Source organism: Pristiophorus japonicus, chromosome 5 (assembly GCF_044704955.1).
Source record: "Pristiophorus japonicus isolate sPriJap1 chromosome 5, sPriJap1.hap1, whole genome shotgun sequence".
Taxonomy (NCBI): Eukaryota; Metazoa; Chordata; class Chondrichthyes; family Pristiophoridae; genus Pristiophorus; species Pristiophorus japonicus.
The window spans coordinates 130,641,999-131,711,607 of record NC_091981.1 but is presented as its reverse complement, the minus strand read 5'-3'; the positions used below and the strand labels follow the sequence as shown (position 1 = coordinate 131,711,607).

Genomic DNA, 1,069,609 nt, shown 5'->3' with positions numbered 1-1,069,609 from the left:
AAACCCCCGGCCCCCTGAATCTTCTCTCCTTCTCCCTCCCTCCCTCCCTCCCCCTTTCTTTCTCTCTCTCTCTCTCTCTCTTTCCCCCCCCCCTCTCTCTCTCTCTCTCTCTCTCTCTCTCTCTCTCTCTCTCTCTCTCTCTCTCTCTCTCTTGCCCCCCCCCCCTCTCCCTCTCTCTCTCTCTCTCTGCCCCCTCCCGCTCAGTGGCACGAACGGCTGCAGAATTCTCCTGGCTGAGGCACTTTCACACAGGTAGAAGATGGTTTATTTAATCTTTTCTTGGCTTATAAATGTTTATTCAGGTTGGATTTATTTGTAGAATATTTGTAGAAGTATAAATAAGGATTATTGTCGAATTTAATGAGTTCCTTTCCCCCCCACCTCGTTCTGGACGCCTAATTTGTAACCTGCGCCTGATTTTTTAATGTGTAGAACAGGTTTTTTCAGTTCTACAAAAATCTTCACTGGCTCCATTCTACTTTAGTTTGGAGTACATTTTCACTGTGGAAACTTTCAAATCAGGCGTCAGTGGCCGGACACGCCCCCTTTTGAAGAAAAAATTCTGTTCTAAACTAGAACTGTTCTACCTGACTAGAACTGCAGAAAAAAAAATGTGGAGAATTGCGATTTCTAAAATAGTCCGTTCTCCACCAGTTGCTCCTAAAAATCAGGCGCGAATCATGTGGAAACTTGGGCCCATAGTGTGGGACTGGAGTTGTGTGGCAAGTTCCCTTCCCTGAAGGATGTTGATGAATCAGTTGGGTCTTCACGGCAACCCAACAGGTTTCATAGTCATTTTTTGCTTCGAGCCCATAAAGTACCAGATTTATTGAATTTAATTTACCATGGTGGGTTTTGAATTCACAATCTTTGGATTACTAGTTGAGCAACCACTTAACTACTCGACCTTCCTCTCTTTCACCCCACCCCCCCCCCCCACATTGTGAATTGACTGCTTGCTGTGTATTTTTTATATTTATATTCCTGTGTGAATGGGTCCACCATTGGAATGCAAATTCTACCCAGGCGTATTTATAACCTTTAGGACAACACAGATAGGCACAATTAGTGGCTAATGCAAAATTCTATTCTGTCTCTCTTGAATTGGTTGTTTTACCCATATTCCTTCGGTTAAATTACGAGTTTATATGCAGCAGGATAATTGGGATTATTTTATCCCTCAGTAAGGCACCTTCAAGCTGTCCTTCTAGATCTGAAAGAAAATAAGCATTTTTTTTCTCCATTCTCTCCCTTTCTTTCTTGTTTCTCTTGTTCCTTCTCTATTGTTGATTTGTCTCACTGATGCTCACTGTTTTCGATTTGTTTTGGATATTTCTATTTTAATTTATTTTGTGAGTACTCAAAATAGAAATATTAACGGACAATATAGCAATGTCATCACATGAAGATTTTGATGACTGCTTGCAATTTTCCATGCAGGTGAATTTTATGATGTAAATTGATTTGCTACCATCCAAAAAGGAAATTATTCAGATGCAGTTTGATTTGAATTTGCTTTGATCACAGAAATAAGATAGTGGCCATGGGCAAGTTGAATTGTCACATTCCATTATGATCACCTTGCTTTTGTTCCCTGTGTGATGCTGCTACTTGTATCATGGACTGTATTTAGTAGAGATTTTAAAAGTACTGAATCATTTCTGTGGCTGCCTTCAAATCAGATGATTGTTATTTTATATGCAAGCAGCCATAGCGAAGAGGAGTGGAAGTTTGATTTATTTCATGAATGCGCAAAGAAGTTTTATTTTGTTGAATCTCTTGATGTTTCTGTGTGGCTGCAGAGGTATAAGAATTTTATTGTATAGGTCTCGCTGGTTTATTAGATACATTCTTATTAATTAAAAAGCCAATTATAAAATAACACGTGTTACAATATTGGCAAGTAAAATCAAGGAAAACCCCAAAAATGTTTTATAAATATATAAAGAGCAAGAGGATAACTAGAAGAGTAGAGTCTATTCGAGACCAAATAGGTAACCTGTGTGTGGAGATGGAAGACGTGGATATGGTTCTTAATGAATACTTTGCGTCTGTCTTCATAAAAGTGGGGGGCGATGCAGACATTGTAGTTAAGGAGGAGTGAAATATTAGATGGGATATATTAGATGGGATAAACCTAGTGAGAGTAGAAATGTTATAGGATTTAGCATCTTTGAAAGTTGATAGATCGCCAGGCCTGCATGAAATGTATCCCAGGCTGTTAAGAGAAGCTAGTGAGGAAATATTGGATGCTTTGACCCCCATTTTAAAATCCTCTCTGACGACCGGTGTGGTGCTGGAGGACTGAAGGACTGCTAATGTTGGACCATAGTTTAAAAACTGAGTAAAGGATAGACCAAGCAAATACAAACCAGTAACCTAACCTTGGTGTTGGGCAAAATATTACAATTTTTAAAAATTCTGAGGGACAGTATAAGTTACAATTTAGAATGGCACGGATTAATCAAGAGCAGTCAGCATGGATTTAAGAAAAGGTCATGTCTGATTAACTTGCTTGAATTTTTTGAGGAGATAACAAGGAGGACTGATGAGGGTAGCACTTTTGATGTAGTCTACATGGATTTTAGCAAGGCTTTTGACAAGGTCCCTCATGGCAGACTGGTCAGAAAAGTAAAAACCCATGGAATCCAAGGGAAAGTGGCAAGTTGGATCCAAAAATAGGCTCAGCAGCAGGAAGCAAAGGGTAATGGTTGACTGGTGTTTTTATGACTGGAAGCTGTTTCCAGTGAAGTTCCGCAGGGCTCAGAACTTTGGTACCTTGCTTTTTGTGGTATGTATCAGTGATTTAGACTTCAATGTAGGGGGCATGATGAAGAAGTTTGCAGATGATACAAAAATTGGCTGTGTGGTTGATAGTGAAGAAGAAAGCTGTCGACTGCAGGAAGATATCAATGGACTGGTCAGGTGGGCAGTAAAATGACAAATGAATTTCATTCCGGAGAAGTGTGATGCAATGCATCTGGGGAGGGCAAACAAGGCAAAGGAATAAACAATAAATGGTGGGACATTGAGAGATTTAGAGGAACAGAGGGATCTTGGAGTGCATGTTCACAGATCCCTGAAGGTAGTAGGACAGATAGATAAGGCAATTAAGAAGGCATATGGGATATTTTCCTTTATTTACTGAGGCATAGAATATGAGAGCGGTGATGCTAGAACTGTATGGGCTAGACTTTCTATTAGTTTCTACCTGCTACCACCCATTTAAATGCTGAGATGAGTTACAACGCCCATTTCACCAAAAAATGGAAACTAACGTCCATTTATCGGCAGCATTAGTTTCGGCATCAAGTTAACGCCGGGAATTAATTAAATCACCCGCCCATATTTTTATGACATCAATGCCCAGAATACAGTTTTTGAAGAAAACTGTCCAGAATATCGGCAAGCGTTACTTGCGGCATCTCGCCCATATATCACCGAAAAGATCGCTCGCCCAAAGAAACGCTGAAAAAAAGCTGCACTCACCTGATCTTAACCCAGCATTGTGGAATCCATTTTGTAAATCGAAGTACTTTTCATATAAAAGGTTGCTTCAAGTTGATTTAATCTGTGAGTACTTTAAGGGAATATAAAATCAGAAGAAACATCTTGTATATTGTGGACAAATTAACATTATTTTATGAGAGTTTGGACAAAAATGTATTATTTCTGAAGAATACGTATAATAGTAATTGTAATGGGGCCTGTAATTTCTCAGCCAGTATTGATGACTATTCACATGCTGCAGTCTAGAGAACGGAGAAGGTATGTTGAAGAGCATTATGTGCCCAATCAAGGAGGCGACAGACTGAGGAGGAGAACTTACACCCGACGCAATTACAGGGAGAAGCAGTCTTACCTGAACTTGTCAGAGAACATGTGCCTTAGAAGACTGCGCTTCCGAAAGGAGGTCATCAGTGAGATATGCCAGCTCATTAGGGGAGGTCTGCAGCTTACCAGCACCATCAGGACCGCACTGTCCATTCAGGTCAAGGTTACTGCGGCACTTTCCTTCTATGCATCGGACTCCTTTCAGGCCTCAGCGCAAATGTCGTCAGCTATCTCAGCATGCCACACATTGCTGCATTCGACAGGTGACTGAAGCCCTTTACGTTCGCAAGATGGACTTTATAAGCTTCCCTATGACCAGGGAGGCACAGAGTGAGAGGGCTCTTGGTTTCGCGCGAATAGCAAACTTCCTAAAGGTGCAGGGAGCAATAGGCTGCACGCACATTGCCATGTGAGCACCTTTTCAGGATGCAGAGGTTTTACGGAACTGAAAGGGATTCCACTCCCTGAATGTGCAACTCGTTGTCGACCACAATCATGGCAGTCAATGCAAAATTTACATGCAACATTCACGATGTGCACATCTTGCGTGAGAGCACTGTTTCTGACCTGTAAGAGTCAGCCACAAGTACATGGTTCGATGCTGGGTGATAAAGGATATGGCCTGCCAGCGGGCTGATGACCACTCTTTCCCCCCCCCCCCGCTCTCTACCTGCAGCCATGCCCCATCTTCCCTCCCGCACCCCTGGGTCTGAGCACCACCTCTTCCCTTTCCCCTACCAATGCCAAGCCACTTTGCCGCAGTGCTCCTCAAGCGCTGCTTCGGGGGGTGCGTTGACGGCAGATCTTCAGGTTGGGGTGATGGTGGAGAGGACATTTCTGCGGAAACGTCCTCTGAGCCAGAAGCAAGAGCTTCTTCCTGGCTCGCATGAGTCTCGGGCAATGGGGGTGCGGCACCTTTGGGTGCAGTGCCGGATTCCGGGAACACTGATATCCCTCTGGCACTAGTGTTCCTGGCTATTGCCTCCAGGGCCATCGCTATCCACGTCATTTTCTCGTTCATGTTAGCGGATAGGGTGGCCATCTGCTGAGAGATTCCACCCATTGCCTGGGGAAGTTCTTGAACAATCTCAACGCTCCTCCTGGACAAGTTAACAATGTCCACGCTAAGATCTCCCGTTCGTGGAGCAGCCCTACTGCGATGAACCAACCTCCGCGGGGTCATCGCCGGCAGTGAGTCACTTGAGGTGCCCTGCGGCAAAGCACTTGGCCCCGCTACCTCCTCGATCGAGGAGGACGTGACCGCAGGAACACTGGAAGGTACTGCTGCTGCTGCAGGCTCCTCCACCTCCTCACTGTCCTCAGTGGAGAGGAGGACCTGCAGCAGAACCATCAAGATTCGAAGCTCCACACCGGCTCCATCGGTTGATGCGGTGGTTCAGTTTCCAAGGCCTGCACTCTTGGTTGAGCTAGAAAACATAAAAGAGGTAATTAGAGGAGATAGGGGTGCTAAGGTAACATAGGAATCCAAACACTACACAGGCATATGCATGACAGCAACGCCACTGCTGTAAGAATAATGACAGACATCACATTTGACGAACATCATGATTGTAATGCAGATTTTGAACTATGATTTCCATGATCTCATCATTAATTACATAACATTACATAACATAACAACAATACATAACATTGCATCAGTAAATCATCAATCATACATTTTACTGTTATAAGTGACAATTTACTTTACATCACCCAACAGTTTATACTTTACTCGTGGCGTGAGGACAGGTTCCGACGCAGCACAGGTGGCTGAAAGATTGTGCACCCCCACAAGTGCCAGCGCCTGTTCCTCGAGATCGGTGAGGGCGCAAAGATCTGCAGGGCCGCCACCCGTGCACTGCTGCTCGGCCCTGTTCTTTGAAAGCTTTTTCTGTGTAAGGTGACAACAGCATGGCATGGCCAGGTAGTTTTATAGATACACATATATAGATTACTGACAGATATTTTTATTATTATTATTATTATTACACAACACAACACAAAACACATGTTTGTCCACCTAAAACGTTATACATATCGCATGCATGGTAAAATCTGATGTCTGCAAACAAATTGTTTAAGATCAAGGTTTGTATTAGATGATTACCAATCTAACTACAATGCATCAGATCTGCATTTAAATTAATCATTACATTATAACATTTACAATTAAAATTAGATAAATATATGTAATACTCTTCTGGACCCAACAAGGTCATTTCAGCATTTCCGGCATTGGTTCGACTCCTTTGCCTCATGGGTGTTGGCAGAGATTACCTCTGCAATCTCTGCCCAAATTCGTTGATAGACCCGGGGTGGAAGAAGGGCGGGGGTGGGGTTCCCACCCCCACGCCGGGTCAGTAGTTCCCACCTATTCTCCACTTCAGCCACCAAGGCAGCATTGGCCTCTTCGCTAAACGTTTAGCCCTCCTACGACCTCCTATCTCTCCCGCCTCCGCCACTCCTCCCTCCTCCTCCTCTTCACTAATCATCCTTTCAATTGCTTCAATTGGATCCATTTGTTTCAAATCTGAAATTTTTGATAAATTAATGCCAAACTCACAGTACTCCCAACAGTTCAATCTCCAACACAAGCTTTCTCCCCTCACGCGCTCTCTCTCCACTTCTCTCTCTCTCCACTTCTCTCTCTCTCCACTTCTCTCTCTCTCCACTTCTCTCTCTCTCCACTTCTCTCTCTCTCCACTCTCTCTCTCTCTCTCTCTCTCTCTCTCTCTCTCTCTCTCTCTCTCTCTCTCCACTTTCACTCCTCTCTCTCTCTCTCTCTCTCTCTCCACTTTCACACTCTCTCTCTCTCTCTCTCTCTCTCTCTCTCCACTTTCATTCTCTACTTTCTCTCTCTCTCTCTCCACTTTCATTCTCTACTTTCTCTCTCTCTTTCTCTCTCTCTCTCTCTCTCTCCACTTTCACTCTCTCCCTCTCTCCACTTTCACTCTCTCCCTCTCTCCACTTTCACTCTCTCCCTCTCTCCACTTTCACACTCTCCACTTTCACTCTCTCCCTCTCTCCACTTTCACTCTCTCCACTTTCACTCTCTCCCTCTCTCCACTTTCACTCTCTCCCTCTCTCCACTTTCACTCTCTCCCTCTCTCCACTTTCACTCTCTCCCTCTCTCCACTTTCACTCTCTCCCTCTCTCCACTTTCACTCTCTCCCTCTCTCCACTTTCACTCTTTCACTCTCTCCCTCTCTCCACTTTCACTCTCTCCCTCTCTCCACTTTCACTCTCTCCACTTTCTCTCTCTCTCTCTCTCTCTCTCTCTCTCTCTCCACTTTCACACTCTCTCTCTCTCTCCACTTTCACACACTCTCTCTCTCCACTTTCACTCTCTCTCTCTCTCTCTCTCTCTCTCTCTCTCTCTCTCCACTTTCACTCTCTCTCTCTCTCTCCACTTTCACTCTCTCTCTCTCTCTCTCTCTCTCCACTTTCTCTCTCTCTCTCTCTCCACTTTCACTCTCTCTCCACTTTCTCTCCACTTTCTCTCCACTTTCTCTCCACTTTCTCTCTCTCTCTCTCTCTCCACTTTCTCTCTCCACTTTCTCTCTCCACTTTCTCTCTCCACTTTCTCTCTCCCCCTTTCTCTCTCCCCCTTTCTCTCTCCCACTTTCTCTCTCCCACTTTCTCTCTCCCACTTTCTCTCTCCCACTTTCTCTCTCCACTTTCCCTCTCCACTTTCTCTCTCCCCCTCGCTCTCCCCCTCTCTCTCTCTCTTCCTCAAATATGCAGATGACCCCTAACCTCCTGAAACGCGGGAAAAGACCAGTGCTTTGGACATCGGTCTTTTATGACAGAAAAAAAACACTGACACCCATTTAACATTGCTCCCGCTACTGCCCAAATTATAAAGTGGAAACTAGCGGGTTTGAAAATGGGCACTATTCCGGCAATATCAAAAACCAATATAAACGCTAACACTGGAAATATCAGACACTAATGGAAAGTCTAGCCCTATATAACAAAAGCTAGGCCATAGTTAGAGTACTGCGTATAGTTCTGGTCACCACATTACAGGAAGGATGTGATTGCACTCGAAAGGGTACAGAGGAGATTTACGAGGATGATTCCTTGACTGGAGAATTTTAGCTGTGAGGAAAGATTGGACAGGCTGGGGTTGTTTTCTTGTAACGGAGGAGGCTGAGGGAAGACTTAATTGAAGTGTATAAAATGACGGGCCTAGGTAGAGTGGATAGCAAGGACCTTCTTTCCCTTAGCAGAGAGGTCAATAACCAGGGGGCATAGATTTAAAGTAATTGGTAGAAGGATTAGAGGGAAGTTCCAGAGAACGTTTTTCACCCAGAGGGTGGTGGGGGGTCTGGAATTCACTGAAAGGGTGGTAGAGTCAGAAACCCTCACTGCATTTAGAAAGTGCTTGGATATTCACTTTTACAAGGCTATGGACCAAGAGCTAGAAAGTGGGATTAGGCTGGATAGCTCTTTTTCGGCCAGCACTGACATGATGGGTCCAATGGCCTACTACTGTGTTGTAAATTTCAATGATTCGTGATTGCCTTCAGAGGTCAGAGGGGAATTTCCTAGATTTTTTTCTCATAATTGGGCTAGAATTTTTAAAAATCTGTTTTTTACCTCTCCCAGGAGATTACATGAGTGGGAGGGTACACTTGGAGTCATAGAATCATACAGCACAGAAGGAGGCCATTCAGCCCACCGAACCTGTCCCAGGTCCTTGAAAGAGCTTTCCAATTAGTCCCACTCACTCATTCTTTCCCCATAGCCCTGCAATTTTTTCCTTTTCAAGTATGTTTCTCCTTATTTCCTCTATCAATACCTTCATAATTTTGAAACCTCTATTAAATTTCCCTTTAACCTTCTCTGCTCCAAGTAGAACAAACCCAGCTTCTCTAGTCTCTTCACATAAATAAAGTCCCTCATCCCCAATTGCTTCGTTGCATTATGATTGTTTGTTTGGGATAGCCTTGATGGACCAGTCAATCTTTTCCTGATATGTTCATATATAATAACAGTTTTCATAATCATTTGCAACACTTTACTGGACAACTAAGAAAACTGAAGGTTTAGTGGCCCTACAGCCCACACACTTAGAACTTATATTTTGTTACAATTTATTTTTGTCATGGGCCATAGGTACATGTTTATCAGTCTTGAGTTTCCATGACTACAGTGTTAAACTATATTGGGACAGAATTTTCTGCCAAAATGACGGCGAGTTTAATGGCGATCGCCATAAATCATCCAGCAACTTAAATGATAAGTTGCTGGGTAATTTGTGTGCCGTTTACTTGCGAAAACAGCAGTTTGCCCTTAACCACCCCCCCCCCCAATGAGTTTCATGAGGATGCTACATTTGCACAGTACTCAACAGCGCATGTCCCTTTTTTAATATTTATATTCCTGAAATGCCAATCAACCCCTCCAGCCCAGAAATTGAGCAATTTAAACTCGAGTTGCATTCTTACTGGTGATAAATTGTTAGATTTTAAAAATTAAAATTATTATTTTTTTCTTTCCCTCTTTCTCTTTCTGTACCTAATTTGACTCTAATTCACCCCATTTCCCTCAATTCTTAAATCTCAATGGTTAAGGAAATACACTGTTGGTCCTGTCGTTCACCAAGGTCCCAGATGCCCCATTACCCTCACACTTCACACTTCCAGCAACTTGCAAGGCAAAACATTTTTGAGCTGAAGGATGAGCGAAAAAATCTAACAAACTGGGCACGATCCAACAAATTTTGGCCAATTTAAAAAAAAACATTTATTTTAATGAAGAATTTGGCATTCCATTGTCTAACCTGCCTGTCCCCTCCAGCCTTGTACACTATATTTTGTCAGATTAAATCATGTGGTTATGTGTTCCTGCCTTAAGTCTTTTTAAGCATACACTTTCTGTGTAAACATAGAAGTGGGGAAGTGATACTTCAATTGTACAGACCTTTGGTCACACCCCATCTGAAGTGCTCCGTTTAGTTTTGGGCCCCACACCTCAGGAAAGATGTATTGGCCTTGGAGGTAATATAACGCACATACACCAATATGATGTTGGAGCATAAGGGGTTAAATTATGGGGACAGGTTGCAAAAACATTTGTTTTGTATTCTTTGGGTTGGATTTTCATCATTTAACTCTACCATTGGTTTTCTGGTGGTATTTCGGTGCTATTTAAAAATAGTTTTTTTTTAACCACCGAAATACCACTCTCACTCAAAAGATGCTATTTTCATTAAATAAAACCAGTGGTAGGGCTAACTGTATTTCATTCTTTTTTAATGTGCAGCACTGAAATTAAAATGGGTGGTATTTTTGTGCGTGTGTCATCGGTACCCGCCCGTTCCTCCTCTCCCTGACATGGCCTTACCTTGGGCCGGCCGCTCTTCCTGTCCCCGCTGCATCCAGTGCTATCTCCAAGGCCGGGGCGGCATGCTCTCTTCCCAATCTTCGCCCCCCGCCCCCCCCCCCCCAAGCCACCTACATCAGGTGCTTACGAAGCCCACCCACCGGGTGCATTGCTTCCCTGCACCCTTGCTGATTCAGTCCCTTCGGCCAGTCGGTCCGGCCAGCGGCATCCCTTGGGAGATGGGGACATGGGACATTGTAAGGACATGCTCTTGAATAAACCTTCCAGCTCTATTCTGCATCATATAAATAGTCAGCAATATTGGCAGATATTTTAGGCCCCATTTCTTTTAAATGTTCTCAAAATTTCCTCAAATGTTCTCCAATTTTCTTAAATATCCTTAAAATGTCCTCTAATTAACTCAGATAATCCATTAAAAGCCTCAAATAACCTTTAAAATCTAACTCCTGAACTCACATAAAGATGTCTGTGTAAAACTCGGCCTTCTCTCATGTGGAATGGACTGCGGCTCCATTTTTTAAAAATTCTGTCCGTAGCACTGGATTCAATCAGATAAGACTGCACTTTTTTCGGTGGTAATTTAGGCCAGTGGTAAAAATGGTGGTGTTGATGAATTCACTTCTGGTGGTAATTTTTGGTGGTATTTTGGTGAAGCCCACTTAATGATGTCATAAAAACCGGAAAAAAAAATAAGATCGGTGGTACTTTTTTATCACTGGTGGTAAATCTGATGAATTTAACACCGGTGGTATTTCTGTGCTAAATTATGAAATCGGTGGTAATCTACGATGAATTTACCACCAGTGGTAAATGATCGAAAAAATGATCAAAGTCCAGCCCATTGAGTTTAAAAGGTTTTGAGGTGATCTAATCAAGGTCTTTAAAGTGATTCGAGAGGGTAGATCCAGAGCAACTATTTCCTCCAATGAAGAAATCCAGAATAAGAAGAATTTTACAATTCGAGCTCGGCCATTTAGAACTGAAATCGGGAAGCATTTATTCACAAAAAGGGTAGTGAAAATTTGGATCTGTCTTCCTCTAAAGGCTGTGGATTCTGGGTCAATTGAAATGTTCAATACTGAATGTTAGGTAAGAATATCGAGGGATGTGGAGCAAAGGTCGGTAAATGGAGTTGAGGGACAGATCAGCTGTGATCTAAAAGAATGACAGGACAGACTTGAGGGGCTGAATGGCCTGCTCTTATTCCTATGTTATGTTCCTATGGAATTGAAATGTGTATAAATGCTTATGCACTCAGTGAGGTCAGTACAATACATAAGAGTATGGACATTTGTTCAATTTTAAAAGGTTTCATTTACAAAAGCTGGCTGTACAAGTAGAAAAATTAAGTGTTAGAATTTTATTGGATAGATGCTTTGACCACTTTTTTTACATACAGTTTAAACATGAAGAACAAATACCTTTACATGTAATACTGTTCCACAGGTCAACAGCAGACACAGGATGGGGGAGATACAAAATGGCATCTGAAAGTACAGCCTGCAACTGTAACTCCAGTTACAGTAGCTGTTGGCAGCATTGCCAATGCCACACTGGGCACTGTTAGCCCTAACAACATCACCCAAGTGCAGCTCCAGCCAGCTAGTGAGCAGGATGTTCAACCTGGCAAAAGGCTAAGAAGAGTTGCCTGCTCGTGTCCTAACTGCAGAGATGGAGAAGGAAGGTGAGTGATGATAGTAACGTTTTATTTTTTACTTTTACCATGTGACCTAATGCCTGAATTTCTAAAAGCTGTTTTATGTGGATTTAGTGAGTGTTCTGTAAAACGTGACACCAAAAGTTCATTTTCGCATGGAGATTGGGGAGGAACTAGTTTTTAAATGGCATGTTTTCAATCTTTTAGTTTGAAAACCACCATTACAGTTTGCCTTCCATTTCCTGCATATCTTCCATCAGCACCACCACCACAACAACTCTCCCTCCCTCTTTTTAAAAAAAAAAGTAATTTGGAAATATGCTTATCTAACAAAGTTGTAAAAATAAATTTTGATTAAATGTAAGATGTTTCGAGAACAGTCACCCTTTTTCAGCAGGGGCAAAGGAAGATGGGTCTAGCAGGCCAAGTTACCTCAAATAATCTTGAAGGCCCAAAGGAATGTTGTCTTGCAGACATTAGGGTAACATAGACTCCCCAAGTATTATAATTCTCACGGACATAATTTAAAAAGGAAGCAGCCGCTCCTGACGTGGCCTATGTTTTGGTTTAGTTAATCTTGTGCCCGGAGAAAGAAGCATAAGTGGAAGTTACAGTAAATGTTATTCAGAAATTCACAGTTGGCCTTGGTGAGTTTGCTGAAAGGAGTAGCTGAATCTGAGGCGGCAACTGAGGAACTGCAAAACATGATGGACAAAATATGAGTAGATCGAACAATGGCAGATTAAATTTAATACAAGTCTAAAGTACCGCAAAGGAAGAAAAAATGGACAACATAAGCAATTTTCCCCCTCAATTTTTTTTGTACTGAGTGTGCCACGAATTCCTTTGAGCGCGACCTCTTTATTCGGTGGCAAATTTTATAACAACTTTTACAACGACGATAGCAACAGCAACCATTTAAAAGCGTATATACAGTAATTCCATATTGCCACCCCGCCATCTCAAATCATCAGACAATCAGACAAGGTTCTGTACAGTTTAACATAACTTCTCTGCTTTTCAATTCTGTTCCTCTAGAAATGAAACCCTAGTGCTTTATTTGCATTTTTATGGCTTTTTTTAAAAACCTCCTTTTAATGATTTGTGAATCTATACCCCCAGATTCCTTTGCACCTCTACCCTATTTGGACTCTTATTTTCCAAGCAGTAGGCAGCCTCCTTATTCCTCCGACAGACTGCACACATCTCCACAGAAAAAAGTACTGATAGAATCCTGACGCAATGCCCCGTATCTTAGCAAATGCCGTTCCAATTCGGATCGGCTCTGGGGTCACAAACGACTCTCTGAGGATTCCTGGGCCATCATGTAGTTGGCCCCTCCCCCCGCTCCAGTTCACTGCATGGCTTTTGAATTTAAGTGTGCGGGACCTTGCAGATTGCTGTGCAATCATGGACCTTACAGGGAACTGTGCCTACAACCCTCAGAGATTTTTGTTTCCTCCAATTTGGGCCTCATGCGCTTTCACGATTTTAATTGCTTCCCCATTGATGGCCGTACCTTCAGCTAGTCACTCTCACTCTACCATCCGATACAAGAGGCAACCTTTGTTGTCCCCAGGCAGTCTGAATTCTTCAGCAGACAGATGTGCTAATTGGACTGACCTGCAGAAAGTGAGCTGCCGCAACATTTCTAAAAATATAAGCTAGAAGCCAGAATTCTGATTTTCAAAAGTAAGCTCCAACTTTCCCCACTTTTTAATGTTATTAATGTTTTTATTAACTTTCATCAGCAACAAGACTAAAACCATAAATCTATCCCTGGTGCAATATTCGATTAAGTAAAAAATAGCTAATAAAAGTAAGTTAAACTTGTGTTAATCACTCTTCTTCCCTCTGCTAAAATACTTCCTTGCTTCACCTAATGATTGAAAGCCTGATCTTACAAACCCATCTGCAGTAGGATTGTTTTATTTTAAAAAGCGGATTCATGTACAGCTCAAATTTCGCACAACCTCGTTTCTCGTTTCTTCTCCAAAAACATGTCACTGCCATCTGACACGTGTACCACATTTTCTTATTAAACCTAGACAGGTGAGTGAGTTGTTGAGTTTTACCCGCAGCAGGTGAGTAAAAGTACCTACCCATTATCCCAACTCTGTCTCCTGCCGCTCTGAGTTTCCTAACCAGGTTAATAATTTGCCTTCAATTCCGTGGGCTTCTACCGTAGTTAACAGTCTCTCAAGTGGGACTTTATCAAATGCCCTCTGGAAGTTCAAATAAATAACATCCATAGACATTGCTCTGTCCACTACTTTAGTCACCTCTTCAAAAATTTCATTCAGGCTTGTCAGGCATGACTAACCCATTACAAATCCTGCGCCTGTCGAACCTGGCGGCACTAGCACAAGTCCTGCACATAGGGACTTTAGGAACAGAGAGTAGCCCATTCAGCCCCTCTAGCCTGTCCCGCTATTCAATTAGATCATGGCTGACCTGCATCTCAACGCCATTTACCTTTGCTCTATATCCCTAGATACCCTTACCGAACAAAAATCTATCTCTCTGCTCCAGTTGTCCGAACATCCACAGCATTTTGGGGGAGTATTTTCCAGATTTCTGATACCATTTGTGTGAAAAAGTGCTTCGTGATTTCGCTCCTGAATCACTTAGCTCTAATTTTAATATTGTGTCCCTTTGTTCTTGATTTCCCTACTAGAGGAAGTATTTTTTTCTGTACCTATCCTATCAAATCCTTTTAACATTTTAAACAACCTGATTAGATCAACCCTCAATCTTGTATATTAAAGGAATACAAGCCAAGTTTATGCAACTTTCCCTCATAATGGGCCGAAATTTCCCCAACCACTTTTTCCGGTGCACTCTCCCGAGATGCGGCGACTTTGTGCGCTCAAAACGGCGCCAAAAAACTTACTAACAATTCTGGCCGCTCTGCTGTGTGTCCCGGGTCCTGGCGCGGCATTTCTCATCGAGTGGGGGGGGCGGAGCCACAGCCCTGCGCTGAAAACAGTGCCGGCAGCTGTCTGCATGCGCAGTCGAGCGTGCGCGCATGCAGCTCTTCCTGTGATTGATGATGGCTGCAGCGTGGGACCCAACGCGTCCCGAGCCGAGTGGCCTGCCGCACAGGCCGGCCACTGCCTTCCCACGCTGAGGGCTACAAGAAACAGGTTGGTGTGGGGGGTAGAGTTTATGGGGGGTGGGGGCAGGGGAGATAGAATCTTCAAAGATTTTCCAGTACTTTACTGTTTAGCTATCCTTGCTAAAAAATTCCATATCTGCAGTATTTTACAGCTCACCCACTACTGCATAGAATTCTAAAATATTACTAATTATCAGAGTCACACTACGCAATGCTGAACACCAAAATTTAAGTTTACATTTTAACATGCTTTTAATGTTTTAAATGTCTAAACCTAGTCAGGGAAATTCTTTAGTGCTGCAGAAGTCAAAATCCAATGTGGTGTGATGCCGCACACGAATCCATTAGGTGAGAGCGTTGGTGCTCTTGATCTATTATTTACAAAGAAAACCCTCCCCTTGCTTAAGTGGCCCCTATACTTCAGCCTTCATTACAAGATCATTTTTATTCTTGTTAAAAACCCCATACTCAGTTTAATCAGGCTGATAGCACCTACACCCTGTCCAGTCTCGCTGCTTGGAATTAAAAAAAAACTAGCATTCCTATCATAACGCTGTCATTTGGAGGCTACCCGCGCTGATTTCTTAACTCTCCGCAAGGGTTTTCTGTGCGGCCTAAGTTAGTTTGGAGCAACTATTAGCTGTCCAAACTGGCTTAAATGGCCAAAACAGGCATAGGTGGTTGGTAACGCCCCCTTTTGGGGAAAAAAACTAAGCTTAAAAAAAATCCGAACTAACTCACTTACACTGGCGCAAATTAAATGTGCAGAATGGGGATTTTTAAGATACTCCAGAAAAATCAAGTTGCTCCAAAAAAAACGGAGCAACTCCTGGCCAAATTTGGGCCCAATATAACTTTTTAAGCCACGCTATCACTGGTAAACCTGCGCTGCACCCCTTCTAAGGCCAATATACATTAAGGTGCCATGCCCAAAACTGAATGAAATACTCCAGATGGGGTCTGACAAAGACTCTATACACTATCACAGCTTCCTTCCCTTTTGTACTACAGCCTCCTTGAGATAAAGGCCAGCATTCAATTTGCCTTTTTGATTACGTTTTGTATCCATCTGCTAGGTTTTAGTGATCTGTGTACTTGGACTCCCAAATCTCTTTGCTCCTCTACAGTTCCTAGATTTTCACCATTTAGAAATTACTCCGTTTTATCGTTCTTGGGTCCTAAGTAAATTCCTCACATTGAACTCCATTTGCCATAGCTTTGCCCACTCACTTAATCTGACTATGTCCCTTTGAAACTTTCTGCTCCTATCTGTACTACTTGCTGTCCCTCCTAACTTGATGTAATTTGCAAACTTGGATACAAAACTTTCTATTCCTTTATCCAAGTCAAAATAGTAAAGAGTAAAAATGAGCGAATTGACCTTTAATTGAAACTTTGAATCCTCACCGTGCCAGCCCTCAAGAACTTTATTTTCCTGTTCTAAATAGTGCAGATACTGCATATATGATGTCTAATCTCTGATCTAATGTAAAATTGTAATTAAGAGCTTTTTGTTAGTTGAGGAAAAAATGCAATGCACGATGTGATGTAGTGAGAGATAAAGATTTTAAGACGGTCCCCCTGTTTTCAGAAAAGTGGACATCGATGTTGAAATCTGTGCAGATACTGCAGATACACAAGGGTCTTTTATAGTGCAAGCTGGATCGTAGGAAAACTTCGCTGTTCAACTGTTACACTGCAAGCTATGCTGCTGGTCTTCCTATGAACTGGTGGCAAAGTATATCCAAGGAATGTGCATATGCAATGCTTTGTGTCTTGGAGTTGACCTGTTATTTCCTCAGACTACGAGCCAGGCATTTCGCTGGTGATATCATGACATCAGTAGAGAGTGTGCTGAAAATCCACAAGGACTGCACTACCACGATTTGGAATGCTTTTGCTGACCGCAGTTAGACTGGTGGGAGACACCAAGAGCAAGGAAACGACTTGTCTTTCGTCTGGCCACATGACCAATGGAACTGGGTCGTCAAAGATCAATAATAAAAGCAGCTTAAATGAGTAATAGTTCCAGGATAGTGAAAATTCTTAGCTGATGCTATTTGAAGACATTCTTAGTGATCTGCCATTTTGTTATTTTAATTTCTTGTTAAAATGCAACTGCTCAGCAATCTGGCCTGATTGACATTATGGCCTAGAAATTAGATTAAGCCCAAAAACAGGCGGTGCCACCGTGGGCCAAGATTAATGGCTGCCTGTTAAAAGAGCGCAGGCAGCACTGGTATTTTGGTGCAGCCTGCTGATTTAAATAAACGTGTGTGCAGAAGCTCCTGTGCAACGTGCTCAATCCAGTGGTAACATCAGGAGGCCTAAGGTTGCATCTAAAGGATCAGTGCGGTGCTTTTGGGAAGTCACCTTATTAACAGTCCATTTCCAAGTGAAAGACGTGGCATAGATGTGTTTAAATTGTTGTATGAGAAATTCTGAGATTATGCCTAAAATATAAGCCGAATGCAGAGAATTTAATGGACTGAGTGCAATATAAAGGAAGTAGCGCCATTATATGGAAGATACAGTGCTAAAGAGGCAAGGATGCATGAGATACCAATGAGTACTGGCCACTTGCTAAATTTGCTAAAATAGGGCAATGATCACACGACATACTATGGAAATTCCAAGCTTATTTTATGATTAGGTTGTATAGGACATGTATATTATATGGGCACCTATGTATATATTTTCAATAAGAACAAAAAACCTCTCAATCTTATTACTTTGTTTAGCGGGTTCATCAGCATTTTCTTGATGTACACTGGATCTTGATGAAAAGATCAAAAAATAAATAAACAAATAAACAAAACAAACAACGGGAAAAAGGCCGGCTCGATCTGGATCATATTAAAGAATTTTTGCAATAAACTGAAACATAATTGAAGCCAGTTATTTGGGTCTAACTTATTTAAAAGTAGCACGGTAAATGTGAAGTAAAGTCATTTTAAAAAAAAAAGAGAAACATAAACTTTTTGGTCATGAGTTTACTCTGGTGTAAACCGTGCAGGAGAGTTCAATTAAATTTTTAACAACAACAGACTTTTGGGGCTAGACTTTCGGCACATCATCACCCATATAAGAGCTGAGATTAAGGCTATCGCCCATATTTGCTGAAAGGTGGAAACTAGCGCCCAATTATAGCCCATTTATCGCCGGCACAACTTTCGGTACTGCTGAATGAGCTGCATCGCCCGGCCTACGTTTTTAAAAAAAAAAATGACGTCATCCTCGTGCAAGGCCGAGAATAGTGCTCATAATGGAAACTTGCACCCGATTATGGCCCAGATTATCGGCGAGTGCTACTTTTGGCATTTCGTCCACAATTCACCCAAATGATCGCTGGTCCAAAAATAAGCTGAAGAAAAGCGGCAATAACTCAGCACTACGGGGAAATGTGTAGTAAAAGGCTGTCAGGAGAATCAATTTGAGAGTGATTATAAGGGCCTTTTTGACTCTTGCCAATCATCTAATTACTTTGTATTTGTTGAAGACAAATTAAGGGCATTTATAGCGATGTGGTGGGGGGGGGGGGGGGGCCTGTAATTTCTCAACCAGTATTGATCACTAATCACATGCTGCAGAATAGAGATGGAAGAATAAAATGAGAAAAGTTGCATCCAAGTACATTGCTGTAATGTCAGGGTTAATATTGGTCATGGATTTTTTTCCCCCTCTGGTCTACAGTACAAGTAGAAGCAGAACTATAAGGTATGTCATCCCATCAGGAAGGAAATGGAGTTCACGTCAGTTGGCTGATAGATTTTATTTTATAAAACAACGGGCTAGAATAAAAAAAGAAGGTCCTATAACGTTGTTGATGGAGACCAGGTCCCCTGTTCTCTCTGTCAACCTCCGTGGGAAAAGTTCTTTGCCTGAAAAAAAACACGCATGCGCAGAACAGCTGTTACTATGGCCGCCAGCGTTGTACAAGTAAATACATCGCTATCGCCCATTTCACATCGCTAAGGCTATCTCCCAAATTATAAGGGAAAAACTAACGTTTTTTAAAATGGGTGATATTCCAGTGATCCTGAAAAATAGAAAAAGCACTAAGGCTAGAAATATGGGCGATAGTGACCATAGTGGAAAGTCTAGCCCTTGAAAAACTCTTGATATGAATATGGTGTTAAATTTTCTTTGTTTTTAAAAGGCCAAGAATTAGACTTCAAAACATGCCATCAGTTCTTAAACTAGAAAAACCAATGTATAAATTGTAAAATTTAAGGAAATGCAGCTTTGGTTTTTTCCTGAGATTCTTACAACTGTAGTACAGTATAGTTTATTTTAAAAGCATTTGCCACCTGTGGTGTTTGACTGACTGGGGGATTTGGTGCATCTCACTGTAAGCAGTTTTCACTCCAATTACATAGTCTGAGCTCTCGATGGTTACCAGTTGTCTCAGCAGCAGTTTACTGTGCGGTTGAGAGCTTACTGATGCTTTCTTCCGGTTCTACACACTGTCAACGGTACACGCACAGGCGTGCTTTGGAGAGGACGGTAAGAGGAGCGGCGACATCCAAAATAGCTGAGTGCATCAGTTCGACGTTGCACACCAATTGACGTCCCGCTCCTGGTAATTAAAATGCTTGCGGTGAGTGCAGGCAACAGCAGCTCTGCCGGCCTGCCCAATATGGCAACTGCCGGTTCCGCGCCCAAAGCGACGCAGCCACCATTTTTTCTTTAAGACCAGCCTTAACGGCCGGTGCTAAAGATCCGAATTTCTAGGCCTATATCTTTTTATAACTATAGGCTTGGGCCAAGGAGGCTCAGTGGTCCCAAGGAATGCATTGTGAAATTTGTATGTTATTTATCATATTTACTGTAAATATTTTTTCAATTTTAGATTATATTGAAAATTTTTATTCTAGTTCGTATTGAAAATTGCATTTACAAAATTAACATTTTTATATAGAGTGGCAAAGTGAAAATGGATTTGTTTTAAAATGGCTTTCTGATGGAAGATGTTGGTAGGGTTCTTAATGAATATTTTGCATCTGTTTTCACAAAGGAAAGGAGTAATGCAGACACTGCTATCGAGGAGGAGTGTGATATTCTGGATGAAATAAATAGTGAGAGAGGAAGTATTAAGGGGTATAACAACTTTGAAAGTAGATAAGTCCCCCGGCCCGGATGAAATGCATCCCAGGCTGTTGAGCGAAGCAAAAGAGGAAATAGCAGAGGCCTTGACCATCATTTTCCAGTCCTCTTTGGATCTGGGCATGGTGCCGGAGGATTGGAGGATTGCTAATGTAGTACCCTTGTTTAATAAGGAAGAAAGGGATAGGCTGAGTAATTACAGGCCTGTCAGCCTAACCTCAGTGGTGGGAAAATTATTGGAAAAATTCCTGAAAGACAGGATAAATCTGCATTTGGAAAGGCAAGGATTAATTAGGGACAATCAGCACGGATTTGTTAAAGGAAGATCGTGTTTGACTAACCTGATTGAATTTTTTGAGGAGGTAATCAAGAGAGTCGATGAGGGTAGTGCGTATGATGTAGTATATATGGACTTTAGAAAGGCTTTTGATAAGGTCCCACATGGTAGACTGGTCATGAAGGTTAAAGCCCATGGGATACAGGGCAAAGTGGCAAGTTGAATCCAAAATTGGCTTGGAGGTAGGAAACAAAGGGTAATGATTGATGGATGTTTTTGTGACTGGAAGGATGTTTCCAGTGGGGTTCCGCAGGGCTCAGTACTGGGTCCCTTGCTTTTTGTGGTATACATCAATAATTTAGATTTGAATATAGGGAGCATGATTAAGAAGTTTGCAGCCGACACTAAAATTGGCTCTGTGGTTGATAATGAAGAGGGTAGTCATGGGCTGCAGGAGGATATCAATCTACTGGTCAGGTGGGCAGAGCAGTGGCAAATGGAATTTAATTCCGAGAAGTGTGAGGTGATGCACTTGGGGGGTGGGGGCTAGTAAGGAAAGGGTATACACATTAAGCAGTAGGCCACTTAATAGTGTAGTTGAACAAAGGGACATTGGAGTGCTTGTCCACAGATCCCTGAAAGTAGCAGACAAGGTGGCTAAGAAGGCATACGGAATGTTTGCCTTTATTGGCCGAGGCATAGAATACAAGAGCAGGGAGGTTATGGTTAAATTGTATAATACTTTCATTAGGCCACAGCTGGAGTACTTCATGCAGTTCTGATCGCCATATTATAGGAAGGATGTGATTACACTAGAGGGTGCAAAGGAGATTTATTAGGATGCTGCCTGGAATTTAGAATCTTAGTTATGAGGACAGATTGGATAGGCTGGGTTTGTTCTCGAAGGAGGTTGAGAGGAGACCTCATCGAGGTGTACAAAATATTGAGGAGCCTGGACATAGTGGATAGTAAGGATTTATTTCCATTGGTGGAGGGGTCTATTACGAGGGGGCATAGTTTTAATGTGGTTGGTGGAAGGTTTAGAGGGGATTTGAGGGGGGGCTTCTTTATGCAGAGGGTTGTAGGGGATCTGGAACTCGCTGCCTGGGAGAGTGGTGGATGCAGAAACCCTCACCACTTTTAAGAGATGGTTGAATGGGCACTTGAAGTGCAGTAACCTGTTGGGTTACGGACCTAGAGCTGGTAATTGGGATTAGATTGGATGACCTTTTGTTGGACGGCGCAGATATAATGGTAAGTACTGAAGGGAATAGAATACAGCCAGGGTGATCTCTTGGACTAGTGTCGATCACCGGAGAGGAATTTTCCCAGATTTTTTTCTCCCTAAATTGGCCTGGGTTTTATCTGGTTTTTGCCTCTCCCAGGAGATCACATGGCTCCGGTTAGGGTGGAGTGTAGATGTTTTCAGTATAAGGTGTATCGCAGTGTGTGAGGTGGACTGGTTGGGCTGGGTGCTCTTTGCCTTTCCGACATTGTTCATAGGTTTATATGTAATCTTTAGGACTGCTGACCAAGGGCTCTTTGTCGGCCGGTGCAGACACGATGGGCCGAAATGGCCTCCTTCTATGTTTCTATGCTTACAATTAAACAGCATTCTGAACTGTAGTTGTTACTTTTAAATTGTGACTTTCAAGCAGACTGTTCAACTGCCTGTCTTCTTCTTGTTTTAAAATAAGAAATAACTATCATGGTACTGAAATGGTAGTATATTCCACAGAACCATAAAACTTTACAAAATACTACAATTGGTCATAATCTGATAAGTGCTACTTATTATTGCTCTTTGGCATTTTAATGTAATTGTTTGTCACTAGTGCATTGAGCATTATACTGAGGGTAATTAATAAGAGTTAATGAAGCAGTCTAGTAATGACATGCCAAGAGCTGTGGACATGTCTTGCACTCTTGCTCAGGAGACCACATCCATTCTAGACTGGTTCACACTGGTTCCTCTAGGGGGCAGACTTTGCCAGTCATTGTCCTTTCTGTAAAGGAAGTTAAACATGCCACAGGTGTAATTTCTTAATGCACTTCAACCACGTATCACTGAGTAGGTAATCTAATAGTGGTCCGAATTAAAGCCAAAAATGTCAGCAATACATGGGTCAGCATTTGAAACAAAGTTGGGATAATATTCCAGTGGAATCCTTCAAAATGAACCATATGTGTACACTGAGCTTTCCTGCTTTAATGCCTGAGAATAGTATGGATGTGGAGAGAACTAACTTTCGGGAAATCAGAAAAATAATTGAGATTAAAAATTGCAGAGAAACTGAAAAATTGAACTGGTAACATTATGGAGTTATTGTAGTTGCAATCTAAATGGAGTTATGATTCAGCTGATACTTATAGGGTTCATTAAAATCAGTGTTTGCCAATTTCTTTCTGAAGTCCACATATACCTCCTGCAGAACATTCCCTTTGATTATATTTTGGTTTCCTGGAAGAAATTGGTTAATGAAGCATGGCCGACCCTTCATAAATTCATCCTGACTGCCCCTGATTATCTCATTAGTATTTACTATGTGCATGCCGCCTTATGATTTCTTAAGGGGGGGGTTGGAAATTTTGCCCTGACAAGGCCATCCTGGAAAAAGAAACTTAAGGCCAGCACTCATTGTATCCAGCAGCTGTTTCAGTGGACTCCCACTGAATTTATGGCAGGTGTCTGCTGTAATGACCAAACAATTTTCGGGCCAATGGAGCAACCTTAATTTTAGCGATTTTTAAATCAGCCTTTCTTTAATGCTTCAGCAATTTATTGAGAAAGAAACCACTATTTATACTTGAGTGCTGCATTATTTTCACAAAGGATGACTGGCTTATAGAAAATGTTGGCATGCTTTCGTTTTTCTTTTGGAATATTCCACCTGTCATTTCTGTTTAAATAGGAGCTCCAGTGAACCAGGGAAGAAGAAACAGCACATTTGCCACATGGAGGGCTGTGGAAAAGTCTATGGGAAAACTTCCCACTTAAGGGCACATCTTCGCTGGCACACTGGTGAGAGACCATTTGTGTGCAACTGGCTGTTCTGTGGCAAACGGTTCACACGGAGCGACGAATTGCAGAGGCATAGAAGAACTCATACAGGTTTGTAAAGAATAAAGATGACTACCTTTCTTTCTCTTTGTAAAATTCTAAACTGGTGCATTTATAAGTGAAAATTGCAACTGAAATATGGCTTGTTTTCAATGTTCAGGTCTATTCTCCCCTTTTTATTCCCCTGGCCATCACATTCTTTCTCCAGTCTGTGGAAGGATACTTTGAAGCTATGTTTTTAACTCTGATCTCACCAATATTGCTTCATAATCAATCAGCAGGTGATGTAATTCAGGTATTAGTTTCCACATGTACGCTGATGACACCCAGCTCTATCTCACCGCCACTTCTCTCGACCCCTCCAAGGTCTCCAAATTGTCACACTGCTTGTCCCACATCCAGTTTTGGATGAGCAAAAATTTTCTCCATTTTAAATATTGGGAAGATCAAAGCCATTGTTTTCAGTCCCCACCACAAATTCTGTTCCCTAACCACTGACTCCATCCCTCTCCCTAACATCTGTGTGAGGCTGAATCACACTGTTTGCAACCTTTTGTCATATTTGACCCTGAAATGAGCTTCGGTCCACATATCTGCGGCATAACTAAGACTGCCTATCTCCACCTCCGTAACATCACCCGTCTCTGCTCTTGTCTCCGCTCGTCCGCTGCTGAAACCATCATCCATGCTTTTGTTACCTCTAGACTTGACTATTCCAGCGCACTCCTGGCTGGCCTCCCACGTTCTACCCTACTAAACTGAGGTCATCCAAAACTCGGCTGCCTGTCCTAACCAAATCCCGCTCACTCATATTACCCCTGTGTTCGCTGACCTATGTTGGCTCCCAGTTAAGCAACGCCTCGATTTCAAAATTCTCATCCTTATTTTCAAATCCCTCCAACGCCTCACCCCTCCCTATCTCTAATCTCCTCACAACCCCCCCGAGATATCTGTGCTCCTCTAATTCTGCCTTCTTGAACATCCCTGATTATAATTGCTCAACTTTCTATTGCCTCGGCCCTAAGCTCTGGAACTCCCTGCCTAAACCTTTTCACCTCTCTACCCCTCGTTCCTCCTTTTAGACGTTCCTTAAAACCTACCTCTTTGACCAAACTTTTGGCCATCTGCGCTAATTTCTCCTTGTGTGGCTCAGTGTCAATTTCTTTTGTCTTCTAGTACACCTGTGAAGTGCCTTTGGATGTTTTATTATGTTAAAGGCACTATATAAATACAATTTGTTATTGTTAAGAGGCTTACCAAAAAGGGAAAAAATTATAAAACCTCGGAGCACTTGGGGGCTCAAGAATGTCCCAATGCAAAGAGAGCTTCTTATGAAACGTCCAGGGGTTTAAAAAAAAACTTAATGTCTTCATCATTGACTTTTTCAAACTCGAAGCTAAGCCAGATAGAGGATTCCAGTGTACAAACCTACTTCAAGTTTTTCTTACAAGGAATTCCTGATCTAAGTATACAATGTACGCAATGATACTTTTTAATCCTTATCACACTGTTTAAATCTGTTCATCGCCAGATTTCATTTAGAAACAGCAGTGTATGTTTTAGGAGCCTAATTCTTTAATGTAATATTTTTATGTGATTTCTGTTTGGATCGAATTTTTAATTGACTGGACTGTGGTACCAAAAAAAAAAAATTTTGTATCTGAAATTGGTTGAAAGCTTCAAGTCTAATCCTGAGGTGTCTTTGCGTGCTAGTTAAATATTAAGATTTAGATGTGTAACTGAGACAGTATGAGCATACATGGATACTTTGAATATTTGTTTATTCTGGTTTGAAGCAAGAACAAAACCAGAGGAGCATTGCTGTCCCGTTTAACAAGGGAGGCATTAGAATAGCTTCAGCAGTTAACCAGCAATAGAGCTGAATGATTGTCTTGCAATTTGTGGTAATGTTGGATACTGATGCCATGAAATTTTAAGTGCCAGCATGAAGGCATTCAATGTTCTTCGGTCTTCCATTACAGAAAAAAACCAGGCTTGATGGTCATTAATGTGGCAGGAAGATATATACATGTAATTTTGTTGTACAAGTGCAGTGTCGAGAATCTGGAACCCTTGGAACTGAAGCCGTTCTGGATTCCAGACTTTTCCGGACTTTTGATCGTCTTTCTGACGTCACGAATCCGGAAACACGCGAGCCCAGGTTCGGGTATTTCTGGATTTTGGAACATCAGAAAGGCCCTGCCGAGGAGCTGTTCAGGCTGGCCGGCCCCGTCGATAAGATTGTCAGGCGGGGCCCTGCCACGGAGGAGCTGTTCAAGCGGTCTGGCGAGGAGGCCCTGAATTAAGGTAGTGAGGAGAGGCAGGAGATCAGGCAGCGGCAGGACTCCAGGGTCGGCGGGTACGTATTCTGGGACATTTTATGAATTCCGGATGACCCTGCCACCGATTGGTCCGGAATCCGGAACTCCGGATTTTGGATGCTGCACCTGTACCACAAAAAGCAAGGGGTCTAATACGGATCCCTGTGAAACCCCACTGGAAACACTCTTTACAAAACCACACATCGACCATTACCCTTTGCTTCTTGTCGTTGAGCCATTTTGGGAGTCAACTTGCCATATTTCCTTGGATCCCATGGGCTTTTAATTTTCTGACCAGTCTGCCATGTGGGACCTTGTTAAAAGCCTTGGTAAAATCCACGTAGACGATGTCAAACGCACTACCCTCATCAACCCTCCTTGTTACCACCTCAAAAAATTCAATCAAGTTAGCCAGACACAACCTACCTGTAATAAATCCATGCTGACTGTCTGATTAATCTGTGCTCTTCTAAATGACAATTTATCCCGTCCCTCAGAATTTTTTCAATAATTTGCCCACCACCTAGATTAGGCTCACTGGCCTGTAATTACTTGGTCTATCCCATTCTTCCTTTTAAACAGCGGTACAATGTTCGTAGTCCTCCCAGCACCACACCTATAGCCAGAGAGGATTGGAAAATGATGCTCAGAGCCTCTGATTTTCTCCCTTGCTTCTCTTTACAGCTTGGGATGCATTTCATCTGAACCTGCCGATTGATGGTAAAGCATTAATGTTTCCCCTCTCACTATGTTTCTCTCATCTTATACTTCACACTTCTCCTCCTTAACTACAATGTCTGCATTGTCCCTCTCGTTTGTGAAGACAGGCGCAAAGTATTCGTTAAGAACCATATCTACATCTTCCACCTCTGCACACAGGTTACCTTCTGGTCTCTAATATATGGGAATATATTTGCCCTGAGCCCTCACTATCTCCTCCTTGAATGCCTCCCACTGCTCTGACACTGATTTACCTTGAAGTAGCTGTTTCCAGTCCACTTTTTTTCTATCACATAATAGTTTTGTAAAATTGGCCTTTCCACAATTGAGAACTTTTACTCCTGGTGCATGTCTGCCCTTTTCCATAACTATGCTAAACGTAACTGAATTATGATCACTACCACCAAAATGCTCTCTCACTGATACCCCTTCTATCTGCCCAGCTTCATTCCCTAAAACTAAGTCCAGAACCACTGCCTGTCTTGTTGGGCTTGATACATACTGGCTAAAAAAGTTCTCCTGAATGCATTTTAAGAATTCTATGCCCTCTATACCATTTACCTTAATTCTATCCGTTAATATTAGGGAAGTTGAAATCCCCTACTATTTCTGCCCTATTGTTTTTTCACCTATCTCCCTCTGACTATTTGAGGGTCTAAAGTACTCTCCCAACGTTGTGATTGTCCCTTTTTTTTTTTAAGTTAATGTATTGTAGGCCTTTCCTCAAAACTATTAATTTTATTAGCTTTTGGTTTACTGTGGTATATAATGATTGAATGAATGTAAAATATTAAATTTGGGGTTGTGTTGAGTATAATTAAATAGGTGTTTTTGATCTGTTGGGTTTCAGAACATATTTTGCGATCCATTTTTACATTTCTTTCCTCTTAAATGTCTAACTTTGAATTTTATCAAACAATGCTTAAGTACTTGACCGAAAATCAGTATGATTGGTCTAAAATGCTGTTAACTGCTCCCATTCTGCTAGAAAGTCACTGTTACATCTTCAGCAATCAATCAGAGGTACCTATTTTGCATAGGGATCTCAATATATCAACCTCCAAGTGTTAAACTGTTTGTAGCAAGTTAACATGGGACCAGCTTTAAAGGAATCATTCAATTATGAATCACATGAATTGTTAAATGTAAAATGGGTTTTGTTCAAAGGCTGTTTTACAAGGACATTCAGAAGTTTTAAAAGTGAAGGACTCTGCTTTATCACAGAGCAGTCGTAGCCAGCGTTATTTTTTAACCAAAGCTATTAAGAGTTATGGGCCAAAGGCGGGTAGATGGAGTTAGGTCACAGATGAACCATGAGCTCATTGAATGGTGAAACAGGCTCGAGGGGCTCAATGGTCTACTCCTGTTCTTATTTTCCTATGTTTAATTGTTAGCCTATCCATTTTAGTCAGTACTCTGTTGCTAGTACTGGGTTGTCGATAAATACATTTAAGCTGAAATTAAGTTATTTGCTGACTCCCTTCTCTGTGTAACTGATAATCAGTAGCTCTCTTCAGAGAGCAAGAAATTATCAGTTAATAAAAACAGAAAATGCTGAAGATACTCAGGTCAGGCAGAATCTGTGGGGAGGGAAACAGAGTTAACGTTTCAGATCGATGACCTTTCGTTATCAGTTGATACTACCTTCCCTGTAGCTGAGGTATCCAATATTTAAAAAAAACATTAAAAATTACGTAACAAAAAAAACAACCTCTGTTAGTTATCTCCTCATCCAATTCTACACTGGTGCTATTTAGTTCAGATTCTAGGAAACAGCCTTCATAAGATGACTCCATGCTTCTACCAAAATCCAACTCTGTTGTTACAGTTTTTGTGGGTCTACAATTCAGCTCTGGTGAGGAAACTGGATTTAGTGGTGTAAATGGAGTCAGTTCATTGGTGTGAAGGTGGGCATGCTCCATTTCTATGCTGTACTCCATTAGCCTCAAGCTACACAGATTCTATTTCTTAAGGTGTCCTAGTCTCTGGAAGCCTCACTCCAGAGATTTGAGCATATAATCTAGGCTGATACTTTAGCGCAGCACTACTACTGAGGGATCAGATGATTGATTAGATGTTAAAAACCAAGGCCCTGTCCGCCCTTTCAGATGGATGCAAAAGATCCCATGGCACTTTTCAAAGAAGAGCAAGGGAGTTATTATGGTGTACTGGTCAATATTTTATTCTTTCACCAAAAACAAATGATTTGTAAATTGATCACATTACTGTTTGTGGGACCATGCTGCGGAACAGATTGCCACATTTCCATACATTACAACAGTGGCTACACTTCAAAAAAGAGTACTTAATTAGCTATGAAGATCTTGGCGATGTCCTGGGGTTATGAACGGCACAAGATCCACGGCCCTGGACACAGTGGACCACTTCCCATATCTCGGGAGCCTCCTATCAACAAGAGCAGGCATCGACGACTAGATCCAACACCGCCTCTAGTGTGCCAGTGCAGCCTTCGGCCGCCTGAGGAAAAGAGTGTTTGAAGACCAGGCCCTCCAAACTGCCACCAAGCTCATGGTCTACAGGGCTGTAGTAATACCTGCCCTCCTGTATGGCTCAGAGACATGGACCATGTACAATAGACACCAAGTTGCTGGAGAAATATCACCAACGATGTCTCTGCAAGATCCAACAAATCCCCTGGGAGGACAGGCACACCTACATCAGCGTCCTCATTCAGGCTAACATCCCCAACATTGAAGCACTGACGGCTCCGCTGGGCAGGCCACATAGTTCGCATGCCAGACACGAGATTCCCAAAGCAAGTGCTCTATTCTGAGCTCCTTCACGGCAAACGAGCCAAAGGTGGGCAGCAGAAACACTACAAGGACACCCTCAAAGCCTCCCTGATAAAGTGCGACATCCCCACTGACACCTGGGAGTCCCTGGCCAAAGACCGCCCTAAGTGGAGGAAGTGCATCCGAGAGGGCGCTGAGCACCTCGAGTCTCAACGCCGAGAATATGCAGAAATCAAGCGCAAGCAGTGGAAAGAGCCTGCGGCAAACCAGTCCCACCCACCTTTTCCCTCAACGACTATCTGTCCCACCTGTGACAGAGTCTATGGCTCTCATATTGGACTGTTCAACCACCAAAGAACTCACTTCAGGAGTGGAAGCAAGTCTTCCTTGATTTCGAGGGACTGTCTATGATGATATATAAATGCAAGTTCTTCCTTTCTTTACTTCAATCTGTCTCCTGATTCTTATCATCCTGTGACTGTATGAATCTATTTTCATATATATTAAGTACACTCCAGACACTACTTTGGTGCAGATGCAAAACAAATTTAAAATGTGTGCTTTTAAAATGCTCTTTTACCTTCCATTCCAATCTGCAAACCAATCTTGACTAAAATTCCAAATGACTGAAACTCTCCTTACTTAACAATTAAAGTTTATGGATCCGAGATTGCCCTCCGCGGATAATTTGAATTAACTGAAGATTTAGCGCCCGTGGAGATGGGGCAGAGAATGGAGCGATATTCGGTACTTTGTTTTTTGGGAAGCCTCCTGAAACTCTTGGGTGCTGTTGGGGGTGGAAGACGGGTGGTGTCATTTAGTGTCACGCTGAGCACGACCGCGTGATGTGGTCATGCCTCGTCGCGCTGACTTATCGCAACATCCCTCCCCTTCACTTAAAGGGGAGGGACGCTCTGAGGCCTTGTGACGCTCACTGAGCCACCAGAGCGGGGTTCGGCCTCTCCGAGGCGGTAACAGGCCTTAAAAAGGGAAGCAATTTCGGCCCCTCTGACTTTTCAAAGGATAATTATTCCACCTTGGCAGAATCATATATTGTGTGTTACATGGTACAAAACTCTTGTCCTTCTAAAATAGTGCGTGATCTAAGGGTGATCAATGCCATACAACCTCGTTGAAAATATATCTTGTCGCACCTTGGGCTTTGCATTTTCTGGATCATGAGCAGATTTACCAATGTCAGCAGTAGCAAATGGGAATTAAAACTGCCAAAATCAAGAGGTAGCGGAAAGTTACAAGAACTACCACTCGGCAAACTGCTAGCAATAAAACAAGTAGCAAATTTAAAAAAAAATAATTCTTTTGGTTGCCACCGTTTTTATCCTCTGTCTCACGAGTAATTTATTGTATAGGCTTTGGCACTGAATTTGAGAAAATCAAACCTTTTATTTTGCATGTATTCTGATATGGAGGCCAGCGGCAACACTGACTGTGGCCTGCACAGCCAGTTACCACCCCCACCTTGGGTGGACTCACCGGCCTCCAAAAGTAATTAAATGACCCCGAGTCTAGAAAAATCAGCCAGAGTCAGGGTCGCATCTTTGTGGTCACAGATGCCCTCGTACACTAAAAATGCTCCCCACTTTTGCTAAAGTAGAAAATCACAGCCATGGTTTCTAATGTTGCATGGAAATAAAAGTTACAAGGTTAATAATCCCTCTCAAAGATAGCATTTCTAAACATCCAACCTCACTCCTTGCTTTCTCAATTTGAATGGCTAGTCTCTAATTCTCTCATCATCTACTTGTATGCTGTTGATACCTTTAAATAATTCTAAACACCTGAATAAAACTGGACAGATCACTCAACTGCAACCTTGGCACCAAATTTGGATACAACAAAAGCACACCTGGCAAATTTCTCCTCACATCTGGGGATAGTGTCAAAGCAACAGCCTGACATCGACATGGTTCTTTGAGTATGACTATCAGCCAATGTCCCAGACTTGTCGATCACCATTCCTGAGTATGCCCTGTCCCACTGGCAGGACAGACCCACCAGAAATGGGGGGGACTGTGGTATACAGTTTGGTGTAAGTGCCCCTGAGAGTCCTCAACATTGACCTCATGAAGTCTCATGGCTTCAGGTCAAACATGGACAAGGAAACCTCTTGCTGTGATTACTGCCCTCCCTCAGCTGATGAATCCATACTCTTTCCATGTTGAATACCATTTAGAGAAAGTACTGAGGGTGGGCTTGGGCACAGAATGTACCCTTAGTGGGGCACTTTAATGTCTATCACCAAGAGTGGCTCGGTAGCACCACCACTGACTGAGTTGGCCCGAGTCCTGAAGGACAAAGCTGTCAGACTGGGCCTGCAGCAGGTGGTGAGAGAAACAACACGAGGGAAAAACATACTTGACCTCCTCCTCACCAATCTACCTGTCACAGATGTATCTGTCCATGACAGTATTGATGAGGAGTGACCAAACATTTTTGGAGAATTATGATTGGTCCCTCTGCTATCTCCATCTCAACTTTTTCAATATTCTGGAATAAATACCATCTGAATGGCAAGCTAGAAGCTGTAAAATCTGTCAGACTTGGTGTTTTCCAAACATTCTGTAAATAAAGTTTAGGTAGTTTCCAATTAGGATAAGTGCCATTGTAAATTCGACCTGTAGCCACCATTGGCTGTCGCACCCTTGGTCACCTTAATTTTCACAACTGTGGATCAATGGCAGCGCATGGCTTCAGGTTTATGCAGACTGCTGTAAGACAACCCCACCATTTCATAAATCATGAGGCAAATGAACTGTGCAGCAGAGAATGAGATTTAACCCAGTGCTAGTTATCAATAACATTACCTGGGAATCAATTACAATCATTCAGCCTGTAGGTTTAAACTGGACACTGGTCCGTTGGTTTTAGTTTACCACTGGCCCTGCTTCAATTGTAACATGATCCCGAGAACATATTTTGGTGCATTTTTAAACTTTGGAAAATTATGTTCAGACCAATTTAGAACACTGCACAGCCACGATAATGACGTCAATTGCCTTCACTGCGATCTTACACCTTTAACTCCAAGATGGCAGCGCCCGTTGAGGTGGATTTTAAGATTTTCAGGTTATAAACTCAGGATAAAATCCTTCAGCGACGAAGTGAGCCCAACACCAAAGGTATTTCGATCCGAAGTTGCTACAGTGCGGCTCATTCAAGCCTCTCAGTGTGAAATACCAACCGCTCCTGTCCTCTGACCGTCCGCAGCCGCTGCTTCTTGGCAAATTCTCACTCCATGTGTCGAGGTCATTTCTGTCCCAGGTGGCGTTGCGGCCAGGAACCGAACCAAACCGAAGCGCAGCCTGTGTTCAGTGAGGAGAGTTTAATGGGTTGTTTCTATATTTGATGCGCTGCTTTGGATTCACCAACTGATTATTTTTATGTAAAAGTCGTGGATGATTGGATCCTTCTAATAAAAAAATCAATGTGAGACAGTACATTGGGATAAACCAACTCGTGGCCCCCCCTCCCAAACTGTTGAGAACCCCTGGCCAAATCCATGTGTTCCCAGCAGCCAATCTGCATCTTTAAGACTCCAAAAAAAACATTCTGCACTCCCACCAACCCTATTCTTCACCAACCTTTTAATTACTTCCCATTCCCTAGGATACCCTCATACTCATTTTAAGTCCCTCCACTACATCCCAACTTTACTCTTCCAGCTCGTATGTACGTTATAGCTTCTCCTCTCCCAAATTGGTATCAGAGCCTTCAGTATATCACAGCCGTGCAGTCAATTCTCTCCCTGAACCACCCCATCTTAGCATATCTCTCCCCGTGATCAAAAGTGTCTTCAAAACTATCTCAATCCTAGTTTCATCCATCAACCCCAACCTTCTTCACAAACTCCTACTTGGTATCCCTGTGTTTTTTTAATCAAAGGGCTAGGTTCTGAAATTGAATTCTATAAAATCTGGGTGAATAGCAGAAACATCTGACTCTGTCAGTCTGGTCCACGTGTAGCTGCATTACATGGTTGACTCTTTATGGCCTCGGAGCAACTATGGATGAGCAATAGAAGGCTGTCTTGCCAGTATCACCCACATCCCAAGAACAATTTTTTTCCCCCTTAAATTGCAATGATAGTGAGCATGGTTAACTGTATAGAACCACAGGTGACTTCAGGAGAACACACACAGGTTAATCGGCTGGGCAGATAGATGTTATGTGAAATTTAATGAGAATTCAGGAGGAAAAATGATAAATTTGGAGAAGCAGAGTCTTGGGATTCAGATGCATAAATCTTTAAAATATGTGGTTTGCAAAAATGAGGAAAAAACAAATTATTTATACAAATAGTCTTTCTCGTTCTTTGAAGTTTATTTCCACATACAAAGCTTTCTGGCCAAGTCCTCATTTCACTTCTGACCTGCTATGATTTTGAACAGTGTTTTAGTGGCCCGGAATTTGTGGTCGGCAGCGAAGCGAAGGCATTCGCTGCTGGTCCCAAAGTACGCTTCGCAGAAGGATCTCTCAATCTCTGTCAAGAACTTTGGGTTTTCTGACATTCAATTCAAATTGACAAAGTATAGTGGGAATTCCCCTAGTGCGAACTGCTGTGACATTCACAAGCTGTCTAAGCAGCCAATCAAAAGATAGAATTCTCGGATTGCGAACAAGGAAGTTAGTAAGCCCTTAAAATTCTAACTTTAAAAAAAATATTAGAGCAAAACAAAGATTGGAGCTCTCGCATGAGGAAAAGGCAAACCTAAAATAAAGATGGACAAACTTTAAAAAAAACATTTTTTTAAGCAACTTTAATTTTAAAAAAACGGTATATATTTTAAGTTTCTTAATTTTAATTTTATTACAATGGACAAATTTCATACTGCACAAAATTAAAATTCGTTGTCGAGGCTCTTAACGTTTGTTTAGCTGTAATAATGCTGTCAAAACCCCAGTTATACCTAATCCCTTTGGGTCTAACTTTCAGCAGGGAATTTAGCAACGCAATTACTGCAGAAGAGCCAAAGTTTTTGTCACTCTCCCTGATTAGGTAGGGGGTGTTTTGGAGTGTCATTGACAGACCGCAACTTTAGGAATTCTGCATGCTGCCTCACATGAGCCAAAACCCAAAGTTGCGGTCAGTTTCAAAAGTGGAATGATGGCAAGCACTGCCAGTTCACCGTCATCCCGCCCTCAAATTCCGGGTCAATGAGTTTAAATACTTACTAACCTATATGATGTTTTCCAGCTGCATGTTTTATAGTTGCATTTATTAACTAGCATTTCATTGAAAGTTATTTACGCACAATGATATTGTCACTGACTTGTTTCAATGCTTTTGCTGGTCTTGTAGGTTTTATAGGGCAAGGACTTTATTTGCCTGTGGGTCTGAGTAGTACTGTGGAGTTTAAACTTCAAAAAATGAGGAATACTGTGCCTACATTAATTCATTTTTTGGAGCACTGTAACAAAATTACTGTTGAGGGCTATAGTAAACAATGACTGGGAGTTGCACGGGTTGATTAATCAAGATGAAAATTGATAAAACAAGTAAAATAGGCTACCCTATATTTTTTCAAAAAAACAGATCAATTTGAGAAAATTATAGTTACAACCATGACGACTTGCTGATCTTGATTGCCTAATTGGCCCATAGCCAAGTACCAGTAACAATGTTTTATCAAGAAAACCATGGAGTTCATTTTATGCAACTGGGATCAAAACCAGTTATTAAGTTATAGACATTGTGAGTGGCGCACACAGACTGACTCAACCATGAAGAACACATTGTTTGCACCATGAAGAACACATTGTTTGCAGTAATTAAGGGTGTGCTGGGCAGGGTTGAACTTACTGCCAACTTTCTCCTTTATAAACAAATGTTCTCGCTGATTTTAATCTTGTTCACAGTTAATAGAAAAAAGCCTTATTTTGACCCCAAAAATACGAACATTGCTGTTTTATATTGCTCTGTTGGAGACTTTATTGTGAAATAGCTAAACTTCAATTATTCTTAAAAAAAACATCACATATTTAAAAACTGTATTTTCAAACAGACTATTTGAAGGTCTATTGAATGACTCACTAAAGATTGCATTGATCTGAATTACATATATTTGATTTGGGTGTTGATTATAAACCATAGCAGCTTTTTAATGTTTGGTACTTGTGTTGTACCAGAATAAAACTACAAAATAAGTGTGATCCAAGTAGTTAAAAGATTTCTCTTCCAAAGTTCAGGATCATGGTTGGCTGTCATAGCAGTTTGTTAATAATCCAATTAAAGAATGAAGCTTAAGTTTGTTTGTCAAATGAACTAGAGGTGGGATTACTGCTAGTAATTTACTAACTGCTATATAGTAGTATTTCATATTTTTCCAAGGGTTAAGAGACTTATGTAGCGGACATTTAAACAAAGCTAGGGTAGATCTCAGCTGGGGGAGCAGCAGGGGAGTCAATAGTCTTGGTGCATCTAAGTTACAGAGTGGCACGTCAAGCAAGTCCTTTTCCAGATAGAAATCCAGTGACCTCTACTGGAATTGCACAAGTCGACATCTGGTGATGACAGGATTGGGCATGGGCTTGGTTGTAATGTCTTCTGCAGTCAAATAGACTGTCGGCATTCACTGTTGAATCGTGTACATGAAAGAATAGTCACTTGGATAAGAAATGACTGCTGTCTGAAGAATAGTACCTCTTCGAGAGAGGAGGGGACACAATTAGGAAGGAAGTGGAAAATTTGAGAGTAATTTTTGTTTTTTCTTTTATGGCACTTGGGCATAGCTCCATGCAGGATATTGTGATTACAGCATATGTTCATCTAAAATTCCAATATGCTGAAGCAGATTCTATATTAAACTTACAATGATAACTTTTAATAGTGTGTTTACTGCCTGATTTGAGCGATCCCAGAGGAATATCCAATATATGAGAAGTGTTAGAAATAGCCAAGTTTAAGACTATCTCTGGCCAATAATAATCAGGATCGACTGTAAACCAATCTGGTAGATATATTGTATTTAATCAGAGTTTAAGACGGAATATAACGCATTAGTTATACAGCAAAAACATACGACTATAACAGATAGTTGATCCCGATCGGACAAATGGCTGGTGCACATGAGTAGTTCTCTGCCTTGCAGTCTCTTTCTCTAGCTCGAGCTTCCTTTGGTAAAGCATGGGATCACTGAGTTTTTGACCAGCTCAACTTCTGTTTCACTCTCCCTTCACACCGTTTGTGAGTATAACCTTGAACAGGCTACTTTTATTATTTTTTTAAGGGTGGGTCTGACATGGGATATTGACGAGACCTTGACCTATAGAGGTTTCCCTAAAAACTCAGTATCAAATAAGACTTTGAGTTCTTTGTCTAAAGATGTCTTCTGATTTTCTTGGCCACATGTCTGTCTTTATACTTCCCAGAGTTTGTTCTTTGAAATTTGTTTCATCTCTCTTATCCCTATTCTCTCCTTTGATCCCATGAGACCAAACCAGAAAATTGCTCGCTTTAGAGTCATTATCTCCTTTATGACTTGGTAACATATTTACGTTAACTCTCTCAACTTCCATCCATTCTAAATCTTTCTATAGCAAATTATCTTAAAGATACATAAACAAAGCTGAAGTTTTAACTTGAAAACAACAGATAATGGTTGTCAGAGTGCAGAATGCTATAACATCTCAGCAGGGTACCAAAACATTAGCATTTCTAAGCATCTAATACTTGTCTCAGTAGACATTTTGACTCCTGTTCAAAACAACAGCATTCTTATTTTTCGTGTCAGTTTCATACATTTTGAACCCCTGATTTTTAACAGAAGAGACCATAAAGTACATTTGGTTATAATAATTCATTATATGGAACATCTGGGACTTTGATGAATTACGGGAACAATAGTCTATCTCCTTAACCGATTAAGTTTAAGGATTTGAATGATTGACAAAGCTTTGAAGTGGCAGCTTGAACATTATTTACACAAAGTTTATCACTGAATTACATGTACTTCTAAGTTTTTTTTTGCCGATGCACCATGACACACGAATAAGACAGCCTCCTGCCCAAGGCTCAGATTATTCGATTTTTTTAATTCATGAAATTCAAGAACCTAAGACAGCTACCGCCTACACGAGAAAGATGTATATTTTATAATAATTCAAAGCACGTGTTATGTGTGGAATCAGCACCGTGATTGTTGGCTGCTTAAACTTAAGTAGACCCACATACTTTGAAGGGAGGGTGGCGGGGGCAACTCTATAACCTTACGAGCTAAAATTAATTGAGCATCGACTTTACTCCTTGCCAAAATCCGCACCAATCAATTTAACAAATCAGTTAAGCAAACCAATTTAACTTGCATCCTTTGCTTTATGTGGCATCTACAGAATAATTACCATTCAATTGTTAGCTGGTTTCAAAGTGTAAGGCCATTGAAACAAATTACCCCATTAGCAGTGTCATCGTCATCGTCGTCATCATCATAGGCGGTCCTTCGAACGAGGATGACTTGCTTCCACTTGAGCTCTCAGATGTTTCAATGAAGGACCCGATGTTCCAGTCCTGAACTCCAGTTGAGGGGGTGGAAGATGCCTGTGCGTGGATATTTTTAACGTGTGGTGACTATTGCATATCAGCCACCACACGGGCTTGACAAAGCTAGGCCTTTATCCGGTGGCAATGGTTAATCAGGACGACTGGAGACCTGCTCTGCTGCACGGACCTAGTGCACACACATCGCAGTTAGCTTATAATAAAAACAGAAATGCTCAGCAGGTCAGGCAGCATCTGTGGCGAGAGAAACAGTATTAATGTTTTAGGTTGATGACCCTTTGTCAGAACTGGAAAAAGTTAGATATGTAACAGGTTTTTAAGCAAATGCAGGGGCAGGGAAAGTGGGACGGTGGGGGGCGGGCGGGGGGGGGGGTGGGGGGAGAGAGAGGAGGAGGAGGAGGAACAAAAGGGAAGGTCTGTGATAGGATGGAAGGCAGAAGAGATTAAAAGACAAAAAGGATGATGCTGCAAGACAAAAGGAGATGGTAATGGGACAAGTTAAGAAACAAAAGATGAGTCTAGATAGGGTGTAAATGGAAATGGCAGAATCATCAACAGCTGTTATGGGAAAGAAAAAAAATAGGGGCAGAGGTCATGGTTTGAAATTGTTGAACTCGATGTTGAGTCCAAAAGGCTGTAAAGTGCCTAAACAAAAGATGAGGTGCTGTTCCTCGAACTTGCGTTGAGCTTCATTGGAACAGTGTAAGAGGCCAAGGACGGAGAGATCAGAGTGGGATTGGAGCGGAGAATTAAAGTGACAGGCGACCGGAAGCTCGGGTCATCATGCTTATAGACTGAACGGAGGTGTTCTGCAAAGCGGTCGCTCAATCAGCATTTGGTCTCCCCAATGTAGAGGAGACCATATCTTGAGCAGTAAGTACAGTATACTAAATTGAAAGTACAAGTAAATCGCTGTTTCACACGGAAGGAGTATTTGGGGCCTTGGACAGTGGGAAAGGGAGGAGGTAAAAGGGCAGGTGTTGCATCTCCTGCACTTGCACGGGAAGGTGCTGTGGGAAGTGGAGGGGGTGCTGGGGATGATTGAGTAGTAGATCAGGGTGTCGCGGAGGGAGCGGTCCCTTCGGAATGTTGAGAGGGGAGGGGACGATGTGTTTGGTGGTGGATGATGCTAAAGTTGGCGGAAATGGTAAATGATGATCCATTGAACGTGAAGGCTTGTGGGGTGAAAGGTGAGAATAAGGGGAACCCTATCGTTCTGGGAGGTAAAGGAAGGGGCGAGAGCAGAATTGCAGGAAATAGAATGGACACGGTCGAGGGCCTTGTTAGACACAGTCAAGGGCCTTGTTAACCATGGCGGAGGGGAATCCTCAGTTGAAGAAAAAGCAAGACATATCGGAAGCACTAGTATGGAAGGTGGCATCGTCAGAACAGATGCAAAGGAGGTGGAGAAACTGTGAGAATAGAATGGAGTCCTTACAGGAAGCTGGGTGGGAGGAAGTGTAGTCCAGGTAGATGTGGGAGTAAGTGGGCTTATAGTGAATGTTTGTCAATAGCCTATCCCCAGAAATGGAGACCGAGAAGTTGAGGATAGGAAGAGTCGGAGCTGGACCATGTAAAGTGAGGGAAGGGTGGAAATTGGATGCAAAGTGAATGAAATTTTCTAGTTCAGGGCGAGAGCAGGAGATGGTACCGATACAGTCATCAATGTACCAGAAAAAGAGGTGAGTGTAGGACTGGAACAAAGAATGTTCCACATATCCCATGAAAAGACAGGCACAGCGAGGACCCATGCGGGTTCCCATAGCAACATCTTTAATTTAGAGGAAGTGAGTGGAGTCAAAGGATAAGTTGTTCGATGTGAGAACAAGTTCAGCCAGGCGGAGGAGGGTGGTGGTGGATAGGGACTGGTTGGGCCTCTGTTCAAGGAAGAAGCAGAGCGCCCTCAGGCCATCCTCGTGGGGGATGAAAATGTAGAGAGATTGGACATCCATAGTGAAAAGGAGATGGTTGGGGCCAGGAAACTGGAAATGGTTAAAGTGGCAGAGGGCATTGGAAGAGTCGCGGATGTAGGTGGGAAAAGACTGGACAAGGGTAGAAAAAAAAGAGTCCAGATAAAAGAAATCAGTTCCGTGGGCAAGAACAGGATGAAACGATGGGTCTACCAGGGCAGTCCCGTTTGTGGATCCTGGGAAGGAGGTAAAAGCAGGCTTTGCGGGGTTGACGGCTGTGGAAGGAAGATCTCCAGAGAATAGGTCAATGACGGTCTGGGAAATTATGGCTTGATGTTCGGTAGTGGGGTCATGGTCTATGGGGGGATAGGAGGAGGTGTCAGAGAGTTGACGTTCAACCTCCACAAGGTAGACGTCGGTCCGCAAAACAACAACAGCACTGACCTTGTCAGCAGGTTTAATAATGTTGGGGTTGGACCCGAGAGAGCGGTGTGCTGCAAGTTCAGAGGGAGGTAGGTTGGAGTGAATGAGGGGAGCAGAGAAATTGAGATGGCAGTTCGTAATGAAAAGATCTAGAGAGGCTAAGAGGCCAGAGGGATCCGGGTAGATCTAACTTTCTACGGTAACTTTAATTCTTATTTACAGTGTAACTAGCAATTTCTTGACTTTCACAGGGGAGGTTGATAATGAGCTTTGGTTTTTGCTAGGCTAACAGCAGAGCAGCACAAATTGTCCAGCAATTCGTGCTGATTTACAACTCACTGGGTATCTTCCTCGCACAAGTGTCTGGATTGTTATACACACTTAACGGCGTGCACCTTCAACTCGCAGTTATATTGCTAGCAAATTCTGGCCGATTTATTAACCTTGTCTGACTAAACAGGAGTACTACACTGTTGGCTAAACAAACAATCGGTCAAATTTTGCTGTAGCAGGGCATCTAACAGTCTGCATCAGTTAGACTTGCCTTTGCACGTTTAGGTTTTTACATATTTTGCATAGGAAGTTGCCGAAAGTGCGAGCTGATAACATCGCAGCGAGGGAAACAGGGCATCTCGGACCCGAGTGACCTGGGTAAGCAACTGTGTATCTCCTTAACCAGAGTGAAGGTTTGTGAAATTAACAGCGCAAGGACGGAGAAGGAAGTGTAAATTAAACTGGGCGAATTCAGTGTCAAATCAGTTAGGGAAGACAAGATAAAGAGCGGGAAAGAAAGATTGGATTAAGAGACCGAGAGTACAAATTCAACATAAGGAAAAAGTAAAAAAATGCTCTCTGCATTTTAAATTTAACATTTTTTAAATTTCCAACAATAAAACCTGAAGGAATGAGACACCACACTTGTAATAGTTAATTTTCAGTGCCAGAGAGATTGATTGACAGTAATTAATACTTATCATGTCGTTAAAATGGTACTTAGACTGGAATAGACAAGATCTAACTTTCTGCCTCTGCAGTATTTTGCTTTTGATTTAACTTTGTGTTGAGTTTAGTTCGTATCTACCGCACAAGTACAGCAACTTCACATCATTCAGTGCATTTCAATAGTGAGTCAGACTTGCCGTTTTCGCAAAGCTAATGGTGGAGTGACGCAACTCAGACAGCAACTTTTGGATATTTGAGTTTAACCGTGCATTTATCCCTCACCTGAAGTTACTCCACCATTTGCGCATAAATAATGTCAAGCGCCATTCGCCTCACTGTTATTTTGACAGGAAAATCTGGGCCAATGTGTCACAATGAAGCTTTTAAAAAAAATGTTGTGATTACTAAACAGGTGGGCATTCTGTTGAAATAGCCTTAAGGTTGTAAAAGGTGAACATTCAGTTTGAAAATGTCTAATTGATGTACGTTCCTATGAAAATTATTTATTATGTTTTTGATCTAGGTTACTAGCAATATTTATTCCTTGTTTCACTTTAGATATTTGATTTGCCTTTTTTCCATAGTGAATCAGAGGGGGTCTGAGTTGCACTTTAATCTGATTGTGCTGATATATATTTGTAACTTAGGTGTTGTACAGCACTGGCTTGAATCAACCTGTTTAATAGGCCATCGTTGCCTGTGGCAGTTTGCCCAGAGTGCTTTGTTGCATCTGATAGGATGAAGTTTGGTAAATTATTAATATGGTTTCAGGGCACTGTATACTAAATGCAGTGATATTTTTATTGGCTAGAGACGGCTGACAGTTAGGCATGTTGTTAATGATGCTATAGTAACTAAGTTAAACGTGTCTCCAAATAGTAGTAAAGTGCAATCTGGCAGCAGCAGATAGGATTCAGTTGTCATGGGAATTGGAACTAATCTTAATGTACAAAAACTATAATCCAATCATAATCAGTAATCAGACACGTGTAAACATAAATATTAAAGCAAAAAGTTAAATTAAATAGATGATCTGGTGAAAGACTTCACACACAGTTAAAATGATTGCCGCAGATTGCCAGAAAACCCAATGATTGCTTCAATCACAACCTAACAAGCAATGCAGAATCAATTGTTTTTGGAATTAACTTAATTGAAATTGAATTTTCATGTACATCAAATCAGCTTAAAAGTGGTTAACTAAATAGTCAAGTGTGTATTTCATGTCTTGCACAGTACTTTTCTAAAGTCGCACAGAATCCTCTCCAGCTTCTTCACATTGCCATTTGATACTAATGCATATGTCTAAAGCCAGCTAATGAACAAAAGAAAAGATGGTCTGAGTAGCTAAACCAAGTGTGCACAAAGGTATTTTCCTCCTTTAGGGAAGTTAGTGACTTAACTATGAATTGATATTGCCCGAAATGGAATTCATTAATTGATTGGCACAGCCCTAATTAAATGTAAGTTAAGTTTGCAAATTTAGAACATCAAGTTTGGGTTTCTGTATGGAAGGGTGATAGGTAATTAAGGGATTTGATGAGTTCATTGACATTCTATACTCTGCTCAATATTCTTTAGTGTGCTAATTGTTTAGTGTCTGGGGAAAACAACTGCTATTTAGTCATTTTTATTATTTTTTATGGTTGGGAATGCTGGGTTTCCTTAAATTCGGATAGTTTATTTGGAAATAGCATTGCCTGAGGAACACACCAATGTGGTGGTTTGGGAATTTCCTTAGCTAACATTTTATCTTCATGAATTTTCCTTTTTATTTTGCACTGATGCACAGATATGCAATGTAGGACCAACTGTAAACTGCAGAAACAAACTCTGGGAACAAAAGTGCTATTAAGGAGCAGAGTAAAATCTAAAGATTCCCTATGTGAGAAATATTGGAAAATAACAACAAGCACAGTTATTTAAGGATTTTGTTTTACCCTCTCTCTTTCTCCACTTCTGTCCTGAAGGTAGTGACTCTTGCTGAGGTATAGGTACTAGCGTGCTGGCAGTTCTCCAGTACAACACTCAAGTGGCTATTCTCGTGTAAACCTATATGCTGAGAGTCAGCAGGCTATTTTGCGGTGATGTGCATCATAATTGAGCCCAATTCTGTATGCATCCACCTGTTACCTGCTTGAGATCTACCTTTGCACAGGCTGGGAATTGAACTTTGGACTTTCTGTTTATATAGCAGTTATAAGGTTGGGTGTGCTGTAGATACTATCTTGGTACAGTGGCATTGGTCGCTCCTGTAAGCGGTCTGAGTATCTTACTTTTGCGGGAGATGACTCATACTACCCTATATTCGCTTGCATGATAACATGAGCCAGGCGTGTAACAATAGTGCCTCCTTGTCACCTAAGGCAGATATTTGTATCTTTCACATGTGAACAACTTCAATGTCTCTGAAGGCAGGCTGAGTAAACATTTTTGTGAGAGAAGGCCAGATATGAGTCATGTTGCTTAAAATTTTGGTACGGTGAACTTGCAGAACAGTTGTCATGACTAGATATGTGTTATATCATCGTACAATTTAATTTTAACATAATACAAAATAATGAACACGCCATGTCAGTGGCTCATCTTATTTGACTAGCTAAAATGGATTCTAAGTATCCTTCAGTATTTCTAACCTCTGCTTCAGTGGAAGTTTTCACAGCTTTCTCTTTAACAAACCAAACTGTGCTCACAGTTTTCCTGTTTCAAGTCTCTCTACTCTCTAGTCTCCCTCTGTTCATTGATACTATGAGTGTGAGCTGTTTTTCAATTACCTAAACAAGCTAAATTACCTATGGTTTAGATTCTGGGGGAAACAACTGTCATTTAGAATATTAACCACCATTAGAATATTAACCACCATTTATCTTGTGCCTTTTTTTAAAAAAAACCCATCATTAATAATATCTCCACATATGCTGCCTGACCTGCTGAGTGTTTACAGCATATTCTGTTTTTTTTTTAAATCCTTTCTGTGGAAACATGGTGAAAATAATCCTGAAATTTGACACTGGCTTAGTATTATGCAGTGCATTTTTCTAGTAAGTAATCTGCATACCCTGTGACTAGCTTTTAATGGAAAAAGTGCTCAGACGTGTGTGTGTGTGTACAGATGAATTGATGGAAACGTTTGCTGTTGACCAGTACTTAACTGCCAGAGTCTGTTTTGCCTACCTATACTCAATGAATTTGATGTGGAAAAATGGTTAGCATGGTGAAATGTGTTCCCCAAAATGTCTTGTAATAAAAACAGAATTTCACTTGTTCAGTCACCATAAACCAGTCGGCATAATTGTAATCTGATAGAATTACAGAATGTAATCCCCAAACCCTCCCCAGTAAAAATCCCACACCTGAGTGTAATAAAAGTTGAATTTGACTTGCCTCAGTCACTACAATCCAGTGGCCATGTTTATAGATAATGGAACAGCTTAGAATCAACCAGTTGGCAAGATAGAGCTGTTCTCTATGCTGTATAGTGAAAATGATGCTGGTTAAGGTTAGTGAAACGTTCAAAGTTAAAATAGGAGTCCAAATGTTCGTAAGCTAAAGAGTGAAACATTAATATATGAATACTCACCTATCCTCTCACCACACACACACACACACACACACACACACACACACACACACACACACACACCTGTAAGTGCAGTAGTATTTTCTCAGGTAAGTTATTAACCTTTATCTTCTTGTTTTCAGGTGAAAAGAAGTTTTCCTGCCCAGAGTGCTCGAAGCGCTTTATGCGGAGTGATCATCTTTCGAAACATGTTAAAACCCATCAGAACAAGAAAGGTGCTGCTGTTGTCCAAAGTGTTGGGAGCGCCTCGCCAGACATGGAGGCATCTGTGGCAGAGGTTCTAGTCACTCCCAGAATAGTCGCTATAACTACCGCTTCCCAGGATTCCAGTCCAGCAATGCCAGCTATGGCAAATAGCATAGATGAATACTGATACCATGCAGCAATCCAGATTCAGCACTTGTCAATTTATTTCGAAGAAGTAGAAACAATATTCAAAATTTACAAGAGTGTGGGGGGACAAAACAACTCGCTAGATTGCAATTCGTAACCTGTTACATAGATTTGGATCTAACATTTCAACTGGACAAAGTAGCAGTATACAAATTAGCTGTTCAATTTCAACCATTGTTAAATTTATTGAGTATTGTGATTTAAACAATATGCAACAGCTTATCACTGTTGACGAAAAAAATGCCATTATTAGGATAATCCCTATTGTAAACAAAATTGCTTGTTTGACACAATCCAAAGTTTTTTCAATGATGCTTTTTTAGTTTTTAAGGAGTTTAATTGTGCAATCTTAATCTACAGACATTAATTATAGAGAACTCTTTAAAGAAAATTCCATTAAAAAAATTAAGATCTCAGTCAGCTTGCTTTCTACCACAGTCTTGGGCAGATCGTATCTGATGATCACAGTGCAGTAACCACATTGATTATTCTAAGATGTTACTGATTTTAAAATATCAGTTTCTCAACTCCCCATCTTCTCAGTGGATGACAATCGAAATTTAAAAATAATTCTATATGCTAGAACCATTTGCTTTTACAGGTACCCAAATTAAAAAAGAATATATATGAAAAAAGTGGATCCAGATACATTGGTAAGTAGCTACAATAATGTAGAGAGGTTTAATATGATCCTGTTTTGATTCAGCTTCTCAGTAAGGAGGATGATTTTATTCCAAGTTTTATTTACATGTGGAATAGATATCGATTTGTATTTAACATTTAATTGTGATGAACGTTTCCTTAGAAATCCGATGTCTGCAGCTGTTTAGTTATTGGAATAGCTTTCTAGGATCCTAAGTGTTGGAGGATGTCAGCTAAGAGTAAATTTTGGATACGGAGTGTCAATTGCAACTCTCCTGTATGTCTAAAAAAAAACTACTTCTATTTTTCTTTTATGTAAAATATTTGTTTTACAAACTTTTTCAATTAAACTTGTGCATGAATTTTTTTGTACTCCTATTCGGATTTCTTTTTCATCCAACTTTAATTGTTTAGGCAGAAGTTTGTTGATTTGTTAAAATATTTTCATGAACCAGTTAACTGTTAGTAACCCTGTGAGAGCGGGTTTATTTTGTTGAACTTTCATTTACATATTGGGCTTTTATATGTGCATGTTTGCGCGTGTGTGTGTGTGTGTGCGTGCGTGTGTGTATGTCTTTTTTTTGCTCCCTAGCTCCATCTATCATGAATCATACCTTTTATATAGTATCTGCTTTTCACCAAGCTATCTTTGATAGGGCCTTCTCCTGAAGATAGGCTAGGCACCAATTTGATCTAGTGTCTCAGTAAATGTCTTCTTGAAGACTGTTTCAGTGCTCATTCCTTTTTGTATAAATATGTTTATACCACCGACTTACTCGTGTACTTTGTTGGTCTTAATTCTTGGTACAACTATATAAAATTATGATATATGTATAGTTCTATAAATGGTCAGTGTTGCCATTAGTAATACTTACGTTTATTTTCCAGTGAGTTAGTGTCTGTTGCAAGTGAACATGTCTGTAGAAAATTACAGCACTGAAATTTGCATCTTGATTTATTATTTAACACAAGTATTATTTACTTGCTTATTCTATGCAAGGCCAGGAATGAAGGAGATGTATTTGTAGGTGCAAGTAAACTTGTCCTTTTGGGAAGCAGTAAAATATAAAATTATATATATATAGATTTTCATCAATATAGTCATTAACTACCATATTGTGATTATGCAGTTTGTTTCTGGCCTTGCAAAGTACTTTTGCTTTAACTTATGTCTGCTTCCATTTGTGGTTAGAATCATGCATGTAATGATTAAAAATAAATAATTGCCCATCAAACTAAATTCTAAGTAATTTGCAGATGTTTAAGAGTAAAAAGTACACAATTAATATGTGTAAAAATATTAAGAGGGAATATTGTTGATGATAGTATTTAGGGAAAAAAGAAGTTTTGGTTTTGAATATCAGACTTTCTACAACAAAATTATTAACCTGAATATTTTGTTACAATAATTCACTTGTAAATCTTTTTTTAAAATGTGTTTTCCTGGCATCATAAACTTTTAATAATGGATTCTGCCAGTATGGCCTTAAAGGCACTATTTGTTCACATTTTTATAATGCAAATTTGTATAAAAGAGTGCATTTTGTGGGGGGGGGAAAAGTGTTTTTTCACCTGCAGCAGAAAACCGAACTTGTCCATTAAAATATCCTTTAAGTTGAGATGCTTGTGCTTGTTTTTTTTTTATTAGTTGAATATTCTTGGTAATTGTTTTCATTTATAGGGGAGGGGGACTGAGTCAAACTATTTTTATATTTTTCTTAACATTTATGATTTTATTTTGGTTAAACCACAGACAGAAAGTAATTTACTTTCAACAAGAAAATGAAAACCTTCCTTAAATGGAAAATAACCTGAATGTGCCTCAACAATAAGGCCTGCAATACAAAACAAAACACGGTGACTCTGGACATCGAGTTAAAATAATGTAGAAAAAATGTCAATGTGCTAGAACACAAATGGTCTAAAGCACTCCCACATATGTTCAATCTGCTGGTTCAGTAACTGGTTTGGAAAACTTAATCCAGTACCTAATTTGCTTCTCCTGGTCAATATGACTTTTTTCATGTACTTATTTTCAGCAATGTTATCATTTGTTCTGCAATTATTTGACCTGACCCTGCTGCAGCTAAGTGGGCTGGGTCAGACCTGCTCTTACGGTCCCACCAATGCCCTGTGTGGCTGGCTGCTCAAAAACTGTCCAGGCAATAATTCCCTCTGATTTCTTCCCCCATCCCCTTCACTGCTGGGAAATATCGCATTCTGCCCAGAATGAGGACTGAACGCTATTGAACTTGAACCAGAGTGGTTGTCCATGCCATGGTACTGAGCATGGCTTCTTTGTCCATTTTCCTCTCCCTGTGCAATGTGATTCTTAATAGAGCTTTTTTTCTTCTGCTCATATCAATACAGTGAAACTTATCTCTTATGATCATCCCTGGGCCTGGCCCGATTTGCAGTAATATTAGGTTGGCAAAACTTGCAATTCTCTCTCGGTGTTAAAATAGACTGCCTCATACATTGCAAAGTTCAGGTGGACCAGGATTCTTCAGCATTAGTTACCAGCCTTTGACTCGCGTGTTCTCGACTCCATCCCGCAGCATGCGACCCGCCACCAACTCCGTGAAACTGCAACATTGCACGAAGTAGGCAAAGCCGTAAAACAGCTCAAAAATAACACGGCTACGGGTGCGGATGGAACCCCTGCTGAGGCGCTAAAGTATGGCGGAGAGCTGCTGTTGGCGCGGATACATGGCCTCATCTCTCTCATCTGGAGGGAGGAGAGCATGCCAGAAGATCTGAGAGATGCAGTGATTGTGACCATTTTTTAAAAAGGGGACAAGTCCGACTGCGGCAACTACAGGGGAATCTCCCTGCTATCAGCCACTGGGAAAGTTGTCGCTCGAGTTCTCCTCAATCGTATTCTCCCTGTGGCCGAGAAGCTCCTCCCGGAATCACAATGCAGATTTCATCCCCTACGGGGCACAACAGACATGATCTTTGCAGCGCGATAGTTGCAGGAAAAATGCAGGGAGCAGCGCCAGCCCTTATACATAGCCTTTTTCGATTTTACAAAGGCCTTTGACACTGTCAACCGTGAGGGTCTATGGAGCATCCTCCTCTGTTTCTGATGTCCCCAAAAGTTTGTTAACATCCTTCGCCTGCTTCACGATGACATGCAGGCCATGATCCTTACCAATGGATCCATTACAGCCCAATTCACGTCCGGACCGGGGTCAAACAGGGCTGCGTCATCGCTCCAACCCTTTTCTCAATCTTTCTTGCCGCCATGCTCCACCTCACAATCAACAAGCTCCCCGCTGGAGTGGAACTAAACTACAGAACCAATGGGGAGCTGTTTAACCTACGCCGCCTCCAGGCCAGGTCCAAGATCACCCCAACGTCTGTCGTTGAGCTGCAGTATGCGGACATTCAAAGGCTGAACTTCAGGATGTCGTCAGTGTATTCACTGAGGCATATGAAAGCATAGGCCTTATGCCTAACATCCGTAAGACAAAGGTCCTCCACCAGCCTGTCACCGTCGCACAGCACTGCCCTCCAGTCATCAAGATCCACTGCGCGGCCCTGGACAACGTGGACCATTTCCTATATCTCGGGAGCCTCTTATCAACAAAGGCAGACATTGATGCGGAGATTCAGCATCGCCTCCAGTGTGCCAGTGCAGCCTTCAGCCGTCTGAGGAAAAGAGTATTTGAAGACCAGGCCCTCAAATCTACCACCAAGCTCATGGTTTACAGGGCTGTAGTAATACCCACCCTCCTGTATGGATCTGAGGCACGGACGATGTATAGAAGGCACCTCAAGTCACTGGAGATATATCACCAACGATGTCTCCGCAAGATCCTGCAAATCCCCTGGGAGGACAGGTGCACCAACATCAGTGTTCTCGACCAAGCTAACATCCCCAGTATTGAAGCACTGACCACACTCAATCAGCTTCGCTGGGCAGGCCACATAGTTCGCATGCCAGATACGAGACTCCCGAAGCAAATGCTTTATGCGGAGCTCCTTCATGGTAAACGAGCCAAAGGAAGACAACAGAAACGTTATAAGGACACCTTCAAAGCCTCCCTGGTAAAGTGCGACATCACCACTGACACCTGGGAGATCCTGGATGAAGACTGCCCGAGGTAGAGAAAATACATCCAGGAAGGCGTTGAGGTCTTCGAGTCTCAACGCAAAGAGCATGAAGAGGCCAAGCGCAGGCAGCGGAAGGAGCGCGCAGCAAACCAGCTCCACCGACCCCTTCCCTCGACGAATGTCTGTCCCACCTGTAACAGGGTCTGTGGCTCTCGTATCGGACTGTTCAGCCATCAAAGAACTCAGTTTGGGAGCGGAAGCAAGTCCTCCTCGATTCTGAGGGACTGCCTATGATGAAAATAAGTGAGGGGTTCTAACTAAAATTGCTGGTAGGGAGTTGTGCCATAAGTGGACTCTTTGTTGATATATTTACATAGAATATACAGCATAGAAACAGGCCATTCAGCCTAACTAGTCTGTGCTGGTGTTTATACACCACAGGAGTCTCCTCCCATTCCATCTACCTCATCTCGGCCTTTCAGCATATCTTTCCATTCACTTTTCTCTCATGTACACTTCTAGTTTCCTTTTGGAAGCATCTAAGCTATTTGCCTAAACCACTTCCTGTGGTAGCATGTTCCACATTCTAACCACTCTCTGAGTAAAGAAATTTCTCCTTATTTCCCTATTGGATTTATTAGTAACTAATACTGGTACAATTTCAAAATTTGCAGATGACACCAAATTGGGCATGTAGCTAATATAGAGAACTGTGACAAAATACAGGAAGACATTAATAAACTTGCAGAATGAGTTGTAATTGGCAAATGAAATTCAACATGGAAAGTGTGAGGTGGTAAATTTTGGTAAGAAGAATAAGGAGGCCACATACTCCCTGGAAAATAAGTGTCTAAATGGGGTAGAGGAACAGAGAGATCTGGGGGTATAGATAAATCATTAAAAGCGATACAGGTTAATGAGGCCATAAAAAAGCAAACCAAGCACTGAGCTTCATTTCTTGAGGGATAGAATTGAAAAGCAGAGAAGTTATGTTAAAATGTTATAGTACCTTGGTTAGAGCACACTTGGAGTACAGTGAACAGTCTGGTCTCCATATTATAAAAAGCATATCGAGGCGCTGGAGAAGCTACAAAAAATATTTACTCGAATGATACCAGAACACTGAGGTTATACTCAAACAATTGAACAGGTTGGGGCTGCTTTCTCTGGAAAAGAGAAGAGTGAGATGTGACCTGATGGAGATTTTTTAAATTATGAAAGGGTTTGTTAGGGTAGAAATAGAGAAGATGTTTCCACTTTCGGGCGAGACCAGAACAAGGAGCCATAAATGTAAGATAGTCACTCATAAATCTAATGGGGAATTCAGGAGAAACTTCTTATCAGAGAGTAGTTAGAATGTGGAACTCACGACTACAAGGAGTAATTGAGGCGAATAGTATTGATACGTTTAAGGGGAAGCTGGATAAGCTCATGAGGTAGAAAGGAATAGAAGGATATGTTGATGAGGAATGGTGGGACGAGGCTCGTGGAGCTTAAATACCAGCATGGACTTGTTGGGCCAAATGGCCTGTTTATGCGCTGTAAATACTAGGAGGGGAATTTTAGCCGAAAACAAAGGTTTTGGGTTTGGAGCGTGGGGGTAGTTAAATTGTTAAAAAAAAAATCAGATTCCCGACCTGAACTCGCCTCCAACCCACTCACGTCCGATTTGATGGTTGGGGGCGGGGGGGGGGGGCAGGGTGCAGGACATCAATTTAAATATATTAATGAGGCCTCTTTAACCTCCAATTTGATTTTAACTCCAGCTGGTCGGGTTTTACACACTTCGTAAAACCGGACAGTTACAATAAGGCAAGAACTGCTGCATCCTGGATTCGGGGTCCCCGCCTAACCCCGCGATCTGGCTGGCTGCGGGTGGGAAACTGTGGCCTCGCAGGCAAATCGGGCCCGGCCGTTAAAGTCGGCAGAGCCTGCGGGAAACCCGTTCTCCCAGGTTTTATGCCCATCCCCAAACCCGCCTTCCTTATTAAAATCCAGCCCTAAATATCTTGTACTTATGGCCCCTAGTTTTAGATTCACCCACAAGTGGTAACATTCTCTCCACAGCTACCTTGTCCAACCCATTCATAATTTTAAAAACCTCTATCAGGTCTCCTTTCATTCTTTTTTCTAAAGAAAATAGCTGCAACCTGTTCAATTTTTCCCAATAGCTGTAATCTCTCAAATCTCTTCCCATTCTTGTAAATTTTTTTGCACTTTCTCCAGTGCTGCTTTGTTCTTTTTACAGTATGGAGACCAGAAGCGTGCAGAGTACATTTGTGTGGCCTGACCAGGGTCCTATATAAGTTTGACATAACTTCACCACTTTTGAATTCTATACCCCGAGAAATAAATCCCCATGCTTTGTTAGCATTTTTAATTGCTTTGCTGATCTGTGATGCTGTTTTTAATTATTTATTCACCTGCATCCCTAGATCCCTTTGTTCTTCTACTCCATTCAGTTTCTTTTTTTCTTGGGTGCAGATGATGTTTCGGTTTTTTCCGACCAAAGTTCATCACCTCACATTTATCTATGTTAAAGTTAATTTGCCACTTAATTGCCCAGTCTGTATGTATTCTAATGTCTTTTATAAAGTTGCATTTTTCCTCTGTGTTAGCTAACACCCCCCCCCCCCCCCACAAAGTTTGGTATCATGTGCAAATTTTGATACTGAGTTACTTATTCCTAAATCCAAATCTTTAATGTAAATTATGAATAACAATGGTCCCAGCACTGATCCTTGTGGAACATCGCTTTCTACCTTCCTCCCATCTGAATAATTACCCTTTATCCCTACTGATACCACATAGGTACATTATCAAAAGCATTTTGAAAATCCAATTATATGATATCTACTGCATTACCCTGGTCTACTCTTTCCGTTACCTCTTCAAAGAATTATTTCAGGTTAGTTAAGGATGACTTAATCCGCACGGATTCCAAAAGACTATTTAAAAAATATATATATTCTGTCCTATTTCTACACACTGTTGAGTGGGAATTTGAATTCTGATCAGTTTGAATACGAGTTCCACTCTGGTCCTCAAGTCCTGTCTGTAATGTACAGGTGAATATTAAGTGGGATTTAACACAACACAGCTAAATAAAGTGTTGTAATGTGGGCCAAACAGGTTTAAAGGAGGACATTTTACATTGCCTTCAGTGGTAATTAATTCAGAAGCACAAAGGGTACACTCTATAAAGGTAAGCATAAGTACAGATTGTACTGATTTCACTGCTTAATGATTTATTGTATTTAGCATTATTGAATAGAGTGTTGAGATTGTGCTGTGAAATAATGTTCAGATTGCTGAATATTGGTTCATACTGCTGCATTCTAAAATACCCTAAAGTTGAAAATGGGAACGAGAACGATTGCCATGAATTGGGTCTTTTCCACTTGTATATTGAAACCGTGAGAAAGATTAAAACGTTTTCCCCCTAGTAATATTCAAGCTAACTAAAGGCATGGAAAAAGATAGTAAACTAACTTTTATGTGGGATTAGCTAGTGTTGGTATTTACAGTTGTCTAGACTTGGGCATTATAGGTTTTTTTTTTAAATATAAAATTTTTCGTCAACCAAATACAAGAATACAAATACAAACTCTTATTTTACAAACCTCAAATTAACACCAAGCAACAATGTTATTCCATGTTGGGATACAGAGGTTGAGTATGTTTGCTCCTCTTGGGTAGTTGTAATATTGGTGTGATCCCTTTGTTCTATAAATTTTAAACTCTGTTTTTAATAGATTATTACTTGTCTGCCCGAGTTGGTTTGTAGATTCAGTGAACAATTAAATGAACTGATCTTAAATCAATAATTCTCTGGCTATTATTTGATCACTAATTTAGATTTTCTGTTGCTATTACTTTAGTATTTTAAATGTTAATATTAGAGGGATGGTTATAAGGCAAGACACAAATTAATTTACTCTTCAACCTAAGATTGGGAGAGCTTAACCAGATCAAGAACTGAAAATATTTTATTGCTCTCGTAAACATAAATATGTTAGAAACATAGAAACAAAGAAAATAGGTGCAGGAGTAGGCCATTCGGCCCTTCGAGCCTGCACCACCATTCAATATGATCATGGCTGATCATTCACTTCAGTACCCCTTTCCTGCTTTCTCTCCATACCCCTTGATCCCTTTAGCCAACAGGGCCATATCTAACTCCCTCTTGAATATATCTAATGAACTGGCATCAACAACTCTCTGTGGTAGAGAATTCCACAGGTTGACAACTCTCTGAGTGAAGAAGTTTCTCCTCATCTCGGTCCTAAATGGCTTACCCCTTATCCTTAGACTGTGTCCCTGTTTCTGGACTTCCCCAACATCGGGAACATTCTTCCTGCATCTAACTTGTCCAGTCCCGTCAGAATTTTATATGTTTCTATGAGATCCCCCCTCATTCTTCGAAACTCCAGTGAATACAGGCCCAGTTGATCCAGTCTCTCCTCATATGTCTGTCCTGCCATCCCGGGAACCAGTCTGGTGAACCTTCGCTGCACTCCCTCAATAGCAAGAACGTCCTTCCTCAGATTAGGAGACCAAAACTGAGCACAATATTGCAGGTGAAGCCTCACCAAGGCCCTGTACAACTGCAGTAAGACCTCCCTCCTCCTATACTCTAATCCCCTAGCTATGAAGGCCAACATGCCATTTGCCGCCTTCACCACCTGCTGTACCTGCATGCCAACTTTCAATGACCAATGTACCATGACACCCAGGTCTCGTTGCACCTCCCCGTTTCCTAATCTGCCATTCAGATAATATTCTGCCTTCATGTTTTTGCCACCAAAGTGGACAACCTCACATTTGTCCACATTATTCTGCATCTGCCATGCATTTACCCACTCACCTAACTTGTTCAAGTCACCCTGCAGCCTTTTAGCATCCACTTCACAGCTCACACCGCCACACAGCTTAGTGTCATCTGCAAATATGGAGATATTACACTCAATTCCTTCATCTAAATCATTGATATATATTGTAAATAGCTGAGGTCCCAGCACTGAATCCTGCAGCACCCCACTAGTCACTGCCTGCCATTCTGAAAAGGACCTGTTTATCCCGACTCTCTGCTTCCTGTCTGCCAACCAGTTCTCTATCCACGTCAGTACATTATCTCCAATATCATATGCTTTAACTTTGCACACCAATCTCTTGTGTGGGACCTTGTCAAAAGCCTTTTGAAAGTCCAAATACACCACATCCACTGGTTCTCCCTTGTCAACTCTACTAGTTACATCCTCAAAAAATTCTAGAAGACTTGTCAAGTATGATTTCTCTTTCATAAATCCATGCTGGCTTGGACCGATCCTGTCACTGCTTTACAAATGCACTGCTATTTCATCTTTAATAATTGATTCCAACATTTTCCCCACTACTGATGTCAGGCTAACCGGTCTATAATTACCCGTTTTCTCTCTCCTTTTTTTAAAAAGTGGTGTTACATTAGCTACCCTCCAGTCCATAGGAACTGATCCAGAGTCGATAGACTGTTGGAAAATGATCACCAATGCATCCACTATTTCTAGGGCCACTTCTTTAAGTACTCTGGGATGCAGACTATCAGGCCCTGGGGATTTATCGGCCTTCAATCCCATCAATTTCCCCAACACAATTTCCCTCCTTCGTGAAGACAGAACCAAAGTATTTGTTCAACTGGTCCGCCATTTCTTTGTTCTCCATTATAAATTCACCTGTTTCTGACTGCAAGGGACCTACATTTGTCTTCACTAATCTTTTTCTCTTCACATATCTATAGAATCTTTTGCAGTCAGTTTTTATATTCCTGGCAAGTTTCCTCTCATACTCTATTTTCCCTCTCCTAATTAAACCCTTTGTGCTCCTCTGCTGAATTCTAAATTTCTCCAGTCCTCAGGTTTGCTGCTTTTTCTGGCCAATTTATATGCCTTTTCCTTGGATTTAACACTATCCTTATTTCCCTTTTTAGCCACGGTTGAACCAACTCCAGACAGGGATGTACAATTGTTGAAGTTCATCCATGTGATTTTTAAATGTTTGCCATTGCCTATCCACCGTCAACCCTTTAAGTATCATTCGCCAGTCTATTCTAGCCAATTGACGTTTTTATACCATCAAAGTTACCGTTCCCTAAGTTCAGGACCCTAGTCACTCTCCATCTTAATAAAAAATTCTACCATATTATGGTCACTCTTTCCCCAAGGGGCCTCGCACAACAAAATTGCTAATTAGTCCCTTCTCATTACACATCACCCAGTCTAGGATGGCCAGCCCTCTAGTTGGCTCCTCGTCATATTGGTCTAGAAAACCATCCCTAAATACACTCCAGGAAATCCTCCTTCCACCGTATTGCTACCAGTTTGGTTAGCCCAATCTATATGTAGATTAAAGTCGCCCATGATAACTGCTGTACCTTTATTGCATGCATCCCTAATTTCTTGTTTGATACTGTCCCTACCATCTCTACTACTGTGTAGTGGTCTGTGCACAACTCCCACTAGCGTTTTCTGCCCTTTGGTATTCCACAGCTCCACCCATACAGATTCCACATCATTCAAGCTGATGTCCTTTCTTACTATTGCGTTAATTTCCTCTTTAACCAGCAACGCTACCCCACCTCTTTTTCCTTTCTGTCTATCGTTGCTGAATGTTGAATATCCCTGGATGTTGAGTTCCCAGCCTTGGTCACCCTGGAGCCATGTCTCCGTAATCCCAATTACATTATATCCGTTAACAGCTATCTGCGCAGTTAATTCGTCCACCTTATTATGAATACTCCTCGCATTGAGGCACAGAGTCTTCAGGCTTGTCTTTTTAACACACTTTGCCCCTTTAGAATTTTACTGTAATGTAGCCCTTTTTGATTTTTGCCTTGGGTTTCTCTGCCCTCCACTTTTACTTTTCTTCTTTCTATCTTTTGCTTCTGCCCCCATTTTACTTCCCTCTGTCTCCCTGCATAGGTTCCCATCCCCCTGCCATATTATTTTAACCCCTCCCCAACAGCACTAGCAAACACTCCCCCTAGGACATTGGTTCCGGTCCTGTCCAGGTGCAGACCGTCCAGTTTGAACTGGTCCCACCTCTCCCAGAACTGGTTCCAATGTTCTAGGAATTTGAATCCCTCCCTCCTGCACCACTCTTCAAGCCACGTAATCATCTTGGCTATCCTGCTATTTCTACTCTTGACTAGCCTGTGGCACTGGTAGCAATCCTGCGATTACTACATTTTGAGGTCCTGCTTTTTAATTTAACTCCTAGCTCCCTAAATTCAGCTTGTAGGACCTCATACTGTTTTTTCACCTATATCATTGGTACCTATATGCACCACGACAACTGGCTGTTCATCCTCCCCCCCCCCCCTCCAAAATGTCCTGCACCCGCTCCAAGACATCCTTGACCCTTGCACCAGGGAGGCAACATACCATCCTGGAGTCTCGATTGCAGCCGCAGAAACGTCTGTCTGTTCCCCTTACAATAGAATCCCCTATCACAATAGCTCTCCCACTCTTTTTCCTGTCCTCCTGTGCAGCAGAGCCACCCATGGTGCCATGAACTTGGCTGCTGCTGCCCTCCCCTGATGAGTTCTTTTAATGAGCCCCAAACCAGGAATTAACTGGTTTAATACTTTTCTATATAGCTTATTACTGACAATTCAAAATCCCATATGTTCACTGCAGCAATTACTGCCAAAGGTATAGATTAATTTGCATGCCATCCAGCAGCTAGGCTTAATGTTTTTCAAAAAGCAGGGAAAGGTCATTGGAGACAAATAAGAGCGGTTTTATGATCGCCCCAGAGAGCATGCAGGGAACTGCGGGTAAGTTATCTTTGAACTACACCATTGGAATTCAACCCATGTTGCTCAAATTCTCGCTTTGAGATGATATTTTTAGCATGTTAATCTTTGAAGCAATTTATGTATTAATTTTTTTAAATGAAATGTTGCAGGTGCATATAAGTAAATACTGTAGTAATTTTGTTCCACTTTAAATTCCACTTGATATTTTTACACTGTACAGTAAATTTGATTCAGACCTTCGTCTTAGGCATTAAGTGAAGTTTTTTTTTCTATATCCGGAGCTTAAAACGTTCATTCTGTTATACTGCTTTGGAAGGATGTGGCGAAGCCTGATCAGTGAAAGAGAAAGGAACATTACATGCTGAACAAGAAGTGTCACCCCATGAGGTGCTAATTTCTCCAGAGCTGCCTTGTTGAGAGAAAAGAGAGTTGATGGAACTAAAATGGAGTGAATAAGGTAGACATTTTGTAATATAGAGGAAAGGAGCTCTTGGGTATGCTAATCCAAAAATGTATCCAGTCAAATGTATGCTATCTGCTATTTGCATTTGACCAGTAGGATTTGACTTGAGATGGAAGGCCTCTGTTTAGCGACCAAGAACAATTGCACATTTGACTTTTTTTGGTTGCTTAGAGGGGATATACTGTACTGATTCGATAAAGCAGGTCAGGGACCATGATCTTCCAGGGCCCGCCATTCCAGCTCTTTTATAACCTGACCTGCAGAGCTGTTCTCTCACAGGTCGGGCTATAAAAGAGCTGGAGCGGCAGGCCTGGAACATTGTGGCCCCCCGACCTGCGAGAGAACAGCTCCGCAGGTCGGGCTATAAAAGAGCTAGAGTGGCGTACCTCTTCAACTTCCAGTGCGAGTTGCTCCAAGTGTGCGACATTTTTGAGATGGACGACTGGATGACGTCATCAAGACCCTGGTTGCCGTTTTGGAGCGTGGGCAGGAACATTGGCAGGACCCAGGTACAGAGGAGTGGGAAGGTCGGGGTAGATGAGCGGCCAGTGTTTGTGCGAGATGCGGTGAATGTTTGTGGCGGAAGAGCGGCAAAAGATCGTGGTGGTGGTGCGACAGATGAGGGTACGGGGCCCAGAAGAGCCAGGGGCAGCATGGGCCAGCCCACACTGCGATATGTGCGGGCTAGGTCCGTGCAACAGAGCAGGTCTCCAGTTATCTTGGTTAATCCTTGCCACTGGACCAAGACCTAGCTCAGTCAAGCCCGTGTGGTGGCTGGTGTACAACGGTCACCACACGTTAAAAAAATTCATGCACAGGCATCTTCCACCCCTCAATTGGAGTTCAGGACTGGAACATCGGGTCCTTCATCAAAACACCTGTGAACTCGTGGAAGCAAGTCATCCTCGTCCGAGGAACCGCTTATGATGACGAGATAAAGCAAGTGATAAATTAAGACGTAAATCTTTAAAGGTACAATAGACAACTGTACGATTAAGTTTGCATTGCCACAAGAGTCTGCATTGGTGTAGAATATTTTTGTATCTTTAACATTTATTCAACTAGGATTGTATATGGTCTGCAGACTATAATTGAAGCATTGGGCCTCAGTGAAAGATCATCCAGGAATGCACCACCCTCTCGTGCCTCCTCCACCCTCACCTCCAGCAAGTGCGAGGAGCTCATGGACTTTTTGTAATAAAGATCGAGACCATCCGTTCAGCTGCCTTGTCACTTCCCTCCCTTCCCCTAGCCCACTGGGCAAAACTTCTGCTTAGGTTCCCCCTGGCCCTAGCCCTGAATTCGCATTTTTCTCTAGTTTCTCTCCTTTCTCCCCTCACGTCTTCTCCGAACTCATCTTGTCGATGAGACCCACCTCCTGCTCCCTCGACCCTATTCCCATTAAACTGCTGACCATCCAACTTTCCTTCCTGACTCCCATGTTAGCTGATATTGTTGACAGTTCTCTCTCCTCAGATACTGTGCCCCTCTCCTTCAAATCTGCAGTCATCACCCCTCTTAAAATACCATCCCTTGACCCCTCCATCTTTGCAAATTACCGCCCCATCTCCAACCTCCTTTTCCTCTCAAGTCCTTGTGCTGTCTGCTCCCAAATCCATACCCATCTTTCTCAGAATGCCATGTTTGAATCCCTCCAATCTGGTTTCTGCCCCTGCCACAGTACTGAAACAGCTCTTACCAAAGTCATTAATGACATAATATTTGACTGTGACAATGGTAAACTCCCTCCTCGTCCTTCTTGACTTGTCTGCAGCCTTTTGACACAGTTGACCACTCCATCCTCCTCCAACACCTCTCCACCATTGTCCAGCTACGTGGGACTGCACTCTTCTGGTTCCATTCTTATCTATTCAGTCATACCCAGAGAATCACCTGCAATGGCTTCTCTTCCCACTCCCACACTGTTACCTCTTGTGTCTCCCAAAGATCTATCCTTCGCCCCATCCTATTTTTCAACTACATGCTGCCTCTCAGCGACATCATCCCAAAACACGCGTATGCTAGCCAACATTCCCTCTATGTTGTGAGGCCAGGCAGCACTCTGCCAGTCCAGCACAGCCTGGAACTGGCTTTTTCAATGTTAAATTTTGCGCATGCGCGAAACTGTGGGCCACGCACCCAAAAAAGAATTTTGGGGATCATTGACGCTGGCTATACTCAGGTCTACCTGACCACCACCTCTCTCAACCCCTCTACTGTGTCTAAATTGTCAGACTACTTGTTTGACATCCAGTACTGGATGAGCAGAAATTTCCTCCAACTAAATATTGGGAAGACCAAAGCCATTGTGTTTGGTCCCCGTCACAAACTCCTTTCCCTTGCCACCGACTCCATCCTTCTCCCTGGCAAACAAAACTGTTCGCAACCTTGGTGTCATATTTGACGCCAAGATAAGCGTCTGACCACATATCTACGCCATCATTAAGACTGCCTATTTGTAGCTCAGTAACATCGTCCGTCTCCGCACTTGCCTCAGCTCATCTGCTGCTGAAACCCTCATCTATGCATTTGTTACCTCTAGACTTGACTATTCCAACGGACTCCTGGCTGGCGTCCCAAGTTCTACCCTCTGTAAACTTGAGGTGATCCAAAACTCTGCTGCCCGTGTCCTAACTTGCATCAACTCCTGCTCACCCCTCCCCCCTCCCCCCCCCCCCCCCCCCCACACCCCGTGCTTGCTGACCTACATTGGCTCCCGGTTAAGCAACACCTCGATATAAAAAATTCTCATTCTTGTTTTCAAATCACTCCATATCTTCGCCCCTCCCTGTCTCTGTAATGTCTTTCAGCCCTGCAACCCCAACGAGATCTGTGCACTCTGCCAATTCTAACCTCTGGTAGCAGGCAAAGAACTCTGAAAGACTGCCTGGCTGGTGGACGGAAGCACAAATTAGCGCCAGGAGGCTGTGGCCGGGGACAGGTGAGAACAGTCCCTGGCAGTCAGCAGGGGGGAAGGCTCGGGAGAGAGCGAGAGCATTAAGAGATCAGGACTGTGATCAGGTGGGAGAAGAGCTTACAGAGATCGGGGCCACAATTGGGAGGGTGGGGGACGTTCAGAGATCAGGGCTGCGATTGGAGGCTGGGAGGGTTAAAGGATCGGGCCTGCGATTTGTGGGGGGGGGTACATCAAAGAATCAGGTCTGAGGAGGCCAAAGGCTTCCTTGTGGAGCCTGGAGTGAGTACTCCTGCTCCTCCTGGCCCACTGGGAGCTTAAAAACGGGCAAAGTTTTAGTGAGTTGGAAAGGGATCTGGCCCAGTAGACCGTGGGCTGAAGCCTGTCTTCTTGCTTAGATTTTTAGTTCCGTAGTCTCTGTGTGGGAAGTACCTAGAACCATACTAAATATGTTTAAAAATATGTATCTGAAGCAAAAACCAAATATTTCCCAAGTCTGAAAATTGAGTGTGACCAAGAATTAGCCCAAAACAAAGAAAAACATAAAACTGGTTGCTATGGACTTTCTTTTCACTAGCAACGGTGATATATCAGTGCTACTGCTACATTTTAAGAATGGCTAGTGTAAGAATTGGTTAAAAAGAAGCATCACTGAGGACATTGAGGTCTGGATGCATCATATGGTACAGTTCTACATAAATCTAAGTTTTGTTTTCATATCTGTTGCTAAGAAAGAAATCTACCATAGCAACCACTTATTTCATACACACTGACATTTCAATTGGACACCCACATTCATTCGTCAACCATATAATGATATTAATTATAATAAAAGTAATAGTATTGATTTTTTTTAAAAGCTAGAAATACTGAAAAAAACAATAGATCTAAAAAAAAGTTAGAGGCTGAAAAGGAATGAATATCAATCATCATCAGAATCAAGGGTATCTGTTTTCTCAGCCCTAGAAGTCTCGGGTAAGATGCAACATTCTCACAACCTGCACATGAGCAGGTTTTGATGCAAGGTAGTTTGTGGAGAAGACAAGAGCACCTTCCTTGTGCACACTAGGTCTTTTTGCATGAACAATGTGCAAGCTCCATTACACTTGCTGGTGCTGGAGGAAGTGTCATCCAGTCTGTGACAAGTATATCATCTTCAAATTTCCACCCATGGTCCTTTGGAGATGGAATTTCCGGCATGTTCTGAAGACATTGTTTGTGAATTGCAAACTGGTAATTGGCACGCTATATATGCTTGTACAGTGAATCTTTATTTGTTGGCAAGCACTTCTCTGCATAACTTCCAGTCTTGAACATTTGACATTTGACATTTCACATCTCTGCATCCACTCTGCCCGTAGACTTTGCAAGTGTACACCTCTAGTTCTTCACCAAGGGATTGTGAAACAGCAAACTAGGTCCCTAACTTCTCAAATGTTGAACAGTGCTCTTTGCTGGTAATGGGATTTTTGTTGCTTTCAAATTCCCCATTCCAAACAGAGCACTCACTAAATCACATCCTGAAAAACAGTGAAACCCTATGAGAGCAGCACATACATCTTTCCCAAAGTGATTAACGATGCGATGAACATCTATTTTATGCGTGTTGTTCCTCTTCCTGTGTGTCAATGTCCTTGCAGAACACCAAGCAGAGTACACAGACATCAGTGTCAGGATTGTTTATGCTCACTGGAACTGGCAGCAAGTGCGCTGTGAAGCAGTAGGCGTGTATCGACTTCGTCCTGGTTGGAGAATAGTGCTGGAATTGGTGCCACCTCCAGATCAATGTTGCTGTCATTCTGACTTATAACATGACATTCACTTCCATGTCCAACAAACTGTTACATCATCAATAATCTCCTTTACAGACTTGCACTATCTTTCATAGAGGAACTGGAGAAGATTTTCCTTGTCACTGCAAGACAGAAATTTTGTCCACTCCCTTGGAATTTTCTGGTCAGGAGAGAAGATTTTGTTGATTTGCTTTCCTCCAACTGGCCTCTGTCCCCTTTCACCACTTGATGCTGTTGGTCTTGTATCTTCCTGGAACAAAGTGGATCACTCTGGATTTGACCATCTTTGCTTTCAGTTCTTGGACAGCAAACTGTCCAAATGTCGATTGTGATTTCATGACTTGAATCAATGCCATAGCATCCCACACCCATGTTGAACCACTTGGGATCCCATCAATGGTAGGGGGTGGGTTGACTGACCCTCCGAGAAAGTGTAAGAGCTTGACTTTGTCTTGATGAAGGATCCATCATGATTAGGAAGAGTCCAGAATAATACTCCTAACATATGAACCAGCTTCTCATCGATGTCCATTTTTCTCACTGGTCCAACAACTTTAGTCTGGCAAATAAGTTCCGATCTGCTTTCAGAGCAATCTACCCTTTACTTTCGTTATGGTAGATTTTCCTGAGTCCTTGAAAGTCTTCAGTTTCATCATCTTGACGGGATCATGAAAGCTGACATCTTGGTTTTGTAGTCGCTTCTGACAAAAAGTCATGAATGCTTGCTCTTTTCCTTTGCCTCTGTAAGGTCTTTGACTACAGGTGCTGATGCAACTTGGCCTGATGTAATGTGATGCAATTAATCCTGTGTCAAAGGAAGGGTCAAAGGGATTAACCATATTCTGAATGGTGTCCATGACATTCCTCACACACTTTTCTTCATGCTCCCTTGTCTTGTCCAAGTCAACGCAAGATCTTGTTGAAGTTCTATGACCAGCCATCTCTTGACATTCTCTGCTTATAGCAGCCCTCTCGTGTTGTGACAAGGTCCATCTTTGTACAGCTCCCTTGTTGAGAATAAATCCTGTCAAACCTCCCTTTGACTTGGAGTCGTGGTTTGCCGTCTGTTCTATAACTTGATCACATGCAGTCTGAGAAGCTCTATTCCTGCTGTCTCTTGTTCTGCATTGATATCGGGATGACTCTCAAGTTGCACATCTTGAGCCAATAAGCTGAAAGATACCTGGAATAGTTGACCCAGTCATATGAAAAGAACCATGGCATCATGGAGCGAACACTTGACAGATGAAGATCCAAGCTGGCTACTCTGGTTGCTCTGATATATCGCAGCAATTTTTCAACCATATTGATGTAATTGCTCCAGAACTGAAATGTTACATTGTTTTTGTTAATAACAAAGTTCTTGTAGCTACTGATGAGTGTCTGGAGTCTTTGAGTTGAGGATATCATAGAAATCATCATGGGGAAGGCAGCCTGAAGATCACTGCAAGATTGTAAGCAAGGTCCTAATCCTCTTCTGGCAATGTGTCTGTGCAAGCCTGACTTCTCAATCTCTGTCGAGCTTCACACACTCCTGTCTCCTGTTGTAATGATTGCCGCTTACAACACCATTGACAGAACCTGCCGTAACTAGTTCAGATTCGATGACCATGTCTTGAAGACCAGCATCTGCAAATCTTTTCCCGAAGCAAGCTATGAATGCCATTGCAGTATGAAACTCCCCCATGTGAAAAATAAATCTCTGAATGAAGAGGGCATTCGTCCAACGAATCTCCTGGGCTTTTGCGTAAATTGCCTGGTCCATTACCACGACAGTTTTATCCAGTCCGAGCTGATCTGCAATATCAATACTTCATTGCAAGATTTTGTACACTGTACTAAGCTCAGTAGGGTTGGCATTGATGACGGGAATGTAGCCAATGTTTGACTTGGGTGGGATTGAAGTTTTCTGTACCAGTCCATCCTGGCAAGTCATCATTGTTCATCTCTGACAACTTGCTGAGGAAGTACGCACTATTCAAGCACGGTGCATCCTTTTGGATAGCCATGTGATTTTCAAGCTCCAATCGTACTTCCTCATCGAATGGCTGTAGGCCTTTCCTTTCATCTCCACTATACAAGTCAATATTCATGGGGGGGTGGTTGTCGGGATCTTTGTTTCGTTTCCTTCAAGGCAGGTAATTCTGGTTGTTTCGTTACAGTTGACTCATCCCTTTGAATTAGTATGCCATTTGTATTTTGAGTTGTGCCTTTTCCTGACACTCTCTCCTCTCCGAAATCGTTGTCCCAAACCAGTGTTGTGTGTGCATTGGGCTTGATATTGGGTGGAATATACTGCTCACCTCATTGAATCCAAAGCTCAGCCTGTGCTGTGTCATGTTCCAGTACTTGAGAATTTGGAGAACAGTGCCCAGGCCCAGGCCGATGAACTGTGTCGAGCCCGTCATATGACAGACACGGCCAAAGCTGAGTGTTTTGGCACCAGCCTCCTCCCTTTCAATCCTTTATGATGTCTTGGCAAACAGAAGTAATCTTGCGGCTGTTGATGGCATCTACTGCTACCTGTGAGTTATCTACCTTATGATTCTTGTCCATGCCAGGCAATTAAAAAGCTCATCTGGTACCACATTCTTTGTGGCATCCAGAATTAATTCCTTGGCAGTTGGTGGCCATCTCCGTGGAGGAACGACACCAAACTTCTCTTTCATTCGTCGTAGCTAAGATGATACTTGCTTCAAGGGCAACAAAATCTTGTCACAGATATGCAACAGGATTGCCTCATCTTTGCGGGTTTTTGCTGCAAGGAGCAGCTTACCTGCAGTTTTAGTCTCGCATTGTACCAGCCTCTCTCTCCATTTCTTTTGGCATTGTGTCTCTCCACAATGTTCTTGTCCTTGCAGAGAAGACACTGCACTGGAAGAAGATGGGAAACCCTTGCAGTTATAACCTTGGGGGGTCTGTCTTTGAGCGAAGCAGTCGAACCTTGGTGGCAGCTTCACTCAGCTCTTTCTGTACTTGGTTCTGCAATGGCTGCAAAGGAATGATAAAATGGATATTCTAATCAGCACCACTGACAATGGTCCTTGCTGTGTTTGTGTGTGATGACCAGAGTGAGAAGTTTAGAGTTAATCAGTCTACACAGAAATAAGTATATGGGGCTGAAGCAGGCCCATGAAATGGAATGTTTCAAACGGCAGTGTCATTGAACCAAGGAACAAAAGTTGGATATAAAATTTGTAGGCTGACAGTTTCATAGAAAATACTGTAAAATCATGTGTACTCGCATTCATAGTTCTGCTTTTCCCTTTCTTGCTTCTTCTTGGCTCTGTCGATCTTGGATTTATCAGTGAAAACGCATGTCGCACTGCCGATGATATCCAATCGAATTATGGGATTGTTGCGAGTCTTTCTGGTGCAATAACCAGCTCCAGATCTAAAATTTCGATGGCATTCTCTGCAATTTTAGCTACTCTAGTTCCAGTAAATTTCCACTAATGAATACTCGTGAAAAATGTTATCCAGCTAGAGTTTTAAAAATAAATTATGTTGCCTTTGGCTCCTGCAACTACGTGCATGCAGCACATAATTGTTCCGGTCGGTGCATGTAATCACTGACTCAAATCGATCTAGTACAGAGCTTGTGATTGGCTGATTTAGCGGTACTGACAAATACAACAGTTGTGATTGGTCATTTAAGTAACTCGCAATTCCATCATCACTCTGGGTTTTGATGAGATTTCCAATGAAATTTTCTGCAAAATGCTCATTTTTTGAAGATGGGAACATTGATTTTTGTGATAAGTGGTCCCTAAACTAATATTGGTGTGAATATGAAGTACCTCCACAGAGGGGACTACGGAAAAACATTTTTTTGAGACTCTGCCTAAGGTCTACAGATGGATTGAAAACTAAGATAGGCAGGTAAAACAGTAAATGTGTAATGGGAGGCCTTCAAACAGGAGATTGTTTGGTTATTAACTAAACACATTTCTTTGAGGCAGCAAGGAAGGGCATCCAAAACTAGAGCTCCCTGGGTAACTAAAGAAATAGAGGTTAAAATGGGACCGAAAAAGGAGGTTTACAATAAATGTTAGGTTCATAATTCAGTAGAGAACAAAGCTGAATACAGAAAGTATAGAGGAGAATTGAAAAAGGAAATAAGACGGGCAAAGAGAATGTACGAGAAAATATTAATGGATAACATAAATGGAACACTAAAGTCCTTTATAAGCAGATAAAAAAAAAAACAAAGATAGTTACAGGAAAGGTGGGGCTGATTAAGAATCTTGTGGCGACGGAGGGCTTGGCTGAGGTACTAAACGAGTACTTTGCATATAACTTCACTAAAGAGGATGCTGTCAATGTTTACAGTAAAGGAGGAGGTGATGGAGAAATTGGATAAAGAAAGACTTGCGTTTGTATAGAGCCATTCACACCCCAAAGTGCTTTACAGCCAATGAAGTACTTTGTAAATTAGATAGAATTGGCAGTGCTCAAAGTAGAAAAGTCAGCTGATCCGAATAGATTGCTGAGGGCAGCAAGTGTGGCTCTGGTTACAATCTTTTGTGGTGGTGGGGAAACTTCTAGAGACAATAATCCGAGACACAATTATTTATCACTTGGAAAAACATGGGTGAGTCAATGTCGGCCAACACGAATGTGTTAAGGCAAATCGAGTCTGACAAACTTGATTGAGTTCTTAAATGAAATAATGGAGAGGGTTGATGAAGGAAATGCTGCTAATGTGTATACATCATTTTGATAAAGTACCACTAAATAGACTTGTTAGCAAATTTGAAGCCCATGGGATTAAAGTGGCAGTATGGGTACAACATTGGCTGAGACAGGAAGCAGAGTGTAGTGGTGAACGGTTGTTTTTCAGATTGGAGGGAAGTATTTAGTGGCGTCCCCCCAGGGATTGGAGGACAGACGCACCAACGTTAGTGTCCTTGACCAGGCCAACATCCCCAGCATTGAAGCACTGACCACACTTGATCAGCTCCGCTGGGCAGGCCACATTGTCCGCATGCCAGACACGATACTCCCAAAGCAAGCGCTCTACTTGGAACTCCTTCACGGCAAACAAGCCAAAGGTGGGCAGAGGAAACGTTACAAGGACACCCTCAAAGCCTCCCTGATAAAGTGCAACATCCCACCAACACCTGGGAGTCCCTGGCCAAAGACTGCCCTAAGTGGAGGAAGTACATCTGGGAGGGCGCTGAGCACCTCGAGCCTCATCGCCGAGTGCAGGCAGCGGAAAGAACGTGCGGCAAATCTGTCCCACCCTCCCTTACCCTCAATGACTATCCGTCCCACCTGTGACAGGGACTGCAGCGCTCGTATTGGATTGTTCAGCCACCTAAGGACTCATTTTTAGAGTGGAAGCAAGTCTTTCTCGATTCCGAGGGACTGCCTGTGATGATGATGATTGTGCTGGGACCACTACTCTTCTGGATATATATTAATTACCTGGACTTGAGTATACAGGGCATCACTTCAAAGTTTGCGGATGACACAAAGCTTGGAAATGTAGTGAGGATGATAGTAGCTGACTTCAGGAAGATATAGACTGGTGAATGGGCAGACACATTGGGCTGAATTTTAATCTGCAGGTGTGCACGGTTTAGGTGTGAGTGGGGGGGTTAAAATCGGCAAAATTGACTGGAAGCCAGTGCAAACCCGTCAACTTCCACAGTTCACTCAAGCACGTTGGCCTTCGTGAGTGCAACTTCCTCGTGTGAGGCAGGTTGTTCATTACCGAATGCGAATCACTCAACGATATTTCAACACATTTGAGTTAAACGTTGGGTCCACGGGTTTCCCGGGCTTCCTGAAACACGCCAGTGAAAGCAAGGCGAGTACACAGCTGTAATTGAGGGGACTAAATCCATCTTGGGGTAATATGCCAAAAAATACACACCACTCACAGCTACTTTCTTACCTGCTAGTGGGGAAGGTTTGTTCACAATACTTTTGTTGAGAATTTACTTTCTACACTTTAAAGGTTTACTCTATCACATCAGGATGGGTGTTGCTTATGCTGCCATTGATTGGAACTCAAATGAGGACCAAGATGACCAGCACCAGCACCCACAGCCTGCTGGTCACACCTGTAACTGCACATGAGAGAGGGATCAACAGAGAGGTGCAGCTCGCAGGAGGCACTACCCGGGAAATGATATGCAGGCAGAGGCTGAGTTCCCTTGAAATGTCTGAACAGCAGTGTCTCGGGAAGCTCAGGATGTCGCGTCAGGTGGCAGACATCTTCAGCCTCCTAGAAGAAGACCTGCTCCCTGGTGGCCACGCTTTACCAGTGGCTGTCAAAGTCACCACCGCCCTCAACCATTTTCCCTCCGGATCCTTCCAGGGCTCTGCCGCAGACATATCCAGTATCTCCCAGTCAGCTGCCCACAACTGCATTAAACAAGTCACTGATGGCATGTTTGCCAGAGTGGACAATTAATCAACTTTACCTGTGATGATGTCTGTAAGAATGAAGGAGGTATTTGGCAATCCGGTCACCCCTGAACACCCAGGAGTATTCATAAACTGCAAGGGCTTCCACTCCATCAATGTACAGCTGGTGTGTCATCACAAAATGATCTTTATGCAGGTATGCACAAGATTTTTGGCCAGCTGCCATGATGCTTTCGTCCTGCAGTAGTCCAAGTTCCCTGATCTCTTCAGACCTGGAAGCAGACTTAAGGGATGGCTGCTAGACAACAAGGGATACCCACTGCAAACTTGACTCATGGCACCCGTCAGAAACACCAACACTAAGGGCACAACAGTGTTAAAATGAATGGCATATCACTACGAGATGTGTGATTAAATAGGCCATCAGCATGCTGAAGATGTGATTTGATAGATCTGGTGGCCCCCTTCAGTATGCACTAGCGAGGGTCTCCAGAATATGGTTTGCTGTGTTCTGCACAACATTGCACAACATCGAGGCTTGGACCTGCATGTAGACCAAGGCAAATCTCTCAGATCCTCCTTTGACGATTCCGAGGGGGAGGAGGAAGAAGAAAAAGAGGAAGACGGTGATGAAGGCAATGCACCCCAGCTGTTCACATGGCTGCCCAGAATTCCAGGGATCCCTTATTAATACACAGTTCACCTAGGTTGCACCAGTGGAACTATGTCAGCAGAAAATACAATGGCCACTCTTCCTGCTTCCTACACCACCTCCCCCGCCCCCCCCTCCCCAATGCCACAGACACAAAGGAATCCTGCAACCAACCAGGTACCCCTTCGACATCACCATCCCCCTCCACCCCCCATTGGACCCCATCAGTTCTTGTCTTCCCATTCATCATCAAACAAGTTAGAAAGCCACTTAACACCCAGCAACCTCAAATGATCAAGAAAGGAAAGTTTTGAAAAGAATAACATTTATGTGAGCTAAATCAGGAACAAAAACTTGCCAAAAGGACATTTTCTCAGACTCCCATGTGTGTACCCTTGTGCAACTACAAGGCCTTGCTGTTTCTTTTTCTGCTGCTCCTACCTGGTGCAACCTGTGTGGCTTCAGCAGAAGTAGAGGAGGTTGCTCAGATCCTTGCTCTGACTGCTGAGATGCTCTTGGCTGATGTCCTCTGGGCTACACTTGTGCAGGGGTAGACTCTGCCATCGGTCGAGGAGGCAGTATGTACGCTACCGACTGAGAGGGGCCTGTGGGTGAGAAGTGAAAGCATTTTAAATGGAGTCCCCACTCGCATGACCCATTTCGCCATTATCCCTCATGGCCGAGCTGCACTTCACTGCTACCACTGTGCTGGAGAGCACTGCTGCAGATCAGTGCAGCCCTTTAAAGGCCAAGGCTTAAGGTATCTGTCAACCTATTTAAGGTGGCCGACATGTAGGCATCCAGAGTCTGCACGGTGGTGTTGAAGATGTGTTGCATTTGATGTTCCATTGCGCTGGCCACTCTATCCATGGAAGAAGACAGCATCTCAATGGTCTGCGACATCAACCACTCATGCTTGAGGTGGACTCCTCCATTCTCTCAGCAATCATAGTGAGTCTACTTTAAAGGCCTGTCACTATCACATTGTTTGCTGCTGCTTAATGATTCTCCTCTTCATCGATGGCCGCTGGAGTACAGCATCTGTGTCCAATGATGCAAAGCTTGCAGAGGGCTGTGCCTTCCGATTCAGACTCTCCACAGCTGTCCCTGTCTCCCCCATCTGCTCTGGCTCACTTGTGAAGTGTGAGTCACTATCTGTCTCATTAGCCCCACCGAAGTGTGTGTATCTGAGCTGATGCATGGTGTGAATGAGTCCTGTGACGTGCATCCTCAGAAGGGCTCGGCTCCTCTGAGGACTCATCAGCCGTGACGTCCACCCACTCCTGCACATGTGAAGGCCCTGTGGGAGAGAAAAGATATGAAGTAGTTGTGGCAAGGCAAGAATATTGCAAGTTATCATCATGCAATTAATCATATCTCACTCGCTGTTGAAACCAAGTTAATATAACTGCATGCCATATGATGTGGGTGGATTTTGTTTAATTGGGTCACTAGGCAGCTGGAAGCTCCCCACCTGTCAGCTATAGCTCAGTTGGTAGCACTCTCATCTCAGTTAGAAGGTTGTGGGTTTAAGACCCACTCCAGAGACTTGAGCACAAAAATCTAGCTGACACTCCAGTGCAGAACTGAAGGAGTGCTGCACTAGCGGAGGTGCCGTCTTTCAGATGAGACGTTAAACCAGGTGGGCACTATTTCAAAGAAGAGTAGGGGAGTTATCCCCAATGTCCCTCACTCAGCATGACAAAAAACATAATCTGGTCATTATCACATTGCTGTTTGTGGCAGCTTGCTGTGTGTAATTGGCTACTGCATTTCCTTCATTACAACAGTGACTACACTTTAAAATACTTCATTGGCTGTAAAGTGCTTTGAGGCGTCCCGAGGTCGTGAAAGCCGCTATATAATTACAAGACTCTCTCTTTATATATTCATTAAAACATCAAAGTTAATATTTCACCTGTAAGAAAAAATTGCCATTAGGGGTATAAGTGAAATATGATTTAAAGTGCTGGCTTCCACATCGGCTCAGCAAAAGGGGCAAAAGGTCTGTAGTTCACATATTCTAACATATTCCAGTACCAAGGACCCAGAGGCCTCTAATTCAACATTGATGTACTAGGACACTAGATGACAGTCCGACAAGATAAGACACCGTGGAAGACTCTTAAACAGATACTGATAAGACTCTGTGAAAAGACTCAAAACAGACTTTTAGGCGCCGTGTACGATCAGCAAATTCTAACCCAATGAGGTCATCCCAGTTAAGGTCTAAGGTTGCCTTGAGATCCTGGTCCGTCAATCCAAAATATTACTGATGTAACCCAATTAGAGATCAAGGGAGGTCATACCGGGGAGCAAAGGGGTCTATGAAATGTACAAATGAGGTACAATTTTGCTGTTCGGGGAACATCTCCACGCATAGGCGGCTGTGACGAGAAGTGTTCCCGGACGTCCGTAATTAAAGATCATTATACCTTGCCATCCGTCTCCTAACTTCGAGGGCTGCTACGTGGGTTGGGACGGGCGTCGACCCTTTACATCAGAGGCCCCGCTCATGGGAAGAGAAGCCTTCCCATTTTACCCTTCAATTTGGCGCTGCGAGCAGGGTACACGAACTTCCCGAACAATGATCCAGCTGTTGGGGTGAGTATGTTTAATTTACCACTTTCAAGTTAGAGCTGTGGCATTGTAAACCGGGAGGCAAGGACATCTGTACAAAGAAGCATCTGTAGCAGGTCACGGAGGGACAGAGACAGAGGACAGGGATGATCTGGGGTGGGAGGGGTTTAAAAAGCATACTCTGAGACGCGCGCGGTGCAAGGGTACAATGCAAGGGAAGACATATGGACGAGACCTATTGACCCAAGCGGTACGAGCGCACGGCACAGGGTCGAGACACAGTGACCTGGAAGCGTGGCAGTACGGGTGTACGGTGCAAAAGGAAGACATATAGACGACGTCCCCACAGAGACGAGACATATTGACCCAGAAGCGTGGCAGTACGAGCTAAGGGGCGACATGTAGACGACGTCCTGCATCCCCAACACAAATTAAAGGGAATGCCCAAGACCCCTACACCTTCCCCAAAGTAAGATGGGTAACTCGGCTAGTAAAAAGGCGAATAAAACCAATGAGGGAACAGGAACCCAGGCCAGCAAAAAAAAAAAAGGCGGTAGAATGTGACGACTACGTGTGTGAGAAGTGTATCCACCTCCATCTCCTGACGGACCACGTTGCGGAATTGGAGCTGAGGGTGGATTCACTCTGGAGCATCCACGATGCTGAGAATGACATAAGTGGCACGTGTAGTGAGTTGGTATTACCGCATGAGAAGGATCCACAGCCAACTAGGGAATGGAAGACCAGCAGGAAGAGTAGTACAAAGAAGATAGTGCAAGGGTCCCATCTGGGCATCCCCCTGCAAAACAGATACACTGCTTTGAGTGCTGTTGAGGGAGATGACTCATCAGGGGAGAGCAGCAGCAGCCAAGTTCATGGCACCGTGGCTGGCTCTGTTGCACAAGAGGGCAGGAAAAAGAGTGGGATAGTGATAGGGGATTCAATCATAAAGGGAATAGATAGGCGTTTCTGCGGCCGCAACCGAGACTCCAGGATGGTATGTTGCCTCCCTGGTGAAAGGGTCAAGGATGTCTCCAAGCGAGTGCAGGACATTCTAAAAAGGGAGGGAGAACAGTCAGTTGTCGTGGTGCACATTGGTACCAACGACATAGGTAAAAAAAGGATGAGGTCCTACAAAACGAATTTAAGGAGCAAGGAGCTAAATTTAAAAAGTAGGACCTCAAAAGTAGTAATCTCGGGATTGCTACCAGTGCCACGTGCTAGTCAGAGTAGGAATCGCAGGATAGCACAGATGAATACTTGGCTTGAGCAGTGGTGCAACAGGGAGGGATTCAAATTCGTGGGGCATTGGAACAGGTTCTGGGGGAGGTGGGACCAGTACAAACTGGACGGTCGGCACTTGGGCAGGACCAGAACCAATGTCCTCGGGGGAGTGTTTGCTAGTGCTGTTGGGGAGGAGTTAAACTAATATGGCGGGGGATGGGAACCAATACAGGGAGACAGAGGAAAATAAAAAGGAGACAAAAACAAAAGACAGAAAAGAGATGAGTAAAAGTGTAGGGCAGAGAAACCAAAGGCAAGAATCAAAAGGCCACTGAATATAAAAGGGCTGCAGGAGGGGTCAAAACTAAAAATCATGGTTTAATAACTAGGATGAAAACACTCTACCTAAATGCACGCAGCATTCGAAATAAAGTAAATGAGTTGACGGCACAAATCATTACAAATGGGTATGATTTGGTGGCCATTACAGAAACATGGTTGCAGGGTGGCCAAGACTGGGAATTAAACATACAGGGGTATCTGACGATTCAGAAAGATAGGCAAGAAGGGAAAGGAGGTAGGGGTAGCTCTGTTAATAAAAGATGATATCAGGGCAGTTGTGAGGGATGATATTGGCTCCAATGAACAAAATGTTGAATCATTGTGGGTGGAGATTAGAGATAGTAAGGGGAAAAAGTCACTGGTCGGCGTAGTTTATAGGCCCCCAAATAATAACTTCACGGTGGAGCGGGTAATAATCAAGGCAATAATGGAGGCATGTGAAAAAGGAACGGCAGTAGTCATGGGGGATTTTAACCGACATATCGATTGGTCAAATCAAATCACACGGGCTAGCCTGGAGGAGGAATTCATAGAATGCATACGGGATTGTTTCTTAGAACAGTATGTAACAGAACCTACAAGGGAGCAAGCCATCTTAGATCTGGTTCTGTGTAATGAGACAGGAAAAATAAACGATCTCCGAGTAAAAGATCCTCTCGGAATGAGTGATCATAATATGGTTGAATTTGTAATACAGATTGAGGATGAGGAAGTTGTGTCAGAAACGAGCGTACTATGCTTAAACAAAGGGGACTACAGTGGGATGAGGGCAGAGTTGGCTAAAGTAGACTGGAAAGAAGGACTAAACAGTGGCACAATTGAGGAACAGTGGAGGACTTTTAAGGAGCTCTTTCATAGTGCGCAACAAAAAAATATTCCAGTGAAAAAGAAGGGTGGCAAGAGAAGGGATATCCAGCCGTGGATAACCAAGGAAATAAAGGAAAGTATCAAATCAAAGACCAATGTGTATAAGGTGGCCAAGGTTAGTGGGAAACTAGAGGATTGGGAATATTTTAAGCAACAGCAAAGAATGACTAAAAAAGCAATAAAGAAAGGGAAGATAGATTACGAAGGTAAACTTGCGCAAAACATAAAAACAGATAGTAAAAGCTTTTACAGATATATAAAACGGAAAAGAGTGACTAAAGTAAATGTTGGTCCCTTAGAAGATGAAAAGGGGGATTTAATAATGGGAAATGTGGAAATGGCTGAGACCTTAAACAATTATTTTGCTTCCGTCTTCACAGTGGAAGACACAAAAACCATGCCAAAATTTGCAGACCACAGGAATGTGGGAAGGGAGGACCTTGAGACAATCACTATCACTAGGGGGATAGTGCTGGACAGGCTCATGGGACTGAAGGTAGACAAGTCCCCTGGTCCTGATGAAATGCATCCTGGGGTATTAAAAGAGATGGCGGAAGTTATAGCAGATGCATTCGTTATAATCTACCAAAATTCTCTGGACTCTGGGGAGGTACCAACGGATTGGAAAGCAGCTAATGTAACTCCTCTGTTTAAAAAAGGGGGCAGGCAAAAGGCAGGTAACTATAGGCCGGTTAGTTTAACATCTGTAGTGGGGAAAATGCTTGAAACTATCATTAAGGAAGAAATAGCGGGACATCGAGATAGGAATAGTGCAATCAAGCAGACGCAGCATGGATTCATGAAGGGGAAATCATGTTTAACTAACTTACTGGAATTCTTTGAGGATATAACGAGCATGGTGGATAGAGGTGTACCGATGGATGTGGTGTATTTAGATTTCCAAAAGGCATTCGATAAGGTGCCACACAAAAGGTTACTGCAGAAGATAGAGGTACGTGGAGTCAGAGGAAATGTATTAGCATGGATAGAGAATTGGCTGGCTAACAGAAAGCAGAGAGTCTGGATAAATGGGTCCTTTTCCGGTTGGAAATCAGTGGTTAGTGTTGTGCCACAGGGATCAGTGCTGGGACCACAACTGTTTACAATATACATAGATGACCTCGAAGGGGACAGAGTGCAGTGCAACAAAATTTGCAGATGACACTAAGATTAGTGGGAAAGCGGGTTCTGTAGAGGACTCATAGAGGCTGCAAGGGGATTTGGATAGGTTAAGCGAATGGGCTAAGGTTTGGCAGATGGAATACAATGTCGGAAAGTGTGAGGTCATCCAGCTTGGGGGAAAAAAAACAGTAAAAGGGAATATTATTTGAATGGGGGGGAAATTACAACATGCTGTGGTGCAGAGGGACCTGGGGGTCCTTGTGCATGAATCCCAAAAGGTTAGTTTGCAGGTGCAGCAGGTAATCAGGAAGGCGAATGGAATGTTGGCCTTCATTGCGAGAGGGATGGAGTACAAAAGCAGGGAGGTCTTGCTGCAACTGTATAAGGTATTGGTAAGGCCGCACTTGGAGTACTGCGTGCAGTTTTGGTCACCTTACTTAAGGAAGGATATACTGGCTTTGGAAGGGGTACAGAGACGATTCACTAGGCTGATTCCAGAAATGAGGGGGTTACCTTATGATGATAGATTGAGTAGACTGGGTCTTTACTCGGAGTTCAGAAGGATGAGGGGTGATCTTATAGAAACATTTAAAATCATGAAAGGGATAGACAAGATAGAGGCAGAGAGGTTGTTTCCATTGGTGGGGGAGACTAGAACTAGGGGGTACAGCCTCAAAATACGGAGGAGCCAATTTAAAACCGAGTTGAGAAAGAATTTCTTCTCCCAGAGGGTTGTGAATCTGTGGAATTCTCTGCCCAAGGAAGCAGTTGAGGCTAGCTCATTGAATGTATTCAAATCACAGATAGATAGATTTTTAACCAATAAGGGAATTAAGGGTTACGGGGAGAGGGCGGGTAAGTGGCGCTGAGTCCATGACCAGATCAGCCATGATCTTATTGAATGGCGGAGCAGGCTCGAGGGGCTAGATGGCATACTCCTGTTCCTAATTCTTATGTTCTTATGTTCTTAATGTAACTGGGGACCAAAAGGGTCTCTACTAAATTTGCTGTTCCATTAATATTGCGTATTTTTTGAAGAAATGAAACGGAAAGGGTGGCAGCCCACGGATATCCCTGCTAGATAGAAAAAAATAGTGGGATAGTCAGGCCAAAAACAAGGTTGAAATGGCCAAGTTACTGGGAATAGGTAAAAGAAATAGATACCCACACTGAATTGATTCAGGAATTAAAAACTAAAATAACGGAATTAGAAAAGGCTGTAAAGGAGAATGGACAAAACCCTACAATGCGTATCAGCACCCGACCCAAAAATAACCCCCCCAATACCCCCAATATACCCCTCCCTGAAAGAGGTACAGGCGGGGGAGCCCTTAGATAATAACGGGACCCAGGAAGGGTCCCCGGCATATGACGGGTACGTACAGGCAGCTCCCGTATGTACAACCACTGTCCCTACACACAGGCAGCAACCCAGTCACGTCAACATACAAGAAGTTCCCCTCACCCCGCATGAGAGACAGGCACTGCTTAAAAAAAAATTTACCCACCCCCAAACCAAATAGCACAAATATATAATTCTGGCAAAAGGTTGAGGAAATGTTCGATGCACATAATCTAACCCTAGGAGACGTACACGGTCTGGTGAAAGCCAAAACCGGTAATGTAAACTGGCAAAGGGCTACCCAAACCGTGCAAAACGGCAACTGGATGACGATGGGAAACCCAATGCAAACTAAGGCACAGCGGATACTCGACCTCAAGCACGGGATGGATGAATGTTGGGGACCAATAAGAACTAATTGGAGCAGGATATTAAAAGTAATCCAAAAACCGAACAAAACTGTAGGGGAATAGGGAGAGCGGAAATGGCTCGAGTACAAGGACCACTCCGGTGCTAACAACCCTGCTAAAGAGGATGCAGCATTTTTAGAAATGTTTAAGGATGGACTAGGGGAGGGGCATCAAAAAATAATTAAGCTGGGATTCAAGATAAGAGATGATTCTGATGAAATCTTAAAATGGGCACAAAACGTGGAGGAATTAAAGGCCGAGCAAAAGGAAAAGGTAGCCAAGATAGTGGTGGCAGCATTAGTGACGGGGGAAAAGGAAGATAGGGGGGACCTCCACGCAGCCCCCTTGACGTGTTACACATGCCATCAGGACGGGCATTTTAGCAGAGATTACCTGCAAAGGGAGGTTGAAAAAGGGACAGATAGACCCAGGCACCGTAATTGCAACAAACTGGGACAGGTAGCAAAAAGATGCTGGGCAGCGGGAGGCGGGGCGGCAGGAAAGGGCCTCCAGCAAACCAGAAAACAAACCGGGATGTCCATCACGCGTGAGGAACTGATGGAAATTCTCTGACAAACAACAATGCCGAGCTACCCTCTAACAAGGAGCTCTTCAACTTACTTAAATTGACCAGTACCCGCTAGGGGTTACCGGCCCCCAAGGGAAGGTTGGGGCGGCCGATGCTGGATCCCCTTATGTTTATTAGTGCACTGTTAGGGGGCCGGCAGTGCAACATGCTAGTAGACACGGGAGCGTCGGTATCCATAACTACTCTAGACCTCCCTCTTACAAGAACCACGGTTAATATTCAAGGGATAGGAGGAGGATCTAAAAAAGCAACATTGTGAAGTAGTACTATTAGAGATATAGGGAATAATGATACCCACCAAATTTTGGTGCTGCCCTAACCCGGAAGGCACCATACTAGGGATAGACACCCTGAGGGAAGTAGGGGCACTTATCGACCCCCAGCGTAATCGAATAATATGGGGAGAGAAACATCATACCCAACAGAAGTTCGATTGTCCGGAACATCAGCAGCAGCGAGTATCAAGGATTGTCCCAATACAGCCCGAGTGGGAAACGAAGGGCGTGTGGGGCAGCGTATGGCGACTATACCCGGCTCTGTGGGCACAAAACAAACAGGATTGCGGACTGGCCCGAGTTGACCCAGGCAAAATTCCAGAGCCGGAACACAAGGCCCATAGACGATATCCTTTAAAACCCGAGGCTGAAGCAACCGTCCACCAAATAGTGCAAAAATTAGAAACACAAGGGGTGGTAAAGCTAGTAACTGCCACCACTAATTCACCGGTGTAAAGAAACCTGACGGAACCTACAGGTTCACTGTCGACTATACAGCCACGAACAAGGTCACCCCAAGGAAACATCCGATTGGGGCGAGCCCATCCACTATTTTCAATGGCCTGAACCCAGAATATTAAATCTTTACTGTATTCGACATAGCAAATGGGTTCTGGGCTCTACCTTTGGATGAGGAGTCACAGAGGAAGTTTGCCTTCACTGTAAAGGGGAAACAGTATACCTGGACCAGGATGACGCAAGGGTTTTACAAAAGCCTGGGCATATTCCACGGGCATTGTCAGGAATCCTGGAACCCCTGGACTTAGGAGAAGGAAGCACTATACTACAGTACGTGGGTGATATTCTTATCACTTCAGTTACTGAGCAACAACACATGTTGGCCCTAACTACAGTATTGGGGGCCTTACAGCGCTCGGCGTTGAAGGCAAATCCTAGGAATCCTAGGAAAGCCCAGGTGCGAAAGGAGGAGGTTACATACTTGGGATATGTAATAGCCCAATAACTGCTAAGACTCTGTGAAAAGACTCAAAACAGACTTTTAAGCGCCATGTACGATCAGCAAATTCTAACCCAATGAGGTCATCCCAGTTAAGGTCGAAGGTTGCCTTGAAATCCTGCTCTGTCAATCCAAAATATTACTGATAAGGTAACCCAATTAGAGATCGAGGGAGGTTGTACCGGGGATCAAATGGGTCTATGAAATGTATAAATGATGTACAATTTTGCTGTTCGGGGAACATCTCCACTCACAGGCGGCTGTGACGAGAAATGTTCCCGGATGTCCATAATTAAAGATAGTTATACCTTGCCATCCGTCTCCTAACTTCGAGGGTTGCTACGTGGGTTTGGACGAGCGGCGACTCTTTATCAGAGGGCCCGCTCTTGGGAAGAATAGCTTTCCCATTTTTCCTCTTCACATCCCTGAAATATTGGGGCAAAATCTGCACCTTTTGAAATGGGCCACAAGTTCGAGATTTCCGCATGCACCTGCACATGTGATCTGTCAAATTCCAACTTGTCATCATCTCCTGTGACTGTCAAATCCCCATTGCTGGTGCAGTGTTGAGCTATTTGCCCAGCAATGACGCAGGAAACTTTTACGGTTGGTGAAAACAGGTGCCGGAGCCTGGTGCTCAGCGCGAGGGGGCATATGCAATTTTAGGTGAAGCATCAAAACAGCAGCTTGAAATATACACCAGTTATTTTATCATCAAAATGTAATTAAAAATTATCTTCCAAATAAATATCTATACCCACCTAACTAGTATCTCCTCTTTTTAATTATCACAACTGATCCCGACACAACTCGCAGAGACAAATCAGCAAAGGGTGAAAACAAACTACAAAAGTGTCGATGTCCTTTCCATTTCGGAGCAAGATTACAAGGATGTATTTATTTGGAAAAGATGCCCCTTGTGCAGAGGCTGCGATGTATTTCACAAAACTGGTTCACCACAGAGAAAAAAGGAAAATAAATGTCTAATGTTTTCAGTTAATTGTTTGAAATGCTGATGACATAGCTGACTATTCACTGAGGCTTTCATGATTTGAACCAATTTAACAAACTATTGATGAAATGCAATTTCCCTGCAGTGAAACTTTTGCACACACAAAACCTAGACACACAAGAAGGATATTTATATCGCCTCCGCTCCAATTAAGCATTAAAAATAATGAATGGATATCGAAGATTTCTGTTTTCTGATTGCCCGCATCACCCCACCTAATCCCAGGTATGTTTCCGCACACGGTGCTCCCCTGGGATCTGCAGGCCACTATGCTGCACACAACTCCATAGCGAAACATGCAAGTTCCAGGTAAGTGCAGATTCTTTTGGAGATTGCTGGCATACTCCTCAGCTATCCCGCCAACTGCAATTCAGGGCCAGTCTCATTGAGTGGTTTGGATAATACAAAAGCGCAAGAGTGATATTTAGGAGATTGATAATAGTCCCACATTAGTCTTGTGACATCAATTGGCGATTTGATGCTAATTTCAAAGTTCTTGCTCTCCATTACGCTGTGTCCTGATTACGCACAGAAAAGCTTGCGTGAAGCAATCCTGCAGAGATGCTATCAGCGCTTTTTAAGGGGACACAAACATCTTTCAGGTAAGTTAGGATTTCAGCTTTTGGACTGGTTCTTTTAATATGTATTGAAGTAGTGGCTTAGTGCAATACATTAAAAACATTTTTAAAGTGTGCAGGGAGTGCTGCTGGATGCTTGCAAGGCTTTGAATGATAAAGGAAGGTCTCTGAGAAGACAGAAAATGCTGGAAATATTCAGGTCAGGCAGCAATGGTGGAGAGATGCTGCCTGACTGCTGAGTATTTCCAGCGTTTTCTGCTTTGATTTCAGATTTTTTATTTCAGCAACGTCTCCTCCAAGAGAGTGAGGTGAAGCTAGGTATATGAGGTATGCTTAAAACTTGTACAGATTGTTGGTAAGCGAGTGATGGAAGGGGGGAGGGTCATGCATTGAGCAGTGTGAGGCTAGTGGTAGGAAACGGCTTTTGAAGATGCATTCAGTGATCTTGACCGCTGGTCTGAGGTCATGAAACGTCTTTGAGCATTGGACAGTGATGGCCTCGATGATCTGGGTCCAACATTGTTCTTTCTGGAGGGCCTCCTAGCCCCCTGTGGGTAGACAACCTCTCTTACAGTGTTGACCCCGTGTACAAAGCTAGAGTGCTGCGTGCAAAACTCTGCGCGCCCCTTTCCTGGATTGTTGAGCCATTTGTGTTGGTGCTGAAGCACTTTTAGAATTTGTTTACGTGCAAAAGTCAGTTCAGCTTTAAGAGCTGAAGACTGCCATTTCGGAATTATTTTTAATGTTTATTTTTTTCAGTAATTTTTTCAGTTGAACTCTATGGGCTAAAGACTGTGTCTATTTTTAAATTATTTTTATTTGTTTCATTTTAGAAGGCAGTTCCCCTTTAAAGGCTCAACACTGCTTTCTAAAATGACAGGCTAGCTTTAAGACAATGCTGCCTCACTCCAGGGACACTACGGCCACGTTACATTGGGCCTCCTGCTAAGACGACTGCCCAAAACATTGCGTTACACAGTAGGGCTGGAATCTTATCAGCGCTGTGAGGGAGAGTTTGGAGACAGGCCCGCTGTCAAAACAACTGTGATTTACAGTGGGGCGGGACCCTCTCTGAACCCGCCTTCTTTTCCAAAGTGCCGGGTCTGGCTATGGTTGTGTTGACAATAAAGATTTCAATGTTTGAGAACACATTAGCAGAAACTCTAAATGAACATTAAAAGACCCAAGTGCCGACCCTTGTGTGTTGCTACTTGGTATGATTGGACAAGGATGAGGTTGAGTGTGGCTTTGCACTAACGTTTCGTGATCGACTGAGATAATTGAAAGCTTTGCGCCTGTTGTGTATCTGTAAAGCATGCACTCCCATGTTCCGCCACCAGGGAGCGCATCCCCTGAAGTCCCAAGCGATCCCAGCATCCCTTGGGAGCACTGTTTATAAGCCAGCCCCTACGGCCTGTTCCTCACTCTGGAGTGTCTTACTAAATACTGAGGTCACTGTTACTTTAACCTCCCTGTGTGCAGTCTCATCTGTGTTAGGAACACAACAACTGGCGACAAGTATACGAATCCAACGCAAAGATGCAGCAAACTATGGGCATCCTGGAGAAGTTCTCGGAGGGTGAGGACTGGGAAGCCAATGTCGAACGGCGAGACCAGTACTTTGTAACCAACGAGTTGGATGGAGAAGGAAGCGCTGCAAAAAGGAGAACGGTCCTCCTCACGGTCTGCGGGGCACCGACCTACAGCCTCATGAAGAATCTTCTGCCTCGGGGAAAACCCACAGATAAGTCGTATGAGGAGCTGTGTACACTGGTTTGGGAGCATCTTAACCCGAGGGAGAGCGTGCTGATGGCGAGGTATCGGTTCTACACATGCCAGCGATCTGAAGGTCAGGAAGTGGCAAGCTACGTTGCTGAGCTAAGGCAACTTGCAGGACAATGTGAGTTTGATGGCTACCTGGAGCAAATGCTCAGAGACTTTTTTGTACTGGGCATTGGCCACGAGACCATCCTACGAAAACTTTTGACTGTAGAGACACCGACCGACCTCAGTAAGGCCGTTGCGATAGCACAGGCGTTTATGTCCACCAGTGATAACACCAAACAAATCTCAGCACACAAGTGCTAGCAATGTTCATAAATTAACTGGAACTGTGTTTGCGAGCAGAAATGTATAGGGCAGAAACCACGAGTCTGCAACTGCCAATCGGCCTCAGATGACTGAGTCTGCAACAAAGGATGAATGCAAGGCATTTCACACCTTGTTGGCGTTGTGGAGGCTTCCATTCAGCCTATTCATGCCGCTTCAAAGGGTATGTTTGCAAGAGCTGTGGAACAATGGAGCACCTCCAACGAGCTGCAAGCTCTGCAAAACCTGCTAACCACCACGTGGCAGAGGAAGATCGGTCCTTGATGAATCAAAGCAATTTTGAGCCTCAGAGAAAGGAGGCAGATGCTGAAGTACACGGGGTGCACACATTTTCGGCAAAATGTCCATCTATAATGCTAAATGTAAAATTGAATGGCTTACCCATAGCCATGGAACTGGACACTGACGCTAGCCAATCCATCATGAGTAAAAAGATGTTTGAGAGACTGTGGTGCAACAAGGCACTCAGACCAGCCCTGAGCCCCATCCACACGAAACTGAGAACGTACACCAAAGAGCTCATCACTGTCCTGCGCAGCGCCATGGTCAAGGTCACTTACGAGGGCACGGTGCACGAACTGCCCCTCTGGATTGTCCCGGGCGATTGGAAGGAGCTGGCTGGGCAAAATCCGCTGGAACTGGGATGACATCTGAGCGCTATCACATGTCGATGAGGCCTCATGTACCCAGGTTCTTAACAAATTTCCTTTCCTTTTTGAGCCAGGCATTGGAAACTTTTCCGGGCGAAGGTGCGGATCCACTTGGTCACAGAGGCATGACCCATTCACCACAAGGTGCGAGCGGTACCTCATGATGAGGGAGAGAGTGGAAATCGAACTGGAACGCGAGGGCGTCATCTCCCCAGTGGAATTCAGCGAGTGGGCCAGCCTGATTGTTCCAGTAATTAAAAGTGATGGCACGGTCAGGCTTTGCAGCGATTATAAAGTAACTATTAATCATTTCTCGCTACAGGACCAATATTCGCTACCTAAGGCAGACGACCTATTTGCGACGCTGGCAGGAGGCAAGACGTTCACCAAGCTCGACCTGACTTCGGCCTACATGACGCAGGAGCTGGAGGAGTCTTCGAAGGGCCTCACCTGCATCAACACGCACAAGGGACTGTTCATCTACAACAGATGCCCGTTTGGAATTCGGTCGGCTGCAGCGATCTTCCAGAGAAACATGGAGAGCCGACTCAAGTCGGTACCATGCATGGTGGTTTTTCAGGACGACATATTGGTCACGGGACGGGACACCGCCGAGTACCTACAAAAGCTGGAGGAGGTCCTCCAGCGACTGGATTGCGTAGGGCTGCGGCTGAAGAGGTCGAAATGCGTCTTTATGGATTGAGAAGTGGAGTTTTTGGGGAGAAAGATCGCGGCGGACGGCATTCGGCCCACAGACGCCAAGACAAAGGCTATCAGGAACGTTCCCAGGCCACAGAATGTCACGGAGCTGCGGTCGTTCCAGTGACTCCTCAACTATTTTGGTAACTTCCCACCGGGGTTAAGCACCCTCTTAGAGCCCCTACATGTGTTATTGCGTAAAGGTGAGAACTGGGTGTGGGGAATAAACCAAGTAATTGCTTTTGAGAAAGCCAGAAACATTTTATGCTCCAATAAGCTGCTTGTATTGTATAACCCGTGTAAAAGACTTGTGCTAGCATGTGATGCGTCGTCTTACAGAGTCGGGTGTGTATTACAACAAGCTAACGTTGCGGGGAAGTTGCAACCTGTCGCCTATGCCTCCAGGAGCTTGTCTAAGGCTGAGAGGGCCTACAACATGATTGAGAAAGAGGCATTAGCGTGTGTGTTCGTGGTAAAGAAAATGCATCAGTACCTGTTTGAGCTGGAATCGATCACAAGCCCCTCATATCCCTGTTCACTGAAAACAATGGGATAAATACTAATGGCTCAGCCCGCATACAAAGGTGGGCACTCGCGCTATCAGCGTATAACTTTACCATCCGCCACAGGCCAGGCACCGAGAACTGTGCGGATGCTCTCAGTCGGCTACCATTGCCCACCACGGGGGTGGAAATGGTGCAGCCTGCAAACTTGTTGATAGTGGCGCAGCCCACAGACTTGTTGATGGTCATGGAAGCGTTTGAAAATGATAAATCACCTGTCACGGCCCACCAGATTAGGACTTGGACCAGCCAAGATCCTCTGCTGTCCCGAGTAAAAAACTGTGTACCGCATGGGAGCTGGGCCAGCATCCCCGTTGAAATGCAAGAGCTAATCAAGCCATTCCAGCGACGAAAAGATGAGCTGTCCATTCAGGCAGACTGCCTGTTGTGGGGTAACCACGTAGTGCTACCCAAAAAGGGCAGGGAGACGTTCATCTCCGATCTCCACAGCACACACCCGGGTATAGTAATGATGAAAGCGATAGCCAGATCCCACGTGTGGTGGCCCGGTATCGACTCTGACTTCGAGTCCTGTGTTCGGTAATGCAGCGTGTGTGCTCAATTGAGCAACGCGCCCAGAGAGGCACCACTAAGTTTGTGGTCCTGGCCCTCCAGACCATGGTCGAGGATCCATGTCGACTATGTAGGCCCGTTTCTCCGTAAAATGTTCCTGGTGGTGGTGGATGCTTTTAGAAAATGGATTGAATTTGAAATAATGTCGGGAAGCACCGCCACCACCACCATTGAAAGCCTGAGGGCCATGTTTGCCACCCACGGCCTGCCTGACATACTGGTCAGTGACAACGGGCCATGTTGCACCAGTGCCGAATTTAAAGAATTCATGACCTGCAATGGGATCAAACATGTCAACTCGGCCCCGTTTAAACCAGTCTCCAATGGGCAGGCAGAGCGGGCAGTACAAACAATCAAACAGAGCCTTAAACGAGACACACAAGGTTCACTCCAAACCCGCCTATCCCGAGTACTGCTCAGCCACCGCACGAGACCGCACTCGCTCACGGGTGCCCCCGGCTGAGCTACTCATGAAAAGGACACGTAAAACCAGACTCATTGGTTCACCCCAACCTGCAACAAAATGTAAACGATGGTCGCGCCACTGTGTCATGGGAAATTGATCTGAATGACTCTGTGTATGTGCTAAACTATCGACATGGTCCCAAGTGGATCGCGGGCACGGTGATAGCTAAAGAAGGGAGTAGGGTGTTTGTAGTCAAACTAGACAATGGACAAATTTGCAGAAAGCACCTGGACTAAACAAGGCTGTGGTTCACAGACTGCCCTGAACAACCCACAGCAGACACCACCTTTTTCGAGCCCACAACACACACCCAAAGGATCAATGGCACCAGGAAATAGAACCCATCACGCCCAACAGCCCAGCAAGGCCAGGCTAACCCAGCAGCCCTGCAGGGCCAACAACACGCCAGCCCAGCGAGAGCCCAGCGAGGGCACAGCCAACACACCAGAACAGACATTTGTACCGAGGCGGTCCACCAGGGAAAGAAAGGCTCCCGACCGCCTCACCTTGTAAATAGTTTTCACTTTGACTTTGGGGGGGGGGGAGTGATGTTGTGTATCTGTAAAGCATGCACTCCCATGTTCCGCCACCAGGGAGTGCATCCCCTGAAGTCCCAAGGGATCCCAGCATCCCTTGGGAGCACTGTATATAAGCCAGCCCCTAAGGCCTGTTCCTCACTCTGGAGTGTCTTAATAAAGACTGAGGTCTCTGTTACTTTCACCTCCCTGTGTGCAGTCTCATCTGTGTTAGGAACACAACAGCGCCATTGCAGACAACTTCTCCTGACAACATCCCTGTTTGTGCCCTTCTTTGCAATGTGCAACCAGGCTGTGATCTCCTGGGGAGTTCTCTTCCATCCATTGGAAGGAAAGAGCACCGCCCTGCATGCTGTGACTCCCTCCATAAGCATCTGGAGGGAGTCATGGGAGAGCCTGGGTGCAGCCGTGCACCTTTGTGCAATGTCTGTCAATATTTGCAGCACCTCAATGCTGCAACGGAACAACTGTCAATCAATGTGACCCTGGTCCTTTTTTAGGAAACTGGTTGATGACGCATCGTCAAATAATGTCATCAGATCCGCTCCTTTTAAATTTGTCAGGAACCTCATTGGGTGGGCTTAACAAGCCCCATCAACGGAAGATTTGTTCACACAGTGCAGGCTGGAGCCAGGAGTGGCTCCGCCACCGACCCCGGCCGTCCCAGTCTAGTGATAGTTGGGGAGATTGCGGCCTAGGTTTTGCGCTCGGATCATTTAAATCAACAGGCAGCACCGTCCACTTTCGGTACAAATCCAGTTTTTAGGCCTACATTCTCCATTTTCCCAGCTCGATTGCAATTGCTTGAATGATTCCAACTGCTGCACCAGTGTTGAATTGACTTTTTAACCCCTCGACAGAAGCTTTTCCCTTGTTTGTGGCCTAGAAGATGCTTAATCATGTTTTCCCCATTTCCTTTGCTTTCCCCATTTCTCACAAAAAGAGTAGCTTTTCATCCTACTAGTTTCTGCATCTGTCAAAATATATTTTATATTTTACCTACAATGTGATCTTGACATCAAATGTATCCATCCTTCTCCCTACCTGCTCCTATTTCCTGCTTTCTGGAAGGAAAGTTACGTACATGACAATCTTGTTCACTCTTCCATCACTTCCACCACTGTCTATTCTTGCACAAGCACTTTTCCTTGCACAACTACAGAAACACCACCTTAATTTCTTCCCAAGCTGTTGTCCAAGGTTCCAAACACTTTCTATGTGAGTCAGCAATTAACATCTACTTCCTTCAATCCAGAGAACTGTCTTTATGAAAAGTAGGTTCGGTAACACTTGGGCAAACAAGCTCAGCACATACTTCAGCAGCAATATTTCTTCAGTCTTCTGTACTGACGGTGACTTCCAACAACTTCAGATCTTAGTTGACACTTTTTCTCAGCCATATTTTCCAATATGAAAGTGACCAGCAGGTCCATCCAGTCTGTCCATACAATCAGGGTGCAACTTATGCGCAGAATGACTCCCATCCATCCTCCCCTCCCCCATCAACAAACCACACAATCTCCTGGGAGAAGTAAACAGACCTCGGGCTAATTTAGAAAAAAAACTCTTGGAAATTCTGCATTCATTCCTGACGCTGATAAAAGAAGTTCCAGAAGGCCACTGTGACTGGGTGACAAATCTCCAATTCCCATCTGCCTTCTGTATGTAGTTATGACGACCACACTCGGGAATTCGTCCAGTTCTTCTTTTGAATGTTTGCAGCTAATCTGTACTCGCTGCATGAGTTGGCAATTTGCTCTCTAGGTCGGCGAAAAGAAGTACCTCCTGACATCTAACCTAGTTCTGTGCTTGAGTAACTTTGGTCATCTGCCCGAATATCTCTTTGTGTGGCTCGATGTCAAATTTTATTTTATGACACTCCTTTAAAGCACCTTGGTACGTTTTACTTTGTTAAAGGTGCTATATAAATACAAATTGCTGTTGTACTTCTCATTCCAACACATTACAATTGGTTAATAGACTTAAAAGCATTGCTGCCTCTTTGTGAATTCTTGAACTCTGCTGATTGTTCTTCCTGCCACTCTTTGTTTCCTTAGGCCTGTGGTGACTTGTTCTGGTGAGTGCTAGTGAAAGGGGCTTCACTACACTGACTGCCAATTCTGAAGGGTCACACCCAAAATATTTACATTATTTTTCAGATGCTGTTAGTTTGCTGTGCATTTTCTGTCGTCTTTGTTTTCATTTTAGATTTCCAGCATTTGCAGTTTTCTTTTTTATCTCTAACTCTATCATTTTTCCAGCACTTGAACTTCTTGACCTCCATGAGCAATTGTGGCACATGTTGATTCTTTTTTTAGCTCTCATAATGTTATTTGCGTGGGATAATGGGGATCTGGAGGTTAAGACAGCAGTCAGAGAAGTGATTTACACATCATATTCTTCTGTGTATCAAATTCCCACAATCATTATGCAATGAAATTATTTAAATATCTCATGTTCATAATAGAAGTCAGATTATCATGTCTTTGCTTTGAGATCACTTCTAAAAACCATGAGAGATCAGTATGAAAATCCTTCTCAGAATGGAAAAAGATCCAGTGAGCTAAATGTTGAGACTTTCTTATTCAAATAAAACATATATTGTGCTACCACATGGGTCTAATGTTATCATATCAGGATAACTGCTTGCTGCTCTTTGCACTCATAGATCAGCAATGGCCCAATGAATAAACGAGCACACTAAGTCATACAAATAAACAAAAAGAATATGTGTATTTGATCCATAGTTTATTCTAAAATAAAAGGTGTGGAAACTCTATACTCCACATTATTAAGTTATTAAGACATTAGTCAACATTTAGTATAAAAGGACTTGGTCATTTATGCAAACATAAACCTCGTCACTCAAGCACCTTTCAGACTGGTGAGCTATGTGCCTCATGTCGCTCCATGTTTTATTTTTCAGTAAACCATCAATTCATGTGATTATTTCACAGCTAATAGTATATTAAAATAGTACCTCAATTCAACTCTCATCATTGAACGGAAGGAACCTGCTTTTTACCACGATACAACCTTTCCTAGCCCCAAGCTAACTGGCATTGTTAATGGCTCCATCAATTTAGCTACTGTCTCTTTTCCATCACGGCCCTCCTCCTCTAAAAGCCCATCCTTGACTTGTCCCTCCATCTAACTACTGCCAAATATCTAACCCCTCCTCATCATGCTCACCTCTGCTGTAGCCTTTTGGAATCCAATCTGTTTTCTGCCTGCTCACAGCACTTGCCAGAGTCATCAGTTGTGTCATCTGTGACTGTGGCACATTATCCCTTCTTGTCCTCCATGACCTTTCCGTAGTGCTCAATACAGTTGATTATGTGATTCCTCCTTCACCACATCTTCACAGTTGGCCTCTCTTGCATAGTTTCATTACTGCCAAAGCCTTGTTCCCAAATTAACCTGCATGTCTCAAGCAAAATTCTTACAGGGCTTGACAGGGTAGATGAAGGGAGGATGTTTCCTCTGGCTGAGGAGTCTAGAACCAGGGGTCACAGTCTCAGAATAAGGGGTCGGCCATTTAGAAAGAGAAACTTCTTCACTCAGAGGGTGGTAAATCTCTGGAATTCTCTACCCCAGAGGGCTGTGGAGGCTCAGTCTTTGAGTATATTCAAGACACACATCAATAGATTTTTGGATATCAAGGGATATGGGGAGAGTGCAGGAAAGTGGAGTTGATGTAGATCAGCCATGATCTCATTGAATGGTGGAGCAGGATCGAGGGGTCGAATGGCGTACTCCTAATTCTTATGTTCTTATCTTTGTATGTATTAAAGGCTTCTCCTCTAATGCCGACATGGTCACTGCTGGAGTTCTGCCAAGATCCATCCTTGATCCCCTCCTTTTCCTCACTTACATTCTGCCTTTCAGTGACATCATCTGCAGACATCAGTCCAGCTTCCACATGTATACTGACAACATACTCTGTAGCACTTACCTTGATCAGCCATGATCTTATTGAATGGTGGTGCTGGCTCGAAGAGCCAAATGACCTACTCCTGCACCTATTTTCTATGTTTCTATGTTTCTATCCCATTACCATTTCCAGATTGCCTGATACTAAGTTGTGGATAAGCCAGATTTCTTCCAATTCAAATATTAAGAAGAGCAATGTCATTGCTTTGAGCTCCTGTCAAAAACCCTCACTATTCCTGGTTGCTCGCTCAGGCTAAATCAGGCTGTATGGAACCTCATTAATTCAATGGAAAGGAAAATTGGGAGCGAGAGTATTGTGTTCCTAACACAAATGAGGCTGCACACAGGGAGATTAAAGTAACAGTGACCTCAGTCTTTAATAAGACACTCCAGAATGAGGAACGGGTATACAGTGCTCCCAAGGGATGCTGGGATCCCTTGGGACTTCAGAGGATGAGCTCCCTGGTGGCAGAATATGGGAATGCATGCTTTACAGATACACAACAGAGAGCATGATGAATTGAGATGAAGGTTGAAATCACTGAGGATGTATAACAAGCGGCCGACCAGCTACTGCCTGATTTACACCCTACAGTGTTTCATTTTGCCCCCATAAAATTTTTAATATCCACCTGAACATGCAGATTAGGCCTTGGTTTAACATCTCATCTGAAGGACAGGATGATATGTTTAACAAAAGCCCTACCTACTTCACTTTCGGTGGTTTTTACCATTTGAACCTTGATGTTTTACATTCCAATCTCAGCTACATCACTCCAAATTACACTTCATTGTAATAAGCACTACTGACCACTGATGGAAACTTGGCTGAGGGGTGATGACACCTTACCCTTAAATGAAGCCTCCCCACCTGGGTATGCTTTCCACCACTTGCCCCGCCTAGACTGCCATGGTGGCGGTGTGGTTCTCATCACCAAGTCACACCATGGGCTGTCCCCCTACTCCCGCACTTTCTCTTCCTTTAAGCATCTTACCTTATTCCATCCCTCTCACCTCATTTAAAATTCTTGTTCTCTATGAAGAGGTAAATTACAAATTCTTTATGTTTGTGCCATTTTAAAATGGAATCCACAAGCCTGGTTTACAGACTGTGAGAACGTTCCTATGATATTCCAGTTCGACGACTAAAGACCTTCGGCCTTGGGAGGCAAGAATACAAAGAGATAACATGGAAACTGAAGCCATAAACAAGATATGGGTAGAATAGAAATGGACACTTTAGCAACTGTCCAGACTTACCATTTAAGGCATACTGGAGGAAGCCAGACTGGAAGAAGCGCTGTACCAATGTACTAGTCAATCATCATGTATTAATTGTAAGTTGTGTAATTACATAATTACTTAATCTGAAACTGTATAAAGGACTACGTCTTCGGTGAGCACTGTTCAGAGGAAGAGTGTCTCCCCTGTCGACTTGTATAATAACCTGCATTTACTTTAAGGCTAACAGACTTCGAGTGGTGGTTTGAAGTTAACCCTTATAACGTGGCATAGTCAGCAGGATCTGCTGGATGGGCAAATTCGACTCCAAAGCCTAACAACCTAAAACTGAGTGAGTAGAGAATTGCCTTGAGAAATTCTCCTCCCAAGAGGCCCAGCCAGAGATTCAACGAATCTGAAGCGGAGTCCGTGCAGCCGGTAATTCCAGTTGAGGGGCATGTTGGGGCACTGTAAGTAAATACGTGTGTCAGGAGAGTAAGTACTTATATGAGATACCAGAGAATCCCCGGTGAGGGCGGACCGGCTATCCAGCCAGAAACAAGGTTCCGCATAAGTAAAGGCGGAAAAAGGCTCTGCATAAGTAAAGGTGGAAAAACGGGACCTGGGGAAAAAGCCCCGGTGTGAGATAGGGCAAAGAAAACTGCCAAAGCCCTTGGAGGGGTGAGGTATAAACTACCAGAAGAGTTTCTGAGAGAGAAATATGAAAAGGTTAAGAGGAAAATGAGTAAGGAAGGATAAGAAAAAAAAAAGATACCCTGGAAACTCAACTGGTGGTTGCAAAAAAAGGGAAACAAAGGGAAGGAGGCAGTTATAGTGTGTTTCTCAAATGCAAGGAGAAAAGAAGGAGGAGTGGAAAGATAGGTGTAGAAACAGAAAAAAAGTAAGAAAACAGCTAAAGCAGGATTAATGGTAAAAAAATCATTGCCTACAATTACGGAAGTTAAGAGTAGAAGTGAATAGTTTGAGAATAACGCCCACTGGACGGTTGGGACAGAGATTGATGAAAAACAAGGGAACCAGAAAATAAGTTGCTATAAAAACGAATAAAAAAAGAGAAAATAAGCTTTGTTGAATTAAAGTTGGTGTGAATGTCTGTCTTTAAAAATAAAGTGTATGTTATGTTTGTTTAAGCATCACTCACTTCTGTGCAGAAGCTAGCTGATTAACCCTTTTATCATGGATGTGGGAAGTTTTATATTCATCGTTTACTTAGAATTGAATTCCATTTTAAGTTAGAAACGCAGGTGCGGATTTATTTTGATTATGATTTACAGAGCGATGAAATGCACAAGGGATGGGTTTGTTTAACAAAAGATATATATAAAAGAAAAGAAAACTGACACACAAGCTTCAGCTCTTGGACGTTCTAATTGGATTACGGTAAAAAAAATGTGTGGTCTCGTTTTTTTTTTAAATTCCGACACACACACTTACTTGTCAAAAGAAAACACGTAATCATTGATTACATTGGGTTGAAAGACAATAAATTTAGTCTAGGAATGAGCTAAAGAAAGGAGAAGGGAAATTGTAAAGCCTTAAAAAAAAAGCCTGCGTGGGTCTCTCGAGGCTACGGGCTGGGGGGAGCTACGCCCCCGTTTTCCTTTGTGTAAAATCTTATGTTAAATGACGTGAAAGCTTCTAGTTCAGTAAAAAGAGTTTTAAATAAAAGATTGGCACTACAATATTTGAATTGGGATTTTGAGATATTTCAGGTGATTCGCCTTGATAAACATTTTGGTTGTATTGCAAACATTTTGGGTGTGGAAACCTTTTTTAAAAGAAATAATACTAAACTGTGTAGGGAAAAAAAAAACTAAAAAGTTTGGAAACAATCTAAAAATGTCATTTTCTCTGATGAGAGACAGAAAAGCCGTTTGGGGGAGATGAGATAAGATATGGAAGTAACCTTGGAAATAATTTGCGAGAACTTGAATGTTAAGATATTTTATAAACTATCACTTGATTTTGAATACTGGAAACCAGACAATCCTGGCCAGAATTATTACCCACGATACCAATGAGGTTACGCGCCACACCAAATCGAATGACAGGATCAACCCCCTATGAGCTAATAAGGATACAACAACTACGTAAAGCAGCCCCTAAGGGGCAGCATCCGAGTGTCAGGAGTGTTTATCTTGAAGCCACAAGATGAGTGGGTAACAGAATGTTTCCTGAACATTGTAAACCAGGGGAGTAAGGAAGGTATTAGGACTCTTTAATTATACTCGGAATTTTATACCTCAATACACAACAATAGCGGAACCCATACAGAAATTAATTAAAGGAACTGGGGGACCCCTACAGAAGATAGATTGGGGACCGGTACAGGAAAAGGCATATGGAGAACTAAAATGAGCTCTGATATCGGCCCCCGCCCTAGGATTGCCAGACCCCAATAAACCTTTCCAATTATTTTGTGATCAGGATGATGGAAGCTATTCTGCCATGGTAATGCAGGAACATGGGGGCCGGCAGAGACCTATAGCCTACTACTCGACAAAGAAAGACCCAGTTGTTAGTGGGATGCCCTGATGTGTGGCCCCCTGGACTGTGCAACTTGGGCGGTCAAAGTAAGCGAACCAGTAGTGATGATGGGGCGGACCATTTTGCACACACAACATACCTTGGTAGAATTACTAAATACTGGAAAGCTGCAGCTGATCTCGGACAGCTGAAAGGCTACCCAAAGACAAGTCAGTAATAATAAAAAAGCATAATGAAGTTAACCCCGCTACCGGGGTGTTGACAGAAGGGGAGGAACATAGCTGTAGGGAACAAGTAGAGGAGGAAATGGATAGCGGGGTAAAGGAAGAGCCATTAGACAACCCAGATGAGACTTTATGGGCCCAAGTTTCCACACGATAAAAAACGGGCGCCCCTCCGAGCTGGGCGCCTGTTTTTCACGCCACAAAGTGCGCCTAAAAAAACCCTCCGTATTCTCCACCTGCCTGCAGGTCCTCTGGCCCTCGGCGCGGCGCAGCAGGAGCTGTAGGGGGCGGAGCTAGGACCCTGCGCCGAAAACATTGCCGGGAGCTCTGCACATGTGCGCTACAGTGGGCACGCAAGTGCAGTAGCTCCAGGCGCCCGAAACTGTGTGGGAGGGGCCCGAAGCACGCAGCCCCTAGCCCTGGCTGAATGGCCTCACTGGGGCTGCATGAATAAGGCTCCTCCCACGGCCAGCTCCTGCTTCCTGCTGACTCCCGCTCCTGCTTTCCCCCCACCCCCCCCCCCCCGGACCCGACCCGACCTAGAACTCTGTACTGTTTCTTTTTAAGTTGCCACTTGATGGTGGGAGACACTTCAGTCACATAGACCTCGTCAAAATGGGGGCTGATGGTTTTAGTAACCTCTACGTCTCCAGCTCTGAGATTAAGCACCCTGCCCGTCCTCCAGTGCGTCCCCACCCTGAGCAGCTGAAGGAACTGCTCCTCAGAGAAGACGAGCTGCCGCTCCTGCTTCCCCGCGCCCCCCCCCGCCTGTCGCTTCCGCCCCCCAGACCGGACCAGACCCGACTCGACCCGTCTGCGTCTGCCGCTCCCGCTCCCACCCGACTCGACCCGACTCTACTCTCGCCCCCGGACTGGATCCGACCTGACCTCCCCTTCCCCGACCTGAGCTCCCTCTCCCCGACCTGACCTCCCTCCCTCTCTCCCTCTCTCCCTCTCTCCCTCCCTCCCTCCCTCTCTCCCTCTCTCCCTCTCCCTCCCTCCCCCGCCGACCCGAACCGAACCTCTCTCCCCGACCCGACCCAACGCCACCTACCTCTGGTGCTGGGGACAGGCCCTGCCCGAAATCTCGGGCCCGGCCCGCTCAGCCTTCGGTCCCGATGGCAAACCACTTCCTAAAGGCCTGCCTGAAGAACTTTCACACAGGTAGGAACATGGTTTATTTAATCTTTTCTTTGCTTATAAATGTTTATTCAGGTTGGATTTATTTGTATAATATTTGTATAAGTATAACTAAGGATTTATTGTAGAATTTAATAACTTCCCTTCCCCCCACCTCCCCCCCCCACCTCGTTCTGGACGCCTAATTTGTAACCTGCGCCTGATTTTTTAATGTGTAGAACAGGTTTTTTCAGTTCTACAAAAATCTTCACTTGCTCCATTCTAAGTTAGTTTGGAGGACGTTTTCACTGTGGAAACTTTGAAATCAGGCGTCAGTGGCCGGACACGCCCCCTTTTGAAGAAAAAATTCTGTTCCAAAGGAGAACTGTTCTACCTGACTAGAACTGCAGAAAAAAAAATGTGGAGAATTGCGATTTCTAAGATAGTCCGTTCTCCACCAGTTGCTCCTAAAAATCAGGCGCAAATCATGTGGAAACTTGGGGCCCTATATGTGGACGGATCCAGAAAATACATTGATGGAGAACCCCATACTGGGTGGGCGGTGGTAACACAGGAGGGAGAGACAATAATGGCAGGAGCACTCCCAGGAGACAAGTCAGCTCAGGTGGCAGAACTGGTGGCCCTTATAAAGGCTCTAGAGTCAGTTAAAGGAAAGCGAGTAAATATATATACAGATAGTCGATACGCTTTCGGGTGATTCACGATTATATGGCAGTCTGGTCACGACGAGGGTATGTGACATCTACTGGTGAGGTACAGCAAAGGAACCATGGGAAGCAGCGGTAATCAAGGTAAAAGCACACACAAAACTAACTAATAAGGGCCACACGCACCCACAAGACCTACCCACCTTGGGAAATCGGTTTGAAGACCTAGCAGCCAAACAAACGGCAGCTGAACGGAAGCTAGAGCCAGCATTTAAGGCTGAAATTCAACCAGTAATGACTAACAGTGTTCAGACAGACATAAATATAGCATAGGTCCAGCAAAGTGTCGATCAGGAAAAAAGACGTGAATGGAGTAAGCACGGGGCCCACCAAAAGGGTGATATATGGATATGGGGTTCCCGGGAGCAAGTTGTGGCACACAATGCTGCAGGCAACAAGTATTAAAATTCTAATACATACCGAGAGAAGTAACATGCTGTACCTGCTCTCGCAGTACTGGTGATGGCCAGGAATGGGGAAGGATGTAGCTAAATTTTGCCAGAGGTGCATTATTTGTGACAATATTATGTAGGCAGGGGATGCAAGGTACGAATGGGACATTAACCAAGGCCACAGGGATCTTGGGAGAATTTACAGATAGACTTCACCGGCCCCCCTGCTAGAGGATAGGGGAAAAAGGTATTGCCTGGTAATTATAGACCAGTTCACCTGGTGGGTGGAAGCCTTCATTACCAGGGACTGCTCCGCTTGGACGGTAGCGCAGATGCTGGCTAGTGAGGTGATAACCTCGGTGGGGAGTACCCCTACAGATATCATATCATCCCCAAAATTCGTGAATGGTGGAGAGAATGAATAGGACCTTAAAAACGGCCCTGTCCAAAGTAATCCAGGAGGCAGGCAAGGGCTGGACTGGGGTGTAGCAGCAATTCTAATGCGGCTCAGAGCCACCCCAGGGCAAACCACGGGACTAACACCCTATGAGCTGATGACTGGACTACCAGAGGACTTAGCTGGAGGAACAGGTGAAGCAGGGACCAATTCAGGATAGGCTAAGGTGGTACTTGGTCCAGCTAAACCAAGAGGTGCAGGCTATGAATAAAGAAGTTAAAAGCAGACAGCAGATAAGAGATCTAGAAATTCAGAATGAGGGAATGAGACCCGAAACGCTACCTAAAATAGGGGAACAGTTTATGATAAAGGTAACAGGGACGCGAAAGGGAATAGAGCCCCGATGGATGGGGCCATACTTGGTACTAATGACGAGCAATACTTGTGTTTGTCTACAGGAAACCACTGGGATTAGATGGAAGCACTGGACATGGGTAAAACCATATAACACTAAACAACCCCTGTCTGTTTTAACCCACAGTGAAGGTGCACCCAGTAACGACAAAGGAATAAGATAAACCTCAACCGACAAGCAAAATGAAGTGGGTATTACTGACCCTGGTAGGGATGGTGGCCATAGGAGCTCTGCCATTACCCCCGCAACTTAAAGGACACACGATGCCAGGAGGTTGGAAGGTGTCACAAAAGAACCGGATGCAGGACAATTTTACCTGTGAAGCCAAAAACAAATGTAATAGTTAGATATAACATATAATTGCACCTCATGCACCTTGGGAAGAGAGCCTCCTGACTGCACCGGAGACAAATGCCAACCCGGGAACCTCATGATAATAACACTTACTAACGAAATCATAACCCTGGAAAACAGGTGGGAACCAGAAGGCCCAACAATAATGTGTAAAAACTGGAGCGATCTAATCAGACAAAGCTAATAAAGGAATTTTACAGCGGAACCAATAATTACACTAAAAGTACTAATTGGACGAAGGTTGAGCTAAGGGATGGAGAATGGTGGTTATGTAAAAACGGAACCACAATAAATGACCGGGGCCATACCTCTTTATGATAAGCGTAAGAAATCCCCGCCACAACAAGGAACGGATGCCACATTTACAAAGGCTGCACGATACGTGCCTGAGCACACTGATAGTCCCTTCAATAATAAATTTAACAATAAATATACAGTATGACCGAAAGATGGTACCCAGGTATTGTAAGAACCCGGATCTTGCCCTAAAGATAACAAAAGCTTGTAATCGGCGACACATACTAGATACAGTACTAGGAGGGTTAGGTACAGGAATAGGAGCATTAAACTCAATGGATAGCGAGACGCTGCAGAATAAAATACAGAAAGTGGGACAATTGACTAAAGATGCCATAAGGTTGTCAGATGTATGGGAGGAACCCTTACAAGCCAATATCCTGTGGGGATGGCTGTCGGACAAAATGACATGGTAATGGGCAAATAAAACTAACTGGGAACAGCAACAGGTATCGGCCAATCTAACGCGAGAAGCCAATAAGACTCACTGACTTATAGTGGGCCTGATTGAGGAAGGACAAAGGGCTGAATTAGAAAGGATAGCATTTTCTGGGAATGCCCCAAGATGGGCTAAACACTCAGGCCAGATATGAAGCATACGCGATGTGATGAAGAGGGGATGTAATATGACTATATTGTTGGCTAATGTTACTAACATTCAGATATGGTGTGAGTTTGTGACCCTACCACAGCCATTCGGTAAAAACTTATGGAAGCCACAGTTTTACAGAAAATGGATAGACCCAAAGAATAAAACGCACGAAGGGATGGACTGTGTAAAGTGGCCATTCGGGCAAATATGCCCGCTACATACACCAGTGGTGGAACCATGCAGCATGGAAGGCACAGCAGGGGCTTGTGAATGGCAGCTGCAACCCCTAACTGATACCATAATACATGAAATCGGATAAAACTACATATGTGTAACCAGTACCCCACACGGTATACTTGAACGCGGATCGATTGGAACCTCCGGTAAATGAGTGTCGGAGGGAAATGTATGTCATCTTCAATGATAAAACGACCAAGTACTACCAAATAGGACAATGGAAAAATATTGCACAGCACAGAAGCACCAGAGGACTATCCATACTATCCTTGGTAGTGGACTTGAGAAAGTTAAGGGCCTTTTTGAAAAAACACATTTAGGTGACCAAGTACCTGGGAGAAGAAAGGGAATGGTTACTCAGACAGAAGGTCGTAATGAGTTACACAAAACAAGAACTGATCCGTGTGATGGTGGAACAAAGTGACCTCAAGGTTCATCACTGGTAGGACATTTTTAACGGCTGGTCACCTGAGGCATACACAGTCCTCAAATTGATGTGGCACCCAATTGTGATAATAATGGTAGTGGTGGGGATATGTATTGTGATCCAACTATATCTGATGTGCCGAACAGCAAACAGCCTTGTTAACTATGTAACGTAGGTGTAATAGGGAGGCGAATGAATTTGTAACGCGTTAGGGAAACAACTAAGACCCCCGAGTTTATGCTTTGTATGTACAAAAACAAATATAAGTAGCTTGCCAATAATCCCAGGGAAATGGTCAGGGGTAGTATGTAAAGACTCCATTAAAAGATGGAATTACGAGCGATCCCAAGGACAAGGGTTTGATCACCATTTCCGGCAGATGGCTCAGAACATATATGTGGCCGGCTGATTATTTAGGAATAATCAGGGACCAACAGGAGGGACTGAAGAGGTAAATTACAAATTCTTTATAATTGTGCCATTTTAAAATGGAGCTAACAGATTTTAAAATGGAATCCACAGCCTGGTTTACAGACTGTGAGAACATTCCTATGATATTCCAATTCAACGACTAAAGACCTTGGGCCTTGGGAGGTGAGAGTACAAAGAGATAACATAGAAACTGAAGCCGTAACAAGATACGGGTAGAATAGAAATGGACACGATAGCAACTGTCCGGACTTAGCATTTAAGGCATACGGAAGCCAGACTGGAGGAAGCACTGTACCAATGTACTAATCAATCATCATGTATCAATCATCATGTATTAATTGTAACTTGCGTAATTACATAATTACTTAATCTAAAACTGTATAAAGGACTACGTCTCCGAGTCTTTGGTGAGCACTGTTCTGAGGAAGAGTGTCTCCTCTGTCGACTTGTATAATAAACTGCATTCACTTTAAGGCTAACGGACTCCGAATGGTGGTTTGAAGTTAACCCTTACACTCTACTGTCACCGAAGTACCATAAACATTTTATTACCGAGATATCTTCACTGCTTTCCTCCTTCAGCTTCTGCACCTTTAGACTTGACTTTTCCAATGAACGCCTGGCTGGCCTCCCACATTCTACCCTACGTAAACTTGAGTTCATCCAAAACTCGGCAGCCTGTGTCCTAACACACACCAAGTCCCGTTCAACCATCATCCCTGTGCTTCGCTGACCTACATTGGCTCCTGGTTAAGCAACACCTCAATTTCAACATTTTCATCCTTGTTTTCAAATCCTTCCGTGGCCTCGCCCCTCCAGCCCCACAATCCCCCGAGATATCTGCGTCCCTCTAATTCTGCCCTCTTGAGCATCTCTAATTGTAATCGCTCAAGTCAAAGCCCCAAGCTCTGGAATTCCCTGCCTAAACCTCAATCTCTCTACCTCTCTCCTCCTTTAAGATGCTTCTCAAAACCTACCTCTTTGACCAATTTGCCCTAATTTCTCCTTATGTGACTTGTGTCCAATTTTTTGTGTTCTAATATTCTTGTGAAGCACCTTGGGATGTTTTACTATGTTAAAGATGCTATATAAATACAAGTTGTTACCATTTCTATGGCACTGTAGATCTAGTGCTCGCGACAGCGTGTAATGTTTTGTTTCTTTGGTAATTTTGTAGATTTACAAATGTTGAACACATGTTCTACAGGACTATACAGAAAAAATGCTTTTCATCCTTTTGCACTACTTATACTGACACTAAAGCCTTATAGGCATTTCAGGGATACGACCCATCCCCCATTCCTAAGGTGTCCTGATAAATGCAGATGTGTTATTTACTCATGCTGGTTCATTGTATCTACAGGTAGTACACCTTGCTACCCATTTTACTTTAGCAAAATGTAACATTTGTTCTGAAATAAATGAAAAAAAATGGTGATGGATGTTTCTTAGTTTATTTATGTATATGTGCCTTTCATATTGGTATTTATGTATTTTTCATTGACTGTTGTGTTTTGCATTGGTACAATGTAACACTTAATACCAATGCACCCTTTGGCACATTGGTTTGTTCCCGGGAGACTCTGTGGAAAGAAGGCATCGACTTGAAGTGGAATTGTTCATTGGCGGAAGCGGGGAAGCGGCGCCCGATACAAACGTTACATTTTTTTCTCCCATTCCCAAGGAAACCAGAGCAGAGCAGAAGTCAGCTCTGAGCAGTTTGAGCGTCTGTTGAATGCGCGGCTTGAACACTCGCGTTGAGTGAGACGGATGCAAAGAGAATAAAAGTTAGACGCAATTTTATAAAAATATACATTTTGTTGGGAGTATAAGTGCCAAAAAAAATCAAAGTAGAGGGAATGGCTGAAGAAGATGAAGAAAACCATGTAGAAAGTTTGGCAGACGACGAGCGGGTGCAGTACATTGCAGACCGTGTTGCTTTCTCCCTGAATCTGCGAACAGACAAGTGGGCCAAATTCATCGCCAGCGAAGACAATCAGAAACTGCTGTCAGACTTTCTACAGCGCGAGCGTTTGCTGGTGTTGTTCCTCAGCGCGGCGGGGCTGCTGGCAGCGTCCTGGGAGGTAAGCCCAAATCCGCATTGTGAGTGTTGCAAAACGTTGCGCTTAAATGCGGAGAGAAACCTCAAATCAAAGCGAATGAACAAGTCAAAAAATGTCATGTATAAAACTCCACGAAAAAGACAAGGTTTTAAAATAAAAGTGGAGCAATGTAAAATTAAATTTATAGCGTGTATTTTGCAATAAATCCTGCTTGACTAATACAATAAGTTGTATTTTACTTAAAAAATACAAAAATGTCTTGGCTTTATTGAAATAGCATTTGAAGAAAATTAATGCCTTGTGCAGCAAATTTCTTCAAAACTTCAAATTCAGAATTTGAAAGACTTGCATTTATATAGTGTCTTTTACCACCACTGGATGTCTCAAAGCTTTTTACAGTCAATGAAGTACTTTTGGAGTGTAGTCATTGTTGTAATGTGTGAAATGCAGCCACCAATTTGCGCACAAACTCTCACAAACAGCAATGTGATGATGATCAGATAAACTTTTTTTTGTTACGTTGATTGAGGGATAAATATTTGCCAGGATTTGAATATTACTGGTATATTATATAGTATTTACAGCACAGAAACGGGCCATTTGGCCCAACAGGTCCATACTGGTGTTTATGGTGAGTAAAGAAATAATAAATTTGTACAAAACATTGGATGGTCATGTTTGGAGTACTGTCTGCAGCAATGGGTGCTCCATTATGGAAAGGACATTAAAGACAAAGGGGGCGAAATTTGGGTACATTATGCTTCCGGTTAGCGCCACGGGGCACAAATGAGTTTTCGCCTGGGTGTGGCGAGAACAGCGCCTCCTGCTAAATTGGGCGGGTACTTTGTGGTGGCGCTAACGAGCAGCGTCCTGCTCGGCTGCGCTCAGTGATGATGTCATCGCCATGCGCAGCGTCCCGTTACCTCTAAATTCGGTCGCGCCCCCGTATTCCCATTTGGTACTGACAATGACAGCATCAGCTGTCAAGTTTCAGCCAGGAGTCGGTTGGAGGAGCGCTATTTAAAGGCGCCATCTTTGGAACAGATTTTAGTCGACCATTACTGTTTGCAGCTTACTACCACTTAGGCAGACAGGCTTTTTGACAAATTTCAGCGATTTTCAGTTGAAGCAGTGTTCTGGCTGTTAAACATTCCTGACTTTTATTCAGGGCAGATTTGAAACGACAACATTTATATAGTTTCATGGGGGCTGTGTTGGCACTCGACCTCCTGCTCCGGGAACGTCACCAACGGAGACAACTTAGGCAGAGAGAAAGGCAGAGAGAAAGGCTGCAAAATGTAGCAAGAGGGGGGAGTTCTGGCAACAGTTCTGCGACATCAATTTTATTGATGAACAGTGTATTTGAAGGCTGCGCTTCAGCAAGGACATGGTCACAGTGCACTGCCATCTCCTGCAACCAGACCACGAGCCTCAGACCAGGGTAAGGACGGCTCTCTCAGTAGCAGTCAGCGTGGATTTATGAAAGGGAAATCATGCTTGACAAATCTTCTAGAATTTTTTGAGGATGTAACTAGTAGAGTGGACAAGGGAGAAGCAGTGGATGTGGTGTATTTGGACTTTCAAAAGGCTTTTGACAAGGTCCCACACAAGAGATTAGTGTGCAAAATTAAAGCACATGGTATTGGGGATAATGTACTGATGTGGATAGAGAACTGGTTAGCAGACAGGAAACAGAGAGTCGGGATAAATGGGTCCTTTTCAGAATGGCCGACAGTGACCAGTGGGGTGCCGCAGGGCTCAGTGCTGAGACCCCAGCTCTTTACAATATGATTTAGATGAAGAAATTGAATCTAATATTTTCAAGTTTGCAGATGACACTAAGCTGGGTGGCGGTGTGAGCTGTGAGGAGGATGCTAAGAGGCTGCAGGGTGACTTGGACAGGTTAGGTGAGTGGGCAAATGCATGGCAGATGAAGTATAATGTGGATAAATGTGAGGTTATCCACTTTGGTGGCAAAAACAGGAAGACAGAATATTATCTGAATGGCGGCAGATTAGGAAAAGGGGAGGTGCAACTAGACCTGGGTGTCATGATACATCAGTCATTGAAGTTTGGCATGCAGGTACAGCAGGCGGTGAAGAAGGCAAATGGCATGTTGGCTTTCATAGCTAGAGGATTTGAGTATAGGAGCAGGGAGATCTTACTGCAGTTGTACAGACCCTTGGTGAGGCCACACCTGGAATATTGTGTTCAGTTTTGGCCTCCTTATCTGAGGAAGGACGTTCTTGCTATTGAGGGAGTGCAGCGAAGGTTCACCAGATTGACTCCCGGGATGGCAGGACTGACATATGAAGAGAGACTGGATCAACAGGGCTTGTATCCACTGGAGTTTAGAAGAATGAGAGTGGATCTCATAGAAACATATAAAGTTCTGACGGGATTGGACAGGTTAGAGGCAGGAAGAATGTTCCCATTGCTGGGGAGTTCCAGAACCAGGGGTCACAGTCTAAGAATAAGAGGTAAGCCATTTAGGACCGAGATGAGGAGAAACTTCTTCACTCAGAGTGGCTAACAGGTTGAATTCTCTGCCCCAGAAAGTTGTTGAGGCCAGTTCGTTAGATATACTCAAAAGGGAGTTAGATATGGCCCTTACGGCCAAAGGGATCAAAGGTTATGGAGAGAAAGCAGGAAATGGGTACTGAGGTTGAATGATCAGCCATGATCTTATTGAATGGCGGTTCAGGCTCGAAGGGCTGAATGGCCTGCTCCTGCACCTAATTTTTATGTTTCTATGTTTCTATGTTTGGTGGTTGAGTGGTGGGGTAGTTGTGGTTTGCTCAGTGTGCACAGACTGAGGTTCAGAGGCTGCTATGTCGGAGGTGTGGAAACATGTACTCACCTTCACTACCTGCTGAGGTCATTGAACTTCTTCCGGCCCTGTGTGAGGGTTCTATCAATTACAGTGCTGCCCGACACCTCCTCGGCCACTTCTCTCCACATGTCCCTGAAGACCTGCGCCAATTGCCTCCTTCCAGATGTGGGGAACAGTGCATATCTCCTTCTCTCCACTGCCCCCACCAATGCCATGTCATTGAATCGCTTTGCCCTCTCCCTTCCAGCAGGATTTGCAGAAGCCATCCCAGAAACTTGTTTCCCTAGCTCACAGCTCTCCCTCAAATGCAGCACTGCTGAAAATGAGCAGCTGCAGCTTGATATAACCTCCCCTTTAAGAGCTTGGAATCAGCCAGTGTGAAAGATTGAAGGATGATCGCTGAATACAAGTCACCTGAAATTGGGTAGCGCTCTGCTATTAGAGCCTCCATAGCGCCCCACTGAGGTCATAGCACCTCATTTACTGCCCCCTCCCATTCTGGGGCACTAAAGCCCAATTTAGAAGAAGTTAGCAATCGTTTGCGCCTGGTGATAACTTAAACATTTTTTAAAAGTTAGCACTATTGCATTTCACCCCCACAGAGCTAGAAATTTGGGCGTGCCTATTTATGGATACACAGAGGGCACAGGGTCTGATCCCTGCACCTGAATGGCGTGGTCCAAAGCACCCCTGGGAGGGGCCAGGAGATAGTAATTTCCTGACACTTGTGTGGCACAAATGTTAGTTGAAACATATCAGCCGAAGCCTCGATGTGGTCCAGGATAAGGGAGTGAAGAGTTATGGGTAGCGGGCAGGAAAGTGGAGCTGAGCCGAAGATCAGATCAGCCATGATCTTATTGAATGGCAGAGCAGGATTGAGGGCCAAATGGCTTACACCTGCTCCTATTTTTTATGTTCTTGCAGCATGCGGACATTGGACTGCTTCATGATCTGAGGAACTGTGAATGGAGCTTAACGCTGTGGAATCATCAGCGAACAACTTGTAGCTATGAAGCATAGTATGTGGTGAGATAGAGTGAGGTTAAGTCACTCCTCCTCGGTGAGGATTGAAAGCTGGGGTGAGGATCTTGAAGTCAGTTCACTAGGACATGAGGATGCAATGGAAATTAGATCAAAATATCAGGAGTGATGAGAGGACTGTACTGGTGCATTGTGAATAGGTTGTAATTTGTGAAGGACAGCAAGCAGAATATTCGAGAAGCCCTCAGCAACACAGAGGGACAGAGCAATTGTAGAGCTCATGATCCTGTTGTGTACACAAGGGTAAAGCACTTTGCACATTACAGTATTTATGTTTATCAACTGGCATGTAAATGTTAGTGACAATATCTAATAGGATTTTAGTTTATTTTCAGTTACCTTCAAATTTGAAAAATAAAGCGGTGTACATAATCAAGAAAATTAGAGGTCCCATTCTGAAAGAAAATTACCGAAGAGGTCTACTGTTTGGGGACTTGTCCAGCACAACACTTCATCAAATAACCACATTGGTCGAAGAGGTAAGTGCTTTTTCAGATCAATTAAAACCACTTTTTGTGATAATACAAAGCAAAAGGAGCCAAATTATTCCCTCTAATTTAACACTCTTGCTTGATTTTATTCTTAGGTTTGTTTTAATGCTTTACTTTGGTAGAAATTACATTTACTGAATACATAAATATAATGGAAGAATTAAATTCCCACATTAAGCTAAAGATAGAATGAAAAGTAATTTGTTATTACTTGTTAAATACAGGGTATATAGGCACAAAAATCAGCAGCCATTTTGGAATGGCTGGAAATTGCACTGGGCGCAAGGTACATTAGGGGTAACATTAACACCCCAAGACCGGGGGCAGAGGGGGAACGGGGGCGAGTGATGGGGTGAGGGGCAAATTGCCTGTAGGCTGTACTATGTTCTGCATGGCCTGTTTCAATGCGCGGTCCCTTTACATTTCCAGTGTAAGTGCTTGTGAGCAGCCAACGCAGGACCTTGCATGTGCTGCGCATGCACGCAGCTTAGAGGGAACGTTGGTGAGGGGGTGATGGGTAATGTTCTCTGAATTTTTTTTGTGCACGCTACCTGTAAATTTGCAGGTGGCCGCACACGCATGCTATCTTAGAGGAAAGCGCTTGTGAGTGGCCTGCATGGTATTTACCCGGCTTAGAGCGAACATTGGTGGTGGGTTAAATCAGAAACCTGACTTCAAACCAGCTTCAGTGGCACACTTCTGGTTTTCATGGAATCGGATTGGAGGTGGGTGACCGACCTATTTTCCAGAAGTGAGTCTGTAATTTAAATATTTTAGTTAGGCTGTTTACCTCAAATTTTAGATGCTTCTTCTTAGGCAGTCCCTCGGAGTCGAGGATGAAGTTTAGCAGAGTTTTACTTTTAATGCCAGGGCTTGGGAAAACTGGCAGCTGAAGGGAGGCGAGAATGGCCGGATCTATCCCAAGTGCTTTACAGCACTGTTTGTGGGCCAGGGGGAGCAGGAGTGCACCCCCTGACCCCACCCAAGATAACCTGCTTCCCTCATGTGATTGGCTGATTCTCCCCCCCCCCCCCCCCTAAATCTGGTTGGCTGCTAGTATGGAAATAGAGGCGAAGATTTAAATAGTTGCTGACGTTAAATTCAGCAGGGGCTCGGGTTACCTGCATTTCTGGGATTACCAGCCACTACGGCCGCCTGCCTCTCTTCTGGCCTCCCCCTAAATAAATACAGACTGTTGTGTCTTGACCAAGTAGGAAACTTTCCAGGTTGACTTAAGGAGGCAGATTTCACTGTCTGGAATTACCTCTAATGGTAAGTGATATTGGCGACAGCCAATTACCTTGACCAGTGGTGGTGCTTTGCCTCCAGAGGCAGGGAATGAAGCCAGCTCACAGGGTGATGTCCTTATCTCTGGAGGTATATAAAACTCAATTATATTACCGTGCTGTTTGTAAAGCCTACGCTACCTCCAAAGCAGTGCTGTAATATACAGTAAATGGGATATTGCGCTCTATGCAGAATGACTGTCAGCTTATATATGAAATAAAGGAAAGAATGAAAACATATCGGTAGTTAAGTTCCCCTCAAATGAATTTCAGTAAACACCAGGAAGCAATGTAGAATCCAGAAGCAAAGGTACATTCTAATTTGAGAAATTCCATGGAGGATGATTCTCTGGAGTAAAGTTTACGTCAGCTATCCTGACACAGCCGTGCTTGGCAGGAGTTGATTTTACAACAGGCGAGGAGGTCAGCGCATCCGACTCGTGGCCTTTCTGATTTTATAGTCATTAAAATTAATACCCAGAAAATTGGGAAGGCTGATTCTGTGCCTGATTGTCCGATTTACCAGTTGAGTGAGGTCCCTAACCAGACTTAAAAATTTACCTAATTGTGTTTTTCCTTTGCAAAGTCAATTATGCAAAGGAAGTATCTTAAATATGCAACTTTTCTTGAATTCCTAAATAAAATGTACTTTAACAAAAAAATAAATTTTGTTGTAATGAGAAACAAGTTCCAAAGACATTCTGTGAGAAACAAATTCATTTTTAATATAGATAGCAGCTAGCAACTAACTGTGAGTAATGAATACGAGTTTATTTTAAACATTTAGAGGGAGGGTTTTAGTGGGATTGTGTGTGTGTGTGTGTGTGTGTGCGTGTGTGCTAGGCCCATGCAGCAGAGGCTGGTCTCTAATCGTCTTGGGTTCCCTTGCCATTGGACCAAGACCTTGCTCTGTCATGTTCGTGTGGTAGCTGGTGTGCAACAGCCACCCCATGTTAAAATAATTCACACACAGGCATCTTCCACCCTCTAAAATGAAGTTCAGGACCTGGAACGTCAGGACCCTCATGGACAACCCCAACAGCGACAGATCGGAATGTCGCACAGTTATCATTGCCCTGAAACTCAGACATTTAGACATTGACATCCCCGCCCTGAGCAAGACACGGTGGGCAGGAGAAGGCCAGCTCAAGGAACAAGGTAGTGGATACACCTTCTTCTGGAAAGGCAAACCAGAAGAAGAACGCCGTCTCCATGGGATTGGCTCCGCCATCAAAAATGAGCTAGTTTGGCATCTTAGAGATTCCCCCTACGGATAAACGAATGCCTCATGACCCTTCGGCTCACTCTAACCCAGAACCAGTACCCTACGGTCATCAGTGTGTACGTCCCTGTGGTGTATGTAGCACACAAATCACTGACTCCACACGGTCTGGTGTAAATCTAACTGCTGTGACTTTCGTCCTTTATTGTTCAGCTCAAGAGTGCCTCTTAGGTGTGGTGGTCAGCCTTTTATAGTGCCTGTTGCAGATACTTCCAGGTTTCCCACTACAGCGCCCTCTGTGGTGTAGCATTGCGCTTACATTACATTTAAGGTACCAGGACGATACTCACATCAATACATAACATCACACTTCCCCCCCACCAGGACGCAGGACGACGATACACACATCAATACATAACATCACACTTCCCCCCCCCCCACCAGGACGCAGGACGACGATACACACATCAATACATAACATCACACTTGTCCAATGGAAGGCAGGTAGGCATAGACAGTGCGTTAGTATGGTACATATTATCTGGTACATTAACTAGTTATTGTCTGGTAACGGATCCCTGATTTCCTTGTTAGCCCTTATCATTAATTGTACTTCATATGGCCATTCAGCATTAAAAAATTAATTCTTATTATAAATTCGCCATCTCACATTAACATAGCTCATTTTAGACTCGCTCTGCCAGAAGTCCTTTGTGGAGACCACCACATGGTAAGGCCCTTTTAAGACTCCCGGGTGCATTTCCTTTTTAAGGCGCCATCTTTGATGCAGGAGGATTCCACGAGGCTTCTCCTTGGGCGCCGCCATCTTTGATGCTCTGGATCGAGGCCGCCGCCATCTTGCTCTCCGCCGCTCCGGATGCCCTCCGCCGTCACCTGATTTGCCGCCTCTCCTGCAGCCGTCGTCGCCGCCTCCCCTGCAGCCGTCGTGGCCTCTCCAGCGGCCGCACTTGCCGCCTCCCCTGTGGCCTCCGTAGTGGCCTCCCATGCGGCCGCTGTGACTGCCGACCGACTCTCCCTCTGCGTGGGCCCCTCCGATCCGCCGGCCATCCTGGATCCCTCGCACCCCGCCCGCAGCGTCCCGCCGGCTCACCCCACTCTTTTCCCCCCCCCACTAGGCCCCTCTCTGCAGGGCTGCTTGCCTGTGGGGGCTGAGGCTGCAGGATCTCTGTGTGAGGTCCGGGGCTGGGACTTGCCTGTGGGTGGATTGAGGCTGCAGCTCCAGCTCGGTCGGCGCTGCTCTCTGGGAACCCGGAGCACGGCAGCACCCCGGGGAGCAGCAGCCTGTGGAGTGGTGAAATCTTCCCAACTCCCACAGACCGTCCCCATTCACCTCCGGCCAAGGAGTGTCGGCCCATTGCCTGCAACGACCCACAGAGGTAAACCGTGCATCTCGTCCCCATGGGATACCTGCACCATCGCTCTGCCAAGAATAGGTATTAGTTCCCTGGTGTAGGTACGCAGCTTTGCCGTGACCGGACCAGCTTGGGTCGTGCAGCTAGGTTAATCCACAGTTTATCAAAAGTTCTCCGACTCATCAACAACGGACCCGAGCCCGTGTCCACTTCCATACTCACAGGGACTCCGTTGATTTTTACTTCCCTTATTACTGGGGCGAATCGTCGGTACACGTGTACAGTCCCAACACCTCATCATCTTCTGCCTGCTCCTCGCTGGATGGTGGATCATCCCCCATCTCCTCAGCCACATGGCGAGTCCGATTTCTTTTACACATACGCTGAAGATGGCCTTTCGTGTGGCAGGTATTGCACGTGTTCTCCGCAAACCTGCACTGGTGAGCCCCATGGCTTCCTCTACAACACCAGCTGCTTGATTGGCCCCCCTCAGCGGACCCCGAGGTCCATGCTCTCTGCCCCGGGCAGAGCCACGTTCTGCAGTTTTGTCCGCGGTGGGCGCTATCCTGTGGACATGCCTGCCGGGTTCGAGATTGTGTGGATTATTTGCTTGGTGCTGCAAGTCGAGGTCATATGTGCCCGGCTGATTGTGATGGCCTTTGTCAGAGTGACTGTGGGTTCTGTGGCTAACAGCTTGTGAAGGAGGCCCTCGTGGCCAATCCCCATAACGAAAACGTCTCGTAGCGCCTCGTCAAGGTGTGCACCAAAATCATACGGCGCCACGAGTCTCCTGAGGTCCGCAGCATATTTGGTGATATCCTGGCCCTCGGGTCTGCAGTGATGGTAAAATTTGTATCTGGCCGTGAGGATGCTCTCCTTCGGTTTCAACTGGTCACGAATGTGTTCAGTCAGCTCCTCGTATGACTTGTCCCTGGCGCTCCCGGGTGCCAGCAAATCCTTGACGAGACAGTAAACCTCATCTCCACAACTGCAGAGCAATATCGCCTTACGCTTATCTCTCACTGCGTCCGTGTCCTCCGTCAGGTCGTTTGCTGTGAAGTAGTACTCGAGCCTTTCCGTGAAGGCCTCCCAATCATTGCCCGCAGTAAAATCCTTTAGTGAGCCCAGAGTAGCCATGGTTGCGTGGTGTTCGTCCGCTTCCTTGTCGCCAATGTGGTGTATGCAGCACACAAATCACTGACTCCACACGGTCTGGTGTTAATTTAACTGCTGTGACCTTCATCCTTTATTGTTCAGCTCCAGAGTGTCTCTCAGGTGTGGTGGTCAGCCTTATATAGTGCCTGTTGCAGGTACTACCAGGTTTCCCACCACAGTGCCCTCTGTGGTGTAGCAAAGTGTTTACATTACATTTAAGATACCAGGACGATACACACATCAATACACAACAGTCCCAACCCTGGAAGCTACGGATGAGGCCAACGAGGAATTCTACTCCAGCTTTGAATAATCCCTGTCCCAAGTTCCAACGGGCGATAAGTTGATTCTCCTTGGCGACTTTAATGCCAGAGTTGGAAATGACACAGAACTCAACCGACAGGGATTATGGAGTGTCCTTCTCAAATTCGGCTGTCCTCAAAGATTTGTCACCAGCCCCCGCCTGCTTAATGTTGGCATGCAAGCCGTGATCCTTAATAACGGATCGCCCACAGACCCAATACACGTGCAGACCGGGGTCAAGCAAGGCTGTGTCATTGCACCAATGCTCCTCTCAACCTTTCTTGCTGCAATACTTCATCTCACCTTTAACAAGCTCCCCGCTGGAGTGGAGCAAATCTACAGGATGAACGGGAAATTGTTCAAGCTCCGTCGCCTCCAGAATCAAGGTTGTTCCAACCTCTGTCATTGAATTACAGTATGCATACTGCGTTTGTGGATACTCGGAGGCCGAACTCCAAACAATCGTTGACACCTTCATTGAAGCATGCGAGAGACTGGGCCTTACATTAAACATCCATAAGACAAAGGTTCTCTACCAATCTGCTCCCGCCACACAGTACTGTCCCCCCAATATCAAGATCCATGATGAGACCTTGGACAGCATGGACCACTTTCCATACCTTGGGAGCCTTCTATCAGCGAGGGCAGACATTGATGACGAAATCCAACACCGTCTTCAGAGTGCCAGTGTAGCCTTCGGTCGCCTGAGGAAAAGTGTTTGAAGACCAGGATCTCAAAACTGGCACCAAGCTCATGGTCTACAGAGCAGTAGTGATGCCTGCCCTCCTATATGATTGAGACATGGACAGTAGGTATGTCGAAGCACTGGAGAAGTACCACCAATGCTGCCTCCACCAAATCCTGCAAATCCATTGGCAGGATAGGCACACCAACGTCAGCATTCTCTCTCACGCCAACATCCCCAGCATCGAAGCATTGTTCACGCTCAATCAGCTCTGATGGACGGGCCACATTGTCCGCATGCCTGATACAAGACTCCCGAAACAACACTCTACTCTGAGCTCCGTCACGGCAAGCGAGTCCCAGGAGGGCAGAGAAAACGCTTCAAGGACATCCTCATAGCCTCCTTGAAAAAATGTAACATTCCCACCAACTCTTGCGAATCTCTGGCTCAAGAACGCTCAAAATGGAGGAGAGGCATTCGAGAAGGTGCGGAACACTTTGAGTCTCTTCGTCGGGAGCACGCAGAAGCCAAGCACAAACAATGGAAGGGACGCACGACAAACCAAACACCCCACCCACCCGTCCCTCAACCACCAGCTTCCCCACCTGTGACAGAATCTGTAGATCCTGCAGTAGACTCATTAGTCACCTTAGAACTTGTATTAGTGTGAAAGTAAGTCATCCTCGACTCTGAGGGACTGCCTAAGAAGAAGATTTTAAGCAATTATGCGAAGTTTATAGGGACCATAGCGGAGCTTGACGATCATTAGAGGCTATGCAAAAGGTAGTCCATACCTATTTCCATTAGCGATCTATACCTGTTTTGTACTGCAAAGAAGACTGAATTGGATTTTGCTATTTTGTTGTCATCCATAGAAAGTTGAACCTCTTACAAAATTAATTTGATAAAATGTGAATGGTGTCTAAAATATATGCACACACATATCATCATCATAGGCAGTCCCTTGGAATCGAGGAAGACTTGCTTCCACTCCTAAAGTGAGTCCTTTGGTGACTGAGCAGTCCAATGCGAGAGCCACAGACCCTGTCACAGGTGGGATAGACATTCGTCGGGGGAAGGGGGGGTGGTGGGACTGACTTTCCGCACGCTTCTTCCGCTGCCCACGCCTGACCTCTTCACGCTTGCGGCGTTGAGATTCGAAGAGCTCATCGCCCTCCCAGATGCACTTTCTCCACCTAGGGCGGTCTTCGGCCAGGGACTCCCAGGTGTCAGTGGTGATGTTGCTCTTTACCAGGGAGGCTTTGAGTGTCCTTGTAACGTTTCCGCTGCCCACCTTTGGCTCGTTTGCCGTGAAGGAACTCTGCATAGAGCAATTGCTTAGGGAGCCTCGTGTCTGGCATGCGAACTGTGTGGCCTGCCCAGCGAAGCTGATCGAGTGTGGTCAGTGCTTCAATGCTGGGAATGTTAGCCTGGGCGAGGACACTGATGTTGGTGCACCTGTCCTCCCAGGGGATTTGCAGGATCTTGCGGAGACGCCGTTGGTGATATCTCTCCAGCGACTTGAGGTGTCTTCTGTATATCGCCCATGCCTCTGATCCATTCAGGGGGGCGGGTATTACTACAGCCCTGTAGACCGTGAGCTTGGTGGTAGATTTGAGGGCCTGGTCTTCGGACAGTCGTTTCCTCAGGCGGCCAAAGGCTGCACTGGCGCACTGGAAGCGATGTTGAATCTCCGCTCTATGTCTGCCTTCTTACCAGCACACACATATATACGATAAAACTGATTAGATGCTGTAGGCTAGTACAGCTGTTGTGCACCATTTTCATAAATCAGCACTTTTTAGTTCAGAATTTAGTTGTATAAGTACATATTGATAAAGCTTTGAGCTGTTTGAAGATAATCTCATACTATAAATGGAATTTGCATGACAGATGAATATTTCCTCATAGGAATGGAAAATCAAGGAACATTTTCATATTACCTTCTATTATTTAAGATAAATATCATCCCCTGGCACTTTTTTGTTTCAAGTTTAATTAACTTCTGACTCTTCTCCTGAGGGAAGTGATCCATGCTGGGGTATGTTTCTATGGAATACAGGAGAGCTCCAATACCTCATGTAAGTTGTTTTGCTTCATCTGTAAGTTTGAACATTGACTGCTGGCAGGTTAGTTAATTTGGGAGGGGGAATATCACAGCAAAGCCTGATCCTGTTGTCAATTGGTAACCTATTCTTGCCCTTCAGCAGGGGTCCTTCCTCTGCCTGAGACCAGTTGTGGCACTTGCGTTATTACTCCAGCTGAAATTTGCCAACTCAACATGCACCTGGGGTTGAACTTGGGAACTTCTTGTTCTGTATAGTTCAATATCCTATCATGTGGTGCATTGTCCATTAGCTTTTGGGACAGTGTTCCCCTTATTAAACCTTTTCATGCTACACGGAACTCATCAACTGAGAGGGAAAGCACTTTGCCTTTTTACAGATTTCTATAATTCCAATTCCATCAGCCCTTAAGATGCACACGAGTTCCATGGAATGACTCACTCATGGAATTCCCTCCTCCGCAGTGCTAGTTCTCGGAAGATTATCATCATGGTTATAGGAGTTGTCAATAATATCAGGGTTTCAACCAATCTGATGCCCACAATCTAAATATTTTCATCATTTTCGCAGTTGCAAGGCTCTGACAAACACATGCAAAAATTTGATAGGTGTTATCTGCGTCTGTTAATTTTCCTGAAATATATCTTTACTGCATTTTTGTTCATTCACCTAGGTATATTTTGAGCGGGTATCCTTGTTGTTTTGGTGCAACTGGGGTGCCTATTCAGCAGGGGGTGGGAGGAATTTCATTGTGGCACGTTGCTGCAGTGTTAACAGGCCCACGCGGCTCTGGGAGGGAAAGCAGAAATTGAGAATGAGACTAGAGGACGTGCTTTCAAACACTCCACTGTTTTGGTGTGCAGCATTGAACGCAATTCGCATAATGATAACTGATCCCTGTGTTGAGAATATCAGGTTTTCCAACCTTCAATTCAAATCAACAAAAGTTAGTGGGATCCCCTTTTTTGAGCTACTGTGATGTCAACAGGCGGTCTAAGCAGCCAATCAAAACGCAGAATTCTCACACATCGTGAACAAGAACGTGAGTAAGCTCTTAAACTTTCAAAAAATGTTAGAGAGAGCAAAATACAGATTGGGGCACACATGGGGCAAAGGGAAACCTGAAATAATGATGGACAAACTTCAAAAAAATTAAAGATTTTTTTTTGAGACGTTTCTTCAAATTTTTAATTTTTATTAAAATGGACAAATTTCACACTGCTCAAAATTTAAATTAATTTTCCAGGCCCTTAACATTTGTTTAGCAGTCATCGGTCAATATGTTAAAATCCCAGTTACACCTAATCCCTTTGGGTCTAACATTTAGTGGGGAATTTAACAGCGTATTTCCTGTTGAAGTGCTGAAGTTTTTGTCATTTTCACTGATTTGGCTGATTACACTGATTGCTGGCTCTGTGTGACGGGCACAGCACAGCCTGCACATGTGCAAATCCCAAAGTTATAGTCAGTTTCAAAGGCAGAATGATGGTGAATGCTGACAATTCATCGTCATCCCAATCGCAAATTCCAAGCCATTACTCAAGCTGAGGCCAAGCTACTGTTTTATAATGATATTGATTTAGATGATGAAGAATTTATGACGGGATAACAAAGGCATGTTGCAGAAACACCTGAGGCACCATGTCTGCATTGGTCATTACCCCAAAGCCCCCATATCAAAGGAAAAATTGATTGTTCCTCAAACCGGCAATATTTTCTTAAAGCTTTGCTTTTTTTCTGCTGCCACTGTTTGTGAGAGTGCAGAAAATAACTGTGACTGTGTGCAGCTGCTCTCTGCACTGTTTACCTGCTGGTCAGTAGTCACCTGCTGAGGAACTTTGTGTTGGAGTGAACTGAGAGCACAGAACTGTACCTCTCTGCCTCCACCAGGATTGAGACATAAAGATGGATTTTTTTGTGTGTATCCTTGCTTGTGTTGAGGTACGTAGCCCACAGCCAGCATGGATTGGGGAATTGCAGGTGTGCTGCCTTTAACTTTCCATCCATTAGACTTCAGTTAAATTAATCCAAGATACAAGGTGAACAAAAACTAAATGAAATAGTGACAAGGCATGGGAAATAAAGAATGAATCCCCACAGGGAAGATTGACTAAGGCAAAAATGAAACTGATGCTGCATTTGTACTGTATGGATTCCTGCCAGGCCATGCCCCATTCATACTGTTTGGCTGGAACTTTAGCTCTTGTACCAGGCAGATGTGGTTACACCTGTGCTAATCCTTTGTCCATCAGTTTACAATTTAATTGTTTAGAGAGCAGGGTTAGCGGCATCGGCACAGTATAAATATTTAAATTAATTTAAGGTACTTTAAAAAGTGTCTTGAGGCCATTTTGCATTTTTAAAACCTGTTTGACACTGTACTACATTAATTATTAATTTTTTGCTGCATTTTTCTCTCTATTAATTCAGGTTACTTTGAAGTACTGACTTTTTTGCATTGCAAGATTTTATATATGACAAGAGTTTTCCAATAATAAAAACAGAAAATGCTGGAAATACTCAGCAGGTCAGGCAACATCTGTAGAGAGACAAATAGAGTTAGTATTTCAGGTCGATGAACTTTCATCAGAACTGGAAAAAATTAGAGATATACCATGTTTTAAACAAGTGTAGAGGCGGGGGCCGGGGGGAGGGGGTGGTGGGGTGGAGGGACAAGATAAAAGAGACAAATGGAAATTCTTTAAGGTGAGTGGACCTGGAAGAGAAGTGTAGTGAATTAAACACTAATATTTTTGCCGCCTGCTCAAAAGAAGTTAAAATAGAAAACAGATGCAGAGTGTTGATGGGTAGGTCTGGCAACTAATTTAAACTGCCCGCCTGCCTAGGCAGGTAGATTGAAATCACCTCATTAGACCCTAATAGACCTTTCCCTGATGGTGCAGCCGACATTAGAAACTGCATCAATGCAGTGGCCTGCCTCTTTTCACTAGTGCTGTCTATTGTGGAGGCCCCGACCTATGTGAGAACACCAGCGGCAGGTCGGGGCCATAAAAGGAACGGTGTGAAGGCCTCTGGAGCAGTGTGGAGCATACTACTCCAGGGAGCAGCGCGAGCTGGTGCAGAAGGGTGACGGCAGCGAAGAGTGACATCATCAAGGTCCAGGTCGGTGATTGGAGCATTTGTACTGTATGGATTTGGTGAGAGACTAAAGAGGGACATGATCGGGGCCCAGGGGAGGCATGAGTTCTGGGCCAGGGGCAGCACAGGCCAGCCCACACTGCGATATGTGTACGGACTAGGTCCGTGCAGCAGAGCTGATCTCCAGTTGTCTTGGATAATCCTTGCCACTGGACCAAGACCTAGCTCTATCAAGCCTGTGTGGTGGCTGGTGTGCAACAGCCACGACACGTTAAAAAAATCCACGCAAAGGCATCTTCCACTCTTCAGGATGTAATTCGGGTCCTTCATCGAGGAGGAGTGTGATATTCTGGATGAAATAAATATAGTGAGAGAGGAAGTATTGAGGGGTTTAGCAGCTTTGAAAGTAGATAAGTTCCCAAGCCCGGATAAAATGCATCCCAGGCTATTGAGCGAAGTAAAAGAGGAAATAGCAGAGGCCTTGACCATCATTTTCCAGTCCTCTTTGGATCTGGGCATGGTGCCGGAGGATTGGAGGACTGCTAATGTAGTACCTTTGTTTAATAAGGGAGAAAGGGATAGGCCAAGTAATTACAGGCCTGTCAGCCTAACCTCAGAGGTGGGAAAATTATTGGAAAAAATCCTGAAAGACAGGATAAATCTGCATTTGGAAAGGCAAGGATTAATTAGGGACAGTCAGCATGGATTTGTTAAAGGAAGATCATGTTTGACTAACCTGATTACCTCCTCAAAAAATTCAATCAAGAGGGCCGATGAGGGTAGTGCGTATGATGTAGTATATATAGACTTTAGAAAGGCTTTTGATAAGGTCCCACATGGTAGACTGGTCATGAAGGTTAAAGCCGATGGGATACAGGGCAAAGTGGCAAGTTGGATCCAAAATTGGCTTGGAGGTAGGAAGCAAAGGGTAATGGTTGATGGATGTTTTTGTGACTGGAAGAATGTTTCCAGTGGGGTTCCGTAGGGCTCAGTACTGGGTCCCTTGCTTTTTGTGGTATATATCAACGATTTAGATTTGAAAATAGGGAGTATGATTAAGACGTTTGCAGCCGACACTAAAATTGGCTGTGTGGTTGATAATGAAGAGGAAAGTCATGGGCTGCAGGAGGATATCAATCTACTGGTCAGGTGAGCAGGGCAATGGCAAATGGAATTTAAATCAGAGAAGTGTGAGGTGATGCACTTTGGGAGGGCTAATAAGGAAAGGGTAGACACATTAAGCGGGAGGCCTCTTAATAGTGTAAATGAACAAAGGGACCTTGGAGTGCTTGTCCACAGATCCCTGAAAGTAGCAGGCCAGGTGGATAAGGTGGTTACGAAGGCATACGGAATGCTTGCCTTTATTGGCCGAGACATAGAATAGAAACATAGAAACATAGAAAATAGGTGCAGGAGTAGGCCATTTGGCCCTTCGAGCCTGCACCCTCATTCAATAAGATCATGGCTGATCATTCCCTCAGTACCCCTTTCCTGCTTTCTCTCTATACCCCTCGATCCCCTTAGCAGCAAGGGCCATATCTAACTCCCTCTTGAATATATCCAATGAACTGGCATCAACAACTTTCTGCGGCAGGGAATTCCACAGGTTAACAACTCTCTGACTGAAGAAGTTTCTCCTCATCTCAGTCCTAAATGGCCTACCTCTTATCCTAAGACTATGTCCCCTGGTTCTGGACTTCCCCAACAAAGGGAACATTCTTCCCGCATCTAACCTGTCCAGTCCCGTCAGAATCTTATACATTTCTATGAGATCCCCTCTCATCCTTCTAATCTCTAGTGAATAAAGGCCCAGTTGATCCAGTCTCTCCTCATATGACAGTCCAGCCATCCCTGGAATCAGTTTGGTGAACCTTCGCTGCACTCCCTCAATAGCAAGAACGTCCTTCCTCAGATTAGGAGACCAAAACTGACCACAATATTCCAGGTGAGGCCTCACTAAGGCCCTGTACAACTGCAGTAAGACCTCTCTGCTCCTATACTCAAATATAAGAGCAGGGAGGTTATGCTTTGGTTAGGCCACAGATGGAGTACTGCATGCAGTTCTGGTCGCCGTATTATAGGAAGAACGTGATTACACTAGAGAAGCTGCAGAGGAGATTTACAATGATGCTGCCTGGAATGGAGAATATTATTTATGAGGACAGATTGGATAGGCTGGGTTTGTTCTCATTGGAACAGAGGAGGTTGAGAGGAGACCTCATTGACATATACAAAATATTGAGGGGCCGGGACATAGTGGATAGTAAGGGTCTATTTCCTTTGGTGGAGGGGTCTATTATGAGGGGACATAATTTTAAGATGGTTGCTGGAAGGTTTAGAGGGGATTTGAGGGGGGTTTCTTTACGCAGAGGGTTGTGGGGATCTGGAACTTGCTGCCTGGGAATGTGGTGGATGCAGAAACCCTCACCACTTTTAAGAGATGGCTGATGGGCACTTAAAGTGCAGTAACCTGCAGGGTTACAGACCTAGAGCTGGTAATTGGGATACCGGATGACCTTTTGTTGGATGGTGTAGATATAATGGTAAGTACTGCAGGGTATAGAATACAGCCAAGGTGATCTCCTGGACTAGTTTTGATCGCCTGGATGGGTCAGAGAGGAATTTTCCCAGATTTTTTCTCCCTAAATTGGCCTGGGTTTTTATCTGGTTTTTGCCTCTCCCTGGAGATCACATGACTCCGGTTGGGGTGGAGTGTAGAATGTTTTAGTATAAGGGGTGTTACAGTTGTGTGAGGCAGACTGGTTGGGCTGGGTGCCCTTTGCCTTTCCATCATTGTTCATTGGTTTATATGTAACCTTTAGGGCTGCTGACCAAGGGCCGTGCGGCTCTTTGTCGGCTGGCGCGGACACAATGGGCCGATATGGCCTCCTCCTGTGCTCTAAATTTCTGTGTTTCTATTGAAACACCTGTGAACTCATCCTTTTTTGGTATGGTAGCAAGTCATCCCCGTTTCGAGGGACCGCCTATGATGATGATGAATACAAAGCAAAATACTGCGGATGCTGGAAATCTGTCAACTTCCCCCTTAATGATGTACATAGCAGTTTCTTACCTCACAGCATTAAAATGACACCCTCTGATGTTGCAAATCATTGTTCTTTAGGTCAGCACTTGCTCAGTGGGTAGCACACTCGTCTGAGTCAGAAAGTTGTGGGTTCAAGTCCCACTCCAGGGACTTGAGCACATAAATCTAGGCTGAGGGAGTACTGCACTGTCGGAAGTGTTGTCTTTCGGATGAGACGTTAAATCGAGGCCCAATCTGCGCTCTCAGGTGGACGTAAAAGATCCCATGGCACTATCTCGAAGAAGAGCAGGGGAGTTATCCCCGGTGACCTGGCCAATATTTATCCCTCAATAAACATAACAAACACAGAGTACCTGGTCATTATCACATTGCTGTTTATGGGAGCTTGCTGTGTGCAAATTGGCTGCCGCGTTTCCCACATTACAACAGTGACTACACTTCAAAAAGTACTTTGTTGGTTGTTCGGTGGTTGTGAAAGGCGCTATATAAATATAAATCTTTCAAACTGTCAGCTCTCCAGTACAATCAGTTCTCCCAGAAACAATAATGGCGACATGTTCACTCACAAATTGAATGGTTTATTGTTGATTCATTTGATTATAAGCAGAAAGACTAAAATTTCACTTTGTGTTTCTTGTTATTGAAGAAAATATACCAAATAAGTTTTTTTTTCCCTTTTGGGCTAACTGATCAGAAGTATGATGTCTATTTTCTGTTCCTTGTTTTGTTTATTTGGGTTGGTGGAGGGAGTGGGGGTGGTCAAAGGAAATATCATTTTCAGGCATCGGACAAGATTGTAACATGTTCTTTCTTTACTCTAGGCCAGATTAAGCTACTAGTTTTCAGTTGTGTACAAACATAGCAAAGCCCTTGTCTGTTTCACCTGTTTTGTTTTATGCACTTGTCACCATGGAGCTAACAAGTAACCATCACCAGTACAATCACAGCTAAAACTGTTTTATGGCTATTTGTTTGTACTTCCAATAACATATTGCACAGAAGACATATATACAAGGAAGAGATTTGTGTGAGAGATTACATAAAACTTCATGACGGTCATGGTTGAGACATCAGTGGCAACCTAGCAGCACTTGCTACATGTCTGTGCTCCGATGATGCAGTGGAATCCTCAATAAGTTTTGATATGTATACTGTAGGATTTTCTTAAGTCTCAGTCCCGGCGAGGAACCTTGCCCACTAGCAATACCCATTCGGACATATGGGTTAGATCTTAATTTTTTACGTGAGCGTAAACCGAGTGATAGTGAATCGGCAGCCCATTTTATATTTCTCCCTGCTTTAATTTCCATTGAGGTCACACTCTCGCACAAAGTCAAGATCTACCCCATGTTGTGGATGATATCCGACCATGTTGCTAATATTGAGATGTCACAATATTACCAAAATGTTCGTTCAGGGAATTTTCAAGGATCAAGTTTTTCGAGAAACTAGAAAGAAGAACACAATTAATTCCCTTCATGGTTTCACCCCTGTCTGTCTACATAACCTTCCTCAGTCTCTGGCTTTTTGTTTATTCCCTATTCCCATCGTCCCAACATTGGAGGCCGTGCCTTGAGCTATCTAGAGTGCCAAATAGGACAAGTCTTCTCTCACTCACCGCATGTAGCAGAATGTCTGCTTCACCGTCCCTGAAACGGGTTGGTGGCAGTGCCACTCTTATTATTTACAGATACCATTTCATGCCCGTTCTTTCAAGCTTTCTCAGTTGTTAGTTCCATCCATTAGCTCTCCCCCCAACCCCTCCCACCGGGCAGCCTTTGCAAGGCTGAAAATTGCTGTGACACTTTTAAATGTCCACATCCTGTTAAATTTGAACAACATGTTCAGGATTCAGTGGGCTGCCCTTCATGACATTCCCAGTGCAAGGCTTAAATGAGGTCAGCCCCTCATTACCATTTCTGAGCTTGAGGGACAGCTGGATTTACTGCAAGGCATACGGGTGGATGAATGTTTTCCGGATCACAGGTTCCAGGAGGAGATCACTCCACAGCCAGATAAAGTTCAAAATAGCAAGTGGGTGGCTACCCGGAACAGTTGGAAGAAGCAGGCAGTGCAGGAATCCTCCGGCAATGTGGCATTCTCAGACCACTGGTAAGGGTGACGACAGCTCGAAGGAGTTCAGTCCTGAGCCTGGCACTGTGAGGCAAAGAACTGCACTGGGGGGCTACCATAAAGTGTAGTTGTAATTGGGGATTCAGAAGTCAGGGGAGCAGATAAGCAGTTCTGCTACCGTTGACGTAAGACCCATATGGTATGTTGCCTCCCTAGTGTCAGGGTAAGGGACATCACGGAGAAAGTGTAGAACATTCTGCGGAGGAAGGGGAGGAGCCAGAAGTCGTGGTCCATGTTGGAACCAAAGACATAGAGAGGAAGAGGGTTAAGGTCCTGTAATCAGAGTTTAAGGAGCTAGGGAGGAAGTTAAAAAAACAGGACCTCAAGAGCAGTAATCTCTGGATTACTCCCAGTATCACACACTAGTGAGAGCAGAAATAGGAAGATATGGTAGGTTACTGTGTGAGGAGAGACATGGTGCAGGAAGGAGGACTTTAGATTCCTGGGACATTGGGAACAGTTCTGTGGCAGGAGGGACATGGTCGAGATGAACGGGTTGCACCTGAACAGAGCTGGGACCATGGATCAGCAAGTGCGAGAGAGACCGGTGCAGAAGGAGTATGTATGTCGAGTGCAGGGAGAGTTTCCAGACGGTGAGATCACGTGTGAGGAACCCATCCGAGTTGTCTCCTACAAGGTTTGTGTGTGCCGTGTGGACCCCACTGGCAAACCGTGCCGGACCATGTTCCAGAAACTGGGCTATAACGGCAGGACCAGTGTAGTGCGGTGCTTCCCTTACACCGGGCGGACTCACCAGATCCGAGTCCACCTCCAGTACGTGGGTCACCCTATTGTTAATGACCCCGTGTACAACACCGAGGCCTGGGGACCCCAGAGGGGCAGAGGGGGAAAGCTGGACAAATCGGATGAGGAGCTGTTGGAAGCGCTGGTGGACGGTCACAGGTCGAAAGAGAACCTGGATCTCCCAGAAGAGGACCAGCGCTGTGCCGTGGAAGAGAGCAGCACCGACAACACGGGGAGCTCCACCGAGCCACTCGATGGCCCGACTGAAGCCTGTGAAAACGCAAGGACTACCGACGAGAACAGCGAGGCTGCTGAGGAGCGAGTGGGGAAAGCAGGAGACGGCCGCGCTCTGGCAGTCACCGAGGTCACCGCGAGTGGCCAGGTGGAGAAGCCAGCAGCAGTGAAGTACGCTCTTTGTGGCGAGTGCAAGCTGGTTCGGAAGGACCCGTCTGCGAAGGACCTGGTCATGTACCTGCACGCCTTGCGCTACAAAGGGCTGGACTGGGAGTACTGCTCAAAGCTGCCCAGGTGGGCTGCTGCTGACTGGCAGGAGGACTCAAGTACTGACCACAAACCAAGTGTACAGACGGGCGCAGGCCTGAATGTTCAGCAACTGTGTGGGTGTGACAGAGATGCTGGAACTGAAGTCTTGTGTCTCGTGTATAAATGCAAGTTCAATCAGTTCCATGCAGAAAGAGGCATCAGGCTATTTTATCTATGAAAATGCTATTGAAGGCCCCCTGCACTCGGTCTGACTGCTAATTTTGTTGGTCTGCTGTGACCCCCTCGCTGACGAAGACAGGGTGACTGGGCCTCCATATCCTGATTGATAGTATACCATGGATTGGGAAGGGGAGGTCTAGGATTCCTGGGAAGTATCAGCATGAGCATGGGGTGAGGAAATGATTGGTCTTGGCTGTGATGGCCTCTGCAGTTCAATAGCCTACCTACTGGACTTGTGGAATAAGGTATGGGGGAGCGAGTTGGCCAATGCCCGTGAATCCGTACCCAGAGAGGAGGCTCGGAAATGAACACCACAGTTGCTGACCATTGCTGTTGCTATACTGCACTCCTGATGGCATCCTCGCTGTAATCTGACCAGACATGGCGACAGTACGATGTTTATTAACCGCCGTGATTGATCTTTGGATTATTTAACGGCATTTTATGATTTTACCTCAGTTCCTGTTTTCTGTTTGTATTTTGTTTACTGTATATGACCGGGCAAAATAAAGTACAGTGGTGCCAAGAAGAAAAAAAAATCCTCCCAGGCAGGTTAACGAGTGTTGTGGGGAGGGTTTAAACTAATTGGCAAGACATAATATTAAAAAGTAGAGACAAGATGCACAGGGGACTGGGAGAGATAGTTAAGAGTTGGAAATAATACAAAATTAGATGAGATAATTGAAAATACAAACAGGTCTAAGTAAGATTTGGAGTGCATGTATGTAAATGTACAAAGTGTGATTGATAAGATTGGTGAGCTGCGGCACAAATAGCTACGTAGGAATATGATGTAGTGGTGATAACTGAGACCTGGCTCGAAAAAAGGGAGGAGTGGATGGTTAATATTCCTGGGTACAAGGTATTCAAGGAAAGATAGGGAAGGAAAAAAGGAGGATGGGTAGCAGTTTTGATTAAGGAAAATGTTACAGTGCTAGAATGAGAGAATGTCCTTAAAAGGTCAAAGTATCTATTTGGTTGGAGTTAAGAAACAATGAAGAAGCTATTGTGCTACTTGGTGTATTTTATAGACCACCAAATAGTGGAAAGGAGATAAAGGATTGAATTTGTAATACAGATTGAGGGTGAGGAAGTAGTGTCTCAAACGAGCGTACTATGCTTAAACAAAGGGGACGACAGTGGGATGAGGGCAGAGTTGGCTAAAGTAGACTGGGTTCACAGACTAAATGGTGCCACAATTGAGGAACAGTGGAGGACTTTAAAGGAGCTCTTTCATAGTGCTCAACAAAAATATATTCCAGTGAAAAAGAAGGGTGGTTAGAGAAGGGATAACCAGCCGTGGATAACCAAGGAAATAAAGGAGAGTATCGAATTAAAAACCAATGCGTATAAGGTGGCCAAGATTAGTGAGAAACTAGAAGATTGGGAAAATTTTAAACGACAACAAAGAATGACTAAGAAAGCAATAAAGAAAGGAAACATAGATTACGAAAGTAAACTTGCGCAAAACATAAAAACAGATAGTAAAAGCTTTTACCGATATATAAAACGGAAAAGAGTGACTAAAGTAAATGTTGGTCCCTTAGAAGATGAGAAGTGGGATTTAATAATGGGAAATGTGGAAATGGCTGAGACCTTAAACAATTATTTTGCTTCGGTCTTCACAGTGGAAGACACAAAAACCATGCCAAAAATTGCTGGTCACGGGAATGTGGGAAGGGAGGACCTTGAGACAATCACTGTCATTAGGGGGGTAGTGCTGGACAGGCTAATGGGACTCAAGGTAGACAAGTCCCCTGGTCCGGATGAGATGCATCCCAGGGTATTAAAAGAGATGGCGGAAGTTATAGCAGATGCATTTGTTATAATCTACCAATATTCTCTGGACGCTGGGGAGGTACCATCGGATTGGAAAGCAGCTAATGTAGCACCTCTGTTTAAAAAAGGGGGCAGACAAAAAGCAGGTAACTGTAGGTCGGTTAGTTTAACATCTGTAGTGGGGAAAATGCTTGAAGCTATTATTAAGGAAGAAATAGCGGGACATCTAGATAGGAATAGTGCAATCAAGCAGACGCAACATGGATTCACGAAGGGGAAATCTTGTTTAACTAATTTACTGGAATTCTTTGAGGATATAATGAGCATGGTGGATAGAGGTGTACCGATGGATGTGGTGTATTTAGATTTCCAAAAGGCATTCGATAAGGTGCCACACAAAAGGTTACTGCAGAAGATAAATGTACGCGGAGTCAGAGGAAATGTATTAGCATGGATAGAGAATTGGCTGTCTAACAGAAAGTAGAGAGTCTGGATAAATGGGTTCTTTTCGGGTTGGAAATCGGTGGTTAGTGGTGTGCTACAGGGATCGGTGCTGGGACCACAACTGTTTACAATATACATAGATGACCTGGAAGAGGGGACAGAGTGTAGTGTAACAAAATTTGCAGATGACATAAAGATTAGTGGGAAAGCGGGTTGTGTAGAGGACACAGAGAGGCTTCAAAGAGATTTAGATAGGTTAAGCGAATGGACTAAGGTTTGGCAGATGGAATACAATATCGGAAAGTGTGAGGTCATCCACCTTGGAAAAAAAAACAGTAAAAGGGAATATTATTTGAATGGAGAGAAATTACAACATGCTGCGGTGCAGAGGGAGCTGGGGGTCCTTGTGCATGAAACTCTTTTGGAGTCCTTGTGCATGAATCCCAAAAAAACGTTAGTTTGCAGGTGCAGCAGGTAATCAGGAAGGCGAATGGAATGTTAGCCTTCATTGCGAGAGGGATGGAGTACAAAAGCAGGGAGGTCCTGCTGCAACTGTACAGGGTATTGGTGAGGCCGCACCTGGAGTACTGCGTGCAGTTTTGGTCACCTTACTTAAGGAAGGATATATTAGCTTTGGAGGGGGTACAGAGACGATTCACTAAGCTGATTCCGGAGATGAGGGGGTTACCTTATGATGATAGATTGAGTAGACTGGGTCTTTACTCGTTGGAGTTCAGAAGGATGAGGGGTGATCTTATAGAAACATTTAAAATCATGAAAGGGATAGACAAGATAGAGGCAGAGAGGTTGTTTCCACTGGTCAGGGAGACTAGAACTAGGGGGCACAGCCTCAAAATACGGGGGAGCCAATTTAAAACCGAGTTGAGAAGGAATTTCTTCTCCCAGAGGGTTGTGAATCTGTGGAATTCTCTGCCCAGGGAAGCAGTTGAAGCTAGCTCATTGAATGTATTCAAATCACAGATAGATAGATTTTTAACCAATAAGGGAATTAAGGGTTATGGGGAGCGGGCGGGTAAGTGGAGCTGAGTCCACGGCCAGATCAGCCATGATCTTGTTGAGTGGCGGAGCAGGCTCAAGGGGCTAGATGGCCTACTCCTGTTCCTAATTCTTATGTTCTTATGTTCTAGGAGCAGATTTGCAAGGAAATTCCTGAGAGGTGCAAGAACTATAGAGTAGTGATAATGGGAGACTTTAACTATCCCAACATTGAATGGGGCAGTGATTGTCTTAAGGACAGAGAAGGGGAGGAATTTCTGAAGTGTGTTGAAGAATTTTCTTGATCAGTACTTTTCCTGCTCAATGAGGAACAAGACATTGCTGATTCATGTCCTGAAGAATGTAATGGGTCAAGTGGAAATTGTCACAGTGGCGGAACATCTAGGGGACATGATCATAGTATCATAAGGTTTAGATTAGTTATGGAGAAAGATGAGGAGCAAAAGTACTTAAATGGAGGAGGACTAATTTCAGTGAGCTGAGGAGGGGTCTGGCCCGGGTAAATTGGAGTCACAGAATCATAGAAATTTACGACATAGAAGGAGGTTATTCGGCCCATTGTGTCTGTATCAGCCAAAAAAGAGCTATCCAGCCTCATCCCACTTTTCAGCTCTAGGTCTGTAGCCTTGTAGACCACGATTCTTCAAGTGCATATCCAAACACTTTTTAAATGCGATGAGGGTTTCTCCCTCTACCACCCTTTCAGGCAGTGAGTTCCAGACCCCTCTGGGTGAAGAAACGTCTCCTCGGTTCCCCTCTAACCCTTCTACCAATTTAAAAACATTTATGACCTCTGGTTATTGACCTCTCTGCTATGGGAAATAGGTCCTTCCTCTCCACTCTATCTAGGCCCCTCATAATTTTATACACCTCAATCAAGTCTCCCCTCAGCCTCCTCTGTTTCGAAGAAAACAATCCCAACCTATCCAATCTCTCCTCATAGCTAAAATTCTCCAGTCCTGGCAACATCCTCACAAATCTCCCTTGTACCCTCTCTAGTGCAATCACATTTTTCCTGTAATGTGGTGACCAGAACTGTATGCAGTACTCCAGCTGTGGCCCAACTAGTGTTTTTTTAATTCTGGCATAACCTCTATGCTCTTATATTTTCTGTCTCGGCTAACAAAGGTAAGTATCCCGTTTGCCTTCTTAACCACCTTATGTACTTGCCGTGCTACCTTCAGGGATCTGTGGACATGCAAGACAAAGACTGACAGGCAGAAATGTAATGGAGCAATGGGCGACCTTTAAAGAGGAGATGGTTTGGGTACATTCCCACAAGAGGAGAAAGGGAGGGTCTCTGAAGCCAGAACTCTCTGGATGACAAAGGAGCTAGAGTAGAATGAAGCAGAAAAATACAGCCTGTTAATAATAGGGAGAATCAGGCTGAATATAAAAAATGCAGAGGATGAGTGATAAGGGAAATAAGAGGGGCAAAGAGACAGTATGGGAATAGATTGGCGGCTAACATAACAGGGAATGTAAAGGTCTTCTGTCGGCATATTAACAGTAAAAGGGTTGTCAGAGGAGCAGTGGGGCTGATTAGAGGCCAAAATGGAGATCTACTGGTGGAGGCAGAAAGCCTGGCTGAGGTACTAAATGTGTACTTGGCATCGGTGTTTACTACAAAGAGGACTTTGCCAAAGCTATAGTAAACGAGGAGGTTATCGGGATACTGGGTGAGATAAAAATAGATAGAGAGGAGATACTAGAAAGGCTGGCAGTACTTAAAGTGGATAAGTCATCCGGTCTAGATGAGATGCATACCAGGTTGCTGTTCCTCTTAGAACAGAGAAGGCTAAAAAAAAGATTTGATCGAGGTGTTTAAAATCGTGAAGTGTTTAGATAGAGTAAATAAAGAGAAACGCTTTCCAAAGGCTGAAAGGTTGATAACCAAAGGGCACATATATAAGGTGATTGTCAAAAGAACCAGAGGTGACATGCAGAGGAACTTTTTTATGCAATGAGTGGTTAGGATTTGGATTTGGATACAGATTCAATAGTAGCATTCAGTAGGGAATTGGATAAATACTTGAAGGAGAAAAAAAATACAGGGATATGGGGAAAGAGCGGGGGAGCGGGACTAACTGAATTGCTCTTCAAACGAGCCAGCATAGACTCAATAGGCTGACTGGCCTCCTTCTGTGCCGTACTATTCTATGATTCTCTGCACCAGTGTGAATGCATGTGTGCACGCAGAAATCTGGGACCATTTCCTTCAGGATTGCTGAAACGGCTGTAATATTTAATGAAACCTTGTACAAAATCTCATATTAAGACAATGGGTTGAAAATTCTGGCCTCATCGGGTACGTACGAAGTGTGCACAGACCCGACGATGCATCGCAAAAGTCGATTTTTTGGGCGGGATGCGCATGCGCCGAAAAACGGCATTTCCAGTCTGTCAAGATTTCTCTTGACAGATTCTACGCATCCCTGCAGGAAGGACAGCCACGCGAGAGAGATTGGGCTATTTGCCCAACTCATGCCCAGCACATGCCCAGCGAATGTCTTTCAAACTTTTACGCCTGGTAAAAGCAGGCGGATAGCTTACTTTTACCAGTGTAAGAGTTTTAAAACATACAAAAATTAAAAATTAAACATACAATTTTATATTAAAAACCATGTCCATTAAGGTAAGTTTATTTTTAACACTATTAAAACACATTCAAAAAAATTCCAAAAGATATATATATTTTTTTAAACATTTAGTTACATTTAATTTAAATTAATTTTATATATGTGAGGTGTTTTATTTATTTATTATGCTGTGTTTGGGTGTTTTAGGGTTTTTTCTCATTGATAGTAATGGGAACTCAGACAAATGGAGTTCCCATTTTTATCACTGAGAATATTGCATAGTGATTGGTGGTCCAGGCCCACGTGACTCCAGCTTGTATGTATCGTAAGTACCTCAAAGTCATCTCCCCATGCGCAGCAAATTCAGGCTTGCGACCGGGATCTTGCGTTTCTCCAGGACCACCATGTACTATCGTAAAAAAAATTCTGGTCGGAGGCATTCGTACGAAGGAAGCCTCTCAAAAGCAATTTTCCCCCAATGCATTTTTTAACTTTCTTTAATTATAATTATAATTTTTGGTCCAGCATTGTCCTCTTATCCTTCCTATTTTGAAGGTGGTGGCCAATGCTGGGATAGAGTCAGATGCAGTGGTGGTCCTCCAGAATCTAATCGAACTCTGATCTCCATCTGAAATACACACACACACACTTTCCAGTCGTGGTCAATGGATAGTGTTCTGGAACAGAAACCCTATATGATTATTTTTTCTCCCTCCCTAATCCACAGAGGCTGAGGCCTGGAAGTGTAATTTAAAATTATTTAAAAAAAATAAGCGATCTCCTGGTTAAGATCACTAAACTTAGCACAGACCAAACCTGGGACTTGCTGAAATGGCTCAATTACACACTAGATCTAAACCTAGGCCTCAGATAAGAAAGGACAGGCATCTTCAAGTTACCAAAGCTCAAGTACTTAATCCTGGACTTTTGAAAGTGTTAGATTTTTTTATAGTGTTGACAGAAAATGGCTCTCTTTACTTATTATGCTTATTTTTGTATACGTGTATTTTCCTCCTTCAAAATTTCAAACACTATAACAAATAAACCTTTGCTTAAAATTAAGGGGAGAATTTTGCGGGGTGTGGGGGGGGGGGGTGGGGCGGGGTCAGCAGGCATGATCGGTGGCGAGTCAGGTGGGAAATGAATCTTTTGACAGTGGGTCAGGAGCCCGCTGTCAACCTGGCGCCATGTGCCTTTCCCAAATGTCGGGTCTGTCAACGCTGAGCAGACCCAACACGCAGCGGCGGATGAGGCAGTTCAAGTCATTATGACCTTACTAACAGATGATTAAGAACTATTTTCAGCTCACCTTCAGAGTCCACACTGCTCATGGATCACGTCAGGTAAGCAGGGCAGGAGTTGAATGGCCATGGAATCATCTCATTACTTGACAGCTGGAACTGTGCTATAAAAGCTCCCATCGCACAGCTGTTCACTTTCCAAACTCAGAAGCTGTTGCTTACTGCATTTGGAAGACAGATTGAACTTTATGCAGTTGCAAGTGTTTAGAGCAAACTCCCTATCCAGTGTAACCTCATTCGAACAACCTCTCTCACCAGTGATAGGTTGCTTCTGTCATTTCAAGTTCACCTGCCATCTATTCCATCAGAATGGGTACGGTTTATACTGTCTCACCTTAATTCTCAGAACCCTACCATGAGGAGCCTCAACACCAGTAGCACCAGGCACACCAGCAAAACGAACAACAGCACCAACTTTCACCGCAATCAACTGATGCTACACAGGACATTGCTGCCCGGGACTCCAGGGATGGCCTCACCATGAGCAGATTTACTTCACTGGACACTGTAAACCCTGGCTGTCACATGATGCACCAGGTTGGCACCACCCCACACCGACACCATAAAGTATCCCTACAATGCCCAAGCCATTCTTTTGATTGGACTAGGATGAGGGTGAGTTTGAGGGGTGGCTAGTGAGATGGGGAAGTGATAATGTAGATAGAGAAGGATGGGTGAAGGTGCAAGATAAATTGGTGTGAGTAAGGATGTGCAAGAGTAGGGTAGGGAAGGCAGAGTGATGGGGATGTGATGAGTGGCACAGCAGGATGAGGTTGAGTGTGGCTTTGCAGTAATGTTTTGTGATCTACTGAGATAATTGAAAGGTTTGTGCTACTGCAGCCTGGTTCTTATGCCCTCCTCTGCATTGTGCAACCAGGCTTCATTGGACTCCTGGGACGCCTTTCCCGCTCATTGGAAGGGAAGAAGACCCCCCTATATGCTGTGACTCCCTCCATATGCTTATGGAGGGAGTCATGGGAGAGCCTGGGTGCAGCCGTGTACCTCTGTGCAATGCTTGTCAGTGTTTGCAGCAACTCACTGCTGTAGAACACTAACAGAACAAATGCCAAAATTGATTTGTGCATGTTCCCTTTAAGGAAACCAGCTGATGACGCCTCATCAAATGACGCCATTTGACCTGCTTCCTTTTAATTGGCTGGAAACCTTGCTGGGTGGACTTGACAAGCCCAATCAGGAGAAAATCATTTTGGACAGTGGGCTGGAGCCAGCAGCGAGGTCGGGACCTGCTGAGGGTGGTAAAATCCTGCCCTAAGAGTCTAAACAGATCATAAATTTAAAAAATATAATTCACACCTAAAAATTGTAATATTTGGATATGTTTCTAGGTTTGGCTACATATTATTTAATAATTGTAGAATATATCAGTTATGAAATACATTTAAACCAGTAAATATTCTTTCTTTATTCCTCTAGGTTTTGGTTCCAGTCCTTTCAAGCAAGAGAAACCACAGAACATGGCCACACTTTATTTCACAAGATGTAGACCGTCATGTGGAAAATATCAGAAACAAGGTTTATGTTGTGAACGGTCAAGCGATGGGACGGACCCTCCTGCCTATACCAAGCATCACAGCCAAAATAGGAGGCAGCAATCGGGAACAGGGGAATGGGAACAAGTAAGGATAGTTAAATACATGTAACAGACATAGGTGTTAACACTATTCATAGACACAATTGGAAGTTGCACAATTTAAAATTCACAACTGGCATGTCTTTCGATTAATTACTTTAGTAATCACTCATCTCTAAATTAATCAGTAATTTAGATAAGCCAGTTGACGATACTGTATATATGAAATACACATTTGGCGTAATTTTGAACCGCATCAGTTGTGCGGTAATTTGGTGGAGTGGATCGCCTGCCCATTTTGGACACATCCGGTTTTCATCCCATTGAAAACACTGGCATGGTGATCCACTCTGCCAAATTACCGCCTAGGTGGTGAAGTTCAAAATTAGTTCCATTGTGTCTCATATGCCGATAGCCCTTTACAAATGTTCACTTCTGTCGGGGTGGACTGCCTACTGAGTGCTAGAAACATTTACTATTGAACAATGGCCATCAGTTGATTCCATCTATCCAAGGCCTTTGCAGCTGTCATACAGATGGGAAAGATATCACACAGAGTGTGAGACGTATTTTATTAAAAGTTCTAATCATTATTTCAAGGAATCATGTTGTTTCTTTGTGCGTTGAAATCTATTTGTCATTGACACCTTTATTTAATCATAAAAGATACACCATTGCTCACTTGTCTCATTTAGGACGTTTGTCCCTGATCAAGGTTTCTTTAGCAAATCTTTGCTTTGTCAGGTAGCTGCAAGCAGGGATTTATGGAACTCTCATGAATATTCCAGTTCACATATAAGTGTAGCATCATGGGCACTGATCCAACGTGAAATTGTGATGCCATTGAAAATAGCTAGAATTTTGAGTAATTGCTATGAAACTTGTGAAATCTGCTGTTTGCTCTGCTTTGGTTTAATTTTACTTCTTAATGAATCTGGTTTGTCATTTTTTTTTACTTGAGTTATAAAGGGGCTGAAATTGCCCCCCTCCTTAAGGCCCATTAACGCCTTTTGGAGGTGGTAATGGAGCAGATAGGCCTCACCGACCAGGGGTAGACGGATAAGCCGACCTGTCCGAAATTGCCCTTGAGCCTGGAGCGATGTGAACGGGTTTTTGCGCCACCCATGTTGCTGCCCCATCCTGCACGCGCCAACCGCCTTCGGACCAGAGAAATTGCCCCATGGGAGCGGAGTGGCCGCCGGTCGGTGCCACTGACAGCTTTCCCCTGTGGGAAGCGGTGTGTGACTGGGTGGCCCGTTCGCTCTTAAAGGGGAGAGGCGCTGCAGCAGTTGCCATGTTATTTACATTGTCAGCTGACTGTGAGGTCGGCCCGACAATGGTGGCCACAGGTTCGGCTGGGCCGCCAACAGACAGCCTGGCATCCCCTCTTGGGTACTGAGCCGCTAGCCCGGCCGAAACCCTCCCTGGTGGCCCAGTGGGCCTAACTAAACTAATCGCAGAGTTCGCAGCGTCCCTCCCCTTTAACTAAAGGAGTGGGATGTTGTGACGCGTTAGCACGACGCGGCACGTCTGCGTCACGCTGACTTCATCAGCTCAGTGCTGATGACTTGGAGTGACAGCCGCCTGCTCCAAGGGCACTTGCACCCCTCAACACTGCCCTGACTGGAAATAAAAGCCAAAGAGCTAAATATCGGTCCAATCTCCGCCCCATGGATTGGGCTGAATCGGTGAGTGCGTCTACTTTTTGGTCGGGGGGCAATTTCAGCCCCAAAGTCTTTCAAAGTGTTATTTGTTTGTCAGTCAGAGAGACCAGTATAAATTGGTATAAATTACCAACTGTGTTTCATTGGTTGAAGGGTTTATTGTTCACTCCGTAGCTCACTCGTCCAGATTACTTAGTGCAATAATGCAAAATTTGGAGTAATGATGCAATGCAATTGTCAGCTGCATGTGATTACATGTAATTATTATAGTCTTCCAACCTCCTCAGTTGCATCTTTGTACATTTATCCTTTTTTGGTCTCTTCTGCAAATTCTCAGCCATCTTCATTACTTCTGTTTCTGAAAATAAAGACTGGTATTTACATAGCAACTCATCACAACCCAAATACTGCACAGACAGTGAATTATTTTTCGGATGCAATCTTTGGTTTTATATAGGCAACCATTTGAATACAGTAACATCCCATAAACAGCAATGAGATGAATTATCAGTTGATCAGTTTTTGTTGGTGTTGATTCAGCAAAGCTAAGACTCAGAAGAGCTCCCTGCTCTTCATCAAAAAGTACCATGGGATCTTTAACACCCACCTAAGCCTGCAATTTAATATCACATCCAAAGAACAATACAGCACTCCCTCAGTATTTCACTGAAGTATCTGCCTAAGTTATGCCCCCCAGTGGGGCTTAATCCTGCAATCTTCTGAATTAGGTGAGAGGGCTGCCAACTGAGCAACCCTGTCAAGTGTAAGTTCAAGTTAAGTATACAAAAGTACTTCAGCAAACTCATCTGACATCTGCAATGTACTTAGAGTGGTGAATCTGTGGAATTCTCTACCACAGAAAGTAGTTGAGGCCAATTCACTAAATATATTCAAAAGGGAGTTAGATGAAGTCCTTACTACTCGGGGGATCAAGGAGTATGGGGAGAAAGCAGGAAGGGGGTACTGAAGTTGCATGTTCAGCCATGGACTCGTTGAGTGGCGGTGCAGGCTGGAGGGGCTGAATGGCCTACTCCTGCACCTATTTTCTATGTTTCTATATACTATACGAATGCAAATAGTTTTATAAATTGAGCATAGTTGCGTCCCAGTGTATACTGTTTTAAAATTTCAGCATAAGATTACATTATAGACTGTGCGTCCTTGCCCTAGTGGGGATGAGAGATACAATCACCTCCCAGGAAGGTTAAGACCAGTCCCGACTAATATTTAGAGGAGCTAGCTGGTCAGTTTCTTCCTGCAATTATCGTTTAAAACCCCGGTGTATTTATAGCCCTGCAACGCCTGTCTTAAAAACAAGGGGGGACAAATTTGCATCGTTTGTGCCTCCCGTAGGAGTTAGTGAAGGTGCAAACCGGCAGCATCCCGCTCCCGCCGGTAGCGTGATCGCCGTGCGCAGCAACCCATTTTTGCCAAGGAGCAGAAATTGGGTAGCATCCCATGAGGCTGCCATGGGCGATGTTCACGCCCACCTCGCGGATCGCGAACTAGACTGCATTCCGCTCATGGAGCGAAAAGTAAGAGGAGGTGCGTGCCACCATTTTTTTTTCATTGCCGGTTTACCAGTCCGGCCTTTCGCTGACAATTTTGCGGGGTCCGTGCCGCGATGGTGCAGCCCAACACGCCGCTTCTGTGCTGGGCTGTGGCCAAGGCACCCCGCTCCCTGGTGGCGTAATGGTGGCCCCTCGCCCCACTGCAGAGCTCACCGCTTGCCCTTCTTTTTAATGGAAGGGGAGGGTCTTGTGCTCGCACCAGCGCTATGCAGCCCCACGTAGCGCTGGAAAATACGCTCACTTACTGCCCCAGTCCCACCCTCGAGAGGAAGTGGAACGTACAACATGGTGCTCCACTTCCTCTTGGGGGTGGTAACCCCAATTTTGCGGCTGGTGCTGGACTTCGCGCCAGGTGCAGAAAGTCCTGCCTCGCCTCGGTTACCCAAACGGGGCGTAACCGAATTTCGACCCCAAAGTTTCTTGGTTGTTTGAGAGATCTGGCTGGTTGGCTCTCTCGTTTTCTCATGCTGCTCCTTATGTTGCAGTACCAATGCTGTAGAAGTTGAGTGAAAAGAAAACGGTTGAAGAGACAATAATAAAAAGTGGGTAAAAAGGGAAAATGAAAAATAAGAGACAAAGAAGAGGTAGGGGAGAGAGAGATGAAAGTAAGGGAGAGTGTGATAAACAATTGGCGGAGAGAGAAAACCAAGTGAAGGAGGAGACAGGCATTTTTTTTTAATAGACTTAACCTTATCAGGATACTTAGCTTGATGGGACACAGCCTGAAAAAGGTTTGAAAAGCACTGAAGGAGATAATGCTATTCAAATTTATAATCAAGAATGAAATTTGTCTTGAGTGAATTGAACCATTGGTGTTGGGCAGGTTGTGTAGGCAAGGTATATGTGTAGATAGGCCTTTGGTGTCCTTGGTTATGCCTATGGTTCCAGTGTATGGGTTGAGTTTATTCGCAACATTTTATAGTTTTTTACTTCTATAGTTTTTTCTTGCTTGTTAACTTTGCTTGCTCTCTATTTTTCCAGAAGTGCGTTCCCTCAATGATTAGTCCATTGATTGCTGTCAGGTCGAGAGAAATTACTGTCTCACTTGGATGCCTATACACTGACACTGTTATTGAAACAAAAGTTAATATTAACTAATATTATAAATCCACACAAAACCCAGTATATTTATTATTGTAATAGTGCTAATCTAATATGCGACTTGTCATAGATTAATGTGCGGCAAGATGTTTAAATTTTATGCACCAAGGACTGCTGACAAACAACAGTAATCACTGTAACAAAAGCAGAAAATGCTGAAAACACTCAGTAGATTAGGCAGTATCTGTAGAGAGAACAAACAAATTAACATTTCAGGCTTGCACTCTGTCAGAACTGGAACTTATAACAGATGGACAGTATTTAGTAAGGATCAGAACAAGGGAAATGGAACAAAAACACACACACATGGGGCAAGAGATCGGATAACCTGCAAAGTGCTGAAGTGAAACATAGGAAATGAGTGAATGGCAGAAGTGATATAAACATGCGAAAATAGGAGGCATAATAAGAAAAATCAAACAAATAGATGACATATACAAGACAAAAGTATTTTAATCCCTCTGGTGTTTTGGGTTTTTCTTATACTGGTTAAAGTGCAACTTCAATTCATAATATCATTTAATGGAAGAGAAATTGTTTGGGTTGTTCTGTCTCATTCCTGCTTTGTGCTTTTTAGGCTCGATCACTATGATCGGTTAATAGTTCATCCGGTTGAATCGATGGTAATCAAATGGACTCATCAAATTCGGGATGTACTGAAGAAGGACTCTTCTGAACCTTTGCTGCAAGGACTAAATCCTGGTCCAAAGACGGAGTTGGATTTCTGGAAGTCCAGGAAAAAAAACCTGCTGTATGTTCATGAACAAGTGAGTGGATGGAAACAGATCTCTTGGAGGACTTGTTTTATTTCAAATTTTAGTCAGCACCTCAAATTACAGAAAGTTTAGTTTCCATTGCCAGGAATTTATACTTAATTTAACTGCTGTATTATTCTTCTAGCTTCGGACCCCAATTGTTCGGAAAATGGCCAAAATTCTCGAAACAACAGAAAGCAGTTATTTTCCCACTTTCAAAGAAACTTTACAAGATGTTGTAGGTGGTAGGTACTGCTTTACACATTTTGTAAGTAACACTTGTGGAATATTTTCTAGTGCAAATATGATCAGTAGTGTCTGAACCATGTAAATATTAGTTCTAGTTTGTTGATACTGAGGCCATTTATATAAACCATTTTATGACCATAAAAAAGATTTTGCATTGTGTTGGTGGAAAACTTTTGCCTGGGCGTCAAGTTGCCAAACTGACGCTTTATGTTTGAGAAAAATCTGTGAGAACCCCTCAAGCAAGTACTGTTGCATCACTCTAGCTCCCCACAGGCTGCAGTTTGTCAATTTCTGATGTTTAAGAAGTTCCTGGGGCCGGATTTTCGGCAGGTTTGCGACCGGGTTTTCGCCGCGATTTGACCCTCTGTGGCGAAAACCCGGTCACAAAGCCCAGGCGGGAACCTCGGGTACCTGTTTGCGACGACGCTTTCAAGTACCGCAGGGGAAAGGTTACAAAAGCAAAATACTGCGGCTGCTGGAAATCTGAAATAAAAACAGAAAATGGTGGAAATACTCAGCAAGTCAGGCAGCATCTGTGGAGAGAGAAACAGAGTTAACGTTTCAGGTCGATGAACTTTCGTCAGAACTTCTGAGTAATTCCAGCATTTTCTGGTTTTATTCCTCAATATTTTATCTTTTTAACATTATCAGAAAGCAAAACATTATAACTGAATGGGCATTTCAAGCTCAGTGTGCATGTGTAGCGCTCTGCTTTACCTGACTAAAACATAAATGGAGCTGAATGTGTAACTCGGATTTGGTGTCTCGACGGGTGCTCGTCTCAAATCACTGCTGTTAACTCTGCAGAAGTGGGTAGTTCTGAGAGCTACTCCTCTAACTGGAGAACATTAAAACCTGTTGTCCATTCATTAGCAGCACTTGTTTCCTTTTCAAACAAAGTATTGATTGTATACTTGTCTATTCACCTGCCTGAGGTGTTGCCTCTAATTCTACTACTATGATCTCTGTTATATGAAACTTATACATGGGGTCTAATATTCATTTCATTCAAATTTATATCATAAATATAATGAATATACTATATAAAACAAAGCAGTATCAATCACATTAATCACAGGCATCAATGGTAGGTGACTTATCTTGTTAATTAGGCATATTACTCAGGTGCCTACAATATACGTAATTACTAGCATTTACAATGTCTACAATGGCTCACCAATCTATTCCTGTGACAAGGTTGGAGCACCTTGTAAAATTAATAAAATATTAGTTGATCTCCCATGGCATTGCATACAGTGAGTTGAAGAATATGTCTACTCTCTCATCTGCCTTGGTTGTGTTCATGTTGTTGATTCTCTCGGTCTCTCCACATCTGCTTATATTTCTCTTCCTCTTCTCTGCTGGTTCTATCTCTTTAACTATTTTTGCTTCTCCTCTGTATGCATCTACTTTTCTCTCTACCTTTTTATCATTTCTTTTGAGTGGGAGATGGTGGGTGTTAAGGTGTGGTATGACCAGGAAAGGTGCCATTAAATATGACCCTCAGCAGCTCCCTTCTCACCCCTGCAAACGGTCACCTCTGCTTCTCTTAACCCTTCATTTCTATCACGTTGCCTACTCCCAAGTACCTGTTTTCCTTCCTGCCATCTCCTTACTTCCTACCTTTTCCTCTTTGAATCTTACCCAACAGCTGAGTTCTCCCCTCCCGCTTGCTAGCCTGTCACTCACCTCATCCTAAACCCCACCCACTTCTCACACTCCAGCTGCGATTTTGCCAACGGGTGGGAGTTGGGTGCGGGCAGCATCAGTGGTGTGTGGGACATGCACTCCCCGCTCCAACCTTCCCTCTAACAGCAATCCTTCATTGATGGGGCTTGTTAAGCCCGCCCTGCGGGGTTCCTGGCCAATTAACAGGAAGCAGGTCTGATGATGTGTCATCAGCCAGTTTCCTTAAAGGGACCAAGTTCTGCAGCATTGAGTTGCTGCAAACACTGACAAGCACTGCACAAAGGTGCATGGCTGCACCCAGGCTCTCCCATGACTTCCTCCAGATGCTTATGGAGGGAGTCACAGCATGCAGGGAGGTTCCCTTCCCTTTCAATGGACGGAAGCGACCTCCTCAGGATACCAACGCAGCCTGGGTGCACATTGCACAGGAGGGCACAAGCAGGGATGTCGTCAGGAGGACCTCGCTGCAGTGGCACAAACCTTTCAATGATCTCAGGAGATCATGAAACACTAAACCTGATCCTGCTGTGCCACTCATCACAGCCCCATCTCTCTGCATTCCCTACTCTACCCCTGCACATCCTTACACTCACCAACTTACCTTTCACCTCCACCCATCCCGCGCTCTCTATCTACATTGTCCGTTCCCCATCTCACTAACCACCCCTCACACTCACCCTCATCCTTATCCAGTCATACTAACTAAAAACACACAAGGGTAGGCACTTTGGTCCTTTCGCAAATGTTCATGTAGACTTTCTGCTAATGTGTTGTTAAACATTGAAATCTTTATTTTGAACATTTTGTGTTCTTGGACATATTTGTGTGCACCTTTGGAAGTGGCTTAGTGAGTTGTAGTGAATGGTGAGACATAAAGGTACCCCCCGCAATGCTGATGAGTGTGAAAGGAATGGCTTGGGCATTGCAGGGATGGTTTATGGTGCTAGGTGGTGCCAACCTGGTGCATCATGTGGCAGCCAGGGTTTACAGCGTCAAGTGAAATAAATATAGCCACGGTAAGGCTATCCCTGGCCTTCCGGGCTGCAATGTGGTCGGGTGCTGATGCCCTGTGTCCTGTGCAGCATCAGTTGATTGCGGGGAAGGTTGGTGGTGTTGTTGGTGATGCTGGTGTGCCTGGTGATGTTGGTGTTGGGGCTGATTGTGGTGGGATTCTGAGGACCAAGGTGAGATTTTGTCAAGGGCTATAATGCTGCTGGAATAGATGGAAGGTGAGGTTGAAATGACAGAAGCGCCCTGTCAATGGTGAGCGAGGTTGCTCCAAGAAAGTGACAGTGAATAGAGAGTTCATTGCAAACATTTCCAACCTACATATAGCTCAAAAGTTTCTTCCAAATCCTGAAGGCTTCGTCTCCTGACATTGGAAAGTGAACAGCTGTGAAATGGTAGCTTTTCTACCATTTCTGCAGCTGTACACTTGGCAAAGCAATGGAGAGTCACTGAGAATCCAACTCCATTTACCTGGTGTGTTCCCCGAGGGATGGCAAACCTGTCAAAAAGTTGGTAAAATTGTAAATGCCTGCTTTTAATCCTCTTAAATAGCACTAAACTATCTGTTATGTACCTTAATGAAATGGCCCGCCGCTTAGTGTCGGGTTTGCGATCCGCACGCAGATCTGACAGCTGAGAAACTGACACGGAGGTGAGTTCACAATGGGATCCCAACCCGCTGTCAATCAGGGCTATTTTGACAACGGGAACGACTCCAAACCCGCACTCACAGGGCTGGGAAGATTCGGCCTCCCAGTCACTCCTCCTAAGGGTGGATGCCGAAAGGCGAGAAGCCCACACACCCTCAGCCAGTTTCTCTCTTACATTTCCCCTTCTACACTCCTTTCCTATCTGTTTCCCTCAAAGAGGTTTTGTTTTATTTCAAGAGTCAACGGGATTGAAATTTGTCGATGCCCAGTTTTGGGCACTAAGGTAGTGGCATGGTCCAGAAAACCGGGAGGCCTGAGGGCAGCCAGAAATTGGGCTTTATGCCACATCTAAATAATCTGGGCAAGTTTTCAGCACCTGTTGTGCTACCACAGACAGCTTGCCCTTCTGCAGCACTGAATTTCAGGACATCTGCCTTGCTGGCAGCAGCCTCAGATAAGTATGGGACATCGAGGACAGCAGTTGAGAGGCAGAGTGCTGTACGGCCAGGCCCTGGCTTCACATCACGATGTAAAAAGAATGCTTTTGCTTGAATATTTTTGGTGATGGCCACTTGCTAGGCCACATCTGTGCCACGAAAACCTGAGTGGAGCAGAACCGAGGGCTGCCCAATTTGCAAGAGGGGTCCTAATATAGGCATTAAGTCCCCTCATTAGCATCTGCAAGAGATCCAACACCTGTTTTAGGCAGCTGCCCTGGACTCCTGACAAAATGGCCTGATCCAGTATCAGGTCAGTTATCTTTCAGGCATTCCTGGGGCACAGGATGTCAGTCCCCAAAATTCATTCTTGTTGCACCCGTTTTATAATAATAATAACTTTTATTTATATAGCGCCTTTAATGTAGTAAAATGTCCCAAAGCGCTTCACAGCAATGTTGCAAAACAAAAGATAAATTTGAGACCGAGGCACAAAAGAAGAAATTAAGGCAGATGACCAAAAGCTTGGTTAAAGAGGTAGGTTTTAAGGAGCGTCTTAAAGGAGGAAAGGGAGGCGAAGACGTTTAGGGAGGGAGTTCCAGAGCTTGGGGCCCAAACAGCTGAAAGCACAGCCAGCGATGGTTAAGCAGTTATAATGAGGGATGCTCTAAGAGGGCAGAATTTGAGGAGTGCAGACATCTTGTGGGGTGTGAGGCTGAAAAAGAGATAGGGAGGGGCAAGTCCATGGAGTGATTTGTCAACAAGGATGAGAATTTTGAAATTGAGGTGTTGTTTAACCGGGAGCCAATGTAGGTCAGAAAGCATAGGGATGATGGGTGATCGTGACTTAGTGCGAGTTAGGACACGGGCTGCTGAGTTTTGGATGACCTCAAGTTTACATAGTGTAGAATGTGGGAGGCCAGCCAGGAGTGAGTTGGAGTAGTCAAGTCTAGAGGTAGCAAAGGCATGAATGAGGGTTTCAGCAGCAGAAGAGCTGAGGCAGGGGCGGAGGCGGGCAATGTTATGGAGGTGGAAAAAGGCGGTTTTAGTTATGCCATGGATATGGGGCTGGAAACTCATTTCAGGGTCAAATATGACACCCAGGTTGCGAACAATCTTGCTCACCCTCAGATAGATGCTAGGGAGAGGGATGGAGTCAGTGGTTAGGCAACGCAGTTTGTGGTGGGGGCCAAAGATAATGGCTTCAGTTTTCCCAATATTTAATTGGAGAAAATTCTGCTCATCCAGTGCAGACAAGCAAACTGACAATTTAGATACCAGGGGTCGAGAGAAGTGGTGAAGAGGTAGAGCTAGATGTCGTCAGCGTACATGTGGAAACTGACCGTGTTTTCGGATGATATCACCAAGGGGCAGCTTATAGATGAGAAATGAGAGGGGGCCAAGGACAGATCCTTGGGGGACACCAGAGGTAATGATGCGGGAGTGGGAAGAGAAGCCATTGCAGGAGATTTTCTGGCTATGATTAGATAGATAAGAATGGAACCAGGCGAGTGCAATCCCACCTAGCTGGACAATGGTGGAGAGGCGTTGGAGGAGGATGGAGTAGTCAGTTGTATCAAAGGCTGCAGACAGGTCCAGAAGGATGAGGAGGGATAGTTTACCTTTGTCACACTCACAAAGGATGTAATTTGTGACTTTGATGAGAGCCGTTTCGGCTGTGGCAGTGGCGGAAACCAGATTGAAGGCATTCAAACATTGAATTCATACAAAGATGGGCACGGATTTGGGAGGCTACAAGACGTTCAAGTACTTTGGACAAGAAAGGGAGGTTGGCGATGGGGCGATAGCTGGCAAGCAAAGTGGGGTCAAGGGTTGTTTTTTTGAGGAGAGGGGTGATGACAGCAGATTTGAAGGAGAGCGGAACAGTACCTGGGGAGAGAGAACTGTTAACAATGTCGGTTAACATGGGAGCCAAAAAAAGAAGTTGGGTGGTCAGCAGTTTAGTGGGAATCGGGTCAAGGGAGCAGGAAGTGGGTCTCATGGACAAGATGAGCTTGGAGAGATCAAGAGGGGCAATCGAGAGAAACTAGAGAAAGATATGAGTTTAGGGCTAGGCCAGGTGGGAGCGTCAGATGAAGTTTGGCCCTGTGGGTTAGGTGAAGGAAGGGAAGTGGCAGAGGTAGCTGATCGGATGGTCTCAATCTTTGAGACAAAGAAGTCCATGAGCTCCTCACACTTGTTAGAGGAGAGTGTGGTTGAGACAGGGGAGAGGGGGTTTAAGGAGATGGTTAGCAGTAGAGAATAGTAGCTGGGGGTTATTTTTGGCATTGCAAAATGATCCTAGAATAGTGAGCAGTTTTTGTAGACGAGTAGGAACCGCTAATGCTTTATGTGTTTGAGTCAGATCTGGCGGTGAATGGCTAAACCAGTTGTTCGCCACATCTGTTCAAGTCTGCACCCTTTTGACTTGAGGGAGTGAAGATAAGTCTGTACCAGGGGGAATGGCCAGCGTGGGAGAGAGTAATCTTTTGAATAGGGACTGGGGCATTTAGTGGTGGTGGTGAGGGTGTGGTCGAGAAGATCGGTGGCTGCAGAAATGTCATTGTTAAAAGAGGGCCAAAGGTTGGACAGTTTTGAGTTGTTAAGTGCAGTTGTAAGAGAGGTGTTTTTTTTTTACAGGGGCAGTGCAGAAGGAAGTAGGTTTGAATTGGAGAAGGGGGTTGTGGGTCGAGAGCGATACAAGGAAATGGTCAGAGATGGCTTTATCTTTAATTCACACCGTTGGAATCGCAAGGCCACGAGAGATTGCAAAGTCAAGAGAGTGGCTGTGAATATGTGTTGAGGAATTTACATGGAGGGAAAGATTAAGGGAGGACAGGAGGGTAATAAATTCAGAGGAGAGAGAGCATGATGAATTGAGATGGAGGTTGAAGTTACCGAGGATGAGAAGTCGCTCGGTGCAGAGGCTGAGGGAGGAAAGCAGTGAGGATATATCCGTGATAACATTTTTATCATACTTAGGTGGGCTGTAGAGAATGAGAATTTTGAATGAAAGGTGAAGAGGGGTGGAATAAAGCAAGATGTTCAAAAGATGAGAAAGTGCCAGAGGAGTAGGGGACAGACTAAGATACGATTTAGTGATGAGAGCTATACCACCATCACGGCGGTCTGGGCGGGGCAAGTGGTGGAAGGTAGAGCTGGGAGGGGAGGCTTCGATTAAAGGTAATGAGTCATTTTCCCTCAGCCAAGTTTCCGTTAATGCCATGATGTCGATGCAGTCATGCACAATAAGGTCATGGATGGCAAGGGCCTTGTTTGCAAGTTAACGGACATTCTGCAAGGAGATTTTGAGAGGATCTGTGATGGCTGATCTACTGCCAGCATACACATGGTCATTGCTTGGAGGGATGAATTGCATGGGGAGGAGATTTGAAGGTTAGCCCTCCTTAGGGAAGCTAGGTGGCAAGGTCGGTGAGCGATTAGGATGGGACACTTGGGGTTGCTGCTTGTGAGGAGACATCCACGAGTGCCACGATGGACCCTTCGGAGAACGCAAGAGAGGCACAGAGGGAAGCTGCAGACTTGTCTAAAAGGGAGTCAAGTCTGGGAGTGTTGGTGTAGGGATTTTGGAGGACAGTGTATATGTGAGAGGAGAGATGAGAGGCGGCATAATGACATTAGATACTCGTTTTATGCCCGTAAAACGGGTGCAATGAGGTCCAGTGAAGAAATAACATTAGAATGAGGAAAAGATCTGCCTGTCTACCTTTCTATTTATTTGTGTCATTTTCTCTCTCCTATCTTTCTCACAGTTTGACGTGATTAGCATTAAATGAATAAATTACACTGTCTCTGTCTTGTTTTCTTTGACCCCCCTCTCTTTTCTCCTGTCAATTTGATATACTTTTTTAAAGTATGCAGAACACAAAACAAAGACAACAACAGTTTGTATTCAGAACAGTGTAATTCCTTCTCGTTCACCCTTACACATCCATGCACCTCTTTTAAAAAAAAAACATTCAATACAAACTTCACCTCAGTAAAGCATTTTAAATTTGTCCTCTTTTTCAAAATTATTAGAGCAAGTGCTCCTGAGCAGAAACTGCTAGGATGTAAAGAAAAATATCCCATCAGTAGAGCTGACAGAAAAGTATTGATGCATCCTAGGAAATTAGGTACATTGCACATGCTCAAACTGCACAATCCAAATTCAGCTCATAGTCACAGCTGTAGACAAACATAGTGTAGGAAATTTTAACAAAAAAAATAGGTGGGGTTGGGTGGGAAGTTAGTGTTAAAAATCATAATCCCAACCTGAACCCGTCTCCAACCTGCTCACTTCCGATTTTAATGGAGGTGGGACGGGGGGGTGGGCAGCCAACTCCCAACCTGTTCCCAGGAGGCGGGTCATCCATTTAAATATTATAATGAGGCTGGCAAGCCTCAGATTTAACCTCCATTTTAAACTTAACAGTGGCTGGTCAGGTTTTGCAGCCCCCGTGAAACCCGCCAGCTAATGGAAGACGAGAATTCCTGGATCCAGGTCTCTGCCTAATCCATCCCCCCCACCCGCAATGTTCAGTGACCCTTCACTAGGTCTCCAATTCCCTCCCCCACGAGGTTCCCCCCGGGCCTGGCTCCTCCAGCCCCCCAATGAGCTCTCAACCCCGCTCCTCTGGCCCACCATTTTTGCCCTGAGCCCCTCCCGATGAGCTCCTGACACTCGCGCCTCCCCCTGCATGCTCCTCCGGCCCTCCGATGAACTTCCAACCCCACCGTCTGGCGCACCGCCCCGCCCCCCCCCGTCCTTCCCGGCTCTCCTCTGGCCTCCCGATCAGCCGCTCCTGCCACTGATGTGCTCCCTATCCCCACCCTCCCTTGCTTCTCCGGACCCCTCTCAACCACTCCTCTGGCCCCCATATGGTCCCTCCCTTCTTCCTTTTTGTGGCCTAGTGGTCAGCATCTCAAGTCTGGCTGGCTGCGGTTGGGAAATAGATTTCCAATGCAAATCAGGCCTGCTGTTTAATTCGGCAGGGTCTGCGGGAAAGCTTTTCCTGGCCGCTTCTGACCCCCCCCCCCCCACCCCGCCCCCGGCCTCTCACTCCCAACCCGTCAAAGTATTAAAATTCAGGCCATCAAGTCCCACCACTGGCTTTTGGGAGAGGCTAAGGCCTTCAATTAAATGCTTTAATGAAGGCATTAATAGATGCAAAAGACAATTTGATAAATACACTTATTCATTATATTGCAAAATATGAATTTTTAAATTTTGTTTAAATCTTTATTGGAATGGCTTTTCTCAATGCACCTGTATCATGTACTAATATCATTTTTTAATGTTATAATTTCATTAAGCGCTGATTGAAGTCCAAGACATTGACCTCCATCTTAGACCACTGCAACGCCATATTGAAATCATGCAAGAAACCGAATTTGCAGAGATTCTTGTGTTTATTCCGGCTCTCTTTCACACCATCTGCCTCATCTGGAGCCATTCCAAATATTATTGCATTCCTGTTCGGATCATAGTCCTCTTGCAGGAATTCTGCAATTTGTTAATTGAACAGGTAATTTTAGATAAGCATCACATGGACTTACAGCTTTCAGCATGCAAAGTGATAGTGAAGAAATACCTGTTATTAACAGTAAGATATTGTAGACGTTTGGCAGTGATTGTTAATGGCAATAATGGCAGTCTTTTGAAACCAGAGAAGGATTTGATCAAGTTAAACAGGTTAAAAAGAAAGAAGCCAATTAGCTGTCATGAAAAAATAGCTGAGCAGTCATGGCTTTATTTACTTCAACTACAAGGTTATAGTGTCTCAATTAAATATAGTAGTATTTCAAATTGTTTATAATGCGACATCCACTGATCTTATTGTGTGACTCTACTGATGGATTTTAAAGTAGGAAGGTGCTTATAGGAATAGTCTGCCTTTATTGTCACGGTTTCCACCACAATCCTAGTTTTTTTTTTAAATTGTAAGAGTATACATTTAAAAATAATAATCATCGTTCAAATTGAAATATTTTTACTGTCTAGCAGTGGTTTGGACTAATCTATATAAAATTATGTTTAGTTTAGTAACACAGATCTCTCACTCCAGTTATTTTTAAAACACTCCAATTCTTTTCCATTTCTCCTGATGGCACTAACTTTTGCTGGCACATAATATTATGTTCACTAGCTTCTTCATACATGAGCTTAGACTGTGAGGGTTGGCTGAATATTCCACATTATTCTATCCTGACATCCATGCAAAAGTACCTTTCAGAACGAGTCACCGGGTATCCCTTAAATATGAGTCCTTGGCTCATTTATGTTCCTTAGCCCAGGGAAATTTTAATGCTCCAGCACAGCACAGCATAGAGATTAGCTCTCCTCTGATTTTAAACCTGCTGTCAAACCAGTTCAGCAAAAGCTTGTGAAAATGAAGGTGGAAAATTGAGATGGAAATTAATTTAACGTACCAACTATTAAAATTGTGATCTAGTAATGTGTTTGCAAGGTTTTATTCTCACAATGTGTGTTTGCACTAACCTTGGTTTTAACATAATTTTGAATGGCTGGTTGTCAATGTACGTTCTCTTCGCTTAGCTGACATGTTCGAAGCAATACTTTACAAACTTCGAAGACTTTTCAATCAGCAGGGAGATCAATGTCTGAAAGAATACTTTCAGCCTGGCGTTGTTCTGTTGCCATGGCAACTCCCACTAGAGGATTGAAACTTAGATACCAGTGCTGAAATTCTATTACAAACATGTAAAAATCTTTTCCAGTGCATGGTTACAGAATAAGAAATATTAAACACTATTGGACAATTAAATATTATGATGGCACGGAAAGGTATGTTTTTCTGTGTTAAGAGTACCTTCTGTTGACTCCCACACATCAGACTGCTTCGAGTATACTTCTGCCAAGAATGTATCTCTCCTAAAATGCTTGATTCAGATAAGAAACTCAGAAATGGCACATCCACTAACGGGGTTATATATTTTGATTTAATTTTCAAAACTGCAATAAACATAGGCCTTACACTGTACAGCTACTGTATAGCCACATTTAAAGTGGTGTTACTATAGCTAACCCAAAGTCCGTATCATTCCAATATTTTTCCATTCTATTAGTATCACCTACCACATTGTATTAATAGAGATCTAACTGTCCCCACTCTCCTTCATGAAAATTCTATTCCTCCTAGTGGGGGATTCGAAGAGAGCATTTATTTTGCATTTTTCTGAAAAGCAGTGATGCCCAACATAGTAGGGAAGTTTTAATTTAGCAATATGACCTGAGTGTTCATTTTATTTGATTTTCTTCTTCATTTTATTAAGCTCCTTAGAAGAGAAGGGCAATGTTGCAGCACCACAGTTATTTAGTTATCCAATATTGGAATTTGAAAACTGCAAAGCCTTTTATTCATTTACTATAGACAGATTTTTGAAATATATACACCCACATGCACAGAGCATATTCGTTTTTAATTCATTCATTTTATTCTGGAATGACAGGTTGGGGTGGGAGGAGGAAATGTTTGATTCAAACCATTCATTATATGCAATATTTAAAACACAATTTTCAAAATTGATTCAGATCAAATGTAATTAGTTAAAAACAGGTGCCAAGAAATTGTTTATGGCCCGAAAGTGGCCGATGTCATGGCCCAGCACTATTTAGCTGCGCCGCGTCAAAGTGGTCTAGATAGCACGCAAAATTTGTGCTGTGTGCTGATTTACTTGATCATACTGCTGATCTCAGCGCTAAAACCACTGCTCATTGACATACCGCTCAACAGGTAGGCCAATATCAGGTGCTATCTAATTCCAAGTCATGTTTGGCTTTCTCCGCTACTTAAAGGGGAGGGGGGAGAAATTGAGTGCATTTGTGCCTCCCATTACCTGCCGCAGACGACTCGCTAAACTCAGCTGGAGTTTAGCAGCGGGGCTACAGAATTGCGCCCCCATCTCCTGCGCCCAGAGATTGTGATGTCATCGCAGTGCGCATCGCACCTTTAGTGCCCCAGGACCTAAATTGGGTTTCGCCCCCTGAAGCTACGCCGGGCAATAACATCGACAACTTCTGGGGATGCGTACCCAGCGGCCAGCTGCTAATGGGGTGAAATTTACAGGAGAGGTGGCTGGCTGCTGCTGGAACAAACTCCCATTCCGGTGCCGATTTAGTCGAGGGGTTGGTGCCGCGATTGCTCAGCTCGGCACCCCCGCTCCTCGATGGTCCAGGTAGGTGGCTTCCCATTTGTAGAGTATGCAGCATAAGCCCTTCCCCTTAATTCAGGGAACAGCCCCTCATACGCGGCAGCGCTTCGCGGCCCAATGCATGGCGCTGATGAGCCATGCGCCCCGCCCCAAGCGCTCCACTTCCTTTCGGATCTGGTAACCCCAATTTCTCCTGAGAGGCAAGACTTTCTGCGCCTGGCGCAAAGTCTCACGCCTCGCGAGTGTTACCGCCGGTGTGGTACCCAATTTCTAGGCTGAGGTTCTTTGATGCAGAAACACCTCATTGTCATTCCATTTGGAGCGTCACTTGGAAGCAGAACTGATTTAGGAAGAGGTGGCTGAGCGGCAGCACAGGGAGAGAGCAACATAGTTCTCTCAGATGTGACACTGGAGTCATTGGTGGTGGCCGTGGGGAGGAGGTGGGCTGTCCTCTTCCCGCAAGCCAATAGGAAGTCATCGCCCCATACATGTAGAAGGCTATGGCAGAAGATATCTGCTTCCGTGATGGCCATAGTGTGGTCCCCAGGATTTCGATCCAAGGCTGCAAGAAATTTAATGACCTCTTAGCAGGTCAATGAACGCTTCAGCAAATGCCATATCTCACCATCTGCACCGCAAGCCTCACAAATTCCTCAATGCACCACACCCCCATCACTCACTAACCAACAGTCTCTACCTTTCACCACTCAAACCTCATAATCAGAGCTTCACTTCACCATCACAACCTTACCATTGCTGCAATACTCACATCCACAGCTCACACCTTGCATGAACTGTTAGCTATTCAGCTATGGCAGGCACATCACCCAAACACATTGCACCTCACTCACTCACACACTTCCCTTTCTGTTGTAAGCTAAGGCGGCACACAATTGCCGGAAGCATCGGCAGACAGGCGGGGCAATCCGCAATACAGGCCTTAAGAGAACTGGAGGAGAGTGTGCTCAACATCATTGGAGGGGAAGTCACTGAGGCTGTGGCAAACGGCGAAGCTGAAACCCTCGGGGACAATAACGGTGTGGTTATTCCTAATTCTTCCTCCGACATCCCACTTCCCCCTCAACCCACAATCTCTTCTCACTTACAAGTTGCTGATGCTATCTTGCCCTCACACCGCCCCCACAGCTCACCACAACCTGACTGTTGTGCCTTTCTGCTTTCAGATAACCAGTGTCACTACATCTGACAATTGCAGACACCAGCTCAGAAACTGGCACTGTGCATACTTTAGAGGCTAGTGCACCAGCGGGATCTGCACAGGGTGAGGCACTGGGCACGAGTTGGCTGCAGCAAGGACAGGGAGATAGGGTAGTTCGACAGCCAGTTCCCTGAAGAGTGAGTTCTCATGCTTTCTGCTGCACACGATTCAGATGAGGACCTCATCTGAGTTCATTGGATATATTCAAGAGGGAGTTAGATATGGCCCTTACGGCTAAGGGGATCAAGGGATATGGAAAGAAAGCAGGAAAGGGGTAGCGGGAATGATCAGCCATGATCTTATTGAATAGTGGTGCAGGCTCGAAGGGCCGAATGGCCTACTCCTGCACCTATTTTCTATGTTTCTATGTAGTCCACCTCCAACATTGGCCTGGGCTTTGAGCAGAGCTTGGAGCCCATGTTATCTAGAGTGGAAATGATGGAAAACTCCAGGAGAGACCATGTCGACCCAGACATGGTAGTGTGTGTGTGATGGGCGATGTCACGGTTGACATTGCAGCACAGGCAGAAGCGACCCATATTCTTAGTGCTGCAGCAAAAACACAGACCGCTGTCCTGCAGTCTCAGCTTTCTGCCACCGAAGCTCAGACTTCTACCATCGTGGCTGGGTTTACCAGTGTCGAACGGGGCTTGTAGGGTGTCGCAGCAGGCCAGCAATCTGTCCTCCAAGAGATTGCTAGGAATGCTGAGGTGCCACCCCAAGCAAGTGGCAGTGGGTCAGTGGAACAGGACCCTGCTGTCCTCTCTCAGGATGGCAGAATTCCTGTTCACACCACTGCCACTGCACCCTTGCCGCTGCCTGTCAGCCAGCTAGCTCGCCCAGACTGCTGTTGCACTTGCTGAGGTGGTGCAGTCTATAGCCAGTCCTTCTAGGTTCACAGCGGCTCGAGGTTGTTCAGCAAGACCATCTGAAGTATCACCCATAGAAACTCAGCAGCCATGTTACAGCCACTGGAGGAGCATATTGTAGGAGCACGAGAGTCGGAAAGGGCACTCGGAGATTGCACAAGGGTGATTGGTTGATATAGTATTTGTGAATTGATTATTGATGCATTTATTCATTTTGTTTTGGAATCTTTGTTTTGTGGTGGCTCTTATTTCAGCTTTGTTCCCAGGAGGATGCTGTGATATTCCATTACAGAGGGATGGTATGATGGGGATATGGTTGATGGGGATGTGTTGAGCAACGGGGATCTGGGGTTTGATTCACTGGAATCGGAGTCTGATGAGACATTCACGGACAGCCGAAGGGGGATTTTCTGCCTGTCTTCTTCCTTCCCCCTCGTCTTCATCTTCCCCCTTGTCCTCATCTTCCCCCTCGTATTCATCTTCCCCCTTGTACTCATATTCCCTCTTGTCCTTTTCCTGAGGTGGTCCCACAACCTCTGGTGCCAAGGGCTATGCTCTCATTGTGGCCAAGTTGTGAAGTATGCAGCAGACCACCACAAAATGGGACACCAGCTCCGGCGATTACTGCAGGGCTCCTCCCGAGTGGTCAAGGCACCAGAACCCTTGCCTCAGCAGCCCGATGGAACAGGAGTAGGCGATATGGCCCCTCGAGCCTGCTCCGCCATTCAATAAGATCATGGCTGATCTGATCATGGACTCGGTTCCACCTCCCTGCCCGCTCCACATAACCCCTTATCCCCTTATCATTTAAGAAACTGTCTATTTCTTTCTTAAATTTATTCAATGTCCCAGCTTCCACAGCTCTCTGAGGCAGCGAATTCCAGATTTATAACTCTCTGAGAGAAGAAATGTCTCCTCATCTCTGTTTTAAATGGGCGGCCCCTTATTCTAAGATCATGCCCTCTAGTTCTAGTCTCGTCCATCAGCGGAAACATCCTTTCTGCATCCACCTTGTCAAGCCCCCTCATAATCTTATACGTCGCGATAAGATCACCTCTCATTCTTGTGAATTCCAATGAGCAGAGGCCCAACCTACTCAACCTTTCCTCATAAGTCAACCCCCTCATCTCCGGAATCAACCTTGTGAACCTTCTCTGAACTGCCTCCAAAGCAAGTATATCGTTTCGTAAATATGGAAACCAAAACTACACGCAGTATTGGTGATGCCTCACCAATACCCTGTACAGTTGTAGCAAGGCTTCCCTGCTTTTATACTCCATCCCCTTTGCAATAAAGGCCAAGATTCCATTGGCCTTCCTGATCACTTGCTGTACCTGCATACTATTCTTTTGTATTTCAAGTACAAGTACCCCCAGGTCCCGCTGTGCTGCAGCACTTTGCAATCTTTCTCCATTTAAATAATAACTTGCTCTTTTGATTTTTTTTTCTGCCATGACCTGTGCATGACCTCACACTTTTCAACATTATACTCCATCTGCCAAATTTTTGCCCACTCACTTAGTCTGTCTATGTCCTTTTGCAGATTTTTTGTGTCCTACTCACACATTGCTTTTCCTCCCATCTTTGTATCGTCAGCAAACTTGGCTACGTTACACTCAGTCCCTTCTTCCAAGTCGTTAATATAGATTGTATAAAAGTTGGGGTCCCAGCATGGATCCCTGCGGCACTCCATTAGTTACTGATTGCCAACCAGAGAATGAATCATTCTCAATGATGTTCCTGGTGGCAGCATGACTCTCATTATGTGCTGGGCACGAGTGGGGGGTTGCAGAGAGGAGTCATCAGCCAGGTGCTGAGCGGATAGCCCCTGTCTCCGAACAGCCACCCTCGGGTTTGATGTGGTGGCTGAAAGATAGCTGACCTACCGGACTGACGCTGGATGAAGACATCATGACTGCTGCCAGGATAGCGAGCATTGACCATCAGGATGCGTTGGGCCTGATTGCACAACAACTGCATATTAAATGAGTGGTAGCCTTTGTGGTAGCTGTTATGCAGCACCCGCTAAGCCACGTGGGCACAGTCGATGACGCTTTAGACCATAGTGCCCGCTATCCTGACAAAGCCACATGCGCAGAGTGAAGAAAACGCAGTCGCTTCCCCTGGTGTAGTGAGCTTCAGTGACCTCCCGGATGCAACGATGGATGGCGAACTGGGAGATGTTAGCTATTTCTCCTGCTGCAGAATGGAAGGATGCACTGCCGAAGAAATTGAGGACCACGGCGAACTTGAGGGGTTACTGGGAGAGTCGTGTGGTTGTCCTGCTCTGAGGCTGCAGATCTGGTTGCAGGAGGTGGCAGATGTCTGTGACCATCTCCTTGGTAAAGTGAAACCTCCTAATACACTGCTTCTCCCTTAAATGGATATGAGAAGTGCTCTCGGATGGCCTTAGGTGGGTAAGGCCTCCTGGCCTTCCTCCTCCAGCATGTAGCTTCTCTTCCTCATTGCCTCCGCTCCGTCTTAAAGATACTCGAGTGCGAGGGAGAGTCACAGTAAAGCCCCCATGACTGAGCAAGTGTTTAACAGAAGCCTTTAGATAAGAATGAAGGCTTTCTCTAAATGCCCCCAAAACTCCCTGTCATCTTAGAACCTTGAAAGAAGTTTTATAAAGCTGCTAGAGTTGCAGAAAGTTCCACAGAGCCAGTGAAACTGAAGAAACGTGTCAGTTGCAAGTTGTTGCTGATGATCCCTTTAAATACTACTGCTGGTGTCTCCTTCCTGCTTGTTAATGCTTGCACAACTGGCCGGTAAGTGGAGCGCGGACTCCAAAATGGCTGATCGGTCATAGTGAACATTGCACACTCACTGACGTCACAATCTGCATAGTCTCCGTAATGATAGTGAATGCACACATTGGCAGCGCTGCCACCCAGCTGAAAATGGTGGTTGCGCGGGTCGCGCATGTAGCGGGCAGGACTACAATAGCCACCATTTTTTTCTCAAATCGGGCCTGGTTGTAAACCCGCGAATTTCTAGGCCAACATCTTTGCCCAACAAAGGTAAAGTTTTAATTCTGTTTCATTTAAGTTGAAAAAGCAGACTGTTGATATTATGGTGGTTATTAAAAGTTGGATATTCAGATGTGCTAATTTGTAGGTAGGTATTCATGTTTAAAATTAATTTCCATTGTAAATGTGCTTCCTCTAGGCCATAGTTTTTTTGTCACCAGAGGAACTTTTGAAAGTAGAGATTGAAGAGTCCCTGGAACATGTACAAATATGTGTGAAAATCTTCAGAGCTTTTAAAAACTGTTTCGTGAAGCACAAAGAAAAGCTGGCAAGCTATTACACAAATTTGCAAGATTTCAGACTCTGGGACTTCCCATTATCAATGGTTTTCACGCGTTTTGACAGGTTTTTTAACCGTCTATTACAACTTGAGGTAACTGTAACAAACTTATTATTTACCTGATTACTTTTAACACTAGCAAACCTTATGTGACATTGCAGGAATTGTTAATGTATAACAGTGCATATATATCTATTTACCCGACACGATGCTCCCAAAGCAAGCGAGCCCCAGGTGGGCAGAGGAAACGTTTCAAGGACACCCTCAAAGCCTCCTTGATAAAGTGCAACATCCCCACTGACACCTGGGAGTCCTTGGCCAAAGACCACCCTAAATGGAGGAAGAGCATCTGGGAGGGCGCTGAGCACCTCGAGTCTCGTCGCCGAGAGCATGCAGAAACCAAGCGCAGACAGCGGAAGGAGCGTGCGGAAAACCAGATTACCCACCCACCCTTTCCTTCAACCACTGTCTGTCCCACCTGTGACAGAGACTGTAATTCCTGTATTGGACTGTTCAGTCACCTGAGAACTCACTTTTCAAGTGGAAGCAAGTCTTCCTCGATTTTGAGGGACTGTCTATGATGATGATCTATCTACATATCTAATTGAAAATCTTACATCTACATACCTCCCATTTACACAACTTCACTCCCTGTTGTCATGTTTTTGTCACATTTTTTGTGTCAGCTTTCTGCCATTATAAAGTCCACCTTTAATAATGGGTGTTACCTATGTAATAATCACTCTAGTTGCACAATCTGGCCACCAGCTTCCCAGAAATTGCTCAAAATGTATTCTGAATGTTTTTCTAAGTAATTTCCAGTATCCAAAAAAAATGCTTTCAACAAAATTGAAACTACATATTTTACAATGATTTAATATAGCCATTAAATTATGTTTTGTGCTGTTTAATGCCTACATTAAAGTTTTTGCTTGAAGGCTTCAGCCACTTCCAAAAGCCAAGTCTTGGACTTGAAATTTTTGATTGGAGCTGTAACCTTGTGAGCTGATTTTGGATTGTGCAATCTGAGCATGTGCAGTATACCAAATTTTCCAAGATGCATCAGTATCATTACGTCAGCTTTACTGATGGAATACTTTTCGTAAGCTTCTGTTAGGGAGGAACTTAACCCCAAAAAACAGGTGGCTTTGGTTCGGGTGGGCGGGTAAAAAGTCAGAAATCTGAAACAGGAACCACCCGTCTTGAACCCGTCCACTTCTGATTTTAATGGAGGTGGGACGAGGGGCGGGTGACTAATCTGCTCATCGGAGGCGGGTTGGACATTTAAATACTTTAATGAGGCTGTATGCCTTCATTTTAACAGTGCATCTATTTTTAACCCGACCTCAAAACAGTCCCCTCGCTCCCTCCCCACCTCCGTGCAAATATCCAGCCAGAGTTCCTGCTCCAACATTTTTTTTAAATAATTTGAAAAAACTAGAGGTACAAATTTCCAGATCTTTATTTAGATAAAGTTTATATTGAATGTTTTTTTTTAATCAAAAAGGCAGAGAGTCTGTTTTTTGTAAATTAGTGAGGCTCTGAGTATGTGTGTTTATGATAGAGATTAGGAGAGAGAAAGTGAAATATAAAAAAAAATGATTGATTACACACGTGCATTAAAAGATACAGTCCTAGAACTTCGATGGCTTCGCGCGTAAAATGGGCCCCTAAGCATTATATAAGAAATAGGAGCAGGAATAGGCCATTTGGCCCTTCGAGCCTGCTCCACCATTTAATAAGATCATGGCTGATCTGATCATGAACTCAGCTCCACTTCCCTGCCCGCTCCCCATGACCCTTTACTCTCTATTGCTCAAAAGTCTGTCTATCTCTGCCTTAAATATATTAAATGACCCAGCCTACACAGCTCTCTGGGGCAGTGAATTCCAAAGATTTACAACCCTCAGAGAAGAAATTTCTCCATCTTAGTTTTAAATGGGCGGCCCCTTATTCTAAGACCAAGGGCCCAAATTTGGCCAGGAGTTGCTCTTTTTTTTGGAGCAATTTGATTTTTCTGGAGTATCTTAAAAATCCCCATTCTGCACATTTAATTTGCGCCAGTGTAAGTGAGTTAGTTAGGATTTTTTTAAAGTTTCGTTTTTTTTTCAAAAGGGGGCATTACCAGCCGCCTATGCCTGTTTTGGCCATTTAAGCCAGTTTGGATAGCTAATAGTTGCTCCAAACTAGCTTCAACCAGCATATGTGGCCACTTGTGGCTCGCACAGAAAACCCTTGCGGAGAGTTAAGAAATCAGCGCAGGTAAGTACATTGTAAAGCACCAAGCACTAAACAAAGCAGAAAAATAAGCATTCAATAACAAATAAAATATACAAGGAAGCTGAGAGGACCTGCACCTAGCACCAAGACTTACAAAGCACTAAACAAAGCACAAAAAGTAATAAGCAATTAATTAACAAATAAAAAATAGAAGGAACCCTGCACCTAAAGCACCAAGACCAAAGTAATAAGCAAGCAATCAATCAATAACAAATAAAAAATGGAAATCCTACCAAAACACGGCTCAGGAAGGCAGCGGGCCGCTGATGAGGGAGCCCATTCGGCCAGGGATAGGGGCGGCATGCTTCGGCCTCTCCCACAGCCTGCAGCACACTCTCACAGATTCTGGGGGCGAGAGCTACTGCGCATGCGCGCACACTCTAGCGTGCATGTGCAGAGGTCCCAGCACTGTTTTCAGCGGCAGGAACTGGTTCTGCCCCCAAATCCAGTTGCCACGCTACGCCACCATCGAGGAGAGGCTGGGGAGCGGCCAAACTTGGCCCTAAAATTTTTGGTGCCCTTGGGGTTCTACAAAAGTGGCGCACCTCTGGTGAGTGCGCCAGAAATCTGTACTGGCCAAATTTGGGCCCAATGTCCCCTAGTTTTAGTTTCTCCGATGAGTGGAAGTATTCTCACTCATCTGAGCCCCCTCATCTTATATGTTTTAATAAGATCACCTCTCATTCTTCTGAACTCCAATGTATATAGGCCCAACCTACTCAACCTATCCTCATTAGTCAACCTCCTCATCTCCAAAATCAACCTCATGAACCTTCTCTGAACAGCCTCCAATGCAAGTATATCCTTCCTTAAATACGGAGCCCAAAACTGTACGCAGTACTCCAGGCCTCACCAATACCCTGTACAGTTGTAGCAGGACTTATCAGCTTTTATACTCTACACTATGGCGGGCAGGGCGCGCATTACATGCTGGAGGTTCGCCGCCAACATATTGGTGAAGATAGAAAAAGAGGCATGTAGAGCCAGTGTCTGAAACAGGCCTAGGCCCATTGCATATGCAAGTTGGGCTCTCCTGAATGCAACCAGCACTGGGCCTGCTGCATTCAGAAAATCATGGTCCACCAAAAATGTATGTTCGTTGAAAAATGCTTTCCTGAATGAAGAGCTCATAGGTATAGGAGTGTTCCTCCCAGGGTCCAGGAGTGTTCCTCCCAGGATGTAGGAGTACTCCTCCCAGGGTGTAGGAGTACTACTCCCAGGGGCACTACTTCACAATTGTTACCCATCCTGTCTCCCCACCCCTTCACCGATTGTGTCACACCCACCCGTCCCCCTTTCTGGACTCCCTCGCCCGGTTTCCCCCTCCTTCCTGATTACTTCACCCAATTTCCTAGGACTCAGTTGAGGGCCAGTGCCGGTGATGCAGGACCAGAAATTCAAACTGTACTGGCCGTCAAGCTACTTGGGGACACCCAACTGGTGTGCATACCTCGCTGGTGTCATGTCAATGAGGCTTTAGGCCCAATATAGAGTGATATTGAAAAGCTATTTGAGGCTTTTATAAAAGCTGTACTAAATGAATAGCTGAATTGAAAATCGTCAAGCAAGTAAAAGTAAATAATAAATGGACAATAGAGATTGGGGCATAATTATTTACAAAATTCCATTGGAATCTGTTTTGGCTTCTCTGTAGTTTATTCATAAACATTTGAATAAATTCAATATCAAATTTGCTAATGACAGCAAGTTAGATATCTAGGTGACTAGTTTACAGGTATTTGAGAATATTCAAAAGGCTGTAGACAGATGATATGGTTGGGCTAAGGAATAAAGATGAAATTTAATGTGCAAAATTAAATGGTAAAGCAGAGGAAACATTTTAATCTACCTCAGATCATCATCAGCTAGCTATAACAACTTCCAACAAAGAATAAACTCAGGTATAATTTAAGTCCTAGAGAATACTTTGTTATCTCTCACCTTTCTTTACATATATATTTATATTTTCACAGTTTCGAAAATACACATTTTCTTGCTCACATAAAAATGCACAGGTGTACATGCACACACATGCACATACCTATGATCAACTGATATTCTTTTACTGACATGAATATTCATGTCCATTTGTTCAACATGAAATGTTAGTGATGCTGTTTCTTTTTATTGCAGGACTTGTTTGCTACAATGCTAGAATTCCAAAAACTGGAAAAGCTGGAATTTGGTGGCATGAAGGGAAAAATGCTAAGTGAACAAATTTCTAAAATGAACAATGAGTTCTTGGATTGCTGTAACGTTTTCAAGGAAAGCAACTATGATCCTTTGGATTACAAAAGCATGGTAAAGGAAATATTTTGTCCTTGATCAGATTTAGGTGAAAAGTGAAACTTCACTCTTTTAAATGCTGTGGCCTGGCATTCCTTGGGGATTCTCTTGTTGTACCACCATAACTTTGGGATGAGGACAGCAAAACCCTCGGAGAAATGACTGGGGTTCTGTCGAAGTGGTAGATTAGGAGAACCCCATCAGAACTTTGAGGCCTATGGTTTAAAATTTTGAAATACGGTGCTATAACTTATTTCATATCTGATTTATTTCATATTTTTGGCTATTCTGTTTTTTGCTTAATTTTGCTTTTGGTTCTATTTGTACAAAATAAGAAAACTAGGGCTAGATTTTCCACTAATTTGCGTCTCATTTCGCGCCACAGCAGGGCGGTAAATGGTGTTTCTGGGCATCAAACAGGGCATCCAGGATTTAGCTCCTGGCCGGAAGTTTCGGCCATTGTTTTGCGGCAACGCAAAAACTTACCGCCTCGCCCTCCGTTTTGACCATCATGATGACGTCAATCGTCGTGCAAGGCTGCGCTAGCGCCCCGGGTGGAACTTTCGGCCATAAAAGCTGATTTAGTGGCCACGCCAGGACTCGACAGAAAAAAACAAGCCCTCCCAGGGTGCAGCAGGCGCAATTGGAGGCGTATTTAAAGGGAGGCTGGAGGATTTTGTATCGCAGTTGTTGGTGACTGCCACGGTTGCGCGCAGAACAAACACTGTGAGTCTAGTTTAAAGCAGCACTTTTATGTGACTTAACCCTTTGTTTTCAAGATCAGTAAGAGAGTTCAATGGGGACAATGCTAGTTCGCCAACAAATCATGCTAGTTGCCATTGGCAGGTGGCTTCAAGCTGGAAGAAGGGTTCTTTTCCATGGTGGACAACGGAATCGAAGAGGTCGCAGACGTTTGGGGAGGAGGCCTTACTCCTCCATGGGTTTACAGGGAACATTACTCATACCTCTACATTTCAGATGCGCAGTGCGTTCGAAGGCTGCGCTTCAGAAAATAAGTGCTGACAGAGATATGCCAGCTCATACAGGCAGATCTACAGTCTACCAGTGCCAACAGGACTGTGCTGCCCGTCGAGGTGAAGGTTACAATGGTGATGGCCTTCTATGCTTCCGGCTCCATCTAGGCAGCAGCAGGGGACATATGAAGCATCTTGTAGCACGCTGCACATTGCTGCAGTCACCAGGTGACAAGGTGCAAGGATAGCCAGAATGAGAGGGTTGTAGGGTTTGGACGATTTGCAGGCTTCCCCAAGGATCAGGGTGCCACTGACTACTCAAGTCGCCCTGCAAGCAGCAACACAGAGTTCTCCCTTATCAGAAAGGGATACCACTCCCTAAATGTTCAGCTGGTCTGCGACCACACACACGGTCAATGCCTGCTATCCAGGGAGCACACATAATGCTTTCATCTTGCGTGAGAGCAGTGTCTCACGAATGTTTCAGCGACAAAGACAAGGTCAGAGCTGGCTGATTGGGGACAAAGGATACGGCCTGGCCACCTGGCTCATGATAACCTCCAGAGCCCTGCCACAGAATCCGAGCAGTGCTATAATGACAGCCATGCAGCCACCAGCAACATCACTGAACAGACAATTTTGGCGTGCTTAAACAGCGCTTCCAATGCTTGGACCACTCTGGAGGCAGCCTTCAATACTCCCCTCAGCAAGTCTCCGAGTTCATTGTCGTGTGCTGCATGCTACACAACTTAGCCATGATGCAGGGACAGGCATTGCCAATGCTCATCATTGACGAGTTGCTTGAACAGGGCAGGGGAGGTTTGAGTGTTGCCTCGCGACTATATGCCACCATGCTGGATATTCTACAACTGATTCTGCAAATGAAACACAAGACAGCAATGTCAAAGGTCAAACAACACTTTTACCAACATTGAGCAGTCTCAATTTCCCCTCCATCCCCACACAAAACCCTAAATTATACAAGTGTTAAACTCTTATGGACACACAGCTGATCCCTACAATCAGTAACATCTAAAGTAACAAAAAACTGCATCCTGCAGTGAACAACATTTAAAGAGAAAAAAATGCTTCCTGCAGTGAGCAACATCTAAAGGGACAATGAATTGTTGTCATCCCTAGTGGATCTTGGACAGACCGTTCCCCCCCCCCCCCCGCCTTCCCTTCAACCCCCTCCCATGCCTGCTGCTCCTCCTCAATGAGGCCTCGGGGCATACAGTATAGCTACTGGAGGGCTGCTGTGTTGGTGGGTGGTCGGGGGGGTGCAGACAATGGAGACGCACTGGACCAGCTCCTGGCCTGGAAGATCCGGCTTTCGAATGGTGTGCTTCTTCCTCGGTGTTACCAGTCACAGGTGGCAGGGGTGTCAACCGTGTATGGTGCATGGTTGGAGAGTGAGTGGTGGGAGCCGGAATGCTGTCATCCTGAGGAATGAGACCACCTTCCATTTCCCTGGAGCCACTTGCTCTCCGACGGGCCTTAGCAACTGGAACACGATGTTTACGACTTAACATGCTGACCATCACTTCCTCGTGGGACAGTGGGGAACGCAGAGAGTATGGAAGCAGATATGGACTCCATCACCTGCCCAAGCTGAAGCAAAGCTTGTGCCTGTGATACGCTCGAGTCTGCGGTGTGATCAAGGGTACGCAGCACACATTCTGGAACTCCACTGTTGCTTCTACAGGCCACCAGCCTCTTTGTGTGGGCAATGGTGGCCTCGCTGGACTCACGACTAGCAATGACAATCTGCGAAGCTGCCTCCGCAACAGTCGCAGTGAGCTTGTCAATGCTCGTTGGGAGCCGACCCAATGCATCAATAAGGTCATGGTGTATCACTGTGGTTTCCTTGGATATTTCCACCAGGTCCACTTCAATGTCTGCTGTCTGTGAGTAGACCGACTTTACTGACTCACCCTCCGGAGAGATGGCCTATGGGATTCCAGCCCGGCACTGCTTTGCTGTACGCCACTGGGGCCAGGAGCCTCTGAATCTTCAAACCCCGGGAAGTCAGCATCATTGTCAGAAGTATTTCATCCGGATGGGGCAACAGGTGGGCTCGGATGCTCCATCGGAGCAGTGTCCTCCAGTGCCTGAAGTGGAGGCCTCCTTCAAGGGATGGGGCACCTCTGGTTGGTCATCTGGAAGTAGAAAACAACAGATGAATGGTTAGCAGCAGGGCAGGGTGACATGAGGAAGGTGGCAAAGCACAGGTTCATTTGAGGGCCGCCGCAACTCCATAATATCTCGCAATGCAGTGTATTCAGTCGGCGATCCATTTACATACTCTGATTACCTGAAGGGGGTCAGCTTTGCCCCCGGCAACCGTCTGAGCTGGGACTCCAAGAAGGACAAAGACCCTCTCTACGTCCGTCCGAAGAATTGTTTGAAGCGGAGCCCAGCCTGTCCGCAGCTGCTCCCTCCTGTTGCGGGAGTACTTCGACTGCAAAGAGAAAAATAGGAAGGGTTCAGAAAGAGTCTTCTGCTGTTGTACCACATATGCCTACCACAGTAGAATGTGCAAATGTTCTAGAGGCCTCTGTTCAATCTGTTTGGATCTTGCATGTGCTTCATCAGTATGTATTCGCAGGTTACAGGTATCTAACATGGGGGTTGTAAGTGATCTTTCAGAAAGCAATAGGAGCAGGTGGAGTGTATTGTGAGGGACGATCTTAATTATTGTGTTCCTAACACAGATGAGGCTGCACACAGAAAGGTTAAAGTAACAGTGACCTCAGTCTTTAATAAGACACTCCAGAGTGAGGAACAGGCCTTGGGGGGCCGGCTTATATACAGTGCTTCCAAGGGATGCTGGGATCCCTTGGGACTTCAGGGGATGAGCTCCCTGGTGGCGGAATATGGGAGTGCATGCTTTACAGATACACAACATTAATGATACAAATGATGTGCATCGATCATTATAAGCCGATGGGTGCTGAAGTAAGCCTTCATCTTTGTTATGCATTGTGAAAGGTACCCCACTGAGTGTTGAGAGGGACCAGATAAATGAAAAACTTCACATAGTGTGTGAGATTAATGTTACAAGTCATGGAGGCATGCAATGGTACTCACTCTGACGATCCTCGTGAGGTCTTTGAACTTTTTTCAGCACTATGTCCCAGTCCTGGGCAAAGTGTCTGCAGCAGACACATCGTGCGCTATATAGCCTCCCTCCATATTCTCTTAAACACAGGAGGGAGTGGTCTGGCTCCCCCTGCAAGATGGAGTGAGGCCCACCTCTCCTCCACCGTGCTCACTAAGACCTCACTAACCTCCTGGCTGAAGCGCCTAGCATGCTGCCTTCCGTCCTGCTCCTCCATCTCCGCTGAAGTGGGCCAGTTTAAATGCGCATGCGAGCAGGAAGCTGACATGCCCTGCATTTGCATTTGCGACCGGAAAAGAAACCAAGAGGGAAAAAAAAATTCAATGCACATGCACAAAATGGCCGCCACCTTCAACGCCGAAAGTTTTGGCTCCGGCGCACAATGTCAGTTGTGCAACGCTTGACTGAACACCGATGCTCCTCCAGATCACTTTTTGCCGAAAATTCCTGACCAGGGCACAGACTATTTCCCGCCGTAAACTTTTGTGCACTGCCGCAATTTGCGCCTCGAAATTCTAAAAGCCGAAAATCCAGCTCCTCGTGTCTACAACTGATACTGCGCAGCATGAATTGGGAGTCTTGCATGCCTTTCTTGGTACCACTTCCCACCCTTTCCAAATTATGTGGAAAAAAACGTTCCTACTTTTACCTTTTTGATGGTTATGTGGATTCCATCATAATTTCCTGGACATTAGGGAATCCCACTACATGAAAGATTGCAATGCCATTACATTCCCATGAAATATGATGAAGATGGTTGTCCTGGTAAACTTCACTGATGTGCTTGATGAGTCTATGCACTGTATATTGACTGATGTTGCAGATGTCCCCTGAGATAGCTTGGAAGGATGCAGAAGCATAAAAGTTCACGGTGGTGGCTACCCTTGCAGCCACTGCCGGTGCTCTTCTTGTGGTTGAGACGGTCTGCAGTTTAGCTTGCAGAGATGGCATTATATTACTACCTCCCTGGTGAACCTCAACTTACAAAGTTATCTGAAAGGAGTGCCTGGATCTGCTAGCACAGCTACATGGGTCATGGCAGATTTGGAGGGTCTGCTTGTAATATTACAGCACCTTCTTCACATTCTTTTTATACTTCTTTTCCACTTCAAAAGCTCAAGCACGAGAAGCAATAATTGCAATATCAATTTAAGCAATTTTTTGCAGCAACCAAAAATACTTCGCTCTCCTTTAAGAAGTACCTTCCTGGATGAGGCCTGAATGTGTTAGCCTACCATTTATGGGCAAGCTGTGCACGGATTTTGCACCTGTATGCATTTAAATGCAATTAACATTAAATTACCGATTGAAATGATTATGCAGAATACAGACCAGAAGTCCAATTTGAATAGGGATTTTGTGAAGTGCATGCCAGTCCAAATTCCTGCTCCTTGGTTGCCCATTTCACATTAGTGCACATTTGTTATGTGACATGGGTTGTTGTGGGACATTCTGGGTATTGAAGTTCCACAGGAGCAGATGAACACAACAGGCTGGAATTTGCTGGAGCAAGACATCTTATGCTGTGCCTAGATAGTTAGACATTTTCATAAGAACATAAGAAATAGGAGCAGGAGTAGGTCATATGGCCCCTCGAGCCTGCTCCGCCATTCAATAAGATCATGGCTGATCTGATCATGGACTCAGCTCCACCTTCCTGCCCGCTCCCCATAACCCCTTATCCCCTTATCGTTTTAGAAACTATCTATTTCTGTCCTAAATTTATTCAATGTCCCAGCTTTCACAGCTCTCTGAGGCAGCGAATTCCACAGATTTACAACCCTCTGAGAGAAGAAATTTCTCATGTTTTAAATGGGTGGCCCCTTATTCTAAGATCATGCCCTCTAGTTCTAGTCTCCCCCATCAATGGAAACATCCTCTCTGCATCCACCTTGTCAAGCCCCCTCATAATCTTGTACGTTTCGATAAAATCACCTCTCATTCTTCTGAATTCGAATGAGTAGAGGCCCAACCTACTCAACCTTTCCTCATAAGTCAACCTCCTCATCTCTAGAATCAACCTAGTGAACCTTCTCTGAACTGCCTCCAAAGCAAGTATATCGTTTCGTAAATATGGAAACCAAAACTGCACGCACCCTTCAGCTCAATTTTTTTGCCCAGTATGTTTCTGGAGATGCGAGCTGAAAATGGCATGGTGAGGGCAATAGGGCATCTGGTGAATGATGGGACCAACAGTGTATCCTCCTTATCCAATGAGATTTAAGGATTAAGAAATAAACAGAGGAAGGACTGAGAAGGAGGGTTAAATAGACAAGGTGAATCCAATGTCAAATCAGGTAGAGAAAGAGGAATAAAGAAAAGGGATTAAGAGAGAGTGCAAAAGGAGACAGAAAGGAAGAGTAAGAATGTTTTTTTAATTCACAATTTTACATATTTACAACCTGCATCAACAATTCAGGATGAGATTCCATACTTTTAATTGTTCTCTCTCTGGGCCAGAGGTTGATTGGCAGTCAGTAACAATTATCACATTATTAATAGATTCCTTGCACTACTAATTACAAGACTTAACTTTCTGTGACTAGTTTAATGGCTAATTAATATGCAAATGCAACACCTTCATGAAAGTCATGGGAAGTAAGGGTGAGATGTCGTTTTTGCGAAGCTAACGGCAGAGTCACGGGGTATCTTTTCCTCACCACAAGTTGCCGGCTGATTTGCACATTAATACCAGCATGCCTTGTTCACACGCCGTTATTTTTTCAGATAATTCTGGCCCAAGATCTGCAGGTTCCATCAATTAGCATTTCGAAATCCACACCACACAAGGCTCAGTAGAAATTTCCAACTTGAAACCCCAGGCTTCAAATAACACAAACAAGCCCATTTTGGAGCAACTTCATGCAAACATTTCTAATGTTAAATGACCAAGTGATTTATGGTTATTTTCTCAGAATTATGTAATTCATGTGTTCATGTCACGTTCTAATGATACTTTTAGCTGTATACACTCATCTGTAGAAGATGGTTCAATTTCGTTCAAAGATGTTATTTGAGCAATTTGTTTGCTTTGTTTTGTCGTGGTTACTGGCTCCAGATTGCAGTAATTTGATTACCTGGTTTTGTGCAGCTTTTTCGTTGCTGATTGGAAACTTTCGCAACTGTCTGGTGATGGAACTCGTTTTTAATTGCATTGTACTTAGTCAATGAAATATTTGGATCAATTGACGATGATTATTTGAACAAGTCAGTTTTTTGTATAAACATGTTATTGTGGATGTGCGCTAAATTCAGAACTTCTAATTACATAGCTGAAATTGTAACAGCAGATCTTTGACCAGATTTTCTATTTATCTGCAAGTTATCAAAACTGTTTAGTCAAGGAAGTTTTATAGGCATCAGTCAGCCTCGGCTCCGAGTCGGAAGGTTGTGATTTCAAACCCCACTCCAGGACTTGAGCACAGAATGAACACTGACATTTCAGTGTAGTGCTAAGGGAGTCTGTACTGTACTGTCTGAAATGCCATCTTTCAGATGGGATGTTAAACCAAGGCCATGTCTGCCTTGTTTGGTAGATGTAAAAGATCACATGGCATTATTTGAAGAAGAGTCGGGGAGCTCTCTTGCTGTTCTAAAATGAACATGTTATCTGGTCATTTATCTCACTTGCTGTTTGTGAGACCTTGCTGTGTGCAAATTGGCTCCCACATACATTACAATAGTGACTACACTTCAAAAAGGTACTACTTTGGACTGTGAAGCAGTTTGCATTCTCCTAAATTTGTGAAAGACATTATATAATTGCAAGTCCTTTATTTTCTTTTTATCAGGAATCTTAAAATGCACACAGCACAGATACTGAGACGTAGTGTATATTTGGTCCTGCAAATCAATTTGGACTTCATACTCGAAAGGTTGAAAATGATGATTCAAATCCAATGCCTTTAAGTGTCGACAGATGCTCATGTCATCTTGAATGTTAAAAATATATTGGGCCCAAGTTTCCACATGATTTGCGCCTGATTTTTAGGAGCAACTGGTGGAGAACGGACTATCTTAGAAATCGCAATTCTCCACATTTTTTTTTCTGCAGTTCTAGTCAGGTAGAACAGTTCTACTTTGGAACAGAATTTTTTCTTCAAAAGGGGGCGTGTCCGGCCACTGACGCCTGATTTCAAAGTTTCCACAGTGAAAACGTACTCCAAACTAAGTTAGAATGGAGCAAGTGAAGATTTTTGTAGAACTGAAAAAACCTGCTCTACACATTAAAAAATCAGGCGCAGGTTACAAATTAGGCGTCCAGAACGAGGTGGGGGGGGGGGGGGGGGAAGGGAACTCATTAAATTCGACAATAAATCCTTATTTATACTTCTACAAATATTATACAAATAAATCCAACCTGAATAAACATTTATAAGCAAAGAAAAGATTAAATAAACCATCTTCCTACCTGTGTGAAAGTGCTTCAGGCACAGAGAATGCTGCAGTCAGCCTGAGGCGCCCGTTCTTTCCCGCGGGGGGGGGGGGGGGGGAGGAGGAGGGGCCCGTTCTTCCCGCGGGGGGGGGGGGGGGAGGAGGAGGGGCCCGTTCTTCCCGCCGGGGGGGAGGGGAGGAGGAGGGGCCCGTTCTTTCCCGCGGGGGGGGGGGGGAGGAGGAGGGGCCCGTTCTTCCCGCGGGGGGGGAGGGAGGAGGAGGCGCCCGTTCTTTCCCGCGGGGGGGGGAGGAGGCACCTGTTCTTCCCGCGAGGGGGGGTAGGAGGCGCCCGTTCTTTCCCGCGGGGGGGGGGGGAGGCGCTCATTCTTTCCCGCGGGGGGGGCGCCCGTTCTTCCCGCGGGGGGGGTGGGGAGGCGCCCGTTCTTTCCCGCGGGGGGGGGAGGAGGCGCCCGTTCTTCCCGCGGGAGGGTAGGAGGCGGCGTTCTTTCCCATGGGGGGGAGGCGCCCATTCTTCCCGCGAGGGGGGGGAGAGGAGGCGCCCGTTCTTTCACGCGGGGGGGGGAGGCGCCCATTCTTCCCGCGGGGGGGGGGGGAGGCGCCCGTTCTTTCCCGCGGGGGGGGAGGAGGCGCCCGTTCTTCCCGCGGGGGGGGGGAGGCGCCCATTCTTCCCGCGGGGGGGGGGGGAGGCGCCCGTTCTTCCCGTGGGGGGGAGGAGGCGCCCGTTCTTCCCGCGGGGGGGGGGAGGCGCCCATTCTTCCCGCGGGGGGGGGGGGGGAGGCGCCCGTTCTTTCCCGCGGGGGGGGAGGAGGCGCCCGTTCTTTCCCGCGGGGGGGGAGGAGGCGCCCGTTCTTCCCGTGGGGAGGGGAGGGGAGGAGGCGCCCGTTCTTCCCGCGGGGGAGGGGGGGGAAGGAGACAGTGAGAAGGCTGCAAGTGCTGATGTGTTGATGGCAATGTGCTTTTATTAAAAAAATGTTCAAAAATTAAACAGCTGCAGAGAACTACAAAAATGGCCGAGTGGCAATGTTTTTTTCACACTGAGCATGCGCGAACGCTGCAACGCGCATGCGCAGCGTTGCCAGCAGGAAAAAACTAATTTAAATAGTACCCGCCCCCTCCCACTTACAAAATCGGCGCGAGTGTAGGCTTCGCCCCCCTGGGCGCCGCGCCAGGCAGACAAGGATCTGCAGAACGCTCCACAATCGCGAGTTTTTTGTTAGGCGCCGTTTTAGGCGCGAAAAACGGGCGCCCAGCTCGGAGGTGCGCCCGTTTTTTATCATGTGGAAACTTGGGCCCATTGTGTCATATACAATCAATATTTTTGACAAACAGTATTCAAGCCTATTCATACCATTTTGAGCTATTTCTTAATAATCTCAAGATTATGTTCAGAATTAAGATGTTAGCTGTCAGATTCGAATATTGGAATCTAAGAATAGTAGAAAACCATATTAGAATGGTTATCCTGATAAAGTAGGACCTGAGGATCTCCTTGGCATTGTTCATGGTAAATTGGAGAAAATGCTGTTTCTTATGAAAGGAGCATTATATCATGTAAAACACAATAGGAATGCAAATCTGCAGCTCTTCCAGTGCATTCCTGCCATAGACCTGGTGGAAGGTGGCAGAAGGGCCAGGAATTAGACTTGGATGCAGATGTGCTTTCAAGCTCCCAACTACTTACCTTTGGCCCTCCATTCACCACAATACCACTGCAATTGCTCAACCACTCCCTTTCCTCCACCTTTTATGCTCATGTCCTCAGAAAAAGCTTCACTATTTTCACATCCAGGTCATTCCTCCTCGTATGGCTTCATCTTTGTTTCTTCAAGTCAAAGGAGTGCCGACTGGAACATATCTGGTACACAACTGTCTTAGCCATCCATAGTTAGACCTGCCTGGATCACTTCAAGCTCTGCTGGGCCTCATTCACCTCTGCCAAAACCCTCACTACCCTAGTATCATCCTGAAGAGTAAAGATAGCCCATGACTTATTTTATCCACTACCAGCTACCTCTTTAAACTCATCTCCACTGTCCCCTCCATCTTCGAACAAATGTTAGGAACTCCTGGATTTCTTTGTCAGCAAGCTGGAGACCACCCATTCAGCTGTCTCTACTTCTTATTCCTCACCCCATCCACCAAGCCAAACCTCCCACCGTGGCCTCCCACCTAAGCTGTGAACCTCCATCTCGCTATGTCTATCTGTCTCTCGTTTCTTTCCCATCTCTTTCCATGCACTCTCTCAGCTCACCTCATCCGTGGGTGGAAATAAACGAGCTCGTGGCACTTTTTAAAGAACAGCAACAACAAATAGTAAAACATCCCAAGGCGCTTCACAGGATTGATTATCAAACAAAATTTGGCACCAAACCACGTATTAGGACAGGAGATAAAAAGCCTTGACAAAGAGGTAGGTTTGAAGGAACGTCTCAAAGGAGGAAAGAGAGGTAGAGAGATTTTCAAAGCTTTAAGGTCTAAGTGGCTGAAAGCACGGCCATCAATGGTGGAGCGAAGAAAATCAGGGATGTGCAAAAGACCAAAATTGGAGGAGAACAGAGCTTCTTGTAGGAATGTAGTGATAATGAGGGGTGAGCCGTGGTGGTATTTGAAAACAAGGAAGAGAATTTGAAAATTGAGACTTTGCCAGATCGGAAGCCATTATAGGTCAGCGAGCACAGGGATGATGGGTGAACAGGGCTTGGTACGAGTTAGGACACGGGCAGCAGAGTTTTGGATGAGCTCAAGTTTATGGAAGGTGGAAGTTGGGAGGCTGGCCAGAAAAAAATTAGAATAGTCGAGTCTAGAGGTAACAAAGGCATGGATGAGGTTTTCAGCAGCAGATGAGCTGTGGCAGGGGCTGCAACAGTAACCAACTAGTGTTAAACTCCAGCTGGATAATCCTCCCAAAAAATAGAAGTTTTATTTAAGGTCTGTTAAGAGCCTGATCTGATTTATAAAACTGAGGCAAGGGGATATGTTAACCGTTCCAGTCCATATGTCCGCCTTCTGTCACAAATCTGCCTCAAATAATATAAATGCTGGTAAGAGGTGCAGGAAGATAACCCTCAGGCGGATATTACTTGATGAAAGGTCATCGACCTGAAATGTTAACTCTGGCCGGGATTTTGGTCACCTTGGCGGGTCCAGGGCGGGCAACATCGGTGGTGGATCCCAACCTGTTGTTGGCTTCATCCTGCTGTCAAAAATGAATTTCCGTTGATAGGGCTTGCCTATCGTGTTTCCCGGTCCAATTAGAGGAAGCGGGTCTGGTGACTTCATTCATGACACGTCTTCAGCTGGTTTCCATAAAGAGACTGTCATGTATCCTACATGGCTACTGTTGGTACTATCTCAAGGTGTGCCACCAGAGGGCACAGCAGTGGGAGACTTGTAGATTACCTGTATAGGTGTGCCTAGCCTAGTATAAAAGGCAGGCCACCAGGTGTGATCCTCACTCTGGAGCTAACGAATAACGGACTAAGGTCACTACAGTTCAAGTACAACACATTGCCTCGTGGAGTCATTACTAGAGCATCTAAGGACACATCAGTTGGCGACGAGATTATGAACTTTCACGTGAAAATGGCTACCCTTGGTTCGTTGCAGTAGTTCGCCGATGGTGATGATTGGGGCGCTTTTGTGGAGAGGTTGGAACATTTCTTCACAGCAAACGACCTGGCAGGAGACGACCCGGCCACACTGGCTAATAAGCGCAGAGCTATCCTGCTAACCAGTTGTGGACCCACCGTCTATGGCTTCATCAGGCACTTGCTGGCACCAGCGAAGACAACGACCAAGACGTACAAGGAGCTCGTAACCCTGATCCATGAGCAACTCAAGCCCAAGGAGAGCATCCTCACAGCCAGATACCAGTTCTTTACCCACCGACAGCCCAAAGGCCAGGAAATCGCGAAGTATGCTGCAGACCTAAGGAGGCTGGCGGCACCGAGCGAGTCCGGTACCCACCTCAATGAAGCGCTGCGCGATATTTTTGTCATTGGACTTGGCCATGAGGGCCTTCTTCACAAGCTACTGTCGACGGATACCACAGTCACACTGCAGAAGGCCATCTCTGTGAGCCAGTCATTCATGACCACGATCTGCGGCTCTAGGCAGATGACTCACCCTCAGGACTCAAACCCAGCAGGTACTGTGTACAGAGTTGCGCCGTCTAGAGGCTGGACTGTAGAGCACGAACCCTCTCAGGGAAGAGAGAACAGGCCCATGAGTCCCTTAACTCAGAGTCTGCCGAGGGGAGGGCTAATCGTGTAGCTCCATGCTGATGTTGCGGAGGGAATCACAGGGCTCACCAGTGCCGTTTTAAAGCCTATGTATGCAAAGGCTACAGCACAAAGGGCCATGTCCAGCGAATGTGTAAGAGAAATATGACTCACTGTGTCGGTGAAGATTCTGCAGATGGTCAGGAATCCAGCGCGGATCATGAAACGATAGGCAGAGAGGCAGCCCAGCCCCACGGGGAGGTACATAGCACATTTACCTGCACGACCGAGTGAAGATGGAAGTCGAGGTAGATGGTGTTCCAGTCTTCATGGAAGTAGACACGGGGGTGAGCCAGTAAGTGATGAATCAAAAAGCCTTTGAGAGGCTATGGGACAATCAAGCTGAATGACCCAAGTTGGTCCCGGTTCAAGCAAAGCTGCGCACCTACACCGATGAAATCATCCCAGTCGTTGATAGCGCGAATGTAAAGGTACTCCATGATGGCGCGATGCACATGTTACTTCTGTGGATTGTTGCAGGTGATGGACCAATGCTGCTCGGCAGAAGGTGGATGGAGAAGATCCATTGGAAGTGGGAAGACTTCACCCCTCCAGCAATCGACGTCCTCTTCGCTCAGAGGCAAAGCAAGCCCTCACCTGAGGGTGGACCCAGCACCCGAGACACAGACCGCCCAGCACGACTGCGTGGAGATCATCCAGCTGAGATGACCTGAACGCACACTCCAGGCTCCAGTGGCAGGACTCCGGAGGAAGAAAATTGGATCCAGAGGCGACTTCCCAGCTTCGGAGGCAGAACCCGGGGAAAAGAGGATCACCGCATTTGTAGAACAGTTGTTGATGCCAGTTCATTAGATATATTCAAGAGGGAGTTAGATATGGCCCTGACGGCTAAAGGGATGAAAGGGTATGGAGAGAAAGCAGGAAAGGGGTACTGAGATGAATGATCAGCCATGATCTTATTGAATGATGGTTCAGGCTCGAAGGGCCGAATGGCCTACTCCTGCACCTATTTTCTATGTTTCTATGACATCGTGAATGGGGGAAAGATGGCGCCCAAACCACGAGGTGAGACGAGGAACAACATGTGGCACCAAACGGAGATGCGGATTGGGTAAAGAAAGCAAGGCTGTCTTAAAGGAAGCCTGCAACCCACTACAATTAAAGGGACAGTTCCACACACTCAAGCAATGCAATAGTAACTGTAAGTCAGAGACAAAAGGTGCAATTAATCATGTAAAATGTGTAAATGATAATCTGAATTGAGTATATGCAACCAGCGAGGAAAAGTCGTGCGATTATGTAAAATGTGTCATTGATGATCTGAATTGTGCACATGCAACCAGCGAGGAAAAATCGCGCGATCGCGATTGGACCCAGAGAGTGTCCATCATAAGTAAGGAAAAGTTATGCGATGCAGGATTTCAACTGCGCGCACACAGGTCCAATGAGCTACCCAATGCTGTAGTCTGCGTCCCAGGGCCCAGAATCATGCACCATGGAGTGTGGCCACAATCAGCCAACACACACGAGCTGCAGAGCAAACGACCTCAGCAGGGCAACAGCACCGGTATCGATACCATGCCCCTGGTCCCAGGGCTCCACCTCTCAGGCACCCGCTGGCACCGATTGCCACAAGCCTGAAGGAGCAGACTGTGCTAAGGCGCAGCCCCCAGACCCCATCGCCACCAGGGCCATATCCGTAAACAAAGGGTCACCCGCCACAGTTCCCCCAAAGGGGACCGGGACCAGCCAGGATCCCAAACCAAACAACGCCCAGGCCAGCGAGTTAGCAGTCCCTTGTGCACTGCTAGGCGACAGCTCCTCAGGGAGCAGCAGTGACCCAGGGCACAAAGAAAGGACAGGGAGGTCACAGGCATCTGTGAACTGGCCCGATGCTAGGGACCACGGCAACAGCCACACGAGCCAACCAGGTCCCCACTGCTAGCACCAGGCACTGAGCCGCCACCAGACTGCAGGGACTAAATCCAGCAGCCCTGGAACTAGTTTGTCCTCATGCACCGGTCACTGCATCAATAAGGCATCTCACCAGTCGAACGTACTTTTCTCACAACGGAACCACAAGTGTAACGTTTTCCCTGAACTTGAATGTATATGAATGCTATGAGCCTCCGACATAATCTATATTTGTGGGGGGGAGGGGGGGAGAGAGGGGAGAATAGAGAGAATGGAGAGAATGGAATGGTCAGGGACACACACAAACTGCAACCACCAGAACTCTACTGCACCCAAGATTGAAACGACCTGCCAAGGGTCAACCAGATAGAGCCCACATAGAGCTAAGCCCAGAGCACAGTCAATGCAGAGGCGATTTGCACTAAAGGCTCAGGGGAGAGTGATATCATGTAGCCTACATGGCTACTGTTGGTACTATCTCAAGGTGTGCCACCAGAGAGCACAGCAGTGGGAGACTTGTAGGTTACCTGTATAGGTGTGCCTGGCCTTGTATAAAAGGCAGGCCACCAAGTGTGATCCTCACTCTGGAGTTATCAATAAAGAACTACGGTCACTACAGTTCAAGTACAACACATTGCCTCGTGAAGTCATTACTAGAGCATCTAAGGACACAACAGAGACCGTGGCCAACTTTATTTTGACATTTGTGCTGTCAGTCTTCTACAGCAGTGAAGTGCTCCAAACACTGACAATGACTGCACAGAGATGCAAGGCTGCATCCAGGTTCTCCCATGACTCCCTCCAAATGCTTATATGGACACCAGCGCAGGTGGTCACAAGCAGAGATGTCATCAGAAGGCGCAAACCTTTCAATTATTGTGAAATGTTAGTACAAAACCACACTTACCTTCATCCTGCTGTGCCTCTCATTACATCCCCATCACTCTACCTTTCCTAACCTACCCATGCAAAGACTTACACCAACTTACCTTGCACGTCCGCCCATCCCTTTCTCTACATTATCACATCCCCGTCTCACTAGCCACCCCTCACACTCACCCTCATCATAGTGCAATTATATCAACTAACAACACAGAAGGGTAGCCACTTGGGTGTTTTATCCAATGTTCATGTAAAGTTTCTGTTAATGTGCTGTCAAACATTGAAACCTTTATTTTCAACACTTTCTGTTCTTGGACTGATTTGTGTGCACCTTTGAAATGGCTTAGTGAGTTGCAGTGAATGGTGAGACATTATGGTAACTCCCGCAATGGTGGTGAGTGTGAAAGAATGACTTAAACATTGTAGGGATGCTTTATGGTGTTGATGTGGGAGTGGTGCCAACCTGGCGCATCATGTGGCAGCCAGGATGTACAGTGTCAAGTGAAGTAAATCTGGCCATGGTTAGGCCACCCCTGGCCTCCCGGGCAGTAATGTGCTTGGATGCTAATGCCCTTTGTCCTGTGCCGCATCAGGTGATTGCGGAGAAGGTTGATGTTGTTGTTGGTGCTGCTAATGTGCCTTGTGCTGCTGGTGTTGGTACTAATCGTGGTGGGATTCTGAGGACCAAGGTGAGACAGTATAAAGGGCACCCATGTTGATGGAATAGATGGTAGGTGAAGTAGAGATGACAGAAACAATCTGAGAATGGTGAGAGTGTGTTTCCAATGAGATAAGAGTGAATGGAGAGTGGAAAGCCTGCAGAATCTATGCTGGAAATGCAGTGAGAAGCAGCTTGTGGCTGAGGAAAGTGATCATCTATCAGGTGGGAGCTTTTACTGTACATTTGAAGCTGTCAAGTAATCAGCTGGAGCAATGGCCACTGAACACCTGCCTCAGGTTGACAGCCATCATCCCTGAACAGTGTGGTTCTATGGTCATGAAGTTAAAGTGAAAAGGTAAGTTTAAAAATGCCTGTTAATGATCTGTCAGCTAGATGGCAATGAGTTTAATTGAGTCGCCCGCTGCTGTCTGTCGGGTCTGCTCAGCGCTGACAGACCTGACACTGGGAAAGGCGCATTGTGGTGGGTTTAAAAAAAACCTTCCCACCCAAGCCATCACCGATCCCGTCCGCTGACCCCCCCCGAAAAATTCTGGGCTGCATTTCTCTCTCCACAAATGCTGACTGACCTGCTGAGTATTTCCAGCATTTTCTGTTTTTATTTACTACTTGTGGAGGCTATTTTGTGTGCTGCTATTAAAGTTTGGTGTTACTTTGTCTATATATTGATCTCTTTAGTATTTTGGCATTTCAATCAGGACGTTTTGCTGCTAGTTTTATTCAGCTTTGCTCAAAGTACTGCTTTGCATTTATGATGTGGATTTTGGAATGAAAATATCTCTATTCTTATGCCATGAAGAGAAGGAGGAAGAGGACATGAAGAGTCTAGACTGGAGGGTTTAGAGTCGGGCATCACAGAAGGCATTTTATCTTGTATTCTCCTATCCATTCACCAGAACTATGGTTTAAGAAAGTCTAACTTAGACTTTTTAGAAGGTAGCATTTCCCAGAGGATACTGGGAAAATGTCAACTACTATTGAAGATCTGCAGTCCACTTCCACCAGGAGAACGGCAATGTTTGTACCAGTCAAGGTCTGAACAATGCTTTGAATTTCTTTGTGACTGGATATTTCCAGTCAGCATGTGATGATGTTTGCCATGTTTTTCAGGCAGATGCTCACCATTGTATAAAGAAGATCACTCCTGCTTAATTCAGGAGGCTATGCAATTCATATCCTTGCCAATGGAACTAGAAAAACAGAGAGAGAGGACATTGCCATATTTTGAGAAAGCACATTAAGCTGAAGCTAACTATGATGAGCATTTCCAAGCTTCTATCAATCTTCTTTTACCAATTTGCCTCCAACCTCCCACTTTATACAGGCCATCTGATATCTGCCCACTACTTACGGCGCCTCTTCTTCATGTGTGCTTAGTCTTACTAACACTGCGGTTCTTTCCCTTGGTTGTGTTTCTGTGCTACTGATCAGAGACCATTTTTTTAGAGGGAGAGAAAGGTCCATAAGTAGCATAGACACTATTCTTCATAGGATTGAATGCATCCCATGCATCCCATGATGATGAGCTGTGGAGTTGCATTGACCCTTTAAATGAAATGTCCTTGAAGACTAGTAGTGGTCCTTCTGGCAGGCAATGTGAGTTGACAGAGTTTTGAATGAAGAAAGTGCTTAAATGTTTGCAGAAGTTTCGCTTTGCAGAAATTATTTCCTCTAACATCCAGATGCTGAGAGAGAAAGAGTATGAGAGCTAAGTAGCTGAGTGAACGCTCTGCGTGATGGAGGATGTGTAATGACAACAGTGCCTTGTAAGGTTATTGAACCTCTTCCTGCACTGTGTGACAGTTCTTCGAGTGGTGCAGGCTGCACTGATCGAATATGCCACATCCCTCCAGACAACTTGCACTGCCCTTTGTGGGGTTTCTTGCTCTCCGTGCCCAGCAGTCTGCCTCTTCTGGCCTTCACTTCAGCCTGCAACACCTGCTAGAGTTGCATCTGAGAATCTTTGGCCTCTTCCAGCTGCCAACCCACTTTTAAATGCTGCACCAGAACTGTATTTTGCCTCCCTCAGTAACAGTAAACCTATTGGAAGTGGTAGTAATGGGGAATTAACCAGAGCAGATGAGAAGTAAAAGTAGGGGAACATCTAGGCAATAGCGACCATAATACAATGCGCTTTAAGATGATAATTGAGAAGAACATAAGTATAAAAAAAAAACATGTTAATAGATTGGAGAAAAGCTGATTTTGAGGGGCTGAGAATAGAACTTGGGAAAATAAAATGGGCAACAATATTGGCAAACCACGATGTAGAACAGTAATGGGAAACATTTAAAACGGTGTTCAACAGAGTCCAGGAAAATTATATTCTGCTAAAACGAAAGAACAAACTAAACACTAATGAAACTCCATGGATGAATAAAGACATAAGGAAACAATTGAGGGCAAGGAAAGAGGCATACATTAAGTACATAGACAGCAAGGGAGTGCAAGATAAGGGAGAAAATGAAAAGATTAGGAGAGAAGTAAAAAACAATTAGGACGGCAAAGAGGAACTATGGAATTAAATTATGAAGGAACATAAAACAAAATAGTAAAATATTTGACAGGCACATCAATCAAAAAAGGAAGGTTTGGATGGGAATAGGGCCAGTAAGGGATAGACAGGGTAATACCACAGGTAACGAGAGAGAGATGGCAGAAATATCAAGTAATTATTTTGCTTCATTATTTACCAGGGAGATAGAAGAGGTGGACATGACATTGGGGAATGAGATAAGTGCATTTAAAATAAAAAGGTGATTATATTTAATAAACTAATCAAACTCAAAGAGGATAAAACCCCTGGTTTCCACACATTTTAAAATAATCTAGGGAATAGATAGCAGAGGCATTACTACACATATTTAATAACTCATTAGAAAAAGGTCTAGCGGATAGCTAACATAATACCTATATTTAAGAAAGGAGGTAGACAATGTCCAGTCAGCTTAACATCGGTGGTAGGAAAAACAATGAAATCCCTAATGATGGAGAAAATAGAACAACATCTAGAAACAAAAAATATAATAATGAATAGTCAGCATGGATTTCAAAAGGGAAAATCTTGCTTAACCAAACTCATTAAAATTTTTGAAGAGGTAACAGAGAGAGTACACAATGGTAATGCAGTAGATGTAATTTATCTAGATTTTCAAAAGGCCTTCAATAAGGTACTCCATAACAGACTGATGAACAAGGTCAGATAATGCGGAATCAGGGGGCATGAAGCAGAATGGATTGCTAGATGGCTTCAAGACAGCAAGTAGAGATTAGGAGTAAAAGATAGTTATTCACAGTGGCAGAAGATGAGTAGTGGTGTTCCACAAGGATCAATGCTGGCACTGCTGTTCACAATTTACATTAACGATTTAGACATTTTCTAAATTTGCGGAAGATGCCAAAATGGGGGGGTGGGTGGGGAGATAGTCAATACTGAGGAGGACTGCAACAAATTACAGGAGGACATCAATAAACTTGCAGAATGGGCATATAATTGGCAAATGAAGTTCATCACAGATAAATGTTAGGTATTACATTTTAGTAGGAACAATAGGGATGTTACTTATTATTTGGAGGGTGCGAGTCTAGGTGGGGTAGAGGAACAAAGGGATCTTGGAGTACTAATACACAAATCACTAAAAGTTGAGACACAGGTTAGCAAGGCCATATAAAAAGCAAACCAAGCACTAGGGTTTATTTCTAGTGGTATAGAATTGAAAAGTAGGGAAGGTATGCTAAACCTGTATCGGACCCTGGTTAGACCACACTTAGAGTACTGCGCCATATTATACAAAAGATATAGAGGCACTGGAGAGAGTACAGAAAAAAATTACAAGGATGATACCAGAAATGTGAGGGTATACATATCAGGAAAGGATGAACAGGCTGGGTCTCTTCTCTTGGAAAAAAGAAGGCTGAGGTCTTTAAAATTCTGAAAGGATTTGATAGAGTGGATACAGAGAGAATGTTTGCACTTATGGGGAAGAGCATAATTAGAGGCTATCAATATAAGATAGCCACTAAGATATCTAATCGGGAGTTCAGAAGACACTTCTTTACCCAAAGAGTGGTGAGAATGTGGAACTCGCTACCATCGGGAGTGGTTGGAGCGAAAAGTGTAGATACATTTGAGGGGAGGCTAGACAAGCATATGATGGAGAAGGGAATAGAGGGTTATGCTGATAGATTTAGATGAGAAAAGACAGGAGGAGGCTCGAATGGAGCATAAACGCCACTGGTTGGGCCGAATGGCCTATTTCTGTGCCGTATATCCTATATAATTATATGCAAACCAGTTGCTCCAAATCATGGGTGCACTAGTAGGTTTTCCTCTTGGAATAGAGCATGACAGGGAAAATGAGTAGAGGCCACGCAAAGCAGGGTAATCTGCTAGAAGAGGGAGAGAAGAGGAGAGGTGAAAAGGGCTCTCTGAGCAGAAAGCCATATCTGCTCAGGGTGTTCAGGGAGCAATTTTCCTACCTGAACCTCAGCGAGGAACAATGCATGAGATGTCTGCCCTTTAATAAGGAGGCCCTCACTGAAATCTGCCAACTGTTGCAGCCACAACTGCAACCTCAAAGCAGGGCAAGGACTGCATTGCTAGTAGCTGTGAAGGTGACCACGGCGATGAACTTTTATGCGTCTGGTTCATCTCAGTTTGCCATTCACTGTTGCATAAGGGAGGTCACTGAGGCTCTACATTCAAAGAGAGCTAACTTCATTTCATTCTCTCTTGCCAGCGACAAACAAGCAGAGTGCGCACGAGGGTTTGGTACAATTGCAGGCTGCAGGGTGCCATTGACTGCACACATACCGCTTTGCGGGTGCCACATGTCAACTCTGCCATCTACTGGAACTGAAAGAGTTTGCACTCCCTCAACGTGCAGCTGGTGTGTGACCATAGGCAGCGCATCATGCAGGTCAGTGTCTGGTATTCTGGCAGCAGTCATGATGCCTTTCTACTGCCGCAGTCCACTGTGCCAGCTGTATTTTAGTCACGGCAAACCAAAGGATGCCTACTGGGTGATGAGGGCTATCCGCTGATGACATGGCTAATGACTCCGGTGCGCAACCCATGCACACGTGCTCAGCATGCATACAATGAGAGCATTGCTGGCACAAGAAATGCAATAGAGCAGACTGGTCCGCTCTGGAGGAACCCTGCAGTACTCTGCTGAGCGGGTCTCGGGGCTCGTGGTGGTATGCTGCACAACATTGCCATCCTGAAGGGACAGCCCTTCCCACCAGCTATCAGGCGAGCAGCTGAGGAGGAGGAGGAAGAGGAAGGAAGGCGCCAACGTAGACACTGAAATGTAATTTCACAATACCTACGTATTTCATAAATGGGATTGCGTATTTAAGAAAACTGATTAAAATTTTTAGGTAACGCTTTTTCATTGTCAGCTCACTCATTATGTCAGGGGTGGAAGAGGTTGAATTTGATGGCTTTAATCAATGGAACATGAAATTAGCGTTCGTCTGCTGGACTAAAACTAGTAAATCAACAACAGATGCGTAGAATAGATTACACCACTTAATGTGTAGTCTCATAGTCAGAAAGCATCTTGTAAAAATCACTTATGAGGCACTCTAACTGCATTCGTAACTTTCGTTATGTTGATGAATTAGTAATTTCTTGTGTGCTTTTGACTTTTGTCATCAACTGGTCTTTCAAATTGTTTTCAAGAATTAATTTTACATCTTGAACTGGTAGCGAAACAGTATTGAATCACAGAGTTCACAGATAATGCAGGTTGAACCTCCCTTATCCAGAACTCCCTTATCCAGAATCACCCCTCGTCCAGAACCATTCCCGGCAACCGGGTGGCGCATACACAGAACTCCGACATGAACAAATTGAAGTCCTTCCTTGCTGCTGACTCCCACAATTGCTGGCCTGACCCTGTGATCCACTGCCCCCCCCCTCCCTATAATCTCTTTGCCGCACTCCCAGCCAGCCCCGATATCTTCTTGCTCAGTACCTGTACCATCCAATTTAACGTGACCACCCCTCATCTAGCAAAATCCCTTATCCAAAACAGGCAAGGTCCTGAAGGTTCCGGATAAGGGAGGTTCAACCTGTACAGAGATTGCCTACTAGAATTTTTAGAAAAGGGATCGCCTTCATTTATGGGGTAATCGACTGGTAGTACTCATTGATGATAGGGTAGTGTCATTTTAGCAGTCAAAAGAAACAAGTCTGACATTATCATCTCTTGGCAGTCATAACCTCTTCTAATTATTTTTTACTTTTAATATATTTTTAAGAGCCCTTAATATACTTTCATATTACTTGCTATCTATTTCCATATTCCCGTTCAGCCCTTCTAATCTCCCTTTTCACCACCGCACCACATTTTCTATATTTTTCATGATTTTCTTCAGTATTAATTGATCTCAAGTTGCTTTGCAATGGTGGGGCGTGGTAGGGAATACAACATATTTCTGGGTGAAAAATAGGCGCTGAATTTTGGGAACGCATCCCCTGTGCGATTGAATTTATTGCACAGATAATGCCGAGGGAGATTCAAAAAGCATTTGAGGTCCAGCATAAAAAGAAAATAATACCAATAAAATTTAGCTTGCTTGGATTGAAATTGGTATCCAGAATGTTCCTGAAGTATTTAGTGGTGCCTGATTTCTTCAGTCTGTAGTACCTTCACATTATCCTTATTTCAATAATTTTGTCATCAAAAAGCCCTCTCAAGATGCTTAAGTAGGTTTCAGCATTCTCAGAAGTCTGATGATTTCTTATCAATTGATTTATCAATTATAGAATTATACAGCAGGAGGGCATTCGGCCTATCCTGCCTGTGCCAATTCTTTTTCCTTTTCAAGTATATACCCAATTCCCTTTTGAAAGTTATCATTGCATCTGACAGTGCATTCCAGATCGAAACAACTTGCAGTGTGAAAAATGTCTGCTCATTTCCCTTCTGATTATTTTGCCAATGACCTTAAATCTGTGTCCTCTAGTTACTGATGCTCCTGCCGGTGGAAACAAGTTCTCCTTATTTACTCTATCAAAACCCTTCATCATTTTGAACATCTATTAAATCAGTCAATTCCTATTGAGAACCAATACAAGCTCTGACCCTCATCTGTTAGGTTCAAGAAAGCCCGAGCGTAGTGTACTTCCTTCAGGATTGCTGTACATAATGTAAATACTCATTGTCGGCAGGAATGAACATAACTCTACTTGCAATTCCTGAAGCTGATGATGCAGCTAGCTTTGCAGTAGCACATTAAACAGATGCCATTTAAGACTATTGTTGTTGTTCTGACAATTTGGCATGACCCAGCAGTGTGTAATTAATTTATTTTGTTTAGTCCGGTACCTAGGATATAATAGACCGCACGCATAAATAACTCCAGATCCTGTAAAGATTTTATTTCATGAATATGCAGGTACTGGTTCCTTGATTTTGATGCTTCCATGCCTTAGATATTACCTAGCAATGCAGAATCTAAGAAATTGTTCTCTCATTGTAAATCTCTGTTTGCATGTGAGTTGCAGTAAAGTTACGGGAAAAATTTAAACTTTGAAAAGTTCAGATCTGATTTTTCTCCATATCATGAAGTAATTATTATAATACATGTTTTCTTATGCAGACTGATTAAACTGACTATGAAGTTAGATGGCAAAATTAGAACTCATAGATTGTCAGTGCAGATGTGTTTACTTTTTTCTAGTTAGAAATATCTCACGATGAATTTGACAGAATGCAGATTTGATCAATTTAAATTAACATTGTTCTGATTTTTTTCATTTTCGAAAACAATTATATTTTGTATTTCTTCCTGGGATCTGGGCATCGTTGGCAAGGCCAGTATTTATTGCCCATCCTTAATTGACCTTGAGAAGGTGGTGGCGAGCCGCCTTCTTGAACTGCCTCTTGTGGAGAAGGTACTCCCACAGTGCTGTTAGGAAGGGAGTTCTAGATTTTGACTCAAAGACCATGAAAGAATGGTGTTATATTTCCATGTCAGGATGGTATGTGACTTGGAGGCAACTAGGAGGTGGTGGTGTTTCCATGCGCCTGCTGCCCTTGTCCTTCTAGATGGTAGAAGTCACGGGTTTGGGAGTTGCTGCTGAAGAAGCCTTGGCGAGTTGCTGCAGTACATCTTGCAGATGGTACACACTGCAGCCATGGTGCACCGGTGGTGGAGGGAGTGAATGCTCAAGGGAGTGGATGGGGTGCCAATCAAGCGAGCTGCTTTGTCTTGGATGATGTCGAGCTTCTAGAGTGTTGTTGGAGCTGCACTCATCCAGGCAAGTGGAGAGTATTCCATTATACTTGTGCCTTGTAGGTGATGGAAAGGCTTTGGGGAGTCAGGAGGTGAGACACTTGCCACAGAATACCCAGTCTTTGATCTGCTCTTGTAGCCACAGTATTTATGTAGCTGGTCCAGTTAAGTTTCTGGTCAATGGTGACCCCCCAGGATGCTGATGGTGGGGAATTCGGCAATGTAAATGTCCTTGTGGTCTGCACAGAGTGGTCTTAAAGAGAGTGGTTTATTTTGGAAAATGGAAAGAGTGGGAATTCAGAGAAAAGGGGGAAGAAAGAGGCAGACCGGAGCAGCGGCCCAGAGACAGCACAGACCAGAGCAGCAATTGCAATGAGCAGGCGGAGAGCCGATAGCAGCTCAACACAGGAGTGACGTCGGCACAAGAGAAGGAGCTGACTGGTGAGTTGCCGGTGAGTGGTTTTTTTTGCCTTCGAGTGTTAAGTTTAGTTTATAGTCAATTAACTAGAGGAATGGCAGGGTAGCTCAGTGCTGTGGAGTGCACATCCTGTGGCATTTGGGAAGTCCTGGACGTTTTGCGTAGCCTGGATAACCATGTGTACAGGAGGTGTCTCCAGCTGCAGCAAATTGAACTCCGTGTTTCGGAGCTTGAGCGGCAGCTGGAGTCACTGCGGTGCATCCGCGAGACTGAGAGCTACGTGGATAGCACGTTTCTAGAGGTGGTCACCCCGCAGCTTAAGAGTGTGCAGGCAGAGAGGGAATACGTGACCACCAGGCAGAAGAGGAGGACTGGGCAGGTAGGGCAGAAGTCCCCTGAATGCATCTCACTCTCCAACCAGTATTTTGTTCTGAGTACTGGTGAGGGCGATGGTGCCTCTGGGAGAGCAGCCAGAGCCAAAGTCCACGGGTGGCTCAGCTGCACGGGGGGGGGGGGGGGGGGCGGGGGGGCGGAGAGGAGGTGGGGGAAGGAAGAAGAATGGAAGAGCTATGGTGGTAGGAAATTCAATATTCAGGGAAGCAGACAGGCATTTCTGCGGCCGCAGACGTGACTCAAGGATCGTATGTTGCCTCCCTGGCCCCAGGGTCAAGGATGTCACCGAGCGGATGCAAGGCATTATGGGGGGAGAGGGTGAACAGCCAGAGGTCGTGGTCCACATCGGTACCAATGACATAGGTAGGAAGAGGGATGATGTTCTGCAGGCAGAGTTTAGGGAGCTAGGAAAGAGATTAAAAAGCAAGACCTCAAAGGTTGTAATCTCCGGGTTACTGCTGGTACCATGTGCTATAGTGAGTACAGAACTAGGAGGATAGAGCAAATGAATGCATGGCTGGAGAGATGGTGCAGGAGGGAGGGCTTTAGATTCCTGAGACCTTGGGACCATTTCTGGGAGGGGTGGGACCTGTACAAGCCGGACGGGTTGCACCTCAACAGAACTGGGACCAGTATCCTTGGGAGAGGGTTTGCTAGTGCTGTTGGGGAGGGTTTAAACTAGCTTGGCAGGAGGATAGGAACCGGAAAATAGATTCAGTATGGAGAGAAGTAAAGCTGGAATTGGGCAGCAGAAAAGTAGAAAGTGAATTTGAAAGACAGAGGAAACAAAGACTGGAAAATAGACAACAAGGGAGTTTGGCACCACTAAATGGTATATACTTCAATGCAAGGAGTATAGGGAATAAGGCAGATGAGCTGAGAGCACAGATAGATACTTGGGTGTACGATATTATAACCATTACTGAGACATGGCTGAAAGAAGGACAGGTATAGCAGCTCAACATTCCTGGTTACAGGGTTTTCAGACAGGATAGAGAGGGGGGTAAAAAAGGAGAGGGGGTCGCAGTATTAATTAAAGAAACAATTACAGCTGTGAGAAGGGATGATATGTTAGAGGGGTCATCAAACAAGGCCATTTGGGTTGAATTGAAAAAAAGGGGCGATCACACTACTGGGAATGTACTATAGACTCCCAAACAGTCAGAGGGAGATAGAAGAACAAATATACGGGCAAATTGCTGCAAAGTGCAAAAACAATAGAGCTGTACTCGTGGAGGATTTTAACTAACCTAATATTGGGGAAGAAAGCAGTGTGAATGGTACAGAGGATGCAGAATTCCTAAAATGCATTCAGGAGAACGTCTTTAGCCAGTATGTAACAAGCCCAATGAGGAAAAGGGCGGTTCTGGACATGGTTTTGGGGAATGAAGAGGGGAAGGTGGAAGGGGTATCAGTGGGAGAGCATTTTGGTGCTAGTGATCATAATTCAGTTAGATTTAGGGTAGTTATGGAAAAGGACAAAGGTGGACCAGGAAAAAAAGTTCTCAATTGGGGTAAAGTCAATTTTGCTGAGATGGGATTTGGCCAAGGTGGACTGGAAATGGCTACTTGATGGTAAATCAGTGTTAGAGCAGTGGGAGGTATTCAAGGGGGAGATCCTGAGGGTAAAAAGCAAATATGTTCCCTTAAAAAAAGGGTGGGACTAACAAATCTAGACCCCCTGGATGTTAGGGGACATACAGGGTAAGAAAAAGAAAAAAAGCAAAGTTTTTGATAGATTCCGAGAACTCAATACTGCAGACTCTGCAGTAGAGGAGACGACACAAAACTAGGTGGGGTTGTGAGGAGGATGCAAAGACACTGCAAGATGATTTCGATAGGTTGAGTAAGTGGGCAAACACATTGCAGATGCAGTATAATGTGGATAAATGTGAAGTTATCCACTTTGTAGGAAAAACATAAGGACAAAGTATTATTTAAATGGCGATGGCTTGGGACCTGGGTGTTGTTGTACACCAGTCATTGAAAGCAAACATGCAGGTGCAGCAAGCAGTTAGGAAGGCAAAGGGTATGTTGGCTTTCATTGCAAGAGGATTTGAGTACAGAGCAAGGATGTCTTACTACAGTTATACAGGGCCTTGGTGAGATCGCACCTGGAGTATTGTGTGCAGTTTTGTTCTGCTAACCTAAGAAAGGATATACTTGCCATAGAGGGAGTGCAGCAAAGGTTCACCAGACTGATTCCTGGGATGGCAGGACTGTCGTATGAGGAGAGATTGGGTCGACTAGGCCTGTATTCACTAGAGTTTAGAAGAATGAAAGGGGATCTCATTGAAACGTATAGAATTCTGACTGGGTTGGATAGACTGGATGCGGGGAGGCTGTTTCCCCTGGCTGGGAAGTCTAGAACAAGGGGTCACAGTCTCAGAATACGGAGTAGGAAATTTAGGACCGAGACGAGAAGAAATCTTTTCACTCAGAGGGTGGTGAACCTGTGGTAATCTCTACCACAGAAGACTGTGGAGGCCAAGTCACTGCATATATTTAAGAGGGAGATAGATAGATTTCTAGAAACAAAAGGCATCAAGGGGTATGGGCAAAAAGCGGAAATATGATGTTGAGATAGAGGATCAGCCATGATCATATTGAATGGCGGTGCAGACTCGAAGGGCCGAATGGCCTACTACTGCTCCTATTTTCTATGTTAAGTGTAGGGGTGCAATTAAAAAATATATCAGGAAAGCAAAGAGAGAGCGTGAAAGAATGTTGGCAAGTAAAATCAAGGAACACCTAAAGATGTTTTATAAATACATTAAGAGCAAGAGAATAACTAGAGAAAGAGTGGGGCCTATTAGAGAACAAAGGAAATCTGTGTGTGGAGGCAGAAGATGTGGATATGATTTTTAATGAATACTTTGCATCTGTTTACACAATAGAGAGAGTCGATGCAGACTTTGCAATGATGGATTAGAAGTGTGAAATATTAGACGAGATAAACATAGTGAGAGAGGAAATATTAAGAAGGGTGTTAGCAGCTTTGAAAGAGGCCCAGATTAAATGTATCCCAGGCTGTTAAGAGAAGTAATAGAGGAAATAGCAGAGGCTCTGACCATCATTTTCCAGTCCTCTCTGGTGATAGGTGTGGTGTCAGAGGACTGAAGGACTGCTAATGTTGTACCTTTGTTTAAAAAGGGAGAAAGGGATAGACCGATAATTACAGGCCAGTCAGCCTAACCTCAGTGGTGGGAAAATTATTGGAAAAAATCCTGAGGGACAGGATAAATCTTCATTTGGAAAGATACGGATTAATCAAGGGCAGTCAGCATGGATTTGTTAAGGGAAGGTCGTGTCTGACTAACTTGATAGAATTTTTAGAGGAGGTAACCAGGAGGGTTGATGAGGGCAGTGCGTATGATGCAGTGTATATGGATTTTAGCAAAGCTTTTGATAAGGCCCCACATGGCAGACTGGTCACAAAAGTAATAGCCCATGGGATCCAGGGCAAAGTGGCAAGTTGGATCCAAAATTGGCTCAGAGGCAGGAAGGAAAGGGTAATGATTGATGGATGTTTTTGTGACTGGAGGGCTATGAAGAACTTTTAAGGGTCCTTTAACCAGACATACCTAATCGGAGCAGTCGGTATGGTTTGTGCAATGGATTAGATTTATTAAGCTTACAGCAATAGTATACTTAACAAAAAGCGACAGTTGACGAAAGCTCGCAGGCCCAGTCCCTGAAAACTTCTGTGCACAGGTCGATGTTGTCCTAAATCTGTCTGTTGCTTTCCAGCCGTCTCTGTGCTAAGGCATTCTTTGAGTATCGATGTTTTAACCAATTTCTTATCAAAAGTTCATTTGGCCAGTGTCCATATATGGTCTTCAACAAAATCACCTTGTGTTACCTTAATTGGTTAAAATGGTTAAAATACCATTGTCACTCAAATCAGAGCAAACTTCCTGGCCACTCCTGTCTCCAGTAACTTTCCATCAATGCCTGCTTGTCCATGTTATCTTGTTTACAAATTCCTTCATATCCTTGGAACCTCTTATTTATGCTACTGTATTTTAACTGTTAGATTTGATTAGACCAACTCCAATTTCTACTTTGTTATTATAATATGTGACCTTGACTCACAGCTCGTGTTAGTTTGAGGAGCTTCTCACATTTCTCATGTCCACAGAGAATCATGGATAACTTTAGTTGGTCAATGACTACAAATTGAACATATATATATGAATTTCTAATACCAGTCTTTCTTACAGCTGTATCCAGTGGGGTTCCGCAGGGCTCAGTGCTTGGGTCACTTGCTTTTTGTGATATATATCAATGACTTGGACTTGAATGTTGGGGGTATGATTAAGAAGTTTGCAGATGACACTAAAGTAGGCTGTGTGGTTGATAATGAAGAAGAAAGCTGCGATTGCAGGAAGATATCAATGTACTGGTCAGGTGGGCGGAACAGTGGCAAATGGAATTTAATCCGGAAAAGTGTGAGGTAATGCATTTGGGGAAGTCTAACAAGGCCGTGAGTTCGGGAGAGTCGGTGAGTTCGGGAGAGTCGGTGAGTTCGGGAGAGTCTGGGAGTTCGGGACCAGCCCTGACCTCGCTGAGTTCAGGGGAGCAGGAGGGCCGGAGGTAGGAGAGGAGTTCACTTCTGACGAGGATCTCACAGCCCTCATCTGGCAGGTAAGTGGTTGGCTGTTTGATTGGTAAGTAGCTCTCTTTTTCTCTTTTTCTTTTTAATTAGATTTTAAATTAGATAAGTTTAATTAGAGGGTGACAGGGTAGCTTATTTCTGTGGACTGCACATCCTGTGGCATGTGGGAAGTCTAGGCTTCACACGGCCGAGACAACCATGTGTGCAGGAGGTATCTCCAGCTTCAACTACTTGAGCTCTGCGTTTTGGAGCTTAAGTGGTGGCTGGAGTCAATACGGTGCATCCGCGAGGCTGAGCGCTACGTGGATAGCAATTTTCAGGAGGTGGTCACCCCGCAGCTTAAAAGCATGCAGGTAGAAGGGAAGTGGGTGAACACCAGACGGAGGAAGAACGCTAGGCAGGTAGTACAGGAGTTCCCCCGTGAGTCCATCTCGCTTTCAAACCGATAATTTCTTCTGAGCACTGGTGAGGGCGATGGTGCCTCTGGGGAATGCAGCCAGAGCCAAGTCCAAGGCACCACGGGTGGCTCAGCTGCACAGAGGGGAGGGACAAAGAATAAGAGAGCTGTAGTGTTAGGGGAACAGAAAGGCATTTCTGCAGCCATAGACGTGACTCCAGAATGGTATGGTACCTCCCTGGTGTCAGCGTCAAGAATGTCACAGAGCGGACGCAGGGCATTCTGGGGGGACAGGGTAAACAGCTAGAGGCCGTGGTTCATATCGGGACCAATGACATAGGTAGAAAGAGGGATGAGGTCCTACAGGCAGAATTTAGGGAGCTAGGAAGAAAATTAAAGGGTAGGACTTCAAAGGTAGTGATGTCCGGGTTAGTACCGGTGCCACATGCTAATGAGTACAAGAATAGAAGGATAGAGAAGATGAACGCGTGGCTGGAGAGTTGGTGTAGGAGAAAGGGCTTTAAATTCCTGAGGCATTGGGACCGCTTCTGGGGGAGATGGGACCTGTACAAACGCGACAGGTTGCACCTCAACAGCACTGGGACCAATATCCTCGCGGGGAGTTTTGCTAGTGCTGTTGGGGAGAGTTTACACTACCTTGGCAGGGGGATGGGAACCTGAGAACAAATTCAATCGGGAAGGAAGTAAAACTGAAATTGGATAGCAAAAATTTAGAAAGCAAATCTGTAAGACAAAGGAAACAAGAGTTAGTATGTAGTAATTAAGGAGGTCTTGCTGTGCGAAATGGTATATATTTTAATGCAAGGAGTATACTGAATAAGGCAGATGAGCCAAGAGCACAGGTAGACACTTGGGAGTATGACTTTGTAGCCATTACAGAGACATGGCTGAAAGAGGGGCAGGTTTGGCAGATCAATATTCCTGGTTACAGGATTTTTAGACAAGACAGAAGGGGGTAAAAAGGGAATGGGGTTGCGGTATTGATTAAAGAAACTGTTACAGCAGTGAGGAGGGATGATATGTTAATATTAGAGGGATCATCAAATGAGGCCATATGAGTTGAATTGAAAAATAAAAAAGGGGCGTTCACACTGTTGGGTGTTCTCAAACAGTAAGAGGGAGATAGAGGAGCAAATATGTGGGCAAATTGCTGTGAAGTCCAAAAATCATAGGGCAGTAATAGTCAGGGATGTTAACTCTGCTAATATTTGATTGAGACAAATATAGTGTGAAGGGTATAGAGGGTGCGGAATTCTTAAAATGCATTCAAGAAAACTTTTTTAGTCAGTATGTAACAAGCCCAAAATGAGAGGGGGCGGTTTTGGATTTGTTTTTGGGGAATGAAGCTGGGCAGGTGGAAGGGGTATTAGTGGGAGAGCACTTGGGTGCCAGTGACCATAATTCAGTCAGATTCAAGTTAGTTATGGGTAAGGACAAGGATAGACCAGGAATAAAATTCCCGAATTGGGGAAAAGCTAACTTTGCTAAGTTGAGGAGTGATTTGATCACAGTGGACTCGAAACAGCTACTTGTGGGTAAATCAGTGTCGGAACAGTGGGAGGCATTCAAGGCGGAGATCCGGAAGGCTCAGGCCAAACACGTGCTCTTAAGGAAAAAGGGTGGGAATAACAGTTCCGGAGCACCTTGGATGTCTAGGGACTTACAGGGGAGGATAAAGAAAAAAAGGGAAGCTTATATCATATACCTACGACTAAATACTATAGAATCTTTGGAGGTATATGGACAGTTAAGAGGTAAAATTGTTAAGGATATTAGGAATGCTAAGAGAGAGCATGAAAAATTCTTGGCTAGTAAAATTAAGGAAAACCCAAAGATGTCCGATAAATATATTAAGAGCAAGTGAATAACTGAAGAAAAAGGGTAGGACCTATTCGAGACCATGAGGTTAATCTTTGTGTGGAGACAGAAGATGTTGGTAAGGTTCTTAATGAATACATTGCGTCTGTTTTCACAAAGGAAAGGGGCAATACAGATACTGCTATCAAGGAGGAGTGTGAAATTCTGGATAAAATAAATATAGTGAGAGAGGAAGTATTAAGGGGTTTAGCAGCTTTGAAAGTAGATAAGTCCCCAGGCCCGGATAAAATGCATCCTGGGTTGTTGAGTGAAGTAAAAGAGGAAATAGCAGAGGCCTTGACCATCATTTTCCAGTCCTCTTTGGATTTGGGCATAGTGCCAGAGGACTGGAGGACTGCTAATGTGGCACCCTTGTTTAAGAAGAGAGAAAGGGATAGGCCAAGTAATTACAGGCCTGTCAGCCTAACCTCAGTGGTGGGAAAATTATTGGAAAAAATCCTGAAAGAAAAGGATAAACCTATATTTGGAAAGGCAAGGACTAATTAGGGACTGTCAGCATGGATTTGTTAAGGGAATATCGTGTTTGACTAACCTGATTGAATTTTTTGAGGAGGTAACCAGGAGGGGCGATGAGGGTAGTGTGTACGATGTAGTGCATATTGACTTTAGCAAAGCTTTTGATAAGGTCCCACATGATAGACTGGTCACGAAGGTTAAAGCCCATGGGATCCAGGGCAAAGTGGCAAGTTGGATCCAAAATTGGCTTTGAGGTAGGAAGCAAAGGTTGATAGATGTTTTTGTGACTGAAAGGATGTTTCCAGTGGGGTTTCGCAGGGTTCAGTACTGGGTCTCTTTTTCAGGTATATTTAGAAACATAGAAACATAGAAAATAGGTGCAGGAGTAGGCCATTCGGCCCTTCGAGCCTGCACCGCCATTCAATGAGTTCATGCTGAACATGCAACTTCAGTACCCCATTCCTGCTTTCTCGCCATACTCCTTGATCCCCCTAGTAGTAAAGATTACATCTAACTCCTTTTTGAATATATTTAGTGAATTGGCCTCAACAACTTTCTATGGTAGAGAATTCCACAGGTTCAGCACTCTCTGGGTGAAGAAGTTTCTCCTCATCTTGGTCCTAAATGGCTTACCCCTTATCTATAGACTGTGACCCCTGGTTCTGGACTTCCCCAACATTGGGAACATTCTTCCTGTATCTAACCTATCTAAACCCGTCAGAATTTTAAACGTTACTATGAGATCCCTTCTCATTCTTCTGAACTCGAGTGAATACAAGCCCAGTTGATCCAGTCTTTCTTGATATGTCAGTCCCACCATCCCGGGAATCAGTCTGGTGAACCTTCGCTGCACTCCCTCAATAGCAAGAATGTCCTTCCTCAAGTTAGGAGACCAAAACTGAACACAATACTCCAGGTGTGGCCTCACCAAGATCCTGTACAACTGTAGTAACACTTCCCTACACCTGTACTCAAATCCCCTCGCTATGAAGGCCAACATGCCATTTGCTTTCTTAACCGCCTGCTGTACCTGCATGCCAGCCTTCAAATACTGATGTACCATGACATCCAGGTCTCGTTGCACCTCTCCTTTTCCTAATCTGTCACTATTCAGATTATAGCCTGTCTCTCTGTTTTTACCTCCAAAGTGGATAACCTCACATTTATCCACATTATACTTCATCTGCCATGCATTTGCCCACTCACCTAACCAATCCAAGTCACTCTGCAGCCTCATAGCATCCTCCTCGCAGCTCACACTGCCACCCAACTTAATGTCATCCGCAAATTTGGAGATACTACATTTAATCCCCTTGTCTAAATCATTAATGTACAATGTAAACAGCTGGGGCCCCAGCAGAGAACCTTGCGGTACCCCACTAGTCACTGCCTGCCATTCTGAAAAGTGCCCATTTACTCCTACTCTTTGCTTCCTGTCTGCCAACCGTTCTCAATCCACATCAGCACACTACCGCCAATCCCATGTGCTTTAACTTTTCACATTAATCTCTTGTGTGGGACCTTGTCGAAAGCCTTCTGAAAGTCCTAATACACCATATCAACTGGTTTTCCCTTGTCCACTCTACTGGAAACATCCTCAAAAAATTCCAGATTTGTCAAGCATGATTTCCCTTTGACAAATCCATGCTGACTTGGACCTATGATCTAGATTTGAATATAGGGAGTATGATTAAGAAGTTTGTAGATGACACTAAAATTGGCTGTGTGGTTGATAATGAAGAGGAAAGTCATGGACTGCAGGACGATATCAGTCTACTGGTCAGATGGACAGAGCAGTGGCAAATGGAATTTAATTCTAAGAAGTGTGACATAATGCACTTTGGGAGGGCTAATAAGGAAAGGTATACACATTAAGCGGTAGGCCACTTAAAAGTGTAGATGAACAAAGGGACCTTGGAGTGCTTGTCCACAGAATGTAGCAGGCCAGGTGGATAAGGTGGTTAAGAAGGCATGCAGAGTGCTTGCCTTTATTGGCTGAGGCATAGTATACAAGAGCAGGGAGGTTATGCTTAAATTGTATAATACTCTGGTTAGGCCACAGCTGGAATACTGTGTGCAGTTCTGGTCACCGTACCATAGGAAGGACGTGATTGCACTGGAGAGGGTGCAGAGGAGATTTACTAGGATGCTGCCTGGAATTGAGAATATTAGCTTTGAGGACAGATTGGATAGGCTGGGTTTGTTCTCATTGGAACAGAGGAGGCTGAGTGGAGACCTCATTGAGGTGTACAAAACTTTGAGGGGCCTGGATATAATGGATAGCAAGGGCCTATTTCCCTTAGTGGAGGGGTCAATTACGAGGGGACATAGTTTTAAGGTGGTTGGTGGAAGGTTCAGCGTGGATTTGAAGGGAGGCTTCTTCATGCAGATTGTTGTGGGGGTTTGGAACTCACCGCCTGGAAGGGTGGTGGGTGCAGAAACCCTCACCACATTTAAAAGGTACTTGGATGGGCACTTAAAGTGCCGTAACCTGCAAGGTTATGGATCTAGAGCTGGTAAGTGGGATTAGACTGGATAACCTCTTGTTGGCTGGTGCAGATATGATGGTAAGTACTGTACCGAATCGAACATGGCCAGGGTGATGATCTGGACTAGTTTTGATCACCTGGATGGGTGGGAGAGGAATTTTCCCAGACTTCTTTTCCCTAATTGCCCTGGGTTTTTATCTGGTTTTTGCCTCTCCCAGGAGATCGTATGGCTCCGGTTGGGGTGGAGTGTCGAATGTTTGGGGTGGGGTGTCGCAGTTGTGTTGGGTGGACTGGTTGGGCTGGGTGCTCTTTACCTTTCCGCTATTGTTCATTGTTTATATGTAACTTTCAGGGCTGTTGACCGAAGGCCGTGTGGCTCTTTGTCAGCTGGTGCGGACATGATGGGCCGAAATGGCCTCCTTCTGCGCCGTACACTTCTATGTTTCTAAGGCAAGGGAATACACATTAAATGGTACGACACTGAAAAGTTTAGAAGAAAAAGGGACCGTGGAGTGTAAGTCCACAGGTAGCAGACCAGGTAGAAAAGGTGGTTAAGAAGGCATATGGAATACTTGCCTTTATTAGTCGAGGCATGGAATATAAGAGCAAGGTGGTTATGCTTGAATATAAAACACTGGTTAGGTTGCAGCTGGAGTACTGTGTGCAGTTCTGGTCACCACATTGCAGGAAAGATGTGATTGCACTGGAAAGGGTGCAGAGGAGATTTACGAGAATGTTACCTGGACTGGAGAATTTTGGCTATGAGGAAAGTTTGGAGATGCTGGATCTGTTTTCTTTGGAACAGATGAGACTGAAGGGAGACCTGATTGAGGTGTATAAAGTTATGAAGGGCCTGGATAGAGTGGATAGGAAGGGCTTGTTTTCCTTGGCAGAGGGGTCAACAACCAGGGGACATAGATTTAAAGTAATTGGGGGGAGGTTTAGAGGAGATATGAGGGGAAATTTCTTCACCCAGAGGGTAGTGAGGGTCTAGAACTCACTCCCTGAAACAGTGGTAGAGGCAGGAACCCTCACCACATTTAAAAAATACTCGGATGTGCACTTAAAGGGCCATAACCTACAGGCTACGGACTAAGAGCTGGAAAGTGGGATTAAGCTGGATAGCTCTTGGTCGAGCAGCATGGACACGATGGGCCGAAATGGCCTCCTTCCGTGCTGTAAATTTCTATGATTCTATGAATGTCAAGGGGCACTGATTAGACTATCCTTTGTTGGAGATGGTCATTGCCTGGCACTTGTGTGGCGTGAATGTTACTTGCCACTTATCCGCCCAAGCCTGAATGTCTTGCTGCATGCAGGCATGGCTTGCTTCATTATCTGAGGAGTTGCGAATTGAACTGAACACTGTGCAATCATCCCCATTTCTGAACATATGATGGAGGGAAGGTCATTGATGATGGTTTGGCCTAGGACACTGCACTGAGGCACTCCTGCAGCTATGTCTTGGGGCTGTGATGATTGACCTCCAACCACCATAACCATCTACCTTTGTGCAAGGTATGAGTTTTCACCCTGATTCCCATTTACTTCAATTTTACTAGGGCTCCTTGATGCCACACTCGGTCAATGCTGCCTTGATATCAAGGGCAGTCACTCTCACCTCATCTATGCAATTCAGCACTTTTGTCCATGATTGGACCAAGGCTGTAATGAGGTCTGGAGCCAAGTGATCCTGCGGAATGCAAACTGAGCATCACTGAGCAGGTTATTCCTGAGTAAGTGCCGCTTGACAACACTGTCGATGACACTTTGCTGATGATTGAGACTAGATTGATGGGGCGGTAATTGGTCGGATTAGATTGGACAGTACATATCTGGGCACTTTTCCACATTTTGGAATAGTTGCCAGTGTTGTAGCTGTACTGGAACAGCTTGGCTAGAGGCGCGGCTAGTTCTGGAGCACAAGTCTTCAGCACGACAGCCGGGATTTTGTTGGGGTCCATAGCCTTGATTTTGTATGAAGTGAATCAAATAGGCTGAAGACTGGCTTCTGTGATGGTGGGAACCTCAGGAAACAGTTAGGAAAACTTGGTCTGAAAACTGAATTGTATTAGTAATTAGCAGTAGTCCTTTCTGCATCAACATAGAAAATAGGTGCAGGAGTAGGCCATTTGGCCCTTCGAGCCTGCACCACCATTCAATAAGATCATGGCTGATCATTCACCTCAGTACCCCTTTCCTGCTTTCTCCATACTCCTTGATCCCTTTAGCCGTAGGGGCCATATCTAACTCCCTCTTGAATATATCCAATGAACTGGCATCAACAACTCTCTGCGGTAGGGAATTCCACAGGTTAACAACTCTCTGAGTGAAGAAGTTTCTCCTCATCTCAGTCCTAAATGGCTTACTCCTTATCCTTAGACTGTGTCCCCTGGTTCTGGACTTCCCCAACCTCGGGAACATTCTTCCTGCATCTAACCTGTCCAGTCCCGTCAGAATTTTATATGTTTCTATGAGATCCCCTCTCATCCTTCTAAACTCCAGTGAATACAGGTCCAGTCGATTCAGTCTCTCCTCATATGTCAGTCCTGCCATCCCGGGAATCAGTCTGGTGAACCTTCGCTGCACTCCCTCAATAGCAAGAACGTCCTTCCTCAGATTAGGAAACCAAAACTGAACACAATATTCCAGGTGAGGCCTCACCAAGGCCCTGTACAACTGCAGTAAGACCTCTCTGCTCCTATACTCAAATCCCCTAGCTATGAAGGCCAACATACCATTTGCCGCCTTCACCGCCTGCTATACCTGCATGCCAACTTTCAATGACTGATGTACCATGACACACAGGTCTCGTTGCATCTCCCCTTTTCCTAATCTGCCGCCATTCAGATAATATTCTGCCTTCGTGTTTTTGCCCCCAAAGTGGATGACCTCACCTTTATCCACATTATACTGCATCTGCCATGCATTTGCCCGCTCACCTAACCTGTCCAAGTCACCCTGCAGCCACCTAGCGTCCTCCTCATAGCTAATACCGCCACCCAGCTTAGTGTCATCTGCAAACTTCGAGATATTACACTCAATTCCTTCATCTGAATCGTTAATGTATATTGTAAATAGCTGAAGTCCCAGCACTGACCCCTGCGGCACCTCACTAGTCACTGCCTGCCATTCTGAAAATGACCCGTGTATCCCGACTCTCTGCTTCCTGGTCTGCCAACCAGTTCTCTATCCACGTCAGTACATTACCCCCAATACTATGTGCTTTAATTTTGCACACCAATCTCTTGTGTGGGACTTTGTCAAAAGCCTTTTGAAAGTCCAAATACACCACATCCACTGGTTCTCCCTTGTCCACTCTACTAGTTACATCCTCAAAAAATTCCAGAAGATTTGTCAAGCTTGATTTCCTTTTCATAAATCCATGCTGACTTGGACCGATCCTGTCATTGCTTTCCAAATGCGATGCTATTTCATCTTTAATAATTGATTCCAACATTTTCCCCACTACTGATGTCAGGCGAACTGGTCTATAATTACCCGTTTTCTCTCTCCCTCCTTTTTAAAAAAGTGGTGGTACATTAGCTACCCTCCAGTCCATAGGAACTAATCCAGAGTCGATAGACTGTTAGAAAATGATCACCAATGCAGCCACTATTTCTAGGGCCACTTCCTTAAGTACCCTGGGATGCAGACTATCAGGCCCCGGGTATTTATCGGCCTTCAATCCCATCAATTTCTCTATCACAATTTACCACCTAATAAGGATTTCTTTCAGTTCCTCCTTCTCACTAGTCCCTCGGTCCCCTAGTATTTCTGGAAGGTTATTTGTGTCTTCCTTCGTGAAGACAGAACCAAAGTATTTGTTCAACTGGTCTGCCATTTCTTTGTTCTCCATTATAAATTCACCTGAATCTGACTGCAAGGGACCTACATTTGTCTTCACTAATCTTTTTCTCTTCCCATATCTATAGAAGCTTTTGCAGTCAGTTTTTATGTTCCCTGCAAGCTTCCTCTCATACTCTTTTTTTCCTCCTCCTAATTAAACCCTTTGTCCTCCTCTGCTGAATTCTAAATTTCTCCCAGTCCTCAGGTTTGCTACTTTTTTGGCCAATTTATATGCCTCTTCCTTGAATTTACACTATCCTTAATTTCCCTTGTTAGCCACGGTTGAGCCACCTTCCCCATTTTATTTTTACTCCAGACAGGGATGTCCAATTGTTGAAGTTCATCCATGTGATCTTTAAATGTTTGCCATTGCCAATCCACCGTCAACCCTTTAAGTATCATTCGCCAGTCTATTCTAGCCAATTCACATCTCATACCATCGAAGTTATCTTTCCTTAAGTTCAGGACCCTAGTCTCTGAACATGAACATTTGCTGAGTGTTTTTAGTTAATTTTATCTGAAAAGTTTGTTGGTGAGACATGTTGAGGGCTACTGGTTTTCAGTTAAAGAATGTCAAATTCTATTTTTGATGCATGGGATTTCATCACTTTTACAATGTTTCGAGAATCACGTTCTATTATTCTCAATTTTGCAATGAAAACCGCAAATCAAAGGCCATAATAGGTGAAGCTGCTCAGCTTTGAATGGGAAGGTTATTGAACAGCTCCAACACCCTAACATTAACAAGTTATTTTCTCATCCCAAATATGATATTCAAATTATAATGAGGATGGGTGATTGTATTTAATGGCCTGAAATTGCGGTCTCTGTGATGGCGTACTCTGAATACGCAGTCGTAATCCATTTGAAAGGACCCGCAACCTCCGGGTTTTGACATGCGCAATATCCGGAACTTGCGATCCGTCATCTGAACCGCCTGAAAAATGAGTATTGCTCAAGCAGAGTTGGGCTATTTGCCCAACAACTGCCCAACAATTGCCCATGGAACTCTTACGGTTGGTAAAAGCAGGCGTAGGGCCTGCTTTCGTCAGTGTAAGAGTATATATAAGGCTTAAATAAAACATTTAAAAATCTAAAATTATGCACATGCACTTTAAATGAATTTATGCAAATATTGGCCAGGATTAAAATGTTTAAAATTATCAAAATATTAAATTTTTATTCAGGTTGGTGCAATGACTAAAATCGCAATTCCGTACATTTTAAATTATTAAAATTCTATGCATTGTCTAATTATTTGGGGATTCAATTGCATTTCATTAGGGGATTCCCTTCATAAATGATTGCAATGGAATCCTCTTTTGTCATTGGAGAACTAGGCCCACCTGACCCCAGGGATGCTTCCGAACCGCCTGCCTCCGTGGGCCTTTACACTGCTGTCTGCCTGAAGGCCCGAGACAGCAACTCTTCGCAGCCTGGGTGCCAGGAGTTACTTTTGGTATTGTTTTGTTGGTCTGGAGGTACGCCTCTAATTGCAATTTCTAGGCCAATGTGTTTTGGTGCACTAATTATCCTTTTTGATTGGGTATGTAGAAATATTTGGTCTATTCCGTGATTTCCCACTCCCACTGGGAGCACTGGATAGTGGAATTATTTCTATGTTTTGAGACTGTAGTGGACAATTTCGGTGCTGCATCTTTCAAGTTTGGTATACTGACTTACCTGTACTTACTGTTTTGTTGACAAACTTTATGCTCAGGAGCAGTGTTCCGGCGAAGCAGTCTAGAGGTCCCCACAGGCCGCTCACCGGCTTTTCAATGGAAATAATCGCACATGTGCGAAAATTTGAATGAGTCACGCAGCCAGTTAAAGGGACTGTGCACGAAAAAAAATTACAGGGAACATTGCTTAGGAGGTTCATTGAGATGTTTTTCTGGAGTCCTAAAAGTCATGTTATATAATTAATTTTCTCAGGACAAATTACGATGTATAGACGTTTGTTCATCAAATGCCTAAGACACGTTTTTTGGATTGTGCCTGCTCATTGTAGTAAGCAATCTGTTTATAGTAATGTATCACGTCATTGTTATTGTTACCTTGTATTTTGATTAACACCTGTTGAGAGGTTATGGTATTTGCTTGACTGCGTTATTTCCTGTTATATCTGATTTGAGCTTTTTCTGTCTTTTGACTCAAAATTCTGACAACAGAAATCAGTTCCTGTCTGTTTAAAGATGAATTGATTGAAATGTAATCAGAAACAACACGTTAATATGGTATTCATCATCATCATCATCATCATCATAGGCAGTCCCTCGAAATCGAGGAAGACTTACTTCCACTCTAAAAGTGAGTTCTCAGGTGACTGTACAGTCCAATACAGGAATTACAGTCTCTGTCACAGGTGGGACAGACAGTGGTTGAAGGAAAGGGTGGGTGTGGAGTCTGGTTTGCTGCACGCTTTTTCCGCTGGCTACGCTTGCTTTCTGCATGCTCTCGGCCACGAGACTCGAGGTGCTCGTGTCGGGCATGCAGACAATGTGGCCTGCCCAACGGAGCTGGTCGAGTGTGGTAAGTGCTTCGATGCTGGGGATGTTGGCCTGATCGAGAACACTGACGTTGGTGCGTCTATCCTCCCAGGGGATTTGCAGGATCTTGCAGAGACAGCGTTGGTGGTCTTTCTCCAGCGATTTGAGGTGTCTACTGTATATGGTCCACGTCTCTGAGCCATACAGGAGGGCGGGTATCACTACATAATCTTGGTGCCAGATTTGAGGGCCTGATCCTCGAACACTCTTCCTTAGGCGACTAAAGACTGCTCTGGCACATAAGGTAATAGCTCAGAAATTGCTGTCAACATAAAGAATTAGGACTGTGACTAGTTCACATTTCTGAATCGCTTACCACACTGCTGCCAACGGGAGAAGGATTCTGTGTACTAAAGTGCGTAACGCAGGTGAAACAGTGCTTAATCTTATTAATGCCAGTATAATTGCAAGTTAATTGCATTTATATAGTGCCTTTCACATCCTCAGGATATCCCAAAGCACTTTATAGCCAATGAAGTACTTTTGAAGTGTAGTCACTGTTGTAATATAGGAAACACAGCAGCCAATTGCACACAGCAAGCTCCTGTAAATAACAATGCGATAATGACCAGATAATCTGCTTTCGTTATGTTGATTGGGGGATAAATATTGGCCAGGACACAACATAATGGAAATTGCACTCACTGCTCCTCTGCCTCTGGGTTAACCAAGGAAGATGAGCAGGTGCAGGAATGGGCTACCAGAGATATAGGTGACATCATAGGTTTAGATTTTCCTGGGCTCGTTGGAACCATATGGGGTGGGACTTCTGCCCACCCATCTAATCATGCCAGCAACTGACAATCTTTTCCTGGCTAACTTAATATGGTGGCAAGGTTTAAAGCAGGATTCCTGCCCCTTACTGGTTTTCTACTGTTGGGATGAAGAGAAATAAGGTTTAATTGTAGTACTTAAAAGGTTGCACAGAAAGTTATCTGAGAAACAGAGAGAGTGAGAGCATAAGAAGAGGATTCAAATGACAAAAGGAGGAGCAGCATTGGGGTATCTGCAGCAATTAAAGCCCTAAAGATTATCACAAGAGGTAATGTTGGCAGCGATAGGGCAAGAAAAAACAGGTGAACTGAAAAGGTGGTGCAGGCAGTCAATGCTACCTCAACTAGCATTACAGCGCTGGAAACATTTTAATGACCTCACGAGGTTGGCCAAAGTAAGTAAAAGCACAAGTACCCGTGCAGCTCGCTCCTAAAATAATGCTGGAAACACGACTCCACTCCACACCATCCATGTTCACACTGTGTAAATTAAGTAGTGACTGAGACAGTTAATGTGCACAGGTATGTTGCCAACCTCACTCTCCCCAACTACACATCCTTCACAACCATTCCACTGTTCCTTATCCCACTTAATGAGATCAAGGGTGGTAGTGTTTGAGTGAAAAATCAAGATACTGCATAAATAAAAAGGCCAAAAAATAATGGCAAAATGTTTTAACTTTCCAGCATCTAATGCTAAAATGCCAGGTGAGCCCGACATTCACCTGTGTTTCCAATGTTCTGCCAGGTTGGGAACAAGGAAACCCCTGGCCTGTGAATCATGTCCCTTCTGATGCTGATGCCCTGGTTTGGAATGCAGGGAAGGAATTGACCTCGATAAGGTGGGAGAAACTTAGTTAAATTTATTCAAGAAAATAATTGGTGGATTATAAGCAAACATATATTCCTGAAAGACAAGTGATAATTCTGTCGTGATACGATCATTTCCTATGAAAGGAGCTGGGTCCAGTAATATACAAAAAGAGAAGACTTTTGTAAGGTTAAAGAAAAGTGGTCAGAATGAGGAATGAGTATTATGGAACAGTGATGCTCAATGGAAATCGATGACTAGCTACAGGTATGGCTACAGTGACACCGCATTAGCCACATGCATGAACTCTAGTATCAATATCTTGCATACACTCGCACAATATGGATAAATATATTTACTTAACAAACATATACCAACATTCAGTAATCAAGGAAATAAAGCACTGGCATTTCAAAAACACTCTCACACTCTTTGGGGCCAAAATTCAGGGTCTCAGAAAGACCCATTATTGTCCGTTAGTAGCAGCCACGTGTCAGAATCCTGTGGCTGCCGTTTTGGGGTCAACTGGCCGACTCTACCCAAATTCAGGTCGGGGATTTTTCAGCCTGGACCCAATACCACCCGAATCTCATGATGGTCATCAGAATGCGTACTGCGTTTTCCCTCACCTTAAAAATGTCCCAACCGAAATTCTGGTAGAAAAATCGATACCCTGTCGCGCGGTGTCCCCGACAGCTTTCTGTGTCTGTGCACCTTATCCCCAGTGAGTGCGGTCTGTCAGCGCAGCAACCCTTCAAGGGGAGGCCCACTGCCGCCATGTATTTATTTTTGCCTGACGAATTCCTGATCGGCCGGCAAAATAGTGCCCCCGGGACCTGGCACCCCCTCTTGGGTGCCAGGCCACTGGCCCGACCAAAATCCCTGGTGGCCCAGTGACCAAAGATCTAAAATGACAGATTCTCTCCCCTTTAATGGAGGGGAGAGAGCGTGGTGACGCACACATGCTATGATGTCACCACTACTCCACTGCTGATTGACAACGGTGGAGTCCCGGTCCGACCCATATTCAGCCTCTCAGCCTGCCTTTCAGTCTATGTCCCGCCCACACTATGACAGATTTCCTGTGGGACTTTGAAAAAATTTCGAAGTCCTGAAAATCGCTATTCCGACCGCATCATGGATCCGTGCGGTAAGTACAGAAAAAGAATCATCGTTGCGCCAGCTTTCTTGCGCTACTGACTTTCGACCCCTTTTTAATCATTTTACCAACATATGCACAAATAGGTTAAAGTACACATATATGTGCATTGTTAATGTGTATTGAGATTACTTGCCCAACGACAGAGTCCATTGCTTGTTTTGTATATAATCAGAAATGCAGTTGGCACATATAGGGGTCAAGTTTCGGCCTGAGTTGCTCCTATTTTTTTGGAGCAACTAGTTCAGAATGGAGTATCTTAGAAATTGCAATTCTCAGCAATTAGTTTGCTCCAGTTCTAGTGAGTTAGAACAGTTTCATTTTAGAACAGATTTTTTTTTTTCAAAAGGAGGCGTGTCTGGCCACTTACACCTGTTTTGTAAGTTTAGGCAGCGAAAACTGACTCCAAACTAACTTAGAATGGAATAAGTGTAGATTTTTGTATGCTCAGAAAAATCTTGCCTACACTTACAAATCAGGCATGGGGAACGGGGTGCGGTGGGGGCGAGTAATTAACTTTTACAAACATTCAACAGTCTCACTTGTACAAATAAAGAGCCATTCTGAATAAAAAATTATAAATAAAGCAAATAAAAAATACATTGAATTTTCCTACCTGTGTGAAGCAGCAGCAGCAGCCTTCGAGCTGCGGAGCTTCAGACCTTTCATCCGGGATGGCAGCAAGCAGCCTTCAAGCTGCGGCGGAGCATCAGGCCATTCGGCCAGGAGACGGGCGGGACGGCAGCAAGCTGTGTCTCACTGTGCATGCGCGCATGCTCCAGCGCGTGTGCACAGGGCTGCCAGCATGACGTCGTCTTCTCGGATGTAGCCCCGCCCCCCGCACTCTCAGAATCGGTACCCCGCTTTGGCTCCCGCAGATCTCGTCGCGCTGAGCTGGACAGGAGCAGCAGGGAACCGGAGAATTGCTCAGTAAGTTTTTGACGCGCTTTTGAACGTGGAAATCAGGCATGGCTTGCGGGGCTGCGCCGTTCTAGGCTCAGCCCGAAACTTGACCCCATCGATTCCCAAGTCGTCAAGTAAGGCGAGTGGCTAATGTATTGGATAACACTGCTATAGAAAACAATAAGGGCAAAGAAGGAAATATACTGCAGATGATATCTAGGGTAATATCAAAGGTTTTTTATAAATATATCAAGAAAAAAGAAAGTGACAAAGAAGGAGTTAGGCTATAAAAATGGAATTAGGCACAACAATAGTCAAAGATAAGGACATGGCAGAACTGCTAAATTAATATTTTGCTTTTCTATTTAAAGTAGAAATGGAAGATACAATGCCAGACGTGCAGAGAAGACTAGTCATTAGTGAATGGAATAAAGTTAAACTGAGGAACTAATGCGTTTGAAGCTAGACAAATCCTCAGGCCCAGTTTCCACATGAAAGTAATAAAAGGAATAAGTGAGGATATTGAAGGTGCATTAGTTATAATCTTCCAAAGCTCATTGAAATTCGGGGATAATACCAGAGAATTGGAAGATACTAAAAATACAACATCAGTCAAAAAGTTGAGGAAGTGATAAATCTCGCTAGCCTGTAATTCGGTTTTTGTCAGAAATGGGAAAGTTACTAGAATCGATTATCAGGGACAAAGTAGATGAGCACTTGGGAAAGTATGATTAATGGGACGATTTTGTGAAAGGATGGTTATGTCTTATTAATCTAATAGACTTTTTTGATCGAGTCATGGAGGTGATAGAGAGTTGAGTTTGAATCATTTTCATGTATCTTCAGACAGTATTTGATGCGTTACGCGCAAAAGTAATTAGCTAAAATTAAGGCATATGGAACCAGAAGTAATGCCGTAGCATGGATAGGGCATTGACTGGGAGGCAATATGCAGACAATTGGGTTAAAATGGACACATGACAAGTGCTGTCCCCAGGGATCATTGCTGGGCCACCAGCTTTTCATTCTATACATACATTACCTGGATTTGGGAACAGAGAGGAGTGTAACTTAAGTTTTCAGGTGATAAGCTAGAAGTTATAAGCCGAGAAATTACAGTTGGTGATAGTGGTCACATGACATTTTTTATGCTGGATTTTATGGTTTAAATGGATAAACACGTTCACTAAAACAGTAAGTAGAAGAATGTCATCTAATTGCCTTTGGTAATATTGCAAACAGTAATTTCTAAACTATGGTGAATTGTGAAGAAGCCAGTGGAAAATTGCAAAAGGACATCGATAAATCGAGTGGGCAAATTATGCTATACTGAAGTGTGAGGTAGTACAGTTTAGACATAAGAAATGAGAATACAGTCTAAATGGAAAAGCATGGGATGGGGGGGTAGATAAACTATTGGATTTAGCGGCCCAGATATATAAGACATGAAAAAATTGGTTAAAAGCGATCAGAAAGACCAATAGGATACTGGTTTAATTGCGACAGGTATGTACGGCTAGATTTTCCATTATTTTTGCATGCATAACGTCTATTTTACCGCTGAAATGAGGTGTAATGCCTAGATATCGCTCATTTAGTCACAAAATGGAAACTGATGCCCATTTTTCGGAGACTTATTGCCGAGCGTTACATTTGCCATGTACATAATGCCAGGAAAAAATAATACCGCCCACCCACTTTTTTTGGGCGGAATCATCAGAATGGGCGAAACCAACGTCCATAATATCATTCAGCGTCTGACCGCCCACTTTTTTTTGTCGTAAAGATCAAATTTGCCGAAACAAATGCCTAGTATATTGCCCAGTGTCACTTTCACCACCTCGCACACATCTCGCCCACAATATCACTCGCCCAAAACACCGCTCTGAAAAAGTGGAACTGTTCTGAATCAATCACAGCAGTGTGGGTGCCATTTTTCAAATCGCAGGTCACTTCATTGAAAAGGCTGTTTCAACTTCTGGGGAGTTTGCATTGACTCTGGAGTTCTTCTCAGGTGAAGTGACCATCTCAGCAGACATCTTTTCAGACTGTGGACTATTGGGTTTTACTGTAGGTGTCTTTTAAGAACATAAGAAATAGGAACAGGAGTACGCCATACGGCTCCTCGAGTCTGTTCCGCCATTCAATAAGATCATGGCTGATCTGATCATGGACTCAGCTCCACTTCCCCGCCCGCTCCCCATAACCCCTTATCCCCTTAGTGTTTAAGAAAGATGTCTATTTCTGTCTTAAATTTATTCAATGTCCCAGCTTCCACAGCTCTCTGAGGCCGTGAATTCCACAGATTTACAACCCTCAGAGAAGAAATTTCTCCTCATCTCAGTTTTAAATGGGTGGCCCCTTATTCTAAGATCATGCCCTCTAGTTCTAGTCTCCCCCATCAGTGGAAACATCCTCCCTGCATCCATCTTGTCAAGCCCCCTCATAATCTTATATGTTTTGATAAGATCACTTCTCATTCTTCTGAATTCCGTTGAGTAGAGGGCCAACCTACTCAAGGTTTCCTCATAAATCAACCCCCTCATCTCCGGAATCAACCTAGTGAACCTTCTCTGAACTGCCTCCAAAGCAAGTATATACTTTCGTAAATATGGAAACCAAAACTGCATGCAGTATTCCAGGTGTGGCCTCACCAATACCTTGTATAGCTTAGCAAGACTTCCCTGCTTTTATACTCCATCCCCTTTACAATAAAGGCCAAGATTCCATTGGCCTTCTTGATCACTTGCTGCATACTATCCTTTTGTGTTTCATGCACAAGTACCCCCAAGTCCCGCTGTACTGCAGCACTTTGCAATCTTTCTCCTTTTAAATAATAACTTGCTCTTTGATTTTTTTCGGCAAAAGTGCATGACCTTGCACTTTCTAACATTATTCTCCATCTGCCAAATTTTTGCTCATTCACTTAGCCTGTCTATGTCCTTTTGCAGATTTTTTGTGTCCTCCTCACACATTGCTTTTCCTCCCATCTTTGTATCGTCAGCAAACTTGGCTACGTTACACTCAATCTCTTCTTCCAAGTCGTTACTATAGATTGTAAATGGTTGGGGTCCCAGCACTGATTAGTGTGGAAATGATTGCTTCTGATCAATCGGCATTATATTTTCATTGGAATGGGGCCAGCCATTTCTCAGCCTGCATGGATTAATACACAGATGCTGCAGAGTGCAAATGGCACAACGTCTAATGCACATCATTATGTGCCCAATCCAAGACGTGCCAGAATGAGGAGGAGATCCAGACCATACACACGCCGCACTTACAGGGAGAAGAGGTCTTACCTCGACGTGTCCGAGAACACCTGCCTTCGGAGACTGCGCTTCCACAAAGTGGTGATCACTGAAATATGCGAGCTCATCAACGCAGATATGCAGCCTGCCATCAGGACATCACTGTCCGTCGAGGTCAGGGTCACCACGGCACTGTCGTTCTACGCATCCGGTTCCTTTCGGGCCTCCGTGGTCGACATTTCCCCTTTGTCTTACTGTTATGTATGCAATAAAGGTTCAAAATGAGTACTGTTTAACTAAGCAAGGTACAACCTTGCTTCTGCTTTATTTAGGCCCAAAGTGCCTGACTCTCAAAATGGCTGGCCTTTTATACCTGAGCAGCACCATGTCAGGCAGACCATGTGTCACGAACATGACATTGAGATTCTCTATGGTTGCCGTGGACGTGCTGGATGACATGAGTATGCATTCTATCCACTTCGAATAAGCGTTCACCATCAGTAAAAAAATCTTGCCCAGGAAGAGACCTGTAAAATCTACATGGATCCTGAACCAAGATTTGGATAGCCACGACCACAGACTCTATTCCACTGGTGCTTTGCTGAGCTGCATGCAAGTGTTGTACTGATGCACGCATGCTTCCAGCTCAGAATCCATTCCTGGCCACCATACATGGGACCTGGTGATGGCCTCCTTCATCACTGTACCAGGATGTGTGCTGTGTAACTCACACACGAACTTCTCTCTCCCTTCCTTGGGCATTACAATGCGATTGCGCCACAATATGCAATCTGCTTGAATAGACAGTTTGTCCTAGCGACGAAAGTACGATTTGGCCTCCTCGCGCATTTGCTTAGATATGGCAGTCCAATTCCCTTTGAGGATGCAACCCTTTACCACCGATAAAATCGGGTCCTGGCTAGTCCAGTTCTTAACTTGGAGAGACGTGACAGGGGTTCCTTCACTCTCAAAAGCATCCATGATTAACATTAGATCTGCCGGTTATGACGTTTCCACCTCCGGTGTGGGCAACGGCAACTGGCTCAAAGCATCGGCACAATTCTCTGTGCCAGGTCTGTGGCGAATGACATAATCATAGGCAGAAAATGTCAGTGCTCACCTTTGGATGCGGGATAAAGCGTTGGTATTGATACATTTGCTCTCGGAAAACAGTGAAATGAGCGGCTTGTGATCAGTCTCTAATTCGAACCTCAGACCGAACAGGTATTGATGCATCTTTTTAACACCGTACACACATGCTAAAGCTTCTTTTTCTACCATGCTGTAGGCTCTTTCTGCTTTAGATAAATTTTTGGATGCATATGTTGACTGGTTGAAGTTTCCCCGACTCATTGGCTTGTTGGAGTACGCAACCAATTCCATATGACGATGCGTCACAGGCCAAAACTAAATGTTTATATGAGTCATAATGTACCAGAAGCTTGTTCGAGCAAAGCAAATTGGTGGCTTTCTCGAAAGCTCTGTCTTGCGATGCGCCCCACATCCAGTTGTCGCTTTTTCTCAATAGCATGTGCAGTGGTTCAAGTAAGGTGCTCAATTTAGGTAGGAAGTTATCAAAGTAGTTGACTAGACCCAGGAATGAATGCAGCTCCATCTCATTCTGCGGCTTGGGTGCATTCTTGATGGCCGATGATGCCATCAGCGGCGATTTTCCTCCCGAGGAATTCGACCTCCGGTGCCATGAAGATGCACTTCGAGCGTTTCAGTCTGAGTCCCACTCTATCCAAACGCAGTAGAACCTCTTCCAGGTTGTTCAGATGTTCCTTGGAGTCACGACCTGTGATCAGGATGTCATCTTGGAACATGACGGTTCTGGGAACGGACTCCAGTAGACTTTCCATATTTCTCTGGAATATTGCTGCAGCCAAGTAAATTCCGAAAGGGCACCTGTGATAAATAAACAGTCCTTTGTGCGTGTTAATGCACGTAAGTTTCTTCGACGTCTCGACCAACTCCTGTGTTGTATAGGCCGACGTTAAGTCCAGTTTTGTGAACGACTTCCCTCCGGCTAGCGTCGCAAACAAGACATCAGCCTTCGGTAACAGGTACTGATATTGTTTCGAAACCCTGTTGATCGTAGCCTTGTAGTCTCTATAGATTCTGACTGTGCCATCACTTTTCAGCACAGGAACAATGGGACTGGCCCATTCATTAAATTCAACCGGTGATATGATCCCTTCATGCTGGAGCCTGTCCAGTTCAATTTCGACCTTCTCCCTCATCATAAACAGCACTGCCCGAGCTTTATGATGGACAGGTCTTGCATCTGAGTCCACGTGAATCTGCACTTTGGCTCCCGTGAAGTTGCCGATACCCGGTTCGAACAGAGGGGATCTTGCTCAATACTTGGGCACATGTATCTTCCTCCGTGACTACGCCTTTATGTCGTTCTAGTTGCATCTGATTTTCTCCAAACAGCGTTGGGCCATTGCCTGGAACAATCCACAGCCGTAACTCGTGAACGGCACCGTTATATGATGCGTTAATTTGTGTACTGCCAATCACCTTTATCAGTTCTTTGGTGTACGTGCGCAGCTTGGCGTTAACAGGGCTCAGCCTGGGGCTCACAGTCTTAGTATCCTACAGCTTATTAAATGCCTCCTCGTTCATGATCGATTGATCGCCCCTGATGTCCAGTTCCATCGATACCGGTATCCCGTTAAACTTCACATTAATCAAAATTGGTTTACTCTTGGTTATGAAGGAGTACAGTCCATACACTTCCTCCTCTGGCATCTCGGATTGCGTATCTGGATCCGCGCTAGTCTGACTCTCATCCTCCACGTGGTGTGTCACAGCTCGCTTGCTCATCTGCGGACACTTGCGCTGGAGATGCCCCACTCTCAGACAGCTTTTACAACTATATTGCTTAAATCGGCACTGCTGGTGCTGATGATTTCCCCCACAATGCCAACACAGAGAAGACGGATACATTCTCACTGGCGGACTTTGGCCAGTCACAGGTTTCGCGAACGCAGCCGGATAGGCCCTGCTATATGCTGCTCTGCCGAACGCTGAATCAATCGCATTTACAGTACTCGCCGAGGTTCGGTTCTTCACCGATATTTGCTTTAGACTCCTGTCCGTCGTCATACATGATTGAGCGATCTGGATGGCCCTTTTTAAATCCAATTCCTCCACCGCCAGAAGTTTGCACAGGATTACCTCGTGGTTGATACAGAAAACGAAGAAGTCCCGCAGCATGTCTGCCAACACCGTCCCGAACTTGCACGGTCCTGCTTGACGTCTCAGGTCGTCAACGAATTCCACTGCGCTCTGGCCCTCCGATCGAACGTGTATATAAAACCTGTATCTCGAGATGATGATGCCATCGTTTGGCTTGAGGTGCTCCCGTACCAATGTACACAACTCCTCGTATGTTTTCTCTGTTGGATCACTCTTTATCAGACCGTAGATCTTTGAACCGCACACAGTGAGGAACACGGCTCGGCGCCGATTTGCATCATCAACCCCCTTCAATTTGTTGCCCACGAAGTACTGGTTCAAACGGCCCACAAAGTCTGCCCTATCTTCTCCCTCCACGAATCGCTCTTAAAAATCCAATCGTGCTCATTTTGCAAATAAAGGTTCTTGTATTCTCGTCACCAAATGTTATGTATGCAATAAAGGTTCAAACTGAGTACTGTTTAACTAAGCAAGGTACAACCTTGCTTCTGCTTTATTTAGGCCCAAAGTGCCTGACTCTCAAAATGGTTGGCCTTTTATACCTGAGCAGCACCATGTGCGTGCTGCTCATTGGCCCCCAACTGGTGGCTACAAACAGAATGTACATACATTACCATGCCACACATCGCTGCATTAGACAGGTCACGGAGGCCCTGTATGTGCGAAGGATGGACTTTTATCAGCTTCCCCATGACCACGGAGGCTCAGACTGACAGGGCTGGAGCATTCAACAGCATTGCTAAGTTCCCCAGGGTGCAGGGAGCAATACAGTGTACTCACATCGCCATGCGGGCATCTTCTCCGGACCGAGAGCTTTTTCATAACAGAAAATGATTTCTCTCCCTGAAGGTCCAATTAGTTGTCGACCACAACCAGAAAATAATGGCAGTGAATGCCAAATTTCCGGGCAGCTTCGATGAGGCTCACACCCTGCGTGAGAGTGCTGTCTCTGACACGTTTAAGAGTCAGCCACAAGGACAATGCTGGATGCTTGTTGACAACCGATATGGCCTAGCCACCTGGCTGATGAACCCCCTGCATGACACCGAGGCCAAGAAGCGATACAACGAGAGCCACAGAGACAGATGCAATGTGGTCCAGAAAACAATAACTGTGCTTAAGCAGCGCTTTAGATGCCTGGAGCACTGAAGAGGGGAGCTACAGTACAACCCTGAGCAAGTGGCTAAATTTGTGGTCGTGAGCTCCATGCTGCACAACCTGGCTAGCAGGAGGGGACAAGAATTGTCAGAAGGGACTGATGGTCCACCTCAGGAGAGAGAGAAAGAGGAGGACGAGGGGCTGGACGCTGACCACGGGCCAGACAATCAGACTGGCTATGCAAATATGCCCACGGCCCCCTCCTGCAGGAAAGGGCTCGTGGTGGCTACATAGCTGCAAGACTCTTATGTCAGCAGCTCATAAATGAGCAATTTGCCTGAAACAATGTTACTGTAATTGATAATGCTGACACACTGTTGTGTGTGTGCGGCTTAGATATCAATGATGGGCATCACCTTGGTGCCAGTTAAAGTTTACGTTGATTGAAGTTAAGTTTTATTTAACCCTTTCATGTTAAGGAATCGCCAGTGTGTAATGGTCTAGCTATCTGAGCCAATGCGCAACAAGGTTATATTGAATTTAAAACATTTAATACGACCATTGGTCTGAAATCATAAGTATCACAGGCAAAAACACCTCACCTCCACCCCACTTTTTTGACCATTGACATTAATCAAATGGTCAACATGGCCAGCAACACAGAATACAAATGCAAAGCAGGAGGGTGGCCCCCTCCCCCATACGTTACAAGAAATTGCATACACTGAGATGGAGATATAACACAGCCATCACCTGCGGACATGCACCTCACTTTCCTTCCCCCCTCCCCTACTCCCCACCTCTACCCCTTCCCCATCTCGCTCCACACCGCCTGGCTGAAGAGCTCCTCAGGGGGATGAAGGCAGAAGCGGTGGTTGCACGGGGACAGGAGCGGGGGATGTCGAGGTGGGAAAATTCTCGGATCCAGAAGCAGGATCTTGGTCCTGCCTCTCGTGTGTTGTTGGCACTGGGCGATCTGCACAAAAGTGTAAAATCTAGCCCTTAGAATATAAAAGCAGTCATACAGCGTGGTGGCCAGGCCTCAATTCAGTTTTTGATGCCCTAAAATAGGAAGGATATACTGGCCTTGAGCAGAGTCTGGCAGTAATTCTCAGGATGTTACATGGGATGAAGAGACTTGGCTATCATGAGAGAATGAGTAAACCTGGGTTACATATTTGGAGAAGAGGAGGTGAAAGATTTTGACAAGAACTTCTGTTTCTGCCAGTAGGGAAATCCAGAACAAGGGATGTAAAATTCGAGCCTCTCAGTCAATGTCCTAGCCATGCTATATTCATTACTTCTGGATTAAAGCAAATCCAGGAAACAGTTTGTCAAACAAAGAGCTGTAAGAGTAGGAATGAACTTGCGGAAAGGTCATAGTTGCTCAATCAATTGAACAGTTCTCAAACGAATTCAAGTCGTCATTATTTTCAGTGTTGCTCAATTCTGTTGTTTTACATCTGTGTTTACTTTTATACATTTTTCTCTTTTAATTTTGATCATTTTGCTTAAAAAAAAATGATGCTCAGATTTTTTTTATTGAAAAAGACCTGAATCATCTATGTATTTGTTTCTGATGCATTGCTGATTATGCTGTGTCTTCTGGACAGGCCTGTATAATAGAGTGCCAACAATTAAATAGTACATTTCAACTTTCCTCATCTTTAGGAAACTGTTATAATGTAATTAATATTTAAAATATTGACGTACCCACAGTTGCTACTTTTATGGTTCATCTCTGGCAGCAAGAAAACTGTAAAAAGCTTTGATAATGAAGTCAAAGTTGAGGCTGTGGTATTAAACTGACAGTCACTATAACTGTCACAGAATAAATTGGCTTATAAGTAGCTGAAAAAAACAGTTTTCTGGTGTTTGCAAATTGGTTGAAAGGCCAAAACTTCCGGCCTTGCCGGGTCCTTACGAAGTGCACAGGGAGCTGGCGAGGCCTCGCAAAAGCCGGCTTTTCCGATCTGTCAAGATTTCTCTAGACTGATCCTCCGCATCCCTGGGAGAAGGACATTTGCATGGGAGAGATGGGGCTATTTGCCCAACTCATGCCCACTGAATGTCCTTCAAACTTTTATGCCTGGTAAAAGCAGGCGCATAGCTTATTTTTACCAGCGTAATACTTTTAAAGCATATAAAACTTAAGTTTAAATGGTCATTTTTATATTAAAAACCCCTGTACATTAAGGTAAGTTTATTTTTAACCCTATTAAAACACATCAAAAAAAATTCCAAAAAATATTTTTTTTCTAAAATATTTAATTACATTTAATTTTAATTAATGTAAGGTGTTTTCATAGAATCATAGAATCTATTAATTTATTATGCTGTGTTTCGATGTTTTAGGGGGTTTTCTCATTGAAAGTAATGGGAACTCATACAGAGTTCCTATTTTTATCAATAAGAATACTGCACAGTGATTGGTGGTCCAGGCCCATGTGACTACAGCTTGTACGTATGTACCTGAAAGACACCTTCCCATGCACTGCACAGCGAATCTAGGCTCCGACTGGAATCCTATGTTCCTCTGGGACCACCAGGTACTTTTTGTAGATTTTTTTCGGGTTGGAGGCGTTCGTACAAAGGAAGCCTCCGACCGCAATTTTCCCCCTGGAATGCTACATCAAAAATAACTTAAAAATTGGCAATGATGCATCAAAATATTTTTTTAAAATGTAGTGCTTTAAAAATAATGCTGTCAGTCAATTGACAATATTTGATATTTGATGCTTATAATTGACTGCAGCAGATGATCAGAAATTTCCTGTTGGGTCTTGCATCCCTTTGCTGCTGGTATATTTTGGAGTAATTTTGTAAAGTACATCATTCACTCAGATTGATTGTGTTTTAAGACTAAAGTATAATGTATTCTGCCTGACAGGATTTTGAAAAAGACTACACTGAGTTTAAAGAAAAAATCATGGCTTTTGATCGGCAACTTGGGACCATTTTGTGTGCAGCATTTAAAGACTGCTCAGGTTTGGAGTCTGCTTTTAAGGTATGGATTTGTTTAAAGTTGACATGTAGAAAACAATGAAAGTAGATACAAAATGTCATGTTATGATTTTTTAAAGTCAGACATTTTTGTTCTGTATTGCCTTGATGCATAAAATCATGTTTCCATGCTTTTAATATTTACTTTGATACATAAAAGCCAATTGTGTAGATACATATTTACAGTAATGTAAAAAAAAACTCATATCTATAAAGTGCAACCATTTTTCAATGAAACTTTATTAAATATGGGAATGCCCCTTTGTTAGTGGCCAGCTTGATATGACTGTCTTTTGAAGAAGCAGCATTGATAATTGGGTTAATAACTGGTAAATAGATAAGATGAGAAATTAATGTGATCACAATAATAGTGTACTATAATAGTGCATGGAGAAAATAAATCCAAAAGAGTTATTCAAGAAGTTCCAATAAAAAGACTCTCTGAGGGAGCCGGTTTTAGGTGCTACTTGGCAACCTAAAGTTCGAAAATGTCGTCCACAATGCATGCGCACACGTCTGACGGGAAGTGCAGCGGACGCCATATTTGTAAAGGGGTTTGCGCGCACACCTCTAATGACCGGCGGCAGCATCAGAGCACCAGATCATAACGTTAATCAGTGTGCAACGCTGATTTTGGAGCTCCAAGCTACAAACTATGCCCTCTCTTAACCTTGCACAGCTGAACACATTGTTGAACGGTATGGAGGACCCTCCCCCACCAGTGCTATTTAAAGGGATCATGAACTACTTACAGGCTGGTTGCTGGATTATTTATTCTGGCGATTCTACACATTTTGGTATGCTTTTCCATACTTGTCTAAAATTTCAATAGTCTACAGGGGGTGATCTGGAACCAGTTGCTTGCAGACGTGGGTGGCCCAATAGGCTTTCCCCTTGGAATAGAGCATGACTCGGAGAATAAAGAGAGGCCACACAGAGCAGAACAAGCTGCTAGAAGAGGGAGGAGGAGGAGGAGGAAGAGAAGAAGGGCTCTCGGCAGGAAGCCATATCGGCAGAGGGTGTTTAGGGAGTAATTCTCTTACCTGAATGCTTGAGATGACTGCGGATCACTAAATAGGTTGTGACTGAAATCTGCCAACTGCTACAACTCCAACCTCAGAGCAGTGCAAGGACTTATGGCTGTCAAGGTGATTGTGGCTCTGAACTTTTATGTGTCTGGCTCCTTCTAGTCTGCTGCTGGAGATATAAGCAACATCTCACAATTTTCAGTGCACTGCTGCATAAGGGAGGTCACTGAGGCTCTTTATACACAGAGAGACAGCTTCATTTCATTCCCTCTTGCCAGAGATAAGCAGATGGAGCGAGCATGAGGTTTGCTACGATTGCAGGCTTTGCCATCGTGCAGTGTCCCATTGACTGTATGCACATTGCTTTGCGTGCACCTCATGTGACCTCTGCCATTCTCCTGAACCGAAAGGGATTCCACTCCCTCAAAACAGGCAGCGTGATGCATTTATTCTGCGGCAGTCCTCTGTGCCAGCTGTATTTGACCCACCATGACCAATCAAAGGGTGGCTACTGGGCAGCAAAGGTTAGCGACTGATGACACGGCTCACGACTCTGGTCCGGAACCCACGCACACGTGCACAGCGAGCATACAATGAGAGCCATGTTGCCACAAGGAATATTAATGAACAAGCCATGCATTACTCAGCTGAGCAGATCTCAAGATTTGTGAGGGTATGCTGCATGCTACACAACTTTGTCATTATGAGGAGCAGCCTTTGCCAACATCTATCGGACGAAATGTTCTGGAGCAGAAGCACGAGGAGGAGGAAATGGAGGAACAGGAAGCAGAAGGGAGGCTGCAATGTAGACAGCTCCTTTCTGCCCAGGCTCTACATGATCAAATAATTAATGAACAATACCAGTAATCTCAAAAACAACTCCGCATTCACCAACAGTCCCTCACTCCTTACCTTTCCTCGGTCACTGACAATTACATTGTCCTCTTTCCCACAATGCAAAAATAAAAGCCAACAGAAAATACATATTCCAATTGAAATTTATAAATTAATCATGACATAATTCATACAAAAATAAATGGATCATTTTGTGCATTCCCTTAGTGCCTCTTCTGTGTGCCATTGCCTCTCCAAGTGCTTCTACAAGGTGCTACAGCATGGGTGGTGGAAGACTGCAGACTTTCAGTTGAGAGGACAACAGATTGCCTTGCAGGGTGACCTCGGCCAGCTCTGGGCCAAGAAGGCCTAGCTTCAGACTGCACCATCTCTGCCTGGGCAAAAGCAGTCTGGGTTGGCTGGCTGGCTGCAACAGCAAGGGCACTGGCGGAGTGGTAGTGGTTGGGAGCACAAATGCTGTCATCCTGAGAGAGGATAGCAGATTCGTACCCCATAGAGCCACTGCCACTCTCCTGGGGCAGTGCCTTGGCAATGCTAGTAACCTGTTGGGGAACAGACTGGCAGACTGCTGTGATGCCCTGGAAGCCCCAATGAACACTAGTATCCACAGCCATGATGAGCTTGCATGGCAGCAAGTTGAGATTGCATGACAGCACTCTGATCTTCCATTGCAGCACTCAGACTTTTGGTAGAAGCTGCTTGTGCTGTAGTGGAAGCTGAGACATTGGTCATCAGATGCTGCAACATGGTTGGTTCCACACATTTGCTTATGAAGGTGACCATCCGTTCCATGTTGGAAAGGATGGGCTCCAAGCTTTGCGCAAAACCCTGTGCCAAGTTGGTGCTGGACTCCTCCATGCTCCTTGACATTTTGCGCAGGCTTTCGAATGCACCAAGCATTTTGTTGTATACACCCATCAGCCTTTTTCATTAGCCTGGCCCATTAAAGTAATCATCTGAGTTTTTTGAAGCAGAACTGGTGCACGACCTCACCCTCCAGCCAGCTGGCAACTGTGCTATCCTTGCTCCTGCCTCCTGCACATTTGTGCCCAGTGTTTCATCACGTGCAGATCCTGCCTCTATTCTCTGCATGGTGTCAGTCTCTGAGCTGGTGGCTGTGACTGTGAGATCGAGTGTCCCTTCATCTTCACTTTCTTCTTGCTGTTCCTCCATTGGCTGGGCAGGTTCCTGTTCTTGAGTATCTGAAATTAAATAGGGACAATGGTAAGGTTATGGTGAAGGGAGAGGAGAAATTAAGAAGTGCATGCTTTCATCATCTGCAGTTCTTCACTCAGAAGATATTGAGGGATGAGGGAAAAGTGGGATGAGAAAAGGAGGATCAAGTATGCTGATACCCTCATCAATTGCTTCAACCCCACAGGTGGCCACGGTCTCAGCGATGCCCCTACCCTTGATGGCCAGCACTGTCTCCTCCGTGGGGGTTAAAACATGTAGTGCGCTTCACCCATTCAGTTTTTTTTCTGCTGCCTCTTTTAAGCGTCACCTTCTCTTGCAAGAAAGAGGGAAATGTGTCAGTGAGTGCCATGCAATATGTTTGGCTGATGTGGCTGTCATGGTTGAATAGCTGCAAGTGTGTGCGAGCTGTGAAATGTGGGTGTGAGGCTTGCAACAGTGCTAAATGTGTGAGGGTGACTTCTTCCTGCACTCCATCCAGGTTCTTGGAGCTGTACTCCTGGCAGTGACTTCCGCCACTAAATCTTCCAACTGATACAAGACATCTTTTCTTTTTTCCATCTCTTCTACCAAGACCTCCAGTGTAGTGTCTGAAAACCTTGGTGCTTGCTCTCTACCATGGTCAACCATTGTTGAATCTTCGATAGCACACTTTTAAAATACTCTCAGCACCTCCAGCAGCCACACTGTACCTCCCCTTTAAGAGGTGCAGTCTGCGTTTAAATAGCGCTAGGCACTTGCTATATCAGGCCCCCTGCTAATGCGTGCAGCTGATGAACAGCGCGGGGAGCACTGGCTGCATGCAGCCATCATGGAAATGAGCAGGCAGCACTACAATCATTACAATCAACAGGCGCAGGTTAATCATGCATCATGATCCCTGCGCCTGTTTTGGGGAATTATCTAATTTAACCCCACTATTTCTGCTTCTTCAGGTTATGATGTTGAACTAAAATTGGCAACTGAGTTGAAAAGGCATTGTGATCTATGCTGACTATTCTCAATATCTGAAGTAAAAGGAAAAATTATAAGGGTGGTCACTACCATGGTAAAGAGCAGGTCTCCAGTCAACCTGGTTAACCCTTGCCACTGGATAAAGGCCTAGCTCTACCAAGCCCGTGTGGTGGCTGATGTGCAACAGTCACCACATGCTAAAAAATCCACGCACAGGCATCTTTCACCCCTTCAATTGGAGTTCAGGACTGAAACATCGGATCCTTCATTGAAACATCTGTGAACACATGTGGAAGCAAGTCATCCTCGTTCGAGGGACCGCCTATGATGATGATGATGAAGGTGCCTTGAAGGATCATGTTTCTGCAATGTCTGCTGTACCCGGCCATACAGACTTAAGTGCCAGGTTGGCTCAGGGATAGTGCTCCCAATTCTCAGTTGAAGGCCCATGGATTCAAGCCTCGCTGCAGGATGAGTAGGCATTTTCTGTTTTTATTCCAGATTCCAGCATTCGCAGTATTTTGCTTTTGTATCAGTGATCATAGCATGGTAGAATTTCAAATTCAGTTTGTGGGTGAGAAAGTTATGTCCCAAACTTAAATAAAGGCAATTGCAAAGGTATGAAGGCAGAATTGGGTACAGTCGACTGGGAAAATAAATTAAAGGGTAAAATGGTAGATAAGCAGTGGTAAACACTTAGGCCCCAAGTTTCGTCCCGTGGCGGGAACGGCGCACCTCCGAGCTGGGCGCCTGTTTTTCGCGCCGAAAACTGCGCCTAAAAAAAGTCCGATATTCTTGAGCTCCTTGGAGCTCGATGTCTGCTTGGCGCGGCGCGCTCTTTGCAGCAGAGGGCGGAGCCCAACACTCGCGCCGATTTTCTAAGTAGCAGGGGGCGGGTACAATTTAAATTAGCCTTCGTGGTGCCGGCAACCCTGCGCATGCGCGTTGGAGCGTGCGCACATGCGCAGTCTCACACAAACATTGGCACTCAGCCATTTTTAAAAGGACTGCAGAAAAAGTGAAGATTTGTTTCTTGGACCCCTGCAAAGGCTTGTAATTTAATTTTTTTTGATATTTCTGTGTGTGAGGGAGTGCTTTTAGCAGCACTGCTGAATAAATCACCTGCTGAAATCAGTGAGTTCAGCTTTTCACTGCTAAACTTGCAGAACCGGTGCTGCATTGGTGCATGCAAATTAAGGACTGTGTGTTTGGAGAAATAAGAGTGCCAATTCAACTTTGCAATGGATCAACGTCCACCAAGAACAAAGAATTTCTTGCATGAGGAAGTGGAGATATTAGTCAACGTAATTGAGCAGAGATGGCAGGAGCTAGATACCAGCAACAGAGGTCGCATAAAAGTGCCACCAAAAGAAATGAAGAAACGCTGGAACTAAGTTGCAGAAGATTACTGCGCAGTGGTGCATACCAGGAGATCTGGAAGTCAGTGTAAAAAGAAATGGCACGACCTTGGTCAAGTAGTTAGTGTAAGTAATATTTCCCATTTTTAATTTAATCGTAATTGTAACCTGGCTATCTGTATGTCCCACCTTGCAGACTGACACACTCTGTAAAAAGTTATATTTTACTCTTTGCAGAAGAAATTGGCCCACAACAAAAGGGAGGCAACTCAGACAGAAGGAGGCGTGCCCAATCAGCATCCACTGACACCCTTGGAACAGAGGGTAGCTGCTATGATGAGTGGTACATGGAGAAAAGCAATCGGTACAGCACAAGCTGGGCCCGCACGCGAGGAAGAGGGTAAGTCCTGAAAATGCATCGTGGCCCTTTAAATCAACCTGCTGCCTAACCTGCTATGTGTGAGAGTACTCATGCCACCCATCCGGCCCCCTCCCTTGCTGTTAAACATTTGATTGTTCTGATGTATTTTGCAGAACATGATGATGATGATGACGATGCTGCTGCTGCCAACCCTGAGGATCCTGAGGGTACAGAACAAGGACCAGTACAACCAGCTGCGGACGATCCAGACTGGATGATGGCAGTGATGAGTGAAACGTCTGCAGGGGAGAGCTTCCAATTTAATGTTTATGAGTCCCCATCAAGGGGCATCAGAGTTTCAACCCCTAGCATAGGTCTTGGTTCCACCTTCCATGGTTTCGCTTCCGATGTTGCGGGTCCCAGTGGTGCTGCTGGTATAATGCAGCATTCTACAGTCAGTGCACTACCGTCCCAGCCTGCGCCTCCTTTCTACCTACTATGGTTTTGATTCCGACAGTTCGGGTCCCAGTGTTGCTGCTGATATCATGGAGCAGTTTACACCCATTCTTCCAACATCCCAGCCCACGGCTCGCATTCGAGTGCTGTCGTCTGGAACACCGAGCGTCCTACCGTTCCAGCCCGAACATCTCTCTCTAGTACTGCCGTCTACAACACAGAGCATCCCACCATTCCAGCCCGAGCCTCTCCCTCCAGTTCAGCCATCTGGAACACCGAGCGTCCCACCGTCCGTGCCCGTGCCTCCCAGTGTAGCGGTGCCACAAGGCAGACCCAGGCAGAGGAGAAGGAGATTGGAGACACATTCTCCTGAGGTGCAGCGTGCAACAGATGCGACTCAGGTTGTGGCATTGGGTATGGAGACCAATGAGCTTACCCGATCACTCATCGGTGGCGTCAGTGCAGTAGATGAAGAGTTGACGGTCCTGACGGGAGAAATAGCAGTAATGACACGGGAACTTAGGGAGGGAATGTCCGAGGGAGTGCAATCGACGGCTCAGGCCTTCAGGGAGGGCATGCAAATTACGGCACAGGCCGTCAGGGAGGGCATGCAAGTGTCGGCACAGGCCGTCAGGGAGGGCCTGGTTGAGGTAGCTGCTGCAATAAGGGCACAGCCCAGCCAATCAAATGACACCCCCCTGAGGAAGTGAACATTCACTGAGATATGGATGAGACATGGTTGCAGCCTTTCTTTGCTGCTTTTGTTCTTGTTCTTGATGTAGCTGTAGTTGCGTTTTTCAAATTGAAATTGTTTTGTAAGTTTTGTAACTTTACAACTTATAAGGGATCTTATGGTTTTTAAGTGATCTTATAGTGTAAATGCTCTCACATTTTTTTATATCTTATTTATTTTTGCACCTAAAAAGTGATCCTGAAGTTTAAGTGTTCTTCAGAGTGTAAGATTTTTCACAATGAAACTGTTTTGTAAGTTTTGTAACTTTACAACATATAAGTGATCTCAGGGTTTTCAAGTGATCTTATAGTGTAAATGCTCTCACATTCTGTAAATTATTTAATTTTGCATCTAAAAAGTGATCTTGAAGTGTAAGTGATCTTAGAGTGTAAAATTTTTCACATAGAAAGTGTTTTGTAACTTTTGTAACTTTACAAGTTTATCAGTGATCTTAAAGTTTTTAAATGATCTTCAAGAGTCATATTAAAAAGTATAGTTTGATACAACAAATATTTTATTAGAGTGACGTTAACTTTTCAATAAAATATTTTTTCATTAAAATTGTTTCATGTTCCATTAACACAACACAACGTTGGAACAACTGCAAAGAATAAACATGTCCATATGCAAAAGTGGTCGCAGAGCCCTCAGGCATCAGTAGTTGAAGCGTTCACGGATGAGCTGCTGGCGCAAGTCTTGAGCAATCGTTAAAGGGGCACGATGGACGGCCCTCCTCCGACCTCGTGCTTCGGCATCAGGCACTTGCATGCTTTCCTGATTGTCGTTATCATCCACATCCTGGTCTTCCGTAATACTATCATCATGCACTGGACCCTCACGTCGGTCTTCGGGTTCCACTACCAGTTCCTGCTGCCTCATGATGGCTAAGTTATGAAGCATGCAGCACACAACAGTGAAGTGACCGACAATCTGAGGAGAGTATAGCAACTGTCCTCCGGAATGGTCCAGGCATCGGAATCGCTGTTTCAATATGCCAATGGTCCTCTCAATGATGCTGCGTGTCGCAATGTGCGCCATTTTGTATTGACGGTCAGCTTCTGTCCGTGTCACGCGTATGGGCGTCATGAGCCAGGTGGTCAGGCCGTACCCTTTGTCTCCCAGTAGCCAGCTCTGCCCTTCTGGCTGCTGTTCAAACATGTCAGATAGAACGCTGTCGCGTAGGATGAATGCATCGTGGGTGCTGCCAGGGTATCTCGCATCGACTGGCATGATGCGCTGCTTGTCGTCACACACGAGCTGCACATTGATAGAGTGGAAACCTTTCCTATTTCGGTCCTGCTCAGATTCCTCCACAGGTGCTTGCAAGGCTATGTGGGTACAATCAATGCAGCCCTGTACTTTTGGGAAGCCGGCAATCCTGAATTAACCCACAGCCCTCTCATGGATCGCTTGTGCGGTCATTGGGAAATTGATTAAGTCATTCCTTCGCGCATACAGTGCAGCCGTGACCTGGTAAACGCAGGCATGTATTGCACATTGAGTGATGGCACACACATCTCCAGTTGTAGCCTGAAACGATCCCGAGGAATAGAAAGAAAGTGCAGCTGTTACCTTCACTTCACACATAAGGCAGTTGTCCTTCTGCTTCTGGGCTGCAAATCTGCTCTCACCATATCACAGATCTCAGTGACAACTTCTCTGCGAAAACGCAGCCTTTTCACACAATCAGCCTCGCTCATGTCCAGGTACGAGCGCCTGGCTCGATATTGTCGACGTGGGTAAGGTCTCCTGCCCATCAACCTACGGGCTACGACGTTCCTGGTGTGGTGAGCTCAAATCAATTCTCTCCTATGCAGTGAATTGATGGCAAACCATTGCATAATACGTGGTGTTGACAATGCAGCACCCATTCTGCAAATTTAAATATAAAACTGTCGATGTGGCTGCCTCTCCCTGTCCAACTGGCCTCAGTCCCCCTCACAGCTCGAAGGCTGCTGCTGTATTTTCGGCTGCCGTCGAGCCACTGACGCCGCCCCTAAAGTGTGGCCGAATGGCCTCAAGCACCATAAAGAACTGCGTGTGTCAGGTGTTGATTCTTCGGCTGCCGGCCAGCCACTGACGCCGCTGATATCTCATGGCCGAATGGCCTAGGGTCCGCCCGGTGCTGCTTCTTCGCGGCCAGCCACGAAGAGAATGAAGACCTGCCTCAAGCACCGCAGCTCAGCTCAAAGCTTGCTGCCGCTGCCGTCGAGACACTGACGCCTCACCCCTGCCTGTCTCCAACATGAAAGGCCTGCCTGAAGCACTTTCACACAGGTAGGAACATGGTTTATTTAATCTTTTCTTTGCTTATAAATTTTTATTCAGGTTGGATTTATTTGTATAATATTTGTATAAGTATAACTAAGGATTGATTGTAGAATTTAATGACTTCCCTTCCCCCCCCCTCCCCCCCCCACCTCGTTCCCTACCCTTAATTTTTAACCTACGCCTGATTTTCTAAAGTGTAGACAAGGTTTTTTCGAGCGCACAAAAATTTTCACTTATTCCATTCTAAGTTAGTTTGGAGTAAGTTTTCACTGACGAAACTTTGAAAACAGGCGTAAGTGGCCGGACACGCCCCCTTTTGAAAAAAAAATTCTGTTCCAAAGTGAAACTGTTCTAACTGACTAGAACTGGAGCAAACTAAATGTCGAGAATTCCGATTTCTAAGATACTCCGTTCTACACCAGTTGCTCCTAAAAATCACGAGCAAATCATGTCGAAACTTGGGGCCAAAAGGAGCAATTTCATAACTCTCAGCAAAGATATATTCCGGTGAGAAAGAAAGATTCCCTAAGAGAAGGATGTACCATCCATGTCTAACTAAGGAAGTAAAGGATGGTATCCAATTGAAAACAAAGGCATACAATGTTGCGAAGATTAATGGAAGGCCGGGGATTGGGAATTTTAAAAAAACCAGCAAAGGACAACTAAAACAATAGATAGATTATGAAAGTAAACTAGCAAGAAATATAAAAACATAGTAAGAGCTTCTACAGGTATATAAAAAGGAAGAGCGTAGCTAAAGTAAAAATTGGTCCCAGGGAAATGGCAAAGACTTTGAACAAATATTTTGTATCGGTCTTCACCGTAGAAGACAAAAGTACTGCGTGCAGTTTTGGTCTCCTTATTGAAGGAGGGATATACTTACATTGGAGGCTGTTCAGCGAAGGTTCACCAGGTTGATTCCTGAGATGAAGGGGTTTGTCTTATGAAGAAAGGTTGAGCAGGTTGTGCCTATACTTATTGGAGTTTAGAAGAATGAAGTGATCTTATTGAAACGTATAAGGTTCTGAGGGGGCTTGACAGGGCAGATACAGAGAGGATGTTTTCCCTCATGGGGGAATCTAGAACTAGGGGGCATAGTTTCAGAATAAGGAGTCGCCCATTTAAAACAGAGATAAGGAGGAATTTCTTCTCAGAGGGTTGTGAATCTTTGGAATTCTCTACCCCAGAGAGCTGTGGAAGCTGGGTCATTGAATATATTTAAGATGGAGATAGACAGATTTTTGAATGATAAGGGAGTCAAGGGTTATGTGGAGCAGGCAGGAAAGTGGAGTTGAGGCTAAGATCAGATCAGCCATGATCTTATTGAATGGTGGAGCAGGCTCGAGGGGCCGTATGTCCTCCTCCTGCTACTATTTTGTATGTTCTTATGTTCTTGCAGTGCTTGGGGCTGCTCTTCGTGGATCGCAGGTCCCGTCACCCACCAATCCCAGACCTACCTTCAAAGCATGACAGCAATGGTCCTTCCCTTTAAGGGAGGGAAGGAGCCTGTGATTCCAGCAGTGCTGCACGGGACATTGTGCAGCGCTCTGCAGCTACCGCCCCTCTTGCTCTGTTTAGCACTCCCAAGAGAAGTGGTGTGGCTTGTTTCCGGTATAGCGCTCCACCTGGAAGTTCGTGTCCGTTGGAATTGGGTAGCGTCTGGTGATACTTTTACGCTCCCATGTAACTTATCGCCCCAAACGGGGCATTGTGTAATTTCTAGCCCTAAAAGTCTCCAAATCATGCTGCTGAGAAATCCACACGGATCCATCCAGGTCATGTTTCTGTTTGCCTGACATAGAGTGCACACTCTGTCCCTGTTTTATCTAAATCCAGAGAGCAGGGGGCACTCCTGAAACCATTCAATTTACCAGCATGGAACTCTAGTAAGGCTCCTGCTACTTGTCCAGCCAGGACTATCCTGCAATCTAGTGTAAGGTTAACACATCTATTACTCCCGGTCAAATTAAAGAGCTGGTCTGGTTGATCAACAATAATCTTGAGTACTGCGGACCTGCTTTGCTCAGAGTCTGCCACAGAGGGTTGACTTTGTTCTGATTTTCCATTGTTGTGCAAGTCATCATGAGCCACCTTGATCTCCAAGAAACACCCTCTCCTTGAATGGTGTAGCATTTTAGCAAATGTTTTACAATATGTACATTGATCTTTAAAAAGAATACTCATCACATACTCAACAGAATTTCTCAGATGACATTCGTTTCCACTTCAGTAACTTTATGATTAAAGGGCAGTACAAATTCCGCAAAAACAATCACGCACTTTTTTTTTCTAATAATGACTCATGATCAGAACGTTGTAGAACTCCAATAAAGCATTGGAGGATGCAAGGGACATGTTTTTCCTGTTACGCAGTGATATTCAAAGTGCCAGTTTTTGAGTAATCTTTGAATATTGATCAATATTACAATTGAATTTACAGCCAGTTGAAGTGCACATATACTGGAAAGTAGAAAGTGGTTTTATTTTAGAAATTGGTTAGTCATTAAAACTAGAGTGACTGATTCACACAAAAAAAAGCTGAATTTGGAGAGCTTGATCCTGAATTTCTTCGTGCTTGGATCAAACTACTGGCTTAACAGGGTTGGGCAGGGGTCGGACCCAGTAACATTGGGTCTTTACCCCAAATTGTATAGCCATGGTGATTTTCTCTGGGGACAGGTGGTAATTGAGTGTATCTCCTGTGAGAATTCCCACTGGTTCTGCTCCTGTGCTCCCACTACTGTACTCTGGCAAAATGCAGGCATCCTATACATTCGAACATTGGAAGTTAGGCCCGCAAGAGTATTCCAGGCCAGATTCTGGCCACAGAGAAATCAGTCCTCTGGCAAAGGGGCGAATTTCATATACATACTTTATTTTCCAACTGAATTTATCTACTGTGCCCACATGCGGTTGTCTAGCACTGGGTTTGGCTAACCACTTGCTCTGATGAGTGCCCACCATGTGCCAATACTAACATGGTCATCCATCGCTATTTATGTGTTTCCCAATATTGTAATTTAAAATAAGTTAACAGTTCCATTGATAAATATTTATGTGAATAAGCCCGACAGAATAAATGAACGGGGTTGCTGAAATATGTAAAATGACAGTAGGGGGTAAGAAAACTTGAAGTGGTTTGCCAGAGTTAAGTTTCTGGAAGGTGATGTCTAATTTTATGTCTGTTATACTTCATCCACTTTGTTGCTTTGCCACTGACACCAGCTCTGGCAGTGGAAGGCGGGACTTCTGTTCTAGTTCCCAATGGGAATTCCCTTCCATGGGTCACCAGGATATGGATTTCACATTTCCAGGTCGCTCCCAATTTTACATCCTTACTACTGCTGTCGCAGTTGTTTTACACTAGCATTGTATCCTAGCCTCTGAGAAAATTTGGGGCCATGATGTTGGCTTCTGATCAGCAGTGCTGTATTTGATAGCAGACAAAGCCACATTCTGGTGCATTAAATGCTGAAGTGCTCAAGTCATCTGCTCCAGGGCAAAAAAGAGGTTTTGCTTTCGTTGATGTATATGGTTCTTCACCAATCACTGGAGAAGATAGTGGGACTGGTCCCTATACAAAAATTTGCAAAACAATTGCTTGTAATTTTCACAAGGAATTTTCCGATCTCCCGCCACAACTCTGGGGTTACCGACGAACATCGACTGAAGTTACGGAAAGAGATCAAAAGAACCTTCTCGGAAATTCTAACCAAATGCTTTTAAAATAACTATACTCATTGAAGAAATTGGGTGGTCTCTGCATCACTGGCACCATCATCACAGAACCATTTCCTGAAGCAGTCCTGCAATGAATATACTGCAGTAAAATAATCTGCACCCAGTGTTATAGTTGTAAACACAGCACTATTCTGGGATAGTTTTCTGTGCACAGGGTGGTTTATCTGGCTTCTGTAGTAAGTTAATTCAGTTTTAGGAAAGATCTATAACAACACATTGATGACAAGCATGTCATTATATTATTGCTGAATACATTACTGTCATACAGTCTGGAAAATGGACAAATCTTGCAGTTATCCTTGCAGCTATAGATTTATAAAATGGATGTAAAATTGCAACTAAACGTGCATTTTAGTTACATCTATTTGTGAAGTACCAGGGATGTTCATTATTATATAAATGTAAGTTGTCATTATGCTGCATCTGGAGTCACTCGGCACTAGTGACCACTCTTTTGGGACTGGTTTTTGCCTATGTTCAAAGCAGTACTGGTAGCCAATAACTGGGGTTAAGAAAGATATAAAAGGTTTCACTGCAGTATTTTCAATACAGTGAAGACATATTTAACATCCTTATAAAGATGAAGTATACATAAGCAGCTTTAATAACACCTACTCTGTAATTTGGTTTTATTGTACTACGATGAATGAAAGCCTAAAATATTCATCTGTATTTATTTGTTTTCTCTTAAAGCTTCTTGCTGTCTTTGGTGTGTTTCTGGAGCGATCCACCATTGTGGAGATTTTCAGTCCAAAGTACTTTACTCTGCTAGACATGTTTGATCAAGAACTGGACAGATGTAAATGTTTATATGATAAGCATATGAAACAGGTATGTTTAATAAAAAAGCTATTGTTTCAGTTACAGTTGTCTTTAATAAATCTTTAGCCTCCCAATAAGGCCTGTTACTGCCGGAAAACGGAGACCACATGGCGGTGTCGAATGGCCACCTATTTGTAGTTGAATAGCTGCCATTCGCGAAATTCTCCCTGGTGGTTTATCCGGCGGTCCCCACTTCCACCCCGCTGCTGCCAAACCCTCTTAAGTGCGTCATCAAAGCGCGCATTGCCGATGTTCCACCCAGCAAGCAAAATTCACCGTAGAAAATATTCTGGCCGCTGCTCGGTGCCCCCTACAGTTTTTTTTGTCGGTGTACTGTGTATGCTGTGTGTGTAAAATGGCGGTGTGGCCTCCATTAAAAGGGAGGGAGGACTGCCACAGCCACCATCTTAATTTTTTTTTATCGGCCGACTGCAGTGTCGGCCCGATAATTATGCCCCCGCGTTTGGCCGGGCCGCTGATAGGCAGCCTGGCACCCCCTCTTGGGTGCCAGGCTGCTGGCCTGGCTGAAGCCCTCCTTTGTGGTCTTAAAAAGCTCGCAGTGGCTCTCCCCTTTAACTGAAGGGGAGAGACGTGTTGATGCGCCAGCAAGATGACGTCACCAGCCCGCCGCTAATGACTAACAGCAGCGGAGAGTCTGTTCTGCCTCCACTTCCTCCCCCATTATGACTGACTTCAGCCCCGCTCAGAAAAGAACGATAAAGAGCTGAATTTCGCCAGATGGGCCACCGCAGCCATTGCGGCGGCTAAAGCACAAGAAAAACGGTAGGTGCGACCCGTTTCCGGCGAAGTTGAATTTCGGCCCCCTAAAGTCTTTAAAAGGGCTTCCTTTTATGACCTCTGACCTCTGCTATTGTGGTGGTTTGCTGAGAGAACACTCCAGCGAAATTCTTGACTCTTCCAAAGCTTTGCTGACAAATTTGCTCTATGAAGCTTAATGGATGCACATGTGAAACTAAATATGGCTGAACTCCTGAGTGGGAAGCCCGTCAAGTGGCTTGGCTGAGGTCTGAAATCTCCTCATACTCCTCATTAAGTCATCCCTGTGCAGGATAAATGAAACTCAGAATAAAATGCTTTCAAGTCAGCTCCTGAATGGTGTAGTTGGAAGTTTTATTTATTCTCGGAATGTGGATGTCGCTGGCAAGGCCGGCATTTATTGCCCATCCCTGGTTGCCCTTCTGAAGGTGATGGTGGCCTGCCTTCTTCAACTGCTGCAGTTTGTGTGGTGAAGGTGCTACCACAATGGTTTTGGGTAGGGAGCAATGTCCCCTATGAGCTGCACGGCCATGCGGCCACGCAGCTCTCTGCCAGTCTCGCGCAGTATAGTACTGGCTTTTTCAATGTAGAGTTTCGTGCATGGGCGAAACTGAATGGACCATGCAGCCGGGAACATTGGTGGTGGAGTTCCAGGATTTTGGCCCAGCCTCAAAGAACAGTGATGTATGTCCAAGCCAAGATTCCCAGGTATTCTGCCAGAATCAAGACACTTCAAAATAAGAAAAGCATTTATGAAATCACGGAGCAGGTGTTTTAAACATTTTTTCAGTTTGGACTTTTCCAAACTATTGGCACCACATTTTTTCCAAACAAACCTCTCCTTTCCCTCAAATATTGAGGGAACCACAAGAGCTTCTTGGTTCTGGAACTCACCACAGCCCTGGTTTTAAGTTTAGTTCAGACATCTGCACAGCATGTTTTAATGAAAATGCAAAGAATATCTTTTAAGATTGCATGTCAATTTTAAGCTTGAGCAGTATGACTGTTAAAAAGAAATGGGAGTTTCTAATGCTTTCAGACTGAAATTGGTTTTTCAGAAAGTAGATGCAGAGAGTGATCACTGCCAAGACCAGGACAGGTTAGAAGATATTCTGCAGCATAGGCATGAATTATTCCAGAATACACTTCAGATCTCAAAGTTAAAAATGGAGATTATAGCCTAGACATACTGGAGTCAAGTTTCGGCCTGAGTTGCTCCTATTTTTTTGGAGCAACTAGTTTAGAATGGAGTATCTTAGAAATTGCAATTCTCGGCATTTAGTTTGCTCCAGTTCTGGTGAGTTAGAACAGTTTCATTTTAGAACAGATTTTTTTTTCAAAATAGGGCCACTTACACCTGCACGTTTAGGCAGCGAAAACTTACTCCAAACTAACTTAGAATGGAGTAAGTATAGATTTTTGTACGCTCAGAAAAACCTTGCCTACAATTAGAAATCAGGCGTAAAGAACAAGAGATGGGGAGTGCGGGGGGGGGAAGGGAAGTTTACAAACATGAAACACATCACTTTTACAAATAAAGATCCAGCATCAATAATAAATGATAAATAAATCAATAAATCAACCAATAAATCAATCAAAAAAAATAAAAAATAAAAAAATAATAAAATCAATGAATAAAAAATTAAGTTTCTACTCACCGACTGCAGCACCGGGAGCTCTCCAACAACATGCTGGGATGGGAGCCCCCCTAATGTCTCTTTCTCTGTCTCTGTCAGTGTCTCTCTCTCTGTCAGTGTCTCTCTCTCTGTCAGTGTCTCTCTCTCTATTGATCTGTCAGTGTCTCTCTGTGTTTCTGACAGCGAGGGGAGGGAGGAGGGGAAGGGGAGGGAGGGAGGGAGGGAGGGGAGTTGAAGGAGGGGGGGAGAGGGAGGGAGGAGAGGAGGGGAGGGAAGGGAGGAGGGGAGGAGAGGAGTGAGGGGGGGGAGGAGAGAAGGGAGGAAGGGAGGCTGAACGGGCCAGGCCGATGAGAGGAAGCCGGGCCGAAGACTTAGGGCGGGGCCCGCCCCCAGCAAGTGCCGGGCGGGCGGGCCCCGCCGAGGACGTGGAGGGAGGGGGAACGGCTGAACGGGAGTGGGGGGGAGCGGACTGGACCTGTAGAGGGGGGGAAGCGAGCCAGAGCGGACCTGAATGGGGCGGGGGTGGGAGAGAGTCGAAGCGGACCTGAACGGGAGGTGGGGGTGTGGTGGGGGAGAGCCGGAGCAGGAGCTGAAGCTCAAGACGAGGGAGGTCCAGTCCGATCTTCGCTGCCCCAGTGAGCCCATTCGGCCAGGGCTAGGGGTGGTGTGCTTCGGGCCCCTCCCACACAGCCTCGGCGGCCTGGAGCTACTGTGCATGCACGCGCACTCTAGCGGGCATGTGCAGAGGTTCCAGCACTGTTTTCAGCACTGGGACCTGGCTCCGCCCCCCACAGCTTGTGCTGTGCTGCACCGAGTCCAAAGCAGGCCTGATCATGGTGGAGAATACCGAGGTAAATATTAGGCGCGCTTTTCGTTCTAGAAAGTCGGCGGACCTCTCGGAGGTGCACTGTTCTATGGGTCAGTCTAAACTTGGGCCCTATATCCGAGTGCACTGCACGCTGCAAGTGCCAAATGCGGCTAGAGGTAGGATCACAGAAAACTGGTCAGCCAGTTTCATTTGCTTATCAAGGTGTGGGTGCCAGTCACAACCCCAGGATTGGTTGCATGGGGCAGCATAATTGGCCGAGGTCCTTGGGGGAGTCCAGGAAGGGGAGCAGTCAGGAGTGTGGAAAGCTGTGGCTGGCAGTGGATCCACAATAAGGTAACTAAAAAAATTGAAACTTGCATTTCTGGTGGCAGCCACCAGCAGTCACTTTAAACTGATTTGACTGCTAAGTGCTCAGAAATAATCAAATGTTACAAAAGGAGCCTGAAGGAGCCATTGTGCCTCTTAGCTGAATATATAAAGTGCCTAACGCCTGTTTCAGCTGCATGCCACGGACGTCTGTACCAATATGGCGGGCCTGCTATAATGAACTGCTGGGCGTCTGTTTTATGTCTGTAATTTGGCACTTCACTCTGCCTTATGGCCTGCCTGTGGGTGACACAATGCAATTTAACGACCATTCGTGCAACAAATTTGTTAACTCGTAAAATATTTAAAATTAAATGAAGAATATACACTATTTTGGTAGGGCTTGAAAGTAAGGATTTGTGTTTGTTTACCTTTGTTTAATTTTTTGTATAATATAATTGTATGTCTATATATTTGACATACAGAAAGAAAAAGGTGCTGCAGTATTAAACAAGAACATGCCTGAAACTTCAGGAAACTTAAAATGGGCCAAAGAACTTAAGGAAAGGATTCAGACACCTTGTTCAAATTTCAAGCTTATTTACCACATGTAAGTGTGATGAATTTTATGCATTAAACCATTAAACAATTGTAAGTTTTGTATTGAAGGTACTTAATTTTATCGCGATAATTCAATGTTAGGCACAGCTGTTTGTCCTCATCAAACAAAAGAAATACTAAATAAAAGTACTTGAGTTACATACTGTATGTGAGTACTATTCCTTTGGGAAACAGCCTCCACGAATCAGCTTTCAGGACCAACATCAGCAAAACTTCACATTCAGAAGGTAACACTCACACTTGGGGAAAAGCACCACTTGTAGTTGATGTATTGGCACCCAATAAGGAAAAAAACCAGGCCACATGGCTGTGATTTCTCAAATGCATTTCCTACAAGTGCTGCTCCTCACTGGTAGTGATGAATCATGGGATCACTTGGCAAGATTTATCTGCTCTAACTTATTGTTTCCCAGGGCTTCAAACTGGAATTCCTCATTCTTTAATCCTTAGTCTTTACTTACTCCTTCAGTCTTGAGGTTTTTAAAAGCTAAGCTTGGTCCCACTTAATCAATGTTTCCAGGTTTATTATTTTATTCTTTTCAACCTTAACTTTGAATCTTTACCTTGCTTTCTCAGTTTAAAAAAAACAATGACTTTCACCTCATCTCAATATTTTGCAATTTTCATCAAATGCATGCCTATATTGACTTCAGATCTGTGCCTCGAGAGCTTACATGTTTATTTCAGATTGAATAAATACCTTGTACAGGTATACACTTCGCACTGTCTGTAGCCAAGCTTGGGTTTTAAGAACCTAAAGATTGTTGGAGTTAAAAAAAAAGCAGAAGGAGGTAAAGAATTACATAGAAAATAGGTGCAGAGAAGGCCATTCAGCCCTTCGAGCCTGCACCACCATTCAATAAGATCATGGCTGATCAATCACCTCAGTACCTCTTTCCTGCTTTCTCTCCATACCCCTTGATCCCTTTTAGCCGTAAGGGCCATAGCTAATTCCCTCTTGAATATATCCAATGAACTGGCATCAACAACTCTCTGCGGTAGAGAATTTCACAGGTTAACAACTCTCTTGAGTGAAGAAGTTTCTCCTCATCTCAGTCCTAAATGGCTTACCCCTTATCCTTAGACTGTGAGCCCTGGTTCTGGACTTCCCCAACATCGGAAACATTCTTCCTGCATCTAACCTGTCCAGTCCTGTCAGAATTTTATATGTTTCTATGAGATCCCCTTTCATCCTTCTAAACTTTAGTGAATACAGGCCCAGTCGATCCAGTTTCTCCTCATATGTCAGTCCTGCCATCCCGGGAATCAGTCTGGTGAACCTTCGCTACACCCACTCAATAGCAAGAACGTCCTTCCTCAGATTAGGAGACCAAAACTGAACACAACATTCCAGTTGAGGCCTCACCAAGGCCCTGTCCAACTGCAGTAAGACCTCCCTGCTCTGATACTCAAATCCCCTAGCTATGAAGGCCAACATACCATTTGTCTTCTTCACCGCCTGCTGTACCTGCATGCCAACTTTCAATGACTGATGTACCATGACACCCAGGTCTCATTGCACCTCCCCTTTTCCTAATCTGCCGCCATTCAGATAATATTCTGCCTTCGTGTTTTTGCCACCAAAGTGGATAACTTCACATTTATCCACATTATACTGCATCTGCCATGCATTTGCCCACTCGCCTAACCTGTCCAAGTCACCCTGCAACCTCTTAGCATCCTCCTCACAGCTCACACTGCCCTCCAGTTTAGTGTCATCTGCAAACTTGGAGATATTACACTCAATTCCCTCATCCAAATCATTGATATATATTGTAACTTCTATGATAATTGGGTACCATCCTTCACAAGGTGAAGCAAATTAGGAATAAGTGATTGGGTAATGTTAACCTTGAGTTTAGAAGCCTGAATATTTTAGGAGGAAGGATAAACTGAAAGGGAAAAGCAATTCTACAATTTTGAGGTTCTGGAAAAGAATGAATAAGAGGAGATTGTTCAATGAATCTTGGTTGCATCACAATGAAAATGTAGATAGGAACAAGAATCTTAAGAAAGGGATATTTTCACTTTACCAGAAGCAATGAACATAGTAATAATTTTAAGAGGGAAACAAGAAAGATTGTGGTGAAGAGATTGGAGATTTAACATGAGAAGAACTGCCTATACGGGGCTCAATTTTTCCGCAAAGCTTTTTTTTGGCGTACTTGAAGAGTTACGTGGTGTCCCTGCACCTTGCTACTGAATCACACGAGGCATGTACTGCAGGCACGGTCACTGCGTGACCTTTCTTTATTCCCAGGACCAAGAAGTGATGACTCTGCGTGGGACCTCCCTTTATATACCTGCATGGTGAGGAGTGTCTCCCACAAGTTCACCCCCTGTGGTTAAGGTGTGCCTTTCCAGGACATATATACAGGGTACAGTGTGGTTGCATGAAGGTTACAGTTACATGAAGGTTACAGTTGTATGAAGGTTGCATACATGACAAGTTACGCCCGTTTTATGGGGGCACAAGTACACAAAAAAAAATGTTCTAAGTTTCCCCATTGGATTTCTTTATTTTGGCGTGGCCCAACCTGTCCTTTAGTTTTGGGGGTAGAGCTTTGATCTGCGCCAAAAAGATCGGGCTACCATGGTAACCAGGGACACAATGCGAGCTGAGCCTGCAAAGTAAAACATACAGCCAGCTCCCAACACATTAAAACATATTGCATCAATTTCAAAACATGTTAAAATATATTGCAGCAACTTACCTCCAATTATTAAAGCCGGTCCCGCTACCCCTAGCCCTGGCCGAAGGGTTTGCCGGTCCACTCCCTCGCTCAACATCCCAGGCCGAATGGCCTCCTCCCGGCTCTCTCTCACTCTCACACTCTACTCTCTATTCTCTACCCTCCACTCTCTCTCTTCTCTCTCCTTTCCTGCTGTCCGGGCATGTGCTGCACTTATCTGTGCCGATTTCCTTACCTGCGCCAATTTCTTTAACTCTCCAGAAATTTTTTCTGCAGAGGCCACATACGCTGGTCTAAGCAAAACTGGAGTAACTCTCAGCTGGCCAAATTTGCCTAAATGGCCAGAATTGGCACGGGTGGCAGGTTACGCCCCCTTTGGCTGAAAAGAAAAACGAACCTAAACAAATCATTACTAACTGAGTTACGCTGGTGCAAATTGATTGGGGAAACTGTTTTTTTTAACTTAGGCCAAAAAAAGGAGCTGGCTCCAAAAAAACGGCGTAAATCACTGGGGAAAATTGAGCCCAAGATGATGAGTTTTTTTCTTAGATTAGCAGCAAATAAATAAGTACACAAATAAACTTGCTCCTGGTTCAGAATTCTACCAAATAAATGTTTTTTCATAGTTTTAGTTTTTTATAAATCACTTTCAGCTCGCCTGTACCAAGCACTATTACCTGGTTACGATCCAACCTGCTGCTGGGTCTCTCCACTGCTCTGCAACCAGCTATTTTGTACATGGGAGCAGTCCAGGGTGATTTGTTTTCTGATTTTTTTTTCCCCCCATTGCCATATTGTAGAGAGCAACTGACTTCTGTCATATGATAAACTATAAAGATACAATCAAGATTCAATAATAATTTTTTGAACTTTATAATGAACGTAAGAACATAAGAAACAGGAGCAGGAGTAGGCCATTTGGCACCTCGAGCCTGCTCCACTATTCATAAAGATCATGGCTGATCTTCTACCTCAATTCCACTTTCTGCACTATCCCCATATGCCTTGATTCCCTTTTAATATCCAGAAATCTGTCGATCTCTGTCTTGAATATATTCAACAACTGAGCCTCCACAGCCTTCAGGGGTAGAGAATTCCAAAGGTTCACCACCCTCTCAAAATAATGAGATTAATCCTAATCTTTTGTTCCTTTATTATATATCATCTACAGTTTATAAATTAAATGAACTGGAATGAGTTTTGTATAATTTCTTTTTTAGAAATCTTGAAGGCCCAGAAGCTGGGACAGTGTACCAAAAATATATGGAGATGCTGACTTTACTTGATGAATATGAAGAACAGATTTACTTGTCATGGACAAGTGGAGTCCATAAGATCTGCCAGTTCAATTTGCACCAGTCACTTATCAAGCGCAATCTCGAAACTGGTTTTCTCAGTGTGAACTTTGACCATCAGGTACAACTGTGATTAATATTAAGATTAAAATTCTATTAAAAGACTAGGGCAAGAAATTGAGTAGATTAGCACCACTTGTTAGCGCTGGCGAAGGCCGCTACTGGGGCGCTGAAGACTTATCACTAAGGAGGATACAAACAACCTTCCGGATATAAAAGGGGTCAGAGGGTCTAGTAAGGAGGGGGAACTGAGGGAAATCTTTATTAGTCGGGAAATTGTGTTGGGGAAATTGATGGGATTGAAGGCCGATAAATCCCCAGGGCCTGATGGACTGCATCCTAGAGTACTTAAGGAGGTGGCCTTGGAAATAGCGGATGCATTGACAGTCATTTTCCAACATTCCATTGACTCTGGATCAGTTCCTATGGAGTGGAGGGTAGCCAATGTAACCCCACTTTTTAAAAAAGGAGGGAGAGAGAAAACAGGGAATTATAGACCGGTCAGCCTGACCTCAGTAGTGGGTAAAATGATGGAATCAATTATTAAGGATGTCATAGCAGTGCATCTGGAAAATGGTGACATAATAGGTCCAAGTCAGCATGGATTTGTGAAAGGGAAATCATGCTTGACAAATCTTCTGGAATTTTTTGAGGATGTTTCCAGTAAAGTGGACAAAGGAGAACCAGTTGATGTGGTATATTTGGACTTTCAGAAGGCTTTCGACAAGGTCCTACACAAGAGATTAATGTGCAAAGTTAAAGCACATGGGATTGGGGGTAGTGTGCTGACGTGGATTGAGAACTGGTTGTCAGACAGGAAGCAAAGAGTAGGAGTAAACGGGTACTTTTCAGAATGGCAGGCAGTGACTAGTGGAGTGCCGCAAGGTTCTGTGCTGGGGCCCCAGCTGTTTACATTGTACATTAATGATTTAGACGAGGGGATTAAATGCAGTATCTCCAAATTTGCGGATGATACTAAGTTGGGTGGCAGTGTGAGCTGCGAGGAGGATGCTATTAGGCTGCAGAGTGACTTGGATAGGTTAGGTGAGTGGGCAAATGCATGGCAGATGAAGTATAATGTGGATAAATGTGAGGTTATCCACTTTGGTGGTAAAAACAGAGAGACAGACTATTATCTGAATGGTGACAGATTAGGAAAAGGGAAGGTGCAACGAGACCTGGGTGTCATGGTACATCAGTCATTGAAGGTTAGCATGCAGGTACAGCAGGCGGTTAAGAAAGCAAATGGCATGTTGGCCTTCATAGCGAGGGGATTTGAATACAGGGGCAGGGAGGTGTTGCTACAGTTGTACAGGGCCTTGGTGAGGCCACACCTGGAGTATTGTGTACAGTTTTGGTCTCCTAACTTGAGGAAGGACATTCTTGCTATTGAGGGAGTGCAGCGAAGATTCACCAGACTGATTCCCGGGATGGCGGGACTGACCTATCAAGAAAGATTGGATCAACTGGGCTTGTATTCACTGGAGTTCAGAAGAATGAGAGGGGACCTCATAGAAACGTTTAAAATTCTGACAGGTTTAGACAGGTTAGATGCAGAAAGAATGTTCCCAATGTTGGGGAAGTCCAGAACCAGGGGTCACAGTCTGAGGATAAGGGGTAAGCCATTTAGGACCGAGATGAGGAGAAACTTCTTCACCCAGAGAGTGGTGAACCTGTGGAATTCTCTACCACAGAAAGTAGTTGAGGCCAATTCACTAAATATATTCAAAAGGGAGTTAGATGAAGTCCTTACTACTCGGGGGATCAAGGGTTATGGCGAGAAAGCAGGAAGGGGGTACTGAAGTTTCATGTTCAGCCATGAACTCATTGAATGGCGGTGCAGGCTAGAAGGGCTGAATGGCCTGCTCCTGCACCTATTTTCTATGTTTTCTATGTTATCACTCGGGCGCAGCGATATTAGCGCCGCTTGTCAACTTGATTGCCGTTTTAGTGGCGATACAAAAACTTAGTGCCAGGGATTGCTGCGCCAATGAGACCGTGACGTCAATGCTAGTGCCCCGATCACAATATTGATTGTTTTCACTACATTTACTGCATGGTGCTAATCACGGCAGCAAAAACCAAGCGCTCACAAATGATATCGGCGCTATCGTGGCGATATATGGCAATGTGCAACCGGGTCATTGGGAGGTCAAATTGATTGTTACCTTCCCAGAGATTGTTTTGAATGCTGTCAGATTGTGAACATAGTTGCTTTGTTTCTGGTGTTAGAAATGCTAATGAACAAACTGTATCAACTTTTGGACCTGCTGCTTTCACTCAATCATGGGGGCTGTCCTGGCAATGCACCTTGGCATCTGGCATCTACTTTTAAGGCGAGGGCTCCAGAGACGGATCATGCCAAATAGGCCCAGAGGCAGGGGGAGGCCTGCAGATGTCACAACAGGGGACCTTACCCTCTCAGGGTTTTCTGGGAGTACTTCTCATATATTCACCTTTCAGAAGAGCAGTGCATTAGAAGGCTGCGCTTCAGCAAGGAGGTGATCACAGAGCTGTGCCACCTGCTTCACCAAGACCTCGAGCCTCATATCAGGAGGACCACCGCTATCAGTGGCAGTCAAGGTCAGAGTAGCTCTCAATTTCTACGCTGGCGGCTCCTTCCAGCCTACAGCAGGGGATATAGCAAACTTTTCACAGTTCGCAATCCATTGCTGTACCTGCAATGTAACATACGCTCTGTATAGCAGGAAAAGGGACTACATCTCGTGGAGCATATGTCCAAGGAGAAGCAGCAGGAATGCACATATGGATTTGCAAGGGTAGCAGGCTTCCCCATGGTTCAGGGCGCCATTGACTGCATCCACGTGTCATTGTGGGGACCTTATCACAATGCAGAGGTGTTCCATAATCGCAAAGGCTACCACTCTCTGAATGTTCAGTTGGTGTGCAACCACAGGCAACTCATCCTTGCAGTCAATGTCCTCTATCCTAGCAGAACCCATGATTCATTCATCCTGCAACAGACCACTGTCCCACGACTCTTCAAACCACCACATGGAGTTCGTGGATGACTGCTCGGGGACAAGGGTTATGCACTCATAAGAACATAACAAATAGGAGCAGGAGTAGGCCATACGGCCCCTCGAGCCTGCACTGCCATTTAATATGATCATGGCTGATCCGATCATGGCCTCAGGTCCACTTCCCTGCCTGCTCCCCATAACCCCTTATTCCCTCACCTGGTTGCTGACATCCCTCCGCACGCAAATAATGAGAGCCATGCCGCCACCAGGAACCTCATTGAACAGACTATCGGGGTGCTAAACCACAGTTCCGATGCCTTGACTGCTCTGGTGGAGCACTCTTAGTGAAACAGGTGACACAGCTCTGTGATCACCTCCTTGCTGAAGCGTAGCCTCCTAAGTCACTGCTTTTCTGGTTGAGTCTCCCTTTTCGTTGTTGTGTGATGGATGCTGCACAACCTGGCCATTGAGAGGGCCCAGCCATTGCTACCAGGGAATGCAGGTCCACCTCAGGAGAAGGACGCAGAGGAGAAGAACGAAGAGCGAGTGTGCCGATGTTGCTTTTGCAAGGGCGGTGCCCAACGCCTCATTATTCAACGTTTCCACTAAAGCACATATCACATTGCGATTGGGCTGCACCAACAAAGGACTATGTGCACAGCGCAGAGCCTATGACATGGCAACTGAAAAACACGACCAAATATGAACTTTAAAATGACCCATTTATTACAAACCCCATCACCCATAAATACCCAAAACCAACAATAACAACAATAAATTAATCCAAACAACCGTTTGCTAATCAAAAATAATAACCCACAACCAGCATTAAGAATATATTTACAATGAAATAATCTGGCCATCTAAACAAAAGTGTGTTACTTCACATTTTTGTCACATTTCCCTTCCCCCCTGCCCTACTGCTCCTCCTTAATTCCTGCAGCAAGGCTGATAGCAGGCTGCTCACTCTGCGACACACAGACTGCAGATGGCCTTCCAAGACGCCCTTGACCAGCTCTGGGCCTGGAAGGCCCGGCTACAGACTGCGCCACCTCAGGTTGGGCGGCAGCAGTCTTGGATGGCTGGGGTGCAGTCAGCACCAAGTGCAAAGGTGAAGTGGCAGTGGTGGGAGCCGCGATGCTGTCATTCTGAGAGAGGACAGCGTCTTCCATTTTAACCGACACACTGCCACTCCCCCTGTGCACGCCTCAGCATCCAGAGAAATCTGCTGGAGAACAGATTGCTGGCCTGCTGTGGCACCATGAGATCCCCGTTGGATTGCTTGGAACCCAGAAACTCCCTCATCATCATAGGCAGTCCCTCAGAATCGAGGAAGACTTGCTTCCATTCTGAACATGAGTTCTTAGTTGGCTGTACAATCCAATACGAGAACAACACAGTCCTTGTCACAGGTGGGACAGATAGTCGTTGAGGGAAAGGGTGGGTGGGGCTGGTTTGCCACACGCTCTTTCCGCCACCGGCGCTTGATTTCTGCATGCTCTCGGCGATGAGACTCAAGGTGCTCAGCACCCTCCCAGATGCACTTCCTCCACTTAGGGCGGTCTTTGGCCAGGGACTCCCAGGTGTCAGTGGGAATGTTACACTTTATCAGGGAGGTTTTGAGGGTGTCCTTATAATGTTTCCGCTGCCCACCTTTGGCTCGTTTGCTGTGAAGGAGTTCCGAGTAGAGCGCTTGCTTTGGGAGTCTCGTGTCTGGCATGCGAACTATGTGGCCTGCCCAGCGGAGCTGGTCAAGTGTGGTCAGTGCTTCGATGCTGGGGCTGGTCGAGGACGCTAATGTTGGTGCGTCTGTCCTCCTAGGGGATTTGTAGGATCTTGCGGAGACATCGTTGGTGGTATTTCTCCAGCGACTTGAGTGTCTACTGTACATGGACCATGTTTCTGAGCCATACAGAAGGATGGGTATTACTACAGCCTGTAGACCATAAGCTTGGTGGCAGTTTTGAGGGCCTGGTCTTCAAACACTCTTTTCCTCAGGCGGCCGAAGGCTACACTGGAGGCGGTGTTGGATCTCGTCGTCAATGGCTGCTCTTGTTGATAAGAGGCTCCCGAGACATGGGAAGTGGTCCACCTTGTCCAGGACCGCGCCGTGGATCTTGATGACTGGGGGACAGTGCTGTGCGGTAAGGACAGGCTGGTGGAGGACCTTTGTCATGCTGATGTTTAGCGTAAGGCCCATGCTTTCGTACGCCTCAGTAAATATGTCGACTATTTCCTGGAGTTCAGTCTCTGCATGTCGCAGAAGCATTTGTCATCCGCGTACTGTAGTTCGACGACAGAGGTTGGGATGGTCTTGGACCTGGCATGGAGACGGCGAAGGTTGAACAGGTTCCCACTAGTTCTGTAGTTTAGTTCCACTCCAGCGGGGAGCTTAGCAACTGTGAGGTGGAGCATGGTAGCAAGGAAGATTAAGAAGGTTGAGGCGATGACGCAGCCCTGTTTGACCCCAGCCCGGACGTGGATTAGGCCTGTGATGGATCCGTTGGAGCACGGCCTGCATCTCGTCGTGGAGCAGGCGGAGGATGGTGACAAACATTTGGAGGCATCCGAAACGGAGGAGGCGTCCTGCTGAGCAGAACTCACCCTCTGGGAAGCAGGCCCTCAAGCTTCCCTTACCCCGTGGCATTAATGTGTGCTGCTGCGTCCCGGAGCATCACCCTCATCAAAGCCCAGGAACAATGACTCCTCCACCGACATCGTCTCCCAGAGTCGGGGGCAGCTTGTTGAAGTGACTTTGTCTGAGCTGGGGTCTCCTGTCCTTCATCCTCGTCTCCCTCGTTGCTCTTACTAGGAGGCTGAGGGACAGGCTGTTGCTTTGCTGGCTCATCATCTGAAGTCTTAAAGGCACAAGAGTATGGTTAAGTTCAGGGGTCGGGGACAGGGAGGGAGCAAGGAATGGAGACACTACACTTTAATGCAAAATAGAAAAGGCTTGTGGTTTGAGGGGGAAGTGGCATGACGGAAGAGGTGAGGAACATCATCATCATCATACGCAGTCCCTCAAAATCAAGGATGACTTGCTTCCACTCTAAAAGTGAGTTCTCAGGTGACTGTACAGTCCAATACGGGAATTACAGACCCTGTCACAGGTGGGCAGACAGTGGTTGAAGGAAAGGGTGGGTGAGGATCTGGTTTGCCGCATACTCCTTCCGCTATCTGCGTTTGGTTTCTGCATGCTCTCAGCACCCTCCCGGCTGCTCTTCCTCCATATATACATATCAGTACATACCAGTACTGTCCCCATGGGAGTCGGCGTGGCCAAGTGCTACAGCTCCTACGAATTGTGGGTCGATGATCTCCTGGGCTCTGTTTCAGGTTAGTGAGGGTCCTCAGGTGTGCTTCGCCGCCTCGTGTCCTTTCTTGCTTATGTCTATTATGCGGCAGGTTGGCCTGCAAGAGAAAAAAAGAGCCTTTAAGTGATTGTGCAGCTTTGTGGTTGTCACATGTGCATACCGTAATTGAATAGCTGTTAATGTATGCAAGTGCTAAAATGTGGAGGTGATTTTAGTAGATAGACACATTGGGGCCAAAATTGCCCCCCTCTTTAAGGCCCATTACCGCCAGTAAGAGGCGGCAATGGAGCGGATAGGCCTCACCGACAGGGAGCAGATGGATGGGCTGACCTGTCCTAAATTGCCCCCGGGCCAGGAACGGGTTTCCGTGCTGCTCGTTCTGCTGCTCGCGTGCACGTGCCGACCCCCTTCTGACAGGCAGCAACCCCTTTCTGCACCACGCAGGAATTTTCCCCGCTGGAAATTCCCCCGATGAAGCATCAGTGCCACTGACTGCTTTCCCCTGGGGGAAGCTGTATCTGGCTTGGCAGTGAGTTCGCCCTTAAAGGGGTTGCGGTGCTCCCACCACCTCCATTTTCTTTTAATTGTCGGCCGACTCTGAGGTTGGCCCGACAATGGTGGCCACGGGTTCGGCCAGGCGCCAACTGGCAGCCCATCGCCCCCTCTATGGTGCCAGGCCACTGGCCCGGCCGAAACCCTCCCTGGTGGCCCGATGGGCCTAACTAAACTATATTCAGAGTTTGCAGCGGCCTTCCCCTTTAACTGAAGTGGAGGGACGTTGTGATGCGTCAGCGCGACGAGGCACGTCCGCGTCACACTGACGTCATCAGCTCGGCGCTGATGGCGCATAGCGTCAGCCGCCCCACTCCAACAGTACTTCTGCCCCTCAACACCACCCCGACTGGAAATAGAAAACAAAGAGGTGAATAACAGTCCAATCTCCGCCCCAATCCATGTGCTTGCTGATACTATCGCCCTAAGAGAAGTATGCAATCCCCTCTTAGAGCAGTAAAAATCTGCTTTGCAATCGCCGACACTTAATTATCGCCCGGCACTGAAATTAGCGTCCAGGCGATGTTAACGCCACAAAATGGTCGATAATCAATTTTTCCCCTTTTGCCCCCTAGTTTTAGGCTCTTCAGCTAGGGGAAACAACCTCTCAACATCTACCCTGTCAATACCCCTCAGATTCTTATATGTCTCAATGAGATCACCTCTCATTCTTCTATAGGCCTCGTCTACTCAATCTCTCCCCAATCTTTCCCTTTTTTGTTGGACAGTCTTGTCAGTACTGCAAACATGCACTAGCAAATAGATATTAAATCCTACAATATGACAACGGAAGATGGAAAATGTTTAGGAACCGAAGACATTTGCTGAAAACAGAACCATCATAAGAACATAAAGGGGTTGAAATTCACCCCCACTGGAAACGGGTTGCACCTACTGTTTTTGTAGTGTTTTGGCCGCCGCAATAAATCGGCGGCCCATCTTGCGAAATTCAGCTCTTTGTCGTTTTTTTTTTCGAGTAGGGCGGAAGTCGGTCATAATGGGGGCGTAAGTGGAGGCGGGAACGGATTCCACGCCGCTGTCAGTCATCAGCGGCGGGCTGGTGACGTCATCGCACTGTCTCTCCTCCAGTTAAAGGGAAGAGCCGCTTCGAACTCTGCATCTTTTTAAGTTAGGTCCACTGGGCCACCAGAGAGGGTTTCGGCCGGGTCAGCAGACTGGCACTCATGAGGGGGTGCCAGGTTGTCTATCGGCAGACCAGCTGAACCCGGGAGCATAATTGCCGGGTTACCTGGCAGTCGACCGACTGAAAAAAAATAAGATGGCGGTCGTGGCAGTGTACCCTCTCCTTTAATGGCAGCTGCACCGCCATATCAAACACAGTGCACTGACAGAAAAAGCTGTCGGGGGTAGCGGCCGGAAGACTTCTCCAGCTGAATTTCGCTTCTGGGGCAGGACATCAGTGCTGCGCACTCTGATGACCACTTTGGAGGCTTCGGCAGCAGCAGGGCGGAAGTAGGGAGTGCGGAGAGGACATGGTCACCTCCAGAAAAACTTCTGATTCTCCGAGACTCCAAAAATCTATCTATCTCAGCCTTGAATATACTCAGGGACTCAGCATCCACAGCCCTCTGGGACAGAGAATTCCAAAGATTCACAACATTTGTAGAGAAACCCAACAGTCCAGTTATATACTCTAACATTGTGCAGGCTCTGTTGTGGGAACATGATCCTCCCCACCCAACTTTTTGCTCTATGCTTTGCCCAAACAAAGCTTAACGACCAAAATCTATCCCATTAGAGGCCCAAGTTTCAAGCCGTGCCTAGAACGGCGCAGTCCCGACCTGGACGCCCGTTTTTCGCGCCACAACGTGCGCCTAAAAAAACCCTCCGTATTCTCCACCTCCCTGTAGGCCCTCTGGCCCTCGGCGCAGCGCAGCAGGAGCTGTAGGTGGCGGAGCCAGGTCCCTGCGCTGAAAACAGTGTCGGGGCCTCTGCACATGCGCGCTACAGTGGGCACGCAAGTGCAGTAGCTCCAGGCGCCTGAAACTGTGTGGGAGGGGCCCGAAGCACGCAGCCCCTAGTCCTGGCCGAATGGCGTGAATAAGGCTCCTCTCACGCCCAGCTCCTGCTTCCTCCCGACCCGACTCGACTCCCGCTTCCTGACCCCCGCCTCCGGACCGGACCCAACACCGACCCGACTCCCGCTTCCCCCCCGCCCCTGGACCGGACACGACCACCGACCCCCGGACTGGATCCGACCCGACTCCCACTTCCCCCCCGTCCCCCGCCTCCGGATGGACCCGACCCCGACCCCGACATCGACTCCCGCTTCCCTCCCCCCCCCGCCCCCGCCTCCGGACCGGACCCGACACCGACACGACTCCCGCTCCCCTACCCCCCCCACCCTCGACTGGACCCGACCTGACCTCCCTCCCCCCGACCTGACCTCCCTCTCCCTCCCTCTCCCCGACCCGAACCGAACCGACCTCCCACCACCCCCCCGTTCCCGACCCGCGCTCCGACCCTGACCCGACCCAACGCCATCTACCTGTAAATCTGGTGCTGGGGACGGGCCCTGCCGAAGTCTTGGGCCCTGCCCGAAGTCTCGGGCCCAGCCGGGCCCGGCCCGTTCAGCTTCCCTCCCCCTTCTCCTTTCCCCCCCCATCTCCTTTCCCCCCCCCATCTTCTTTCCCCTCCCCTCTCCTTTCACCCCCTCTCCTTCCCCCCCCTTCTCCTTTCCCCCCCTCTCCTTCACCCCCTCTCCTCTTCCCCCCCCTCTCCTTTACCCCGTCTCCTCTTCCCCCCCCTCTCCTTTACCCCCTCTCCTTCCCCCCCTCTCCTTCCCCCCCTCTCCTTTCCCCCACTTCTCCTTTCCCCCCCTTTTTCTTCCCCCCCCTTCTCCCCCCTCCCCCTTCTCCCCATCCCTCCCCCTTCCCTCTCTCTGCTCCCCCCTCTCTCCCTCTACCCCCCTCCTCCCCCTCCCCTCGCTGTCAGAAACACAAACATTGACAGACAGAGAATGAGAGACACACACAGACAGACAGAGAGATAGAGACACTGACAGAGACACACTGGGGGGGGGGGGCATCCCAGCACGCTGTTGGAGGGCTCCCGGTGCTGCAGTCGGTAAGTAGAAAATGTTTTATTTATTGATTTAAAAAAAAAAGTTATTTCTTATTAATTTTTTTGGATTTATTGATATTTTTATCATTTATTATTGATGATGGCTCTTTATTTGTAAAACTGAAGTGTTTAATGTTTGTAAACTTCCCTTTAAACCCCCCTCCCCCCATTCCCTACACCTGATTTGTAACCTATGCCTGATTTTCTAAAGTGTAGACAAGATTTTTTCGAACGTACAAAAATCTTCACTTACTCCATTCTAAGTTAGTTTGGAGTAAGTTTTCACTGACGAAACTTTGAAATCAGGCGTAAGTGGCCGGACACGCCCCCTTTTGAAAAAAAAATTCTGTTCCAAAGTGAAACTGTTCTAACTGACTAGAACTGGAGCAAACTAAATGGCGAGAATTCCGATTTCTAAGATATTCCGTTCTACACCAGTTGCTCCTAAAAATCAGGAGCAAATCATGGCGAAACTTGGGGCCTATGTCTCCAGCAAAGTTTTAACATCGGTAAACATGTGTAGGAAATAAATGAACAATAAATATTCAAAGATTATAAAAATAAAGTAACTGGTGATTTCTACCTGTGCTGTGTAATGCTGTGAGAGTGACTATTTAAGAAATATTTAACTGGATGTTACCCAATACATTTTGATGTAATATGTGTTGCAGCTTGTTGCTGTGCTGCGCGAGGTGAAATACCTTCAGATATTGAATCACTCTGACATCCCGGATACAGCTGCAGCCATCTTTGAGAAGAGGGAAACTTTGACTAAGGTTTGTCTTTTCCAAGAAGAGTAGAATCTACCTTAACCAGTGGGAGGTCTCACTTTTCATTTTAATCTAAATCACACACAGAGTTAAATCATTCTTCATAATAAGATGTCTTCACCACATTGTTTCAAATTCATGTATTGTGATTGATTAATATGTTTTTTGATGGAATGACTCCTTCAGGTTATAAAAAAACCTGAACATTAAAAGTGTAAAAGAGGGGTTCTTCTGATTTCCCCCTCCCCCCCTTACCCCTCATTCCCCCTTCCCTTGTTTTGAGTTTGCATCTTTTTTGAATCAAGAAGTTCACAGCTGAATGACTGAGGTTCTATGCTCCTACAGCCCACTCCTACAGCCCCTTCGGGAAAAAATTGATCTTGTGACAGACATATGTTATAAAGGTAGATATTAAAATATATTGAGTACACTCTCTCATAAAGGGACTCCATCTTCACTAGAAGTGTTTGGCAAACTTGCTTTCATAGAATCATAGAATCATAGAAAATAGGTGCAGGAGTAGGCCATTCGGCCCTTCGAGCCTGCACCACCATTCAATAAGATCATTTGTTTGTAAATACACAAGAAGGTATAAACCTTGTCAAAGCATATCAAGTTGTCATTTCCACGTGATATAAATACAAGTTGTTGTTGACATCACTGTGATAAAAATAGCATGTGATTTTTCTCCGTCCTCCCCCGCCATTAGAAAAAATTGTCAGATACTTTACCATGAAGTGCTTTTAACCGTCAAGGTAAAAAAATCAATTTACAGAAATAAACTACAGGATTTGTCATTGATTTATTAATTCTTATGAAAAATGTCCTTTGTGCCACTCTGGGAGAAAGTTAGTATTCGTAAAGAACTCGACTAATTATTGTTTGTTTATAAATTATTTAGTATGTATGGACCTTGGAGTTAATGGTGCAGTGGTACAATAAGCTGAAACAGACTATCTTGGAAGTGGAGTTTCCACTGATTTTCAGTGAGCTGGAAACCATTGATGAACAGCTGAAGACTGCAGAAGAGACTGTTACCTGGCAGAGTGAAAACTGCTGGAGCTACATTGTGCAAATGAAGGACACAGTGCATGATCTGGCAAGCAGGGTTCAGAAGACAAAAGAGAATGTGGTAACTCTACAAACACTTATGAAAACTTGGAGTGAGTGTGCTATGTTTACAAGGAAAGATAACAAAAAAGATTCTCTGCTGAACCTCGATGACAGAGAAGACAGAGTAGCCAAGCGGTACAAGTTGATGAGGGAGCATGGTGCTACGATACACAAATTGGTTGAGGTATGCCTGAAGAAAAGAAGAAAATGTAATGCAGTAAGCTTGGCAAAATACAATTGCCAGATGAAATATTTTGTAGAAGGTTTTAATGCAGCTGCATGCTATATCAAATGTGCTATAACAGTGGTGCTTGCTATCCAAATTCTGCCTATAAAATTTGCTGTGCTTTTCTTTTAGCTCTATTAATAAAAGTCTTGCATATAGAGTGCGCTTGATGTCCACAAACTTTACTGCCAGCTTTGGCTTAGAGATAATGGTCTCACCTCTAAGTAGGAAGGTCATAGGTTCAGGCCCCACTCCAGAAACCTGAGCAGGTAATCAGCTTCAGTATCATACTGAGCGAATGCTGCACTGTTGGATGTGCTTTCAGATGGGATGTAAAGTGAGGTCCTGTCTACCTTCTCAGGTGGACATAAAAGATCCCATGGCACCATTTGAAGATGAGCAGGGAATCCTGGTGTTCTGGCCAATATTTATCTCTCAACCAACATCACTAAAAACAAATTATTTGATTATTTATCTTATTGCTGTTTGCAGGACTTTGTCGTGCACACATTGGCTGCCGTGTTCCCTACATTATTACAGTGACTAAACTTCAAAAGAAGTTCATTGACTGTGAAGTGCTTTGAGATGTCCAGATATCATGAGAGGTGCTGTATCAATGCACGCTCTTTCATTACTTCCTGTGTCACGATTTTCAGTAATGTTTTTTCTGTAAACATTAACAAGGGAAACTACCTATGTAATGTTTATAATGGCAATTCCATATGTTAACAGTTGGCTACTAAAGGGTACTATGATACAAGTCATTTTACACTTTCAGTTAAGTTTTACATATTGAAATGTTAATTTATTGTTATACAGTAGGTTGTTAGATGATGGAATACGCTACTGGAAATAGTGCTGAAAGCAGATTCCATAATACTTTTTAAAAGGGAAATGGACAAATATTTGAAAAATAAACTTTTTGAAAGTTTTGGGTAAAGAACAGGGGAATAGAGCTGAATGAATAGCTCTTTCAGCAAGCCAGCATGGACATTTCTTGCTGCGCCATAAAATTTCACAATTCTATGAAAACAATAGTTTAAAAAATGATATCTCCTCTTCTATCCACTCAACTCTCGCCCTTTTCCCAGCCTCAGTTTAAAAAAAAACATGACAGCCCTTCTTGCTGCCACCCGACCTAATTCGGACTCCCAAGCAGCTAAACTGTTGCTGCACAAGCTGCTAAAAGACTGGGCTCTGCAGCTGAAAAATACTAAAGGCATTTCAGTGCTTCCTTCAGCTGAAAAGATCTTTGGCCACATCTGTGCCATAGAGCTGCTTTACATTTTGTGTATAATTTGATTTAAAGTCATCATAATTGATCAGCAAAACAGTAGTGGCCTATACCCATTAAGAAGTGTAAAGGCATTTGTCCTTTTGTGAGTGTATTTCAATAGTCACTTATGGTGACATTTCTGAGATTTACAGAAGCTTGTTGTTTATGGCTCCCTTGTTAGTAGAAACCAGCACTGCGTCCAGAAAACACCCATTGTTGTAGGTTTTCATTCCAGTAGACAATTATGGAGATCACTGGTTTTGTCTGTCACTTCCCTTTCAGAGGGTCTTGTGCCTCTCAGGGTGAGGAGTTTTATTCTAGTGAGTACGTAAACTTCAACGTTGAATTCAGGTCATTGACCTGAAACATTAACTCTAGTTCTCTCTCCTCAGATGCTGCCTGACCTACTGAGTATTTCCAGCATTTTCTGTTTTTATTTCAGATTTCAAGCGTCCACAGAAGTTTGCTTTTGTGTTCAATGCAATCATTTCCTTGGCATTCTACTTGGCATTGTAACGGAAACAGTAGCATAGTGATAATGTTACTAGTCTAGTACTCCAGAAGACTGGACTAATGATCCAGAGACACAATTTAAAATCCCACCATGACAGTTGGGGAATTTAAATTCAATTAAATAAAGTAGTCATGGTGACCATGAAACTACCAGATTATAGTAAAAACCCATCTGGTTCACGAATGCAAATCTGCCGTCTTTATCTGGTCTGGCCTATCTGTGATTCCAGACCCACCGCAATGTGATGGACTCTTAATTACCCTCTGAAATGACCTAGCAAGCTACTCAGTTGTCAAGATGGCAGCTTACCACTACCTACTCAAAAGCAATTAGGAATGGGCAATAAATGGTCGCCTTATTAGCGATGCTCGCATTCCGTGAATGAATGAATAAAAAGAAAACTGAACAGTGGTTTCTGAGATTCTGCCAGGTTTTCTATTTCAAGTGAATGTACTCTCCCACGGGGAGGATATATAGTGACCATAGCTATGGGTGCAGGGAATCATATCAATAACCAAGCCTGACCCATTTTTTCAATCTCTTCTGTAAAGAAGTTATTTTCCACAATTGTGAAGTGATGATTTTATATTTACTGCCAAAATATCCTTGTGTGTGCATATATTTTAATTATTCCCTTCATTATGTTAATATCATTCGGATATCAATGGCTATTAGGATAGCTCTTCCAGGTCCTTGCATGCAATAAAGTACCTCGCATATTGTGACTGCACATCAAAATATTGTGGGCTCGCTGCTAACGATTTTCCATATGTGTCTTTAATCGACTTGGAAAATCTACCTTATAACGTATACATATAAAACTACAAAATAAATGTGCGATACTCTTATTACGAGTTACATGATGTTGAGAAATTTTACGAAATTGCATTCCTCGAGTAGAGCTTTGCCAACTGGGATTACAAATTATGGTTTCAAGGCTTGCTCCCCTGCATGATTTTCTGTTCCTTTATTTTAATGGACAAAAAATCACAAGGAGTGACACCCTAATTCTTGAAATTCACTTTTCAAGGCAAGGTTCAGTGCTCTCAGTGCAGTTCCATAAAATTACCCCAATCATTCCCGTTAGGATGTCGCAATGTAGTGACAGCAAGCCTGCTCGCATATAATAATGCTGAGGCTCTCACTGACTCTCCATTCTATCAGTTCTTTCTCACCACTACAATCTCAATAAAATGTTAAAAACATGCTGGTATATCTTGTGTATACATATTGGGAATAAAATAGAAAGTGCACTGCAATTCATACTTCCAACACATCTCAGGCCAATAGCATGTGATAGCAGCACCTGTTTGCTGTGTGTATTTCCAATTGTTTTTGTGCTTTGTCAACCTATATATCCTTGTGAGGTTATTCACTTTGGTAGGAAGAAAAGAAAAACAGAGTATGTTTTAAATAGTGAAAAACTTTTAAATGTTGATGTTCAGAGAGATTTGGGTGTCGTTGTACAAGAAACACAGAAAGCTAGCATGCAGGTACAACAAGCAATTAGGAAGGCAAATGGCATGTTGGCCTTTATTACAAGGGGGTTGAAGTACAAGAGTAGGGAAGTCTTACTACAATTGTACAGGGCTTTGGTGAGACCATACCTGGAGTACTCTCTACAGTTTTGGTCTCCTTATCTAAAGAAGGATATACATGCCTTGAAGGCGGCGCAATAAAGGTTCACGAGATTGATTCCTAGAATGAAAGGGTTGTCCTATGAGGTGAGATTCAGTAGATTAGGTCGATACTGACTTCAAGACAGAAAGCAGAGAGTAGGGGTAAAGGGTAGCTATTCGGAGTTGCAGAAGGTGAGAAGTGGTGTTCCACAAGGATCAGTGCTGCGATCACTATTGTTCACAATTTATATTAATGGTTTAGACTTTGGAATCAAAATCACAATTTCTAAATTTGCAGATGACACCAAATTGGGGAGATAGTCAATACTGAGGAGGACTGCAACAAATTACAAGGAGACATTAATAAACTTAAAGAATGGACATATAATTTGCAAATGAAATTTAACACAGATAAATGTGAGGTATTATATTCTTGTAAGACAAATAAGAAGGTTAAATATTTCTTAGACATATGAATATAAGTGGGGTAGAAGAGCAAAGGGATCTCAGAGTACAAATACAAAAATCACTGAAAGTAACGACACAGGTTAACAAGGCCATAAAAAAAGCAAACCAAGCACTAGGGTTTATTTTTAAAGGGATTGAATTGAAAAGTAGAGAAGTTATGCTAAACCTGTATCGAACCTTGGTTAGAACACACTTCGAGTACTGCGTACAATTCTTGTCGCCATATTATAAAAAGGATATAGAGGCACTGGAGAGGGTGCAGAGAAGATTTACAAGGATGATATCAGAAAGGATGAACAGGCTGGGTCTCTTTTGAAAAGACAACATTCAGGGGTGACCTAATAGAGGTCTTTAAAATTATGAAAGGTTTTGATAGAGTAGATAGAGAGGGGCCGAAATTGCCCCCTTCTATAAGGCCTCTGGCTGCCTGAAAGTGGCGGCCACAGCTCGGTGCGGAATGGTCGCCACGGAGGAGGACACCATTTTGAAAATTGCACTTCCTCGGTTTTGGAGCGGTGTCCGGCCGTGGCGTGCACATGCTGACCCCTTACCGACTGGCAGGGACCCCTTCCCGAAATTGCCCCTTTCCCGGAATTGCCCCGTGTGAGCGGCGCTGCTGCCGATCGGTGACCCAAGCTGTCTGTGGCTTGGAGGCATGACCGCCTTTAAAGGGGAAGTGGTGTTGCCGGCGATGTTATTTTTTCTTGTCAGCTGACTGCCAGGTCGGGCCAACAATTATGACCACGGGGGCCGCCAACAGGCAGCCTGGCCGCAGGCCTGGCTGAAACCCTCCCTGGTGGCCCAGTGTTTGCCACTAAAGTGGTTGTAGAGTTTGCATAGCCCTCCCCTTTAACTGAAGGGGAGCAACGCTGTGACGTGCCAGCGCGATGACGTCATCAGTGCGGCGCTAATGCCTTGCAGCGTCGGTCACTCCGCCCCGCCTCCACTTCCGTCCCACTAGTGACGGCTACTCTGCCCCACCGTCACTTCCGCCCCCATGATGAGGCCCACTCCAAAAAAAAACAAAGTGCTGAATTTCAACAGTTTGGCTGCCTCATGCATTGGGGCAGCCAGAACACACCGAAAATGGTAGATGCCACTTGTTTCGGGCGGTGGGCAATTTCAGCCCCAGATTGTTTCCAATGTGAGAAAGAGCAAATCTAGAAGCCAGCAATATAAAAGATAGTCATCAAGAAACCAAGTAAGGAATTCAGAAGGAACTTATTTACCTAGAGAATGGTGAGAATATGTAACTTGCTACCACAGGGAGTGGTTGAAGCGAATAGTATAGATGCATTTAAGGGGAGGCTAGATAAGCATATGAGGGAGAATAAAATGGAGGGTTATGCTGATAGAGTTAGATGAGGAAAGACTGGAGGTGGCTTGAGTAGAGCATAAATACCGGCATGGACTGGTTGGGCCGAATGGCCTGTTTCTGTGCTGTATATCCAATGTAATCCGAAATTGTCAGACTGCTTGTCCGACATCCAGTTCTGGATGAGCAGAAATTAAGACTACTCCTGCTCCTATTTCTTACGTTCTTAGAATGTGTTGGATGGTTGCACATTATTTTGTGAATAAAAAATGTGAAGATTTCTTTTTAAGCCTCAGAAGACCTAAGATAACACATTTACCTTAATTTGTTTCTGATTAATAGGAGAATTGCAGACTTCTGAAGGCAGACACAGTTACTGAATCGTGGAAGGCCTATTTGGAGTACATTGATGACATGGTTTTAGATGGTTTCTTCAATGCTATTTCATGTTCCCTGGAGTTCTTCTTTGAGAGCACTGAAGCTGTTTTAAAACCTTCTCCTTTGTTTATGTCACAAATGATCCTAATTATCCCAGAGATTGTATTCAAACCTTCATTGGATAAGGATGTTGCTGATGGATTCGATGATTTAGTTGAAGAGCTAATAAGTGACATTTACCAAATGGCTGCACAGGTGAAGAGAATAGCTGATCACTTTGAGATGGATAATTATCAGGTAATTAATATAAATTCACACGATCACCTATAAGTTTTATTCCAAGTCAAAGAATGCTATAATCTATATTTTAATATCACTTCTGATGGCTACAAAAATGAAGAGCACAGTTCCTTTGCTATTCTTTCTTTTGGGGATGTAAGTGCAAATTTTATCCAAGCAACAATTTTAAATGATTCTTCTCACACTATCTTTACCGTAACTTTATTTTTAGAGTTTGTACCATGTTAATGTGGAAAATTATTCAAGTATGTCCTTTCCACAAAAAAGCAGGACAAATCCAATCCAGTTAATTACTGCTCCATTAGTCTACTCTCAATCATGAGCAAAGTGATGGAAAGTACTGTCAACGGTGCTATTAAGCGGCACTTACTCACCATTAACCTGCTCAAAATGCCCAGTTTGGGCTCTGCCAGGACCACTCGGCTCCAGACCTTATTACATCCTTGGTCCAAACATGGACAAAAGAGTTGAAATCCAGAGGGGAGGTGAGAAAGACTGCCCTTGACATCAAGGCAGCATTTGACGGAGTGTGACATCAGGAACCCTAGTAAAACTGAAGTCATGGGAATCAGGGAAAACTTCGCTGGTTGGAGTCATACCTAGCACAAAGGAAGATGGTTATGGTTGTTGGAGGCCAATCATCTCAGCTCTAGGACATCACTGCAGGAGTTCCTCAGGGAAGTGTCCTTGGCCCAACCATCTTCAGCTGTTTCATCAATAACCTTCCCTCCATCATAGAGTCAGAAATGGGGATGTTCGCTGAGAATTGCACAGTGTTCAGATCCATTCGCAACTCCTTAGATAATGAAGCAGTCCGTGCCAGCCAAGACCTGGGCTGATAAGTAACAAGTAACATTCGCGCCAGACAAGTGCCAGGCAATGACTATCTCCAACAAGTCAGAGTCTAACCATCGCCCCATAACATTCATAGAAATCCACAGTACAGAAAGAGGCCACCTTGGCTCATCATGTCCGCGCCGGCCAACAAAGAGCCACACGGCCCTTGGTGAGCAGTCCTGAAGGTTACATATAAACCTATGAACAATGGTGGAAAGGTAAAGAGCACCCAGCCCAACCAGTCTGCCCCACACAACTGCAGCACCCCTTACATTGAAACATCCTACATTCCATCCCAACCGGAGCCATGTGATCTCCTGGGAGAGGCAAAAACCAGATTAAAAACCCAGGCCAATTTAGCAAAGAAAATCTGGGAAAATTCCTCTCCGCCCCATCCAGGCGATCGAAACTAGTCCAGGAGATCACCCTGGCCGTATTCGATTCCCTGCAGTACTTACCATTATATCTGCGCCGTCCAACAAAAGGTTATCCAGTCTAACCCCAATTACCAGCTGCAGGTTACGGCACTTTAAGTGCCCATCCAACCATCTCTTAAAAGTGGTGAGGGTTTCTGCATCCACCACTCTTCCAGGCAGTGAGTTCCAGATCCCCACAACCCTCTGCGTAAAGAAGCCCCCCATCAAATCCCCTCTGAACCTTCCACCAACCACCTTAAAACTATGCCCCCTCATAATAGATCTCGCCATCAATGGAAATAGGCCCTTACAATTCACTATGTTCAGGCCCCTCAATATTTTGTACACCTCAATGAGGTCTCCTCTCAACCTCCTCTGTTCCAATGAGAACAAACCCAGCCTATTCAATCTGTCCTCATAACTAAGATTCTCCATTCCAGGCCGCATTCTAGTAAATCTCCTCTGCACCCTCTCTAGTGCAATCACGACCTTCCGATAATACGGTGACCAGAGCTGCACGCAGTACTCCAGCTGTGGCCTAACTAAAGTATTATACAATTTAAGCATAACCTCCCTGCTCTTATATTCTATGCCTCGGCCAAAAAAGGCAAGCATTCCGTATGCCTTCTTAACCACCTTATCCACCTGGCCTGCTACTTTCAGGGATCTGTGGACAAGCATTCCAAGGTCCCTTTGTTCATCTACACTATTAAGTGGCCTACCGCTTAATGTGTATACCCTTTCCTTATTAGCCCTCCAAAGTGCATTACCTTACACTTCTCTGAATTATATTCCATTTGCAACTGCTCTGCCTACCTGACCAGTAGATTGATATTCTCCTGCAGCCCATGACTTTCCTCTTCATTATCAACCACAAAGCCAAATTTAGTGTTGTCTGCAAATTTCTTAATCATACTCCTATATTCAAATCTAAATCATTGATATATTCCACAAAAAGCAAGAGACCCAGTACTGAGCCCTGCAGAACCTCACTGGAAACATCCTTCCAGTCACAAAAACATCGATCAACCATTATCCTTTGCTTCCTAGCTCTAAGCCAATTTTGGATCCAACTTGCCACTTTGCCCTTGATCCCATGGGCTTTAACCTTCATGACCAATCTACCATGTGGGACCTTATCAAAAGCTTTACTAAAGTCCATATACACTACATCTTAGGCAGTACCCTCTTGGTTACCTCCTCAAAAAATTCAATCAGGTTAGTCAAACACAATCTTCCCTTAACAAATCCGTGCTGACTGTCCCTAATTAATCCTTGCCTTTCCAAATGTAGATTTATCCTGTCTTTCAGGATTTTTTCCAATAATTTTCGCACCACTGAGGTTAGACTGACAGACCTGTAATTACACGGCCTATCCCTTTCTCCCTTCTTAAACAAGGGTACTACATTAGCAGTCCTCCAGTCCTGCGGCACCATGCCCAAATCCAAAGAGGACTGGAAAATGATGGTCAAGACCTCTGCTATTTCCTCTTTTACTTCGCTCAACAGCATGGGATGCATTTCATCTGGGCCTGGGGCCTTATCTACTTTCAAAGCTGCTAAACCCCTTAATACTTCCTCTCTCACTATATTTATTTCATCCAGAATTTCACACTCCTCCTCGATGGCAATATCTGCATTGCCCCTTTCCTTTGTGAAAACAGATGCAATGTATTCATTAAGAACCTTACCAACATCTTCCGCCTCCACACAAAGATTACCCTCATGGTCTCTAATAGGCCCTACCCTTTCTTTAGTTACCCTCTTACTCTTAATATATTTATCGAACATCTTGGGTTTTCCTTAATTTTACTAGCCAAGAATTTTTCATGCTCTCTCTTTGCATTCCTAATATTCTTTTTAATTTTGCCTCTTAATTTTCTATATTCCTCTAAAGATTCTATAGTATTTAGCCGTTGGTATATGACATAAGCGTCCCTTTTTTTCTTTATCCTCCCCTGGAAGTCCCTAGACATCCATGGGGCTCGAGAATTATTATTCCCACCCTCTTTCTTTAAGGACACATGTTTGGCATGAGCCTTCCGAATCTCCTCCTTGAATGCCTCCCACTGTTCCGACACTGATTTACCCACAAGTAGCTGTTTCCAGTCCACTGTAGCCAAATCACTCCTTAACTTAGCAAAATTAGCTTTTCCCCAATTCGGGACTTTTATTCCAGGCCAATCCTTGTTCTTATTCATAACCAACTTGAATCTGACTGAATTATGGTCACTGGCACCCAAGTACTCTCCCACTAATACCCCTTCAACCTGCACAGCTTCAATCCTCAAAACTAAATCCGAAACCACCCCCTCTCGTGTTGGGCTTGCTACATACTGACGAAAAAAGTTCTCTTGAATGCATTTCAAGAATTCCGCACCCTCTATACCCTTCACACTATATTCATCCCAATCAATATTAGGATAGTTAAAATCCCCTACTATTATTACCCTATGGTTTTTGGACTCCACAGCAATTTGCCGACATATTTGCTCCTCTATCTCCCTCCCACTGTTTGGGGATCTATAATACACACCCAGCAGTGTGATCGCCTCTTTTTTATTTTTCAATTCGACCCTATGGCCTCTTTTGATGATCCTCTAACATATTATCCCTCCTCACCGCTGTAATAGTTTCTTTAATCAATACCGCGTTGCCCCCCTCCCCCCTCGCCTTTTTACCCCCCTCTCTGTCTTGTCTAAAATTCCTGTAGGAATATTGATCTGCCAAACCTGCCCTTCTTTCAGCCATGTCTCTGTAATGACTATAATGTCATACTCCCAAGTATCTACCTGTGCTCTTAGCTCATCCACCTTATTCGCTATACTCCTTGCATTAAAGTATATACCATTCAGCACAGGAAGAACACCTTGATTACTACTTACTAAGCCTTGTTTCCTCTGTCTTAGAGATTCGCTTTCTAAATTCTTGCTATCCAATTTCTGCTTTACTTCCTTCCCTATTGAATTTGTTGTCCGGTTCTCATCCCCCTGCCAAGGTAGTTTAATCCCTCTCCAACAGCACCAGCAAAGCTCCCCGCGAGGATATTGAGGTGCAACGGCATTACTATCGCCGTATCCCTTACCATCAACCTCCTAGGGCAGTCACCATTGACCAGAAATTTAACTGAACCAGCCACATAAATACTGTGGCTACAAGAGCAGGTCAGAGATTGTTTAGGCCTAGGATACTGCCACCATGTTTCCCTCTAAAATTCAGAAAATTCCACGGAGCAAATTCAGTAATATAACTGAAAAATCAGATATATTTAGATTCCCTGAATGAGTTCACTTGTTAGTCCCTCGGCAGGTTTTGTTTTGATTTGTTAATGAAATGTAGCCAGCACTGATAAATTAGTTGTACCCCAGGTAGGCAATAATAACCATTGAGGCCATAAAGGAGACTGTAAAACGGTTTGTTTCTTCACACAGAATGACATGGAAGATATACTTGACCTATCAGAGATACGGCAAGAGATCATGGAGAGGGTAACAGAGATCATTAGCAAAGCTATAGAATACAGGAATTCATTCGATACCTACTCTTACTTGTGGGTCGACGATAGGACAGAATTCATGAAACAGTTCTTGCTGTACAGCCATGTGTTGACTGCAGAGGAGATCGAAACTCATGCCGAAGAAGGTGTTCCTGAGTGTCCCCCTACTACAGAACAGTTTAAGGAACAGGTATGGCTAGTTTTTGCTGAAAGGAAATCAGTTATTCAGTTGAAAAAACATTGAGGGCAAAATTCTGTAGGCCTGGTGAGATGCCTTGCCAAATTGTGTGCCATTCGGTATTTTTGCCCCAGGAGTGAAGGGGGGGGGTAAATGAGGCGCTAATGGCCTCAGCTGTACGCTGCAAGAACACTATTCACAGCCATTTACCCAATTTCAGCTGAGTTCCATTCAGCAATCGGCCTTCAATCCTTGACTCCAGCTCCATCTGGCTGTTAAAGAGAAGGTCATTTGAACCTGCTGCTGCTCATTTTCAGCATTGCTCAACTCATTCACTGATCTCTGGACCTGAGGAAGATTGTAAAATGGCTGCTGCTAATCCCCCTTCAAGGGACAGGGCCGCACAATTTAGCGATGTGTCTCTGGAGGCATTGGTGGGGCCACTGGAGACCAGGAGGGAGTCTCTGTTCCTTGCATCGGGAAAGAGGCCATCTTCGCAGGTTTTCCGTGCCATGTAGCAAGAGGTGGCCCGGGAGGTGTTAGCCAACACAGTGGTGCAGAGAAGCCTCAACCAGTGCTGGAAAAAAGTCAACAACCAACAATGTCGAGTTCAAGCTTCCACACCTCCCTCCATACCAGCCTCTAAACTAGTGTCTGTGCACACTGCAATCCACCACTTCCACACCACTCGACCACCAAGCATCTGCAGATACTCACTCACACCTTGCCTACATTCACAGCTATTCAACCATGGCAGGCATATCTTTTACATACATAGATCGACTTTTACTCACACGAGTTCCTTTCTTTTGCAGGCCAAGATGGCACATAACAGACAGGAGCAGCAGAGGAGTGGAGGAGGGGATCTTGAACTGCAGCACCTCTCTGACCTTGAGGAGCGAGCGCTGGGGCTCTTTGGCCCGCAGGTAGTAGGCACTCTGGCCGGCGGAGATGTCAAGCCCGTTGGGGAAACAACGGTATCTTTATCCCCTCTCCTTTCCTGATACCACTTCTCTCACACATCAGAAAGCTCTATCACTTTCCAAAATCTTCTTCTTCTCTCATCATTTCCCCCTCACACCTGAAGGCTTTATCACTTTCCAGCTCCGATACTGTCTGCATTCCTTGCTCCATTCCTGCTCCACTGCCCTCACCTTAATGCGAGTCTTGTGCCACTTATGCTTTCAGATAACCAGGCAGAAATTGTATATCCTGCACCTGAACCCCCCCAAGACACTCTGGAAGGAGAGAATGCAGAGGAGGAGCCGAGCATTGCGTCATTGCTTCTCTCACCCACATGCACCAGCTCAGATACTGGCACTACACATTCGTTAGAGGTTAGGCTAGTAGAGGGGTCTGCATTGGGTGGTGCACCGGGACCTAGCGGGCTGCAGCAAGGCCAAAGGGAAAGGATAGCTTGGGAGCCATCACCCGGAGGGCGAGTTCGCGCACGAGTTCTGCACCACAGGACTCGGATGAGGACCTCGTTGGGAAGGCATTCACACAAAGGGTGATGGCCATGCACTCTGACATCATAGGTGCAATGGCAAGGGTGCCCGAGAGCTTCTCGGCTGTGGTAAGGAGCGTGGAGGAATCCACCTCCAGGATTGCACAGAGTTCTGCGCACACCATGGAGCCCATCATTGCCAGTCTGCAGACGATGGTGGAGTCCCAGAGAGACCATGGGGACCCAGACCTCATGTCGCGTGTCATGGGTGACGTGTCTGCTTCCATTGCTGCACAGGCGGAATCAAATTAACGACTTAGTGCTGTAATGCAGACAAAGATTGGTGGCATCGAAGCTCAGACTGCTCTCATGCAGTCTCAGCTTGATGCTATGAGTGCTCTGACTGCTGCCATTGCCACTGGGTCCACCACTGGGATCTCACAGTGTCGCAGCAGCCCATCAAACTGTGCTCCAGCAGATTGGTGGGGATGCTGAGGTGCTGCCCGGGGGAGTGGCAGTGGGCAGCTTGAACCTGCTGTCCCCTCTCAGGGTGACAGCATTCCTCAGCCCACCACTGCCACTCCGCCATTGCACTTGTCACTGGCAGTCACCCAGCCAACCCAGACTGCCACAGCCCAGCCTGAGATGGTGCAGTCTAGCCAGGCCTTCCAGGCCCAGACCTGGTCAAGGGCATCCTGCAAGGCCACCTGTAGTCTCTGGCCCTGACACACAGCAGCATTCCACCAGCCGTGCTGCAGCCACAGGGGACACACTGCGGAAGAGCACTAGATTAAAGTAAAGAGGATATATCAGGAAATACACAAGGGTGATTAGTAAATACACTATGAAAGTGTTTAGTGGTGTGATTATAAATTTGGATTGGAATGTTTAATCTTTGGTGTGTCTCATTTCAGTTTTGGGACTTTGGTATGACAGGAAAATGGATGTGATGATGGGGACGTCCAGAGGAACTGGGACGCGGATGGAATTTACTGGAACTGAACTCTGATGAGATGGTCGCAGTCCTTCCTTGTACATTCATGATGGACTCGCTGCCTCCTCCGTCGCTGTTGTTGCTGCTCCTGTTCCTCCTTCTCCTCTTGCTCCTCCTCCTCCTTGGCCTCCTCGTCCTGCTCCTCCTCCTGCTCCTCCTCCTTCTCGTCCTCCTCCTCCTTCTCAGGTGGTGCGGCTATGCCTGGTGGCAATGGCAGTGCCCTGATAATGGTGAGGTTGTGCAGCATGCAGCAGACGACGACGAATAGGGACACCCGCTCAGGCGAGTACTGGAGGACTCCTCCTGAGCAGTTAAGGCAGCGGAACCGTTGCTTGAGCACTCCGATGGTCTGCTGAATGATGTTCCTGGTGGTGGCATGGCTCTCATTGTATGAGAGCTGGGCAGGTGTGTTGGGGTTGCGGAGGGGAGTCATGAGCCAGGTGGAGACAGAAAAATCCTTGTCTATGAGTAGCCAATCGCGAGTTTGATGTGGTGGCTGGAAGAGAGTTGGCTCACTGGTGCAGGATGAAGGCATTATGGCTGCTGCCAGGATAGTGGGCGTTGACGGTGAAGATTCTGCATGTGTCGTCGCACACCAACTGCACATTCAGTGAGTGTGCCTTTGCAGTTACGGAAGATCTCAGGATTGTGATGCGGTGCCCTCAAAGCGACGTGGGTGCAGTCAATGTCACCCTGCACCATGGGCAAGCCCGCTATCCTGCTGAAGCCACATGCACGCTCGTGCTGCTTCTCTCTGGTCATGGGGATGGAGATGTAGTCCCCATCTGTGACCTCATGGATGGACCAATGGATGACAAACTGGGAGATGTTGGAGATGTCTCCTGTCGCTTCCTGAAAGGATCCATTGGGATAGAAATTGTGTGTGATGGTGATCTTGACTGCCGCCGATAAGCCGTCCTCACACTGCTCTTAGGCTCAAGGTCTGATTGCAGCAGGTGGCAGAGCTCTGTGGCCGCGTCCTTGCAGAAGCGCAGCCTTCGAACACACTGTTTTTGAGTGAAATTGATGTAGGAGTACTGCTTCTGGAAAACCCTGGGAGGGTATGGTCTCCTGTTGCTAGCCCCTCTCTTTGTCCCTCTCCTTGCTCCATGTCCCTGTCTTGCTCCATGTCCCTGTCTTTCTCCATGTCCCTGTCTTTCTCTCTGTCTTTCACTCTCTGTCTTTCTCTCTGCATTTGTCTCTGCATTTGTTTCCACCTTTCTCTTCGTCTAAGAAGCCTCCGATTTTGACATCGGAGCAGGAGGTCCAGTGCCAATACAGACCCCACGAAACGAGAGAAATGTTGTGATTTCAAATCTGCCCTCAATGATACAAGAAAACAATTAGGCAGAACAGTCCTTGGAAGTCAAAATCGCTGAGACCTGTCCACCAGATACTGCCTATGTGCTCGCAAGCTGCAAAGAGTAATGGCCACCAAAAATTGTTTTTCAAGATGGCGCCTTTCAATAGCACTCCTCCAGCCAACTCCCAACTCCAAATCGACAGCTGAAGCTGTCATTGCCACCACCAAGCAATAAATGAGGGGGCGCGGCCGAATTTCACTTCCGTGGCGGTAATTGGGCGCTGTGCAGCCGAGCAGGCCGCTAGCTCCCCTGCAAAACCTCCGCCTAATTCCATGAGGGTGCGCTGTTTTTGCCTTTTGCGCCCCATTAGCGGCAACTGCAGGTGTACAAGGGGCCAATTTCGGCCTCATTATTTTTTTAAAATTGTAATATTAAAATTAAAATGGAATTTCAGGGATTCCGAGTAATTCTAAATGTGTGTCCTCAAACACAAAAGGCTAGAACCTCCACTTTTGTGGTTTGGGCGATATTTCTAGTGTGGGCGGTAAAAAATGGTTTTCAGATCGCCGGCTTCTCACCCATTCTCAAACCACCTAGTCTCCACTTCTGAAAATGGTCGTTACCGCGAGCGATATAAAATGGGCGGTAGCGTTAAATTTTTCTGACCTCCTGCCGTAAAGTGTGGCCGTCCTTAACAACGGCATGGCAACGCTCGATTCCCGCGATTCTGGAGGTCAAGGGTCACCATGAAACGCGCAGAAGAGGAGAGAGAAAGGGAGCTCAGAGGGACTGAAGGCGTGGCTGGGTTTGTGTGGCTGCTTTGGAGGAAGGAGGGAGACTTTAGAGCTTTACAGCAAATAGGCAAACAAAAAGTAGGTGTTACCAGCCACATATTTGACTAAATTTGGCCTATAATGGAGAGAGAGGAGGAGGCATCACAGCACGCTGTGGAGACTGACGCTGGAGAGAGCAGTGAGCTGGGAGAGGAACATATTGGAGGGCGCAAAAGAGCCAGGAGGTTCTCGGATGAGGCAAATCCCAGTTACACTGGGGTGATTTGACACAGGGAGGGTGTGGGAAGCCCACCCCAAAGACCTACCAGAAGATATGGATCGAGATAGTAGAGGTGGTCTCGTTGGTGATCAACGAGGTGCTTGAGGGCAACCAATGCCGCAAACGATGGGACGACCTTGTGGGATCCGCAAGAAAGAAGTGATGCCATCTCAGCCACCTGCGTGGCCCCAGGCAAGACCACGGAGGCCAGAAGGTGGGGGTGCGGGGCAGGAGTCGGCAGACGATCCAACTACATCTGGTGCTGAGGAGCTCTGATTCTCGCCCGTCAATCCGCTGGATCTGTTCTCGCCGGATGAGAGTGCGGAATTCGAAGAACCTGCATCGCCACGCTCCAGAACCCATTCCACCCCAAGGCCATCTAGTGGTCCTCCGGTCATTCCTGCTTCCACTCTGGAGATACCGGCCCCAAGCACCTTGCCACAGGGCACCCCATTTGTCCCCAGGACGGCGGGTGTTAATATTGAATCTCGGCATTAATTCCATGAGGAAAGTAACGCTGGGCGATATTATGGGCATTGATTTCGCCCATTCTGCTGATTCCGGCCAAAAAAGTGGGCGGGTAGCAATATTTTATCCCGGCATTCAGCACATGGGGAAAGTAACACTCAGCGATAAGTTTCCGAAAAATGCCCGTCAGCTTCCATTTTGTGCCAACATGGGCGTTATACATCATTTCAGCGGTAAAATGGGCGTTAAGTGGCCGTTAAGCATGCAAAAAAAGTGGAGGTTCTAGCCCAAAGACTATTTACAATGACTTGTTTTAGTATTGAAACCTTTTAATAAGGTTTGTCATCTGGAAATGTTGTGTATATCATGCATATTTATTATGAGTAAACAAATTATATTTTTTTAAAGTCTAAACTCATTTGTGAGAAAGATTGAATTCTCAAAGGGGAGCAGCTCGGTCTCCCAAAGAAAGATAACGCAGTGAAAAAAATAAATTGGATTAACCCCTTCGACGCAGGCTGAGGGGCGCGGATAGAGTCTCGGGAGGTGGGGGCGGTTTTGGGGGTGACGGGAATTGGCCTGCCTAACCACCACCTCTGCCACCCAACCCCCGCTAATGTTGAGCAGGTGGAGGATTTCCAGTTGCACGTGGCAGGTGGGCGCCAGAGGTGTGCTCGTAGTGATCCACTGTCTTCCTGTTGAACTCTGGCAGGATCAACAATGGCGGGCACCGGGGCTGGAATCTGACGTAATATCTGGAATTGCCGCTGTGGATTTTAGCACTTCATCTCTTCCTCTTTTGCGTTACCCTTCCCCAATGCCCATCCCCCCATGATCACCCACCAATAGGAGGCTAGCAACTGAAGAGCTTGTAGGCTTCTGCTGGTACTGGCTGTTAGCTGCTGCGTTAGAGTGATCTAGGTTAACTTGCCTTTTTTTTCCCTCCAGAGAGTGCCAAGTCTGTGCTCGGTGCCTTCTGCAGATGATACACTCACGATTATTAGAGATCACACACATCACACAGCCTGTAAAATGGCTGCAGGTTGCGGTGACCCCTGACCTGCTGGTCAGGTGACCTGCTCTTTATTAACAGCACTAGTTGCAGTAAAACAGGCGTCCACAGTGTGGAGCTATAGACATTACACTTCTCCCTCCTTAATGAAGAGTTATTATAACAAACAATCATCATAGATAACTTGCATGGTTATACATAATAAAGGATATGGACTTATTTTGCCATATTTACAAATCAAGCTTAACCACTTGTTTTCTGTTTCGAAGAGGATACCTTCGCTCTCGAACAGAACCTTCCAAACATGATGTCGAATTTAAACTCACTCGAGGTTGATCCTGAGGGAAATTTTCCTCCCAGGGATGCCCTTGATTTCCATTTGAACTCGCTCTAACTTCAGACTGTTTGTTTTCCTGACTCGGACTCAGACTTAAATTCTGACTTTCTCTTGGATTTGTTTCCAGTACATTGGATGTAGGAAATGCTACTGGCGTATCAAAACTATCTGATGAATCAGAAATAATGGAATCACTCCCACCTTCAACTACTTCTATGTCTGTGGGTAAAATATGATCAATGTGAAAAAACCTAACCTGTCCTTTATCAAACATATTGATCAAATATGTGGAAGGACCACATATCTTCACTCTTCCTGGTAACCACTTTACCCATTTATGGTGGTTCTTCACTCTCACCTTCTGATTTAATTTCACACTTCTCTCTTTTACTCTACCTCTATCCTGATTCTCTTCCTGTCTTAATTGTGTCTCTTCTACGGACTGTGCCAAGTTTGGTTGTAACAACGAGAATCTGGTTCGTGGCTGTCATTTGAGAAACAACTCTGCTGGTGTTCTACCAGTAGTTGTATGAGGAGTATTACAATACGTTATTAGAAAATTAGCCAATTTATGGTCCAATGACAACTGTCATTTCTTTGGATTTGGATCCAATATTTGTTTGATGAGGGCACGTTTTACAATTTGTACAGTGCGCTCTGCTGCATCATTCGAAGCAGGGTGGCACGGTGGGACCTTGCTATGTTTCACACCATTTTTGCTCATGAACTGTGCAAATTCTTCTGAACGAACTTGTGGTCCATTATCCGAAACAATTTCTTCTGGGAGGCCAAATGGAGAAAATAATCTTCATAAAATGTCTAATGTTTTACTTGTTATTTTCCACATTGGAAACACCTCGACCCACTTGGAATGGCTCTCAATCACAATGAACAATTGTTGCCCTTCTAGCTCAGCAAAATCGATATGTAGCCTTTGCCACACCTTGGGAGGCCATTTCCATGGCTGTAATGATACTGATGGTGGTTGCTTGCTTACCGATTGACATGTCGTACACTGACTGACGATGTACTCTATATCTTTATCAAGATCTGGCCATTGTAAGTAACTGCGTGCAAAACTCTTGGTCAAGCAGATTCCCAGGTGCTGGTCATGGTGATCTCCTAATAATTTGGACCTGAATTTATTTGGTATAACCACTCTTGCACCCCACATGATACAATCTTTATCGACTGATAATTAATTCCTATGAATGAAGAATGGATGTGTATCATTGTCTGTTACCTGGTTTGGCCATCCATTTGCAATATAATCATACACCTTTGACATAACTGCGTCACGTTTGGTTGCCCTCCCAATCTCTTCAGCTGTGACTGGCAGTTCATCATGTATGAAAAAGAGAACACCACTTCCCTATCGGGTGTAACTTGTGATGAGGAAGGAATCTAAACATAGCATCAGCATTACTGTGATCAGCTGATCGTCTGTATTCAATATCATATGTATATGCTGACAAAATCAAAGCCCATCTCTGCATTCGGGCTGCAGCTAATGTTGGAACTGGGGACTTTGGATGAAGGATTTATGTCGGGGGCTTATGGTCCGTAACGAGAGTAAACTTATGACCATACAAGTATTTGTGGAACTTCTTGACCCCAAAAATTAATGCCAAAACTTCCCTTTTGATTTGCGCATAATTACACTCACTGGCACTGAGAGCGCGTGAAGCAAAAGCAATTGGTCTCTCCTCCCCACTATGTAATACATGAGAGATTACTGCCTCAACTCCATATGGAGAGGCATCACATGCTAGCTTGCTCTCCTGAGATACGTCATAGTGAACTAACATGGTGCTCTCTACCAAGTTGCTTTTACACTCCTTGAATGCTGTATCGCATACTTTTGACCACTTCCAATGGCCTGTTTTTTCAATAGGTTATTCAGTGGATGTAACACTGTAGCCAAATTTGGTAGGAACTTACCATAATAGTTCAAAAGACCCAAAAATGATCGAAGTTCAGTGACATTCTTGGGAGTAGGTGCATTTCTGATTTCAACCAGTTTTTCCTTGATTGGATGTAAACCATCTTTGCCTACTCTGTACCCTAAGTACTCCACTGAGTTTTGAAATAATTCACACTTGTGAGCAGCCACTCGTACACTCCTTCTCTGGCCGTTTGAGGACTTCATTCAATATGTTATGAATTTGCCTATTTGGTGCTGAAATTAGTATGTCATCTAAATAACATACTACCCTTTCAATACCTTGCAAAATCTGGTTCAGTACCCCTTGGAATATGGCAGGGGCGGAAGACACTCCAAATGGTAGCCTATTAAATTGCTAAAGGCCTAGATGATATAGTCAAGCATGACTTGGACTCCTCATCTAGTCCTCATCTAGTTCCAGGCATTCGTCAGATCCAACTTTGAGAAAATCTGACACCCTGTCAATGCTGTGAACAAATCTTCTACATTTGGCAAGGGTATTGAGGACATTACTCTCTAGAACCTGGTTTACGGTTACTTTATAAATCACCACACAATCTTACCTTTCTATCGGACTTAGGTACAACAATGGGTGTAACCCAATTACATCGATGTATCTTAGAAATAATGTTCTCAGTCTCTAGTCTTTTGAGTTCTTACTCAACTTTCTGCTTGAGTGCATATGGCTCTTCCTATCGTTGCGAAGCAGAATTCACCAAGCGTTGGATAGTTCAACCACAAATAGCGAACGTGAGCTGGGTTTAGACCGTCGTGAGACAGGTTAATTTTACCCTACTGATGATGTGTTGCAATAGTAATTGGTACGGAACGTGGCTTGCAGTAAACGATCTAGTGTCCTTCTGTACCCTGACACTCGCCTTGAAGTCTTTGATCGGACTGCTTGTTTCGCAGAACACCTTCGGATAATTCTTGATGACATCATCCTTTGACGCAAATCTCGTTTCGACATAGAAAATCTCACTCCAATCCAGCTTCAATGATCCCAACCAATTTCTTCCTAGTAAGGCAGGCTTGTCTCCTGCCACTACTATTAGAGGCAAGCTCTGAACTTGATCCTTGTATTTCACCGGTACGGTGATATGACTTACGACCGGAATGTTCACTCCCGAGTAGCCTCGCAGCTCTATCTTGGCTTTCTCCAATGGGAAATCCCGCAATTTGTCGTGGTATAGTGACTCCGGTACTACACTCACGGATGCACCAATGTCGATTTCCATGGGTATCTTGAATCCTGCTACATCTATGTGGATTATGATACTTTTCGAATCGCAGCCCGTTAACCTCGTGCTCCTGGTGACGTTTAACTCTAACATCTCGTCCTGTTGTTTTTCTTCCATGCTATGTAGTCTCTGGGGATTTCTACTCATAGTTTTGAAAGTTGGTTTACCCTTCAGTCGGCATGCCCTCACCCTCGACAGATGCCCAGTTTTCCTGCAGACGAAACACTCTGCCTTCACATATGGACAACGTTGAGAAATGTGTTGTCCCAGGCACTGATAGCAGGATGTCAATGCTCTGTTCCCATTTCCAGTTTCTGAGACTTTGGGGCCCCACCTTCTTTTACTTTGAACCTGCAGGCGGTTCACCTCGGTTGTCTGATGACTGAAATTAGTATGAAATTCTTGGGAATATTGGCCATGCTCATCAACCGAGCTGTCTGACAAACTATATCAAAAGTCAAGTCAGGCGTTGTCAATAACTTCCTTCTGATCGCATCATTTTTCATCCCACAAACAAAGCAGTGTCGCAATGCTCGGTTCTGAAAGTCTCAGAAATTACAGTGAATAGATAGCTTTTTTAATGCAACAGTGTACTCACTGATATTTTCTTCGGCCTTCTGATTTTGTATTCTGAAACGATAACTTTCAGCAATTTCTAATGGAACGGTGCTGTAATGTTGTTCTAGCTTAGTTAGAATCTGTTTCAGCGTTGTATCCTTTGGCTTGTCAGGCACAAGCAAATTTATCAGCATTTCATACAACTCGGGCCCGGCCTCAGTTGAGAATATAGCTCTTTTTCGTTCCAACACCACCTGTTTATTATCTTCATTACCGGGAATTTCAATGATATTTGCGGTGAAAAACATTTCTATCCGATCCACATACGCTCTGAAACTTTCACTGTTGCGTTGAAATTCCCCCACATGCCGTATAACTCCCATAGGGACAGCCATTTTGACTCTGACAGTTTCAAAAGTGTGCCCGTAATTTACCTCGGATTTGTAGCTGTTTCCAAAAACAGGGAAGCTCTCAAAGTCTCTCTGTTGGCTGGCTGAATTCTTCGCCAACAAAAATTTCAGCTTTGTATTATCCGATTACATCCCATTCCCGTTGCCAATGTCATATCTTAGAGAGCACACACATCACACAGCCTGTAAAATGGCTGCAGGTTCTGGTGATCCCTGACCTGCTGGTCAGGTGACGTGCTCTTTATTAACAGCACTAGCTGCAGTAACACAGGTGTCCACAGTGTGGACCTACAGACATTACAGTTAACTTGCCTTTTTTTCCCTCCAGGGAGTGCCAAGTCTGCTCGGTGCCTTCTACAGATGACATACGATTAGAATGATAGTGTCTGGGTAATAGGAGGCATAAGCTTCATGATGTAACACATTACAATACCAGTGTAGTGTGCCACTAAGCTATCAACAGATACTCTGAATAATATATTCTTTATTTATATATTAACTTCATTTGAATTTGGTGTTTTTATCTTCTGGAATACCGAGGTACAAATGGAGTCCATGCTAGCCATGACCCTGCAATTTTCACTAGTTTCTCTCATATCTCTCCTCATGCCCTTTCTGAGATCACCTTGTCTATGAGATTCACGTGTTGCTCTCTTGTCCCATTCCCACTGCTGATCGCCAAACTTCCCTTCCTGCCCTCACACCCATCACATTAGCTGACATTGAAAATGGTTCCCTCTTTTGATGTACTGTTCCTCTCGCTTTCAAAATTTCCATCATCACCCCTTCCTCAAAAAAAACACTCTTGATCCTTCTGTCCTTGCAAACTCAAAGTTCGCTTTCTTCTCCAAAGTTCTTGAATGTGTTGTCACCTCCCAAATCCATGCGCATCTTTCCTGCAGCTCCATGTTTGAATCTCTCCAATCAGGTTTGTACTGCTGCCACAACACTGAAATGGCCCTAACCAAAGTCTGAAATGACAACCTCTGTGATTGTGGTGCACGATCTCCCCTCATCCTTTTTGACCTCACTGCAGTCTTTGACATGGTGGACCAAACCAACCTCCCCCAACACCTCTCCTCTATTGTTTGGCTCAGTTGGATTGCCCTTGCTTGGTTCCACTTTTACCTATCCAAAGATAGTCAAATCATCTCCAGCAGTGTATTCTCTTCCTACCCCACACCGTTTCCTCTGGAGTCACCCAAGGATCTATCTTTTTCATCATCTGCATGCTGCCTCTTGACGACATGAGGCCAGGTTCCACATGTACACTGGCAACACGCAGCTCTACCTTTCCATCGCCTCTCTTGAACCCTCCATTACCTCTATGTTGTCATACAGCTTATTGGACATCCATTCATAGAGGAGTCACAATTTCTTTCAGTTGAACGTTGAGAAGACCAAAGCAATCATCTACACAAATTCTGTACTATCACTTCTGATTTTATTCATCTACTCGGCCACTATCTCAGGTTGAAACAGAATGTTTGGAACCTTGGCATCTTATTTGATCTGGAGCTCAACTTATGGCCCTATATCCTCTTCTGCTTGGCATCTCTCACCGTGGCATTGTGAAGTTGTTAACTCAGTATGCAGAGAATCGTGGTGCAAACTCTGGTGTAGTAAAATGGTGCTTGAAGTCACCTTTTTACCCACCTTCCTTATTCTATTGTTTCTCATTTTCTCATTTTCTTCGCTCTTCTAGCTGCAGGTCAAGAGGACAAATAAGAAATGTGTTCCAAAGCCCGTACTAATGCTGCTGAAGGACAGGAATTTTTGGATGATCCAGCATGATTTGTCGTTGGTTTTGCTTCTTTACCTGTGGAGAAGCATCAGGTCTCTACTCAATGCTTCTCTGTGCTGAGACAGCGGAGATTGAGAACTCACTGGGGTAGATCTTGACTTTGCGATAATTGAAAACCTGTGATAGCGAGTCAGCAGCCTATTTTACATTTATTGAAGTCAATGCAAATAAGAATCAGGAGAGATGTAAAAAGGGCTGTCAATTCATTATCATCCATTTTACATTATTGCACAAAGTCAAGATGTATGCCACTGTTTGGGGAATTCCAAATCCTGCCACACACAGCACAGTTAAAACTCCAGCCTACTTACACATAATTTTTTTCCAATACAGTATTTGCAAAGCTGTTTACTGATTTTGAACATAGCACATACTATGCTGCAAGTTACTGATTTTAATTTTAATATTGCTGAGCTTGAAAGAATAAAAATTATTCTTATGGTTATGATTCTTAATTTTGTATTATGTTTTATAGATTGATATCTATGAAAATCTATATATCCAGATTAGCAAATTTGAGGACGGAAGAGTCTTTGAAAGTTGGCTTAGAGTTGACATTAAACCATTTAAAATGGCATTGTTAAATACAATCAAAAAATGGAGCTGGATGTTTAAAGAACATCTCATGCGCTACGTTACTGACAGGTAAATAACAGATCATTTTTGGATTTGGAAAGAAATATATGCACTCCACCTTTTTATAGGGTTTTCATATCATAGTCACTCTGCTTTACGGCCATTTTATCTTAGGTACAGACTTTATCATGTTACACTGCTGGTTGCGACATCTTGTTGTAATGTATCAAATCATTTACTCACAGAAATTATAACCAAGACAAAATGCAATATGTGCCCTTTTTGTGGTTAGGAGATGATGATTATTCACTCAGCAGAACTGATTATTCTGCTCTATTTTACATCAGGTTATGTTCACAAGGCCATGTAGAATCCAACCAGCTATCCAATATTAGGCCTCTATAGCAGTACTCAACCATGGAGTGAAAACTTCAGTCCCAGGCAGGCACATTAGAATACTACAATTACTACTTGTTACTAATCTAAGCAAATTTGAGAACTTTTAAATAATACGAGCTGAATTTTCTCCACTATCCTACCTGAAATTGGACAGGATAATTTAAGGGTGTGCATTTTTATATATATTGCATTTTAATATGTTCTTCACTAGAGTGAATGCAGTTTTTGGCTTGTTTTTCTTCCATGCAGCCTAAGTGAACTTGAAGAATTTATAAAGATAACAGATAAGGGACTTAAAAAGAAGTTGAAAGAAGAAGACTATAATGGTCTTGTCAATATAATGGGACATCTAATGGCAGTGAGAGACAGACAGACCACCACTGATGAACTCTTTGGACTTTTAAAGGAGACAATTACTCTTCTTGAGAGTTATGGTCAAAGTATGCCAGACCATGTTTACATGCAGTTAGAGGTAAATTCCTATCTTTGTTCAGATGTATTTTCAGCAAAATTATTGAAGAAAATGTATGAGATTGTTTTCGCAAAAACTTGGAAGTTTACTACATAAAATGATTCCTTATTTTGGTGGCTTAATTTTAATGTTGGGCTGTTGAAGCGTCCACCTGAATTTGGCGGACACCTCATTAATATCTGCTAATCTGCTGGCCACAAGGAAAGACTGGGTTTATGCTGCCCTTGGCTACTTGCCCTACCCAGCCATGAGACACTGCTGCACACCACCTCCTCCGCCCCCCCCCCCACACTAACCCCAGTGAGTTTACCTGAGTCCTGATGGGCAACTTCTGGGACATCCGATCTTCACCTGCTGGTAGCTGGCCGACTGCTTCTTTACACCCATATTGGCGGCAGGATGCTAATGAGACCTGGCTGTTAAAATTGGCCCGGCCTCTCATGGAGAGTCCTGAACTTCAATTCCAGCGGCTCCATTTGGTCGACCCTTTGGTCTTCAGTTCCTGGAAGTAATTTTCAAATTCATCACCTGTGCAGTAGTCTGGCTGAGTGGATCACTTGCCAGTTGTATAAACCAACCGTTTTTGTTCCAGTGAAATCAATGGAATAAAGATCAGGCACAAACTATAAAAGGCAGGTGATCCTCTCTGCCAGAATACCGCCCAGGCGGTGAAGTTTAAAATTTCCCCCCCGTCCCCCCAAACCGCTGTGTGCGTTGCCACAGAAGATCAACTAGTTTTTATAATAAACTTCGGGGGCGAAATTATTCCTTCTTATAGCCCCGTTCACGCCTCCGGGGGGGGAGAGGCACAAGTGGGGCGGAGGAGACTTTTCGCCCGGGGAAGGGGGGCGCTATCATCTCCCAGGAAATTGCCCGGGAGTTTGTGGAGGCACTGCTATAGCAGTGCCGCGCCCCACGGTTAGTGCTCCGGGCCACCACGCAACTGCCGATGATGTCATCGCTGTGTGCGGCGACCCCTCACCGTCCCGCGCCGACCCCTTAATGCTCCGCAGGGGAAATTGCCCTGCCGGCCGTGAGCAGATGTCAATGCCAGCTTCGCAGGTCACAAAGCTGGCCGACATCCACTCTCGGGGCGCTCCTTAAAGGGGAGGGTGCCAGCACCCTGGGCCACTATCTCTTTTGCCAGCTGACTCTCGGGTCTGCTCTACGATGGTGGCCTTAGCGTGGTCCGGGCTGCCGAAGCCGTCTTGGTGCCATGCTGCAGGCCCGGTCCCACGCTGCCCTGGTGGCTTTGTGGAAGCCATCAGAGGCCTTGCAGAGTGTACTTGGGCCCTCCCTTTTAATTCAGCACCCCAGTAACCACCCCAAAGGAAGTGGAATGCTCGAGATTGCACTCCACTTCCTTTGAGAAGCGGTAAAGGCAATTCTGCGGCAGGAGCGGAACTTCTGCGCCAGATGGTTAATCCCCCCCCCCCAGTCGGAGCACTGGGCAATTTTGCCACCTCCAGTTTTCAAGATAAAGTTAAAGGAAATGTTGAAAATGTCTTTTAAGTAATAAATTGTTCAATGGTCAATAGGAATTACCAGAGAAGTGGAATAATACAAAGAAGATTGCTGTTTCTGTGAAGCATGAAGTTGCAGCCCTTCAGACTGCGGAGGTGTCACTCATCAGAAAAAAATGTGTGGCATTTGATGTAAGTGCTCCCTTTATTCTGCTAAAAACAATATAACCAAACTTGATTTGATTCACTTTATACTTGGAAAAATCTTACAAGTAATGACATTTGAAACACCCATCCAAGGCATTGTGTTTGTTTATTTTCTTTTAACAGACTAACCAAATAGAGTTCAGAGAAAAATTCCAATTGGAAGCACCTTTCAAATTCAATTCTGTGAATCCATATACATTGCTAGATAAGGTAGGAGCAAAGTCCTGAGAGTTTTGATGGAAACACAAAAAAGATTTGATATGGCAAGTCAAAATAGATATAATGCAGCATGTCAATGAAACAGACTGATGTGCTTGATATTACTGTATACTGTTTGAGATATGAAAACTATAACCATGTCAAGCATTGTGGTCTTTTGGGTATTAGGAAGCACACTTGCCTCTGAGTCAGAAGGTTGTGGGTTCAAGTCCCACTCCAGGGAGTTGAGCACATAAATCTAGGCTGACACGCCAGTGCAGTGCTGAGGGAGTGCTGCATTGTCGGAGGTGCCACCTTTCGGATGAGACGTTAAACTGAGGCCCCATCTGCGCTCTCAGGTGGACGTAAAAGATCCTATGGCACTATTCTGAAAAAGAGCAGAGGAGTTATCCCTGGTGTCCTGGCCAATATTTATCCCTCAATCAACAGAACAAAACATTATCTGGTCATTATCAAATTGCTGTTTGTGGGAGCTTGTTGTGCACAAATTGGCTGCTGCGTTTCCCACAGTGACTACACTCCAAAAGTACTTCATTGGCTGTAAAGCGCTTTGAGATGTCCAGTGGTCGTTAAAGGTGCTGTATAAATGCAAGTCTTTCTTTATTTTAAGTTCACTTACAAAATAGTTGTTGCTCAATATCTGTTTCAAAGTCAGTCCAGAATGAGAGACCATAATAAAATGGTTTGCTAGTCTTTTACTGGTTATTTCCTTCTCTGCAAATTACTGGCTTTATCTACCATCTTTCCCTGTGACAAAGTCTGTACCAGCATCACTCTCTGTCATCCACATTATAGGGACTAACATTGACATTTTTTTTAGATGAGAATAAGTGGCAAATGTTGAAAACTCATGGATATTTAAAAAGCAATGCATTTTACTTAAATTCAGCAGCTATAACCTAGAAATAACTATTTGCAATATTAATGTACGGAAGGTTAACATACTCACATACTCTTATTATAATAGGAAGCATAAACCTGTTGAAAATAAGCAGGTTGACTCTCGCACTAAAATAAGAGGAATGACGTACTGTATGTTAATATTGCTAATAGTTATTTTTAAGATGATATGTGTGTATACTTCATTCAATTTTCCAATTTCTTTTTTCCGTTCATGGGATGTGGGCATCGCTGGCAAGGCTATCCCTAGTTGCTCTTGAGAAAATGGTTGTGAGCCGCCTTCTTGAACCGCTCCAGTCTGTGTGGGTAAGGTACTCCCACAGTGTTGTTAGGGAGTAAGTTCCAGGATTTTGACCCAGCGACGATGAAGCAACGGCGATATATTTCCAAGTCAGGATGGTGTGTAACATGAGGGGAGTTTGGAGGTGGTGGTGTTCCCATGGGCCCGCTGCCCTTGTTCTCCTAGGCGGTAGCGGTCACGGGTTTGGGAGGTGCTGCCGAAGAAGCCTTGGCGAATTGCTACAGTGCATCTTGTAGAAGGTACACACTGCAGCCACGGTCATCATCATCATCATAGGCATTCCCTCAGCATCGAGGAGGACTTGCTTCCACTCTTAAAATGAGTTCTTAGGTGACTGAACAGTCCAATACAAGAACCACAGACTCTGTCACAGGTGGGGCAGCTATTTGTTGAAGGAAGGGGTGGTAGGGACTGGTTTGCCACATGCTCTTTCCGCTGCCTGCGCTTGTTTTCTGCATGCTCTCAGTGACGAGACTCGAGGTGCTCAGCGTCCTCCCGGATGCACTTCCTCCACTTAGGGCGGTCTTTGGCCAGGGACTCCCAGGTGTCAGTGGGGATGTTGCACTTTATCAAGGAGGCTTTGAGGGTGTCCTTGTAACATTTCCTCTGCCCACGTTTGGCTTGTTTGCAATGAAGGAGTTCAAAGTAAAGCGCTTGCTTTGGGAATCTTGTGTCAGGCATGCGAACAATGTGGCCTGCCCAGTGGAGCTGATCAAGTGTGGTCAGTGCTTCAATGCTGACCACACTTGGCCTGACCGAGAATGCAGATGTTGGTGCGTCTTCTTCCCAGGGGATTTGTAGGAACTTGCAGAGACATCGTTGGTGGTATCTCTTCAGCGACTTGCGGTATCTGCTGTACATGATCCATATCTCTGAGCCATACAGGAGGGCGGGTATTATTATAGCCCTGTAGACCATGAACTTGGTGGCAGTTTTGAGGGTCGGGTCTTCAAACACTCTTTTCCTCAGGCGGCCAAAGGCTGCACTGGCACACTGGAGGCAGTGTTGAATCTCGTCGTCAATGCCTGCTCTTGGGACCCTCCTATCAACGAGGTATGGGAAATGGTCCACATTGTCCAGGGCTGCGCCGTGGATCTTGATGACTGGGGGCCAGTGCTGTGCGACGGGGACTGGCTGGCTGGTGGAGGACCTTTGTCTTACGGATGTTTAGCGTAAGGCCCATGCTTTCGTACGCCTCAGTAAATACGTCAACAATGTCCTGGAGTTTAGCCTCTGTATGTGCGCAGACGCAGGCATCATCTGCATACTGTAGCTCAATGACGGACGAGTTGGGGTGGTCTTGGACCTGGCCTGGAGACAGCGATGGTTGAATAGGTTCCCACTGGTTCTTTAGTTTAGTTCCACTCCAGCGGGGAGCTTGTTGACTGTGAGGTGGAGCATGGCAGCAAGGAAGATTGAGAAGAGGGCTGGGGCGATGATGCAACCCTGTTTGACACCGGTCCGGATGTGGATTGTGTCTGTAATTGACCCGTTGGTAAGGATCACGGCCTGCATGTCGTCGTGGAACAGGCGGAGGATGGTGACAAACCTTTGGGGGCATCCAAAGCGGAGGAGGATGCTCCATAGACTCTTTGACGTTGTCAAAGGCCTTTGTAAGGTTGAAGAAGGCCAAGTATAAGGGGTTCCCTGCATTTTTCCTACAGCTGTCGCGCTGCAAAAATCATGTCCGTTGTGCCCTGTAGGGGACGAAATCTGCACTGCGACTCCGGGAGGAGCTCCTCAGCCACAGGGAGAAGACGGTTGAGGGGGACTCCAGCGACGACTTTTCCAGTGGCTGATAGCAGGGAGATTCCTCTGTAGTTGCCGCAGTCGGACTTGTCCCCTTTTTTAAAGATGGCCACGATCACTGCAGCCATGATGCACCGGTGTTGAAGGGAGTGAATGTTGAAGGTGGTGGATGGAGTGCCAATCAAGCAGGCTGCTTTGTCCTGGATGTGTTGAGCTGCTTGCGTGTTGTTTGAGTTGCACTCATCCAGGCAAGTGGAGAGTATTCCATCACATTCCTGATTTGTGCTTTGTAGATATTGGAAAGGCTTTTGGGGAGTCAGGAGGTGAGTCACTTGCTGCAGAATACCCAGCCTCTGACCTGCTCTTATAGCCACTGTATTTATGTGGCTGGTCCAGTTAAGTTTCTGGTCAATGGTGACCCCCATGATCATCATCATAGGCTGTTGCTCAAATCGAGGATGACTTGCTTCCACGTCAAAAAGTTCACAGGTGTTTCAATGAAGAACCTAAAATTCCAGGTCCGAACTAAATCTTGAAGGGTGGAAGATGTCTGTGCGTGGATTTTTTTTTTAATGTGTGGTGACCGTTGCACACTAGCCATCACACGGGCTTGACAGAGCTAGGTCTTGGTCCAGTAGCAAGGATTAACCAAGACGACTGGAGATCAGCTCTGCTGCACGAATCAAGTGCGCACACACATTGCAGTGTGGGCTGGTCCGTGCTGCCCCTGGGCCCTCATCTCTTGTGGGCCCTGAACTCACGGCTCTCCTGGGCCCCGATCACATCCCTCTACAATCTCTCGCTGCTCCTTTGCCCCGACCTCGCCGCTCCTGCTGTACCACACTCCAATCACCGACCTGGACCTTGATGATATCCCTTTTCACTGCCGTTGCTCTCCTGCTCCAGCACGTGGCGGCCTAGCCCAGCAGTCTGTGTGGCCTCCAGCCTGCGAGCACCATCGGAGCAGGCCGGGGAGTGGAAGGAGCAGCGTGGCGGCATACCACTCCAGGGAGCTGCATGTTCCTTTGTGCTAGGTATGACTCCAGCCAGTGGAGAGTTTTCCCCTTGATTCCCATTGACTTCAATTTTACTAGGGCTTCTTGATGCCACACCCAGTCAAATGCTGCCTTGATGTCAAGGGCAGTCACTCTCACCTCACCTCTGGAATTTATCTCTTCATGTTTGGACCAAGGCTGTAATGAGGTCTGGAGCCGAATAGTCCGAACAGAACCCAACTGAGCATCGGTGAGCAGGTTATTGATGAGTAAGTATCGCTTGATAGCACTGTCGACGACACCTTCCATCACTTTGCTGATGATTGAGAGTAGACTGATGAGGCGGTAAATGGCCGGACTGGATTTGTCCTGCTTTTCGTGGACAGGACATACCTGGGCAGTTTTCCACATTGTTGGACAGATGCCAGTGTTGTAACTGCTTGGCTAGAGGTGCAGCTAGTTCTGGAGCACAAATCTTCAGCACGACAGCCGAGACGTTGTCGGGGCCTGTAGCCTTTGCTGCATCCAATTAGCTCAGCTCTTTCTTGATATCACGTGGAGTGACTCAAATTGGTTGAAGACTGGCTTCTGTGATGGTGGTGACCTCAGGAGGAGCCAAGATGGACAATCCACTCGGCAGTTCTGGCTGAAGATTGTTGCGACTGCTTCAGCCCTGTTTTTTGCACTTGCGTGCTGGGCTCCGCCATCGTTGAGGATGGGAATGTTCATAGAGCCTCCTCCTCCTGTTAATTGTTTAATTGTCCACCACCATTCACGACTGGATGTGGCAGGACTGCAGAACTTTGATCTGATCTGTTGGTTGTGGAATCGCTTCGCTCAGTCAATAGCATGCTGTTTCTACTGTTTAGCATGTATGTGGCCCTGTGTTATAGCTTCACCAGCTTGGTACTTCATTTTTAGGTAGACCTGGTGCTGCTCCTGGCATGCTCTTCCGAACTCCTCATTGAACCAAAGTTGGTCCCCTGGCTTGATGATAATGGTAGAGTGAGGGACATGCCAGGCCAGGATGTTACAAATTGTGGTGGTATACAATTTTGCTACTGCTGATGGATGCCTAGTTTTGAGCTATCTATACCATTTAGCACGGTGGTAGTGCCACATAATACGATAGACGGTGTCCTTAGTGTGAAGATGGGTCTTCATCTCCACAAGGATTGTGCAGTGGTCACTGCCACCAAATGGACAGATGCATCTGCGACAGGTAGATTGGCGAGGACAAGATCAAGTCGGGTTTCCCCTTGTGTTGGTTCTCTCACCACCTGTCACAGGCTCAGTCTGGCAGCTATGTCATAAGAACATAACAAATATGAACAGGAGTAGGCCATTTGGCCCCTCGAGCCAGCTTTGCCATTCAATAAGATCATGACTAATCTGATCATGGACTCAGCTCCACTTCCCTGCATGCTCCCCATAACCCTTTACTCCCTATTGCTCAAAAATCTGTCTGCGTCTTAAATATATTTAATGGCCAAGCCTACACAACTCTCTGGGGCAGAGAATTCCATAGATTTACAACCCTCAGAGAAGAAATTTCTCCTCTTCTTAGTTTTAAATGGGCGGCCCCTTATTCTAAGACGATGTCCCCTACTTTTAGTTTCCCCTATGAGTGGAAATATCCTCTCTGCATCAACCTTGTTGAGCCCCCTCATTATCTTGTAAGTTTCAATAAGATCACACCTCATTCTTCTGAACTCCACTGTGTATAGGCCCAACCTACTCAACCGATCTTAATAAGTCAACCCCTTCATCTCCAGAATCAACCGAGTGAACCTTCTCCGAACAGCCTCCAATGCAAGTATATCCTTCCTTAAATACGGAGACCAAAACTGTACGCAGTGTTCCAGATTTGGCCTCACCAATACCCTGTACAGTTGCAGCAGGACTTCTCTGCTTTTATACTCTATATCCCCCTTGCAATGAAGGCCAACATTTCATTTGCCTTCCTGATTACTTGCTGTACCTGCAAACTAACCTTTTGTGTTTCATGAACAAGAACCCCCAGGTCCTTCTGTACTGGAACACTTTGCAATTTTTCTCCATTTAAATTATAATTTGCTTTTCTATTATTTCTGCCAAAGTGGATAACCTCACATTTCCCACATAATACTCCATCTGCCAAATGTTTGCCCACTCACTTAGCCTGTCTATATCCCTTTGCAGATTTTTTGTGTCCTCCTCACAATTTGCTTTCTCACCCATCTTTGTATCAGCAGCAAACTTGGCTACATTACACTCGGTCCCTTCATCCAAGTCATTAATACAGATTGTAAATAATTGAGGACCTAGCACCGATCCCTGCAGCACCCCATTAGTCACTTTGCCAACTGGAAAATGACCCATTTATCCAGACTCTCTGTTTTCTGTTAGTTAGCCAATCCTCAATCCATGCTAATATATTACCCCCAATCCTGTGAGCTTTTATCTTGTGCAGTAATCTGTTATGTGGCACCTTATTGAATGCCTTCTGGAAATCCAAATACACCACATCCACTGGTTCACCCTTATCCAACCTGCTCATTACCTCCTCAAAGAACTCCAGCAAATTTGTCAAACATGATTTCCCTTTCATAAAACCATGCTGACTCTGCTTGATTGAATCATGTCCTTCAGGACTTGGCCAGCTCGGTCAGTAGTGGTGCTACCGAGCCACTCTTGGAAATGGACATTGAAATCCCCCACCCAGAGTATGGTCTGTGCCCTTGCTACCCTCAGTGCTTCTTCCAAGTGGTGTTCAACATGGAGGAGTACTGATTCAACAGCTGAGTGAGGGCGGTAGGTGGTAATCAGCAGGTGCTCTCCTTGTCTATGTTTGACCTGATGCCACGAGACTTCATGGGATCTGGAGCCAATGTTGAGAACTCCCAAGGCCATTCCCTCCCAACTATATACCTCTATGTCGCCATTCCTGGTGGGTCTGTCCTGCTGGTAGGCAAGGCACTCCCAGGGATGATGATGGAGGGGTCTGGCACATTGACTGAAAGGTATGATTCTGTGAGTATGACTATGTCAGGCTCTTGCTTGACTAGTCGGTGGGACAGCTCTCCGAATTTTGCCACAAGTTCCCAGATGTTCGTGAGGAGGACTTTGCAGGGTTGACAGCGTTGGGTGTGCTTTTGTGGTGTCCGGTGCCTAGGTCGATGCCGGGTAGTCCATCCGGTTTTATCCTTCGTAGCAGTTTCATACAACTGAATGACTTGCTTCACCATTTGAGAGAGTCAACCACGTTGCTGTGGATCTGGAGCCACATGTTGGCCAGCCCAGGTAAGGATGGCAGATTTCTTTCCCTAAGGGACATTAGTACCTCACCTCTGGGCCTCCACCCATCATGATTCCTCTGTTGCTAATTACTTGCCACACTGTTCACTCACCTTTGCCATCAATGCCCATGTTTTCAGTAAACCTATCACCTCTTACCACTGCCGTTCCCACTGGTGCAGTTTCCATCTTTGCACCTTCAAGTCAGGGCCTCAACTTTCGAGCATACCTGTTGCACAACCAGTCTAGCCGTCCATTCCCAGATTTGGCTCAACCATTTCAACCATCCTCCCTCTCCTCCGACAAAGCCACTCATCATTACCAGACCATCCTGTAGAGTTAGGACAACCCAAGGTTCCTTTTCTCTATTATTAACTGTCTGCTCAAACTCTTTTCTCCCACCCTTCACCCTTGCCTCCAATACCAGTATGATGAGCTCAGAATTCTTTGGCTCTAAGATTGAGACATCCATGGAACTGCTCTTTCTTCCCTTCCACTCCTTCCAGAATCTCACCCACTCCTGATCCCCTATGATTCTGTAATTTTCCTCCCATGCCCCCTCTGAGCTCACCTCTTTCTTGAGATCCACCTCCCGCTGTCTTGATCCTTCTCCCACTCAATTCTTGACCACTCCACTTCCCTTCCTGTCACCCACGCTAGTTGAAACATAGAAACATAGAAAATAGGTGCAGGAGTAGGCCATTCGGCCCTTCGAGCCTGCACTGCCATTCAATAAGATCATGGCTGATCATTCCCTCAGTACCCCTTTCCTGCTTTCTCTCCATACCCCTTGATCCCCTTAGCCGTAAGGGCCATATCTAACTCCCTCTTGAATATATCCAATGAACTGGCATCAACAACTCTCTGCGGCAGGCAATTCCACAGGTTAACAACTCTCTTGAGCGAAGAAGTTTCTCCTCATCTCAGTCCTAAATGGCCTACCCCTTATCCTAAGACTGTGTCCCCTGGTTCTGGACTTCCCCAACATCGGGAAGATTCTTCCCGCATCTAACCTGTCCAGTCCTGTCAGAATCTTATACATTTCTATGAGATCCCCTCTCATTCTTCTAAACTCCAGTGAATAAAGGCCCAGTTGATCCAGTCTCTCCTCATATGACAGTCCAGCCATCCCTGGAATCAGTCTGGTGAACCTTCGCTGCACTCCCTCAATAGCACGAATGTCCTTCCTCAGATTAGGAGACCAAAAGTGAACACAATATTCCAGGTGAGGCCTCACTAAGGTCCTATACAACTGCAGTAAGACCTCCCTGCTCCTGTATTCAAATCCCATAGCTATGAAGGCCAACATACCATTTGCCTTCTTCACCATCTGCTGTACCTGCATGCCCACTTTCAATGACTGATGAACCATGACACCCAGGTCTCGTTGCACCTCCTCTTATCCTAATTTGCCGCCATTCAGATAATATTCTGTCGTCTTGTTTTTGCCCCCAAAGTGGATAACCTCACATTTATCCACATTATACTGCGTCTGCCATGTATTTGCCCACTCGCCTAACCTGCAGCCTCTTAGCGTCCTCCTCATAGCTCACACCGCCACCCAGTTTAGTGTCATCAGCAAACTTGGAGATATTACACTCAATTCCATCATCTAAATCATTACTATATATTGTAAAGAGCTGGGGTCCCAGCACTGAGCCCTGCGGCACCCCACTAGTCACTGCCTGCCATTATGAAAAGGACCCATTGATCCCGACTCTCTGCTTCCTATCTGCCAACCAGGTCTCTATCCACATCAGAACATTACCCCCAATACCACGTGCTTTGATTTTGCACACCAATCTCTTGTGTGGGACCTTGTCAAAAGCCTTTTGAAAGTCCAAATACACCACATCCACTGGTTCTCCCTTGTCCACTCTACTAGTTACATCCTCAAAAAATTCCAGAAGATTTGTCAAGTATGATTTCCCTTTCATAAATCCATGCTGACTTGGACCGATCCTATCACTGCTTTCTAAATGCGCTGCTATTTCATCCGCAATGATTGATTCCAACATTTTCCCCACTACTGATGTGAGGCTAACCGGTCTATAATTACCCGTTTTCTCTCTCCCTCCTTTCTTAAAAAGTGGTGTTACATTAGCAACCCTCCAGTCCATAGGAACTGATCCAGAGTCGATAGACTGCTGGAAAATTATCACCAATGCATCCACTATTTCTAGGGCCACTTCCTCAAGTACTCTTGTAGACTATCAGGCCCTGGGGATTTATCGGCCTTCAATCCCGTCAATTTCCCTAACACAATTTCCCGCCTAATAAGGATATCCTTCAGTTCCTCCTTGTCACTAGACCCTCGGTCCCCTCGTACATCCGGAAGATTATTTGTGTCTTCCTTTGTGAAGACAGAACCGAAGTACTTGTTCAATTGCTCTGCCATTTCTTTGTTCCCCATTATAAATTCACCCGAATCCGACTGCAAGGGACCTACGTTTGTCTTCACTAATCTTTTTCTCTTCACATATCTATAGAAGCTTTTGCAGTCAGTTTTTACGTTTCCGGCAAGCTTCCTCTCATACTCTATTTTCCCCTTATTATTTAAACCCTTTGTCCGCCTCTGCTGAATTCTAAATTTCTCCCAGTCCTCCGGTTTGCTGCTTTTTCTGGCTAATTTGTATTCCTCTTCCTTGGATTTAACACTATCCTTAATTTCCCTTGTTAGCCACATTTGAGCCACCTTCCCCGTTTTATTTTTACTCCAGTCAAGGATGTACAATTGTTGAAGTTCATCCATATGATCTTTAAAGGATTGCCATTGCCTATTCACCGTCAACCCTTTAAGTATCATTTGCCAGTCTAATCTAGCCAATTTGCGCCTCATACTGTCAAAGTTACCCTTCCTTAAGTTCAGAACCCTAGTTTCTGAATTAACTTTGTCACTCTCCATCTTAATAAAGAATTCTACCATATTATGGTCACTCTTCCCCAAGGGGCCTCGCACAACAAGATTGCTAATTAGCTCCTTCTCATTACACATCACCCAGTCTAGGATGGCCAGCTCTCTGGTTGTTTCCTCGACATATTGGTCTAGAAAACCATCCGTAATACACTCCAGGAAATCCTCCTCCACCGCATTGCTACCAGTTAGGTTAGCCAATCAATATGTAGATTAAAGTCGCCCATGATTACTGCTGTACCTTCATTGCACACATCCCTTATTTCTTGTTTGATGCTGTCCCCAACCTCACTACTACTATTCGGTGGCCTGTACACAACTCCCACTAGTGTTTTCTTCCCTTTGGTATTCTGTAGCTCCACCCATACCGATTCCACATCATCCAAGCTAATGTACTTCCTTACAATTGCATTAATTTCCTCTTTAACCTCTGACATTGTTAATGGCTTCCTTTAATCAGGTATGGCCTCTCCCTCTTTCAAAACCATCAGCATCACCCATGACCCTTCTGCTTTCTCCACTTATCACACTATTCCAAACCACACTTTCTTGTATAAGACCCTGAAATGCATCATTACTTTCCAGCTCCATGCTTATCGTTTTCAAAACTCCCTAGTTGTGCAATACAGTTTCCACCCTTCTCACAGCACTGAACGAGCTTTGTCCAAAGTCCCACATTACATCCTTTGTTGACTGTGTCCATGGTGTGTTATTTCTCCTTCTCCACCTCTGTGCAGTGTTTTAGATGAATAACGATGCCATTCTCCACCATTGTCTTTATGCCATTGTTCAGCTCTATGGGACTGTCCTTGCCTGATTCTACTCCTACCTATACAAACACAGCCAACAGAACTCCAGTTTCCCTTCTGTCACCGTTGGAGTCTCAGAGGTATGGTAGTGTAGTGGCATGGCACTGGATTAGCATCTCCGAGGTCGTGAGTCCAAATACCACCAAAGCATGTTCTGAAATTGGATTAAGTAAATCTGGTATGCTGGCAACAGAAAAATTGACCATGAAAGCTACCAGATTGTTGTAAAAACCTAACTGGTTTACTCATGTCCCTCAGGCAAGGGAACCTGCCACTCATACTGTCCTGTCCTATATTATATGGTTGACTTTTAATGTTCTCTGAAGTGGCACAACAAGCCACTCAGTTATGAACAGGTATAGATAGGGTCATGTATGTGCTTGATACCCAATCTCTACTTCACTATTACTTCTCTTAACTCCATGACTTCTTCACACTGACATAACATCTGGTGAAAATCAAATTGTGGCTAGCTAACAATGTATGAATGGCAAAATCAACAAAGATTTGAAAACTTGCTTTAAAGATTTGCTCATCAGTTTGCCAGTGTTGTGAACAGTGAAAACTGATTAACTAACAAAAGGTATGAGATTGATTTTCTGATATCTAGTCATTTGAGAGGCATTGATATCAAAATGGCAAATATACCAAAAGTCTGAGAGGGAGAAGCACTGTAGAATGCAACAATCTGGACAAGAGGCAGTGTACAAAGAAGTATAATCATTTTGTGCATTAAATAGCTTTATAATACATAATTTTTCTTCCCTCGGAAGAGTAGCCTTTGTGCTTCACTCTCTACCTTTCACTTTTAAAGATTCCACCTTGGCATATGGAGACCCATTGCTGTATCAGTGGAAATGGGAAGACCAGCTTCCTGTAATCCAACAGCAGATTCATAGACCTACATACTTGTGGTTCTTTAATGCTGTAGGCTTCTTTGGTGTGGAATTATTTATACCATGGAGCAACTGGCAGAGGTAAACATCTCCTGTCAGATTAAATATTATAATATTAAAGTGCCTGACACGTGAATTTGCTTCATTCCATTGTGTCTATCTAGCTAATTGTAAATAAAGGGACAACAAAAGCATTTTAGTTTTCTTTGACATGAATTTGACTGACGTGCATCTCTACTTTATAAGTAATGTTAACAATTATCATTTTCACCAGTAGGTTGTAGTAATTATTTTAAAAAGTCAATACATGCCTCTAGCTCAAAGGGTTAATTCCGTAATTCCTGTTGGAAAATTGGGCTTAATTACACCTCAGGCTATGTCATAACATTGTCACTGCAATAGAAGTAGAAATGCAGGATATCTGCAGGAGACTCCAGGTCAATGCTATTGTAGCTTTTTTCTAGTGTAACCAATAACCCTTGTGCATCCGAGTGCTGAGTGAGTATTCACAATCTGTCATGGCAAGTGAAAGAACATCCTAACCTGTTTATTAGGATGTTCTAAGTGCAGCCAGAGCCAAGTCCATGGCACCACAGGTGGCTCAGCTGTACAGGGAGGGAGGAAAAAGAATGGAAGAGCTATAGTAATAGGGGATTCACTAGTCAGGGGAGCAGACAGGCGTTTCTGTGGCCGCAGACGTGACTCCAGGATGGTATGTTGCCTCCCTGGTGCCGGGATCAAGGATGTCACTGAGCAGCTGCAGCGTATTCTGGTGAGAGAGGGTGAACAGCCAGAGGTCGTGGTCCATATCGGAACCAATGACATAGGTAGGAAGAGGGATGAGATCCTGCAGGCAGAGTTTAGTGAGCTAGGAGAAAGATTAAAAAGCAGGACCTCAAAGGTAGTAATCTCCAGATTACTCCCAGTGCCATGAGCTCATGATTACAGAACTAGGAGGCTAGAGCAGGTGAATACATGGCTGGAGAGATGGTGCAGGCGGGAGGGCTTTAGTTTCCTGAGGCATTGGGACTGCTTCTGGGGGAGGTGGGACCTGTACAAGCCGGACGGGTTGCACTTCAACAGAACCGGGACCAATACACTCACGGGGTGGGGGGGTTGCTAGTACTATTGGGGAGAGTTTAAACTAGCTTGGCAGGGGGATGGGAATCTGAAAATATATTCAGTCGGGAGGGGAGTAAAGCTGGAATTAGAAAGCAAAAATAAAGAAAGTGAGTTTGAAGGAGAGAGGAAACAAGGAGGAAAAAGGGTAAAAAAACAAACTTAAAGACACTTTGTTTGAATGTATGTAGCATTTGTAATAAAATAGATGAGTTGACTGTACAAATTGAGACAAATGAGTATGATCTGATAGCCATTACAGAGACGTGGTTGCAAGGTGACCAGGCCTGGGAATTAAGGGCCCAAGTTTCCACATGATTTGCGCCTGATTTTTAGGAGCAACTGGTGGAGAACGGACTATCTTAGAAATCGCAATTCTCCACATTTTTTTTTCTGCAGTTCTAGTCAGGTAGAACAGTTCTACTTTGGAACAGAATTTTTTCTTCAAAAGGGGGCGTGTCCGGCCACTGACGCCTGATTTGAAAGTTTCCACAGTGAAAACGTACTCCAAACTAAAGTAAAATGGAGCAAGTGAAGATTTTTGTAGAACTGAAAAAATCAGGTGCAGGTTACAAATTAGGCGTCCAGAACGAGGTGGGGGGGGAAGGGAAGTCATTAAATTCTATAATAAATCCTTTTTTATACTTATACAAATATTATACAAATAAATCCAACCTGAATAAACATTTATAAGCAAAGAAAAGATTAAATAAACCATCTTCCTACCTGTGTGAAAGTGCTTCAGGCAGGCCTTTCGGGACCGAAGGCTGAATGGGCCGGCCCGAGAAGGCCCGTCCCCAGCACCAGATTTACAGGTAGGGTTGGGTCGGGTCGGGTCGGTTCGGGAGGGAGGGAGGGAGAGAGAGGGGGAGGGAGAGGGGGGGGAGGGGGGGAGGAGAGGGGGGGGGAGAGAGAGAGAGAGAGAGAGGGAGGGAGGGAGGGAGAGAGGCGGGGAGAGAGAGAGAGGGAGAGAGAGAGGGGGGGAGGGAGGGAGGGAGAGAGAGAGGGGGGAGGGTGGGAGAGAGAGAGGGAGGGGGGGAGGGATAGAGAGAGAGAGAGCGAGAGAGAGGGGGGGAGGGGGGGAGGTCAGGTCGGATCCAGTCCGGGAGAGAGAGAGAGGGAGGGGGGGGAGGTCAGGTCGGATCCAGTCCGGGAGCGGGAGTCGGGTCGGGTCCAGTGGGGGGGGGGGGTCGGGTCGGGGGTCGGGTCGGGGGTCGGGTCGGGGGGGCGGGTCTGGTCCGGAGGCAGGGAGGGGCGGGGAGCGGGTGTTGGGTCTGGTCTGGTCCGGAGGCGGGGGGGGACGGGGAGCGGGTGTCGGGTCTGGTCCGGAGGCAGGGGGGGCGGGGAGCGAGTGTCGGGTCGGGTCTGGTCGGGGGGGGGGGGGGGGGAGCAGGAGCTGGCCGTGGGAGGAGCCTTATTCACGCAGCCCCAGTGAGGCCATTGGGCCAGGGCTAGGGGCTGCGTGCTTCGGGCCCCTCCCACACAGTTCGGTGCCTGGAGCTACTGCACTTGCGTGCCGACTGTAGCGCGCATGTGCAGAGGTCCCGGCACTGTTTTCAGCGCAGGGACCTGGCTCCGCCCCCCCACAGCTCGTGCTGGCTGCTCCGAGGGCCAGAGGACCTGCAAGTAGGTGGAGAATACCGAGGATTTTTTTAGGCGCTCTTTGTGACGCGAAAAACGGGCGTCCAGGTCGGGACTGCACCGTTCTAGGCACGTGTGGAAACTTGGGGCCCTATATATCCAGGGGTATTTGACAATCCGGAAGAACAGACAGAAAAGAAAAGGAGGTGGAGTAGCTCTATTGATAAAGGATGGAATCACTGCAATAGTGAGAAACGATATTGGCTCAAATGATAAGGATGATGAAACAGTTTGGGTGGATATAAGGAATAATAAGGGGAAAAAGTCACTGGTGGGCGTAGTTTATAGCCCCCCTAACAGTAGCAACTCTGTTGGTCGGAGCATAAACTAGGAAATAGTGGAGCTTGTAAAAAGGGAACAGCAATAAACATGGGTGATTTTAACCTCCATATTGATTGGACAAATCAAATTGGTCAGGGTAGCCTTGAGGGAGGAGTTCATAGAATGCATAAGGGACAGGTTCCTTGAGCATTATGTAACGGAACCAACCAGGGGGCAGGCTATCTTAGGTCTGGTCCTGTGGAATGAGACAGGATTAATAACCAATCTCCTAGTAAAGGATCCCCTTGGAATGAGTGATCTTAGCATGATTGAATTTCAAATTTAGATGGAGGGTGAGAAAGTTGGATCTAAACCAGCGTACTAAGCTTAAATAAAGGAGACTATGAAGGTATGAGGGCAGAGTTGGCTAAAGTGGACGAGGTAAATAGATTAAAGTGTAGGATGGTTGATGAACAGTGGTGTATATTTAAGGAGACATTTCACAACTCTCGAGAAAAATATATTCCAGTGAGGAGGAAAGGGTGTAAGAGAAAAGAGAGCCATCTGTGGCTAACTAAAGAAATAAAGGATGGTATCCAATTAAAAACAAGGGCATACAAAGTGGCCAAAACTAGTGGGAGGACAGAAGATTGGGAAGCTTTTAAAAGCCAGCAAAGAATGACTAAAAAAATGATTATGAAAGGGAAGATAGACTATGAAAGTAAACTAGCACAAAATATAAATGCAGATAGCAAGAGTTTCTATAGGTATATAAAAAGGAAAAGAGTGGCTAAAGTAAATGTTGATCCCTTAGAGGACAAGACCAGGGAATTAGTAATGGGGAACATGGAGATGACAGAAACTCTGAACAAGTATTTTATATCAGTCTTTATGGTCGAGGACACTAACAATATTCCAACAATGGATAGTCAAGGGGCTATAGCGGGGGAGGAATTTTAACACAATCACAATCACTAAGGAAGTGTGGTACTCAGTAAGATAATAGGACTCAAGGCAGATAAATCCCCTGGACCTGATGGCTTGCATCCTAGGGTCTTAAGAGAAGTAGCGGTAGGCTTTGTGGATGCATTGGTTGTAATTTACCAAAATTCCCTGGATTTTGAGAAGGTCCCAGCAGATTGGAAAACTGCATATGTAACGCCCCTATTTAAAAAAGGAGGCAGACAAAAAGCAGGAAACTATAGACCAGTTAGCCTAACATCTGTGGTTGGGAAAATGTTGGAGTCCATTCTTAAAGAAGCGGTAGCAGGACATTTGGAAAAGTAAAATTCGGTCAGGCAGAGTCAGCATGGATTTATGAAGGGTAAGTCATGTTTGACAAATTTGCTGGAATTCTTTGAGGATGTAACGAACAGGGTGGATAAAGGGGAACCAGTAGATGTGATTATTTGGACTTCCAGAAGGCATTTGATAAGGTGCCACATAAAAGGTTACTGCACAAGATAAAAGTTCACGGGGTTGGGGGTAATATATTAGCATGGATAGAGGATTGGCTAGCTAACATTGAAGAGAGAATCGGGATAAATGGTTCATTCTCTGGTTGGCAGCCAGTAACTAGTGGGGTGCCGCAGGGATCAGAGCTGGGACCCCAACTATTTACAATCTATAGTAACGACTTGGAAGAAGGGACTGAGTGTAACGTAGCCAAGTTTGCTGACGATACAAAGATGGGAGGAAAAGCAATGTGTGAGGAAGTCACAAAAAATCTGCAAAGGACATAGGCTAAGTGAGTGGGCAAAAATTTGGCACATGGAGTATAATGTTGGAAAGTGTGAGGTCATGCACTTTGGCAGAAAAAATCAAAGAGCAAGTTATTATTTAAATGGAGAAAGATTGCAAAGTGCTGCAGTACAGTGGGACCTGGGGGTACTTGTGCATGAAACACAAAAGGATAGTATGCAGGTACAGCAAGTGGTCAGGAAGGTCAATGGAATCTTGGCCTTTATTGCAAAGGGAATGGAGTATAAAAGCAGGGAAGTCTTGCTATAGCTATACAGGGTATTGTTGAGGCCACACCTGGAATACTGCGTGCAGATTTGGTTTCCATATTTATGAAAGGATATACTTGCTTTGGAGGCAGTTCAGAGAAGGTTCACAAGGTTGATTCCGGAGATGAGGGGGTTGACTTTTGAGGAAAGGTTGAGTAGGTTGGGCCTCTACTCATTGGAATTCAGAAGAATGAGAGATGATCTTATCGAAACGTATAAGATTATGAGGGAGCTTGGCAAGATGGATGCAGAGAGGATGGGGGAGACTAGAACTAGAGGGCGTGATCTTAGAATAAGGGACCGCCCATTTAAAACTGAGATGAGGAGAAATTTCTTATCTGAGGGTTGTAAATCTGTGGAATTCGCTGCCTCAGAGAGCTGTGGAAGCTGGGACATTGAATAAATTTAAGCCAGAAATAGACAGTTTCTTAAACGATAAGGGGTTATGGGGAGCGGGTAGGGAAGTGGACCTAAGTCCATGATCAGATCAGCCATGATCTTAGTGAATGGCGGAGCAGGCTCGAAGGGCCATATGGCCTACTTCTGCTCCTATTTCTTATGTTCTTATGTAATAAACTGAACTCTTTCCAATTCTGCCATTCAGGCTAACCAGGAGCTCAGCGCCCTGGAGGAAGTGACAATACAAATGCGAGAATCAGCCAACCTGTTTGAGGTGACAGTTCCAGAGTATAAGCAGTTAAAGCAGTGTCGTCGAGACATCGTTCTACTCAAGCAACTCTGGGATATTATTGTATATGTGAAGGTAAGGAGCATCCATTTATCATAAAAAGCATATATTACTCATTATTTTTCTTGTAAAGTTCCCATGCGCCACTACTTTCTGTTGGTATTCTTTTTTCTTCATCCTGAAAAAGTGACACTGTTCAAGATAATGACTGCTCCAGGAGGGTCATAATTAACGTTACCCTCAGATCATACAATGGGGGGTGCATTTTACTAAGGGCAAGACTGGCATGGCTGTTTTTTCCTGTGCCCTGAGAGGAAATAGCATACTATCACGTGATACCTTATTTAACAGTCAAAGTGAGAACTAGTGAATCACACTCCATAAGGGCAAGAAAACTCCAACTACAGGGAAAACTGGAGTTGCACTCACAGCCTCCAATTCGAGCCAAAGCGGCTGAAATTGCCCCTCCCGATAAGGCCTCTGGCCGCCTGAAAGCAGTGGCCATGGGGCGGCGCGGAATGGCCGCCGACTTGTGGCAGACTGGCCGACGTTCGCAGAATTACTCTCAGGGCTTTTTGCTGCGGTATGAAGATCCGCACCGCTCTCCCACTTCCGCCCCACTCCTGCAGATGCATCCTTAACTACGTCATCAGAGTGTGCACCACAGCGGCTCCACCCCGGAAAGAAAATTCAGGTCAAAAATCTTCCAGCCGCTTGTCGGTGCCCCCGACAGTTTTTTGGGTCGGTACACAGTGCCGGCTCAAGACTACCAGTGGACTTTAAAGGCTTGTTGCGTGTATCTCCATTTTTTTGGCCGAGAATTTTTCGGACTTCTCACAAGTTTGTCAGTTGTCCCTTTAAGAGCGGCATTGAGTGCTAGTGGGTTAGGGTCCTCAATCTGTACATCACAGAGGCCTCATTGTGGAGGTTGTGCTTGCGGAGGGAAAGTAAATGGGCTCAGTACCGGCAGTGGAACACCTCCTGCACATAGTGCGTGGCAGGGAGGCACGCAGGAGAAGGTGGCACTGTCTCCAATGGCTCCAGAGGCAGCGGGCAAGGGATGTAGCACACATGACTGCCCAACATGCAGAAGGCCATGGAGATGGCAACAGACCTCAACCCAGAGTGGTGGCCTAGGAAGGACATGCCATCATGAGGAGGGTCTGGTACGCTGACCCCACCACCTCCCCCCACACCAGGGATATTGGATGAAATCGGGAGAAGGCAGGATGCACAGGAGGCAGATACTTGCCAGCAGCAGGCTGCAGAGGGTGAGGAGCAGCAAGCACATGAGGGAGAAGTCAATGAGGCAGCTGCCATAGGAAGACCCGAGTACAGTGGGGGGAGAAGACCCTATCGTGCAGGGGTCCACAGACAGCAGTTTTCGTTCATGGGCCTGACAATGACCAATGTCTCTGGAGACTTCGATTCTGGAAGGATATCGCAGGGAGCTGTACAATCTCCTGCAGCCAGACCTCCAGTCTCAGACAAGGTTGAGGACAACTCTAACCGTCGCAACCAAAGTGACATAGCACTCAATTTCTATGCTACTGGCTCTTTCCAAGTTGCTACAGAGACATATCGAACATTTTGTAGTTCACCGCACATCGCTCCATCCGTCAAGTTACAGATGCTCTCTATAAGAGAAGCAGCGACAACATTTCCTTCCCAATGAGCAGGGAGAAGCAGTTGGAGCAGCAGACCAGATTTGTGTGCATTGCGGACTTCCCCAGGGTTCAGAGCACCATAAACTGCACTCACATTGCAATGAGGGCACCACAGAACAATCCTGAGATGTTCAGAAACCGCAAGGGATTCCACTCCCTCAATGTCCAGCTGGTGTGCGACCACCACCGCAAACTCATGGCAGTTGATGCTGGGTATCCTGGCAGTAGCCACGATGCTTTTATCTTGCACCAGACCGGTGTGCCCGGCATGTTTGCTGGCCCAAACCAAGATTGCAGCTGACTCCTTGGAGACGAGGGCTACCTACTGTGCACTTGGCTGTTGATTCCCCTTTGCAACCCCAGGACTGCTGTGCAGCAAGCCTACAATGACTCCCAGCCACCAGCTGCTTAATTAAGCAGTACATCGGGATCCTTAAGCAGTGGTTCCATTGTCTGGATCGCTCTGGTGGAGTGTTGCAGTACTGGCCTGAGTGGGTCTCCCTATTCGTGATCGTCTGCTGCATGCTTCACAACCTGGCCTTCATGAGGGGCCAGCCGTTGGAGGATGAGCCAGCAGTACCACCTGAGGAGGAGGACCAGGAGGAGGAGGAGGAGGATGTAGGTCGCCCACCACGCAGGAGGTGGCGTCACCATCCAGACCCGGTAAGGAAAGCGCAGAACCGTCTCATTGCTGCTTGTTTCCGATCAGTTGATGCCCACTTCACCCTTCATCTTTGCATCTCCATGGCCATCCCAATGAGCCCTTTCACACATCATTGGCCACAGTGAAATGAGAGACCTGCGCAGATATTGAAACACAAAATAAAGATCTTTTACACAAGAAAGAAAGGTGCAAAAATCATACACATAATAATTTCTCACCGCTGTGCATCCCCTTATAACCCATCTTACACAAGTCTATTCTGGAACAATGCCGCAGTGTCTCCCCTGTGTCTGGGAAGGCTGCTGTGTTTCAGATGTTGAAACTACAGATGTCCTTCTGGGACGCCCTCGACCAGCTCCGGCTCTGCAATGGCCGGCTGCAGACTGGGCAGCACCCTCGGTGCGTTCAGTCGGCCTTGGCTCGGGCAAGTCCATGCTTGTTGGCAATGGTGGAGTGACAGGTCTGGGGTCAGGAATGCTGTGATCCTGAGAGAGCACATCATCATCCTGGTCCGAGGAGCCTGCGCCACTCCCGAGGCAGCACCTCACCATCGCCACCTATCTGATGGAGCACAGGTCGATGGTGTGGCGTGACACCGGAAGGTCCCCCGTGGACCGTGGTGGACCCAGCCGTGATGGCAACACTCAGATCTCGCTTGGCTTCCAGCTGAGACTGCATGAGAGCAGACACAGTCTCGATGCCACCAGAGACGACATCCGTAAGACGCTCCATGGCTTGTTGCCCAGAGTGCATAAGAGCATTCTGAGCTTCCAGGACTCCTGCCATCCTCTCCAAAGCAACACTCAGACGTTCGTTCCCTTGCACCTGTGCTGCAATGGCAGCTCCCACATCCCCAACGAGACACGGCTTCACATGTGCCAGATCTGCATGGTCACTCTGGGAGTCCACCATCGTCTGCACACTGGCAATGATGGGCTCCATGGTGTTGCCAGAGCTGTTGACAATGCGGGAGACAGACCACTTGTGACAGGCTCTCCGGCACCCTTGCCATTGCCGTCAAGAGCTGGGATTGCATGGCCTCCAACCTTTCATAAGCCCCAACATTAATGGGCTCGTCTAAGTCCTCTTCAGCAGAACTTGTGTGCGCACTCGCCCCCTGGAGAGATGGCATCCGAGTTTGCCTTGGCCCTTCACCATGCTGCAGCCCGCTAGGCCCCGTGCAACACCCAGTGTAGATCCCTCTGCTAAGTCTAGCATTCCCGGCCGCGTGCTCCCAGTATCTGAGCTGGAGTGTGCGAGTGTAGGAAGCAGTGATGTGGTGCTGCAGTGTCCTCCTCTTCCTCGGCCTCATCAGATAAGGCGCCAATAGATGGAGTGGCCTCCAGGGTGTCGTGGCTTTCGCTCCCAATGGTCTCTAGGGTCTCTGCCTGGCTTTGGCTGTCAGTCTCCTCAATGCTGTCATCCTGGCTTTGGCTCACACTCGGGGTCTAATCTGCACTCATAAATGGCACAAGGACTCCCATGACGGTGAGGTAGGGCATTGTACCATGCAGCCTGCAACCTGCACACAATTATAAGCAAATGCGTAGTAGGTGCTGGCACTTTCAGGCAGAGATGACATTAAAGGAAGACCTTCACTTACCCATACTGCCCCCCGAGGGATTGACATGACAGGCGGCCACAGGGAAGGCAATATGTGGGCCCACTAGCCTCAGCACCCTTTTTTCCAGGTGAGTGAGCTGCTGGAGCTGTGGCTCACCACCACCAGTCCTCTGTTGCTCTAAACGGTTGTGAGAAACCTCTGCCTGCAAAGCAAATAAGGCTTGCTGAGTAGCAGTGGGATGAGGCCTCAGCAATGAGTGCAAGTGTGGGTCCATCACATGCAGCTGTAACTCTGACATGAAAGGGAGCCTCCATTGCAAGAACACACACATATATACAGGCTTCATCAATCAAATGCTGCTTCAGTGACTATACAGTGAAGGTGGGAAATAAGAGAAGGTGAAGGAGAGGCTCGCAGATGGAAGGTGAGGAGTTGGGGGAGCATGTACTCACTTTCATCAGATGAATTATGTCGTTGAGCCTTTGTGACATTGGGTCACGATGTGATCGTGAATGGAGATCTCCGAGACCTCCACAGCGATCTCTCTCCAGGCATTAATGAAGCTGGCACAAATTGGTCTGCCTGTGTCGGGGTAAAGAACGCACCTCCTTCCCTCCACATCTTGGATAAAGGTCTCGAGTTCTGCATCCAAGAATCTGCTGGCCCTCCTTGCTCCTCCTGGATTTGCCATGCCCTCGATTCAAACTGATTCCCTGCTCAGGCCCGAGCTGCAAACCCTGCCCTTTAAGGCGGCCAGGGAGCACTGCTCGTTAGCAGCAAATCGGCACCAGCTGAATTTCGCGGCCCAAACGGCCACTCAGCACCCACACCGCTGCAAACAGCCGCTTCCCGCCATCAATATCGCTCCACTCCTTTTTTTCAGCAAACATTGGACATCCATTGCAACAGTAATGACTGGCAAAAAGCAGTAGGTGCGCCCCATTTCGGGCGGAGGTGAATTTCTACCCCTAACACTCTGTTGCTACAACACCAATAGTGGAAATCTGGAACTCTCTGCCCCAAAAAATTGTTGAGGTTAGATCAATTGAAAATTTCAAAACTGAGATTGATAGGTTATTGTTAGGCAAGGGTATTAACGGTTACAGAACCAAGCCGGCAAAATGGAGTTAATATGCATAAAAAATGGTTGCCAAGCCAAAGAAATAAATATTAGGAGGGGTGATTAATAAACTTGGTCAAATAGGAAGGATTCAAGGAAATTTTTCAAGGCAGAGAGAGAGAGGTGGAGAAACTAAAGCATTTAGGGAAAGAATGCCTTCAAGGTTAAAGGGTAGCTTAAGCCCCCTCCATTGACTGGAATTTTCTGGGGTCCGTGCGGGTGCATGAGAGGTGGGTGGGGTGGGAAATTTGAAAAATCTTGCGGCTAGTCGGAAACTCGCTGTCATCCCACCTCCTCACACCTTTCCCTCGGGTGCGTTTGTCAGTGCAGCAGCGACCTGAACGGCAGAGGCGGCTGAGCTCATTTAAATCATTATTAGTTACTTATCAGACTCTTAAGAGTCTTTGTAACCCTACCTTTCAAATTTCACTGGATGAGTACATGAATCACGCAGCTCGGGAACCACATCTGTCAACCTGAGGCGGAAGTTGCGTGGCCATTGATCCACCTCATTAGCACATAGCATCCAAAGTACAATAAAAACTCTCACCTGACAGCTGATCACTTTCCTCAGGCAGAAGCTGTTGCTGACTGCACTGCCAGCACAGATTTAGATTTATCAGGCCGGGGCCATTAGAGGGAGCAGTGTGCGGTGGCATACCACTGCAGGGAGCATCGCGTGCTGCTGCAGGAGAGCAATGGCTGACTGCAGTGCGGGCAGGTACAGCAGGAGCGGCGAGGTCAGGGCGAAGGAGTGGCAAGAGTTCGTAGAAGGATGTGTTCGGGGTCCAGGAGAAGCGAGAGGTCGGGGCACAGAAGAGGCGAGAACCCACTGGCAGCACAGGCCAGCCCACACTGCGATATGTGTGCGCACTAGGTCTGTGCAGCACAGCTGATCTCCAGTCATCTTAGTTGATCCTTGCCACTGGACCAAGACCTACCTCTGTCAAGCCTGTGTGGTGGCTGGTGTGCAATGGCCACCACACATTAAAAAAAAATCCACGCACAGGCATCTTCCACCCTTCAAGATGTAGTTCGGGATCCGGAATATTAGGTTCTTCATTGAAACAACTGTGAACTCATCCCTTTTGGCGTGGAAGCAGGTCATCCTTGTTTCGAGAGACTGCCTATGATTATGATGAGCTTTCTACAGGCTACAAGTGTTTCCAGCAAAGTCTCCATCCAGTGTCACCTCATTGTTAGTACCTATCACCTCAGTGACAGGTTGTTTCTGTCATCTCTACTTGACCTCCCATCTAATTCATTAGCATAGATGCCGTTTATACTGTCTCACCTTGGTCCTCAGAATCAGATCACAATAAGCCCCAACACCAGTAGCACCAGGAACACCAGCAGCACCAATAACAACACCACCAAACTTCTCCAAAGCCATCTGACGCTGCACGACAGTGGGCATCAATGCAGGGCTTCATGCGCCGGAAGTGATACTCCCAGCACAGGGTATACAGGCAGAGAATGAACTTCCTCAACATGACTGGGCAGCACTACCAAAGGAAGCTCAGGCTATTGTGCCAGGTCATTACAGCCATTTGCACATTGCTGGAGCAAGATCTTCAGCCTAGAGGAGCAGGTGGTCATACCTTACCTGTGGCTGTCAAAGTCACCAGCACCCTCAACATCTTCGCCTCAGGCCTCTTCCAGGGATCTGCAGGAAACATTTGCAGAATCTCGCAGTCGGGTGCCCATAGCTGCATCACACAGGTCACCGATGCCCTGTTTGACAAGTCAGTCAATTATATCAACTCTACCACTGATAAATCCAGTGCTAATGAGCGGGCGCTCAGGTTTGCCGCTCTGGCTGAATTCCCATGGTTGCAGGGTATCATCAGACCCAGGAGTGTTTGTTAACCTTGAGGGCTTCCACTCCCTCAATGCACAGCTGTGACCCCAGACCAACCACCACCTTCTCAAGGGCATTCAGGGATAGACAATAAATGCTGGCCTTGCAAGCGATGACCACATCCCGTGAATGAACAATTTAAAAAAAACACATGAATGGTCCATTTTGAAACCTGTATATGACAGAGAATATCTGAACATAAGAACATAAGAAATAGGAGCAGGAGTAGGCCATTTGGCCCCTCGAGCCTGCTCCGCCATTCAATAAGATCATGGCTGATCTATCATGGTCTCAGCTCCACTTCCCTGCCTGCTCTCCATAACCCTATAATCTCTTATCGCTCAAAAATCTGTCTATCTCTGCCTTAAATATATTCAATGACCCAGCCTCCACAGCTCTCTGGGGCAGAGAATTCCACAGATCTACAACCCTCTGAGAGAAGAAATTCTTCCTCATCTCAGTTTTAAATGGCAACCCCTTATTCTAACACTTTGCCCCCTCGTTCTAGATTCCCCCATGAGTGGAAACATCCTCTCTGCATCTACCTTGTCAAGCCCCCTCATTATCTTATATGTCTCAATAAGATCACCTCTCATTCTTCTGAACTCTAATGTGTATAGGCCCAACCTATTCAACCTATCTTCATAAGTCAACCCCCTCATCTCCGGAATCAACCGAGTGAACCTTCTCTGAACAGCCTCCAATGCAAGTATATCCTTCCTTAAATACGGAGACCAAAACTGTACGCAGTACTCCAGGTGTGGCCTTACCAATACCCTGTACAGTTGTAGCAGGACTTCTCTGCTTTTATACGCGATCCCCCTTGCAATAAAGGCCAACATTCCATTTGCCTTCCTGATTACTTGCTGTACCTGCATACTAACTTTTTGTGTTTTATGCACAAGGACCCCCAGGTCCCTCTGTACTGCAGCACGTTGCAATTTTTCTCCATTTAAATTATAATTTGCTTTTCTATTATTTCTGCCAAAGTGGATAACCTCACATTTTCCCACATTATACTCCAGCTGCCAAATTTTTGCCCACTCACTTAGCCTGTCTATATCCCTTTGCAGATTTTTTGTGTCATAGAATATAAGAACGTAAGAAATAGGAGCAGGAGTAGGCCATACGACCCGTCGAGCCTGCTCCGCCAATTAATATGATCATGGATGATCCGATCATGGACTCAAGTCCACTTCCCTGCCCGCTCCCCATAACCCCTTAATCCCTTATTGGTTAAGAAGCTGTTTATCTCTGTCTTAAATTTATTCACTGTCCCGGCTTCCACAGCTCTCTGAGGCAGCGAATTCCACAGATTTACAACCCTCTGAGAGAAGAAATTCTTCCTCATCTCAGTTTTGAATGGGCACCCCTTATTCTAAGATTATCCCCCCTAGTTCGGGTCTCCCCTATCAGTGGAAACATCCTTCTCACAATTTGCTTTCCCACCCATCTTTGTATCATCAGCAAACTTGGCTACATTACACTCGGTCCCTTCATCCAAATCATTAATATAGATTGTAAATAGTTGAGGACCCAGCACCGATCCCCACTGTTCGCTAACCGGAAAATTACCCATTTATCCCGATTGTTTTCTGTTAGTTAGCCAATCCTTTATCCATGCTAATATATTACCTCCAACCCCGTGAGCTTTTATCTTGTGCAGTAACCTCTTATGTGACACCTTATCAAATGCCTTCTGGAAATCCAAATACATCATATCCACTGGCTCCCCCTTATCCACCCTGCTCGTTACATCCTCAAAGAACTCCAACAAATTTGTCAAACATGATTTCCCTTTCATAGAATCATGCTATTCCAAATGTCCTGCTACTGCTTCCTTAATAATGGGCTGCAGCATTTTTCCAACAACAGATGTTAGGCTAATTCCCGGGATGGCAGGACTGACATATGAGGAGAGACTGGATCAACTGAGCCTGTATTCACTGGAGTTTAGAAGAATGAGAGGGAATCTCATAGAAACATATAAAATTCTGATGGGACTGGACAGGTTAGATGCAGGAAGAATGTTCCCGATGTTGGGGAAGTCCAGAACCAGGGGTCACAGTCTAACGATAAAGGGTAAGCCATTTAGGACCGAGATGAGGAGAAACTTCTTCATTCAGGGAATTGTGAACCTGCGGAATTCTCTACCGCAGAGAGTTGTTGATGCCAGTTCATTAGATATGTTCAAGAAGGAGCTAGATATGGCCCTTATGGCTAAAGGGATAAAAGCGTATGGAGAGAAAGCAGGAAAGGGGTATTGAGGTGAATGATCAGCCATGATCTTATTGAATGGTGGTGCAGGTTTGAAGGGCCGAATGGCCTACTTCTGCACCTATTTTCTATGTTCTATGTTCTAACTGGTCGATAGTTTCCTGCTTTTTGTCTGCCTCCTATTTTAAATAGAGGCGTTACATTTGAGGTTTCCCAATCCGCTGGGACCGCTCCAAAATCCAGGGAATTTTGGAACATTACAACCAATGCATCCACTATCTCTGTGAGATTCCTGACATCCTTCAAAATGTTCTATTATTTGTTCAGTGATGTGGGTCATTTCTGTCACCAACAAGCTGCACCATGGATTGCTACTATGTGTATTTGCACCCATGCTTTCTCTACGTTACAGGCTTCTGATCTTCGCAGTACCAGGGTGTCGAGTTACAGAGTAGAGGCTACCAACATGCCATTGTTTTTGGACCCCACCACAAACTCCATTCCCTAGCCACTGACTCCATCCCTGTCCCCAACTTCTGTCTGAGGCTGAACCACACTGTTCACAGCCTTGGTGTCATATTTGACCCTGAAATAAGCTTCCGGCCTCATATCCGTGGCATAACTAAGGCTGCCTATTTCCAACTCCGTAACATCACCTGTCTCTGCCCTTACCTCAGCTCATCTGCTGCTGAAACCCTCATCCATCTTCTCTCTAGACTTGACTATTCCAACGCACTCCTGGCTGGCCTCCCACATTCCACCCTACGTAAATTTGAGCTCATCCAAAACTCGGCTGCCCGTGTTCTAACTTGCACCAAGTCCCATTCACCTATCACCCCTGTACTTGCTGACCTACATTGTCTCCCGGTTAAACAATGCCTCGATTTCAAAATTCTCATCCTTGTTTTCAAATCCCTCCATGGCCTCGCTCCTCCCGAACACCGTAATCTCCTCCAGCCCCACAATCCCCCCGCCCCCCCCCCGCCGCCGAGATATCTGCACTCCTCTAATTCTGCCCTCTTGAGCACCCCTGATTATAATCAGTCAACCATTAGTTGCCGTGCCTTCTGTTTTCTAGGCCCTAAGCTCTGGAATTCCCTGCTGAAATCTCTTTACCTCTCTACCACTCGCTCCTCCTTTAAGGTGCTCATTAATACCTACCTCTTTGACCAAGCTTTTGGTCACCTGCCCTAATTTCTCCTTATGTGACTCGATGTCAAATTATTTGTTTTATAATACTCCTGTGAAGCACCTTGGGATGTTTTACTACGTTAAAGGCGCTATATAAATACAAGTTGTTGGTGGTCTGCAACAAAAGGAAGATTATCATGCATGTGTGTGCCAAATGCCCTGGCAGCTGCCATAACTCGTTGATTGCCAGTCCAGCCTCCCGCACTCTTCACTCCTCCAAACAGACTTACCAGCTGGCTGCTTGGAGATGAGGGGTATACACTGAAGACGTGGCTCGTAACACCCTTGTAGAGGCCAAGTTCTGAGGCCCAGGAGAGATATAATGAAAGTCACATTTCCACAAGATGTGTCGTAGAGCAGACAATAGGCATGCTGAAAATGCGCTTCAGATGCCTTGACCGATATGGAGGAGCCTTTCAGTGTGCACCAGCCAGGGTCTCCAGAATCATTGTGGTGTGCTGCACCCTGCACAATAGACACAAGATTGGCACTGCATGAGGAGCGAGGCACTGAGCGTACAGCCTCTTCAGAGGAGGAGGAGCAAGAGGAAACAGTGGTCTCGAGCACATTGCTGCCCGGGAGGCCAGGGATGGGCTCATCAGGGCCAGATATACTTAACTTTTTGCAGTACACCCATATGGCTGTCACATGCTGCGCCAGGTTGGCACCACCCCACAGCAACACCATGAAGCATCCCTATTTACACTGATCACCATTGCTGGAGGTAACATTATGTGTCATCATTCACTCCAACTCACTGAGCCACTTCCAAAGGTACACACAAATTTGTCCAAGACCGGAAAGTGGTGAAAATAGATATTTATGTGTGACGTCACAGTAAAGGAAACTTTACAGAAACATTGAATAAACACCCGAGTGGATACCCTTGTGAACCTACTTGTGTGTCATCTTTCTCTTACGGGTGCTTCTACAAGCTATCACCCCTGTGGCTTCAGCAGAGGTAGAGGCAACCTGTTCACTTCCCTGCTGCGACTGCTTAGACACCCTTGGCAGACAACCTCTGGGTTTTGGAGCCTCTGATAGCCCCAGCAATGTCTGTTCCTCCTGCGACAGTGCAGTGGCAGACTCTGCCATCGCTGTCCGAGTAGGGGGCTCTGACTGATGGGGTGGCAACAGGGGAGAGAAGTGTGAGCACTTGGACCCTAGTTCCATGTCCCCTCTCACCATCATCCCTCTCATGGGCCACCCGCACTTCCCTGCTAGCAATGAGCTGGAGAGCACCTTGCTGCACATCATTGGGGCCATGAAGACCCAAATCTACATTGACATCCCTCCTCTGCCATCTATTCTCCATGTATAGCCATCTATCCTCCATTATATAGCCATCTACCCTCCATAGATAGCAATCTATTCTCCATCCTGGCGGCATTGCTGGAAGAATCTTGGAGGAAGTTCCTGTCCGGGTCTGGTGTTGCAGCTTCCCACAGCCTCTGAGCAAAACTGTGGAGCTCGCAGGGATTTGTGGGCAATGAAGAAATTTAAAGGGGCCATCCACACTGAAGCAATACAAAATAAAATGTTGTGAATCAATACATTTTGTAGCCCTTTCTGCCTTTCAAGAAATATTCAGTATTTAAAAGAAGTTCCAAATATGAATATTCAGCTGTTAAAGCTGAATTACCTTCTTAACCTCAACAAATGGGGAAATTGCCTCAGCACTAACACAAATGTCTCAGCAAGCCAGGGAAGGGGCATCAAGGTTCTCGCACACAGCACTCCAGCTTTGTGTAGGGGGTCAACACTACAAGAGAGGTCCTCTAACCACAAGGGCCAGGAAGCCCTCCAGAAAGAATGATGTGGGAGTACATCACTAAGGCCGTCACTGCCAGCAGTGTAGCCCCCACCACCTAACTTCAGTGCCCAAAGAAGCTTCATGATCTCAGACCACTGGTCAAAGTCAATGAATGCATCTTCAAAAGCCGTCTCCCACCAACTGCACCACTAGCCTCACCGCTAACCCCCAATCACTCACCAACAATCTGCACCAATGCCATTCCCATTCTTAACCTCACCTCACCTCCTTGGAGGAGACAGTGAAGGCCATTCTTGGCAGGGGCATGGTTGAGCCTTTGGCCAGCGGCGGGGCCGAAATGATACAAGATGCTGGTAGCCTCATAAGTTATCTTTCTTCTGACATGCACCTCTTGCTTTCCTGCCATCCCGTCAACACAACCCCACCCTTGTGCCTTCTTCATTTCACACACCCCAAAAATGTAGCCTACCCAGTCAGTGGGTCAACAAGAACAGGCATCCTGCCCAGCCAGTGGGACCGCAGGCGGCTGATTCCATCCCGGATATGACATCCATAAAGGGGCTGTCTGGGATGCATCCTTCAGTTTGACTCTTCCTCTTCTACATCTTCCTCTTTCCTCTGCAAGCAGATGCTGTAAATGTGAAATGACAGCATAAAATGCTGAAAATACTCAGTTAATCAGGCAGCGTGTTGACCTGAGAGCTGAACTCTGTTTTTCTCTCCATGGATGTTGCGTGTGCTGCTGAGTACTCACAGCATGTTTTGTCTTCTCAAAGGCCTTCATTTACCATCCAAGTCTTTGCAAATATCGAGCAGCAATCCTGACCCACTAAAAAAACTTTTCACATCTATTGCAGCAAGCCACCACTTCAATCAAATCAAAGTCCAAATCCTTAAATTCAAACTTACCTGAATGATGTGTTTGTCTCTTTAAGAGTTGCAGTTATCGCCACTGTCAGCCTGCTTACATGCCAGGCCTGGCGTGCTTAGGACCCAGTGCTGAATTCAGCGCTGGGGTCGAAGTTTACGTTGGTGATGTTAAGTCGGCATTGCACGCCGATTGATGTCACCATGCTGCCATTTTTTTTCCAGGGCGCTTCCAGTTACTGGCAGTGCAAAAGGGGAGAAGAATATGGTAACCCCCGCGGGACCCATCACCAGCTGCTGAAAGGGTGGCAGCTGCCATTTTATTGCATTTCATGGTGCTACGGAGTGCCAGTGAGTGCATGAATTTCTAGCCCCATGTACGCCTGTGAGTGGTGCATTAACTGTTCCATGCAGGTGGCCATCCTATCCATGGAAGAGCCTACAGTATCCATCGCCTGTGACATGATGGTGTTCATGTTGGAGATGGACTTCTCCATTCTCTGCACATTTGCAGACATCGCATTCGCAAAACCGGTCAAAGTCTCCAGCACTTTTTGCTGCACCTCCAGGATCGCCCTCTTTCTGGACGGTCCCTGAGGCTCAGCATCTGCATGCAGCTGAACAGAGCTGGGAGCATCCTGTGCCCTCCAGTGAGGAGTCTCCACTGTTGACCCTGTCTCCCTTATCTCCTCTTGCTTACTTTTGAGTTGTGAGACACCAGCTGACAACACTACTCTATCTCGCGTAGGAATCACCGAGGTGTGCATATCTGCACTGGTGCTTGGTGTGCTTATGTTGATGACAGTGCACACTCAGAGGCTGGAGGCTCCTCTGAGGAATCGTCTTCCTCTTCCTTCTGGATAGTATTGGGGTGGGGGGGGCGCTCCCAATGGGAGAGTAAAGAGATGAATTGGATATGTCATAGGAAGAATGGGTACAGATACCATTATGCACATGATGACCATTCAGTGGCTGCTGACAGATGTATGCCATGTAGCTGTATGAAATGTAATTCTGTCACCAGGTTGATGAGATGTCATCTTCTCTCCATCTCCCACTTCAAGCTCTTCGGCGACTCCCAAAACTTGTCAGGCAGCCTCCTCTGCTGTAGTTAGGGTCGTCAATTATGATGTTCCATTTCCGGTTCTCTCCCTCTTATTGTGCACTCTCTTTTCCTGCAAGGAGGGAAAGAAGAGAAGGTTGAGTGAGAGTGATGGAATGAGTGTAAGGAATGGATGGTTTACATCTTTAGAGGGAAACTGATGGAGTGGTGCCAAAGCTAAGTGACCTCCTTGTGTGTTGTTAGTTGGTATGATTGCATTTGGATGAGGGTGAGTATAACTAGTCAGATGGGGATGTGAGTATGTAAATAGAGAGAGAGGGATGGGTGGGCATGTAAGGGACATTGGTGTGAGTAAGGATGTGCAGCCGTAGGGTTGGGAAGGCAAAGTGATGGGGATGTGATGAGAGACAAAGCAGGATGAGGTTGAGTGTGGCTTTGCACTCACCTTTCCTGATCTAATGAGATCATTGAAATGTTTCCAGTACTGCATCCAGGTCCTCCTGAACACATCCCTGCTGTTAACCTCCTCTGCAATTTGGAGCCAGGCTCCTTTGGACTCCTGGGGAGGTCTCTTCGCCCATTAGAAATGAAGAGGACCTCCCTGCGTGCTGTGACTCCCTCCACAAGCATATGAAGGAGTCATCAGAGAACCTGGGTGCAGCCCTCTGTCTCTGTGCAGTCATCTTATAGACAGATTTTTGAGTGATAAGGGAGTAAAGGGTTATGGGGAGTGGGCAGGGAAGTGAAGCTGAGTCCATGATCAGATCAGCCATGATCTTATTGAATGGCGGAGCAGGCTCGAGGGGCCAAATGGCCGACTCCTGCTCCTATTTCTTAAGTTCTTAGAAACATAGAAACATAGAAAATAGGTGCAGGAGTAGACCATTCGGACCTTCGAGCCTGCAACACCATTCAATAAAATCATGGCTGATCATTCACCTCAGTACCCCTTTCCTGCTTTCTCTCCGTACCCCTTGATCCCTTTAGCTGTAAGGGCCATATCTAACTCCCTCTTGAATATATCCAATGAACAACTCTCTGCGATAGAGAATGCCACAGATTAACAACTCTCTGAGTGAAGAAGTTTCTCCTCATCTCAGTCCTAAATGGCTTACCCCTTATCCTTAGACTGTGTCCCCTGGTTTTGGACTTCCCTAACATCGGGAACATTCCTCCTGCATCTAACCTGTCCAGTCCCGTCAGAATTTTATATGTTTCTATGAGATGCTCTCTTTTACTTCTAAACTCCAGTGAATACAGGCCCAGTCGATCCAGTCTCTCCTCATATGAAAATTTTGCCAGCCCAGGAATCAGTCTGGTGAACCTTCGCTGCACTCCCTCAATAGCAAGAACGTCCTTTCTCAGATTAGGAGACCAAAACTGAACACAATATTCCAGGTGAGGCCTCACCAAGGCCCTGTACAACTTATCTCTGGAACTGTTTGCAGCAGTCCAATTGTGCAGTTTACTGCCTGCACACTCCTAGATGAATCTTCAAATGCAATGTGGCCATGGCTTCTTTAAATATCCCGGCTGAAAACACGGCATCGATGACGTCATCAGACCCGCACCATTTAATAGGGCCGAATAACGTGCAAAGCGGGCTTAATAGGCCCCATTAATGCAAAGTCAATTTCAGGAGCAGGGTGGAATTAACAACGGGGTCGCGACCCGCCACGGCAACTGCCCGCATCCGACCCGCTCAGGTACAGAAAATTTTTACCATTGTCTCTGCGTTTTCAGATGTCTTTGTCCAACATTCAGTCTTGCATGGGCCGCGGTTTTCAAACTTTCTTTATGGACATCGCCTGCAAATATAACATATTCCTGAGAATCCCTGTCCTAACTTGTGAAATACAATGTGAGATACCCAAAGGATGTCTGTGCTCTCATTATAGAAAATATTGATTTGTAAATGTAGCAATAAAAATAGTGTGGTAGTTGGTCAATAAATATAAAAAATGCAGAGATCTGTTGACAGATTGATGAAAATCTGATTGCTATGGGAATTCCTTGCAGACTCCTTAAGATCCAGACAGTCCAGTTTGAAAATCTGTGCTTTATGCCACCTGTTTACTCACTGGCAACCTTCTTGGGGGAGGCGACAGAAAAATATCTATAATCTAAGTAAATTATTATAAGAAAACATTTATGCTCCCTGTTTCTTTATTTCTGAACTCTAGTTAACTAAACAGTACTTGTAAGGGAAGGTTGTCTATTGAGCCCCCATATATTTAATTCATTTTTTGTCTTAAATTTTACAAAGATACACTGCATCTAGTACAGAAGCAAAATACTGTCGATGCTGGAAATCTGAAATAAAAACAGAAAATGCTGCACATACTCAGAATGAAAGGTCATCGACCTGAAATGTTAACTCTGTTTCTGTCTCTACAGATGCTGCCTGAACTGCTGAGTATTTCCAGCATTTTCTGTTTATATTACACTGCATCTAGTGATTGTAGATAAAAGTATTTTGAAGACGTGAAATGTTTTGGTTTGCATGTTTATGTTTCCCTGTTTAACAGACTAGTATTTATGACTGGACCAAAACACAGTGGAGACAAATCAATGTGGAACAGATGGATGTGGAACTCAGGAGATTTGCAAAGGTAAGACAGCCTGTTGCATAAATTTATGTAAAACATTGTTCTCTCCTTAGTCAGTTTTTCAACAGCTTAAATTTTGCATCCTCATGCTTTAGAATCTTAAACAGCAGGAACCTTGTGTATTATTGGCGGTATTCTATATTGGACCACTTTTCAAACCTATTGCATCTTCTATTAAATATAACAAGGTAAAACACTCATGCCAGCTTAGTGTCATACATATATTGGATCACCAGGCTGGGTACAGATTCAGTCTCCCACAGTTTCAGTCTCTGTTCAATTCCTGATTTCAGCCGCATACTGCGGAGAAGCCTCTGGCCTTTGCTCAGCACCTTTTCTTATGGGGAAAGTGAAAGTTCTTGTTGGACTGTTGTCACACGTTCTTGGTCCCAGTGGGTGGCTGAAGAACATGCTGCGTAGATGCCTGATGTGCAGTATTTTATACTTGTCTGTATTAAATTCTATTTGTCACCTATTACACATTTCGTCTAACTCATTTTATAGTTGACCATTCAGAATCAGTTACTCCTTATAGTTTGTTATCCTCTGCAACAGTTTGCACCGAGTTTCTGAATTGTTGTCTTCCTCTACTATGTACCTTTTACTTCCTACTCTTCAGCCAATTTACCCATTTACCAGCTTTAAGTTTAACTAGAAGCCTTTCATGCAAAACTTTATCAAATGTTTTTTGGAAGTCAGGCTTCCACAGTACACTTGAAATGTTGCTTCATCAGGCAGGGTCTTCTCCTTCAGAATTCACGTTGGCTGCTGTTTACCAGGTTACTCTCATAATAATACTCAAGTTCACTCTTGATAATTGATTCCAGTATTTTGCCACGTATTGTAGTAAGATTAAACAGGCTGTAGTTGCTTGGGTATGCTTTGTAATCCTTGTTAAATTACTTTTTTGAAAATGGGCACCGTATTTGCCTGTTTCCAGTGCACTGGAGCTTCCCAAATCTCCCCCTTGTCTTATAGAAAATAAATACTTTCAACATTAAAGATGTGTTTGTTTGGAGCCTTTTTAACCTGTCTAGGACCTCAACCTCATTTATATCAAAATTACTAACTCTACTTGGATATTACTACTTGGGCAAGGCACGTTCCTTATGTTTAAGTGGGAGACCAGCAGAACCCCAACAGCAATGATGTAATCGGGGGATCTGCTAATCCTCCACCATAACCTCAGCAGGAGATCAGGCGAACCCCTGTGGGATTTCGGTGCTCTTGTGTTCATCTTTGGCTAACAAATTTTAGGGTGTTCACCTCTTTCTCTGATTGGCCTTTTACAGTTACAGTTACGTTTTGCATCTTTCCATGAGGTTGGGCAGCTTCAAAGTGGTCCTCAGCTTATTTGAACTTGCCTTCAGCCTCTCCTCCACTGTTGTTTTCAATGCAGGCATGTTTGTTCATAGCATAATAATTAACGCATTGGTACTAATTAGTATATTAAGTCAACAGTCTCATTTATAGATTTCATAAGTGTGACGAGGGTGGGAATTGAAAAATTCACACTGCCGCAATATGAGGAGCTCTTCTGTGGGAATGATTTTTGCAAGTTGTTTTTCATAGTAACACTGTAAATGAATGCAAGAAGATTTCTTCTGGTCAGATTTATGATTTGTATATGCTGAACAGAAGAAATATCCTTACATTTGTTTACAACGTTGCTGCATATAGTGACAAGAGGAAATCATTCCAGGAAATTACTGTTTCACACATAGTTGAGCAGAGCAGAAGCTCTGCCCCAATAAGGCCATCCCTGACCTAAAGCAAATCTGGGGCCTGGGTGAGTTTGTGACCATTCTGGTGGATTCCCATTAGATTTACAGCCAGAGTCTGCCGGGATGACCATGGAATTTTGAGGCGCAGTAGTTTCCAATCATGTTTTGTGGCAATAACTTTTAAGAAACCAGGAAAAAGAATCAGCCACGTGCAAGGACAAAGGGTGTTAAAAAAACAAGCCTGAAGGCTTTGTGACTTACTGCAAGGAGTATCCGTAATAAGGTGGATGAATTAACTGTGCAAATAGATGTTAACAGATATGATTTGATTGGGATTACGGAGACGTGGCTCCAGGATAATCAGGGCTGGGAACTCAAAATCCAAGGGTATTCAACATTCAGGAAGGATAGAATAAAAGGAAAAGGAGGTGGGGTAGCATTGCTGGTTAAAGAGGAGATTAATGCAATAGCTAGGAAGGACATTAGCTTGGATGATGTGGAATCGATATGGGTAGAGCTGTAGAACACCAAAGAGCAAAAAACGTTAGTAGGAGTTGTGTACAGACCTCCAAACAGTAGTAGTGATGTTGGGGAGGGCATCAAACAGGAAATTAGGGGTGCATGCAAGAAAGGTACAGCAGTTATCATGGGTGACTTTAATATGCATATAGATTGGGCTAACCAAACTGGAAGCAATACGGTGGAGGAGGATTTCCTGGAGTGCCTAAGGGATGGTTTTCTAGACCAATATGTCGAGAAACCAACTAGCGGGGAGGCCATCTTAGACTGGGTATTGTGTAATGAGAGAGGATTAATTAGCAATCTTGTTGTGCGAGGCCCCTTGGGGAAGAGTGACCATAATATGGTGGAATTCTACATTAGGATGGAGAATGAAACAGTTAATTCAGAGACCATGGTCCAGAACTTAAAGAAGGGTAACTTTGAAGGTATGAGGTGTGAATTGGCTAGGATAGATTGGCGAATGATACTTAAAGGGTTGACAGTGGATGGGCAATGGCAGACATTTAGAGACCGCATGGATGAACTACAACAATTGTACATCCCTGTCTGGCGTAAAAATAAAAAAGGGAAGGTGGGTCAACCGTGGCTATCAAGGGAAATCAGGGATAGTATTAAAGCCAAGGAAGTGGCATACAAATTGGCCAGAAATAGCAGCGAACCTGGGGACTGGGAGAAATTTAGAACTCAGCAGAGAAGGACAAAGAGTTTGATTAGGGCAAGGAAAATAGAGTACGAGAGGAAGCTTGCAGGGAACATTAAGATGGACTGCAAAAGCTTCTATAGATATGTAAAGAGAAAAAGGTTATTAAAGACAAACGTAGGTCCCCTGCAGTCAGAATCAGGGGAAGTCATAACGGGGAACAAAGAAATGGCAGACCAATTGAACAAGTACTTTGGTTCGGTATTCACTAAGGAGGACACAAACAACCTTCCGGATATAAAAGGGGTCAGAGGGTCTAGTAAGAAGGAGGAACTGAGGGAAATCCTTATTAGTCAGGAAATTGTGTTGGGGAAGTTGATGGGATTGAAGGCCGATAAATCCCCAGGGCCTGATGGACTGCATCCCAGAGTACTTAAGGAGGTGGCCTTGGAAATAGCGGATGCCATTTTCCAACATTCCATTGACTCTGGATCAGTTCCTATGGAGTGGAGGATAGCCAATGTAACCCCACTTTTTAAAAAAGGAGGAAGAGAGAAAACAGGGAATTATTGACCGGTCAGGCTGACATCGGTTGTGGGTAAAATGATGGAATCAATTATTAAGGATGTCATAGCAGCGCATTTGGTAAGAGGTGACATGATAGGTCCAAGTCAGCATGGATTTGTGAAAGGGAAATCATGCTTGACAAATCTTCTGGAATTTTTTGAGGATGTTTCCAGTAGAGTGGACAAGGGAGAACCAGTTGATGTGGTTTATTTGGACTTTCAGAAGGCTTTCGACAAGGTCCCACACAAAAGATTAATGTGCAAAGTTAAAGCTCATGGGATTGGGGGTAGTGTGCTGATGTGGATTCAGAACTGGTTGTCAGACAGGAAGCAAAGAGTAGGAGTAAATGGGTACTTTTCAGAATGGCAGGCAGTGACTAGTGGGGTACCGCAAGGTTCTGTGCTGGGGCCCCAGCTGTTTACATTGTACATTAATGATTTAGACGAGGGGATTAAATGTAGTATCTCCAAATTTGCGGATGACACTAAGTTGGGTGGCAGTGTGAGCTGCGAGGAGGATGCTATGAGGCTGCAGAGTGACTTGGATAGGTTAGGTGAGTGGGCAAATGCATGGCAGATGAAGTATAATGTGGATAAATGTGAGGTTATCCACTTTGGTGGTAAAAACAGAGAGACAGACTATTATCTGAATGGCGACAGATTAGGAAAAGGGGAGGTGCAACGAGACCTGGGTGTCATGGTACATCAGTCATTGAAGGTTGGCATGCAGGTACAGCAGGCGGTTAAGAAAGCAAATTGCATGTTGGCCTTCATAGCGAGGGGATTTGAGTACAGGGGCAGGGAGGTGTTACTACAGTTGTACAGGGCCTTGGTGAGGCCACACCTGGAGTATTGTGTACAGTTTTGGTCTCCTAACTTGAGGAAGGACATTCTTGCTATTGAGGGAGTGCAGCGAAGGATCACCAGACTGATTCCCGGGATGGCGGGACTGACATATCAAGAAAGACTTGATCAACTGGGCTTGTATTCACTGGAGTTCAGAAGAATGAGAGGGGATCTCATAGAAACGTTTAAAATTCTGACGGGTTTAGACAGGTTAGATGCAGGAAGAATGTTCCCAATGTTGGGGAAGTCCAGAACCAGGGGTCACAGTCTAAGGATAAGGGGTAAGCCATTTAGGACCAAGATGACAAGATGAGGAGAAACTTCTTCACCCAGAGTGGTGAACCTGTGGAATTCTCTGCCACAGAAAGTTGTTGAGGCCAAATCACTAAATATATTCAAAAAGGAGTTAGATATAGTGTTTACTACTCGGGGGATCAAGGGGTATGGCGAGAAAGCAGGAATGGGGTACTGAAGTTGCATGTTCAGCCATGAACTCATTGAATTGCGGTGCAGGCTCGAAGGGCCGAATGGCCTACTCCTGCACCTATTTTCTATGTTTCTATGTGCCCATTTTATCGGCACGCTCAGTGCCAGGATCATAGCAGTCCAAAAAGACGTGCTGTATTAAATTTGGTGATGGATCTTTTTGAAATAGGTGTTCTCACCTGCAACATATGCCAACATTTCTTCACCGCATGCAGTGTGCTGTGCTTTGTGGACATGGGTCTAATATCCTGATTTTATGATGACCTCTTCGCCTGAGGCAGAAATCTGCAAAATTGGGCCAACTATTTCTGGGTGTGGCAGAAAATTAAAGAAAATAGAAACGTTAATTGGCATCAGAGTGCAAATTCACCAATCATATGCTCTCAACTGAGCAGCATGCTCAAAGGGAACACTGGTCAAAGAATTGGCACTATAGGATTGTACCCTTATCGTTGTCCTGCACAGGACCAGTGAATTTACCTCACATCTTTCGGGCAAATCATTTCGTACTCGCAACCTGCAACATAAAATACCATCAATAACATTAAAGTGATTTTTAATGTTGCACAAATGTGTTTACTTTTACATTGTCTTTCAGTATCATAGAGGCCTTTCATTTTTCTAGTCAGTAATGTGCATGATAAAAATGACCTGCTGTATGCTATTTTCATCTCATGTTGCTTTATACCTTATTTAGGGGATCAGAATGTTAGACAAAGAAGTGCGCGTTTGGGATGCATATACGAGTCTGGACTCCACTGTAAAGAATCTGCTCACATCACTACGAGCAGTGACAGAATTACAAAACCCAGCCATCAGAGACAGGCACTGGTACCAGCTGATGAACTCCACAGGGGTCAGTCAGAAATAAGTTACTGCAATATTTTGAGATTTTTACTAATTTAGCTTGGAAGGGATTTTGTTTCAATTGATATGTTCTTAATTTAAGGCCGAATTCAGTTTACAAAGGACTAAATCCCAGAGATACTTAGAATTTTATTTAGGATGGTTCTAGTGATTAATTACCACAGGAACATAGGCCCCGATATGTACTCGGGGTCGTGGAGAGAGCGGGTGAATTTCTGGATGGGAAAATTGGAAGCAAGGGTTTCCGGGACGTCCTAAAATTAACAGCTGGATGTGTTTTAACTTTTTTCTGCAAAATTTTCCTGCCCGACAGCCAGCCTGATTGACAGTTGGTTGCCTGTCGGGTAGGAATGCTTGCGGCACAAGGCTGCAGCCAGGGCGCAGAGAGGAAGGAAGGAGAGATCTGTTGTTGGGGGAGGGGAGATCGTGGGAAAGAGAAGAGAGGGAAAGAGATTGTAGAGGTCGGGTGAGATTGTGGAGGTCGGGTGGGGGGGAGGGGGAGATTGTGGAGATCAGGGAGGAGATCGTGGAGGTCGGGGGTGGTCATGGAGGTCAGAATGAGGTTGTGGAAGTCGGAGGGAGATCGTGAAGGTCAAGGGGGAGATCGTGGCAGTCGAGGGGGTTGGAGGTCAGGGGGAGGTCGGGGCACGCAAGCTCCTTAAAGGATTTGAATGATCGACAGGCCTCCTGAGAGCGGATTGGTCACCCATTACCATTTATACCAGAAGTGGGTGGGTTAGAGTTGGCTATGAAATTTTTTTTTTTTAATTAATTTTTCAGCCGCCCCAAATCCACCCATTCTTGTGAGTTAAAAATACCTCTATAGTTTCTCTCTTATCTACCCTATCAAATCCTTTAGTTATCTTAAACACCTCAATTAGATCACCCCCTTAATCTTCTATACTCAAGGGAATAGAAGCCTAGTCTATACACCTTGTTCTCATAATTTTAGTCCTGGTATCATTCTGGCAAATCTCTACTGCACCCCCTCCATGGTCACCATATCCTTTGAGGTGCAGTGCCCGGAACTGAATGCAGTGCTCCAGATGGGGTCTAACCAGAGCTTTATATAACTGTCACATAACTTCCACCTCATTGCATTCCAGTTCCTTTGAGATAAAGGCCAACTTTCCATTAGTCTTTTTAATTATTTTTTTGTACCTGTTCACTAGCTTTTAGTTATTTCTGAACTTGGACCCCTAAATCTCTCTGCTTCTCCACAGTTCCGAGCTTCTCGTCTTTTAGAAAACTCTGATCTAGCTTTCTTAGGTCCAAAGTGAATGACCTCACATTTCCCCACATTGAACTCCATTTGCCACAGTTTTGCCCCCTCACTTCGTCTATCAATGTCCCTTTGCAACTTTCTGCTCCCAGCTATACTATTTACTGTGCTATCTAACTTGGTGTCATCAGCAAACTTTGATATACATTCCTTCATCTAAGTCACTTATAAATATAGTGAAAAGCTGAGGCACCAGTACAGATTGCTGGGGGTTGCTACTAGTCACATTCTGATAATTTGAGTATATACCCATTCTCCCTACTCTCTTCCCTCCTAACCAATTCCCTATCCAAGACAATAGGTTGCCTCCAATTCAATGAGCTTTCATTTTTATTAGTAGTCGCTTTTGTGGAACTTTATCGAGTGCCTTCTCTGGAAGTCCATATAAATAATATCCAGACACTCGTCCATCTACCACGTCAGTTACTTTCTCAAAAAATTCAAGTTGGTTTGTTAGACGTGACTTACCGTTTACAAATCCATGTTGGCTCTCTCCGATCAGTTCACGCAAGACAGGCCAGTCATAATAGACGTGAGACATTGGGAAGTTATTGGGTGCATTCCATAATAGTTCACACCCTGATGGATGAATGGTTCCCATTTCAGTATTCCCCACTGCGTGACCTAGCTGAAGAGATAATGCAATTGCAGTAAACTTTCACAGCAAGGAAGTAGGACAACATTTCCTTCAGTTGGCAACTTTGATTAGCTGCTTTAGAAGCCAATCCTTGGCACACTGACATGAGGGAGCGGTTAGAGGACAGTCTTTGTTTTCTCTCTCCCTCTGGAGGGGCTGTCTAGAATAGGGGGAGACACAAAGAGAGAGCCCTCTCTTGTTTGCCAGAGAGAGCGGAGAGACTTGAGGCTAAGGTCTAAATATAGACAGCCCGTAGCAGAAGAAGTCAGAAGAGCTAGTTTGAAAATTGGTTCTGTCTAGAAACTGGTAAAATTGCATAATTTATTGCTTTTATATGGCATAAGGAGTAATGTATCTCGCAGGAAAACTATACTCTGTTCATTCATAAGTTTCATGCAATAATTGGTATGATCTCACTAGAGTGCTTTTCAGTTTGCTGTCTGAAAAGACAGGAGAACGCCTATCTTTGTTATCAACCCACGGGTCACGGCTGCGTTTAACTAGATCTTGGCCAGTAAAAGTGGACTCCTGATTGTAGGGGAAATGATGTTTGAATAGGGAAGTGAGCAGTGATGCTGATTCTAAGAGAAAGATTTACCCATGAAATTTGTAACAGTGACTTTAACCTAGCGAACATTTACGCTAATCTCAGCCTTTTGTGCCAAAATGAAACCTGTGCTCCCAACTGTTTAACCTGCTGAGTGCCTCAATAATATTTCTATGCCAAAGTCCTAGAAAAATATAGGGTTACAATGTTCATAATATTCATTGTGTTTGTATTTTTCCTAAAGGATTGATTTGTTTTCTTACCTGTTTTTAGGTTAAGTTTATTATGAGCGATAATACAATCCTGGCTGATCTGTTAGCCCTGGAGTTGCACAGAGTGGAAGCTGAAGTCCGGAATATCGTGGACAAGGCTGTGAAGGAGTTGGGAATAGAGAAGGTCCTTGACTTTTCCATTGCTGAATTTTCTAGTTCTGGATTTGGAAAACAGATCGTTCAGTTAAACTGTATTTCTTCAACAGTATTTTCTGGCATGCCTGTTACATAATCCAGAAGGGTTTTAGATATAATTTGGTGATCCCACTCTGTGCTTGAGACTTCACTCAGGCTGAAAGTTGAGTGGTAGCTTTTTAGAAATTTTATATAAGTTGCAAGACACTTGACATAATACAGATTATGTAATTTTAATGTTTCTGCCCCTGACATAGTAACTTCAAAATACATGCAACAGCAGATTTTTTTCACCAACTACTATGTTATGGTGAAAAAAGAGTATAGTGGTCCTTCTAATTATTATGACTATTGTTGTTATTTAATGTTATCATCTTTACTGATTAATGCTGAAGCTGGTCTCTATCTTATCTGTAGAGATAGAAAGGGAAAAGTCATGACCCTGTTAAGTTACTTATTGTGCATGCATCTAGACGAAGGAATAAACATTTCTATTCAAGGTGGAACATGTGAACAGTTTGAGATTAGAAACCATAGCAGTTAAATGGTGATATTCAAAACTGATTTCAGAAAACTAGATAATGCTTTTGGGCACATCTCACAGATGAATATCCAATGATCTCTCATTTTCAGGTTCTCACAGAGATCAGTCATACATGGACCACTATGGAATTTTCATATGAGAAACACCATAGAACGAGTACCCCTCTGTTAAAGTTTGATGAAGAACTCATTGAAATTCTAGATGACAATCAAGTATGATTTTTTTATTTTAATATCTTATATTTTTTGTGAGATGATGCAATATTAGCACTAAAGATACAAGCTAGGTAATTGAGAAGTATGGGGGACATTTGAACCTAACCCAAAGATAATGGAAAGTAAAACTGGGCGGCGTGTAAAACGGGCAGATCAGTTTCCCGCCTGGCAGGTTAGGTTAAAATTAACTCCCACGGGAGAAATTGGATCACGCTGGTCCCATTTTTGTGGGGTTTAGAACGGTGGAAATAACACCTATTTCCTGGTGCTGTCTCCCATGCATCGAGGACGTCTGAAATATGTCCAATGTCATATTGGATTGGGCAATATTCAGGTGCTTCTGGTGGCTGACTAAAACATGTGTTGATCACCTTGTATATGTTAATGAAGGGTCTACACCTGTTTCAGGACCTCTCGGAAATTCGTTAGGACTGAGTGGAGCATGTTTGACTCAGGTTTTTGGATTCTTTAGCGGCCTAATCATCGGTCCTTAAAGGCACCGCTGGAAGCCGCCACCAGAAAGGTAAGTGTTTCCTTTTAAACTTGCCTTCATGTGGATCTGGGGGAGTAGTAGTGCTCCTTCTTATCTCACAAGGCTTCTGACACACTTCCAGTACACCGACCATTATTTACCCGAAAACGTTGATACATTTCATCAAAGAATGAGGAGAGACAACACATGCTAAATGGTACAATTTTAAAGGGGGTTCAAGAACAGAGAGAACTGCAGGTGCTTGTGCACAAATCTTTAAAGGTGGCAGGACAGGTTAACAAAGCCTATGGGATCCTGGGCTTTATAAATAGAGGCCAAGAGTACAGGAAGTTATGCCAAACCTGTATTTAAAAAAAACTAGTTTGGCCCCAACTGGAGTATTGTGTCCAATTCTGGGCACTACACATTAGGAAGAACATGAAGGCTTTGGAGAGGGCACAGAAGAGATTTACTGGAATGGTTCTTGGGATGAGGGAATACAGTTCCATGGATAGACTGGAGAAGCTGGGGTTGTTCTCCTTAGAGCAGAGAAGGCTAAGAGGAGATTTGATAGAAGTGTTTAAAATCATGAAGGGTTTAGATAGAGTAAATAAAGAGAAACTGTTTCCAGTGGCTGATGGGTCAATAACGAGGGCATAGATTTAAGGTGATTGGAAAAAGAACCAGAAGCGACACGAGGAAAAACATTTTTATGCAACGTGTGGTTAGGATTTGGTATGCACTGCCTGATAGGATGGTGGATAGAGATTCAATACTAACCTTCATATTTGAAGGAGAAAAAATTGCAGGGATATGGGGAAATAGTGGGGGAATGGGACTGTTATGTATTTAACCCTTTACAAACTGTATTACACTACCACCAGAGGGCCTACCTGTTGGAGTCCCAAGGGATCCCAGCATCCCTTGGGAGCACGGTATACAAGCAAACCACCCACGAGGTACTTGCACTCTGGAGTCTCATTAAAGGAGCTAATGTCACACTTGCTCATTGTACACAGTACTCAGTTTCATCCTTTATTATGAGCTTATCAATTGGCGACGAGGAAACGAACAACCGCGCGAAAATGAAAAGAACAGTTGGTATCCTGGAGAAGTTCTCCGATGGGGACGGTTGGGAGGCCTTCGTGGAGCGACTCGACCAATACTTTGTGGCCAACGAGCTGGAAAGGGAGGAGAACGCTGCCAAACGAAGGGCGATCCTCCTAACTCTCTGTGGGGCAACAACCTATGGCCTCATGAAGAATCTTCGAGCTCCGAGAAAACCAACAGCTCAATCCTATGAAGAATTGTGTCCGCTGGTCCAGGAGCACCTAAATCCTAAGGAAAGCGTTTTGATGGCGAGATATCGGTTCTACACGTGTCAATGATCGGAGGGCCAGGAAGTGGCGAGCTATGTCACTGAACTAAGGCGCCTCGCAGGACATTGGAAATTTGAGGGATTCCTAAAACAAATGCTAAGAGACTTTTTTGTAGTGGGCATTGGCCATGAGGTAATCCTTCACAAACTGTTAACCATTGAAACTCTGAATCGAAGTAAAGCCATAATGATAACCCAAGCATTTATGTCCACCAGTGACAACACCAAACAGATTTCGCAGAGCAAAGAAGTTTCGGCCAGTACTGTGAACAAAATAACGTCGTTTTCGAGCAGGAATATACATGGCCGAATGTATACGCCGGCTGCTGCTGCCCGACCTCAGATAATCCAGAGTCCGCCATCAATCGTTACTGCGAAGCAGTTAACACCTTGTTGGCACTGTGGAGGTGATCAACGGCCCCAACAATGCCGCTTCAAGCACTATGCATGCAACGGTTGCAGAACAATGGGAAACCTCCAGCGAATGTGCAGGCAAGCTGCAAACCACCACGTTGCAGAGGAAGATCGATCCACTGTGGATCAGACTGACTTGAAGACTCGAACCGAGGAGGCAGAAGTGTACGGGGTACACACATTCGCCACAAAATGTCCACCAATAATGTTGAAAGTTGAACTGAATGGAATTCCAGTATCCATGGAACTGGACACGGGTGCGAGTCAGTCCATAACGAGTAAAAAGGCCTTCGACAGGCTGTGGTGCAACAAGGCACACAGGCCCAAGCTCAGCCCCATTCACAGCAAACTAAGGACTTACACCAAGGAACTAATCCCTGTAATTGGCAGTGCAGAAGCCAAAGTCTCCTATGATGGAGCAGTACACGAACTCCCGCCGGGGGATGGCCCCACATTGTTTGCAGAAGCTGGCTGGAAAAAATCCGCTGGAACTGGGACGACATCCGAGCGCTCTCGCCCGCGACGACGCCTCATGTGTCCAGGTTCTGAGCAAGTTTCCATCGTTGTTCGAGCCAGGCATTGAAAGCTTCTCGGGGGCGAAAGTGCAGATCCATTTGGCTCCTGGTATGCGACCCATCCATCACAAGGCACGGGTGGTACCGTATATGATGCGTGAGAAAGTGGAAATTGAGCTGGACATGCTGCATCGAGAAGGCATCATCGCGCCGGTGGAATTCAACGAATGGGCTCGTCCGATTGTCCCGGTGCTTAAAGAGGACGGCACGGTCAGAATTTGTGGGGACTATAAAGTAACGATTAACCGTTTTTTGCTATAGGATCAATACCCGCTACCCAAGGCAGACTACTTATTTGCGACCGTAGCTGGAGGGAAGACATTTACCAAGCTGGACCTGACCTCGGCCTACATGACGCAGGAGCTGGATTTCTTCAAAAGGCCTCACCTGCATCAACACACACAAAGGTCTGTTCATCTATAATGGATTCGGTCGGCTGCGGCAATCTTCCAATGGAACATGGAGAGCCAGATAAAGTTGATTCCTCGCACTGTGGATTTCCAGGACGACATACTGGTTACAGGTCGGGACACCATCGAACACTTACACCTGCAGAACCTGGAAGAGGTTCTTAGTCGGTTGGATCGCTTGGGGCTCAGGTTGAAACGCTCGAAGTGTGTTTTCCTGGCGCAGGCGTCGAGTTCTTGAGAAGGAGAATCGCAGCAGACGGTATGAAATCCACCGAGGCCAAGATGGAGGCCATCAAGAACGCGCCGAGACCACAGAATGTGATGGAGCTCCGGTCATTCCTGGGACTCTTGAGCTATTTTGATAATTTTCTACTTCGGTTAAGCACCCTGCTAGAACCCCTGATGCACCACTGCGCAAGGGAGATGACTGGGTATGGGGGAATTCACAAGAGGCTGCTTTTAAGAAAGCCAGAAATCTGTTGTGTTCAAACAAACTGCTTGTCCTGTATAACCCTTGTAAACGATTAGTGCTAGCTTGCGATGCGTTGTCAAACGGGGTCGGGTGTGTGTTACAACAGGCTAACGAATCAGGGATTTTGCAACTGGTCGCTTATGCATCCAGGAGTTTGTCCAAGGTCGAAAGGGCCTATAACATGATTGAAAAAGAGGCTCTGGTGTGCGTTTACGGGGTAAAAAAAATGCACCAGTACTTATTTGGCCTCAAGTTTGAGCTTGAAACTGACCACAAGCCGCTCATATCGCAGTTCTCTGAGAGCAAACGGATTAACAAAAATGCCTCTGCCCACATCCAAAGATGGGCCCTCACGCTGTCGGCATACAACTATGTAATCCGCCACAGACCGGGCACAGAGAACTGCGCAGATGCTCTCATTCGGTTGCCATTGCCCACCAGCGGGGTGGAAATGGCACAGCCAGCGGACTTGCTCATAGTAATGGATGCATTCGAGAATGAGAAGTCCCCCGTCACAGCCCGCCAGATCAGGACTTGGACCAGCCAAGATCCTTTACTGTCCTTGGTAAAAAAAACTGTGTCCTCCATGGGAGCTGATCCAGCGTCCCAGCGGAGATGCAGGAGGCGATTAAGCCATTTCACAGGCGCAAAGACAAAATATTCCTGCAGGCAGACTGTCTGTTGTGGGGCAATCGCGTGGTCTTGCCCAAGAAAGGCAGAGGTACGTTCATTTGTGAACTGCACAGCACCCAACCAGGCATTGTAATGATGAAAGCCATAGCCAGATCCCATGTATGGTGGCCCGGCATCGACTCAGATTTAGAGTCACGAGTGCGCCAGTGCAACACTTGCTCTCAGCTGAGCAATGCACCCAGAGAGGCACCGCTAAGTTTGTGCTTGTGGCCCTCCAAACCCTGGTCGAGGATCCACGTGGACTATGCAGGCCCATTTCTATGCAAAATGTTTTTGGTTGTCATGGGCGCTTACTCAAAATGGATTGAATGTGCGATAATGTCTTTAAGCACGTCCACGGCCACTATTGAAAGCCTATGAGCCATGTTTGCCACGCAGGCCTGCCTGATGTCCTAGTTAGCAACAATGGGCCATGCTTCACCAGTGCTGACTTCAAGGAATTCATGACCCGCAATGGGATCAAACAAGCCCGCATCGAACGGCCAGGCAGAACTGGCAGTTCAGACCATTGAGCAAAGCTTGAAACCTATGTCGGAAGGCTTCCTGCAGACCCGCTGTCCCGAGTGCTGATCAGCTACCGCACCAGACCCCACTCACTCACCGGAGTTCCCCTAGCCGAGCTGCTGATGAAAAGGGCGCTCTCTTGTCCACCCTGATCTCCATGATCACGTGGAGGGCAGGCGGCATCAACAAAGTGTGTACCATGACCGCGCAAATTTGTCACGCGATATTGAGATCAATGATCCTGTGTTTGTGCTCAATTATGGAAATGGTCCCAAATGGCTCGCTGGTGTGGTCACAGCCAAAGAGGGGAATAGGGTATTTCAGGTCAAATTGGCCAATGGACTAACGTACAGAAAATATTTGAACCAAGTCAAATTGCGGTTCACCAACAGCTACGAACAAATCAAAGAAGAGACCACCAACATTGACCCTCCAACACACACACCAGTTGCAACTGACATCATGGTTGACCACGAAGCCGAACTCACCATCTCCAGCAGCCCGGCAAAGCCGGCTGCCCAACAGCCCAGTGAAGAACTAACCAACTCACCCACGCCTGCATTTGTACCGAGACGATCGACAAGGGAGCGAAAAGCCCCAGGTCATCTCACCTTGTAAATAAAGTGTACTGTTGACTTCACGGGGGAGTGATGTTATGTATTTAACCCCTTGTAACCTGTATTACACTACTACCAGAGGGCCTACCTGTTGGAGTCCCAAGGGATCCCAGCATCCCTTGGGAGCACGGTATGTAAGTAAGCCACCCATGAGGTACCTGCACTCTGGAATCTTATTAAAGGAGCTAAGGTCACACTTGCTCATTGTACACAGTACTCAGTTTCATCCTTTATTATGAGCTTATCAGGGACTAACTGGATTGCTCTTCAAAAGAGCCCGCGCAGGCTCGATGAGCCGAACGGCCTCCTTCTGTGCTGTACTATTCTACAATTTTCTGATTCGCTGAGTCAGCTAAAGTAAAATATAAAATAAGGTTCTCCTCTGTATCTTGAAAGACCATTTGTCTTTAGAAGATGTATTTTACTGGATGAACAATGGACTATATAAAGGCACTATAGGTGTGAAATCAATTGGTATATCATCTGTAGCAATAGCGGTGTGGCATTTGCATTTGTTTTTTTACTTTCTCAGCTATAAGGTGCTATCATATGATAGACAGCTCTTCTTCCTTGTTGTGTTGATCACGGATGAGAAAAACATTCCTCTTTGTCTCAAAAATTATTTCTTCTCGCTTTATAGGTTCAATTACAAGTTATACTGCTGAGCAAATATGTGGGGTATTTTATTGAGCAGGTCTCAACCTGGCAAAAAAAGTTGACAGTGGCTGAGTCTGTCATCTTTATCTGGATGGAGGTCCAACGCACGTGGTCTCACTTGGAGAGTATTTTCATTGAATCTGAAGACATTCGAAACCAACTTTCTGAAGATGCCAAGCGATTTGATGGAATAGATACAGACTTTAAGGTTGAATTTTTATATTTTATTTTATTTTTGGTGAAGGTAATAATCCATTTTAAAAAGTTATGTCTGGATTTTGGTCAATGTGGTAAGGCCAATAAACGAGTGGTGTGGAGCTTCAGACCAACCTGTGGTGGACCTAAGTGAATTTGCTCTGATCAGCTTAATTTAACTATTTCTGGTTGGGTTTTCATTGAATTTCTACCTTCATTTAGGAGGCAGGAAATGTTCATTGCTGAAGGTATGCAAAGCTTGCAGCAGCGAAAAGGAGCAGGCAGTTTCATTAAACAACATTCTTGATGCGATGAAGTGGCAAATCTAGTGATGTATAATTGCAGCTCCATTGTATCTCAGTCAGTTGGTCATTCCTGTTCAAGTCTTTATGTACTGGACAGCATTTTGCCTCTTCTGGCAACGTGAGACACCTGTTGAATGCTGGTCTTAGCATCCAGCATTGCTAAAGCAGTAATGAAAAATGTGATGTATGGTATCACTATTTCAGTATTGGGCAGGTGCATCAAGCATACGGCATCACTTATGGTGAAAAGTATGTGTTTCAGAAATAAATAGGAATTTGGCATTATGTGTTCCCCACACCTGCTCCATTTCTAAAGTGACAGGTAAGAGGAGGAAGATTCTGTATTTTATCTCCTTCCCCAGTTGGGTGCTCACCTATCAGTCACCATTATTGGCTGAAAAGGCAGGTATGTACTCAGGACTTTGCTTATTCCAGCAGGGAGTCGGGAGGCGGAGCGGCAGGTCGTGAGGCCTACAAGAGGCCAGCGGGGCGTCGAGGAGCCCAGCAGGGAGTCGGGAGGCGGAGCGGCAGGTCGTGATGCCTACAAGAGGCCAGCAGGCTTCGAGGAGCCCAGCAGGGAGTCGGGAGGCGGAGCGGCAGGTCGTGATGCCTACAAGAGGCCAGCAGGCTTCGAGGAGCCTAGCAGGGAGTCGGGAGGCAGAGCGGCAGTTCGTGAGGCCTACAAGAGGCCAGCGGGACATCGAGGAGCCCAGCAGGGAGTCGGGAGGCGGAGCGCCAGTTCGTGAGGCCTACAAGAGGCCAGCGGGATGTCGAGGAGCCCAGCAGGGAGTCGGGAGGCGGAGCGCCAGTTCGTGAGGCCTACAAGAGGCCAGCGGGATGTCGAGGAGCCCAGCAGGGAGTCGGGAGGCGGAGCGCCAGTTCGTGAGGCCTACAAGAGGCCAGCGGGATGTCGAGGAGCCCAGCTTGTGCAGCTGCAGCAGGGAGGCAAAAAGAAGTAGAAAGAAATCGAAAGGTGATGTCACAGCCAAGGGGGTAAGTGATTGGCTGGTGATTGGTAAATAGTTTTTCATTTTCTTTTTCTTTATCAGTAAGTAACCTGTAGCATTGTTGCTGCCAATTCAAGTTTATCTAAGGGTTAAGTCATGGCAGGACAGCTTGGACCCGTGTTATGCTCCTCCTGTACTATTTGGGAAGCCAGGGACGCTTCCGGTGTCCCTGACGACTACGTGTGCGTTAAGTGCATCCGCCTGCAGCTCCTAATGGACCGCATTGCGGCACTGGAGCTGCGGGTGGATTCACTCTGGGGCATCCACAATGCTGAGAATGAAGTGAATCGCACGTTGATTGAGTTGGTCTTACCGCAGGTAAAAGGTACACAGCCAGATAGGGAATGGATGACCAACAGGAAGAGCAGTGCAAGGAAGGTAGTGCAGGGGTCCCCTGTGGTCATCCCCCTGCAAAACAGATACACCGCTTTGGGTACTGTTGAGAGGGATGACTCATCAGGGGAGGGCAGCAGCAGCCAAGTTCATGGCACCGTGGTTGGCTCTGCTGCACAGGAGGGCAGGAAAAAGAGTGGGAGAGCTTTTGTGATAGGGGATTCAATTGTAAGGGGAATAGATAGACGTTTCTGCAGCCGCAACCGAGACTCCAGGATGGTATGTTGCCTCCCTGGTGCAAGGGTCAAGGATGTCTCGGAGCGGGTGCAGGGCATTCTGAAAAGGGAGGGTGAACAGCCAGTTGTCGTGGTGCATATAGGTACCAACAATCTAGGTAAAAAACGGGATGAGGTCCTACAAGACGAATTTAGGGAGCTAGGAGCTAAATTAAAAAGTAGGACCTCAAAAGTAGTAATCTCAGGATTGAAACATAGAAACATAGAAAATAGGTGCAGGAGTAGGCCAGTCGGTTCTTAGAGCCTGCACCGCCATTCAATAAGATCATGGCTGATCATTCCCTCAGTACCCCTTTCCTGCTTTCTCTCCATACCCTTGATCCCTTTAGCCGTAAGGGCCATAAACAACTCTCTGCGACATGGAATTCCATAGGTTAACAACTCTCTGAGTGAAGAAGTTTCTCCTCATCTCAGTCCTAAATGGCCTACCCCTTATCCTAAGACTATGTCCCCTGGTTCTGGGCTTCCCCAACATCGGGAACATTCTTCCCGCATCTAACCTGTCCAGCCCCGTCAAAATCTTATATGTTTCTATGAGATCCCCTCTCATCCTTCTAAACGCCAGTGAATAAAGGCCCAGTTGATCCAGCTTCTCCTCATATGTCAGTCTTGCCATCCCGGGAATCAGTCTGCCGAACCTTCGCTGTACTCCCTCAATAGCAAGAATGTCCTTCCTCAGATTAGAAGACCAAAACTGACCACAATATTCCAAATGAGGCCTCACTAAGGCCCTGCACAACTGCAGTAAGACCTCCCTGCTCCTATACTCAAATCCCCTGGCTATGAAGGCCAACATACCATTTGCCTTCTTCACCGCCTGCTGTACCTGCATGCCCACTTTCAGTGACTGATGAACCATGACACCCAGGTCTTGTTGCGCCTCCCTTATCCTAATCTGCCGCCATTCAGATAATATTCTGTCTTTGCGTTTTTGCCCCCAAATGTATAACCTCACATTTATCCACATTATATTGCATCTGCCACGCATTTGCCCACTCACCTAACCTGCCCAAGTCACCCTGCAGCCTCTTAGTGTCCTCCTCACAGCTCACACCGCCACCCAGTTTAGTGTCATCCGCAAACTTGGAGATATTACACTCAATTCCTTCATCTAAATCGTTAATGTATATTGTAAAGAGCTGGGGTCCCAGCACTGAGCCCTGCGGCACTTCATTAGTCACTGCCTGCCATTCTGAAAATAACCCGTTTATCCCAACTCTCTGCTTCCTGTCTGCCAACCAGTTCTCTATCCACGTCAGTATATTACCCCCAATACCATGTGCTTTGATTTTACACACCAATCTCTTGTGCGGGACCTTTTCAAAAGCCTTTTGAAAGTCCAAATACACCACATCCACTGGTTCTCCCTTGTTCACTCTGCTAGTTACATCCTCAAAAAATTCCAGAAGATTCGTCAAGCATGATTTCCCTTTCATAAATCCATGCTGACTTGGACCGATCCTGTCACTGCTTTCCAAATGCGCTGCTATTTCATCCTTAATGATTGATTCCAACATTTTCCCCACTATTGATGTTAGGCTAACTGGTCTATAATTACTCATTTTCTCTCTCCCTCCTTTTTTAAAAAGTGGTGTTACATTAGCTACCCTCCAGTCCATAGGTACTGATCTAGAGTCGATAGACTGTTGGAAAATGATCACCAATGCATCCACTATTTCTAGGGCCACTTCCTTAAGTACATTGAGATGCAGATTATCATGCCCCGGGGATTTATCGGCCTTCAATCCCATCAATTTCCCTAACACAATTTCCCGCCTAATAAGGATATCCTTCAGTTCCTCCTTCTCACTAGACCGACTGTCCCCTAGTACATTCGGAAGGTTATTTGTGTCTTCCTTCGTGAAGACAGAACCGAAGTATTTGTTCAATTGGTCTGCCATTTCTTTGTTCCCCATTATAAATTCACCTGAATCCAACTGCAAGGAACCTATGTTTGTCTTCACTAATCTTTTTCTCTTCATATTGCTACCAGTGCCACGTGCTAGTCAGAATAGGAATCGCAGGATAGCTCAGATGAATACGTGGCTTGAGGAGTGGTGCACAAGGGAGGGATTCAAATTCCTGGGACATTGGAACCGGTTCTCGGGGAGGTGGGACTAGTAAAACCGGACGGTCTGCACCTGGGCAGAACCGGAACCAATGTCCTAGGCGGAGTGTTTGCTAGTGCTGTTGGGGAGAAGTTAAACTAATATGGCAGGGGGATGGGAACCTATACAGGGAGACAGAGGGAAATAGAATGGGGGCAGAAGCAAAAGATAGAAAGAAGGAAAGTAAATGTGGAGGACAAAAGTGAAGGCAAAAAGCAAAAAGGGCCACATTACCGCAAAATTCTAAAGGGGCAAAGTGTGTTCGAATGCAATGCAAGGAGTATTCAGAATAAGGTGGACGAATTAACTGCGCAGATAGCAGTTAACGGATATGATGTAATTAGCATCACAGAGACATGGCTCCAGGGTGACCAAGGCTGGGAACTCAACATCCAGGGGTATTCAACATTTAGGAAGGATAGATAGAAAGGAAAAGGAGGCGGGGTGGCATTGCTGGTTAAAGAGGAAATTAATGCAATAGTAGGAAAGGACATTAGCTTGGATGATGTGGAATCGGTATGGGTGGAGCTACGGAATATCAAGGGACAGAAAACGCAAGTGGGAGTTGTGTACAGACTACCAAACAGTAGTAGTAAGGTTGGGGACAGCATCAAACAAGAAATTAGGGATGCATGCAATAAAGGTACAACAGTTATCATGGGTGACTTTAATCAACATATTGATTAACCAAACGGGTAGCAATGCGGTGGAGGAGGATTTCCTGGAGTGTATTAGAGATGGTTTTCAAGAAGAATATGTCGAGGAACCAACTAGGGAGCTGGCCATCCTAGACTGGGTGATGTGTAATGAGAGAGGACTAATTAGCAATCTTGTTGTGCGAGGCCCCTTGGGGAAGAGTGACCATAACATGGTAGAATTTTTTATTAAGATGGAGAGTGACACAGTTAATTCAGAAACTAGGGTCCTGAACTTAAGGAAAGGTAACTTTGATGGTTTGAGGTGTGAATTGGCTAGAATAGACTGGCAAATTATACTTAAAGGGTTGATGGTGGATAGGCAATGGCAAATATTTAAAGATCACATGGATGAACTTCAGCAATTGTACATCCCTGTCTGGAGTGAAAATAAAACGGGGAAAGTGGCTCAACCGTGGCTAACAAGGGAAATTAAGGATAGTGTTAAATCCAAGGAAGAGGCATATAGATTGGTCAAAAAAAGCAACAAACCTGAGGACAGGGAGAAATTTAGAATTCAGCAGAGGAGGACAAAGGGTTTAATTAAGAGGGGGAAAATAGAGTACGAGAAGAAGCTTGCCAGGAACATAAAAACTGACTGCAAATATGTAGATATGTGAAGAGAAAAAGATTAGTGAAGACAAACGTAGGTCCCTTTCAGTCAGATTCAGGTGAATTTGTAATGAGGAACAAAGAAATGGCAAACCAATTGAACAAATACTTTAGTTCTGTTTTCACGAAGGAAGACACAAATAATCTTCCGGAAGTACTAGGGGTCCGAGGGTCTAGTGAGAAGGAGGAACTGAAGGATATCCTTATTAGGCGGGAAATTGTGTTCGGGAAATTGATGGGATTGAAGTCCGATAAATCCCTGGGGTCCGATAGTCTGCATCCCAGAGTACTTAAGGAAGTGGCCCTCGAAATAGTGGATGCATTAGTGATCATTTTGCAACAGGCTATCGACTCTGGATCAGTTGCTATGGACTGGAGGGTAGCTAATGTAACACCACTTTTTAAAAAGGGAAGGAGAAAGAAAGCGGGTAATTATAGACCGGTTGGCCTGACATCAGTAGTGGGGAAAATGTTGGAATCAATTATTAAGGATGAAATAGCAGCGCATTTGGAAAGCAGTGACAGGATCGGTCCAAGTCAGCATGGATTTATGAAGGGGAAATCATGCTTGACAAATCTTCTAGAATTTTTTGAGCATGTAACTAGTAGAGTGGACAAGGGAGAACCAGTGGATGTGGTGTATTTGAACTTTCAAAAGGCTTTTGACAAGGTCCCACACACGAGATTGTTATGTAAAATCAAAGCACATGGTAATGGGTGTAATATACTGACGCGGATAGAGAACTGGTTGGCAGACAGGAAGCAGAGGGTCGGGATAAACGGGTCCTTTTCGGAATGGCAGGCAGTGACTAATGGAGTGCCGCAGGGCTCAGTGTTGGGACCCCAGCTCTTTACAATATACATCAATGATTTGGATGAAGGAATTGAGTGTAATATCTCCAAGTTTGCAGATGACACTAAACTGGGTGGTGGTGTGAGCTGTGAGGGGGACGCTAGGAGGCTGCAGGGTGACTTGGACAGGTTAGGTGACTGGGAAATGCATGGCAGATGCAGTATAATGTGGATAAATGTGAGGTTATCCACTTTGGTGGCAAAAACGCGAAGACAGAATATTATCTGAATGGCGGCAGACTAGGAAAAGGGGAGGTGCAACGAGACCTGGGTGTCATGGTTCATCAGTCATTGAAAGTTGGCATACAGGTACAGCAGGCAGTGAAGAAGGCAAATGGTATGTTGGCCTTCATAGCGAGGGGATTTGAGTATGGGAGCAGGGAGGTCTTACTGCAGTTGTACAGGGCCTTGGTGAGGCCTCACCTGGAATATTGGTCTCCTAATCTGAGGAAAGATGTTCTTGCTATTGAGGGAGTGCAGCGAAGGTTCACCAGACTGATTCCCGGGATGGCAAGATGAACATATGAGGAGAGACTGGATGAACTGGGCCTTTATACATTGGAGTTTAGAAGGATGAAAGGGGATCTCATAGAAACATATAAGATTCTGACGGGATGGTACAGGTTAGATGTGGGTAGAATGTTCCTGATGTTGGGGAAGTCCAGAACCAGGAGACACAGTCTTAGGGGTAGGCCATTTAGGACTGAGATGAGGAGAAACTTCTTCACTCGGAGAGTTGTTAAACTGTGGAATTCCCTGCCACAGAGAGTTGTTGATGCCAGTTCATTGGATATATTCAAGAGGGAGTTCGGTATGGCCCTTACGGCTAAGGGGATCAAGGGGTATGGAGAGGAAGCAGGAAAGGGGTACTGAGGGAATGATCAGCCATGATCTTATTGCATGGCGGTGCAGGTTCTAAGAGCCGAATGGCCTACTCCTGCACCTATTTTCTATGTTTCTATGTTTCCACATTAAAACCAATTAAGGTAAATATAAATGTAATTTTTCCAATTTAGTTCAGGGGAAAAAATCTTACTGTCTTCATCATACATCTATCTGTATCTTGACTGAATCTAAGATCCTTCGAAGTTCTGCTCACACTGGGTGAATTGGTCCTAAATCATCCTTTCAGTTTCAGTAGCTCTATCCACTGTGAATGGTTCTCCCTTTGATTCTGCTTTCTTTGCTGTTAGTAACCTTTGTGCTGGATATTTAAAGTGATGTGGCTGAGACCAATAATACAACACATGGGTATGAACCCTCCTTCCCCCACACTGCAACAGATTGTGCTGGTGTTCCAATTTGCGGCAACCACTGTGCCACCAAGACTGAAATTCTTGCTTCTTGATGTCTGATTAATCTCAATTAAACTGTTGTGAAATTAACAATGACATATATTGAAAAGCATAGATCTTTTCTTCTATGAAGATATTCAAAATGACAATAATCTTCTTTGAGCTTAGCACAAAAATCATAACTCAAATGCGCTGACTTTTTGAATCATCAGATTGGATTTTACCGAACAAAAGCAGCATCTTTAATTAGAATAACTTTGTGAAGGCGAGACCATGATTGTACTCCGCATAAAGGTTCAGATAAGTAAGACAATATGGTAACCACTAGTTTTATTCAAAATGGAGATTTGATGAGGATGCATGATAGCCAATAAATATTCTGTGGCCTTATGTTAAGGTTTTCTATAAAAAAGTAGTGTAGCAGAGTGAATGAGGGCTCTGGACCCTGAGTGAGAGTATGGCCCCCTTTAAGAACCACCCCTTTAAAGACGATTGCACCTGGAGTGGGAGCACTTGGAGTGAGAGGAGACTTTCCCAGCCAGGTGAACATAAAAAGGGAGGTTGAGGGGAAGTAAGGGGTGTTTCAGTAAGAGTAGAGAGAGACTGAGCTCTCACTCCGTGTAATTATCTTTAAAGGAAGGTTCCTAAAAGGGGCCATGTCCTTACTTGGGGACCAGAGCGCTCATTCACCCTGCTACATGAGTTATTATTTCAAATCAGGTAATAATTCCTGTTCTCTTTTTTAAAAAAGGAATTAATGTTTGAAACAGCCCAAACAAAGAATGTTATTGAAGCAACAAATAAACCGAAATTATATGAAAAACTCGAAGCTCTCCAGCAAAGGTAAGATTTCAAAAGTATTGGTTCGGAATCTGAGATCTTGATGACGGCGAATAGTGAACGTTTGCTGTCATTCCTCCTTTGCAACTGATCGCAACTTCAGGATTTAGCACATGCACAGCCTAATGCGGAAATCCTGAAGTTGCGGTCTACCATTCACTGCTCCATTACAGGCTGTGCTGTGCCAACGCTCCTCCCCCACCACCGCCCCAGAGCCGGCAATCAGAGAAATCATTCAAATTAGGGAAACTGACAAACACTTATGCTCTTCCACACTAAGTACGCTGTTAAATTCCCCACTAAAAGTTAGACCCAAAGGATTAGGTGTAATTAGGGTTTTAACTGCGTATTGACTGCTAAACAAAGATTATGGGCCTAAAAAGCCCTCATTTTAATTTTGTGCAGTATCAAATTTAGCCATTTTAATAAAAATTTAATTTTTTTAAAGACATTTTAAAGTTTGCCCATCTTTATTTCAGGTTTTCCTTTTCCCCATGTGAGAGCCCCAATCTTTGTTTTACTCTATCATTTTTTAGTTAGAATTTTAAGAGCTGACTCATTTCCTTGTTTGCTGTCTGAGAATTCTACATTTTGATTGGCTGCTTAGACCGCTTGTTGATGTCACAGCAGCTCGCACTAGAGATTCCCTCTAACCTCTCTTGATTTGAATTACACGTCGGAAAATCCGAACTTCTTGACACTGAGATCGCGAGACCTTTGTGGGAACGCCTTTGCTTCACCGCTGACCACAAATTCCGGGCCAATTGTGTTTACCACATTCAGATGTGTATGCTCACAGCTAGGTACTTCCACACTTTCCTGACAATTTAAACCCTTCTAAGCGGACAGTCCAATGCAATGCTGAGGGAGCACCTCACTGTTGGAGGTGCTGTCTTTCAGGTGAGACGTTAAACCAAGGTACCATCTGCCTTCTCAGGTGGATGTAAAAGATCTCATGGCACTACTTCGAAGAAGAGCAGGAGAGTTATCCCTGGTGTCCAGGCCAATACTTATCCCTCAATCAACGTAACAAAAACAGATTATTTGGTCATTATCACATTGCGGTTTGTGGGAGTTTTCTGTGCGCAAGTTGGCTGCCGCGTTTCCCACATTACAACAGTGACTACACTCCAAAAGTACTTCATTGGCTGTGAAGTGTTTGAGACGTCTGGTGGTCATGAAAGGTGCTATATAAATCCAAGTCTTTCTTTATTAGCCTTAATAGATAGATTATTGGAGATAGAGTTTTACTTTTGAGAAATAATTGTTCTTTTCTTCAATAAAATGTCATAATACTGTATTTTTTCTCTGGGCCTATATTGTAGAGAGGGCTCCAAGGGTCATTCTGCTCTGTTGAAGGACTCTACGATCGCACAACCGGAATATACAGCGGTTACAGTGGGGCAGCACCCAAAGGGGGAGGAGCTACAGCTAGAGGGCTAGAAGCCCTCTGAAGAACAGAATAAAATCTAGTGTAAATGGCTTGGAATAAGCCCATTATTGGAAGTAGCTGACGTGAGGAGAGCATAGGAAAGGGTATAGTTGTTAGGACTAGGTCCTCTCCCTACTTCAGTGGCAGACCACCCTGCCCCATTTTACTTGCTTCACTACTATTAATACCATTAAACTTTGGACAGTGTAGCAGAAAAAAATCCAGTCTTTCATTTCCAAACCATCTTAGTACTTTTGGGAAAAACAGACCACTTTTAACTGCAGCAAAAAGCATGTAATTTCTTAAATGTTTATTTCTGTTAAATACATTAGTAAGCAATCAAAGCACAAAATTAATAGTAACTTTGAAAGCTGTTTCGAGATGAAAAGAAAAACTAGAAAATCAGAATTGGAATTAGAAAGTGCTGGAAATATATTTCAGGTCCACCAGCCTCCAAAAAGAGATGGGAAGTTAATATTTCTGGTTGATTCTGTTGAAGGATTGCAAATAGAAACCTGTCTTCTCTTTCTGAACATTGTTGGGCCTACTGCTTTTCTTTGAAGCATTTTCTGTTATCCTTTTACAACATAATAACCTGGTGTAATGGGTTTCCCATAAACTCAGTGGAACTGTTGCAGTATGATTGATTTCTTCTCCTATTATCTCATACTATTATTGGCCCAACATGATTTCTGGGCCCTTTTAAAAACTATACATTAAAGACAGGGCTGATTTTCCTGTCCAGTGTGCCTGGGGAATGCTTAGAAACAAAGGGGAGGAAAAAGAGGAGAGCCAGGATGTTGGGCCTCTGTCCCCTTTATGTTACTCCAGGAATTTGGAGCTTCTCTTTAAGTGGGGTGGCATGCTTGGAACTACAACAAGCGCAGCTAAAGTGCAAGGGGACAAAGGTGGGAGGGAGTGTTCCTCGTAATCCACTGTAATTTTCCTCCACATTTTCTGGGAGGGTACCCAAATGCAAGGGCGCTAGAAGAACTTGGTGATAGATCTTACACCTGGATTCCCTCAGAGCAGAGGTTCTGAGGGGGGCAGGCAGCAAGGCGGTGGAGGCCTAAGAAGATAAGAAAATATTTTTGGGTCTGGAAGCATTGCTGTTTTTAGATAACAGCCAGAAGACCTTTATGCTGGCAGACCTCTCAGTGCTGTATTTCCATCCCCATTTCAATATTCTGCCAGGAGGCAGTCCTGCAATGTAGTTATGTTAATGATCTCAATCTAGAAATACAGATGTGTTCAGGTTTCTACACGCAGAGTGCACTTCAGGTGTGCTCTGTCTACCGGTTGGGATGGTATCTTAAAAATCAGCCCCATTGTCCCTCATGCAGAATACACTATATAAATAATATTGGCTCCTCACTTTGAAGGCATAGTTAAGTAATGGAATTACATTGAAACCAGCAAACATTTAATTATAACTTAATTAGAAAGAACCTGCATTTACATAGCAACTTTCATGTCCTTCAGACGTGTCAAAGCACTTCACAGTTAAATAAGTATTTTTCAAGTGTAGTCATATTGTAATCTAGGGAAATTAAGATATAATTATATCCCTTATTTTTCCTCTCTTTTCCTGTAGGCTAGCCCTATGTGAAAAAGCTTTAGCTGAGTATCTCGAAACCAAGCGTTTAGCTTTCCCGAGGTTTTACTTTGTGTCCTCGGCAGACCTATTGGATATTCTATCAAAAGGAACACAGCCTGGACAGGTATGCAATCAATTACAGCAACAATTATTTTGTTTTATTAAGTATTAAGCAGAAACTTCTAGGAAAAGCTACAGAACAGTTTACATCTTCTGCACGGTAGATATCAGAGGGCTGATCCTCCAAGCTCGCCTCGCTGACGGTTGAGTTGCCCTGCCAGCAGCCCACACTCAGAAATCATTAGCATATTGAAAAATATGTCAAAGTCAGACACGAAGAAAGTAATCCATGCAATTACTGTTAAAGAATGGCTTGTTTGTGAAGGGTCGGGATTGGTGCCATTAATTCATTGTTGAAACTGTCAGCCAAGAATATTGATATAATTGAAACACTGTTTGAGTTTTTCAGTATTAGATTCAATGGCATCAAAGAAAGGTGGTGAGGGTTGAATAGGTCATTGTTCTGTTTTGGCTGCTAGTCTCTCGAGAACTGCAGTGCTAATCATGGAATGTAACCACTGTTGAAATTGAAGAAAATGATTTGATTTCCAGGGCTCTAATAAAAGGCTAAAAATTATTTTTGTAATATTATCATACAAGCCCTTAACACACTTGTATCAAATTTCTCTCTCCACTTTGATGGTGGCATTAATCCATTTACTTTGATTTTAATTAACTGACTGGATTTAATGTTGTCAGACAAAACTTTTGAGTACAATAAATTGCCAAATATACTAACAGAAGAATGATATGAAAATGCATATTCAATTGTGTTAAAAATACAATACTCTGCAGACTGTAATGAAGAAAACTTTTGGCACGATTACTTGCATTGAGTTTGCCCACTGTGGTTTATTAATAAGATCTTATTAAAGAGTGCAAATTTAGTGCAGTATGTTACTCACATTACAGTGAAACAAACATAGTTACTAGTTAATTATAGAGAATTTATACAAAAGCAAAATACTGCAGATGCTGGAATCTGAAATAAAAACAGAAAATGCTGGAAAACTCAGCGGGTCAGGCAGCATCTGTGGAGAGAAACAGAGTTAACGATTCAGGTATGTGACCCTTCGTCAAAAACTGTAAAGTTATTGGGCGAGAAATTCGGTTGTGTAGCGCCTCAGTTAGCCCCGGAGGGGCGGTAATGCCCCTCGAATGGCTTACTGCCTGGCTGCGCAGGTTGTAGTGCCCTGTCGGGAAATTTGGTTCAGGTTTATCAGCAGCACAAATTGCTACCGCCTCGCCGTCTAACTTCAGTCAGATCATGACATCAGTACACGTGCAACAACCCACTCGCACCCCACTCGCAAAATGAGGTGTGGCCGCCTCATTTAGCATCCACCGTTGAGCACGCCGGAGAAACCAGGCGGTTCCAACTTCTTTAGGTGATACTTGGAGGCTATTTGAAGGGAGAAGCAACTGGATTAATTGGTGGTCAGAGTGAGTGCAACGTTTCGACAGAGCATAGTGCGTGAACCGCTTCGTTGGCAGCAGCAAATTTATCTGATCTTAACAGGGTCCTAGTAACTTGAGTTTGAGAGTTCAATGGGTGCATTAGCATGCCATCATCGCCTTCTACATCCTGTTGTTTGGCGGCATCCAGATAGAAGGGCTGTTGGCCATGTCGGACTATGATGTCGGGACAGGAGGCCTTACCCTCCACAGCTTTACCGGGAGCAACACTCATACCTCGACACGTCGGAGGAGCAGTGTGTCAGAAGGCTGCGCTTCCGAAAGGAGGTCCTCCCAGAGATATGCCATCTATTGCTGCCGGACCTGCAGCCTAACAGCGCCACCAGGTCTGCGCTGCCTGTCCCAGTGAAGGTCACTGTGGCGCTGACCTTCTATGTCTCCAACTTCTTCCAGGCTGCATCAGGGGACATATGCAGCATCTCTCAATTTGCAGCACATCGCTGCAAAAATAGGATGAGCGGACATGTGGCTTTGCCAAGATGGCAGGCTGCCAAATGGTTCAAGGAGCCATTGACTGTATGTACGTGGTCTTGCGAGCACCATTCCAGAATGCCAAGGTCTTCCAAAACAGAAAGCGATACCACTCACTGTATGTGCAGCTGCTGTGCGACCACACACAGCACATCCTGACAGTGAATGCTCGCTATGCTGGCAGCGCACATGATGCGTTCATCCTGCATGAGAGCAATGTGCCATGAATGTTTCAGCCACCATTGGCTGCTCGGGGACAACGGATATGGACTAGCCACCTGGCTAATGACCCCTCTCCGCAACCCCACCAAGCGGAGTAATGCTACAACCACAGCCATGCGGCCACTCGCAGCATCATCGAGCAGACAATAGGGGTGCTGAAGCAGCGTTTCCGATGCCTGGACCGCTTTGGAGGCAGCCTTCAATACTCCCCTCAACAGGTGTCGGTATTCAGTGGTGCTCTGCATGCTGCACAGCTTGGCCATATGAGGGCCCAGGAATTGTCAGTGGGGATTGCAGCCTCACCTCAGGAGGAGGAGGAAGAGGAAGAGGAGCCTGCCGAGGCCCCGAATGACCAGCCACACGAGGAGGAGGAGCAGCAGGCATGGAGGAGGCACTGTGGCAATGCTGCCGGTACAAGGGCCACACGTCAGCGGCTCATCATGCGTCGCTTCTCTTGAATGGAGAAAAATGACGGATGCAGCTGAGTTTGGCCAGGCAGTGTGCTACAATAATGGCACATTTCGGTGAAATTACGCATTGCTACACAAGACAGGAATGCAAATGGTCAAATGAACATTTTATTAACTGAATCAAAAGTCTCACCTCAAACATCACACCAAATAACCCTCACCAGCAATTAATAATTTTTTTTACAAATGTCCCTTGAAACAGCATACCACACAATCAACTTCAGAATATGTGTATAAATGCCCCTGCTATTTATAATTCCACATCGGCTTCCATGTGCCATATTAGCCCCAGACCCATACATCAATAACAAGTGTCAAACAACATCAACGAGATATTTACAATGATATTTACAGGATGAGGACATCTGTCCATGGTGGGCAAAATCTTTATTGAGACTTGCTCAGTGATTTGCCACCCCCTTAACCCCATTCCCACACCTACCGCTCCTCCTTAATGGGACCGCAATGCCTGCAGCAAGCCTGCTTGAGCACTGCTGTACTGTAAGGCAGACACTACAGATGGCCGAGGAGGACGCTCTGGGCTTGGAAGGCCTGGCTGTGGACTGTACCACCTCAGCATCGGTGGAAGCAGTCTCGGATGGCTGGGGTGTAGACGGAGTGACAGTGGTGGGAGCCGGAATGCTGTCATCTTGAGCAAGGACAGCACCTTCCATTTCCAACAGCCCACTGCCACTCCTCCAGGCAGAGTCTCAGCAACCGGAGCAATCTGTGGGAGCACAGATTGCTGGCCTGCTTCGGCACCGTCACTTCCCTGTTGGACTGTGGGGAACACAGAGAGGATGACAGCAGTCAATGATTGCATGGCATCAATCTGAGACTGACTTGCAGCACATTGAGTCTGAAACGCAGAAGTCTGAGAGTTGATGCCAGCAACCAGTGACTGCACCACATCACGAAGGCCTTGCCTGGCTTTGGCCTGTAATGTGATAGCTACTGCCACATCAGACATGGCCCACGAAATCACCTCTGGCACTCCACTCTCGTTGTGTCCATCTCCCTCTGTAATCAGGCAAGGATGGGCTTGTTCGGCTGCTGAGAGGCACGGACAATGCTTCAGGCGGCCTCCGCCAACCTCAGAGCAAGTGTATTCACGCTCTGTGGGACCCTTTCCAATGCACCCATAAGCTCGCTGTGCATTACCATGGACTCTCTCGACATAGCCTCCAAGTCCAGGTCCACATCTGAGTGGGAGCAGGCCTCATGGGCCGACTCACCCTCTGGGGAGTTGCCCCCTGAGCTTCCCCTCGCGCTGGGTGTTACTGCAGGCCATGGGTGCCAAGAGCCTCAGGATCTTTGAAGCCCAGGTACATCGGCTCTTCCACCGAGGTGGTGTCCACACTCGGTGCTGCTGCTGGAGGGTCCAGCTCTGTGGTTATACTTTGGTCCTCTTCCTCCTCGTCTCCACCATTGTTCGAAGTGGAGGGCTCACGGGCAGGTTGCTGCGCTTCTGGCTCATCATCTGTAATCACAAAGCAACAGAACTGTGGTTAGCTGCAGGGGAGGGGGTAGGAAGGGAAGAAGGAGGTGGCATTGGACATTTATATGTAAAGGGGGTAATGCATGTGGTGTCAAGGGTAAAGGGTCTCACACAAAACACACAGGCATTAACATACCGTCGCTGTCCCCAAGAAGGTCGGATCACTACTGCACCAATTGGTGTGCCCATGAGGGTGGACATTCGCACCGCCACCTCCATAAGGTCCTGAATGTCAGGCTCCATCTCCGGTGCGCCTCTGTTCGTGCCTGTTGTGTGCCAGTTTCGACTACAACAACAAACAAAAGAAAGTGTGAGTGAGCAGCTCATTGTGTGCCACATGTGCGTTCCATAGTTGAAAAGCTGCTCCTGTATGGAAGTGTGCAGATCTCCATTTGAATCTGCGAGGCTGCGCAAAGCGGCTGTGTCAACGGTGGGATTAGGTGAGAACTACCTAAGTTGAGGGATGAGGCTGAGGTGTTGCGACTGCATAACAGGAGTGAAACAGTAGTGCGAGGAAGAGTAATGCTGAGTAGGGAAGAAGTGCGCCTGAACTTTTATGGTGTCTTCACCAACGAAGACCATGGCCTGGTACACATAGTGAAGGAGCAGGTACCTCAAAGACTTGACATTGTATCAGACAGTTAGGTTCACATTATGGCCATTGCAAAGTTAATAGAAAGGGTACTCACCCTCATGACCCTAGTGAGGTCATTGAACTTCTTGTGACATTGTGTCGCAGTTCTGGCCACCGTGTTCCTGGTGGAGACGTGCTGGACCACCTCCCTCCATAGCCTCCTGAAGATTCTAGGAGCGGGCCTCCTTCCACTGGAAGGTTGGAGCCCATTCCAGCACCTCTCCACTGCCTCCACCAATGCGTCCACAGCCGTGGCCAAGAAGCGTTGTGCACGACAGCGACCACCTTCCTCCTCCATTTTCCTGCTGTCAGCAGACTGAGAAGTTGGAACTGCGCATGCGCATAACTATCTTACCACACCTTGAAGAATCGGCTGTCCACGGAATGAATAGCGGCCTTCGCACCAAGCGCATTCCTTTTGCAAATTTACAGCTGACATTTTCGGTTCCACCGCCCTAAGAGAATTGTGCGACGACTGGTTTAGCGCTCCCATTCCCTCTTGGGGCGCGGAAACCTAACCTGTGGTAGGCGCTGCAAACTTTTAAGGGGCGCTATTGTTACCGCCCCGACAGGATTAACGCCTCAAAATGAGCGATACTGAATTTCTAGCCCATCATGAGAGGGAGATTGCTGGGGGGGGGATGGGGGTGGTCGTCCGATAGCAGAGGTGGCGGGTGTTTGAAGATTGCGAGATGGGGGGGGTCGTCGGCCGATTACGGAAGGAAAGAAATTATGGCAGAAGATTTGTTTAGGAGCCAGGGGAGCACTCCTGTTCCTTCTGGCCCACAAGCAGTGCTTTAAGCACTCACCTGCTGAATCTGGCAGTTCGTTCCTCCCTTTAGCTGTTGGATTTCCTGAGCCCTGGATAACCCGGCTCGCAGCCATTAAATTTAATGGCTCCCAAAATCTCATTTAAATATTATAGTCACTGGTCCCCCTTTCCAGTGTGGGTTACTTGGCCAACCCCAAACCTGCCATGGTTAAATCGGAAGTAGGCACATTTGCAGCGAGTTGGGGTCGGGTTTCTCATTTTTAACAATTTAATCCATTCTCCCCCACCCTCCTCTGCCGACCCTCTCCCATCCGTCGTGGGTGCAAGGGGGGATTTAAAATTCCCCCACTGATGTGACATTACTACTTTGCGCCACAGTTATCAGTGCGTACATCCCAGCACTCGACGCAACAGATGAGGCCATAGAGGGAATTTACTGCAGCCTCGAACAATCCCTATTGTCGACAAACTGATCTTCCTCGGCGACTTCAACGTCAGGGTCGGTAAGGCACAGACCTCTGGGGAGGTGTGATCGGCAGAAAGGGGGTAGGGAAAACCAACTCCAGCGGTACCCTGCTCCTGACAAAATGCCGAGAACACGACCTTGTCATCACTAACATCTTGTTCCGCCAGAGGGACAAGTACAAGGCATCGTGGCAACACCCTCGCTCCAAACACTGGCACCTGCTCGACTGCTCGTCCGAGCCAGGGATCACAAGGGTGTGCGCATCACCCGCGCCATGACAGGAGCTTACAACTGCTGGACGACCACCGCCTAATCCGTTCCGTCATCAACATCAATATAGCCCCAAAGCGGCGACAGCAGTAGAAGCAGTGCCGCAAAAAAGTCAATGCTGGGGTACTCAAAAACCCAGCTAAGAGAGGCCGACACAGCCAGCGACTCACTGCTAACCTGGCAATCCTTGATGACCCCGAGACGCAGAATGCCCAAAGCGCTTGGTCTGCCCTCCAGGTCACCATAACCAGTGCCTGCGAAGAGACGCTCGGTCACTCAACTAGGAAACACCAAGACTGGTTTGATGAGAATGACCAGGAGATCCAAGAGCTAATAAATCGCAAGCGCAGGACATTTCTGAACCTAAAACAACAACCTAACTTGGGAGCAGCAAAGCATCTTTACAGACAGCTTAAGGCCGAGGTCCAACAAAAAACCCGCGACCTAAAGAATACTTGGTGGGTGAAGAAAGCACAGGAGATTCAGCAGCTGGCCGACAGCCATGATGTGCGAGGATTCTTCACCGCTGTCAAGGCCACCTACGGCCCAAGGCCCCACCCCAATGCTGGCCAAGAACGGGGAGACACTCATCAAGGACACTGAAGCAGTCAGGACCCGCTGGAAGGAGCACTTCGAAGATCTCCTTAACCGAGACTCTGCCTTTGACATGAGTGTCCTCGACTCCATCCCGCAGCATGCTACCCACCACCATCTCAGCAAAACCCCAGCCCTGCACGAGGTAGAAAGGCCATCCATCAGCTCAAGAACAACAAGGCAACGGGAGCGGATGGAATCCCCGCTGAGGCACTAAAGTATGGAGGAGAGGCACTATTGGCACACATGCATGACCTCATCTCTCTCATCTGGAGGGAAGAGAGCATGCCGGGAGATCTCGGAGCTCGGAGATGCAGTAATTGTGATCATCTTTTAAAAAAGGGGACGTCCAACAGAGGAATCTCCTTGTTATCAGCCACTGGGAAGGTTATCGCTAGAATCCTCCTCAACTGTCTTCTCCCTGTGGCTGAGGAGCTCCTCCCGGAGTCACAGTGCAGATTCCGTCCACAATGGGGTACAAAGGACATGATCTTCACGGTGCAAGAGAAATACAGGGAACAGCATTAACCCTTGTACATGGCCTTCTTCGACCTTACAAAGTCCTTTGACACTGTTGACTGTGAGGGACTATGTTGTGTGTGGAGAAAGAGTCAGACTGAACACTGTGAGCTCAAAGTAGAGTGTGACCTTAGTCTTTTATTGCAGGTCTCCGGAGTGCCTCTCCAACCTGTGAAGCCTCCTTAAATACCTGTGCTCCCAAAGGATTATGGGATCCCTTGGGACTCCAGGGGAAGAGCCCTCTGGTGGCTGTAGAGAGTAAATACAAGTCCACATATATAACAGACTATGCAGCGTCCTCCTCCGTTTTGGCTGCCCCCAAAAGTTTGTCACCATCCTCCGCCTGCTCCACTTTGACATGCAAGCCGTGATCCTGACCAATGGATCCACCACAGACCCAATCCACGTCTGGACCGGGGTGAAGCAGGGCTGTGTCATCGCGCCAACCCTCTTCTCAATCTTCCTCGCTGCAATGCTCCACCTCACACTCAACAAGCTCCCCGCTGGAGTGGAACGAAATTATAGAACCGGTGGGAACCTGCTCAACCTTCATCGCCTCCAGGCCAGATCCAAGACTATCCCAACCTCTGTCGTCGAGCTACAGTACGCGGACGACGCTTGTGTCTGCGCACATTCAGAGGCTGAACTCCCAAGTCATAGTCAACATCTTCACCGAGGCGTACGAAAGCATGGGCCTTACACTAAACATCCGGAAGACAAAGTTCGTCCACCAATCTGACCCCGCCACACAGCACTGCCCCCCAGTCATCAAGATCCATGGCGTGGCCCTGGACAACGTGGGCCACTTTCGATATCTCGGGAGCCTATTATCAGCAAGGGCAGACATCTACAACGAGGTTCAACACCGCCTCCAGTGCGCCAGTGCAGCCTTCGGCCGCCTGAGGAAGAGAGTGTTCGAAGATCAGGCCCTCAAATCTGGCACCAAGTTTATGGTCTACAGGGCCGGTGTCTCTGAGTCCTGTATGGCTCAGAGACATGAACCATATACAGTAGACACCTCGAATCGCTGGAGAAATACCACCAACGATGTCTCTGCAAGATACTGCAAATCCCCTGGGAGAACAGACGCACCAACATTAGTGTTCTCAATCAGGCCAACATCCCCAGCATCGAAGCACTTACCACACTCGACCAGTTCCATTGGCCGGGGCACATTGTTCGCATGCCTGATGCAAGACTCCCAAAGCAAGCGCTCTACTTGGAACTCCTACACGGCATGTGAGCCCCAGGTGGGCAGAAGAAACATTTCAAGGACACTCTCAAAGCCTCCTTGATAAAATGCAACATACCCACTGACACCTGGGAGTCCCTGGCCAAAGACTACCTAAGTGGAGGAAGAGCATCCGGGAGGACGCTTAGCATCTCGAGTCTTATCGCTGGGAGCATGAAGAAAACAAGCGCAGGCAGTGGAAGGTGCGTGCAGCAAACCAGACTCCCCACCCACCCTTTCCCTCAACGACTGTGTGTCCCACCTGTGACAGAGACTGTAATTCCTGCATTGAACTGTTCAGTCACCTAAGAACTCACTTTTAGAGTGGAAGTAAATCTTCCTCAATTTCGAGGGACTGCCTATGATGATGATAACTACTCTGCGTTACTCTGAAATGTTAAAACATTTGCAATAGCATACAAATCCAATTCTAAATAGAGGTGTTCACTGTAAATATTAATTGGCATGTATCCTACATGGTTGCTGCTTGTACTATTACAATGTGTGCCACCAGAGGGCACTGCTGTGGGAGACTTATAGGTTACCTGTAAAGGTGTGCCAGGCCTAGTATAAAAAGCAGGCCACCATGTGTGATCCTCAGTCTGGAGTTACATTAAATGGACTAAGGTCACTACAGTTCAAGCACAACACATTGTCTCGTGGAGTCATTATCAGAGCATCTGAAGACATAACAATTGGCGATGAGATTACGGACCTTCACATGAAAATGGCTATCTTTGGTACGTTGCATCAGTTCGCCAATGGTGATGATTGGGACGCTCGACCATTTCTTCACAGCAAACGACCTGGCAGGCGACAATCCGGCCACACTGACTGATAAGCACAGAGCTATCCTGCTAACCAGTTGCGGGCCCACCATCTATGGCCTCGTCAGGGACTTGCTGGCACCACCGAAGACAATAACCAAAACATACGAGGAGCTTGTAACGCTGATCCAAGAACAACTCAAGCCCAAAGAGAGCATCCTCACAGTCAGACACTGGTTTTACACCCACCAACAGTCCGAAGGCCAGGAAATCGCGAAATATGCTGCAGACCTCAGGAGGCTGGCGGCACTGTGTGATTTCGACGACCACCTCACTGAAGCGCTGCGTACATCTTTGTCATCGGAATCGGCCATGAGGGCCTTCTTCATAAGCTACTATCTGCGGATACCACAGTCACACTGCTGAAGGCCATCTCCGTGAGCCAAGCATTCATGACCTCGACCTGCGGTTCTAGGCAGATGACTCATCCTCAGGACTCAAACCTGGCAAGTACTGTGCACAGAATGGCGCCTTTTAGAGGCTGGACTGTAGAACGTGAATCTTCTCAGGGGAGAGAGAACAGGCCCCGAGTCCCTTAACTCAGAGTCCGTCGAGGGGGGCTAATCGAGTAGCACCATGCTGGTGTTGCGGAGGGAATCACAGGGCTCACCAGTGCCGTTTTAAAGACTGTGTGTAAAGGCTGCAGCACAAAGGGCCACCTCCAATGAATGTGTAAAATAAATATGACTCACCGTGTTGATGAAGAGTCTGCGGATGGCCATGAATCTAGCGCGGATTATGAAGCGATAGTCAGAGAGGCAGCTCAGCCCCAGATAGAAACATAGAAAGTAGGTGCAGGAGTAGGCCATTCGGCCCTTCGAGCCTGTACCACCATTCAATATGATCATGGCTGATCATGCAACTTCAGTACCCCATTCCTGCTTTCTCGCCATACCCCTTGTTCCCTTTAGCCGTAAGGGCCCCATCCAACTCCCTTTTGAATATATCTAATGAACTGGCCTCAACAACTTTCTGTGGTAGAGAATTCCACAGGTTAACAATTCTCTGAGTGAAAAAGTTTCTCCTCATCTCGGTCCTAAATGGCTTACCCCTTATCCTTAAACTGTGACCCCTGGTTCTGGACTTCCCCAACATCGGGAACATTCTTCCTGCATCTAACCTGTCCAATCCCATCAGAATGTTATATGTTTCAATGAGAACCCCTCTCATTCTTCTAAATTCCAGTGAATATAAGCCCAATCGATCCAGTCTTTCTTCATATGTCAGTACTGCCATCCCGGGAATCAGTCTGGTGAACCTTCGCTGCACTCTTTCGATAGCAAGAATGTCCTTCCTCAGATTAGGAGACCAAAACTGCACACAATACTCAAGGTGTGGTCTCACCAAGGCCCTGTACAACTGCAGTAAGACCTCCCTGCTCCTATAGTCAAATCCCCTTGCTGTGAAGGCCAGCATGCCATTTGCTTTCTTTACTGCCTGCTGCACCTGCATGCCTACCTTCAATGACTGATGTACCATGACACCCGGGTCTTGTTGCACCTCCCCTTTTCCTAATCTGTCACCATTCAGATAATAATCTGCCTTCCTGTTTTTGCCACCAAAGTGGATAACCTCACACTTATCCACATTATACTGCATCTGCCATGCATTTGCCCATTCACCTAACCTGTCCAAGTCCCCCTGCAGCCTCCTAGCATCCTCCTCACAGCTCGCACTGCCACCCAGCTTAATGTCATCTGCAAACTTGGAGATATTACATTCAATTCCTTCGTCTAAATCATTGATGTATATTGTAAATAGCTGGGGTCCCAGCACTGAACTCTGCGGCACCCCACTAGTCACTGCCTGCCATTCTGAAAAGGACCCGTTTATTCTTACTCTTTGCTTCCTGTCTGCCAACCAGTTCTCTATCCACGTCAGTATATTACCCCCAATACCATGTGCTTTGATTTTGCACACTAATCTCTTGTGTGGGACCTTGTCAAAAGCCTTTTGAAAGTCCAAATACACCACATCCACTGGTTCTCCCTTTTCCACTCTACTCGTTACATCATCAAAAAACTCTAGAAGATTTGTCAAGCATGATTTCCCTTTTATAAATCCATGCTGACTTGGACTGATCCTGTCACTGCTTTCCAAATGCGCTGCTATTACATCTTTAATAATTGATTCCAGCATTTTCCCCACCACCGATGTCAGGCTAACCATTCTATAATTCCTTGTTTTCTCTCTCCCTCCTTTTTAAAAATGGGGTTACATTAGCTACCCTCCAATCCATAGGAACTGAACCAGAGTCCATGGAATGTTGGAAAAGGACCACCAATGCATCTACTATTTCTAGGGCCACTTCCTTAAGTACTCTGGGATGCAGACTATCAGGCCCTGGGGAATTATCGGCCTTCAGTCCCTTTAATGTCCCAAACATCATTTCCTGACTAATAAGGATTTCCCTCAGTTCCCCCTTCTTGCTAGACCCTCAGTCCCCTAGTATTTTCGGGATGTTATTCGTGTCTTCCTTAGTGAGGGCAGAACCAAAGTATTTGTTCAATTGGTCTGCCATTTCTTTGTTTCCCATTATGAATTCCCCTGATTCTGACTGCAAGGGACCTTCACTAATCTTTTTCTCTTCACATATCTGTAGAAGCTTTTGCAGTCAGTTTTTATGTTCCCTGCAAGTTTACCTCTTCCTTGGATTTAACACTTTCCCTAATTTCCCTCATTAGCCACGTTTGAGCGACCTTCCTTTTTTATTCTTACGCCACACAGTGATGTACAATTGTTGTAGTTCTTGCCTAGCCACCATCAACCCTTCAAGTATCATTCACCAGTCTATCCTAGCCAATTCACATCTCATACCGTCGAAGTTTCCTTTCTTTAAGTTCAGGACCCTAGTCTCTGAATTAACTGTGTCACTCTCCATCTTAATGAAGAATTCTACCATGGTATGGTCACTCTTCCCCAAGAGGCCCCGCATGACCAGATTGCTAATTAATCCTCTCTCGTTACACAAGACCCAGTCTAGGATGGCCTGCTCTCTAGTTGGTTCCTCGACATATTGGTCTAGAAAATCATCCCTTATATACTCCAGGAAATTCTCCTCCACAGTATTGCTACCAGTTTGATTAGCCCAATCAATATGCAGATTCAAGTCACCCACGATAACTGCTGTACCCTTATTGCACGCATCCCTAATTTCGTGTTTGATGCCATCCCCAACCTCCCTACTACTATTTGGTGGTCTGTACACAACTCCCACTAGTGTTTTCTGCCCTTTGGTATTTCGCAGCTCTACCCTTATAGATTCCACATCATCCACGCTAATGTCCTTCCTTACTGTTGTGTTAATCTCCTCTTTAACCAGTAATGCCACCCCACCTCTTTTTCCTTCCTGTCTGTCCTTCCTGAATATTGAATACCCCTGGATGTTGAGTTCCCAGCCTTGGTTGCCTTGGAGCCGTGTCTCCATAATCTCAATTACATCATATCCGTTAACAGCTATCTGCGCAGTCAATTCATCCACCTTATTACGAATGCTCCTCGCATTGAGACTCAGAGCCTTCAGGCTTGTTTTTTTAACACTCTTTGTCCTTTTTGATTTTTACCCTTGATTTCTCTGCCCTCCACTCTTGCTTTTCTCCTTCCTACCTTTTGCTTCTACCCCCTTTTTACTTCCCTCTGCCTCCCTGCATAGATTCCCATCCCCCTACCTTTTTTTAGTTTAAACCCTCCCCAACAGCACTAGCAAACACTCCGCCTAGGACATCGGTTCCGGTCCTGCCCTGGTGCAGACCGTCCGGTTTGTACTAGTCCCACCTCCCCCAGAACCGGTTCCAATATCCCAGAAATTTGAATCCCTCCCCCTTGCACTATTTCTCAAGCCACATATTCATCTGAGCTATCCTGCAATTTCTACCCTGACTCGCACGTGGCACTGGTAACAATCCTGAGATTACTACCTTTTGAGGTCCTGCTTTTTAATTTAACTCCTACTTCCCTAAATTTAGTTTGTAGGACCTCATCATGTTTTTTACCTTTATCCTTGGTACCTATATGTACCATGACAGCTGGCTGTTCACCTTCCCCCTCCAGAATGCGTTGCAGTCGCTCCGAAACATCCTTGACCCTTACTCCAGGGAGGCAACATACCATCCTGGCGTCTCGTTTGCGGCCGCAGAAACGCCTACCTATTCCTACCTTACAATAGAATCCCCTATCACTATAGCTCTCCCACTCTTTTTCCTGTCCTCCTGTGCAGCAGAGCCACTCCTGGTGCCATGGACTTGGCTGCTGCTGCCTTCTGCTGATGAGTTATCTCCCCCAACAGTACCCAAGGTGGTGTATCTGTTTTGGAGGGAGATGACCGCAGAGGACCCCTGCACTACCTTCCTTCCACTGCTATGCCTGATGGTCACCCATTCCCTATCTGGCTGTGTAACCTTTACCTGCGGTGTGACCAACTCACTAAACGTGCTATTCACGACATCCTCAGCATTGCGGATGCTCCACAGTGAGTCCATGAGCAGCTCCAGTGCCGCAATGCGGTCTGTCAGGAGCTGCAACTGGGTACACTTCCTGCACATGTAGTTGTCAGGGACACTGGAAGCATCCCTGATTTCCCACAGAGCACAGGAGGAACATTACATGGGTCTGGGCTCTCCTGCCATGGCTTAACCCTTAAATTAACCAAATTGATAACAACGCCAAAGGTTTCTTACTGATCAGAAAAGAAAAAGAAAAAGATTAAATACTCACCAATCCACCAGCCAATCACTTACCCTCTTGGCTGTGATGTCACACTTTGATTTCTTTTTACCTCCCACCCCTGCAACTGTCTCCGACTGCTGGGCCCCCTTTATGGGCCTCGCTGCTCCCGACCTCCTCCGCTCTTCCGACTCCCGCTCTTTTTAAACTGCCCGCTGCTCCGACTCTCTAATCCTCGTCAGAAGTGAATTTCTCACCTACCTCCAGCCCGCCTCCTCCAGCACAGCACCTGAGGCACAGACCGTTCAGCACGACTGCGTGGAGATGTTCCAGCTGAGACGACCCGAACGCACCTCCCAGGCTCCTTTGGCAGGACTCTGGAGGAAGAAAATCGGATCCAGAGGTGACTTCCCAGCCTCGGTGGGAGAACCCGGGGAGAAGAGGATCACAGCAGTCGACATTATGGATGGAAGAAAAATGGCACCCAAACCACGAGGTGAGGCACTGAAGAAAACGATGGCGACGGCCAGACCACGAAGTGCAGCGCTGATGGAGCAACACGTGGCGCCAAACGAAGAAGAGGATTGGGGTAAAGCAAGCAAGGCTCTCGTAAAGGAGGCCTGCAACCCACCACACTTAAAAGGACAGTTCCACACTCTCAATCAATGTAATAGCAACTGTGAGTTAGATGTAAAATGTGTAATTGATCAGAGTTGTGTATATGCAATAAGCAAAGAAAAGTCGTGCGATTGCGATCGGAGGTACAGGTTATTTACAATAAGTAATGAAACGTTGTGCGATGTAGGATTTCAACTGCATACAGTCAATGCAGCGGGCAAACAGCCATCGGGGGCACACAGGTCCAGCGAGCTACCCAATGCAGTAGCCTGCGTCCCTGGGACCAGAGTGATGCACCAATGAGTGTGGCCACAAGCAGCTAGTATGTACAAACTGCAGAGCAAGCGATCTCAGGAGGGCAACGGCAGCGGTATCAATACCCTGCCCCCGATCGGCTCCACCTCTCAGGCACCTGATGGCACCAACCGCCACGAGCCTGAAAAAGCAAACTGTGCTAAGGCGCAGCCCCCAGACCCTATCGCCACCAAGGCCACATCCGGGAACGAAGGATCACCCGCAACGGTTCTCCCAAACGGGACTAGCCAAGATTCCAAATCAAATAACGCCTAGGCAAGCGAGTCAGCAGCTTCCTGTGCACTGCTAGACGACTGCTCCTCAGGGAGCAACAGCGACCCGGGGTGCAAGGAGAGGACAGGGAGGTCACAGGCATCTGTGAACCTGCCCAGCGCTAGGAGCAATGGCAAAAGCCCCGAGAGCAAGCAACTTGAGCCAGCCGGGTTCCCACTGCCAGCACTGGGCACCGCGCCGCCATCAGACTACCTGGACACCATCCAGCAAGTCTGGCACTAGTTTGTCCTCACGCACCGGTGCTGACCCCAGCACTGACTCCAAGTATATTCCAAGTATGTACCTCACCATTAAAATGTGCTTGCCTTCACTATGGCACCACGAATGTAATACTGCAAATGCAAATTTCTTTTTGGACTTGAATGTATATGAATGTAATGAGCCAACGGCACAATCTGTATGTGGGGGGCGAGAGAATGGAGTAGTCATGGACGCACAAACAGAAACCACCAGCACCTCCAGTGCCAACGAAACGCCACCTACTCACCCAAGATGGAAACGACCCTCCAAGGGTCAACTAGATAGAGCTAAGCCCAGAGCATAGTCAATGCAAAGGCGATTTGCACTAAGGACTTGGGGGAGAGTGATGTATGTATCCTACATGGTTACTGCTTGTACTATCACAAGGTGTGCCACCAGAGGGCACTGCAGTGGGAGACTTGTAGGTTACCTGTACAGGTATGCCAGGCCTAGTATAAAAGGCAGGCCATCATGTGTGATCCTCACTCTGGAGTTACATTAAATGGACTAAGGTCACTGCAGTTCAAGCACAACACATTGTCTCGTGGAATCATTATCAGAGCATCTGAAGACACAACACTAGTTAGTTGCATGTATTTGATTGGTGTGAGGACTTTCAAAAGAACCATTCTTCCTTACCTTGTTTTTTAAAAAAAACAAGCACTGAATTGAATATCTGTTTGTGAATTTCTGTTGTGCCGTGACAATTTAATTGTCTAAAACGCACAAGTGCACAAGGTGGCTATTGTTTTTTAATTGTTTCGAACAATGCTTCTGCCAAGGGCATATACGGCTTCAGTGAAATCTAGTACAATAAATAGTTTTTTATTGAAGTAAATTTATGCCTTTGGCTTTTTTCATCATGATGATTGTAGCAAATGATAGCAATTTATTTTCATCAGAATTTTAATTTTTATTATTATTACAGTAGTGTGATCAGATTGAGAGTTCCTGAATGCTGATCATACTAAACAGTAATTCACTGACCATACAGACCCCTCAAAGTGTGCACGAGTTGGAGAATTAGAGCTTCTCTGTTGTAGACCGACCCCTGACCTGAGCTCTGCTGGGAGTGCAGGATCAGTGAATTCATTTTTAAGAAGCTTCTACTATATGCTGTAGGTTAGGATGGGTAATATCATTGCTTATTACTATATTTGCATAAAATTATACCAGCAGAAGAATTAACTTGATAAAATTGTTTCAATTAAGATTTTGCCAGGAACTTGCTTACATAATGAATTACATTTTATGTCCTGAAGTTACCTTTTTTAATTTCTCCGTCACTGCCTAATTGTGAAAATGTTGTATTTTAGGTTACTCATCATCTTGCCAAACTCTTTGACAGCATGGCTGACCTTAAATTTGAAGAAGATGGAGATAAGACTTCAGTAGGAATGTACAGTAGAGAGAAGGAATATGTCCCATTCCTAGCAAAGTGTAAATGCATTGGGCAGGTAAGACTGATAAAAGAAAAAGGGAAAGCTGCGAAATTCACCTCCATAGTGCCCGAACGTTTGCATTTTAAAAAAAAAATGCCGACCACCTCTCTTCCACCCACTTCCGGTATGTCCTGCACTGTTCGCCATCTTGGTGAGGGCGAGAGTGCAGGCAGTACGTGCGTGCGTCAGCAGTATGCAGAGTAGGCAGATTCTGATGTCAGCGTGTAACGTTGATTTGACGCACAACCTGTCATTATCGTCACCGTGTCATTCAATCCCCTCTCCTAAACAGGCAAAGCTGAACACGCGTTCAGCTAAACGAGTGACACCCCAGCAGGGCTACTTAAAGGGACATATCCAACTTACATCCATTATTGATTTTGCACTGGTTGTTGTAGAGTTTGTAGGAGTACAGGGTTGCTGTAAGAGATTTCAAAACTTGTTCAAGTGTGCAGGGAGTGGTGCTGGACGTTGAGAAGGCATTGGTTGCTACTCGAAGGTCTCTGAGAACACCACTTGCTCCCAGTCATGGGGGCTCTACTTGCAGACCCAGTTAGGCTGCAGCACGACAGGGAGATGGAGCAGAGGCAGCAAAGAAGACAAGCTGCTCGCAGAGGGAGGGGGAGTGGGGTGCTCAGCAGGAGGCCTCACCCACATAGGATCTTCAGGGAGCATTTCTCCTACCTGCACCTAAGACAGGTGTAATGTATTTGCTTCATGGTTCTTTGCTTAAGAATTCATAGCAACGCATTGCTATTAAGAACTAGTTGGTTTATTAACAAAGGTTTAACAATTGCACTACACATTACCAGTTCATCCACTCGGCTCACAACTGCATACCTCATCATGGATGACCTAGACCCAACTGACTGGGGTATTATTAAGTCTTGGGAACACCACTCAGAATGCAAGAACTCTATAACTATTTTGGTAAAACTTTTAAATCAAATGCCCCTTTTTTTAAAGGCACCAACATCTACAAATTAACAATTAAACATTAAAGGGAACCTTGTCAAATCAAATTAAATTAAAATTTTGTACCACTGTTGAAATGATGCACACCAGTCCCTCCGGTGCCCACCTCTCGTGGAAGGCCACGAGCGTACCGGTAGACACCTCATATTCCATCTCCAGGCGCGAATGTAGCCATGGAAGTGAGGCAGGCAGTCGGGCTGAATGACCCCCTCGACTGCCCACTGCCTGGACCAGTTAATGGCCATCTTGGCCAGGCCCATGAGCAGTCCTACGAGGCGGTCCTCCGACTTGCCTGCCCAGGATGCCCAAAGATCAGGAGTGTGGGACTGAAGTGCAGCCAAAAATTGAGGGGCTGCCCGTTCAAATAATGGAAGAGGAACTGCAACCTCAAATACTGTACATACACATAGAACACGGACTCCTCCAGACCACAGAAATTGCAGGCAGTCTGGGAGTCCATGAACCGACTTAAAAACTTATTGCACGGGACTGCCCCGTGCAACACCCTCCAGGCCAAGTCCCCAATAAATAAAGGGAGGACTCACGCATAGAGAGCCCTTCAATGCGAACCCCCGCCTCCTCCAGATTGCAAGATGGTGTTCAACAGCTCTACAAACCTGTGAGCATACTCACAGATGCATACATTACAACAGGAGCAGTGTATTTAGCGACTCCACTTCACTCAGGAGGTCATCACAGAACTCTACCACCTCTTGGAACCAGACCTGCAGCCTCAGAAGAGGGCAACGATGGCATTGCCAGTGGCCCTCTAGATGACCGTGGCTCTGAATTTTTTCGCTAGCGGATCCTTCCAGGCTAGAACAGGCGACATAGCTAACATCTCACAGTTCGCCGACTAACGCTGCGTCAAGGAGGTCACAGAGGCTTCTACACTAGGAGAGGGGACTTCATTCCTCAAGTACTGTCCCCCTCTCCCTCAAATTTGCCATCACTACCTATCTCAAAGAAATAACACTTGACCCCTTGCAAACTACCACCCCACCTCCAACCTCCCTTTCCTCTTCTTCAAAGTCCTTGAACGTGTTTTCACCTCCCAAATTCGTGCCCGAGTTTCGCACAACTCCATGTTTGAATCCCTCCAATCCGGTTTCCTCGCCTGCCACAGTAGTGAAATGGCTCTCATCAAAGGCACAAATGACATCCTTTGTGATTGTGACAAAGGCAAACTATCCCTCCTCATCCTTTTTGACTTGTCTGCAGCCTTTGACATGGTTGACCACTCCATCGTTCTCCAGTGCCCCTCCACCATCATTCAGCTGGTTGGGACTGCACTCGCCTGGTTCCATTCTTATCTATCTAATCATAATCATAGCCAGAGAATCACCTGCAACGGCTTCTCTTCCCACTCTTGCATCGTTACCTCTGGTGTCCCCCAAGGATCTATCCTTGACCCCCTCCTATTTCTCATCTACATGTTGCCCCTCGGCGACACCATCCGAAAACACAGTGTCAGTTTCCACATGTACGCTGATGACACCCAGCTCTACCTCACTACCACTTCTCTTGACCCCGTCACGGTCTCTAAATTGTCAGACTGCTTGTCCGACATCCAATTCTGGATGAGCGAAAATTTTTTCGATTAAACATTGGGAAGATCGAAGCCATTGTTTTCGTTCCCCGGCACAAACTCTGTTCCCAAGCCACTGACTCCATCCCTCTCCCCAACTTCTGTCTGAGGCTGAACCACACTGCACACAACCTTGGTGTCATATTTCACCCTTAAATGAGCTTTCGACCACATATCCTCAATATAACTAAAACCGCATATTTCCACCTCCGTAGCATCACCCATCTCCGCCCTGGCCTCAGCTCATCCGCTGCTGAAATCATCATCCGTGCCTTTGTTACCTCTAGACTTGAGTATTCCAACGCACTATTGGATGGCCTCCCACATTCTACTCTATGTAAACTTGAGGTGATCCAAAATTCGGCTGCCCATGTCCTAACTTGCACCAAGTCCTGCTCACCCATCACCCCTGTGTTCGCTGACCTACATTTGCTCCCGGTTAAGCAATGCCTCGATTTCAAGATTCTCATGCTTGTTTCCAATATCTCCATGGCCTCGCCCCTCCTTAACTCTGTAATCTCCTTCAGCCCCACAACCCCCCGAAATGTCTGCCCTCTAATTCTGTCCTCCTGAGCATCCTTGATTATAATCGCTCAACTATGCCTTCTGTTGCCCAGGCCCTAAGCTCTGAAATTCCCTCCCTAAACCTCTCCACCTCTCTACCTCTCTTTCCTTAAAGTAAGGCGTTCCTTAAAACCTACCTCTGACCAAGCATTTGGTCACCTGCCTAATCTCTCCTTATGTGACTCAGTGTCAAATGTTTTGGCTCATAATACTCCTGTGAAGCACCGTGGGACATTTTACTACATTAAAGGTGCTATATAAATACAAGTTGTTGTTGTTGTTCATTGTCTTCTCTCTAAACAGAGAGAAGCAGGAGGAGCGTGCAAGTGGCTTTGCCAGGATAGCAGACTTCCCCGTGGTGCAGGGCGCCTTCGACTGCACACACGTGGCTTTGCAGGCGCCGTATCTCAATGCTGAGATGTACCATAACTGCAAAGGCTACCACTCACTTAATGTGCAGTTAGTGTGCGACCACACCCAGAATGCCTGCTATCCTGGCAGCAGACATGATGCATTCATCCTGCGCTAGTTTGTTGTGCCACCAATCTTCCAGCCCCATCAAAGTTCTCATCTGAGTCCTCTGCAGCAGAGCACATGGGCGACCTGGCCCTTCAGGGAGCTAGCACCTGCACTACTCTTTCCCCCTGCCCTGGCTGCAGCCTACTTGTGCTCAGTGACTCATCATATGCAGATCCCACCTCTATTCTACCCTCTAAAGTACGCGCAGTGCCAATATCTGAGCAGGTGCCTGAGAGTGTCAGATCGAGTGACCGTGTCTCTTCTTCTCCATCACTTTCCTCTTCCTGTACTGGCTCGCCAGGCTGGCGTTCTTGGGTACCTGAAAGAAAATAGCTACAAGGGTACAGTTGTGGTGAGGGGAAAGGGGGGAAGCAAGATGTGCATGCTTACACCATCAACAGTTTGAAAGTGAGAAGAGATTGCGGGATGATGGGGAAGTGGGATGAGCACACCGTGATCTTGAACAGTTTGCGTCTCGCCACTCGCCATGGCCTTAGTAATGGTCCCAACAGTGATGTCGAGCACTGTCTCCTCCACCTGGGTATGCAGGCTTGCCCATCTGCTGCCGGTTAGCTGCTGCTGCATGTGATTATGAGCCACCTTCCCCTGCAAGAGAAAAGGAAGTTTGTCAGTGAGTGTGGTGCAATGTGTTTGTGTGATGTGCCTGTCATGGTTGAATAGCTGGCAGTGTGCACAAGGTGCGCGATGTGGGTATGAGGCTTGTAGCTGTGGTAAGTGTGTGAGGGTGAGATGAAACTATGAATGTGAGGTATGAGTCGTGATTGATAGGAATTATTGGTAGGTGAGTGATGGGGGTGGTGCATGGAGCAGTGTGTGAGGCGAGTGGTGCAGTTGATGGGAAACGTTTTTTTTAAGATGTTTTCACTGACCTTGAACACTCGTGTGAGGTCATTGAACTTCTTTCAGCACTGGATCTAGATCCTCGGGGCAAGACTGTAAGCAACGACCGCTGCAGCTATCTGCATCATAGCGCCAACCCTCTTCTCGATCTTCCTCGCTGCACTGATGCAGTTATAAAAGCAGATGAATCGCTGCAATGCTCCACCTCACACTCGACAAGCTCCTCGCTGAAATGGAAATAAACTACAGAACCAGTGGGAACCTGTTCAACCTTCGCCATTTCCAGGCCAGATACAAGACCGTCCCAACCTCCGTTGAGCTACAGTACCAGGACGACGCATGCGTCTGCCCACATTCAGAGACTGAACTCCAAGTCTTAGTCAGCATCTTCACTGAGGCATACGAAAGCATGGGCCTTACACTAAACATCCAAAAGACAAAGGTCCTCCACCAACCTGACCCCGCCGAACAACACTGCCCCCCTAGTCATCACGATCCCTGGACAACGTGGACCTCTTTCCATACCTTGGGAGCCTATTATCAGCAAGGGCAGACATCGGCGATGAGGTTCAACACCGCCTCCATTGCACCAGCGCAGCATTTGGCTGCCTGAGGAAGAGAGTGTTCGAAGACCAGGCCCTCAAATCTGCCACCAAGCTCATGGTCTACAGGGCTGTAGTGATACCCGCCCTCCTGTATGGCTCAGAGACGTCGACCATATACAGTAGACATCTCAAATCGCTGGAGAAATACCACCAACGATGTCTCCACAAGATCCTGCAAATCCCCTGGGAGGACAGATACACCAACGTCAGCGTCCTCGATTAGGCCAGCATCGAAGCACTTACCACTCTCGACCAGCTCCGTTGGGCGGGCCACATTGTTCGCATGCCTGACATAAGACTCCCAAAGCAAGCGGTCTACTTGGAACTCCTACATGGCAAGCGAGCCCCAGGTGGGCAGAAGAAACATTTCAAGGACACCCTCAAAGCCTCCTTGATAAAATGCAACATCCCCACCGACACCTGGGAGTCCCTGGCCAAAGACCGCCCTAAGTGGAGGAGGTGCATCTGGGAGGGCGCTGAGCACCTCAAGTTTCGTCGCCGCGAACATGTAGAAAACAAGTGCAGGCAGTGGAAGGAGCGTGCAGCAAACCAGTCCCACCCACCCTTTCCTTCAACGACTGAGTCCCACCTGTGACAGAGATTGTAATTCCTGAATTGGACTGTTCAGTCACCTAAGAACTCACTTTTGGAGTGGAAGCAAGTCTTCCTCGATTTCGAGGGACTGCCTATGATGATGATGAAATCCGCTCCCACTGTGTGTCTAGAAAGCCTACTGGCCCCCAGTGGGTAGAGGATCTGTCTCCTCCTTTCTACCATCTGCACGAAGGCCTCTAGTGCTGGGCCGAGAATCTTGATGCCCTTTCTCTGCCCCGTTGAGCCATTATTCACTCACTGTTGCTTTCACAAGCAGTTCCAGCAGTGAATTCTTAGGTGACTGAACAGTCCAATTCAGGAATTACAATCTCTGTCACAAGTGGGAGAGGTGCAGACTGCCGTTAAGAACTGGCTTTACATAGAGCAAGCCTCGCACGAACTTCAGCCGCCTACTGAACGCTCAACCACTCAGCATCATGCTTAATGTGGCAATCACAGTAATTAGCAGGCAGCACGGAGGTCCAATTTTTAGCCCAAAGATTTGCATTTATACAGTACCTTTCATAACCTCAGGATGTCCCAAAGCAGTTTACAGCCAATTAAGTACTTTTGAAGCATAGTCACTGATGTAGTAGGAAACACGCTAGAAAATTTGTGCACAGCAAGCTCCAACAAACAGCAATATGATAATGACCAGATAATCTGCATTAAATGAGAATTTTTCCAATTTTTAAACACAGTTACAAGGGCACTAACATTTCCTGTGTGCACTTTCTTGGAGGTCAGTGGCATTGCAACTAATGTTCAACTGACCAGCAACTCAACACATCTGCAATAATGCTGCATGATCAATTGCAAAATTCTTAATAGGTACATTAGAGATACAAAGAATTCACAACGATTATGTCTAGCTGTGGAATGTGCAAATTTGAGCAATGTGTAGCAAGACCAGCTTCATGTGATAATAGATGGTGTCAAAGAAAGATGAAATGTCCTGTGCAGTTTTGAAGAGCACACTGTGAAAAAACACATGTTCCAGCAGGGGGACATTATAGGAGGGGGGAAAGCTGACTGTGAATACAATGCCTGACACTCTGCACGTGGAAGAGTGTTCAGAAGACAGTGTCCAATTTGAAAAAAATTGTCAATGAAAAAGACTATCAATTATCTTACACCTCTTTATATGGATATCCAAGGATGTATCAGCTGTGTTCACCTAACAAGTTTCACAAATGGTATTGTTAACCCAAAACCATCCATTAGACTGCTGGAATTGAAACACAAATGAAAACTAAGGAGCATGACAGAAGTATTACAACAGGCTATAAAAGACAGCCAAGCCAAGCAAAGTGGCAGCTGATAATGATTGCTCACCAATCTCTTTATACACATATAAAATTGGAAATCTTAAAGTATTCATCTGCTTTTCTAACTGCAGCTAGCAAGGTAATTTACATTTTGTTCCACTGTGCTTTTATAGACCCACCCACACACAAGGGCTCACATCTTTCCATTATCTCTGCAAAATTTACTCTTGTGATCCATATTTATCTCTCTCCTCTAACAGACATTTTGGAGAAAAGACTGATTGTGCCATGCAACAAGCGAAACTCCTCACCTATTATGAAGTCATAATGGAGTTCATGTGCTGATTAAAGATGTGCAATAAATGTCACCCTGATAGCTTCACCCACAGACAGTGAACAAATAAAAAATCCTTTCAAACCGCCGCCATCATCCCACTCCTCAAAAATCCCACGTTAGCCCCGCTGTCCGTGCGAACTATCCTCCCATTTCCAACCTCCTTTTGCTCGCTAAGGTCCTTGAAGGTGTTGTCACCTCTCGGATCCATGCTAACCAATTGCACAACTCCCAGCAAAACGGCCATACCAAAGTCACGAATAACACAGGAGCCAGACAATTTCCAGCCCTCCCACAAGCGATGAGCTGCAGTACGGCACCCATTTGTGCTTGCTCCTTGCCGGCTGCATTCAAATGAGGCCCACATTACAAGAAGAATGAATAAACTTGCAGAATTGGCATATAATTGGTGAATTAATTTCAACACAGATAAGTATAGGTATAAGATTTTGATAAGAAAAATAAGGAGGTCACATATTACTTGGAAAATAAGAATCTAAATGGGGCAGAAGAGCAAAGGGATCTGGGAGTACAAATCACTAAAAGCAGAGATGCAGGTTAATAAGGTCATAAAAATGCAAACCAATCACTAGGGTTTATTTCTAGAGGGGTAGAATTGAAAAGTAGGGAAGTTATGTTAAACTTGTGTCGAATCTTGGTTAGACCACACTTGAAGTACTGTGATCAGTTCTGGTGACTATTATAAAAAGGATATAGAGGCACTGGAGAGGATGCAAAAAAGATTTACAATGATGATACCAGAAATGTGAGATTATACCTATCAGGAAACGATGAACAGGCTCGGTCTCTTTTCTCATGAAAAGAGAAGTTTGAGGGGTGACCTAATAGCGGTCTTCAAAATTATGAAATATTTTTATAGAAAGTGTTTCCACTTGTGGGGAAGAGCAACTAGAGACCATCAATATAAGATAGTCACCAAGAAATCAATTGGGGAATTCAAAAGACACAGCTTTACCCAGAGAATGGTAAGAATGTGGAACTCACCACCACACGGAGTGGTTGAGGCATCGATGCATTTAAGGGGAGGCTAGATAAGCATATGAGGGAGAAGGGAACAGAGGGTTATGTGGATAGCGTTAGATGAGGACGGACGGGAGGGGGCTCGAGTGGAGCATAGATGCCAGCATGGACTGGTTGGGCCGAACAGCCTGTTTCTGTGCTGCACATTCTATGTAATCCTATGTAGCTTTGGACGGTCAGGGTAGCTGCTTGGCCAATTTCACATCCGTTTTGGAGCGGAAGTTTAAAAAACCTGCACACCCCAAGATGCTTTTTCAAAGTATGCAGGTTAACAATTCTGTAAAACAGGAAAAGAATGTCATATGAATTATATCTTTTTTGACATTGGAACATTTGCAGAAACAAGGAACTGTCAGCCTCTCTCTCCCCTCCACCCCTCTTTCACACCACCACTCTCTGGCCCCTCGCTCTTTCTGACTTGCTGTCAGATTTATACATTTTCTGATGTTTGCAGACCTTTTATTTTGTATTCTATAATCAGTATACTGTCATGTTTTCGCTCTTTCTCACTCAGACACACATTGGAACAGCCTCTTTTTAAAAAAAAATACAATTAATTTTATTACCATTAAACTTTTGAGATTTGTTCTCTTGTTTCTCAAATGTTTTTGAAGAAAAGCTCGTAAGCAAAAATATGATGAAGCTGAAGAAAAATATTGCATTAGTGCAGCTGAATGAATGGTACCGATACAAAAACAATGAAGTAGATAAGTTATTAATAAATGTGGACAGAGGAATTTATAATGAAAAAAGTTGATACGAGGGGAGATTTTCCTGAGCCTTGGCGCAAACTCACTGGATCATCGTGTCGGAGAAAATTGTGCAAAATTCAGGCAGGTCAAAGTGCATGTCTGTAAAGGAATCTGGCGATTTTCTTTCCATTTAAATTAATTGAGTGAAAATCAGTCATATTTCTTTGCCGGCATGCACTCCAACCCATCCAATTTTCCAATACTTGCTGCGCTCAGGTGATTCAGACCAGAAAAATCATCCTTAAATGTGTGACAGCAGGAAGTCAAGTGGTAAGGAGCGGACACAGGATTTTTGATACAGATAGATAGGACTCACTAAATGCAATTTTTTTAAAGGTGAGATTGAGTGTTGATATATTTTCTCCTCATACCATTTAATTGTCTCTCCATGATCTATAATGTTCCTAGTGAGGAAAATAGACTCCAGCCCTGTTCCAGGTTTCCATCAAAGGTGTGCTGAAATCAGTTACTAGATGTGCATGAAAATAACCCACGGTAGCTCTTCCATTAATTTATGTCCTTCATTTTAGGAAGTGCTCAGCACTAGCCCAGAGTGACACATCAGAAACATATACATGGAGATTCACAGCAGTTTCTCTTATTGAACCACTCTATGATGCAGTATATTGAAGATCCAATATGTAATGTAACTATGTCATCTTGACTAGAACAAGATTTCATGCAGAAGAGAAAGTTACGAGTTTTAGTTGAATAATTAAGTTGCAGAATGTTTACAGATTCAAACATACAGGGCCAGAAGTCCTCAGACCTATTTTGCCAACAGAAGTGTAGCAATGCAGGCGCTGATGAACTCCCACACTTGACTGTACAGAGTATCCGAGGTCAGGGCAGGTCCATTTAATTTGGATGCCAAGGTCACTGTTGGTGTCCTCCGGAGGGCTAGGGGTGGGTCGCCAAAGCAGCACTGGTATGGCATGCTCTTGGATCTGATCATTCTCATCAAACCTGTACTGGTGTTTCCTGGTTGAGTGACCGAGCGTCTCTTTGCAGGCACTGGTTATGGAGGCCTGGAGGGCAGACCAAGCGCTGTGGTCATTCTGCATCTCGGGGTCATCAAGGCACGCCAGGTTAGCTGTGAGGTGCTGGCTGTATAGGGCTTTCTTAGCTGGGTCCTTAAGTGCTCTGGCATTGACTTTTTTGTGGCACTGCTTCTGCTGCCCCCTCCGCTTTGGAGCAATGTTGATGTCGATGATGGATCGGATTAGACGGTGGTCCGTTGAGCAGTCAATCGTCGGCTCCTGTCATGGCGCGGGTGATGCGCACATCCTTGCGATCCCTGGCTCGGACGATAACATAGTCGAGCAGGTGCCAGTGCTTGGAGCGAGGGTGTTACCATGATGCCTTGTATTTATCCCTCTGGGGGAACAAGGTGTTGGTGATAACAAGTTCGTGCTCTAGACATTTTGTCAGGAGTAGGGGACCACTGGAGTTGGCTCTCCCTGCCCCCTCCCTGCCAATCACGCCCCTCCCCACCAGAGGTCTGTGTCCTTGCCAACCCTGGTGTTGAAGTCACCGAGGAGGATCAGTTTGTCGACCCCGGGGATGCAGGACAGGGATTTTTCGAGGTTGCAGTAAAAACCCTCTTTGGCCTCATTAGTTGCATCGAGTGTTGGGGCGTACGCACTGATGACTGTGGTGCGCTGGTTCCGGGATAGGGTGAGTCGAAGAGTCATGAGGCATTCGTTAGCCCCGCAGGAGGAGTCTTTGAGGCGGTCAACCAGTTCGTTTTTGATGGCGAAGCTGACTCTTTGGAGGCAGCGTTCTTCCTCTGGTTTCCCTTTCCAGAAGAAGGTGTAACCTCCACCTTGTTCCTTTAGCTGGCCTTCCCCTGCCAGCCGAGTCTTGCATAGGGCGATGATGTCGATGTCAAAGCGTCTAAGTTCCCGGGCAACTATGGCAGTGCGGCGTTCCGGCCTGTCGCTGTTGGACTTGTCCATGAGGGTCCTGACGTTCCAGGTCCCGAACTTCATGTTAACGGAGTGGAAGATGCCTGTGCGTGAGTTATTTTAACGTGGGGTGGTTGTTGCACAGCAGCCACCACACGGGCTTAGCTGAGCAAGGTCTGAGAAGGCGCTGAGCACCTCGAGTCTCAACGCCGAGAGCATGCAGAAATCAAGCGCAGGCAGCGGAAAGAGCGCGCGGCAAACCAGCCCCACCCACCCCTTCCCTCAACGACTATCTGTCCCACCTGTGACAGAGACTGTGGCTCTTGTATTGGACTGTTCAGCCACCAAAGAACTCACTTCAGGAGTGGAAAGCAAGTCTTCCTCGATTCCGAGGGACTGCCTATGATGATGATAGTAGGGCATTCGTTCTGCAGCTGGTGCAGAGAGCTAAAGAGCTACCCAGTTGGCCCCATTTATAATGGGGCTTAAAAGAATAATTGAGTTGCTTTCTTATGAAAATCTAAGCCCAGGCTCCCAATGGCCCCACATCAGCTACTGAGCAGACCTGTTTCCTGGCTTCATCCCATGGTCCAGGTCATTCAGCAGTCCGGAGGCTGGGGCGGAGGAAATTCCAAACATGGGAATTTCCTCCTCTTGGGCCTCCCTGCTCTGACATCTGACATTTGGAGTTGATGGAAGTTGCTCTTGTCCCAGATCCCTGCGTAAATTGCAAGTCTAGAATCTGGGTGTAGACTCTGTTCCTGTCAGAATTGTCGCCGCTGTCAGGTTTCCTGTGCCTAATTTGTGCTGCAGCTGAGGGTTTTCAGCCCCAAGGTATTCACTTTACTTGTGTATATACAAAAAATGGCTAGTGAAAAACATACTTCAATATATTGTTATCAAAGTTATATCTTCGTTGAGGTTTTCATGACTTATAACCTGATGGTGTGACTAATTTACCAACGTAAATGAATTTTCAGCTGACTTTTGGCATGTGACTAAAATTGATTTGATAGTTGTACAGGTGTTTATATGAAAACAGTCCCTTCTCCATATTTTTAAGGTTGAAGCTTGGTTAAATCGAATAGAGGAGGCCATGCGGGAAACCGTCCGTCATCAGATTACAGAGGCTATAGCAGCTTATGAGGAAAAACCAAGAGATCAATGGATTGTTGACTATCCAGCTCAGGTGGCACTCACCAGCTCACAAATATATTGGACTACAGATGTAGGAATTGCATTTGAAAGGCTTGAGGAGGGATATGAAACAGCACTGAAAGATTATAACAAAAAACAGGTACATTATATATAACAAGATCATTGTGCCACAAGGTTGAAGTACAGTTGTTTACATTACAAATGTGAAGTGTCTGCGCACTTTATATTTTAAAAGTAAAAGGATAGTTAAATAGGGGCTAGAACCACTCAGAATGGAGGAAGTCTGTACTATTACTTGCCTGCAGACTAATGTCTTCATCAAGCAGCCTCTTTTCCTTCATCTTGACTTTCCACTTCTTAATCCCTTACCCCTTTAGTTTAGGCAAAGGATGCTGATGAGATGAGATGGCTTTTTATGGTCTTACAGAATCTGTCTAAACTTTTGTCTTAACCTCAAATATTGTTTTTCTTCTGATTAAATTTAACAAGTACCCTGTACAAATTTCCTCTCCTCTATCCGTGGATTCATCCTAGACCTATCTGAGTTTGCACCTGGACTTATAAACAGATATGCAAATTAGTTTGACTGGAGAATTGAGTCTGATTTGAATTGGGATTCTGATACATTACAAAGCATTGTGAACTAAATTAGAACTAACTTGGATAAGTGTTAGTTGAGCTGCAGTTTCCTTCAGTTAAGAGGACCAAAGCTAACATCTTTAGCACCCGTCACAAGTCCGTAACCTTGCCACCAATTCCATCCCCCTCCTTGGCCATTGTCACAGGTTGAACCAAACTGTTTGGAACCTTGCTATGCTATTTAAAATGAGTTTCCAACCCCATATGCATTTTATCACAAAGACCAGTTGCTACCACTTCCATAACATCATTTGCCTTTGGCCTCAGCTCAGCCCATCTGCAACTGAAATCTTCATCCATGCCTATATCACCTCCAAAGTTGACAATTCCAATGCTCTCTGGCTTGGTCTCCTATACATTACCGTTCATAAACATCAGCTCATTCAAAACTCTGCTGCCTGTATCCTATCCCGCGACAAGTCTGGGTTCGGCATCACCCATGCATCACCCTACATTGACTCCCGGTCCATCCAACGCCTCACATTTAAAATTCTTATCCTTATATACCAATCCCTTTATGGCCCCTCGCTTCCTTACTGCTTTAACTTTCTCTAGCCCTTCAACCCTCTGAGAGCTCTACGTTCTTTCAGCTCTGGTCTCCTCTACATTTCCTTACTCTCTTCGCCCCATCATTGGTAGCTGTGCCCTAAGCTCTGGAATTTCCTCCCTAAACATCTCCACCACTTCACCTCCCTCACTTCACTTAAGACCCTCCATACAACCCACCTTTTTGACCAAGCATTTTGTCGATCATTCTAATACTGCCTTCTTTGTCTGATTACCTTTGTGAAGTGCCCTGGGAATTTTTTCTATATTAAGGGCAGTATATAAATGCAAGTTGTTGTTGTTGACTTATAGCTGAAGAGGAAATCAACCTTGTATACTTGAAGTAGCTTCCTACCCACAGTTATTTAAGGATATCTTGGCTTTATTGTTGATTGGAATAGAGATCGATCCGAATAGATAAACATGTTGCAAGAACTATATATTGACACCAAAGTTACTATCCACTCTGTTCATATTACTAAATCTGATGGAATAACATAGCAAAAAATATTTTGGAACAAAAAGGTCGAATTTCCCCTGTTGTGCGCATCCCGTTAGCGCCTCCAGGGGGGCGTTAATGGGCAGTAAACTGTTTTTGCCTGTGTGGCGGGGGGGAGAGGCGGGGTGCGCTGCTGGCTCCTACAAGATTGCCCGGGAGTTAGCGGAAGCACGAATGTAGTAGCGCAGCGCCCCCACTGGTAGCACCCCGGGTCGCTGTACCTCTGACTATGACATCATCACCGTGTGCAGCAACACCTTTTCGCCCCATGGCAGAATTTGGCCAGCGGACTGAGAGGCCACCACGGGCAATGCCCACGTCAGCCGCACAGGTCGCGAACCGGGCCGGGGAGGTGCACTGCGCCATAAGATGCCATTTTTCTTTCCTCCCTTACCGTGCGGGCTGCTGCCCAACATTGCCGTGGGGTTTGGGCCGCGAACGTACAGCCTGGCACTCCGTTTCGGTGCCAGGCTGCGGCCATGGTACCCGTTCGTCCTGGTGGCCCAGTGGAGGCCATCAAAGGGCCTGCAGAGCTCACAGCATCTCCCCCCATTTCGCAGAAAGGCCGCGTAGCGCTGCATGATGTGCCCAGGTAGCACCCCCGATCCCGCCCCAAAAGGAAGTGGAGCGTGCGGCATTGCACTCCACTTCCTGTGAGGGGGTGCTAACCGGAATTTTGCTTCCTTGGCGGGACTTCTATGCCCGGTGCAAAATGTCCAGCCCCAGAAAGGTTACCGACCCCAACTGGGGTGATAGAGAATCTCGGCCTCAAAATGTACTCGTGACAAGAGTCAAAATTAATTTAAGACCTGATCTGAGCCATTTCAACTTTGTTCAGGAGTGCTGTAATTTTGCATAAGATTATATTAGCTATTTTTTTAATGATCTGTGTTATGTATGCAACCCGATGTAACCAGTATTATATCGCCACCAGAGGGCGTACCTGTTGAAGTCCCAAGGGATCCCAGCATCCCTTGGGAGCACTGTATATAAGTAGACCACCCATGCTGTACCAACACTCTGGAGTTAGAATAAAGGAACTAAGGTCACACTCACTCACGTCTACAGTACTCAGTTACACCACTTTTTATGATGAACATAACAACTGGTGATGAGATAATGAACCATAACGTGAAAATGCAGAGAACTGTTGGTATCCTGGAGAAATTCTCAGAAGGGGACGATTGGGAGGCCTTCGTGGAGCGACTCAACCAATACTTCGTGGCAAACGAGCTGGAAGGGGATGAGAACGCTGCCAAACGAAGGGCGATCCTCCTCACCGACTGCGGGGCAACAACCTATGGCCTCATGAAGATCTTCTTGCTCCCTTGAAACCAAAAACCAGATTGTATGAAGAACTGTATCCGCTGGTTCAGGAGCACCTAAATCCGAAGGAAAGTGTTCTGAAGGCAAGGTATAGATTTTACACATGTCAACAGTCTGAAAGCCAGGATGTGGCGAGCTACGTCGCCGAACTAAGGCATCTTGCAGGACATTGCGAATTCGATGGATTCCTGGAGCAAATGCTAAGAGACTTTTTTTGTGCTTAGCATTGGCCATGAGGTTATCCTTATTGACTGTTGAAACACCGAACCTGAGCAAAGCCATAACGATAGCCCAGGCATTTATGTCCACCGGCGATAACACCAAACAAATTTCGCATCATAAAGAGGTTTCGGCAAGTACTGTACACAAAGTAACGTTGTTTTCAGGCAGGAATGCATATGGCAGAATGTACACCCTGCAGCTGCACGACCTCAAATGACCCAGAGTCCGCCATCAAACATCAATGCGAGGCAGTTAACACCTTGTTGGCGCTGCGGAGGTGATCATCGAGCCCATCAATGCCGCTTCAAACACTATGCGTGCAAAGGCTGTGGAACAACGGGACACCTCCAGCGACTGTGCAGACGAGCTGCAAACCCTGCAAACCACCACGTTGCAGAGGCAGATCGATCCATGGCAGATCAAACTGATCTGGAGTCTCGAACCGAGGAGGCAGAAGTGTACGGGGTACACACCTTCACCACAAAATGTCCACCGATCATGTTAAAAGTCGAACTGGACGGAATTCCAGTATCCATGGAACTGGACACGGGTGAGAGTCAGTCTAGCATCAAAAAGGCCTTCGACAGGCTGTGGTGCAACAAGGCAACCTTTAGCATTGTTGTTGCCAAATTAAGTTAATCTAAGGGTTAAGTCAAGGCAGGAGAGCTCGGACACGTGTCATGCTCCTCCTGTGCTATGTGGGAACTCAGAGACACTTCCAGTGTCCCTGACGACTACATGTGCGGGAAGTGCATCCGGCTGCAGCACCTGACCGACCGCATTGCGGCACTGGAGCTGCAGGTGGATTTACTCTGGAGCATCCGCGATGCTAAGGATGTCGTGAATAGCATGTTTAGTGAGTTGGCTACACCGCAGGTAAAGGTTACACAGCCAGATAGGGGATGGGTGACCAACAGGAAGAGCAGTGGAAGGAAGGTAGTGCAGGGGTCCCCTGTGGTCATCCCCCTGCAAAACAGATACACCGCTTTGGGTACTGTTGAGGGGGATGACTCATCAGGGGAGAGCAACAGCTGCCAAGTTCATGGCAACGTGGGTGGCTCTGCTGCACAGGAGGGCAGGAAAAAGAGTGGGAGAGCTATAGTCGTAGGGAATTCTATTGTAAGGGGAATAGATAGACGTTTCTGCTGCCGCAATCGAGACTCCAGGATGGTATGTTGCCTCCCTGGTGCAAGGGTCAAGGATGTCTCGGAGCGGCTGCAGGACATTTTGAAGGGGGAGGGTGAACAGCCAGTTGTCGTGGTGCATATAGGTACCAACGAGAAAGGTAAAAAACGGGATGCAGTCCTACAAGACGAATTTAGGGAGCTTGGAGCTAAATTAAAAAGTAGGACCTCAAAAGTAGTAATCTCAGGATTGCTATCAGGGCCACGTGCTAGTCAGAGTAGGGATCGCAGGATAGCTCAGATGAATACGTGGCTTGAGGAGTGGTGCAGAAAGGAGGGATTCAAATTCCTGGGGCATTGGAACCGATTCTGGGGGAGGTGGGACCATTATACACCGAACGGTCTGCACCTGGGCAGGATCAGAACCAATGTCGGAGGGGGAGTGTTTGCTAGTGCTGTTGGAGCGGGATTAAACTAATATGGCAGGGGGATGGGAACCTATACAGGGAGACAGAGGGAAGTAGAATGGGGGCAGAAGCAAAAGATAGAAAGAAGAAAAGTAAATGTGGAGGACAAAAGTGAAGGCAAAAAGCAAAAAGGGCCACATTACAGCTAAATTCTAAAGTGGCAAAGTGTGTTAAATAGACAAGCCTGAAGGCTCTGTGCCTCAATGCAAGGAGTATTCGTAATAAGGTGGACAAATTAACTGCGCAGATAGCTGTTAACGGATATGATGTAATTGGCATCACGGAGACATGGCTCCAGGGTGACCAAGGCTGGGAACTCAACATCCAGCGGTATTCAACATTTAGAAAGGAAAAGGAGGTGGGGTGGCGTTGCTGGTTAAAGAGGAAATTAACGCAATAGTAAGGAAGGACATTAGCTTAGGTGATGTGTAATCGGTATGGGTGGAGCTACGGAATACCAAAGAGCAGAAAACGCTAGTGGGAGTTGTGTATAGACCACCAAACAGTAGTAGTGCGGTTGGGGACAGCATCAAACAAGAAATTAGGGATGCGTGCAATAAAGATACAGCAGTTATCATGGGTGACTTTAATTTACATATTGATTGGGCTAACCAAACTGGTAGCAATGCGGTGGAGGAGGATTTCCTGGAGTGTATTAGGGATGATTTTCTAGACCAATATGTCAAGGAACCAACTAGAGGGCTGGCCATCCGAGACTAGGTAATGTGTAATGAGAGAGGATTAATTAGCAATCTTGTTATGCAAGGCCCCTTGGGGAAGAGTGACCATAATATGATAGAATTCTTTATTAAGATGGAGAGTGACACAGTTAATTCAGAAACTAGGGTCCTGAACTTAAGGAAAGGTAACTTTGATGGTGTGAGACATGAATTGGCAAGAATAGACTGGCGAGTGATACTTAAAGGGTTGACGGTGGATAGGCAATGGCAAACATTTAAAGATAACATGGATCTTCAACAATTGTACATCCCTGTCTGGAGTAAAAATAAAATGGGGAAGGTGGCTCAACCGTGGCTAACAAGGGAAATTAAGGATAGTGTTAAATCCAAGGAAGAGGCAAATAAATTGGCCAGAAAAAGCAGTAAACCTGAAGACTGGGAGAATTTTATAATTCAGCAGCGGAGGACAAAGGGTTTCATTAGGAGGAGGAAAATAGAGTATGAGAGGAAGCTTGCTGGAAACATAAAAACTGACTGCAAAAGCTTCAATAGATTAAGAGAAAAAGATTAGTGAAGACAAACGTAGGTTCCTTGCAATCTGATTCAGGTGAATTTATAATGGGGAACAAAGAAATGGCGGACCAGTTAAACAAATACTTTGGTTCTGTCTTCTGGAAATACTAGGGACCGAGGGTCTAGTGAGAAGGAGGAACTGAAGGAAATCATTATTAGGTGGTAAACTGTGTTAGGGAAATTGATAGGATTGAAGGCCGATAAATCCCCGGGGCCTGATAGTCTGCATCCCAGAGTACTTAAGGAAGTGGCCCTAGAAATAGTGGATGCATTGGTGATCATTTTCCAACAGTCCATCGACTCTGGATCAGTTCCTATGGACTGGAGGGTAGCTATTGTAACACAACTTTTTAAGAAAGGGGGAAGAAAAAACAGGGAATTATAGACCGGTTAGCCTGACATCAGTAGTGGAGAAAATGTTGGAATCAATTATTAAAGATGAAATAGCAGCGCATTTGGAAAGCAGTGACAGAATTGGTCTCAGTCAGCATGGATTTATGAAAGAGAAATCATACTTGACAAGTCTGGAATTTTTTGAGGATGTAACTGGTAGAATGGACAAGGGAGAACCAGTGGATGTGGTGTATTTGGACTTTCTAAAGGTTTTTGACAAGGTCCCACACAAGAGATTGGTGTGCAAAATTAAAGTATTGATGATAATGTACTGACGTGGATAGAGAACTGGTTGGCAGACAGGAAGCAGAGAGTCGGGATAAACGGGTCCTTTTCAGAATGGCAGGCAGTGATTAGTGGGGTGCCGCAGGGCTCAGTGCTGGGACCCCAGCTATTTACAATATACATTAATGATATAGATGAAGGAATTGAGTGTAATATCTCGAAGTTTGCAGATGACACTAAGCTAGGTGGCGGTGTGAGCTGTGAGGAGGATGCTAAAAGGCTGCAGGGTGACTTGGAGAGGTTAGGTGAGTCAGCAAATGCATGGCAGATGCAATATAATGTGGATAAATGTCAGGTTATCCACTTTGCTGGCAAAAACACGAAGGCAGAATATTATGTGAATGGCGGCAGATTAGGAAAAGGGGAGGTGCAACGAGACCTGGGTGTCATGGTACATCAGTCATTGGAAGTTGGCATACAGGTACAGCAGGCGGTGAAGAAGGCAAATGGTATGTTGGCCTTCATAGCTAGGGGATTGGAGTAAAGGAGCAGGGAGGTCTTAACTGTAGTTGTACAGGGCCTTAGTGAGGCCTCACCTGGAATATTGTGTTCAGTTTTGGTCTCCTAATTTGAGGAAGGACATTCTTGCTATTGAGGGAGTGCAGCGAAGGTTCACCAGACTGATTCCTGGGATGGCAGGACTGACATATGAGGAGAGACTGGATCAACTGGGCCTGTATTCACTGGAGTTTAGAAGGATGAGAGGGGATCTCATAGAAACATATAAAATTCTGATGGGACTGGACAGGTTAGATGCAGGAAGAATGTTCCCGATGTTGGGGAAGTTCAGAACCAGGGGACATAGTCTAAGGATGGGTAAGCTATTTAGGACTGAGGTGAGGAGAAACTTCTTCACTCAGAGAGTTGTTAACCTGCGGAATTCCCTACTGCAGAGAGTTGTTGATGCCAGTTCATTGGATATATTCAAGAGGGAGTTAGATATGGCCCTTACGGCTAAAGGGATCAAGGGGTATGGAGAGAAAGCAGGAAAGGGGTACTGAAGTGAATGATCAGCCATGATCTTATTGAATGGTGGTGCAGGCTCGAAGGGCCGAATGGCCTACTCCTGCACCTATTTTCTATGTTTCTATGTTTCTAAGGCACACAGCCCCAAGCTTAGCCCCATTCATATCAAGCTGAGAACTTACACTAAAGAGCTGATCCCTGTAATCCCTGCAGCAGTAAAAGTCTCCTATGATGGAACAGTGCATGAACTCCCACTATGGATTGTACCAGGAGATGGCCCCACACTGTTTAGCAGAAGTTGGCTGGACAAAATCCACTGGAACTGGGATGACATCCAAGCGCTCTCGTCTCTCGATGATGCCTCATGTGCCCAGGTTCTGAGCAAGTTTCTGTTGTTGTTTGAGCCAGACATCGGAAGTTTCTCGGGGGCGAAGGTGCAGATCCACTTGGTTCCCGGAACACGATCCATCCACTACATGGCAGGGGCGGTGCCATATATGATACGAGAGAAAGTGGAGATCGAGCTGGACAGGCTGCAGCGAGAAGGCATCATTGCGCCAGTGGAGTTCAACAAGTGGTCCGGTCCGATTGTTCTGGTCCACAAGGGTGATGGCACGGTCAGAATTTGTTGGCACTATAAAGTAACGATTAACCGTTTTTCGCTGCAGGACCAGTACCCGCTACCCAAGGCAGATGACATATTTGCGACCCTGGCAGGAGGAAAGACGTTCACCAAGTTGGACCTGACCTCGGCCTACATGACGCAGGAGCTGGTGGAATCTTCAAAAAGCCTCATCTGCATCAACACGCCTAATGGTCTGTTGATCTACAATAGATGCCCGTTTGGGATTCGATCGGCTGCGGCTATTTTTCAAAGGAACATGGAGAGCCTGCTAAAGTCGGTTCCGCGCACCGTGGTTTTTCAGGACGACATATTGATCACAGGTTGGGTCACCATCGAACACTTGGAGAACCTGGAAGAGGTTCTAAGCCGGCTAGATCGTGTGGGACTCAGGTTGAAACCCTCGAAGTGTGTTTTCCTGGTGCCAGAGGTCGAGTTCTTAGGGAGAAGAATCGCGGCAGACGGGCTCAGACCCACCAACGACAAGACGGAGGCCATCAAGAATGCGCCGAGACCACAGAACGTGACAGAGCTGCGGTCATTCCTGAGACTACTCAATTATTTTGGTATTTTCCTACGCGGGTTAAGCACCTTGCTAGAACCCCTACATGTGTTGCTCCGCAAGGGAGATGACTGGCTATGAGGGAAATCACAAGAGGCTGCTTTTCAGAAAGCCAGAAATCTGTTTGTTCTGTATAACCTATGTGAATGTTTAATGCTAACTTGTGATGCGTCATCGTATGGGGTCGGGTGTGTGCTACAATAAGCAAATGAATCGGGAACATTGCAACCGGTCGCCTATGCATCCAAAAGTTTGTCCAAGGCCGAAAGGGCTGCAGGATGATTGAAAAAGAAACTCTGGTATGCGTTTACGGGTAAAAAAAATGCACCAGTATCTGTTTGGTCTTAAGTTTTTGAGTTAGAAGCTGACCATAAGCCGCTCCTATCGCTATTCTCAGATAGCAAAGGGATTATTACCAGTGCCTCTGCTCGCATCCAAAGATGGGCGCTCATGCTGTGCATATAACTATGTAATCCGCCACAGACCAGGCACAGAGAACTGCACTGATGCTCTCAGTCGGCTACCATTGCCCACCACCGGGCTGGAAATGGCACAGCCTGCAGACTTGCTCTTGGTGATGGATGCATTTGAAAATGAAAAGTCATCTGTTACAGCCCGCCAGATCAGGACCTGGGTGAGCCAGGATTCCCTACTGTCCCTAGTAAAAAAAATGTGTCCTCCATGACAGCTGGTCTAGCGTCCCAGCAGAGATGCATGAAGAGATAAAGCCGTTCCAGTGGCGCAAAGACGAAATGTCCATACAGGCGGACTGTCTTTTGTGGGGTAATCGCGTGGTTTTGCCTAAGAAAGGCAGGGAAACGTTCATACGCAATCTGCACAGTACCCACCCAGGCAGAGTAATGATGAAAGCTATAGCCAGATTCCATGTGTGGTGGACCAGCATCGACTCAGATTTGGAGTCTTGCGTACGCCAATGCAACACTTGCTCTCAACTGAGCAATGCACCCAGGAAGGCACCACTAAGTTTGTGGTCATGGCCCTCCAAACTGTGGTCTAGAATCCACGTTGACTTCGCTGGTCCGTTTCTAGGTAAAATATTCTTGGTTGTTGTGGATGCTTATTCAAAATGGATTGAGTGTGTAATAATGTCTGCAAGCACGTCCACTGCCACCATCGAAAACCTACGAGCCATGTTTGCCACGCATGGCCTGCCTGATGTCCTTGTCAGCAACAATGGGCCGTGCTTCACCAGCGCTGAATTCAAGGAATTCATGACCCGCAATGGGATCAAGCACATCACATCTGCCCCGTTCAAGCCCGCATCCAACGGCCAGGCAGAACGGGCAGTCCAAACCATCAAGCAAAGCTTGAAACACGTGTCGGAAGGCTCCCTGCAGACCCGCCTGTCCCGAGTCCTGCTCGGCTACCGCATTAGACTCCAGTCGCTCACCGGCGTTCCCCCAGCCGAGCTGCTCATGAAAAGGGCGCTCAAAACAAGGCTCTCTCTAGTCCACCCTAATCTCCATGATCACGTCGAGGCCAGGCGGCATCAACAAAGCATGTACCATGATCGCACAAATTTGTCACGTGATATTGAAGTCAATGACCCTGTATTTGTACTCAACTATGGACATGGTCCCAAATGGCTTGCTGGCACTGCCATAGCCAAAGAAGGAAGTAGGGTGTTTCAGGTCAAACTCGCAAATGGACTAACTTGCAGAAAGCATTTGGACCAAACCAAACTGCGATTCACACACAGCCACGAGCAACCCGAAGAGGACACCACCAACTTCGACCCTCTGACACACACACAAACTGGCAACCGACATCACGGTTGACCACAAAGCTGAACTCACCATCCCCAGCAGCCCAGCAAGGCCAGCTGCACAGCAGCCCAGCGAAGAACAAACCAACTCACCTACACCTGCATGTTTACCGAGACGATCGACTAGGGAGCGAAAGGCCCCAGATCGTCTCACCTTGTAAATAAGTGTACTATTGACTTTGGGAGGGAGTGATGTTATGTATGCAACCCTATGTAACCAGTATTATAACGTCACCAGAAGGCATACCTGTTGGAGTCCCAAGGGATCCCAGCATCCCTTGGGAGCACTGAATATAAGCAGGCCTCCCATGATGTACCAACACTCTAGAGTTAGAATAAAGGAATTAAGGTCACACTCACTCACGTCTACAGTACTTACACCACTTTATTATGAACATAACAATCTGTATCTGCATTTTCTTGACAGTGGAACAATGCTAAGGAAAATTGGGGAAGTGTTTAACGGGCGGCCAATCCACTGCTGCCTGTTTTTTGTCCCTGCCAAAGTTGAATTTTAACCCCAAAATATCAGTCTATGCATGAGCAATATTATTGTAAAATCATTTTATGCAGTCATAGCAGGTGATGGATGAATGTCTATCATCCAGGTTGGAGCCAAGCAACAGCTGTCCTTTTTTCTTAGGTGCCCTGGAATCTCATAGTACTTTGTGTTTTGACTGTAATCTTGGGTGATGCAGTCGTGTTGGTCTTGTAGATCAATGTGTATTTTTTTCCTTTGCTGGTGTTCGCAGACTGACTAGTCCAATGGAGGAGGCTTTGCAGACAGTACTGGAGAGTCTTCATTTTGATGTTAGAAGCATAAGAAAGCATAGAATGACAAGTTCCGCATCTATCAGTTTATTTATCTACTGAGGGAAAGTTCTTTCAAGTTTCCATTGGCTCATCCCAAAGACTAATAGAGCAAAACTCCAGGATAACTAATTAAATTTGAGCCTGCATTATTCATCTTTGACCAATTGCCTTTGATGATTTATCTATGGACCCAGAAGCTCAGAACCCATTGTGTTGCATAGTATTTTATAATTTTTGTAAATAAGTGATCTTATAATCTTCAGTCTTATTTTTATCCATATAGTTATTCAGCACTTAAAGGAATTAATTAACATAGTATTAACTGCATTCAATAACAACTTGTATTTATATAGCATGTTTACCATAGTAAAACATCCCAAGGCACTTTACAGGAGTGTTATAAGATAAAAAATAATTGACACCGAGCCACATAAGAAAATACGGCAGATGACCAAAAGCTTAGTCAAAAAGGTAAGTTTTAATGAGCGCCTTAAAGGAGGAAAGAGAGAGGCGGAGACGTTTAGGGAGGGAGTTCCAGAACTTAGGGCCTTGGCAGCTGAAGACATGGCCACCGCTGGTTGAGTGATTATAATCAGGGATAGTCAACGGGGCAGAACTTGAGGAGCACAGATATCTATAGGGGCGGGGGAGGGCTAAAGGAGATTACAGAGATAGTGTCATGTATGTAACCTTCATGTAACTGTAACCTTCATAACAACACTGCAATACTGTATATATGTAAGAAATGCACACCTTGACCACAGGAGGTGAACTTGTGGGAGACACTCCTCACCTGGTCATCCAGGTATATAAAGGGAGGTCCCACGCAGGGTCATCACTTCTTGGTCCTGTGAATAAAGGTTCAGGTCACAGAGTGATCTTGTCTGCAGAATGTGCCTCGTGTGAACTTATAGTAGTGTGTAAGGACATTTGGCGACGAGGATGGGATTTGGCGACGAGAAATGGGAATCAGCCACTCACGGGAATGGCCACCGCTGGCTGGCACAGAGGAACGGTACTGTGTTGGTGAGGACAGGGATGATTTTGTTGAGAGGCTCCAGAAGAGCTTTGTCACGAAGGACTGGCTGGGAGATGCAGCGGGTGACAAGTGAAGGGCGCATCTACTGACCAGCTGTGGATCTAAGACGTACGCGCTGATGAAATACCTGCTCGTACCCGAGAAGCCAGCGGACAAAACCTTTGAGGAGCTCAGCAAACTGATCGGTGAGCACCTCAAACCGGCAAGCAGTATACACATGGCCCGACACCGATTCCATATACACCGACATCGGGAAGGACAGAGCATACCGGATTTCGTTGCGGACCTTCGGCGCTTGGCCAGCGTCTGTAAGTTCACAGACGCCTGCAGGGGGGAGATGTTAAGGGATTTCTTTATTGAGGGCATTGGTCATGCCAGAATTTTCAGAAAGCTAATTGAGACCAAGGACTTGACCTTGGAAGCGGCGGCATTGATGGCTCAGACCTTCATGTCGGGGGAGGAGGAAACCAAGATAATTTACGCGTGCAACTCTGCTTCCAACGTGGCGATGGATCAGGGAGTTAACATTGTAAATGCGACTTAGAACCCCGCAAGCAGGCAAGGGCAATTCGACACCACCCAGGCAGTAACAGACTCTAGAGTGGGTCCTCAACAGAGACAATGGCAGGTTGAATGGACATTTACGCCATCATGGTGGACAATGCGTCCCGGGATGGGGCCATTGACACCCATTAAGAGAGTGCTCAAGAGTAATCAAAGAGACACTCAGAGAGGAATGCCTGGTAACAGCCCTTTTGTTCACAACGATCTCAGCTCATGCTGGAGGTGCGGGGGCAGACATGCTGCAAAAACCTGTAGGTTTCAACAATTTATCTGTAGAAATTATAACTTCAGTGAACATTTAGCCAGAATGTGCAGGAAGCCTGCAGCGAGGCTAATTTACGAGGCAGATGAACCAGAAGAGGGGTCTGCAAGGCAGGTTGATGCTTGGAACAGAGCAATGGACGCTGAAGTTCAGTGGGTTCATGTGACAAACATCCACAGCTCATATACCAAAACGCCACCTATGATGATGAAAGTCCTATTAAACAGCATCCCGGTACGCATGGAGCTGGACACAGGGGCCAGCCAGTCTCTTATGAGTGTCCAACAATTCGAGAAACTATGGCCACTCAGAACTAGCAGACCCAAACTAGAATGCATTGACACACAACTACGGACGTACACCAAAGAGATCATCCCAGTGCTCGGCAGTGCAATGTTGGTGGTCACACATAATGGATCAGAGAACCGGCTGCCACTTTGGATTGTCCCGGGAAATGGTCCCGCGCTTTTGGGGAGGAGCTGGCTAGCCGAGATGAACTGGAAATGGGGGGATGTGCACGCCATTTCATCTGTGGAGCGAAGTTCATGCTCACAAGTCCTACAGCAATTTGAGTCACTATTTCAACCTGATGTCGGGACTTTCAAAGGTACCAAAGTAGTGATACGCATCACCCCGGACGCCAGACCAGTGCACCACAAATCCAGAGCTGTGCCGTATGTGATGCGGGAGAAAATTGAGAGTGAGTTGGACAGGTTGCTAAGAGAGGGCATAATTTCGCCCGTTGAATTCAGTGTCTGAGCAAGCCCCATCGTCTCTGTCCTAAAAACGGATGGCTCGGTCAGAATCTGTGGCAACTACAAGGCCACTATCAACCAAGTGTCACTACAAGACCAATACCCGCTTCCCAGAGCGGAGGATCTTTTAGCCACGCTGCCAGGCGGCAAGCTGTTCACCAAGTTGGACCTCACTTCAGCTAAAATGACTCAGGAACTGGCCGACGAATCTAAACTACTGACCACCATCACCACGCACAAGGGGCTGTTTGTTTACAACAGGTGTCCATTTGGCATTCGATCAGCGGCCGCTGTCTTTCAAAGGAACATGGAAAGCCTGCTTAAATCCATCCCTGGAACAATCGTATTTCAGGACGACATCCTTATCACGGGTCGAGACACCGAGGAACACCTCCACAACCTGGAGGAGGTGCTACGCCGACTGGACCGGATAGGCCTGAGACTAAAGAAGTCCAAGTGTGTGTTATTGGGCAGGAGGGTTTCTGCAGACGGGATCCGGCCTACCAAATCCAAAACGGAGGCGATTCGTCATGCGCCCAGGCCCGGCAACACAACGGAGTTGCGTTCATTTCTGGGACTCTTGAACTATTTTGGGAACTTTCTGCCGAACTTAAGCACATTGTTGGAGCCGCTACATGTGCTCCTGCATAAGGGTTGCAATTGGTTTTGGGGGGACTGTCAGGAACGAGCTTTCAATTGGGCGCGGAACCTGCTTTGTTCCAATAAGCTGTTGACTCTGTACAACCCCTGTAAGAAATTGTTTTTGACATGTGATGCATCATCCTATGGGGTTGGGTGCGTGTTACAGCAGAGTAATGATGAGGGCCAACTCCAACCTGTGGCTTATGCCTCCAGGTCGCTCTCCCAAGCAGAACGGGGATATGGGATAGTTGAAAAGGAAGCACTTGCATGTGTCTGCGGGGTGAAAAAGATGCACCAGTACCTTTTTGGCAGAAGGTTTGAGTTAGAAAAGGACCACAAGCCGTTAACATCCCTGTTGTCAGACAGCAAAGCTGTCAATGCCAATGCGTCAGCTCGCATACAACGACGGGCTCTCACGCTAGCTGTGTATGACTACACCATCCGGCACTGGCCAGGCACCGAAAACTGCGCTGACGCGCTCAGCAGGCTTCCACTGGCCACCACTGAGGGGGCAGCGGAGCAAAGCGCTGAGATGGTCATGGCCATTGAAGCCTTTGACAGCGCAGGCTCCCCCATCACACCCCGCCAGATCAAAATCTGGACCAACAGAGATCCCCTCCTTTCCTTGATTTAAGAAATATGTCCTGACTGGGGATTGGGTGCCCGCACACGGAGCATGCCCCGAGGAGGTCAGACCGTTTCACAGATGGATGGATGAGCTCTCTATCCAAGCCAACTGCCTACTATGGGGCAGCCGGGTAGTCATGCCCCAGAAGGGAAAGGAAGCATTCATCAGGGAACTCCACAGCGAGCACCCAGGCATCGTGCTAATGAAAGCCATTGCCCGGTCACATGTATGGTGGCCGGGAATTGACTCAGACCTGGAACACTGTGTTCGCAGGTGCACGACGTGTGCCCAGCTGGACAGTGCCCCCAGGGAGGTCCCACTCAGCCCGTGGCCCTGGCCCACCAGGCCATGGTCATGTATTCACGTAGACTACGCGGGCCCGTTCATGGGAAAAATGTTCCTCATTGTTGTTGATGTGTAGTCGAAATGGATCGAGTGCATCATATTGCATTCGTGCACAACATCCACCACTGTAGAGAGTCTGCGTGCGGTCTTTGTGACCCACGGCTTGCCGGACATCCTGGTTAGTGACAACGGCCCATGTTTCACTAGCTATGAATTCCGGGAGTTCATGTTGGGTAATGGCTTCAAACATATCAGGACGGCACTGTTCAAGCTGGCTTCCAATGGCCAGGCGGAACCTGTGGTCCAAATCATAAAACAGGGCATGCTCCGGATTCAAGGACCCTCCCTTCAATGCCGCCTATCGCGTCTTCTGCTGGCCTATAGGTCCCGACCGCATTCGCTCACGGGAGTCCCGCCCGCGGAACTACTCATGAAACGGATACTTAAAACTCGGCTGTCCCTCATTCATCCTGTCCTGTCTGACATTACTGAGGGCAAGCACCAGTCCTAAAATGAGTGCCATGACCATAACTCAAAGGGGAGATGTATAGAAATCGATGACCCTGTATTTGATCTTAATCACGCTTTGGGGCTCAAGTGGCTTGAGGATACTGTAATTGGCAAAGGGGGGAATAGGTTCATAGTGGTCAGACTTAACAATGGACAGATATGCCGCAAGCATCTGGACCAAATAAAAAAAAGGTTCAGCATGGACACTGAGGAACCTGAGGAAGATCATGAGATGTTGCCCACACCACCACCAGTGAATGAGCAACAAGAACATTCAGCAGCATGCACAGTCCCTGCGGCCAGCCCGGACAAACCGAAATCACCACAGGTGACAGAGACGCATGCCAAGGCTCAACAACCAGAGCCCCAACTGCGGCGCTCAACGAGAGAGCATCAACCGCCTGAAAGTCTTAATCTTTGACCCCATAAAAAGTTTGGGGGGGGGTGGGAGGTGATGTCATGTATATAACCTTCATGTAACTGTAACCTTCATAACAACACTGCAATACTGTATATACGTAAGAACTGCACACCTTGACCATAGGGGGTGAACTTGTGGGAGACACTCCTCCCCTGGTCATCCAGGTATATAAAGGGAGGTCCCACGCAGAGTCATCACTTCTTGGCCCTGTGAATAAAGGTTCAGGTCACAGAGTGACCTTGTCTGCAGAATGTGCCTCGTGTGAATTTATAGTAGTGTGTAAGGACATTACAGATAGGGAGGGCGAGGCCATGAAGGGATTTGTAAACAATGATGAGAATTTTGAAATTGAGGCGTTGCTTAACCGAGAGCCAATGTAGGTCACTGAGCACAGAGGTGATGGGTGAACGGGACTTCATGCAAGTTAGTACATGGGCAGCCGAGTTTTGGATGACCTCAAGTTTATGTAGGGTAGAATGTGGGAGGCCAGCCAGGAGTGCGTTGGAATAGTCAAATCTAGAGATAACAAAGGCATGGATGAGGATTTCAGCAGTAGATGAGCTGTAGCAAGGGTGGAGACAGGCGATGTTACGGCGGTGGAAATAGGCAGTCTTAGTTATGCACGGATATGTGGTCGGAAGCTCATTTCAGGATCAAATATGCGAACAATCTGGTTCAGCCTCAGACCGATGCTAGGAAGAGGGATGGAGTTGGTGGCTAGGGAATGGAGTTTGTGGCAGGGCCCGAAGACAATGGCTTCGCTCTTCCCAATATTTAATTGGAGAACATTTCTGCTCATCCAGTACTTGATGTCAGACAAGCAGTCTGACAATTTAGAGACCGTGGAGGGGCCGAGAGAAGTGGTGGTGAGGTAGAGCTGGGTGTCGTCAGCATACATGTGGAAACTGGTGCTGTGCTTTTGGATGATATATCTAAGGGGCAGCATATAGATGAGATATAGGAGGGGGCCAAGGATAGATCCTTAGGGGACCCCAGAGGTGAGAAGAGAAACCATTGCAGAAGATTCTCTGGCTACGATTAGATAGATAAGAATGGGACCAGGCGAATGCAGTCCCACCCAGCTGGACGATGATGGAGAGGTGTTGGAGGAGGATGGAGTGGTCAACCGTGTCAAAGGCTGCAGACAGGTCGAGAAGGACGAGGAGGGATAGTTTACCTTTGTCACAGTCACAAAGGATGTCATTTGTGACTTTGATGAGAGCCGATTCGATACTTTGGCAGGAGTGGAAACCGGATTGGAGGAATTCAAACATGGAGTTCCAGGAAAGATGGGCACAGATGTGCAAGGTCCTAGTTAAAAAGATTCAGCTTGCATCTACATTCCCCATATACTTTTTTAGGATTTTGTTGCTCTCAGTAACCATTCTTCTTGGTGCTATGTTTAGAAATGGGGACATATTTTCCTGTTATTGTACTTGGCATAAAGAATCACCAAGCCACAGAGCACAGTGGAATACAAGGCTGGAAGAATCACACGCCATAATGGATTTTCCATCCGATTAAATTAACGGCTAGAAAATCAGCAGGCATTGTCTCTGCCCAATTTTTCTCTATACACAGCGCCCAGATGATCCTTTACGCTAAGATCAGTAACAGGAACATTTAACCTATTCTGTATTCACAACCCCAGAAACATCTACCCTATTGTGTCTTCACAACCCATTTTTCTTTGTACTCCATAAAGACACAAAAAGGCAAGAGTAGAATTTGAAGAAAATTGTAATAATTCTGAGATAAATTCAGCAATAGTTAATTTAATTGTGTTGACACAGCTTCATTTGGATATCTTAATGAGGAATGATGAAGAACATTATTGAATGTGAAGATGTCAGCTTATGTAAATTACATTTCTCAACAGAAATAATTTATGTGAGCTTTACGATTTTCTTTCAAAGAGCTTTTAAAAAAAAATGTTCAGCATCCTATATCTAATTCTGTCTTTGTCCTTCTAGAAATTTGTACTTTCAGAGTGGATATGAGCTGTCAAGGGAATTAAGGAGCAAGTTGATAGTCTGTAAGAAAGTCATATTCTCTTTTTGGCTATATTCAGTTCTCCAAAAGATGTCAAATTTACATGCTAATTTGCTGAATGTGCTATTCTTTTGGAATACTAAATGAATCAGACAATGTGCTTGAACTCCCAGTCGACTGAGCCTCCATTCATTTGACAGTCTCACCGCTGAAATAACTCTGACTCTGTTCAGTATGTAAACTTCACTCCTGAAACCCATGCATTTAAAATTAAGCATAGTTTCAATTTATTAATTCAGATGTTTTTGATCATGTTTGTTATATGTAGAAACTGTGGGCCCAAGTTTCCACAAGAAAAAAACGGGCGCCCCTCCGAGCTGGGCGCCCGTTTTTCGCGCCTAAAACGGCGCCTAAAAAAATCCTCGGTATTCTCCACCTACTTACAGGTCCTGTGGCACTCGGCGCAGCCAGCACGAGCTGTGGGGGGGGCAGAGCCAGGTCCCGGCGCTGAAAACAGCGGCGGGACCTTTGCACAAGCGCGCTCCAGGCGCCGAACTGTGTGGGAGGGGCCCGAAGCACGCAGCCCCTAAGCCTGGCTGAATGGCCTCACTGGGGCTGCGTGAATGAGGCTCCTCCCACGGCCAGCTCCTGCTCCCCGCCCCCGACAAGACCCGACACCCGCTCCTCGCCGACCAGACCCGACCCGACACCCGCTCCCCCCCCCCCGCCGACCAGACCCGACCCGACATCCGCTCTCGCCCCCCCCCCCGACCCGACACCCGCTCCCGCCCCCCCCCGACCCGACCCCCGCTCCCCCCCCCCGCCGACCAGACCCGACCCGACACCCGCTCTCGCCCCCCCCCCCGACCCGACACCCGCTCTCGCCCCCCCCCCGACCCGACACCCGCTCCCGCCCCCCCCGACCCGACACCCGACACCCGCTCCCGCCCCCCCCGACCCGACACCCGACACCCGCTCCCCCCCCCCGACCCGACACCCGCTCCCGCCCCCCCCCCCAACCCGACACCCGCTCCCACCCCCGCCCCGACCCGACCCCCGCTCCCCCCCCCCCGCCCCGACCCGACCCGAGACCCACTCCCCCGCCCCGACCCGAGACCCGCTCCCCCGAGACCCGCTCCCCCCCCCCGACCCGACCCGACCCGAGACCCACTTCCCCCGCCACGACCCGAGGCCCGCTCCTGTTCCCCGGCCCCCCCCTCCTCTTCCCCCCTCCTCTTCCCCCCTCCTCTTCCCCCCCCTCTTCCCTCTCCCCCCTCTTCCCTCTCTTCCCCCTCTCCCCCCCCTCTTCCCCCCCCTCTTCCCTCCCTCTTCCCTCCCTCCCACCTCCCTCTCTCCCTCGTCTCCCTCCCTCCCTCTCTCTCTCCCTCCCCCCCTCTCTCTCTCTCTCTCTCTCTCTCTCTCTCTCTCTCTCTCTCTCTCTCTCTCTCTCTCCCCCTCCCGCTCAGCGGCACGAACGGCTGCAGAATTCTCCCTGGCTGAAGCACTTTCACACAGGTAGGAAGATGGTTTATTTAATCTTTTCTTGGCTTATAAATGTTTATTCAGGTTGGATTTATTTGTATAATATTTGTAGAAGTATAAATAAGGATTTATTGTCGAATTTAATGAGTTCCCTTCCCCCCACCTCCCCCCCACCTCGTTCTGGACGCCTAATTTGTAACCTGCGCCTGATTTTTTAATGTGTTGAACAGGTTTTTTCAGTTCTACAAAAATCTTCACTGGCTCCATTCTACTTTAGTTTGGAGTACATTTTCACTGTGGAAACTTTCAAATCAGGCGTCAGTGGCCGGAAACGCCCCCTTTTGAAGAAAAAATTCTGTTCTAAACTAGAACTGTTCTACCTGACTAGAACTGCAGAAAAAAAAATGTGGAGAATTGCGATTTCTAAAATAGTCCGTTCTCCACCAGTTGCTCCTAAAAATCAGGTGCGAATCATGTGGAAACTTGGGCCCTGTATTTTATATAAAGTACTTTAACGAAAGAACGTTCATTTGTATAGTGTATTTCACAACCTCAGGATGTCCCAAAGCAATTTACAACCAATGAAGTCGCTTTGAAGTGTAGTCACTGTTATAACATACAGGAACATATGCAAAAAAGCTGTTTTCAGCTTTGTAATTCTTCACTGTCTTAGTACAGCTGGTGGGGTGACTTGAATGGTGGAAAAATATAATTAGCAAATTGCCTCATACATTGTCTGGGGCTTTTTAAGAAGGTGATTAATTCTACTGTTGTTGTCCCAATGTAGAGGTCTACAAAGTGCCATTAATGGTTGGTTTAGTAATATATCAAGTGCAAAGATTTTTGGTCGCTGTTGCAGATCGATTGGCTTGCACATTATTATGAAACATTTAGATGGAAAAAACACACCTGAAAGTTGCAGGCTGTTAGTGTGGCGTGAAGATAACTCTCTTGCAGTACTGCAAGGACACATTTCCTAATCATACCAATAACGGAAATGGATCCATAATCAACTGTATACCACAAGAGTTTGGATGCAGGTTCCCGGCAGTCTTACAAGGCAAGTGCCAGCTGGTAAGCTTGTATCTTCAAATCTGTCATTAGAACTATCAGAACCTCCATCTTCAGTCCAGTGAGATTCATGTTCATACTTATAATGATTAGATTATTTTTGTATTTGCAAGTAGTTATGGAACCTGAAGGCCTCTGTGGCTGAGGAATCCTATTACTGTCCACCAATTACCAATTGGTAAATGGGGGAATAAATGGCAAGAATTATTTGTTTCTACATGGTTTAGAAATGAACCCTTTTAAAATGGTATTTGGCTGCCAAAGCTGTATGGTTTGCATATTATCTTGTCGAGTATACGGGCATGCAGGCAGGAAGGAATTTTTATGAAGCAGACTGCACACGCCTGGCTGACATTGCAACACAGGGTTGGTGTTGTGTATCTGCAAAGCATGCATTACCATATTCCGCCACCAGGGAGCTCATCCTCTGAAGTCCCAAGGGATCCCTGTATATAAGGCGGCCCCTAAGGCTTGTTCCTTACTCTGGAGTGTCTTATTAAAGACTGAAGTCACTGTTACTTTGACCTCCCTGTGTGCAGTCTCATCTGTGTTAGGAACACAATAACTGGCGACGAGAATACGAATCCAACACAAAGATGCAGCAAACTGTGGGCATCCTGGAGAAGTTCTCGGAGGGTGAGGATTGGGAAGCCGATGTCGAACGGCTGGACCAGTACTTTTTAGCCAACGAGCTGGACGGAGAAGGAAGCGCTGCAAAAAGGAGAGCGGTCCTCCTCGCAGTCTGCAGGGCACCGACCTACAGCCTCATGAAGAATCTTCTGGCTCCGGTGAAACCCACAGATAAGTTGTATGAGGAGCTGTGTACACTAGTTTGGGAGCATCTTAACCCGAGGGAGAGAGTACTGATGGCGAGGTATAGGTTCTACACGTGCCAGCGATCTGAAGGTCAGGAAGTGGCGAGCTAAGGCAACTTGCAGGACAATGTGAGTTTGATGGCTACCTGGAGCAAATGCTCAGAGACTTTTTTGTACTGGGCATTGGCCACGAGACATCCTACGAAAACTTTTGACTGTAGAGTCACCGACCCTCGGTAAAGCCATTGCGATAGCACAGGCGTTTATGTCCACCAGTAATAACACCAAACAACTCTCTCAGCACACAAGTGCTAGCAATGTTCATAAATTAACTGGAACTGTGTTTGCGAGCAGAAATGTACAGGGCAGAACCCATGAGTCTGCAACTGCCAGCAGGCCTCAGGTGACCCAGATGACTCAGAGTCCCCAACAAAGGATGAATGCGAAGCAATTCACATCTTGTTGGCGTTGTGGAGGCTTCCATTCAGCCTATTCATGCCGCTTCAAAGGGTATGTTTGAAAGAGCTGTGGAACAATGAGGCACCTCCAACGAGCTTGCAAACGAGCTGCAAGCTCTGCAAAACCTGCTAACCACCATGTGGCAGAGGAAGATCGGCCCATCATGGATCAAAGCAATTTCAAGTCTCAGAGAGAGGAGGCAGATGCTGAAATACACAGGGTGCACACATTTTCGACGAAATGTCCACCTATGATGCTAAACGTAAAATTGAATGGCTTACCTGTAGCCATGGAACTGGACACTGGCGCTAGCCAGTCCATCATGAGTAAAAAGATGGTTCAGAGACGGTGGTGCAACAAGGCATTCAGACCAGCCCTGAGCCACATCCACATGAAACTGAGAATGTACACCAAAGAGCTTATCACTGTCCTGGGCAGCGCCATGGTCAAGGTCACCTACGAGAGCACGGTGCACGAACTGCCACTCTGGATTGTCCCGGGCGATGGCCCCACACTGCTTGGAAGGAGCTGGCTGGGCAAAATCCGCTGGAACTGGGATGACATCCGAGCACTATCACATGTCGATGAGGCCTCATGTACCCAGGTTCTTAACAAATTTCCTTCCCTTTTTGAGCCAGGCATTGGAAACTTTTCCGGGGCGAAGGTGTGGATCCACTTGGTCCCAGAGGCACGACCCATTCACCACAAGGCGCGAGCGGTACCTCACATGATGAGGGAGAGAGTGGAAATTGAGCTGGATAGGCTGCAACGCGAGGGCATCATCTCCCCAGTGGAATTCAGCGAGTGGGCCAGCCCGATTGTTCCAGTACTCAAAAGTGATGGCACGGTCAGGATTTGCGGCGATTATAAAGTAACTATTAATCGTTTCTCGCTACAGGACCAATACCTGCTACTTAAGGCAGACGACCTATTTGCGACGCTGGCAGGAGGCAAGACGTTCACCAAGATCGATCTGACTACGGCCTACATGACGCAGGAGCTGGAAGAGTCTTCGAAGGGCCTCACCTGCATCAACAGGCACAAGGGACTGTTCATCTACAACAGATTCCCGTTTGGAATTCGGTCGGCTGCAGCGATCTTCCAGAGAAACATGGAGAGCCTACTCAAGTCGGTACCACACACGGTGGTCTTTCAGGACGATATATTGGTCACGGGTCGGGACACTGCCGAGCACCTACAAAACCTGGAGGAGGTCCTCCAGTGACTGGATCGCGTAGGGCTGCGGCTGAAGAGGTCGAAATGTGTCTTCATGGCAACAGAAGTGGAGTTTTTGGGGCGAAAGATCGCGGCGGACGGCATTCGGCCCACAGATACCAAGGCAGAGGCTATCAGGAAGGCGCCCAGGCCACAGAACGTCATGGAGCTGCGGTCGTTCCTGGGACTCCTCAACTATTTTGGTAACTTCCTACCGGGGTTAAGCACCCTTTTAGAGCCCCTACATGTGTTATTGCGCAAAGGTGAGAACTGGGTATGGGGAAAAAACCAAGTAATTGCTTTTGAGATAGCCAGAAACATTTTATGCTCTAACAAACTGCTTGTATTGTATTACCCGTGTAAAAGACTTATGCTAGCATGTGACGCGTCGTCGTACGGAGTCGGGTGTGTATTACAACAAGCTAACGTTGCGGGGAAGTTGCAACCTGTGCTTCCAAGAGCTTGTCTAAGGCTGAGAGGGCCGACAGCATGATTGAGAAAGAGGCATTAGCGTGTGTGTTCAGAGTGAAGAAAATGCATCAGTACCTGTTTGGCCTCAAATTTGAGCTGGAAACTGATCACAAGCCCCTTGCATTCCTGTTCGCTGAAAACAAGGGGATAAATTCTAATACCTCAGCCCACATACAAAGGTGGGCACTCGCGCTATCAGTGTATAACTATACCATCCGCCACAGGCCAGACACCGAGAACTGTGTGGATGCTCTCAGTCGGCTACCATTGCCCACCACAGGGGTGGAAATGGCGCAGCCTGCAAACTTGTTGATTGTGGCGCAGCCCGCAGACTTGTTGATGGTCATGGAAGCGTTTGAAAATGATAAATCACCTGTCACGGCCCGCCAGATTAGGACTTGGACCAGCCAAGATCCTCTGCTGTCCCAAGTAAAAAACTGTGTACTGCATGGGAGCTGGGCCAGCATCCCCATTGAAATGCAAGAGCCAATCAAGCCGTTCCAGCGGCGAAAGGACGAGCTGTCCATTCAGGCAGACTGCCTGTTGTGGGTTAACCGCGTAATGCTACCAAAAAGGGCAGGGAGACGTTCATCTCGGATCTCCACAGCACACACCCGGGTATAGTAATGATGAAACCGATAGCCAGATCCCATGTGTGGTGGTCCGGTATCGACTCTGACTTAGAGTCCTGTGTACGGCAATGCAGCGTATGTGCTCAGTTGAGCAACGCGCCCAGAGAGGCACTACTAAGTTTGTGGTCCTGGCCCTCCAGACCATGGTCGAGGATCCATGTCGACTATGCGGGCCCGTTTCTCGGTAAAATGTTTCTGGTGGTGGTGGATGCTTTTTCAAAATGGATTGAATGTGAAATAATGTCAGGAAGCTCTGCCACTACCACCATTGAAAGCCTGAGGGCCATGTTTGCCACCCACGGCCTGCCTGACATACTGGTCAGTGACAACGGGCCATGTTTCACCAGGGCCGAATTTAAAGAATTCATGACTCGCAATGGGATCAAACATGTCACCTCGGCCCCGTTTAAACCAGCCTCCAATGGGCAGGCAGAGCGGGCAGTACAAACAATCAAACAGAGCCTTAAATGAGTCACAGAAGGTTCACTCCAAACCCGCCTGTCCCGAGTACTGCTCAGCTACTGCACGAGACCCCACTCGCTCACAGGGGTGCCCTGGCTGAGTTACTCATGAAAAGGACACTTAAAACCAGACTCTCACTGGTTCACCCCAATCTGCATGATCAGGTAGAGAGCAGGCGGCAGCAACAAAATGTAAACGATGGTCGCGCCACTGTGTCACGGGAAATTGATCTGAATGATCCTGTGTATGTGCTAAACTATGGACATGGTCCCAAGTGGATCGCGGGCACGATGATAGCTAAAGAATGGAATAGGGTGTTTGTAGTCAAACTAGACAATGGGCAAATTTGCAGAAAGCACCTGGACCAAACGAGGCTGCAGATGACAGACTGCCCTGAACAACCCACAGCAGACACCACCTTTTTCGAGCCCACAACACACACCCAAAGGATCAATGACACCATGCCAGACCAGGAAATCGAACCCATCATGCCCAACAGCCCAACAAGGCCAGGTTCACCTAGCAGCCCTGCAGGGCCAACAACATGCCAGCCCAGCGAAGGCACAGCCAACACACCAGAACAGACATTTGTACTGAGGCGGTCCATGAGGGAAAGAAAGGCTCCCGACCGCCTTACCTTGTAAATAGTTTTCACTTTGACTTTGGGAGGGGGAGTGATGTTGTGTATTTGTAAAGCATGCATTCCCATGTTCCGCCACCAGGGAGCTCATCCCCTGAAGTCCCAAGGGATCCCAGCATCCCTTGGGAGCACTGTATATAAACCGGCCCCTAAGGCCTGTTCCTCACTCTGGAGTGTCTTATTAAAGACTGAGGTCACTTACTTTAACCTCCCTATGTGCAGTCTCATCTGTTTTAGGAATACAGTAGCTGGATCTTTGGCTTTTCTGTTTTCGGGGCGATAATGGCGGCGGGGCGGGAAAGTTAGTGGCCGGGAATAGTTTGTGCTTTAGTTTGTAAGTTTGGGCATCTGGGCCCTGTGCCAGGGGGCGCAGCACTAAGGGAGGCGTGAACACATCTCATGGCACAAGGATGGGAAATTCCCGAGCTAAAGAGCGCTTCGAGAGATGTCTGGGTTGGTGGCAGGGGGGTGGGGTGGGGTGGGGTGCAGAAACCTAAAAGAAAAATCCCACAAAAACATTCCTAAAACATTTCCCATGCCACTGCAACATAAATCGCACATAAATTAAAACATCAAACATCGTACTTACTTTTGTCGTACTTTACCTTCCTCTCCGCCGCCGGCATGGCTGGAACACTCTAATTTCCCAGACGGTCACTGTGGGCGCACTTCCGGGCGGACGGGTCGGACAGGAGGTCAAACTCGCACCTGAGTTTGTGCACCAGGGGCATTGTACACTCGCCGCAACTCTTCCGGGCGGTGCTGCTCAGCGCCGCCGCTAAACCCGACCGGAGGATCGCAGCACCGCGCTGGAGACCTCACTGCCGCTTTTTATGCCGCTCCGGAGCGAAACCTGCAGCGCAAAAATACGGAAAATTCCGCCCCGAGAGTCAGGAGACAATGTATAGAAACAGGAAAGAAATATGAAAGAAACAGAAAATAACTGGTAGGGGAACAACAGAAGCAAAGGGAATGAATAAAAGTGAAGAACAGTGATGAGGAGAAATAGAAAAGAAGCAGATACTATGGGTACAGAATGGAAAATAAGCAAAGTAAAGGTTGATTTCTCAATTCCTGGGGAAAAACGTGAAAGAAGAAAACACAGTCTGGCTGGTTGAAACTAGAATACACTTGTAAAATTTCAAGGACTGTCTAATCTAACCAAAGGCTTTTCCCAGTCCTTTAACAAGAGGAATGATGTGAGGAGTAGAGAACCCAGCCCTGAATTTAGCAGATCCAACAAGTAGGGCTTCCCTTTATCATGACTGCTCCGGTGAAGTCACATGAGGCGAATCTTGGTGCAAACAGCTGGAGCACAACTTCAAACTAGTCTGAGGGCTGCTCTAGTGCTGCATGTGCTTGGGAAAACATGTTGCATCAAATACATTTCTGGGAAGATTTATCAGAGACAATTTTAAATTATTTTATGCCTGTAAAACAGGTAGGGGGCAATCCAATTTCTAGGCCAGTATTTCGAATTGAAGATTGAAGGTAATATTTGGAATAAAATTCCTATAAAACAATCATGTCAGGGACTGAGTGCTGTCATTTATTAAACTGTGTCTGAAGTTTGGCCACAGTAGTGGAATTAAATATTATGAACTTACGCTGGTGTTCACCCTATCAGCCATCATAACTATTCAGGCTGCAAATTCTGATTCCATGCATTGAGTTCCTGTGACTAAAAAATAGTGATTTTTTAAAAACCTTTTCAGGTGGTGCAGTTGAATGTTCTGATCAACATGTTGCTGGGAGAGCTGACACCAGGTGACAGGCAGAAGATTATGACTATATGCACTATAGACGTCCATGCTCGGGACGTTGTGGCGAAGCTCATTGCTCAGAAGGCATGTTAGAGAATTGATTGCAAGTTATCTACGGCTTTCTTTTCTTGTTTGTTTTACTTGAACATCCTACTTTTATCTTCTGCTGCCTTTTTGTTATTTTAATTTGTATGCCGTTTGTTCATGTTTTTTTGACTAAAATATAAAATACTGCCTTTAGTTGTGACATGATATCATAAATATGATGCACGTTTTCCCCTCAGGTTACAAATTCTCAAGCCTTTGCTTGGCTGTCTCAGTTGCGGCATCGCTGGGACCCTGCCCAGACCCACTGCTTTGCCAACATATGTGATGCTCAGTTTCAGTACTCTTATGAATATCTGGGGAACACTCCTCGACTAGTGATCACTCCTCTGACTGACAGGTAAATAATACTAACCCATTTTAAATTCAAATACTCTTGTTTTTTTAATACAATACTTTGACATTATATTATTACTAGCCGATCTTTTATGGCATTGTACATGGGAGGGTCGATTTTAATACTGGATGGATAGCAAGTGGGCAGAGGGTGCCCAAGCCGAAGCCAGTTTGAGACTTGGGCCTCATTTACAAGCTGGAGGCGCCAAGTGGTTGCCTGCTGCAGCTCGCCATTTGTGTCATTTGAAGGCGAGGGGAAGCACCGACTCCTTTCGGTCACACTGAAAAAAAGTTAAATTGCTTGGGCTGTTCATGAAAGAACAGGAGTAGGCTATTCGGCCCCTCAAGCCTGCTCCACCATTCAATAAGATCATGGCTGATCATCTACCTCAACTCCAAAAATTTATCGATCTCTATCTTGAATATGCTCAATAACTAAAAAAATCCACAGCTCTCTGGATAGAGAATTCCAAAGATGCACAACAATTTGAGTGAAGAAATTTCTCCTCATCTCAGTCCTAAATGGCTGACCCCTTATTTAGAGATTGTGACCCCTAGTTTAGACTCCCCAGTCAGGGGAAACATCCTCCCAGCATCTACCCCTTCAAGCATTTTAAGAATCTTACATGTTCAATGAGATCATCACTCATTCTTCTAAATTCAAGGGAAAATAGGCCTAGTTTGCTCAATCTCTCCTCATAGGATAATCCCCTTATCCCAGGAATTAGTTTCGTGAACCTTAATTACAATCCTTATTAGTCGGGAAATTGTGTTGGGGAAATTGATGGGATTGAAGGCCGATAAATCCCCAGGGCCTGATGGACTGCATCCCAGAGTACTGAAGGAGGTGGCCTTGGAAATAGCGGATGCATTGACAGTCATTTTCCAACATTCCATTGACTCTGGATCAGTTCCTATCGAGTGGAGGGTAGCCAATGTAACCCCACTTTTTAAAAAAGGAGGGAGAGAGAAAACAGGGAATTATAGACCGGTCAGCCTGACCTCAGTAGTGGGTAAAATGATGGAATCAATTATTAAGGATGTCATAGCAGCGCATTTGGAAAAAGGTGACATGATAGGTCCAAGTCAGCATGGATTTGTGAAAGGGAAATCATGCTTGACAAATCTTCTGGAATTTTTTGAGGATGTTTCCAGTAGAGTGGACAAGGGAGAACCAGTTGATGTGGTATATTTGGACTTTCAGAAGGCTTTCGACAAGGTCCCACACAAGAGATTAATGTGCAAAGTTAAAGCACATGGGATTGGGGGTAGTGTGCTGACATGGATTGAGAACTGGTTGTCAGACAGGAAGCAAAGAGTAGGAGTAAATGGGGACTTTTCAGAATGGCAGGCAGTGACTAGTGGGGTACCGCAAGGTTCTGTGCTGGGGCCCCAGCTGTTTACACTGTACATTAATGATTTAGACGAGGGGATTAAATGTAGTATCTCCAAATTTGCGGATGACACTAAGTTGGGTGGCAGTGTGAGTTGCGAGGAGGATGCTATGAGGCTGCAGAGTGACTTGGATAGGTTAGGTGAGTGGGCAAATTAGGTGCATGGCAGATGAAGTATAATGTGGATAAATGTGAGGTTATCCACTTTGGTGGTAAAAACAGAGAGACAGACTATTATCTGAATGGTGACAGATTAGGAAAAGGGGAGGTGCAACGAGACCTGGGTGTCATGGTACATCAGTCATTGAAGGTTGGCATGCAGGTACAGCAGGCGGTTAAGAAAGCAAATGGCATGTTGGCCTTCATAGCGAGGGGATTTGAGTACAGGGGCAGGGAGGTGTTGCTACAGTTGTACAGGGCCTTGGTGAGGTCATACCTGGAGTATTGTGTACAGTTTTGGTCTCCTAACTTGAGGAAGGACATTCTTGCTATTGAGGGAGTGCAGCGAAGGTTCACCAGACTGATTCCCGGGATGGCGGGACTGACCTATCAAGAAAGACTGGATCAACTGGGCTTGTATTCACTGGAGTTCAGAAGAATGAGAGGGGACCTCATAGAAACGTTTAAAATTCTGACGGGTTCAGACAGGTTAGATGCAGGAAGAATGTTCCCAATGTTGGGGAAGTCCAGAACCAGGGGTCACAGTCTAAGGATAAGGGGTAACTTCTTCACCCAGAGAGTGGTGAACCTGTGGAATTCTCTACCACAGAAAATTGTTGAGGCCAATTCACTAAATATATTCAAAAGGGAGTTAGATGAAGTCCTTACTACTAGGGGGATCAAGGGGTATGGCGATAAAGCAGGAATGGAGTAATGAAGTTGCATGTTCAGCCATGGACTCATTGAATGGCGGTGCAGGCTAGAAGGGCAGAATGGCCTACTCCTGCACCTATTTTCTATGTTTCTATGTTTCCCTCTAAGGCTACTATATCCTTCCTTAGGTAAGGAGACCAGAACTATCCACAGTACCCCAGGTGTGGTCTCTCCAAGGAGCTTTATAATTGTAGTAAGCCTTCTCTAGTCTTGTACTCCAATCCCTTTGTAATAAAGGCTAACATACCATTTGCTTTCCTAATTGCTTGCTGTACCTGCATGTTATCGTTCTGTGATTTGTGCACAAGGATGCCCAGGTCCCTCTGAATACCAAGATTTCCCAGTCTTTCACCATTTAAAAGATATTCTGCTTTTCTATTTTTCCTCCCAAAGTAGATAACTTCATACTTCTCCACATTATATTCCATCTGCCATATTGTTGCCCACTTACTTAACCTGACTATATTCCTTTCCAGCTTCTTTGCATCCCCCTCACAGCTTACTTTCCCACCTAATTTTGTATCATCAGCAAACACTCAGCATTACACTCAGTCACACCATCTAAGTCATTGATATAGATTGTAAATAGCTGAGAATACTGACGTTGTTGCGCCTATCCTGCCAAAGCATTTGCAGGATCTTGTGGAGGCAGCGTTGGTGGTACTTTCCAGTGCTTTGAGGTGCCTGCTGTGCATAGTCCATGTCTCTGAAGCATACAGGAGGGCGGATATCACTACTGCTCTGTTGACAGTAGCTCCCAAGATATGGAAAATGGTCCACGTTGCCTAAAGCCTCGTTGTGGATTTTGATAATCCGGGCAGGGCTGTGTGGCAGGGGCAGATTGGTAGAGGACGGATGTTTAGTGTAAGGCCCATGCTCTTGTATACTTCGATGAAGGTGTTGAAGATGGTTTAGAGTTCAGCCCATTAACCATGCTCGATCAGCTCCGATGGACGGGCCACATCGTCTGCATGCCTGATATGAGACTCCCAAAACAAGCGCTCTACTCGGAGCTCCGACACGGCAAGTGAGCCCCAGGTGGGCAGAGGAAACGCTTCAAGGACACCCTCACGCCTCCTTGATAAGGAATCACTGGCCCAAGACCGCTCAAAGTGGAGTAGAAGCACCAGGGAAGGTGCCGAACATCTCGAGTCTCTTCGCTGGGAGCAAGCGGAGGCCAAGCGCAAACAGCAGAAGGAGCGCACGACAACCCAAGCACCCCACCCACCCGTCCCTTCAGCCACCGTCTGCCCATCTATGACAGAGACTTTAGGTCCCGCATCGGACTCATCAATCACCTGATAACTCATTTTTAGTGTGGAAGCAAGTCATCCTCGACTCCGAGGGACTGCCTAAGAAGAAGAAATAGCTGAGGCCCAAGCACTGAACCTTGCGGTACCCCACTAGTTATAGTTTGCCAACCCGAAAATAACCCATTTATTCTTACAGTCTGTTTTCTGTCATTTATCCAATCCTCAATCCGTGCTAATATATTACCCCCAATCCCATGAGCCTTAATTTTGTGTAATAACCTCTTGTGTAGCACATTATCAAATGTTTTTTGAAAATCCAAGTCACACACCATCCTGACTTGGAAGTATATTGCCGTTCCTTTATCATCGCTGGGAATTCCCTCCTTAACAACACTGTGGGAGTACCTTCACCACACAGACTGCAGTAGTTCAAGGCGGCAGCTCATGACCATCTTCTCAAGGGCAAATAGGGATGGGCAATAAATGCTGGCCTTGCCAGTGATGTCCACATCCAATGAATGAATTTTTAAAAAACATATCAATTCACCCATGTCGTGTATCTCATGCTACTGTATATAACTCTATCTTACCATGCTATACATGACTGTAACTAGATATGACCTGTAACCACAAGCATACTTTATCACCAGGGGTGCACTTGCAGGAGACACTGCATACCTGTTCCACACAGGTATATAAAGGCAGGTCTCAGGCAAGTGTGGCACTCGAGAGCTGTGAAATAAAGGTGCAGGTCCAGAGTGACCTTGACTTCAGCTTGTGCCTCGTGTAAGTCGGCACTGCAGGGACAGGACTTTACAGTGGCGACGAGTTACGGGATCACACAATCCAAAGAATGGCTACCAACGGCTCAGATGAGAAATACAATGCTGGAGACAATTGGGAGGACTTTATAGAAAGGCTCCAGCAAAGATTTGTAACTAAAGACTGGTTGGGCGACGATAAGGCAGACAAGAGAAGAGCCCATCTCTTGACCAGCTGTGGCTCGAAAACATACACCTTAATGAAGGATCTGCTGGCACCCGAGAAACCAGAAAGCAAGTCATTTGAGGAGTTGAGCACACTGGTGAGAGACCACCTGAAGCCAGCAAGCAGCCAACACATGGCCAGACACAGGTTCTACAACTACAGACGCTGTGTGGGCCAGAGCATACCCGACTTTGTGGCGGAACTTCGGAGGCTGGCTAGTCTATGTGAGTTCTCCGATGAACTAAGGAAAGAAGTACTGAGAGACTTTTTTATTGAAGGAATAGGCTACGCAGGCATATTCCGAAAGCTTATAGAGACCAAGAACTTGACCCTAGAGGCAGCAGCACTGGTTGCACAGACATTCTTGGCAGGAGAAGAAGAAACGAGGTTGATCTATACTGCGGGTACGACAACCAACGAAACATCGGAACAAGGGGTTCACAGCGTGAAACAAGCCGCTACCCCCACACACAGACAAAGGCAGGAGAGCAGGCCTTCAACAGCAGGCAGTGGCGCCAGAAGCCATCAAGAGCCACATGAACGGCCGTTCACACCTCATCAACCCACAATGCGAGCAATCAACTACAGACTGAGAGAAGCTCAAGAGAGATCAGCCAGACGCAGCTCATCCTTCGGAAACAATGGAAGCGGTCTGTGCTGGAGATGTGGGGGAAGGCACGCACAAGGGGGTGTCGATTTCAGCATGCTGTTTGCAGAAACTGCAACTATACAGGGCATCTGGGTCGCATGTGCAGAAAAACAGCAGCTCGGCTGGTATACGAATCGGAAGGGACGGAAAGCGGACCAGAAGACAGTGGGGACAGTGCCCGGGACGCCGAGGCACAGCGGGTCAACACGATCAATGTCCATTGTTCTTACAACAAGACGCCTCCAATAATGATGAGGGTCCTACTCAACGGGATACCCGTCAACATGGAACTGGACACAGGAGCTAGTCAATCTCTCATGTGCGTCCAAGAATTTGAACAGCTGTGGCCGCACAAAAGCAACAGACCAAAACTCACAAGGATTGACACCAAACTAAGGCCCTATACCAAAGAAATCGTCCCAGTCCTTGGCAGCGCCATGCTCTCAGTCACACACAAAGGGACGGTGAACCGACTTCCCCTGTGGATTGTCCCCAGAGATCTCCCAGCACTGTTGGGGAGAAGCTGGCTGGCAAAACTAAATTGGAAATGGGATGATGTTCATGCCATGTTGTCAGAGGAACGGACCTCCTGCTCAACAATTCTAAGTCGTTTTGAACATCTCTTTCAGCCAGGTATGGGCACCTTCAAAGGGGCTAAAGTTAAAATCTACATCACACAGGATGCCAGACCGGTCCATCACAAGGCTAGAGCTGTGCCTTATGTGATGAGGGAAAAGATTGAACACGAACTGGACCGGCTTCTGCGGGAAGGCATTATCTCACCCGTGGAATTTAGCGACTGGACAAGTCCCATCGTCCCCGTCATGAAGCCTGATGGATCTGTATGAATCTATGGGGATTACAAATCTACCATAAACAGAGTCTCCCTACAGGACCAGTACCCGCTGCCTAGAGCGGAGGACTTATTTGCCACGTTGACTGGAGGAAAACTTTTCTCGAAACTCGATCTCACATCTGCGTATATGACGCAAGAACTGACCGAAGAGTCGAAGCTACTCACCACCATCAACACACATCGAGACCTTTTTATGTACAATCGATGCCCATTCGGCATCAGGTCGGCAGCTGCCATATTCCAGCGCAACATGGAGAGTCTGCTCAAGTCCATCCCGGGGACGGTTGTATTTCAAGACGACATACTTATCACGGGCAGGGACACCGACTCCCATCTCCGCAATTTGGAGGAAGTACTAAGTCGATTGGATCGGGTAGGTCTAAGAGTTAAGAAATCCAAGTGTCTGTTTCTCGCACCCGAGGTTGAATTTTTGGGCAGAAGGATTGCCGCTGATGGAATCTGCCCAACAGAATCCAAAACCGAAGCAATTCATCTGGCACCCAGGCCCCGAGGGCCCGGAATGTGTCTGAACTGCGCACCTTTCTCGGGCTACTCAATTACTTTGGGAACTTTATGCAGAACTTGATCACGTTGCTGGAGCCTCTCCACGTGCTACTCAGAAAGGGGTGCGATTGGTTTTGGGGACACACCCAAGAACGCGCCTTCAATAAGGCACGCAACCTCCTATGTTCCAACAGTATTTTAGCCTTTTTTGACCCAGGTAAAAAGCTAGTTTTTACATGTGATGCGTCAGCGTACGGTGTCGGGTGCGTTTTACAGCATGTCAATGATGCGGATAGATTACAACCCATTGCTTATGTCTCCAGGTCACTTTCGCGGGCGGAGCGCGGGTACGGTATGGTTGAGAAGGAGGCGCTCGCGTGCGTGTACGGTGTCAAAAAGATGCACCAATACCTTTTCGGGGCCAAGTTCGTGTTAGAAACCGACCACAAACCCCTCACGTCCCCGCTATCCGAGTACAAGGCAATAAACGCCAACGCCTCGGCGCGCATTCAGCGGTGGGCACTCATGCTGGCGTCTTACGACTTACGACTGGGTAGAGCTGCAGAACACCAAAGGGCAAAAAACGTTAGTGGGAGTTGTGTACAGACCTCCAAACAGTAGTAGTGATGTTGGGGAGGGCATCAAACAGGAAATTAGGGGTGCGTGCAATAAAGGTGCAGCAGTTATAATGGGTGACTTTAATATGCACATAGATTGGGCTAACCAAACTGGAAGCAATACGGTGGAGGAGGATTTTCTGGAGTGCATAAGGGATGGTTTTTTAGACCAATATGTCGAGGAACCAACTAGGGGGGAGGCCATCTTAGACTGGGTGTTATGTAATGAGAAAGGATTAATTAGCAATCTCGTTGTGCAAGACCCCTTGGGGAAGAGTGACCATAATATGGTGGAATTCTGCATTAGGATGGAGAATGAAACAGTTAATTCAGAGACCATGGTCCAGAACTTAAAGAAGGCTAACTTTGAAGGTATGAGGCGTGAATTGGCTGAGATGGATTGGCGAATGATACTTAAGGGGTTGACTGTGGATGGGCAATGGCAGACATTTAGAGACCGCATGGATGAACTACAACAATTGTACATTCCTGTCTGGCATAGAAATAAAAAAGGGAAGGTGGCTCAACCGTGGCTATCAAGGGAAATCAGGGATAGTATTAAAGCCAAGGAAGTGGCATACAAATTGGCCAGAAATAGCAGCGAACCTGGGGACTGGGAGAAATTTAGAACTCAGCAGAGGAGGACAAAGGGTTTGATTAGGGCAGGGAAAATGGAGTATGAGAAGAAGCTTGCAGGGAACATTAAGACGGATTGCAAAAGTTTCTATAGATATGTAAAGAGAAAAAGGTTAGTAAAGACAAATGTAGGTCCCCTGCAGTCAGAATCAGGGGAAGTCATAACGGGGAACAAAGAAATGGCGGACCAATTGAACAAGTACTTTGGTTCGGTATTCACGAAGGAGGACACGAACAACCTTCCGGTTATAAAAGGGGTCGGGGGGTCTAGTAAGGAGGAGGAACTGAGGGAAATCCTTATTAACCGGGAAATTGTGTTGGGGAAATTGATGGGATTGAAGGCCGATAAATCCCCAGGGCCTGATGGACTGCATCCCAGAGTACTTAAGGAGGTGGCCTTGGAAATAGTGGATGCGTTGACAGTCATTTTCCAACATTCCATTGACTCTGGATCAGTTCCTATGGAGTGGAGGGTAGCCAATGTAACCCCACTTTTTAAAAAAGGAGGGAGAGAGAAAACAGGGAATTATAGACCGGTCAGCCTGACATCGGTAGTGGGTAAAATGATGGAATCAATTATTAAGGATGTCATAGCAGTGCATTTGGAAAGAGGTGACATGATAGGTCCAAGTCAGCATGGATTTGTGAAAGGGAAATCATGCTTGACAAATCTTCTGGAATTTTTTGAGGATGTTTCCAGTAGAGTGGATAAGGGAGAACCAGTTGATGTGGTATATTTGGACTTTCAGAAGGCGTTCGACAAGGTCCCACACAAGAGATTGATGTGCAAAGTTAGAGCACATGGGATTGGGGGTAGTGTACTGACATGGATTGAGAACTGGTTGTCAGACAGGAAGCAAAGAATAGGAGTAAATGGGTACTTTTCAGAATGGCAGGCAGTGACTAGTGGGGTACCGCAAGGTTCTGTGCTGGGGCCCCAGCTGTTTACACTGTACATTAATGATTTAGATGAGGGGATTAAATGTAGTATCTCCAAATTTGCGGATGACACTAAGTTGGGTGGCAGTGTGAGCTGCGAGGAGGATGCTGTGAGGCTGCAGAGCGACTTGGATAGGTTAGGTGAGTGGGCAAATGCATGGCAGATGAAGTATAATGTGGATAAATGTGAGGTTATCCACTTTGGTGGTAAAAACAGAGAGACAGACTATTATCTGAATGGTGACAGATTAGGAAAAGGGGAGGTGCAAAGAGACCTGGGTGTCATGGTACATCAGTCATTGAAGGTTGGCATGCAGGTGCAGCAGGCGGTTAAGAAAGCAAATGGCATGTTGGCCTTCATAGCAAGGGGATTTGAGTACAGGGGCAGGGAGGTGTTGCTACAGTTGTACAGGGCATTGGTGAGGCCACACCTGGAGTATTGTGTACAGTTTTGGTCTCCTAACCTGAGGAAGGACATTCTTGCTATTGAAGGAGTGCAGCGAAGGTTCACCAGACTGATTCCCGGGATGGCGGGACTGACCTATCAAGAAAGACTGGATCAACTGGGCTTGTATTCACTGGAGTTCAGAAGAATGAGAGGGGACCTCATAGAAACATATAAAATTCTGACGGGGTTAGACAGGTTAGATGCAGGAAGAATGTTCCCAATGTTGGGGAAGTCCAGAACCAGGGGTCACAGTCTAAGGATAAGGGGTAAGCCATTTAGGACCGAGATGCGGAGGAACTTCTTCACCCAGAGAGTGGTGAACCTGTGGAATTCTCTACCACAGAAAGTTGTTGAGGCCAATTCACTAAATATATTCAAAAAGGAGTTAGATGAGGTCCTTACTGCTAGGGGGATCAAGGGGTATGGCGAGAAAGCAGGAATGGGGTACTGAAGTTGAATGTTCAGCCATGAACTCATTGAATGGCGGTGCAGGCTAGAAGGGCCGAATGGCCTACTCCTGCACCTATTTTCTATGTTTCTATGTTTCTATATAACAAGGCACAGACCAGGCACAGACAACTGTGCCGACGCGTTTAGCAGGCTACCCCTGGCGACCACGGAAGGGTCCGACGAACAGGACTGTGAGATGGTCATGGCAATCAATGCCTTTGAATCCACAGGTTCGCCCATGACGGCTCGCCAAATCAGAGCCTGGACGACCAGTGACCCCACATTATCCTTAGTCAAAAGATGTGTTTTAACTGGTGACTGGGCAGAGGCTCGCGATGCCTGCCCCGAGGAGATCAAACCTTTCCATAGGCGCATGCATGAACTATCACTACAGGCAGACTGCCTGATATGGGGCAGCTGAGTAGTTATGCCCTTGCGAGGCAGAGAGGCGTTTGTCCAGGAGCTCCACCGCGAGCATCCGGGGATCGTCCTTATGAAGGCCATAGCCAGATTTCATGTCTGGTGGCCTGGCATTGACACGGACTTGGAGCTCTGCGTCCGTCGGTGCACCATTTGTGCCCAACTCAGTAATGCCCCCAGGGAGGCCCCCCTGAGCCCCTGGCCCTGTCCCACCAAACCGTGGTCGCAGGTGCATGTAGACTATGCCTGCCCATTCCTGGGCAAAATGTTCCTCGTAGTCGTTGATGCATTTTCAAAATGGATCGAGTGCACCATTTTTAACTCGGGCACCACCTGCACCACTTTGGAGAGCCTTAGAACCATGTTTGCAACGCACGGAATTCCTGACATATTGGTCAGTGATAATGGTCCGTGCTTCACCAGCGCAGAATTTCAAGATTTTAAGTTGACCACAGCATATATCACGTTAAGACGGCATTGTTCAAGCTGGCCTCCAATGGCCAGGCAGAGCGAGCAGTGCAAATCGTTAAACAAGGCATACTTAAAATCCAAGGTCCCACGCTGCAGAGCCGCCTGTCGCAACTGCTGCTGGCATATAGATCTCGTCCGCATTCGTTGACTGGGGCTCCCCCCGCGCAACTGTTGATGAAATGAACCTTAAAGACCAGGTTCTCGTTATTCCTCCCAGACATGCATGACATTGTTGAGGCTAAGCGTCAAAAGCTAACTGAGTACCATGACCGAAATTCGAGGCGGAGGTGGAATGAGATAGGGGACAAAGTGTTTGTGCTAAACTATGGCAGGGGTCCCAAATGGCTTGCAGGGACAGTAACAAGCAAGGAAGGAAACAGGCTACTGGTTGTACAAATGGACAATGGCCAAACCTGCCGGAGGCATGTAGATCAAGTTAAAAGTAGATTCACCAACAACACTGCACAACCAGAGGCAGACTACAATGTGGAACTCACATCACACCTGGTGGACAGACAGAGGGAACAACCTGAGGAAAGGGCAGTCTCAACAGACAGCCCAGGCGAGATACCAGCAATCATACTTAACGAAACAGACAGCCCAAGCGAAATACCAGCAATCACACCGAAAGAAAAACAGCCACCAAGGCAAACAACTGAACCACAACTAAGACGCTCCAAGCGAGAGCGTAGACCACCTGAGAGACTAAATCTATAAAGACAATAAGACCTTGGGGGAGGTTGATGTCATGTATTTCACACTACTGTATATAACTGTATCTTACCATGCTATACATGACTGTAACTAGCTATGACCTGTAACCACAAGCATACTTTACCACCAGGGGTGCACTTGCAGGAGACATTGCATACCTGTTCCACACAGATATATAAAGGCAGGTCTCAGGCAAGTGTGGCACTCGAGAGCTGTGAAATAAAGGTGCAGGTCCAGAGTGACCTTGACTTCAGCATATGCCTCGTGTAAGTCTGTACTGCAGGGTCAGGACTTTACAATCCAGACCATTTCAAAGACAGGATGTGAATGACAGTGGGTGTACATGTTTCTTCCCTATGTAATGCACACTCTCCATTTCCAGAATTGTACCTGCTTTCCTTATAATTATGAATTAACAATAGCCATCTACTTAAGTTTTCCCCATATGTTGAGTTATGCACTGTCTTATTTGCACATTAATTTCAATTTTTAGGCCGTATTTGAGTGGGTAAGAGAGATGATTAATTGTAACTCTCTATACCCCTCTCCGATTTCCACCAGTAGCAGAAGTTAAAATCCCCATTGGCTGTTACATCTACTAGTTAAAAGTCTGTTAAGCCACCTTAGAAGTATGAAATCAGCATATAATAGGTAAGTGAAAATTGGCCAGATTTCCAATGTCAAGACTAATGCCAAAATGATGTAAGATTGTGACATGGGGAAAGCGTGTCATTTCACAAGGCAGTACATTAATCTTAGTAAACCTGAAGAATAGGTTTATTAATGCTTCAGGAACAGAAAAACTTATGCAACAATTTTTTTTTCTCTATTGACTGCTGCTGCAACAAAAGCTCCTCTGACATGCAAGCATTGCAGTGCTTATTTTGTAAGCCAAGAACACAGCAACACTAGATGGCAGCGTCTGAGGTTATTACAATGTTAATTCTAAGGCCTGTTACAAGGGACTTAACTTAAGAACATAAGAACAGAAGAAATAGCAGCAGGATCAGAAGGAGGTCATCTGGCCCCTCGAGCCTATTCCACCATTCAATAAGATCATGGCTGATCTGATCTTGGCCTCAACTCCACTTCACTGCCCTCTCCCCATAACCCTTGACTCCCTTATCCTTCAATAATCTGTCTTATCTCTACTTTAAATATATTCAATGACCCAGCCTCCACAGCTCTCTGGGGCAGAGAATTCCAAAGATTCACGACCCTCTGAGAGAAGAAATTCTTCCTCATTTCCGTTTTAAATGGGCGACCCTTTATTATGAGACTATGCCCCCTTGTTCTAGATTTCCCCATGAGAGGAAACATCCTCTCTGCATTTACCCTGTCAAGCCCTCTCAGAATCTTATACGTTTCAATAAAATCACTCCTCAGTCTTCTAAACTCCAATGAGTATAGGCCCAACCTGCTCAACCTTTTTTCATATGACAACCCCTTCAGCTCAGGAATTAACCCCGTGAACCTTCTCTGAACTGCCTCCAATGCAAGTATATCCTTCCTTAAATAAGGAGATCCATACTGTACAGTACTCCAGGTGTGGTCTCACCAATGCCCTGTGCAGTTGTAGCAGGACTTCCTTACTTTTATACTCCGTGACCCTTGCAATAAATGCCAACATTCCATTTGCTTTCCTAATTACTTGCTGTACCTGCATACTACCATTTTGAGTTTCATTTACAATAATATAATAACTTATTATTAATCTTTTAAACTGCCATTGACTGCAGTAATTTTCTCCAAAGTTATATGAAGTGTGTTTAACTATATTTCATTTGTTATTTTTTTTCATGTTTACAAATACTATAGTATTATTAAAGGAAATCTCAGTTATACAAGGTAGCAAGTTATACAGAAAAGGTAAATTGGAGCATGATTTCAAATTAGAATATGACATTTAAATGAGGGGCATAGGTTCAAGCTAATGAAAGGCAACGATAAGACTGATGTGAGAAAGTTCTTCATGCAATGAGTGAGCAAAATGTGAAATGTATTTCTGGATAGAGTAGCAATCTGGAATCAATTGGATATTATGAAGGGGAACAGTTGGTTCTTACTGATGAGCTAGGTAAGCCATATATCCTCCCTGATTCATATATATTTTTTTATATCTTGTGAGACAACAATGAAACATGTTGGTACTAATTCCAATACATACTTAATTTTGAAGATGTCCAGGTAGTTAGTTATTTTCTCTGATAATTTATCATTATTACAGGGCTCCTTGGTAGAGACTAAAAAAGTATGCCTCATAATTAGTCTGAAAACTGTCTGCCATCAATGATGTATGGAAAGCACATAGACATGCTCTGCGTTTAGTCATCAGAATATGTCTGCTCCACTGATTTATTGAGTAAATGTTCTCTGCAGAGGAACCTTTTAAAGTGTAATTACTTCTAAAACAAAGTTTTATTTAAAAAATCAATTTTGACATGCCTGGGGAAAAAATAGCAATACAAAATAGATTTAATAAAGATAAAAACGTTTAAAAAAATTATCAAGATAAAAGGGGTAATTTTATAACATGGCACTGCTGGTGCTGAGCTCCACTACCGGGAGTGCGTATCGAGAATTTGGGGGCGAAGTTCAGTTCAATAGATTATCATCCATTATCAAATTTGCAAAATGTATTCAACATAATAAAAAGTGGTGCTGCTGCTCTGCAATCATAACACTAAAAGATTTTTCAAAGATGCATGATAGTCCATGGCATTATTCACAGATTTTCTTTCAATTGAGGTCATGAAAGACTGAAGACTTGCATTGATCTCTAAAGAAATAGCTATCTTTAATCTATTAAAAATCTTACATCTGTGTGCACTTCCTGTCTACACAACTTGATTTCCTGTTGTCACATTTTTGTTGCACTTGTGTCAACATTTTCTATTGTAAATTCCTGTGTGCATATTTATTATTATTGGTTTTACCAATGTAAACTCGTCATTTTGATTACATAATTTGGCCACTGGGTTTCGACAAATTGCTGAAAATGCTCTCCAAAATTTTCTTCGTCTGCCTTTTATTCACAGTAACTAACATTTCTAGAGTCTAAGCAAGGGTTTAAACAAAGGAAAAATTCAATAAAGTACATATTTTACAATAGAATTATCAAGATTATCCATTGTATTGTCTTTTGTGTCTTATAATACCTTCATTAAAGTTCTTACTTGAAGGTCTTTGCCTCTCCCAAAAGCCTGGGCTTGGGCTTTAACGACTGGGCTGAATTTGTATTGTGCATTCTAAGCATGTACAGTGTACCTAAATTCTCAAATTCCCAGGATAGCTGTAAAAATGTTATATTTTTCTCTCAGTATGCTTTCTCTCAGTACTTTTTCTTCAAATCATTTTGGGATTCAGGGCAAAGTGGCAAGTTGGATCCAAAATTTGCTTAGAGGTAAGAAGCAAAGGGTAATGCTTGATGGATGTTCTTGTGACTGGAAGGATGTTTCCAGTGGAGTTCCGCAGGGCTCAGTATTGGGTCCCTTGCTTTTGTGCTTTGTATCAATGATTTAGATTTGATTATAGGGAGTATGATTAAGAAGTTTGCAGATGACACTAAAACTGGCTGTGTGGTTGATAATGAAGATCTTGACCCTTCCTGTTCGTTCCTTCATCCCTACCAGCCACAGCCTTCCCAGTGTTTGCTCTTCAGCCTCACCAACCAATTGAAGATTGCCACTGGCAGAGGCTGAGTCTGAAGTCAGGCTTGGAAGCAGGAGCAAATTGCAATGAGCATGGTGGAGTACTGCAGGATTAGGCGGGGAGAAAGAAAATAATGTGATGTAGGGGAATATCAGGTAGAATAGCAGGGGAAAAAATTGATGAAAAGCAATGCCAAGTAGGCACAAAATATGTGTTTTATGGAATTGATTATCAGGATCTGGTTGGTTCATAGTGAAAATGTGAAAGGATAGTTCATGTGATTAGTATGGACCAATGAGCAACATTTTTCGTAACATCTCATTGAGGGAAAGATTCCTCTGCACCATTTGTAGCAAAATTGTAATTTATAAAGAACTACATAGCACACAAAGGATATTTTGGCTCTACATTCCTATAATCTAACAAGCACAGAATTAGTAATAGTATACATCATTTTGTTACAAGCTGATGTGAAAAATTAATTGCTCTGCATCCTTCATTATACTTTTTGTGCTGTTGTGACAATTATTATAAACCACTGCCCTCTGTTTCTTTTTTTTAAGGTGCTATATCACCCTCACACAGTCTCTTCACTTAACCATGAGTGGAGCACCTGCAGGTCCTGCTGGTACAGGCAAAACAGAGACCACTAAAGATCTTGGGCGTGCCCTAGGTGTGATGGTGTATGTCTTCAACTGTTCTGAGCAAATGGATTATAAGGTACGTTTGCTAATGACTGTTATGGTGCTTCTGTGTCATATTTATAAAACAGAATATATGAATACAATTTTTGCATTGTACAGTCCATAGGAAACATCTACAAAGGTTTGGCACAAACTGGTGCTTGGGGCTGCTTCGATGAGTTTAATCGGATCTCCATTGAAGTTCTGTCAGTTGTAGCAGTGCAGGTCAAAACAATACAAGATGCCATTAAAAACAAGAAAAAGAGGTGAAAGTAAAATAATAAATGAATAGTGTAATCATCATCATTTATTAATATTGTACCAATTTAGTAGGCTAAATGTATTTAATTATTTGCAGATTTGTCTTTCTTGGGGAAGAGATTTCTCTAAAACCTGCTATTGGAATATTTATAACCATGAATCCAGGTTATGCTGGTCGAACAGAGCTACCAGAAAATCTTAAAGCACTTTTCAGGTGAGTGAAGTTAGCTGTTTTGAGTATTCTGTATAATTGCCTGCTGACTCAGATATGAATTCTGAGCGCTGTAACAAGATTACTGAGATTTGATTTGGAAGCATAGTGAGAACTACTGTGCTACAGTTATCTTCAAGGAACTCACCCAATTATTTTACTGTCTAACATTTATTAAAGAAAAATACTATCTTTTGATAGAAATACTGGCCACCAAATGCAGCATACTAAAAAAAATAAACTTTCCAATAGTAGTTACATTAACAAAAACAAATATAATCTCTGTCTAAATATAATTTGGTTTTAATTGTAACCACGCACTTTTGAAAATCCTTTTGACTTTGAGGGACAGTGTAAAATGGGCGATATCGGATTAGCCGCTTGTTATACATCTCTCCCAATTTTCATTTCATTGGGACAGATGTATAACAGCCGGCTGATTCGATATCGTCTGTTTTACACTATCGCTCAAAGTCAAAATTACCCACATTAAGTGTTTTATGTGACTATAAATGGCACATCTTTCCAGTACACAAACATTACTTAAAAATATAAATTGAGTATAATTGGCTGATGCAGTGGGTTAGTCACTGGCCTTTCACCTCTCGGATTGGTGGGAGGAACATCTCTGTATTCTGACTGTAAGGGTCTCACTTGAAATGAATTTGGGCTGACTAGAGGGTGATTTTCATCTGCCACTTATCCATTTCTCATGTGAGAAATGGATGGCCCTTAGGCGCCCAAGGAATCCTGATTCAATTTTCTGGGAGGCCTGTAAATGGACAAACAGCATGCCTGCCTGTTTCGGGCAGGAGGCTGTTTGTATATGTAAAGTGGATCTTCCCTGATTACAATTTTGAAGTGCCAATTGGGCGAACAGCCTAATTAGCAGACCTTAAAGGGACTGCTGGAGGCTACTCAAAAAGCCACCCGCAGACATTTTATTTTTGTGGAGCCAGGAGTGCTATTGCTGGAGTGCCATTATCATTTACTCTACAGTTCTAAAAATACTGTAGCCCACTACCACTTGGTGCCTGACCCCTCTTGGATCAGCTCCATCCCTCCCCCAGGCCTGATCTGTCCGCCGGCCTAGCATGGTAACCATTTGATTTCCCTTTATTCCACAGCTGGCAAGCTGTAGTGAAGCACTTGTTTGAAGCCGTTGTTTGCCGGCTACATTCAAATGAGGTTATTTTTAAACTAGTCTGCTATTAGTTGGCCTGTGTATGTTATGATGTCATGTAAATCTTGAATTTGGGAGCATGACAAAAATGTGTTTGAGCTGGATCGTCATGCGGCTAGAACCTCCATTTTCTTTGCATGCTTAACGCCCACTTAACGCCCACTTAACGCCCATTTTACTGCTGAAATGACGTATAACATCCATATATCCAAAATGGAAACTGGCGGGCATTTTTTGAAAACTTAGTGGTGAGTGTTACTTTCCCCATGTGCTTAACGCTGAGAAAAAATATGACTGCCCGCCCATTTTTGTGGGGCGGAATCAGCAGAATGATCGAATTCAATGCCCATAATATCACCCAGTATTACTTTCCGCACGGATTTAACGCCGAGATTCAATATTAACGCCCGCCCACTTTTTTTTGTCGTAAAGAGCATATTTACCGAAACTAGCGGCCATGAGATCACCCAGTGTCAATTTCACCACCTCGCACACATATCACCCACAATATCGCTCACCCAAAAAAACGCCCACAAAAAGTGGAACTAACCGGAACTAATCACAGCGTTATGGACGCCATGTTCTAGATCACATGTTGCGTCCTTTAAAAGGCTTCTGTGCTTCAACCTCGGCAGAATTCGTATGTACTCTGCAGGTCGTTGGAGTTGATGTGAACATCTGTAAAAACATCTTGACCATAATGTGACCGATTGGAACTGAAGAGGTGTCTTCGTCAGTGTTGTGTATGGAGAAAGAGTCAGACTATGAGCTCAAAGTAAAGTGTGACCGTAGTCTTTTATTGCAGGTCTCCAACCTGTGAAGCCTCCTTAAATATCTGTGCTCCCAAAGGATTATGGGATCCCTTGGGACTCCAGGGGATGAGCCCTCTGGTGGCTGTACAGAGTAAATACATACAAGTTCACATATATAACAACACTCCACCCCCCGCCCCCCCGCAAAGTCAATGGTGTAACTATTTACAAAGTGAGTCGATCTGGGGCTCTTCTTGTCCTGGTTGATCGTCTCGGTGTGAGAGCTGGTGTTGTTGAATCATTTGTTGGGCCCTCGCTGGGCTGCTGTGCAACTGGCCTTGCTGGGCTGCCTGGTGTGTTGGGCCCTGCTGGGCTGCTGTGGATGATGGGTTCTGCTTCGTGGTCAACCGTGGTGCTGGTTGCCACTGGTGTGTGTGTTGGGGGATCAAAAAAGGTAAGGTCCAAGGTGGGTTGCTCAGGATAGTCCGTGAATCTGAGTTTGATCTGGTCCAAGTGTTTCCGGTGAATGAGTCTATTTGAAAGTTTGACCCAAAACACCCTGCTCCCCTCTTTGGCCATGACAGTGCCGGGAAGCCACTTGGGACCTTGTCCATAATTTAATACAAATACAGGATCATTGATTTCAATCTCACGTGATACATTAGTGCTATCATGGTATGCAATTTGTCGAAGCCGCCTGCTTCTCTACCTGTTCATGTAGATCAAGGTGAACTAACGAGAGCCTTGTCTTAAGTGCTCTTTTCATGAGCAGTTCAGCAGGTGAGATCCCAGTGAGTGAATGGGATCTCGTGCAATAGCGAAGCAGGACTCGGGATAGGTGAGTCTGCAGTGAGCCTTCAGTTACCCTCTTCAAGCCTTGCTTGATGGTTTGAACTGCTCTCTCTGCCTGACCATTGGACGCTGGATTGAATGGGGCAGATGTGACATGTTTGATCCCGTTACGGATCATGAATTCTTTGAACTCAGCACTGGTAAAACATGGCCTGTTAACGCACCAGGACAATCGGGTAAGCCGTGAGTGGCAAACATGGACCGCAGGCTTTCAGTAGTGGCAGCGGACGTACTAGCCGACATTATCTCACATTCAATCCACTTGGAGTATGCGTCTACAATCACAAGGAACATTTTACCCCAAGAACAGGCCTGCATAGTTAACGTGTACCCTAAACCACAGTTTGGAGGGCCAAGATCATAAACTTAGCGGCGCCTCCCTGGGTGCATTGCTTAACTGCGAGCATGTATTATAGCTGTGAACGCAGGACTCTAAGTCCGCATCGATACCGGGCCACCACGCTTGGGATCTGGCTATTGCTTTCATCATTACGATGCCTGAGTGGGTACTGTGGAGTTCATTGATGAAGGTGTCTCTGACCTTCTTGGGGACCACGACTCAATTGCCCCACAAAAGGCAGTCTGCCTCTGTAAACATTTCATCTTTGTGCCACTGGAACGGCTTTATCTCTTCCTGCATTTCCACTGGGATACTGGACCAGCTCTCGTGAAGCACACAGCTTTTGACTAGAGATAATAAGGGGTCATGGCTTGTCCAGGTTTTGATCTGCCGGGCAGTGACAGGTGATTGCTCACTCTCAAATGCTTCCATAACCATTGCTAGATCTGCGGGCTGCGCCATTTCCACTCCCGTGGTGGGCAATGGCAGCCTACTGAGAGCAATGGCACAGTTTTCTGTGCCTGGCCTGTGGCGGATGGCATAGTTTTATGCGGACAACGTGGGCACCCATCTCTGGGTGCGGGCTGATGCGTTGGTATTTATCCCTTTACTCTCGGAAAACAGGGATATAAGTGGCTTATGGTCAGTCTCCAATTCGAATTTTAGCCCGAAGAGGTATTGATGCATTTTCTTTACCCCATAAACACACACTAACGCTTTTTTCTCAATCATGCTGTAGGCTCTCTCAGCCTTAGACAGACTCCTGGATGCATAAGCAACCAGTTGCAGTTTCCCGAAATCATTAGCTTGTTGCAATACACACCCGATGCCATATGACGACGCATCACATGCTAGTACCAAACGCTTACATGGATCATAGAACACAAGCAATTTGTTTGAGCATAACAATTTTCTCGCTTTTACAAAGGCATTTTCTTGGCTTTTGCCCCAAACCCATTCGTTCCCTTTTCGTAGTAAGACATGCAGTGGTTCTAACAGTGTGCTGAGACCCGGTAAGAAGTTACCAAAGTAGTTCAAGAGTCCCAGAGACGACTGCAGCTCCGTCACGTTCTGAGGCCTCAGTGCGTTCTCAATTGCCTCCGTCTTCATGTTTGTGGGCCTGATGCCGTCTGCTGCGACCCCTTCCCAAGAACTCCACCTCAGACGCCAAGAAAATGCACTTCGAGCATTTTAACCTGAGCCCCACGCGGTTGAGTCGACTAAGAACCTCCTCCTGGTTCCAACCTGTGACCAAGATATCGTCCTGGAAGACCATGGTGTGCGGGACCGACTTCAGTAAGCTTTCCATGTTTCTCTGGAATATCGCCGCCGCCGATCGGATTTCAAACGGGCATCTGTTATAAACAAAAAGACCTTTATGCGTGTTGATGCAAGTGAGGGCCTTCGATGATTCCTCCAGTTCCTGCGTCATGTAGGCTGAAGTCAGCTTCAGCTTCGTGAACGTCTTTCCTCCCGCCAGCGTTGCAAAGAGGTCGTCGACCTTTGGTAGTGGGTATTGCTCCTGCAGGGAGAAACGATTGATAGTTACATTGTAATCGCCACAGATTCTGATGTTGCCATCTCCCTTGAGGACTGGGACGATAGGACTAACCCACTCGTTGAACTCAATCGGGGAAATTATGCCCTCTCTTTACAGCCAGTCTAGCTCGATCTCTACTCCTTCTCTCATCATGTACGATACTGCTCTTGCCTTGTGATGGATGGATCGTGCCCCTGGAATTAGGTGGATCTGCATCTTTGCTCCTTGGAAATTCCCGATGCTGGTTCAAACAGCGAAGGAAATCTGTTTAAGACCTGGGCACACGAAGTGTCGTCAGCAGGCGATAGCGCTCAGACATTCCCAGTTCCAGCGTATCTTTCCCAGCTAGCTCTTGCCGAGCAGCGTGGGACCATCGCCCGGTACCACCCAGAGTGGTAGCTTTTGCACCGCTCCATCGTAGGAGACCTTTACGGTAGCACTGCCGATTGCAGAAATCAGTTCTTTTGTGTAAGTTCTTAGTTTCGTGTGAACTGGAGTTAAGACTGACCTTGAGGCCTTGTTGCACTACACCTTTTGAAAGTCTTTTTGCTCATGATGGACTGGCTCGCGCCCGTCTCCAGCTCCATTGACACCGGGAGTCCATTTAGTTCAACATTCAGCATTATCGGGGGACAATTCGTGGTGAATGTGTGCACCCCATGTACCTCTGCCTCCTCGATCTGAGGCTTTATTTTGTCGTGATCCTCCGTGGATCTATCCTCCTCTACAACATGGTGGTTTTCAGGTTTAACAGGCTTTGCAGCTCGCCTGCACACTCGTTGGAGGTGTCCCATTATTCCGCAGCCCTTGCAAATGTACTCTTTGAATCGGCATGAATGGAAACGATAATCACCCCCGCAGCGCCAACAAGGTGTTAATTGCCTTGCATTCATCACGCTTGATGGTGGATGCTGAGACATCTGCGGACGTGTAGCTGCAGGCATGTGTGACCTGCCCTGTATGTTACGATTCGGAAACAACATCACTTTGTTCACAGTACTTGTAGCAGCACTTGTGTGCTGAGAGATTTGCTTCGTATTGTCACTGGTGGCAATGAACGGCTGGGCTACCACTATGGCCTTACTCAAGGTTGGGGTCTCTATAGTCAAAAGTTTGCCAAGTATGGTTTCGTGGCCAATGCCAAGTACGAAAAAGTATCTGAGCATGTGCTCCAAATGTCCTTCAAATTCGCAATGTCCTGCAAGGCATCTTAGCTCGGCGACATAACTCGCCACTTCCTGGCCTTCAGACCTCTTGTACGTGTAGAACCGGTACCTCGCCATCAGAACACTTTCCTTTGGGTTCAAATGCTCTCGGACCAGTGTGCACAAATCGTCGTACGATTTCTCCGTGGGTTTCACTGGAGAGAGCAGATTCTTCATGAGGCCATAAGTTGGTGCCCCACAGACGGTGAGGCGGATCGCCCTTCGTTGGACAGCGTTCTCTTCCCCATCTAGCTCGTTGGCCACGAAGTATTGGTCGAGTTGCTCCACAAAAGTTTCCCAATCATCTCCCTCTGAGAATTTCTTCAGGATGCCCACTGTTTTCTTCATCTTTGCGTTCGCTATCTATCTCATCGTCATGTTGTGTATGGAGAAAGTCAGACTGAACACTGCGAGCTCAAAGTAAAATGTGACCGTAGTCTTTTATTGCAGGTCTCCAGAGTACCTCTCCAACCTGTGAAGCCTCCTTAAATAACTATGCTCCCAAGGGATTATGGGATCCCTTGGGATTCCAGGGGATGAGCCCTCTGGTGGCTGTACAGAGTAAATACAATTTTACATATGTAACAGTCGGGACATTCCTTGTTTGTGAGCAATCGGTGTAAAACAGAGAGCTACTGCAATGGGGCCTGTCCTTTCTCACCCCCTCTTGGTGACCAATTACATGCAGCAGACTCGACATCGCCGCAGGAACGCTCCACTGCATTATGTACCCAATGTAAGACATGAAAGACAGATGAGGAGGACCAGACGTTACACCCCACGCAAGTACAAGGAGAAGCATTCTTATCTCGACTTGCCCGACACCACCTGCCTTTGGAGATTGCGCTTCCATAAAGAGGTTATCACTGAGGTATGCCAGCTGATAAGGGCAGATCTGCAGCCTGCCAGCACTATCAGTACTGCACTGTCCTTTGAGGTCAAAGTCACCGTGGCACTGTCGTTCTATGTCTCGGGTTCCTTTCAGGCCACAGTTGGAGACATTTGCGGACTTTCTCAGCATGCCACACATCGCTGCATCAGACAGTTCACTGAAACCCTGTACACAAGCAGGAGGGACTTGATTAGCTTCCCTATGACCAGCGAGGCACAGAGTGAGAGGGCTTTAGGATTCTCCAGAATTGCAAACTTCCCCAAGGTGGAGGGAGAAATAGACTGCACATTGCGATGCGGGCACCTTTTCAGGATGCAGAGCTTTTCAGGAACCGCAAGAGATTCCACTCCCTGAATATCCAACTGGTTGTCGACCACCAGCAAATTATGGTGATCGACAACCATGGTGGCATGATAGCTACAAGAGCCATATGTCAGGAGCTCATCAATGATCGCTTTGCCTGAAAGAACGTTGGTGTTACTTACAAGGCTGACACACTGCTGGATGTGCAGGTCATACATCAATGGTGGACATCACCTTGGTGACAGTTAAAGTTTAAGTTGATTGAAGTTAAGTGTGATTATACTGTTTGATAAGGAATCACCAGCGTGTAATGGTGCAACTATCTGAGCCAATGTGCTACAAGGTTTTGTTAAATAAAAAACATTTAAACCGAATATTAATCTGAAATCATTAGTATTTCTGTACAAACCAACCCTCCCCCCCGCCGCTTCTCCTCCCCTTCCTCTCCTGACTCCAAGCTGCCTGGCCGAGGAGGTCCTCAGGCGATGTTTCATTGGGGGGGGGGGGCGGGGGGGTGATGGCCGAAGCTTGGACAGATACTGGAGAGGACGGTCCCTAGGTGGGAATGTGCTCCGAGCCAGAAGCAAGATGTTGCTGCTGGCTCTCGTGTGATTGGCAATGGGGTGCGGCATTTTGGGGTGCAGTGCCGCTGTCCGGGACCACTGGGAGGCCTCTGCCACCCGTGTTCCTGGCTACCAGCTCCAGGGCCTCCTCCATACCTTCCATGTTATATCTTATTTGTTGGACAAAAACTCGGTGCCAACTATGTTCTTGTTGCTGAGTAGGCTTTTTGCTGCTGGTGAATCTCCGTCGTACCTCCCACAACAGCCAGATAAGCACACACCACAGCCACAAACGTTTTCAGTGCCTCTGAGCTCCCTCTCTTTGTCTCCTCTTCTGCGCATGTCATGATGACAGTTGACCTCCTGAATCGCAGGAATCGAGCGTTGCCATGCCGTTGCTAAGGACGGCCACACTTTACGGCAGAAGGTCAAAAATATTTAACGCTACCACCCATTTGATATCACTCACGTTAATGCCCATTTTCAAAAATGGAAACTAGATGTTTTGAGAATGGGTGAGAAGCCGGCGATCTGAAAACCCTTTTTTAATGCCCACGCCGGAAATAATGCCCATTTTTGGGCGATAAGCACAAAAGTGGAGGTTCTAGCCCATGGACTGCAGGAAGATATCAATCTACCGGTCCGATGGGCAGAGCAGTGGCAAATGGAATTTAATTCGGAGAAGTGTGAGGTAATGCACTTTGGGAGAGCTAATAAGAAAAGGGTATACACATTAAGCGGTAGGCCACTTAATAGTGTAGATAAACAAAGGGACCTTGGAGTACTTGTCCACAGATCCCTGAAAGTAGCAGGCTAGGTGGATAAGGTGGTTAAGAAGGCATACGGAAGGCTTGCCCTTATTGGCCGAGGCATAGAATACAAGAGTAGAGAGGTTATGCTTAAATAGTATAATACTCTGGTTAGGCCACAGCTGGAGTACTGCGTGCAGTTCTGGACGCCGTATTTTAGGAAGGACATGAGAGGGTGCAGAGCAGATTTACTCGGAGAATCTTAGTTATGAGGACAGATTGGATAGGCTGGGTTTGTTCTCATTGGAACAGAGGAGGTTGAGAGGAGACCTCATTGAAGTATACAAAATTTTGATGGGCCTGGATATAGCAAGGGCCTAATTCCATTGGTGGAGGGGTCTATTACGAGGGGGCATAGTTTTAAGGTGGTTGGTGGGAGGTTCAGAGGGGATTTGATGGGGGGCTTCTTCACGCAGAGGGTTGTGGGGGTCTGGAACTCACTGCCTGGAAGGGTGATGGATGCAAAAATCCTCACCACATTTAAAAGGTGGTTGGATGGGCACTTAAAATGCTGTAACCTGCAAGGCTGCGGACCTAGAGCTGGTAATTGGGATTAGACTGGATAACCTCTTGTTGGCTGGTGCAGATATGATGGTAAGTACTGCAGGGAATCAAATATGGCCAGGGTGATCTCCTGGACTAGTTTCGATCACCTGGATAGGTCGGAGAGGAATTTTCCCAGATTTTTTCCCCCAGTTGGCCTGGGTTTTTATCTGGTTTTTGCCTCTCCCAGGAGATCACATGGCTCCGGTTGGGGTGGAGTGTAGAATGTTTCAGTGTAAAGGGTGTCGCAGTTATGTGGGGAGGACTGGTTGGGCTGGGTGCTCTTTACCTTTCCGCCATTGTTTATTGTTCATAGGTTTATATGTAACCTTCAGGGCTGCTGACCGAGGGCCGTGCCACTCCTTGTCGGCTGGCGCGAACACAATGGGCCGAAATAGCCTCCTTCTGCGTTGTAAATTTCTATGTTTCTCTCCACATCTACACTGTCGAACCCATTCATAATTTTAAAGACCTCTATCAGGCCATCTCTCAGTCTTTTGTAAAGAAAAAAGCCCCAACCCCCCTGTTCAATCTTTCCCGATAGCGGTAATCTGTCAGTTTTGGTAACATCCTTGTAAAAAAAAATGCACTTTCTCCAGTGCTTCTATGTCCTTTTATATTTAGAATACAATGTATATCTAACAATAGTGTGGAATTGATTCTGCATTGAAATACAGTGCATAACATAGAATATGGATTCAGCAGCTGTCCTGTATACGTGGCTTACTGAGATAGTGAAGGATATGTGTGCAGTATATATTCAAATTCAATAGCTACAGTTGTGTTCATGTGTCTACAGTGGAGTTATAGTAAAGTTTGTCTAATGTATTTTGCTTGATTTTGAAGGCCTTGCGCTATGGTGGTCCCTGATATCGAACTGATCTGTGAGATTATGCTGGTTGCTGAAGGATTTTTAGATGCCAAATTGCTGGCCAGGAAATTCATCACTTTGTATACTCTTTGTAAAGAGCTGCTTTCAAAACAGGTTTTTTTTTTACTTTCTTTGGCTGATCTGCTGATTTTTATGATCAATATTTGCTTACAGAAACATTTGAAATTAATCAAAAGGGTCATTTTCCGATTTTGAGCTGCCATCAATGTCAGAAAATCATGTGCAACATATACCCGAATTACTGTCATACGTTCCAATGAACAAGGCTTCCTGCCAGTGCAAAGTCAGAAAATCACTCCTTAACTGTTTGCATTTGTCATACTGCATTTTAATGTTAAACCAAACACTTTTGATGCTAACTTTAGACCAAGAATTTTCTTAGAGTTTCTCCTGCTTCGCCGCTAGAAGTCCGGCAGAAATCCCATTTATACATGTAAAAGCGGTTTCCACTGCACTTGCGGCAAAGTTCCCACAGCGGAGTGGGAGCAGTTCTGAGGAAATTGCCCTGTATCTGTATGTATTAATAGTGTAATATCTTGCCAACAGCTATTGAGAATTAAATCAAGATATTTTAAAGGTCAATTGACACTGTGTCGTGTTTTGAAACAATTGATTTGTTTCAAACAAAACATTTCAAACTAGTGCATGACCAGAGGTTGTCACATGTTTGTTTTCTATATAACGTCGCCCAGAGTAATGAAAGGTAGTGAGAAAATGTCATGGCAACGGCATGGTTTTGTTGCCCACAATGAAACTGTCAGTACTCATGATGTCATGTATTATAAACAGGAAATTAGATGAAGATTAAAAATTCCAAAAAGGGAAAAGATTTCCATTATTACTAACCACCCACAACACTGATAATTATATAGAACTAAAATGTCAGCCTTGTCAGCAAGCATTTAAGGCTAGAATTCAAACTAAAATGCCTTAGTCTACCAGTGTTATTTGCCATGTCCCTGTATGCTTTGGTATTTAAGGTATTAGCTGAAGATCAGTAGAAAAAGACTGCAAGAATTGTAGAACAAATTAAATAGCAATGGTGTGGAAAATAATAAAATAATCTAGTAAGACTACATTATTGTTTTAACTTATAGAACAGCAGTGTCTCCCCTGAGAAATTCCTTTTGGAATTTTTCAGAGAAGATTGAATTTTAGAAAATGTGTGATATCAAACTCGTATTCAGTGTGCATTGATTTTGTTTTAAATTGTTGTGATGGATAGCTCAGTGATGTAACACATTGGAACCAATGATCCCTCCTCACTATGTACTCATAATGTGTTGAAGTCCATGATTTGTCCATACTGTGATCACCAAATTTCATCCAATCTATTGGGACAAGTTGCTGAGCAAAAGTGAGTTGATTTCAAATGGGAGGGGAGAGAAGGGTTTAGATGTATTTTCCATGTATATCTAGTTGTATCCTAGCAGCATGAGTACTTCTGTTCTTGCCCTCCAACCACAATTTACCAGTTTGAGTATGGGACTCACCTAGCTTTGCAAATGTGAATTCCCTGGGCTCTCAAATAGGTTATTAAAGAAAGTACTGTGTGACACTGACATGTTCAGTCTCAGAGGGAGGAAAACTGGCATTGCATGATGAGTCATGCTTCATGGCTGATCATAAAGCAAGCTTTGTTACTTTTTAACTTCGTCATATAGGGCTCAATTTTCCCCAAGCCCGTTTTCTGGCATATTGCCAGAGTTAAGCCCGTTTTTCTAGGCCAGAAATGCGCCAGAAATATTTTGCCAAAGTTTCCACGCTGTATAATTCGAATTTGGTGCCGCGCAGCGTGTCCAGTCGCCTCGGGGGTTGGAGCCTGCTGTCTGCACTAAAAAACGATGCCGCACCTTCTGTGCATGCGCGGGAAAAAAAAGTTACGTTTTTGACGTCGTTCCAATGGACGCGCATGCTCAGTACAGCTCGGATTTGGCAATCGGCCATTTTTAAAGAGCCAGTTGTGTATTATAAGCGCTGCATGAGAGCATTGGAAAAATCGTAGCTGCAGCAGTATAAGATGCAACGCAGTGCAAGGATCAAGAATTTCTTACAGGAAGAAGTGGAGGCACTAGTTACTATGATTGAGGGCAGATGGCAGGAGCTGGACACCAGCAGAGATCACATAAAAGTTCCACCCAAAGAAATGAAGAAACGCTGGAACCAAGTTGCAGACGATTGCTGCGCAATGGTGAACACCACGAGATCTGGAGGCCAGCGTAAAAAGAAATGGCAGGACCTTGGTCAAGTAGTTAGTGTAAGTAATATTTTCATTTTTTCAATGTAATTATAAATGTGACTGGCTGTATATGTCCCACCCAGCAGAAAGACACCCTCTCTTAAAAAGTTGCATTTTCATCTTTGCAGAGGAAAGTGGCACACGACAAAAGGGAAAGAACTCGAACAGGGGGAGGCCTACCAAATCCGCACCCACTGACACCCTTGGAAGAGAGAGTCGTTGCTTTGATGGGTCCTGCCCGGAAAAAAAAGCAATCAGTACTGCACAAGTTGGGCCCACACTCGAGGGAGCGGATAAGTCCTGCAAATTCATCGTGGCCCTTCAAATCAACCTGCTGCCTGGCCTGCGATGTGTGAGCCTACTCATGCCACCCACCCTGCCCCATCCTCTGCTGCTAACCATTTGACTGTTCTGTTATATTTTGCAGAACTTGAGGCCAACCCTGACGAGGCAGAAGAAGATTCAGACGAGAATGAGCCTGAAGAGGAGAACATCTTCCAATCCAACCCTCCAGACCAAGAACATGGGGGTGAGGGGGAGGAGATGCAGCTGGATGAAGCTCCCACTGTTGTACTGACTTTGGAGGAGGTGCCGCTCATGGAGGTGACAGACCCTTCTGTGACTAATGGTTTGAGTGTTGATAGGACATTCCATGGTTTCACACTTTCCGAGGTTGCGGGTCCCAATGGTGTGGTGCAGGAGGCACACCCAGGGCCTCACCTTCCGAGGTTGTGGGTCCCAGTTTTGGGGTGTAAGCCACACCCATGGGGAGGAGGGGAAGAAGAGCTCGACCAAGCTCTCCTGAGGTGCAGGATCTAACAGATGTGGTTCAGATAATGTCATAAGAAATAGGAAGAGGAGTAGGCCATACGGCCCCTCGAGCCTGCTCCGCCATTCAATAAGGTCGTGGCTGATCTGATCATGGACTCAGCTCTACTTCCCCGCCCGCTCCCCATAACCCCTTATCCCCTTATCATTCAAGAAACTGTCTATTTCTGTCTTAAATTTATTCACTGTCCCAGCTTCCACAGCTCTCTGAGGCAGCGAGTTCCACTTATTTACAAGGAGAAGAAACTTCTCCTCATCTCTGTTTTAAATGGGTGGCCCCTTATTCTAAGATCATGCCCTCTCCCCCATTAGTGGGAACATCCTCTCTGCATCCACCTTGTCAAGCCCCCTCATAATCTTATACGTTTCGATAAGATCACCTCTCATTCTTTTGAATTCCAATGAGTAGAGGCCCAACCTACTCAACCTTTCCTCATAAGTCAACCCCCTCATCCCTGGAACTAACCGAGTGAACCTTTTCTGAACTGCCTCCAAAACAAGTATATCCTTTCGTAAATATGGAAACCAAAACTGCACGCAGTATTCCAGGTGTGGCCTCACCAATACCTTGTATAGCTATAGCAAGACTTCCCTGCTTTTATACTCCATCCCCTTTGCAATAAAGGCCAAGATACCATTGGCCTTCCTGATCACTTGCTGTCCCTGCATACTATCCTTTTGTGTTTCATGCACAAGTACCTCCCAGGTCCCGCTGTACTGCAGCACTTTTCAGTCTTTCTCCATTTAAATAATAACTTGTTCTTCGATTTTTTTTTTGCCAAAGTGCATGACCTCACACTTTCCAACATTACACTCCATCTACCAAATTTTTGCCAACTCACTTAGCCTGTCTATGTCCTTTTGCAGATTTTTTGTGTCCTCGTCACACATTGCTTTTCCTCCCATCTTTGTATCGTCAGCAAACTTGGCTACGTTACACTCAGTCCCTTCTTCCAAGTCGTTAATATAGATGGTAAATAGTTGGGGTCCCAGCACTGATCCCTGCGGCACCCCACTAGTTACTGGTTGCCAACCAGAGAATGAACCATTTATCCCGACTCTCTCTTCAATGTTAGTTAGCCAATCCTCTATCCATGCTCATATATTACCCCCAACCCCGTGAACTTTTATCTTGTGCCGTAACCTTTTATGTAGCACCTTGTCAAATGACTTCTGGAAATCCAAATACACCACATCCACTGATTCCCCTTTATCCACCCTGTTCATTACATCCTCAAGAACGCCAGCAAATTTGTTAAACATGACTTCCCCTTCATAAATCCACGCTGACTCTGCCTGACCAAATTTTGCTTTTCCAAATGTCCTGTTACTGCTTCTTTAATAATGGACTCCAACATTTTCCCAACCACAGATGTTAGGCTAACTGGTCCATAGTTTCCTGCTTTTTGTCTGCCTCTTTTTTTAAATAGGGTTGTTACATTTGCAGTTTTCCAATCTGCTTGGACCCCCCCAGAATCCAGGGAATTTTGGTAAATTACAACCAATGCATCCACAATCCCTGCCGTTACTTCTCTTAAGACGCTAGGATGCAAGCCATCAGGTCCAGGGGATTTATCTGCCTTTAGTCTCATTATCTTACTGAGTACCACCTCCTTAGTGATTGTGATTGTGTTAAGTTCCTCCCTCCCTTATAGCCCTTAACTATCCACTGTTGGAATATTGTTAGTGTCCTTTACGTGATCGGGGCCTAGGAGAGGTGTGAGTTTGGGGCCCAGAAGAGGCGAGGGCCCAGGGGCAGCACCGGCCAGCTCACACTGCAATATGTGTGCACACTAGGTCCGTGCAGCAGAGCTGGTCTCCAGTCGTCTTTGTTAAACCTTGCTACTGGTCCAAGACCTAGCTCTGTCAAGCCCATGGTGTGACTGGTGTGCAATGGTCACCACACGTTAAAAAAAATCTACGCATAGGCATCTTCCACCCTTCAACATGTAGTTCAGGACCTGGAATTTTAGGTCCTTCATTGAAACACCTGTGAACTTTTTGACATGGAAGCAAGTCATCCTCGATTCGAGGGACCGCCTATGATGATGATGAAAGGCTGATACAAAATATTTGTTCCGAGTTTCTACCATCTCCATGTTCCCCATTACTAATTCCCCGGGACCAACATTTACTTTAGCCACTCTTTTCCTTTTTATATACCTATAGAAACTCTTGCTATCTGTTTTTATATTTTGTGCTAGTTTACTTTCATAGTCTATCGTCCCTTGTGTGCCATTGAATGTCATTAAGTGCGGAGAGCATTGACCTTACCCGATCACTCCTGGACGCCATCAGTGGGGTGAGTGATGAGGTAGCGTGACTGTCGGGAGAAGTAACAACACTCTCACGAGAAATGGGGACGATATCTGGGGCCACGAGGGAGGGAATGTCAGAGGTAGTGCAAACCACGTCACTGGCCATGAGGGAAGGAATGTTGCAAGTCATTGAGACACTGTCAGGGCGCATGAGGGACGGCATGTTGGAGTTAGCTACTGCAATTAGGGAACATGCCCAGACCCCGTGTCCATTGACAGAATCAACTGTCACTCTCACTCCAATCCCCACACCAGTCTCTGAAAAGCCCAAAGCTGGGCCCTCCAACTTGCCGCCTGATGCTGACCCCCTCAAGCGGTGCGCAGTACCCGAGATGTTAGAAAGAATAAGCTTGGTACCAAGCCCAGAAACACTGTGCCCCCGCCTGAGGGCAGGGGTGGTGGAATGTCCAAGACCAAGCGCAGCGGGCGGTCTTACAATAAGGGGGAGGAGAGATGGGTGCAGCCTTTCTTGCTGCTGTTGTTATTATTATTGTTACTGTTGTAACAGTTCTCAAATTAAAAGTTATTTGTAAGTTATGTAAATTTACACATTTATGTGCTCTTAAAGAGTCATCTTAAAGTAAAGTTTGATACAAGAATAATGTTATTAAAATTAAGTTATTGTAAACTTTTGAGTAAAATATATTTTACATTAAAACTGAACCATATTCCATTAACACAATGCAACATTACAGAACAACTCCAAACAGTAAATATGTCCATGTGGAATAGTTGTCACTGACTTAAATTTAACCTTTGAAAGAAGATTAAAACAGCAGGAAAGCAGGCAGCACAGGCTCGCAGTTATATCTCTCCAGGTCTGTATGGATGGATCACACCCAAAGGTTTTGTTTTGTAGCCAAACCCCGAGCCACTGTGTCCGGGCGCAAGGCCTGATTCTGCTGGCTAAACCTACGACCCTCCAGTCCTGCTTCAAGACGTTTGCTGGTGGCGTGTGACTGAGTAAAAAAATGAGAAAACTTATGAAATCCAACAAATTTACATTTCTACGTTGACAGGTTAAAAAAAAGTTGAATTTTATTATTGATTTTGACAGTGTTCTTGACTCCCTCCAAAATCTTCGATTTAAAGACAATGGCGTCTTTCTGCGCAGATTTGTGAGTGTGCGCTGGTTTTCTTAACTCACCAGAAGTTTTTCGGGAGTGGCCAGATACGTCAACCTAAGAGAAAAAAATGTTGGCCAAGCTACGAACAATTGAAAAAATTGTCGGAAAAAAAACTGGCCTAGAAAAATCGTAACTAAGCCAGTTACGCCGGCGCAGATCGCAGGGGGAAACTTTGAAAATAAAATACGCCAGAAAAAACGGCGCACGCCAAAACAATGGCGCAAATAACCGGGGAAAATTGAGCCCATAATTTTTTGCTACAGCACAAAAAATTTTGGAAATACGCAACAACTGAAAAGAGAAAAGACAATTTGTTGCTGTTAGTTGCTCACAAGACTCACTTTGTTTTTTGTTAAGGACCATTATGACTGGGGTCTTCGTGCTGTGAAATCTGTTTTAGTTGTTGCTGGTTCCCTTAAGAGAGGAGACAAGAATATGCCAGAAGATCAGGTAATTCAAAATTAATAAATCATGCAATCTCCCTCAGAACTGGACTATTTTTATCCCTGACTGCCAAAGTTAAGAGAAATTGCAGCCTTTTTGGGCTGACAGGTTTTATTAATTTATAGCTCATGTGCTGTGATTCTGAAACAATAATTTTTGTAGTAAAGCTATTCAAACATAAAGGATACCTTTATTACTCTAATATCAACCCCAAACTATTAAATATTTAATCTTAAAAACAATTATATAAAAAGTGTAAATACTTTACATATACTTGGCTCATTGTCCCATTCGCTCTTATTTTTCCACTATTTTCTCCGTGTCTTACTTTTATTTAGAATTTAATTGTATTTTTAATCTAACTGATATACTATGTTCTACCTAATTTAACTCTTTTTGCCTATTTTTATTTTTAAACTTCAAAGTTGTAGTTTACCTTTATTTCACTCCCACCTTGTTTCCACTGTTCAATTGACTGAATGTTTTAAAAGTCATTTTCCTAGTTAATTGAAATCCAGATTCCAAAGATAGATATGGTTGTGCCCAAAACTAGAAAATGCTGCTGCCACATCAACTTGCTATGTCTTGAAAATACTTGGCTAAGCAAACTCAATAAAGGTACTCAAATCCAAATGCAATAATTAAATCCTTACTTTTCAGCTTAACATCCTGAAAGAAGATTGCTCTTATAGAACTTTGTATTTTATTTTTCAAACCAGCATCATTATTTTTAAAAATGCAGCCCAGATTTTCTGCTCAGTTGTTACGCCAGCAGAACTGCAGTGGGGCAGGACTAATGCCTGTTGTAAGGTTATGACCCTGATCCTGGCCAATTCAGACTGTGGGTCGTCTAAATAATTTTGGTGGGTGCTCTAGCCACCACAGGAAAGGTAACAGATATTGGCTTTACAGCATGAAATGGCCATAATCTCCTGGACTGAATAGAATTATTACAAATATTTTAAAAAGATATATATACATACACACTCCCATGGCACATGCAATTGATCCCATTGACATTTTTAGCCTTCTAATATGTAAATGCTCCCACTGCCATTTAGCAATGCTGAGCATTACGATGCCATAAATTACAGTGTATGAGGTCCATCATGTGCATAGTATTTTGATATTTATATTTAGGCGCAAGCTTTATGCCCTCTCTCTTCTGGTCTCTTCCAGTGAGAAATCTTGGAAGTGGCCAGGATAAACACAGAGCTGGCAGAGCAGCTCGGTAAAAATTTTCCGTCATGTTCAGTTGAGTTAATCCGGCTCTCTAGCATAACTCCAGCAGAAAATTTGGGTCTATATTTTTTTCTTATATTACTACAAATTTGGGATGAAAATCATATAATTATTTTATAACGTTATTTCTTTTCCAAGGTATTAATGCGTACTCTAAGGGATTTCAATTTGCCAAAGATTGTAACGGAGGATATTCCCATTTTTATGGGACTTATTGGCGATCTGTTTCCTGCCCTGGATGTTCCCAGAAAACGAGAACTGGAATTTGAACAGATGGTTAGGCAGTCCACTCTGGAACTCAGCCTACAGCATGAAGAAAGCTTTATCCTCAAGGTGTGAAGTCTTTCATCTTAATAAAAGTACCTTTTCTCTTGTCAGTAAAGGTAACATCTGATTTTTTTTCTTTGGTTGGACTGGGAAAGTTACACAAGTTGGCTGTTAAATTGTGTCATTTTACACCTTTGTACCAAGTCACAATTTTCCTATTGTGCTTTCCCAGATTAGTATTTGAATCCTAATGAATAGAAGCTGCATTTCTACCTAGAAATCAGGCTTTGTTTCAACTATAATGCAGGAGAAATGGCTGCAAAGAACAAGAATGCAGTAGTGGCTATTTGTTCCTGTGTTAACACTTGTGCAGAATGATACAAAAAGAAAGTGTGAGTCTTCTCTTTTTTTCCTATTTTTGGGTAAGTGTTGAGAAAAGAAGCACTTTTTCCATTTCTATCACCCAGAATCAAGATCCTGCACCTGGAGCTCTCCCAGGTCAGATATAGCACAATTAAATGCAAAGTAAATGAGGGAGAAATTCAGTTTTGGCAGGGGAGCAAAATGGGTGGTAGCAGATCGCACACCCATTATATACCAAAGGAATATTGAGCAGGGTGTATAACGGGTGGCCAATCTGTTGCCACTTATTTTACACCGCTATCGAAGTTTAGTTTTTCCACCAACATTATTTTTACTCTTCCTCAATAGTTGGCTTAACTCTAAGCTAAGAGATGCACTTCCTACTTTACTGTGTACATTTTCCACTTCCTACAATTGCCAAGTTGTCTGAGTAGGATTGGCATTCTTTTGCAATTAGTTTTCAGATTCTGGGCAGTTTTGTGCTGTGGGCCCTACGCAGGAGGAACTGAGTCAGCCTCCCAGAACACATTCCACACCTGTCAAGACTGGGCAAAACTTCTGGGGTTGAGGATTGATCGAGAGGTGGAGCAAAGCACAATCATTGCAGATGAAACGGGATAAAAGTTATCTGACAGCACAGACAGGCTGTCTAATATATTACAATATTACAGGCATACAACCACAAAATGTAATTACATAGCTGTAACAAATATCTGGAATTTTTCAGAAATAATTCTTCTAACTAGTTCTTCAATTTAAATAATCAATGTTATCAATGTTGCCTTCATCCTAGGTGGTTCAGCTGGAGGAGTTGTTGGCTGTCCGTCATTCAGTCTTTGTAGTTGGAAATGCTGGGACAGGAAAGAGTCAGGTAGGGAAAACACCACCTACTGAGCTACAAGATTACTCAGAATAAGTAACAATAGTTTGGCAACATTGATTTGTGTGCATCATCATCATAGGCAGTCCCTCATCTGAAAGTCGGCATCTCTGACACTGCAGCACTCAGTACTGTCTTTTTTTCATGAAAAGAAAGAAAAACTTGCATTTATATAGTGCCTTTTTCACAATCTCAGGACGTCCCAAAATGCTTTACAATCAATGAAGTACTTTTGAAGTGTAGGTTACTGTTGTAAGTAGGAAACCTGGCAAGTTCCCACAAGCAGCAATGTGATAATGACCAGATAGTGAGGCCAAGTTTCCACAGGAGTTGCTCCTATTTTTTTGGAGTATCTTAAAAATCGCAATTCTCCACATTTATTTTAATCGAGTTTCAGTGAGTTAGTTCAGTTTCTTTTTAGTTCTGTTTTTTTTTTCAAAAGGGGGCGTTACCAGCCACTTACACCTGTTTTGGCCATTTAAGCAAGTTTAGACAGCCAATAGTTACTCCAAACTAACTTAGGCCAGCGTATGTGTCCACTTTTGTACGCTCAGAAAAACCTTGTGGACAGTTTAGAAATCAGGCGCAGGTAGCCAGAGATGGGGGGGAAGGGAAGTTAGAGGATTTTCCAAAGCACTAAACATCTTCACAACAACATTAAAGAAGCATAAGTACATTTAAAGCACTAAGCACTAAACAAAGCAGTACATTTAAAGCACCAATCACTAAACAAAGCACAAAAATAAGCATTCAATAACAAATAAAAAATACAAGGAAAGCACCAAGACTTACAAAGCAATAAACAAAACACAAAAATTAATAAACAATTAATTAAAAAATAAAAAATAGAAGGAACCCTTCACTTAAAGCACCAAGACCAAAGTTATAAGCAATCAATCAATCAATAACAAATAAAAAAATAGAAGTCCTACCTTTATGTGAATGAGAGGCAGCGGGCTACTGATGAGGGAGAGGGGAGTAGAGGAGAGGGAGGAAGGGGGGAGGAGGAGGAGGGAGGGGCAACGTTAAACATATGAGCCTACTCACGTCTTGCCCCCAATCTCTTTGCTTTCCTGCTACCCCCGCCCCTCGGAACATCTCCGAGACAATCCCAAGGAACACTCAATGGCCTCAGTCATCTTCCTTCTTGATGGTCACTTTTGCCAGCTCCTTTTCCATTTCTTATTTGGCTTTCTGTTCCCGGGATCTCCTGTCTCCGATGACGGACATTGCCGTCTGTTCCCTCGCAGGTCGCGGCGGGGAGCCCATTCGGCCAGGGCTAGGGGTGGCGTTGTGCAGAGGTCCCAGCACTGTTTTCAGTGCCGGGACCTGGCTTCGCCCCCCCCACGCATTCTGCTGCGCTACGCCAGGGCCCTACATCGGTGCTGCCCCATGGAGAATATGAAGGTAAATAATAGGCACCGTTTCTGTTCTAAAAAGTCGGCGCTCCTCAAGGAGGTGCGCCATTCTAACCGTGGGTGCAAACTTGGGCCCAATCTGTTTATGTGATATCGATTGAGGGATAAATATAGGTCAGGACACCGGGGATAACTCCCCTGTTCTTCAAAATAGTACCACGGGATCTTTCACTTCCTCCTGAGAAAGCAGACGGGATCTGGGTTTAACGTCTCATCTAAAAGTCGGCACCTCCGACAGTGCAGCACTCAGTACTGCACTGGAGTGTCAGCCTAGATTTTTGTGCTCAAGTCTCTGCAGTGGGACAGAACCCACAACCTTCTGATTCAGAGGTGAGAGTGCTACCAACTGAGCCACAGCTGAGTTGGCTGAGCATGCTATCAGCTTGTGGGAAACACTGACTAGTTTGCATTTATTACCCATCCTGTTCCCCTAAAAACTGCTGCACTCCCTGTGGTGATGGTGCTCCCACAAATGTGTTAGGACAGGAATTCCAGGATATTGGGCTCAAAATTGCCCAGGAAAGGAGCAACTTGATTTTTCTGGAGTATCTTAAAAATCCCCATTTTGCACATTCAACTATGCCAATGTAAGTGAGTTAGTTAGGATTTTTTTAGTTTAGTTTTTTTTTCAAAAGGGGGCGTTACCAGCCACCTATGCCCATTTTGGTCATTTAGGCCACTTAGGACAGCTAATAGTTGCTCCAAACTAACTTAGGCCAGCGTATGTGGCCACTTGTGGCCGCACCGAAAACCCTTGTGGAGAGTTAAGAAATCAGCGCAGTTAGGTACATTGGAGACCATTCGGCCAGAGATAGGGGTGGGAAGGGAAGCGGAGAGGACCTTGCAAAGCACTAAACAAAGCACAACAAGTAGTAAGCATTCAAGAAGACATAAAAACATTCAAGAAGAAATAAAAAATAAAATTAAGTCCTACCTTCACATCAAAATTCGGCCCGGGAAGTCAGCGGGCCGGCTGGTGCATCAGAAGTAAGTCCAGATTCTAGTCCCAGGGTGCCCTACCTCAGCTCCAATCCTTTCCCAAAGAATCCTCTCTGTCCGACCCCACTCCTGTTCCTACTCAGCTTATTTAAAGTGCGTTGCACAGTGGGCCCGGCCGATGCGTGAGACCACTCGGCCAGGGATAGGGACGACGAGAATCGGGTCCCTCCCACACAAACTGCAGGACGCGCTGGGGGCGAGAAGCTACTGCGCATGCGCGAGGAGCTACTGCACATGCGCACACACTCCAATGCGCATGTGGAGAGCTGCCGGCACTGTTTCTCGCACAGGGCCCGAGTTCCTCCCCCCAATTGACTGGCCATGCCGCGCCAAGCCTCAGGAGAGGCAACTCAGTGGCCAGAATCAGGGGACATTCTTTCGCCGCCGTTTACAGCCCACAAAATCGGCGCATCTCTGGTGAGTGCGACGAAAAAAGGGGTGGGCCAAATTTGAGCCCATTATCCTAGTGCCGATGATGGTGGGGGACTTGGTGATAGTGATACCATTAACTGTCAGTGGAAGAATGAATGGGCTTTACCTGGCACTTATGTGGCATGAATGTTACCTGCCATTTGTCAGCCCAAGGCAGGATTTTACCCAAATTCTGCTGTATCTGAAAAATGTAGCAAACAACAATAACAACAACAACAACTTGCATTTATATAATACCATTAACATAGCAAAACGTCCCAAGGCACTTCACAAGAGCATTATTCATCAAAATTTGGCACGTGCAGTTCATGTCCGCCGGAAGAATGCAGAGCATGATGTCAATCAGTATACAATGCTGATTTGATGCCAGCTCTTCCATTTTGCAGCTCAACACTCCAACTGGTGCCCTCTCATAAGCTTGCACAGATGAACATGTGTTAAGCAGCAGGATGACCCCTTCCTCTCATCCCCCCAAGGAATCATCAACTACACAAGTAAATTGCAGGTTGATTTCTTCTGGCTGTTGCGATAATTCTACAAGTTTTTGGTGCTTTCCATAGTTGTTTCACCTTTCAAAAGTCTTACAGTATGGCAGGTGCTGAAGGATTTTTTGCTGACTTCAAGGCTTCTACACAAACCAATTGCTCCCAGGTATGGGTGCCTTCCTCTTGGAATAAAGCATGATTGTGAGAATTAGCAGAGGCGGGGCAGAGCAGATCAAGCTGCTGGAGGAGGAGGGGGAGAAAAGCTCTTCAGGAAGCAATTCTCCTACCTGAACCTCAGCGGGGAATAATGCGTAAGATGTGTGCGCGTCACTAAGGAGGTCCTCACTGACATCTGGCAAATGCTGCAGCACAACTGCAAGTTCAGAACAGGGCAAGGACGGCATTGCCAGTGGCTGTGAAGGTGACTGTGGTGATGAACATTTGTGTGTCTGGCACCTTCCAGGCTGGAGCTGGAGATATTGGCACAATCTCGCAGTTTGCCGTCCACTCTTGCATAAGGGAGGTCGCTGGGGCTCTCTATTCAAAGAGAGCGAACTTAATTTCATTCCCTCTTGTCAAAGACAAGCAGGCAGAGCGAGCACGAGGATTTGCATGGTTTGTAGACTTCCCCATGGTGCAGAGTGCCATTGAGTGCAGGCATGTTGCTTTGCGGGCGTTGCATGTCAACTGTGCCATGGACCGGAACCAAAAGGGATTCCATTCCCTCAGCGTCCAACTGGTGTGTGACCATAGACAGTGCATCATGCAGGTCAGTGCCCGGTATCCTGGCAGCAATCATGGTACCTTCATTCTGCGACAGTCAGCTGCACCAGCTGTATTCCAGCCACCACAGTAAAACAAAGGATGGCTACTGGGCGACGAGGGCTATCCACTGATGACATAGCTCATGACTCTGATTCGCAACCCACACACACATGCATAGCATGCATACAATGAGAGCCATGTTGCCACAGGAAATGTGATAGAGCAGACTATTGGCGTGCTGAAGTAATGATTCTGCTGCTGGACTGCTCTAGAGGAGCCCTGCAATACTTGGCTGAGCAGGTCTCAAGATTTGTGGTGCACAACCTTGCCATCATGTAGGAACAGCCCTTGCCACCACCTCTCCGGCAAGAAGCTGAGGAGTAGGAGTACAAGAAGGAGGAAGAAGAGCACACGGAAGCGGGGCGGAACCCTAGACAACCCCTTTCTGCCTGGGCTATACGTGAAGAATTATTTCAAGTGTGATACCAGTAACCTCTATCCGATTTCCCCTTTGACTAATAGTACTACAGGTTGGACCTCTCTGGTCCGGAAACATCCATGGTTCGGCATCGGTTTCCCGCGCTTCCTGGCTCTCATTGATCAGTGCGCAATGCCGCTTTGCGCATGTGGCATGCTGGTTTCCCGCGCTTAAGTGAGGTGGCCGGGCAAGGAAAGGGAAGGGCAGGTAGCTGACTGAGGGGCCGAAGCTGGACCTGAGGGAGAGGAGGGTTTATTAAAAACAAAAGCACCAAACAAGCGCATTAATTAACAAATGTGGCTGGGAGATTTCTACACGGAGAGAGAGAGCGAGGTCCGAGTTTTGCAGCCGGAGTTTAAGCGTGGCGGAGGTGTTCAGGAGCCTGGGTGCTGTCTACAGGTACCGGTAAGCCTAGGCTTGACGTGACCTCCTGTGGTTCGGACAATTCTCTATTCTGGCACTGGTCAGGTCCTGAGAGTGCCGGACCAGAGAGGTCCAACCTGTACACTTCTTACTTTCACTCTGTCACTGACCATCATAGTGTCCGCTTGTCCACAATGCAAAAATAAAGCCTCAACAAAATAAACATTCCGAACCAAATTTATAAATCAAGTCATGCCATATTGCATATAAACGTAAACAAATCACCCTTGTGCATTGCTTTAGTGCCGGTCTTCGTGTGCCTTTGCCTCTCCTAGTGCTACCCCGGTGCCTGCAGCATGGCTGGTGGCAAACTGCTGACTTTCAGTGGAGGAGACTGCAGATGGCCTTCGAGGACGACCTTGAGCAGCTCTGGGTCCATCTTGGCATGTGCGGCAACAGTCTGGGCTGGCTGGCTGAGGCAAAACTACGGAATGGCAGGGGTGGGAGCACGAATGCTGTCATCCTGAGAGAGGACAACAGGCTGGTGCCCCATGGAGCCACTGCCACTCACCTGGAGTGGCGCCTCAGCAATCCTAGTAATCTATTGGAGGACAGATTGCTGGAGGGACATCCTGCAAACCCCTTTGAACATGAGTATGCAGAGCCATGATGGCAGCAAGCTGATGTTGCATGACAGATGTCTGAGCTTCCACTGCAACACTCAGACTTTGGGTGGAAGCTGCTTGTGCTCCAATCAAAACTGAGACATCGGCCATCGGACGCTGCATCATGGTTGGGTCCACAAGTGTGTTGATGGAGTTGGCCACCACTTCCATGCTGGAAAGGGTGGGCTCCAAGTTCTGCACAAAGTCCTGTTCCAAATTGGTAGTGGACTCCTCCATGCTCGTTGACATTGAATGCAGGCCTTTCTGGCTGACTTCCCAATGTACCAAACATTTTGTTGTGTATGCCCATCAGCCTTCTTCTGCAGCTTTGCCCATCGAAGGCCTCATCTGAGTGCTCTGTTGCAGAACTCATGTGCAATTTTGCCCTCTGGCAAGCTGGCACCTGGTGTACCCTTGCTCCATGCCCTGGCTGTAGCTCAATTGTGCTCGGTGTCTCACCACATGCAGATCCCACATCTAACCTATCCTCTGAGATAAATGCAGCTTCAGTATGCGAGCATGCAGTCAAGTGACAGTGTATCCTCATCATCACTCTGTTCTTGATCTTCCTTCAGGTTGCAGTTCTTGGATATCTGAAAGGAAAAAAGCACAATGGTAAGGTTATGATGTGGGGAAAGTAAGAGGTGCATGCTTACACCATCTGCAATTTATAACTCAGAAGAAATTGTGGGATGAGGAGGAAGTGGTTTCTGATGAGGATGATTAGGTATGAGGATACTGTCAACTTCAGTGGTTTCTGCCCTGCTACTGGCCACGGGCTCAGCAGTGGCCCTTCTGATAATGGCCAGCACTATCTCCTCCAAGGAGGTTAGAGCGTGTAGGTGCGGCAATCCCCCTCCGGTTACCTCCTGCTGCATCCGGTTGTGCACCATCTTTTCCTGCAGGAGAGAGAGAAGTGTTGTCAGTGAGCATTGTGCAATATGCTTGGGTGATGTGGCTGTTATGGTTGAATAGCTGGCAGTGTGTGCAAGCTGTGGCTGTGAGGCTTGCAACAGTGTTAAGTGTGTGAGAGTGAGGTGTAGTATATGCATGTTAGGTATGTTTCCTGATTGATAGAGATTGCTTGCAGGTGATTAATGGGGGTGTGGTGATTTGAGCAGTTGCTGAGGTTAGTGGCACAATTGGAAGAGTATGGCATTTGAAGATGCATTAATTAACTTTGGCCACTCAAAGGAGGTCATTAAACTACATGCGGCACTGCATCCAGGTCCTTGGGGCTAGACTCCTGGCTTAACTTCCGTGGCTACCTCCTCCCTCTGCCTTTTCACCATGTGTCTGGAGGGCCTCCTGGCTCCCTGCAGATACAGGAAGTTTCTCCTCCTTTCCACCTCCTCCACCAAAACCTCCAGCACAGCATTTGAAAAAATGAGTGCCCGCTCTCTCCCATGTTCAACTATTCTTCTGTCTTTCCCTGGTTAGATTCAGCTCACAAAGGACTCTCAGCACCTGCTCCAGCCACAATACATCTCCCCTTTAACAGGTGCAGGCTAGCTTTAAGTAGTGCTAGCAAGTTACAATTTTGGGCCCCCTGCTAATGTATGCAGCTAATCAACAGTGCAGTTAGCGCTGGCTGCATGCAGAAATAATGTTATTGAGCAGGCAGCACGGGCGCAGGGTAATTGCACATTATGATCCCTGTGTCTGTTTTTGGTTGCTATACAATTTAGCCCCCATTGAGTTGTATTGTTGCCTCTCATCTGTGGACGTACTAGTTTCTGCCTGTCTTGATATTATCTGACATTAACTCATGGAACAATGCTCCAGGGCTCAAGATGTTTCTAATTTAACCATTTAGAAGGCTGATTGATTTATGAGCATTGAAGGGTTAACTCTTAGGCTGACGCAGATTTGACTGCCTGCCGGCTGACATTTAAAATTACATTTCAGAGAAAGAGAAAGTAACGTGGGCATGACACTGACAATCTTATATCATGCCTGGGAGAAGCTGTTATTTATGTTCACTAAATGTTCTACCATCACACTGTTTCCAGAACATTGCCAGAGTTCCCCAATTGAGTCTGGTTTTTTTGTATTTCTTTTTGCCCCATATGCCACGATAAACACAGCAAAGTTCAGTCTTTTGGGAAATACTACAGAATTAGAGTTCCACATGTCAAGAATAGAACACATTAATGGAAATGGCTACATCTAGTATGTGATGTTATATTTACATGAATCTAACTTTCTGGGGACGAAACTCCCCTGTAGTGCACCTACCATTAGCGCCTCCAGGGGGCACTAACAGGGAACAAAAGTGTTTTCCCTGGAGGCGGGGGGGTGGAAGGGCTACTGGCTCCTGCGAAATTGTGCAGGAGTTAGTGGAACCACGAATCCAGTTGACCGTCATCTCCGCACTAGGCGGCCCATTTCCGCCTCACAGTGGAAATTGGGCAGCACCCTGTGAGGCTTCCGCGGCCGATATCAGTGCCAGCCTCACGGGTCACAAACTGGGCCACACATCGACTGCGGGGCAAAACTTAAAGGGGAGGTGCACTATGCTGTACGCTGCCATTTTCTTTTCTCTGACTCACCAGTTGGGCTGTTGTCCACCGATGTCGCAGGGACCAGGCCGCGATCGTGCAGTCTGGCGCTCCATTTCAGTGCCGAGCTGCAGCCACGGCTCCCCGCATCCCTAGTGGCCAAGTGAAGCCCTGTAGAGCTTGCAGCGTCCCTTCCCTTTAACGGAAGGGGAGGGACGTTGAAATACGTCGGCACTATGCGGTGAGGCCGCATAGCGTCCGCGATGCGCCTGGGTAGCGTCCCCGATCTCGACCCGAGAGGAAGTGGAGTATGCGACATTGCTCTCCACGTCCTTTGAGGGGCGGGAAGACCAATTTCGCTTCCGGCGGTGGGGGCGGAGGGGAGAAAGGACTTCTGTCTTTAAAAGACAGACTTGCCTACAAAACAGAAAATAGAGAGTAGGGGTTAAAGGTAGTTACTCAGACTGGTGCAAGGTGGGAAGTCGTGTTCCACAGGGATTGGTGCTGGGACCACTGTTATTCAACATTTACATAAATTATTTGGACTCTGGAATACAATATCAAAATTTTGCGGATGACATGACAATCTAGGGGTATAGTTCATACTGAGGAGGACTGCGACAAAATACAAGAAGACATGAACAAATTTGCAAAATGAGTGTGTAAATGGCAAATAAATTTCAATATACGTAAATGTGAGGTGGTACATTTTGGTAGGAGGAATATAACAGTCAAAATGGGGTAGAGGCACTAAGGAATCTCAGGGTACAAATCCACAAATTTCTAAAGTAGCAATGCAGGTTAACAGAGCCATAAAAAATGCAAAAGATGCACTGAGGTTGATTTCTATAGGAATGGAATTCAAAAGCAGCAAAGTTATGTTAAACTTATATAGAACCTTGGTTAGACCACTCTTGGAGTACTGTGCACTGTACTGGTCTCCATATTACAAAAAGGATATAGAAATATTGAAGGAATATAAGAACATAATAATTAGTATCAGGAAAAGGCCATATGGCCTTTTCGAGCCTGCGCTACAATTCAGTAAGCCCATGGCTGATCTTTGACCTCAACTCCACTTTCCCATCCGATCTCCATTTCACTCGACTCCCCGAGAGTCCAAAAATTTCTCTCAGCCTTGAACATACTCAACGATTCATCATTTTCACAAAAGAGAGAACGATGCAGACTTTGCAATCAGGGAGGAGGAGTGTGAAATATTAGATGCGATAAACATATTGAGAGAGGAAGTATTAAGGGGCTTAGCATCTTTGAAAGTAGATAAATTCCCAGGCCCGGATGAAATGTATCCCAGGCTGTTAAGAGAAGCAAAAGAGGAAATAGCAAAGACTCTGACCTTCATTTTCCAGTCCTCTCTGGTTGCAGGTGTGGTGCCAGAGGACTGGAGGACCGCTAATGTTGTACCTTTGTTTAAAAAGGGAGAAAGGGATAGACCGAGTAATTACAGGCCAGTCAGCCTAACCTCGGTGGTGGGAAAATTATTGGAAAAAATCCTGAGGGACAGGATAAATCTTCATTTGGAAAGACATGGATTTGTTAAGGGAAGATCGTGTATGATTAACTTGATTGAATTTTCCGAGGAGATAACAAGGAGAGTTGATGAGGGCAGTGCGTATGATGTAGTGTATATGGATTTTAGCAAAGATTTTGATAAGGTCCCACATGGCACACTGGTCACGAAAGTAAAAACCGGTGGGATCCAGGGCAAAATGGCAAGTTGGGTCCAAAATTGGCTCAGAGGCAGGAAGCAAAGGGTAATGGTTGATGGGTGTTTTTGTGACTGGAAGGTGGTATCCAATGGGGTTCCACACGGCTCAGTGCTGGGTCCCTTGCTTTTTGTGGTATATATCAATGACCTGGACTTAAATGTTGTGGATATGATTAAGAAGTTTGCAAATGACACTAAAATAGGCTGTGTGGTTGATAATGAAGAAGAAAGCTGGGGACTGCAGGAAGATATCAGTGTACTGGTCCACAGATCCCTGAAAGTAGCATGCCAGGTGGTTAAGAAGGCATATGGAATGCTTGCCTTTATTAGTCGAATAAAAGAGCAAGGAGGTAACGCATGAACTGTATAGAACACTGGTTAGGCCGCAGCTGGAATACTGTGTGCAGTTCTAGTCACCACATTACAAGAAAGATGTGATTGCACTGGAAAGGGTGCAGAGGAGATTTACAAGAATGTTGCCTGGGCTGGAGAATTTTGGCTATGAGGAAAGGTTGGAGATGCTAGGTCTGTTTTCTTTGGAACAAGGCCGAGGGGAGACCTGATTAAGGTGTATAAAATTATGAGGAACCTGGATAGAGTGGATAGGAAGAACCTGTTTCCCTTGGCAGAAGGGTCAACAACCAGGGAGCATAAAATTAAAGTAATTGGGGGAGAGGTATAGAGGAGATTTGAGGGGAAATTTCTTCACCCAGAGGGTGGTGGAGGTCTGGAACTCTGCCTGAAAGGGTGGTATATGCAGAAACTCTCACCACATTTAAAAAATACTTGGATGTGCACTTAAAGTGCCGTAACCTACAGGGCTACGGACCAAGAGCTGGAATGTGAGATTAGGCTGGATAGCTATTGGTCAGCTGGCGCGGACACGATGGGCTGAAATGGCCTCCTTCCATGTTATAAATTTCTATGCTACTATGATCTACAGACCTTTGACGTAGAGAATTCAAAAGATTCACAACCCTCTGAGTAAAGCCATTTCTCCTCATCTCAGTCTGAAATGGCCTACCCCTTATCCTGAAACTATGGCCCCAAGTTCTAGACTCTCCAGCCAGGGGAACTATCTCCGAGTATCTATCCTGTCTACCCCTCTCAGAATCTTATATGTTTCAATGAGATCATTAAACTCCAGAGAGTATGGGCCTAACCTACTCAATCTCTCCTCATATGACAACCCTCTCATCCCAAGAATCAATCTAGTGAACCTTTGTTGCACCACCTCCAAGGCAAGTATATCCTTCCTCGGATAAGGAGAACAAAACTGTGCACAGTACTCAAGGTGTGGTCACACCAAAGGCCATGTACAATTATAGCAAGACTTCTTTACTATTGTACTCCAACCCCCTTGCAATAAAGGCCAACATGTTAGTTACCTTCCTGGGGCTTTGGAACCGGTTCTGGGGGAGGTGGGACCAGTACAAACCGGACGGTCTGCACCTGGGCAGGACCGGAACCAATGTCCTAGGGGGAGTGTTTGCTCGTGTTGTTGGGGAGGAGTTAAACTAATATGGCAGGGGGATGGGAACCAATGCAGGGAGACAGAGGGAAACAAAAAGGAGACAAAAGCAAAAGACAAAAAGGAGATGAGGAAAAGTGGAGGGCAGAGAAACCCAAGGCAAAGAACAAAAAGGGCCACTGTACAGCAAAATTCTAAAAGGACAAAGGATGTTAAAAAAGCAAGCCTGAAGCGTTGTGTCTTAATGCAAGGAGTATCCGTAATAAGGTGGATGAATTAACTGTGCAAATAGATGTTAACAAATATGATGTGATTGGGATTACAGAGACGTGGCTCCAGGATGATCAGGGCTGGGAACTCAACATCCAGGGGCATTCAACATTCAGGAAGGATAGAATAAAAGGAAAAGGAGGTGGGGTAGCATTGCTGGTTAAGGAGGAGATTAATGCAATAGTTAGGAAGGACATTAGCTTGGATGATGTAGAATCTATATGGGTAGAGCTGCAGAACATCAAAGGGCAAAAAACGTTAGTGGGAGTTGTGTACAGACCTCCAAACAGTAGTAGTGATGTTGGGGAGGGCATCAAACAGGAAATTAGGGGTGCATGCAATAAGGGTGCAGCAGTTATAATGGGTGACTTTAATATGCACATAGATTGGGCTAACCAAACTGGAAGCAATACGGTGGAGGAGGATTTCCTGGAGTGCATAAGGGATGGTTTTCTAGACCAATATGTCGAGGAACCAACTAGGGGGGAGGCCATCTTAGACTGGGTGTTGTGTAATGAGAGAGGATTAATTAGCAATCTCGTTGTGCGAGGCCCCTTGGGGAAGAGTGACCATAATATGGTGGAATTCTGCATTAGGATGGAGAATGAAACAATTAATTCAGAGACCATGGTCCAGAACTTAAAGAAGAGTAACTTTGAAGGTATGAGGCGTGAATTGGCTAGGATAGATTGGCGAATGATACTTGGGGTTGACTGTGGATGGGTAATGGCAGACATTTAGAGACCGCATGGATGAACTACAACAATTGTACATTCCTGTCTGGCGTAAAAATAAAAAAGGGAAGGTGGCTCAATCGTGGCTATCAAGGGAAATCAGGGATAGTATTAAAGCCAAGAAAGTGGCATACAAATTGGCCAGAAATAGCAGCGAACCCGGGGACTGGGAGAAATTTAGAACTCAGCAGAGGAGGACAAAGGGGTTTGATTAGGGCAGGGAAAATAGAGTGAGAGAAGAAGCTTGCAGGGAACATTAAGACGGATTGCAAAAGTTTCTATGGATATGTAAAGAGAAAAAGGTTAGTAAAGACAAACGTAGGTCCCCTGCAGTCAGAATCAGGGGAAGTCATAACGGGGAACAAAGAAATGGCAGACCAATTGAACAAGTACTTTGGTTCGGTATTCACTAAGGAGGACACCAACAACCTTCCGGATATAAAAGGGGTCAGAGGGTCTAGTAAGGAGGAGGAACTGAGGGAAATCCTTATTAGTCGGGAAATTGATGGGATTGAAGGCCGATAAATCCCCAGGGCCTGATGGACTGCATCCCAGAGTACTTAAGGAGGTGGCCTTGGAAAAAGCGGATGCATTGACAGTCATTTTCCAACATTCCATTGACTCTGGATTAGTTCCTATCGAGTGGAGGGTAGCCAATGTAACCCCACTTTTTAAAAAAGGAGGGAGAGAGAAAACAGGGAATTACAGACCGGTCAGCCTGACATCGGTAGTGGGTAAAATGATGGAATCAATTATTAAGGATGTCATAGCAGCGCATTTGGAAAGAGGTGACATGATAGGTCCAAGTCAGCATGGATTTGTGAAAGGGAAATCATGCTTGACAAATCTTCTGGAATTTTTTGAGGATGTTTCCAGTAGAGTGGACAAGGGAGAACCAGTTGATGTGGTTTATTTGGACTTTCAGAAGGCTTTCGACAAGGTCCCACACAAGAGATTAATGTGCAAAATTAAAGCACATCGGATTGGGGGTAGTGTGCTGACATGGATTGAGAACTGGTTGTCAGACAGGAAGCAAAGAGTAGGAGTAAATGGGTACTTTTCAGAATGGCAGGCAGTGACTAGTGGGGTACCGCAAGGTTCTGTGCTGGGGCCCCAGCAGTTTACACTGTACATTAATGATTTAGACGAGGGGATTAAATGTGGTATCTCCAAATTTGCGGATGACACTAAGTTGGGTGGCAGTGTGAGCTGCGAGGAGGATGCTATGAGGCTGCAGAGCGACTTGGATAGGTTAGGTGAGTGGGCAAATGCATGGCAGATGAAGTATAATGTGGATAAATGTGAGGTTATCCACTTTGGTGGTAAAAACAGAGAGACAGACTATTATCTGAATGGTGACAGATTAGGAAAAGGGGAGGTGCAACGAGACCTGGGTGTCATGGTACATCAGTCATTGAAGGTTGGCATGCAGGTACAGCAGGCGGTTAAGAAAGCAAATGGCATGTTGGCCTTCATAGCGAGGGGATTTGAGTACAGGGGCAGGGAGGTATTGCTACAGTTATATAGGGCCTTGGTGAGGCCACAACTAGAGTATTGTGTACAGCTTTGGTCTCCTAACCTGAGGAAGGACATTCTTGCTATTGAGGGAGTGCAGCGAAGGTTCATCAGACTGATTCCCGGGATGGCGGGACTGACCTAACAAGACAGACTGGATCAACTGGGCTTGTATTTACTGGAGTTCAGAAGAATGAGAGGGGACCTCATAGAAACATTTAAAATTCTGATGCGTTTAGACAGGTTAGATGCAGGAAGAATGTTCCCAATGTTGGGGAAGTCCAGAACCAGGGGTCACAGTCTAAGGATAAGGGGTAAGCCATTTAGGACCGAGATGAGGAGAAACTTCTTCACCCAGAGAGTGGTGAACCTGTGGAATTCTCTACCACAGAAAGTTATTGAGGCCAATTCACTAAATATATTCAAAAAGGAGTTAGATGAAGTTCTTACTACTAGGGGGATCAAGGGGTATGGCGAGAAAGCAGGAATGGGGTACTGAAGTTGCATGTTCAGCCATGAACTCATTGAATGGCGGTGCAGGCTCGAAGGGCCAAATGGCCTACACCTGACGATACAAAACTAGGTGGGAAAATAAGCTGTGAGGAGGACACAATTTTCTATCGTTCTATGTTTCTAATTGCTTGTTGTATGAGAACGGTAGCGTAGTGGTTATGTGACTGGACTAGTAATCTAAAGGCCTGGACTAATTATTTGGAGATGTGTGTTCAAAATCCACCATGGTAGCTGAAGAATTTCAGTTGATCAAATAAATCTGTAATAATAAGCTAGTATCAGTAATGGTGACTGTGTTGCAAAAAAACATCACTCATGTCATTTAGGGAAGGAAATCTGCCGTTCTCACTTGATCTGGCCTAAATGTGACTTTAGACCCACAGTAATGTGGTTGACTCATAATGGCCTAGCAAGCCACTCAGTTCCTCCAAACCGTTATTGCCGTTCCTTCATAGTCGTTGGGTGGAACTCCCTACCAAACAGCACTGTGGGAGTATCTTCATCACACAGACTGCAGCGGTTCAAGAAGGTAGTAATTAGGGGTAGGCAATAAACGATGGCGTTGCCAGTGACGCCCACATCACATGAATGAATTTTTTAAAACGTGCATGCTAACTTTCTGTGTTTCCTGTACAATGACTCCTAAATCTCACTGAACACCAACATTTAATAGTTTCTTACTATTTAAAAAATATTCCGTTTTTCTATTCTTCCTACCAAAGTGAATAACCTCACATTTCCCCACATTATACTCTCACTTGCCACCTTATTGCCCACTCACTTAACCTGTTTATATCCCTTTGCAGGCTCTTTGTGTCCTCCTCACAGCTTATTTTCCCACCTAGTTTTGTATCGTCAGCAAATTTGGATACATTACACTCGGTCCCTTCCTCTCAGTCATTAATATAGATTATAAATAGCTGAGGCCCAAGCACTGATCCTTGCAGCATCCCCCTAGTTACAGCCTGCCAATCTAAGAATGACCCGTTTATCTGTTTTCGTCCGTTAACCAATCCTCTATCCGTCCTGATATATTATCCCTAACCCCATGAGCCCTTCTCTTGTGTAATCACTGATGTGGCACCTTTTGGAGATCCAAATTTACTACATCCACTGGTTCCCCTTTATTTACCCTGCTAGTTAAATCCTCAAAAAAACTCCAATAAATTTGTCAAACACGATTTCCCCTTCATAAAACCATGTTGACTCTGACCATATTATAATACCACTTACTTAATTATGAATTCCAGCACTTTCCTGATGACTGATTTCAGGCTAACTGGCCTGTAGTTCCCTGTTTTCTCTCTCCCTCCTTTCTTGAATAGCGGGGTGACATTTGCTACTTTCCCATCTGCTGGGACCATTCTAGAATCTAGGGAATTTTGGAAGATCATAACCAATGCATCCACTATCTCTGCAGCCACCTCTTTTAGAACCCTAGGTTGTAGGCCGATCAGGACCAAGGGATTTGTCGGCCTTTAGTCCCATTAGTTTCTCAAGTACTTTTTCTCTACTGATATTAATTACTTTAAGTTCCTCACTCTCATTTGCCCCTTGGATCCCCATTATTTTTGGTATGCTTTTTGTGCCTTCGACTGTGAAGACGGGTACAAAATATTTGTTTAAAGTCTCTGCGCCATTTCCTTATTCCCCATTATAATTTCTCCTGTCTCAGCCTCGAAGGGACAAGCGCTTACTTTTGCAACTCTTTTTACATACTTGTAGAAGCTCTTGCAATCTGTTTTTTATATTTCTTGCTAGTTTTCTCTCATGTCATATTTTCTCACTTTTTATCAATTTTTTGGTCATCCTTTGCTGGTTTCTAAAGCTCTCCCAATCCTCAGGCTTACTACTATTCTATGCAACATTATAAACTTCTTCTTTTAATCTAGTATTATCCTTAACTTCTTTAGTTAGCTTTTCTCTTGGAATTTTTATTTCTCAATGGAATTTTGGAATATTTCTTTAAATGTTTGTAACTGCTTTTCCACCGTCATAACTTTCAATCGAATTTCCCAATCTACCTTAGCCAACTTGCTCCTCATACCTATGGCTTTATTTAAGTTTAAGACCCTAGTTTCAGACTTAAGTATGTCATAATTTCACATTGAGTCCAAGAGTATCATTCTTATCACTCTTCCCCGGAGGATCCTTAACTACGAGATTACTAATTGACCCTGTGTCATTACACAATACAAGATAGTTGGGATAAATGGTTCATTCTCTGGTTGGCAACCAGTAACTAGTGCGGTGCTGCAGGGATCAGAGGGGATCTCATAGAAACATATAAAATTCTGATGGGGATGCAGGAAGAATGTTCCTGATGTCGGGGGAGTCCAGAACCAGGGGTCACAGTCTAAGGATAAGGGGTAAGCCATTTAGGACCAAGATGAGGAGAAACGGCTTTACTCAGAGAGTTGTTAACATGTGGAATTCTCTTCCACAGAGAGTTGTTGATGCCAGTTCATTAGATATATTCAGGAGGGAGTTCGATATGGTCCTTACGGCTAAAGGGATCAAGGGGTATGGAGAGAAAGCAGGAAAGGGGTACTGAAGTGAATGATCAGCCATGATCTTATTGAATGGTGGTGCAGGCTCGAAGTGCCGAATGGCCTACTCCTGCACCTATTTTCTATGTTTCCATGACCCCAACTATTTACAATCTATATTAATGACTTGGAAGAAGGGACTGAGTGTAACGTAGCCAGGTTTGCTGACGATACAAAGATGGGAGGAAAAGCAATGTGTGAGGAGGACACAAAAAATCTGCAAAAGGACATAGACAGGCTAAGTGAGTGGGCAAAAATTTGGCAGATAGAGTATAATGTTGGAAAGTGTGAGGCACTTTGGCAGAAAAAAATCAAAGAGCAAGTTATTATTTAAATGGAGAAATATTGCAAAGTACCGCAGTACAGCAGGACCTGGGGGTACTTGTGCATGAAACACTGAAGGATAGTAATCAGGTACAGCAAATGATCAGGAAGGCCAATGATATCTTGGCATTTATTGCAAACGGGATGGAGTACAAAAGCAGGGAAGTCTTGCTACAGCTATACAAGGTATTGGTGAGGCCACACCTGGAATACTGCGTGCAGTTTTGGTTTCCATATTTACGAAAGGATATACTTGCTTTGGAGGCAGTTCAGAGAAGGTTCACTAGGTTGATTCTGGAGATGAGGGGGTTGACTTATGAGGAAAGGTTGAGTAGTTTGGGCCTCTACTCATTGGAATTCAGAAGAATGAGGGGTGATCTTATCGAAACATATAAGATTATGAGGGGGTTTGACAAGGTGGATGCAGAGAGGATGTTTCCACTGATGGGGGAGACTAGAACGAGACGGCATGATCTTAGAATAAGGGGCCGCCCATTTGAAACAGAGATGAGGAGAAATTTCTTCTCTCAGAGGGTTGTAAACCTGTAGAATTCGCTGCCTCAGAGAGCTGTGGAAGCTGGGACATTGAATAAATTTAAGACAGAAATAGGCAGTTTCTTAAACGATAAGGGGATAAGGGGTTATGGGGAGCGGGCGGGGAAGTGGAGCTGAGTCCATGATCAGATCAGCCATGATATTATTGAATGGCAGAGCAGGCTCAAGGGGCCGTATGGCCTACTCCTCGACTCCTGTTCCTATTTCTTATGTTCTTATGTAAGATCTAAAATAGCCTGTTCTCTGATTAGTTCCACAACGTATTGTTCTAGGAAACTGTCTCAAATGTGATCTACGAACTTGATCTCCGACTTTGCCAATTTGATTTGCCCAGTCTATATGAAGATTGATGTCCCCCACGATTATTACATTACATTTGTTGCAAGGTCCTACTATTATATTCTTCCCAACAGTATAGCTACTGTTATGGAGCCTTTTTACTACTCCCACCTTATTTGCTGTTGCACTATTACTTTTAAACTCTTTGGGGGAGAAATTTGGTGGTATCTCATTTGGGGCGGTAACCCAGGCGGAGTGGTAATTTTAGCGCCTTGAAAAGGTTTGTGCCCTCTGCCCAGAAATGTGTCCTAATCAGTCGAAGAGCTGACAGGGGCGCTAAATCAGCCGTTGCACACTACAGCTGGGGGGGCCATAACGAAGGTTTGGTCGGTAAATCTGGCAGGCCCATTGCGCACGCGCAGAACTCTGAGTCAGATCCCGGGAACAGCCAAGTCTTAGGCGCAGCATAGTAATGCACCCATTAAAGTTTACAAAATCACTTTTTCTCGAGCTGAACTCTTATTTCTGTCTGCTGCTGCAAACTCGGAGGTCACGCTCCGTGCTCTGTGTAAATGTTGCACTGACTGTGACTTCCGAGAGAAGTGCTTCCTCATCCTTTTCAGTAGCCAACAATTAATGACTCAACAAGCCTGTACTGACTGTTTTTCCAGATGTTATTCTTGGCGGCATTGATTGTCAGCAGCCAGGCGCTACTGGTTTGCACCATCGGTGAGCCTCTAATGAATTTTCGGTCAAGGCGCTAAAAGCTGTGCTCTCGGTCAGTAACCTCTTACGCTCCCATTAACGCCCCGGGGCCTCTGGCTGCTAATTGAGGCATTAGACAACTGAAAATCCAGCCCGATGTCCCTTCCAGTCACACTCTGCTTATCTTTACCCAAATTGCTACACTGCTCCATTCCCTTGACTTTCTCTTTAGATTTCTACATTTCCCCTCACCAGATGCCTGTGCAAAATAATGAATAGAATGTGTCATGTATCTTACATTATTATATATAACTGTATCCTAACAAGCTATACATGACTGTAATAAGATATGACCTGTAACCACCAACATACTTTACCACCAGGGGTGCACTTGCAAGAGACAGGTATATAAGGACAGGTCTCAGGCAAGTGCAGCATTCCAGAGCTGTGAAATAAAGCTGCAGGTCCAGAGTGACCTTGACTTCACTACATGCCTCGTGTGAATCTGTACTGAGGGGACAGGACTTTACAGTGGCGACGAGTTACGGGATTACAGAATCCACAGAATAGCGAACAACGGATCAGATGAAAAGTACAATGCGGGAGACAATTGGGAGGACTTTATAGAAAGGCTCCAGCAAAGCTTTGTAACCAAAGACTGGTTAGGCGACGATAAGGCAGACAGGAGAAGAGCCCATCTCTTGACCAGCTGTGGCTCGAAAACATACGCTTTAATGAAGGATCTGTTGGCACCTGAGAAACCAGCAAGCAAGTCGTTTGAAGAATTGAGCACACTAGTAAGAGACTACCTGAAGCCAGCGAGCAGCCTACACATGGCCAGATACAGGTTCAACAACTACAGACGCTGTGTGGGCCAGAGCATACCCGACTTTGTGGCGGAACTTCGGAGGTTGGCTAGTTTATGTGAGTTCTCCGATGAACTGAGGAGAGAAATGCTGAGAGACTTTTTCATTGAAGGAATAGGCTACGCAGGCATATTCCGAAAGCTCACAGAGACCAAGAACCTGACCTTCAAGGCAACAGCACTGGTTGCACAGACATTCTTGATAGGGGAAGAAGAAACGAGGTTGATTTACAATGCAGGTACGACAACTAACGAAATATCGGAACAAGAAGTTCACACCACACACAGACAAAACCAGGAGAACAGGCTCTCGACAGCAGGCAGAAGCCATCAAGGGCCACAGGAACGGCCGTTCACACCTCATCAACCCACAATGCGAGCAATCAACTACAAACTGAGAGAAGCTCAAGAGAGATCAGCCAGACGCAGCTCATTCTTTGGGAACATTTTGAACAATGGAACAGGTCTGTGCTGGAGGTGTGGGGGTGGGCACTCGGCAAGGGGATGTCGATTTCAGCAGGCTTTTTCCAGAAATTGTGAATATACAGGGCATTTGGCCCGCATGTGCAAAGAAACGGCAGCTCAGCTGGTATACAAATCGGATGGGTCGGAAAGTGGACCAGAAGACGGTGGGGACAGTACCCGGGACACCGATGTACAGCGGGTCAACATGATCAATGGCCGCTGCTCCTACAACAGGACGCCTCCTATAATGATGAGGGTCCTACTCAACGGGATATCTGTCAACATGGAGCTGGATACGGGAGCGCTTCAATCTCTCATGGGCGCTCAACAATTTGAACATCTGTGGCCGCATAAAAGAGACAAACCAAAACTCACAAGGGTCGACACCAAACTAAGGACCTATACCAAAGAAATCATACCAGTCCTCGGCAGCACCATGCTCTCTGTCACACACAAAGGAACAGTGAACCGCCTTCCCCTGTGGATTGACCCCGGAGACCCCCCAGCACTGCTGGGGAGAAGCTGGCTGGCAAAACTAAACTGGAAATGGGATGATGTCCATGCCATGTCATTAGAGGAACGGACCTCCTGCTCAACAGTTATAAAGCGATTTGAACATCTCTTTCAGCCAGGTGTGGGCACTTTCAAAGGAGCCAAAGTCAAAATCTACATCACACAGGATGCTAGACCGGTCCATCACAAAGCCAGAGCTGTACCCGATGTGATGAGGGAAAAGATTGACCACGAACTAGACAGGCTTCTGCGGGAAGGTATTATATCACCTGTGGAATTTAGCGACTGGGCAAGTCCCATCGTCCCAGTCATGAAGCCTGTTGGATCCGTACGAATCTGTGGGGACTACAAATCTACCATAAACAGAGTCTCCCTACAGGATCAGTACCCGCTGCCCAGAGCGGAGAACTTATTTGCCACATTGGCTGGAGGTAAACTTTTCTCAAAATTAGACGCCACATCTGCGTATATGACGCAAGAATTGACCGAGGAATCCAAGCTACTCACCACCACCAACACACATTGAGGCCTTTTCATGTACAATCAATGCCCATTCGGCATCAGGTCGGCAGCTGCCATATTCCAGCGCAACATGGAGAGTCTGCTCAAGTCCATCCCGGGGACGGTTGTATTTCAAAACGACATACTTATCACGGGCAGGGACACCGACTCCCATCTCCGTAATTTGGAGGAAGTACTAAAGCGGTTGGATCGGGTAGGCCTACGAGTCAAGAAATCCAAGTGCCTGTTTCTCGCACCTGAGGTTGAATTTTTGGGCAGAAGGATTGCCTCTGATGGAATCCGCCCAACAGAGTCCAAAACAGAAGCAATTCGCCTGGCACCCAGGCCCCGGAATGTCTCAGAACTGCGCGCCTTTCTCGGGCTACTCAATTACTTTGGGAACTTTATGCAGAACTTAAGCACTGGAGCCTCTCCATGTGCTACTCAGGAAGGCGCCTTCACTAAGGCACGCAACCTTCTGTGTTCCAACAGTGTTTTGACTTTCTTTGACCCAGGTAAAAAGCTAGTTCTCACTATGGTCAGCGTATGGGGTCGGGTGCGTTTTTCAACATGTCAAGAGTGCGGGCAAATTACAACCCATAGCTTATGCTTCCAGGTCACTTTCGGGGAGGAGCGCGGGTACGGAATGGTAGAGAAGGAGGCGCTCGGTGTCAAAAAGATGCACCAATACCTTTTCGGGGCCAAGTTCGCGTTAGAAACTGACCACAAGCCCCTCATGTCCCTCCTATCCGAGAGCAAGGCAATAAACGCCAACGCCTCAGCACGAATTCAACGGTGGGCACTCATGCTGGCGTCCTACGACTATACCATAAGGCACAGACCAGGCACAGACAACTGTGCCGACGCGCTCAGCAGGCTACCCCTGGCAACCACGGAAGGGTCTGACGAACAGGACTGTGAGATAGTCATGGCAATCAATGCCTTTGAGTCCACAGGTTCGCCCATGACGGGTCGCCAAATCAGAGCCTGGACGGCCAGCTTATCCTTAGTAAAAAGATGTGTCCTAACCGGTGACTGGGCAGAGGCTCGCGATGCCTGCCCCGAGGAATTAAAACCCTTTCACAGGCGCATGCATGAGCTATCACTACAAGCAGACTGCCTGATGTGGGGCAGCCGAGTAGTCATGCCTCTGCGAGGCAGAGAGGCATTTGTCCGGGAGCTCCACCACGAGCACCCAGGGATCGTTCTCATGAAGGCCATAGCCAGATCCCACGTCTGGTAGCCTGGTATTGACGCGGACTTGGAGCTCTGCGTCCGAAGGTGCAACATTTGTGCCCAACTCAGCAATGCCCCCAGGGAGGCTCCACTGAGGCCCTGGCCTACCAAACCGTGGTCGCGGGTGCACATAGACTATGTGGGCCCATTCATGGGCAAGATGTTCCTCATAATTGTAGATGCATTTTCAAAGTGGATCGAATGCACCATTTTAAACTCGAGCACAACCTCCACCACCGTGGAGAGTCTCGCAACCATGTTTGCAACGCACGGAATCCCTGACATACTGGTCAGTGACAATGGTCCGTGCTTCACCAGCGCAGAATTCCAAGACTTTATAATTGACCACGGCATAAATCATGTCAAGACGGCACCGTTCAAGCCGGCCTCCAACGGCCAGGTGGAGAGAGCAGTGCAAATCATTAAACAAGGCATGCTTAAAATCCAAGGTCCCACGCTGCAGGGTCGCCTGTTGCGACTGCTGCTGGCATACAGATCTCGTCCGCACTCACTGACTGGGATCCCCCCCGCGCAACTGTTGATGAAAAGGACTTTAAAAACAAGGCTCTCAATCCTCCCAGACATGCATGAAATCGTTGAGGCAAAGCGCCGTAAGCTGACTGAATACCATGACAGAAATTCGAGGGGGAGATGGAATGAGATAGGGGACAAAGTGTTTGTACTAAACAATGGCAGGGGTCCCAAATGGCTTGCAGGGACAGTAACGGGCAAGGAAGGAAACAGGCTACTGGTAGTACAAATGGACAATGGAAAAACCTGTCGGAGGCATGTAGACCAAGTCAAAAGCAAATTTACCAACAACACTGCGGAACCAGAGACAGACTACAATGTGGAACTCGCACCACACCTGGTGGACAGACAGAGGGAACAACCTGAGGAAAGGGCGATCCCAACAGACAGCCCAGGCGAGTCAACAACAATCACATCAATCGAAACAGACAGCCCAGGCGAGATACCAGCAACCACACCCAAAGAAAAACAGACACCAAGGCAAAGTAAATGTTGGTCCCTGAGAAGATGAGAAGGGGGATTTAATAATGGGAAATGTGGAAATGGCTGAGACTTTAAACAATTATTTTGCTTCGGTCTTCACAGTGGAAGACACAAAAACCATGCCAAAAATTGCTGGTCATAGGAATGTGGGAAGTGAGGACCTTGAGACAATCACTATCACTAGTGGGGTAGTGCTGGACAGGCTAATGGGACTCAAGGTAGACAAGTCCCCTGGTCCTGATGAAATGCATCCCAGGGTATTAAAAGAGATGGCGGAAGTTATAGCAGATGCATTCGTTATAATCTACCAAAATTCTCTGGACTCTGGGGAGGTACCAGTGGATTGGAAAGCAGCTAATGTAATGCCTCTGTTTAAAAAAGGGGGCAGACAAAAGGCAGGTAACTATAGACCGGTTAGTTTAACATCTGTAGTGGGGAAAATGCTTGAAACTATCATTAAGGAAGAAATAGCGGGACATCTAAATAGGAATAGTGCAATCAAGCAGACGCAGCATGGATTCATGAAGGGGAAATCATGTTTAACTAAGTTACTGGAATTCTTTGAGGATATAACGATCATGGTGGATAGAGGTGTACAGATGGATGTGGTGTGTTTAGAATTCCAAAAGGCATTCGATAAGGTGCCACACGAAAGGTTACTGCAGAAGATAAAGGTACGCGGAGTCAGAGGAAATGTATTAGCATGGATCGAGAATTGGCTGGCGAACAGAAAGCAGAATGTCGGGATAAATGGGTCCTTTTCGGGTTGGAAATCGGTGGTTAGTGGTGTACCACAGGGATCGGTGCTGGGACCACAACTGTTTACAATATACATAGATGACCTGGAAGAGGGGACAGTGCGTAGTGTAATAAAATTTGCAGATGACAGAAAGATTAGTGGGAAAGCGGGTTGTGTAGAGGACACAGAGAGGCTGCAAAGAGATTTAGATAGGTTAAGCGAATGGGCTAAGGTTTGGCAGATGGAATTCAATGTCGAAAAGTGTGAGGTCATCCACCTTGGGATAAAAAACAGTAAAAGGGAATATTATTTGAATGGGGAGAAATTACAACATGCTGAGGTGCAGAGGGACCTGGGGGTCCTTGTGCATGAAACTCTTTTAGAATCCCAAAAAGTTAGTTTGCAGGTGCAGCAGGTAATCAGGAAGGCGAATGGAATGTTGGCCTTCATTGCGAGAGGGATGGAGTACAAAAGCAGGGAGGTCCTTCTGCAACTGTGGGCCCAAGTTTCCACACGATAAAAAACGGGCGCCCCTCCGAGCTGGGCGCCCGTTTATCGCGCCTAAAACGGCGCTGGAAAAAAAACTCGCGATTCTGGAGAGTCCTGCAGCTCCTTGTCTGTTTGGCGCGGCGCCCAGGGGGGCGGAGCCTACACTCGCGCCGATTTTGTAAGTGGGAGGGGGCGGGTACTATTTAAATTAGTTTTTTTCCTGCCGGCAACCCTGCGCGTGCGCGTTGGAGCGTTCGCGCACACGCAGTGTGAAGGAAACATTGGCACTCGGCCATTTTTGTAGTTCTTTGTAGCTGTTTAATTTTTGAACATTTTTTAATAAAAGCACATTGCCATCTGCACGTCAGCACTGAGGCTTCCTGCAGCCTTCTCACTGTCTCCTTCCCGCCCGCCGTTGGGAACGTCTTCCTCCCCCCCACCCCTGCCGTCGGGAACGAACGAACGAACTTGTGAGGCTGGCTGAAGCACTTTCACACAGGTGGGAAGATGGTTTATTTAATCTTTTCTTTGCTTAGAAATGTTTATTCAGGTTGGATTTATTTGTATAATATTTGTATAAGTATAAATAAGGATTTATTGTAGAATTTAATGACTTTCCTTCCCCCCCCTCCCCCCCACCTCGTTCTGGACGCCTAATTTGTAACCTGCGCCTGATTTTTTAATGTGCTGAACAGGTTTTTTCAGTTCTACAAAAATCTTCACTTGCTCCATTCTTAGTTAGTTTGGAGTACGTTTTCACTGTGGAAACTTTGATATCAGGCGTCAGTGGCCGGACATGCCCCCTTTTGAAGAAAAAATTCTGTTCCAAAGTAGGACTGTTCTACCTGACTAGAACTGCAGAAAAAAAAATGTGGAGAATTGCGATTTCTAAGATAGTCCATTCTCCACCAGTTGCTCCTAAAAATCAGGCGCAAATCATGTGGAAACTTGGGCCCTGTATAGGGTATTAGTAAGGCCGCACCTGGAGTACTGCGTGTAGTTTTGGTCACCTTACTTAAGGAAGGATATACTGGCTTTGGAGGGGGTACAGAGACCATTCACTTGGCTGATTCCGGAGATGAGGGGGTTACCTTATGATGATAGATTGAGTAGACTGGGTCTTTACTCGTTGGAGTTCAGAAGGATGAGGGGTGATCTTATAGAAACATTTAAAATAATGAAAGGGATAGACAAGATAGAGGCGGAGAGGTTGTTTCCACTGGTCGGGGAGACTAGAACTAGGGGGCACAGCCTCAAACTACGGGGGAGCCAATTTAAAACCGAGTTGAGAAGGAATTTCTTCTCCCAGAGGGTTGTGAATCTGTGGAGTTCTCTGCCCAAGGAAGCAGTTGAGGCTGGTTCATTGAATATATTCAAGTCACAGTTAATAGATTTTTAACCAATAAGGGAATTAAGGGTTACGGGGAGCAGGCGGGTAAGTGGAGCTGAGTCCACGGCCAGATCAGCCATGATCTTATTGAATGGCGGAGCAGGCTCGAGGGGCTAGATGGCCTACTCCTGTTCCTAATTCTTATGTTCTTATGTTCAAACAACTGAACCACAACTCAGACGCTCCACGCGAGAGCGTAGACCACCTGAGAGACTGAACCTATAAAGACAGCAAGACCTTGGGGGAGGGTGATGTCATGTATCTTACATTATTATATATAACTGTATCCTAACATGCTATACATGACTGTAATAAGATATGACCTGTAACCACCAGCATACCTTACCACCAGGGGTGCACTTGCAAGAGACAGGTATATAAGCTCAGGTCTCAGGCAAGTGCAGCATTCCAGAGCTGTGAAATAAAGGTGCAGGTCCAGAGTGACCTTGATTTCACTACATGCCTCGTGTGAATCTGTACTGAGGGGACAGGACTTTACAGGATGGTACCAGAACTGAGAGTTTATATCTATCAGGAAAGACTGAACAGGCTGCATCTCTTTTCTCAAGAAAAGAGAACATTGAGAGGTGACCTGACTGGGTCCGATAGGATAGACCTAGAGAAGATGTTTCTACTTGTGGGAGAGTCTAAAACTGGGGGCCATTATTATAAGAAAGTCACTAATAAACCCAATGAGGAATTCAAGAGAAATTTACTCAGTGGTGAGAATGTGGATGTTTTACCACATGGAGTGGTTGAGGCAAATAGCATCGTGCTTTTAAAGGAAAGCTGGATAAGTACATGAGGAAGGAAGGAAATGGTGTGATGAAGTAAATAGAGTGGGAGGAGGCTGATATGAAGTATAATGCACTGTTCCTATGCTGTAAATTCTATGTAAATGATATAACACTAGGCAACTGACTGATGAGTAGGCATAAAATCCAAATAGAGTCTTGTGCAGACTTATAATTCAAAGTCAGTATGACACATTTTATTAATGGAGTAATGGAGAGAATTACTCTGGTAGCTATGTGTAGTAACATTTTGCACCTGTTAATACATTTTCTCTGGTCAGCATCTTCAGTGAAATTATATAAATGTGTTTTATTTAAAATGCACTACATATAGCAACCAGATCAGTTCTTCTCCCCTATAACTCCACATACTATATTAGTCAAAAGTTCGTCACCATCCTCCGCCTGCTCCACGACGACATGTAGGCCGTGATCCTTACCAACGGATCCATTACAGACCCAATCCACGTACGGACCGGGGTCAAACAGGGCTGAGTCATCGCCTCAACCCTCTTCTCAGTCTTCCTCGCTGCAATGCTGCACCTCACAGTGGACAAGCTCCCCGCTGGAGTGGAACTAAACTACAGAACCAGTGGGAAGCTGTTCAACCTACGCCATCTCCAGGCCAGGTCCAAGACCACCCCAACCTCTGTCGTTGAGCTACAGTACGCGGACGACGCCTGCGTCTGCGCACATACAGAGGCTGAACGCCAGGACATAGTCGACGTATTTACTGAGGGGTACGAAAGCATGGGCCTTATGCTAAACATCAGCAAGACAAAGGTCCTCCACCAGCCTGTCCTTACTGCACAGCACTGCCCCCCAGACATCAAGATCCATGGCGTGGCCCTGGACAATGTGGAAAACTTCCCATATATCGGAAGCCTCCTATCAACAAGAGCAGGCATTGACGACGAGATCCAACACTGCCTCCAGTGCGCCAGTGCAGTCTTCAGCCGCCTGAGGAAAAGAGTGTTTGAAGACCAGGCCCTCAAAACCGCCATCAAGCTCATGGTCTACGGGGCTGTAGTAATACCCGCCTCCTGTCTGGCTCAGAAACATGGACCATGTGCAGTAGACGCCTCAAGTCGCTGGAGAAATACCACAAACGATGTCTCCGCAAGATCCTACAAATCCCCTGGGAGGACAGATGCACCAACATTAGTGTCCTCGACCAGGCCAACATCCCCAGCATCAAAGCACTGACCACACTTGATCAGCTCTGCTGGGCAGGCCACATAGTTCGCATGCCAGACACGAGACTCCCAAATCAAGCTCTCTACTCGGAACTCCTTCATGGCAAACGAGCTAAAAGTGGGCAGCGGAAATGTTACAAGGACATCCTCAAAGCCTCCCTGATAAAGTGCAACATCCCTACTGACACCTGGGAGATCGCCCTAAGTGGAGGAAGCGCATCTGGGAGGGCGCTGAGCACCTCAAGTCTCGTCGCCGGGAGCGTGCAGAAAACAAGCGCAGGCAGCGGAAAGAGCGTGCGGCAAACCAGTCCCACCCACCCTTCCCCTCAACGACTATCTGCCTGTGACAGAGACTGTGGTTCTTGTATTGGACTGTACAGCCACCTAAGAACTCACGTTAAGAGTGGAAGCTAGTCTTCCTTGATTCCGAGGGACTGCCTATGATGATGATTGTCAGTAGCTATCACTTTTTCATCTATTGATTTAGAGTTGTAAAAATCGATTTAACAAAAATGAGGTGAGTATGTACAAATTATTTGTAATCGATTGCTGTAAGTCCCAAGTATGTGCCTCTGACAGTGTAAGTGTGGTTGAAGATTCCTGTGTGTGGTACAAATGCCCCTTGTGCTCAGGAAAGCAATAATCTCTGTTCATAAGCACATACTGAATAAAACTAGAAATGTAATTAAATACTGGAATATATTATCAAGTACCTGTAGCATGCCTTGAATTTGGAAATGTTTTGTTTAACAAAAGCAGTAATGTAAAGGACTTTGTTATTACTCTGTTATTAAAAATGAACTGCTATAATAAAGTGAGTTACTTACAGGACTTTGCATTACAACTGAGAGGGAACACAGTAAAATGAAGAAGTGTAGTGTTTTCCAAATTTAACTTAAAAAATTATTATAAAGTTTCTTCGAGATGAATTTTGAAAGTAAAATAATTGTTAGTTTTCACTGTTGATCGACAAGTAGAATTGTATCAGTATTGTAAACATACACAGATGCATTTACATAATTTTAACGAGTAGATAAAAGCACCCAAATATGGCACCCAAATGTGTTTGTCCCTGATTACAGTGCAGAACTTTGATGCTGGAATACAATAACCAGGGAACCCATTATGGTCATGTAATTGTTAGATCATTTACTGAAGTAATGTTCATGCTCAAAACTGTATACCAACACATTCCTTCTCAAGTTTCCTCCCTATTCTTTCATGTATTGATTTTGAGTAGCAAAGATTGATTTAACAAAAATGCTTCTAATTCAATATTCACCCAAGAAAGTCAAGTCTACATATGACTTAAAGGGACCCTCCGTTAGGCTGCAACCAACCAGGTGAATTATATATACTTACCTGAATGTGGAGCCAGAAGGAGTGTTCCTGCCAACCCCACATTAAAAGATTGCAGGGTCTGCCAGACACCCCTCCCCCCACCACCGATTGATATCGTTGCCATTACCAACCCCGCCCCCACCCCCTCCCCACAGCCGCCATTCCCTGCTGCGACCCACTGCCACCAATATCATAAGGTTATTAAGGGATTTGGAGAATGCAGGGGGAATTGGGATTAATAGGATAGAACTCCTGTGGCAGACCTGTCCTATGCAGTGATAGAATAAATTGTCGAGGATACACATGGGAAATATCAGAAGGCAGTGTCAGAAAGGTGAAGTTATCTTAAATGAATGTTTACACAACAAATAATTTTAAATTGAAAATTCAAGTGACTTAACAGTGGAACCTGTACTTGTGTAATGTGATTGACTTTAATAATGAACACTTTTGTGAAATTAATATTCTTTCCATATATAGATATTAAAGACTTTGTACAGGACATATATTAACATGAAACGAAAGCCTGTCTGGAATGATCTTAACCCGAAGGCTGTCATCACAGATGAGATGTTTGGTTTTATACACCCTGCAACCCGAGAGTGGAAGGATGGCAAGTATACCAAATACACTATTTTGAACAGCTGTAACTCTGCTGATAAAAATTCAATCAGAAATTTTGATAAAGTCATTGACTGAATCTTATTGTTAGTGTATCAGTGCCCACATCAGAAAGTACTGAATGGCCTGCTTTATTTGACAGTAAGAAGCACCTTGCTGCTGCCAAATAAATATTCAGAAGGCCATTATATTACAATCCATGTCCATTTCAGAATTTTATCAGTGAAAATAGGTGCATCCAAAATACAGAGGCAAACAGTAACCCACAACAGTCAACATTTTTTATCTTTTGCGGTTTAATTTTTGTGCTCATCAAGGTGAAGGATGCCTATACTAGGGAATGGGAATACTTGTACATTTGGAGAATTCAATTTTATCGAGCTCAAAATTGGCCCACCCCTTTTCTCGGCGCACTCACCAGAGATGCACCAACGTCGTGGGCTGAAAAGGGCGCCGATAAAATGTCCCCCAATTCTGGCCGCTATGTTGCCTCTCCCGGGGCTTGGCACTGTGGCCAGTCGATTGTGGGGCGGAGCTAGGGCCCTGCGCCAGAAACAGTGCCAGCAGCTCTCCACATGCGCGTTGGAGTGTGCGCGCATGCGCAGTAGCTCCTGCCCCCATCCTCTGTATGCGTGCTGTAGCTTGGGACCTGATGCGTCCCGCTCCTATCCCAGGCCTAGAAGGCCACAACAAGCAGGTTTGTGCGGGGCCCAAGCCGGGCTGGTGGGGCAGTTTTGACCTCGGGGGGGGGGGGGAATTCCGAACCTCAGGGTGGGTTCGATCACCGAACTCATGGGGGTAGGGGGTTCCGATCCCGTGGGCGATCCAATCCCTGACCTCTAGGGAAGATCTGATCCCAGACGTATCCAATCTCTGACCCCAGGTGCTGTTCTGATCCTGGAGGGTATGATCCCTGACTCCGGGAGGTAGGGTTGTTTGTAAGGTGCGGGCTGGTGGTGGGTGAGCTTAGGCGGCTGGGAGAACATATAAATTACGAGCAGGAGGTACTTCTATTTTTTATTTGGATATTTTGAAAAAATTATGTAAATATGTTTTGTCTCTACTTTTATTTTTGTAGTTTAAGCTTCCATGAATGCTTCTGTTGTATAGTAAATTAACTTTTCAAAGTTTATCATATGATGTCCTGTATACCTGTTTGACCCAATACACATTCTTTAGTCAAGTCATTAAGTTCTGCTGGCCTCCGATGTACCGACCTGTGCTGATTTCTTAACTCTCCACAAGGGTTCTCGGTGCAGCCACAAATGGCCACATACGCTGGCCTAAGTTAGTTTGGAGTAACTATTAGCTGTCCAAAGTGGCCTAAATGGCCAAAATAGGCGTAGGTGGCTGGTAACGCCCCCTTTTGGAAAAAAACTAAACTAAACTAAAAAAAATCCTAACCAACTCACTTACACTGGCGCAACTTGAATGTGCAAAATGGGGATTTTTAAGATACTCCAGGAAAATCAAGTTGCTCCAAAAAAAACGGAGCAACTCCTGAGCAATTTTGAGCCCAATATCAAGCACTCCCACATCACATTTAACATCCTCTATCTTGCCCGTTCGTGTTTTAACCCCAACATCAGAAGTCTGCTGCACTGATGTGAATTTAATAATTTCCAACACCAGTGATTTTTGTGACCTATGTGATGCCGTTCAATGACAATTGTGGCAAATTAAGGACATTTTTTGTGCTGTTTGTATTCACTAGGAATAAATTGCCTTAAGCCCCTTACAGCAGGCAGAATTAGAGATCTTTGACTCGTCAAATAGGGTTCCTTGAGCAGTATGTAACGGAACCAACCAGGGGGCAGGCTATCTTGGATCTGATCCTGTATAATGAGACAGGATTAATAAACAATCTCCTATTAATGGATCCCCTTGGAATGAGTGAATTTCAAATTCAGATGGAGGGTGAGAAAGTTGGATCTCAAACCAGCGTACTAATCTTAAATAAATGAGACTATGAAAGTATGAGGGCAGAATTGGCTAAAGTGGCCTGGGAAGATAGATTAAAGTGTAGGTCAGTTGATGAACAGTGGTGTACATTTAAGGAGATTTTTCACAACTCTCAAGAAAAATATATTCCAGTGAGGAGAAAAGGGTGTAAAAGAAAGGATAGCCATCCGTGGCTAATTAAAGAAATAAAGGATGGTATCTGATTAAAAACAAGGGCAAAGAAACTGGCCAAAACTAGTGTGAGGGCAGAAGATTGGGAAGCTTTTAAAAGCCAGCAAAGAATGACTAAAAAAATGATTAAGAAAGGGAAAATAGACTATGAAAGTAAACTAGCACAAAATATAAAAACAGATAGAAAGAGTTTCTTAAGGTATATAAAAAGGAAAACATAGAAACACAGAAAATAGGTGCAGGAGCAGGCCATTTGGCCCTTCGAGCCTGCACCACCATTCAATATGATCATGGCTGATCATTCACCTCAGTACCCCTTTCCTGCTTTCTCTCCATACCCCTTGATCCCTTTAGTCGTAAGGGCCATATCTAACTCCCTCTTGAATATATCTAACGAACTGGCCTCAACAACTTTCTGCGGTAGAGAATTCCACAGGTTAACAACTCTCTGAGTAAAGAAGTTTCTCCTCATCTCAGTCCTAAATGGCTTACCTCTTATCCTTAGACTGTGACCCCTGGTTCTGGACTTCCCCATTATCGGGAACATTCTTCCTGCCTCTAACCTGTCCAATCCCGTCATTATTTTATATGTTTCTATGAGATCCCTTCTCATTCTTTTAAACTCCAGTGAATACAGGCCCAGTCGATCCAGTCTCTCCTCATAGGTCAGAGTCGCTAAAGTAAATGTTGGTCCCTTAGAGGACGAGACCAGGGAATTAGTAATGGGGAACATGGAGATGGCAGAAACTCCGAACAATTATTTTGTTTCAGTCTTTATGGTAGAGGACACTAACAATATCCCAACAGTGGATAGTCAAAGGGCTATAGCGGGGAGGAACTTAAGACAATTACAATCACTAAAGAAGTGATACTCAGTAAGATAATGGGACTAAAGGCGGGTAAATCCCCTGGACCTAATGGCTTCATCCTACGGTCTTAAGAGAAGTAGTGACAGGGATAGTGGATGCATTGGTTGTAATTTACCAAAATTCCCTGGATTCTGGGGAGGTCCCAGCAGATTGAAAAACTGCAAATGTAACAACCCTATTTAAAAAAAGAGGCAGACAAAAAGCAGGAAACTATGGACCAGTTAGCCTAACATCTGTGGTTGGGAAAATATTGGAGTCCATTATTAAATAAGCAATAGGAGGACATTTGGTAAAGCATAATTCGGTCAGACAGAGTCAGCATGGATTTATGAAGGGAAAGTCATGTTTGACAAATTTGTTGGAATTCTTTGAGGATGTAATGAACAGGGTGGATAAAGGGGAACCAGTGGATGTGGTGTATTTGAATTCTCAGAAGGCATTCGACAAAGTGCCACATAAAAGATTACTGCACAAGATAAAAGTTCACGGGGTTGGGGGTAATATATTAGCATGGATAGAGGATTGGCTAACTAACAGAAAACAGAGTGTTGGGATAAATGGTTCATTCTTGGGTTAGCAATCAGTAAATAGTGGGATGCCACAGGGATCAGTGCTGGGACCCCAACTATTTACAATCTATATTAATGACTTGGATGAAGGCACCGAGTGTAACGTAGCCAAGTTTGCTGATGATACAAAGATGGGAGGAAAAGCAATGTGTGAGGAGGACACAAAAAATCTGCAAAAGGACATAGACAGGCTAAGTGAGTGGGCAAAAATTTGGCAGATGGAGTATAATGTTGGAAAGTGTGCAGGTTATGCATTTGGCAGAAAAAAATCAAAGAGCAAGTTATTATTTAAATAGAGAAAAATTGCAAAGTGCTGCAGTACAGCAGGACCTGGGGGTACTTGTGCATGAAACACTAAAGGTTGGTATGCAGGTACAGAAAATGATCAGGAAGGCCAATGATATCTTGGCCTTTATTGCAAAAGGGATGGAGTATAAAAACAGGGAAGTCTTGCTACAGTTATACAGGGTATTGGTGAGGCCACACCTGGAATACTGTATACAGTTTTGGTTTTCATATTTACGAAAGGATGTACTTGCTTTGGAGGCAGTTCAGAGAAGGTTCACAAGGTTGATTCCGGAGATGAGGGGGTTGAATTTTGAGGAAAGGTTGAGTAGGTTGGGTCTCTACTCATTGGAATTCAGAAGAATGAGAGGTGATCTTATCGAAATGTATAAGATTATGAGGGGGCTTGACAAGGTGGATGCAGAGAGGATGTTTCCACTGATGGGGGAGACTAGAACTCGAGGGCATGATCTTAGAATAAGGGGCCGCCCATTTAAAACTGAGATGAGGAGAAATTTCTTCTCTGAGGGCTGTGAATTTGTGGAATTCGCTGCCTCAGAAAGCTGTGGAAGCTGGGTCATTGAATAAATTTAAGACAGAGATAGACAGTTTCTTAACCGATAAGAGATTAAGGAGTTATGGAGAGTGGGCAGGGAAGTGGAGCTGAGTCCATGATCAAATCAGCCATGATTGTATTAAATGGCGGAGCAGGCTCGAGGGGCCGTATGGCCTACTCCTGCTCCTATTTCTTATGTTGTTATGTTCTTGCCCCAAAGCTGAATGAATTGAATTGTTGAATTAATCTATTAATTGCCTCGTCCTATTAACTTTAGAAAAATGCTGGCTGTTGAAGGAATTAGAATTGAAACAAAAGTGACCAATTCAGCTACCATGGATTCAGTTCAGTTCATGATGCTGCCTCCCATCATCACAGTATTCCTACTACGTCTTCTTTTCAGACCATCTCTTCCATCAGCAGTGAGGAGGTGGGAACAGAAGGCAATTCATTGAAGTCCTAAGCTTCACCGCTTTGCCATCATTTACATGCACCGTATCAAGCGATAGGCTGTCATTGGAAGTAGAGGTAGTGGAGGAAAATCTCGGCAGACAATTTTAGCATTTGGGATTTGGCAGAAGGCCTCCCTTCCACATTTGTCTCAATTTTTCGCCCAGAAACCCTCACTTTTGGGCGGTAATGTTGAGAAAAGTTCCCTCCCCCTCCCCCCCCCACCGCAGCTTTCTCAACGTAGCCTATCCAGCAACACCTGTTCCACATGACAGAGTTTAACTCATTGACTAACCAATGCATTATTGCTGTGATAGGGAGTGTTTTGTTCTTGAGTGTCAGCTTAGCTCAGTTGGTAGCATTTATGGTTTCAAACCCCACTCCAAGAGTTAAGCACATGATGTAGGATGACACTTCAGTGCAGTACTGCAATGTTGGAGGTGGCATCCTTCAGGTGAGATGTTAAACTGAAGCTCCATTAGCTTGTTGTGCTGATTCGGGTGGATATTAAAGCTCTCATGGCTCTATTCAAAGAAGATCAACAAGTTGCCTGGTATGCTCACTAATGCATTTCCATCAAAAATATGAACTGGTCGTTCATCTCATTCCCCTTTGTGGGACATTGCTCTGTGCAAAATGGCTGCTGTGCTTGCCTACGTAACAGGAGTGATTGCACCTTTGGACATGGTAAGGTACTATATGGATCAAAGTCCTTTCTTTGTTTTGTGCCCAATGTATCAGGCTAATTGGTTTTACTGTATAAATTGAATACATTAGTAGCTGAAGAAAAAAAATTTTGAACAGCAATTTCTGTTGGGGATGGGGAACACAGGATACATGAGTACTATACCATGCACCTGGCATTGTGGGTCACTATTGTACACTTGCTGATGTAGTTAAATGTAATGCCTCTTCACTATCTGAGCTTCTAATGTTCCAAAGTTGTCTTCAATACTTAATTTATCAGGTGTACATTTTTTTTAATGTTTTTATTGTATATCTACTTATGAATTTTGAACTGCATTCATTGTGGTGGGTGCCTTATCAAAATTTAGCAGTTCATTGTCCATGAAACACAAAAAACAAATCGGGATTGTGATCAAAATATGTTTTAATTTGTAATTTAAAATGTAGAGCAAATGCATATTGACAAGATTTGGTTCAGCACATAGCTTTGTTAGTTGGTACAGAAATGGACTAATAACCACACTTGGTGTTTGGGATGCAACTTATTTCAAACAACTTGCTAGACCTGATTTCCTCCCTTTAGTTAGCCTCCCTCAACTAGATTCAAAGACATTGATGCATTGGAGAGAATGATTTAAGATGGAGACTAGGAGGAATTTCTTCTCTGAAGGTCATGAATCTTTGGAATTCTCTACCCCAGAGAGCTGTGGAGGCCGAATCATTGAATATATTCAAGGCTGAGATAGACAGATTCTTGAACTATAGGGGAGTCAAGAGTTGTGGGGAACAGACAGGAAAGTGGAGTTGAGACCAAGATCAGATCAGCCATGATCTTAGTGAATGGCAGAGCAGGCTTGAGGGGCCATATGGCCTACTTCTGCTCCTATTTTTTAGTTCTTATGATGAGAAAGATTCCAAACTTAGGGCTCCGAGTAATGAGATTCACATAATTGAACTAACAAAGAATGAGGAGACATAGAAATAACATTACATAGAATCATAGGCTATGATTTCCCCTACCTTGGTGAGTCCGGAGTAGTTGGGGTCGGTGGTGGATCCCAACCTCGCTGCTGGTCCAGCCCGCTCTGTGAAATGATTTGACACTGATTGGGCTTGTTAACCCAGCCCAGCGAGTTTTCTGGCCAATTGAAGGAAGCGGGTCTGATGATGTCATTTGATGACGTATCATTAGCCAGTTTCCTTAAAGATACCAGGTCCCAATTTACTTTGACAGTTGTGCTGTCAGTGTTCTGCAGCATTGAAGTGCTGCAAACACTGACGATCACTGCACAAAGGGGCGTGGCTCCACCCAGGCTCTCCCATGACTCCCTCCATATGCTCGCAGGGAGGTTCTCTTCCCTTCCAATGGATGGAAGAGAGTTCCCCGGGAGATCAATGCAGCCTGGTTGCACATTGCACAGGAGAGCATAAGCAACGATATTGTCAAGACAACCAGGCTGCAGTGACGCAAACCTTTCAATGATCTCAGTGGATTATGAAATGTTACTGCAAAGCCTCACTCAACCTCATCCTGCTATGCCACTCATCAGATCCTCATCAGTCTGCTTTCTCTATCCTAATCCTGCACATCCTTACACCAACTTACCTTGCACCTCCACCCATCCCTCTCTATCTAAATTATAACTTCCCCATCTCACTAGCCACCCCTCACACTTACACTCATCCTCATCTGAGTCTAATCATACCAACTAACAACACACAACGGCAGGCACTTGGGTCTTTTAGCTGATGTTCATGTAAAGTTTCTGTTAATGCGCTGTCAAACATTGAAATCTTTATTTTGAACACTTTGTTCTTGGACAGATTTGTGTGCACCTTTGGAAGTGGCTTAGTAAGTTGTAGTGAATGGTAATGGTGATGAGTGTGAAAGAAATGGCTTGGGCATTGTGGGATGCTTTATCTGTTGGTGTGGGGTGGTGCCAACCTGGCGCATCATGTGATCAAGTGATGTAAATCTGGCCATGGTGAGGTCATCCCTGGTGCCCTGGAGCAGCAATGTGGTCGGGTGCTGATGACCTGTGACCTTTGCCCTGTGCAGCATCAGTTGATTGCAGAGAAGGTTGGTGTTGCTGTTGGTGCTTCTGATGTTAGGGCTGATCGTGGTGGGATTCTGAGGACCAAGATAAGATAGTTTCGAGGGCATGGATGCTAATGTAATTGATGGCAGGTAAATTTGAGATGACAGAAACGATCTGTCATTGGTGAGAGAGATTGTTCCAATGAGGTGACACTGGATAGAGAGTTTGCTCCAAACATTTCCAACCTGCATAAAGCTCAGTCTGTCTTCCAAATGCAATAAGCAACAGCTTTTGATCTTGGAGAGTGAACAGCTGTGAGATGTGAGCTTTTATAGCACAGTTCCAGCTGTTAAGAAAAGAAAAAATGAATTCATGGTCACACAACTCCCGACGTCCTTACCTGATGTGATCCCCGAGCAGCCTAGATCCCGCGGACAACCTGGTAAAATGGTAAGATTTGTGACCTAAATTGCCTCCCCCGCCACTGCGTGTCGAGTCTGTTCAGCCCTGACAGATGCAACATCTGGGAAAGTAACATGGAGGCGGGTTGACTGCGGGTTCCGGGGCCGCTGTCAAAAAAAAATTCCCATCCGACCTGCCACAAAACACACCCGCTGACCCCTTGAAGAATTCCCCCATAGAATCTTGCAGCACAGAAGAAGGCCTTTCAGCCCATCGTGCCCCTGCCATCTACTTGAAAGAGCTATCCAACTAGTCCCACCCTTTCTCCATAGCACTGAAATTTTCTCTCTTAAAGTGTTTATCCAATTTCCTTTTGAAAGTTACTCTTGAATCTGCTTCCACTACCCTTTCAGGCAGTACATTCCAGATCATAATAAGTCGCTGCATGAAAATAAGTCTCACCTCTGGCTCCTATGCTAATTACTTTAAATCCTTGTCCTCTGGTTATTGAACCCTCTGTCAGTCGAAACAGTTTCTCCTTATTTACTCTATCAAGACTCTTCATAGTTTTGAACACTTCTATTAAATCTCCCCTTAAACTTCTCTGGTCTAAGTAGAACAATATCCATTTAATTGAAGTCTCTTATCCTTGGTTTGCTGGGGATTGGCGGGGATGGTTGGCCAGCGATTGGCAAGGGGGGAGGAGAGGATCGGTGCTGGCCACTGGGGGATGTCGCTGGACTCAGCATCATCGGTGGGGTCGGGGGAGACCTCATGGTGGGGATCAGAAGCCTGGGATGGTGATCGGAGACCTCGTAAGGAGGTCTCCAATCGCGGGGGTTGGCTTACGTACAGAGGTACCTAGGTAGGTATGAAGCCACTTATCTCCTGGATGCAGCAGTCCCCGCCTCCGTTTTACTGCCGGGTTTCACGAATTGTCCATGTGTATCTGTAAAGCATGCACTCCCATGTTCCGCCACCAGGGAGCTCATCGCCTGAAGTCCCAAGGGATCCCAACATCCCTTGGGAGCACTGTATATAAGCCGGCGCCTACGGCCTGTTCCTCACTCTGGAGTGTCTTATTAAAGACTGAGGTCACAGTTACTTTAACCTCCCTGTGTGTAGTCTCATCTGTGTTAGGAACACAACAACTGGCGACGAGTATACGAATCCAATGCAAAGATGCAGCAAACTGTGGGCATCCTGGAGAAGTTCTCGGAGGGTGAGGACTGGGAAGCCTATGTCGAACAGCTTGACCAGTACTTTGTAGCCAACGAGCTGGACGGAGAAGGAAACTCTGCAAAAAGGAGAGCGGTCCTCCTCACAGTCTGCGGGGCACCGACCTACAGCCTCATGAAGAATCTTCTGGCTCCGGTGAAACCGACAGATAAGTCATATGAGGAACTGTGTACACTGGTTCGGGAGCATCTTAACCTGAGGGAGAGCGTGTTGATGGTGAGGTATCGGTTCTACATGTGCCAGCAATCTGAAGGTCAGGAAGTGGCGAGCTACGTCGCCGAGTTAAGGCGACTTCCAGGACAATGTGAGTTTGATGGCTAACTGGAGCAAATGCTCAGAGACTTTTTTGTACTGGGCATTGGCCACGAGACCATCCTACGAAAACTTTCCACTGTAGAGATACTGACCATCAGTAAGGCCATTGCGATGGCACAGGCGTTTATGTCCACCAGTGATAACACCAAACAAATCTCTCAGCACACAAGTGCTAGCAATGTTCATAAATTAACTGGAACTGTGTTTGCGAGCAGAAATGTACTGGGCAGAACCCAGCAGGCCTCAGGTGACCCAGATGACTCTGAGTCCCCAACAAAGGATGAATGCAAGGCAATTCACACCTTGTTGGCGTTGTGGAGGCTTCCATTCAGCCTATTCATGCCGCTTCAAAGGGTATGTTTGCAAGAGCTGTGGAACAATGGGGCACCTCCAACGAGCTGCAAGCTGTGCAAAACCTGCTAACCACCACGTGGCAGAGGGAGATCGGTCCATGGTGGATCAAAGCAATTTTGAGCCTCAGAGAGAGGAGGCAGATGCTGAAGTAAACGGGGTGCACACATTTTCGACGAAATGTCCACCTATAATGCTAAATGTAAAATTGAACGGCTTACCCGTAGCCATGGAACTGGACACTGGCGCTAGCCAATCCATCATGAGTAAAAAGATGTTTGAGAGACTGTGGTGCAACAAGGCATTCAGACCAGCCCTGAGCCCCATCCACACGAAACTGAGAGCTTATCGAAGAGCTTATCACTGTCCTGGGCAGCGCCATGGTCAAGGTCACCTACGAGGGCATGGTGCACGAACTGCCACTCTGGATTGTCCCGGGCGATGGCCCCACACTGCTTGGAAGGAGCTGGTTGGGCAAAATCCGTTGGAACTAGAATGACATCTGAGCGCTTTCACATGTCGATGAGGCCTCATGTACCCAGGTTCTTAACAAATTTCCTTCCCTTTTTGAGCCAGGCATTGGAAACTTTTCCGAGAAGAAGGTGCGGATCCACTTGGTCCCAGAGGCACGACCCATTCACCACAAGGCGCGAGTGGTACCTCACATGATGAGGGAGAGAGTGGAAATCGAGCTGGACAGGCTGCAACGCGAGGGCATCATCTCCCCAGTGGAATTCAGCGAGTGGACCAGCCCGATTGTTCCTGGACTCAAAAGTGATGGCACGGTCAGGATTTGCGGCGATTATAAAGTAACTATTAATCGTTTCTCGCTACAGGACTAATACCCGCTACCGAAGGCAGACGACCTATTTGCGACGCTGGCAGGAGGCAAGACGTTCACCAAGCTCGACCTGACTTCGGCCTACATGAAGTAGGAGCTGGAGGAGTCTTCGAAGGGCCTCACTTGCATCAACACGCACAAGGGACTGTTCATCTACAAAAGATGCCCATTTGGAATTCGGTCGGCTGCAGCGATCTTCCAGAGAAACATGGAGAGCCTACTCAAGTCGGTACCACGCAAGGTGATTTTTCAGGATGACATATTGTTCACGGGTCGGGACACCGTCGAGCACCTACAAAACCTGGAGGAGGTCCTCCAGCGACTGGATCGTGTAGGGCTGCGGCTGAAGTGGTCGAAATGCGTCTTCATGGCAACAGAAGTGGAGTTTTTGGGGAGAAAGATCGCGGCGGATGACATTCGGCCCACAGACGCCAAGAAAGAGGCTATCAGGAACGCGCCCAGGCCACAGAACGTCACGGAGCTGCGGTCATTCCTCAACTATTTTGGTAACTTCCTACCGGGGTTTTGCACTCTCTTAGAGCCCCTACATGTGTTATTGCGTAAAGGTGAGAACTGGGTATGGGGAGAAAAACAAGTAATTGCTTTTGAGAAAGCCAGAAACATTTTATGCTCCAACAAGCTGCTTGTATTGTTGTGTAAAAGACTTGTGCTAGCTTGTGACGTGTCGTCGTACGGTGTCGAGTGTGTATTACAACAAGCTAAGATTGCGGGGAAGCTGCAACCTGTCGCCTATTCCTCCAGGAGCAAGTCTAAGGCCGAGAGGGCCTACAGTATGATTGAGAAAGAGGCATTAAGAGTGTGTGTTCGGGGTAAAGAAAATGCATCAGTACCTGTTTGGCCTCAATTTTGAGCTGGAAACCGGTCACAAGCCTCACATCCCTGTTCGCTGAAAACAAGGGGATAAATACTAATGCCTCAGCCCGCATACAAAGGTGGGCACTCGCGCTATCGACGTATAACGATACCATCCGCCACAGGCCAGGCACCGAGAACTGTGCGGATGCTCTCAGTTGGCTACCATTGCCCACCACGGGGGTGGAAATGGCGCAGCCTGCAAACTTGTTGATGGTGGCGCAGCCCGCAGAATTGTTGATGGTCATGGAAGCGTTTGAAAATGATAAATCACCTGTCACGGCCTACCAGATTAGGTCTTGGACCAGCCAAGATCCTCTGCTGTCCCTAGTAAAAAAGCTGTGTACTGCATGGGAGCTGGGCCAGCATCCCCATTGAAATGCAAGAGCCAATCAAGCCATTCCAGCGGCGAAAGGACGAGCTGTCCATTCAGGCAGACTGCCTGTTGTGGGGTAGCCGAGTAGTGCTACCAAAAAAGGCCAGGGAGACATTCATCTCAGATCTCCACAGCACGCACCCAGGTATAGTAATGATGAAAGCGATAGCCAGATCCCACATGTGGTGGCCCGGTATCGACTCTGACTTCGAGTCCTGTGTACGATAATGTAGCGTATATGTTCAGTTGAGTAACGCGCCCAGAGAGGCACCACTAAGTTTGTGGTCCTAGCCCTCCAGACCATGGTCGAGGATCCATGTCGATTATGCGGGCCCGTTTCTCGGTAAAATGTTCTTGGTGGTGGTGGATGCTTTTTCAAAATGGATTGAATGTGAAATAATGTCGGGAAGCACCGCCACCGCCACCATTGAATGCCTGAGGGCCATATTTGCCACCCACGGCCTGCCTGACATACTGGCCAGTGACAACGGGCCATGTTTCACCAGTGCCGAATTTAAAGAATGCATGACCCGCAATGGGATCAAACATGTCACCTTGGCCCCGTTTAAACCAGCCTCCAATGGGCAGGCAGAGCGGGCAGTACAAACCATCAAACAGAGCCTTAAATGAGTCACAGAAGGCTCACTCCAAATCCGCCTGTCCCGAGTGCTGCTCAGCTACCACACAAGACCCCACTCGCTCACAGGGGTGCCCCCGGCTGAGCTACTCATGAAAAGGACACTTAAAACCAGACTCTCGCTGGTTCACCCCAACCTGCATGATCAGGTAGAGAGCAAGCGGCATCAACAAAATGTAAACAATGGTGGCGCCACTGTGCCACGGGAAATTGATCTGAATGACCCTGTGTATGTGTTAAACTATGGACATGGTCCCAAGTGGATCACGGGCACGGTGATAGCTCAAGAAGGGAGTAGGGTGTTTGGAGTCAAACTAGACAATGGACAAATTTGCAGAAAGCACCTGGACCAAACGAGGCTGCGGTTCACAGACTGCCCTGAACAACCCATAGCAGACACCGCCTTTTTCGAGCTCACAACACACACCCAAAAGACCAACGATACCACGCCAGACCAGGAAATGGAACCCATCACGCCCAACAGCCCAGCAAGGCCAGGCTCACCTAGCAGCTCTGCAGGGCCAACACACCAGAACAGACATTTGTACCGAGGTGGTCCACCAGGGAAAGAAAGCCTCCCGACCGCCTCACCTTGTAAATAGTTTTCATTTTGACTTTGGGGCGGGGTGATGTTGTGTATCTGTAAAGCATGCACTCCCATGATCCGCTACCAGGGAGCTCATCCCCTGAAGTCCCAAGGGATCCCAGCATCCCTTGGGAGCACTGTATATAAGCCGGCCCCTAAGGCCTGTTCCTCACTCTGGAGTGTCTTATTAAAGACTGAGGTCACTGTTACTTTAACCTCCCTGTGTGCAGCCTCATCTGTGTTAGGAACACAGTAGTCTACATGCAGTTAAAAACAAAATGCAGTTGAAAAAAGAGGCTTCCGGCCTCATTATAATATTTAAATTGATGTACCGCCCCCGGGGATCGGGTTGGTCGTCCGCCCCCCCCCCCCCCCCCGTTCCGCCTCCGTTAAAACCTGAATTGAGCTGGTTGGAGGCAGCATCAGGTCGGAAATCCCATTTTAGCACTAACTCACTTTAACTGCCCTCGCACTCCAAACCCACCCGTTTCTGTCGGGCAAAATTCCAGCCAATAACTCTCATTCCCATTCACATTTTCCTCCCACTTGTTCCAATCTAAATTAGTACCAACGTGCACATGATCACATAATCTTGCTTTCTCAGATTCCCATTGGACCAGCTTGGCTTGCAATCACAAGGCATTGCTCCGCTCAAGTCATGCTTGTTATTCGCTCCATTAGTTGGTCGCATCCACCGTTTCGGTTGCATCACCTGGAATATAAACAGCTTAAGGTTGTGACCTGAGGAAACTGCAATAGTTTGGGCATGGTATGTGGTGCTCGGGCCTTCTCGCATGGGTCAGGACTGGACTGGAATAGTGAGGAACAATTGGGTGTGATTGACTGAGTGAGTTCGGAGGAAGCTGGCATCACAGTAACCTATTCCGCTAGGTCCCGGGGAATTTAAAAAATAACTTCTAGCGGGTACAGTACGGATTTCTGATTTACAGATCATCATTATCATAGGCGATCCCTCGGAATCGAGGAAGACTTGCTTCCACTCTTAAAATGAGTCCTTAGATGGCTGAACAGTCCAATACGAGAGCCACAGTCCCTGCCACAGGTGGGACAGACAGCCGTTGAGGGTAAGGGAGGGTGGGACAGGTTTTCCGCACGTTCCTTCCGCTGCCTGCACTTGTTTTCTGCATGCATTTGGCGACTCGAGGCGCTCAGCGCCCTCCCGGATGCACTTCCTCCACTTAGGGCGGTCTTTGGCCAGGGACTCCCAGGTGTCGGTGGGGATGTTGCACTTTATCAGGGAGGCTTTGAGGGTGTCCTTGTAACGTTTCCTCTGTCCATCTTTGGCTCGTTTTCCATGAAGGAGTTCCGAGTAAAGCGCTTGCTTTGGGAATCTCATGTCTGGCATGCGGACAATGTGGCCTGCCCAGCGGAGCTGATCAAGTGTGGTCAGTGCTACAATGCTGAGGATGTTGGCCTGGTCACGGACGCTAATGTTGGTGTGTCTGTCCTCCCAGGGGCTTTATAGGATCTTGCAGAGGCATCCATCGTTGGTGGTAATTTGGTTGGTGATTTACAGAATGGAATTGTAGACTGCTGGGAATCTGAAATTATAAGATGCACAGTAGGTGGGCCAGAAGGGTGAGGCTTTTTTGGTGGAAACAGTTGGTCTGTGTATTTTGGGTGAACCCCTTGAAACCTTCTTGCAGACTCCTAGTGGGCCGCAGACCCCAGTTTAGCAACTGTTTATTAAGCCAAGGATCCCGTATACTTTTTTAACAGCCTTTCAACTTGTCCTGCCACCTTCAAAGACATGTACATATACCCCCAGGTCTCTCTGTTCTGCCACCTCATGCGCAATGCCACCACCAAACACATCTTCCCTTCCCTTTCAGCATTCCAAAGGGACCATTACTTCTGCAACACTCTGATCCACTTTTCCATCACCCCCAATGCTCCCTTCTCTTCCCACGGCACCTTCCCGTGCAAATGCAGGAGATGCAATGCCTGCCCTTTTATCTCCTCCCTTTCCACTATCTAGGGCCCCAAATACTCCTTCCAGGTGAAACAGCGACTTACTTGTACTTCTTTCAATTTAGTATACTGTATTCACTGCTCATGATGCGGTCTCCTCTACATTGGGAAGACCAAACACAGTTTGTGTGACCACTTTGTGGAATACCTCCGTTCCGTCTACAAGTGTGACCCCGAGCTTCGGCTCGGCTTTCTTTTTAATTCTTCACCCCATTACCACTCTGACCTCTCTGACTTCGGCCTCCTACACTGTTCCAATGAAGCTCAATATAAGCTCGAGGAACAGCATCTCACCTTTCGATTAGGCAATTAACAGCTTTCCAGACTCAAAATTGCGTTCAACAATTTCAGATCATAACCCCTGCTCCCATTTTTTTCCAGACAGCAGCTGTTGGTAATGATTCTGCCATTACCATTTACACCTCCTCCAGACTCATCTTTTGTTTCTTTACTTGTCCCATTACCACACCCTTTTGTCTTGTACCATCATTCCTTTTGCCATTTAATCTCTCCTGCCTTCCACCTATCCCAGACTTTCCCTTTCATTCTTTCCACCCCCAATCCCTTTCCCTGCCTCTATACTTGCTTAAAACATGTTGTTACATCTCTAAATTTATCCCATTCTGATGAAAGGTCATTGAAACAACTGTTTCTCTCTCCACAGATGCTGCCTGACCCACCGATTATTTCCAGCATTTTCTGTTTATATTTCGGATTTCGAGCATCCGCAGTACTTTGCTTTTGATTTATTAACCCATGGCCAAGTGACAATTTTGTCCCAGATTATGGTCTCTCGAAGTTTCCCCACCACCGACGTTAGGCTGACTGGCCTGTAGTTACCTGATTTATCCCTCTCCCCTTTTTTGAATATGTGTGCAGCATTTGCATTTCCTCGGACACCACTCCCATATCTAAGGCGGTTTGGAAGATTTTGGCCAAAGCCTATGTTATTTCCACCCTTACTTCTCTCAGCAATCTGGGATATGTTCCATTTGGATCTGGTGATTTTTCTACTTTGAGCACTGCCAATTAAATCCTGCCCTCATCTGATTTTACATTTGCACGAATAACAGGTATTGTTGGGTAGTCATCAGGAGCAAGATATCTCTTGTTACTTTTTCCTGTTCCCTGGCCTAGGGACACTAAGACCAATTGTATCATCTCTGCTGCTACCCCAGGTGAAATTTGTTAACTCAGCACAGACCATCCTGCTTTGTATAGCTCAATACCTCAGTACTAAATACTCACTAAGCTGTTAAAAAACAGTCAGCAGTAAAGTGTAAATGGATATTTCACTCTTGTCTGTTGCACATAGCAATAATTTTTTGGGATAGAGGAAACATCTTGAAATATAATTGAAAATTAGTTTCAATAAATCTGTGCATAGCTGCAGTTCTTTTATATTTGCTGTTTCTGTTGTTCACAGGTCTTTTTTCTTCTATCATGAGAGAGCAAGCCAACATAACACATGATGGCCCAAAATGGATTGTGCTGGATGGTGATATAGATCCCATGTGGATTGAGTCACTAAACACGGTTATGGATGATAATAAGGTAGATAATGCTTTTATTAGAGAATAGTACATGTGTGTGTTAGGAAGTATCAGTATGATCGAGATAGGCACTCATCTGAAACTATTTCACAAATATGCATGCATATTGTTCTATTCTCTTGTAAAGTTCTGCCTATCACACTGATATTCTAATTAGTTTGATGTATCCCAACTTAATATAATCTTTCCTTTAATTTTTTATATACACTATTAATGCTGCTAAACAAAGTTTTATTAAAAAAAACATCATCTGCTCCTTCAGCAGATGCTGCTTCTGGTTTCTTGCCAAAGATGTCTCCTAACTTCTGTGAAGCCTTTTTTCCATCATTGCAGTGTCCCAAAGGTGCATTAGTTAGCTCTCCTAAAGTGAAAGCTGAGTTTTTCTGCAATTTGTTTTCACTCATTATTACCTTAATGATCTAGGTAAAGAGCTTCTCTTCATGTTCTGTTCAATTAATTTGAACAATGCCATGTTTTATCCTTATTAGCTCCAATAAGACCTAGGTGTATGCCTCAGAACTTATTCCTGTTCTGTGCCATCTTTTAGTATCTTAATTCAGTCTACATGTTTTTTTTTAAATGTATTCCTGTACAAAGCATCCCTGTGAAAAGTGGTACAGTACAGTCTTTTCTCAACTTCCTAAAATAATTGAAGGTTCTGTTCATCAATTTCATCCAGATTGCATTCCTACAGGCGCATAATCTCCAGACCTCTTTCAGTGTAATGAGGAATCACTTGATCTTGATTTATGTCATGCCCTTTGATGGTTCTTAAAAAAAACGATTTCTTTCAATTCTTTAAAGACACAGTCCTTCATCTCTCGCAAAACTATCCAACAGCTACCGTACTTACTTTGGATAGCTACACCTTCAGTCCTTTTTCAATCTTTGACATTCACTATCTCCACTAAATCCCAACTTTGCCTTCATTATCCTGGGTGCCTCCAAGTAACTTGTGCCTAGAAATTAAAGTAGGCCGGAAACCTGCTGGTGCCATTGTGGGTTAAAGTTAGTGACCAGCCGCAATGATAGCGCAGACAGCAGCGGTACTTTGGTGCCGCCTGCTGATTAAGTTTAGTGCAGCGCAAAACCTGTAGTGCAACATTTTTTTTCCGGCAGTAGTCTCAGCAGGAAGCCCAATGTAGCGTAGCTGTAGCATCCCTGGAGCAAGAACAGCGTTGTCTTAAAACAAGGCTGATATTCTAGGCCTTGGTTTCTCCTTTTGTACCAAACACATCTTTTCTCCTCAAAACTCTTAACCCTGATTGAAGTCCAAGTATAGAATCATAGAATAGTACAGTACAGTACAGCCATTCAGCCCATCGAGTTTGCGGCAACTTTTTCGAAGAGCAATCCAGTTAGTCCCACTCCCTCCGCTCTCTCCTTATATCCCAGCAATGTTTTTCTCCTTCAAGTATTTATCGAATTCCCTTTGAAAGCTACTATTGAATCTGTATCCACCACCCTGTCGCTACTGTTGCCACTTACAATCTGAAGAAACATGGGTTGGTCATTTCCACCAGCCACAGTCACTGACCTAGCAGCACGTTCAGCAGGGACAAATGAAGTCAGCTGTCAATGTATCTGTTTCAGAGTAGCTCCAAGACTTGAATACGTAGGGAGGATTTTCCAGCACTTCCACTCCTGGACTGGTAAAAGAAACATGTTATCTGATATGCACTACCATTGTCACTTCTCGCCTCCAATTCTCTTCTTGTGCTGTGATATATTCTTTACGGCATCACAAACACACAGACTACAAGATGGCTCAACAGGAACTTGTCATGTGACCTTGTCAAATGATTCTTTTATTGTTTTTACATCAGGAGTTGCATCCCCACAGTAGTCCACAAGATGGACCAGTAGTCCACTAGATAGAGCTCCATTAGACTTCTCCCTCCTGAATGAAAAAGTAATCATAAAATAATAAAATCATCATCCATAATTTGCATGATAATACACAACAAAAGATATGGACTTATTTTGCCATATTTACAAATCAAACTTAACCACTGGTTTTCTGTCTCGAAGAGGATACCTTCGCTCTCGAACAGAACTTTCCAAATGGTGTCGAATTTAGACTCATTCTAGGCTGAGCCTGAGGAGAGTTTTTCTCCAAGGGCAATCCTTGATTTACATTTGGACTCTTTACTACTTCAGAATGTTTGTCTGCCTGACTCGGACTCAGACTTTAATTCTGACTTTCTCTTAGACTCGTTTCTAATACATCTGTTGTCGGATTTGCTTCTGGTACTCGACTTGTAACAAGACTGTCTGAGAAGTCAGAAATAATCGAATCATTCCAACTTTCAACTTCTTCCACATCTGTAGGTAAAATATGATCAATGTGAACAACCTAACCTTTTCATGATCAAACATCTTGACCAAATAGGTGCGAGGACCACATATTTTCACTATTCATCCTGCTAACCACTTTAACAATTTATGGTGATGGTTTTTCACTCTCACCTACTGATTCAATTTCATACTTCTCTCTCTTACTCTACTTCTATCATGATTCTCTTTATGTCTTAATTGTTTCTCTTCTACTGACTGTGCCAGGTTTGGCTTTAACAACGAGAACCTGATTTATGGCTGTCATTTGAGAAACAACTCTGCCAGTGTATGAGGAATATTATGATAAGTAATTAGAAAAATTGCCAATTTGTGGTCCAACGACAGCTGCCGTTTCCTTGAATTTGCATCCAATATTTGCTTGATGAAGGTTTGTTTGCATGCTGTACTGCACCACTTGAAGCAGGGTGGTATGGTGGAACCTTGGCATGTTTCACACCATTTCTGCTAATGAACTATGAAAATTTTCCTGAACAAAATTGCGGCCCATTATCAGACACTATTTCTTCTGGAAAGCCATATGAAGAAAACGATCTTCGCAAATTATCTATTGTTTTCCTTGTAGTTATTTTCCTCATCGGAAACACCTTTACCCGCTTCGAATGGCTATCAATCACAATGAACAATTGTTGTCCTTCTAGCTCAGCAAAATCTATATGTAACCTTTGCCATACCCTGGGATGCCATTTCCATGGCTGTAATGGTACTGATGGTGGTTTCTTGCTTACCGATTGAAATGTTGTACACTGATTAACGATGTACTCTATGGGCTAAACTTTCCACTTTGTTTGCTAGGGCCCAAAAAATGGACGATGTTCCAGCCTTAGCGATGTTGCAGCCTTCATGATCGCTGGAACATCGCCTATTTTTTGGATCGCGATTTTCGACTCGGAGATAATCCAGCGATGTGAAATGGCGAAGTGATAGCCCAGCGATATCACAATGCCCAGCGATGGCGAAGGGTATGCAATTTATTTTTTTTGGTTGGCCATGTTTTCCCACATTTCGGGAGGTCAGGGGTCATCCACACATGCGCAGAAAGGGGAGAGAGATCGAGAGAGATAGAGATAGGAGGAAGGCAGAGACAGAGAGGTGAGAGGAAAGAAAGAGAGAGAGAGAGAGAAAGAAAGAAAGACAGAGAAATATGTCTGACAGCAATGAAAGTGGAAGAAATGTGGAGACGGGGAAGAAGAGGACCAAACCCTTCTCCGAGGAGGCCCTCATGGTGGAGGTGCACTCCCGCTGGGCCCAATTGACCGGAGGGGGGAATGTGGTGGGAAACCAGCACCACGGGTGTACCGCAGGTTATGGGACGAGATAGCCGAGGTCGTCTCGTCTGCATCCCACGAGCCCAGGGGTTCCGACCAGTGCCGCAAACGCTGGAACAGCCTCATTGCTTCAGCAAGAGTAAGTACGACTTTATAGTTTAATGATGCACTTTCTAAGTATAATAATCATTATAATGGTAATTCTCCTGGATTGAATGTAAGCTTGTTATTCTAACTTATATAACATATATCATCCCCGCTAAGAACTGGACAGGGCCATGAACCAATGCCCGTTTTAAGTCTCTCTGGCTGCTGTCACTTACATAGGTGCTGGTCATAAAAATATCCTAACAATTTGGACTTGAACTTATTTGGGATAACTATCTTGCATCCCACATGATACAATTTTTATCCACTGATAATTCATTCTACGAACGAAGTATGGATGAATATCTTTCTCTGATACCTGGTTTGACCAGCCATTAGCTATGTATTCATACACCTTTGACATAACTGGGTCACGTTTGGTTGCTCTACCAATCTCTTCAACTGTGACTGGCAGCTTATCAATGTACGAAAAATAGGACACTTCTTCCCTATTGGGTGTAACTGGTGATGGGAATGGCAACCTGAACATAGCATCAGCATTACTGTGATCAGCTGATCATCTGTACTCAATGTCATATGTATATGCTAACAAAATCAAAGCCCATCTCTGTATTCGAGCTGCAACTAAGGTTGGAACTGGGGACTTTGGATGGAAGATTGCTGTCAGAGGCTTATGGTCAGTAATGATGGTAAACCTACGACCATACAAGTAATTGTGGAACTTCTTGACCCCAAAAATTAATGCCAAAGCTTCCCTTTCAATCTGCGCATAATTACGCTCACTGGCACTGAGTGCGTGAAGCAAAAGCAATTGGTCACTCCTCCCCATTAAATGGTACATGTGTAATCACTGCCCCAACTCCATACGGAGAGGCATCACATGCTAGCTTGATCTCTTTAGATACGTCATAGTGAACTAATATGGTGTCCTCTACCAATTGGCTTTTACACTCCTTGAATGCTGTGTCGTATTTTTCTGACCACTTCCAATGGACCTGTTTTTTTTAAACAGCTCGTTCAGTGGATGTAACACTGTAGCCAAATTTGGTAGGAACTTCTCATAATAGCTCAAAGGACCCAAAAATGATCAAAGTTCAGTGACATTCTTGGGAGTGGGTGCATTTCCGATTGCATCCAGCTTTCCCTTGGTTAGATGCAAACCATCTTTGTCTACTCTGTGCCCCAAGCATTCCACTGAGTTTTGAAATAACTCACACTTGTGAGCAGTCACTCTTACTCTGTGCTTCTCTAGCCGTTTGAGCACTTCATTCAATACGTTATTATGGTTTGGTGCTGAAATGAGTATGTCATCTAAATAGCATACTACCCCTTTAATGCCTTGCAAAATCTGGTTCATCACCCTTTGGAATATGGCGGGGCGGAAGACACTCCAAATGATAGCCTATTAAATTGATATAGGCCTAGATGAGTATTTAATGTAAAGCATGACATGGACTCCTCATCTAGTTCAAGTTGTAAGTAAGCATTTGTGAGATCTAACATTGAGAAGATCTGACCACCTGTCAGCATTGTGAACAAATCTTCTACATTTGGCAATGTATTGGATAGATTACCGTCTAGAACCTGGTTTATGATTACTTTATAATCACCACATAACCTTACCTTACCATCTGACTTAGGTACAACAATAATGGGTGTAGCCCTATTACTTAGATCTATCTTAGAGATAATGTTTTCAGTCTCTCTTCTTGAGTTCTTGCTCAACTTTCTCCTCGAGCGCATCTGGTACGGGACGTGGCTTGCAGTAAACTGGTCTAGCTCTGACACTCGCCTTGAAACCTTGGATCGGACTGCCTGTTTCGCGGAACACCTTTGGACACTGTTTGATGACATCATCCTTCGATGCAAATCTAATTTCAACACGAAAAATCTCACTCCAATCCAGCTTCAGTGATCCCAACCAATTTCTACCTATTAAGGCAGGCTTCTCGCCTGACACTACTATGAGAGACAAGCTTTGAAACTAATCCTTGTATTTTACCGGTACGGTGATACGTCCTACCACAGGGATTTGCTCTCCTGAGTAGCCTCGCAGCTCTATCTTCGACTTCTCCAGTGGAAAATCACTCAACTTGTCGAGATGTAACGATTCCGGTACTACACTCACGGATGCACCAGTGTCGATTTCCATGGGTATCCTGGTTCCTGCAACGTCTACTTGGATAACGATACTTCACAAATTGCTGTTAGATACCCTCGTGTTCCTGATGACATTTATCTCCAGAACTTTCTCGTCCTGTTGCTTCTCTTGAATGCTATGTAGTCTCTGGCGTTTTCCACTTCTAGCATTGAAAGTTGGTTTATTCTTCAGTTGGCATGCCTTTGCAAGATGCTCAGTTTTCTTGTAGAAGAAACACTCTGCCTTCACATATGGACAACTTTGAGCAAAGTGCTGTCCCAGACACTGATAGCACGACTTCAATGCGCTGTTACCTTGGCCAGTTGCTGAGGTCTTGGGGCCCAACTGCCTTTAACTTCTAACATGCAGACGATTCACCTCGGTTGTCTGATGACTGGAAATGGTGCGAAATTCTCTGGAGTATTGATCGGCCATATCTATTGACATAGCTGTCTGACAAGTTAAATCAAAAGTCAAGTTAGAGGTTGTCAACAACTTTCTTCTGATTGCTTCATTGCTCATCCCACAAACGGTCACGCAATGCTCGATCCTGAAAGTTTCAGAAATGACAGTGAATGGATAGCTTTTTTAAAGCTGCAATGTACTCACTGATACTCTCATCATTCAACTGATTTTGTGTTCCAAAATTATAACTTTCAGCAAATCCAGGGGCTCAGGACTGTAGTGTTAATCTCCGTCAGGTGCGTGGCCTTCGGCTTGACGGGAACAAGCATATTTTTCAGGGTTTCATACATCTCGGGGTCTGCTTCAGTCAGGAAAATAGTGTGTTTTCTTTCTAAAATCCCCCGGTTACGGTTTTCATCATCGGGGACTTTGATGATGCTGTTTGAGGTGAAAAACATTTCTAGCCACTCCACATATGCTCCGAGAGCCTCTCGTTCATGATGGAACTCGCCCGAGTGCCCTATTATTCCCAGAGGTGTGGCCATCTGGACTCTGGCAATGTTGACAGTGTGTGTAAAATTTACCTTGGATTTTTAGTTGTGCTGCAAAACAAAGAACCTCTCAAAGTCTCTCTGTTTGGCTGAAATCATCTAGCAACAAAAATTTCAGCTGGAGAATCCGATTATTCTATCCTCATTGCCAATGTGATATATTCTTTACGACATCACAAACACACAGACTACAAGATGGCTTTACAGGAACTTGTCATGTGACCTTGTCACGTGATCCTTTTAGTGTATTTACGTCAGGAGTTGCATTTCCACAGTAGTCCACCAGGTGGAGCAGTAGTCCACTAGATGGAACTGTATTACATGTGCAACCTTTCTTGTCTTTATTTTATCGATGCTGCTATGGTCACCGCTACTCTGAATTTTCTCCCTTGTTTTTCCAAACTGTAGAGGTACTATCCTACACATATTTTTCCTCCTTATTCCCATTGCATGTAAATTCAGACTCATTGCACAGCTTCCTCCTCTTACTCATTTTTTAAGGTACCTCAGAACTGTGCACATCCATTCCTCCTTCAATCTTTTGTTTCTCCAACAATCTTTTGTTTTTAAACCCAAGCTTGGCATCATCTAACTGTTACTTCCTGATTTAATTAATCTCTTTTACTATTTCCAACCTGTCCTGTTGTGTAGGCCTTGGCCATACATCCTAGTTTCTCAATAATAAAAAAAATCCTAAGAGTTACAAAGTTTCCATTTTAATGCTAGAGTCTTAGAACGTGCCCTTCAGCAAATCCACATGGTAGTTGTAATGCTAATGCTAAAATTTGTTGCCCTGTACTAAATTTAGAACTTTGCTGAGCTGATCTCTCTCCAGACCATTGGTGTTCATAGAATCGTCCTAGTTACAGTGCAGAAGGAGGCTGTTCCAGTACTAACTCTTAAAATATTTTACTTTAATCTTAATTCCATCCCGTTTCCTTATATTCTTTTATATTATTTATTTTCCAGTATTTCTCTAAATCCCCTTTTAATGACATAGTCGCTGCCCTGATAGCCACTTTCAGTAGCATTCTATGTTCTAACCCTCTGTATGAAAAAAAAACTTTTAACTTTACCCTTTGTTCTTCTGGCGATAATCCTGAGTTCATGCCTACCTAGTTATTGATTCACCAACCACTGGAAGCAATCTTTCACTATTTACCCTCTTCATAATCTTGAAACCTCTACTGGATCTCTTAACCTTTGTTTCAGTGAAAAAAGCCCCAATTTTTCAAGCTTGTCTTTACAACTATAACCTCTCATTCTTGATGTCATTTACTGAATCTTCACTTTACTCTTTCCATGTTTCTAATTACCTTACCGGAACTGTCCAATACTCCAACAGTGGTCTAACTAATGTTTTGTATGAGTTCAATATCACTTCCATACATCTTTATTCAGGCCCCCAAATATAAAACCAAGAATCCCATTTGCCCTTTTTTGGCCTCTTCTACCTGAACTCCAACCGTTAAAGATCAATGGGATAAATTTTTGACTTCACCCCCAGGACTGTGGCCTGGCAAGTTGGATCTTTTGCTCATTGTAGAATCATTCTATTGGTCATTCTATTGATAATGGAATGAAAATTGAATAGGTTCTACAATGAGATGGTGATCCAACCAGCTTGACAAAAATCTATCCCTATGATCTGCATCCTAAGAGCCCTCTGTTCCTCTACTTTGTTAAGAGTCTTGGGAAGATGAATTTTTCTTTGTTATCTGTCTGGGGTTTCCACAGCTCTCCCTTAGTTGATAAGTCACCTATTCTTTTGGGGGAGAAATATATGAATTTAAAACTTGAAATAAAAGCTTCTAACTATTTTTCTGTTGTAAATTGTATTCTATGTACTAATATTAACTTTTGAACACCATTTTTTGATATTTGCATGCAGGTCCTGACACTTGCCAGCAACGAACGTATTCCACTTAATCCTTCCATGCGCCTTTTGTTTGAGATAAGCCATTTAAAAACAGCTACACCGGCCACTGTTTCCAGAGCGGGCATTTTATATATTAATCCTCAGGACTTGGGCTGGAATCCGTGAGTTGCTGATTTTATTGGTGTTGGTAATAACACAATGACTGAATTATTTGCATTAGACCGTTTAGCAGTTGATGCTTGCATGCTTGCTTGCTTGTATCAGCCGTGGTTCAGTTGGTAGCTATCCCTGAGTCAGGAGATTGTGGGTTCAAGTCCCACTCTAGAGACTTAAGCTGATACTCCAGAACACTTTGTCTAACACACTGGGGAAATGCTGCACTGTCAGAGATGCCATCTTTTTTATGCCAGCTGTGGCTCAGTTGGTAGCACCCTCGCCTCTGAGTCAGAAGAATGTGGGTTCAAGTTCAACTCTAGAGACTTGAGCACAAAAATCTAGGTTGACACTCCAGTGAAGTACTGAGGGAGTGTTGCACTGTCGGAGGTGCCATCTTTAGGATAAGACCCCGTCTTCATCCTTCTCCCTGGCAACTGTCTGAGGCTGAACCAGACTGTTCACAACAATGGAGTCCTAATTGACCCTAAGCTGAGCTTCCAACCTCATATCCTCTCCATCACCAAGCCTATTTCTACCTCCGTAACATCACCCATCTCAAACTCTACCTCAGGTCATGTTCTGCTGAAACCCTCAACCATGCCTTTACCACTGGGCTTGACTATTGAAATATTTTCCTGACCGATCTCCCACCTTGAACCCACCATAAACTTGAGCTGATCAAAAATTTTGCTGCTCGTATCCTAATCCACCCCAAATCCTGATCACCTATCACCCCTGTGCTCTCTGACCTACGTTGGCTCCCGGTCCTGCAATGCCTCAGTTTAAAAATGTTCAGCCTTATTTTCAAATCCCTCCATGGCCTCGCCCCTCCCTATCTCTGTAACCTCCTCCAGCCCTACAACCCTCTTAGGTCTCTGCATCCTCCAATTCTGGACTCGTGAGCATTCCCGATTTTCACTGCTCCATCATTGGCGATGTACAATCAGCTGCCTAGCCCTAAGTTCTGGAATTCCCTACTTAAACTTTCCACCTCTCTACCTTGAAGATGCTCCTTAAAACCTACCTCTTTAACTAAGCTTTTGGTCACCTGTCCTAATATGTTCTCGTGTGGCTCGGTGTCAATTTTTTAAATTAAAGCACCTGTGACGTGCCTTGGGACGATTTACTACAATAAAGCGTTATATAAATGCAAGTTGTTGTGGTTGTTGATGTCGCCATACGGCAACATATAGATGAGGAAGAGAAGTGGGCCTTAGGGGACTCTGGAGGAATAGTGTGCTGGTCGGAAAAGAATGATCCGATAGCTAAGAGTGGAACTAAGTGACTGAGCCCGACAACAGAGGAGAGGCACTGGAGGAGGTTGATGTGGTTGACCGTGTCAAAGGCTGCAGAGAGGTCAAGGAGGATAAGCAAGGAAAATGTACCATGGTCACAATCACAGAGGATGTCATTCGTGACTTTGGTTAGATCCAATACAGTGATGTAGCAGGATCGGAAACCTGATTGAGAGAGGTTCAAACCTGGAGTTGCAGAAAAGATGGGCAAGGATTTCAAAACTGATCTCATCACCCCCTCCTCAAAAATCACACCCTTGACTCCTCTGCCTTTGCAAACTCCTGCCCTATCTCCAACATCCCTTTCCTTTCCAGTGTTCTTAAATGTGTCCCTTTGTTGAGGACATTGGAAAAGCTGACAAGTCGTCCCCCCTCCCCACCACCACCCAGAAGAGGAATCTGGATGTCCTCTCATCTTGTGTCAGGAAACAGCTTTAAAATGTAAAAGAAAACACCCCTAATCTCCCCCCATCCAGGCGTCGATCACTTCCTGGACCTCCTTCCACCACGATCAGTCAGGACTTAGGAGACCTTATCGATAGTCTTTTAGGTGCAAGCAGAGGCTCTGCCCCCACAACGCCATAAAGGAAACCTTCACTTAAGGCAGGGACATGTCATACCTGGATTCCAGGCAAATATCCAGCCATTCTGGCAGGCTCCTGTGTAATTCCAGGATCTTCTGTTTACTTTTTCTGAAAAAAACATTGCATGCAGCCATAACTTTGTGACTCTTCATGCATAGATATGTGACGAGCTGGATTGACACGAGAATCTACCAATCGGAAAAAACAAACCTGACCATTCTCTTCGATAAATATGTTCCTTCGTGTCTGGAGCAGCTGCGATCTTCTATTAAAACCATCACCCCCATTCCTGAAAACAGCATGGTGCAGGTAATCATCACATCTACTCTCTCCCATGATCTGCCTCTGGAGGTTGCAGGTTTTCATAAGTCACTTAAATAAAATAAAATTACAGCTGCTGTTGATAACTTAAAATAGAATTATTTCAAATCATTTCACTACAAAAACTTTTCACTCTTTCAATATTTTTACTGAGGGGACATAATCAATAAATAGAGGAGCATGCATAAGGAGTCTCAGCTGTTGGGAGCACAGAGCAGAAATTTGGATGCAGCTGCACATGATTTTCCAACCATTTAAAATAATGGCCAGAAATATGTATCCAGCATATACCCAAACTTCTGTTGTGTACTACCAGAGGGTGAGAACATAAGAACATGAGAAATAGGAGCAGGAGTAGGCCACCTGGCCCCTCGAGCCTGCTCCGCCATTTAATAAGATCATGGCTGATCCGATCATGGACTCAGCTCCACTTCCCTGCCCACTTCCCATAACCCTTTATTCCCTTATCGCTTAAAAATCTGTCTATCTCCGCCTTAAATATATTCAATGACCCAGCCTCCACAGCTCTCTGGGGCAGAGAATTCCATAGATTTACAACCCTCTGAGAGAAGAAATTCCTCCTCATCTCAGTTTTAAATAGGCGACCCCTTATTCTGAGACTATGTCCCCTAGTTTTAGTTTCCCCTATGAGTGGAAATATCCTCTCTGCATCCACCTTGTCGAGCCCCCTCATTATCTTATACATTTCGATAAGATCACCTCTCATTCTTCTGAACTCCAATGAGTATAGGTCCAACCTGCTCAACCTTTCTTCACAAATCCACCCCCTCATCCCCGGAATCAACCTCAGTTCCCCGGTGTCAGCATGCAGTCGGAAAGTTAAGTCATTTGATGAAATTCCAGGTGAGTCTCTTAAGAGATTGCCAGTAAATATATCCATCAATTTAAATGCAGATACTTTCAGATAGATTTTCGTCTGTGGCCTTGGGAACCTTAGACCTCCCCCTGTTCCTCTGCTTTGAGGAAGAGGAGCCAGAAAATTAGGAGGACCTGCAGGGATGCCTGAATTAACAGGCATTCTGTGTAACTTCTGGCTCTCGACTTGTTGGTGTTCACCCTTTCCTGTCTGCAGATACTTCGCTGTGACCCATTGACAATGCTTTAGAAGGCCGTGCCTTTCTCACAATGTAGTAACTAATTTGTGCCAGACATTAGGCAACTGTAGTTATATCTAATAAGGGAAACCTCCAGCTTACTAAGATCAAAGCCCGCTGCCTAATGAGTTCTCCCATCACAGTCCCCATTTGGCAACAAACTCAACTCGGTTGCTAGCTGACATTGAACCCTCCACAACTTTCAAGGCTTTCATTTGGAGATCATGCAGGCTTTTCGCCCACCTTGATAGGCAACCTACCTCAGGGGAGAGTGGAAAATCTCGTGCTGCTACAACTCTAGAAAGTGTAACAATAAAGATTGAAAGTCAAAGTTTGAGACTGGTGCTTCTTCAGAACAACAAACCCACAGTTTTAAAAACTCAGTTGAGGTGTTACTGGCCGTAATCTGGCTTTACGGCCCTGAGGGAAGAAGGTCTGTGAAGGGCATGATCAGACCCAGGGAAGGAGATTCGCAGGGAAGGAATATCTTCTGATAGCTGGATTGTATTCAATACTTTGGTTGAGTATAAAAGCTTGCATTTTGGTTTGTATAGTTCTCTCTGGTACCATTCCCATGCGGATGGTCTTCACACATGAACCTGGACATTGAGTGTTAGTAGGATTTTCAGTCATGGGATTAATTTCTACCAACTCTGTCTTTGTCTTCACCCACTACTCACACATGTGCTTCCGGCAAAGGTCAGTAGGGTAGATTTTGATTTTGTGCGATAGCGTAAAACGGGTGATAGTGAATCGGCAGCCTGTTTTACATCAATGGAAATAAAAATCAGAAGAGAAATAAACAGGCTGCCAATTCACTTTCGCCCCTTTTATACTATGGCACTAAGTCAAAATCTTTCCCTATAGATCAAGAGCTCGTGTTGGGAAACTGAGACCTGTGTACCACACTGACCGCTATTTTGGCTGATTCAGCACAGAGCAGAGGTTAACTTAGTCTAGAAGGCTGTGTGCCACAATGTGTGATACATTCACCCGGTGAGCTGTGGGGGGGCGGGGGGTGGAACGGAGGGAACTACTCTGTTTTGATCATTTTTCTGTGCTTTTCTAATCATGTTATTACCATTTAGACCCTTTGCTCACTTTTGGAATGTCTCCTGACTCCAAAGAATGTGCCTCCTGATTCTCCACGAGAACTTTATGAGCTTTATTTTGTCTTTGCCTGCATCTGGGCCTTCGGTGGAGCAGTATATCAAGATCAGGTTGGTTCTTGCCTTTTCTAGATATGACTCTTTTATGTTTACATTATTGAAAAGTGGCTATGACCATTAGAGTTTTATGTGCCTGTTACGCTGTGAGGTGTTTTCACCAACAAGAGAAATAGATGTAAAAACAGAACAGTCTGGAAATACTCAGCAGGTCAGGCAGCATCTGTGGAGAAAGAAACAGTTAATGTTTCAGGTCAACTTTCTGTTTTTACTTCAGATTTCCAGCATCTGCAGTATTTTGCTTTTGTAAGAGAAATAGATGGTTGCTGTGGTATAAAACATGGCCACCATCAGACATCCTCCACTTGTACACACTGACACTGACTACAGTCAGTTTTCACAGGACACACAAGGGTTTCCTGTTAACATGGATGTAAATGACTACTATCTTGGCATCGTTTTTTGGTGTTTTGTTTAGAGTACATTGAATTACAATGCTTTCCTGAGAACTGATTTTGGCTTTTGAATGTAAAATAGAGATCTTATATTGATAAGAAAGGTTCAAATATAATGTGGGAGTTATGAAATCCTGCACTTGTATTAATGTATAGTAAAACTTGCCTTAAGAACTATTCATTTATAGAGAAAGCCTGGGGAAAACATTCCTCCATTGTGTTTTTTTGTAAAGCAGAGCATTTGAGGAGGAATGCAAACCAATAACAGAGCCTGATGATTTTCGGTCCATGCCCAATTGTCAGCTTTGCATTCTGCCCTGGTGATTATTTACAGCCAAGTGGAGTATTGGTAAATCTGCCATCAACTGTTTATAGAAATTACCCAGTATCAGTAATTACAATTAGTTCCCAAGGAACAGTAGCCCAGAACCCTCGGGATCTTGGGAATGACAGGAATGACCAGAGTACAGGGGGGTGATAGATGTTGTCTTGTTCATCACGCACCACCTGAAATGAATGCCTTCTACTGCATCAATGTGAAGCTTGTGTGTGACCACTATCAGTGCATTATGAAAGTCACTTCTAGATTTCCAGGTTGCACACATGGGTAGGGATTTGCATCTGGACTCATTTTCAGAGGATTGCCAGGAATTGCTCCTCGGTCTCATCTACATATTCAAGGTGAGCTGTCAGCACCAATCGTGTCTACACAGGCAGCTCTCCCCACGAGAAAAGTCAATTTCAGGGTGTCTGCCTTGCTGGTAGCAGCCCTGAGGTAAGTTCTAGATTTAGGGGTTGGAGTAGGGGGAGAGGTTGCAGTGGGCGGGGGGGGGGGGGGGCAGGGGTGCGAGGGCAGTTGCCAGGACTGTGGAATTGGGAGGAGCACTCCTAGCTCCATGGCAAGATTTTGTTCCAAAAAATACTAAACTGTAGTTGGCTGTCGCAGGGGCCACTAAAGAATCTTCAGCGAGGCAGGCCCGAAGCCTGTCCTGCTTATCCGTAACAAATATTACCCAGGAGTCCTTCAACAGGTGTTAGATCCCTAATTAACATAGTCAAGGAGTCTATTATCAAATGTTGTCCGAGACGCCTAAAAAATGGTGCCACAAATTTGGCAGTGAGCCCAATGTCTGTGCAGATTGGGCACATGTCGTCCCACTGCTAAATTGGCATGCTTTGCACCCATTTTACACCCAAAAACGGGCACAACCCATCTCAATTTCTGCTCCATGCTGCCTTAGTTTTACAGCAGTCTTCCATTCCACATCAGTTTTAAAGTTCCCAGGCAGTGAAAGGCTGGTTTGTGGGAGTCAAGGATATCCATTGCTGCCTTGCCTTATGACTCCTCAGTGACATTCAAAGCCATGCACTGGTATAACAAGGCCATGTCTCCATCAGCACTATCATTGAGAATTTAATTCAAATTCTGAAGCAGCACTTTTGATGCTGGGACAGGTTGGCGACATTCTGCAGTCCAAGCCTGCCAAGTGTCCAGGATCATCATGGTATGTTGCATTCTGCACAATCATGTCATAGAAAGAGGCATCCACTTGGAGGAGCTACGACAGGAACTTGCTGAAGAGGAATGGAAGAAGGAGGCCCAGGTGGCTGGAAAAAGTACATGATGTTGCCTCACAAGGCTGTTTACCAGCTGTCAGTGAGATTCGGCAGATACTAATTTAGTTCACTTACCAAATCCAAGCAGCGCTCAAGTCACATTGGCACAAATATGGTGCGATTCGATGCGTAGAAAGTTTGGGCAATGATCTTGATTAAAAGGCTCGATTGTGTATTTTTTTGTTAACTTATGGTTTCAATACATATTTTCAAATTGATACAGTTCATAGAATCATAGGAATTTACAGCACAGAACGCGGCCATTCAGCACATCGTGTCCATGCCGGCCGACAAAGAGCCATCCAGTCTAATCCCACTTTCCTTCAAGTGCATATCCAAGTACTTTTTAAATGCTATGAGGGTTTCCGCATCTATCACCATTTCAGGCAGTGAGTTCTAAACCCATACCACCCTCTGGGTGAAAAGATTTCTCCTCGAATCCCCTCTGAACATCCTACCACTTACTTTAAATCTATGCCCCCTGGTCATCTTTCCTGTGAATGTGACCAGAATTACACGCAGTATTCAAGCTGTGGCCTAACTAGCTTTTTTATACAGTTCAAGCATAACCTCCCTGCTCTTATATTCTATGCCTCGGCTAATAAAGGCAAGTATCCCATATGCCTTCTTAACCACCTTAACTACCTGGCCTGCTACCTTCAGGAATCTGTGGACATGCACTCCAAGGTCCCTCTCTTCCTCTACACTTCTCAGTGTCCTACCATTATGAATTCCCTTGCCTTGTTAGCCCTCCCCAAATGCATTAACTCACATTTCTCCGGATTGAATTCCATTTGCCACTGTTCTGCCCACCTGAATAGTTCATTGATATCTTCCTGCAGTCTACAGCTTTCTTCTTCATTGTCAACAACATGGCCAATTTTTGAATCATCTGCCAAAGTCTTAATCATACCCCCTACATTCAAGTCTAAATCATTGATATATACAACAAAACGCAAGGGATCTAGTACTGAGCGCCGCGGAACTGTACTGGAAATAGCCTTCCAGTCATAAAAGTTAAGGGCTGTGTTTGGTGTTATTGGTCTTGAATTCGCAATCCCAACATCTATGCCGGGCTCATATCCAGTAGTGCTTTTCTAGTGCTAGTCCCACCAGAGTATGCGAGATCAGTTGGAAGATAACTCTTCTGTGATCCACGCCACTATAGGTGCATCTCGGGCACCTACCAGCCCACACAGGCAACAAACTCCGGTTTGTAGCTGTTTGACAAGTAAGAATGCCTGGTTCCCCACACAGGGAAATGTTTTTTCATACTCTTTCAACTCCCCGTGTAAGGGAGTGTATAATTTTTAAATGACCAGTTCTTTGGAGGTCCGAGCCATTTCCCTGCCTGGCATCCCTGTTCTGTGGAGCTCACTTGCCCTCTTGTAGACCAGTGCACCTCACCTCACTGGGCCTTCAACCTTGCCCTGGGTCCCACTGAGGTCAAGGAAGAAGGAACTCCTAAGATAGGGTTCCCATGCCCTCGCTCCCATCCTGGCTAAAAGGTGACCATATTTGGTGTAGGTGGGGTTCTGCCCCAGACAAGGTCTCCAGCAAAGGCTGGCACCAGGCCTGACTGGGTCCTGGCCCATGTTCAGGGCCTTTCGCTGCATTCCTGCCAATTTGGAGCCATTGTCCTGTTAAGATTTCTGTGACGCAGAATAATTTATTCTAATATATTTTTAGAATTCTAAATGAGCCTTGCATAATGTTAGTTAAGGGCTGTGTTTGTTAGTTTTATGGTACATGTAAAGGCATGTAAAGGCAGCAGCACTCAGGTAGTAAATTAGACTGTATGATACACTAAATGTGATTGTTGATTTCTTTTTCAGCTGGTCGATTATCGTGCTGAATTCAGCCATTGGTGGTGCAAAGAAATTAAAGTTGTTAAACTTCCATCTCAGGGCACTGTCTTTGATTATTACCTTGATCCTGATACAAAAAAATTCAGCCTTTGGTCTGAAAAGGTCCCAGCGTTTGAAATGGAAGCAGATAATCCTTTTCAAGTAAGTGAACTGATGCCTATTCAGATGAAAAGGAAAAAAACTGCAAATGCTAGAAATCTCAAAATAGATGGACTTAGACAGCGGGCCCATCAGCAGCTGGAAAGAAAACGCAGGTTAACATTTCAGATGTAAAACCATACAGATAGATTCAAAACTAATTGTGAAATTATAGATATTGAAAAATCTATTATAAACATGTAAAATTCTAACGTTCTCAGGCCATGCCCCCAAACTCTCTCATGCAGTGGGCACAGGTTGAAAATTGGTGTCCGACCTCATGTAACCAATTTGCAGGGCACCTAATTTGCAATTGGCTGAATTTGGGCCAAAAGTGTGGCTGTGCTATGGACAAGGACATCCTCATTTCAACAGTTGAATCCCCTCATTACAGGTCCCACGCCGATATTTATGTTTTCGAGCGAGGTTACACCCAAATGGCACACTTAGCCCAAAAAATAGACACGGGAGCATCCTCGGACTTTGCCAGTTTAAATAGGCATCTTAAAGTGTTTCATTTCAAGGTGATATTATTTTGTTGCATTTTTATTTCCCTCATACTGCAATTTGCTCCAATGCATTAGTTAGTTTACGCATATGGTTTATTTTTTTCCTTGCCAATAGTTTTCTTTGTTATTCTTTATCATTGCTGGTTTTGAAAGTGCACCATACAGAAAGATGACGGAGAGGAGTCCATGAAGGGCCAAGAAATGCAAGTTCCAAATTCCTTTCCGCATTTAGGTCACACGTATCACTGTCCGGGACCTGAATTGGACATGCGCCACAGCAGGTAGTCTGCAATGCACATATGCATAAAGCAAATGACAAGTGTTGTTTGCAAGGAATAACATCTTCATTACTTTTCCTGTGGAAAAGAGACATCCATGTGTCAGGACATCCAGCTTCACTGAAAGGCATGGTAGATAGCAACAATGTGAGCGTCAGGCCTCTTCACATCAATAGATGGACTATAATGAACAGAAAAGATTTGCACTCAGTCGCTGCACAGTTGGTATCACTGAAATAATATTATGCATGCTGTGGTGAAGGTGTCATGTATGTACATTCTGTTTGTAGCCACCAGATGGCGTCATTGTTGGAGGCCACTGAGCAGCACCCACATGGTGCTGCTCAGGTATAAAAGACCAGCCATTTTGAGAGTCAGGCATTTGGGCCTAAGTAAAGCAGAAGCAAGGTTGTAAACAGTACTCAGTTTGAACCTTTATTGCATACATAACATTTGGCGACGAGAATATAAGAACCTTTGTTTGCAAAATGAGCACGATTGGATTTTTAGAGCGATTCGTGGAGGGAGAAGATTGGGCAGACTTTGTGAGCCGTTTGAACCAGTACTGCGTGACCAACAAAATGAAGGGGGTTGACGATGCAGATCGGCGCCGGGCCATGTTCCTCACTGTATGCAGTTCAAAGGTCTACGGTCTGATAAAGAATCTACTCATGCCAAGTGAAAACGTATGAGGAGTTGTGTACATTGGTATGGGAGCACCTCAATCCAGACGATGGCATCATCATCTCAAGATACAGGTTTTATACATACGTTTGGTCCAAGTCAGCATGGATATGCTTGACAAATCTTCTAGAATGTTTTGAAGATGTAACTAGTAGAGTGGACAAGGGAGAACCAATGGATGTGGTGCATTTAGACTTTCAAAAGGCTTTTGACAAGGTCCCATACAAGAGAGTAATTTGCAAAATTAAAGCACATAGTATTGGGGGTAATGTATTGACATGGATAGAGAACTGGTTGGCAGACAGGAAGCAAAGAGTAGGAATAAACGGGTCCTTTTCAGAATGGCAGGCAGTGACTAGTGGGGTACCGCAAGGTTCAGTGCTGAGACCCCAGCTATTTACAATATACATTAATGATTTGGACGAAGGAATTGAATGTAATATCTCCAAGTTTGCAGATGACACTAAGCTGGGTGGCAGTGTGAGCTGTGAGGAGGATGCTAAGAGGCTGCAGGGTGACTTGCATAGGTTAGGTGAGTGGGCAAATGCATGGCAGATGCAGTATAATGTAGATAAATGTGAGGTTATTCACTTTGGTGGCAAAAACAGAGAGGCAGAATACTATCTGAATGGTGACAAATTAGGAAAAGGAGAGGTGCAACGAGACCTGGGTGTCATGGTACATCTGTCATTGAAAGTTGGCATGCAGGTACAGCAGGCGGTGAAGAAGGCAAATGGCATGTTGGCCTTCTTGGCGAGAGGATTTGAGTATAGGAGCAGGGAGGTCTTATTGCAGTTGTACAGGGCCTTGGTGAGACCACACCTTGAATATTGTGTACAGTTTTGGTCTCCTAATCTGAGGAAGGACATTCTTGCTATTGAGGGAGTGCAGCGAAGGGATAGCAGAACTGACATATGAGGAGAGACTGGATCGACTAGGCTTATATTCACTGGAATTTAGAAGAATGAGAGGGGATCTCATAGAAACATATAAAATTCTGACGGGATTGGACAGGTTAAATGCAGGAAGAATGTTCCCGATGTTGGGGAAGTCCAGAACCAGGGGTCACAGTCTAAGGATAAGAGGTAAGCCATTTAGGACCGAGATGAGGAGAAACTTCTTCACTCAGAGAGTTGTGAACCTGTGGAATTCTCTACCACAGAAAGTTGTTGAGGCCAGTTCATTAGATATATTCAAAAGGGAGTTAGATGTGGCCCTTATGGCTAAAGGGATCAAGGGGTATGGAGAGAAAGCAGGAATGGGGTACTGAAGTTGCATGATCAGCCATGATCATATTGAGTGGTGGTATAGGCTCGATGGGCCGAATGGCCTACTCCTGCACCTATTTTCTATGTTTCTATGTTTGATAGTAGGGCCAGAGCACGGTGGAATTCGTTGCAGACCTGAGACGTCGAGCAGGACCATGCAAGTTCGGGACGGTGTTGGCAGACAAGCTGCGGGACTTCTTTATTATCGGTATTACACAGTGATCCTGCGCAAACTTCAGGCAATGGAGGAGTTGGACTTAAAAAGGGCCATCCAGATCGCTCAATCATGTATGACGACGGACAGGAATCTAAAGCAAATAGCGGTGAAGAACCGAACCTCGGCAAGTACTGTAAATGCGATTGATTCAGCGTTCGGCAGAGCGGCACATGGCAGGGCCTATCCGGCTGCATTTGCGAAACCTGTGGCTGCCTAAAGTCCGCCAGTGAGAATGTATCCGACTTCTTCGTGTTGGCATTGTGGGGGAAATCATCAGCACCAGCAGTGCCGATTTAAGCAATATAGTTGCAAAGGCTGTCTGAGATTGGGGCATCTCCAACGCAAGTGTCCGGAGATGAGCAAGCGAGCTGCGACACACCACGTGGAGGATGAGAGACAGATAGCGTGGATCCGGATACGCAATCCGAGATGCCAGAGGAGGATGTGTATAGACTGTATTCCTTCATAACCAAGAGTAAACCAATTTTGATTAATGTGAAGTTTAACGGGATACCAGTTATCGATGGAACTGGACATGGGGGCGAGTCAATCGATCATGAACGAGAGGGCATTTACTAAGTTGTGGGATACTAAGACTGTGAGGCCCAGGCTGAGCCCTGTTAATGCCAAGCTACGCACGTACACCAAAGAACTGATAAAGGTGATTGGCAGTGCACAAATTAATGTGTCATGTAACGAGTTACCGCTGTGGATTGTTCCAGGCAATGGCCCAACGCTGTTCGGCAGGAGCTGGTTGGAGAAAATCAGATGCGACTGGAACGATATAAAGGCGCTGTCATCGGAGGAACATACATGTGCCCAAGTATTGAGCAAGTTCACCTCGCTGTTCGAACCGGGTATTGGCAACTTCACGGGAGCCAAGGTGCAGATCCACATGGAATCAAATGCAAGACTCGTCCATCATAAAGCTCGGGCAGTGCCGTATAGATGAGGGAGAAGGTCGAAATTGAACTGGACAGAATCCAACGTGAAGGGATCATATCACCGGTCGAATTTAATGAATGGGCCAGCCCCATTGTTCCTCTGCTGAAAAGTGATGGCACAGTCAGAATCTGTGGAGACTACAAGGCTGCGATCAACAGGGATTTGAAACAAGATCAGTACCCATTACCAAATGCTGATGACTTGTTTGTGACACTAGCTGGAGGGAAGTCGTTCACAAAACTGGACTTGACGTCGGCCTATATAACACAGGAGTTGGTCAAGACGTTGAAGAGACTTGCGTGCATTAGCACACACAAAGGACTGTTTATTTACTACAGGTGCCCTTTTGGAATTTGCTTGGCTGCAGCAATATTCCAGAGGAATAAGGAAAGTCTACTGAAGTCCGTTCCCAGAACCGTCATGTTCCAAGATGACATCCTGATCACCGGTCGTGACTCCAAGGAACATCTGAACAACCTGGAAGAGGTTCTATTGCGTTTGGATAGAGTGGGACTCAGACTGAAACGCTCGAAGTGCATCTTCATGGCACCGGAGGTCGAATTCCTCAGGAGGAAAATCGCCGCTGATGGCAGGGAGGTTAAAGTAACAGTGACCTCAGTCTTTAATAAGTCACTCCAGAGTGAGGAACAGGCCTTAGGGGCCGGCTTCTATACAGTGCTCCCAAGGGATGTTGGGATCCCTTGGGACTTCAGGGGATGAGCAACCTGGTGGCTGAACATGGGAGTGCATGCTTTACAGATACACAACAGTATCCTCAGAGGCTCAGAGGGAATTGGTCTGCCATACCTAAGCAAATGTACGGGGAGACCAAACCGTACATTCGTCGCAAGGACGAACTTTCTATTCAAGCAGATTGCATATTGTGGGGCAATCGTATTGTAATGCCCAAGAAAGGGAGAGAGAAGTTCATGCGTGAGTTACACAGCATACATCCTGGTATAGTGATGATGAAGGCCATCGCCAGGTCCCATGTATGGTGGCCAGGAATTGATTTTGAGCTGGAAGCATGCGTGCATCAGTGCAACACTTGCATGCAGGTCAGCAAAGCACCAATGGAATCGCCGCTGTGGTCGTGGCCAGCCAAACCTTGGTTCAGGATCCATGTAGATTTTGCAGATCCCTTCCTGGGCAAGATGTTTTTGGTGGTGGACGTTTATTCGAAGTGGATAGACGGCAACCATAGAGAATCTCAATGTCATGTTCGCGACACATGGTCTGCCTGACATAGTGATGAGCGACAATGGGTCGTGCTTCACCAGTCAGGAGTTTCAGGAGTTTGTGAAACTTAATGGCATAAAACATGTAAGGTCAGCACCATTCAAGCCTGCATCCAACGGACAAGCTGAACGTGCAGTACAAATTATCAAGCAAAGCATGAGGAGAGTAACCCAAGGGTCACTGCAGACCTGCATACTGCTGAGTTACAGGACAAGACCCCACACACTCACAGGGGTCTCGGCTGCTGAACTCATGCTGAAAAGAGGTCTTAAGACCAAGCTATCTCTGGTACACCTGGATTTAAATAATCATGTTGAATACAGAAGATAAAGTCAACAAGGGTACCATGATCGCGCAACTGTGTCACGCGAGATTTCTGTTAATGATCCTGTATATGTGTTGAACTATGGTCAGAGACCCAAATGGATCACTGATACGGTCATGGCCAAGGAGCGCAACAGAGTGTTCGTTATTAAGCTCAAGAATGGGCAAACTTGCAGGAAACACATGGATCAGATAAAGCTGAGGCACACAGACGAGCCAGAATAGTCAGACGAAGAAACCATTGATGACCAACCGATGTACCAACAGTCTTCAGAGGACTCGAGGGTCATCAGTGAACCTGGAATTTCCATCACGGACCTGTTCAATAAAAATGGACTTGCAATTCCTGACATGGCCACTGACACCCCCAACAAGTCAGTCATCCAGCCATCAGCCACAACAGACCCTGCACACTCACCCAAGGCTGGAATCGAACTGAGACGGTCAACCCGGGAGCGCAAAGCACTGGACCGTCTCAACCTGTGAAAGACTGTGATAAGATCTCAGAGGAAGGTATTGTCATGTATGTACATTCTGTTTGTAGTCTCCAGATGGCGTCATTGTTGGAGGCCACTGAGCAGCACGCACATGGTGCTGCTCAGGTATAAAAGGCCAGCCATTTTGAGAGTCAGGCACTTTGGGCCTAAATAAAGCAGAAGCAAGGTTGTACCTTGCTTAGTTAAACAGTACTCGGTTTGAACCCTTATTGCATACATAACAGAAGGAACCAACTCCCAATGCTGATGGGGGAAGCATTTGTAATTCCTTGTACTCTAGGAAAACTTGCCACTCAGTTTAAGCTCTCCCCTCTATCCAACGTAGAAAATTAATTGTTCACAATAGCACAGCCCAGACATATGGCCATCACTACTCTGTTTGATGTTGTCGAGTGTGAAGCCTTTCTGCAAGTGGTGTGCCAAAAAAACAGGGGATCTTTTTGGGGCTGAATGTTGCTCTCCAATAAAAGCACAGACAACAGCTGCATGGAGAAACAAAATTACATGCAAAACTCAGCCTTGGTGTCATTGTTTTTGGTTCAGTTAAAATAAATCTCTCCTAAACCATGTTTTAGGCTTAACAATGTTTTTATATAAACTGTAAATAATGATATATTAATATATTAATGGAATGATATTTGGTTGTCTATTGAAGATGTATAGATTGGCAAACTGGCTAAGAGTACAATCCCCATACCCCCATGCCAGTAGTTGGTGGCACTATTCCTTTAAAATATTTAACTATGGTATTAAACGGGATGAACTATGACATTAGTCTGGAATAATTCAAGTTAATGCTGTTAGTAATCAGTCATTCTACAAAAGTTGCTCTTTGTTCATTGCAGGCAGTCCTTGTCCCTACAGCTGAGACCACCAGTCTACAATACTTTGTAGATTTGTTGCTTGAGAAGGGGAAGCCAGTTATGCTTGTGGGAAATGCAGGAGTTGGCAAAACCATCCTAGTGGAAGATAGACTTGCTAATCTATCAGAGGATTATATGGTGTCCAAAGTGCGTTTCAACTACTACACCTCTTCAGTGATGCTACAGCGTAAGTTATTGATGTTTCAGGGACTGTTTTCCAACTCAAGCTGATGCCTAGTGCAGTCTCATGAGATCAACTCAATTCAGAAGACAGATTTTTAAAATTTGTCATTAGGCCTGGTTGAGTTCCCAGATGCTGTGGGTCCTGGCCTTGCGAGGTAATTTCTGCACAGCCTAGTAAATGATGGAGCCTCCGCCCACCCTTTACAAGGGCAGAGGGGGCAGCACCGTGAGTTCCTGCATTCCCAGCCCTCGGAGGAACCCAGTGTAGCATCGTGACAGTGTGCCAATAGTGGAAGTGGGACCCACACGGTGGTTCATGTCGGGATCATAGCCTGAACCACTTGAAGAGAAAGGCGTTTTTATAATTGTTTATATGTGGACCCTCACAAAGGGGGCCACTGTGGACTGATATGGGTTCCTTTAGGGGGGAAGGTGGCAAATATGGCACCTCCCCTAGGACTGGCCTTTTGGAATTGGCATGAACCGCAGATGCACCCCAGTGGTGCAGATGCCTACCAATGGGATGAAGGAAATCTCCACCATCCCCTCCCCCACGATCATGTCAGCGGTGGAAAGAAGCCACCCCACACACACAACGCCCTGTGGACTTTTGGCCCCCAAATTATTATTCTTTGTTCAGTTCTTGAATCTCGACAAATTATAATATATTGGGGGCAAAATTGCCCCGCGCACCGTTTGGAGGTGGTAACCTTCCGGGACCAGGACATTTATCGCCCGGCCTGGAAGTTCCGCCCCAGTGAGGAATTCGGCCCTTCCGTCCCTCAACGGAGACACAGCTCCCCACCGACAATGTCAGAGCTACGCAGCGCTGATGCGGCAGAATGTCCCTCCCCTTCAATTAAAGGGAAGGGGCGCTCGCGCTCTACAGTCCCTTTGGTGGCCACCAAGGACGCCCTTGACCGGGCCAACAGCCCGGCACCCAGCAGCCCGGTCGAGGCGAGGGCTGCCATTGTAGGCTGACAGAAGAGTCAGCCGACAGCAAAATATGGCAGCCCACGGCGCAAATGGCCTTCCCTTTAAAGGGAGCCCTGGCGGTGACATCCACCGGCTCCATCCTCAGCGCTCGCATGGCAATTTTCTCCACGGGGCGCAAAGGGGTCACCCCTCAAACCTCCGTGGCAATTTCCCTGGAGGCGCTATCAACACCTTCCCCTGGGCGATAACCTCGTTGTGCCCCATTAACATCCCCCGGAGGCACTAATGGGGCTATAAACAAGGGCAGTTTTGCCCCCATTGTTTTATAATAAAATAACGTGCTCACCAGGAACATTGGCACAAGAAATTTCTTAATGTATGTATGTTTATACAGGAAATATACAGTATAATTTATAGATTCATATATAAATACATATTAGGAATTCAAGTGTGGAGATCAACAAGCCCTGCAGGATTTTCTGTCTATCAAAATTAATCACTGGAAAATCCTGCAGGACTTCCTGATAGTCCCAGGAGATTTCTAGTGCATGATGTTCCACGATAGGAGTACAAATTCATAAATTCTACCCTTATTTATATAACATATTTCTTGACTTCCATTGACGTACTAATTCCAGCTTCATGTTTTTATTTTTATAAATAAAAATCAGGTGTTCTTGAGAAGTCTCTTGAGAAAAAGGCTGGTCGTAATTATGGACCCCCCGGAAATAAGAAGCTAATTTATTTCATTGATGACATGAATATGCCAGAGGTAGACACTTATGGAACAGTTCAGCCCCACACACTAATCCGCCAGAACATTGACTACAAACACTGGTGAGCATTACACACGGACCTTGAATGATGAATACGCTGGCCAAAGTTGAGATATTCATTAGTTTGAAATGTATTCTTTTCTACAGAGACTCTTAAATGGTTGTTTCAAACTTTAGTAGATAAAACAGAAAAACATATTTTTTGTTAATAAATAGAACCCTGTTCTTTTATATAATACAGAAAAGTAAACTTGCATTTATATAGCGCCTCTTGTGAACCCAGAACATTACAAAACACTTCATGACCAATGAATTATGTTTTGAAATGTAGTCACTGTTTTTGTAAGTCATGTTCCACAAACAGCAGTGAGATGAATGACAAAATAATTTGTTTTGATGGAGTTGGTTGAGGGATGAACATTAGCCAGATATCAGGGGCTAAAAATTGGATTGGACACAAAAACAGGAGCGGGGATCGCGATGCGTGATCAGCCTGTGCCTGTTGAAAGGAATGCAGACAGCATGCAACCTTCGCGCTGTCGGTTAATTACACAATTGCAGCATTCAGCCCAGCGCTGAACGTGATGCGGAGTGACTGAATACTCAGCAGGGGGCCCAAGTTTGTGCAAGGCTAGGTCCAGTTAAAGCAAGCCTCCACTTCTTTAAGGCAGTCTGCACCTCAAAGTAGAGATGTATTCTGCCTGCAGCAGCTCATTGAACTGGTTGTGGAGGCAAAGGTGACTGAATAATGGCTCAACAGGACAGAGAAGGTGCTCCATGGTTCTCAGACACAGTACTAGAGGCCTTAGTGCAGGGGGTGGAAAGGAGGATACAGGCACAATGGAGTCCTTCAAGACATACACTACAAAGGCAGTGGGAGCAGATAACCGACGAGCTCAATGCCAGCAGTCCTGCCCTGAGGACATAGATGCCGTGGCAAAAGAAGTTCAATTACCTCAAATGAGTGGTCAAGGTCAGTGAATGCATCTTCAAATGCCGTCTCCCACCAACTGCACCACTAGCCTCACACACTGCTTAATGCACCACCCCCATCACTCAGCTACAAACAATCTTTCAGTCACGACTCAAATTTCACATACATAGCTTCACCTCACCCTCACACACTTACCACTGCTGCAGGCCTCACACCCACATCTCACACCTTGCACACACGACCAGATATTCAACCAGGCACATCACCCAAACACATTGCACCACACTCACTGACACACTTTCCTCTGAAGTCAAGGTGGCAGCAGTAGCTAACCGGCAGGCGACAGGCAAGCCTGCATATCCTTACCCAGGTGGAGGAGACAATGCTCGACATTATTGGAGAGGCCGTCATTGAGGCCATTGCAAGCGGCATTGCTGAAATTATTGAAGATGACGGTATGCTCATACCTAATCCTCCTTATCACATCCCACTTCCCCCTTAACCCACAATCTCTTCTCACTTACAAGCTGCTGATGATGTAAGCATGCATATCTTGCTTCTCCACCCCCTCCCAACCCCACTTCCATCACCACAACCGTACCCGTGTGCACTTTTCTTTTCAGAACTCCAACCTGGCCAGCCAGTTCAGGAAGAGCAAGAGGAGAGTGATGGAGGAGGAGGGACGCCGTCACTCAATCTCACACTCAAAGGCACCAGCTCAGATACTGGCACTGCATGTAATTTAGAGGGTAGTATAAAAGCAGGATCTAGATGTGGTGGTTCACTGGGCACAAGCGCACTGCAGCCAGGGCAGGGAGAAAAGGTAGTGCAGGTGCCAGCTCCCTGAGTTGTGCTTCAGAGGACTCGGATGTGGACTTTGATGGGGCGGCCTACAGAAGAAGGGTGATGAGCAGGCACACAGAAATGCTTAGTGCATTGGCAAGCCTGCCAGAGAGCCAGTTGTCACTGTTAAGGAACATGGAGAAGTCCGGCACCAACTTTGCGCAGAGCTTGGAGCCCATGATTTTCAGCATGGAAGTGATGAGCAACTCCATTAGGACACTTGTGGAGCCAACCATGATGCAGGGTCTGAAGGCCGATGTCTCAGCTTCCATTGCAGCTCAAGTGGAAGCGACCCAAATGTCTAAGTGCTGCAGTGGAAGCTCAGACTTATTGCAGAAGCACCTCATTGTCATTGTAGAGCAAGCCAAGGGAGTGAGCAAGAAGATTTTCAGGTGCTGCACTGGAGGCCTTTGTTCTTGCAATGCAGTGAAGGTGGGCTGTCCTATACCCACAGGGTGGGAAGAGGCCATCCAAGGTCATTTGCAGAAGGTTGTGGGAGGAGATTGCTGACTCAGATATAGCCACTAGTATGGTCCCAAGGACCTGGATCCAGTGTCCAAAAAAGTTTCATGACTTCGCACAGCCGGTCTAGGTGAGTGAAGGCTTCAGCAAATTCTATAGCCCATCACCTGCACCATAAGCCTCAGACACTACTCAATGCACCACACTCCCATCACTCACCTACCACTAACCTCTAGCTATCACCATTCATACCTCACGGCATTGAGGCTGAAGGTTTGGTTGCAGGAGGTGTGACCACCTCCTTGGTGAAGCGGAGCCTCTTCATACACTTTCCTCGCTTAAGTGCAGGTAAGAGAAATGGTCTTGAAAAACTCAAGGTGGGTAAGGCCTCCTGCTGAGAGCCCTCCTGGTCCTCCTCCAGCCCCACCTCCCGCTCTGTGAGCATCTTCTCTTTGCTGGCTCCGCTCCCTCTCCTGAAGATACTCAAGCATAAGGGGGACTGCAAGTAGAGGCCTCATGACTGGGAGCAAGTGGTGTGAGCAGAAGCCTTTAAATGAGAATTAAGGCATTCTCCATTTGCACCAACACTCCTTGTGATCTCAGCAACTTTAAACATATTTAGAAAGTTGCAAGACCCAGTAAAATTGTGAAATCGTCAGCTGTAAATTGCTGTTGATGATCTCTTTAAATATCACTGTTGGGGGCTCCTTCCTGCTGCTGAACGCTTGATTAAGAGAGGGTGGTAAGTGTAGTGATGACGTTGAAAATGGCCAGTCGTGCGTCAAATTACCGTTACACACTCGTTGACGTCACGATCTGCCTCATTTCCATTTCTCTAGTGAGCACCAGCAACGCTCACGGGAGGCGGGCAGAAGTGAATTGGCCGCCATTTTTTCAGCAAAATGGACCTTAATAGCCAGCACTAAACCCTCGATTTTCTCGGCCCCAGTGCTGATCCTAGATATCCAATTCCTTATACTATACGGAACTATTTCAACTTGTTTTGGTATTTTATCCATCCTGACAAAAAAAATGAAAATTTGAGGCTACATTACTGAGTTCTAGTAATTTTGTGTCACAGTAAACCTTTATGAGGTGTTTCTTATTTAGTTATTCAGGTAAAGAGCTAACATTCATAATACAGGGCATTAAGGTTGAAAAATAGGACAGATGAGGTAAATCAGATAACAATCAACTTGTCAAACTTTGGTTTTGAAAGACTGAGAGAGGGGGAGGGGGGGCGGTACAAAGTTCCATTGTTTTGAAGTCCTGAGGTATAATGAGTTAGAGTAGGAGACTGTGTGATATGTTATGATTTCAACACAATGAGATTGCAGAGAGGATGAAGAGCATGTAAGATGGCATAATTAGAGATTAGAAGGAACAAGAGAGGAAGGTTCAGAGAAGCAATGACCATAGTAATATTGATAAAATAGAAAGACAAAAAGTGATTGTCATGGAGAAGAAATGTTTGGTGGTTAAGAGTGATCATCTGTTCGATGACCAGCTTTTTCTGTTTATTACATATTTCATGGTAGAAGTGTATTTTGCCCTGAAATGGCTTTTACTTATCTTATGGGGAAAAATTGGTGTGTTCCTGCAATCTGTGTTCTGATTTCTTCTGGTTTTATTTAACCATTTTGATGATGGTAGTTCATCTGGACCAAATCCAAGATTGTTTTATTTTGTTATTTATTCCAAGATTACAGTGAACTTAAAAAAAAATGTGCAATGGTTCTCCCAAATAGAAGTGCCTTCGGAATTTGCCCTTGTTATAAAATTCACAAAGTAATTTTAAACTGTTGGAGGTTAGAAAAAGAACTGTATTTTTCCAAGTTAAAAAGGTGCTTCACTTCTCAGCAGGTTTGTTTTATTAACAGATTGAGCATTTAAGGTGCTGCACAGTTTAGCAGGTAAATAACAAGAAACTATTTTGTCTATTCTTGGGGGGGGGGTGGGGGAGGTGCAGGGGGAGAGGTTCTTTCATATCTCCTAATTAGAAAGAAAAGAAGCAGAAAGAGGAGTAGGTCATGTCCTAATGCAAGTCATAATTGTTGAATTACCTTGGCAGTAAAATTATAGTGGTGTTCGCACCCAAGATGTTTGCATCAGCTTTTCATGTGCGTAAGAACAGACTTTGGACACTTGAAAATGTTTTACTTGCATATAAATGAGAATTTGCATATATATATATAAATATATATAAAATTGAATATGAATCCAGCAAACAGCAGAAAAATAAATAGGAAAAAACCTGTACTTCACATATAAGCAGATTTTGAATTTATTAAATTTATGTAGATATGGATTCATTGTGTATAGTTGAAACAATAAATCACTAGTGTTGTGATTGATAGTTTTAGACTCTCTAATCCTAGCTGTAATTTTTACACTAAGGAACTAGTTGTAACACAGTAATTACTTACCAAACCACAGTACGTGAATGTGTTCTGAATGTGATTTTATTTTCTATGTTTTTTAAGAGAAGAACAGTGGTATTGTATAATAATTAATTCTATGTGGCTAACTTAGTTGTCATGAAATGCATTAAATGTTAAATGTGAGCGGTAGTGAAATCGGTATTCGGCGGTAACATATTTCCATTATGGAAAAGAGAATTATGTGAGGTGCAGGATGGGCTGCTGAGTAGTTACCGCCCATTTAGCACCACCAGCTAAGACCAATTTATCCCCAATGATGATTATAGTCACTTTTACTTTTTATTCATATTTTATCAATTTGAACACATTTGTTAAGGTTCTTGATTCTTTTCTGAATTCTTTGTATTTAACAATGATCAGGTATGATCGGCAGAAGCTAACACTGAAGGAAATTCACAACTGTCAGTATATCAGCTGCATGAATCCAACAGCAGGAAGTTTCACCATCAACCCTCGGCTTCAGGTAAAAATGAATCACAAGCCAGCGATGAACATATGACAAATAAGGTAGATGTTTCTGTTAAAGGCACATTCCTTCATTTAGGTATGAGTGTTAACCAATTCCAGGATTGTGGGTTCCCACTTCCCAGTCCAAAATTCTGCTAACAACTGAAATGGTTTTATCTTAGTTTGTTTGAACCACAGTAGTGTAGTTTGTACAACACATCTATCTGGAAAGACTGAATCATCTATTTTAATATAAAAATTGTATGATTGTACATTTCTTTATCTGTCCATCACATGCCTTGTGCCACTCCTGCAGATTTCTTTGTCACACTTGCAATTGATTCACTGAAATTTCTTAAAGCCAGAATTTAAAAAAAGCAAAAATTCACAACTGAATAGGAATCAAATGTGCCAAGGAACACATTGCAATCGAGAATGAAAGTTGCCAATCAGCAATTTCAAAACAAACTTCCAGTCAAAATTTGTCAGTCAACAACAGTTAACAAGGAGCAGAGGAATGCCAATCAAATTAATTCATTTAAAAATATATTTTCGTTTGATGTCTTGATTTCTCAGTAACTCAACTACTAAGTATGGCAAATAAATGTTCTAAGGCATTAAACAAATAAAGAGAAACAATTCAGAATGTTACTATTAATATTCCTATATGAAATAATTTTATAGGAATTCAAATGCACAGCTCCTCCATAATTTTACATCCATCAAAATGAATAGATGGCTAATTGTGACAGAGGCGCATGGATGATTTCATAGTATGCGCTCATGACAGGCGATGCGCAACTCCATGTTACTTATATAGAATTTTGTTATATATGTTTGAAATAATTTATTCTTTGGATTGTCACTGTCTGTGAAGTCTGGAGATGGATTTTCAGGGGATGAAAATACATAATCCTTTCAGCCCAGCGTAAGTTCCGGGAACAACCCTTTGGGAATATCCGCTGCTGACCCCACCATAATCTGGGGGAACTTCCCCAATTTTCATTTTCTCGGTGGGCACCCACGCCACTAGGGTCTGCCATAGCAGGGTGTGGGGGCTGAAAAAGTAGAGATAGGCTATCCACTATCTAGACCCAGAAAGAGATTGGAAGAAGTTTTTAAACACCTTTGTAAAAGGGTCTGATTTAGTTTCACTACTAGTTTCTGTCTTTGAGTAGGCAGGCCTAAGCAACCAGAGGGGCCCCAGTTTCCCTGCCGTACCAGTTGTCCGCAGATCTCAGGCTGGAACCAAAGAAATTCCTGGCCTGGGAGTCCCTTCTGCAAGCCACGCTCCCTCAGATGTGTAAGAGTTTCCACCCCAAGCAGGTATTTGCTGTAGGGACCAGGATTCAATGCATCCAACTTAGTGTGAAGGTGTGACAGAAGGCCCATGGATATTGGAGGTCACAATGTCTCCAGCATTGTTGCTTACGTGCTTGCATTTTCAAGCCATTTTTTTTTTTCTTGATGGTTGATGTGAATCCTCCATTTACGTAATCTGCTTACTTGTGATTGAGCCCCATATTCCATTGTGCCCCTTTTTGTTTTTCTACAGAATTGATTTTTGTTCTCATTGTTTCCCCTTCTAGAGACATTTTACAGTGTTTGCAGTGAACTTTCCTTCAGCAGAATCCATGGATATTATCTACAGCAAGATTCTAAGTTTTCATTTTCAGCATTTAAATTTTGCAGCGTCAGTAGTAAAGACCACTCCTGCTGTGGTCCAAGCAGCCATCTGGCTTCAGCAAAAAATGACCCACACTTTCTTGCCAACAGCCATTAAATTTCACTACATTTTTAACCTTCGTGACCTCTCCAATATTTTTCAGGTGAGTAAGGTTATAGATAACATGACTATGCAATTTGTTTTATCTTATTCCTATTGGAGGGTAGTATTTGATGGTGCGTTAATTTTTCTGGAATTAATTCCTGCTTTAGTGTGTAATTGAAACTTAATTTAGTACAAGTAATTAATATACAATACAGTGAAGGGGATTGGGTGGCACACCTAGATTAGACATTGGCCTTTCACGTTTGATATGTCCTTACTATACACTATAAATGCACACGAGGCCCTTACTTGAGAGAAGGTCACTCTGTGACCAGTTACCTTTATTACCAAGACCTCAAGTGATGAAGGTGGGTGGAGCTTCCCCTTTTATATCTGAAAGTCCAGGTTAGGAGTGTATCCCACAAGTTCACCCCCTTGTGGTCAATGTTCCCAAGGTGTACAACTTAGGTCAGCTTATGCATGGGTTCCAATGATAGTTGAATACATGACAATGTTTGTGGCTTGAACTCATCAGACTGATGGATTAAAATCTCCTGTCTGCTGACGGATCTTAAATCAAATGAGTTTGGACCATCTCACTCTAGATCCTAGTATGTGCCCGCAGCACAAACTGCTACAAATTTACCATTGATTGGTAATTTTGTTCAGAGATTTTCCTTTCCACAGTTTCTTCCCTGGCTTGGCATGGGAAATGGGAACTTGTTATGTGGAGAAAGTTCTGAGTGATACTCCATCCTCTCGTGCTGTGGTACGGCACATTAGTGCAATAGTGTGCTATTCAGCAGACTAACTACCTCCCATATTTATTGCATATTTTTCTGCATTTTATGCCATTGTCAGCTTGGTTCAATTGGAAGCAGGTCAGTTGGCCTATGTGTACAAATCCCAGTCTGGCACTTGAACACATAGGGGAGAATTTTAACCCCAAGAACGGGTGTGTTGGGGGCGGATGGAAAAGTAAAAATTTTAAACCTTAAACGGATCCCAACTTGTGTCAAACCCGCCCTCTTCTAGTTTAAATGGAGATGGGTTGTGATGTGGAGTATGACAAAGACACTTAGCGCAGGTCTGTTGTGGAGAAAATAATTGTTTAATTGCTTGATCAAGGGAGACACGGTCTACACCAGTTCCTTTCCAACCGTTCTCATCCAACACTTTAGGAGCTGCTTCTTTTATACATAATTCTTTGCAAAGTCATCATTTACATCATCATTGGTCAGTCTTTCAACCGCGTGACAATTTTTTTTCGCTTTGTTACAGATTGTTTAATTTCAACTTTGTTCATTGTTTCACATCCACCTTGGGTATGAACATATGTATCTTGCATCCTGCCTCCTGCTACTAACAGGAATTTATTTCTAAGTTCTGAATACAACAGGAAGCCACTTCCTAGGCCTACGACCTTAGCTCTGAATATCAGGAACTGTACCATTGTCCGACAGTTGCACCTGTTAATTCTGCCACATCAGCAAATTGTATTTTTGCCTTCCTAATCTAAGACATGTTTAACTCTTTAATTCCCACTTCAGGTTGGGAACACTCTCGGGAGGCAGGTCGGTCATTGAAATCTTTTCAGGAGGCTACATGCCTCCATTTAAAAGCGTTTTTATTTTAAATTAATGTAGGCTGGGCATCATGAGATAATTGCCTTCATTGCAGTGCTTGTGGGCTAGGAGGAGCAGGAGTATTTCCCTTAGGCCCAACAAGCTTGTCAATCTGGCTGGATGGCAGGTGGGAAACTTGTTGAAAAATTTAAAAGACGTTTTGCGGTTAATTCTTGAAGGACATTCATCCCGTCGGAGAATCCTCCTCCACCCTTCCCTGCTCTCTTCTCGGCACGAGTAAATATTGGGGTCTCAACCTAGGTTGACACTTCAGTGTAGTATTAAGGGAGATGCTGGCCTTTAGATGAGATGTTTACCAGTTCTGGTGAATGTTAAAGATCTCATAATATCTGAAGAAGAACCAGGTGTTCTCCTATTATCATGGCCAAACTTTTTCCCGAACTTGTTAACTGGTCATTCATCTCATTCGTGTTAAAGAGGTCATTCATCTTATTAAAGTAAAAACAGAAAATGCTTGAAACATTCAGCAGGTCAGGTGAGGAAATTATGAGGATACAAGGCAAAAGGTGTGGCATTGGGACAAGTATAGAAACTAAAGGTTTGTCTAGAGGAGGTGTATATCGTTACATTAGAATAGCAGAGGAGGAGGGAAGCATGGATATCTGGCAAAAATAGGAAGGCTCCTGTTATGTATGCAACATCTTGTAACCAACATTCTACTGCCACCAGAGGGCGCATCTGTTGGAGGCCCAAGGGATCCCAGCATCCCTTGGGAGCACTGCATATAAGCAGGCCTCCCATGCTGTGCCAGCACTCTAGAGTCAGAATAAAGAGACTAAGGTCACACTTACTCAATTCTACAGTACTCAGTCACATTGCTTTATTTGAGACATAACAACTGGTGACAAGTAATAGATAACAAACCATCACGCGAAAATGCAGAGAACTGTTGGTATCCTGGAGAAATTCTCAAAAGGTGACGATTGGGAAGCCTTCGTGGAGCAACTCGACCAATACTTCGTGGCCAAAGAGCTGGAAGGGAATGAGAACGCTGCCAAATGAAGGGTGATCCTCCTCACCGTCTGCGGGGCAACAACCTATGGCCTCATGAAGAATCCTCTTGCTCCGGTGAAACCAACAACCAAATCGTATGAAGAACTGTGTACACTGGTCTGGGAGCACCTAAATCCAAAGTAGAGCGTTCTGATGGCAAGGTATCGATTTTATACATGTCAACGGTCTGAAGGCCAGGAAGTGGCAAGCTACGTCGCGAACTAAGGCACCTTGCAGGACATTGCGAATTCGGTGGATTCCTGGAGCAAATGCTAAGAGACCTTTTTGTGCTTGGCATTGGCCATGAGGTTATCCTTCGCAAACTATTAACTGTTGAAACACCGAACCTGAGCAAAGCCCTAACGATAGCCCAGGCATTTAAATCCACCAGCGATAACACCAAACAAATTTCACCGCATAAAGATGCATTGGCAAGTACTGTACACAAAGTAATGCATCTGGCAGAACGTACACGCCTGCAGCTGCACGATCTCAGATGACTCAGAGTCCACCATCAAGTGTGAATGAAAGGCAATTAACATCTTGTTGGTGCTGCGGAGGTGATCATCGAGCCCATCAATGCCGCTTCAAACACTGCGTGCAAAGGCTGTGGAACAATGTGACACCTCCAGTGAATATGCAGATGAGCTGCAAACCACCACGTTGCAGAGGAAGATCGATCCATGGCGGATCAAACTGAACTAGAGACTTGAACAGAGGAGGCAGAAGTGTACGGGGTACACACCTTCACATGAAATGTCCACCGATCATGTTAAAAGTTGAACTGAATGGAATTCCAGTATCCATGGAATTGGACACGGGTGCGAGTCAGTCTATCATGAGTAAAAAGGCCTTCAAGAGGCTTTGGTGCAACAAGACACAAAGGCCAAGCTAAGCCCTATTCATACAAAGCTGAGAACTTACACTAAAGAGCTGATCCCTGTAATTGGCAGTGCAGCAGTAAAAGTCTCCTATGATGGAGCGGTGCACGAACTACCACTATGGATTGTACCAGGAGATGGCCCCACACTGTTCGGCAGAAGCTGGCTGGGAAAAATCTGCTAGAACTGGCACGACATCCGAGCGCTTTCGTCCGTTGACGACGCCTCATGTGCCCAGGTTTTGAGCAAGTTTCCGTCGTTGTTTGAACCAGGCATCGGAAATTTTTCGGGGACGTAGGTGCAGATCCACTTGATCCCCAGTACACGACCCATCCACCACAAGGCACGGGCGGTGTCATACATGATGCGAGAGAAAGTGGAGATCGAGTTGGACAGGTTACAATGAGAGGGCATCATCGCGCCGGTTGAGTTCAACGAGTGGGCCAGTCCGATTGTTCCGGTTCTCAAGGGCGATGGCACGGTCAGAATTTGTGGAGACTATAAAGTAACGATTCACCGTTTTTCGCTGCAGGACCAGTACTCGCTACCCAAGGCAGAGGACCCATTTGCGACGCTGGCAGCAGGGAAGACGTTCACCAAGTTGGACCTGACCTTGGCCTACATGATGCAGGAGCTGGCGGAATCTTCGAAAGGCCTCACCTGCATCAACACGCACAAAGGTCTGTTCATCTACAATAGATGCCCGTTTGGGATTCAATCGGCCGCGGCTATTTTTCAAAGGAACATGGAGAGTCTGCTAAAGTCGGTTCTGCGCACTGTGGTTTTCCAGGACAACATATTGATCACAGGTCGGGACATCATCGAACACTTGCAGAACCTGGAAGAGGTTCTCAGTTGGCTAGATCGTGTGGGACTCCGGCTCAAAGTATGTATTCCTGGCGCCAGAGGTCGAGTTCTTAGGGAGAAGAATCGCAGCAGACAGTATCAGACCCACCGACGCCAAGACGGAGGCCATCAAGAACGCGCCAAGACCACAGAATGTGACAGAGCTGCAGTCGTTCCTGGGACTCCTCAATTATTTTGGTAATTTCCTACCCGGGTTAAGCACCTTGCTAGAACCTCTACGTGTTGCTACACTAGGGAGATGACTGGGTATGGGGGAAATCACAAGAGACTGCTTTTGAGAAAGCCAGAAATCTGTTATGTTCCAGCAAACTGCTTGTTCTGTATGACCCATGTAAATGTTTAGTGCTAGCTTGTGATGCGTCTTTGTACAGGGTCGGGTGTATGTTACAACAAGCAAACAAATCGGGAACATTGCAACCGGTCGCTTATGCATCCAGGAGTTTGTCCAAGGCCGAAAGGGCCTACAGCATGATTGAAAAAGAAGCTCTGGCATGTGTTTACGGAGTGAAAAAAATGCACCAGTATCTGTTTAGGCTTAAGTTCATGTTAGAAACTGACCATAAGCCGCTCATATCGCTATTCTCAGATAGCAAAGGTATTAATACCAATGCCTCTGCTCGAATTCAAAGATGGGCACTCACGCTGTCTGCATTAAACTGTAATTCGCCACAGGCCAGGCACAGAGAACTGCGCTGATGCTCTCAGTCGGCTACCATATCCACCACCGGGGTAGAAATGGCACAGCCTGCAGACTTGCTCTTGGTGATCGATGCATTTGAAAACGAAAAGTCACTTGTTACAGTTTGCCAGATCAGAACCTGGACCAGCCAGGATCCTTTACTGTCCCTTGTAAAAAAACTGTGTCCTCCATGGGAGATGGTCCAGTGTCCCAGCAGAGATGCATGAAGAGATCAAGCCGTTCCAACGGCGCAAAGTCGAAATGTCCATACAGGCGGGCTGTCTCTTGTGGAGTAATCTCGTGGTTTTGCCTAAGAAAAGCAGGGAAACGTTCATACGCAGCCTACACAGTACCACCCAGGGATAGTAATGATGAAAGCTAGAACCAGATCCCATATGTGGTCGCCCGGCATCGACTCAGATTTGGAGTCTTGCGTGCGCCAATGCAACACTTGCTCTCAACTAAGCAATGCACCCATAGAGGGACTGCTAAGTTTGTGGTCATGGCCCTCCAAACCATGGTCTAGGATCCACGTTGACTTCGCAGGCCCTTTCGAGGCAAAATGTTTTAGGTTGTTGTGGATGCTTCTTCAAACTGGATCGAGTGTGTTATAATGTCTGTAAGCACGTCCACTGCCACCATCAAAAGCCTACGAGCCATGTTTGCCAAGCACGGCCTGCCTGATGTCCTTGTCAGCGTCAATGGGCCATGCTTCACCAGCGCTGAATTCAAGGAATTCATGATCCGCAATGGGATCAAGCACGTACCATCTGCCCCGTTCAAGCCCGCATCTAACGGCCAGGCAGAACGGGCAGTCCAAACCATCAAGCAAAGTTTGTAATGCGTGACGGAAGGCTCCCTGCAAACCCACCTGTCCTGAGTCCTGCTCAGCTACCACATAAGACCCCACTCGCTCATTGGGGTTCCCCATGCCAAATTGCTCATGAAAAGGGCACTCAAAACAAGGCTCTCTCTAGTCCAGCCTGATCTCCATGATCATGTCGAGGGCAGGCATCATCAACAAAGCATGTACCATGATCGCGCAAATTTGTCATGCGATATTGAAGTCAGTGATCCTGTATTTGTACTCATCTATGGACATGGTCCAAAATGGCTTGCTGGCATTGTCGTAGCCAAAGAAGGGAGTAGGGTGTTTGAGGTCAAACTTGTAAATGGACTAACTTGCAGAAAGCATTTGGACCAAACCAAACTGCAATTCACAGACAGCCACGAGCAACCTGAAGAGGACACCACCAACTTTGACCCTCCAATACACACAAGTGGCAACTGACATCATGGTTGACCACGAAGCCTGAACTCATCATCCCCAGCAGCCCAGCAAGTCCAGCTGCACAGCAGCCCAACGAAGGCCCAACCTACTCACCTGCACCTATGTTTGTCCCGAGACAATCAACTGGGAGCAGAAAGCCCCAGATCGTCTCACCCTGTAAATAAGTGTACGATTGACTTTGGGGGGGGGCGGGGAGTGATGTTATGTATACAACACCTTGTAATCAGCATTCTACCGCCACCAGAGGGCACATCTGTTGGAGTCCCAAGGGATCTCAGCATGCCTTGGGAGCACTGCATATAAGCAGGCCTCCCACGCTGTACCAGCACTCTAGAGTTAGAATAAAGAGTCTAAGGTCACACTTACTCAAGTCTACAGTACTCAGTCACATTGCTTTATTTGAGACATAAGAGCTTCCATGGCCCAGGAGTGTTGTTTAAGAAAGACAGGTAGATCCCAGGGGTGCGGACCAGCCTGACAGCCATGTACCGATAGGGAATCCACACCCCAAGCATCAGCCCACACCTTCTCCACTCCCAGTGGCTCTGGTGCAGCCATCCTTCATTACTGCCACCTGCTGTCCGAGAGAAATGGGAGCGGTGGTTAAGGTCTAAAATTTGAGTAACCATTACTCTTATTTCTATTTCCTACCCCCTACCTTTTCCCTGGCTCTGTACTTGCATAAGAACTATCTCTAACATCTTGTAGTTATGATGAAAGATCATTGACCATAGAAACATAGAAACATAGAAAATAGGTGCAGGAGTAGGCCATTCGGCCCTTCTAGCCTGCACCGCCATTCAATGAGTTCATGGCTGAACATTCAACTTCAGTACCCCATTCCTGCTTTCTCGCCATACCCCTTGATCCCCCTAGCAGTAAGGACCTCATCTAACTCCTTTTTGAATATATTTAGTGAATTGGCCTCAACAACTTTCTGTGGTAGAGAATTCCACAGGTTCACCACTCTCTGGGTGAAGAAGTTCCTCCGCATCTCGGTCCTAAATGGCTTACCCCTTATCCTTAGACTGTGACCCCTGGTTCTGGACTTCCCCAACATTGGGAACATTCTTCCTGCATCTAACCTGTCTAACCCCGTCAGAATTTTATATGTTTCTATGAGGTCCCCTCTCATTCTTCTGAACTCCAGTGAATACAAGCCCAGTTGATCCAGTCTTTCTTGATAGGTCAGTCCCGCCATCCCGGGAATCAGTCTGGTGAACCTTCGCTGCACTCCCTCAATAGCAAGAATGTCCTTCCTCAGGTTAGGAGACCAAAACTGTACACAATACTCCAGGTGTGGCCTCACCAATGCCCTGTACAACTGTAGCAACACCTCCCTGCCCCTGTACTCAAATCCCCTTGCTATGAAGGCCAACATGCCATTTGCTTTCTTAACCGCCTGCTGCACCTGCATGCCAACCAGAAACATTGGGAGAATTTTAACACCCAAAAACGGGGGGTTGGGGTCAGGTGGGAAGTTAAAGTGTTAAAAATCTGAATCCCAACTCGAACCACTTCTGGTTTTAACAATGACGGGACGGGGCGTGCAGCCAACCCGCTCTTAGGAGGCGGTTCGACCATTTAAATTTTATAATGAGGCTGGCGTGACTCAGATTTAAACACCATTTTAAATTAACAGTGGCTGGTTGGGCTTGCAGGCCTCGTGAAACTCGCCAGCTAATGGGAGGCGAGGACTCCTGGATCAAGCCTTTACACTTGCCTTCTGGATTCAGCGTCCCTGTCTGACCCACCTCCTGCCAATCGAAGACCCCCCCCCCCCCGCCACGAGGCCTCCGATCCCCCTCCCACCAGGTCTCCGATCGCCTTTCCGGCCTTCCACCCTCCCCATGTTCCTCTGCCCCCTGATGTCGTCTGCTTCCTGCCCCCTGCCCCTTGTTGCTCTTCCGGTCCCCACAGTGTATTCCTCCGGCCCCAAACTGCCCCCCCCCTTTTGTTTCAGTATACATCTTACTGCTATTTATGAAATTTTGCTGTTTGCAAAAAGACGATAGTGGCTGCGTTTCAAGTAATTGGTTTTATATGAAATGCTTTGGGACATTTCTGAGAGATGGGGTAAAGTGCTACATAACTGCTTTCTTTCATCAACCTGAAAATTTTATTCTGTACAAGAAAGACTGCGAATATTTACATTTATTTTATATGAAGTAAAGGAAGTAAAGAATAATTGAAACCAAAGACATGGGCGTAGAAATGGCTATGTGTTTCACCCATGATTTGTAGGCATTGGTCCCACTGCTAAAGCCATGGGGCCCATTTTTTAGGTATCCCAGGTGGATGCCTAAAATAGGCATTGGGCCATATCATGCGAAGGATTGTTTAGCGGTCCCTGCACTGCCAACTAAATGTATGTCTTGAAATTTAAAAAAACATTTACGGAGTGAAATTGGCCCTTTTTAAAGGCCCGTTATCATCTTTAGGAGTGTCGCGCCCTGCACCTCACCGCCCCACGCTGACCCCTTACCGCCCCATGGGGGAAATTGCCTCCTCGGGCCGCAAGCGGATGTCACGGCAGCTTCACAGGTCGCTAGTTAAAGGGGAGGGTGCTAGTGCTCCGGGCCGCTATCTTTTTTGGATTGCCGACTCTCATGCATCATGGCATTCCGCAACGCTACCCTAGGGGCCTAGTGGAGGCCATCAGAGGCCTTGCAGAATGAGCAGCGCCGCTCGCCTTTAAGCGAAGGGGAGGATGTTGGAGCATGTTGGAGCGTGAACCTCCCCCCCATGGGAAGTGGAGCACTCGACATTGCTCTCCGCTTCCTTTGAGGGGCGGTAAGCCAAATTCAGTGGTGGGGCGGGACGTCTGCGCCGGGCGCAGGAAGTCCCGGCCCCAGATGGTTGCTGCCCCCATTCGTGGCGCTGGGCAATTTCACCCCCTTAAACACCTTCCCGTAGAGCTAGGAGGAATAGGAGTGCTGCTCCAGCGGCACATACCGTAATCGTCCCCTCCCCTGGAGCTTGCTTCAAGCCTCCTCCTGCGGCTTAGCTCAGAGACGCTGCTGGCGAGGCAGGGAGGCCTACATTGGTTTCTCCTATCAGACCAGCTGTCTAATACATTATTTACATGTATTTTGGGAACTTTTCTTATTATTAGCCCCATCTTTAGAGGTATACATTGTATTGAATCCAACTTTTTATGTAAGCCTGTTGAAATTGCTTGCTGAAGTTTCTGTTTCTTTTCAGGGAATACTGTTCACACTTCCTGATTGTTTAAAGCAGTCAGTGGATTTGGCGTCACTCTGGCTTCACGAATCATCCCGAGTCTATGAGGACAAGTTAGTAGAATCGAAAGACTCAGAACTCTTCCAGAAAATTCTGTTGGACACTGCCAAAAAATTCTTTGAAGTAAGCCTACTATCATAGATTCATAAAATGATACAGCACAGAAGGAGGCCATTCGGCCCATCATGCCTGTGCCAACTCTTTGAAAGAGCTGTCCAATTAGTCATACTCCTCTGTTCTTTCCCTGGAGCTCTGCAAATGTTTGCACTTCAACTATTTATCCAATTCCCTTTGAAAGTTATTATTTAATCTGCTTCCACCACCATTTCAGGCAGTGCATTCCATATCATAACTACTCACTGCGTAAAAAAAAATCCTCGTGTCGCCTCTGGTTTTTTTGCTAAGTACCTTAAATCTGTGTCTTCTGGATACCAACCCTCCTGCCATTGGATGCAGTTTCTCCTTATTTACTCTATCAAAACCCTTTATGGTTTTGAACACCTCTATTAAATCTCCCTTTAACCTTCTCTGCTCGAAGGAGAATAACCCCAGTTTCTCTAGTCTATCCATGTAACTGAAGTATTTCATCCCTGGTTCCATTCTCGTTATTATCCTCTGCACCCTCTCTAATGCCTTGACATCCTTCCTAAAGGTTGTCTTTGATAATATTAAGGAAAATACTATAGGGTAGATTTTGTGAGACTGTTTCTCGTGCAGAGCCTTACTTACTGGAAATGCAGATCTCCACTTGACAGCAGCATGATTCAGAATATTGGGCAGTTCTGATCCATACTCCCATCAAGTGAGTCTTCCTGCCAGGATCACGGACTCAAAAAATTTACCCTTCAAGTGAAATTGTTTGTCAATAGGTGAGAGTAAATGTTTGCACTATGGAAAATGATCAACAGTTGCTGAAGAACGTTAGTGGTATTTTCTTGAACTAATTAAATAACCTATTAATCCATTACTGTAAATTGACTTTGTGAAAAATCACAAGTAATTAATATTTTTGTATCAGCCCATTTTTATACATGTCTCAAAGTTGCCTAAACTGTTGCTCCAAGTCAAATGATATAATCTTATCTTACGATTTCACTGTAAATCCTGTTTAATGTGAGGGTGGGGGGGGGCGGCAAGCTTCAACATACTTGAATGTAGAGACTTGTTTTAGATTATTCTAATCCCGACATATGACATGAAGATTTGGATTTTCCTTGGAGTGGTGATGTTCTGGCAAGACAGAATTTCTCCCTATTCGACACTGCCACAATCCTAACCCATTTTCTTGGCTCAGAGTTCATTACCAATCACGCACACCCCTTCAATTGAAGTTCAAAACTGAAACATCGGATCCTTCGTTGAAACATCTGTGAAGACATGCGGAAGCAAGTCATCCTCCTTCAAGGGACCGCCTATGATGATGATGATGACAATAGGCTCCCAACAGGGTTCCTGCCTCAGAGAAAACTTCCAGGGTGCTGCAGTGGGGATGCAACTCCAGCAGCATAAGTATCATGGAGGGATCTTAAAGGGGCAGAAGATCCCCAAGGTGGCAGGAGCTGCAGCCTCATAAACCTTGGTAGATTTAAAGTTATAGTTTTAAAAGTTTTGCTTGTCTCAAGTAAACAATGGTATTTTTGTTTATTTTTAAGTTCACAGCATTGAGGGAAGGAGGGGAGGTGCAATAAGACCTGGGTGTCATGGTACATCAGTCATTGAAAGTTGGCATGTAGGTATAGCAGGCAGTGAAGAAGGCAAATGGTATGTTGGCCTTCATAGCTAGGAGATTTGTGTATAGGAGCAGAGAGGTCTTACTGCAGTTGTACAGGGCCTTGGTGAGGCCTCACCTGGAATATTGTGTTCAGCTTTGGTCTCCTAATCTGAGGAAGGATGTTCTTGCTATTGAGGGAGTGCAGCGAAGGTTCACCAGACTGATTCCCGGGATGGCAGGACTGACATATGAGGAGAGACTGGATCGACTGGGCCTGAATTCACTGGAGATTAGAGGGATGAGAGGGGATCTCATAGAAACATATAAAATTCTGACAGGACTGGACAGGTTAGATGCAGGAAGAATGTTCCCAATGTTAGGGAAGTCCAGAACCAGGGGACACAGTCTAAGGATAGAAACATAGAAAATAGGTGCAGGAGTAGGCCATTCGGCCTTTCGAGCTTGCACCACCATTCAGTAAGATCATGGCTGATCATTCACCTCAGTACCTCTTTCCTGCTTTCTCTCCATACCCCTTGATCCCTTTAGCCATAAGGGCCATATCTAACTCCCCCTTAAATATATCCAATGAACTGACATCAACAACTCTCTGCAGTAGGGAATTCCACAGGTTAACAACTCTCTGAGTGAAGAGGTTTCTCCTTATCTCAGTCCTAAATGGCTTACCCCTTATCCTTAGACTATGTCCCCTGGTTCTGGACTTCCCCAACATTGGGAACATTCTTCCCGCATCTAACCTGTCCAGTCCCGTCAGAATCTTATACGTTTCTATGAAGGCCAACATGTCATTCGCCTTCTTCACCGCCTGCTGAACCTGCATGCCATCTTTCAATGACTGATGTACCATGACATCCAGATCTAGCTGCACCTCCCTTTTTCCTAATCTGCCATTCAGATAATATTCTGCCTTCGTGTTTTTGCCCCCAAAGTGGATAACCTCACATTTATCCACATTATACTGCATCTGCCACGCGTTTGCCCATTCACCTAACCTGTCCAAGTCACCCTGCAGCCTTTTAGCGTCCTCCTCACAGCTCACACTGCCACCCAGCTTAGTGTCATCTGCAAACTAGGAGATATTACACTCAATTCCCTCATCCAAATCATTAATGTATATTGTAAATAGCTGGGGTCCCAGCACTGAGCCCTGCGGGACCCCACTAGTCACTGCCTGCCTTTCTGAAAAGGACCCGTTTATCCCAACTCTATGCTGTCCGACTGCCAACCAGTTCGCTATCCACGTCAGTACATTAGCCCCAATACCATGTGCTTTAATTTTGCACACCAATCTCTTGTGTGGGACCTTGTCAAAAGCCTTTTGAAAGTCCAAATACACCACATCCACTGGTTCTCCCTTGTCCACTCTACCAGTTACATCCTCAAAAAACTCTAGAAGATTTCTCAAGCAGGATTTCCCTTTCATAAATCCATGCTGACTTGGGCCGATCCTGTCACTGCTTTCCAAATGTGCTGCTATTTCATCTTTAATAATTGATTCCAACATTTTCCCCACTAGTGATGTCCAGCTAACCGGTCTATAATTACCTGTGTTCTCTCTCCCTCCTTTCTTAAAAAGTGGTGTTACATTAGCTACCCTCCAGTCCATAGGAACCGATCCAGAGTCGATAGACTGTTGGAAAATGACCACCAATGCATCCACTATGTCTAGGGCTACTTCCCTAAATACTCTGGGATGCAGACTATCAGGCCCTGGGGATTTATCGGCCTTCAATCCCATCAATTTCCTGAACACCATTTCCCGCCTAATAAGGATTTCCTTCAGTTCCTCCTTCTCACTAGACCCTCGGTCCCCGAGTACTTCCGGAAGGTTATTTGTGTCTTCCTTCGTGAAGACAGAACCAAAGTACTTGTTTAACTGGTCCGCCATTTCTTTGTTCCCCATTATAAATTCACCTGAATCTGACTGCAAGGGACCTATGTTTGTTTTCACTAATCGTTTTCTTTTCACATATCTATAGAAGTTTTTGCAGTCAGTTTTTATGTTCCCAGCAAGCTTCCTCTCATACTCTATTTCCCCCCTCCTAATTAAACCCTTTATCCTCCTCTGCTGTATTGCAAAATTCTCCCAGTCCTCAGGTTTGCTGCTTTTTATGGCCAATTTTATGCCTCTTCCTTGGATTTAACACTACTTATTTCCCTTGTTAGCCACGGTTAAAGCACTTCCCCATTTTATTTTTACTCCAGACAGTGATGTATAATTGTTGAAGCTCATCAATGTGATCCTTAAATGTTTGACATTGCCTATCCACCGTCAACCCTTTAAGTATCATTTGCCAGCCCATTCTAGCCAATTCACGCCTCATGCCATCGAAGTTACCTTTCCTTAAGTTTAGGACCCTAGTTTCTGAATGAACTGTGTCACTCTCCATCTTAATAAAGAATTCTACCATGTTATGGTCACTCTTCCCCAAGGGGCCTCGCACAACAAGATTGCTAATTAGTCCTTTCTGATTACACATCACCCAGTCTAGGATGGCCAGCTCTCTAGTTGGTTCCTCGACATATTGGTCTAGAAAACCATCCTTAATACACTCCAGGAAATCCTCCTCCACCGCATTGCTACCAGTTTGGTTAGCCCAATCAATATGTAAATTAAAGTCGCCCATGATAACTGCTGTACCTTTATTGCATGCATCCCTAATTTCTTGTTTGATGCTGTCCCCAACCTCACTACTACTGTTTGGTGGTCTGTACACAATTCCCACGAGCGTTTTCTGCCCTTTGGTATTCCGTAGCTCCACCCATACCGATTCCACATCATCCAAGCTAAATGTCCTTCCTTACTATTGCATTAATTTCCTCTTTAACCAGCAACACCACCCCACCTCCTTTTCATTTCTGTCTATCCTTCCTAAATGTTGAATACCCCTGGATGTTGAGTTCCCAGCCTTGGTCACCCTGGAGCCATGTCTCCGTGATGCCAATTTCATCATATCTGTTAACTGCTATCTGCACAATTAATTCGTCCACCTTATTCCCAATACTCCTCGCATTGAGGCACAGAGCCTTCAGGCTTGTCTTTTTCACACACTTTGCCCCTTTAGAATTTTGCTGTAATTTGGCCCTTTTTGCTTTTAGCCCTCCACTTTTACTTTTCTTCTTTCTATCTTTTGTTTCTGTCCCCATTCTACTTCCCTCTGTCTCCCTGCATAGGTTCCCATCCCCCTGCCATGTTAGTTTAACTCCTCCCCAACAGCACTAGCAAACACTCCCCCTAGGACATTGGTTCTGGTCCTGCCCAGGTGCAGACGGTCCGGTCTGTACTGGTCCCACCTCCCCCAGAACCTGTACCAATGTCCCAGGAATTTGAATCCCTCCCTTCTGCACCACTCCTCAAGCCACGTATTCATGTGAGCTATCCTGCGATTCCTACTCTGACTAGCACGTGGCACTGGTAGCAATCCTGAGATTACTACTTTTGAGGTCCTACTTTTTAATTTAGCTCCTAGCTCCCTAAATTCGTTTTGTAGGACCTCATCCCGTTTTTTACCTATATCGTTGGTATCTATATGCACCACGACAACTGGCTGTTCACCCTCCCCCTTCAAAATGTGCTGCAGCCGCTCCGAGACATCCTTGATCCTTGCACCAGGGAGGCAACATACCATCCTGGAGTCTCGGTTGCGGCTGCAGAAACATCTATCTATTCCCCTTACAATAGAATCCCCTACGACTATAGCTCTCCCACTCTTTTTCCTGCCCTCCTGTGGAGCTGAGCCACCCACGGTGCCATAAACTTGGCTGCTGCTGCTCTCCCCTGATGAGTCATCCCCCTCAACAGGAGTAAGGGGTAAGCCATTTAGGACTGAGATGGGGAGAAACTTCTTCACTCAGAGAATTGTTAACCTGTGGAATTCTCTACCGCAGTGAGTTGTTGATGCCAGTTCATTGGATATATTCAAGAGGGAGTTAGATATGGCCCTTATGGCTAAAGGGATCAAGGGGTATGGAGTGAAAGCAGGAAAGGGGTACTGAGGTGAGTGATCAGCCATGTTCTTATTGAATGGTGGTGCAGGCTCGAAGGGCCGAATGGCCTACTCTTGCACCTATTTTCTATGTTTCTATGTTAAAAGAAAAGAGATGTAAAGGGAAAAAATCCTGTATCTTGCTCAAATGTTCCCTTATCCAATTTCCTCTTTTCATTTTTCAGGGTGTTGGTGATAGTATTTTATTTCAGAAACCATTGATTTATTGCCATTTTGCTCTTGGAATTGGAGATCCCCATTACATGCCTGTAAAAGATTGGAAGGTCCTGAAGAAAATACTGACTGACACGCTTGACAACTATAATGAGCTCAATGCTGTGATGAACCTTGTTTTATTTGAAGATGCAATGCAACACGTGTAAGTATAAATAAAAGGGCTTGCTGTTTAATTTTTTTTTAATTCACCATTAATTTCTTGTGATGCCTCTAATAAAAGATAACACCACACAGGGAAGTCAGCACCATCAGATACCAGCAGTTGCTGTACTTGGGTGCCCAAATTCCTGGCTGCGTATTTTACTGATAAAGTAGATGGGCGGGGGGGGGGGCGGAATTTTAACCTACAAAAATGGATGGGTTGGGAGCGACCTGAACCCACCCATTTCCGGTTTTTACGGGGGCAGGTAACCAACACGCTCCCAGATGGCGGGACGTCAATTTAAATAGTTTGGAAGCCTCTTTTTTAACCTCCATTTTGTTTTTAACTACATGTGGACAGGTTTTACACAATTCGTAAAACCCGCCAGTTACAGCAAGGCAGGGACTGCTGCATCCAGGAGGTAAGTGCCTTTATACCTACCTCCTGGATCCAGGGTCCCTAACTAGCTCACCCCCCGCAAACAGAGACCCCTTAAGTGGCCTCCAATCACCTTCCTGGATCGAACGCCCCACTGCCACCGATGTTGCTGAGGCCGGCCACTATCTTCTCCACCACCCCGATCATCCTGCCCCGATCCTGCTCCTCCTATGCCCATCCCTGGCCAAGCCCTCGCCCCCTCCAATCCTTTTACCAGCACGGCCCAATCCCTGGCTGACCACCCCCCTCCTCCACCCCCATCCTTTCAACGGCCCAGCCAGGCCCGATCCCTCCCTCTTCTGTTAGACCTAATGCCGCAGGCCTACCTGCTTGCAGCCAGCCAGCCTCTCAATCTGCCTGTCTGCAGGTGGGAAACCAAGGACACGCATGCAAATCAGGTCCTGCCGTTACAAGTCGGCAGAGCCTGCGGGAAACCTGGCCTCCTGTCACCTCCTCTATCAACCCCCCCCCCGCCCATCACCCTCTTAAAATCCAGTCGATATGACTAAAACGTACTGGATTTTGTAGAGAAATGCTAATGGTTATTTGTCTGTGTTTAGGGATGCTCTGAATGTGGCTCCCCTTCTCTCACAAAATGAGGTCAAAAGCATTTTGTGCTTGATGAGGCCTTGTCAAAGGGCAATCATGGCCAACTCCTGCATACTTATTTGGGGGAAGATGATGGGAAAAGACCACAAGCCCCCTTAACAACTGCTGAAGTCATTTGACTGGTGCTCTCCTGAGCCACTGTTTCCCTAGTACAGTGTAGGAATCCCACCCCCTCCCTGACATGCTCCATGACACCTATAATAAAAAGAGAGGTCTCATAGTCTCTCCTATTTAGACATCATCATTCCTCATAACCACACTTGTTTTCCCTGTTCCTCCACCTACTGTTTGGCACCACAGTGCCACCCTCTTTCCGGCTGTCTCCAAGCCAAACTGTAGGGGCACCCAGACAGCTGCCATCCCATCCATTGCTCAGCAGCCTGATGATAGTTAGAGCGAGTTAACCAGAGAGGGTTAAAGCAGAAGACTGCCAAAAAAAATCACAGCATTTGTTGGCTATAATTAATTTCAACATTCCCCAATCAGGATTTTTCTTTGTATTCCCCAATCAGGATTTTTCTTTGTATTTCTTTTGTGGGCCTGTGGCAGGTCCTTTAGCGTTAAGGCTGCCTTCAAGGCTTGCGATATTCCCGAACTTCCTCTTCTCTTCATGGCTGCAACCAATAGTGTGCCCACTTACATCCATGTTACACATTACTCATTCTAATTTGGTGTACAGAAAATTTAGGCCCTGAAGTTTGGGTCCTGGTGGAGCTCGCTTCTGGTACCTTCCATTACGAATTACTCCCAGACAGTGGCAGGAAAAGAATATTACCCTCATAATGCCAGCTTAGTCAATCATCAGTTAGATTAAGTCTTGTACAATTTTACTTGAAAGTATTACAATATACATATGAATGTAGAATTTTGAAGGTTCTTTTTCTTTATCACAAGGTGTCGGATAAATCGAATATTGGAGAGCAGCCGAGGATATGCTCTACTCGTGGGGGTTGGTGGCAGTGGGAAACAGAGTCTATCCAGATTGGCTGCTTACATTAGTTCTCTAGAAGTATTCCAAATCACACTGAAGAAAGGCTATGGGATTTCAGAGTTGAAGGTAAATATTTTCCATTTACGATCCTCCATTATTAAAAATGGTGATCATTATTTGGTGTGTGCTGATGTTCCGATTGATGTCCTGAGTTGGTCTTCATGGCATAGGATTTTGTGCTTCCTGTTTTATAATTATGGAAGCTTCCTTGTAGTTGCTTTTCCATCTGCTCAATAAACTTTGTTGGATTCTGAACAAGGTAAATATGCATGTAATTTATTTAACTCAATGGTGGGATCTATGCGATTGACAATTTGTGTAATACACTTTTATGTTGGACCAATAAAGGATGTCACATTACGTTGTTCAGGGTTTCTTCTCATTCCCTCTCAAACAATAGCTGAGTAATTGATGAGCGTGAACTTCTGTTCCGATTAAGGATCCGATTCACAGAACTGGAAAATAATGATCCCGGAATGGGGGAGGCTAAAAGCGGCCAAAGAAACCAGCAAGGCAGAGATCCTGCTGAATTTAACAACAATTCAATTTCCCATCTGGCAGCTGGCTAAATGGACAAGCTGATCGGCTGCCGGGCGTGAAAACCAGTGGCAGGAGACTACAGCCAGAGTTGCTTGGGGAGGTCACCGACCACGCCAAGGGGGAGAGAGAGACCGCGATCGGCAGAGGGAAGGCTGAAGGCTTCCTTTGAGGAGCGGCGGGAAGCACTCTGCTCCTCATGGTACACAAGGAGTACTGTAAAAGGCATTTACCTTCTTGAGCCAGCAGCTCGCACCTCCATTTCACTGCCCGGTTTCCCGAGTCTTCTGGGAATCCCCCGCGGCAGCAGTTAAATTTAAATCAGGCTCCCAATTGTACACCTTGCCTCGCTACCCACTGGCGTAATAATGGCAGCGTATGCGTCAGGTTGGAGTCATGTTTCACATCTTTTTTAGTTTAAACCCTCACTCCCACCCTCCTCCTGCCCGTCCTGGGGGTGTTAATATCGAGGCCAATAGGTTTGACAATTTGGAGCATTTGTTTGCATTTGTATCACTGCAGCAAATTTCTATCATTAAATATCTTGTTCATTAGCCTCTAAGCTATCAGAAATAGTAAAAATATTTACCTGGAATATTTAAGAAGGATCCAAAAATCAACTAATGAATCAATTTAGGGGCACTGGGACGTCACTGCCTTTGCTCATGACCCTGCTGCCTCTGGGCTTAGTGTGAGGTCAATATAAACATGGTCGACGGGCGCCTGTGCTAATATGGCCACAACTTGGGTGCTTGCTTGGGGTGGAGGGGGGAGGAAAATATGGTGTTGGCAAGCCACTCTGGGCAAGACAGCATCACCAGCTTAAACGTTTTTAAACATGATGGTATCTTTATAAGAGGCTCAATTTGCAGAATAGTGCTAGAGTGTTTGGATGCTCCTTTTAAAAAGAAAAACACTTGCATTTATATAGCGCTTTTCATGACCTCACGACATTCCAAAGTGATTTACACCCAATGAATTAATTTTGAACTGGAGTCACTGTTCTAATGAAATGTACATAGGATTACATAGGATATATGGCACAGAAACAGGCCAGTCAGCTCAACCGGTCCATGTTGGTGTTTATGCTCCACTCGAGCCTCCTCCCATCTTTCCTCATCTAAATCTATCAGCATAATCCTCTATTCCCTTCTCCCTCATATGCGTGTCTAGCTTCCCCTTGAATGCTATTTGCTCCAACCACTCCCTGTGGTAGCGAGTTCCACATTCTCACCACTCTTTGGGTAAAGAAGTTTCTTCTGAATTCCTTAATGGATTTCTTGGTGACTAACATATATTGATGGCCTCTAGTTATGCTCTTCCCCACAAGTGGAAACATTCTCTCTCTATCAAAACCTCTTATCGAAACATAGAAATTTACAGCGCAGAAGGAGGCCATTTCGGCCCATCGTGTCCGCGACGACCGATAAAGAGCCACACGGCCCTCGGATCAGCAGCCCTGAAGGTTACATATAAACCTATGAACAATGAACAATGGCGGAAAGGTAAAGAGTACCCAGCCCAACCCCACACAGCTGCGACACCCCTAACACTGAAACATTCTACACTCCACCCCAACCGGAGCCATGTGATCCCCTGGGAGAGGCAAAAACCAGATAAAAACCCAGGCCAATTTAGGGAAAAAAATCTGGGAAAATTCCTTTCCGACCCATCCAGGTGATCGAAACTAGTCCAGGAGATCACCCTGGCCGTATTCGATTCCCTGCAGTACTTAACATTATGTCTGCGCTGGCCAACAAGAGGTTATCCAGTCTAATCCTAATTGCCAGCTCTGTGGTCCTAAGTGCCCATCCAACCATCTCTTAAAAGTTTCTGCATCCACCACTCTTCCAGGCAGTGAGTTCCATTCCCCCACAACCCTCTGCGTAAAGAAGCCCCCATCAAATCCCCTCTGAACCTTCCACCAACCACCTTAAAACTATGCCTCCTCGTAATAGGCCCCTCCACCAATGGAAATAGACCCTTACTATCCACTATATCCAGCCTCCTCAATATTTTGTACACCTCAATGAGGTCTTCTCTCAACCTCTTCTGTTCCAATGAAAACAAACCCAGCCTATCCAATCTGTCCTCATAACTAAGATTCTCCATTACAGGCAGCATCCGAGTAAATATCCTCTGCACCCTCTCCAGTGCAATCACATCCTTCCTTTAATACGGCGACCAGAACTGCACGCAGTATTCCAGCTGTGGCCTAACCAAAATATTATACACTTTAAGCATAACCTCCCTGCTCTTATATTCTATGCCTCAGCCAATAAAGGCAAGCATTCCGTATGCCTTCTTAACCATCTTATCCACCTGGCCTGCTACTTTCAGGGATCTGTGGACAAGCACTCCAAGGTTCCTTTGTTCATCTACACTATTAAGTGGCCTACTGCTTAATATGCATACCCTTTCCTTCTTAGCCCTCCCAAAGTGCATTACCTCACTTCTCTGAATTAAATTACATTTGCCACTGCTCTGCCCACCTGGCCAGTAAATTGATATCCTCCTGCAGCCCATGACTTTCCTCTTCATTATCAACCACACAGCAAATGTTAGTGTCGTCTACAAATTTCTTAATTATACTCCCTGTTATGTATTTAACCCTTTGCAACCTGTATCACACCACCACCAGTTTTCCCACCACTGAGATTAGGCTGACAGGCCTGTAATTACTCCGCTTATCCCTTTCTCCCTTCTTAAACAAGGGTAATACATTAGCAGTCCTCCAGTCCTGCGGCACCTTGCCCAAATCCAAAGAGGACTGGAAAATGATGGTCAAGGCCTCTGCTATTTCCTCTTTTGCTTCGCTCAACAGCCTGAGATGCATTTTATCCGGGCCTGGGGACTTATCTACTTTTAAAGCTGCTAAACCCCTTAATATTTCCTCTCTCACTATATTTATTTCATCCAGAATATCACATTCCTCCTCAATAGCAGTATCTGCATTGCCCCTTTCCTTTGTGAAAACAGATGCAAAGTATTCATTAAGAACCTTACCAACATGTTCCACCTCCACATAAAGATTACCCTTATGGTTTCTAATAGGCCCTACCCTTTCTTTAGTTACTCTCTTACTCTTAATATATTTGTAGAACATCTTACAATTTTCCTTAATTTTACTAGCCAATAATCTTTCATGCTCTCTCTTAACATTCCTAATATCCTTTTTAATTTTGCCTTTAACTTTCTATATTCCTTTAAAGATTCTATAGTATTTAGCCATTGGTATATGGCATAAGCGTCCCTTTTTTTCTTTATCCTCCCCTGTAAGTCCCTAGACATCCAGGGGGCCTAGATTTATTATTCCCACCCATTTTCTTTAAGGGCACATGTTTGGCATGAGCCTTCCAGATCTCCTCCTTGAATGCGTCCCACTGTTGCGACACTGATTTACCCATAAGTAGTTGTTTCCAGTCCACTGTGGCCAAATCACTCCTTAACTTAGCAAAATTAGCTTTTCCCCAATTCGGGACTTTTATTCCAGGCCTATCCTTGTCCTTAACCACAACCAACTTGAATCTGAATGAATTATGGTCACTGGCACCCAAGTGCTCTCCCACTAATACCCTTTCAACCTGCACAGCTTCATTGTCCAAAACTAAATCCAAAACCACCCCCTCTCGTGTTGGGCTTGCTACATACTGACTAAAAAAGTTCTCGAATGCATTTCAAGAATTCCGCACCCTCTATACCCTCCATACTATATTTGTCCCAATCAATATTTGGATAGTTAAAATCCCCTACTATTACTAACCTGTGGTTTTTGGACTTCACAGCAATTTGCCTACATATTTACTCCTCTATCTCCCTCCCACTGTTTGGGGGTCTATAATACACGCCCAGTGTGATCGCGTCCCTTTTTTATTTTTCAATTCGATCCATATGGCCTCATTTAATGATCCCTCTAACATATCATCCCTCCTCACCGCTGTAATAGTTTCTTTAATCAGTACCGCGACCCCAACCCCCCCCCCACCCTCCTTTTACCCCCCTCTCTGTCTTGTCTAAAAATCCTGTAACCAGGAATATTAATCTGCCAAACCTGCCCCTCTTTCAGCCATGTCTCTGTAATGCCTATAATGTCACACTCCCAAATATCTACTTGTGCTCTTAGCTCATCCGCCTTATTCGCTATACTCCTTGCATTAAAGTATATACCATTTAGCACAGGAAGAACACCTTGATTACTACTTACTCAGCCTTGTTTCCTCTGTCTTACAGATTTGCTTTCTAAATTCTTAGTATCCAATTTCTGCTTTACTTCCTTCCATATTGGATTTGTTCTCAGGTTCCCATCCCCCTGCTAAGCTAGTTTAAACTCTCCCCAACAGCACTAGCAAAACTCCCCATGAGGATATTGGTCCCGACACTGTTGAAGTGCAACCTGTCCGGTTTGTACAGGTCCCATCTCCCCCAAAAGCAGTCCAATGCCTCAAGAATTTAAAGCCCTCCCTCCAACACCAACTCTCTAGCTACGTGTTCATCCTCTCTATCCTTATATTCTTGTATTCATAAGCACATGGCACCGGTAGTAACCTGGAGATTACTACCATTGAGGTCCGACTTTTTAATTTTCTTCCTAGCTCCCTGAATTCTGCTTGTCGGACCTCATCCCTCTTTTTACCGATGTCGTTGTTCCCGATATGGACCACGACCTCTAGCTGTTTACCCTCTCCCCCGGAATGCCCTGCGTCCGCTTTGTGACATCCATGACCCTGGCACCAGGGAGGCACCATACCATTCGGGAGTCATGTCTACGGCCGCAGAAACGCCTCTCTGTTCCCCTAACTATAGGATCCCCTATCACTAGAGCTCTTTTATTATTCTTCGTCCCTCCCCCGCTGTGCAGCTGAGCCACCCGTGGTGCCTTGGAATTGGTTCTGGCTGCACTTCCCAGAGGCATCATTGCCCTCACCGATACTCACAAGTGAATATCGGTTTGAAAGCGAGATGGACTCACGGGGGGACTCCTGCACTACCTGCCCAGCATTCTTACTCCATCTGGTGGTCACCCACTTCCCCTCTGCTTGCACGTTTTTAAGCTACGGGCTGACCATCTCCTGAAACGTGCTATCCACGTAGTTCTCAGCCTCGCAAATGCATCGTATTGACTCCAGCCGCCGCTCAAGCTCCGAAACGCGGAGCTCAAGTAGTTGAAGCTGGGGACACCTGCTGCACACATGGTTGTCTAGGCCTCGCGAATCGTCCAGGACTTCCCACATGCCGCAGGATGTGCACTCCACGGGACTGAGCTGCTCTGCCATCCCTCTAGTTCGACTTAACTAGTTTAAAATATAATTAAAAAGAAATAGAGAAAAGAGAGATACTTACCGACTGACCTCCCGAACTCAGTGACCTCTGTGGCCTCCCTAAGTCACCGACCTCACTGGCCTCCTGAGCTCACCGACCTCTGTTGCTATTGAACTCACCAACCTCTCTGGTCTCCCGAACTCACTGACTTCTGTGGTATCCCAAACTCTCAGACTCCTGGCCCCCCCGAACTCACCAATCTCTCGGACCTCCGAACTCCCGACCTCTCGGACCTCCGAACTCCCGACCTCTCGGACCTCCGAACTCCTGACCTCTCGGATCTCCGAACTCCCGAGCTCTCGAACCGCCGAACTCCCGACCTCCTGAACTCACGGACTCTCCCACTCTCGGACTCTCATGAACTCACGGACTCTCGCGCTCATAATTTTGAAGACCTCTACTAGGTAATCCCTCAGCCTTTTTTCAAGAGAAAAGAGACCCAGCCTGTTCATCCTTTCCTGATATGTACACTCGCATTTCTGGCATCATCTTTGTAAATCTTCTCAGCACCCTCTCCAGTCCTTCTACATCCTTTTTATAATGCGACCAGAACTGTATGCAGTACTCTAAGGGGCCGAAATTGCCCCTTCCCTTAAGGCCTGTTACCGCCGGAAATCAGCGGCCACACTGCGGAGTGGAATGGCTGCTGATTTTTCGTCGAATTACTGAAATCTTTGAAATTCCGCTCCTGCGGTATCCTGGCGGTGACCCGCTCCCCCCACTTACCGCTCCACTGCTGCTGATCCATCCTAAGTGCGTCATCAGAGCACGCACCGCCAATGTGCCCGCCCAAATGCGGAATTCCATGCACTGTGCTTGGAGTGCTTCTAAAATGATGGTGCGGCTGCCATTAAAGGGGAGGACCTACTGCCGTAGCCGCCATTTTTTTTCTGTCAACCGACTGCGATGTCGGGCCAACAATTATGCCCCGCGGGTTTGGCCGGGCCACCAACTTCTTGTGGCTCAATCGAAACCCTCCCTGGTGGCCCAGTGGACCTAACTTAAAGAATCGCAGAGGCTCTCCCCTTTAAGTGAAGGGGAGAGACGTGGTGACGTGCCAGTGTCATAACGTCATCTGCACTACACTGATGAGTGACTGTGGCGGACACTCCGTCTGCCCCCCACTTCCGTCCCACTACTTACTGAATTTCGGCTCACTGCTGCATTTCAGCCCCCATTATGACCAACTTCCGGGCCACTTGAACAAAAAAAAACAAAGAGTGAAATTTCGCGCAAGAGGCCGCCACATCTACAGCTGCGGTAAAAACAGTTGAAAAAGGTTAGATGCGCCGTGTTTTCGGCAGGTGGCAATTTCGGCCCCCAAGTGTGGTCTAACCAAGGTTGGATACAGGCTTAGCATAACTTCCCTACTTTTCAATTCTATATCTCTAGAAATAAACCCCAGTGGTTGGTTTGCTTTTTCTTATGGCCTTGCTAAGCTATGTTGCCACTTTTAGCGATTTGTGTATTTGTAGTCCGAGATCCCGTTGTTCTTCTGCCCCACCTGGACGCACACCCTCCAAGTAATAAGTGACCTCCCTATTCTTCCTACCAAAATGTAATATCTCACATTTATCTGTGTTGAACTTCACTTGCCAGTTATATGCCCATTCTGCAAGTTGATTAATGTCCTCCTGTAATTTGTTGCAGTCCTCCTCAGTATTGACTATCCCCCCAATTTGGTGTCATCTGCAAATTTAGAAAGTCTAAATCGTTAATATAAATGTGAACAGCACTGGTCCCAGCACTGATCCTTGTGAATCCTTAAGGCTATCCCTTAATGGCCCTATTCCCATTCTAACCTTCCTTTTTTTTATTGATATGCCTGTAAAATATTTTACTATTTTATTTTATGTTCCTTGCTAATTTAATTTCATAGTTCCTCTTTGCCTTCCTAATTTTTTTTTGACTTCTCTTCTAATCGTTTCGTATTCTCATGTATTGTCATTTTGGTCGAGTTTATGCTCCTCCATGGAGCTGGACTAGAAATTTTCCAACCTCCAGATCACTGAGTGCTCAGGAACATCCAGAATTAAAGCAGAATTATATCATCAGTCCAACTTCCACCCACCTCAGGCCCCAGCAGGAATTCATCTCAGTGATTCATTGGGGTGGAATACTCAGCATTTCTGGCTCCCGCTCAATTTTCCACCTTTACCAGGCCTCTTCTGCCTTTTTACTCCTGTGTTGTTCCCCAGCCCCCAAAGAAATCTGGGCCCACACTATATTCTAGTCCTGAAACCAATGTCTGAAATGTTTAATTGGTTACCATGGGCTAAACCTTCTCACACCACCAGCAGATGCTTATTGGAACATCGTGGGTATCGTCCCAATAATTTTACAATCAGCTACCTGCTGTGTGTGAGGTCTTAAAGGGGGGAGGGAGGAGGTCATGAAAAATTTAGCCCTACAGGTGACTGTTTTCAGTTATTGTTCTGAACTGTAATACTTTTCAGAACTCACTTGCTCTTACGGTTCTGTTTGGACAGACTCACCAGTTTAGTTTCAGCAGTGCCACGCAAAATTGCAGTTACTTCTGAATTTACAGCATTTTAGGAACAGGAAAAGGCCTGCTACCTATTGGCCTGTTTACCAAAAAAAATCTAAATGCTTCTGAATCTGGTTGTATTGTTCCTCATTATATGATTAATCATAGCTGTCCCTTTTCCATAGATTCTATAAAACTTCATAATTATTTAACTTGTTATTTGAGCTTTTCACTATAATGAATAATTTGCATAAAACATTTTTCTCATCTCCCTTTATAATCTTGAAAACTTCACTTCGATCTCCTTGAAAGTTCTTCTCCAAAGAAATAAAGTCCAACTCCTTAAGGTTTCCCCATTACTGAAATTGCCGATAACTTTGTTGCTTGCCTGTCTACCTTCCGAACAGCAATGAAAGTTTTCCTATGATTATGGAACACAATTGCACACACTACTCCAGATGGGTTTGACCAATACATCAACAATACAATCTCCTTTAGATTTGTAATATATCCCTTTACTAATGCAACCTCTTGACTATTGCCATTTTTATTGCAGCAAAGTACTGTGCTGATGGTTTTGTAGATTCATCCACTATAACACCAAGATCTCTTCTGTAATTAGCATGCAGATCCATTGTTCCTTTTAACACAGGCACACTCTTCTCATTCCTTGCTCCCATGCTATTTATTTTACATTAATGTTGAATTTTAACTGCTACCTATTAACCTGTTTACCTAAAAAAAAATCTAAATGCTTCTGCATTTGGTTGTATTGTTCCTCATTATATGCTCTGTCATCTATTTTGATACCATTTACAAAGCCGGAGATTTTGTTTACTATATCCTCATTCAAATCATTAAATATATTCAGAATAATATAGTCTCAAGACTGACTCTGTGTATCACATTCATAACCTCTTCCCAGCCTGAAAAACACTCATTTATAGTAACCCACTTTCCTATTTTTAAGCCAGTTTTCTATCGACCACCATGTTTTATCTATTTCATGACTCTTTAAATTAGCCATTAATCACCATTAATTACTAATGTGGAACCTTGTCAAAAGCTTTCTGAAATTCCAGGTGTATAATGTCAACAGCGGATTCCCTCTCCATCATGTCATTAATGTCTTCAAAAATATCCAGCAGGTTAGTTAAGCGTGATCTTTGTTTTCTAAATCCATGACATTCCACAAGTTATGCTTTTCCAAGTGTTAACTAGTAGATCTCTGAAGATCATTTTAAGGTCTTTTCCTGCAAGTAATGTTAAACTAGTCCAAGCTGCCCCAAGGTCAGGACCCAGGGCAATTAAGTAATTTCTTTCTGTGAATATAATGTCCTCTGGACCTCATGTAGTTACTTTTCTACCTGCTTTGTTGTGCCTACTTCCTCTCCTTGGGCTCTATACCCGGCTATTTCAACTTTACAGGCAATACTTCAGTTTAACCAGTTCTCAGCTATTCAAGTACATCAACACATATTTCCAGACTACAACTTTATTTCATATGCTCCTAGTGTTAGATCGCTATCTATTTTATTGTGTCTCCTCTTTATTGCCCATTGCTTCTCCCGCCAAAACACAAACACACACACACACACACATCATTCGCTATTCCTGGTAGAAGTGGTGACACCTGGGAATCTGTATACATGCCATCTGTTGTATGTGGGAGACACAGCTAAGGTTTGATTTTCTGCTCAGTTCAATCTATGGGCATCCAGATTTTGTGCGTGCATGAAATATAGGTATAATATAATATTTAAGTATATGAGGAGAAGGTAGTTATGTAATTTGTGAATTTATTTTTAGGTGCTTTATCCTCTTTTCCTGTCCTTTGCTTCACACACTGGACTGGAGCTGAGAGAAGAGGCAGGTGGCCACAGGTCTCTGCCAGAGCATTTCTGTGGCCAGCTGGTCGAGGCAATGAAGGTCAACCTAATGTACATCCCTTGCTGAGTGATTCTTCTCCCTATTGGTTAGGCACAACGCTGTGTTTCACAACTTGCTGACTTTCAGTTCTCGCTCTCACAGTCTGCTGTGCAGCTCTCTAATGTTTTGCGGCATTGGACCACCCCTTTTTTAGTAACATTCTTAACATTTCACCTTCTGCTCCATTTAGGTTGATCTTGCTAATTTGTACATCAAGGCTGGAGCCAAAAATCTGCCAACAGTCTTTCTCCTGACAGATGCTCAAGTTCCAGATGAACGTTTCCTGGTCCTGATCAATGATTTGCTGGCATCAGGTAAGGAACAAACCAATATAGTGGCACAGGTTCCATTTCAGAACACAGTCTCTTTTTGCAAAGGCCTCTGCCAATGATTTGGGAAGCTTGTGGCAGTTACACCTTGACTCAAGACCTTCCTCTGGAAAGCTAGCCGAGATTGTCAGTCTATAATGTGGAAAACTGTATGTGTCATCCTGTGTCAATTTTAAACTGCTAAATAAGTGTGTGTGACTTTGTGAAAAGCCCAGTGAAAGGTGAATGATTTGTAGTTCTGAAATGAAATAAAACACTCTTTGCCCTCTCTATATCTTCACTGTATTGAAATTAAAACTTGTCACACATTATTCTGCTCTAATTCATCCTTTCCCAGGACCTCAAAATTGTGGACCTGTTTATTTCTGACAGCCTTTTCTTTCTTCTCACCTAATCACTAATTCCTGATTCTGCTCTTCAACCTTGCTCATGTCCTGTTCTACAAACCTATTGTAACTTATTGGCTGTAAAGCGCTTTGGGACATCCTGAGGTCATGAAAGAGATGTCTAACTTTTTCCAGTTCTGATGAAAGGTCTTCGACCTGAAATATTGAGCTCAATTTTCCCCAGGCCCGTTTTGTGGCATATTGCCAGAGTTACGCCCGTTTTTCTAGGCCAGAAATGCGGCAGAAATATTTTGCCAAAGTTTCCCCGATGTATAATTCAAATTTGGTGCCGCACAGCGTGTCCAGTCGCCTTGGGGGGGGGGGGGGGGGCGGGGGGGGGTGGGAGCTGCTGTCAGCACCAAAAAACGAAGCCGCATCTTCTGTGCATGCGCAAAGAAAAAAAAGTTACGTTTTTGTTATCGTTCCAATGGACACGCATGCTCAGTACAGCTTGAATTTGGCAATCGGCCATTTTTAAAGAGCCAGTTGTGCGTGAGAGGTGTGCTGTGTGAGAACATTGGAAAAATCGCAGTTGGAGCAATACAAGATGCAATGCAGTGCAAGGACCAAGAATTTCTTACAGGATGAAGTGAAGGCACTAGTTACTATGATTGAGTACAGATGGCAGGAGCTGGACACCAGCAGAGGTCACATAAAAGTTCCACCCAAAGAAATGAAGAAACGCTAAAACCAAGTTGCAGAAGATTACTGTGCAATGGTGACCACCATGAGATCTGGAAGCCAGTGTAAAAAGAAATGGCAGGACCTTGGTCAAGTAGTTTGTGTAAGTAATATTTTCATTTATTCAATGGAATTGCAATTGTCAATGTGACCATCTATATATGTCCCATCCAGCAGAAAGACACCCTCTCTAAAAAGTTGAATTTTCATCTTAGCAGAGGAAGGTGGCACAATAAAAGGGAAAGAACTCGAAAAGGAGGAGGTCCAGCAAATCTGCACCCACTGACATCCTTGGAAGAGGGAGTCGCTGCTTTGAAAGAAGTTCAAAACGGCAGCAAGGCAGGCAGGCTGGACAGTTCTCTCTCTCATCAAGGTCTGTATGGATGGACCACACCATCCCCACCACTGACTGCAGCCTTCAGTGCAGAAAAAGGCACCTCGCTCCCCGGGCTCCAAGCCTTCCGATCGGCACGTTTCTCTCTCTCCTCCCCGCCCCACGGCTTGTTTTGTAGCCGAGCCCCGAGCCGCTGTGTCCAGGGGTGGGGCCGATTCTGCCGGCTAAAGCTACGACCCTCCAGCCCTGCTTCAAGACGTTCGGTCGTGGCATGTGAGTGAATAAAAAAATGAGAGAACTTCTGAAATCCATCAAAATTACACTTCTACTTTGACAGGTTTAAAAAAAACTCTTTTATTGATTTTGACAGTGTTCTTGACTTCCTCTAAAATCTTCGATTTAAAAACAATGGCGTCTTTCTGCGCAGATTTGTGAATGTGCGCTGGTTTTCTTAACTCACCAGAAGGCTTTTCGGGAGCAACCAGATACGCCGACCTGAGAGAAAAAAATGTTGGCCAAACTGCGAACAATTGAAAAAACCGGCACAGACAAAATAAAAATGGCCTAAAAAATCGTAACTAAGTTAGTTACGCCAGCGCAGATCGCAGGGGGAAACTTTGAAAAAAATAAATACAACAAAAAAAACAGTGCCCGCCAAAAAAACAGCGCAAATGAACGGGGAAAATTGAGCCCATAAACTCTGTTTCTCGCTCCACAGATGCTGCCTGACCTGCTGAGTATTTCCAGCATTTTCTGTTCCAGTATCTGCAGTATTTTGCTTTTACATTCTATGGTGCTCCTTAAGTAGAAAATGTGTGAGAGCTTTACAGGATTAATGAGAGAAAAGGGTTCCAGTGTTTACTGGATGAAAGTAAAGTGACTGCAAACTTTTATTTAATTCTAAAGGACGTTTAGTAAATATGTTATTATTTTCATCACTTTAATAAAAGAATGGACTGGAGGAAATCTGCTGCCAGATCTCTGCCAGTGGTATTTTTTAACTGGCTCTAATTAGAGCGAAAGAGTAAAACAGTAACAACTTTCACCTTGGAAAAAAGACCCAAAGTGCTGACTGTCCCTGTCATTTACCTTTTCTCCCATTGGAAAATGCCTGTCCTACCTGTGACCTCCCCATAATATCACAATAGTTAGCAGAAAGCTCATGAGGCCCAGGCGATTCAACTTTTGGTATAGTTCTGTAAAACTTCTAATTAAACAATTCTTTGGTATCCTTTAGATTTTTCCCCCTCACACTTCTGTGAATCACCTAAATTTCAGGTACAATATAGCTGTATGTTGTTGGTACTGAATTATTTTGGAATGCTGTGTTTCTGATTTGAAGGGAAAGAGACAATGAGCACCACAGTCTGGCAGTAGCCTGGGATTTGGATCAGCCTACATAGTTAACAGACAGCTCTAAAGGCAGACAAATATGCATTTTATTGCCAAGCTTTCTGCTCTGCACTTTCTAGCTTATGATTTTCAATTTGTTAAAGTTAGGTGGAAATTCATTTGATGGTAGGTACAGAAATGGAAAACCCCAGCCTATGGGCCCAAGGTTCCCCAGGAGTTACTCCTTTTTTTTTGGAGCAACTTGATTTTTCTGGACTATCTTTTTAGTTGCAATTCTGGCCATTTAATTTGTGCCAATGTAAGTGAGCTAGTTTTTTTTAGTTCAGTTTTTTTTTTCAAAAGGGGGCGTTCCCAGCCACTTACCCCTGTTGTAGGCATTTGGCCAGCAAATAGTTGCTCCAAACTAACTTAGGCCAGTGTATGTTGCTACTTCTGTCCGCACAGAAAAACATTACCTAGAGTTAAGGAATCGGCGCAAATAACTACATTTAAAGCACCACCAAGCACCAAACAAAGCACAAAAAGTAATAAGCAATTAATTAACAAATAAAATAGAAGGAACCCTACACCTAAAGCACCAAGACCAAAGTAATAAGCAATCAATAAATAACAAATAAAAAAATAGAAGGAACCTTGCACCTAAAGCACCAAAATCAATCAGTAAATGACAAACAAAAAATAGAAGTCCTACCTTAGGGAACGCAGCAGGCCACCGATGAGGGAGTCCATTCAACCAGGGCTAGGGACGGTGTGCTTCGGGCCCCTCCCACACAGCCTGCAGCGCACGTTTGTAGAAACGGTCTGCCAGGAGCTACAACCGAGGAAAGGCTGGGGAGCGGCCAGAATACAGACGTCTTTTTTCGGTGCGCTTGGAGACGGACAAAAGCGGCGCACCTCGGGTGAGGGCGCCAGAAAAACAGGTGAGGGAAACTCTATCTCTATGCACTTTGACTTAATATTATGACCTTTTGTAGTGGCACTCTCACTTAGCAGCACATTTCAGTGAAGCAAGTTTCCTTCCTTGTTATTCACCTCATTGCGCTGCCATTCTCTCAGTCTACATACAGTTGCAAATCAGAGCGGTGAATTGGTAAAATTATTAACAAATTATGCATAATGATACTATACCATATGGCATCACTAATCAGTGCCAAGCATTGCTATGATCATGCCGCATCAAGTACACTGCAGTTGGCAGAAGTGCAGATAAATGGCTTTAGCAGTGAGGCAAAAGTGGATTTGCATGAGCAGGCAGGAATTTTATTATTTGTGACTGACCTCATTATAGAGTCAAAATACAGTGAAATAATTTCTTGTGGTAGTGGCTGTAAATAAAGGGCGTTGGAGGCCATTTTTTTTAACCATTATTTTGGAAGCTCTTTAGAGTTAAAGGATACTATGGATATGTACAATTTTAATGAGCAGATTACTCTTTTCACTGGGGCTTTCTTTAGGAATTTCTTTTTTAAAAGAAAGGAAAATGTAATGGTGATAAAGTATCTTAAATGAATATCCGAGAAAAGTAATGATGCTTCATTTTGAAAATATTTAGATTACATCTTTGCTTCCAAGGTCCCATTAGTGCTCCATCTCGCCAAAAGATCAGCAAAAATATTACTGTTACACTGATATCCTTTTGATCAGATTATGACAATCAAAATCCTGCTATGCTTTAAACAGGTGAAATTCCAGATCTGTTCAGTGATGAAGAGGTTGACAATATCATCGGCGGTATACGTAATGAGGTCCGAGGCCTCGGCATATTGGATAACTGGGAAAACTGCTGGAAGTTCTTCTTGAACAGAGCCCGGCTGCAGCTTAAGGTAGTTATACTCCACAGAATCAATAAAAGCATCAGCGAGCCTTTTTTCCTTCAATTGGGCCCAAATTTGGCCCACCCGTTTTTTTCGGCGCACTCACATGAGATGCGTCAACTTCCTCGGCTCAAAACGGCACCAAAAAGATGTCCCCGGATTCTGCTCGCTCTGATGTCTCTCCTGGGGCTTGGCAATTCCATTGCGGGGCAGAGCTAGGGCTCTGTGCGTGAAAGAGTGCTGGCAGGGGGGGCGGAGGTAGGGCCTTGCGAGTGAAAGTGTGCCGGCAGCGCTGCGCATTGGAGCGTTCGCGCATTGGCAATCGGCCAGTGCCCTGTGCTCTCCCGCCCACACCTATCCCCGACCGACTGGCCTCCCACATTCCTGCAGCCAGCAGCCTGTGTCTTCTGGGAGCCCAGCCCAGCCTGCCTGTGTGTTCTGCGAGCCTGTGGCCAGTTCCCTGTGCTCTCCCACCCAGTCGTCCCGCCCGCATCTATCCCCGGCCGAGTGGCCTCTCGCACCGGCCAGCCCGCTGACTTCCTGGGCCTGAGTTAGGAAGGTAGGACTTAAGGTTTATTTTTTATTTCTTCTTGATGGTTTTTATGCTTCTTGAATGTTGTTGTGCTATGTTTAGTGCTTTGTAAGGTCCTCTCTGCTCCCCTTCTCGCCCCTATCTCTGGCTACCTGCGCTGATTTCTTAACTCTCCGCAAAGGTTTTCTGTGCGGCCACAAGTGGTCACATACGCTGGCCTAAGTTAGTCTGGAGCAACTATTAGCTGTCCAAAGTGGCTTAAATGGCCAAAACTGGCGTAGGTGGCTGGTAACGCCCCCTTTTGAAAAAAGACTAAACTAAACTAATAAAAATCCTAACTAACTCACTTACACTGGTGCAAATTGAATGTGCAAAATGGGGATTTTTAAGATACTCCATAAAAATCAAGTTGCTCAATAAAAAACGAGGCAATTTTGGGCCCAAAGAAACTGCAAACATTTTCTACTGTAAACTTAATACAATAATTCTTCATGAGGGTAGTTTTTGGAACTTTCGATTACTTTAGATTCAGTTTCAATTAGAGAATTGATTCCTAACCCAATCACTTGGATGTGCCTCCTTGCTGGTCAACTGGAGTCCCACCTACAGTAGGGAGCCTATCAATTCTATCACCACAACTAGCTTTCAGTTGGAAAGTAGAAGCTCGATATTTTGAAGCTTCTATTTTTTTTTAATTTCAGTGGTAGAATTGTAATAATCTTACCACCAAAAATGACACATTAAGACATCCAGCTCTTTTCATGAAAATAGCTCATTGATGCATTTTTAAAATAAGGTTATGCATGTTAGTGTAATGCACTGCTAAGGCAACAGATTGTACCACATAATGGCAGGATTTTGGTTTAAACCTGCAGTTCCTCACAGGGTGCTTGAGCTCAGCAGTGCTGTCGGGGGTGATGCCACAGAGAACCCAGTTATTTCACAATACTGAGGAAAGATTGGAGTCTGAGTCAAGCTCAGCTGCATTCACACACCCCCTAGTGGCCACTCCGTGAATGTCATTAACAAAGACCTGGGAGCAGTTCATTAAATACAGAATAATATGATCCTATGGTCAGGCACTGTAAACTGGTGTGAAGGGATATAATTATGAAGCAAGAGAAATTACAAAGCAGTAAAAATAAAAATGTTTAAATGTCTTTCTATACTTAAAAAAAATAACTCTTAATTATTTGAATTTATTTTGAAAACTTTTGTATTTTTTTTAAGTTTTTTGTTGGGAACATGGCCCAACTACAATTGACAAAAGGTGCAAAATAGAGGGGAACTGAAAATCCCTCTTGCAGTGCACTCCTGCCATAACTCCAGTGGGAGTATAGCGGATGACCACAGGGAAAGCCGGGATCCAGAAATATCAGGGGTAATTTTAACCCCCAAAACGGGTGGATTTCAGCCGAATGGGGAGTTAAAATATTAAGAATCTAAATCAGGAACCCAGATCGCCTCACTTCCGGTTTTAATGGAACCGGGTCGAGGGGCGGCTGACCAACCCACTCCCAGGAGGCCATTGAAACTTTTTAAAGGTGGCTGCCTGCCTCTAATGTAACAGGAGTTCTATTCTTAACCACAGTCGAAAAGGTTTCCCTGGCCTCGTGAAACCCGGCAGCTAAAAGGAGGCGAGAGGGGCGGGACCCATCAGGTAAGTGCCTTTATAGAACTGCTTTTGGGCCAGGAAGCAGGAGTGTTCCCTCCAGGCCCAACAAGCTAACCTGTAGACATGCCCATCCCGTCAGCGCCCCCCGGCCATGATCTCCCCTTATTACTGACCTCCCCTTCGATCTCTCCCCAATCACCCTCCCACCCCTCCCCCACTCCAATCTCCTCACAGCCCCCATCTCTGTTCCAAATCTCCAACCCTGCTCTGATCTCCCCGATCAGCCATCCTCCCCACAATCACCCACAACCCTCCCAACCACACTCTACCCACCCCATGATCTCTAATCCCAACATGCACCAAACTTACTGGCTTCAGGGCTGTGGTCCTTTCTGGAGCTTTTCCCGCCTGACAAGCTGCCAAGCCTGTCAATCAGGCTGGCTTCCAGGTGGGGAATCTGTTATTAAAAAAAAAGAGCACGCATGCCTTGGCGTCCCTGTCCGATTGCACTAGTTATTTTGACGCAAATCACCTGAAATCGGCATAATCAGCTAATTTTATGCGCAAATTGCAATCAACACAACTTGAGTTTCCGCGATCTAATGCGCTAGTTTTAAAAACATCGCACTGGAAGCAGGCCCCACGCACAAAATTGGCCACTCCCCCAGGGTGAATTAATCACCATTGGGAGTTTCCACAATTGCACTCGTTTGCAGGCTTTCAAGGAGGCTCTAAAAATTAAACTGGAACCTTTAGGCGTAATGACTAATGGGTACATTTTAAAAGCTTTGAATGTTACTTTTTTTAATTTACTGAGGAACTGACTACAGTAACCAAATATAACTAGAATATAATTTGTATATTTTTTTTAAGTTATTTTCAGTTTATTTAAAAATGGGATACTCACAGGTGGAGGACTAGACACGAATTAAAAGGGCTTATTTTTTGTGATAAACCGATTTTCAGCTGTATTAATCAAACTTCACCAAGTTACCACTTTAAATATATCAAGGAGCATTTTTTTTAAATTATGTTTGAAAATGCTGCCTGATGGTGCTGGATCATGGTAGATTTTACGTTTGGCAATATGCAACTAAGTTTGATTGGAAACTCGGTGGGGGCGGGGGGTGGGGGGTGGCGAAAGAAAACACTTTTCAAAACGGGCACAATTTACTCCCATTTTGCTGATTGTGCCCAAAGTGGAAATGTTACCTCCATAAATCCCCATACCACCCCTCCCCCAGCCCCTCCCATCCCACTCTGAAATCCGGCCCCAGTAAATATCAAGGCCATCACGTTGGGCATCCCTGGCAGTTGGAATGGGTCTTTATTAGGGGGGAGAGCCTCAACCCATCACAGACAATGCCATTGGCATAGGAGCGATCATAGCAAAGGGGTGCAGAATGAAAGCATATCGGTCTGCCAGTTAGTGAAAGTTGGGCCTACCTAAAGGTCCAGACCTGGCACTTGGCTTAGATCCCTGAAAATGTAAAATATTTTCAGTTTAAGTTTGACTTTCATGCCTCCTGAGGCAGCTCGGCGTCGAAGATACAGTCCTGGTGGCATGGGTGCTCACCCGGAATGTTTAAATTAAGTAATGCCCCCCCCATGACCCATTGACAGACTGTTCCTGCTCCTCCTCCCATCTCCCTCCCCCAACCCCCTACTCCTGTATCCACTCATCTTCTTTGATCCCCTCTTCGCCCTGATTTTCTACTCATCTTTGCCCTGTCCCACCTTCTTCCCACTCACTTTCTCTTTTACTCGCACCTCTTCTTCTGTCCATTCTCCAACTCCCCTCCCCTTTTCTCCTCCATCTCCTCCCTTCAATTCCCTCCCTTCAATTCCCTCCACCACCTCCCATCTGCCTCCTGCCCCTCCTCTTACCTCTTCCTCTGCCTTGATCCAGTTACCTCCCTGTTCTTTAATACTGTTTGAACTGAATACTGCAGTTGGTCTTGATTCCCTATGTACAATGCCACAGGATATCAACTAGTGTAATAATAAAAGTGACTATATTTAGGAAAATAATGTAGTCCAGACCAATTATCTTAATATCTTTGCTCTTTTCACAAAATAACCTTGTTTCCATGGTCTCCCACTGCAGCACAACCTGTTATTAAATTCTGTATGTCACAGACACAGCAGACTCAATATTTAACGTTAGTTTTTAAAAAAACACTGCTCATTCTGTATACCAAACGAAATCAAATATTTATTTATTATTTACTCAAACCCTTATAGCCTAAACATGTAATTTTATAATTTATTTTTATCTTAATAAAGATTAAGATTTTGTCGTTCAAACTCTAGATCATCACTGCTCACCTCGTCCTGTTATAGTATTCTTTTATCTACGTGCTCATTAAAAGCACTCAGTTTCTCATAAAGGATATTAGGGCTGATTCTTCCAGCGCACTCCTGGAAATAGGCTAGGGTCGATATATGTTGGGTCCTGGCCTACGCTGAGAGTTCCTGTGGTACCTAGTAAGGGGCAGGGGCTCTACCTGCCCCTTGCAAGGCCACTGGAGGAGGCAAGAACATTGGGAGTTCCTGTGACCTCATCCTCACAGAAGGTTGGGCACCTTCGGAGTCCAGTACGCCCAGTGAGAAGAAGTGTACTCACCGCTTTCCTCATGGTAGTGGGGCTCACCTGGGGTTCCAAGCCTGTATCATAATCTGCACCCCCAAAGAGTTAAGAGATTTTACAAGGATTGTTCATCCTCCTTATAAAGTGGGCCAATGGGGGCATCTTTCTATGAAGGCACCTGGGAATCCTCATCTCTGGAACTTGCATACTCCGTCAGACTTTCGGGCATGTACCAGGGGCAGGAATGTGCCCAAGATGTAAACCTAGTGGCACTGGCACCGTGATTACCATTCAAATGAATTGACCTCTCACTGACTCCATACAGTCCGATGGGGCCTGTGCGGGGTCACTAGCAAGTTCAATCTAAATGTAATTGCTGGGATCATGACCTGTGGATTTTCAGGGCCACTTTTATTTCCACATAACTGAAAAGACTCTTTTTTTTAAAAAAACTTCGGAATTCGCTGAGATAAAAGTCTGTGGAGAAATTATAGTAGATTTAAAATGTTGTTACACCTTCCTTAAGGATAAACATTTTTACGTCTTGAATGATTCACTAGCTGTGTTTCTTAGTCCATTCAGAGTGAAACAACCCTCTATTAATCTAAATTAGATCCAATTCTTATGTAGGTAAGTGGCTTCTTAGCTGAACTTATTAGAATTCTGATCCACTGCTAATCTTCTCATGTGATCATAATTCACCCTGAGTACTTGCTTTGATCAAAGCTATTATATGGTTATGTTTGTAATCTTGTCCCCCGCAGGTTGTTCTCTGCTTTTCTCCAGTTGGTTCAACCTTGCGCGTGAGAGCCCGGAAGTTCCCAGCCATAGTTAACTGCACAGCTATTGACTGGTTTCATGAGTGGCCACAGGAGGCCCTAGTGTCTGTCAGCAGGAGATTCATTGAGGAGATTGAGGGGATTAAGGTGCGTGTCTTACGAATGTCAGTCAAAGTTAGTGTGCAGAAATGCATCAAAGTATGAGACTTCAAGGCCATTCTTATCTTAGTCACATTGATTTAAGTGATAACAATCATTGAAACATAAGATCCTTTTTGCTAAATATTCTGACAAAATGGAAGTATTCCTTTAAATGAGAAATACTTTTGAAATCTCATTGCTGTGATTAATCACAGGACAATGATATACATTATCCATTCCTATGAGGAATAATTTTCAATCTGCAATTTAAGAGATGCAAAACTCTGTAAATATTAAAACTAAAATATATATTTGTACACACAATTACATAAAAACACACATTTACTAAATCATTATTTTCCTGGTATCAAAGTTTTATTAATATAATGGCCACAATCTTTCAACAATTTTTACTTTACAGATTTGAGAAGTATGTATCAGAATATCAACATTATTAATAACTTAAAAATTAATTAGGGACATAATTGACAGGAATTTCTAAAATACCATATCTAATTTGCTTCAAATACTAATGAACACATAAAATGTTACATCAGGTGATTTTAAAATATTATTTATATTTGCATTTTTAATAAAGTGTAAAAGTGGAATGTTGTGCCTCAAGTGTTAGCTTAATATTGGCCAAGAATCAGTCATAATGTTGCTTTGATATCACCAGGAGATGTAACAAAGCTGTTTCAGTTACATGAGCCAGTCAGCCCTGAGTTTTAGCGAAGGGTTTTTGTCAAGTCAGGGAGTCAATTACATTGATTTTGCATTTACAGATTTTTTTTGAAACCAATTGTTTCAAATATCTGTATTTTCAATAGATCAGTACGGGAATTCCTCAAAACACATGGGCCTAGAAATTGAACCGCATCCAAATTGGTCCTAATGAGGCCAGGGCAGGACTTGGGTAAATTGCGCCGCCAGCCCGCAGGCGCCATTTGCTGCCCCAGAGGGTGGCGTAGGGGACCACAAGATTGGCTGGCTCAGATGCCAGCTAGGGCCTCGAGGCTGCTGGGGGAGACAATATGAAGCATCTTACTCCTTCTGGATCCAGTGGTCCATTTCAGGATCGCTGTTTTGGCTGCTGAGTACCTGAAAGAACTGACCACAGTATGTATAGAGCATGCTGCAGTCAGTCATAAATTAATTCCACAAATTGCCATGAACAGGCATTAGGCCTCCAATTTGCACAATCAGTGGGCATAACTCCAGTTTCAGGCGCATGCCCTGGATGCCTACTGCGAGGCCCAATCCAATATGGCAGGTGATGCACTTCCAGCACAGATTGAGTACACGCATGTCACCCAACATACTGGCCCCTTAGAAACCCGTTTTACACCTGTAAAACAAATGTAGCATGATTGGATGTCTAGGCCATGCAATTCAAATATAGTTGTGAAGAATAGCTTTAGGAGCTAAACAAATCACAGAATTGTACTGTATGAACATTTATTCATTTTTAATGTTTTCAAGCTCTATATGAAGTATAAAGAAGTTAATTATAGGCCTTAAATGATCATGTAGCAGTCAGAAGCTCAATTTCTGTATTGCAGCAACTACTGATTGTATTACAACGTGTAATTCAAACAACGTTAATTCTATTATGTTAATGTCTGGGTTTTCTGTGAAATCCCCAGAAGGAGAATTTTAAATTATTCAGCCAGGAAGACAGTTTAAAGATTTCCTTTATCTCGTGCTCTGAATTATGTGTGAAATTCTAACATGATTCTGCATTCGTAGTAGGAGAAACAGAACATATTTTTAACTTCTGCAATTAAAATTATATTCATAACCACAACATTTTAGAGAATTTGTCTCTTGCAGGACATCATTAATAGATATTTTATCCTTTATGGTAGATGTATTCACACACAAGTCTGCTAGTTATGTAATATTTGGACAAATTTGATGTTATTTAAAAGTTGCTGAAAGAGGTTTAAGTACCTTTTCCATGGAGCAGCCTGTTGCAAGGTTTGATATTGTGAGCATTTCCATATCTCATGAAGTTCTACAAACATTAGTAATTATTTAGAAAATCATTAGATGTAACATAAAATCAACCTATTATATTTTAAGAAATAAATTATGGAATTGAAATGGTGAGTTGTAATACTCAGAACAAACACACATGAACGAACATGTGTGTTACTAATATTATACAATGCAATTTCAACTCCATATAAGTAACCAACATTTTATTGCTAACAAAATTAATTTAAAAATACAATATAAGCAAGCTATGCAGTTTTCAAAGTCTGTGCCTTTCACATCATTTACCATAATTTAAATATTAATCATCCATGATTCATGCCTTCACAAATCAGTGTGTGTTGAAAATACAATTGTAAAAACTAAAGGAAAATACCAAAGATTTTTTCTTGAGTTTTTTTTAATGTTTGCACAGAATCAATCAAATAATTTTTAAAAATGTATTAAATGTGGTTATATTTTTGCCGACAGTTTTTCTTTAAAAAAAAGAATTCCATAGTCTTTCATGCTATGAACTCTTACAGATAGTAAAATAAAACTGCTGGCACCAAGAACAAAATGTCTAAGTGAGAATTTGCTTCAAGTGAAATTTAAGCATTTTAAGACTATGATTTAATCTGGCAAATCCCAAAAAAGAACGATTGACGCCTCTTTTGACATAAAACAAGGACATTAGTTGCATGCATCACTGCACTGTGCTCACAGACAAATGCAAAGAGGATGGTGTTGAAAAAAATCATAGCGATCAATCATTGGCAGGACAAATAATTTATGCTAATGAAATTACAATAATTAGTAGTCACACAATGACCCTTTGAGAAGCCACAGCTGTTAAAGTCAGGAAGTGCTGTCACCACTGAGCTTATCTGAACAGAAGGGACAAATTGTGAATGAAGGATAGAGCAGTCATCAAAGAGTTCTGTTCTGGGGCGATTATCGTGATCTGAAAGCAGTGTGAATTACTACCAGCTGCTCTCTGACTGACTGTGTCTTCCATGCTGTGCTGTTTTGTTAAGTTAATGACAACTGCCATTTTACCCCTTGAGATGTGTCTCCTCAAAGCAGTTTTAGTGCTACGAGATACAGGTTTAGCAAATTGGTTTCCGGCACAAGTGTTTTGATTTGGGATGGACTATTCCCTAACAAAGATTGAATTAATATATTATATTGGTATACACAGCCACCTTTGCAGAACTTGAGACACTCTGACGAGCAAATATTGTATTTCTGAAAGACTTTTCTCTTTAATCAGATGGGTGTCCTTCATTATAAGTGTGTTAAACAATTCTTCACCCTCAAGAGCATCACAAAAAAGATGTTATCTCATTTATACAGAGAAGTTTTGTTATGGAGTTTAGTCTGTCGTGCTTTACACCTTAGAATATAGAGTATAAAGCGTGATAGAGTAAAATAGACATTGTGGGATTTTTTTTCAATTTTAACAACTGTAGGAATAGATTTTCAGAAAATCGTGCAGTGGCACCCAAATTCCAGATGTGAATGCCGGGCACACGGCACTCTGCACCAGGAACACCCGAGACAATATTTTGCCTTGTAGATTGGAAAATGTTCTTAAAAGTAAAACTTTCATTCCAACTGAGAAAAAGAACACCCAGTGAAAATTTCGGAGGCTAGTTAGAATTTTAAACAAAGCTTTAATTTTGTACAATTACCTGCAACTTTAATAATTTATCTGTCCACATCTAAAATCAATTTAGCCTGACTTTTATCTAAAGATACTAAACATCTAATGGCAGTGTGATGGTGAATTATGTATGGCCTTGCTTAGTGTTTGTGTACCTCATTTAATTCATATTAATTGATTTTTGGGCATCTGCTGATTAATTAAACTAGCTTCATGTGTACAAGATTCATTAGATCAACCATTAGATGTGATGTGATATAAAATAAAGCCAAACAGAGGACACCAAGAGGACGATGTGGTAAAAACCTGCCAGTGTCTCAGGCGTTAAAGGCGAATGTAGGTTTAGGATGCAGTATGTGTGTGTAAAGTATTTTCTATTTACAGCATTTGTAAAACTTATTTCAGTCTTTCAGGGTAATCCTACTTTGTAATTTGCTATTATAAAACTAGAAGTTTTATTATTGAATATACATGAGATCTTGGGCCCAACTTTCATCCCCCTCTGCCCGGCAGGAATGGGGTGATAGTATGATGAAAATTGCAACGCAACACTCACCGTCCCATTTCCGCAAGCAATGGCCCTCTGCGATTTTGGAGGGGGCTCAAAAATAGGCAAGCGCTACCATCTAACACAAATGTGATCTACTTAATATATGCAAGTCAGGGTCCTATGACATACCCCGATGGAATTTTGGGCAACCACTGAGCAGAGTGGTGCTGAGTCAGCCCCACCCAGTGGGATTGTACATTGAGCAGCCTAACCAGCGGTCCTGAAAGGGACCATTGGAGGCCCGCGCTAAAAATGGAAAAGGTAAGTTGCTGCAATAGACTTGTGAATCATCCCGCCCGCTGCTGGTCATAGGAACATAGGTCTCTCCATAATCACCCCACTTCCCCTCACATGTCCCTGCCAGCTTGACTCCATAAAGAAATATCCAGATTTCCTGCTCCCCCATCGGTGAACTGCCTGTCCACATTGGAAATGGGCTGGTAGCTCGCCTGTCAAATTAAAATGAGGCCTGACCATGAAAATCGTTTGAGTCTCTCACCAATGACAACAGGTGGGCCTCCTGACACAAACCCAATACCTGCATGATGTCCACCTACAATGAAAATTGGCCCCCCATTTTTGAAAGTGTTCACATGATTATTACAGAAATTATACTATCCTCATATATTCTCAAATACCCCCGATATAGCAAGATGATATGATATAAAGATAAATATTAAGATCACACATTGCTTTAGATTGCAATTTTTCCTGTCAATATTGCAAGCTTACAATGTTTTAACTGTAAAGGTATCTACCTCTTCTGTGAATAATTATGTCAGTGCTTTTCAGTGATAAATGAAGTAATTATTGATTGAAATTCCAATGTCAATAGTGTTTAAAGTACATATTACTGCGAACAATGCAAGAGATGTTTTTATAGATAGATTGAAATACCCTCTCTTTTTGACTATTTTGAAGACAAATTTGCAAGATTCAATCAGTCTATTCATGGCCTACATTCACACCAGTGTAAATGAAATGAGTAAAAATTACCGCCAGAATGACAAGAGATACAATTACACAACTCCCAAGAGCTTCCTTCAGCAGATCACACTCTACAAAAACTTGCTGCAGAAAAAACAGAAGGAATTAATACAGAGGATGGACCGCCTTATAAATGGTATCCAGAAACTAAAGACAACAGCATCACAGGTAAACGTGATTAATCATTCACTGGAGTATTGCTGCATTTTTTGGATGAGTTGACACAGTAAAAGGATGAACCTGGTGATAACGGTAACAAGGGGAGCTGTCTCAAGGGACACAGGAAGACTTACAAAAATCGTACAGGGTTGCCAGTAGGTAAGTTATGGTTTTCTCATAGCTTAAAACATGCTACTGCAATTTGATTCAGAGCCTAAAAAAAGGTCCCACAAATTTAGTAGTGAGATTGGGCGTAAAGCTATCCCACTGCTAAATTGGTTTGCTTTATGCCCATTTTACACCAAAACACTTGGATTTTTCTCCCATATGTAACGCTATATGCTGGGCATCACCAGGCAGCTCACCGGTGAATCGGAGAAAAACTAGTAATAAAGTAATATATCTTGGGGCTGAAATTGCCCCACACAGGGTTTGGAACGGCCATTTTGCTAAATGTGATTTTTTTTTTTGCGCCAGAGCAGGAAGCACTGGCCCCAGCATGGATTTGGGCTCTTTGATTTAAAAAACAATGTTGCTTCCGGTAACAGAGCATTCCCCCAGCATGTGCGCGGACGTGTCGCGTCATGCTGACATCTCACAAAGTCCCTCCCCTTCTTTAGTGGTGCCTACTGGGCCATCAGGGAGAGTGTTGGCTGGGCCAGCGGCCTGGCACCCAAGAGGGGGTGCCGGGCTGCATGTTGACAGCCCAGCCACACCAGCGGCCGCCATTGTCGGCCGACAGAAAAAATATGACGGCCGCTGCGCTACCACCTCCCCTTTAAAGGCGGCCGGGGCACCACAGCCACCACAGCTTCTTGCACCGAGAAGCTGTCGGTGGCATCACCCATCGCCGACCTCGTGGCCTGCGGGGCAATTTCCCCCGACGAGCGCAAAGGGGTCGGCGCGGGGTGATAAGAGGTTGGCACGCACGGCAATTACGTCATCGGCGTGCGTGCACCGTGCTGGTCGTGGCACAAATCACTTTTCATCGGCGGAGCCCAAGGGGCAATTCCTTGCGGGTCGATGTGGCCGCCGCACGCTAACTCATTAGTGCTCCATTAGCTGGCAGCACTAACTGGCCCTGAGCAAAGGGGCAATTTCAGCCACCTTAATACTAGCACTTTTTTGCTTGTCGTGTATACTTCCTGTTGTCACATATCTGTCTACTTACTTTGTAACGGTTTGTTGGTTGGCTCAAAGTAGAACAGCTGCAAATCTGAACTAAGGAAAGAGGCAGAAAGACAACCAATAAGAAACTACTAAGTACTTATGAAAGAATTCTGAAAGACTCTCGTATAGCATCTTATGTCTTTCAGAAACATCTCAAAGAGCTTCCCATGCAAAGAATTACTTTTTGAAGTGTAATGATTGCTGTTGACAAACAATAGTATTTAGCTACCTGTATATCTGAATGTTCTGACAATAATTTTGAATAGAACATTCCACTTTTGGAAAGCAAGGTGCATGCTTGTTCAGTGCACATTTATTTGACACAGTTCTTATTTTGTTTAGGTGGAAAATCTGAAAAGCAAGCTTGCATCTCAGGAGGTTGAATTGAAATTCCAAAATCAAGATGCTGAAGCTCTAATAACTAAAATAGGATTTCAGACAGAGAAAGTGAGCCATGAGAAGGCAATTGTTGATGCAGAGGAGGAAAAGGTCTGTATTGATATGGATTTTTTCCCCAGTTGTCTCCTCTCTTAAGACACTGGCCTTAAAATTCTGATCTTAGCTTGCGCGATAGTGAGAAGTTACCAATGGCCAAAGACATTGGGGGCTATTTTAACCTAACCAACCTGTAGGAAACTGACAGGATTGGATTTGCCTGCTGTTTTATACCCTGCCTGATCTTACTTTCTATGAAGTCAATGGAACAGAAAATCGTGCGGGGTGTGTAACAGGTGACCACCCATTTCAAACCCCCACCAAAGTTAAAAGTTCCGCCCATAGTCACTTTCGCCAATCTAACCTATTGAGTTTACCTATTCATTAGTCAAATGTTTAACAGAAAAATGACATTGTTCTATTCAATTGGCATAATTTTACATAAATCCCCCTAAACAAACAGCTTTTTTATCAGTTCCGCACTCAGTTTGTTTCTGCTTGTAAGATTCGATGGTTGGTAGAGTTTACTGTTTGTTTTATTGTTTTTAACTGTACAAAGTTATGTTTTACCTGCTGCTATCACTGCTTGTAATGAATTACTGGCAAAGTGGCAATATAAGATAATTACAGCTAAATAACAGACCCTTTTCCCTATTGTCACGGGCTCATCAGTAAGGGGTAGATTTTGGTGTGGTGCAAATCAATGAGCAGGATAATTGATCCAATGCTGCGTAGCTGAATTCTAAGAACATAAGAAATAGGAGCAGGAGTACTGCATTTGGCCCTTCAAGCCTCATCCACCATTCAATAAGATCATGGCTGATCTCCTATGTCAATTCCACCTTCCCACACTATCCCCATATTCCTTGAGTCCGTTAGTATCCAAAATAAGTACATTTTTGCTGTCCAGCACCAGAACCCATGAACCCTGACCTAAATCACTACTCCGTTGGGACTTGAACCCACAACTTTAAATAGCCATTTTGCCATTAACTAAAAGTTCAATTGCCCAAAGAACCAATTGGCCTGGGAGATCCCCTGCAAATATTAGCACACTTTCAGGAACCTCTGTAAATACTGTCTTCCTAATGGAAAGCCACTGAAAAAAAATCAGACACTTTCCCACAGACCTGCAGCAAATATAAACACACTGACAAGGGTCCTCTGCAAATATCTCTCAATAATATAATAACAAGTGGTCATTTAGCTTGTTCGCCTCTCAGGTAGATATAAAAGGTTTATCGGCTGAGACCTGGGTGATTAATATTTATTTTGTAATTTTTGAAGACAAGTAAAGTCTATGCCCCCGTACATTTGATGATGATGTGTACAGTGTTGTTCTCGTAGGTGTGGACTTGGCTAAGCCAGGTGGGATGTATGTGAATGATGGCCAGTGGGATCAAAGTTCTTTATTGGTGGGTAGGTGGGCTGGTTCAGACGATCTTCTAGTTGGGAAGTGGGGGAAGCGGTAATTTAAGAGAAGTACTGGTTAATGATATGATGTACAACTCTAATGTTGCAGACTTCCTGTTGCTGCTGCATTCTTTAGCTCATCAGCTTCATTCTCCTCATGTGGAGGATGGTCCTCTTCATCTGTTGTCAACAGTAGCTCTCCCAGTTGCAGAGCAAAGTTACGCAAGAGACAGCACACCACCACTATCCTGGAGACTCTTGCAGGACTGCACTGAAGGAATCCTTCACATTTTGACAAGCAACAAAATCATTGGGCCATAAATTGCGGTCGGAGGCTTCCTTCGTATGAACACATCTGACCCGAAAAAAATGTTGATCCCAGAGGAACGTAGGATTCCAGTCTGAGGCCTTCATTCGTTGCGCAGCACATGGAAAGATGTCTTCCATGTACGAACACATCTGCTGGAATCAATGTGGGCCTGGACCACCAATCACTATCTAGTTTTCTCATTGATAAAAATGGGAACCTCTCTATGCTGAGAAAATGGTTAAGTTGGCCAAAAACATTTGTTAAAAGAAACACAATTTCATGCAGAAAATGCCGCCAGAAAACTTCCATCTACTCACCAGGTGCCAATGATCTAACTATCTCCAAGTGAGTGCTCCCTTCAAATGGCACAGTAAATGTTCATTTCTAATCTAGACCACCCAGATGTACCGGACAAGTCCAGCATTGAACAATCACCATGCTAATGTACATGAAAATGGCGTCACGGTCCTATTGATGTCATAGGACCCCGAGTTAAATGCATTTAGGCGACCACCACCCACACTGGCTGCCTATGTTTGGATTAGATTGGTGAGAGTGGAACCTGAGCAAAGGCAGTCGCACTCAGCTGGACAAGAGAGGAGGATGGTGTGGTAGCAGTCGTGTCCTCCAGAGACAGTGCTCTGCTTGGGATGGGAGTAAAATCCAGGGCTGCTAGCACAGCTGAAAGGGTCAAGACAGTCATTTTGTATCTGTAACTGCTCAATGCAATGTTCAGGCTGATGTTTCTTCATGAGACCCAGCCCACAAATTTTAAAAGACTTCAGTTGAGGTGTTACTGACTATTATCTGGCAAAGGAGGAGTTTTAAGGCTCTAGGAGAAAGAGGCCCATGAAATGACAAATCCAGAAGAAGGTGGCCTTTGCAGTGACACCTAACACCCATTAAGGATCGCATTCTGAAACCTGGGTTACATTCTGGTGTGTATGCAATAACTCAATAGACTGAATACTGTAAATTCCGAACAGGTACAAACTTGGCTCTACTTTATTAGGGCCCAAGGTGATTACATTTCAAGATGGATGGCTTTTTATACCTGGGCCGCGCATACGTGCGTACAGCCCAATGACCTCCAACAGTGGCGCCACCTGGTGGCTAGTAAACCCAAGCATACATACATGACAATATCCCCCTTTAAGATATTAGTAACGGTCTTTTTACAAATTAAGACGGTCCGGGGCTTTCCGCTCCCGAGTTGAACGTCTCAGTTCAACTCCAGCCTTGGGCGAGCGTTCTGAGTCTGTTATGACTGGGGGCTGGGTAGCCGACCTGATGGGAGTGGCAATGACCACGGCAGGGATTGAAAGTCTGGATTCATTGACCATGTCAGTGATTGAAAGTCCAGATTCATTGATGATAGCAGAGTCCTCTGATGACTGAGGGTAGTTTGTTGGTCACTGATTGTGTCTTCCTCAGACTGTTCCGGTTCATCCGTGTGCCGCAACTTTATCTGATCGACATGTTTCCTGCATGTCTGCCCATTCTTGAGCTTAACGATAAACACTCCTTGGCCATAACAGTACCGGCGATCCATATGGGATCTTGACCATAATTCAGTACATACACAGGATCATTGATAGAAATGTCACGTGACACAGTAGCGCGAGCATGATACCCTTGTTGATTTTCATGTCTTTATTCGACATGATTATTCAAGTCAGGGTGGACAAGAGAGAGCCTGGTCTTGAGACCTCTCTTTATCAATAGTTCAGCAGGGGAGACCCCAGTAAGCGCAAGGGGTCTTGTCCTGTAACTAAGCAATATGCTTGACAAGCGAGTTTGCAGTGAACCTTGAGTTACAAGTTTCATACTCTGCTTGATGGTTTGGACTGCACGCTCTGCTTGTCCATTGGATGCGGGTTTGAATGGTGCTGACCTCGCATGTTTGATACCATTGAGTTTCATGAACTCTTGAAACTCCATACTGGTGAAGCAAGATCCGTTGTCGCTTACAACGATGTCAGGCAGACTATGCATAGCAAACATGACACGAAGGCTCTCAATGATAGCTATGGATGTGCTGGATGACATGATTGTACACTCTATCCACTTGGAATGAGCATCCACCACAACTAAGAACATCTTTCCTGATGTGGATCCTGGACCATGGTTTAGATGGCCATGACCACAGACTCAGCGGCGATTCCGCTGGTGCTTTACTTAGCTGCATGCAAATGTTGCACTGATGCACACATGATTCCAGATCAGAGTCAATTCCAGGCCACCATACATGAGACCTGGCAATGGCTTTCATCATGACAATACCGGGATGCGTGCTATGTAGATCATGCACAAATTTCTCTCTGCCTTTCTTGGGCATAACAACACGATTACCCCACAGTATACAATCTGATTGAATGGATAGTTCGTCTTTGCGACGGATGTAAGATTTGGTCTCCTCACACATTTGCTTGGGTATGGCAGACCAATCACCACTAAAGATACAACGTTTCACAACCGATAATGTCAGGTCCTGGCTGATCCAGGTCTTAACTTGTTGGGCCGTGACAGGGTTCCTTCACTATCAAAAGTATCCATGACTAACAGTAGGTCTGCCGGTTGTGGCGTTTCCACCTCCGATGTGGGCAACGGCAGATGTCTCAGTGCATCGACACAATTCTCAGTGCCAGGTCTATGGCGAATGACATAATCATAGGCAGATAATGTCAGCGCCCACCTCTGGATGCGGTACGATACATTGGTATTGATACCTTTGTTTTCCGAAAACAATGAAATGTGTGGCTTGTGATCGGTTTCCAGTTGAAACCGAAGACCAAACAGGTACTGATGCATCTTTTTAACCCCATACACACAGGCTAATGCTTCTTTTTCTACCATGCTGTTGGCTCTTCCGCCTTTGACAAACTTTTTGAAGCATATGCAACAGGTTGTAATTTGCCTGACTCATTAGCTTGTTGGAGCACGCAACCAACTCCATATGACGAAGCATCACAGGCCAATACTAGACGCATACACAGATCATAATGTACTAGCAGCTTGTTAGAGCAAAGCAGATTAGTAGCTTTCTCAAAAGCTCTATCTTGAGACGCACCCCAAACCCAGTTGTCGCCTTTTCTTAGCAGCATGTGCAGTGGCTCTAATAAGGTGCTCAATCTAGGTAAGAAATTATCGAAGTAGTTGAATAGACCAAGGAACGAATGCAGCTCCGTCACATTCTGAGGCTTGGGTGCATTTTTGATGGCCTTGGTTTTCGAGTCCGTAGGCCTGATACCATCATCAGCAATTGTTCTCCCCAGGAATTCGACTTCCAGTGCCATGAAGACGCACTTTGAGCATTTCAGTCTGAGTCCCACTTTGTCCAGACGATGTAGAATCTCTTCCAGGTTGTTCAGATGTTCGGCAGAGTCATGACTTGTGACCAGTATGTCTAGTGTCCCCCTCCCCTTTTATAGGGGGCACTTGTAATATATATAATTTTAATGCCCCCCCCAAAAAAACCAAGAAAACAAACAAAAAAAAATATGAAAAAAGAGGGCAGCTAAATGTGCCTGGAGTGTCCCCCAGATCGGGGGGCACTTGATCTAATGTTTATTTTGTACCCCCCGCCCCAAAAGAGTTGTGACCAGTACGTCATCTTGGAACATGACAGTTCTGGGAACGGACTTCAGTAGACTCTCCATATTCCTCTAAAATATGGCTGCAGCCGAGCGAATTCCAAAAGGACACCTGTTGTAGATAAAGAGTCCTTTATGAGTGTTGATGCATGTAAGTTTCTTCGACGTGTCGATCAGCTCCTGTGCCATGTAGGCCGATATCAGATCCAGTTATATGAACAACTTCCCCCCGGCTAGTGTTGCAAACAGGTCATCAGCCTTCGGTAACAAGTATTGATCCTGTTTCGAAACTCGGTTGATCGTAATCTTGTAGTCTCCACAAATCCTGAAAATGCCATCATTTTTCAACATGGGAACAATGGGGCTGGCTCATTCTTAAATTCGACCGGTGATATGATCCTTTCACGCTGGAGTCTGTCCAGTTCGATTTCGACCTTCTCCCTCATCATATACGGAACCCCGAGCTTTATGATGGATGAGTCTTGCATCCGAGTCCACGTGGATCTGCACCTTGGCTCCCGTGAAATTGCCGATGCCAGGTTCAAACAGCGAGGGGAACTTGCTCAGCACATGGAGTATCCTCCTCCAACGATAATGCTTTGATCTTGTTCCAGTTCATTTGATTTTTTCTAACCAGTTCCTGCCGAACACCGTTGGACCATTGCCTGGAACAATCCATAAAGGTAAATCATGAACTGCACCATCATATGACACCTTGATTACTGCACTGCCAGTCACTGTTATGAGTTCTTTAGTGTACGTACGCAACTTGGCATTGACTGGACTCAGCTTAGGCTTCACAGCCTTAGTATCCCACAGCCTGTCGAATGTCCTCTGGCTCATTATTGATTGACCCGTGTCCAATTCCATCGATACCGGCACACCATTAAGTTTTACATTAATCATTATCAGTTGGCTCTTTGTTAGGAACAAACACAGTCCATACACTTCCTCCTCTGGTATCTCGGATTGCATATCCGGATCCACACTAGTCATCATCCTCCACGTGGTGTGTCGCAGCACGCTTGCTCAGTTGCGGACACATATGCTGGAGATGCCCCACTCTCGAACAGTCTTTACAAATATACTGTTTAAACTGATGATGTCAATGATTTCCCCCACAACGCCAACACTGTGATATCGGATTAATTCCCATTGGCAGACTTTGAGCAGCCACAGGTTTTGCATACGCAGTCGGGTAGGCCCTGCCTTATGCAGCTCTGCCAAACGACGATACTATCTTGTTTAAAGTACTTGAGAGTTCCGATTTTTCAATGATATCTGCTTTAAGCTTTTGTCCATCGTCATGCATGATTGGACAATCGTGATGGCCTTGCTCAAATCCAGCGTCTCCGCCGCCAGTAGCTTACGCAGTTTCACCTCGTGGTTGATGCCGATTACAAAGAAGTCCTGCAGCATGTCTGCCAACGCAATTTCGAACTTACACGGTCCAGCTGGACGTCTTAAGTCGGCAACGAATTCCGATACATCCTGGCCCTCAGAACGAACGTGTGTATAGAATCGATATCTTGAGATGATGATGCCTTCATCTGGTTTGAGATGGTCATGCACCAGAGCACGCAACGTTTCATAGTCCTTGTCTGTTGGACTTAAGGGCAAGAGGAGATTCTTTGAGTCTATAGATTTTTGGACCGCAAACCGTGAGGAGGACCGCCTGCGCCGAACTGCGTCTGCCTCTTTCTCCATTTTGTTGGCCACAAAGTACTGGTTCAAGCAGGCTGCAACGTCTGCCCAATCTTCTCACTCCACGAATCGCTCCAGAATTCCAATTGTGCTCATTTTTGCATGTGAAGGTTCTTGTTACCTCATCACCAAATGTTGTGTATGCAATAACTCAATAGACTGAATACTGTAAACTCCGAACAGGTACAAACCTGGCTCTACTTTATTCGGGCTCAAAGTGATTACATTACAAGATGGCTGGCCTTTTATACCTAGGCCGCACACACGTGTGCACAGTCCAATGACCACCGATAGTGGCGCCACCTGGTGGCTAGTAAAACCAAGCATACATACGTGACACATTCCATATGATGGCACATAGGATTCCTTCACTGTCTCTGCTTTCTTTTTAAAGGGTAGCGGCTCACAGCCAAACACAAGCAAGTAACACCTCTATCCCAAAGGTGCCAATCAACCATCACAGAACCTCATGCTGCAGATGAGAATGAAAAGGCCCACAACAGTAGGCACCAAGGGCAGCACTGGTGGGCTTAAACAATAGGAAAGTTGTCAGATTTGTTGTCAGTGAGATGTTTCTGTCACTGACAGAATACCTGCAGAATGATTTGGGGAAAGATGAAGCAACGCTTGTATGAAAGAGTAGCAGAATGATTTCCAAATAGGAACCTTGATAGTTCTGTAGGAGAGTTACATGTCAGTGATCAGCTGATGTGAGGTTGTTACCAAAAGGGGATCATAATGGCAAGTCTCAGTTGGTAAGTTCTAAAATGTACTCAAAAACAAGAATTATCCCTCGCTGCCGCTCCCCCTCATTGACATAAAGACAAGACTATGGCATAACTATTAAATATAACAACATGCCTCTTTGTAGGTAGCAGCAATACAGGCTGAAGTAGCTTTGAAGCAGAAAGAATGTGAAGACAACCTTATCAAAGCTGAACCTGCCCTGGTGGCAGCTACTGCTGCTCTAAATACTTTAAACAAGGTAAGGTCACACCTTAACAGCATTGAAATGCTATATTACAATTTTCAACCTGAGACATGTATTTAATGGAGTCACAAAGGTTGCCAGAGCCACATGCTCATTTGCTTTTTATCTGTATCATTACTGCAGTGTTTGGGCTTGCAATTCCTGAGCTCTGAAAGGAAGGGTGCTTTAGCACTCCAGTCGGGATAGGTGGGCCACAATTTGAGGCAGGACCCGGTCCGACTGTGTCTCCGTCCCTTTTATTTACTAGTGGAAAATTCTGCTGAAAGTGGGAATGCCCCCTTGACCTCTACCACTAAGGTTATAAGTGCAGTAATGTCATGAGAGCATCATCATCTGCAAGTTCTCCTTTAAGTCACACATCATCCTGACTTGGACACATATTGTTGCTTTTCTTCCATCATCGCAGGATCAAAATCCTGGAATTCCCTACCTAACACTACCATATCACCACAGGAATTGCAGCAGGTCAAGAAAAGGGCCCACCACCATTGTGTCAGGGAAACTGGGGATGAGCAACAAATCTGGCCTTGCCAGCATTGCTCACATCCTGAGAACAAATTACAAAGCTAGGAACTATTGGTAACATTTCTTTGAAATATTGGAAGTATTCAAATACAATAATATTTATGCTGTAATAGTACAGTTTTGAGCTTGTATGTGGATTTGTTTTTGTTATAAAGTGTAACATTTTCTGCTATTTCTATTCTAGATGAATTTAACAGAGTTGAAAACTTTTCCCAACCCTCCTGTGGCAGTCACGAATGTTACTGCAGCAGTCATGGTACTGTTAGCTCCCAAAGGCAAAGTATCTAAAGACAGAACTTGGAAGGCTTCTAAGGTCTTCATGGGAAAGGTGAAATAATTTTACCATTTAAAAATTGATGCTTGATTGCAGTAGTTTGGATTTAAAAGGTTTAACAAGATAATCATTTTACACAGTAGAAGAATAGGATAAAATACCAAAGAGACGAGGCAAAATAAAAATAAATCAAGGAGCAGGAACTTACTAGATTTAATATAAGTTAAAAAATAGTAATGGAGAAAATAATGAGACTGAATATATAAAAATCTCTAGGACCTGATGGCTTCCACCCCAGGGTATTAAAAGAAGCAGGTGAGGAAATTATAGATCCATTTGTCATGATCTTCCAAAACTCTCTTGATTTAGGAATTGACCCCTTGGATTGGAAAATTGCCAATGTCACTCCATTATTTGGGAAGGGTGGGAGAGATAAAACCAGGAAATTATAGACCTATTAGTCCCTGTTGTGGGGAAGTTACTGGAATCTGTTATTAGGGACAGAGTGACTGAGCACTTGGACAAATAAGAACTGACCAGAGAGAGCCGGGATGGATTTGTAATGGGTAAGTTGTGTCTTACTGACCGAGTTGAATTTTTTGAAGAGATAACTAATGTGGTAGATAGGGGAGTGTCTATCCATTATTTATATGGACTTCCAGAAGGCATTCGATAAGGTTCCACATAAGACTATTGGGAAAAATGGAAGCACATGGAATTAGAGGCAACCTATAGATAGGGGTAGGGAATTGGTTAGGAGGTAAGTAGGGATAATGGGTATGCACTCCAATTGGCAGGTATCCCCCAGGGATCTGTACTGGGGCCTGAACATTTCACTATATTTATAAATTACTTAGACGAAGGAATATCGAAGTTTGCTGATGACACTAAGTTAGGTAGCACAGTAAATAGTATAGATGGGAGCAGAAAGTTGCACAGGGATGTTAATAGATTAAGCGAGTGGGCAGAACTGTTGCAGATGGAGTTCAATGTGGGAGTTCAACATGGGGAGTGCAAGGTCATTCACTTTGAATCTAAGAAAGATAGAACAGAGTATTTTCTAAATGGTGAGAAGCTAGGAGCAGAGGAGCAGAGAGATTTAGGGGTTCATGTAAAAAAAATCACTAAAAACTAGCGGACAGGTACAAAAATAATTTAAAAGACTAACAGAATGTTGGCCTTTATTTCAAGAGGGCTAGAATACCAAGGGGAGGCAGTCATGCTACAGTTGTATAAAGCTCTAGTGGCTTGTTGTTTACCAACTCACCTCACCGACCTCCGAAGCCTCCGAAATCCCAGCCTCCGACTCGCCGACCTCACAGGGCCTACCGACTCACCGACCTCAAGGCCTACCGAGTCACCGACCTCAGGGCCTTCCAACTCGCTGACCTCACAGTGCCGACCGACAAACCGACCTCAGGGCCTACCAACTCGCCGACCTCACAGGGCCTACCGACTCACTGACCTCTGCGGCCTCCCGATGTCACCGACTTCTGCGGCCTACCAAACTCACCGACCTCCCGAACTCAGACTCTCCCGAACTTGGACTCACCCAAACTCGGACTCTCCCGCTCTCCGACTCTACAGGAACTCGGACTCAACTCGGACTCACCCGAACTCAGATGCTTTGGTCTCAAAAGGAGTTGGTCAGGCAATTCCACGTTAGTCTGATTCTTTTCACTGTAGTGATAACAGTTATGGTTTGTGCTGCTTCCCTCAGGTTGATGACTTCCTCCAAACTCTGATAAATTACGATAAAGAACATATCCCTGAAAATTCATTGAAAGTAGTCAAAGAACAATATCTGCAGGATCCAGATTTCAACCCTGATCTGGTTCGCACAAAGTCATTTGCAGCATCAGGTCTCTGTGCATGGGTTATTAACATCATCAGATTCTACGAGGTGAGAATTTTTTTAACTACATGTACTGCAGTTTTATTTTAATAATATAAAACAAGTATTTTATTGGCAGAAAAAATATTTCTGCATAAAATAATAACACTAATTATTAACCTATTTTAAATTAGTTCTGTAATTATGAACATATGTGAGTTCGTATGTACAGGAGCTCTTATTTTTTTCTCCTATCAAAGAGTTTAGATAGTCTGCAGCTGAGGAAAAAATATTTCCATACAAACTTATTTACTATATTGTGCCAACAATGAACTTTAAAAACTGCTATGTTTAGTGAGTAAATTGCAGATTTGTTCATCATAATTTTGCAAAGCTCTCTAGATTCAGGAATTGTGCCTTTAGATTGGAAAATTTAAAATGTCATTCCATTATTCAAGAAAGGAGGGAGAAACCAGGTAACTCATCATCATAGGCAGTCCCTCGGAATCGAGGAAGACTTGCTTCCACTCTTAGAATGAGTTCTTAGGTGGCTGTTGTAAAGTCCTGTCCCCTCAGTACAGATTCACACGAGGCATGCAGTGAAGTCAAGGTCACTCTGGACCTGCACCTTTATTTCACAGCTCTGGAATGCTGCACTTGCCTGAGACCTGTCCTTATATACCTGTCTCCTGCAAGTGCACCCCTGGTGGTAAGGTATGCTGGTGGTTACAGGTCATATCTTATTACAGTCATGTATAGCATGTTAGGATACAGTTATATATAATAATGTAAGATACATGACATCACCCTCCCCCAAGGTCTTATTATCTTTATAGGTTCAGTCTCTCAGGTGGTCTACGCTCTCGCGTGGAGCGTCTGAGTTGTGGTTCAGTTGTTTGCCTTGGTGTCTGTTTTTCTTTGGGTGTGGTTGCTGGTATCTCGCCTGGGCTGTCTGTTGGGATTGCCCTTTCTTCAGGTTGTTCCCTCTGTCTGTCCTCCAGGTGTGGTGCGAGTTCCACATTGTAGTCTGCCTCTGGTTCCGCAATGTTGTTGGTAAATCTGCTTTTGACTTGGTCTTCATTCCTCCGGCAGGTTTTGCCATTGTCCATTTGTACTACCAGTAGCCTGTTCCTTCCTTGCCTGTTACTGTCCCTGCAAGCCATTTGGGACCCCTGCCATAGTTTAGTACAAACACTTTGTCCCCTATCTCATTCCATCTCCCCCTCGAATTTCTGTCATGGTACTCAGTCAGCTTTGCCTCAACGATTTTGTGCATGTCTGGGAGGATTAATGAGAGCCTTGTTTTTAAAGTTGCTTTTCATCAACAGTTGCGCTGGGGGGATCCCAGTCAGTGAGTGCGGACGAGATCTGTATGCCAGCAGCAGTTGTGACAGGCGACCCTGCAGCGTGGGACCTTGGATTTTAAGCATGCCTTGTTTAATGATTTGCACTGCTCTCTCCGCCTGGCCGTTGGAGGCCGGCTTGAACGGTGCCGTCTTGACGTGATTTATGCCGTGGTCAATTATAAAGTCTTGGAATTCTGCGCTGGTGAAGCACGGACCATTGTCACTGACCAATATGTCAGGGATTCCGTGCGTTGCAAACATGGTTGCGAGGCTCTCCACAGTGGTGGAGGTTGTGCTCGAGTTTAAAATGGTGCATTCGATCCACTTTGAAAATGCATCTACAACTACGAGGAACATTTTGCCCATGAATGGGCCCGCATAGTCGACGTGCACTTGTGACCACGGTTTGGTAGGCCAGGGCCAGGGGCTCAGTGGAGCCTCCCTGGGGGCATTGCTGAGTTGGGCACAAATAGTGCACCATCAGACGCAGAGCTCCAAGTCCGTTCCTGGGCCCCAAAACCAATCACACCCCTTCCTGAATAGCACGTGGAGAGGCTCCAGTAGCGTGCTTAAGTTCCGCATAAAGTTCCCAAAGTAATTGAGTAGCCCGAGAAAGGCGCGCAGTTCTGAGACATTCCGGGGCCTGGGTGCCAGGCGAATTGCTTCTGTTTTGGACTCTGTTGGGCAGATTCCATCAACGGCAATCCTTCTGCCCAAAAATTCAACCTCGGGTGCGAGAAACAGACACTTGGATTTCTTGACTCATAGGCCTACCCAATCCAACCGCTTTAGTACTTCCTCCAAATTACGGAGATGGGAGTCGGTGTTCCTGCCCGTGATAAGTATGTCGTCTTGAAATACAACCGTCCCCGGGATGGACTTGAGCAGACTCTCCATGTTGCGCTGGAATATGGTAGCTGCTGACCTGATGCCGAATGGGCATCTATTGTACATGAAAAGGCCTCGATGTGTGTTGATGGTGGTGAGTAGCTTGGATTCCTCGGTCAATTCTTGCATCATATACGCAGATGTGAGGTCTAATTTTGAGAAAAGTTCACCTCCAGCCATTGTGGCAAATAAGTCCTCCGCTCTGGGCAGCGGGTACTGGTCCTGTAGGGAGACTCTGTTTATGGTACATTTGTAGTCCCCACAGATTCGTACGGATCCATCAGGCTTTATGACTGGGACGATGGGACTTGCCCAGTCGCTAAATTCCACAGGTGATATAATGCCTTCCCGCAGAAGCCTGTCTAGTTCGTGGTCAATCTTTTCCCTCATCACATAGGGTACAGCTCTGGCCTTGTGATGGACCGGTCTAGCATCCTGTGTGATGTAGATTTTGACTTTGGCCCCTTTGAAAGTGTCCACAACTGGCTGAAAGAGATGTTCAAATGGCTTTATGACTGTTGAGCAGGAGGCCCGTTCCTCTAATGACATGGCATGGACATCATCCCATTTCCAGTTTAGTTTTGCCAGCCAGCTTCTCCCCAGCAGTGCTGGGGGGTCTCCGGGGTCAATCTACAGGGGAAGTCGGTTCACTGTCCCTTTGTGTGTGACAGAGAGCATGGCGCTGCCGAGGACTTGTACGATTTCTTTGGTATAGGTCCTTAGTGTGGTGTCGACCCTTGTGAGTTTTACTCTGTCTCTTTTATGTGGCCACAGTTCAAATTGTTGAGCGCCCATGAGAGATTGACTCGCTCCCGTATCCAGCTCCATGTTGACAGATATCCCGTTGAGTAGGACCCTCATCATTATAGGAGGCGTCCTGTTGTAGGAGCAGCGGCCATTGATCATGTTGACCCGCTGTACATCGATGTTCCGGGTACTGTCCCCACCGTCTTCTGGTCCGCTTTCTGACCCATCCGATTCGTATACCAGCCGAGCTGCCATTTTTTTGCACTTGCGGGCCAAATGCCCTGTATATTCACAATTTCTGCAAACAGCATGCTGAAATCGACATCCCCTTGACGAGTGCCCACCCCCACACCTCCAGCACAGACCTGTTCCATTGTTCAAAGTGTTCCCAAAGAATGAGCTGCGTCTGGCTGATCTCTCTTGAGCTTCTCTCAGTTTGTAGTTGATTGCTCGCATTGTGGGTTGATGAGGTGTGAGCGGCTGTTCCTGTGGCCCTTGATGGCTTTTGCCTGCTGTCGAGAGCCTGTTCTCCCTGTTTTGTCTGTGTGTGGGGGTAGCAGCTTGTTTAGTGCTGTGAACTTGTTCTTCTGATATTTCGTTAGTTGTCGTACCTGCATTGTAAATCAACCTCGTTTCTTCTTTCCCTACCAAGAATGTCTGTGGAACCAGTGCTGCTGCCTCTAAGGTCAGGAACTTGGTCTCTATGAGCTTTCGGAATATGCCTGCGTGACCTATTCCTTCAATGAAAAACTCTCTCAGCATTTCTCTCCTCAGTTCATCGGAGAACTCACATAAACTAGCCAACCTCCAAAGTTCCGCCACGAAGTCGGGTATGCTCTGGCCCACACAGCATCTGTAGTTGTAGAACCTGTGTCTGGCCATGTGTAGGCTGCTCGCTGGCTTCAGGTGGTCTCTTACCAGTGTGCTCAATTCTTCAAACGACTTGCTTGCTGGTTTCTTGGGTGCCAATAGATCCTTCATTAAAGCGTATGTTTTTGAGCCACAGCTGGTCAAGAGATGGGCTCTTCTCTTGTCTGCCTTATCGTCGCCTAACCAGTCTTTGGTTACAAAGCTTTGCTGGAGCCTTTATAAAGTCCTCCCAATTGTCTCCCGCATTGTACTGTTCATCTGATGCGTTGTTCGCCATTCTGTGGATTCTGTAATCCCGTAACCCGTCGCCACTGTAAAGTCCTGTCCCCTCAGTACAGATTCACACGAGGCATGTAGTGAAGTCAAGGCCACTCTGGACCTGCAGCTTTATTTCACAGCTCTGGAATGCTGCACTTGCCTGAGACCTGTCCTTATATACCTGTCTCCTGCAAGTGCACCGCTGGTGGTAAGGTATGTTGGTGGTTACAGGTCATATCTTATTACAGTCATGTATAGCATGTTAGGATACAGTTATATATAATAATGTAAGATACATGACAGCTGTACAGTCCAATACGAGAACCACTGTCCCTGTCACAGGTGGGATAGACAGTGGATGAGGGAAAGTGTGAGCGGGGAGCCTAGATTGCTGCACGCTCCTTCCGCTGCCTGCGCTTGATTTCTGCTTGCTCTCGGCGACGATACTCAGGGAGCTCAGCGCCCTCCCGGATGCACTTCCTCCACTTAGGGCAGTCTTTGGCCAGGGACTCCCAGGTGTCATTGGGGATGTCACACTTTATGATGGAGGCTTTGAGGGTGTCCTTGTAACGTTTCCTCTGCCCACCTTTGGCTCGTTTGCCGTGGACGAGTTCCGAGTAGAGCGCTTGCTTTGGGAGTCTCATGTCTGGCATGTGAACTATGTGGCCTACCCAGTGGAGCTGATCAAGTGTGATCAGTGCTTCAATGCTGGGGATGTTGGCCTGGATGAGGACGCTAATATTGGTGCGTCTGTCCTCCCAGGGGATTTGCAGGATCTTGCGGAGACAACGTTGGTGGTATTTCTCCAGCGACTTGAGGTGTCTACTGTACATGATCCATGTGTCTGAGCCATACAGGAGGGCGGGTATTACTGCAGCCCTGTAGATCATGAGCATGGTGACAGTTTTGAGGGCCTGGTCTTCAAACACTCTTTTCCTCAGGCGGCCGAAGGCTGCACTGGCGCACTGGAGGCGGTGTTGGATCATCAATGCCTGCTCTTGTTGATAGGAGGCTCCCGAGATAAAGGAAGTGGTCCACGTTGTCCAGGGCCGCGCCGTGGATCTTGATGACTGGGGGGCAGTGCTGTGCGGCAAGGACAGACTGGTGGAGGACCTTTTTCTTACTGATGTTCAGCATCAGGACTATGCTTTCATACGCCTCGGTAAATACGTCGACTATGTCCTGGAGTTCAGCCTCTGTGTGTGCACAGACGCAGGCGTCGTCCGCGTACTGCAGCTTGACGACAGAGATTGGAGTGGTCTCGGACCTGGCCTGGAGACGGCGAAGGTTGAACAACTTCCCACTGGTTCTGTAGTTTAGTTCCCCTCCAGCGGGGAGCTTGTCAACTGCCATGTATTCAACTGTCATTGTAACCCATGTATAAACTGACCTAAGTTGTACACCGTGAGAACACTGACCACTAGGTGGTGAACTTGTGGGAGACACTCCTAACCTGGACTTTCTGGTATAAAAGGGGAAGCTCCACCCACCTTCTGCACTTCAGTGCTGGCTAATACAGGTTACTGGTCACAGAGTGACCTTCTCTCAAGTATGGGCCTCGTGTGCATTTATACTGTATAGTAAGGACATATTATTGGCGACGAGAAACTGGGATTTAAACCACGCGAGCATGGCCACTAGCAGCACGAACGAGAGGTAGTATGTTGGTGATGATTGGGACGATTTTATTGAGAGACTACAGCAAAGTTTCGTCACTAAGGAATGGCTGGGACAGGATTCGGCCGACAAACACAAGGCTCATCTCCTGACGGTTTATGGATCCAGGACATACTCCCTGATGAAGGACCTTCTAGCGCCAGCGAAGCCAGCGGACAAGACTTTTGAAGAGCTCAGTAAGTTGATCAGGGAACACTTTAAACTGGCGAGCAGCATCTACATGGCAAGACGCCGGTTTTACACGCACCAGTGGCGAGAAGGGCAAAGTGTTCCTGACTTCGTGGCAGTTCTCTGGCATCTGGCAAGCCTCTGTGAGTTCCCAGATGCATGCAGAGCGGAGATGATGCGAGACTTTTTTATTGAGGGCATCGGGCATGCTGGGGTTTTCAGGAAACTGATTGAGACCAAAGACTTGACCTTGGAAATGGCGGCTCTGATAGCCCAGACATTTATCTCAGGCGAGGAAGAGACCAGAATGATGTTTGACAAAAATCTTGGTTTAAATGTAGCAAATGGACAGGGAGCCAACATTGTTAACGCGGCACACAGTTCTCCAGGCAGACAGGGGCAATCGAATATGCCCGAGCATGTAGTCGAACCCAAAGGGGGAATTCAACAGAGACAATGGCTAGCTGAACGGCAATTCATGCCATCGCAAGGGACAATGCGGCCAGTAATGGGGCCATCAACACCTGTTAATGGTGCGCTTAAGGACAGTTGCAGAGACAGTCAGAGACGATCGACTGGTAATGGACCTTCTGTTTCCAACAACGGCTCATGTTGGAGGTGTGGAGGCAAACACACAGTCAGAGCTTGCAGGTATCAGCAATATACCTGCAGAAACTGCAACGTCAGCGGTCACTTGGCACGTATGTGCAGGAAGCCTGCAGCCAGGTTTATGTATGAGGAGGAAGGGCCCGATGTAAGCCCTACGAGGCCAAATGGACACTGGGGGAAATCGCTGGAAGCTGAAGTTTAGCGAGTTCATGTGGAGCACATATACAGTTCATACACCAGGACACCACCGATAATGATGAAAGTGCTCCTCAATGGCATCCCAGTATCAATGGAACTAGACACAGGGGCCATCCAGTCCCTGATGAGTATCAAACAGTTCGACAAGGCCAGGAGGCCAAAATTATTGCCGATTGACGCACAGCTATGGGCATATACAAAGGAGATCATTCCGGTGCTAGGCAGCGCCACGGTAGTCGTGACCCACAAAGATTCGAAGAACAGGTTGCCACTCTGGATTGTCCCGGGGGACGGTCCCGCACTGCTGGGGAGGAGTTGGCTTGCTGTCATGAACTGGAAATGGGGTGATGTCAATGCAATTTCTTCTGTGGAGCGAATATCATGCTCACAGGTCCTGGATACATTTGACTCACTATTTCAACCCGGCATTGGCACTTTCATGGGGACCAAGGTGTTCATTCACAAAAACCCGGACACCAGGCCAGTCCACCACAAGGCCAGAACGGTGCCGTACGTGATGCGGGAAAAGGTAGAAGGCGAATTGGACTGCATGCTGAGGGAAGGCATCATCTCGCCAGTCGAATTCAGTGACTGGGCGAGCTCTATTGTGCCGGTGCTCAAGGCGGATGGGTCGGTCAGGATATGTGGTGATTACAAGGCCACCATCAATCGAGTGTCACTCCAAGACCAGTACCCGCTACCGAGAGCGGAGGACCTCTTTGCGACGCTATCCGGTGGCAAACTTTTTTCAAAATTGGACCTAACCTCAGCTTTCATGACCCAGGAGCTGGCGAGTGAGTCGAAGAAGCTGACCACCATCACGACACACAAGGGGTTGTTTGAGTACAACAGATGTCCGTTCGGGATTCGCTCGGCCGCCGCGATCTTTCAACGAAATATGGAAAGCCTCCTCAAGTCGATTCCAAGGACGGTGGTTTTTCAAGATGACATCCTCATCACGGGTTGTGATACTCAAGAACACCTCCACAACCTAGAGGAGGTGCTACGCATACTGGACCGGGTAGATCTGCGACTGAAAAAGGAGAAGTGCGTCTTCCTAGCTCAAGAGGTAGAATTCCTGGGGATGAAGGTTGCAGCAGACGGGATCAGACCTACTGCATCCAAAACGGAAGCGATCCAGAGAGCACCCAGACCCCGTAACACGACGGAGCTGCGTTCATTCCTGGGGCTCCTGAACTATTTTGGTAACTTTCGTCCCAAATTGAGCACGCTGTTCGAGCCGCTGCACGTGCTCCTACGCAAAGGTCGCGAATGGGTCTCAGAGGACAACCAGGAAAGGGCTTTTGATAGAGCATGCAATTTGTTCACTCCAACAATCTGTTAGCGCTATATGATCCATGTAAGAAACTCGTTTTAATGTGCGATGCGTCGTCCTATGGTGTCGGGTGTGTGTTGCAGCATGTGAATGCCAATGGTCAGTTACAGCTGGTAGCTTATGCCTCCAGAAGTCTGTCCCAGGCAGAAAGAGGCTACGGGATGGTAGAGAAGGAAGCGCTTGCATGTGTATAATGCAGTAAAAAAAATGCACCAGTACCTGTTTGGCAGGAAATTTGAGCTGGAGCCAGATCACAAACCCCTAACATCCCTTTTGGCCGGCACCAAGGCCATAAATGCAAATGCGTCAGCCCGCATACAGAGGTGGGCACTCACGTTAGCCGCCTATGACTATACAATTTGGCACAGACCGGGCACTGAAAACTGCGCCGATACACTCAGCGGCTCCTGCCAGCCACCACCGAGGGGGCAACCAAGCATGCTGCTGAGATGGCCATGGCTGTTGAAGCTTTCGAAAGCGAAGGCTCACCCGTGACAGCCCATCAGATCAAAGTCTGGACAAATAGAGACCCGCTACTGTCTTTAGTCAAGAAATGTATCCTGAATGGGGACTGGGCAGCCACGTACGGGGCATGCCCTGAGGAATTTAAACCATTTCACAGGCGCAGGGATGAACTCTCGATTCAGGCCGATTGCCTGCTATGGGGAAACCGAGTCGTCATGCCCCAGATGGGCAGAGAGGTGTTCATCAGAGAACTCCACAATGAGCACCCAGGCATTGTCATGGTGAAGGCAATTGCCAGGTCACACGTTTGGTGGCCAGGGATAGATGCAGACCTGGAACTTTGTGTTCGCAGGTGCAACACGTGTGCCCAGCTGGGCAATGCGCCCAGGGAAGTCCCCCTTCGCCCCTGGTCCTGACCCACCAAGCCATGATCACGCATCCATGTGGACTACGCAGGTCCTTTCATAGGAAAAATGTTTTTGGTTGTAGTTGACGCCTACTCCAAATGGATCGAGTGTGACATTCTTAATTCAAGCACATCCTCTGCCACGGTAGAAAGTCTACGGGCAATGTTTGCCGCCCATGGTCTACCGGACATCTTGGTCAGCGACAATGGCCCATGCTTTACAAGCATTGAATTCCCGGACTTCATGACAGGAAATGGTATCAACCATGTCAGAACAGCACCGTTCAAGCCGGCCTCAAACGGCCAGGCGGAACGAGCAGTGCAGATAATCAAACAGGGGATGCTCAGAATCCAAGGGGGTTCCCTACAAAGCCGCTTATCACGCCTCCTGATAGCCAACACTCGCTCACAGGGGTTCCACACACACAGCTGCTAATGAAAAGGACGCTCAAAACCAGGTTATCCTTTTCTACACCCCACCATGAAAGAAATTGTTGAGAGCAAGCGCCGGTCACAATGTGACTACCATGTCGGGAATGTATTGATGTCAATTACCTTGTCTTTGTCCTCGACTACGCTGCTGGGCCCAAATGGCTCACAGGCACTATGATTGCCAAAGAGGAGAATAGGATTTTGGTAGTTAAACTGCCAATGGACAAAGCTGCCGCTTGCACGTGGATCAAACTAAAAGGAGGTTCAGCAACCCCATAGAAGAAGCAGAGGAAGAACACGATGTAGGGTTCACTGCACCACAGGTAACCGAACACCGGAACCAAGTGGAGGAGAGCCCAGTCACTGTGGGCAGTCCGGACAGGCCTGAGGCACCGCAAACAGCAGATACTCAGGCCAGCGGCCAACAACTGGAGCCCCAACTCAGGTGCTCTACAAGGGAGCGTAAACCACCAGAGAGACTTAACCTGTGATCGAAATAAGACTTTGGGGGGGAAGGTAATGTCATGTGATGTTTCCTAACTTGAGGAAGGACATTCTTGCTATTGAGGGAGTGCAGAGAAGGTTCACCAGACTGATTCCCGGGATGGCGGGACTGACATATCAAAAAAGACTGGATCAACTGGGCTTGTATTTACTGGAGTTCAGAAGAATGAGAGGGTATCTCACAGAAACGTTTAAAATTCTGACGGGTTTAGACAGGTTAGATGCAGGAAGAATGTTCCCAATGTTGGGGAAGTCCAGAACCAGAGGTCACAGTCTAAGGATAAGGGGTAAGCCATTTAGGTCCGAGATGAGGAGAAACTTCTTCACCCAGAGAGTGGTGAACCTGTGGAATTCTCTACCACAGGAAGTTGTTGAGGCCAATTCACTAAATATATTCAAAAAGGAGTTAGATGTAGTCCTTACTACTAGGGGGATGAAGGGGTATGGCGAGAAAGCAGGAATGAACTCTTGAAGTTGCATGTTCAGCCATGAACTCATTGAATGGTGGTGCAGGCTCGAAGGGCCGAATGGCCTACTCCTGCACCTATTTTCTATGTTTCTATGTATTCACTTGTCATTGTAACCCATGTATAAATTGACCTAAGTTGTACACCGTGAGAACACTGACCACTAGGTGGTGAACTTGTGGGAGACACGCCTAACCTGTACTTTCTGGTATAAAAGGGGAAGCTCCACCCACCTTCTGCACTTCAGTGCTGGCTAATACAGGTTACTGTTCACAGAGTGACCTTCTCTCAAGTATGGGCCTCGTGTGCATTTATACTGTATAGTAAGGACATATTATCAACTGTGAGGTGGAGCATGGCAGCGAGGAAGATTGAGAACAGGGTTGGGGCGATGACGCAGCCCTGTTTGACCCCGGTCTGGGCGTGGATTGGGTCTGTGGTGGATCCGTTGGTAAGGATCATGACTTGCATATCGTCGTGGAGCAGGTGGAGGATGGTGATGTACTTTTGGGGGCATCAGAAACGGAGGAGGACCCTCCATAGACCCTCTTGGTTGACAGTGTCAAATGCGTTTGTAAGGTCGAAGATGGCCATGTCTAAGGGCTGGCGCTGTTCCCTGCATTTTTCCTGCAGCTGTTGCGCTGCAAAAATCATGTCCGTTGTACCCCAGAGGGGACGAAATCCGCACTGTGACTCCGGGAGGAGCTCCTCGGCCACAGGGAGAAACATAGAAACATAGAAAATAGGTGCAGGAGTAGGCCATTCGGCCCTTCTAGCCTGCACCGCCATTCAATGAGTTCATGGCTGAACATGCAACTTCAGTACCCCATTCCTGCTTTCTCGCCATACCCCTTGATCCCCCTAGTAGTAAGGACCTCATCTAACTCCTTTTTGAATATATTTAGTGAATTGGCCTCAACAACTTTCTGTGGTAGAGAATTCCACAGGTTCACCACTCTCTGGGTGAAGAAGTTCCTCCGCATCTCGGTCCTAAATGGCTTACCCCTTATCCTTAGACTGTGACCTCTGGTTCTGGACTTCCCCAACATTGGGAACATTCTTCCTGCATCTAACCTGTCTAACCCCGTCAGAATTTTAAATGTTTCTATGAGGTCCCCTCTCATTCTTCTGAACTCCAGTGAATACAAGCCCAGTTGATCCAGTCTTTCTTGATAGGTCAGTCCCGCCATCCCGGGAATCAGTCTGGTGAACCTTCGCTGCACTCCCTCAATAGCAAGAATGTCCTTCCTCAGGTTAGGAGACCAAAACTGTACACAATACTCCAGGTGTGGCCTCACCAATGCCCTGTACAACTGTAGCAACACCTCCCTGCCCCTGTACTCAAATCCCCTTGCTATGAAGGCCAACATGCCATTTGCTTTCTTAACCGCCTGCTGCACCTGCATGCCAACCTTCAATGACTGATGTACCATGACACCCAGGTCTCTTTGCACCTCCCCTTTTCCTAATCTGTCACCATTCAGATAATAGTCTGTCTCTCTGTTTTTACCACCAAAGTGGATAACCTCACATTTATCCACATTATACTTCATCTGCCATGCATTTGCCCACTCACCTAACCTATCCAAGTCGCTCTGCAGCCTCACAGCATCCTCCTCGCAGCTCACACTGCCACCCAACTTAGTGTCATCCGCAAATTTGGAGATACTACATTTAATCCCCTCATCTAAATCATTAATGTACAGTGTAAACAGCTGGGGCCCCAGCACAGAACCTTGCGGTACCCCACTAGTCACTGCCTGCCATTCTGAAAAGTACCCATTTACTCCTACTCTTTGCTTCCTGTCTGACAACCAATTCTCAATCCATGTCAGTACACTACCCCCAATCCCATGTGCTCTAACTTTGCACATCAATCTCTTGTGTGGGACCTTGTCGAACGCCTTCTGAAAGTCCAAATATACCACATCAACTGGTTCTCCCTTATCCACTCTACTGGAAACATCCTCAAAAAATTCCAGAAGATTTGTCAAGCATGATTTCCCTTTCACAAATCCATGCTGACTTGGACCTATCATGTCACCTCTTTCCAAATGCACTGCTATGACATCCTTAATAATTGATTCCATCATTTTACCCACTACCGATGTCAGGCTGACCGGTCTATAATTCCCTGTTTTCTCTCTCACTCCTTTTTTAAAAAGTGGGGTTACATTGGCTACCCTCCACTCCATAGGAACTGATCCAGAGTCAATGGAATGTTGGAAAATGACTGTCAACGCATCCACTATTTCCAAGGCCACCTCCTTAAGTACTCTGGGATGCAGTCCATCAGGCCCTGGGGATTTATCGGCCTTCAATCCCATCAATTTCCCCAACACAATTTCCCAGCTAATAAGGATTTCCCTCAGTTCCTCCTCCTTACTAGACCCCCCGACCCCTTTTATAACCGGAAGGTTGTTCGTGTCCTCCTTCGTGAATACCGAACCAAAGTACTTGTTCAATTGTTCCGCCATTTCTTTGTTCCCCGTTATGACTTCCCCTGATTCTGACTGCAGCGGACCTATGTTTGTCTTTACTAACCTTTTTCTCTTTACATATCTATAGAAACTTTTGCAATCCGTCTTAATGTTCCCTGCAAGCTTCTTCTCATACTCCATTTTCCCTGCCCTAATCAAACCCTTTGTCCTCCTCTGCTGAGTTCTAAATTTCTCCCAGTCCCCAGGTTCGCTGCTATTTCTGGCCAATTTGTATGTCACTTCCTTGGCTTTAATACTATCCCTGATTTCCCTTGATAGCCACGGTTGAGCCACCTTCCCTTTTTTATTTTTATGCCAGACAGGAATGTACAATTGTTGTAGTTCATCCATGCGGTCTCTAAATGTCTGCCATTGCCCATCCACAGTCAACCCCTTAAGTATCATTCGCCAATCCATCCCAGCCAATTCACGCCTCATACCTTCAAAGTTACCCTTCTTTAAGTTCTGGACCATGGTCTCTGAATTAACTGTTTCATTCTCCATCCCAATGCAGAATTCCACCATATTATGGTCACTCTTCCCCAAGGGGCCTCACACAACGAGATTGCTAATTAATCCTCTCTCATTACATAACACCCAGTCTAAGATGGCCTCCCCCCTAGTTGGTTCCTCGACATATTGGTCTAAAAAACCATCCCTTATGCACTCCAGAAAATCCTCCTCCACCGTATTGCTTCCAGTTTGGTTAGCCCAATCTATGTGCATATTAAAGTCACCCATTATAACTGCTGCACCTTTATTGCACGCACCCCTAATTTCATGTTTGATGCCCTCCCCAACATCACTACTACTGTTTGGAGGTCTGTACACAACTCCCACTAACGTTTTTTGCCCTTTGGTGTTCTGCAGCTCTACCCATATAGATTCCACATCATCCAAGCTAATGTCCTTCCTAACTATTGCCTTAATCTCCTCCTTAACCAGCAATGCTACCCCACCTCCTTTTCCTTTTATTCTATCCTTCCTGAATGTTGAATACCCCTGGATGTTGAGTTCCCAGCCCTGATCATCCTGGAGCCACGTCTCCGTAATCCCAATCACATCATATTTGTTAACATCTATTTGCACAGTTAATTCATCCACCTTATTGCGGATACTCCTTGCATTAAGACACAAAGCCTTTAGGCTTGTATTTTTAACACCCTCTGTCCTTTTAGAATTTTGCTGTACAATGGCCCTTTTTGTTCTTTGCCTTGGGTTTCTCTGCCCTCCACTTTTCCTCATCTCCTTTCTGTCTTTTGTTTTTGCCTCCTTTTTGTTTCCCTCTATCTCCCTGCATTGGTTCCCATCCCCCTGCCATATTAGTTTAACTCCTCCCCAACAGCACTAGCAAACACTCCCCCGAGGACATTGGTTCCGATTCTGCCCAGGTGCAGACCGTCCGGATTGTACTGGTCCCACCTCCCCTAGAACCGGTTCCAATGCCCCAGGAATTTGAATCCCTCCCTGCTGCACCATTGCTCAAGCCACGTATTCATCTGAGCTATCCTGCGATTCCTACTCTGACTAGCACGTGGCACTGGTAGCAATCCCGAGATTACTACTTTTGAGGTCCTACTTTTTAATTTAGCTCCTAGCTCCTTAAATTCATTTCGTAGGAACTCATCCCTTTTTTTACCTATGTCATTGGTACCAACGTGCACCACGACAACTGGCTGTTCTCCCTCCCTTTTTAGAATGTCCTGCACCCGCTCCGAGACATCCTTGACCCTGCACCAGGGAGGCAACATACCATCCTGGAGTCTCGGTTGCGGCCGCAGAAACGCCTATCTATTCCCCTTACAATTGAATCCCCTATCACTATCGCTCGCCCACTCTTTTTCCTGCCCTCCTGTGCAACAGAGCCAGCCACGGTGCCATGAACTTGGCTGCTGCTGCCCGCTCCTGATGAGTCATCCCCCTCAACAGCACTCAAAGCAGTGTATCTGTTTTGCAGTGGGATGACCACAGGGGACCCCTGCACTACCTTCCTTGCACTACTCTTCCTGCTGGTCTTCCATTCCCTCGCTGGCTGTGGACCCTTCTCCTGCGGTAAGACCAACTCGCTACACGTGATACTCACGTCATTCTCAGCATCGTGGATGCTCCAGAGTGAATCCACCTTCAGCTCCAACTCCGCAACGCGGACCGTCAGTAGCCGGAGGTGGACACACTTCCCGCACATGTAGTCGTCAGGGACACTGGTGTTGTCCCCGTGTTCCCACATGGTACAGGAGGAGCATATCACGTGACCGAGCTGTCCTGCCATGACTTAACCCTTAGATACACTTAAATTGCCGACAACAATGTTAAAAGTTACTGATTAATAAAGAAAAAGAAAAACTACTCACCAATCAGCAGCCAATCACTTACCACGTTGGCTGTGACGTCACCTTTTGATTTCTTTCTACTTCTTTTTGACTTCTCTCAGCTGGAGCTGCACAAGTCACGCCTCTCTCGACTCCCGCCTCTCTCGACTCCCGCCTCTCTCGACGCTCCCCGGACTGCTGAGCCTTTTATAGGACGCTGCCTCTCTGGACTCCTGCCTCTCTCGACGCTCCCCGGACTGCTGAGCCTTTTATAGGCCGCTGCCTCTCTCGACTCCCGCCTCTCTCGACGCTCCCCGGACTGCTGAGCCTTTTATAGGCCGCTGCCTCTCTGGACTCCCGCCTCTCTCGACGCTCCCCGGACTGCTGAGCCTTTTATAGGCCGCTGCCTCTCTGGACTCCCGCCTCTCTCGACGCTCCCCGGACTGCTGAGCCTTTTATAGGCCGCTGCCTCTCTGGACTCCCGCCTCTCTCGACGCTCCCCGGACTGCTGAGCCTTTTATAGGCCGCTGCCTCTCTCGACTCCCGCCTCTCTCGACGCTCCCCGGACTGCTCCTCACAAAAATCTTTAATACCTCCCACAATAGCCAAAGAAACCATAAAGAACCAGACCTACACACGCTTCCACTTCCTCTCTGCTTTCTGCTCTCTCTCTCCTCTTCTGCGCATTGACGGTTGAGGAGGACTCAAGCAACGACTTTCCCAGTGGCTGATAACAGGGAGATTCCTCTGTAGTTGCGGCAGTCGGACCTGTCCCCTTTTTTAAAGATGGTCACGATCACTGCAACTCAATAATCTCCCGGCATGCTCTCCTCCCTCCAGATGAGAGAGACGTGGTCATGTATTTGCGCCAGCAGTGCCTCTCTGCTATACTTCAGTGCCTCAGCAGGGATTCCATCCGCTCCCGATGCCTTGTTTTTTTAGCTGTCTAATGGCTTTTTCTACCTCGTGCAGTGTTGGGGTCTCACTGAGGTGGTGGCGGGTAGCATGCTGCGGAATGGAGTTGAGACCATTCGAGTCAAAGGCAGAGTCTCAATTGAGGAGATCTTCGAAGTGCTCCTTCCAGGGGGCCCTGACTGCCTCAGTGTCCTTGATGAGTGTTTCCCAGTTCTTGGACAGCAGTGGGTTGGGGCCTTAGGTGTTTGGGCCATAGGTGGCCTTGACTTCGATGAAGAATCCTCGCACATCATGGCTGTCGGCCAGCTGCTGTATCTCTTGTGCTTTCTTCATCCACCACCTGATCTTTAGGTCCAGGGTTTTTTGTTGGACCTTAGCATTTAGCCGTCTGTAATGCTGCTTTGCTGCTCCTGAGTTGGGTTGCTGTTTAAGGCTCAGAAATGCCCTGCACTTGCAATCTATTAGATCTTGAATCTCCTGATCATTCTCATTAAACCAATCCTGGTGTTTCCTGATTGAGTGACCGAGCATCTCTTTGCAGGCACTGGTTATGGAGGCCTGGAGGGCAGACCAAGCGCTGTGAGCATTCTGCGTCTCGGTGTCGTCAAGGCACGCCAGGTTAGCTGTGAGGCGCTGACTGCAAAAGGCTCTCTTAGCTGGGTCCTTAAGTGCCCCAGCATTGACTTTTTTGCAACACTGCTTCTGCTGCCCCCTTCACTTTGGGGCTATGTTGATGTCAATGATGGATCTGATTAGGCGGTGGTCCGTCCAGCAGTCGTTAGCTCCTGTCATGGCACGGGTGAGGCGCACATCCTTGTGATCCCTGGCTCGGACAATGATATGGTCAAGCAGTGTTTGGAGCAAGGGTGTTGCCACGATGCCTTGTATTTGACCCTCTGTCGGAACAAGGTGTTGGTGATGACAAGTTCATGCTCTAGACATTTTGTCAGGAGTAGGGTACCGCTGGAGTTGGCTTTCCCTACCCCCTCTCTACCAATCACGCCTCCCCAGAGGTCTGTGTCCTTGCCAACCCTGGCGTTGAAGTCGTCGAGGAGGATCAATTTGTCGCCCGCGGGAACGCAGATCAGGGATTTTTCGAAGTTGGACCCGATAGCCAGGTCCAGCTGCCCAGTCGCCACAGGAGGTCCAGCCGGGAGGCCTAAGTCGCGTTGAGTCGCCTCAGGAGATCCAGCCGGGAGGCCCAAGTCACGTCGGGTCGCCACAGGAGGTCCAGCCCGGAGGCCCAGGTCGTGCCAAGTCGTCCAGTCGCTGCAGGAGGTCCAGCAGGGAGGCCCAAGTCACATCGAGTCGCCGATGTGTGGTGTGGCGGGAGGCCTGAGGTACGCATGAACTTTTGAGATTTGTGGGGTTGGGGTTCGAGTGGGGATTTAAGTGTTTAAGACTCCTATTAGGCTCTATAAGGGCTAGGGCTGGGGCTTGGGGAAGATTAGACAGTGGGAGGGGGGAGGTTGAAGGTGGAAAGTTGCCGAGGAACTGTTTAGCAGGGGAGCTCCCTAGAGAGCTGCTACTCCGACGGCCATTCAAAGCACGCACACACACATTGTGCAGGTAACTACAAATCTATCAGTTTAACATTAGTTGTGGGGAAGTTACTGAAATCTATCTTCAGGTACAGAGGGCTACACTTTTCCAGAGTCCGCACCGCCTGATTGCCACCCAGAAAAGATCGCTAAGCTTCAGCAATTAATGCCAGCGAAAATTTCCATGAATGAGGTAAGTAATACCGCTCGGCGAGAAAATGGTTCTTGATCCAAGATTCTCGGCGGTTTCTTGGCGGTTACAGCTGAAACTAGCGAGAATGGGTGGTTCTTACCTGAATGGACAGTAAGGTTTTAAAATTTAGTCCGAGGCTGCGGTTAGGCCTAGGGAGGGGGAAAATTTAAAAAGTATTTTTTCACCCTAAAATAAAATAAAAGTTAAAAAAACATTCCCAAGATAGTTTTAAAGGTAATCGCCATTTTACCATTTTAAAAAAAACACCCTTTAACTTACCTTTCTTTGCAGAGTACTCACCTACCGACCTGTTTCAGGCTGCTTCCCGTGGGTGGTTTCCGCGGCGATCTGGACGGGTTTCCGTTGAGGCTAAACTTCCGTCCTAGCGCTTTTCTCCACAGTGCACACAGGTGCACGTCAGCAGTTTGCTCCCCAGCAGTCGTTTCGAGATGTGGGCGGTTCCATTTAAAAAGTAAGGGGGAAACTTTTGCCAGGCAGTTTCTCTCACAAAAACAGCTGTCCCGCTGAGAAAATCGCCAAAAATGAAGGCGAAAGTCTCCCCCAGAGAGACTGGGCATTTGCACAGGTATTAGTTGATCAAAGTGAATCAGCATGGATTTGTGAAGTGTAGGTCCTGTCTGACTAATCTAGATCGAGCAATACCTCGCCTCTTGTAGGCATACAGACATGCTGCTTGAGGAAGGTGTCCGACACATATTTTAAGAATTCCATTCCCCTTTCATCATATCCTCCCTCCCTGTCCCAATCAATGATTACGTAATTAAAATCTCCGAGAACAATAATTTTGTTACTTCTACTCATCTCCCTGATCTGTCTACAGATTTCCTCTTTCATTTTCCTCCCACAATTAGAGGAACTGTACAACCCTACTAATGTAACCATCCATTTTTATCTTTGATCTCTAACCACATTGACTCTTGTCTGAACTTTTTTTATGTGAATCAGTCCAGCCGACGACATGTATTTCTCCTTCACCAATATGCTGCCACTCCTTCTTTCTTACCTGTTCTGTTCTTCCTAAAATTATAATCAGCTATGTTTATTTTATACTCTTGCCTGGCTTACAGCTGAGCTTCTGTTAGTTCTATTCAATCTATATTTTCCTGAAACATAATTGCTTCTAATTACCCCAGCTTATTTCCCACACTCAATACATGCACTGTATCTATTTTTGTTCATGTTTAAAGCTGTTCCTTTTCTCTTGATATTTTTTGTCCAAACGAACCTTCATTCATTTAGCTCCATCTTTTCCCTGCTTACAACTGGTTGATTTAATTTTCCTCATCTGCTCCCTTTAGTCTTCCTGCATGTTATCCTTTTTGAAAATTATTTTTTTATTTGTATATTTACCTCAAATGTTTCTGCCTTCACTGCTTGCTGTTTTTGATTGTTTAAATGACTCTTCACTTTCCTGTTTATCTGTTTTTGACAGTTCATTAGCTCCTTTCCTGTTCAGATGTAGCCCATCCTAACAGAATAGCTTCCATCTTCCCCAGAACTGGTATCAGTTCCCTGTAAAATGGAAATTATTTTCCTGACACCACCCCTTTAGCCATGTGTGAACTTCCTATTTTTTTCTCTATTATAGTATATGGCTGGTGAAGTAATCCAGAGATTACTAGCCTTGAAGTCCTGTTTTGAATCCTTCTTCCTAATGTCTTCAACTCCTTTATAGACTTCAGGCCTTTTGTTTCCTATATTGGTGCCTTGCATGTGGACTATGATGATTAGCTGCTCTCCCTCCCTTTCCATAAACGTTTTCATCTTTCTGAAATGTTCCTATAAGGATTCCATTTATCTTCGAACATGTTTATATTAGGATTTCATCACTGATCTTGCCTCTGATGTTGGCATCAAATTTGCAAAGTCTGTTTGCCCAATTTTATGATCCCCTGTGATTTTGCGACGAGTGCAGCTAATCAAAAAATCGACCCTTTCATTGGTCTTTCTATTCTCAATACAACCTGCTAGATGATTACGATCCATAATTGTTTATTCAGCCATACATAAGTATCTTCATGTTTCTAGTTCGGAGTTGTGATATTTTATTAGATTTAACAATGGACAGGTGAGTTCAACACGAAAATACTATTATAGCACCATCAGATAGTCTCAGTCAAGCTTAGTCAGGCCTGGAGAACACTTAGTGCCAATCAGGTGTAAACATTCACATTAAATACGATTGAATATTTTTCTGTGCTGCATTTTCAAATAGTCACTTTCTGCTCATATTTATATCCTGCATTCTTAGGTCATTCAATATCCGATCTGATTAGCTTCCTATTACTTCTTTATTCAGCATTTCGACCTGAGGTCCCAACTTCACCAACTTTCCATCTCGGAAAGGAATTATTATCATGAATAGGGTGTTTTTTTTAGATTAAAGGGCAATTTTACCATTTGTGCTCCCAATGGCCAAGGATGTGATACAGTAGCACTAGCTGGTAAAATTATCCCTTCATTCATGTATTTTAAAATATATAAAATAAGAACTTGAAAGCATGTAGAAAAGAACATTATGGAGCTGAGATAACCCTTGTTCTTTTTTTACACACTGGCTGATGCATTTAGGTCAAATTTGCATCTGTTCTATTATAAAGAAGTTGACAACTTAACATATTAGAAGTTCAACTCTCAAGATGTACAAGCTCAACCATTTTTGCATATGGTTTGTTACTTCCATTAGTCATTGGTATTGCATTTACAGTGGTATAGCTTTGCAGTAGTTACAGTACTAAACTAGCAAGCGAAAGGTTGTGACTTCAAATCCCACCGTGGCAACGTGAAATTAATTCAAAAACTATTAATATTTGGACTAGCACCAGAAAATGACCATGAAAGCTGCCAGATTGTTGTAATAATGGAACTGGAAATAATGGAAGAGAACCTGTCAACTCTACCTGGTGTGGCCTACACATGACTCCAGTCCTCTAGTACATACTTGACTTTTAATGCCCTCTGAAGTGGCTGAGAAAGCGACAAAGTTATAAAAACAATTGCTCAAGAAGGCCCACCACCACCTTCTCAGACCAATGGGCAATAAATCTTTGAAATAACTTTTTGAAAATTTCTGACCTACTGAGACGTTTTTTTAAAAATATATTAATTGCATTTTATTATCACTGCTAGGTGTACTGTGATGTGGAACCAAAGCGCCAGGCTCTAACCCAAGCAAATGCTGAGTTGGCAACAGCCACTGAAAAGCTGGAAGCCATCAGAAAGAAACTTTCAGTAAGTACTTCAGAGTAACATGCTTTAAGGATGTAAGTACATGTGGAGCAAACAATAAACTAGATTTGGTCAATCAAGCTCATTCCCTCTGCAGACCACATCCAATTTGTATTATGAAGGACTCTAACCCATTCAATTTTATAAGTGATGCAGCCAACCACAGGTAAATCTTCAAAAAAATAAAGTTCATCCGTCTCTTGAGAGGGAGGAGAAGGTGAAGAGGTAGGGAGGGAAGGAACTGGGAAAGAGGATAGGAGCTGAGGGAAGAATGGGAGATGCGAGGACCAAAATCCAGGCAAGACTACTTTGACAACACCAGAAACGGTGGGAGCCAGATTAAAGGGGCAAAAAGCCACAAAGATTACATTAAATCTCTTACTGAAGGTGTTGTGTATCTGTAAAGCATACACTCCCATGTTCCGCCACCAGGGAGTGCATCCCCTGAAGTCCCAAGGGATCCCAGCATCCCTTGGGAGCACTGTATATAAGCCGGCCCCTAAGGCCTGTTCCTCACTCTGGAGTGTCTTAATAAAGACTGAGGTCATTGTTACTTTAACTTCCCTGTGTGCAGTCTCATCTGTGTTAGGAACACAATAGAAGGCCTCTGCTGAGACCAAGATCTTCAGGAGGGAAAAATAGAGGAAGAGGAGACTGCTTCAAAGCAACTTTCTTCCTCCATCAGGGGATTTTGAGGCCTTCCTGCCACTATCTTAGAGACTACCTCCAGACCTAAGATTCTGGCCATTGTTTTGAATGGATTGAAAATCATGGCCTGCGCACACAGAGGCCGTGATTTCCCCACACGCGGTGGGATCGATGCAGCCAGAGTTACTGGCACTCCCGACTTGAACCCGTTCTCTCTCCGGAAGCTTCCCATGATTGGGCTTGTTTCTTCCCAGCCAATTAAGAGGAAGCTGGTCTGATGATGTCAATGGATGACGCATCATCAGCCGGTTTCCTTTAAGGGACTATACCCACAATGGTTTTGGCAGTTCTTCTGTCAGTGTCCTGCAGCATTGAGGAGCTGCAAACACTGAGAAGCACTGCACAGAGATGCATGGCTGCACCCAGGCTCTCCCATGACGCCCTCTAGATGGAGGGAGTCACAGCAAGCAGGGAGGTCCTCTTGCCTTCCCATGGGCGGAGGTGACCTCCCAACACAGCCTGGTTTCACATTGCACAGGAGGGCACAAGCAGGGACGTTGTCAGAAGGACCTGGCTGCAGTGATACAAACCCTTCAATGATCTCAGCAGCACTAAACGTTACTGCAAAGCTACACTCAACCTCATCTTACTGTGCCACTTAATCACATATATAGTGAATAGCCTTCCCTACTCTACCCCGCACATCCTTTCTCACACCAAGTTACCTTACACCTCCACCCATCCCCCCTCTCTGTCTCTATCTACATTATCAGTTACCCATTTCACTAGCCACCTTTCACACTCACCTTCATCCTTGTCCAATCTTACCAACTAACAACACACAAGGGTAGACACGTGGGTCATGTACAGTTAATATTGATGTATTGTAAATCATTGAAATTTTTATTTTCAGGACTTAGCATTCTTGGACGGATTTGTGAGCACCCCCACAATGGTGATGAGTGTGAAAGGAATGGGTTGGATGTTGCAGGGATGCTTTATGGTGTTGGTGTGGGGTGGTGCCAACCTGGCGCATCATGTGGCAGTCAGGGTGTACAGCATGATGTGAAGTAAATGTGGCCATGGTGAGGCTATCTCTGGCCTTCTGGGCAGCAATGTGGTCTGGTGCTGATGCCCTGTGTCCTGTGCAGCATCAGATGATTGCGGAGAAGGTTGGTGTTGTTGGTGGTGGTGCTGGTGTGGTTAGTGATGTTGATGTTGGGGCTGATCGTGGTGAGATTCTGAGGACCAAGGTGAGATTTTCTCAAGGGCACCGATGCTGCTGGAATAGATGGCAGGTGAGGTTGAGATGACAGAAGCGCCCTGTCAATGGTAAGAGAGGTTGTTCCAAGGAGGTGACAGTAAATGGAAAATTCATGGCAAACACTTCCAAAGTGCTCACAAATCTTTTCCAAAACCTGAAGGCTTCATCTTCTGACATTGTAAAGTGAACAGCTGTGAAATGGTAGCTTTTATACCATTTCTGCAGCTGTCAACTAGCCAAAGCAATAGAGAGTCACTGAGAACCCGACACACTTACCTGGTGTGAAACCCGAGGGACGGCAAAACCGTCAAAAGGTTGGTAAAATTGTAAATGCCCGGTTTTAACCATCTTAACGACCATTTAAGTACCTTTTAGTTATGTAAATTACCTGTCCTGTTGTTCACTGTCAGGTCGGCAATCTGAACGGCGACCTTGCAGTTGAAAAATTCACATGGAAGTGGGATCCCGACCAGCTGCCAATCACGGCCATTTTGACAACGGGCCTACCTCCAAACCCGCACTCGCAAGGCTGGGAAGATTCCAGCCACAGTTTCCCAAAGGGAGTTGAGGGTTATGGGGAGTGGGCAGGGAAGTGGAGCTGAGTCCATGATCAGATCAGTTATGGTCTTAGTGAATGGCGCAGCAGACTCGAGGGGCCAAATGGCCAACTCCTGCTCCTATTTCTTATGTTCTTATGTTCCTAAAAAGTGCTCCCAGAAGGCAAGCGTGCAATGGGAAAATAATACCTGTATCTGGTCAGATGATGTGCATAGTGATGATTTTGAATGTTACTGTAAAACTTGAGTTGAATCACTGGAGAGGTATAATACTGTCTGGAAATACTACTGCGGACATTCTTTTGATTACTTTTAAGTATGAACAGATGTTGGAAAGAGAACATTTTGTGTGTGTGTGTGTTCAGGATAATATTGAGGGTCAATGATCCTGAATCTACAGTTTGTAATAGTGATGAAACAGTGAGCATGTCTGTTGATTATCTAAGGAATGCATACATAGGTATAATTATGATACATCTTCACAGTGTGTAATCTCTACAGATAATCACAGCTTTTCAGTTCTGCCATTAAAGCCTTGGAGACTAAATTAGGTCAGGTACTGCTGAGTCATAGATGTTTTCCACTTTATGTAACTTTGCAAAGTGAGCGAGAGCTGTGGGCCTCTGTAAGGAGGATGGCTCAGCCGTTGAGAATAATTTGCAAGAACTGAATCAGTGTCGGTTTTATAAAGAGGAGCAAGCTTGAAATTACCTGATTCTATGATCTCTGAAACTACTGAAGAGTTTCACAAATCAGGCTGACTTTTGGTACCATCAACATTTAGGATGAGACATAACAATTGCCACTGACAGCGGTTTACTTCTTCTCCCAGCACTACTCCTGGTTAAGAAGGCAGGCACACAACCAGCCCACTAACCTCTGCCACTGGAGCCGGGCGTAAAAATATATCCAAAGTACAGCATACTTCATTCACCACCTGCTGCAGCCTTCACGCTCGGGAGAAAGGATCTCGCTCAAATCAAGAATTCAGCACGTGTATAAAGTACAGACCTGGACCCACAGCTCTTCAAAGGGGCACCGTGTGCAAGCAAAACATTTCGGGTCACAAAGCCCCAGCGCAAGCCCCCTGGCCCCAATAATAGAACCCCTGGCATGCCACTCCTCCCCACTCTGATCCATCGCAACTCATTGGCCGGTTTCAAACCAAGTAAGATCAGCTGGAGGTTAAATGAGCCCGGGGACCAGCTGTCGACAAACTTCGGAGGAGGAGGCGGCCCAGCGCGGTACGAGTAACCCGGGGGGAACCGGTCAAACTCCACCGCAACCATGGGTGGCAGCAATTCGAGAACCTTGATTCTGGGGCAGGGGAAGGGGCAGGAGAAGAGCCAGCTTCTGGGGAAGAGCTTGCCCCAGGCTCCCTGGCCATTCAGTGACGCCCTCCTCCCCCTCCCTGCCCCCCCGCCCCCAACCCGGTGGCTCAGCTCAGGCTCCAGTCACCATCCTCTGGCCCCCACTCGCAGGCCCAAGCAGCGGCTGCAGCTCTTCTTCCACAGTCTCACTAACAACAAGTTGCGTGGTGCGGTTCTTACCTGGACCCAGACCTTGAGGAAAACTAGTCCTGGCGGTATGTGTTGGTGCGGGGCAACGAAGAGCAGACTGGCCACTGGCCCAAGTTTGAGAAACGCTGTCTTACAACAGTGTGGGATGGCCAGCAGTGTCAGATGAAGGGGGAACATATATAGTTAAAAAATGGTTTAAATTTTTGTAAAAATTTGGCTAAGCCTTAGTGAAAGAAAAGTAGCCACTTAAATTTTACTCCCCAACACACTTGGAGGCCACAGCGCAGGCACAAGTATATATTCAAGAGGGAGTTAGATGTGGCCCTTACGGCTAAAGGGATCAAGGGGTATGGAGAGAAAGCAGGAGAGGGGTACTGAGCTGAATGATCAGCCATGATCTTATTGAATGGTGGTGCAGGCTCGAAGGGCCGAATGACCTACTCCTGCACCTATTTTCTATGTTTCTGTGTTTAAGTTCTTCAGCGGCATGGGAAAACTGAAACTGACTCTTGCTGGTAAAACACAACTCCCACACCAATACACCGCTAACATCTTTGAAGTTTTGCAGAAACAAATGGCAATAGATGATTGCATCTCTCATAAGTACATTAAATGCACAGGTGGCTGCATGTCTTTATCAATATTGAATGGATAGACAATCTTTTGGCCAGTAAATTTGTGATTGAAAGTGATGATTCCAGCTGTTTAAATAATTTAACACCTTAGACATCCTATTATGCTTTCCTTAGCAACACGCACCTTGTTAAACCCACTGCACCCAACCTATTTGGTCTCTGAACTGATGGTTCTTCTTTGAGAAATACTCTGTGTTGACCGCATTTTAACTCCTTACATGCTGTTTCTATTAATAGAAAATACAATTTATAAATTCAAAGCAGACGAAATTCCATCCTTTAAAAAAACTGATACGATTTCCGTGTATATGAATGTAAGGTTTTTGTTTTTTAAATTTACACAAGTCACTCTGCTCTACTTTCTGCTCCTTCCAAATGTGTTCTCTCTTTGATTTCGCCTTCTGGCCTGCATTAATTATCTTTTTGCCTGCTCCCAGAGTTTGTGAAACATTTACCACCCTACTCCTTCCCTGCACTAATATCAGCCCCTGTCTGATCACTGTCAAATTAGTCTCCGACTCAAAGAACCACTCCTGCCCATGTATCGGTTCCCTGGGGCCGAAATTGCCCTTCGCCCAAAACGGGGCGCACCAACTGATTTTTAAGTGCTCTGTCCACCCCAATGCATGGGGCAGACAATCTGGTGAAATTCAGCTCTTTGGTTTTTTTTGGAGCAGGGCGGATGTGGTGTCATCGCTGGGGCGGAAGTGCGGGTGGGTTGGAGCTGCTGTCGCTCCGAGTCATCAGTGCCGTGCTGGCACATCATAACGTCCCTCCCCTTCAGTTAAAGGGGAGGGCCGCTGCGAACTCTGCAGCCATTTTAGCGGCAAACACTGGACTACATGGGAGAGTTTCGGCTGGGCCAGTGGCCCGGTACCCAAGAGGGGGTGCCAGGCTGCCAGTTGGTGGCCCGGCCGAACCCGTGGCCACCATTGTCAGCCACAGCAGTGCACCCTCCCCTTTAAGGGCAGACGTGCCACCCAGCCACAAGAAGGTTCCCACCGGGAAAAGCTGTCAGTGGCACCAACCGGTGGCTGATTCACTCCTGCGAGGCGGAAAGGGGGTCACCGCTGGTTGGTAAAGTGTCGTCGGGGCGGCAACACAGGCGGAGCGGAGACATTTTCCCTCGGGAAAATCCATGAGGGCAATTTTCAAAATGGCGGTTCCTCCGTGCCCACGGCTCTCATTGAAAGAGGCAAATTCGGCCCCTCTGGCTTTGCTACCTGTTTCCCACTATCACTCAGCTAAGAAATGTTCTGATTGCTGTAAGTTTTATGTACTGTTCGGCTGGATCTTCAGAAAAGGATTAAATAATTCACAATCCTGATGAGATGTTCTCTCATATTAACAATTTATCATAACAATAAACATGCGCGACAATGGCCCTGATATTTCCGGGGAGGCTGCGTGGTAGTGTGGAGAAAACCCAGAAAGGCAGGGATGCAGAGGTCTTACCCAATTTAATGGCAGGACCTCATTATCATTTTTTTCTTCTGTTTCCCGCTGGCAGCCGACCAAATTGACAGTCTGGCCGGCTGCCGGGTGGGAGAACCAGTGGCAGGGAGTTAGTAGCAATAGATCAGGGCTTGGTGGGGTGAGGGAAGAGAGCAGCAGTTGGGAGGGAGCGAGAGATCGAGGGTTGGGGAGAGGGGAAGGGAAGAGAGTGGCCACGATTGGCAGAGGGGAGGTTGAAGGCATCCTTGAGGGGCCGAGGAGGGTGGGGGCACACCACCTTGCGCTGCAGCTGCCGCCTCCCTTTTAATGCTGGGTTTCCCGAGCCCTGGGAAACCCAGCCGGCAACTGTTAAATTTAAATCAGGCTCCCAATTACACTGTGGGAGCCTGATTTAAATATGCTAATAAAGTGCCCCACCTCCCGAGGGCAGGACACTGGCACGGCATGCTACCCGCCACCGTTAAAGTGACAGCAGGTGCGTAGGCGTCAGGTTGAAGACGCATTTGCCATATTAAAATTTTTACCCCACCCAATCCTCTCATGCCTGTCGTGGGGATGGGGGTTCATATCAGGGCTAATGTATTTAGAAAAGTTGATTATTAAAAAACTCTTAATTGCTATGAAAATATTATTTCTCAGAATTTTATAGCAAAGTGATTATAGCAGACAGTGGTAACTTCAATGATATAGTACACTGCAGCGTTTTACTTATGCTATGCAACAAAGTCACTGTAACAACAGAATACTTGTCAGCTATCAATCTCTTGGAGGTAAGAATAGCCACTTGTCACAATTATCTCCCTCTTTGTAAATTGAGAGAAAATGTGATTGTCTAATGAAGCGTCTGACAATCAGGATGACTACTGTACTATGTGAGAGATAAAATACCAACTGCTTTTGGTTCTAATTTCTATTTACTTCAGTTGTTTTATTTGAAATTAAATTAAATTACTGTAATTCATGAGATTAGAGTACTCAATCAAAATGCATCACATCAGAAGGAGGATATGATATGAATGTTTTTTTTTCCTCATTTCTTGTTTCTTTAATCTTTATTATTTACTCCTCTCCTTCATCATAAAATAAAGAAAAAAGAAAGAGAAAAAGAAAGAAAGAGATCTAAAATGTTATAATCTCCAACCAGACATGAATGCAATCTTTACTGCTTCAACAACAAATTAAATAGTTTCTGCAAGCAAGCACTTTATTTTCCTTTTTCTGTGTATAGGGTCTAGATGCTAACTTATGCAGACTCACTACTGGTTTTGAAAGAGCCACAGCAGAGAAGGTACGATGTCAAGATGAAGTAAATCGGACCAGCAGGACAATTCAACTTGCAAACCGTCTTGTCAAGGGGCTTGAGGTAAGGTAGTATCTTAGAACTTAAGAATAGAAACAAAAGAATTTTTAGGACTAAAATTAGTTATTTAATCCAAATAAACCTTATTTGTCAACCAACATTACCTACTCACCACATCCCTCAGCCTCTCGCTCTCCAGAATGGACCCAATTGTCTCTTTATCCTTTATATTATCTCTTTATATTATTTACTTCAGTGGCTTTCTTTATTTGGTTGTTCTTGGGATGTGTTACTGGCAAGGCAGTATTTATTGTCAATTTCTAGTTGCCCCGAGTGTATTAAGAGTCAACCACATAAGCCCCAATTTTAACCAAGAGCAAGAATCAGGTGGGTGGGGTGCAAGGCAAACCTTGGCAATGTGCGACCCAGGCGATCTTAACTCCTCGGCCTCATTGGCATTGCCGATGGTCAGCTTCCCACCCGGAATGGGCAGAAAGTGGCAGTGGCCAATGGGTGGGAATGGAATTATGTGTGCCAGGAGGCCACAAGCCAGCACCAAAGTCACAGGGAAAGGGATTTGAGAGGGTCTTGTGGGAGGGAAGACGTGAGCCCACAGTAGGGGATGTCTAAACTTTCCTTGTGCGGTCCGGAGGAGCACTCTTGCTCTTCCTGGCCTCACAGGAAAGTCAAAATTTTTTATCTTTTTGCATCTCGTCTGGTCCTAGATCCTCTTCCTTTTATCTTCACCTGGTGGGAAATCCAAAATGGTTTCTCTGCTCAGGCCACATTTAAAATTGCAGTTGGTGCTCAGTGAAGTCATGGGATCCAGATCTGCATATTTAAAGAAGAAAGTGATTATCTGCATGAACATTTTTGTGTCCTTCTGCGCATGCATGCGGTCAGCCCCTCCCTTTTTTGTGCATGCGCACCCGATCCCTTTCTGCGCCTGAGCGCTGTCACCGAGGTCTAGCTGCGCATGCACAGTATCCTGTGGTTGCGTCTGCAGTGCAGCATGGTCCACACTTTGTTCAACCCCATGGGACAAGGCCCAGGAGAAGAGAGGATTGGAGGGAGACAGAGGGGAGAGAGAGGGGGTAATCGGAGGGAGGAAGAGAGAGAGGGGATCAAAGGGAGAGAGAGGGGGGAATCTGAGGGAGAGGGGGGAAAACGAGGGAGTGAGAGAGCGGGGGATCGGAGGGGGAGGGAGAGAGGGGAGAAAGCGGGGGTAATCGAAGGGAGGGAAAGAGAAGGGATCAGAGGGAGAAGGGGGGAGAGAGAGGGGGATCGGGGGAGAGTGAGGGGGATCGGAGGGAGATAGAGGGGAGGAATCGAAGGGAGGGAGAGAGAGGGGATCGGAGAGAGGGAGAGGGGGATTGGAGGGAGAAGGGAATTGGAGGGGAGAGAGGAGGGATCAGAGGGGAAGAGAGGGGGATCGGAGGGAGGGAGAGTGGGGATCGGAGGGAGGGAGAGGGGGAATTTGAGGGAGAAAGAGGAGGAATCTGAGGGGGGGAGAGAGGAGGTCAGGAACTCTGGGGGGAGGGGGGTAAAGAATACGGAGAGCACAGTGGGGATGGGGGAAGAACATGATCCAGGTCTAAAGGGGATGCTTGAGAGCGAGGATGTGATCCTGATGGTAAGACTATACAAAATCCAGAAGTCACGACATTTTCACTATTCACTTAATACCCAATAAAACTGTTAACAATCTGTGACCCACACACAATGCCCCATCTATGGCAGGAGGGGTGGGGGCGGGGTGGTCACGAATCCGTGAGGGAGGAACTTGAGCTGTCGGGGAGGAGGTCAGAAACTTGGACTCGGGGGAGCAGGGAAGGAGGTAGGAACTTGGGCGGGGTGAGAATGTCAGAGACTCGGTGGGGAGAAGGTCAGAAACTTAGGCTGGGAGGAGAAGGTCAGGAACTTGGGCGGTTGGGGTTGGGGGCAGGAACTTGTTTGGGGGTTGGGCGAAGGTCTTAACCAGTGAGAATGAGCCCTGTCTGTTCCAAGTGAGTTCTGGTTTGTCTGGAGTTGGCAGTCAGAATGGCTCTAATTACACTTTGCAAAGTCACTACATAGGCAGGGAGGATCGAATTACATTTTCCAGAGAAACTGCTGCGTTGCGCTTTATCCTCCAAGGGGACCAATCAACAATCGTAACGTGTCATCAAGGGGGCCCAATCAGAGCTTTAGGTGTTGCAAATTAACACGTCCTTTAGACAGGTGATCTTGCCAGAAGAGCAGGTTAAAATTGGAGACGGAGGTTTTTGCTAGGCGGGTAGGGTTAAAATCACTCCTATATAGGACCAGGTATGGGTGGCTGATTGCCTTCCCTGTAGGAAATTATTGAATAAGTTGGGTTTTTACAACTATCGAGTTACTTTCATGGTTATTTTCCCTGGTGTCAGCTTATAAATTACTAAACTTATTGAAATCAATTGCACAGTTTGTTAAGTGGCTGGAATTTTCACATTGGTGAGCGTGCAGGTTTGAGAGTGGGTCGGTGGTTAAAAGCGTGTCTGGAATTGTACAAGTGTAATTAGATCCTCCCTGCCTACGTAGAGACTTCCGCCTTTAATTCAGGTGCATTTCAAGGCCGCCACAGACTGGCTCGGGGGACCTCATTGAAGTATTTAACTGCTCGTTTACAGACATTTAGCTGTCTTTTTAACTTTGCGTTTGTACTTTAATTGGTTGCGCACGGGATTCACGCACCTCAGGAACCTCACCTGTGATGGGGATGCAGAAGCTCAGTGGCCATTGTGCGAGTTCATTAAGTGACAGCTGGAAAAAGCACATAAATACTTACACATCACACCTGCTTCCTTGTCTAAGGAAATGCCTCCTGCTGACATTATTTTGTGCTGGGATTTAGCTTTCAGGAGTTTGCAGGTCATTTCTGAAACCTCGGAAGCCACTCTCACCACATTACTAGTCATAGAATCATAGAAATTTACAGCACGGAAGGAGGCCATTTCAGCCCATCGTGTCTGCGCCGGCCAATAAAGAGCTATCCAGCCTAATCCCACTTTCCAGTTCTTGGTCTGTAGCCCTGTAGGTTACGGCACTTTAAGTGCATATCCAAGTACTTTTTAAATGCTGAGGGTTTCTGCCTCTACCATCCTTTCAGGCAGTGAATTCCAGACCCCCACAACCCTCTGGGTATAGAAATTTCCCCTCAAATCCTCTAAACCATCCACTAATTACTTCAAATTTATGCCCCCTGGTTGTTGAACCCTCTGCTAAAAGAAATAGGTACGTCCTATCCACTCTCTCTCAGCCCCTCATAGTTTTATACACCTCAATAAGGTCTCCACTCAGCCTCCTCTGTTCCAAAGAAAACAAACACAGCCTATTCAAACTTTCCTTATAGCTAATATTCTCCAGTCCAGGCAACATTCTTGTAAATCTCCTCTGTACCCTCTCTGGTGCAATCACATCTTTCCTGTAATGTGGTGACCCGAACTGTATGCAGTACTCCAGCTGTGGTTTAACTAGTGTTTTATACAGTTCGAGCATAACCTCCCTGCTCTTATAATCTATGCCTCGGCTAATAAAGGCAAGTATTCCATATGGATTCCTAACCATCTTATCGACCTGAACTGTTACCTTCAGTGATCTGTGGGCATGCACTCCAAGGTCCCTTTGTTCCTCTACACTTCTCAGTGCCTACCATTTAAAGTGTATTCCCTTGCCTTGTTAGCCCTCCCCAAATGAATTACCTCACACTTCTCTGGATTGAATTCCATTTGCCACTATTCTGCCCACCTGACCAGTTCATTGATATCTTCCTGCAGTCTACAGGCTGGATTTTGGGCTTTTTGGATTTCGGGGCGTTAATCGCGGTGGTGTGTTAAAGTTAGCGCCTGAAAATAGTTTGCACCTTCGACTGCACGTTTCGACGAAAATGTAAATTGGAGGCGCGTTGACATTAAGTCGGACGTTACACAGTGGACTTCATGCGTCCGAGACAAAACTTGCGGAGGTAAAGAAGTTTCATTGTTGCAACATGCAGCACACCACAATGAATTTGGATACCTGTTGAGGGGAGTATTGAAGGCTGCCTCCAGAATGGTACAGGCATCGGTCTACCTGCAGCAGATGGCATATCTCTGCAACATAACATTGTATATTATATGGTTTATTTTAGTGGGGATGTTATTGAGACTTTGTTGAAGTAAAATTTATGACTCATCATTTGCCATTGGTGTCTTGTGCATCATTCCAATGTTCACTGGAGATGTGCCTTTATGGGGGCCCAAAGCAAGTCCAGTATTAGCTCCATCCCTCAGCTTCCTCCATTTAGAAGAGCTGGTCCATTACGAGCTGCGACGTGCAAGTGTTGGTTCGGCAACATCTCCACGCTGCCTCCCCCGTGGATGGGGTGGCAATCCAATGGGGGCCTCGCCAGGCTCCTCTTCGTCTTCCTCCTTCTCCTGAGGTGGGCATGCAATCCCCATTGGCAATGCCTGGCCCCTCATGATTGCCAAGTTGTGCAACATTCAGCACACCACAATGAATTCGGATACCTGTTGAGGGGAGGTATCAAGGCTGCCTCCAGAGTGGTGCAGGCACCAGTCTGCCTGTAGGAGATGGCATACCTCTGACAGCATCTCCTTTGGGAAGCGCAGCCTTCTCACACACTGCTCCTCAGAGAGCTGGAGGTCTGAGCGTTAGTGCCTGTAAATCCATGGGGGTTAAGCCGTCTTCCCCGGACATCTTCGGCTTCTCATTATCAGTGGGCCAACATGGCCCAAAGTTCTTCCTCTAGCTTGACACCGCCTCACAATAGCATAGAGGATGATACACTGGTGAACCAGTAATGCCTCCTTGATAAAGTGCAACATCCCCACCAACACCTGGGAATCCCTGGTCCATGACCGCCCAAAGTGGAGGAAGAGCATCCGGGAGGGGGCTGAGCATCTCGAGTCCCATCTCCGACAGCATGCAGAAACCAAGCGCAGACAGCGGGAGGAGCATGCGTCAACCCAGGCTCTCTACCCACCCTTTACTTCAATCACTGTCTGCTCCGCCTGTGACAGAGACTGAAGGTCCCACAGTGGACTCTTCAGTCACCTGAGCACTCACTTTTAGAGTGGAAGCAAGTCATCCTCGACTCCGAGGGATTGCCTATGATGATGAATGCCCCTATTAAATTTTCTCACTGAAGTTGTAAGGGCACTGTTGTTATGTATGAATAAAGAGTCTGACCAGATACTGTGAGCTCAAAGTAAAGTGTGACCTTAGTCTTTTATTGCAAGTCTCCAGAATGCCTCTCCAGCCTGTAGGTCCTCCTTAAGTACAGGTGCTCCCAAGGGATTGTGAGATCCCTTGGGGCTCCAGGGGATGAGCCCTCTGGTGGCTACACAAGGTATTTAGAGGTTTACATATATAACAAAACTCCCCCACCCCCCCAAAGTCAACAGTGTAACTTTTTACAAGGTGAGTTGATCTGGAGCCTTTCTTTCCCTGGTTGATCGTCTTGGTGCAAATGCTGGTTTTGGTGAATCGTTTGTTGGGCCCTCGCTGGGCTGCTGTGCAGCTGGCCTTGCTGAGCTGCCTGTTGTGGTGAGTCCTGCTTGTCTGCTGCGGGTGATGGGTTCTGCTTTGTGGTCAACCGTGGTGTCGGTTGCCATTGGTGTGTATGTTGGGGGTCAAAGAAGATAGGGTCCAAAGTGGGTTGCTCAGGATAGTCCGTGAATCTTAGTTTGGTTTGGTCCAAGTGTTTCTGGTAGATGAGTTCATTTGAAAGTTTGACCCGAAACACCCTGCTCCCCTCTTTGACCACAACAGTGCCGGGAAGCTACTTGGGACCTTGTCCATAGTTCAACACAAATACCGGATCATTGATTTCAATTTCACGTGACACATTTGCACTATCATGATATGTACTTTGTTGAAGCCGCCTGCTCTCAACCTGTTCATGTAGATCAGGGTGGACTAACGAGAGCCTTGTCTTAAGTGCCCTTTTCATGAGCAGTTCAGCGGGTGGAATCCCAGTGAGCGAGTGGGGTCCCGTGCGGTAACTCAGCAGGACTCGGGATAGGTGAGTCTGCAGTGAGCCTTCAGTTATCCTCTTCAAGCTCTGCTTGATAGTTTGCACTGCTCTCTCTGCCTGACCATTGGATGCTGGTTTAAATGGGGCAGATGTAACATGTTTGATCCCATTACGGGTCATGAACTCTTTTCACTCAGCACTGGTGAAACATGGTCCGTTGTCGCTCACAAGGACATCAGGCAGGCCGTGCGTTGCAAACATGGCCCGCAGGCTTTCAGTGGTGGCAGCGGATGTGCTTGCCAACATTAACTCACATTCAATCCATTTGGAGTTCGCATCTACAACCACGAGGAACATTTTACCCAAGAATGGGCCTACATAGTCGACATGGACCCTGGACCACGGTTTGGAGGGCCAAGACCATAAACATAGTAGCGCCTCCCTGGGTGCATTGCTTAACTGCGAGCATGTGTTACATTTGTGCACGCAGGACTCTAAGTCCGCATCGATACTAGGCCACCACACGTGGAATCTGGCTATCTCTTTCATCATTACAATGCCTGGGTGAGTACTGTGGAGATCACTGATGAAAGTGTCCCTGCCCTTCTTGTGGACCACTACCCAATTACCCCACAGAAGACAGTCTGCCTGTATAGACATTTCATCTTTGTGCCACTGGTACGGCTTTATCTCTTCCTGCATTTCCAATAGGACACTGGACCAGCTCCCATGAAGCACACAATTTTTCACTAAGGACAGTAAGAGGTCCTGGCTTGTCCAGGTTCTATTCTGTGGGGCTGTAACGGGTGATTGCTCACTCTCGAATGCTTCCATTACCATGACTAAGTCTGTGGGCTGTGTCATTTCCAATGGCAGCCTACTGAGAGCATCGGCACAGTTTTCTGTGCCTGGCCTGTGGCGGATGGCGTAGTTCTATGCGGACAACGTGAGCACCCATCTCTGGATGTGGGCCGATGCATTCGTATTTATCCCCTTACTTTCGGAAAAGAGGGATATCAGTGGCTTATGGTCAGTTTCCAATTCAAATTTGAGCCCAAACAGATATTGATGCATTTTCTTTACCCCATAAACACACGCTTACACTTCTTTTTCAATCATGCTGTAGGCCCTTTCAGCCTTAGACAGACTTCTGGATGCATAAGCAACCAGTTGCAATTTCCCAGATTCATTGGCTTGTTGCAATACACACCTGATACCGTATGACGACGCATCACATTCGGAATAAGGTGGACGAATTAACTGCACAGATAGCAGTTAACGGGTATGATGTGATTGGCATCACGGAGACATGGCTCCAGGGTGACCAAGGCTGGGAACTCAACATCCAGGGGTATTCAGCATTTAGGAATGATAGACAGAAAGGAAAAGGAGGCGGGGTGGCGTTGCTGGTTAAAGAGGAAATTAATGCAATTGTAAGGAAGGACATTAGCTTGGATGATGTGGAATCGGTATGGGTGGAGCTACGGAATACCAAAGGACAGAAAACACTAGTGGGAGTTGTGTACAGGCCACCACATAGTCGTAGTGAGGTTGGGGACGGCATCAAACAACAAATAAGGGATGTGTGCAATAAAGGTACAACAGTAATCATGGGTGACTTTAATCTACATATTGATTGGGCTAACCTAACTGGTAACAATGCAGTGGAGGAGGATTTCCTGGAGTGTATTAGGGATGGATTTCTAGACCAATATGTCGAAGAACCAACCAGAGAGCTGGCCATCCTCGACTGGGTGATGTGTAATAAGAAGGGACTAATTAGCAATCTTGTTGTGCGAGGCCCCTTGGGGAAGAGTGACCATAATATGGTAGAATTCTTTATTAAGGAAACTAGGGTCCTGAACTTAAGGAAAGGTAACTTTGATGGTATGAGGCGCAAATTGGCTAGAATACACTGGCAAATGATATTTAAAGGGTTGACGGTGGATAGGCAATGACAAACCTTTAAAGATCATATGGACGAACTTCAACAATTGTACATCCCTGTCTGGAATAAAAATAAAACGGGGAAGGTGGCTCAACCGTGGCTAACAAGGGAAATTAAGGATAGTGTTAAATCCAAGGAAGAGGCATACAAATTTGCCAGAAAAAGTAGCAAACCGGAGGACTGGGAGAAATTTAGAATACAGCAGAGGAGGACAAAGGGTTTAATTAATAGGGGGGAAATAGAGTACGAGAGGAAGCTTGCCGGAAACATAAAAAATGACTGCAAAAGCTTCTATTGGTATGTGAAGAGAAAAAGATTAGTGAAGACAAGTGTTGGTCCCTTGCAGTCGGATTCAGGTGAATTTATAATGGGGAACAAAGAAATGGCAGACCAATTGAACAAGTACTTTGGTTCTGTCTTCACAAAGGACGACACAAATAACCTTCCCGATGTACTAAGGGTCCGAAGGATTAGTGAGAAGGAGGAACTGAAGGATATCCTTATTAGGCGGGAAATTGTGTTAGGGAAATTGACAGGGTTGAAGGCCGATAAATCCCCAGGGCCTGATAGTCTACATCCCAGAGTACTTAAGGAAGTGGCCCTAGAAATAGTGGATGCATTGGTGATAATTTTCCAGCAGTCTATCGACTCTGGATCAGTTCCTATGGACTGGAGGGTTGCTAATGTAACACCACTTTTTAAAAAAGGAGGGAGAGAGAAAACAGATAATTATAGACCAGTTAGCCGGACATCGGTGTTTGGGAAAATGTTGGAATCGATCATTAAGGATGAAATAGCAGCGCATTTGGAGAGCAGTGATAGGATTGGTCCAAGTCAGCATGGATTTATGAAAGGGAAATCATGCTTGACAAATCTTCTGGAATTTTTGGATGTAACGAGTAGGGTAGACAAGGGAGAACCAGTGGATGTGGTGTATTTGGACTTTCAAAAGGCTTTTGACAAGGTCCCACACAAGAGATTGGTGTGCAAAATAAAAGCACATGGTATTGGGGGTAATGTACTGACGTGGATAGAGAACTGGTTGGCAGACAGGAAACAGAGAGTCGGGATTAACGGGTCCTTTTCAGAATGACAGGCAATGACTAGTGGAGTGCCGCAGGGCTCAGTGCTGGGACCCCAGCTCTTTACAATATATATTAATGATTTAGATGATGGAATTGAGTGTAATATCTCCAAGTTTGCAGATGACATTAAATTTGGTGGTGGTGTGATCTGTGAGGAGGACACTCAGAGGCTGCAGGGTGACTTGGACAGGTTAAGCGAGTGGGCAAATACATGGCAGATGCAGTATAATGTGGATAAATGTGAGGTTATCCACTTTGGGGGCAAAAACACGAAGGCAGAATATTATCTGAATGGCGGAAGATTAGGAAAAGGGGAGGTGCAGTGAGACCTGGGTGTCATGGTTCATCAATCATTGAAAGTTGGCATGCAGGTACAGCAGGCGGTGAAGAAGGCAAATGGTATGTTTGCTTTCATAGCAAGGGGATTTGAGTATCGGAGCAGGGAAGTCTTGCTGCAGTTGCACAGGGCCTTGGTGAGGCCCCACCTGGAATATTGTGTTCAGTTTTGGTCTCCTAATCTGAGGAAGGACGTTCTGGCTATTGAGGGAGTGCAGCGAAGGTTCACCAGACTGATTCCAGGGATGGCTGGAATGACATATGAGAAGAGACTGGATCAACTGGGCCTTTATTCACTGGAGTTTAGAAGGATGAGAGGGGATCTCATAGAAATATATAAGATTCTGACTGGACTGGACAGGCTAGATGCGGGAAGAATGTTCCCGATGTGGGGAAGTCCAGAACCAGGGGACACAGTCTTAGGATAAGGGGTAGGCCATTCAGGACTGAGATGAGGAGAAACTTCTTCACTCAGAGTTGTTAACCTGTGGAATTCCCTGCCGCAGAGAGTTGTTGATGCCAGTTCATTGGATATATTCAAAAAGGGAGTTAGATATGGCCCTTACGGTTAAGGGGATCAAGGGGTATGGAGAGAAAGCAGGAAAGGGGTACTGAAGGAATGATCAGCCATGATCTTATCGAATGGCGGTGCAGGCTCGAAGGGCCGAATGGCCTACTCCTGCACCTATTTTCTACGTTTAGTACCAAACGCTTACATGGACCATACAACGCAGGCAATTAGTTTGAGCTTTTTCTAGCTTTTACAAAGGCATTTTCTTGGCTTTTACCCCATACCCATTCGTCTCCTTTACATAGTAAGGCGTGCAGTGGTTCTAGCTGTGTGCTGAGACCCGGTAAGAAGTTACCAAAATAGTTCAGGATTTCTGGAAACGACCGCAGCTCTGCCACGTTCTGTGGCCTCGGTGCGTTCTCGATTGCCTTCGTCTTCGAATCCGTGAGCCTGATGCCGTCCGCCACGATTCTTCTCCCCAGGAACTCCACTTAAGGCGCCAGGAAAACGCACTTCTAACGTTTTAACCTGAGCCCCATGCAGTTGAATTGACCATGAACTTCCTCTAAGTTCTGCAGATGCTTGACTGTATCCCGACCTGTAACCAAGATGCCGTCCTCGAAGACCACCATTGCCGGGACCGACTTCAGTAAGCTTTCCATGTTTCTCTGGAATATCACCACGGCTGATCGAATCCCAAACGGGCATCTGTTGTAAATGAAGAGACCTTTGTGTGTGTTGATCCTGCAGGGAGAAACGATTGATAGTTACTTTGTAATCACCACAGATTCTGACGGTGTTGTCTCCCTTGAGGACTGGAACAATCGGACTGGCCCACTCGTTGAATTCGATCAGCGAAATGATGCCCTCTCGTTGCAACCGGTCCAGCTCGATCTCCACCCTCTCTCTCATCATGTACGGTACTGCTCTCGCCTTGTGATGGATGGGCCGTGCCCCCGGAATTAGGTGGATCTACATTTTTGCTCCTTGGAACTTCCCGATTCCTGGTTCGAACAGCTAGTGGAACTTGTTTAAGACCTCGGCACACGAAGAGTCGTCAGCGGACGAGAGTGCTCGGATGTCGTCCCAGTTCCAGCGTATCTTTCCCAGCCAGCTCCTGCCAAGCAGCATGGTACCAGCCAGAGTGGTAGCTTGTGCACTGCTCCATCGTAGACCTTTACAATAGCACTGCCGATTACGGGAATCAGTTCCTTTGTATAAGTTCTCAGTTTCGTGCGAATGGGTGTCAGGACTGGCCTTGAGGCCTTGCTGCACCACAATTTATCAAAAGTCTTTTTGCTCATAATGGACTGGCTCGTGCCTGTGTCCAGCTCCATTGACACCGGGAGTCCATTTAATTCAACCTTCAGCGTTTTTGGGGGACATTTTGTGGTAACTGTGTGCACCCCATGTACCTCTGCCTCCTGAGGCTCTGGTTCATCATGATTTGCCGTGGATCTGTCCTCCTCTGCAACATGGTGGTTTGCAGGATTAGCAGGGTTTGCAGCTCACCTGCACATACGTTGGACGTGTCCCATTGATCCACAGCCCTTGCAAACGTACCCTTTGAAGCGGCATGAATGGAAACAATGATCACCCCCGCAGCGCCAACAAGGTGTTAATGGCCTTGCATTCATCACCCTTGATGGTGGTTTTGAGATATCTGCAGACGTGCAGCTGCAGGCATTTGAGGCCTACCCTTTATGTTGTGATTTGAAAACAACATCACTTTGTTCACAGTTCTTGTAGCAGCAACTGTGTGCTGAGAGATTTGCTTGGTATTGTCACTGGTGACAATGAACGCCTGGGCTATCGCTATGGCTTTACTCAAGGTTGGTGTCTCTACAGTCAAAAGTTTGCGAAGTATCACTTCATGGCCAATGCCAAGTACAAAGAAGTACCTGAGCATGTGCTCCAAATGTCCTTCAAATTCGCAATGTTCTGCAAGGCGTCTTAGCTCGGCGACATAGCTCGCCACTTCCTGGCCTTCAGACCTTTTGTAGGTGTAGAACCGGTACCACGCCATCAGAATGCTTTCCTTCGGGTTCAGATGCTCCCGGACCAGTGTGCACAAATCATCGTACGATTTCTCTGTGGGTTTCGCTGGAGCAAGAAGATTTTTCATGAGGCCATATGGTGGTGCCCCGCAAACGGTGAAGAGAATTGTCCTTTGTTTGGCAGCGTTCGCTTCTCCTTCCAGCTCATTGGCCACGAAGTATTGGTCGAGTTTCTCCACAATCATCTTCCTCTGAAAATTTCTCCAGGATGCCCACTGTTCTCTGCATCTTTGGGTTCGTCATCTGTATCTTGTCGCCAGTTGTTATGTATGAATAAAGAGTCTGACCAGATACTGTGAACTCAAAGTAAAGTGTGACCTTAGTCTTTGATTGCAGGTCTCCAGAGTGCCTCTCCAGCCAGAGAGGCCTCCTCAAGTGCAGGTGCTCCCAAGGGATTGTGGGATCCCTTGGGACTCCAGGGGATCCCACAATCCCCTGGTGGCTACACAAGGTTTTTACAGGTTTACATATATAACAACTGTAATGGCAGATAAAAGTGAAGTTTGCAAGTTGGAGCTTCACACAGCATTATGTGCACAACCTGCAATGTAGGATCCTCATCCCTGCATTTAAAAATGCTGTTAATACCACCTGTTGCACCCTGGGGCCGCCTGTTTTTTTCAGCCATTTCCTGGGGCGGGCGCTAAATGAGGCGTTAAGGCCGAATGTTCCATCTGGGGTGCTACCGATTGCACGATGATTGAAATCATCATCACGCTAAAAACGGAGGGTGAGGCGGTTATGTTTTAGCGCCGGCGCAAACCAATAGCCGTATCTTCCAGCCAGGCGCTAAATCCTGAATGCCCAGCATAACGTCAAAAGCAGTATTTAACACCCCGCCGAGGCGCAAATGAGCCAAAAATCCAGTCCTACAGCTTTCTTCTTCATTATCAATCACACAGCCGATTTTAGTATCATCTGCAAACTTCTTAATCATACCCCCTACATTTAAGTCTAAATCATTGATATATATCACAAAAAGCAAGGGACCAAGTACTGAGCCCTGCTGAACCCCACTGGAAACAGCCTTCCTGTTACAAAAACACGCATCGGCCATTAACCTTTGCTTCCTGCCTCTGAGCCAATTTTGGATCCAACTTTCCACTTTGCCCTGGATCCCATGGGCTTTTACTTTCGTGACAAGTCTGCCATGTGGGATTTTATCAAGAGCCTTGCTAAAATCGATATACGCTACATCAAATGCACTACCCTCATTGACCCTCCGTGTTACCTCCTCAAAAGATTCAATCAAATTAATCAGACACAACCTTCCCTTAACAAATCCATGCTGACGGTCCTTGATTAAACCATGACTTTCTAAATTAAGATTTATCTTGTCCCTCAGAATTTTTTCCAATAATTTTCCCACAACCGAGGTTAGGCTGACTGGCCTGTAATTTCTCAGTCTGTCCCTTTCTCCCTTTTTAAATAAAGGTACCATGTTAGCAGTCCTCCGACACCACACCTGTAGCCAGAGAGGATTGGAAAATGATGGTCAGAGCCTCTGCTATTTCCTCTTTTGCTTCTCTTAACATCCTGGGATACATTTCATCCAGGCCTGGAGATTTATCCACTTTCAAAGCTACTAAATCCCTTAATACTACTTCTCTCACTATGTTTATTTCATCTAATATTTCACAAACCTCCTCCCTGATTGCAATGTCTGCATCACACCTCTCTTTTGTGAAAACAAACACAAAGTATTCATCCAGCAACATACCCATGTCTTCTGCCTCCACACACAGATTACCTTTATTCTCTTTAATCGGCCCTACTTTTTCTTTAGTTATCCTCTTGCTCTTAATGTATTTATAAAACATCTTTGGATTTTCCTTGATTTTACTTGCCAACATTTTTTCATGCCCTCTCTTTGCTTTCCTAATTTCCTTTTTAATTTCACCCCTGCACTTTCTATACTCTAGATTTTCTGCAGTATTTAGCTCCCGGTATCTGTCATAAGCCTCCTTTTTTTTCCTTCATCCTACCCTGTATATTCCTTTGCATCCAAGGGGCTCTAGATTTGTTGGTCCCACCCTTTTACTTTAAAGGAACCTACTTGCTCTGAACCCTCACGATCTCCTCCTTGAATGCCTCCCACTGCTCTGACACTGATTTACCTTCAAATAGCTGTTTTTAGTCCACTATGGCTAAATCACCTCTTCGCTTATCAAAATTGGCTTTTCCCCAATTGAGAACTTTTATTCCTGGTCTATCTTTGTCCTTTTCCATAACTACCCTAAATCTAACAATTATGATCACGAGCACCAAAATTCTCTCCCACTAATACTCCTTTCACCTGCCCAGCTTCATTCCCTAGAACAAAGTCAAGAACCGTCCCCTCCCTTGTTGGGCTTGCTACATACTGGCTAAAAAAGTTCTCCTGAATGCATTTTAGGAATTCCACACCCTCTATACCCTTCACACTAACTTTATCCCAGTCAATGTTGGGGTAGTACCATATAGTTTTTGCACTTGTCAGAAATTTGCCTACATATTTGCTCTTCTATCTTCCTCTGACTGTTTGGGGTTCACTTTCAGTACATTGGAGGATTGTGCCCCTGATCTCACTTTAACTGCCATCTATTAGATCAGCATGGGTGCCGCTTGTGCTGTCTCACGGTGGACCTCAGAATCTGACCAAGATGAGCTCCAACTGCAACAACACCAACAGCAGCCTTCTCTTCACTAACCTGAAGTTCCACAGGAGAGAAGGGATCACAACCATGCTGGAGGCAATACCCCCCAACATAGGGTATACAGGCAGAGGATGAGCTTCCTCAACATGACTGATCTGCAGTGCTCCAGGAGGCTCAGGCTATCCCGCCAGGTTGTCGCAGACATTTGTAGCTTGTTAGAAGAAGACCTGCTGCCCAGAGGACCTGGTGGACACACTTTCAAAGTCACCACTGCCCTCAACATCTTCACCTCAGGATCCTTCCAGAGATCTGCAGCAGACATTTGCAGGATCTTGCAGTCGGCTACCCACAGATGTATCACCCAGGTGACCGATGCTATGTTTCACAAGTCTGCCAATTATGTGAAATTTGCCACTGATGAAGCGGACGCTCGGCTTTTCGGCTCTGGCTGGCTTCCCACAGGTGCAGGGTGTCATTGACTGCACACATATGGCCATCAAGGCACCACTAGATCACCCAGGAGTGTTTGTGAACTGCAAGGGTTTCATTCCCTCAAATGTGCAGCTCGTCTGCAACCATAAAGAGATCATTATGCATGTGTGTGCCAGATTCTCTGGCAGCTGACATGACTCTTTCATGCTGTGCCAGTCCACCCTCCCCAACCTCTTCGCTCCTCCAAACAGAGTTACTGGCTGCTGCTTGGAAACAAGAGCTATCCGCTGACGTGGATGATGACACCGTTGAGGAGACCAAGCAATGAGGCCGAAGAGTGCGATAATGACAGCCACATGTCCACCAGATGTGTCATAGAGCAAGCAATCAGCATGCTGATGATGTGCTTCAGATGCCTGGACAGATCTGGAGGAGCCCTTGAGTACGCACCAACCTGGGTCTCTTGTGCAGCAGTGAGGATTGGAGCTGCAGGAGGAGCAAGGCGCAGCCTCTTCGGAGGAGGAGGAATAGGTGGAACATGAGGGGGAAGAGGTGGAGATGGCACCAGCAGCGGTGTACATTGCGGCCCGGGATGGTCCAATAATAGTCCAATTTACTTAACTTGCACCATTGCACCCATATGGTGCCCAAATGCTGTACCTACTTCCACCCCACCCCCACCCCCCACGCCCCCAACACCACAAAGCAGTTCTACAATGACCAAGCCATTCCTGTCACCCAAACCCCCAATGCACGAGGTTAAGTAATGTCTCACCATTCACTCCAAGTGACAAAGGGGCCGAAATTGCTCACTACTGGAAACGGGGTGCATCTACCCTGTTTCTGTTGTTTTTCCAGTGGATGCGGTGGCCTCTTGAGTGAAATACCGCTCTTCGGCTTTTTTTCTCCAGCCAACTAGGAGTCGGTTATAATGGGGGCGGATGTGCGGCAGTAAGCGAAAGTTTGCAGTCTAGAGGGGCGGAAGTTGGGGGCGGGTGTAGTGGCCGCCGCTGTCAGTCATCAACAAAGCGCTGATGATGTTATCACGGTGCCGCGTCACCATGGCTTTCTCCTTCACTTAAAGAGGAGAGCCTGCGTGATTCTTTTAAGTTAGGCCCACTGGGCCATCAGAGAGGGTTTCGGCCGGGCCAGCAGCCTGGCACCCAAGAGGGGGTGCCAGGTTGCATGTTGGCGGCCCGGCCGAACCCGGGGGCATGATTGTCGACCCGACATGGCAGTCGGCCAACAAAAAAAAACATGGCGGCAGCGGCAGTAGGTCCTCCCCTTTTATGGGAGCCAAATCACCATTTTAGAAGGACTCCAAGCTCAGTGCACCTGCAGAAAAAGCTGCCTTTGGCAACGAGCAGCGGGAGCAAGATTTTTTTTGGCGGAATTTCGCGATCGGAGGGGAACGCGCTCTGATGACATACTTAGGACGGATAGGCAGCAGCAGAGCGGTAGTGGGAGTAGCGGGTCACCGCCGGGATACCACAGGGGCAGAATTTTCAAAATGGCGGCCAATACACGAAAAATCGGCAGCTATTGCACTCTGCAACATGACCGCCGATTTCCAGAGGTAACAGGCCATAAGGGAAGAGGCAATTTTAGCCCCAAAGCCACTTCCCAGGTAGCAGGCAAAAATGGACAAGACAAGAAAGTAGTGCAACAAAATAAATTTATGTGCGTCATAAATAGAACAGAAAATTAACACTTTGGCAAACACCCATGTGCATCTACAATTGTGTCTTTTTCCGTTTCCTCGCAGACAACCTTTGGGTTTTGAAGCCTGTGAGGGCCCCGCCAAGAACTGCTCCTCCTGCAACTGTGCAGGCGCAGACTCAGCCATCGGGATCTGAGACAGCAGGTGGGGCTCTGACTGAGGGAGAGGCAATGGGGGAGAAGGGGGAGCGCTTTGAGCAGAGCCCCCACTTCTATGTGCCCTCTCACCATCATCCCTCTCATGGGCCGCCCACACATCCCTGATAACAAGGAGCTGGAGAGTACCTTGCTGCACATCAGTGGGGCGATGAATGTCCAAGTCTAAATTGGTACCCCTCCTCGAGATTAGATCATTTAGAGTCTGCAATCTGTTGTTCATCGCAAGCATGTTCTCGTTCGACTGGCGCATTTGCTGCTCCATGCAGGTAGCCATTCTTTCCATGGCAGAGCATATCGTCGCCATCACCTGCGACAGGGTGGTGCTCATGTTGAAGAGGACTCCTCCATTCTGTGTAGTCACACACATCGTGGCTGGAAAAGTTGCCAGAACCTCGCACAACTTTTGCTGCTCCTCCAAGATCACTCTCTTTCTCGATGGCACCGAGGTTCAGCATCTGCATGCAACTAAGCAAAGCTTGCAGCATTCTGCGTCCTCTGGCAAGGACGCTCCACTGCTTTCCCTGCTTCCACCATATCCTCTTGCTCACTTGCGATCTGTGACATATCAGGTGACAACACTACTCTATGTCTTGCTGGTCCCACCGAGGTGCGCATATCTGCTGGTGCTGTGTGCGCATGGGTCTGGTGTTGGTGCACCCTCAGAGACTGGAGCTTCCTCTGGGAGCCGTCTTCCTCCTCCGGCTGGACAGTGGCGGGGGGGGCCACTTGATGCACCTGTGGGAGAGTAAAGAGATGAATTAGAAATCTTGGGATAAGAATGTGTAATGTTACCATTATACACATGATGACATTCCATTGGCTGCTGACATCAAGTCACCACGAGTGACTGTTGTATGCCATGTGGCTGTATGATATATAATTCTGTCACCAGGTCGCTTGGAGGTTCCCCTCTCTCTGTCTCCCACAGCCAGCAGCTCTATAACTCCAGTGATTTGTAGCAGCTCCTCCTCTACTGGAGTCAAATTGGTGAAAATTGGAGGGCCACCTCCAGTTTGTTGCCTCTCCCTATTGTTCTGGGCGCTCTTCTGCAAAGAGAGAAAGAAGAGAGTGATGGAATGAGTGTAAGGAATGGATGGGCTGCATCTGTAGAGGGTGACTTTTAGGGAGAGGCATGACATTGCCAAATGGCCTCTTTTTGTGGTGTTACTTGCTATGATTGACTTAGGATGAGGGTGAGTGTCAGTGGTGGTTAGGCAGATGGCGATGTGAGTAGGTACATACACAGAGAGGGATCAGTGCACCTTGCAAGGGAGGTAGGTCTGAGGATTCACGTGCTTGGAAGTAGACTCGGAAGGCAGAGTGATGAGTTTGGGGTGACAGGCACATCAGGATGTAGTTGAATGTGGCATTGCACTCACCTTAACTGACCTCATGAGATCATTAAATCTTTTCTTGCACTGGATCCAAGACTACCTTACTACATCCCTTCTGCTGACCTCCTCCAGCAGGAGGGATGTAGTGATCACCAGCCATGCCCTCTTGGTGTCTCTGGCTGCTCTTTTGTGCCCATCCCCAGGGAACAGGACCTTCCTGCATGCTCTGACTTCCTGGACCAAGACTTCCAGGGAGGCATCAGTGAATCTGGGTACAGCCTGCTGTCAGTGTGACTCCATGACCCACACAAATCTCTGCGATATTGAGCAATTTCCACCTCTCCCAACCATCTTTATGCCTCCTTCAACAAACTTCAACTGGGATGTGTGCAAAGCTGCTTTAAATATCCACGCTGAAAACAAGTCATTGGTGACGACAGCAGACCCGCTCCATTTATTTGGCCGGGAAACCCGCATGACTGTTTCAATTGATGTAATTGTGTTAAACGCTCAGTGAGAGCCCCAATCTTTGTTTTGCTCTCTATAACATTTTTTTAAAGTTAGAATCAAAGGAGCTTTTCACTTCCTGGTTCCCTGGCTGTGATAATTCTGCATTGGCTACTTAGACAGCTTGTTGACGTCACAGCAGATTGCTCTATGGGATTCCCACTAAACTACATTGACCTCAGCTGAACGTCGAAAAAGCCAAACATTTTGCCACAGAAATCGCAAGATTTTTGTAGACAGCTTTCTTTGGAGCCAGCAGCAAACACCTTTGCTTCACTGCTGACCGCAAATTACGGGCCTATGTTTAATGATAAAATTCAAATTAGTTTCAGAGCCTCTTCCCGCTTTACAGTATTGGATTACAACTAAGTCAAAAGTAATCTGTTCATGCCAAAGCATTACATATGTTCCAATCAGACTTGGTTTAAAAAAAACTCCCAAGTTGAGTACGGGTATCCAATGGAGTTTATTCTTAGTCAGTAATAGCAAATATAAGAGGAATGATTTTGCAGTAAGTGTAATGGAGGTATGGTCAGATTCTGTTCAGTGTACATTATTTACAGATATATATATTGAATAATACAATTTGACCACTGATAAATGTAATAATGTTTCTAATTTGTTTAGATTAGAATGCCAGACCACTAATGACTCAGAACATTAATTATGGAGCTAGTTTGAGAGATATAGTACATTTAAAACCTTTCAGTGATTCCAAGACAGATGATTTTGTCTATATATCATAGGAAAGCATTTGGATAATAAATCACATGGAAGACCCCAGTATATATTTAATCATTAACTTACTCCCAGGCCGAACAGCTGCTGAAAATTAGACGGGGTCACCTTAGACTAAATGACATTATGTGCAATCTATAACACATTAGGATGAAATTATAGTGATTTTTAACTGTCTGAAAATTTATTGCAGTACATGAAACAACTCCTAAACCCTTGTTGCTAAAGTGTCATTGATGATAAATTATGTAAAGATGGTATGTTAAAATTATTACAGCTCTAACTAGAGTCCAAATTGATGAACAGTGAATATTTTTACTAAACTTTCAATGCCATTTGCAAGATCAGCTTGTACACTTTATCGGTAATTGCCCACCAACCAGAGATGAAAAGAAGATGGATTAACCAAAATGTGTCTTTTGCAAATAATTTTTTCCATAACAGGATTGTTCTTTCAATGATAGTCACTGGTACATGTAAAAATAAAGAAAAAGATGCCAGAAAAAGTATTTTCTGGAACTACATAAATAACTGATTTAATTTGTATAATCCAAGACAATTAATAATTATGGGGCAAAAATTGCCCCTTTTTTAAAGAGCCGTTACCCCCCTCAAAGAAGCGGCAACAGTGCGGAAAGCATTCACCGCTCGGTCGGAGCGGAGGGGCCGATATTTATAAATTGCCCTCCTTTATTTTTGGAGCGGTGTACGAGACCGCCCCGGCCGTCTTCCCGCCCTGTAGGGCACTCGCCGATCCCTTACCCACCGGTGGCGACCCCCTTTCCGCCCTGCGTGGAAAATTGCCCCGCGGGAGCGGATTGGCTGCCGCTCGGTGCTTTCCCCGGCGGGAAGCTACTTGTGGCTGGGCGGTGCATCCACCTTTAAAAGGGAGGGCGCACTGCCGCAGCCACCATTTTATTTTAATTGTCGGCCGACTCCGAAGTCAGCCCGACAATGGCAGCCACGGGTTCGGCCGGGACCACCAACAGGCAGCCCGGCACCCCCTCTTGGGTACCGGGCCACTGGCCCAGCTGAAACCTTCCCTGGTGGGCCAGAGGGTGCCACTAAAGTGGCTGCAGAGCTCGCAGCAGCCCTCCCCTTTAACTGAAGGGGAGGGACATTGTGACGCGTCAGCACGACACGACATGTCTATGTCGCACTGACTTCATAAGCGTCGCTCATGAATCTGCCGGCATCCGCCCCCCTTGCCTCCGACTTCTGCTCCGCCACAGCCGCACTTCACCACATCTCCAAACAAAAGGAAAAAAAGAGGGCAAAATCCCTTGAACCACCGTCCCGACGATTGGGGCGGTAAATCACCAAAAAAATCGGTAGGTGTGCTCTGTTTCGGGTGGAGGGCAATTTCGGTCCCTGTATCTGCACAAACTGTTCTTATATTTAATCTTTTTGATTATGGCCATGGTTACTTACCATCTTTGAGTGTATGTTCAGAACTTGTATTTCACAACAAACTAATTATCAATAAAATATTAAGAGATTATATTTGCATATGTAAAGTTGGGAACTTAATCTGTGTATTACATTAAAGTAGCATTTATGGCCAATTAATGCATTACTTGTTATTTATTACGGGCTCAATTTTCCCCAAAGCTTTTTTTTGGCATACTTGAAGAGTTACGCCCATTTTTTGGCCAAAAATGTTTTTTCTAAGTTTCTCCATTGGCTCTCTTCATTTTGGCACAGTCTAACCTGTCCTTTAGTTTGGGGGTGGAGCCTTGATCTGTGCCAAAATGATCGGGTTGCCACGGTAACCAGGGACACAATGCGAGCTGAGGCTGCAAAGTGAAACATACAGCCAGCTCGCAACATGTTAAAACACATTGCATCAACTTAAAAACACAATAAAATATATTGCAGCAACCTAACTCCAATTATTAAAGTCGGTCCTGCTCCCCCACCCCTAGCCCTGGCCAAAGAGCTTGTCGATCTGCTTGCCTAGCCCGCCCTGAGTCCCTTTCCGGTCTAGCCCCAGCTCTAGCTCCCCCTCCCCCCAGCCCCGAGCGCCTTGCTGGTCCCGCTCCCCCCATCAGTCCCAAGTGCCTTGCCGGTCCGTTCCCCTGCCCGACCCTGGCCCTGAGTGCCTTGCCGGTCCGCTCCCCTAGCCCAGGCCGAATGGCCTCCCGGTCAGCTCCCCTGGCTCTAGCCCAGGCTGAATGGCCTCCTCCGCCCCCACCCCCCCCCGGTTCCCGCACCTAACTACACCCAAAAGACTTCCTCCCCACCTCCTCTCCCTCCCCCACCCCCTCTCTCTCTTCCCACACCTCTCTCTCCCCCTCTCTCTTACTTTTCCTGCTGCTGCTGTCCAGCATCTGCTGCACTTACTTGCGCCGATTTCCTTACCTGCGCCAATTTCTTTCATTCTCCAGAAGCTTTTTCTGCAGAGGCCACATACGCTGGTCTAAGCAGAACTGGAGTAACTTTCAGCTGGCCAAACTTGCCTAAATGGCCAGAATTGGCGCGGGTGGCAGGTTACGCCTCATTTGGCTGAAAAAAAAACACCTAAAAGAATTATAACTAACTGAGTTGGTGCAAATTGATTGGGGAAACTGTGGTTTTTTAACAGGCCAAAAAAAACAGCCTGCTCCAAAAAAATGGCGCAAATCACTGGGGAAAATTGAGTCCTATCTCTTTGCATGATGTCAAACTCTCTGTCATTTTATTCACCAGAAATCTGAATATATAGTTTATGATGGAACATAAAGTGCATCAGGGAACTAGTAGTAGTCTTTAGTTTCCAGGATGCAATTAGTCATCTCATGTATATATGAAGAAAAACGAAGCCCTCAATCTAAGTTTTAACTTGTTATATGAAAGAGGGTAATTTATCATCAAGGCAATCTCTCTGAAGTAACTCTAGTCTTTATCCTATTGCCATGGGCATGTGCATTTATTTTGTGCATGTGCAGGTGGATAAAGGACAGAATATTCTTAAAAAAAACATTTAATGCTACAACTCGCATGATCCTGGTAATTGTGCTTGACCAGAAAATCTGTATTTTGCTCAATGGCACGACACAGTGGTTTATGCCATTATTGGAATGATTAAATCTAACTGGTTTTCCAGCATGCTTGACAGCTGCTTCTGCACATTCTATAGTGCAGCGTTATGGAGGACAAATTGGCACATAAACCAAGATGGATCTGGGGTTATTTGGAGAAATATATATCCGTATTTGGAGAAATATTAATGGGCTCAATTTTCCCCAATTATCTGGGCCGTTTTGTTGGCGTGCGTCGTTTTTTTTGGAGTAAATTAAAATCTCCAAGTTTCTCCAAAGTTTCTGCGCTAGCGCAATTCCCTTAGGTAGGATTTTTTTAGGCTACGATTTTTTTACCTCATTGCCACCTGCCACCCGTGCCAATTCTGGCCATTTAAGCAAGTTTGGCCAGCTCCGATTTACTCCAATTTTTCTCAGGACGGTGTATGTAACCACTCTGGAAAAACCTTCTGGGCAGTTAACAAAATCGGCGCAGGTAAGAGAATCAGCGCAGCAGATGCAGTTCCACGGCCCGGACAGCAGCAGAAACATAGAAAATAGGTGCAAGAGCAGGCCATTCGGCCCTTCGAGCCTGCACCGCCATTCAATATGATCATGGATGATCATGCACTTCAGTACCCCACTCCTGCTTTCTCTCCATACCCCCTGATCCCCTTAGCATTAAGGGCCATATCTAACTCCCTTTTGAATATATCCAAAGAACTGGACTCCACAACTTTCTGTGGTAGAGAATTCCACAGGTTCACCACTCTCTGGGTGAAAAAGTTGCTCCTCATCTAGGTCCAATATGGCTTACCCCTTATTCCTAGACTGTGACCCCTGGTTCTGGACTTCCCCAACATCGGGAACATTCTTCCTGCATCTAACCTGTTCAGTCCCGTCAGAATTTTATATGTTCCTATGAGATCCCCTCTCATTCTTCTAAATTCCAGTGAGTATTAGCCTAGCCGATCTAATCTTTCTTCATATGCCAGTCTTGCTGTCCAGGGAATTAGTCTGATGAACCTTCGCTGCACTCCCTCAATAGCAAGCACGTCCTTCGTCAGATTAGGAGACCAAAACTGCACACAGTACTCAAGGTGTGGTTCACCAAGGCCCTGTACAACTGCAGTAAGACCTCCGTGCTCCTATACTCAAATCCTCTCGCTATGAAGGCTAGCATGCCATTTGCTTTCTTTACTGCCTGCTGTACCTGCATGTCTACCTTCAGTGACTGATGTACCATGACACCCGGGTCTCTTTGCACCTCCCCTTTTACGAATCTGTCACCATTCAGATAATAATCTGCCTTCCTGTTTTTGCCACCAAATTGGATAACCTCACATTTATCCTCATTATACTGCATCTTTCATGCATTTGCCCACTCACCTAACCTGTCTAACTCACCCTGCAGCCTTTTAGTATCCACCTCACAGCTCACACTACCATCCAGCTTAGTGTCATCTGCAAACTTGGAGATATTACCTTCAATTCCTTTGTCTAAATCATTAATGTATATTGTAAATAGCTGGGGTCCCAGCACTGAACCTTGCGGCACCCCACTAGTCACTGCCTGCCATTCTGAAAAGGACCCGTTTATTCCCACTCTTTGCTTCCAGTCTGCCAACCAGTTCTCCATCCACGTCAATACATTACCCCCAATACAATGTGCCTTTTGAAAGTCCAAATACACCACATCCACTGGTTCTCCCTTATCCACTCTATTCGTTACATCATCAAAAAACTCTAGAAGATTTGTCAAGCATGATTTCCCTTTCATAAATCCATGCTGACTTAGACCGATCTTGTCACTGCTTTCCAAATGCTCTGCTATTACATCTTTAATAATTGATTCCAGCATTTTCCCCACCACTGATGTCAGGCTAACTGGTCTATAATTCCCTGTTTTCTCTCCCTCCTTTTTTAAAAAGTGGGGTTACATTAGCTACCCTCCAATCCATAGGTACTGATCCAGAGTCCATGGAATGTTGGAAAATGACCACCAATGCATCTACTATTTCTAAGGTCACTTCCTTAATTACTCTGGGATGCAGACCATCAGGCCCTGGGGATTTATCGGCCTTCAGTCCCATCAGTTTCCCTAACACCATTTCCTGACTAATAAGGATTTCCCTCAGTTCCTCCTTCCCGCTAGACCCTCGGTCCCCTAGTATTTTCGGGAGGTTATTCGTGTCTTCCTTAGTGAAGACAGAACCAAAGTATTTGTTCAATTGGTCTGCCATTTCCTTGTTCCCCATTATGAATTCACCTGATTCTGACTGCAAGGGGCCTACATTAGTCTTCACTAATCTTTTTATCTTTATATATCAATAGAAGCTTTTGCAGTCAGTTTTTATGTTCCCTGCAAGCTTACTCTCATACTCTATTTTCACCCTCCTAATTAGACCCTTAGTCCTCCTCTGCTGAGAGAGGGGGAGGGCGGGGGGAAGAGGAGAGAGGGGGGAGGCCTCTCGATCAGGGTTAGGAGCGGCACCGGGAGGGGAGGGAGGCCTTTTGGCCAGGGTTAGGAGCGGCATCGGGGGGAGGGGTGATAGACTTTTGGCATAAATTCTTTAATAATTTCATGCTGGTAAGCTGCTGCAAGGTGTTTGTGCAGGTTGCTGTGAGCTGGTCAGAATGTCGTGTATGTTTTACTTTCCAGCCTCAAGCCTGCAGTGTGCCCCTCGTTACCCTGGCAACCCAATCTTTTTGGCACAGATCTTGGGCTCCTCCCCCAAAACTAAAGGACAGGCAAAGTTGGATGATTTTTTTGGGTGTAATTAGGCCCCAAAAAAACGGGCGGAACTCTTCAAGTACATCAAAAAACGTTATTGGGGAAAATTGAACCCATAGAACTAATATTAAGAATGCTTTGGTTTAGGTTTCACAAATCTGTTCCCCTCTCACTCAAAGCACAGAATCACAAATTCAAAAATCTACGTTCTTGTTCCACTGAAATACAAAACTCGTTTAGTAAGAGATTTAATTTTTTAATTTCTTTCAAATAAAACACATTAAAGTTTGGCGGTAAAATGAAAGTAGTTTCATTTGTACTATTGTATTGAGATCCTTGTGTTATCACCTATTCTGATTTTAATGTGGTTACGCTCTCTACATAATTTTTTTTTAATGTTGTTTCAAAAGAATTGCCCTAAAAGGAGTTCCAGCACCCGATCAGCCAGGGAAGCTATTGAAGGATGAAAAAGTTGAAGCTGTTTTTCCTTCCTTTTTAGTTTTTTTTGAAAGAGTTCATTATTTTAATGAGTAATGCTGAAATGAAAAATAATAGAAATTGTGGATCACGCAGCTTTAATCGTACTTAATGACAGTACTTAATTCTGTAAGAGTGTCATCTACAGCTGTTTATAGTGTTATGCGAAACTAGGTAACAAGTATGAAACTGTTTCCATTACCCTAGCAACATGAATAAAGACAAAACAATCAAAATATCTTGCAGCTTTAACATGTCGGGACGAATTATGGGTCTAGTTTATGGACCTAGCTTAGGTTATCGTACATATTTTTCTTAATAAGAACCAACGGCAAGTCATATAATATAAAAACAGAAAATGGTGGAAATACTCAGGCAGCATTTGTGGAGAGAGAAACAGAGTTAATGTTTCGGATCGATGACCTTTAGTCAGAAGATATGCTACTTTATAAAAAGCATGTTAAACTGTTGCATTTTGGGATCTTTTTAAACCACCTTACCCTAGATTATTTCAGCTCTCTTTTCACTCTTATGGGTGAGCCCCAACTCCCCAAACCTTCAAGGATGTCTATCCCTACCTTGAGATCTTGGCAAGCTTTCAGTAACACACCCAGATAAACGAGCCGAAAACCCTGCTTAGTAATTTCATTTAGGCACTAGATTATCCCACTTTAGTATCACAGTAGACAAACAAATGTATTACGTAAGTGAATAATCCAAGAATGATATAATATAGTTATGCATTTATAGTAAGCATTTTTATCGAACTCCTTGATTAATCAAATTAATAAAAAATTGCAGAACTAAACTAATCTTTTGTAAATGGCTTTCAAATCTTTTCTTTTTCATGAATATCAATCTGTCATATCTTATCAAACAGACGCTGAATTGCTTTTCTGAGACGTTTAAGCTGTTCCCCTCATGAAATTATCTAACTGACAACTGCCCTTGCGAATAGAATAACTCCTTTTTATATCCAGAAAAGAGTTACTGGGACTTCCTAGATCCCTCAAATTCAAAAAAGTCTGTTGGTTCAGTTTGGATTCAATCAAGAAGTCTGCATATATAATTATCTGTGAGTCTCAAAACCCTGCTGCCAGGCAGAATATAACAAACTTTGCAACATTGTATCAGGATAAACTAAAATTCTGCTGTTAAACTCGCTAAGAACGTGACTTTTTTTTAAAGTGATAGAGACTATATAATTTTGTCACATATATCATGCAATGCCAAAGGTATTATTCTGCTGCTAAAGTGAGTCTGTGTTCCTTTAATACCAGAAACTCTAATTGTTGTTCAGAAAACTGCATTGAATTGATCCACAATCTTCCAACTCAGGAGCAAGAGCACTAACTGGGCCAAGCTTACACTGAGTCTCTGTCCATGTTGGGTGAATCCTACTATTACATTATTTCCCTCGAAGTCCTGTTTTCATGCACAAGTCTATATATTAAGATTTTCTTTTTGATATTGATTGTTGTCAACTCAAGCCCACTCAATCTGATATGCCTTGATAATTCTAAAAGATATTTAGGCCGAGATTTATTTGACAGAACTGGGGCTGACGTGAGCAGAAAATGGACCAGGAACTTGTTCTGTCAGGTCCCCACCTATTTTACAGTTATCCAAATTCCCACCAGAGATGACAGGAGATGCATCCGACCATATATGAATATGTCTTTTATAAAAATCAGATTATGTAAAAGAAGGCCACATTCTGCAGTTCTATAATTTGTTCCATGAAAAGGCAGAAAGCAAGTGATAACACTTTGTCCATAGCGTACATCATTGCTATGCTTAGCAGAAAGGAGATTTAAAGTTTAAAGGGCCAAAAGCCTATGCAATCGCTTGGAGACCAATTGTATATGCGTCAGAAGCTATTGAAGGGTTTCTGGTTGTCTTTAAAATACCATAATTCTGTTTTTACAATGAACCCTTTCATGGATTGTTCTTTGGAGGTCCAAAAAGTGAGATCCAAGAACAATGGGTGAGCCTCTTAGACTGAGATGGCTATACAAATGAGAAATGTATATATTTTTTTACGAGTCTCCCTTGAAATGCCTGTTCTAAATGGCTGTTGGATGCCCAGAATGGCACTCATGCACCCCGGCCAATTTATGAGAAGTATCCCCGATTTAAATGAAAACTTGGGACATACCGGGCCCTTTCAGGGTGCATGCTCAGTGAACAGGATGCTGAGAAGGCCTCCCCAAAGGCACCTGATGTGCATCAGTGCGATGTTAATCAAGCATTGCACTATCGACCCCATAGAGTTCACACTGTTAATGTGGGATCAGTTACGAGCTTGGCACTAAACAGTCAAGAATTGGATCATACCCACCAGAAAGCTACAAAGCCCATCCTCAGTGGATGGCCACGGATAAGGTGATGTTCCATCAGGAAGAGTTTGTTCATTAGGTTATCAGAAATGAGAACAGTAAAGATACACCACAAGACTGGATATCCCTCTACCCCAGTAACAAATTTATACAGAATGAAAGATAGAAACCCAAAGTTTTTTAATTGTATTAAATGTGGGCATTTGGTGAATTAACATAACTTGGCAACTTCAGGTAATAAGTTTGATTTGGAACTTATTTCTAGTTGTAACAGTCCATATTCTTTTAAAATCTGCCTTTATTACATCTGCGTTGAAGATTTCTAAACTGAATGCTGTGGAAAGTTGGCTTCAGCACTGATGACATTCTTGAGTTATTTTGTGACCTGTTACAGGTAAGGCTTTTGTGTGTAAGTGTACTACTCTGTTGGAGAATAAATCCATTCTCTTCCTATCTTTTATCACCTCACACTGTCCGTGAAATGTGACGGTTTCATATTAGTCCATGCCTCGCTACAGAGAATTGTTATCACAACCCATGAAAAAAACAGAGTTCTATCCTACGGATACCAAATTTGTCTTCCTGGTAAAAAGGGGTAGGAAGAATTATGTTCTCGTTAATAAATACAATAAACATAATATGAAGATGCGTGGAAAAGAAATTCTGTTTTTCATCTATTTTCTGTCGCTCTTACTAAAATTACTTTCAGCTGTGTGTTGTGCAGTTGGATGATTTAAATCATTGTTTTGGTAAGAGCAGCATATTACATAAATAACATAATCCTTTGATGTTAACAACGTATAGATCTCCAGTAATAAGAGAATGCAGATTCAAAATTCCCTATTAAAAATTGTTTAATGATTAATGCATTATTATTAGTATTTAATTTGTTCCAAAGTGCAAGATAAAATCATTTGCTTTTCCAAATTGATCAATTTGATAAGTAAACCAAACCAGTTTTTGTTTGCATAATGATTAATTGTAAGATTTCTTTATTTTCTCAGTCAGAAAATGTTCGTTGGGCCCAATCTGTCCAGTTCTTAGAAGCTCAGGAGAAGACACTGTGTGGAGATGTGTTGCTGACAGCTGCTTTTGTGTCATATGTTGGTTCCTTTACCAAAGGATACCGTCAAGAATTAGTAGAGGGCATGTGGCTTCCTTTCCTGAAATCACTGAAGGTACATAGAAACATAGAAACATAGAAAATAGGTGCAGGAGTGTTGTGGAAAAATATTTCCGAGACTATAATATATATAAAGAGAGGTTTATTAAATCGGAGACAAAGCTTTGAGAGAAGTGTTAAAGACCCCTGTCTTTGAACCATCTTCTCAAATTGGTATCTGCAGTGAAGTCCTTTTATCTTACAAATTACATCACTTTACAACACATGCTTTAGCACTACAAAGCTTTGACGTATCGAAGGCTAAGCTTTTGATATATAACCCATCCTGCATTGTGACAGGGCAGTATAAACAAGTGCAGGTTTTTGACACCGGTATAAACAAACATACCTAGCACTTAACTCTCCAGTGTTCATTATCTCACTTTCCAATCTCCATTAACTCAAGGCCAGCATGCCTTAAAGTCTAACTGTTTAAAGCATAATGCATCAGTATTGTCCCTTACAAAATTCATTTAAAGGGGAAAATAAAACAAATGTTTGGTCCCGTATACAATCAAATATATGTCCAAAAATCTGCTCCAACAATATTCCCCCTTTTGGCCCTGGAGGATGTTTACGAAATCCAGATGACCACAATGATAGTAGCATATATTCGTCCTTTGGGGTATGTTACTTCCCTGATGTTCCATATATCCACCTTGCCTGTAGCTCTAGGCTACCCTTCAAAGATAGTGGTCGGTGTCATTGTCGTCTGTTTCTTCATCCTTGGTGTCTTCAGGTATTTCCATCAGGTGTGCTTCTTCTTCGGCGATTACACTGGCTACTGGCATCAGTCGAGCCATCATAACTTTACAGCAGATATTAAAACACCCGATAATCAGACAGCAAGTAATTATTATTACAACCAGAATAATGACTTCATGCATAAGATAGGACCCCCAGGATTCCCCCTAACAGCCAGTCAAATCAGCCAGATCCTCCTGCTGTCGTGGATAACTTCTTTACCTCCCTTCTTATGTGATCAGCGAGGTTGGTTATGTTTTCTGAATTATCGGGAATGTAAGTGCAACATTCAGCTCCAATTAAGGCACATTGTGCGTATGGCTACCATTTCAGCCGTTATGCCCTCCATTGCTTCAGCAATGTCGTTAACTATCTGTTCCAGTACCCTCTCTAGATTACGTAATTCATCCATCATACGTCCTATCCCGAATGGGAGCATCATGACCCCAAATAGCCTCTCTACCGGGGTAAGATCTCGTCTTAGTCGACCTGGTGTCTGTACTTCTGCTAAAGTACGTACCCGTCTGACAAAAGGGACCACATATCCCAAATAACAGGACCCCCTCCAGTTCTGAGGCAACCAGGGGTAGGCCTTATGCCCGCACACAAAATAAGTGCCATTGTATGCTGTTAGATTCGATCCCAATCTCTCTCTCAGCCCCCGTCGCCACCTAATCTTAGGGTCCCAGTCCTGGCTACGTGTCTGATTCTTCAAACCCTCTATTTCAAAGAACCCCTGGTTTGTTGTTTCGCTGGCTATTATGTTCCACCTGGCGAGGTTAAAGTATCCTGCTACAAAACCTGTTTCCTTACCGGTCAGGTTTCTAGTGAAACAAATGTCAGCGGTGGGCCTTCCAACTCCTGAGGTGTTGGTCAAAACCAGGAATGGGGACCTATTGTATTCCGGCTGGTACCATCCGTCAATGCATCCAAAAGGTAACCCCCCCGATCTCCACGTTTCTTTATCCCCACTCTGGTTCCAAGTATCATTTACTTCCCCTGTACCGTTTTGTCGCGTTACCCACTCTGCTACTTCCGAGATGTTAAGGGAGATGTACAAAAAGGTATTTACATGTAACTCTCGTTTCGGTCTAGCTAGCAGGCCGGACCTAACACGAACTATGATAATCGCACCGATCGCAATATATAGTTTCATCTTATTACTCTAGAATTAACAAATAGTCAAGGCAAAATGGCCGTATGGCTTGCTTGAAGAATCTCTCGCTGTCAATCTGTAAATAGACAAACAACAACAACTAATACGTGTGCTAAACGGCTGGTTCAAAAACCTTAAGCTGGGTCCAATGCTTCCATTGTCCGTTCCCTTTAACATCGATGCAGGCACAAGTGTCCTTGCTGATTATAATCTCATACAGTCCTTTTTGGGGCAAACCCCGGTTTTCCCGGGAGGATCCTTACCATAACGCGACTTCCCGCCAACGGGACTTCAGGGAGCTTGGTAAGCTCTGCTTCCGCGTCTCTTTCTTCCTGATTGTCCCTAACTAATTTACGCATCCCTTTTAATTGAGTACTTAGTTCCAAAACATACCGTTTTATTTTGTCTTTTAATGGGCCTACATCGGCCCCTCCTGTTATGATGTTCTCTGGTAATTAGTTCATAAGGAGTTAATCCGGTTGTCCGGTTTGTTGTGGCTCTTAACTTCATCAATATAATGGGTAATACTTCTGTCCACGTTTTTCCTGACGTTTGCATGGCCTTTGCCAGGGCGTTCTTAAGGGTACGGTTCATGCGCTCTACGATCCCAGAACTCTGCGGGTGGTAGGGGATGTGGAATTTTTGTTTTATGCCCATCAACTGGCATATTGTTTTTACAATTTTTTTCCATGAAGTGGGTGCCTTGGTCGGAATCTATTTGAAGAGGCACTCCCCATCGGGGAACCACCTGCTTGGTCAATATCCTTGCCACTGTTGAGGCAGTGCAATCACGTGTGGGGAAAGCTTCCACCCACCGGGTAAACTGATCTATAATCACTAGGCAATATCTTTTTCCATGGGATGGGGGCAAAGGACCTGTGAAATCAATTTGTACATGTTCCCATGGCCCCCGTGGACGGGGCTGGTGTCCCATTTTAATTTTAATGGGCCTGCCTGGATTATATCTCTCCCCATCCCTTTCCACCACCAATCTCTTCCAAGACTCCTGAATGAGACAGGCCATGATGCAACTCCAATAATGTATTCTGTATGCGTTCAGCCGCCATTACCTTGTCGTTTCGTCTCCAAACGTTATCCTTCCCTTGCGTTGCGCCCTGCTTTGTCCACATACCTATTTCTTCCTCAGAAGTGTCCTGGTGTAGTTTCTCAATACTTATCTGTTCGTCACGGGCCCCAGCGGCACTGACTTAATTTTAATAATTTAAAATCATTATCAATGGAGAGTGTTTTTTTTTACCTCTTCAAATTCTTTTTTTTTTCAATCGCAAACACCCCTTCTCCCCCATGCTGCCATATAATCGTGTACTATCCCGAATGCATATCTACTGTCCGTATAGATATTAACAATCATATTTTCCGATAATTCCAGTGCCCGGGTGAGGGCTACCAGTTCTGCCACTTGAGCTGACGACCCCCCATTAATTCGCCCTGATTCAACTGTCTCTAGATCCTGGTTAACTACGGCCCATCCGGTACGAGGTAGTCCCTCTACGTATTTTCGTGAGCCGTCCACAAACAAGGTTTGTTCTGCGGTTTGAAGGGGGGCGTCTTTTATTCTATCCTCTTCCATATCCTCACAAACCTCTTCACAAAAGTGGGGTTCCCCCTCACCTATCATACCTTCTGCGGGGTTGTTTCCTACATCCCTAATTATGGTTACCGCTTTGTTGGGTGGTAAGAGGACTGCTTCCCACTTTGCCCATCTCATATTAGATACGGTTCTCAGTTTTCCTGTGTTTAACATTTCTACCAATGTGTGTTTAGTGTGGAGAATGATGTTTCCAGTCATCACCACAGGCTCGCTTAATTTTTACCACCCAAGCTGCACAATCTAGCGCGGCTATACATCTGGATAACCCAGTCACCACCGAGCTTTCGGTGGTAGAGTAATAGGCTATAGATCTCCTTTTATCAGGGATAAAGTTCCGGCTGTAATTAAAGTGGCCCAGTACCTTCCTCACCCACCTTACCATTACTGGTCTAGGCATGTCCTTGACAGCCTTTTTCCTATCCGAGGGCATTTCTTTCAGCCCCTTGAGAGGCAGTACCCTAGGTACAGGACCTGGGATTTCCCTACCTGGGCCTTTTTGGGGAGTTAGTGGTGCTAACTGTTTCTTTTAAGATACCCTTTTCCACTAGCCCTTTTACTATTTCTACAACCGCTGTTCTAGCTTCAGGTCTTATAGGGTATTGTGGCAAGTCCCCCTTTTCTGCCCTCCTCCTGTTCCCGTGGCAGAGACCTTTTCCTGCTTTATCTTTTTCTTTTCTAAACTGCTAAAGCTTACTGTTTTAGCCTTTTTCAAATGTCCCTTTTACACCTTCACAGATAGCTCACCACTCGCCCAGGAGTTTGACCTAATCCTGAAGGTATTTCAAAATGTAAAACTTTTTTTTTTACTGAGCTAGAAGCTTTCGTGTCAAGGTTTTACACAAAGGAAAATGGGACTAAATTTATGTCTTTCAACCCAATTGCATGTTTTCTTTCGACAAGTAAGTGAGCGTGTCAAATTCTTTTTTTTTTTTACTACCGGGACCATGTATTTTTATCTTTTACTCAACAAACCTATCCTTTGCGCATTTTCTAGCTCCGTAACTTATCATCCGAATATATCCACACCTTCATTTCTAACTTAAAATGTAATACCATAAGGTTCACAGTTTCTTAAACTTCCCACATACAGGACAACACTATGAAGGGTTAAAAAAAAACATTTCACTCTGTTTGGAAAGAGTGGGTGGAGCTAAAACAGGCAGACAACTCCACACCTTCTTAAAACAGGCTTTCATTCATTCCACAGTCAAAATTACTCGAGTACTCTCGTCATTCAAAATAGACACTCAAAAGTCTCTCTTCATTCAACAAAGCTTATGCCTGGATCCATATGTCAGTTAAGATAGTCACTATCAGCTTTTTTTATGGCATTACGTAATTACGCAAGTTACAATTAATGATAGGAATTAATTAATGACCCGGGCAGCCCACGTTTTACATTCCCTTCCTTACCTTCCATGTTCGCCAGTCTCGGACGTTTCCCTTTGTTTCTGTAATACTCACGGCCACGACTACTCTGTGGAGACCCTTTGTCTTCGCAACAAAGCTAGCGTGTTTCCTTACCACTGGAGTTTCGGCTCTAGGTTGGATCGATCAGTTCCCTTCCGCACCGACCTTATTTACTAAAGGGACAACTCAAACTGGTTAGTCAGCCTCTTCCCGCTATCTGTTTACTCGTATCTTATACACTATCCCATCGTGCCCGTACACCTCTCTTTTCAGTCTCTAACACCAGATTCCAGATACTGTCTTAAGTGATCACGTCTGATCAGACAGTATCCTGCCGACTACGCCATTTTGTTGTGGAAAAATATTTCCGAGACTGTATAATATATATAAAGAGAGGTTTATTAAATTGGAGACAAAGCTTTGGGAGAAGTGTTAAAGACCCCTGTCTTTGAACCACCTTCTCAAATTGGTATCTGCAGTGAAGTCCTTTTATCTTACAAATTACGTCACTTTACAACACATGCTTTAGCACTACAAAGCTTTGACTTATCGAAGGCTAAGCTTTTGATATATAACCCATCCTACATTGTGACAGGGCAGTATAAACAAGTGCAGGCTTTTGACACCGGTATAAACAAACATACCAAGCACTTAACTCTCCAGTGTTCATTATCTCACTTTACAATCTCCATTAACTCAAGGCCAGTATGCCTTAAAGTCTAACTGTTTAAAGCATAATGCATCAGTATTGTCCCTTACAAAATTAATTTAAAGGGGAAAATAAAACAAATGTTTGGTCCCGTATCCAATCAAATATATGTCCAAAAATCCGCTCCAACAAGGAGTAGGCCATTTGGCCCTTCAAGCCTGCACCACCATTCTATAAGATCATGGCTGATCATTCACCCCATTCATGCTTTCTCTCCATACCCCTTGATCCCTTTAGCTGTAAGGGCCACATCTAACTCCCTCTTGAATATATCGAATGAACTGGCATCAACAACACTCTGCGGTAGGGAATTCCACAGGTTAACAAACCTGAGTGAAGAGGTTTCTCCTCATCTCAGTCCTAAATGGCTTACCCCTTATCCTTAGTCGATGTCCCCTGGTTCTGGACTTCCCCAGCATCGGGAACATTCTTCCTGCATCTAACCTGTCCAGTCCCGTCAGAATTTTATATGTTTCTATGAGCTCCCCTCTCATCTTTCTAAACTCCAGTGAATACAGGCCCAGTCGATCCAGACTCTCCTCATATGTCAGTCCTGCCATCTCGGGAATCAGTCTGGGGAACATTCGCTGCACTCCCTCAATAGCAAGAACGTCCTTCCTCAGATTAGGAGACCAAAACTGTACTCAATATTCCAGGTGAGGCCTCACCAATGCCCTGTACAACTGCAGCAAGACCTCCCTGCTCCTATATTCAAATCCCCTAGCTATGAAGGCCAACATACCATTTGTCTTCACCGCCTGCTGTACCTGCATGCCAACTTTCAATGACTGATGTACCATGACACCCAGGTCTCGTTGCACCTCCCCTTTTCCTAATCTGCCGCCATTCAGATAATATTCTGCCTTCGTGTTTTTGCCACCAAAGTGGATAACCTCACATTTATCCACATTATACTGCATCTGCCATGCATTTGCCCACTCACCTAACCTGTCCAAGTCACCCTGCAGCCTCCTAACGTCCTCCTCACAGCTCACACCGCCACCCAGTTTAGTGTCATCTGCAAACTTGGAGATATTACACTCAATTTCTTCATCTAAATCATTAAAATGTATATGGTAAATAGCTGGGGTTCCAGCACTGAGCCCTCCACTAGTCACTGCTTGCCATTCTGAAAAGGACCCGTTTATCCCGACTCTCTGCTTCCTGTCTGTCAACCAGTTTTCTATCCATGTCAGTATATTACACCAATACCGTGTGCTTTAATTTTTCACACTAATCTCTTGTGTGGGACCTTGTCAAAAGCCTTTTGAAAGTCCAAATACACCACATCCACTGGTTCTCCCTTGTCCACTCTACCAGTTACATCCTCAAAAAATTCTAGAAGATTTCTCAAGCATGATTTCCCTTTCATAAATCCATGCTGACTTGGACCGATCCTGTCACTGCTTTCCAAATGCTCTGTTATTTCATCTTTAATAATTGATTCCAACATTTTCCGCACTACTGATGTCAGGCTAATCAGTCTATAATTACCCATTTTCTCTCTTCCTCCTTTCTTAAAAAGTGGTGTTCCATTAGCTACCCTCCAGTCCATAGCAACTGATCCAGAGTCGATAGACTGTTGGAAAATGATCACCAATGCATCCACTATTTCTAGGGCCACTTCCTTAAGTACTCTGGGATGCAGACTATCAGGCCCTAGGGAGTTATCGGCCTTCAATCCCATTAATTTCCTTAACACAATTTCCCGCCTAATAAGGATTTCCTTCAGTTCCTCCTTCTCACTAGACCCTCGATCTCCTAGTATTTCCGGAAGGTTATTTGTGTCTTCCTTCGTGAAGACAGAACCAAAGTATTTGTTCAACTGGTCTGCCATTTCTTTGTTCCCCATTATAAATTCACCTGAATCTGACTGTAAGGGAGCTACGTTTGTCTTCACTAATCTTTTTCTCTTCACATATCTATAGAAACTTTTGCAGTCAATTTTTATGTTCCCAGCAAGCTTCCTCTCATACTCTATTTTCCCCTCTTAATTAAACCCTTTGTCCTCCTCTGCTGAATTATAAAATTCTTTAAAGTTTGCTGCTTTTTTGGTCAATTTATATGCCTCTTCCTTGGATTTAACACTATCCTTAATTTCCCTTGTTAGCCACGGATGAGCCACCTTCCCGTTTTATTTTTACTCCAGACAGGGATGTCCAATTGTTGAAGTTCATCCATGTGATCTTTAAATGTTTGCCATTGCCTTTCCACCATCAATCCTTTAAGTGTCACTCGCCAGTCTATTCTAGCCAATTCACGTCTCATACCATCAAAGTTACCTTTCCTTAAGTTCAGGACCCTTATTTTTTTTGTTCCCTTATATTAGTTCTTAACTTCATTGTTATTTGGTTTATTGTTTCATACAATGATGTGAAATGGGCTCAGATATCATTGTCGTCACTGATGCTATTATTTACCATGGCAGCAAATTAATACATTTCAGATTTGAAATGCAGTAATAAGTGACAATTGTGTCACATGGAATGCATCATTTTCATGAAATTTGATTTTGTATTTAATATGGATGATGTCATGATTAAGAACATGTGGCTTTGAGAAAAAAGAACAATTCACTGTGAAGCCAGTGGCACAAGTTAGCAGTCCACTTATAAAAATATTTTGCATTTAAAATCTAATGGACCTGGAGTTGCAGTTGGAGGCTTCCCGTGAGCGAATACCACCAAACCGCAAGTGAAATCCGTACTTACCTGATGGCCCTGGACCTACGAAGACTCGCGCTCCTGGGCCTGCAGGCATATGCCTGCGTAAAGGCCCATGTATCCCAGTGGCAACGCGGTTCGCAAGCATCTCTGGGATCACGTGGGCCGGCCCAACCAATCAAAAAGGGGGATTCCCATTTTGCTCATGGGGATTCCATTTATGTACGGAATTCCCATAAGCATTATAGGAGTCACATAAAAAATACATTTTCACACAACCTAAATAAAAATAAATCATCACATGTTTAAAATTAATTAAAATACAATTTAATTAAACACTTAAAACAAAAATTTAATTGTTTGAAAAATAAATTTAAACATTTTAAAGGGGCCAAAAGTAAACTAAATTAATTTTAAAAGTTTTTGAATGTTTAAATGATTTTTGATAATGTTATTTTAATATTTAATTAAACCCTTACGCTGGTAAAAGAAGGCCTTATGCCTGCTTTACCCAGGCGTAAGAGTTTTGTGGGTATTCGCTGCACAGTCAACCCTGTGCCAGTGAATGTCCATTTCCTTCGGATTCGTATGATCTGTCATGCTGAAACTCGACAGATCGCAAGTTCCGGGTTTTCGTGCATGCGCATTGCATGCAGAAACCCGTAACTTGCGAGGCACTTACAACCGCGTACATCGTCGGCCCCAGAAAATACGGGCCAATATATTTCCTTGTAATTCTAGTCATTTTAATTTAAAATACTTATTTAAAATGCAATATAAAACAAATATATATAACTCACAGATTATACTCTGGATATCTTTATGTATCTTCTGTATTTGCATAAAATGTACAACACTTTATTATCCACGCATCCTGTTAGTGGAAGTCCCATTTAAACTGATCATCAAAGGGCATGAAAAGTAAGTTCTCAAAGATACTCAGGCATTTTTTGTGATATATTCTTATGACATCACTATCAAACACACAACACAAAATGGCTCTTACAGAAACTGTCATCGTGTGACTTTGTTACATGATACTTATATTGTATTTACATCAGTACTACAGTAATCCACTAAATGGAGCAGTAGTCCACCAGGGGGAGCTCTATTACATTTTTATTCTTTATTTCTGCTTTTTTGTTGATTATTTTTCTGGGGTGGGGGTTCTTTCTACTTTTGTTGATCCAAACATGCATAATTAATTTGGGCCCAATTTTCCCCAAGCCCGTTTTCTGGGGAATTGCCAGAGTTACACATGTTTTTCGAGGCCAGAAATGCGGCAGAAATAATTTGCCAAAGTTTCCCTGATGTATAATTCGAATTTGGCGCCACGCAGCGTGTCCAGTTACTTCTGGGGGGGGGGGGGGGGGGTGGAGCCTGCCGTCTGAGCCAAAAAACGATGCCGCATCTTCTGCGCATGTGTAAGGAAAAAAAGTTACGTTTCTGATGTCGTTGCAATGGACGCGCATGCTCAGTACAGCTCCGAGTTGGCAATTGGCCATTTTTAAAGAGCCAGTTGTATGTGTGAGAAGCAGTGCTGTGTGAGAGCATTGGAAAAATCGCAGCTGCAGCAGTACTAGATGCAACGCAGTGCAAGGACCAAGAATTTCTTACAGGAAGAAGTGGAGGCACTAGTTACTGTGATTGAGAACAGATGACAGGAGCTGGACACCAGCAGAGATCACATAAAAGTTCCACCCAAAGAAATGAAGAAACGCTGGAACCAAGTTGCAGAAGATTACTGCGCAATGGTGAACACCACGAGGTCTGGAGGCAGTGTAAAAAGAAATGGCAGGACTTGGTCAAATAGTTAGTGTAAGTAATATTTTCATTTATTCAATGCAGTTGCAATTGTAAATGTGACTATCTGTCTGTCCCACCCAGCAGAAAGACACCCTCTTTAAAAAGTTAGGTTTCCATCTTTGCAGAGGAAGGTGACACATAATAAAAGGGAAAGAACTCGAACAGGAGGAGGCCCGGCAAATCTGCACCCTCTGACACCCTTGGAAGAGAGGGTTGCTGCTTTGATGGGTCCTGCCTGGAGAAAAGCAACCACCACTGCACAAGCTGGGCCCACACTCGACGGAGAGGGTAAGTACTGCAAATTCATCGTGATCCTTCAAATCAGCCTGCTGCCTGGCCTGCGATGTGTGAGCCTATTCATGCCACCCAATTGCAGTCTTGTGACTTCTCCTCTCTTTCCCCCCCCCCCCCCCTTAACTAATTGCAGTCTTGTGACCTCTCCCCTTCTCTCCCACCCTCCACTCATTGCAGTCTTCAGAAGCCTTCCGATCGGCACCTCGCTCCCTGGGCTCGAAGCCTTCTGATCGGCACCTCGCTCTCTCTCTGCCCCCTCTTTCCCCCCCCCCCCCCACAACCCCCCACCTCTCCCCCCCCATGGCTTGAATTCTAGCTGAACCCCTGTGTCTGGGCACAGGGCCGATTCTGCCGGCCAAAGCTACGACCCTCCAGCCCTGCTTCAAGACGTTTGCTGGTGTTGTGTGAGTGAGTTTTAAAAAAAAATGAGAAAACTTCTGAAATCCAACAAATTTACATTTACTATGTTGACAGGTTAAAAAAAAGTTGAACTTTATTATTGATTTTGACAGTGTTCTTGACTTCCTCCAAAATCTTCGATTTAAAAACAATGGCGTCTTTCAGCGCCGGGTTCTCAATGTGCACTTGTTTTCTTAAGTGCCCAGAAGGTTTTTTGGGAGTGGCTAGATATGCCGACCTAGGAGGAAAAAATGTTGGCCAAACTGCGAAAAGTTATAAAAACCGGCGCAGACATGAGGGAACGTCCCCTATGACGTAAAATTAAACTGTCCTAGAAAAATCGTATCTAGGTCAGTTACACTGGTGCAGATCGCAGGGGGAAACTTGGAAGAAAATAAATACGGCAAAAAGAACGGCGCAAATGACTGGGGAAAATTGAGCCCTTTATGTTATTACAAAAGCAGTCAAAATCTAAATTGACCAAGGATCACTAGAAAGCCATCCATAAATAAAGACTTCAGCAGAACATAAATATTCTTAAAGAAGAAAGGATCTGTCAAGTAGCTTCTAGTATAAACTTACATTCCTGCTCAAGGAGCAACAGGCTGTTACAGATTCTCAACCTGTTTGACAATCAATGTTAAATTAATGAGGGGAGTTTCTTTTAACATATCATAGTAGTTAGAAGTTGAAAAGGTTAAAGATAAAAAAATAAATGAAGGTGCAGCAATGAAATCAGCCTCTACCAGAGTCAACTACTCACACTGATTATGTCACAAATCCATATTTTCAGGCCCTGGTGCACCTACCTGGCAATGAATGAGGATAACTGCCTCCACAGACTCTAGGTCAGCACGAAGACAGTTGTAGAGTTGTGCCACCCGCTGCAAGGAGACTTTCAGCCAAACTCCACCTTAGGGAAGGCACTGACAGTGACAGCCAAAGTCATCTATCTTCCTCAATCAATCTGTCTCCAATTCTATTGCAGGGATCATTTGTAGCATTATAAATCTGATGTATTAAATATGACTGCTGGGGTAGCACTTTCATGTTAACCCCACTGAATAGCAACAGGAGAATTACCTGACTGCCCAATTTCACTGCATACCTGCAGTTCACAGTTCAAAATGATCATTGTCAATGGTGTCAGTTTCTTGCTCTTCCCCTGACAGCACTGCCTCCTCCATATCCATCCCAGAAAATGTGTGTAGCTACAGTAAACATAATACAGGTGCAGCACCTAAAATCCAGAACCCTCGGGACCGAGGCCGTTCCGCACTTCATGTTTTTCCGGATTTTCGAATGTGTTTCTGATGTCCGAAGTCCAGAAATGCCCGAGCCCAGGATTACGGAACACCAGAGGCGCGTCCCGAGTCCGGAAATGCCTGGGCCCGGGTTCCGATATTTCCGTTTTTTGGACATCATTTTGTAGTTCTTCTCTTCGTAGGCCTTGTAGTCCTCACTTCTTCGCAACGCATGGTAAGCCTCCCTCTCTTGTTTTTGTACCTGTAAGTTTTGGAAGGTAGTCTGATGCCCTGTATACCTGTACCTGTACAAGCCAAAGGGGACTTGCGTGCGGAGTTTAGTTGGTTCTGGTCGAAGGGACTTGCGTGTGGACCCAGGAGCAGCGGTGCGGTGACTGTGAAGACCTGGCCTGGGACAAGTAGGATTGGAGTTTTTATTCTTGTAATTTTTGTTAGTTGGATTTCATTTTTTGACTTTTCCCTGGGCCCGGCTGGCGGCGGTAACAATTTGGCAAGGTGTCTGGATTCTGGAACACCTTGCAGATTCTGGACGACCCTGTCATGGATTGTCCTGGATTCCAGAACATTCTGGATTTTCGACGCTGCACCTGTACAGCAACAGTGGAGACAAGTTGGATATTATTTAGGATTTGATCAATTTATTTACAGCATTAGTAGTTACCTAATTTTGAAAGAGAGATGTACCTGCTGTAGGGAAAACCAGCATAATTTTTCTTATATTATAACTTGTGAGTTAATGAAAGGAGTCAGGACCATAAAAGTTTAAACACCAGAGGGAAAAATGTTTCTTTCATCTCTGGACTGCTTGACCTTCAGAGTTAGCTTGCTAGCTTCTGATGCTTTTCCAGACCAGTTAGTTTTTAAACTCTAGCCCTCACCAGCTCCCTACAGGTTTAACTTACTTTGCACACGTGACATCAAATTGGTTGAAGTCAAAGGCACAGATGATCAGAACACAGTTGCCATGGTATCCCTGTCATAATTTCTAATCAGAGTACTTTGTTGCTAGGGGATAATATAATGAATCCTTTAGATGCTATCCCAAAACTCTTCTGTCACAAAATCTGCTTTTGTTTCAGGTAGTACAGAAGCAGGGCACAGAAAACCAGTGAAGAGCACAGCCATAACCATAGGCTGCACAGTAGTGATGCTTCACGTTCCTGAGTTGCTAATTCCAGGCACTCAACTGTGGGGAGGCACTAAACAAAGATCAAGCATCTCCCCTCATAGGGGCCACAATTTTTTCTACCTTGGCGGGTTGAAGGCGGGAGATGGTGATGGTGGATGATGACCCCGCTCCTGCCCTGCTCCCGGTCAAAAAGGAGATTGTACCATTGAGGGCCTTGTTAGGCCTGCCCTGCGCATTTCCCGTCCAATTAATGGGAACGGGTCTGCTGAAATCACGGGATGATGTGATTCTTGCCGGTTTATTTAAAGGGGCTATGGCCCCATTTGCTGACAATTCATTTGTCTGCTGTGAGTTAGTGCAGGTAGAAACATAGAAACATAGAAAATAGGTGCAGGAGTAGGCCATTCGGCCCTTCTAGCCTGCACCGCCATTCAATGAGTTCATGGCTGAACATTCAACTTCATTACCCCATTCCTGCTTTCTCGCCATACCCCTTGATCCCCCTAGCAGCAAGGACCTCATCTAACTCCTTTTTGAATATATTTAGTGAATTGGCCTCAACAACTTTCTGTGGTAGAGAATTCCACAGGTTCACCACTCTCTGGGTGAAGAAGTTCCTCCGCATCTCGGTCCTAAATGGCTTACCCCTTATCCTTAGACTGTGACCCCTGGTTCTGGACTTCCCCAACATTGGGAACATTCTTCCTGCATCTAACCTGTCTAACCCCGTCAGAATTTTATATGTTTCTATGAGGTCCCCTCTCATTCTTCTGAACTCCAGTGAATACAAGCCCAGTTGATCCAGTCTTTCTTGATAGGTCAGTCCCGCCATCCCGGGAATCAGTCTGGTGAACCTTCGCTGCACTCCCTCAATAGCAAGAATGTCCTTCCTCAGGTTAGGAGACCAAAACTGTACACAATACTCCAGGTGTGGCCTCACCAATGCCCTGTACAACTGTAGCAACACCTCCCTGCCCCTGTACTCAAATCCCCTTGCTATGAAGGCCAACATGCCATTTGCTTTCTTAACCGCCTGCTGCACCTGCATGCCAACCTTCAATGACTGATGTACCATGACACCCAGGTCTCTTTGCACCTCCCCTTTTCCTAATCTGTCACCATTCAGATAATAGTCTGTCTCTCTGTTTTTACCACCAAAGTGGATAACCTCACATTTATCCACATTATACTTCATCTGCCATGCATTTGCCCACTCACCTAACCTATCCAAGTCGCTCTGCAGCCTCACAGCATCCTCCTCGCAGCTCACACTGCCACCCAACTTAGTGTCATCCGCAAATTTGGAGATACTACATTTAATCCCCTCATCTAAATCATTAATGTACAGTGTAAACAGCTGGGGCCCCAGCACAGAACCTTGCGGTACCCCACTAGTCACTGCCTGCCATTCTGAAAAGTACCCATTTACTCCTACTCTTTGCTTCCTGTCTGACAACCAGTTCTCAATCCATGTCAGTACACTACCCCCAATCCCATGTGCTCTAACTTTGCACATCAATCTCTTGTGTGGGACCTTGTCGAACGCCTTCTGAAAGTCCAAATATACCACATCAACTGGTTCTCCCTTATCCACTCTACTGGAAACATCCTCAAAAAATTCCAGAAGATTTGTCAAGCATGATTTCCCTTTCACAAATCCATGCTGACTTGGACCTATCATGTCACCTCTTTCCAAATGCACTGCTATGACATCCTTAATAATTGATTCCATCATTTTACCCACTACCGATGTCAGGCTGACCGGTCTATAATTCCCTGTTTTCTCTCTCCCTCCTTTTTTAAAAAGTGGGGTTACATTGGCTACCCTCCACTCCATAGGAACTGATCCAGAGTCAATGGAATGTTGGAAAATGACTGTCAACGCATCCACTATTTCCAAGGCCACCTCCTTAAGTACTCTGGGATGCAGTCCATCAGGCCCTGGGGATTTATCGGCCTTCAATCCCATCAATTTCCCCAACACAATTTCCCGGCTAATAAGGATTTCCCTCAGTTCCTCCTCCTTACTAGACCCCCCGACCCCTTTTATAACCGGAAGGTTGTTCGTGTCCTCCTTCGTGAATACCGAACCAAAGTACTTGTTCAATTGGTCCGCCATTTCTTTGTTCCCCGTTATGACTTCCCCTGATTCTGACTGCAGGGGACCTACGTTTGTCTTTACTAACCTTTTTCTCTTTACATATCTATAGAAACTTTTGCAATCCGTCTTAATGTTCCCTGCAAGCTTCTTCTCATACTCCATTTTCCCTGCCCTAATCAAACCCTTTGTCCTCCTCTGCTGAGTTCTAAATTTCTCCCAGTCCCCAGGTTCGCTGCTATTTCTGGCCAATTTGTATGCCACTTCCTTGGCTTTAATACTATCCCTGATTTCCCTTGATAGCCACGGTTGAGCCACCTTCCCTTTTTTATTTCTATGCCAGACAGGAATGTACAATTGTTGTAGTTCATCCATGCGGTCTCTAAATGTCTGCCATTGCCCATCCACAGTCAACCCCTTAAGTATCATTCGCCAATCCATCTCAGCCAATTCACGCCTCATACCTTCAAAGTTAGCCTTCTTTAAGTTCTGGACCATGGTCTCTGAATTAACTGTTTCATTCTCCATACTAATGCAGAATTCCACCATATTATGGTCACTCTTCCCCAAGGGGCCTCGCACAACGAGATTGCTAATTAATCCTTTCTCATTACATAACACCCAGTCTAAGATGGCCTCCCCCCTAGTTGGTTCCTCGACATATTGGTCTAAAAAACCATCCCTTATGCACTCCAGAAAATCCTCCTCCACCGTATTGCTTCCAGTTTGGTTAGCCCAATCTATGTGCATATTAAAGTCACCCATTATAACTGCTGCACCTTTATTGCACGCACCCCTAATTTCCTGTTTGATGCCCTCCCCAACATCACTACTACTGTTTGGAGGTCTGTACACAACTCCCACTAACGTTTTTTGCCCTTTGGTGTTCTGCAGCTCTACCCATATAGATTCCACATCATCCAAGCTAATGTCCTTCCTAACTATTGTCTTAATCTCCTCCTTAACCAGCAATGCTACCCCACCTCCTTTTCCTTTTATTCTATCCTTCCTGAATGTTGAATACCCCTGGATGTTGAGTTCCCAGCCCTGCTCATCCTGGAGCCACGTCTCCGTAATCCCAATCACAGGTGTGAGCTATGTAAGCAGCAAGACAAAAATCAACTCCACGCTTCACTGATGACCGCCTCCATCATCTTGTAGAGGGAGTGAGAGGATGTAGAGAGGTTCTGTTCCCTGCGGATGGCAGGAAGAGGCCGCCTCAACAGACAAAGGTAGCCCAGGAGATATCAGCTACATCAGTAGTGCCTCGTATTTGGGAACAGTACCACAAAAGGTTCAATGATCTTCTGAGATCTGGAAGAGTGAGTATAAAGCTACACTTACCTTGATGCTGCCATGCCTGTCATCAAATGCCCACCACTGTGCATTGCTAACCATGCTCCTGCACAACGTTAATCAGCCCAAGATCCCTTGGACCTTAATCCATCCCTTCCTCTCTATTGACATTTCAGGTCCCCCATCTTACTTTCCATCCCTCATACTCCGCCTCATCAGAATGCAAGGACAGCAAGTAACAGGACAAAAGGAGGCAACTTGGTATCACCAAGCCACTCCATCAAAGACTCCCAGCAAAGCTCTATCCCATTCCATAAACGATGCTCATTCCATCAGTCTCAATCAACCTCCTCTGCTTTCCCTCCTTGCAGGAAAAGATTGCGCACAGTAAGAGGGAGAGAATGGTAAGAGGCCCTCAATCGATGATTCATTTGATGAACACGGAGGAGGCAGCAATGGACAGAGCTGGAGTGATGGAGGTTCCAGAGGTGGAGGATGGAGAGAGGGGCTCAATAGAAGAAGCTGGTGTCAGAATTATTATTCATGCAGTTGTATGCCTTTCATCATTCATTCACATGGGGTGTGATGAGAACAGAGAAATGAATGGTCATGATGTGTATAATGATATGTGCCTGCACTTGACATTTATATAACTCATGTTTCTCTCCCATAGGTCCAACTGGAGCCCCTCCCCCCACTGACCAGGAGGAACAGCAAGAAGACTCCTCAGGGGAGCCTTCTGCCTATGAGGGGTGCAGCATCACCTCAGGCAGCGCAGATATGCACAACTTGGTGGATCCATCGCGACATAGAGTAGTGTTGTCAGCTGGTGTCTCACAGACCACAAATGAGCCACAACAGATGGTGGAGGCAGTGACAGCAGTGTAAATTCATCATCGGAGGGTGCAGGAGTCACCTAGCTCTGCTCGGCTGCATGCAGACTCTGAGCCTCAGGTGCCATCCAAGAAAAGGGCGATCCTGGAGCTACAGGAACAAGTGCAGGAGGCTCTGACTGGTTTTGCAACCATGGTGACTACGTGTGTGAAGAGAGTGGAGGAGTCCATCTCCAACATGAGCACCACCATGGCATACTCTATGGCAAATATAGCTTCCTCCATGGATAGGATGGCCACCTAAATGGAGGAATCATATCATCAGTATAATGACAACATGGTTTCACTTCTGAATAGATGGACTTCTATGGAGGAGCGAAACCAGAGGTGCATAGACGTCCTTTCTAGGAGGGATATCCGTATAGACTTGGGTCCTAATGTCCGCATTGAAGTTCAGCAAGGTGCTCTCCAGCTCCTTGCTAGCAGGGAAGTGTGGGTGGCCTAATGAGAGGGCTGATGGTGGGAAGGAACACAGAAGTAGGAGCTCCTCTCCAAACGTTCCAACTTCCACCCCCTCGGTCAGAACCCCAGATGCCTCCCTTGGACAGTGATGGCCGAGTCTGCCCCTGCACAGTTGCAGGAGAAGCAGACTTTGGCCGGGCCCTCACAACTCCAAAACCCAGAGGGCGACTTCCTATACCTCTGCTGAAGCCATAGGGGTGGCTCCATGTAGAACCACCTGGAAAAGGAAGATCCCACACAAGTAGTCACATGGGTATTCACTTGGGTATTTTTCTCATTGGCACTATGATGTTTGTACTTTATGCACCAATGTTATTAAATAATTTATTTACCACACTTTGCAGTAACAGACAAATGTGTTTGATGGAATAGCGGTGGCAGAGTGGTCAGTTAGGGCTGATTTGACATTCAGCCATGCTGGTAGGGATGCAGACAAGGGACTATTCAGTGTTTCTTTGGTTTATGATGTTGTTGTGGAGCCATGCCAACAGGGGAACACCTGTCTCAGCCAAACGTTTGACCTTCCCAAAGTTAGTTGAACCTGGCATGTATGAGGCATCCTTGGCGTTGCGGACAGCAAAATGGTCACATACCAGTCGTCTAGGAGGCGCCAGCTCCTCCAGTTGCTCATCATCATCGCTGGCAACATCATGGTTCTCCTCCTCCTCCTCTGAGGCTCTGTGCCATCATCCTCGTCGAATGTTAGTCCTCATAGCTGTGGGTTGTTGTGCAGGGCGCAGCAGACCACAACTATTCTAGAAACCCTTGCTGGTGCATACTGAAGATTTGTCCTCCAGATTTGTCCAGGCACCTGAACCCCATTTTAAGCAACCCTATAGTTTGCTCAATGGTAGTTCTTATGCTGATGAGGCTCTGATTATACCTTCCTGCAGCCTCGTTCGCTGGCCTCCTCAAGGGAGTCATCAGCCATGTCTTAAGGGGATAGCCCTTGTCCCCAAGCAGCCAACCTGAAAGACTGAGGGATGGTGCAGTGGTGCAGGATGTACGAATCATGGCAGCTGCCAGGGAACTTGGTGCATACATGCATAATGATTTTATGGTGGTTGCACACCAGCTGAACATTTAGGAAGTGGAAACGCTTGTGGTTCACAAAAGCTCTCGGATTGTGATAGGGTACCCTGATGGCCACATGTGTGCAGTCAATCACTCCCTGGACCCGTGGGAAGCCAGCCAGAGCAGCAATGCTAACCACCCGTTCAGTCACACTGGCTTGATCTGTGGTAAACCTTATACAGTTGCCCACTTTGTTTAACACGGCATCGGTGACCTGTGTGATGCACCTGTGGGCGGCAGACTGGAAAATGCCACTGATGTCTGCAGCAGATGCCTGGAAGGAGCCTGAGGCAAAGAAGTTGAGAGCAAGAGTGGCTTTGACAGCCACTGGTAATGGGTATCTCCCCCCCCGCCCCCCTCTGGGCTGCAGGTCCTCCTCCAGCAATGCGCAAAGATCAGTGATCACCTGGTGCAATATCCTGAGTCTCCTTCGGCATTGCTGCTCTGTCATGTTCATGTAGCTCATCCTCTGCCCTGTGCTGGGGGTAATGCCTCCGGTGTGGTGCATCCCTGCACTCATGCCCTCCACCATGTGCAGCATGAGGTGGCTCAGGAGGCCGCGCTCCTGTTGTTGTTGCTCCTGCTGGTGTGGCTGGTTCTGCTGCTCCTGCAGCTATTCCTCATCAGACTCCAAGGACCAAGATGAGAGAGCATAAATCGTCCCAATCTTGATTGTTCTTCAGCCAGATCCAGTTGAGTTGGCAAAACCAATCTGACATTGGTCAGAATGTTTCTTACAAGCTTACAGAGAACAGAGTTCTCTACAAACAACTTCAACCTGCATGTGGCTCATAGTACTCTTTCTCATACTGAACTCTGCAGCTTCTGACATTGAGAAGTGAACAGCTGTGAAATGGTACCTTGTATACCACTTTTGCAGCTGTCACTTATTGAAAGTAATGGAGTCATGGAAAACCCAACTCCACATACCTGGCGTGAAACCCAAGGGAGACAAGGCCGTCAAAAGGTTGGTAAAATTGTAAGTGCCTGCTATAGCATTTAAGTATTTTGTAATGATACTAATTACCTGTCCCGCCGCTTACTGTCGGGTTAGCAATGCAAATGCCGACCTGACAGTTGAGAAACTCACATGGAGGCGGGTTCAGAGCGGTATCCCGACCCGCGATCAATCAAAACCATTTTGACAGCAGGCCTGCCTCCAAACCTGCACTCGCAGGGCTGGGAAGATTCCGGCCAGAGTGGGGAGGGAAAATTTAACGACAGGACCACTTTTGAACTTTTTTTCTCCATTTCTCGGCCAGCAGCCAGACAGATTGAGGTGCTGACGGGCGGGAAGGCTGGGGAGGGAGGGAGAGATCGCAAGGGTGAGGGTTGAGGAGATTGAGAGTCGGGGGAAGATCGTATTGTGGATTGAAGGGGAGATATGGGATCACGGGGGAGGCTTCGGATCACGAGGTCAGGGTGATCGGATCAAGGTGGGGGGCTTTGGATTGTTAGTCTTGGGGGGAGATCAGATCATGGGGGGGGGTTTGGGTCAGAGGGAGGGGAGATCGGATCGTGGGGGGGCTTAGCTCTCTGGACCTCCTGCACAGCTGGCTTGCAGGCTTTTCAATGGGAAAAACCATGCAAGCGCAGTATTTTGAATGAGCTGCACAAGCCCCTTAAAGGGGCCACATGCCCAAAAGAGAATTAACGGGAACATTGGCTGGGAGGCTGGTTTTTCTTGAGGGGTCAAAGGGAACATGACTGAGCAGCATTGCCAAAGGAGACTCAGGATATCACGCCAGGTGATCACCGACCTTTGCGCATTGCTGGAGGACGACCTGCAGCCCAGAGGAAGGGGGGTGGCGGGGGACACCCATTTCCAGTGACTGCCCCTCCTGGCCCACAAGCAGTGCTGGAAAGGCACATACCTGCTGGATCTGATTCTTCTCGTCTCCCTTCAAGTGCCAGGTTTCCCAAGCCCTGGCCCACAGTGGATAAATTTAACGGGCTGTTAAAATCTGATGCATGCTGCCTTATTAACATATTTAAATAACTGGAAGTGTTGGTTCGAGGTAGGTTGGGGTTGAGTTTCAGATTTTTGAAATTTTAACCTACGCCCCTCTCCCTCCCGTCGCGGGTTAAAGTTACCCCCAGAGAAACTAGTGAGTAAATAGAGAGATTCATGCCATGCCTTCATACAAACTACCTTAAAATGTACTTTTGATGTATGGCACTCTGTGATTAACGCATTGCTATCCAGCTAAAATCAAAATGACAGAACAAAAACTTAAAAGAAAAAATGCTCAATAAATTTATCTAAATATGCTAACTTACTGTACAGAATAATGGCCGAGTACAATGCAATGTATTGGATATGCATCTTATATTGAATTGTACATTTTATTGATCTCTCAGGTTTCTATACCAATAACAGAAGATCTAGATCCAATAGCAATGTTGACTGACGATGCCACGATTGCAACCTGGAATAATGAAGGATTGCCCAGTGATAGGATGTCAACAGAAAATGCCACTATTCTGGTCAACTGTGAACGCTGGCCACTCATGATTGACCCACAGCAGCAAGGGATCAAGTGGATTCGGAACAAATATGGAAGTGAGCTGAGAGTTGTACACATAGGACAGAAAGGGTAAATGGTTTAAAGATAACTAAAAGTACTGACTTGTTTAAAAAAAAGGTTTTTAATTTAAGGCACATTCTGTTGGTCTTATGAAATACATTTGATTACCAATGTGCATTCTAAATCTTTTTCTAAAAGATATTTAGACATCATTGAGCACGCACTATCTTGTGGTGATACCATCCTGATTGAAAACCTTGAGGAAACAGTTGATCCGGTTCTTGATCCAATACTCGGGCGAAACACAATTAAAAAGGGAAGGTGAGTGATTTGAATGACTAAATCATCATTTAAATTCATTGTTAATAATCAGGTCGTAACTATAAAAACAACAACCCAGGCATGATTCTATAGCATGTCATGATATCTGCTTTTACTAAGTCTCCATCTTACATAATCTTACATCTGTGATTCGATAGGGTGTTTCCTCTTTGCATTGCACCCAGGTCTGCTTATAGCAGGTTCCTACCCTTTTGCACTTTACATGCAATTTAAGGCGTTTCCCAAAAGGGGTGGGGAGGGCAGCAGACTTCTGCCTGAAATAGGCAAAAGCATTCAAATACCATGTTAATGCAGTGGAAGTTGGAACTATAGATGTAACAGGTAGAATAGCCATATTAAGCTTTTTTTTCATACAATATAGGGACAAAATTGCCCCTTTTTTAAGGCCCGTTACTGCCTCTAAGAGGAGGTAATGGAGCGGGAAGGCCTTTCCGACCAGGTGCAGGCAGAAGGTGCGACTCATTTTCCGCCGCGCCGCGTGTTTCCGCCCCGTTGTTGGCCGCACATCGACCACTTACTGATTGGCGGCGACCCCTTTTCCGCCCCGTGGAGGAAATTGCCCCGCAGGAGCACAGCCGCCGCCGGTCAGTGCCCCCGACAGCTTCGCGCAACGGGAAGCTACCAGTGGCTGGGCAGCGCATCCGCCCTTAAAGGGGAGGCCGTGGTTGCCATTTTGTTTTATTTGTCAGCCATCTCTGCAGTCAGCCCGACAATGGAGGCCGCTGGTTCTGCTGGGCCACCAACCGGCAGCCCCTCTTAGGTGCGGGACGGTTGGTCCAGCTGAAACCCTCCCCGATGGCCAGTGGGTGCCAAGGAGGCCTCACAGCATCTCTCCACTTCACTTAAAGGGGAGGGACATTGCTACGCATCAGCGCGGCACGTCTGTGTTGCACCCATGTTATCAGCCCGCCTTCCAAACACCCTGTTCATTTTTGCAGTCAGAAGTGTCCAATTTCCCCCTATTCCCCACCCCAGCAGTACGAGCGGTAATTCGCCATTCAATTTGAATTATCCGCCCCAAACGGATAATTTGGGGCAATCGGTGGCAGGGTCATCTGGAATCCGTAAAATGTTCTGGAATCTGGACCTGCCGACCTCGGGGCCCCGCAGCTGCCCGACCTCGCCCTGCTTGCCCTGCCGTTGCTGCCCTTACCTCGGGGCCTCCTCGGCAGAGCCCATCCGAACACCACCTCGCCAGCCGGTCCGAACACCACCTCAGCGGGGCCCACCTGAACATCTCGGCGGGGCCCGCCCGAAAACCACCTCGGCGGAGCCCGCCCGCCCGAACACATCCTCGGCGGGGCCCCGACCCTCTGTCCTCAGTGCCCCCCACCCCCGGCCCCGGCCCCCACTTTTCTGACGTTCCAAAATCCGGAAATACCTGAACCTGGGCTCGGGTGTTTCTGGATTCGTCATGTCAGAAGGACGATCGAAAGTCCGGTAAAGCCCAGAATCCGGAACAGCCTCAGTCCCGAGGGTTCCGGATTCTCAACGCTGCACATGTATACACAAACATATTCCATATTAGCTGTAAAAATTACATGGTCAGGCCTGGAGTATAAGAGACATTGGGCTGGATTATTGGCTGATTTGTGTCCCAATTAGCGCCTGGGCAGGGCGCAAAAACGATTTTATTTGGTGTGGAATGAGGCGCGCAACATTTTGCGCATGGGCGGTATTTTTGCCAATGGTTCTGCGGCAGCGCTTAAACTTAGCGCTCACCCGCTGTTTTAACTGTTTGGATGATGTAAATCATTGGGCAATGCTGCACTTGCACCCCGGGCGGAACATTCGGCTATATCACCTGATTTAGCGTCGGCCTGGGAACCCGCCAGTAAAAAGCAGTCGGACCCAGGGCGTACCAGTCGCTCACAGCGCCATCATGAAAACGGAGGAGAAAGTTGGAGCTCTGCGTGATTAAAAGCATTGGGAGAAGAGCACTGCGTTACTGCATACTTTTAATTGTGATGGTTATGTGAGTTTCATAGTTTGTTTTAAAGGACCTTTAAGGACATTTTAAAAGATGGGGGCCATGCTATGTCAGCCAGTAATCCTGGCTGCTATATTCATGTGGCGTCAAGCTGGAAGAAGGCTTATTGATGATCATTTTCAATGTAATCGAAGAGGTCACAGACGTATGGGGAGAAGGCCTTACCCCATCATGAATTTACAGGGAACATCGCTCATACCTGCAGCTCGCTGAGGCACAGTGCATTGGAAGGCTGCGCTTCTGAAAAGAGGTGGTCACAGAGATATGCCAGCTCATACAAGCAGTCCTACAGCCTACCAGTGGTAACATAACTGTATTGCCCATCGAGGTGAAGGTTGTTATGTATGAATAAAGAGTCTGACTAGATACTGTGAGCTCAAAGTAAAGTGTGACCTTAGTCTTTTATTGCAGGTTTCCAGAATGCCTCTCCAGCCTGAGGCCTCCTTAAGTACAGGTGCTCCCAAGGGATTGTGGGATCCCTTGGGACTCCAGGGGATGAGTCCTCTGGTGGCTAGACAAGGTATTTACAGGTTTACATATATAACCACACTCCCCCGCTCCCCCCTACCCCCCACCCCGCCGAAAGTCAATGGTGTAACTATTTACAAGGTGAGTCGATCTGCGGCCTTTCTTTCCCTGGTTGATCGTCCCGGTGCAAATGCTGGTTTTGGTGAATCGTTTGTTGGGCCCTTGCTGAGCTGCTGTGCAGCTGGCCTTGCTGGGCTGCCTGGTGTGGTGAGTCCTGCTGGGCTGCTGCGGGTGATGGGTTCTGCTTCATTGTCAACCGCGGTGTCGGTTGCCACTGGTGTGTATGTTGGGGGGTCAAAGCAGGTAGGGTCCAATGTGGGTTGTTGTGGATAGTCCGTGAATCTGAGTTTGATTTGGTCCAAGTGTTTCCGGTGGATGAGTCCATTTGAAAGTTTGACCCGAAACACCCTTATCCCCTCTTTGGCCACAACAGTGTCGGGAAGCGTCTTGGGACCTTGTCCATAGTTCAACACAAAAATACAGGATCATTGATTTCAATTTCGCGTGACACATTTGCGCTATCATGATAAGTACTTTGTCGAAGCCGCCTGCTCTCTACCTGTTCATGTAGATCAGGCTGGACTAATGAGAGCCTTGTCTAACGTGCCTTTTTCATGAGCAGTTCAGCGGGTGGAATCCCAGTGAGCGAGTGGGGTCTCGTGCGGTAGCTAAGCAGGACTCGGGATAGGTGAGTCTGCAGTGAGCCTTCAGTTACCCTCTTCAAGCTCTGCTTGATGGTTTGCACTGCTCTCTCTGCCTGACCATTGGAAACCGGTTTGAACGGGGCAGATGTAACATGTTTGATCCCATTACGGGTCATGAACTCTTTTCACTCGGCACTGGTGAAACATGGCCCGTTGTCGCTCACAAGGACAACAGGCAGGCCGTGCGTGGCAAACATGGCCCGCAGGCTTTCAGTGGTGGCAGCGGACGTGCTTACCGACATTATCTCACATTCAATCCATTTGGAGTACTCATCTACAACCACTAGGAACATTTTACCCAAAAACGGACCCTGGACCACGATTTGGAGGGCCAAGACCATAAACTTAGTGGCGCCTCCCGAGGTGCATTGCTTAACTGCGATCATGTGTTACATTTGTGTACGCAGGACTCTATAAGTCCGCATCGATACCGGGCCACCACACGTGGCATCTGGCTGTCGCTTTCATCATTACAATGCCTGGGTGAGTACTGTGGATTACGGGAATCAGTTCTTTTGTATAAGTTCTCAGTTTAGTGTGAATGGGAGTCAGGACTGGCCTTGAGACCTTGCTGCACCACAATTTATCGAAAGTCTTTTTGCTCATAATGGAGTGGCTCGTGCCCGTATCCAACTCCATTGACACTGGGAGTCCATTTAATTCAACCTTCGGCACTTTCGGGGGCCACTTTGTGGTAAATGTGTGCACCCCATATACCTCTGCCTCATTGGTCTGAGGCTCTGGTTCATCGTGATCCGTCGTGGATCTGTCCTCCACTGCAACATGGTGGTTTGCAGGGTTCGCAGCTCGCCTGTACAGACATTGAAGGTGTCCCATCGTTCCACAGCTCTTGCAAACATACCCTTTGAAGCAGCATGAATGGAAACGATGATCACCCGCGCAGCGCCAACAAGGTATTAATGGCCTTGCATTCATCACCCTTGATGGTGGATTCTCAGACATCTGCGGACGTGCAGCTGCAGGCATGTGGGGCCTGCCCTGTAAGTTGCGATTTGAAAACTGTTGTGTTCCTAACACAGATGAGGCTGCACACAGGGAGGTTAAAGTAACAGTGACCTCAGTCTTTATTAAGACACTCCAGAGTGAGGAACAGGCCTTAGGGGCCGGTTTATATAAAGTGCTCCCAAGGGATGCTGGGATCCCTTGGGACTTCAGGGGATGCGCTCACTGGTGGCGGAACATGGGAGTGCACGCTTTACAGATACACAACATCACTCCCCCCACCAAAGTCAAAGTGAAAACTATTTACAAGGTAAGGCGGTCGGGAGCCTTTCTTTCCCTGGTGGACCGCCTCGGTACAAATGTCTGTTCTGGTGTGTTGTTGGCCCTGCAGGGTTGCTGGGTGAGCCTGGCCTTGATGGGTTTGATTTCCTAGTCCGGGTTGGTGTTGTTGATCGGGCATCTGGTGTAGATGAACAGTTCCTTGTGTTGATGCAGGTGAGGCCCTTCAAAAACTCCTCCAGCTCCTGCGTCATGTAGGCCGAAGTCAGGTCGAGCTTGGTGAACATCTTGTCTCCTGTCAGTGTCGCAAATAAGTCGTCTGCCTTAGGTAGCGGGTATTGGTCCTGTAGCGAGAAACGATTAATAGTTACTTTATAATCGCCGCAAATCCTGACTGTGCCATCACTTTTGAGTACTGGAACAATCGGGCTGGCCCACTCGCTGAATTCCACTGGGGCGATGATGCCCTCGCATTGCAGCCTGTCCAGCTCGATTTCCACTCTCTCCCTCATCATGTGAGGTACTGCTCGGGCCTTGTGGTGAATGGGTCGTGCCTCTGGGACCAAGTGGATCCGCACCTTTGCCCCGGAAAAGTTTCCAATGCCTGGCACATTGCTAGAACCTGGGTACATGAGGCCTCATCGACATGTGATAGCGCTCAGATGTCATCCGAGTTCCAGCGGATTTTGCCCAGCCAGCTAGTTCCAAGCAGTGTGGGGCCATCGCCCGGGACAATCCAGAGTGGCAGTTCGTGCACCGTGCCCTCGTAGGTAACCTTGACCATGGCACTGCCCAGGACAGTGATAAGCTCTTTGGTGTACGTTCTCAGTTTCGTGTGGATGGGGCTCAGGGCTGGTCTGAGTGCCTTGTTGCACCACAGTCTCTGAACCATCTTTTTACTCATGATGGATTGGCTAGCACCAGTGTCCAGTTCCATGGCTACGGGTAAGCCATTCAATTTTACATTTAGCATTATAGGTGCATATTTCATCAAAAATGTGTGCACCCCGTGTACTTCAGCATCTGCCTCCTCTCTCTGAGGCTCAAAATTGCTTTGATCCACCATGGACCGATCTTCCTCTGCCACGTGGTGGTTAGCAGGTTTTGCAGAGCTTGCAGCTGAATGGAAGCCTCCACAATGCCAACAAGGTGTGAATTGCCTTCCATTCATCCTTTGTTGCGGAATCTGAGTCATCTGGGTCACCTGAGGCCTGCTGACAGTTGCAGACTCGTGGTTTCTGCCCTATACATTTCTGCTCACAAACACAGTTCCAGTTAATTTATGAACATTGCTAGCACTTGTGTGCTGAGAGATTTGTTTGGTGTTATCACTGGTGGACATAAATACCTGTGCTATCGCAATGTCCTTACTGAGGGTCGGTGTCTCTACAGTCAAAAGCTTTCGTAGGATGGTCTCGTGGCCAATGCCCAGTACAAAAAAGTCTCTGAGCATTTGCTCCGAGTAGCCATCAAACTTACATTGTCCTGCAAGTCGCCTTAGCTCGGCGACGTAGCTCGCCACTTCCTGACCTTCAGATCGCTGGCACGTGTTGAACCGATACCTCGCCATCAGCATGCTCTCCGTCAGGTTAAGATGTTCCCGAACCAGTGTACACAGCTCCTCATACGACTTATCTGTGGGTTTCACCGGAGCCAGAAGATTCTTCCTGATGCTGTAGGTCGGTGCCCCGCAGACCGTGAGGAGGACCGCTCTCCTTTTTGCAGCGCTTCCTTCTCCATCCAGCTCGTTGGCTACAAAGTACTGGTCTAGCCGTTCGACATAGGCTTCCCAGTCCTCACCCTCCGAGAACTTCTCCAGGATGCCCACAGTTTGCTGCATCTTTGCGTTGGATTCGTATACTCGTCGCCAGTTGTTGTGTTCCTAACACAGATGAGGCTGCACACAGGGAGGTTAAAGTAACAGTGACCTCAGTCTTTAATAAGACACTCCAGAGTGAGGAACAGGCCTTAGGTGGCCGGCTTATATACAGTGCTCCCAAGGGATGCTGGGATCCCTTGGGACTTCAGGGTATGCGCTCCCTGGTGGTGGAACATGGGAGTACATGCTTTACAGATACACAATAAAAACAACACACTTTGTTCACCGTACTTGTAGCAGCACTCGTGTGCTGAGCGATTTGCTTAGTATCGTCACTGGTGGCAATGAACGCCTGGGCTATCACTATGGCTTTACTCAAGGTTGGTGTCTCTACAGTCAAAAGTTTGCGAAGTATCATTTCATGGCCAATGCCAAGTACAAAGAAATACCTGAGCATGTGCTCCAAATGTCCTTCAAATTCGCAATGTTCTGCAAGGCGTCTTAGCTCGGCGACATAACTCGGCACTTCCTGGCCTTCAGACCTTTTGTAGGTGTCGAACCGGTGCCTCACCATCAGAATGCTTTCCTTCGGGTTCAGATGCTCCCGGACCAGTGTGCACAAATCACCGTGCGATTTCTCTGTGGGTTTCGTTGGAGCAAGAAGATTTTTCATGAGGCCATACGTTGGTACCCCGCAGACGGTGAGGAGAATCGGCCTTCCTTTGGCAATGTTCGCTTCTCCTTCCAGCTCGTTGGCCACGAAGTATTGGTCGAGTCGCTCCACGAAGGTTTCCTAATCATCTCCCTCCGAAAATTTCTCCAGGATGCCCACTGTTCTCTGCATGATTGGGTTCGTCATCTGTTTCTCGTCACCAGTTGTTATGTATGGATAAAGAGTCTGACTAGATACTGTGAGCTCAAAGTAAAGTGTGACCTTAGTCTTTTATTGCATGTCTCCAGAGCGCCTCTTTAACCTGAGAGGCCTCCTTAAGTACAGGTGCTTCCAAGGGATTGTGGGATCCCTTGGGACTCCAGAGGATGAGCCCTCTGTTGGCTACACAAGCTATTTACAGGTTTACATATATAACAAAGGTGACTGCGGCACTTGCCTTCTATGCCTCCAGCTCCTTTCAGGTATCAGCGGAGACATATGCTGCATCCCACAGCATGCTACACATTGCTGCATTCACCAAGTGACTACTGCACTGTACTCACGCAGGATGGACTTCATAAACTTCCCAATGACCAAGGAGAACCAGAATGAGAGGGCTGTAGATTTTGGACCATTTGCTGGCTTCCCCAAAGTTCAGGGTGCCGTTGACTGTATGCACATCACCCTGTGAGCAGCTTTACAGAATGCCAGGGTTTTCCAAAACTGAAAGGGATTCCACTCCATGAACGTACAGATTGTCTGCAACCATACTCAGCGCATCATGGCAGTCAATGCCCAATATCCAGGGAGCATCCATGATGCTTTCATCTTGAGTGAGATCAGTATCTCACGCATGTTGCAGTGTCAACCACAAGGCCAGAGCTGGCTGCTTGGGGACACAGGTTACGGCCTCGCCACTTGGCTCATGACCCCTCTCCAGAACCCTCAGACAGAAGCTGAGTATCGCTGTAATGAGAGCCATGCAGCCACACGCAACATCGTCGAACAGACAATTGGAGTGCTCAACCAGCCTGAACCACTCTGGAGGCTGCCTGCAATACTCCCCCTCAGCAGGTCTCTGAGTTCATTGTGGTGTGCTGCATGCTACACAATTTAGCAATAATGAGGGGACAGGATTTGCCAATGGAGATTGCAGAACCACCTCAGGAGAGATGGGGGAGAAGGAAGAGGAGCCTGGCGAGGAACCCATGCCACCACCACCTCCACCGCAACCACAGGGGAAATTTCGCCGATGCAAAAGCCTTACATCAGCAGCTCATAATTGAATGTTTTGCTTGAAGAGTGAACGGCATGGTTGACCGTTGCCTGGCCACTCTCTGTTGACTAATCCCCCTCTTATTCTGCAAATGAGACACTACACGGGAATGGTTAAGGTGAACAAAATAATTTATTAAACATTGTAAACTTTGTTAACTTTAATAAAATAACATAAATTAGCTGCATCTAGCAGTGTGACAATTGAACAGCAACATTATGAACAATATAACAATATAAATCAGAACATAATAATAAAACATAACACATAGGATGCATCCAGCATCAACAACATAAATGCAACAACCCCTGCTCTACTATTTTTTACAACTAGCTTTCCCCCCACCTCCTTACCCCTTATCCCTCCCGCCTTGCCTGCTGCTCCTAACCCAAGTGTACCAAGATGGCATGCAGCAACGTTGTCAGCGCACTGCTGTATTGCGGGGAGAGACAATGGAGACACCATCTTGGGACACACTGGACTAGTTCATGGCGTGAAAGGCCCAGCGTCTGACTGGCGAGCCTCTTCATCGGCGTCAACAGTCACAGGTGGTTGGGGTTTGGGTGTGCCAGTGGGTTCTGCAGAAAGTATGGTGGAAGGGTTTATGGACTGGATCATCTGCTTAAGCTGAAGCTGGAGCTTGTGCCTGTGATGCATTTACGATTGGACAGCAGACCAGAAACGCGGGAAAAAAAAAATTGTGCATGTGCAAATGGACGATTTTTTTAGGGTCGGAACATTTGGCTCCGACGCACAAATTGTGTGGTGCAACGCCGAAATTAGCGCTAACGCTCCTCATGAACTTTTATTTGGCAAAAGTTGCACGCTCTGGCGCTAACGCTAACGCTAAATTTTGGTTTTGTCACGATTTGCGCCCGGAAACGGGCTGAAACCCGAAAATCCAGCCCATTACCCCATTAACCGTCCATGAGTAGAGATGCGAAATATAGTAGGTATATAGTAAGTCAGGCAAGAACACTGTACGAGAGTCGCCTGGTATGAAGAGGCTTGTTTTATGGATGTACTGGGAAGAGATATGATTTTAAAGGCTACAGAAAACTAATGAACACTCATGTGTATCCTATAATACCTCCGCTTAAGGGCAATAGGGATATATAGCAAAAACCTATAAATAAAAACCCAACAGAAATGATGGGTCAACATCTCACGTGAGTAGACAGTGGGGAGGATGACTGGCCACATTATTTACAGGATTCCCAGTTCACTGATCATTTATTATTAGAATAATTCTGTGTTCCTGTGTGACTCTGAATATCTTTTTGTGTACTTTCAAATACAAAATGCTGCCACAATAGTATGGAAACTTTGCAATTGTGTTATTTTGCTAAATAATAAATACAAATACTTCCTGCTAAGTGTTTTACAAGTAGTTATTTATTAATCACAGTTAATTTAGTCTAAAAAATATCATTAAAATGGAGTCAGTTGACTACAAATAGCTTTAGCAAATTGACACTAAAACTATTAAATGCTGAAACTGACTATTTTCAATGTGGCATTTTTAAATATTAAGTCATATTAATATAAATATACATTTAATAGGTTTTGGAGGAGTACTTTATACAACAAGAATTCTACCCAGACCTACTTCTACTTCAACTGTGAATAACAAATAATTAACTATAAACATTTAATAGACAGCATTTAATTAGTATTTAACCACGCAGCACATTATTTCCAGTAGTCTATCACAGTTGCTGATAGGAGAGAATTGGGACCAACCAGGCGAGAGGTGCCCTGGAACAACTTAAACAAAAGTACAATTTAAAATTACCTTTGGAAGGAGAAGGGTAGAATATACTTTCATGTTTAAATTAATAACATTGCTCTTTTTATATCCCTCACTAGCTGTGACCAATCTTTTTCAATTGTTTCCTATGTTCTTTCCAAACTCCTTGATAGCAGATCCTCTTTGGCTAATCCTCTCTGGCTACAAGTGTGGTGCCAGAGGACTGGAGGACTGCTAATGTTGTACTGTTGTTTAAAAAGGGAGAATGGGATAGACCAAGTAATACCAGGTCAGTCAGCCTAACCTTGGTGCTGGAAAAATTATTGGGAAAAATTCTGAGGGTCAGGATAAATCTTCATTTAGAAAGACACGGATTAATTAATGATAGTTGGGTCGTGTCTGACTAACTTGATTGCATTTTTTGAGGAGGTAACAAGGAGGGTCGATGGGTGTAGTGCGTTTGATCTATTGTAGATGGATTTTAGCAAGGCTTTTGATAAGGTCACACGTGGCAGACTGGTCACAAAAGTAAAAGCCCATGGGATCCAAGACAAAGTTTCAAGTTGGATCCAAAATTATCTCAGAGGCAGGAAGCAACGGGTAATTGTCGATGGGTGTTTTTGTAGCTGGAAGGCTACTAGAAATACTACAGGTAAAAGTCAATAAGATGGTGTGGTCACTACTGTCACGGAAGCAGTTAATAGGTTGTTAATATTTTTAAGGTGAAAAGATTTGGCAGAACTGCTGCATAACTTACAAAAGTCCTTGCAGACAGGCAGTGAAAAGACAGTTGAAAGGCAAAAGTGAATTAAAAGTAGTTCCAAAATTGAGGGAAATTACATAGATAGGAGAAATGGGCAGGAAAATGGGAAACATGACCGATCCAAAGTTGTCAAGTCACTGTTCAGACCTGTGAGTTGCAGAATGTCAAAGAGAAAGATGAGATGCTAAGATAAATTAGTGAAGGAAGGTGACTCTCCTGGCACAGTCCCTCACTCACGAGGAGCTTGCATGGGAGAATCGGGCGAGGTCAGTGCACACCTGATTTGGGCTCCCAGTGGGTGGCACTCCCTGCTGGAAACGGGACATAAAATTATCCGCTATATTTATACTTTCACAGAGGAAACACTGAGGCACAACAATGTCATAAGAATAATGTTATATTTCTAAAGAGAACATAGACCGAATTTCCTTAGAACTGCTCCTGTTCTACCATCGAAAACCCCATTTACCCGCGTAAACATGGTTTCTGCCATACTTCAGGCAAAACTACGGCAAACTACAAAGTGGCCCTGATTGGACAGGTTCAACTGCATTTCTTCTCAAAACAGAATTAATGCATTATTGATAGAACATTACTAAAACAAATGAAAGTCTTTGCTGATGGATTGGCCCATCGGGTACTGTTAGACATGAAAGGAATAATTAGTATTCATTACTTCACACTCTACAACATTCCAATTATTAACGAAGTTCAATTCCTAGACTGTGCAAAATCCATCACCAACCTCTCTGAAGCTATTACTAATTAGAGAAAAAGTAAGATGCAGCAATGACAATAACAGGGATAGAACATAAACAAAATGTATAAGATGGAGTCAGAAAAAACTTAAGACACTGATAAACTACAACAACACTGCGGCCCAAAATTCCTCAGAGCTGCTCCTGCTCTATGAGCTAGACTTTCCCAAGAGCCCCTCAACGCCCGATTGCCCACCCAGAAAAACCGCTAACGTTTTGCAAGTAACACTGGCAAAAATTTCCATAATTAACTTAACAATAATCACCAGGCGAGAAAATGGATCTTGCACCAATATTTTTGCGGTTTCTCGGTGGTTAAAAGGGAAACTAAGTGAATAGGGCGGTTCATAAAATGTTTTTCTAAATTTAGTCTGAGGCTGCGGTTGAGCCAAGGGAGGGGGAAAACTTTTTTAAAAATCACTTTAAAAAAAAAAGTTTAAAAACATTCCCAAGGCAGTTTTAAAGCTAATCGCCGTTTTACAATAAAAAAAATAAAGAACCTTTAACTTACCTTTTTTTGCAGAGTACTCACCTATCACCGTTTTACAGGGTGGTTCCCTCGGCGATCTGGATGGGCTTCCGTTGAGGCCAAACTTACGCCCTGGCGATTTTCTCGGTGCTGCACGTTGGCGTTTTGAGATTTGGGCGGTACCATTAAAAAACGAAGGGGGAAACTTTCGCCAAGCGGTTTCTCTAGCTGTACTGCCGAGAAAAACGCCGAAAATGAAGGTGAAAGTTTGGCCCATATTAACTAAACCCACTTAATTTGAAACAGTCTTAAGAGAAAGCTCTGTACTGAGAAACAATATTTCAGCGTAGTTTATATCAAATGAGACAACCAATAATAAAAAATATATAGAATTGTACAGCAAATAAGTTACCTGAAATTACCCCGACCTTTGACCATGTGATGCATTTAACGCGTTGAACATTCACCACACCGAGAGGTTACAGTTATGAAGATTTAGGGGGGGAAATCGCTCTCTACTCCGTTTAGGGCGGATAATTCGAATTATTTGAATTGTTGCGGGGTGGGGGAAGAGGTGGGAAATTGGGCTCTTTAAATTAAAAAATGCCTTCCAACACTTGTGCACGCTGTTGGAGGCGGGAGCAGGTTGGTGTTCTTTAGCGCCGCGCTAACAACGTCGGTGTGGCACTGATGATGTCAGCGCAGCGTGGCACTGCCGCGTCGCACCGTCCCTCCCCTTCACTTAAAAGGGGCTGCTGGGCTACTTGTTGGCGGCCCGGCCGAACCAGCGGCCGCCATTGTTGGGCCGACTCAGGAGTCAACCGACAATTAAAATAAAATGGCGGATGCAGCGGTACGCCCTCCACTTTAATGGTGGCCACAGAGTCCAGCTACTGGCAGCTTCACGCCCAGCAATTCCCCCTGCGGAGCGCAAAAGTGGTCGGCACCGGATGGTTAGGGGTCGGCACACCAAGCGGGGCAGGAAAGGTGAGGCGCGCCAGAAAGCCGGGCCTTAAAAAAAAGGTCAATTTCGGCCCCTCAGACTAGAGGGCTCTCTTAACTAGAACAGGGAAAATTGGAGGAATCTCATTATAAACAGTTCTGCGAGGATAAAAAATGAATGACAGGTTGGTGAATTCATAATAAGGAAGCATAGACTCAGGATTATCACTAGAAGAATGATAGGGGAAGTTAAAATCATATTTTTACACAAAGATTTATTAGAACATGATTGCTCAATCACAAGTGGATATTGTCACAGCAACGACAACATCATTCAAAAGAGATTTAGCTATGTGATAAAGGAAGAAATAAAGAGGATAAGGGGATGGGCAGGATAGGACAGATAGCTTCAATGATGAGCCTTCTGTGCTGTAATTTCTAAAAATTCAGTTTTCCATTATTCTGATTTGTATTGTGATACAGTTTGCAAGATTAGAGTTCTGTCAGTAAAGAGAAGTTTTGTGGCTGATTTTAAGTTTAAAATATGTGGAAGAATATAAGAGCGCAAAATTTCCATTTATCCCAGCTGAGCGAACAGATAAATCATCCAAAATTCAAAAGGAATAAATGTTTGACATTGTAGACCGATTTTGACTCAGTTAGCCTAGCAGGAACGGGGTGGGAGTAGCCCAAAAATCAGAGTGCTGCACTTACTGCCCTGTTCCTGCTCCGAACCCGAACCCATTTTGCCCAGGGCCTTTACAAGGACATCCAAGGGAGTCGGCCCAACAATGGCGGTCGCTGGTTCTGCCGGGCCGCCAACAGGCAGCCCAGCAGCCCTCTTGGGTGCCGGGCCACTGGCGAGGCTGAACCCCTCCCTGGTGGCCAATGAGCGCCCCGGAGGCCTCACTTGGCCTCACAGCATCCCTCCCCTTTAAGTGAAGGGGAGGGATGGTGTGACACGTCAGTGCCATGTTGTGCTGACGTCATCAGTGCCGTGCTGTGCTGACGTGGTTAGCGTGACACTGATGGACACCGCTTTGCTCCCGCCCCGCTACCACCTCCAAGTCAGGATCCTGTGACATACATTGCAATTTCAAGGTACATTTAGGAAGGGAGTTAGCACTGCACCTAATTGGACCGGGTGGTGAGCAGCCACTGAATGCTGCTCACAAAATAGCCCAAGAAATATTGCTTTTTTTTGGTAAGGTAGAATAGAGAAGCAGAAGTGTTCTTCCTGAGCCCTAAAGAAGTCTGGGCCGCTACCATCCCATCTGAGCGCCGACCCCCCCCCGACCCCCCCACCCAACAGTGAGATCACCTCCCCCAACCCCAAGGCTCCAACTGTCAGCCGGCACAACATGAGACCCAATTGATTTCCCACCTGCCGAGAATCCTGTTGCCAACCGCTGCTCGCTGGCAGAATGGGAATGATGCCTGGGTCTCAAAATGGCACAGGCCTTCCGCCGGCAAAAATGGGTGGGCAGCAGGTGCACTGCACCAGATGCTCACTCAGTCTCTGCCATTAGTTAAAATTGGCCCTTCAATTTGTATAACAGGATAGTGATTGTTAGCAGTGCGAGTGTTAGAAAAGACCCTGTGGAGGAGTTATCCTCAGTTTCCTGGCCAATATTTATCCCTCAATCAATGTCACTAAAAAACAGATTATCTGGTCATTATCAGATTTCTGTTTTTGGGAGCTTGCTGTACCCAAATTGGCTGCCGCGTTTCCCACATTACAATAGTGACTACACTTTTGTTTTAAAGTAGTTCATTGGCTATAAAGTACTATGGGACGCCCGATGGTCATGAAAGGCACTATATAACGGCAAGTCTTTTGTACTGGTTTTAAGGAAGGTTGTGATGGCAGTCTCAGAAATAGAAGGGTTGGTAAGGGGAGGAAGAAAATGTTGAAAAAAACAATTTGGAGGGAGAAAAACTTTGCCTTCCGTGGAACAAAAATAAAAGCCTATCCTCGCACACCCGCCCCCCACTGCCCCCCCCCCCCCCCCTGCCAGGACCTTGTATATTTATATGAGGCCTGGCCATTAAAATGGACTGAGCTTCACGTCAGCCAGCCCCACATCTGCCCCTCGGCCTCAGTTAAAATCAAGACTAAAATGTACAATTTCTCTACTCTAAATCCACAAAGTAAAGAGCACACATATTGAAAAGGGTTGCATTATATTTGTCCATCTAAAAAAGTAATTAATCAAAATAATAAATAATGTATCATTTATTTCTCAGATATATTAAAATTGGTGACAAAGAGTGTGAATTTAACAGCAGTTTCCAGCTCATTCTTCATACAAAGTTGGCAAACCCTCACTACAAACCTGAGACGCAGGCTCAGACTACACTCATTAATTTTACAGTCACGCGGAATGGGCTCGAAGATCAGCTGCTGGCTGAAGTGGTCAACACTGAGAGGCCAGATCTAGAACACCTGAAGGTACTGTACTTGAGATAAATGCTGCCTAGAGATAGGATAGAAACAACTGCAACCCCATTAAGTGCAATTGCAAAGAATTCCAGGTACCTTTTCCTCTTTTTAATAGGGTATGTTTCTGTTTATTTCGAAGATATATGTTTGCAACAGTCTCTAAAATATATTTTATAGTAAATTATTAAGTAATTGACTATTTCAAATAACCTTGCCCAACAATTAACAGATTGTATTGTATATACAAACTGTATTTTAGAAAATATCATTTATTTTGTTAACTTGACAAGGGGAAGGAAAATTAAAGAAAAACAGAAAAATTCCGATTTTTCAATGATATCTGCTTTAAGCTTTTGTCCGTTGTCATGCATGATTGCGCAATCGTGATGGCCTTGCTCAAATCCAGAGTCTCCGCCGCTCGTAGCTTACGCAGGATCACCTCGTGGTTGATGCTGATTACAAAGAAATCCCGCAGCATGTCTGCCAACGCAGTTTCAAACTTACACGGTCCAGCTAGGCATCTTAGGTCGGCAACAAATTCTGATGCATCCTGGCCCTCAGAACAAACGTGTGTATAGAATCGATATCTTGAGATGATGATGCCTTCATCTGGTTTGAGATGGTCACGTACCAGAGCACACAATGTTTCATAGTCCTTGCCCATTGGACTTAAAGGCGAGAGGAGATTCTTTATGAGTCCATAGATTTTCGGACCGCAAACCGTGAGGAGGACCGCCCAGCGCCGAACTGCGTCTGCCTCTTTCTCCATTTTGTTGGCCACGAAGTACTAGTTCAAACAGGCTACAAAGTATGCCCAATCTTCTCCCTCCATGAAATGCTCCAGAACTCCAATTGTGCTCACTTTTGGATGCAAAGGTTCTTGTTACCTCGTCGGCAAATGTTGTGCATGCAATAATTCAATAGACTGAATACTGTAAACTCCGAACAGGTACAAACCTGGCTCTACTTTATTAGGGCCCAAAGTCATTACATTACAAGATGGCTGGCCTTTTATACCTGGGCCGCACACACGTGCGCACAGCCCAATGACCTCCGACAGTGGCACCACCTGGTGGCTAGTAAATCCAAGCATACATACATGACACCTTCTCCACAGCTCTGTGCCTTGCCCTGACACAGAAGCTGAGGAAAGCAGCTCCAGAAAGGCTGCAGTACCATGAGAAGACGTCAGAGAAAATTTGGTTTTCTTCACATAAGGGGCATTGGGCTGAATTTTAGTACACAAAAGCGGGAGAGTTGGGGTCGGGTCAGGTATTAAAATTTTTAAAATCTGAAACATGACCTCAACCTGCGTCCATTCTGCCCACTTCCTGGTTTAACGGAGGCAGGACAAGGAGCAGGCAGCCAATCTGTTCCCAGGAGGCGGGTAGGCAAACATAAGAACATAAGAAACAGGACAGGAGTAGGCCATTACGGCCCCTCAAGCCTACTCCGCCATTTAATACAATCATGGCTGATCCGATCATGGACTCGGGTTCATTTCCCTGCCCGCTCCCCATAACCCCTTTTTCCCTTATCGGTGAAGAAACTGTCTATTTCTGTCTTAAATTTGTTCAATGTCCCAGCTTCCACAGCTCTCTGAGGCAGCGAATTCCATAGATCTACAACCGTCTGAGAGAAGAAATTCCTCCTCATCTCTGTTTTAAAAACATAAGAACATAAGAATTAGGAACAAGAGTAGGCCATCTAGCCCTTCGAGCCTGCTCCGCCATTCCAAAAGAACATGGCTGATCTGGCCGTGGACTCAGCTCCACTTACCCGCCCGTTCCCCGTAACCCTTAATTCCCTTATTGGTTAAAAATCTATCTATTTGTGATTTGAATACATTCAATGAGCTAGCCTCAACTGCTTCCTTGGGCAGAGAATTCCACAGATTCACAACCCTCTGGGAGAAGAAATTCCTTCTCAACTCGGTTTTAAATTGGCTCCCCCGTATTTTGAGGCTGTGCCCCCTAGTTCTAGTCTCCCCGACCAGTGGAAACAACCTCTCTGCCTCTATCTTGTCTATCCCTTTCATTATTTTAAATGTTTCTATAAGATCACCCCTCATCTTTCTGAACTCCAACGAGTAAAGACCCAGTCTACTCAATCTATCATCATAAGGTAACCCCCTCATCTCCGGAATCAGCCTAGTGAATCGTCTCTGTACCTCCTCCAAGGCTAGTATATCCTTCCTTAAGTAAGATGACCAAAACTGCACGCAGTACTCCAGGTGCGGCCTCAGCAATACCCTGTACAGTTGCAGCAGGACCTCCCTGCTTTTGTACTCCATCCCTCTCGCAATGAAGGCCAACATTCCATTCGCCTTCCTGATTACCTGCTGCACCTGCAAACTAACTTTTTGGGATTCAAGCACAAGGACCCCCAGGTCCCTCTGCACCGCAGCATGTTGTAATTTCTCCCCATTCAAATAATATTCCCTTTTACTGTTTTTATTCCCAAGGTGGATGACCTCACATTTTCCGACATTGTATTCCATCTGCCAAACCTTAGCCCATTCACTTAACCTATCTAAATCTCTTTGCAGCCTCTCTGTGTCCTCTACACAAACCGCTTTCCCACTAATCTTTCTGTCATCTGCAAATTTTGTTACACTGCACTCTGTCCCCTCTTCCAGGTCATCTATGTATATTGTAAACAGTTGTGGTCCCAGCACCGATCCCTGTGGCACACCACTAACCACCGATTTCCAACCCGAAAAGGACCCATTTATCCCGACTCTCTGCTTTCTGTTAGACAGTCAATTCTCTATCCATGCTAATACATTTCCTCTGACTCCACGTACCTTTATCTTCTGCAGTAATCTTTTGTGTGGCACCTTATCAAATGCCTTTTGGAAATCTAAATACACCACATCCATCGGTACACCACTATTCACCATGCTCGTTATATCCTCAAAGAATTCCAGTAAATTCGTTAAACATGATTTCCCCTTCATGAATCCATGTTGTGTCTGCTTGATTGCACTATTCCTATCTAGATGTCTTGCTATTTCTTCCTTAATGATAGCTTCAAGCATTTTCCCCACTACAGATGTTAAACTAATTTGATTAAGGTCTCAGCCATTTCCACATTTCCCATTATTAAATCCCCCTTCTCATCTTCTAAGGGACCAACATTTACTTTAGTCACTCTTTTCCATTTTATTTATCGGTAAAAGCTTTTACTATCTGTTTTTATGTTTTGCGCAAGTTTACTTTCGTAATCTATCTTTCCTTTCTTTATTGCTTTCTTAGTCATTCTTTGCTGTCGTTTAAAATTTTCCCAATCTTCTAGTTTCCCACTAACTTTGGCCACCTTATACGCATTGGTTTTTAATTTGATACTCTCCTTTATTTCCTTGGTTATCCATGGCTGGTTATCCCTTCTCTTACCGCCCTTCTTTTTCACTGGAATATATTTTTGTTGAGCACTATGAAAGAGCTCCTTAAAAGTCCTCCACTGTTCCTCAATTGTGCCACCGTTTAGTCTGTGTTCCCAGTCTACTTTAGCTAACTCTGCCCTCATCCCACTGTCGTCCCCTTTGTTTAAGCATAGTACGCTCGTTTGAGACACTACTTCCTCACTCTCAATCTGTATTAGGAATTCAACCATACTGTGATCGCTCATTCCAAGAGGATCTTTTACTAGGAGATCGTTTATTATTCCTGTCTCATTACACAGGACCAGATCTAAGGTTCTTGTAGGTTCTGTAACATACTGTTCTAAGAAACAATCCCGTATGCATTCTATGAATTCCTCCTCCAGGCTACCCCGTGCGATTTGATTTGACCAATCGATATGTAGGTTAAAATCCCCCATGATTACTGCTGTTCCTTTTTCACATGCCTCTATTATTCCCTTGATTATTGTCCGCCCCACCGTGAAGTTATTATTTGGGGGCCTATAAACTACGCCCACCAGTGACTTTTTCCCCTTACTATCTCTAATCTCCACCCACAATGATTCAACATTTTGTTCATTAGAGCCAATATCGTCTCTCACAACTGCCCTGATATCATTCTTTATTAACAGAGCTACCCCACCTCCTTTCCCTTCTTGTCTATCCTTCCGAATTGTCAGATACCCCTGTATGTTTAATTCCCAGTCTTGGCCACCCTGCAACCACGTTTCTGTAATGGCCACCAAATCATACCCATTTGTAATGATTTGTGCCGTCAATTCATTTACTTTATTTTGAATACTGCGTGCGTTTAGGTAGAGTGTTTTAATACTAGTTTTTAAACCATGATTTTTAGTTTTGACCCCTCCTGCAGCCCCTTTATATTCATAAATATTGTCCCTTCCTATCACCTTTTGGTTTACACTTACCTCAGTGCTGCTCTGCTCTGTTGCCTCCTGCCTTTTGCATTCTTTCTTGGGGTCCTGTTCATCTGAGCTCTCACCCACTCTAACTAGCTCAGAGCCCTCTCCTGGGTTCCGAATACTCCTCGCATTGAGGCACCGAGCTTTCAGGCTTGCTTTTTTATTACACTTTGACCCTTTAGAATTTTGCTGTATATTGGCCTTTTTTGGTTTTTGCCTTGGGTTTCTCTGCCCTCCACTTTTACTCATCTCCTTTCTGTCTTTTGCTTCTGTCTCCATTTTGTTTCCCTCTGTCTCCCTGCATTGGTTCCCATCCCCCTGCCATATTAGTTTAACTCCTCCCCAACAGCACTAGCAAACACTCCCCCTAGGACATTGGTTCCGGTCCTGCAGATCGTCCGGTTTGTACTGATCCCACCTCCCCCAAAACCGGTTCCAATGCCCCAGGAATTTGAATCCCTCCCTGCTGCACCACTGCTCAAGCCACGTATTCATCTGTGCTATCCTGCGATTCCTACTCTGACTAGCACGTGGCACTGGTTGCAATCCCGAGATTACTACTTTTGAGGTCCTACTTTTTAATTTAGCTCCTAGCTCCTTAAATTCGTCTCGTAAGACCTCATCCCTTTTTTTACCTATGTAGTTGGTACCAATGTGCACCACGACAACTGGCTGTTCTCCCTCCCTTTTCAGAATGTCCTGCACCCGCTCCGAGACATCCTTGACCCTTGCACCAGGGAGGCAACATACCATCCTGGAGTCGCGGTTGCGGCCGCAGAAACGCCTATCTATTCCCCTTACAATTGAATCCCCTATCACGATAGCTCTCCCACTCTTTTTCCTGCCCTCATGTGCAACAGAGCCAGCCACGGTGCCATGAACTTGGCTGCTGCTGCCCTCCCCTGATGAGTCATCCCCCTCAACAGTACTCAAAGCGGTGTATCTGTTTTGCAGGGGGATGACCACAGGGGACCCCTGCACTACCTTCCTTGCACTGTTCAACCTGCTGGTCTTCCATTCCCTATCTGGCTGTGGACCCTTCACCTGCGATAAGACCAACTCGCTGCACGTACTACTCACGTCATTCTCAGCATCGTGGATGCTCCAGAGTGAATCCACCCTCAGCTCCAAATCCACAACGCGGTCCGTCAGGAGCTGGAGGCGGATACACTTCCCGCACACGTAGTCATCAGGGACACCGGAAGTGTCCCTGAGTTCCCACATGGTACAGGAGGAGCATATCACGTGACCGAGCTCTCCTGTCATGACTTAACCCTTAGATTAACTTAAATTGGCGCTAACAATGTTAACAGGTTACTTACTGATATAAAAAAGAAAAAGAAAAGGTACTCGCCAATCACTTACCCCTTTGGTTATGACATTTCCTTTTGATTTCTTCCTACTTCTTTTTTGCTTTTTCTCCCGGCTGGAGCTGTGCAAGCTGGGCCTTTATAGGCCTCTCCACGCACCCCGGACTCGCACTGCTCGAACTGCCGCTCCTCCTCCAATGTTGGGCCTTTATAGGCCTCTCCACGCACCCCGGACTCACGCTGCTCGAACTGCCGCTCCTCCTCCAATGTTGGGCCTTTATAGGCCTCTCCACGCACCCAGGACTCGCGCTGCTCGAACTGGGCGGCCCCTTATTCTAAGTTCATGCCCTCTAGTTCTAGTCTCCCCCACCAGTGGAAACATTCTCTCTGCATCCACCTTGTCAAGCCCCCTCATAATCTTTACGTTTCAATAAGATCACCTCTCATTCCTTTGAATTCCAATGAGTAGAGGCCCAACCTACTCAACCTTTCCTCATAAGTCAACCCCCTCACCTCCGGAATCAACCTAGTAAATCTTCTATGAACTGCCTCCAAAGCAAGTATATCCTTTCGTAAATATGCAAACCATGACTGGACGCAGTATTCCAGGTGTGGCCTCACCAATACCCTGTATAACTGTAGCAAGACTTCCCTGCTTTTATACTCCATCCCCTTTGCAATCAAGGGCAAGATTCCATTGGCCTTCCTGGGCTGGCAGCCTCTGATTTAACCTGCTTTGCAGCTTTTACAGTGGACGGCCTGGTTTCCCCGGCTGGGCAGCTGAAGTGGGGAGAAGGTAAGTGCCTTCACAGCACTATTTGTGGGCTAATAGGGCAGGAATGCTTCTCCCTGCCCCCTAAGCTCCCCCACGTCAGATTTCCCCCCCCCCCCCCACATACAAAGGCCCCCGAGGTCGTGGATTGGACCTATCGGATCTACCTGGTCCTACAGCCTGCTCCGGAGTCCTCCTCGCCCAACTGGAAGCCAAGCCTGTCAATCAGGGCTGCCTTCCAGATATGGAACCTGTCGAGGACAAGACACACGCTGTGGAATTAAAACCCCACAGTTTTGCATCTGAAACTCCGGCCTCCCTACTAGTGTTAATATCCAGACTATCGTGTCCCTCTATGCCGAAGGCACTGTCGGTAACTTTATCAGCAGTCTGGAGTGAACATAGGTTTTTAAATTTTCAACAGTGCCATGGAAATTTTAAAAACAAAGTTTGAGACTTAAATTTAGCTAGATCTAAACAGAAAATAGCACTAACGATAATATCTTGCAACCATTTTTGAAAAGGTTGTGGCAACACTGAAATTCAATTCTAGTGCAATGCACTGAACATATTGTTTTCCATGTGCAGTCTGAGTTGACTAAGCAGCAGAATCATTTCAAGATCGAGCTGAAACTACTTGAGGATGAGCTTCTTACCCATTTGTCCGCTGCTGAGGGAAACTTCCTTGGTGACACGGAGCTGGTGGAAAAACTAGAAACAACAAAGCTAACTGCAGCAGAGATTGAGCAAAAGGTAAAACAATGTACTCTCATTATCGACGTTTTTGGGGACCTGTTGCATTGCAAAAATTGTATTCTGAATCCTAAAGTCTATAGCATTCCTCGAGTTCAGCTGTCTGCACATGCGGAAAGGACCAATTGTTATAATGGTACTGAATTCTCACGACAGCAGATATTGGTCTGAAAATCCTCAAGACCCCAGCAGAAGTTGGGTGTAAAAGACCCGGTGAATTTGCAGATTCAGGCGGGACATGGAAACGTTGGGATATAAATTCATCTGGCTCAGTACTGTAAAATGCACTGTAGCGAATCTGCAGCTTGGTTTAGATTCCACTTAATTTTCTTGTCCATTAAAGGACTTTCCAGCACCGGGGCGGTTCAATACTTTGAATTACATTGGCGAGTGCTGGCCCCACAAGGGATGCATTTGGTGCTTCTGCCGTAGTAGCAGGACTAGAAAGTCTGGTGGAAGGGGCTTTTATGCCATGTAATATTTGATATACCTTTGTAACAGGCCCACCTTAAATGCTGCTTTTCTAGACTAGAGCTTAAAGAAGTAGTTTTCTGACTTTGCACACTTGAGGTAGGCTTTGAGAAGACTGCTTATGGTAGAGAGAACAGTAGCAAGTGAGAGGGGCTCGGAAAATAATTCCAATAGTATCTAGTATCTGATCCAGGGGATTTGTTAGTTTTAATTTACCAAGTACCTCTGCAATACTTTATTCAACAACTTCAAGGATCCTTGCTGCAGCACAAGTGGGTGCCTCCTGGAGATCAGGAGGGAAAGAAAATGTGGGTGTAGTTGTATTAGTCTTATTGAGTAATTCATTGGGAATCTGTTGTTGTACAGGTGAGTGAAGCAAGGGAGAACGAATTGAAGATCAACGAGGCACGTGAACGCTATCGGCCAACTGCAGCAAAAGCTTCTCTGCTTTACTTCATCATCAATGATCTCAGAAAAATTAATCCCATTTACCAATTCTCACTCAAGGTAATAAATTACGCACAAAATTAAATTAATCACTTCCCACAGGGAAATTGGAGAATGAATCATCTTGGGAGTCTTGGGCAGCTTCAAATGACCAGCTACAAAAGAGCCCTGGTAGAAGTATTAAAATGAGGCAAGAAACGGCATGGGAAAATGTGTTTTTTTTGTTAAATGGGGAGGGGGGGTCAATAAATATGTATGTTTCTCTTTTCAACATGATTTTAACAGTATTAAATATATTTGGGATTCTCTATTCCTGAATCTGGTTTCGTTAGCAGCAGAAACATTACCAACTGTATTAAATTGAAATAGATATGGACACCTTAGGTTTATGTTTCATTAGAAGCAGGACCTTGCTCCTGCTATACCATCAAGGTTGCCATTTTTAATGGAGGCAAATAACTAAATTGTAGACAAACCTACTTCCAAATGGTGGCAGGCAGCACAGGGCTGACTTTATGAATTTGTGCTCGCATCAGGGAGCCTCATTCATTGAGAACATATATCAGGAAATCATTCCTTCCATTAACTTTAATGGACAGAAAATCACGGCAAGCATGCTTACAATTTGTCTATATTGCATTTTCCATGTGGGAGCATGCATTCATAAAATCACCCCTCAGAGGCTCATCATTTTGCCTTATCTGGAGACAAAAAAGAGGTACAACAGAATCAGAGGTTGAGGGGTTAATGGATTGATTCCACATTTTGTTAAGAATTGCAAAATGAATTATAATTGAGATTTAAAAAAATAATAACCTTTGATTAGCAGTGCTGTACCATGAAGAAGAATGGAGTATTGACCATGTGCTGTCTCACAGGAAGAAAGAGAAAATCAGAGGAAAGGACATACGAAGCTGTTCTCCCCGCATCTCTAAGGTGCCAGATAGAGTGGCAATCACATTAATGCCAGTTGCGTAACTGCCTTTTTTAATTTTCTTTAGGCCTTTAACATTGTATTTCATAAAGCTATTGAACGGACAGTACAGTCAGAGGATCTGAAGGAGCGAGTAGCAAATCTTATGGACTGCATCACCTACTCTGTGTTTCTCTATACTAGCAGAGGTCTCTTCGAAAGGGACAAGGTCGTATTTATTTCTCTCTCAACTTTCCAGGTGTGTAATTCTTTTCAGTGCAGGTTAACTCTGGTGCAGTCATTCCTGGTGTTCTTTGCTTGCTTCACTACATTTCCAGCATAATGTATAACTAGTAGGTGTTGCAGTCCACCATCCAACAGCAGGCTAGTTTATCAAAACTCTTGGGTCTTCATTAATGACACATTTATCGGAATATCTAAACAGTAGTGTTAATTGTGCAATCATTTGCTCCCATTGATGTTGCTAATGAGATTGCTGTATAATCAGTCAGTACTTTATATTCTCTTTTGTTTGTCAACATCAATTTCTTATTTGCAAGTAGGAAATTCTGGATGACATTGGTCCTTTAATACATTTTTACCAACAGAGAATCAAACTTTCTGAATAAATCTCAACAAATTATTTTTGTGCTGCAAAGTTCTGTTTGCCAGCAGAAAGCTGTGAATGGAAAGCTGGGTCTGATAAACATATGGTACGCTGCATTGAAAACTATTTGGAATCTGTTGAAATTGGAACTTGATTGCAACAAATATGTTATGAGACCATTTTCCTACTGCAATTTCCAATAATTAAACATTTAATCTTGACAGATTGTTGGCAGAAATCATCCAGCTTGAAATTAATTTTACATGATGGTCCTATTCCCATTCTGAATATCATGGTGGTAGTGACACAAGATCGTCCCAAGTGCTGTGAAGATTGTGCCATTGCAGAGTCCCACAAGCAGAAATTCTCTGAACATTTTCAATTTTATAATTGTGTAATGCCATTTACATTTTTCATATTGAAATGTTCAACCCTAAACCATTTTTGAAAAGATCAGTAGAGTGCCACTTAAGAAACAGGCAAACATCCTGCATTTTGCGCATGGAGTTCATGCACTTAAAAAATGTCTAAAATTTTATCAACCAGTGTGACTCACAAATTGGTGTGACCAGAATGTAAACAAGGGCTCTGAAATTTTGCGAGGGTTCTCCCAGTCCCCGAACTCTGGGAGGAGATTGGCGGGACCTCCTGAAAAACAGCGAAGATCTTGTATAACCTGGAATTTCAGGGCCAAGTTATCTTAGTAACAAAGAATATAAAAGTTGCCAGAATAGTCTCATTGAAAATTATCCTGCAATTAATATTTTTATTCTCTTTATCCTGTTGTTCCTTCCATTATCTTCACTTTAACCCCTCTCTTATTTAACAATACAGACAATTTCCAACATTTCTGCCCTTACATTGCCATCAAAAGACTCTTTTTCTGCCTCATGTACTAAGATGCATTATTTTGGAACTTCTATCATATGTTGGGTCGGTGTATAGAATAAAATAATAAATATTCATCATGCCATGATATGACCAATATGAAGCATATTCTCTCATTTTAATTTGGTAGTGATTCCTTTAATTTAGTCACAATACATAGGGGGGTCATTTTGACTTTATGCGATAGTGATGAGTGATAGCAAATTGGCAAAATAAATTAGTGGAAGCAAAAATCCTGAAAGATGTAAAATGGGTTGCCAATTGGCTATCACATGTTTTACACTATTGCACAAAGGCAAAATTACCCCCAAAGAATTAAAAACAAGCTGCATTCATAAATCATGTCCACAAATGATCTCGATACAGAGTTGCAAGGACTGTTAATTACATTGGTCTCTGAGGACATCGTTTGAGTAAGGAACCAATCCATACAATTCAAAGAAAAGAACTGATTTGTTCAGTTATGTGCATGGCTGCTAGCTGTTTCTTAATTTAGAAATTAATAAATAAAATCCAAGGAGCCCTGAGAAGTATTTTGGGAGTACATAAATAGCCTGCAATGTTCAAAACAGAGAGAGTGATCGGTTTGGAACTGCAAAGCGGCCAGATTAGTTAGCTCACATAGTTGATAAAATTATAGTTCAGCATTGAACCTTTGTTTTCCTATTTGAGGAGCTAATACAGTTTAGCATCTATTATATATTTTTTTTACTGTTATTCACTTTTTCATCTCAATAAAAAATTTGGATAGTTAAAGCTTATTACACGGTCTGTTTTTAGTGTTACTTTGCCAATTTCAAAGATAAGTAGAGTCTTGTAGCGCTTTAGGATAGATCCCAGCAACTAAAGAAAGTTTTTTTGCTATTCTGGACGTGCTATCAAAAACTTACCTAGATATCAGACCTAGTGAAGATTTCCTGATGCTATTGGAAACTAAGACTCATTCGTGAGATGTTATCTAGCATATGCAAGAAAGATAGGAAAGACCCCCAAACATAACATTTTAAATTGTTTTACTTTCCAGATCCTATTGATGAACAATGAAATAGATCAGGAGGAGCTAGACTTTTTCCTGAGATTCACTGTTGAGCAAAAATACAAAAGTCCTGTTGATTTTCTCTCCACTCAATCTTGGAGCGCCATCAAGGTAATTTTAGCATTATATTCTTTTTTCCTCACACCTCTGCGAAGCACCTCAGGATCTTTTCTCCAGTGCAATACTGAGAGAGTGTTGCACTGTTGGAGAGTGCCGTCTTTCGGATGAGACGATAAACCAAGGCCCCAACTGCTCTCTCAGGTGGACGTAACCAATAAGGGAATTAAGGGTTACGGGGAGCGGGCGGGTAAGTGGAGCTGAGTCCACGGCCAGATCAGCCATGATCTTATTGAATGGCGGAGCAGGCTCGAGGGGCTAGATGGCCTACTCCTGTTCCTAATTCTTATGTTCTTTTGTTCTTATGTAAAAGATCCTATGGCACTATTTCGAAGAAGAGCTGGGAAGCTATTCCCTGTGTCCTCACCAATATTTATCGAAGTAACTATTTGTACTGCACTTTTCTTTGACAGACAGGTGTCCGTCCAACACCAACCCCCCTGCCCATACTGCACTTTTTTGACCAACAGGCGATAAACCCTACCCCTGTCAAGCCCCTCCCCTCCCCCGGCCCAAATCATTCCCTCTACGTGGTGCCGAAAAGCAAGAGCTGAAGCCCAAGACTCTGCTGATTCCTTTGCCGATGCGCTCCCTCCCCCCGCTCCAGGACTCGCTCTCTCGCCAACTTGCTCCCTCACCAACTCGCTCCCTCGGGCATGGGCCCGAGAGCGGCTGGCGGTCCTGGGCCCTAGAGCGGCCGACGTGGGGCCAATAGTGGCCGGCGTGGGGCCAAGTGACGGTCCTGAGCCCGATAACGAGAGCGGCGGGGAGAGAGATAGGCTGGAGGGGGGGTGAGAGCGAGAGAGGCTGGAGGGGGGGTGAGAGCGAGAGAGGCTGGAGGGGGGGGGAGAGCGAGAGAGGCTGGAGGAGGGGGAGAGCGAGAGAGGCTGGGGGGGGGGAGAGCGAGAGAGGCTGGGGGGGAGGAGAGCGAGAGAGGCTGGAGGGGGGGAGAGTGAGAGAGGCTGGGGGGTAGGGGGTAGAGTGAGAGAGGCTGGGGGGGAGGGGGGAGTGAGAGAGGCTGGGGAGGAGAGCGAGATGCTGGAGGGGGAGACAAGAGAGAGGCAGGGGGAGCAGAGCGAGAGAGAGAGCTGGAGGTGGAGAGTAAGAGAGAGGTTGGGGGCGAGAGCGAGAGAGACGCTGGGGTGGAGAGAGGCTGGGGGTGAGAGAGAGAGGCTGGGGGTGGGGGAGAGAGAGAGGCTGGAGGGGAAGAGCGAGAGAGGCTGGGGGGGTAGAGAGAGAGAGGCTAGGGAAGGAGAGAGGCTGGGGGGGTGGGGTGGTGCGGGGAGAGCGAGAGAGGCTGCGGGGGTAGAATAAGAGGCTGAGGGGGGAGAGAGACATGGAGAGGTGGGAGGGATCGGAGGGGAGAGAGGGAACTCAGGGAAGACGGATCATGTTCTTCCAACCCCCTGCAAGGGACATCGTTGGAGTGAATGATATGCAGAAGTTACAACACTGTCACTATTCACTTCGTACCCAATAAACCTGTTAACAATCCATACACAACGCCCCATCTATGGTGGGGGCGGGGGGGGAGAAGGATGCACTTGCGCTGGGGTAAGACACCGGCTGGGGGAGGGATGTACTTGGACTAGGGTAAGGCACTTTGGCTGGGAGAGGCATGCACGGACTGGGATAAAGTACTTTGGCTGGGGGAGGGATGTACTTGGACTGGGGTACGGGACTTTGGCTTGCCCTTGCTGTCTACTGGGGAGCTCTGTCTTCTGTCGCTTCAGGAAGTCAAAGTGGATCGAGTTACAATTTGCAAATTCAGTGAGACCTTGCGATGGGTGGTTCCAGTGACACATTCCTGTGAAACTTCAGGGTGTGGCTTATCCTCCAAAGGGACCAATCAGAAACAAAACGTGGAGTACGTTGGACATTTTGGCAGTACAAATAAGCACATCCAATATTTATCCCTCAATCAGCATCACTAAAACAGATTATCTAGTCATTATCATATTGCTGTTTGTGGGAGCTTCCAATGTGCAAATTGGCTGTCATGTTTCCTATATTGCAGCAATGACTACACTTTAAAAAGTAGTTACTTCGCTGTAAACGCTTTGGGATGTCCTGTGGTCATGAAAGGCACTATATAAATGCAAGTCTGTCTGTCTATTTTTTGAGCCCTGCATAAATACAAATGCAAGTTGCTGTATATCTCCTCCTTATTCGAATCAAATTCAGCTCATGTCCAGTTGGCATACTAAATTACTATTAAGACAATTTTAGTGCTATCAAGCGGCACTTACTCACCAATAACCTGCTCACTGATGCTCAGTTTGGGTTCCGCCAGGACCACTCAGCTCCAGCCCTCATTACAGCCTTGGTCCAAACATGGACAAAAGAGCTGAATTCCAGAGGAGAGGTGAGAGTGACTGCCCTTGACATTATGCTAGCGTTTGACTGAGTGTGGCATCAAGGAGCCCTAGTAAAACTGAAGTCAATGGGAATCAGGGGTAAAACTCTCCTGGCTGGAGTAATACCAAGCACAAAGGAAGACGGTTGTGATGGTTGGAGGTCAATCATCTCAGCCTCAGGATATCGCTGCAGGTGTTCCTCAGGGAAAGTGTCATAGCCCCAACCATCTTCAGCTGCCTCATCAATGAGCTTCCCTCCATCATAAGATCAGAAGTGGGGATGTTCGCTGCTGATTGCACAGTGTTCAGTTCCATTCACAACTCCTCAGAAAATTAAGCAGTCCATGCCCGCATGCAGCAAGACCTGGACCACATTCAGGTTTGGGCTGATAAGTGGCCAGTAACATTCCCGCCACACTAGTGCCAGACAATGACCATCTCCAACAAGAGAGGGTCTAACCACCTCTCCTTGACATTCAATGGCATTACCATCGCTAAATCTCCACCATTAACATCCTGGGGGTCACCATTGACCAGAAACTTAACTGGACCAGCCACATAAATACTGTGGCAACAAGAGCAGGACAGAGAATGGGTATTCTGTAGCAAATTTCACCTCCTTGCTCCCCAAAGCCTTTCCATCGTCTGCAAGGCACAATTCAGGAGTATGATGGAATTCTGTTCTGGCCTGGATGAGTGCAGCTCCAACAACGCTCAAGAGGCTCACATCATCCAGGACAAAGCAGCTTGTTTGATTGGCACCTCATCCACCACCTTAAATATTCATTCCCTCCACCACTGGCATACCTTGGCTGCAGTGTGCACCATCTACAAGATGGACTGCAACAACTTGCCAAGCTTCTTCAGCAGCACCTCCGAAACCCGCAATCTCTACCACCTAGAAGGACAAGGACAGCAGGTGCATGGGAACACCACCACCTCCAAGTTCCCTTCCAAGTTATACACCATCCTGACTTGGAAGTATTTCGCCGTTCCTTCATTGTCGCTGAGTCAAAATCGTTGAACTCGCACCCGAACGGCACTGTGAGAGTACCTTCACCACATGGACTGCAGTGGTTCAAGAAGGCTGCTCACCACCACCTTCTCGAGGGCAATTAGGGATGGGCAATAAATGCTGGACTTGCCAGTGCCGCCCACATCCCATGAACGAATAAAAAAACAACGGAGTGACTCCTGCCAACGAACTGGAAGCTGCACAGAAGCATTCTGCACATAACTGTCGGGTCCCAAATGGAAAAAATAACATTCACTACAACAGATCGAAGTGCTCTTGCTTCCTGGCTTTTTCACCAGCCCGCTCCTTTCCCGGCTTTCTGATCAGCCCGCACCCTTAATGGCTTTTTAAAATTTTCCCAGCTTTCTCAACAACCCATCTCCCTTCCCGGCTCTTTAAAAAATATTTTAATGAACCCACTTCTATGACTAACCAGCAGCGCGCATGCGCAGACCTCTTCCAGTTCGATGCCAGCAGTCGCGTCCTAAAAAAAAAATAATCTACCACGGTCTTAACTCCATGCCTCCTACTATTATTCTTTGAAAGAAAGGCAGATTGTGCTAAATTTTGGACAGAGCACTTTGGCATAAACCATTGCTTGGGTCCAGCGAGGAGAAGAAAATTGGGCAGGGAAGACCACATGCCCGTAATGGAGCTTACCCAATCTTCTCTTCCATGTAAAATGTGCTATTTCAAGAGGAATTCACCCTTTATTGTGGCGACAGTACATTTCTCCAGCAGATCTGCACTAGAATATTCCTCATTTATTTCTCATCGACATGCTGCTCTTTGGTGACATCATCCAAAATCACAATGTCAGGTTCCACATGTACGCTGACGATACCCAGCTCTACCTCAAAACCTGCACTGTTTCTGATTAGTCACGCTGCTTGTCCAACATCCGATACTAGCAGACATTTCCTCCAACTAAATATTGGAAAGACCAAAGCCATTGTCTCTGTTCTCTAGCCACCAATTCTATCCCTTCCCTAATCACTGACTCCATCCCCTCCCTGACCACCGACTCTATCCCCTCCCTGACCACCAACTCCATCCCCTCCCTGACCACTGTCGGAGGCTGAACCAGACTCTTCGCAACCTCGGCATCCTATTTGATTCTGTGTTGGGCTTCCGACCCCACATGCTCTCCATTAACAAGACCGTCTATTTCCAGCTTTGTAATAATTAATGCCTGTCTCCATCCCTGCCTCACGCCCATCTGCTGTTGAAATCCACATCAATGCTTTTGAAACCTGCAATGCTCTCCTGGCCGGCCTCCCATCTTTCACCCTCCATAAACATGAGCTCATTCAAAACATTGCTGCCCGTATTCTAACTCGCTCCAAGTCCCATTCACCATCACCCCTGTGCTCGCTGATCATAACATTTAAAATTCTCATTCTTATGTTCAAATCCCTCCATGGCCTCGCCACTCTCTATCTCTGTAACCTCGTCCAGTCCTATATCCCTCCTAGAACTCTGTGTTCCTCCAATTCTGGCCCTTTGTGCATCCCCAATTTCCTCCGTCCCACCATTGGCAGTTCTGCCTCCAGCTGTCCGTACCATAAGTTCTGGAATTCCCTCCCTAAACCCCTCCTCCTCTTCACCTCTTTCATTCTTTAAGATGCTCCTTAAAACCTACGGCATTGATCAAGCTTTTAGTGATCTATTCTAATATCTTCTTATTTGGCTTGAGATACCGCTCCTGTGAAGCAATGTGACCAATGTCCCACTCTACAGCTCCCATGCAGCCAGCTCATCAGCTTTTAAATAGGAAAAACTGAGCAGGTGTGGTATTTTGAAGGAGCCGCACACCCAAAACAATTAAAGGGAACATTGTTTGAGATGTTTTACCATGTTAAATGGACTAGATAAATGCACATTGTTGTTGAATAGGGAAAAAGAGCACATAAAAGCACAGTTGTTAGAAGAGCATTAATGATGAACTGAAAGAGGAATTATGAAGAAGGATCTTGCATATTCCAGTACTCCTTTTCCCATGAGGGGTATAAAATTAGTAAAATAAAAATAATGCAATGTGTGCTTTTGAATGTTTTTAGACGATGGCAATGATGGATGAGTTCCGTGGATTAGACAGAGACATTGAAGGCTCAGCCAAACGCTGGAAGAAGTTTGTTGAATCAGAGTGCCCTGAGAATGAGAAGTTTCCTCAGGAATGGAAAAAGAAAAGCTCCCTTCAGAAACTTATTATGCTCAGAGCTTTGCGGCCTGACAGGATGACATATGCAGTGAGGTAATTGCATCAAATTGTGTAAAGAATATGTGTAGTGATGTGAGGGTGCAGTTGCAAGGCTTTTTTAGACATGCAACGCCATCTTCAAACTAATGCATCACTAGAGGTCTGCGCTGTTGAACATTATTGATTTTCACTGAAAAATTAGCCCATGATATCTTTTTCTGATATATATCTGATTTTTCGCCCTTTTTGGCATGTTATTATCTTTGCAATTCCAGGTTTTAAATAGATTTTATTTGGATTTGAGCCACAAGTGCTGGTTCTTCTGTCCCTAAAACCCACTCTTTGATGTTTAAGTGTCGATGGGGGTGGGGGGGTTAAAGTCATTGATTGCATCCGGAGACCGGCTCCAACGAGCCAACTTCCGGGTTTAACTCGGGCAGTTTCAGCTGCTTGCACATAAACCTCTCCAGAGAGGCAGGTTAGTGATTTGAATATGTAAATGCATGGACTGCAGCAATATTTTAGCCTGCATTTAAATTTAGCGGTGCATACATGGGTTTCCCGGGCTTCCTGAAACTCGCCATTGAAACCAAGGCGAGGAGAGAATGGCAATTTATGGGGCTCATTAAAAGTCAAGCAAATACAGCAATAAATAGTCAGTGCTCACAGTTGCTTTCTTACCTATCACTGGGAAAGGGCTTGTTCAGAGTACTTGTGAGAGATTAATTTCTGCACTTTGAAGGTATTGAGACTCAAGATCAGGATTAGTAATGCTGTGGCTGCCTCGGATAACGAACTAGCTGGCCAACAGTAGTAGCAACAGCATGCTTTGGAGAGAGCAGCAGAGGGTGGAGCAGCAGAGGGGTCAAGCTCGCAGGAGGCACTACCCGTGTAACAGGGTGTACAGGCAGAGGTTAGCTTCCTTGATCTCTTGGAAGAGCAGTGCTTTTGGAGGCTGAGGTTGTCACATCAGGTGGTGGCAGACATTTGCAGTCTCCAAGAAAGAAGACCTGCTCCCTGCTGGACCTGTGGCCACGCATTACCAGTGGTTGTGAAAGTGACCACCGCCCTCAGCTTTTTTGCCTACCGATCCTTCCAGGGCGCTGCTGGAGCCATATTCAGAATCTCTCTGCCGACTGCACATACATGTATGAGGAAGGTCACTGATGGGTTGTTTGCCAGCAATGATGTCAATTTCCTACAGTACACCAGTGACTACATTTCAAAAAGTACTTCATTGGCCGTAAAGCGCTTTGAGACATCCTGTGGTCATAAAAGGCTCTATATAAATGCAAGTCTTTCTTTCTGTGATGAAGCTAGTCAGAATGGGCACTTGGGTTTATGGCACTGACTGGCTTCACACAGGTGCAGGGCATTATCGACTGCACATACGTGGCAATCCGCACACCCATCAGATCAGCCAGACGTATTCGTAACCTGTATGGGGTTCCATTCCATAAATATGCAGCTGCTGTGTAACCACAAGAACAGGTGTGCGCTAGATTCCCGACCTTTGGCAGTCCAAGCTCCCCGACCTCTTTGGAATGATGAAACCCGTGAGAAACCCAACCCAATGAAGCCTAAGAGTGATACAGTGAAAGCCATATGACAATCAGATGTATCATTGAGCAAGCAATCGACAAGCTTAAGATGTGCTTCAGGTATCTGGACAGATCTGGAGGTGCCCTTCAGTACTTCTAGCTATGGTCTCCAGAATGACCATGGTGTGCTGCGCTCGGCACAACATTGTGGAGCAGTTAGAATTGGCGTTTAAAGAGGTACAAGGTGCTGAGCACACATCGTTTGCGGATGAATCTGAGGAGGAGAAAGATGATGGCAACCCCAACACAGCGCCAGCCACCCACATTGCTGCCCAGGCTGGCAGGGATTCTCATAGTTGAAAGGTTCAATTAGTTACCACCACTGGAACGGTGCAAAAATCACAGTCGACAGCCACTCTTCACCCCTCGACCCCCAATCCCCACTGACACAAAGCCGTCCTTTAATCAGCCAACCATCTAATGCACATTCTCCCCATTGATCCTGGTTAATTCTTGTCTTCCTATTCATCAACAAGCAAGTGTAAAGGTGAGTTGCCACCCGACAACCAAGAATGGGCACCATGGAAAAGTGGTGCAAAGTAATCCATTTTATGTGATTCTACTAAACAACGGAATTTTAACAACATAACATTTTCTCATACATCCATGTGCATACCCTTGTGAACTACAAATCTTTACTCTTCCTTTTCCTACTGCTTCTGCATGGGGAAACCCCTGTGGCTTGAGCAGTGGAAGAAGCAGGCTGCTTAGATCCCTGCTGTAATTGTTGAGATACACTTGGCCAACGACTTCTGGGTGTTGAAGCCGTGAGAGCCCCGCTATTGACTGCTCCACCTGCACCTGTGTAGGGGCAGACGCCCATTGGGAGAGGAGGCAGCAAGTCGGGTACTGTCGGGGAGGGGGGAACAACAGGTGAGAAGTGGAAGCTTTGAATGGAATACCTACTTCAATGTCCCTTTTTGTCATCATCCCTCTCATGGGCCAGCTGTACTCCACTCCTGCCATTCTGCTGGAGAGCAGCTTGGTGCAGATCGATGACATGCTGTAAGGCTAAGGTATCTGTCATCCTATTTAAGATGCCAGACATGTGGACACCCAGAGTCTGCACAGACATGGTCAAGGCCTGCATGGACTCATTATATTGCCGTGATTGATGTTCCACAAAGTTGGTCACTCTATCCATGGAAGAAGACATCCTCACAATGCCTTGCTGGATCAGTCCACTCATGCTTGAGGTGAACTCCTCCATTTTCCCTGCAATCGTGGACAGTGTGTGTGGAAGGCCTACCAGTACGTTGCAGATTCTCTGCTGCCCTCAATGATTATCCTTTTCATCGATTGCCCCTGGGGTACAGCAGCTGCGTCCAGCGGACCAGAACTTGGAGAGGTTAACACGCCTCCACATACATCCCTGCCACCACTGTGCGTTCTTACTCACTTGTGAATTGTGAGTCACCAGGTGAAAACCCAACTATCTGTTTAATTGGATCCAGCAAAGAGCGAGCATCTGCGCTGGTGCATGGTAACCGTGAGTCCTGTGATGTTGCAATCTCAGAAGGAATCAGCTCCTCTGAGGATTTGTCGTCCACGAGGTCCAATGACTGCTGCTGCATGCATGAAAGCCCTGGAGGAGAGAAAAGATAAGGTAAGAATGTTGCAACCTATCATTATGAAGCTGATCATATTTAACTCGCTGCTGTAATCAAGTCAACATGCCTGAGTGTGGTATGACGTGTGGGTCACTTAATATTTAATTCCATCAAGAATTAGCTGGGTGGTCCCCATCTCTGATGGCCAGGGTTGCCGAGATGCCACAGATCTCCAGAGCTTCCTCTTCTGCAGTTGTTAACTGTGGAGGACCACCTCCAGTTCTCTCCCTAGTGTTCTGTGCTATCTTCTTCAACGGGGGAAAGAACAGACCTCTGAGTGACTATTGGCATGTGCTCTCCTGTTGGATGCACTGCATTTGGTAAGGATGACTCTCAGGGAGAGGTATGCAATTGTATAAGGATCAGGGTGAGTGGCAGTGGTGGATAGACAGATGGGGATGTGAGGAAATGCATAGAAAGAGGAAGGTGCACTTGCAAGATAAGTGGGTGTGAGGAGTGATATGATGGAGAATGCTTGACAAGGCAAAGTGAGGGGGTGGTGATATATACAGTAGGTGAATGTGCAACTGTACTCACCTTTCCTGACCAGATTAGGTCATTAAAGCGCTTCCTGCTCTGAAGCCAGGAGCTTGGCACAATGCTCCTGTTGCAGATCACCTCAGCCACCTCCAACCAGGCTTTGTTTGTTGCAACAGCAAATTTCTTCTTCCTGTAGCTGAGGAAGATTATCTCTTTCCGACTCCTCATTGTGTCCAACAGTCGTGCATATGCTGTGTGTAGCGCTGGACTCACCTTGTGATCCAAGCACCCACTTCTCCTCTAATAACCTTATTTGTGCTTTGCAGCTCAGCCAGCAACGCGGCCCCAGGTAAGACCACAGAGGCCAGAAGGTGGGGGCGCGGGGCGCAGCTCTCTGGACGATCCTACATCTGGTGCTGAGGAGCTCCGATTGTCGCCTGTCAATCGCTGGGTCTGTTCTCGACGGATGACAGCGTGGACTTCGAGGAACCTGCATCGCCACGCTCCAGAAGCCATTCCATCCCAAGGCCATCTAGTGGTCCTCCAGTTATTCCCGCCTCCACTCTGGAGGTACCGGCTCCAAGCACCTCACCACAGGGCACCCCATTTGTCCCCAAGACAGACGCCGACCCCGCGGAGACCTGGACACGGCAGGTCTGGTCCATGAGCGCCACATGAGAGCGGAGAGATGGTACAGTTGTCCAGGAGGACTGTAGACATTGATGACCAGCTCCTTGAAGCATTAGGGGGTATATCCCAACAGCTGGCCACCATGACTGAATACGTTCCGCGGATGGCTGAGGCCCTGGATGCGAAAGCCAGAAACACTGCTGCCACAGGCCTCCCAGTGGTCCCAGAGTGCTGCACTCCACCCCAGGGTCTGCACCACCACTGCGAACGACAAATGAGAGGAAGGACCAAGATCCTGCTTCTGCATCAGAGAATGTTGCCCCCTCAGCACCCCCCGCTCCCGTACCCGTGCAACCACCACCTCTGCCTTTATCCCCCCCGAATGAGGCACCGCCTGAGGAGCTCCTCGGCCAGGTGCCGTGCAGGGAGGATGGGAAGGGGTAGAGGTGGGGAGAAGAAGGGGAGGGGGGGAAGGAAAGTGAGGTGCATGTCCGCAGGTGATGGCTGCGTTATATCTCCATCTGGGTGTATGCAATTTGTTGTAATGTATGCCGGAAGGGGACCACCCTCCTGCTTTGCATTTGTATTCTGTGTTGCTGGACACATTGAACATTTGATTGATGTTAGTGGTGGAAAAAGTGGGGTGTGGGCGGGGGTTGGGTGTTTTTGCCCATGGTACTTATGATTTCAGACCAATGTTGGTATAAAAAATAATTTTATTGAACATAACCTTGTTGCACATTGTCTCAAATAGCTGGACCATAACACACTGGTGATTCCTTAACATGAAAGTGTTAAATAAAACTTTATTTCAATCAACCTAAGCTTTAACTGGCACCAAGATGATGGGCACCATTGACGTCTGAGTTGCACACACACAGCAGTGTGTCAGCGTTGTCACTCACAGCAACGTTCTTTCAGGCAAATCGTTCAGATATCAGCTCCTCACGTAAGAGTCTTGCAGCTAAGTAGCCACCACGAGCCCTTTCCTTTCCTGCGGTCTGGAGGGAGTCGTGGGCATGGTTGCACATGCCAGCCTGAATGTCTGGCCCTAGTTCAGCATCAAGCCCCTCGTCCTCCTCTTCCTCTCTCTCCTGAGGTGGAGCATCAGTCCCTTCTGGCAATTCTTGTCCACTCCTGATAGCCAGGTTGTGCAGCATGGAGCACACGACCACGAATTTACCTACTTTCTCAGGGTTATATTATTGCTCCCCTCCTGAGTGCTCCAGGCATCTGAAGTGCTGCTAAAGCAGAGTTATTGTTTTCTGGACAACATTGCGTGTGTCTCTGTGGATCTGGTTGCATCGCTTCTTGGCCTCGGTGTGGGTGCCACACAGGGGGGTCATCATCCAGGTGGCTAGGCCATATTGGTTATCACCAAGCATCCAGCATTGTCCTTGTTGTGTATCTGTAAAGCATGCACTCCCATGTTCCGCCACCAGGGAGCTCATCCCCTGAAGTCCCAAGGGATCCCAGCATCCCTTAGGAGCACTGTATATAAGCCAGCCCCCAAGGCCTGTTCCTCACTCTGGAGTGTCTTATTAAAGACTGAGGTCACTGTTACTTTAACCTCCCTGTGTGCAGCCTCATCTGTGTTCGGAATACAAGAAGTGGCGACGAGAATACGAATCCAACGCAAAGATGCAGCAAACTGTGGGCATCCTGGAGAAGTTCTCGGAGGGTGAGGACTGGGAAGCCTATGTCGAACGGCTAGACCAGTACTTTGTAGCCACCGAGCTGGACGGAGAAGGAAGCGCTGCAAAAAGGAGAGCGGTCCTCCTCACAGTCTGCGGGGCACCGACCTACAGCCTCATGAAGAGTCTTCTGGCTCCGGTGAAACCCACAGATAAGTCGTATGAGGAGCTGTGTACACTGGTTCGGGAGCATCTTAACCCGAGGGAGAGAGTGCTGATGGCGAGGTATCGGTTCTACACGTGCCAGCGATCTGAAGGTCAGGAAGTGGCGAGCTACGTCGCCGAGCTAAGGCGACTTGCAGGACAATGTGAGTTTGATGGCTACCTGAAGCAAATGCTCAGAGACTTTTTTGTACTGGGCATTGGCCACGAGACCATCCTACGAAAACTTTTGACTGTAGAGACACCGACCCTCAATAAGGCCATTGCAATAGCACAGGCGTTTATGTCCACCAGTGATAACACCAAACAAATCTCTCAGCACACAAGTGCTAGCAATGTTCATAAATTAACTGGAACTGTGTTTGCGAGCATAAATGTACAGGGCAGAACCCACGAGTCTGTAACTGCCAGCAGGCCTCAGGTGACCCAGATGAATGCAAGGCAATTCACACCTTGTTGGCATTGTGGAGGCTTCCATTCAGCCTATTCATGCCGCTTCAAAAGGTATGTTTGCAAGAGCTGTGGAACAATGGGGCACCTCCAACAAGCTTGCAAACGAGCTGCAAGCTCTGCAAAACCTGCTAACCACCATGTGGCAGAGGAAGATCGGTCCATGGTGGATCAAAGCAATTTCGAGCCTCAGAGAGAGGAGGCAGATGCTGAAGTACACAGGGTACACACATTTTCGACGAAATGTCCACATCTCATGCTAAATGTAAAATTGAATGGCTTAGCCGTAGCCACGGAACTGGACACTGGCGCTAGCCAATCCATCATGAGTAAAAAGATGTTTGAGAGACTGTGGTGCAACAAGGCATACAGACCAGCCCTGAGCCCCATCCACACGAAACTGAGACCATACACCAAAGAGCTTATCACTGTCCTGGGCAGCGCCATGGTCAAGATCACCTATGAGGGCACGGTGCACGAACTGCCACTCTGGATTGTCCCGGGCGATTGCCCTACACTGTTTGGAAGGAGATGACTGGGTAAAATCCGCTGGAACTGGGATGACATCCGAGCGCTATCACATGTCGATGAGGCCTCATGTACCTAGGTTCTCAACAAATTTCCTTCCCTTTTTGAGCCAGGCATTGGAAACTTTTCCGGGGCAAAGGTGCAGATCCACTTGGTCCCAGAGACACGGCCCATTCACCACAAGGCGCGAGTGGTACCTCACATGATGAGGGAGAGAGTGTAAATCGAGCTGGACAGGCTGCAACGCGAGGGCATCATCTCCCCAATGGAATTCAGCGAGTGGGCCAGCCCGATTGTTCCAGTACTCAAAAGTGATGGCACGGTCAGGATTTGTGGTGATTATAAAGTAACTATTAATCGTTTCTTGCTACAGGACCAATACCCGCTACCTATGGCAGGCGACCTATTTGCGATGCTGGCAGGAGGCAAGACGTTCACCAAGTTCGACTTGACTTCGGCCTACATGACGCAGGAGCTGGAGGAGTCTTCGAAGGGCCTCACCTGCATCAACACTCACAAGGGACTGTTCATCTACACCAGATGCCCGTTTGGAATTCGGACGGCTGCAGCGATCTTCCAGAGCAACATGGAGAGCCTACTCAAGTCGGTACCACACACGGTGGTCTTTCAGGACAATGTATTGGTCACGGGTCGGGACACCGCCGAGCACCTACAAAATCTGGAGGAGATGCTCCAGCGACTGGATCACGTAGGGCTGCGGCTGAAGTGCTCGAAATGCGTCTTCATAGCAACAGATGGAGTATTGGGGGAGAAAGATCACGGCGGACGGCATTCGGCCCACAAACGCCAAGACAGAGGCTATCAGGAACACGCCCAGGCTACAGAACGTCACGGAACTGCGGTCATTCCTGGGACTCCTCAACTATTTTGGTAACTTCCTACCGGGGTTAACCACCCTTTCAGAGCCCCTACATGTGTTATTCCGCAAAGGTGAGAACTGGATATGGTGGAAAAACCAAGTAATTGCTTTTGAGAAAGCCAGAAACATTTTATGCTCCAATAAGCTGCTTGTATTATATAACCTGTGTAAAAGACTCGTGCTAGCATGTGATGCGTCGTCGTACAGAGTCGAGTGTGTATTACAACAAGCTAACGTTGTGGGGAAGTTGCAACCTGTCGTCTATGCTTCCAGGAGCTTGTCTAAGGCCGAGAGGGCCTACAGCATGATTGAGAAAGATGAATTAGCATGTGTGTTCGGGGTAAAGAAAATGCATCAGTACCTGTTTGGCCTCAAATTTGAGCTGGAAACCGATCACAAGCCCCTCATATCCCTGTTCGCTGAAAACAAGGGGATAAATACTAATGCTTCAGCCCGCATACAACTATCCCATCCGTCACAGGCCAGGCACCAAGAACTGTGCGGATGCTCTCAGTCGGCTACCATTGTCCATCACGGGGGTGGAAATGGCGCAGCCTGCAAACTTGTTGATGGTGCAGCCCGCAGACTTGTTGATGGTCATGGAAGCGTTTGAAAATGATAAATCACCTGTCACGGCCTGCCAGATTAGGACTTGGACCAGCCAAGATCCTCTGCTGTCCCTAGTAAAAAACTGTGTACTGCATGGGAGCTGGGCCAGCATCCCCGTTGAAGTGCAAGAGCCAATCAAGCCATTCCAGTGGCGAAAGGACGAGCTGTCCATTCAGGCAGACTGCCTGTTGTGGGGTAACCGCATAGTGCTACCAAAAAAGGGCAAGGAGACATTCATCTCTGATCTCCACAGCACACACCCGGGTACAGTAATGATGAAACCGAGAGCCAGATCCCACGTGTGGTGGCCCGGTATCGACTCTGACTTAGAGTCCTGTGTACGGCAATGCAGCATATGTGCTCAGTTGAGCAACGCGCCCAGAGAGGCACTGCTAAGTTTGTGGTCCTGGCCCTCCAGACCATGGTCGAGGATCCATGTCGACTATGCAGGCCCATTTCTCGGTAAAATGTTCCTGGTGGTGATGGATATTTTGCAAAATGGATTTGATACGTCCTTACTACACAGTATAAATGCACACGAGGCCCATGCTTGAGAGAAGGTCAGTCTGTGACCTGTCCTTTATTCCTTAGCACTCAAGTGATGAAGATGGGTGGAGCTTCCCCTTTTATACCTGAAGGTCCAGGTGAGGAGTGTCTCCCACCTAGTGGTCAGTGTTCTCACGGTGTACAACTTAGGTCAGTTTATACATGGGTTACAATGCTGGTTGAATACATGACATCACCTCCCCCCGCAAAGTCTTATTGGGATCACAGGTTGAGTCTCTCTGGTGGTTTACGCTCCCTTGTAGAGTGCCTGAGTTGGGGCTCCGGTTGTTGGGCGCTGGCCTGAGTGTCTGCTATTTGCAGTGCCTCAGGCCTGTCCGGACTGCCCACAGTGACTGGGCTTTCCTCCCTTTGGTTCCGGTGTTCAGTCACCTGTGGTGGAGTGAACTCTATATCGTGTTCTTCCTCTGCTACTTCTATGGGGTTGCTGAACCTCCTTTTTGTTTGATCCACATGTTTGCGGCAGATTTGTCCATTGGTAAGTTTAACTACCAGAATCCTATTTCCCTCTTTGGCAACCACAGTGCCTGTGAGCCATTTGGGCCCTGCAGCGTAGTTGAGGACAAAAACAGGATCATTTACATCAATACATCGCGCCCTTGCATTCCTGTCATGGTAGTGATATTGTGACTGGTGCCTGCTCTCGACAATTTCTTTCATGGTGGGGTGTATAAGGAATAATCGGGTTTTGAGCGTCCTTTTCATTAGTAGCTCTGCGGGTGGAACTCCTGTGAGCGAGTGTGGTCGGGATCTATAGGCCAACAGGAGGCGTGATAAGCGGGTTCGCAGGGAACCCCCTTGGAATCTGAGCATCCCCTGTTTGATTATCTGCACTGCTCGTTCTGCCTGGCCGTTTGAGGCCGGCTTGAACGGTGCCGTTCTAACATGGTTAATTCCATTGCCTGCCATGAAGTCTTGGAATTCAGTGCTTGTGAAGCACGGGCCATTGTCGCTGACCAAGATGTCCGGTAGACCGTGGGCGGCGAACATTGCCTGTAGACTTTCTACCGTGGCAGAGGATGTGTTTGAATTTAAAATGTTACACTCTATCCATTTGGAGTAGGTGTCTACTACAACCAAAAACATTTTCCCCATGAAAGGACCTGCGTAGTCCACATGGATGCGTGACCAAGGCTTGGCGGGCCATGGCCAGGGGCTAAGGGGGGCTTCCCTGGGCGCATGGCCCAGCTGGGCACACGTGTTGCACCTGCGAACACAAAGTTCCAGATCTGCGTCTATCCCTGGCCACCAAACGTGTGACCTGGCAATTGCCTTCATCGTGACAATGCCCGGGTGCCCATTGTGGAGTTCTCTGATGAACACCTCTCTGCCCATCTGGGGCATGACTACGCGGTTTCCCCACAGTAGGCAATCGGCCTGAATCGAGAGTTCATCCTTGCGCCTGTGAAATGGTTTAAATTTCTCAGGGCATGCCCTGTACGTGGCTGCCCAGTCCCCAGTCAGGACACATTTCTTGACTAGAGACAATAGCGGATCTCTATTTGTCCAGACTTTAATCTGACGGGCTGTCACGGGTGAGCCTTCGCTTCCGAAAGCTTCAACAGCCATGACCATCTCAGCACCATGCTCGGTAGCCACCTCAGTGGTGGCTAGTGGGAGCCTGCTGAGTGCATCGGCGCAGTTTTCGGTGCCCGGTCTGTGCCGAATTGTATAGTCATAGGCAGCTAACGTAAGTGCCCACCTCTGTATGCGGGCCGATGTGTTTGCATTTATGGCCTTGTTGTCGGCCAAAAGGGACGTTAGGGGTTTGTGATCTGTCTCCAGCTCAAATTTCCTGCCAAACAGGTACTGGTGCATTTTCTTTACCGCATATACACATGCGAGCGCCTCCTTTTCTACCATCCCGTAGCCCCTTTCTGCCTGGGACAGACTCCTGGAGGCATAAGCTACCGGCTGTAACTGACCCTTGGCATTGACATGCTGCAACACACACCCGACCCCATAGGACGACGCATCGCATGTTAACACAAGTTTCTTACATGGGTCATATAGCATTAACAGATTGTTGGAACATAACAAATTGCGTGCTCGATTAAAAGCCCTTTCCTGGCTGTCCCCCCAGACCCATTTGCGACCTTTGCGTAGGAGCACGTGTAGCGGCTCTAGCAGCGTGCTCAATTTGGGAAGAAAGTTACCAAAATAGTTCAGGAGCCCCAGGACCGAACGCAGCTCCGTCGTGTTACGGGGTCTGGGTGCTCTCTGGATCGTTTCCGTCTTGGATGCAGTAGGTCTGATCCCGTCTGCTGCTACCCTCATCCCCAGGACTTCTACCTCTGGAGCTAGGAAGACGCACTTCTCCTTTTTCAGTCGCAGACCTACCCGGTCCAGTCTGCGTAGCACCTCCTCCAGGTTGTGGAGGTGTTCTTCAGTATCGTAACCCGTAATGAGGATGTCGTCCTGAAAAACCACCGTCCCTGGAATCGACTTGAGGAGGCTTTCCATATTTCGTTGGAAGATCGCGGCGGCCGAGCGAATCCCGAACGGACATCTGTTGTACTCAAACAACCCCTTGTGTGTCGTGATGGTGGTCAGCTTCTTCGACTCACTCGCCAGCTCCTGGGTCATGTAAGCTGACGTCAGGTCCAATTTTGAAAAAAGTTTGCCACCGGATAGCGTCGCAAAGAGGTTCTCCGCTCTCGGTAGCGGGTACTGGTCTTGGAGTGACACCTGATTGATGGTGGCCTTGTAATTGCCACATATCCTGACCGACCCATCCGCCTTGAGCACCGGCACAATCGGGCTCGCCCAGTCACTGAATTCGACTGGCGAGATGATGCCTTCCCTCAACAGGCGGTTCAATTCGCCTTCTATCTTTTCCCGCATCACGTACGGCACCACTCTGGCCTTGTGGTGTACTGGTCTGGCGTCCGGGTTTATGTGACTCACTACCTTGGCCCCCATGAAAGTGCCAATGCCGGGTTGAAATAATGAGTCAAATTTGTCTAGGACCTGTGAGCATGATACTCGCTCCACAGAGGAAATTGCATTGACATCGCCCCATTTCCAGTTCATGACAGCAAGCCAACTCCTCCCCAGTATGCGGGACCGTCCCCTGGGACAATCCAGAGTGGCAACCTGTTCTCCGAATCTTTGCGGGTCACGACTATCATGGCGCTGCCTAGCACCGGAATGATTTGCTTTGTGTAAGTCCGTAGCTGTGCGTCAATCGCCGATAATTTTGGCCTCCTGGCCTTTGATGCCCACAACTTTTCGAACTGTTTGATACCCATCAGGGACTGGCTGGCACCCGTGTCTAACTCCATTGATACTGGGATGCCATTGAGGAGCACTTTCATCATTATCGGTGGCATCCTGGTGTATGAACTGTATATGTGCTCCATATGAACTCACTGAACTTCAGCTTCCAGCGATTTCTGCAGTGTCCATTTCTGCAATTTCTGCAGGTATTTTGCTCATCTCTGCAAACTCCGGCTGAATGTATGCCTCCACGCCTCCAGCACGAGTTGCGGTTTGAAACAAAAGGTCCTATGCCAGTCGATCGTCCCTGACTGCCCCTGTTATTGTCCTTGAGTGCACCATTAACAGGTGTTGATGGCCCCATTACTGGCCGCATTGTCCCTTGCAATGGCGTGAATCGCTGTTCAGCTTGCCATTGTCTCTGTCGAACTCCCCCTCTGGGTTTGACTACATGTTGGGGCATGCCTGACTGCCCTTGTCTGCCTGGAGAACTGTGTGCTGCTTTAACAATGTTGAAGCTCTGCCCTAACCATTCCTTAACACAGTACCTCTCGTCTGTTCTGCTAGTGGCCATGCTCGCGTGGTTTAAATCCCAGTTTCTTGTCGCCATTGATACGTCCTTATTACACAGTATAAATGCACACGAGGCCCATGCTTGAGAGAAGGTCAGTCTGTGACCTGTCCTTTATTACTTAGCACTCAAGTGATGAAGGTGGATGGAGCTTCCCCTTTTATACCTGAAGGTCCAGGTTAGGAGTGTCTCCCATCTAGTGGTCAGTGTTCTCACGGTGTACAACTTAGGTCAGTTTATACATGGGTTACAATGCTGGTTGAATACATGACAGGATTGAATGTGAAATAATGTTGGGAAGCCGCCACCGCCACCATTGAATGCCTGAGGGCCATGTTTGCCACCCACGGCCTGCCTGACATACTGGTCAGTGATAACAGGCCATGGTTCACCAGTGCCGAATTTAAAGAATTCATGACCCGCAATGGGATTAAACATGTCACCTCGGCCTGGTTTAAACCAGCCTCCAATGGGCAGGCAGAGCGGGCAGTACAAACCATCAAACAGAGCCTTAAACGAGTCACAGAAGGCTCACTCCATACCCGCCTGTCCCCCGAGTACTGCTCAGCTACCGCACGAGACCCCACTCACTCACAGGGGTGCCCCCGGCTGAGCTACTCATGAAAAGGACACTTAAAACCAGACTCTTGCTGGTTCACCTCAACCTGCATGATCAGGTAGAGAGCAGGCGGCAGCAACAAAATGTAAACGATGGTCGCGCCTCTGTGTCACGGGAAGTTGATCTGAATGACCCTGTATATGTGCTAAACTATGGACATGGTCCCAAGTGGATCGCGGGCACGGTGATAGCTGAAGAAGGGAATCGGGTGTTTGTAGTCAAACTAGACAATGGACAAATTTGCAGAAAGCACCTGGACCAAACGAGGCTGCGGTTCACAGGCTGCCCTGAACAACCCACAGCAGACACCACCGTTCTCGAGCCCACAACACACACCCAAAGGATCAACGACACCACCCCGGACCAGGAAATCGAACCCATCACGCCAAACAGCCCAGCAAGGCCAGGCTCAGTTAGCAGCCCTGCAGGGCCAACAACACGCCAGCCCAGCGAGGGCACAGCCAACACACCAGAACAGACATTTGTACCGAGACGGTCCACCAGAGAAAGAAAGGCTCCCGACCGCCTCACCTTGTAAACAATTTTCACTTTGACTTTGCGGCGTGAGTGATATTGTGTAAGTGTAAAGCATGCACTCCCATGTTCCGCCACCAAGGAGCTCATCCCCTGAAGTCCCAAGGGATCCCAGCACTGTATGTAAGCCGGCCGGCCCCTCACTCTGGAGTGTCTTATTAAAGACTGAGGTCACTGTTACTTTAACCTCCCTGTGTGCAGCCTCATCTGTGTTTGGAACACAATAGTCCTTGTGGCTGACTGTTAAAGATGTCAGAGACTGTGCTCTCATGCAGGATGTGAGCCTCATCGAAGCTGCCCGGACATTTGGCATTTACTGTTATTATGATCTGGTTCTGGTTGACAACTCGTTGGACCTTCAGGGACTGAAATCCTTTTCTGTTACGAAAAAGCTCTGGGTCCTGAGAAGGTGCCCGCATGACGATGTGAGTGCACTGTATTGCTCCATGCACCCTTGGGAACTTAGCAATGCGGTAGAATGCTCCAGCCCTGTCACTCTGAGCCTCCGTGGTCATGGGGAAGCTGATAAAGTCCATCCTTCGCGCGTACAGGGCCTCCCTCTGTCTCACATGGTGAAACAGAGGGCAAATCTCGACCGCGGAGGCCCGAAAGGAACTCGACGCGTAGAAAGACAGTGCTGCGGTGACCTTGACCTCAACTGACACTGATGTCCTGATGGCAGGCTGCATATGTGGCCTGATGAACTCACATATTTCAATAATCATCACCTTGTGGAAGCGCAGTCTCTGAAGGCACATCAAGGTAAGACCTCTTTTCCCTGTACGTGCCGGGTGTGTATGGTCTGGCCTTCCTCCTCATTCTTGCACATCTTAAATTGGGGACATAATGATGTGCATCACACATTGAGCCATCTGCACTCTGCAGCATCTGCGTATTAATCGGTGCAGGCTGAGGAATGGCTGGCCCCATTGCATTGATCAGAAGCAATAATTTCCTCACTAAAATACAGCTAGATTAAACCCCCAATAGTCCAGAGTCTGAAAATTTGTCTGTTGAGATGGTCACTTCACCTGAGCAGAACTCCAGAGTCAATGCAAACTCCCCCGAAGTTGAAGCAGCCTTTTGAATGAAGTGACCTGCGATTTTAAAAATGGCAGCTGGCTTTAGATCAGAACAGTTCCACTTTTTCCGGGCGTTTTTTTGGGCGAGCGATATTGTATGCGACATGTGTGCGAGGTGCTGAAAGTCACGGTGAGCAATCTCCTAGGCGTTAGTGTCGCCAAATGTGCTCTTTACGCCAAAAAAAATGGGCAGGCGGTATTATTGAATCTCGGCGTTAATTCCATGCAGAAAGTAACGCTGGGCGATATTATGGGCGTTGATTTCACCCATTCTGATGATTCTGCCTAAAAAAAGTGGACGGGCAGTATTATTTTTTCCCGGTGTTATGCACATGTGGAAAGTAATGCTCGGCGATAAGTGTCCGAAAAATGCCCGTCAGTTTCCATTTTGTGGCTAAATGGGTAATATATGGGCGTTATACATCATTTCAGCGGTAAAATGGACGTTAAGTGGGCGTTAAGCATGCAAAAAACATGGAAAATCTAGACCCATCACTTCTCTGGCCTCAGCACTACAGAAAGAAAATAGGAGAGAGTACTGATGACATGCATATTCTTTTTCAATCATTTTTTTCTGTGATTTCCACCAAACTTGTTGTTTATACTTGCTGTCTTTTCCGATTTTTACCTGTTTTTAAAATGACCCAAAAAGACCTGGAATATTTTTCAAAAATAAAAATTCAAAATGCAGAGATCTAAGCATAACTAAAAGCCCCCAAAAAATGATCCTAATACCAATTGTTAAATTTTAAAACTGTTTTGGAGCATTTCCCACATACATTCATTCGTTTGATTGCTCTTATGGAGAAACTGGAGCTTCGTCAAGAAACTTGCTAAATTTCCCATCTCTACTTGAAAGATAACTCAAGGTAATACATTTCCTTAGTTATTTTATACATAGAAAATTCAAATGTAACCCTGCAAAAATATGATTAGCAGAAATGTCTACTAGTCAATAATGTCAGTCTTGCTTCATTTAAGATTCGCTAGAAATTCATTATGGCCGAGGAATGGGCGGTATAATTAGAAAAGTTGGATAATTAGTGCCAGGCGCTAATGCTTTAGACTGCATGCAAAATTCGTGCTCACTGTTCAAAGAAATAATTGGAGTCCTAATTCAGATCTTACACTCAACGGGTGGACCAATATGCAGTTTAATCGCAAGTCCTGATTGCCACAGGCTTTTTCCAGTTTTTGAAGGGATGGTTCATTGATGCTGCAGAGCCTCATTCTCAGCACTGCTGGCTGTGTGGCTGCCTCAGCAAGCAACAGAAGGTCAAGGAGAAAGAGCCGGAGGACTGAAGCAGCTCTACTTATCCATGCCCCAGGGAGAGAGCCTGCAGATTCTGCGATCAAGCATTGGAGGCGTTGGTGTTCGCTGTGGAGAGACTGAGGGTGGTGCTCTACCCGGCAAGTGGTAGGAGGTCGCAACTCTTCCGCACCATGTGGAGGGAGGCAGCACTGTGGTCCCCAGGACCCACACGCAGTGCAGGAAGAAATTTAACATGGTGAGTGAATGCTTCTACAAATGCTATGTACCACCATCTGAACCACAGTCTTCTCACACTGCTCAAAGCACCACACCCATCAACAATCTCAACCAACACTCACACCCACATGTCACACCTTGCACAGCTAATCAACTATGGCAGACACATCACCCAAACACATTGATCCACACTCACACACTTTCCTTTCTCTTGCAGGCCAAGGTGGTTCACAATAGGAGAGAGCAGGAGCACACACCCAACCACTGTCTGCGCTGGAAAATAGAGTGTTGCAGATTATTGGGCACTAAGTGATGGGTGCCGGGGCCACCAGCGATGTTGACCCCCTTGGGGACAACAACAGTGTGTTCATCCCTCCTCCTCCTTCCCAGTTCCCACCTCACCCCACAAGCATTTCACACTTTCCAGCTAATCATGCTGTATACATGCATTTTTCCCTTCCTGCCTCCCTTCCCTCACCTTAACCCGACTCTTGTGCCTTTATGCTTTCAGTTAATGAGCAAGCACCTGAGCAGTCTATCGCTGAGGGCACTGTAGAGAGTGAGGCAGGAGAAGAGGAGGAAGAGGAAGAACACACAGCGTCACTGCATGCCTCACCCACAGACACTGGCACTACGTGTTCTTTAGAGGCTAGTATAGTAGTGGGATCTGCACAACGTGAGGCACCAGGGATGAGTGTGCTGCAGCAAGGCCAGGGGGAAAGGGTAGCTCGGGCCAGTTCCCCGGAAGGCGAGTTCTGTTGCACAGGACTCAGATGAGGACCTCGATGAGGAGGCATTTAGAAGAAGGGTGAGGGCATGCACACTGAGATGATAGATGCAATGGCAAAGGTGCCTGAAAGCCTCTCGGCAGTGATAAGGAGTATGGAGGAGTCCACCTTCAACATTGCACAAGGCTCTGTGCACATCATGGAGCCTATCATTTCCAGTCTGATAAGGAGGGTAGACTCCGAGAGACCATGGCGACCCAGACCTGATGCCACGTGTGATGGATGATCTGGCAGCTTCCATTGTGGCTGAAACAACGCAACGTCCTAGTGCTGTAATGCAGTCTATGCTTGGTGGCATCTAATCTCAGACTGCTTTCCTGCAGCCTCAGCTTGATGCCATGCAAGCTCTGACTACTGCCATCATGGTTTGGTCTAAGTCGACCGGGGCTTTCACGGTGTCTCAGCAGGCCACTAATCTGTGCTCCAACAGATTGGTTTGGATGCTGTGGATCTGCCCCGGGGGAGTGGCATAAGAACATAAGAATTAGGAAGAGGAGTAGGCCATCTAGCCCCTCGAGCCTGCTCCGCCATTCAACAAGATCATGGCTGATCTGGCCGTGGACTCAGCTCCACTTAACCGCCCGCTCCCCGTAACCCTTAATTCCTTTATTAAAAATCTATCTATCTGTGATTTGAATACATTCAATGAGCTAGCCACAACTGCTTTCTTGGGCAGAGAATTTCACAGAATCACAACCCTCTGGGAGAAGAAATTTCTTCTCAACTCGGTTTTAAATTAGCTCCCCCGTATTTTGAGGCTGTGCCCCCTAGTTCTAGTCTCCTCGACCAGTGGAAACAACCTCTCTGCCTCGATCTTGTCCATCCCTTTCATTATTTTAAATGTTTCTATAAAATCACCCCTCGTCCTTCTGAACACCAACGAGTAAAGACCCAGTCTGCTCAATCTATCATCATAAGGTAACCCTCTCATCTCCGGAATCAGCCTAGTGAATCGGCTCTGTACCCGCTCCAAAGCTAGTATATCCTTCCTTAAGTAAGGTGACCAAAACTGCACGCAGTACTCCAGGTGCGGCCTCACCAATACTCTGTACAGTTGCAGCAGGACCTCCCTGTTTTTTACTCCATCCCTCTCGCAATGAAGGCCAACATTCCATTTGCCTTCCTGATTACCTGCTGCACCTGCAAAACTAGCTTTTTGGGATTCATGCATAAGGACCCCCAGGTCCCTCTGCACCGCAGCATGTTGTAACTTCTCCCCATTCAAATAATATTCCCTTTTACTGTTTTTTTTTTCCAAGGTGGATGACCTCACATTTTCCGACATTGTATTCCATCTGCCAAACCTTAGCCCATTCGCTTAACCTATCTAAATCTCTTTGCAGCCTCTCTGTGTCCTCTACACAACCCGCTTTCCCACTAATCTTTGTGTCATCTGCAAATTTTGTTACACTACACTCTGTCCCCTCTTCCAGGTCATCTATGTATATTGTAAACAGTTGTGGTCCCAGCACCGATCCCTGTGGCACACCACTAACCACCGATTTCCAACCCGAAAAGGAGCCATTTATCCCAACTCTCTGCTTTCTGTTAGCCAGCCAATTCTCGATCCATGCTAATACATTTCCTCTGATTCCACGTACCTTTATCTTCTGCAGTAACCTTTTGTGTGGCACCTTATCGAATGCCTTTTGGAAATCTAAATACACCACATCCATCGGTACACCTCTATCCACCATGCTCGTTATATCCTCAAAGAATTCCAGTAAATTAGTAAAACATGATTTCCCCTTCATGAATCCATGTTGCGTCTGCTTGATTGCACTATTCCTATCTAGATGTCCCGCTATTTCTTCCTTAATGATAGCTTCAAGCATTTTCCCCACTACAGATGTTAAACTAAACGGCCTATAGTTACCTGCCTTTTGCCTGCCCCCTTTTTTAAACAGAGGCATTACATTAGCTGTTTTCCAATCCGCTGGTACCTCCCCAGAGTCCAGAGAATTTTGGTAGATTATAACGAATGCATCTGCTATAACTTCCGCCATCTCTTTTAATACCCTGGGATGCATTTCATCCAGACCAGGAGACTTGTCTACCTTGAGTTCCATTAGCCTATCCAGCACTACCCCCCTAGTGATAGTGATTATCTCAAGGTCCTCCCTTCACACATTCCTGTGACCAGCAATTTTTGGCATGGTTTTTGTGTTTTCCACTGTGAAGACCGAAGCAAAATAATTGTTTAAGGTCTCAGCCATTTCCACATTTCCCATTATTAAATTCCCCTTCTCATCTTCTAAGGGACCAACATTTACTTTAGTCACTCTTTTCCGTTTTATATATCTGTTTTTATGTTTTGCGCAAGTTTACTTTCATAGTCTATCTTTCCTTTCTTTATTGCTTTCTTAGTCATTCTTTGCTGTCGTTTAAAATTTTCCCAATCTTCTAGTTTCCCACTAACTTTGGCCACCTTATACGCATTGGTTTTTAATTTGATACTCACCTTTATTTCCTAGGTTATCCATGGCTAGTTATCCCTTCTCTTACCGCCCTTCTTTTTCACTGGAATATATTTTTGTTGAGCACTATGAAAGAGCTCCTTAAAAGTCCTCCACTGTTCCTCAATTGTACCACCATTTAGTCTGTGTTTCCAGTCTACTTTAGCCAACTCTGCCCTCATCCCACTGTCGTCCCCTTTGTTTAAGCATAGTACGCTCGTTTGAGACACTACTTCCTCACCCTCAATCTGTATTACAAATTCAACCATACTGTGATCGCTCATTCCGAGAGGATCTTTTACTAGGAGATCGTTTATTATTCCTGTCTCATTACACAGGACCAAATCTAAGATAGCTTGCTCCCTTGTAGGTTCTGTAACATACTGTTCTAAGAAACAATCCCGGATGCAGTCTGTGAATTCCTCCTCCAGGCTACCCCGTGCGATTTGATTTGACCAATCGATATGTAGGTTAAAATCCCCCATGATTACTGCCGTTCCTTTTTCACATGCCTCCATTATTCCCTTGATTATTGCCCGCTCCACCACGAAGTTATTATTTGGGGGCCTATAAACTACGCCCACCAGTGACTTTTTCCCCTTACTATCTCTAATCTCCACCCACAATGATTCAACATTTTGTTCATTAGAGCCAATATCATCTCTCACAACTGCCCTGATATCATTCTTTATTAACAGAGCTACCCCACCTCCTTTCCCTTCTTGTCTATCCTTCCGAATTGTCAGATACCCCTGTATGTTTAATTCCCAATCTTGGCCCCCCTGCAACCACGTTTCTGTAATGGCCACCATATCATACCCATTTGTAATGATTTGTGCCGTCAACTCATTTACTTTATTTCGAATGCTGCGTGCGTTTAGGTAGAGTGTTTTAATACTCGTTTTTAAACCATGATTTTTAGTTTTGACCCCTCCTGCAGCCCCTTTATATTCATAAATATTGTCCCTTCTTGTCACCTTGTGGTTTACACTTACCCCAGTGCTACTCTGCTCTGTTGCCTCCTGCCTGCAGTGGGTCAGTGGAACAGGAACCTGCTGTCCTCTCTGAGGATGACCACATTTTCTGCTCCCACCACTGGCATTCCATCATTGCCCTTGTTGCTGCTTGGTATCCAGCCAGCACAGATTGCTGCCATCCATGCTGAGGTGGTGCGGTCTACAGCTGGGCCTTCCAGGTCCAGAGCTGGTCGAGGGTGTCTGTCAGGCCATCCGAAGTCTCTCACATGGACACTCAGCAGCCTTTCAGCAGCCCTGCTAAAGCCACAGGGCCAACACTTCATAGGAGCACTGGAGTAGGCAAAGACACAGTAACAAGTAGCACTAAGGGATTGCACAAGGGTGAATAGTTAATATTTTTGTTATAAATATATGTTCACTGATTATTGCTAAATTTATTCATTCACTTTGGATTCTTTTGTGGTGTCTCTCATTTCAGCTTTTCACTGTGATATGGCCTGCGAGAGGGATGGAATGATGGGGATATGATGAGCAACGGGGATCTGGGGTTTAATTCATTCTTCGAACCGCAATCTGATGAGGCAGTCACGGACTGCTTTTCCGGAGGGCTGATTGAGTGGCTGCATCTTCTCTTGCTCCTGTTCGTCCTCCTGTTCGTCTTCCTCTTTCTCCTCATCCTCCTGAGGTGGTTCCCCAAACCCTGATGGCAAGGGCTGGACCCTCATGAAGAGCTCCTCCCGAGCGGACAAGGCAACGGAACCATTGCTTGAGCACTCCGATGGTCTGCTCGATGATATTCCTGGTGGCAGCGTAGTGCTCATTGTATGCATGCTGGACAGGGTTTTGGGGTTGCGGAAGGGAATCATAAGCCAGGTGGAGAGCGGATAGCCCTTGTCTCCGACCAGCTGTGAGCTTGATATGGTGGCTGGAAGAGAGCTGGCATACCGGTCTGGCACAGGATGCAGGCATCGTGGCTGCTGCCAGGATAGCGGGCATTGACATTGAGGATTTGCAGTCTATGATTGCACACCAACTGCACATTAACTGAGTAGTAGCCTTTGCGGTTATGGAAGATTCAGGATTGTTATGCGGTGCCCGCAAAGCGACATGGGATACAGTCAATTGTGCCCTGCACCATGGGGAATCCCGATATCCTGGCAAAGCCACATGCACACTCGTTCTGCTTCTCGCTGGTGATGGGGAAGGAAATGTAGTTACTTCAACTACAGTAGCAAGCCTCTGTGGCAACCCAGATGCAGCGATGGACAATGAGCTATGAGATGTTAACTATGTCTCCTGTTTCAGACTGGAAGGATCCTCTGGAGAAGAAATTGAGTGCGACGGTGACCTTGACTGCTACTGAGAGAGCTGTGGTCACCCTGTGACCTGAGGCTCGGGGTCTGGTTACAGGAGGCAGCAGAGTTCTGTACCACCTCCTTGGTGAAGCGGAGCTTTCTAATACATTGATCCTCACTTAATTGGAGGTAGGAGAAGTGCTCTCGGAATATCCTCGGAGGTTAAGGCCTCTTGGTGAGAGCCTTGATGGCCCACGTCCTCCCTGGTCACATGTTCCAGTCTTTCTCGCTGCCTTCGCTCCCTCCACTGTAGGTCATGGAGGGTGAAGTCGACAGCCAGTCTAGCCCCCATTAATGTAACCTAGTGCAGCAATTTGATTTTTTAAGAATAATTGTAGCTACCTTTTAGTTGCCACAACACTCCTGATACTAACTAACCTTGAAATCAAGGAGAAAATGACAAGGAAGCATTGAAACTGCACTAACCTAAACCTTCGACTCATTACTGATGATCGCTTTAAATAACATTCCTGCAGCCGGCTTCCTGCTGCTTCACACTAGCACTCCTTGTTGCTGTTTCCTCCAGGCACTAAGATAGGTGGCAACAATCAATTTTGCAGATCATGCGGTCAGTGAGCTTTGCGTACTCACTGACATCCCGATCCACCTGGCATTGAGACTCCTGGTGATAACAATTAGCAATGGTGCAGCTGTTGGGGGGAGGGATGGGATTAGTTTTGTGGCACTGAATTCGCCCTGCCCCAAAGGTTATGCTCCATTTAGCGGCATCTGCTGAATTTTCCCCCGATCGAGTCTTATTGGATTCCCACTGAGAAGCAATCCTTATATTTATCAGATGAGATATGTGCTAATCTGCAATCTGCCCAGGACCTACTACAGGCTGAGGGAACTCCTGAAATAAGGAGCCCTTCTTCCATTCCATGCTATTTCTCTTTCATAGGTGAGGTGATTCAGTCAAAATCATAGGCCTCTTGGTGTCTGTACAAATATAGGGGGCAAAATTCGGATACTTTGTGTCTCCCGTTAGCGCCTCAGATGCAAATGAGTTTTCGCCCAGGCACAACGAAAACAGCGTTCTGTTCGGCTGTGCCTGCCGATGATGACATCATCACTGTGTGCACCGCACCGTTACCGTCCCGGAAGCTAAATTTGGTCGCTCCTGTCTTACAGCCTGCTGTTGACAACAACACATTCAGCTGTCGTGTTCCAGTTGAGAGTCGGCTGGAGAGCACTATTTAAAGGCGCCATCTTTGGAAAACATTTTAGTCGACCATTATTGTTTGAAGCTTACTACCACATAGGCAGATAGGCTGACAGATTTCAGCGATTTTCAGTGGAAGCAGTGTTCTGGCTGTTAAACATTCCTGTCTTTCATTGAGGGCAGATTTGAAACAACATAATTTATACCATTTCGTGGGGGATGTGTTGGCATTCGACCTCCTGCTCCGACGTCACTGTCGGAGGCAACTTGGGCAGAGAGAAAGACTGCAAAATATAGTCAGAGGGAGGAGGCTCAACAGGGCTGTCAATAAGAGAACTTAACCTCCCAGGGTTTTCCGGCAGCAATTCTCCTACATCATTTTCACTGAGAAACAGTGAGTTCGAAGGCTGTACTTCAGTAAGGACGTGGTCACAGAGCTCTGCCATCTCCTGCATCCAGACCTCGAATCTCAGAACAGGGTGAGGACAGCTCTCTCAGTGGTAGTCAAGGTCACCATCGCCTCAATTTCTACGCCAGCAGATCCTTCCAGTGTGCAAAAGGAGATATCTCCAACATCTCCCAGTTTGCCGTTCATTGCTCCATCCGCAAGATCATGGATGCTCTGTACAGAAGGAGAAGGGAATACATTTCCTTCCCATGATCAGAGAGAAGCAGCTGGAGCATGCACGTGGCTTTGCCAGGATAGCAGGCTTCCCCATGGTGCAGAGCGCCATTGACTGAACCCATGTCGCTTTGCTGGCACCGCATCATAATCCTGAGATATTGCATAACCGCAAAGTCTACCATTCACTGAGTGTGCAGTTGGTGTGGGACCACACACGCTGAATTCTCACCATCAAAGCCCATTACCTTGGCAGCAGCCATGGTGCATTCATCCTGCATCAGATCGGTATGACAGCTCTCTTCCAGCCACCACATCAAGCTCGCGGCTGGCTGCTCGAAGATAAGGGCTAACCACTCTCCACCTGGCTCATGACTCACCTCCGCAACCTCAACACTCCTTCCCAGCATTCATACAATGAGAGCCAAGCCGCCATCAAGAACATCATTGAGCAGAATATCGGAGTGCTCAAGCAACGGTTCTGCTGCCTTGACCGCTCAGGAGGAGTCCTCCATTACTCGGCTGAGTGGTTCGTCGTCGTCTGCTTCATGCTGCACAACTTGGCCATCATGAAGGCACAGCCATTGCCACCAGGTATAGCTCCAGCACCTCAGGAGGGGGAGCAAGAAGAGGAGGGACAGGAGGATGAGGAGGAGTAGGAACAGCAACAGCAGTGATGGAGGAGGCAGCCAATCATGATTCAGCAAGGGTGGTCTGTGACCGTCTCATCAGACTTCGGTTCCAGTGAATTTCATCCCACTTCCCAGTTCCTTTGCATGTCCCCATCAGCACATCAATTTCTCCTTCCATACCACAGCCCCAAAACTGAAATGAGAGGCACCACCAAAGATCAAACATTCCAATTAAAATTTATATCATGACATTTAAGAGTATCATAAATAATAAATTTATTTAACAATCATACTTCTGGAATTCCTTTTAGCCCCTTTTTAAATATTCTACAGCTCCTCCGCAGTGTGCCCCCTGTGGCTGCAGCACGGCTGGTGGAATGCTGCTGTGTGTCAGGGCCAGAGACTACAGATGGCCTTCAGGACGTCCTCGACCAGCTCTGGGCCTGGAAGGACCAGCTGTAGACTGCACCATCTCAGGCTGGGCACGGCAGTCTGTGCTGGCTGGATGACAGGCAATGATAAGCGCAATGGTAATGCTGTCACCCTGAGAGAGGACAGCAGTTTCCTGCTCCACTGACCCACTGCCACTCCCTTGGAGCAGCACCTCAATCTGCTAGAGTACAGACACTGTGAGATCCCCGGTCGACTGTGGTGGACCCAACGGTGATGACAGCAGTCAGAGTACATGTGGCATCCAGCTAAGACTGCGTGAGAGAAGTCTGAGCTTCAATGCCAGCAACCATTGACTCCATTACAGCACTGAGACATTGCGTTGCTTCTGCCTGTGCTGCAATAGAAGCTGCCACATCTCCATGACACGCATCATGAGGTTTGAATCCACACAGTCTCTCTGGGAGTCCACCATCATCTGCAGACTGGAAATGCTGGGATCCATGGTGTGCGCAGAGCTCTGTGCAATGCGGGAGGCAAACTCTTCCACACTCCTTACCATTGCGGAGAGGTTCTTGGGCACCCTTACTGTTGCACCTATCATGTCGGAGTGCACGACCATCACCCTTCTTGTGAATGCCTCTCCATTGAGGTCCTCATCCGAGCCCTGTGCAGCAGAACTTGCGCATGACCGCTCCCTCCAGGGAGCTGGCTCCCGAGGTACCCTTTCCCCTTGACCATGCTGCAGCCCACTAGGCCCTGGTGCATCAGCCAGTGCAGAACCCTCTGCTTAGCTAACCTCTAAGGACCGTGTAGTGCCAGTCTCTGAGCTAGTGCCTGCGGGTGAGAGATGCAATGACGCAGTGTTTGGGTCCTCCTCCTCTCCCTCGTCAGTGTGATTGGCGGAGGGCGGTGGGGGGGCCTTCTGGTGTGATGGGGAAGTGCGATGAGAAAAGGAGAAGGAATAAAGATACCGTTGTTGCCCCCAGAGGGGTTGACGTCTCCGCCGGCCACGGCGCCCACCACCTGTGGGTTAATGAGCCGCAGCACTCGCTCCTCCAGGTCAGACAATTCCTGCAGCTGAGGTTCACCCCGCCAGCTCTCTGCTGCTCCTGCCTGTTATGTGCCATCTTGGCCTGCAAAAGAAAGGAATTTGTGTGAGTAAGGGTCCAGTTATGTATGTGGGAGATATGCCTGCCGTCGTTGAATTGCTATGCTATGTAGGCAAGGCATGAGATGAGGATGTGAGTTTGTGAGGGAGTTGTGGCTTGCTCAGTGTGCACAGACTGAGGTTCAGAGGCTGCTATGTAGGAGGTGTAGAAGCATGTACTCACCTTCACCACCCAACTGAGGTCATTGAACTTCTTGCGACTCTGTGTGAGGATTCTATCGACTACAGTGCTGCCCGACACCTCCTCGGCCACTTCGTTCCACATGGCCCTGAAGACCTGTGGCAATTTCCTCCTTCCAAATGCATGGCAATAGCACATCCCTCCTTCTCTCCACTGTCCCCACCAATGCCGCATCATTGAATCACCTTGCCCTCCCCCTTGCAGCAGGATTTCCAGCAGCCATCCCAGAAAGTTGTTTCAGTAGCTCAGAGCTCTCCCTCAAATGCAGCAATGCTGAAAATGAATTGGTGCAGCCTGATATAACCTCACCTTTAAGAGCTGGAATCAGCCAGTATGAAGGATTGTAGGATGATTGCTGAATATAAGTCACCTGAAATTGGGTGGTGCTCTGCCATTAGCGCCCCTGCAGCGCCCCACTGAGTTCATTAGTACCTCATTTACCGCCCCCTTCCTGGGACGCGAAAGCCCAATTTAGCAGATGTTAGCATCAATTGCGCCTGGCGCTAACTTTTCAAAGCTAGCGCTTCATATTTCGCCCCCGGAATGACCTAATTTATTGACTAATATCCAGATGTACCAGCAGCATTCTAACCGCCTACAAACATTTTCATCCTTTCACATCACTGGTTATTTTAATTGACCCCTTGTAGTTTTCTTTACTTGAAATGTCAGTCCAAAAATTAGTTTTAAAAAAGTAATTTGCTCTTAAATTTTTGCTACATAGAACAAAAATGGCTGCACATTATTAGTTATAACTAGTATTAGTGGGGGAGTTTAACCAAAGGTGGGCAAAATTACCCTTTTGTTAGAGGTCCGTAAGTGCCTCCGGGGGGCGCTAACTGGGCGGAAGAGACTTTTCGCCCGGGGGTGGAGTGGGGGGGCGCTACCGGCTCCTGGCAAATTGCACACGAGTTTGCAGAGGCACCGCCAAGGTAGCGGCACGCCCTGCTGGTAGCGCCTTGAGCTGCCGTGTGCGGTGAACACTCACCGTCCTGCGCTGACCCCTTACTGCCCTGCAGGGAAATTTGGGATGGGACTTAAAGGAGAGGGGGCCAGCGCCCCATGCTGCCATCTTTACTGGTTTGCCGACTCTTGGGTCAGCTGCAGTATATCAGCCTAGCGTGGTCCTGACCACCAGCATGCAGTCCGGCATTCCGTTTTGGGTGCCGGGCTGCAGACTCGGTCCCTCGTTGCCATGGTGGCCTAGTGGAGTCCATCAGAAGCCTTGCAGAGTGCGCAGCGGCCCTCCCCTTTAAGCGAAGGGGAGGGGCGTTGAAGCATTGCATTCTCTGCCCCGGGAACCACCCGAAAAGGAGGTGGAACACGCCAGATTGCGCTCCACTTCCTTTGAGGGGCGGTAAGCTCAATTCAGCGGCGAAGGCAAGACTTCTGCAGAAAATCCCAACCCCAGCTGGTTACCGCCCCCAATCGGGGTACAGGGCAATATTGCCCCCAAGGTTTCTTTGGACTAGAGCTGGCTCCAAGATGACGTACCTGCAAATGGAAAATTGGAATGAGTTGTCCTTCTGTGGCTGACTTAGTAATCTGATACCAAAGCTCGGCAGGTCTGCAGTACTGTCCCCACCAGTTAAAACAGGTATCACTTATATGGGCCAAAACACAATAGCCATTTGCATTTACATCAATTTCAGATTTGCTAGTTATAACGTCTTAAGTGCTTTGTTTAATCTGGCATATCAGCTGTGCTCATTTATTAATCTTGAATTAGTCTACCCACTGTATTTCATTTCTCTTCTGATTTGTGAGCAGCAATGTGAGGAATGTTAGTGATGAGAAAATTACCATTCATTTTTGTATCCATTTGCTGGGAGTGGCGAAGCAAAGGCATTCGTCGCTGTCCCGAAGTAAGCTTCGCACAAAGATCTCGCAATCTCTGTGTCGAGAAGTTTGGATTTTCCGACGTTCAATTCAAATCAATGGAGTATAGTGGGAATCCCCGAGTGCGAGCTGCTGTGACGTCAACAAGCTGTCTAAGCAGCCAATGAAAACGCAGAACAAGGAAGTAGGTAAGCTCTTAAAATTCTAACTTTTAAAACATGTTAGAGAGCGCAAAACAAAGATTGTGTCTCTCACATGCGGAAAAGGAAAACCTGAAATAAAGATGGAATAACTTTTTGAAAAAAATGAAAGTTTCTTAAAAATTTTATTTTTTATTAAAATGGATAAATTTGACTGCACAAAATAAAATTAGTGTTTCAGGGCCATTACCTTTGTTTAGCAGTCAATACGCTGTTAAACCCCCAGTTACACCTAAACCAAAAGGGTTTAACTTTTAATGGGAATTTAACAGCACAATTACTGCAGAAGAGCCAAAGTTTTCGTCGGTTTCCCTGATTTGAAAGACTTCACTGTTTGCCGGCTCTGGAGCAAGGGGTTCACAGCACAGCCTGTGGAGGAGCAGTAAATGACGGACCACAACTTCAGGATTTCTGCATTAGGCTGTGCATGCACTAAATCCTGAAGTTGCGGTCAGTTTCAAAGACAGAATTACGGTGAACACTGCTGGTTTGCAGTCATCAGGATCGCAAATTCCAGGCCATTTTGTTTCTCGGGCATTCCCAAGTCAGGTGTCAAGGGGCCGTTTGCAGCTTATTTCACTTCATCTATGGCACTCAGCAAATTTGCCTGGTCATACACCTCTGGGTCTTAGTTCATGGTCAGTCTGTCTTGCCGCCAGGCTCAGCAGCAACTGATTGTATCTCCAACACGTATTCACTCCGATCCATCAGTGAACGGGACTGGGCTGGTATTTCTTTGGCTGAATGCTCTGCAGCCGCAGGTCCCGTTTCACCAGACCTGGGTTGTTATGTCTTGAATAAAGCAATGTGATTGAGTACTGTAGACGTGAGTAAGTGTGACCTTAGTCTCTTTATTCTAACTCCAGAGCATGGGAGGTCTGCTTATATACAGTGCTCCCAAGGGATGCTGGGATCCCTTTGGACTCCAACAGATATGCCCTCTGGTGGTGGTAGAATGCTGGTTACATAGTGTTACATTGTAGGAAGTCAGGGACGCTTCCAGTGTCCCTGACGACTACATGTGCAGGAAGTGTATCCAGCTGCAGCTCCTGACAGACCGCATTGCGGCACTGGAGCTGCGTATGGATTCACTCTGGAGCATCCACGATGCTGAGGATGTCGTGTATAGCACGTTTTAGTGAGTTGGTCACAACGCAGGTAAAGGTTACGCAGGCAGATAGGGAATGGGTTACCATCAGGAAGAGCAGTGGAAGGAAGGTAGTGCAGGGGTCCCCTGCGGGCATCTCTCTCCAAAACAGATACACTGCCTTGGGTACTGTTGGGAGATCACTCATCAGGGGAAGGCAGCAGCAGCCAAGTCCATGGCACCAGGGGTGGCTCTGCTGCACAGGAGGGCAGGAAAAAGAGTGAGAGAGCTATAGTGATAGGGGATTCTATTGTAAGGGGAATAGATAGGCGTTTCTGCGGCCGCAAATGAGACTCCAGGATGGTATGTTGCCTCCCTGGTGCAAGGGTCAAGGATGTCTTGGAGCGGTTGCAGCGTATTCTGGAGGGGGAAAGTGAACAGCCAGCTGTTGTGATACATATAGGCACCAATGGTATAGGTAAAAAAATGGGATGAGGTCGTACAAGCTGAATTTAGGGAGCTAGGAGTTAAATTAAAAAGCAGGACCTCAAAGGTAGTAATCTCAGGATTGCTACCAGTGCCATGTGCTAGTCAGAGTAGGAATTGTAGGATAGCTCAGCTAAATATGTGGCTTGAGGAATGGTACAAGGGGGAGGGATTCAAATTCCTGGGATATTGAAACCGGTTCTGGGGGAGATGGGACCTGTACAAACCGGACGGTCTGCACCTGGGCAGGACCGGAACTGATGTCTTAGTGTTTGCTAGTGCTGTTGGGGAGGGTTTAAACTAAAAAGGCAAGGGGATGGGAATCTATGCAGGAAGGCAAAGGGAAGTAAAAAGGGGGCAGAAGCAAAAGGTAGGAAGGAGAAAAGCAAGAGTAGAAGGCAGAGAAATCAAGGGCAAAAATCAAAAAAGGGCCACATTATAACATAATTCTAAAAGGACAAAAAGTGTTAAAAAAACAAGCTTGAAGGCTCTGAGTCTCAATGCGAGGAGCATTCATAATAAGGTGGATGAATTGACTGCGCAGATAGCTGTTAACGGATATGATGTAATTGGGATTACGAAGACATGGCTCCAAGGTAACCAAGGCTGGGAACTCAACATCCAGGGGTATTCAATATTCAGGAAGGACAGACAGACAGGAAGGAAAAGGAGGTGGGGTAGCATTACTGGTTAAAGAGGAGATTAACGCAATAGTAAGGAAGGACATTAGCGTTGATGATGTGGACTCTATATGGATAGAGCTGCGAAACACCAAAGGGCAGAAAACATTGTGGGAGTTGTGTACAGACCACCAAATAGTAGTAGGGAGGTTGGGGATGGCATCAAACAGGAAATTAGGGACGCGTGCAATAAGGGTACAGCAGTTATCATTGGTGACTTTAATCTGCATATTGATTGGGCAAACCAAACTGGTAGCAATACTATGGAGGAGGATTTCCTGGAGTGTATAAGGGATGCTCCTGGCCCTCCAAACCATGGTCTAGGATCCACGTTGACTTCACTGGCCCGTTTCTAGGTAAAATATTCTTGGTTGTTGTGGATGCTTATTCAAAATGGATTGAATGTGTAATAATGTCTGTAAGCACGTCCACTGCCACCATCGGAAACCTACGAGCCATGTTTGCCACGCACGGCCTGCCTGATGTCCTTGTCAGCGAAAACGGACCGTGCTTCACCAGCGCTGAATTCAAGGAATTCATGACCCGAAATGGGATCAAGCACGTCACATCTGCCCCGTTCAAGCCCGCATCCAACGGCCAGGCAGAACCGGCAGTCCAAACCATCAAGCAAAGCTTGAAACGCGTGTCAGAAGGCTCCCTGCAGATCCGCCGATCCCGAGTCCTGCTCAGCTACCACACTAGACCCCACTTGCTCACCGGGGTTCCACCAGCCGAGCTGCTCATGAAAAGGACGTTCAAAACAAGGCTCTCTCTAGTCCACACTGATCTCCACGATCACGTCGAGGGCAGGCGGCACCAACAAAGCATGTAACATGATCGCGCAAATTTGTCACGCGATATTGAAGTCAATGACCCTGTATTTATACTCAACTATGCATTGCTCAGTTGAGAGCAAGTGTTGCATTGGCGCACGCAAGACTCCAAATCTGAGTCGATGCCGGGCCACTACACATGGGATCTGGCTGTAGCTTTCATCATTACTATGCCTGGGTGGGTACTGTGTAGGTCGCGTATGAATGTTTCCCTGCCTTTCTTGGGCAAAACCATGCGATTACCCCACAAAAGACAGTCCGCCTGTATGGACATTTCGTCTTTACGCCGCTGGAACGGCATGATCTCTTCCTGCATCTCTGCTGGGACGCTGGACCAGCTCCCATGGAGGACACAGTTTTTTACAAGGGACTGTAAAAGATCCTGGCTGGTCCAGGTCCTGATTGGCGGGTCGTAACGGGTGACTTTTTGCTTTCAAATGCATCCATCACCAAGAGCAAGTCTGCAGGCTGTGCCATTTCCGCCCCGGTGGTGGGCAATGGAAGCCGATTGAGGGCATTAGCGCAGTTCTCAGTGCCTGGCCTGTGGCGAATTATATAGTTATATGCAGACAGCGTGAGCGCCCATCTTTGAATGCGAGCAAAGACATTGGTATTGATACCTTTGCTCTCTGAGAATAGTGATATGAGCACCTTATGGTCAGTTTCTAACTCGAACTTAAGCCCAAACAGATACGGATGCATTTTTTAAATCCCATAAATGCAGGCCAGAGCTTCTTTTTCAATCATGCTGTCGGCCTTGGACAAGCTCCTGGACGCATAAGTGACCGGTTGCAATGTTCCCGATTCGTTTGCTTGTTGTAAACACCCGACCCCGTACAAAGAGGCATCGCAAGCTAGCATTAAATGTTTACAGGATCATACAAGACAAGCAGTTTGTTGGCACATAACAGATTTCGGGCTTTCTCAAAAGCTGTCTCTTGTGATTTCCCCCATACCCAGTCATCTCCCTTGCGTAGCAACACATGTAGAGGTTCTAGCAAGGTGCTTAACCCGGGTAGGAAATTACCAAAATAATTGAGGAGTCCCAGGAACCACCGCAGCTCTGTCACGTTCTGTGGTCTCGGCGTGTTCTTGATGGCCTCGGTCTTGGCGTCGGTGGGTCTGATGCCGTCTGCCGCAATTCTTCTCCCTAAGAACTCGACCTCGGGCGCCAGGAAAACACACTTCGAGCCTTTCAACCTGAGTCCCACGCGATCTAGCCGACTTAGAACCTCTTCCAGGTTTTCAAGTGTTCGATGGTGTCCCGACCTGTGACCAGTATGTCATCCTGGAAAACCACGGTGCACGGAACCGACTTTAGCAGGCTCTCCATGTTCCTTTGAAAAATAACCGCAGCCGATCGAATCCCAAACGGGCATCTATTGAAAAAGAACAGACCTTTGTGCGTGTTGATGCCTTTCGAAGATTCCACCAGCTCCTGCGTCATGTAGGCCGAGGTCAGGTCCAACTTGGTGAATGTCTTTCCTCCTGCCAGCGTCGCAAATAGGTCGTCTGCCTTGGGTAGCGGCTACTGGTCCTGCAGCGAAAAACGGTTAATCATTACTTTATTCTGACCGTGCCATCGCCCTTGAGAACCGGAACAATCGGACTGGCCCACTCACTGAACTCCACCAGTGCGATGATGCCCTCTCGTTGCAGCCTGTCTAGTTCGATCTCCACTTTCTCTCGCATCATATATGGCACCGTGTACCGGGAATCAAGTGGATCTGCACCTTCGCCCCGAGAAACTTCCGATGCCTGGCTCAAACAATGACGGAAACTTGCTCAGAACCTGGGCACACATGAGGCGTCGTCGACGGACGAAAGCGCTTGGATATCGTCCCAGTTCCAGCTGATTTTTCCCAGCCAGCTTCTGCTGAACTGTGTGGGGCCATCTCCTGGTACAATCCATAGTGGTAGTTCATGCACTGCTCCATCATAGGAAACTTTTACTGCTGCGCTGCCAATAGCAGGGATCAGTTCTTTAGTGTAAGTTCTCAGCTTGGTATGAATAGGGCTCAGCTTGGGCCTGTGTGCTTTGTTGCACCCCAGCCTGTCGAAGGCCTTTTTGCTCATGATGGACTGACCCGCATCCGTGTCCAATTCTATGGATACTGGAATTTCGTTTAGTTCGACTTTAACACGATCGGTGGACATTTCATGGTGAAGGTGTGTACCCCATACACTTCTGCCTCCTCGGTTTGAGTCTCTAGTTCAGTTTGATCCGCCATGGATCGGTCTTCCTCTGCAACGTGGTGGTTTGCAGGGTTTGCAACTCATCTGTACATTCGCTGGAGGTGTCCCATTGATCCACAGCCTTTGCACGCATAGTGTTTGAAGCGGCATTGATGGGCTCGATGATCACCTCCGCAGCGCCAACAAGGTGTCAATTGCTTCGTATTAACGCTTGATGGCGGACTCTGAGTCATCTGAGGTCATGCAGCTGCAGGCGTGTACGTTCTGTCATATATATTCCTGCCTGAAAACGACGTTTCTTTGTGTACAGTACTTGTCGAAACATCTTTATGCTGCTAAATTTGTTTGATGTTATCGCTGGTGGACATAAATGCCTGAGCCATCGTTATGGCTTTGCTCAGGTTCGGTGTTTCAACAGTCAATAGTTTGCAAAGGATAACCTCATGCCAATGCCAAGCACAAAGAAGTCTCTTAACATTTGCTCCAGGAATCCATCGAATTTGCAATGACCTACAAGGCGCGTTAGTTCGGCGATGTAGCTCGCCACTTCCTGGCCTTCAGACCGTTGACATATGTAAAATCAATACCTTGCCATCAGAATGCTCTCCTTCGGATTTAGGTGCTCCCGGACCAGCGTACACAGTTCTTCATACGATTTGGTTGTTAGTTTCACCAGAGCAAGAAGACTCTTCATGAAGCCATAGATTGTTGCCCCGCAGACGGTGAGGAGGATTGCCCTTCGTTTGGCAGCATTCGCACTCCCTTCCAGCTCGTTGGCACAAAGTATTGGTCGAGTCACGCCACGAAGGCCTCCCAATCGTCCCCTTCTGAGAATTTCTCCAGGATACCAACAGTTCTCTGTATTCTCTGCATGGTTCATTATCTCGTCGCCAGTTGTTATGTCTTGAATAAAGCAATGTGACTGAGTACTGTAGACATGAGTAAGTGTGACCTTAGTCTCTTTATTCTAACTCCAGAGTGTTGGTACAGCATGGGAGGCCTACTTATATACAGTGCTCCCAAGGGATGCTGGGATTCCTTTGGACTCCAACAGGTACGCCCTATGGTGGCGGTAGAATACTGGTTACATAGTGTTGCATACATAACATGGGTGAACTACAACAATTTTTTAAAGAGGGGATTTCACTATACAGGTAGCGAGACAGTTAAATTGAAAAGTGGTGTAACTTGAGAATGAGTGAGACTGAACCTGTAACTGTACCATGTTATACCGGCCATTACGTATAGTGGACAAATCGCGTTCATTCAAGTGCGCCCATTATAAGCAGTGGGGACTCTACTCAACGATACTGTTGTTGATTGATCAGCCAGCCTGGTTTATTCATGGGACCTGAAGGAGTAGATGTCTCATAGAGGGCTGGAATTCTTCCCAGTCAGCTCCAGATAACCCTATAAGCTAATGCCACAATTTGTGGAATGGTTCTGGCTGGTAAGTAGTGGATAGCATAGCAGCACACTGCAGTTTAAGATAGTTAAATTCCTGCAGTATCGCTCACATGCTTGGAAGCTCCCAAGATTTGGCTCTTGTCAACTTGCACTTAAGCTGAATAGATTTAAACAAATGGAGTGTGTGCCAATAGGGCGAGAGTGTACATTCTAAGTTGGGCAGATAAAAACTCAGTGGGGTCGAAATTGACCCTCCCGATAAGGCCTCTGGCCGCCTGAAAGCGGCGGGCACGGGGCAGCGCGGAATGGCCGCCAACTCTCCGCGGAGGAGCCGGCATTTTTTAAATTGTTCTTCCTCAGGGTTGGAGCAGTGTAGGGGACTGCTCCGCCAGTTTTCCCGCTGTGGCGTGCATGCGCCGACCCCTTGCCGACCGGCTGCAACCCCTTCCGAAATTGCCCCGTGGGAAATATCCCTTTTGCGGAATTGCCCGCAGGAGCGCCGCCGCCGATCGGTGCCCCCGACAGCTTTTTCAGTTGGTGCACGTCTTGTTGGTCGGTGGCACAGCACCCCGTAAAGGGAGGTGGCGCTGCCGGCAACACCATTTTATGTATAAACCAGGCTGGCTGGTCAATCAACAACAGTATTGTTGAGTAGAGTCCCCACTGCTTATAATGGGTGCATTTGAATGAATACGATTTGTCCACTATATGTGGCGGCCAGTATAACATGGTACAGTTACAGGTTCCAGCCCTCTGTGAGACATCTACTCATTCAGGTCCCATGTATGAACCAGGCTGGCTGGCCAATCAACAACAGTATTGTTGAGTAGAATCCCCACTGCTTATAGTGGGTGCATTTGAATGAATGCGATTTGTCCACTATACGTGATGGCCGGTATAACATGGTACAGTTACAAGTTCAGTCTCACTCACTCTCAATTATGCCCCCGGGTTCGGCCGGGCTGCCAACAAGCAGCCTGACACCCCTTCTTGGGTGCCAGGCCGCCAGCCCGGCCTAAATTTTTTTTGGTGGTCCATTGAACTTATCTGAAAAATAATCCGAGCTCACAACGGCCCTCCCCTTTAACTGAAGGGGAGAGACGTTGTTACGTGTCAGCGTGACACTGATGACTGGTTGGGGCGGCGGACACACTCCAAGGGCACTTCTGCCCCTCAGGCGCCACGACATCCGCCCCGACCGGAAAAAAAACTTGGGTTGCGGCAGAGAAAACCTTCAAAAAATGGCGGGTGCACCCTGTTTTGGGTGGTGGGCAATTTCGGCCCCAAATATCTCTGCATTTCTTATTAGCTTGAGTTGTTGACTCTTAAGCATGATGATGGAGTTTTTTGTGCATGTAAGATAACCAGCTGGTCAAAAACACAGTATCGAATTATCTGAAGTTATGTGTGACTAATGCAATGGTGCTAATTTGTTGTTACTTTACTTTTTATTGCACAGCACTAAAGTTGTGCAATACTAAAGCTACATACAAATGAGCTGTTAGTGAATTTTGCCACACTTTAGATTGCCCCAGCTGTCATTTTTAAGTAAGTTGATTGGAAGGGTATGTCACAATTTATGCTGGTGAAAGGTGATTCCTCCTGTGTTCTTCTGCTCTAGTAAAGTTTATAATTACAGAAAAGTGGATATTTATTTGCATTACTATGTGTGCGTTTTGTTTAATTTATTTATAAAATAGTATTTAAGACACAGGTCTGTGACTGCTCCACATATAAATGTTTTATGAACAACAGCACACAATCCTGTGTGCCAACAAATTTAAAAAATGCCCTGTGATGGTAACTGTTGCTACCGACATAAAACTGAACTATGTATGTGTGCGCGCACTTGTGCTTGTACAAGTCCAAATCTTTGACAGTAACCAGCACAAGTTTGATCGCATTAGTAAAAATTGTAATAAAACAGAGCTATTGAGCAGGTAATAAGCTTATTAAAGAGCTGAAATAAAAGTATTCACACTTTGATGTTTTATATAGGTACCCATAGAGTGATTTCAAACTCTTGTGCCTTGGATATAATGTTTAATAAGCCTAAACAACTGATATAGTTTCCCTGTACTAACCAGAGGCCTGAGTACTGGGTGGTGCAGTATTCTGCAACGCTACTCTTTCAATTATATGTGGCTTATATTATCTCCTGTAACCTTCAGTTGGCTCTGAGCTGTTTTAATATGTGAGGTTTGTGCTTTTTATGTTTGCCATAAGATTATTTTTCTGTTATTGTCGTATAAACACTGGGGCTGCTGGTTTATGGCTGTTCCAAAAAATACCTGCTGGATGTCTACAGGCACAAAGTCAGCAGAACCTGGATACTCCTAGTCCTGACCACAGATCAAAGTTTCCTATATGGCGTTATAGGAGCATGAGCCACTTCTTACCTCTACAAGACAATTGACATAAGAGGTGGCAGAGTCGGAGACTTCCAAGTCAGGAATTCTTGCACCCTAGCCCTCAGTCAGAATTGGACATACCTCACCAATGGGCAGATGTGGAGCCCACCAGGAGGTCGAAGCCAGGATTGGGGCCTGGACCCTGGAAGATGAGGGACTGAAATTTTTTTTAATATTGCAAGTGACCCCTATCACGAGGCAACTGGAGATCGCATTTTCTCCTCCTCCCCCAGGCCAACAGAATTCTGCCGGACTATCCAGTCCCAGATATACCCACAATTCACCAGAGGCCCACTACTGACCCTGCTGATTTTGCAGTGTCATCAGCGGAAGCTGCATGTGGATGTATCCAGGTTCTTAAGATAGAATGTACCCTCCCCCACCTCCCCCCCCCCCAAGATTTTCAGAGTCACTGTATTCTAGATATATTTTATTTATTCTATTTTTCCAACATTCTTTGACTAACCAGCAAAGTGCACCCAAAGTATAATTAGAAAGTTACAAGTTACATTAGTTTTCAAAGATACATATATGAATAGAAAGTAGTAAAATAACTTACATCACACAAAAAATGTTTCCTTCTCTTACGTTGCAGAAACTTTGTTGAAGAAAAATTAGGAGCAGAATATGTTGATGGTCTACGGATAGACTTTGCAAAATCATTTGAGGAAAGCAGCCCAGTTACTCCCATGCTTTTCATCTTATCTCCTGGTGTCGATCCTCTTAAAGATGTTGAATCGCTTGGTATGAATCACTTGGCCGCTGATCTTTATTTTTACTCATTAATCTTAAAAATCTTCAACCAAGTGTGGAATTTAACCATGGCAGCTTAGAGATTAGCTTAATTTTAAACCTACAGATTTTGCATCTGTGATTTACAGTGACTATGTACTTCTGGAATGAAGCCATATGCATTGGAAGTACACTTTTGGAAGGATTACTAAGAAAACAGAAGTAGTAGAGTCATTAGCTAAATTCTAGAACACTTGAAGACTATTTAAAGTTTGTGAAAAATTGATATGGATATCTTCATTACAAATCATGATGGTTGTCATGCCTGCGGTGCTTTGATTCATTCTGTTAAATAGCATTTGCTATATCACAAGCTGTGAATATACCAAGTCTAGAATCTTAATGCTGAACCTCTGGAGGATATATCTATTATATATTAAAAATGCTGCATGTTCTCAACATTACAATGGCATCACATTTGTATGGTGCTGTATATGTAACGTTCATTGACATAACACTATGCGACAAAGAAAATGGAAAATTTACTAACTTAACTTACCTTTGGAAGCACAGAGCAAACTCTCTGCCAGTCCGACTGAAGCAAAAATCAGAAACCATTCCTCCCAGCTAACAACATTACCCCCCCGCCTGTTGAAAGAAAATTAAGTCCTTTGTACCCCCATTTCCACTAAGGAAAACTCCGACAGCCCTCTTCCCTCCCCCTTCGCCTCTTCCTGACCTCTCATCTCTCGCTCCCTCTCAGCCCATCCCCAGTCCCCTTCCACATCCTCACCTTTTTCCCTCCTTTCCTCTTCCTCACTCCAATCTCCCCACCCCTTCACCATCTGCACTCTCTCCTCGCTTGCTCTCTCCCCTCCCCATCCCATCTGCTTCCACTCCCCTGCCGTCGGTCAGTTATCTCCCTGCCCTGTAACTGCTTATCCTCAAAAGTCTCTTTGGCCGTGACTCCTCAGGGGCAACACTCTGGGAGATCAACTATTATATTATTAGAAGTATTAAATATGCATGCATTTCCAGTCCAATCCCTAGTGCCAATTTTTGGCAACATTTTTTGTGTCAATAGTTACAATTCAAACTGCTTATGTAAGCATATATAATGGAAATTCTAATGTATACACTTACTGTCACAGTGTAATTGCAGGCCTCCCATTGCTGGTGGCACTGTGACTGGTGACTTCCCCATCCTACAACAACAACACCATTTATTTATATAGTGCCTTTAACATAGTAAAGCATCCCAAGGCACTTCACAGCAATGTTATAAGACAAAACAGATAAATTTGACACCGAGCCACATAAGAAGAAATTACGGTAGATGACCAAAAGCTTGGTTAAAGAGGTAGGTTTTAAGGAGTGTCTTAAAGGAGGAAAGAGAGGTAGAGAGACAGAGAGGTTTAGGGAGAGTGCTTCACTGTAGAGTGTTTAGCCCAAACAACCTATCTCAAAATGCTGCCATTAGTGTTGTGGGAAGCCCTTTAGGGAATTCCACCACTACCCTGTCACCCAGCTCTGACACTTCCCAGTCCTGCTCCTCCACCTTCTCTGTCCCACTTTTTAGCCTCAGCCAAGTTTATTTATACTTGCCAGCTACCACTCTTTAGCCTTTTCTTGGCCCCACTCTTCACCTTGTAAATCTTTTCTCTGCAGCCTCTGCCCAACCCCATCATCAGCTTCCAGTCTAATTCCAAACAGTTTAAAAAAAACACCAGACCCTCTCTTCAGCCTCAGACACCTTTTCACATCTAGCCCACTTCCAGCTAAATTTTATCTGAACTCCAGCCTCAGCCCTATTACCTCCTCTCACTCCTAAAGCACAGCTTCCATTATCCCACTCCCAATCTGAACCCGAGCATCAGCCCCATGACCTATTCAAGTGCCAGCCACAATCCTCATTGCCCGCCTGCGTCAGACTTCACAGGCCCGCCACACTACCACTCCCTCCATGCGTTGTTTTTTATTCACATCGCCCTCCTGGCCAGCAGCATCCTTGTCTTCTATCTGCCGCAATGGAGCAGCAGCCAGAGGGCCCACAGGTCCAATGGTCGTGCTGGCATATTAATGTTCTATCACTGCCCATCCTTATTACATCATTGATCTTCAAGATACTCTCAAGACCCCACAGACCCTCCAGTCACAGCACTGGCTCCAGTACCAGTTTTTTTGAGGGCATTTTTCTGTTTGGCTTAATCAGCCCAGGAACTGAATACCACATCTGTTTAAAAAATCCTTATGCTGTGCCTGCACCATAAATCAGGTGAAGCCCTGTAAATCCCAAGGCAGCATTTTAGGGCAGAGATCTAAATGTTCCCCAGGCGCAGCAATGAGAAAAATCTACCCTGTCTTTTTCTGTTGGTATCTCTCTCAAAGTCTCATTTTTGAAAGCTGATTTGATCATTCATCTATCCAGGCTACTTCCACCAGTATCCATACAATCTGAATGTAAGGATAATATTTAGCTGCGCTTTCCAAAATGTCCAAAGCATCCAAAAAGTCTCTTGATAGGTTTATATGAATGGGGTTAAAATCTTGGATTACCAAGCTACAATGTTCAGTAAATCATCACTGTTTATTCCAAGGGCAAATTTAAAAACTGATGACAGCTTCACATATTGTGATTATAGATATGTGATGAAAAGCTATTGCTTGTGTGTTGCTTTCTTTCCAGGTAAAAAGCTAGGGTTCACTATTGATTCTGGAAAATTTCATAATGTTTCTCTGGGCCAAGGACAGGAGGTCGTAGCTGAAGCTGCTTTAGAAAAAGCTTCCAAGGAAGGCCACTGGGTCATTTTGCAGGTACACTATAAAGATCACTAAAAAGCAAAGATGGTCAGATTTAATCAACAAATATTTCCTACCTATCTCAGATGATAAAAGAGTACTAGCTTTGGTAAGCTTTTTTTTTTCCTGATAATAGATATATAAGTAGGCCTTTCAGGTAACTTATTTAAATTGTCCATGATAGTTGGTAGGAGATCTTTTGGGGTTTTTTGCTTTTCCGGGAGGGAGGGCCGGGGGTGGGGGAAGAGGACAGGTACTATTTCTATTCTGTTCCCATTTACTGGTCTACCCCTGCCATGCAGTACACTTGTTATAATGGCTCCATCCTGAATTGACCATAGCAGGGACCCGGGAAGAACCGTTACTGCCCATTTGCAGCGGCCATTTGTCAAAATCGAATGGCCACCGCTTTGGGCTCAACTGGCCGCCCCGACATCGATTGGGCTTGGGAAGTCATGCAGCGGTGTGGGCCACCGCTGACTTATCTGGCGGTGTAGGGCAGTAGTGACGCGCTAAAAGTGCGTGCCGCTCTGCCCCCGGACAATTTTCAGTGTGAAACAGCCGGCCCTTCAGCTGACGTTGCCCCCGCCAGCTTTTAGGGCCGATGCAGAGTGGCAGAGATCTCGGAGCCTTGGGGACGGAGAGAGACAAGAAGGTAAGATCCAAACCTGAGGGTGGGTCGGAAGCTCCCCGGTCCTCAAAGTAATAGCAGCTGGGTCGGTCTCACAGAGATCATCTGGGGAAGATCAGTGAGCTCCGTACGGGGCGAGATCCCGGAGCCAGCTCCGTATTGCTCAGCAACAATTCCAGGAGCCTCTTCAATGGACCGGAGGAGTTCAGCACAGAATCCACATTCGGGAACAGAGAGCGAGAGAGGGAAGGAGAGCGAGAAAGGGAAAGAGGGTGTGAGAGAGAGAGAGGGGGGGAATGAGAGAGAGAGAGAGAGAGAAAGGGTGAGAGTGAGGGAAAGAGGGAGGGTGAGGGTGAGGGAAAGAGGGAGGGTGAGGGAAAGAGGGAGGGAGAGAGGGAAAGAGAAAGAGGGAAGGGAGCAAAAGAGAAAGGAGAAAGAGATAGAAGTGAGGAAAGGGAATGAGAAACAGAATGGAAAAATTTAATTGGGAGAGAAAGAAATAGAAATAGAGAAAGAGAAAAGGGGAAAAAATAACTAGAGAGAGAGCGAAATAGAGATGCTGAGATTCACACACAGAAAACTGAAATCTCAACCCAGGGGCTCAGACTGGAGACATCGCACCAGCTCAGCATTCTGCGTGGTAACAAATAGGAATCTGTTCAACCTCTGCCATCTCCAAGGTCGTCCCATCCTCTGTCATCGAATTACGGTACATAGACGACGCTTGTGTCTGTGCACACTTGGAGGCCAAATTCCAAGCCATCGTCAGCATCTTCACCGAGGCATACGAAAGCATGGGCCTTACATTAAACATCCGTAAGACAAAGGTCCTCCACCAACCCGACCCTGCCACACAGCACTGCCCCCCGCCCCCCCACCAGGTTATCAAAATCCACGGTGAGGCCTTGGACAACGTGGACCATATCCCTTACCTCGGGAGCCTACTGTCATCAAGGGCAGACACTGATGACGATGTCCAACACCGCCTTCATTGTGCCAGCGCAGCTTTTGGTTGCCTGAGGAAGAGAGTTTTTGAAGACCAGGACCTCAAATCTGGCACTTAGCTTATGGTCTGCAGGGCAGTAGTGATATCTACCCTCCTATATGGCTCAGAGATGTGGACTATTTCCAGCAGACACCGCAAAGCATTGGAGAAGTACCCTAACTACTCTTTGCCCCACATGTGACAAGAGACTGTAGGTTTCACATTGGACTGTTCAGCCACCTGAGAACTCACTTTTAGAGTGGAAGCAAGTCATCCTCGACTTCGAGGGACTGCCTATGATGATCTTACATGTGCCTAACCTGCGACTTCGCCTCAGTGTCTCCCCTGTGGCTGTCTCATGAGTCTGGGAAAGCTGCTGTGTTCCCTGTGTGGAAGCTGCAGATGTCCTACACCCTCGAGCAGCTTTGGGCCAGGAAGGGCCGGCTGGAGATTGGTCAACACCCTCCTAGGAGGGTTCAGTCTGGCTTGGCTCAGGCAAGGCCATGCGTGGAGGCAGTGGCGGAGTGAAAGATCTGGGGCCAGGAATGCTGCGAGCCGGAGAGAGCACATCATCCGTATCCTGGCCCGAGGAGCCTGAGTAACTCACCAGGGGCGGCACAATACCACCACCACCAATCTGAGGGAGCTCAGATCGGTGCCGTGGCGTCACACCAGAAGCTCTCCCATGGTGAACCCAGCCACAAAAGCAGCACTGAGGTCTCGAGGGGCATCCAGTTGAGACTGCATGTGAGCAGCCACAGTCTGAAAGCCACCAGATATGACAGCACTTAAACGCTCTGTTGAGTCTTGCAGAGCCACGGCCATCCTTTCCAAAGCAGCACCGATACGCTCGTTCCCTCGCGCCTATGCTGCAATGGCAGCTGCCACATCACCTGAAGGGTGCATTTCCCGTGGGATAACGCCCCAATTAAGACTGCAAACTTTCAGGTTTGAAGGGCTAATAAGACAGGAACACTTTTTTGTGGTCAAAAAGCTGAATTTGGATCCAAGGACCGCTGCAAATTTTGCGGCGCTAATTGGGGAAAAATGGCCTCAACACCACCAGCTTTCTGGCTGCACTGAATTTCGGCCCCTTAGTCACACCAAGCAGCTGAGACATGGAGAACTCACCATGATGGTGCTCTAAAATACTGTACTAATCTTTATTTAGAGAAGCTTTAGCTCATGGGGATATATCACTTCTTTATAGTTGGTACTGCATGATCTTTACTCTCCAATGTAGTGGATAATATATGGGGCACAATCGTTTAATATTATATTTGAGTGACAGTATTGGATATGGGTCAGACTGAAAAGATAGCAGTTAAACCAGCTATTTCCTTTAATGCAAAGTGCATGTGGAAATTAAAATTGTTCTGAGTGGGTGGGGCTGAAATTCCTTGAGCCCCACCCGTTGTTGGAAGTGTGACAGGGCAGGACCTCCAGCCACCAGTCTACCCTGGCATTGATCCCTTTCCAAATCTTGGGGACAGGGTTATTTACATTAAGGCAGTGGCACCCACACGTTTTACAGTTCTCTCTAGGGGGTTGTGGGCCTTTGTTTTAATGGAGGCATCAATACAGAATCTGCCGCTTTCCTAGCTACACTTAAAACAACCTTGTGGGCCTCGATTCCACAGGATTGATTTTAAGTATACTTGCACTATAAAGACATTTGCTTCAGACAAAAGTGGTGTAATTTCTGGCGGATGACATAATCCTACCAATCCTGCCTCTTTTTCTTGTGTTAGGAAAGGAAAAGACTTGCATTTAAATAGCACCTTTCATGACCTCAGGACAACCCAAAATGTTCTACAACCAATGAAGTAATTTTGAAGTGCAATCACTGTTGTAATGTAGGAAACGCAACAGCCAATTTCCACACAGCAAGGTCCCACAGATACAGTACCAGATAATCTGTTATTTAGTAATTTTGGTGAGAGATAAATATTGGCCAGGACACTGGGAGAAATCCTCTGCTCCTCTTCAAATAGTATGATGGGATCTTTAACATCCACCTTAACGTTTACTGTCTCACACGATCGACGGCAGCTCCGACAGAAGTGAGAGAGCTACCACTGAGCCAAGCTGACACCTACAGGAGGGAAGGGTCTGGACAAAAGAACTGCTCAATCTCTCCCCCCGCCTCCCCCCTCGCCCGCGTCAGTATTTTGATTCCTCAGTAAAAACAGGAGGAGACCTGATGGTGCCTCCAGTTTTGCCCTCCTTCAACCTAGAAAATGCGATTGTTCCACCCTCTTAATACCCAGCAGTTTGAGGGCCTGTAATGCTTTAACTTGTGTAATTAGTAAATATCTTGACCCTGAAATCATGCAGTGGATAATTTGAATGAATAATTTGTTTCTCTAAAATGCTTCTCTCCATTATTTAGCAGAGTTAATAATCCACTTAAAATAGATGACTTATCATCTCCACTAAAGTTTTGAGAGGAATTTCAGAGAAAGATATAAATATTCATATATTAGTATATCATAATTTAGTGTCCTAGAAATTATAATGGACTGCATGATGAGATGAATACAAGCAATAAAATAAGCTGTAGAATGAAGTAATGTTTCATGGAAGGCTTTGTCCTGTAAAATTTTGGTGATTCATAAAGTGTGAAAGTTTGAGTGATAGATGAGCAGTTTTAAGGACTCTATTACCAACAATGCTAATTAAGGATTTGCATTATTTTTACTTCCTTTCCATTTAATGAAATGAAATATGTTGTCACTGTCAACACATAATAAGTGCAAAATATTCAAGAAATTAATTCCCAGATTTTAAAACGAAATTCTTGTGCGTGCTTTTGTTTCCAGAATGTTCACCTTGTAGTGAAATGGCTGGGAACCCTAGAAAAACTGTTAGAGCAATTCAGCGAGGGCAGTCATCCTGACTACAGGGTCTTCATTAGCGCTGAGCCTGCCCGAACCTCAGAGGAGCACATAATTCCTCAGGGAATACTGGAAAGCTCAATCACGATCACTGATGAGCCGCCTACTGGTATGCTGGCCAACCTACATGCTGCCCTCTATAACTTTGACCAGGTAGGAGACAGACAATTTGCAGATATCTGTCCTGACCAGTGCTTGCTTTATACTTTTGTCTCAATGTCAATCTCACTTTTCTGTCAAAGAATCTTTAAAAACTTACAATAAATTTATTCAGTCAACAAATAAAAAAAATTAAGACTGATACACTTTCAAACACTAAATATTATTTATATGACACTTTGTTTTATTATTTGGTAAAAGTTACAAAGGTCACAACAATACATATCATTTATAATAGGAGCATATGATTATGTTCCATACCAACTAGTAACAAAATCTGATGTCATACCAGGATTAAGATACTATGACAGCAAGAAAACTTGTGATGGCATATTTTGTCCTACTATGAATAATTGTTGTCACTTTAAAAACAAAATAAGCAGATTGAAACCTGAATGGGGTCATTGTAACTTTTGACAATGGGGTAAAGTGATCAGCCACCCATTATATACTCCGATTTTTCTTTCATATGGAATGAGGTGTAGAATGGGCAGCCAATCCAATATCACTTACATCACCGAAAGTTAAATTATCCCTAAAGGCCAGACTTTTACCGGCGCTCAGGGTTTGGAGTTGGGTCCACTGTCAAAATCAAAAAGATTGACAGTGGGTTGGTATTCTGCTCTGATCCGTCACCTTGTCAATTTCCCAAGTGTCGGGTCTGTCCTTCCTGAACAGACCCGACACCAAGCAGCAGGTCAGCTAGTTTAGATAGTTAAAAGCTTGTTAAAAGGTAGTTAAGCATGATTTTACCATGTACTTACCATTTTACCAGGTTTTTAATGAGTTTCCCGAAGCACGGTTATCACATCAGGTAAGTAGGTCGGGTGTTGTGTCAGCATAGAAACATAGAAAATAGGTGCAGGGGTAGGCCATTCGGCTCTTCGAGCCTGCACCACCATTCAATAAGATCATGGCTGATCATTCCCTCAGTACCCCTTTCCTGCTTTCTCTCCATACCCCTTGATCCCCTGAGCCGTAAGGGCCATATCTAACTCCCTCTTGAATATATCCAATGAACTGGCATCAACAACTCTCTGGGACAGGGAATTCCATAGGTTAACAACTCTCTGAGTGAAAAAGTTTCTCCTCATCTCAGTCCTGAATGGCCTACCCCTTATCCTAAGACTGTGTCCCCTGGTTCTGGACTTACCCAACATCGGGAACAATCTACCCGCATCTAACCTGTCCCGTCCGTCAGAAACTTGTATGTTTCTATGAGTTCCCCTCTCATCCTTCTAAACTCCAATGTATAAAGGCCCAATTGATCCAGTCTCTCATGTCAGTCCAGCCATCCCGGGAATCCGTCTGATGAACCTTCGCTGCACTCCCTCAATAGCAAGAATGTCCTTCCTCAGATTAGGAGACCAAAACTGAACACAATAATACAGGTGAGGCCTCACCAAGGTCCTGTACAACTTCAGTAAGACCTCCCTGCTCCTATACTCAAATCCCCCAACTATGAAGGCCAACATACCATTTGCCTTCTTCATCGCCTGCTGTACCTGTATGCCAACTTTCAATGACTGATGAACCATGACACCCAGGTCTCGTTGCACCTCCCCTTTTCCTAACCTGTCACCATTCAGATAATATTCCGCCTTCGTGTTTTTGCCCCCAAAGTGGATAACCTCACATTTATCCACATTATACTGCATCTGCCATGCATTTGCCCACTCACCTAAACTGTCTAAGTCACCCTGCAGCCTCTTAGCGTCCCCCTCACAGCTCACACCACCACCCAGTTTAGTGTCATCTGCAAACTTGGAGATATTACACTCAATTCCTTCATCCAAATCATTGATGTATATTGTAAACAGCTGGGGTCCCAGCACTGAGCCCTGCGGCACTCCACTCGTCACTGCCTGCCATTCTGAAAAGGACCCGTTTATCCCGACTCTCTGCTTCCTGTCTGCCAACCAGTTCTCTATCCATGTCAGCATATTACCTCCAATACCATGTGCTTTGATTTTGCACACCAATCTCTTGTGTGGGACCTTGTCAAAAGCCTTTTGAAAGTCCAAATACACCACACCCACTGGTTCTACGAGTTACATCCTCAAAAAAATTCCAGAAGATTTGTCAAGCATGATTTCCCCTTCATAAATCCATGCTGACTTGGCGCGATCCTATCACTGCTTTCCAAATGCGCTGCTATTTCATCCTTAATAATTGATTCCAACATTTTCCCCACCACTGATGTCAGGCTAACCTGCCTATAATTACCCGCTTTCTCTCTCCCTCCCTTTTTAAAAAGTGGTGTTACATTAGCTACCCTCCAGTCCATAGGAACTGATCCCGAGTCGATAGACTGTTGAAAACTGATCACCAATGCATCCACTATTTCTAGGGCCACTTCCTTAAGTACTCTGGGATGCAGACTATCAGGTCCTGGGGATTTATCGGCCTTCAATCCCATCAATTTCCCTAACACAATTTCCCACCTAATAAGGATATCCTTCAGTTCCTCCTTCTCACTAGACCCTCGGTCCCCTAGTACTTCCGGAAGGTTATTTGTGTCTTCCCTCATGAAGACAGAACCAAAGTATTTGTTCAATTGGTTTGCTATTTCTTTGTTCCCCATTATAAATTCACTTGAATCCGACTGCAAGGGACCTATGTTTGTCTTCACTAATCTTTTTCTCTTCACATATCTATATAAGCTTTTGCAGTCAGTTTTTATGTTCCCGGCAAGCTTCTTCTCGTACTCTATTTTCCTCCTCTTAATTAAATCCTTTGTCCTCCTCTGCTGAATTCTAAATTTCTCCCAGTCCTCAGGTTTGCTTCTTTTTCTGGCCAATTTATATGCCTCTTCCTTGGATTTAACACTATATCCTTAATTTCCCTTGTTAGCCACGGTTGAGCCACCTTCCCCGTTTTATTTTTACTGCAGACAGGGATGTACAATTGCTGAAGTTCATCCATGTGATCTTTAAATATTTGCCATTGCCTATCCACCATCATCCCTTTAAGTATAATTTGCCAGTCTATTCTAGCCAATTCACGCCTCAAACCATTGAAGTTACCTTTCCTTACGTTCAGGACCCTAGTTTCTGAATTAACTGTGTCACTCTCCATCCTAATAAAGAATTCTACCATGTTATGGTCACTCTTCCCCAAGGGGCCTTGCACAACAAGATTGCCAATTAGTCCTTTCTCATTACACATCACCCAGTCTAGGACGACCAGCTCTCTGGTTGGTTCCTTGACATATTGGTCTAGAAAACCATCCCTAATACACTCCAGGAAATCCTCCTCCACTGCATTGCTACCAGTTTGGTTAGCCCAATCAATATGTAGATTAAAGTCACCCATGATAACTGCTGTACCTTTATTGCATGCATCCCTAATTTCTTGTTTGATGCTGTCCCCAATCTTACTACTACTGTTTGGTGGTCTGTACACAACTCCCACTAGCGTTTTCTGCCCCTTGGTATTCCGCAGCTCCACCCATACAGATCCCACATCATCCAAGCTAATGTCCTTTCTTACTATTGTATTAATTTCCTCTTTAACCAGCAATGCCACCCTGCCTCCTTTTCCTTTCTGTCTATCCTTCCTAAAGGTTGAATACCCCAGGATGTTGAGTTCCCAGCCTTGTCTCCGTGATGCCAATTACATCATACCTGCTAACTGCTGTCTGCGCAGTTAATTCGTCCACCTTATTCCGAATACTCCTCGCATTGAGGCACAGAGCCTTCAGGCTTGTCTTTCCAACACACTTTTCCCCTTTAGAATTTTGCTGTAATGTGGCCCTTTTTGCTTTTTGTCTTAGGTTTCTCTGCCCTCCACTTTTACTTTTCTTCTTTCTTCTACCCCCATCTTTTGCTACTGCCCCCAGTCTCTGAAAGCTTCCATTTCATAGGTCTTCACTTTCCAAGGTTAGAAGCAGTTGGTTACTGCATTTAGCAGACAGATTGACCTTTATGCAGCTAGCAAGTGTTTGGAGAAAACTCTCTATCCAGTGTCATCTCATTAGAACAACCTCTCTCACCATTGACAGATTGCTTCTGTCATCTCAACCTGACCTGTCATCTATTCCATCAGCATCGGTGCCCTTGAAAAAATCTCATCTTGATCCTCAAATTCCCAGCGCGATCAGCCCCAACACCAGCATCACTGGCCACACAAGCAGCACCAACATCCACACCATCTCCGCAATCAACTGATGCTGCCCTGGACACAGGCATCATCACCCGTGCACATTGCTGCTCAGGATACCAACGATGGCTTCACCATGTCCAGATTTGTTTCACTTAACATTGTACACCCTGGCTTCCATATAATACCCAAGGTTGGCACCACCCCATATCAGCACCATAAAGCATCCCTACAATGTCCAAGCCATTCCTTTCATACTCATCACCATTGGGTGTGGTGGGGGGAGTGTTATGTATTACCATTCACTGGAACTCACTAAGAGACTTTCAAAGGTGCACACAAATCTGTCCAAGAAGGCAAAGTGGTGAAAATAAAGATTTCAATGTTTGACACCACATTAACAGAAACTTTATATGAACATTCGCTAAAGCACCCAAATATCTACCTTTGTGTGTTGTTAGTTTTAATGATTGGACAAGGGTGAGTGTGAGGGGTAGCTAGTGAGATGGCGATGGAGATAGAGAGGGATGGGTGGAGGTGTAAGGTAAGTTGGTGTGAGTATGGATGTGCAGGAGTAGGGTGGGAAAGCAGAGTAATGGGGATCTGATGAGTGGCACAGGAGGATGAGGTTGAGTGTGGCTTTGCAGTAATACTTTGTGATCGACTGTAATCATTGAAAGGTTTGGGCCACTGCAGCCAGGTCCTCCTGATGACGTCCCTGTTTGTGCCCTCATGTGCAATGTGCAACCAGGCTGTGTTGATCTCTTGGGGAGGCCTCTTCCGCCCATTGGAAGGGACAAGAACCTCCCTGCATGCTGTGACTCCCTCCATGAGCATCTGAAGGGAGTCATGGGAGAGCCTGGGTGCAGCCATGCAACTTTGTGCAATGCTTGTCAGTGTTTGCAGCAGCTCAATGCTGTAGAACACTGACAGCACAACTGTCAAAATCAATGTGGTCATGGTCCCTTTAAGAAAACCGGCTGATAGTGCATCATCCAATGACGTCATCAGACCCACTTTTTAATTGGCCGGGAACCTCACAGGGTGGGCTTAACAAGCCCAATCAGGGTAAAATCTCTTGGAGGAGACGGGTGAAGACGGGAGCAGGGTTTGAGGCTGCTGTCTACTCCGGCCGCATCGGATTTGCCACGGCTGGCAAAATCGCGGACAAAGTGTCTAAACTGGGGCAGACTTACCTGAATTGACCCAATTAGCAATCCATTTAGGTTTATAATCATGCCTAGCTGTCTGGTCCCAATTTAAGTGAAAATATAAATTTTTGCATACAGTAGTGTTTATAATTTAAAAATGTTGCAACTGATTTCTTTTTATACTGTGTCTTGCAGAATATCCTGGAAACATCTTCTCGAGAACAAGAATTCAAAACCATTCTCTTCTGTCTCTGCTACTTTCATGCATGTGTTGCAGAAAGACGCAAATTTGGCCCTCAGGGTTGGAACCGAAGCTATCCTTTCAATACTGGCGATCTCACCATATCTGTCAACGTCCTTTACAATTACCTGGAGGTAAATACTAAAGTAAGAGACAACAGTTTGATTATTCAGTACAACTGACAGCACAACAAGACATTTATCTGGTAGAGAGTAAAAATTAATGCTGAAAGGATTTAAGATTGAGGGACACAAAACAGGTGCTAGGCAAGAAAGGCTAGAGGTCACGTCCATTGGGAGATCTTCAACAAAAAATGTTGCAAAATAATAATATTGCCGTTGGTTTCAGCTAAAATGAGAACCAGACCATAGAATTCAAAATAGTGAGAACCAGTATTCAGAATAAATAAACTTTAAACAGTGAAATTCAGATTGGCATCAGCTATCTAAGTACTTAAGTAGAAGAATGCATTATTGCTGATTTAAACAGTTTATTGTTGTAATAGCCTTCGGTGTGAACAATGTGGTCTGCACTCACAAAACCCATATAGTTCCTCTCACCTTGTGCCTATGTACTATTGCATGCTCCTTCTGTGCTCCCCTTGTAATAGTAACACTGGTGGATTCAATACGGCATTTTTGAATTGATTTGAAGGAATTACATTGCCTTGCCTTGAGTGTGGGATATTACAAGTGCGGTTAACAGTTGCTGTGGAAGGCTCGTAGCCTTCAGGTGGGACTTTCAAAAATATCTTAACTGAGCGATCTAACATCAAGGATTGCATGCTATCTAAATTCCATGCATGTCTCTGAAATCCCTCACCTAGATCACTGGTGATCAGTATCTGCTCCTGATGTAGACCACTGTGTATCCACAAGGTCAGAAGAAACTTTCTCTCCATTTAACTGTAAATTCTCTGCAATATTGTCCAGCAATGCTCTCAGTGATCCTTGGCTCATGTGAGCCATATATATTTCTGTTTCAGGCATCATGTCAGTTTTTGTTCCCTCCATGCTGGATTGCAATGGATCTTTCCATTCTTTAGTCCAATATAGTGTGCATGGTGGCCACAATGTTGTGGATATCTTTTTGGTGCTCAGAAACTTGGTTTGAAGAAAGAACCATTGACTTTCATATCTTCTTGTTCTTCTGTTTGAATCTCAGGTCTTGAATGCCTGTGATTGCTGATTACTTCCTTCAATATACCCTTGAATAATGCAAATTCTAGTGTTGGTGTTTCACTAACTTGTGATGGTACAGGTGGCACTGTACCTCTGCAGGTAAGCCATGTGTCTATCTTTAAGATGAATGCAGGCATTTCTGGCCACCCTCTGCAGAGTATAGTAAAATGGCACCCAGTCTTTTAGGGCTAAGATTCGGTATTAAGTCTCACTGCTCAATTTTCCTATTGACCACCACAGGTACTGTGAAAAACTGGTACTAAAATTAAGAAAAATATAGGCCTCTGTCTCTCCTGCTCAGCTTGATACATTTCTGAAGTTTAAAGAATATTTGTAATTGGAACATAAACAAAAGCTACAATAAGTACGTAATCAGTGCAGACTGCCATGCCTGAAATGCAACTCATCCAATTTATTTTTCTCATGCACACACCCTCACTCAAAATAAACCTGATGAAGCCGTTGAAATTTGTCTTCTCGGTTTCTTCAAATAATATTGAATAGCAGAAAATATTTTTGGAGACTCAAGAGACATTGGCCCTAATATTGGCGGGGAGGTTGCAGAGAAGGTGAAAATGGTCGGGGAACGGTGTTCAGGCCGGTCCCACGGAGGTATTTAATGGCTGGACCTCACTATAATTTTTTTCTTCCATTTCCATAAACCAGCAGCAGGAGGCAGCAGCCAGGGGTCCTTGGAAATGGTCCTCAGTAATCTGGAGGGGGGTGGGGAGTGGTGCTGGAGATTGGGGGTGGGGGGGAAGTCGGCTGTGATCGCGGTATGGCAAAGACATTGGTGCTGGAGATCGGGGGTGGGGGGGAAGTCGGCTGTGATCACGGTATGGCAAAGACATTGGTGCTGGGGGGGGTTGGGGGAAGGTCGGCTGTGATCGCAGTATGACAAAGACATTGGTACTGAGGGGATTGGGGGAAGGTCGGCTGTATTTGTGGACTGGAGAGGACATCAGTGCTTGTCGGGGGAGCTCTGTGATCCCAGCACAGAAGCAGAGCGCCAAGCTGCACCATTGCAGCACGGACCCCACGAAATAAAGAATGAAAGGCCGAACCGGTGAATCGGCTGGGGAAAAAAAAGGCGCTGCACACCGCCCCTTTAATTTTCACCCCACGAGCGGGTTGCGGCCCGGTTCACGATCTACAATGCTGGCGCTGACATTGCCCACGGCAGCCTCATGGGGCGTTGCCCAATTTCTGCCATGGGCGCAAACAGGCCGCTGTGCCCTGGGGGTGCCAACGGTAGTTGCAAATGATGCAAATTTTTCGCCCCAGATTTTTTTGCTTTTTGTTGATGTAATTGAATCTATTTTTGTTATGTATGTAAACATTGTAACTGTGTAAAACTTGCGACCAGAGGGCGCAACTGTTGGAGGCCCAAGGGTCACCTGCAAACCTCGTGCAAGGGAGTATAAAAGGTTGTCTGCCATGCTGCTTAGGCACTCTGGAATTGTATTAAAGAGACTAAGGTCACATCAGTTTTAGCTCACAGTACTCAGTCTTGTAGAGTTCTTCCATACTTAACAATTGGCGACGAGTAACAGATTATGCGGTCATGGTTGCCGTTGGTATTTGAGAGATTTGTAGAGGGTGATGATTGGGAAGCCTTTGTTGAGCGTCTCGTTCGTGGCCAACGAGCTGGATGGGGACAATAAAGCGATCAAATGCAGGGCGATTCTCTTCACCGTGTGTAGGTCCACAATATACGGCCTCATCAAGAATCTGCTAGCACCAGAGAAACCAGCGGTGAAGACATATACAGAGTTTGTACGCTGGTTCTGAACCACCGCAAGCCGAAGGAGAGCGTCTTAATGGCCAGGTATCGCTTCTACACACACCACCGCTCCGAGGGCCAGGACGTGGTGAGTTATGTCGCTGACCTGAGATGCCTTGTAGGAACTTGCAAATTTGCTGGATTTTGGGGGGGGAAATGCAGCGGGACTTTTTTGTAGTTGGCATCGGCCACGAGGTCATTCTTCGCAAGCTGCTGTCCCTAGGCCTTCATATCCACGAGCGATAATACCAGACAGATATCTTCCCAGCATCGAAACTCACCGGCAAGTACTGTGCATAAAATGTCGCTAGCAGGCAGAACTGCATATGGCAGGGCCGACACATCTGCAGCTGCAAGACCTGGGATGACTCAGAGTCTGCCATTGGGCATGAATACAAATCCATTAGCACCATGTTGGCGCTGCGGGGGTAATCATCGAGCCCATCAATGTCGATTCAAGCACTACGTATGCAAAGGCTGCAAAACAATGGGGCACCTCCAGCGAATGTGCAAGAGTGCTGCGATTTACCAAGTGGCGGAGTCGGCAGAGGATGATCGATCCGACGCCGATCACGCAGAACAAACAAGAAAGGCAACTCAACCCGAGGAAGAAGTGTATAGGGTACACACCTTCACCACCAAGAGCCCTCCTATTATGCTGAAAGTCACATTGAATGGTATTCCGGTATCAATGGAGTTGGACACAGGGACGAGTCAGTCAATCATGAGCCAGAAGGCTTTTGAGAAACTGTGGGGCAACAAGGCACAAAGGCCCAAACTGAGCCCGATTCAGAAAAAGCTGCGCTCCTACACCAAAGAGCTCATATCAGTCATTAGGAGTGCGGCAGTTAAGGTATCATACGATGGAGCTGTGCATGATTTATCACTGTGATTGTACCAGGCGATGGCCCAATGCTATTCGGCAGAAGCTGGCTGGGGAAGATTCGATGGAACTGGGACGACATCAAAGCACTACCTTCAGTGGATGATGCCTCGTGCGCCCAAGTGCTGAGCAAGTCTCCGTCGCTATTTGAACCAGGCGTTGGCAACTTCACAGGCACCAAGGTGCAGATCCATCTAGTCCCCGATGCAAGGCCCGTTCATCACAAGACTCGAGTGGTTCCATATATGATGAGGGAGAAAGTCGAGATCGAACTGGACAGACTTCAACGAGAGGGAATCATATCGCCAGTCGAGTTCAACGAGTGTGCCAGTCCGATTGTTCCGGTGCTGAAAAGCGATGGCATGGTCAGAATCTGCAGAGACTACAAGGTAACGATCAACCAAGTCTCGTTACAAGACCAGTACCCAAGGTGGATGACCTGTTCATAATGATAGCAGGGGGGGGAAGTCGTTCACCAAGTTGGACCTAACCTCCGTCTACATGACACAGGAGCTGGCTGAGTCTTCGAAATGACTGACATGCATCAACGTGCACAAAGGATTGATTATATACCACATGTGCCCTTTTGGGGTTCGCTTGGCTGCTGCCATCTTCCAGAGGAACATGGAGAGTCTGCTGAAATCGGTTCCATGCACCGTTGTGTTTCAAGACGACATCCTGATCACCGGTCGTGACACCATCGAACACCTGCACAATCTGGAAGAGGTTCTAAGTCGACTAGACAGAGTGGAACTCAGGCTGAAACGCTCCAAGTGTGTTTTCCTGGCGCCAGAGGTCGAATTTTTGGGGAGAAAGATTGCGGCAGACGGCATCAGACCCACGGACTCAAAGACAGAGGCCATCAAGAATGCACCCAGACCACAGAATGTGACGGAGCTGCGTTCGTTCCTGTGACTCTTCAATTATTTTGGTTAACTTTCTACCCAGGATAAGCACTTTGCTGGAACCATTGCACATGTTGCTATGTAAGGGTGACGACTGGGTTTGGGGTAAATCTCAAGAGACAGCCTTTGAGAAGGCCAGAAACCTCCTTTGTTCTAATAAGTTACTTGTACTGTATGACCTGTGTAAACGATTAGTGCTGGTTTGTGATGCATCTTCGTACGGGGTCGGCTGTGTATTACAGCAAACCAATGTATTGGGCAAATTTCAACGGTTGCATACGCATCTAGAAGTCTGTCTAAGGCTGAAAGAGCCTACAGTATGGTCGAGAAAGAGGCGTTAGCATGTGTTTATGGAGTTAAGAAAATGCACCAATACCTATTTGGACTTCGGTTTGAGGTTGAAACCGACCACAAGCTGCTCATTTCACTGTTTTCAGAAAGCAAAGGTATAAACACCAATGCTTCGCCTGCATCCAAAGTTGGGCACTAACATTGTCCACCTATGACTATGTTATTTGCCACAGACCAGGCACAGAGAACTGTGCTGATGCCCTCAGTCGGCTACCATTGCCCACTACTGGGGTGGAAATGGTGCAGCCAGCACACTTGCTTCTGGTCATGGATGCTTTTGAGAGCAAGGGATCACCCGTCACTGCTCGTCAGATCAGGACCTGGACCAGCCAGGATCCTGTGCTATCACTTGTAAAAAGTTGCGTCCTCAATGGGAGCTGGTCGGCCATTCCCGGGGAAATGTAAGATGAAATTAAGCCGTTTCACCGACGCAAAGCTGAAATGTCCATCCAGTCAGATTGTCTCTTATGGGGTAATCGCGTGGTTTTCCCCAAAAAAGGCAGGGAAACGTTTATACGCAACCTATACAATACTCACCCAGGCATAGTCATGATGAAGGCTATAGCCAGGTCGCATGTATGGTGGCCTGGCATTGACTCAAACTTAGAGTCATGCGTACGCCAGTGCACACGTGCTCACAATTGAGCAATGCACCAAGGGAGGCTTTATTGAGTCTGTGGTCATGGCCCTCCAAACCATGGTCCAGGATCCACATAGATTTTGTTGGCCCCTTTCTCGGAAAGATATTTTTATTTGTAGTGGACGCTTACTCTAAATGGATTGAATACGTAATCATGTCATCCAGCTCATCCACTGCCACCATTGAAAGCCTCCGGGCTATGTTCACCACCCATGGCTTGCCCGACGTTCTTGTCATTAACAATGGACCGTGTTTCACCAGCTCGGAATTCAATGAGTTTATGACCCGCAATGGCATCAAGCATGTCAGGTCTGCCCCGTTTAAGCCTGCATCCAACGATCAAGCGGAATGGGCAGTCCAAACTATCAAGCAGAGCTTGAAACGCATGACGGAAGGCTCCTTGCAGACCCACGTATCTCGAGTTCTGCTCAGCTACCGGACGCGACCCCACTCGCTCACTGGGGTTCCCCCTGCAGAATTGCTAATGAAGAGAGCACTCAAAACCAGGCTCTCCCTAGTCCAGACGGATCTAAATGATCATGTGGAAACCCGGCGTCACCGGCAAAACATGTACCACGATCGTGCAGCTGTATCGCGTGACATTGATGTTAACGACCCTGTGCTTGTCCTGAATTACGGTCATGGTCCTAAATGGGTCACTGGCACTGTCTTGGCCAGGGAGGGGAATAGAGTGTTTATAATCAAACTACTGAATGGACAAACGTGCAGAAAGCACTTGGATCAGACCAAACTGTGGTTCACCGACAACCAGGAACAACCTGAAGAATACATCACTATCATCGACCCACCAACACACACCCAACCAGCAATCGACCTTGCTGTCAATCAAGAGGATGAACTCACCATTCCCAACAGTCCTGTCAGACCAGCCGCGCCGCAGTGCAGCAATGGTCCAACCAACTCACCCACACCAGAGTTTGAACTCCAGACGATCAACCAGGGAAAGTAGGGCCCCGGATCGTCTCAACTTATAAATAATTTGTATCAAAGAATTTGTGGGGGGGGGCGGCGAGGAGTGATGTTATGTATTTAAACATTGTAACTGTGTAAGACTTGCCACCAGAGGGCGCAACTGTTGGAGGCCCAAGGGTCACCTGCACATCTCATGCAAGGGAGTATAAAAAGTTGTCTGCCATGCTGCTTAGGCACTCTGGAGTTGTATTAAAGAGACTAGGGTCACATCAGTTTTAGCTCACAGTACTCAGTCTTGTGGAGTTCTTCCATACTTAACAATTTGGACCTCTATCTTGCGATTGATGAAAACGGCATTCTACTGCCATGTTATTTCCTCCAAAGCCGCCAACTTGTTTAGATTGAGGCTGTGGTGTGCTGCTTTGCCAAAGGTTGCCACCTTCCTCAAAAGTCTCTCCTTGATGATAAAGGCCACGTCAAATCAGTCAAACACATCTTTTGTGCTTTCTGTCCCACTTAAGCTGCAATTTACTGATCAGCACATCTGGATTACTAACTGCCTGATATTTTAAAGGGGTCAAGAGGCTAATTTTCTGCTTGTTAATGTGCTAAACTGTGATTATCATGGTTGGGCTCGGCTTAGGTGGCTTAACATCCAGCTGGGCAGGAGACATGCTGCTCATTCGGAGGATGCTGCATTCCCACTTGGGTGGCACTTGAGTGGCTGCATGTAAGGTAACTGTGTAAAGGACTCGAATTCTTGACTTTTTGAAAATCACCTTTGTATTCCTTTGGGAAAACCCCAGGTCATGTGGATTGTAGTAAAGAAAAAAATGCCCTTCATTATGTTAACCAAACATGGTTTACATGTGAATATACACAGAATTCATTAGGCAGGCAATGAAGCATTTGAAGAAAAGTAATTGGATACAGCATATCTGACAGTCTGCAACACTGAATGAAGAACATCGACAATTAGTTATGATGATGGTAGCTATTTAGGACATGTCAGATGTACAAATGACTGTATATTTTTCCTATATTTGTCATTATTATGAGTTTAAGCTTCCTCCTTCCTTTGACTTTCTCAGTTCTGGTACTTCATATACATTTTAACAGATGTATATTACTTAGTGAGCCATGTTTTGATTGTAATCGAGGGTGATTAAAAGTAATTAAATCTGCCTGTGACCTTAATGGTTCATGTAATGTGAATAAGTAAACAATCCACGCATCTAAAGTGTAAAATATTTTGTGCTGATTTGTTTTGAGCAATTTGTATAATTCTAATATTTAATTAAAACAAAGTAGTTAAACAAAATGCATCCTAAAGTAGATTGTAATTTGAAAGATAATTAATTTCACATCTTCCTGGCTTGATAGTGAATATTTGTCAGTAAAATCTGGCAAGTGCTCATGAATACTGTAATCTGTTAACCAGAAACAGATTATATTCATTAGTCAAACCCAACTTTACAAATTATGAAAATATTTAACCTTTTCAATGCTAAATATGCTTATGTATTTTTAAAACATTCACTTTTTCCAATTATGTAATTTACATAGTTATTTTGTATTAACCTCTGGCTGTGAATGATGTACAGTGAGTGAGTCACAAAATAGCTATACAAATTGCATTTGAATTGTGCAGAGATGCTGCTACAATCATATCACTAATAATGTGCGCTTCAATCGATTTAGTATTAGCAAAAAGAGAAATAAAAAGGAACATGGTTATCTCTTTATTCTTTATGACAAGGGACCAGAAGGAGTGTGAAAACATAGTTGCTGTAATGTTATAGGTCTGGAGAGAGGCATGATCGTTGTTGAAGATCTCGTTTGATTTCAAGGGCTCAAGTTTCAGAGCCCGCTATAACAGCGCACATCGGAGAGGCGCACCTAATTTGTAGAACAAAAATTGCGCCGAATACTTACCTCGCGATTCTCCGATATCTGTAGGCCCATTTCCAGCTCAGCAGGAGCTGCTGGGGGCGGAGCTACAGCCCTGCACCAAAAACAGTGCCACCCCTATCCCTGGCCGAGTGGCCTGACACATCTTACCTCGCGTCGGCGGGGCCTGCCCGCCTGGTATCTCGCTGGGGGAGGGCTCCGCCCAAAGTCTTCCGTGGCGGCGGGGCCTGCCTGCCCGGCGCCCTGCTGGGGGCGGGCCCTGCCCAAAGTCCTTCATGGCGGCCCACGTCGTTGGCAGCGGCAGGGCCAGTTCAGCCTCTCCCCCCCCCCCCACCCCCATTCAGCCTCCTCCCCTCCCTCCCATTCAGCCCCCTCCCCTCCCTCCCATTCAGCCCCCCCTGTTCAGCCCACCCACCCCTCCTTCCGCTCCCCCTCCCTCCCTCCTCCTTCCCCCCTCCCTCCCTACCCCCTCTCTCCCCTCTCCCCCTTCCCCCCCTCTCCCCCTCCCTCCCCTTCTCTCCCCCCTCCCTCCCCTTCTCTCCCCCCTCCCTCCCCTTCTCTCCCCCCTCCCTCCCCTTCTCTCCCCCCTCCCTCCCCTTCTCTCCCCCCTCCCTCCCCTCCCCCCTCTCTCCCCCCTCTCTCTCCCCTCCCCCCTCTCTCCCCCCTCCCCCCTTCTCTCCCCCTTCCCCCCCCTGTCCCTCCTCCCTCCCCTCCCCCCTCCCTCTCTCCCACCCTCCCTCCCCCCTCTCTTCCCCCTCCCCTTCCCTCCCCCCCTGGCCCTACTCCCTCCCCTTCCCCCCCCCCTGGCCCTACTCCCTCCCTCCCCCTCCCCTCCCCCCTCTCTCTCTCCCCCTCCCTTGCCCCCCTCCCTCTCCCCCCCCCTTCCCTCCCCCCACCCCTCGCTGTCAGAAACACAGAGAGACACTGACAGAGACAGAGAGAGAGACACTGGGGGAGGGGGGTGCTGTCCCAGCACGCTGTTGGAGGGCTCCCGGTGCTGCAGTACAAACTTAAATTTTTATTTAGTGATTGATTTTTTTATTATTTATTTTTAATTTTTTAATTTTTTTTGGTTGATTTATTGATTTATTTATCATTTATTATTGATGATGGTTCTTTATTTGTAAAAGTGAAGTGTTTAATGCTTGTAACCCCCCCCCCATCTCTCGTTCCCTACGTCTGATTTATAAGTGTAGGCATGGTTTTTCTGAGCGTACAAAAATCTACACTTACTCCATTCTAAGTTAATTTGGAGTAAGTTTTCACTGCCTCAACTTGCAAAACAAACGTAAGTGGCTGGACACACCCCCTTTTGAAAAAAAAATCTGTTCTACAATTAAACTATTCTAACTCACTAGAACTGGAGCAAACTAAATGCCAAGAATTGCAATTTCTAAGATGCTCTATTCTAAACTAGTTGCTCCAAAAAAATACGAGCAACTCAGGCCGAAACTTGAGCCCCAACTTTCTGCCCAACTGGGAACAGATTCAGAGTCTGCCATGAAGAAGGTATCACCAGTCTCAGCCAACTCATCCACAAGAGTAAGATTTTATCCTTCTAATAACTAACAAACAAATCCTGCCTCACTCAGCAATATGTATTCCACTTCTGTCAAATCAAATACTTCCTCCAGGACTCAAAGATCATTGCACACTCCAGCAAGAACTCCACCCCACCACCGCCCCCCCCCCCCGTGTTTTACCCCTTGAACACAAACATCACATACATAGACATCTACACCCTGTGTACCATGCCCAACCCCATTAAAACAGACTTCTTGGAAGGAGGAAAGAGAGCTTGGAAACCAACCAAGTAACTTGAAAAGAATGAAGAAAAAATTATGGGAAAATTCTCACAATCACCTCATGAAGTGAAATGCAAGAAAACTAACTCTTTCGTCTAAACAAATCTTACCATGCCTATAATGAATTCTATAAATTCCATTCTCCTTGCCTGATGAATGCTGGGGAGACTCTAAGACATGTGGAGCTGCCAGTCTGGCTATAGTCGCAAATCGAACCATTCTGACCAACAGTATGAGACACCAAAAAAGGTCATTTATACCCTCAGACTCAGTTTCCTGTTCTGTGGGTATACCTCAGCGGGCTCCCATATACAACTTTCAATACTTCTGATTAAGAGGATGCAATCTATAGTATGGCAAAGCCCCACCACAAACATGTGAGTTAAGCAGCTGTGGTTCATAATCCAGGTGGAGCTGAGGATATACAGCCTTCCTGGAGATCTACACAACTAGATATCCTCATCACCTCCGCAACAGACCCTTACAGGGAATGAGAATTTGATACAAGAGAGATGGGAATGTACATTATTAGCCACCTTACCCAATAACATCCCCAGATATGGGAGCATAACCCCTTCTGGCAGCTAGCCTATACAAAGCTACACCAATCCTGAAACGTGTACTATTACCACACCAAGTACACAATTTGCCAACAGACTCATTAGATTGATGGAGGCTCCTGTAAATATACAACTGCACCAAAATGCAAACCAGTGCAAATTCTTTTTAATTTAGAAAAATGTATCTCATATGGCACAGTAATGGCTGTCTTTTGGAAAAACATTTTAAGGATAAAATTGTTGGTTTGTTGTAGTTCATGTACACGTGTTTTATTGTTAGTTGAACTTATATTAGACCATATAATTTTGACAAGGATCCAGAATAAATATATTCAAAATAATTATCTATCGAAAATAATTATATGATTACATTGTCACATCTAGGGGTTGCATTGAATTACTGGGTACAAGGTGAAGCACTTGCATAAGAAAAGGAGTGTGTTTGGAATGCTAACAATCTCTCCTCTCATATTTCCTAATAACTGAATTATAATTGGTTAAGGTGGACTTAATGATTAAAAGACTGGATCAGACTAAATGTAAAGGCTGATTTTAACTCGTCCTACCCAATGGTTAAAAATGGAGGCCAGGCAGAAGCCTGAGTGTTTCACCCCCCCCCACCCCTGACATTTTAACTCCGAGGTTTTCAGGAGCATGGTGGCCACCCGTCAGAGACAAACTGGGGCCTCATAAATGTTGAAATGACAAGAGTGAATTAAAATCTCCCGGGCCTCATGCTCTGGGGAGCTGGACAGATTTCTGCCCGGTTCAGCCTCCACCCCACCAATTCCCACCCTGAATGAAAATTGAGGCTGTACTGTCTCAGAGCTTGTATGGAAAATTACTGATTCATTCTGCTAAATCCCCTTGGTGATTCATGGGAAAAAATATATACTATATGTTGCAGTCCATGTATTAAACTACCTTTCCAAAAATAACTCAATGATTCACAAATAAGGCAAATTGGTCAACATTCTAGACATCACTGATTGAGTTTACGCACTATTCTCTCGTTACACCCAATCCCCAGTTTACTGGCAGCTGGAGTAATTTTTTAACGGCTTTGTGATGTTACAAACAGCACCTAACTTCAGTTATGGGCAGAATGTGACCCCTGACTGCTCTTAGGCAGATCCAAACCTGACCCAATCCCTGCGCAGACAGAAGCCAATCTTACCCTCCTGTTCGCCAGAAATGCTCCAGCACTGGCTCATCTTGCCAGCAGGAACATGTCTTGACTGAAAATCATGGCTTGCTGTGGTCCAACAGAACAAGTACAATTTTTTGTGGCAGTCCAGATCATTGTCCAAAATTATTGGATTCTGAGGCAGAGGCGGAATCTATGACTCTTATGTGGTGTGTGGTACATTTAGTCTTTGCGTTGACCTTCACACATTTTACAGCAAATCATAGTTGTGATTGTTCCCAAATTTCTTTCATTAGTCTTCTGTTATTGTGGATCCTGGTCACGCTCTACTGCTCCCTTTAGATTTTATGTGGATTCTGTTTATGTGGAAGTGAATGCACTATACAGGGCAGAGATATGTTTATTAGTATCTTGGGGGGTTGATTATAATTCTTGGGGGTGTTGGCTCTCACTGGAGTTTACAGAGGATAGCTAACTCCTGGAGGAAGTGTTAATTGTGAATGTATCTGGAAAAAATCCTGCTGAGTGAGGTGGAAATTGTTAGGAAGTTGTGAGACAGACAAGATGGTAAATGCGACAATCCCATTCTCCAAGTAGGAATCTGTACTCAAAAGAAGCATAAATTGGAGAATTGCCACATGTAATCCACTTCCTTTTCAGTTTGTCTAAAACCTGCCAACTGCCCTTCTGAATTTAAATTATGCCAAAAGAGGAAAACATAGCTCCCCATTTCTCACCTACCAGGTGTAAACTTCGCCTAAATTGGAAAATCTGGGACAGGGATATCCAACCTATGTTAATCTGGCCCTTGAAGCCCAGGTAGCTCAATCATATTATGAGTTAAATTTCTTATTTGCTGTTTTATCCAGTGTCAATTTTGTGGGCTGGAGGTTGGCAAACAGCTGTTTTTAGGACTGTTACTTCATTGGTGAATAAATTCTAAATCAGAGCAACAAGATTCCAAGTACTGTATCAACAACTTGAGATATATGCAAATGAATGCCCCTATATGGCAGAAAAAGCCAGAAAGTTAGACACCCCTACTCCCAAATCCACCTGAGGTTTATTGTGTGAAGTTGAAGGGGGGCAAGAAGATTCAGTAAAAGATAACAGCAGCCTTGCTAGCGTGGTACAAAGGGATAAAAATTCTACTGCACATACCAGGAATGCACATCAGGAAATTGTGCACCCACTCATGACTTCACTGGCTGGGATTGAGCAATTTCCCACTATGTACTCTTGGTGACACAGCAGAATATTTACCCTAATCTCTCCCTTGTCCACATCCTCAATTGACTTTTGTTTTGTGAGTGCTTTGCACGACGAGTAAATCGTTCTTTTATCTAATTGTTATTTTATTGGCCTGAAGCCCAGAAACAGAGTGCAATAAAAGCAGAAATTGTTAGAAATACACAGCAGATCCATGACCTTTGTACATCGTCCAACATTTTTTACTCTTTGCAGCATTTCTAAAAATCTGTTCAAAAGGCCATTAAACACAAAAACTGTAATAATAGGTAGCATTTATATACTCTGAACCTCCATCTATTGTTTTCCTCAGTTGTACCTGGGTCTACAAGTCTGCAGCTGGTCTACAGAAAATGAATTTAACAGTGTAAATGTCAGGAGATGGCTAATGGATGCCAGACTCCCAGAACCCTAATTAAAAAAAAGACCAATATAAAAGGCCCTTTTATTTTAGGAATTTCCACAGAGGCTTTTTCTACCCTCCATTTTCTAAGTCTAAGAAGGATCTTCACCCAAAATGTTAACCTACCATTTTAGCATCTTCTGTTTTTATTTCATTCCAGCATTTGCAGCTTTTTGTTTATCAAAACCGCAGCAGACATGATGCTGGTTACAGAAATTAAATTCACCTGAATTATATGCAAATAGTGTGAGGATTAGTCCCAATTTGAATGTTAAAGTATGATGAGTACTGTTAGATATTTTTAATTGAATTGCTGTGGGTATTGATGCTGTAACCAGTGGTATTAAGACAAATTTATTTTGATTGTTAAGAGTTAAAGAAAACATTTTTTTTAAACAGATTACAACATTTTTTAGAATACTAAAAACCTTAGATATGTTGATATTACAAAGAGAAAACTCATGGTTTTAATGACTTGGAAAAACGGATTTTTTTAAACTCTGGAAAGAGATGAAAATGTTGGATGATGTATAAAGGTCATGGATTTGCTATGTATTTCCAGAAATTTCTGTGTTTAAGGCACTTTGTAGTTTTATTGGTCTGAACAATTTACCTCTCTGCACTAATGTTTACTTCAACTATTAACAATCAAAAGAATTTCCTCATAACACCACTGGTTACAGCTTCAAAGCCTCACAGCAATTTAGGCTGTTAATTAAGCGAAAGAAAACCCGAGGTGCAGGCATGAGTCTGCAGGCAAGTGACTGAACAGCCCAGTGCCTGACCCCTATTTGATGGCTACCGAAGTGCAGTTGGTGCTGCATGAGGCAGTTGTGAGGAGGGCTGCCCTCTGTGCCACTGCACAGCAACATCCCCATGAATCCCAATGGCAGCAGGCCTGGAAGGAGGTGGGAATAGACTTGAAGCTGTCTGTGCGTATCACTGGTGGTGCTAGCCCTATGTTGCGTAACAGCAGCATAGCATAACTGCGTAATATCGTCTTGGTTAACCCTTGCCACTGGACCAAGACCTAGCTCTGTCAAGCCAGTGTGGTGGCTGGTGTGCAACGGTCACCACACGCTAAAAAAAAATCCACGCACAGGCATCTTCCACCCCCTCAATTGCAGTTCAGGACTGGAAAATCGGGTCCTTCATCGAAACATCTATGAACTCGTGGAAACAAGTCATCCTCGTTTGAGGAACCACCTATGAATAGCAGCAGGTTTCTTTACAATAGATTCACAGCTCTGCAGATGTGTTTCTCTTGGGCCTGGACCCTGTCAAGATGAGTCCCACAGTTGTTGCCAGGTAGGTACAGCAGTACCTGCAACTATTGCTGGTGGCATCTTGATGGATGCAGCAAATCAGGTTTTGCCAATTGATGATCGCCCTGACCTGCTTGCTTTCAAGCAGCACTATATATTGTGACAAGGGTGTTTCTGAAGAACCATCCAGTAGTCAGACCTTTACACATCAACGCATGTGCTGCTGTCACAATCTACCTTGAGAGCTGGACCCTCTGCAAGCACTAATCGTCTGTCAAAGTGACTGAGGAATGTTCATCCCTGTTGCGGCAGATGGGTATGGAGCACCTCTCGTTCAGCCTGACTGCCTCACTTCCCTTTGATCCTCCACCTCCATTCACAAGCTCATCAGATAGAGACATTCCCATTGAGGAATTCACTGGCTTCAGTAACAATGCTGGGGCAAAAAAAATGAAAACAATTGGCTCAAAAGCTCATGAGAATCAAGTGCCAGCTGAAAAAAATAAAAAAAGATTAAGGAAAATGGGAAAAAAAATGGACTAAAATTGCTGAGTCAGCTGTCTTACTAAACTTTTTTAACTTGCTACTGCACACAACTCAGTGGCTAACAGCCTTGAGCGCCTATGTATATGGGCATGACTTGAAAGCAATATAAAGGTAGGATAAAGACATGGGAGGTCTTATATCACTCTAGCATCATTTGAATATTATATTGAATTTCTCAGCACAAACTTCCTGCACACAGCCTGCAGAAAAAGGTCAGAGACCTGGCATATTCTTGTGGCAAAAATGCCTGTGAACTGATACACACAAGCTGAATATTGACCTCAGCGAAGCACCACATTTCAGGGACTTCAGGTGCATTTTGAGACTTTCCCCGAAATCTATGTGGGCAGGGCTGTAAGCCGACAGGGCACTTCCAAATCATTAACAAACACGGCATACATGCAGAGTAGACCATAGGCCTTCACATCTGAAAATACAGGGCTCTAGTTCCTGAATCACAGGACTATTCCAGAGGCCTCAGATTGTACTTAGTTAGTGTCATCGAAATGAATTGGAAAACTTGTTCATGAGAGTAGTGAATGTTATTCGTCATATATGTGAAACAGCTCATTTCTCATTTTAAAATATGAATGCTTAGTGTGACAATTAACCTTGTATAAGTTAACTAGCACTGGGAATAATTTAAGTCCTTTCCTGTTGTTGTAGATGCCTTGGGAAGACTTGCGCTACCTCTTTGGAGAGATCATGTACGGCGGGCACATTACTGATGACTGGGACAGGAAGCTGTGCCGTACTTATTTAGAGGAATTCATGCATCCAAACATGGTAAGTATTGTAATCCTGTCGACATTTTTGACACTGATTTTAACAAGGAAACTTTTTTTTGAATGCCAGAACAAAAGAATTAGATAGAAGCCTCACCGTATTTCAGACTTACAAAACTGCCTACATAAAGAAAACATTACAAAAGGAAACAGATAGTGGAAATATTACACTATGGTAATGAAATGCATTACTCCCCATTTAACAAAGACAAGCTGCTGGCAGATGAACACTCCATATGTTCATTAAACTCCATTATCTACGAATGAAGTTATGCCATAGGAAGCTTTCTATCCCATTTTCCTTTTTCCCCCTTTTATCCTTCTCAAGACCATGCATCTCTTCAGACTAGGAGAGTGGATAGGTGGATGGCTCGTCATCAGCCCACTATCATTTCAACTCTTCAGTCAGCCACGTATGAAAATGTCGTGGCAAAAACCCTTGGAACAGTTTCATCCTCCTTTCCCTCTTTAAATGAGGAACATTGAGACTTGATAGATGATGCATGCCATATTTAAATTGACCATAAGCAGCTGATGGGGAAAGCAGGGGAATTTGTATAACGCCCCGTTTGGGGGTGATAATCTTGGCGAGGCGGTACTTCCTACGCCTGGCGCGGAAGTCCCGCACCGCAACCTAAATTTGGGTTCCAGCCCCCGAGAGGAAGGAGAGCACAATGTCAAGCGCTCCACTTCCTCTCGGGGGCGGTATTGGGACAGTAAGTGCGCGAATGTTAGAGCACGATGCTGACACAATCACAGGACTCTCCCCTTCCGTTAAAGAGGAGGCCACGCTGTAAGCTCTGCAGTGGGGCGAAGGGCCGCCACTCAGCCACTAAGGATGCAGGGTGCTGTGGCCGCAGTCCAGCACAGAAGTGGAGTGCCAGTCTGCAACATCACGGCGTGAACCCTGAGAAAAACAATAACGAAAGGCCAGACCAGTAAGTCAGTCGAGAGGACAAAATGGCGACGCGCAACCCCCTCTTTAAATTTTGCTCATCGAGCGGAGTGTGCCCCGGTTCACGACCCGGTTCGCGAAGCTGGCGCTGACATCGCCTGCGGTGGTCTCACAGGGCACTGCCCAATTTCCACCACGGGGCAAAAACGTGGCGTTGCGCACGTCGATGATGTAACAGAGTCGCAGCAGCCGGCGGGAGTTGGGCGTTACCGGATTTGCCCCTCCACTAACTCCCGCACAACATGCAGACCAGTCATTTAGAAACAGAGTAAGTTATGCTGAGAGTTCAGCCTGCCTAAACTGGCCAACATTGCCAATGGTGGCCGGTTAGGGGATTGGATCTGCTCGGAGCCCTGTGCAATTGCACGCAATGCACAGCCCCAATGCTGCACATGAACCAAAGCATTAGCTTCTGTACAGGAGAATTTAATTCATCTTTGACAGTGGTAGGACTTCATAAACAAAATATCACCTCACGTGTAACCTCTAGATTGAAGTGTTACATAATAAAACATGGGTAGGAGGGAGAAATGGTCAACAAAAGTACGTAAGTGCACATGAATCTCCCTTTATAACCTTTAATATTATTTGGCAATTCTGATGAAGTACAGTCTCCTCTAAGGTGTGATTGCATAATAACAATGAACAGAAGGTTGGGACAGCAGGCCGTAATTGAGAATAGACAGCTTGTTTGAAGGACTCGACCCGTATTCTTGTTCTTCAATCAAGCAATCTACTAATTACAACCTCTTGCTTGGCCGTTATTGTTTCATTCTATTTATTGCTTTCAACTGTAAAATGTCTCAACTGTAATCACCGTCTACAGTGCTTGGATTTAACATAAGATGACTAATAAAATGTTACTACAAGCCCTAGTCAACCTCTTTGCATTCCTGCTCTTGGTTTTATATAGAAGGTAACTGAAGGAAATGTCTTAACATTATTCCAAGAACTGAATCATTCCTAAACACATTTAGCACACTATTACTAATGGGTACAACCGTTTACTAATAATGACTACTTGGAAAATATTTCAACTTATGCAAATAAAACTCAAATTCTTCCACTGATATGATTTCCAATATATATTTTTAAACATTAATTGGTGCTTTATGATAAATAACCTTCCGGTTCCATGTCAGAATTTATCGGGCTCTTGGCGCCCTCTACTGATAGATCAAGAGAAATGCGTTACAGCTCATTAAAATTTTCTTCGCTTCAGTTGTTAACATTTTAAAGGGACCCTAAATATTAGTCACTGCTATTTAATAGTAGTTCAAAATAATTAAAACTTCCGAAGTACTGTGCCAAGACTTCATATTAAAACATTGCTTAACTGCTATAACCCTTTACTGACATATTCAAGAGAATGCATTTCAGCTGAAAAAATGCATTAAGCCTAATCATAGTATTTTCAGACATTGCTATTGGTCTGTTATTAATCAGCTAGTTTTAAATCTAAATACGCTACACAGTAATTATTTTTACAATTAAAAGAAAGAAATAACATAAAATAATTGAAAGACCTCCAGAGTAATAGTTTCTTTGGAAAACAATGTTAATTTTAAGCAAAATACAGAGTTACAGGCTTTGTACCTTCTTCATGTTACTGTACAGCTGAACCTATAATCCCCATGGTTACTTACCTCATGTCACTATTTATGCAGCTGGATAGATAAATAGAATCCTACATAAGAAACTAATAAAATCTGGATCAAAAAGATGCTATTCATCCCATCAAGACTTCTTTGTTAATTATTATTTGTGATTATTCTGTCATTGGCTTTTCTTCCATTTTTATACTATCTGTTGACCGCCTACTTTAAGGAACATTAATTTCCTTCCCTGGCCTCCCCGCGAGAAAAAGAAAATCAAGCTCGTTGAATATTTGTATAATTCTCAATCTCACTTCTTAACAGATAGCAATCCATCTCCTTTTTAAAGATGGCAATTAACCCAAATCGTCTACTTTCTCTGGGAATCTGTTCCATATACCCACTATCCTTTGGGAAGTTTTTTTCTAACCGTTAACCTTGCTCAAGGCTTGTGAATTTTGTACTTGTACTTTCTGGTCTTTTGCTCATTGTCCAAGTTGTGCAAAAAACATGTTTACTTCAATTTGTTTATATCTGTCATTTTTGAAGATCTATATCATGTCAGGCCTCAGTATTTTCTCCAGTAAAAGTAAATTTACTCTCACGTGTCTTTCTTCGTAACTTAGTCCCATTAGACTTGGAATCATCCTGGTCACTCTTTTCTGAATCTATATTCTTTTTGAGGAAGGGGGACCAAAACGGCACACCGTATTTAAGAATTGGTCTCACGACAGATCTGTACAGTATTACTTGTTCTGACTCGTACGACAATACCTTCCAGATGCACCCCAGTACTTGATCCTTACTTAATAACTGCCGCACACTGACCAGATGCTCTCAGAATATGCTCAGTTATTACTGCCAAATCCTTTTTCATTTTAGAAAATGAAACTGAAGGATTTAAAGGATTTAACCATCTTTTGGTTATTTTTGTTCAAAGGTTAATTTAGTGGGCCACACCGTCACTGAATTTTAGTAATGTTGCCCTTAAAGGAGAGCACTTGAATGTCTCACTTTGGGGTTAAGTTTGCCTAGGCTTGCAACTAGACTGTCTAATCTCAAACTAGGACCCTTTCATGTTATATACATGTTTATTGTTGCATATTTTCTTATCCATTAACCTGTATTTATCCACATTAAAATCTATCCACCATATCTGAGCCCAGCTATATAATTGGTCAGATCTCTCTGAAAATAATCAATCTGTTTTCTACTTGTTATCTGTCCATACAACTTTGTGTCATGAACACATTTAATAATACAGCAATAGACACACTGTTCCATATCATTCACAAATATTAAAAATAGGGGTCCCAGAATGGGATCCCTGTGGAAGTCCAATGATTATTTCTTGCAGAAAGAGTATTTTCCATTTATCACCACCCTCTAACTTCTGTTGCTGTGGAAGTTCTCAATCCATGTCAACAATTTGTTAACTATGCCATGAGCCTTACACTTCCTCACTGGAGCTGTGTTAAACGCCAATGGAAATTCCAACTACACCTATAAAATCACCCGAGTCTATTAGCTTAGTTATTCCCTCAAAGAGTTCCAATAGGTTTGTAAGGAATAATCCTTTTATTTCCAAGACTCTCCCCATGATACCCTGAACTCGAAAACCCTGAAACAAGTTGACTGAGATAAAATCAAGAAAGATAAAGAAAAGAGTATGTTTGTGCCACTTTTGTACTGCACCAAGGGGTGTAGCAACAACTGTTGATTACAGCTCTACAAAAAGGAAGCTACATTTTTATAGCTTATCCACAACACATTGAAGTTGGGAAATCAGAGCTCAAACTGATATATTTTTTATTTGTTCATGGGATGTGGACGTCGCTGGCAAGGCCAGCATTTATTGCCCATCCCTAATTGTCTTGAACCACTGCAGTTCCTATGGGGCAGGTACTCCCAATGTGCTGTTAGAGAGGGAGTTCCAGGATTTTAACCCAGCGACAATGAAGGAACGACGATATATTTCCAAATCAGGATGGTGTGGAACTTGGAGGGGAACTTGCAGGTGACGGTGCTCTCATGTGCCTACTGCCCTTGTGCTTCTAGGTGGTAGAGGTTGTGGGATTGGGAGGCGCTGTCGAAGAAATCTTGGCGAGTTGCTGCAGTGCATCTTGTAGATGGTACACACTGCAGCCATGGTACGCCGGTGGTGGAGGGAGTGAATGTTTAAGGTGGCGGATGGGGTGCCAATCAAGCGGGCTGCTTTGTCCTGGATTGTGTCGAGCTTCTTGAGTGTTGTTGGAACTGTACTCATCCAGGCAAGAGGAGAGTGTTCCATCACACTCCTGACTTATGCCTTGTAGATGGTGGAAAGGCTTTGTGGAGTCGGGAGTTAAGACTCGCCGCAGAATACTCAACCTCTGACCTGCTCTTGTAGCCACTGTATTTATGTGGCTGGTCCAGTTAAGTTTCTGGTCAATGGTGACCCCCAGGATATTGATAGTGGGAGATTCGACGATGGTAATGCCATTGAATGTCAAGGAGTGGTGGTTAGACTGTTGTTGGAGAAAGTCATTGCCTAGCACTTGTGTGGTGTAAATGTTACTGGCCACTTATCAGCCCAAGCCTGAATGTTGTCCAGGTCTTGCTGCCTGTGGGCATAGACTGCTTCATTATCTGAGGAGTTGCGAATGGAACAGAACACTGTGCAGTCATCAGCGAACATCCCATGTCTGACATTACGATGGAGGGAAGCAGCGGAAGATGTTTGGGCCTAGGACACTGCCCAGAGGAACTCCTGCAGTGATGTCCTGGGGTTGTGATGATTGACTTTCAACCACCACAACCATCTTCCTTTGTGCTTGGTATGACTCCAAACAATGGAGAGTTTTCTCCCAATTCCCATTGACTTCAGTTTTACGAGGGGTCCTTAATGGTACACTCGATCAAATGCTGCCTTGATGTCAAGGCCATAACTCTCACCTCATCTCTAGAATGTAGCTCTTTTGTCCATGTTTGGACCAAGGCAGTAATGAGGTCTGGAGCTGAGTGGCCCTGGCGGAACCCAAGCTGAGCATTGGTGAGCAGGTTATTGGTGAGTGTCACTTGATAGCACTGTCGACGACACCTTCCATCACTTTGCTAGTGATTGAGAGTAGACTGATGGGGCGGTAATTGGCCAGATTGGATTTGTCCTGGTTTTTGTGGACAGGACATATCTTGGCAGTTTTCCACATTGTCGGGTAGATGCCAGTGTTGTAGCTGTACTGAACAGCTTAGCTAGAGGCGCGGCTAACTCTGGAGCACAAGTCTTCAGCATGACAGCCGGTATGTTGTCGGGCCCATGGTCTTTGCTGTATCCAGTGTGCTCAGCCATTTCTTGATATCACATGGAGTGAATTGAATTGGCAGAAGACTGGCTTCTGTGATGGTGGGGAAAATGCTGTTTAAATGTTAAATTACATAGAAATGCCTTCAAGGACTGTCTTGTAAATACCTGTAGCAGGATTACACCCTACTCTATCTTTGAACATTGGAGCTTTATTTGCCTATCTCTGGTCCTCAAGTACTTTTCCAGTATCTATGGAGCTCAAACAAAGAAGCATTGATCATTTCCTCATTTCATTCCTCAATGGTTTTAGGAGATATCCCATTTGCCCCAGGAGCTTTATTGATATTTATCTTTACAGTTTCTGTATAACACATTCTTTGATATTAAGTATCCTGAAATATTCATGATGGCATGATTCAATAACAAATAAACCTTTCCCCGTTGTGCCTCGACTGTGCTGATAGTCCTGACAGACACTTTTTCAGTTTCTTCCCATCATTCTCCATGGACTAATCCAGCATCTGTAGCAGAGTGAAAAAGGTAATGAAAATCCATGGCGCTGTAACTCCAGCAGAAGTGTGATGAGGGGCCAGATACCCCGGGTCCTGACCTTCCTCCAGAGTTCCCCTTTAGCCTAGTGAGGGGGAGGGCAAAACCTCTGTCTACCCCAAACAAGATCATTGATACAGGAAGGACCGGGAATGGGCACTCCCTACACCAGGAGTTCCTGCATCTCCTCCGCCCTGCCCCACTCCATTTCTCAGAGGAACAGCGGAGTGTCAGCAGCTAGTCTGTCTGATGAGACCGAGCTTACCAGACCACTAAATGGTAGACGTGAAGCCCACCTCATGGGTTGGGGGGTGGGGGGGGTGACTGGCAGCAGTTACCAGGTGGTACCAGGAAAATCCTGAACAGATGCCCTTTGGGTTTTCAGCCCCAGTATTTTTATTAAAATTATAGGACTGATTCGCCTGACGTTGAGCCTAGGGAAATGTTCATTCCCTGGGTAAAAAAGGACTGGAGGTATGTTATGCCAAATCTCCAACGTTTTTACGTTCCCCTGGAATTTGTGGACTTCCCCAGGAGATGGAGCTGCTTGCCTTTGATGCCGGATGGGACCTTCTCAGGCTCGCACCTCTATTTCCTGCTGTAACATCAACAGGGTGCCAGGTGCAGGGGCACCCCAAGAAGCTGGTGGTGTGCTTGCACTAGGACCCTTCTCAGATCGGAGGGTTTGAGAAGGGCCCAGCCGCAAGCAAAGAGGACAGAAACTGTTAGAAAACTTTGACTATGCTCCAAACCTGAGCTTTGGGTCTTGAGGCCGGCTGATAACTGCTATGTAGCAGCAACCAGAAGGCCCCGGCTGGACCCAAAGCTGCAAGCCTCTCAGGCCTGAAGATATGCTCCATGTTCCTTTCCTATTTTCTGGTGCTACGTCCTGCCATGAAGCAAGACTGTGCTGAGGAACCCCCAAATGGCCCAAAAAACTAAGAGCAGCAGCAGCATGGCCTGTACAGCCACAGCAGACTTCGAACACACTGCTTTTCTCAGCACCATCCTTTTTAAGAGACCTTTCCCTTTTGTTATTGATGCTGGAATTGCCCTGCCTACAATTAGAATTCTTTTGCTCTCTCATATGTGAGACAGAGGAAGAAATACAGATTAAATGCAGCAACAGCAAAGCTCTGAATTAAGCCAGCTGAGAAGAAATCAGGAAAGATAGAGGAAAAAGAGAGAGAAAGGAATACATTTGTGTCACTTTTATACAGCACTAAGAGGTGCAGCATTAACTGTATATTACTGCTGTACTCATAGGAGCTACATTTTTTACAGCTTTTCCACATCAGCCTAAAGTTGGAGAAAGTAGGACTTAAACTGTCGGTGTAATTTTTAATGGAGAAAAGTTGGGCTGGAAATTCAGTCTTTTTTTTAAAATGTTTTATTCGTTGCTAATCTTTCCAATTCTTTGTCAGATCAACTTGTCAGATCATAAACACCAAAGGTCACCTTGGGCCCATTCAAGGATCACTCTGCGCCAATGATTTTGCTCTTAGCCAAAAGGCCTAGAGCCAAAGCTGTACCGTTCCTGGAAGTACTGCAATACCAGGTTCGTGCCATGGAGGTGGACGGGGCAGGCCCCCCACCCACCTCCGAAATTCAGTATTGCCCCATTTGGGGGCGGTAACAGCCACGAGGCGGGGGTTACCGCCCCCAAGAGGAGGTGGAGGGCAAAATCTTGCGCTCCACTCCCTATCGAGGGTGGGACCGGGGCACAAAGCAATGTGAATTTTGCAGCGCTGCACAGAGGGTCGCAAAGTGTTGGCGGAAAGACAGGGCCCTCCCCTTCCATTAAAGGGGAGGGCCAAGCTGCCGACTCTGCAGGAGGGAGAAAGGGCCATCGCCAGGGAGCGAGGTGCCGTGGCAGCAGCCCAGCACACAAGCAGAGTGCCGGGCTGCAAGATCGCAGCACAGACCCCGCGAACTGCAGTGAAGAAGGCTGCAGCAGGTAAGTGGGCCATTTTTTACATTTTCAGCACACCTCCCCTTTAATTTTCGCCCCGTGTGCAGCCTACAGTCCGGTACGTGCCCCGCGAAGCTGTCGCGGACATCGCCCGTGGCAGCTTCATGAGGCGTTACTGAAATTTTACTCCAGGGTGAAAACTGGTCGCTGCACACGGTGATGACGTTGTCATCGCCGGCGCAGCGGCTTGGGGCGCTACTTGTTAGTACCGCCGTTAAATTCCCGTGGAATTTTGCGGGAGTCTGTAGCGGCGCCACACCCAGGCGAAAAGTCGTTTGCGGCCTGTAATGGGCGGCACAAACGATGAGTTCAGCTATGATGGCCCTGCAGTAAAATATCCTGCCAACGCTCATCATTGAGGCGCATAGGTGAAGAATTGTTATTTGGATGAGGTACCAGAATGGCTGTTGTGGCAGTGGAATCATAACCCAGTAAGGAGTCAACACCTTCATGAGAGGAAGAGAGGAAAGGAGAACCTAAAAATGGGGAAAGTGAGTAGTGCACTGATTTCCCCAGTCGGACACTCCCAACCGAGCAGTACTCGCAGAGAATTCGATAGAAAATCAAACACTGTGGGCCCATGATTTCACTCCCTGTGAGTGTGGGAGTAATTGACCATGGAATAAACCCTGTTTTCTTCATTTTAGACATTTGTTCTGGCAAGGTTTTGCACTTTTGTAATTCAACCAATGATGTTCTTGGTGGTCTGAGACCACCACTTCCAGATGGCATCACTGGCAACGCCACAATATGCAGTCGCCAATTTTAGATATAATTTTATATACACTTGTGCTGGTCAGGGCCAAAAAGCACACTACACCAAAGCCAGAAATGCAGTATAAAGCAGCATAACTGGTGCAATGCAAAAATCAAATTCCTCATGAGCCATGCATTGAACAGGTGAGTTGCTTTGTTATGTGATACTACATTATGCTATATAGAGAAGTTCAATCTAGGGCTCCAGACAGGTTCAGTATGCTGCATACAATAACCAAGAGTCCCTGATTTTGCTCATTGCTCCCTGCTTTTTGTCTGATATGTCCCTGATTGGCTGGTTAAGAGATATGAATCAGATAGAGGTTTATGGGTGTTAAATCTGCCCCATCACTGATTTTGTACAATTGAATGGATTTCATATGTTTGTTTTACTTTAGGCATTCCTCTGCATCTTACTGCATCATCTGGAGATGTATTATAGTCCTGCAATTTTATATATGAAAATTAAATCCTCCTTAATATATTCATTAAATTGTGGTAATTTCAGTTAAACATTATGCTTTATAAATATTTCTAACCAATATATATTTATATTGTGCATGGTCTTATTAAAGTCCACGTTATTTGGGTATTATCCACCAAAATAGTTTAGTTGACTAATATTTACCCATTTCAAACTGTAATTTCCATTATTTTAATAAAATCTTATTATTTATAAAAGTATGCTTTCTAAATGCAAATCTTTTGTTGTAATTTAGCTTGAAGGAGAGCTTACACTAACACCGGGTTTTGTTGCTCCTCCCAACTTGGATTATATTGGGTACCACAAGTACATTGATGAAATGCTTCCTCCAGAAAGCCCAGTGCTGTATGGCCTGCACTCCAATGCTGAAATAGAGTTCCTCACAGTAATGTCAGATAATCTCTTTCAAACATTAGTGGAGATGCAGCCCAGAGATTCATCTATTGGAGAGGGATCTGCACAGACTACAGAGGAAAAGGTCAGATTTACTCCACAGTTGTGTATAAGGATAATTAATCTTTCTTAATATATTACAAAGTTAATTTACAACAGTTGCAACATCCCAGAGTTGTTTTAACTCCTCTTTCTCCTAATGTATAAATACAAATGAACAGAGTGTGAAAATGCCAAAGTAAAGCTCTCAGACTCTTCACCTATGATGAAGGTCTGGATGACATGGTTTACATATGCACACATGCTCTGTACTCCGAAGTTCAAGCTCTGCATTTGATCAGAATTAGTAGAAATACACAATTACATATTCCTGTTAAATTGAAAATCAAAAATGTTGGAGAGGCACAGCAAATCAGTCAGCATCTTAGAGAGAGATTAACTTATCAGTTATGAATCATCATCATAATGACAACAACAACTTGCATTTATATAGTGCCTTAAATATTGTAAAACGTCGCAAGACACTTCACCGAGCAACATGGGGAAATATTAGGGCAGATGACTAAAAGCTTGGTCAAAGTAGTAGGTTTTAACGAGCGTTTTAAAGGAGGAGAGACGAAGAGATTTAGGGAGAGAATTCCAGAGCTTAGGGCCTAGGCAGCTGAAGGCACATCTGCCAATGGTGGAGCGATTAAAATTGGGGATGCGCAAGAGGCCAGACTGGGAGGAGCGCAGAGATCTCAGAGGGTTACAGGGCTAGAGGAGGTTACAGAGATAGGGAGGGGTGAGGCCATGGAGGGATTTGAAAACAAGAATGAGAATTTTAAAATTGAGGTGTTGTCGAACTGGAAGTCAGTGTAGGTCAGCGAGCACAGGGGTGATGTATGAACGGGACTTAGTGCGAGATAGGATACAGACAGCAGAATTTTAGATGAGTTCAAGGTTATGGAGGGTGTAAGATGGGAGGCTGACTAGGAGAGTATAGGAATAGTTAAGTCTAGAGGTAACAAAGACATGGATGAAGGTTTCAGCTGTTGATGAGCTGAGATGGGCAGAGTCAGATGATGTTACATAAATGGTCTTGGTGATGAAGCGAATATGTGGTCGGAAGCTCATCTCTGGGTCAGATACAACACCAAGGTTGCGAACAGACTGCTTCAGCCTCAGACAGTTGCCAGGGAGAGGGATGGAGTCAGTGACTAGGGAACAGGGCTTGTGGCTTGAACGATAAACAATACCTTCGGTCTTCCCAATATTTAGTTGGATGAACTTTATGCTGTCACGCAAGCAGTGAGACAAATCAGAGACAGTGGAGGGGTCAAGAAAGGTGCTGGTGAGCTAGAGCTGGGTATCGTCAGTTTACATGTGGAGCCGACGTGGTTTCGGATGATGTCACCTGCTAATGGCGGTGATGTGCCTACTAAGATGCAGGAAGAACACTTCCTAAATGGTAGTTCCTGCTGCTTGAAATACTTGCACTAGCTCATTTATATTACAGCATTGCTGCCATTGGCAGTAGAGCTGTATAGAACAGCAATATTATGTGCCAGTACCATTGGCTTTGAATGTAAATGTAATTAAACCTACTTAGGAGAACCTACCACACATTACACTAGTAATGAAAAAACAATGACAATTCCTAGTGCATGGATGCTGCCAGGTTGTTGATGAGTGTTGATGATGGCTATTAGTACCTACTGTAGCACCTAGCTGTCTGCTGAACGGAAGCAGATTAGCAGTTGGTGTGTTTAATGTCTCTGAACGTAAAATCATTAGCAGAATTGCCATAGTGATCACTTCTTTGGAACAAATCCAAAAAGGGGAGACTGCCTACATAATAGTAAAAAGGAAAGTGCCATTTTTGTATTTTTACTTACCTTCAAATGTATTATCTTAATTTTCACGAGAAGTCATAGTACGACTGTTCACCATATGTAGTACATGCTCTTCAACATCAAACTGCATATGAGATTGCCATGATTGCACTTTAGTACTCAATACAATATTTCATAGTAGATTATTACAAATGCATTTTGCTGCAATTGTGTGCAGGAAAAAGCTTTCTTTGTTAGCACAGTGGTAAATAAATCAAATGGTGATGCACCAAATTGATCTTTAAGAGATTCAGGCCTGGATTGATTCAGTAGAATCGCTCATTTTTGGGTAATGCCGTGCCAGGAAACAAAGGGAAATGGGACAGAGAGGTGTACTACCACCAAATTTCTGCCCCAAAATGTACGGCTCAAAACCTTCCTCCAGTCAGCATGAAGGTTATTAAGACTGGAGCCCGCCCGGCCACATTTAAATGACAACGGGTGGATGTGGTTTATCTCGCTATTTTCCCAAAGCCCTGGCTCATGAGTCCACTCTAACATCCAAGCTCAGTGGCAGAGAACAAGTATGACACTTTGCATGAAGCTGCATGTGGTGGGTGTGAGAAGCATTGACCAACTTGACATTTCAGGCTCCCCTCCCTAGAGGACAGCAGTGCGCTACTCATCGCAGCAGGTGGTAACCAGAGTGGGTTCTTTCCGCCGTGCTGAAATTAGATGGCTTTTGTATAGTCAGGTAGCAATCTGAAACTTGGGATGAAAACTACTGGAAGGTTTTATCTGGCGGTTGAGTTTATGTTTCGTGGTCAGGGTGATGTTCTTCTCCTTGCTACACCAGCTATGCTCCTCTGTAGGGCAAAGCTGTGCTGGACACAGCAGGCTATGATAATCTTTGGGGCCCGAAATTCATGGACATACCGCCCCGCTTACTGCCCAAAAATGCGATTTTGGTGAAAAAACACCTATATACCGCTCGGTGGAATATTCATCATTTACATACCGGTGAGCAGTATGCACACCGTCTGCCATGCAGAACCGCCCGCATACCGCCCAAAGAGTCAAATTTTCATGGCATACCGCCAACATACCACTGAAGCTGCATACCGTTCTGGAAAAGGTAGATTTATGCGATGTTAAGTGGATGGGAATGGGCGGTAGTGCTCGGAGCCACCATTTTGAAATCGGGAACGGTCAGCTAAAGCAGCACCTCAGTATTTCTGAGGTGAACAGTGACTTTACAGTGCGATTTACAGTGGAAAAGGTATTTTTATTGGTACTGAGTAACTTATTAAGATCAAGGGCATTTTTATTTTTTTCATTGAAAAATATTCTGGAGATTTAAAAAGAATAGGGCCTGAACCATCTCAGCCTATATTGCTAACTACTTGTCTAATGGAAGATCCAGATGTGAGAAGGTTTATTGAGCAGAGTTATCAGGGTAATGGAGGAGGTCACAGACTGATGAGAAGGAGGAGGCCTTACCCGCAAAGGATTTTCAGGGAGAAGCGTTCATACTTGGACCTGACCGATCGACAGTGTGTTTGAAGGATACGCTTCCGAAAAGAGGTGATCAATGAGATTTGCCAGCTCATTAAGGCAGACCTGCAGCCCAGTGTTATCAACATTACTGCACTCTGTCGAGATGAAGGTGACTGCAGCACTTTCCTTTTATGCATGTGGCTCTTTTCATGCATCAGCTGGGGACATGTGCTGTATTTCTCAGTACGCTACTCATCACTGCATTCGACAGGTAACCGAAGCACTGTATGCACGCCGGATGGAATTTTAAAACTTTCCAATGACCAGGGAGGCACAGAGTGACAGGGCTTTAGGATTTGCACACATTGCCAGCTTCCCCAAGGTGCAGGGCACTGTTGACTGTACCCATATTGCCCTGCGAGCACCATTACAGAGGCAGAGGTGTACCGAAACCGTAAGAGATTTCACTCCCTCAACATGCAACTCGTATGCGAACATACACAGCGCATAATGGCAGTGAATGGCAACTTTCCAGGGAGCATCCATGATGCGCACATCTTGAGTGAGAGCATTGTGTCTGACCTATTGAAGTCTGAGCCACAAGGTAATTGCTGGGTGCTGGGGGACAGAGGGTACGACCTCGCCACCTGGCTCTTGACCCCTCTGCGGGACCCTCAGACAGAAGCCGAGCAATGATATAATAAGAGCCATATAGCCACACGTAATATTATCGAAAAGACAATTGGAGTGCTGAAACAAAGGAGGCAGGCTGCAATATGACCCTGAGCAGTTTGCTCAGTTCACAGTGATGTGCTGCATGTTGCATAATTTAGCAATCATGCGGGGACAGCAATTGCCACAGGGGACTGCGGGATCACTTGAGGAGAGAGTGCAGGAGGAAGAGGAGGAAAATGAAGGAAGGGAGGGAGGATGAGGAGCTTCCAGATGAACCCATGGCACCCCCGCCCAACTCCACAGCGGAGGTCACGTGGAGCGTATGCACTGCAAAATTGTTACATCAGCAGCTCATAAATGAACACTTTGCTTGAATGTGGAGAGCTGCATTTTGGGACCCTGATGACTGTTGCCCCAAAAGTTTGACACTGTACAAGAGTGCTTAAATTCAATTCAAACGTTTATGTAAAAATGTAAAAAATATACAATTTTAAAACTTTGTAAAACTTGTAACTATAAAACAACTGTACCAACTTTAATAACAACTTTAACAAAACTTTAACAACTTGAATAAATGTTAAAAAAACCAAACTTGAATTATTAAATGAGCAAGTACAAGAAAAGACCCTTTACTGTCCTCGACCATGACCTCGACCGCGTGCGACACCACCCTTGGGACTATTCCCGCCCTTCCCTTTCCCACTGCCCGAGCCCAGACCTCCCCGTGGTGGTAACAAGCCGGCATGCAGCACCGCACCCCAAATGCTGTTGCTGTTGTTGGGGGTCAGACATTGGAGTTGGAATAAATGGGACCTCAGGAGAAGCTCGCGATGTGGAAGGCGAGGCTTCAGGGCTGGAAGCTGCTGTCAGCTCCCCACCCTCAGGTGCTGTCGACCCGACTACTATGGAATGGGGGGGGGATTCCGCGCCATGTCCCGATCCCGTCGATTGCCAGATGTAATATTATCGAAAAGACAATTGAACACTCGGAAGGCGGAGGTTCACTTCCTCGCGGTAATCATAGACGACATATCCTCCGATTGCCGCTCCGACATATCCTCCGACTGCCGCTCCGACATATCCTCCGACTGCCGCTCCGACATATCCTCCGATTGCCGCTCCGACATATCCTCCGACTGCCGCTCCGACATATCCTCCGACTGCCGCTCCGACATATCTTCCGACTGCCGCTCTGATAGAGCCGCAATGTTTGCAGCTATAGTAGCCATGGCCTTGAGCAGCACTCGACCTGTGTTGACACTGGTCTGTGACAGACACACCATGTCCTGGTATACGCCTATCTGTCATGCAGCAACCGACCTTTCCTGCACCAACCTCCGTCGCTGCAGCAAAGGCGCTGCAACACTGGGGGTGTGTTGCTGCACACCACTTGGTCCTGCAGAATCAGAGGAGCCATGGGGGAATCCCCTGAATACAGACTCGGTGGTGGAGGATGTTCCAGCTGGCCCACATGGAACTGGTGTATCCTCCTCCATCTCCATCCCCACCTCCACCAAGATCAGCAACTCTTCCTCTTTCTTCGTCCTCATCTTTGCCAATGGTGGTCGGGAGAGGGCTGGGTGATGCCAGAGGTGGAGGTAGTGGGTCTCTCTGTGGAGGTGTGGTCTGAATCGTCCGAGTCTGGAAGTACAAAACAACATTTAAAAATGCTTGGCACCAGGGTTACATGAGTACATAATACAGTGACTTAGCGCAGTCTTACTTAAATGTCCACTACTGCTGCATTACTGCATTACATATCGCAGACAGACAATACATATATGCATTACGTTACATGCCCCCAACATTGCAGTACATCAGTTGCTATTGCAAATGTCGTCTTCTGCAGAAAGTGAAGTAAATGAAAGTAAAAATCTTCAATCCATTTAACATCGCGGACACACAGGTTCTCACACACACACACACTAAAACACTGCGTTGATCCTCTTGTCATTGCCTGAAAGCATAAATACATCGCCGTAACCTTGGGATAAATAACATCATCAGTGTGACACTGAACCTACATTTACATGGTACATGGCACATGGAGGGTGCATAAATAAAATCAGTACTTATTCTTGCTACCCTCACCAGGTCGTTCCACTTCTTACGGCACCTTTCCCCAGTGCGTACCATGGTACTTGTGGAAAACACAGCTTCCCCGATCTCATCCCATATCCTATTGTACTCCTTTGGGGGGTGTCTTTCCACGACCACCCTTCGTTAGATCAGAGTACCTCTCTGTAATATTCTTGAGAAGGGCAAGTAGCTACGACTCGTCAAAGGTGGGCGCCCTCAATGTCCCGTCCTTTTCAACGTTCCTGCGTTTCGACTTTTTATAACATCTCTATTATAGTTATGTTATGATTTTTGCTTTGTAAAATATGTCTTGTTTAAACTGTAGAATTATTATTGTTATATTTTTTAATTCTGCAATGTGTTTTTAAAGTAACTGACCGTCGACTAGCTTGTTGCTCCTTTGCACTCTTTCTCAGTCGACTTCAACTCACTGTGCATGCGCAGGTCATCCTTGACCCCTGAAATCACGGGTAAAACGTTTCTGTGACAAAAAACAGGAAAAAAAATCGTGCATGCGCAGTTCATTGCCGCACCGTCCATCGAAAAGAAAATCGATCTGGATCGATTACTATGTTACCTACCGCCCGTTGCAGACCGCTGGCATACTACCGAGAAATGGGTGGACCTTATGTATTGACTAATTTTGGGCCCTTGATGTTAATGATATGTTTGATTAAGACTCTGATAGAAGCATGTGCCACATCATTCCTCTCCTCCAGTCTTCTTGGTTTATACAGTGAGTGTAATTAGTCATGGCTCAGTACACTTATTGGTCCCCCGACAGCAATTCCTGCAGTCTTTGTGGTTCTTTAAGTAACACCGGCAACATTGACTGTCATAGAATAAAAGGATCATGGGAGCTGCCAGGATAACAGGTACTCTTATGTATAACTATATTCCTGTGGTTGCAGATCAGCTACACATTTGTGAAGTGATAGCCCCGGTCATTCATGAACTGAGCAGCATTGAAGCATATAACCACCATGTAGTCAATTCTGCCCTGCAATCTGAGGATTTCTGCTGAAGTAAAGGCCGTTTCCTGCTGCTGGCTGCTCTCTACAGGGAAACTGAAAAATTCATTGGCTCTGGCAAACAGTGCGTCAGTGACCTGTATGTCGCAAGCATGTACTGAAGGGTTGAAGATGTGTCGGAGATCGCCAGAGGTTTCTTTAAAGGAGCCTCGAGGGGCTAGATGGCCTACTCCTGTTCCTAATTCGTTTTATGTAAACTTAATAGCCAATAACAGAGCCATCCCAATCCTGGAAGTGATTCCCAAGACAGGCTGAAGGATTGTACATACTTCTGTTATGATCTCCTTCAAGAATCTTTCTATGTAAAGGCATCTTCAGACATGTTCTGATATGAACTCTTGGGCTTCTGGGCGCAGGGAATTGGTTCTAATAGAATGTCGAAGGTCAAAATGGACCTGCCCAGCAGGGTGCCTCTGATCTCATGCAGAGGCTCGCAAATTGGGATACTCATAGTTCTTCTAAATCAGCACAGTATGACCTTTGCTGGACTAGCAGACCCAGTACAGCTTTAAGAAACTATCAATAAGACTCTAAATTATTTCACTACCTTTTTTACGTGGGATTTTAATGAGCATAGTGCACATTGGTGTAATGTACTGTGCACATTGAGCACTCTGTAGGCCACGGCATTCCTTGTGTTATGGAATCATAGAATTTTACAGCACAGAGGAGACCCATCATGCCCATTCAGGCTCTTTGAAAGAACTGTCCAATTAGTCCCACTCCCCTGCAATTTTTTCTTTTTTAAGTATGTATCTTTTTAAAGTCATGATTGAATCCACCACCCTTTCAGCCAGTGCATTCTAGACTGTTTTAGGACCACTCTGCCAGATTGGGCTGCCCTGAGTAGAGCAGGCATATTGCCTGCTATATTCAGGTTTTAAGGACATGGATGTGGCCTAGCCAGCTGCTGGAATCGGAAAGTGTTTTTTAAATTAAATTGATGTGGAGCTACGAGGAGCAGGTGCTCCTCCTAGCTTTACCGCACTTCTGCCTCTGCTATTGGCTAGCAGTTGTGGTAGTGCGATAGGCACCAGCAGCTTGCTTTGATTATATGAGGACCAATATGTCGCGATCCTTGGGCTTCCATCTTCGGACACATGGATCGTTCCTGCGTCCATTTGACACTTCAAAACTGGCCTAAATTAATTGCTTGGCTTTAGAATTTAAACGCTTGGGAGTACTATTCCAATTAGTTTGTCAGATCTCATTAGAATATTCGGGCTGCTTCAATGCTCAGGCGGCAAGGAACAGTGCTTACCAAAAGCACTGGTCAGAAAATCATAAACATCATACCCGATTTTCAACCTTTAGATTTAAGTCGATAGAAAATCAGACACTGTTGGGCCATAGTTTCCTGACCCGCACTCCACATCATGAGTACCTCACCACGGAATCCATCCCATTGTATTCTGTTTTGGACATCCCATCATAGGAAAGGATCTGCTGTCCTTGTTGAAAATCCAGCAACGTTTCCTCAGGATGATACCTAGAATGAAGGGACCGAGTTATGATGAGAGACTGGTAACTTTAGGTTATATTCCCTGGAGATGAGAATGTTAAGGGATGATTTGATTGAGATGTCCAAAATAATGAAGGAATTGACAGGGTAGATAGTGAACACCTGTTCCTTCTAATAGAGGAAATCCAGAAAAAGGGGACATAATTCAAACAAATCCAGGAAAAGCTTCATCACGCAAGGAGCTGTGTGATCTGGAACACACTACCTCAGACAGCCATAGATGCAAATCAATTGAGGTGTTTAAAAGGGAGATGTATGCTGATAAAGTAAAGATATTAAGGGATATGTAGAAAAAATAAGAAATTGGGATTAAAAAGAGTTGACATGGCTAACAAAAATGGCAGAGTAATCGATGGGTGGAATGGCCTACTCCTAACCTTAAGTAAGCCCTTTTTTGGGTTAAGAATAAGTATTAAGTGTCTGCTAGAGTCCAAAAATAATTCCCAAAGAAACTTAGAAGGGATGGAATTCAAAAACCACAATTTTTCTTAATTTATGTCACTCCCCTATTTGGATTATACTTCACCTGATCTTCAGTGTACTTCACATTTTTTATGTTCAACTCCATCTGCTATCATTCTTCTCACTTGCTTAATCTATCCTTTTACAATATTATATTTTGCTCTTCAGAAAGACATCTCAATAAGTTATAGGGCAGTTGATAGAGAGAATTGTCAGGAGAGGACAAAAAGACAGTCAAAGAGAAAAGTCAGAGGCTTTTTTTGGACAGAAAGGAGAGATGGCAAAACAAAGGTTACGTGGGAGGAATTTCCAGAGGGCAAGGGCAGGGTGCTGAAGCAGCAGTAAATGATGGTGTATGTCAAGTAACTTAGTGTCTGTAACAATTATTCACTTTCATTGTCTAAAGCACAGCATTGCTGATTCATAATTGCATTGGTCACGTAACTTACTTCGAGATAGAAATATAAGTGAATTGGTGAAAGGCTGGCCAAAGCTTAGTTGTCAAGAATCAACTGTCATGTTGGGTCATATGACCAATTTGGCAATAAACCATATTTAACATTGAATTGTTTCATGCAGTGCTGAAATTCATCAGTCACACCATTTATAGGGCTCCATTTCCCCCAGTGATTTGCGCCGTTTTTTTGGCGTAAGTTAAAAAATTTAAGTTTCCCCAATGAATGTGTGCCAGCATAACTCAGTTACGTTTTTTTAGGGTTTTTTTTTGCGTAATGGGGGCGTAACCTGATGTGTGCGGCAATTTTTCTCAGTTATATAAGTTTGCCTCCAAAAATTTCTCCTAAGTCGGCGTATGTGACCATTCCCGAAAAACCTTCTGGTGAGTTAAGAAAAACCAGCGTGCATTGAAAAGTCGGTGCAGAAAGACGCCATTGTTTTTCAGCAAAGATTTGGAGGGAGCGAAGAATACTTAAATATGCATAATAAAGATTTTTTTAAAATCTTAAAACGCAGTAAATGGACATTTGATGGAATTCTGTAAGTTTTCTTTTTTTTAACCGACACGCCACCACCACGTCTGCAAACATGGCTCGAGGATCGGAGCGTTGGCCGGCAGAGTCTGATACTCGCCCGGACACACAGGCTCAGGGCTTGGCTTCAAAACAAGCCCGAGGCAGGGTGGGGGGCCGTGGGAGGCATGAGAAGCCTGCACTACGCATCAAATGTAGTCTGGGGGGGTTGGGGTGGGGTTCCCGATCACTGCGCTTGCTCACACCTGGGTATGATCCATACAGACCTTGTGGGGAGAGAGAACAAAGAACCTTGGCCTGCCTGCCATTTTGAGCTTCTTGCAAAGGTAAAATGTAATCATGAGGGCAATACTGACAATACCATACCTTGTGCAAGCCTTCTGCATGATGGTGCTGCGAAGGAGACAATTGATTCGACGTCATCGTATGAGGAACTTCAGAGCACGTAGGGTGATGGATGGGCAGGAGGCCTTACTCACGTCGGGTATATCGAGACAGGCGTTCGTATCTGCACCCGAGTGGTGCAGACTGTGTCAGAAGGCTGTGTTTCCACAAAGAAGTTGTAACTGAGATCTGTGAATTAGAAAAAGCAGACCTGCAACCTAGAAGTGTCAGGAGGACTGCTTTGTCAGTTGAAGTGAAGGTTACAGCTGCACTTTCATTCTATGCATCTGGATCATTCCAAGCTACAATTGGGGATGCATGCGCCATTTCTCAACATGCAACACATATCTGCATTTGGCAAGTGACTGTTGCACTATATGCCCGAAGGAATGAGTACATAAAGTTCCCCATCACCGCCCAGGCAATGCGTGACAGGGCTGTGGGCTTTTCCAGGATTGCTGGCTTCCCAAAGGTACAGGGCTGCATTGATTGTACCCACATCGCCTTGCGAGCACCTTTGGAGGATTCCGAGATGTACAGGAACAGAAAAGGCTTCCACTCCATTAATGTGCAGCTCATGTATGACGACATGCATCGCATCATGTCAGTTGATGCAAGATACCTGGGAGCACCCATGATGCATTCATCCTACGCGAGAGCGCTGTATCTGCCATGTTTCAGCAGCAGCCAGAATGGCAGAGCTGGCTGGTGGGGGACAAAGTGTATGGCCTCGCCACCTGACTCATGACGCCCCTACATGTAACCCGGACAGAAGCTGACCGGGAACACATGTTGCACATTGCGACGCGCAGCATAATAGCATTGGCATCTTGAAACAGCGTTTCCGATGCCCGGACCATTCTGGAGTCCACTTGCTGTACTCCCCTGAGATTGTCGATCAGTTCACAGTTGTGTGCTGCATGCTGCATAACTTAGCCATCATGAGGCAGCAGCAGCTGGTAGTAGAAGACCCACTGGAGGTGAGAGTGGCTGATGATAAAGATGCAGATGACGAGGAGTAGCACGAGGAAGCCATGCAACTACCTGAACCCGGAGCACGACGGCGGAGGAGGGCAAGCCGTCATGGCCCTTTAACGATTGCTCGAGCCTTGCGCCAGCAGCTCATCCATGAACGCTTTGCTGCCTGAAGGCTCAGCGGCAACTATTCCAAATGGACCATGTTTACTGTTTGGACCTGTTCCATAATGTTGTGTTGTGTTAATGGAACAAATAATGTAAATGATTCAATTATAATTTAAAATATATTTTATTCAAAAGTTTAACAAACATTTGTTTGTACTTAATTTAACTTTAATAAAAATATTCTTGTATCAATCTTTAAAGGTTTCATTTAAGATCACTTAAAAACTTTAAGATCACTTACTAACTTTTAAACTTGTAAATTTACATAACTTACAAAAAACTTAAGTTGAAAACAGTTACAACAGGAACACAATAATAATAATAACACTAATAGCAGCAAAGAAAGGCTACACCCATCTCTCCTCCACCTTAATCTAAGACCGCCCACTGCGCTTGGTCTTGTTGACTCCACCTCTGCCCGCAGGCGGTGGCGCAGTGTTTCTCGGGTTGGTACCAAGCTTATTCTTTCGAACATCTTGGGTAATGTGCACTTCTTGATGGGCGGGGGGTGGGGGGGGGGGGGAAGCGATAATGTGGAAGGCCCCGGCTTGGGCCTCTTCAGAGGCTGGTCTTAGGATTGGAGTGGGAGTGGGAGTGGCAGTTAATTCTGTCAATGGGCGCGGGGTCTGGGCGTGTTCCCTTATTGCAGCAGCCAACTCCAACATTCCCTCCCTCGTGTCCTGACAGTGTCTCAACGACCTGCAACATTCCCTCCCTCATATTCGTCGCCAGTGTCTCAGCTACCTGTAACATGCCCTCCCTCATGTTGAGCAAAAGTGTGTCAACTACCTGCAACATTCCCTCACTCATGTTCACTGACAGCGCATCTGCTACCTGCGACACTCCCTCCCTCATGTGCACCGACATTGTTTCTGCTGATTGAGATATTCCCTCCCTCATTTTTCCGGACAGCGCTCCCATTTCTCGTGAGAGTGTTGTTACTTCTCCCGACAGTCCCGATACCTCATCATCCACCCCACTGATGGTGTCCAGGAATGATAGTGTAAGGTCAATGCTCTCCCCACTCATTACCATCATCTGAACCACATCTGTTACATCCTGCACCTCAGGAGAGCGCTGTCGAGCTCTCCTTTCCCTCCTCACCCTGGCTGTGGCTCACAGCATTCCAGTGGGACCCGCAGCCTCGGACGGAGGGGCCCTGGGTGTGCTTTGCTGCACCCCACTGGAATCCCCAACCTTGGACGGTGGGAAACCATGGAATGTCCTACCAACACTCAAACCACTTCTCAGGGAAGGGGCTACCACCTCAATGGGCGGCACCTGCACCTCCGTCAAAGTGAGTACAACAGCGGGGGCTTCATCCTACCCCTCCCCCTCACCTCCATGCTCTTGGTCTGGATGGTGGAATTGGAAGATGTTCTCTTCTTCAGGCTCGTCCTCGTCTGAATCATCTTCTGCATCGTCAGGATTGGCCTCAAGTTCTACAAAATACAGCAGAACATACAAATGGTTAACAGCGGACGAGGGGGCAGGGTGGGTGGCATGAGTAGGCTCACACAATGCAGGCAGCAGGCTGATTGAAGGACCACGATGAATGATAGCACATTGCATCGACCGAAGCGTAGCTGACGGAGACTTCTCCATGAATCGAAGCACGGCTAGCCCGCGCAGTACTTAACATTTAGGAAAGCCAGATTGTGGAATTTGCAGAACTTACCCTCTCCCTCGAGTGTGGGCCCAGCTTATGCAGTGATGGTTGCTTTTCTCCAGGCAGGACCCATCAAAGCAGCAACCCCCTTTTCTAAAGGTGTCAGTGGGTGCAGATTTGCCGGACCTCCTCAGAGTTCTTTCTCATTTGTTGTGTGCCACTTTCTTCTGCAAAGATGAAAATATAACTTTTTAGAGAGGATGTCTTTCTGCTGGGTGGGACATATACAGATGGTCACATTTACAATTGCAATTCCATTGAAAAATTAAATTATTACTTACACTAACTACTTGACCAAGGTCGTGCCACTTTTTACACTGGCCTCCAGATCTCGGGGTGGTCACCATTGCACAGTAATTTTCTACAAGTTGGTTCCAGCGTTTCTTCATTTCTTTGGGCGGAACTTTTATGTGACCTCTGCTGGTGCCCAGCTCCTGCCATCTGACCTCAGTCACAGTAACTAGTGCCTCCACTTCATCCTGTAAGAAATTCTTGGTCCTTGCACTGCGTTGCACCTTGTATTGCAGCTCCAATTTTGTCAATGATTATTAAAGTTCTCGCACACACAACTGGCTCTTTAAAAATGGCCGATTGCAGACCGGGATCTGTACTGCGCCTGTGCGCCCATAGGAATCACGTCAAAAACGTCCTTTTTTTTTCGTGCATGTGCAGAAAGGGCGGCATCGCTTTTTCGGCGCAAACATTCGGCTCCAGTCCATGAGGCTACAGGACAGGCTGCACGGTGCCAATTTGAAAAAATACAATGGGGAAACTTGGCACATTTATTTTTGGGGCAGTTGTGGCCTAGAAAGATGGGCGTAACTCTGGCAAAACGGCAAAAAACGGCTTTCGGGAAAATTGAGCCCACAGTTTTGTACTTTAATCTGATTTAATGGTGTGCCAATTAAAATAGACAAACATAAAAGATGAGCACAACAGGATACAAGTAAGTGCCTAAGAGTCACTGAGTAACGCACTTATACATGGGGGTTAAACAGAGAATATTCATAAGGTCTGTAATCTAAGTTCCGATGCAGGTTTTGTTAAACATAAATCGTTAAAATGATTCACATCACTGACCAAAAAACAACAATTAAACCCAAAATAAAAACAGAAAATGCTGATAACACTCAGCAGGTCAGGCAGCATCTGTGGAGAGAGAAACGTTTCAGGTCGATGACCTTTTGTCAGAACTGGAAACAGTTAGAGATATAACAGGTTTTAAGTAAGTACAGAGGCAAGGAAAGGGGGAGGGGAAGAAAGAACAAAAGGAAGGTCTGTGATAGGGTGGAAGGCAGAAGAGATTAAATGACAGAAGGGATGATGGTGCAAGGAAAATAGAGATGGTAATGAGACAAGTAAAGAAGCAAAAGGTGGGATTTGAGAAAGTATGAATGGGTATAACAATTAAATCTATTTGAAATGAAATGCAATTAATAGTATGGCACCTGCACCTATTTTCTATGTTTCTATGGCCTGATCTAATTGTATTCTAATTATTTGTGCCACAATTCTAACCACACACTAATTTCTTTCAGGTGAAGGATATTCTGGATGATATTTTAGAGAAACTTCCTGAAGAATTCAACATGGCAGAAGTTATGGCAAAGACAGCAGAGCATACTCCTTATATTCTTGTTTGTTTCCAAGAATGTGAACGCATGAACATACTTACGCAAGAGACCAGGAAATCACTTAAAGAACTGGATCTTGGACTGAGGGTAAAGTTATTTTACAATGTACTGTGTTGATTAATGAAAGAGTTAGAACAGAAAGATCCTAGCACGAGGCCTCAGTCGCCAAGACACATTTTTGAAATTCAGATGTGCGCATTGCCCACGATTTTCTTCCACTGCCTCAGCTCATCTGCTGTTGAAATCCTCATCATTTGTTACCTCTAGACTTGACTATTCCAATGCACTCCTGGCTTGCCTCCCATCTTCCACCCTCTATAAACTTTAAGGTCATTCGAAACTCTACTGCCCATATCCTAACTCGCACAAAGTCCCGTTCACCCATCACTTCTGTGATCGCTAACCTACATTGGCTCCCGGTTAAGCAATGTTTCGATTTTAAAATACTCATCCTGGTTTTCGAATCCCTCCATGGCCTTGCCCCTCCCTATCTCTATTACCTCCTCCAGCCCTACAGCTTCAGAGATATCTGCAACCATCGAATTCTGGGTTCTTGCATAACCCGATTTAAATCGATCCACCGTTGGTGCCCGTTCCCTCAACTGTCAAGGCCCGAAGCTCTGGAATTCTCTACCTAAACCTCTCTGCCTCTTTTCCTTTAAGAAGCTCCTTAAAACCTACTTCTTTGACCAAGCTCTTGGTTATCTGCGCTAATTTATCCTTATGTAGCTCGGTGTCAAATTATGTTTGATAATGTTCCTGTAAAGAGCTTTGAGATGTTTTACTATGTTAAAGGCGCTATAAAAATACAAGTTGTTGTTGTTGTTTATTAAATGAACAGTTGAAAAATCCTGGTCTGTGGATATCAAATTTCCAAAATGTACGTACTCCTAGTGAGCAAGCCTCCTCACTTGGACACAGACTCGTAAAATTACCTCCACACTTTCAATATGTGTTTATCATTTAATCTAACGTTTTACTAATTTCACGTATTTCAAAAAGTAAATGAAAGGGGCTGAGTGCTACAGTGAGAGACGGTCCATTTGTTGAACTAGTGGGTCCGGTTGCAAATCGGGGTCAGACTGATGTAACTGTACTGTGTACTTTGAAGTTCCGAATTGAAATTAGTTTGAATTGTCTCCACCTAGTTGCTAATGAATAGGAGCCCAGAACACAAATATACTCATAACTAAACACTAAATTGTTGCTCATTATCAGAAACATTGCCACAACAGCTGGCGTGCCAAATTGAAATGTCACACTGTTACAGTTGGAGGCACTTTTCTTAGTTTAGGACCAAACATCATTGTTGGGGAATGTAAAATGAGCTTTACCCTGGATGTGATGAAGACATTTATAAATAGCCCAAACTATTAATGGAAATGAACAAGAGTGGAACAGAGCAGGATAAGAACAGGTTTTGTGTGCAATTCAAGGTTCGTAAATACACTTTAATTAAAAAGGAAACTAGATGAGTGAATCATTCCTTTTTCTGTTCCGGTTTACATTTTTTGATGCACAGGGAGAGCTGACAGTCTCAGCTGAAATGGAAGCATTGCAATCGGCATTGTACTATGATAATGTCCCCGAGATCTGGAGCAGATTGGCATATCCATCTTCATATGGATTGGCACAATGGTAAGAGATATTGGGCTAGAATTTCTAAACAATCCGCCAGCGCCTGATTGCCGCCCAAAAGACCGCTAAGATTCCCCAAGTTATCGCTGGTAAAAAAAAAATTTCCCCCAAAAAAAGAAAAAAATCCGCCCAGCGAAAAAATGGAATCTTGGGCCGATTGAGCAGTTCTTAAAGAAAATGGGTGATAATTAATAAATTTACTAAAAATGTGGGCCTAGGAGGAGAAAAACAAAATATTTTTTGAAAAAACATAAAATAAAAAATTCATAAAACATTCTCAGGACCCTTTCACTTAAATCACTACAAGAGAATTTTAAAATAATCTGTAAAAAAACAATTACTTACCTTTTTCTTGCAGGGCTACTCAGCTACCGCCCAGCTCCACTGATTCTCGTGCGCGTTTATTTTTATCCTTACCTACGAGTCACTGCTGAGCCAAAAATCACACCATGGCGATCTGTGGATGGTGCACGCAGGCGGGCCTCTCCCCAGCGGTACTTCGAAACCGCCGGCATGCCTCAGCTGGGGAATTTCTCGCCGACCCGGTTCTCGCCCAAAACAGCCAAGAAACCGAGCGGTGAAAGACTGCAAATTCTAGCCCATTGACTTGATAAATGAATCACTTAATAGTTTATTATACAACTTAGATAAATGAACAGCCAAGAAAAATACTTTTAATAGTTTTATAAGGCTTGGTTAGATTTTAAAAATCAGCATTAGTTCATTAACTTTACATATCTAATCCCATTTAAAATTTAGATTAACACTCCCCCGGCACAGAGTGGAATATGAATAAAAGGGAAATACTTCAAAGGAGTCATCTTCCTATTTCAGCTTCCCAATGGGGAGCCTCACCCGCCAAGAGCTTAGATCAAAAATTAAGACAAGTAATGTGCTTGATTTCCCTACTGTTAATTTAAGTGGTTGGAAAATCAAATGCAGTGCACACATACATTTTTGATACACATTCCCATGGGTATGCAGTTCCTGCTGGCAGCAAGAAGTCAGATTCATCAGATATGAATGATAGTTTTTGAAGCTAATGCTTTGCAGCTATCCCAAGTGAGGGTTCTATTATAAATGCCAAATGATGAGCTAGTTTACATTTGATCCACTTCATGTTAAGTGTCACTGCTCCCATTGGCATATTTAATAGACTCTTAGCAACTGGACAATGGTTAGCAAGTGCACTCCTTGGGGGATTCAACCCTGCATATTTTGAGAGTACATCTACATTGGATCTAAAGGACCAAAGGGACTCCCTAAAGGCACATTGGAGGTCTCTGATAGAGCCAGAGCACTTTACCTCTTCCCTAATATTTGTGTGTCACGGCCCTGAAATTCCACAGGCCCACCCCTGATATTCATATCTGATGAATCTGACTTCTTGCTGCCAGCAGGAACTGCATACCCATGGGAATGTGTATCAGAAATGTATGTGTGCACTGCATTTGATTTTCCAACCATTTAAATTAACAGTAGGGAAATCAAGCATAAAAGGTAATTTACAGTTGGCTTTCTACTGAAGTTACGGCAGAAGATTAGCGAGAACCACAGAATTTCAGAGCCCAAATTATGGAGAATATTCCAATCAGAATACAGAAAGATGTGCAAGTGTGCTTGACTGAATTGTGGTAATTCAGGTATATATTTTTGTTGCAACTTACCCTCTTTGTTTTGGAGGTTCAATGATGTTCTTTTGCGTTGCCGTGAACTTGATACTTGGACTCAAGATCTTGGTCTTCCTGCTGTTGTCTGGCTTTCTGGTTTCTTCAATCCTCAGTCTTTTCTTACTGGTAAGTTTAACTGGTACATTAGGTTCAGATATATAATGGACATGGGTAAAAGCCATTATTATGACTAAATTTCACAAAAAAGACTTTTGCAAATATAATGTAATTGGACAATATAGCCCAGAAATTCCATAAGGCCACGACTGATTTCCCTCCGTATCTTGGCAGGAGACCAGCAGAAACCTCAGATGCCGTGTACTGATGTTGGAACTACAAAATTTCTAATATTCATTCCAAACTGGCCAATTTTCTTTTTCTAGTTTCCCAGAAGGTTCAGCAACCAATAGCATTTGTCATCATTCAGAAAATGATACACTGGACTGTCCTTTTCAGGAAACCAGTCTGAGGGGAGAAATTCGGCTGCTTAGTGGTTCCAGTTAGAAATGCGCTCCAAATTGTTCAGCGCGCTACCGCTACCACCCCGCTCTCGGACTTTAGCGCCCAAAGAGAAGTGGTTAGCGCTCCTCTTGCCTCTTGGGATCACTAAAACTGAATTTCCTGGCAGAATCATTTGCGCTTGGCGCTACTTTTTCTACTTTCCAAAAGTTAGCGTCCCCTACGGAATTTCTAGCCCTGAAACTCTAAGGGGGCAAAATTGCCCTGTGCCCCTATTGGGGGCGGTAACCTTCTGGGGTGGGAACTGTTAACACCCGGAGCAGAAGTCCCGCCCCCGCCGTGGAATAGCTCTTACCGCCCCTCAAAGGAAGCGGAACGCAATCACCCGCACTCCACTTCCTTTGGGGGCAGTAACCGGGGCACTAAAGGAAGCATCACGTGGATGTTCTGTGTACGCCCCTCCCCTTCGATTAAGGGGGAGGGCTGCTGCGCACTCTGCAAGGCCTCTGATGGCCTCCACTAGGCCACCAGGGCAGCGTGGGATGGGGCCTGCAGCCAGGCACCCAAGACAGGGTGCCGGGCTGCACGATGGCGGTCTGGACCACACTAGGATCATTGAATCGACCGACAAAAAAAGATTACAGCCCGGGGCGCTGGCATCCTTCCCTTTAACTAGCACCCCATAAGCAGATGTGGCGCAGCTTCACGGCCAGTGAAGCTGGCACTGACATCCACTCATGGCCTGCAGGGGTTGGGGCGGTAAGGGGTTGGCGTGGGTCCACTGCGCATGGCGGTGACAACAAACCCTCAGGCAATTTTCCGGGAGATGGAAATGCACCCCTCCCCAGGCAAAAAGTGTCTTGCGCCTCGTGACGACCCCCCCAGAGGCACGAACAGGACTATAAAAAGGGGTAATTTCACCCACAAGGTTAATTTCCAACATCGGATCTCCGATTGGTCACCTTGAAGGTAACACTGGATATCTGATTGTGTCTTGTCCTCCAAGGGAACCAACCAGCAGTTTCTCTGGAATGTGCAATTAGATCCATCCTGCCTAAGTAATCAATGAGTTTGCAAAGTGTAATTTGAGCCATTCTGACTGCCCTGCTCCAAACAGAGCTCACAATGAAGACAGGGTTCACCCTCATGGGTTAAGACCTTCTCCCACAAGTAGTTACAAACCTTCCTCACACCCTCAAGTTTCTGACCCTTTCCCTCCCAAACAAGTTCCTGACTCGGATTCCGTTCCCTCACTACCCCACCCCTCAGATTTTCTCTCTACCCCCCTCATATTCCCTCTTTCCCCCTGCCACCCCCAGATTCCTTCTCTTTCTCCCCCCCGCCACCCAGCCACCCCCAAATTCCCTCTTCCTCCCCCCCTCCGATTCTCTAAATGGCTATGCAATAAAGCAAAGACTAACGAGCCAGAGCATCAGTATACGAGGGCCGAAAGCACAAATTGGAATTTAACATTTAGCAGAGTAATTGCCCTTTGAACTGAAATGCCCTTTGAACTGAACCCTACCCTTATCAAAACAACTTGCATTTATATAGCACCGTTAACAATAGTTAAATGTCCCAAGGTACTTCACAGAAACAATTATCAAACAAAATCAGACACCGAACAAGCCCCATGATATATTAGGACAGGTGACTAAAAGCTTGGTCAGAGTGGTAGGTTTTAAGGAGTATCTTAAAAAGGAAAGGTGGTGAAGTTTGGGGGGGGGGGAATTCTGGAGCTTAGGACCTAGGCAGCTGAAGGCATGGACCGCCAATGGTGGAGCAAAAAAAAAAACAGAGATCTGTAAAAGACCAGAATTGGAGGATCTGAGGGTTGAAGGGCTGGAGGAGGTTAGAGATAATGAGGGGCGAGGCCATGAAGGGATTTGAAAACAAGGATGAGAAGTTTCAAATCAAGGTGTTGACAAACTGGGAGGCGGCATAAGTCTGAGCACAGGAGCAATGTTGAACAGGATATGGTGAGTTGTAAACAAATTCATTATCTGCACCAACAACTGCCAAAGGCTTTAAATACTGTACAAAATGCAGTCGTCCAATTACAATCACTGACCGAACTGTTGAAATTTTCGTCACTTAAAACATACACCAAATTTACCTCAACTTCAGGAAATGCACTTGAGGAATAGCTGCACTATATTACCCACACCAGAACAAGATAGACAAGCACAGCAAGAACCAGATATGCTCAGTGGTGAGTCATTGAAGAAACATCAGCACTGAGGAAATATTGGCATTAAACAACTCCCAGGACACACGGATTTTATTCCAAAGCCTGGGAATAAATCACCAGCCCATCCATGATCGGGAAATAGTGCATTGTGCTGAAAAACTTAAAGATCTGCATTTTTCAATGTGACATTTTGTTGCTATGGAGTGAAATTTTCTCCATTCACTCATTTTAGCAAAAGAAAAAGTCCACATGGGGTCAATTTTCACTTGACTTGCCTGGTATTATCGCAGTAACAGCCTCAAAATAGAGTCAGTAGCCTTACCACCCCGTTAACCCTGACTATGTAGTCAGCTGCATATTGAAAGGGACCTACCGCCAGGCTTGCCATCAACTAATATGGCTCTGTACCCCTGGCTACTCATCAAACTGCTTTGGCATCAAAACTTTGAACAACTGTGGCAAAATCTCTCAAATTGCAATTCAAACATTCCCTTTCCGGTCACCCCTATAACTCCAGGCCAAGGATTTGGCATGTTCAATGGATGTTTTGGGCAATTGTCTGCAGGAGGTAGTTCTGAATTTTGAATAGCAGCTTTTCTGACCAACCCCTGGATGGGGGTTAAAGGTCAGGGACCAGGTCCTAACATCCTGTAGGAACTGGAAAGCGAACAGACACATGGCCAGTCAGGATTTGTTAAAATGGAAGTAGTGAGATCTTCACTGAGACGAAGGTTAGGTAGAAGAAATCTTATTTAATTCAAGATGACTGATTTATATGGGGAAGTGTGGCAATATTAGCTGACATCAAGCCGTCACATGTCCCAGATGCGTGGAGTGTTGACAAAATTGAAATGCACCTCAAAAGCCTAATTTTTTTTGTTGGAAGAAGTGATTGCCTGGTCATGCCCAAGTCAGAGTGAAACAGCCCCAGTTAGTCTCTACTAGCCTCCTTTGAAGGCAACAGCTTAGTAATAGATTTTCAAAATTGGTTCCAAGTATTAACACTCTCAGAAGTTCAGAACTGGATAAAATATGGAATTGGAAAAGGCATTCAGCACATTCCTTTATCTGTATACAAGTTTTTTTCATGGATTATGTCCAGCCCATTTAATTTTCCCAATGTTTGAACCATCTATAGTGTATGACCAAACTTCATGTGTAAATTAGAAACAGAAAATGCTTGCCAACATTGTAAGAGATTCAGGCAGATGGTCACACATTAGTTTTCTTGAAAGATAATAAAATATTAGCATTCTTCACCCCTGGGACCCAAGTTTGAATTTACTCATGGGATAGCCATAAAAGCCCAATATAAAATGAGTTTGGGTAAGCTCTACCTAATAATAGGTTTGGCCCACAATTTGACAATGAGCAGTGGTTAGTGTAGGAAATGAAAAAAATCATCCTAGTACGATAGAGGCTGTGTAATGAGGTTATGGTAAGAAACATTTTTTGACTGCTCGATGTAGCCTAGGACTGTTTGATTAGTAGAGTCCCTAAGATGAAAAGACTCCCTGTCCTAACAATGGTATCATTCAAAATAAAAACAGAAAATGCTGGACTCAACAGGTCAGGCAGCATGTGTGGAGAGAGGAAGGCAGAGTTAACCTTTGACGTCAATGGTATCGCTCACCTCAATAAAGCACAAGGAGTCATAAAAACATATTTAAATACTACATCTGTAGTGGGGGGGGAAAAAAAACTAATTGTGTAAAATTCTTAAGCAATTATGCAGAGCATGGCCCGAAAGAATGAGTGGCCTCTGGATAAGATGTGCCTGACTGTGGATGTCACAAAGAAGACCAAAGAAGATTATAGTCATCCACCGCGAGAAGGTGCCTATATTCATGGACTTTTCTTAGAAGGTAGATGTAAACATTTATATTTTAACAAAGTTGGAATCTTAAAAACACCTTTAAATTATATCATCATGAACAGACAATGGTCTTTATTACCTTGGTTACAAATTAGTTTGAGTTCTTTGTCAACAGGTTCAGTTCAGTTCAGTTCAGATTGTGACACTGAAACAAATGCTGATTTGACAAGAAGCAAGGTCTGAAGTGTTGCTATTACTAGATTATTATCCTAATACAACCAATAAATACTAAATCAGCAAAGCCAAAGTATGTTGAACTACATTTCCAAAATGATAAATACAAGTCAGAGGAAAATATGACCAAATAGTACAATGAACATCAAGACACACCAGGATACATTCAAGCACTGAAGGCACTGCAGAGAAGAGCTACAAGGCTGATCCTAAATGTCTGGGGTCAGAGTGTGAGAAGAGACTGGATAAACCTGGGGTTTTCAGTGTGGAAAGGAAAAATCCAAGAGATATTGCTTTGTAAAGATACTTAAGGGACTGGAAAAGGTGAGTCTGGAATATTTTATGATGAGACGAAACAGTGATGTCAAGCAAAATGTGAAAAATAGGGAGGGCCCAAAGAGCAGAGTTTTAGGGAGGTTTTTAAATTTAAAAATATGAAATATTCATTCTTACAAGGTTGTAAATGCTAAATATACAGCTGGATTGGTTTTTACCCCAGCACAAGTGGACGGGAGGATATCTACTAAGCATAAAAAGTGGTACAACAGGTGCTTATAGTAAGACAAATAAAATGTATTTATACTTGACAATATTTTAGGTGCAAGATGGGACATCCAAAGTGGTATCATTGCAGAAGCACATCTTAAAGACCTGACTCCCACAATGCCAGTCATCTTTGTACGGGCCACGACAGCAGATAGGCAAGAGATAAAGAACATTTACGAATGTCCAGTTTACAAGACTAAAACTAGAGGACCTACATATGTCTGGACTTTCAATCTGAAGACCAGAAAGAAGCCTGCCAAATGGATTCTTGCTGGAGTAGCATTGCTCTTATCTGTTTAGGGATACAAATTTTAGGTACAATTTTCAAGTGTTATAGCAGTAAAGCACTAACCTGAACATTAACCGTTCGTCCAAGAACTGCATTTATTATTTGTTTCAATATGTTCTAGGACAGGCATTTTATAAAGAGGATGTTTTTTGGTAGACATACCGCTGAGTTTTATGGTGCCTGTGGGCAACGGTCCAAAGGTGTAAATTCAAAATTCACAATACATGAGATTACATACGACATACAAAAATGCCTATTAATGTATTTATTGTACTGGTAAGAAAATTATTAAAAATGGATCTAGATGACAGTGCAAGTCCATTGATTTGTGAAGTCCAATACAACAATTTTATAGTTTTATTTAACATTTGTAATCAACATAAAATATTGTGCATAGTCATTTTCTTACATAAAATGCCATTTACAACAAAAATCCCAACTTCCATGCAGGATTTTAATACAAAACAAGTTCAAAATGTTCTCTCTATTCAGATTAACATTTAAAACAAGAAAAAATACCCTAATGCTTTCAAGGGAACATAATGCTGGATTCTAGATTAACAGGAAGGTGATCAATTAGATTACCAATAACTAAATGTAGAACCATGCATCAACACCTATTCAATTTCCAGTTGCTTTATTTATCCTTGTGGTTATGTTGTATGCAACAACAGAAGATAAACAGTAGTGTTGCATCCACATTGCTATCATATACACACCAGAACAGGATTATAACACCTCTCATTTAGTGTTAGTGGTCCACGTAAACAAGACATTTAGCTTTGAATAGCAATAATAAAACATACTTGCAATCTGTAATCCTCAACAGTGCAAGTAACATGGAATCACCAATTTGCATGTAAAACAGATTCTAAGGTTTAACAAGGTTTAAACAAAAGATCAGAAAACAAGAAACTTTTCAATATTATGAAGCTTCTTAGAAAAACCGTTACAACTCAAGTTCTCCAGACCTCATTTACATAGTTTCAGTAATTATGTGTACTAATTATTTCCAAGTTTTGGTAATTACCAATAGTTGTAAAATTAAAATAAAGTGTGCTTTTTTTATACATGTTTGTTTCATAAAAAAATTAAAGGTAATTTTATTAAAAGTAGCTTTAAGAAGCGTTTTAATTATTTAACCTGTTTGCAGATCCTCGGTGTTGCTGTTTCAATCTTCAGTTAGTTGTTTCTGTAAACTAAAATAAGGGGAAAGTGTTATTTTACATCAAGGCTCAGTTGGCAGCACTCTCGCCTCAGTCAAAAGGTTGTGGGGGTTCAAGTCCCACTCCGGAACTTGAGCACAAAAATCTAGGCTGACACTCCACTATAGTGCTGCACTGTTGGAGGTGCCGTCTTTCAGATGAGACGTTAAACGGAGGCCCCTCTGTTCTCTTTGATAAACGTAAAAGATCCCATAGCATTATTTCAAAGAAGAGCAGGGGAGTTATCCCTTGTGTCCTGGCCAATGTTTATCCCTCAATCAACATAACAAAAACAGACCTGGTCATTATCACATTGCTGTGTGAGAGAGCTTGTTTTGCTCAAATTGGCTGCAGCAGTTCCTACATTACAAGAGTGACTACATTCCAAAAAGTACTTAATTGGCTGTAAAGTGCTTTGAGATGTCCAGTGGTCATGAAAGGCACTATATAAATGCAAGTCATTCTATCTATAAAAGTTGTCAAAAATTCTTGCCAGTTATCAAGATGAGTTCTAAATAGGAAGTATTTCCTACTAAATTAATCCACAATTCTAAATCTTTCAAAAATAGGTAACAGTATTTTACAAGAAAATAGCTACCATAATGTCAAACAATTGTCAATTTTGTACAGCATCACTCTCTAACTATGGATCAATTGGTGAGCAGAAAGGCGACATGTTCCCATGTCTCTGCGAGGATTTTGAGCTTCCAAGAAATGCACAAGATCAGTCCAGGATGATGCTCTCCTGAATTACCCACTCTTCGTGAAACATCAAGCTTCCACTGTAAAGTACAGCATGGCTGAGATCACAACTCCTTGTGGATATGAACTAGTATCCTATCACTTCCACAAACCTTCAAAAGGCCAGAATTTTCCTTATAAAATCAAATCTAAATAAAGTTCATCACCGTGAACTGTACAGACCAGAAAGGTCCCAAGTTGAGTTAGCTAATCTTAACCAGGCTGATGGTGGAGCTTTCTACAAATTGTCCTCAGTATCTCCAGGGACAAAACAATCAAGAGATCTCCCTTCAATATATTGCACAAGCGTCCAGCTACTTGTACAGGGTCAATCATAGATCTCATGTTCTCCATGCTCAAAATCTACTAACAGTCACCGTCCTAGGCTCACATGAAAAAAATATTGGAAGGCTGTAAAACGAGATCTCAGCATATTTTTTTCGGTGCGAGGAGAAACTGAGGGGAAAAATTAACCTGAATAAATAGTTCTAGATGCTCACATTCCATTTCTTGTGCAACTCTAACCAGCCATTTTCCTTCCTTGGAGTACACATTGCTATGGTCAATAGGAGAGAGAATGGGGTGGTTATGATAGTCTCCAGTAATTTCCACAGCGGTTCTTCCAATCTCCCACCTTAACTTCACTGGAAACTCCAAAGGCTACAACAGCCAGCTATTAAGCCATTTTTCCAGCGCTCCCATCAAAGTTGCAGCAGGAGATTGAGAAACCATTAGTAAAATTAAAACTTAAGTGTGTGCAACATAGAGGTTAGTAAAAACTCAAAGAAATTTGGGATCTGTTTTGGAGTTCACTTGCCAGAGTGTGCATCAGAAATGTGGGCATAAATTAAATAAATGGTCAGAAAATCGGACATTGCACATGCCTAACTTTCAGCAGAATGCACTCCAGTCTGTTTCCAAACACCAAATGGAACAGGTAAGGATATTGTCACAGGCAATTTATCACTTTCCTGATGCTGAAACTAACAATAACCAGTTTACAAAAATCAAATTAACTTCACCAACTTACCTTTCCAAATAGGCTCGAACATTGTCATAGCCATAAAATTTTGCCAAATGAACAAGAATGCCAGTGGCACAGCGTCCATCACGACGACGGCAGAAACTACAGTTACAGATCCCTCTGCAAGGAGGACACACCCAGTCCTACACAAAGAAGAATCAATATTAGAGATGGGGCATATGAACAAAAACCTTGTAAAATGTCCAGCTGGCAAGAGAACCTTGGACTAAGCAGCGGTGAGAGGATACAGAGCGGCCCTGAATTAAAGCAGGTGAGAGAGGATACAGAGCGGCCCTGAATTAAAGCAGGGGCGAGAGGATACAGAGCGGCCCTGAATTAAAGCAGGTGTGAGAGGATACAGAGCGGCCCTGAATTAAAGCAGGTGTGAGAGGATACAGAGCGGCCCTGAATTAAAGCAGGTGTGAGAGGATACAGAGCGGCCCTGAATTAAAAGCAGGGGTGAGAGGATACAGAGCGGCCCTGAATTAAAGCAGGGGTGAGAGGATACAGAGCGGCCCTGAATTAAAGCAGGGGTGAGAGGATACAGAGTGGACCTGAATTAAAGCAAGGGTGAGAGGATAAAGAGTGGGCCTGAATTAAAGCAGGGGAGAGAGGATACAGAGCGGCCCTGAATTAAAGCAGGGGCGAGAGGATAAAGAGTGGGCCTGAATTAAAGCAGCAGCTCGGATTCAAAAAGAAAAAAAATCAGTGACATCACAGGAGAGCAGGTAGGTGATTGGTTGGAGTGTATTACAACTTTTTTTGCTCTCCATATAAGGGAAGGGGTTTTAATTAAGAGCCGAGAAACAAACTTGCTAGTACTTAATTAAATTTACACACTAGATAAAATAAACAATAAAACTAAAATATCGATTGAATAAAAGTTCTAACTAACTAATTAATTAATTAAAACAAGGTTAGAGATGGCAGGGCAGGTGGTGCGTCGTAACTGCAACATGTGGGAGCTTATGGAGAGCAGCGTGATCCCAAGCAACCACATCTGTTGTAAGTGTCTGCAACCCGAGGAACTTCAGCTCAAACATTGTGATGCATCTGGAAGGGGGAGAGTTACCTGGACACTTTGCTCCAGGAGGCAGTCACACCCTTAAGGTTAAATAGTACTTTAGAGTTAGTCAATGGTCAGGGATAGGAGGGTGTAACTGCAAGTCAGGAAGGTATGGCGATCCAGGATGCAGTGATGGAGGAGCCTCAGCCCTTGACCCTGTCCAAAAGGCACTGTGGTACAGGGGGCCATCCAAGTGAGTGGGGGGGGGGGGGGGGGGGGGGAGGGGGAAAGAAAGGAAGGAAGGAATGTGGTAGGGGACAGATTAGTCAATAGGATAGATACTGTTCTCTGCAGCTACGACAGGCATTTCGGTGCCAGGGTTAAGGATATCTCCTCATGGCTGGAGAAGGACTTGGAGTGGAAGAGAGAGGATCCAGTTGTCATGGTCCATGCAGGAACCAATGACAGAGGTAGAACCAAGAATGAGGTTCTGCTGAGGGAGTTTGAAGAGTTAGGGTCTAAATTAATCAGCAGAACCTCAAGGCTAATAATAATCTCTGGATTACTACCTGAGCCACGCACAAATTGGCAGAGTCAAATAGATCAGAGAGTTAAATGCGTGGCTCAAAGAGTGGTATGGGAGGAAGGGGTTTCAATTCATGGGGCACTGGCACCAGTACTGGGGAACGAGGGAGCTGGTCTGTCAGGACAGGCTCCACTTAAACCGGGCTGGGACCAGCATCCTGGCGAATCGAATAACTAGGGCTGTAAATAGGGCTTTAAACTAAAAAAATGGGCGAGGGGAAATTTAGAAATCTAGAGGAAAGTCAATGCAATAGAGCAGTGTAGGGTTTCAGGTAAAAATAAGCAGAGTGTGACAGGAAGGGACAGAGTTTAACGGCAGCAGAGAATAAGGTCAAAGCAAGGAATAATGGCTAAAAAAAATTTACAGGCTCTATCAGAATGTATGAACCATTCATAAGATAGACGAACTAGTGACACAAAGATAAATGGATTTGATCTAATAGCCATTAGAGACAAGCCTTTAAGGTGACAAATGTTCCAGGGTACGTGACTATTCGAAAAGACAGGCAGAATGGAAAAGGCGGAGTGCTTAGCCGTGATAATAAAGGATGACAAAGACAGTAGAGCGAAAGGATCTCGGCTCAGAAGATCAGGAAGTAGAATCGGTATGGGTGCAGAAAACACTGGTGGGAGTAGTATATAGGCCCCGAAACATTATCTATACCATTGGACAGAATATAACAGTAGGAACTTGTAACAAGGGTAATGCAATAATCGTAGGGGACTTTAATCTTCACATAGGCTGGACAAATCAAATTGGCAAAGGTAACCTGGAGGATGAGTTCATGGAATGCATTCAGGACAGTTTCCCAGAACAATACACAAGAACAAGGAGCAGGAGTAGGCCATTCGACCCCTCAAGCCTGCTCTGCCATTCAATTAGTTCATGGCTGATCTTCTAACTCAACTCCACTTTCCTGCACTACCACCATATCCCTTGATTCCCTTAATATTCAAAAATCTTTCGATCTCTGTCTTGAATATACTCAAAGACTGAGCCTCCAAAGCCACCCTCAGTGAAGAGGTTTCTCCTCATCTCAGTCCTAAATGATCGACCCCTTATTGAGACCGTGATCCCTGGTTCTTGACTTCTCAGCCAGAGGAGACATCCTCTCTGCATCTACCCGGTCAAGCCCTGTAAGTATTTTGTATGTTTCAATGAGATCACCTCTCATTCTTCTAAACTCTAGAGAATATAGGCCTAGTCTGCTTAATCTCTCCTCATAGGACAATACCCCATCTCAGGAATCAGTCTGGTGAACCTTCAATGCACTCCCACAATGGCAAGTATATTCTTGCTCAGGTAAGGAGACCTAAACTGTACACAATACTCCAGGTGCGGTCTCACCAGGGCCCTATATAATTACAGTAAGACGCCTTTACTCTTGTACTCAAATCCTCTTGTAATAAAGGCCAAGATATCATTTGCTTTCTTAATTGCTTGCTGTACCTGCATGTTAACTTTCAGTGATTCGTGTACAAGGACACCCAGGTCTCTCTGAATACAAACATTGCCCAATCTCTCACCATTTAAAAAATACTCTGCTTTTCTAGGTTTCCTACCAAAGTGGATAACTTCTCATTTCTCCACATTATATTCCATTTACCGTGTTCTTGCCCACTCACTTAGCCCGTCTATATCCCCTTGAAGTCTCTTTGCATCCTCCTCACAACTTACATTCCCACCTAGCTTTGTATCAGTAGCAAACCTGGATATATTACATTTGGTCCCCTCATCCAAATCATTGATATAGATTGTGAATAGCTGGGGCCCAAGCACCGATCCTTGCGGCATCCCACTAGTTACAGCCTGCCAACCCAAAAATGACCCGTTTAACCCTACTCTCTGTTTTCTGTCAGATAACCAATCCTCAATCCATGCGAGTATATTACCCCCAATCCCACGAGTCCCAATTTTGTTCAATAACCTCTTGTGTATCGAATGCTTTCTGAAAGTCAATATACACCACATCCACTGGTTCCCCTTTATCTATTCTACTAGTTACAACCTCAACATTTTTGTCAAACATGATTTCTCTTTCATAAATCCATGCAGACTCTGCCCAATCCCATTATTATTTTCTAAGTTCCCTGTTACCACATCCTTAATAATAGATTCTAGCATTTTTCCAACTACTGACGTCAGGCTAACTGGTCTATAGTTCCCCGTTTTCTCTCTCCCTCCTTTCTTAAATAGCAGGGTTACATTAGCTACCTTCCAATCTGTGGGAACCATTCTAGAATCAATGGAATTTTGGAAGATGACAACCAATGCATCCACGATCTCTATAGCCGCCTCTTTCAAAACCCGGATGTAGTCCATCAAGTCCAGGGGATTTATCAGCTTCGAGTCCCATTAATTTCTCCAGTACTATTTTTTTTTACTAATACTAATTTCTTTCAGTTCCTCATTTTCACTAGACCCTCGGTACTCCACTATTTCCAGAAGGTTTTTCGTGTCTTCTTGTGTGAAGACAGACACAAAGTATTTGTTTAATTTCTCTGCCATTTCCTTATTCCCCATTATAATTTCTCCTGTCTCAGCCTGTAGGGGACCCACATTTACTTTTGCTACTTTTTCCTATTTACATACCTATAGAAGCTTTTACAGTCTGTTTTATATGTCTCGCTAGTTTACTCTCATATTCTAGTTCTCTTTCTTTATCAATTTCTTGGTCCTCCTTTGTTGAATTCTAAAATGCTCCCAATCCTCAGGCTTACTGCTCTTTTTGGCAACATTATAAGCCTCTTCCTTTGATCTAATACCATCTTTAACTTCTCTTGTTAGTCACGATTGGACCACTTTTCCTTTGGGGTTTTTGTACTTCAAAGGACTATGTTTGTTGTAAATTATGTATTAATTCTTTAAATGCTAGCCATTGCTTGTCTACAGTCATACCTTTTAATGTAGTTTCTCAATCTACCTTAGCCAACCCTCTCCTCATACCTACGTAGTTTCCTCTGGTTAGATTTAAGACCCGAGTTTCGGATTTAACTAAATCACTTTCAAACTTAATGTAAAATTCTATCATATTATGGTCACTCTTTCCCAAGGGCTCCTTTACTACAAGATTATTAATTTCTCGTTGCACCATACTAGATCTAAAATAACCTGTTCTCGAGTTGGTTCCTCAACTTACTGATCTAGAAAACCATCTGTACACATTCCATTAATTCGTCCTTCATACTATTACTGCAAATTTGGTTTGCCCAATCAATACGTAGATTAAAGTCCCCCATGATTACTGTATTACCTTTGTTACATGCACCTCTAATTTCCTTATTTATACTGTGCCCTACATTACCACTACCGTTGAGGCCTATAACTCCCACCAATGTTTTCTGCTCCTTGCTGTTTCTTAGCTCCACCCAAACTAATTCTACTTCTTGATTTTCCGAGCTAAGATCCTTTCTCTTTACTGGCTTTATCCCACCCTTTATCAGGACTACCCCTCCTCCTTTTCCATTTTGCCCATCTCTTCTAAAAGTAAAGTATCCTGGGATATTTAGTTCCCAACCATGGTCACTTTGCAACCACGTCTTTATAATGGCTATTAGATCAAACCGATTAATTTGTGCTATTAATCTATTTTGTTGTGAATGCTTCGTGCATTCAGATATAGTGCCTTTAGCTCTGACCTTTGTCTATTTTTCCCTGATATCACCTTAGTCAGTAATGCCCTATTTCCTATATTACTCTCGCTGTCCCTTCCTGAGCCACTGCTTATTTTTACCCAAAACCCTGCTCTCTAGAGCCTTGACATTTTGCTTGCTGCTTTTAAATTTACTTTTTCCTGAATCCTCCCACTTCCACATTAGTTTAAAGCCCGGTCTACTGCCCTAGTTATTCGATTCACCAGGATACTGGTTCCAGCCCGGTTCAGGTGGAATCCGTCTCAACGGAACAGCTCCCCTTTCCCCCAGTACATCATGGAATCAACCACAGAACAAGCTATTTTAGATCTTGTTTTGTTTAATGAGACAGTTATTTACCAATCTCACAGTAAGATTGCCTCTGGGGCAGAGTGATCATAATATGATAGAATTTCACAATACTTATGCTAGTGACTTGTCAAAGTCCGAAATTGGAGTCTTAAACTTAAATAAAGCCAATTGCCTAGGTAGGAAGGGAGAGTTGGCCATGGGCAAGTTGGCCAAGGTAGATTGGAAAAAGAGATCAAAAAGGTATGCCAGTAAATAAGCAGTGGTTAGAATTTAAGGAAATATTTCATAATTCTCAACAAAAATTGAGAAACAAAAACTCCACGGGAAAAGTAATTCATCCATGGCTAACTAAAGAAGTTAAGGGTAGCATTAGATTGAAAGAATGTTGTGAAGAATAGTAGCAAGCCTGAGGATTGGGAGAGTTTCAGGAAACAGCAAAGGATGACCAAAAAATTGATTAAAAAGGGAAAAAATAGAATGAAAACAGATTGTAAGAGCTCCTACAAGTATGCAAAAAGGAAGAGAGTAGAAAAAGTAAACATTGGTCCCTTAGGGGCAAAGACAGGAGAAATTATTACAGGAATAAGGAAATGGCAGAAACGTTATACAAATATTTTGTATCTGTCTGCACAGTAGAAGATGCAAAAAGCATAAAATGGTGGGGAACCAAGCGTCTAATGAGGTTGAGGAACTTAATGTAATTAATATAAGTAGAGAAAAAGTACGAGAGAAACTAATGGGACTAAAAGCCGATGAATCCCCTGGACCCGACGGCCTACATCCTAGGGTTCTGAAAGAGGTGGCTGCAGACATAGTAGATGCATTGATTTTGATCTTCCAAAATTCCTTAGATTCTAGAACGGTCCTGGCTGTTAACACCGTTATTCAAGAAAGGAAGGAGAGAGAAAACAAGGAACTACAGGCCAGTTAGCCTGACATCAGTATTTCGGGAAAATACTGGAATCCATTGTTAACGAAGTGGTATCAGGGCACTTAAAAAATCATAACATGATTAAGCAGAGTCAACGTGATTTTATAAAAGGGAAATCGTGTTTGACAAATTTATTAAAATTTTTGAGAATGTAACTTGCAGGGTAGATAAAGGGGAACGAGAGTATGTAGTATATTTGAATTTCCAAAAGGCATTCGATAAGGTGCCACATCAAAAGATTATTACACAAGATAAGGGCTCATGGGATTGAAGGTAATGCATTAGCATGGATTGAGGATTGGTTAACGGACAGAAAACAGAGAGTAGGGGGATAAACAGGTAGTTTTCAGGTTGGCAGGCTGTAACTATTGGGAGCCGCAAAGATCAGTGTTGGGGCCTCAGCTAGTTTCAATCTATATTAATGACCTAGATGAAGTGACCGAGTCTAATGTATCGAAGTTTGCTGACTATACAAAGCTAGGTGGGACAATAAGCTGTAAGAACACAGAGTCTGCAAAGGGATTATAGTAGATTGAGTGAGTGGGCAGTAAGATGGCAGATGGGGTATAATGTAGGGAAATGTGAGGTTATTCATTTTGGTAGGAAGAATAGAAAAACAGAATGTTTTAAATGGTGAGAAACTTTTAAATGTTGGTGTGCAGAGATTTGGGTGCCTTCGTGAAAGAAACACAAAGCTAACAAAGATCCAGCAAGCAATAAGGAAGCCAAATGGCATGATGTCCTTTATTGTAAGGGGGTTGGAGTACAAGAGTAATGAAATCTTGCCACAATTGTACAGGGCCTTGGGGAGACCGCACCTGTGCAGTTTTGGTCTCCTTATCCAAGGAAGGATATACTTGCCTTGGAAGCGGTGCAATGAAGGTTCACTAGATTGATTCCTAGGATGAGAGGGCTGTCTTACGATGAGAGATTGTGTAGAATGGGTCTATACTCTCTGGAGTTTAGAAGAATGAGAGGTGATCTCATTAAAACATACAAAGATTCTGAAGAGGATTGACAAGATAGATGCTGAGAGATGGTTTCCCCTGGCTGGAGTCTAGAACTAGGGGGGCGTAGTCTCAAGATAAGGGTTAGACCATTTAAGACAGATGAGAAGAAATTTTTTCACTCAGAGGGTTGTGAATCTTTGAAATTCTCTGTCCCAGAGGGCTGTGGATGCTGAGTCTGAGGCAGAGATAGATTTTGGGAGCCTTGGGGAATCAAAGGATATGAAGATCGGGCAGGAAAGTAAAGTGGACGTTGATGATCAGCCATGATCTTGTTGGGCTCGAGTTGGTCCGTATGGCCTACCTCCTCCACACCTCCACCCGTGAAAGAACATCTGAGCCCCCTCAGTGACCCCCTTTTATAAAGAGTTTTTTTTTTACATCATATTTTTCTTCAGAGGTCCAGGACCACAGCCCCAACTTCAGGTGGGTCCTATTGCAATAGTTTGGCAGCCTGGTAACACCTGCTCTCACCAGGCATACTACCACCATTCAGACACCAGGTCCTATCAACAGCTGGGGATGCAGTAACTCCCCCAGTTGGGAGTCCCTACGCTGGTCAGCTGACCTTGTAAAGGTGGTGGACGCTCTGCCCCTTACATGGACCACAGAAATCTCAACCAATCTGGGTCCCAACTCATTTCTGGCCCATTCCCACCAGAGCAACAATGGGATTGCACCAGAAGGGTTGCTGATTTTTGATCCCTCTACTTATTTAACAGTTAAAATACCCACTTAATAAATACACTGTTAACCTCTGACCAATGTTCCTTACAAAGGTGCGCGGCCACGCGCAGCCTGGGACAGGCTTTTTCAATGTGTAGTTTACTGTGAATGGGCCGCGCAGCCTCTTAAAGGGGCCAAGCACCCCCCAGAAAATAAGAGGGAGAATATTGCCTCTGATCATCATCCAGATGATAACTAACCTCATGCATGTTCTGCAAGGTTCAGCTGGTGTAGGGTCAACTGAAGATGTCTAATGGACATCACCGAGGCCTGATCAATTTTCGTGTACAGCAGAAAAAGAGCAGGTTATACCACCACTACAGCTTGCTTTAGGATTCTCAACAAGGCTGCGATTCAGGTGGTACAAAATAAAACACTACAGATCAAGAAATAATTGAAATGGGATAAAACAATAAATTTAAGGAAAAATATATCCTTCCCAACAGCAGAAAGAACCAATACCCAAACTCTAGCTGTGTCCCCAAGTAAAAGGATGTACAGTAATTAAAAACTTTGTAACATCAACCCTGACGGATCACTGCAACTCTAGTTATTTTACATGTCTATATACTTACAGGGTTTAGAAGGGCAGATTTCACATCTTCACCATACCGATTGCGCAAACAGGGTCCACAAAACTGTCCTCTCACGCCATAACAATCTTGATTACGACAGATTGTTTTTGTATCTATTGTTTTCTGCCGACACTGATGGCAGGTGCTGCCCTACAAGCAGAGGAGTGAACATTTTTCCCGTCAGTATGACATTAGTGGAAGACTATTTAATTCAATTACAAAAGTAATAGAAGTGTGATGGAAAACTACACTAATTATTTTTCAGATAGAGAAACAGGCATTTTGCAGATTCCATATTCAGTTATAATCACGTATGCAAAAAAATACAAACTAACATTAGTGGGCAGTATACATTCATACACACTAGGAATCAATTTTATCAGTACCTAAAGGAGAATATAAACCTTTTCAGAATTATTTACAGTTAAACCTACATGGAAAACAGTTGATAACATATATAACTATAATAAAATATTGCCATGACTGTTCATGATAAAGTGTTGCCATCCTACATTCCTATCGCCCAGCAATACAGACCCAAAGTTGCATCAAATCTCATAACTGTAAAATATTGGTTTATTAAGCAGTTAAGTATTTAAACATTCATAGAGAAGCTATTTGGTTTGAAGTAAGTTTATAAAAACACCAAGATTCAGTAATACTCCAAAAAGTCTGATAATTACCATACAACGATCATAAATTTTATCTTTAACGGTGATGGCGACATTGTCCAAATCCTCTTCTGTGATATCAGCAGCAGGCCTTGGCTTGCCTTTTGAAGATCTTCGCCTCCTCTTGCTTAAACTTCCATCCTGCTAAGGTGCATCAATATTTCAAAATTTGTTCCAAGATACACTCACACTAACACTCCAATTATTGCTCATGCACACATATATAAAAACCATTAAATTATAATTATGACAAGTGTAGTTCTCTAGTTTTGTTGTAGCTAACATTCTCAAACACGATAGTTGAAAGTTTATTGGTGGGGGGGGGGGGGGCGGGGGCAGAATTATGCTGCAATTAATTGTACACTGTTATATTTACAATGTCTGGGATATTTCTAGGTAGTCCATCATAAAAATCAATTCCAAAGCATTTCAGCTACCTCAACAAAATGATTTGCTAGGCCAGTTCTCAAGCGGAAGTGCTTCACTTGGTCCATAAGTTTGGTTGGAGAAATCGCAAACTTTTCAATAGAGAAACCCTCAGGAGGTCGTGCACTCCTGGTTGGATTGACACGGCGCTCAACCTTTCCTTCAGAAAATGTCCTCTTTGGGGTTCGTTTCTGTTTCTGGAAAGAAAAAGGATGCTGCATTTAAATGTAGAGCAACTAATAAATACATCAATAATGATACCAACTTCTGTACATAGTTCAAGTAAGGCTTAGATTTAACACGCAACAAAAAGCTGATCAGGCACCCTATCAGTCACCATTTACTTCTGTTCCGAGGGGGGCAGTCGAGGCCTCAGGTTAACATCTCATCTGAAAGACGTCACCTCTCTGACATTGCAGCACTCCCTCACTACTGCATGGAAGTGTCAGTCTAAATTATGTGTTCATGTCTCTGGAGTGGAAGTGAAGCCCATAAATGTCAGATTTGGAGGCAAAGATGCCACCACTGAGCCACAGCCAACACTAGTCACGTGACTGCTTTTATTTTGGTATTTTAAAATCTGTCGAGACTGCTGTTTTCTTTGATTTTATCTATTCTTGCTACAAATAAATTTACTTAGCTTGCATATGATCATCACATAAAAGGAACAGCTTTATTGCAGAATTTCTGTAGTCAGTAGTTTCTGATGAAAACCATAATTCCAAAATCTTGATTGATGGAGTAGAATTTAACTATGACCAACAGTAGCCAAGTTTTTTTTGAGTTGCCATTTCACCAAAAGCAAGAAGAAAGATTGCATGCAATATACAATACTTACTTGAGGTGACGAAGTGCGTACTTTCATTGGAAAGAGTCCAGGCATTGTTTTTAGTTCTGCCATTAGTTTGGCAAGCTAAAAAAAAGTTAAAAAGATTCAATTCACTGGTCATAACATAACATAGTACCAGCAAATGTGAATACATAAAATAACCAAAAAAAATAACCAAAACAATAACATTAAAAGCACAATTTGCTCGAACACGAGGGGCTAAGAATTCCCACAAAAACAGACTGAACTCATCAAAAACAAGATTGTGATAGTTGGACAGACAATATGGCATGTTCCACCATCACATTCTCCCAGTCGTTTTGACAAGGCCTATAATGACACACCTTTCATAGGATATGGTAACTATGGTTATATGATTTCATTCTTATTTCACTAGGCTTTTTATGAGTCCTTGAACAGCCAGCACCCAAATTACCCACATCAGAAAACTAGTACACATGTAGCTTGAGTTTTACTCATTGGGTTCTGGTGAGACACAAAAGTATCAACACTGGGGAGAATATCAATTGCTTTCATCTACAAAAGGAAGCAAGAATCTGTGTGCAGTCAGTCATCAATGTCATTGTTAAATATATATCTTTATGAACAGAAGGTTAGAGGGACGAATTCAGGCTGTGAAAGCATTTAAAAAAGTACAGCATCAGTTCTAAATGAGAGCAATAAAAGGTATTTGGTTACTTTGACCATGCACATAGGATAGACTTTTAAAGATTCGTTCCAGGGATGTGGGCATTGCTGGCTAGACCAACATTTATTGCCCATCCCCAACAATTGCCCTCAAGAAGGTGGTGGCAAGTTGGCTTCTTGAACCACTGCAGTCTGTGTAGTGAAGGTTCTTTCACAGTGCTGTTAGGGAAGGAGTTCTAGGATTTTGAGCCAGCGATAATGAAGCAACGGCAATGTATTTCTAAGTCAGGATGCTGTGTGACTGGGAGGTGATGATGTTCCCATGCGCCTGCTGCCCTTGTCTTTTTAGGCGGTAGAGGTCGCAGGTTTGAAGCTGCTGTCGAAGAAGCCTTTGAGTTGCTGCAGTGCATGTTGTAGATGGTGCACACTGCTGCCATGGTGTGCTGGTGGTGGAGGGAGTAAATGTTTATGGTGGTGGATGAGGTGCCAAAAGCAGGCTGTTTTGTCCTGGATGGTGGCGAGCTTCTTGAGTGTTGTTGGAGCTGCACCACCCAGGCAAGTGGAGAGTATTCCATCACAAACCTGACTTGTGCCTTGTAGATGGTGGAAAGGCTTTGGGGAGTCAGGAGATGCGCTAATCGCTGCAAAATACCCAGCTTCCGACCTGCTCTTATAGTCACGGTATTAATGTGGCTGGTCCCGTTAAGTTTCTGGTCGATGGTGACCCCAAAATGTTGATGGCGGGGATTAGACAATAGTAATGTCATTGAATGTCATGGGAAGGTGATGTGGCTCTGTTGTTGGAGATAGTCATTCCCTGGCGCTTGTGTGGCACAAATATTACTTGCCACTCATCAGCCCAAGCCTGAATATTGTCCAGGTGTTGCTGCATGCGGGCATGGACTGCTTCATTATCTGGAGTTGCGAATGGAACTGAACACTGTAATCATCAGCTAACATCCCCACTTCTGACCTTATGTTAGAGGGAAGGTTTAATGTCTCATCACTAACATCAGCTGTATGTCTTTGATAACTATAAAGTAGAATTACTGTATCACCAACTAAAGACACCCACTGCACAGTAGGACTTCAAATGTTTGATGCTAATCTTCAGAGTTTAAGGAGTCTTACTTATCACCCCTATTGATTAAAGATGACAGCCTCAAAAACACAGTTGGCTATAAATCAGGCAGGAGTTCAGCAGAATCAAGCTGAGGTCCTGACTACTACACCAGGGGCAGAATCTCCATTCACACTAAACATGGTCCCCTACATCTAAGGGAGCATGGCCAGGGAGAGGACTTTGAGGACAGGAGGAATACTGGCAGATGCAGCAGCTCAACTGGGGACAACCTGGGACTCTAGGGCTAGGTTGTAGTCAGGACCCCCAAAGAAACGTTGGTCCACAATTGGGAGAGGGGGAAGGACCTCTTCCACTTCTGGTGCCTAAGATGCACCCTATAATGCCATTGATATTCAAAATAGGGAACCTCTTGCTGACACTAGAAGGTCCAGCAGTGTCAGCATTGGAGGATCCCAGCGGGCACATATGGGCATTAGGACGTCTGCGCTGCAGACTTTCATAGTCAACATATTCACTGAGGCGTACGAAAGCATAGGCCTTAGACTAAACATTCATAAGACAAAAAGGTCCTCCACCAACCTGTCCCGCTGCACAGCACTGCCCCCCCCCCCCCCCCCCCCCCCCAAGTCATCAAGATCCATGGCACAGCCCTGGACAACGTGGACCATTTCCCATAACTCAGGATTCTCTTATCAACAAGGGCAGACATTGATGAAGAGATTAAACACCGCCTCCAGTGCAGCCTTCGGCCGTCTGAGGGAACGAGTGTTTGAAGACAGGCCCTCAAATCTGCCACCAAGCTCATGGTCTACAGGGCGTAGTAATACCCGCCCACCTGTATGGACCATGTATAGTAGACACCTCAAGTTGCTGGAGAAATACCACCAACGTTGTCTCCGCAAGATCCTGCAAATCCCCTGGGAGGACAGACGCATCAATGTTAGCGTCCTCGACCAGGCCAACATCCCCAGCATTGAAGCACTGACCACACTTGATCAGCTCCGCTGGGCAGGCCAGACACGAGACTCCCAAAGCAAGCTCTCTACTCGGAACCACTTCATGGCAAATGAGCTAAAGGTGGGCAGAGGAAACATTACAAGGACACCCTCAAAGCCTCCCTGATAAAAGTGCAACATCCCCACCAACACCTGGGAGTCCCTGGTCAAAGACTGTCCTAAGTGGAGGAAGTGCATCCGGGAGGGCGCCGAGCACCTCTAATCTCATCGGCGAGGGCATGCAGAAATCAAGTGCAGGCAGCGGAAAGAGCGTGCGGCAAACCAGTGCCACCCACCCTTTCCCTCAACGACTGTCTGTCTCACCTGTGACAGGGACTGTGGTTCTCGTATTGGACTATTCAGTCACCTAAGAACTCATTTTTAGAATAGAAGCAAGTCTTCCTCGATTCCGAGGGACTGCCTATGATGATGATTTCATGCCTGATATATACAGGCACTGCACTGCAGACTGGCAAGACCCAGGTTCACACCTAATGCTTCCTACATCATTAGTTACTAATGTCAACTGCATCTGTACATATGTAGAACATGCGGAGTCGGGATGGAGGTTTCGAAGTGAACTTATTCACTTCGTAGTGATGAAACAGCAGGAAATCCAAGTGACATTTTCAGACCTTCACTCATCTTTCGACATAGAGACAATGTAGGGAAACCACAAGGGAAAGAAATACTGTGGCGGGCAATCAGCTATTTTAGGGCATTCCATTGCCTTTTGTGTCATCTCATTTGGTTTATGTTAGGAGACAAAGCAAGGGCCTTACCTCACCTAAAGTTCTCGCCACAGGTAAACAGAATGGTTGTATTCTGTTTACATGTTCTGAAGCACATCAACCTCGAGTGCAAGCAAGGTTGCCTACATTGGCAAAAAACTAAGTGTGGGCTTGCTTTTATGACGTCATGTTATTTCATTAAGTTTAAAAAAAAGCAAATCATTACACCCCCTTAAAACAAACTATGATTATACCTACATGCTGTACATTGGAAGGCGAGTAGCAACTGTTTCCGGTTGGAAAAGAGGTGCTGGAAAACTAACATAAGCAACAACAACTTGCATTTATATAGCACCTTTTACGTAGAAAGACATTCATAGATGCTTCACAGGGGCATAATTGGGACAAAAAAAAGCAGCACTGTCACATCCCTCATTAATTGTACATCAATTTCAGAGAAGCACCCAAGACTGTTGAAAATACTCCTACCATTTCTTTATTTTCTTTAATGTTCATGGCCCTCTTCAGCAATACATTGGAGCTTTTCTTTCCTGACCCAGAGTCATTGTCTGATTCAGACTCTGAGTCTGAGGTTTCTCGCTCCTTTCTTTTCACTGGCCGCCTTGTAGGAAATTTAAATGCTACACGCAGTCCAAAATGGCCTTTCTTTGGTGTTGTTTCCATCTCACTTTCTATGGAAGATTGATCATCCTCCTCTTCATCATCATCACATTCTGTGAAACCTTCATCTTCATCCTCCATTTCCGAATTCACAGACTAAAAGAAACACAAACTCATTACAAAAAGACAAGCTAACAGATAACACTTGCTCTATACCACGAGGTAATTATCTGCATCGGCTAGTGAGCATTTATAGCTTCTAAAGCTCAACAGCAAAGAAAAATGCTTTCTTTACATCTTGGAGGGGAATTATCTGACACGGTGGGTGTCATTTCACCTCTGGATTTGAAAGCAACCCACAGATGGGAGGGAAGTCTTCTCTCTGGCAGCTGTAAAATTCCTGTGAGATGAGTGTGGGGTGTTACAACCCAGTTTGCAATGGGCGTGATTCACTGGGCTATCTTTAATCAGAAGAACTGGCACTATCAGTCCATCAAGTTGACCAATGAAGTTTTTTTTTTAAATTGTTGGCTCATAACCACTCAAGAATTGGATTTTTGGAAACATGGGCGGGCAATTCTGAACTTATCCTAAAACACCCAGTGGTCAATGTTCCCATAATATTTTTGGGGGGGTACGCAGCCCCTTTAAATTACTGCGCATACACGTTTTTTGTCATTGGAACCAGCTGCGCGGGACCCGCAGATCACTGCGCAGCCAGGCAGCTTAAAGGGAACATTTGGTAGTTGTCTCCTGTGCCTGTCCAATGGTTCCAGGTCTTCTCCATACCATCAGTGAGCTGCTCCCACATATCGTCGATTGGAAAGGGATGAAAATCCGGCAGCTCCATCGCAGGCAGGTGAAAGTGGAATAGGGCAGTGATCTCAGGGGAGGGGCCCCAGAAGGTAGTGCATAGCGGAGTTCCGCCTTGGTATTAAAAGTTGAAAAACAGAGTCCTATAACTGGCAATCAGGCTCCGACCTATTTCAGAAACATTGGAAAGCCATTTCACCTGAAAAATTGCAGCAGATGGGTCTTGGGTGGTTGATTTGTTTTCCAATTTTCAACTGCCAAATACCGCATTTGCAATGGAACACGGGCTGGATGGCAGTTCAAGATTGTCCCCATGTAGTTTTGTGCTTAGCTTGGTCTTGATAACAGGATTTAGTCATGTTGAGATTGGTACGGAGATAGAATTACCTGTCACTTTGTTTGTCTTATACTAGTTACCTCTATCTGGCCACACCTGCTCTATAGAAAACAATTACCTTAAAATCCAGTGTGTAAATGACCATTTTAACAGTGGCCACTTTTGATAAAATTCTTATACGTTGCTCCCCTAATTTAAGCGAAACAAAAATACACAAAGTGCAACTAAAACACTAGATATTAATTTAGCTCTCATCGCAGTTCTTACCCTCAAATCCACCTCGCCATTAGGTTTAACAGTACATTCAGAAAACCCTTCAAAAACATAATCAGTTGAGCAACTATCCTCAGTGAAAACTTCAATAAGCTCTTCTGTAATAAATGTGGACTGGAAACTGGGAACCTGAGAAGCGAGAGAGAACAGAGCTTAGCACAAGTCCAAATAATGAAATCTATATAAATGAGTCAATGTTTCAGCAGTAGCTGCAATTGCTAAGACCAACTCTGAATATGTAAAAAGGACCTCCATTTCAGTTTAAGTCCAGCATTCATACAGTTCTGAATGCCAAACCATTTGGGCGAAGGCAGTTTTTGGAACCCAGAAATGAAGATGGGAATGGTCACCAACCTCACAGAAATCCCAGTTGGCCACCGAGTTAGCATTTTAGCTGTTGTTATTATTAATAATAATAATAACTAATTATAAATGTGGCCAAAGGAGGAAAGGAAAAACACCTGCTAGCACAGGAACAGTAGCATAGTGGTGAAATTATGTGACTAGTAATCCAAAGACATGAGTTCAGATCCCACCACAGCAACTGGGGAAATTTAAATTCAGTTAATTAAATAAATCTGGAATTTTAAAAAGCTAGTGTCAGGAATGGTGACCACGAAACTACCTGATTCTCTTATAAACCCATCCAGTTCACTAATGTCCTTTAGGAAAGGAAATCTGCTGTCCTTACATGGTCTGGCCGATATATGTGACTTTTAACTGGCCTCTTAAATGGCCTAGCAAGCCACTCAGTTATATCAAACCACTACAAGAAACAATAAAACTGGACAGACAGACCACCCAGCATCGACCTAGGCATCGGATTCAGATACGACAAAGGCACACCGTGCAGTCGACCCTGAAATGTTCTCCACACTAACATTTGGGGACTTGTGCCAAAATTGAGAGAGCTGTCCCACAGACTAGTCAAGCAACAGCCTGACAGTCATACTCAGAGTATCATACCTTTCAGCCAATGTCCCAGACTCCTCCATCACCATCTCTGGATATGTCCTGTCCCACCAGCAGGACAGACCCATCCAAGGTGGCGGCACAGTGGTATACGGTCAGGATAGAGTGGCCCTGGGGAGTCCTCAACATTGACTTCGGACCCCATGAAGTTTCATGGCTTCAGGTCAAGCATGGGCAAAGATTACCACCTGCTGATTACCACCTACCGCCCTCCCTCAGCTAACAAATCAGGGCTGAACACCGCCTCCATGTTGAACACAGCCTGGAAGAAGTACTGAGGGTAAGCAAGGGCATAGAATGTACTCTGGGTGGGGGCCTTCAATGTCCATCACCAAGTGTGGCTTGGTAACACCACTACTGACTGAGCCCTGAAGGACACAGCTGTCAAGACTGGGTCTGCAGCAGATGGAGAGAGAAGCTACACAAGGGAAAAACCTACATGACCTAGTCCTCACTAATCTCCCTGTTGCAGATGCATCTGTCCATGACAGCATTGGCAGCAGTGTAGAACTTTCTACAAGTTCCTCTACAACCTGACTAACTTTTTCTTTTAGCTCTTCTATCTTTTCACTTTGTTTCTTACTGTACTTTTAACTTTTTTTATACTCACACGTTCCTGAATAACATTGATCACTTCTTCAAAGTGGACTCAGTCTCCTTTGGTTACACATTCCATCAACTAATCTTATAAGTGTTAATCAAACCCTTATTGCCATTTTCTTAACATACCTCTAACATCAAAACGATCGGCACGCAATTCACGGGCACTCCCCATTTCTCCTTGCGTTAATCCCTCAGAGTGTGGCAACTGATCAGGAGACTACTTTCAAAGTCTGATCGATTACACAATACTGACTGCTTTTTGTCTTTGTCCCATCTGGGGTGCCAGTCTGTAGAACTTTCTAAGGGTTCTTGGACAAGACATCAATAGACAGCAGTCAGTATGTTTTGTGCAGTGGATCAAGATTTATTAAGCTTACAGCAGTAATGTACTTGTATATATAGTATATAACGATGTCTCCGCAAGATCCTACAAATTCCCTGGGAGGACAGGCGCACCAATGTCAGCGTCCTCGTCCAGGTTAACATTCTCAGCATTGAAGCACTGACCACACTCGATCAGCTCCGCTGGGCAGGCCACACAGTTCGCATGCCAGACACGAGATTCCAAAAGCAAGTGCTCTTCTTGGAGCTCCTTCACAGCAAACGAGCCAAAGGTGGGCAGCGGAAACACTATAAGGACACCCTCAAAGCCTCCCTGATAAAGTGCGACATCCCCTCTGACACCTGCAATTCCCTGGCCAAAGACCACCCTAAGTGGAGAAAGTGCATCTGGGAGGGCGTTGAGCACTGAGTCTCAACGCCGAGAGCATGCAGAAATCAAGCGCAGGCAGCGGAAAGAGCATGCGGCAAACTAGTCCCACCCTCCCTTTCCCTCAACGACTATCTGTCCCACCTGTGACAGGGACTGTGGTTCTCGTACTGGACTGTAAGCCACCTAAGGATTCATTTTAAGAGTGGAAGCAAGTCTTCCTCGATTCCAAGGGACGGCCTTTGATGATGACTTAACAGAAGGCGATCACTGAATGAAAGCTCGCAAGCCTTGCTCTCTGAAACTTCCGGACACTGTCGACGTCGTCTTCAATCTGTTTGTTGCTATTTCAGCAGTTTGTGCAAAGATATTCTTTTGAGTATCGATGTTTTACCCAATTTCTTATCAAAGCTTCATTTGGCCAGTATCCATAGATGGTCTTTAATAAAATCACCTTTTTTAAATTGGTTCGAGTAGTCAAAATATCATCGTCACTCAGACCCGAGGTCGTATCTTGGCCACTCCTGCCTCCAGTAATTTTCCATCAGCCCTACTTTGTCCATGTTATACATTCGTTTACCTCACTGGAATTAGTCTTATCTCTTTTACTCCAACAAACAGTGCCCGGTCTGGTACCAAGGGCCCATTTCACACTGTCTCTCTAGTCTTGGATGGTGCTCAGACTATATCACTTTAGCTATCAGATGGGTACATTAACTCCAATGATCTGCCTTATTTTATGTTTATTTATACTAACTGTAGTTCAAATATCTTCGTAATTAGTTTTGTTAAATGAACTCTAATTTCTACTAAGTGTTATTTAATAATTTGACCTTCACTAGCAGCCTGTGGCTGCTTATCTGAGTAGAGTCAAAATTGCTTTTTGCACTTGAGCAATCTCTGACATTCCCATGCTCAGAGAATCTGTTTGTTTGAATATATATGAATCTCTAATACCAGACTTTCGTACAGCAGTGACCACTGCACAGCTCTTGTGGCGACGAACTCCCATCTTCACTGACGACACCCTCCAGCGCTGGAGTGTGGCACTACCATCATTCTAAATGAGATCAATTCAGAACAGATCTAGCAGCTCAAAACTGGGCATCAATGAAGCTCTGTGGGCCATCAGCAGCAGAATTGTATTCCACCACAATCTGTAAACTCATGACCTGGCATATCCTTCACTCTACCATTACCATCAAGCCAAGGGACCAACCCTAGTTCAATGAGTGCAGAATAGCATGCCAGGAGCAGCACCAGGCGTACCTAAAAATGAGGTACCAATCTGGGAAGCTGCAACATAGGACTACATGCCAAACAGAATGCTAAAAACAGAGCAAAGCAATCCCTCAATCAACAGATCAGATCAAAGCTCTGTAGTCCTGCCACATCCAGTTGTGAATGGAGGTGGACAATTAAACAACTAATGGGAAGAGGAGGCTCCATGAATATACCTATCCTCATTGATGGCAGAGCCCAGCACGCAAGTGCAAAAGACAAGGCTGAAGCGCTTGCAACCAGCCGAGTGGATGATCCATATTGGCCTCCTCCAGAGGTCCCCACCATCACAGAAACCAGACTTTAGCTAATTCGATTCACTCCACGATATCAAGGAGCGGCTGAGCACACTGGATACAATATCCCGGCACAACATTACACCTGACAACATACCGGTTGTCGTGCTAAAGACCTGTGCTCCAGAACTAGCCGTGCCTTGAGCCAAGCTGTTCCAGTACAGCTACTACACTGGCATCTATCCAACAATGGAAAATTGCTCAGGTATGTCCTGTCCACAAAAGGCAGGACAAATCCAATCGGGCCAATTACATCCCCTCGGTCTACTCTCAATCAGCAGCAAAGTGATGGAAGGTGTCATCGACAGTGCTATCAAGCAGCACTTACTCACCAATAACCTGCTCCCCGATATTCAGTTTCGATTCCGCCAGGACCACTCGGCTCCAGACCTCATTACAGTCTTGGTCCAAACATGGACAAAAGAGCTGAATTCCAGGTGAGGAGAGAGTGACTGCCTTTGACATCAAGGCAGCATTTGACCGAGTGTGGCATCAGGGAGCCCCCGTAAAATTGAAATCAATGGGAATCAGGCGGAAAACTGTCTACTGGCTGGGGTCATACCTAGGCCCAACCATCTTCAGCCGCTTCTTCAATGACCTTCCCTCCATCATAATGTCAGAAGTGGGGATGTTCGCTGATGACTGCAGTGTTCAGTTCCATTCGCAACTCCTCAGAAAATGAAGCAATTCATGCCCACATGCAACAAAACCGGGACGACATTCAGACTTCGGCTGATAAGTGACAAGTAGCATTCGCACCACACAAGTGCCAGGCAATGACCATCTCCAACAAGCGAGAATCTAACCACCTCCCCTTGATATTCAACAGCATTACCATCGCTGAATCCCCCATCAACATCCTGGGAGTCACCATTGACCAGAAACATAACTGGACCAGCCACTTAAATACTATGGCAACAAGAGCCAGTCAGAGGGCTGGGTATTCTGCAGCGAGTGTCTCACTCCCTTACTCCCCAAAGCCTTTCCACCATCTACAAGGCACAAGTCAAGAGTGTGATGGAATACTCTCCACTTGCCTGGATGAGTGTAACTCCAACAACACAAGCTCCACACCATCCAGACAAAGCAGCCGCTTGATTAACACCCCATTCACCACCTTCAATATTCACTCCCTCCACCACCGCCGTACCTTGGCTGCAGTGTGTACCATCGAAAAGATGCACTGCAGCAACTCGCCACGTCTTCTTCGACTGCACCTCCCAAACCTCTACCACAAGGAAGGACAAGGGCAGCAGTCGCATGGGAGCACCATCACCTGCAAGTTTCCCTCCAAGTTACACACCAATTTGACTTGGAAATATAATCGCTGTTCCTTCGTCGCTGGGTCAAAATCCTGGAACTCCCTCCCTAACAGCACTGTGGGAGTATCCTCACCACAATAACTGCAGCTATTCAAGGCGACAGCTCACCACCACCTTCTCAACGACACTTGGGCATGGGCAAGAAATGATGGCCTCGCCAGTGGCGCCCATATCCCAGAACAATTTTTGTTTTTTTAAGCCATTGAAACCTGTAGCATTCTATATTGGCCAATTCACCCATTTACTGTCACAGACCCAGATCTGCAGTAGGTTTCAGCCAATTCAAATTCCAGATCAAATGAAATAATACCAAGATTAATAGCGTGGCACAATCCTGAGAGTTCTGTCCTGGTTTACGAGCATATTTCAGGCAAATGACCTCACAACTCAGCACTTTAGTTTTGCTTCGTTAAGCTAGTTTATCAATGGGTTTTATAATCTGCCTGGGTCCCTGAGTGCCATCAGGGAGGAGAAAAGAAGGAATGGATGTATGTGGTTAACCTTCTTGGTGTGTTGGGATGACATGACCTAGTTCCAGGGTGTGCTGTGGGTCACAAACCCAAGTTCCAACAGGTACAGCAAATTGTGAAAGACTGAAATGGATGAGTGTCATAATGCTGCAGCAGGCGTGCTCATCTGAGGTTAGGTCAGAGTTACATTGTTGGGCAAAGACAGAGCTTTACTCTGCATTTGGCTGTGCTACATATGACTTGGGTTTGGTTGATGTTGGCACTGGGTATCTGAAACCAAAAATGTACTATTCTCAGCAATAACATTCCTCATCTGGAGGAGCACAAATTTAAAATAATATAGATGAAACAATATTTCTTTAGAAAGCTGTTAGAATGTGGATTTCTCTGTTAGTCACTGAAGCAGAACAGTCAAATGTAACACCCTTGTTCAAGAAGGGGGGAAAAAAAAAAAGATAAATTAGGTAACAAAGAGCAGTTAATCTAAAATATAAACAGAAAATGGTAGAAACACTCAGTGGGCCAGACAGCATCTGTGGAGATAGAAAGGGTTAACATTTCAGGTCGGTGACCTTTCATCAGAACTTGTTAATCTAGTATCAGTTGTAGGCAAGCTCTTACAAACCTTAATTAATTTAGAAATGCACAGGTTGATCAGGAACAACCAACACAAACTTGCTGAAGGCAGGTCAAATTTGATAATTTAATTGTGTTTTTTTTTTAAGTGATTGGAATGAATTCAGACAAATTTATTCCATGAATCCATATACTAATAAGAGTACAAAAGCACATAATTCCTCCACATTCTTAACATGGAAGCAACCACCTGGCTGCATGGTCTAACATAAGAAATAGGAGCAGCAGTAGGCCATTTGGTCCCTCGGGCCTGCTCAGTCATTCAATAAGATCATGGCTGATCTGATCATGGACTCAGCTCCACTTCCCTTCCCCCTCCCCATAACCCTTTATTCCCTTAGCGCTCAAAAGTCTGTCTATCTCCGCCTTAATTATATTCAATGACCCAGCCTCCACAGCTCTCTGGGGCAGAGAATTCCATAGATTTACAACCCTCAGAGAAGAAATTTCTCCTCATCTCAGTTTTAAATGGGGGATCCCTTATTCTGAGACTATGTCCCCCTAGAAGTGGAAATATCCTCTCTGCATCCACCTTGATGAGCCCCCTCATTATTTTATATCTTAGATGTTTCACTAAGATCACCTCTCATTCTTCTGAACTCCAATGTGTATAGGCCCAACCTATCCTCAAGTCAATCCCCTCATCTATTGGATGCTGGGAGCCATCAAATCCTCACAAAGGGAGGGAAACTGTCTGGGCTGCTTACTGTTAAGTGAAATTTGCAAAAATACTACATGGTTGTTAACATACATCATTCTTTCAATGCAACACAAACAGTGCAAAGATATTTAACAGATTAATTAATTATTATACAAGTGATCAAAAAGTATTGATAAATGCAATCTCAGCCATTAATGAAGTTTTATTTTACTACACGGTCACAGAACTTCTCACATTTGGTTGTTGATTTACCCTCAGGTGAAAAGCATTTTACCCTAAAGAAATGAGGGTATAGTGCTGCACGCCAGGGTGGGAAAGACATTTGGGCACATTTATTTTTCCCACAAACCACATTTTAAACCAAGCATGTGTAACTCCAGGCCTCATTTGCACAGATGATTATTTGGAAAAGTGATGGGGTGGAGGGGGGTGGGGGAGTAAAGTAAACTTTCCAGCAAAATGGTTTAAAATAATTTAAATACCACTTATATCTACTTACATTCACGCTCCAGTTCAGTTTGTCATCAGCATGATCATGTGATTTGTTGCATTCAACCTCTGTAAAACCCAAAAACTCATCATCACTTGGTGCATCAAAGATGTCTGCTACTAATTTTGGTATCTGTGAATGTAGAGTGGAAAAATGATCAAACAGAATGATCTCAAAGTGAGCAGATAAGAAATGTATCTAGATTTAAAGTTTTTTTATCTTCACAAGCAACTTTTAAAATTATAATTGCAGTAACCTGCAGATCTCAATAAGGTTAGCACTGGAAACGTTAGTTTGTTACAGAATGCCTAGGCAAGGACAAAGAGGGAAAAGTACATTTGTGAATGTTGGATGAGAATGGGATTACACTCTTGTGATGGTCAACATGGTTGAGTAACCTACTGAAAACAACTACCCTAGTTTATAAAGAATGATTATTAACTTGAGTGAGTGAGGTACTAGGCCAAAGTGAAACAGTATACCATCATAGGTTGTTGGCTTCAGAAAATTGGAGGAAAACGTTTGGGGAAAAATATATATATATATCTATCACATTTCACAGATTTACCTTTGTTATTTCTCAAGTTGCCCTCCTCTGAATTTACACTATCATTCAAAACAGAAGAACTTGCATTTAAAAAAAACACCTTTCACAACCTCGGGGTGTCCCAAAGCATTAAAATAGCCAATTAAGTGCTTTTAAAGAGCTCAATTTTCACCAAAGCATTTTTTTGGCGTAATGGAAGAGTTATGCCCGATTTTGTGGCCCAAGAATGTCAACAAAAAAAAGTATTGCAAGTTTCCCCGTTGGCTCTCTTCATTTTGGCCTGACCTAAGCCAAGGTGGGGGGGGGGGGGGGGGGGCGGGGGTGTGGAGCCTTGATCTGAGCCAAAAAGATCAGGCTTCCATGGTAACCAGGGTCAGTGTGTCCGGGCATCTACTGTGCCACTTTCCTTATCTAGGGAAGGTTTTTCAGGACAGGCCACATACACTGGCCTAACTCAGCTGGCCAAACTTCCCTAAATGGCCAGAAGTGGCATAGGTGGTTGGTTACACCCCCTTTGGCTGAAAAAAAACGGGACTTAAAAAAATTCCTAACGGAGTTATGTTGGTGCAAATTGATTGGGGAAACTGGGGATTTTTAAGTTAGGCCAGAAAAAGCAGCCTGCTCAAAAAAAACGGTGCAAATACTGGGGAAAATTGAGCCCATAGTCACTGTTATAATGTTGGGAAACGCAGCAGCCAACTTGCACACAGCTAGGTCCACAAACAGCAATGAGATCCAAACCAGATAATCTGTTTGGAAATCCAGCCTAAACCCTATTAAACAGGTCATTAAAATAAATTGGTAACAGTGGACAATGTGATCATAATGTTTATACGTTGGATGGCTATATTTTTTTTTTAATTCATATCTCTAAACGAACAGAAAATTTAAGTCTAAACTTTTGTATTCTAAAATTTTTACTTTGAATATAAATAATGTGCTAGTTACTTCTACCACAAACATGTTTGCAATTCTTTATGCATTTATTTTTAGACCACATCTCAAAAACCTGTAACAATTTCCATTCAATTGGTTTCAAAGATGAAACTCACGAGGACTCTCCTTCCTTTATCCTCTCCCACTTTCTTCTGCAACTGGAGTTTCCAGTCAGAGAAATATATTGAATTCTACAGATCTTTAAATCGATCAATCAGCACTTCTACAAATAGATTTTTTTTAAATTATAGCTTGTGTTGTCAATCTTTCAACTTAAGCCAACATCCCCCAATGCAAGTCTCAAGCTTAGTCAGAATTGTACAAGCCACCAATTCCATACCCTTCCTTGGCCAGTCTCAGGCTGAACCAGACTGTTTGCAACCTCAGGTGACCTATTTGACCCAAGCTGAGATTCTGAGCTCCTATCCAAGACCGCCTACTTGCTCCCCCGTAATATCACCCGTTTCCACCCTGCCTCAGTTCCTCTACTGTTGAAATCCTCAGCTATGATTTGTTGCCTGCAGACAAGACTATCCCAATGCTCTCCTGACTGGCCTACCATCTTCCACCCTCCATAAACTTAAGCTCATCCAAAACTCTGCTGCCTGTCTACTAATTCACACTAAGTCCCAGTTCATCCATCAGCTATGTGCTTGCTGGCCTACATTGGCTCACAATCCCAATACACCGCAACAACAACTTGCATTTATACAGCATCCTTAACATAGTAAAAGGTCCCAATGAGTTTCACAGGAGCATTATCAAATAACATTTTGATACTGAGCCATATAACGAGATATTAGGAGAGGTACCAAAAGCTTTGTCATAGGGGTAGGTTTTAATGAACGTCTTAAAGAGAGACTGAGGACATACGAACAATGACGGACAGGTAAAGACCATCTGGTCCATTGAGCCTGTCTCACATAATTGCAATACCTTGTGTATCACAACATATACACTCCACTCCACCCAAAATCACAATCTCCTGGGAGGGGCAAAAAAAAGAGATTTAAAACAAACTCAGGCCAATTTGGGAAAGAAATGTGGGAACTTCCTCTCCGACCCATCTAGACAATTGAAACTAGTCTTGGAGATCACTCTGGCCTTGAATTCCCTGCAGTGCCTACCTTCTGTAATTGATCTTCACCCCAGCCAGAAACAGCTCTTGCTTGAAGGAATTCAGCAAATCAGCATCCAACGCATGAGATGGCAGCTTGTTCCAGAGGTCCACGATTCGCTGGGAAAAGAGCCACCTCCTGATATCTAACCTAGATCTAGCCTTATACAACTTAAATTTGTGACCCCTGGTTCTCCTTAGCCTATTTAATTGGAAGAGTCAACTAGCCAATTTTTCCTGCTCTCTCTTAGCATTCCTAATATCCTTTTTAATTTTACCTCTTAACTTTCTATATTCCTCTAAAGATTCTATAGTATTTAGCCGTTGGTATATGACATAACCTTCCCTTATCCTCCCCTGTAAGTCCCGAGACATCCAGGGGTTCGAGAATTGTTATTCCCACCCTTAAGGACAAATGTTTGGCCGGAGCCTTCCGGATCTCCTCCTTGAATGCCTCCCACTGTTCCGACACTGATTTACCCACAAGTAGCTGTTTCCAGTCCACTGTGGCCAAATCACTCCTCAACTTAGCAAAGTCAGTTTTTCCCCAATTTGGGACTTTTATTCCAGGCCTATCCTTGTCCTTATTGATAACTAACTTGAATCTGACTGAATTATGGTCACTGGCACCCAAGTGCTCTCCCACTAATACCCCTTCAACCTGCCCAACTTCATTCTCCAAAACTAAATCCAAAATCGCCCCCTCTCATGTTGGGCTCGTTACATACTGACCAAAATGCATTTTAAGAATTCCACACCCTCTATACCCTTCACACTATATTTGTCCCATTCGATATTAGGATAGTTAAAATTCCCTATTATTACTGCTCTACGGTTTTTGGACTTCACAGCAATTTGCCTTCATATTTATCTCCCTCCCACTGTTTGGGGGTCTATAATACACACCCAGCAGTATGATCGCCCTTTTTCATTTTTCAATTCGACCCATATAGCCTCATTTGATCATCCCTCCTCACTGCTGTAATAGTTTCTTTAATCAATACCGCAAGCCCCCCACCCTCCCTCCCATTTTTACCCCCCTCTGTCTTGTCTAAAATGAAATATTGATCTGCCAAACCTGCTCCTCTTTCAACCATGTCTCTGTAATGGCCATCAGACTCCCAAGTGTCTACCTGTGCTCTTAGATTATCCGCCTTATTCGCTATACTCCTTGCATTAAAGTATATACCATTTAGCACAGGAAGACCTCCTTGATTACTACTTGCTAATCCTTGTTTCCCCTGTCTTACAGATTCACTTTCTAAATTCTTGCTATCCAATTTCTGTTTTATTTCCTTCCCTATTGAATTTGTTCTCAGGTTCCCATCCCCCTGCCAAGCTAGTTTAAACTCTCCCCAACAGCACTAGCAAAACTTCCCGCGAGGATATTGGTCCCGGCGCTGTGGAGATGCAACCCATCCAGTTTGTACATGTCCCATCTCCCCCAGAAGTGGTCCCAATGCCTCAAGAATTTAAAGCCCTCCCTCCTACACCAACTCTCCAGCCACGCGTTTATCCTCTCTATCCTTCTATTCTTGTACTCATTAGCACGTGGCACTGGTAGTAACCCGGAGATCACTACCTTTGGAGGTCCGACCCTTTAATTTTCTTCCTAGCTCCCTAAATTCTGCCCATAGGACCTCATCCCTCTTTCTACCTATGGCATTGGTCCCGATATGGACCATGACCTCTCTGGCGGTTTGCCCTCTTCCCCCAAAATGCCCTGCGTCCGCTGGGTGACATCTTTGACCCTGGCACCAGGGAGGCACCATACCATTCAGGAGTCATGTCTGCGACCGCAGTAACACCTGTCTGTTCCCCTAACTATAGAATCCCCTATCACTAGAGCGCTTTTATTCTTCGTCCCTCCCCCTGTGCAGCTGAGCCACCCGTGGTGCGTTGAAATTGGTTCTAGCTGCACTCCCCAGGGGCACCATCACCCTCACTGATACTCAGAAGTGAATATCGGTTTGAAAGAGAGATGGACTCAGGGGGGAACTCCTGCACTATCTGCCTAGTGTCCTTACTCCTGGCCTCTCCCGAACTCTCGGACTTCACCCTTAGCAGCTATGCCTACAGCCTTCTAGGCACTTAGCTCTGGAATTTCATCTCAAAACCTTGCTCTCCTCAAAATCCAACTGACTTAGCTATTGGTCAGCATCTTCTTTGGCTCAGTGTTAACTTTTGTCTGGTTATGCTCCATGAAGTACCTTGGGGCATTTAGTTTGTTAAAGGCTCTATATAAATGCAAGTTGTTGTTATTATAGCTCTGAAGATGTTTTTCCTCAACCAATTTATTTCACAAAAGTTATCGATCCTAATAGCATAACTGATCACAAGTATGCACCATTTTTACAGTTCAAGAAAGTAGAATTCATTCGATTATGGTGACTTGACTGCTTCTGGTGAACTCAGGTGGACTTGTAGGGCAAAGCAATCCATTGCTCCTTTTTCACACATGCTAAACAAGGAGTATCACACTTACATAAAATGTATAAGGGGGGCTGGAAGTGAGAACATTAAGGTAAACTACTCCCACATAATACTTTACCAACTATTGCACTGAAAATAATTAAATGGAAAAACTGTTTATGCAGTATTTACCTTTCCTTGTTTACTTACATATTTAAGGTGGTCACATCTATTTCTAAAATCAGTCTCTTGAAAACCCAAAAATTCTTCATCGTCACTCTGAGTGTTAAAGATATCTACAACCAATTTTGACATCTGTGAAAGTAAAAGAGAAGTGACCATTAAGTTTTAAAAATAAATTAACTTTGAAATCCATGCAAGAATTTACATTTTTAAAAATGACTGAACTGTCATCTTTTAACAAGGAGAAAGCTTGAAGAAATGGAAATGTAAGAATTATTACGGCTGTAAAACCAACGTTAGGAACATTTGTATGGGTCACAATAAAAAGTTAGATTACATGAAAAGCATTCTCTCTGTTCCACACGGTTTCCTTTTCTCAAACAGTTGTATTCACAAGCATAACATAAACAAGGAAACATTGAGTGCACAGGACCAAAACAGTGGTACTTCACTGACATGGTCATAATTGTTAAGAGTATCAGACTGCACCAGTAACTTACTGACCACGTTTACAATTCCCCAACTGGAGAGAATTAGTCATCTTTGTGCGCCGTTAAACGGTGTTTCAAAGCGATCTAGGTCAGATTTAAATTTGACGAGCGCGTTTTAAAAACTAAACATTTTTCATATGTATTCTTATTGCATTGCAAATAACGGTTTGGAATTTTAAATTGGATACCGAGAGTCGTCACGTTTTATCGACTCAACAACTAAGCTGCAGCTCACGAATGCTCTGCAGGGGAACTGTGCACATTTCGCGCCAAAACAACCAGTCCCAGTTTGTTTATACAACAAAACGCAAAAGTTACAAGGTGGGGAAAAAGGAGAGAGTTCCACTATTGCAAGAAGAGAAACGATCACAACCACATATGCAAACAGTCTCCCCGCCTAGCCCGCGTTATCTGAAAGCTGCGGCTGGACTCACGGTGCGGTGCGGCGGGTTAAATGGCCAGGATGTCCTGTGCCGGCCGGTAGGTAGGCGGCCGCTCCGCGCGCTGCACCCGGACAATGGGGGCGCGCCATCGCCATCAGCGCAGTGTGCGCGGGGGGGGGACAGAACACGGCTTTCAGTCCTGGCAAAGGCCGTGACGTTACCATTCACGCACATTGATAACATTCCTAGCTTAATTTAACCTATTATACATTTTATTGCTGATCGAGTTTACATTTCATACTAACTGTTGCTACTTGTGTTAGTTTGATTTCTGTCCCCCCCTCTGAGGTCCGAATGGTGTTGCCCAGCTGTAGAAGGCGCGCTCGGTTTTTGGCGCGTAATTCAGTCAGTGTGTGCTGGCACTGGGGGCGGAGCATGTTCTGAGGTAGGCTGGCACTGATATTATGGGGAAGTTGTTCTTTTCCAACACTATCACTGCAACCCGGAGGCCACTTTATTTAGTTAATTTGCTAGCGATCATAGTTTACTAAAAAAAATACTGCGGAAGCTGGAAATCTGAAATCAAAACAGAAAATGCTGGAAACACTCAGCAGGTCAGCATCTGTAGAGATTCCTTCTTCCCAAAATCCACAAGCAGGACTTTCCCGGTAGTCCCATCGTTTCGGCCTGTTCCCACCCTCATAATCATCAACATAGGCAGACCCTCGGAATCGAGGAAGACTTGCTTCCACGCTTAAAATGAGTCCTTAGGTGGCAGAACAGTTCAATACAGGAGCCACAGTCCCTGTCACAAGTGGGATTGTGAGGGAAGGGTTGGGTGGGATTGGTTTGCCGCACGCTCTTTCCGTTGCCTGTGCTTGATTTCTGCATGCTCTCGGCGATGAGACTCAAGGTGCTCAGCGTCCTCCCCGATGCACTTCCTCCACTTAGGGCGGTCTTTGGCCAGGGACTCCCAGGTATCAGTGGGGATGTTGCACTTTTTCAGGGAGGCTTTGAGGGTGTCCTTGTAACGTTTTCTCTGCCCACCTTTGGCTCGTTTGCCGTGAAGGCGTTCTAAGTAGCGCTTGCTCTGGCATGCAAACAATGTGGCCTGCCCAGCAGAGCTGATCAAGTGTGGTCAGTTCTTCAATGTTGGGGATGTTGGCCTCTTTGAGGACGCTAATGTTGGTGCGTCTGTCCTCCCAAAGGATTTACAGGATCTTGCGGAGACATCGTTGCTGGTATTTCTCCAGCACTTGAGGTGTCTACTGTACATGGTCCACGTCTCTGAGCCATACAGGAGGGCGGGTATTACTCCAGCCCTGTAGACCATGAGCTTGCTGGCAGTTTGGAGGGCCTGATCTTCAAACACTCTTTTCCTCAGGCGGCCGAAGGCTGTACTGGCACACTGGAGGCAGTGTTGAATCTCATCGTCAATGTCTGCTCTTGTTGATAAGAGGCTCCCGAGATATGGGAAATGGTCCACGTTGTCCACGGCCGCGCCGTGGATCTTGATGACTGGGGGGCAGTGCTGTGCGGCAAGGACAGGCTGCTGGAGGACCTTTGTCTTACGGATGTTTAGTGTAAGGCCCATGCTTTCGTACGCCTCGGTAAATAAGTTGACTATGACCTGGAGTTCAGCCTCTGTATGTGCACAGACGCAGGCATCGTCCATGTACTGTAGCTCGACGACAGAGGTTGGGGACGGCAAAGGTTGAACACGTTCCCACTGGTTCTGTAATTTAGTTCTACTCCACCGGGAGCTTATTGACTGTGAGGTGGAGCATGGCAGCGAGAAAGATTGAGAAGAGGGTCGGGGTGCTGACGTAGCCCTGTTTAACCCCGGTCGGGCGTGGATTGGGTCTAGTGGATCCGTTGGTAAGGATCACGGCCTGCATGCTGTCATGGAGCAGGCGGAGGATGGTGCCGAACTTTTGGGGGCATCCGAAACGGAGGAGGAAGCTCCATAGACCCTCGTGGTTGACAGTGTCAAAGGCCTTTGTAACTTTGAAGAAGGCCATGTATAAGGGCTGGTGCTGTTCCCTGCATTTGTCCTGCAGCTGTCGCGCTACAGACAACTTAAATCTCAACCTTTTTTCTCCCCTTGTCCAGTCTCTTCTGACCTCAATCTCTTCCAACACCCTCTGCCACTTTAACCTTTTATAGAAACACAAGGAGTAGGCTATTCAGCCACTTGAACCTGTTCCGTCATTCAATTAGATTATGGCTGAACTCAATCTTAACTCCTACCCAGCTTGGTTTCCTACATTACAACAGTGACTACACTCCAAAAGTACTTAATTGGCTGCAAAGTGCTTTGAGATATCTGGTAGTCGTGAAAGGCGCTATATAAATTCAAGTATTAATACCCTTGCCTAACAAAAATTTGTTAATCTCAGTTTTGAAATTTTCAATTGACCAAGCCTCGACAGCTTTCTTTGGGGGAAGGTTCCAGTTTCCTGACCCTAACCATTCCTTTTCACCATGGACATCCAGTCCCTCTACACCTCCAGTCTCCACCAGGATGGCCGGCGGACTCTGCACATCTTCCTTGGTCTGCAGTCCAACCGCTCCCCATCCATTACCCTCTGTCTGGCTGAACTTGTTCTCACACTGAACAGCATTTTCTTTATTTTTCTGTTATGTATTTAACCCCTTGTAACCTGCATCACACCTGTCCACCAGAGGGCTGACCTACTGGAGTCCCAAGGGATCCCAGCATCCCTTGGGAGCACAGTATATAAGTATGCCACCCACGAGGTACCTGCACTCTGGAACTACAATAAAGGAGCTAAGGTCACGCTTGCTCATTACACACAGTACTCGGTTTGACCATTTCTGAGTATAACAATTGGCGACGAGGTAACGAACAACCGTGCGAAAATACAAAGGTCAGCATGCTGGAGAAGTTCTCAGAGGGGGACGATTGGGAGGCCTTCGTGGAGAGACTCAAATAGTACTTTGTAGCCAACGAGCTGGAAGGGGACGAGAAAGCGACCAAAAGAAGGGCGATCCTCCTAACTGTCTGTGGGGCAACAACCTATGGCCTCGTGAAGAATCTTCTGGCCCCGGCTAAACCAACAGAGAACTAGAAACATAGAAAATAGGTGCAGGAGTAGGCCATTCGGCCCTTCGAGCCTGCACCGCCATTCAATAAGATCATGGCTGATCATTCCCGCAGTACCCCTTTCCTGCTTTCTCTTCATACCCCTTGATCCCCTTAGCCATAAGGACCATATCTAACTCCCTCTTGAATATATCCAATGAACTGCCCTCAACAATTCTCTGCGTCAGGGAATTCCATAGGTTAACAACTCTGAGTGAAGAAGTTTCTCCTCATCTCAGTCCTAAATGGCCTACCCCTTATCCTAAGACTATGTCCCCTGGTTCTGGACATCCCCAACATCGGGAACATTCTTCCCGCATCTAACCTGTCCAGTCCAGTCAGAATCTTATACGTTTCTATGAGATCCCCTCTCATCCTTCTAAATTGCAGTGAATAAAGGCCCAGTTGATCCAATCTCTCCTCATATGATAGTCCAGCCATCCCTGGTATCAGTCTGGTAAACCTTCGCTGCACTCCCTCAATAGCAAGAACGTCCTTCCTCAGATTAGAAGATCAAAACTGACCACAATATTCCAGGTCAGGCCTCACTAAGGCCCTGTACAACTGCAGTAAGACCTCCCTGCTCCTATACTCAAATCCCCTCGCTATAAAGGCCAACATACCATTTGCCTTCTTCACCGCCTGCTGTACCTGCATGCCCACTTTCAGTGACTGATGAACCATGACACCCAGGTCTCGTTGCACCTCCTCTTTTCCTAATCTGCCACCATTCAGATAATATTCTGCCTTCGTGTTTTTGTCCCCAAAATGGATAATCTCACATTTATCCATATTATACTGCATCTGCCATGCATTTGCCCACTCACCTGACCTGTCCAAGTCAACCTGCAGCCTCTTGGCGTCCTCCTCACAGCTCACACCGCCACCCAGTTTAGTGTCATCCGCAAACTTGGAGATATTACACTCAATTCCTTCATCTAAATCGTTAATGTATATTGTAAAGAGCTGGTGTCCCAGCACTGAGCCCTGCGACACTCCACTAGTCACTGCCTGCCATTCTGAAAAGAACCCGTTTATCCCAACTCTCTGCTTCCTGTCTGCCAACCAGTTCTCTATCCACGTCAGTATATTACCCCCAATACCATGTGCTTTGATTTTGCATACCAATCTCTTGTGCGGGACCTTGTCAAAAGCCTTTTGGAAGTCCAAATACACCACATCCACTGGTTCTCTCTTGTCCACTCTGCTAGTTACATTCTCAAAAAATTCCAGAAGATTCGTCAAGCATGATTTTCCTTTCATAAATCCATGCTGACTTGGTCCAATCCTGTCACTGCTTTCCAAATGTGCTGCTATTTCATCCTTAATGATTGATTCCAACACTTTCCCTACCACTGATGTCAGGCTAACCGGTCTATAATTACCCGTTTTCTCTCCCTCCTTTTTTAAAAAGTGGTGTTTCATTTGCTACCCTTCAGTCCATAGGAACTGATCCAGAGTCAATAGACTGTTGGAAAATGATCACCAATGCATCCACTATTTCTCGGGTCACTTCCTTAAGTACTCTGGGATACAGACTATCAGGCCCTGGGAATTTATCGGCCCTCAATCCCATCAATTTCCCTAACACAATTTCCCGCCTAATAAGGATATCCTTCAGTTCCTCCTTCTCACTAGACCCACTGTCTCCTAGTACATTCGGAAGGTTATTTGTGTCTTCCTTTGTGAAGACAGAATCGAAGTATTTGTTCAATTGGTCTGCCATTTCTTTGTTCCCCATTATAAATTCACCTGAATCCGACTGCAAGGGACCTACGTTTGTCTTTACTAATCTTTTTCTCTTCACATATTTATAGAAGCTTTTGCAGTCAGTTTTTATGTTCCCTGCAAGCTTCCTCTCGTACTCTATTTTCCCCTTCTTAATTAAACCCTTATCTTCCTCTGTTAAATTCTAAATTTCTCCCAGTCCTCAGGTTTGTTGCTTTTTCTAGCCCAATTATATGCCTCTTCCTTGACTTTAACACTATCCTTAATTTCCCTTGTTAGCCATGGTTAAGCCACCTTCCCCGTTTTATTTTTACTCCAGTCAGGGGTGTACAATTGCTAAAGTTCATCCACGTGATCTTTAAATGTTTGCCATTGCTTATCCACCGTCAACCCTTTAAGTATCATTTGCCAATCTATTCTAGCCAATTCACGCCTCATACCGTCGAAGTTACCTTTCCTTAAGTTCAAGACCTTAGTTTCCGAATTAACTGTGTCACTCTCCACCTTAATAAAGAATTCTACCATATTATGGTCACTCTTCCCATAAGGGGCCTCGCACAACAAGATTGCTAATTAGTCCTTTATCATTACACATCACCCAGTCTAGGACGGCTAGCTCTCTCGTTGGTTCCTCATTTTAGACATATTGGTCTAAAAAACCATCCCTAATACACTCCAGGAAATCCTCCTCCACCACATTGCTACCAGTTTGGTTATCCCAATCAGTATGTAGATTAAAGTCGCCCATGATAACTGCTGTACCTTTATTGCACACATCCCTTATTTCTTGTTTGATGCTGTCCCTAACCTCACCACTACTATTTGGCAGTCTGTACACAACTCCCACTGGCGTTTTCTGCCCTTTGGAATTCCGCAGCTCCACCCATACAGATTCCACATCATCCAGGCGAATGTCCTTCCTTACTATTGCATTAATTTCTTCTTTAACCAGCAATGCCACCCCGCCTCCTTTTCCTTTCTAAATGTTGAATACCCCTGGATGTTGAGTTCCCAGCCTTGGTCACCCTGGAGCCATGTCTCCATGATGCCAATTACATCATATCTGTTAACTGCTATCTGCGCAGTTAATTCGTCCACCTTATTCCGAATACTCCTCACATTGAGGCACAGAGCCTTCAGGCTTGTCTTTTTAACACACTTTGCTCCTTTAGAATTTTGCTGTAATGTGGCCCTTTTTGTTTTTTGCCTTGGGTTTCTCTGCCCTCCACTTTTACTATTCTCCTTTCTATCTTTTGCTTCTGCCTCCATTTTATTTCCCTCTATCTCCCTGCCTCGGTTCCCATCCACCTGCTATGTTAGTTTAACTCCTCCCCAACAGCACTAGCAAACACTCCCCCGGAACATTGGTTCCGGTCCTGCCCAGGTGCATACCGTCCGGTTTATACTGGTCCCACCTCCCCCAGAACCGGTTCCAATGCCCCAGGAATTTGAATCCCTCCCTTTTGCACCACTCCTCAAGCCACGTATTCATCTGAGCTATCCTGCGATTCCTACTCTGACTAGCATGTGGCACTGGTAGCAATCCTGAGATTAGTACTTTTGAGGTCCTACTTTTTAATTTAGCTCCTAGGTCCCTAAATTCATCTTGTAAGACCTCATCCAGTTTTTTACCTATATCATTGGTACCTATATGCACCACAACAACTGGCTGTTCACCCTCCCTTTTCAGAATGTCCTGCAGCCGCTCCGAGACATCCTTGACCCTTGCACCAGGGAGGCAACATACCATCCTGGAGTCTCAGTTGCGGCCGCAGAAACGTCTATCTATTCCCCTTACAATCGAATCCCCTATCACTATAGCTCTCCCACTCTTTTTCCTGCCCTCCTGTGCAGCAGGGCCACCCACGGTGCCATGAACTTGGCTGCTGCTGCTCTCCCCTGATGAGTCATCCCCCCCCCCAGCAGTGCCCAAAGCGGTGTATCTGTTTTGCAGGGGGATGACTGCAGGGGACCCCTGCACTACCTTCCTTGCACTGCTCTTCCTGCTGGTCACACATTTACTGTGTACCCTTTTCCTGCGGTAAGACCAACTCACTAAACGTGCTATTCACGTCATTCTCAGCATCGTGGATGCTTCAGAGTTCATCCACCCGCAGCTCCAGTGCCTCAATGCAGTGCCGCAATCCTACGAAGAACTGTGTACGCTGGTCCAGGAGCACCTAAATCCTAAGGAAAGTATTTTGATGGCGAGATATTGGTTCTACACGTGTCAACGATTGGAGAGCCAGGAAGCGGCGCATTGCAGGACAGTGTGAGTTTGAGGGATTTCTAGAACAAATGCTCAGAGACTTTTTTGAACTGGGCATCGGACATGAGACAATCCTTCACAAACTGTTGACTGTAGAAACTCCAAATCTGAGTAAAGCCATAACGATAGCCCAGGCATTTATGTCCACCAGCGACAACACCAAACAGATTTCGCGGAACAAAGAAGTTTCGGCCAGTATTGTATATAAAGTAACTTCGGTTTTGAGCAGAAATGTACAGGGCAGAACGTACACGCCTGCTGCTGTGGCCTGACCTCAATTGACCCAGAATTCGCCATCATCTGTTAATGCGAGGCAGTTAACACCCTGTTGGCGCTGCGGGGGTGATCATCAGCCCCATCAATGCCGCTTGAAGCACTATGCGTGCAATGGCTGCAGAACAATGGGACACCTCCAACGAATGCAAACCCTGCAAACCACCACGTTGCAGAGAAAGATCGGTCCACAGTGGATCAGATGGAATTGGAAACTCGTACGGAGGAGGCAGAGGTGTACGGGGTTACACGTTCACGACGAAATGCCCACCAATAATGTTAAAAGTTGAACTGAACGGTATTACAGTGTCTATGGAGCTGGACACGGGGAAAAGTCAGTCCATAATGAGTAAAACAGCCTTTGACAGGCTGTGGGGGAAGAAGGCACACAGGCCCAAGCTCAGCCCCATTGACACCAAACTAAGGACTTATACAAAGGAACTAATCCCTGTAATTGGCAGTGCTGAAGTCAAAGTCTCCTACGATGGAGCAGTACACGAACTCCCGCTGTGGATTGTGCCAGGGATGGCCCCACGTTGTTTGGCAGAAGCTGGCTGGGGAAAATCGCTGGAACTTGGACGACATCCAAGCGCTCTCGTCCATTGACGACACCGCATCTACCCAGATTCTAAGTAAATTCGCTTTGTTATTTGAGCCAGGCATTGGAAGCTTCTCGGTGGCGAAAGAGCAGATCCATTTGGTTCCCGGTACGCCAGCCATCCATCACAAGGCTCGGGCGGTACCGTACATGAAACGTGAAAAAGTAGAAATTGAGTTGGACAGGCTGCAACATGAAGGCATCATCGCGCTGGTGGAATTCAACGACTAAGCCAGTCCGATTGTTCCAGTACTCAAGGAGGACGGTACGGTTAGAATTTGCAGGAACTATAAAGTAACGATTAACCGTTTTTCGCTGCAGGGCCAGTACCCGCTACCCAAGGCAGACGACCTATTTGCGACCCTGGCTGGCGGGAAGACGTTCGCCAAGCTGGACCTGACCTTGGCCTACATGACGCAGGAGCTGGACGAGTCCTCGAAAGGCCTTACCTGCATCAACACATACAAAGGTCTGGTTATTTACGACCGGTGCCCCTTCGAGATTCGGTCGGCCGCAGCAATCTTCCAGCGGAACATGAAAAGCCTGCTAAAGTCGGTTCCTTGCACAGTGGTCTTCCAGGACAACATATTGGTTACAGGTCGGTACACCATGGAGCACTTGAAGAATCTGGAGGAGGTTCTTAGTCGGTTGGATCGCGTGGGGCTCAGGTTGCAACGCTCGAAGTGTGTTTTCCTGGCACAGGATGTCGAATTCTTAGGAAGGAGAATCGCAGCAGCCGGCATCAGACCCACCGACGCCAAGACAGAGGCCATCAAGAACGCGCTGCGACCACGGAATGTGACGGAGCTGCAGTTGTTTTTGGGACTCCTTAACTACTTCGGTAATTCCCTACCTGGGTTAAGTGTTGTGGATCTGTAACGCATGCACTCCCATGTCAATAGGAGAATAGTAAAAGTGGAGGGCAGAGAAACCCAAGGCAAAAAGCAAAAAAGGCCACATTACAGCAATATTCAAAAGAGGCAAAGTGTGTTAAAAAGACAAGCCTGAAGGCTCTTTGCCTCAATGCGAGGAGTATTCGGAATAAGGTGGATGAATTAACTGCGCAGGTAGCAGTTGACGGATACGATGTGATTGGCATCATGGAGACATGGCTCCAGGGTGACCAAGGCTCGAAACTCAACATCCAAGGGTATTCAGCATTTAGGAAGGATAGGCAGAAAGGAAAAGGAGGCGGGGTGGCGTTGCTGGTTAAAGAGGAAATCAATGCAATTGTAAGGAAGGACATTAGCCTGGATGATGTGGAATCGGTATGGGTGGAGCTGCGGAATTCCAAAGGGCAGAAAACACTAGTGGGTGTTGTGTATAGACCACCAAATAGTAGTAGTGAGGTTGGGGACAGCATCAAACAAGAAATAAGGGATGTGTGCTGTCATGTATCTTACATTATTATATATAACTATCCTAACATGCTATACATGACTGTAATAAGATATGACCTGTAACCACCAGCATACCTTACCAGCAGGGGTGCACTTGCAAGAGACAGGTATATAAGGACAGGTCTCAGGCAAGTGCAGCATTTCAGAGCTGTGAAATAAAGGTGCAGATCCAGAGTGACCTTGACTTCACTACATGCCTCGTATGAATCTGTACTGAGGGGACAGGACTTTACAGTGGTGACGAGTTACGGGATTACAGAATCCACAGAATGGCGAACAACGGATCAGATGAAAAGTACAATGGGGGAGACAATTGGGAGGACTTTATAGAAAGGCTCCAGCAAAGCTTTGTAACCAAAAACTGGTTAGGCGACGATAAGGCAGACAAGAGAAGAGCCCATCTCTTGACCAGCTGTGGCTCGAAAACATACGCTTTAATGAAGGATCTGTTGGCACCCGAGAAACCAGCAAGCAAGTCGTTTGAAGAATTGAGTACACTGGTAAGAGACCACCTGAAGCCAGTGAGCAGCCTACACATGGCCAGACACAGGTTCTACAACTACAGACGCTGTGTGGGCCAGAGCATATCCGACTTCGTGGCAGAACTTCGGAGGTTGGCTAGTTTATGTGAGTTCTCCGATGAACTGAGGAGAGAAATGCTGAGAGACTTTTTCATTGAAGGAATAGGCCACACAGGCCTATTCCGAAAGCTCATAGAGACCAAGAACCTGACCTTAGAGGCAGCAGCACTGGTTGCACAGACATTCTTGGTAGGGGAAGAAGAAACGAGGTTGATTTACAATGCAGGTACGACAACTAACGAAATATCGGAACAAGAAGTTCATAGCACTAAACAAGCTGCTACCCCCACACACACACAAAACTGGGAGAACAGGCTCTTGACAGCAGGCAGAAGCCATCAAGGGCCACAGGAACGGCCGTTCACACCTCATCAACCCACAATGCGAGCAATCAACTACAAACTGAGAGAGTCTCAAGAGAGATCAGCCAGACGCAGCTCATTCTTTGGGAACACTTTGAACAATGGAACAGGTCTGTGCTGGAAGTGTGGGGGTGGGCACTCGTCAAGGGGATGTCGATTTCAGCAGGCTGTTTCAGAAATTGTGAATATATAGGGCATTTGGCCCGCATGTGCAAAAAAACGGCAGCTCGGCTGGTATACGAATCGGATGGGTCGGAAAGCGGACCAGAAGATGGTGGGGACAGTAACCGGAACATCGATGTACAGCGGGTCAACATGATCAATGGCCGCTGCTCCTACAACAGGACGCCTCCTATAATGATGAGGGTCCTACTCAACGGGATATCTGTCAACATGGAGCTGGATACGGGAGCGAGTCAATCTCTCATGGGCGCTCAACAATTTAAACAACTGTGGCCACATAAAAGAGACAGACCAAAACTCACAAAGGTCGACACAAAACTAAGGACTTATACCAAAGAAATCGTACCAGTCCTCGGCAGCGCCATGCTCTCTGTCACACACAAAGGGACAGTGAACCGACTTCCTCTGTGGATTGTCCCCGGAGACCCCCCAGCACTGCTGGGGAGAAGCTGGCTGGCAAAACTAAACTGGAAATGGGATGATGTCCATGCCATGTCATTAGAGGAATGGACCTCCTGCTCAACAGTTATAACGCAATTTGAACATCTCTTTCAGCCAAGTGTGGGCACTTTCAAAGGGGCAAAAGTCAAAATCTACATCACACAGGATGCTAGACCGGTCCATCACAAGGCCCGAGCTGTACCCGATGTGATGAGGGGAAAGATTGAACACGAACTAGACAGGCTTCTGCGGGAAGGCATTATATCACCTGTGGAATTTAGCGACTGGGCAAGTCCCATCGTCCCAGTCATCAAGCCTGATGGATCCGTACGAATCTGTGGGGACTACAAATCTACCATAAACAGAGTCTCTCTACAGGACCAGTACCCACTGCCCAGAGCGGAGGACTTATTTGCCACATTGGCTGGAAGTAAACTTTTCTCAAAATTAGACCTCACATCTGCGTATATGATGCAAGAATTGACCGAGGAATCCAAGCTACTCACCACCATCAACACACATCGAGGCCTTTTCATGTACAATCGATGCCCATTCGGCATCAGGTTGGCAGCTGCCATATTCCAGCGCAACCTGGAGAGTCTGCTCAAGTCCATCCCGGGGACGGTTGTATTTCAAGACGACATACTAATCACGGGCAGGGACACCGACTCACATCTCCGTAATTTGGAGGAAGTACTAAAGCGGTTGGATCGGGTAGGCCTATGAGTCAAGAAATCCAAGTGCCTGTTTATCGCACCCGAGGTTGAATTCTTGGGCAGAAGGATTGCCGCTGATGGAATCCGCCCAACAGAGTCCAAAACAGAAGCAATTTGTCTGGCACCCAGGCCCCGGAATGTCTCAGAACTGCGCGCCTTTCTCGGGCTACTCAATTACTTTGGGAACTTTATGCAGAACTTAAGCACGCTGCTGGAGCCTCTCCACGTGCTACTCAGGAAGGGGTGCGATTGGTTTTGGGGGGACGACAAGGAACGTGCCTTCACTAAGGCACGCAACCTTCTGTGTTCCAACAGTGTTTTGACTTCCTTTGATCCAGGTAAAAAGTTAGTTCTCACATGCGACGCGTCAGCGTATGGGGTCGAGTGCGTTTTGCAACATGTCAATAGTGTGGGCAAATTACAACCCATAGCTTATGCCTCCAGGTCACTTTCGCTGGCTGTCCAGGCTCTGATTTGGCGAGCTGTCATGGGCGAACCTGTGGACTCAAAGGCATTGATTGTCATAACTATCTCACAGTCCTGTTCGTCAGACCATTCCGTGGTCGCCAGGGGTAGCCTGCTGAGCGCATCGGCACAGTTGTCTGTGCCTGGTCTGTGCCTTATGGTATAGTCGTAGGAAGCCAGCATGAGTGCCCACCGTTGAATTCGCGCCAAGGCGTTGGCGTTTATTGCCTTGCTCTCGGATAGGAGGAACGTGAGGGGCTTGTGGTCGGTTTCTAATGCGAATTTGGCCCCGAAAAGGTATTGGTGCATCTTTTTAACACTGTACACGCACGCGGGCGCCTCCTTCTCTACCCGCGGGTACGGAATGGTGATGTGTAATGAGTGATGTGTAATGAGAAGAGACTGGGTGATGTGTAATGAGAAGGGACTAATTAGCAATCTTGTGTGAGGCCCTTTGGGGAAAAGTGACCATAATATGGTAGAATTCCTTATTAAGATGGAGAGTGACAAAGTTAATTCAGAAACTCGGATCCTGAACTTAAGGAAAGGTAACTTCGACGGTATGAGGTGTGAATTGGCTAGAATAGACTGGCAGAGGACACTTAAAGGGTTAACGGTGGATAAGCAATGGCAAACATTTAAAGATAACATGGATGAACTTTAGCAATTGTACATCCCTGTCTGGAGTAAAATTAAAACTGGGAAGGTGGCTCAACCATGGCTAACAAGGGAAATTAAGGATAGTATTAAAACCAAGGAAGAGGCATATAAATTGACTAGGAAAAGCAATAAACCTGAGGACTGGGAGAAATTTAGAATTCAACAGAGGAGGACTAAGGGTTTAATTAAGAGGGGGAAAATAGAGTACGAGAGGAAGTTTGCAGGAAACATAAAAACTGACTGCAAAAGCTTCTATAAATATGTGAAGAGAAAAAGATTAGTAAAGACAAACGTAGGTCCCTTGCAGTCGGATTCAGGTGAATTTATAATGGGGAACAAAGAAATGGCAGACCAATTGAACAAATACTTCGATTCTGTCTTCACGAAGGAAGACACAAATAACCTTCCGAATGTACTAGGAGACAGTGGGTCTAGTGAGAAGGAGGAACTGAAGGATATCCTTATTAGGCGGGAAATTGTGTTCGGGAAATTGATGGGATTGAGGGCCGATAAATCCCCGGGGCCTGATAGTCTGCATCCCAGAGTACTTAAGGAAGTGGCCCTAGAAATAGTGGATGCATTGGTGATCATTTTCCAACAGTCTATCGACTCTGGATCAGTTCCTATAGACTGGAGGGTAGCTAATGTAACAACACCTTTTACAAAAGGAGGAGGAGAGAAAGTGGGTAATTATAGACCGGTTAGCCTGACATCAGTAGTGGGGAAAATGTTGGAATCAATCCTTAAGGATGAAATAGCAGCCCATTTAGAAAGCAATGACAGGATTGGACCGAGTCACCATGGATTTATGAAAGGGAAATCATGCTTGACGAATCTTCTGGAATTTTTTGAGGATGTAACTAGTAGAGTGGACAAGGGAGAAGCAATGGATGTGGTGTATTTGGACTTCCAAAAGGCTTTTGACAAGGTCCCGCACAAGAGATTGGTGTACAAAATCAAAGCACATGGTATTGGGGGTAATGTACTGACATGGATGGAGAACTGGTTGACAGACAGGAAGCAGAGAGTCGGGATAAACAGGTCCTTTTCAGAATGGCAGGCAGTTACTAGTGGGGTGCCGCAGGGCTCAGTGCTGGGACCCCAGCTCTTTACAATATACATTAACGATTTGGATGAAGGAATAGAATGTAATATCTCCAAGTTTGCGGATGACACTAAACTGGGTGGCGGTGTGAGCTGTGAGGAGGACGCCAAGAGGCTGCAGGGTGACTTGGACAGATTTGGTGAGTGGGCAAATACATGGCAGATGCAGTATAATGTGGATAAATGTGAGGTTATCCATTTTGGGGGCAAAAACACAAAGGCAGAATATTATCTGAATGGCGGCAGACTAGAAAAGGGGGAGGTGCAACGAGACCTGGGTGTCATGGTTCATCAGTCACTGAAAGTGGGCACGCAGTCTCACCTTGGTAGGAACACAATAACTGGCGATGAGTATACGAATCCAACGCAAAGATGCAGCAAACTGTGGGCATCCTGGAGAAGTTCTCGGAGGGTGAGGACTGGGAAGTCTATGTCGAATGGCTAGACCAGTACTTTGTAGCCAATGAGCTGGACGGAGAAGGAAGCGCTCCAAAAAGGAGAGCGGTCCTCCTCACGGTCTGCGGGGCACCGACCTACAGCCTCATGAAGAGTCTTCTGGCTCCGGTGAAATCCACAGATAAGTCGTATGAGGAGCTGCGTACATCTTAACCCGAGGAAGAGCGTGCTGATGGCGAGGTATCGGTTCTACACGTGCCAGCAATCTGAAGGTGAGGAAGTGGCGAGCTACTTCGCCGAGCTAAGGCGACTTGCAGGACAATGTGAGTTTGATGGCTACCTGGAGCAAATGCTCAGAGATTTTTTTGTACTGGGCATTGGCCACGAGACCACCCTACGAAAACCTTTGACTGTGGAGACACCGACCCTCAGTAAGGCCATTGCGATAGCACAGGTGTTTATGTCCACCACTGATAACACCAAACAAATCTCTCAGCACACAAGTGCTTGAAATGTTCATAAATTAACTGGAACTGTGTTTGCGAGCAGAAATGTACAGGGCAGAAACCACGAGTTTGCAACTGCCAGCAGGCCTCAGGTGACCCAGATGACTCAGAGTCCGCAACAAAGAATGAATGCAAGGCAATTCACACCTTGTTGGCGTTGTGGAGGCTTCCATTCAGCCTATTCATGCCGCTTCAAAGGGTATGTTTGCAAGGGTATGTGGAACAATGGGGCACCTCCAACGAGCTTGCAGATGAGCTGCAAGCTCTGCAAAACCTGCTAACCACCACATGGCAGAGGAAGATCGGTCCATGATGGATCAAAGCAATTTCGAGCCTCAGAGAGAGGAGGCAGATGCTGAAGTAAACGGGGTGCACACATTTTCGACGAAATGTCCACCTACAATGCTAAATGTAAAATTGAGTGGCTTACCTGTAGCCATGGAACTGGATACTGGCGCTAGCCAATCCATTATGAGTAAAAAAATGTTTGAGAGACTGTGATGCAACAAGGCACTCAGACCAGCCCTGAGCCCAATCCACACGAAACTGAGAACGTACACCAAAGAGCTCATCACTGTCCTGGGCAGCGCCATGGTCAAGGTCACCTACGAGGGCATGGTGCATGAACTGCCACTCTGGATTGTCCCGGGCGATGGCCCCACACTGCTTGGAAGGAGCTGGCTGGGCAAAATCCGCTGGATTGACATCCGAGCGCTTTCACATGTCGATGAGGCCTCATGTACCCAGGTTCTTAACAAATTTCCTTCCCTTTTTGAGCCTAGCATTGGAAACTTTTCCAGGGCGAAGGTGCAGATCCACTTGATCGCAGAGGCATGACCCATTCACCACAAGGCGCGAGCGGTACCTCACATGATGAGGGAGAAAGTGGACAGGCTGCAACGCGAGGGCATCATCTCCCCAGTGGAATTCAGCGAGTGAGCCAGCCCGATTGTTCCAGTACTCAAAAGTGATGGCACGGTCAGGATTTGCGGCGATTATAAAGTAACTATTAATCGTTTCTCGCTGCAGGACCAATACCCGCTACCTAAGGCAGATGACCTATTTGCGACGCTGGCAGGAGGCAAGACGTTCACCAAGCTCGACCTGACTTCGGCCTACATGACGCAGGAGCTGGAGGAGTCTTCGAAGGGCCTCACCTGCATCAGCATGCACAAGGGACTGTTCATCTACAACAGATGGCCAATATTGAATTCGGTCGGCTGCAGCGACCTTCCAGAGAAACATGGAGAGCCTACTCAAGTCAGTACCACGCACGGTGGTTTTTCAGGACGACATATTGGTCACGGGTCAGGACATCGTCGAGCACCTACAAAACCTGGAGGAGGTCCTCCAATGACTGGATCGCATAGGGCTGCGGCTGAAGAGGTCGAAATGCGTCTTCATGGCAACAGAAGTAGAGTTTTTTGGGAGAAAGTTCACAGTGAACGGCATTCGGCCCACAGATGCCAAGACACAGGCTATCAGGAAGGCGCCCAGGCCATTGAACGTTACGGAGCTGCAGTCGTTCCTGGGACTCCTCAACTATTTTGGTAACTTCCTACCGGGGTTAAGCACCCTCTCGGAGCCCCTACATGTATTATTGCGTAAAGGTGAGAACTGGGTATGGGGAAAAAAACAAGTAATTGCTTTTGAGAAAGCCAGAAACATTTTATGCTCCAACAAGCTGCTTGTATTGTACAACCTGTGTAAAAGACTTGTGCTCGCATGTGATGCGTCGTTGTATGGAGTCAGGTGTGTATTACAACAAGCTAACGTTGCGGGGAAGTTGCAACCTATCGCCTATGCCTCCAGGACCTTGTCTAAGTCCGAGAGGGCCTACAGCATGATTGAGAAAGAGGCATTAGCATGTGCGTTCGGGGTAAAGAAAATGCATCAGTACCTGTTTGGCCTCAAATTTGAGCTGGAAACTGATCACAAGCCCCTCATATCCCTGTTCGCTGAAAACAAGGGGATAAATACTAATACCTCAGCCCGCATACAAAGGTGGGCACTCGCGCTATCAGCGTATAACTGTACCATCCGCCACAGGCCTGGCACCGAGAACTGTGCGAATGCTCTCAGTCAGCTACCATTGCCCACCACGGGGGTGGAAATGGCGCAGCCTGCAAACTTGTTGATGGTGGCGCAGCCTGCAGACTTGTCGATGGTCATGGAAGCGTTTGAAAATGATAAATCACCTGCCACGGCCCGCCAGATTAGGACTTGGACCAGCCAAGATCCTCTGCTGTCCTTAGTAAAAAAACTGTGTACTGCATGGGAGCTGGGCCAGCATCCCCGTTGAAATGCAAGAGCTAATCAAGCCGTTCCAGCGGCAAAAGGTCGAGCTGTCCATTCAGGCAGACTGCCTGTTGTGGGGTCACCACGTAGTGCTACCCAGAAAGGGGAGGGAGACGTTCATCTCGGATCTCCACAGCACATACCTGGGTATAGTAATGATGAAAATGATAGCCAGATCCCACGTGTGGTGGCCCGGTACCGACTGACTTAGAGTCCTGTGTACGGCAATGCAGCGTGTGTGCTCAGTTGAGCAATGTGCCCAAAAAGGCACTACTAAGTTTGTGGTCCTGGCCCTCCAGACTATGGTCAAGGATCCATGTCGACTATGCGGGCCCATTTCTCGGTAAAATGTTCCTGGTGGTGGTGATGGATGCATTTTCAAAATGGATTGAATGTGAAATAATGTCGGGAAGCACCGCCACTGCCACCATTGAAAGCCAGAGGGCCATGTTTGCCACCCACGGCCTGCCTGACATACTGGTCAGTGACAATGGGCCATGATTCACCAGTGCCGAATTTAAAAAATTCAAGACCCGCAATGGAATCAAACATGTCACCTCGGCCCCGTTTAAACCAGCCTCCAATGGGCAGGCAGAGCTGGATGTACAAACAATCAAACAGAGCCTTAAACATGTCACAGAAGGCTCACTCCAAACCCGCCAGTCCCGAATACTGCTCAGCTACCGCTCGAGACCCCACTCGCTCACAGGGGTGCCCCCGGCTGAGCTACTCATGAAAAGGACACTTAAAACCAGCCTCTCGCTGGTTCACCCCAACCTGCATGATCAGGTAGAGAGCAGGTGGCAGCAACAAAATGTAAACCATGGTCGCGCCACTGTGTCACGGGAAATTGATCTGAATGACCCTGTGTATGTGCTAAACAATGGACATGGTCCCAAGTGGATCGCGGGCACAATGATAGCTAAAGAAGGGAGTAGGGTGTTTGTAGTCAAACTAGACAATGAACAAATTTGCAGAAAGCACCTGGACCAAACGAGGCTGCGGTTCACAGACTGCCCTGAACAACCCACAGCAGACACCACCTTTTTCGAGCCCACAACACACACCCAAAGCATCAACAACACCACCCCGCACCAGGAAATTGAACCCATCACGTCCAACAGCCCAGCAAAGCCAGGCTCACCCAGCAGCCTGCAGGGCCAACAACATGCCAGCCCAGCGAGTGCACAGCCAACACACCAGAACAGACATTTGTACCGAGGCGGTCCACCAGGGAAAGAAAGGCTCCCGACCGCCTCACCTTGTAAAAATTTGTCAATTTAACTTTGGCGGGGAGTGATGTTGTGTATCTGTAAAGCATGCACTCCCATGTTCCGCCACCAGGGAGTACATCCCCTGAAGTCCCAAGGGATCCCAGCATCCCTTGGGAGCACTGTATATAAGCCGGCCCCTAAGGCCTGTTCCTCACTCAGGAGTGTCTTAATAAAGACTGAGGTCACTGTTATTTTAACCTCCCTATGTGCAGTCTCATCTGTGTTAGGAACACAATATTAAGGATCCTGCTAGAACCCCTGCATGCGCTACTGCGCAAGGCAGACGACTGGGTATGTGGGAATTCACAAGAGGCTGCCTTTAAGAAAGCCAGAAATTTACTGTGTTCTAACAAACTGCTTGTTCCGTATAACCCATGTAAACGATTAGCATTAGCTTGCGATGCTTCGTCATATGGGGTCCGGTTTGAGTTACAACGGACTAATGAAGCGGGAATTTTTCAACCAGTTGCATATGCATCCAGGAGTTTGTCCAAGGCCGAAAGGACCTACAACATGATTGAAAAAGAGGCTCTGGCGTGCGTTTATGGGGTTAAAAAAATGCACCAGTACTTGTTTGGCCTCAAGTTCGAGTTTGAAACTGACCACAAGCCGCTCATATCGCTATTCTCGGAGAGCAATGGGATTAACACCAATGCCTCTGCCCGCATCCAAAGATGGGCGCTCACGCTGTCAGCATACAACTATGTAATCTGCCATAGACCGGGCACAGAGAACTGCGCAGATGCTGTCAGTCGGCTATCATTGCCCACCACCGGGGTGGAATGGCACAGCCACCGGACTTGCTCATGGTCATGGAGGCAGTTGAGAACGAGAAATCCTCCATTATGGCGTGCCAGATCAGGACCTGGACCAGCCAAGATACTTTACTGTCCCTGGTAAAAAAAACTGCGTCCTCCATGGGAGCTGGTCCAGTGTCCCAGTGGAGATGCAGGAAGCGATAAAGCCATTCCAGAGACGCAAAGATGAGCTGTCCCTGCAGGCGGACTGTCTTTTGTGGGGCAATCGAGTCATCTTGCCCAAGAAAGGCAGAGACACAAGAAAGGCGAACTGCACAGCACCCACCCAGGCATCGTGATGATGAAAGCCATAGCCAGATCCCACGTGTGGTGGCCGGGCATTGACTCAGATTTAGAGTCATGCGTGCGCCAGTGGAACACTTGCTCTCAGTTGAGCAATGCACCCAGAGAGGCACCGCTAAGTTTGTGGTCCTGGCCATCCAAACCGTGGTCGAGGATCCATGTCGACTATGCGGGCCCATTCCTAGGAAAAATGTTTTTGGTTGTCGTGGATGCTTACTCAAAGTGGATTGTGTCATGTATCTCACATTACTGTATATAACTGTATCTTACCATGCTATACATGACTGTAACTGGATATGACCTGTAACAATAAGCATATCTTACCACCAGGGGTGCACGTGCAGGAGACACTCCATACCTGTCCCACTGTGGTATATAAAGGGAGGTCTCAGGAGAGCTGAAATTAAAGGTGCAGGTCCTGAGTGACCTTGACTTCAGCATGTGTCTCGTGTAAGTCAGTACATTAGAGTCAGGACTTAACAGTGGCGATGAGTTACGGGATCACAGAATCCACAGAATGGCTACCAACAGCTCAGATGAGAAATACAATGCTGGAGATAATTGGGATGACTTTATAGAAAGGCTCCAGCAAAGCTTTGTGACCAAAGACTGGCTGGGCAACGATAAGGCAGACAAGAGAAGAGCCCATCTCTTGACCAACTGTGGCTCGAAAACATACGCTTTAATGAAAGACCAGCTGGCACCCGAGAAACCAGCAAGCAAGTCGCTTGAGGAGTTGAGCACACTGGTGAGAGACCACCTGAAGCCAGCGAGCAGCCTACACATGGTCAGACACAGGTTCTACAACTACAGACGCTGTGTGGGCCAAAGCATACCCGACTTCGTGGCGGAACTTCGGAGGCTGGCTAGTTCATGTGAGTTCCCCGATGAACTAAGGAGAGAAGTACTGAGAGACTTTTTTTATTGAAGGAATAGGCCTTGCATGCACATTCCGAAAGCTTATAGAGACTACGAACTTGACTCTAGAGGCAGCAGAACTGGTCACACAGACGTTCTTGGCAGGCGAAGAAGAAATGAGGCTGATCTATACTTCGGGTACGACAACCAACGAGGCATCGGAACAAGGGGTTCACATTGTGAAACAACCGCTACCCCCACACACAGACAAAGGCAGGAGAGCAGGCCTTCAACAGCAGACAGTGGCGCCAGAAGCCATCAAAATCAAGGGCCACATGAATGGCTGATCACACCTCATCAACCCACAATGCGAGCAATCAACAACAGATTGAGAGAAGCTCAAGGGAGATCAGCCAGACTCAGCTCATCCTTCGGAAACAATGGAAACGGTCTGTGTTGGAGATGTGGGGGAAGGCACTCAACCAGGGTGTGTCGATTTCAGCATGCCGTTTGCAGAAACTGCAACTACACAGGGCATCTGGCTCGCATGTGCAGAAAAACAGCAGCTCGGCTGGTATACGAATCGGAAGGGTTGGAAAGCGGACCAGAAGACGATTGGAACAGAGCACGGGACACCGAGGTACAGCGGGTTAACACGATCGATGTCCACTGTTCTTACACCAAGACGCCTCCAATTATGATGAGGGTTCTACTCAACGCACGTGTTGCACCTGTGAACACAAAGTTCCAGGTCTGCATCTATCCCTGGCCACCCTCTGGGGCATGACTACTCGGTTTTCCCACAGTAGGCAATCGGCCTGAATCAAGAGTTCATCCTTGCGCCTATGAAAGTGTTTAAATTCCTCAGGGCATGCCCCGTACGCGGCTGCCCAGTCCCCATTCAGGACACATTTCTTAACTAAAGATAGTAGCGGGTCTTTATTTGTCCAGACTTTGATCTGACGGGCTGTCACGGGTGAGCCTTCGCTTTTGAAAGCTTCAACAGCCATGACCATCTCAGCAGCATGCTCGATTGCCCCCTTGGTGGTGGCTAGTGGGAGCCTGCTGAGTGCATCGGCGCAGTTTTCAGTGCCCAGTCTGTGCTGAATTGTATAGTCAGAAGCGGCTAACGTAAGTGCCCGCCTCTGTATGCAGGCTGATGCATTTGCATTTATGGCCTTGTTGTCGGCCAAAAGGGGCATTATGGGTTTGTGATCTGTCTCCAGCTCAAATTTCCTGCCAAACAGGTACTGGTGCATTTTTTTTACTGCATATACACATGCTAGCGCTTCCTTTTTTACCATCCCGTAGCCCCTTTCTGCCTGGGACAGACTTCTGGAGGCATAAGCTACCGGCTGTAAATGACCATTGGCATTCACATGCTGCAACGCACACCCAACCCCATAGGACGACGCATCGCACGTTCGAACAAGTTTCTTACACGGGTCATATAATGTTAACAGTTTGTTGGAGCATAACAAGTTGCGTGCTCTATCAAAAGCCCTTTCCTGGCTGTCCCCCCAGACCCAATCGCGACCTTTGCGTAGGAGCATGTGTAGCGGCTCTAACAGTGTGCTCAATTTGGGAAGAAAGTTACCAAAATAGTTCAGCAGCCCCAGGAACGAACGCAGCCCCATCGTGCTACGGGGTCTGGGTACTCTGTGGATCGCTTCCGTTTTGGACACAGTGGGTCTGATCCCGTCTGCTGCTACCCTCCTCCCCAGGAATTCTACCTCTGGAGCTAAGAAGACGCACTTTGCCTTTTTCAGTCACAGCCCTACCTGGTCCAGTCCACGTAGCACCTCCTCCAGGTTGTGGAGGTGTTCTTCAGTATCGCGATCCGTGATGAGGATGTCGTCTTGAAAAACCACCGTCCTTGGAATCGACTTGAGGAGGCTTTCCATATTTCGCTGAAAGATCGCGGCAGCCGAACGAATCCCAAACGGACATCTATTATACTCAAACAATCCTTTGTGTGTCGTGATGGTGGTCAGCTTCTTTGACTCACGCGCCAGCTCCTGGGTCATGTAAGCTAAGGTAAGGTCCAATTTTGAAAAAGGTTTGCCACCGGATAGCGTCGCAAAGAGGTCCTTCGCTCTCGGTAGCGGGTACTGGTCTTGGAGTGACACCCAATTGATGGTGGCCTTGTAATCGCCACATATCCTGACCGACCCATCCGCCTTGAGCACCGGCACGATCGGGCTCGCCCAGTCATTGAATTCGATTGGCGAGATGATGCCTTCCCTCAGCAGGCGGTCCAATTCGCATTCTATCTTTTCCCGCATCACGTACGGCACCGCTCTGGCCTTGTGGTGTACTGGCCTGGCGTCCGGGTTTATGTGAATCACTACCTTGGCCCCCATGAAAGTGCCGCCGATGCCGGGTTGAAATAACGAGTCTAATTTATCCAGGACCTGTGAGCATGATACTCGCTCCACTGAAGAAATTGCATTGACATCGCCCCATTTCCAGTTCATGACAGCAAGCCAACTCCTCCCCAGTAGTGCAGGACCGTCCCCTGGGACAATCCAGAGTGGCAACCTATTCTCCGAATCTTTGTGGGTCACGACTACCGTGGCGCTGCCGAGCACCGGAATGATCTCCTTTGTATATGTCCGTAGCTGTGCGTCAATCGGCAATAATTTTGCCTTCCTGGCCTTGGACACCCACAATCTTTCAAACTGTTTGATACTCATCAGGGACTGGCTGGCCCCCGTATCTAGCTCCATTAATACTGGGATGCCATTGAGGAGCACTTTCATCATTATCGGTGGCGTCCTGGTATATGAACTGTATATGTGCTACACATTTTTTTTTTTTTTTTTTTGAAATTCGTAGCCAATCGTTCCAATTCTTTGTCAAATCACAAACGCCAGAGGTCACCTTGCACACATCAAGGATCACTCTGCGCCAATGCTCTTAGCCAAAAGGCCTAGAGCAACTGCACCGTTCCTGGAAGTACTGCAATACCAGGTTCGTGCCATGGAGGTGGATGGGTCAGGCCCCCCACACACCTCCGTGGAGGTGGATGGGTCAAGCCACCCCATATGTGCTCCACATGAACTTGCTGAACTTCACCTTCCAGCGATTTCCCCCAGTATTCATTTGGCCTTGTAGGGCTTACATCGGGCCCGTCCTCCTCGTACATCAACCTGGCTGCAGGCTTCTTGCACGTACGTGCCAAATGACTGCTGACGTTGCAGTTTCTGCAGGTATATTGCTGATACCTGCAAGCTCTAGCTGGGTGTTTGCCTCTACACCTCCAGCATGAGCTGGAGGCCCCATTGTTGGAAACAAAAGGTGCATTACCAGTCGATCGTCTCTGACTGTCTCTGTAACTGTCCTTAAGCGCACCATTAACAGGTGTTGATGGCCCATTATTGGCCGTATTGTCCATTGCGATGGCATGAATCACCGTTCTGCTAGCCATTGTCTCTGTTGAATTCCCCCTTTGGGTTCGACTGCATGCTGGGGCATGTCCGATTGCCCTTGTCTGCCTAGAGAACTGTGTGCCGCGTTAACAATGTTTACTCCCTGATCGTTTGCCGCATTTGAGCCAAGATTTTTTATCATACATCATTCTGGTCTCTTTCACCCCTGAGATAAATGTCTGGGCTATCAGAGCCGCCGCTTCCACGGTCAAGTCTTTGGTCTCAATCAGTTTCCTGAAAACCCCAGCGTGCCCGATGCCCTCAATAAAAAAGTCTCGCAGCATCTCCACTCTGCATGCATCTGTGAACTTACATAGGCTTGCCAGTCACTGGAGATCTGCCACGAAGTCAGGAACGCTTTGCCCTTTTCGCCGCCGGTGCGTGTAAAACCAGTGTCTCGCCCTGTGCATGCTGCTCGCCGGTTTAAGGTGTTCCCCGATCAACTTACTGAGCTCTTCGAACGTCTTGTCCGCCGGCTTCTCTGGCGCTAGAAGGTCCTTCATCAGTGAGTACGTTCTGGATCCACAAACCGTCAGGAGATGAGCCCTGCGTTTGTCGGCCGAATCCTGTCCCAACCATTTCTTAGTGACAAAACTTTGCTGCCGTCTCTCAGTAAAGTCATCCCAATCATCACCAACACAGTACCTCTCTTTTGTGCTGCTAGTAGCCATGCTCGCGTGGTTTAAATCCCAGTTTCTCGTCGCCAATGATATGTCCTTACTATACATTATAAATGCACACGAGGCCCATAGTTGAGAGAAGATTATTATCAAGACCTCAAGTGATGAAGGTGGGTGGAGCTTCCCCTTTTATACCTGAAAGCCCAGGTTAGGAGTGTCTCCCACAAGTTCGCCCCCTTGTGGTCAATGTTCTCAAGGTGTACAACTTAGGTCAGCTTATACATGGGTTACAATGATAGTTGAATACATGACACCCTCAATAGCAAGAATGTCCTTCCTCAGATTAGGAGACCAAAACTGAACACAATATTCCAGGTGAGGTCTCACTAAGGCCCTGTACAACTGCAGTAAGACCTCCCTGCTCCTATACTCAAATCCCCTAGCTATGAAGGGCAACATACCATTTGCCTTCTTCACTGCCTGCTGTACCTGCATGCCAACTTTCAATGACTGATGAACCATGACACCCAGGTCTCGTTGCACCTCCCCTTTTCCTAAACTGCCGCCATTCAGATAATAAAAAAATAATTCACCCAACGTGGGGCTCGAACCCCGGTCTCCACCAGATGCACCCTCTAATGGTGCCAGCATAGTATATATACAGTGTAACCTTATTGATAGTACATCAGGTAACAAGTCTCCATATTATGCAACTATACAGTGACTACACAGAGAGTATAACTATAGTCTGCATATATAATAGACTTGGTGCGAGTTTGAACACGGGCAGCAGTGTTTTGGATGAGCTTAAGTTTACAGAGTTTGGGTCCCTATCTGACTGAGTGCACTAAGCTAGGAGGTGTGAGAGAACCCATACCAGAGCTTTGCATCATTAAGTCCAAAACAAAAGTAGAAAATGCTGGAAACACTCAGCAGGTCAGGCAGTATCTGAGGATAAATAGACCACACCCAGGATATCAGCTTCTCTGTTTTCTCCAAAAATGCAGCCTGACCTGCTGAATGTTTCTAGAATTTTCTCTTTCTGTTTCTGACATCTGCAGTTTATTTGTTTTTTGTAGTGTAACTCCAGCCCAGTGTGTCAGCTGTGGTTCAGTGGGTAGCACTCTCTCAGAAGGTTGTGGGTTCAAGTCCCACTTCAGAGACTTGAGCACATAAATCTAGGCTGACACTCCAGTACTGAGGGGGTACTGCACTGTCGAAGGTGGCGTCTTTCGGATGAGGTGATAAACCAAGGCCTCATCTGTTCTCTCAGGTGAACGTAAAAGATCCCATTGTCACTATATCGAAGAAGAGCAGTGGAGTTATCCCCAGTGTTCTGGCCAATATTCATCCCTCAATCAATGTCACTAAAACAGATTGTATGGTCATTATCACGTTGCTGTGTGTGGGACCTTGCTGTGCACAAAGTGGTTGCTGCATTTCCTACATTACAACAGTGACTGCACATCAAAAGTACTTAATTGGCTGTAAAGCGCTTTGGGACATCCTGAGGTTCTGAAAGGCACCATATAAATGCAACTCTTTCTTACTTTCTGTGAAGCCATGTTTTCATACTCTGTCCATTGGACAGCTTGGAAAAGGAGCTCTGAACAAGCACTTCAAAACAATTCAATAGTTTTCTCTTTCATGAAATCGGAAATGCAGCTCTCGGTAGCAAAGTGCAGCTGGCATTGTAACCGGGTTGCTAGCTGCACATCCCACTAGTTAACTTACCTTTAACTGGTAATCGCCATAAACAGAGAGGAGGGCAGATTCTCCAACGTAGCACTGAGCAAGTGACCAGGAATGCCTGAGGGAATTCAGTGCTGCATGCCCACTGAAGCCATGCATGCTTGCAGTTCAGGTTTAATCCTAGTTTTATTTAACCAGCACCAATTACTTTCAGAATTCTATCCTTGAACTCTCACTAAATGCTTTTACTTAAATTGCCTTCAGTTGGCTATCACCCTGTTGCTCGATTGTCTAAGAACAAAGCCAACAGTTTTAAACTGTTTTGGGTAGGATTTCAAATCCCACATCTAATTAGCCACATTGGTTATATGCCAGCAGCATAGCTCAGATTGGTTGTTAACAAAAATGGCCTACATGCAAATGTGTTGGTTATTTTTCTTGTATTATTTTTATAATAAGGACATGTATAAAATAGTTCAAAGTTCGGTAGCTCACTGGTGACTAGAAGTTGCTTTTTTTCAAGACCAGAAGTGCCTTTTGGTTGAGATGTGAAACCGAGGCCTCGTCTGCGCTCTCAGGTGAACGTAAAAGATCCCATGGCACTATTTCAAAGAAGAGCAGGGAAGTTATCCCTGGTGTCCTGGCCAATATTTATCCCTCAATCAACATAAGAAAACAGATTATCTGGTCATTATCACATTGCTGTTTGTGGGAGCTTGCTGTTTGCAAATTGGCTGCCGCGTTTCCCACATTACAACAGTGACTACACTCCAAAAGTACTTCATTGGCGATAAAACCGGTGGTCGTGAAAGGTGCTATATAAACACAAGTCTTCCTTTTTATCAGGCAATGCATACCAAATCCTAACCACTCATTGCGAAAAAAGTTTCCCCTCAAGTCGCTTCTGGTACATTTGCCAATCACCTTAAATCTGTGCCCTCTGATTATCAACCTTCAGCCACTGGAAACAGTTTCTCTTTATTTACTCTATCTAAACCCTTCATGATTTTAAAAACTTCTATCAAATCTCCTCTTAGCCTTCTCTGCTCCAAGGAGAACAACCTCAGCTTCTCCAATCTATCCATATAACTGTATTCCTTCATCTTGGAACCATTCTAGTAAATCTCTTCTGTATCCTCTCAAAAGCCTTCACGTCCTTACTTAAATTGTGGTGCCCAGAATTGGACTCACTACTCCAACTGGGGCTGAACTAGTGTTTTATATAGGTTTAGCATAACTTCCTGGCTTTTATACTCTACGGGCTGGATTTTCCGCTGCTGTATGCCTCTGTTTTCACCCCGGTAGGGCGGCAATGGTCGCGGTGAGCTCTTCTGGGCCCCGCGGGGGTTTTCGGGGCTCGTTTCGGTGGGGCACGGAGCATTACCGCCCGGAAGAGGCGAGCCGGTGTGAGTCGCCCCTGATTGCGACACCAGCTCGATTTTTGACTCCCGCCTGACCCATAGTGCCCCGCAGCGCACCCTGGTGGGACCGCCTGTGAAAGCAGGTGCTCCAAGCTGTAGCAGCTCCGGTGAGGTAAGTAATGTCGACCTCAGGTAAGTGTGATTGTTTATTCTCTTATTTCTTTTGCGATTTATGTTGTGGTGGCGTGGGCTATGTATTGGGAATGTTTTTGGTGAGTTTTTTTCAGGTTTTTTTGTTCTCCCCACACCTCTCTTAGAGCGCTCCAAGGCCGGCTCTTTAGCTGGGGATTTTCCCATGCTCAGCCGGCCTAGCGCCCTAAGAGAGGTGTGCAACGCCTCTCTTAGCACTGCGCCCCACACTCAGGGCCCAGCTGCCTAATTTTGCTGAATGAGGTGCAAACTATTCCCGGGCGCAAACTTTACCGCCCCGCCACCTTTACCGCCCCGCCACCATTACCGCCCCGAAATGAGCAAAACCAAAAATCCAGCCCCCAGCCTCAATTTATAAAGCCCGGGATCCCATATGCTTTATTAACTGCTTCGTTAATCTGTCCTGCCGCCGTCAAAGATTTGTGCACAAGCACCCCCAAGTCTCTATATTCTTGCACCCCTTTAAAATTGTACCATTTAGCTTGTATTGTCCCTTCTTTGTTACTGGTCACTTGTCTGCTCTCACATCCTTGGGATGAACATGAAGAACGGAAGAAAATATAAATGTAAAATGGAGCAGAAAAAAGTTCTCTCAGTAATCAACATTAGAATCAACAATGTTATGCTTCAGCATTTCCATATTTAAAATTCCAATTCTTAGTGAAGAAGGTAGTTTTGTAGATAAGTACTGTAATTATAAAGATCTATGCACTTATTGGGCAGTTCTGTGCCGCTCTGAATAGCTTCCATTTTGTTGAACTAAGTATGAAGCAGAAACCCTAGGTGACCTCAGGAGAAGAAATTATTATTCATATATCATTGATGTAAATGGGATTGGTTTGTTTCAAAAGAAAGAAAGTCTTGCATTTATATAGCAACTTACCATTTCATCAAAATGCCTGAAAGCACATTGCAATCAATTACCCTTCAAAGTACAATGACTGTTGCTGTGTGGGTTTTCTTCTTTTCCTCATGACTTACTGGATACTTCCTATTTTTCCAGCAAATATTCTTGAGACTGAAAAAAGATAGCCCTCATTTCAAATAGTCTTTAAACAAATCATCAACCTAAGGAGCATCCTCCTCTGTTTTGGCTGCTCCGAAAAGTTTATCACCATCCTCTGCCTGCCCCACGACGACATGCAAGCCATGATCCTGACTAACGGATCCAACACAGACCAAATCCACGTCCGGACTGGGGTCAAGCAGGGCTGCATCATCAACAAGCTCCCCGCTGAAGTGGAACTAAACTATAGAACCAATGGGAAACTGTTCAACCTACATCACCTCCAGGCTAGATCCAAGGTCATCCCATCCTCAGTCATCGAGTTACAGTACGCAGACGACGCTTGCATCTGCGCACACTCAGAGGCCGAAATCCAAGCCTTCGTCAACACCTTCACCGAGGCATAAGAAAGCACGGGCCTTATGCTAAACATCCGTAAGACAAAGATCCTCCACCAACCTGACCCCGCCACACAGCACTGTCCCCGGTCATCAAAATCCACGGCTCGGCCTTGGACAACGTGGACCATTTTCCATATCTCAGGAGCCTACTATCAGCAAGGGCAGACATCGATGACGAGGTTCAACACTACCTCCAGTGTGCCAGCACAGCCTTCAGTCGCCTGAGGAATAGAGTGTTTGAAGACCAGGACCTCAAATCTGGCTCCAAATTTATTGTCTACAGGGCAGTAATGATACCTGCCCTCCTATATGGCTCAGAGATGTGGACTATATACAGCACACACATCAAAGTGCTGGAGATGTACCACCAGCGCTGCCTCCGCAAGATCCTGCAAATCCACTGGGAGGATAGATGCACCAACGTCAGTGTTCTCGCTCAGGCCAACATCGCCAGCATTGAAGCACTGACCACACTCGACCAGCTCCGTTGGGCAGGCCACATCGTCTGCATGCCCAACACGAGACTCCCAAAACAACTGCTCTACTCAGAACTCCTACATGGCAAGTGAGCCCCAGGTGGGCAGAGGAAACGCTTCAAGGACACCCTCAAAGCGTCCTTGATAAAGTGTAACATCCCCACCGGCACCTGGGAATCCCTGGCCCAAGACCGCCCAAAGTTGGAAGAGCATCCGGGAGGGCGCTGAGCACCTCGAGTCTCGTCGTCGAGAGTGTCATGTATGTAATCAGCATACTATTGTAACCCTTATACAATTGTAACCCTCAGGTAACCATTACATACTGTACATACTTACTAGAAATGCACACCTTGACCACAAGGGGTGTATTTGTGGGAGACACTCCTTACCTGGAGATCCAGGTATATAAGGGGAGGTCCCTCACAGGGCCAGCACTCCTTGATCCAGGTAATAAAGGTGAAGGTCACACAGTGACTGTGTCTGCAGTACGTACCTCGTGTGATTATGTTTAAGAGTTAAGGACTCCTTTAAGAGTTAAGGACTCAACTGAAAGCATGCAGAAACCAAGCGCAGATAGTGGAAGGAGCATGAGGCAAACCAGGTTCCCCACCCACCCTTTCCTTCAACCACAGTCTGCACCACATGTTACAGAGACTGAAATTCCCTTATTGGACTGCACACTCACCTGAGAACTCATTTTTAGAGTGGAAGCAAGTTTTCCTCAATTTCGAGGGACTGCCTATGATGAAACAGATAAATATAGTGCAATAATACTTAACCCTTGATGACGGAGGATCATCCTCCATCATCAAATTACAGTATGCAGACGACGCTTGTGTTTGGGCACACTCGGAGGCCGAACTCCTTCACTGAAGCATATGAGAGCGTGGGCCTTATACTAAACATCCGTAAGACAAAGGTCCTCTACCAACCTGCCCCCGCCACACAGCACTGCCCCCCGGTTATCAAAATCCACAACGAGGCCTTGAACAACGTGGACCATTTTCCATATCTCGGGAGCCTACTGTCAACAAGGGCAGACATCGACGACGAGATCCAACACCGCCTTCAGTGTGCCAATGTAGCCTTCGGTTGCCTGAGGAAGAGAGTGTTTGAAGATCAGGACCTCAAAACCAGCACCAGGCTCATGATCTACAGAGCAGTAGTGATACCCGGCCTCCTATACGGCACAGAGACATGGACTATGTACAGCAGGCACCTCAAAACACTGGAGAAGTTGCCTCAGCAAGATCCTGCAAATCCATTGGCAGGATAGGCGCACCAATGTCAGCGTTCTCGCTCAGGCCAACATCCCCAACATCGAAGCATTGACCACGCTCAATCAGTTCCGTTGGGCGGGTCACATCATCTGCATGCCTGACACGAGACTCCCAAAACAAGTGCTCTACTTGGAGCTCCAACACGGCAAGTGAACCCAAGGTGGGCAGAAGAAACTCTTCAAGGACACCCTCAAAGCCTCCTTGAAAAAGTGCAACATCCCCATTGACACTTGGGAATCCCTGGCCCAAGACCGCCCAAAGTGGAGGAAAAGCATCCGGGAAGGCACTGGACACCTCGAGTCTCTTCGCCAAGAGCAAGCAGAAGCCAAGCGTCGACAGCAGAAGGAGCGCACGGTAACCCAGGCACCCCAACCTCCCGTTCCTCCAACCCCACCGTCTGCCCCACCTGTGACAGAGACTGTAGGTCCCGCATTGGACTCATCAGTCACCTGACGACTCATCTTTAGTGTGGAAGCAAGTCATCCTCGACTCCGAGGAACTGCCTAAAAGAAGAGACTTAACGCTATAGGTACATTTCATTTTTAATTCAAGAAAGTTTTACAAGTGACTGAAATCTATACTGTTTCAATAACCTTTTGGTATGAAAATGAAGTAATCAGCTTGCCTTTATTCCACTTGCTGGCATTGTTTAAAAGTGAAACTTTAATGATGTGTAAAGGAAATTCTGAGCAATGAAATACTGTTCAGATTGAAAAGCCATTATTTTTTTGAATAATTTATAGGAGTCTATGTAAATACAAAGCTTTTGTGTTGGGATTTATTGCCATGTTTCAGCTTCCCTTTGCAGAATGGTAATTGCTGCAAGGATTTATGTTAACTGGAGCACGTTTCTTAGCACAAAGGAATTTCAATTTTCAATTGTAGCTACCAGAATGGAGAGTCAAAACCTGCTGTCACTTAACGTTTTCATCTTCATATGTCTGCCAATACTTAGAAAACTTGACTTTAATTGCAACAGTTAGTTTCAACCACAGTCAGAAAGCTCTGTGTTAACCACCAAGACCCTGTTGGGTGTGTAATGCAAACTTCCTGCTGCTGCTAAATAATTCTGCATTGTCAACACAAGCCCACATTAAAAAAGATATATAACTTTTGCAGTGGCAATATTTAAGCATTTGAACACCAGATAAATGGGAATATCTCACTTGTGAAGGAGGAATGGACTTTGAATCCAGTGGCAAACACGATCTAGATACAAAGGCCTATAAGTTTGGGGGTTTATCGTCACCTGTTACTGCCAGATTCCGGCGATAAAATGGTGGCTGTTGCTCTTCTGCCCGCTGCTGGTGGTTCCTGTGATAGACGCCATTTTCGGTTGGCCGGCAGTGCTGCCGATGTCAGCAGCGTTATTTAAAGGAATTATCAGCAACTACTAACACCTGACGTTTTGTTCAGTTTGACTGGCTCTGTGAAACTTTCTGCAACTCCAGCAGTTTTATAAACTTCTTTCAAGTTTCTAAGGTAACAGGGAATGTTGTTGCAAATGAAGAATGCCTACATTCTTATTTAAAGGTTTCTGCTCACAACACTTGCTCAAGTATCTTCGGGAGAGGGAGTCGGGAAGAAGACGCGAAGATGCGCGCAGAGGCAGGAGGAGGACTCTCAGCTGGAGGCCTTACCCACCTAGGATCTGCTGAGAGCACTTCTCTTATATCCATTTAAGTGAGGGGCCGTGTATTAGGAGGCTACATTTCACCAAGGAGATGGTCACAGAACTCTGTCACCTCTTGCAACCAGTCCTGCAGCCTGAGAGAAGGGCGACCACGGCTCTCCCTGTGGCGCTCAATTTCTTCGCTAGCGGATCCTTCCGTCTGTAGCAGGGGACATAGCTAACATCTCAGAGTTAGCTGTCCATCGCTGCATCCGGGAGGTCACTGAAGCTCTCTATACCAGGAGAAAGGACTACATTATCTTCTATCTGAGCAGAGAGAAGCAGGATGAGTGCACATGTGGTTTTACCAGGATAGCAGGCCCATTTGTCCAGGCTGCTATCGACTGCACCCATGTGGCTTTGCAGATGCCGCATAACAATCCTGAGATCTTCTGTAACCGCAAAGGCTATCACTCACTGAATGTGCTGTTGGTGTGCGAGCTTGCCCAGCGCATCCTGATGGTCAATGTCTTCATCCTGCGTCAGTCCGGTATGTGTTAGCAATCTTCTAGCCACCACATGAAACTCGAGGATGGCTGCTCGGAGACAAGGGCTATCCGCTCTACACCTGCCTAAGGACTCTCCTCCGCAACCCCACCACTCGTGCCCAGCACTCATATAACACCAGGAACATCATCGAGCAGACCATCAGGCTACTGAAGTGACAATTCTGCTGCCTTGACCGCTCGGGAGGAGCCCTCCAGCACTTGGAGCGGGTGGCCCATTTTGTGCTGGTCTGCTGCATGCTTCACAATCTGGCCATCATGAGGGTTTAGCCCTTGCCAACAGGGATTGTGGGACCACCTGAGGAGGAGGATAAGGGAGCGAAGAAGCAAAAGAAAGGGGGGGGGGTAGAGGTAGAGGAGGAAGGGAGGAGTCAGGCAGCCAATTCCCCTTCAAGACAGCTGTTCCAATGAATGAAACCCCGTTATTCACCACATCCCCACCATACTATCCCTGTGTCACGGAATCTCACAGCGTCCTCCTGGGCATAAAGCTGAAATGAGACTCACCACAAAAGATTCCAAACAAAAATAATAAGTTCATCCAAAATAATTTCACAAATATTTACACTTACAATATGAACAAATCACCCTTGTGCAATGGGCCGTGCAGTGCTGCCGTGTTGGAAGGCTCCTTCCCTCCCTTAAAGGGAAGAGCCACCTGCAGGCTCTGCAAGGTAAAAACTTACCTGGTCCCCGACGGCTGCCGCAATCCGGCCCGATCAGCCCGATGCACTGCAGCAGAGTGCCGGGCTGATCGATAGCTGGCGAAGATAAAGGAGAAAAAAAAGAGAAAGAGCATTAAAAAAAATGTTTTACATACCTTGGTCACCTCGCCTTTATCATCATGAGAGGCAGTCCCTCGGAATCTTGCTTCCACTCTTGAAGTGAGCTCTTTGGTGGCTGAACAGTCCAATACGAGAGCCACAGACTTTGTCACAGGTGGGACAGATAGTCGTTGAGGGAAGAGTTGGGTGGGATTGGTTTGCCGCACACTCTTTCTGCTGCCTACACTTGATTTCTGCACCCTCTCGGCGTTGGGACTCGAGGTGCTCAGCGCCCTCTCAGATGCACTTCCTTCACTTAGGGTGGTCTTGGGCCAGGGACTCCCAGGTGTCAGTGAGGATGTCGCACTTTATCAGGGAGGCTCTGAGGGTGTCCTTGTAACGTTTCTGCTGCCCACCTTTGGCTTGTTTGCCGTGAAGAAGCTCCGAGTAGAGCGCTTGCTTTGGGAGTCTCGTGTCTGGCATGTGAACTATGTGGCCTGCCCAGCGGAGCTGATCGAGTGTGGCCAGTGCTTCAATGCTGGGGATGTTGGCCTGGACGAGGACGCTGATGTTGGTACGTCTGTCCTCCCAGGGGATTTGTAGGATCTTGCGGAGACATCGTTGGTGATATTTCTCCAGCATCTTGAGGTATCTGCTGTACATGGTCCATGTCTCTGAGCCATACAAGAGGGCAGGTATTACTACAGCCCTGTAGACCAGCAGCTTAGCGGCAATTTTGAGGGCATGGTCTTCGAACACTCTTTTCCTCAGGCGGCCGAAGGCTGCACTGGCGCACTGGAGGCGGTGTTGGATCTCATCGTCACTGCCTGCTCATGTTGATAGGAGGCTCCCGAGATATGGGAAATGGTCCACGGTGTCCAGGGCCACGCCCTGGATCTTGATGGCTGGGGGGCAGTGCTGTGTGGTGAGGAAAGGCTGGTGGAGGACCTTTGTCTTACGGATGTTTAGCGTAAGGCCCATGCTTTCGTACGCCTCGGTAAATACGTCGACTATGTCCTGGAGTTCAGCCTCTGTATGTGCGCAGACGCAGGTGTCGTCCGCGTACTGTAGCTCGCCTTTAAGTATCGCACCCAAAGCATCTGACCTCCTGATGAACACCTCCTGCAGCTGCCAATGTTTTCGCCGGCCGATACTGCAGAAGGCGGAACTGAAGTTTGGGTTTGAGGCGCTACCGGGGTGATGCGCACGGCGATGACCTCATGATCACTGCCGCAAACGTCCCGCTGAATATAGTGGGAGTCAATCTTCTCACTGCACCCGGCCGGTAAGTGCTTAGCGCAGTGTTATCGTCCCCCAGCAGCGATAACAGGAGGCGCTAAGGAGGCCAATTTCTAGGCTTTAGTGCCTGTTTTTCGGGTGCCCTTTACTTTCCTAGTGCTCCTACGCAACTCTCCCCCAGTAGCTGCAGCATGGCTGGTGAAAGGCTGCTGAGTTTCTATGGAGGAGACTTCAGAAGGCCTTGTAGGACAACCTCAAGCAGTTCTGGCCACAGAAGGCCCGGCTGCAGACTGCACCACCTCATCATGGGCGGCAGCAGTCTGGGTTGACAGGCTGACAGGCAGTGGCAAGGACAATGGTGGAGTGGCAGTGGTGGGAACAAGAATACTGTCATCTTGACATCGTGGTCCTGCTCCACTGATCCACCCTGAAAGCCCTGGTCAACACTGGTAAACCCAACCACGATGGCAGCAGTCAGAGCTTGGGTGGCAGCAAGCTGAGACTTCATGAGAACGGTCTGCAATTCTGCTGCAGCACTAAGACGTTGGGTTGCTTCTGCCTGAGCTGCAATGGCAGTCGCAACATAGTCCATCACTCGCAGCATTATGTCGGGGTCGACACGGTGTCTTCAGGAGTCTTCCATCATTTGCAGGCTGGAATTTCTGGGCTCCAAGCTCTGCGTAGAGCTCTGTGCAATATTGGAGGCGGTCTCCGCCATTCTCCTTGACATTGCCAAGAAGCTCTCTGGCAGGTTTGCCATTGCACCTAACAATTCGGTGTGCATGCCCATCACCCTTCTCTGAAGGCCACCCCTTCGAGGTCTTCATCTGAGTTGTGTGCAGCAGAAAGCGCGCGAACTTGCTCTACGGGGAGCTGGGCCCAAGCTGCCCTTTCCCCCTGATCTTGTTGCAGCCCGCTCATGCCTGGTGGCTCACCCTGTGCAGATCCCGCTTCTACACTCGCCTCTAAAGTACGTGCAGTGCCAGTTTCTGAGCTGGTGTCTGCGAGTGAAAGATGCAGTGACGTTGGGCTAGAACCTCCATTTTTGTACTTATCGCCCTAAAATGGCCGTTATTTCCATCATGGGCGTTAAAAGAGGGTTTTCAGATTGCCGGCTTCTCGCCCATTCTCAATACACCTAGTTTACATTTTTGAAAATGGGCATAACTGTGAGCGAAATCAAATGGGCGGTATCGTTATTTTTTTTTGACCTTCTGCCGTAAAGTGTGGGCGTCCTTAGTAACAGCTTGGCAACGCTCAATTCCCACGATTCTGGAGGTCAAGGGTCACCAAGACATGCGTAGAGAGAGAGGGAGCTCAGAGGGACTGAAGGCGTGGCTGGGTGTGGTGTTGCTTTGGGAGAAAGGAGGGAGACTTTAGAGCTTCACAGCAAGTAGGCAAACAAAAATTAGTTGTTACCAGCCACATATTTGACTGAATTTGCCCTATAATGGAGAGAGAGGAGGAGGCATCACAGCACGCTGTGGAGACTGACGCTGGAGAGAGCAGTGAGGTGGGAGAGGAGCACATTGGAGGCCGCAAAAAAGCCAGGAGGTTCTCGGACGAGGCAAATGCCTCCCTCCAGCAGGAGGTTGAGTTACGCTGGGGTGATTTGACACAGGGAAGGCGTGGGAAGCCCACCCCAAAAGCCTACCAGAGGATATGGACCGAGATAGCAGAGGTGGTCTCGTCGGCGACCAACGAGGTACGTGAGGGCAACCAATGCCGCAAACGATGTAACGACCTTGTGGGATCCGCAACAGTCAGTATTACACTTAGTTACATGTTGTTGGGGTAAAAGGAAGACTTCTCTCTCTCGAGGCGGACTACCTGATATAGGTAATCGACACCTCGCCCTTCGCCCTTCGCCCTCCATATAATGACCACGGAATCAAACAAACGAAACCTTCAGTTTAGCCAGCTTTATGTCGAGCAAATGCAAGGGGAGGTTCAATCGTCGAACCTTCAAAACACAAGAGGTTTCAAGTATAATTTATACAGGTTTTGGAGAGGAGCTACCCTCCCACAAAATCATCGATTGGTCTATTGTTATCAGCAGAGTTACATTGATTTGTTGTCTCTTATCTGAGTGGTACATGCAATTGTCCATCTCCCATCATATGTTAATTGTGTTTGTTCCGTGATTTGCACTTTGCCATAGTCTATATGACGCCTGAAGTAACTGTTCCAAAATACTGGCTTTCTTATAGCTTCCTCAGAGACTTCTAATCAAACTTGTAACTGCTGACTTCTGCTGTTTTGTTATGTGTTACTAAGGTTAAGAATGAATACCTACATAAGCAAGTGTTAAATACAATAGGCAATTATAATCCATACCATCACCGATTTCTCAGACCCTCCTAATACTGATCAGTTCACTACCTTCAGCATTGTGTTGTGACCACCTATCTGTCTGCTCTTTGCCTGCTACAACTCTATCCCTTACACATGTACTTATGTATTTATATAATTTGATTTGTAACATTCATGAGTGACTATCAGAGATGTGAGGTCTTGCACTTTTACCGGGAATGTTTTACTCAAAGCCTGTGATCACGGTGTACATCTTTAGGTAAAGAATGATAATAATCATAATAATCACGATTACATCTGTCGGTTATGTGTTGTATCAGTCTCTGTGACAGTCCCTAGCAATGATATCATGCAATGATCTCATGCCATGTCGTCCTATCACCTTTTACAGAAGAAGCTATCGACGATGAGGTCCGTGCAGAGGCGAATGGGTGTGGGTCACCAGTCCCCAGCGACATCACAGAGATGGTGGAGCGGGTGCTCGCACTCGTGGGGAAGCACACCCGAACAGCCATGGATGCATCTGCAGACCCTGAAGTGATGCCACGTGAGTAAAGCTTACACCATCGTGTCATGTAAAGTCTATAGATGCCACACCAACTCATGTCCGAACAATCATATATGATAGATGATCTCTAAAAGTGTCATAGAAATAATGCTGGCCTAATGAAAATCATTGCAATGTACAATGCATGAAATGTGATGTCTGCGATGATTTTGAGAGCGGTGGTGCTTTTGTCGGGCATATGCTGAGTGCAGCGCTGGACTTACCTTGTCACCCTAGCACCCACTTCTCCTCTAATAACCTCATTTGTGTTTTGCAGCTCAGCCAGCAACGCGTCCCAAGGCAAGACCACAGAGTCCAGAAGGTGGGGGTGCAGGGCAGGAGTCAGCGGATGATTCTACTACATCTGGTGCTGAGGAGCTCCGATTCTTGCCCGTCAATCTGCTAGGTCTGTTCTTGACGGATGAGAGCGCGGACTTCGAAGAATCACGCTCCTAAAGCCATTCCACCCCAAGGCCATCTATTGGTCGTCCGGTCAATCCCGCCTCCACTCTGGAGGTACTGGCCCCAAGCACCTCTCCACAGGGCACCCCATTTGTCCCCAGGACGGCGTGGAGGCCTCGTGGACGCGGCAGGTCTGTTCCACGAGCGCGACATGACAGCGGAGAGATGGTACAGTTGTCCAGGAAGACTGTAGCCATTGGTGACTAGCTCATCGAAGCACTGGGGGGAATATCCCAACAGCTGACCACCAAGCCCAAGTACATTCCGCGCATGGCGGAGTCCCTGGATGCGATAGCCAGGAACACTGCTGCCACAGGCCATCCAGTGGTCCCCGAGCACGGCACTCCACCCCTAGGTTCCGCACCAACAGATGAGAGCAAGGACCAAGATGGGTGGCGGTGTGAGCTGTGAGGAGGACGCTAAGAGGCTGCAGGGTGACTTGGACAGCTTAGGTGAGTGGGCAAATGCATGGCAGATGCAGTATAATGTGGATAAATGTGAGGTTATCCACTTTGGGGGCAAGAACACGAAGGCAGAATATTATCTGAATGGCGGCAGATTAGGAAAAGGGGAGGTGCAACGAGACCTGGGTGTCATGGTACATCAGTCATTGAAAGTTGGCATGCAGGTACAGCAGGCGGTGAAGAAGGCAAATGGTATGTTGGCCTTCATAGCTAGGGGATTTGAGTATAAGAGCAGGGTGGTCTTACTGCTTTTGTACAGGGCCTTGGTGAGGCCTCACCTGGAATATTGTGTTCAGTTTTGGTCTCCTAATCTGAGGAAGGACGTTCTTGCTATTGAGGGAGTGCAGCGAAGGTTCACCAGACTGATTCCCGGGATGGTGGGACTGACATATGAAGAAAGACTGGATCGACTAGGCTTATATTCACTGGAATTTAGAAGAATGAGAGGGGATCTCATAGACATATATAACATTCTGATGGGATTGGACAGATTAGATGCAGGAAGAATGTTCCCGATGTTGGGTAAGTCCAGAACCAGGGGTCACAGTCTAAGGATAAGGGGTAAGCCATTTAGGACCAAGATGAGAAGAAACTTCTTCACTCAGAGAGTTGTTAACCTGTGGAATTCCCTACCGCAGAGAGTTGTTGATGCCAGTTCACTGGATATATTCAAGAGGGAGTTAGATATGGCCCTTACGGCTAAAGGGATCAAGTGGTATGGTGAGAAAGCAAGAAAGGGGTACTGAGGTGAATGATCAGCCATGATCTTATTGAATGGTGGTGCAGGCTCGAAGAGCCGAATGGCCTGCTCCTGCACCTATTTTCTATGTTTCTAGGTTCAGCACCAACACTGCGAACGACAGATGAGAGCAAGGACCAAGATCCTGCTTCTGCATCAGAAAATGTTGCCCCCTCGACAGCCCCCGCTCCCGTACCCGTGCAACCACCGCATCTGCTTTCATCCCCCCCATTGAGGCACTGCCTGAGGAGCTCCTCAGCCAGGTGCCGTGGAGCAAGGAGGGGAAGGGGTAGAGGTGGGGAGAAGAAGGAGAGGGGAGAAGGAAAGTGAGGTGCATGTGCGCAGGTGATGGTTGTGTTATATCTCTATCTGGGTGTATGCAATTTGTTGCAATGTATGGGGGCTGGGGACCACGCTCCTGCTTTGCCTTTGTATTCTGTGTTGCTGGACATGTTAAACATGTGATTTATGTCAATAGTGGAAAAAGTGGGGTGTTGCAGAGGTTGGGTGTTATTGGCTGTGAGACTTTTGATTTCAGACCAATGTTGGTATGAAACTTTTGTTATTGAACATAACCTTGTTGCGCTTTGTCTCAAATAGCTGGACCGTTACACACTGGTGATTCCTTGCCATGAAAGGGTTAAAACTTAACATCAGTCAACGTAAACTTTAACTGGCACCAAGATGATGGGCACCATTGATGTCTGAGCTGCACACACACAGCAGTGTGTCAGTGTTGTCACTCACATCAGTGCTCTTTCTGGCAAATCTTTCAGATAAGAGTGGGATTTAACAAATGCCAGCCACACTGCTGCCGTTCGTTCCGGTTAGTTCCATTTTTTGTGGGCAGTTTTTTGAGCGTGCGATATTCTGGGTGATATGTGTGCGAGGTGGTGAAATTGACGATGGGCGATCTCCATGGCCACTAGTTTGGGTAAATATGCTCTTTACGACAAAAAATAGTCGGCAGGCATTCATATTGAATCTCAGCGTTAATTCCGTGCGGAAAGTAACGCTGGCCGATATTATGGGCGTTGATTTCGCCCATTCTGCTGATTCCGCCAAAAAAAAGTTGGCAGGCAGTAATATTTTTTCACGGCATTAAGCACATTGGGAAAATAACTCTCAGCAATAAGTCTCCTAAAAAAGCCCGTCAGTTTCCATTTTGTGCCAAAATGGGCGATATATGGGCGTTATTCTTCATTTCATCGTAAAATGGGCGTTAAGTGGGCGTTAAGCAGGCAAAAAAAGTGAAGGTTCAAGCCCGTTGTGTCTTTTTCTTCTCCCCTCACTCTCATGCATCGCCTCAGGGACAGGCTGCTCAGGTGTTTGTTCTTGATCATCTGAAAGCAGAAAGGCACAAGAGTTGGGCTATGAAGAGGCGTTGCGGGGCGGGGGGTGGGGGGCGAAGCAAGGTAAAGCATCAGCAGCTTGTAAATGAGAAGTGATTGTGGGATGGGGGGGAAGTGCGATGTGAGAAGAAGGATTAAGTATGAGCATACCGTCATCATTAGCAATACTTTCAACATCGCCGCTCAACACAGCATCAGTAACCACCCCTCCAATTATCTCCAGCACAGTGTCCTTCAGCTCCATCAGTTGGGAAGTCGGGCTTCCCCTCCACCTGTCTGCTGCTGCTCACGGTTGTTGTGAGCCACATTCGCCAGAGAAAGGAAAATGTGTGCGTATGGTGCAATGTATTTGGGTGATGCATCTGCCATAGTTGAATAGCTGTCAGTGTGTGAGATGTGGGTGTGAGTCTTGCAGCAATGGTAAGGTTGTGAGGGTGAAGTGAAGCTGTGAGTGGTAATTGGTAGAGATTGTTGATAGGCAAGTGCTAGGAGTGTGGTGCTTTGAGTAGTGTGTGAGGCTGGCTGCTGAAGCCTTCACTCACCTTTACCAGCCGTGTGAGGTCATTTAACTTCTTTCGGCACTGGATGGCTGATTGGGATCACAGTGCTGGCCATGACATGGACAGCTGTCTCCTGCCAGAGCCTTCGCAACGTGTGTGGCAAGGGCTTTCTGCCTATCTGCAGGAAGAGGACAGCCCACCTCCTCGCCACGGCCACGACCAGTGCCTCAAAAGCTGCGTCTGAGAATCTGCGGGATCTCTCCCTGTACTGATGCTCCGCCATGGGTTTGCACTATTGACTTCTTGCAGCTCCAGCTCTGAGTGGCTTGACAATGAGGTGCTGTAACATCAATGCACCTCCCCTTTAAGTAGTGGAAAAAGCCTGTGCCACACATGACTGGGAATTAGACTGGCCCCGATATTCGTCCACCTGTTGAGCGTTATGAGCAGCAGTTTTAGCACTGAAATCAAGACTATAATCATGTTAATGAGGACTGAGCATGAATTTTGCATGCTACCATGATCATTTTGACCTGACGCATCATCATTGGGCCTTAACACTGCCCATTTCCTGGCCCTATCCAATTTCTAGGCCAAAGAATTCAAGTTTCCATTTTATTTCCGTTTCACCCCTTTTCCCTTCCTTTCATGAAGACTGTGGATCATGTTCGGGTATGATTCCGGGGCTTCCAGCATGAAGTCCTACACCTCTTCGTGGATTAATATAAACATGAATGTTGGCAAGCTATTCAACATGGGGGCACCACATTCAACATGGGGGCACCACATTTAAGCTCCATCCTCAACATCCATCACACTTTTCTTCCAGCAGGGCTCACTGTGATCAGGAGCAGGAACATTAGCTATTTTTTCCATACTACCAGCCCTTCATCTCCACCTGGACCTAGGGCACTGAAGGTGACTTCAGTGCTCCTATAATCATCCTAGCTGCAACTGTCCTGTTATGTCTGGCTTAAGTACTTTGTAACATAGTGCATTTTTCTGCTAAGAGAGGGCTACCTTTTCTTAAAATCCTGGATGTTCTCTGCCGTGGTCAATTTTCTATGTGACCTGAGATCTGTCTTATGTGCTGAACTAGAACCTGAGATCTCCCTGCGCTGAAAGGAATTAAGGAACAACAATCTTGCAAATGATTCCAAACCCCTGCACAGCCACTGTCTCAGATTCGCAACCTTGGCGCCTCATTCGACCCTCAGAAGACCCCATATAATCTCCATCACAAAGACCGCCAACTGCCACTTCCACAACATTGCCCACTTCTGCCTCTGCTTCAACCCATCTCTTGCTGAGACCCGCATCCATGTCTTTGACACTCTAGACTCAATTATTTCAATGCCCTCCTAAAGTCCTCTAGTCCTCTACCCTCTGTTAACTTCAGGTCATCCAAAACTCTGTTGTCTGTATCCTATCCTGCACTGTCCTGCTCATCCATCACCCTTGACGACCGACATTGTTCTCTCAGTCTCCCAACGCCTCAAATTTAAAATTCTGATCCTTGTGTTTAAATTGCACCATGGCCTTTCCCTTTCTCCAGCTCTGTAAACTCCTCCAGTGCTACAATTCCTTCTGCGCTCCGAGCCATTCATTCTTCTGATTCCAGCCTCTTGTGCATCCCTACAACAATACACAAGCAAAATACTGCAGATGGTGGAAATCAGAACTAAAAACATAAAGGGGCCGAAATCTTCCTGTTTTGCGCCTCCCGTTAGTGCCCCCGGCGACCAGCTCCCACAAAATTGCGCGGGAGCTAGCAAAGGCGTGAACACTGTAGCACCGTACCCCCACCGTTAGCACCCTGGGCTGCTGCACCTCCGGCGATGACCCCTTTCCACCCCGCAGCAGCCCATTTCTGCCTCACGGCGCAAATTGGCTAGTGTCCCATGGGCGATGCCCGCACTAACCTCGCGGGTTGCGAACTGGGCAGGTGGCCTATCACGGGGCAAACCTTAAAGTGAGGTGTGCTGAACCGCATGCCTCCATCTTTGTTTATTCCTGACTCACCGGTCGGACCGTTCGCCGTCCCTTTCTCAGGTCCGGAACGTCATCATGCAGCCTGGCACTCTGTCTCGGTGCCGGGCTGCAGCCACGATACGCCTTAGCCCTGCCAGCCCAGTTGGAGTTTTCAAATGGCCTGCAGAGTTCGCAGTGGTCTTGCCTTTAACGGAAGGGGAGGGGAATTGAACCACCCCCAAACCCGCCCCAAAGGCAAGTGGCGCGTGGGACGTTGTACTCCATTTCCTGTGAGGGATGGTAACCGCAATTTTGCGGCCAGGACGAGACTTCCGCACCAGGCTCAGGAAGTCCGGCCTCCCCTCGGTTACTGTCCCCAAACCGGGGTGTAACCGAATTTTGCCCCCAAAATGCTGGAAATACTCAACAGGCAGTATCTGTGGAGAGAGAAATAGAGTGAACATTTCAGGTAGATTGTTCCTAATTCCTCCTTGTGCACCCCTCCACTTCAACTCACCATTAGTAGCCGTGCCTTTAGCCACTAGGTCCCATGTTCTGAAATTCCCTCTCTGCGTTTTCACCCCCCTCTTCTCATTTAAGACCATCTTAAAACCAACATCTGTGACTAAGCTTTTGCACATTACTCCTTCTTTGGCTCGGTGTCCATTTTATACTTATGCATCTGTAAGTGCTTTGGAATGTTTTTTCATGTTAAGGGCGCTATATGTAAATAGTTATTGCTGAGTTTACAATATATAAAGCTGCTATTTTGTCTTATTGATTTCAAAAATTGAGCTTACCTATATCTATTCCTGGTCCTGAAATTATACTGTTGGATACTAGTAAACAAAGACTAATGTGTTTGTCTGAAATTTCTCTCTCTGCTATTATAGTGGAGATTTAATCCATTTAAAATAAAGGGGTTAATACAGCCACTAAGATTGCAGAGAGAAGAATTTCAGATGAACATGTCCATACATTCGTATCCCAGGGAGTAATTTCAAGGTCTTCATGTGAAAAATTCATTAGATATTTTAAAATATCATGTAACATAAAATGCAAGAAAAGAGTCAGTTGTTTCACCAATGACTTTGTTATACTTCCCAGGGTGATTTTGAGCTATAAAGAGTAAGAAGGCAGCAGGTCCAATCTCTGGTCTGTGTTTAGTTCGCTGATCCCATGTCAGAACAGCAATTGTAGTACAACAATTGACCTCTGTGCCCCTGAGCTAGGGAGGAGACCATTCAGTCAGGGTTCCTGCTCCTATACCCAATCCAGTGATTCCTTTTGGAAAGTGTATGTGTGCAGAAATTGTGTGAGGACAAGGTTTGATTCAGCTTTGATCTACACTATAGTTGAATAGCCTCCTGGCACTCCAAAGAATGGCTGACACCTGTGGAACTGAGTCACTTTATGAGTCAGCATCTTAAAGAGAGGAGGGGTAATAGATGAAGGAGGGGAAAAGAGAAACACATTCAGAAGCTTTTTTGCATGTCTGTAAACATAGGGAACTATTATCCATGCAGGAAGCATGGACCTTTCTGAGGGAGGAGATGTGAGGTTGATACAAGACCCATAAAACCGTTCAGTGAATGAGCTGTGCTTACTTTATTGGTTTCTACCTACCTAATAATAATGTTAAATAAAGTGTCTGAAAATCAGAAATATCATTTGAGGTTTGTTGAAAATTCAACATGGCTCTGTACAAACAACATTCCTGTCATTAAAACAAGCTGTCGATATCAAATTCTCATCTTATAATGTTTGTTATGAAGCTGTTGAAAGTTATGGCATGCCTTATTTTATATTTCACATTGATGCTCGTCAGGAAGGCAAGCTAGCATCATTGAGCATGGAGAAAGATTGGTAATCAGAGCTGCACACTCTGTCATCCATGCTTGTGAAGAAGATTGATCAACTAGATAACTGGAGAGAACTGTTTTGTTGTCTGGTGGTAATGAGGCAGAACCTGAATCCATGTAATACATCTGGTGGCAGGCTGCCAGACAGACCTTGCAATTCTTTTTCCTTCGAAAGGTTCTCTTTAAAAACAAATGGATCAATAGAAAAAATGTGAACCATGTTTATAAATGCAAAGCCTGTAATGTTGTCAATATCAAATGGGTCATTTTTACCACCAGTGCAGGCCTTGTCAGTATATGATGGACTAACTTTGATTAGAGTTTCCATAAATGCTAATTACATTATCATGAGACCTGTATGCAGATTCAGTGCATTTCCGTAGTTTCACTTTCTGCAACCTTTTTTGCGCTCTATTTTATTGATACTTCACTGTGGTTATTGATCCTATGAACTTTCTGCTCTTGTTTCTTCTAAGTGCCAAATGCACTATCTTTCAAATTCTTCCTCTTCCCTGGATCTTCACCATGTTCAGATCAAAGAATAATTTTCCAATTTCCTCTCGCCAGTGGGGAGCTTGGCCTTCCTAAAATGCATATTAGAGACTGGGATGTTGCAGATGATTTTCCAATGACAGTGAGAAAAGTGCCCCTCAAAGCTGATTCTGTAAGCCTGAGGTAATTACTCCCAGGATCACAGGCTAGCATTCCACTACCCAGTGTGCAGCAAGCGTGACAGTGAATGCACTCTCCCTCATCCATATGTCACAGGAATCTGGCCTTAGGAAGGGTGCCAAGGTGCAGTTGCCTATAGTTTGCCAACTGAAATGAAATGACTGCCTGTAGTATGCATGCAATAAGCACTGAGATGCCAACATGGTCATCATCAGGAATACAGCACAATCTCACACATCTTGCATGCTCAAAACACCATGGGCTAGACTTTCCACTTTGCTCACTAGAGCCCCAAAAATGGGCGATGTTCCAACCTCAGCGATGTTTCAGCCTTCATGATCGCTGGACCATTGCCCATTTTTTGGATAGTGACTTTCAGCTTGGCGATAGCCCAGCGATGTGACATGGGCGAAGCGAGAGCCCAGCGATGTGACATCGCCCAGTGATCGTGCAGCGATGTTGAAGGCAAAAGCTTCCCTAGCAACGGGCTTCTGCGCATGCGTTTTTTTTTGCTGGACATGTTTTCCCGCGTTTTGGGAGGTCGGGGGTCATCCACACATGCGCAGAAGGGGGAGAGAGATAGAGGATAGAGAGAGAGAGAGAGGAGGAAGGCAGAGACAGAGAGGAGAGAGAAGAGAGAGAGATAGAGAGAGAGGTAAAGAATATGTCTGACACTGATGAAAGTGTTAGAGATGTGGAGACGGGGAGGAAGAGGCCCAAACCCTTTTCGGATGAGGCCAATGAGGCCCTCATCATGGAGGTCCACTCCCGGTGGGCCCAATTGGCTAGGGGAGGAGCGTGGTGGGAAACCAGCACCACAGGTGAACCGTCAGATATGGAGTGAGATCGCCGCTGTCGCCTTGTCTGCGTCCCACGAAGCCAGGAGATCTGACCAGTGCCGCAAGCGCTGGAACAGCCTTGTGGCTTCAGCAAGAGTAAGTACGATTTTATATTGTAATGATACAAATTCTAAGTATAATTTGAATTATAATAGTCAATCTCCTGGATTGAATGTAAGCTTGTTATTCTAACATATATGATATATCATCCCCGCTAAGAACTGCACATGGCTATGACCCTGTGCCCTTTTTAAGTCTCTCTGGCTGCTGTCACTTACACAGGGACCCTTTATGGACTGGGGGAAAGCTACCTTTGCTCACTGTCTGGCCTGGGACAATTTTGGACATTAACTACGGTCATTGCCGAGTTCAATGTAGATTGTATTCGAGAGAGATGTTTGTGTCAAGCACTAGCTCCTAAACACACCGATCTTTGTTATAACCATGCATCAATTGTGGACACAAACCCTATTAGCATATAACATTGGAAACTGTTGTCTATAAATTATATAACCTAGTCAAGTAGCTTATGCCATGCTCTTTTCATGTTTGCAGAGGAAGATATCTCATAATCGGGCGCAGCAGAGGTGCACCGGAGGAGGCCCTGCTGTAGTACAGCCACTGACCGGCCTCGAGGAGCGTGCTGCAGCACTAGTGGGGGCCCACAGTCACGCGGTCACCACCCGTAGTGTTGCCGGACCCTCCCATGCGTCACATGAGTAATGTGTCAAGCAGTGTTAAAGTAATATAACATCATTTCATTATAAAAGACTAGACGAATGATGTCATGTTATGCATGCAGCTTCTGTGCTACTCTGTGCTACTCTCAGGTTGACAACATAAGAACATTACAGCAGGCCATCTGGCCATCTGTCCCCTTCTCTGTCCGCGTCCCATAAACCCTCGCTCCCTTATCATTCTGTCTATCTGCGACTAATCCAGCCTCCACAGTTCTCTGGCGCAGTGAATTCCACATAGATGTACCACCATATGTACCACCATATGATGCATTAATATGTAATGTCTCTCGCTCACATTTATTGGAGTGGTGCTGTTCCTCCTATGTATGCCAGTGTGGTGCTACAATCCCTTCTGTTCTTATAAGCTCAACTGTGTTTTGCAGGACTCCCAGCTCCAGAGGCGCCTATCCCACTGCACGTGTCATTCACCGCGGGTGGTGAAGAGGAGACCACCGAGCTAGTGGAGGAGGAATGCTTGGAGACAGAGGAGGATGATGCCCCTTGTATCCCTCTGTCTATTGAACCTGTGGCCACGATGTTTGTTATGTATTCAATAAAGAGTCTGACCAGATACTGTGAGCTCAAAGTAAGGTGTGACCGCAGTCCTTTATTATTGGTCTCCAGAGTGCCTCCCCAGCCTGTGAGGCCTCCTTATGTACAGGTGCTCCCAAGGGATTGTGGGATCCCTTGAGACTCCAGGGGATAAGCCCTCTGGTGGTTAAACAAGATATTTACAGGTTTACATATATAACAACACTCCCCCGCCAAAGTCAATAGTGTAACTATTTACAATGTGTCTCGATCTTGGGCCTTCCTTTCCATGGTTGATTGTCTCGGTGCAAATGCTGGTTTTGGTGAGTCATTTGTTGGGCCCTCGTTGGGCTGCTGTGCAGCTGGCCTTGCTGGGCTGCCTGACGTGGTGAGTTCTGCTGAGCTGCTGCGGGTGATGGGTTCTGCTTCGTGGTCAACCGCCCGGTTGGTTGCCACTGGTGTGTGTGTTGGAGGGTCAATAAAGGTAGTCTATTGTGGGTTGCTCTGGATAGTCTGTAAATCTGAGTTTGGTTTGGTCCAAGTGTTTCCTGTAGGTGAGTCCATTTGAAAGTTTGACCAGAAACACCCTACTCCCCTTTTTGGCCACAACAGTGCCCGGAAGCCACTTGGGACCTTGTCTATAGTTCAACACAAATACAGGATCATTAATCTAGATTTCGTGTGACACATTTGCATGATCATGATATGTATTCTGTTGAAGCCGCCTGCTCGCTACCTGTTTGTGTAGATCAGGGTGGACTAACGAGAGCCTTGTCTTATGCCCTTTTCATGAGCAGTTCAGCGGGGGGAACCCCAGTGAGCAAGTGGGGTCTTGTGCGGTAACTAAGCAGGACTCAGGATAGGCGACTCTGTAGTGAGCCTTCAGTTACCCTCTTCAAGCTCTGCTTGATTGTTTGCACTGCTCTCTCTGCCTGACCATTGGAGGCTGGTTTAAACGGGGCAGATGTGACATGTTTGATCACATTACGGGTCATGAACTCTTTGAACTCGGCACTGGTGCAGCACGGCTACCCATTGTCACTCACAAGGACGTCAGGCAGGCCGTGTGTGGCAAACATGGTCCGCAGGCTTTCAATGGTGGCAACGGATGTGCTTGCCGACATTATCTCACATTCAATTCATTTGAAGTACGCATCTACAACCACTAGGAACATTTTTCCCAAGAACGGGCCTGCATAGTCAACATGGACCCTAGACCATGGTTTGGAGGGCCAAGACCATAAACTTAGTGGCGCCTCCCTGGGTACATTGCTTAACTGTGAACATGTGTTACATTTGTGCACGCAGGACTCTAAGTCTGCATCGATACCGGCCACCATACGTGGGATCTGGCTATCACTTTCATCATTACAATGCCTGGGTGGGTACTGTAGAGGTCAGTAATGAAAGTGTCCCTGCCCTTTTTTGGTACCACTACCTGATTACCCCATAGAAGGCAGTCTGCCTGTACAGACATTTCATCTTTGTGTCACTGGTACAGCTTTATTTCTTCCTGCATTTCTAACGGGACACTAGACCAACTTCCATGGAGCACACAGTTTTTTACTAAGGGCAGGAAGGGGTCCTGGCTCGTCCAGGTTCTACTCTGTCGGGCGGTAACAGGTGATTGCACACTTATGAATGCTTCCATTACCATAATTAAATCTGCGGGCTGTGCCATCTCCACCCCTGTGGTGGGCAACGGCAACCTGCTGAGAGCATCGGCACAGTTTTCTGTGCCTGGCCTGTGGTGGATGGCATAGTTGTATGTGATGGATGGGTCGCGCCCCCGGAAACAGGTGGATCTGCATTTTTGCTCCTTGGAACTTCCCGATGCCTGGTTCGACCAGTGAGGGGAACTTATTTAGGACCTGGGCACATGAAGTGTCGTCGACAGATGAGAGTGCTCGGACGTCGTCCCAGTTCCAGCGTATCTTCCCCAGCCAGCTCCTGCTGAGCAGCGTGGGACCATCACCCAGTACCACTCAGAGTGGTAACTCATGCACCGCTCCATCGTAGGAGACTTTTACAGTAGCACTGCCAATTACGGGAATCAGTTCCTTTGTGTACATTCTCAGTTTAGTATGAATGGGAGTCAGGACTGGCCTTGAGGCTTTGCTGCACCACAATTTGTTGAAAGTCTTTTTGCTCATTATGGACTGGTTCACGCCTGTGTCCAGCTCCATTAACACTGGGAATCTATTTCATTCAACCTTCAGCATTATCGGGGGACACTTTGTGGTAAATGTGTGCACCCCATATACCTCTACCTCCTCAGTCTGAGGCTCTGGTTCGTCATGATCCACCGTGGATCTGTCCTCCTCTGTAACATGGTGGTTTTCAGGATTAGCAGGGTTTGCAGCTCGCCTGCACATACGTTGGATGTGTCCCATTGTTCCACAGCCCTTGCAAACATATCCTCTGAAGCAGCATGAATGGAAACGATGATCACCCCTGCAGCACCAACAAGGTGTTAATGGCCTTGAATTCACCACCTTTCATGGTGGTCTCTGAGACATCTGCGGACGTGCAGCTGCAGGCATGTGAGGCCTGCCCTGTACATTATGATTCGAAAACAACATTACTTTGTTCACAGTACTTGCAGCAGCACTTGTGTGCTGAGAGATTTGTTTGGTCTTGTCACCGATGGCGATGAACGCTATGGCTTTACTCAAGGTTGGGGTCTCTACAGTCAAAAGTTTGCAAAGTATTACTTTATGGCCAATGCCAAGTACAAAGAAGTCCCTGAACATGTGCTCCAAGTGTCCTTCAAATTCGCAATGTCTTAGCTCGGCGACGTAGCTCGCCACTTCCTGACCTTCAGACCTCTTGTATGTGTAGAACCGGTACTTCGCCATCAGAACGCTTTCCTTCGGGTTTAGATGTTCCCAGACCAGTGTGCACAAATATCATATGACTTCTCGGTGGGTTTAGCTGGAGCAAGCAGATTTTTCATGAAGCCATACGTTGGTGCCCCACAAACGGTGAGGAGGATCGCCCTTCGTTTGGCAGTGTTCGCTTCTCCTTCCAGCTCGTTGGCCACGAAGTATTGGTCGAGTCGCTCCATGAAGGTTTCCCAATCATCTCCCTCCGAAAATGTCTCCAGGATGCCCACTGTTCTTTGCATCATTGTGGTGGGGTTCGTCATCTATATCTCATCGGCAGTTGTTATGTATTGAATAACGAGCCTGACCAGATACTGTGAGCTCAAAGTAAGGTGTGATCGCAGTCATTTATTATCGGTCTCCAGAATGCCTCGATAGCGTGTGAGGCCTCCTTATATACAGGTGCTCCCAAGGGATTGTGGGATCCCCTGGGACTCCAGGGGATGAGCCCTCTGGTGGGTAAACAACGTATTTACAGGTTTACATATATAACAACGTTGATTTCCACCGAAGAGGTAGCGGCAACAAGCGGCATGCAGTTGGCGACACCAAGGCACACATTGGTGCTGTCGCAGACCCCACAGAGGCCGGTTCAGTGATTTGAGCAAAGGCCTACCTTGGATGATCGTGTAGACAGCCTGGCACGACTGTGCGGGGAGTCTGTCGCGATGAATCGTGAGCAAGGTGTTTGTGGGGTTCACGGAGGAATTCTCCCGGGTGTCTGCTCACCAAGCGGAGGCGACACAGCAGATGATCCACGAGATACGTGAAAACACCGTCTCCTCCCATGTATTGCGGCATGCGTTCTTGGCGGTACACGGAGCTGCACCCCAAGGCCCCATGACCTCAAGCACCAGCACACAGGTGGGTCCGGAGGAAGCAGCACCTCCTGACTCGGAAGGTTATCCCACTGATTTGTGTTCCCCATCAACAGCCCCCCAACAGGCGATTGTGCCACCATATCCCTCACTACGGCAGGAAGTCTTGCCGTTGCCCACTGCACGCCGGCTTCGTAGCAGTAACCGGGGACCAAAACGGGTGGGTGAGGTAAGGAGACGATTGGGTCCAGGATCTGGAGGGAAACGTGGCCGCAGATAGGGGAGGGGGGGGGGTAATATCTTTTTGATATTGTACATATTGTTCACATTGTTTATTGTTGGTGTTTTTATTGTTGTTTCACTGTTGGGGTGGGGGTGGGGGTGGTTGCGCAGGGGAGGGGGTGGGGTGGGAGGATATTTTTGTGTTTGTTATTTAAAAATAACATTCAAGGCCTCTTATTTTATTAAAACCATTTTGTTTCACTTTTGTTGGCAGTGTCTTCTAATAACATAAGTTTCAGTAAAACATGAATGCAACTGTTGTAAAACAATGACCAGGCCAGACCAAGTAAGGATGAAACGTCACTTATTAATACAAATATAATAAAACATCGAATTGTGAGTGGATCTATCTTTAAAAGGCCCTCAAATAATTCACAAACTATCTAAGCCCCTGTTAAAGCAGCCTCTTCTCTTCCTGCGACGTTCAAAATGGCATCCGTAGGGCCGAGCTCTATGAGGAAGGCCACGGAAAAGCAACTAGTCTCCAGTGATGCTCTCGGTGAGCGATCAGCCCTGCAGTGTGCCGGCGATGTGCCGAAAGTTGCGCTGGACGATGTGCGGGCAATCACCTCAGCGCTCACCTCGGTGATGTGAGCTGAAAGTTGGGCGATGTTCCAGCCCAGCTTTCCACTTTTTAATCAAAATGGGCGCTAGCAGGCCATTTTGGGCAATATATGGGCACTAGCCCTGCGATGTGAAGTGGAAAGTCTAGCCCCATGTCTATAAAGCATTGGTTGGAACTTGGTGGCTGGAAAAAGAAAGACTCTCATTTCCTTAAACAATTCTTGCATGTTTTATGACCAAATCCAATTGGTACCTTAAATGACTTGCATGCTGTTTAGTCATCCCATCACTCGAGGCACTGTAGACTGGGCCTTACAATGCACCTTGTTGCACCACAATACTGAAAGCATATATTCTCTCCTTTTTAAAGCAGAAAGCTGCTCACAACAAGAGACATGACTGGTGACAGCCTATTTACTGGAATTCTTTGAGGATATAACGAGCATGGTGGATAGAGGTGTACCGATGGATGTGGTGTATTTAGATTTCCAAAAGGCATTCAATAAGGTGCCACACAAAAGGTTACTGCAGAAGATAAAGGTACGCGGAGTCAGAGGAAATGTATTAGCATGGATCGAGAATTGGCTGGCTAACAGAAAGCAAAGAGTCGGGATAAATGGGTCCTTTTCGGGTTGGAAATCGATGGTTAGTGGTGTGCCACAGGGATTGGTGCTGGGACCACAACTGTTTACAATATACATAGATGACCTGGAAGAGGGGACAGAGTGTAGTGTAACAAAGATTAGTGGGAAAGCGGGTTGTGTAAAGGACACAGAGAGACTGCAAAGAGATTTAGATAGGTTAAGCGAATGGGCTAAGGTTTGGCAGATGGAATACAATGTCGGAAAATGTGAGGTCATCCACCTTGGATGAAAAACAGTAAAAGGGAATGTTATTTGAATAGGGAGAAATTACAACATGCTGCGGTGCAGAGGGACCTGGGGGTCCTTGTGCATGAATCCCCAAAAGTTAGTTTGCAGGTGCAGGAAGGTGAATGGAATGTTGGCCTTCATTGCGAGAGGGATGGAGTACAAAAGCAGTGAGGTCCTGCTGCAACTGTACAGGGTATTGGTGAGGCCGCACCTCGAGTACTGCATGCAGTTTTGGTCACCTTACTTAAGGAAGGATATACTAGCTTTGGAAAGGGTACAGAGACGATTCATTAGGCTGATTCCGGAGATGAGGTTACCTTATGATGATAGATTGAGTAGACTGGGTCTTTACTCATTGGAGTTCAGAAGGATGAGGGGTGATCTTATAGAAACATTTAAAATAATGAAAGGGATAGACAAGATAGAGGCAGAGAGGTTGTTTCCACTGGTCGAGGAGACTAGAACTAGGGGGCACAGCCTCAAAATACGGGGGAGCCAATTTAAAACCGAGTTGAAAAGGAATTTCTTCTCCCAGAGGGTTGTGAATCTGTGGAATTCTCTGCCCAAGGAAGCAGCTGAGGCTAGCTCATTGAATGTATTCAAATCACAGATAGATAGATTTTTAACCAATAAGGGAATTAAGGGTTATGGGGAGCGGGCGGGTAAGTGGAGCTGAGTCCACATATGTTCTTATGTTATCTAACCTGCCACAGTGAGGTAGCATTGCAAATTGTTAGAGTGGAGGCCATAGAGGGTGTGGGTTGGTGAGAAAGAACTTGGTAGCTTCATACCATGTAAGGGATTGCTTCAGCTTCTTCTTGCTTGTCATTCTAATTGGCTCACACAATAATCTGCAGGCATTATATTGACCTTGCTACTATGCGCAGAACCATTTCCCATAGTGAGGAAGAGAATCGTAGCCAGAAGAGGTCCAAACGGGTATTTTTTTTAACTCTACTTGTAGGGCCAGGTTTAATGTGAGTGCTCTTCCGGGCTCTATAAGGAAAGTCTAGGCCTCCCCTACCACAGTCTCGCCCACCTGCCCCTGCTGCCCACCCCACCCATCCTCCTGATTCAAGATCCCGATGGGTCGCCCCAGCAGCCAGTCCCACCACCTGTTTGATGTTAATGGGCATGCTCTGGGCCACACAATTTTCCACTTCTTACTTTGCACTCAGACAAGCAGGAAGTCGACTGGCGGGATTTGAATGTGGCACAGGTGTTAAAATATCCAGTGCCTCATTTCTAGAGCAGAGGGTGAGTTTCAAACTCATAGCCAGTCTCCACATGCTCATAACAGGCCCAGATTTTTAAAAAAAGACTTGCATTTATATAGCGCCTTTCACACCCACCGAACACTTTTGGAGTGTAATCACTGAACATCAGGGACTGGATTTTCAGCTTTGCTCATTTCACAGCGGTATTGGCGACGGGGCGGTAAAGTTTGTGCCCAGGAACAGTTTGCGCCTCAGTCAGCAAAATTCAGCAGCTGGACCCTGAATGTGGGGCGGAGCGCTAAGGGAGGCGTTGCACACCACGCTTGGTGCACTAGGCCGGCTGAGCATGTGAAAATCTTGAGCTAAACAGTCCTAAGAGAGGCCTGGGTAGAAAAAAAATCCTGAAAAATACCCACCAAAAACATTCCCAATAAATAACTCACGCCACCACAACATAAATCGCAACAAAAATAAAATAAAAAACAATCACACTTACTTGAGGTCGCCATTACTTACCTCACTGCAGCTGCTATAGATCCACCTGCTTTCACAGGCGGTCCCAGCACGGCGCTCTATGGAGTGCTATGGGTCAGGCGGGGGCCAAAAACTGAACCAGTGATGCAACCGGGGTGTTGCACACCGGATCACCTGTTCCGGGCGGTAATGCTCCATGCTCCGCGCCCCGCCGAAACCAGCCCCGAAAACCCTGGTGTGGCGCTGGAGGCTGGCTGCCCGCCCAGAAGAGCTTACCGCCGCCTTTGCCAACCCTCTGGGGCGAAAACAAAGGCAACGAGCCGAAAATCCAGCCGCAGGTCTTTCTTTATATTCTGGCCATGTCTGTTAATTTATGTTTTCCTGCTGAAGGATGAACTAGTAAAGGATGAATCAGTAACCTTTGTGGTGCTTCTAATATGAAGCTTGGAATCAAAGAAGGAACATTTGGACAGATTCAACTTTGGCACATTTACAAAATAAACAGTGTGCAATTTTTGAAACTTTTATAAACAAGATTCTGCCTGTGTAGTTATGGTATAATTGGGGTGCAACACCTCAAAACAATGAAAAAAGTGACTGGTAAGATGAAAAGTCCAATGTTAAAGAAACATGAATAGGTAAATGTTACAAGGCTCTGCCAGTGTATGGTAGCAGGCACAAATCAAAATGTACTACCTGGTTTAGATAAAATAACAGACAGGGGAATGTTGTATGAAAACATAAATGTTCCTCTGCTGATATTTCCAACAGTAAATTACTTTCTAAAGAGAATAGAGATTCTTTAAGTATCAGGAAGTAACACGAGTGGGATCCAAATGAACAGCCTATTCAGCCCGGTGTGAAATACTGTTGTCTGTTCATAATACGGCAGTGAGCCTTAGCATTGCTCATTGATCCATTCTAACCATGTGTGCCATGCAACAATCAGATCCCATTCTAACCATCTGATACCACAGATCAAACAGATTCTTGTCAACCCATTTATGGTCACCGTGATATTTCCAGACTGACCCCTCTATGAATTAATTGAGGAGGGATTTTACCCACTTTTCCTTACTCCCATAACCACTCCTGGGTTTGTACTTTGCTTCCATCCAGAGTGTTTCAGGTCTGATCCACCATCCATCTCTCGCAGACCTCCAACAAATATTCACGCTCTATTTCTGCTCCCTGCCTCCTTCCACCTTGGCCTTGCGGTAAGCTTCACATTTTTTAATGGCATTCAAAGGTCTGGCTCCACCCTGATCCCTGATCATCCTACCAGTCTACAGCTGCTGGCTGCTCCAGGAGGAACAGCGATGGAAGAACATTTGGCCTCCAATCATAAACACCACCAGAATTCGGATGAACATTATTATATTTTCTCTCCTCCTGGATGTGGCGGTCAATAATGGCCAGGGCTCTGGGGACCGCCCTGCTCACTCAGCAGCCTGCTCCTTCAAGTGATAGTGGCACCATGGACTGTTGCAACATATAAGCATGGTGGCTGCTACCAACTATTTTGCAGTCACCTGTAAAATTCTGTTGTGATGACCTGGAACCACCTGGATGTTGTTAGAATGAAACCTTTTGTAATTTATTTATACCATGGGTTGTTGTTGACTCCCTGCTGCTATCAATGATGCCCTGCACTTTGGGGAATCCAGCCATCTGGTAGAAGTGCTGAGCCCTCTTGAATTGAACAGTGGCCTCCTTGTGGAAAATGAAATTTGTGTTGCCACTCGAACAAGGTTTCAGTGAACTGCATCTGAGTACGGATGGCAGACTGATCTGGCTAGTGATGACTTGAAATAAGTTGGTGTCATAAAGGTTCAAAGCAGTGGCGACTTTAACTGCAATAGGCAAGACTTTCCCTGTTCTGGATGTAGTCTGAAGATCAGGCTCCAGGAAACAGCAGAACATAGTGGCAGCCTCCCTGCTGAATCACAGATGGTGAGGCAGATCTCTTCCAACATGCTGAAGTAGTTGTGTCCGGGTCGTAACACGTAATTTCCTTGGCCAGTTACGGGAGGGTGCGAGTTACCTGTGATGCCAACACACCTGCATTCCTCCGTCTTCAAGAACTTCTCTTCCGACTCCAACTCCAGCACAGCCATTGGCAGGCCCAGTGGAATAGCCATGCTGAGCAACTGGTGCTGTTGGAGGCGTGCATCAAAGGATGCTGAATTGCAGAAAAACAGCAGCAAGTAGCAGAAAAAATAAAAGCAGTAGCTTGAATGGACAAAAGTTTGTTTGTATAGTCAAAAGCAGAAGTTAAATGCAACTCTTATAAATATAGCAACCTAACTTTAGAAGGTGGAGTTCTGTAGTGAACCTCTGCACAACTGACCCATTAAAGGTTTTGTATTTTGTGATATCCTGTAGTGTTTTTTTGTTTTCTTTTCTTTGCTGTTGCATTCTTCAAGAAAGAAGTTATTTCCTCCTGTGGGGAAAATCCAGAAACAGGTGGCTCAATATTAAGATCATTTGGAAATCAGTGACAGGATCGGACCAAGTCAGCATGGATTTCTGAAAGGGAAATCATGCTTGACGAATCTTCTGGTATTTTTTGAGGATGTAACTAGCAGAGTGGACAAGGGAGAACCAGTGGATGTGGTGTATTTGGACTTTCAAAAGGCTTTGAAAGAGATTGGTGTACAAAATCAAAGCACATGGTATTGGGGGTAATATACTGATGTGGATAGGGAACTGGTTGGCAGACAGGAAGCAGAGAGTCGGGATAAACGGGTCCTTTTCAGAATGGCAGCCAGTGACTAGTGGAGTGCCGCAGGGCTCAGTGCTGAGACACCAGCTCTTTACAATATACATCAATGATTTGGATGAAGGAATTGAGTGTAATATCATCATAGGCTTCCACGCCAAAAAGGGATGAGTTCACAGATGTTTCAATGAAAGACCTAATATTCCAGATCCCGAACTGCATCTTGGAGGGTGAAAGATGCCTGTGCTTGGATTTTTTTAACGTGTGGTGGCCGTTGCACACCAGCCACCACACAGGCTTGACAGAGCTAGGTCTTGGTCCAGTGGCAAGGATTAACGAAGATGACTGGAGACCAGCTCTGCTGCACAGACCGAGGGCGCACATATATTGCAGTGTGGGCTGGCCCGTGCTGCCCCTGGGCCCTCACCCCTTCTGGGCCCAGGCTCACGCCTCTCCTGGGCTCCGGTCACTTCCTTCTACAAACTCTTGCCTCCTTCGCCCCTCCTGCTGTGCCTGCCTGCACTGCAATCAGTATTGCAGGCCAGGGCCGGGCTGCCGCATGCTGCTCCCTCTAATGCAGCCTTTCAATACTGGAACCACTGCTGTTATAGATATACATTAATGATTTGCAATTGAGGGTGCAGGGGTGGAGGGCACAATTTTGAAACTTGCAGATGACACAAAACTTGGAAGTGTAGCAAACAGTGAGGAAGATAGTTATAGACGTCAAGAAGACATAAACTGGCTGGTGGAATGAGCGGACACATGGCAGATGAAATTCAATGCAGAGAAGTGTGAGGTGATACATTTTGGTAGGGTGAATGAGGAGAAACCATACGTACTAAATGGTACAATTTTCAAGGGGGTGCAAGATTAGAATGACCTGGGAGTGCTTGTACACAAATCTTTGAAGGTGGCAGGACAGTTAACATAGGAGTTAATAAAGCAAATGCAATCCTGTGCTTCATAAATAGAGGCATAGGGGGCGAAATTGCCCTCCATCTCAAATGGGGCGCACTTACAGTTTTTTAAGTGTTTTCTCTGCCACAATGCAGAGGGTGGAGAATCCGCCGATATTCAGATCTTTATTTTGCAGCGGGGCGGTGTTCCGGGCTAGTGCGGGCAGAAGTGCCATTCTGTCGTGTTATTCACCGCCTTGAGTCATCAGCGCCACGCATCACTGATGATGTCAGTGCGATGTGGACGTGCCGTGTCACAACGTCCCTCCCCTTCAGTTGAAGGGGAGGGCCGATGCGAACTCTGCAGCCAACTTAGTGGCACCCACTAGGCCACCAGGGAGAGTTTCGACTGGGCCAGCGTCCCAGTACCCAAGAGAGGGTGCCAGGTTGCCTGTTGAAGGCCCGGCCGAACCTGTAGCTGCCATTGTTGGGCCGACTGCGGAGTCGGCCGACAAATAAAATAAAATGGCGGCTTCGACAGTGTGCCCTCCCCTTCAAGGGCAGACGTGCCACCCAGCTACAAGATGCTTCCCGCTGGGGAAAACTGTCGGGGGCACTGAGTGGCGGTCAATCCGCTCCTGCGGGGCAATTCCCCATGCGGGGTGGAAAGGGGGTCGCCGTCGGTCGATAAGGAGTCGCTGTGTGCCCAACGGGGTGGGAAGACGGCCGGGCGGTCCCGTACACTGCTCCAAAAAAAACGGAGGACAATTTTCAAAGACTCACCGAGTGGTGAGTCTTTACTGACGTGTGGCCGCCTCAAAGGTCATGGCTCTTTTGGAAGGGGCAATTTCGGCTCCATGGAGTACAAATGCCAGGAAGTTATGCTAAACCTATATAAAACAATAGTTTGGCCCCAGCTGGAGTATTGTCTCCAATTCTGGGCTCCACTCTTTAGGAAGGATGTGAAGGCTTTGGTGAGGGTACAGAAGAAATTTCCAGGGATGAGGGAATACAGTTACGTTGATAGACTAGAGAAGCTGAGGTTGTTCTCCTTAGAGCAGAGAAGGGTAAGGGGAGATTTGATAGAGGTTTAAAATCATGAAAGATTTAGATAGAGTAAATAAACTGTTTCCAATGGCTGATGGGTTGATAGTGAGAGGGCACAGATTTAAAGAACAAGAGGCAACATGAGGAAAAACTTTTATACGCAATGAGTGGCTAGGATTAAGAATGCACAGCCTAATAGGGTGGTGGATACAGATTCAATATTAGCCTTCAAAAGGGAATTGGATAAATATTTGAAGGAGTAAAAATTGCAGAGATATGAGGCAACATTTACCTTTAAAGGGAGCACTGAAGGCCTCGTGCAGCCAGTGAGCCAACTTTTAAATAGAAAAACGCACATGCACGGAATTTTGAATGGCCGATGCAACCCGTTAAAGGAGTCGGGCGAGCCAAAAAAAATGAGAGGGAACACTGATATGGGCAAAGAGCGGGGGAATGGGACTAACTGGAATGCTCTTCGAAAGAAGCTGCGCAGACTCAATGGGCCGAATGGCCTCCTTCTGTGCTGTACTATTCTATGATTCTATGCAATGGAGTTGAGGCACAGATCAATCATGATCTAATTCAATGATGGAATAGGCTCGAGGTGGCTGAATGCCATACTGCTGTTCCAATGTTCCTACATAGCTGCTTAGTGGGTATGGCTTTTAGTAAAAGGTTGTTGTGGTTGCAATTGCCAAGTGCTAACTATTTGTCCCATTTTTATCTAATACAGCCTTTGCGCTGGGTTACCAATATTTGATGTGTCGCGGGTCATGGATCACATTATAATACATTGTACAATTGCAGACCAGCTTTCAGGATAATGAAATAAAAACAGAAAATGCTGGAAATACTCAGCAGGTCAGGCAGCATCTGTGAAGAGAGAAACAGAGTTAACTTTTAAGGTCGATGACCTTCTGATGAACCTTCTGGTTTCCCTACCTAAGGAAAGACATACTTGCCTTAGAGGGAGTGCAGTGAAGGTTCATTAGGCTGGTTCCTGGGATGAGGGAATTGCCTTATGAAGAGAGATTGAGTAGACTAGGCCTATATTCGTTAGAGTTTAGAAGAATGAGAGATGATCTAATTGAAACATATAAAATTCTTAAGAGGCTTGACAGGGTTAATTCTGGGAAACCATTTCCTCTGGCTGTGAAATCTAGAACATGAGGTCACAGTCACAGAATCAGGGGTAGAGGACTGAGATGAGAAGAAATTTCTTCACTCAAAAGGTTGTGAATCTTTGGAATTCTCTACCCCAGAGGGCTGGGGATGCTCAGTCGTCGAGTATATTCAAGACAAAGGTTGATAAATTTTAGGAAACAAAGGGAATTAAGGGATATGGGGAGTGTGGGGAAAGTGTTGAGGTAGAAGATCAGTCATGATCTTGATGAATGGCAGAGCAGGCTGGAAGGGCCAAATAGCCTACTCCAGCTCTTATTTCTTATGTTCATATGTCCAGATGCTGCCTGACCTGCTGAGTATTTCCAGCATTTTCTGTTCTTATTTCAGAATTCCAGCATCCTTGGTGTTTTGGTTTTGTCTCGGGGTAATGATTTCCTCTCTGAGATTCAGGATGGTAATACCTTGTAAATAGAGTTAAGAACTCAGAAGGAGCATATGTAGCAAGAATAGAATGGGACCAGAGAGGTAGCAGCAGGGCGGAGTAAACAGAACAGAATGGGGCACTAGATTGCGGAATGAATGGGAATATTGGGGCGAGAGTAAGTAGAAAGATGGTAAAGTTTCCAAAGGAATGACAACAGCATGAGCAAATGTAACTGTTTTGACACCACTGCAATTTAAAAGTAGCAATATAAATAAAGGCAATACTACTGTCAGCTGTGGCTCAGTGGGTAGCACACTCGCCTCTGAGTCAGAAAGTTGTGGGTTTGAGTCCCACTCCAGGCACTTGAGCACAAAATTCTAGGCTGACAAACCAGTGCAGTACTGAGGGTGTGCTGTACTGTCGAATGAGATGTTAAACCGAGGCCCTGTCTTCTCTCTCAGGTGGATGTAAAAGATCCCATGGCACTATTCAAAGAAGAGTAAGGGACTTATCCCTGGTGTCCTAGCCAATATTTATCCCTCAATCAACATAACAAAAAACAGATTATCTGGTCATTATCACATTGCTGTTTGTGGGAGTTTGCTGTGCGCAAATTGGCTGTGTGTTTCCTACATTACAACAGTGACTATACTCCAAAAAGTATTTCATTGACTGTAAAGTATTTTGAGACGTCTGGTGATTGTGAAAGGCTCTATATAAATGTTAGTCTTTCTTTTGTATAGTCATTTGTTTTAAAAATGTTCTAGTTGAAGATTTCAAATGTACAATAGCGAGAAAGCAGTAGACAAGAACCACTCAATGGTACAATAACACAGAACAGCCAAACAATTCATCATAATTGTGATATCTTCACAGAGCACAGCACACACAGCTCCTAACATGGCAGGCAGCTCTCTCGGAAGCCTACGGAAATCTGCCTGGTTCTGTTTGTTATTAGCCCTGCACTTGCAGTACACAATACGTCCACATCCACAGTGTGGAGCTACAAACATTACAAGCTTACAGACACTACACTTTTCCCTTCTTAATGAAGAAGCCATCATAACAAACATCATACTTAACTTTCATCTTTATACATAACACAGGATATAAACTTATTTTTTTCCATATTTACAAATTTAACTTTACCACTTTTCTGTTTTCTGTTTCGAAGAGGATACCTTCGCTCTCAAACAGAACCTTCCAAACATGGTGTCGAATCGAAAGTCATTCGAAGCTCATCCTGAGCAACGTTTTCCTCCACGGAATTTCCTTGATTTTCATTTGAACTCACTCTAACTTCAGGCTCTTTGTTTTCCTGACTTAGACTCAGATTTTCATTCTGATTCTCTCTTGGATTTGTTTCCAGTACATTGGATTTAGGATTTGCTACTGGTGTATCAAAACTATCTGATGAGTCAGAAATAATTGAATCATTCCCACCTTCAACTCCTTCCATGTCTGTAGGTAAAATATGATCAATATGAACAAACCTAACCTGTCCATTATTAAACATCTTTACTAAATATGTGTGAGGACCACATATCTTCACCACTCTTCCTGGTAACAACTTTAACCATTTATGGTGATGGTTCTTCACTCTCACCTTCCGGTTTAATTTCACACTTCTCTCTTTTACTCTACCTCTATCATGATTCTCTTTCTGTCTTAATTGTGTCTCTTCTACGGACTGTGCCAAATTTGGTTTCAACAACGAGAATCTGGTTCGTGGCTGTCGTTTGAGAAACAACTCTGCTGGTGTCCTACCTGTAGTTGTATGAGGAGTATTTCAAAATGTAATCAAAAAATTAGCCAATTTGTGATCCAATGACAACTGTCGTTTCCTTGGATTTGGATCTAACATTTGTTTTATGAGGGCACGTTTTACAATTTGTACAGTGCGCTCTGCTGCACCATTCGAAGCAGGATGGTATGGTGGAACCTTGGTAAGTTTCACACCATTTTTGCTCATGAATTGTGCAAATTCTTCTGAACGAAATTGTGGTTCATTATCCGAAACAATCTCTTCAGGGAGGCCAAATGAAGAAAATAATTTTTGTAAAATATCCAATGTTTTACTTGTTGTTATTTCCCACATTGGAAACACCTCAACCCACTTCGAATGACTATCAATCACAATGAACAATTGTTGTCCTTCTAACTCAGCAAAATCAATATGTAGCTGGGGGGCCATTTCCATGACTGTAATGGTACTGGTGGTGGTTGCTTGCTTACCGATTGACATGTCGTACACTGACTCACGATGTACTCCATATCTCTGTAACAAGACCTGGCCACCATAAATAACTACGTGCAAAATTCTTGGTCAAGCACATTCCCAAGTGCTGGTCATGGAGGTCTCCCAACAATTTGGACCTGAATCTATTTGGTACAACCAGTCTTGCACCCCACATGATACAATCTTCATCGACCGACAATTCATTCCTACGAATGAAGAATGGATGTGTAACTTTGTCTGTTACCTGGTCTGGCCATCCATTTACAATATACTCATACACCTTTGGCATCTCTGGGTCACGTTTGGTTGCTCTACCAATCTCTTCAGCTGTGACTGGCAGTTCATCAATGTATGAAAAGTAAAACACTTCTTCCCTACACTTCTTCACTACTTGTGATGGGGAAGGCAATCTAGACATTGCATCAGCATTACTGTGATCAGCTGATCGTCTGTATTCAATATCATATGTATATGCTGACAAAATCAAAGCCCATCTCTGCATTCGGGCTGCAGCTAATGTTGGAACTGGGGACTTTGGATGGAGGATTGCTGTTAGGGGCTTATGGTCCGTAACGATGGTAAACTTACGACCATACAGATATTTGTGAAATTTCTTCACCCCAAAAATTAATGCCAAAGCTTCCCTCTCAATTTGCACATAATTACTCTCACTGGCACTGAGATTGCGTGAAGCAAAAGCAATTGGTCTCTCCTCCCCACTTCTTAATACATGAGAGATCACTGCCCCAACTCCATACGGAGAGTCATCACATGCTAGCTTAATCTCCTTAGATATGTCATAGTGAACTAACATGGTGCTCTCTACCAATTTGCTTTTACACTCCTTGAATGCTGTATCGCATTCTTTTGACCACTTCCAATGGACTTGTTTTTTCAAAAATTCATTCAGCGGATGTAATACTGTAGCCAAATTTGGTAGGAACTTCCCATAATAGTTCAAAAGAACCAAGAATGAACGAAGTTCAGTGACATTCCTGGGAGTGGGTGCATTTCTGATTGCATCCAATTTTTCCATGGTTGGATGTAAACCAGCTTTGTCTACTCTGTACCCTAAGTACTCCACTGAGTTTTTAAATAACTCACACTTACGAGCAGACACTCGTACTCTGTGCTTCTCTAGATGTTTGAGGACTTCATTCAATATGTTATTATGAATTTGCCTATTTGGTGTTGAAATTAGTATGTCATCCAAATAACATACTACCCCTTCAATACCTTGCAAAATCTGGTTCATCATCCCTTGGAATATGGCAGTGGCGGAAGACACTCCAAACGATAGCCTATTAAATTGATATAGGCCTAGATGAGTATTTATAGTCAAACATGACTTGGACTCCTCATCTAGTTCAAGCTGTAAGTAGGCATTCGTAAGATCCAGTTTTGAGAAGATCTGACCACCTGTCAGTGTTGTGAACAAATCTTCTACTTCAGCAATGTATTAGGGACATTACCCTCTAGAACCTGGTTTACGGTTACTTTATAATCACCACGCGATTTTACCTTACCATCGGACTTAGGTACAACAACAATGGGTGTAGCCCAATTACATCGATCTATCTTACAAATAATGTTCTCAGTCTCTAGTCTTTTGAGTTCTTGCTCAACTTTCTCATTGAGTGCATATGGTACGGAACGTGGCTTGTAGTAAACCGATCTCGTGTCCTTCTGTACCCTGACACTCGCCTTGAGGCCTCGAATCGGACTGCCCATTTCGCAGAACACCTTCGGATACTTCTTGATAACCTCATCCGTTGATGAAAATCTCACTTCCACACAGAAAATCTTACTCCAATCCAGCTTCAGCGAGCTCAACCAATTTCTTCCGAGTAAGGCAGGCTTGTCTCCTTTCACTACTATTAGAGGCAAGTTCTGAAATTGATCTTTATATTTCACCGGTACGGTGATACGACGTACCACAGGAATTTTCTCTCCCGAATAGCCTCGCAGCTCTATCTTGGATTTCTCCAGTTGGAAATCACGCAATTTGTCGCGGTACAGTGACTCTGGTACTATATTCACGGATGCACCCGTGTCAATTTCCATTGGTATCTTGAATCCTGCAACATCTATGTGGATTTTAATACTTTTCGAATCGCTGTCCGTTAACCTCGTGCTCCTGATGACGTGTAACTCTAACATCTCCTGTTGTTGTTCTTCCATGCTTTGTAGTCTCTTGGAATCTCTACTCATAGCTTTGAACGCTGGACTCATAGCTTTAAAAGCTGGTTTACCCTTCAGTCGGCATGCCTTCGCAAGATGCCCAGTCTTTCTGCGGAAAAAACACTCTGCCTTCACGTATGGACAACTTTGAGCAATGTGTTGTCCCAGGCGCCTATAGCACGATTTCAACGCTCTGTTAGAATTTCCACTTTCTGATACTTTGGGCCCCCCACCATCTTTTACTTTGAACCTGCAGGTGATTTACCTCGGTTGACTGACGACCTTAATTATTATTTAATTCTCGGGAATATTGTTCGGCCATGCCCATCGACCTCGCTGTCTGACAAGCACTCTCAAAAGTCAAGTCATCCGTCGTCAATAACTTCCTTGTGATCACATCATTTTTCACCCCACAAACAAAATGATCCCACAATGCTTGGTTTTGAAAGTTTCCAAAATTACAGTGCATCGATAGCTTTTTTAATGCTATGATGTAATCACTGATACTTTCATCAGCCTTTTGATTCCGAATCCCGAAACTATAGCTTCCAGCAATTTCTACCAGTTTGGGATTATAGTGCTGCTCCAGCTTCATTAAAATTTCTTTAAGCATTGTGTCCTTTGGCTCGTCAGGCACAAGCAGATTTACAAGGGTGTCATACAATGCCGGACCTGCCTCCGACAAGAAGATCGTTTTCTTACGTTCCAACACAGCCCGGTTCTGGACTGCATTGTCTGGAACTTCGATTATGTTATTTGCAGTGAAATATATTTCTAGCCAATCCACATATTCTTTAAAACATTCCCGGTCATGTCTATATTCCTCCAAATGTCCCATTACACCTGCGGGTGCTGCCATTTTAATCTCTAGCTGTTCACACCATGTGCTGTATTTTACCTCGGATTTTGTAGCTTTTTTCCAAAGACAGAAAATTCCAAAGTCTCTCTGTCGGCTGGCTGAATCCTTCGCCAACAAAATTTAAGCTTTAAATCATCTGAAAAAAATCCCATCTCAATCGCCAAATGTGATATCTTCACAGAGCACAGCACACACAGCTCTCTCGGAAGCCTCCGGAAATCTGCCTGGTTCTGTTTATTATTAAACCTGCACTTGCAGTACACAATACGTCCACATCCACAGTGCGGAGCTACAAACATTACAAGCTTACAGACATTACAATAATCAGCAGTCAGCAGTGATCAGGACAAACACAAATAAATGTGAGGAACCAGTGTCAGACATCACTGCAGTCTCTGTCTGTTGGAGTGGTTAAAGTGCTTTGGGCCAAAATTCACTGTCCCTTCGGGTTTGGGTGGCTGATCGGAAAAATCAATCGGCCATTGCGGTTGGGTATTTTTCCGTCCCTGAGCCATATTCAGCTCGGGGGGGGGGGGGATTTGAGTAATGCGCACTTCCGCCGGAAACGGTGGGGTGAAGCCGTGGTAAAGGAAGATTTGCAGCGGTAACCTCAGCAGCGTGTGGGCTGCTGAAAAGCAGCCAAGACAGCGACATTGAGCAACAAAAAGGTGGGATTATTCCCGGCAAAGCCCCCACGAGCTTTTCCAGTTGGTGCACGAACATGACACTGCTGGAGTTTTGCCACAATTGGGTCCATTTGGTAGGGAAATAGTTTTATTAATTATTAATGTTTTTATTTCAGATTCCAGCATCTGTAGTATTTTGCTTTGGAAATAGTTTTATTAATTGTTTTAGCTCCATTAAACCCGCTGATTGCTGCTCAGAGGTTTTCACAGACTTTTGTACAACTTTCAGGTCTGATTCTTTAGTGGAAGCCTGTGGGCTGCAGAGACCCGCTTGGCAGGATTCACTCTGAGGATGGGAGGAGTGTTAGGAAACCTGGTACACCTGGTCAGAAGCAGGGCGACACGCAGGAGAAGACGTTGCCATCAGCACCATGCAGAGAGGCAGCGGGCAAGGGAGGCAGCAGCTATGATTCGTTCATTTTGCACCAGACCAATGTGCCTGCCAGGATAGCGGTTGGCTGCTTGGGGACAAGGGATATCCCCTGTCCAATTGGCTGCTCACTCCACTGCGAAATCCCAGAACAGCGCCAGAGCATGCATACAATGACGCTTATTGTGCCATCAGGTACATCATCGAGCAGTGCATAGGCATCTTTAAGCAGCGGTTCCGGTGCCTGGGCCACTCTGGTGGCACCTTGCAGTACTCTCCTCAACGAGTCTCCATAATCGTCATCGTCTGCTGCGTGCTGCACAACCTGGACATCAAGAGGGGACAGCTGCTGGAGGTCAAGCCAGCAGTACCACCTGAGGATGAGGAGGAGGAGGTGCAGGAGGAGGCGGAGGAGGCGGCGCAGGAGGAGGAGGAGGATCCCCGTCGACCCAGAGCTAGGAGGCGTCGACCCATCGCCATCTAGAAGGGCCAAATGCAGACTGGCCAGCACCCTCCTGGGAAGGTGAGTCCTCAAATATATGGAGGTGCCTGACACTTCCACTGCAATCTCCCTCCATGCATTATGTACTGGCGGTCTGCCAGGGCTCCCCACGTCAGGAAATAGTATTCTTCTTCTGTCCTCCACACCGTCCATCTGTGTCTCCAGCTCCATATCAGTGAACCTATTGGCTCTCCTTGCACCTCTTACACCAGCCATCCTTCCAAACTCTTTCCCCCTTCAGGGCCTTGTTGCAAACCCTTGCTGAAAAATCCACTTTGAAAGGGTTCATTCGTGCTGGAACCCATTTTTTCACTTTTGGAGCTGAATATAGGGTGGCCTAGCCACAAAATAATGTTGGTGCTAATGGCCCAAAAAGGTGGGGGGAGCAACACCTTTCCAGTGGTACTGAATTTCAGGCCTCTTATCTCCCATGGTGAACAAAGTTTACCACAAGTCAGATATGAAGGGGTAATTGCCAAATGCTAATTAAGGACTGGTTTGATCTTGTCTTGTTTTCCTTAAATACAATTACATAAAATCCCCCCCAAGTGTTTATTTAATATTTCAGGTTAAAGATGTAAGGGCACATTTTCTGACTGCCCTTCTGGGTAATATTGGCATGAAATCTGTGAGTATGAATCAGAAAATTAGGTGAAGAAGCCCTTTAACAGGGTCACGGGCGCCCACAGCAGCATGCAAAGTAGGGAACCTTCCCCGTCCATGGAAAGTCCACCTGGGTCAGCAGTGTAAGTGTCTTCCCATCTGTGGAATTTGAACCCTATTGTTTGACACAGAGGGTGGTTCGAATGTGAATTCTCTGTTGTTGAAGCAGAGTCCATGATTGTTTAAAAAAAAGGGAATTAGATAGTTGCTTGAAAAAGGGGAATATGAAAGGGCAGGGGAAGTGAGCAGGAGATCAGTTTTAGGCCAGGTAGTCTAGATTTCTGATTGGGTCTGCCTAATTAATGGGCACAAATCAAAAAATCACAACATAATAATGGGTGAGAGAAGCCATTCAATCCATCTTAGTTGATTCATCTAGAAGTACCCCAAATTCCACCCACTGCAGCATCCAATTGTTTCTGAAATGATTCAGGGTTTGTACCTCCACTATTCTCTCGAGATATCCATTCCATAGACTGATTGTCTTTTTTTGTGTGAGCAAGAACTTCCTGAGTTTGCCCTTTACTAGTTTGAACCTGTGACCCCTGGTAATATTCATACAATTTATTTTAAAGTATTTTCTAGATTTACTTTTACCATACCCTTAACTATCTTATTGAGCTCTATAAGACCACAGGGAGAAATTCAACTTCTACAGGGGTGTAAAACAGGCGGGAAGGTATCGGCTGCCCATTTTACACCCCGCCCAAAAATCAGACGGGGTGTATAATGGGCAATTGATCTGCTACCATCCATTTTATGCCCTCCCACCAAAGTTGAATTTTACCTCCCACCTCTTAAACATCGCTTTCAAGGATGAACTGCCCAAGTTTCTCCAATCCCGAAGTTTTTCCTCCCTTCTGGTGATTGGAGAGACAAATTGCTTCTGTGCACCGAAGTTAATGATGATGATGCCTCTGCCTCTAATGGCTGCAGCAGGCATTTGTGATGGATCTCTGCAGCTCGTCTGTAATATTAAAATGAGGCTGAGACTGAAAATTACAGCAGGACAGTTTCTTGACATCAAGTAGGCACAATGGGGCCGAGTTTCGGCCTGAGTTGCTCCTGTTTTTTTGGAGCAACTGGTTTAGAATGGAGTATCTTAGAAATTGCAATTCTTGGCATTTAGTTTGCTCCAGTTCTAGTCAGTTAGAACAGTTTCAGTTTGGAACAGATTTTTTTTTCAAAAGGGGGCGTGTCCGGCCACTTACGCCCGTTTTGAAAGTTTAGGCAGTGAAAACATACTCCAAACTAACTTAGAATGGAGTATGTGTAGATTTTTGTACGCTCAGAAAAACCTTGTCTACACTTTAGAAAATCAGGTGTAGGTTACAAATCAGGCGTAGGGAGTGGGGGGGTGGGGGGGTGGTGGGTGGTGTTTAAAGGGAAGTTTACAAACATTAAACACTTCAGTTTTACAAATAAAGAGCCATCATCAATAATAAATGATAAATACATCAATAAATCAACCAATAAATCAATCAAAAAAGAATTAATAAAAAATAAAAAAATAAAAAAATCAATAAATAAAATATTTTCTACTTACTGACTGCAGCATCGGGAGTCCTCCAACAGCGTGCTGCGATGGCCCCCCCAGTGTGTCTCTGTCAGTGTCTCTATCTCTCTGTCTGTCTGTGTGTGTCTCTCACTCTCAGTCTGTCAGTGTCTGTGTTTCTGACAGCGAGGGGAGGGGGAGGAGGAGGGTGCGGGAGGGGGAGGAGGGGGGTGGGGGAGGGGGAGAAGGGGGGTAGAGGCGGGTGGGGGTGGGGGTTAGGGGGGAGGGGAGGAAGGAGGAGGAGGATGAGGGGAAAGGAGGAAGGGGGGGAGGGAGAGAGGAGGGAGGGGGGAAGAAGAGGGAGGGAAAGAGAGGGGAGGGAAGGAAGGAGAGGGGAGGGGAGGGAAGGAGAGGGGAGGGGAGGGAAGGAGAGGGGAGGGGAGGGAAGGGGAGGGGAGAGTGAACGGCCGGGCCCAAGACTTCGGGCTAGATTTACAGGTAGGTGGCGTTGGGTCCCGGGTCCCGGGGGGGGGGGGGTGGGCGTCGTGGAGATCGGGGGGGGCTGGGGTCGCGGGGAGGTTTGCGGAGATCGGGGGGGGGTGGTCGTGGAGATCGGGGGTCGCGGAGATCGGTGTGGGGTCGCGGAGATCGGGGGGGGGAAGAGAGTCGCGGGGGGGGAAGAGAGAGTCGCAGTCGGGGGGAAAGAGTCGCGGAGGTCGGGGGAGAGAGAGAGAGTCGCGGAGGTCGGGGGGGGAAGAGTCGCAGAGGTCGGGTCGCTAGAGGGGGGGGAGCGGAGGTCGGGTTGGGTCGCGGAGAGGTGGGGGGGAAGCAGAGGTCAAGTCGCCGGGGTGGGGAGAGCGGGGGTCGGGTCCGGTCCGGGGAGTGGGAGTCAAGTCGGGTCTGATCCAGTCGGGTGAGAGGTGAGCCTTATCCACACAGCCCCAGTGAGGCCATTTGGCCAGGGGTAGGGGCTGCATGCTTCGGGCCCCTCCCACAGTTTTGGGCGCCTGGAGTTACTGCACATGTGCGGCCACTGTAGCGCGCATGTGCAGAGGTCCTGGCGCTGTTTTCAACGCAGGGACCTGGTTCCGCCCCCCACAGCTCGTGCTGCGCTGTGCCCAGCTCCAGAGGACCTGCAGGGAGCCGGAGAATAGGTGAGTTTTTTTTAGGTGCACTTTGTGGCGCGATAAATGGGCGTCCAGGTCCGGGCTGCGCCGTTTTAGGCATGGCCCGAAACTTGGGCCCATAATTTCCAGTAAGGGCTGCGTCCAATTGGAACATTTATGCTGGTAATTCACTAGCAGAAAAACTCTGGCACAGACTTGATGGGCCGACTATCCCGTTTCTGTGGTGTTACATTTTATGACTCTAATGTTCTAAAAAGGCTGCAACAACTTTCAAGTTCTTTTTCAGCCTTTGCAAAGACTATATGGGGGAAAGAAAATGACGTGCAGGAAAACAATGGATGGCAAAATAAATGTTGATTTGACACTCTGCCTTAACCTGGGCATCCATCTCTTTGCCCATCACTACATATGTTGCTAGTTTTACTGCAGTGCTCACCCAAGCTGGAGCAAAAAATTGGACTTGGGAGTGCCCGTTTTTGGGCGCTATGAGTCCCATTAGCAATCCAAAAAGGCACCTGTGGTGCGAGTGCACACTTCTGACGTGAAGTGCCAGGCACCATCTTGGTGAAGGCGTTCGCACGCGTGCAGTTAATGTCCGCCGAAAGAATGCAGATCATGACGTCAATCAATATGCAATGCTGATTTGACACCAGCGCTGCCATTTTGAAGCTCCATGCTCCAACCGACGCCCTCTCTTAACCAGCTGAATACGCGTTAAGCAGCATGAAGGACTCCCTCACCAGCATTATTTAAAGAGATCATCAACTACTTACAGGCTAGTTGCTGGTTGATTTCTTCTGGCTGTTGTTACAGTTCTACACGTTCTTGGTGCTTTCAATAGTTGTTTCAAGTTTCAAAAGTCTATAGGGAGTGAGGTGGCAGGTGCTGAAATACTTTTTGCTGACTTCAAAGTTTCTGCATGAACCAGTTGCTCCCAGACATGGGTGCAATAGTAGGCCTTCCTCTTGGAATCGAGCATGACTGGGAGACCACACAGAGCAGGACAAGCTGTTAGAAGAGTGAGGAGGAAGATGGGGAGAAGGTTTCTCAGCAGGAGGCCATATCCACCGAAGATATTCAGGGAGCAATTCTCCTACCTGAACCTCACGACAACCAATGTTTGAGATGTCTGCGCTTCACTAAGTAGGTCCGCACTGAAATCTTCCAACTGCTGTAGCCACAACTTCAACCTCAGAGCAGGGCAAGGATCGCATTCCAGTGACTGTGAAAGTGACCATGGTTATGAACTTTTATGTGTTTGGCTGCTTGCAGGCTGGTGTTGGCGATATTAGCAACATCCTGAAGTTTGCTATCCACTGTTATGTAAGGGAGATCACCGAAGCTTTATACTCAAAGAGAGCTGCCTTCATTTTAATCCCTCTTGCCAGAGAGAAGCAGGCGGAGCAAGCATGAGGGTTTTCTCGGTTTGCAGGCTTCCCCATGGTGCAGGGTGCCTTTGACTGCATGCACGTTGCTTTGCAGGCTCCGTATGTTAACTCTGTGATGTACCGGAACAAGAAGGGATTCCACTACCTCAACGTACAGCTGGTATGTGACCACAGACAGCACATCATGTAAGTTACTGCCTGGCATCCTGACAGCAGTCATGATGCCTTCATTCGGTAGTACTCCGCTGTGCCAACTGTATTTCAGCCACTATGGCAAACCAAAGGGTGGCTACTGGGCGACAAGGACTATCCGCTGATGACGTAGCTCATGACTCTGGTTTGGAACATTCGCACATGTGCGCAGCATGCATACAATGAGAGCCATGTTGCCACAGGAAATGTGATAGGGCAGACCATTGGTGTGCTGAAGTAACAATTCTGCTGCTGGATCGCTCTGGAGGAGCCCTGCAGTACTTGGCTGAGCATGTTTCAGGATTTGTGGTAGCATGCTGCACAACCTTGCCCTCATGTCAGGTGCGAAGTTGAGGAGCAGGAGCACGAGGAGGAGGATGAGGAGGTGGAACAGGAGGAAGAGGAGGAGAAAGAGGAAGGGAGGTTGCAACCTCGACAACCCCTTTCTGTACGTGTACAACTAATTCGAGTGCGATACCAACAACCTCATCCCCAATTCCCCATTCACCAACAGTCCCACACTCCTTACCTTCTCCCTGTCACTGACCATCACATCATACTCTTGGCCACAATGTAAGAATAAAAGCCAACACTAACATAGAAACATAGAAAATAGGTGCAGGAGTAGGCCATTCGGCCCTTCGAGCCTGCACTACTATTCAATATGATCATGGCTGATCATACAACTTCAGTACCCTATTCCTGCTTTCTCTCCATACCCGTTGATCCCTTTAGCCTAACTCCCTTTTGAATATATCTAACGAACTGGCCTCAACAACTTTCTGTGGTAGAGAATTCCACAGGTTCACAATTCTCTAAGTGAAGAAGTTTTTCCTCATCTCGGTCCTAAATGGCTTACCCCTTATCCTTAGACTGTGTCCCCTGGTTCTGGACTTCCCCAACATCGGAAACATTCTTCCTGCATCAATCCCGTCAGAATTTTATATATTTCTATGAGATCCCCTCTCATTCTTCTAAATTCCAGTGAATATAAGCCTCGTCGATCTAATCTTTCATGATATGTCAGTCCTGCCATCCCAGAATCAGTCTGGTGAACCTTTGCTGCACTCCCTCAGTAGCAAGAATGACCTTCCTCAGATTAGGAGACCAAAACTGAACACAATATTCAAGGTGTGGCCTCACCAAAGCCTTGTACAACTGCAGTAAGACCTCCCTGCTCCTATACACAAATCCTCTCACTATGAAGGCCAACATGCCATTTGCCTTCTTCACCATCTGCTGTACCTGCATGTCAACTTTCAATGACTGATGTACCATGATACTCAGGTCTCGTTGCACCTCCCCTTTTCCTAATCTGTCACCATTCAGAGAATATTCTGCCTTCCTATTTTTGACACCAAAGTGGATAACCTCACATTTATCTTCATTAAATACACATTCCAAACCAAATTTATAAATGCCATATTACATACGAAATGAAACTAATTACCCTTGAGCATTCCTTTAGTGCCTGTCTTCCGTGTGCCTTTGCCTGTCCTGGTGCTCCTATGAATTGCTACCCCAGTGGCTGCAGCATGACTGGTGGAAGGTGACTGACTTTCACTGGAGGAGACTGCAGATGGCCTTGGAGGTCGACCTTGAGCAGCTTTGGGCCTAAGGAGGCCCGACTTCAGACTGTATCATCTCGGCATGGGAAGCAGCAATCTGGGCTCGCTGGCTGACAGGCAACTGCAAGGGCACTAGTGGAGTGGCAGGGCTGGGAGCACAAATGTTGTCATCATGAGAGAGGACAGCAGGTTCGTGCTCCATGGAGCCACTGCCACTCTCCCAGGATGGCGTCTCAGCAATGGAGGACAGATTGCTGGACTGCTGTGACATCCTGCAAGCCCCTGTGTACACTGGTATCCAGAGCCATGATGGCAGCAAGCTGACCTTGCATGACTGCAGTCTGAGCTTCCACTGCGGCACTCAGACATTTGGTGGAAGCTGCTTGTGCTGCAATGGAATCTGAGACATTGGTCATCAGATGCTGCATCATGGTTGGGTCCACTAGTGTGTTGATGGGGTTGGCCACCACTTCCATGCTGGAAAGGGTGGGCTCCAAGCTCTGCGCAAAGCCCTGTGCTGAACAATGTTCCCTCTTAGCTGCACAGCCCATGGCCATGCATCAATGGGAAAGGTCCCGCACAGGCTGTTTACCGGCTTTCCCATTGTAAGTACTGTAAATGCGCAGAAATGTAAAGGAACCACGCAGTAAAAGAAGCAGGCCATGCAGAACAAAGCACAGCTTACAGGGAACATTGGTGCCAAGTTGGTGCCAGATCCTCCATACTCCTTGACATTGAACACAGGCTTTCTGGCAGGCTTCCCAGTGCACCAAACATGTTGTTGTATACACCCATCAGCCTTCTTCTGCAGCCTGGCATATCGAAGGCCTCATTTGAGTCCTCTGCAGCAGAACTCGTGTGCAACCTCGCCCTCCACCGAGCTGGCACCTGCGCTATTGTTGCACCCTGCCCTGGCTGCAGGCCACTCGTGCCCGCAGTCTCGCCATGTGCAGATCCCGCTTCTAAGGTATCCTCTAAATGATGTGCAGTATCAGTATCTGAGCTGGTGGTTGTGAATATAAAATTCCGTGATGGTGTGTCTTCATCATCACGGTCTTCTTGCTCTTCCTCCACTGCAAGGCCAGGTTGCAGTTCTTGGTATCCGAAAGGAAAATGGCACAAGGATAAAGTTGTGGAGAGGGGAAAGTAAGAAGTGCATGCTTACACTACCTGCAGCTTGTAAATCAGAAGAAATTGTGGGATGAGGGGGGGAAGTGGGATGTGAGAAGGAGAATTAGTTATCAGGATACCGTCATCTTCAATGGATTCAGCCCGCTGCTGACCATGGCCTCAGCAATGGTCATTCAAATAATGGCCAGCACCTCCTCCTCTATGGGGATTAGAACATGCAGGCAGGGCTGTCCCCCTCCGTTTTGTTGTTTCCTCTGGTTGTGCGCCACCTTCTCCTGCAAGAGAGAGGGAAGTGTGCCAGTGAGTATGGTGCAATCTGTCCGGCTGATGTGGCAGTCATGGTCGAATAGCTGCTAATATGTGAAAGCTGTGAGATGTAGGTTAGAGATTTGCAACAATGCTAAATGTATCAGGGTGAGGTAAAGCATATGAATAATAGATTTCAGTCCTGATTGATAGAGATTGTTGGTAGGTGAATGATGCGTGTGTGGTGAATTAAGCAATGGCTGAGGCTAGTGGTGCAGTTGGTAGGATATGGAATTTGAAGATACATTCACTGACCATGACCACTCGTGTGAGTTCATAAAATTTCCTGTGGCAATGCATCCAGGTCCTCGGGGATGAACTCCTGGCATTGACCTCCGTAGCTATCTGCTCCCACCGCCTTCTCACCATGTGTCTGGAGACCTCCTGCACCGCCTCCCCCCCACCCCTCCCCCGCTGTGAATACAGAACATTTCTCCTCCTTTCCCCATCCTCCAACAAGTCCTCCAGTGCAGCATCGGAAAATCTTGGTGCTCGCTCTCTCCTATGTTCAGCCATTCTTCTCCTTTTCCCAGGTCAGATTCAGCTCACGAAGACTTCCAGCAGTTCCCCTTTAAGAGGTGCAGGCTTATTTTAAGCTGTGCTAGCTAGTTACGATATTGGGCCCCTGCTGATGTGTGCAGCCAATCAACAGCATTATTTGTGCTGGCTGCATGTAGAAATCATCATAATGTGCAGGCTGCATGAAAATGCCGTGCTGCCTGCATTGCATCAAACGGATGCGAGGTAATTGAACAACCTAATCCCCGCGCCTGTTTTTAGGGGCACCCAATTTAGGCCCCTTGAAGTCTTCCCCACACACCTTACTCCTCTGGTGCAAAATGATCAAATCTGTTGTTTACAGTTTTGGAAACAAATCTTCCCTAACTTTGACCTCACCTTGGAGGAGCACTTTTGCATCTTGGGTCCAGCTCATCGATGGCAACTTTCCCCCCTTACCAAAGCCAACATGCTTGTCGTCATGTTGCACCATATCACCAACACTAACCACCGCAGTGCTTTGTGCAGCAGATGGCACCATTGTGTGGCAACCTGTCTTGTAAAGAGATAGTGAAGACAGGTCTCCTCCGAGTCTTCCAACATATCCAGGTACATGTGGAGAGGTCCGTTAGTGCAGGTCTTTGAGTGAGTGACAGGTATAGCCCAAATGTTGCACTTGCATTTGATGGCCCATCATGAACTCCTCTTTCTCATTTCAATGTGCAATCTTGTTGGAAACTCCGAATGAATACTCATCCTCACCCCTTTCTATCAACTGATTCCAAAGCCAGCAACACCAAATATAATGAAACTATATGTGTTACATAGAATTACATCGAATTAACAACACAGAAGCAGGCCATTTGGGCCAAGTGGTCTATGCTGGTGCTTATGCTCTACAGTATTGTCAAGGAACAAAATCTTAATTGCAAAAATCCAATGACTCATGGAGAACAATGCTGCAAAAAGGAAACAAAACATAAAAACAAAATCACCTGTAACAGAAACTAACTTCTTTTTCTTCATTTGCTCATGGGATGTGGCAAGGCCTGCATTTATTGCTCATCCCTAATTTCCCTTGAGAAGGTGGTGGTGAGCTGCCTTCTTGAACCCCCACAGTGCTGTTACAGAGAGAGTTCCAGGATTTTGACCCAGTGATGATGAAGGTGTGAATGTTTAAAAATGTATAGAGACATTGAAGTTGAGAACGTGGGAATTGTATAGGGACAGTATAAGCTAACAATGAATTCATGGAGGAATAGCCATGACATCTCAGACTCGAGACTGCGAAATGTTACAACACTAACACATATTGAAACAAAACCCACAGCTTGCAGAAAAACCTCAAGGTCTTATTAAATCATGTTATTAACCTGAAACATTAACAGAAGGTCTTTGTTTAAAATCAGACCATACTTAGGTCGGCTTATGAGTGGACAAAGGGAAAGAGGGCTCAAAAGGGATAGGCTAAACTAGGATGTCACTCTAGCCCTATCTTGTTATCTTTTGCCGAAAATGTATAACCGTCGTCCCTTTACAATGTAACGTCACTTTGTCCGTAGGAAGTGAGTGCGTTCTATCAGAGTTGCATTCCTTCTGTCTGATAAGGTCCCCGATCGGGATTTGCTTTTTAAATAAAAGCTTGCTTTGTTTAAAGCACAAACGGTATTCGTTTCAGTAATTTTGCTGAACCAGATTGAGAGAAAAGAATCTACATTTACATTTGGTGTCAGAAGTGGGATCTCAACGGACGAATGCCAAAAACTTGCGAATTAAGAGCCAGACTAGCCTTGGACGAGACGAGGGGAAAGTGGCCACTGGAGTGAGTATGATTTCAATACTGCTCCAGTTTCCCCTGGTTTCAAAAGTCTGAGGAAAGTTTAGCCACTCGCTGGTTCTCAGGTAGTGTCTGAACGAGATCCAGGACAATCTGGTGAATACCTTTCAAACTTAGAATAGGGATAGAGATAGGGAAATTGCGTGGTGACGCAAACCAAGCGGCGACTCGGAAAGATAGGTTAGAATAGGTAAGTCTGCCTGGGTTCGAGGCCCAGAGCCTGCCTGGGTTCGAGGCCCAGTGTCTGTGTGGGTTCGAGGCCCAAGTAGATCGGTGCGGCGACACGGAAAGTAGGGATAGTTAGAGCTAGATAGGGATAGATGATCAATCATGGATCCAAAAATTAATAGGAAAGAAGAGAGACTCTTGTGAACGTCTGTATTAAATGAGAAATGCTTGTGTGATTTTTACTGTAAAAAAAAGCCGGGGAGTTGTGGTTTGTTTTAGCTCCACCCACTTTTTCAAACAGAATGAAAGTTTTTTTAACCCTTCGTAGTGTTGTCCTGTATGTGGGCAGTTTAAGAGTATGAACCTTATTGAATTACGTATATTCGGATGATAAGTTACGGAGCCAGGAAATGCACAAAGGATAGGTTTGTTGAGTAAAAAAAAAAGAAAAAAATACATGGTCCCGGTGGTTAAAAAAGTATTTGACATGCTCATTTCCTTGTCGAAAGAAAACATTCAGAGAAGGCACATCAAAACAACTGAGATGGATTCAAAAGGATTCAAAAAAAATATTATATTAAATAACACGACCTTGAGGCTGGAACAATTGAGATGTGTTAGTAATAGTAGATGTGTTTAGCAGATGGATTGAAGCCTACCCTACCCTGGACAATAAGGCTCAAACTGTTGTTAAGGTGTTAATGAGGGAAATTGTTCCTAGATATGGTATCTCAGCTCGACTGCTGACCATCTATGTTCTTTCTCTGACTCAGGCTCTGCGACTAGCTCATAACCAGGTTCAAGATGCTCACCTCGACCTCCCAGTTTTACCCGAATTGTCCCTCGTGGCACCAGGGAAGTATGGATTCGGAAGGGATTAGAGCCACAATGGGAGGGGCCTTTTCAGGTGTTACTCACTACCCCCACTGCAGCCAAGGTTGAGGGGAAAAGTGCCTGGGTTCACCTGCACCACTGCAAACTCACCACCCTCTAACGAACCTATTTTACTGGTTATTCTAACTCCTGTTTCTGTTCCAGACTTCCTCTTCTCCATAGCTGAACAAGGCCGTTGGCATCCTAATTGGAACGTGGACCAGTTTGAACTTTTACCCGTAGTGATAGACAGCCAGCTACACCGACGGTGACCTGAGAAGAGAGACGGGAAAACTGAACTCTTTTAATCAGCAAAATAATTGGACTATTTATCTGAATCCTGAGCCATAAGATGAAACTGTGTCTGTATGCCACAGTCTGTATAATAGTATTGATATATGACAGTTTCGGCGCATGGGAGGGGAGACAGAGACGAGAGCTCCATGTAAACACCTTTTTGTACATGTCTTATGTTTATGCGCAAAATGGGAACTTTTCTAGATGTTGGGTGTGTTCACATTCCCTATACATTCCAAAGGGGGAATTCCTTTGCGCCCCGTTCCACTAACCCTAACTGAGACTGTCAGATAGATTCAGAGCCAAACTATCACGAGAGGAGGGGGGCCAATACAAATACGAGAGAGGAAAGGCGGGTCAAAAGAGGGATCACAGAGATCAGGAGGAGTATCATGCCGTTACCACATGAACGACCACGGGGAGGTCACCAAGTGGGAGAGTGCTGGAGACCCCATTAGTCAGACGTCCCAGGGATGGTACTAACCAACCTACGACTGTGGAAAGGAACCCCCATTCTTAGCCCTGACCAATACCTCGGGGATTGGGAGGCCAACCGGGGACATATGTCTAACCCGAAATGACAACAGTAACAAGGGACATATCATAGGGTATTGCAAATGCCCAAACAGTCTCAACATCATCACAGGTGCACGAGTCACCATCCTCTCTCAACTTCCAAATAAAACAGGTGGAGGTTTGTGGGCCCAGTCCTGGGACCCGGAAGCAATATATCAGAAAGCAGCTTTTAACGGCACGTATTTCGTGTGCGGTCATAAGGCATATCCTTTGTTGCCTAGGCGATGGACAGGGTCCTGTTATCTGGGATATGTGGTGCCATTTGTGCGCCAAGTACGTACCCTGGTGGAAGCACATGCCTCCAGCCGATACAAGTGAGCCATCACCCCCGCCGACAAGTTCTTTGGGGTCATGATGTTCCCAATCAGGATAGGACGTCTCATGGATGAAGTACAGAACCTAGAGACGATATTGGAACAGATAGCTAACAATACTGCTGAAGCTCTGGAGGGCATCACAGCTGAAATGATAGCAATATGGACCGTAGCATGACAAAACCGAATGGCCCTCAATTACCTGTTAGCTGAGAAAGGGGGAACGTGTGCCCTGATAGGATCTGAATGTTGCACTTACATTCCTGATAGTTCAGAAAACATAACCAATCTCGCTGATCACATAAGAAGGGAGGTGAAGAAGTTATCCACACCAGCAGAAGGATCTAGCTGGTTTGATTGGCTATCAGATGGATCTTGGAGATCCTATCTAATTGTTGGTTGCCTTAACCTTTGTTGTAAAGTAATGATGGCAAGGTTAGCAAACCCTCTTGTGGTCAATGGCTCCCGAGTTATGATCCAACGAACTAAAGAACTACTCAACAATAACAACAATATGGATCAGGAAAGAGAGTGCGAACGGCTGAATGCGATACTACTGGAATAGTCACCAGGGTTATCATGGAATGATAAAAGGGGGGAATGTGAATGTTTAAAAATGTATAGAGACATTGAAGTTGAGAACGTGGGAATTGTATAGGGACAGTATAAGCTAACAATGAATTCATGGAGGAATAGCCATGACATCTCAGACTCGAGACTGCGAAATGTTACAACACTAACACATATTGAAACAAAACCCACAACTTGCAGAAAAACCTCAAGGTCTTATTAAATCATGTTATTAACCTGAAACATTAACAGAAGGTCTTTGTTTAAAATCAGACCATACTTAGGTCGGCTTATGAGTGGACAAAGGGAAAGAGGGCTCAAAAGGGATAGGCTGAACTAGGATGTCACTCAAGCCCTATCTTGTTATCTTTTGCCGAAAATGTATAACCGTCGTCCCTTTACAATGTAACGTCACTTTGTCCGTAGGAAGTGAGTACGTTCTATCAGAGTTGCATTCCTTCTGTCTGATAAGGTCCCCGATCGGGATTTGCTTTTTAAATAAAAGCTTGCTTTGTTTAAAGCACAAACGGTATTCGTTTCAGTAATTTTGCTGAACCAGATTGAGAGAAAAGAATCTACGTTTACAAAGGAACGGTGATATATTTCTAAGCCAGGGTGATGTATAAATTGGAGGGTGTGATATATTCTTTACGACATTACTAAGCACACTACACACAAGATGGCTCGACAGGAACTTGTCATGTGAGCCTTTATTGTATTTATATCAGCAGTTGCATTACCACAGTATTCCACTAGGCAGAGCAGTAGTCCACTAGGGGGAGCTCTATATTACACTTCTCCCCCCTTAATGAAGACGTTTTAATAACAAAATAATCATCATACATAACTTGCATGGTTATATACAACAAATGATATGGGGCTAGATTTTACACTTTTGTGCAGATTGCCCAAAAATGGGCGTTATTTCCGGTGTGGGCGGTGGGTTTTCCGATTGCTGGCTTGTCACCCATTTTCAAAGCCCCTAGTCTCCATTTTAAAAATTGTCCGTTACCGCGAGCGATTGGAAATGGGCGTTAGCGTTAAATCTCTCTGTCCTTCTGCTGTAAAGTGTCGCTGTCCTTAGCAACGGCATGGCAACGCTCGTTTTCCATGATTCAGGAAGTCAGGAGTCATCATTACATGCGCAGAAGAGGAGACAGAGAGAGAGGGAGCATAAAGGGACTGAAAGCGTATGTGGGTGTGGTATGTGCTTGTTTGGCTGTTGTGGGAGGTACGAGGGAGATTCACCAGCAGCAAAAAGCCTACTAAGCACCAAGAATGTAGTTGGCACCGAGTTTTTGTCCAACAAATAATATATAACATGGAAGGGATGGAGGAGACTGTGGAGCTGTTATCCAGGAACACTGGTGGCAGAGGGCTCCCAGGAGCAACTTCTTGCTTCTGGCTCGGAGCACATTCCCACCTCGGAACCGTCCTCTCCCGTATCTGTCCAAGCAGCGGTTCTGCCGTCATCCCCCCTCCCCCCCGCCCTCGAATGAAGCATCGCTTGAGGAGCTCCTCGGCCAGGCGGCTTGGAGTCAGGAGGGGAAAGGGAAGAGGTAGAGGTGGGGAGGAGAAGCTGGGGGGTGGGGGAAGGAAAGTGAGGTGCATGGCCACAGCTGTTGTCTGAGGCATATTTTTAGGTTGCTGCTGCTATGTTGGTGGGAGGGTCGGGGCAAGGGGCGAGGGGGCTACCTTGTTGGTTTGCATTTGTGTTCTGTATTGCAGAAAATGGGGAACATCGTAATGATGTAAATGTGATAAATTTGTTATGGGCGGGGGTGGGGTGGGGTGGTTTTTACAGATATACTTATGATTTCAGCCAAATGGTCGGATTAAATGTTTCTTATTTAACATAACCTTGTTGCGCATTGGCTCAGATAGCTGCACCATTACACACTGGTGATTCCTTAATATGAAAGGGTATAATTACACTTAACTTGAATCAACTTAAACTTTAACTGTCACCAAGGTGATGCACACCATTGATGTATGAGCTGCACACCCAGCAGTGTGGTAGCTTTGTAAAGATCAACAATGTTCTTTCAAGCGAAGTGCCCATTTATGAGCTCTTGACGTAAGAGTCTTGCAGCTATGATGCTATCACGGGCCCTTTCTTGCGGTCTACAGGGGGGCATGGCTTCAGCATCAGCCTGATTTTCTGAGCCAATGTCAGTGTCCGCCTCCTTGTCCTCTTCTTCCTCTCTCTCCTGAGGTGGACTGTCAGACCCTTCTGGCAATTCTTGTGCCCTCCTGATTGCCAAGTTGTGCAGCATGCAGCACACCACCACGAATTGAGCTACCCGCTCAGGGTAGTATTGGAGCTCACCTCCTGAGTGGCCCAGGCATCTAAAGCACTGCTTAAGCAATCCAATGTTTTTCTTGACAATATTGTGAGTGGCTCTGTAGCTCTCGTTGTATTGCTTCTCGGCTTCGGTGTGGGTGTCACGCAGGGGTATCATCAGCCAGATGGCGAGGCCATATCCTTTGTCACCAAGCATCCAGCATTGACCTTGTGGCTGATTGGTAAACAAGTCAGATACAGTGCTCTCACGCAGGATGTGAGCATCACACTGCCATAATAATTTGCTGGTGGTCGACAACGAGTTGCACAATCAGGGAGTGGAATCCCTTGCGGTTCCTGGAAATCTCTGCATCCTGAAAAGGTGCCTGCATCGCGATGTGCGTATTGCTCCCTGCACCTTGGGGAAGTTAGCAATTCGGTAAAATCCTAAAGCCCTCTCTGTTTGAGCCTCCCTGGACATAGGGAAGCTGATAAAGTCCATCCTGCATGCGTACAGGGCTTCAGTGACTTGTCTAATGCAGCAATGTGTGACATGCTGAGATATACCGCAAATGTCGCCAGCTGAGGCCTGAAAGGAACCCAACGTGTAGAATGACAGTGCTGCGGTGATCTTGACCTCGACGGACAGTGCAGCCCTGATGGTGCTGGCAGGTTGGAGATCACCCTTTATGAGCTGGCATATGTCACTGATAACCTCCTTGTGGAAGCACAGTCTCCGAAGGCAGGTGGTGTTGCACAAGTTGAGGTAAGACTGCTTCTCCCTGTACTTGCGGGGTGTGTAACGTTGGTCCTCCTCATCAGTCTGGCATGTCTTACATTGGGCACATGATGCAGTCGAGTGTACCTTCTGCCATCTCGAGTCTGCAGCATGTGCGTGATCATCAAGAGAGGGTGAGAAATGACAGGCCCCATTCCAATAGCTATCTGTTTTCCACCGATAGTTCATAAAGAATGAATGCCCCCACTAAGACACCTAGTAAATTTCAATCGTCCATAGTATGAAAAGATGTTTGATCAGATGTTCACATCACCTCCAAACACCTCCAGAGTATATCCGAACTCCCCTGAGGTTGAAGCAGAGCAGCCTTTTAAATGATGCGACCTGCGATTTAGAACATGGCGTTCATACTGCTGTGAGTAGTTCCGATGAGTTCAACTTTTTCCCAGCGGTTTTTTTCAGCCAGCGATATTGTCGGCGAGATGTGTGCAATGTGCCGAAAGTAAGTATGGGCGATATACTGGGCGTTAGTTTTGGCAAATGTCATCTTTACGACAAAAAACAGTGGGCGGTCGGTATTATTAAATCTCGGCGTTAATTATGCGCCAAAAGTAACACTGGCCGATATTGTGGCCATTGGGATCGCCCATTCTCATGATTCTGCCCAAAATAAGTGGGCGGGCGGTATTCTTTTTTCTCGGCGTTATGCACATGCGGAAAGTAACGCTCGACGATAAGTGACCGAGAAATGGGCGTCAGTTTCCATTTTGTGGCTAAATGGGCAATATATGGGCGTTGCACCTCATTTCAGCGTTAAACTGGACATTAAGTGTGTCATGTATGTAAACCATGTATACTAACTGTATAGTCACATAAGGTGTGCCACCAGAGGGCACTGCGGTGGGAAACCTGAGGGTTTGCAGGGCCCAGTATAAAAGGCTGCCCACCATGCTTGTGCTCATTGTGGAGTTACAATGAATGGGACTAAGGTCACAACAGCTCAAGTACAATACTAGACCTCATGGAGTCATTCATTAGAGTATTAAAGACATAACAAAGTGGGCGGTATGCATGCAAAAATAATGGAAAATCTAGCCCCATGAACTTATTTTACCATATTTACAAATCAAACTTAACCTCTCATTTTCTTTTTGAAGAGGATACCTTTGCTCTTGAACAGAACTTCCCAAACTTGGTGTCGAACTTAGACTCATTCTAGGCTGAGCCTGAGGAGAGTTTTCCTCCAAGGGAAACCTTTGATCTACATTTTGACTCTCGACAACTTCAGACTGTTTGTCTGCCTGACTTGGACTCAGACTTTAATTCTGACTTTCTCTTAGACATGTTTCTAGCACATCTGATGTAGGATTTGCTACTGGTACTCTACTTGTAACAATACTATCTGATGAGTCAGAAATAATCGAATCATTCCAACTTTCAACTCTTTTCACATCTGTAGATAAAATATGATCAATGTGAACAAACCTAACCTTTCCATGATCAAACATCTTGACCAAATAGGTGCGAGGGCAACATATCTTCACCAATCTTCCTGGTAACCACGTTAACCATTATGGTGATGGTTCTTCACTCTCATCTTATGATTTAATTTCACAATTCTCTCTACACGATGGCCCGAAATGGCTTCCTTCTGCGCTGTAAATTTCTATGTTTCTATGTTTCTTCTACTGACTGTGCCGAGTTTGGCTTTACCAATGAGAACCTGGTTCGTGGCTGTCGTTTGAGAGACAACTCTGCTGGTGTTCTACCAGTAGTTGCATGAGTACTATTACGAAAAAGAATTATAACATTTGCTAGATTGTGGTCCAACAATAACTGCCGTTTCTTTGGATTTGGATCCAACATTTGTTTGATGAGGGCACTTTTTACAATTTGTGCTGTGCGCTCTGCTGCACCATTTGAATCAGGGTGGTACGGTAGAACTTTGATATGTTTCACACCGTTTCTGCTCATGAACTGTGCAAGTTCTTCTGAACAAAATTGTGGCACATTATCAGATACAATTTCTTCTCGGAGGCCATATGAAGAAAATAATCTTCGCAAATTGTCCAGTGTTTTATTGTTGTTATTTTCCACAGCGAAAACTCCTCTACCCCCTTTGAATGGCTATCAATAACAATGAACAATTGCTGTCCTTCTAGCTCAGCAGTAGCCTTTGCTACACCCTGGAGGCCATTTCCATGGCTGTAATGGTACTGATGGTGGTTTCTTGCTTACCGATTGACATGATGTACACCGACTAACGATGTCCTCTAGGGCTAGACTTTCCACTTCACATCGCTGGACTAGTGCCCATATATCGCCCAAAAAGGCCTGCTATTGCCCATTTTGACTCAAAAGTAGAAAGTTCGTCTGGTACATCGCCGGAAAATTGACGTCCCAAATTTCGGCTCAAATCGCCGAGGTGATCGCCCACACATCACCCAGCCCGACTTTCGGCATATTGCCGACACATCGCCGGCACATCACCGGACTGATCACTTGTCGAGAACATCGCTGGAGAATAGTTGCTTTTCCCTGGCTTTCCTCACAGAGCTCGGCCCTACGGATGCCATTTTCAAAGTCGCAGGAAGAGAGGAGGCTGCTTAAACAGGGGCTTAGATAGTTTGTGAATTATTTAAGGGCCTTGTAAAGATAGATCCACTCACAATTAGACATTTTATTATATTTATATTAATAAGTGACATTTCATCCTTACTTGGTCTGGCCTGGTCATTGATTTACAACAGTTGCATTCATGTTTTACTAAAACTTACGTTATTAGAAGACACTGCCAACAAAAGTGAAACAAAATAGTTTTAATAAAATAAGAGGTCTTGAACTTTATTTTTAAATAACAAACACAAAAACACCCTCCCACCCGCCCCCCCCCCAACCCTCACCCCCACCCACACCCCAACAGTGAAACAACAATAAAAACACCAACAATAAACAATGTGAACAATATGTACAATATAAAAAAGATATTACCCCCCTCCCTACTTGCAGCCACGTTTCCCTCCAGACCCTGGACCCAACCGTCTCCCTACCTCACCCCCCCCGTTTTGGTCACTGGATACTGCTAAGAAGCTGGCGTGCAGTGGGCAATGGCAAGACTTCCTGCCATAGTGGGGGATATGGTGGCACGATCGCTTGTTGGGGGGCTGTTGATGGGGAACACAAAACAGGGGGATCACCTTCCGAGTCAGGAGGTGCTGCTTCCTCCGGACCCGCCTGTGTGCTGGTACTTGTGGTCACGGGGCCTTGGGGTGCAGCTCCGTGTACCGCCAAGAACGCATGCCGCAGTACATGGGAGGAGGCGGTGTTTTCACGTATCTCGTGGATCATCTGCTGCGTCGCCTCCGCTTGGCGAGCAGACACCCGGGAGAATTCCTCCGTGAACCCCACAAGCACCTTGAGCTGTTCGCGAATCATCGCGACAGACTCCCCGCACAGTCGTGCCAGGCTGTCTACGCAATTGTCCAGGGTAGGCCTTTGCTCAAGCCGCTGACCCGGCCTCCGTGGGGTCTGCGACAGCACCAATGTGTGCCTTGGCGTCGCCAACTGCATGCCGCTTGTTGCCGCTACCTCTTCGGTGGAAATCAACGTCGTGGCCGCAGGTTCATCAGACGGAGGGATACAAGGGGCTTCCTCCTCTGTCTCCAAGCATTCCTCCTCCTCTAGCTCGGTGGTCTCCTCTTCACCACCTGTGGTGAATGACACATGCAGTGGGGTAGGCGCCTCTGGAGCTGGGAGTCCTGCAAAACACAATTGAGCTTATTAGAACAGAAGGGATTGTAGCACCACGCTGGCATACATAGGAGGAACAGCACTACTCCAATAAATGTGAGAGAGACGTTACATATTAATGCATCATATGGTAGTACATATGGTGGTACAGCTATGCGGAATTCACTGCGCCAGAGAACTGTGGAGGCTGGATCAGTCGCAGATAGACAGAATGATAAGAGAGCTAGGATTTATGGGACGCGGACAGAGAAGGGGACAGATGGCCAGATGGCCTGCTGTAATGTTCTTATGTTCTTATGTTGTCAACCTGAGAGTAGCACAGAGTAGCACAGAAGCTGCATGCATAACATGACATAATTCGTCTAGTCTTTTATAATGAAATGATGTTATATTACTTTAACACTGCTTGATACATTATTCATGTGATGCATGGGAGGGTCCGGCAACACTACGGGTGGTGACCGCGTGACTGTGGGCCCCCACTAGTGCTGCAGCATGCTCCTCGAGGCCGGTCAGTGGCTGTACTACAGCAGGGCCTCCTCCGGTGCACCTCTGCTGCGCCCGATTATGAGATATCTTCCTCTGCAAACGTGAAAAGAGCATGGCATAAGCTACTTGACTAGGTTATATAATTTATAGACAACAGTTTCCAACGTTATATGCTAATAGGGTTTGTGTCTACAATTGATGCATGGTTATAACTTAGGAACTAATGCTTGACAAAAACATCTCTCTCGAATACAATCTACATTGAACTCGGCAATGACAGTAGTTAATGTCCAAAATTGTCCCAGGCCAGACAGTGAGCAAAGGTAGCTTTCCCCCAGTCCATTCTGGGTCTCTGTGTAAGTGACAGCAGCCAGAGAGACTTAAAAAGGCACAGGTTCATAGCCATGTGCAGTTCTTAGCGGGGATGATATATCTTATATATGTTAGAATAACAAGCTTACATTCAATCCAGGAGATTGATTATTATATTTAAAATTATACTTAGAATTTGCATCATTACAATATAAAATCATACTTACTCTTGCTGAAGCCACAAGGATGTTCCAGCGCTTGTGGCACTCGTCAAATCCCCAGGCTTTGTGGGTCGCAGACGAGACGACAGCAGTGAACTCGCTCCATATCTGACGGTACGCCTGTGGTACTGGTTTCCCACCACGTTACCCAACACCGGTTAATTTGGCACACTGGGAGTGGACCTCCATGACAAGGGCCTCGTTGTTCTCATCCGAAAAGGGTTTGGACCTCTTCCTCCCCGTCTCCACATCTTTAACACTTTCATCAGTGTCAGACATATTCTTTACCTCTCTCTCTATCTCTCTCTCTCCTCTCTGTCTCTGCCTTCCTCCTCTTTCTCTATCTCTTTCTATCCTCTCTCAATCTCTCTCCCCCTTCTGCACATGTGTGGATGACCCCTGGCCTCCCAAAACACGGGAAAACATGTCCCCCCCCAAAAAATACACGCATGCGCAGAAGCCCGTTGCTAGGGAATCTTTTGCCTTCAACATCATTGCATGATCGCTGGGCGATGTCACATCGCTGGGCTCTCGCTTCGCCCATTTCACATCGCTGGGCTATCGGCGAGCCAAAAGTCGCGATCCAAAAAATGGGCGATGGTCCAGCGATCATGAAGGCTGAAACATCGCTAAGGCTGGAACATTGGTCATTTTTTGGGCCCTAGCGAGCAAAGTGGAAAGTTGATCTTTATCTAGACCTGGCCACCATAAGTAGGTGCATGCAAAACTCTTGGTCAAGCACATTCCCAGGTGCTGGTTATGAAGATCTCCTAATAATTTGGACCTGAACTTACTCTTGCACCTCACATGATACAATCTTTATCCACTGATAATTCATTCCTACGAATGAAGTATGGGTGAATATCTTTCACTAATACCTGGTTTGGCCAGCCATTTGCTATGTAATAATATATCTTTGACATCACTGGGTCACGCTTGGTTGCTCGACGAATCTTTTCAGCTGTGACTGACAGTTCATCAATGTATGAAAAATAAAACACTTCTTCCCTATTGGATGTAACTTGTGATGGGGGTGGCAACCTGGACATAGCATCAGCCTTACCATCTGACTTAGGTACTAACAACAATGGGTGTAGCCCAATTACTTAGATCTCCCTTAGAGATAATGTTCTCAGTTTCTAGTCTTTTGAGTTCCTGCTCAACTTTTTCCTTGAGTGCATATGGTACGGGATGTGACTTGCAGTAAACTGGTCTTGCATCCATCTGCACTCTTACACTCGCCTTGAAACCTTGGATCGGATTGCCTGTTTCTTGATGACATTATCCTTCGATGCAAATCTCGTTTCAACACAAAAAATCTAATTCCAATCCAGCTTCAGTGATTCCAACCAATTTCTACCTATTAAGGCAGGCTTGTCTCCTGATGCTACTAAGAGAGGCAAGCTCTGAAACTGATCCTTGTAATTCACTGGTCGGGTGATACTTCCTACCACAGGGATTTTCTCTCCTGAGTAGCCTCGCACCTCTATCTTTGACTTTTCCATTGGAAAATCACTCAACTTGTCGAGATATAGCAATTCCGGTACTATGCTCATGGATGCACCAGTGTCGATTTCCATGGGCATCCTGGTTCCTGCAACGTCTACTTGGATAACAATACTTCGCGAATCGTTTTTAGATACCTTCATGCTCCTGATGACTTGTATCTCCAGAACCTCCGCATCCTATTGCTTATCTTCAATACTATGTAGTCTCTGGCGATTTCTACTTCTAGCATTGAACATCGGTTTCATCATAGGCAGTCCCTTGGAATCGAGGAAGACTTCCTTCCACTCTAAAAATGAGTTCTTAGATGACTGAACAGTCCAATACGAGAACCACAGTCCCTGTCACAGGTGGAGCAGACAGTCGTTGAGGGAAAGGGTGGGTGAGACTGGTTTGCCGCATGCTCATTCCACTGCCTGTGCTTGATTTCTGCATGCTCTCGGCGTGCTCGACATGCTCAGCGCCTTCCCGGATGCATTCCCTCCACTTAGGGCAGTCTTTGGCCAGGGACTCCCAGGTGTTGGTGGGGATGCTGCACTTTATCAAGGAGGTTTTGAGGGTATCCTTGAAACATTTCCTCTGTCCATTCTTTAGCGCGTTTGCCGTGAAGGAGTTCCGAGTAGGGCAGATATTGACGATGAGATTTAACACCGCCTCCAGTGCGCCAGTGCAACCTTTGGCCGCCTGAGGAAAAGAATGGTTGAAGACCAGGCTGTCGAAATCTCGACCTCCGAAAAGAATGACTCCGACACTTACAGCTCCGGTAGAAGTTTCTTTTTAATTTACTTGCTCGCAAGGGGTGGGTCACACTCAGTCAAGGGCTAAGTGAACACCTCCGAAATGGTTCAGTTTAACAAGATATTTATACAGTAAAACCAAAGTTCTGGCCTCTCCCTGTGTATTGCTCTGTCTCACAGTCAGTGAATACAGATAAAGAATTAATTACTATATCCTGGTCCTGACATGGTATCCCGATATTTCCTTTTGTCAGGGTTATCAGAAAGCCAAACGGCCATTACTCCATGAGTCATAGGTAATGGGCTATCACCTGTCTTGTATTGTGTCAGGATTGTTTCAATTTCCTGGTCAGTTTATCTGTTTGCATCAAATGGATGAGGTCTCGGAAAGAGATAATGGCTAGAAGATAAGGGTGGGGTGACATGGAACTCCTGTAGTGTAGACAATAGGAGAGCACCATGGGGGGGGTTACTTGTCTCAGCATGACTTGTCTCCTAGCTGTCTGATGGCCATCAGCCATCTAACAGCAGGTTTAGCTGTTTATGCAAGCTGACTGCTAAAATGCAGAAAGTTCTGGAAGGGCCAGGACTCCATTTTAATCAAAAGGCACACAAATACCGTATGGTATCAGCTTAGATAAAAAATACTTTCCACATTCCCCCATTTTGTCCTTCACAAGGACAACTCAATCCATTCTGATCTTGTACAGTCTCTCCATTTCCATTTCCACACAAGAGCCCTCAACAGTTATTGCTACCATAACTCTAGCCGTGGTCTCGGTAGGTAACATAGTTTCTCCCACCCTGGCACAGCAACACTTAACGATGACAAATAATAGATACAGGGCGAAGACTACCAGCCCAATTATGATAATAACCATCAGCCTCCCTTCCTAAGCATTACTTGCCGTGAAGGAGTTCCGAGTAGGGCAGATATTGACGATGAGATTTAACACCGCCTCCAGTGCGCCAGTACAACCTTTGGCCGCCTGAGGAAAAGAATGGTTGAAGACCAGGCCCTCAAATCTGCCACCAAGCTCATGGTCTATAGGGCCTCCTGCATGGCTCAGAGACATGGACCATGTACAGCAGACATCTCAAGTCGCTGGAAAAATACCACCAACAATGTTTTCGCAAGATCCTACAAATCCCCTGGGAGGACAGACGCATCGACTTTAGTGTCCTTGACCAGGCCAGCATCCCCAGCATTGAAGCACTGACCACACTCAATCAGTTCTGCTGGGCAGGCCACATTGTTCGCATGGCTGACACGAGACTCCCAAAGCAAGCGCTCTACTCGGAACTCCTTCACGGCAAACGAACATTGGTTTATTCTTTACTTAGCATGCCTTCGCAAGATGCCCTGTTTTTTTGCAGAAGAAACACTCTGCCTTCAAATATGGGCAACTTTGAGCGAGGTGTTGGATAATGCAGCCTCTGCTGTTTACAACAATAATAAATGAATGGAGCCATCTTTTAAAGTCCGTGTGTGTTGTGATGTCATAAAGAATATATCACATTCCCGAAGAAGGATCGGATAATCGGATTCCCTAGCTGAAATTTTTGTTGGTGGACGATTCCAGCTGAACAACAGAGGGACTAGAGAGGTCCTTTGTTTGCAGAACAGCTAACAATCCAAAGTAAATTACAAGCACACTTGGCTGAACTTCTAGAGTCCAGATGGCCGCGCCTATGGGAATAATAGGGTGCTTGGTTGTGTTTCAACACGACCGTGAGACTTTCGGAGCGTATGTGGAGCGGCTAGAAATACTTTTCACCGCAACTTGTATCATCAAAATCTCCGGTGATGAAAACTGTAACCGGCAATTTTCTTGACTGAAGCAGGCCCCAAGGTGTATGAAAACCTGAAAAATGTGCTTGTTCCCGTCAAGGGTGAACCTGTGGAATTCTCTACCACAGAAAGTTGTTGAGGCCAATTCACTAAATATATTCAAAAAGGAGTTAGATGTAGTCCTTACAACTAGGGGGATCAAGGGGTATGGTGAGAAAGCAGGAATGGGGTACTGAAATTGCATGTTCAGCCATGAACTCATTGAATGGCGATGCAGGCTTGAAGGGCCGAATGGCCTACTCCTGCACCTATTTTCTATGTTTCTAAGCCAAAGGATACATCACTTATGGAGATTCTAACTTAATTAGAACAGCACTACAGTCCTGAGCCCCTGGAAATTCCTGAAAGTCATCATTTCGGAATATGAAATCAATTAATTGATGAAAGTAAGTGAGTACATTGTAGCATTAAAAAAGCTCTGTAATTTCAGAAACTTTCAGGACCGAGCATTGCGTGACCACTTTGTTTGTGGGAAAAAAAATGAAGCAATCAGAAGAAAGTTGGTTGACAACCCCTAACTTGACTTTAGTTTTAGCTTGTCAGACAGCTATGTCAATGGATATGGCCCACCAATATTCCCGAGAATTTCGTACCATTTCGAGTCGTCAGACAATCGAGGTGAATCATCTGCAGGTTAGAAGTAAAAGGCAGTTGGGCCCAAAGACCTCAGCAACAGGCCAAGGTAACAAAGCATTGAAGTCGTGCTATCAGTGTCTGGGACAACACATTGCTCAAAGTTGTCCATATGTGAAGGCAGAGTGTTTCTTCTGCAGGAAAACTGGATATTTTGCAAAGGCATGCCGACTGAAGAGTAAACCAACTTTAAAGGCAATGGGCTAGAACCTCCACTTTTGAGCTTATTGCCTAAAAATGGGCGTTATTTCTGGCATGGGCAGTAAAAAAGGGTTTTCAGATCACCAGCTTCTCGCCCATTCTCTAAAAACCTCGATTACATTTTTGAAAATGGGCGTTACCGTGAACGATACCAAATGGGCGGTAGCGTAAATTTTTTATGACCTTCTGCCATAAAGTGTGGCCGTCCTCAGCAACGGCATGGCGACGCTCGATTCCCGCGATTCAGGAGGTTAAGGGTCACCATGACATGCGCAGAAGAGAAGGCAGAGAGAGGAAGCTCAGAGGGACTGAAGGCGTGGCTGGGTGCGGTGTGGCTGCTTTGGGAGAAAGAAGGGAGACTTTAGAGCTCCACAGCAAGTAGGCACACAAAAAGTAGCTGTTACCAGCCACATATTTGACTGAATTTGCCCTATAATGGAGGGAGAGGAGGAGGCATCGCAGCACGCTGTGGAGACTGACGCTGGAGAGAGCAGTGAGGTGGGAGAAGAGCACAATGGAGGCCGCAAATGAGCCAGGAGGTTCTCGGACGAGGCAAAGGCCTCCCTCCTGCAGGAGGTCGAGTCACGATGGGGTGATTTGACACAGGCAGGGCGTGGGAAGCCCACCCCAAAGGCCTACCAGAGGATATGGACCAAGATAGCAGAGGTGGTCTCGTCAGTGACCAACGAGGTGCATGAGGGCAACTAATGCCGTGAACAATGGAACGGCCTTGTGGGATCTGCAAGAGTAAGTATTACATTGATTTACATGTACTTATGTATTTATATAATTTGATTTGTAACAGTCATGAGTGTTGCACTTTTACCGGGAATGTTTTACTCAAAGCCTGCGGTCACGGTGTACGTCTTTAGGTAAAGAATTATAATAATCATAATAATCGTGATTACATCTGTCGGTTATGTGTTGTATCAGTGTCTGTGACAGCACTTAGCAATGATATCATGCAATGATCTCATGCCATGTCGTCCTGTCACTTTTTACAGAAGAAGCTATCGATGATGAGATCCATGTAGAGGCGAACGGATGAGGGGCTACCAGTCCCCAGCGACATCACTGAGATGGGAGACAGAGGGAAACAAAAAGGAGACAAAAGCAAAAGACAGAAAGGAGATGAGTAAAAGTGGAGGGCAGAGAAACCCAAGGCAAAAAACAAAAAGGGCCACTGAATATAAAGGGGCTGCAGGAGGGGTCAAAACTAAAAATCATGGTTTAAAAACTAGTATTAAAACACACTACCTAAACGCACGCAGCATTCGAAATAAAGTAAATGAGTTGACGGCACAAATCATTACAAATGGGTATGATTTGGTGGCCATTACAGAAACGTGGTTGCAGGATGGCCAAGACTGGGAATTAAACAAACAGGGGTATCTGACGATTCGGAAAGATAGACAAGCAGGGAAAGGAGGTGGGGTAGCTCTGTTAATAAAGGATGATATCAGGGCAATTGTGAGAGACGATATTGGCTCTAATGAACAAAATGTTGAATCATTGTGGGTGGAGATTAGAGATAGTAAGGGGAAAAAGTCACTGGTGGGTGTAGTTTATGGGCCCCCAAATAATAACTTCACGGTGGGGTGGGCAATAATCAAAGGAATAATGGAGGCATGTGAAAAAGGAACGGCAGTAATCATGGGGGATTTTAACCAAATATCGATTGGTCAAATCAAATCGCACGGGGTAGCCTGGAGGAGGAATTCATAGAATGCATACGGGATTGTTTCTTAGAACAGTATGTTACAGAACCTACAAGGGAGCAAGCTATCTTAGATCTAGTCCTGTGTAATGAGACAGGAATAATAAACAATCTCCTAGTAAAAGATCCTCTCGGAATGAGTGATCACAGTATGGTTGAATTTGTAATACAGATTGAGGGTGAGGAAGTAGTGTCTCAAACGAGCGTACTATGCTTAAACAAAGGGGACTACAGTGGAATGAGGGCAGAGTTGGCTAAAGTAGACTGGAAACACAGACTAAACGGTGGCACAATTGAGGAACAGTGGAGGACTTTTAAGGAGCTCTTTCATAGTGCTCAACAAAAATATATTCCAGTGAAAAAGAAGGGCGGTAAGAGAAGGGATAACCAAGGAAATAAAGGAGAGTATCAAATTAAAAACCAATGCGTATAAGTTGGCCAAGGTTAGTGGGAAAATAGAAGATTGGGAACATTTTAAACGACAGCAAAGAATGACTAAGAAAGCAATAAAGAAAGGAAAGATAGATTACGAAGGTAAACTTGCGCAAAACATAAAAACGGATACTAAAAGCTTTTACAGATATATAAAACGGAAAAGAATGACTAAAGTCAATGTTGGTCCCTTAGAAGATGAGAAGGGGGATTTAATAATGGGAAATGTGGAAATGACTGAGACCTTAAACAATTATTTTGCTTCGGTCTTCACAGTGGAAGACACAAAAACCATGCCAAAAATTGTTGGTCACAGGAATGTGGGAAGGGAGGACCTTGAGACAATCACTATCACTAGCGGGGTAGTGCTGGACAGGCTAATGGGACTCAAGGTAGACAAGTCCCCTGGTCCTGATGAAATGCATCCCAGGGTATTAAAAGAGATGGCGGAAGTTATAGCAGATGCATTCGTTATAATCTATTAAAATTCTCTGGACTCTGGGGAGGTACCAACGGATTGGAAAGCAGCTAATGTAATGCCTCTGTTTAAAAAAGGGGGCAGACAAAAGGCAGGTAACTATAGGCCGGTTAGTTTAACATCTGTAGTGGGGAAAATGCTTGAAACTATAATTAAGAAAGAAATAGTGGGACATCTAGATAGGAATAGTGCAATCAAGCAGACGCAACATGGATTCATGAAGGGGAAATCATGTTTAACTAATTTACTGGAATTCTTTGAGGATATAACGAGCATGGTGGATAGAGGTGTACCAATGGATGTGGTGTATTTAGATTTTCAAAAGGCATTCGATAAAGTTCCACACAAAAGGTTACTGCAGAAGATAAAGGTGCACAGAGTCAGAGGAAATGTATTAGCATGGATAGAGAATTGGCTGGCTAACAGAAAGCAGAGAGTTGGGATAAATGGGTCCTTTTCAGGTTGGAAATTGGTGGTTAGTGGTGTGCCACAGGGATTGGTGCTGGGACCACAACTGTTTACAATATACATCGATGACCTGGAAGAGGGGACAGAGTGTAGTGTAACAAAATTTGCAGATGACACAAAGATTAGTGAGAAAACGGGTTGTGTAGAGGACACAGAGAGGCTGCAAAGAGATTTAGATAGGTTAAGCGAATGGGCTAAGGTTTGGCAGATGGAATACAATGTTGGAAAATGTGAGGTCATACACCTTGGGAAAAAAAAACAGTAAAAGGGAATATTATTTAAATGGGGAGAAATTACAACATGCTGCGGTACAGAGGGACCTTGGGGTCCTTGTGCATGAAACTCTTTTGGAGTCCTTGTGCATGAATCCCAAATAGTTAGTTTGCAGGTGTAGCAGATAATCAGGAAGGCAAATGTAATGTTGGCCTTAATTGTGAGAGGGATGGAGTACAAAAGCAGGGAGGTCCTTCTGCAACTGTATAGGGTATTGGTGAGGCTGCACCTGGAGTACTGCGTGCAGTTTTGGTCACCTTACTTAAGGAAGGATATACTAGCTTTGGAGCGGGTACAGAGACGATTCACTAGGTTGATTCCGGAGATGAGGGGGTTACCTTATGATGATAGATTGAGTAGACTGGGTCTTTACTCATTGGAGTTCAGAAGGATGAGGGGTGATCTTATAGAAACATTTAAAATAATGAAAGGGATAGACAAGATAGAGGCGGAGAGGTTGTTTCCACTGGTCGGGGAGACTAGAACTAGGGGGCACAGCCTCAAAATACGGGGGAGCCAATTTAAAACCGAGTTGAGAAGGAATTTCTTCTCCCAGAGGGTTGTGAATCTGTGGAATTCTCTGCCCAAGGAAGCAGTTGAGGCTATCTCATTGAATGTATTCAAATCACAGATAGATAGATTTTTAACCAATAAGGGAATTAAGGGTTATGGGGAGCCGACGGGTAAGTGGAGCTAAGTCCACGGCCAGATCAGCCATGATCTTGTTGAATGGCGGAGCAGGCCCGAGGGGCTAGATGGCCTACTCCTGTTCCTAATTCTTATGTTCTTATGTTCTTATGGTGGAGCGAGTGCTAGCACTCATGGGGAAGCACCCCCGGACAGCCACGGGCGCATCTGCCGACCCTGAAGTGATGCCACGTGAGTAAAGCTTACATCATTGCATGATGTAAATCAATAGATGCCACCCCAACTCATATCCGACCAATCATATATGATAGATGATTTCTAAAAGTGTCATAGAAATAATGCTGGCCTAATGAAAACCATTGCAATCCACAACGTGTTGATGGTCATGAAATGTGATGTCTGCGATGATTTTGAGAGCGGTGGGGCTTTTGTCGTGCATATGCTGTGTGCAGCGCTGGACTCACCTTGTCACCCTAGCACCCCCTTCTTCTCTAACAATCTCATTTGTATCTTGCAGCTCAGCCAGCAGCACGGCCCCAGGCAAGACCACAGAGGCCAGAAGGTGGCGCTGCAGGGCAGGAGTCGGCGGACGATCCTACTACATCTGCTGCTGAGGAGCTCCGATTGTCGCCTCTCAGTCCGCTGGGTCTGTTGACGACGGACGAGAGCACGGACTTTGAAGAACCTGCATCGCCACGCTCCAGAACCCATTCCACCCCAAGGCCATCTATCGGTCCTCCGGTCATTCCCGCCTCCACTCTGGAGGTGCCGGCCCCAAGCACCTCTCCACAGGGCACCCCATTTGTCCCCAGGACGGCGCCGACCACGAGCGCGACATGACAGCGGAGAGATGGTTCAGTTGTCCGGGAGGACGGTAGACATTGGTGATCAGCTCATCAAAGCTTTGGGGGGCATATCCCTACACCTGGCCACCATGTCCAAGTACATTCCGCGCATGGCGGAGTCCCTGGATGCAATAGCCAGGAACACTGCAGCCACAGCCCTCCCAGTGGTCCCAGAGCACCGCACTCCACCCCTAAGTTCCACACCACCACTGCGAACGATAGATGAGAGCAAGGACCAAGATCCTGCTTCTGCATCAGAGAATGTTGCCTCCTCGGCACCCCCCGCTCCCGTCCCCATCCAACCAACGCATCTGCCTTCATTCCCCTCAATGAGGCACCGCCTGAGGAGCTCCTCGGCCAGGCGCCGTGGAGCGAGGAGGGGAAGGGATAGAGGTGGGGAGAAGAAAAAGAGGGGGGAAGGAAAGTGAGATGCATGTGCGCAGGTGATGGTTGTGTTATATCTCCATCTGGGTGTATGCAATTTGTTGCAATGTATAGGGGCTGGGGACCACGCTCCTGCTTTGCCTTTATATTCTGTGTTTCTGGACATGTTGAACATTTGATTTATGGCAATGGTGGAAAAAGTGGGATGTGGGTGGGGATTGGGTGTTATTGGCTGTGATGCTTATGATTTCAGGCCAATGTTGGAATTAAACTTCTGTTATTGAACATAACCTTGTTGCGCATTGGTTCAGATAGCTGGACCATTACACGCTGGTGATTCCTTACCGTGAAAGGGTTAAATACAACTTTACATCAATCAACGTAAACCGTAGCTGACACCAAGGTGATGGGCACCATTGGTGTCTGAGCTGCACACACACAGCAGTTTGTCAGCGTTGTCACTCACATCAATGTTCTTTCAGGCAAATCTTTCCGATATCTGCTCCTCACGTAAGAGTGGGATTTAACAAATGCAAGCCACACTGCTGGCGTCCGTCCCGGTTAGTTCCACCTTTTGTGGGCAGTTTTTTGAGTGGGCGATATTCTGGATGATATGTGTGCGAGGTGGTGAAATTGACGGTGGGCGATCTACAAGGCCGCTAGTTTGGGTAAATATGCTCTTTACGACAAAAACCAGTCGCCGGGTGTTATTATTGAATCTCGGCATTAAGTCCATGAGGAAAGTAATGCTGGCCGATATTATGGGCGTTGAAATCGCCCATTCTGATGATTCCGCCCCAAAAAAGTGTGGGGCAGTAATATTTTTTCTCGGCGCTAAGCCCATTGGGAAAATAACGCTCGCCGATAAGTCTCCTAAAAAAGCCTGTCAGAGTCCATTTTGTGCCAAAATGGGTGTTCAGTGGGCATTAAGCAGGCAAAAAAAGTGGAAGTTCTAGCCCAATAAGTAGAAATCCCCAGAGACTATATAGCATAGAAGAAAAGCAATAGGACGAAGAGATACACGTCATCAGGAGCATGAGGGTATCTAACAGTGATTTAAAAAGTATCATCATCCAAGTAAATAGTGCAGGAACCAAGATACCCATGGAAATCGACACTGGTGCATCTGTGACCGGAATTGCTATATCTCAACAAATTGCGTAATTTCCCATTGGAGAAATCCAAGGTAGAGCTGCAAGGCTACTCAGGAGAGAAAATTCAGGATGCATTCGATAAGGTGTCACATAAGAGGTTACTGCACAAGATAAAATCTCACGGGGTTGGTGATAATATATTAGCATGGATAGAGGATTGGCTAACTAACAGAAAACAGAGAGTTGGGATAAATGGGTAATTTTCCAGTTGGCAAACAGTGACTAGTGGGGTGCCGCAGGGATCGGTGCTGGGTCCTCAACTATTTACAATCTATATTAATTACTTGGATGAAGGGACCGAGTGTAATGTAGCCAAGTTTGCTGATGATACAAAGATGGGTGGGAAAGCAAATTGTGAGGAGGACACAAAAAATCTGCAAAGGATTACTACCGGTGTCATGTGCTAATGAGTATAAGACTAGAAGGAGAGAGGGTGAACATGTGGCTGGAAAGTTGGTGGAGGAGGGAGGGCTTTAAATTTTTGAGGCATTGGGACCACTTCTGGGGGAGATGGGACCTGTACAAAGCGGACGGGTTGCACCTCAACAGCGCTGGGACCAATATCCTCGCGGGGAGTTTTGCTAGTGCTGTTGGGGACAGTTTAAACTAGCTTGGCAGGGGGATGGGAACCTGAGAATGAATTCTAAAGGGAAGGAAGTAAAGTAGAAATTGGATAGCAAGAATCTATAAAGTGAATCTGTAAGACAGAGGAAGCAGGGCTTAGTATGTAGTAAGCAAGGAGGTCTTCCTGTGCTGAATGGTATATACTTTAATGCAAGGAGTATAGCGAATAAGGCGGATGAGCTAAGAGCACAGGTAGACACTTAGGAGTATGACATTATAGTCATTATAGAAACATGGCTGAAAGAGGGTCAGGTTTGACAGATCAATATTCCTGGCTAAAGGATTTTTAGACAAGATAGAGAGGGGGGTAAAAAGGCAGGGTTGGGGGCGGGGGGTGCGGTATTGATTAACAAAACTATTACAGCGGTGAGGAGGGATAATATATTCGAGGGATCATCAAATGAGGTCATATGGGTCGAATTGAAAAATAAAAAAGGGGTGATCACACTGCTGGGTGTGTATTATAGATCCCCAAACAGTGGGAGGGAGATAGAGGAGCAAATATATAGGCAAATTGCTGTGAAGTCCAAAAACCATAGAGTAGTAATAGTAGGGGATTTTAACTATCCAAATATTGATTGGGAAAAATTAACGTGAAAGGTATAGAGGGTGCGGAATTTTTGAAATACATTCAAGAGAACTTTTTTATTCAGTATGTAGCAAGGCCAACACGAGAGGGGGCAGTCTTGGATTTAGTTTTGGGAAATGAAGCTGGGCAGGTTGAAGGGGTATTAGTGGGCGAGTACTTAGATGCCAGTGACCGTAATTCAGTCAGATTCAAGTTGGTTATGGATAAGGACAAGAATAAGCCTGGAATAAAAGTTCTGAATTGGGGAAAAGCTAATTTTGCTAAGTTAAGGAGTAATTTGGCCATAGTGGACTGGAAACAGCTACTTGTGGGTAAATCAGTGTCGGAACAGTGGGAGGCATTCAAGGAGGAGATCCGGAATGTTCAGGCCAAACATGTGCCCTTAAAGAAAAAGGCTGGGAAAAATAATTCTAGAGCCCCCTGGATGTCTAGGGACTTACAGGGTAGGATTAAGAAAAAAAGGGACGCTTATGTCATATACCATCGGCAAAATACTATAGTATCTTTCGAGGAATTTAGAAAGTTAAGAGGCAAAATTAAAAAGGATATTAGGAATGCTAAGAAAGAGCAAGAGAAATTCTTGGCCAGTAAAATTAAGGGAAACCCTAAGATGTTCTATAAATATATTAGGAGTAAGAGGGTAACTAAAGAAAGGGTAGGGCCTATTAGAGACCATGAGGGTAATCTTTGTGTGGAGGCGGACGATGTTGCTAGGGTTCTTAACGAATACTTTGCATCTGTTTTCACAAAGGAAAGGGGAAATGCGGATACTACTATCAAGGAGCAGTGTGATATTCTGGATGAATTAAATATAGTGAGAGAGGAAGTATTAAGGGAGTTAACAGCTTTGAAAGTAGATAAGTCCCCAGGCCCGGCTGAAATGCATCCCAGGGTGTTGAGCGAAGTAAAAGAGGAAATAGCAGAGGTCTTGACCATCATTTTCCAGTCCTCTTTGGATCTGGGCATGGTGCCAGAGGATTGGAGGACTGCTAATGTAGTACCCTTGTTTAAGAAGGGAGAAAAGGATAGGCCGAGTAATTACAGGCTTGTCAGCCTAACCTCAGTGGTGGGAAAATTATTGGAAAAAGTCCTGAAAGACAGGATAAATCTGCATTTGGAAAGGCAAGGATTAATTAGGAACAGTCAGCATGGATTTGTTAAGGGAAGATCATGTTTGACTAACCTGATTGAACTTTTTGAGGAGGTAACCAAGAGGGTCGATGAGGGTAGTGTGTACGATGTAGTAAAATATGGACTTTAGCAAGGCTTTTGATAAGATCCCACATGGTAGATTGGTCATGAAGGTTAAAGCCCATGGGATCCAGGGAAAAATGGCAAGTTGGATCCAAAATTGGCTTGGAGTTAGAAAGCAAAAGGTAATGATTGATGGATGTTTTTGTGACTGGAAGGATGTTTCCAGTGGGGTTCCGCAGGGCTCAGTACTGGGTCCCTTTCTTTTTGTGGTATATATCAACGATTTAGATTTGAGTATAAGGAGTATGATTAAGAAGTTTGCAGACGACACTAAAATTGACTGTGTGGTTGATAATGAAGAGGAAAGTCATGGGCTGCAGGAGAATATCAATCTACTGGTCAGGTGGGCAGAGCAGTGGCAAATGGAATTTAATTCAGAGAAGTGTGAGGTGATGCACTTTGGGACGGCTAATAAGGAAAGGGTATACACATTAGGCGGTAGGCCATTTAATAGTGTAGATGAACAAAGGGACCTTGGAGTGCTTGTCCACAGATCCCTGAAAATAGCAGGCCAGGTGGATAAGGTGGTTAAGAAGGCATACGGAATGCTTGCCTTTATTGGCCGAGGCATGGAATACAAGAGCAGGAGGTTATGCTTAAATTGTATAATACTTTGGTTAGGCCACAGTTGGTGTACTGAGTGCAGTTCTGGTCACTGTATTATAGTAAGGATGTGATTACACGAGAGAGGGTACAGAGGAGATTTACTAGGATTCTGCCTGGAATGGAGAATCTTAGTTATGAGGACAGATTGGATAGCCTGGGTTTGTCCTCATTGGAAGAGAGAAGGTTGAGAGGAGACCTCATCCTTCATCCTCCCCCTCCCCCTCCCCCTCCCCCTCCCCCTCATGCTCTTGGCCTGGAAGGTCAGATTGGAAGAGGTTCTCCTCTTCAGGCTTTTCCGCGTCTGAATCTTCTGCATCGGCTTCAGCCTCGTCAGGATTGGCCTCAAGTTCTGCAAAATATAACAGAACAGACAAATGGTTAGCAGCAGAAGAAGGGGCAGGGTGGCATGAGTAGGCTCACACAGCGCAGGCCGCAGGCTCATTGGAAGGACCACGATGAATGATAGCACATTGCATCAACCGAAGTGTAGCTGACGGAGACATCCCATGAACCGAAGCATGGCTAGCCCGCGCAGTACTTAACATTTAGCAAAGCCAGACTGTGGAATTTGCAGGACTTACCCTCTCTCTCGAGCGTGGGCCCAGCTTGTGTAGTGGTGGTTGCTTTTCTCCATGCAGGACCCATTAAAGCAGCGACCCTCTCTTCCATGGGTGTCAGTGGATGCAGATTTGCCGGGGTCGCTCCTGTTCGAGTTCTCTCTCTTTTGTTGTGAGCCACTTTCCTCCGCAAAGATTAAAATTTAACTTTTTAGGAGGGTGTCTTTCTGCTAGGTGGGACATGCAGATGGTCACATTTACAATTGCAATTCCAGTGAATAAATGAAAATATTACCTACATTAACTGCTTGACCAAGGTCCTGCCACTTCTTTTTGCACTGGCCTCCGGACCTCAGGGTGGTCACCATTGCACAGTAATCTTGTGAAAGTTGGTTCCAGCGTTTCTTCATTTCTTTTGGCGAAACTTTTATTTGACCTCTGCTGGTATCCAGCTCGTGCCATCTGGCCTCAATTACAGTAACCAGGGCCTCCACTCGTCCTGTGAGAAATTCTTGATCCTTGAGCCACGTTGCTTATTGCAGCTCCGATTTTTTCCACTCAGAATTAAAGTTCTCACACACAACTGGCTCTTAAAAATGGCTGAATGCAGACCGGGAGGTGCAGTGGTCATGCGTGCCCATACCATTCACGTAAAAAACATCATAATTTTTTCACACATATGCAGAAGCGGGGGGTGGGAGGGGGGCATCCTTTTTTTGGCTCAGACATTGGGCTCCACCCCCCAAAGCTAAAGACAGGCTGTGCGGCGCCAATTTCAAAATTTAGAACAGAGAAACTTTAAAGATTTTTTTGGCGTAGTCGGTCCCTCAAAAATGGCATAACTCCTGAAAAACGCCAAAAAACAACATTGGGGAAAATTGAGCCCATAGAGTGCTGAGGAAAAAAATACTCCGAAGATAAAAATCATGAGGAAGGCAATGGGAAACCATCTCAGCTACTCTTCCCTCGTAAATGGCTTATGAATCTCATTTGTGAGACTTGAGTTATGACCTGCCCTATGGCAGAACACAGCGACAGACTGCATTAATATGAAAGCTAGGGTATGATTTATCACTTTGTTAAAATAAAATATTTATGCCTTGATTGTTAATTGTTGAATGATTGGCTGTTTTCCTGTTTCAACTTGTAATCTATTTGTTTGTAATGATTGCCTTCTTGAAATAAAGTTTTTTAATAACAATCTAAAATCATATAATTACTCCTGATTCTGTTCGAGTTGCGTGACTAGTTTCTGAGATCATGAAAACATCCAAGTGGGACATCTGCTTTATATAGACGGAGACAGCATGTGGATACCTAGTAATAATGACCTGTTTAAATGATGATCTCAGAGCTTCTCACACACCTTTGTTGGCAGCTTCTCAAAAGAAATGTGTCATGTTGTGCCACATGGTGCTATAACAGGTTAAGATTGCTTTGATAAATTAGAAAACTTGCACAAGAACAAATCAAAACATAGGTGGCTCCTGCTGAAACCAATGATTATCTAAATTTCATCCACCACATTCACTAGTACCACATAAGCACGCGGCTTAATGGAGTTAATTGAGAGATATTGGATGCCCTCGTTGTGATTTGTTAAGAAGTCTATAATCATCACTAACTTCCACCACCTTCTGGTGATGAATCAGTTATTTTTTATACAAAAGGTTTGCAACAGCGTGTTTAGCAGCAACAACAACACGCACTTATATAGCACCTTTAATGTACCGATGCAGAGAAATGTGAGGTAATGGCTCACAAATTGCGGCCTCCCCAGGTCCGTACAGAGTTCCTACAGACCCGGGAAGGCATTGGAAAAGCTGATTTTCGGCGCACAATGCACATGTGCTGAAAACCGTTTTTTCCGATCTGTCACGTTTCTGGCTTGACAGATCTCCCGCTTATTGGGAGCGAGGACATTCCCACGGCAGAGATTGGGCTATTTGTCCATCTCTTGCCCTGCAAATGTCCTTAAAACTCTTGCGCCTGGTCAAAGCAGGCGCATAGCCTACTTTTACCAGTGTAAGAGTTTAAAAACATATCAAAAACATATTCAAATAAAATGTAAAACTACATATTTATGTTAAAAACCCTGCCCACTCAGGTAATTTAATTTTAAACCATAATTAAATCTTGTTAAAAAATCGGCAAATTATTTTTTCTAAAACATTTCTATCAACTTTAATTTCTATAGTGTATTTATGTGAGGTGTTTTTTTAATGTTTTATGTAGTGTTTAGGTGCTTGGGGGTGTTTCTCATTCATAGTAATAGGAGTTTTGGACTTACAAAACTCCTATTACTATGAATGAGAATATACTATACCTGATTGGCTGCCCAGAGCCATGTGACTCCAGCTCCAGGCCTGAGCACGTCCCGACGTGCACGCACTGCGACGCGCAGTCAGGAGAGGCCTCCGGACCGGGATCTCGCGTGGGCACAGCAGCTTCAGGTAGGTGCGCTTCTTTTTTCCAGAATCCAGTTGAACGCCCGCGGGAAGGAGAAACCGTGATTTCTGGGCCAATACATTTTGTTAGGAAGAATGAGGAGAGACAGTACATACTAAGGGCTCAATTTTCCCCGTCATTTGCGCCATTTGTTTGGCGCGTGCCGTTATTTCTGCCGTATTTATTTTTTTCCAAGTTTCCCCCTGCAATCTGCGCCGGCATAACAGACTTAGTGACGATTTTTCTTGGCCAGTTTTTATTTACGTTCCCTCATGTCTGCGCCGTTTTTTTCAATTTTTCGCAGTTTAGGCAACATTTTTTCTTCCTAGGTCGGTGTATTTGGCCACTCCCCAAAAACTTTCTGCGCAGTTAAAAAAAACAAGAGACATTCTCAAATCAGCGCTGAAAGACGCCATTATTTTTAAATCAAAGATTTTGGAGGGAGTGAAGAACACTGTCAAAATCAATAATAAAGTTCAACTTTTTTTAACCTGTCAACGTAGTGTTTCAGAAGTTTTCTCATTTTTTTTACTCACTCACAAGCCACCACCAAACGATTTGAATCAGGGCTGGAGCTTTGACCGGCAGAATCGGCCCCGCGCCTGGACACAGTGGCTTGGGGGTCGGCTACAAAACAAGCCATGGGGGGTGTCAGGAGAGAGAGAGAGAGAGAGAGAGAGGTGCCGATCGAAAGGCTTTGAGCCCGGGGAGCGAGGTGCAAATCGGAAGCCTTCTGCACTGAAGACTGCAAAGAGTGGGGGGGGGTGTTGGGGAGGGGGAAGAGAGAGAAAGGGATAAGTCACAAGACTCCAATTAGTCAAAGGGGGGGAGAGAGGAGAAATCACAAGACCTTTGGGTGTTGTCCATCCATACACCTTGGGGAGAGAGAGAACTGCGAACCTGTCCTGCCTGCCTGCTTTCCTGCCATTTTGAGCTTCTATCAAAGATTAAATTTAAGTATGGGAGGCAATACTGACAATGCCATACCTTGTGCGAGCCTTCTGCATCATGGTGCTACGTAGGGGACAATTAATTCAACTTCATCGCATCAGGAACATCAGAGCCCATAGACTGCTGGCCAGGAGGCCTTACCCACCTCGGGTATATTGAGACAGGTGTTCGTACCTCCACCTGAGTGATGCAGACTGTGTCAGAAGGCTGCGTTTCCGCAAAGAAGTTGTAACTCAGTTGGTCAAAGCAGACCTGCAACCTAGAAGCATTAGGAGGACTGCTTTTTCAGTTGAAGTGAAGGTTACAGTTGCACTTTCATTCTATGCCTCCGGATTGTTTCAGGCTACAACTGGGGATGTCTCTCAACATGCAACATATGTCTGCATTCGGCAGGTGATGGCGGCACTGTATACACGGAAGAATGACTTTGTAAAGTTCCCCACTGTAAGCATTGGCGTAAACATCGACACAGACTTCAGGATTTTGGACTTTAAGTTTTGGACATTGCTTTTCCATATTTCAGTTACTGCAGAAGAGCTGACAGCATGGCTGAGACAGGTCCAGGCATGTTCCATAGTAATACACATCAGGTGGGTGGAGATAGTCTGCGATGGGTCAATGGCTGAAAGCAGGAACCACATTGCAGGTAGATGGCTGATGGAGGACCCTTTTGTCATGTAATGGGAACCCATCAGTGAGAGATCAGATAAACTGGTCATTGCTCAAGCCATCATCCTGGAATGAGATAACCCCGGAGAGCGGGAACCTCAGGACAAAGGAAGCTATTGGCCACCCAGACTCGTTGGAGCCTTTATCCCCAGGAAGAGCCCGGTAACGAAGGCACAGGCTGGAGATGTGATTTCATGCTCTTTAGTTGGACTGCCTCAGGCAAAGGACTGGTTTTTAGCGCGAGGATTCAGCAAGCATTTTCCGATATAAGAGAGGTAGTTTACTGCCATCTCTCTCTCTCCTCTTCTATGCTTGCTTGCTTCGTTCAACGCATCAAGGACCGAGCACTCTGTTTGGGACGGAGAGAAGGAACCATCATCTAGGAGCAAAGAGAGCCTCGCTATTTCTGGGAAGCTGACCTTGAGACTGGGACTTGGAAACCACAGATTGGTACAGAACCAGAAGATATGCTCATCGGGAGAAGCAGCGAGTAAGCCAAAGGGGTAACTGGTGAGCATTATCCCAGCCCACACATCCTTTAGACCACCGCATAGTGTAAAGGGGTGCTGTGAGTCCCAACCAAGCCTTAGGGGTTTAGTGGGGAGGTTCGGCGCAGATCATAGGTGTATGCACAGTCTGTTGGACAGATTCGGTGATGCACTATTGATCCAAGCAGTGGTGGTTTTAGTCATGAGTACTTCGCGATAGGGGCCTGTTCAGATGGGCCAGTGTTGTGTGTTGTACTGTGTTTGTTTACGCCACCAGGGTGTGTTTTACTGGAAGCAGGTGTGTGCTTTAACTTGAATAAAAGCATTGTGATGGTTGAGACTGAAAGATCTGTCTATAACTGAGTATTCTGCTCACTACTATAATTCCCGGGTCTAGAACTGTTGTAAGGTGCAGTAATTCGAAACCACCAAGGGCAAAACCACTTACAGAATCTGTTGACCACGAAGGGACCCCGGTTTGAGTGAACAGACAATCGTGGAAGATCTCAAGTTCAAAAGATCGGCAATGGGGGATAGGATTTCCTCGTACATATTTGGAAAAGTTAATGTAACACAGCAGTGGGTGCTAGATCTGTTGCGGGCTGAGAGTCCTGAGGACAAAGATGCTGAGTGGTTGGGGAGTAAGGAGCACAAAAAGGCAAAAAAGGCCATGTGGCTCCTGTGTTTGCAGAAGCAAGTCCAGCTGCTCAGGGAGCAGGTTGGTAAGCTTAAGGCAGAGCTCCAAGAGTCAGAGGAGCAGTCAGCCGCAAGGGCCACAGTGGCGAACAGATTAGTGGATGAGTTACGTGAGGAGGGGCAGGAAAGGCGCACTCAGGAGGAAACTTCACATAACATCGGAGAGTACCTGCAATGCCAAGTCACCGAGGCCAAGCTCAATGAGCAGGCTGTATGGGAGGAGAACGCCCGCTTAACGAATAAAGTTGACGGGCTGGAGGGACAACTGAGAGATATTAAGACAGCTTACAGGGTAGCTAACAGTAGGGGGTTTGAGAGTGGGCCCTGCAAGAAAGAATCTAAAAGTTGACTCAAGCTCTAGCCAAAGCCAAAGGCATGGTTTGCTTCATAGCCCCGGGGGAAGCTCGGGTGGACTGGGAATAGGAAGAAGATAGTGAGAATTGGGGGCAGGGTAGGGACGTCCGACCACCGCCTGAAGCACCACAGGGACCGATGTGGCCCATACGGCAGCAGAAGTTCGGCCCTCCCGTAGACGGCGTGGGTCAGGGCGCGCTGCAAAGTGATTTTGTGGTTCTGTTCACCACCCCGCAGCTGCAGAATATGATCTCAGGGGTGCCCAAGTTAAAGAAAGAAGGGGACCCCTCGATTCACTTTACCGAGGTGGACCAGGTTGGGGGGATTAACGGGTATAGTGAGGCTGAGGCTCACAAGCTGTTGCTGTTTTCCCTGGATGGGAAACTGTATCAGGCCCTGTCCGCTGAAACCAAACGGGGACAGGGGACCATGGCTGGCTTAAAGGAAGAAATCCTAAGAGCCATGGGTCATACCCAGGGTAGTCCGTTCTCTAGAATAGAGAGGACACTGTAGGCGAAGCACCTCAGGCATTCGCGGACAGGCTCTGGCCCATTACGAAACAGTTTGCCACGAATAAGAGTAAAAGTGGAAGCCTGATTTGACTCCGAGGACCTCGCAAATATGGAGGCCAGACACATGAGCCTGGCTTTTAAAACCGGCTCAAAGGAAGAGGTCAAACAAAGTAAGGGCAAGGTACATGAAATGAAGGCCAGTGAGGCTAGTAAAAAGGAATGGCATCAGGAAGGGGTTAGCGCAGGGAAGGCTAGTATGTGTTTCGGCTGTGGGAAGATGTGAGACTGGAGGAAAGACTGCCCGACCCTGAGGAGGGGGCAAGGCAAAGGAGATCCTCCAGTGCCTAAGATAAGACCTATCGAGGCGAAGGGACCGACCCTGGAACAATTTGATGTCCTGGTGGCCGCACTTCGGACAGTTTTTGTGGCAGAGCAGAGAAGGGTAGACGCTGCTGTGAGCAGGGAAATCCCGACTGCTCTGGTAATCCCACCACCCTGACTAGCGCGCACCTAGCCTGAGTACCTGTGTTCACTCATGTATGATGAGTGGAGTAGACCATGCGTGAGGATGGGGTGGAGAAGGTAGAGGGGAAGTACTTGGTGGACACCGGAGCTTTGAGCACAGTGATCCATGCGAGTAACCCGACCGATTCACCCTGGTCCAGCAAGGTTCCATTCAGCCTCTTGGGGTTCACCGGGAACGAGCAGGCGGGGGCAATGTCCAGGCTGTTAGCCATAGATTTAGGATCCCTCCACACCATGTGGGAATGCATCCTAATAAAGTGGGAACAGCCAGGGTCAGGAGTCCTAGGGGCCGACTTTATGTTAGCCCACAGGATTATAGTGGATTTGAGGAATCACTGTCTTTGGGGAGCAGTGGGTTCTGATCAGGAGAGAGAAGTTGTAATGATCCCAAGGAAAGGGGAAGGAAAAGGCAACATGTGCACCATGAAGCTGAAGGGGAGTTACGACCTAGAGCAATTGGTCAATATACCCCGGCCAAGTATCAGGCGTACGTGTGGGACAATCTCGCATCGTTCACCACACACATGCATGGCTGTGGTAGGGTGACGCGGATGGAAATCTGAGTACAGGGGGACCCTATATCACGGCCACAGGTGCAGTTTCCCCAGAGAGGCAGAGACCAACTTGGAGAGGGCATTGGGATCCCAGGTAGCACAGGAAGTGTTGAGGCCCATAGCCACGCACGTGAACTCACCACTTTGGCCAGTTAGGAAACCGGACCAGTCGTGAGGCTCAATTTTCCCCAGTATTTGCACCATTTTTTTGGAGTAGGCTGCTTTTTCTGGTCTAACAGAAAAATCCCCAGTTTCCCCAATCAATTTGCACCAGCGTAACTCAGTTAAATTTTTTTTAAGGTATGTTTTTTTTTCTCAAAAGGGGGCGTTACAAGCCACCTACGCCAATTCGCGCAATTTAGGCAACTTTGGCCAGCTAATAGTTACTCCATTTCTACTTAGCCTGTGTATGTGGCCTCTCAAGAAAACCCTTGCGGAGAGCAGAGAGTTAAAGAAATCGGCGCAGGTAAGGAAATCGGCGCAGGTAAGTGCAGTAGATGCTGGACAGCAGCAGCAGGAAAGATAAGAGAGAGGGGGAGAGAGAGGTGTGGGAGAAAGAGAGAGGGGGTGGGAGGAGGAAGAGGGGGTGGCGGGAAGCCTTTTGGGTGTAGTTAGGTGCGGGGACCGGGAGGGAGGAGACCACTCGGCCTGGGCTAGGGGCGGGAGAGCGCATCGGCAAGCCCTTCGGCCAGATACAGAGAGAGAGAGAGAGAGAGAGAGAGAGAGAGAGAGATCGGAGAATCGAACCGGTGGGGACCGAGAATGGGACTGGACCGGCAAGCCCTTCGGGCGGGGTTGGAGGTAAGTTGCTATGTATTTTTCAATTTTTTTAATGTGTTGGGAGCTGGCTGTATGCTTCACTTTGCAGCCTCAGCTCGCATTGTGCCCCTGGTTACCATGGCAGCCCGATCTTTTTGGCACAGATCAAGGCTCCGACCCCCAAAACTAAAGGTCGGGTTACACCAGGCCAAAATGAAGAAATCCAAAGGAGAAACTTTAGAATATTTTTTTTTGGCGTACTTGGGCCCCGAAAAATCAGGCGCATCTCTTCAAGTACTCCAAAAAAATGCTTTGCGGAAAATTGAGCCCGTAGAGAGCCACCGTGGACTATCTGATGCTCAACAAAAACATCCCAGCCTGCGTGCCCACAGTCGCGGCCGTGGCTGATCTGATAGGGAGTATTCCAGCAACCGCAACCACATTTACGGTGCTGGACATTTCAAACGGGCTTTGGTCGATTCCCCTGAAACGCGAAGACCAGTACAAGTTTGCCTTCACTTTTAAGGGACAGCAGTACACATGGACATGCCTTCCCCAGGGATTTCATAACAGCCCCTCTATATTCCACCAATACATGGCAGATGTCCTAAAGGGATTCAGCAGACTCCAGCAGTTGGTGCAGTATGTCGATGATTTGCTTTTGTTCTCCGATGAGGGGGAGGAGCATGCTCCGTTGCTGGCGAGCTGCTGGAGCTGCTGAGAGAGACTGGGTTCAAGGTCAATCCTAAGAAAGCTCAGATCGGTCAGAGGGAAGTAAAATTCCTCGGGCTGACCATGAGGGCTGGGGAAAGGGCTATAGACAAGGCCAAACGGAAGGCAGTACAGGAGTTACCAACCCCCATGACAGTGACGGGGGTGAGATCCTTCCTGGGACTCACGGGGTACTGCAGGGATTTTATTGAGGATCATGCCGCCACGGCAGCCCCTCTACTTCAGCTCCTCCGCAAGGGAATCGGATGGGAGTGGGATGAGGACTGCACGGCAGCGTTTAATCGCCTCAAGGGAGACCTGCAGATGGCACCTGAATTAGGGACGATTAATGGTGGGGAGGACTTCTTTTTGGAAGTAGCAGCCAGCGGGGACAGCTTGATCATGGTATTGCTCCAGGAGCAGCACAGCAAATTGAGGCCCGTGGTGTACTCGTCAAGAGTCCTCAACGATGTAGAACAGGGATATTCCAATTGCGAGAGGCATCTCCTAGCCACACATTGGGTCGTAAAGCGCTCACGGCTCTTTGTGGGATCATTCCTGATCGTTCTGCTAACCCACCATACCCCCACTCAGATGTTATTAGATGGGAGGACAAAGGATGGCACGGTGAGCAGTGCTCGCATTGCCCGCTGGACTTTATTGCTCTCACAAATGTATCTGACAGTGCAAGGCCTCAGTGAGCCCAAGTTGGCCGCCAACATGATCTACACAGGGACGGCCCACAATTGTACGGTGGAAGGGGTATGGGACGTGGACGTGGGATTCCGGGCCGGGTTACACCCAACGGGCCGTGGGATCTATGTCGACGGGTCTAGTTCAGTAGTGAACGGGGAGTGTTTCACCGGGTGCGGGATTTATGACCACATGGCTGGGATAGCAAGGGCCATTATACTCCCGAACACCCTGAGCACTCAGCACGCCAAACTGTCGGCAATGGCGTACGTTGTTCCCCACGCTGACGAGTTCCCGGCCCCATACACCATCTGCTCAGATTCCATGTTTACGTGCAATTCGTGTACCGAATACTTGGCCATCTGGGCTCGTTGCAATTTCACATCCGCAGATGGGAAGCCCTTAGCTACAGCACCATTGCTGAGAAAGGTCCTAGAGGACACGGGGACTCCAGGATGTCATTACATCCACAAAGTAAAGGCTCACTCTATAACAGAGCCCAGAGGGAAAGACAACCAAAGGGCAGACGAGTTAGCAAAGGAGGGAGCCAGGGAAAGAGTGTTTTGGGATCCATACAGGTCCAGCCCAGTAGCAGCGATCTGGGACAAAGGGGGGACACCAGGGAGTGCAGGGGTAGCATTGGCCCCGGACTTGAGGCAAGTCCAGGTACAGGATCCCGTCCTCAAGGTCATCCTGGAGCAGCTAGCTAAGGGCGAGAAGGTAGAAGATTCATTCGGGGTAGCGGCCATCACCCGTAAAGGAGGGGATGCTCTTTAAGGGGGATCGGTGGATAGTTCCCCAGATGCACCAGAGGGAATTCCTCCAATTGGCCCACGGGGGCCCAGGAGAGGGACACCTGGCAAAGGGTAGAACAGGCAGGGTGGTGGCCGCAACTGAGGGAGGATGTCCGCGATTTTTGCGTAGACTGTCTGGTGTGCGCGACAAACAACCCCGATCCACAACATAGGAAGGTTCCCATGGGCTCATAAGAAGGGTAGAGAGACCATGGCAGTCGGTACAGATCGATTACATCGGGCCATTGCCCACCACAAAGTGGGGTTACAAGTACTGTTTGGTCCCAGTAGATGTGTTCTCCAAGTGAGTGGAAGCCTTGCCTTGCCGATCAGCCATGGCATTGGCGACGGCAAGGATTTTGGTAAGAGAGGTGTTCTCCAAGTGGGGACTGCCACAGATTGTGGAGTCCGACCAAGGGAGCCACTTCATGGGGCAAGTCATACAGGTCACCTTGAAGGTGCTGGGGATAGAGGGTAAATGGCATGTGGCTCACAACCCACAGTCATCGTGCGTTGTGGAGCGACTTAATCGGACCATCAAAGAAAGGCTGCAGGAGAAAACAGGACAGTCCCGAAAAAGTAGGATGAGGTCCTGCCATTAGTTTTGATGGGGGTCCGAGCCAACCTCTCCAGGAGCACAGGGTACTCCCGCATTAGCTCATGACCGGGTGGGTCACGCGCAACACCCACCCATGTTCTGGCAAGGTTCTCACCGAAGGTCAAGTGAGAGAAGTAAACCGGGATAAGTTTGTCAAGAATCTGTAGGAGAGGTTGAAGCAGATTCATTGGCAGGCAGCCAGTAACATGGGGAAGCAGCACCGGAGTAATCGGTTGTTGCTCGAGCCCCAGAGAATGCACCAGTGGAAGGTAGGGGACCAGGTGATGGTCCAAACCCACGCTCGTGTAGGGACGTTTGAGTCACTGTATATGGGACTTTACAGTATAGTGGATAAGGCAAGCTCCATGGTTTACACGGTTAAACTTCCAAGGCGCACAAAGTGGTTCCACGTGAACCAGTGTAAGTTGTTTAACCCGGGGGAAAGGGTAAGGAAAGGAAGGAAACATCAAGGCTCTGTAAACAGCATGGTGGACGTGGGTCTTCCTCCCATAGTTTGGAACAACGAGGACCTCGTGGTGGGGGCTGTAAGAAGGAGCAGCAGGATCCCACGGCCAAGGGCGCCGTGGACACCTCCTTACACGCCGACCAGGAGCCGTAAAAGGCCCAGGCAAGAGGGGCTCTAGCGGGGCCACCCAGCAGCACGGGTGGTATTGTATATAGTTCTCTTTTAAAGTGTTTTGGTTAGTTGTAATGAAGCCAGACCTGTGATGGTAGTCCCTCTCACAGCAAGGTGCTTGTTAGTTTTGTTTTGCAGGAAGCCGAGGACGGAATGGAGACAGCCCTGAGACTGGGCATATTTTGGATCTTGGCCGGAATGGGTTACAGCAGGAGAGGAGACACCGAGTTGTCCTTCCTCTACGGATGTACTGGGGGGAACGGACCCACCATGACACAGGGGGGTAGGACAGGGGACACGGACGGGATGGCAGCCTACTTCCACGAGGGAAGGTGGCCAGGGTGGCTGGGGTCGAATTTGACGAAATACTCCAGCCACGCCGGGTTCACATACAGGGAGGCTTCCATAACATGTCCCAGACTGAAGGTCACAGCCTCACGGGTTGGGGTGACCGAAGGCAAGTGCGTATGCTTGACGTGCAAGGGACACATCCCCCTGGGACGGTGCTGGTGGCTCAGGAAATTGAGTCAGAACACGGGGAACCAAACAGTGGACCGGGAGAGACTAGGATACGATACCTGCCGACAGATTACAGGGTCAAAGGGGGGAGTGGAAGTGTGCTGGGACAAGTGATGGAAGGAGGAACAGGGAATTTATGTGTGTATGTGGGGGTTGGAACGGATCTGCCCAGTGGGTGTGTCGATTGCCTTTTCGTTGCAATGGCAGGATTCTGGGGCTGGGAACAGATGGGATTGGAATATGGGCTCCTGCGTGACCCCAGACCCTCCCAACACAATAAATTCCACGGAGCTTGTCGCACACAAGAGGAAGCACCTGCCCACAGTCCCACCGGTACAGGCAACAGAAGTGAGATGTCCCTCCACCACACCAGGCCCAGGGAATGGTCTAGTTTTAGTCCCGACCGGGAAGGTTCTATTCCAGGGGGTGCATTACGCAGTCGCGTCGGTCATTTTAAACTTAACCGGGGTACATCTGCCCGAGTGGTGTCCAAAAGAAACTGAACAGCTATATGAGGCCCTCATTAAAGAAATGTTCCGCCAGTTCGTTGAACTCAGTTACAGGGATGTGAGTCAGGAAAAGTTGTACGACATGGGAGTGTACGATAACGTTAGTCCGGGGAGGGGCAGAGGCGAGGGGCGCTCAATGATGTCGCTATGGCGTTTAGTGCGGGTACATCTCTCGTCAATCCGGATTTGCTCGCACATTCTTGTAATTATACAGTTTCTCATTGTAATATATTTGTCGCAACTGTCTTGCAAAAGGCGCTCCAAAGTCGGTGGGAGGCCTTGGTTACAGGTTGAATCTGAATGTTTTCTCTGTAAATATGTTGTACGAATGTGTTTCGTGTTGTATTTTAAGGGATGTATTCAGGGTGTTTAAAAGTAAAGTGTCTAGGTTTGGTTAGAAGCCATGATGTTTTTTCACCAGCGGACGTTTGATATTCCAGAGGGGTTCTTGAAATATCAAAGGGTGGACTGTAAGCATCGTCGTAAACATCGACACAGACTTCAGGATTTTGGACTTTAAGTTTTGGACATTGCTTTTCCATATTTCAGTTACTGCAGAAGAGCTGACAGCATGACTGGGACAGGTCCAGGCATGTTCCACAGGAATACACATCAGGTGGGCGGGGATAGTCTGGGATGGGTCAATGGCTGAAAGCAGGAACCTCATCGCAGGTGGATGGAGGACCCTTTTGTCATGTAATGGGAACCCATCAGTGAGAGATCAGATAAACTGGTCATTGCTCAAGCCATCGTCCTGGAATGAGATAACCCTGGAGCGTGGGAACCTCAGGACAAAGGAAGCCATTTGGCCACCCAGACTCATTGGAGCCTTTATCCCCAGGAAGAGCCCGGTAACAAAGGCACAGGCCGGAGATGTGATTTCATGCTCTTTAGTTGGACTGCCTCAGGCTAAGGACTGGTTTTTGGCGCGAGGATTCAACAAGCATTTTCAGTATAAGAGAGGTAGTTTGCTGCCATCTCTCTCTCTCTCTCCTCTTCTACGCTTGCTTGCTTCGTTCAACACATCAAGGACCGAGCACTCTGTCTGGGACGGAGAGAAGAAACCATTATCTACGAGCAAAGAGAGCCTCGCTATTTCTGGAAAGCTGACCTTGAGACTGGGACTTGGAAACCACAGATTGGTACAGAACCAGAAGATACGCCTCATCTGGAAAAGCAGCGAGTAAGCCAAAGGGGTAACTGGTGAGCATTATCCCAGCCCACACATCCTTTAGACCTTCACATAGTGTGAAGGGGTGTTGTGTGTCCCAACCAAGCCTTAGGAGTCTAGTGGGGAGGTTCTGTGCGGATTATAGGTGTACGCACAGTCTGTTGGGCAGATTCGGTGATGCACTATTGATCCAAACAGGGGTGGTTTTAGTCATGGGTACTTCGCGATAGGAGCCTGTTCAGATGTGCCAGTGTTATGAGTTGTACTGTTTGTTTATGCCACCAGGGTGTGTTTTACTGGAAGCAGGTGTGTGCTTTAACTTGAATAAAAGCATTGTGACAGTTGAGATCGAAAGATATGTCTACAACTGAGTATTCTGCTCACTACTATAATTTCCGGGTCTAGAACTGTTGTAAGGAGGGTGATTTGAAACCACCAAGGGCAAAACTACTTACACTATGACTGCCCAAACAATCCATGACAGGGCTGTGGGCTTCTCCAGGATTGCTGGCTTCCCAAAGGTACAGGGCTGCATTGATTGTACCCACATTGCCTTGCGAGCACATTTGGAGGATTCCTAGATGTACAGGAACAGAAAAGGCTTCCACTTCATTAATGTACAGCTCATGTGCGATGACATGCATCATATAATGTCAGTCGATGATGCATTCATCCTACGTGACAGCATTATATCTGCCATCTTTCAGCAGCAGCAGCCAGAAAGGCAGAGCTGGCTACTGGGAGACAAAGGGTACGGCCTCGCCACCTGGCTCATGACGCCCCTACCCGTAACCCAGATAGAAGCTGACTGTGAATACAACATGTCACACATTGTGACGCACAACATCATAGAGAGGACCATTGGTATCTTGAAACAGCGTTTCCGATGCCTGGACCATTCCGGAGTCTACTTGCTGTACGCCCCTGAGACTGTCGGTCTGTTGTGTGCTGCATGCTGCATAACTTAGTCATCATGAGGCAGCAGCACCTGGTAGTGGAAGACCCACCTGCGGTGAGAGTGTCTGATGATAATGATGTGGAAGATGCAGATGACGAGCAGGAGGAGGAGGATGACGAGGATGAGGATGACGAGGATGAGGATGACGAGGATGAGGAAGCCATGCAAGTGCCTGAGGCCGGAGCACGATGGCGGAGGAGGGCGGGCCATCGTGCTCCTTTAGCGATTGGTCGAGCCTTGCGCCAGCAGCTCATCCGTGAACGCTTTACTGATGCCCGAGGGCTCAGCGACACCTATTCCACATGGACCATGGTTACTGTTTTGAGATGTTTGATAATGTTGTGTTGTGTTAATGGAACATTATTCAGTTTTAATGTAAAATATATTTTATTCAAAAGTTTAACAATGTACTTAACTTAACTTTAATAAAATTATTCTTGTATCAAACTTTACTTTAAGATCACTCTTTAAGATCACTTATAAACTTGTAAATTTACATAACTTACAAAAAATTTTAATTTGAGAACAGTTATAACAGTAACAACAATAATAATAACAACAGCAGCAAAGAAGGACTGCACCCTCCCATCTCTCCTCCCCCTTATTGTAAGACCGCCCGCTGCGCTTAGTCTTGGACACTCCATCACCCCTGCCCGCAGGCGGTGGCAAAGTGTTTCTGGGCTTGATACCAAACTTAGTCTTTCTAACACCTCGGGTACTGCGCACCTCTTGGGTGGGGGGGGGGGGGGGAGTGGCGTTGGTGTCAGGCGGCAAGTTGGAGGGCCCAGGCGGCAAGTTGGAGGGCCCGGCTTTGGGGTCTTCAGAGGCTGGTGTGGGGATTGGAGTGGGAGTGATAGTTGATTCTGTCAATGGGCACGGGGTCTGTGCATGTTCCCTTATTGCAGCAGCTAACTCGAACATGCCATCCCTCATGCACCCTGACAGTGTCTCAAAGACCTGCAACTGTTAGGGGTTTTCAAGGAGTGTTGTTGTGCCTTGGGTGTCTCTCTCTGGGCTTCTGCCCTCACAGCTTATACCTGGCCTGTGAGGTACCCTGACTGCTGCAAGAGCACCCCTGGAGAGACTGTGTCCACAGCTTATGAAGGGGGGTTTTGAGACTCGTGCATCCCCACAGCTTATGCCTAGCCTGTGAGGCACCTGTGAGTGTCAAACACTCCCAACCCCTTCTTCCCTAGCCTGTGACACACAGTTGAGCATTTTCAAGGGGCTCCTAGCTTCCCTTACACTGTTCTGACATAAGACTCACGATCAGGAGATGTAATACAATAGAACTGAGACAAGGTGATTCCAAGAGGAACTTTAGGCTTCCAATTTATTTGACAAGGTGTATCTCAACAAACAGCAAAACACCAACAAAACAATCCCCCTAAATCACACTAAACGGACACAACAAAAATCTTTACACAAGTTTAGCAGTACAATGCCCAACCTCCCACCTTTCCTGGCCTAACTGAGTTTGGAGTTCCGGGGACCAGAGGTTATACTCACTACTGTGCCTTCTGCAGGTCTGGTGGTTTGTTTCTTCTATCTTCGGTGTCTTCGGACACTGGTTTTCCTTCAGTGTCGAGAGGCTTGCTGGTTGTTGGATCACGAAAGCAGGGAACCACACACACTACGTCAGAAACCCCTTTTTATAGCCAGATTATCCAGTCCGCCTCTCCTGCTGAAATCGATTCTTCCCATTGGTGGGCTTTGTGATTTTGAAAAATGCAGCAGTTTTAGATTATTGCGGGTTTTTTCCACTGATGTTAACCTACTCAAGGTTTGAATGGGTGTTGATTGCGTTGGCCTCCTGTAGCCATTGTGTAGGCCCATGGGTTGTTTTGGGTTCCCTGGTTTCTGAAGGTCTGCATAATTTTCCTCCAATTCAGGTTTTCTAACCTACTCAAGGTTTGAGTAGGTGTTAATTGGGTTGGCCTCCTGTAGCCATTGTGTAGGCCCTTGGTTTGTTTTGGGTTCCCTAGTTTTCAAAAGGTCATAATTTCCTTCCATAGTGTAAACATGGGGAAGACAATAGCCCGATAATGGCTATGGGTCAGTCCCACAGTTTTCGAGCAAGTGCTCTCCCATTGGCTTGAAATCACATGCTTTGGGCTGACTCTGTCCCACCATTGGCCCTCTGGTGTCCTACCCCGTCCAATCACTGCTCTGCCAAGGTCAAACCGTATCGGTTTCAATTCACAGCACAGACTGATCCCACAGACCTTTTCCTTCTGGGTAAAATGCGGGGGTTTTCATCCTCCCCTACATAATTCCCCATCTGACACAGTCAGACACCATTCGAGTGTGTCAAAGTTCAGGGAGGTGAGAAAACCCTAGGTCTCCCAAATTGCCCAACTTTCCCCAGTTTAACTCTAAACTGATCCCGTCGATATATATCGTAATTCCTTTTAACGCTGTACAAAACACAGAATCCAACAGGTTACAATATACGACAGCAATATACATATATGTACTTAAGGTTACAGCAGCAATTGTACATTGAGTCTCATTTCACTCTTAACCGTAAAACAAAGAAACCTGCCCTGCAAACTCCCCAGGGGCCATGTATGAAAACGCAATCATCCCTGGGAATAACAAAACCGCCTAAGTGTCGCGGCCAAGCTTTGTTTACACGCCTTGAGTGTTTAGCAATGGCTCTCTTGTCTTTGTAGTAGCCTGAGGAACTGCTTTCTTTTTCTTTTTCTCCTGAGCTTACAGCTTGTAACTAGCAGAAATGCTACAATCAGGAGTTGGCCGATTACTAAAGCATGCGATCCCACCCGGATCCATGCAGGTATGTCTGCCCGTATTCCCAAATCCCACCCTGCTGGGGGTTTAATCTGGGCAATCTCCCCTGCTAGAATTTCAGTTTTCTGCTCCATGGTGTAAAAATGTTTTTGAGACAAATCCACTGCCTGGATGAGGGCTGTAAGTTTCTCAGGTAGTGGGGCAATGGGATAGCCAAAATGGGCGACATATTGTTGTAGGTGGCTGAGGTTGTTTTGTACCGTGAGGTGAATCGTGGAAGGTTCAGGGATGGGTGTGATTCTGGTGTGTGCCCCTTGAACCTCTGCCCTGGGTTTAAAGCAAAAGCTGCTGTACGGTATTGGACACCATCTTCCCGGTCCGTGTTCATACCATTGGGCATGTGGTGACACAATATGTCCCACCGCCTACATATGCTACCTGTGGAGGCATGTGGTTAGGGGCCATTACCTCCATTGTGCAATTGATAGGCTCTGCCCCAGCAGTGCTGAACCCGCATTGTGGCCTTGCAAAAGCGTTCAAGTGCTGGGGGTACAGGATTACCTGTGCTCCCCTGCTCCGACAACCCGAGAGGTCTGTACCTGTCACAGTGTGCTCCCACATTGTGACATAAGGTGGGACCTCTTGGAATCGAACATGCACCCCTCCACGAATGACTCCCACATTCTCCACTCGGTACAGGGGTGCTGGTCGTGGGGATGCCCCCATCAAGGGGAATCCTGACCACCACACCCATGATGGTATGATTTGACTTTCCACAGTCCACCGGTACCGGGTAGGCTTCCGACGCTACACGAAGTTGGCAAGGACTCAAAACATTATCATAAGGGTGCAGTGCTGCTAAGTGCTGGTTGCTGAACCAGGAGGGGAACTGTCCCTGTCTCAGATCCTCGAGGTTACTCCATCCCTCTCCCAGCAACCAGGCCCCATAGAGCACGCACACCTCATTTTGGGCGGCTTGATCGGAGGCGTTTCTATCCTCCCGAATCAAGGCGTTTACAGCCCTGGCCTGTGCCTCCAATTGAGAGATAATCTCCTTTAAGTGAACTGTCATTGCCACCTCTTCGTGGAGCGCGGATCCCACTACGGTATTCTCGTCCCCCAGGATTTTGCGCAGCTGATTCTTTAACCCATTTATCTGGAGGGCCAGCTGCATGTTATCCAAACTGTTTATGGCGGACGCCCCAGTGTTAAACCCCGTAAAAATGTCATTTAAAGTGCCTCGCCTCTGCCTGCCCGGTTCGGCCCTATCCCACTGTTTATACAAGTCTGTCACTTTGACATCCCCGAAGTCCAGTTCATAGAACTTCCGGAACATCTCCCGCAGCAGAGCCTGGTATAACAGCTTGGTTTCCCAGGGACACCACGTAGGTAGGCGGACTTCTGTCAGATTTAGCACCACTGATGCCACCACGTAGTGTACCCCCTGATAAAGTAGTTTCTCGTGAGGGACCAACACTAAACCATTCCCCGGCCCCCTGGTTGTTGTCGGGCACTCGTGTGGGACGGTGGGCTTGGCCGTGGGTGGGGGTTTTCTTTCCCGAACTACAAGTTCGGTGGCGTTTAATGGTACCCGGGGATTGGGGGTCACACACGCCTCCCCGCTGCGATCCCATACCACCCCATCCCCGACATCCTGCCACCATCTATAGAAAGCAATAGAGACCCCCCTCTGAACACACGCGAGTGGATCCCCACATACACAAATAAATTCCTTGGTCGTACGCCCACCATTTCTCCCAGCACACCGTTACCCCGCCAGATGACCCCATGATGGTTCGGTAGGTATCATTATCCAGACGTTCCCAGTCCGAGTGTCGGTCTCCCACATCCCTCTTGAGCTTTCTGAGCCACCACCACCGTCCCAGAGGTATGTCCCCTTGACAAGTTCGGCATACCTTCCTGCCTTCTGTCACTCTCACTCTAGAAGTGGCCACAGTGATCTCCGGGCAGGGGATGGAGGCCTCTCCGTAGGTAAAGTCCTTATGATTGGAGTACTTGGTGGAGTTCGATCCCAACCACCCAGGCCATCTCCCCTCGTGGGAGTAGGTGACCCAGCCATCTGCCGCTGGAGTCCCTTCTCCTGTGGTCACTGTCGGCGCTCTGCCCCCGGAGCATCCGAAAACCAGGGACTCCTCGGTGTCCCCTCGGTGCCCGGTGCAGATCCTTAGCGATACCAGCATCACTAACGTCCAGTAGGGAAGTGTTGACATCTGAAAGGCAAGAAGAACATGGCCTTGCCTTGAGAGACCTCTCCAGGCTCGGCACACTGAACATGTTCCGAACATAAAATGCTGTACCCAACCGTCACTGCCTTACCTAAACACATATACTCACAACACAAAGTAACAAAACAGGAAGGGAAAATATATACACCGCCACCCGTCCCCGGGTGGCCAGGCTACATCCTGTCACTGTACAGGCGTCGTCGACCACTCGGCTGACCGTACCCTGGGGACCAGGATGCCCTCCGCTGAGGGGCTCGTATAGTCCCCCTTAATGAGTCTTGTGCTGCCCTCCAAGGCCGTCCAGAGCCCCGGATAATCGGTGGGAGACCCTTGCTAGCGCAACAGAGCACCCTCCCTGTTGTCTTTTGCCTTCTCAGTCTGGGGCGGGAAGCTAAGTAAACAGGGGACCACGGCACCCTGGTCTGTGGCACTCTGTTACTCCTCCTTACTGTCTATGCCGAGTCCCACATTATGGGCTGCAATGCTATCTCCTCCACCTCTTGGGCTAGCCCCAGCTGATCCACCATGGGAGTTCAGCTTCCCCTTGGACCTTGCTAATGGTAGAGCCTTTCTCCCTACTTCTGTTAGTGGGCTGGGAACCTTTACCCAGTGGTGGGATAGCCTTACAGGAGCAGTGAACCATCCCCGGCTGTAGAGCTTCGGGGCCCGCTGCCTCCTCTGGAGCCTCCAAATCCACCTGTTCTTCCCCCAGTGGCTGATTCCCTTCCCTTGCTCGTCCCCTCTGTTTTTTTACCTCTTTTGGGGTCAAACAATTTACACTGATTAATGTGATACCACTTCACCTGGCGAGGCAATTGAACCGCATCGACCATAGGGCTAGCCTTGTCGACTATGCTGTATGGTCCCATATACAGTGGTTCAAATACCCCGACCCGGGCGAAGCTTCTCACCATCACCTGGTCGCCCACCTCCCAATCATGGTAACTGCAGGGTTCCAACAGCAGCCGATTGGCACGGTGCTGTTTACCCATGTTGTTGGCCGCCTGCCAGTGAATCTGTTGAAGCTGTTCAAACAGATTCCTGACGAAGCGGTCCCGGTTCACCTCTTGAAGCTGCCCTTCGGTGAGAACCGGCGCCAACACATGCACTGGGGTTCTCATGATCCGGCCAGTCATCAGCTCATGGGGTGAGTACCCTGTGCTCTTTGACTGACTGGCCCGGATTCCCATGAGGACCAACAGTAAGACCTCCACCCACTTGTTCGGTGAGTCTCCCGTCTCCTTGCGCAGCCTTTTTCTTTAGGGTCCGGTTCAGACGTTCTACGGGGCCTGAGGACTGAGGGTTGTAGGCGACATGCCATTTGGCTCTTATCCCCAGCACCTTTAGGGTGGCCTGCATCACCTGGCCGGTGAAGTGGCTTCCCCGGTCGGACTCCACGATTTGAGGTAGACCCCACCGAGAGAACACCTCCCTCACCAGGATTTTTGCAGTCCCCACCACGGTAGCTGTTCGGCAAGGGAAGGCTTCCACCCACTTGGAAAACACATCCACCAGGACGAGGCAGTATTTATAACTTTCCTGGGCGGCCGGTAGGGGTCCGACGTAGTTGATCTGGATCGACTGCCATGGTCCCTCGACCCGCCTGACGTGTTCCATAGACACCTTCCTTTTCTGAGGGTCTGGGTTGTTTGCAGTGCAAACCAGACAGCCCGCACAGAAGTTGCGGATGTCTTCCCGGAGGCCTGGCCACCACCCTGCCTTTTCTACCCGTTGCCAGGTAGATTCCGGCCCAGGGTGTCCCGCACCTGGACCCTCATGAAGGAATTCCCTCCGGTGTTGTGGCGGCACTACCCATTTGTTTCCTTTAAACAACTCAAGGGATGGCGAGGAGCTCCCTCCTCTTCCCCCACTCTGGGCGGCTCCTAAAGAACTTCTCCCCCCATATCTCTTTACTGGGCTCCTGCAATCCTTTTTAAAATGCCCAGCTTTCCCGCACCCGTAGCACACTCCCTCCTTATCAATCGAGCGGCCACCCTCCTGGTGCCATTCCCTTTTGGGAATCGTGTTGGGTTTTACTTCATTTACCCGACCTTTGGAGGTTTTCTCCTCCTTCCCTCCTCCATTCCGTTGGACCAGTGCCAGTTGCCTGACCACTGCTTCCTCGGTGAGGTTGGGATCCCGGGAATCGAACCACAATTCTGCCCTGGCCTTGAGCCGGGGCAAGCAGTTTGCCACCAGCATCCTCAGCCAGCGGCCAGTCTGTACCGCGGAAAGATTCGCCCGGTCGAGGAGCTCCCCACAGGCTACGTGGTATACCACCCACAGCCTGTCCGCAAACGCCTGCGGGGTTTCCCCTGCGAGCTGCCTTGTCCTTTCGACCCGTTCGAAAGGACTGCCGTCATCGAAGCCCATAGCCTCAAAGACGGCCCTCTGGACCTCAGTAAATGTATGCTGTCCCCTCCGGCATTCTGCCGGTAGGGCCTGGTACAATTTGCTGTCCAGAGAGAAGAGCAGCAGCTTGGCTGTCTCTTCCTCGTCGCACCCATTAATTTCCCCTGCCTGCATCACCTCCATGAAGTGGATAGATGGGTCCCACTGTGAGTGAGTTTGTCAAATGGGCCACCATGGCCCTGTGTGATTGAACTCCATGGGAAATAATAAAGTCACTCTCCAGCGCTCCCCGACCTTGGCCACCTCCCTGTGGAGGACCGTACTTGCGTTGCCTGACCGGGCACATCCGTCCTTGTTCAGGATCTTTCTGCGCTGGTCCCTCTACCTCCGGCTGTCCCACCATACCCGGTGCAGCAGACAGTGCGTGGTCACCTGATCCAGCCCTTAACTGACCCTCGGCTGGAACCTCACATCCCTGCTGCCAATCGGGACACATTGGTCCTGCTCCCAGTCCTGGGTATGCTACTACCTGCGTACCCCGCCCCTCCTGGTACCCCACCGGACAAACCACCGGTGCCTCAGGAGGTGGTTGGGCGTCTCTTGCCTTTGGATTCTCCTCTACCCCCCAATACTCTCCTTTGTCCCCTGTGGACTCTCCAGGTCCTATCAGGGCGACCATCCCCTTTGCCTGGGATAGAGCGTGGGTGAGAGTTTTAATCCTTTCCTGGCAGGGACCGTGATCTGCAAACTCACTGCTACTGGCCACTTTATAGGCTGCCTGTACATCTTTTAATATATTCTCTCGTTCCCAAATTTTCTGGGTGTACCGAGAGTTCTGTTCCCGGAGGGACCCCTCACTACCCTTGGCCTCAGTGACCTGACACTGAAGATAGTCCCGGCTATTTTGGAAGGTCTGCTCCAACTGCCTCTTCCCTTGCTGCTCCACAGCTAATTCGGCCAGCAGGTTGTCCCCAACCGCAGCCCGGATAGCAGAGAGCTCCTCTGATTTCTGAAGACTCTGTTCCAAGTCTATCACCCGCTGGTCGAGCTTTCGGACTTGGCGGGTGAGGCAGATAAGCCAAATGGCCTTTTCCACCCTGTGGTTGTGGTCCTTCCCTGCTGTCCACTGAGCAGCAGCATCCACTGGGCGCTCTGCCCGAGTGAGGGCTTGCACCAAAGTTATGGTGAGGTTCACCTTGCCTAAAATGTATGAGGAAATTCTCTCCTCCATTTTAGTTTCCTCTCTTATCACCTCATCTGTTATGTTAACATCTCCTGTTTGCTTATGTCCTGCTGCAGTCACCATGTTCTGTAAGGGGTTTTCAGGGAGTGTTGTTGTGCCTTGGGTGTCTCTCTCTGGGCTTCTGCCCTCACAGCTTATGCCTGGCCTGTGAGGTACCCTGACTGCTGCAAGAGCACCCCTGGAGAGACTGTGTCCACAGCTTATGAAGGGGGGTTTTGAGACTCGTGTGTCCCCACAGCTTATGCCTAGCCTGTGAGGCACCTGTGAGTGTCAAACACTCCTAACCCCTTCTTCCCTAGCCTGTGACACACAGTTGAGCGTTTTCAAGGCGCTCCTAGCTTCCCTTACACTGTTCTGACATAAGACTCACGATCAGGAGATGTAATACAATAGAATTGAGACAAGGTGATTCCAAGAGGAACTTTAGGCTTCCAATTTATTTGACAAGGTGTATCTCAACAAACAGCAATACACCAACAAAACAATCCCCCTAAATCACGCTAAACAGACACAACGAAAATCTTTACACAAGTTTAGCAGTACAATGTCCAACCTCCCACCTTTCCTGGCCTAACTGAGTTGGGAGTTCCGGGGACCAGAGGTTATACTCACTACTGTGCCTTCTGCAGGTCTGGTGGTTTGTTTCTTCTATCTTCGGTGTCTTCGGACACTGGTTTTCCTTCAGTGTCGAGAGGCTTGCTGGTTGTTGGATCACGAGAGCAGGGAACCACAACGTCAGAAACCCCTTTTTATAGCCAGATTATCCAGTCTGTCTCTCCTGCTGAAATCGATTCTTCCCATTGGTGGGCTTTGTGATTTTGAAAAATGCAGCAGTTTTAGATTATTGCGGGTTTTTTCCACTGATGTTAACCTACTCAAGGTTTGAATGGGTGTTGATTGCGTTGGCCTCCTGTAGCCATTGTGTAGGCCCTTGGGTTGTTTTGGGTTCCCTGGTTTCTGAAGGTCTGCATAATTTTCCTCCAATTCAGGTTTTCTAACCTACTCAAGGTTTGAGTAGGTGTTAATTGGGTTGGCCTCCTGTAGCCATTGTTTAGGCCCTTGGTTTGTTTTGGGTTCCCTAGTTTTCAAAAGATCTGCATAATTTCCTTCCATAGTGTAAACATGGGGAAGACAATAGCCCGATAATGGCTATGGGTCAGTCCCACAGTTTTCGAGCAAGTGCTCTCCCATTGGCTTGAAAGCCACATGCTTCTGGCTGACTCTGTCCCACCATTGGCCCTCCGGTGTCCTCCCCCGTCCAATCACTGCTCTGCCAAGGTCAAACCGTATCGGTTTCAATTCACAGCACAGACTGATCCCACAGCCCTTTTCCTTCTGGGTAAAATTAGGGGTTTTTCGTCCTCCCCTACACAACATTCCCTCCCTCATGGTCAGTGACGATGTTTCCACTTCCTCTGACATTCCCTCCCTCATGGCCACAGTTCCCTCATTGATGGTCCCGGATATCATTCCCATTTCTCGTGTCATTGCTGTTACTTCTCCCAACAGTCCTGCTATCTCATCACTCACCCCACTGATGGCATCCAGGAGTAATCGGGTAAGGTCAATGCTCTCCGCACTCAATGACATCATCTGAACCACATCTGTTAGATCCTGCACCTCAGGAGAGTACGGTTGAGCTCTCCTTCCCCTCCTTCCCACGGGTGTGGCTCGCACCCCAACACTGGGACCCGCAACCTCGAAAGGTGGAGCCCTGGGTGTGCCTCGCTGCACCCCACCACTGGACCCGCAACCTCAGAAGGTGTGAAACCATGGAATGTCCTAACAACACTCAAACCACTTGTCACGGAAAGGGCTGTCACCTCCATGAGCGACACCTCCTCCAAAGTCAATACAACAGTGGGAGCTTCATCCAGCTCCATCCCCTCCCTTTCACCCCCATGTTCTTGGTCTGGAGAGTTGGATTGGAAGATGTTCTCCTCTTCAGGCTCGTCCATGTCTGAATCTTGTTCTGCATCGCCAGGATTGGCTTCAAGTTCTGCAATATATAACAGAACAGTCAAATGATTAGTAGCAGAGGAGGGGGCAGGGTGGGTGGCATGAGTCGGCTCACACATCGCAGGCCAGGCAGCAGGTTGATTTGAAGGATCACGATGAATTTGCAGGACTTATCCTCTCTCTCGAGTGTGGGCCCAGCTTGTGCAGTACTGATTGCTTTTTTCCAGGCAGGACCTATCAAAGCAGCGACCCTCTCTTCCAAGGGTGTCAGTGGGTGCGGATTTGCCGGGCCTCCTCCTGTTCGAGTTCTTTCCTTTTTATTATGTGTCACCTTTCTCTGCAAAGATGAAAACCTAACTTTTTAAAGTGGGTGTCTTTCTGCTGGGTGGGACAAATACAGATCCGGCCACTTCTTTTTTCACTGGCCTCCAGATCTCGTGGTGGTCACCATTGCATATTAATCTTATACAACTTGGTTCTAGTGTTTCTTCACTTCTTTTGGTGGAACTTTAATGTGACCTCTGCTGGGGTGTCCAGCTCCTGCCATCTGTTCTCAATCACAGTAACTAGTGTCTCCATTTCTTCCTGTAAGAAATTCTTGGTCAATGCACTGCGTTGCATTTTGTATTGCTGCAGCTGCAATTTTTCCAATGCTCTCACACAGCACTCAACGTTTTCACACACACAACTGGCTCTTTAAAAATGGCTGATTGCCAACTCGCATGCGCATCCATTGCAACGTCGTCAAAAACGTAACTTTTTTTCCCGTGCACGCGTAGAAGGTGCGGCATCGTGTTCTCGGCACAGACAGCAGGCTCCACCCCCCGAGGCAACTGGACACGCTGTGTGATGCCAAATTCGAGTTATACATCGGGGTAACTTTAGCAAAATATTTCTGGCGCATTTCTGGCCTAGAAAAAAGGGCAGAACTCTGTCAATACACCATAAAACAGGCTTGGGGAAAATTGAGCCCTAAATGTTACAATTTTAAAGGGTTTGTAAGAACAGAAAGACCTGAGGGTGTTTGTGCACAAATCTTTGAAGGTGACAGGCCAGTTTAACAAAGCAGCTAATGAAGCATTTGGGGTCCTGGGCTTTATAAATCGAGGCCTAGAGTGCAAAAGCCAGGAAGTTATGCTAAACCTATATAAAACACTAGTCCGGCCTCAGTTGGAATATTGTGTGCCTCATTCTGGGCAACACACTTTAAGAAGGATTTGATGGCTTTGGAGCGGCTATAGAAGAAATTAGCTAGAATGGTTCCAGAGATGAGGGAATCTTCTTATTCTTAGGCGGTCCCTCGAATCAAGGATGACTTGCTTCCACACCAAAAACGGATGTGTTCAATGAGTTCACAGGTGTTTCAATGAAGGACCGAATATTCCGGGTCTCGAACTACATGTTGAAGGGTGGAAAATGCTTGTGCTTGGATTTTTTAACATGTGGTGGCCATTGCACACCAGCCACCACATGGACTTGACAGAGCTAGGTCTTGGTCCAGTGGCAAGGGTTAACCAGGACAACTGGAGACCAGCTCTGCTGCACGGACCTAGAGCACACACATATCGCAGTGTGGGTTGGCCCGTGCTGCCCCTGGGCTCTTGCCTCTTCTGGGCCCCGAACGCACGTCTCTCCTGGACCCTGATCACATCTCTATGCAATTTCTCACTGCTCTTCGCTCCGACCTCGCCGCTCCTGCTGTACCTGCCCACACTCCAATCACCAACCTGGGTTATAGTGACATCCAAACCAGTCCCCCTTTTCACTGCCATCACCCTCCTGCACCAGCTTGCGCTGCTCCCTGAAGTGCTATGCTCCTTTTAAGGCCCCGACCTACTGCTAGTGTTTTCTCACAGGTCGGGGCCGCCACGCTGTCCAGGGGCCGTTCGCCTGATGAGGGAATACAGTTATGTTGATAGACGAGGGAAGCTGGGGTTGTTCTCCTTGGACTAGAGAAGGCTAAGAGGAGATATGATAGAGGTGTTTAAAATAATGAAAGTTTGAGATAGAGTAAATAAAGAGAAACGGTTTCCAATGGCTGAAGGGTCGATAACGAGAGGGCACCAATTTAAGGTGATTGGCAAAAGATGCGATATGAGGATAAAAAAATTACGCAACGAGTGGTTAGGATTTGGAATGCACTGCCTGATATAGTGGTGGATACAAATTCAATAGTAGCCTTCAAAAGGGAAATGGGTAAATACTTGAAGAGAAAAAATTCCAGGGATATGGGGAAATAGTGGGGGAGCAGGACTAACTGGATTGCTCTTTCAAAGAGCCGGCACAGACTCGATGGGCCGAATGGCCTCCTTCTGTGCTGTACTAGTCTATGATTCTAACCATCCCAAGGTGCTTTACAAGTGGTATATTGGGCAATGACTAGGGGTTAGGAGATAGGTAACAGGGGTAACCAAAGACATGGTCAAAGAGGTAAGTTTTGAGGAGGCCTTTGAAGGTAGGGAAAGCTGAAGCAAGGCAGATGGGTTAAGGCAGACATTTAGAGTGCAAGATTGTGATGGCTGGAGACTGTTCCACTGATCGTGAACCAGAAGGATGTGGGGATGCAAAGTAGGCTAGAGTAGAAAAAACATAGTGTCTGTACTGGGACAATGGCATGGGGAAGGTTGCAGATGAAGGGAATGTGAGGCCATGGAGAGATTTGTAAACAAGAATGATTTAGATTTGGAATGCACTGCCTGATAGGATGATGATCAGAGATTCCAATGCATGGGGGAATTTGGAGCATGTGGAGGTCAGTGAGGACTGGGGTGATAGGTGAATTGCACTTAGTATAGGACAGAATGTGAAATGCAGAGTTCTCCATAAGTGCAGGCCTGTATAAGCATGCAACTTGTGATGTCAGGGAAAAGAGCATGAGAGATGTTGAACGTGGAGATGGTGGGAGCAATATTCAGCCTCCCGAAAATACCGCTTACCACAGGAAAGCGATGGCCAAGCGGCGGAGTTGAGTGGCCGCTGATCTGGAGTCCAATGGCCGCCGCCAGCAAAATTCACCTCGGTAATTTTTCCGGCAGTCCCCACTTCTGCCCTGCTGCTACCGACCCCTCCTAAGTGCATCATCAAAGGGCACACTGCCGATCTCCCGCACCTCAATCGATATTCAGCACAAAAAATCTTCGGGCCGCCGAGGAGGGCACCCGACAGCTTTTTCTTTCGGTGCACCTTGTTTTCATTGTGTGGGGCATGGCTACGTGGCAGCCATTCAAGGGGAGGGCGCAGTACCACGGCCGCCATTTTATTTTTTTTGCCGGCCGACTTCCAGATCGGCCGGTCAATTATGCCCCCAGGTTCGGCCTGGCCGAAACCCTCCCTGCTGGCCCAGTGGACCTAACTAAAATCTTTGCAGAGCTCACAGTGGCTCTCCCCTTTAAGTGAAGGGGAGAGACGTGGTGACGCACACGCGTCATGATGTCATCACCACTCCGCTAATGACTGACAACGGCGGAGACTTCGTCCTGTCTCCACTTCCAGCCCTCTTGTGCTTCTGCTTACTGCTCCACTTCCAGCCCCATTATGACTGACTTCCGGTACACATCAAAAAAAATGACAAAGAGTTAAATTTCGCGAAAGAGGCCACCTCATCCAACGCGGCGGAAAATACACTTTAAAAGCGGTAGGTGTGACCCGTTTCGGGTGGACCTGAATTTCTAACCCGGTAAAGGCATGATGAAGGTTTTAGTGGGAATGAAGTGACGCTGGAGATGGGTAATATTCAGAGACAAATATGCCAGGAGCAGCACCAGCTGTACCTAAAAATTACAACCTGGGGAAGCTGCAACACAGGACTACATGCATGCTAAACAACAGAAGCAGCATGCTATAGACAGAGCTAAGCGATCCCACAATCAACGGATCAGACCAAAGCTCTGCAGTCCTGCTACATCCAGTCATGAATGGCAGAGGACAATTAAACAACTAACGGGAGGAGGCTCCATGAATATCCCCATCCTCAATGATGGTGGAGCCCAGCACGCGAGTGCAAAAGACAAGGCTGAAGCCTTTGCAACCATCTTAAGCCAGAAGTGCTGAGTGGATGACCCATATTGGCCTCCACATGAGGTCCCAGCATCACAGGAGCCAGTCTTCAGCCAATTCGATTCACTCCACGTGATATCAAGAAATGGCAGAGCACATTGGATACCTCAAAGGCCAAGACAACATCCCAACTGTCGTGCTAAGACCTGTGCTCCAAAACTAGCCGCATCTCCGGCCACCCTGTTCCAGTACAGATACAACACCAGCATCTACCCAACAATGTTGAAAACTACCCAGGTATGTCATGTTCACAAAAAGCAGGGCAAATCCAACCCGGCCAATTACTGCCCCATCAGTCTACTCTCAATCATCAGCAAAGTGATGGAAGGTGTCGTTGACAGTGCTATCAAGTGGCACTTTTTCACCAATAACCAGTTTGGGTTCTGCCAGGTCCACTCAGCTCCAGACCATATTACAACCTTGGTCCAAACATGAACAAAATAGCTGAATTCCAGAAGTGAGGTGAGAGTGACTGCCCTTGACATCAAGGTTGTATTTGACCGAGTGTAGCATCATTGAGCCCTAGTAAAACTGAAGTCAATGGGAATCAGGGACAAAACTCTCCACTGGCTGGAGTCATACCGAACACAAAGGAAGATGGTTGTGGTTGTTGGAGGTCAATCATCTCAGCCCCAGGACAACACTGCAGGAGTTCCTCAGGGCAGTGTCCTAGGCCCAACCATCTTCAGCTGCTTCATCAATGACCTTCCCTCCATCATAAGGTCAGACAGGGGGATATCTAGAGTAAAAATAAATCGGGGAAGGTGGCTCAACTGTGGCTAATAAGGGAAATTAAGGATAGTGTTAAATTCAAGGAAGAGGCATATAAATTGGCCAGAAAAAGCAGCAAACCTGAGCACTGGGAGAAATTTAGAATTCAGCAGAGGAGGACAAAGGGTTTAATTAGGAAGGTGAAAATAGAGCATGAGAGGAAGCTTGCCGGGAACATAAAAACTGACATAAATCCTGTCACTGCTTTCCAAATGTGCTGTTATTTCATCTTTAATAATTGATTCCATCATTTTCGCCACTACTGATGTCAGGCTAACCGGTCTATAATTACCCGTTTTCTCTCTCCCTCCTTTTTTAAAAAGTGGTGTTACATTAGCTGTTTTCCAGTCCATAGGAACTGATCAAGAGTCGATAGACTGTTGGAAAATGATCACCAATGCATCCACTATTTCTAGGACCACTTCCCTAAGTACTCTGGGATGCAGACTATCAGGCCCCGGGGATTTAACGGCCTTCAATCCCATCAATTTTCCTAACACAATTTCTCGCCTAATAAGGATATCCTTCAATTCCTCCTTCCCACTAGACCCTTGGTCCCCTAGTACTTCCGGAAGGTTATTTGTGTCTTCCTTCTTAAAGCCAGAACCGAAGTATTTGTTCAATTGATCTGGCATTTCTTTGTTCCCCATTATAAATTCACCTGAATCCGACTGCAAGGGCCCTACATTTGTCTTCACTCATCTTTTTCTCTTCACATATCTATCGAAGCTTTTGCAGTCAATTTTTATGTTTCCGGCAAGCTTCTTCTCGTACTCTATTTTTCCCCTCTTCATTAAACCCTTTATCCTCCTCTGCTGAATTCTAAATTTCTCCCAGTCCTCAGGTTTGTTGCTATTTCTGGCCAATTTATATGCCTCCTCCTTGGATTTAACACTATCCTTAATTTCCCTAGTTAGCCACGGTTGAGCCTCCTTCCCCATTTTATTTTTACTGCAGACAGGGATGTATAATTGCTGAAGTTCATCCATGTGATTTTTAAATGTTTGCCATTGCCGATCCACCGTCAACCCTTTAAGTATCATTTGCCAGTCTATTCTAGCCAATTCACGCCTCAAACCATTGAAGTTACCTTTCCTTAATTTCAGGACCCTAGTTTCTGAATTAACTGTGTCACTTTCCATCTTAATAAAGAATTCTACCATGTTATGATCACTCTTCCCCAAGGGGCCTCGCACAACAAGATTGCTAATTAGTCCTTTCTCATTACACATCACCCAGTCTCGGATGGCCAGCTCCCTAGTTGATTCCTTGACATATTGGTCTAGAAAACCATCCCTAATACACTCCAGGAAATCTTCCTCCACCACATTGCTACAAGTTTGGTTAGCCCAATCAATATGTAGATTAAAGTCACCCATGATAACTGCTGTACCTTTATTATATGCATCCTATAATTTCGTGTTTGATGCTGTCCCCAACCTCACTACCAGTGTTTGGTGGTCTGTACACAACTCCCACTAGCTTTTTCTGCCCCAAGGTATTCCGTAGCTCCACCTATACCGATTCCACATCATCCAAGCTAATGTCCTTTCTTACTATTCCATTAATTTCCTCTTTTACCAGCAACGCCACCCCACCTCCTTTTCCTTTCTGTCTATCCATCCTAAATGTTGAATACCCCTGGATGTTGAGTTCCCAGCCTTGGTCTCCGTGATGCCAATTACATCATACTCATTAACTGCTATCTGCGTAGTTAATTCGTCCGCCTTATTCTGAATACTCCTCGCATTGAGGCACAGAGCCTTCAGGCTTGTCTTTCTAACACACTTTGCCCCTTTAGAATTTTGCTGTAATGTGGCCCTTTTTGCTTTTTGCCTTGGGTTTCTCTGTTCTCCACTTTTACTTTTCTTCTTTCTATCTTTTGCTTCTGCCCCCATTCTACTTCCCTCTGTCTCCCTGCAAAGGTTCCCATCCCCCTGCCATATTGGTTTAACCCCTCCCCAACAGCACTAGCAAACACTCCCCCGAGGACATTGGTTCCAGTCCTGCCCAGGTGCAGACCATCCGGTTTGTACTGGTCCCACCTCCCCCAGAACCGTTTCCAATGTCTCAGGAATTTGAATCCCTCCATTGTGCACCACTCCTCAAGCCACGTATTCATCTGAGCTATCCTGCGATTTCTACTCTGACTAGCATGTGGCACTGGTAGCAATCCTGAGATTACTACTTTTGAGGTCCTACGTTTTAATTTAGCTCCTAGCTCCCTAAATTCGTCTTGTAGGACCTCATCCCATTTTTTACCTATATCGTTGGTACCTATATGCACCATGACAACTGGCTGTTCACCCTCCCTTTTCAGAATGCCCGGCACCCGCTCCGAGACATCCTTGACCCTTGCACCAGGGAGGCAACATACCATCCTGGCATCTCGGTTGTAGCCGCAGAAACATCTATCTATTTCCCTTACAATTGAATCCCCTATCACTATAGCTCTCTCACTCTTTTTCCTGCCCTCCTGTGCAGCAGAGCCACCCACGGTGCCATGTACTTGGCTGCTGCTGCCCTCCCCTGATGAGTCATCCCCCTCAACAGTACCCAAAGCGGTGTATCTGTTTTGCAGGGGGATGACCATGGGATCCCTGCACTATCTTCCTTGCACTGCTCTTCCTGTTGGTCTTCCATTCCCTATCTGGCTGTGTACCCTTTACCTGCGGTAAGACCAACTCACTAAATGTGCTATTCACGTCATTCTCAGCATCGTGCATGCTCCAGAGTGAATCCACTCGCAGCTACAGTGCCGCAATGCGGTCCGTCAGGAGCTGCAGGCGGATGCACTTCCCGTACGCTTAGTCGTCAGGGACACCGGAGGCATCCCTGACTTCCCACATAGTACAGGAGGAGCATATCATGTGTCCGAGCTCTCCTGCAATGACTTAACTCCTAGATAAACTTAAATTGGCAACAACAATGCTAAAGGTTACTTACTGATATAGAAAAGAAAAAGAAAAACTACTCACCAATCACCAGCCAATCACTTACCCCCTTGGCTGTGACGTCACCTTTCGATTTCTTTCTACTTCTTTTTTGCCTCCCTGCTGCAGCTGCACCAGCTGGCCTCTTGTAGGCCGCTCCGACGACGCTGCCACTCCGCCTCCCGACTCCTGACTCCCGACTCCCACTCGATGAATGGGTTTGGGGCAAAAGCCAAGAAAATGCCTTTGTAAAAGCGAGAAAATTGTTATGCTCAAACGAATTGCTTGTGTTGTATGATCCATGTAAGCATTTAGTACTAACATGTGATGCGTCGTCATATGGCATCTGGTGTGTATTACAACAAGCCAATGATTTTGGGAAACTGCAACCGTTGCTTATGCACCCAGGAGTCTGTCTAAGGCTGAGAGAGCCTACAGCATGATTGAGAAAGAAGCGTTAGCGTGTGTCTATGGGGTAAAGAAAATGCATCAATACCTGTTTGGGATAAAATTCGAATTGCAAACTCACCATAAGTCACTTATATCCTTGTTCTCCGAGAGTAAAGGAATAAATACCAACGCATCGGCCCACATCCAGAGATGGGCGCTCACGTTGTCCACATACGACTACGCCATCCGCCACAGGCCAGGCACAGAAAACTGCGCCAATGCTCTCAGTTGCCTGCCATTGCCCACCACGGGGGTGGAAATGGCGCAGCCCGCAGATCTAGCCATGGTTATGGAAACATTTGAGAGTGAGCAATCACCCGTCACTGCCCGGCAGATCAAAACCTGGACAAGCCAGGACCCCGTATTATCTCTAGTCAAAAGCTGTGTGCTATACGGGAGCTGGTCCAGTGTCCCAGTGGAAACGCAGGAAGAGATAAAGCTGTTCCAGCAGCGCAAAGATGAAATGTTTATACAGGCAAACTGCCTTCTGTGGGGCAATCGAGTAGAGGTCCCCAAGAAGGGCAGAGACACCTTCATCAATGACCTCCACAGTACGCACCCAGGCATCGTAATGATGAAAGCGATAGCCAGATCCCACGTGTGGTGGCCCGGTATCGATGCGGACTTAGAGTCCTGCGTTCACAGATGTAATACATGCTCGCAGTTAAGCAATGCACCCAGGGAGGCGCCGCGAAGTTTATGGTCTTGGCCCTCCAAACCGTGGTCTGGGTACATGTCGACTATGCAGGCCCGTTCTTGTTTAAAATGTTCCTTGTGGTTGTAGACGCGTATTCCAAGTGAATTGAATGTGAGATAATGTCAGCTTGCACATCTGCTGCCACTACTGAAAGCCTGTAGGCCATGTTTGCCACACACGGCCTACCCGATGTCCTGGTGAGCGACAACGGGCCATGTTTTACCAGTGCTGAGTTCAAAGAATTCATGACCCGTAACGGGATCAAACATGTCACATCTGCCCCGTTTAACCAGCATCCAATGGTCAGGTAGAGAGATCAGTGCAAACCATCAAGCAGGGCTTGAAGAGGGTAACTGAAGGCTCACTGCAGACTCGCCTATCCCGAGTCCTGCTTAGCTACCACACGAGACCCCGCACACTCACTGGGACCCCACCTGCTGAACTGCTCATGAAAAGAGCACTGAAGACAAGACTCTCGTTAGCTCACCCTGATCTACATGAACAGGTAGAGAACAGGCGGCTTCAACAAAGTGCATACCATGATAGCGCAAATGTGTCTTGCGTGATTGAAATCAATTATCTAGTATTTGTATTAAATTATGGACAAGGTCCCAAGTGGCTTCCCGGCACTGTCGTGGCCAAAGAGGGGAGCAGGGTGTTTTGGGTCAAACTTTCAAATGGACTCATTCACCGGAAACACTTGGACCAAATCAAACTCAGATTCACGGACTATCCTGAGCAACCCACCTTGGACCCTACCTTTTTTGATCCCCCAACATACACACCAGTGGCAACCGGCACCACGGTTGACCACGAAGCAGAACCCATCATCCACAGCAGCCCAGCAGAGCCCAACACACCAGGCATCCCAGCAAGGCCAGCTGCACAGCAGCCCAGCGAGGGCCCAACAAATGATTCAACAACACCAGCTTTCACACTGAGAAAATCAACGAGTGCAAGAAGGGCCCCAGATTGAATCACATTGTAAATAGTTTTACTATTGACTTTGGGGGGATTGTTGTCATATATGTAAACTTGTATTTACTCTGGAGTCCCAAGGGAACCCATAATCCTTGGGAGCACAGGTATTTAAGGAGGCTTCACAGATTGGAGAGGCACTCTGGAGACCTGCAATAAAAGACTAAGATCACACTTCACTTTGAGCTCACAGTGTTCAGTCTGACTCTTTCTCCATACACTACACCCCTCTCCACTGAAAGAAACAATGGCAGAATTTGAATCTGGAGACATGCCGGGAGTGGCGGGGGGGCGGGGAGGGTGGTGCTAGAATGCGGACAGGAAACCCGGGAGAACGGGATCCCCGTTAAATTCAGCTGGGCCTGATTAGCATTTGAAAGATCTGTTTCCCGTTGCAGCCAGCCAGATGGAGAGGCTGGCTGGTTGGCTGCGGGCGGGTAGGCCTGTGGTACTAGGCCGCAGAGGAGGGCTGGAGGGAGGGATCAGGAGGGGGGTTGTGGTTGGGAACTGGAGGAGCATCGGATTTGGGAGATGCGGGGGGCGGGGGGGGGGGTTTGGTTGGGCCTCGAGAGCCGGAGGAGCATCGGGAGACAGAACAGTATTGGGGCTGGAGGGGGATGGCCTGGAAGGCGATGAGGGACCAAAGCGGGAATCGTCGTACTCAACGCGGAGCTCGGGGGGAAATTGGAGGCCATGTGGAGGCGGGGAGACCAGCCAGAGTTAAATTTGAAATGGTGGATCACCATGAGGCATGCCAGCCTCATTATAATATTTAAATGGACGACCCGCCTCCTGGGAGCAGGTTGGCTGCCTGACCCCCATCCTGCCTCCGTTAAAACTGGATGTTGGTCGGTTGGGGTCGGGATTCAGTTTTTTAACCCTTCAACCTCTCACCCGTTTTTTGGAGTTAAAATTCACCCATTGCGAGGACAAAAACACTATAAACTAACATATAAATCATTACATTTTCAAAAACATGCACATGTATATAATACGATAAGTGCACTGAGAAATATGATACATTTTCTTTCCTTCAATATTTATAAAATCATTTTTGGTTTTTTTTACCTGTATTAATCCTGAATCATCACTAAATACTATTTGTGTTTTAATTATTCTAACGTGTGGGAATGAGGTTTAACTGTTGACCACCTTTTCAAGTGGGCTGGCCCAATAGATGCAATGATGGAGTGCCTGACATGCCAACCGATGGATTGTATGTCACTCAAACCCACTCACATTAATTGGTGAAATTTCCTCAGTTATCAGACGGCCCACAAAACAGAGGATTACATGGCCAGCACTGAATTGTTGTGCCATGCAGGAAGAAAATAATTAACGCTGTGTGACTCAGCCAGCCTGAATTGTGCCTTTTCCAGCTCAGATACAAATTACAGTTTCAGAACAGCCCGGTCCCACCTGAAAGGGATGTGTCCTGGCAATCAGTTTGTGAGAGGAAAGGGGAAAAGACCCTTTATTTAAATTCAGCTTTTAAATACGCTCCACATTTTCCCGTGTTATAGTGGAAATGTGGAATAGGTTCTAAGCAGAAGCAACTACTGCTGTGTTGTTAAATGCTTTTAAAAACAGCTGGAGAAATATCTGGTTGGGAGCAGGATTGAAGGTTACAAGCATTGACACAGACAATCAAATTCTCTACGAAACACCACCGATTCTTTGCTGCTGGGCCCATGCAAACAGTTTCGGCGGAATGGAGCTGATCAGGGTTTAGAGAGGTGGATTGTCGGGTTTGATTAATATTCTAGAAATTTTCATTAATTCATTTGGAGGTCGAGGAAGAATTCCACAACTTGTTAGTTGAATCTTTCAGGAGATTGAATGGATTTTAGATTCAAATATGAGGCAGGTTATATTCATCTGTGGACTTGTTGGGTCAAATGGTGTTATCTATTCCACAATGTCTTATGTTTTTATTGGTCTTGTAGATCAATGCAACATTTTGGTCTGCTACTGTCTGATTGCTCAGGGGAGAGGCACCTTTTAGCAGTTTCCACCGATCAGGAAGTACAGCCGCAGGTGGAAGTGAGGAGCTCTGCTGATAGAAGGGAAAATCAGCAATAGGTACCGTTCTAGTTTTCTCTGAGTGACTTGGACAAGGTCATTGGTGGAGGTCAATGATGTGTCAAAGGTCAATCACCGGTGTGACACATGGTGAGCAGAGCTTAAAGGCTATGCAAAGGATCATATACTTGACATTTAAAAATCCAAGAAGTTTCAATAATTTAGTTCTCTGAATACCACGGCTCTGAAAAATATTTATTTTAGTTGCATGATGGTGATGCAATATCTTGTGAAAACTGTAAATGTTTCTATGGTGAAAATACAGTATCATAATATATAATTACTGGTAATGTGCCCTTCCTATCAAACATAACAACATGCCTGGACAAACTGGATGTTGATAACCTCACAATATTTTTGCTCAGTGACAATGAATGCCACATACATCGTGACCAGGGCTGGCAGCTCTCCAATCACCTGCTGATATTAGTTCATCCTCCACAGCTGCCAGTTTTACAAAGAGTTGATCCTGATGCCAGTTTCAAATGGAGATTGTGCTTTTTGAAGCCAATTTAGAAATACTGAATATCTTCAATTCTTGAGTGTAATGCTACCCCAGAGAGGGTGCTACCTGCAGATAGAAATATAGTACCAAGCAGGGTTGGTGTAGATGCCAAGTTCAGCCATAGCTCCCCAGGACCAATTGGTATTCATTGTAATTGTTTTTTAATATACCTGCATAATGCAGAGTGACAGGAAGTTTTTCATATGCAGTTTAGTTAGCTAATTAAGAAAATATATTTTATATGTAAAATGGCACCTTGGTGAGAGTAGTAATGCAGTGATTTAATCATGGGTTCAAATAACATCATAAGTCATGAGTTCAAATTGTTTATAACCATCACCTGGATCCCTGAGATTAATTTCTGTCACGTACCAACTTTTGTCAATTTGTACATTTAGATAAAAAAATACAAAAATAGCCTTTCATTCTAGGGAGCTCAAAAGGGCAAATCAAAAGCAGTCTATTCATTTTTATTAGTTGAATAGTTTGACATCATAACCATTCGGTAGTTATGTGATTCAGAGGAATGAGAAGTAAGGGAATTATTTTGCAGTTGCAATGCAGAGTAACAGGACAGTTAAGAGCCACTCTATGTTATAACTGGATATGAATTTATTTTATGTTTTGTTTGTAATATTCTGTGAGCAACTTTAAAATGCACACAGTGAAATCTGCAAATGGAATTGATGGTCAGTTTCTGCAAACTGTTCATTTCCAAAAGTTGCCTGTCACTAAACTCAAGATTTTTCAACCAGGCTGATCACATTAAAAGGATCATGTTAGGAGTCTGTGCTGCCAGCAAGGAGTCCCCAGCAGTGCACATCAAGAATTCAGCAGCAAGCTGCCCGCAATTTTCTAGCCATTAATAGTCAGTAAATCATGGGCAGCGGCCACCCGAATTTCCGATATGTGTGGCTGGCAGTGTAGCCTCGTAAAATTATCCCTTGCATCTGTCCTTTCTCAGCCCAGTGCTGTATTTTTGATATATACAAAATGTGCTGTTGAAAACCAGACTCATTTGTTAAATTATTTATAATATATATACATTGACTTTATTTTTCTCAATAATCAACTGTTGACTATTACTCAGTAATATTGCTGTAACTATGCTCAAATCCTTAGCTCTGTGTGGACATCATAACACATCAAATGCATGGAGTTTCTTGCTTGATGATATCTGTTATGACACCTGCCACCAGCAAACAGAAAGGCTACATGCTCGTGATTTTAAGACAGTAATCTCATCTCAGGGTTCAGTTGAGAGTTATAATTATCATCTTGAAATCATTCCCAAGTATCCATTATTTCCTATTTATGAAAGACTACATTATTGATATTGGGTGAAACATTCAATTTATTTCATGAAAATAGAAAAATGACATTAAGTGCATTTGTATTATGAGAAACACATTTTTATATTCGCACTTTCCTCAGTGAAACAGAGATTATGATTTTTAAAACAATTATGGGGTGAAATTGGTCTTCGGCGGAATGGGTGACAGTACATTGGCAGCACGGTTTACATCCCGCTCAGTTTTATTTCCCATTGACTTCGATTGCATTAAAAAATCGTGGACGGTGTAAAACGGGCTGCCGATTCACCGTCACCCATTTTGCACTATCACCAAAGATCCATTTCATTCCATTACCTCAGTATGCGGCTTTAGTGTTTATTTTTCAGTTGATTGACGTAGGGAGAAAGGGTGAAGGATTTTCAACACTGTGGGGTATTTAAATATCTAAAGTAGGCTCAAGAGTAAAAGTTCATGGTTACATGAGATTCATGAAAAAGCAAAAAATACCCATTCCAATTACTACTACCCCAAATTACAATGCAGCAAGTAGCACAGTATACTGGAAAGATAGAAGTCAACATGGAAATCAATGTGGTTTGTTACTGATTGAAGGATCCCGCGGCTTACATTGCATGTTCAAAGAACAACTGTAAAAATATCCAGCATACCTTGAAAATCTGAACTAAACACAGCGATATAACAGCAGGTTTATTAACATTTGAAAAAAGATGGGTTAATGTTTCCAATCTAGATCTTACATCAGAACTGGAAACTGGGAGAAAAATTGTCACATTTGCCTGTATAACAATGGTAACTGCATTTCAAAAAATAATTCATGGGCGATGAAGCACGTTGGGAAGTCCCGAGATTGTGAAATCTGCTGTATAAATGCAATTTATTTTTTACTGACAAGAGAATTTTGTTTTTGATTGAAGAGGCAGAAGGAAAAAAGTGTTATTTTTATCATGACAATATACAAAAATGATCCAATGATAAGTTTCAACTCAATTTATATTATTCTGTCATGCAACTGAAAATTATTTGCCAAAGGTCGTTTTATGAAGTGGGTGCCCATTTCAGTCTATGGGGTCGATTTTAAACATTCAGGCATGAATTGGCAATGTATCCGTTACACCTGGATGAGACCCTTCAGTGGGAGGTCTCAACCATTTTCACTGAGTGCTGGGCAGCTCACTGACTGAATTCTAATAAGGCTGAACCAAATTCTCGGCCTTTTGGCTAAGATCATGCGTAACTGACCTGACAGGGGAGTAACCATGACCCCAAAGTGGTTCTCTCTGGATCAGGAAGGTGGTTCTCCTATGCTTTTTGGAAATAGGAGGTGGGTGGGGTGGATTGACCCATCCACCTCCACGGAGGTGTGTGGGGTTGCTGACCCATCCACCTCCATGGCACGAACCTGGTATTGCAGTACTTCCAGGAACGGTGCAGTGGCTCTCGGCCTTTTGGCTAAGAGCATTGGCGCATGATCCTTGATGTGTGCAAGGTGACCTCTGGCGTTTGTGATTTGACAAAGAATTGGAAAGATTGGCTACGAATTTAAAAAAAAAAATAATAGGGGGGTGGATTGAATACACAGTGACCATCAGGGGGGCACAGAATGCTCCTCCTGGCTCCACAGAAATTCCCCCCAAAACTGAGTCCGTGTTTGGAGCGGCCCCCAGCAGTCCCTTTGCTGGTTAGGCCGCTCACTGCCTGGTACAAATGGGCGGAGCATTTACCCATTAAAATTGCAAGCGAGGTCCTACAACTGGTGTTGAGCCTCAATTTGCATATGCAAGTAACCTCCTGCCGGTGTCACATGGGAGAGCTGGCCTTCCGTTTACAGCTCAGCCTGAAAATCACATCAGAGGGGCCTAGGGTATCTCAGTATGTCCACAAATTCAAGTAACATTCATAAGAACATAAGAAATAGGAGCAGGAGTCGGCCATTTCGCCCCTTGAGCCTGCTCCGCCATTCAATAAGATCATGGCTGATCTGATCATGGACTCAGCTCCACTTCCCTGCCCGCTCCCCATTACTCCCTTATCACTCAAAAATCTGTCTATCTCCACCTTAAATATATTCAATGACTCAGCCTCCACAGCTCCCTGGGGCAGAGAATTCCATAGATTTACAACCCTCTGAGAGAAGAAATTCCTCCTCATCTCAGTTTTAAATGGGCTGCCCCTTATTCTGAGACTATGTTCCCTAGTTTTAGTTTCCCCTATGTGTGGAAATATCCTCTCTGCATCCACCTTGTCGAGCCCCCTCATTATTTTATATGTTTTAATAAGATCACCTCTCATTCTTCTGAACTCTAACCTCTCTTCATAAGTCAACCCCCTCATCTCCGGAATCAACCTAGTGAACCTTCTCTGAAAAATCTCCAATGCAAGTATATTCTAATGCAAGTTTATTGCCCCTCCCTAATTGCCCTTGAGAAGGTGGTGGTGAGCTGCCACACAAGTGCACGGCAATGACTATCTCCAACAAGAACCCCCGCCCCTTGACAATCAACAGCATTATTATTGCTGAAACCCCACCATTAACATCCTGGGGGTCACCATTAACCAGAAAGTTAACTGGATGAACCACATACATAGAGTGGCCACAAGAGCAGGTCAGTAGTTGGGTATTCTGCGCAAGTGACTTACCTCCTGACTCCCCAAAGCCGTTCCACTGTCTACAAGGCACAAGTCAGGAGTGTGATGGAATACTCTCCACTTGCCTGGATGAGTGCAGCTCCAACAACACGCAAGAAGCTCGACACCATCCAGGGCAAAGCAGCCAGCTTGATTGGCACCCCATTCACCACCTTAAACATTCACTTCCTCCACCACTGGTGCACCATGGCTGCCGTGTTTACCATCTACAAGATGCACTGCAGCAACTTGCCAAGGCTTCTTTGACAGCACCTTCCAAATCCGTGACCACTACTGCCTTGAAGGACAAGGGAAGCAGGCCCGTGGGAACACCGTCACCTCCAAGTTCCCCTCTAAGTCACATAAAATCCTGGAACTCCCTCCCTAACAGCACTGTGGGAGTACTTTCACTTCATGGACTGCAGCGGTTCAAGAAGGTGGCTCAGCACCACCTTCTCAGGGGCAATTAGGGAGGGGCAATAAATGCTGGCCTTGACAGCGACCCTCACATCCCATGAACAAATAAAAAAAAAACTGAAGGTCACTGTTTCCGTGCCATTTTCAGCTGCCGGATACCTCCATATTGGGCTGGCAGGGTTGAACATTGACCCTATATAAAAAAGCAGCGCTCGATGCATCAAGGCTGCTCATTGTAAACATGTCTAGCATAATTTATTGTTTATGCAGTACATTTTTGCTCAACAGATTATTTGGCAACAGTAACTAATGTCAATAAACTCTTTTAATAAGGAGCAGGACAAATATTAGTTTAAGAATGTCATTGGTGGCTTCAGAAATAAGTGTAGACGTAGATCTTGAAACGCTCAGTGAAAGACTATACTTCCTCTCCTGTTATTTCTCATTCTCTTGTCTGTTGTCCCCTTTGTGCACAGCAGGGTCACACAAACAACAAACAGTTAATCTGTTTTTGGTGGTGTTGGATGTGGGCCACTAGGCAAATCTCCTGCTCTTCTTCAAAATAATTCCACGCGATCTTTTATAGCTACTCAAACATGCAGATGGGGCCTCAGTGCAGTATCTCATCAGGATGGACAGTACCTCCGACAAAGCATTACTGCACTAAAATGTCAGCCTAGATTATGTAGTTGAAGTCCTGGAGTTGAGTTTGAATCCTTAAGCTTCTGACTCAGAGATGGGAGTGTTATCAACTGAACCAGACTAACACTAGAGAATGTATTTTCCAAATGGAGAGTAATGCAATACTCAGCATATCACAGGTGTCACTGGAGTTAGATTTACTGTCTTGCTGATGCACAGTTCACAAATGTTATATGCCTTTTGAAATCATAACCGGCCAGGGATCCAAATCAATGGCTCTTATCATCACAGGACTGAAGGATGAGAAATCAGTTGTAGTTCTGTGACAAACATGATTTAATACTTAAAAAAAAATTATTCAGTGTAACTCTCCAAATAGCTCAGTGAGTTACTCACTGAGCCACACAAAAAGAAAGAAAGAGTTGCATTTATGTAGTGCTTTTCATGACCACTGGATGTCCCAAAGTGTTTTACAACCTTTTTGAAGTGTTGTCACTGTAGTAATGTAGGAAACATGGCAGCCAATTTGCACACAGTAAACTCCCACAAACAGCAATGTGATAATGACCAGATAATCTGTTTTTGTGACGTTGGTTGAGGGATAAATATTGGCCAGGACACCGGGGATAACTCCCCTGCTCTTCTTCAAAATAGTGCCACAAGGACCTTTTATGTCCACCGGACAGCAAACGGGGCCTCGGATAACATTTCATCTGAAAGACGGCACCTCAGTACTGCACTGGAGTGTCAACCTAGGTTTGTGTGCTCAAATCTCTGGAGTGGAACTTGAACCCACAACCTTCTGACCCAAAGGCGAGACTGCTACCAACTGAGCCATAGCTCTCACAAACCAGGAAGGTCTAAGGTTTTACCCCTGATCTATGCCAAGTTACCTGATTTCAGCTGGGGTGATGGCCAGGTGCTCAGTGGAAAAAAAAGAGAAATAAATAAATTTCATTTAAAGAGTACCTTTCACAGCCCAACTGGTTCACTGACGTCCTTTAGGGAAGGACCTGCCGTCCTCACTCAGTCTGGCCTGTATGTGAGTACAGCTCCACACCAATCGGAAGTGGCCAAACAAGCCACTCAAGCTGCTACAGTGGTTAAAGAAGAAGCCTTACCACCACCTTCTCAGGGCAATTAGGGAAGTGTTTTAATCATCGTGATGTTAGTTTCATATTTGGAAGGATACAAGCATAGATACAATTGACAGTGCAATGACTTACTTGACATCGAACGTTTTCCAGACCTAATTTATTTGAAATTGTGTTGTAGTTTGCAAATATTTGTTGCTGGAGAGATTCGTCAAATGATTAATTTAGAGATGTATGGGGGCTACATCGAGAACAGACAGAAGGTAGTTCATAAAAATAATACAACTGGCACATGAGGCTTGAGTGCCATCTACTGGGAGAAGCAGACATTACAATTATTCACAACATAAATATATAGCAGCAAAAGACAAAGCGAAATTAGGTGCTTCTGCATCTCCCGTTAGCCCCTCCCCCCGCCCCCTCCGGGGGCACTAATGAGGCACAAATGGCTTTGCGACCGGGCGCAGCGCTGACATTGATTCCTTGATTCCTGCCATATTCGGCAGGAGCGACGCTACACTGTTGCTCCTTCGCCTGGAGATTGTGATGTCATCACCATGCGCATTGCCCCGGTAGCATCTCGGACCTGAAATTGACTTTCGCCCCCTGCAGCAGTGCCGGGCGGTCGCTTCGAGAGCAATGCTTAAAGACAAGGTGGCTGAGTTTTTTTCCTGAGTTCCTGGCCGCGATCAATCAACCTGGCACTCAGCTTGATTGCTGGGCTGATCGCGTGAGATCACGGCTGCTGTATATTGTTTTTAAATTGCAGAACCTGCAGCAATGGCCCTTCCCTTTAAGGGAGGAAAGGAGCCTCTGAACTCGGCAGGGCTGCAAGGCCCATTGTGCAGCGCTACTGAGGACTTGCGCTGCTGAGGACTTGCCCCGCCTGCTGCCGATTGCGCTCCAAGAAAGAAGTGAACCGCTTGATTTAGCGCTACACTTCCTTTTTGGAGCGCAAACGGCAAATTTTTTAATAGTTTGAAATCGTTAGCGCCTGGCGTTAACTTTTCAAGCTTCTAAAAATTAGCGCCCCTAGCGGGGCGATCGTGAATTTCTCCCCCAAAGTAGCCCACAAAGAGGCTTCTAGTTGCAACTGTAAATTGCACAATTTTACAATCCAACTTTTTCACAAATGTAAATAGTGTTGTTCTATGACTGGCAGGCAAAAATTTATTCCAAAATTTACAAAGCAGTTAAAAATCATGAGGTTGATTTTAACCCGACTAGCCTTGCGGAAACCAGATGGGTAGGCAGTTAAAATGGAGTTCTTGCCGATCTCCTGCCTGGATCCCGCTATCTTCAATCTTAACCTGCTTTTCAGAGCAGGGTGGGGGTCCTTCTTTAAATATGCAGATAGAGTCCTACGACATCATTGGGCCCCCAAGCGTTGTTCCAACTCTGACCTGTGTGGGGAAGCTGCTGCAGCTCCCCGTCAGATGAACTGTAGTGGGAAAAGGATCAGAAACAGAAGAGACCATTCAAGGTAAGTTGTTTTACTTGCCTTTGTGGGGCCAGGAGAAATCTGAGTGCATATTTTCATCCAAAGGGTAGTGGAGGTCTGGAACTCCGGGGTAGATCTTGACTTTGTAGGATAGTGTAATACGGGTGATAATGAATTGACAGTCAATTTTACATCTCTCACTATTTTTATTTTTGACTTAAATGGAAATAAAAATTGGAAGAGATGTAAAGTGGTCTGTTGACTTGCTCTCACCTGTTTTACACTGTTGCACTAAGTCATGATCTACCTCTCCCTTGTGGATGCAGGGTCAACTGAAATTTTCAAGACTGAGATCAATAGATTTTGTTAGGTAAGAGTATCAAGGGGTATGGAGAAAAGGCGTGTAACTGGAGTTGAGGTACAGGTCACCAATGATCTAATTGAATGGCGGACCAGGCTTGAGGGACTAAATGGCCTACTCCTGTCCCTATGCTTGTCCACACCCCACAAGGAAGATTTAGGCCTCCTCGGGCTCCAATTCTCCCCTCATTCCCTACTGCAGGACAAATGTTCCCTCCAAGCGGCACGGCCACACAGCAATCTGAAAGGTCCCTCGTTTTCCAGTATAAATGCTGCGCATGCGCAGAAATTTAAAGAGAACACGAATGAAAAGAAACAGGCCGCACAGAGCAAAGCTCAGCTTAGAGGGAATATTGCGCAGGACTGCCAACGGACCCGGTCCTCCCGCTTTCCTGAGTGTCAGTGGATGCACGAGGGTTGTCAGATTTTCCACAGGCTGAAAGCTGCTTCCTGCTCACTTCCTGCCTGTTTCAAGCAGGAAGTTAGCCAGCAGCATATTAATGAGGCACTGTGGTAAAATCACCGTGGCCTCGCTCTGCCGCAAGCAGGCAGGAATCTAGCTGAAACCAGTAGGTTCCTACCGAAAACCTGCTGGCAGTTAAAATCCTCTTCTCTCCTCCCATATATGTATCATCACCCAGTGTGGGTGAAGCCCTTCCATTCCCTTGTGCCAATAGTGCAGACACTTTGCTCATATTTACTGGTATGGTGCTGTTAGAATTAACATTTTTTTTACAACTGTTCCTCAATGTATTCCCTATTTATGATGGTATTTCCCTTTGCAATTGCTTCTTATTCTAGTGGCCAGTCATAATTTTGTAAAACCAGCAAGGTTCGTGTTCCTGAGCGTCATCCAGTGATTGCTATTGGAAGTGGACATGGCTTGTCTGTGGTGCTTTCCATTGTTGAATAGCCTGATAACATTCATGAAGAACAATCACTTAGGTGAATTACTAGAGATTAACTGGTTCATTGGAACTAGCATGGATTCCACACCTGCAGACGAGGAGGAGGGGAGAAAACTGCCACAAAAAAATAAGGGTTAAAAAAAATGTTGTGCATGACTTGTTCAGTTCAAAGAACTGAACGATTTGGGTTTGTTATTCAGTGGCCCTATGCTGCAGCTGTCAGGTCGATGTGTGACTCTCCTCCTTTCTACAGACCATACAGAACTGCTCTATTATTGGAGTTTAGGAAAGTGACAGCTTGTGACCTGTCCCACAGGATGATCACACAACCCTAGCTGATCTTCTGTAAACTCTCTGAATTTTGGGATTAGCAAAACTGACAGCTTTGAAAAAAAGCCTACCTGAAATATGAATTATTAAAACAAGATTTGCTAAGTGGAAATTGAAAGGCATTTTTGTGTGTAGAAACTAACATTTTTTTCTGCATAACGGAAGAATGACAGATTGAAAGTGCTTTACAACCAAGGAAGTACTTTTGGAATGTAGTCACTGTTGTAATGTAGGAAAAGGGCTTCACTACGTTAAAGACGCTATATAAATATAAGTTGTTGTTGTTGTTGGTGTATGTGTTTAATGTGCTTTACTATCGCATTTGCTGCTTATGGGTTATGGACTTGTCCATTTTGGTTTCGTGTGTGGCCTATTACTAAGTGCTGCATTAGTTGAGGGAATTGCACTAATGGGTGGCTGCATAGCCAACTGAGGAGCTACAAGTGATGCAGGAGGCCCTTCGTACCTGTGACTAACCCTGATGGACCTGCATCAAAGCCAGGGGTTTCTGCTGCAGTAGTTGCTGTAGATTCAGTGTTTATTGAGGCAGAGTTATGCAATGACACAGAACTGTCATTGACATGACTGCCACCGTTACTCCTACAGGGCATTTCCTTACAATGCCCACTAATCAGTGCAAGAATAAAACTGGTTTCTGAGTCTCTCCGTCATGGTTATCTCTAACTGTTCTCCAGGCAAGTTTAAGCCAGGTACAACTGTATATTGGAATAGTAGTGGAAGCATTTAAAAAAGATATTCCTTCTGTAAGGGGATGCGATGTTACAATTTGACAGTATTGCCAACCTTACCACCTCATAAATCAGGAGGCAAACTCTTAAAAATCATGAGATTTGGTATAGAAATCATGAGTTGCTATTTTTTTTCAAACAAAAACCAATATAGATTGACGATTGGTTTATAAACCTCATTAGTAGCTTCAGTCACTTTTCCTTCAACTTACTATTTTTCTTAATGTTGCATTCCACAGCCTCACAATCCTTTGTGTAAACCTTTGTGTCCCCTTGCTCGAGACCGCTGCCCACCCCCCTCTCCCCCTATCACTGGAAACCTGCCTCATTCTACCTACTCTGTCCCATCTCTTCATTATTTTAAAACATCTCTATCAAATCAAATTTAATCTTCTCTATTATAACAAAATTAGTTCTATTTTTTCCGAGCCTTTTTCATATTTGTTAAGATAAACTTATTTGCACAGAGGGCTGTTGGAGCATGAAATGGAGTGGTTTGAGGCAGAGAACATTGCATCTTTTAAAGAAAAACTGTATAAATATTTGAAGCAAATGATGATACAGAGCAGAGAGAGAGCGCGGAGCAGGGAGATTGGTTTTTGAATTGCTCTGGCAAGGGGCTGGCACATACACGATGAGCTGAATGGACTCCTTCTGTGCTGTCAGCTTCTATTGTGTCCTCGGCCAAAGATTAAAGCCAATAAATCTGAGGGCCCGCCAGTTACTGAACACTGACAGGAATCAGAACAAGGGTCTCACTCTAAACCTTAACCTGTCATTCCGAAGCACCTGCTGACCGACTGGCTGCGTGTTTCCAGTTATTGAGCACTGTTATCTTACTCGTGGTTATTTTTTTTCTGGTACTAGCCCATTAATTACCAGGTTTATTGAAATAAATGTCACAATTTACCACAATGGGATTTGTTAAAAAAGTGCCATAAACACTACATTACCATACCATTACTAGGTGCCTGTTCATGAGAGGGACAATCTGAATGTGAGTCACTCCTTGTTGCTGAAATGCTTGTCCTAGTATCTGGTTAGAGAGCAGCTTTGGCTATGGCTCGGGGATAAGATTTTTTCTGGACATCACTATTTTCTTCTCCCAAAGTGAATGGTGGTTGTGAGACACTGCTGTGTGAGGGCCGAGTGGCCCATGGGCTCTCCTTGCTCTATGAAGAGAGCAGATGGTACATTATGAGTACATAAGCACACAAACCTACCTGGGATACTGGGATACTGTATGTCATTTTAAGCACTATTATGTTATGTCTATGTATGCATTCAGTATTTATTGACATGTTGATATAAATTATCATACAAATCAAGGAACATAGGATAAATTCTAATAATATGCACTCCCCACATCTAGCTTTTGTTGCTGAGAGCAGATATCAGGAATTTGGGTGCGCAGTTCACTGGGCTTCACAGGATTTTCCATCTTCTATGTGTCAGTTTTGTGTTTAAAGATGAGAATAATAATTTGTTCCATGGAAATTCTATCCTATGGTACATTCTGTTTCCTGTCATGGCATTGAAAATGCAGTTTGCATAACCCTGCTATTTTCATTTGCAAATCTTATTTGCTGCATTCTTGCTGTCAGTACAGCAGTTCTCAGATTATCTTTTACAATTATTACAGTGCACCATGTCCACGTATGTCCCGTGCTGCTACTTATACCTTAACTTTGTACTCTTTAAGTTGTGCTCATACTATCCACCACATGCTGTTAAGCTTTGTGCGTTCTTTGCATTCTGCGGGCTGTTCTCTTTCAATAAGAATGTGCTTAAATCACTTTATTACTGTGCTTATCAGTACTTCCACGACTTTTCTGTGCTAACATTTTCTCCAATATTTGCACCCCCTGCTCCAACTCATACAATTGGATTATGAAACTTTTTGGCATCTAGTTAAATGACTTGTTGGCTGTAGAGTAATATGAAAGGAGCAGTATAGAAGGCTTATCATGATTGTCTGCTAATTTTTCGTTGCTGATAATGAAATTATATTCTCACAATTTGCACGGGCTCTCATGATTGTGTTAGCATTTCATTGACGCTGGCAGAAAATGTGGCTTTTCTCTGGCATTTTGCAAAAGCAGGAACGTTGGATTCCCAAAATATGTTGACATGTTGGTGACATTTAACAGTGAAATTATCTTATTTATAGTGCTGAGCACAGTCAAACACAAATAAAGAATGGGTTGAGTTGAATCGGGATTTTGTTTTCACACTACTATTCATGGATCTGGCTTTCCAGACAGTAGGAATGAATGTGAAGTGGATTGATGCACTGGAATCCCGAGGTTTGCTGGGCTTGCAAAACTGGTTAGAATGAAGGTGTAAATCAGATGCTAATGACACAACGCTGTAAATTTAAATCATGCATAACTGACCTGACAGGGGAGTAACCATGACCCCAACGTGGTTCTCCCTGGATCAGGAAGGTGGTTCTCCTATGCTTTTTGGAAATAGGAGATGGGTGGGGTGGCTTGACCCATCCACCTCCATGGCACGAACCTGGTATTGGTGCTTGGGCTCTAGGCCTTTTGGCTAAGAGCATTAGCGCAGGGTGATCCTTGATGTGTGCAAGCTGACCTCTGGCGTTTGTGATCTGACAAAGAATTGGAAAGATTGGCTATGAAAAATTAAAAAAATAAAAAAAAAAAACCGCTGTAAATTTAAAAGGACGCTGTGACTAAGAACTTCCTGAAGGGGTTTAAAAATAAATAAGTAGTGCAGGAAGAGGCAAAGAGGTAAAATGTAACTCTGAAGTGCCTCATTTTAATAGAAACAGAGCCAAGAAAGGCGGCAATAAATAAAGCTCGAAGTATTGACAGCATTAATTTGAAATTAGGAACTTAAAACAAACCAATTTGACCTCAAGAAAAAAAGAAAAGCTGGCATGTATCTCTCATTTGGCAGAAAGCAGAGGTGGAAAGGAGACAGCGTCTATAGCACTATCAAGGGGAGAAACAATCCATCTTCTGGCCTACAATCTTAAGAAGTTAGGGGTGGTGAGGGCTGATCAAAGTCTCAGGATTGTGAAGTATTACGATACTGTAGTGACAAATTGTTTCCACTGGTCAGTGAGGCAATAACAAGAGGGCACAAATTTAAGTGAACATAATAAGAATTAAAGGAGAGATTAGAGAAAAAAAAATCTTTACGCAGAGGTTGGATAAAATGTTCAATTCTCAGTCATAAATTGTGGTCTAAGTCCATAAATTATATTAAAGAACCATGAAAGAGTTTAGGATCAGAGCAGGAGAGTGGAATTAGACAGGATGGCTCATATTGAAAAACACACCAGTGCAGCCTTGATGGGCCCAACTGCCCGTTCCTGTGCTGAAAGACTATGGGGATAGTTTTCAACTGGAAGCTGCCCATTTCTCTGGGGACTGGCAGTTAAAATGTAGGGGGCACCTTTGCCACATCATTGATGTCCAAGGCCCAATTGATGCAATTTTCAGACCCTGACCCTAAATGGGTGAGCAGCATGTACTGCTTAAATATGCAAATTGGGATCAATGCTGGTTGTAGGACCCCAGTTAAAATTTTCGGCTACAAATGGGCAATGCTACAATCATTTGTATCAGGCATTGAATGGCATAACCATGGACTGCTGGAGGCTGCTCAAAAACCAGGACATTTTTAACTTTTATTTTTATGGGGTCGTTTCTGCCACCTTTGGAAATTAAAATCAGCACAGTGGATGCTGAATTTCTCACTTAGCTCTATAATCTAATAGTTTTTATTTATGTGTGTGCTATGGTACATTGTAAATAACTAAATAAGATTATCAAAAATATAAGATTACATCACAACTTGATCAAAAACACTTCAACAACTAAAAAATATATATTTGGTTGCCTAATGCATAAATCTATAGGTTTTTGAGTTAAAGTAAATGAATTTACACCAGTAACTGGTACAAATAAAAAGCTTTTTATGTGTATAACTAACAACTAACAATGTGAGGCCAATTTTTGAAGTTAACTGCAATAAAGTCAGCTGTGGAATATACGAACATGGGAGCAGGAGTAGACCATTAAGCCCCTTGAGCCTGTTACGCCATTCAATGAGATCATGGGCGATCTGCGATCTAACTCCATATACCCGCCATTGCTCTATATCCATTAATACCTTTGGTTAACAAAAATCTATCAATCTCAGATTTACAGTTCCAAATGATCTGGCATCAATTGCCGTTTGCGGAAGAGAGTTCAAAACTTCTACCACCGTGTTAAGAAGTGTTTCCTAATTTCATTCCTGAAAGGTCTGGCTCTAATCTTTAGACTATGTGCCCAGTCCTAGACTCCCCAACCAGCGGAAATAGTTTCTCTCTATCTACCCTGTCTGTTCCCCTTAATATTTTGAAAACTTTGATCAAATTACCCCTTAATCTTCTAAATTCCAGGGAATACAACCCTAGTTTATGTAATTGTTCTTCGTAATTTAATCCCTGGTGTCCGGGTATAATTCTGGTAAACATACACTGCATTCCCTCCAAAGCCAATATATCTTTCCTAAAGTCGGATGCCCAGAAATGTGATTTAACCAGGACATTGTACAGCTGCAGCATAACTTCTACCCACTTGTATTCTAGTCCTCTGGATATAAAGGCCAGCATTCCATTAGCCTTTTTGATTATTTTCTGTACCTGGTCATGACATTTAAATGATCTATGTACCTGGACCCCCAAGTATCTTTGGACATTGACTGTTTTTAGGTTTTCACCATTTAGAAAGTACCCTGTTCTATCCTTTGTAGGTCCAAAGTGATGACCTCAAATTTGCCGACATTGAAATCCATTTGTCACAGTTTTGCCTAATCACTTAATCTATCAATATCTCTTTGTAATTTTATGCTTTCATCTACACTGCCTACAATGCCACCTGTCTTTGGGCTCAATTTTCCCCAGTGATTTGCACCGTTTTTTTTGAGCAGGCTGCTTTTTTAGGCCTAAGTTAAAAAACCAGTTTCCCCAATCAATTTGCACCAGCGTATCGTTACGATTTTTTTAGGTACGTTTTTTTTTCATCCAAATAGGGCGTAACCTGCCACTCGTGCCAATTCTGGCCATTTAGGCAAGTTTGGCCAGCTGAGAGTTACTCCAGTTCTACTTAGGCCAGCATTTGTGGCCTCTGCAGAAAAACCTTATAGAGGATTACAGAAATTGGCGCAGGTAAGTACAGCAGATGCCGAGACAGCAGCAGCAGGAGAGGTAAGAGAGAGAGGAGGAGGTGGGGAGAGAGAGGGAGTGGGGGGAAGCCTTTCAGTATAGTTAGGTGTGGGGACCGAGCTGGAGCTGGACTGGCATCTGCAAGGGGCTCGGGGCAGGCTAGGGAAGCAGACCGGCAAGCCCTTTGGCCAAGGCTAGGGGCGGGGGAGCGAGTCCGGCTTTAATAATCGGAGGTAAGTTGCTGCAATATATTTTAATGTGCTTTTAAGTTGCTGCAATGTGTTTTAATGTGTTTTTAAGTTGATGCAATGTGTTTTAATGTGTTTTTAAGCTAATGCAATGTGTTTTAATGTGTTGGGAGCTGGCTGTATGTTTCACTTTGCAGTCTCAGCTCACACTGTGTCCTAGGTTACCGTGGCAACCCAATCTTTTTTGCACCGATCAAGGCTCCAGCCCCAAAACTAAAGAACAGGTTAGGCCACGCCAATATGAAGAAATCCAACGGGGAAACTTAGAACATTTTTTTGGGGGGTACTTGGACCCCCAAAAAATGGGCATAACTCTTCAGGTATGCCAAAAGAAAGCTTTGGGGAAAATTGAGCCCTTTATCTCATCAGCAAATTTTGATATGTGGCTTTCTATTCCACTATCTAAGTCGTTAATAATTACATCAGCTGTAGCTTTGAGTCAGAAGGTTGTGGGTTCAAGTCCCACTCCATGGGACTTGAACACATAAATCTAGGCTGACACTCCAGTGCAGTACTGAGGGAGTGCTGCACTGTCAGAGGTGTCGTTTTTTGGATGAGACATTAAAACTGTCTGCTTTCTCAGGTAGACATAAAAGATCCCACGGCACTTATTTCCAGTAGAGCAGGGGAGTTATCCCTGGTGTCCTGGCCAATATTTAACCCTCAATCAACATAACAAAAACAGATTATCTGGTCATTATCACATTGCTGCTTGTGGGAGCTTGCTATGCACAAATTGGCTGCCGTGTTTCCTACATATTACAATAATGACTACACTCCAAAAGTACTTTGTTGGCTGTAAAGCACTTTGAGACGTCCGGTGGATGTGAAAAGCACTATATAAATGCGAGTTTTTCTTTCTTTTACTGTGAGTAATTGAAGCCCCAACATAGATCCCTGCGGGACACCACTAGCCACATCCTATCAATTAGAGTACCTACCCATTATCCTTACTCTCTGTCTCATGTTGCTCAGCCAATTTCGTAATTAGCTCAATAATTTGCCTTCAATTCCATGGGCTTCTACCTTAGTTAACAGTCTCTTATGAAGGACTGCATCAGATGCTTTCTGGAAGTCCATATAAACAACATCCATAGACATTCCCTTGTCCACTACTTTAGTTAGCTCTTCAAAAAATTCAATCAGGTTTGTCAGGGAGGACCTTCCTTTTACAAATCCATGCTGGCTCTCTCTGATCAGCTGAAAATTTTCAAGGTGTTCAGTCACCCTATCCTTAATTATAGCCTCTAGTAATTTCCCGACAGCAGATGTTAGGCTAACTGGTCTATAATACCCTGGTTTTCCCTTCTAACCATTCTTAAGTAGTGGAGTGACCTGTGCAATTTTCCAATCCAAAGGAACGGTTCCTGAATTGAGAGAGCTTTGGAAGATTATCGTTAGGGCATCTGCAATGTGCTCACCCACTTCCTTTAAAACCCTGGGATGGAAACCATCTGGTCCTGGAGATTTGTCACTCTTTAGTGGCATTATTTTCTCCATTACTGTTATTTTACTTACGTTAATTTGTTGAGTCCCTGTCCCTGATTCAATATTAGTTTCCTTGGGATTTACGGCATGCTATCCTCTTCCTATACTGTAAATACTGACACAAAATGATTATTCAACATGGATACCATTTCCTTATTATCACTGACAATATCACCGTTATTATATTTCAAGGGCCAACATTGCTCCTGACCATCCTTTTTCCGAACATAATTGTAAAAAAATGTGTTGATTTTGCTATCCATTGCAAGTTTCTTTTCATGTTCTCTTTTTACAGCTCTTACTATCTGTCTTGTGACCCTTTGCTGTTTTTTGTATCTTTTGCATTCGCCAGGATTTGAGTGATTTTTATTGCATTTTTGTATGATTTTTCTTTGTCTGGTCCCAGGTCAGCGTCCAGCCCCTCATCCTCCCCTTCCTCTCTCTCTTGAGGTGGAACATCAGTCCCTTCTGGCAATTCTTATCCTCTCCTGATAGCCAGATTGTGGAGCATGGAGCACACAACCACGAATTTACCAACTTGCTCAGGGTTATATTGTAGCTCCCCTCCTGAGTGGTCTAGACATCTGAAGCGCTGCTTAAGCACAATTATTGATTTCTGGACCACAATGCGTGTATCCCTGTGGCTCTGGTTGTATTGCTTCTTGGCCTCGGTGTGGGTGTCACGCAGTGGGGGTCAACAGCCAGGTAGCTGGGCCATATCGGTTATTACCAAGCATCCAGCATTGTCCTTGTGGCTGACCCTTAAAGATGTCAGAGACCACGCTCTCATGCAGGATGTGAGCCTCATCGAAGGTGCCCGGACATTTGGCATTCACTGCCATTATGATCTGGTTGTGGTCGACAACTAGTTGGACCTTCAGAGAGTGAAATCCTTTTCTGTTACAAAAATGCTCTGGGTCCTGAAAAGGTGGCCGCAGAGCTATGTGAGTGCACTGTATAGCTCCCTGCACCCTGGGGAACTTAGCAATGCGGTAGAATGCTCCAGCCCTGTCAGTCTGAGCCTCCGTGGTCATGGGGTAGCAGATAAAGTCCATCCTTCTTGCGTACAGAGCCTCCGTGACCTGTCTAATGCAGCGATGGGTTGCATAGTGAGACAGAGGGCAAATCTCGACCACGGAGGCGCGAAAGGAACCAGACGTGTAGAAAGACAGTGGCGCGGTGACCTTGACCTCGACTGACACTGATGTCCTGATGGCAGGCTGCATATGTGGCCTGATGAGCTCGCATATTTTATTGATCACCACTTTGTGGAAGCGCAGTGTCTGAAGACAGGTGTGGTTAGAGACGTCGAGGTAAGACCTCTTTCCCCTGTACATGCGGGGTGTGTATGGTCTGGCCCTCCTCATCATTCTTGCAGGTTTTAAATTGGGGACATAATGATGTGCATCACACATTGAGCCATCTGCACTCTGCAGCATCTGTGTATTAATCGATGCAGGCTGAGAAATGGCTGGCCCCATTGCAATTAAAGTATAATAGTGATTGATCAGAAGCAATAATTTCCTTACTAAAATACACCTAGAGTAAACCCCCATTAGTCCAGAGTTTGAAAATACGTTTGTTGAGATGGTCACTTCACCTGAGAAGAACTCCAGAGTCAATGCAAACTCCCCCAAAGTTGAAGCAGCCTTTTGAATGAAGCGACCTGTGATTTTAAAAATGGCAGCCACACCGCTGGCTTTAGTTCAGAACAGTTCCACTTTTTCTGGGCGTTTTTTTGCGCGAGCAATATTGTGGCCGATATGTGTGCGAGGTGGTGAAAGTGACGGTGGCCGATCTCCTGGGAGTTAGTTTCGGCAAATGTGCTCTTTACGACAAAATAAAATGGGCGGGTGGTATTATTGAATGTTAATTCCGTGCAGAAAGTAATGCTGGGCGATATTATGGGCGTTGAGCTCGACCATTCTGATGATTCTGCCCAAAAAAATGGGCAGGCGGTATTATTTTTTTCCTGGCGTTACGCACATGGGGAAAGTAACGCTTGCCGATAAGTTTCCGAAAAATGCCCGTCAGTTTCTAGTTTGTGGCTAAATGGGTGATATATGGGCTTTATACGTCATTTCAGCGGTAAAATGGACGTTAAGTGGGCGTTAAACATGCAAAAAACTTCAAAAATCTAGCCCATAGAATCATAGAAATTTACAATACAGAAGGCTATTTGGCCCATTGAGCCTGTGCTGGCTGACAAAGAGCTTAATCCAGCTTAATCCCACTTTCCAGCTCTTGGTCCGTAGCCTTGTAGGTTACGGCATTTCAAGTGCATATCCAAGTACTTCTTAAATGGTGTCGGGGTTTCTGCCTCCACCACCCTTTCTGATAGTGAGTTCCATATCCCCACCACCCTCTTGGTGAAAGAATTTCTCCTCAAATTCCCTCTAAAACTCCTACCACTTAGTTTAAATCTATGCCCCCTGGTTATTGACCCCTCTGCTGAGGGGAATAGGTTCTTCCTATTCACTCTATCTAGGCCCCTAATAACGTCCTTTAGGGAAGGAAATTGGCTGCCCTTACCCGGTCTGGCCTATATGTGATTCCAGATCCACAGCAATGTGGTTGACTCTTAACTGCCCTCTGAAATGGCCTAGCAAGTCACTCAGTTGCATAAGGCGGCTCACCAGCACTTTCTGAAGGGAAATTCTGAATGGACAATAAATGCTGGACTTGCCAGCGACGCCCACATCCCATGAGCAAATAAATTTAAAAAAGTCTCTGCTCAGCCTCCTCTGTTCCAAAGAAAACAACCACAGCCTATCCAATCTTTCCTCATATCTAAAATTCTTGTGTCCAGGCAACTTTCTCATGAATCTCCTCTGTACCCTCTCCAGGGCAATCACATCCTAATAACAGGCATCTTCCACCTGAGTACTCATTTTTAGTATGGAAGCAAGTCATTCTCGACCCCGAGGGATTGCCTATGATGATGATGAATGTGGTGACTAGAACTGCATGCAGTACTCTAGCTGTAGCTTAACTAATGTTTTATACAGTTGAAGCATAACCTCCCAGCTCTTATATTCTATGCCTCGGCTAATAAAGGCAAGTATCCCGTATGCCTTCTTAACCACCTTATCTACCTGTCCTGCTATCTTCAGGGATCTGTGGACATGCACTCCAAGGTCCCTCTGTTCTTCTACATTTCTCAGTATCCCACCATTTATTGTGTATTCCCTTGTCTTGTAGCCTTCTCCAAATGCATTACCTCACACTTCTCCACATTGAATTCCATTTGCCACTGTTCTGCTCACCTGACCAGTCCATTGATATCTTCCTGCGGTCTTATCAACCAAATGGCCAATTTTTATATCATCTGCAAACTTCTTAATCATACGCCCTACATATACCACAAAAATACCACAAAAAGCAAGGGACCTAGTACTGAGCCCTGCCAAACCCCACTGAAAACAGCCTTCCAGTCACAAAAACATGCATCGGCCATTACCCTGTGCTTCCTGCCTCTGAGCCAATTTTGGATCCATATTGCCACTTTGCCTTGGGCTTTTACTTCTGTGACCAGTCTGCCAAGCAGGACCTTATCAAAAGTCTTGCTAAAATCCATATAGACTACATGAAATGCAGTGCCCTCGTCAACCCTCCTTGTTACATCCTCCAAAAATTCAATCAAGTTAGTCAGACACGACCTTCTCTTAACAAATCCATGCTGACTGTCCTTGATTAATCCGTGTCTTTTTAAATGAAGATTTATCCTGTCACTCAGAATTTTTTCCAATAATTTTCCCACCTCTGAAGTTAAGCTGACTGGTCTGCAATTACTTGGTCTATCCTTTTCTTCCTTGTTAAACAAAGGTACAACATTAGCAGTCCTCCAGTCCTTCGGCATCTCACCTGTAGCCAGAGAAGATTGGAAAATGATAGTCAGAGTTTCTGCTATTTCCTCTTTTGCTTCTCTTAACAGCCTGGAATACATTTCATCTGGGCCTGGATATTTATCCACTTTCAAATATGTTAAACCCCTGAATACTTCCCCTCTTACTATGTTTATTTCATCTAAAATTTCACACTTCTCCTTCCTGATTGCAATGTCTGCATTGTTCCTCTCTTTTGTGAAAACAGACGCAAAGTATTCATTAATACCCATGTCTTCCGCCTCCACACACTGGTTACCTTTATGGTCCCTAATACGCCCTACTCTTTCTTTAGTTATCCTCTTGCTCTTAATGTATTTACAAAAAATCTTTGGGTTTTTCTTGATTTTACTTGACAATATTTTTTCATGCCCTCTCTTTGCTTTCCTCATTTCCTTTTTACTTTCATTCCTGCACTTTCTATACTCCGCTAGGGTTTCTGCAGCATTGAGCCCTCGGTATCTGTCATAAGCTTCCATTTTTTTCTTTATCATACCATGTATGCCCCTTGACATCTAGGGGGTTCTAGATTTGTTGGCCCCACCATTTTTCTTTAAGCAAACATACTTGCTTTGAACCCTCACTATCTCTTCCTTGAATGCCTCCCACTGCTCTGACACTGATTTACCCCCCACCCGGACTAAGTTCATGCCTCCCCCAGCCAAAGTTCCTCACTCCCCTCAGCCCAAGTTCAGGCCGCCCCCCCCAGCCCAAGTTCCTTACCCCCGCAGCCCAAGTTCATCCCTCCCCCCACAATCCAAGTCATGCCTCCCCCAGCTGAAGTTCCTTACCCTCCAGCCCAGGTACCTTACCCCGCCTCAGCACAAGTTTATGCTGTCCCCAGCCAAAGTTCCTGACACCCTCAGCCTAAATTCCTGACCCCATCCCAGCCCAAGTTCCTGACCTTATCGCCACCCCCACCCCCCAACTCCCCGCCATAGATGGAGCGTTATGTGTGGGTCACGGATTGTTAACAGGTTTATTGGGTATGAAGTGAATAGTGACAGTGTCGTGACTTCCGGATTTCATCCACTCCAAAGATGTCCCTTGTCACACATGCACCAAGCATTCCAAGAAATCGGGTGTGGGTGTAAAGGGGTTTGGAAGAACGTGATCCATCTTCCCTGAGTTCCCTCTCTCCCCTCCGATCCGTTCTCTCATTTCCCCTCCCTCTCCCCCCAGTCTCTGTCTCTCTCCACTCCCCCCGGTTTCTCTCCCCCCCCCCACCCCTGGTTTCTCTCCCCCCCCCCCCACCCACCCCCTGGTCTCGCTCTCCCCCCTCCCCCTCCAGTCTCTCTCCCGCGCCCCCCCCCCCCATCTCTCTCTCTCCCCCCCCCCCAGTCCTTTTTTATCCCCCTCTCTATCTCGTCTGAAAACTTTGTAAACAGAAATGTGGAGCTGCCATTCCTGGCCTTCTTTCAGCCATGTCTCAGTAATAGCTATAATATCGTAACCCCACGTGTCTATCTGTGCCCTCAGCTCATCTGCCTTATTTCCTAGACTCCTTGCATTGAAGTATGTAATATTTAGCACTGCCTTGTTGTCTATTTTCTAGCCTTTGTTTCCTGGGGATGGGAAACTCACTTACTAATTTTCTGCCTTCCAATTTCAGCTTTGCTTCTCTCCCTTCTGAATCTACTCTCAGGTTCCCATTCCCAGGCCGAGCTAATTTAAACCCTCCCTAACAGCACTAGAAAACCTCCCCATGAGGATATTGGGCCCATTCCTGTTGAGGTGTAACCCGTCCAGCTTGTACAGGTCCCACCTCCCCCAGAAACAGTCCCAATGCCTTAGGAATCTAAAGCCCTCCCCCCTACACCACCTCTCGAGCCAGGCATTCATCTGCTCTATCCTCCTATTTCTGAACTCACCAGCACGTGGCACCAGGAGTAATCCGGAGATTACTACCTTTGAGGTCCTGCTTTTTAATCTCTTTCCTAGCTCTCTAAAATCCGACTATTTCTACCACCGTAATATCACTCATCTCCACCCTTGCCTCAGCTCATCCGCTGCTGAAGCCCTCATCCATGCCTTTGTTACCTCTAGACTTGACTATTCCATCGCACCCCTGGCTGGCCTGCCATATTCTACCCTACTAGAGGTGATCCAAAACTCGGCTGCCCATGTCCTAACTCGCACCAAGTCCCGCTCACCCATCACCCCTGTGCTCGCTGACCTACATTGGCTTCCGGTTAAACAACACCTCGATTTCAAAATTCTCATCCTTGTTTTCCAATCCCTCCATGGCCATGCCTCTCTCTATCTCTGTAATCTCCTCCAGCCTCACAACCCCCTGAGATGTCTGCGCTCCTCTAATTCCACCCCCTTGAGCAGGCCTGATTATAAGAACATTAGAACATATGAAATAGGAGCAGGAGTAGGCCGTTTAGCCCCTCGAGCCTGCTCCGCCATTTAATAAGATCATGGCTGATCTGATCATGGACTCAGCTCCACTTCCCTACCTGCTCCCCATAACCCTTTACTCTCATATCGCTCAAAAATCTGTCTATCTCCGCCTTAAGTATATTCAATGACCCAGCCTCCACAGCTCTCTGGGGCAGAGAATTCCATAGATTTACAACCCTCTGAGAGAAGAAATTCCTCCTCATTTCAGTTTTAAATGGGCGACCCCTTATTCTGAGACTATGTACCCTAGTTTTAGTTTCTCCTATGTGTGGAAATATCCTCTCTGCATCCACCTTGTCGAGCCCCCTCATTATCTTATATGTTTCGATAAGATCACCTCTCATTCTTCTGAACTCTAATGAGTATAGGCCCAAACTACTCAACCTATCTTCATAAGTCAACCCCCTTATCTCCGGAATCAACCTAGTGAACCTTCTCTGAAAAGCCTCTAATGAAAGTATATCCATCCTTAAATACAGAGACCAAAACTGTACGCAGTACTCTAGGTGTGGCCTCACCAATACCCTGTACAGTTGTAGCAGGACTTCTCTGCTTTTATACTCTATCCCCCTTGCAATAAAGGCCAACATTCCATTTGCCTTCCTGATTATTGCTGTATCTGCATTCTAACTTTTTGTGTTTTATGCACAAGGACCTCCAGGTCCCACTGTACTGCAGCACTTTGCAATTTTTCTCCATTTAAATTTTATTTTGCTTTTCTATTTTTTCTGCCAAAATGGATAACCTTACATTTTCCCACATTATACTCCATCTGCCAAATTATAATCGCTCAACCTTTGGTGGCCGTGCCTTCTGTTGCCTCGGCCCCAAACTCTGGAACTCCCTGCCTAAACCTCACCACCTCTCTACCTCTCTTACCTCCTTCAAGACGCTCCTTAAAACATAGCAAGCTTTTTGTCACCTGCGCTAATTTTTACTTATATGGCTCGGTGTCAAATTGTTATTGCATAATACTCCTGTGACGCCTGGGACGTTTCATTACGTTAAAGGCGCTATATTAATACAAGTTGTTGTTGTTGCAGAACTTCATCCATCTTTCTACCCATATCATTGGTGTCGATATGGACCATGACCTCTGATTGTTCACCCTCCACCCTCAGAATGTCCTGCAGCCGCTCTGTGATATCCTTGACCCTGGCACCAGGGAGGCAACATACCATCCTGGAGTCAGGTCTGTGGCCGCAGAAGCACCTGTCTGTTCCCCTAACTATCGAATCCCCTATAATTACAAAGAAACATAGAAACATAGAAAATTGGAGCAGTAGTAGGCCATTCGGCCCTTCGAGTCTGCACCACCATTCAATAAGATCATGGTTGATCCTCTATCTCAACACCATATTCCCGTTTTTTCCCCATTCCCCTTGATAGAAATCTATCTATCTCCCTCTTAAATATACTCAGTGACTTGGCCTCCACAGCCTTCTGTGGTAGAGAATTCCACAGGTCCACCACCCTTTGAGTGAAAAAATGTCTCCTAATCTCGGTCCTAAATTTCCTACCCCGTATCCTGAGACTGTGACCCCTTGTTCTAGACTTCCCAGCCAGGGGAAACATCCTCCCCGCATCCAGTCTATCCAACCCAGTCAGAATTTTATACGTTTCTAAACTCTAGTGAATACAGGCCTAGTCGACCCAATCTCTCCTCATACGACAGTCCTGCCAGCCCAGGAATCAATCTGGTGAACCTTCGCTGCACTCCTTCAATAGCAAGTATATCCTTTCTTAGGTAAGGAGACCAAAACTGCACACAATACTCCAGGTGCGGTCGCACCAAGGCCCTGTATAACTGTAATAAACTTCCTTGCTCCTGTACTCAAATCCTCTTGCAATGAAGGCCAACATACCATTTGCCTTCCTAACTGCTTGCTGCACCTGCATGTTTGTTTTCAATGACTGGTGTACAAGGACACCCAGGTCCCTCTGAACATCAACACTTCCCAAGCCATCACCATTTAAATAATACTTTGTCCTTATGTTTTTCCTACCAAAGTGGATAACTTCACATTTATCCATGTTATACTGCATCTGCCATGTGTTTCCCCACTCACTTAACCTATCTAAATCACCTTGCAGCATCTTTGCATCCTCCTCACAACTCACAATCCCACCTAGTTTTGTGTCATCAGCAAACTTGGAAATATTACATTTGGTTCTCTCACCCAAATCATTTATATATATTGTGAATAGCTGGGGCCCAAGCACTGATCCCTGTGGTACCCCACTAGTCACTGCCCGCCACCCCGAAAAAGACCCGTTTATTCCTACTCTCTGTTTCCTGTCAGTTAACCAATTTTCAATCCATGCCAATACATTACATCCAATCCTATGTGCTTTAATTTTGCACACTAACCTCTTATGTGGGACTTTATCAAAGGTCTTCTGAAAATCCAAATACACTACATCCACTGGTTCTCCCTTATCTATTCTATCAGTTACAGCCACAAAAAACTCCAGTAGGTTTGCCAAACATGATTTTCCTTTCATAAATCCATGTTGACTTTGTTTAGTCCTGTTGATATTATCTAAGGGTGCTGTTATCACATCCTTTATAATATACTCCAGCATTTTCCCTACTACTGATGTCAGGCTAACCGGCCTGTAGTTCCCCGTTTTCTCTCTCCCTCCTTTTTTAAATAGTGGGGTTACATTTGCCACTCTCCAATCTGCAGGAACTGTTCCATAATCTATAGAATTTTGGAAGATGACAACCAATGCATCTACTATTTCCATGGCTATCTCTTTTAGTACTCTGGGGATTTATCTACCTTCAGTCCCATTAGTTTCTCCAGCACTATTTTCTTACTAATTATCATTTCCTTTAATTCCTCTTGCTCACTAGACCCTTGGTTCCCTAGCATTTTTGGGACGTTAATTGTGTCCTCTTCCGTGAAGACAGAACCAAAGTATTTATTTAATTGTTCTGCCATTTCCTTGTTCCCCATTACAAATTCTCCTGTTTCTATCTGTAAAGGACCTACATTTGTCTTCACTAATCTTTTTCTTTTTACGTACTTGTAGAAACTTTTGCAGTTGGTTTTTATGTTCCTTGTAAGTTTACTCTCATACTCCTTTTTTGCTGAATTCTAAACTGCTCCCAATCCTCAGGCTTACTTCTTTTTCTGGCAACTTTGTATAACTCCTCTTCGGATCTAATACTATCCTTAATTTCTTTTGTTAGCCATGGTTGGGCCACTTTTCGTTTTGTGTTTTTACGCCAGATCGGAATGTATAACTGTTGCAATTCATGCACTCGTTCTTTAAATATTAGCCATTGCCTATCCATCATCATGCCTTTTAATGAATCTTCCCAATCTATCATAGCCAATTAATTCCTCATACCTTCGAAGTTTCCTTTGTTTAGATTTAGGAGCCTAGTTTCGGATTGGACTACTTCACTTTCCATCTTAATAAGAAATTCAATCATGTTATGGTCACTCTTCCCTAAAGTACCCCGCATAACAAGACTGTTAATTAACCCCTTCGCATTACACAATACCCAATCAAGGATAGCCTGTTCCCTAGTAGGCTCCTCAACATACTGGTCTAAAAAACCATCTTGTACACACTCCAGGAATTCATCAGCCATAGTATTATTACTAATTTGGTTTGGCCAGTCTACATGTAGATTAAAGTCATCTACGATTACTGTAGTACCCTTGCTGCATGCATCTCTAATTTCCTGTTTGATGCCGTCCCATACCACGACTGTTTGGAGGCCTATAGACAACTCCCACCAGTGTTTTCTGCCCCTTGGTGCTCCTTAGATCCACCCAGACTGATTCTACATCTTGATTTTCTGAGCCAATATCCTTTCTCACTATTGCTCTGATTTCATCCTTTACTAACAATGCCACACCACCCCATTTTCCTTTTTGCCTGTCCTTCCTAAATATCGAATATCCTTGGATATTCAGTTCCCAACCCTGGTCAACCTGCAACCATGTCTCCATAATTGCAACTATATCGTATCCATTTACATCTATTTGCGCTATTAATTCATCTACCTTATTACCGATGCTTTGTGCATTCAGATACAATGCTTTTAAATTTGTCTTTTTAACATTATTAGACATCTTAACATTATTTTGTACTATGTCCCTATTTGTCTTATTGCTATTTTTTCTTACCTGGACCCTATTGTTAGTGCACTCTTTTGTTTGTATGCTCTGTCCCTTCCTGACACAATCACTTTCTTGCATTGCTTCCTTTTCTTTTCTCTTTAGCATTCTAGATTGCTCTCTACTGTGAACGTCGTCCCCCCAGCCCCCCCCCCCATTGCTCTTCCACTCTTCTCTCCCCCCACTGCCCCACTCCCTGTGTAGCTGTGCTACCCAGGGTGGCAGCACGCTGTGTGCCTGCAGGGGAAGTAGCCAGATCGACTCTGCTCTGCTTGTAAGCCTTCATATGTGCAATTGATGTAGGATTTTAGCAAGGCTTGTTCAAAGTCCCACATGGCAGAGTGGTCACAAAAGTATAAGCCATAAGCTCATGGGATCCAAGGGAAAGTGGCAAGTTGGATCCAAAGTTGGCTCAGTGGCAGGAAGCAAAGGGTAATGGTTGATGGGTGTTTTTGTGACTGGAAAGCTGTTTCCAGTGGGGTTCCGCAGGGCTCAGTACTGGGTCCCCTGCTTTTTGTGGTACATATCAATGATTTAGACTTCAATGTAGGGGGCATGATTAAGAAGTTTGCAGATGATACAAAAATTGGCCGTGTGGTTGATAGTGAGGAAGAAAGCTGTCGATTGCAGGAAGACATCAATGGGCTGGTCAGATGGGCAGTAAAATGGCAAATGGAATTCAAGTGTGAGGTAATGCATTTGGGGAATGTTAACAAGGCAAGGCAATACAAAATAATTGGTAGGATACTGAGAAATGTAGAGGAACATAGGGAACTTGGAATGCATGTCCACAGATCCCTGAAGGTAGGACAGGTAGATAAGGTGGTTAAGAAGGTATATGGGATACTTTCCTTTATTAGCTGATGCATAGAATATAAGAGCAGGGAGGTTATGCATGAACTGTATAAAACATTAGTTAGGCCACAGCTAGAGCGCTGCATGCAGTTCTAGTCACCATATGTGATCACACTAGAGAAGGTACAGAGGAGATTTATGAGGATGTTGCCAGGACTGGAGAATTTTAGATATGAGGAAAGATTGGATAGGGTGGGGTTTTTCTTTAGAATAGAGGAGGCTGAGGGGAGACTTGATTGCAGTGTATAGAATTACGAGGGGCATAGATAGAGTGGATAGGAAGGACCTATTTCCCTATCAGAGAGGTCAATAACTATGGGGAATAGTTTTAAAATAATTGGTGGAAGGATTAGAGGGGAGTTGAGGAGAACTTTCTTCTCCTAGAGAGTTTTGGGGACTGGAACTCACTGCCTGAAAGGATGGTAGAGGCAGAAACCCTCATCACATTTAGAAAGTACTTGGATGCGCACTTAAAGTGACGTAATCTTCAGGGCTACGGACCAAGAGCTGGAAAGTGGGATTAGACTGGATAGCTCTTTTTTGGCAGGCACAGACATGATGGGCCGAATGGCTTCCTTCTGCACCGTAAATTTCTATGATTTCTATGAAAGTTCTAGACTGACAAACTGAATAACTTACATTCCGGTTTTGGGTGGCAGAGTTTGAAGCCTTCAGCTATGAGTTTGAAACATGGCTATACTAGGGATTCATCAAAGAACATCCAATCAATAAAGTGTTTGATAAAGAAGAAATAGTTGAGAGACTGATGGACTGAATCGATATGCCACAAGAAAACAGCAGTATGTTTTGCCTAGGAAGATTTTTTTAAATTACTTAATTTAAACAGTGTAGGTTAACCAGTTGGAGATCCATGCTAAGTAGTCTTCCCAATAAAGAGATGCAATTTCAAAAGAGGGATGAGGAATTATTAAATTTGTTAGAAATTACAAGAAGGGAGTAATGGGCAGGGTTTGGGCATGGAAAGAGGACAAGGTGCCCAGCCTGTATGGAATGCACGCTCGGCTGCTTTGCGAAATACCTAATGAAATCAGTCACAGCCTGGCAGGAATTTTATGGATTCAGTGGAAATTGAAATAATGTAGAGGATTCATCATCATCATAGGCAGTCCCTCGGAATTGAGGAAGACTTGCTTCCACTCTTAGCATGAGTTCTTAGGTGGCTGCACAGTCCAATACGAGAACCACAGTCTCTGTCACAGGTGGGACAGACAGTGGTTGAGGGGAAGGGTGGGCAGGGAGCCTGGTTTACTGCACGCTCCTTCTGCTGCCTGCGTTTGATTTCTGCATGCTCTCGGCGACGATACTTGAGGAGCTCAGCGCCCTCCCGGATGCACTTCCTCCATTTAGGGCGGTCTTTGGCCAGGGACTCCCAGGTGTCAGTGGGGATGTTGCACTTTATCCGAGGGTGAAGGGTGTCCTTGTAACGTTTCCTCTGCCAGCCTTTGGCTCATTTGCCGTGGACGAGTTCCGAGTAGAGCGCTTGCTTTGGGAGTCTCGTGTCTGGCATGCAAACTATGTGGCCTGCCCAGCAGAGCTGATCACGTGTGGTCAGTGCTTCAATGCTGGGGATGTTGGCCTGGACGAGGACGCTAATGTTTGTGCATCTGTCCTCCCAGGGGATTTGTAGGATCTTGCGGAGACATCGCTGGTGGTATTTCTCCAGCGACTTGAGGTGTATACTGAAGATGGTCCACGTCTCTGAGCCATACAGGAGGGCGGGTATTACTACGGCCCTGTAGACCATGAACTTGGTGACAGTTTTGAGGGCCTGGTCTTCAAACACTCTTTTCCTCAAATGGCCGAAGGCTGCACTGGCACACTGGAGGCAGTGTTGGATTTTGTCGTCAATGCCTGCTCTTGTTGATAGGAGACTCCCGAGGTAAGGGAAGTGGTCCACGTTGTCCAGGCCGCGCTGTGGATCTTGATGTCTGGGGGGGCAGTGCTGTGCGGCAAGGACAGGCTGGTGGAGGACCTTTGTCTTACTGATGTTTAGCGTTAAGGCCCATGCTTTCATACGCCTCGGTAAATACGTCGACTATGTCCTGGAGTTCAGCCTCTGTGTGTGCACTGTAGAGGATTGGTATAATGCCAAATAACAACGCGGAACATAAAGATAATCTCTGAGCCCACAAAGAAAGTTTGGGCTGCTGTCACTCCAGCCTGCACCCCCATCTCCCCAACCCCCATCCCAGCTTCTGCCCCGTGGAACACTCCTGAACAACACCCGCCGGCCAATTACCTGGCAGCCCCTGGGCTGCCTGATCTGTAGTGTATGTCGGCACCTTTAGTAATGACTCCATGAGGCAGGGTATGGTGCTTAAACTGTGCAGACCTGCAGTCCTTTATTAGCAGCTTCTGAGTGACGACAACAAGCTGTGTGTTCCTTTTTATACTGGGTTACCTGCCATGTGCAGGCAACCCCTGGGTCTCCAGCAACAGCACCCTCTAGTGTACCGGTAAGGTGTGTACAGTACAAGGGTACATTCAATACTGCATGACAGTGTTACAGACATCACACTGTAAACAGGCATGCCTACACAACGTGATCTTTGAAGGCTGCAAGTTGGCAAGCTGCCTCTGGATACCTGTTTTACTGAGCTACCCACCACTGCTCCTGGCAAACAGCCAATGGTTCCTCGCTGCTTTCTGCCCAGGTGTTAAACTCCTCCTCTATAGATTTACAACAAGTGCTTCTTTCTATTATCGTGCCGACCCTAGTGTCCCTCTGTACTATTTTTAAACCGTTCTACTTCGACGCAGGTGCTAGGCTGTGCTCTGGTATACTGAGCCTCCTGGGACTGTGGTGGCTCTTGTTTCAGGGCTTTTGAAGCCTAGGAGGACTCTTCAGCGACCTGTGTCACCACTGCACGTGAGTGGACAGCTGGGGCCTGAGCCTGCCACCAACATCAGCAGGCATCAAAGGACTGACAGGAAAGGTCACATGAGCTGTCATCAGGAGAAACGATGACATTGTAATGGTGGATTCTGTGCTGGATCTGAGTACCCTCAGACCTGATGGCATCAATTAAATCCCGCAGACCTTGAGAGATGTTGTCTTGAAGCTCATAAAAGGTGCTTCCTATTGTTCTGTCCAGATGATCCCCAAAGTCTGAAGGTCAGTGGTCACAAGCATCCATTTTGGATGCACTGATACATCCAGAGACCACACTATCGTGAGGACAGATGCGGATGTTTGCGGTGAGATCACTCATTGCAGGCACCATTGTGTTGTGTAGAACACTTCTCAGATATTGGCACTGAGGCTGGAATTAGACTTTGCCATCACCTGCATCCTTAATGACCTATATTGGATCCCAGTATCCATATCGCTCCAATTTAACATTCTCATCCTTGTACTTAAAACCTTCCATGGTTTTGCTCCTTCTATCTCTGTAACCTCCTTTAATGATATAACCCTCCCGAAAGATCTCCATTTCTCTCTCTCCTTTATCCCACCATTGGCAACCGTGCCTTCAGTCGCCTAGGTCCCACACTCTGAAATTCCATCCCTCAGCTCCTCTGCCTCTCCACCTCCCCTTAAGGTTCTCATTAAAATGCACCTCTCTGACGAAGCTTTTGGTCATTCATTCCTCCTAATATCTCCTTATTTGGCTGAGCATCCATGTTTTTCCTTTGCACCTCTGTAAAGCACCTTGGGACAATTTTCTATGTTAAAAGGCCTTATAAATGCAAGTTATTATTGCTGAAGAGTTAGGAGAAGGAGGCAGCTGCTTGCTGAGATTTTTGAACCTTCTTCCTGCACTGCACTGCAAAAAATTCCTGGGGTTGAAAAAGGTGGCACTCAGTGAACAGCCATCTCCCTCTACAGAGTGCAATACCACATTCTTTGTGAGTCTCCAGACCTCTTTGCCATTTCTCCATGAGGAGGACATCTCAGGTCAGACCCCCTGAAACCTGGCTGCTCTTCTTTTGGCTCCTGCTCAGGTTGGCTGCTTCCTCCAGTGCTGTCACTGCCCTTTTATGCAGCAACAGTTTTTATATCCTCCTGCTGCGCCAAGCCTCTGCCTCTTCTCCAGCAATTCCCCTCCCCCACCTGACAAACAGCTTGGTCTATTTGGGCCTTATCCCCCACCTCTACCCCAGTTTTCCATCCCTCTGGTATAAGAGGCATTGACGGCTGGATTTAGATACCTTTCAACCCCTCTCTATATATAAATACATGAACCCCTCAATTTATGGCAGGGTCAGTATCACGACTTCACGGTGGCTGGAGGTCTCATCCCATCTCACTTCTGGTGGACCAACTGTGCCTGTGGATTTTCGAGCCCCGATTTAAAATTAATCCAAATCGGTGACAATAAGCTCGATTGCAGTGGATGGGCTTTTGTTGTAGTGCAAGTACTGGGAGTAGGGCAGCTTTCCCCTTCACTTCTAACATATGAGAAGAAATTACACCAAATCACCCTGATACAATCTTATTGAAGAGCCCACCAGAATTATCATGAAAAACTCCAACTGATTTTCTTTTACAGAAACAGTATTTTTTTGTTACACGAGTAGGGGGCCTTATACCCTTTGAGCACCAAATAAAGACCTCAGCCAACAGTGTTGAACTATATAAATTTTATACTTGGTATTATATGAGAAGTGGGGGGAAGGCAGTGGAGCGAATCACCAAACAGATTTTACATCAATATTATTCATAAGGAATTGAACAACTGCAAAGCTACATTATCATTTTTGAGATAAGTAATATAAGAACAGCTTGCAAAGAGTTAATAAAAGGTTGATAACAGCTTAAATTGTGACAGTTTGAAGGTGTTGTTTTAAAAGGATGCTGTTGCAGGTGGCTTCTGGGCGATGTTGGCTATGATACAGATGGCAGTTAGCCTGGAATGTTTAGAATTTTTTTTCTAGAACTGCATGCACAGATGCAGTGGCCCCAGTTCTTCTCTGTGAAGATGGATGGAGCGCTGTGTGTACCAGCTTCCTTTCACGGTCACCTACTTCCATAAATGCTACAAATTGGGAATCTGTTCTAAGCACCAAATGTCTGCACATTAATTCCAGAAACCCTCACTTAGTGTGTGAAGCAGAAAGAAAAATGACATCTGTTCAGGGTTTCTGTTGTACTCTGCTGTCAGAGTGCTCGAAAGAAGACAGATTTCAGTCTGCATACTTTTTCTTTCTCTCCCCCCACTCCGGTTTACTCCCTTTCTCCCGTGAAGGTATCGAATCATATTGAGAATGGTTCCACAGATGCTGGATGCCCTCTGGTACTTCATCCAAATGCAACAAACACACACACTTTCCTGTGGTGATCTTCGGACAGTGATGAGGTGTGGAAACCATGGCTGATTTGTCAGCCCAGGTGCAGTGCCCCTACCGGTAACCCAGCTGCCATCAGCTAACCAGGGATCGTAACTGAGGCACTATCGGTCTGGAAAACATTTAATTTGCATTCTACTTCTCCCTATCTTTTTTCCCTTTCATCTGCTATGTCCTTTCCCTGAGAAGGGCAGACGGTGTGAGTCCCCAGCTGCTCTGTGGCTTTTATCAACCGTGCATCAGTATTGATTGGAAGAAGGACACTCTTGCAGGATTGAAGCCGGAAATGCTAGTGAGGTAATGCTCGTGAGGCTGGTAATGCTAGTGAGGCTGGTAATGTTAGTGAGGCTGGTCATGCTAGTGAGGCTGGTGCCGTGAGGCTGGTAAAGCTAGTGAGGCCGGTAATGCTAGTGAGGCTGGTAATGCTAGTGAAGCCAGTAATGCTAGTGAGGCTGGTAATGCTAGTGAGACTGGTGCCCTTGAGGCCGGTACTGCTACTGCCTAGCTTGAAATTCAACACACCACCATCGTACCATTCCCTTTCTACTGAACTATTTAGGAGCTATGAAACTTGTCCAATGGAGGCATTAAAGTCTGTATAGTCAAGACAAAATGCAGTTTGACAGGCACAAATTGTATCAGTCTCATCCCACAACTCTGCCAACCTGTGCTGACCCTATGCAGATGTAAGTCTGGCTTCAGCTATGACATTGTACACTGTAGATTGCCAGTGATGTATGACAGTGACCGGTAGGCGGTCCTTCTCTGCAACCTGGATTTAATTACAATGGCAATCTCAAGGTGTGGAATATCAAGTGAGTCCTTCTATGTCTTAAAGCTTCAGCAATAGAAATGTCCTTTGCAGCTATCGAAATGTATATTACCGATTTAACTAATAAAGAAGGATTAGAAAATCATAAAATTAGACTACTTCTTAATTAACAGTATTAGCTGGATAAAAAAATACACACTGCATTGCTCTTTATTTAAATGGTAGTGCAGAAAAGATAGTTTAATCGTTAAGGGCTCAACATAAATGTAACTAAGACGTCAGTTCTGATTTGTTTTCTATCACTATGTAGTGCTAAATCTTTATTCTCATTTGTTGTATATGCTGACTATGGAAGTGCTCTATGTGTAGTCACTCAAAGATTGTATAAGGTGGAGACTTGTATACCTGATGTACTATCAATAAAGTACACACCGTGTACTTACATGCTGGCACCACTAGAGGGTGCAACTGGAGGAGACTGGGGGTTTCCTGCCCCGGTGGCAGGGCTCTGTATAAAAGGCTGCACACCATGCTTGCACAGCACTCTGGAGTTTGGAATAAAGGACCAAGGTCACTACAGTTCAAGTACAACACATTGCCTTGTGGAGTCATTCATAAGTACACTATAGACACAACTGGCGGCGAGAATAAGGACTTTCACGTGATCATGGCTAGCTTTGGCACACTAAAAGACTTTGCAGAGGGTGATGATTGGGATGACTTCACGGAAAGGCTCGAGCAATATTTCGTGGCAAATGACCTGGCGGGGGAGACGGACACATTGGTGGGGAAGCGCAAGGCTATACTGCTGACCAGTTGTGGGCCCGAGGTCTACTGCCTCATCAGGGACTTGCTGGCATCCACGAAAGCCAAGGATAAAACATACGATAAGCTGACTGAACTAATTCGTGACCAACTTAAACCAAAGGAGAACATCCTCACGACCAGGCACAGATTCTACACGCACCACAGACCTGAGGGCCAGGAGATTGCAAAATATGCTGCCGACCTCAGGAGACTTGCGGCACCATGTGATTTTGACACACAACTCAACAAAGCACTGCGAGACATCTTCGTTATAGGAATTGGCCATGAGGGCCTCATTCACAAGCTACTATCTGCCGACACCATAGTCAACCTGCAGAAAGCCATTGGCATCAGTCAGGCATTCATGACCTCGACCTGCAGCACCAAGCAAATCATTCAGCCTGTGGACTCAAACCCGGCAAGTACTGTACACAGAATGGTGCCTTTCACTGGCAAGACTGTAGAATGTGGCTCTGCCCAGGGCAGAGAGCACAGACTCAGGGTTCCAGAACATGGAGTCTGCCGAGGGGTGCTAATCGAGTAGCACCATGCTGGCGTTGTGGAGGAAACCATAGGGCTCACCAGTGTCGGTTTGCTGAGTATGTATGCAAAGCCTGTAACACGAAGGGCCACCTCCAGCACATGTATAAAAGAAATACGACTCACCGTCTAGCAGAGCAGTAGGTAGATGACTTTGAATCCAGCAGGGAGTATGATGATTTGGCCAGAGAGGAAGCTCAGCCCCAAGAAGAAGTGTATGGAGTGTATACCTGCACCACCGATAGTCCTCCAGTGAAGATGGAAGTTGAGATAAATGGCGTTCCAGTCTTCATGGAAGTGGACACGGGAGCGAGCCAGCCAATGATGAGCCAGGATGCCTTCGAGAGGCTGTGGAACGAAAAACGACCCGAGCTGGTTCCAGTGCAGGAAAAGTTGTGCACTTACACCTAGGAGCTGATCCCAGACCTTGGTAGTGTGGATGTAAGTGTAAGCCGTAATGGCGTGGTGCATAAGTTACCTCTGTGGATTGTTGCAGGTGATGGCCCAACGCTATTCAGAAGAAGGCGGATGGGGAAGATCCAGTGGAAATGGGAAGACCTTTTCCCTCCAGCAATCGATGCCCCCTGTGCTCAGAGGCAGAGCAAAACCTCACCTTCGCTTGGGCCAGGCACCAGAGAACAGACCAGTGCAGCACCTGAAGCACAGACCGTCCATCACGACTGTGTTGCAATGATCCGACTGGAATGATCCAAAAATACCTTCCCGGCTCCAGTGGCAGGACTCCTGGGAAGGAAGATCAAATTCACAAGTACCCTTCCAGCATTTGTGGCAGAATCGCAGGAGAGAAGGATCAAGGCAGTCGACCTCGAGGACCGAGGCAAGATGGTGCTCCTGCTGCAGCGAGGAGCAGAGTGGCTGAAAAAAACGATGGCCGCGGCAACATCACGAGGTGCAACGCTGAGGGACCAACACGTGGGGTCCAACAAAGGATCTGATTGGGGTAAAGCCAGCAGGGTTCTCTTAAAGGAGACCTGCAACCAATTGAACTTAAAGAGAGTGTATGCATGGCGATCAATGTAACGAACCGATTAAGATTGTGAACAGAATGTTGTTGTGAGATGTCGGCACTGTAAAGATCATAACGTTGTTGCGAGATGTCGGGAAATAGAGTGTCCCCTAGAGCAGCAAGTGAGCGAATTCGGGAGGGTAAAGGCACGGAGCCTGATACCCTGCCCCAGGTCTATCCCACGCTGCAGGCACCCAATGGCATTATTCGCCATGGACCTGGAAATGAAAACGGCGCCAATACGCGCAGTCGGCCACCGTTACCCACCACCTGGGTGGAGATGGCGCAGCCCCCAGACCCAGTCATTACCGTAGCCATGTCCGGGAGCAAAAGGTCAGAACCAACGAGTTCCCCAAATGGGACCTGGAACAACCAGGTTCCCAACACCATGAGAGAGCAGGCAGAAGACTCTGCAGCCCTCAAAGGAGGACAGGGAGGCCACACACATCTATGGCTCCGCCCACCATTAGGCAACGGCAAAGGCCCTGAGTCCTGACTCGGTGAGCGAACCTAGCCTACCCCGCTAGCAGGGGGAGCAGCGCCGCCATCAGACGACTAGGACCCCTGGCTGCTCTGGAACTAGCGTCCTCGCATACCTGTACTGCTACCTCAGTACTGACCATGACTAAACCATGAATGCAATCTACCCAATCCTGGCGCACGACCGTAAAACGTAACGAATGTAAGTCACTGAACCTAGGTGCCACGATACAAACAAAAAAAAATGTTTTTCTTCCTTTCTTTGTACTTGCACTGTATCTGATCCTGTATGTTAATGTAATGGGCCAGCCACATGATCTCGCTGTGGGGGGGTGGGAATGGATATATGTAGCCATGGACACACACATGGATCACACCCAGAACCCACTGGAACCTGCACTGCATCATCGAACCATCCAATCTGATAACCACTACCTAACGTTGTGGAAAAAGGGCTTGGGGGTTAACAGGGAGAGGGCCAAGCCAAAGCACAGCCAAGGTGCAAGGGCTATTCACAATTAAGTCTGGGGAGAGCTAAGCCAGAGCACATAGTGCAAAGGTAATTGGCACAAAAGACTTGGGGGAGAGTGATGTTGTATATGCAGACTATGGATGTACTCTATGTTTAGTCACTGTGAGATTGTATAAGCTGGAGACTTTTATACCCGATGTACTGTCAATAAGGTACACACTGTGTACATTCATGCTGGCACCACTAGAGGGTGCAACTGGTGGAAGTTTGGTGGAAAAATGTGGAAAAAAACGCCCGGCGGAAAAAATGGGCCTTACACGCCGATTCTGGGCAGCAGTGGGCAGTAGGTCGCATTCTGGGTGGAAAATGCGATCCTCAGCAAAGTAACATCGAGAATAGAGTCAGGCTCAGTGAAGGGGGAACGGGAAAAGTAAAGAATTTTCAAAACATTAAAAAAAACTACTATATATCCTTTAGAGGCCACATCCACCAAAATCTCTGCTGAAGAAAAGAAAACAAGTGCGCTAACCTTTTTTTGCAGGTCTCCATACTTACCGTTCAGGTAAGACCTGCCTCCACGCGGTGGTCTCTTCTGTTGCTGGAGCGGAGGACTGCCCGGACCAAACTGGGGAGTCAGTGGGCGGGAGGACTTTTGTCGGCATTGCACGCCAGCGGTCTTCTCTCCTCGCCGGTGTGAGGACCTGACCAAACTCACTCATGGGGAGAGCGCCCAGAAAACATGGAGACCGCCTAGAAAACTCGGCAGCAGCCGGCGGTAAGTCGACCAATCTCGGGCCCGATGACTCTCAGATTCTTCTGGGTTCCCTCTGATAGTGCAAGTGCAGCCAATTCAAATTCCCACGCCCCAGGAACACGGTAATTTGCAAGGCTGAGGGACCCACCGGCGGTGCCTGTAAAGGCACATCAGAGGCACCCAGCAGAATCTGCCCTTGTAAGGCAGAGCCACTCCACCCAGAGCGATAGAAAAAAGTAAATGTTTTGCAGCCTTTGGCTCCAAAAGTAGTCATTTTGCCATCAGACAAGGTAACTGAGCCACTCTAGTTAAAATGTATGGCCTTTCACTCCAGCTCTCAGCCTGGGAACTCCCTCGACATGCTCCCTTGATGGGGCTGGCAGGTTGGCGGGGGGAGGTGGAAGCTCCCACCACCGAAATGTAACGAGCCAGTGCAAATGGGGCTGAATCCCGATGTGATCGATTTCCGGTGCTGATTATGGGCCAAGTTTCAACTTGAGGACCTCAGAGTGGGAATATTTCAACATCGGGAGTTTCCACCCCATGGTTCACCCACTTATGTATATAGACTTATAGGGATGAGTGAAAGATCTGTGCTCATAAGATCATACAGGAAATTCACACTTAAAGCTGGCAGCTGGCGTATCTGGGTCCCGGCTCAGGTCGTGGCCATTCTGGTGGGCTCCTTACAGTGGGGGCTCCACCAAAACAGACACACAGCTTTGGGGTCTTTTCGTCTAGCCTTATTTGCGTCAATTAATTCTCCCTACTCTCCCACTCTGTTGAAATCAAGATTCGTCTCACGTGAAAACTTTGTAAAACAGCAAAAGCTGATTGATAGCTTCAAAAACTCTGACTCAGCCACAAGAAACTGACAGCTCAAAAGCAATCATAAATATAGATATTACAAGACTTGAAGACAAGGATGAGGGTGGGGTGGGGGTGATTTTAGGCTTCTGTTGAAACAGGCAGAAAGTCAGCAGAGCAGCCACGCCACCTGCCCAAAGCCAACACTGGGAAGACTAAAGCATTACTGATTTGGGCTGGTGAGCTGTGGCCACCAAACGGCAACCCTGCTGCAACTTGCCAGTTTTGGGAGAGTGGGAAATCAGTCAGCTCCTTCACTGAGCTGACCAGTCGGTTGGGCCTGTGGGGGTGGAGCCTGTGATGGTGGGGCCTGTGGGGGTGGGGCCTGTTGTGGTAGGGCCGATGATGGTGGGGCCTGTAATGGGGGGCCACTGGGGGGGGGGGCCTGTGATGGTGTGGCCTATGGGGATGGGGTCTGTGATGGGGCCTGTGGGGGTGGGGCCTGTGATGGGACCTGAGGGGGTGGGGCCTGTGATGGTGTGGTCTGTGGGGATGGGGCCTGTGATGGTGGAGCTCGTGGGGGTGGAGCCTGTGATGGTGAAGTCTGCCGGGGTGGGGCCTGTGATGGTACGGCTTGTGGAAGTTGTGCCTGTGCGGGATGATGGGGAGGTGATCCTGGGGTGGGAAGCCTCACAAGGGCCGACGGTGGGCTGGAGATTTTCTGTGGGCCCAGAAGGAGCAGCAGTGCTTTGCCCATTTGTATTTGGAAATTGATAATGGGGTTCTGCAGCAACTGTAGGACTCGGATTTGTGTATTTAAGCAGGTGTTTATGTTTGTGTAAGCGGGCCTTGAGTCTCATGGGAACAGCTGAGCTGACTCTCCGTCACCCCCAATTTTCAAATGCCTGCGACCATAATCCCAGGTGAGAAACAGGCAGCTGGCAGTGGAAAATCACCCCCAAGAAATTGGACTGAAGATGCACTGGGACACTGGCTTCTCATAACTTAAACTGCAGGTATGTCCTTATGTCTTTGATCATTTTTACTGTAGTATATTGAGAGGGCCTTGGTCGCTGTAGTGGATTTAGAAATCACTGAAGGGAATGTGACTACTGAAGAAATTAAATTTGTTTTGTAGGGCATGGCTCCCTTTTCCCAGGACATGTTGTTTTTTACATCTGATTTACTGCTTTTCCTCGCATTTAGGAGCCTCCAGTGATTCTGAGTATAAATGTCAATGTAATTTTTAAAAATAAGTAAAACTTATCACCTCTCCAACCTATTCCTGGACTCTCGGTGATTCAAGGGATACGGGCGGGAAGGTGGCATTGAGGTTGAAGATCAGCCATGATCTTATTGAATGGTGGATAAGGCTTGAAGAGCCGTATGGCCTACTCCTGCTTCTAATCCTTAGCTTTTTATGTTCTCCTTGTTTTATTTTCAAAACCTAGCAATTCTGCAAATACAGTGACAGAATTGCTCAATTAAGGCAAATTACTACAAATAATCTTGAAGAAAATAAACCTTCACGTAAAACAGAAGCTGCGGTTGCCTCAGGAAGTTCCTTTGAGCCAATTGACAGCTTAGAAAACCTTTTAGCAGTTAGTTTTTATATGTAACTTCTTTGGAGATGAACGGCAGGAATTTCTTCCGTGGTTCTCCTGCTTCGCCGCCACCGTGGTTGTGGCAGAAACCCCGATTACGCTTGTTATGTATTTAACCCTTTGTAATTTGCATTACACCTGACCACCAGAGGGCCCACCTGTTGGAGTCCCAAGGGATCCCAGCATCCCTTGGGAGCACAATATATAAGCAGGCCATCCACGAGGTACCTGGACTCTGGAACCTTAATAAAGGAGTTAAGGTCACATTTGCTCATTACACATAGTACTCAGTCTCACCATTTATTATGAGTATAACAATTGGCGACGAGGTACCGAACAACCGCATGAAAATGTAAAGAACAGTTGGTATCCTGGAGGAGTTCTCAGAAGGGGATGATTGGGAGGCCTTCGTGGAGAGACTCAACTAATACTTTGTGGCCAACGAGCTGGAAGGGGACGAGAACGCCACCAAACGAAGGGTGATCCTCCTGACTGTCTGTGGGGCAACAACCTGTGGCCTCATGAAGAATCTCCTGGCCACTGCAAAACTAACAGAGAAATCCTATGAAGAACTGTGTACGCTGGTTGGGAGCACCTAAATCCTAAGGAAAGCGTTTTGATGGCGAGATATCGGTTCTACACGTGTCAGCGACCGGAGGGCCAGGAAGTGGCGAGCTATGTCGCCGAACTAAGGCGTCTCGCAGGACATTGTATGTTTGAGGGATTCCTAGAACAAATGCTCAGAGACTTTTTTGTACTGGGCATTGGCCATGAGACAATCCTTCGCAAACTGTTGACTTATAGAAACTCCGAATCTGAGTAACGCCATAACGATAGCCCAGGCATTTATGTCCACCAGCGACAACACCAAGCAGATTTCGCAGAACAAAGAAGTTTCGGCCAGTACTGTGCATAAAGTAACGTCAGTTTTGAACAGAAATGTACATGGCAGGACATACTCGCCGGCTGCAGTGACCTGATCTCAATTGACCCAGAGTCCGCCATCATCTGTTAATGCGAGGCAGTTAACATCCTGTTGGCGCTGCGGAGGTGATCATCAGCCCCATCAATGCCGCTTCAAGCACTATGCGTGCAATGGTTGCAGAACAATGGGACACCTCCAACGAATGCAAACCCTGTAAACCACCACGTTGCAGAGGAAGATCGATCCACAGTGGATCAGACTGAGTTGGAAACTCATACGGAGGAGGCAGAAGTGTACGAGGTACACACATTCACGACGAAATGCCCACCTATTATGTTGAAAGTTGAACTGAACGGCATTCCAGTATCTATGGAGCTGGACACAGTGGCAAGTTGGTCCATAATGAGTAAAAAGGCCTTTGACAGGCTGTGGGGAAAGAAGACACACAGGCCCAAGCTCAGCCCCATTCACACTAAACTAAGGACTTACACCAAGGAACTAATCCCTATAATTGACAGTGCAGAAGTCAAAGTCTCCTATGATGGAGCAGTACACGAACTCCCGCTGTGGATTGTGCCAAGGGATGGCCCCACGTTGTTTGGCAGAAGCTGGCTGGGGAAAATCTGCTGGAACTGGGATGACATGCGAGCGCTTTCGTCCGTCGACGATGCCTCATGTTCCCAGGTTCTAAGCAAGTTCCCATCGTTATTCGAGCCAGGCATTGGAAGCTTCTTGGGGGCGAAAGTATAGATCCATTTGGTTCCCGGTGCGCGACCTATCCACCACAAGGCTCAGGCGGTACCGTACATGATGCGTGAAAAAGTGGAAATCGAGCCAGACAGGCTGCAACATGAAGGCATCATCGCACCGGTGGAATTCAATGACTGGGCCAGGACGGAACGGTTAGAATTTGCGGGGACTATAAAGTAACGATTAATCATTTTTCGCTGCGGGACCAGTACCTGCTACCCAAGGCAGACGATCTATTTGCAACCCTGGCTGGAGGGAAGACATTCAACAAGCTAGACTTGACCTTGGCCTACATGACGCAGGAGCTAGAGGAGTCTTCGAAAGGCCTCACCTGCAACAACACGCACAAAAGTCGGTTTATCTACAACCGGTGCCTGTTCGGGATTCAGTCGGCCACGGCGATCTTCCAGCGGAACATGGAGAGCCTGCTAAAGTTGGTTCCTTGCACAGTGGTCTTCCAGGATGACATATTGGTTACAGATCGGGACACCATGGAGCACCTGAAGAATCTGGAGGAGGTTGTTAGTCAGTTGGATCGCGTGGGGCTCAGATTGAAACGCTCGAAGTGTGTTTTCCTGGCACAGGACGTCAAAGTCTTAGGAAGGTGAATTGCAGCAGACGGCATCAGACCCACCGATGCCAAGACGGAGGCCATCAAGAACGGGCCGCGACCACAGAATGTGACGGAGCTACGGTCATTCCTGGGACTCCTTAACTATTTCGGTAATTTCCTACTTAGGTTAAGCACCCTGCTAGAACCCCTACATGTGCTACTGCGCAAGGGAGACAACTGGGTATGGGGAAATTTACAAGAGGCTGCCTTTAAGAAAGCCAGAAATTTATTGTGTTCTAACAAACTGCTTGTCCTGTATAACCCATGTAAACGATTAGTGCTAGCTTGCGATGCGTAGTCATACGGGGTCGGGTGTGTGTTACAACAGGCTAATGATTCAGGGATTTTGCAACCGGTTGTGTATGCATCTAGGAGTTTGTCCAAGGCCAAAAGTGCCTACAGCATGGTTGAAAAAGAGGCTCTGGTGTGTGTTTACGGGGTAAAAAAAATGCACCAGTACTTATTTGGCCTCAAGTTCGAGCTTGAAACTAACCACAAGCCGCATATATTGCTGTTCTCTGAGAGCAAAGGGATTAATACCAATGCCTCTGCCCGCATCCAAAGCTGGGCACTCACGCTGTCGGCATGCAACTATGTAAGCCGTTGCACAGACACAAAGACGAGTTGTCCCTGCAGGCGGACTGTCTTTTGTGGGACAATCGCGTGGTCTTGCCCAAGAAAGACAGAGAGACATTTATTTGCGAACTGCACAACACCCACCCAGGCATCGTAATGATGAAAGCCATAGCCAGATCTCACATGTGGTGCCTTGGCATCGACTCAGATTTTGAGTCATGCGTGCGCCAGTGCAACACTTGCTCTCAATTGAGCAATGCACCCAGAGAGGCACCACTAAGTTTGTGGTTGTGGCCCTCCAAACCATGGTCGAGGATCCACGTGGACTATGCGGGCCCATTTTGGTTGTCTTGGACGCTTACTCAAAATGGATTGAATGTGTGATAATGTCTGTAAGCACATCCACGGCCACTATTGAAAGCCTACGAGCCATGTTTGCCACGCACGGCTTGCCTGATGTCCTAGTCAGCGACAATGGGCCGTGCTTCACCAGTGCTGAATTCAAGGAGTTCATGACCCGCAACGGGATCAAACATGTGACATCTGCCCCGTTCAAGCCTGCATCCAACGGCCAGGCAGAGCGGGCAGTTCAGACCATCAAGCAAAGCTTGAAACGTGTGTCGGAAGGCTCCCTGTAGACCCGGTTGTCCCGAGTGCTTCTCAGCTACCGCACCAGACCCCACTCACTCACTGGGATTCCCCCAGTTGAGCTGCTCACGAAAAGGGCGCTTAAAACAAGGCTCTCTCTTGTCCAACCTGATCTCCATGATCACGTGGAGGGCAAGTGGCATCAACAACATATGTACCATGACTGCGCAAATTTGTCACGCGATATTGAGATCAATGATCCTGTGTTTGTGCTCAATTATGGACATGGTCCCAAATGGCTCACAGCCAAAGAGGGGAATAGGGTGTTTCAGGTCAAACTGACCAATCGACAAATGCACAGAAAACATTTGGACCAAATCAAATTGTGGTTCACCAACAGTTACGAACAACCCGAAGAGGACACCACCAACTTTGACCCTCCAACACACACACAAGTGGCAACTGACATCATAGTTGACCATGAAACCGAATTCATCATTCCCAGCAGCCCGGCAAGGCCGGCTGCCCAGCAGCCCAGTGAAGAACTGATCAACCCACCCACACCAGCATTTGTACTCAGACGATCGTCAAGGGAGCGCAAAGCCCCAGATCGTCTCACCCTGTAAATAAGCGTACTGTTGACTTCACGAGGGAGTGATGTTATGTATTTAACCCTTTGTAACTTGCATTACACCTGACCATCAGAGGGCCCACCTGTTGGAGTTCCAAAGGATCCCTGCATCTCTTGGGAGCACAGTATATAAGCAGGCAACCCACGAGGTACCTGGACTCTGGAACCTCAATAAAGGAGCTAAGGTCACACTTGCTCATTACACGCAGTACTTAGTCTCACCATTTATGAGTATAACAATGCTTATCAACTGACAAACACTCACCGAAGTTACAGTGGCAGCACAGGTATTATTTCCCGGTGAAATGCTGTATAAATTCAGCTGCGACTCTCAGAGATCAAGAGCTCATTTTGAATTTTTCTGCCTTGAGTTTGTGCAAAACCAACGATGAGAGAAAGTGAAGTCTGATTAATTCTGACAATCTCCAGTCCAACTTTACAAATAATCTGCTTGGTTGATACCGACAGCTTCCAATCCCAATGGAATAAAGCTGATTTTTCACGTGAATGCCAATAAGCCGACAGTTACTTTAAAACATTGACAGTTAGCCTACTTTAACACATTCATTCCCATAATCCCAGAACTGTGTATTACATACCTATCGCCATCTCTCCTTAGTTCTGCAAACGTTAGGCTTTTAAAAAAACAATCTTGGTGTCATTAAATGCAACTCCTTTTTATTTTACTCCCTTTAACTTAGTACTGTCTCAACTTAGTACTGACTCTTCACCTGCTTTTTTCAATAAATAAGCTCAAGTTTTCAAAAAAGCCTTGCTTGAAAAAAAGTCACCTCATTCTGCCCACCGCAACCCCCCCCCCCCCCACTCCCCCCCCCCCCCACCGGCCCCCCTCAGTCAGTTACTCTTTTCCAGGTGGCAACCTTCAAATGACCAGTCCCAGTGGTGGTAATTCTTTGGAGGGGATGTTGAAATTAGCCTTATTTATAGCCCCATTAGAGCCTCTGGGGGTGCTAATGGATCTCCAATGCTCACCACATCTCCATCATACAATCCTGTCTCACACCATTTCACAACGTCCTCCTGGCACAAAGGTGAAATGAGAGAGATCACAATATATTCCAAACACACTTAATAAATGTATCTATAAACATATCTCACTTATCATGTGAATTCTAATAACAAACAACTCTTGTGCCTGCCATAGTTGAATAGCTGTCATTGTGTGGAAGGTGTGAGATGTGGATGTGATTGTTGCTAGGTAGAGATTGGTGGTGGGTGAGTGCTGGGGATGTGGTCCATTGAGCAGTGTGTGAAGCTTGTGGTACAGATGATGGTATGTATCATTTGTTGAAACCTTCATTCACCCTGACCACACGTGTGAGCTCGTTAAACTTCTTCCTGCACTGTGTGTGGGATCTGGGGAGCACAGTGCTGCTCGTGATGTGATGCGCCACCTCCCTCCACATAGTCCAGCAGACTTGTGGTGAGGGCGTTCCTGTCAGTCGGGGGATACAGGAGCGCCCGCCTTCTCTCCACCACTAAAATCAATGCCTCCAAAGCTTCCTCAGGAAACCTCCAGGCTCTCTCCCTGGGGCCATCAGGATTTGTTAATAAGCGCTCCTTCTCCTCATCCTTCTTCTTATGGTTGTTGAGGCAGTTGTAAAAACAGCAATGCTGCAGCATCAATGAATCTCCCCTTTAAGTAGTGAAAAAAGCCTGTAGCAGTCATTACTTGCATTTACACTGCCCCTTGATATTGGTCCATCTTTTCAGTGCACCATAAATGAGCTTGAGCTTTTAGGCGAGAATCATGACTGCAATCATTTTAATGAGGAGTGAGGACGAATTTTGTGTAGCCTAGATCATTTTCAACTGGCGCTACTTAACCAATTTTAGTCTAAATGCTGCCCATTTCTTGGCTATAACGAATTTCTAGCCCCTAACAAACTACGGCTGTAAAATTCGACACCTTAGTGCTGGCTGATAAGGCCGGTTTCAGAGGAAAAATGGCGGCTTCCTCGTTTCCGCCCACTTCTGATGGCTCCCATGGCAGCCGCCATTTTGGGCAGGTTGGCAGCCTGGCCGTCGCCTTCGCTCACTGGGGAAATGGTAAGGAGGCAGATCGTGATGTCAATCAGTGTGCAATGCTGATTTGACACACTGCCTGCCATTTAGGATGTCACCGCTCCATTTAACACCTTCTCCAAATCATGAGCAGCAGCAGGAAAGATCCCGCCATCAATGCTATTTAAAGAGATCAGCAACAACTTGCAGCTGACTTGCTTTTTGATTTGTACAACTGTTTGGAGCTTTCTACAGTTATTTAAATTTGGTGAGGTGACAGGGTGTGTTGCTGCAAGTGGAGAACACCTTGCTTCTGATTTCAAGGGTTCTGCTCACCCTACTTGCTCCCAGTCATAGGGGCTCTACTTGCAGTCCTTCTTGCGCTTGAGTATGACAGGGAGATGGAGCGAAGAAGAGGACAAACTGTTCTCAGAGGGAGGAGGGGCAGGAGGGCTCTCAGGAGGTCTTACATGCCTAGAGTCTTCAGGGAGTAGTTATCCTACCTGCATTGTATTGGGAGGCTTCGTTTCACCAAGGTGGTGGTCACAGAACTCTGCCACCTCCTGGAATCAGAACTACGACGGTGTTCAAGGTGGCCATGGTCCAATTTTCCTTCGAAGCTGCGTAGCCGGTTCCCATGTAAACCGGATGTGCAAAACTGTGAATGGGATGAGCAGCCCCCCAAAAAACTAGGGGAACATTGCCGTGGCCCTCAGTTCTTTTGCACCAGACCCTTCCAGTCTGGAGCGGAAGACATAGCTAACATCTCCCAGTTTGCTGCCCAACACTGCATCCGGGAGGTCACAGAGGCTCTGTACTCCAGGAGAATCAACTTCTTTTCCTTCACTCTGAACAGAGAGAAATGGGAGGAGTGTGCATGTGGCTTTGCCAGGATAGCAGGCTTCCCTATGGTGCAGGACGCCAACGACTGCACACACACGGCTGTGCGAGCACCATATATCAATCCTGAGATGTACCACAACTGCAAAGGTTACCACTAACTTAATGTGCAGTTGGTGTGCGACCACGCCCAGCACATCATGATAGTGAATGCCTGCTATCCTGGCAGCAGCATGATGCCTTCATCCTGCACCAGTCCAGTGTGCCAGCAATCTTCCAGCCACCACGTCGGACCCGAGGGTGGCTGCTCGGAGACAAGGGCTATCTGCTCTACACTTGACTGATGATTCCCCCCGCAACCCCACCACTTGTGGCCAACACTCATGTAATGAGGGCCATGCTGCCACAAGGAACCTAATCGAGCAGACTATCAGGGTTCTGAAGCAACAGTTCCACTGCCTTGACCGCTTGGGAGGAGCCCTCCAGTACTCACCGGAGCGGATGTCCCATTTTGTGGTGATCTGCTGCATGCTACACAACTTGGCCATGAGGGTGCAGCCCTTTCCACCATGGGTTCCGCGACCACCTCAGGAGGAGGAGAAAAAAGAAGAGGAGGAGGAAAGGAAGACTCAGGCAGCATATGGGCTGTGGGTGAGCACCAAATCAGAATCTGGTTCCCCTGAATGAAAGCCCAGATCCCCGTTGCTCACCACTTCCCCATCATACCATCCCTCTGTCACCGAACAACACAGCGTCTGCCTGGGCACAAAGCTGAAATGAGAGGCACCACAAAACAAACATTCAAAATATAATTTATAAATTTATCGATACTAAACTACACAATGTCAACTAATCACCCGTGGCAATTCCCCTTAGTGCCTGTCTTTCATATTCCTTTGCCTGTCCTAGTGCTCCTATGCAGAGCTACCCTAATAGCTGCAGCATGGGTGGTGGAAGGCTGATAACTTTCAGTTGGGGAGACTGCAGATGGCCTTGCAGGATGACCTCGAGCAGCTCTGGGCCTGGAAGGTCCAGCTATAGATTGCACCATCTCGGCATGGGCAGCAGCGGACTGGACTGGCTGGCTGACCGGCAGCAGCAAGGACACTGGCAGAATGGCAGTGGTGGGAGGAGGAATGCTGTTATCCTGAGAGACGACAGCAGGTTCTTGCTTCTCAGACCCATTGCTACTCCACCAGGGCAGCACCTCAACACTTCTAATTATCTGTTGGAGTACAGATTGCTAGACTGCTGTGAGACCCTGCAAGCCCCTTTCCACACTCGTAAACCCAGCTACGATGGCAGTTGTCTGATCTTGCATGGCAGCAAGGTGTGACTGCATGAGAAAAGTTTGAGCTTGCATGGCAGCAAACTGAGCCTGCATGAGAGCAGTCTGAGCTTCCACTGCAGCATTGGGACGTTGGGTCATTTCCGCTTGTGCTGCAATGGAAGCTATGACATCGCTTATCATTCACGGCATCATGGTTGTATCCACAAGTGTCCTAATGGAGTTGCCCATTACTTCTATCCTGGAAATCACAGGCTCCAAGCTCCGCACAAAACCCCATGCAATGTTGAAGCTGGACTCCTCCATGCAAGGCTCTCTGGCAGGCTTGTCATTGCATTAAGCATTTCTGTGTGCATGCCCATCGCCCTTCTTCTGAAGGCCGCCGCATCGAAGTCATCATCTGAGTCCTCTGTAGCAGAACTCGTGCACGAACTTGACCTCTGGGGAGCTGGCACCTGCGCTACCCCTTCACACTGCCCTGGCTGCAGCCCACTCGTGTCCGATGCATCACCACCTGCAGATACTGCCTCTATACTACCCTCTAAAGTTTGCGCAATGCCATTTTCTGAGTTGGTGCCTGCGAGTGTCAGATGGAGTGATGGTGTCTCTTCTCCTTCACTCACCCCCTCCATAACATCGGGGACAGGCTCGGCTGGTGGCAGTTCTTGGAGGGAAGAACGGTTAGGTATGAGCATACCGTCATCATTAGCAATACTTTCAACATCGCCGCTTGACACAGCATCAGTGACGGCCCCTCCAATTATCTCCAGCACAGTGTCGTTCAGCGCCACTAAGTTATGAAGTCGGGCTTCCCCTCCACCTGTCTGCTGCTGCTCACGGTTGTTGTGAGCCACCTTCACCTGCAAGAGAAAGGAGAGTGTGGTGCAATGTGTTTGGGTGATGTGCCTGCCATGGTTGAATAGTTAGCAGTGTGTGCAAGGTGTGAGATATGGATGTGAGTCTTGCAGCAGTGGTAAGTGTGTGCGGGTGAGGTGAAACTATGATTGTGAGGTATGATTAGTGATTGTTTGAGATTGTTGGTAGGTGAGTGATGGGGGTGTGGTGCATTGTGCAGTTTGTAAGGCTGGTGGTGCAGTTGGTGGGATATGGCATTGGAAGATGCATTCACTGACCGTGACTACTCGTATGAGGTCATTAATCGTCTTGCGGCACCGGATCCCATTCCTGGGGACAATACTCCTGGCACTGACAGCTTGTGCTCTTTCCTCCCACAGCCTTCTGGTGTGCTACCTGGAAGGCCTCCTATTCTTCTGCATTTTGAGGACCTGATGTCATCTGTGTAGCTCCAGGACCAAGGCCTCTAGTGCCACATCAGAGCACCTACTTGTCCTCTCTCTACCCTGCTGAGCCATGGCTTCAGAGTGACAATGAGGTGCTTCTGTAATAAAGCAGCTTGCCTTTAAGTAGTGCAGAGAGCCTAGGCCAAATATTATTAGCCAGTAGACAGCACCCGATATTGGCTCCCCCGTTGAGTGCTAAGCTAATCACTCAACCACCAGCCGCAGGTTGGGGCCACAAAAGGAGTGGAGGGGCAGCGGCCAGGAGCAGCATGGAAGCCCAGACCTGTGAGAAACCACCAGTCACAGGTCGGGCCATAAAAGGAGCGGAGGTGCGGCGGGCCGGGAGTAGCGTGGAGGCATGCCACTTCAGGGAGCAGCGCGAGCTGGTGCAGGAAGGCGACGACTTGGAGAAGGGCGATTGGATTGGATGTCACCATAATCCAGATCGGTGATTGGAGCGTGGGCAGGTACAGCAGGAGAGGCGGCAAACAGCAGAGGAATGGCAAGGTCGGGGCAAAGGAGCATCGAGAGATTGTAGAGCGACGTGATTGGGGCCCAGGAGAGTCGAGGGCCCAGGGGCAGCATGGGCCAGTCCACACTGCGATATGTGTGAGCACTAAGTCTGTGCAGCAGAGCTGGTCTCCAGTTTTCTTGGTTAATCTTTGCCACTGGAACAAGACCTATCTCTGTCAAGTCCATGTGTTGGCTGGTGTGCAATGGCCACCACATGTTAAAAAAATCCATGCACAGGCATCTTCCACCCATCAACATGTTGTTCGGGACCTGGAATGTCAGGTCCTTCATCGAAACATCTGTGAACTCATCCGTTTTTGGTGTGGAAGCAAATCATCCTCGATACGAGGGACCACCTAAGAAGAAGAAGCAGCCAACCAGTACTGCATTTAGCGCTCCAATAATTATAATGAGCAGACAGTACGAATTTTGCGTGCTGCCTGCACCACTTTGGATGGCATGGTCATATCGCATTTCATGCCACCCGTGTCCATTTTTAAGCTTTTTTCAATTTCACCCCCTACATCTGTCAAATAGCTCAGTGCTGAAAACAATGAGACTGAATACTTTGGTCCTTTAAGTTTCCCATGTGTCATGAGATGTCTGTAATATATTGAACACTTTATCCTGCAGCATTTCCTTTGGGCTTGGTTAACCAAAGTACACATTTTACTTTTCCCCAAGCATTAAATTTAAAATACAGTTTTGTGGTTTTATGAAAAAGCCAAAGTTCTATGAATTCATAAAGGTTGTTTAATTTTTATTAGTATTATCATATAAATGAACACCAGTCTCTCACAGAAACATGCTTACGATCACTGCTGAGTGATACTAATATTTGATATTGAGAATGTCAAAATCTTGAAAATTGGAAATTCCAAATGACATGTGTACTTGTTTCAAATGCTATTTCCAATAAATTTCTGTTCATTTTATATGCACAGAATAGTGAGTTATGCAGTTAGCTTCACGTATGAAGATATTTATCATATCACTGCTGGCCATGACATAGCCTCTATTTATACAACATTATTGTATTTGCTTTGATTATATCTCACAACAACAGAATTACATTGCATGAGTGAACGAGACAGAGGGGAGTCTGACATATTTGATGATAGCAAGCAAGCTGGATAACTATTGAAGGTTTCAAGTTAGTTGTCAGCAGTCAATGCATTTAGTGAAAACAGATTGTCACATGAACTATTTGTCAGCATTCCAGCCCTCTATATAATTGTGTATCAAAGCATTTTACCTTTTCCCCTCTTTTAGTACAAGTGCATGAACAGTAAGCTTTCATTATGAATATAACTCTTTTGTGGTTGGATAGAGAGGGGATAAAATTTATTCCCATTTTACACCAATATTTTTGCAGCAAATTTACACTCACTGTCTAATGCAGTCGAACCTCTATTATCCACACTCCCATTATTAGTCAGAATTGTTGCAGAGCAAAGGCTTGAGTTTCATGAGCGCTTGCTTCTTTAGTTATTTGAATTTAGAACAATTGAATATTACTGCACAGAAGGAAGCCATTCAGTCCATCATATCTGTGCCAGCTCTTTGAAAGAGCTATTTAATTAGTCCCACTCCCCGCTCTTTCCCCATAGTCCTTTTCTTAGTGAATAAAACTGTATGTTTCTCATCATTCCCATGCCTCGGTCCAGATGTGTTGAACCATATTTGAAAAATATTGATTCACCCCCAATTTCTATTATGTACCAGTAAGGTCTCCACCATTGTAGCAGATAATGGAGGTTCCACTGTAAACATAATACAATATTAAAGAACACATGCACCACTTCCCTCGTTTTGAAAGTCATGCTTTTCATTACTCCGGGAAAGAATTTAAATGTAAATGACAAATTCCCCTAACATCATCTTTTAGAAGCCTGAATCTCATAGAGGTAGAGATGTTAGTAGAACTGAGCCATTACTACAATCTTTAATATGAATTTTTTTTGAAGTGGCAGAATAATATATTTAAATACATGTTCTGGAATCCTAACCTTTCATTTTTGTGCTAACACAAAAAGATATAAGAAAGGTTGGTCAGCATGTTGAATGCAGACCCAACTTGAGCTGGCTCGTGAACCAAGAATATGGGCTGGGCATTGATGGAAAATAAATAGAGGCATAAAACACCCTTATTCCTCAATAGAGATAGGGGAAGAAATTGGCCTCCTTTGCGCCTCCCATTAGCGTCTCCGGGGGGGCGGGGGGGGGGCGATAATGGGGCACTACTGGCTTTCCAACCAGGCGTGACAAGAGTACCAATGCCCGCAAAGTTCCCTTGCAGGTTAGTGGTGGCGGTAAACCTTAATGCCACGATTTCCTGTGCCCCTTTGATCGTGATGTCATCCGCTGCGCATCCAGTGGATTTGTTTTCTTGCAGAGCCCTCAGCAATGGCTCTTCCCTTTAAGTGAGGGAAGGAGCCTCCAATCCTGGCAGCGCTGTACTGGATATTGTGCAGCGCTCTGCTGCTACTGCCCCTCTTGCCCGATTTAATGCTCCAAAGGAAGTGGCAGCGCTTGATTTAGTGCTCCACTTTCCTTTTGGTGCACTAAACCGGAAGTTCGCATCCGCTGGAATTGGTTAGCGCCCGCCAATACCTTTGCACTCCTGCAAAAGTTACCACCCTAAACGGGGCACTAAGCAATTTCTAGCCCTTAGTGTTTGTCTCTGCATCCTGAACAGAAGTCTTAAAACTATAATGGTTAAAAGGAGATTGCCACTGTATATAGAAAGGTTTGGTGTTGCTCAGACAGACTGCTCCGGAATCTCAATTGCAACGCTGCCATACTCAGCACAAAGCTAAGTGTGTGCTTCATCAGACAGATCTGCTGTAGTTTTAACTATTATAATCTATTTTTCTGGATTTTACTGAAACACTGGAGGTACATATCTGAAACTTGGATGTGCACTGCGCATAATTTTCTAACCATTTAAATTACTGGTCTGAAAATCAAGTTGGAAAATTACCTCTAATTTCTCAATTTAGAGCACTTACCATTTTTTCCCATTTTTCTGTCAATTTTGCCCCTTTTCTCTTCCTTTCCTGAATTTTTGCAGGATTATTGCACTGCTGGTCCGGAGCCTATCTGGAATTTCATCCATGCAACCATTCTTAAACTAGATAATGAGTGTCAGCAAGTTATTCAAATACTGAATGCATCATAAACAAGCCTAATTCTGTCCTCATCTGATATCCACAGGTGAGCACTTCCATCACGGGATAGTAAATAAGGATGGGAACAATGGCTTATTTTCCTGTCACTAACCCAAGGGCACAGAGACTTATTTTGGCTAACCTATCACAGCACAGTAATCAAAGCTGGGCCCTTCCTGGTCTGTACAGTTCATCTATTAACCAGCTGTGTCATGAGGGAAATGTCATTGCTATGTTTCTAAGTATATATGATCTTACTGCTTCTCTCTCCTCCCGCTATTCTATAAAATGCAATTAATTCTTTTGTCCTTTTCCTCAGATTTTCCTGTCAATTTCCAAAATTCAAAACCAATCACTTCTATTTACAGGTGGCTTATTAATGCTGGCCTATTAAGGGTAGTTAACATATTTGAACCCCTAACTTCTGTCTATTTTCTCCCCACTCCGCTTTGTTTTGGTGAACACTATACCAAAGTTTCTCTATTGATGAAGGGTCCCTCCTGAAATATTGCTCAATCTTCCTCTTTCAAATGTTGATGAGCTGCCATTTCTGTTTTATGTCAGATTTCTAACATGTATGGTTTTTCTTTTGATCAAAGATTTCTGTGCGCTTGAGGAGAGAGTCAGGAGAATTGCAGAGGTACGATTTAAAATTATTATGCGGGTATGAATAAAGAAACTTAAATTAAACTAGATTATTTTGGAGGATATAAAATCTCTCTATCTCACCCTTTTTAAAGAATGCAAGAAAACATGAATAAGTTAAATTCACCCAAATTCAATAAACCCAGATGTAATTGCTCTCTGTGATCCATCTTTTACAATGCTGTAATTCTTGTTTTTGTTTAGAAATTTCAGTTTTTCAGAGTTCATTAATTTCCTTACTCACCAACTTCAGGTCCTCCAGTGATTATAATAGGATCACTGCTATAAAGGATTGAGTTAATCATCACATCTTAAACTTTGTAAGATTGTAGTTAGAGATTTTACACTTGAATTCCATGTTCACAACACTTTTTATATAACATCTTAGATGTTTGTTTTGTTGCAGATTCATGTTCTCACACTTCAAATGACTGGGTTAAATGTTCACCTGCCATAGGTTTCAATAACGCTCTATCAGCAGCAATTATTCATTGTGAAATTTAATTTTATTCTTTTAGATATATTTCCTTGTCATGAACAGCTAGAAGAGTTATCGAGTCACTTTTGCTATTTCTCTTAGTAATATTTGCTATCATCTATGTATTTTTTTGTTTGCATGTCTGTGTAATGTTATTTAATTCCCAGAGGTTCCCATGTCACATCATTCTCCTTGTCTAATTGTGCTAGATTTGAGGCTAAAATGAAAGTTGCGATTGTCTGGGCCACATGGGACAAAGACTTCAAAAATGTGGTACAAAAGTCTTAGGGCTAGAAATTGATCAAAGGCCGCCACCGGCTGTTTACTGGCCAAAATACCACTAAGATTCTGCAATTAACGTTGGCAGAAAATTGATCAAAAAATAGAAAAAAAACTCCCAGCGGAAAAAATGGTCGTTGCACATGGATTCTCGGCGATCCAGGTTAAATTGAGTCCGAGGCTCGAGTCGGGCCTATTAAAATATATTAAAACTTTGGGGTCGATATTAACCCCTGCACTATGGGTGGGAGAGGGCCGGGGGAGGAGATGAAATGGTTAAATCGCATAACCCGACCTCAAATCACCACGTATGCGCTTGCAATAGGCAGGTTGCATGGCGGGCCTATTTCCCGCTCCCGTGAAGGGGGACTGTTCATTTTAATATTTAAATCAGGCTCCATGATTTAAATCAGCAAGCGGGATGGAGTATAAAAGTAGGGAAGTCCTGCTACAACTGTACAGGGTGTTGGTGAGGCCACACCTGGAATACTGCATACAGTTTTGGTCTCCTTATTTAAGGAAAGATATACTTGCTTTGGAGGCAGTTCAGAGAAGGTTCACTAGGTTGATCCCTGAGATGAAGGAGTTGTCTTATAAAGAAAAGTTGAGCAGGTTGGGCCTGTACCCATTGGAGTTTAGAAGAATGAGAGGTGATCTTATTGAAACATATAAGATTCTGATGGGGCATGACAGGGTAGATGCAGAGAGTATATTTTCCCTCATGGGGGAATCTAGATCTAGGGGACATAGTTTCCGAATAAGGGGTCGGCCATTTAAAACGGAGATGAGGAGCAATTTCATCTCTCAGAGGGTTGTGAATCTTTGGAATTCTCTACTCCAGAGAGCTATGGAGTCTGGGTCAGTGAATATATTTAAGGTAGAGATAGACAAGTTTTCGAACGATAGGGGAGTCAAGGGATATGGGGAGCGGGCAGGGAAGTGGAGTTGAGGCTAAGATCAGATCAGCCATAATCTTATTGAATGGCGGAGCAGGTTTGAGGGGCCAAATGGCCTACTCCTGCTCTATTTCTTATGTTCTATGTTCTTATGTTCTCCCACAGTTAAATTTAATGCTGGTCGACCAGGTTTCCCAGGCAGCTAAATGGAGACCAGAGTAGCCGGATTAAGTAGGTAAGTGCTTTTTAAAGCATTGCTTCTGTGACAGGTGAGCAAGTGTGCTCCCCCCAGCACCTCAAGCACACCTGTCAATCGCGGCCTCTCCTCACTGCCGTGATCAGCCAATCCACCTCCCCACCATACCCGCAATCTCTGCCTCCCACCCCCTCCCCCCCAATCAAACCTGCGATCTCTGCCTCCCTTACCCCACCAAACCTGTGATCTCTGCCTCCCTTACCCCACCAAACCGGCGACCTCTGCCTCCCTTACCCCACCAAACCGGCGATCTCTGCCTCGCTCCCTCCCCCCCCACCAAACCCGTGATCTCTGCCTCCCTCTCCCCCCACAACAAACCCATGATCTCTGCCTCCCTTCCCTCCCTCCACCAAACCCGTGATCTCTGCCTCCCTCCCTCCCACAAACCCACGATCTCTGCCTCCCTCACCCCACCAAACCCGTGATCTCTGCCTCCCTCCCCCCCCCACCAAACCCGCGATCTCTGCCTCCCTCCCTCCGACAAACCCGCGATCTCTGCCTCCCTCTCCCCCCACAACAAACCCATGATCTCTGCCTCCCTCCCCCCCCCACCAAACCCGTGATCTCTGCCTCCCTCCCTCCCACAAACCCGCGATCTCTGCCTCCCTCACCCCACCAAACCCGTGATCTCTGCCTTCCTCCCCCCCCACCAAACCCGTGATCTCTGCCTCCCTCACCCCACCAAACCCGTGATCTCTGCCTTCCTCCCCCCCCCACCAAACCCGCGATCTCTGCCTCCCTCACCCCACCAAACCCGTGATCTCTGCCTCCCTCTCCCCCCACAACAAACCCATGATCTCTGCCTCCCTTCCCTCTCTCCACCAAACCCGTGATCTCTGCCTCCCTCCCTCCCACAAACCCGCGATCTCTGCCTCCCTCACCCCACCAAACCCGTGATCTCTGCCTTCCTCCCCCCCCCACCAAACCCGTGATCTCTGCCTCCCTCACCCCACCAAACCCGCGATCTCTGCCTCCCTTCCCTCTCTCCACCAAACCCGTGATCTCTGCCTCCCTCCCTCCCACAAACCCGCGATCTCTGCCTCCCTCACCCCACCAAACCCGTGATCTCTGCCTTCCTCCCCCCCCCCACCAAACCCGCGATCTCTGCCTCCCTCACCCCACCAAACCCGCGATCTCTGCCTCCCTCCCCCCCCCCACCAAACCCGCGATCTCTGCCTCCCTCCCCACCCCCCCACCAAATCGGCGATCTCTGCCTCCCTCCCCCCCTCCATCAAACCCACGATCTCTGTCTTGCTCCCTTGCCCCTCGTTGCCGTGCCCGTTTTTTTCCGATTGGCGGGGACTATCCCCGGCTGTGGCCTTCTACCTTTGACTTCCCATCCGGCACACATCCAACCAACTATTCTGGCCGGCTTCTATTGAAATGGATATATATACAATTTTTTTTAATTTAGAAAGACTCATAGATTGAGCCAAAGAGATAAAGGCCCAGATATTTACAGGGAGGAAGTGGGGAATCGTGGTTACAGGGATGAGGGGGTACACTCGGAAACATGGATGCCCTGCCGAATTTAATGGCAGCATCACAATATCATTTTTAATTTTTGTTTCCCGCCCGGCAGCCTAAAAATAGAGGAAGAAACCTGTAGCCAATTTCAACTCTGAGACATTTCTGCTTGACTCTATAAAACAATCAAGCAAACTCCATGGGAGAACATGGTTACAATAATGCATTATGAGGTATACTTAATTAACCAGCACCCATCTCCACTATGTCATATTGTTCTTGGGACTGTTCCAGGATGAAAAAAACAATTTCCATGCATCATGTTAGTCCTGATGCTACAAGATGTCCTATCACGCTCTATTCTTCACACTACTCAACTGCCTTGTCTAAAAGAAATGTATCCATCACAGATATCTAATCCTATTTATCAGTATAGTTGCCCATAAGATGACCATAATATGGAATGGTGCTCACAACTGCACCCTATCCTCAAAGTGGAGACAGAACAGTGCTTTGTGGCAATTAATGATCATTTCCTTTGACTTGTGCTCTATCCCTTGATCTATACATCCTGAGATCCTCCTTGGGCGTTTCACCACTGCTGCACATTGTGCTGATGCTTTAAGCATATTTTCCATTAAAAACAATAGAACATTCTCCTCTGTCACGTTCTGTAGACTGTTTCCATTAATTTTATACACACACTGTCTTTTTCCTTTTCCCCAACTTCCTAACTCTATATTTCTGTACAGATTGGCCCAATCTCCCAATCCGGCAGGATCCCTCTGCAAATCTTGCATAAATTACAACATCGAAACAGGCCATTTGCTCCAACGAGTCCGTGTTGGTGTTTATCTTCCACACGAGCAGCAGTCCTAATCCCATATGGCTGCCATGTTCCTGGGGGGGTGGGGTGAAATTTATTGACTGCAATGGCAACAAAATCGGGCGGATGTAGAACAGGCGACCGATCTGGTACTACCTGTTTTGCACTGCTGCTGTAGTTGAATTCCACCCCCATGATTTCTGCTTCAATCAATAACTTCTGTCCTGCATTCCACAATCTCACAGCCCTCTGTGTAAAAAGGTTTCTGCTGCTCTCTGTCCTAAATCTATTACATTTAATCTATATGCTTCTTTGTTCTACACCTTTCAACGACTGGAAACAATCTGTTTCTATCTATTCTCTCCCAGACCTTCATCATTTTAATCACCTCTATCAAATCACTGCATAATCTTCCCTGTTGTAACAAAAACAGGCCTAATTTTTCAAGTGTTTCTTCGTATTTGTATACCAGACAGATAACCTGTGCTGTACCCTCTGTATTATCTCAAAATTATTCCAATAGTGTGCAGCCAAAAACTGCACCAAGTATTCCAACTGTGACCTTTGCTAAGGATTTATAGAGTTACACTATTGCATAATGACTTTTATATTCAATACCTTTTGCCATAAAACCCATTACAATTAACACTTTTCAAGGCCTTTTCCAGAACCACCAAATTCTTCTGCTCGTCCACATCAATCAATCTACGCCAATTTAAAGTATATTTATTTTATTTATTAACCAAGATGTATCACCTCACATTTACTGACATTAAGTTCTATCTGCTATTTTTTGTTCATTACTGCATCTTATCAATAGTCCCTTCCAGTATCCTATAGTCCTCAGAATTATTTACAATGTTTCCTATTTTAGTATTGTCTGCAAATGTGGACACCAGTCCCTTTAGCCCTATATCCAAACCATTGAGGTCAGATCTGCTTGTTCCCTAATGTTTATTATCCTCTAATTTTAATATCATCAAGAAACATGGAGATCTTTGTTACTACACCCTCCCTCAAATCATTAGTATGTGTTAGAAATAATAATGGCCTCAAAACAATTGCTGTATACCTTGCTAGTTATCCTATCCCTAAAGATCGCAAAGAACCATATCATTCTGATGAATTAAGAGCAGGGTTTAACTCATCAATTCTTGACACTAGCTATGGAAATGCATAGTGAATTCCCCAGGATGCAACGGAACCTAACATACCTAGTTCCAGGGAAAACATACAACAAAAATACATGGACTATGCAGTCTTATATTATTGAATGTTATGATACAGTTGGGCATCACAGAAAAACTGATTCAGCCTAGAGCTGTTCTAATTTTTTCCCAGATTAAATGTGTTAACATAAAAAATGGGCACATTATCTATTAAGTGGGGCTTCAAAGAATTCTACAGAATAATAAACTGCAAAATCATAAGCATCAATCTGATATTCAGCACAAACCAAGGTGCCAATTGTTCTAAGTCAGGATAAAGACAGCTGAATACTTATCCTGTGAATCCACTGTGTAGATGATGGCTCACGATGAGTATCTTCTTGCACAAATAACAGTTTTTTGCACTTAATTTTCTGCTAAATTGGAAGCTAACTACTTCCCACATTGTTTTCTGAACACCTGCAGCTGCACTGAATCTCTGTGTTCTGTTCCTTTTAGGTAAAACAGCACTACACTTCCGTCATCTCTTTATTATGCTTATCTCTTTCTTTCATTACACTGTGGAGCTAATGACTCAGACAGAATGGTCAGTCATTAAGTGACAGGCAAATGATACCATTTGCATGCGTGACTAATCGGTCTGAATAAATGAAATCACAGACTTTCATTCTCATCATTCATTTTACAAACATCGACACAGGCGCACAGCAGGTAGTTAGTTAGAGCCAGCCTTGTAAAACAAATCTGTTGCAGCTGCTTAAGCATGTTAAGTTTGATTTGTAGGTTTAGGGTATCTTTTCTTTTAAATTGTAAGCTTACGACTAACGAAAACAGAAAATAATACAATTGTGTCTTTATTTCAGTGTTTTTATATAATGTATTTTTACATTATTTCCAGTGGTGGAGTGTGCTGAGATGTTTAAGTTAAAAAAAATAATTATACTGGTAGTGTTGGAAGAATCTTTGTGTTCCTTATGTTTGGGATCTTATTTATGGTGTCAGCCTTGGCTCGGTGGCCCTGAAATTCCGGCCTCCCCAGGTCCGTACGAAGTTTGTTTTTGGCACGCAATGCGTATGCGCTGAAAAACAGCTTTTCCGATCTCTCAAATTTCTGGCTTGACAGATCCTCTGCAGATTGGGAGCGAGGACATTTGTAAATGCAAATTTATGATATTTACGCTTACAAATGTCCTCAAAAATCTTGCGCCTGAAAAAGCAGGCGCATAGCCTACTTTTACAGGTGCAAGTGTTTTAAAAAACACAAACATATAAAAATAAAGTTATGAAAACATATTTTATCATTAAAAACCCTCCCCACAACTGTAAGTTTATTTAAAGAATCTTTAAAAAAAAATCTGGAAAATATATATTTTTTTAAGACATTAATAATTTTAATTTAAATGAATGTAGTGTATATTTTCTATTTTTTATTCGTGTTTTGGGTGTTTGGGGCTGTTTCTCAATCAATGTTAATAGGAGTTTAGGACCTTTCGGAACTCCTATTACTATGATACTTTACCTGATTGGCTGCTCAGAGCCATATGACTTCAGCTCCAGGCCTACGCACGTCCCGACATGCACGCGCTGCGACGCGCAGTCAGTTCCGGCCACAGCATCAGAAAGTCGAACATGGGCAGCAACTTAAGGTAGGTGCACATTTTTTCTCTAAAATGCCTGCGGGAAGGCCAAAACGGAATTTCAGGACCCGTGTTAGCACTCTTACCTCTGAGTCAGACATGGCTTCAAGTCCCACTCCAGAGACTTGAGCACGTAATCCGACATTCTAGTGCAGTACGGAGGAAGTGCGCACTGTCAGAACTGCCATCTTTTGGATGAGACATTAAACTGTAAAAAATGTCAGGTGGATGTAAAATATTCCATGGCACTATTTTGAAGAAGAGCAAGGGCTCCTGGCCGATATTTATCCCTCAACCAACAGCCCAAAACAAGTTATCTAGTCATTATCTCAGTGCTGTTTGTGAGACCTTCCTGTGTGCAAATTAGTTGCTGCATTTCTCTACATTACAACAGTGACTACATTTTAAAAATACTCAATTGGCTGTAAAGCACTTTGGAACGTCCTGAGATTGCAAAAGGTGATATATAAATGAAAGTTGTACGTTCTTTCTTAACAACTTTATAAAACCTATTTTATATACAGTAATTAAACTTTTTATACAGACATTGAAATTGGAGTTGGTGGGGTGGGGGCAACACAGATTTACTAGAATGGTACTGGGGCTTAGAGGGTTAAATTATGAAGACAGGCTTCTCACAAACTTGGCTTGTATTCGCTTGAGTAAAGGAGATTGAGGGGTGATCTGATCGAAGTCTTTAAAATAATGAAGGGATTCAATAGGATAGATACAAAGAAACTACTTCCTCTGGTGGGGGGAATCAAAAACAAAGGGACATATTCTTAAAATTATAGCTCCGCCATTTCGGAGTGAAATCAGGAAGCAATTTTTCACACAAAGGGCAGTACCAATCTGGAACTTTCTTCCCAATGAATGCTGGGACAATTGGAACTATTATGGGGGGAGTTTTCCAGGGGGACAGCGGGCGTGATCGGAGGCAGGCCGGGTGGGAAAGTGTTTTATTTTTGACAGTGGGTCAGAACGTCGCTGTCAATCCACCACCACGTACCTTTCCTAAATGTCAGGTCTGTCAGCTGAGCAGCGGCGGGGGAGACTTGTTTACAGCCACTTAACAATGCTTTTTTCCCAACTTTGTGAATTTGACAGGTCGCCCACTGGTTTCCCGCTGTGCGTAGACCTCATCTGTGAAGCTGAAGCGGGAGATCACTTACCATTGTTTCAGCTGCTGAGTTGACATGTCAAGTCAAAGCTCCCAGCTGATTGAGAAATGTTCTCTTAGCCACTAGCTTCTCTAAACTGCATTTTCTTTACAGATTCAGGATGCTGCAAGTCTTTACACAAATGTCCATTCAGTCTGACCTCATTACCTCTCCCACCATTGACCGATCGCTTCTGTCATCTCTACTTCACATGCCATCTATTCCATCAGCATCGGTGCTCTTTATACTGTCTCACCTTGGTCCCCAGAATCTCACCACGATCAGCCCCAACACCAGCAGCACCAACAACACCAATCTTCTCTGTAACCAACTGATGCTGCACAGGACAGAGGGCATCAGCAGCCAACTGCATTGCTGCCCGGGACACCAGAGATGGACTCAGCATAGCCAGATTTACTTCATTTGATGCTGTACACCCTGCCTGCCACATGATACGCCAGGTTGGCACCACCCCACACTAACAGTGCCCAAGCCATTCTTTTCACACTTGTCAGCATTGCGGGAGTACCGTTATGTCTCACCATTCACTGTAACTCACTAAGCCACTTCCAAAGTTACACACACATTTGTCCAAAAATGCAAAGTGTTGAAAATAAAGATTTCAATGTTTGGCAGCACATTAATAGAAACTTCACATGGACATTGCATAAAACATCCAAGTGGCTACCCTTGTGTGTTGTTAGTTGGTATGATTGGACTAGGATGAGAGTGAGTGTAAGGGATGGCTAGTGAAATGGGTAAGTGGTAATGTAGATCGAGAAGGATGGCTGGAGGTGCACAGTAAGTTGGTGTGAGTAAGGATGTGCAGGAATAGGGTAGGGATTTCAGAGTGATGGGGATGTGATGAGTGGCACAGCAGGATGAAGTTGAGTGTGGCTTTGCAGTAATGTTTTGTGATTTACTGAGATCATTGAAAGATTTTCGCCACTGCAGCCTGGTCCTCCTGATGACATCCCTGCTTGTGTCCTCCTGTGCAATGTGCAACCAGGCTGTGGTGATCTCTTAGGGAGGTGTTTTCTGCCTATTGGAAGGGAAGAGAACGTCCCTGCATGCTGTGACTCCCTCCATAAGCATCTGGAGGGAGTCACAAGAAAGCCTGGATGCAGCCCTGCACTTTTGCAGGGCCTGTCAGCGTTTACAGCATCTCATGCTGTAGAACACTGACAGCACAAATGTCAAAATAAATGTTCCCTTTAAGGAAACTGGCTGATGTCGTGTCATTAAATGACATCATCAAACCCGCTTCCTTCAATTGGCCGAGAAACTCGCTGGGCGGGCATAACAAACCCAATCAGGGGAAAGTCATTCTACACAGCGGGCTGGAGCCAGCAATGAGGCCGGGACCCATCCCTGATGTTCTCCGCCATGGGCCTGCCGAGGTTGGTAAAATCCAGCCCACAGACTGAGATAGATAGATTTTTGTTGGGTAAGGTTATCAAGGGATATGGAGCAAAGGGTGGAGGATAACTATACAATAAGGCTGGAGTAAATCATTATGCTGATTAGATGCAAGGCTGGCCAGTGACTGAGCTGCAAGTCTGCAACAAATGTAAATTTGCAGTTCAAGTACAACCATGGTTTGTTAGAATTTATACAGAATGTTGATAAACGTCAGTATAGCTCTATTCTGTAGAGCAACGTATTTACAACACTCTTAAAGAGAAAAAAATATGAGATCGCTCATTAACCAAGGAGCCCTTGCTGTAATGAGGCCTAGAATCCATCTAGTATTTTTCTCGTAGTTAACACGGTAACCCCTAAATATGTACTTAATGTAATTTTTGTTAGCAAAACCCAGTTTCAAAAAACATGCACTTTGCAAACAAATTTTAATTTGATGACTTGCAGGCAGACATCTAGTGGCATGTATTTAATCTGATAATAGATGCTGGCAGGATAATGAGCATTTAGCCATCTGAAATGGGCACACTGAGTCATGGTGCTCTATACATGAACAGATTTTTAAAACTGTTTTGTTGCCAGGTGTTTCAAAGGCTTTTGGGAAGTGTCCAAAAGCAGTAACCCTTTGTATAAATGGAGAATAGCATTTTTCCTAAAGAGATGGTATCTCTGTCTATATAAAGTATGATAATGAGACAAAATCTTTCAAATATATGAATAGTCATTGAATCAGTCCTTAGAAATCTCTGCTACTTTGATACTGGAATGTGGGTAAATGCACACCTGATCCAAGGATAGAATTTCAATGTGTTATTGCCATTCACTCCTGCACAAATCTAAGCACAATCATGACAAAAAACCCAACATTTCTTAGCAAATTAGTTATATGTTTATCAGGATTAATTCAAGTCTGGAAGTGGCAGTTAAAAATTTCATTTCACAATCCTATCTATTATTATTTTTCCTCAATAGGGAGACCAGCATTTAACCACGTGGGCACTCGTGCTGAGGGTTAGTCAACATTTCTACGAAAGATGGGGGGGGGGGGAGAAATTCAGTATCGCCCCTGGCGATAACAGTCGCGAGGCGCAAGACATAGCGCCAAGTGCTGAAGTCTCACCCCTCTCCAGAAATTTGGGTTACTGCCCCCAGAAGGTAGTGAAGCACTAAATCAAGTGTTCCACTTCCTTCTTGGGGCATTGAGGGGGCGAATGCCTCAGCAGCACTATGCACTGGAACATGCAGCGCCGTCGCATCCGAAGGACCTTTCCCTCACTTAAAGGAACGTGCCCACGCTGCCGACTCACGCACCACACCTGGTCGTTAACTTATTTGCACCCTGTTGGCGCCAAAGGGGCCGCTAACAGGAGGCGCAAATGCACCCAATTGCTCCCCCATGATCTTTAATGAATACAGTATGCAATCAACCATTTGATTCAGGGATTTATTTGCAGTTTTCAAATATCTACAAAAAAGTGCATTTCCAATTCTAGGTAGTTGTAAAGTACCAACACTGCGTTAGTGGCTGCAATTCTAAAAAGAAGGAAAATTCAGGAAGCAAGTCCCTGCAGACCACTCACACGCCACCTTGAGATCTGAATGTGAACTCAGCCCATCTTCTTGCCTGGACTATGATGCATGGCATGTGGGGATCTTAGAAATGGGGGAGTAAAAGGGAAGGTACATAGACTATTAGGCTTAAAGGACCGTTATTTGCACTAGAGAACCGTAGAAGTTTCCGGTACGAAGAAAGGCCATTTGGCCCATCTTGTTAGTACAAGCTCTTTGTTAGAGAAACTTAGAACTGATCCCACTGTAAGCTCCTCCTGGCTTTACAAAAACTATAGGCCACTGCTGGGCCTGGCGTGCCCTTTTCTGCTTCACCTCCCCCTCCCAGGGCTTACGCAGGGGCCAGCTGGATGAAGTTCATAAGAAACTGACTGGCGAGCTGCATCAGGATGCCTGATTATCACCTGCAGCTCGCCGGTTTAATTCAAATGAGGCCTGATATCGAATTTGGTTCTGGCCTCTTGCTGATGCCTTCAGATGTGCGATCAGGTTATCCCGCCCAATTCATGCCAGTAACCTGTCAGAGTTGAATTTCTCCCACACAGTGTTTTGCTGACTCAAGTACTCCCTGTGGCAAGACATTCCCCACTCTAACAACTCTCTGAGTAAATAAATTTCTCCTAATCTTACTCTTTAACTGCCAATTTAAGTTGATAATCCTTCATTACTTACACCCACCAGACAAAATATTCTTTCCCTATTCATAGAAACATAGAAAATAGCTGCAGGAGCAGGTAATTCGGCCCTTCGAGCCTGCACCACCGTTCAATATGGTCATGGCTGATCATGCAACTTCAGTACCCCATTCCTGCTTTCTCTCCATATCCCCTGATCCCTTTAGCCATAAGGGCCACATCTAACTCCCTTTTGAATATATCCAACGAACTGGACTCAACAACTTTCTGTGGTAGAGAATTCCACAGGTTCACAATTCTCTGGGTGAAAAAGTTTCTCCTCATCTCGGTCCTAAATGGCTTACCCCTTATCATTAGACTGCGACCCCTGGTTCTGGACTTCCCCAACATCGGGAACATTCTTTCTGCATCTAACCTGTCCAATCCCGTCAGAATTTTATATGCTTCTATGAGATCCCCTCTCATTCGTCTAAATTCCAGTGAATATAAGTCTAGTCGATCCAGTCTTTCTTCATATGTCAGTCCTGCCATCCCGGGAATTAGTCTGGTGAACCTTCACTGTACTCCCTCAATAGCAAGAATGTCCTTCCTCAGATTAGGAGACCAAAACTGCACACAATACTCAAGGTGTGGTCTCACCAAGGCCCTGTACAACTGCAGTAAGACCTCCCTGCTCCTATACTCAAATCCTTTCTCTATGAAGACCAACATGCCATTTGCTTTCTTTATTGCCTACTGTACCTACATGCCTACTTTCAATGACTGATGTACCATGGCACCCAGGTCTCATTGCATCTCCCCTTTTACTAATCTGTCACCATTCAGATAATAATCTGCCTTCCTGTTTTTGCCACCAAATTGGATAACCTCACATTTATCCATATTATACTGCATCTGCCATGTATTTGCCCACTCACCTAACCTGTCCAAGTTACCCTGCAGCCTCTTAGCATCCTCCTCACAGCTCTCACTGTCACCCAGCTTTGTGTCATCTTCAAACGTGGAGACATTCCGTTCCTTCGTCTAAATCATTAATGTATATTGCAAATAACTGGGGTCCCAGCACTGAACCTTGTGGTACCCCACCAATCACTGCCTACCATTCTGAAAAGGACCCATTTATTCCCACTCTATGCTTCCTGTCTGCCAACCAGTTCTCTATCCATTTCAATACGTTACCCCCAATACCATGTGCCTTAATTTTGCACACTAATCTCTTGTGTGAGACCTTGTCAAAAGTCTTTTGAAAGTCCAAATACACCACATCCACTGGTTCTCCCTTATCCACTCGACTAGTTACATCCTCAAAAAATTCTAGAAGATTTGTCAAGCATGATTTCCCTTTCATAAATTCATGCTGAATTGGACTGATCCTATCACTGCTTTACAAATGCACTGCTATTACATCTTTAATAATTGATTCCAGCATTTTTCCCATTACCGATGTCAGGCTAAGCGGTCTATAATTACCTGTTTTCTCTTTCCCTTCTTTTTTAAAAAGTGGGGTTACATTAGCTACCCTCCAATCCATAGGAACTGATCCAGGGTCCATGGAATGTTGGAAAATGACAACCAATGCATCTACTATTTCTAGGGCCACTTCCTTAAGTACTCTGGGATGCAGACTATCAGGCCCTGGGGATTTATCAGCCTTCAATCCCATCAGTTTCCCTAACACCATTTCCTGACTAATAAGGATTTCCCTCAGTTCCCCCTTCTTGCTAGACCCTCGGTCCCCTAGTATTTTCGAGAGGTTATTCGTGTCTTCCTTCGTGAAGACAGAACCAAAGTATTTGTTCAATTGATCTGCCATTTCCTTGTTCCTCATTATGAATTCACCTGATTCTGACTGCAAGGGACCTACATTAGTCTTCACTAATCTTTTTCTCTTCACATATCTATAGAAGCTTTTGCAGTCAGTTTTTATGTTCCCTGCAAACTTACTCTCATACTCTATTTTCCCCCTCCTAATTAAACCCTTAGTCTTCCTCTGCTGAATTCTAAATTTCTCCCAGTCCTCAGGTTTGCTGCTTTTTCTGGCCAATTTATATGCCTCTTCCTTGGATTTAACACTATCCTTAATTTCCTTTGTTAGCCACAGTTGCGCTACCTTCCCCGTTTTATTTTTACGCCAGACAGGGATATACAATTGTTGTAGTTCATCTATGTGATCTTTAAATGTCTGCCATTGCCTATCTACCGTCAACCCTTCAAGTATCATTCACTAGTCTATCCTAGCCAATTCACGTCTCATATCATCGAAGTTACCTTTCTTTAAGTTCAGGACCCTAGTCTCTGAATTAACTGTGTCACTCTCCATCTTAATGAAGAATTCTACCATATTATGGTCACTCTTCCCCAAGGGGCCTCGCACGACAAGATTTCAATTAATCCTCTCTCATTACACAAGACCCAGTCTAGGATGGCCTGCTCTCTAGTTGGTTCCTCGACATATTGGTCTAGAAAACCATCCCTTGTACACTCCAGGAAATCCTACTCCACAGTATTGCTACCAGTTTGATTAGCCCAATCTATATGTAGATTAAAGTCACCCATGATAACTGCTATTTATTGCACGCATCCCTAATTTCCTGTTTGATGCCATCCCCAACCGCACTACTACTGTTTGGTGGTCTGTACACAACCCCACGAACGTTTTCTGCCCTTTGGTGTTTCGCAGCTCTACCCATATAGATTCCACATCATCCAAACTAATGCCCTTCCTTACTATTGCATTAATCTCCTCTTTAACCAGCAACGCCACCCCACCTCCTTTTCCTTTCTGTCTGTCAGTCTTTCGTGCTTTCGACGTAAGTTTGCAACGTGGGACCAGAGCGCGCGGTGCAGGTTGACACTTGTTAACTTTTAAATTTATTATCCTGTCCAGAAATACAAAACTTTCTGCAAATAAGAGTTGTTGGGGATGTATTCAGGTTTGAATTAAAACCTTATTTCAAAAATTCTTAGGTATTGAAAATTAAGTTGGATTTGATTCTCGTACTTTTAGGCACGCCCCTCGCTCCGATGGCCAGGCACGTGTTGGCCTATGTGTATGTTCATATTTGTACGTTTATAAACCCATTATATATGTTGATTTTATAGTGCTTGTAAGAGGAGTTTCTTGGCACGATTGTGTTTATGCTGGGAGCAACATGAGTCAAAGAATTGTGGGAGTTTGTTTTTGATTTTTGAGGATCAATAGATATGGAAAGGAGCAAAGGAAGGCGGCCTTGCTTCCTTGTTGGGGGTTGTTGGCCTCTGTTGTCGGTAGGTTGGTTGCTGTATTTTTGAGTGTGGAGAGGAGAGAGAGAGAGAGAGAGAGATGGAGCCTGTATCAACTCGACCTCCAAGAATGTGCTCCAGATGACATTGTATTTCTTTAGTTCTGGAGAATTTGAACATTGCTCACTGTCCCATGTGCTTCAAAGACCTGTTTATTGTTAGAATGTCTGCAGTGAAGCACAGGGAGAAAACACTGGACGATTGGTTGTGCTAGCCTGTTATATGTGGCCTGATATCTGCTTTAAATTTTTGTCCGTCATCATGCATGCCTGGGCAATCGTGATGGCCTTGCTCAAATCCAGCGTCTCCACCGCCAGTAGCTTACACAGGATCACCTCGTGGTTGATGCCGATTACAAAGAAGTCCCGCAGCACGTCTCCCAACTCGTTTTTGAACTTACAGCTAGATGTCTTAGGTCGGCAATGAATTTCGACACATCCTGGCCCTTAGAATGAACGTGTTTGTAGAATCAATATCGTGAGATGATGATGCCTTCTTCTGGTTTGAGATGGTCACGTACCAGAGCACACAATTCCTCATAGTCCTTGTCCGTTGGACTTGTAGGCAAGAGAAGATTCTTGATGAGTCCATAGATTTTCGCTCTGCAAACCATGAGGAAGACCGCCCTGCACCTAACTGCTTCAGTGGTTTCCTCCATTTTGTTGGCCATGAAGTACTGGTCCAGGCAAGCTACAAAATCTGCCCAGTCCTCTCGCTCCACGAATTTCTCCAGAATTCCAATTGTGCTCATTTTTTTTGCATGCGAAAGTTCTTAAGTTACCTCATCGACAAATGTTATGTATGTAATAACTCGATAGACTGAATACTGTAAACTAACACAGGTACAAACCTGGCTCTGCTTTATTAGGGCCCAAAGTGATTACATTACATGATGGCTTGCCTTTTATACCTGGGCCGCACACACATGCGTACAGCCCAATGACCTCCGCCAGTGGCGCCACCTTGTGCCTAGTAATACATGACACTATGGACCAATGAACCTCTTTTAGTTTAGAACTCCTGAAATCGAGGCCTTTATTTTGAGGTGGTAATGATGGCGAAACTGTCAGCGTTCACTGTCATTACCCCTCTGAAACGGACCGTAACTTCAGGATTCAGCACTTGTGCGTCTAAATGCAGATATCCTGAAATTGTGGTCAGTCATTCCCTGCTCCGCTATGGGCTGCCCAGTAGAGCCAAGGGTCCAGGGGCAGCACGGGCCAGCCCACACTATGATATGTGTGTGCACTCGGTCCGTGCAGCAGAGCTGTTCTCCAGTTATCCTGGTTAACCCTTGCCATTGGATAAAGGCCTAGCTCTGTCAAGCCCATGTGGTGGCTGATGTGCAATGGTCACCACACGTTAAAAATATCCATGCACAGGCATCTTCCATCCCCTCAATTGGGGCTCAAGGCTGGAACATGGGTCCTTCATTGAAATATCTGTGAACTCTTGTGGAAGCAAGTCATCCTCGTTCGAGGACCGCCTATATTGATAATGATGATGATATCCTTCCTGAATATTGAATACCCCTGGATGTTGAGTTCCCAGCCTTGGTTACCCTGGAGCTATGTCTCCATAATCCCAATTACATCATATCCGTTAACAGCTATCTGCGTAGTTAATTCATTCACCTTATTACGAATACTCCTCGCATTGACACTCAGAGCCTTCAGGCTTGTTTTTTTAACACTCTTTCTCCTTTTAGAATTATGTTGTAATGTGGCCCTTTTTGATTTTTGCCCTTGATTTCTCTGCCCTCCACTCTTACTTTTCTCCTTCCTACCTTTTGCTTCTGCCCCCTTTTTACTTCCTCTGCCTCCCTGCAAAAATCCCCATCCCCCTGCCATATTAGTTTAAACCCTCCCCAACCACATCAGCAAACACTCCACCTAGGACATCGGTTCTGGTCCTGCCCAGGGCAGACTGTCCGGTTTGTACTGGTCCCACCTCCCCCAGAACCGGTTCCAATATCCCAGGAATTTGAATCCCTCCCCCTTGTACCATTCTTCAAGCCACGTATTCATCTGAACTATCCTGCTAATCCTACTCTGACTAGCACGTGGCACTGGTAGCAATCTTGAGATTACTACCTTCTGAGGTCCTACTTTTTAATTTAACTCGTAGCTCCCTAAATTCAGCTTGTAGGACCTCATCCCATTTTTTACCTATATCGTTGGTACCTATATGCACCACGGCAGCTGGCTGTTCACCCTCCCCCTCCAGAATGCCCTGCAGCAACTACGAAACATCCTTGACCCTTGCACCAGGCAGGCAACATACCATCCTGGAGTCTCATTTGCGGCAGCAGAAATGCCTATTTATTCCCCTTACAATAGAATCCGCTGTCACTATAGCTCTCCCACTCTTTTTCCTGCCCTCCTGTGCAGCAGAGTCACCCTGGTGCCATGAACTTGGCTACTACTGCCTTCCCCTGATGAGCCACCTCCCTCAACAGTATCCAAAGCGATGTATCTGTTTTGGAGGGAGGTGACCACAGAGGACCCCTGCACTACCTTCCTTCCCCTGCTCTTCCTGATGGTCACCCATTCCTTATCTGCCTGTGTATCCTTTACCTGTGGTGTGACCAACTCACTAAATGTGCTATCCATGACGTCCTCAGCATCGTGGATGCTTCAGAGTGTATCCATGCGCAGCTCCAGTGCTGCAATGCGGTCTGACAGGAGCTGCAGCTGGACACACTTCCCGCACACATAGTAGCCAGGGACACCCTGACTTACCACATAGCTCAGGAGGAGCATGACACGGCTCTGGGCTCTCCTGCCATGACTTAACCCTTAGATTAACTTAATTTGGCAACAGTGCCAAAGGCTTCCTACTGATAAGAAAAGAAAAAGAAAAAGAAAAAATACTCACCAATCACTTACGCACTTGGCTGTGACATCACACTTCGATTTCTTTTTATCTCTATTTTGCTTTTTGCTTTTTGACCTGCACCAGCTAACTCCTCCGCCTGCTGCTTCTCCCGACTGCTGGGTCCCTTTTATGGGCCTCGCTGCTCCCAACCTGCTCCGCTCCAACCTCCGCTGCTTCCCCCGACTACTGGGCCCCTTTTTATCCTATTATATCTTCTTTTAGATGTCGAGTGGAATAGCCCACTCTCTTAAATCTCCAGCCATAACTATAGTTTCCCAACCCTGGTATCGTCCTGCTGAATCTATGCTGTACACGCTATGGTTTTAATGTCCTTTCTATTATAAGGCACTGAGAGCCGCACACGGTACTCCAAATGTGGATTGACCATTGCCAGATATAAATTTATCACTACCTCTTTGCTCTTGTACTCTATGTTCCTATTTATAAAATCCAATATGGAACTGGCCTTTATTATGGGTTTATCCCCTTGCACTTGCACTTTAGTGGAATTATGGGCTAGACTTTCCATTAGTTTCTACCCGCTTCCACCCATTTAAACACTGAGATGAGTTCTAATGCCCATTTATCGCCCATTTCACCCAAAAATGGAAACTAACGTCCATTTATCGTCCATTCATTGCGCAATTATCGCCAGCGTTAGTTTCGGCATCAAGTTAATGCTGAGAATTAATGAAACCGCCCGCCCATATTTCTATGATGTAAACGCCCAGAATACAGCTTTTAATGGAAACTAACGGCCAGAAATCAGCCAGAATATTAGCGAGCGTTACTTTCGGCATCTCGCCCATATATTGCCGAAAAAATCGTTTGCCCAAAAAAATGCTGAAAAGAAGCTGCACTCACCTGACCTTAACCCAGCGGTATGGAAGCCGTTTTGTAAAAGGCTGCATTAAAGTTCTGGGGAGTTTTGATTTAATCTGTGAGTTATTTTAAGCTGAGTATAAAATCTAAAGAAACACCTTATCATATTGTGGACAAATTTAATTTATATTATGAGGTTTATAAGGAAAATAATTTCTGCCGAATACGTATAATAGTACTTTATGGGGCCTGTAATTTCTCAGTCAGTATTGATGACTACTCACATGCTGCAGACTAGAGATGTGAGAAGGTAGATTGAAGAGCATTATGTGCCCAAATAAAGAGGTGGCAGCCTGAGGAGGAGGAGAACTTCCACCCTATGCACTTACAAGGAGAAGCGGTCTTACCTGAACTTGCCCGAGAACATGTGCCTTAGGAGACTGTGCTTCCAAAAGGAGGTCATCAATGAGATATGCCAGCTCATTAGGGGAGATCTGCAGCCTAACAGCACCATCAGGACTGCACTCTCCGTGGAGGTCAACGTAACTGCGGCACTTTCCTTCTATGCATCTGGCTCCTTTCAGGCCTCAGCTGGCGACATTTGCGCTATCTCTCAGCATGCCACACATTGCTGCATTCGACAGGTGACTGAAGCCCTTTACACATGCAGGATGGACTTTATAAGCTTCCTTATGACCAGGGAGGCACAGAGTGAGAAGGCTCTAGGTTTCTCGAGAATAGCAAACTTCCCCAAGGTGCAGGGAGCAAACGAATACACGCACATTGCCATGCGAGCACCTTTTCAGGATGCAGAGGTTTTTCGGAACCGAAAGGGGTTCCACTCCCTGAATGTACAACTTGTTGTTGACCACTAGCAAATAATCATGGCAGTAAATGCAAAATTTCCAGGCAGCATCCATGATACGTACATCTTGCGTGAGAGCACTGTCTCTGGCCTGTTTAAGAATCAGCCACAAGGTCACGGTTGGATGCTGGGGGATAAAGGATATGGCCTCACCACCTGGCTGATGACCCCCCTGTGTAAGACCCAGACAGAAGCCAAGAAGTGATACAATGAAAACCACATAGCCACACGCAATATCGTCGAAAAGACAATTGAAGCGCTTAAGCAGCACTTCAGATGCCTGGACCACTCAGGAGGCGAATTACAATACCACCCTGAGCAGGTAGCTCAATTCATTGTGGTGTGCTGCATGCTGCATAACTTGGCTATCAGGAGGGGACAAGAATTGCTAGATGAAACTGCCGGTCCACCGCAGGAGAGAGGAGAAGAGGAAAAAGATGAGGTGGACAATGATCTCGGGGCAGACAATCAGGCTGACGTGAAACCATGCTCCCACCACACTCTCTAGACCACAACAAAGGGCCCATGGTGGCTACACAGCTGCAAGATTGTTGCGTCAGCAGCTCATAAATGAGCGCTTTGCTTGAAATAACGTTGGTGGTAGTTACATAGCTGCAAGACTGTTGTTTCTGCAGCTCATACATGAACGGTTTGCATCACCTTGGTGACAGCTACAGTTAAAGTTGATTTACGGTACGTTTAATGTTCCCCTTTCATGGTATGGACTCGCCAGTGTTTAACATTACAGCTATCTGAAGACAATGTACAAAAATGTTACGTTAAATAATTTTTTTTTAATGTTCATAAGGAATTTTTTCTTAATTCAGAAACATAACACAACACAACAGTACCCCCTCTCCCCCACCCCACCCCAAATTTTGAACATTTTAGCAATAACAACAAATACAACAAGGATTCTAATATGCACTCCCCCTCCCCCAAACCATCCCAACATTGAAAAACAATTTAAACAACTAACCTAATAAACCACCCACCAACAGGCAACATTTTTTTTAAAGTAAATGTGCAACAACTCCTGCCCTCCCTCCCTCCCTCCCTCCATCCCTATCTGTGGCCACGCCTCTCCTTTCCTTTCACCCCCCGGGTCTTTACCCCACCTCTTCCCCTTCTCCTACCAACTCCAAGTGCTTTGCTGCAGTGCACCTCAAGTGCTGCTTCGGTAGGGGGAAGGGGCAGGTGGTGGGGGTGGGGTGTGGTGATGGCAGATCTGTTCTTTGGGCCAATGATGGCGAGGACGTTTCCAAGGAAATGTCCTCCGAGCCAGAAGCGACAGCTCGCATGTGTCTCTGGCAAGGTGGGTGTGGCACCTTGGGGTGCAGTGCCAGATTCTGTGAACACTGATAGCCCTCTGGCACCAGTGTTCCCAGCTATTATCTCCAGGGCCACCGCTATCTGCGTCATTTTCTCATTCATGTTTGCGGATAGGGTGGCCATCTGTTGAGATATACCGCCCATTGCTTTGAGGAGCTCTTGACCTATTTCAACACTCCTCCTGGACAAATTAACCATGTCCACGTTCAGATCTACTGATCGTGGAGCAGTCCTACTGCACCAAACCAACTTCAGCTGGGTCGGCGCTGGCAAGGAGTCACTTGGGTTGCCCTGCGGCAAAGCGTTTGGCCCCGCTACCTTCATGGTCAAGGAGGACATGGCCACAGGAACACTGGATGCTACTGCTGAAGGCTCCTCCTCCACCTCTTCATTGTCCTCAGTGGAGAGGAGGACCTGCAGCATGTTAGCGAGATATATACCTCCTCGCCCGCAGAAACTATGACAACCGCAGGATCCTGAGGCGCCTGGGGTTGCTGCACTCTCGCCTGAGCTTGAAAACATAAATGAGGTAATTAGAGGAGAAGGGAGTGCTAGGGTCACATGGGAATGCAAACGCTACACAGGCATATGCACGAGAGCAACACTACTGCTATAAAAATAATGACAGTCATCATATTTAATGAACATCATGATTGTAATGCAGATTTTGTACTATGATTTTCATGATCCCATCATTAATTACATAACATTACATAACATTGCATCAATAAAATACATCATATCATCAATCATATATTATACGGATATGAGTGGATGTGGCATTAATTTACTTTACATCACCCAATGGTTTATACTTTTTTCACGTGGCATGAGGACAGGTTCCGATGCAGCACGGTTGGCCGACCAGTTGTGGATACCCACAAATGCCAGCACCTCAATGTCAGTCAGGTTGCAAAGCACCACTGGGCTGCCACCCGTGCGCCACTGCTCGGCCCTATTCTTCAAAAGTTTCTTCTGAAAAAGGTGACAACATCATTGCATGGCATAAGATTATTGCTAGGTACTGTTACAAATACTGATACAACAGATAGCACATTACTGACAGATATCATGTTATAATAATTATTATTATTACACAACACAAAGGTCCACTGCAAACGTAGGTTTGGATTAAATGCTTACTGGTCTAACTGCAATACATCAGATCTGAATTTAAATTCATCATTGCATCATTACAATTACAATTATATAAATATATATAAATAAATGTAATACTTTTCCGGAACCAATAAGGTCGTTCCAGCGCTTGCAGCGATCTCCGTCCATATTCGCTGATATACCTTTGGGAGTGATTTCCCACGACCACCCCGGGTCAATTGGGCCCAACGAGTTTCCACCTCATGGATGAGGGCATCATTGGCCTCATCAAAAAATGCTTCGCATGCCTTCTGTCACCCATCTCCTCTTCCATCTCACCCAGATCACTGCCTTCACCCACCTGTTCCACCTCTACAACATAACCCAGCACCTCCTCCATGTGCTCCATTGTTTAATTTTAATTATTAACAATTATTTTCTGTCAAATATCAGTTAATCACTCAATATCAGCTTTCAAAACAAAACCACACACACTCTCTCTCTCTCTCTCTCTCAGTTCTGCGCATGTACAGATGACCCTTGACCTCCTGAAACGCATGAAAAGACTGTTGCTATGGATGCCAGCCTTTTATGACAGAAAAAAACTGAAAAAAACCGCTAACACCCATTTCACATCGCTCCTGCTAATGCCCAAATTATAAGGTGGAAACTAGTGGGTTTGAAAATGAGCGATATTCCGGCGACCACAAAATCCAATATAAACGCTAACGTTGGAAATATCGCCCTTTTTTGGGCGATCTGGACAGTAATGGAAAGTCTAGCCCATTTGCTCCCCCGGTCTCCCTTTCCTCTACTACTTTCAGAATCTTTCCATTTAATGTTCTATAAAGGATAGGCGATCTGCTCCACCAGTTTACTACAAAGGCGGTGAACAAAAAAATCTACCCCAAGTTTCAATGAGATTGTATTGTATTAATAAGAAATATATCCTATTTAAACATGATGTTTGGGAGGAACAGAACAGTATTGTTCCCAATATACACGGCCATTGAAAGGCCTGGGCAACTGATGTATATAGTCAGCATCACGTCAACTGTGTATATCACACCCAGAGTGTCACATGTACAAAGTAGGAAAAATCATTCCTCACAACTACTTCAGTTAACCATGCTCATTTACTTAAATATCAAACAGGTGCAAACAGTTACCACCAGCACACAATCCACAAAACCCAAGTAATGAAATAGTTAGAATTTATTTTTCAAAATCCCCCTTCCCCACCCCCACATCTGTTACAAAACAAACCATAAAACAAGCAATTATTATTTTCCCCAAAATGATCAGGTTGCCATTTTCTTTCCTCAGCAAAAAATAAATGTTTTAACATAAAAAATACATAACAAATTACACAATTCTAAAAGAAGCACATTGTCGACATTATAGAGTTAACCTTTCTAATGTGGAGTTATGCTACCCAGAGTGCACCATGACAATCCACATCATTTGATGACCAGGCAATTATACGATGGGAGCAGTGGGAAAAACACACACACAGGTATTTTTGGTAACATTTTATACAATTTAAGTTACGAAATAAAAGTTAGCGGTGTTGTTTAGAATGTTTTCTTTTGTGTTGCTGAGTGTACTAGCATTATTTCCAAGGCCAAAGGGGGATGTTTATGAAGAGCTTTGATGTTGAGCTCAGACACTATGGCCAGTCAGCGCTGGACCATTAATTCAAGGTGCTGGTCATTGGAGACTTTTTTGTGTAGCACTAGACTAGTCGAGGTAGTCTCTCTACCTCTCTCTCCTCCTAAAATGCTCCTTAAAATTGATCTCTTTGACCAAGCTTTTGGTCATCTGCCCTAATTTGTCCTCATGTGGCTCGAGTCAATTCTTTTGACTTATAACATGCCTGTGAAGCGCCTTGGGACATTTTACTATGTTAAAGGTGCTATATAAATACAAGTTGTTGTTGAAAGTAAAGGTGAGCAAAATGTCTTTTATAATCATGCGAATAACTGAAAAAAGAAAGAAGGTTTTGAGGAGGGAGGAGTGAATAATAAACCAATAAATAAAGTACTTGGCTCGTAAGCAAATATTAAAAGAGCATAAAGCATATTTTACAATGTAATAACAGCATGAAAGGTTTGGGGTGAGAAAAACAAACAAACTTACTGTCATGTATGTAACCACAATGTAATACCACTGTATTACTGTATACACTCAACCTAGATGCACACCTTGACCACAAGATATGTGAACTTGTGGGAGACACTCCTTACCTGATCACACAGGTATAAAAAGGGAGGTCGCACGCAGGGTCAACGTCTTCGGAGTCCTGTGAATAAAGAGTTAAGGTCACAGAGTGACCTTGTCCCCAGAATGTGCCTCATGTGGTTTCATACTGCAGAGTAAGGACTTTACATTGGCAACGAGAAACGGGAATTCACGACCCACGAGAATGGCCACCGGTAGCACAGAGGAACGGTACTGTGTTGGGGAAAACTGGGACGATTTTGTCGAGAGGCTTCAGCAAAGCTTCGTTACGAAAGAATGGCTGTGGGATGCAGCGGCCGACAAGCGAAGAGCTCATCTTTTGACCAGTTGCGGACCAAAGACATATGCGCTCATGAAGGACTTACTAACACCCGAAAAGCCGGTGGACAAAATCTTTGAAGAACTTAGCAAATTGATCGGGGAGCACCTCAAACCAGCGAGTAGCATACATATGGCCCAATACAGATTCTATACCCACCGACGTCGTGAAGGACAGAGCATATCAGACTTCATAGTGGACCTCCAGCGTTTATCCAGCCTCTGTAAGTTCACAGACGCCTGCAGGGGGGAGATGCTAAGGGACTTCTTTATCGAGGGCATCGGTCATGCGGGAATTTTCCGCAAATTAATTGAGAACAAGGATTTGACCTTGGAAGCGGTGGCGTTGATAGCTCAAACTGTCATGTCGGGGGAGGAAGAGACGAAAATAATATACGCGCGCAATTCTGCCTCTAACGCGACGATGGATCAGGGAGTCAACATCATCAATGCGTCTCAGAGCCCCGCAGGCAGGCAGGGGCAGTCCGACACTCCCCAGGCAGCAATAGACCCCAGAGTAGGACTTCAACAGAGACAATGGCAGGCTGAACGGACATTCACGCCATCACAGTGGGCAATGCAACCCGTGATGGGGCCATTGACACCCACTAACAGGGCACTTAAGAGCTATCAAAGGGACAGTCAGCGTGGAATGCCTGGCCATAGTCCCTTTGTTCCAAACAATGGAAACTTTAACTCATGCTGGAGGTGTGGGCGAAAACACTCAGCTAGATCTTGCAGATTTCAACAGTTTGTCTGCAGGAACTGCAATCTCAGTGGCCACTTAGCTCGAATGTGCAGTAAATCTGCAACCAGACTAAGATATGAGGCAGATGGACCAGAAGAGGGTTCTTTGAGGCAGGATGACTTTTCGGGCAAATCGATGGACGCCGAGGTTCAGCGGGTCCATGTGGCAAATATTCACAGTTCATACACCAAAACGCCACCAATGATGATGAGGGTTTTATTAAACGGTATCCCCGTACGCATGGAGCTGGACACTGGGGCCAGCCAATCATTCATGGGCGTTCAGTAATTTGAGAAGCTATGGCCACTTAAAGCCAGTAGACCCAAATTAGCACGTATTGAGACACAATTACGCACTTACACTAAAGAAATCATCCCGGTGCTAGGCAATGCAATGTTGGCTGTCACACACAATGGGTTAGTGAATCGGCTGCCGCTCTGGATTGTCCCAGGCAATGGTCCCGCACTGTTGGGGAGGAGCTGGTTAGCCGAGATGAACTGGAAATAGGGGAATGTTCACGCAATGTCATCTGTGGAGCGAAGTTCGTGCTCACAAGTCCTACAACAATTTGATTCACTATTCCAACCTGGCGTCGGGACTTTCAAAGGCACTAAAGTAGTGATACACATCACCCCGGATGCCAGGCCAGTGCACCACAGAGCGGTGCCGTATGTGATGCGGGAAAAGATTGAGAGCGAATTGGACCAGCTGTTGAGAGAGGGCATCATGTCGCCCGCTGAATTCAGCGACTGGGCGAGCCCCATCGTTCCCGTCCTAAAAGCGGATGACTGTCAGGATCTTTGGCGACTACAAGGCCACCATCAATCGGTTGTCCCTACAAGATCAATACCCGTTCCCGAGAGCAGAGGACCTCTTTGCCATGCTGGCAGGCGGCAAGCTGTTCACCAAGTTGGACCTCACTTCAGCCTTTATGACCCAGGAACTGGCCGATGAATCTAAACTACTGACCACTATCACCACGCATAAGGGACTGTTCATTTATAACAGGTGCCCGTTTGGCATTCGATCAGCGGCCGCGATTTTTCAACAAAACATGGAAAGCCTGCTTAAGTCCATTCCTGGAACGATCGTATTCCAGGACGACATCCTCATCACGGGTCGAGACACCGAGGAACACCTCCACAACCTGGAGGAGGTGCTACGCCGACTGGACCAGGTAGGCCTGCGACTCAAGAAGTCTAAATGTGTGTTCTTAGCTCCTGAGGTTGAGTTTCTAGGCAGGAAGGTTGAAGGAGGTGGGATTCGGCCCACCGAATCCAAAACAGAGGCGATTCGACGAGCACCCAGGCCCTGAAACACATCGGAGTCGCGTTCATTCCTGGGACTGTTGAACTATTTCGGGAACTTTCTGCCGAACTTGAGCACGTTGTTGGAGCCGCTACACGTGTTCCTGCGTAAGAGTTGCGATTGGTTTTGGGGGGATTGTCAGGAACGGGCTTTTGATCGGGCATGAAACCTACTTTGTTCAAACAAGTTATTGACCCTGTACGACCCCTGTAAAAAATTGGTTCTGACATGTGATGCATCGTCCTATGGGGTTGGGTGCGTGTTGCAGCAGGGTAATGCTGAGGGTCAACTACAACCTGTGGCTTATGCCTCCAGTTCACTCTCTCAAGCAGAACGGGGATATGGGATGGTCGAGAAAGAAGCGCTTGCATGTGTCTATGGTGTAAAAACAATGCATCAGTACCTCTTTGGTAGGAAGTTTGAATTAGAGACGGACCACAAGCCATTAACATCCCTTTTGTCAGATAGCAAGGCTGTCAATGCCAACGCATCAGCTCGCATACAGCGATGGGCTCTCACGCTGGCTGCTTATGACTACTCCATCCGGCACCGGCCCAGCACTGCAAATTGCGCTAACGCGCTCAGCAGGCTTCCACTGGCCACCACTGAGGGGGCAGCGGAGCAAAGCGCCGAGATGGTCATGGCTGTCGATGCCTTTGACAGCGCAGGCTCCCCCATCACAGCCCGCCAGATCAAAATCTGGACAAACAGAGATCTCCTCCTATCCCTGATTAAGAAATGTGTCCTGACTGGGGATTGGGCGCCTGCACATGGAGCATGCCCTGAGGAGGTCAGACCGTTCCACAGACGGATGGATGAGCTCTCCATCCAAGCCGACTGCCTACTATTGGGCAGCCGGGTAGTTATGCCCCAGAAGGGCAGGGAGGCCTTCATCAGAGAACTCCACAGCGAGCACCCAGGCATTGTGCTGATGAAGGCCATTGCCCGGTCACACGTTTGGTGGCCCGGAATTGATTCAGACCTGGAACACTGTGTTCACAGGTGCACGACATGTGCTCAGCTGGGTACTGCCCCCAGGGAGGCCCCGCTCAGCCCGTGGCCCTGGCCCACCAGGCCATGGTCACGCATTCATGTTGACTATGCAGGCCCGTTCATGGGTAAGATGTTCCTTATTGTGGTAGATGCGTACTCAAAATGGATCGAGTGCATCATTCTGAATTCATGCACGTTATCCACCACCGTGGAAAGCCTACTTGCGATCTTTGCAACCCATGGCTTGCCAGACATCCTGGTTAGTGATAATGGCCCATGTTTCACAAACTACGAATTCTGAGAGTTTATGTCGGGCAATGGCATCAACCACGTCAGGACTGCGCCGTTCAAGCCAGCCTCCAATGGCCAGGTGGAACCTGCGTTCCAAATCATTAAGCAAGGTATGCTCAGGATTCAAGGACCCTCCCTACAATGCCGCTTATCGCGTCACCTGATGGCCTATAGGTCCCGCTCACTCACGCCCACAGAGCTACTTATGAAACGGACACTCAAAGCTCGGTTGTCCCTCATTCACCCAGTCCTGATCCACATAGTTGAGGGCAAACAAAGTCACAAAACGAGTACCATGACCGTAATTCGAGGGGGAGATGTGTAGAAATAAATAATCCTGTATTCGTCCTCAATCACGCTATGGGGCAATGTAATTGACAAAGAGGGGAATAGAGTCATCGTGGTAAAACTCAACAATGGTCAGATATGCCGTAAGCATCTGGACCAAGTTTAAAAAAAAGGTTCAGCATCGACACGGAGGAACCTGAAGAAGACCATGAGATGGAGCTCACAACACCACCAGTGAACAAGCAACAAGAGCAATCAGAAGAATGCACAGTCCCTGCGGTCAGCCTGGACAGGCCGGAATCACCACAGGTGACAGACACTCACGTCAGTGTCCAACAACCAGAACCCTAACTGCGGCGCTCCACGAGGGAGCATAGACCACCTGAAAGACTAAACCTATGATCCCAATAAGACTTTGGGGTGGGGGGTGGAGGTGATGTCATGTATGTAACCACAATGGAGCACCATTGTATTACTGCATACACTCAACCTAGATGCACACCTTGACCACAGGAATGAACTTGTGGGAGACATTCCTTACCTGATCACACAGGTATAAAAAGGGAGCTCCAACGCAGGGTCATCATCTTCGAAGTCCTGTGAATAAAGAGTTAAGGTCACAGAGTGACCTTGTCCCCAGAATGTGTCTCGTGTGGTTTCATACTGTAGAGTAAGGACTTTACACTTACTTGCACCTTAAGTAAGTTTGGTAAAATAGTAACTAAATACTATTAAAAGAAGTGACATCTTTCAGTGTCAGTACAGTGTGCACAGTAAACTAGGAAAATTTTCTTGTCTTCGACAGGGCAGAAAACCAACGGTATTGGATAGGCTGCTCATTATACTCCCTGTCTGGTTTTCCTTTTCATTTACTACCACCCATTTCCCACCACCGCTGAAAGTTAAAATTGGCCCCTTTATCTTCTGGTTGAAGAAGCCACCATATCTTCAAAGTTTTGTGATTATGGTATGCACTTATTATATATTTAATATTAGTAGCAACTAATATAATGTCTTCTGTACAGATCTTGAAACTGATATCAGTTAACTTTTGAAAATCACACGTCAATGTACACAACCATTTTCTGTGCTTGAAGTAATTTAATTAATTATTGGTTCAGTAATCTGAAATAGAACTCTTGTTAAAAATCTGCAGTTCTGGGATTATCCAAAGTCATTTAATGAAAAATAATTTCATGTCTCCACATCTGATTCTTCTATTTTCAGCTTCTTGGAGTCACTCCAAGAACCCATCACCATCTTAGTTAGATGAGGAAAGAAAACAATGCTGACAATGCAGAGTCACAGAACAGTTTTCCTTTGTAACAAGTCAGTCAGCAGCTGTGGAGAGAAGATTCAAGTCTATGTTTCAGGCAGGGCCAAATCTTCAGCATTTTTAGTTTTGTGTTCCTTTTAAATGTATTTTTCAAAATTTATTATTTATAATGTTTGTTATATTCCATTGCAACATATATCATTCCTCAACCAAACAAATGGTTAGGTGGACCCATTCTCAGACCTCGGCCAATACATCACAAGAACTGACTTCATGAAAGTGATTTACAGAGCTGTCAGTTGACTAGGTTGGTGATTTGCCATTGCGGAGAAATGCTCTGCTACTACGAGAGGATCGGTAATCTTCATTCCACTCTGTGAGGCAGTCATTGCTGATCTCTGAAGAATAGGTCTGATTGAGTTTTAACTGTTATTTTCAGTTTTGAGACAAAACTGCATCGAGGATCTCACAGGGATAAAATTCAATTTATTCGGAATCTTGCCACAACTTGCAAAGAGATCATGGAAAATATTTTAATTTAAAAGCAGAACTCATTAAAATGATACGAAGCAAAGATTAAAATTAAATTACCATGCTATCAGGTAGAATTTGTCCCTAATTTTGGAGAAATTCTTCTTCTATTAGTTTCTGTCTTTTTATTTCTGACTTCTATGACATCATGTGTAAAATCTTTTAAGCCATCAAGTGACTACATTATCCTTCTACTACAGATGACTCCAGATAAACATATACCTGATTCAAGCATAATTTATCTGTGCATAGAATTGCAATGTACCAGCTCACTTTCATTTCATTTCTATTGTAGAGAATTCGTGATCCAAGCATGATATTTAAATACGATATCCTGATCCCTGCACGCCATATCCCCCAATTATCCATGTTTTAATGTATTATACACCAAATATGGCCAGTCCCCTGCCAGGTTTAACTCTGAGACAGCAGCAGAAGTCTGATCACTTTTGTGTAAAATGTAGAGCTTTTGTTAAGTATTTTCTGTTAGATTTGTTTAGATCAAAATGTTAGATGAATATTCATTGGGCTGTGGTAAAAAGAAGTGCTATTTTTATCTGCTGTTTGTAGATATCCTGATCCAACTCCAATCTTCATTCAAGCATAACATGTCTCTGCAAACAAGTTATCTGTTTATCAGGATCTAACTTTAGCCACATGGTGCAAAAGCAGTACAATTTGAAGAACATCCTTATGCCTCTACAAACCAAAACTTGATTCGATCAATTCAGTCACAGTAGTTTTGACTCTCAGTCATCAAATAGAACACAATCAGTCAGATTTTGCTGTCAAAATAACAGTGAGGATAATGGCATGCATCGTTATTAATGTATAAATGGTACAGCAACATCAGACGAGGGGCAGATATGCGGTTAAATGCAAACATCCAAAAGTTGCTGTCCAAGTTGAGCTGCTTTACCATTACCTTCATGAATATAGCATCTCGCTGTCTGCCTCACCAATAAAATGTGTTGAATGTCGTGAGGTTGCTGTATTTGCATGGTAAAAACGAACTAAACCTGCTGCAGATTTTTAGGGCTAGTAATTACAAGTGTAAGTACCCTTTTAACGACGTGGTGACTGCCAATCAACCTCTCTGGCACTGAAAATTAACTATTACAAGTGTGAAGTCTCATTCCTTCAGCTTTTAAATTTATTAGGGAGATTTAAAAAAAAATCTAATTTTAAATTTAATATTTTTTTCTTACTTGTCCTATCTGTTTCTCTCTTAATTAAATCTTTCTTTCCCTCGCTTTATTTCTCTTTCTGTCCCTGATTTGACATTGAATTCCCCCATTCTAATTTACACTTCCTTCTCAGTTCTTCCACTGTGTATTTCCCAATCCTTAAATCTCATTGGTTAAGGAAATACCCTATTGGTTGCCCAGCTCACTCAGGTCCCAGAGGCCCTATTTTCCTTGCTGCGCCGATGTCAGCTTGCACTTTCATCAACTTCGTGGGCCAAAATGTTTTGAGCTGATAAGTGCAGGGGTAAGTCTAACTAATGGCAGATGCCGTTACACACCCTGCCATAGCAAAACATGGCCCGTAATAGCTTGGCTTACTTTACTGGATGGCCTCATTTGTTCAAAATATTTTGAAGTCATTTTACATCATTATTAGCACAAAATTATAAGAAGCTGACACATACAAAGTAAATATGAAAGATCACAAACGTTTTGATTTGCTTGGAGGCGAAAAGCCAGAAGTGAGTATTTTTTGACATGGTGGCGTTGTGCACAAGTGATGCGGTTTTGTGATTTTGTAAGATTTGCATCATTGCTCAATCAATGAAGTTAACTAAATACATTTTATGAAGACTAGGGGATCAATTTTCATTGGGTGGAGACGGTGCAGTAATGCTCCAAAATTGTGCGCTGAACTTATTGCACCATTTCTGCTTCAGGTGCCAATGGACAGAGCATTTGTGTTGCACCCATCAGCCATTGGTATTGGATGTAGAGCAGCTTACCAAGTGTTCCTGAAAGGGACTGCTACTGACCACTCTCAAAAAATGCAAGTTTCTAATTTTTAAAATTATTTTTGTGGGATCAGGAGGAGCGATTTTCCCTTTCAAGCTCCAACTTCCGGTTCGGCTCCGCGGAGGAACCAACAAATCTCCTGTCATCCCTTCCCTCCCCCCTCCCCTCTGCCCCCAGTTGGCAGGCTGCCTGTGAACATTGGCTCAGTGCTCACAACTCGTCAATCAGATACATACAAGGCCTGACCATCGAAATGGCTCTGGCCTCTTGCCAGGGATATTGGACTGATGTCCTTCTAGAATGAAAATCAGCTTCGAGGATGAAAATCAGCCCCTGGGACACACATCTAATGGATTTCATTTTAAATTTAAAGCTGCTTTTTCATTTCTAAAGCATTTTAGTTTCTTTCTTTAGGATTCCTGTGCCAGGCACCATTACTTGGGGAATAAACAACATACTCTGAATCTTCTGATATTACTGTTCTTGAATCGATTACTGGCAGGCACGTAAGAGCATCATAGAGTGACTCACCCTATAATTTTCTCCCTTTCCCTGTCAGGAACCCTTGTCTCCACTCAGCATGTCCTTAGATAACACAGCTGACATCTGGACTAATATTGCAATTCTACTATTAACATTCTGACAAATTATACCATATGCACATTACACACTATGGATATTTTTTAAAAAATTAACCGATGCAATGCTCCCACCCTGCTAGATCGCCATTTCGATTGGGTAAAAGAAATACAACTGCACGTTTTCAGCCACCGGTAGTCTGATCCAGTTTCACAGGCAACCTGTGGCATAGGGCCAGATGTACGAGTTCAATGTCATGTCCATCACTCAATCTGATTTGGAGATGGGACAGAGTTAGATGTCGGGTTGATGAACACTAATGTAACAACTTAAAAAATAATGTATATCCTCAGGAGGGATTAGGATGCAACTAAAGAAGCAATTGCTTCAAACTCTTTCCATGTCAGTGGCTCCAATTTCTTTTGATTAGTGAGTGAAATCTCATAAGGTTTGGAAAAAAACTGGGGCTGAAAACCCGTGATTCTGTCCCATTGCTGTAACATGGTGGAGCAAGACCTGAATTTCTCCATGCCCGACTCCATTGGAATTCCATGGGTAATTTGTGAAGCTGCAATGTACACATTAACAGCATGCAAAATAGAACATACACAAACTGCATTCACAGTGGACCCAAATATATGGATTTTATTTTTTAAGACTTTGTAGAAATGGAATGCAGGTACCCATCCCAATATGTCTGCAGCTGGGGTGCCTTCTCAGTCGGTATAGTGGGGCAGAAATTTGAGGTGGAAGGAAGCCATTAGGGTCCAATGTTGGCAGGTCTGTTAGAAAGTGGAGGAGACACTCAAAAATTGACCCGAGCTGCTTTCACACATTTTGTCCAAACTTTATTTAACTTTTTTTCAGAGCCATTCAAAATTCAAGTTTTCAAACTCAACCCAGCTTTGGTGCCCCACTTCCACCACTGCAAATTATTGTACCGTTATATTGGGGCCACTGGTGAGGGGAATGAAGGGAGTTCTGGTGGGTGATGTCATACCAGTAGTCACCCTCCATTCCTGATCCCACCCTGGATCTCCCTCGAAACCCCAGCACTTCTAGAAAGGTGAAGAAACATAGAAACACAGAAACATAGAAAATAGGTGCAGGAGTAGGCTATTCGGCCCTTCGAGCCTGCACCACCATTCAATACAATCATGGCTGATCATTCACCTCAGTACCCCTTTCCTGCTTTCTCTCCATAACCCTTGATCCCTTTAGTCGCAAGGGCCATATCTAACTCCCTCTTGAATATATCCAATGAACTGGCATCAACAACTCTCTGCGGTAGAGAATTCCACAGGTCAACAACTCTCTGAGTGAAGAAGTTTATCCTCATCTCAGTCTTAAATGGCTTACCACTTATCCTATGACTATGTCCCCTGGTTCTGGACTTCCCCAACAGCGGGAACATTCTTCCTGCAGCTAACCTGTCAAGTCCCGTCAGAATTTTATATGTTTCTATGAGATCCCCTCTCATCCTTCTAAACTCCAGTGAATACAGGCCCAGACAATCCAGCCTCTCCTCATATGTCAGTCCTGCCATCCCGAGAATCGGTCTGGTGAACCTTCGCTGCACTCCCTCAATAGCAAGAACGTCCTTCCTCAGATTAGGAGACCAAAACTGAACACAATATTCCAGGTGAGGCCTCACCAATGCCCTGTACAACTGCAGGAAGCCCTTCCTGCTCCTATACTCAAATCCCCTAGCTATGAAGGCCAACATACCATTTGCCTTCTTCACCACCTGCTGTACCCGAATGCCAACTTTCAATAACTGATGTACCATGATACCCAGGTCTCGTTGCACCTCCCCTTTTCCTAATCTGCTGCCATTCAGATAATATTCTGCCTTCGTGTTTTTGCCACCAAAGTGGATAACCTCACATTTATCCACATTATACTGCATCTGCCATGCATTTGCCCACTCACCTAACCTGTCCAAGTCACCCTGCAGCCTCTTAGCATCCTCCTCACAGCTCATACCGCCACCCAGCTTAGTGTCAATCTGCAAACGTGGAGATATTACACTCAATTCCTTCATCTAAATCATTGATGTATATTGTAAATAGCTGGGGTCCCAGCACTGAGCCCTGCGGCACCCCACTCGTCACTGCCTGACATTCTGAAAAGGACCTGTTTATCCCGACTCTCTGCTTCCTGTTTGCCAACCAACTCTCTATTCACCAGTACATTACCCCCAATACCATGTGCTTTAATTTTGCACACTAATCTCTTGTGTGGGACCTTGTCAAAAGCCTTTTGAAAGTCCAAATACACCACATCCACTGGTTCTCCCTTCTCCACTCTACTAATTACATGCTCAAAAAATTTTAGAAGATTTGTCAAGCATGATTTCCCTTTCACAAATCCATGCTGACTTGGACCGATCCTGTCACTGCTTTCCAAATGCGCTGCTATTTCATCTTTAATAATTGATTCCAACATTTTCCCCACTACTGATGTCAGACTGACTGATCTATAATTACCCGTTTTCTCTCTCCCTTCTTTTTAAAAAAGTGATATTACATTAGCTACCCTCCAGTCCATAGGAACTGATCCAGAGTCGATAGACTGTTGGAAAATTATCACCAATGCATCCACTATTTCTAGGGCCACTTCCTTAAGTACTCTGGAATGCAGACTATCAGGCCCTGGGGAATTATCGGCCTTCAATCCCATCAATTTTCCAAACACAATTTCCGGCCTAATAAGGATTTCCTTCAGTTCCTCCTTCTCACTAGACCCTCGGTCCCCTAGTATTTCAGGAAGGTTATTTGTGTCTTCCTTCGTGAAGACAAAACCAAAGTATTTGTTCAACTGGTCCGCCATTTCTTTGTTCCCCATTATAAATTCACCTGAATCTGACTGCAAGGGACCTATGTTCGTCGTCACTAATCTTTTTCTCTTCACATATCTATAGAAGCTTTTGCAGTCAGTTTTTATGTTCGCGGCAAGCTTCCTCTCCTACTCTATTTTCCCCCTCCTAATTAAACCCTTTGTCCCCCTCTGCTGAATTCTAAATTTCTCCCAGTTCTCAGGTTTGCTGCTTTTTCTGGCCAATTTATATGCCTCTTCCTTGGATTTAACGCTATCCTTAATTTCCCTTGTTAGCCACGGTTGAGCCACCTTCCCCATTTTATTTTTACTCCAGACAGGGATGTACAATTGTTGAAGTTCATCCATGTGATCTTTAAATGTTTGCCATTGCCTATCCATCGTCAACCCTTTAAGTAACGTTTGCCAGTCTATTCTAGCCAATTCACGTCTCATACCATCGAAGTTACCTTTCCTTAAGTTCAGGACCCTAGTCTCTGAATTAACTTTGTCACTCTCCATCTTACTAAAGAATTCTACTATATTATGGTCACTCTTCCCCAAGGGGCCTCGCATAACAAGATTGCTAATTAGTCCTTTCTCATTACACATCACCCAGTCTAGGATGGCCAGCCCTCTAGTTGGTTCCTCGACATATTGGTCTCGAAAACCATCCCTAATATATTCCAGGAAGTCCTCCTCCACCGTATTGCTACCAGTTTCGTTAGCCCAATTTATATGTAGATTAAAGTCGTCCACGATAACTGCTGTACCTTTATTGCAAGCATCCCAAATTTCTAGTTTGATGCTGTCCCCAAAACCACTACTACTGTTTGGTGGTCTGTACACAACTCCCACTAGCGTTTTCTGCCTTTTGGTATTCCGCAGCTCCACCCATACAGATTCCACATCATCCAAGCTAATGTCCTTCCGTACTATTGCGTTAATTTCCTCTTCAACCAGCAATGCTACTCCACCTCCTTTTCCTTTCTGTCTATCCTTCCTGAATGTTGAATACGCCTGGATGTTGAGTTCCCAGCCTTGGTCACCCTGGAGCCATGTCTCCGTGATGCCAATTGTATCATATTTGTTAATTGCTGCCTGCCAAGTTAATGCATCCACATTATTACGAAACCCCTCGCATTAAGGCACAGAGCCTTCAGACTTGTCTTTTTCACACACTTTGCCCCTTTAGAATTTTGCTGTAAACAGGTACTGCACCAAAACTTACTCCACCCATCCTGGTAGCACCCAAATCTGCCACAAGGATTACGGAATTTTAGGCAAGTAACTTTAACAACTGTGGGAAAACATTGAAACTGGAAATTCCGACGTCCCGGACCCGTACGAAGTTTTTATGGACCCAGGAAGGCATAGGAAAAACGGTTTTCAACGCGCAATGCGCATGAGCTGAAAACCAGCTTTTCCGATCTAAGCTTGACAGATCGTAGCCCGATCTGGAGCGAGGATGACAGATCGGGAACGAGAACATTTGTACGGGCAAGATTGGGCTATTTACCCATATCTTGCCCAGCAAATGTCCTCAAAAATCTTGCGCCTGAAAAAGCAGGCGCATAGCCTACTGTTACAGGTGCAAGTGTTTTAAAACACATTGTACAATTGTAACATAAAATTATAAAAACAGTTTATTGTTAAAAACCCTCCCCACTATGATAAGTTTATTTTTAACCATAATTAAAAAAACTTTTTTAAAAATCGGAAAAATATGTTATTTTTGTAAGACATAATGGGCTAGAACCTCCACTTTTTTTGCATGCTTAACGCCCACTTAATGCCCATTTTACCGCTGAAATGACCTATAATGCCCAGATATCGCTTATTTAGCCACAAAATGGAAACTGACGCCCATTTTTAGGAAACTTATTGCCGAGCGTTACTTTCCCCGTGTGCTTAATGCCGGGAAAAAATATTACCACCCGCCCACTTTTTTTGGGCGAAATTGACGCCCATAATATTGCCCGGCGTTAATTTCCGCACTGATTTAACGCTGAGATTCAATAATACTGCCCGCCCACTTTTTTTTGTTGTGAAGAGCATATTTACCGAAACTAACGCCCAGCAGATCACCCAGCGTCAATTTCATCAACTCGCACACATGTTGCCCACAATATCGCTCGCCCAAAAAACTGCCCACAAAAAGTGGAACTGTTCTGAATGAACGCCAGCGGTGTGGCTGGCATTTTTTAAATCCCACTCTTATGTGAGGAGCTGATATCTGAACGATTTGCCTGAAAGAGCGTTGATGTGAGTGACAACGCTGACACACTGCTGTGGGTGTGCAGCTCAGACATCAATGGTGCCCATCACCTTGGTGCCAGTTAAAGTTTACGTTGATTGATGTTCAGTTGTATTTAACCCTTTCATATTAAGGAATCACCAGTGTGTAACGGTGCAGCTATCTGAGACAATGTGCAACAAGGTTATGATCAATAACAAAAATTTCATACCAACATTGGTCTGAAATCATAAGTATCACAGGCAATAACACCCAACCCCCGCCCACACCCCACTTTTTCCACCATTGACATAAATCAAATGTTCAACATGTCCAGCAACACAGAATACAAAGGCAAAGCAGGAGCGTGGTCCCCAGCCCCCATACATTGCAACAAATTGCATACACCCAGATGGAGATATAACACAGCCATCACCTGCGCACATGCACCTCACTTTCCTTCCCCCTCCCCTTCTTCTCCCCACCTCTACCCCATCCCCTCCTCGCTCCACGGTGCCTGGCTGAGGAGCTCCTCAGGTGGTGTGTCATTGGAGGGGATAAAGGCAGATGCATTGGTTGCATGGGTACGGGAGCGGGGGGTGCCAAGGGGCAACATTCTCTGATGCAGAAGCAGGATCTTGGTCCTTGTTCGCATCTGTCTTTCGCAGTGGTGGTGCGGAACCTAGGGGTGGAGTGCCGCGCTCTGGGACCACTGGGAGGGCTGTGGCAGCAGTGTTCCTGGCTATCGCATCCAGGGCCTCCGCCATCTGCGGAATGTACTCGATCATGGTGCCGGAGATGGTGGCCGCTGTCGAGATATGCCCCCCAATGCTTCGATGAGTTGGTCACCAATGTCTACAGTCCTCCTGGACAACTATACCATCTTTCCGCTGTCATGTGGTGCTCGTGGAACAGATCTGCCGCATCCACGGGACCTCCGTGGGGTCGGCGCCATCCTGGGGACAAATGGGGTGCCCTGTGGCGAGGTGCATGGGGCCGGTACCTCCAGAGTGGAGGCTGGAATGACCGGACGACCACTAGATGGCCTTGGGGTGGAATGGCTTCTGGAGTGTGGCGATGCAGGTTCCTCGAAGTCCGCGCCCTCATCTGTGGAGAACAGACTCAGTGGATTGATGGGCAAGAATCGGAGCTCCTCAGCATCAGATGTAGCATTGTCCGCCAACTCCTGTCCCGCGCCTCCAACTTCTGGCCTCGATGGTTTTGCCTTGGGACACGCTGCTGGCTGAGCTGCAAAACACGAATGAGGTTATTGGAGGAGAATGGGGTACTAGGGTTACAAGGTGAGTCCAGCGCTACACACAGCATATGCACGACAAAAGCACCACCGCTCTCAAAATCATCACAGACATCACATTTCATGACGATCAACACATTTGCATTGCAATGATTTTCATTAGGCCACCATTATTTCTATGACAATTTTAGAAATCATCCATCATATATGATTGTATGGGTGTGGCATCTATTGACATTACTTCATGCAAAGGTGTAAGCTTTGCTCACGTGGCATCACTTCAGGTTCTGCAGATGCGTCCGTGGTTGTCCGGGGTTGCTTCTCCACGGGTGCGAGCACACGCTCCTCCATCTCAGTGATGTCACTGGGGACTGGTGGCCCTCCCACCCGTTCACCTCTACACGGACTTCATTGTTGATAGCTTCTTCTGTAAAAGGTGATAGGACGACATGGCATGAGATCATTGCGTGAGATCATTGCTAAGTACTGTCACAGACATTGATACAACACATAACCAACAGATGTAATCATGATTATTATGATAATTATCATTCTTTACCTAAAGATGTACACCGTGACTGCAGGCTTTGAGTACAATACTCCCGGTAAAAGTGAAAGACCTCACATCTGATAGTCACTCATAACTGTTACAAATCAAATTATATAAATGCAAAAATACATGTAAATCAATGTAATACTTACTCTTGCGGATCCCAGAAGGTCATTCAATTGTTTGTGGCATTGGTTGCCTTCAAGCACTTCGTTTCTCACCGACGAGACCACCTCTGCTATCTCGGTCCATATCCTCTGGTATGCCTTTGGGGTGGGCTTCCCACGCCCACCCTGTGTCAAATCACCCCAGTGTAACTATACCTCTTGCAGGAGGGAGGTATTTGCCTCGTCCAAGAACCTCCTCGCTCTTTTGCACCCTCCAATGTGCTCCTCTCCCACCTCACTGCTCTCTCCAGCGTCAGTCTCCATAGTGTGCTGTGATGCCTCCTCCTCTCTCTCCATTATAGGCCAAATTCGGGCAAATATGTGGCTGGTAACAGCTACTTTTTGTTTGCCTACTTGCTGTGAAGCTCTAAATTCTCACTTCTTTCTCCTAAAGCAGCCACACCACACCCAGACACGCCTTCAGTCCCTCTGAGCTCCCTCTCTCTCCATCTCCTCTTCTGCGTATGTCATGATGACCCTTGACCTCCAGAGTCATGGGAATCGAGCGTTGCCATACCGTTGCTAAGGACGGCCACATATTACGGTCAAAAAATTTAACGCTACTGCCCATTTTATATTGCTCGCTGTAATGCCCATTTTCAAAAGTGGAGACTGGGTGCTTTGAGAATGGACGAGAAGCCGGCGATCTGAAAACCCTTTTTTAATGCCCAGGCTGGAAATATCGTCCATTTGGGCGATATCCACAAAAGTGGAGGTTCTAGCCCATTAATTTTAATATGTGTGGTCTGTTTTTTATGTTTTATTATTTTGTGTGATTGGTTTTGTTCCCATTAATAGCACTGAGAACTCGTAGATACGCGTGTCTGACTGTTATTAATGAGTACCTGTGAATTACCTATCTGATTGGCTGAGCAGTCACACATGATTGCACCTTCTGCGTCGGAACCCTCTGGGTGGGAGCTTGCTTCGCAGCGCGAGAGGAGAAGGCTCCCCATCGGAAATCAGGGCGCCTCCTAGACCACCAGGTAAATTCGTAAAAAATCTCCAGCGAGGAGGCAATTGCCCGTGGGAAGACCCCCAGAGGAATTTCTGGGCCATTGGCCCGTAATTTGTGGTCAGTGGCGAAGCAAAAGCATTTGCCGCTGGCTCCGAAGTAAACTTCCCATAAAGATCTCATGATCGGCGAGACGTTCGGCTTTTCCGATATGCACCTGAAATCAGTGTAAGTTAATGGGGAATCCCTAACATGAGCTGATGTGACGTCAACAAGCTGTCTGAACAGTCAATCACAATGCAAAACTCTCACAGACAGGGAACCAGGAAGTGAGTGAGCTCCTTTGATTCTAACTTTTAAAAAATGTTATAGAGAGCAAAACAAAGATTGGGGCTCTCACATATTACATAAACCCGATATGAAGATGAACTTACTTTTTTTAAATAATATTTTTTAAAGGTTTCGTAAAAAATTACATTTTTTAAAAAATGGATACATTTGACTCCTCGAAATTAAAATGGATTTTTCAGGGCCATTACTTTTGTGTAGGAGTCGATACACTGTTAAAACCCTAATTACACCTAATCCAAAAGGGTTTCACTTTTAATGGGGCATTTAACAGTGATGTTACCGCAGAAAAGGCCAATTTTCATCAGTTTCACTGATTTCCCTGATTACACTGGCTACGGGCTATGGGCTGGAGGCGGGCACAGTGCAGCCAGTGTTGGAGCAGTGAATGACTGACCACAACTTCAGGATTTCCACATTCGGATGCGCATGCGCTACAGCCTGAAGTTGCAGTCAGTTTCAAAGGGGTAATAACAGAAAATGCTGTTTGTTCGCCATTACTACCATCGCAAATTCCTGGTCAACATTTTATGGATGAGGCTTTTTGAGGAGTGCCTGAAATAAGGCCCTGGAATATGAATAAACAAAGGCTTAACATGTTCACCTGAAACTCCCCTCTTTGCTATTTTAATGGCGTGTTAGCTGAGAGGTAGTTTCCCCTGGCTGGAGAGCTTAGAGCTAGGGGTACAAAGGCAAAATACCACGGATGCTGGAACCGGAAATAAAAACAGAAAATGCTGGAAATCTCAGCGGGTCAGGCAGCATCTGTGGAGAGAAAAACACAGATGCTGCCTGACCCGCTGAGATTTGCAGCATGTTCCGTTAGAACTAGGAGTCATAGTTTCAGGATAAGGGGTCGGCCATTTAGGACTGAGATAAGGAGGAATTGCTTCACTCAGAGGATTGTGAATCTTTGGAATTCTCTTCCCCAAAGGGCTATACATGCTCAGTTGTTGAGTATATTCAAGACTGAGATTGATAGATTTTAGGGTACTAATGGAATCAAGGGATATGGGGATAGGTCGAGAAAGTTGAATCGAGGTTGAAGTTCAGCCATGATCTTGCTGAATGGTGGAGCAGGCTCATGAGCTTTATGGCCAACTCCCATTCCTATTTCTTATGTTCTTAACCCATTTATTTTAAATAGGTTTATTATTTAAAAATAGTGGAGAGAGGAATTCCAGATGAATGCATGAAGCATGATTTCAGGGGCCTAGAATGACTGTCAATGAACACTGAACCAAAATATAAATCTTCTTTGCTTAGGCAGTCCCTCGGAGTCGAGGATGACTTGCTTCCACACGAATATGAGTTCTCAGGTGACTGAAGAGTCCAATGCGGGACCTACAGTCTCTGTCACAGGTGGAGCAGACGGTGGTTGAAGAGACGAGTGGGTGCGGTGCTTGGGTTGTCGTGAGCTCCTTCCGCTGTTTGTGCTTGGCTTCCGCTTGCTCCCGTTGAAGAGACTCGTGGGGGTTGAAATTCTGATGCACCAGAAAGCTGGCACACCTATGAGTTTTGAAGTGCTACTCACCGCTGGAACTCCTGGTACGGTAAGTAGATCCATTTTCAGGACTTTGACATTTTTCAAAATCCTACAGGAAATGGATCATAATGGGGCGGGCCTTAGATTCAAAGCCAGGCTGACTGGCTGAAAATGGGTCGCTCGGAGCCTCTGCTGCTGTCACCACGTGTGCGTCACCATGCTCGCTCCCCTCCGTTTTTACATTTTGGACACTGGGGTCACCAGGGAGAGTTTCAAAGAGGGGGTGCCAGGCTGCCCGTTGGCAATCCGGCCGAACCCGGGGGCAGTATTTTGTCAGCCGATCGGCAAGTCGGCTGGCGAAAATGTTTCCATTGCGGCAGTGGGTCCTCCCCTTTAAGGGCGGAGATGGTGCACCAGCAGAAAAACCTGCTGGGGCACCGCGTGGCGGGAGATCGATGGATTCAGGTGAAAATCGATGGGTAAATATTTTATTGCTTTTTTATTTTTTTCATTGGTGGTGCAACCACTCGGGCAGGATGGGGGTCCAGGCCAAAAAATCCCCAACCTGAATTTAGGTCGGGTCGGCCTGTTGACCCCAAAGCAGCAGCCATTCGATTTTTAGGAATGGCCGCAGCAAACGGGCATTAACGGGTCTCTTTGAGACCCAGAATTTCGGCCCCGAGGTGTTCGACCCCTTCTCGGATGCTTCTCCTCCACTTTGCGCGGTCTTGGGCCAGGGATTCCCATCTGTCGGTGGGGATGTTGCATTTTTTCAAGGAGGCTTTGCGGGTGCCCTTGAAGCATTTCCTCTGCCCACCTGGGACTCGCTTGCCATGTCACATCTCTGAGTAGAGCATTTGTTTTGGGAGTCTAGTATCGGGCATGCAGGCGATGTGGCCCGTCCATCGGAGCTGATCGAGCGTGGTCAGTGCTCAGGATGTTGGCCTGAGAAAGAACACGGATGTTGATGCGCCTATCAGGCCAATGGATTTGCAGGATCTTGTGGAGGCAGCGTTGGTGGTACTTCACCAGTGCTTTGAAGTGCTTTCTGTACATAGTCCATGTCTCTGAAGCATATAGAAGGGTGGGTATCACGACTGCCCTGTAGACCATGTGCTTGGTGGCTGATTTGAGAGTCTGGTGTTCAAACACTCTCTTCCTCAGGCGACCGAAGTGCTGCACTGGCACACTGAAGGCGGTGTTCGACTTCGTCATCGATGTCTGCCCTTGTTGACAGTAGGCTCCCGAGGAATGGAAAATAGTCCACGCTGTCCAAGGCCTTGTCATGGATCTTGATAATCAGTGGGCAGTACTGTGTGGCGGGGGCAGGTTGGTAGAGGACCTTTGTCTTACGGATGTTTAATCTGAGGCCAATACTCTCGTATGCTTCGGTGAAGGTGTTGACGAAGGTTTGGAGTTCGACCTCTGAGTGTGCACAAACGCAATTGTCGCCTGCATACTGTAATTCAATGACAGAGGATGGGATGACCTTGGATCTGGACTTGAGGCGATGAAGGTTGAATAATTTCCCATTTGTTCTGTAGATTAACTCTACTCCAGCGGGGAGTTTATTGAGGGTGAGATGGAGCATTGCAGCAAGGAAGATCGGTTGGTGGTTGGTGTTGGTGTGATGACACCGGTCCGCATGTGTATTGGGTCTGTGGTGGATCCATTGGTCAGGATCATCACTTGCATGTCATCGTGAAGCAGGCAGAGGATGGTGATGAACTTTTGAGGGCAATCGAATTTGAGGAGGACACGCCATAATCACGCACGGTTGACAGTGTTGAATGCTTTTGAGAGGTCAAAGAAGGCCATGTACAGAGGTTGGTGCTGCTCCCTGCATTTCTCTTGAATTTGACGTGCGGTGAAGATCATGTCCATTGTGCCCCTTAGTGGTCGGAATCCGCAATGCAGCTCTGGGAGGACCTCTTCAGCCACTGGGAGAAGGTGATTGAGGAGGATTCTTGCGATTACTTTCCCTGTGGCAGACAGCAGGGAAACTCATCTGCAATTACCGCAACTGAACTTGTCATCTTTCTTGGTCACGATTACAGCGCCTCTGAGATCCCCTGGCATGCTCTCCTCCTTCCAAATAAGAGAAATGAGTTCCTGGATTCATGCCAATAGTGCTTCTCCACCATGCTTTAGTGCTTCGGTGGGGATTCCATCTGCTCCTGAGGCCTTGTTGTTTTTCAGTTGTCGGATGGCCTCATGCCGGGCTGGGGTTGTGCTGAGGTGGTGATGGGTAGCATGCTGCAGGATGGAGTCGAGGACACTCACATCGAAGACAGGGTCTCGGTTAAGGAGTTCTTCGAAGTGTTCCTTCCAGCGGGCACTGACTGCCTCTCTGTCCTTGATGAGTACCTCGCCGTTCTTGGCCCTCAGTGGGATAGGACCGTAGGTGGTCTTGACTGCGCTAAAGAATCCACGCGCGTCACAGTTCGCTAGTTGCTGGACCTCCTGCGTTTTCTCCGCCCACCATCTGTTCTTTAGGTCGAGAATTTTATGTTGGACCTCGGCCTTCAGATGTCTGTAGACATGCTTTCTTGCTCTCGAGTTGTGTTACTGTTTCCAATTCAAGAATGCCTTGTGCTCCCGGCTTATTAGCTCCTGGATTTCCTGGTTGTTCTCGTCGAATCAGTCTTGATGTTTCCTGGTCGAGGCATCTTCCACCCTTTAAAATGAATTTCAGGACCTGGAACATCAGTACCCTCATGGACAACCCCAACAGTGACAGACCGGAATGCCACCTTGCTATTGTTTCCCGGGAACTCTGATGATCTCACATCGCCACCCTAAGTGAGATTTGGCTGGTAGGGGAAGGCCAGCTCAAGGAACAAGGTGGTGGTTACACCTTCTTCTGGAAAGGTAAACCAGAAGAAGAACGTCGTCTCCATGGGGTAGGCTTCGCCATTAAAAAATGAGGTAGTTAGGTATCTCAGAGACTCCCCTTGCAGGATAAACCAACGCCTCATGACCCTAGCCCGGAACCAGTGCGCTACGGTCATCAGCGTGTATGCCCCAAGCTACAGACGAGATCAAAGAGGAATTCTACTCCAGCCTGGAAGAATCCCTGTCCCGAGTCCTAACGGATGACAAGTTGATCCTCCTCGGCGACTTTAACGCCAGAGTTGGAAAGGACACAGCCCTCTGAAGAGGTGTGATCGGCAGAGAGGGGGTAGGGAAAACCAACTCCAACTGTACCCTCCTCCTGACGAAATGCTTAGAACATGGTCTTGTCATACCCAACACCTTGTTCTATCAGAGAGACAAGTACAAGGCCTCATGGCAACACCCTTGCTCCAAGCACTGGCATAGAACATAAAAACATAAGAAATAGGAGCAGGAGTAGGCCATACGGCCCCTCGAGCCTGCTCTGCCATTTAATACGATCATGGCTGATCCAATCATGGACTCAGCTCTGCTTCCCTGCCCGCTCTCCTTAACCCCTTATTCCCTTATTGTTTAAGAAACTTCCTATTTCTATCTTACGTTTATTCAGTAGTGTCCCAGCCTCCACAGCTCTCTGAGGCAGTGAATTCCACAGATGTACAACCCTCTGAGAGAGAAAATTTCTCCTCAACTCATTTTTAAATGGGCGGCCACTTAATCTAAGATTATGACCTCTAGTTCTAGTCTCCCCTATCAGTGGAAACATCCTCTCTGCATCCATCTTGTCAAGCCCCCTCATAATCTTATACATTTCGATAAGGTCACCTCTCATTCTTCTGAATTCCAATGAGTAGAGGCCCAACTTACTCAACCTTTCTATATCCTTTCGTAAATATGGAAACTAAAACTGCACGCAGTATTCCAGGTGTGGCTTCACCAATACCCTGTATAACTGCAGCAAGACTTCCCTGCTTTTATACTCCATCCCCTTTGCAATAAAGGCCAAGATTCCATTGACCTTCCTGATCACTTGCTGTACCTGCATACTAACCTTTTGTGTTTCATGCACAAGTACCCCCAGGTCCCGCTGTATTGCAGCACTTTGCAATCTTTCTCCATTTAAATAATAACTTGCTCTTTGATTTTTTTCTGCCAAAGTGCATGACCTCACACTTTCCAACATTATACTCCATCTGCCAAATTTTTGCCCACTCACTTAGCCTGTCTATGTCCTTTTGCAGATTTTTTGTGTCCTCCTCACACACTGCTTTACCTCCCATCTTTGTATCGTCAGTAAACTTGGCTACATTACACTCGGTCCCTTCTTCCAAGTCATTAATATAGATTGTAAATAGTTGGGGTCCCAGCGCTGATCCCTGCGGCACCCTGCTAGTTACTGGTTGCCAACCAGAGAATGAACCAATTATCCCACCTCTCTGTTCTCTGTTAGTTAGCCAATCCTCTATCCTTCCAAAAAATTACCCCCAACCCCGTGAACTTTTATCTTGTGCAGTAACCTTTTATGTGGCACCTTGTCAAATGCCTTCTGGAAGTCCAAATACACCACATCCACTGGTTCCCCTTTATCCACCCTGTTCGTTACTCCTCAAAGAATTCCAACAAATTTGTCAAGCATGACTTCCCCTTTATAAATCCATGCTGACTCGCCCTGACCGAATTTTGCTTTTCCAAATGTCCTGCTATTGCTTCTTTAACAATGGACTCCAACATTTTCCCAACCACTGATGTTAGGCTAACTGATCTATAGTTTCCTGCTTTTTATCTGCCTCCTTTTTTAAATAGGGGCATTAGATTTGTAATTTTCCAATCTGCTGGGACCTCCCCAGAATCCAGGGAATTTTAGTAAATTACAACCAATGCATCCACAATCCCTGCAGCTACTTTACTTAAGGCCCTAGGATGCAAGCCATCAAGTCCAGGGCATCTGCTAGACTACGCCATTGTCCAAGCGAGGGACTGCAAGGACGTCTGTATCACCCGCGCCATGACAGGAGATAACGACTGCTGGACTGATCACCGCCTAATCCGTTCTGTCATTTCCATCACTCAAAACAGTGGCAGCAACAGAAACACGGGCGTATTGGCCTGATTTTTAACTTGCACGCAGGTAAGGAGTGGATGGGGAAAGTGGGGGATGGCGGGGGCGGGTTGGGGAGCTGGTATGTGGCCAGGAATCCTGGGAGAACAGGTTTAATGACAGGGCTTGATCAATATTTTACTATCTGTTTCAGATGGAAAGGCTGGCTGGCTGTGGGCGGGGCGGCCTGCAGCATTAGGCTGCAGAGAGGGAGCAATTGGGGGAGTCATAAAGCCAGGTTAGGGAGGGGATTCATTCAGGGAAGGCCAGGGATCAATGTCGGGGGCTGGAAGGCTGGAGATCATCGGAAGGGGAGAGAAGGATGGAGGTTGAATGGGGTGTCACGGGCAGGGAATTGGAGACAGGAGGATGATTGGGGGGAGGCGGGGGGGATGGGGTTGGTCAAAAGGCCAGAGGAGGGATCAGATATTGCAGCACCTGTGGGGGAGCGGGGGTATGGGCGGAAGCCTCGGGGAGGTTGGTTGGAGATCGGAAGGGTTGGAGGGTGTCCAATTGCAGGGAGTTGGTGAGGCAGGAATGCTGGATACAGCATTTAAGTATAAAGTCACTTATTTCCTGAATCCAGCAGTCCTCGCCTTCTTTTAGCTGCAGGGTTTCCCAAGGCCTGGGAAACCCTGCCAGCTAGGCTTCAAAATGAAAATTGAGCTTCAAAATGAGGCACGCAGCCTCATAATATTAAAAGTGTCAACCCGCCTCCTGGGAGTGAGTTGGCTGACGGCCCCCTCGTCCCGCCTTTCTTAAAACCAGAAGTGGGTAGGTTGGAAGCTGGCGGGGGGGGTCGGGATTCAGATTTTTAATACTTTAACCTCCCACCCAGCCCCATCCCATCCATTGTTGGGGGTTAAAATTCCCCCTTGGTGACAGATTACTGAAAGCTTTAAAAATATCACATCAGCTTCTTCAAATTGTTAATGTGCAAATAATGATGTTACAAAATGCAATGGAATGTTTCTTTTTCAGGAAAGAAATGCATAGTCTTTTCATTTTTAAGTAGGTTGGGCTAGAAATTCGGTCTTTGGCCATAGCGGTAATTTTTCGGCATTTTTCGCCAAAAATACCGCTAATCACACTGCCATTTTTTAAAAGGCCTAAGTTTCATCACAATATGTGCCCAGTGGTAAAAATCGGCGTTGCACGAAGATTTGCAGCACTCACCGCGGTCCTCGACAACTTTAGTCTGAGGCCGATTACCGCTGTGACAGAGGTCCAGGGAGGGGGGAAAACACAAAAAGAAATAGCAAAAAGCAAAAAATAAAAAATCGCAGAACATTTACAAGACCCTTAACTAAGTAATCGCTGAAAAATAATTAAAAAATAAAAAACTTTAACTTACCTTTTTTGCAGGTCTTCATATGTACTGTTGTTTTTGGGGCTGTAACGCAGATTTTTCTCGGATATTTTTTTTCGCCCAGAATACGGGTGCACCAAAAGTCTAAACTACGGCGATAGTGGTATTTCAAGTCTTGCACGCCAGCAGTCCGCTTTTCAGCGGTATTTCAAAACCACCGGTGCAAGACTTTGGTGAAACTACAGATCACCGTTTTTCACCAAAAACGGCTAAATATCGCCGATAAAACGGGCGCAAAGTTGGTGAATTTCCAGCCCATTATGTTTGGTTCTAATATTTTATCAAATAGCTTGATGGCAGGAGTACGTGACTTGGAATTCTTTTCCCTTTGTTAATCTTGACTCTTTTATCAGGGGATTCCTGTAATTCCCTTTTGTTTGGACGACCAAAAGTAGTGAAACAAACATAAAGGGACAATCATAGAATTTCACTACAAAGTTATATGGTTTTCCTCACCAACACATTCAAGGTGAACCATTTTAAAATGAAAGTGCTCTAAAATAAATCAGTTATTTGCCACATTGACACATAAATCAGTTATTTGCTGCAATTATGCGGAGATTTCATTATGTGCCCATTTACAGTGTGTTCGTAATATGCTCATCTACAGGGTGTCTAAGTGATATGAAAGATGGCGAGGGAATTATTTGTACATGAAAATATTGTTTATAAAGACAGGACACAAAACTTTAAAAATGAACAGGGACATTTTGGGGCTGAAATTGCTCCTCTCCTTGAGGCCTGTTACCACCGCAAACCACTGAGAATGACGTGAGTATCACGTGTAGTGAGTTGGTCTTACCGCAGGAGAAGGGTCCACAGCCAGATAGGGAATTGAAGACCAGCAGGAAGAGCAGTGCAAGAAAGATAGTGCAGGGGTCCCCTGTGGTCATCCGCCTGCAAAACAGATACACCGCTTTGGGTACTGTTGGGGAGGATGACTCATCAGGGGAGGGCAGCAGCAGCCAAGTTCATGGCACCGTAGGTGGCTCTGCTGCACAGGAGGGCAGGAAAAAGAGTGGGAGAGCGATAGTGATAGGGGATTCGATGGTGAGGGGAATAGATAGGCGTTTCTGCGGACGCAACCGAGACTCCAGGATGGTATGTTGCCTCCCTGGTGCAAGGGTCAAGGATGTCTCGGAGCGGGTGCAGGACATTCTGAAATGGGAGGGAGAACAGCCAGTTGTCGTGGTGCACATTGGTACCAACGATATAGGTAAAAAAAGGGATGAGGTCCTACGAAAAGAATTTAAGGAGCTAGGAGCTAAATTAAAAAGTAGGACCTCAAAAGTAGTAATCTCGGGATTGCTACCAGTGCCACGTGCTAGTCAGAGTAGGAATCGCAGGATAGCGCAGATGAATACATGGCTTGAGCAGTGGTGCAGCAGGGAGGGATTCAAATTCTTGGGGCATTGGAACTGGTTCTGGGGGAGGTTGGACCAGTACAAACCGGACGGTCTGCACCTGGGCAGGACCGGAACCAATGTCCTAGGGGGAGTGTTTGCTAGTGCTGTTGGGGAGGAGTTAAACTAATATTGCAGGGGGATGGGAACCTATGCAGGGAGACAGAGGGAGACAAAAATGAGGCAAAAGCAAAAGACAGAAAGGAGATGAGGAAAAGTGGAGGGCAGAGAAACCCAAGGCAAAGAACAAAAAGGGCCACTGTACAGCAAAATTCTAAAAGGACAAAGGGTGTTAAAAAAGCAAGCCTGAAGGCTTTGTGTCTTAATGCAAGGAGTATCCGCAATAAGGTGGATGAATTAACTGTGCAAATAGATGTTAACAAATATGATGTGATTGGGATTACGGAGACGTGGCTCCAGGATGATCAGGGCTGGGAACTCAACATCCAGGGGTATTCAACATTCAGGAAGGATAGAATAAAAGGAAAAGGAGGTGGGGTAGCATTGCTGGTTAAAAAGGAGATTAATGCAATAGTTAGGAAAGACATTAGCTTGGATGATGTGGAATCTATATGGGTAGAGCTGCAGAACACTAAAGGGCAAAAATCGTTAGTGGGAGTTGTGTACAGACCTCCAAACAGTAGTAGTGATGTTGGGGAGGGCATCAAACAGGAACTTAGGAGTGCATGCAATAAAGATGCAGCAGTTATAATGGGTGACTTTAATATGCACATAGATTGGGCCAGCCAAACTGGAAGCAATAAGATGGAGGAGGATTTCCTGGAGTGCATAAGGGATGGTTTTCTAGACCAATATGTCGAGGAACCAACTAGGGGGGAGGCCATCTTAGACTGGGTGTTGTGTAATGAGAGAGGATTAATTAGCAATCTCATTGTGCGAGGCCCCTTGGGGAAGAGTGACCATAATATGATGGAATTCTGCATTAGGATGGAGAATGAAACAGTTAATTCAGAGACCATGGTCCAGAACTTAAAGAAGGATAACTTTGAAGGTATGAGGCATGAATTGGCTAAGATAGATTGGCTAATGATACTTAAGGGGTTGACTGTGGATGGGCAATGGCAGACATTTAGAGACCGCATGGATGAATTACAACAATTGTACATTCCTGTCTGGCGTAAAAATAAAAAAGGGAAGGTGGCTCAACCGTGGCTATCTAGGGAAATCAGGGATAGTATTAAAGCCAAGGAAATGGCATACAAATTGGCCAGAAATAGCAGCGAACCTGGGGACTGGGAGAAATTTAGAACTCAGCAGAGGAGGACAAAGGGTTTGATTAGGGCAGGGAAAATGGAGTACGAGAAGAAGCTTGCAGGGAACATTAAGGAGGATTGCAAAAGTTTCTATAGGTATGTAAAGAGAAAAAGGTTAGTAAAGACAAACATAGGTCCCCTGCAGTCAGAATCAGGGGAAGTCATAACGGGGAACAAAGAAATGGCAGACCAATTGAACAAGTACTTTGGTTCAGTATTCACTAAGGAGGACACAAACAACCTTCCGGATATAAAAGTGGTCAGAGGGTCTAGTAAGGAGGAGGAACTGAGGGAAATCTTTATTAGTCGGGAAATTGTGTTGGGGAAATTGATGGGATTGAAGGCCGATAAATCCCCAGGGCCTGATGGACTGCATCCCAGAGTACTTAAGGAGGTGGCCTTGGAAATAGCGGATGCATTGACAGTCATTTTCCAACATTCCATTGACTCTGGATCAGTTCCTATGGAGTGGAGGGTAGCCAATGTAACCCCACTTTTTAAAAAAGGAGGGAGAGAGAAAGCAGGGAATTATAGACCGGTCAGCCTGACCTCAGTAGTGGGTAAAATGATGGAATCAATTATTAAGGATGTCATAGCAGCGCATTTGGAAAATGGTGACATGATAGGTCCAAGTCAGCATGGATTTGTGAAAGGGAGATCATGCTTGACAAATCTTCTGGAATTTTTTGAGGATGTTTCCAATAAAGTGGACAAAGGAGTACCAGTTGATGTGGTATATTTGCTCTTTCAGAAGGCTTTCGACAAGGTCCCACACAGGAGATTAATGTGCAAAGTTAAAGCACATGGGATTGGGGGTAGTGTGCTGACGTGGATTGAGAACTGGTTGTCAGACAGGAAGCAAAGAGTAGGAGTAAATGGGTACTTTTTGGAATGGCAGGCAGTGACTAGTGGGGTACCGCAGGGTTCTGTGCTGGGGCCCCAGTTGTTTACATTGTACATTAATGATTTAGACGAGGGGATTAAATGTAGTATCTCCAAATTTGCGGATGACACTAAGTTGGGTGGCAGTGTGAGCTGCGAGGAGGATGCTGTGAGGCTGCAGAGCGACTTGGATAAGTTAGGTGAGTGGGCAAATGCGTGGCAGATGAAGTATAATGTGGATAAATGTGAGGTTATCCACTTTGGTGGTAAAAACAGAGAGACAGACTATTATCTGAATGGTGACAGATTAGGAAAAGGGAAGGTGCAACGAGACCTGGGTGTCATGGTACATCAGTCATTGAAGGTTGGCATGCAGGTGCAGCAGGCGGTTAAGAAAGCAAATGGCATGTTGGCCTTCATAGCGAGGGGATTTGAATACAGGGGCAGGGAGGTGTTGCTACAGTTGTACAGGGCCTTGGTGAGGCCACACCTGGAGTATTGTCTACAGTTTTGGTCTCCTAACTTGAGGAAGGACATTCTTGCTATTGAGGGAGTGCAGCGAAGATTCACCAGACTGATTCCCGGGATGGTGGGACTGACCTATCAAGAAAGACTGGATCAACTGGGCTTGTATTCACTGGAGTTCAGAAGAGTGAGAGGGGACCTCATAGAAACGTTTAAAATTCTGACGGGTTTGGACAGGTTGGATGCAGGAAGAATGTTCCCAATGTTGGGGAAGTCCAGAACCAGAGGTCACAGTCTAAGGATAAGGGGTAAGCCATTTAGGACCGAGATAAGGAGAAACTTCTTCACCCAGAGAGTGGTGAACCTGTGGAATTCTCTACCACAGAAAGTAGTTGAGGCCAATTCACTAAATATATTCAAAAGGGAGTTAGATGAAGTCCTTACTACTCGGGGGATCAAAGTGTATGGCGTGAAAGTAGGAAGGGGGTACTGAAGTTGCATGTTCAGCCATGAACTCATTGAATGGCGGTGCAGGCTAGAAGGGCTGAATGGCTTGCTCCTGCACCTATTTTCTATGTTTCTAAATCAGCGGCCATGCTACGGAGTGGAGTTGCCGCCGACTTTTGGTGGAATGGCCGCTGATAGCCCAATTGCCCTCCTGAGTTTTCCCGGCGGGCCCCTCCCACCTATTCGCTGCTGCCGATCCATCTTAAGTACGTAATCACCATGTGCACCACCAATCTCACCCCCCGACGGCGAAATTCCCCTCCGAAAATCTTCAGCCCACCCGGCGGTGCCAAAACCTGTTTTTTATGGTGGTCCAGTGAGGCTGTGGCCTTCTGCAGTGGCGATGTGGCTTCCCTTAAAGGGGAGGATGCACTGCCGCTGCCGCCATGTTTTTTTTTGTCGGCCGACTGCCAAGTTGGCCCGACAAATATGTCCCGGGTTCGGCTGGGCCGCCAACAGGCAGCCTGACACCCCCTCTTGGATGCCAGGCCGTTGGCCCAGCCGAAACCCTCCTTGGTGGCCCAGTGGCCCGAAGTTTAAAAATCGCGGAGGCTCTCCCCTTTAAGTGAAGGGGAGAGCCGTGGTGACGCGGCACCGTGATGATGTCATCGTGGCGGTGACTCCGCTCCACACCCAACTTCCGCCCCTCAGTTGCTGTCATGCCATGTTTTTGCCCTCAGGTGTAGTCACTGCCCCCATTAAGACCAACTTCCGGATCAAAACAAAAAAAAAACAAAGAGTCGAATGTCACGCAAGATTCGACCTGAACTGCAGCTGCGATAAAAACCATCGAAACACGGTGGAGGGCAATTTCTACCCCTTTTTTTTAAGTGGGCCTCAATATTAAACACTCCCCCCCCCCCCCCCACCCCCCGCTGCCCACAACGGGTGGTAGTGAGTTGGGTTGGGGGCGAGGTTCAAACCGTCAAATGCGCAAAATGAGAACATAACCCACCATGTACGCGCCATGGTGACGGGTTTCATGGCGTCTGAGCGCCCCAGTTTGGAAAGGCAGGGCACTTCATTTAACATATTTAAATTGGGCTCCTGCAGAGCAATTGGCAGCCTGATTTAAAATTAACTGCTGCTGCATTGGTTTCCCCAGGCTCAGGAAACCCAGCAGTGAAAGAGCAGCTAGAATTGCTGGTTCCAAAAGCTAAATGCCTCCTTCAGCACTCCTTGTGGACCAGAAGGAGCAGAAGTGCTCACCAGAGATTCCTGAAGGAAGCCTTCGACTTCTCCCAGCCCCAATTACCAGACTCCTTCCTCTCCAGCCCTGATGTCCTCTTTTCCCCTCACCTGCCGCAATGGCTGACCTTCCCCTCCCCCGGTTGCTGGGGACCGTCCACAAGTGTCCCGACTCTGACCTCTTGCTGTTGATTTTCCTCCTGGCTGCCAGGCAGGAAATGGATCCAAAAAATGATAATGAGGTCCTGCCGTTAAGTTCTACAGGACGCCTGTGTCCCCAGCCTTTCCAAGCTCTTCGGCTGTTTTCAGCCTCCCTCGTACCCTTCCCAACTTCCTCGTAAATAGCTTGTGCTTTACATCAGGTAAAACGTAGCCCAAATTAAACTATGGGGACAGAAGTTCCTTCTTCCCCCAATGTGAACAGCAATGCAAATCCACCACAGAAAAAAATCTCCATTGGACTTGTGCTAGAAAGGTAACACTGTTGTCATCATCAAATGCAAAGACGGCACGAAACACTGCTTTAGTAGGAAATTGGACATAACATTCTCTAAAACAGTCACACAAAAATAATTGCCGCAATTGGGCTCATGATGCATGGTTGGGATTTCACTCTTTACTTTATTCAAGAGGCAAGGGGAGACATTCTGAGAATCGGGGGGAGAGAACTAGGACACGACTCCAGTGAGGGCCCAGAAAGATCAACTTAAGCAAGTTGCTCCTCCATTCCCTGAGAGGAATCAAGACAATTTTGTGGTCAATTTTCTTCAGTCAATTTGAGCTTTGGGTGCTCCTTTAAAAGTGGCAGGGTGTGACTCTGAGTTTCACCTGCTCAGAAGGGTGGGCGCCACTTACAAGCATGGGCACATGCCTTGAATTTTCAAATGCCCTCATCCCCAGGATCTGGGACAGGGTCCACCCCAGGTGTAGTAGCGAACCAAAGTCCCTTCTTTGATGGTTCTATAAAATTTCTACCTCCTTTTTTTTAAGCTTTGCTTTGTGACAACGCAAGATAGTGTCATTTATAAGAAGGCTTTCGTCCAATTTTTTGGAAGGGAAATCCAGGATCTGAATACAAAAGATGCCAACACTAGCATTCCTCCTTGCAGAATATAAATGTTAGCTCCTGAATATCACTGCATATCAGAAAGGTTAATACTAAACTATTGTTCTAATATCTGGTCTAAAAACAAGTCTGTGGTCCTGTACCAGATCTTTGGGCTCAATTTTGGCAAAAGCCATTTTTTGGCATATTGCCAGTTAGGCCTGATTTTCTAGCCCAGAACTATTCCAAAAATAAATGTGCCAAGTTTCCCCGCTCTGTTTTTCAAAATTGGTGCCGCGCAACCTGTCCTGTAGCCTCGGGAGGTGGAGCCTACTGTCTGCGCCGAAAAAATGATGCCACCCCTTTTGCGCATGCACGAAAAAAAGGAAGTTTTTGATTTGATTCCTATGGGCTCCCGGTCTGCAATCGGCCATTTTTAAAGAGCGAGTAGTGTGTGAGAACTTTAATTTTCATTGGAAAAATCAGAGTTGCAATACAAGATGCAATGCGGTGCAAGGACCAAGAATTTCTTACAGGATGAAGTGAAGGCACTAGCTACTGTGATTGAGGCCAGATGGCAGGAGCTGGACTCCAGCAGAGGTCACATAAAAGTTCCACCCAAAGAAATGAAGAAACATTGGAACCAACTTGCAGAAGATTACTGTGCAATGGTGATCACCCCGAGGTCTGGAGGCCAGTATAAAAAGAAGTTGCAGGACTTTGGCCAAGTAGATAGTGTAAGCAATACTTTCACTTTTCAATATAATTTTAAATGGGACCCTCTGTATATGTCCCACCCAGCAGAAAGACACCCTCTCTAAAAAGTTATATTTTCATCTTTGCAGAGGAAAGTAGCACACAACAAATGAGAAAGAACTCGAACAGGAGGAGGCCCGGCAAATCTGCACCCCCTGACACCCTTGGAAGAGAGGGTTGCTGCTTTGATGGGTCCTGCCTGGAGAAAAGCAACCACCACTGCATAAGCTGGGCCCACACTCGAGGGAGAGGGTAAGTCCTGCAAATTCCACAGTCTGGCTTTCCTAAATGTTAAGTACTGCACGGGCTAGCCATGCTTCGGTTCATGGGGATGTCTCCCTTAGCTACGCTTCAGTTGATGCAATCGGGTCCTTCGAATCAATCTGCTCATGCCACCCACTTTGTCCAGTCCTCTGCTGCTCACCATTTGTCTGTTCTGTTATATTTTGCAGAACTTGAGGCCAACCCTGATAATGCTGAAGAAGATTCAGATGAGGACGAGCCTGAAGAGGACAACATCTTCCAATCCCACCTCCCAGACCAAGAGCATGGGGGTGAGGATGAGGGGGAGGGGCAGGGGGAGGGGATGGATGAAGCCCCCACTGTTGTACTCACTTTGGGGGAGGTGAAGGTGCCGCCCATTGAGGTGCTAGCCCCTTCCCTGAGTAGTGGTTTGAGTGTTGGGTCATTCCATGGTTTTCCACCGTCCAAGGCTGGGGATTCCAGTGGGATGCAGCAAGGTACACCCAGGGTCCCACCAGCCCAGGCTGCAGGTTCCAGTGGGGTGCAGCGAGGCACACCCAGAGCCCCATCGTCCGAGGCTGCGGGTCCCAGTGGGATGCAGCAAAGCACACCCAGGGCACCACTGTCCGAGGCTGCGAGTCCCACTGGGATGCTGCGAGCCACACCCAGGGTGAGGAGGGGAAGGAGAGCTCGAGTGTAGGATTGAACAGATGGCAATGAGTGCGGAGAGCATTGAACTTATGCGATCACTCCTGGACACCATCAGTGGGGTGGGTGATGAGGTATCGGGACTGTCATGAGAAGTAACAACACTCTCACGACAAATGGGAACGCTGTCCGAGAACATGAGAGAGGGACTATCTCAGTCAGCTGAAACCATGTCGGTGCACATGAGGGAAGAGAATGCCGCAAGTAGCTGATGCGCTGTCAGTGAACTTGAGGGGGGGAATGTTGCAGGTAGTTGACACACTTTTGTTCAACATGAAGGAGGGCATGTCACAGGTAGCTGAGACACTGGCGACGAATATGAGGGAGGGAATGTTTGAGGTAGTGCTGCAGTGCAGAGAGACCTGGGGATCCTTGTGCATGAAACACAGCAAGTTAGTATGCAGGTACAGCAAGCAATCAGGAAGACAAATGGAATGATGGCCTTTATTGCAATGGGGATAGAGTATAAAAGCAGAGAAGTCCTGCTACAACTGTACAGGGTATTGGTGAGGCCGCACCTAGAGAACTGCGGACAGTTTTGGTCTCCGTATTTAAGGAAGGATATAATTGCATTGGAGTCCGATCAGAGAAGGTTCACTAGGTTGATTCTGGAGATGAGGGGGTTGACTTATGAGGATACGTTGAGTAGGTTGGGCCTATACTCATTGGAGTTCAGAAGAATGAGAGGTGATCTTATTGAAACATATAAGATAATGAGAGGCCTCGACAAGGTGGATGCAGAGAGGATATTTCCATTCATAGGGGAAATTAAAACTAGAGGACATAGTCGTAGTATAAGGGGACACCCATTTAAAACTGAGATGAGGAAAAGTTTCTTCTCTCAGAGGGTTGTAAATCTATGGAGTTCCCTGCCCCAGAGAGCTGTGGAGGCTGGGTCATTGAATATTAAGGCGGAGATAGACAGATTTTTGAGCAATAAGGGAATAAAGGGTTATGAGGAGCGGGCAGGGAAGTGGAGCTGAGTCCATAATCAGATCAGCCATGATCTTATTGACTGACGGGGCAGGCACGAGGGGCCAAATGGCCTACTCCTGCTTTTATTTCTTATGTTCTTATGTAGTTAAAACACTGTCAGGGCACATGAGGGAGGGAATTTTGGAGTCAGCTGCTGCAATAAGGGAACACGCGCAGACCCTGCGCCAATTGACAAAATCAACTGCCACTCTCACTCCAATCCCCAGACCAGCCTCTGAAGAGGCCCAAGCCAGACCTTCCACATTGCCGTCTGCCGTGCACCCCCCCTCCCCGCCAAAAATCAAGAAGTGTGCATTACCCGAGATGTTCGAAAGAATAAGCTTGATAGCAACCCGAGAAACGTTGTGCCACCGCCTGCAGGCAGTGGTGGTGGAGTCACCAAGACCAAGCGTAGCGGGCAGTCTTTGAATAAGGTGGAGGAGAGATGGGTGCAGCCTTTCTTTGCTGCTGCTGCTGCTGCTGCTGCTGCTGCTGCTGCTGCTGCTGTTGTTGTTGTTGTTGTTATTATTATTGCTGTTACTGTTGTAACTGTTCTCAAATTAAAAGTTTTTGTAAGTTATGTAAATTTACAAGTTTAAAAGTTAATAAATTATCTTAAAGTTTTTAAGTGATCTTAGAGTTTGTAAGTAATTTTAAAGTTTATAAGTGATCTTAAGTGAAAACTTTAAAGTTTGATATAGGAATATGTTTATTAAAGTTAAGTTAAGGACAAACAAATATTTGTTAAACTTTTGAATACAATATATCTTAAATTATAACCGAATCATTTACATTATTTGTTCCATTATTAACACAACCTTTGAAGTAAACAAGAATAATTTCCATCATTTGTTCGATTATAAACACAACTTTTGAAATAAACATGATTCATTTCCATCATTTGTTCCATTAACACAACACAATATTACGGAACAGGTCCAAACAGTAAACATTGTCCATGTGGAATAATTGCCGCTGAGCCTTCAGGCAGCAAAGCGTTCACAGGTGAGCTACTGGTGCAAGGCTCGAGCAATCATTAAAGGGACATGATGGCCCTCCCTCCTCTGGCGTAGTGCTCCGGGTTCAGGTAATTGCATGGCTTCCTCGTGCTCCTCCTCGTCATCTGCATCTTCCTCATCATTATCATCAGCCACTCTCACCTCAGGTGTGTTATGTCTTTAGATGCTCTGATAATGACTTCACAAGGCAATGTGTTGTACTTGAACTGTAGTAACCTTAGTCCTTTATTGATAACTCCAGAGTGAGGATCACACATGGTGGCCTGCCTTTTATACTAGGCCAGGCACACCTGTACAGTTAACATGCAAGTCTCCCACTGCGGTGCCCTCTGGTGGCACACCTTGTAATAGTACAAGCAGTAACCATGTAGGATACATGACAAGGTGGGTCTTCTACTACCACCTGCTGCTACCGCATGATGGCTGAGTTATGCAGCATGCAGCACACAACAGTGAACTGACTGACAATCTCAGGGGAATATTGCAAGTAGCCTCTGGAATGGTCCAGGCATCGGAAACGGTGTTTCAAGATGCCAATGGTCCTCTCTATTATGCTGCCCGTCGCAATGTGGACATGTTGTATTCCCGGTCAGCTTCCGTCCGGGTTACGCGTAGGGGCCGCATGAACCAGGTGGCGAGGCCGTACCCTTTGTCTCCCAGTAGCCAGCTCTGCCCTTCTGGCTGCTGCTGAAACATGGCAGATATAATGTGCTCGCATAGGATGAGCGCATCATGGGTGTTTCCAGGGTATCTTGCATCAACTGACATGATATGATGCATGTCGTCACACACGAGCTGCACATTAATGGAGTGGAAGCCTTTTCTGTTCCTGTACATCTCAGGATCCTCAAAATGCTCGCAAGGTGATGTGGCTACAATCAATGCAGCCCTGTACCTTTGGGAAGCCAGCAATCCTGGAGAAGCCCACAGCTCTGTCATGCATTGCCTCGGCAGTCATGGGGAACATTATGTAGTCATTCCTCCAGACATATAGTGCAGCAGTCACTTGTCGAATGCAGACGTGTGTTGCAAGTTGAGAAATATCACACATCCCCAGTTGTAGCTTGGAACGATCCGGATGCATAGAATGAAAGTGCAGCTGTAACCTTCACTTCAACTGACAAAGCAGTCCTCCTGATGCTTCTAGGTTGCAGGTCTGCTTTTACCAACTCACAGATCTCAGTTACAACTTCTTTGCGGAAACGCAGCCTCCTGACACAGTCTGCATCACTCAGGTGCAGGTACGAAAACATGTCTCGATATACCCAATGAGGGTAAGGCCTCCTACCCATCACCCTTCGGGCTCTGAGGTGCGTCATGAGATGACATTGAATCAATTATCTCCTCCGCAGCATCATCATGTAGAAGGCTCGCACAAGGTATGGCATTGTCAGTATTGCCCCCATACTTAAATTTTACCTTTGCAAGAAGCTCAAAACCGCAGGCAGCCAAAGGTTCTTTGTTCTCTCTCCCCACAGGTCTGTATGGACCACACCCAGGTCTGAGCAGGTGCAGTGATCGGGAACCCCCCCCTCCCCTCCCCTCGATCCCCGCCAACCCCCGGGCTACATTTGATGCGTCGTGCAGTCTTGTGATGCCTTCTGATCACCTTCCACAGACCCCCACCCACCTGGGCTTGATTTGATATGTGGTGCAGACTTCTGATGCCTTCTGATCACCTTCCACAGCACCCCCGCTGGCTTCTTTTGCAGCCGAGCCCCTGTGTCCAGGCACGGGACTGAATCTGCCGGCCGAT

The 1,069,609-nt window shown here is 45.6% G+C and overlaps 3 protein-coding genes, 1 long non-coding RNA gene, 1 other non-coding gene and 1 pseudogene across 13 annotated transcripts in view; 5 read left to right on the top strand and 1 right to left on the bottom strand.

Annotated features, from left to right (window-relative positions):
- Positions 1–47,225, top strand: part of sp4 (sp4 transcription factor) — a 109,124-nt gene extending 61,899 nt beyond the window's left edge. Inside the window, exons 4-6 of the mRNA XM_070880980.1 lie at positions 11,635–11,872; positions 23,259–23,458; positions 44,694–47,225. Of these exons, the coding sequence (XP_070737081.1) occupies positions 11,635–11,872; positions 23,259–23,458; positions 44,694–44,944 (689 nt within the window). The 3' untranslated portion in view covers positions 44,945–47,225. The remainder of the gene's footprint in view (positions 1–11,634; positions 11,873–23,258; positions 23,459–44,693) is intronic.
- Positions 47,226–95,449: 48,224 nt separating this feature from the next.
- On the top strand, positions 95,450–100,310 carry LOC139263889 (uncharacterized). Its single transcript, XR_011593239.1, has 2 exons — positions 95,450–95,605; positions 97,619–100,310. It is a non-coding gene; the product is annotated as an uncharacterized lncRNA (long non-coding RNA).
- Positions 100,311–101,562: 1,252 nt separating this feature from the next.
- On the top strand, positions 101,563–780,976 carry LOC139264459 (dynein axonemal heavy chain 11-like). 3 transcript variants are annotated; one of them, XM_070880970.1, is made up of 82 exons: positions 101,563–101,915; positions 106,104–106,247; positions 132,649–132,851; positions 137,719–137,908; positions 138,042–138,141; positions 147,246–147,457; positions 155,361–155,594; positions 159,915–160,082; positions 215,681–215,797; positions 229,438–229,575; positions 233,601–233,725; positions 237,650–237,845; positions 248,390–248,494; positions 249,390–249,785; positions 255,362–255,694; positions 260,382–260,636; positions 273,673–273,842; positions 274,422–274,644; positions 276,183–276,299; positions 276,438–276,524; positions 294,008–294,166; positions 310,608–310,691; positions 316,170–316,328; positions 319,079–319,201; positions 319,846–319,968; positions 326,147–326,371; positions 334,613–334,704; positions 337,728–337,854; positions 354,665–354,805; positions 366,862–367,095; positions 394,580–394,711; positions 394,912–395,072; positions 410,494–410,650; positions 410,734–410,879; positions 410,972–411,088; positions 420,914–421,052; positions 427,829–427,921; positions 429,296–429,490; positions 430,581–430,658; positions 460,441–460,573; positions 477,208–477,335; positions 486,053–486,201; positions 488,234–488,384; positions 490,600–490,731; positions 494,585–494,758; positions 501,562–501,766; positions 503,370–503,535; positions 508,515–508,617; positions 510,191–510,430; positions 519,934–520,095; positions 525,876–526,069; positions 528,011–528,173; positions 538,571–538,694; positions 543,144–543,286; positions 548,779–548,940; positions 554,049–554,282; positions 555,786–555,932; positions 563,770–563,883; positions 564,599–564,742; positions 566,409–566,591; positions 587,482–587,583; positions 594,888–595,022; positions 623,970–624,143; positions 645,499–645,734; positions 645,864–645,986; positions 661,148–661,352; positions 668,340–668,504; positions 669,342–669,482; positions 670,424–670,594; positions 672,855–672,977; positions 678,416–678,609; positions 716,746–716,894; positions 719,569–719,696; positions 724,120–724,347; positions 729,801–729,992; positions 746,074–746,193; positions 756,022–756,264; positions 770,983–771,165; positions 772,601–772,716; positions 774,400–774,512; positions 778,761–778,901; positions 779,685–780,976. In XM_070880970.1, exons 1-82 carry the CDS (start codon positions 101,691–101,693, stop codon positions 779,930–779,932), a joined length of 13,404 nt encoding a protein of 4,467 aa, XP_070737071.1. In that variant the 5' UTR covers positions 101,563–101,690; the 3' UTR covers positions 779,933–780,976. The 3 variants fall into 3 exon arrangements, with proteins under 3 accessions (XP_070737071.1, XP_070737073.1, XP_070737072.1); XM_070880971.1 differs by lacking the exons at positions 101,563–101,915; positions 106,104–106,247; positions 132,649–132,851; ... (57 more) ...; positions 587,482–587,583; positions 594,888–595,022 and adding exons at positions 621,953–622,016; positions 623,284–623,359; XM_070880972.1 differs by lacking the exons at positions 101,563–101,915; positions 106,104–106,247; positions 132,649–132,851; ... (57 more) ...; positions 587,482–587,583; positions 594,888–595,022 and adding an exon at positions 615,675–615,747.
- Positions 123,115–124,092, top strand: LOC139263717 (pseudouridylate synthase RPUSD2 pseudogene; annotated as a pseudogene).
- cdca7b (cell division cycle associated 7b) lies at positions 779,998–812,939 on the bottom strand. Of its 7 annotated transcripts, none has more exons than XM_070880978.1 (11): positions 812,909–812,939; positions 811,739–811,861; positions 806,544–806,666; positions 799,089–799,223; positions 797,540–797,827; positions 793,602–793,676; positions 792,775–792,960; positions 792,350–792,481; positions 791,667–791,816; positions 782,898–783,034; positions 779,998–781,120 (listed from the first exon to the last, which is right to left on the bottom strand). In XM_070880978.1, exons 2-11 carry the CDS (start codon positions 811,859–811,861, stop codon positions 781,093–781,095), a joined length of 1,377 nt encoding a protein of 458 aa, XP_070737079.1. In that variant the 5' UTR covers positions 812,909–812,939; the 3' UTR covers positions 779,998–781,092. The 7 variants fall into 7 exon arrangements, with proteins under 7 accessions (XP_070737079.1, XP_070737074.1, XP_070737075.1 ...); XM_070880973.1 differs by lacking the exon at positions 812,909–812,939 and adding an exon at positions 812,655–812,851; XM_070880974.1 differs by lacking the exon at positions 812,909–812,939 and adding an exon at positions 812,655–812,851 and having other exon boundaries at positions 792,350–792,478.
- Positions 812,940–956,576: 143,637 nt separating this feature from the next.
- Positions 956,577–956,773, top strand: LOC139264944 (U2 spliceosomal RNA). Its single transcript, XR_011593429.1, has one exon. It is a non-coding gene; the product is annotated as a U2 spliceosomal RNA (small nuclear RNA).
- The last annotated feature ends 112,836 nt before the right edge of the window (positions 956,774–1,069,609 follow it).

Bases quoted from the DNA above. Each gene is read 5' to 3' on its own strand.
- cdca7b (XM_070880973.1), bottom strand. From the start codon at position 812,846: ATGTTATCAATGTGCGTGAATGGTAACGTCACGGCCTTTGCCAGGACT. The intron at 783,035-791,666 runs GTAAGTATATAG...TTCTTTGTGTAG, and splicing joins AATCTGCCCTTCTAAACCCT to GACTGGGTGTGTCCTCCTTG. The intron at 781,121-782,897 runs GTAAGTTGGTGA...CCCTTATTTTAG, and splicing joins GTTCGAGCCTATTTGGAAAG to TTTACAGAAACAACTAACTG.
- LOC139264459 (XM_070880970.1), top strand. From the start codon at position 101,691: ATGGCTGAAGAAGATGAAGAAAACCATGTAGAAAGTTTGGCAGACGAC. The intron at 501,767-503,369 runs GTAAGTTATTGA...AATAAAAATCAG, and splicing joins CTCTTCAGTGATGCTACAGC to GTGTTCTTGAGAAGTCTCTT. The intron at 563,884-564,598 runs GTAAGGTCACAC...TTTCTATTCTAG, and splicing joins CTCTAAATACTTTAAACAAG to ATGAATTTAACAGAGTTGAA.